The sequence below is a fragment of the Homo sapiens genome, chromosome 12 (assembly GCF_000001405.40).
Source record: "Homo sapiens chromosome 12, GRCh38.p14 Primary Assembly".
Classification (NCBI taxonomy): Eukaryota; Metazoa; Chordata; class Mammalia; order Primates; family Hominidae; genus Homo; species Homo sapiens.
Window position 1 is genome coordinate 109,694,722 of NC_000012.12, and position 1,082,979 is coordinate 110,777,700.

Below are 1,082,979 nucleotides of genomic sequence, written 5' to 3' on the forward strand. Positions count from 1 at the left end.
CAAAAAAAAAATTTTCTTAATTCGCTGGGCATAGTGGTGTGTGCCTGTGGTCCCAGCTACTCAGGAGGCTGAGGTGGGAGGATCACTTGAACCCAGGAGGTCAAGGCTGCAGTGAGCAGTGATTGTGCCACTGCACTCCAGCCTGGACAACAGAGCAAGACCCTGTCTCAAAAAAAGGGGGGCCAGGCGTGATGGTTCACACCTGTAATCCCAGCATTTTAGGAGGCCAAGGTGGGCGGATCACTTGAGGTCAAGAGTTTGAGACGAGCCTGGCCAACATTGTGAAACCCTGTCTCTACCAAAAATACAAAAATTAGCCAGGTGTGGTGGCTCACGCCTATAATCCCAGCACTTTGGGAGGCCGAGGTGGGCGGATCACAAGGTCAGGAGGTCAAGACCATCCTGGCTAACACGGTGAAACCCCGTCTCCACTAAAAATACAAAAAATTAGCCAGGTGTGGTGGCGGGCACCTGTAGTCCCAGCTACTCGGGAGGCTGAGGCAGGAGAATGGCGTGAACCCAGGAGGTGGAGCCTGCAGTGAGCCAAGATTACGCCACTGCACTCCAGCCTGGGCAACAGAGCGAGACTCCATCTCAAAAAATAAATAAAATAAAATAAAATAAATACAAAAATTAGCCAGGCATGGTGGCTCACTCTTGTAATGACAGCTACTTGGGAGGCTGAGGCGGGAGGATCACTTGAACCCGGGAGGTGGAGGTGCAGTGAGCCGAGATCGCACCACTGCACTTCAGCCTGGGCAACAGAGTGAGACTGTCTCAAAAAAAAAAAAAAAAAAAGGAGGAGGAGATGGACAAGGTCATCCTGTCGCCCCCTCTGGTCTCGCACCACTGGGGCATTGCAGGGAGCAGGAAACACCACTGCTTCTCTGGACTACTTGGGTCCATCTCTCCGCTGCCCCCACTGCACCGCCATGAGCTAGCCCAAACCCCTCCAGCTGTGACCTGTCTGACTACAGGAGGCGGAACGAAGGAGTCCCTCCCTACCTGCAGGGTGGAACGTTGGACCCCAGGGTTGGGAAGACGGAAGGAAGTAGACAGCCTCAGGAGACCCAGCTACCTGCCTCGCTAAGAGCTGTTCCTCCTACCTTCCTATTTATATTTCTTGTCGCTTTCCCTACCAATAAAATGGTAATAATCCATTTTTAGCACCCCCAAAGTCCCTACTGCTGGGCTCAGGGACACGAGATGCAGCCTCTGGCTGTCCATAAACACGAGAGACAGATGTTGTCAACATCTGGAGACAAGGGAGGCCCTGTTTGTGCCTGGGTCTGGGAAGTGTGCCCATCTGGGAGGAGTGTTCCAAGGGTAGGAGGCCCCCATCTGTCACTCACCTGGACTGAGGACACTTCCACCCCAGAGGAAGGCCCCTAGGCCCTGGCCAGGGCTTCCAGGCTTGGAGCCCCTTTGGAGGGGAAGCTGGGCAGGCGCCGACTGCCAGGAGGGGACTTCAAAGGCTCCCCTAATCCCTGTGACATTTTCAGACACAGGAGTTGGCTTTTTTCATGCTGAGGATCAAAGCCCAGAGCTTTATAAATAACCCTCATAAAAGCCAAGGAGCTTGTAAAGTCAAACAGTAAGTCACAAAGAGTGTGAGCCTTTCGGAGTAGGAGAGAGGCTGGGGAAGTCCAGCCCCTATCCTCGCTCCACCCCACCAGATGGCCACTCACCAGCACTCCCGGATGAGCCGAGAGATAGAAGGCCCAGTGGGAGGTCAGGAGGAAGGTCTGGGGGTGGCCTGGGTTGGACTTGGAGGTTCCTCTGCCACCCCTAATAGACATCCTAGATCTGGCCATTCATTCATTAAATCATTCTTTTGCTCATTCATTCTTTCAGTCAATCAGTCAATCAACAAACATTTCCTGATCCCATCCGTGGAAAAGACCTCTGGCCAAGGAACATGCACTTTGGGGTCACTAGGGTTCAAATCATAGTACTGCCTCTCCCAACGGGGTGATCTCCAGCAAATTACTTAATCTCTCTGAGCCTCAGTTTCCTCACCTTTAAAATGGGGATACATTTTGAACCTGTCCTAAGAGAGTTCTTGAGGAACTTCAGTGGGCATGGCAGGTGGGAAACACTCAAAACGTGGGTTATTATTACCATTAATCAGACAGCAATAGTAGTCATCAAAGGTGGTCTCTACAAGGTTGTTTTTGTTGTTGTTGTTGTTTTGCCTGGCTCTCAGTCTCCCCTAAATAACTTCCCCTTCTGCAGGGCCTAACTGGGAGGTGGGTTTTGGTTTGTGTTTTCTGTGAGTCACAGAGGCCATGAGTCATCACCCAAGAAGAGGCTGTTTCAGAGCCAGGGGGTCATAGATTCTAGTCCCATGCCCAGCACTTTCCAGCTGTGCGCCCTTGGGGGCCCCTGTCCTCCCTCTCTAAGCCTCAATTTCCTCATCTGTAAAATGAGGGCAGTGGGGAGGATCCAGTGAGGGTAGGAATATCCAGTGCCTGGCGCATAGTAGGTGCTCAGTAAGTGGCTGCGGATGCTTTTTTAGCCCTTCTCCCAGTGAGAATTTCCAAGAGAGAGGTCAGCATCAGTGTGGAAGAGATTAGAAGATGATGGGGGTCCCTGAAGCTCAGCATGTTGGAAGCTGCGGCCTGGGACCTCCCTTGGATGAGGAGGCCAGGAAGTAGGACAGACTGTACCAGTGTGTTGCCCTCACCTCATCAAAGGACCTTTTCTTTTTTTATTTTTCCTTTTTTTGTTTTTTCTTTCATGAGATGGAGTCTCACTCTGTCTCTCAGGTTAGAGTGCAGTGGCATGATCTCGTCTCACTGCAATCTCCACCTCCCAGGTTGAAGCAATTCTCCTGCCTCAACCTTCAAAGTAGCTGGGAATACAAGCACACACCACCACACCTGGCTAATTTTTGTATTTTTTTTTTTTAGTAGAGATGGGGTTTTGTTATGTTAGCCAGGCTGGTGTCGAACTCCTGACCTCAAGTGATGCACCTGCCTCGCCCTCAGAAAGTGCTGGGATTACAGGCATGAGCCACTGTGCCCGACCAAAAGAGCCTTTTCTAATTGCAGAGAGTAGCTTCAGGATATCAGTAAGTTCATTTCATAGATGAGAAAAACTATAGTCCAAGGTGGTGAAGGCATCTAGACTGGAATTCAAACCCAGGCCTGGCTGATTCCAGATTAGCCTTTTCTGCAGCTCCTGTACAGGCGCTAAAGGTGGGCAGCCCAGAGCCAGCTTCTCCCTGGCTTCTCCTAGGCAGCATCTAGCTGACCAGGTTATTCCAGAGAAGGCAAATTAGTGTCCAGGGCTGGCCTCACATCCAGGCATCTCCTGTTACAGGGGATTCAAATTTAGCTGCATCCACCCCAGCTGCCAGCATCCTGGTTCTCTGCAAAGAAGGTCGAGGGCCAGGAAGCCAGGCAGGCGTGCCAGCGAGTGCCATTCATTGGTTCAGCTACTCACTCATTCAGTGCGCGGTCAGTCACTGAACAAATGCTTATTAGCGCCTTCCACGTGCCAGGCCCATACAGGACGCCAGGGCTACAGTGCAAACCAGATTAAGTGTGGTGCCTTATCTAACCTCCCCCGACCCTGGAGCTCACAGCATGTGAGTAGATGATAGGGGTATTGTGATGAAGTTGAGGGTGGGGCGTGTAAAGATGTTGCTTGGCCCCTCATGGAGGAGCATCAGTGAGAACTTCCCAGTGGAGGTGACAAGTGAGCTGGGACCAAACTCAGTAGAAGGTAACCTGGGAAAGGAGACCAGGAAAGGCATTCAGGCCAAGGGAACAGCCTGGGCCAAGGTGGGAAGGCACACAGTATAGACATAGAAGAGCCCCTTCCCCCAAACACGGCTTTGTCCTGTTTCAAGCATCCTCTGGCCAGGTGCGGTGGCTCATGCTGTAATCCCAGCGCTTTGGGAGGCCGAGGCAGGAAGATGGCTTGAGCCCAGGAATTTGAGACCAGCCTGGGTAACATGGCGAAACCCCATCTCTACAAAAAATACAAAAATTAGCTGGGTGTGGTGGTAGGTGCCTGTAGTCCCAGCTACCTGGGAGGCTGAGGCTGGAGAATCATCTGAGCTCAGCAGGTCAAGGCTGCAGTAAGCTGGGATCACACTGTTGCACTCCAGCATGGGCGACAGAGGAGACTCTGTAAGAAAATAAAAATTAAAAAAAAATCCAACTCTGAGTGACTGGTGTGTCTGGTATTCTGTGATCCTCATATCCACCTTGTCGTCCACCCCCATGCCCAGGTAGATATTATTATTCCCTTTATGGCACCTGAGTCAAGGGAGGCTCAGAGAGGTTGATAATTCGCTCAAGGCCACACAGGATCCAGACCAGCCTGATAGATGCAGCTGTCAGTAGCTGTTTTCTGTTTTGTTTTGTGATGGAGTCCTGCTCTGTCGCCCAGGCTGGAGTGCAGTGGCGTAATCTTGGCTCACTGCAATCTCCGCCTCCCAGGTTCAAGCGATTTTCCTGTCTCAGCCTCCTGAGTGTAGCTGGGACTACAGGTGCCCACCACCACGCCCAGCTAATTTTTATATTTTTAGCAGAGATGGGGTTTCACCATGTTGGCCAGGCTGGCGTCAAACTCCTGACTTCAGGTGATCCTCCAACCTTGGCCTCCGAAAGTGCTGGGATTACAGGCGTGAGCCACCGTGCCCAGCCCCCAGCTAAATTTTTTTTTTAAAATGTTTGTAGAGATGGGGTTTTGCCAGATTGTCCATGCTGGTCTCAAACTCCTGGGCTCAAACAATCTTCCTGCCTTGATTTCCCAAAGTTCTGGGATTACAGGTGTGAGCCACCTCACCTGGCCCAGGAGCTGTTTATCTGGGGCTCTCTCAGAGCCTCCGGGGCTTACAGTCTGCACCTGGGCAAGTCATCTCTCCTCGTTAAGCCTTAGTTTTCTCATCTGCAAAATGAGACCCACGTGGCTGACTCCCCTGGACAGCCCCCACCCCACACCTGTTATAGCCACTTCTCCCACTGACCTCATCAGGGCAGGTGGCCTGGAAGCAGTGGTTCCTGGGGGAGGCGCAGCCACAAACCCTGTCCCAACCAGGGCAGGGACAATGGGATCTCCCTGATGGCTTCTGGCCTAATTGCCAGCAAACCCCAGGGAGCTGTGGCTGCTTCATGCTACCTCCTTAGGATCATTTCATGACTCGGGAGGCATATTGGGAGCTCCTCTGAGCCAGCCCTGGGACCTAGCTCCTCTGTGGCCAAAGGATGGGCTTCTAACACCAGACTGGGCACCTCTACCTGCTGATCCACACTGGGTGCCTCTCATAGCTGCTCTCTCCCAATTCCCAAGGTACCTTGTGAGGTCAGTACCTATGTGCCCCTTTCCAGACAAGACATCCCAGAGACGGGGAGGACTGCCTCAGTTCCGCCTTCTGGGAGATAAGAATGATGAGGCCTGCCTCATGGGCAATACTGGCCCTTCCTGAGCCTCAGTTTCCTCATCTGTAAAATGGTGTGAATCTGACTTGCCAGGTTAGTGTAAGAATTTACCACCAAATAATAACAATAGCGCACAATTATTATTATTATTGAGATGGAGTCTTGCTCTGTTGCCCAGACTGGAGTGCAATGGAGCAATCTCAGCTCACTGCAGCCTCCGCCTCCCAGATTCAAGCAATTCTCCTGCCTCAGCCTCCTGAGTAGCTGGGACTACAGGCACGTGTCACCATGCCCGGCTTATTTTTGTATTTTTAGTAGAGATGGGGTTTCCCCATGTTGGCCAGGCTGGTCTCGAACTCCTGACCTCAGGTGATCCACCTGTCTCGGCCTCCCAAAGTTCTGGGATTACAGGCATCAGCCACCAGGCCAAGCCAATAGTGCAAAATTATTGAGCACTTACTACGTGCCAGCTGCTTTTCAGGGGTTCTGCGTGCATTAACTCCTTTAGTTCTCACAGCAATCTTAGGAGATAGGGTTTGCTATTATCCTCATGTTACACCTGAGCAAACAGAGGCACCAAGAGGCTGAGAAGAAACTCCCCCAAACACACATAAAGGGCTTAGCACAGAATAGGCCTCCATAAAGGTTAAGGCTTATTTCTCCTTCATTCCCTCCAATATCAAGCGAAGCCCTTTCCCACCATCCATACCCTCCCAGTTTTCCTCTGCCTTCTCCGGACAGCCACAGAGGGTGTCATTCATGGGATCACCTGGGGACCAGAGTTGCAAAGCTTTTACCTTAAGTTAGACCCAAAAGGAACTTCCAGCCCCATGGGGACCGTGAACAGATGAACATGCCCCCCAAATGAGAGATGCTGAGATATAAACCAATCCTGGGACAGAAATCGGAACAGGAGTCCTTCCTAAGTCCCTTCCACTCTTAGATTCTAAAAGCAGGACTGCAATGTGGTCTGTGTGGTGCCATCTCTCTTGCATGTTTCTCCCTGGGGCTGGGAAATGCCAAGCTATTGTCTGGCACTGGGGGAGGGGGAGTTTCTCTGTGACAAGGTCCTGGGATTGGTGAGTACACCTCCTTCCACACCCCATGCACGCCAGCCCCCCAGAGCAGCTGGGCAGCATTTCTGCTGTCTGTGGGCTCATTTATCATTCAGAGGGGGGCATTGCTGCCGTGAGGTCCCCAGGGACGGCTCTGCCGTGGCCCCATCTGATTGAAATCCAGGCCCAGAACACACTCAGCCAGGAAAGTGGCTGCCTGGAACCCGAAATAAATAACACCATGGGCAGGAGGCACAAATCTGCTGCTAATTACGGCATATCCTGATTAAATGGGGTGCGTAAATAAATATTTCAGCTCAGAAGATGAATAGGCTGCAAGAGCTGCTGTGGCCAGCCCTGTTCCAAGCCCCTCTTGCCCTTCTTCTTCCTCATGGTGCCAAAGGACAGGGCCTTGGCTCCACTTGCAGTGTGGCTCAAGATCTGTCACTCCCCTACTCTGGACCTCAGTTTCTTCTTTATCAAACAGTGCCAAAGATCACCATTCAGCCAACTTTGCAGTTCTGGTGTGAGGATATGAACAGAGCATTTGGGGCGATCAGATTTTGACAGAGCCAAGGTGGCAGTGATTATGAATGGTAAAGAATTTGGAATTTGGGCTGGGTGCAGTGGCTCACACCTGTAATCTCAGCACTTTGGGAGGCCAAGGTGGGAGAATAGCTTGAACCCAGGAGTTTCAGATCAGCCTGGGCAACATAGCGAGACCCTGTCTCTGTAAAATAAAATTTAAAAATAAATAAAAGCATGAGAAAGTTGGAGCCCACCAGTCTTGAGTTTGAATGCCAGCTGTGGAACTCTTTCTGTGCTTCAGTTTCCCCTTCTGCAAATTGGTGGGATGTGAAGAGCCAGTGAACCCTGTGGGCTGTGGTAGCTACTCTTGATGGTAACCCAACTCCATACACTTGAGTCCTGGTAGTTATTGTCATTATACATGGAGGTGCCCAGAAGACCCAGCCTCAGGCAAGGCCCGCATTCTCCACTCCGTGCCCATGTGGACGCCCTGCCTGGAGACCGTGCTTGCTCTCCCAGATGCCACCTCCTTATTTCCGTGAGGCAGAGCGATAATAGAATCGGGGGCCCAGGGGAGGGTAGGAGGAGGGAGAATCATCCTGGAAAAGTTTAAATCAATTAACTTCCTTCCAGAAAACAGACTGGGAAATGTAATGGAGAAATAATGACTCTTCTCCGCAGGATTAAGTGACATAGACCAGGGCCCAGCAAGGAACTGCAGAGGCAGGCTCAGGAGTCTTGTCTCTGACTGCCTGTGTGGCCTTGAGCAAGCCTTAGTCCTTCTCTGAGCTTCCTCTGAGCTGCCCTCTTCCTTCTCTGAGTTTCCTCATCTGTACAAGGAGAGGGCTTGGACCAGCATCAGGAATGGCTAATCAATAGCATGGCTTCCCTAACTCTTCCCTTCCTTGCCCACTGCAGGCATTGCTAATCGGTTGCAGCACCATTCTCACTAAGCCCAGATGAAATAGCAAAGCAACCCAAGCCAATACTCCAGGCATTCCCTCCTGATGAGTCAGAGTGGGCACCCAGGCACCAGACCAGTTTAGATGGTCTCCAAGTCCTCATCTAGCACTAGGCCAATATTGGTGTTATTATTATTGCTATTGTAGGTGTTATTATTGCTGTTGCAGACTCAGTGTCCATCATAGCACTAACAACAAACGTTGAAGTTCATTGAGTGTTAGCTGTGGGCCAGGCACTATTCTAAGCACTTTCACATTTTAACTTACTACAGCATCATAACCATTGGACAAGGCAGTTCTTCTTCTTATTATTATTATTATTTTATAGATCCAAGGCCTAGAGAGGGGAAGTGATTGGCCCAAGGTCACACAGCTAATAAGTGAGGCAAGGATTCAAATCCATGCCTCTGAGGCCAGGTGTGGTGGCTCATGCCTGTAATCCTAGCACTTTGGAAGGCCAAGGTGGGCAGATCACTTGAGTTGGGGAGTTGGAGACCAGCCTGGCCAACATGGTGAAACCCCGTCTCTACTAAAAATACAAAAATTAGCTGGATGTGGTGGGGCACACCTATAATCCCAGCTACTCAGGAGGCTAAAGCAGGAGGGTCTATTGAGCCCGGGAGGCAGAGGTCACAGTGAGCTGAGATCACACCACTGCACTCCAGCCTGGATGACAGAGCCAGACCCAGTATTAAGGAAAGAAAAAAAAATCCATGCCTCTGCCTCAACTGAAACAGTCCAGATGGGGTAAAGAGACCCTTCCCTTCTCTTGTAATTGGAAGTCAGGGGAAGAGAGCCATCCTTTCTCCATGCTAAGCTCTGTGCCAAATTCATCACACACATGATCAGTTTGGAACTGTAATTATCCTCATCTTCCAGATGGGGAAACTGAGGCTCAGAGGGTTGATGGGACCTGCCCAAGGTCACGTGGCTGGTTGTTTTCAAGGGTTAGGGGGGTGGCGCTGCTCTTCTTTTCCCATCTGCCCTCTCCCCGCCTGCACTGTGAGCCCCTGAGGGCAGAAGCAGTGCCCGTTTATCCTGGAATCTCCGGCCTGGCACCTGGCACACTGGAGTTGCCGAATGAATGAAGGATGCAGCTAGTATGAGAGGAGTGCCAGGCTTAGGGTACATGCCAACTCTAAGACCATCACCAGCTGTCAGACCCGAGCTGACTCCTCGTCCCTGTCCTTTGCTGACTCACCTGCCCTGCATGCGTGACCTCTCACCTCTGTTCATGGTCCCAGATGACCCAGGGGCTTCTGGTTGGGGTCCAAATCCATCATTGCTGCATGGTCTGTCCCAGCCCTGCCTCCTCCCATCCATCTTCCCACTGCAGCTCCAGAGAAGGGGACGGTGCTGGGATGGAGGGGGAGGGGCATGGTCCCACCCCAGGATACTGTTGGCTCACTGAGTCTTCCCCAGTGTCCTCCCATCACCTCTCAAATAGCCACTCCCCAGGGCCAGGCACAGCGGCTCATGCCTGTAATCCCAGTACTTTGGGAGGCTAAGGCGGGCAGATCACCTGAGGTCAGGAGTTCAAGACCAGCCTGGACAAACTAGTGAAACCCTGTCTCTACTAAAAATACAAAAATTAACTGTGCATGGTGGCAGGCGCCTGTAATCTCAGCTACTCGGGAGGCTGAGGCAGGAGAATTACTTGAACCTGGGAGGTGAAGGTTACAGTGAGCCAAGATCATGCCATTGCACTCCAGCCTGGGCAACAAAGTGAGACTCCCTCTGAAAAAATAAATAAATAAATAAATAAGCCACTCCCCAATCACAGGTCCCTTTGGTCAAATACCATGATACTCAATGTATAAGACAGCCAAAAGCAGAGGGCTCTGGCTGGTAGGTGTGGGTTAGGGGAGTTCAAACTTGTGCCCAACCCTCACTCCTTCGCTCTCATTAGCCCCCAGGGTGGAGTCTTCCCAGAAACTTCCAGAAAGAAACTGTCCCAGGGACCAGGAAGGCTGAGTTTGAGTTTGATGAGCAGCCACTGGCTCACTGTGGCAAATCTCTTCCCCTCTCTGAGCCTCAGTTTCCCCAGTGATGACATGAGAGGATTGAACCAGAAGTTTTCAAATCTTTATTGTTGAAACTGTAAAAACGCTGAACCCCAATTTGAAAAGGGGTTCAGACCCCAATTTGAAACGGGATTTATCCCCCTGTCTTCATGCCACCCCATGCCAGGTCAGAGGGGGCCTAGCCATCTCTCCAGAAGAGTTCAACTTTGTTCAACAAGCACATATTGAGCTCTTGTTGTATACCTGGGCTCTGTGCCAAGCCTTGACCATACAAAGATGAAAAAGACCAGGTCCTTGACTTCAGATTGAAATTGAACATGCCCTAGTTGAAGTTGGCAGTGCAGGGACTGGAGTGCAGATTCCAGAGCTTTATCTTTTCCACCACCTCCGCCCACCCCTTTCACCAACTAGAGGTCCCTGAGGCATCTTCCTAAAACCCTAAGGCTCCTAGAAATGTTTTGAAAGTACCAGATTAGACTTTTTTCAAGCATTTTATTATGAAAAAATTCAAACATACAGCAAAGTTGAAAGACATTTACAATGAACACTTTAATATCCACCACCTGGTGTCTACCATTAATATTTTACTGTAGTTGCTTTATCCAATAAGGGCACCCTCCCAGCCCTGCAAGATTTCATGACTCAGAGAGGGCTATAGTGAGGAGTTTGAGTTCTTTTTGGGAAACCCTATGAATCTGTGATGGCAACACCAGCGGCTGCAACAGACACAGGCATTTAAGCAGTATATATCATGCAGCAGTTTCAAAGCTTATGGCATTGATCAACAGGTGGGCAACTTTCATCCACAAGTGATTCAGGGATCCAAGCTCCATCCATCTTTTAGCCCTGCCCTGCCTAGGAAGAGTCGATCTTCTGCCTCGGGGCACAAGAGAAAGTTGGTGGAAAAGGGGCACAATCACACAATCACTTTTTTTTTTTTTTTTTGGACGCTGGGTCTTGCTCTGTTGATTAGCCTGGAGTGCAGTGGCACAATCTTGGCTCACTGCAGCCTCCACTTCCTGGGCTCAAGCAATCCTCCTGCCTCAGCCTCCAGAGTAGCTGGGACTTCAGGTGCGCACCACCACGCCTGACTAATTTTTGTATTTTTTTGTAGACACAGGGTTTCACCATGTTGCCCAGGCTTGTCTCAAACTCCTGGGCTCAAGTGATCCTCCTGCCTCAGCCTCCCAAACTGCTGGGATAACAGGTGTGAGCCACCGCGCCCGGCCTCACAACCAATTCTTATATCACACTTGCTCACAGTTCATACACAGATGATAGTATGCATGTATGTATCATACATAGATACATAGTTCATTAATACAGAGATGAAAAAGACCAGGTCCCTGACTTTAGAGCCTTCCAATAAGTGAAACAGACGTTTATTTCCTCTTAGCTGTCCCTTTTCTGAGAGAAAGCCCATCAGATTTTCCATTTTGCAAGGGTGGGTGGATCTGACATTGGAACACTGGAGGAAGGATTTGATTCAATAAATCTTTACTGGGCACTTTCCATGTGCCCAGCATATTCATGTGGTTGAACTCATTGAGTTTTTTCCTTCACTGTTGCAAGAGCATTTTCCCCATTTTATATGAGAGAATGTTGAGATTCAAAAAATAAGCATATATATATATATATCTTGGAATGGATGCCAAGGCTCAGAGTGGTGAAGTAACTTGCCTAAGGTCACACAGCTAGTGATGGAGCTGGAATTGAACCCAAATATCACTTCCTAGTTCCTTGCTTTTTTCTGCATCATCAGGGTGTCTGCTGGAATCAGGGTGAAGACATACAGAGGGTAGGTTTCCTGACAAAAGCCATTCCTCAGGCCCAAGCTAGGGTCTCCATATGCATCTCTTCATCTTCTCCTCCCTTACACTCCATGAGGTTGGTGCCGTCATTCTTGCCTTTTCAGAAAATGGGAAGCTGAGGATCAGAGAGGTGAAGCAACTTACCCGAGGTCACACAGCCAGTTTGGTTTCATATTTCAACCTATTTGACCTGGGGCACATCTTGATGTATCACTGGTTTTTATGCTGAACATAAAGGCAGCAGGATTGTTCCTTGTCACAAAGATGGTTTAAAAGGCAATGAGACAACACTGGCTCCACTAACAATGGCGAGAACATATTTTAAGGCCATGGAGTGGCATCTCTGAGCGATAATGGTTTACAGAACAACTCCAGGCAATTTAGTAGATCCCCTAACTCCTGGATCCCAGCCAGAAAGGGGCTCTGTGGCAAGGGCAGCCAGAAAGGGAGCTCTGTGGAGCTCCCTGGGTCTGAGCCCAGGTCTGGGGCTGCGGGAGGGAGCCCAGTGCAGCTGGGCAAGAAGTTGGGACCCAGCCTATCGAAGACGAAGGGCCCAATCAATGCTATCTCCCCGGGCCATGCCTGGCCAGACATTGATTTCTACTGCTGTTGTTAACTCCCTGTTTATGTAACGCCTGAACTTTGCACAACTGAACCGTTTAATGTGCAGAAGAGGGCCTGTTGCCATGAAAACCAGGCTGCTCATGGCAGCTGGGATGCAGCGGTATCCCTGTTTTATTGGCCTGAGCTGAATGTATTTTAACCTTGATAAGTCAATAACTTTTTGTACAAAAGGAAATCTGCCAGGAGGGCTTAGGAGGACCTGGGAGAGCCTGCTGGCCTTTCCAGGTTGGAGAGGAGGCGGGGCTGGCTGGGTTTAATCCCCTGGAAATATCCCTGCCACTCACAGCCTGGGAGAACCATGCCCAGCTGGCCAGAGGACAGAGAGAACCTTGGAGGGGGATGGTGGGGACCACCCATGCCTCCAATCACTATTTCCTGTCTGGTAAGGACTGCAGCTAAGTCAGACACCCACTATGGCAAAGAAACCGACCAGGGTTCAAATATTGGCTCCACACACTCGGGAGCTCTGTGTGACCTTCAGCAAGGCCAGTGACCCCAGCCTCAGAATCAGCATCTCTAACACAAGCCATCAGTTCCTCTTCACGGGCGTGTTGCAAAGTTAACAGATCATGTATGCAAAGCACCTGGGGTAACTCCTGGTCAACAATGGGGCCTTCATAGATTATTGTTGTTGATATATTTTACAATAATAATCATTGATTATATTTGTAGAACACATTAGGCTCCAGGAAATGTTATATCCATTTTCTCATTACACGCCTGGCTAATTTTTATAGTTTTAGTAGAGACAGGGTTTTGCCATGTTGGCCAGGCTGGTCTAGAACTCCTGGCCTCAAGTGATCTGCCTGCTCGGCCTCCCAAAGTGCTGGGATTACAGGCATGAGCCACTGCGCCCATCCATCATTACACTCCTTGATTTAGGCAGGGCTGGGCTAGATAGCCCCACTTTTTAGATAAGGACACTGAGGCCCAGGGAGGTTGGCTCTCTTATCTGAGGGGTCACATGATGAGATGGTGGTGCCGACTGAAGGAACCAAGTCTCTTGACTCCCAGCTTAGTGCTCTTTCAAACTCAAAACCACAAACACAGAAATAGCCTCCATGCTATCAGGAATAGCCCAACATCCAGCCCCAGACTCATGGCAGACATCATTAATCCACGGCAGCACCGCAATCTTTCCCTTCTGAGCCTGGGCGAGACCTCAGAATCCTCCTCAACACAGAGCAGGTGTTTGAGATGAGACTCATGTGGAACCAGATGCCCTGAAAGGGCTCTGGGTTCAAGTTCCACCCCTGGCCCAAACTTGCATGACTTTGGGCAAGTGCCCTCCCCTCTCTGGGCCTCCTGGTCCCCAGTGGTGAAACAAGGGGGACGTTTAATGGTTATTGATTCTGAGGGGGTCTCCCAGGTGGAAGGGACCCCCTACCACCTCCTGGTTCCTATCCCAACTCCCCTGCAACCAATCCCTCTGAACCTTCTTCAACTCCATCCACAAATAATGACCTAGATCCTACTATGTGCCAGTGACTATGCAAGGTGCTGGGGACACAGCGGTGAAGAAATGACAGTCTCTCCCCTCCCAGAGCTAAGTCTAGAGAGGTAAACAGAAAATAAACGTCATCCAGGCCGGGCGCGGTGGCTCATGCCTGTAATCCCAGCACTCTGGGAGGCCGAGGCGGGTGGATCACTTGAGGTCAGGAGTTCAAGACCAGCCTGGCCAACATAGTGAAACCCCGTCTCTACTGGAAAAACAAGAAAATACAAAAATTAGCCAGGTGTGGTGGCACGTGCCTGTAATTCCAGCTACTCGGGAGGCTGAGGCAGGAGAATCGCTTGAACCTGGGAGGCATAAGTTGCAGTGAGCCAAGATCACACCACTGCACTCCAGCCTGTGCAACGAGTCTGTCTCAAAAAAAAAAAAAAAAAATAAGAAGAAAATAAATGTCATCCTGCAAGTGCTCAGAAAGCTGCCAACAGCAGTAAGCACTGACGAGAGGGAAAGCAAAACAAAAGGGAGGTGTTCTGGGGAAAATAACTTCAGATCGGGTAGTCAGGGAGGGCTTCCCCGAGGAGGTGACATTTAAGCTGAGACTGGAAGTATGAGAACAAACCAGAGAGCAAAAGGAAGAATGTTCCAGGCAGAAGGAACGGCTTGGGTCAAGGCCTTGAGGTGGGAAATAGTTTGGCACCTTCAAGTAACCAAGAGGAGACTAAAGTGGCCAGAAGGGAGTGAGGGTGGGATATAGTCAGGGAGATGGGCAGGGTTCGGTTCCTGAGGCCACTTGGACTTCTTCAGCCCTACACATAGCTCACCCCCTCCTCCTTGCCCCACTAGGCCTGCCCCAGAGAGAGACTCAGGTACTGGGGGGCGGGGCTGGGTGAATAACAAGGTTACATGTGTTTCTTCTTTCCCCGTTTCTCCAGGAGGAGCATAAAGAGCTCTTTCTTTTCTGCTTATTAATAGCTCTGATTAAATTATCTCTGAAAAACCTACGTGGCGTGCACCAATGGGGGCTGGGCTCCCTCCGGGCTCTGGCCTAGATCACAGCAATGAGGGCAGGTGAGGCAACTGGGGGTGGGGTGGGAGGCTGGAGCAGGCCTGCCCCCTCTGCCTGCATAAATGCCCCGTCTCTGCCTGCTCCCCTCTCCCCAGCCCCAGCTCAGCCTCTCACCCACCTCTGCTTTTGGGGCGTTCACATCTCCCTCACTTGGAACACTAGGCCTTTGCATTGGTTGTTCCCTCTTCCGGGGGCGCTCTTCCCTCACCTCTGCCCTTGGCTACCTCCTACCCATTTTTCCCAGGGTAGCTGACTTGCCTTTTTACCATCACTGGCCCTCCGCTGAGTCAGGTGCCTGCTTCGGACTGTCCCCTCTACTGGTACCCTGGATGACACCTGTTAGTTGCCTTCTCTGTGCCCCATGAAACCTGAGTTCCAAGAGGCCTATGTCTTGGTCTGAGTCACTGCTGAATTCCCAGTGTCAAGCACAGGGCAGGTACTTAGAAAATGTTGAATGAATGAGGGAATTAGCAGACTTAAAGGGGGAATGCTCAGGCTTCAGTGCGTGAGACCAGAGAAGGGCAAGGCAAAGATGGACCAGGTGGCTCACGTCTGTAATCCGAGTACTTTTGGAGGCCGAGGTGGGAGGATCACTTGAGCCCAGGAGTTTGAGACCATCCTGGGCAAAATAGCAAAAGCCCGTCTCTTCAACAAATTTAAAAATTAGTTGGGCATGGGGGCATGCACCTTGTAGTCCTAGCTACTCAGGAAGCTAAAGTGGGAGGATCACTTGAGCCCAGGAGTTCAAGGTTGCAGTGAACTATGATGGTGCCACTGCACTCCAGCCTGGTGACAGAGTGAGACTTTGTCTCTAAAAAACAAAAAAACAAAAAAACAGAGAAGAGCAAGACTAGCCTTACATACGTGGGAGGGTGGGAACAAAAGTTCCAGCCTCCAGGCCCCTTGAGTGATGCCTTGATTAATTGAAATGGCAATTAATCCCATTTCAAAGATGGGGGAAACTGAGGCACAGAGCGGCTGAGTCATATGGCTAGTAGCCCAGTCAGCCTGACTCTACTCCCTTCTCTTAATTCTCCTCCTCTACGTGAAAACAAAACAAAACAAAAACTTGGGCCACATTCATTCAGTGATTCAGAGATTAAGTCAACAGACCTTCATTGAGTGCTGACTCTATGTCAGGCCTGTGCTAGGGAATAAAATGAACTGAATGCAGCCTTTGCCCTGGAAAAGCCCTCAGGCCAGTGGGAAGCCTGACAAAGAAGTGGGCCATTATAACACACACTGGACACATCTGTGAAGGGGGAAGTGCTCCAGCCTGGAGCAGGGTAGTCAGGGAAGGCTTCCTGGAGGAGGCAGCACTTTGGCTGAACTCTGAAGGAGGAGCAAGAGTTAGCTACCTGGAGGGAGGGCATTCTAGGTAGAAGGAACAGCATAAGCAATGACCTGGAGGTGAGAGAGGCACGTGCAAGGATTTGTAGGTATTTCAGCAAGGTTGGTGTGTGGGAGGCAAACAAGAACAGTGAGAGATGAGATGCCCTCTGCCCCCTGCCCCCTCAGGGCCTGTCGGACCCCTGGCCAGAGCCAGTGTTCCGGGGCTGGCCTGCCTGGTGGTTTTATGGACCGTGGCAAATCCATCTTGACACTGTCTCCAATCACATAATGCAGTTATTGGAGTCGACCAAGAGCAAAGGCACGAGGGTCTGATCTCAGGGAGATGGGCATATGGGGTAGGGGGGCACTGGGAGTGTGGGGAGTGGGGCAGAGCATCTTACGGGGCATTCACCTGCCTGGAGGGGAGCGACAGGCATCTGGAAGGCTCTGACCTCTCCTGCTGGACAGCTGCCTTGGAGCCTGCTGCTGTCGGAAATTCCACCATGAGCACATCGTGGACTCATAGAACTTCAGAGATGGAGGGGTCTTTTGAGATCTTCTCGACCTGGGGTTGTCAGCCCTGGCTGTATCAGGAACCACATAGGAGCTTTGGAAACTGCTGTCCCACCAAGGAGAGTCTGATTGGTAGGGCTGGGGTTTGGGTCCTACCCTCCATTTCATGGCAGGGGAAACTGAGGTCCAGAGAAGAGAAGAAACTCCCCTCAAGGTTGCACACGGTCAGACAGTGGCTGCCACAAGGTGCAATAAATCAACGTCAGGGCTCTGGACTTTGGTTCTGTCATTTGTGTGACCTTGGGTAAGTCATGTGGCCTTCCTCTGCTGTAGGATGTGCATAGTGATCGTATATACCTTATAGGGTTTCTGCGAGGGTAAAAGGAGTTATGTGAGATAAATAGCAGTGAGCCCATGCCTGACACACAGTAGGTGTGAAGTCATGGTGACCTACAATGAAAAAAATCCCAAACTTTTGACAGGCTGTGGTGCGAACTGCTGCCTTCTTCTCCTCTTCGCGATCTCTCTCATTTCCCAGGGTTTGCTTGTTACTGTCCCTCGCCCTGTCCTCAGCTGAAGTCTGGTCTCCCCACCTGTCCACACGCTGGGTCCACCCATCCAGTCGCCCCGGCCGCCCTCCCTGACGTCCCCGCAGCCCTGGCTGCTGGCCCGAGCGGGAAGCAGCTGGAGGCATAACACATTTCCAGGTAAATCCCCACCCCCACCTTCAGCCTGGGGAGGGAAGGGGAGGAGATGGGGGCGGCCGCGGAGAAATAGAGCGGAGCTGCTGGGAACAGCGCGCCGAGCAGCCGCTTAGAGGCCTGAAACAGGGCCAGCTCCTGTCCTAGATAAGGCGGCGGGTGACCCACTTGGGCCGGCCCTGGAGGTCCGCCGCGGGCGCCTCTCCCGGCGGGGTGGGTTGGCTCCTGGAAGTAGGCTAGGGCCCGTCTATAATCAGCCCGTCCGCTGGATACGCTCCCCAGGGTCTCCAAAGCCCTCCAGCCCGGGTGAGTACAGAGGGCATTTATTGAGCACTTAATGTGTGTTTTGAGTCCTTTACATGCAAGAATTCATTTTGCCCTCAAATCTACGCTGTAAGGTAGGAATTATGATGCCCCCCATTTCACAGACAAGAAACTGAGGCGCAGACCCGTGAAGGTAAATGGCCAAGACCAACAACCAGCAAGGGCAGGGCTGCAATCCCACCCAGTTTCGGTGGGACTCCAGGTATCACACGGGCATAGCCTGAGGGGTGGGGGGTCTGACTGCTGCTCTGCATTTCTGTGGGGATCTTTGTTATTATCCCGGAAAGCTGGCTTCCTACAGTGCTGTGTGATGGACACACAGCAACTGAGGGAACTGCCCCACCCAGGACTCAATTTCCCCATCTGTAAATGAGACTGCTAGACGGGCCGCCCATGGGCTGTGAGAACCCAGGAAGCTTCTTTAAAAGTAAAAGGGAAAGCACAGTATAGTTTGATAGATTCATATTTGAACCCCAGGTTGATGTGAAACTATGCCTCAGTTTCCCTATCTATTAAGTGGGGGAGTAGGCTAGTGCCTGTCTCCTGTGGGCGTGGGGTACGTCTAGAAGGTGTAGCTTGCAAATTGCTCAGCGCTGTGCTGGGTTATATAGTTAGCGCTCCACAGATCACAACTGTGATGCCAAAAACACATCGCTGCCAAAAATAAGCCTTAGGACAAAAACATCCAGGACCATGTCACTTCACATCTCCTTACCTCAGTTTCCTCTGTAAGTTGGAAGTATAATAATAGTACCTACCGTATCAGTTTTCTCATCTGTAAAATGGGGGTGATAGTAATACCCACTCACACGGTGTTGTGAGGATTAGATAAAATACTTTGCTACATAAGTGTTAGCTATAGTTGTTATTTTTAACAAATTCCTCATGAGGTTGGTTTTTGCCAAGATTAAATGAAATAATGCCGATAATGCACTTATACAGTGCCTTGTCCCAAATATGTGATCAGTAAATGACACTGGTTTTGCCACCCCTAGTGGGACTACAAAAACCAGCACGCCCTGCGCCCCCAGTCGGGGCCCCTCCACCCGGCGCCGGCGCGCAGCATGCCGGGAGTTGCAGTCCTCGCGAGGCAAGTTCCGCCTCGTCCCTGCTTGGGGGAGGAGGTTGGAGAGCCGCCCTGCCGGCCTTTGAATTTTGCCGCGAAAAGCGCGCGTGGCGGCCCCCGGCTCCGCCCCTCGCAGGACGCGGTGCCGCGTCACCCTGGTAACCGCCTCTCAGCCGCCGCTGATTGGGCTGGGCCGCGGGGGGCGGGCGGGGGACGAGACGCGGGGGCTGCTGCCGGCGCTCGCGCCTGTCAGTCGGGCCAGAGCGGAGCAGCGGGCAGGACTGCCTGGCCGGCTGCTCCGCGGAGAGGCTGCGCGCGCCGGCCGGGGGAGGCGGACAGCCGGGCCCGGCGCCTGTGGGGCGCGGCGCGCGGCACCCGGGCCTGAGACCAGGCGAGGCGCCGGCGCGCGCCAGACGGCGCGAGGCTGCGGCCCCGGGAGCCCCCGCGCGCCGCCCGGGGCCATGGGCGCGTGAGAGCCCAGCGCGCGCGGCCCCTGCTGCGGCTTGCGAGCTCGCACACCCGGTGCACAGTCCCCCGGGCCGTCCTCGTGTCCGTCCTGCGCCACTGGGATCGGCTGTTTCTCAGCGCCGAGGCCCCCGAGGCTGCATCCGAGCTTGCGTCGCCCGCTGCCGCCGCCGCCGCCGCTGCCGCCGCCGCTGTTCGCCGGCTTCCCCTCCCCCCACACCCGGGGCTCAGAGCAGGAGGAGGAGGGGCCGGTGCATTCTCGCCGCTGTTCTTTGCAACCTGCAGGGGCCGGTGTATGTCCGGCGAGGAGCCGGGGCCGCTGCGGGTGCGTGCAACCCCCGAAGGAGACAATCCCTCCACCTCGGGGCGAACCCGGGGGCTGCAAGCCGCGGGCGGGCGGGCGAGCGAGAGGAAGCAACAAAGACAGGCTGCAGCTGGGGCTGGCGAAAGGGGCCGCGGCCGCCGGGCTCCCAGCGCGGGCGGAGAGGGCGCCCTGGGAGCGGCGCGGGCCGAGCTGCAGCCTTGAGCGGGGCCCCGAGGGGAGGCGCAGCGCCGCCCGCCGGACGTGGCGATCACGGGCCCCGGCGAAGATGCGTCGCCTGAGCGCCCGCGCGGCCCCCGTCCGGGGCGGGCGTGACCCCTGCTGAACGGAGACCTCCCCTCCCCCCCGACTTCGGACGGCGCAGGCCGGCGCCAGGATAGCCCTCACCGACAGCGCCCCTTCCCACCCGGAGAGAGGCATCGACCCCCAAGGAGGGCTTCGTCAGGCAGCCTCTGCCACTCCTGCATGGCTGCGACCCGTCGAGCGGAGCGTCGTGGTAGCTGAGACCTGGTGCCCTTCGACGGCCTGGCTGATCCGGTGAGTTGTGCGGGGCGGGGTTCTGCGCTGGAGCTGGGGGCACCCCCTGGCGTCCGGGCAGCCAGGATTGGACAGAAGGGGTCCTAGGCTGTTGGGGGTCCTGAAGCAGAGATAACCCTTGTCCGCCCCTTTCCTCCCTCCAAACACAACTTGTTCAGATGGGCCAGCCGATGGGAGTGGAGGTTGGGGGGCCCATTCGGATTCCGCGGGACCCTGGGCGGGTTGGTTGCCAGAGAGGAAAGGTCACCCCACCCGTAAAGCTAACAAAGGTATTGGCTGTGTCATCCGAAAATTCCCCGGGAACTCCAGTGTCTTGGAAGGGCTGGGGGGTGGGGGGCACCCAGGATGGGAAAACGTTGAGGGTCTCCCGAGCAGCCTCTGAGATCTTCAAGGGAAATCACCTCAGAGGGGGATTTGGGGTTCCAGAAACGCAGGTGGCCACGTTTGAGAATTGTGCCCCATGGGGCTAGACCTTAGAGCCCTCGTTCAAACCACGTTCCCACAAATAACTCGCAGGGACGGTAGGTTCCCCAGTGGGGGCACGACATGACGTCAAACCTTAGCCTCTGATGTCACTGGGGTTGCCGTGGCAACACCACTTGCCTTGACCCAAGGCCGGAGGGGGCGGGGTCGTGGTAACAAGGGGCGGGGCTGGATGCCTTTGGGTAGTGGAGGGGTGAAGGCGGACTCCCCCCACCCCTACCATTGCAGTCCTCTGACCTAAATCCTTAGCGCCCCATAAGGTGGGGGAGGGAGGCAGTGCCAGCTGTCCCTGTTGATGCTCCTCCCCGCAAGGACAGGTGTTCAGAGCTTTGCCCATGTAGCCTGGCCTGTGCCTCGGGGCTCAGGCCTCCCAGACAGAGCAACTTTCTGTTTTGAAAAGAGATGCTATAGAAGAGACCTCCCTGAACCCCACCATGTACCCAGCTGGCAGGCTGAAGTTCCCAGGGTCCCCAGAGAGATGTGGGCCTCCGGCCCTCCAATAGGCTACTTCTGCTGGGGAAAATGTGGGTGCCCCTCCCCCAGCCAAGGAAGGTGCAGAGGAGCTGCTGCCTGCTGCACCCCTAGTCCAGGGGCTCCCCATGCTGTTCTACCCCAAGGTCAGGGGCCTTGGCCAACCTGGAACTCCTGATTGCCCCCTGCTCCTTCTGGTGTTTAAGAGGATTTCAACGAGCATATTGTGAGGCTGCTTAAGTGAATGGCGGGCAAGTGAGGCCCATCAGTGCCAAGGTCTGAATAAACTGTGTCTCTGTCAGGGCACCCCCAACCAACACACACCCCAGTACTGGCACGCTTCCCTGCAAAGGCCCAGAGAACCCCCAGCAAGCATCCTGCTGCTGGCTCTGGGATTCGTCTAGGTCCCTTCCAGCAATTATTGCCAGTGTCGGGTGCTGGTGAAACTGCTGTGATCACATTTCTAGGAAAAGGTTCGAAAACTGTCATTGCCTCAGCAGCGTGGGGCGGGGTAAGAGCAGAGAAAGTGTGTGTTCGGGTCATTAGGAGAAGCCAGGCCCCAGTCTATGCAGCGAGCATTTTCCCTGCTCTTCTACCAAGCTCTCTAGCTAGATTAACAGGTCAATAAATATCGGTGGAGCTGCTTTTGGGGGCTTGGCAGGGAGATGGTATTTCCAGCTGAAATGGTGTCGTTAAACACACAAGCTTCCAAGGACAGAGGAGCAACAGCAGATTGGGGGAGAGCCGGGAGAGGTGGGCAGAAGGGCTGTTTGCGCTGCCTCTCGAAGCTTCCCAGTTTAGAAACAAACTCGGAGTGCGCGCCAGAGATTCACAAACACAGGCAGTTGGAGGCCCTCTGCCGAGTATTTACACTTCCACAGCCAAGGCAGAGGGAAAGGCTGTCAGAATTGGGCAATTCCTTCTGTTCCCTTCCCTCATCTCCCTGGGCTTGGCACTCAGCGTGCCAGACGATGAGCAGGAGGGAGTGCCAGCTTTCTCAGCATCTCCCTATATGCCAGGCGTTTTACATGATCTCAGTTACTCCTTGGAGTGGCTCATACGCTGTGGCCCATTTTATAGCTAATGAAACTGAGGCTTAAACAGAGGAAGTGATGGGCTACAGGTGATCAGCCAGGCAGCTGCAGAGGTTCGGTCCTGAATTGCCCTCCTGGCTCCAGAGTCCTTGTGTCTTACCACCTCCTCCCATGGGGTTTGGGGGACACTCCTACTTATTGGACAGGGGTCCCTGCAGGCATCAGAGGCTATCAGCCATGGAGGGGGAGTCTGGCCCCACCAAGATGCTTTGTCCACACCAAAAGGCAGATTTGAATCCTCTCTTCCTATGACCTACAGGTCAGCGTTGAGTAGATTAACAACTTCCGCCCGGCCTTGTGGTCTGTCTGGTCCCCTCACCCCCAGGACTCCTTTCTCCAGCACTAGGGGAAAGAAGGTGTAGCTTGAAACTCGCTCCTTGTCACCTGCCCTTCTGGGCTTGCTTGGAGGGAGGCGGTGAAGCTGCCCCTGGCCGCCCCAGGGACCTTCTTGGGATGTAGATGGAGCAAGGGCAAACTAGTAGATGAGGTTCCTGACCCAGCCTGAGGGTCAAAAAGCCCTAGAGGAGAGGTGGCACATGAGTCATGAAGAGGACAAATAGGAATGTGCCAGACAGGAGTGAGAAGACTGTTCTGGGTGGCCGGAGTGGCCCTGGAGCAGCCAGTGATGTGTGTGGGCCCTCGTGCCTGATGGGGAAAGGGGCAGCCGTGAGTGGCTGTGTCCTGGAGCCTTAGGTGGATAGGGAAGGTTTAAGCAGGGCAGAGGATCCATTGATCTCCTTTGACAAGGACAGTAACCCTGGACATCTCTTCCCGTAAGCGTGGAAGTGGCCACCTCGGTTCTGGGGGCAGTCTCCTCTCTTAAGGTTGGCCCCACCCCCACTAATCCTTCTCACTTATCTAATTCCTGTAAGCTCGTCCATCCCCTGTCCCTTCTGAGCCTTAGGGCTGCTCTGGACTAAACTGGGACTGGGCTGGACTGCTGAACCCCCTTGATGAGAAACTTGAGGCGCCCTGGTGATGGGCAGTGGCTCCTGATTAGGTGCCAGGCTCTGGCGTGGGTTGGGCCTGGATCGTACTCTCAGCCCGCCGCTTGCAGGCTGTGTGACCTCGGGTGAGTACCTTTGCCTCTCTGAGCCCCAGTTTACTCATCTGTGAGAAGGACCATAGCACTCACTGTGCAGGGTCTGGTGAGGATTCAGGGAGGGCCTAGCACAGCACACAGTATACAGTAAGCACTCAAACGCATGTTGTCATGGCTACTGTTACCTCCTCCTCAGAACGGAGCCTTGAATGACTCAGTCCCTTGGAGCCAAAGGTTGAAGACCCCATTTGCAGGGAGAGGCCCGAACTCTACCAGCTATCTCTGCCAGGGGCTTCTCTGTCCACTGAGGCCCCCACCCACCCACCCACATGGTGAGCACCGGTGGCTCTTTTCTGAGCTTCTGCGGGGGCTGGGACTTGGCCGGGGGTCCCTCCCCAACCTCCCTCCAGCCCCCTCTGCCTTCCCATCCCTCACAAACCGGAGGAAGGCAGCGAAGCAGCTCATATTCATGAACCGTAATTCAATCAGGCGGCGATTCCTCTGGGCTCGGGGCGGGGGTGAGAACGAGGAGGCGCGCACAAAAGGGCCGCTTTATTACCTCCCGCGGGCCGGGAATTGCTGCTCTCTCCCAGCAGCGGCCGGAGCCGCTTTATTGTGTTAACCCATTTGCGTGTCAAGAGCTATTGGGCGCTTTCTCTGCCTGTGCGTTGCGGGCCGCGGGAGGAGGGCTGCGGTGCCGGCCGGTCACCTCCGCGGGCGCCGCCCGCCGCCCTGATTGGTTGCTAAGTGATTTGCATCCAAGGTAATCACTTTTATCTCAGAAGGATGTCGACTATAATTATAAGCTACTGACATCTTTTGAAATCTGCCTAATGACTATTTTAGTCTGCACGGGCTGGGTGTAGGGAGGGAGATTCTGGAAAGGGTGGAGGCTGGGAAGAGGGATGGATTCCTTCCACCTGGACCCCTGATTGCTTAGTTGAGAAATATCTGAGTACCTACTGCATGCATCAAACAAAAGATGGGGTCTCTGTGATGGGGGGCTTGCATCCCTGTGGGCAGAGTTAGTGCCACTTCAGAGATGGGGAAACGGAGACCCTGGGGAAGGGGCGACCTGCCCAGACCACACAGCCAATGTGCAGCCACCATCTGGGTCTCTCTGACCCCAAATTCATGCCCTGACCACTCCAGTGGTCACAGTCAGGAATCATGTAATCATGCCTGGATACAGGTCACCAGACTAGTACCTTCCAGAGTTTACGTCATAACCCTAAGAAATGCACATGCTGGTACCACCCCCATTTTGCTGAGAAGCAGGGGCCCAGAGAAGGTATTATACTTTGCTGCCCGAGGTCACACAGCCAGGGAGTGGCAGAAGTATGAGGTTCATTGGCAGCCAGAGATGGGAAGGCAGAGGCGGGGTTCCAGCTTCCCACTCCTCTTCCCACCCACTCGTGGTTCCATTCGGTAAAACCAGGCTTTAGGTAAAGACTGAGCAAGGACACCCTGTCGCCCGTGTCCCAGTGGTCAAGTGATAAGAAATCAGATGGCCCACAGCCTCTAGAGGGAGTAAGATGAGTCTGCAGTTAACTGGAATTCTAGACAGGGCTGGAGCAGGGCTGGAGGAGGGAAAACCTGCAGCTGGTCCTGGAGGGCTTCCTGACAAAGCGGGCTGTGCTCTGTGCCCTGAGGACTGAGTGGCTCTCCCCAGCATGGAGTAAATGGGGGTGTCTCTGGCAGAGGGAGTTTGGAGACCCGGGAGCATGACCAGGAAGGGCAGGGGGAGCTTATAAGATGGTGGAGGTGAAAGGGAGATTAGGAGGGTGTGCAGGGGGCATCGGGTGCTGAGCTAAGGGTGCTGTGAGGCCCTGAGGAAGAGGGAAGCCAGTGAAAGCATCTGAGAGGCAGGGGCCAGCTAAGATCCCAGTGCCTTAGAGGCCAACAGAGAGCTTGGGAGTCGCAGACCTGGGCTGAAACCCGGTGAGAGAGAGCACCTGCACTCTCACTGGCTGTGTCCTCAGAGAAATTATTTTACCCCTCTGTGCCTCAGTTTCCTCTTGTTCAGGAGAGTCTCAACAGCTTTCTCATGGGCTTGTGGGTGGGGTGAGCTTGCATGTGCATAGTGCTTGCAGGGGGCTTAGCTGAGCCCCTCAGAGCTGGGTGGGCTGGGCTTGAATACAGGCCTGGGCCAGTCCTGGCCCCACAGCAAGCCAGCATCCCAGCCGCAGCAGCTGTTTGGGGCCCTGGGGGCCCCTGCTATTGTGCAGAGGGCACAGGGGACAAAGGCCTGGGAGGTCAGGGGGTGAGGCCGAGACTAGCTGTGAACAGGCTCCCGGGGATGGGGACTTAATGACGCAGAACTTAATGACCCAGAGTCTGTGGGGAGGGGGGCCTCCCTTGGAGGAGGAGGGAGGTCCAGCCACCAGCTGTCTGCTCCAGGATTCGCTGCCAGGGCACGGGCAGCTGCCTCACAGAGTCCAGGCCTGAGCTTGGCACTGGGGGAGGCAGAGGTGGCAGGGCCTCCTGGCATGAAATCCCCAGGCCTGAATGCAGGGCTTGGCCCTGCCCCTCGGCATCTGCAGATCTCCGTCTCTTCATCTGTGATGGGCCAAGGGACCACCTTAGAGGGCAGCTGTGAGGTTTGGCAGTAACCGATAGCCAATGGGCAGTAAACAGGAACTGCTATTTTTGCTCTTTATCCATCCGTTCATTCAGAGAGCTTCCCTGCTCCAGGCCAGGCTCCCTGCCAGATGCTGGGGACATGAAGATGAACAAGCCCCAGTTGCCTTGAAAGGTGGTGTGTACCTACCGAGGGAGAGGCCTCGAGTGCACCCCCTCAGCCACCCAACAAGTGCATGTGGGTTAATTGCCACAATGGAGGAATTCACAGTATGTGGGCACTGTGCCAGGGGCAGGGGGGCACAGCAGTGAACAAGCCAGACGTGGGCCCTGCCCTGGGCCACCACCAGTCTCTCAAAGGAAATCAGAGGTGGAAACAATTACTTCTGGCTGGAGTAGCCAGGGAGGGCTCCCTGGAGGAGGTGGCACTTGTAATTGAATACTTTTGCCTATTATGAGAATCACAGGACACTGGTATCTGCTGTGTGCCAGACTGAGTTTCCTACTTTGGCATTTTGTTCTCTCATTTAATCCTCATATCCCTCTCTGAAGGGTGTTTTTATCCCTGTCATGTGAATGAAGAAACTTAGCCTGATGATGTGAAGCAGCAGCCCTGGGCCACATGGCAGGCCCACAGAACCCCCTTCATTATCCACACAAGCTTTTGCCTCTTCACTGCCTGTAAGGGTACTGGGCATGGTAGGATCCTCGGGCAGGGGCCGAGGGGACGCTGTTCTGGGCCAGCTGTCTCCTTTATGAGCTTCACGACCTTCAGCAGGTCACCTTCCCCCACCCCTCCCAACCCAGACTCAGCCGCGTCCTTCATAAATGTCAAGGATGGCAAATCTGTGGCAGGCCTGGCTTGCCTTATGCCGCTGTGCCCTTGGCAGACATTGCCAATCAATTGCTGCCCTCTTTCCCTGCTGAGTTCTTCCCCTGACCTTGGGTTCCTTCCAGGGCTCTGGGCAGGCAGCGCCAATCAATCAGCAGGGCCTGTGAGCTGAAACCAGTTGCCTGCCTGGCCTCAATGAGCTCAGGGTGCCTCTGGCCCGTCTCCATGTGGCTCAGAGGACCAGGGGGGACAGCGAGGGATTCTAGGGGATCTCTGTGTATCCAGGTTGTTCTTAAGCCACAAAAGCCTTTTAGGTGGGAGGGTCTGTTACCCTCTTCTAACTCCCACTTGTGTTCATCCATGCAGATTCCGAGCACTGACAGTCTGGATGATGATAACAGCATGTATTTAGTTCTTCCTGAGAGCTAGGTCCTTCCTGGGCACTCTCTCGTTCATCATTCTGCAGAACACCTGCAGCAAGCCTCCCTGCACCTCCAGGGAGAATTCTTAACCCATTTTAGAGATGAGGGAACTGAGGCTTGGCTCAGCTAAGCAGAGTAGGGTCACGCACTTGTTGGGTGGCCGAGCTGGCATTCAGACCCAAGTCTGAAAGTTCACAGCCTGGGACAGGGCTGTAGGTGGCAGGCAGACAGGGGAGCCCTCCCAGAAAAGATGTCATTTTTTTGGAGGCTTTAAAGGCTGGTGGGCTTCTGACGGGCAGAGCCAGGAAGGGTGAACGTCCGGGTGGAGGGAACAGCATGAGAGGCAGCTCAGAGGCAGGCAGGTGAGAGTGTTTACTAAGGGAGCAGTGTGTAACCAGATGTGGCTAGAATGTGGAGAGAGAGGACTGTGGAAGGAGCCAGGGCTGGCCTGGATGTTTGGACTTTGCTTTCCCATAGTAGGGAGCTCTGGCAGCTCTTTCAGCAGAGTAACAGTGAGGTCCCGTCTAAGAGTACTTATTCAACAGCTCTGTGAATCCTGGGTGAGGTTGCTTGGGGGGCTACCTTCAGTCTACTAGAAGCTTTGGCCTAGAACAGTGCCTAGTGCACAGTAGGTAGACATCCAAGAAGTATTGATTGAATGAATAAATGAATGAAGACTCCCCGGACTAAAATGCTCCTGACCTCCCCAGGGGCCCAGCTGCAAGGAGGGGAGAGACCAGAGTCCTCCTCTCCAGGCAAAGTTGAACACCAGGCCTGGCAGTGACGGGCAGGAGAAGGGGCCAGGCAGGTACCTGGGACAGGGCTTCCCCTTCACCACTCCCCTACCCTGCTGCCTGTCCCCAGGACCCCTCCTAGACCTTCCTGCTGGGCTGTCTGCACCTTTCGAGCCACACCTGGCGGGCAGTGTGGGCCCAGCGCTTGGGGGGATGAAAGATGAAGGTTCGTGACCATTTTTTAACTCAATAAAGGGAGAGACAAGCTGCAGGCTGCAGGCCGGAGATATAATTAGTTCACAGCAGTGGCGCTTTCTTGATTTAGCTTCTGAGAGAACAAGACAAGGATGTTATACCCAATTAGCAGTAACATCCAGTCGGAGCCTCAATAGGTGAGATAACAAGCTATTTTTATGACTTTTCTTTCCCAGCTTGGAGGGAGCGGGTGGGGGGGGGAGGGGGTATCAGGGCCTTATTTCTTTTCATCAGGGAACAATTATTAGCGATCTCAGGATTTCCCAAAGCCAAATGATGCATTTGTTAACCCAAACATGCAAGCATCCCAGGGTAGCAGCAGGGGTGGCAAGCTGGCATTTTGAGCCCGGGGTGGATGGGAGGGGTGCAGGCCACTAGCCTCTATTCTGGAAGCCCTCTGAAAAGGTTCCCAAATGTGGGCAGCAGAAGCGCAGGCCCTTGAGATATTCTTAGTATTTGCCTTGATTTCCCTACCTGCGTTCAAAGGGACATAAGGAGGCCAGGCCAGTTTCCCTGGGGATGAGGAAGGAGCCAGTTTTGGCCCTTGGCAGCCCTTCTTGGCACCACTGTAGATTCTTTCTGCCAACTAGGCCGGAGGTTCTGGCACCTCAGTCTTGAACCTGCCATTGCACTTTGCCCACCCAACCCCCATTATGGTTCGCCCCACCCAGCCACCCTTCTCCTGTCCTGGGTCCCGGGCCCAGTCCCTGGCAGGGCCAGACTGGTGATTAGCTCCTTTCTCTCCATCATTAGACCCGCAGTCAGGGCACCCAGCACTGGCCAAGTCCCTACTGGGCAGGGAAGCCCTGCCAAGCCCCACCCCAGCTGCCTGGCTGTGCTCCCACTCCTGGCGAAGGCTGGGGGATGCCCGGAGAGGGAGCTGGCAGGGCTGCTGTGATGCCGCATCGCATCGGCCTGGGCCCCAAGCCCAGAGCAGGTTCCTGGGCCTCCGCCCCTCCTCCTGAATCTTGTCCCGCCCTGTCCCACGTCCCATCTTCCTGTCAGTGTGGAGCTCCCCACTCCCGGTTCAGACAACTGACAAATCCAGCCATGCAAAGTGGGAGTTTAATTGCAAACAGTTTTTACGGATCATGGGCCCATCTGTGCCACCATATGCAAAAGAGAAAAAAAAATCCCCTTTTTTTTTCTCCCCACCCCACAAACTACAAAAGAAACAATTGCCAAGGTTTTTCTAGCTGGAAGCAAGCACAGAGCTGGGACCCATCCCCGGGGGCTTCCTGCAGGGTGGTCCTGGCAAGGCCAGATAGGGCAGAGATGAGAGAATTCCAGGGGACCCACCCAGAAGTTGAGATCTGACTGCAGAGAGGCTGTGACAGCCTCAGCAAACTGCTGGCAGCTCCTGAACCCACTGAGATCTCTCACAGCTCTGGGCCTTGGCACGTGCCATGCCATGGTTCAAGTACCAGGTCCTGGCCTTTTCCAGCTACCTGGCTGACACTATGCATGGCCTGTGAGACAGGGCTTGGTGTGGAGTGGGCATTGCACAGTGTTCATGGAAACATGTGAAAGAGCCGTGTCACGGGGCCCCAAGGACGAGGCGCCTTCTGTCCCCTTCCTACCCAAGAAATGCAACTCCAGGAGGCTGGGGCTGACCAGGCCTCACAGACTCCCTTCTTCCCAGTGGTGCCTCTTGCCCTGGTGCCCAGCCTGGCTCTGCCGATGAATGCCACCCAAGATGTAAAGGACATTGGGCGCCAGCAGCCCACCCTCCTCGGGCCCTCAGATGAGGCTTCCCCCGGGGCCTGCGTGAGCTTCTGAGAGGACTCACCTGAAGCAACCTGCCAGGGTTCGATTCTCATGCCACCCCATCCTAGCTGGGTCACTTCAAACTGTCGGTCCTCCCTCTCTGTGCCTCAGTTTCTTCCTCTGTAAAATGGGAGTGCTGGACGTAAAGTGCTTCTCTGCTTGTCATCTCTCTTCCCTTGTGAGGTGGGGGTGAGGGTCCTTTGCTTTGTACACTAATGTCTTCCCAAGTTTCTAATTGGAACACCCAATGTTGAATGAATGAATGAACGAGTGAGTGAAGGAATGCATGAGGGAGGTATTTGGAGGGCTTTCCGGAGAGGAAATGGGACACAGGCACTTGGCTTGCCAGGAATTCAGGATTTTTAGTCCCTTTCTTGTTGGCATCCGGAAACCACCGTGCAATCTATGGGAATGATGAACTCCATTCTACAGGTGGGGGAAACTGAGGCTCAGAGAGATTGAGGGACTCTCCCAAGGCCATATAGCTGAAAAGAGGCCAGAGCTGGGACTGGAACCCTGGGCTGAGCAACTCCAGCTGGCCAAGTCCCTGCCCCTCAGGTGAGGAGAGTCCAGCCCAGAGCTGGGAAGGAGCTTGGCCAAGGTTACACAGCAAGAAAATAGCAGCCAGCATTTGTGGGGCACTTCCTACCCCCATTTTACAGATATACTGTGTGCTGTGCTAGGCCCTCCCTGAATCCTCACCAGACCTTGCGCAGTGAGTGCTATGGTCCTTCTCACAGATGAGTAAACTGAGGCTCAGAGAGGCAAAGGTACTCACCCGAGGTCACCGAGGTACTCCAGCCTCAGAGCCAGGCCAGCCAAGTCCTGCTTGCTCTTCTCTCTTCTCCCTCTCCCTCCCCCTCCCTCCCCTAGGTCTGCACCCTGTGGGTTCCCTATGCGCCTTACCAACTGTGTGTGCCAGCAGCCGGGCCCCGAGCGGGGGTTCCAGTGTCCAAGGCTAGGCACCTTGCACAGCCCTCTTGCAGCAGGTAGCAGGGGAAAGTGGGACGCAGGAAACATCCCCATTTCCTGGGACCCAGGTGAGACCAGGCCAGGCACCAGGCAGCCCATTCCCGGCCTGTAGTGATTACCAGCTCCCATTGTAATCATTAAAACTATTAGAAGGAAACGTTTGCTTGAAGCAAATGTCAGGCGCCAAGTTGTGCTTTGTAAACGCTCACAATTAATGCCAATCAGGCCCGGAAAAAAGCCGGCCCGGAATCCTGTCTGTTTCGTCTCATTTGTCAGCTGGTGCTGCTCCATGTTGCACATTTTCATACAATTGCTATAAACATAAAAGGGAAACTCCACAGTGTTCCCGGGCGCCCGGATGGTGCGCGCCGGCTTAATTACTTGGTATTCTGCTGTTCATTTGGCCGCCCTGAGCTGGTGGGAGAGAGAAAGGGGGACTTTGTGTAGCAGGGCGAGGGTTGCTGGGGGTCAGCCAGGGAGATGGGTCAGGCTGCTGGCCTGGGCCTCCTGCCCCGTTCTCTGTAGGCTGTGTGACCCACAAGCTAAGCTGGGAAACAAGAAAAAATTGCTAAAAAAAAAAAAAAAAAAAAAAGTTGGCAAAACCTTCAAGTAGAAAAGGGATTCAGAGTCCACCAGACTTGGTTTCAAATCCCTGTTCCCTCTCCTAGAATAGCTCATCAGGTTTATGGTCCACCTCCTGCATGCCAAGCATGGGGCCTCAGTTTTCCTCATCTGTGAGTTGAGGGTAACAGCCCAGCGGTCAGGATTTCAAGCCTGCTGGGGCCTGGGGACATCATGGTTTGGTTTTGTTTTCCCATTTGGTTGCTGCACAGACCCTGTGAGGGTGAGCTGCCCCTCTTAGCAGAGTGTGAGGGCCACAGTCCCACAGCAGGAAGTGGTGGAGCCAGGATTTGGCCCCAGATCACTGGCTGCAGAGCCTGTAACCATTGTACCATCCTCCCGCACCCACCCCGGGCAGCCATGGGGCTGAAAGAAGATGTGATGTCTACAGGTCCCAGCACGCAGTAGGTGTTTGGTAAACAGTGGCTGCTGTCTGCCCACTGCCTGGAGATGGTCAGGAGCAGCAGGGGGGCTCAGGCCTGGCTTGATGGTCAGCACCAACGGGATGTGGACCTTGCCGGGTGGAGGGTGAGAATGGAGTGGTCTAGAAGCAGGTGCTGTTCCCGCTTCCCTAGGGGCCTGGGTCCGCCTGGCTTCCAGGGTGGGACTTAGGAGGGAGATGCTGAGAACATGCCTGGCCAGGCCCCAGGGGACTCCCGCCAACCCCCATCCGCCCTTGCCTTGCACCTGGCTCTGAGGTGCTGGGTGTGGTTGTGCACTAGGCCCCATGTTGTCTCACCAGACCTCTGACAGTCCAAAAAGTTGGGTGTGCTATCGTCATGGTCCCCATTGTACAGATGAGGAAGCAGAGGTCCAAGCTGACCCAAGGTGGCCGGGCTGGGAGGTGGGGATGCTGAAGCCGGCTCCTGCCCAGGTTCCTCGTTCCCAAGTCTCTTGTGCCCTCCTAGCCCCCTCCCTGTAGAGACTGGACGCGGCCCTGCCACACCTTACACCCCCTCCCCAGGGCCCTTTTGAGCTCTCCAGCTCTCTGTGGTCGGGGTCTTCTGAGGCCAGGCTGGGACACACTGGCCTTTGTGTGAGCTTGAGCCGGGCCGGGCGGCCAGCAGAGTGGGGAGAGGGCGGTGCAGCCTGGCCGGCCAGGGACAAATGCTCAGAGCGGGAATAGAGGCCCTTTTGTGTGCCTCTCGGAGGGGGAGGGGGTGCTGCCAGCTGCCATCCCGTGTGACTGTGGAGGCCTGAGCCCTCCACAGAGGTTTGGCCGACACCTCCAGGGGACTGGCCAGGGAGCCTGTCATCATCAGCTCTGCCTCCTTCTCTGACTATTTTGTGTCTTGCTCTTGTTTCCTGGGGGTCCTTGGCTGCTAGAGGAGCCAAGGCAGCCATTAACCTGGTTTGCTGTGGGCCTGCTGTGTGCCAGCCCTGAGCCCAACACTCCAGCCACCCTTCAGGCAAGGGGCGGTAGTCTCATGTTTCAGATGCAGACACTGAGGTTCACGGAGGACAGGCAACTTGCCACGCTGGCACGTGGTCATGGGGTGGGGATGTGGCCGACTCTAAAGCTTTCTCTGTCTGTAGAGTTGCCCTTTGTGTCATGCCCTGGGGTCCAGGTTTGCAGCTTAAGGTGCTCACTCCCCAGGGTAGGCTAGGGGAAGAGCAGAGATAGGTGCTGGGGACTGGGCCTCCAGGTGTACCCCACCACCAAAGTCCTGGGTGAAAACCAGCAGGAAGTCTTCAGGTGTCTCTGTTCCCTGAGGGACATTCTGTCCCTCAATCGTGGCGGGACTCTGGGCTAGTGGCTGCAGGGCATTCATAAACAAGCCCAGGGCCCTGTTGAGGGCCACCATACCTGTTCAACCCGCTCTGAGCCTCGATCTCCTTAACTGAGAAATGGAAATGAAAGAGAACCCGCCCCAGGGGCACTGGGGGAAGATGTAGTGCCAGGACCTGAGTAAAGTGCTGAGCTTGGTACCTAAGCACACTCGGGCCACACAAGCATAGGCTGGGGTTTCCCAGCATTCCTGCTGCCTCCTGGGAGGGGAAGAATATGAGCTACAGCAGTGGGTGGGTCGTGGGTGTTGAAGTCTCTCCCAGGAGCATAATCATGCACCAGGGACTGTCCCACTGGGTCCCTGCCACAGCCCACTTTACATGTAAGCAGTGTGAGGATCAGAGAGCTAAGGTGACTCGTCAGGGGTCCCAGGGTCCCAGGGTCCCAAAGAGATAACACGGGGATTGTGGCTTCTGGTGAGGCCCAGCCCTTAGTCTCTTCCTAATCCCCACTTTGCCTCGTCTGTAGAAGGCCACTATAGACACGGAGTCCCTTTTCTATGAACCCAGCCCCGTGGGAGAGCAGAGCCATGCAGGATGCCCTCAAAGGCCACTTGGCCTCCTGCAGCATATTCCAGCCACCTGGGATGGGCTTGCACCTGCCAGGCCGTACCTTCCTCTGTGCCTTTGCTCAGACTGGGGCATCTGCCAGGTGTACCCTCACCATCTGCAGGGCTAAGAGTCTGGTACCTGCTCACCTCCAGAGCCCCACCCAAGCCCTTTTCACCAATCTCCCATCTCTTCGTGCACAGTGTGGCACATGGTAGGCGTTCAGTGAAGTTGGAACCAAAGATCCAGTCCAGCCCTCAGAGACCTGGTTCCCACCTAGCAGGAGAGACAGACACAAACAGGTCAGTGACAGGGCTACACATCCAAGGATGGAATCAAGTGCGGGACGCCCACAGAGCAGGGAGCTCCCGTTCCATCTCTAAGACTAACCGAACCCCTACTATGCTCCTGAAAACTCTGCCATCTCCTTTCAGTCTTCCCAGGGCAAGGCAGTGGGGTTACAGGTAAAAAAAAAAAAGAGGCTCAGACAGCCAGGTACTGACAGGTCACATGGCTGCCCAGGACACCTTGGCCATTCCAACTCCAAAGTCCCACTCCTTCTCCAGGGTGGAAAACTCAGGTACCCGGGGACCATGCAGGTAACATGAGGAGCAAAGCCATTGCAGCCACCCTCAGGACACATCAGCCCAGGGGTTCCAGCACTGCCAGGTTTGGGTTTTTCCCCCAAGAGAAAGCAGACAATAAGAATTTTAGGTAGAATTCTAGTTTTTCTTTTGGACATTGGCAAACACATCATAAGTTTTTAAATGCAGCAAACAGGGCAAAGAAAAAAAGGTGTGGGCTGATTTGCACCCTTTAATGACCCTGTATTGTCTGGGTGAGGGGCATGCTGGGGGGTCTCAGGACGGCTTGCCTTCCCCATCCCCGGCCAGCAAGAGCCCCCGGAACCCAGTGGCATCTCCCTGAGCCCCTCAAGACACCCCCAGCCAGCGCCTTCACCGCCAGAGGCAGGAGGCAGGGCCTGAGCCCCACGAGGGCACCACCCAAATAGCTATAATCAGCAGCCTCGCCAAGACTTCAAACTCACCCAATTATCCTGCAAGGGAAAAAAAACACAAAATGAAAACAAATTAACATGTTTGCATAGAAGCCGCTGCAGCAACACACACAGACGCGCGCACGCATGCACATGCTGGCGCATGCCCCAGCAAGGCTGGGAGACGGCGCCGCCACCCCCGCTCCCTGGGCCTGGCACCCACCTGGACCAAAATACGGGAACAGGCCCAGCAGCCAGCTTGTCCCCAAACCTGACTGGGCACTGACTCCCTCCACCAGCTTTCAGTTTTTCTTCTTTTCGATTTAATAAACACATACAATTCATTGTGTGCCAAAATGCCACTGCACCAATCTGTGAGGCAGATATATTATGAGCCCCTTTCTACAGATGGGGCAGCTAGCTGACCTGCCTGAGGCTGCACAGCTAGCACGTAGGGGAGCCAGCTGGGGCTTGAACCCAGACAGGCCACTTCCAAAGTCCCTGCCATGACCACCGCGCCTTCTCTGTGGCTCCTTCTTGCCTGTGGGTGGTGTGCCAAGGCCTCAGTCTGCCTTCGAGGTCCCTCCTAACCCCTGTGGCCTGCGTCCACTCTTCCCTTGCCCACGCCACCCAAACGGCCCACCCTTACCCTACAGGCTGGCTCTCCTCCTTACCCTACAGGCCGAGGGGCTGTTGGTGTGATGATTATTACGGAGCCAGGTGAATGTGGGTTCAAATCCCTGCTCCACCAGTTTCTTACCAGATGGCTTTGGGCATGTGGCTTTGCTTCTCTGTGCCTCAGTTTCCCCCCCTGCTAAAATGGAATAACCAAGGAGGTGAGGAAGATTCTGCAGGCGAGTGGCTGCCTACAAGGTACTACTTCTGGCACCTGCCTGGGGGGCGGGGGGGGGGGTTCCTCCAGCCCACACCATTCATTTAGTGCCACAAGGCCCACCTCATCAGACTCACTGAGCCCCTGTTGGTGCCTTTGCGCTCCGTGCCAGGTGCTGCCCTTGCCCTTGGGACACTCAGACAAGAAGCTCAGATACTCCTTTTTCTGGGAAGCAGCCTGTCCTCGGAAGGACCCCTCTTCTCTGGGCCCCCTGAAGCTCTGTCTGACCTGGGATTGGGGTTGCGTGGGCGTGTGTCTGGTCATCTTTGCCGTGTTTGGTTTTTCTCTGGGTTCCTGCAGCCTGGCACACCACAGGTGCTCAGGCAGGGTTGGTGACTGCACTCGTTGGAGCATCCCCTCTCACTCTCAAGGCACACTTGGGGCCTTGTCCCTGGCATTAAAGGATAAACTGCTGGAAGGAATTGAGGTTTAGGTCCTGGGGTTCAAGGATCCCTGCCCTCCTCCCCCGCTGCTGTGTGACTGCAGGCAAATTGCTTCACCCCTGAGCCCATCACTGTCATCTCCTGGGGTGAGAGCTGGGCGGGCAGTTCACGAGTGCTACACTGCATGTGTTCATCACCGGCTTCATCCTCACAACCGGCTGGTGAGGAAGGTGTGGTTTCTACTTCCATGTTTCATATGGAGAAACTGAGTCCCCAAGGGACTCGGTGGCTTACTCAAGACAGCCCTGCTAGTGAATAGCAGAGCCAGGGTTCAAACTGAGTTCTGGGTTTTTGCCTTAGCTGAGGTGCTGTTTCGTCCTTCCTAGACACTGTCCGTCAGGAGCCAGAGGGGTAGTGCCTTGCGGGTCTGGAGAATGAGGGCTACTAGGATGCTATGGTGGTGGCGGGAGGGGTAACTCAACTGGCTGCAGGATCACCCCTTTGGCATGCTGGGGAGGTGACCCAGCGCCTACCCCAGGAGCGGCTGGTCCTGTGGGACATTGGGTGCCCACTCAGAATCCGGCCCTCCCACAGCACAGCCATGCCATGGGCTTTAGAGTCCAGCAGACCTAGTTCGCATCCAGATCCCACCAGGAGCAAATCCTCTTCCTCTCGGAGCCTCTGCCCCTGCTGGAGAATGGGAGGCGTGGATGTATTCACACTCAAGAGAAGGGCTTCCAGCTCCACGTGAGCTGAGGCATGGCACCCGGCACACAGTTGCTGCTCGATGAAGCCACCCCCTGCCCAGACCTCCTGCAGGAGAGGCCCTCTCCCTTATCCAGAAGCTTCCCAGCCCTGGAGCCTCAATGACACAGGCTGGGGGTGGGGCTTGTGTTGCCTAGTTGGTAAGCTGGGTCCGGAGGAGGCTCTAGCCCTGCCCCTCTGCCCACCCATGTTGAGGGTCTCTGGGGCCCGTGTGTTCTGGGTGTGTGGAGGGGTTTGTCGGGTTGAGGTGGCAAACTACAGTGAAAAGAGCGGGGAGAGACCCCGAACTGTGAACCCTGGACCATGCAGGGAGTGTGGGAAATAAAGGTCCCAGCCCAGCTCTCTGTTCAGGTGGGATTTATTGAGCATCTACTGTATGTCTGGCCTTGGAGTAGAAAGAGACCAGCGAAGGGTTTGTGAGGCCTGAGGCCCAGCCTTCTCACTGCTGTGCACCCTGGGCAAGCCACACCATCTGTGGACACAACCTTCTCACGCAGGGCTGTAGTCACATCACAGTAAGAGGACGTTTGTTACTCGGTGGTTGAGAGTGCAGGTCTAGAGCCCCCCAACTAAACCCTGGGGATAGGGCAAGGGCCGCTTTCAGTGGTCATTGTGAAGCTGTGTACAACCCCCTCACACCCATGCTTCTGAGGCTCTGAGTGCAGAGACTGAGTGCCGGGTGGGAGGAGGTTCTTTCCCCCTCATTACAAAAGTCATGTTCATCTTTTAGTATTTGGAAATGAGTCTGACAAAGAAAATAAAATTCAGCTGACATCTAACTGCCCAGAACTAGCACTTGGTCTCATGTGGGAACATTCTGCCCAGGTGCTGTGCATTTGGGGAGTGTCTGGCCCCAGGAAGGGCCACTCTGTGCTAAGCCTGTCCTGGGCTCCTGGACGCCACCTGCCCGGCCGCCTGCCCAGCAGCCCATTGTCTGGCATGTGGGGGCGCGGAGCAGCCGTTGTTCTGCACACATCTGATCCCGTCTTTTCCACATCAGATCATTTGTAACCGTCACCAGGCAATCGGGCCCGTCGCTGATTCAATCTCGGCTTTGTGCTGTCACAGCCGTTTTTCTGCGCTGGGCTGATTTTGAAAGGACGCCCATCCTCTGGGCCCACTTTTCAGAAGGAGGGGAGGTGGGTGGGGGGAGGTGTGTGTGAGAGTGTACGCAGGACATGTTCCCCACACACGTGTACACACACACACATACATTCCACTGCTACATCTCATCACTTAGAGTAGAATTTGGGATGAGGTAGATGAACAAGGGCCTCAGGCCAGGCCCATCATCCCTACCTCCGTCCCTGACCATCTGCCACCCTGAGTGCCTACTGTGTGCCCCATCGTGCAGACACAGTAGAACCGGCACTCCAGTGGAAGAGACAGACACTAAACCATTCATCAAGATAATTTCAGAGCAGTAATGACAATGAAAGAACTGCTGTGGTGATGGGACAATGGCCAGGGCAGAAGGTTGCCAGCTTGACCAGGTGGTCAAGGAGGGTCTCTCGGAGGAGGTGATGTTTGAGCTGAGGTGTGAATGGGGAAATGGAGCTGGCATGGAGAGTGGGAGAGTGGTGTGTACTGGGGACAGTGTGGTGTTGCACTGTCCACAGGTGGCATTGAACATTTGCAGTGAGGCAAGTCTGAACTGAACTGAGATGTAAAATCCATCCCAGGTTTCAAAGACTTAGAATAAAAACAAGAACATAAAATACCTCAGGAATTTTTAAATACTGATTACACATTGAAGTGATACTATTTTGGATCTATTGGGTGAAGTAAAATATATTATTAAATTTAATTTCCTCTTACTGCTAGAAAATGTACAATTACATATGAGGCTCCCATTATTACATTTTTTTTTTTTTTGAGACGGAGTCTCGTTCTGTCACCCAGGCTGGAGTGCAGTGGCGTGTGATCTCAGCTCACTGTAAGCTCCGCCTCCCGGGTTCACGCCATTCTCCTGCCTCAGCCTCCTGAGTAGCTGGGACTACAGGCACACGCCACCACGCCTGGCTAATTTTTTGTATTTTTAGTAGAGAGGGGGTTTCACCGTGTTAGCCAGGATGGTCTCGATCTCCTGTCCTCGTGATCTGCCCATCTCGGCCTCCCAAAAGTGCTGGGATTACAGGTGTGAGCCACCACGCCCGGCCCCCATTATTACATATTTCTATCAGACAGCACTGGTATAGGGTATTTAGGTAGAGGCAAAACCATAAGTGCAAAGGCCCTGGGGTGGGGACAGGGTTGGCTTGTGAGAGGACCAGAAAGCAAGCCAGCGTGTCTGAGCAGGATCAGCCTGGGACAGGGACAGTGCAGATAGACATTGGGAAAGGGATTCACAGAGGTCCTTCAAGGATATTGTTAGAAAAGCCACGGAAGACTGGCGGGATGGCTCATACCTATAATTCCAGCACTTAGGGAGGCTGAAGTGAGAAGGTTGCTTGAGGCCAGGAGTTCAAGACCAGCCTGGGCAACATAGCAAGATCCCACATCTACAAAAAATAATAATTAGCTGGGTGGGGTGGTGCACAACTGTAGTCCCAGCTACTTGAGAGGTTGAGGCAGGAGGATCACTTGAGCCCAGGAGGGAGCTGCAGTGAGCCATGATCATGCCACCGTACCCCAGCCTGGGTGACAGGGCAAGACCCTGTCTCCAAAAAAAAAAAAAAAAAAGCTATGGAAGCCACTAGGTGAGCTCTACGCAGGAGAGATGTGCGCTACACACAGAAAGGCTTGGTCTGGCTCCCTTGAGGTGGAGATTGACGGCAGGGGGGCGATGGGGCACAGGGACGGGCAGGAATCTGTTGTAGAAGAGTTGCTGCCGGGACCTGCTGGTGAATTGGCTCCACCGGATCCGGCTCCGCAGAAAGCTCACTGCTTCCTGTGGCTCCTGGATTTCCAAGCCTCTGGGGTTTCCTGTCTCTCCCGGCACCCGTCTCCACCTCCCCAGCAGCTGTTCCCTGTCATGTCGGTGCATTTACAATGAGCGCCAGTCGCCTGTCTCCAGGTGGTCAGAGGTTGAAATCCCTTTTGAAAAGTTCTTTAAAAAAAAAAAAAAAGAAAGAAAGAAAAACCAGAAGTCATGCATGTTCATTGTGGAAAAATTAGAAATACAGAGAAGCACAAAGAAGAAAAGGAAAATTCCCCAGTTAACCGTCAGCCGCTAGGCTATGACAGGGGGAGGGGGTTGAACCCAGGTGGTCTGGCTCCAGCACTTTCTAAATCACAGTGCCTGTGGCCGGATGACATGGAGGGAGCTCCCTGACCATAGGAGGGGTTAGAGACACGACGCCCCTCTACCCTCACTCACAGCAGAGGTGGAAAGCTGGAGACTGACCCACACATGGGTGGTGAGTGGCGTTTGACTCTTGGAGATTTAAATAAAACAAACATTGAGAGAGCTTATGAACTCTGGGATGTGGAGTGGTGGCGCTGTCATTTGGGCCGAGTGTCCTGTCCTGTTTCCTAACCCCTGCCTCGAAGGCTCCATTCATTTCTGCCCCAGCCTGACCCCCAGAAGCATCTACTGATCTTAGCATTGGGCTAAAAGCTAAGGCCAGCCCTTGCCAGCCACTTTTGTCCACTCTCCTCCCCCGACCTGGGCCACTGCGTCTTCTAAACACTCTTGGGTCATTCTTGCACAAGGACCCAGTCTTCTTCCTCCCCGTCCCTTGGGGCCTGAATCCTCAAACCCTGTCTGGCCCAGGCCAACCTCTTCCGTGGGGCTTTCCTGCCTGCTCCACCAACCAACCCCGTGGTCCTGGACAGCTCCCTTCCCTCTCTGTTTCCTCGTGGGTACAACGCCAATCATGTCTTTCTCCCGGTTGTGGCGTGGGTTACGTGAGGTGACGTCTGTAAAGTACTGAGCCTGTGGAGAACACTAAAAATAAAAGCTAGCTCTTATTGCTCTTACTATTAGATTTTTCTCCTTCCCCGTTGCCTGCTTTAACCCTGAACTGTGGGTGCAGGGACTGGGGGAATAGGTGGGAGGAAGGCTAGAGATACCGGGCCCCTCCCATCTCCACTGTGGGTCTTACCTTTGCCCGTTGCACACAGTGTTCCGTCTTCCGGGATCCCAGTGTCATCTGGTGGCATCCCTCCTTCCCTCTTTTGGTCTCCATTTCCATGTTGTTTCTCCAGAGAGATTCTATGACCACTTCCAAAAAAAACTGGGCGGGGGGCTTTCGGCTGAGCTCACAGCCCCATTATGACATCGTAGTACTGAAGCTGTTCAGTATCGATTCTCAGATCTCCCCACTCATTCTTTGCTGGAAGGTGATGACGGAGTCTTACTTGACTGACAATTTTCATTAAAGAGCCGAGGCTGGAACTAGGAGAACAGAGGCTCAGCCTGCCCCTGGCTCCAAACTTTGCACCTTGGGATCCCTGGCTCTCTGGGAAGAGTGAAACTGCCCTTCAGAGGTCCATGGCTCTGGGAGAGGGCCAGCCAGGCCTGTTGCCAGTGGCAGTGACTGCCCCTCCTTCTGGCACCTTCTCTGAGTCCCTGTCCTGAACTAGCACTAGTGCAGAGGAAACAGATCTCCCCGCTCTGAGGTTGGGGGGGTCCCTGCCTGGCCCTGCATAGGTGAGGTGCTCTCAGTGACTCACCAGGAGGGTTTGCTCTCCAGCAGCCTGGAGCTCCTTCATGTTCTCTGTTTGCTCCTCTCTCTCAAGTCTCCATGTGGTGGCCTGTGCAGTCCCTTCTGTGGGATCCTTCCCTTCCCCTAGCTTTTTCCTACTTACCTGTTGATAGCGACCATAAACAATGCTAACAACGGGTACCACTTAGGCAGCTACCACAAGGACCCTGGCACTTTGTTGTAAGGAATTAACCCCTTTTGCAGACGCAGAAACTAAGGCTCAGAGAGGAGGGAGGGATTTGCCTAAGCTCACAGAGTTAGGGTGTAAAGCTCAGACATCCGGATGTGAAGTCGGGGACAGACACTGTCGCTCTGCTAATGAGGCAGCTGGTGTGTCCTTACATCATGACCCCCCCAGGCCAGGTAGGGTGACCCCAACATGGCCACCGCTTGTCTCCCTGCCTTGTAATTACCCCTCTGATGCCTCCCATCCACTCAGGGTCTGTCACTGCCCCAGCATCTAGCACAGGGCCTGGCCTGGCACATAGTTGGTGTTTAATCTGTCATGCCGTCCCCAGTGGTTGGAGTGCTGACGGAGGCACATCGCAGTTGTCAGTTCCCATGGCGACTGACATCACTATGCTCTCAGGCTGTACCCCGCCCCTTTCTCCAGGGCTCTTGCGCCGGGAGCTGGCCGTGGTGCTGACAGGCCCAGGAATGGCCACCTACCCCCAGACCCCAGCTGTGTGTCCCAGTAGGACACTTCCTGAGGCCCACCCTGCCCCAACTCCCTAGGACAGCCTCTTGCCCATCCTTTGTTCAGGAGACGTTTTCCTGAGGGCCCTGTGCTCAGGCACTGCTGTAGCACCGTGAACCCATAGAGGAAGGATCAAGGAGAGCCACATGGGACTCCAGTCATTTGACGATTCATCAAACATTTATTATGTACCTTGTATGTCTTGGAGAAGCCCTCAGGAACCCGGACTCCAATTGAAGGTCGAGTTGAGTTTTAAGGGGTAGAGAGCCAGAAAGGGCTTTTGAGCAGTCCTTCTGCTCAAAAGTCCTTCCTGGCTCTTGGGATTGCATGGGCCAAAGCCTGCAAGTGTGCAGGTGAGAGTCTTGTGCAGAGGGAAGCCCACCTCAGGACTCTGGCTGCCAGCCAGAATTGGTGATTGTCACTTTACTTTTTGGTCTCCCCTTTGGCTCAGAACTGCCAGCATCTCTGGCTCTAGTGCCCAGCCCAGAACCAGGCACAATGGAGGGGTGTTGGAGCCAGGCAGGGGACTGGCATCTTTGTCCTAGAAACCAAAGAGCCAGGTATGCTCTGTGACAAGATTTGCAGCATTTTAGAGAGCCCCTGGCCTGCTGGGGTGGGGACAGATACAGTGGTAATTCTGGCAGAAGATGAGGCCTCCTATTCAAGGGGACAGTACCTCCCCAGCCCCCAACCTTAAAAAAAAAAAAAAAAGGTAAAAATCCCCTTCTGGTGCTGAGGCCCAAATGGCAGTGGGAAATAATCACTTTTCACAGGCCCCTTATCCACAGCCAAGCCCTGTGCCAGTTTAATCAGCAGTGCCGGTGTGACTTGAAGAATCCCCGGCTTGAGAGATCAGGAGAGGGGTTAAAGAAAATTACCCTCGCCTCCTCCATGCTAATGTAATCTCTAACCAGATCTGCCTAGCCGCAGCTCAAATTGCTTTTTAGATTAACATTTAATTATTAACAGGGTCCCTTGGAAGGCCTCCGGCTCAGAACAGAGATGGGGGAGGGAGCGGCAGGAGGGAGGTGGGGATGGGCTTCTACTCTGGCTGCCTTGCTGAGACAAGCGGGGTGGGAGAGAGAGGAAGGAGCAAGGGAAGAGGGGTCAGGAAGGGAGAAAGAGAGAGAGACAGCAGGAAGGAGAAGGGAGGCATCAGGACAGGAGGCAGGTGGAGCTAAGGACAGGGATGTAGACAGAGGAGAGGAAAGAGACAGACAGTGGATCTTCCTGTCGTGGGAGCCCCTAAGGGGGTTGGGGGAAGCTTGCACCTAGATTCCTGAGGACATTCCTGGGCTGGGCAAGGGTCCCTCCACTCTTCCTGGCCAGAAGCAGGTTTGCTGCCCCTCATTATTTAGAGAGGTCTGGACTTTCTGAGGCTTTCTACTTGCTCAGCTCGTGGTGCTGGGGACCAACACAGAGAAGTGACCCATTTAGGGCCACACCACCAGGGTCTGACCCTAGTATTCCCAATCCAGCATTCATTCTCTTCCCCGGGCCCTGGGCCTCTCACCACCATTTCAGGCTCCTATCTGCCTTTGGAGCAGGCTGTGTGGCCAGGCAGCGTGAAGAGACTTGAATTACAGCCAGAGGGATGGAGGTGAGAACTGTGGGAGGGCTCCCTCACCACCCACCTATCCTGCCACCACCCCCAGGAAGGCTGCGAGGCCCTGAGGAGTGGCCAGCATCTCATTCACTTCCTGAAAGGGAATTCAGAGTCTGAACCATCTACTCTACTCCTTGCATGATGAACTGCTGGGTTTTGCCAGCTTCCTATCTTGTCCCTGCTCGAGATTCTAAGTCCCTCAAAGACAATGGCTACGTCTAGAGCCCCTTTGTGTGCCCACAGTTCAGGGACTGCCCCACACCTTGTACACAGCTGGATTAAGTTTGGAAACCAAATGATCACATCCTCTTATGTCCAAGTTAGATGGCCCTCATACTATCAGCTGGTCCACTCCCCATAAAGGTTCATTTGGGAAACAGACTCAGAGAGGTGCTGTGACTTCCTCCAGGTCACCCAGCCAGTGAGAACCCCAGTGCCTGGCCCCTGCCTGGCAGGTACAACCCAGAGGCCTCTGGGGCCAGCTCTCTTCTCTGAACTAGTCCTGTTGGACACCAGGAAGGGCCTGGCATGACCTTCCCCTCCAGGTCACAGCTAGGCTTTGGCCTTGAATGGAGCCACAGAAGCCAGGTGGGTAGCTCTAGGGATTGGAGGTAGAGGAGGAGATGGGGGCTCAGAGGCGCAGCCCATGGCTTTCCCGGGGTCACAATCTCAGGGCCCTGCCGTGAAGCCAGGTGTGTCCTCCTCCTATTCTGCCTTGGGGTCAACCCAGCCTGGCAAGGGGCAGACTGCTGACCTGTGGACACGAGGGAAAGTTCCAGATGCCTGCCACATCAGGAAAATGCTGGAGGCAGAGAGAGGTCAGGAACATTCATTTTTATTGGGAGGTCAGTTCTGGCTAGATGTTCCTTTCTGGCAGGACACTTTGAGTCATTTCCGTCCTCCCAGTACATGGCACAGGGCTGGCCCTCAAAAGATGCTTGGGAAGTGTTTGCTGCCTAAATGAATGAATGGGTGGGTAAGAAGCAAGGCCTGGGCTTTACTCATCTCAGTGTTGTTCTGCCCAATGCTGGCCTCCTGATTTGCGCTCCTTGAATGTTTATGGGATGAATAAGTGGCCTCTGGGAGCCCTTCCCCTCCTCTCACCCCTTCCTTCTGTGATCCCAGCCCCTCCCACAGTAGAATCAAAATGGATTTGGGCCCTGGGGAGAAGCAGACCCTTGCTTCCATCCCTCCCTGCCCAGTTGACTGGGAGCTGAGGGCTGACGGGCCCCCAACCACGATGGAGCTGCTGTACAGTGTGGGGCTGAGGGACTGACTGGCATTGGCATCCTTGGGCTCTGCTATCTAAAAGCTATGTGACCTTGCACAGATGGCCTTCCCTCTTTGTGGCCATTTCCTAAGCTGTGAAATGGAGCCACAGAGGCCACGAGGAGGAGGCGCATGGGCTTGGTACAGAGGGCAGTCAATACATGCTCACCACCGTTAAGAGCCCAAATTGCATGTTGCTCTTTCAGAGCTTCCCCTCCCACTGGCCCGTGGGCTCCCTGACGCCCCCTGCAGCCAGACAGGCGAGGGCGAGATGACAAAAGGCAAGCAGGGCCCAAGCCCCCAAATCCCTGTTCTTTTCATAAAAACAGAGACAGCCTCCTCCCATTCATTGTTCTGCTAAGGCGAGCATCACAGACTCAATTCCTCCTCGGACCTGAAAAGTTCCTTCCTTCCTTTCCCCTCCCCTGTCACATTTCCTTTATCTAAATCCTCAGCTATGAAAGGACACATCGACAGCTGGGGGCGTTATCTGGTGGAGGGGACCTTTTCCTCGGGTGTCTCCGAGATAAGGCGTCTTATCAGCCCCCATGTCAGGGAAGGTGCCAAGCATTCTAATCATTGAGGCATGCGACGTTTTTCCCCTCCCTGCCCCCCCTTTTTTTATTAAAGTCACAAAAGACCTTGAGCTTATAAACAGTCTGATTTGCAGATAGGGTTTCAAAATGAACAGTGCTCCCTGGATGGTGCTTGGCCAGGGGGGTAATGAGTCCAGGCGGGGACTCTGAGAGGCTGGCCTCCTGCAGATGGGATGATGCCAGGCAGGGAGGGGGCAAGATGGGGTCACAGAAAGAACATGAGTGTTTTAGGCACATGCCCCAGTCCTGTCCCTGCCTTGCTGTGTGACCTTGTTTGGGACGCTTGGCTTCTCTGGGCCTAGATCACTTTATCTGACAATAACCAATTCATTGATTCGGCCATTCATTCAACACCTATCTAGTAAATGATTACTCTTGCCAGGCACTGGGGAGAGACAGACAAATAAGACACGGTCCCTACCCCTAAGAAACACAGTCCAGCGGAGGGAGAGAGATGTGAAAATTGGCAATTACACCTTGGTGTGATTAGAGCAGAGATGGTGGATATCTAGAGGAAGGGAAGGGTGAGCCAGGGTCTGAAGACAGATCTGAGTTCGAACGGATCAGGGTCACGGTGCCGTAGGCAGGAGAACCAGCAGGGGCAGAGGTCTGGAGGTGTGAGGCAGCCTGGCTGGAAGGAGGGCCAGGGGGAGCCAAGAGGGAGATGAGGTGTGGTGGGCAAAGAGGGCTGGGCTCCACGCCGGGGCCAGAGAGGTTTTAAGGCCAAGGAGGGGGATTTGACCGTCTTGGTTGCAGATGATGGGGATGATGCAGGAGTTGGAGGTGGTGGTCCCCTCCCCACTTCCCTCCTAGGACACCCCACCACCCTGCCATGTGCCCCCAGTGGCAGGACACAGGGTTCCTGGGAGAATGGGCAGTGAGTTGGGAGAACTGGGGTTGCAGAGAGAAAAAAGTCCCTCCTCTTTAAGTGAAGAGCATCTCTCAGGCTGCCTGTAGCCCTCCAGAAGCAAGGAATGGGAGGATGTAGGCAGCTGCCCTGGCAAAGCTGAGCCAAAGCTGAGGCCTACACTTGGACACCATCACACCCTGAAAACCCCTCCCAGCTCCCAGAACTGCCTGGCATCCACCATAAGAGCACGCTGACAACTAGAGCCCTGCTGGGAAGGGAGCTGATGGGGTCCCAGGAGGCTCCAGAATAGGCGACCTGCCCCTTCCCCAACAATTGCAGCCCCCAGCCCACCCTTTTTCAACTGCAAAGCATGTGGGATGTATGGCCCAAGGGACATTAGGGCACCTAGAGAAGGGCTGGACTTCTGGACCCCAGTAAAAGGCTGGAGATAGGGCCGGGCATGGCCAGGACTCTGGAAGAAAGTGACCTGGAGGTACCCACAGGGATCATGGAGCCACTGTTACAGGCCAGAGAGGGTCATTAACCCAGCCGGGGTCACACAGGGTGTGCTGGGAGGCAAGGAGGTTCCAGCCTTCCAGCCCAGGTTTCCACAGGGCACCAGCCTCTGACCTCCCTCCTTACTGGCCTGGGTGCAGCCAAGCTCAGTGGTGAGGGGGTAAGTGCACCCAGCCACTCCCTGCCTGGCAGGCCACTGCTCCCTGTGGCTTGGGTTTCCCATTTGTGGAGGGAGAGGTCTTGGACTGGCTTTCTCCGGATCTCCCTCCTTTCCCCCAACCCCTATGTCAGAGCGGCTAGAGATGGACTCTGCCCTGGAGCAGGGGCCACAGAAAGAGGCTGGGGCAGGGTGAGGGAGGTTGCCACAGGCCTCTTACCTTCCAGATTGCACATGATTGTGAGTCTCCATAGACCATCCGACTGTGCGTAAGAGGGTGCCTGTAAGTGCAGAGGAACATGCCATGCAGCAAACACATATGTACATAGGTGAGTGTGTACCAGGGTGTGTGTGCACACCCAGCCCTCCCTGTGCACATGCACGGCGTGTCCTCCAGGGCTGGTGTCCAAGGCTGTGGTGATGGCAGGCCCGAGTCAGGCCTGCTCCCGCCACCTGCTCACATTCCAAGTCCCCGAGGAGAGGAGCAGCACTGCCTTCCTGCAGTCAAGGACTTTCATCCCTGCAATAAGCCCCACTTCATTCCCTTTTTAAACTGTATAATTTCTGCCTGATTGTAATGGCCTATTTTAAAATTACCAGAAATCAAAGCCGGGAAGTGGATACTGCAGCTTTTATTGCGTCTCTGTGTTAAGGCTGGCGATTGGGGAGGGGGCGGTGAGAATCACCTCCCCTCCCCTCCATCCTCCACTCTCTCTCTCTCTCGCTCTTTTTTTTTTTTTCTTGAGACAGTAATAGGAGAAAATTGGTTTTGAAACTGAATAAAAGTCCCTTTCAGAGGAAATCATTTCTTTCAGGGTACCTTTGCTGAAAGTAAAATAGGGCATAATGAAAGGTGGTTACGCGATTGTCTTTCATTTACCGAGAGGCCAGGACAGACGGGAGGCTGCAACCGTCTCCGGGAAATACAAGATTGGAATAATTGCGCCGTAACAAGGAGCTTGTTGTGAAATTAGTATCTTAAGAAAGTAGTGAAAAAAGGCTTTTCCTCATGAATACTTCATTATTAGAAGAAAGCGGCAGAATTTAGGACTCCAGACACCTGTTTAGTATTAAATAACTTCCCTTTCTTCCCCTTCAACACCCCCTCTGCTTTCTTCTTCTTTTTTAAAACCAACATGAAGATTGAGGTGATCCAGCTTGGCTGCTCAGGACTGTGGGAGGTCAGGAAGTGGTGGGGACAGGGTGCCCGGGAAGATGGACATCAGGGGTGTCCGGGGTTGAGCTCACCCTGAGACCTGCCTTCTCCTTAGCAAGAAGGGAGGAAGGGACCTCTAGGTAAGCTCCCACCGCCACCCTCCCATTGGGGCCTCACAGGCAGGCCCACTCTGACCCTGCCAGTCAGGGGCTTTGGGCTCTCAGGAATGTGCCTGGGCCTCCTGAAACGTTCTCTGCAGGAGAGTGGGTTTGGGGAAGCTGAAGGCAAGTGTCTGTGTGAATGTCAGGCTCTGGCCGTTGGGGAAGGTACCACACGGGCCTGTGTGCAGCCACATCTGAGCTGCTGCCCTGCGGGGCACAGATCTCTGCCCTTCCCATTCAGGGTAAGGAGCTCAGGCAGCGACAGGGATCTCGGGTCAGGGCAGCCTTGATGGCCCATTGGGGCTGGGCTCAGGGTGCAGCATGGATCAAGGTTCAAGAGCCCCTTGTTCTCTCAGGAAAGCCATCCTGACATCTCCCCTCCAGGGGGGCTATGAGGATGCCCTGGGCGGGAGACAGACCAGTACTTCAGTAACCTGGGACACCCATGTACCCACTGGCATTTCCCGAGCACCCCTCTGTGTAGATGCCCAAGATGACCAAGTGGGGTCTTCAGGCTGACTTGCTTACAGGGGGCCACCACCGGCCGGAAGCACAGCCTGCTGCGGGGCACGGAGGGAGTGAGGATCTCACCCAGTTGGGGGCATCAGGGCAGGCCCCAGAGCAGATGACCCAGATGCCGAGCAGGGCCGGGGCATGTGTGATCCATCAGTCCAGCCCCCACTCAAGAGCCCTGGATTCTGTCCCTTCCCATGAGGCCACAGATGGGCCTCTTGATGCCTCAGGCCTTGGTCCCCTCATTGGTCGAATAAGGGAAATGGGTGTCTGCTTTGAGAGTCTCTGATGTTCTTCGGGGTTGCAGGGAGACTCCCGGGGGGAATGGTGGGAGGCGAACACGGAGCAGCCCCCAAGTGACAGAGCACCCCATCTTCCTCCTGCAGGGACCCAGTCGCAGAGCGCACCCCACTGGGGACCCCCAGCTCAGCCATGCTGGCCTGTCTGCAGAGGACCCAGAACGCCCCGGGCCAACACCTGGCCTGCCCGAGCAAGAGCCTGGAGCTGCGCAAGTGTGAGTAGGACGCCTCCCCAGCCTTTGCAGGGCAGGTCGTGGGCAGAGAACGCCATTCACCCCCCAGGATGTCCACCTACCATGGCCCTGTCGGAAAGTCTCTATGCTCTCTTAGGCCCCCAGGCCTTGGCCCCGGCTGTGCTGCCTTCCTGGTCTCCATCCCCAAAATGACACCCACTCCTTTGGCCAGCTCCTGTGGAGCAAGACTCTCAACTCTGGCTTGACCTCCTTCCCAGCAGCCTCTTCTGACCACCACCATCGCCATGCCCCAACCCCGCCTCTGCAACTTCACCACCATTATCTAGCCATGTGTGTCTCCCTTACCACCATTAAAGTAGGATGACGTGGAAGCAAAAAATAGACAGAATGGGGTCCCCGCTTGAGGCCCATGAGCTGTGTGGTCTTGGGTGTTTCCTTCCCTCTCTGGCCTTGCTTTTTCACTGGGACCTAGACCTGGTGACCAGGGGTCTGTTCTCACTATCTAGGACCAGGATCTGAAACGCTCTGATTTGGTTATTTTTAGCTATCATAATTTCTTTTTTAATGAAGTACTTAGAAACGGAGATTTGCATTAAAATATGGATTTCTACTATCTCTTGAAAAAAACAAAAACAGAGGCTCTGGTAACATAGGCCTGTGTGCCTGTATTGCAGCTATGGTTAGAGCTGAATGACTGCCTCTTTTAAAGGGATGTCTGTCTCCAGGTCACCGCGGTCCCCACCCCTCCCTATTGCTTCTGTGCTATAGCCCAGGATCCGTTGCCATTTAGCATGATGCTTACAATGTGAAAATATTTTTTTTCTTTTAAATATTTATCTTTAGACAAGGGAACATATTCATGTTATGCAACACTTGGAGGAAGGAAGGGGTATATAGACAAAAGCCTCCCTCTGGGCCAGCCACCCGCTTCCCTCGCAGAGGGGGTCCATGTCGTCAGCTTCCTGGGTGTCCTTCCAGATGTTTTATGTGCATCCCAGCAAATATGTATGGAGACGCATATTTTACACACTATCCTGCATCTCACTGTTTCCCTTTGTAATCTATTCTGTATGTCAGCTTCTAAAGAGCTTCCTCATTCTTTCGCCACATAGTTTTCTCTAGCAGGGGTGGCCCATAATTTATTTGGCCAGTCCTCTATTTAGACTGTAACTGACCTGTTGCTGTTACAAGCAGTGCAGTGGTAAACCCTGGATGTGTCACGAGGATGTGGATAAAACTGCAGGGTACATTTCTGGAAGTGGAAATACCGGGTCAAACGGATGTGTGTTTGGCATTTTGATAGCTGTGGTCTGATGGACATCTTTAGATGGTGTATCTGTGGATACCTCACATTGTGGTGTGAGAGAGTCTGTTCCCCACCCCTCACCATCACAGCATCATATCACACTTTTAGGTTTTGCTCACCTGGGCAGTGACAATAGGATCACAATGTGGGTTTGGTTTTGTTTTGTTTTGTTTAGGGATACAAGGTCTAGCTATGTTGCCCAGGCTAGTCTCAAACTCCTGGCCTCATGCCATCCTCCTGCCTCTGCTTCCTGATCAGCTGGGATTACAGGTGTGAGCCACTGCACCTGGCTACAGTGTAGTTTTAACTTAGTTTTATATGAATGAGGTTGAGTATCTTTTTGTGTCTGTGCCATTTGTTTTTCCTTTGACTAATCTACTTATCTCCTTGGCTCCTTTTTTTTTTTTAATTGGGTGGTGGTTTTTGTTCTTATTGATTTGTAGGAGCTATTTGTGTATGATGGAATCAGACCTCTGTCTGTGCTATGAATTGAAGACATTTTCCCCAAGTTGGTTTTTGTTTTTGATTCTGCCATGGAGGAATTTTGTTTGGAAAGTGAGACTTATCAGTATTTCCTTTTATGGCATTGGATTTTGTATCATACTTGGAAAGTCCTTCCTCAGGCTGAGATTATTATTTTTTAATTCCCCCAGGTTTCTTATAGATCTCTGATGGTTTTTAAGAAATGTATGAGACCGGGCACAGTGGCTCATGCCTGTAATCCTATCACTTTGGGAGGCCAATGCAGGTGGATCACGTGAGGTCAGGAGTTTGAGACCAGCCTGGCCAACATAGTGAAACCCCAACTCTACTAAAAATACAAAAATTATCCAGGCATGGTGGCACATGCCTGTAATCCCAGCTGCTCAGGAGGCTAAGGCAGGAGAATCGCTTGAACCCAGGAGGCAGAGGTTGCAGTAAGCCAAGATAGCGCCACTGCACTCCAGCCTGGGCAACAGAGTGAGACTTGGTCTCAAAAAAAACAAAAAAAAAAGTATGCTCTCTATATGACTTATAGTTTATTGGGTACAAAGTGTGAGGTGTGGATCTAAATACATTCAAGTATCAGTGCAGTGCTGTTTTAATTATTATGTTGTTTAAAAATTTTAGCCTTATTGAGATATAATTCATATACCATTCACCAATTTGGAGTGTACAATTCAATGATTTTTAGTATATTCATAGAATTATGCAGCCATTACCACAGTCAATTTTAGAACATTTTCATCACCTCAAGAAGAAAACCGACACCCATCAGCAGTCACCTCATCTCTCCTCACCAACCTCCTCCCCTTTCTCTACAATTTCCCTATTCTGGACTAGTGACTGGCTTCTTTCACTTAGAATAACATAAGTTCATCTGTGTTGCAGCATGTGTATATCCAGGTCGAGTAGCCCTTATCAGAAATGCTTGAGACCAAAGTGTTTTGAATTTTGGAAAATCTCATTATACCAGTTGCGCATCCCAAATCACAAAATCTGAAATGCTCCAATGAGCATTTCCTTTGAATGACATGTCAGCACTCAAAAAGTTACAGATTTGGGAATACTTTGGATTTTAGATTTGGGGTGCTCAATCTGTAATACTTTTTCTTTTTTTGTGACAGTCTCACTCTGTTTCCCAGGCTGGAGTGCAGTGGCACGATCTTGGCTCACTGAAGCCTCCGCCTCCCAGGTTCAAGTGATTCTCCTGCCTCAGCCTCCTGAATAGCTGGGATTATAGGCACGCGCTACCACACCTGGCTAATTTTTATATGTTTTAGTGGAGACGGGGTTTCACCGTGTTGGCCAGGCTGGCCTTGAACTCCTGACTTCAGGTGATTCACCCGCCTTAGCCTCCCAAAGTGGTAGGATTACAGTCATGAGCCACCGTGCCCAGCCCTATAGTACATTTTAGTATTTGGTAGAGGTTGTTGCTCCTTGTTCTCCCCCTCTACCCAAATTTCCTTGGCTCTTTTATTATTTTCTTGTCTGAACTATAGAATCAATTTATCTAGGTCAAAACAAAAATCCTATTTGTGCTTCTACCGGGATTGCATTACATTTACAGATGAATTTAGGAAGAAATGACACTTTTATGACACTGCCTTTCCCACCAAAACATGATACAGTTCTCTTTCATGTCTCTCGGGAATGTTTTAACATTTGCCTGGTTGAAATCTTCCACATTGTGTTGGTTATTTCTGGATAGTTTAGCTTTTTTAGCTAGCCTTTTCTTCCAGTGGAAGGTCACTTATATGAAGGCTGTTAACTTCTGCCACCTTACTGAATTATTTTATTGTTCTTAATGGTTTTTCAATTTAGGCGCTTGGGTTTTCCAGTTATACTATCATATGATTTACAAATGATAAATTTACCCCCTATTTTGTTTTATACCTTAATTTCTTTATTTTATTTAATAGTTGGCTACTATTTCTGGAACAATGAAACAATAATAGTGGCGATAATAGACATTCTTGCTTTGTAGCTTCTAGATTTCCCCATTAAGCAAATGCTGGCTTTGGGGCAGTTAGTTTATCAGGTTAAGTAAGTATCCATCTATTCCTGTTTTGTTGAGGATTTTAAAAATCAAGAATGGAAGTTGAACTTTGCCAAAAGACTTTTCAGTGTTTATGATCACATTTTTTCCCATCGGTGAGTTAATATGAATAATAGATTTCTTAATACTGAACTTATTGAACTGGGGTTTAATCCTTGCATTCCAGATTAAACCCCAGTTGGTCATGGTAAATATTTCTTTATAATATACTGCTGGATTGAATTTGTTATTTAGGATTTTTGCCTCAGTCTCGTCAAAGAGATTGTTCTTTGGTTTTCTTTCTTTTTTTTTTTTTTTTTTTTGGAACAATTTTGGTTGGGTTTTGCTATGTTACACTGACATCATGAAGAAAATAGAGGCTTTCCTTCTTTCTCTTTGAACAGTTTAAATAGACATGGAATTATCTGTTCTTAAAAGTTTGGTTGATCCTCCATGAAACTGTTTGGGCTAGTGCAGTTATTTGGGGTGAGTGGGTAGCTCTTTGATAATGCTATTTCTTCTCTAATAATTAGTTTGATTGTTTGTTCTACTCTTTTTGAATGACTTCGGTAAATTATGTTTCTCTAGAAAAGTATCCATTTTATCCGGGTCTTCAGATTGATTTGCATTAGTTTGAACTAAACAATTTTTACAACTCTTAAGTGGTGAGTTCACCCTTATTTCTTATATTGTATATTTTGTGCTCTTTTTCCTGTTTTTCTTCATTAGGTTAGTTAGCTAATGATACTGTCTATCCCCTTTCCCCAAAGATTCATCTTTAGGATTTATTTATTAGTAATTATTCTTTTCTGGTTTCTAACTCATTAATTTGTGCTTTTATCTTTATTAAAACCTTCCTTCTGCTTTTAGTTTTTTTCCCTTAGAGAGTTACATTTTTACATTAATCTTTTTTTAAAAAAGGAGAAATTCAGGCTACAAAGTCTCTGAGCACTTCCGAGCTATATGTAGTATTTTCATTATTATTATTTTCTAGATATTTTAAATTTTTAACCTAAGACTCATTTGAGTCCCACGCATCCACACAAATAGTAGGTGTTTTGTGTGTGTGTTTGTTTGTTTGTTGTTTGTTTCGAGATGGAGTTTCGCTCTTGTTGCCCAGGCTGGAGTGCAATGGTGCAATCTCGGCTCACCATAACCTCCACCTCCTGGGTTCAAGTGATTCTTCTGCCTCAGCCTCCTGAGTAGCTGGGATTACAGGCATGCACCACCATGCCTGGCTAATTTTGTATTTTTAGTAGAGACGGGGTTTCTCCGTGTTAGTCAGGCTGGTCTCAAACTCCCGGCCTCAGGTGATTTGCCCACCTCAGCCTTCCAAAGTACTGGGATTATGGGTGTGAGCCACCACGCCCAGCCTTGTGTTTTACTTCTAGGGTGGTGGTAGTGTTTTTTATGATCAGAGAATCTTGTCTACTATTTCTACTTTTTAGGAGTTTTTTGAAGCTTTCTTTGTGATATAACCTATGCTAATTGTTGTGAGCTTTGTGGATTTTTTTATGGGGACTTAAAAAGGTGTTCACTTTGTTTTCAGGATTCAGTTTGGTGTATACCAATTTTATCTCCCATTAATTAGGCTATTAGGTTTTCTATATCCTTACTTACCTGTCATGAATAGAGAAAGGAACTAGACACCTACTGCTAACATGTTCCTGTCTATGTCTTCTTGTAGCACCTGTATCTTTGGCTTTTGAATGGTGATGCAATGTTATTTAATGCATAGATATTAATAATCTTAAATCTTCATAATGAATTATATCCTAAGAGATAAAATTGAATCCAGGCCCAAAAGTCCAGGATTCAACTTTATCTGTTAAAATGGTAATCGCTGCCTTTTAAATTCACATTTTTCTTAAAACCTTTGCCAATCCTTGTATTTCAACCTTTCTGAATTACTTTGTTTAGATGTGACTCATATACTATAGAGTTGGATTAAGCTTTGTGATCCAGTCTGAATGCCCTTTTTTTCTTTTAATAGGAGAGTTTAGCCCATTTACATTTATTGATATGACACATGTGGTCTTAGTTCAGTCATTTGTGCTTTATTTAAGTTGTCCTAAAAAGTCTTTCACTGTGTGATTTGTGTTCTCTGCTTTGTTTTGTGTACCTACTAATAATAAGGAAGGTTGGTGGCCTTGTTCTAATGGTATAACTATTCCTTAATTCTCTTAGAATAGTATCTGTTATTTTCCCTAAGAGGAATAAAATGATGAAATTGGTAGATTTTTTCTCTCCACAACATTTTCTTAGAGTTCACTTCATATTTTCAAAACTCTATTGTCTAACATCAATTTTAATGATATGTTTTGATTCCAGCTATTAAAATTGACGATATCAGGCTTGGCACAGTGGCTCACGCCTGCAGTCCCAGCACTTTGGGAGGCCAAGGTGGGAGGATCACTTGAAGCCAGGAGTTTGACATAAAAACTAGGATATCAGTCTACTTATAATCTTGTCCCCTTCTTTCTTCCTTCCTTTCTCATTTGTTATTAGCGATGCTATTAGTGTATTCTCAGGGCTTATAATATAGCATCTGGTATGTCACCACAATCCCCACATTTGTTTCTTTAATAACAATAGTGCTCACTACCAAATCTTTTGCCTTGGTTCACCCATTGTCTGAAGTTGGTCCTCTAGTATATTCCTTAAGAAGGCCTCATGTGAACAATACTCCTGGAGTTTCTGCACATTCAGAACGGTCTCTCTATTGCCTTTCTACTTGAGTGGGTTTAAAAAAAAAAAAAGTTCCTGGTTCACGTTGTTTGCTTGAGGATTTTGTAGGTTTTGTTCTACTGTCTTCTAATATTGCATGTTGCCATGGAGAAGCTGAGGACTGATTTTTTTCCCCCATCTATTTGATTTCGATCTTTCCATATCTTTCATGTCCAGTTACTTGACAAGGATGTGTCTTGGAGTTGACCATAGAGAGTCTGTTTTCCCTGGAACACAGTATTGTGCCCTTTCAGTTTGCAGATCCGAGGCTTGTATTTTAGTTTCCTTCCTTGGGGACTCCAGTTAAGCACATATTGGCTATCTTTCACCTGTCTTCCCTATGTACCTTTTTCTGATTAGACCTTTCTGACTCATTTTATGTTGCTCACTTTTTTTCCCTATGTTTTCTGCACCTCTTTTTTTTTCTCCTGTGCTCATTCTATACTTGGACAGTATGATTTTTTTTTCTTCTGCTCTTGTATATCTTCTTTGTGTTTTTGCTTTATAGAAAGAACTGCTTACTAAATTTTTTCCTTCTTGATGAAATACTTGTCTATGATCTTCATCTCTTCTGTGACTATATCCTTCTGATGGGAGGTGTTTTTGGCCAACCATTAATTTACTTATGCTTTGCCTTGCTTTCATTTTTTAGTATATTTTTTATTAGGTCCTATGCTGGTTCAATTTAGATTATTTTTATTAGGTCCTATGCTGGTTCAATTTAGATTACTAGGAGGAAATGAGTTTTTCCCAGTCCATTTGCGGGAGCTTCAGGTTGGGGAAAAGCCAGGGCCATGTCCTGAGCTAACTAAAAATTTCCATACAACCCAGAGTTTCCTATGTGTGCTTATTTATCCTCTTTTTCCTCAGACCCAGGTTCCTGAAAATATGGTTTGTAGCCCCACCTATTTTTCTCTTCTAAACCAAGTAGGTCTAAGGGAAGAACCTGTCACCAGCTGACAAACCCCTCCTTTCACTGCTTCAAATAAGGGGTTTAGATTTTGTACTCAGGGCGTGCCCCTCACTTTTGGAAAGTGTTTGCTGCTGACTTTGAAATCTGTAGGTGTGGCCCTTTTTTCTGCTTCTTAGCCCTACTTGATCTCTGCTACTATTGGAAGCCTGTTCTTTTTTGTTTAGGGGTTTAGCAGCTACACTGTATTACACTGCAGGAATAAAAAAAATGGTAACATTTAACCAGCCCTTCCCTGATGGACATTTAGGTTGTTTCTAGTCTCTCACTATTCTAAACATTCCTGTAATGAACATCTTTGTACATGTGCATCTGTGCAAAAAAAAATTCCAGGCTGGACTGTCTCAAAGGGTCTGTGCCTTTTAACCTTTGATTGCTACTGTCCCCCTGTCAAGACTCCCTGCCCTCTGCTACCAGATGGCTAGAGGAGGGGCTGGGCCTGATGACCTGGGCTGGCCCTTCCTTCCTGCTCCAAAGCCAGAACAGGAGAGTGTGGATGGTCACCAAGGACATCCTGCTTCCCCCGCCCATTCAGATCCTTTGACATCTCTTCACTTATTGGAAAAGACAGTGACTCTGCCTGTAATTGAAGAGCACAGGAAACAGGAAGGCAGGAAGAGAGATAAGCAGCTAATTGAATTGGGTGCCCTGCTGCTGCCAATCAGTGCCTGGACGCTAAGTCAAGGAGGCTCCTGCCCTTTCCTCCCAGGCATGGTTCTTGGGTGATATGGCCCAGATCTCTCCTCTTGTCCCTGTTGCCCCTGGGCAGAACCAGGACAGGAAGGGCTTTGTGACCAGACCTGGGGCCATGCTGTGTTTTCAGCCAAGGGAGAAAGGTCTCGACCAGGCTTTGGACAACATGACCTTGGATGAGTGGTTCAGCCTTTCAAGGCTTCTGTTCTCCTCCCTCTGTAAAACAAGGGCTCAGATGAGGTGGACCTAAGAAGCCACCCAGCTCTGGCCCTCTGTGATGATAATGTCAAAAGCTTGGTTTAGGGGGACGAGGTGGTCCAGTCTGAGACCCCTGTCTCCCTTTTCCTGTAAAACAGGGATCAGAGTAGCTTGTGATGAGGTCTGGCTGTATGCTGAGAAATGGCCAGGGAACCAGAAAGAGCCACAGTTCACTTCTCTGGGATCCAAGGTCAGATGGGCCAGAGGAGGTGGGTTGCAATGAGCTGTGGGTCCAGGAGTTGGGGCGGCAGGCTGTCGTGGCCTGTCCTAGGTGACTGGGAAAAGTGACCTGCAGAAAAACAAAGGAACCTGCCTACCCCTGGGCCAGCAGCCTGTGGGTCTCAACTGCTCAGGGCCTTCCCCACTAATTAATAAATATTTGACTTTCCCATTATGGAGTTAATATGCAAACTTTGAGTCACACGCTGCTGAAAATACAGGCTGTGCAGAAGCCCCAGAGAGGCACCGTGGGGGCCTGTGGCGAGGTGGGGTTACTCAGGGACTGGGCCTCGTCCCTGTCCAAGGGTCCAAGGAGGGTGGAGCCAAGGCAGCTGTCCCAGGAGGCAGACATGAGCACCCACCCTCCTCAGCTGGACCTTGGGTAAGTGACGTGGCCTCTCTGTGCCCCACACTGCTCTTCTGTGGCTGAGGGTAGTGTGCCCACCCTGCCCCATCCCCATGAACCCCTAGGGCACAGGCTTTGGGACTGTCTAAGGGTCAAATACAGAGAGTGCCCTGATGGGGGTGTGTATGTATGGTCTTGGACAAGTTAGTGACTGTGCCTTGGTTTCCTCTGCTGTGACATGGAGACAGGAATGGAAGGAGAGGACCCCGCAGGGCCTAGCAGCTGACCCAGATACCTCACCTGCCCCCCCATCCCGGGGGGGGGAGCCTCTCCCACAATATCCATACCCACAAGGGGGCAAGAAACTCCACCACCCATATTGCTCGTGATAGATGAGAAGCTTTGAAGGGCTTGTCGTCCAAGAGGATCAGGGAGCAGCTCTTCCCCAATTCCCAGCCTCACCCCACCCCCGCCCTACAGACCCTCAGGACGCCGACAGGCTGGAGCTACTGCCTAAGTGAACCGCTGCCCACCAGCATTCCTGCAGGTGCCACTGCTTCCACTGATGCTAATAAAAGATGGAAGAAACAAAGCAATTTAAAATTCCAATGAAATTAAAAATAAATCTAGGGCCGCACAGCAGATTCAGTTACGTAGCTATTGCTGAGTGCAGCCTGAGGGATGGAAGGAAGGTCTGGGGCCACCCCTGCCGCAGGTACCAAGCCTGCAAGAGGACAGAGGCTCAGAGATGAAGGGCCAGGAGCAGGCCAGATAGATCTCAACCCTGTTTAGGATTTAACAACTGAAAATAAGCTCCAAGCCAACTAGGAAGGAAGTCAGCCTCTTTCATTTACCAGAGTCCAACCATGATCGACTACAAACAAACTTGAGGCTTGATAAAATCAGAGGGAGACAAAGATCCGAATCACTGCTTGTCCACACACTGCACAGAGGCTGTGGCCAGCACAGCTAAGCTAGGACAAGTAAATTAAAAGGTAGTATAAGGATTAGAAAGGAGTAAAATTATCTGCATAGAAAAACCCAAGAGCCCAGTTGCAGTAGTCCCAGCTACTCAGGAGGAGTCCAAGAGATCAGCCTGGCCAACATATTGAGACCCTGTCTCTAAAAAAAGAAAAAAAAAAGAAAACCCAAGAGAATAAGACTTTAGCAACGTAAGATCAACATACAAATGCAACCGTACTCCTTGACAGCAGAGGTTGGCAAACATTTTCTGCAAAGAGCAGATATTTTCAGCTTTGTGAGCCATACAGTTTCTTTTGTAATTTATTAACACTCCAGTTCTTGCAGGAATACAGCCACAGACATACATAAATGAATGGGTGTAGCTGTGTTCCAATAAGACTTTATTTACAAAAGCAGCCAGCAGGCCAGATTTGGCCCACAGGCAGTAGTTTGGGACTCTTTTTTTTTTTTTTTCTTTGAAACAGGGTCTTGCTCTGTTACCCTGACTGGTGGGCAGTGGCATGGTCATGGCTCGCTACAGCCTCGACCTCCTGGGCTTCAGTGATACTCCCACCTCAGCCTCCTGAATAGCTGGGACTACAAGCTCATGCCACCATGCTCAGATAATTTTTTAATTAATTTTTAGTAGGGATGGGGTCTCACTATGTTACCCAGGCTGGTCTTGAACTCTTGCCTCAAGTGATCCTCCTGCCTCAGCCTCCCAAAGCACTGGGATTACAGGCATGAGCCACTGCGTCTAGCCTGTCCATTTTTAAATTCAGCAATTTGTCTTTTTATTAAGTTGTAAAACTTCTTCATATATTCTAGATACAAGTCCCATATCAGGTGCATGATCTGCAAATATTTTCTCCCATTCTGGAGTTGTCTTCACTTTCTTTGTGGTATCCTTTGAAGCACAAAAGTTTTGAATTTTGGTGATGTCACAATGTCTTTGGTCACTTGTATTTTTGGTGTTTTTGTCTAAGAAGGCTTTGCATAACCCAAGGTCATGAAGATATACACTCCTGTGTTTTAAGAGTTTTCTGATTTTAGCTCTTCCATTTAGGTCTGTAATTCTTCTTTTTTTTTTTTTTTTTTTTTTTTTTTTTTTTTTTTTTTTTTGAGACAGAGTTTCACTCTTGTTACCCAGGCTGGAGTGTAATGGCGCAATCTCGGCTCACCGCAATCTCGGCTCACCGCAACCTCTGCCTCCCGAGTTCAAGTGATTCTCCTGCCTCAGCCTCCCGAGTAGCTGGGATTGCAGGCATGCGCCACCATGGCCAGCTAATTTTGTATTTTTAGTACAGACACGGTTTCTCTATGTTGGTCAGGCTGGTCTCAAACCCACGACCTCCGGTGATCAGCCCGCCTCGGCCTCCCAAAGTGCTGGGATTACAGGCATGAGCCACCGCACCCAGCCTGTAATTCATTTTGAGTTAAGTTTTGTGTACATCATGAGGAAAGGATCCGACTTCATTCTTTTGCATATCGATACCTAGCTGTCCCAACATTTGTTGAAGAGACCAATCTTTCTCCTATTGAGTTGTTTTGGTTCCCTTGTGAAAATCAATTGACCATAAATGTAAGGGTTTATTTCTGGATTTTCTATTCCATTGACCTGCATGTCCATCTTTATGCCAGTACCACATTGTCTTGATTCCTGCAGCTTTGTATTAAGTTTTGAAATCAGAAAGTGTAAATCCTCCAACTTTGTCCTCTTCCTTCAAGACTGTTTTGGCTATTCTGAGTCCCATGAAGTTTAGTCTCAGCTTGTCAAGTTCTGCAAAGAAGCCAGCTGAGGTTTTGATAGAGATTTGCATTGGATTTATAGATCAACTTAGGGAATATTGCCATCTTATTATTGTCTTCCAATCCATGAATACAGGGTGTCTTTCCATTTATTTTTCTTTCAACAATGTTTTGTAGTTTACAGATTTTGAGTTTTGCTCTTTTGTTAAATTTATTCCTCAGTCGTCTTTTTGATGCTGTTGTAATTGGAATTTTCTTAATTTTTGGACTCATTGTGAATAAATAGAGTTGATTTTTGTATATTGATCTTGTATCCTGCAACCTTGCTGAACTTCTTTATTCTAATAGTTTTTTAGTGAATTTCTCAGGATATCCTGTATACAAGATAATGTCATCTGTGACTAGAGATGGTTTTACTTCTTTCTAATATGAATGCTTTTTTTTTTTTTTTTTGTCTAATTGCTCTGGCTAAAACTTTTAGTACAATATTGAATAGGAGTGGAAAGATACTTTGTCTTATTCCTGATTGTAGAGGGAAAGCATTGAGTCTTTTACCGTGAAGTATGATGTTAACTATGTAGTTTTCATAGTTTTTTGAGTGTTTTTATCATGAGGGATATTGATTTGGCAAATGCTCTGTGTCTATTGGGATGAAGATGTGGTAGTTGTCCTTCTGTCAATATGGTATTAACATTAATTGATTTTTGGATGTTGAACCAACCTTGCATTCCTGGGATAAGTCCCACTTGGTCATGGTATATAGTCCTTTTTCTAAGTGGCTGGATTTAGTTTGCTAGTATTTTGTTGGTTTTTGCATCTATATTCATAATGGCTATATGGTCCATAGTTTTTTTGTGTGTAATATCTTTGTCTGGTTTTAGAATTAGGGTAATACTGGCCTTACAGAATTCATCTGGAAGTGTTCTCTCTTTTTTTTATGGAAGAGGTTGTGAATAATTAATTCTTATTTAAATGCTTGGTAGAATTCACCTATGAGGCCATCTAGGTCTGGGCTTTTCATTGTTGGTAGTGTTTTGATTGCTAATTCAATCTCTTTACTTGTTATAGGTCTATTCAGATTTTCAATTTCTCAAGTTAGTCTTGGTAGTTGATGTCTTTCTAGGAATTTGTCCATTTCCTCTAAATTATGAAACTCTGACAAAAGAGGCAAATGGCCTTTATGGAGAAGATAAGTTTATTCAGTGGTATTTTTTAAAGACCTAAATAAACTTAGAAATATGTCATGCATATAGACAGAGATTCAAATGGAAGAAATTCAGTCCCTACATCTTGAGCATTTGTGTGTGTGTAACTCAAAAGCTGACTTAATTGATAAAAGCAAAGGGACCAAAAATGGCCAAGGCACTTTTGAAAAAGAAGTATCAGGGTTGGGGAAGGGGCTTGTCCTGTTACAGCTTCAAGTTGAGACAGTGGGATCAGCACAAGGACCAGGAGACAAAGCAGGGGTTGCAGATCACTGGGGAGACATATGCCATGCTGGGGCAAGTGGTTATCCACAGGGAATAAGTGACAGAGGAGGCCTACCTCACACCATACCCAAAAAGGAATCCCAGGCAGACTAGAAATCTAACTGTGGAAAGCAAAACCATATCATTCTTCGAAGAAAATGATGGAGAATATAATCCCCAGGATAGAAAGGATTTCCAAAATGAGAGAAAAAAAAGACAAGCCACAAATTGAGAGTGGGTGTCTGCAACACTTATAATGGACCAGTGTCCAGAATAGAGAGCCACGGATGTGGCTGCAGAAAGACAATGATGGGAACAGGCAGGGAGCCAGGGGTGGGGAGGGGGCGGGACGGGTAGGTGAGTCAGAACAACATGTATATGGCTGGAGACAGACAGGAGTAGGTCTATGTCTGGAGAAGGCGAGAGATGAGGCCGGGCTGAAGGCAAAAGGACAGGCAGCAACATCAGGACAAGACAGCAAACACAGACAAATCTGGGGCCCTGGGTGCAGGCAGAGAGTAAGGTGTGGGCTCCCAAAGACAGAGCCCAGCTAGGGAGTGGGCAAGGGAAACTGAGGCACATGGGAGCGTCAAGAAAGTCAGGCTGGAGAGGGATTAAAGTGTCCCCAGCCCCACCAGCAGGGCCACCTTGGCCGCTCCAGGGCTGTGGGGTGTGGAAGGTGCGTGTGGATAAATGTGTGCCCGGAGCACCTGACTGTCTTTGTATGTTGAGGGTGTCCCTGAATGTCTGGGCACACATGTGAGCATCTCAGCACACGTATGTAGCTTGCGTGTGTGCACATGTTAGAGAATGAGAGGCAGGGTCCTTTGTACAGGGCCCATTGTTCGCTGCTACCCTCCACTGCCAGTTCCAGCCCAGAAAGAGCTAAAAGGAAGGTGGCCAGCCTTTTCTGAGCACCTGTACCAGGCTGACTGACATGCATTCTGTCATTTCATCTCCATTCCCCTGCCCTCACGGGAAACAGACATCAGGAGAGCTGCAGTCACTTCCCTGAGGTTCCCTGGCTGGTCACTGGGATGTGTGGATTCACACCTGTGGCTGACCTCAGGGGCCCTCAGGCTACCACCCTAGTCATTCGGCTGGGGCAGGGTCCCTGGGACAGCCAGGAAGGTATGGAGCAGCCACTCCTGCCCCTCCCCACACCCCTCCCATAAAGGCTGGAGAACAGCTGTGTCTGCCCTAGCCCAGCCGCCGTCCCTGCCCCCACTCCTGGGCGACCTCATTAGGGATTCTGCCTCTGCCACCAGCTAATTAGTGTCACGTTAATTGAGCATTCAGGAGGCTGCCACCTCCAAGGGCAGAGTGTGGCAGCAAAGGGGAATGCAGATGTGGAGCTGCTCCCCCTGGCGAGCTGGGGCCAGGCCCTGTGCCAGGGACCCCTTCCATCCTAGAGAAGCCCTGGACACCCCTTGCTCCCCCATTTCAACACAGGTAATACCCTGAGCCCTAACAAAGGAGGCAGTAGACAAAGCGTGCAACGGCTTGAGAAAGAAACGACACTGGGTGAACACCTACTGTGTGCTTGCACACCTTTCACTCTCCCCTCTCCTATGGGAAGGCGAGAATTTGCTCCCTTCTACCGTCCAGAAAGCTGAAGTCCACCAAGGGAACCCCTTCTCCAGGGGTATGCCCAGTGAAGCAGTAGGAACCTAGGACCGCAGGGGGATCCAGGAGGTAGCTCTAGTGCCAGCAGAACCCACCTCCAAGTCTCCTGACTGCCACTCCCAGCTCCTTGGACAGGCGACTTGCCCTCTCCAAGCCTCAGCTGCTTATCTGTCAAATGGGGGCAGCCCCAGAATGCACCCCACAGGATGGTGAGGGCTGAAGAACACATGCCTCTCCCTGGACCCAGCCTGGCCCTGCCTGGCTCACTCTGCGGTAGGTGCCTGGGGTCCCATATCACAGGCCCTGTGGTGCAGAGTGTTGCAGTCCAAGCTCCCCGCTGCTCCATGGTCCCTCTGGCACATCCCCAACCCACTCCGCCTGCCCTGCCCCCTCCTCAGCTTCTGGAAGGCCCGCTCTTGTGTCTCCCTATAGCAACATTAAATCCCACTCAAAGGGCTGGTTTTAATTGGCTTAATATACTCGTTAATAACCGCATCTATTTAACACACCTGTAAAAGGCCCATAACATTAACTTAATGGCAGCGGCAGTTCGTCCAGCACTTCCAGCCCAGCCAGCCTTTTAAATTTCCCGACAAGTCTTTAATGGGGGCCGCAGCAGGCAGAGGCAGAGTGGGGGAAGGAGTGGCCCCAGTACACAGTGGGGAGCACCCTGGCTTCTGCACGTTTGAGCCCAGATGCTGCCTGGCGGCTGCCCCTGCAACCTCTCAAAGGCCTGGGAGCGGGATTCTTTGGCCTTGGAGCCGCCATCCATGGGACGCTTTCCAAGCACCTTCGGTGGTGGCAGCTGCAATTATTTAGATGTCAGGGTGGTGAGAAAAAACAGGATCTGCCCTAGAAGGTCTCCAAATCTAGCCCAGGAGAAAAGTAGACCGACAGCTACAGCATGGGGGTCCTACGAGGGCACGTCAGGGGCTGCCTGGCTGAGGGACACCTTGGCTGAGACCTGAGGGTCAGGAGAGCCAGTGGGCCAGGGGTATGTAGGCAACCCCTCTTACTGCATTTACCCAGCACACAACGCAAGCTCCTACTGTGTACCATGCACCAGTGGGCACCAGTGCATGGTGGAACGCTGGGTGGAGGCCATCCCTGCCTCATGGACAGCACCCCCACACACACATTTCACCACTTTGGATCAGGTGCTGTGACTCACAGATGAGGCCCTTTGCATAGGGGCGTGGGGCAGGGGAAACACATACAGACCCGGAGAGCAGTCTGTTCAGGTGGTCAGCACGGGGAGGCAGTGCTTCAGTTAGACCCTAAAGGACCAGTGAGGCTCCGGTTATGGAGGAAAGAGGGCACATCAGTGTGAGAGAATGGGCCCGAGCCACAGTACCAACGCTGCCCAGTGACTGAGAGCAGGAGCCAGGGGGATGGAGGACCTGGGCTCAAATCCTGGCTCACAAATCCTCTCTTGGCCACCAGTGGTCTCAAACTGGCAGCCTGTGGACCACATCCCGCCCACCTGGTGTGTGGTTGGCCCTGCTGGGTATTTGAACGCTGCTTAAATGTGAACATTCTCTGGTCAGGACACACCCTCCCTGCCCACCTCAGTCCCTGCCATCTGTCCTCTCTAGGCATTTGTTTGTGACCCCCGCTTGACACTCTACTCCTTGAACGTCTGACCTCTTCTGAAGCACGGGGCTGCCACAAGGACTGCGGAAGGGCAAGGCCATGAGGGTTTGGCACAGTGCCTGGCCTGGAGGGAACAGTCAACAGAGGGTGGCGTATGAGAGGAAGCTGGGGACGCCATGTGTGGTTCCAGGGGCCTGCGGGAAGGAGACCTGGGCCAGGTGGCCAGGGCCTTGAATGCCACCCTCAGCAGCTCAGACTCACGCAAGCAGGAGCTCAGTGGAGGGGTTACAGAAAGAGGCAGCTGGGAGCTTGGAGGCAGTGGAGGGGGCTCCGATGAAGTCATCAACCCCACAACCATGCCCCCACTGAGGGCAGGCACTGAGCTAAGCCGGCTCTTAACACCTCTCACAGAACCTCCCAGGTCAGCAGCAGCATTCACCCATTTCACACAAGGGAAAATGAAAGCTCAGAGAGGGACAGTGGTGTGCCTCAGGCCACACAGCCAGTGTGTGGCAGAGCTGGGACTTGAACCAGATCTGTGGCTCAGAGTCCACGAATTCCACCTGCAGCCCCACCCCCAGATGCTGTAAGGCTGCCCCCCCAGGCCTCTGTGCTCTTCCCAGGAGCAGAAGCTGCCTCACCAAGGTGGGTGGCGAGCCAGAAGGGTCCACGGGAGTACGAGGAGCTTTGATGCAGCTGCCAAGGGCACTACCCCAGGCTCCAGGCAGGACCCGAGGAGGACAGGGAGCTGTGCGCCCCTCCCCCCATCCTAAATCAATACTCAGTCACTGGCTGCTGGCAATTATAGAAAAGCACAGAGGAGTAAAATCCCCCTGCCATCCCATAACCCGGGCCCTCTTCCCCAGGCAGGCTGCTGTCAGCATTTGGGGCTTGTTCCTTCACACCTTGGTTCTATCTCCTTCCAGAGAGAAGGAGAGAGCCTGCGAGGGTGTAGTAAGTTACAGGCATGTGGGAGCCGCCTCTTTCCATGTGTCTCCCTGTCCATATCCCCCACATCTCCAGGCCTCTCGAACCTCATGTTTAGGGCCCAGCAAGTCCCATTGCTTCTGAGGGCCCCTGGGTGTGGGTACTCTGCCTGGAGCTGGCAGTTGGGCAGCTCCCAGGGCTTCCTTTGGCCCCTTTCCAGCCAGCAGCCTGGGGGGTCGTAGGAAGACCTGAGTCAGATCTCTCCTCTCGGCTCAGAACCTTCCAAAGCAGAGGAAACCCCCGGGTCCTGGCAGTGGCCCTGAAGCCTGCCGGTTTGCAGTGCACTCCCACCTCTCCAGCCTGTCTTCCCCACCCACCCTCACCCTGCACCAACTGCTTCCCCAGCTGTGCCAGGTCCCATGCATTCACCAACCCCCCAAGACTACCTTCCATCAACCATCCACATGGCTCCTTTGCCCACCTCCCTCCAATCTGTACTCCAAAGCCACATTATCAGAGGAGGCTTCTTTGCTGACCACCCTGTCCAAGCTAGGTGCCGCTGCATCTTGCCACTCATAGTCCCATGCCCTGCTGTTCTGGTTACTGTAGCTGTGTACTAACCCAAAACCAGCAGTGCCAAACAGCCAGTCATGCTCGGGAATAGGGGCCGGGCACAGTGGGGAGGGTGCAGCTGCCCTGTGATGTCCTGGTGATGGTAGGGGCCATGGAAATCTTCTGAAGACCTGCATGCTCACATGTTAGGCCTCAGCTTCGTCAGAACGCAGTGGCCAGGTTCCAAGGATGGAGGTCCCAAGAGAACATATTCCAGGTGGAAGGCACATTGCCTCTTACAACCCAGCCATGAGAGTCACACGGCGCCACTTCCATGGCATCCTATTTATTTGATAGAATGGAGTCACGAAGCCGCAGGCCCCCTCCCCACCATCCTTGCCACTGCTGAGAAGCCTGTCCCAGCCCGCTGGCTCACCCACTTCCTTCATGTAAGACCTTTTCCTGTCATTACATTTACCAAAACGGGACTGTGCAATTGCACTAAACACTCGCAGCTGGGCCCACTTTCAAGGGAGAGTCTAGAGCCTTCACCAAGCTGGGGTCAGGGCCCCAAGTAGTCTGGGACCCCAAGCCACCTCCATTGCTACTCTGGTGGAACAGGTTGGGTTTGAGGCACCCATGGGTGAGCTCAGGAAAGTCCTTCAGGGAACAAGATGTAAAGGAGGAGCTGCAAACCCATTGGCTTCCAGGGGCCACCGGAGCACTGTGGCCAGGCCAGGCTTCAGACAGGGACTCCAGTGACCTGGAGGCTCATGCCCCACCTGAAGGCACTCACATTCAAAGCACGTTGAAGCACTGAGCAGCTCCCCCAAGCCCATCTCTAAGAGGGACTGGGGCTCAGGGCCACCAGCTGGAGGTTGCTAGGTGCCAGGCAGAAGCCCAGGGCAGGTGTGAGAGCTGCCTCCCTGGGTGGCCTCCCTGCCTCCTTGAGCCTCTAGGCTGACTCTGTGGTCCCTTCTCAGGACTGTCCTCCTCCTGATTCTAGGGAAGAGGAGGGCCTCATGAAGCCCCTGGCTTTGCCCTGCCTCAAGGTGGAAGTAGGGTGAAGACAGCCTGGAAAGCAGACAGACTGGGCCTGAATCTCAGCTCCACCCTTTGCTGATTGCATGCTCTTGGGAGACTCTGAGCTTCCACTTCCTGCTCTGTACAGCGGGAACTGCATGAGTCACCTACTGCCGTGTGACAAGTAAAACTCAGTGGCTTAAGGCAGCAACAGTCATTTAATATTTCTCATGGTTTCTGTGGCTTAGGAAGTTGGGAGCAGCTTGGCTAAGTGGTTCTGCTCAGGGTCTGTCATGAGGTTGCAGTCAGGATATTGGCCAGGGCTGCACTCTCATCCAAAGGCCTGACTGGGGCTGGAGGATCTGCTTCCAAGAAGTCTCACATGGTCTTCTTGGCTGAAGGCTGCAGTTCATGGCTACATGGGCCTCTTTCTCCATGGGCTGCTTCAGTGTCCTGGCACAACAGTGGCTTCCCCCAGAGCAAGTGGTCTGAGAGAGCGAGTGAGGAGGAAGCCACAACTACTTTTATGACTGAGCCCTGGAAGCCATATTCTTTCACTTCCAGAGTATCATACTAGTTATACAGGTCAGTCCTGTTTGGTGTGGGTCCCAGGGACTGGACAAGGGCATGAATACCAGGAGGTATAAAAATCATTGGAGTGAGTGGCAGATCATGGAGGCCAGCTGCCAAATGTCCTAACTTGTCTGTTTCCTCATCAGTAAAACAGGGACCATCTCCCACCTCTAGGTTGTTGGGGCCTCCAAACGAGAGTCATCAAGAAAAGCCATGGAGGCTGGGTGCCGTGGCATCTCAAAGTGCTGACCTGTAATCCCAGCACTTTGAGACACCAAGGTGGGAGGGTCACTTGAGCCCACGAGTTCGAGACCAGCCTGGGCAACATAGTGAGACCCCATCTTTACAAAAAATACAAAAATTAGCCAGGTGTAGTGGCACACCCTTGTAGTTCCAGCTACTTGGGAGACTGAGGCAGGAGGATCACTTGAGCCTGGGAGGTTGAGGCTGCAGTGAGCTACGACTGTGCCACTGCATTCTACCCTGAGTAAGACCCTGTCTTCAAAAAAAAAAAAAAAGCCATGGCCCTGGAGCCTAGCACATACTAGACGCTCACCAAAATGAGCTTCTGTATTATGGCACTTTCTGTGGAATGGCAGAGGGACCAGGTCACCCTCAATGAGCCCTGTTGACCACATGGGGGCAAAATGCCCCTTCTTTCAGTGAATGGGGACTAGGAACAGGCACTCCTTTTTTTTCTTCTTCTTCTTAAGGTTTTAAACACCTAATTTATTCCGTCCATTAGATAGATTTTGTAGATTTAATCATTTTCACAGTTGGTGGCTCATTGGATACTCAAGATAAACTCCAAATGAAAGTATAATGGTGAGGACAAATGAGTTTTCACACCACAATGGCAGAAACTTGCTTGGGAAGAGAGTTTAAGAGGAACAAAAATACATACAGATATAATTTTTTTTTCCCCGGCAGCTGCTTTTGCTGACTCCAGTAGGTTACCACAGTTAATTTCACCAGTTTTGTTCATCTGTAAAATTGCATAAAAGTGACATTTTTGTGCTCATTATAGCAACTGCTGATTTATGGCTGGTAAATGAAGAGCTGGTCCCTTTTTTGCGGGACTCTCCGAGTGGCGCTAAGTGCCCATGAAATTGCTTGTATAATGTAGTTTAAATCCAATCTCGGAGAAAGATTCCCCCGTTGGCCAAAGTGACATTTCCATTCTCCACACCGAGTTTATTTTAGGCCACTTAGGAGGAGGCTGCCCCGGGCAGAGTCGGGATGGGGGTCCATGGCTGGGTCCACTTGCCCAGCCCCAGTGAGGCCAGATGAACGGAGAGCCACCTACTTCTTCACTCCCTGCTGCCCTGGCCAGGTCAGACCACACCCTTCACCCAGGGCAGAGGCAAATAAGCCCACTGAAGCTCATTTGCCTAGGCTCATAGGCCTGCCCATGCCTTACCCTGCTTAAAACCTCCCATGGCTGCCCAGTGCCCCACGTCGGGGCCTCTCCCCCTTTGGCCCTGCTGACAGTTGGGACTGGACCCTTTTCTGTGGCAGAGCTGTCCTGTGCATTGTAGGATGTTTAGTGGCATCCCAGGCCATGACCCACCCGATGCCAGTAGCACCTCTACCCCTAGCTGTGACAGCCAATCATGTCTCTACACACAGCCAGAGTGCCCCGTGCAGTGAGAGCCGCTTTCCTGCAGCGAAGAGGCCCTCCCGGCCGGCCACCTCTCTTGGGCTTCTCTCTGCAAGCCTGCCCCGGTGCCTCTCTCCTCCCGAGTCATTTGCAGTTCCCACCCTGACTACTTCTCTGCCTCAGGGCCTTTGCCTGGGCTGTTTACTCTGCCTGAAATCTGTTTCTCCCTCCCTTTTCACCTCTTCTACCAGTGGCCCAGGACTTAACCAGGATACAGTTCCTTTTGGGAAGCTGTCTCTGGACCCCCATGTCCCGCCACCGCCTGTTCCTCTCCATCCCATTTCACTTGGATTGGTTGTGAGCCCACGAGGTGTCAGGGACGATGCTTTAGAAGGTTGGGACATGGCCAGCAGCCTTCTGATCAGTGGGGAGGTAGCAGGGTCTGCACTCTATCCCCAGCTGCGATGCCAGTCCCACCTGTGCCTGTCTGAAGGGTGGCATGAGTCCCCTGCCCCTTTTCTGGGAGGGCCCTTTCTCTGGGCAGATGGGGAAGGTATTAATACTCACGCTCACAGAACACCAGCTTTTGTTAACGCCATCTACCGCACATGACCCGTCAAACCCTCCCAGCCATCTTGGGAAGTAGTATTAGCAGTAGCATCACCCCATTTTACAGATGAGGAAGCAGAGGCCGAGTGGTGAAGCTCCTCTCCCAGGCTCCCCTGAAAGTAATGAGCTCCAAGCACCTATCATGTACCTCACCCCCTACTGAGCCCCCGGCGCCTCCATTCCTTGAGGCCACCTTGGAGACCTGGCATGATCATGACCCTCATTCTACAGGTGGGAAAACAGGCTCAGCTGGGCAAACTACATGCCCAGGGCCATTCCATCTGCCTCATGGAACTCCACCACCACCACTCTCCATACCCCCTCAGCCCCGGAAAGCTGTGGGCTGCCCTTGGGAATGTCTCAGGACCAGGGAGGGGCTATGGATGGGGGCAGGAGTCTGCCCGCCATGGCCCTCCTTCCCCATGGCAGGGCCAGTTGTGTCCACTTATAGTGGGGACAGTCAGCCTGTAGCACAGAGCGTACCCTTCAGCCCCATGCAGGCGGCTCACTAAAAAGGCAGCAGCAGCCATGCTGGCCTTACAGGTGAACAGTAGACTCAAGGAGGGGCCAGGAAGCAAGAGGCAGCAGCTCGCCCTGGCGCTAAGCCCCATCTGCCGTGTTCACGTAGTAGCACACTTAACCAGCCAATGAGGTGGGCAGGGGGTCATCATCCCGTTTCACAGGTGAGGAAGGAAGGCATACGGAGGATAAAAGGGTTAGAAGGAAGGAATGTCCCCCAGAGTGGTGACAGAATGAAAGATGACACCAAGCACTGGCAGGTTGTGGGGCCACTGGAACTCCTGTGCTCTGCGGGTGGGAGTGTAGCCTGGCATGGTCTCACGGATAAATGGTCAGGCATTTTCTCCCGAAGCCGGGCAGGGGCATCTCCCCTGTGACCTAGAAATTCCATTCCTGGGTATATTTCCAACAGAACTCTGCATGCACTAGGGGCCATGGCACTGTATTTATTTACTTTTATTTTTTTGAGACAAGGTCTTGCTCTATCGGCCAGGCTGGAATGCAATGGCACAGTCACAGCTCACTGTAGCCTCCAACTCCTGGGCTCAGGTGATCCTCCCACCTCAGCCTCCAAAGTAGCTAGGACTATAGGCATGCACCATAATGCTTGGCTTCTTTTTTTTTTTTTTTTTTTTTTTTCTTATAAAGACAAGGTCTTGCTGTGTCACCCAGTCTGATCTTGAACTCCTGGGCTCAAGCGATCCTTCCACTTCAGCTTCCCAAAGTGCTGGGATTACAGGTGTGAGCCACCTCACCCAGCTAGAAACAACCCAAATGCCATCAAGAATAGAAAGGTTGGGCCAGGTGCAGTGGCTCATGCCTGTAATCCCAGCACTTTGGGAGGCTGAGGCAGGAGGATCACTTGAGCTCAGGAGTTTAAGACTGGCCTGGCCAACGTGGCGCAACCCCGTCTCTGCAAAAAATACAAAAATTAGCCAGGCATGCTAGCGCATGCCTAGGATCACTTGAGCCTAGGAGGTCGAGGCTGTAGTGAGCCATGACTGCACCACTGCACTCCAGCCTGGGTGACAGAGCAAGACCCTGTCTCTAAAAGAACAGAAACGATGAATAGATTGCGGCATAGTCACACAACAAATACCATACAGCGATGAGACAGACCAGACTACTCCCCACACAGCCACCTGGATGACTCTCACATAGTATGAAGTGACAGAAGCCAGGTGCAAATGAGTACATACTGTAGAATTCCATCTTACCACATACACAAACCAGGCACAACCAGTCCATGTTAGAAGTCAGGATAGTGGTTAGCGTGGTGTGGTTAGAGACTGGGAGGGGCCCAGGGACCCTACAGGGGATTAGCAATGTCCTGTCTCCTGGCCTGGGTACCATAAAACAGGTGTGTTCCTTTTGTGAAAGTCCATCAAGCTTATGATGCAGGCAGTTCCCTGCACTTTACACTGAAATTCGAAGTTTAAAAATGTAGAAGGAATAAGGAGTAAAATGAATGGGAAATGAGTGGAGGGGGCGGGACTCGTGAGCCCTGTGGGGAGAGGTTGGCATGGCCTCCTGATGGGCCCTCACACCTGCTTTCCTCCCACAGGCGAGGCGGTGGCCAGCGCCATGCATTCCTCCCGCTACCCGAGCCCAGCAGAACTGGACGCCTATGCCGAGAAGGTGGCCAACAGCCCGCTGTCCATCAAGATCTTCCCCACCAACATCCGTGTGCCCCAGCACAAGCACCTCAGCCGCACAGTCAATGGCTATGACACCAGTGGCCAGCGCTACAGCCCCTACCCACAGCACACCGCTGGCTACCAGGGCCTTCTGGCCATTGTCAAGGCCGCGGTTTCCTCCTCCAGCACGGCCGCACCAGCTGGGCCCGCCAAAAGTGTGCTCAAGAGCGCCGAGGGCAAGCGGACCAAGCTGTCACCGGCCGCCGTGCAGGTGGGCATTGCGCCCTACCCAGTGCCCAGCACTCTGGGTCCCTTGGCCTACCCCAAGCCACCTGAGGCGCCTGCTCCACCACCCGGCCTGCCCGCAGCCGCCACTGCCGCCTCCGTCATCCCCCTGCCGGGCCGGGGCCTGCCCCTGCCACCTTCCAACCTGCCCTCCATCCACAGCCTCCTGTACCAGCTCAACCAGCAGTGCCAGGCCCCGGGCGCCGCACCCCCTGCCTGCCAGGGCATGGCTATTCCCCATCCCAGCCCTGCCAAGCACGGCCCAGTGCCCAGCTTCCCCAGCATGGCCTACTCGGCTGCAGCCGGTCTGCCCGACTGCCGGAAAGGCACTGAGCTGGGCCAGGGAGCCACCCAAGCCTTGACGTTGGCTGGGGCCGCCAAGCCTGCAGGGTACGCAGACAGCGGCCTGGATTACCTGCTGTGGCCGCAGAAACCGCCCCCACCGCCGCCCCAGCCACTGCGTGCCTACAGTGGGAGCACGGTGGCCAGCAAGTCCCCTGAGGCTTGCGGGGGCCGGGCATACGAGCGGGCCAGCGGGTCACCCCTCAACTGTGGCGTGGGGCTGCCCACCAGCTTCACCGTAGGCCAGTACTTTGCGGCCCCGTGGAACAGTGTGCTGGTGACACCCACCAGCGACTGCTACAACCCAGCGGCGGCGGTGGTGGTCACGGAGCTGGGGCCGGGGGCAGCCCGGGAGCTGGCTGGGCCCCCTGCAGATGCCCTCTCGGGCCTGCCCAGCAAGAGTGTGTGCAACACATCGGTGCTGAGCAGCAGCCTGCAGTCACTGGAGTATCTCATCAACGACATCCGGCCGCCCTGCATCAAGGAGCAGATGCTGGGCAAGGGCTATGAGACGGTGGCCGTGCCCCGGCTACTCGACCACCAGCATGCCCACATCCGCCTACCCGTCTACAGATAAGGCCTGCCCTGCGGACATACGGACATGCGGACAGGGCGCAGAGCCGGGAGGCAGGCCGCAGAACAGGGTGGGCGGCTCGCAGGGGCGCTCAGCCCCACCCTGTGCCTGCTGATGCCCACAGGGGAGCCAGGCTGGCTGCCGCCTCGCTGTGGCCGGATGGAGGGTGGCAGGGCAACCTCACATACCAAGGCCCCTCCCCACCATCGGTTGCCCCAGGACACAGTGAGGGCCTGGGGGCAGCCACTGACGCCCATGCCTTCCTTTATCTAAGCTGGCAGAGGCAGGGAGAGAGAAACCACTCAAAAACAGGAATGGTTCTTTCTGGGCCTCCTGGGACAGGGGCCCAGGCCAAGGTGGGGTGCAGGAGGAAACAGGCGCACCAGAGTCAGGGTGGGGGCAGGGCAGCCCCCCCAGGGGTCAGGCAGCTGTGTCTCCCCACACTGGCTCCCCAGTATTCTGGAAAAGGGGTACAGGAGGCCGATAGGAAGTCACTGGGCCCAAAGTGTCTCCCCACCAGCCAGGTGAAGACCACTCTGACAGAGGCTCCAGGGACTATACCAGTCCCCCTGTTCCTCCTTCCCCTACCCCCACCATTCCTTCCTAACACAGAGTTGCACCCCCATCCCCATTCTCCAAACCCTGGACTACCATATTCCCCCTTCCCTCCAATACATCTTATAGGGCTGCTGGGTACAGTTGTTCAGGCTGTGCACTGCACAAGGGCACCTTGTCCAAGGAGACACCACTTTCACCCAAACTTGTATATTTATTACAATTTTCTGCATCTTGAGGAAGGGGCGTCATTTTCCTGTTCGCACAAAGGCACCACAGGGGCTAACAGTGGGCCTGCAATCTTAGATCCCATCCTTGCCTTCTTCGAGGGATCTCTTGGGACCCTCCTGGTTTTAACTGGGAGGCCCAGACCAACTCCTTTCCTGCAAACCACCCTCCAAGGCCTGTCCCACACGATCAAGGCAGGGAAAGATAGGCAGGAGTCCCCTCACGAAGTCCTCAAGTCCTGGCCCCTCTGGCGCTCTGGAAGCGGTACTGTATCTCTCTCCAAGGCCTGGTCAAGCACTAAGTGCATTTACAAATCTCTGAGAATGTTTTTTTTATACTAAAATTGACCATTATATTCTACTGTGAGAAGTGCAGTCTGCACTATATTGTTTTAAAAACGAAGAGAAAGAAGAAAAAGGAAAACACAGATGGTGTCTCAGCTGTCGGGTTGCTTTTGTAGCTCTTGTTTTCGTTTTCTTTCTTCCTCCCCTTAGGAGTGAAAGGGGCTGTCTCCTCCCAGCTGACCAGGCTTGCAGCCCGGGAGGGAAGCAGGCCAGGAACCTCCGGGTACCTCCTGTGCGTGGAGCATCCTGCCCTCAGTGCTTCCCCTATTCCAGCTCTTTCAAGATGGACATTGTCATTTAGCACACAGGCTGATGGCTGCTAGGTCACGGCCATCAGTCGATCCCTAGAGCAGCAGAGACAGAACCAAACGGGGGCCCTCTTCCTCATTCCCTTCATGGTGGTCTCGGCGGGGGCATCTCCCCTCCATCACAATTTCTTCCCAGCTCTTCCTTGTGCCTGGCATGCTCCAAGGGGCCATGGTGGCAGTGGGGCTGGGGACAGGCCACAGTGGCTAGGCAGCAGCCATCTCCATGGCCAACCCCATCTCAGCCAGGCCAGACACCCCAGTGCCCACCCACCCCCTGCTCTGGTGCCTGGGGATTTGCAGGAGACCACTGCTGCCCCAGGGAGCTCAGCATTTATTAGGCCTTGGCTGTGCACCAGGCATTTTCCTACATACTGTATCTTGCCAAAGCCTCACAACACCCTTGCAGGGTGGGAGGCGTTCGAGAGGAAAAAACTAAGACGCGTAGTGATCTGTGCGAGGTCACACAGCAAATCTGTGGGAGGCTAGGGTTCAAACCTCACAGCATGGACTCTTCCCTGTGTCCCGTTCCTGCCTTCGCCTCCTCCCAGCTCTTCTCTCCCAGCCTCCTAGCCCAATATCAGGGCCGGAGGCACTGGAGAACTTCCGGCTAAGGCAGGCCTCCCCTCCCATTCACAGAGCCCTGCCAGGGTGGCTGGCAATGGTGAAGTCCAGGGCAGAGATGGGGACAGAGGGGACGCCTTGGATTCGACTCTGTGGTGGGTGGTCCACCTCCCTGAGACCAGGCATCCACGTCGGGCAGCACATGCTACCCAGTCCACAGAAGAGGAAACAGAGGCTCCGAGAGGAAGGGACTGTGTCCAGGGCGGGACCCAGGCCCTTCTGCACTGGGTCAATGAGCCAAGCACATCACCCCAGCCCCTGGGGAGCAGGAGCCGGGCCCTGCAGGGTGAGGAGCTGGGAAAAGCAGAGCTCCATGGAAGGCAACCGGGAATCATCACAAATAGGACATAACTAGTATAAACTGCAATTGACAGAGTGCTTTTCTGACCTCACTTGAGTCTATCAGGTAGATGATAAAATCAGGCCCATTTTACAGATGAGGACACAACCTGACCAACGGCCACGAGGATGTTGAGAGGGAGCGAGGTGTTCTGGCTGCAAGCCCCACCCCCACCCTCATTCATAATCAAAGCCCGCCTGGGTGCAGCCGGAACCCGGGGGAGCCTGGACGGGGCAAGCCCAGCAGGCCCAGCCTCTGCAGTGAGCTAGACTTGGGTTCCAATCCTGATAATGCCACCGTGAGTGACCCTAACCAATCCATTTCCCAAGGGGGGGCGGCACCAGAACCAGAGATGGAATTCAAGCAGACAAAAGCACAGTGTGAGCACTCGGGGAGGGAGTGGGGCAGGAAACCAAGGTCTAGGGCCAGGTGTTACACTGGGAGGTGGCCTATGTCTCAGCTGTTCCCAGGTGTCACCACTGGGGCCACCCAAGCACCAACTTGGTCACCCAGGTCCCCATGTCCTTGGTCAACTGCCAGGCGTACCCACACTGGGGCATCAGGAGAGGGGAAACGGGAGAGGCTGGAGCCACTCTCCATGCCCGGTCCCTCATATTTGGATATCAGAGCAAAGGATGCACCTGCTATCCTGGAAAAACCTCCTCATCCTCCACAGGGTGGGGTCTGTGTGCGTGGCAATGTAGGGGCGCATGGCACAGTCTGGGTCTGGGCCCAGGAACCCAGCTGGGGCTCTAGCCCTGACTACCTGTGCCTCCTTGGGCCTCAGTTTCCCCATCTAGGAACTGGGCTGGCTGATCTCAAAGTGCCCTCCGGTGGCCATTCTAGCATGGTTTCTTTATACAATCAATCACCTTTGATTACCACATTGATGGGGGGAGGACAGGTGACGAAAGCATTGCTATCACTGCTACAATTACTGAGATCCCACACTTAACTACAGGCAGACCAGATACCAGGCTCGGGGCTAAACGTTACTTGTGCCTCACAACCACTCGGCGCAACAGAGGTGCATGCACCCACATTACAGACAAGGTTAGTGAGACCCACAGAAGGGCAATCACTTTGCCCAAAGTCACACAGCTGAGGATGAAGAATGGAGAAGTGGCTGGGATAGAACACAGGCCTGTCTGATTCTGAGTCCTAGTTCCCAGCTGCAACCCTTTGCAGAGAATAGAAAACAACTGTCAACCGCCAAATGTGGCCAATTTGGCTCCAGAACCCAGGCACAGCCTTGGATCCCAGAGCCCCAACTGCCCAGACATCCCGGTGGGTGAGGGAGAAAGAGAGGAGAAGCCACCATCTCATCCAGGCCCCGGGCAGGAGCTGCAGTCCTTCTCTAGGTCTCTGTTCTGACACTAGGATCCTTCTCTCTCTACTTAGCTGTCCTGGGCTCACACCCTTTACCACGGAGCTGTCCAATACGGTAGCCTGGTGTGCAGAAAACCTCGGCTATCACTTCCTGTCATAGTGACCATTAGAAGATCACCCCAGGTCAGAGACAGGTGACCTTACAGAGAGATCAGAGCTGCCCCAGAAGGCCACGGGGGCTCAGGCGCAGATTTGGATAGAGGAAGCTATGTTAGTAGACACTCACCTTTCCAGGGTGGCTCTGTGTTTTCTTCACTCATATCCCTGTCTTTATATCACAACCCCATTTCTGGAGCGGGGAAACTGAGACAAGTTCCAACTTCTGAACTTGCCATCCAAACAGCGACTCCTAACTTTGCCCTACTCAGCTCCCTCGGCTGCAGCCTGGACTCCTCCACGCGCAGCTCCACGTGTGCCCAGCACCACTGCGCCTGCCCATCCCTCCCGGGCGCTCTTAAAGGGCCCACACCCCGTCCCACCCCCAACGTTGGCCGGAGAAGGTGGAGTCCAGCCAGCGCGATAGGTGAGAGCAAGGGACGAAAGGTTTTCTGTTTAAATTGCCACCATCACCAGCTCGCCAGCGAGTGGCAGGGGGAGGGGAGGAGGCAAGAAAACGGAACTTAGTATCCCACTGACTCCACGTGTGACCCTGGGTGACTTGTGTGCCTCTCTGAGCCTCAATTTCCAGATCTGTTGAAGGAAGTGGTGGCACCTGGAGGAGTGAGGTGGCATCAGGTGATGTGTGGTCAGGATGATAGGGCAGATTCGTCCTGTAAGAGGACCCCTCTGAGTGCTGTGGGATGTAGTTGTCTGAGGGTCAGAACTCGTTCCATCCTGAGGCTGTGTGCAGGTGTGTGTGACCTCAGGCAAGTGATCACTCCTGAGTCATCTATTTCCCAACTGTAAAATGAGGCTCCAACGGGGAGCTGTGGCTCATACCTGTAATCCCAGCACTTTGGGAAGCAAAGGCTGGAGGATCACTTGAGCCCAGGAGTTCAAGACCAGCTTGGGCAGTATCACGAGACCCCTATCTGTACAAACAATTTTAAGATTAGCTGGGTGTAGTGTGTGCCTGTAGTCCCAGATACTCAGAAGGCTGAGGTGGGAGGATCACTTGAGCCCAGGAGGTCAAGGCTGCAGTGAGCCATGATCGCACCACTGCACTACAGCCTGGGCAACAGAACAAGACCTCGTCTCATAAAATAAAATGAGGCTAATATTTTAATGTATGTACCATGTGAGGTTTAACTTAGGAGACAGGTGGTCAAATCCCCTGGGTAGCACAGAGCCATTAGGTAAAAGACATATAACAAAGGTGGAGTATTCCCATCCTTGCCTAGTGCAGCTGACTTCCAAGTCACCTTGGAAAGTGGGTTTCCCAGTCAAAAGAGTTTGAGAAACAGATGCCTATCCCGGCTCTTGGAGATACACAAATCGCATTAACATATTAAAGATGCTAACAGATCCTGCAGGCAAGATTCCCTTTTAACTTCTTTGCAGTGGCACAGTCTCGGCTCACTGTAACCTCTGCCTTCCAGGTTCAAGTGGTTCTCCTGCCTCAGCCTCCTGATTAGCTGGGATTACAGGCATGCTCCACTACACCTGGCTAATTTTTGTATTTTTAGTAGAGATGGGGTTTTGCCATGTTGACCAGGCTGGTCTCAAACTCCTGACCTCAAGTGATCTGCCTGCCTTGAAGGCCTCCCAAAGTGCTGGGATTACAGGCATGAGCCACCACGCCCAGCCCCCTTTTAGCTTTAACCCAGCATTTCCCTAACTTTTTTGACCACCTAAGTTTTTGTTTCCACCTATTTACACCCCATGGAACAAACAAGACTTCAGGAAATGCTGAGTCCTGCCTCTTGTATTGCAATTGGGGAAACTGGGTAAGTCCTTTCTCCTCTCTGGACCTCAGTTTCCCCAATTACACTGCAAGGACTCATAATGAGTTTGTGGCAGAGCAAGGACTGGAACCCAACCCTGACCTGGGTGGCTGGGTCTCATTTCTAGTACGCCCTAACTGGTCCTGTCCCTCATATTGAATTAGGCACAAAAGAAGGGGAAGGCCCTCAGGGAAGAGGAAGAAGCCACATTTGAGAAGTAGGGGTGAGTACTCTTATTTTGAAAGAGAGGAAACTGAGGTTCAGAGAGGGGAGGCAACTTGCCTGAAGGCACACAGCAACTTGGTCCTGAACGCTCCAGAGGCAGTCGAGGCCACCTTCTCTCCTTCTTGGGGTGAGGGTACGAGGGTGGGGGTGGGATATTTCCTGTCTCAAAGCCTCAGGGCACACCCAACAGGGTGCTCACAGGGAGTCTTCCTGATCACATCCCCAGGTTCCAAGCTTCCTTCTGAACCCCTCTGAGGAGGCCCCTGAGTGTGACAACAGCGGCCCCTGGTGACCAATCTCCGGGACCTCAGCAGCCTTACCCTGTGCTAGCCAAGGGCAGATCTGTGGGATCCAAGGGGTGTACCCCCAAAACTAAGCGGTGCCAACAGAACGGGGACTCCCTAATGTCACTAAGAACCTTGAGGTGCTAAGAAGACCCTAAGCTGAGATCTGCGGACCTGGGTTTGAGTCCCCGCTCCAAACCCCAACCTCTCCTGCCCTTACCTGTTAGCAGCCATTACAGCCTGCTGCTATGGAGAAATAGAATGTGTGCCTGCTTTGGAAAGGCCAAAAACACTAAGTATATTTAAAAAAAAAAATCCTGCCACGCCCTAGAAAGGTTCAACTCCACCACATCCAGGCTATGTGTCCTTAGTCATGGGCATTTACTTGATTGGGTCTCACTTTCTTCATCTGTAAAATGGGGATACAAATTTGTACTTGTATCAGCATGATTTGGGCCAAATATCAGAAAATCCCCCTGACTCAACTGGTTTAAATGAGAAAGAACATTTATTCTCTGGAATAATCATAAGAAGCCTTAAGGCAGGGTGGCCTCACAGTTGGTTAAAGCAGCAGCTCAATGGTGTCATCAGGGACCAATGTCCTTTTCATCTTTGTGTTCTGTCAAGGCCCCTCAGGGGCACAAAGTGGCTGCTGCAGTTCCGGGTATCACATCCAGATGCAATAGTGACCAGCAACAGAGAGGACAGTCTTTTCCTAGATTTCTCTTACTTTCCCAGAAACTTTTCCCAGAATTCCCCCTCCCCCAGCAGACCTCCCCGCTTGTCTCATGGGGCAAAACTGGGTCACATGGCTATTCCCACACCGATACCTAGTAAGGGAAGGAGAGTCATGGTGATTGGCTCAGGTGTTGTAACAAAGAGGGGGCATGATTTCTAGGATGGTACAAACACTGGTTCATGAGCTCCCGCACACGGTTCCTGAGATTATGAATCCCAAACACTGAGCACGGCGTCTAACACATGGCAGTTGCCTTATCCATATTGCTTCCCCCTTTCTCTGATTCCCTCTAAGAACACAAGACTCCCAGCCTGGCCTCTCCTGAGCCAGCCTTCCACCCCTCAATCCTGGGGCTTGGGTCTCCACCAGTCAGTGCCTCTCCCATCCTGACCTCTGGCTCCATCACTGCCCTCCCTCTTATTTCTATCTCAAAAGCTTGGGATGAACAAAGATCACTTCGTTGTCCTCAGTGACACTGGATTCCTAAAGAATAAAAGATAGGAGATGCTAGATTCTTATATAAATGCTTTCACCAGGGAGCCAAAAATTAATAACAGCATGAACAGAGGCCTGGAGTATTTAACCACTCCATCCAGACAACTGAAATGATCCGAGTACACCGTTATCTGGGCGAGGTGCGGGGACTGACTGCCGACTACGACATTATCACATTCGGAAATGTCAGAAGCATGCATTTTGCAGGGAGATGAACGGTGTGGCTGAATATGGCTTTTGATTAAAACAAAATTCCCAGCATTCATCTAAAACAATAATAACAGCTAATAATAACAGGGCATGTAATAATGAACCATTCATAGGCATAAGAGGTAATTGTTCAATTAAGATCCCAGAGTTTCAGAGACTGTCTTTTCTGATGGGGTCCCTTTGTTTTTGCCTCCAGTAGCACTAATTCTTTCCCAGTAGTGCTTTAAACTTGGGAAGAAAAAAGCCCTCCTGTCAAATATGACATACAAGTGCCTTATCATTATTAAATACACATACATGCACACAATAAGCAGTCCTTGTTGGAATAAAGTTAGGGGTATGGCGCTCTCAGTGAATGCTGACAGGCTTGGGAGCTCCGTGAAAGTGACAGGCAAGAGCCTGGGCCTTCACTGCAGAAGTGGTCTGGCCTCGTTACCTCTCACTGCCCAGGGACCAGAGCGCTTTCTCTCCAGCATGGGTTCTGAAGACAGAATGCCTGGGTTCAGGTCCCAACTCCACTGCTTAGCATCCAGGTGCCCTGGGCAAGAGTCTTCATCTCTTTGAACCTGTTTCCTCATCTATAATACGGAATATAGTAGACATTTAGTTTTTTTGGCCTGCCTGTGTTCTATTTACTCTCTCTTCTAGTGTCTGTAACCATTAGCTATTGCTGCCTGCACTTAAAACACACACACACACACACACACAATCATAAAAAACCTGTGGTATCCAAAAACATTAATTTCTCATGCAGCTGCCGGGTTCCTCTGATCTCAGCTAGGTTGCCTGGGGTGACTTGGGTGTCTCTTATCCTCTTCCTGAGGGCTGGCCCTGGCATGTCTGCTAACATCCCATTGGTCAAGACAAGTCACATGCTCAACCCCGGGTATGGGAAATTATGCTTTGCCCTCGGTGGGAGGACATCACAAAGTTAGACTGCAAAGGGCACACAGGTCAGGAGAACGGAGAAGGGCATTTAAACTAAGGATGCTGCTTTTTTACAGTCTTCAGAGACGATGAACCTCCTGTCACAGGAGGTATGCAAACAGAGAGGTGTAGGCTTGGTGGTAAAAAGGGATCAAGCGTGGATATAGAGTTGGGATAAATTAATGATTCCCAAATATCAATCATTTCTATAACATAGTCATAATTTTCCCCATGAACGTTTATTCATTTAATATAGTTCCTTAAATCATCTAAGTATTCTTTTTTTATAAGCTATATTTTTATTATTAAATGACTTGCTTGTAAACTACACTTGAGACCACTACTTTATCTAGAAAACTGTATCATTTGCCATAAAGAGAAGGCTTTATTACTCTAAAAATAAAATGAAATTAAAATGTTTTTTATTTTATTTATTTATTTATTTTTGAGACACAGTCTCACTCTGTCACCCAGGCTGGAGTGAAGTGGCGCGATCTTGGCTCACTGCAACCTCCACCTCTCAGGTTCAAGTGATTCTCCTGCCTCAGCCTCTCGAGTACCTGGGATTACAGGTGCACACCACCACACCCAGCTGATTTTTTTTTTTTTTGTAGTTTTAGTAGAGATGGGGTTTCACCATGTTGGCCAGGATGGTCTTGAACTCCTGACCTAAGGTGATCCACCTGCCTTGGCCTCCCAAAGCGCTAGGATTACAGGCATGAGCCACCATGCCCAGCCACGAAATTAAAATGTTTTTAAGTTATTCCTAGATACCATGTCCTTCCAGAGGTTCTGAGCCTAAGGCTTTTCTCTATTTGAAAACAAAGATTAGTGAATGTTGGGAAGGCATTCAAACACAGAAGCACCAAACTGAGACCTTGATACAGTCAGGGAATACACAGAACTGAAAAGAGAATATGGGTTTTTTAAGTGTGATCCTATGTCCATTGTATCACCTGAGAATATTCTGGCATACCACCAGCGCATGTCCCACACTTTGAGAACATTGGGAAAGGTCATCTTTAAGATTTTACTGCAACAAACAAAATCCCAATGACTTGCAGATTTTTAAGTTCCCCCACACAGCTATTTAGTCATAGTCAATATCCAAATCATTGAATATTTAGAAAGATCACAGTTGGAAAAACTTACTACATGGCTAAAAGTGTACTCATAGGAAAATTCATAGCCAAAATTATTTCATTATAAAAAAATAAAAATAATTAGCCAGGAGATAGTGGCATGTGCCTGTAATCTCAGCTACTCAGGAGGCTGAGGCAAGAGAATTGCTTAAGCCTGGGAGGCGGAGGTTGCAGTGAGCCAAGATCATGCCACTGCACTCCAGTCTGGGCGACAGAGTGAGACCCTGTCTCATAAAATAAAATAATGAAAATAAATGAATTAAACACTCACCTTAGAAGTTACTGAGTCTTTTTGAGTTGGGAGGGTGTTTTGATTTTGTTGGCAGGCCCATCCCATCCGCCCCTAGAGAAGTGACCTCTTCACAGACCCAGAATGAGCCACAGCCATTCTTGATGACAATGTTGGGGTGGAGGGTGGACATTTGCAAAAAGGACTGTAGTAGATGCTACTGGTTGCCTAGGCAATATCAATTCGCACATCCTCTTTCTCATAGAACCCAGACCTGGCTGGAGTCACTTCCTTCCTCCATATCGCCATCTGCTTCTTTAGGCCAATTGCTGTTTCCTGCCTGCTGATTGGCTGAAGCGTGGGACACATGACACAATTCTGGTCAATAATACAAGAGGAGAGGCCAGCTAGGACACTTCAGGGAAAAAGAGACAGGAAGAGCTGTCTTCCCTTCTACTGAATGAGACTGAATCTGGATGTGATGTCTGGATCAAGGGCACCATCTTGTGTCCTTGAGGAAAGCTGGTGTAACAAAAAAGCCAGCACACCAGGCGGGCGTTGCCTCGCACAGTGCCTGACGCGTGGTTGGAATCCATACTTAAATGCTGAAGGAGTACATGAGGGACAGAACTGGGTCCTTAATGAATCACAGAGACCCTGAATTTATCAGCCTTAATATCCTCCCTAACTTGGGATATCCTGCTGACACAATTAATATCCTTTTTTTTCCCAGCCAGTGTAGGTTTTCTGTTACTTGCTGCCCAAATCACGTAACTATATGAATACTACAGCCACAATTCTCTCTTCTTCCTCACTGATTTGGGTATTGATTATTTATGATTCAACTGCTGCCTGGGGGAATATTTTTTTTTTTTTGGAGACAGAGTCTCGCTTATTGCCCAGGCTGGAATGCAGTGGCGCGATCTCAGCTCTCTGCAACCTCTGCCGCTGCCCCCTCAACCACCCCTGATGGGGCTCAAGCAATTCTCTCACCTAGCTAGAATTACAGGGGTGCCCCACCATGCCCAGCTAATTTTCATATTTTTAGTAGAGACAGGGTTTCACCATGTTGGCCGGGCTGGTCTGGAACTCCTGACCTCAACTGATCTGCCCACTTCGGACTCCCAAAGTGCTGGGATTACAGGCATAAGCCACCGTGCCCAGCCTGCCTGGGGGAATTTAATGGGTCCCAGGAATCACTTGATCATCGAAAAGCATGTGCCCATTTTACAGATAAGGAAACTGAGGCTCAGAGCATTTCTAATCTACCCACAAATACCCAGAAGAATTCCTGAGGCAAGACTCAAATCAGTTCTCTTGAATCCAAATCCAGAGCTTTTTTTTTTTTTTTTTTTTTTTTTTGAGACAGAGTTTTGCTCTTGTCACCCAGGCTGGAGTGCAATGGTGAGATCTTGGCTCAATGCAACCTCCACCTCCCAGGTTCAAGCAATTCTCCTGCCTCAGCCTCCCAAGTAGCTGGGATTACAGTTGCGCAACCACCATGCCTGGCTAATTTTTATATTTTTAGTAGAGATGGGGTTTCACCGTATTAGCCAGGCTGGTCTCGAACTCCTGACTTCAGGTGATCTGCCTGCCTTGGCCTCCCAAAATGCTGGGATTACAGGCATGAGCCACCGCACCTGGCCCAAATCCAGAGCTTTCTAGGACATTCCCCCACATGCCAACATCCCCCCTCACTATCCCTGCTCGTTTCAAGGGCACCCAAGGCAAAATAGGCCCCCTCCTTGTCCCAAACAACCAGCTTCAAGGGAAGATCCAGGTGGCCATCTTGTCTTCTGACCAACCCAGAGGAAGAACCCAACAGCAACAACTTAAGAGTGTTTTCACTTCAATCAGAGTAGAGAAAAAGGAAAAGAGTGTTTCTCTCTCTGCCCCAACCTTCTGCCCTTCTCGAAGTTGAGACCCAGGGGCTCAATCACGTGGCTGCTCCTTCCCAGAGCCTGACCTGAGGGAAAAATGTTTGCAGCCTCCAGAGAGCTGACCTGCCACTCTTAGCTGGGGTTCCCTGTGGTTCTGGGGAGGTTCACCAGGAAGCACCCTGTCACCCGGACCTGAAGACTGGCTCAGGCGCAGCCTTTGACACAACCTGTCTAATCAGAATGACTCTGGGGACGCCTGTTGAGAGCGCTGGCTGAGGACCCCCTGTCTGGGTGTAGGAATAGATAAAAAAGCATGGAGCCCTGGGAATAACTGGGCTACTCCTGGACCACGAGGGGTACAATCTGCTCCTGGAGGGCAACGTAGAAGGAGGTGGGGGGTTGGAGCCCCCTGGCCAGCCTTGGTGGTAATCTGAGTCCTCCCTCCTGCTCATGGAGATTGGTAGACTCATGTCCCTCCTGCCACTGACTCTCCCCTTCTGACAGATGAAGAGGTAGAGGCCCAGAGAGGTAAAGTGACTCAACCAACATTCCCTGAACCAAATAACCCATTGCCAATGCAAATTCAGGACTGCTCAACCCAAGCCCCATGATATTTTCCACTGCAGCTGCCCTTGGCCTTGGTCTCCTCCAAGACCCAAGCTCTTCTTGACTGAAGCTTCAGAAGGACGCGAGATCCCAGCTGGAAGCTGGACCCAGAGCTAGGAGGCCATGGGAAACTAGCTGGCTGTGGCTTCCTTGGCTCTAGGGTGGTGGCAGCAGGGTGGGTGTTTGTGGGGTCCCTCCTCCTGCCAGGAGGTCTGGAGCTGCCTCGGAGCTTGACTGGTGTTGGGTATGACCCCAGGCGAATGGCTGCCCTGGTAAGGTGATATAGTTTGGCTGTGTCCCCACCCAAATCTCCTCTTGAAGTGTAGCTCCCACAATTCCCACGTGTCATGGGAGGGACCTGGTAGGAGGTAATTGAATCATGGGGGCAGGTCTTTCCTGTGCTGTTCTCGTGATAGTGTCACAAGAGCTGGTGGTTTTATAAAGGGGAGTTTCCCTGCACAAGCTCTCTTCTCTCTTGCCTGCTGCCATGTAAGACGTGCCTCTCGCTTTCTGCCATGATTGTGAGGCCTCCCCAGCCACATGGAACTATGAATCCATTAAACCTCTTTTTCTTTATAAATTACCCAGTCTCGGGTATGCCTTTATCAGCAGCGTGAGAACAGACTAATACAGAAGAGAAGAGGGTCAGCCTCACCTCCGGCTCATGGCTCACAGCTCCAGGTGGCATGTGGCCCTGTGGACAGACACAGGCAGGCAGTCCTCAAGGAGGCACCATCCCACTTAGCCAGGAGCACCATGACCCCCACCCATCCCAGCTCCACAAGCACTGCCAATCGCCCCTGCCACCATGGTCCTCACCACAGCGACCCGCATGCACACCCAGCACCCTGCTGACACTCCAGGCTCACCCACTGCCACGCCTGCTCCGTGCTGCCTGGCAACCATCCTCCCGCCTAGCAGGACAGCCCTCCCAGTATAATTGTCCCCTGATGAGCACCAGAGTCCCCGCACCTGCACTGTCAACCCCTGGCCAGCGTTACTCTCCCCTGCCCAAATGTACTGTCTCCATGGGGATCATTATCCCCCAGCCAGCACTACTGTCACCCCCACCAGCATCACTCTCGCCCTGCCAACATGACTCTCCCTGGCCAGCATTATTACCCCCACCAGCATCACTCTGCTCTCCTCCCTCCACCCCCACCTTCCCCACAGCCACACCAACCTCAGCCACCTCTCAGGCCACCACCACCACCATCACAACCACCCAGTCCAGCCCCCAACCACCAACACTCTAAATGCCTCCCGGTCAGGACTTCTGCCCTCACTCTCACCCCTGCCCCTGGCTCCCCCCAGGCATTTCCTAGCTCTCCCATCTCCCTCGCTGCAGTCTCATGCCTGTTACCATCCCTCCCACCCCTGCCATCATCCTGCCATCTCCACCGTCAATGAATAAACATTTATTGAGCACCGGCAAATCCCAGACACTACAGAACACACAGAAGGCATGGCCCCACGCCGAGGGCCCCAGCCCCTTGCAAAGCTGCCACGCTGCCAAAAATGGTGGCGCATGCAGCTCAGGCGCAGGCTGAGGCTGGGGCTTGGCCGGGCAGTGCACTTGGAACGGGGTCCTAAGGCCTCTGCCAGGTTCCAGCTGGGGCAGGGGTCACGTCGCTTCCTGAGAGCAGAGCAAATAAATAATGGAGAGGCAGGGGCTGGGGCCTGAGGTGGAGGGGCTCTGGCGTTGGCTTATGTGACTCCATAGGAGCAAGACAGGTGGCCGGGAGCCCCCACCCCAGGGTGGGGAGGCAGAGCCAGGGGACCACAGGGTCCTGGGGCCTCCCTGGCACCTCCACTGGTCCCTCGCCTCTGGGGCCAAAGCAGGGTGTGGGGGGACACCCCAGAAGGCACTGCTGAAATGCGGCTGGACTAGAAATGAGTGGGCAGAGAAGCTGGGGCTGGGCTGCAGTCCCTAGAGCGGGGCGTCATCAGTCCTCCACTTGCGGGGGTAACCCTGCTGGTGGCCATCGCAGCGGGGGTTCCCCATGCTGTCCAGAGGCACCACCACCTCGTCCGGGTTCGAGTTCTTGTTCAGTTCCACCACGCGGGGTACCACCGAGGACCAGCGATCTGCACCGAGAGCACATCAGAGGGAGGGGTGGGGGTTGGTGGAGAGAGAGCGTGCGTATATTGAGTGCCTACTGTGTACTGGGCACTCCACAGTGTTCTGAAGGGGGGATGTGACTATGCTCATTTTACAGAGGTGGAAACTGGGGCTCAAGAGAGGTCAAGGTGCCTCCCCAGGAGAGAATGGAGGAACCAGGATTCAAGCCTGGAGCCGAATGCCCTGAGTGCCTGTGTCCTCTCCAGCTGCGTCTCGCGTGCTCATGGCTTACTGGACAAACAGGAAGGTTTTCTCCACACAGGGATGGCTGAGGAGCTCGTCCTCCCTCCCCAGGCCAGCTTATGTCAACAGTAGGGAGGGCCAGGATGAAGCCACGTAGGTGAGGTGCCCCAGGCATTCACAAGCAGCAGAGGAAGCTCAGGGGCACACTCTCTCATTCTGTAGACACGGACACTGAGTCCCGGAAAGAAGCAGGACTGCTCAAAGCAAATTCGTGATGAGAATGGACTGGGGCTCCCCTCCGCACCCGCCCCTCCACTCACCCCTGCGGAGGCGGCCCACGGTATGCGAGAAGCCATAATACTGGTAGGTCTCATTCTTGCCCGGGTCCTCGTTGATGATGCCCAAGTTCTGGTTCCAGTGAGACCAGTTCACCTCATCCACCCTGGCAGGGCCCAAGCAGAGGGTCATGGGGAACCCCTCAGAGACGCTCTCCATGCCACCATCCCCAGCACACCCTCCTATTTTTTTATTATGGTAACATATACATAACAAGGCTGGGCGTGGTGGCTCATGCCTGCAATCCCAGCACTTTGGGAGGCCGAGGTGGGTGGGTCATTTGAGGTCAGGAGTTCGAGACCAGCCTGGCCAACATGGTGAAACCCCACCTCTACTAAAAATTAAAAAAAATTAAAAAAAAAATTAGCGGGGCATGGTGGCGGGTGCCTATAGTCCCAGTGACCCGAGAGGCTGAGGCAGGAAAATCACTTGAACCTGGGAGGCAGTTGCAGTGAGCCGAGATCACGCCACTGCACTCCAACCTGGGGGACAAAGCAAGACTCCATCTCAAAAAAAAAAAAAAAAAGACGTGTGTGTGTGTGTGTGTGTGTGTGTGTATACACACACAAAAAATTTGCCATCTTAATCATTTTTGAGTATACAATTCAGTGGCATTAAGCACATCCACATTGTGTGACCATCACAGCTATCTATTTCCAAAATTCTTCCATTCCCCCAAGCAGAAATTATTTTTTTTAACCTTCTTTTGAGACAGGGTCTCACTCCATTGCCCAGGCTAGGGTGCAGTGGCACGATCACAGCTCACTGCAACCTTGACCTCCCAGGCTCAAGTGATCCGCCCACTTCAGCCCCCCATGTAGCTGGGATTACAGGGATATGCCACCACACCTGGCTAATTTTTTAAAAACGTTTTGTAGAGATGGGGTTTCACTATGTTGGTCTTGAACTCCTGGGCTCAAGCAATCCTCTTGCCTCGCTTCCCAAAGTGTTGGTATTACAGTCACCACGCCTGGCCCAGATAATATTTCACTGTACACATAGCCCACATTTTGTTTATCCACTCATTTTTTTATATATTATCTTTTTTTTTTACATATTATCTTTAATTTTTTATCCTATCTATTCATTTTTGTTTGTTTGTTTTAAGGCAGAGTCTTGCTCTGTCCGCCAGACTGGAGTGCAGTAGTGCAATCTCGGCTCACTGCAACCTCCACCTACCAGGTTCAAGCGATTCTCCTGCCTCAGCCTCCCGAGTAGCTGGGATTACAGGTGCATGCCACCACTCCCGACTAATTTTTGTATTTTTAGTGGAGACAGGGTTTCACCATGTTGCCCAGGGTGGTCTCAAACTCCTGACCTCAGGTGATCCACCCACCTTGGCCTCCCAAAGTGCTGGGATTACAAGCACGAGCCACCACACCCAGCCAAGATTTGAGCTTTGGATTCAAACTGAACAGAGGCTGGGTGTGGTGGCTCACGCCTGTAATCCCAGCATTTTGGGAGGCTGAGGTGGGAAGATCGCTTGAGACCAGGAGTTTGAGACCAGCCTGGGCAACATAGCAAGAACCCCATCTCTACAAAAAAATTAAAAATTGGTCGGACATGGTGGCATGAGGAGGCTGAGGTGGGAGGATCGCTTGAGACCAGGAGTTGGAGGCTGCAGTCAGCTATGATCACACCACTGCACTCCAGCCTGAGCAACCCTGCCTCTAAAAACAAACAAAAAATGGAATTGAACTGATCGGATGGCCTAGGAGGTGGGTTCTATTATTGTTCCCATTTCACAGATGAAGAAACTGACTTTGTCTGACTCCAAACATTCTGCTTATGCTCCATGCTGACAACCACTTTACAATGAATGAATCAACTGGAAAGAAAAGATTCATGAAGGGGTTCCCCTAAGAAGCTGGCACTCCCTGTGCCTCTGGAACACGGAGTCATTCTGCAGATGGGCTGGGTGAGGTCTCCAGCCCTGGAAACTGCACATTCCTCAGCTTCCCATTTCACCGAGGGCACTAGAGCTCACCCCACTGTTTGGTAGATACAGGGTGATGCTCTAAAATGAACCCACCATCCAAGTCTCTGCTTCCCCCTGAGCAAGAACAGGGGAGCCTGTGGCGTCCCGATGCGCGTCGGGCACTGGCTGAGCACTTCTCACGTGCTGACCTGTCTAATCCGCACCGCCAGCCTAGGAGCCCGTGAGATCATTGTCTCATTCCACAGATGAAGAAACTGAGGCTGAGAGAGGTGGGCTGACTTGCCTGAGATCGCCTGGTGGAAATGAACTCTGCTCGGGCCTCTTGGGGCCTCAGTGGCTCCAGAAATTGCAATGGGTAGACGACGCTGGAGCAGCAGGGGCCCCGAGCCAGTGGGGACAGTTCCGCCCTGCCATCCTGGCCCCACTGCCCCAGCCTCACCTGAAGCACCACCTGCGGTCAGGAGTGCCGTCCGAGCTCTTGCCCACGGTGACCATCTCCCCAGAGCGGAAGGCCTTCCTCAGGAATACGGGGAAGGAGCGCTCAATGTCCAGGATGGTGGTGGCCCACTGCGGGGAGGGAGGGTCAGGAGGGACATCGGTGAGCCTCACAGCCTGCGCCTGCCGCTCTGGTGGCAGAAATGAGACAACGGGCCAGGGTGGGCCCAGAACTAGGCATTTAGACTCCTACTCCCCACTAGACACAGGGTTTATAAACTCAAATACCCACAGGTGGCAGGCAGGAAAACAAATGGGTGAAACAGGATCAGGTGCAGAAAGGCTGCCGCCCAAGCCCTATCACACTTACACAGCAGTTGCCTCTCAGTGAGGGAGGGGTAGAGACTGGGGAGAACAGGGAGCAAATGCCCACGTGTAAGGGGGCAGCTGCCACTCACCCCACCTGAGGGCTGCCAGGCAGGAATCCGGACCCTGCACTGCCTGGAGCTTCCAACTTTTCAAGAAAAGCCAGAAATCTGGGTTTTCATAGGGAATCTCTTAATTTTTAAATTTTGCAGTTTTTTGTTGTTGTTGTTGTTTTTAATATAATGGTCTGATGCTGGGTGCAGTGGCTCACACCTGCAATCTCAGCACTTTAGGAGGCCAAGGCAGGTGGATAGCTTGAACTCAGAAGTTCAAGACCAGCCTGGGCAACATGGTGAAACCCCATCTTTACAAAAAATACAAAAATTAGCCGGGTGAGGTGGTGCACACCTTAGCCCCAGCTACTCGGGAGGCTGAGGACAGAGAATCACTTGAGCCTGGGAGGCAGAGGTTGCAGTGAGCCAAGATCACACCATTGCACTCCAGCCCACAGGATGCCCAGTTTGCATCCTGTGAGTAATGCCCAGTGGGGAAACTGAGGCCCAATGAAGTAAGCAATATAGATAAAGGTTAAGAGCAGGCCAGAGCTGTTTCCCTCAGACCCAGTCCTGGGAGGACAACCTTGGGCCCTTTTTTCTCACTGCACCATTTTCCTGAAATGCACAGTCAAGGTAAACACGGGTGCTGTATTCCTGGGCCGTGGGGCAGCACTGTTTATTAGGACACCAGGTTTGTAGGCTGCACCTGGCCTGGGAGGGCTGTGATCCCAGGGCCTGTTCTTTCCAGGATTGCATAGAAAGCTTTTGGTAAGTAAAAACTTTCTGCAGCTCCCCGGGCCAAGGCGGCCCCTGTCCCCATTGGTTTCTCCTCTAGGAAGCATGCTCACAGTTGCTAGAAAAAGACCCCCATGAGAATGCTGACATCCCTGTGCTGGAGTGCTAGAGCACAAAAGCTGCCCCTGGGCTCAGCGTGGGACCCCTGCTGAAACGCTGATGCCCACGGAGCACTTTCTGAGCCGGCAGAAGTCACTCAGTCATGCTAGGTGGAGCCGACTGTGTCCTGTGAGCTGGACCACAAGGAGAATCTGAGCCCACTGCTGGCAGCCAGGCAAGAAGCCACCTCAAAATTCACTAGGCAGCTCTGGGAAGTCAGCAGCAGCCTCTGATGCCCATTTTACCGACAGAGAAGTGGAGGGAGAATGAGAAGACACTGCTTGCTCAGAGTGGAAGGCCGAGGAAGCCAGTCGGGTGGGTCTCCTCGGAAGGACGAGGGTGGCTGGTAGAGTGGGGCTGGGGGCCCTGGGGCCTCACCTGCAGCTTCCAGATGTGCTTGCTCTCCTTGGAGACCTGGCCCACTGTCTCGCCCATGAGGGCAATGAGCATGTTGAGGAGCAGCACAAAGGTGAGGATGATGTAGGTCACCAGCAGGATGATGAAGACCACGGGGTACTTGGTGCTGCTCAGCATCTCCAGGTCGCCCATGCCGATGGTCAGCTTAAACAGGTCCAGGAGGAAGGTGCTGAAGGTCTCGCTGTCACGGCACGAGGGGTAAGTGGGCACTGTGCAGTTGGTCTGGTCCTCATTGCACACCTTCATGTTGGCACACGGGTTCAGGAGGGAGACCAGGGCTGTGGGAGGATAGGGGTGGCACTCACTGAGTGTGAGCACACCCACAGAGAGGTGGAGGGTGTCATTCTCATTTGCTGGAGGAGAAAGCTGAGGCCTAGTGAGCGGAGCACGCTGGCCCACACGCTGACCCATGTCACCCTACACATCAGCCAAGCCACACCAGACCCAGGTCCTCCTGATCCCAAAACCTTTGAAGCCTTTCCATAAACTCTTGCTGATAAGGAAGAGGTTATCTCTCTCTCTCTCTCTTTCTTTCTGAGATGGGGTCTTGCTATGTTGCCCAGGCTGGAGTGCAGTGGCTACTCACAGGCTCAATCCCACTACTGATAAGCGTAGGAGTTTTGACCTGCTCTGTTTCCAACCTGGGACAGTTCACCCCTCCTTACACAACCTGGTGGTTCCCTGCTACCGGGAGGGAAAAGGTTTTCAGGATCTAGTCCAGGGAGGGTCTCAGTTTTTCCCACCAGGGGACATTTGACAATGTCTAGAGACATATTTGGTTGTTACAACTGGGGGTGGGGGTGCTACTGGCATCAGGTGGGTGGAGGCCAGGGGTGCTGCCTGACACCCTACAATGCACAGGATGGTCCCCGCCACGAAGAATGATCTGGTCTCAAATGTCAATAGTGTTGGGAAATCCTAATGCGGCCTACCATTCTTAGAGGTCTTGGGGGCTCTGGAATGCCCCTATTCGCAGGGGTAGACTCTCTCTCTGACAGTTTCCCACTCCACCCCAACCCAGAGAGGAAAAGTGGGGGCTGAAACCAGGCATCAGTCCTGACTGTCCCCAAAGCCGTGTTCTCTAAGGGGCCTCTCCTGCTCTAGACATCTCAAACTCATCATGGTTCTCCTTTCCTACTAAGCCCAGGTGGAGCTTCAGATTCCTTCTCAACACAGTTTGGCAGCAACAACCTGTCCCTAAACCAGCCAGGGAGGGGAGCATGAAGAAGACTCAGTCCCATCAGTCAGTGGGGCACAGAATGTCATACTGCCTGCAACCAGGGATTAGAGTATGCAGATTTCAACTCATATGCTAATGTTCTTCAGTTGTATAGTACCTGGTGAAACACTGTGTTGAGAAGGATTCTGAGACCTTGTCTGGACTCACCGGAAAAACTGTTCTGTGATCCATTAGTGATGTCTGCTATGGACACCAAAGTGTGGGAACAGAAGCATGTGTGTCCTGTTTATGTCATGTCAGCCTCAGAATTGAGATCTAGTGCATCCTATAAGGAGAAGACCTGCAACCAAGCTGACTGCTAAGCTGCTACTCTAACCCTTGTTTCTCCTTAGTTTCAATAACTAGGACTGCAGTAGGGCTAGATCCCTGACCTGAATCCCAAACTGTTGTTGAACCCTTGACACTGTCTAGTTTGTCCAGTGTGATCCCTGGGAAGGGAAAGCTGTACCCTGTCCCTATCTCCCCAGTGAAAACTACAATTCCACTTCCCACCAATAATCTACCTAGAGACTTGGCCACTATCGTGGGTTAAAATATCACCCTTGTCAGATTCCTGTGCCAGGCTCGTCCCCAGATGAACCTGCTCAGATGTGTATGTGTCCAGGTCTAACCTGAGTTGGCCATTCCCCTTTGGATGCTGGGCATTGATGTCAGATTACCCACACCTCGGGGATCAGCCCAAGGACTTGGTCAGTTTCTCCAGCCCTGGTCCCTGGTCCTTCTCCCATGACCCATGCCACTGAGGTCCCAGAATGCTTCTTAGTGGCATCATGACATCACGAAGAAGGTATATCAAGGGAGCTGATGTTGGGCTTTAAGAAAATACCTGGGCTGCTAGTTTAATTATTAAATTTTATCCTTCCATGTATCCATCCTCCTTCAATGTGGCTTTACAGCTTCTCCCACTAAGAAGTGGAGTCTAGGCCAGGTGCAGTGGCTCGCGCCTATAATCCTGCACTTTGGGAGGCTGAGGCAGGAGGACTGCTTGAGCCCAGGAGTTCAAGACCAGCCTGGGCAACATAGCAAGACCCTGCCTCCACCAAAAAAAAAAAATGGAAAAAAAGAAGTGGCGTCTATTTCCCCATCCCTTGAATCGAGGCTGGCCTTGTGACTTGCTTTGGCCAACAGAGTAAGGCAGCAGTGATGCCATGCCAGGAGGTGTCCTTGAACACTTCTGCTCATGTTCTTGGAACCCTAAGGCCACCATGTGGACAAGCCCAAGCTAGCTGTCCAGAAATGAGTGACCATGTGGAAGATAGATAGCAAACCCCCTCTAACCAAGTCCATACTAGCTAGACCAGTCAGCCAGCAGCCAGCCTGCCAGCTGACCACAGGCACAAGAGCCTGTAGGGATCAGCCAAACCTGGCCCAGGGCAGCACAGCCACCCAGCTGACCCATTGACTCATAAGCAATAGTAAGTTGGCCTGGTACAGTGGCTCACGCCTGTAATCCCAGCACTTTGGGAGGCCAAGGTGGGTGGATCACTTGGGGTCAGGAGTTCGAGACCAGCCTGGCCAACATAGTGAAACCCCATCTCTACCAAAAATATAAAACTTAGCCATGCGTGGTGGCACACGCCTGTAATCCCAGCTATTCGAGAGGCTGAGGCAAGAGAATCGCTTGAACCCAGGAGGCAGAGATTGCAGTGAGCCAAGAGCACCACTGCCCTCCAGCCTTGGTGACAGAGTGAGACCTTGCCACAAAAAAAATAATAATAATAAGTGGGTGCTATTTTAAGCCCCACTTTAGGTGGCTTCCTTTGTAGCAATAGCTAATACTCCAGTTTTGCCATTCACCAGCTTTTTTTTTTTTTTTTTTTTTGAGACAGAGTCTCGCTGTGTTGCCCAGGCTGGAGTGCAGTGGTGCCATCTTGGCTTACTGCAACCTCCACCCCCTGGGTTCAAGCGATTCTTGTGCCTCAGCCTCCCGAGTAGCTGGGTCTATAGTTGCGCGCCACCATGCCTGTCTAATTTTTGTATTTTTTGGTAGAGACGGGGTTTTGCCATGTTGGCCAGGCTGGTCTCAAACTCCTGACCTCAAGTGATCTACCCGCCTCAGCCTCCTGAAGTGCTGGGATTACAGATGTGAGCCACTGCGCCCGGCCACCATTCACTGGCTTTTGAACTTGTGCTAGTTATTTAACCCTCCTAAGCCTCAGTTTCCTTTTCTATAATAGGGGATAATAAAGGCACTTAGCTTACAGGCTTGTTGGGAGGCAAGGATGGAAACGTACTTAGTCTGGTGCCTGGCACACAAATAAGAACTCAGTGGCCAGGCGCGTTGGCTCACACCTGTAATCCCACCATTTTGGGAGGCCAAGGAGGGTGGATCACCTGAGGTCAGGAGTTCAAGACCAGCATGGCCAACATGGTGAAACCCCATCTCTACTAAAAATACAAAAAAAAAAAAATTAAAAAATAGTGGGGCGTGGTGGCAGGAGCCCGTAATCCCAACTACGTGGGAGGCTGAGGCAGAATTACTTGAACCTGGGAGGTGGAGGTTACAGTGAGCTGAGATTGTGCCATTGCACTCCAGCCCGGGCAACAGGAGCAAAACTCCACCTCAAAAAAAAAAAAAAAAAAAAAAGAACTCAGCAAGGCTGCTATTGTCCCCTATACATCATGGCTACTGTTCCCGTCCTTGCACCACCCCTGCCAGGACCACCTGAGCACCCAGAGCTCACCTGAAGCGTAGCCGATCATGAAGAGCAAGTAGACGAGCAGGAATCGGAAAAGGTCCTTGAAGAGAATCTAAAGACCCCAGCGGGATTATGGAGGCAAAGAGGAGACACATGGTTTCTCACTTTCCCCATTCCTCCATCTCCACCCTGGTCCCACCCCAGTGTCCAGACCATGCCTCCTGCCCCCACGGTACCCAGCATCCTCAGGTCTGCAGGTGCATAAGTGTGCATGTGGTGTGTGTGTGACTCCCTCCAGGAACACACGAGTCCAGAGGGTCCTCCCAGCCCGTACCTTCTGGATCATGATGCTATAGGTCCCCGTCAGCTTCAGCCCACGGGTGAAGTAAAGGGCATTCATCCAGCCCAGGACCAGGGCAAAGACCATCACGGCCAGGTAGGCCTCGATCCCTGCCAGGTAGAGGGCTGCTGAGACGATCACCAGGACAGAGTAGATGAAGCTGCAGTGCAGCAGAGACCACAAGAGAGGCCAGAGGGGAGAGGGGACAATGAGGCTCTGGAGGGGAAGACACGCCTCCAAGCCCTCCAGGGTATCAGGACTTCCCAATGCCTTCTAGACCCCCAGAAAAGAAACAAAGTGGATTAGCAGGGTTCCCCAGCATTCTGTTAACAAGAACATTCAATTAGCTGGCAATTAATCCTGAGGTCCCACAGGATCCTGAAGTGATGCCCCTTGGAATTGCTAAAGAAAGATTTAGTGGTGTTCAGTGGAGATTTTGTGGCTAAGTGAATTTCATCATTCTCCAACTCTAAGGGAAATGTGAAAGAGGTAACACACACTCAGTAACTCTCTCATTCTCTGTCCCAGGCAGACATCATTAATCAATCCCAACTCTTTCCCACTAAACACAGACACAGGTGCAAAATTCTTAACATGGCACTTCAGGCAGACATTAGCAATCATTCACCAGCATAAGAGGTTAAAATTATTTCTATCCATGTTGTATATGATAACTCCCTAGCAATCAGAATTTTTCTTGAACCAGAAGACCCTATTGTTTGTGGCTTTGTCCTGACTTTGGGTTAGAGCTGCCCAGGTTGGGTGCATTCATTTCTAACAGAATCACCTCTCTCCTGAATCTGGACGACCTAGCAGCCCAAACCCACCTTCCTCACCCAGAAGCTGCCGGCCCAGGGACCTCTACTCACTAGAGCAGCTGGAAGGAGCCATCAATGAAGAGAGAATTCACTCCAGGGCATTTCTTCATGAACAAGTCTTTGATCTGGAAGACAGGAGGGGGCACGTGAAAGGGGTGGGGCCAGCAGGAGAGGAGAGGAGGAGAGAGGAGACAGAGAAAGGGATAGAAGAGAGGGAGGCAGAGGCTGGTACAGAGAAAAGACAAAGGACTCTTTCCTGTTAGAAAAGGAGAAAAAAGCAGAGATGGAGAACGTGGGATTGGAGGAGGTAGAAGAGAAATGGGAAAATAAAAGGAGGAAGGAAAGGAGAAGGACCATTTGGAGGAGAGAGAAGAGAAAAAGAGGGAGAGAAAAGAGGTGCAGGAAGAGAAGAGGAGGGCAGGCAGGGTGGGGGGCACGGGGGCCAGGCACTTACGTTGGTGAAGAAGAACAGGACCCCAGTGAAGAGCGTAATGACCTCGCCAGCCAGCCGCAGGTAGTCCACCGTGGTGCGGTAAGGGTACGGCGGCTGGGGAGCAGCAAGGGCACACAGGTCGTCACCCAGCCCCTCCAACATCTGGCCCCCAATCCAGATGTTCCCCCAGGCCCGAAACATCGGCATCCCATGGAGCCTCCTCCTTCACTCTCTTCCTCCTGAGTCTTCCTCCTCCCAGCTCAGGGCCACCCGTGGATGCTGGAGGGCGCCTCCCCAACCTGTTCCTAAACCTTCTCCGGGTCCCCCTACAGGGGACCCAGAAGGATGAGGTTGTGCCCCAGTCCTGCATGGCTCAGCCCAGTGCCTGCCCCAGCCCCTGCCCGGTCCCCGGGCACTCACTGTGCCCTCCAGCGGCTGGTAGTAGGCGGTGAGAGTGAAGATGACCATGGCACACAGGTAGGAGACCACGTTGATGTAGAAGGAGACGGCCCCGAACTTGCGCCACTTGTCCCGCAGCAGTTCATTGATGGGCTCCACAGCCAGCATCTCGTGGCGGTTCTAAGAGAGGCAGGGTGGTCGGGGGCTGCCTTCCTGAGATGGGTGGGGGGTCCAGGCAGGCTGCCTCGGGTGTGCCTTCCCCCACCCTCCACCCGGACAGCGCTTTCTCTTTCCATCCATTCCTCAGCTGCATTCACGGATTCATGAATGGATTCAGCTGCCCAATTCTGCCTCAATGTACCTTTCCACCCTATTCTAGCATCACAGAACTCGGAACTGGAAAGTCCCTTAAAAGACATTTATTTTCAGGCCGGCCGCAGTGGCTCATGCCTGTAATCCTAGCACTTTGGGAGGCCAAGACAGGCGGATCACCTAAGGTCAGCAGTTCAAGATCAGCCTGGCCAATGTGGTGAAACCCTGTCTCCACTAAAAACACAACAATTAGCCGGGCGTGGTGGTGCACACCTGTAATCCCAGCTACTCCTAAGGCTGAGGCAGGAGAATCACTTGAACCTGGGAGGCGGAGATTGCAGTGAGCCTAGATCGCACTACTGCACTCCAGCCTGGGCAACAAGAGTGAGACTCCATCTCAAAAAAGAAAAAAAGACATTTATTCTCATGGTTCCCAAACTCCAATCTGTGGATAGTACCAAGCTGCTGGCCGCAAAATAATTTATGTAACTTGCTGCAAGTATAAATCCTGGCCTCCGCTCTCAGAAATTCTGATTCAGAGAGAAAGATTGAGAAATTTTGCCCAAAGATGATAAATGATTGACTCACCACAATTCTCCAATTCTGAACCCAGGGCAGACATCAATAATTGAGCCCTGCACAATTGTATTCATACAGTTCCCTGGGTAGACACTACTAATCAATCAGTTTGCACCTGAGATGCTAAACCTCCTGCCACCACTAATTTAAATCAAGATGGTCACTAATTCAAAAAATGAGGGAAATGAGGTCTTGCAAGGAAGCCAAGCTCACAGACCAGTAAGCCACAGGGCAGGGCTAGAAGGAAGACCACCTGCACCCAGTCCCCAGCATTTTCTGCTCCATTTTTATAGCTTCCTAGCCCTTTATTAACTTGAGTTTCTCTATAATCATGATTTGTGCAATAAAGCAGCCACAGAGATGCTCTTATAGTGTTATTCCTGATAAAGGCAGAAACAAACCCAAGCGACCAGCAATAAGAGAACAGTTCATTTGAATATGGTATGTTTACATGCAGCGACAATATTACCAAAGAATATTTAAAAGTACAGAACGACGTTCACAAAATACTGCTAAGTAGGGAAAAAAAAGCTTGGTTTTTTGTTTGTTTGTTTGTTTGTTTATTTTGAGACAGGATCTCACTCTGTCACCCAGGCTGGAGTGCAGTGGCATGATCTCGGCTCACTGAAGCCTCGACCTCCCCAGGCTCAGGTGATCCTCCCACCTCGCCTCCCAAGTAGCTGGGACTACAGGCTCGCACCACCATGCCTAGCTAATTTTCATTTTTATTATTTTTTTTTGGTAGAGACGGGGTTTCGCCATATTGCCCAGGCTAGTCTCAAACTCCTGGCTTCAAGCAATCCGCCCACCTTGGCTCCCCAAAATGCTAGAATTACAGGCATAAGCCACCATGCCTGACCGAAAAAAAAGAGCTTTCAAAAGTTCATATAACAACCATGAGTAGTAAAAGCTGACATAATGTTTACTCTGTGCCAAGCCATTCTAAAATTAACCTCTTTGGTCCTCCCAAGAACCCCATGGGATATCCATGATCCTTATCCCCAGGTTACAAATGAAGAAGCTGAGACCCAGAGAGGTGGAGCCACTTGTCCTGAGACACACAGCATGTAAGTTACAGAGCCAGGATCCCAACCCAGTCCTACCTGCCCCAAAAGTCCATCTTCCCACAAGTCTTGCTCATTTCCTCACATGGCAGACACTGTTCTGGGCACTTAGTTGGCACCTTCTCTTGCATTCAGCCAACAGACCCACCACGTTGGGTCCTAGAGGCTGGGGCTGTCTCCCCCAGCCCAGCCCCAGGGCCCTGTCCCTACTCCCAGCCCTGCCCCTCCTTCCTCACACCCCATGCCCCCTCCTGGAGCCCACCTCAATCTTGCTGTTGTACACCAGGATCTCCAGCACGGAGGCCTCTTCCCCACACGTGTCCAGGGAGGAGAGGTCATAAAGCGAGGAATACACTGGCCCATAGGCCCAGTCCTTGAACTTGCGGGACAGGTGCCGTGTGTCCTCATCCGTCACCTCCCGCCGGATGATGTGCTGAAAGATCTGCACAGGGGGCCAGGAGGGTCAGGGGGCTCACACTGGAAAGACCCCCAGGGCTGGGCCCAGCTCAGCACATGACGCCTCCCCAGAAAACAGCTAAGCACCGGCTGCTGGAGGACCCTTTCCTCATCTTGTTTAATTCTTGCTCTTATTATCTTGGTTTACAGATAAAGAATGGAGGCTGGGAAAAACGAAGGGTGTTCCAGAAGCCACTTAACCAGTCAGCTGGAGCCAGACAGAACCTGGATGAGCCTTCAACATCTTAATTGTAATGAATATCTTCTTCATGCCGTTAAAATAGCAATGAATCCATCTTAATGACATGTGAATTATAATACTGACGATCACATGCGGTCCTTCCTGTTACCACTCCTCCTTCCCTGGCTTACACACAGGGAAGCGGAGGCACAGAGAGGGGTGGGAATTGCCCAAGGTCAGGCAATGTTAGGATTTTGGGGTTTTTGTTTTGAGACAGAGTCTCTCTCTGTCACCCAGGCTGGAGTGCAGTGGCGCGATCTCAGCACACTGCAACCCTCTCCTCCTAGGTTCAAGCAATTCTCCTGCCTCAGCCTCCTGAGTAGCTGGGATTACAGGTGCCCACTATCACACCCAGCTAATATTTTTGTATTTTTAGTAGAGACGGGGTTTCACCATGTTGGCCAGGCTGGTCTTGAACTCCTGACCTCAGGTGATCCGCCCACCTCGGCCTCCCAAAGTGCTGGGATTACAGGCATGAGCCACTGTGCACAGCCAGGATTTTGGGGTTTTTTGAGACAGGGTCTGGCTCTGTTGCCCAGGCTGGAGTGCAATGGCACTATCACAGCTCATTGCAGCCTCAACCTCCTGGGCTCAAGTGCTCCTCCCACCTCAGCCTCCCAAAGTGCTAGGATTACAGACACGAGCCACTGAGCCTAGCCAAAGCCAGGATTTAAACTGGAGCCTTTCTACTGCCTCAGGGCCATGGTATAATTGCAATTTTAGTAATTTTTGCTACATTTTTTTTTATTTTGGTTTTTATTTATTTGGGATCTCAAATAATCCAGGCTGGACTTAAACGATCCTCTCACCTCAGCCTCCCAACTAGCTGGCATTACAGACATGTAAGTGACACTTACTGCTTCTCCCAGGCTCCTTCCTAAGAGCCTTATGTGGATCACCGCATTTGTCACAACACCACACCAGAGGACACTCTTATATCCCCATTTTACAGACAAGGAAACTGAGGCACAGAAAAGGGAAATGAGATGTCTGAGGTCACACACTGGGAAGTGGTAGCGCCAGGGCTTGGACAGGTGCTCCTGCCTCTAGCATACTCCAGACTTGGTTCCCAATCCAGCGATGGTGCCCCCCAGAGGACAATTCAGCAATGTTCTGGAGATATTTTTGGTGGTCACAAGTGTAAGGGGAGGTGTTCCTGGCATCTGGTGGGTAGAGGCCCGGGATGCAGATCAATGTCTGGCAATAGCACAAGACGGTCCCCACCACAAAGAGCCTGCCGCCCAAAATAATCATGCTGAAGTTGAGAAACCCTTCTCCAGGCCCCATGCTGCGCGGCCCAGAAAAGGGAAGGAACTGGGGCAGGGCCATTCAACAGGTTTGAGGCTGGGAGCACCGCTGGGCTAGGGCCCGGGGACTCAGTTTCTTATCAGTGGCTCATCCTGGCTGGTGGGGGTGGAGTGGTGAACATCCAGTAGGGTGACATGAGGCGAGAGGCTCGGGGATGAAGCTAAGGAGCTTGGCTGGACACTAGGGAGCCATAGCAGGTTCTTGAGCTGGGACATCTGCACACTGGGGTTGGCATGTTGGGAGGTGCATGCACGTATTAATAATGAATACCAGCAGCAGACCCTCGTGTGTGTGTGCAGAGGGGTACGAGTAGGTGGATCAGCTGTGCCCCCAGCCGCACACTCACCCCAATCTTGCCCGTCTTGGCAGCCATCATGAGGGGCGAGAGGCCGTCGTTGTTGAGCACGGCCTCCAGGTTGCTGTCGGGGAAGAGGCGGGCACACTTGAGCAGCAGCAGGTCGTACATCTTGGTAACAAACTTGGTGTTCTCACGGGTGTTGTCAGCAATGGCCACCAGCGCATGCAGCACTGTGTTGCCTCGCGAGTCCTGGCGCCGCATGTCCGCCTTCTTGTGGGGGTTCTCCGTCAGGTAGTTGACAATGTGGGGCTGGTTGGTGCAGGCAGCCAGCGACAGGGGCAGCTCCCCTGCGGGCCAGGGTGAAGGGTGGGAGGTCAGCGAAGGGGGCCCAGGGTGGGACTCTGCCTGCAGACACTCGGGGGACGGACACCGTGGCGCTCTGAGGATAATGACGGAGACAGCACCAGCAGTGGATATGAACTGCACGTTTCTCTGGGTGATGCCAGGGAGATGGGGTGTGGCTAGTTAAGGGCACAGCCACGCGATTTGGAGGCTGTGAGGGACTGGACACATCCAATGATGGAATTCTTTTTTTTTTTTTTTTTGAGACAAAGTCTCACTCTGTCGCCTAGGCTGGAGTGCAGTGGCACAATCTCGGCTCATTGCAACCTCCACCTCCCGGGTGCAAGCAGTTCTTGTGCCTCAGCCGAGTAGCTGGGATTACAGGCGCACGCCACCACACCTGGCTAATTTTTGTATTTTTAGTAGAGGCAGGATTTCGCCATGTTGGCCAGGCTGGTCTCAAACTCCTGACCTCAAGTGATCCGCCGACCTCGGCCTCCCAAAGTGCTGGGATTACAGGCGTGAGCCACCGCGCCCAGCTGATGATGGAATTCTTTGTGTGACTTTGTCCCTGAGCTGCACATAATGAATGCCTTTAAGCAGGGGCAAAATTCAAAATATTTCATGAGTCCAGTGATGACAACGGCAGTGGTGGGCTTTGGGCCTGGTGATGGGGCTGTTGGTCCCAGCATAAACCAGATTAAAGCACACAGACAATACAGAGCTGGGCGCTGACATCACAGCCCAAGGGCCTCTCGTGATCCCCACTGCACAGCTGGGGAAGGTGAGGCTCAGGGAAGTGAGGTCACATGCCTGGAAAGTGCAGAGTGAGGATTTGGCTTTTTTTTTGTTCTTTTCTTTTTGCTTTTTAAAGACGGGGTCTTGCTCTATTTTCCAGGCTGGAGTGCAGTGGTGCAATCATGGCTTACTGCAGCCTCGAACTCCTAGGTTCAAGTGATCCTCCAGCCTCGGCCTCCCAAGCAGCTGGGACTTCAAGCACATGCCACCATGCCATCTAACTTATTTATTTATTTATTTATTTATTTATTTTTTGAGACAGAGTCTCACTCTGTCACCCAAGCTGGAGTGCAATGGGGAAATCTCGGCTCATTGCAACCTCTGTCCCCCAGGTTCAAGCAATTCTCCTGCCTCAGCCTCCCAAGTAGCTGGGATTACAGGCACCCACCACCATGCCCGGCTAATTTTTGTTATTTTTGTAGAGATGGGTTTCACCATCTTGTTGGCCAGGCTGGTCTTGAACTCTTGACCTCAGGTGATCCACCTGCCTCATCCTCCCAAAGTGCTGGGATTACAGGCATGAGCCACCGTGCCCAGCCATTTTTTAAATGTTTAAAAGAGACAGGGTATTGCTATGTTGCCTAGGCTGGTCTCAAACTCCTGCCCTCAAGCGATCCTCCTGCCTTGACCTCCCAAAGTGCTGGGATGACAGGTGTGAGACACCGTGCCTGGCTGGAGTGAGGATCTGAATCCAGGTCCATGGTACTCCCCATGGCACTTACACCTCAGAGGCAACGGCCCTGTGACCAAGACCAACGTGCAGCCTGTGGTCCAGAGTGCTGCCTGCGCTCATGGCCAGAGTGGCCCTGGGTGTCTGGGTGATGGTCAGGGCTGCAGACACCAACCAGTATCATGCTATCTCCCGCCATGCTTCTCCAGCATGCTGTCAGCCCCCACCAGGCCCCTCCTTACCAAAGTAGAAGTAGCCCCCCTCATCCTTGGGCTGGAAGAAGCGCCCACGGGCCTGGGCGTGGACATCAGCTCCCTGGGCCACGAGAAGTTCCACGTAGTGTTTGCAGCGACGCTCAATGGCGATGTGCAGGGCTGTCTGACCTGGGGGCAGGGGACGGTCATCCAGGGTCCTGGCGGAGCAGAGACCTAGCCAGGCTTGCTGGGGGTGGGGGTAGGGTGCAGGACGTAGAAATTGGGGGGTGGGGGATGCAGGCAGAGTCCTGCCCAGCGACACCCAAGGGCAGCAAATAGGTCCTTGGATATTCCCTGGGATCCATCGCAGAAGCAGAATCTCAAGCCTGAAGGATACCTAGTTTGTGGAATCCTGAATGTGAGAAGTTTTTAGATTCATAAGATGCTTTAAAAATCCTAGAGGAGGCCAGGCGCAGGCTCACGCCTGTAATCCCAGCAATTTGGGAGACCAAGGAGGGAGATCACCTGAGCCCAGGCGTTTGAGGCAAGCCTGGGCAACACAGTGAGATCCCATCTCTATAGAAATGCTAAAAATTAGCTGGGCCTGGTGACTTACACCTGTGGTCCCAGCTACTCCAGAGGCTGAGGCAGGAGGATTGCTGAAGCCTAGCAGTTCAGTACCAGCCTGGGCAACTGATATGGTTTGGCTCTGTGTCCACACCTAAATCTCACCTTGAATTGTAGTTCCCATAATCCCCATGTATCATGGGAGGGACCCTGTGAAAGGTAATTTAATCATGGGGGCAGTTACCCTCATGCTGTTTTCATGATAGTGAGTGAGTCCTCAAGAGATCTGATGATTCTATAAGGGGCTTTTCCCCCTTTTGCTTGGCACTTCTTCTTCCTACCACCATGTGAAGAAGGACATGTTTGCTTCCCCTTCCACAATGATTGTAAGTTTCCTGATGCCTCCCCAGCCCTGCGGAACTGTGAGTCAATTAAGCCTCTTTCCTTTATAAATTATCCAGTCTTGGGCAGTTCTTTATAGCAGCATGAGAACGGGCTAATACAACAACATAGTGAGACCCTGTCTCTACAGAAATTTTAAAAATTAGCCTGGCATGGTGGTCCATGCCGGTGGTCCCAGCTACTTGGGAGGGTGAGGTGGGAGACTCCCTTGAGCCCAGGAAGTCAAGGCTGCAGTGAGCCATGATCACACCACTGCACTCCAGCTTGGGTAACAGAGCAAGACCTTGTCTCAAAAAAAAGAAAACTCCTAGAGGAAACAACAGTACCTTGGCCTCCCAGAATTTTGGACTCAAGATATAATATTCATGGATTTTGAATCTTAATATCCAGGCATCTGAAGGTCAACTCTGATTTACAGAATCTCAACTGGGGATTGGCCCAGTTCTTGGCCCCCTGCTGCCTTTGCCTCTTAGAACTTGTGAACTCAGGACTTATTATCATAGAGCCTTAGAGTATCCGCCACCACAGCATCTTAGGGCCAGATCCCGAGTTCATGATCACTAGACTCGCTGCATCTCAGAATCTTGGAATCTTTTTTTTTTTTTTTTTGAGACAGGGTCTCACTCTGTCACCCAGGCTGGAGTGCAGTGGCACAATCATAGCTCACTGAAGCCTTGACCCTCTGAGCTCAAGTGATCTTCCCACCCCAGCCTCCCAAGTAGCTGGGACTACAGGTGTGCACCAACAAGCCTGGCTTTTTTTGCATCTTTTTTTTTTTTTTGAGATGAGTCTTGCTCTTGTTGCCCAAGCTGGAGTGCAATGGCGCGATATTGGCTCACTGCAACCTCCACCTCCCAGGTTCAAGCGATTCTCCTGCCTCAGCCTCCCAAGTAGCTGAGATTATAGGTGCGCACCACCACGCCTGGCTAATTTTTGCATTTTCAGCAGAGACAGGGTTTCACCATGTTGGCCAGGCTGGTCTTGAACACCTGACCTCAAGTGATCTGCCCACCTCAGCCTCCCAAAGTGCTGGGATTACAGGTGTGAGCCACCGCACCTGGCCTTCTTTTATTTTATTTTTTTTTTTTTGTATCTTTTGTCAAGACAGGATTTCACCATGTTGCCCATGCTGGTCTTGAACTCCTGGGCTCAAGCGATCTGCCCCCCTTGGCCTCCCAAAGTGCTGGGATTACAGGTAAGAGCCACCGCACCCAGTGGAATCTTCTATTCTGAAACTCGAAACAAAGTTGGAAGGGGTAGTTACCGTTCCTTCATCCATCCATCTATCCATGCATCCATGCATCCATCCATCCATCCATCCATCCATCCATTTGTCAGGTCCTGGGTACATGCTGGCACTTAGGCCCAGATCAAAAGTCTCAGGAGTCAGACAAGCAAAGGACAGCGTCTCCATCAGCCCCCGTGGCACCCCTGCCCAGCCCGGGGCCCCACCTCGATAGTAGATGTCACGGAAGGGCGAGTTAATGAACTCCCTCATGTTGCCGGTGCGCTCCGCGATGTCCAGCAGCACAGGGATGGTGTCGTTGCGGCCATTGCTCAGGTTCAGCAAGGCCTTGGGCAGGCAGGTCTTCCCCGTAGATGGCTCTAGCAAGAGAGACACACAAGATGACGCAGTGCTCCAGCCCATGACCTTGAACTTCCAGGCATCGGGGTACAGAACACTGGGTAGGGGGTCAGATGTCCTGGCTGTCAACATCTCCTCTCCAAGCCTGTTTCCTCATCTGTCCAGTGGGGACCCAGGGCCACTCTATCTTTCTGCCTCCAGTGGTGCTGAGAGGGTACAATAAACGCATGGGGTTAGGTGCTTTGAAATGTGAGAGGCTTCAGCCTACAGATTGGTATTTATTTAATTAATCTTATTTGGGAAGATTTTGTATTTATTTTTATTTATTAATATCCTTTTTTTTGAGAGAGAGGGTCTCGCTCTGTCATCCAGCCTGGGGTATAGTTGTGCAATCCTAGCTCATTGCAGCCTCCGATTCCTGGGCTCAAGTGATCCTCCCACCTCAGCCTCCCAAGTAGCAGCTAAGACTACAGGTGTGCACCTCCATGCTCAACTAATTTTTTAATTTTTATTTTCGTAGAGAAGGGATCTCACTCTGTTACCCAGGCTGGTCTCAAACACCTGGCCTCAAGTGATCCTCCCACCTCAGCCTCCCAAAGTGCTGGGATTACAGATGTGAGCCACCACACCTGGCCCTCGAAAAGATTTATGTAAAGTGCTTCATAAACAAATAAATGGTTAGAATGCTGGGTTAAACAAAGCCAATCATAATTCCTTACTACAGGACTTCTCAGAGCCTTTCATACACTAACAGGGACTGTGAACCTGTAAAAGCAAGACACACTAGGCAGCATTCACCCACCTGTCAGAGCATCGAATCCTTTTCCCATGAAGCATTTACACTGGTGCCCCTAGAAGGGAGTGGAGGGGTGCAGCGTTCCCCAAAGTGTGGGACTGTGTGCCACAGTGGATGTGAACTGACCTTAGGGGATCCAGGAGAGAATCTTGGGGGTTCTAGGGGGTGCAACAATAATAACCCTGAAGGTTTCATCCACTATCGAATCTTTCTCATGAAGTCAACTCTCCGTTTGGTACTAGCGGGTCCTTAACACCTCTCACTAACGCTTGCTGATGTCTCTTTGCAAGTTTCTTTCTGTTGTAGCTATTTTTATGGTTACCTGAGTTGATTTATATCTCAAAAGAGTAAGTTGAAAACTCCCCTGTGAATCAAGGACAGGGCAAAATCAGCCAGGGGCTCAGGAATGGCCAGAGGGTGGGAGACGCAGGTGTGGGTTCAGGTGCCCGTTCTGAAGCCAGGCACCTCAGGTTTGAGGCCTGGCTTTGCTCCCCACAGCTGTATGACCATTTCTCTGCTTAGGGTCCTTTCTGGCTAAATTAAAGCTATGAAGGGAAATCAAAGAGCTAATCAGTGTTTGTTGATTAGCCCAGTACCAGGCAGATAGCAGTCTTTGATAAATATTACTGTTGCTGTTATCAATCCATGAGACGGGATTTAGGAACCGTCTCCCTAAATGCCGGGAATCAGTGGGGCAGACTCAAGAGACCTGAATTCTAGTCTCAGCCCTTCCAGGAGCAGGGTTGTTTGGGACAAGTCTTGTTCCCAGTTGCTTTCCCGCTGTCCACCTGGCGCCCAGCTCAGAGGCGACACCAAACCTCTCATGGAATAATGTGGCCCAGCCACCATCCCTCTCACATGCCTAAGACACCTCCTTTATTTCCCTCATTTCCCCCAGCCTCTCTGGCCTTCCTTTATCCACTTTCCACATAGCAGCTGGAATGGTCATTTCAGACTGCAATAGACCACGGTGAACTACAGGGTCTTTGCACCTGCTGTCTCTGAACCCCCACCCCAATCTGAAACATTCTTCCCTCCTCTTTTCACCTGGTTAACTGCAACTCACTCAGACTCTGCTCAAGTGTTACCTCCTCCAGGAAGCTCTCCTGGATTTTCCCTGACTAGGTCAAATCCTCCAGTACAGCCTTTTGTTGACACCTGTTACAGTTCATAACTGTGTGCTTATTTATGTGGTTGCTTGGTCAATGATGGTCCTGTCCAGGAGCCTGTGGGCACCTTGAGGGCAGGGTGATGTCTGCTTTGCTCACTATCATTCGGCCTCTGCCAAGCACAGTGCCTGGTATGTGGTAGGTGCCCAACAACCATTTGCTGAGTTAACACACATTGAATGAAGGCGAGAGCTGGGCACCCCAGGTAATTCCAAACCATAGGTGACCCAAAGTGGAACTAGAGACCCTGGATTCGGGCTTTCAGACACAGGTTATAGACCCAGGGAGGGGACGCCTGGGTCCTGGGAGAAGATGTCAGGAGCAGCATCTTCCCAGAGATGAGGTGGAACATGCAGTTCCAGGAACCAGCCACCAGGTGGCGAAGTGGCTCTGCCCAGGGTGGGGTGCTGTAGCCAGGGGCTCTAAATTGACAATTGCCAAATTGGAGGTTGTGAAACTCTGCGGAGGGGAGGTGGGGGCACAGGAGGGCGTCCCAGACTTCCCTGATAATCAGATGAGCTCATGACCTTTTAGCCATGCAGGGACGGATCCAGGTTTTGTGGGACGTAGACTAGGTCGAGGACCTCAGAAAGGGCCTTAGCCAGGGGCCCTGGCACTTAATTAGTATCATGGACCTCACAGTAAGTCTCCCTCTATGCACATACGCTAGCCTCTGCAATTTCAGAGACCCACCTCCAAAGCCTATCTTAGAGTCCCCCACCCACACTCATGCACAGACACACATGCATCTGGGTTCCTGGACTATGCTAGAAGCCCCCAACTCAGTCCTGAATTCAGAAGAAGCCAGAGGCCTTGACAAGCTAGCCTGGTGCTGAAGGCACAGGTGCCAGCATCCATCTCCCAGGATTCGCTCTACCCCAAGATTCCGCACTTTTGCCTCACGTACTTGGTGGACCAGGAGAGGCCATTTGGCCAGGGCTTAAACATGGGTTATCTCCGAATGAGATTACTCATGCCATCACTGAGCTACTCCAGGAGCAGAGAGAAGCCCCGTCCTCCCACAGCTCTAAACTTGTGCCTCCAAACGAGGCCACGTCGCGTGGCCAGGAACCATGAATGAATATTTTTCATAAATCCAGCAATTGTATTTTCTTTTTTTTTTTGAGACAGAGTCTCGCTCTTTCGCCCAGGCTGGAGTGCAGTGGTGCAATCTCGGCTCACTGCAACCCCCACCTCCCAGGTTCAAGTGATTCTCCTGGCTCAGCTTCCTAAGTAGCTGAAATTACAGGTGTGTGCCACTAAGCCTGGCTTTTTTTTTTTTTTTTTTGTATTTTTAGTAGAGACAGGTTTTTACCATGTTGGCAAGGCTGGTCTCAAACTCCTGACCTTAGGTGATCCACCCGCCTCAGCCTCCCAAAGTGCTGGGATTATAGGCATGAGCCACCGCACCCGGCCCCAGTAATTGTCTCCTGATGGACACAATGATACTGCATCGTATTGTTTCAGGGTAAGAATGAGGTTGAGGCCAGCCTCAGTGGCTCATGCCTGTAATCCCAGCACTTTGGGAGGTTGAGGCAGGAGGATCGCTTGAAGCCAGGAGTTTGATACCAGCCTGGGCAACATAGTGAGACCTGTCTCTTAAAAAAAAAGAAAAAAAAAAATTTAGCCAGGCATGGTAGCTTGCACCTGTAGTCCCAACTACTCTCGAGGCCGAAGCAGGAGGATTGCTTGAGGCCAGAAGTTCAAGGCTGCAGGGAGCTGTGATCACACCACAGCATTCCAGCCTGGGTGACAGAATGAGACCCTATCTCAAAAAAAAAAAAGAAAAAAAAAAAAAAAACAGGTTGATAAAGGTATATGTGGATGATGTAGCACAGACTTGTTCACCCTGTTTGGGAACTTAATTTACTTAAAGTAACTGAAGTCTTAAAAAATGTCCTCTTCTGGCTGGGCACAGTGGCTCATGCCTATAATCCCAGCACTTCGGGAGGCCAAGGCGGGCAGATCACCTGAGGTCGAGAGTTCAAGACCAACCTGACCAACATGGAGCGACCCCGTCTCTACTAAAAATACAAAATTAGCCGGGCGTGGTGGCGCATGCCTGTAATCCCAGCTACTTGGGAGGCTGAGGCAGGAGAATCACTTGAACCCAGGAGGCGGAGGTTGCAGTGAGCAGAGATCATGCCATTGCACTCCAGCCTGGGCAACAAGAATGAAACTCTGTCTCAAAAAAAAAAAAAAAAGCCTCTTCTGACATCCCTGAAGCCTCCTCAGACTTAGGCTGTAGACCAACCATGGTCCGCCTTCCAAGATGGGCCCTTCTTCATAGCAGGTATCACAATTCTTTTTTTTTTTTTTTTCCTGTCTGTCACCCAGGCTGGAGTGCAGTGGCATGATCACAGCTCACTGCAGCCTGAGCCTCCCAGGCTCATGCAACCCTCCTGCCTTGGCCTCCCAAAGTGCTGGGATTACAGGTGTGAGCCACCATGCCCAGCCTTGGTGTCACACTTCTTGACATGGTATCTTGACTTGTGAGATCACGGCCAGTTTAATAATGGCTTACCCAGAACCCAGCACATTGCAGGTGGCTGATTTGGGTGCAGGTGTTCACAGGTAAGGCCTGGGGCTGTGGAGGGTGCCGGTGTCCTGAGGTGGGTGTTTTGAATCTGGACAAGGCTGAAGGGTTAGCTCTCTGGGCTGGGGCTTCAGCCTAGGAAGTGGAGCCCTAAAGCTAGGCTGGGGTGGAGCAGACCCCAAGAAGTAGAATCAGGACTACCAGCCCAGACACCTGCCCATCCCTCCAGACCTTCCCTCAGGGGAGCAGGAGCTCCAGGACTCCAGCTGCCTGCGCTGGGCTCTCTGTGGGATGAGAGCCAGGAGTATGCTATGATTATTCCCCAGTTTACAGATGAGGAAACGGAGGCTCAGAGAGGTCACACATCGCTTAACTGGTAAAGGTAGAATCTGAACCCAGGTAGGTGGACTCTGCTTACCCACTACACTAACCTTTTCATACATAAGGGCTGAATGAATGAAAGAATGAATAAATGGAGGTAGCTGAGGCACAGAGAGGTTAAGTAACATGGTGAAGGACACACAGGACCAGACTCCCTGTCCAGTGCACTTTCCAGGCCAATGCAGTCCACCGACCCAAAGAAAGAAGCTGAGGGGAAAGGGGGCCCCCAATGCCAGGCTTCCCCCACACCCCTGGCTGTCCCACTGGCTATGCCCATCTGGGTGGCTCACCTCGAAACTCCTCATCAGTTAGGCGTTTCTTGTGGGTCAGCAAGAATGGGAGCAGCCCGTCCAGGTCAGCAGTGGAGCCCCGGGACACGATGTCAAAGAGGATAGGCCGGTTGAAGACTTTGAGGATGGGGGGCGGCTGAGGGGCAGGGGCTTTGGGGCTCTGCGGCTGCTTCCTGGAGGAGGTAGGGAGGCAAGTTGATGGGAGGGCTCATCCCCTGCCTGCCCCACTGTCCCTGGCCTTAGGGACCCAGAGACTGTGGTGGCGGGCAGGCAGCTGAAGCCTTACAAGGAACAGGGTGAGGTAGTTGGGGCAGATGTAAAAACTAAGTAATGTTTTATCCAACAAACTATAGCTAGTACCTACTGTGTGTTGGGTGGAGACAAACAGAAAGAAATGCACAGACTGCCCATACATCTATCCACCCATCCATCCACACATCCACTCACCGACCCATCCATCTATCCATCCATCCATCCATCACTCATCTATCCATCTACCTATCCACCCACTCATCCATCTATCCACCCATCCATCCATCACTCATCCATCCATCCATCCATCTACCCATCCACCCATCTATCCATCCAACCATCACTCATCCATCCATCTACCCATCCACCCACTCCTCCATCTATCCACCCATCCATCCATCATTCATCCATCCATCCATCCATCTACCCATCCACTCACCCATCCATCCATCCATCACTCATCCATCCATCCATCTACCCATCCACCCACCCATCCATCCATCCATCCATCACTCATCCATCCATCTGCCCACTCATCCATCCATCCATCCACCCACCCACCATTCACCCATCCACCTACCCACCCATCCATCCATTCATCACTCATCCATCCATCACTCATCCATCCATCCACCCATCCATCCACTTATCCATCCGTCCATCACTCATCCATCCATCTACCCATCCACCCACCCATCCATCCATTCATCCACCCATCTAACTACCCGCCCATCCATCCATCCACCTACCCGCCCATCCATCCATCCATCCCTCATCCATACATCCACCCACCCAGCATCCACCCATCCACCTACCCACCCATCATCCATCCACCCATTCATCCATCCATCACTCATCCATCCATCCATCCCTCACTGATCCATCCATCCATCCACCCACTCATCCATCCATCCATCCATCCATCACTCATCCATTCATCTACCCATCCACTCACTCCTCCATCTGTCCACCCATCCATCCACTACTCATCCATCCATCCACCCACTCATCCATCCACCCATCTGCCCATCCATCCACTCACCCATCCATCCATCCATCCATCCATCACTCGTCTATCCATCCATCTGCCTATCCACCCACCCACCCATCCATCCATCCATCCATCCATCCATCCATCCAACTGCCCATCCACTCACCCACCCACTCATATATTAGTCATTTATTGAGTACTTACTAAGGCAGAGAAACTGAAAGAGACAAAAACAAAGATAAAATAAAGAAACAGCAGACTAAAAGATGAGGCATTTCATCCATTCATTCCATAACTAACCCATTAATTTATTCATTCAACAAACATTTGAGACAAATGAGGCCATGCTCATATGTACCTGCCCATGGCCCACCACACGGTAAACATTCAATAAATGTTAGTTGATATTACCATTATTAATGAGTGCCTACTGTGTGTCTGGAGCTTGTATGTGCATGGGAGAGATGTGGGGCTACAGAGGCAGATGGCGGAAGGGTGTGGCACAGAGAGGGCTGGGAAGAGAAGAGATAGAGAGAGAAAGGAAGGAAACAGACACTAAGAGCTGGAGGGCTTGGAGACACTCATTCAGTCATTCAACAAACATTATTTCGGCACCTATTATGTGCTAGGTTCTGAGAGAGAAAGAGCTAGCCCAGGGCCACCATGAGGCAGGAATGCTCTCTCTGTCACATTCTTACCTGGCCCAGTGCCTGGCACATCTTGGGATGCAGTAAGACTCTGTTCAATGAATAAGAGACTAAAGAGAAGGAGGAAGATGGAGGCACAGGGTCTGGGAGGGAGAAGAGGGGAGAGTAGGGGAACAGAGAAAACCCTAACAAGAGGCAGCAGGGCCAGAGGGGAAGGGGAATGCAGTTGGGGAAACTGAGGCCAGGGCAGGTTGTGGAAGCAGGTGGGACGGGGTTGCAAGGGTGGACAAAGCTGGCATCTGGCTGTACCCAGCCTGTCTTGCCATGAGAAGGGGACAGCCACTCTCCTCCCTTCCTCTTCGCCAGGGGTTGAGATTTTCCATCTCAGGGCAGGTACTGGCAAAGGGGATCATTAGCATCCACAGTAGGGTAAGACGTGCTCTCCTGTTGACAGGGGCACAGGCACAGATACAGCCTCTAATGAGGGCACTTAGGCAGCCCCCACTTTACCTCTTCCTGAACTTTGACCTTTGAGCCAAAAAATAAAAAGCAATACTGCCCCCACCAGATCTCACTGAGGCAGCCTTCAGGGCTCAGCCGTGCCCCACTTACTCCACCAGCCTGGACTTCCTGGGGTAGGGGTGGGGAGGAGGGCTTGCGGGAGGGGAATGGGAGATACAGAGCCCACCAGCTTTCAACAGGACCTGGGAAGGCTTGGGGACAGAAGGATGGGAACACTGGGCACTCTGCTGCTCTGGCCCTTAGTTTCCACCTCTGAGCAGAGGTTGTACAGATTTTTCAGCACAGACAACTGTGAGGCCCTATTCCTTGGCGACATCTGCAGAGCCTCTCCAGCCTTAGGCCCTTGCACTCACACTTCTCTCCACCTACAACACCCTTCCCTCCCTCTCTGTGACTGCCCCTTCATGACCTTTAGCTTTGGGCTTAAATGTCAACTCCTCCAAGAAGCCCTCCTGGATTACCTTTCTTGTATCCACCCACTCTCTAACTTCAGCACCTCCCCCAACTCACATGGCACATCCATGTGCTCAGCTACTTGCTTCTTGTCTGTCTCACCCTCTAAACGGAAAGTGCCGCCTGAGTAGAAGTGGATCTGGTCTGGCTCAGCCTGAAGCCTCAGGGCCAACCCCACTGACTGGCAGACAGTGGGCACCCAAGAAACATCCACTGGCTGGGTGCGGTGGCTCACGCCTGTAATCCCAGCATTTTGGGAGGCCGAGGTGGGCAGGTCACTTGAGGACAGTAGTTCGAGACTAGCCTGGCCAACATGGTAAAACCCTGTCTCTACTAAAAATACAAAAATTAGCCGGTTGTGGTCGTGCACACCTGTAGCTCCAGCTACCCAGGAGGCTGAGGCTGGAGAATTGCTTGAACCTGGGAGGTGGAGGTTGCAGTAAGCCAAGATAGCGCCACTGCACTCCAGCCTGAGTGGCAGAGAAAGAACCTGTCTCAAAAAAAAAAAAAAGAAAAAGAGACATCTGAATGAATCAATGACTGTGAATAAATAAAGGGGGCGGCTCTTGACCAAGCAAGGGCTGTGAAGGTGAATCGGCTCCATCCAAGAGATAAATGAATCTGTGGCCAGCAGGGGGACAGAGGAGGACACGCAAGTCCAGGTCATCTCCAGACCTCAGCACCATCCTCCAGGACACACACACAGGCCACCGAGAGGAGATTTCATGGAGCAGTTGAGGAAAGGGTCAATTCAGGGCACATTAGGGACAGCAGGGCCGGGACATAGAAAGGATACAGTTCAGCAGGGCCTGCTGAGGCTCAGGAGGAGCTGGCTAGGAGACTGCAAGCCCTGCTCCCTCCTCCAAACTGCCAAAAGCTTGTGGAAGTCCCTGGGCTTCCTAAAGGACCAGGAGGGAGGGCTCAACCTCACAAAGCAGGGAGTCTGCAGGTGACAGACAATAGAGTCATGCTGGAAACAGAACCCGGGATGTCTGAGTTTGCAGAGTGCCACACAAACCACATGCAGATGCCAGCATAACACACTGGGGGAGGATGGGGACCAGACAAGGTGGTCAAGGGGGCTGGAGGCTCCCTGTCCCCAGCTAGGCCTGGCATGGAATGCGTCATAGGGGCCACATGCTGTGGCCCCATCCAGGGCTTCTCTCCAGTCTGTCTTTTCTTTCAGCAAGGCTGTCATTATGGGAAAGAAGGTTGAATGCCTTGGGGTTTCCAGCTCTTTCTAAGCCTCAGGAAAGCCACTGGATGGCCAGGAATGGAGGTGATGATTGAAGAAGACCCAGGAGGGGCAGCTGGATGTGTGCCAGGAAGAGAAGGTAGGGAGATGGATGGATGAATAGATGCAAAAATGGAAGAAAAGATGAGCAAATGAATAAATGAGTCAGTGACTAAGCAAACAAAAGAGTGAATGGACAAATGGATGGACAGAGATCTGGGTGAATGAATTGGTGGTTAGAAGAGAGAAGGAGAGGAAGGAAAGAAGGACAGCAGGCAGGTGAGCAATCAAGCATGAGAAATGGAATGAATGAATGAATAAATGAATGAATGATGAATAGTTTGATAGCTGAATGGCTAGATGACTAGAAACAGTGGGTAGGTGAGAAGATGAAATGACATTCAGATGAGAAAATGGTAGATGAATGGAAGGTTGGTTATATGGGTGTATGGCTGGACAGATGGCTGACAGATGGGTAGATGAGTAGATAGATATTTTAATGAGTGGACAATGGATCTATAGATTGGATAGGTGGACAAAAAAGTGTAAAGATGGGTAAATGAATGAGTAGATGATAGATGGATAAATGGATGGATGGATGGATGGATGAACAGATGTATAAATAAGAAGATAAACAAATGGAAGGCTGGATGTGTAGGTGAAGAGATGGACAGACAAGTAGATTAATGGGGGACAGATGAGTACGTGGATATGTAGGTGAATAAAAAAAGATGAGGCGGGATGCGGTGGCTCACACCTATAATCCCAGCACTTTGGGAGGCCAAGGCAGGTGGATCACGAGGTCAGGAGTTCAAGACCAGCCTGGCCAAGATGGTGAAAACCTGTCTCTACTAAAAATACAAAAAAAATTAGCTGGGTGTGGTGGCGGGTGCCTGTAATCCCGCTACTCGGGAGGCTGAGACTGGAGAATTGCTTGAACCCAGGAGGTGGAGGTTTCAGTGAGCCGAGATCATGCCATTGCACTCCAGCCTGGGCAACAGAGCAAGACTCCATCTCAAAAAGAAAAAAAAAGCAGATGAATGAATGGAGAGTTAGATGAGTAAATAGTTGTATAAATGAGTGGGTGGAAGGGTGAATGGGTAAATGGGTAAATGGCTGAGTTTGCATTTGTATAAATGCATTTGCATTTGTATAAATGAGTGGGTGGATGGATGCATTGTATAAATGAGTGGGTGGATGGATGAATGGATGAACAGACAAATGTCCTATGGAAGGGTGGACAGAGGGGTAAATGGGTAGAGTAATGGATGATGGATTAATAGATAGATGGATGATGAATAGATGGATGGATGATGGATAGATGGGTAGATGGATGGATGGATGATGGGTGGATAGATAGATGATATATGGATGGATGGATAGATTAATGGATAGATGGACATATGGAATGATGAATAGACGAGTAGATGGACAGATGGAAGGATGATGGATGAATGGATGGATGGATGATGGGTAGATGGATAGATGGATGGATAGTAGATAGATGGACAGATGGAATAATGATGGATAGATGAATAGATGGACAGATGGAAGGATGATGTATAAATGAATAGATGAATGGATGGATGATGGATGATGGATGGTTGGATAGATGGATAGATGATAGATGGCTGGATGATGGATGGATGTATGGATGGATGATATATGGATGGATGATATATGGATGGAGAGATGAATGGATCGATGGATAGATGTATGGATGGTTGGATGGATGGATGGAGGATATAGAGATGGAGAGATGAATGGATTGATGGATAGATGTGTGGATGGTTGGATGGATGGACGAATAGATGGGTGGTTGGATGGATGGATGGACGGATGATATATGGATAGGGAGATGAATAGATGGATGGATAGATGTATGGATGGTTGGATGGACAGATGGATGGATGGATGAATCGACGGATGGGTGGATAATAGATAGAGGGGTGGATGATGAATGGGTGAATGGATACAGAGGAGGAGACCACAGGCCAGGAAGCTAACAATACTCACTCTATGATCTTCTTCCTCCACCTCTTGTTGTCACTGGAGTGGTGACGATAGGTGCCGTAGTCAAACAGTGAGTCCATGGGTGCTTTCTTGGGCCCAGGCACCACCGAGGACTCATATAGGGTGGACTCCAGCAGATCGATGGGGTTGGGCACCCCCTTGCGGAAGGCGCCCTGGAACTTCATGCGCAGATTTGGTCGCCCATCGCCTGGGCCAGCAGGGCGACTGGCATCAGCCGGTGAGGGCGAAAGGGAGCCATCCTCCCCCTCAAACAGATTGGCCAGGGAGGAGAGAGGAAAAGCCTCCCCACCTGGGGTGCCACTCTCATCCCCGGGGAGCTCAGCCACCTCCCCGGGCCCCGCGCGGGGGCCTTCGCTGGAATCCGCCATGCCTGCCCCAGGCCCGTCTGCACTGCTCAGCCTGCAAGGGAATGAAAGGGGAGTCAGGCAGAACCCGGCCAGGGGCGGGGGCTCCAGGAAGCCCCCTCCCACGTGGACAAGCAGCAGTGCTGCCAGCTGCTTCAAAGCCACCGTTGTAATGACAGGGGCACAGGGAGGCCACTCCCAGATGTGGTTGGCCGCCAGCCTCAGGCGGGAACTGCAACAGGAGCCTCTTTCACGAACCTGGAAACACAAATTGGCCCCAGGTCCAACTACCCTGGGCATTAGCTGAAAGAGGGTGGACTTCAGGGTCAAGCTGGGACCCCATACTTGGATCCCAGACCCTACTGCTGACCAAGAAAGCCAGCTTTGGAGCCCCAGAGAGCCAAGTTCAAATCCAGGCTCCACACTTAGTCATTCCATGACATTGAGCAAGTCGACATTTCATAGCCTCAGCTTCCTGATCTGTAAGATGGGGATATCCAAGCCTCATGGACAGAACATGCAGTCCAGTGGCCAGTGCAGTGCAGTGCCTGGCACGTGGTAAGCACCTGCTAAGGCAGAACCATTAACCGTGGGCTTCAGGCACAGGAGGGGCTCAGAAAATCCATGTGGACTTGCTGTGTAGGCCGGCAGTCCTTTTCCTCATCAAACACTGTCATGATGAACCCATTTTACAGAACAGGAAACTGAGGCTCCAATACTTGAGTTGACTTCCCCAGTGCACAAACTCTGCTCCCCAGTGCAAAGTGCTGATCCCTCCCTGCACCTTTGCTGGTCAACTCCTCCCCACTGGTGTTCCAGCTCAACTGGGCTCCTCTGGAAAGCCCTCCCTGGCCTGCACACACTCGCTCCCAGGATCCATGCTCCTCTCCTCAGAAGCTTTATCCCAGCTGTTCACGGGATGGTTCGTTCCCAGGCTGTGGGTGCCAGGAGGCAGGAAATGTATCTGTCTTGTCCATCCCTGAGTCCTCACACAAATGAAAAACTTTATGACAAAGATGTCATTTGTTCCCATTTCTCAGATGAGGAAGCAGCTTTCAAAGGCAGCAAACAGCTTGCAGGAAGAAGAGCTGGACTTGAACCATGTCTCTCTGGCTCCCGGGTCCAGTGCTTAGCCAGGAGCCAGGGCAAGGGAGGGGCAAGGCCCCACTGGTTGGCTGTCAGTGCCCTGCTCTCTGTAGCATGGTGCCAGCCAGGCAGGGCTGGGCACCAAGGGTGAGTTTCCTGGAACTCTTACCACCCCACCCGGGAGGCAGGGGCATGTCTGAAAAGCCCTCTCTTGTACATCTCACCCTTCCCACCCAATACGCACGTAGAAAAACAAATAAACTAGTTCCCACCTTGTTTGTTCTGTGGCTTCCAGGAGGGAAGACTTGGACCAGAGAGGTGGGGACACAGCAAGAGGCCTCCCTTAGTGGGCGCAGCAGGACACAGAGGGTCAGAGCTCCCACTGGGGGTGGGCTTCCCTTTGGACACCAAAAGGGAGAGACAGCCTGGCCTTTGGAGTCATTCAGGCCTGGGTTCTAATCCCAGCTCTGCTATTTACATGTAGTGTGATCTTAGGTAAGTTACTTGAGCTCCCCAAGCCTCAGTTTCCTCCTCTGCAAAATGGGTACAATTGTAGTCACTTCTTCATAGGGTTGCAGGCAGTGGGAAGTGAGGTCAGATATATCCAGTGCCACTTCTGGGATTAAAGTGGGGTTTTGGCTCAGTGCAGCAGCTCACGCCTGTAACCCCAGCACTTTGGGAGGCCGAGGCGGGTGGATCACTTGAAGTCAGGAGTTCGAGACCAGCCTGGCTAACATGGCAAAACCCCGTCTCTATAAAAAATACAAAAATTAGCCAGGCGTGGTGGCACGTGACTGTAGTCCCAGCTACTTAGGAGGCTGAGGCAGGAGAATCACTTGAACCCAGGAGGCAGAGGTTGCAGTGAGCCAAGATGGCGCCACTGCACTCCAGCCAGGGCAACAGAGCAAGACTCTATCTAAAAATAAATACCTCAGGTAAGTTGCTTAGCCTCTCTGAGCCTCAGTTTCCTCATCTGTAAATAGAGTGGGACTTTCAGTTATTATAACCAAACGAAGAAAGAGAAGTTAGGAGGCCAGGTTCTGAAATGAGACCCAGTTCCTCTCTTGGCCCTGGTCATTAGCCGTTTGACCATGGGCAAATCACTTCCTCTGTCTGCCCCGTGGTTTTCCCACCTGTAAGACTGGAGTGACCACGCCTCCTCCTAGGGTCCTCCAGCATGTGAGGCACCTACTCAGTTCCAGCACCTAGTAGGACCTCTGGAGACACGAAGTCCTTTCGACTGGCCAGACAGGAGAGGGGGATCTGGATCCCTAGTCCCTCATGGCTGCCACATGCATTTGGGCTTTGCTCTGCAGGAATGGGGGCCAGGGGGTTGCTGAGGCAGGAGGGGCATCTGCAGGGGCACAGGCATTGGCGGGAGGTGGATTAGACTCTCCTGGGCATGGCCCTGTCCACCTCACTGGGGGCCCTGAGGTCAGGGGGAGACGAGGCATCAGGCGCACCCTCTGTGTTTCCAGTACCCTTCTATCCACTGCACCCCTCACCATGGCACCTCAGGGGCTAATGGAACCCCATCCCAGGGAGCTCCCAAGGCCAGAGAAGGCAGCCAAGAAGGTCCTTCCATCCCCCACCATGCCTGCACCCTCCTCCCCTCAGGAGGATAGCCCTCCCCTAAGCCTGGACAGCACCCCAGGTTCCTGGGGACTCCAAAATGGGGGCTCTGGTGCCAGCCAATCCCAGGTTCAAATCCTCTCCCAGCAACTGTCAACCTGTATGGCTGCTGTGTGGCCTTCGGCAAGTCACGCCGCGATCATGATTAGCATTCTAATTAGGATGAAATAATAATTATGAACTAAATCACCATCCTCGCCTGATGACGTAGCTCAGGCTGTGCCCAGCACAGGGCCTCATCCAGCCCTCATCATGACTCCAGACCAGTGGTTCTCAACCAAGGACAGTTCTGCTCCTCCTCTAAGGACATTTGGCAATATCTGATGACATGTTTTGTTGTCACAACTGTACAGGAGAGGGAGCACTACTGGCATCTGGTAGATCAAGGCCAGGGATGGCACTAAACATCCTCCAAAGCAAAAGACAGCCCCACACCACAAAAAAATGACCCAGCCCACAATGTCAATAGCGTCGAGACTGAGAACATCTGCCCTGGAAGTAGGTACTGCGATCGTTCCCATTCTACAGATGAGGAAACTGAGGCTCAGAGAGGCTAAGTGACTTGCCTGAGGTCACACAGCAGGTTAGTGACAGAGCCAGGACTGAAATGCGGGCAGCTGGCTGCAGAGCCCAGATTGAATCCCTCCATGGACTGGGGATGTCCTGGGTGCCAGGTGAGGGTGAAGGGGAGCCATCCTCACCCTCAAATAGATTGACCAGGGAGGAGAGGGGGAAGGCCTCCCCACCAGGAAGCTCGGCCACCTCACCAGGCCTGCACAGGGGCCTTTGCTGGGATCCGCCATGCCGGATGGTAGTAAACATCCTCCAAAACAAAAGACAGCCCCGCACCACACAGAATAACCCAGTCAACAACATCAACAGCGCTGAGGTTGAGAAAATCTGCCCTGGAGGTAGGTATTGCAATCATTCCCATTTTACAGATGAGGAAACTGAGGCTCAGAGAGGCTAAGCGACTTACCTGAGGTCACACAGCAGGTTAGTGATGGAGTACCAGGGTACCACCCGAGCGCTTACAGTGTCTCCTTCAAGCTTCACAACCACCCCCAGGAGGAAGGGATGATTACTGCCGCCCATTCTCATCTCTCTGAGCCTCGGTTTCTCTACTTGTAAAATGGGGATTGCAATAATAGCACCTCCCTTGTAGGGCTTCTGGGAGATAAGGCAGGTCAAGTGTTTCTTGGGCACCTAAGAAATATTTGATAAATGTTGGATCTTGTCACATTTAATTATCATCATCACCACTATGATATGGTCCTGATTTACCTGTCCTCCTTACTCCCCTTCCCCAAAACACACATGCACACACGTGCCAGCACTACAGCCTGACATTTTATAGCCCATGCTAAAATCCACCAAGCCCCTCTCTCATTCAATCCCCCGAAGAACCTGAACAAAGCTAGGCTATTGCTCCCACTTTACAGCTAAGGAAACGGAGGCTCTGAGAGGCCAGCTAGGGAGCAAATGGCTTTGAAGAAAACCTCTAGACTCCTAGCCCTGGGCTCCTTCCACATCACAGCACTCAGGAGTGTGTACACACTAGCTCACGTGTACACATACACATAGGCATGTGTACACACACACACACACACCCGGCTCTGCTGCTCTGTGGCAATTCCCTCCCCAAACACTGTCCTGTTCTCTGTGGTCAGAGAAAGAGTTTACTCCCTGTTCTAATTTGCCCTAAAGGCTGTTATTACACATTCCAAACTCATGCCAGTTTTAGGAGGGAGGGAAGTCGGGGATGCAGGCAGGGAGAGAGGCTGAGAGCCTGGGTGTGAGTCCACATGTGTCTCCTCTGCGTGTGACTGTCATGTACATTTCTTCCCACCTTCCTCCATGGGCGTGTGCATGTGTGTGTGCCCACTGTGAGCAGGCATGGTGGGCCCTTCGTTCCCGCACGGGCTCACAATGCCTCCTACCAGGAGCCCCTCCACAGTGGGGAAGCTCCCAGCTGCACCAGGTGTGCATCAGGGAGGCACCCAAGAACGTTCCTGCACGACTGTGAACATCCTCACACACTGACATCTTCACAACAGCGTTCATTCAGAGCAGCGGGTGTTTGTTTGTTGAGACAGGGTCTCACTCTCTCACCCAGACTGCAGTGCAGTGGCACAATCTCAGCTCACTGCAACCTCCTCCTCCCAGGCTCAAGCAATTCTCCTGCCTCAGCCTCCCAAGTAGCTGGGATTACAGAAACATGCCACTACCACTCAGCTAATTTTTGTATTTTTAGTACAGACGGGGTTTCACATGTTGGCCAGGCTGGTCTTGAACTCCTGACCTCAAATGATCTACCCGCCTCGGCCTCCCAAAGTGCTGGAATTACAGGCATGAGCCACTGCGCCCAGCCAAAGTAGCGGTTTTTGAATATGTTGGTTTTAAATCCTATATATTCAAAAGCAGGTTTATATTCAAACTCTTCTTTAGAATATATATACTGAATGGTGGTCCACACAGAGATGGCAGTTGTGTAGGATGGACAAAGAATCTGCATCTTCCTCTGGAAAGGGCCCAAGGGGCAGCAGTAGAAGCCAGCTACCTATTTATTCCACACATTTATTGAGCACCTACTATGTGCCAGGCACTGTGCTAGACTAGGGACACAGATGTGAACAGAACAGATATCAATCCCTTTGGGGGCAGACCTTCTGGTGGGGAAACAATAAACTAGACAAATCAAGCAGCAGAGTCATGTCGGATGGTGTTAAGAACTGCATAGACCAGAAGGGCTCAGGAGTGGGCAAGTTAAGGGGTGCAGGAGTCCTGAGTAGGGTGATGAGATACAGGGCTGAGCCAGGGTCCCCAGACCTTCCTTTCTGCCCTAGACAGAGACCCCAGGCTTTCCAGAAACCTGGCTTTCTGCTCTCATGGCCCCCTGAGCCGGTGGGGCACATTTTGACGTCAGGCAGACCAGAGGGTCAGATCCCAGACCCACAGCTCACTTGCTGGGTGAGTATGAGCAAGTTACCCAACCTCTCTGATCTTCACTTTCTTCAGCTGCCCTATTTTTTTTTTTTTTTTTTTTTTTTTGAGACGGAGTCTCCCTCTGTCGCCTAGGCTGGAGTGCAGTGGCGCATCTCCACTCACTGCAAGCTCCGCCTCCCGGGTTCACGCCATTCTTCTGCTCAGCCTCCTGAGTAGCTGGGACTACAGGCACCCGCCACCACGCCCGGCTAATTTTTTGTATTTTTTTAGTACAGACGGGGTTTCATGGTGTTAGCCAGGATGGTCTCGATCTCCTGACCTCGTGATCCGCCTGCCTCAGCCTCCCAAAGTGCTGGGATTATAGGCGTGAGCCACTACGCCCGGCCCTCAGCTGCCCTATTAAGGGATCGTAATAGGGTCGTTGTGAGAGGTATATACCTTGAGTCAAGTGCCTGGCATAAAGAAAGCCTCAATAAACAGCAGATTGCACAACAGATGGCTTCTCTCTGAGAATCCCGGATTCAAAGGCGGTGGAGGTCTCTGGCTCCGTCCCCATGCCCCAACTTGCGGAGGGTGGAAAAAGGGGCCCATCCTCGGGGTTACCCGCGGCTTTGCCTGATCTCATGGAAACCCTGGCAAACATTTGTCAAATCCCATCCTCCTGATTACGTGACCAAGGAAAGCTGCTTAAATCTGGGGGCAAGTTTGGGCATGCAAACCTGCTCCGCCCCAGCGGGGAGGAATCCAGGGAGCTGGTTTCTCCCGGTTCCCTCCCTTCTGGAATCAATTCATTCCACCAGGCATCAATGCAGTGGCACCTGTTTGCAGGGCACAGGGGAGACATAAAAGTGTGGAACCTCAGAGAACTCGCAGTCCAGGAGGGAAGGCTGATGGCTCTCTCTGCCTCCAGGCCTTTGCCTAGGCTGTTCCCTCCGCCTGGAATGCCCTTCCCTTCGCTGGCTGGCTCCCACTTACTCCTCAGGCCTCATGTTAAAGGGCACTTCCTCTGAAAAGCCCTCCTGTTTCCCCTGCTCTTTACTCTTAGAGTAACATGTGCCTTCCTTTACAGCACTTCCCACGATTAAACTTTTCTATATATGTATTTTTTTTTTCAAGAGAGTCTCGCTCTGTCCCCCAGGTTGGAGTGCAGTGGCATGATCTCAGCTCACTGCAACCTCCGCCTCCTGGGTTCAAGCAATTCTCGTGCCTCAGCCTCCTCGAGTAGCTGGGATTACAGGCATGCACCACAACACCCGGCTAATTTTTCGTATTTTTAGTAGAGGCAGGGTTTTGCCATGTTGGTCAGTCTGGTCTTGAACCCCTGACCTCAGATGATCCACCTGCCTCAGCCTCCCAAAATGTTGGGATTATAGGTGTGAGCCACCGCACCCGGCCTATATATTATTCTTTGATTCATCTTCTCTCTTCACCTCCAGAGTTTTAGTTCCATGTGGTAGGGACTATTTCGTGTCCCCTGTGTCCCCAGCATTCAGCATGGTGCTGAAGCAAAATGAGGTGTCAATGAATATTTGGTTTTTTTAGGCTGTAAGATCAGGGACCTGAAGTTCCAGGCAGGGTTGCAGAGCAAGGGCAGCCAGAATCCTGATGGGGAGGGGGAAAGGCTGTGAGGAGGAGGAGGAGGAAGATAAAGGGCAGAGGAGGTGTCAAGGACAAAGGTGTAGAGGGGAAAGTGCAGGGTGCACAGAGGAATGGTGTGGCCTGGGGCACAGGGAGAAGGAAAGCAGAAGAGATGGGTGAGTGGGTGGGCAGTGGGGAGGTGGGTGGGGGTTGGAATCCATGGGTAGGAAGGAGCCCACAGAGAAGGTGCTCAGGCTCCCAGACAGACCCAGTGTGCTTCTACCTCCCTCCACCCTGGGGCTCCTTAGCCAATTTGGGGGCCCCCACTTCCTGTGGTACCCTCAAATAAACACAACTGTGAGTGCCTGCCATTCCAAATCAGTCTTGCCGGGGACATGTGGATAGGAAGGTACTAGGAAGACAAGGACTCTGAGCTTTGCTGTTACTAGAGAGAAAATCCCAGACCTGTCCACCCCCTCCCCACCTTCCAGGTAAGAAAACTGAGGCTCAGAGAGGCGAAGTCATTTGTCTGGCATTGCCTTGCTCCAGAAAGGGGGAGGCAGGATTAGAACCCATGCATCCCCGGGACCTGCGCCTTTGATGGACACTTTACAAAGACAAGGGAACTCTGGGAGGGAGAAGCTGGAGAAAGAATGGAGTGGGGGATGGGTCGCAGTCCCTGACGAACCACCAGTTCACCAGCTCTGGGCAAGTCACCTGGCCTGCCCATGCCTCGGTTTCCTCACCTGAAAAATGGCAATGATCCTAGCACCTACCCCAAGGGAACTGTCGTGAGGGTTACATGAGATAAAGCATGCAAAACACTGAGCCCAGTGCCTGGTACAGAGCATGCATTCAGTCAAGCATGGCTGCTGTTGGAATCATCAGTATCAGTGTACTATTTATTAGTATCATTAGGGGAACAGATGAACAAAAGGACTGAGGACCAAGGAAGGCAATGACTCCTAGAGAAGGCAGAGCGGCCAGATCCAGAGCCTTGGAGGTAGACTCTGGCAGCCACCTCGAAGTGGCGGCTGCTGGGAACAGCCGGCTGGGAGCTCAACTCCTTGGCCAGGCGAAACCTACTGCCTGCCAGGCTACCCCACGGCTCCCAGGCACTTGGCAGGCGGCAGCAGTAGGGGGGCATCATGCCATGCCCAGCACCTTCCCTGGCCAGCCTGTATTTACCTAGCAGGTCTCGGCCCAGCCCGCTTCCTGTTTGCTGCACAGTGGCCGCCTGTCCAGGACAGACAGAGCCCCAGTGTCCTGCTGGGCCCCCACCCCATGCACTCACACCACCCAGGCAGGGCAGGTCTGGGGTGACTCACCGCGCCCCACGGAGGGCAAGGCCAGCGTGGCCACGGCAGTCATTTGGTCATTCTGCAAGCCCTTGGCTGGAGGGAGGCCGGCTGACAGCACACACAGATGCCCCTCTGAGCTTTCACAGGGACCAAGTCATTTCCAAGGGTCCCGGCCCCTGGGTAGGAGCCACCAAGAAGCGGTGTGGCTTAATGGTTAAGAGCATGCACCTTGTAGACACAAAAGGCCACATATTGCAGGATTCCATTTATATGAAATGCCCAGAACAGGCAAATCCACAGAGACAGAAAGCAGATTAGTTGTTGCCAGGGGCTGGGAGTGGGGAGTGGTGACTGCTAATGGGTACAGAGTCCTTTTTTGGGGTGATGAAAATGTTCTGGAATGAGATAGTGCTGATGTCTGTACAACTCTGAATACACTAAGAAACCAACTGAATTGTACGTTTTAAAAGACTGAGTTATGAGTATGTGAATTACATCTAAATGACCCTTCCAGGCTTAGTGACCTCAGGCAGGTCACTTCCCTCCCAGAACCTCAGTTTCCTTGTTGCAACATGGGAATGTCATGGAGATTAAGCACACATAAAGGGTTTCTTTTTTTTCTTTCTTGTGTGTGTGTGTGTGTGTGCGCATGTGTGTGTGACAGAGAGAGACAGGATCTTGCTCTGTCACCCAGGCTAGAGTATAAGTGGCACAATCTTGGCTCACTGCAACCTCCGTCTCCCAGGTTCAAGCAATCCTCCTGCCTCAGCCTCCCAAGTAGCTGGGATTACAGGTGCCCACCGCTGCGCCAGCTAATTTTTGTATTTTTAGTAGAGACGGGGTTTCACCATGTTGGCCAGGCTGGTCTCGAACTCCTGACCTCAGGTGATCCGACCGCCTCGGCCTCTCAAAATGCTGGGATTACAGGCGTCGGCCACCGTGCCCAGCCACATAAAGGGTTTCAAACAAGGTCTGGCACGTAGTAGGAGCTCAAGGATACAAAGTCACTACCCCAGGAGGCTCCAGGTCCTTCTTCCCTTATCTCGCTTCCTTCCCATCAGAGCATAGCCCCAGGATTCCACCCTCTCAGCCAGCCCTGCTTGAGAACATGCTACTCAGCTCCAGCCCAGGAGGAGGGAGGCATCAAATTCTTAGTCCGGCCGGGCGCAGTGGCTCACGCCTGTAATCCCAGCACTTTGGGAGACCGAGGTGGGCGGATCACTTGAGGTCAGAAGTTCAAGACCAGACTGGCCAACATGGTGAAACCCCATCTCTACCAAAAATACAAAAATTAGCCGGGTGTGGTAGCATGCACCTGTAATCCCAGCTACTCGGGAGGCTGAGGCATGAGAATCTCTTGAACCCAGGAGGCAGAGATTGCAGTGAGCAGAGATAGCACCACTGCACTCCAGCGGGGGCGACAAGAGCGAGACTCCATCTCAACAAAACAAAACCTTAGGCCCGCCTTCTCTCTGGCCTAGCCCCTCTCCTAGAGGATGGTCACAGCCACGGAGAACTCCAGAGAGGATTCTATAGTCTGAGAACGTTGCCTGATCAATGCTTTACATCTCATCTGCCACTCACTGGCTGTATGGTCTTGCACAAGTCACATCTCATCTCTGGGCCTTGGTTTCCTTATCTGTAAAATGGGAGTAATAATTACTACGACCTGGGTGGGGTTAAGCCGTATTTGCTCCATAGTTATTTGGTGTATAGCACATTCATGCTTTAAACTAAAAAATAAGGCTGGGTGCAGTGGCTCACACCTGTAATCCCAACACTTTGGGAGGCCAAGGTGGGAGGATCGCTTGAGCCCAGGAGTTCGAGACCAGCCTGGGCAAAATGGTGAGATCCCATCTCTACAAAAAATAAATAAATTTATTTATTTTTTAAAATATTAAAAAATAAAATAACAGCTCCTACCCCAAAGAGCTATTGTGAGGATTAAATGTGATAATTCAAGCCTTCAGTGCAGTGCCCAACAAACACCAAGTGTTCAATGAACTTGAACTTATTTTTTAGTTTAAAGCATGAATGTACTGTATACCAAATAACTATGGAGCAAATACAGCTTAACCCCACCCAGGTCGTAGCAATTATTACCCCCATTTTACAGATAAGGATGTTCAATGGCTGCTTTGCCATTCTTGCTAACATTCCCTCAGTTTGCAGTGGGAGGTGGGGGATGATGACATTGAGGTCCAGGGAGGTCAGAACTGGGCAGGCACTGGAACCCAGACTTCCCGGCTCCAAAACCAGGGCTCGTGACTGCAGAGACCTCACCTTTGGAAAGGGTTTCCTCGCCACCTCATTTCCATCTTCTGTCACCTTTAGAAGGCTGTCAGGACAAGGGCTGCCTCCCAGCTGGGAGACTAAGGACCAGAAGGGACAGGACACTCGTCCATGCATACGTTCCTCTACCCCACTTCTAGGAGCAAAAGTCCCGAGTTTGCCAAATCAGAGGAGGGGGAAGAGGGCAGGTGCCCGTTATGAGTGGATGGGGCAGGAGTCGGGGAAGGGAGCCCAAGGCAGCAGAAAACCAGTTTGAGATCCTTCCTCTGTCCCAGCCCACCTCAACACCAGTCTGTGCCAACAGTAAGCTGCTGCCTCAGGGGTTAACTGCTTGGAATTATGACTGAGGCTAATGCCTGCAATGTACCATCAGTAATGCCTACCCTCCATGGCACACTTCACACAGCACCTCCCATTTGGTTGTTTTTTGTTTTGAGACAGGGTATGGCTTTGTCACCCAGGCTGGAGTGCAGTGGCACAATCATAGCTCACTGCAGCCTCGACCTCCCAGGCTCAAGCAATCCTCCCACCTCAGCCTCCCCAGAAGCTGGGACCACAGGCATGTACCACCATTCCTACTTTTAAAATTTATTTTTTGTAGAGATGGAGTCTCACTCTACTGCCCAGGTTAGTCTCCAATGCCCGGGCTCACGTGATCCACACACCTTGGCCTCCCAAAGTGTTGTGATTACAGGCGTGAACCACCATGGCTGGCCCCTTCTATCTATTTTAATCCAAATAATAACTATAGACATTAAATATTATTGTCTCCATTCCCAGATGTATAAAGTCAGTCCCGGGGGAAAGGAGGTAAGGGCTGACATTTATCCAATACCTATCATATGCTAAGCACTTTCACATTTCTCTCTCATTTGAGGTCGGTGTTATTGTTATCATTTCACAGATGAACAAACTGAAGATCAGAAAGAATGAGATTTAACTGAGTCCACAACGCTACAGGAAGTGAATGTGGCTAGACTTCCAACCATCTGCTTTTAAATCCATTTGAGTTCATTCATCCCTTTGGGGGCTACCATGCCCTCTCCCTAGGACCCCCCTTCTCAACGCCATATCCCTTGGAACTCAGCAGGACAAGATGGCACAGTGGTGACAGGCTTGGAGTCTGAATCTTGACTTTGCCATTTAGTAACTGCGTGGCCCCAGACGGATCACTTGACCTCTCCGAGCTTCAGTTTCCTCACCTGTAAAAGGGAGCTCATCACAGTTCCCACTGCTGGATTACTTGTCATTGTGGGTATCAGAGTCTCACAAAGTGGCCTCAAAGCACTGCGTGTGGAATGATGTCACTCGGACAAAAGCTCTAGGGCGGAGGGACTCCCTTCTGGTAACTGCTGAGGCCCAGATGCCTGGAACAGGTCCTGGCACATAGCAGCTGCTCAAGATGTATTTGCTGGATGAATGAATGAATGAATGAATGAACAGAGGAAAGGAGTGAAAGACGGGCTTAGTCATTCTCTCCAGGGCAGACAGGTCTCCAAAGCGAACCTCTGCCCAGCTAACTAATTAGCTTCCTCCCATCCATTTTTTAACAGACAGCTTACGGAGCACCTGCTATGTGTGGGGTTTTCTGGCCTATAAGACCAACACCTCTCATGAGGACAACTATCGTGAGCCCATTTTATAGATGAAGAAATTGAGGCTCAACAAGACCAGGACACTCACTCAAGCACACTTGGTCTCAGAGCCAGAGCCTGTATCTGAGCAGGTGCTTCCTTCTGATGCCCTGCCTGGCTGGCTTGTCCAGTCACTCATTCCTTCCTTCATTCATCCCTTCACTCTATCTACAGGTATTCCTGAGCCCCTCCTGTGTGCCAAGCAGGGACAGGAGTGAGCCAGACCCATGGGTCAGTCAACCCCATGCCCCCTGTCCCACCCTCACCTGCTGGGGTCTCAGCCCAAAGCCCATGGAACCCACCCTCCATAAACACACACACACACACACACTACACACAAATACATATACACATTACACACATATACACATACATACACACAATATACACACATACATACATATACACGCAAACATACACACACATACACACATGCACACATAGACATTCACATACACACATACACATGTATATACATACACATATGCACACACATACACACAGACATACATATACACACATACACACATATATACACAAACATACACATAAACATATAGTCATACATATACACACATACACATATATACACATATACACATACACATATAGACATACATATACACACATACACATACACACACAGACACACATACGCACATACACACGCACATCAATATACACACACATACACACGTACACAAACACACACACAGGGAATGGTCCCAGAAGGTGGCCAGCCCACTCGGTCAACCGGGTGGAACCCAGGCCACTCCACCCTCAGGGGAAAACGGGCGCCTGGTGAGACTGAGGAGCTCTTTGTGCAAGGGGCAGGGTGGGTGGACAAGAGGGGCTGCTGTTACTCACTAACCAAAGAAATAGAAGGATATTCCCGTTTGGTCAATGGCCCGCCTGTCTGTCCCCTGAGCCCCCGCCTCCTTCTGTGGCCTTTCCAATGCCCTGACCTCATCTGGAGACCGGCAAGGGCTTCCTGTGCGCCTGGTGTGGTCTCGTGTGATCCTCCCTCACCGATGAGGAAACATGCTCAGAGAAGTGATGTAACCTCCTTGGGGTCACACAGCCGGCAGTGGCCAGGGCTCGGGGCAGAAAGGGGAAACCAATGCTCAGGAAGGGGCTAGGGGTGGGAAGGAAGTCAGAGTCACATTGAAAGTGAGGCCCTGTCCCTTCCTCATTCCTGTCCGGCCACTGGGGTGCCAGCTCATGGGCTGCAAGGGCACCCGAGGTTGAAGGAGCCCAGGCCAGAACAAGAGCAGCAGCCAGAATAACCCAAATCCCTCCTCAAGTTGGCAGAGCTCTGACCTCAGCAAAGCCCAGGAACAGAGAGCTTAAGCCACTTTCTGAGGTCACAGAGCAGCAACTGGCGGAGCTGGGAGGTAAGCTAAGGTGGCTCAGACGCCAAGGTGGGTGAGCCTAGCGTAGCTTTCCACGCAAGAAGCTAAGCTGGCCACTGGGCTTTTCGTGGACCCAAGGACACCAGTGTCACTCAGATCTGGCTTCCAGCTCCAGCTCTGCCATGAGCCAGCTGGGCATCCCTGGGTAAATTGCTTCCTCTCTGAGTCTCGATTTCCTCAGCTGTAAAATGGGGCTCAGCATTCCTGCCCCTGCCCACCCCCGGCAGTGGGGAAGCTGTGACACCATCAAAATGAACATCAGCCCTCACACCTGTAATCTGAGCACTTTGGGAGGCCAAGGCAGGAGGGTTACTTGAGCTCTGGAATTCCAGACCAACCTGGGCAACATAGTGAGACCCCTGTCTGAAAAAAACCTTTTTTTTTAATAAGCTGGGTGTGTCCCAACTACTTGGGAGGCTGAAGTAGGAGGATCTCTTGAGCCCAGGAGTTCGAGGCTGCTGTGAGCTATGATCACACCACTGCATTCCAGCCTGAGCAACAGACTGAGACCCTGTCTCTAAAAATAATAAATAAAAAAAAAAGTGAACAACAGGCAATAGATGCTGGTTTTAAACTAAACACTCAAGGTTGTGCTGAAGACTGTCCACAACCTCCCAGCAAGGCAGGCATTACCTTATCCCCATTGTCCAGATGAGGAAACTGAGGCCAAAGGAATAATGGAACTTATTGGAAGCTGGGATTTGAACCTGGGCAGCTGGGCTCCAGCCCTAGTTTTTAAGCATTAAATCAGGAAAGTAAAAAAAGTTGACAGCTCCTGGCACTCAGTCAATGCTCATAAATATTTCATTGCTGAAAACATATCATTATTTGCCCAAATGCAAGTCTAGCTTTGCCCCCAATACCTTCCACCCACCCACCTGGCATGGAGGGGCTCTCTGAGGATGTCTGGGGGATAAGCTGGAAGAAAACATGCCCTGGAATGGGCCTGGGGACAAGGGGAGCTGACACGGGCTGAGGCAGAAGAGCTGTGCTTCAGAGCCCCATCCACGTGCCTTGGGTCATCCCTGCAAAGTGGGATGAGAGTCCCTTTGACACAGGAGGAAATGGAAGCCCAGAGAGGCCAGGTGGCTTCCCTGAGCTCCTCCAGCGGGGAATAGCAGGCCTGTCTTAAACATGCGGATGCAGTTTAAGCCCAGGCCTGTCTGCAGTTCAGGCTCTTTGTTTGTTTTGAGACAGGATCTCTTGCTCTGGACTGCAGTGGCACAATCGCAGTTCACTGCAACCTCTCACTCCTGGGCTTAAGCGATCCTCCCACCTCAGCCTCTCAAGTAGCTGGCACTACAGGTGCGTGCTACCACGTTCGGCTAATTTTTGTATTTTTTCTAGAGACAGAGTTTCACCATGTTGCCCAGGCTGGTCTCAAACTCACGGGCTCGACCGATCCACCTGCCTTGGCCTCCCAGAGTGTTGGGATTACAGGTGTGGGCCACTGCACCCGGCCAACTCAGGTTCCTATCTCTGGACTGCAGAGTAGCTCCCCCATGACCCCAGGCACCCCAATGAGGGTCCAGACAAATGGGGACGGGCCACCTTACAGGTGAAGGGATGGATTTGCAATCACACAAATGGGATTCAGGTCCCAGCTCTGCCCCTTCTCAGCTGAGAGAACCCAGGCAAGAGATTTCACCCTCTAGACCTCATTCTGCCCTCTGAAAAATAGAGACAAAAATAGTTTTGTATCCAAATGTGCTGAGGGTGCTTGACTCAGTGCTTGGCACACAGTAAGTGCTCAATAAAGGCTTGCCACCATCATAATAGTTGTTAATGCAACCCAGGGTTGGCTAAAGCCAGACAGAACCTTGTACCCAGAGTTCATAACAGCAGCCACTTATCTCAAGAGATCGGAATTAATCTTTAACAGGTGAATTCTGCTCCAAATGGGCGATGTGGAGCATTCCAGAGGGCCCACTGGCATGAAATAAATGTTATCTTGGCTCCCCAGACCCTATCTGTGACAACAAGAGGAGCTGTTACCTGGGTCCCTATAATTTGGAGAACGGACTGGAGTGTCTTTCCCAAAGTCAAATGGGGGAAACTGAGGCAGACAGCAGGGTCAAGGGCCTGCATGGAGTAGAGACACCCACTTCATGTAGACCCCATCCCCCTAGGAACAGAGGAAGGAACTCAAAGGACTTTGACCATCTCAAAAGTATTTGTTCAGACAACCATGCCATAGATACTGACTGAGCACCTACTATGTGCCAGGCACATGAGGCTCAGTCTTGTGTGTTTCCTTCCCTCCTACATCTCCTTCCAGCTGCCGCTCTCCACTCAGAGCTTGGATGACTTCCCCAGCCTTGGGGCCAGCCTCTCTGTCTGAGCTCCTCCAATCTTTCCCACTCTGCAGCCACAGGGACCTTTCTAGAACAGACAAACAACCGTGTCACTCCCAGGCAGGACTTCTGGGCCTCTGGGTCTGATTTAGCTCCTGCCTGTCTGATCCCTCACCCTTTCCAGTCACGTCACAAACTCCAGACAAACAGAACTATTTCTCTGCTCTATAAACCCCAGGTGTAGCCACCTGGTAACAGGTAAAAGTCATATCTCTGCTAGTGCCATTCTCTTTGCCTGAATACTCTTTCCTCTACTTCTGCATTTATTCTTTAAGGTGCGGCTTAAACACTACCTTGACCAAGCCCTCGTGGGTCCTTCCTGGGCCAGTCCTCCTACCCTACGGCATTCTCCCCTGACCCCATCCATTCCACAGCATACATTTACTAAGCGTCGGCCATCCATGCACACCTTGCTAGATGCTCACAAGTCAGGTGTGGGAGCTCCTCCCCGGGGGGCCACAAGGGAAAATCCTTCTTGCCTTCACACGCCTCAGGCTACAGCGAAGCTGGGATTGGAAGCATCTCACTGCTCCAGTGCCCAGCCCAGAGCTGGCACAGGTGAGCTTGCAGAGAGCATTTGCTGGAGGAGGGAGTAAGTGGCAGAGGCCCAGTTGGCACCAGATAAGGCAGGAGGAACCTCCACAGCCCCTTCCCCAGATATAAGGTATCTGGGTTTCACCTGGGGAATCCCAGCCATCCTCACCGGAGCTCATGTGAAACATCCCTCCTGGGGGCATCACACCCTTTTTGTTCAGGCAACCATTCCCTGGTTACCTCCATTTCAAAACAGCCCCACCTTGATCTTACAAAGTGAACCGCCCTGAACTATGACTGCCATTTGCCATTTGTGTCTGGGACCCCTTCCGCGTGCAATTCACCAATCAAGGTGGGTGTCCAGGCTTTCTGGTTCCCATCATTCTTCAAACAGAATGAACTAGAGAAATGTGGAAATGGCCAATTGACTTTTTTCACCCTCTTTGTTAAGAAAATGTTTGGGGCAACGACAACTGGTTAAACATTGATGGCAGCCAACAGTGGCTGTGCCAGGTTCCTGGAAGGTCATCGGTCCTCACGACAGCCCTGGGGGCTTGCCCTCAGGCACCCCAGTATTACAGAGGAGAGAACACAAAGGCTCAGACAGCTAAGGGACCAGGCCAAGGTCACACAGCAGGGGACTGCAGAGCACACCCCGGGCCCCACACAGGCCCGCTCTTAGCCCCGCAGATAACCCAGGCCTGACCTTTCTACCCTTGTTCCCCCAAAAGCCCACCTCGTCACCCTCCTCAGGAGCCCGGGGAGTCCCGACTTACCCTCTGCCCTTGCTCCGGAGCCAAAGTGGCAAAGCTTAAATCCTCAAGCGGTTCTTAGCATCCCAGAACAAAGCTCCCACAGGGTATCTGCCTAACATTTCAGGGGTTCACGGCCCCTCTGCCCCCAGCAGAGGCTCTTGTTTTAGAAGCTGAGCCAGAACAGCCACAGGGCCCACCTCTGCCCTGCCACTTCCCAAGCACCCCGGGGGCACCAGGCCCTGTGTGCAGAGCTGGCCCCAGGACAGGCCACCTGGTGTGGTGGGAAGGGCTTTGGGGCTGGATAGTCCCTGGGTTTAAATCCCAATTGTCTAGATCCCCGACCTAAGCCTCAGTTTCCCCATCTGCAAAACAGAGAGGACAGACAGAGGGAACAGCTGGGGCAGGCTGGAGCAGTGGGTGGCTCGATGAATGCATCTGTGGTTGGTGTTTCCAGGCAAGCGGGGAGTGTGGGAGTCTCTCTCTCCCCCACCCCCACCCCCGCTACCCACCCCCAGGAGCCACCCGCCCCCGGGACGTCCTGAGAGTCCAGGGCAGAACTAGAGGTTAAAGATTTTCATGCCTCTTGGAGGAAACAGCCGTCTCTCCGGGACTCAGTAACCAAGAAGAAGCCTTTGGAAGCTCCAGACTCCAAATTCCCTCCGACATGCTCAGGGGCCAAGGGCAAACCTTAGGTCCCCCGAAATCCCTCTTCCAAGTCTCCTAAGGTGGGCTGCAAGGCTCCGGGCCTTTGGTTCCCTGGCTTGGGGTCTCAGGGAACCGAACCGCCCTCCCCCCAGACCTGCTACCCCAGGCCCCACGTTGGTGCCCATTTCACAGGTGATAAAACCGAGACCCAAAGAGCCGGTGTCCGGCCCAAGGGCACTTAGCTGAGAGGCTGGCGCCTGCGGAACCTGGTGCCTTCCGTCTCCCGCGCCCCTGGCCCGCATTTTGGAGCCTCGGGACCCCCCGGAGCCGGACGGGCCACGGAGATGTCCCCAGGGGCGCGAGGGGACCTCGGCTGAGCCGCCCCTCCCGGGCCCGGGCCCCACTTACCTCCGGGACGGCTGGGCGCCGGCGGCCGGGAGATCCGCGCTTCCTGAATCCCGGCCGGCCCGCCCGGCGCCCGTCCGCCCGCGGGTCCCTCCTCCGCCGGCTCAGGTTCCAGCCGCGCGCCGCCCCCGGCCAGCTCCCCGCCCACCCGCCGGCTCGCGGACCCCGCCGAGCGCAGGCCCTAGAAGGGGCGGCCCCTACTCGCACCCCGCCCGCCCAGCGAGGGCCTCCCCTGCGGGGGAGGTGCAGGGCCAGGGCCTCAGTTTCCTCGCCTGGAAAATGGGTGTCGCGATCCCCGGATAGAGCGGCAGACGGTCTTTGGAGAGGGCTCTAGTTGGAATCGGCTCCGATTCGATCTTGCTCCGTGACTTCGGGCCGCCCTGGGACTGTGTCCTAGTCTCTAAATGGGCGTCCCGGCCCAGTCCTCCACGTGTTTGCTCATTCATTCATTCAGCAGACAATTTCCTCCGAGGCGTTGAAGGAGGTCCCTACCCTCGGGTATGGCCCATAGAGATGGTTCAGGGGTAAATAAATGTGAGCTGCTCTCCTTGGTCTTCACCCAGTGCTTACTGCGAAGCCTGCCTCGGAGTAGGCCATCAATGTTTTGTTGCTGTTGTTTTTGAGACAGGGTCTCACTCTGTTGCCCAGGCTGGAGTGCGGTGGCGTGATCAGGAATCACTGCAGCCTCAACCACCAGCGTTCAAGCAATCCTCCCGTATCAGCCTCCCTAGTAACTGAGACCACAGACGCCTACCACCATGCTTGGCTAATTTTATTTAAATTTTTTGCAGAGATAGGGTCTCACTATGTTGCCTAGGCTGGTCTCAAACTCCAGGCTCAAGCGATCTACCCACCTCGGCCTCCCAAAGTGCTGGGATTAGAGGTCTGAGTCACCGTGCCTGGCTCAATGCGTTTTTGTTTATTTTTTTTATTATTATTATTATTTTTGATACATGTTCTCCCTTTGTCACCCAGGTTGAAGTGCAGTGGCATGATCACGGCTCACTACAGCCTCAAACTCCTGGCCTCAAGAGATCCTCCCACCTCAGCCTCCTGAGCAGCTGGGAGTACAGGCATGCGCCACCACACCCCACTAATTTTTATTTTTTTGTAGAAGGGGGGGTGGGGGAGGGCAGCCGGTCTACAACTCCTGGCCTCAAGTGATCCTCCCACTTCAGTCTCCCAAAGCACTGAGAGTATAGGCATGAGCCACCACACCTACCCATGTATTTTCTTTTATCAGATAACAAAGGTGGGCCCCAACACATAGCCATACCCTCTACCCAGCACTGAGTCCACTTGAATACCTCCACAGGATGGGCAGCTCACTTCCTCCAGGGTGGTTGGAAAGCCTAGCAGGCCCACAGCTTGGCTCTGTGACTCTCTAACCCAGCAGCCCTATGCAAGTCCCTTCACCTTTGTGCCTCAGTGCCTCTACATCCCCCTGTAGAGTGGGGCATACAAAAGTCCTCACCTCACAGTCGCAGTGAAGATGCTGGGAGCATCCAGGCTGTGCAGAGCCCTTTTTTTTTTTTTTTTGAGACAGAGTCTTACTCTGTCGCCCAGGCTGGAGTTCAGGGGTGTGATCTCAGCTCACTGCAACCTCTGCCTCCTGAGTTCAAGCGATTCTCCTGCCTCAGCCTCCTGGGGGCTGGGATTACAGGCATGCGCCACCACGCCAGGCTAATTTTTTGTATTTTTAGTAGAGACAGGGTTTCACCATGTTGGCCAGGCTGGTCTTGAACCCCTGACCTCAGTTGATCCACCCACTTTGGCCTCCCAAAGTGCTGGGATTACAGGTGTGAGCCGCCGTGCCCGGCCCAGAGCCATGCCATTTTCATCATTAGTGTTTTCACTAAATTGAGCTGACTCAGGGACTGTGGGGTAGCTCCTTCCTCCTCAGCTTGAAAATAGCAGCATCTCTCCTGAGGTCCAACAGCTGGAAAGTGAAATTTTAGAATTGCTGGGTGGGGAGGCGAAAGAGAGAGAGAGAGAGTGTGTGTGTGTGTGTACCCCTGAATAGGAGTGATGTGTTCACCTCCAGCGTGAAACATTTACAAAGAAACAAACCCTAATAATTAACTCACTGAGCACAGAAGCCTAGGGGATGAGAGGGAGAACAGGCTGTGAGGTAGGGTTTGCTCTACCCATTTTGCAAGTGGGAAACTGAGGCTTGGAGAGGAGTATGGCCTCTCCAAAAGCTGCTCCCTCCATGGTGGGGGTTGGGGTGGGAAAGAGAACCCTCTGAGGGTCCGGAGTAAACAGGCAGATGTCTGGCAGTGGAGAGGAAGGTAAACACAGGGCCCCTCACACCTCCCTGACAGACAGCTATCTGCTGGGGGCCCTCAGGGCTGGGGCTGGGGCTGGGCCAGGTTGAGAGTGGAGGAGTGAGTCTGGGACCCATTTCTGCAGAAAGGCCTGTCTCAATTTAAAGAAAATGGCAAGGGTGATTCCAGCCATAAGGCAGCTGATGTTGGGGACTGGAACTGGGGGAGATGGGGCCAGGGATGGCGACCTCCTCTTCTCTAAGCTCAGAGGGAAGGGGCCTGAGCGCTCAGCATCATCATCACTAACCCAGCTCTTTCCTGATCCCCATTTCACAGATGGGGCAACTGAGGCCCCCATGTAGGGAAGTGACTCATCTTGGGCTAAGCAGCTGGAGCTTGGCCTCTGCACCAGACACTGGGGTTCAAATCCTGCCCTGCCGCTGATGGGAGAAGGAGCTGTGGTGGGAGCTGTGGGCAAGAGCCTCCCTCTCTCTCTGTGCCTCAGTTTCCTCACCTAAAAAATGGGTACCAGTGTCCATGAAGCAAGGGAACGTGTTCATGACCACAGGTCTAGCACCTGGCACTTAGTAGGTGCTTTAAAAATACTGGTTGATGGGTCAGGCGAAGTGGCTCATGCCTGTAATCCCAGCACTTTGGGAGGCTGAAGTGGGCAGATCAACTGAGGTCAGGAGTTCGAGACCAGCCTGGCCAACATGATGAAACCCCGTCTCCACTAAAAATACAAAAATTAGTTGGGCATGGTGGTGGGCACCTGTAATCCCAGCTACCTGGGAGGCTGAGACAGAATTGCTTGAACCTGGGAGAGGGAGGTTGCAGTGAGCAGAGATCGTGCCACTGCACTCCAGCCTGGGCAACAGAGAGCGACTCCATCTCAAAAAAAAAAAAAGTCCTGGTTGATGGAGCTGGGGGAGAGGAGAATGGGAGGTTGCTGTTTGTTGGGCGTAGGGTTTCAGTTTTGCAAGATGCAAAGAGTTCTGGAGATGAACGAGGGTCACACAACAATATGAATATACTTTTTAAGTTTAATTTTTAATCTTTTTTTTTTTATTTTTAGAGAGAGACAGGGTATTGCTCTGTAGCCCAGGCTGTAGTGCAGTTGCCTGCTCATAGCTCACTGCAGCCTCAAATTCCTAGGTTCAAGCGATCCTCCTGCCTCAGCCTCCTGAATAGCTGGGACTATAGGTGTGTGTCACCAAGCCTGGCTTTTTAAATTTTATTTTTTGTACAGGTGAGGTCTCGCTATGCTGCCCAAGCTGGTCTCAAACTCCCGTGCTCAAGTGATCCTCATAACCTGGCCTCTCAAAACATTGGGATTACAGGCATGAGCCACTGTGCCTAGCCAGAAATAATGTTTCCTCTTAGGGAAGGAAAAACTTTCAAGGCCCTCAGCATTGGCTGTGAGTCATGTGGCAGCCACATGTGGGGCGCAGCCTTGCTCTCCACGTAGCTCCTGGACTGCCCCAGGTGGACTCAGCTACCTCCCCTAAGAAAGGTTCCTGGGCAGCAGCCAAGGGTCTGCATTTACCAAGTGCTTACTGTATGCCAGGTCCAGTGCCAGATGCTGGGGAGAGATTGGTGAGCCAGACAGGTCAGGATCTCAGGGACTTTATACCCAGGGTACCCAGTTATAAAAACAAGACACGTGCACCTCACTTTACAGTTGGCACAGTCCTGATCCTGCCACTAACTCAGTTCATCTTTTGACAGCCTGGAAAGGAGGAATTCTTCCACCATTTTATAGATAATGACACAAAGAGGCCACTTGTCTGAGATCATCCCACAACTGGTAAGATTTGAACCCAAGCCCAGCAGACTCTACAGTGTAGCATGACCAGCAGGAATATTTTCCTGGCCAGGTGCGGCGGCACACACCTGTAATCATAGCATTTGGGGAGGCTAAGGCAGGAGAATCACTTGAGCCCTGGAGGTCAAGGCTGCAGTGAGCTGTGTTCAGGCAGCTACACTCCAGCCTGAGCAACAAAGTGAGACCCTGTCTAGGAAAAAAAGAAAAAAAGAATATGATCTCAAAAAGACAGACCATAAGTGTGGATGAGGAAGTGGAGAAGCTGGAATCTTCGCACACTGCTGGTGGGAATGTGTAATGGAGTGGCTGCTATGGAAAACGGTCTGGCAGTTCCTCCAAATATTAAATCTAGAGTTACTGCCAGGCACGGTGGCTCCCGCCTGTAATCCCAACACTTTGGGAGGTCAAGGCGGAAGGATCACTTGAGGCCAGGAGTTTGAGACCAGCCTGGCCAACACGGTGAAACCTCATCTCTAATTAAAAAAAAAAATACAAAAATTAGCCGGGCATGATGGTGGGCACCTGCAATCCCAACTACTCAGGAGGTTGAGGCACAAGAATTGCTTAAGCCCAGGAGGCAGAGGCTGCAGTGAGCTGAGATTGTGCCACTGCACTCCAGCCTGGGCAACAGAGTGAGATCCTGTCTCAAAAAAAAAAAAAAAATCTGGAGTTCCCATATGACCCAGCAATTCCACCCCAGAAATATAGCCAAGAGAAATGAGAACTTACGTCCATAGAAAAACTTGAATGTTCATAGCAGCATTATTCATAATAGCCAAAAAAAGAAAACAACTCAAATTCTCAATGGATAAACAAACACAGTATATCCACACAAAGGAATACTATTTGGCAATAAAATGAATGGTTACTGAGTCATGCAACAACATGGATGAACCTTGGAAGCAGGATGCTGAGTGGCCAGACACAAAAGGCCGCATATTACATAATTCCATTTATATGAAATGGCCAGAAGAGGCAAATCTATAGAAACAGAAAAGAGCTGAGTGGTCGTCAGGGGCTGGGGGGAAGGGAGGATTTGGGGGGCCAAGGGTAATAGCTAAAGGGTATGGGTTTTCTTTTTCTTTTTCTGTCGCACAGGCTGGAGGGCAGCAGTGCAACCACAGCTCACTGCACCCTCTAACTTCTGGGTTCAAACCATGCTCTCACCTCAACCTCCTGAGTAGCTGGGACTGCAGGCGCATACCACCACACCCAACCAAATAGGATGATGCAAATATTCTAAAATTGACTGGTGATGGTTGCTCATATGTATGACTATACTAAAAACCACTGAAGGCCAGGCACAGTGGCTCATGCCTGTAATCCCAGCACTTTGGGAGGCCAAGGTGGGAGGATCACGAGGTCAGGAGTTCCAGACCAGCCTGGCCAACATGGTGAAACCCCATCTCTACTAAAAATATAAAAATTAGTCGGGCGTGGTAATGAGCGCCTGTAATCCCAGCTACTCCGGAGGCTGAGGCAGGAGAATCGCTTGAACCTGGGAGGCAGAGGTTGCAGCGAGCTAAGATCGCATTGTTGCACTCCAGCCTGGGCAACAGAATGAGACTCAAAAAAATTTAAAAATTAAATTAATAAATAAAATAAAAACCATTGAAGAGTACACTTTAAGTGGATGAATTGTATGGTATATGACTATCTTAATAAAGCTGCTGTGAAATTTTCTTTTTAAAAAAAGAAGAAGACAGCCAGGTACAGTGGCTCATGCCTGTCATCCCAGCACTTTGGGAGGCTGAGGCAAGAGAAACGCTTGAGGCCAGGAGTTCAAGAGCAGCCTGGGCAACATAGTGAGAAACCACTTCTACAAAAAAAAAAAACAAGAAGAAGAAGAGGAGGAGGAGGAAGAAGAAGAAGACATGATCTCTAGGATCAAAACGATTGGGTGTGGCTCTATCATACTTCTAAGCTGTGACCTAGGGCAGGTGACTTTGCCTCTCTGAGCCCTGCTTCTCTCATCTGTAAAATGAGAGCAGTAACTTCCCCTGCCTCTTCAGGTTGTAGGGATTAAACACAATAGGGCTTGTGAGGGCTGGGCAGTTCGGGAACACAGTAACTGTTCAATAAATAGTCCCACAATGGGGCCCCGCCTCCTCCAAGACTAACTTCATGTGCCCTCCCACCCAAGCGCTTCCAGCTTCACCCAGTGCTCTCCCGTGTGTTCCTTCACATCTCCCTTCCCAGCAACCCTGTGAAGTGGGCATCAGTTTCCCCATTTGATTGTGCCCATTTTACGAATGGGAACTACTGAGTCCAAAAGACAGCAAGCATAGCTCTCCTCCTCACTCCCCAGGCAGAAACTTCTTTCCTCTCCTTCCCCACACTCCCTGCTGTCCTGCCCCTGCTCTCTCCCTTCCTTCATTCCATGACCCCTCCCCAACCCCGCCCCCTCCCCTTAGCCCAGCTGGGGGTTGGTTTAGGCCAAGAGTTAATGTCGGGGTCCCTGGGGGCCTGGAATGGGTCTCTGAGGTATGGATGTAGCCAAGGCCACCATGTGGGGTTGGACCCCTGCAAATCCCAGCCTCTCAGCCCCTCCTGCACCAGCCTCTCAGCCCCTCTTCCCTCCTCCCCATCATCTTCATCTCAACCACCCCTCCCATGGGCAGGTCTTCTCCCCTACCTTTTGCAGACCGACAGACTGAGGCTCCACACACAGTGAAAGCCTTTTACCCGAGGAGATAGATACCTGCCAATGGTGCCATCAGGATTCAAATCCAGGATATTCTGAATTCCAACTGCACCTTTCAGCCACTAAGCAACCGCTTCCCACTGTCCTGTGTGCCTCAGGACCCACCGAGGGGGGTCCCTGTTCACACCCCCTAGGATGAGATCAGGGATAGGCGTGGGGTGGGAGATATGGAGAGACATTCTGGTCTGCCTTCTTTGCTCTTTCCCCAGTGAATGCCACACAGGGGCTCAAATCATGACGAAAAGAAGGAAAAACACAGGAAACTAGGGAGGAAAGGGTAGGGGAAGCACCAGGGCTAACAAGTATGCATTTATGCACTGCTTGCTGTGTGCCAGAGGCACTGTGTAGGGCTCTGCCTTCATGAGCTCTATCCAGCTGCACAAGAGGAAGCACGCCCAGAGAGGTGAAGGAACCTCCCCACAGTCACACAGCAGGGAGGAGACAGGGTCTGATGGTCTCCCAGGTTCCCCATGAAATCACATCTTCCATTTACCAAGAAGCCACAGAGACTGCACACAAAGAGGCTGCAGACAATCAGTGCTCTGTCCACCCTGGTCCCGAGAATAGCAAGCTTTTGTCCCAGACAGCAGGGCCCCACCCTGCCAGGGACCTTCAATGAGGCTCTTCTGGAATTCTCTCTGGGCCAGAAACCTGAGGCCAGGTGGAGAGGAAGCTCATCTCAGATGACCGTTGCCATGGGCACAGCTACTCTCAGCTGCCCAGCCACTGGCTGTGATTCCATTCCTCTGGGCAGCTGGGCGTGGTGGCCTGTGGGTAGGGCCAGTCACAGCTGGCCACGGGCACTTCAAAGATAGCCTCCATATGAAGGTGATGGCACAGGCAGGGATGGGAGTGTCTAGGCCTCGGTCCCAAGGAAGGCAGGCTGATTCAGGACTTCCAAGCTGGGGTCCCTGGGTGGGCAACTGGGAGTCCATGGAGGTCCTAGAACAGGGAGTAAAATTGTGAGGGGGTGAGGGAGCACCTTCTAGAGAGAGGATCATGACTTTCAGAGGCCTGGGGACACCCTCCCTACTCCGTGCCCCCAACAAAGTAAAGCACACTTTGTGTGAGGAAGTCTCACTTTACCCAGCCATGCAGGAGCAGAGGTTGGATTGGGGCAGGGGAGGGGACAGCCTCTCTTCCGAGTCCCCCAAAGGAACCCCTAGAAATAGATCCTGGCTAACAGCTTGCAACCTGTAAACTGGCTCTGTCGCCCCCTACTCACAGGAGCGATGACTTCCCCTGTTCTTAGACCAAAAACCACACTCACGCTGGCCTCAGCACCTGTAGGTTTCATCACCCACTGCCACCCTCTCTTGTTCTCCAGGCTCTGGCCACCTTGGCCTCTCTCTGTCCTTGGTGCATGTTGCTTTCTCTCCTGCCCCGGGGCCTTTGCACTAGCTATGCCCCTTCAGGTCCCAGCTGAAATGTCACCTCCTCAGAGAGCTCTGCCCACCCGGACTCCAATCTAAATCAGGGGTCTGTAGTCATTTCCATCACATGACCCCTTTTGCTGTCCTCCACTGCTCATTTCCCTCTCTGGATTCATTGCGCACTGGACCTTGTTGTACCCCTGGGGAATAGAGACCTTATCTGTCGGCCGGGCGCCCCCGGTGGCTTACGCCTGTAATCCCAGCACCTTGGGAGGACGAGGCAGGTGGATCACCTGAGGTCAGGAGTTCAAGACCAGCCTGACCAATATGGTGAAACCCCATCTCTACCAAAAATACAAAAATTAGCCGGGCATGCTGGCGCACGCCTGTAATCCCAGCTACTCGGGAGGCTGAGATAGGAGATTCGCTTTAACCTGGGAGGCGGAAGTTACAGTGAGCCGAGATCATGCCACTGCACTCCAGCCTGGGCAACAGAGTGAGACTCTGTCTGAAAAAAAAAAAAAAAGAGAGAGAGAGAGAGAGAGACCTTATCTGTCTTCTTGCAAGATCCCCTGAGCCGAATTCAGAGCGTTGAACATAGTAAGTGCTCAGCAAACAGGGGTTGAATGACTATCCCTTCCAAACAATCTTCTCTGGGTCAGATCAAGGACTGATTAAGGGTGCATCATCTTCACAGCTGCCCTTTATCCAGCACCCCCTGGCAGGAGGCGCTGTGCTAAGTGTATTTGCATTTGTGGCCCCATTCCTTGTCAGAAGCAGAGTGTAGATTTTACTGAACTTATAAATACAAACCGGGAGCTGGATACAGTGGTAAAAGGTATCCATTGGCCGGGTGCAGTGGCTCATGCCTGTAATCTCAGCACTTTGGGAGGCCAAGGCAGGTGGATCACCTGAGGTTGGGAGGTGGAGACCAGCCTGACCAACATGGAGAAACCCTGTCTCTACTAAAAATACAAAATTAGCTGGGCGTGGTGGCCCACTCCTGTAATCCCAGCTACTCAGGAAGCTGAGGCAGGAGAATCGCTTGAACCTGGGAGGCAGAGGTTGCGGTGAGCCAAGATCACGCCATTGCACTTCTCCAGCCTGGGCAACAAGGGAGAAACTCCGTCTCAAAAAAAAAAAAGGTATCCATTGTAGATTGTCAGAGCTGGGCAGGAACTTTGAACTATCTAATCCCAATTTTGTTTTATTTTTATTTATTTATTTTTAAATTTATATATATATATTTTTTTCAATAGCTTTTGGGGAACAAGTGGTTTTTGGTTACACGGATGAATTGTATAGCAGCGAAGTCTGAGATTTTAGTGTTCCTGTTACCAGAGTAGTGTACATTGTTTTTACTTATTTTTTTATTGACAGGAAATATTTTACATATTTATGAGGTACAAGTGAGTGTTACGTGTACAGAATGTGTTATGATCAGGTCAGGGTATTTGGGGTATCCATCACTCGTATTTATCATTTCTGTGAGTAGGTAACATTTCAAGTCCTCCCTGCTAGCTACTTTGAAATATACAAGCCGGGTGCGGTGGCTCCCGCTTATAACCCCAGCACTTTGCGGGGCTGGGGTGGGCAGACCACTTGAGGTCAGGAGTTCGAGACCAGCCTGGCCAACCTGATGAAACCTCCGTCTCTACAAAAAAATACAAAAATTAGGTCCAGGCATAGTGGCTTACGCCTGTAATCCCAGCACTTTGGGAGGCCGAGGCGGCTGGATCACTTGAGGTCAGGAGTTCGAGACCAGCCTGGCTAACATGGGGAAACTCCATCTCTACTAAAAATACAAAAACATTACCTGGGCTTGGTGGCGCATGCCTGTAGTCCCAGCTACTCAGGAGGCTGAGGCAGGAGAATCACTGGAACTCAGGAGGCGGAGGTTGTAGTAAGCCAAGATCGTGCCACTGCACTCCAGCCTGGGAGACAGAGCGAGAATCCATCTCCAACAACTACAATGACAACAACAAAAATTAGCTGGACGTGGTGATGCGTGCCTGTAATCCCAGCTACTTGGGAGGCTGAGGCAGGAGGATGGCTTGAGCCTGGGAGGTGAAGGTTGCAGTGAGCTAAGATTGGGCCACTGCACTCCAACCTGCGTGATGCAGACAGACATTGTTTCAAAAAAATAAAAGAGAAAGAAATATACAATACATTTTTGCTAACTATAGTAGTCACTCTACTCTGCTATGGAATATTGGGGCTTATTTCTCTACCTAACTATATGTTTGTACCCATCAACCAACCTCTTTATCCCGCCCTCCCTCTATCACACCCTTCCCAGCCTCTGGTATCTATCATTCAAGTCTCAAAAAAAACTTTTGTTTTTTTTAGATGGAGTCTAGCTCTGTCCCCCAGGCTGGAGTTCAGTGGCGTGATCTCGGCTCACTGAAATCTCTACCTCTTGGGTTCACGTAATTCTCCTGCCTCAGCCTCCCAAGTAGCTGGGATTGCAGGTGTGTACCACCACACCCAGCTAATTTTTATATTTTTAGTAGAGACAGGGTTTCACCATGTTAGCCAGGCTGGTCTCGAACTCTGACCTCAAGTGATCCGCCCACCTCGGCCTCTCAAACTGCTGGGATTACACACGTGAGCCACCATGCCTGGGTTATCATTCTATTCTCTATCTCCACGAGATCTTTTTTTTTAAACTCCCACAAATGAGTGAGAACATGCAATATTTGTCTTTCTGTGCCTGCCTTATTTCACTTAACAAAATGACCTCCACTGCCAGCCATGTTGGCTACTAATGACATGATTTCATTCTTTCGTAAGGCCAAATAGCATTCCATTGTCTGTATATACCACATTTTCTTTCTCCACTGTCCATCAGTGGGAATTTAGGTTGCTAATCCCAATTTTAAAGATGAAACTGAGACCCAGAGGACAGAAGAGGTTTGCCCAGAGTCATACAGCGGATCAGGGCAGAGTGAGAGTTGAGAATGCACAACATTTTCTGGTGTTCCTTGTTGATGTGTTGAGAAGGGCCCTACTGTATCTTCAAGTACAAGGAGTAGGCCAGGAGTGGTAGCTCATGCCTGTAATCCCAACACTTTGGGAGACTGAGGTGGGCAGATCAGGTGAAGTCAGGAGTTCAAGACCAGCCTGGCCAACATGGTAAAACCCTGTCTCTACTAAAAAAAAAAAATACAAAAATTAGCTGGGCCTGGTGGCATATGCCTGTAGTCCTGGCTATTCTGGAGGCTGAGACAGGAGAATCACTTGAACCCAGGAGGCAGAGGGTGCAGTGAGCCGAGATCATGCCACTGCACTCCAGCCTGGGGGAGAGAGCAAGACTCCATCTCAAAACAAACAAGAACAGGGAGTAGGTGAAAATGATCCGGTTTAACTAACTGCATTAAGAACCAGTTGTCCTTTCAGGAGCCTTTGGCAGGCTGTAGCATCATAATTAATAAAAATATTAACACAGTCCATTTATTGAATATCTTCTATGTGTCAGGTATTTTACACGCCTTATTTCATGTAATACTGCAAGGTAGAGATGTTTCTGTCCCATTTCACAGATGCAAAAACTGAGGCTCAGAGAGGGGAACTGACTTGTCCTGGGCACACAACTTCAAAGTTTCAGAACCTGGACGTGAACCCAAGAATTGTTAGGTGGTGGTGGTGCTGGTGGCAGTAGTAGCAGTGAAAATAACAGGACACACCTAATGACCCTCCACACTGAGGCAGGTGTGAACTCAGGGCCCCAAGACACCTGCTGGAGGAGCTGCAAACTTTCCCAACAGTGTGCAAGTGAGGCTTCTCACGTAGCCCTTAGGAAACAGCCCAAGCACGGTAGGAGGACAAGTTCTCCTGCCCCTCCTGCCCTCCCTCCGTTCCACCCACTTTGGGAGCGGGCAGGAGCCTGGTGGGGTGTGGGGAGGCGCAGGGCCTGGCGGGGCCTCCCAGCTCTGCCTCTGCGGCACAATGGGGACAGCGCCACCTACCGGGCCCGTGGGAGCTGCAGGGGCTCAAGCGCAGGCGCTCAATGCGCAGGCGCAGGGCTGTGGGGCCGGCGTGAACCCGGGAACCCATCCACCAACCAACCAGCAAAACTGAAGGGTCGTGTCCCCATATAACCTCCTGCAAACGACGGTAATTGGGTCAACATTGAACGATTACGCAGATAAGCGCCTGCCCGGGCAGCTTCATTGACTCGGTGAGCTAGAAACTGTTGGTATTCCCATTGTATGGATGAGGAAACTGAGGCTCAGAGGGGTGAAGTGAGCTGTCCAAGTCTACTTCCCTAATAGACGGCCGACCCAGGACTCCAGTATTCGATCTCATCAGGCTACGCCCCACATCACGTAAATATATCTTTGCAGTTTTATTGAACACCTGAACACCTACTAAGGCAGCTTACTATGCTCCAAACATTGTTCTAATTACCTTACAAATGGTAACATTTAATTGAAGCCTCACAACAAGACCTGTGTGTTACGGATAAGGAAACTGAAACTCTGAAAGGTGAAGTTGTAACCGAGTCCAAACTCCTTCTGCTCCCTGCATGATAGCCACTCAGTCGAGAGGCCAGGAGTTGGAGCAAGGAAAGCGACTTTATTTTGGAGAGCCAGCAAACCTAAATGGCCTAAATGTTCTAAAGAGCCCTCTTAGAATTATATGCTCTTGGGCCCGGTGTGGTGGCTCATGCCTGTAATCCCAGCACTTTGGGAGGCCGAGGCGGGTGGATCACAAGGTCAAGAGATGGAGACCATCCTGGCCAACGTGGTGAAACCCCGTCTCTACTAAAAATACAAAAATTAGCTGGGCGTGGTGGTGCACGCCTGTAGTACCAGCTACTCAGGAGGCTGAGGCAGGAGAATCGCGTGAACCTGGGAGGCAGAGGTTGCAGCGAGCTGAGATAGCGCCACTGCACTCTGGCCTGGGCAACAGAGTGAGACTCCGTCTCAAAAAAATATATGTATATATGGGCTTGGCTTTGTCTTATATGTTAGGTAAGGGAGGAAAGAAACAGGCAGACATCTGGGTGCCAGCAAGGGTCAGGGGGAAGTTTGTGAAACTTCTTTGTCCTTGGGTAATGGTCTCTCATGTGACAATAGCCAAATCTCCTTGTTCCTATAAATCGTTAACAAATTATAGTTGTCTACATACTTCCTCTTTAATCCCAAAGTTAGTTTTGAAAACTATGTGATTGCTATTTCTGCATTTTATCTCAGTTGCTCTAAAATTATCCTAGCCTTCATACAGGAATGGGTAAAGGCCTTTAAACAAAAATGGACCAGTCTGGACAACATAGTCAACACAAAAAAATTTTTTTAAAGATTAGCTGGGGCCGGATGCTGTGGCTCACGCCTGTAATCCTAACACTTTGGGAGGCCGAGGCGGGTGGATCACCTGAGGTCAGGAGTTCGAGACCAGCCTGGCCAACATGGTGAAACCCTGTCTTTACTAAAAATACAAAAGGTAGCTGGGTGTGGTGGCGGGCACCTGTAATCCCAGCTACCTGTAATCCCAACTCGGGAGGTTGAGGTAGTAGAATTGCTTGAACCCAGGAGGTGGAGGCTGCAGTGAGCCGAGATCACACCACTGCACTCTAGCCTGGGCAACAGAGCAAGACTCCTTTTCAAAAAAAAAAAATTAGCCAGGTTTGGTGGTGCATGCCTGTAGTACCAGCTGCTCGGGAGGCTGAGGCAGAAGGATCCCTTGAGCCCAGGAGTTTGAAGCTGCAGTGAGCTATGATTGCACCACTGCGTTCCAGCCTAGGTGACAAAGCAAGACCCTGTCTTTAAAAAGACAGAAGTTCTTCTGCTGTTTAATTGTTACAAAGTGAATTTCAGTTCCTTGTCTATAACAGTGATGTATTACAATGGGTTTGACATGTTGTATTGTAATGGGCTCAGTGAGTTTTAACTGAATGAATCAACAAGTCAATGTCAACCCTCGTCAAACATTTGAGCTAATTTGGGTTTCTGTATGGTTAACCTGGGTCAGATAAGGCAGCACCCCATCAGTGGGAACGCTCTGGCAGGAGGTGTGCTGAAAATAGGCTCACTGTCAGCTGGCACACAAGTGAACACGGCTGAGGGGAGATTTGGAGTTGGACATGAAACTTCTGTGGCCCCATATCTGGCTGGGTTACCCTGGGCAAGTCTCTTTGCCACACCCTTTGGGGTTCAATTTCCTTCTCTGATAAACGGGGCTACTGAGGTCCACGTCTCAGGTGGTTGTGAAATGATTTGTGTAGAGCACTTTTGCAGGGCCCGTTATATAGTGACCAATGTGTGTTGTTTCCTCCCTGCCCCAGATGGAACTCAGTCCCACTTTGACAAGGATGAAACGGGAAAGGCATAGATGCCTTTCTGGCTTTTGTCTCTGGGGTAGAAAACCCAAAATGTTCCCAGGGTCCCCGCAGGTACTAGGAACGGGGGCTGGGCTGGGAAAATCCCTGCCTTCCACAAAAAAATTGCCCTCCCGGTCTCACCGTATTATGTTAGAGGCATAAAGAAAAGATCTTTTTGAGACGGAGTCTTGCTCTGTCACCCAGGCTAGAGTGCAGTGGCGCTATCTCGGCTGACTGCCAGCTCCGCCTCCCGGGTTAATGCCATTCTCCTGCCTCAGCCTCCTGACTAGCTGGGACTACAGGCGCCCGCCACCACGTCTGGCCAATTTTTTGTATTTTTAGTAGAGACGGGGTTTCACCGTGTTAGCCAGGATGGTCTCGATCTCCTGACCTTGTGATCCGCCCGCCTTGGCCTCCCAAAGTGCTGGGATTACAGGCGTGAGCCACCACGCCCGGCCAAGAAAACATCATTTTAAGGCCGAACACAGCGGCTCATGCCTGTAATCCTTGCACTTTGGGAGGCCGAGGCGGACGGATCACTTGAGGTCAGGAGTTTGAGACCAGCCTGGCTAACATGGTGAAACCCCATCTCTACTGAAAATACAAAAATATTAGCTGGGGTGGTGGTGCGCACCTGTAATCCCAGCTACTCTCCTGCTGAGGTAAGAGAATCACTGGAACTCGAGAGGCAGAGGTTGCAGTGAGCCAAGATTGTGCCACTGCACTCCAGCCTGGGAGACAGAGCGAGATTCCGTCTCCAAAAACAACAACAACAATTTTTTTTTTTAATTTAAAAAATTAGCCGGACATGGTGGCGGGGGCCTGTAATCCCAGCTACTCAGGAAGCTGAGGCAGGAGAATTGCTTGAACACAGGAGGTGGAGGCTGCAGTGAGCCGAGACTGCACCAATGTACTCCAGCCTGGGTGACAGAGCTAGACTCTGTCTCAAAAAAAAAAATCACTTTAAAAAGGAGAGACAGAATTCTGTATTTCTAAGAAATCCAAAGGAAAAAAACCCTAAAAAGCATTTAGAGCTTAGAATGAACAGTAACATCCCTAATCTGAGGACTATTAAAAAATATAATAAAATTGGCCGGGCACGGTGGCTCACACCTGTAATCCCAGCACTTTGGGAGGCCAAGGTGGGCGGATCACAAAGTTAGGAGTTCAAGACCAGCCTGGCCAACATGGTGAAACCCCGTCTGTACTAAAAAATATGAAAATTAGCTGGGCATGGTGGCAGGCGCCTGTAATCCCAGCTACTCGGGAGGCTGAGGCAAAGAATTGCTTGAACCCCGGAGGTGGAGGTTGCAGTGAGCCGAGATCGCGCCACTGCACTCTAGCCTGGGCAACAGAGCGAGACTCCTTCAAAAAAAAAAAAAAAAGAAAGAAAGGAAGGAAGGAAGGCAGGAAGAGAAAGAGAAAATATAATAAAATCACAGACAGGAAAAAACTTATTTCAGGCTTCCATCTCTTGACCACGTTAGAGGGAGCTTTCCAAACTGGGTATCTGCATATACCTGGGTATATGCAATTGCACACAAGAGTCTTGAAGGTGTCCATAATTTTCAGGGTCAGGTTCAAATCTCTTAATGGTGCAATGTGACACACACATACACAGCCTGCTCTGGGTCAAGCCACCAGGTCTTTGCCTGTGCCTTGAAGTGTCCCCTGACCCTCCTCTTCTACTAGGCTTCCCTACCCCCGAACTTCCACAGAGGCTTGATGCATGCCCCAGTTCCCTAAGATACATCCCAGGACACTGCCTCTCCTCTGAGGCTCCAGGTTCCCTCTGGGAACTGACCACTCTATTTCATCATTATTGATTTACCGGTCCATCTTGCCCACTAGATTATAAGCTCTATAGGAGCAGGAACAAAATAAAATAAATATTTCCCTCTACATTTAACCCTAGAATAAGAAAAAACAACAGCCCATGAAAAAGTGCAAACTGGTCCGGGGTGGGGAGGCAACAGGGATGGGTGGAGACTAAGGCAAAGTGAAGAACTGATTCCCCTTTCCCTTGCCCTGCCCAGCCAAGGGGGCAGTCGTCTCTCAGCTCCCACCAGGCAGCCTGGTTTTTCAAAAGAAGCTAGAAACCCAAGGTTCTTTTCTTAATTATACGTTACATAGGTATACACGTGCCATGGTAGTTTGCTGCACCTATCAACCCGTCATCTAGGTTTTAAGCCCTGTATGCATTAGGTATTTGTCCTAATGCTCTCCTTCCCCTTACCCACCACCCCTGACAGGCCCCAGTGTGTGTTGTTCCCCTTCCTGTGTCCATGTGTTCTCGTTGTTCAACTCCCACTTATGAGTGACAACATGCAGTGTTTGGTTTTCTGTTCCTGTGTTAGTTTGCTGAGAATGATGGCTTCCAGCTTTATCCATGTCCCTGCAAAGGACATGAACTCATTCTTTTTTATGGCTACAGAAACCCAAGATTTTTTTTTTTTTTTTTTTTTTTTTTTTTTTTTTTTGAGATGGAGTCTCGCTCTTATCAGCCAGGCTGGAGTGCAATGGTGCGATCTTGGCTCACTGCAAGCTCTGCCTCCTGGTTCCAAGCAATTCTCCTGCCTCAGCCTCTGAAGTAGCTGGGTTTACAGGCACCCGCCACCACACCTGGCTAATTTTTGTATTTTTAGTAGAGATGGGGTTTTACCATGTTGGCCAGGCTGGTCTCGAACTCCTGACATCAAGTGATCCACCCACCTCGGCCTCCCAAAATGCTGGGATTACAGAAGTGAGCCACTGCACCCTGCCGAAACCCAAGATTCTTATGTGAAATTCCCGTTTCTCCATGCAGCAACCAGTTCTGTTTTTTAAGACCACGGAGGCCAGGCCTGGTGCAGTGGCTCATGCCTGTAATCCCAACCCTTTGGGAGGCTGAGGCAAGAGGATTGCTTGAGGCCAGGAGATTGAGACCAGCCTGGGCAACATAGCAAGACCCCAATCTCTACAAAAACATTTAAAAATAATAGATAAATAAAATTTTAAAACCATGGACGCCAGAAAATACATTCTTGGTAGGATTTGTAAGGGTCCCCAGTTGTAATTTCTGATGCAGGAAAGAAAAAAAAATCAAGAACCAATACAGTGCACAGATGTGATTCCAAAATAGAGATTTATTTATTAAGGATTATTTAGTTTCTGCATAAAAATCTCCAATTGTTCCTCATTGGGTTTTTTCTTTTAAAACACACATCAACTCTTTTGGGGTTGCTTTGTTTGCCCCAGCACTTTAAAAAATACAGCTCTTTTTAGCGCCAGGAAGAACAGTTAAGGTTAAGGCAGTGAGGCGTTTTCTTGGATCTTAGCAGCTGAAGGGTTCATCTCTCCCCGTCAAGAGAATACACACGGTAGGTAGTTTCTTAGGTTGGAAAATCTGTCCCTGAAGGAAATAATTCTGCAGAAGAATGCAAACGGAGTCATCTATGGTCAATTGTTTGTGCCCTATAGCTTTGAAAGAAACGCCTCTTGGTCATCAAGGGCTTGCTGGTTGGTTTCAGCTGTAAAACAACAACAACAACAACAAAAAACAACCAGAAAAAAGAAAACAAACAAAAAAATCTGTCTAGCGAGACAGAAAGAGCAGGGTTTACAATAGTGCTGTGAGGCTGGGCTGTGCAAACCACATGAGAATACACACCAGTTTGCTTTTTAAAAAATCCCACATAGGGGCCCTGCATAATTTTAAATCAAACTCTTTATAGTCCTTAAAATAACAATACAGCGAGAGCCTCATAAGGTCACGTGCTTTTTTTTCTTTTTTTTCTTTTTTGAGACAGAGTTTCGCTTTTGTTGCCCAGGCTGGAATGCAGTGGCGCGATCTCGGCTACTGTAACCTCCACCTCCCAGTTTCTAGCGATTCTCCTGCCTCAGCCTCCCAAGAAGATGGGATTACAGGCGTGCGCTACCATGCCTGGCTAATTCTATATTTTTAGTAGAGATAGGGTTTCACCATGTTGGTCAGGCTGATCTCAAACCCTGACCTCAAGTAATCCACCCACCTCTTTTTTTTTTTTTTGAGACAGAGTTTCGCTCTTGTTGCCCAGGCTGGAGTGCAATGGTGCGATCTCAGCTCACTGCAACCTCCACCTCCCGGGTTCAAGCGATTCTCCTGCCTCAGCCTCCTGAGTAGCTGGAACTACAGGCGTGCGCCACCATGCCCAGCTAATTTTTTATATTTTTAGTAGCGATGGGGTTTCACCATGTTGGCCAGGCTGGTCTCAAACTCCCGACCTCAGGTGATCCACCCGCCTCAGCCTCCCAAAGTGCTGGGATTACAGGCGTGAGCCACGGTGCCCAGCCATCATGTGCTTATTTTTAAAGCGAGGTGGATGACACCATTCCCCCAGAGCTGTGTTCCTCGTTGGCAACAAAACAAAACCAAAAAACCCTAGGACTTGACTCATTAGAAGTGTTAATCGGTTTTTACCACGCTGAAATGAAGGTATAAAGTCAGTCTGTGCTGTCGTGAAATTCCAAGGAGATTTGGAAGTAAGATCATTATTTACTGGTCCTTTAGAATAGACCAAAAAAAAAAAAAAAAAAGACTTAAAAAACGAGGGCTGTCCCCTGCAGACTCTGGCAGGACCCTGGGCTGCTCTGGGGGACACAGGCCAGGGGCAGTTCACCGACTTGATTCACAGTGATTCTGGTTTGCCTGTTTCTCCATGTGGCCACGAGTCGGGGACGTGTCCAGCAGTGGGCATGCCTACACCTTGTAGTTAAGCTCAGCGTTCATCTGGGTGTACATCTCGTAGATGACATCGATGGTCGCCGTGTAGTTGACTAGGAAGAGGCGGATCTTCTCCAGGCACTCCTCCTCCGTAACATTCTGCCCCTTGGAGAGCGCTTTCAGGAAGTCAGACTTATAGGGTGCTGCGTACAGTGCTGCCTTGAGACAGGCAAGAAGGGAGGTAGGCACAGCGTTAGCGGGGGCTGAGGAGCCAGGCCAGCAGGCCAGGGTTCTGGGAGGGGTCTTCCCTGGGTCTGTGCTGGACAGGGGGTTGTGCTATTTGAGGTGTTGGAAGGGAAAGGAAAAGGGAGGTGTATTTTGAGCGACAGCAGGAAGGACATCAGCTTTCGGGACAGACAAGCCTAGATGCAAATGCCAGTCTGGGCCATCAACTAGCTGTGAGCCTTGAGCAAGTCAGTTAGCCTCTCTGAGCTTCAGCTTCCTCATCTGCAAAATGGGGATAATGGCTGCCACCTAATCGGGTTGCTTTTATAAGGATTAGGGGGCTTGTACAAAGTGCTCAGCACAGCACCAGGCATACAGTAGGCACTCAGCACAACACCAGGCACACAGTAGGTGTTCAGCATGGGTGAGTCTCTTCCCTCTGGGTTCCCTGCTCCAGAAAAGGTGAACTGCTCCTTCGGAAAACCCACTTTCTGAGTTGGGGAGACGACTGCTAAATATGCTGTAGTCTCTCTTTTGTCCTTAGGGGGGCGATACTTCCCTAAATTTCAGAGCTGCTCCCATACTTGAAAAGTACAGAGAATTCAAAATTCACAGAATTTCAGAGCCAGAAGAAAAAAGGTACAACTAGATAAAAAGCTTAGGCTAGCCAAGCACGGTGGCTCATGCCTGTAATCCCAGCACTTTGGGAGGCCGAGGTGGGCAGATCACAAGATCAGGAGTTCGAGACCAGCCTGGCCAATATGATAAAACTCCATCTCTACTAAAAATACAAAAATTAGCCAGGTGTGGTGGCTGGCATCTGTAGTCCCACTACTCGGGAGGCTGAGGCAGGAGAATTGCTTGAACCCGGGAGGCAGAGGTTGCAGTGAGCTGAGATCACGCCACTGCACTGCAGCCTGGGTGACAGAGCGAGACTCCGTTTCAAAAAAAAAAAAAAAGTTTAGGCCATGAGTTTGATAGGATGAGGAAAGTATAAATATTATTTAAAAAATTTTTTTAGACATAGTCTCACTCTGTCCTCCAGGCTGGAGTCAGTGGCGTGATCTTGGTTCACTGCAACCTCCGCTTACTGGGTTCAAGTGATTCTCCTGCCTCAACCTCCCGAGTAGCTGGGACTACAGGTGCCCGCCACCATGCCCAGCTAATTTTTTGTATTTTTAGTAGAGATGGTGTTTTACTATATTGGCCAGGCTGATCTCCAACCTGACCTCAGGTGATCCACCTACCTGCCTTGCCTCCCAAAGTGCTGGGATTACAGGCATGAGCCACCGCGCCTGGCCAAATATTATTCTTTCATAATAAAAGCAGTAATAGCTAGGGTGGTGGCTCACGCCTGTAATCCCAGCACTTTGGGAGGCCGAGGTGGGAGGATTGCTTTGAGCTCAGGAGTTCGAGACCAGCCTGGGCAACATGGTGAAATCTCGTCTCTACAAAAAATACAAAAATTAGCTAGGTGTTGGTGGCTCGCACCTGTAGTCCCAGCTACTCAAGACACTGAGGCTGGAGAATCGCTTGAGCCTGGGAAGTGGAGGTTGCGGTAAGCTAAGACTGTGCCACTGCACTCCAGCCTGGGCGACAGCGACAGAGTGAGACCCTGTCTCAAAAAAAAAAAAAAAAAAAAAGTAATAGCTTTGATGTACTGAGTGTAAACCATGTGAACCATGTGTCAAGCACTTTATAGTGATTAATTCATTTAATTGTCACAATGACTCTTTGAGTAGTGCCTATTTTATACCCATTTGAAAGATGATATTGAGGCTCAGGGAGGTAGGATCACAGCCCCCCATTTCTGTGTTGTGTGACCTTGTCTGAGCGTCACTGTCCTCATCTGGGAAATGGAAGTGAGAACAGTGCCCACCTTGTGGTGCATCTGTGAAGATTACAATTCATGGGCAGCTGCCCTGGGCCAGGTACACAGGACACACTATTACTACTGACGTGGTGGTTTGAGGATTTGTAGGGGCAATGCACTGTGGAGCTCTCGAGGGGCCCATGGGAATGGGCCCTGTCTACAGCTCTTCCGGGGTGGATGGCCCAGGGGCTGCCACGCATCTCACCCTATGACCAGCTCTTCCTCTCTGGAACCATACTGGCTTCTGCCCCAGCCTGCTTGCAGACTGTACCCCACAGGAACACTGTACAGGGCCCGTCAGCCCCTCGTTCTCATGGCCGCCAGGGTGGGCAGGCAGAGGGAGCTGCAGCAGAAAGGGTGGCCAGAACAGGCCGGGCAGGAACACGTGGGTGAGATGAGGGCAGCAAGCAGCAGGTGAAGGGCATGGCGCAGGGCAGCCGGAGGGCCTTCGCAAGTCTCCTGAGCAGGGCTGTCCGCCTGGTGATCAACTGTAGGGCCCTCACCTAACCAGGCAGGTGCTGAAGCCTCACCTCCAGGAGCCCTGGCCAATGTCACCCCAACACAAGCCACCAAGAACCCAGAGGGCCGGTGTCCTTTCAGCAGATGCTCCCAGGGGAATGGGAGCTGAATTTGAGGGGTCGAATTGGAGGGGTAAATTTGAGGGGCCATCAGGCTGGGCCACTTTTGACCTGGGGTCCTCCAGGGCTTTCCCTGTGGTTTCTCGTCGCCCCACCATCAGGCCTTGCAGGCCAAGGCCCCTAAAGAGAAACACCGTGGAGTAGCTACAGTGACACCCGCTGCAGCTGTGAATGGGGCTGGCCAAGGGCACGGGAGGGGGACCTCTCAGTACACTAGCCTCACCCAAATAGATGAGGGAGCCCTTCCTGAGCCCGAGGGGGTAAACACAGCCTCACAGGCCAGGAGGCCTCGGCTAAGCAGGGGCAGAGTGGGGAGCAGAATCTGCAAGCTGGTGGTCCTTTGGGGCTCATGGGGGTGGCTCACCTGGAAGATCTTCTGCACGATCCAGCCATGGTACTTCTTGAGGGCCATCTCGTAGGCCTTGGTGGCGTTGACACGGATGAGGTTGGGGTGGTTCTCGTCCCGCTCCCCGTCGCAGATGCTCTGGAGGAAGACCTGGATGAAGCGGAGGCCTCTGTGGCCCAGGGAGGAGAAGGTTCGTTAGGACCCTGCACAGCCCTGTCGTGAAAGACCCTGATGGACTCTGAATTTGCCACCTACTGTGAGCCAGGAACATGGGCGCCCCAGAGGGAGTGGTTATTCCCTAATCATCTTTCCCTTCTGCTTACAAGTAACGTGACCACTTGGCTCCATTGACTATCTCCCGAGCACCTTCTCTCCTCCAGGCCTGGTGCTGGCCCATGACAAGTCACACTGGCTGTAAGATCCACGAGGGGTGGGTCTGGGCCTGCCTTGTCCATTTCTGTGTCCACATGACCCCCACAGGCTGGAACATGGTAGGCAACCATCAGGCTTGAGGAATGAAGCCACAGTGCTGGCCCTCGAAGGGTTCGCGGACCACAGACTGTGGATACACTGGGCACACTGGCGAGACTGGCCCCGCGTGTACCAGGCTTCCCGCCTCCACTCCCCAGCCCTCAGCATCTTTCTAAGTCTGCTACGGTGCTCCTCTGCCTGAGACCTCCCTGAGCATCCTCCAATGGCCACTCGAGCTTTTCCTCAAGGGGCAGGGTGATGTTTTGAGAGCCAGGAGAAGCGGATGGGGTACAACAAGGAGTCCACATCGAAAATCTCACCAGGGCCAGCCCCTTAGCACACATCATCTCATCTCTTGCTTCCCTGGGGCCTGTGAGGCTGAGCTTGGCACAATCAGCCCATTTCACAGAGGAAAGCACTGAGGCTCCCCTAGAAAGGCTCAGTCACAGGCCAGGATGTGAACCCTGCCTGCCTCACTGACCCCCAGCAGGCTCTTTCCTTTGCTGCCCCTCACTGTCCCACTGGGGTCCCCAGATGAGCTGCTCTGCTCCCTCCCTGCAGTGGGGTGGGGATCAAGTCAGGGTGGGGTGCTCTAAGGGGCAGGAGCACTGGGTTTAAGGGCTGAAGAGTCTGTAGCTGGTAGAGAACAGCATGAGTTCAAACTAGCCCATAGGATGTATTTGTGCAAATTAGAACTCCTCCTCACGGCCGGGCACGGTGCCTCACACCTGCCTCACACGGATCACTTGAGGCCAGGAGTTTGAGACCAGCCTGGCTAACATGGCGGGCTTGTCTCTACTAAAAATACAAAAATTAGCCAGGCATGGTGGTGCACACCTGTAATCCCAGCTATTCAGGAGGCTGAGGCAGGAGAATTGCTTGAACTTAGGAGGGGGAGGCTGCAGTGAGCCGAGATTGTGCCACTGCACTCCAGCCTGGGTAACAGAACGGGATTCTAAAAATAAAAAATAGAAGAATTCCTTCTCCTCAAGATGGTGTACTTCTACCAAGAAACTGTCATAACATACAAATCCACTTTGTACGCGTGACCAGCCCTAAACAGGACACCTTTGTGCAGTACGCAACCTGCATAACTGTGCTGGATGACATGGGCACGTGATTTGGCCTCCAGAAGCGCCAGCTGCCTCCTCTGTGAGATGCGAATAGCTACCACACTTAACTCACAGAATATGAAACCCAATCAGGTGTATAAAGAGCTTAGCACAACTCCCAGATCAGGGTGTGCTCATATACTGATGGGACTGGAACCAGGAAGCATCACTGTCAGGCAAGCCCTGGCCATTGGGAGGCCTTTTCCCAGCCATTAACTAGCATCACACTGGAAGGGCTCGGAAGTGACCTTCCCAGCCTGAGCTGACACTGCGGAACAGTGACAGGTTTGCTTTCCCTCCTCTGCAGCACAGAGCCCAGGCCCTGCCACCTGAGCCCATCACCTTTTCAGCCACATCAGCGCCAGTGTGGCCCCTACTTTGGGCCACTCTGCTCCATACATTTCTTTCTCCACCTCCAGGATGTTCTGCAGGGTCCGGAACTTGGCTGGGTTGGTGTCGTACACAGCTTTGATTTTCTGAAATGGAGCACACAAGATTTCCCCTTGGGTAAGCTGCCCCCATAGACATCTGGCCCGCACGCTGGGTGAAAAGCACCCTACCGGCATCTCCTGCTCCTTCCTGCCCTCCAGGAACAGCAGGGATAAGACTTGTAACAATAACTATGACTGTTCACATGAGCCAGGATTTGCAAAATGCTTTACAGGCACTACCTTATATGATCCTGGTGGCAAACCTGATGTTGCTGTCATTATCCCATTTTACAGGCAGAGACACTGAGGCTCACAGAGGAGCACGGACTTGCCCAAGGTCACACAGTTGGTACAGAGTTCATGTTCTCCAGCCACTACTGACACTGCCTCAGACACCAAGTATCTGAAGTTTTGCTTTGGTGGACAAGTGGAAATAGGTTCCGAGGATTCCAAGAAGTCCAGGAACGAAGGCCTCTGAGATGGAGCCAGGTAGGCCTGGGTCTGAATCCCAGCTTTGCCACGTACTTGCTTGTGACCTTAAGCGAGTCCTTCAACCCCTCTGAGTCTCAGCTTCCTCATCTGTAAAAAGGGGATAACACAGGACCAGCCTCAAAGGGCTGCTGGGATGAAGAAATGAGATCATGCAGTGTGTCCCAAGCCCTTGGCTGGGCCCTAGGTGGATTCTCACAGGCAGTCTATGGCTGGGGAGGCGGCATCAGGAACTACCAGGATTGGAGAAGGGGAAGGCCAGACCAGTGCTGACTGTAGACTTTGGAGCTTACTTACTTGGTGGGGATAGATGAAAGAACCAGCAGGTTCCTTCTCAGGGTCAACCCTTTAATTAGACTTTGGTTCCAGTCAGGCTAGACTGGTGACCAGATGGCAAGACTGTGGAGGAGGGCAGAGAACATTGAGCCCTGATTGGACAAGCTTGGGGCCCATCTTCCATGTCTCCATTCCCTTCCTTGGGGTGGGAAGCTTGCAGCTGGGACCATGATGCTGGTAACCCAGGTGGGCTTAGATTCCTAACGCAAGTCTTGGGCTGTGGCTGCCCGGCCAGGTACATACCGTGATGTTGCCGCTTATGTCTGCCTTGATGGGAGTAAACACTGGGGACCCAAGGCAATCTGGGGACAAAATGAGAAGACAGATTGAGATTCGCAGCAAGAGTGATTTTTCAGGGCCACCGCAGGCCATGGGGACATGGAAGGGTGGATTACATGGTGTGTCCCGGGGAGAGCTGAGTTGTTCTGGATGTTACTAAGGCAGCATGGGCTTGGGTGCAGCCCCCAGCTCTGTTCTCTCAGCTTCCTGTTTCCTATCTGGCAAATGAGGCTACAGCACCAACCACAGAGGCATGATGAAGATGGCTTGAAATAAACAATCCAATCCTAAGACACACATTTGATTCATCTCTAGAATCAGAATGGTATTTGTTTGTTCTTTGAGGTTTATCTTGAGACAGGGTCTCGCTCTGTCACTCAGGCTGGAGCACAGTGGTGTGATAATAGCTGACCACAGCCTCGACCTCCTGGGTTCAAGCCATCCTCCCACCTCAGCCTCTGGAGTAGCTGGGAATACAGGCACGCACCATCATACCCGGCTAATTAAAAAAAAATTTTTGGCCTGGTGCAGTGGCTCACGCCTGTAATCCCAGCACTTTGGGAGGCCGAGGCGGGTGGATCACTTGAAGTCAGGAGTTCAAGACCAGCCTGGTCAACATGGTGAAACCTTGTCTCTACTAATATACAAAAATTAGCTGGGCGTGGTGGCTTGCGCCTGTAATCCCAGCTACTCAGGAGGCTGAGGCAGGAAAATTGCTTGAACCCGGGAGGTGGAGGTTGTAGTGAGGGGAGATCACGCCACTACACTCCAGCCTGGGAAACAGAGCGAGACTCTGTCTCAAAAAATAATTTTTTTTTTGCACAGATCTTGATGATCAGGATCTTGTGTAGACCTAAGCTAATGTGTCTGTTTTTAACAAAAAAGATTTTTTTTAAAAAAAAGTACTTAACTTTTATAATAGAAAAAAGCTCATAGAATAAGGATATAAAGAATTTTTTTCTAGAGCTGTACAATGTGTTTTTTTTTAATTGTATAAAACATTTGATTTATTGGTCTTTGGGGGAATTTGATGCATCACCACTATATTAGAACTGAGCCATTAATTTTGTAGCTTCATCAATATTAACTACTTTATTTTCATGATGCTGCTGAGGAATCAGTTCTTTCTACAGAGGTTCAAGAGAAAGTCCTTTTAAGAAGTGTGCAAATCTCGTATATTTATTAGATTGGTGCAAAAGTAATTGCAGTTTTTGAATACAAAAGCTTTATCTACTCTGTTGACTTTTTCATCATTCATAACGTTTAACTTTTTTTTCCCCGAGACTTTTTGCTCCCCTTGCCCAAGCTGGAGTGCAATGGTGCAATCTCAGCTCACCGCAACCTCCGCCTCCCAGGTTCAAGCGATTCTCCTGCCTCAGCCTCCCGAGTAGCTGAGATTACAGGCACACGCCACCATGCCCAGCTAATTTTGTATTTTTAGTAGAGATGGGGTTTCACCATGTTGGTCAGCCTGGTCTCAAACTCCCAACCTCAGGTGATCCGCCCGCCTCAGCCTCCCAAAGTGCTGGGATTACAGGCGTGAGCCACTGTGCCCAGCCTCGTTTATCTTCTTAAGACTAGTGGTAACTGGTTTTGCTTTGTTGGTAGCCTTAAAGTGTTTTCAGCTGGCTATATGAAATACACTCCTGGACTCCTGCCCTCTTAATTTGTTCTCGCCATTGTCTTCAATAGTAGCATGCACCTATGTGTGTTTTTAAAGACAGGGTCCTTTGGCAACTGAAGAAAGATAAATAAAAATAAATAAATGCATAAAATAAAGGCAGGGTCTTGTTCTGGCACTCAAGCTGGAGTACAGTGGCAAGATCACAGCTCACTGCAGGCTTCAACTCCTGGACTCAAGCGATCCTCCCGCCTCAGCCTCCCAAAGTGCTGGGATTAGAGGGATACACCATCACACCCAGTAGAATGTTCTTAAATGGAGGCGTTTTCCTTTCTTGGTGGGTTATAATATGTCGGAGCATCATATAATAGGTAACACCTTGGAGATGATAAAATGTAGACCTGGAAACTGCCTGGCAGTGCCTAGGACTGCTGGGATCTGCTGAAATGTGAGCAGCCTGCTGCCTGCCTCTCCTCCTCTCCCTCTTTTGTCACCCCCATGGCAGGCTGTCACAGGACATCTTGCCCCTTACATGCAGGAAGTATGCAGGTTCTTTACTGAGCAGGCTAGATGTGGACTTTACCTTTGAGCCTGAAGACAGATTACCGGGCTTCCATGACACCTTTTCATTGTCCTTGTTGCGGTCCAGAAAAGTGAGCTCACTAAGCCTGCTACAGAGCCCAGGGGACAAAGACCCCAGAGCAGGCTAGAGGTGGGTGCCAATCCCACGGGAGTGAAAGGCCAATACCCAGGAGGCCAGACAGGGACCTCAGTGTGGGCACCAAGTGACCGCATGAGGGCAGAAGGCTAGGGGTGGAACTTCCTTAAGCCAAATTCCACCCAGGGTGACCCTGCACACCTGGCCAGCCATCTGGAACATTCTAATTGCAGCTATGAAAAGAGGTGCATGAGAGAAACAGCATTAAACATTTAAGGAAACAGCCCATAGCCCAATGGAAAGAAGGTGGGCTAGGGATTCAGCCAGACAGGGTGAGAATCCTGCACGACCACTCCCCAGCCAAGCAAGTCTCCTCGCCGCTGTGTGCCTCAGTTTCCTCTTGTGTCAAATGGGGCAATAGTAGTACTTATTTCATATGCTTCTTTAAGAAATTAAAAATAAGGCACCGAGGCCAGGCGCAGTAGCTCACGCCTGTAATCCCAGCACTTTGGGAGGCCAAGGCGGGCGGATCACAAGGTCAGGAGTTTGAGACCAGCCTGGCCAACATGGTGAAACCTTATCTCTACTAAAAATACAAAAATTAGCCGGGCGTGGTAGCAGGTGCCTGTAGTTCCAGCTACCCAGGAGGCTGAGACAGGAAAATCGCCTGAACCTGGGAGGCAGAGGTTGCAATGAGCCGAGATTGTGCCACTGCACTCCAGCCTGGCGACAGAGCAAGACTCCACCTCAAAAAAAAATAAGGCACCAAACACATGTAGCAGAGTGCCCGGTGAGTGGTGAACACTCAGTACCTGAACTTCAATCATTTTTATGACCTCATATCATTACTAGGGTCATGTGCTGTGACCCAGCAAATGACATCATCGTGGAAGCCACAGGATTCCCCAGAACCTCCATCGAGTGGGACTCATCCTTGACCTGTGCCCCTGCTGCTTTCTCTGTGCTCCCCTGTGAGGCCCCGCTAGGGCTGGGGCTGCCACCTTGACCTGCTGCAAGCTCCGGGCATGCTGTCGTCATGCTAGGCCACGAGCAGTCTCCTCTCGGCAACTGAGCCTCTTTCCAACGTCTGCAGAGGCAAATCTCCCAGCAAGGGGCCATGCTGGAGCCTTCCCTAGGGTGGTCACGTCAGAGGCTGCTCAGAGGTGCTGCGCCAGGGGTGCGGGCAAAGAATCCAGGGTGCTCTGGTCTCCCAGACAGGCCTGCCAAGCATCAATGGGGTGACGACTCCATGCCACCCTTTAACCTCACCTGATGGATCACTGACCTCCGCTGCGTGTAGAGGCCAGCCTGGGGAGGTCATGCCACTTGTTAGCCCTGGAAGGTATTCTCTTCCAGCACTGCTACTGCTGCCTCTCTGAAAGGACCGTGCATTCTCAACTTACATAATAACGCCGGAGCCAAGATCCTCTTTCCTCTGCCAGTGACTACAGTGCTGCCAGGGGGTGCAAATTCCAACCCTCACAGGGGGCCAGGCAGGTGCCATGGATGGGCTACATGGGGACTGGCAAAACCCATGCAGACGTATGGCTGTTCCTCAGCTCCAGCTGACGGCTTTACATCCTCATCTTCCCAAAATGTATAATGAGCTGGACGTGGTGGCATGTAACTGTAGTCCCAGCTACTCAGGAGGCAGAGGTGGGAGGATCGTTCAAGCCCAGGAGTTCAAGGCTGCAATGAGCTATGATTGTGTCACTGCACTCCAGCCTGCGCAACAGAGTGAGACTCCATCTCTAAAAAAAAATTAAAATGTGGGCCAGGCGCAGTGGCTCACGCCTATAATCCCAGCACTTTGGAAGGCCGAGGCGGGTGGATCACCTGAGGTCAGGAGTTCAAGACCAGCCTGACCAACTTGGTGAAACCCCATCTCTAATAAAAATACAAAAATTAGCCAGGTGTGGTGGTGCATGTCTGTAATCCCAGCTACTGGGGAGGCTGAGCCAGGAGAATCACTTGAACCCAGGAGGCAGAGGTTGCAGTGAGCCGAGACTGCGCCACTGCACTCCAGCCTGGGCAACAAGAGTGAAATTCCATCTCAAAAAAATAAATAAAAAATAAAAATGCATAATGTCCAAAGGCTTACATTAGACTGATGGATGGATGGACAGAGATATGGATAGATAGGCACAGTAAAATATTAATGGTAACATCTAGATGATAGGTGTATGAGTACTATTTGCTGTAAAATTCTTTCAGCTTCGCCACATGTTTGAATTTTCTCATAGAAAATACTGAAAAAAGTAATGTCAGGTTTTTTTTCTGCTCATAAAATCCTATTTCTTTTTCTACTTTTTCTTTCAAGTCTGTTTTACTGTTACAGTGATCATAGTCACATGTGTTACACCTTTGTTTTTTAAACCAACAATCTTGCCACCAGACTTGAGCTCTGAAGAGGGCAGGGACAAGGTTCCCTGCTATGCCCCCAGCACCCAGCAGATGCCTGACCCCAGTTGGTACTTGTATGACATCTGTGGAATGAATGAATGAGTGAATGAATGGACTGTGGGAAACGTGGAATCTGTCAGCGTATTTCCCTGCCAGGCTCTCCATCTCTGTACCCTCCTATGGTTCAGACTGACCCAACACACTGGTTTTAAACACCTATCCAACCCAGATGACAGAGGATATGTGAAGGGACTTTGGGCCTCAGTTCCCCTGTTTATAAAACGGATATCCTTCTAGGATGTTCTTCTGCAGGGCTGCTGTGAGAGAGAGGTGTCACACGTGCAAAGTGAGGGCTCAAAGCACTGACCACGATTGTTTTTACTGCCACTGGCTGGTTTTCAACCAAAGCCTTCCAGTGAAGAAGAGATGACGGCAGGGCCTGATGACAGATCACCATCGACCATGGGTGGCTTATTAGCTTTTCTTAATGACTCCGGTCATTCAACATGCATTTCAGAGATGCAGAAAAATGTTATGCAGCATCCTTGTGCAGTTCTGAGCAGCCCTGCCCTGGTGGCAGGGAGAAAGGCTTTTTGTTTTGTGTTCTCCTAACCATGAGCTACGAGGGTCACGAGGCCACCATGGTCAGCAGAAGCTGGGCCCCAACAGCAGCTGTTATTGTGTGTGGGGCCACCACACAGGGCCAGAGCTCCCGCTCAACAGTAGGGGAGGAATGTGGGGCCTCAAATGCACTTCTGGGGCTGGGAGCCTAGCAGAAGAGAGGGGAGGCGAGGCAGGGGCTGGGAACAAGACCCCAGACTACTTCCATGCTCTACCCACAGGGAGCCACCAGCAGGAAAGGCAGCTCTGTATGCATCTCTGTGTTACATAAACAAGCACGCTGAAGTGGGTTTGGAAGCATCTGGAGGTGGGCTGCCTGCAATTAGCAGTGGCGTCAACCTGGGCAGTGGCACTGAAGCAGTGGCATCCACAGTCCTGGGTTTGAATCTCAGCTCTGGTGTGAGTTTGGCCAAGTGACTTAACCACTCCAGGTTCAGGCCCTTCGGTTTCTACAGCCCAGAGGTGCTATGCAAACAGGAAGTGCTCTGTATATGGTTGGGCTGAAGCCTGTTTCAACATCACCCACCCAAGGCTCTGGGCTTATGTTTGCCTTTGGTGCAGTCCAAGGACATCAAGTCACAGAAAAGCCAAATGACTTGCCCAGGTTACACTCCAGGGAGTGCCAGGAACTCAGACACAATTCCAGAGCCAAAGCTGCTTCCACTACACCCTTAACCTTTCTGTCTAGAATGTTACCATTCTTTGAACTCAAAGAATGTTTCTTTGAGGTCCTGTGAACTCAGAGAAAATAGGAAACCAGAAGACGATTTTAATTCCCAAGCATGTGGTGGCTTTTCTAATAGTTTATTTTATTTATTTACTTATTTTATTTTATTTTATTTTTTGAGGCAGAGTCTCACTCCGTTGCCCAGGCTGGAGTGCAGTGGCGCAATCTAGGCTCACTGCAACCTCCACCTCCCGGGTTCAAGTGATTCTCCTGCCTCAGCTCCCCAGAAGCTGGGATTACAGGCGTGTGCCACCGCACCCAGCCTCTAAGAGTTTAAATTCAAGCCTGTGCCTGCTCTGAATACAGCATGACATGTTTCTACCAGGCTCTCAAGCCTTCCCTTTCCTACAGAATGCAGCCTTAACCCCAAATTACCCTTCTTGTTTGACCAGTTTTGCAGTTACTCCAAACTTGTTTTTTTCAATTGTTGTCAGCAAACAGCCTCTTTGAAATGCCACCCAGAACCTGTCTGCCTGGAGGGAGGGAAGGGACTTGGAGGGTTTTCTAGTTCATGACCTTCAGGGAGAAAGGAAGCTGTCTTTTAAACATTTTTTATTTATTCTTCTTCTTCTTATTTTTTAATAGAGACAGGGTCAGGCCGAGCATGGTGGCTCACGCCTGTAATCCCAACACTTTGGGAGGCCGAGGCGGGCGGATCACCTGAGATCCGGAGTTCAAGACCAGCCTGACCAACATGGTGAAACCCCCATCTGTACTAAAAATACAAAAATTAGCTGGGCATAATGGTGCACATCTGTAATCCCAGCTACTTGGGAGGGTGAGGCAAGAGAATCACTTGAACCTGGGAGGCGGAGGTTACAGTGAGTTGAGATTGCGCGTGAGATTCTGTTTGAAAAAAAAAAAAAATAGAGACGGGGTCTTACTATTTTGCCCAGGCCAGTCTCCAACTCCTGGGCTCAAGTGATCTGCCAGCCTTGGCCCCCTCAAAGTGCTGGGATTACAGGCGTGAGCCGCCATGCCTGGCCTGAAGCTGTCTTTAAAAAAAGAAAAATCAGATGTGGTCCCACCATCTTCTTTCACAGACCCAACTAGAGTGAGCAGATTCCAAATACAGTAAAGCCTTGGTTATCTGGAACAGCTGGCAAACGGCCCCTTCTGTTTAATGGAGAAGGCTTTTTCCAATGCACGCTACTCAACTCAGAAGGCACAAGGAAAGAAACCAATAAATCTAATTATAAAAAACAGAAACCTCCTATATGGGGGAGACGAGAAATCCCACCACCAACCAAAGCCAAACAACTAGGGGGGCAGAGAGTAGAGAGTCTGTGTAACAAGGATAACAGAAAAAAGGCTAATATCCCTAATATGTAAACAGCTCTTACAAATCAGTAAGAATAAAACAACAGCCCTACAGAACAATGGGCAATTCACAATAGAAATGAAAAGATGCTTAATCTCAATAATAACAAAAAAAAAGTGAAATATTTTCCATCTACCATTTTTTAAAAAAAGAGTCTTGCTATATTGCGCAGGCTGGAGTGCAGTGGCCATTCACAGGTGCAATCCCTCTACTGATTAGCATGGGAATTTTGACCTGCTGTTTCTGACCTGGGCCAGTTCACACCTCTTTAAGCAACCTGGTGGTCCTCTTTGCCAGGAGGTCACCATATTGATGCCAAACTTAGTGCAGACACCCAATCAGTGTAGCACACTACAGCCAAGAACTCTTGGGCTCAAGTGATCTTCCTGCCTCAGCTTCCTGAGTACCTGGGACTACAGGTGTGCACCACTGTGCCTGGCTCTCAAATATGAATATACCATCAGCATTCTAGTTCAGCCATCCTGGATGGAACTCATCAAAATGTAACACAAATGTCACTGCTTTCATAGTGGAAGCCATTCGTAGCTTTCTGAACAGGGCCATCATCAAAAATACGAGTTATGATAAAGATGTAGCCCAGAAATGTCACTGGTCCCCTCAAACCGTCACTAAATGACTCTGGATGGTGTGCCTTTAGGCTTTTAGGACAACTAGACAGCTTTGTGTATCTTTTTTTTTTTTTTTTTTGAGACAGGGTATCACTGTGTTGCCCAGGCTGGAATGCAGTGGCACAATCATGGCTCATTGTAGTCTGGAACTCCTGGTCTCAAGCAATCCTCCCACCTCAGCCTCCAGAGTAGTTGGGACTACAGATGTGCACCACCATGCTGGGCTAATTTTTTTTTTTTTTTTTTTTTTACCTTTTGTAGAGACTGGGACTCACTATACCATTGCCCAGGCTGGTCTTGAACTCCTGGGCTCAAGCAATCCTCTAGCCTCGGCCTCCCAAAGTGCTAGGATTACAGGCATGAGCCACTGTACCTGGCCAACTTTGTGTATTTTTTTAAAACTCCTGTTGATGGTTGACAGCTACTTCTTCCTGCAGTGCTTCAATTATTTATTATTCTTTTTTTTTTGAGACAGAGTCTCACTCTATAGCCCAAGCCGGAGTGCAGTGGAGCAATCTCGGCTCACTGCAACCTCCGCCTCCCGAGCTTAAGCAATTCTCGTGCCTCAGCCTCCCGAGTAGCTGGGACTACAGGCGCACGCCACCATGCCAGGCCAATTTTTTGTATTTTAGTAGAGACAGGGTTTCACCATGTTGCCCAGGGTGGTCTCAAACTCCTGAGCTCAAGCGATCCACCCACCTCGGCTTCCCAAAGTGCTGGAATTACAGGCGTGAGCTACCGTGCCCAGCCAAATTCTTATAGATACTTAAATACCAAATAGCCACCAGAATCAGAATCTCCTGCAAAGAGAAGGTATGCACCAATGAGGGGTTTCATGCATGGCCTCTGGGACAATTCTGACTAGACAAGGGCTATCTGGGGCCTCCTGCCTGGATCTCTGCCACAGTTCAGATGGGTGACATTGCCCAGAAAGCAGAATTCCCTGTAAGCCAGCAGTGACCATATGCTACACAGAATCACACTAATTTCTCTTTTTTCTTTTGAGATGGGGTCTCATTGTATCACCAAGGATGGGGTATAGTGGCACAATCACAGCTCACTGCAGCTTTTTCTTTTCTCTTTTTTTTTTTTTTTTTGAGACGGAGTCTCGCTCTGTCGCCCAGGCTGGAGTGCACTGACACGATCTCAGCTCACTGCAAGCTCCGCCTTCTGGGTTCACGCCATTCTCCTGCCTCAGCTTCCTGAGTAGCTGGGACTACAGGTGCCCGCCACCACGCCTGGCTAATTTTTTGTATTTTTAGTAGAGACAGGGTTTCACCGTGTTAGCCAGGATGGTCGCGATCTCCTGACCTCGTGATCCACCCGCTTTGGCCTCCCAAAGTGCTGGGATTACAGGCGTGAGCCACCGCGCCTGGCCTCACTGCAGCTTTGACCTCCGAGGCTCAAGTGATCCTCCAGCCTCAGTCTCTGGAGTAGCTGAGACTACAGACACATGTCACTACGACCAGCTAATTTTTTGTTTTTAATTTTTTGTAGAGATGGGGACTCACTTTGTTGCCCAGGCTGGTCTTGAACTCCTAGCCACAAGTGATCCTCCCGCCTTGGCCTCCCAAAGCACTGGAATTACAGGCAGGAGCCACTGTACCCGACCTCATTTCCTCTTTTTCTGGCCTCAAGAGAGTTGGACAGTACTGGTCGTTATGCTCTTAGCAAGACCACAGCATATACCTGGAAGTTGCCATCCAAGCTGCCCCTCCATGCCTGCCTCTTCAAACAGCCATCTCTTACAACATGGGATGTTCCTGACATTGAGTAACAAGGTGACCAAATTGCCCTGCCCTGGCCTACCCTCTCGTTTCATCTCAAGAACAATGTTCAGGGAAAAAAAAGGACTCTTAAAGATGCACAGCTTGCTTCACTTTCAGCCTGTGTGATTCAGGACAGAACACACCTAACCCAATTCATAAACAGTCATTTCCAGAAAGGAAGAACAGGATGCCCGTGTCGTGATGCTACAAGCCTGGTGTGGGGAGGTTCTATTGCAAATTCAATGGTTTTTTTCATAGCTGGATAATAAAGTTCAGTTGTTAAACACATGAGGCAGATTAACTTTATAGGTCTTGGGTTACAAGGATCATAATGGAAGACACTCAAATTACAGCTGATGGAGATGAATCATTTATTAATCTGGGGGTGCGGGTTGTCATGGCTCTGCTTACTATAAGGCCTATTTTTAAGGATACGAGCCTTGAGATTACCTACATTTCTAAAACAGGTTCCTGCTCTGAGTCTACTACCTAAAGAGGAAAGAATGTTTACAAAACAATTCAAAATACTTCTTTAAAAACTTCACCCCCGGGCCAGGCACAGTGGCTTACTCCTGTAATCCCAGCACTTTGGGAGGCCAAGGCGGGTGGATCACTTGAGGCCAGGAGTTCAAAATTAGCCTGGCCAACATAGTGTGAACCCGTTTCTACTAAAAATACAAAAATGAGTCGGGCATGGTGGTGCACGTCTGTAATCCAAGTTTCTCAGGAGGCTGAGGCAGGAGAATCACTTGAACCCAGGATGGGGAGGTTGCAGTGAGCCAAGATTGATTGCGCCACTGCAATCCAGCCTGGGCGACAGAGTAAGGCTCTACCTCAAAAAAAAAAAAAAAAAGAAAGAAAGAAAGAAAGAAAGAGAAAGAAAAAAAGAAAAACTTCACCCTCATGACATGCCAACTATTTGTCCTATAATTGCTCCCGGTTCAGGAAAAAACAGTCTTGAACTAAGAATGATGCAGTTGGGAAAATTCTTTTTTTTTTTTTTTTTTGAGACGGAGTCTCACTCTGTCGCCAGGCTGGAGTGCAGTGGCCTGATCTCGGCTCACTGCAATCTCCAACTTCCAGGTTCAAGCGATTCCCCAGCCTCAGCCTCCCGAGTATCTGAGACTATAGGCAAGCACCACCACACCCAGCTAATTTTTTTTTTTTTGTTTTTTTGTATTTTAGTAGAGACAGGGTTTCACCATGTTGGCCAGGATGGTCTTGATCTCCTGACCTTGTGATCCGCCTGCCTCGGCCTCCCAAAGTGCTGGGATTACAGGTGTGAGCCACCACACTCAACTGGGAAAACTATTATCATTATTTTGAGACTCTCACTCTGTTGCCCAGGCTGGAGTGCAGTGGCGCGATCTCGGCTCACTGCAACCTCCACCTCCCAGGTTCGCACCATTCTCCTGCCTCAGCCTCCTGAGTAGCTTGTGCCACCATGCCTGGCTAATTTTTGTATTTTTAAAAGAGACAAGGTTTCACCATATCTCGAACTTCTGACCTCAAGAGATCTGCCTGCCTGGGCCTCCCAAAGTGCTGGGGTTACAGGCATGAGCCACCGCACTCGGCAAGTTTCCTCATTTTTAAAATGAGGCTCATAATGGACCCTTCTTCAAAGGGTTGCTGTGAGGCTTAAATAAAGTTGTATAAATAAAGGCCTAAGCACAGTTTCTGGTACCTAGTAAGTGCTCAGTGAAAAAGAAGGTATTAGGCTGGGCACCATGGCTCAGGCCTGTAATCCCAGCACTTTGGGAGGCTGTAGCGGACAAATCACCTGAGGTCAGGAGTTCAAGACCAGCCTGGCCAACATGGTGAAACCCCATCTCTACTAAAAATACAAAAATTAACTGGGTGTGGTGGTGTGTGCCTATAATTCCAGCTACTTGGGAGGCTGAGGTAAGATAATTGCTTGAACCTAGGGGGAGGGTGGAGGTTGCAGTGAGCCGAGATCATGCCACTGCACTCCAGCCTTGGTGACAGAGCAAGACTCTGTCTCAAAAATAAAATAAAATAAAATAAAATAAAATAAAAAGAAGGTATTATCATTTATGCTTATTATTATAAATTATATCATCATCACCTTTCCCAACAGACAAAGCTTTTCTTTAGAGAGGAAATCCAGAAAACAATTATTCCAATGATTAAGAAATCAAAGCAGAAGGAGAGGAAGGAAGGGAGGAGGGAGAAAAAGAATTATTGACTCATTGATTGATTGTTAGGGGTAAAATTAGCAGAAATCTCCCCATCATAAAATAATGACTTCAAATGTATTCCAGACCATTAAGACAGAGATCTCAGAAGGGAGTGAAGTAAGGAACTTGGAGGAACAGCAAGGCAGAAAATGAATCATTTCTGAACACAGGGGAAGTGTGAGTCGACTGCCTAACTGCCAGGGTGGAAAGCAGAGGCTTCTAGAAGACCCTGGAGAGGGCTGATCCACTGCAATGACTTTGAAAAGCTCAGATACAGTTAACACTCTAGCAAGAACCACAAAAAAGGCCTCCATATAAGTACCACTGTAAGTACGTAATAAAAGGAGTTAACATTCACTCTGGCAGGTTTTTACTGAAACAATGAAACCTAAGACTAGGACCCAACATTTCCATTCTTTTTTTTTTTTTTTTTTTTTTCTGAGACGGACTCTCGCTCTGTCCCAGGCTGGAGTAGTGGCGTGATCTCGACTCACTGTAACCTCCGCCTCCTGGGTCAAGCGATTCTCCTGCCTCAGCCTTCAGAGTAGCTGGGATTACAGGATTGCGCCACCACACCTGGCCAATTTTTTTTTGTATTTTTAGTAGAGACAGGGTTTTACCATGTTGGCCAGGCTGGTCTCAAACTCCTGACCTCGTGATCTACCCGCTTCGGCCCCCCAAAGTGTTGGGATTACAGGCATGAGCCACTGCGCCCGGCCCCAATATTTCCATTCTAAGAAGCTCATTGAAATAATCACATTGTCATGCCAGCCGGGAACTTCCTATCATTTCCCCTCCTCCCCTACAAGGGACATTTCTGCCCTAGAGACGACTTCCAACGTCTTCCTGTTTCCTGATGTGGTGTTGGTCTCCCCTGTTACAGGGCTAGACCTGCTGTAAAGTCCTGTGGACCACTTCCTACCTTCATGACCTGATCAAATCGCTTCACCTCCCTGCACATTGGTTTCCTCTTCTGGAAAATGGTGCCAAATTCCTCCTAAGTTCATCATGAGGATTAGAAATGAGTTACTGCCTAATTCAATGGCATATCCTGGGAGCCACTCAAAATAGAGATGATGCTAGTTATGATCACGGTCATACGTTATATTTTATAAAGCCCTTTGTCATGAATTCCTCCCATTCCTTTTCACGTGGATATAGGCTGGGCGCCCATGCTGCAGAAGCCCATTGGTGGGTCCTGGGAGGGCCTGACTTCTGCCCCAAGGGATTCACAGTGGAGGGCTGTCCCTCCAAGCATCCCTGTGCAGCAGAGGAGGGGCAAGATGAGTTAGCAAGCAACTGTAGTCTCTCCCCTCCTACTCAATCCTCGTCCTTCTGGCAGCAGAGAGGCCAAACCTCAGGCTCTGACCTCAAGGGCCAGATTTTTCTGAACACAAAGATCTAATCACCACCATCCCAGGACCGGGTGGGCGGGTGCCACTGGTCTGTATGTACTCTGGCCTTTGGACATTATAAAGGAGGCTGCTGGAGCAATTGTCAGACTTAAGCAGCCATGCAGCTGGCTCTGTGCCCTGGCAGTCATTCACCAAGTCAGGCATTGATTTTGGTGCTCCTGCCTGGACTCACCACATCTTTCCAAAGGTAGGATGGATGGCCCTAGACCTTTAGGAAGTGGGCCTTTTGCCACACAGCTGTTGGGAAACGGAGCTGCCAAAAAGAAGCCACCTCGGGGCCTCTCAAGCTCAGGCTGGCTCAGATGGATGCCAGTCTCCGTGTTTCCTTCCACTCATCTGTCCACGGTGTTCAGGGCATGGATGTCAGAGGAAGAGAATCAGACTCAAAGTGACTTCTCCCCTCTGAGCCTCAAAAACAGCCGACTCATGGGCTGTTACACACATGGACAGAAAAACACAATAGGGCCCTCCATAGCCCTCCTTCCAGATTGTTCTCTGGCCAGGTGGGATCAAGAGTGGGACCCACCAGCACGGCACCAGCACACAGCAGGTGTTCCTGAAGGCTAAAAAAGCCTCACTTACTACTTGCAAATGCATCTCCGAAGTCTGCCAGCAGTTTCAAAATTGTACAGCCATTGCAGAAAGTGTCTCTCTGGCTTCTTCCTCCAACAAGACATTATTTGTTTCATCTTCTCAGGGTCCCTCCCAGGCACACAATCTAAATCACATTCCACTAGAATCCAGCTCTCAACAGTCAATCAAAATGATAACTCACCTGCTATATTAGGAGGGTTAATACAGTTTCTTGTCTTTCTTGGGATATTCTTCACCAACCTTGTCCAACCCGCAGACCGCAGGCTGCATGTGGCCCAGGACCGCTTTGAATGTGGCCCAATACAAATTCATAAACTTTCTTAAAACATTATGAGATTTGAGTTTTGTTTTGTTTTGTTTTGGTTTTTAGCTCCTCAGCTATCATTAGCGTTAGTGTATTTCATGTGTGGCCCAAGACAATTCTTCCAGTGTGGCCCTGGGAATCCAAAAAATTGTACACCCCTGTTCTATACAAAACCAAAAATAAACAGGTATTAGCATTAACTTTAAATTTAAAAAAAAAAAAGCAGAAAATATTGTAAGGCTGTGGTAGGTGGTCCCAAATCTCAGAGGATGCTTGTTGCAGTGGGGGAGCTTCTAACTCACAGATCAAGGGGTACAGGTGGGGCTGGTTCCCAGTTAGCCTGATGTCCCAGATGAAGGAAAAGCCAGAGCTGAGGCTGGGCGCGGTAGCTCACGCCTGTAATCCCAGCACTTTGGGAGGCTGACGTGGGTGGATCATGAGGTCAGGAGTTCAAGACCAGCCTAGCCAGCATGGTGAAACCCTGTCTCTAGTGAAAATACAAAAAATTAGCCGGGCATGGTGGTGCACATCTGTAATCCCAGCTACTGGGGAGGCTGAGCCAGGAGAATCACTTGAACCCAGGACGCAGAGGTTGCAGTGAGCCGAGATCGTGCCACTGCACTCCAGCCTGGGCAATAGAGCAAGACTCTGTCTCAAAAAAAAAAAAAAAAAAAAAAAGCAAGAGTTGAGCGCCGTGGCACACGCCTATAATCCCAACTACTTATGAGGCTGAGGCAGGAGGATCACTTGAGCCCAGGAGCTGGAGGCTGCAGTGAGCTGTGATCACCCCACTGCATGCCAGTCTGGGCGATGAAGCAAGACCTTGTCTCTTAAACAAAACACACACACACACACACACACAACCAGCCAACTTGTTTGGGGCTTTTCCCACAAGACGATTTCAACACTCCAGTCATTTTCTAATTTACATTCAAATAAACAGGAGTTATGGACCAGCTTGGCGGGCTGTTTATGAGTTACACACCTCAGAGCAAACCTGCATGTCTGGTCTGTGGCACCCACACCACTTGTCATGTGGACAAGTCACCATGGTGCCAGCAGAACCACTGGAATTCCTCAAGTACCCAACCAGGCTGGCTCCACTGGGGGTCTTCTCCTTTGCCAGAGAGAAAGCCAGGACAGCAGGCATGACAGCAAGAGCACCACATAAGGAGTCCAGAGGACTGAGTTCTAGTCTGGTGCATAAGGTGTCCAGAGGCCCAAGTTCTAGTCTGGCTTTACTGGTCACTCACTGGCTGTGTGACCCTGAGCAAGTCACCTAACCTCTCTGGCCTCGGTTTCTTTGGCTGTAAAACAAGATAAATCTCTGATTCTAGGCTGCCACTGCCACCCTCCCCCAAAATGGAACAAGCACTGAACCAAAAGTGATGGAAAACCACTCTTTCTGGGTTCACTCTAGGACTATTTAATGCGTGCCGGATACCTAGAAGGCCACATTCCACAGACATCCATTTAATTAAGGTAAGAGGCATGAAGAAAAATCAACCCCAGAATTTGGATCTCAAGAACCGAGAGGTAATGAAGAATCATTACCTTCAGCTCTTCCATCTCTAGACTCTCCCTAAACAGTGAGAGCAAATAGGTATCATCTCATGCAGCACTCTAACTGACCTGGAGTGGCTGTGTTAATAAAGATGCCGAGGCTGTGTTTAGGCTCAAAGGGGAAAACAGCATCATGATTGATTAATGATGTCTGCCACAAGTACAGGCTATGAGGGGGTTATGTATTTTAATTTAGTCATGTATCTTATTTTAGTTTAGTTTAGTTGATTTATTTTGAGACGGAGTCTCACTCTGCTGCCCAGGCTGAAGTACAGTGGTGCAATCTCAGCTCACTGCAACCTCCGCCTCCCAGGTTCAAGGGATTCTTCTGCCTCAGCCTCCCGAGTAGTTGGGATTACAGGAGAATGCTAACATGCCCGACCAATTTTTTTTGTATTTTTAGTAGAGACGGAGTTTCTCCATGTTGGTCAGGCTGGTTTCCAACTCCTGACCTCAGGTGATCTGCCCGCCTCAGCCTCCCAAAGTGTTGGGATTACAGGAGTGAGCCACCATGCCTGGCCTACTCATCTATTTTAATTTGGAAAGAGAGAGAAGGGCCCAGCATCTTCAACAAGAACCCAGAAGAATGAGAATGGAATGAAAAGCAGTCATTCAGCGAAAAGTACTAGCACCGAGTGTTACACATTGAAATAACTCAGAGTCACAGAATATGATAGGGTCCATGGGAGTCTAAGAGAGTTAGGAGAGACATTCTGGATAAGGTAACTCCTTAAGGATAAGTAGAACCCAAACAGGCAAAAGGAGGGAGGTGGGCTGAAGAGTAGAGTGGTCCAGCAGGCAGAGGGGCTGATGTGGGGAAGCTCTGGAGGCAAGAGTATGACAATACTGCCATGTGTGGGGCTACAAACCATTCACAAAGGCTAAAGCACAGGTTTCAAGCTGGGATGAAAGGGAACCACAGAGGCTTCTAGACAGGGAATGTCAAGAACTAGATGATACCTAAGTCTCCATGCCCCTGCCCTCCCATTGTTAATGCTTTAGAACAGCCACAAAATTGACCTTCAAAATGAGAAAGGAGACCTCCCAGAAGTCAGTCTTGCAAACTGATCAGTCAGGAAAGATCTGATTACTGGGTCAAGGTAGAGAGAGAAGATAAACAAAGGGCTGGCCTCTAAGTGGATGTAGTAAAACCTGTACAACTGGGAGATTCCAATTGGAGATAAGGAGGAAGGGCAGGCCCAAGATATGGATGCGCTAAATCAGGCAGGCAAGAGGCTGGCCCGCAGCCAGCGCCCACTGAAGCAAGCCCAACTAATGCTGTCACAAACCACACCTAACAAAGGTTTAAGAAATGTGGCTGCTCTAACAGGTTAAAGCACTCTTCAACTCAGCAGTTTCACTTCTAAAAATGAGAAATAACCAAAGGAGTGCACAAATAATTGAATATAAGGATGTTCACTGCAGCACTGTCTACCAGAGCCCGACATAAGAAGCAATGTGAATGTCCAACAGTAGGGGCTTGGTTTAATAAATTATACCACATTGAGATGATACAATCGGCCAGGTGCAGTGGCTCACACCTGTAATCCCAGCCCTTTGGGAGGCTGAGGCGGACAGATCACTTGAGGTCAGGAGTTCAAGAACAGCCTGGCCGAAATGGTAAAACCCCATCTCTACTAAAAATACAGAAATTAGCTGGGCATAGAGTCATGTGCCTGTAATCCCAGCTACTTGGGAGGCCGAGGCATGAGGATCACTTGAACCCAGGAGGTGGAGGTTGCTATGAGCCGAGATCATGCCACTGCACTCCAGCCTGGGCAATATAACAAGATCCCCATCTCTACAAAAACAAAAATTTAAAAATTAGCTAAGCATGGTGGCACATGCCTGTAGTTCTAGCTGCTCAGGAAGCTGAAGTGGGAAGATTGCTTGAGCTCAGGAGTTCACATCACTGCACCACTCCAGCCTGGGTGACATGGCAAGACAGAAAGAAAGAAAAACAGAGAAGAAAGAAAGAGGGAGGGAGGGAAGAAAGGAAGAAAAGAAAGGAAAGGAAGGAAGGAAAGAGAAAGAGGAAGGAAGGGAGGAAGAGAGGAAGGGAAGAAGGGAGGAAGGGAGGGGGAGGGAGGGAAGAAAAGAAAGAAGGAAAGGAAGGAAAGAAAGAGGAAGGAAGGAAGGAAAAGGAAGAAAGAAAAGGAAAGACAGAAAAGGACTGACATGAAAAGATGGTTATGCTATATTGTTGGGTAGAAAAAGCAGGTTATACTTATTTGTTTATTTATTTATTTGAGACAGGGTCTCACTCTGTCAACCAGTAATGAGCAAGAAATAGGCTTTATGTAGATTTTCTTTCTTTCTTTCTTTTTTTGAGACAGGATCTTGCTGTGTCACCCAAACTGGAGTACAGTGGCATAATCTCAGCTCACTGCAACTTAGGCGTCCCAAGCTCAAGTGATCCTCCCACCTCAGCCTCCTGCGTAGCTGGAACTACAGGTGTGCACCTCAACACCCAGCTAATTTTCTGTACTTTTGGTAGAGACAGGGTTTCGCCATGTTGCCCAGGCTGGTCTCAAACTCCTGACCTCAAGAGATCCGCCCACCTTGGCCTCCCAAAGTACTGGGATTACAGGCGTGAGCCACCGCACCAGCCCATACTTTTTTTTCCCCAAAAAGACCGATGTAAATGAGTTTGGAAGGAAAATATTCTGAAATCCCAGCAGAGATTCTTTCTTCAAAACTCTACCTCAAATGTTGTCAGACAATTGAATGAACTAATCTACATAGAGTACTTAGCACATAGTAAGGGCTCAGTGAGTGACGGGGAAATTTTTATATATCATTTGTATTTGCTCAGTTTTCCTCCAATTGACAGATCTTCCTTGCAGAATTAAATACTTTTTAAAAACACAGCTTTTGGCTCTGAGTCATATTTATATCTAGAGCTATGGTTCTCAGAGGTGATTTTGCCTCCCTGGGGATAGTTTAGGTTGTCACAATCTGGGGAGGGGGTGCTACTGGCGTCTGGTAGGTAGAGGCCGGGAATGCTGCTAAACATCTTACAATGCACAGGACAGCCCCACCACCACAAAGAATGAGCCAGCCCCAAATGTTGGCAAGTGCCATGGTGGAAAATCCCTGACTTGGAGGAAACTGTAGCTGCAAGGCGTTTCACACTCCTGGTGTCCCTCACCCCAGAGCAGCTCCATTCAAGAGACACACACACCACCCAGATCATCCCGGTGACCAGACGCTCCCAAGATCTAGAAAAAGCCCCTGCATCACAGCCGACAAATGATCTTGATCAGACGTCCCAGAGAAAAGTCACTCGTGGAAGAATCCTCCTAAAGCTTAAGTCTTCAACCTTCAGGAGCAATTCTCCTCCCCCCACAGAAGAGAATAATGGTTCAAACGAACTATCACTTTTTTTTTCTTTAGAGTCCTAAGAATCAGCCTCTTTGGTGAACAGTAAACAGCTCTGGTGGGCAGAGGGCCCTGTGGTGGTTAACCCATTGTGGACCAACCCCACTGCGGCTTCTGTATAAATGGTACTTCTGTCAACAGATGTGACACCCCACAGCACAGGGATTGCAACAAAGACAAGGGTCCTTTGAGACCAAGGAAAGGGAGGAGGAGATGCTCTTTAGCCCTGGCACCAGATGACTGCTGGCTCTGGCTTGCCACCTCCCTCTTTCCTCCAAAACCAGCCAGATAATTGCATCAAATGATGATACCCCCAAATACAGAACGGATGTGCAACCTCGCTGAAAATAAGGAAAGAAAAAGCCACAGAGTTTAACCTGGGATTTCTCCACCTTTGACACTGCTCATGTTTGGGGCTGGATCATTCTTTGTTGTGGCAGGACTGTTCTGTGCACTGTAGGATACTGAGCAGCTCCCTGGCCTCTACTCACAAGACACCCCGTGCCCCATCCCCCAACTCAGTTGCAACAAAAATGCCTCCAGGCATTGTCAGATGTACCCTAAGGGGCAAAACTGCCCTCAGTTGAGAACCACTGGCTTAAATGGATTCTGAATCCCTGTCCAGGGCAAGCTGGCTCTGACTTGGAACTATTCCTGCAACCAAAGAGGAAACAAGCAAGCAAAAAAAAAACAACAACAACCAACAACATCACAAAATTAAACAACTTTTCAATGCTAGAGCTGGTTCGCTCCCAAGCCCCCACCTGGAGAGTCAGTATTATCTCAAGACTGTGACACTGATAATAAGAAAGTTTTGTGCATTCAGCAGTATTGACTGAGCATCTGCTATGTGCCAGGCACTGTTCTGGGCACTGAGGACACAGAGTGGATGTAAAAAACCAAGCCCTTGCTCTCAGGTTGCTTACCCAGGTCTGGGAATCATACACACCAGACAATTGCACTCCCTCAAACACCGATTAATCACTCTAGCAAGGAACCAAAACTGGATTCAGGAACTTAAAACCACACCCCCTACAGCGAAGACCTATTTGGCACTTACGGCCTCGGTACTTTACACACACCACCTCATCGACTCCTCACAGCTGCCCTAGGAGATCAGCATCCCCGTTTCACAGCTGGGGACACTGAGGCTCACGAGGTGAAGGAGGGGAACTATAGCCTCCAGGTAACCACAACCATCCCAGAGCTCAGGACACTGTGGGAACTACCACCCCTAACAAGCCTTCTTTGCCCACTAAGTCGGACTGTCTTAAGATCTCCTGTCTTTGGGTTTCAGGTGGACTCTGCCCTGGGGGCTGGTATTTTCCTGCAAGGCCACCAAGTGAACCAGCAGGACAGGACAGAGCCCACATGGAGAAGGAGAATAGAGGCTCAGGTTGCACCCTTTACCCGGGACCCAAAAGGCAAAGGGCAGGGGCAGTGGTGCTGGCTTCTAGTTCCCATTTTCCATCTGGGGCCTTGGCTGGACTGGGCTAGGCTGAGGGAGTGCGGGAAGAGGGTCTGAAAGTGGACCGCCTTCCCAATGCGCCCAGGAACTTCCACACGACATACAGGGGAGGGGCTTCCTCTCGTAGAGCCCAAACTGAGGGAGGAATTGGTGCCAAGCTCTGTATGTCTGATGTCACCTCACAAAACAGCTCCCCCGACAACCCTCACCCCTGTCCTAAAAGGAGGAAAAACTTTAGGTGGTTTCCCCTAGAAAGAGGCCCTGGAATTTTGCAACTCCATCTTCAAAACCCTCTCCTTGTCCCCGCCTCACCAGGCTTCCTACCCTTGGAGGGGGAGATGGGAGTCTTTGATCTGGAATGGGCGAATTCTGAGGGAAGAAGGAAGGGTTTGTAGGTCCCATGAGGGAGAGGCTGGAAGCGTTCAAAGAGAAGGCTTATGAAATGGGGGGATTCATTGTAAGGGGAGCGAGTTGAGAGCCATCAGAAAGCGCCAGGGATGAAGGACTTTGGGGAAGAAGGGGCAGGAGGCTTTGGGGGAGATGGTGGATTACAGAATGCCTAAGGGAGATGGAAGATCATCCGTGTTGGGGGCACGGATGATCAGGGGGCATTTGGGGGATATGTAGGACTGTGAGGTGTCTAGGGAGAGGGAGGATTTGGGGAGGACAGGCAGGATGTGACATGTTTAGAGCGGAGAGGACTTGGGAGTGGTCCGGGAAAGGGAGAATTTAGGGTGAGTGGAGGGAAAGAGGATCTTGGGTGCCTGGGGAAACAGTACTTAGGGGTGTCTAGGGCAGAGATGGTTAGGGGATGCTCGGGGGAAGGAGGATTCGGGTGCGCGTGGGGCTGCGGGCCGCCTCCCCCCTCCATTCCGGCTCACCGAAGAAGGGCGGCAGGTGGGACACCGCCTCGAGGAAGGGCCCGGTCTCGATCTGCTTGTCCGCGGGCAGCGGCTTCAGCAAGTGTTCGGCCAGCAGCGCCATTTCGGGGTCGAGGCCCGCGGTGATGCCCCAGCCGGCGCCGCGGGCGTCGACACCGCCCCCCCGGCCGCCGCCGTCAGCGCCGGGGCCGTCACAGCCGCCCGCCGCAGGCTCCGGGGACGCCAGCGTCGCCACTTCCGCCCGCACGGCGCCCTCGTAGCCGAGCGCTCAGCGCCGCCCGCCGGCCGAGCGCCTAAACTGCCGGGCGCGCCGCCCCGCCCCCGCTCACCGGCTCCCAATCCGCGCCCGCCGCCGAGGTCTCCGCGCCCCCATTGGCCGGGGGGCCGGCCGGGGGCGGGACGCAGAGGAGGTGCGCCGGTTCATGGGTCCCGGAGGGCCCAAGTGAGCCGCTCCCAGGTGAGTCTTCCCCAGGTGTGCCTCCCGCCGCCCCCGGTTTGGCCCCCCAATCCGGGCGGGCCGACTCGGGCCAGGTCACAGCTCACAACCCGCCCACCAGCTCGGGTTACAGCCCCACCCAGCCAACGCTCCCCAGGACCCCCGTTTCCCCCAAAATTGTACCCCAGTAACCCCAAGTGACCTGGGTGGACACTGCTCTCCTGTTGGTCACGGTTCTCTTTCGCTACAACCGACGAGGACGCTCGATTGCTTGATTCTTGGTCTTCAATGACCTTATACCTGTTGAACACTGCTGAAGTCACAGTCTAACTCAGCCACTGCCCTGCTGGACAACTCCTGCTTCCCGAAATCTGGGGTCCAGTCTGCCCTCAACAGTCTGATGTTACCTGTTGTGAGGCAGAAAAATAGGGCCTGGAGGCAGGGAACATAAGGCTGACTTCCTAGACCTAAATCAAAAAGCACCTTAGCAATGACAGGAATGTAAACGGCTTTGCAACTTCACTTCATCCTCTCCATTCACGCCCTTTACACTTTGTAACTTCACATTCATCCTCTCCATTTACACAGACCACACACTCCAAGAAACATCCTCTCCATTTATACTTTGTAACTTCACATTCATCCTCTCCCACCAAGTAACATCCTCTCCATTTGCACATCCTCTCCATTTGCAATAGGGCACATTCTGAGTAAATGACTCTGTGACTTCACTTCATTCTCTTCATTTACATAGAATATTCACCAAGTAACCAATGGGAAACCTCTAGAGTATTGAGACCCTAGAAAATTCTGTAAGCAGAGCTCTTGAGCCTCTACGCTCAAGCCTGCTCCCAAACTGTGGGGTGGACTTTTCGTTCTCAGTAAATCCTTGCTTTTGCTTTCCTTGCTTCGTTTGTGTGTTTTCTCCAAGATGCCAAGTACCTGGACACCTTCTACTGGTAACAGCTGGAGCCAGCCCAGTTTATACCAATTCACCCACAACCTGGACACTTGTTTCCCAAACCTAATGTCTCTCCAACAGCCCAGGGTCCAGCTTCTCACACCTTGAATCACAAGTCATCTCAGCCACAACCCACCTAGATGCTTATGTCCTAAACCCAATGCCCAGCTTATGCAAAAATCTAACACACCATTGTTGAGAGCCTCTTATTCATTCCAGAATAAACATTTGCCATCCTTCCCACCCCTCCCCCACCCTCCACCACTATGTGTCATGCACTGCACTGGGCACTGAGGATAAAGTGAATGATACAGCAAAATCCCTGCCCTTGTGGAGCTGACAATCTGGTTGGGAACACAACACAATGCAATACACAAATTGGTAAGACAACTTCAGACACTGATGAGTATGTGAAGAAAATAAAACAGTGTAGTGACGGAGGATGACTGAAGCCTGTTGGCTGAGATCGGATGTAGGGGTTTGGGAGCAGTACCTCTGAAGAGGTGATATTTGAGCTGAGACCTAGAGGAGAAGTAGGATAGAGCCAGGTCAAAGACTTGGGGTGTGAGTCTGGCCAACATGGTGAAACCCCATCTCTACTAACAAATACAAAAGTTAGCTGGGTGTGGTGGCAGGAGCCTGTAATCCCAGCTACTCAGGAGGCTGAGGCAGGGAGAATTGCTTGAACCAGGGAGGTGGAGGTTGCAGTGAGCCAAGACCGTGCCATTGCACTCCAGCCAGAGCGAGCGAGACTCCGTCTAAAAAAAAAAAAAAAAAAAGACTTGGGGTGTGAGGCACATGAGCAAAAGCCTTAAGGTAACAAAGAGCTTAGTGTGGTGCAAGGAATCGGGGGGCCAGGGGAGGAAATGGGAATGGGTAAGTGAGGGCAAGAGTGAGTAGGGTGATAGGAGTTGAGGTCAGGGAGGTGGGCAGAGGCTGGAGTATATTGGGGCAGGAAGGGAGTGGTGAAGAGTTTGGATTTTTTTTTTTTTTTTTTTTTTTTTGAGATGGAGTCTCACTCTGTCGCCCAGGCTGGAGTACAGTGGTGGTGCAATCTCGGCTCACTGCAACCTCCGCCTCCCGGGTTCAGGCAATTCTCTGCCTCAGCCTCCCAAGTAGCTGGGATTACAGGCATTTGCCACCACGCCTGGCTAATTTTTTTGTATTTTTAGTAGAGATGGGGTTTCACCATGTTGGCCAGGCTGGTCTCAAACTCCTGACCTTGTGATCCGCCCGCCTCAGCCTCCCAAAGTGCTGGGATTACAGGTGTGAACCACCGCGCCTGGCCAAGAGTTTGGATTTCATGTTAAAGGCAATAAGAAATCACTAGTGCATTTCTGCTGAATCTTATAGAATGTTTTCTTTTTTTTTTCTTTTTTTTTTTTTGAGAGACAGGATCTCACTCTGTAGCCAAGGCTAGAGTGGTGTGATCACAGCTCCCTGCAGCCTCAACCTTCTGGGCTCAAGGGATTCTCCCGCCTCAGTCTCTCAAGTACCTGGGACTACAGGAACATGCCAACATGCTACCCTATTTTTTTTTTTTTTTTGGTAAAGATGGTGTCTTGCTATGTTTCCCAGCCTGCTTTTAAACCCGTGGGCTCAAGCGATCCTCCCACCTTGGCTTCCCAAAGTGCTAGGATTATAGGTGTGAACCACTGTGCCCAGCCTGAATGTTTTAATCTTTCAGAGGGCAGGTGAGAGAAGAGGTTGTTTCAAACCATGACCCAGGTAGAATCAGGAAGTGAGAGGGGCTGGGGAAGATAAAGCTAACATCAACTCTTGCTCATACCCAGACCCTGACATGCTCCATCAAGTCAGATCTCCTACTGATAGGATCCCAAGCCATCAACTAGGCTTGTTCCCACCCCACCCAACCTCACTACCTCGAGCATCCTATGATACCATCTCCTTGAAGCCTCACTGCCCCGCCCCGCACCCTGTCCTAGTGCCAGAACCCCACCCACCTGTCAGACGCCTCTATCAATTCCACACAGAGATTGCACCCTATGTGGGGACCTCTGGCATCAGACAACACCCTGATTTCTCAACACTTTCCATTCCAAACAAACCATTCAGACACTATGGCTGATTCAAGAAGCACCTTGCCATAGAACATAGGCTTGATGCACTGAGATAGGTCATTGCTCTGAGATAATGCAGCATCTTGAAAGTTCATCCATCCATTCATCTACCCCTTCATCAATCCAAAAAATATGATTAGTGCCTGGCCTAGGGTGGATTTTTGCTTTCCCATAGCTTGTGACAGGGGCCAGGCTAGTAGCATAAATGGGTGCTGTGGGCTGAGTGTCACACAATGAGGAGTGGTGGAGACTTTGGAGAACTGGGGGCCACATAGCCCATCAAAAGGGCACTATTAGTCATGCATCATGGCAAGTGCTTGTAGTCCCAGCTATGTGGAAGGCTGAAGTGGGAGGACCCCTTGATCCCAGGAGTTGGAGGCTGCAGTGAGGTGATTGTGCTACTGCTCTCCAGCCTGGGTAACAAAATGAGAAAAAATCTTTTTTTTTTCTTTTTTTTGAGAAGGAGTCTCACTCTGTCACCCAGGCTGGAGTGCAGTGGTGCAATCTCAGCTCACTACAAGCTCCGCCTTCCGGGTTCACGCCATTCTCCTGCCTCAGCCTCCCGAGTAGCTGGGACTACAGGCGCCCGCCACCACACCCGGCTAATTTGTTTGATTTTTAGTAGAGACAGGATTTCACCGTGTTAGCCAGGGTGGTCTGGATCTCCTGACCTCATGATCCACCTGCCTCAGCCTCTCAAAGTGCTGGGATTTCAAGCATGAGCCACTGCACCCGGCCGAATCCATCTCTTAAAATTAAAAAATAAATAAACAAATAAATGGAACTATCAGGCTCTTCACCTGACTACTCATCCCCCAGAGCTGCTAGCTTTTCCAGTTCTTCAAGGGAAACCAGAAAACTAGATCCGTAGGTAAAAATTGCTTGATTTTTAAATGTTGGCAACTAACTTGAATTTGTTAAGAACAAGATGTCAGCCACACAAAGCATTTTTTCTTTTTTTTCTTTGACACAATCTCAAACTCACACAAAAGTTACAACTACAGTCACAAGGTTTCCTTCCTGAACCATCTGAGCATAAGTTGCTGAAACAATGCCCAATCACCCTAAACACCTGAATGTGTATTTCCTCCAAACAAGGACGCTCTCCTGCAGAATCACAGTACATCCATCCATGCAGGAAATTCACCCTGATGTACGGCTACCACCTAATCCTCAGACCTTATTCAAGGTTTGCCATTTGTCCCAGTAATGTCCTTTGTTTTTGTTTTTGTTTTTTGAGACGGAGTCTCACTCTGTCGCCTAGGCTGGAGTGCAGTGCTACGATCTTGGCTCACTGCAACCTCCGCCTCCTGGATTCAAGCGATTCTCCTGCCTCAGCCTCCCGGGTAGCTGGGATTACAGGCACCTGCCACCACACCCTGTTAACTTTTTATATTTTTGGTAGAGATGGGTTTTCACCATGTTGGCCAGGCTGGTCTCGAACTCCTGACCTGAGGTGATCCTCCCGCCTCGGCCTCCCAGAGTGCTGGGATTACAGGCGTAAGCCACCGAGCCCAGCCCCAGGACAGTAACTTTGTAGAATATCCCTCATTTTGGTTTTGTCTGATGTTTCTTCATGATTGGATTCAAGTTGTACATCTTAATACTAGAAGCAGCTATAGATTTTGTGTGTCACAAACTATCACAGAAGTGATGCTCTATCCTTCTCATTGTATCATAACAGATGACACAGTGATTTTTATTTGTCCTATTATTGAAAATCTGATGGTTTTTTTTTTTTTTTTTTTTTTGAGACGGAGTCTCGCTCTGTCGCCCAGGCTGGAGTGCAGTGGCACAATCTCGGCTCACTGCAAGCTCCGCCTTCCAGGTTCGCGCCATTCTCCTGCCTCAGCCTCCCGTATAGCTGGACTACAGGCGCTCACCATCACGCCCAGCTAATTTTTTGTATTTTTAGTAGAGACAGGGTTTCACCGTGTTAGCCAGGATGGTCTTGATCTCCTGACTTCCTGATCCGCCCTCCTCGGCCTCGCAAAGTACTGTGATTACAAGCGTGAGACACCGCACCCCGCCTTTTTTTTTTTTTAAGAGGCACAGTCTTGCTCTGTTACTCAGGCTGGAATGCAGTGGTGCAATCATAGCTCACTGCGGCCTTGAACTCCTGAGCTCAAGAAATCTTCCCACCTCAGCCTCCTGAGTAACTGGGACTACAGGTGTGTGCCTATTATTGCAGGTCTTAACTTTGATCATTTGAATAAGGTGTCTTCACTCTTCTCCACTGTAAAGCTATTCTCTTCCTCTTTGAAATTAACAAATACTTCACAGGGAGGCACTAGGTAAAGTAAATATCTCATCACTCATAAAACCTTCCATTTATTTATTTACATCAGTGGGGACTTGTGATTCCATGGGTTACAATCCATTACTATTTATTTATTCATTCATTTTTAGACAGAGTCTTGCTCTGTCGCCCAGGCTGGAGTGCAATGGTGCGATCTCGGCTCACTAAAACCTCTACCTCCCAGGTTCAATCGATTCTTCTGCCTCAGCCTCTTGAGTAGCTGGGATTACAGTCGTCTGCCACCACGCCCAGCTAATTTTTGTATTTTTAGTAGAAACAGGGTTTCACCATGTTGGCCAGGCTGGTCTCGAACTCCTGACCTCAGGTGATCGACCCACCTCAGCCTCCCAAAGTGCTGGGATTACAGGCGTAAGCCACCATGCCCGGCCTATTATTATTTATTTAGTGGCTCAAATTGTCCAAGATTTGGCCAGTGAAAGCCCCTCCAAGCTAGCTTCTGTGTGTTTCTGTCATGTCCCCATCATTAAGTCCTTCCTTACTCTCTAGCACAAGATATTCCAAGCTTATCTTGTACTTTCCCTGCCCTGGTCTCCAAACCAGCCATTTCTCCAAAAAGCCCTGGTTCTTTTCGGTGGGCAATGGCATTTCGAAACCAAGATCTAGATGTGCTTTTTGTTTTTTGGGAGATTTTTTTGTTTGTTTTTTGTTTTTTGTTTTGAGACAGAGTCTTGCTTTGTTGCCCAGGCTGGAGTGCAATGGCATAATCTTGGCTCACTGCACCCTCCACCTCCCGGGTTCAAGCAATTTTCCTGCCTCAGCCTCCTGAGTAGCTGGGATTATAGGTGTGCACCGCCACGCCCGGCTAATTTTTGTATTTTTAGTAGAGATGGGGTTTCACCATGTTGGTCAGGCTGGTCTCGAACTCCTGACCTCGTGCTCCACCAGCCTCAGCCTCCCAAAGTGTTGGGATTACAGGCGTGAGCCACTGCGCCCGGCCTAGATGTGCTTATTGTTATCGGGGTGTCCCTTCTCCTAGATTCACTCAGTTTTATATGCACACATACACATTCATGTCTATGTTTATCTATATTTGTTCCTATAGTCTTCTATCCGTATTGAAAACCATAGTTTTGGCTGGGTGCAGCAGCTCAAGACTGTAATCCCAGCACTTTGGGAGGCCAAGGTGGGTGGATCACCAGGTCAAGAGATCAAGACCATCCTGGCCAACATGGTGAAACTCTGTCTCTACTAAAAATACAAAAATTAGCTGGGTGTGGTGGTGCAAGCCTGTAATCCCAGCTACTCGGGAGGCTGAGGCAGGAGAATCGCTTGAACACAGGAGGCAGAGGTTGCAGTGAGCCGAGATCGCACCACTGCACTCCAGAGCAAGGCTCTGTCTCAAAAAAAAAAAAACAAAAAAAAAAACCATGGTATTTCACCCTGATAGATCCAATTCTAATTTGTCTCTATGGGGTTAATTCTACTTTTCTCCCTTTTCTTGTTTGTAGTTCCCTTCTCCTGCAGTGAGAAACCTGGTGTTCTCCTTGTTTTTTCCTCATTTGATCAATCCCCCATAGGTTACAACTTCCTATCATTGCTGCCACTCCCTCCCCAGCAAGGATGCCCCTCATGCCATGCTCACGCTTCTGTAGCCCCTGCCAGTCTGCCTTTCCATGAGGATGCCCTTCTCACTTGCTGAGCTCTGGCCACCCCCTCCCCATGCAGACACCTTTCTTATTCCATTTGGGATCTGACACCCACCTTTGTTGTTTTTGTTGTTTAGAAACGGAATCTCACTCTGTTGCCCAGACTGGAGTGCAGTGGCATGATCACAGCTCACTGCAGCCTCTACCTCTTGGGCTCCAACGATCCTCCTGCCTCAGACTCCCAAGTCGCTGGGACTACAGTCGTGCATCACCATGCCTGGATAATTTTTAAATTTTTTGTTAAGACAGGGTCTCACTATGTTGCCTAGGCTGGCCTCGAACTCTTGGCCTCAAGCAATCCTCCCGCCTCAGCCTCCCCAGGCACTGGGATTACAGGTGTGAGCCACTGCACCCAGCCTGACACCCCTCTTTGGACCAGCATGTACCCTCCCCAGTGCCCCCCATTACTGACATTTACCTTGCTGGGACCCACCTATTGGCTTTTGGATTGAATTGTTCAAGAATAGAAGGGCGAGGAAGAGAGAAAACAGGGCGGGGGAGAGGTGGGAAGGAAAAGGGGAAGAGCCACAGAAACCTTCAGCAAGTTGGCTTTGGCTATGGGCCATCAGTTTCTCCCCTTAGCTTCCCGTAGTGTCAGGGAAATACTACCAGGCACAGAGGAGCCACCTCATCTTTTTGGATTGTTGGGTCACTGTACTTCTCCATGAGTTGCAAACCCTCTCTGCAATTAATCTGTAGGACCAGCTTGACCAATGGAGTTGTAATGTTTGGAATCAACTCAGTGTGGGTGAGGTGTTCACTCTGCAAAGTTTCGTCATTTTCCTAAACCAGCTCCACCCAGTGTTAATAACATCTTCCCCAACTGAATCATCAAATCCTTGTTACACAGGCCGTCTTTCCCCCAGCGGTGTCTGTTGGGATGGGTGAAGTAGGCTGAGTTCGTGGTCTTGCTGACATTTTATCCAATAAACGCACCTTCTTTATTGCAGCATAGTAATAATAATAATGACAGCTAACATTTATTGAATACTTAACTATGTTTAAAACTCAACACTTCTACTTTCTAGCTGTGTGGCCTTGAGCAAGTCACTTCCTGTGTCAGTTTCCTGTGGCTGCTTGATGATTTAAAACAATCAAAATGTATTCTCTCACAGTTCTAAAAGCCAGAAGTCCAAAATTAGTATCACTAGGGCAAAATCAAGGTGTTGGCTAGAACACACTCTCTCCGAAGGCTCTGAGCTGGGCACGGTGGTACGTGCCTGTAATCTTAGTTACTTGGGAGGCTGAGGTGGGAGGACTCCTTGAGTCGAGGAGTTTGAGACCAGCCTGGGCAACATAGCAAGGTCCTGTCACCAAAAAAAAAAAAAAAAGACTGGGCATGGTATCTCACACCTGTAATCCCAGGACTTTCGGAGGATGAGGAGGGAGGATTGCTTGAGCTCAGGAGTTTGAAACCAGCCTGGGCAACATAGCAAGACCTCATCTCTACAAAATTAAAAGTAAAAGACGACTCTGGGCTGGGTGCGGTGGCTCATGCCTGTAATCCCAGCACTTTGGGAGGCCGAGGCAGGCAGATCACGAGGTCAGGAGATCGAGACCATCCTGGCTAACACGGTGAAACCCCGTCTCTACTAAAAATACAAAAAATTAGTCGGGCGTGGTGGCGGGCGCCTGTAGTCCCAGCTGCTCAGGAAGCTGAGGCAGGAGAATGGCATGAACCCAGGAGGCAGAGCTTGCAGTGAGCCTGCTGCACTGCACTCCAGCCTGGGTGACAGAGAGAGACTCCATCTCAAAAAAAAAGACGACTCTGGAAGAAAATCTATTCTTGCCTCTTCCAGCCTCTGGTGGCTCTAGGCATTCCTGTCTCACTCCAGCCTCTGCCTCCATCTTCATGTGAGCTTCTCCTGTGTGTGTGTAAATCTTCCCTCTGTTGTTTCATCTGTAAAGTTAGGACAGTAGCAATGCTAACTCCCTGTCAGGGCTGATGTGAGATTTCAATGGGTTAATGTAGATAGAGCAGTTTGCATGCTGGCAGGCAGGCAGCCCTCGATGAATGGTGTGGCTATTATGAATCGATTTACGGAGTTATTTCTACCCAGGACTGGCAATTGTGGGGATAATTGATTCCAGTGATGTCACCTCCCCAACTGCCAGGTTTTCAGCAGGACTAAATGTGCCAAATGGGCTTTGTTGAGCCAACTCCTCTGGGTGTTAAGAGCCACCATGCCAATTCTCCTTGCTGCTTCTTGGGGCCCGTCTGCCGCCTCTCCCTAATTAATGCGAAGGCGCACCCGCCAACAGGCCCACTTGCTGTCATCCCAGGAAACACCCAAGTGGGATACAGCCAAGTTTTGGACATTTTTTCAGTTACTGGATAAAAATAGTATTTTGATCATTTTAACAGCACAGAGAAGAGGGAGAATGCCACCTTGTCCTCCATCTACAGGGGCAGCCTCAGGGGCTGAGAGGGCCTGGCCTTTGTAGTCTCACATGGATAAACTGTTCTAAGGAAGCCTGACTGTGTCACAATCCTAAGACAGTGTCATAGCACACTACCATTATCATTAAATTGAAGAAACATGAAAATGAACCAACCTGTGCAACACAAAAGACCTCATCTCTACAAAAAAAAAAAAAAAAAAGTTAGCTGGGCATGGGGGCGCATGTGCCTGTGGTCCCAGCTACTCAGGAGGCTGAGGCTGGAGGATTGCTTAAGCCCAGGAGATAGAGGCTGCAGTGAGCCATGATTGTGCCACTGCACTGCAGCCTGGGTGAGAGAGCAAGACCCTGTCCCAAAAAGAAAGAGAGAGCAAGCCAACCTTTTTCTTTTTTCTATTTTTTTTTTTTTTTGGAGACAGGATCTCACTCTGTCACCCAGGCTGGAGTGCAGTGGCGTGACCTCGGCTCACTGCAACCTCTGCTTCCCAGGTTCGAGCGATTCTCCCACCTCAGCCTCCCGAGTAGCTGGGACTACAGGTGCATGCCACGACGCCCAGCTAATTTTTGTATTTTTAGTAGAGACCGGCTTTCACCACGTTGGCCAGGCTGGTGTTGAACTCCTGACCTCAGGTGATCCACCTGTCTCGGCCTCCTAACGTGCTGTGATTACAGGCACGAGCCACCGTGCTCAGCTGACCTTTTTCATTCCATTCAGTTCCGCAATCACTACTGGAACTTTTCTCTCAGACCAGGCTTTGCCAGGCAATGTGGGGTCAAAGATGGAGCTCTCTCAAGGAGCTCACAGACTGGTGGTGTTAATGGCAATGAATCATGTATGAATCTGAGCATTCAAAAATGAGGACAGGCATTAGCACACAGCCTCTGCCTGGCAGCTAACGAGTCCGGGTAATGGTTTTGAACCCCTAGGGTATTTGTTCCTTTCTTCTCTTATTAACTTCCCTGGGTGAAAATGTTTTGAATACGGAAAACAAAACAAATCACATTGGAATTTGTACCTCTATGGTAAACTACCTGTACAGTTTTGATTCCATGGGAACACTTAGGTTTAATTTTGAAGCAAAATCTAAAGACCAAAGTTCCTCACTGAATTAATTTTATAGTAAGCACAGTTTAAACATCCTTCTCTATAGGAAAATTGTAACTTTCGCTTATTTTTATTGGTACTTCTAATGCTGTGTAGTTGAGTGAGTAAATGTGCTATGGTCAGTTCTAACTAAAGGAGAAGATATAGTAATGGGCTTTCTTAATATTTCCTTTTTTTTTTTTTTTGAGACAGAGTCTCACTCACTCTGTCGCTCAGGCTGTAGTGCAGTGGTACAATCTCCCCACTCACAGCAACCTCCACCTCCCAGGTTCAAGCAATTCTCCTGCCTCAGCCTCCCAAGTAGCTGGGATTACAGGTGCGCAACACCATACCTGGCTAATTTTTTGGGTTTTTTTTTTTTAGTAGAGACTGGTTTCACCATGTTGGCCAGGATGGTCTTGAATTTCTGACCTCAAGTGATCCACCTGCCTTGGCTTCCCAAAGTGCTGGGTTTATAGGTGTAAGCCACTGTGCCCAGCCCCAATATTTGCTTTTTTTTTTGAGACGAAGTTTTGCTCTTGTCGCCCAGGCTGGCGTGCACTGGCGAGATCTTGGCTAGGCTCACTGAAAACTCTGCCTCTCAGGTTCAAATGATTCTCCTGCCTCAGCCTCCTGAGTAGCTGGGATTACAGGCATGCACAACCACGCTCTGCTAATTTCTGTATATTTAGTAGAGACGGGGTTTCACCATATTGGCCAAGCTGGTTACCAACTCCTGACCTCAGGTGATCCACCTGCCTCAGCAAGTAGAAACCTTGTCTCAAAGTTTCTACTCAAGGTTTCAGTAGAAACCTTGTCTCTACTGAAAATACAAAAATTAGCTGGGCGTGGTGGCGCATGCCTGTAGTCCCAGCTACCCAGGAGACTGAGGCATGAGAATTGCTTGAACCCAGGAGGTGGAGGTTGCAGTGACCTGAGATTGTGCCATTGCACTCCAGCCTGGACAACAGAGCAAGATACCATCTCAAAAAAAAATCATTTATTTAATGCTTCAATGAAAGCTATGGAAGAAAAATACAGTATGTCCTGACACCAAGTGACCTGGTCAGAGGGAATCAGGAGGGCTTCTCCAAGGAAGGGACATTTACACTGGGATCCTGAAGTCTGAGTAGGAGTTAGCAGAGGGGAAGGGTCTTCCAGACAGAGGGAACAGCATAGCAGGAAAGGTGGTGGTGAGAGATAAAGAAATGACCAGTGTGGCCAGTGATGTCAGCAGGGGACCAGACCAGGCTGGACACAGTGGTATGGGCTTCATGCCAAGGGAAATGGGGAGCCATGGAAGGTTCAAGGCTGAGAAGATGATGGAACTGCTCTGATGTGGTCTACCAGTCATCTTGAACTTTGGGACTTAGGAAGTAGAGGTTGTCTGTCATCCAGGAATGGCCAGTGGGTGCCTGTGGGCAGGAAAGTCACAGAAAACACAGGACTGACCTGATGCCCCATTTTGGTGGACTGTGCCCCATACCTGACACCCCAGCAGAAGGGAATTGGTGCGGGATTTGGGATGGGAACCCTGATGCACTGTAAAGACCATCAGAGTGCTCTGCCCAACTACTCTAAGCCTCAGTGGGGTTACTCTAACTCATACTCCTAGAGACACTGTGAGGATGAAGGTGGTCACCCAGGAACAGGACAATCAAGGTTCAGTAACTGGTAAGCAGGTGTTGGCTGAGTCTCCTCCTCTTTGTGGCTTCAGTTTCTGCCTCTACACACGGAGTCTACCAGCTGCTTTCACTATCACGCTGGCTCTGCCACTTACCTCATTTAGGCACACACTCCCCATTTCTGAGCCCCCATTTCCTCCTCTATAAAGCAAGGGCTTTGGGTGGGGTGAGCTTCAGCAAGCTGGAACCTGTGGTCTTAAATTGTGAACATCAGGCCGGGCGCAGTGGCTCATGCCTGTAATCCCAGCACTTTGGAAGGCTGAGGTGGGTGGATCACCTGAGGTCAGGAGTTCAAGACCAGCCTTGCCAACATGGTGAAACATGGTCTCTACTAAAAATACAAAATTAACTGGGTGTGGTGGTGCATGCCTGTAATCCCAGCTACTCAGGAGACTGAGACAGGAGAATCGCTTGCACCTGGGAGGCAGAGGCTGCATTAAGCTGAGATCTGCACCATTGCACTCCAGCCTGGGCAACAAGAGTGAAACTCCTTCTCAAAAAAAAAAAAAAAAAATTGTGAGCATCAGATCCAGCAGGGCATCTTGTCACCAAGGATTGCTCTTGGGCCCAGTCCCCAGAGAGAACTCTAGCTCTGGGGAGGAAGTTGGATGTTTATCATGTGTCTTTCACAGGATACTTCTTTATGCTGGTGGCTTGCCTAATGCCAAAGTGTCCCATGACCCATGACCAGGTGTCCTTCTCCCAGGAAACATGTTGAGATCGGCTGATGCCCTTGTGGCTCTTGTTTCACCTATATCCAGTTTATTCCAAACAAGACAGCCACTCTCTAGGAGAGCCTGACCGGGAGGGGTGAGCATTGAGTTCAGGTGTGTTGGTCGAGTGAAACACAGAGGGAGCAACTCAACAAAAATAGCAGAAGCAGTTTATTACTCACAGATCCAGAGAGCAGCGAGCAGGGTTTGCATAGCCAATGGAAATGGGAAGCTATTTGGGACATGTGTGCTTAACCAATGGGGACAGAGAGAGAGAGAAATATGGGCTAAAGACTTTATTGGAGGCCAGGCACGGTGGCTCATGCCTGTAATTCCAGGACTTTGGGAGGTTGAGGCACGTGGATTACTTGAGGTCAGAAGTTCAAGACCAGCCTGGCCACTATGGTGAAATGCCATCTCTACTAAAAATACAAACATTAGCCAGGCATGGTGGCAGGTGCCTATAATCTCAGCTACTCAGGGAGGCTGAAGCAGGAGAATCGCTTGAACCCACGAGGTGGAGGTTGCAGTGAGCCAAGATTACACCACTGTACTCTAGCCTGGGCAACAGAGTGAGACTCAGTCTTAAAAAAAAAAAAAAATGTAATCTCAGCACTTTGGGAGGCCGAGGCGGGCGGATCACGAGATCAGGAGTTCAAGACCATCCTGGTTAACACGGTGAAACCCTATCTCTACTAAAAAATACAAAAAAATTAGCCGGGCGTGGTGGTGGGCACCTGTAATCCCAGCTACTGAGGAGGCTGAGGCAGGAGAATGGTGTGAACCCGGGAAGCCGAGCTTGCAGTGAGCCACCAAGATTGTGCCACTGCACTCCAGCCTGGGCAACAGAGCAAGACTCCGTCTCAAAAAAAAAAAAGAAAAAAAAGGCCGGGTGCAGTGGCTCATGGCTGTAATCCCAGCACTTTGGGAGGCCGAGGTGGGCAGATCACCTGAGGTCAGAAGTTCAATACCAGCCTGACCAACATGGAGAAACCCCATCTCTACTAAAAATACAAAATTAGTTGGGCGTAGTGGCGCATGTATGTAATCCCAGGTATTTGGGAGGCTGAGGCAGGAGAATCGCTTAAACCCAGGAGGCGGAGGTTGCAGTGAGCCAAGATCGCGCCATTGCACTCCAGCCTGGGCAACAAGAGCGAAACTCTGTCCCAAAAAAAAAAAAAAAAAAAAAAAGACTTTGTTGGAGTCCAGGGCATTCCCCTAGCAGGTTTCCCTCAGGGAGTTCTACTTGTTGGGTTTAGAGCTAGTGGGCATGTGTTCCAGGAGGTCACACTGTGACTAGGACTGGTCACTGCAGCATGACTGTGCCATCCAGGCAGGGGGTGGGGTCGGGGGGTGAGTCGAGTAGTTTGTCTTCAGCTGTCCCATAGGGAGGGGGTCAGCAGTTGCATAAGACAGATACCTGGGTTGACCACCTTGAGGAACTGGGAGGAGGTGGAGAATGGACTATGTCAAGGGTTGACTGAGACCTGCTTTTTATATGAGAAAGTCTAAAATATTCAAAATGGTTGCCCAGGCAACATAAAATTACAGGAATTCACTACAGTTCCCCAGCTGAAGTAATGGTATGGTTCAAGGTTCAAGAATTACTTTTTTTTTTTTTTTTTTTTCAGAGACAGTGTCTCATTCTCTCACCCTGGCTGCAGTGCAGTGGCTCAATGATGGCTCACTGCAACCTCGACTTCCCAGGCTCAGGCAATCCTCCCACTTCCACGTCCCAGGTAGCTGGGACCACAGGTGTGCACCATCACACCCGATTAATAAAAAAAAAAATTTGGGTGGAGATGGGGTGGGGGGTCTCTCTATATTGCCAGGCTGGTCTTAAATGCCTGGGTTCAAGCGATCCTCCTCGGCCTCCCAAACAAAGTGTTGGGATTACAGGTGTGAATGACCTCACCTGACCCCATTGTTATTTTTTTAAAACACAAAGCTGGGGCTCTGAGAAGCAGCCTAGTAGCCCCAGGGTCTTTGAGCCCACCTGTCTACTTCTGCGGTCTTGTCTTCAGGTGGGGTGGGGTGTGAAGCAAGAAGCTGGAGTGGTTGGTGTTGAAATGTCATACCTTCACAACGGTACCTGCTAATTAAATGATGGCATTGTGCGGCTTCCAGTACTGTCATGTTTCATCTAATGGAGAGCGGCTCCCATAGTGTCACCCCCTCTCCCTGTTCTTGTTTTCTTCTCCCATGCTAGGATACCTAAAATCACAAGTCCTGGAGCAGCTCCAACCTGCGGGTTCCTACCAGGGCTTTCCCTCTCAGCCCCCTGCACGCCGTAGTCATTGACCTGTCATTGAATATTTCATATTGCCAAATTCTTTGTATGTTCACATTTGCAGGCCTCTTTTTTTTGAGATGGAGTCTCACTCTGTTGCCCAGGTTGGAGTGCAGTGGCATGATTTCGGCTCACTGCAACCTCTACCTCCCAGGTTCAAGTGATTCTCTTGCTTCAGTCTCCTGAGTAGCTGGGACTACAGGCACGCACTACCACACCTGGCTAATTTTTGTATTTTTGGTGGAGATGGGGTTTCACCATGTTGCCCAGGCTGGTCTCGAACTCCTGACCTCAAGTGATCCATCCGCCTTGGCCTCCCAGAGTGCTGGCATTACAGGCGTGAGCCACTGTGCCCGGCCGCAGGCCTCTTTTAAGAGCTACACTTGCAAGCCACAAGCTCCCAGAAAAACACACTGAAGAGGGATTCACAGTCTCAGAGGTTTGTTGTAAATCCTGGCTTTTATAGTCTTTGCTGTGTGACCTCAAGAGAGTTGATTCACCTCTCTGAGCCTCAGCGCCCTCATCTGCAAAATGGGGGCAGGAACAAACTCCTCCCAGGTTGGAGGGAGGCTTAAATGAGATAATATATCTCAAAGCACCTGGCACATAGCAGGTGTTCAAGAAATGCTCGTTCCTTTTCTTCTTTTTGCTTTCTCTTAACACCATAGATTCCTTTTTCCTTTGGAGGAGAAGAAAGTACTCAAAATAGGGGATCCATTCACTTTTTCATTCTCAACACAAATATTGATTGAGGCCGGGCATGGTGGTTCATGCCTGTAATCCCAGCGCTTTGGGAGGTTGATGCCTGAGGTCAGGAGTTCAAGACCAGCCTGGGCAACATGGCAAAACCCCAACTCTACTGAAAAAAAATACAAAAATTAGCCGGACGTGGTGGCGGGCACCTGTAATCCCAGCTACTTAAGAGGCTGAGGCAAGAGAATTGCTTGAACCTGGGAGGCAGAGGCTGCAGTGAGCCAAGTTCGCACCACTGCACTCCATCAGCCTGGGTGATAGAGTGAGACTCTGTCTCAAATATATATATAGATAGATATAGATATATAGATAGATAGATAGAGTGCTTACCACATACAAGGCATGGCATGGGGAATGCAGCAAGGAACACGATGATCCCTGCTCTTGTGTTGCAGCAAGAGGGCTTAGGCACTGGGATCAGGCAGAACTGGTTTCAAATCATGGCTCAACCACCTATCAGCTGCGGCTCCTCAGGCAAGCCATGCCACCTTTTCGAGGCTTAGTTTAGGCAATTCTAACATGGGGGCAATAAGATATCTCATAGAATGCCCAAGAGGAGCAAAGGAAAAGGCACTTGTAAAGTTGCTTAATAGCGACAGCCAGCAGCTGTGTAATCAAGAGGTTCAGAGTTGAACTGTGGGGGCCGGTGAGGATGTCTGGCCAGCAAAAGAGAATGGAGGCTGTAATCTGGGGACTTCAGGCTTCCAGGATCAGGCCACTTAGGAATGGTTGCCCTCCGGCATGCTGGTCGAGCCCTAAGCCCTAAAGTTCTGCTAGTGGAGCTTATCTGGTCATTATACAGATGAGGAAACTGAGGCCCAGAGAGTGGAAAGGCCTTGCCCAAGAGGCACAAAATCAGGATCAGGTCTCCCTTACCTTGCCCCAACTCACATATTTCTTTTTCTTTTCTTTTCTTTCTTTCTTTCTTTTTTTTTTTTGAGACAGGGACTCCCTCTGTTGCCCAGGCTGGAGTTCAGCGGTCAGATCTCGGCTCACTGCAACCTCTGCCACCTGGGTTCAAGTGATTCTCATGCCTCAGCCTCCCGAGCTGGGATTACAAGTGCATGCCACCACACCTGGCTAATTTTTGTATTTTTAGTAGAGACAAGGTTTCGCCACGTTGGCCAGGCTGGTATCGAACTCCTGACCTCAAATGATCCACCTGCCTCAGCCTCCCAAAATACTAGGATTACAGGCGTGAGCCACCACGCCTGGTCCAATTCATGTGTTTATGAAGTTCCTGTCGACAGACATTTATGTGTTGGTCTCCTTTGTTGGGTGGGCATCTCTGCTAAGTGACTGCAGTGGGCTGCTGCCACCCCTCTGCACTGGGGACACAACATGAAAGAGTGGCCATGAATTTGCCCAAGGGGGTAGGGATTAATGGGAGGGAAACTTGAGGACTCTTATGCACGCAGTGGGACAGACCCTGATTAAACAGGTGCCAACTAAAGGGGGATGTGAAGGAAGGCTCAAGTTTGGGCTCACCTGGGATGCACTGGATGCTCTACTCCTGGGCATGCTCCATTTATTCTCACACGGGCAACCCTAGAAAGCTGCACTATTTTTTGTTTTGCTTTGTTTTTTGAGACAGAGTCTTGCTCTGTTGCCCAGGCTAGAGTGCAGTGGCATGATCTTGGCTCACTGCAACCCCCGTCTCCTCGGTTGAGGCGATTCTCCTGCCTCGGCCTCCCGAGTAGCTGGGACTACAGGTGCCTGCCACCACGCCCAGCTAATTTTTATATTTTTAGTAGAGACGGGGGTTTCACCATGTGGCCAGGCTGGTCTGAAGCTCCTGACCTCAAGAGATCCGCCAGCCTTGGCCTCCCAAAGTGCTGGGATTACAGGCATGAGCCACCAGGCCCGGCCTGAAAGTTGCTCTATTTTTACTCTCATTCCATGGACTAGGAAGCTGAGGCACAGACAGATGAAGTGACCTGCCCAAGACTACACCAGCATGGTATAGCTTGAAACCTGGGCGTTCTGACTGTAGAGACCATGTTTTGAGACAGGGTCTCACTCTGTCACTCAGGCTGGAGTGCAATGGTGTGATCACGGCTCACTGCAGCCTCCTTGTCCTGAGCTCAAGTGATCCTCCCACCTCAGCCTCCCAAGTTGCTAGGACTATAGGTGTGCACCACCACAGCCTGCTAATTTTATTTATTTATTTATGTATTCATTTATTTATTTAATTTGGAGGTGGAGTCTCACTTTGTCACCCAGGCTGGAGTGCAGCAGCGCAATCTTGGCTCACTGCAACCTCTGCCTCCCAGGTTCAAGCGATTCTCCTGCCTCAGCCTCCCGAGTAGCTGGGAGTATAAGCATCTGCCATCATGCCCGGCTAATTTTTGTATTTTTAGCAGAGACGGGGTTTCATCATGTTGGCCAGGCTGGTCTTCAACTCCTGACCTCAGGTAATCCACCCTCCTGGGCCTCCCAAAGTGCTGGGATTACAGGCGTAAGCCACTGAACCCAGCTGAGGCCATGATGCTGCATCCAGGAAAAACAGAGATGAATAAAGAATGGAGAAATGAAGGGAAGAAGAAATGAAAGAATGGGAAAATGAAAGAAAAGAGAACAAACAAGTATTTTTCTTCATTTTCTTTTTAATGGAATAGTTGGCATGTAATACTTGTAGCACACGAGTTATAAAACATACTAATAGAATGAACACTTTTGAACTCACCACCAATATAAGACTATAATAGAAAGTTATCGGCCGGGTGCAGTGGCTCACTCCTGTAATCCTAGCACTTTGGGAGCCTGAGGCAGGCGCATCACGAGGTCAGGAGATCGAGACCATCCTGACCAATATGGTGAAACCCCATCTCTACTAAAATACAAAAAATTAGCTGGGCGTGGTGGCGTGCGCCTGTAGTCTCAGCTACTCGGTAGGCTGAGGCAGGGTAATCGCTTGAACCCGTAAGGCGGAGGTTGCAGTGAATCGAGATCACGCCACTGCACTCCAGCCTGGCGACAGAGCAAGACTCTGTCTCAAAAAAATAAAAAAGTTACCAATAACTTCCATCTACTTATGCCAGCAGGCCTCTGCCCAAGTTGTACATTGAACACACCTGGGGAATTTTGGAAAACACTGATACTCTCAGATGGGATTTGGGGTTTGGTTTGGGCATCTGGATTTTTTAAAGGTATCTGGATTTTTTCTTCTTTTTTTTGAGACAGTGTCTGGCTCTGTCACCCAGGCTGGAGTGCAGTGGCACAGTCATGGCTCACGGCAGCCTCGATCTCCTGGGCTCAACTGATCCTCCCGCCTCAGTCTCCCGAGTAGCTGGGACCACAAGTCCCACCATGCCCGGTTAAGTTTAAAAAATTTTTTAGAGACAGGAGTCCCTCTGTGTTGCCCAGGCTGGTATCTGGTGATTCTCACGCGCAGCCAGGTTTGAGGACCACTGACTTACATTCTCTTCCCCCTGGTTTCCACCTTCACCTTCACGTGATGGTAACCACCATCCTGAAATACGTGTAGTGCATGGACGGATTCTTTGCCTCCATGCTTCCCTATTTCAAGGAGCAGCGACGTTTGCTATTTATCTCCCGCTGGCCACGACGGGGCACCAGAGAAAAACACAGGCTCCCTACGCGCTGAAGGAGGCTTGGCCCTTGCGACGCTCCGTCGTCGGGCTCGTTGCCGGTGCAAACAGGGAGGAAACAGCCGGCGTTGCTGTAGCGCGTCTGGGAATTACACCGGGGGACTGGCCGGCCCGCTTCGTGCCTGCGGGAAGTCGGGCCGGGGGACTCTTCGGAAACTCCGAGCCTCAGAGAAATGTGAGTCGGAGGGTTGGACTAGGCCGGATCCGGCGTTAGGGCGGGGGCCCGCAGGCGGCCCGCGCGGGCGGGAACCGGGGCGGCAGTCAGCGGGCGCGAGCTCAGGGCGCCTCCGGGGTCCTCACTGCGCTCCCCACGCGCTGTGACCCCATTTGTTGCACGTGCATGTTCAGGTCGAGAGAGGGATGCGACGTGTTCGGGGAGCAGCCCACCTTGTGGGTGGCCAATCCGGGACGGGAATCTTAAACTTTTAACTCTTGGTGCAAAGACTGATCCACTGGCGGCTTTACGGGAGCGGGAAAAAAGTATGTGAAGCTTGCCACGGTCTCGAGACCGAGGTCACACGTTAGCAGCCTGCCGGCTACATTTGGACCATAGACGCAGAGTGTTTGCCCCCAAAACTGGAGGACCTCCAGAATGAGATTCTTGGCGTGCACCAGGCCTTTTCGCTCATTCAGCCGGCGTTCCTACCCAGGCACTGCATCGACCCTACACTTGAGGACAGCTTTTGGGTCAGGGGAATTGGTGCCTGGAGTGAGACTGCTCTCTGCTTTCAAGGCTCCAGCTGTATCCCTACATTGCTCAGGCAATTCCTCTCTCTAGGTCTCAGCTTCTTCATCTGCAAGATGAAAGGTCTGTCCTCCATGGTAGCCCAACATACTTCCGAGTGTTATTATCAGTCCCCTCCCCGGGGACTGCCAGAGCCAGGGCAGGTTGGTCCCAACAGGCAGCCCCTTGCAGCAGAGAGAGCCTGGGCTCTGGTCTCAGACGGACATGAATTAGGAACCCAGCTTGTTTATCTCCTTTACTTCCTGGCTCTGTGATCCTGAGCAAATCACTTTGTAATGCTTAACGTTGTTTTTACTAACCTTGTTTTTTAATGCCTTACCTTGTTTTTACTAACCTTGCTTTTAGACTCTTTTTTTCCCCTTAATCACCTAGCCTTGTTTCCACATGAATTAGCTCTCCCTTAGTTGAGAAAGCCGGATGAACTCCATCTGGTTCCCTCATTTACAAGACATCAAGGACTCCTTACCCACCCCTTTCCTCAAGGAGTTAACTTGTGTAAGCAGAATCTCAACATATCAAAGAGTCCAATTAACTGATAAGGTACTGAAACAAGCAATGTACGAAGTTCCCAGGATTTTGCTCAAAAGATAACACCATAAAACCTTGAGTTGGTGTCGGGCAGAGCACCCATATCTAACATTTTATGAAAGATTTAGAGCCCCTGCACCTGGAACTGTTGTTTCTCTGTAACCATTTGTCTTTTAATTGTTTCTCTGTGACTCTTTGTCCTTTTAATTTTTGCATGTTTTTACTTATGTAGAATTGTTGCATCTGAGCTCCCCTCCCCTTCCTAAACCAAAGTATAAAGGAAAATCAAGCCCCTTCCTCGGGCCAAGAGAATTTATTAGCCGTCTCTTGGGCACTGGCTAAATAAAGGACTCTTAATTTCGTCTCAAACTGTGGCGTTTCTCTAACTCGCTCGGGTACAACAACTTTACCTCTTCAACGTAAGTTTCCTTACCTGCCAAATAGCGAGGTGATTGTAAGAATGAAAAAAAGTCATATGTATTGAGTGCTTGGCACATACATGTGTTCCTTACATTATTGTCTCTGTTTAAGCACAGCATAAATGCCCCCGATGTGCCTAGTCTAGCAATCTTAGGACAATCCCTGTGTCTGTCTGTTGTGTTCCTGGTGATGGCTGGCCCACAGCTGGGTGCACGCAGTCCAGAATTTTTTATGTTTTTGTTTTTTTGAGACAGAGTCTCACTGTCACCCAGGCTGAGTGCAGTGGCGCTATCATGGCTCGCTACAGCCGTGACCTCCTGGGCTCAAGCAATCCTCCTGCCTCAGCCTCCTGAGTAGCTGGGACTACAGGCGCACCACCACTCCTGGCTAATTTTTGATTTTTTATAGAGATGAGTCTCATGATGTGGCTGGTCTCCAACTCCCGGCCTCAAGTGATCCTCCTGCCTCAGCCACCCAAAGTGTTGGGATTACAGGCATGAGCCACTGTGTCTGGCTAAGGTTTATTTGTTTTGTTTTGTTGTGTTTTGAGATGGAGTCTTGCACTGTCGCCTAGGCTGGAGTGCAGTGGGACAATCTTGGTTCACTGCAACCTCCACCTCCTGGGTTCAAGTGACTCTCCTGCCTCAGCCTCCCAAGGAGCTGGGATTACAGACGCCCACCAGCACGCCTGGCTAATTTTTTGTATTTTTAGTGGAGACAGGGGTTTCACTATGTTGGCGCAGCTGGTCTCGAACTCCTGACCTCGTGATCTGCCCACCTTGGCCTCCCAAAGTGCTGGGATTACAGGCGTGAGCCACGGCAAATTTAAAAGGATGATTTGCAGCACTAGTGGCAGATCATTTTAAAAAATGCTGGTGCCTGGGCCCTACTAAGTTTTTTGATTGAATTAGTTTGGAGTGGGGCTCAGACACGGTTTTGTTTGTTTGTTTGTTTTAAAGTTCCACCAGTTGATTTCACTGTGCAGCCAAGGGGTGGTGACCACTCGTTAAAGGGATGAGGCCAAGCTGGTGAGGGTTCCTGGGATTTGCAGTGGCTCACTTTCCTCCCATTCCTGTTCTCAGATGGCGCTCCCGACGCTGCCGTCCTACTGGTGCAGCCAGCAGCGCCTGAATCAGCAGCTAGCACGACAGCGAGAGCAGGAGGCCCGGCTTCGGCAGCAGTGGGAGCAGAACAGCCGTTACTTCAGGATGTCTGACATCTGCAGCTCCAAACAGGCAGAATGGAGCTCTAAAACCTCCTACCAGCGGAGGTAATTGTGCGGTAACTGCCGATTGGATGGAAGTGGGGACCACTTGCTGGTCAGGGGATGAGGCCTTAAGGATTTAGGGAGCGTAGGATTTGCCAGGCAGTATGAATTACCTGCATGGTGATGTTTTTCCAGCTGGAAATGGAAAAAAAGATCATCAGTGCAGCCATACATTGGCATTGAAAAAGATAAAATGATGCAGAAGCATATGATAGAATTTGGAAGCCTGGTTGTAACCCCATATCCCCAGAGACAGCCACAGTTAACAGTCTGGCACATATCCTTCCATGCTGTTTCCCACTGGTATTTGTGCTTAAATATACACACACAAAGCTACTTTTATAGAAATACGTGTAAAAACATGGAGGCCAAAAGCATAGGCTTTGAAGTCAGACCTAGATGGAAATCCTGACCGTGTCTCTTGCTGAATGTATGAGCTTTGGTTTCCTCATCAATCAAGTGGGGCTACAGCAGACCTATGCTGTAGGATTTATGTGATGGATAATATATACATTATTTATACATTTATACATTTTCTTTTTGCAAAAAACAAGATTTTCTCTTACACATACTATTCTGTGACCTGCTGTCTCTGCTTTGGCTGGGGACACATTCCTGTGTCGTCATGACACATCTACCTCAGCCTCTTTTACCGACACAGCAGAGCAGAGCACGTTCCCTGTGGCTGTAGCATGATTGATTCAGGCAGGCCCCCTCTCACCCAGCATGCATGCCTATCAGCGGGAGAAGATGAAGGAGGAGAAGAGGAGGAGTCTGGAGGCCCGACGGGAAAAGCTCAGGCAGCTCATGCAGGAGGAGCAGGACCTGCTGGCCAGAGAACTGGAGGAGCTGAGGCTGAGCATGAACTTGCAGGAAAGAAGAATCCGGGAGCAGCACGGGAAGCTGAAATCAGCCAAAGAAGAGCAGAGGAAACTGGTAACTCCCCAGAGGGCTTCAGGAGGCTGTGGAGCAGGAGTGTTCCCAGCCTGAGTGTGTCGCACATGTAGGGTCATTCCTGGGTGCTCAGGTCTGATGAGATGCCAGTTAACTCCAGAGCCAGCAGGAAAAGAGCTTAGGTCCTTGTGCAGGGACTGGGTTTTGGATCAGTTAGCTGTAGTCTCTTTAGCCCCTTCAATCATTACATCTGAGTGCTTTTCCTTTCTTCCAGTTCTGTGGGTCCACAGAGATCTGGGACTAGTCTGTTTTACCTTCCAAAGTAGTTATGTGAAACAGTGAGCCCTAATCTGTGCTTTTCAGCCTGCTGTATTATTTTGAGACCCCCTAGATAGGACCTCTGTGTAGCATCAGATTTTGGCCCCCTTTTGTCATCATTGCAAGAGTCACTTGGTAGTGCCATGTGGTTCTCAGAGCTGTGCATGTGAAGCATGAGGGTTTGAACAGTGGTTGCAGTGACGGTGTGAAGGGAGGCACTCATAGCCTGAGCTGACTTCCACTGTGTGTCATCCAAAATGTGAATGGATTTGAAAAATGACATCAGGCTTTCCATTTTGTGTTTTCTTGATAGATTGCTGAACAACTTTTGTACGAACACTGGAAAAAGAACAACCCGAAACTTCGAGAGGTGAAAATCAGAGATCTCCATTGATTTATCTAAGTAGATGAAATCATGTTTCCAGACACTTTTTTTTTTGAACACGTATCTTGTACCGGGTTGAAACAGAGGAGGGAACCTTGAGCCACCTGAAAAGAGCGCCAGGCAGAAGATCTGGCACAGGCTGCGCTGAGCGGCTCATTCGGTTGTTGAACAAATGTTGATTGAACCTCCGCTGCCTGGTCTGCCAGGTGCGGGCATGGAGATTAGACATGGTTTCTGCTCATTAGCTTGTGTCCAGCATGGGAGCTCATTACAGGGCAGGATGCAGGGTGCTGGGCCAGCCTGAGAGGATGAGCATGGGCCAGCGCACTCAACTCTGGAGGGGTTGGGGAGGCTTCCCAGAGGAGTTCCTGGGGTGGAAGAGTTTGAAGGGATGTATGTGTGTAGAGGTGAGGAAAGGATGTTCTAGGTTGATGTGACTGTGAGAACCAGGCTTGAGACTCGAGAACAGAGCGAGCCCTGGGAGCTGAAAGTGTCTGGGTGAGGCTAGGATGTCAGATAGTGAGGGAGAACCCCAAGAAATGACGCTGGCGAGGCAGAGGGTGCCAGACATCGGAAGAGCTTGTGTGACCTTCCTCCAAAGGGGCTGGGGGCAGCATACAGGATCCCAGCTGCATTTCAGAGAGACTCCTCTGGTAGCAATGTGCCCGCCGACAGGGAGGGGTGCTGCGACAGCCCAGCCGGGGGTTGGTGAAGGCCTGAACTGGGCTGGCAGGGGAGGGGGTGGCCTCTTGGCTTGGTGGCCTTGTTCAGTGGAGATTTGGCTGCAGGGAGATCATCCCTCACTGTTATTCATTTATTTTCAACTTACAGTTTTTGTATACATTTGGTGCCTTCGTGTTATTCGTAGTTACATTTAGAAATCGCCAGGCACTAAATAATGGAACATCTGGTGCTTTTGTGCAGTTTGCACTAATCTGTGGGAGGACTCCTTAGCCCTGTTGGCTTCGGTGGAATCATCCAGAGCCGTTAAATCAGAAAAGTTTATTCAGAACATTCAAGTTAATTGCCTATGTTCACAGCTGTAAGTTGGGAAAGATTATTTTAAAACTTTTTTATAGAGACAGGGTCTCCCTGTGTTGCTCAGGCTGGTCTCAAACCTGGGCTCAAGTGATCCTCCCACCTCAGCCTCCCGAGTAGCTGAGACTACAGGTGGGCGCCACCATATCCAGCTAATTTTATAAACAGTTTCCCAAACAAAAGATTTGGATTGAATGTTGTGATCCATTTTCTAATCCAGGAGATTGTCTGCGCTCAAATCTCTTACTAACAATGCTAAACTTGTTGCACCTACTGGTGCATCACTTGATACAGGGAGTACGTAGTCCATCTGCTTTGCAGAGGAAACTTCGGGGAGCCAGGCACAGGGTTGAGTCTTCTCACTCAGCTGTCTCCCAGGGCCTGGCATGCAGTACATCAACCCAAGGTGGCCTTTGAAATTGTATTTCCATTTCAGCGTCCAGCCCAACCCTAGGGCTAGTGGGAGGGAAGTCTCTGTTACTTTGTACCAGCTCAAAAGATTGGTGTAGGAGTGCCTGGTCCTTTGGTCTTCTGATTGACATGCATTCACACTATACATGTTGAAGTCACCCCACGCTCTCTACTAGACGCCTGTGCCACTGAGTCCCCATGAAGCGAAGTCATGGCCACGTTCCCGCAGGTGGCACAGAGGGCAGGAGCACACTGTCCCCACAGTGCCCATCTGTCTGGTGAGGAAATTCACATCGTCCCCCTTCCATCCTCAGATGGAGCTGGACCTTCACCAGAAGCATGTCGTAAACTCTTGGGAAATGCAGAAAGAAGAAAAAAAACAGGTGTGGTATGTGGCTCTGGGAATAGCCGCGTATTCTGCTGTGCGAGACTGTTCACGTCTTTGCATTCGTTTACCGTTTTCAGCATCAGTGACTCCAGTTAAGGAGTGTAGTGTACTCTTTTCTTAGTTTACTTGACACATGTGAAAACTGAATGTTTGCTCTTACATATACCAGAATCCTATGTGATAATTCCCAGGGCAGAATAAGGCCAGGTGACCAGGGCTGGGAGGTGGCACATACAGCACGCGTCTTCTTTTTTTCTTTTGGAGGCAGGGTCTTGCTCTGTCACCCAGGCTGGTGTGCAGTGGCGCGACTCACAGCTCACTGCAGCCTCGACTGGCTGGGCTCAAGCAGTCCTCCTAACTCAGCCTCCCGAGTAGCTAGGACCACAGGTACGCACCACTGCGCCCAGCTAATTTTTTAATTTTTGTAGAGATGGGGTCTTGCTCTGTTGCTCAGGCTGGTCTGGCCTCCTGGCCTTAAACGATTCTCCCACCTCGGCCTCCCAAAGTGCTGGGATTACAGGCGTGGGCCACAGGGTCCAGCTAGGACGTGTGTCTTTAAGGGCATTTTTGTCTCTCTTTTGATGAAATCTGCATCGTAAACTCGCAGCCCTGGCTTACTGTAACCCCTTTGGGGTTAAGCTTCCACACCTCTGTGCACTGGTCGCTTTGCTGCCTGGTTCATTTTAGAAAGTGTTTTGTTGAGTGGGGAGGAAACCCAACATTATTGAGTCCCTCCCTGACTTGGCGTCTGAGGGCGTTGTCATTTGGGATTCAGGCAGGAACTGCCTGGGCCCTGTGGCCTGCAGAACGGCGGCAGGAAGCTAGGTTTTTGTTGGCTTACGGTACAGATATTGACCTGTGTTCATTTGGTCCCTTGTAGCAAGAAGCCACCGCAGAGCAAGAGAACAAACGGTATGAAAATGAATATGAAAGGGCCCGAAGGGAGGCGCTAGAAAGGATGAAAGCTGAAGAGGAGAGGAGGCAGCTGGAGGACAAGCTCCAGGCCGAGGCACTGCTGCAACAGATGGAGGAGCTGAAGCTGAAGGAGGTGGAGGTGGGCACAAGCCCCTCTCAGCCGTGACCTCCTCCACAGCTGCTCGTTAGCATGAGATGGGCACTTGAGAGGCTGCCCTAAGAAGAGGCCATAGCAGGGCTGAGATTCTGCAAAGGGCGGCAGCAGCCGGGTTCTCCCTCTCACATGCATCCCCATCTGCCTTGTGCTTTCCCATCCTCCTCGTTTGCGTGCCTGAATTCCAGAACATTAACGACATGGAGCCAGTAGCTGTTCTCTTAGAGGTGGTTAGCGGCCTGCTGTTGGAGAACCTTCTTAGAATCTGGATTTTCCAGTGCACTGAGTAGACACAATTTAATCGGGTGGTCTAGCACCCAGCTCTCCGTGGGGAGCAGGTTTCGGGTCTCGAGGCATAACTGAGGGTTTTTGGTCCAGGGGCTGTTTTTGGAGAACATGGCACAGTTTCCTTGAAAGAGATCTTTCTATTTAGAAGAGGGAGGCCCATGCTCCTGTGACCTCACTTCCCCTTGCCCAGGCCGTGATTTAGCAACTACATTCTTAGTGCCTACTGCTTATTCTAGGTGCTGAGCACTGGGTTGGGAACTAGAGATAGAGCCTGACCAAGGCCCACAGTCCTGACCTCCTGGTGGGGGCTGTGTCAGGTGGAGGACAGTTGTTAAGTTACAGTAAGAGTGGACCAGTACAGGATCCTGTGGGAGTTTAGAGTTCAGGGCTCAGAAAGGCCCTTGCAGGAAATGGCTCAGAGGGGATTGGATGAGTAAGTGAGTGGTGGGAGGGGATCGTGACCACCTGCATGGCCAGGCCTCTGTTGGTGTAGTGTCTGCGAAAAATGGAGATGGAGAATGAAGGAAGATCTGATTCCCACGATCTCAGATCTCAGTCGAGCTTACTCTCATCATCACCACAGGCGACCAAACTAAAGAAGGAGCAGGAGAATCTGTTGAAGCAGCGGTGGGAGCTAGAGAGGCTGGAGGAAGAGCGAAAGCAGATGGAAGCCTTCCGGCAGAAGGCAGAGCTGGGGTGTGTGTCAGAAGGGCCCCCCACTCTTCCCAGGCGGGTGGGCCTCTTGCTTTTTCAGACTTGCATTCGTGTTGCTGAAACCATAAAGGAGACAGCCTGGTCAGCAGTTATCTAACTTCTATTTAATTCTTTCTGAGATACTGAAGGCAGCCCACATTTGATTCTCCTTCAGGCGTTTCTTGAGACATCAGTATAACGCTCAACTCAGCAGACGCACACAGCAGATCCAAGAGGAGCTGGTAAGTCTGAAGAGACAGCCTGACATCTTTCTTAGCCTCTTTTGTAAAAAAGGCCTTCCATTGCTTAGTATATGAGTGCATTCTCGTAAGAATGAAGACAGTGAGGGGTTGGGGGAAAGGGGAGATGTTGGTCAAAGGATACATCCCTCGGTTGGGAGATCTGGGAGTAGTGTCCATCATGTTGATCACAGCTGATGATACCATATTGTATTCTTGAAATTTGCTAAGAGAGCCAATCTTAAGTGTTGTCACCATGAAAACCAACTGTGAGGTGATGGATATGTTAATTAGCTTGACCGTAAGGATCCTTTCCCAGTGTCTGTGTGTATACATAGATGGATAGATACAGGTATCAAAACATCAAATTATTTTTCAGTAACTGTGTTACTTAAAAAGCAGCACAACACAAAGTGAGATCACCCCCTTGACCAGCACCTGCAATCTCTGTCTATCCCCAGAGGTGCCTGTTTAGTTCACATCTTTCTAGATGTATTTACATACAGAGAGGTGGAGGTTTTTGTTTTTGTATTTAAATCTAATTGAGGTTGCATTCCTCAGCATCTTCAATTAACACTAAATCTCTTAATTTTTAAAAAGATCGGCCAGGTGCGGTGGCTCCCGCCTATAATCCCAGCACTTTGAGAGGCCAAGGCAGGCGGATCACCTGAGGTCAGGAGTTTGAGGCCAGCCTGAATGACATGGTGAAACCCCATCTCTACTAAAAATACAAAAACTAGCCGGACATGGCCGGGCGTGGCGGCTCACACCTGTAATCCCAGCACTTTGGGAGGCTGAGGCGGGCGGATCACCTGTGGTCAGGAGTTTGAGACCAGCCTGGCCAATGTGGTATAACCCTGTCTCTACTAAAAAATACAAAAATTAGCCGGGTGTGGTGGCAGGCGCCTTAATCCCAGCTACTTGGGAGGCAGAGACAGAAGAATCATTTGAACCTGGTAGGTGGAGGTTGCAATAAGCTGAGATCAAGCCGTTGCACTCAAGCCTGGGGGACAAGAGCGAGACTTCTCTCAAAACAAGAACAACAACAACAAAAACTAGCCAGGCATGGTGGTGCACACCTGTAATCCCAGATACTCGGGGGGCTGAGACAGGAGAATTGCTTGAACCCAGGAGGTGGAGGTTGCAGTGAGCCGAGATTGCACCACTGCACTCAAGCCTGGGCAACAGAGTGAGACTCTGTCTCAAAAAAACAAAAAAAGGTCATTATGCTTAGATTGAACCTGTTCTTTTCAGATAGCTCCTTTGTATTCCTAAGTACTTTGATGAGCTCCCTTGAAGTGAGGGAGACAGACCTAAGCTGCCCTTCCCATCCCTGCCCACTGCGGTCAGGGCAGGACATGGGGCACAGTGGCATGGTTGGTCCTGGTGTGCAGCTGTTTTTTATGGGGTCTTGCTCTGTTGTCCAGGCTGGATTGCAATGGCGCAATCACGGCTCACTGCAGCCTCAACCTGCCAGGCTCAAGCCATCCTCCCACCTCAGCCTCTCGAGTAGCTGGGACCATAGGTGTACATCACAATGCTTTGTAGAGATGGGGTCTTGCTACATTGCCCAGGCTGGTCTTGAACTCCTAGGCCCAAGTGATCCTCCCACCTCAGCCTCCCAAAGTGCTGGGATTGCATGCATTAGCCCCAGTGCCCAGCCTCCTGCATTATTTTAATGCTTCCATTATGTTGATGTACATAGTAGCTAATTCCCCACCAAGGAGCATTTTGGTTGTTTCTGGTTTTTCCCTCTTACCTAAAAGCTGCAACGAGTGTTTTGCACTTTTGTGTCACTGTGGTCTTTGTTCTTATAAGTGGGATTTTTGCCAAGTTGTATTCCAAAAAGTTGTGCAACCAGGTGTATCCGAGGGCATGTGGTGGTGGCTGGGTCTCCCTTTAGCCAGAGAGAAGCTCCTAGGCCTGTGCAGTGTCTGAACCACCCCTCGTGATTATCCCCAGTCTGTTCCAGAAATAATCCAGGATCTTCCCATCTCTGTCTTGAGAACACTGTGTAGAATCACGAATGTCTATGTAGAAAGGAAAGGGAGGGCAGGCCCCTCTGTAGGCTCTCATTGCAGAAGGACTCTGTCCAGCCCAGCCACGTGCCGCCCTCTGCTTCCTCTAGGAGGCAGACAGGCGGATCCTGCAGGCCCTCCTCGAGAAGGAGGACGAGAGCCAGCGCCTCCACCTGGCCAGGCGGGAGCAGGTCATGGCCGATGTGGCCTGGATGAAGCAGGCCATTGAGGAGCAGCTGCAGCTGGAGCGGGCGCGGGAGGCAGAGCTGCAGATGCTGCTGAGGTGAGTGGCAGCTGCTGACTGGGCTGGATGCTCCTGGCCTCAACTCTGATACCTTGAAATGCCCCATGGGTCACCTGTTACTGAAATATCTATTGGCTGGGCGTGGAGGCTCACACCTGTAATCCTAGCACTTTGAGAGGCCGAGGCAGGTGGATCGCTTGAGCCTAGGAATTTGAGATCAGCCTGGGCAACATGGCAAAACTCCAGGCTCTACCAAAAATACACAAATTGGCCAGGCGTGGTTGTTCATACCTGTAGTTCCAACTACTCGGGAGGCTAAGTGGGAGGATCACTTGAGCCCAGGAGGTTGGGGCTCCGATTAGCCATGACTACACCACTGCACTCCAGCCTGGGTGACAGAACGAGACTCTGTCTCAAAAAAAAAAAAAAAAAAAAAAGAAGAAGAAGAGATAGCTGTGTATGTTGTCCATCATTCCTGAGGAGCACATCTTCATAATGGACCTGGCCTCTGGGGGTGTTTCCCTTGTATTATCTGAGGTGGAAATCATTAAGGTTTAGAGTAACGATGTGTTCATCTGAAATCTTAGAGGTTTAGAAGGAAATTATTTTTTTTTTTTTGAGATAGAGTCTTGCTCTGTCACCCAGGCTGGAGTGCAGTGGCATGATCTCGGCTGACTGCAATCTCTGCCTCCTGGGTTCAAGTAATTCTCTGCCTCAGCCTCCCGAGTAGCTGGGATTACAGGCGCCCGCCACCACACCCGGCTACTTTTTGTATTTTTAGTAGAGATGGGGTTTCACCATCTTGGCCAGGCTGGTCTTGAACTCCTGACCTTGTGATCCGCCAGCGTTGGCCTCCCAAAGTGCTGGGATTACAGGCGTGAGCCACTATGCCCAGCCAGAAGGAAGTTATTATAGAGATGTTGAATGCTGCTTACATCTATAAAACTGAGTTTGGGTCCTAAAGACTAAACTAGTAGATTGAAATCATCAAATAATAAGTAGCATACATTGAGCACTTACTGCATGCTGGACACTGTGCCGGGTGCTTTACAGGCCTCATCTTACTGAGTCCTGACATCCAGCCAAGTGGTGGCTTGTGAGACCCGGAGACTTGAAGAGGTCACTCCGTCCAGGGTGAGCTATCAGTGACACAGGCATGCGGTGGCAGGGTTCAGGCACAGGCAGCGCCCTCCTCTCCATGTTCTGATGGTTTCATTCATCTCTGTGTTAAACAGCCACGGTGTAAGTCATCCCAATTCCTTTTTATAAGGAGATGGGGTATTAAAAGGGTAACTTAAAATACTTCCAACAGGGCCAGGCACGGTGGCTCACGCTTGTAATCCCAGCACTTTGGGAGGCCAAAGCAGGTAGATCACTTGAGATCAGGAGTTCAAGACCAGCCTGACCAACATGGTGAAACCCTGTCTCTACTAAAAATACAGTAATTGGCCAGACATGGTGGCACATGCCTGTAATCCCAGCTACTCAGGAGACTGAGGTACTAGAATCGATTGAACCTGGGAGGTGGAGGTTGCAGTGAGCCGAGATCGCACCACTGCACTCTAGCCTGGGCAACAGAGCGAGACCCATCTCAAAAATAAAAAAAATGAAAAACTTCCAACAGTACTTTCCGTGGATGCTGTCCTTAATTGTAATCTTTTCAAAGTGCATGTGGATGTTTATCTGCAGTGTGGTCCTGCAGAAGCCATGTGCCCTGCAGCCCTGTCTGTTCCGTAGCTCGCTTCCTGCCAGGGCGGGGAGGAGCCTGCTGTCATCCCTTTTGTGTTTGCCCAGGGAGGAGGCCAAGGAGATGTGGGAAAAGAGAGAGGCAGAGTGGGCCCGAGAGCGCAGCGCACGGGACAGACTGATGAGCGAGGTAATCCCAGCTGCGGCGATGTGGACCGGCTGTTGGGTCTTGGGCAGGTGTCTGGAAGTCCATGGTCAGTCACCCTGCCAGATGCTCTGGGAACAGAGTCTTCTCTGGTCATTTTAAGTGGGCTTTAAAAATCATTGAAAAAGTAATATGAGCTTAGTAGAAAAGAATTCAGAAGTACAGGAAGTAGAAATGGAAAAAAGTCCCCCAGAGCCCATCCTGTATGCAGCCGTAGCTGCTGCTTCTGTCTGCTCTTCTGTTTCTATGCCTGACATTTTTTCTACATGTATTTCTTACTGTCTTGTGCTATTTGGCTTCAAGCGTTGTGACATGCTGTTACATCTTTATAAACGGCATGTCAGGGGCTGTATCACGGACTGTCCTCTGTCACCCGCTGCCTTTCCATTCCCTCTTATGGGTGTGCTGTGTTGTTCTAATTGGAAGCCATTCTGAGAAACGCTGCAGAGAGCCTCTTGGTGCCTGAGGCTCTTCCCACACGTTTCCCCCCTCGGGGTAGATGACAGCCGTGACCTGGAGGACATAACTGCTTTCCTGGTCAGTGTGTACACTGTGCGTGGAAGATATACCCCAACCGCAGAGAAATCTGGGAGGAGAAGAGAGAGTGTTACCCATGGGCTGAAAGCTGTTGTAAAGTGGTTTCAAATGAGAAACTCTACGTTGTGTCTGGTAGTATGCTGTATTTTGGAATCCACAGGAAATTGGGTCGTGATTGGTGATGTTTTGCTCTTGTAAATACCAAGAATTCTCCAGTGCCTTTTGATTTTCCTCATTTAAATTTCCCTCCTGATGGCGGCCACTTTCTGTTCCCCCCAGCCCTGCAGCCTAACTGTTGAGAGTGTCAGGTGGTTTTCTGCTCCTGACTGTGGCCTGGGCTGGAGTTCAGATGTCACACGGCTCTGGGGCCAGGTCTCAAACACAGCAGGTTCAAAAGGTTAGAGGACCACCCCAGCTCCACCTCTGGTCATCTGTGTGGCTTGTGGCTCTCTTGTTTTTGGAACCCGCTGATAGGAAGGAGACTCACCTTGTTGCTCCAAGGTTTCTCTGGCCCCGGGGAGACAGCTCCATCCCCATCTCCTTTGATTTCTTTGGCACTCAGCTGTCTCTCCATAGTACACAGTCTGGATACATTTTGTGTGTCTTGGGTTGCGAGGGAAACATTTCTTGTATACTGGCAAGCGTGGCCGACATCGTGAGAGCAAATCCTGTCATCTGGCTCTGCCTCTGCGTACCTGGGCCTGAGGCCCAAGGATGAGGCTGGGCCTTGCTGTGGCTGCAGCCTGTCCAAGGCTTGTAGAACCAGGATCTGTTAGGGTCAACCTCAAAGCTGCCCTTTTCTTTCTGCTGAGGTTAGGTTCTGACAGGGAGACAACAGCAAATACAAGAGAAGATTGAGCAGAACCGACGGGCACAAGAGGAATCCCTGAAACACAGGGAGCAACTTATTCGAAATCTTGAGGAGGTGAGAGAGTTGGCTCGTCGCGAGAAAGAGGAGAGTGAAAAGCTGAAATCGGCCAGGAAGCAGGAGCTGGAAGCCCAGGTAGGGCTGAGCCCAAGGGCGGGAGGCACCGGGCCTGCCAGGTTCTCTGCATCATCATGGGACAGGGTTCAGAGCCGCTGGACTGCCTGGCAGGGCTTGCGCACGTTTGAGAGCACGGTGCTCCCGTTTCCATCCCAGCTGCAGTCCTCATCCTCTTGACTGTGGCTTCTTTCCCTCCACATCCTCCATGTCGTGTGGGTGAGGCCGGTACTGCTGTCTGTTCTCTTTACTCTGTCTGCTTCTGCAAGCAGTTGGCTTACCGGGGGCCATAGATCTCTCTTCATTTCAGTCCCTGATACATAAGACAGAACAGTCCTCCAAACACCTGGCCACAGGCCGAGCTTTTCACGAGGTACACGCCACGCATATGTATAGCCTCTCCAGCTTTCCATGAGGTACACGCCACGCATACAGCCTCTCCAGCTTTCTACGAGGTACATGCCATGCATACAGCCTCTCCAGCTTTCTACCAGGTACACACAATGCATACAGCCTCTCCAGCTTTCCACGAGGTACACGCCACGCATACAGCCTCTCCAGCTTTCCACGAGGTAAGCGCCACGCATACAGCCTCTCCAGCTTTCTATGAGGTACACACCATGCATACAGCCTTTCAAGTCCCGCATGCTCCCTTCCGTTCCTTGGCACGTGCATTGCTGTTGCTCAGCTGGATTCTCCAGTCTGGGTAGGGCCGCAGGCTTACCTTCCTCATCAGAGGCAGGGCTCTGCCCTGTGGGCCTTGTCTTGGGGTGGTGACTTTGCTCTTGGCACTCAGGTTGCAGAGCGCCGGCTGCAGGCATGGGAAGCAGACCAGCAGGAGGAGGAGGAAGAGGAGGAGGCCCGGCGGGTCGAGCAGCTCTCAGATGCCCTGCTGCAGCAGGAGGCGGAGACTATGGCTGAGCAGGGCTACCGGCCTAAGGTAGGAAGTCTGCCAGGATATAGGCCAACACCGGCAAGACAGACTCTGCCCGGCCCCTGCTCCCCTGGGCCTGCTCATCGCCCCGCGCCGGGGTCTGCTCTCCGGCCGTCCGGGTTATTCCTTGTTTCTCTTCTCTTGTATTTCTCTCTTCCCTGACCAGCAGGGAGCCCTGACACAGGGGCTGTTCCAGTCCTTGGTTGGGCCTCAAACCTTGAAGTGATTTTGCTCTGGCCTTGCCTACTAAGCTGCATGCCTGTCCACCCTCTTTGGTCAATCTAAGAAGAGCTGTGGCCACAGCTGCTGAGAGGGGTCAGAGCAGTAGATCTAGGCCTCAACTGTTGAGACAGTGAAGCCCGATGAACAAGAGACCAGTCCTCCTCCTCACCTCCCCTCCCTCCCTCCTGTGGGTGTCCTCTTCCTCCCCTCCCTCCCGTGTGTGTATCTGTTTCTCTGCCTCTCAGTGTCTTTGTTCCCGGACCTGTCTGCACAGCACCATGGGGAGCACAGAGAAGCAAATGCTGCCTTCCCTGCCCTGAGGAAGCTGATGACTGAAGCACCTCCACTGCTGGCTTGTCCCCTCTGCCCTCCTTTACCTAGGGCCACCCTGGCCACCCGGTGCCTAGAGTGCATTCCCCAGGACACATGCTGCAGAATGAGGGCTGGCTCCCTTGTGGTCAGATGACACTGGGAAACTGAGTGAAACATAATTAGAGCAGGTGCTGCGTTTGCCATAGGCCACTCGCCCTCAAACACTGACTGTCACAGTCACAGGGAACAGCATTTCCTAAACCCACTTGGCCGTGGATCAGTGAGAGTGTCAGGGTCAGGGTTTCACAGATCATATGTGAAAGTGTTTCTTAGGGCTAGTACTCAAAACCAAAAAGATATCAAGTGCCTCATTTATGGCTTAGGGTCAGATTTTTTCAGCTGGAAATGAAACAGCCATTTATATTGTTCTTTTAGCTTGTAGTTAAAACAAGGTTAATTCCTCATGCTGCAGATACTGCTGATCTGATCACTCTTATGTTTTCTTTCTTTTCTCAGCCTTACGGACATCCAAAAATTGCTTGGAACTGACTTCATGGGTACCATAAGTACAGAGAACAAGGGATGCTGAGGCTTCTGATCCCAGCCGCCAGGCAGTTTTACAGGGCTCTGTTAACAGTAAGTGCCCGGGGCACTGTCAGATGGCTCAGCAGTGCCTGCTCAGGTTCATCATTGAAACATCCCAGTGTTTGGCCAGACATTAAGGTGTCGTGAGAGTCCCTTTCATGCCTTTCTTACCCAAGCAAGGGTCTTTGATGGGCACGTGTTTACAGCGCTGCTGCATAGTCTTGTAATATATTAACAGTCACATCAACTGAAGGTCAATACTAAGAGCCACAGGTTGTACCTGTGATGGGGCGTGTGGTTTCCTGTTGTCTCACCTTTAATTGTCAACCTCCAGTGTTGACTCTAGAAATATGAGGAAAGCTTTTCAGTTTTTAAAATTGCCATTTAAATTTAGTCTATTAAAAACAAACCTAGAGGTCTTGGTGCAGTTGATTTCAGAGTTTATTAATTTAGTGGTCCCAAAAGTATTACATCTTTTATATTCTGGAAGAAAAGAACTGTGAACAAATTAGAACCCCGGAACACTCTGACGTCCATGGACGCATTCCAGAAAAGTGGCAAGAGATGAGTCTTTCCTCCTCCAGGAAGCATTTTGGTAGAATTTCCATAGAGCATTGTCTGTGAGTGACTGATCCCAACATGTATGTTACTAAGCCCCAAAACGAACTTCAAACTGGGTGTGGTGGCACGTGCCTTTAGTCCCAGCTACCCGGGAGGCTGCGGCAAGAGGATTGCTTGAGCCCAGGAGTTCGAGTCCAACCTGGGCAAAAGAGTGAGACCCCATCTCTAAAACCAAAAAGGTACCTTAGAAGGTCACCTGGTTGGCTAACCTTTTAAAGGCAGGGGCGTGACACGTAGGACACATTGGGAATGTCTTGGCTACTACATGTAGCCTTCTGGGATATATGTGCCCAGAGGGAGAAGCACTGAGCCTGAAGAAACTAGATGAGTCTCAGAACCACAGACCGGCCAGAAATCTCTCCCACCATTATATCAGCGTGATACAGGTCTACATTCATTTCTACAAACAGGAACAAGTTCCTTGCAGCAATAATATTATTTTATGACTTGTATTTTTACTATACCCTTCCTCTGAGGTTTAGTTTTCATCACATTATGTTCAAGATTCCATATCTCCGTAAATTACAGCTAATTACAGGGCATTGTTCCATGGTTATTAAAAATCAGAGTTTATTAAAAATCCTGAGTCTTAAGGGCTGTCTTACCTTTCACTTCCACTGTCCTGTAGAAACAGATCAAGCTGCAAACCACGTCCTTCATCTGTTGTTCATTTTCTTGCAACTCTTTGACTCTGATCCCCTGAGCAGCACGTTCATCACGCATGCTCTCTGTTGCGTTCCCCATTTCAGATGTCCAGTAATGGTGAAATAAAATCCTGCTTCGACAGCATGGCTTCCTGGCTTTGTTACGGATTTTCTGATTGACTGCCGTTAAGTGCATTGTTGGTGACAGGCTTTTTACTGATTTAATCCACATCTCCCACATACAGGCTTGGCTATTTTCTATGACTGATCACGTTTTATAGGTTATATTCATTTTTCTTAGGAAAGTGGTTTCTCCCTTCTTTCAATTGGAACCACAGTGAACTGAGTTTAAACCTTTTTTTTTTTGAAACACGGCTTTGTTCTGTCACCCAGGCTGGGGTGTAGCAGTGCAATCTCAGCTCACTGCAACCTCCACCTCCCAAGTTCAAGTGATCCTCCCACTTCAGCCGCCCCAGTAGCTGGAACTACAGGTGTGTGCCACCAGGCCTGGCTAATTTAGTAGAGATAGGGCTCTTGCCATGTTGCCCAAGCTGGTCTCGAACTCCTGGGCTCAAGTGATCCGCCTATCTCAGCCTCTGAAAGTGCTAGGATTACAGGCATGAGCCACTGTTCCTGGCCTGAATTTTTTTTTTTTTTTTTTTTTTGATACAGAGTCTCACTCTTGTTGCCCAGGCTGGCGTGCAATAGTGTGATCTCGTCTCACCGCAATCTCCGCCTCCCGGGTTCAAGTGGTTCTCCTGCCTCTGCCTCCCGAGTAGTTGGGATTACAGGCGTGAGCCACCACGCCTGGCCAGTTTTGTATTTTTAGTGGAGACAGGGTTTCTCCATGTTGGCCAGGCTGATCTCGAACTCCTGATCTCAAGTGATCCACCTTCCTCCTCTGTCTCCCAAAGTGCTGGGATTACAGGTGTGAGCCACCACACCCAGCCTAATTTTTTGTTTTTGAAGCCTGGTGGTAATCATTAGCATTAAAATTATGTTACACTGGTTCACTGCCCTAATTAAATGTTTCTGCTCTACACTGGTCCAAAATAATTTGTTTTCTAAACTTAAAGTTTCCACTGTCTTACTATTTCTACTGTGGCCCATACACCTCTGGGCCCAGGGTATTTGCATTTTGTATTTTTATTGTGTTGTAGTTACAGATACATATATGGGTTTTATTGTTGCTAAGCACCTTTTTCTACTGACTCGAAATGAGTGGTTTCTAGATTATTCTTTGGCAGTTTCTTCTACAAAGGTCCATTCCTTTGGTACAGATGGTGCTGAAACCACTGCTAGGAAATGCTTCTTGCACTGGTATAGAAGTGATGACTTGGCTGGGCGCAGTGGCTCACGCCTGTAATCCCAACACTTTGGGAGGCCGAGGCAGGCAGATCACGAGGTCAGGAGATCGAGACCATCCTGGCCAACATAGTGAAATCCCGTCTCTACTAAAATACAAAAGGTTAGCTGGGCATGGTGGCGCTTGCCTGTAGTCCCAGCTACTTGGGAGGCTGAGGCAGGGGAATAACTTGAACCGGGAGGTGGGGGTTGCAGTGAGCTGAGATCATGCCACTGCATTCCAGCCTGGATGACAGAGCAAGACTCCGTCTCAAAAAAAAAAACCTCGCTTTCTGCTCCTCGCTTAGCACACGTTCTCTCTAGGGAAGGTACTAGGCCTGGGAAGTCACAGCTGACCATGAACAGTGACAAGAGTCAGACGCTCGAATCGGACACATGGATGAGCAGACGTCACTGGCAAACAGCCAGTTGTCACTCATGGGGCTGAAGAGATGTTTGTGCAATATGTACAGTCTATACATCCATATTTATGGATACGACTTTTTCATCTGGGTTTTTAGGTAGTTTTTGGTGTTCATAAAATATAGAGCAATCATTTAAAAGATATTGTAAAGCCTTTAAAAACACTGGCCTTAGCAGTTCTTGATGACCTCGACTAAATTCAGCCATGAAGCTCTGTGGAGTTGGATTTTAGGAAACTGATTTTACATTGTAATGTCTTCCTTTTAGAGGGATGTTTATGCCTTAGTATCACTCAAAACACAGTATCTACCTCAAAGGATACATGCGTGGTTTTTTCTGCAGGTAGCTGGAGTTTTTTACTGCTGTAAGAAACTGATTGTATAAATTCACTATCGTTCGTTTGTTCATTGTCACTTGTTTAGTTTCCAGTTTTTTCTATTAAAATGGAGTTGCTGGAATCCTCCGTGCACATAACTTCTAGTTCAGGTATTCTAGTTGATCTCCAGCAAAATGACTAGAAAGGGGCCACTTTCCATATTACAGCCATCAGGATCATGATGGAAAAGCCTGGATTTATGTCAGGGTACTGCCTTGACGCTGCCCTAGCGCTTTTCTTCTCATTTTCTCCCAATTAACTGCTCTAGACACTGCAGCTCCCTTTCTTCATTTCCCCACAACACTCCCTCTTCCATTTCCATATGGAAATGCTTACAGTAGGAGGCTGGCGGGCGGGGATCCCCCACGTGAGGGTGCTCAAGCTGTGCGGCACTGTGGTCCGTGCCGCTGACTCCTGGCTCCTGAGACAAACCAAGCATCTGGACCTAAGCAGCTGGGCCACCGACACTGGCTTCCAGTTCACATGTACAGCTCTTCTCTATCCATCGGGGTTGCTGATACACATGGGGTTCTGTGGATACTTTGCAGTTACTGTGGCCTCTGCCGGTCATAATGGAGCAGTGCTAGTTTTCTGGGCCCAGGCCTCACCACCCAGGCCCTCCTAGGTGATGTGAGCCAGGCCTCTGCCTTCTGCTGCCATCCTCACATCAGTAACTCCTGGCTCTGCAGCTCTAGTCCAGACTCTGATGTCCCTACCTCTCTGACATCTCCACGGTGTCTCAGAGGTGCCTCAAGCTCAGCATAGCCAAGACGAATGAGTGATCTCCCCCAAACCCCCATCAGAAAAAAAACCCCAGACGCATCTGGCCCTTCTGCAGTGTTCTCAGATAAGCGCCTGGTGATGCCATCTATCCTGCCAGTTGATTATGCCTTAGACCGAGGGCACCGGCTCCTGGTGGCCTCCTGAACCTTTGGCCATCCACTTTGCTCTTTAATGTCCACCCTTCATGTCACCAAGCCAGCCCATTTTTTTCTTCATCGTAGAGTCAGAGATCATTTACAAATAAACACCTGAAATGAGACTCGTCCACCTTCTTCAGTGGCTGCTCACTGCACTTAGTACCAAGAGCCAAATCCTTTCCTGGCCTACAAGGCCCTGTCCTGACCGGCCCTGCAGAGCTTTCCTGAAATGTACTGCTCTGCCTTCTGGCCCAGAAGATAGAAATACCAGATTGGTACAAAGATGTTGCTCACAGCATTAGTATGGTAACAGAAACCAATAACCTAGGCATCTAACACCAAGAGGCTGTTTGAGCTTGGGATGTTATGCAGTGAATTAAAGTGGAGTGGAAAACAAAGTTATGGAGAAATGTTCTGCCACATTAAAAAGTTAAGGCCAGCACTTTGGAGGCCGAGGCAGGAAGATTGCTTGAGCCCAGGAGTTTGAGATCAGCCTGGCAACACAGTGGGACCCTGTCTAAAAAAAAAAAAAAAAAAAATAGGCATGGTGGTTCGCACCTGTTGTCCCAGCTACTTGGGAGGCTGAGGCAGGAGGATCACTTGAGCCCTGGAGGTTGAGGCTGCAGTGAGCTATGATTGTGCCACTTGCAACGTAGCCTAGGTGACAAAGGGAAACCCTTTCACTAAAATAAAAAATCTGGTATATTCATTCAACGAATACAACATTGACATTGAAAATGAACTAGGCTGGGCACGGTGGCTCACGCCTGTAATCGCAGCTACTTGGGAGGCTGAGGCAGGAGAATCACTTGAACTCGGGAGGCGAGGTTGTGGTGAGCTGAGGTTGCACCATTGCACTCCAACCTAGGCAACAAGAGCGAAACTCTGTCTCAAAAAAGAGAAAAGAAAATGAACTAGCTACACACATTGACCTAGTTGAATCTTGCAACATTAAGGGAAAGAATTCATCAATAGGGTTCTGTTTGCACGTTCAAAACCAGTCAAAACCCTAAGCTGTGACCTAGGGATGCACACAAAGGTTTGGTTCAGCTAAACGCAAGGAAGTGATAGGCACCAAAGTCTAAGGGAAAGAGGGACCCTGTGCCACCCAGGCTCTATTCCTCTAAGCCTCCTCCCAAGGCAAGGAGAGGACCACACAGGAAGCAGCCTTCCCAGGGGCCTCCCTCCTCTGACACTCCCAGGAAGGAGGACCGGGAGGAGATGGGAGCCCCAAGTCTCTGCTCCACACCTCCCTCCCGCCGCACCACTGCCAGGGTTGCAGCCAGGGTTGAAAGAAAGGCACTGTTCTGTTTCTTAACCTGGTGGTAGTTACACAGGTAGCCACTTTATAATTGCACATAGATGCATCAGACATATTTCTTTGTTTATAGGTCACAATAAGAGAGAGACTGAGAGAACACTTGAATCAAGTGTGAGGGGAAGAACAGCCTGTGGCCCACACTGGCCCGGGTTCTAGTCCTGATGCCCACCACTTAGTGGCTGGGTGACCCTCCTGGCCCAGTTCTGTGAAATGTGGAGAAGGGAGATGTGAAGGTGTGAAAAGATAGAGTAAGGAAGCATGGAGCTCAGGCCAGGCATGGTGGCTCATACCTGTAATCCCAGCACTTTTGGAGGCCGAGGCAGGTGGATCACCTGAGGTCAGGAGTTTGAGACTAGCCTGACCAATATGGCAAAGCCCCATCTCTACTAAAAATACAAAAATTAGAGGCCGGGCACGGTGGCTCACGCCTGTAATCCCAGCACTTGGGAGGCTGAGGTGGGCGGATCACCTGAGGTCAGGAGTTCGAGACCAGCCTGGCCAACATGGAGAAACCCCATCTCTACTAAAAATACCAAAAAATAGCTGGGCATGGTGGTGCATGCCTGTAATTCCAGCTACTTGGGAGGCTGAGGCAGGAGAATTGCTTGAACCCGGGAGTTGGAGGTTGCAGTGAGCCGAGATCAAGCCATTGCACTCCACCCTGGGCAACAAGAGCAAAACTCCGTCTCAAAAAAAAAGCATGGAGCTCAGAAGGCCCTACTGTTTCTGCCAATAGGATGCTGCCCCAAGGAGTCCACCTGCCTGGGGTGGAACTGGCCATGGCTCTGCCTTTGGACTGGACTTGGGCAGGATTTCCATTGCTTCCAGCGGAAGCAGGTCAACTCCTGGCTGTGCACCTCATTCCCCAGCACTCCCTGGACTGGGAGACTCTCCCTCAACTCTGGGGATGGGGTGGACCGGCCTGTGCCATGCCCTGAAGGGAGGCTTCTGCTTCCAGCAGCAGGCACAGGGCCGCTCCTTTCAGAAGGGCCGCTGTGGGGGAAGTCATTGTGCTTGTGAATGAGGCTCCTTGAATCATTCCAGCAGTGGAACTGGGCAGCGTCCTCCACACAGAGTTCAGAGTCTTACCTGAGCAGTGGTTACTGAAGATCTCAATTTGAAACAAACAGAAAAGACAAGAAATATTTGTGGCAGCAGTAAGGAATTGAAAGACAAAATACAAACCCGGCCACCCAGGCTCTATTCCTGTGAGCCTCCTCCCAAGGCGAGGAGAGGACCACACAGTAAGCAGCCTCCCCAGGGGCCTCCCTGCTCCGACCCTCCCAGGAAAGAGGACTGGGAGGAGATGGGAGCCCCCAAGTCTCTGCTCCACACCTCCCTCCCACCACACCCCTGCCAGGGTCACAGCCATTCCTCACCCTCTCCTGGTTCCAGAAGGCCTGTCGTCCTTGGCCTGGATGTCCACCTGTGCCAGTCGAGCCCTGCGGTTAAGAGCACAGGCTCAGTGCTCTCACTTGCTCCAACATGAACTGGGCTCCAAGGGCCGAGCCTTGGTTTCTTTATCTGCAAAATGGGGGTAGTTTTAATTCCTACTTGGGGAGCCTGCTTTCATAACTGACTGGGAAATGCCCAGAGCACTTAGCCCAGTGGCTGCTCGGAGTGCAGGTGTCAGCTCAGCCCCTCTGGTCTGAAAGCAACAGGCCGGGCTGGGGAAGAACCTGAAGTGGGGTCCTGGGAAGGGGCGGCGGGAAGAGGGAAGCAGAGAGCAGTTTGCATCCCTGGGCCCCGAGGGGAGGACAATTTGCATCTCCTGGCTCGGAGGGGAGGGCCAAGGTACCACTCAGGCCCGGGGATGCAAATTGCAAAACCAAATTAGACTTCAAAACGCCCCCATGAAGGGCCAGGCACGGTGGCTCACGCCTGTAATCCCAACACTTTGGGAAGCCAAGGTGGGAGGATCACCTGAGGCCAGATATTCGAGACCAGCCGGGCCAACATGGCGAAACCCATCTCTATGAAAAATACAAAAATTAGCCTGGTGTGGTGGCACATGCCTGTAATCCCAGCCACTCAGGAGGCTGAGGCAGGAGAATTGCTTGAGCCTGGAAGGCAGAGGTTGCAGTGAGCTGAGATCGCGCCACTGCACTCTAGCCTAGGCGACAGAGTGATTAAAAAAAAGTAGTATGAAAAAGATGACAGCCGAGCGCAGTGGCTCACGCCTGTAATCCCAGCACTTTGGGAGGCCAAGGTGGGTGGATCACCTGAGGTCGGGAGTTTGAGACCAGCCTGGCCAACATAGTGAAATCCCATCTCTACTAAAAATACAAAATTAGCTGAGCATGGTGGTGCATGCCTGTAATACCAGCTACTCAGGAGGCAGAGTCAGAATAATCGCTTGAACCTGGGAGGCGGAGGTTGCAAGCCAAGATCGCACCATTGCACTGCAGCCTGGGCAATGAGAGCAAAACTCCACCTCAAAAAAAAAAAAAGAAAGAAAGAAAGAAAGAAAAGAAAGAAAAAGATGAATTGCTAACAGTGTTGGAGCAAGTGGACAGTCATCTTGGAAAATAATAAAGTGGAATCCCTCCCTACCTTTAAAAAAAAGAAAAAAAAGCAATCGTGTATGTAAAGTGTTCTGGGAGCAATGGGGCTTACAGGACTAAGCCAGGCCAAGAGGCCAGGGCTAGGTGAATGGGATTCTGAAGGGAAGGGCAGTGGAGAGCCAGGCCCAAGGGGGCCTGTGGGATGATGCAAAGGAGGGGGAAGATGAGCCCCAAGAAGGGAAGGTGGGGGTTGGGTGAGAAGAGAGACTTTAGAGAAGGAGACATGGTCTTTGGTGAGAAGCCTCCTTTGGGAGACAAATGAGGCTGAGAAGTTCTGAGCAGGTTTGAGTGGTTTGAGGAACTGGAGATATAGCAGCTGGGGAGCTGTGAGCCCAGCAGGGGCCTGGGTGTGGGGCAGGACGGACGGTGGGGCAGGTGGGAGGATGAGGCGAGGGTCCAGGCCAGCCTCTTCTCATCTCCAGCACCCCTCCCTCCAGGACTCGGTGGGAAGTTGACACACATACTTTGAACACAGCTGGAACCACCGGGCCTGGACTGGAGTTCTGGCTCCTGGTTCCATGGCTGGCTAGCAGACGCTGGGACCCCCAGAGTCCATAGACCACAGGGACCTGTTTCTGGGCAACCTCACGCGCCCGGCCTGCTGGACAGCGAGCAGCTCCTCAGATGGTCGCCGAGTGCACTTCTGCCCTATCAGCTTCAGGGGATAGAGACTGCTGCGGTCACAGTGTTGTGAGCAAGGGGACAGGCGCTCAGACAGTCCTTCCAGTCAGCCATTCCACAAACGCTAGAGAGGTCCAGGCGCCAGGGACTCAGCCCCCTGCTCGAGGGCCTCTAGGCTGTGAGGGCAGCAACTGTCACGGCTGTGAAAGTTATCTGTTTACATAGCCTGTTGCCCACCTGCCCCCCCATATCTAGACTCATGGGGAGGAGCCTTTGAGGCGCTGCAGTGCAGCCAGCCCAGCAGTGCCAGCTCCACGTGGAGCCCACCTTCCCTGACTCCATTAGTTTTTTTTTTTGAACCAAAGTCTCCCTCTGTCGCCCAGGCTGGAGTGCGGTGGCGCGATCTCAGCTCACTGAAACCTCTGCCTCCCAGGTTCAAGCGATTCTCCTGCCTAAGCCTTGCGAGTAGCTGGGATTACAGGAGCCTGCCACCACACCTGGCTAATTTTTGTATTTTTAGTAGAGACAGGGTTTCACCATGTTGGCCAGGCCGGTCTCAAACTTCTGACCTCAGGTAATCCACCCGCCTGGGCCTCCCAAAGTGCTAGGATTACAGGCATGAGCCACCGCGCCCGGCCCCGACTCCATTGTTGATGGTAGTGGCTGCTGCCATTATGCCAGCTGCAGCAGGGAAGCACAGCTGGGGCTGCACACTCCATGGAGCCACTAGGAGCCTTACCCCTTCTGGGTTGGGATGGGAGCTCTCAGTGCCTCTGCAGCCACCAAAACTGCAGCTGCAGACCCAGGCCTCCCGCTCCAGGAGGGTGGGGCTACTGCCGCCCAAACTGCAGTTGTGGATTTGAGCCTCCTTGTGCTCTTGGGTTCTTGGGGGATCCAGGAAGAGGCAGGATCTGCCCTCCTGGGTACAGCTGCAGCCACTGGACCTATGACTGCAGACCTGAGCCTCCCGCTCCATGAAGCAGGCAGGAGCTGGGGACAATCGGGAACCCTTCCTCTTCTCAGTTGGTGGGGCGGGAGCTCCCGGGTGCAGCTGTGGCTGCCCTCCCAGGTGCAGGACCTGGGTGTCTCTGCAGCCTGCATCCTCGGGTGCCCCAGAAAGGACCCCCCAGTCTCTGCAGGCTCAGGGGTGTCTGTTCCCACTGCCTGGCCTCTCTCAGCTCCCAGCACCCTCTCCCATCTCAGAGCAGGGTTGGGGCCAAGCCCTGGGGCCATGAATGGCAGCAGGAGGCAGACAGTCCTGGGTGGGAGTGGGCAGGGTCCCCAGTAAGGCCTCACCTACAGGCCAGGGGGGGCCTGAAGGCTGGGGGCCAGGCTGCCAGTCCTGCAGACCTGAGTGGGGACTTGTGGTACCTCTTACGGGCCTGCCCATGGCCACCCATGGACCAGTCGGCAGGCACTTCCTCCCCCTGTGGTCCATAAAAGCCCTGGGCTCAGCCAGAGCAGACCAGAGGATGGAGAGGGCGGAGAGATGATGACGGGACAACCAGCTGCAGAGAGGAGTGCTCTCTCTGATGACAGCTGCAGATGATGGGACGACTCCTCTACTACTGCAGAGAGGAGTAGTACCCTTTCCCCTGAGAGCTGCAGAGACAACCTGCTGGCAGAGAGGAGCTACCCTCTCTACTGAGAGCTTCAGAGACCTGCAGAGACGTCCGAATGACTTGCCTGTGGAGAGGAGCCACCCTCTCCAGGGCCTCCTCTCTGCTGACAGCTGAACACTTGACGGGACGACCTGCCTACAGAGAGGAGCTGTTCTAACACTAAATAAAAATCTTTGGCCAGGCATGGTGGCTCACGCCTGTAATCCCAGCACTTTGGGAGGCTGAGGTGGGTAGATCACGAGGTCAGGAGATCGAGACCAGCCTGACCAACATGGTGAAACCCCGTCTCTACTAAAAACACAAAAATTAGCTGGGCATGGTGGCACGTGCCTGTAATCCCAGCTACTCAGGAGGCTGAGGCAGGAGAATCGCTTGAACCCAGGAGGTGGAGGTTGCAGTGAGCCGAGATTGCACCGCTGCACTCCAGCCTGGGCAACAGAGCAAGACTCTGTCTAAAAAAAAAAAAAAAAAAAGAAAAAAAAAGTCTTCACCCTCCACTTGTCTGCGTACCTCATTCTTCCAGGATGCAGGACAACAAGAACTCAGGCAAAGGCACTGGCCAGATATTTCCAGCCAGAAAAATCGACACCCCAGAGATCCTGTAACATTGTGACTCCGCCGGAGGCTGGGAAGCGCACCCTGGTGGTGAAGAGGAGTAAGGAGCATGACAGCAACTGACACACTCTCTCCTTGGATGTGAGGCTCGGCCTCCTGGGCTGTAAACATCCTTATCTGAAAAATGGGAAGAAACCACTCACTTCATCTGGCTGTAGTGAGGATGAAATGAATGAACATGTGTCAAGAACTCAGCACAGGCCAGGCGTGGTGGCTCACGCCTGTAATCCTAGCACTTTGGGAGGCCGAGGCAGACAGATCATGAAGTCAGGAGTTGGAGACCAGCCTGGCCAACATAGTGAAACCCCGTCTCTACTAAAAAAAATACAAAAAAATTAGCTGGGCATGGTGGCACGCACCTGTAGTTCCAGCTACTCGGGAGACTGAGGCAGGAGAATTGCTTGAACCCGGGAGGTAGAGGTTGTGGTGAGCTGAGATCACGCTGCTACGGTCCAGCCTGTCTCAAAAAAGAAAAAAAAAAAGAACTCAGCACAGTGCCTGGCACAGAGGAAATGTCAGCTAAAATTATAATGATGACTTCACATGACTCTCCTACACTAAAACATGTTTAAAAGCAGAAGCCAAGGAGCTGTGTGGTGGGAAAGGCCTGGAAACGGTCTACAGCAGAGCTTCGCAGAGTGTGGTCCCTGGAACCTGTTAGAAGTGCCTACTCCTGGGCCCCACCCCAGAGCTGCTGAACCAGACTGTGGGGGCCCGGCATGGTGAGCCTGCCAGGGTTCCAGGAGGTCTGCTGCTGGCTCTTTTGAGCCTCCTTGCCTGAGGAGGTTGCTCTGGGTGTGAGCTGTGTGAGACACTGGTCCTAAGCCTGCACAGACGTCCCCCTGAACAAGCAGGATCACAGCGAGGACGTGGCATCTTTCTGACTTCTCACTTGGAAAAGTACCCGTGGTGCTCAGGCCCTACCCCACCCTTCTTCCATTTGGGAGTAGAGTCCCAAGTCACCTAACCAGAGGACAATCACTGGTGACCATGGGCAGCCCTGATGAACCCCCATGCAAATCTATACCAGCTCCCCCTAGGAACCTGCACAGGTGGCCTTTCTCTGAAAATAAAATAAGACCAGTGGTTTTAAGACACTGAGCTCATTCCAGGACCCCATCACCTGTTAGGAAGAAGGGAGGGCATCTGTGCTGGGCTGGCTTTCGCTGCATTAAAAAAATTAAACGTAGGGGCCAGGCACAGTGGCTCACGTCTGTAATCCCAGCAGTTTGGGAGGCCGAGGCGGGTGGATCACTTGAGGCCAGGAGTTCGCACCAGCCTGGGTAACATGGTGAAACCCCATATCTAAAAATACAAAAAATTAGCCAGGGGTGGTGGTGCATGCCTGTAATCCCAGCTACTTGGGAGGCTGAGGCACGAGAATCGCTTGAACCCAGGAGATGGAGGTTGCAGTGAGCTGAGATCACACCACTGCACTCCAGCCTGGGTGACAGAGTGAGATCCTCTCTCCAAAAGAAAAAAACATTAAACTTAGGGAATAAATATATTATGATAAGATGCATGGAACTAGTATCTTGATGCAGCGTTCAAAGAAAGCTATTTGCTCTGGGTGCCGTGGCTCACACCTGTAATCCCAGCACTTTGGGAGGCCGATGCGGGCAGATCACCTCAGGTTGGGAGTTCAAGACCAGCCTGAGCAACATGGTGAAACCCTGTCTCTACTAAAAATACAAAATTAACCGGGTGGGGTGGTGCATGCCTGTAATCCCAGCTACTTCTGAGGCTGAGGTAGGAGAATCACTTGAACCCGGGAGGCGGAGGTTGCGGTGAGCCGAGATCACGTCGAGCCGAGATCGCGTCATTGCACTCCAGCCCGGGCAACAAGAGTGAAACTCCATCTCAAAAAAAACAAAAAAACAAAACAAAACAAAACCTATTTGCTAAGCACAGAGGAAGAAAAAGATAGTCATTACTGTAAAACTGCAGAGCCCCAAAGCATATGAAACACTGCATCTCACTAATGATGGCGTTTTGGGAGAACTTCCTCAGACCTTTTACAGAGTATCTGGAAACATCAACTAATTGATGGGGAGCACAGCATTACCACAAAAACACTTGTAGAGCCTGTTTATTGCATAACTAGCAGGCACAAATTCCAAAACGATTTTACAACACTTAAAGGGCACAATAATTACAGGAATAGAATGTACAATAAAAAGTACAGAATAATGAGTGACAGGGATCAAACACGTTGGAATAAAAGGCATCTCAGTTTTCCTATGCAGCATTTTCTTTTCTAGGAACACGTTACCTTCAACCAGGACAAGGAAAGAAAGAAAACTATACTATTGGAAAGCTCATGGGTGCCATTGAGGACAAAAACAGGCGAGTTTTGCTCTTGGTTCTGCAACTGAATCACTTGAGAAGCCGTGCACAGCTCCCGAGTTGTGCGTTTAGAATTCTGATTACATGAAATGCTGTGTTTGATCTTTGGGCCCAATTCACTGTTCTTTGGCAAATAAGAACTATTTGCATTCCAAGGCAGATGACGATTTCTGTGAAAGGAGCTTAGAGGTACAGCTGTTTCCTTCTGTTCAGTCAAGTGCCAGTTTCATAAAGTGCACCTCTGCCCTATCAGCTTTGGGGGAAGGGTGGCATATGGGGAGGAAGGGATCATTGAGAATACAGGGTGAAAAAGAACGACGTTACTGAAGGTAGACATTGCTAGTGCAAGGTACGGAATCCATGTGCAAAAGGTGGCTGGAACAAATGTTCAGATAAGGTGCGATTTGCCAACAGGAGCAGAGAACTCTGACACCAGATCTCAGATGAGGCCAAGGAAATGCGCGGGGCACATACAGAGAGGACGACCTGCAGCCCTCCAATGGCCACGTCATTCCACCGGGGAACTTGTTTGGAGTTTTGGCACCGTGGGCTAACCGAGCACTCTTCTGACATATTCTTACAACTGGAAATGCTTTGTTGGTCCCCATGTTCCTTGACTTTCTCTAGGGCCATAAAGGCAACATCTTCTATTGCAGGTCCTCAAACATTCCAAGGAAAACACTGCTTCACCTCCTGCAGACAGCTCATTTCCCAGAAGCCTCTACAGAAGCCCGTCCTCCCTGGGACAGCAGGGGCAGGGGTTTGCAAGATAAAGGAGGGTCAGCTAAGGACATGAAGCCTGCAGAAAAGGCTATCAGATGGCGCCTGAACTTAAGGTGGGAGGCCCCCTTCTAGAAGGCATCCCGGGAGCATCCAACAGCAATGTGGCACTTAGGGCTGTGGGACAAACAAGTGGAAGAGTCTTTTGGAGACGTGGACCCTTTTCCCATGCTACTCACAGTGAAGCAAAATGCGACAAAAGCATCCACACACGGTGACTTAGTAAAGCAAGCACCGTCGGGGTGCTACTTTCATGACAGCATATGGTCAAGCTATAAAGGTGTGCATCGATCAGTCCTGTGAAAATAGAAGCTTAGTTATTAGCATGTATTGAGGCAACTTGTACTTTGATTCTTGTGTCTTCTTCACATGTGTGAATGACTGCTATGGGACAGAACATATGGTTAAAAACAGGAGCGACAGCAACATAACACACAGGGTTGGCCGGCTCCATTACGGGTAAGACTCAGAGGCTGCTCCAGGTGTGTCCGGGGAAGCCAGGCCCTCACACTGCACAGCTTACAGGGCCCTGGGGTGGGGGCTGTGAGCTGGCAGCCTAGAGGACACAGCTCACCTGCACATGGTCTCTGAAAGTGTTCAAATTGGTTGCCAACATTTATAAATGGAGAGATGGCACCAAAAAACATCTAGGTTTCTTGTCTCTTGAAAAATCAAAGCTGTGGCCACCCTAGGCCCACTTTTCCACATGGCAACAGGCGTGGAGCTGGGGGCTACTGCCCCTACTGTGTAGGCGGTGGGCTCCCCATAGTCTCCTCTGCCCTGCTGCCGTGTACCTGGCTCCCTTCACTCATCCACATCACCGGCCCTAGGCCAGGGTCTGAACCACACACACAGAATGGCTGCAGTAAGCAGGAACGGGAAGAGCTTTCACATTCAGAACAAGAAGGGGCTTTTGAGTAACTAAAAAACAATCTGAGCATGTTCCAGCACTTCAACCTTACTCTTTCAGAGCTTTGGGGTAGCAGGCAGCCAGCTAGAGCACACTCTCTAAGGAACTCTTGAAAGTTGATGTCTAATTTTTAAGTACTCATGAGGTGATGGAGGAGAAACTAACTCAGATGACTGCGATACGATACATCTTTCCTTATAAGAAGTCCTTAAAGATGATGAAAAATGTGAAGCAACTCATGTGAGAAAGCTGTAAGTGGTCAGAGAAGCAAGCTGACTTTTGGATGAAGGGTACAACACAGTGTCAGGGAGTAGGTGATTTCTTTTCCCTATAGTTCATGGTAGTGATACCTAAATGGGTGGCACAAAATGAGTTCTGGCTTGTTAGACTGATGCTTCTCTTTGCTGCAGGTTTTGAACAAACTGTCTGGCTTACAGGGGTGAGGGAGAGCACCTGACAATGGGTGGTGATGTGCGTGGAGCTCCTACCCTGAACATGGCTTCATGAGATGTCCTGTGGTGGGTCAATGCTTTATCTCATTCCATGGAGCCTTCAAGATGACAAGAAAACATCAAGAGATAGGAGCTTGAGATAACAACATTAAATAACAGAACATGTAACAGGGTAAAACACTGAGAAGAAATGAACCAATTCATTGTTTCCTCCCAAGAGAGACTGTGACACTAGTTTTAAAAAGCGGCAAAGTCCTTTCTCTACATACATGCTTGGAGATACCCCAAACTTAGAGATTATGAAGTAGGCCAGGAAATTCACTTATTGCACGATGCTTGGCAGGGAACAAATGACGCTGATTTTTTCTTTTTTAACTGAACTCTCTCAAGAAAATGTTTTATGAAAAATTTCATTTATAGTTTCAGCCATAGGCAGGGAGTTTTAAGGGATGGAAAAGTTTTCACAAACTTTAGACAATGAAACTATACTTTTGGATGTATGTGATCAACTCAACAGTTGTTGACAACACAACCGAACATCAGAAACTAAACCAGCAAATAGGCACAAAATAAGGCAAGTGGGTTAAATAGTTGAAAATTGGTTAGAAAACATGCAAAAATAATACTGAGTTTTCTTTTAAAAAGTTTTAAACCGTCATTAAATGTTTCTTTTTGTAGAAATCTGAAGAGTTCTGCGTCTGAATTTGAAATTGGACTTTATAAAGCCTAGAAAACAGAGGAGGCGGTGCCCTGCCCTTGTCAGTTGTTGTTCTCTTTGGTGGTGATGGTAACCAGCTGCTTGGCAGCCTTGGCGATGTCGTACGCACACTGGATGACCTGCTGCGTGACCAGCTGAACGTCTGTGGGTGAGCCGGGGTCCCCTGGGAGGGTCTTCTTGCACTCTGACTGCAGTCGGTAGGCACTGGACGTCAGTAAACGAAGGGAAGTCCTCACCATATCAGACTTGGGTTTCTAAAAGGAAAAAGACAGCCGTTTACCCTGAACTGCAGGGCAGACATCCAAAAGCAGGGGACAAACATTCTTCTAAAGCAAACCAAGCTGCTCCCCAGAGTGAAAGGCGGTTTGGTCCTGCCCTTTCTCAAAGGGGTGCTTCACACACTCCAAGCTTTGCAGCCCACAGCGTAAGAGATGCTGAAATATTCTGATTCAAAGGTCAAAGTGCATGCAGGGTAATTTTAGTAGTATGTGGTATTTTGAAGTAGTTTTTGAAAAATATTAATCCATGTGGGTAAAATATTCCAGAAAATCCTATAAATTTTAAAATGTGCCTTTTAGCACGACTTGTATATCCTTGTCTTATTAAATCAACATTCATGCAGAACAAAAATATTTCAAAGCTCTATACGACTGCATATTTTATTTTATTTTACTTTTTTTTGAGACTTGAGTTTCACTCTTGTTGCCCAGGCTGGAGCGCAATGGCACGATCTTGACTCACTGCAACCTCCGCCTCCTGGGTTCAAGCGATTCTCCTGCTTCAGCCTCCTGAGTAGCTGGGATTACAGGCATGCACCACCACGCCTGACTAATTTTGTATTTTTAGTAGAGACAGGGTCTCTCCATGTTGGTCAGGCTGGCCTCGAACTCCCGACCTCAGGTGATCTGCCTGTCTCGGCCTCCCAAAGTGCTGGGGTTACAGGCGTGAGCCACCACACCCGGCCTCGACTGCATATTTTAAAACTGCATGTGCTACAAAAAAGCTAATGTAATATATAGGTCATAAAGAAATTTCTTGCTGTTCATTTAAAAGGATTTAAACCAAGTGAGTAGGAAGTGACTTACTTTGGGGAATAATGCTGCCATTTCTGTAACAGCTACGTGTATCCTCTCTGAGCAGGGAATATAACTGCAAGAATATTGAAGAAGTTATTCAATGACAGTAAAAATGATTCGGAGGCAAAGAGGACTCAAGTGCTAGAACAGATTCTGTTTACATTCCCTTCATGAAGGGGCTAGGGCTGCAGTCAGCCGTGCATCCCACACCACCAGAGGGCACATGGTTATAAAGCAGGACTCTCATTGCTTCCTAAAAGTTCAATCTGATGAAAAGTCTCCAGGTATGAAATATGGCAACATACACTCTTGGTCAGGTGAGGCCACACAACAGTACAGAAACATAATTCACCCCTCCTCACGTCAGTCATTTACTTCTCATGTGTTTCATCGTCCCAATTTCTAGAAAGAGAAAGGATTTCCATGCAAAAGGCCACAGAAGTGAAAAATAAAGGACTGAAAAAATTCCTTAAAATTAGAATTGGAGTCTCTCAAGTAGCTGGAACTTCAGGCATGCACCGCCATGCCTGGCTGATTTTTAAATATTTTTTTGTAGAGGAGTCCCACTATGTCGCCCAGCCTTGTGTTGAACTCCTGGATTCAAGTGAATCTCTTGCCTCAGCCTCCAAAGTGCTGGGGTTACAGGTGTGAGCCACGGTGTCCAGCCCTTTCCCCATTTTTTAAACCATGAAGTTGGCTTCTGAATAGATTGTCATAAGCAACTTATGCACTTCACCTTTGTAACAAGTCTAGTTTCAAAACTATTATAATTAAAACTGTCGGCCGGGCGCAGTGGCTCACGCCTGTAATCCCAGCACTTTGGGAGGCCAAAGCGGGCGGATCACCTGAGGTCAGGAGTTTGAGACCAGCCTGAACGACATGGTGAAATCCCGTCTCTACTAAAAATACAAAAAAATTAGCTGGGCATTGTGGCGCATGCCTGTAATCCCAGCTACTCAGGAGGCTGAAGCAGGAGAATCGCTTGAACCCGGGAGGCAGAGGTTGCAGTGAGCCAAGATTGTGCCACTGCACTCCAGCCTAGGGGATAAAAGCGAGATTCCGTCTAAAAAAAAAAAAAGACTGCCTACATTTTAAATTAAACCATTACATTTCAAGAAAATGGTTTATAGTATCCAAAAATGCCTTCATTGGAAATCCTGACTTCTACCTTTGTGAGCAATTAGAATCACAAACCATTTAATAACAAAAATTCCAACATATATGGAGTTATTTAACTTGTAAATATGAAGGGGCAACAACCTATCTGGTCACACAGATTTCAGAAAGAGAAAAAAGCAATGTCCACAGCCGTCACATGTATCATGCATACTAATAAACTGTGTGTCTGTTAATATCACAGTGACTGAGAACCACACTGAAGTTTTTTTTTTGAGATGGAGTCTCGCTCTGTCGCTCAGGCTGGAGTGCAGTGGTGCAATCTCGGCTCACTGCAACCTCCGCCTCCTGGCTTCTCCGCCTCCCGGCTTCAAGCAATTCTCCTGCCTCAGCCTCTCGAGTAGCTGGGATTACAGGTTTGCACCACCACACCCGGCTAATTTTTGTATTTTTAGTAGAGATGGGGTTTCACCATGTTGGTCAGGCTGGTCTTGAACTCCTGACTGATCCACCCGCCTTGGCCTCCCAAAGTGTTGGGATTACAGGCGTGAGCCACCGCGCCCAGCCAGTGAAGAGTTTTATATTTTGTTGTTTATGGTTTCATTTTTGAGAAATACGATTCACCCTTTCCTCCTGCTACACAGAGAAGGAATCTTTCCTAAGGCCATCTCTCAAAAGCTCACTCATTATGAACTATTTGGGGAAGTCCTCCACACGATAGAAAAGCGAGCACACCCGGATTAATGAGGAAGCCCTCCTCCTCTAACAGGAGTCCATATTCACAACTTCACATTGGTATCTTTCCTCAAAAAGGTTTTCGTGCATAATATGTCATAATCCCTGAATTGTATGTGTGCCTGTGTGAGGGCAGGAGTGAGGCTGGAGGCCCAGGAGACAAGACCAGACTTCAGGAAGGTCAGGGGCTGGGGTTGCTTACATGGATCAAGAGGAGAAAACAAGAGAAAAAGGCATGGGTTTAATTCGTACAATTCAAGATGATAAATAAAAGCATCTTGAATTTTAATATAGGATTGAACAATTTATGAAATATAAATTCTCTAGACCAATTATGGTTTTAAACCAAAAGAATGAGCTAATGATTAAAATCTCTGCATCATTCTCTCATGGTCTTAAAAAAAAAAAAAAGGAAATCAGATCATTATATGTGTTGTTGAATGGATTTGTAAATTTTAAACAAAGAAAGAAAAAAAAAAGAAATTTCCCAAATTGTACCAAGCACCATATTGCATCTTTGAAGTAGAAATGGCCTCAGGGCAGATATTTGTATTTTTGACAAAGACAGCAATATAAGGCAAGCACATTTTAGTTTGAAATACAAGCACAGCACTTCTGAACTAGAGGAAATGAAAAGCGAAGCACATTGACAAATGGGGTCACGGTGCTCGGGAAGAAAGTGTTATTGAATCATGATTACATTAAACGCTGTCAAAAACTTTGGCCAAGCACGGTGGCTCACGCCTGTAATCTCAGCACTTTGAGAGGCTGAGGCGGGTAGATCACTTGAGATCAGGAGTTCGAGACCAGCCTGGCCAACATGGTGAAACTCTGTCTCTACTAAAAATACAAAAAAATTAGCTGGGCATGGTGGCATGCACCTGTAATCCCAGCTACTTGGGAAGCTGAGGCAGGAGGATCGCTTGAGCCAAGGAGGCGGAAGTTGCAGTGAGCAAGATCGTGCCACTGCTCTCCAGCCTGGGTGACAGAGCAAGACTCTGTCTCAAAAAAAAAAAAAAAAGCTCTGTACTTTGGAAAGCCATGGGACACTTTGCTTTCTGTAATCAAATATGAAGTCACTCACTGCCAAGACTATGGTCCTGAGCAAAGTGAGTGTGCTTGTAACCCGTGGGGTCCCAAAGGCATGGTATGAAGAGAATGCCTGGGAAAGGAGGGAGGAGGAAGCCAAATAATTAGACAGTTTTTATCGAAGGAGGCTTAAAAGTTATGCATGTTTCTCTTTTTCTCTGAGGAGCTTCCAGCAGTCCCTCCAGAAGACTAACTCTTATCTTTCAATAAACATGGATTATTCCCTTCTTTCCTAGTGGGAAATAAGGACACTGGGAGATGTGTGAGCCATATAAAAAAGGGTACAGAAAAGGGAGGTTGGCCCAGTAGTGCCAGGACTACAAAAGGGAATACAAAGGCCCAGATGCATGTTTGTGTGGAAGAAGAAAACAGAGAGAAGAGTAAACAGCACAGCATCCCTTGAATACTTTTTGCTCGTGCAAGGCGTGAAGAAAGTTCTTCACTGAAGTCCTAAACTTTGCTGACCTAATGAAAAGAATGAGATTTTTCTTGGGTTTGACTGAACTCTGCTGGTTTAGCTAATGTTTTATGAGTGTCTACATCCTGCCAACCATGGGAAGCTAGGATGTTACCCCAAGCAGTTCGCAACTCACCGGAAGTTCTCAGAGAATTCACTCTCAAAGAACAAAAGGCTAAGTTGGAGCAAGAGCCAGTCCCTTCCTCAGGGTAAGAATTAACCACAGGACGTGCTTCTAGTCAGAGTAAACAGCCTCCCCTCTCAAGTGCAGAGATGGACTTGGGTGATGATGAGATCAACTTTATTTATTTTGAGACAGTTTCGCTATTGTTGCCCAGGCTGGAGTGCAGTGGCATGATCTTGGCTCGCTGCAACCTCCGCCTCCAGGGTTCCAGAAATTCTCCTGCCTCAGCCTTCTGAATAGCTGGGACTACAGGCACATGCCACCATGCTCAGCTAATTTTTGTGTTTTTCATAGACACAGGGTTTCACCATATTGGTCAGACTGGTCTCGAACTCCTGACCTCAGGTGATCCACCTGCTTCGGCCTCCCAAAGTGCCGGGATTACAGGTGTGAGCCACTGTGCCCAGCCCAGGATACCTTTTGTGTCAGCGGCCTTGTCCTTAGCCAGGCCAGGGTATAGCCATGGCCAGAAGCGAGGTGTAAGGTAGCCCCTGTCCCCCTCCTAGAACTAGCATTGTCACCACCCTAACTATGCCGCAATCCTGTTTCTAGAGGCATTTATTTTCGGAGCTTCGTAACAAGATGAAAAAAAAGAAAATACCATGTAAATCAAACAAGACAAAGCAAACCAAAACTGACATTGTTCTTAAGCCTGTTATGTAGACTTGTTTTCAATGACCTTGAAGTCAGCATGCTGGGAATAGCTGCCATTAGGAACATGGGCATCATCCCTTTCTGGGCGCATAACTCATGCTCTCCCAAAGCAGGGTCTTCAATCCTGCTTACCTGTCATGTTTATTTTCTTGGGCTGCTCTTAAGAGCTCCTGTATGTTTTTGGTGATCTGTTCAGTCTTCCTGATGACATCTTCGGTGCTAGGGAGAGTGGGGCTTGGGGCCACATGGGGTTCTGCTGTGTCTGGTACCAAGCCATCCCCTGGCCACACCATACTTCTTTGCCGTCCCTTTCGGCTTGACCTGTGAACATTAAAGATGCAGTTAAATACAGCAGGTGCTTATCAGCTGCCCCTCTGCTTCTAGGAGCCACTTTGTATGCACTGGCTAAATGCATGAGCAGGCTGGTCTCGTCATTTCCTTTATCCTGTCTAGCAGGAGACTCATGGTAAGGCTCTAAAATCGGCTATTTCACTCTACCATAGGGCTGGAAGTGTTGACTCTCACAGGAAGGGTGAAGGAGGGGAAAAGGGAGGGAAATACCTGGAGCGGGGAGGGTGTTTGTTTATAAAGCCATCCTCAGGTGGGCCAACTCCTTGGGTACAAATGCAGAATGTAACCTAATGTTGTCTTCATGATGAAGTGGGGTAATGACTTTAAACACACTACAGACAGCTAGAGACACATAACATGCTGGTACAAAGAAAAAGGCCTTTCGGCAACAATGTGAGATGACAAGACATGTAAACTACGAGCGTATGCTTGAATACTTTAAGACTTTATGAGTCTGAAAATAGAGAAAAGGGGTGTGTGTGGTGAACTGCTTCTGCTGGCCCAGGCCTGCCAGGTCTCTGGCCCTGGGGAGCCCCTCCCCTGGCACGCTCGTCCTGTGCATGTACCCCATGCCATCTGGCTCCATGTCGTTGGGAGTGTTGTCGTAGTCACTCTCAGGTGTGCTGTTCTGCTTCTCCAGCCTGGATGCCTACAAGAAAGAAGAGGGACCCTCATGAGTTTGTAACATGAGACTCTTCTCAGGAGTCTTCCCCAGGAATTGTTACCTGTTAGGCTACTGGCCTTCACATCCCAAATCTCATTTGGGACAGGGGACAACTCTCTAGTGAAAATTTAGTAAAAGATGAATATTGGATCCAGAAATGGCCTCTTTCCTTCTTTGCACCATTTTCTTCTTAGCTCAGTGGCCACTTCCTAATCAGATCCTTAGTACAAACTAACAGACATGCAAGGCAACATATCCTCATTTAGTTCTCAAATTTATAACATAATGAGATGCAGTTAAAATACAGGCAGGGTGTGGTGGCTCACACCTGTAATCCCTGTATTTTGGGAGGCTGAGGCAGGACGATTGCTTAAGGCTAGGAGTTTGAGACCAGCCTGGGCAACATTTAAAAAATAAATAAAATAAATAAATAAATAAATAAATAAATAAATAAATAAATAAATAAATCAGCCAGGCATGGTAGCATGAACCTGTAGTCCCAGCTCCTCAGGAGGCTGAGGGAGGACTGCTTGAGCCCAGGAGTTCAAGGTTGCATTGAGCCATGGTCGCACCACTGTACTCCAGCCTGGGAAACAGAGTAAGATAAGACCCTGTCTCAGAAACAAACAAACAAAAAAACATGCCAGCACTTATATGACCACAGACCTTCAGCACTGGAAGCCACCTTCAGATTATCTCATTGAGCCCCATATGAGAAAATGAAGGGCCAAAAAAGCTGGGTGGCCCACCAAAGGCCACAAAGTCTGCAGAAAAACAGGACCAAGCACCAGGTCTCCTGCCTCCTGCTACCTCCAATATTTCATGCCTGGGCTCAAATCTACCCCTTAAAATGTAAAGATTTGGTGCAACTGTGGTGATCAAAAATGGGATACAGATTCAAAAGAGGAATCCTAAAAATGTTTTGAACAAATGGCAGCACTGCTAAACACACGATCTTCTAGGGTGACGAAATTTGAAGGGGACTTTATTCCTTCGAAGGGGACTATGTTCTGAGTATTTCATGAACATTATTTTCCCTATTTATTTCACCCATAATGCTTGAGAACTTCTCTGGAACAGAGATCAGTGGAGGCTAATTTAAAACCTAAACCACTTACCTTATAAAATATAAGTGTGAGCTATTTCTAGCTTTACTCCTTGAATTTCATCCAAGTTAATCAAAACATGGGACTAAGGAGTTTTATTGATGCTGCAATAAAATGTGGCTAAGGACACAGATGTAAACTAAGAGCTTTGTTTAAACATATGGAAACCCTGTAGCTTCATCCAAAAGAGTGGCTACTTTTGAGTAAGTTGGTTTAAGAAGGTCTACATGGCCAGGTGCGGTGGCTCACACCCATAATCCCAGCATGTTGGGAGGCAGAGGTGGGCAGATCACTTGAGGTCAGGAATTTGAGGCCAGCCTAGGCAACATGGTGAAACGTCATCGCTACTAAAAGTACAAAAATTAGCTGGGTGTGGTAGTGCACACCTGCAGTTCAGCTACTCGGGAGGCTGAGGTGAGATGATCTCTTGAGCCTAGGAGGCGGAGGTTGCAGTGAGATGAGATCGTACTACTGCACTCCAGCCTGGGTGACAGAGCTAGACCCTAACTCAAAAAACAAAACAAAACAAAACAAAACAAAACCAAAAAGAAAAAAAAAAAAAAACCCCACAAAACTCTACATAAAGCCTGTCACTCCTTACTGATAACACCTGGTGGGTACAGGCAAGGCAGCCGGACCCACGTGGAGAAGCCCCCCTTATTCACACCACACTTTGTTTGCTATCCCCATACACTCTTCTGCTCCCAGGGCGCATGTTCTCTCCTCTGTCGGCTGAGGTCTTCCATCCACACCTCCACGCATGCTGTTTAGTTCCCAGCTGCTCAAATACAAGACACTTGCTGTGGGCTCCTAAAATTCACTATGAACTCGTGCATCCTGAAGCCACTCAAATCCATCTGGCAAATGATTAAACGTTAGCTTGGAGCCATATGGGGAGTCTGTAAAGCTAATTTCTGTAGAATCGACAACTTTGATGATCCCTTTGTTTATATCTCCTATCAATAAGTAGTTCTGCTTCTCTTGCTGCCTTGTTTTGATCTGGCTTTATGAACAGTCAGTGAGTTTGGCTGCTAGAAGTTTATAGCAGGAAGATCATGGGCAAGCACTGTGGTCTTCCAGAGATGAGCTTAGAAAATGAAAAAGAAAGAAGAAAAACCCAAAACCCTTCTTATCTTTCACAGGGAATGCCTAACTTTTTTCTTTTTTTTTTTTGAGATTGAGTTTCACTCTTGTTGCCTGTGGAGTGCAATGGCATAAGCTAGGCTCACTGCAACCTCCGCCTCCCAGGTTCAAGCAATTCTCCTGCCTCGGCCCCCTGAGTAGCTGGGATTACAGGCATGCACCACCATACCGAGCTAATTTTGTATTTTTAGTAGAGATGGGGTTTCACTATGTTGGTTAGGCTGGTCTCAAACTCCTGACCTCAGGTGATTTTCCCGCCTCAGCCTCCAAAAGTGCTGAGATTATAGGTGTGAGCCACCGCACCCTGCCAATTTTTTTTCTTTTTTTTTTTTGAGACAGGGTCTCACTCTGTCGCCTAGGCTAAGTGCAGTGGTACAATCTCGGCTCACTGCAGCCTCGACCTCCCAGACTCAAGCGATTCTCCCACCTCAGCTTCCTGAGCAGCTGGGACCACAGGCCCGTGCCACCACGCTTGGCTAATTTTGTACTTTTTTGTGGAGACAAGGTCTCACTATGTTGCCCAGCCTGGTCTTGAACTCCTGAGCTCAAGTGATCCTCCAACTTTGGCCTCCCAAAGTGCTGGGATTATAGGTGTTAGCCACCACACCTGGCCCCAACTAACTTTTAAGTTTTATTTTGGTTTTTATATATACACCCACACAGAGGTGTGTGTGTGTATACATATACACATATATGAATAGATAAAAACTTGCATTTACGTAATTATACTGAAAAATTTGCCCAGAGCTGCTCCAGTGGAAAACAAACTAGAAACAGAATTAAACCCAGAAAATTCTACATTTTTATAATGAATCTTTTTTATTTATTTATCTGGAGACAGAGTCTTGCTCTGTCGCCCAGGCTGGAGTGCAGTGGTGCAATCCTGGATCACTGTAACTTCTGCCTCGGCCTCCCAGGTTCAAGTGATTCTCCTGCCTAAGCCTCCCAAGTAGCTGGGACTACAGGCACCCACCGCCACACCTGGCTAATTTTTTGTATTTTAATAGAGACAGGGTTTCACTGTGTTGCTCAGGATGGTCTCAAACTACCGAGCTCAGGCAATCTACCTGCCTCGGCTTCCCAAAGTGCTAGGATTAGAGGCGTGAGCCACCATGTCTGGCCTTTATAATGAATCTTTTTGCCTTCCCTGATGAAAATGTGATAAATCGCAAATCAAATGCATTACCCTCAATGATGAAAAGTACCAAGTTTCATTTAAACATTTTAGAAGAGTAGTGACTCATATACCTAATAAATGCATTTGGTAAATGTTTTTTCAAGTATGGAAAACAACATATAGCAGCAACCACCCAGGAAATCAGTTACTTACACGTTAGTTAAGTCCTTCCATCGTTGTCAACAAAAGCATATGTACAGAATTTCAGTGTAGCCAGCATTTAATTGTATCAAAAATATTATAAGCATGCAGAGCCAAAAGCTATTGGTTAAGAGTGCTGCTCTCTCAAAGCTGTTAATAGGAAGGTTACCTTATAGCTGGTGCTGGTTCAATGTATTTAATAGGTTTGCAGTTTTCTCTGAATAAAGACACGCCATAAAAATCTAAACTCATGATGAAGCTGTCAGGAACAATCAGGGTGATCAGTTTAAATGATTTTTGTACAAAACTCTGTCTCAGCAAGCAGTCCTTGCAATGATTTTTAAGGCTACCATACAAATTAAAAAACAAAAATTTCACAGTAGACAAAAGAGGTTTGACTTACAAAATTTCTAATGAGATATTTAATCACTGTCTAACTGTCCTTTAGTTGTATCTGGGCTATTTTAATGAAACATTACAGTTCAATTTCAGAACTGCTCAGGAGACTTTTTTTTTTTAAGACAATCTCACTCTGTCGCCCAGGCTGGAGTGCAGTGGTGCAATCTCGGCTTACTGCAACCTCCACTTCCCAGGTTCAAGGGATTCTTGATTCTCGTGCCTCAGCCTTCCAAGTATCTGGGATTACAGGCATGCGCCACCACCCGCCGCTAATTTTTGTATTTTTAGTAGAGACAGGTTTTGCCATGTTGGCCAGGCTGGTCTCAAATTCCTGGGCTCAAGTGATCCACCCACCTTGGCCTTCCAAAGTGCTGGGATTACAGGCATGAGCCACTGCACCCAGCCGAGACTTTAAGTACAATGTATCAAGAATTCTTTTTTTTTTTTTTTAGTACAGTAATTCCTTTTTTTTTTTTGAGACAGGGCCTCACTGTGTTGTCCAGGCTGGAGTGCAATGGCACAATCATGGCTCACTGCAGCCTCGATCTCTCATGGTGGGCTCAAGTGATCCTCCCATCTCAGCCTCCCAAGCACCTGGGACTACAGGTGCACATCAACACACCCGGATAATTTTTTATATTTTTTATAGAGATGGGATTTCGCCATGTTGCTGAGGCTGGTCTTGAACTCCTGGGCTCAAGCAATCCACCCGCCTAGGCCTCCCAAAGTGTGTGAGTCACTGCACTCGGCTGAGAATTCTTAATAGACTGAAAGTGAAGTGAAGAATTCCAAAAGGGTCAGGGCATGGTGGCGCATGCCTGTAGGCCCAGCTACTCAGAAGCCTGAAGTGGGAGGACTGCTTGAGCCCAGGAGTTTGAGGCTGCAGTACGCTATGACCATGCCTGTAAATAGCTATTGTACTACAGACTGGGCAACATGAGACTCTGTCTCTAAAAAATAAAAAATAAAAAAACGAATCCTGAAAGGGCCTTGGTAATCCATATGCCACTGGAACTAGGAAAGAAAGGCTCTCCATAATTCCTAGGTGTGGAGGGAATGGCAAAGGCCCAGTGCAAACCCCACCTTGCCTGTAAAGGTGGTCCCTTACCCACAGCCACCTTCCTCCTCTTACCTTACATTACCCTTCCATTAAAAAAGAGATGGAGCCAGAACTGGGACGTGGATTTCAAAGCCTATGCCCTTTCCACGGCTTTCCCAGGTTGTGGTCATGTACCACTCTTTATGCATGAAAGTATTTTTTAATTGACAGTGCCTTTGGGAGCAGGGGCTGTGCCAGCTAAGTCCTTAGGACCCTTTCATTGACTTACCCAAACGCTGTGTATGGAGGAGGTGCTTAATACTTACTGCCTGACTACTCTAAAAGAGGCTTACCTGAATCATGCACTGCTATTGAGACCATAAATTATACACCAGTAGGTGAGGTTTAACCAACCCGTACAAGTGAACAGCTTTAGGTTAACAGCTGCTTGCATAGCTCCAATGCCACAAGGTGTTACAATTCTGATTCAAGATGCAGGGACTTGTAAACCTTGGTTTGTCAGCACTTGTGGTGCTGACATAAAATGTGTCACAGGTTAAAAAAAAAAAAAAAGGCATGACATTTTAGTACTTCAGCGAGTCCACATACAGCAGTTTCAATCTGACAACTGTAGCCCTGAACAAATTGAACAAATTTGGCCTATTATAATATCTAACCAGCAGCCAGCTAATTTTCTCGTTGTTTAAAAAAACAGTTTGCTCAGAATAAATGCTGTAGGGTGATTTGCAAACTTTGTTAAATATGACGTGAACATGAGCAGTATGGGGTTAGAGAAAGGGAGGCGCCCTCGATGGGTGAGCGTGCATGTGGACGAGTGTGAGCCTGATGCACTGTGAGAAACCAGGAGGAAGTGCTGCCTCATGCAGGACGGAAGGGCAGTTAGCAGGGACAGGAGGGCCAGAGCCCAAGCACAAAGCGCCCAGGAGCACGGCCCCTCCTCCAGAGAGCAGACCATTCAGAATGTACTTAACCCTTCGGGCGCTTTCGTCCCTCGACCAGGAAAGTGTGGAGGGGAAGGAAGGCAGAGATGAAGAGGAGGTCACAAGTGCACTCCTCCCGATCTGGAATGGGAAAGAGAAACACACTCGGGAAAATACAAAACAAACCAAAAACCTACCACCTTGCCAGCTTCAGTAAAAGAATCCTGGAACACCACACATTATGTGACGTGAGTGCTGCAATCTCAGTGGCCACCAGTGACAGGACCCCAGAGATGCTTAAACCCTTGGTGAAACACCTCCTGGAAATTACTCTGAATTTAATAAGGCTGCTTTTCCATAAGGGAAATACCTAACATAATTTGTCAAACTTGTCAATAATTTTTTAATGGATACTATGAAATGCATATTTGTTTTTCAATCAGGACTGATGTGAAATGAGAAACTATAAAAATGATTCTAAGTTGCTATACACTATCAATCTAATTTTTAGTACAATTACAGTGCCTTCCTGATATATCTTTATATTCTAATTTTTTCTAAAATAAGAAAGTACACTGAAAAATAACAAAGTTGCTTTTCCTAAATTTTGTCTTCAGCTATACAAAAATAAGATTCTTAACTTAGGGTGGGCATGGTAGCTCACACCTGTAATCCTAGCACTTTGGGAGGCTGAGGCGGGCGGATTGCCTGAGCTCAGGAGTTTGAGACCAGCCTGGGCAACATGATGAAACCCCGTCTCTACTAAAACAAAAAAATTAGCCAGGCACAGGACCATGTGCCTGTAGTCCCAGCTACTCAGGAGGCTGAGGCAGGAGAACTGCTTGAACCCAGGAGGTAAAGGTTGCAGTGAGCTGAGATCACACCACTGCACTCCAGCCTGGGTGACAGAGCGAGACTCCATCTCAAAAAAAAAAGATTCTTAACTTAGTTCAGTGGCATTCCCATTACATCAAATGTATCAAATCAATTGCCTTAGAATGTTAAACCCAAATATCTTAAAAAGAATCTGAGATAACAGACTCCCAATTATAGTAAAACAATATTGTAATTTTACCACACTGAAAATTGACAAAATTAAACTAGGGTTTAATTCACGAAACCATGTCCTTGCTTTGCATCTACCTTGAGAATTTTTTTGGAAACTCCCATAAAATTTGACTGAAGAAATAATAAACTTTGACACTCAAAAAGACAAATACTACTCTCTGAAAAAGCATCCCATGAAAAAGTTTAAATGTAACATCTTGGCAAAACACATATTTTTATAATAAAGTAATCCAGAAGAAATATATTTGAAAACCTTATAACACAGTATGTATCCCAATGCAAAATAAGATTGTAAGAACCCTGCTGCAGAACACAATCTCTGGAATTCAGCGCTTCTAAGACTGATGTAGAGTATTACATTTCCTTTTCTGAGACAACAAAGCCACACTTCCCCCACCACGGTGGGAGGAGCAGGATGCAGAAGCGAACCTAGCAGGCACACTGAGCACACATGGAGAGGCTGCGGAAGCCTGGAGCCTTCCAGCCTTGCCTGGGTACCTGGGCCACAGACTCAAGGCCACCTGCTTGAGGAGGAGCTGAAAAGACGTCTTGGATTCTAAGGGCTCCAGTACTTAAAGGGGCACATCCCTGTCTAGCTCCAAGAAGGCAACACTTCCTTCTGAGAGTGAACTTTATGATTTATTTTTGTTTTTGGAAGTAGAGAAGGAAGGAAGCTTTACCAAAAAAAGTTCCAACACTGGCTGGTTGAGAAATAATCATGGATGTGGGGGAGAAAAAAGCAGCAGTTCGGGCAAGAGCCAGAATCCCCAACTTGGTTAGGAAACCATCAGCCCATGGCCCTGTGTGCTTGTGGGAATATCGCAAGCATCTGTGGACATGTTAATACAGCAAACACAATGGTAACTCTCTTAGTCCAATTTGGCAAAGCAGAGCTGTGGGGACCTGTAGGTTCAGAAGAGGGAACAGAGTAGACAGGCTGCATAGAGTGAACAGCAGAAGCGCCAGTGGTGTTACTTACGTGCGCGGGGAAGGGCTGGAGTCTCATCCTGCTCTCTTCGGGGCGGCTCGCTTCTCCCATTGGGAGATATGGTTTCTGACCTGATCCGGTCTCGTACATGGACATGGGCCTACTGCCCCGGGCAGACGGACGTCTCTTTAAGGAAGAGTGGTTGGAAGTGTCTGTGTACTCAGAACCAGTTTGCACCTGATATACATTGGTTGTGGCCTGTTTCCTGAGGTTCGAATTTTCACTCTGGAGTGTTTGAAGCTGAAAGAAATGTTTGGCAGTGGGACTGTGTTTTTTTACAGCAAGCAGAAAAAGCAAACACCAAGTAAATGAATACAACTACCAGTTTTAAACAATAAGGACAGTAACAGCTAGCCGGGCTGAAAGTAAAAAGCCAATACAAACAAGGACCCTTTCTTCTGGATTGGGTGAAACACAATCAACTCCCTTCATCACGTAAGCAAATTAAATAGCTTCATTTCTGAATGTGGAAAAGTTGTGGTTTGGACTTCCTCAAAACAAAATGTCTAACCACTTTAAAATTTGTCATGGTGGGGCTGGGAAATGTTTGCAGGCAAGCTGTACACTGGATTATTACTAAGGCTGTTTCAAGCAAGAGTTCGAGATCATTAAAACATCATTTAGGTAACTTGCTTTTCAAATGAGCCCTGAGCAATTTGTAAAGGCCAAAAATGACAGCAGACACCATGGAAGCAGCACAAAGATGACTAGGGTTGCTTTGCAAAGCAAGAAAGACAGAAGTTCAGCTTGTGAAAAATCAGATCGCCTATTGCTTTCCAAAAAGCCAACAAGAAAAATTATGATCAACAAGTTTTTATTACATAATACTCTTGATATTCCAAACAATTCAGCACTTTGTAAAAAAAAAAAGAAAAAAGAGAAAACCGGATCATGGTAAGTTTGCTATATTAACATATCACGAAGAAAACTGGAAACCTATTGATCTATGGAATTGACATCTTCGCATGGATGCTCCACGCAGCACGCTTGCTTCCGTCTGGTGAGTGATCATCTTTCGGCCAGGGCTGGAATATTTGGCCTTTCTCTCCTTTGGCTTTGTCACCCAAAAAACACGACCTCAGTGGTGTCAGCTTTGAACATGCTAATCTGCCTGGCACCACCCCATTTTAGAGACTGTCACTTGGAGGCCCTGAATGCTCCTTCCATTCCTCACATGCAGGCTGCTCCATGGTGCTGGATGGATTAGAGTTAAGGGGTCAGCAGGGAATCGTGTTACTCTTTGGCATCTGGCATTTTAAACACCATTCACCACGTCCATTCTGCGCAGGGTCCTTCCCTTCTGGTGCGCCTTCATCTTCCATGGACATTCTATAAGCTGGGTGTGGTGTGAGTTCAGCTGTCTACTCTTTGACAGAGATTGTAAAATCTGACCAAATTCCCCACCAGTGCCAAGGTTTAAGTCCACAAGCAACTGTTTGCACCAGAAGATCATTACTTTTTCAGTAGCAAACCCATTCAATGTTAGGAGTTACTTTCAATTTTTATTTAGAAAGCACCAATCTGTGAAAAATACACCAATAGTAGTTGCTCCTCTTCATTAATTAGCATCTTTTCCAAGCAACTGTTAAATGTGAAAGATCAGATACAAATCATGCTACTTTGTCAACTTTATGTATATTAAAAACTTTACCCAACTTTGAAATATAATCAATACATCTTTGCTAAATAAACAAATTCCATATACTTTATATTAATCATGCCAAACTGCTGTGAAAGTGTGACTTACTGCCTCTTCCACAAAAAGACCACTCATTCTGTTTCTCTGAAGAGCAAGCCATTACAGAATGATAGAATGCTTTTATATCACAAAGGCTGGCAGGGTATAGCTCATATCTGCAATTCCCTTTCCAGGGAAAGAACAGCTGCAAAGCAGCTGACAAAGCAGCCCTGAACATTTCTACATTCCAGGATACAGACAGGCATGAAGTGCCTGTTGAAACTATTCATTAGAGAACCCAGGGCCTAGAGTGAAATGGTCAAGGTTCAAGGACTGAGGTGTGTAACTGACACAGGTCCCTCAATGGGGCACTGGTGCATGTGATCACGTGTTTGTCTGTATAAAAAGCCTCTGTGGCAGTTATTTAGTTAAGGCCTTGAAATCTGAAACTTTATCCTAACACTTTTCATGCCTGGATTTTGTCTGAATGTGTTCTCATGAGCACAAGTTCTTGGTTTCAATTTTTAAAAATGTTAGTACTCTGTATTTAGAGAGATGTCTTCACATAAATTTTAATGACGTTTATCTTAATAAGAACCAGGCTACACTTTTTTATTTGGAAGGAGTATAAGGGAAAATAAAAAGTTATAGACAATTCAATAGTTTCAGAAATCAAAAGCACTTCTAAGAATTGATGAGATAATCAATAAGCAAAAGCAAATAATTTCACTTTGCATTTCTCAAAGAAGCTCAAGACATTTGCTTTCAGAGATAATGAGGCTCTCTCTGGTGATTTCCAAAAATACTAAAAGAAGCATTGTTAGATTTTAAAAGGTGATGTGCAGCAGATTGATTTACAGTGGCAAAATCAGCATGTTTCAGAAATAGTCACCTGGTCAAAATTATTAGTCCAATTAATGGAACAAACTATAATCCACTAAATAAAATATATTCCAAAGAAGGCAAAGAAAATACAGGTCCTGTATGTTATGACAAAGGGGCTCTCGGTCTGTCTCGTTTACAGCTGCACGGCAGCCCTAGACAGGGCTGGGAGACACAGAACAAGTGTCTGTTCGTTTAAGGCTAGCTGATCTTAAGCATTCTTCATTCCCTGCTACTATAGGCATTAGAGCCATTTATTTCAAAAAGTCTCAAAAATGCTCTAGAAGTCAACATCAAAAGAATCCTAGACCAAACCCCAGGCAAAAGTGCACAGCAATTTCCTTCCCTAGTAAACAGAGGGGCATGGGCCCCTTTTTAGTTCTTCCACCTTCCTTTAGGAAGCAGCACTGAAAAGAGTCCAGGCACACATGGAGTGTGCCACGTCCTCAGGTCTTGAAAATGATTTGAAAACCTTACTTCTCAAATGACAGCCTAAAGACATAGATTATATATTTCATTTTGTTTCTGGTTAAGTAAAGTGTCCAAATCTCATTTTAGAGCTGAATGATGAGTGATACCCACAAAGTCATGGGCAAAATTTGCAATTTTTCGAATTCCCTTATTTAGCCATCTCATAAGGAGTTGCATACACAATCCCCCTCCTACTAAGGGTATTCCTTGCTACCATCAACCACACTCCTTTTAGGGATTAATATATTCACACGGTTCTGATTCTCTCAAAAGGTAATGAATGAGAAAATGCTGAGCAAATGAGATTGTTTTTTACCAGTGTGCAGCTCTTCCTAGTACAAATGAAATGTTTTTTCTTATTTTTTGAGCACCTACTCTGTGGCAGGCCCTCCTGTAGGCTCTGGGGATAATACAAGTTAGTAGTAAAAACTGGTGAGCAATAAGGTGGGGATGTGGGATAGGGCTGCCAGGGTGGGAGCAGGGTTTGAATGCTGATAAACATGCCCCTGCCCAGGGCTCTCATTGGCTCTGTCTCCATGGTGTGATCATCCTTCCCTAGCAATGGGAAGAATCACATCCATGGAGCCCCATCCAGGTTTCCAGGAAGCACAGAATAGTCCAAGGGTTATTCTAATGGGCACAAATGCTTAAATAGATGTTAGGTTTCTCCTACCTGGGGAACTTACTCTGGATATATTTCATTTTAAATATCCAAATACATCCTGCTTCAAAAAGACAACTTGGCCCAAAGATTTCTAAGGCTGTTACAATAACTGTTTTTCTTTCCTCGGACCACATCACAGTGCCTGAGATTCTTCCTTGTACTATGGGATTAAAGCGTCAACCGTCCTGGCATTTATTAACATGTTACCTTTTTCTGCATAATTCTCAGCTCGTCACTCAAGTTGTTATTCACCTTCATTAGCTGCTGTATCTTGGCCTCAGAAGCCACTAGAGCGTTTTTGACCTCCATAAATTCCTGTACAGTGACTGGTCCATCTGATAAATCTGAATCTAGGCTCTAAAAATAAATTGGGAAAACGTTCACAATCTGAGATGACGAGAACATTAAAGACTAACAGCTCAAGAATTTCAAATTCTGACCAAGCCAGCTGAATTGCAAAGTTAGTCAAACCAAATCAAGGCCTCTGAGAGTAATGCAAAACTAAAACATAAAAGTAGGGTCACTATACTATTTAAAAAATTTGAAAGTCAGTATTTTCTAATAGAACAGGCAGTGAGGCTACACATCTATGCTGACAATGACTGTCTAAGGAGGTCTGTCCTGTCTTGTAAGCCTTTCTCTCGTTCACTCTTGTTTTGTTTTTATTCATTCTTTCATTAATTCATTCATTCCAACATTTTCATTGAACATTAGGCAGTGTTCTAGGTGCTTGGGATATATTAGAAAAGAGACAAAGATTCCTGCTTCCATGGTGTTTATATTCCAACAGCATGAGAGAGTATATATATTGCATGATTGAGGGTGATGAGTGCTGTGGGAAAAGATAAGACAGAGCAGGGTAGGGGGCTGCATGTTAAGCGGGGAGCTGGGGTAAGCCTGTGAGTGGGTGAGAGGTGAGCAGAGCCCCAGGAGGTGAGGGGATGAGTCACATGAATCTGGAGGAAGAACATTCCAGCCTGCAGTGGAGCTCAGCTAGAGGGAGCAGGTGTGTGGGATGGACTGGGCAGGAGGCCAGGCGGTTGACAGAGGGCCTGGTCACAGAGGGTCTTGGAATGACCTCGGCTCTCACTGAGTGAACCAGGTGGCTTCCGGGAAGTCTGCGCAGGGGTGTCCCCTGCATCTGCTAATGACGCCATCTTTCTCACAGTCATGTGGGCCGAAGAACTCCAAACAAATCTTCTATAAATCTGTCTCCCCACTTCAACCTTCCGACTTATTGCCAAGACTTTTCTATTCTACCTTCCTATTCATCCATTCTCAAATGATTGCCAAGCCCCTCTGTGGGTGTGTCCTGGGGGTCAGCAGAGGGTGCACAGCCTGGGGTCCTGCTGCCCTCTCCCCCAGCTCACACTCTGGTGCCGAGGTCTCTCCCACCCGCACCATCCTAGCATGGGTCCTTAGGTGGCCTGCATCAGCTCCAGTATGGATCTCTCCCTCCACTCTCTAACCCACCAGAAGAGTCCTCCCCAGACATGGCATCCTGGGCTCTGCACTGCCTGTGAGGCCCACTCTCTTCCGTCGGGTGTCATACCCCTCCTGCTGCAGCTTCGAGTCCCAACCTTTTTAGGCTGTCCCTATGCATGACCAGCTTCCCCTTAGATGCCCTGGTTTCACTTTCTTTCTGACTCCTCCACATGCCCCAATCCCAAGCGTCCCTTGAGGCGCATCTTAAGAGCTGTCCTATGACACAGCCCCACCTGATGCTCCCAGCCATAGATTCTCTCTCTGCTCACTCCCTCAGCCTGTGTGTGCTTCGTATGACACACATCACTTTGTGCCTTCTCCGCAGTTCTCTCTCTCCTAGGCAATGAGAGCCTCACAGGAAAGGGACGAGGCCTCATTCAGGAGAGTAATATCCAGAGAAGTCACTCAGTAAACACTTGTTGAATGAATAAAACACACCAATCACTCCTCACAAGTTTTATAAAGTCTCAACTGCAGCAGGGCTGTGATGCAGGGACAAGGATCCCTATTTTAAAACCATTTAACCTTGTTTCACCTTTGCTTGGCCTGAGCTAGTAACAAACCCAACCTCACTGCACAGCAGCTTTGGCAGGGCTAGCCCTCAGCTGATGCGTGCTTGCCCTTCCATGGGACGCATGGCCTCTCACCTTCTGCCGGTTTGTTTTGCTTGCAGTGGTTTCCAAATCTGTGTCTTCGTCTGATGCCACGCTGTCATAGTCGGGCTGATCGTTGTCTTGACTCTCAACGCTGTGCTGGTTATTGATGGTTTTCAGTATGAGCTCCACATTGTCTATCAATAAAAGCAAACAACTTTACTTCAGGCTTAAAACATTGCTTTTCTTCCAAAAAACTACGGAGAGGATTTTTTGGTTTAGCCATTTAAAGGACTTAAAGGGCTGAATGCTGTGCTCTTGCCTGTAATCCCAGCATTCTAGGAGGCCAAGGAGGAGAACTGCTTGAGGCCAGGAGTTTGAGACCTACCTAGGCAACACAATGAGACTCCATCCCTACACAATAATTTAAAAATTATCCAGGCCTGGTGTCACAGGCCTGTAGTCCCAGCTACTAGCTACTCAGGAGGCTAAGACAGGAGGATTGCTTGAGCCCAGGAGATTGAGGCTGCAGTGAACCATGACTGCACCACTGTACTCCAGCCTGGGCATCAGAGTGAGGCCCTGTCTCTAAGAGCAAAAACAAAGACAAAAACAAAATGAACAAGGACTGAAAAAAAATGACAGAAATGGCAACGTTATATTCACACCAATACAGAGATAACAGAAAAAGTTTTCAACCAGGTGGACAGCTACATAAGAGACTCCAGCATTCCTCTCATCTACCTGCCAAATATGGGCAAATTAAACAGATGGCTTAGGAAGGAACTGCTCAGATAAAGAAGGCAGGTTCCCAAGTTTCTAGAGATAGAGCCTAGCTCCAGGTCATGAAGATAAGGCTGTAGGTAATGGAAGATAAACTGTAATTCTATGAATACCTATAACATATTTACAAGGTAATGTCACTCAAAACAGAAAGCAAATTGTTAAACTGGAGCCAGAACCTAGGCACTCAAACAATAGAAGCACTGGGCCGGGCGCGGTGGCTCACGCCTGTAATCCCAGCACTTTGGGAGGCCGAGGCGGGCGGATCACGAGGTCAGGAGATCGAAACCATCCTGGTTAACATGGTGAAACCCCGCCTCTACTAAAAATACAAAAAGTTAGCCGGGTGTGGTGGCGGGCGCCTATAGCCCCAGCTACTCGGGAGGCTGAGGCAGGAGAATGGCATGAACCCGCTTGCAGTGAGCCAAGATCATGCCACTGCACTCCAACCTGGGCGACAGAGCAAGACTCCGTCTCAAAAAAAAAAAAAAGAATAGAAACATTGGCATTTAGTCAATTACCTGCATCTCAGCGAGAGAAAGAGATAAAGGAGAATGAATCAAACAAATACACATGTGCATGTTACAGGGAGTGTCTATCCCATAGGGAGCAGGGATTATTCTAGAGGATCTAATACACTTTGAACAAAAGATTTCACAAACTACCCAAGTCTCTCTGATTTCTTTCAGGCAACTCAAACTCTGACTTCTAATATTGTTTCCCAGAGATGTTGAGGAAACAATGGATGGATGATATCTGGGTGATGAATGGTGGTTATTTAAAAAGACTAGGTCCTAGCTGGGCGCAGGGGCTCACATCCGTAATCCCAGCACTTTGGGAGGCTGAGGCAGATGGATCACTTGAGGTCACGAGTTCGAGACCAGCCTGGCCAACATGGCAAAACCCCATCCCTACTAAAAATACAAAAATTAGCTGGGCGTGGTGGTGCACATCTGTAATCCCAGCTACTTGGGAGGCTGAGGCAGGAGAATCGCTTGAACCTAGAAGGTGGAGGTTGCAGTGAGCCAAGACTATGCCACTGCACTCCAGCATGGATGACAGCGAGACTCTGTCTCAAAAAAAAAAAAAATAATAATAATAATAAAGGATAGATCCTATTTTAACTGTTTAAATATTTTAAAACACATAAATATAATTACAGAATAGTCAATATATTCAATTTAGAAACTAATGAACAAGTAAGATAATCACTTATAGCCATTGTTATTTGTTGATCTATTTCTAGGTTTTTCTCCGAGCACTTATAGCCACACACAGTCAATTCTTGTTATGCTTGGTAGTTATGTTCTTTTCTTTTTTTGAGACAGAGTCTCACTCTGTTGCCCAGGCTGGAGTGCAGTGGCGCGATCTTGGCTCACTGCAAACTCCGCCTCCCGGTTTCACGCCATTCTCCTGCCTCAGCCTCCTGAGTAGCTAAGACTACAAGCGCCCGCCACCACACCCAGCTAATTTTTTTGTATTTTTTTAGTAGAGACGGGGTTTCACCGTGTTAGCCAGGAAGGTCTCGATCTTCTGACCTCGTGATCTGCCCACCTCGGCCTCCCAAAGTGCTGGGATTACAGGTGTGAGCCACCGCACCCAGCCTCTTGGTAGTTATGTTCTAAAAAGTTGCTGTGACTTGGCCAATATTAGATCAGTGCTTCTGGGGTTATCAACCAATCAATATATAACCTTGTTCTACGTGTGTTTCTGTTTAAAGATACCTTATTTAATACATAGTATTGATTCATTAACATTGAACTCATGGCCAACGGCACTATAAATCATGCCTGAATGATGCTTATTTAACACACATTTCTCCGTAGGGCACATCACAGCCTTCTTGCACTTAGAAACACTAGACAGCACTTCAGGACTATGCTTGGGGGCCACTTTTTTTCTTTTTTTATTGAGACAGGGTCTCGCTATGTCACCCAGGCTGGAGTGCACTGGCATAATCATAGCTCACTATAGCTTCTAACTCTTGGGCTCAAGTGATCCTCCTGCCTCAGCCTCCTGAGTATGTAGGACTACAGACACATGCCAACACACCTAGAAAATTTTTAAATTTTTTGGTAAAGATGGGGCCTTGCTATGTTGTTCAGGTGTGCACTTTTTTTTTTTTTGAGATGGAGTCTCACTCTGTCATCCAGGCTGGAGTGCAGTGGCACGATCTCAGCTCACTGCATCCTCCACCTCCTGGGTTCAAGTGATTCTCCTGCCTCAGCCTCCTGAGTAACTGGGATTACAGGCACGCGTCACCATGCCTGGCTAATTTTTCTTGTATTTTTAGTAGAGACAGAGTTTCACCATGTTGGTCAGGCTGGTCTCGAACTCCTGACCTCGTGATCAGCCCACCTCAGCCTCCCAAAGTGCTAGGATTACAGGCGTGAGCCACTGCGTCTGGCCAAGGAGACACTTTTGAGATAGGGTCACCCATGCTAGGGTGCAGACGTGATCATGGCTCACTGCAGCCTCAATCTCCTGGGCACTCAATTGATCCTGGGCGGTAGGGGGCCATTTTAAAACAGTGAAATGACCAATGAAAAGCACACAAATATGACTAACATGGCACTAAATAGACCACAGACACTTGTTTATAGCATGAGTGCAGAAACAAGAAGTCAAGGAGTCTCCTCCCTGTTCAATCTCAGCTGGAAACATGTGCTTTTGGTGACTCAATTTTTTTCTCTGCTCTGTACATTTCTTACAATGACCTTGAAAATGCTGTATTAATTTTGAGGTCACAAATTTTAGCAAGTAGATGAATTTGTAAATATGGGATGTGCACATGAGGATCAATTGTGTATTTATATTTACATGTGGTATACTCACTTGTACACACATATTTACATAAATATGTTTTCCTTACAAAACTGGGGTTATACAAAACCTTTTAAAAACTTTATTATTTGGCCAGGTATGGTGGCTCATGCCTGTAATCCCAGCACTTTGGGAGGCTGAGGTGGGCAGATCGCTTAAGGCTGGGAATTCGAGAATAGCCTGGCCAACATGGAGAAACCCCGTCTCTACTAAAAAATACAAAAATTAGCTGGGTGTGGTGGTGCACACCTGTAATCCCAGCTACTCAGGAGGCTAAGGCACAAGAATCACTTGAGCCTGGGTGGCAGAGGTTGCAGTGAGCCAAGATCGCGCCACTGCACTCCAGCCTGGGCGACAGAGTGAGACTCGTCTCAAAAAAAAAAAAACAAAACAAAATCAAACTTTATTACTTTGTCTCATATAATTACTACTATAGTATAAATGTTTCTTCCCTCCAAATCTCATGTTGAAATGTGATCCTCAGTGTTGGAGGGGAGGACTAAAGGGAGGTGTTTGGGTCATGGGGGTGGATCCTTTATGAACTGATCAATGCCCTCCCTTTGTAGTGAGTTCTCGCTCTATTAGTTCCTGCTAGGACCTGGTTATTGAAAAGAGCCTGGCACCTCCCTCCTCGCTCTCTTGCTTCCTCTCTCACCGTGTGATCTCTGCACATGTAGCACCCCTTCACCTTCCATGAGTGGAAGCAGCCTGAGGTTCTCACCAGATGCCCAATCCTCCAGTCAGCAGAATCATTAGCCAAATAAACCTTTTTTCTTTACGAACTACCCAGTCTCAGGTATTCTTTTATAGCCACACAAAAGGGACTAAGACAATTACATATTCTTTTAAAAAAAGATAAGTATGTATTTTTTTTTTTTTTTGAGACGGAGTCTTGCTCTGTCGCCCAGGCTAGAGTGCAGTGGTGCGATCTTGGCTCACTGCAAGCTCCACCTCCCGGGTTCACGCCATTCTCCTGCCTCAGCCTCCCGAGTAGCTGGGACCACAGGCGTCTGCCACCATGCCCAGCTAATTTTTTATATTTTTAGTAGAGACAGGATTTCACCGTGTTAGCCAGGATGGTCTCGATCTCCTGAACTCGTGATCCGCCTGCCTTGGCCTCCCAAAGTGCAGCATGTACTATTTTAAAATGTGACTAATTGTTCCTCTTTATTACTTAGTTGCTTCTAATGTTTGTGTTGTTCTACATATAACATCTCTGATGATTTCCCTTCAGTTAATACCTAAGAGTGGAATTATCAAATCAAAGAGCAGGTATTTTTTAAGACTTTGTTTTTTAAGTTAAAAATTTTTTTTTTTTTGAAAAGGAGTATTGCTCTGTCACTCAGGCTGGAGTGCAGTGGCACAATCTTGGCTCACTGCAAGCTCTGCCTCCCAGGTTCACGCCATTCTCCTGCCTCAGCCTCCTGAGTAGCTGGGACTATAGGTACCCACCACCATGCCTGGCTAATTTTTTGTAGTTTTAGTAGAGACGGGGTTTCACCATGTTAGCCAAGATGGTCTCAATCTCCTGACCTCGTGATCTGCCCACCTCAGCCTCCCAAAGTGCTGGGATTACAGGTGTGAGCCACCGTGCCTGGCCCCCAATTTTTTTTTTTGAGACAGAGTCTCACTCTGTTGCTCAGGTTAGAGTGCAGTGGTGTGATCTCGGCTCACTACAACCTCTGTCTCCCAGGTTCACGCAATTCTCCTGCCTCAGTCTCCTGAGTAGCTGGGATTATACGCGCGTACCACCACGCCCAGCTAATTTTTTTGTATTTTTAGTAGAGATGGGTTTCACCATGTTGGCCAGGCTGATCTCAAACTCCTGACCTCAAATGATCTGTCCGCCTCAGCCTCTCAAAGTGCTGGGATTACAGGCGTAAGGCACCACGCCCAGGCCATTTTAAGACTTTAAACTTATCCAAAGACTCTTGTCACTGTGCCTTCACCAAAATTTAATAAACCTTTTCAGAACTTCCTTATTCCTGGTTGAACAGATAAAATCAAATTCCTGAACAGGAAAGAAGAATGAATGAGTTGTTGTCAGTTAATGATTACTGTCTTTGGGGAATGTGATACTGACTGAAAACTTAATTTTTATGGTACATATTTCTTTTGCTTAAATGACTTACAATGAAAAACGTCTAATTTCTATAATTAGAAAAAACCAATATGGATACAGTAATAGGGCTGGAGAGGAAGGACATTCCTAAGCATGCAGACAGGACCTGGGCTACTGAACTAGACTCAACAGGGCACTGGTGAAACAGATGCTCAGAGCTCTCCTTATAATTGTATATCACAGTAATTCTCACTGAAGACATTTAAAGTTTATGGCAACAAATTTTAATTATGTTGAACTCAGTTTTGTAGGTAAGCAACAGCAGATATTATGCAGTTTCAATCAGGAAGAGTTTTTCTTTTCCGTTTTTTTTTTTTTTTGAAACAGAGTCTTGCTCTGTCACTCAGGCTGGAGTGCAGTGGTGCAATCTCGGCTCACTGCAACCTCCGCCTCCCAGGTTCAAGTGATTCTCCTGCCTCAGCCTCCTGGGTAGCTGGGATTACAGGCGCCCGCCACCATGCCTTGCTAATTTTTGTATTTTTAGTAGAGAGGTGGTTTCACCATGTTGGCCAGGCTGGTCTCGAACTCCTGACGTTAGGTGATCCACCTGCCTCGGCCTCCCAAAGTGCTGGTATTACAGGTGTGAGCCACCACGCCCGGCCAAGAAGAGTTTATTTTCTTATGTCCTTTAACAAGATCTAAGCCAGAGTTTTGGGTTAATTTCAGGATGCAATTTTACAGGGTAGGTTAAGTGTCCCAAAACAAAACAGAAATCATATATAAGATAAATATGTGTAGCAGTTAATAACTCTGAAATATTGTTAATTCACCAGGGCTCAGACAGGTAAACTATTTATCACAATATACTACCAATAAAACTTACAGTGGGTGGGGCTGAGGGGAGGGAACCTAGAGGACAGGTCAATAGGTGCAGCAAACCACCATGGCACACGTATACCTACGTAACAAGCCTGCACATTCTGCACAGGTATCCCGGAACTTAAAGTAAAAAAACAAACAAAAAACCAAAAACCTATAGAACTGTCATGTTGATGACTGCTTTAATTAGTTTATAACTTTAACACCTGAGTCAAATTTAGAGGGCCAAAAAATGCAAGTGTTTGGAGGTTTGAGCAGTTACCTTTTGAACCCGAGAGAGAACTGCCCTGCTGTCTCCTCTTGGCGTCACTGAGAATGTCAATGACCAGCGTGGCAAACTCATGGGCGTTGAACCGAGCTAACTTCTGTCTGCCCTAAAGGTGGGAAAATAATTGGAAATATTTCCCAGTGTAAAAATATATACATAAATAGTCACATAAAACTAGTCAGACTATTGACAGACTTCTGCAAATACTTTCTTCTGGCATGATCAAAGTACAATTAATCCCAGCCATAATCAAACCAAGTTAATGCTTGTTTTCCATATGAACAGTTTAAAACCATTTATATAAGAGAATTTCATAACAAATGTTATGGCATTTCTCACATATGCATTGTTCTCACAATGCAGGTCTATTTTGGTAAGCAAAAATAAAATGGGTCTACTGAATGCTTTTCTTCTATTAATGCTTCAGTTTGGAAGTAGACCCAGTAATAATAAATTAATTTTGAGGGGAATTTTTAAATTTTAAGTTTAGGCCGGGTGCAGTGGCTCACGCCTGTAATCCCAGAACCTTGGGAGGCTGAGGCGGGAGGATCACTTGAGGTCAGGACTTTGTACAAAAATTAGCCAGGCATGGTGGCGGGTGCCTGTAATCCTAGCTACTTGGGGAGGCTGAGGCAAGAGAATCGCTTGGGTCCGGGAGGTGGAGGTTGCAGTGAGCTGAGATGGTGCCACTGCACTCTAGCCTGGACAACAGAGCAAGACTCCGTCTCAAAAGAAAAAAAAAATTTAAGTTAAACAAAATCATAGTCTAGATATTCCCTATCCTTATATATAGCTGCTAATTATAAAGACTAAAACACCTTCATAATTCATTCAACATTTCTCCTCTTGATGGATGTGTTAGCTGTTTTTAATGCTCTATTGTATACAATGGTGCTTTGATGAAAATCACGTGCATAAATCTATTTTTATTTTATTAGAGCATATTCTCAAATGAGAAATTCCCATGTAAAAGGATGTACTTAATTTTGAGGCTTCTGAAACTGGTAAACAAATTGCTTTTCTAACATCTACAGCAATTTAAAGTTCTATCTGTTGCAAGAGAAAGCTCAGCTTACCACATCCTTACCAGTTTGGAGTATCCTTTATTATATATTTTATTAATTTGACTGATAAAACTTGCACTAATGCTTTTAAGTTGCTTTCTTAGATTACTGACAAGGTTAAACATTTCTTCACATTTGTAAGCCATTTATATTTCTTCTGTGAATTGTTTCATATTCTTTCCCAGTCATTTATTTATAGTCTATTGTTTTTCTTATCAATTTGGGGGTTGTGTGTGTATATATGTATAAAGGATATTAAATTTTAATCAATCAAAACATTTAGAATAGTTTTCCTGGGAAAAATGAAACATGACATCAGCCATTCCCCAACTACTATTCCTTTCCAAACTGAGCCACTTGCCTGATTTCGTGTTGATGAGTACTCAGGATTGACCGGAAGAAAGGGGACGACCGTTGTCTCGGTTACCAGGGCGCTGTGGTTTTGCGTGGCAAGCCAGACTAGTCAGAGGAAAGAGCCAGAGACAAACCTCATCACGCCTGTGTGCCACTGCTCCTGGGAGGCACAGCTCACGCACTACGAGGGGAAACACACTCTGAAGCCAACACACGCAAAGGCAAACGTCGACACTCGCACCATCAGGACAGCAGAAATTGGACTAGTAAAACACTGAGCCTGGCAGCTTTTCACTGCCCACTGATAACAGAAGCTTATTAGATAAAGCCACGTCAAGTCACCTGCATCCGTCTCTCGCCTGTCAACTTCATCGTACACATCCATGGCAAGTTCTTCAAACAAATGATTACTTAGCTGAAAATAAAAAATATCAGGAACACAAGGGACAATGATTAATGCCAGGAGGACAAGAGGGAACTGCGACTTAGTCACCCTTTTATTGCCTACGTCTTATCCAATGCCAGTGCTTGGTACATACCCACTGTTAAACAGACATAACATTTTCAAAATCGTACAGGGCCTCTAGAAATGTCTGCCAACCACAGCAATTTCACTACTTTATGACACAGACAGAGCTGCTGCTATTAAGGAGCTAAGAGGCATCTAAAGTGCATCATCTCAGAAGTAGGTTCCAGTTCTCTACTCTTCTTGTGATATCATCCTGTAAGCCTCCTTTTCTGCACTTAAAAGTGCTTATCAGTTCCCCAAAGTATAAGGGAACCTATAACCTTGCAAAAACAGCCAGGCTCAGTGGTGCACACCTATAATCCCAGCACTTTGGGAGACTGAGGCAGGTGGATTGCTTAAGCCCAGGAGTTCGAGACCAGCCTGGGCAACATGGTGAAACCCTGCCTCTACAGAAAATACAAAAACTAGCTGGGCGTGGTGGTGCACACTTGTAGTGCCAACTACTCAGGAGGCTGAGGCAGGAGGATCACTTCAGCCCAGGATATCAAGGCTGCAGTGAGCCAAGATCACACCACTGCACTCCAGGCTGGGTGACAGAGTGAGACCCTATCTCAAAAAAGAAAAAAGAAAAGCAAAAGACATGCTGTTTTGAGAGGATAAAATGTGCCCTTGCACAAAAACGTGACTCAGACCTCAGCTGAGTTTCTTTGCTCTCTTTCTCAGTAGCAGTCCTACTGCTTCAGTCTCCAGAAGGAAGCTTCCTACCAAAGCACAGCCTGACTCTTCAGCACACAACAACCACCTCACAGCCTGCAGTGCCTCCCTGGGCACATGGAGGATAATTGAGGTCTTCCTGGCCCAGATGAGGTTAAGCCTCTTCTGGGGTGGCTCCGCCTCTCTCTGCACTTTCTGCCTCATGCAACACCTTGACACGTGGTAGTTGTGACTCTTAAACTGTCTGACATCTGCTTTGGGAGGGCAGATGCTGAATCTGTTATATTCCCTATTGGGTTCCTTACATCCACACATGGTACCTCACACTTTAAAAGTGGCCAGAAAAGAGGCACTGGCTGGCCAGAAGGGATTTAATGCAGCAATTTAAAATGCTGGCTACAGGCTGGGTGTGGTGGCTCATGCCTATAATCCCAACACTTTGGGAGGCAGAGGCAGGAAGATCACTCACTTGAGCCTGGGAGTTCAAGGCTGCAGTGAGCCACGATGGCACCACTGCACGCCAGCCTGGGTGACGGAGTGAGACCTTGTCTCGAAAAAAAAAGAAAAAACAAGTGCTGGTTACAGAGACCTCATAGGAACATGTTAAAATGGGTACCATATATTACTGAGTGAAAAAAGCAGGTTATAAACGTCTACAATTATGATTAAGTTCCAGTTTTAAAAAAAGATATGCATATAAAACAAGAACTGAAAGAAATGTACCAAAATATTGAGCCTGACTCCATTAAGAGTATAGCAATGAGGATGGTCCCCTTTCTCTATTTTCCAAATCTTCCCAAATGTGGTCGCACTATAATTAAAAACAAACCCAGAGAGCCTGTTGCTAGACAAGATGTTGAAGGATTGGGAGCTTGACTTTGCTTCATAAATATCTAGTTTCTTCCTCCATGGGACTACAAGCTAATGTTATTATTACTAGCAACAACTACAATGGCCAACGCTGATTATGGGCTTATATCCCAGGCACTGTGCTAACAGTATCATATTTCACTTATAACACCTCTATGAAAACAGGAACTACTATTGTCCCATTTTTAAGACAAGAAAACTGAGGCAGAGAAGATAGTAGCTTGCCTAAAGTCACAAAGCTAGTGACAGACCTGAGATCCAAGTTTACATCTTTGAAAATGCTAACATTTACTCATTCAAGGAATACATTAGCCTTTGTTATATTTCTCTCAGTTCTTCATCAGGAGGGAGGGAAGGAAAAGAGAAAGGAAAGAAAGGATGAAGGGAGGAAGAGAGGGAGGACAGGAGGAAGATACTGGAGGATAAACACTGACCTGGCGCTGATAAGATGGTCACCTATGAGAAGGAGACCACAGGGTGAGGGTCAACAAGTAATGGGGCAGCCCACTCTGAGCAGTTCTGGCCGGCAGCCCCTGCAGGATCCTTATCTCCCTCTTCTATGAGAGGATGCCAAGGCACAGGGAGGCTAGGAAGCTTGGCAGGGCTGAGATATGTACTGACCAGTCTGACTCAGAGCTGCAGCTCTGGAGAGCTATACTAGACTCTGTTCCAGGTCTTTACTTCATGCCTGCCACGTGCTAGAGATATTACAAGCATAATCTCAGCTTTCATGCAGCTTCCAGTGAAGCAAATGTAGGATAGTCTAAGAAAACGTGGGTTTTTATCTAGGTTTGAATTATTTATAATAAAATTTACTTACAGATTGTGAGTAATTAAAAGGAAATCACACAATATTTAGTGCTATCTGACTCCAAAGCTTATCATCTTGATCATCTTAGTTTACAACTTCCTTAAGGCAATAAAACACACAGACACACAAAACTGTAGATACAGAACACAGAGACACCAAACAAATTGCATAAAACACATTTATTTCATAATACAGTTAAATACTAGTAAGGATAAATTCATTTAATGTAATATTTAATACTGAGTATTATATGAAGTTTTAGTAAAGGGTCTTCTGTGAAAACAGAAATGAGGAGAAAGTCATAAATGAGGGAAGCTGCAATGTCAGAGTCAGGCTTTGGGAAAGCCGCTACCTACACTGGTCAGATTTCAGGTCCTTGAATCAGAGAGATGGAAGCTGGGAAAGGCAAACGCTGTAGGCAAAGCAGGATTCCTGGAAGAGGACTTGAATGTGCAGCTCATGGCCTCAGAGGGTGTTAATCTAAAGACACACACACACACACACACACACACACACACACACACACACACACACACACACACGGAACCAGATGGGAAGCAGGGCAATCTCTGAAAGGTGAGAGCTGAATGATGCCCTTACAGGTTACAAAAAGAAGTTAAGAATCTTGGTTCTGATCCAAAGAGCAATGGGAACAGCTGAGGAGTATACTTTGGTGGTTAAAGTGGAGAGAAGTGCCCCGGTGAGGCTTCATGTGAGAGAACTAGACAAAGAGAAGTCAATCCCAGAGAAGTAGATTTCCCAGGGCCTTGAGGCCTTGGGCCCTTAGGCCTTTCCTAAGGCTGAGGTGGGCAGTCTGGAAGAAAGACACAGGCTAAAGGGAGGTTGTGGCACAGAGCCGGCAAACTCTGAGCACGCACATGGGCCAAGACCACCAGCTTTTAACAGCAGAAATTTAAAAAGCACTGATGAATGGCATGGGATGGGAAAGAGGTTTACAATATGGCTGGATCCAAATGGCAGCCAGTGAATCTATGGGACTCGCCACCATTTCAGCATCAGCATTTACCAGCTCTAGAACCCTACATGGCTAAGTCACCCCAAGAACGCGTGCCCTACTTACTCATGACACTGAGAGGAACTAGGGAACTCTCCTGAGGAGAACAACTGCCTAATGCCAAAGGTGCCATCTGCACTTGTTACATGATAGAGAAAAATGAGATTATCTGAAGCAGAACCAATGAACTGAATATACTGAACTTAATAGTCCTTGTGGTCATCACTGCTGTATACTCAACAGTCTGCTTCTAGTTTAACAAATAAAAGTATGAAATAAAGTCATCAGACGCAATAGGTAACCTGCATTCAGAGTAGGTATCAGCAGGGTGCACTGATTCTCATACTAGAGAAAACCAGTACAGAGAAATACTCACAGATTGAAGTTTCTTCTTAGCAGCTTTTGCCAATTCAGACAAATCCAGGCTGCTAAGAAAACATACAAAGCTAATAAGCAAATAAATAAAGCCAGACTTGTGAACTCTGTAAAGTTTAAGACACCCAAGAGATAAAAATATTAATTACAGTTCATGGACCATGTTAGAACCAAGCATTCTACAGCCCAGTAGAGTCAGTGAGGAGCTCTAAACAGAACAATCTGGTGAAAGTAACTCCTTCTGAAATACCACAATCATGTAAGTGTTAAAGAGGAAAAAAAAATCGTCCACCAACTAAACGACAAAAGCTATTGCCAGGTTACCTTCCAGGCCCTTATGTGAGGAGTCACAATTTTTGAAGTATTAAAAAAAAAGCATGATATAAGAAAATATGTCGGGCTCGATGGCTCCCGCCTATAATCCCAGCACGTTGGGAGGCCGAGGTGGGAGGATCACAAGGTCAGGGTTGTTTTTTTTTTTTTTTTTTTGAGATGGAGTCTCACTCTGTCACCCAGGCTGGAGTGCAGTGGCGCAATCTCAGCTCACTGCAATCTCTGCCACCAGGGTTTAAGCAATTCTCCTGCCTCAGCCTCCAGAGTAGCTGGGATTACAGGCACACGCCACTGTGCCTGGCTAATTTTTGTATTTTTAGTAGAGACAGGGTTTCACCATCTTGGCCAGGCTGGTCTCGAACTCCTGACCTCGTGATCCACCCGCCTCGGCCTCTCAAAGTGCTGGGATTACAGGTGTGAGCCACTGCCCTGGCGAGGTCAGGGGTTTGAGACCAGCCTGGCCAACATGGTGAAACCCCATCTCTACTAAAATTACAAAAAATTAGCCTGGTGTGGTGGCACACACCCATAGTCCCAGCAACTCGGGAGGCGGAGACAGGAGAATTGCTTGAACCTGGGAGGTGGAGGTTGCCCTAAGCCTAGACTGCACCATTGCACTCCAGTCTGGGCGACAGAGCAAGACTCTGTCTCAAAAAAAAAAAAAAAAAAAAAGAAAGAAAAGAAAATACAAGGCCAGATATAGTTGCTCATAGGGAGGCCAGGGCAGGTGGATTGCTTGAGTCCCGGAGTTTGCAACCAGCCTGGGTAACAGAGCAAGACCCTGTCTCTACCAAAGCAAAAAAAAACAAAACAAAACAAAACAAAAAGGGAAGATGTAAAAGATCAGGATGGCAAGATTATATCTGGAATAGCAGTTAGTCATTTCATAAACTCTTGACAGTTTCCGTGCAAAGGTAACTTGCAAAACAAGGGTTTAAGGATCATTCCTGTAGCAATGAACTCATCTGCTCTTATAGACCAGGGGTCAGAAAAATTATGGCCTTCTTTTTGTTCAGTTGAGCTAGGAATGGTTTTTACGTTTTAAAATGTTTGGGGGCAAAAAGAAAAAACAATATTTCATAACGTGAAAACTATTTGAAATTCAAATTTCAGTGTCCAGAAATAAAATTTCACTGGAATAGACACACCCATTCATTTATAGAGTGTCCACAGATGCTTTCATCTACAACAGTAGAGTTAAGCTGTTGCGAAAGCGGCCATATTACCCACAAAGTCTAAAATATTTATTAATTGGCCCTTGAGAAGAAAAGTCTGCCAACCCCTGTCATAGATAATGTAATCTCCTATAATACAGAAGTATTCTGTAAATAAATAAATACAAAATACTGTCACAACTGGCTAAAACAGTGACAATATCACTGGTTTCAATTTTCCTATTAGTAAAATTGCTACTTGTGCTCTTTGAAACTTAAGTTTTATATAGTGGTTTACTTACAGCCGTCTTATTTCCAAATGGTATAGCCATAAAAGAGAAAAATGTATGGGCTTTGTTAAACACAAAATATAATATACTTAAACATAATACAACCAAGGAAATATTAGCGATAGACAAAACTAACTGGTATTTCAATGAGCTTACCTGTCTGCCATTTGAGGTATTATAAAGTGCTGTCCATTTTTGTGATCTGAAACAGAAACCAAGTCAAAGTTTTGTTCATAGAAATGTTGATAAGATCTGTAAAGGAACATCACCATTATTTCCTCAAACTAAGTTTTGCGATTAGTATTTGTGCATAATGACGAGTCATGTTGCTAGACTAGCTAAAAATTCCTGAAGACCCAGCTAGTAGTAAGGCTCATAGCCTTGTTTTTTTCTGGTACAAAGGTCCAGGCATCATTTAGCAGAAACCTATGCTCACCCCAATCACGACGATTAGTTTGCCCTCAGTGTAACTGACGATCTTTGGCCATGGAAAGTGTGCTGAGGGAGCTGAATCAGCTCACAGCAGGTGTCCATCAGCCCACGGTGTGGGACAGTGGATGAGCTCTAGGTCTTGCTCAAATGAATCTATTAGTATAAAACAGCTAGGGCTGGGACAGGTGGCCTTTGCAGATCCAGACAGGGACTCCATCTGCAAGGAAGCTTACTGACTCAGCCCTAATCTAGCTCCTGGAGAACACTGATCCATGTGCCAATGAATAACGCCACTATCAGCACTCCTATGTAGGTTTTTCTTTAACATAAGTCTATCTTTCTTCTGGGTAAAGACCCAGGAGTAGAAATGCTGGGTTATATGGTAAATGTATGTTTAACTTGGTAAGAAACTGCCAGACCTTTTCCCTTGAGTAGCGCTATCACTTTGTTTTCCAAACAGCAATGTGAGAGTTACAGTTGCTTCCTGTCTTTCCCAGCACCTGTACTTTCAGTTTTTGTTTTTAAAAGTTTAATCATTCTAATAGGTATGCTGTGGCATCTCATTGTGCTAATGACTAATCATGCCACGCTTGTCTTCATGTGATTTTTTTTTTTGCCATCCCATATCTTGTCTTTGCCCAGTTTTTATTGGGTTGTTTTCTTACTGTTGAGTTTTAATTTTAATTAATTAACTTATTTATTTATTTGAGACAGAGTTTCACTCTTGTTGCCCAGGCTGGAGTGCAATGGCGCAATCTCGGCTCACCGCAACCTCCGCCTCCTGGGTTCAAGCGATTCTTCTGCCTCAGCTTCCTGAGTAGCTGGGATTACAGGCATGCGCCACCACGCCCAACTAATTTTGTTTTTTCAGTAAAGATGGGGTTTCTCCACGTTGGTCAGGCTGGTCTTGAACTCCTGACCTCAGGTGATCTGCCTGCGTCGGCCTCCCAAAGTGCTGGGATTACAGGTGTGAGCCACTGTGCCCAGCTTATTTATTTATTTTGAGTCAGGGTCTCACTCTGCCCCCCATGGCTGGAGTGCAGTGGCGTGGATCTCGGCTCACTGGCAACCTCCACCTCCTGGGTTCAAGCGATTCTCATGCCTCAGCCACCTGAGTAGCCAGGACTACAGGCGTGCACTGCTACACCCGGCTAATTTTTTTATATTTTTAGTAGAAACAGGGTTTCGCCACATTGCCTAGGCTGGTCTCAAACTCCTGGGCTCAGGTAATCCACCTGCCTAAGCCTCCCAACGTGCTGAGATTACAGGCGTGAGCCACCGTGCTCGGCCTGAGTTTTTAAAATTCTTTGAATATTCTAAATATGAGTAATTTGCTGGATATGTGATTTCCAAATACCTGTATTTTTCTCCCAGTCTGTTGCTGGTCTTTTCACTTTCTTAACTAGTTTTCTCAGAACAAAACTTTTCCTTTTTTTTTTTTTTTTTTTTTTGAGATGGAGTTTTGTTCTTGTTGCCCAGGCTAGAGTGCAATGGTGCAATATTGGCTCATTGCAACCTCTGCCTCCCGGGTTCAAGCAATTCTCCTGCCTCAGCCTCCCAAGTAGCTGGGATTACAGGCATGCACCACCATGCCTGGCTAACTTTTTGTATTTAGTAGAGATGCAGTTTCACCATGTTAGTCAGGTTGGTCTTGAACTTCAGACCTCTGGTGATCCACCTGCCTTGGCCTCCCAAAGTGCTGGGATTACAGGTGTGAGCCACTGCACCTGGCCAAAAATTTTCAATTTTGATGAAGTATAATTTATCAATATTTTCTTTTATGCATTGAGTTTTGGTGTTATATTTAAGAGGTTTCTTTTTCCCCCTTGCAGAGGCAATGTCTTGCTCTGTCACCCAGGCTGGAGTACAGTGGCATAGTCATAGCTCACTGCAGCCTCGACTTCCTGGGCTCAAGTGATCCTCCTACTTCGGCCTCCCAAAGTACTAGGATTACAGGCGTGAGCCACCATACTCAGCTGATAGCTAAAAGCTTTCATCCAAGATCACAAAGATTTTCTCTTATGTTTTCTTTTTTTTTTTGAGACGCGGTCTCACTCTGTCGCCCAGGCTGGAGTGCAGTGGTGTGATCTCGGTTCGCTATAACCTCCGCTTCCTGGATTCAAGCGATTCTCCTGCCTTAGCCTCCTGAGTAGCTGGGACTACAGGCATTCACCACCATGCCTGGCTAATTTTTGTATTTTTAGTAGAGACGGGGTTTCACTATGTTGGCCAGGCTAGCCTCAAACTCCTGACCTCAGGTGATCCACCCGCCTTGACCTCCCAGAGTGCTGGCATTACAGGCATGAGCCACCGTGCCCGGACCTCTTACATTTTCTTCTAGAAGTTTTACAGTGTCAGGTTTTACATTTAGATCTATGATCCTTTCTAGTTTCGGGGTAAGGTGTGAGGTTTAGGTTGAAGTTCACTTTCCTGCACATGGATGTCCGGTTGTCCCAATGCATTAAAAAGAATATCCTGGGGCGGGTGCAGTGGCTCATGCCTGTAATCCCAGCACTTTGGGAGGCCGATGCGGGCAGTTCACGAGGTCAGGCGACCAACACCATCCTGACTAACACGGTGAAACCCCATCTCTACTAAAAATACAAAAAATTACCTGGGTGTGGTAGAGTGCGCCTGTAGTCCCAGCTGCTCGGGAGGCTGAGGCAGAAGAATCACTTGAACCCGGGAGGCCGAGGTTGCAGTGAGCCAAGATCCCACCACTGCACTCCAGCCTGGGTGACAGAGCAAGACTCCGTCTTAAAAAAACAGAAAACAACAACAACAACAAAAAACTATCCTTCCTCCACCACTGAACTGATTACCTTTGCACTTTTGACAAAAATCAATTGAACATATTTGTGTGGATCTATCTCTGGATTCTCTATACTGTTTCAATGGTCTATATGTCTATCTCTTCATAGATATCACAGTCTTGAGAACTGTACAGCTTCATAGCAATTCTGAAAAATTGGGTGCTGTACTTCCTTCCACATTATTCTTCTGCAAAATTGTCTGGGCTACTCTAGTTCCTTCACCCTTCCATTTGAATTTTTAAATTATTATTATTATTTTTGGAAATGAGGTCTCACTCTGTTGCCAAGGCTAGAGTGCAGTGGCACGATCATGGCTCACTGCAGCCTCAACCTCCTGGGCTCAGGTGATCTTCCCACATCAGCCTCCTGAGTAGGTGAGACCACAGGCATGCACCATCACACATGGCTAATTTATTATTTGTAGAGATGAGGTCTCACCATGCTGCCCAGGATAGTCTCAAACTCCTGGGCTCAAGTAGTCCTCCCGCCGTGGCCTCCCAAAGTGCTGGGATTACAGGCGTAAGCCACTATACCTGGCCTCCATTTGAATTTTAAAATCAGCATGTCTATGTCTAATAAAAAATCCTCAATTGAAGTAAATTTATACATTTATTAACTTGTGGAGAATTGACATGTTATTGAGTCTTCATATCCATAAGCACAGTACATCTCTCCACTTATTCAGGTCTTCATTGATTTCTTTCATCAGCAGTTTTTGGCATATAGATACTACATGTATTGTGTATTTCATTAGATTTATACCTAAGTATTTAATTTGGAGCTTTTTAATTTTTTTGAGACAGAGTCCCACTCTGTCGCTCAGGCTGGAGTGCAGTGGCAAGATCTCAGGCTCACTGCAACCTCTACCTCACAGGTTCAAGCGATTCTCCTAACTCAGCCTCCCGAATAGCTGGGACTACAGGCGCCCACCACCATGCCCAGCTAATTTTTGTATTTTTAGTAGAGACAGGGCTTCCCCATGTTAACCAGGCTGGTATCGAACTCGACCTCAGGTGACCCACCCCCTTCTGCCTCCCAAAGTGCTGGGATTATAGGTGTGAGCCACTGTGCCCAGCCAATTTGGAGCTTTTATTACTGGTATTGCTTTTCTAGATTCAGTTTCCAATTGCTCACTGCTAGTCTAAAGAAATGTGATGGATTTTTGGCAGGGTGCGGTGGCTCACACCTGTAATCCCAGCACTTTGGGAGGCCAAGGTGGGTGGATCACCTGAGGTCAGGAGTTCCAGAGCAGCCTGGCCAACATGGCGAAACCCTGTCTCTACTGAAAATACAAAAAATTAGCCAGGCATGGTGGGGGGCACCTGTAATCTCAGCTACATGGGAGGCTGAGGCAGGAGAATTGCTTGAACCCGGGAGGCGGAGGTTGCAGTGAGCCGAGATCACACCACTGCACTCCAGCCTGGGTGACAGAGCAAGACTATCTCAAAAAAAAGGGAAAAAAAAATATATATATATATATGGATTTTTGGCTGTTGACCTTGTATTCTTGCAATCTTGTTTAACTCAAGGTTCTGGAAACCTTTTTGTAGGTTCCTTGTGATTTTCTACATAGAAATCATCTCATTTGAATGGGGACAGTTTGATTTCTTCCTTTTCAATCTGTATGCCTTTTATTTATTTTTCTTGCCTCTTGGCACTGGTTAGGATTTCCAGTGTGATGTAGAAGAGAAATGGTAAGAGTGGACACCCTAGTCTTTCTCCCAATTTGAAAGCAAACACAGTCTTTCATCATTAAATAGATACTGTTTATCAGATCAAGGAAGTCTCATCTATTCCTAGTTTGCTAAGAGTTTTTTTAAAACATGAATGGATGTTGAAGTTTGTTGAATGCTTCTTCTGCATCAACTGATATGATTACATAGTTTTTCGTTTTTACTGTTAACTTGATAGATTACATTAACTGATTTTTTTTTTTTTTTGAGACACAGTCTCGCTCTGTCGCCCAGGCAGGTGAGCAATGGCGCAATCTCAGCTCACTGCAACCTCTGCTTCCCGGGTTCTAAGTGATTCTCCTGCCTCAGCCTCCCAAGTAGCTACATGCATGCACCACCATGCCCAGTTAATTTTGTATTTTTAGTAGAGACGGGGTTTCACCATGTTGGCCAGGCTGGTCTCAAACTCCCGACCTCAGGTGATCCACCCACCTTGGCCTCCCAAAGTGTTGGGATTACAGGCGTGAGCCACTGCACCTGGCCTGATTTTCAAATATTAAATCAGTCTTGCCTATCTGGAAATCCCACTTGGTTATGTTGCATTTTTCTCTATTTTTTTTTGAGACAGGGTCTCACTCTGTCACCCAGACTAGAGTACAGTGGTGCGAACACAGCTCACTGTAGCCTTGACCTCCTGGGCTCAAGCAATCCTCTCACCTCAGCCTCCAGAGTAACTGGGACTACAGGCACGTGCCATCAGGCTAGGCTGATTTTTTTGTTGTTGCAGTTTTGTAGATGGGGTCTTGCTATGTTGCCCAGGCTGGTCGCAAACTCTTGGCCTCAAACAATCCTCCTACTTCGGCCTTTCAAAGTGTTGTGATTACCACTGTGAGCCACTATGCCTGGTCTGTATTACTATTATTATTATTGTTATTATTAGAGATGGAGTCTGACTCTGTCACCCAGGCTGGAGTGCAGTTGCACAATCTCAGCTCACTGCAACCTCTGCCTCCCAGGTTTAAGCGATTTTCCTGCCTCAGCCTCCCAAGTAGCTGGGATAACAGGCGCCCACCATCATGCCCAGCTAATTTTTGTATTTTTAGTAGAGACGGAGTTTCACCATGTTGGCCAGGCTGGTCTCTAACTCCCCACCTCAAATGATCTATCTGCCTCAGCCTCCCAAAGTGCTGGGATTACAGGCATGAGCCATCGCGCCCGGTCTGCTTTGTATTTTTTTTTAATTATCCTTCCATGTCTGTGGGGTTTATAGTGACAACTCCATCTGTACACTCTCCTTTTTGTCAGTATTGCCAGACATTTATGAGTTTTACTAATCCTTCTGAAAAACCAGCTTTGGTTTCATTGATTTTTCGCTACTGTTTCCTTCTTTCAGTTTCATTGATTTTTCGCTACTGTTTCCTTCTTTCAGTTTCATTGATTTCTGCTCTTTACTATTTGCTGCCTTCTGTTTGGTTCAGGTTTATTTTGCTCTTTTTTTTTTTAAAGTTTCTTAAGGGAGGAGCTTATATTAATAATTTGAGGCTAGGCGCGGTGTCTCACGCCTGTAATCCCAGCACTTTGGGAGGCTGAGGCAGGCAGATCATTTGAGGTGGGGAGTTAGAGACCAGCCTGGCCAACATGGTAAAACTCCATCTCTACTAAAAATACAAAAATGTGCCAGGCATGGTGCTGCATGCCTATAATCCCAGTTCCTCAGGAGGCTGAGGCAGGAGAATCACTTGAACCTGGGAGGGGGAGGTTGCAGTGAGCCAAGATCACATCACTGCACTCCAGCCTGGGTGACAGAGCAAGACACCATCTCAAAAAATAATGATGAGAATGATTTGAGACCTTTCTTCTTTTCTAAGGTAAGAATTTAATACTATAAAGTTTCCTCTAAGCATTGCTTTGGCTGCATCCCAGAAATTCTGATATGCTGCATTTTCATTTTCATTCAGTGGAAAATATTTTTTCCCTTAAGACTTCCTCTTAGATCGATGGATTAGTTAGAAGTGTGTTGTTCAGGGCCGGGCACGGTGGCTCACACCTGTAATCTCAGCACTGTGGGAGGCTAAGGTGGGTGGATCACCTGAGGCCAGGAGTTGGAGACCAGCCTGGTCAACATGGTGAAACCCCATCTCTACTAAAAATACAAAAATTAGCTGGGTGTGGTAGCACGTGCCTGTAATCCCAGTACTAGGGAGGCTGAGACAGGAGAATTGCTTGAACCCAGGAGGCAGAGGTTGCAGCGAGCCAAGATTGCGCCACTGCACTCCAGCCTGGGCAACAGCGCGAGGCTCTGTTTCCAAAAAAAAGCAGCATGTTGTTCAACTTCCAAGCACTTGGGTATTCTCCAGTTTTATTTGTATTACCTATCTGTAGCTTAATACTATTATGGTCTGAAAATATACTTTATAGAATTTTAATTCTTTTAGATTAGCTAAGGTTTGTCTTATGACCCAGGATATGGTCTATCTGGGTGTATGTTCAATATGTACTTGAAAAGAATGTGTATTCTAATGTTGTCAGGTAGAAGAGTCTATAAACATCAACTAGATCTAGTTGGGTTTTGGTCTGGTTTAGTTCTATATCCTTACTGATTTTCTATCTACTAGTTCTATCTATTACTAAAAGATGAGTGTAGAGTCTCCAACAATAATTGTAGATTTGACCTTCTCTCCTTTTAGTTCTATCAAAGTTTGCTTCATGTATTTTGAAGGTCTGTTGCTGGATGTGTACACATTTAGAACTATTATGCCTTCTTGATGAATTGACTCATTTATGATAATATTATGTCCCTCTCTATCCGTGCTAATATTCCCTCCTCTGAAGTCTACTTTGTCTGATATTAATATAGCCACCCTAGCTTTCTTTTCCTGAGCCTTTACATGGTATATCTTTTTATACTTTTGGTTTTTAACTTATTACCTATATTGTTATATTTAAAATGGGTTTCTTGTAGACAGTATATATTAGGCCTTATGGTTTTTTGTTTATTTCTTGAGGCAGGGTCTTGCTCTGTTGCCCAGGCTGGAGAGCAGTGGCATGATCAGCACTCACTGCAGACTTGACCTCCTGAGCTCAAGTGATCCTCCCACCTCAGCCCCTCCTGAGTAGCTGAGACTATGGGCATGCACCACCATGCCTGGCTGCTTTCTATAAAATTTTTTGTAGTGAAAGGATCTTGCTCTGTTGCTTGGGCTGGTCTCAAACTCCTATGCTTAAGCGATTAGGAGAATTGCTTCAGGCTCCCTGAAGTGTTGGGATTACAGGTGTGAGCCATAGCTCCCAGCCCCTTTTGTTTTTTAATCCATTCTGAGAATCTCTGCTTTTCATTGATGTGTTTGGGTCATTAACATTTAATGTAACTATTGATATGTACGGACTTAAGTCTATAATGTTATTATTTATTTTCTATTTGGTCCTTAGTTTTTTGTTCTCCCCCTCCTCTTTTGAATATTTTGAATCAAAATATCTTTTGATGATTTGAGTAATTTTTAATACTCCATTTTCATTTACCTCTAGCATTTTTGATCACATATCTTTGTAGTCTTTTTTTTTTTTTTTTTTTAGATGGAGTCTCACTCTATCACCCAGGCTGGAGTGCAGTGGCATGATCTCGGCTCACTGCAACCTCTGCCTCCCGGGTTCAAGCAATTCTCCTGCCTCACCCTCCCAAGTAGCTAGGACTACAGGCACGTACCACCATGCCTAGCTAATTTTTGTATTTTTAGAAGAGACAGGGTTTCACCATGTTGGCCAGGATGGTCTCAATCTCTTGACCTCATGATCTGCCCACCTCAGCCTCCCAAAGTGCTGGGATTACAGGCACTACACCGTGCCTGGCTTGTAGTCTTCTTTCAGTGGTTATGGTAGAAATTACTATACACACACACACACACAAACACACACACACACAACTTTTCACAGTCTACTTAGAAATCCTATTTTACATTTCCAGTAGAAGGTAGAAATCTTACCATTATATTTTTTACCCTATCCCCTTTTATATTATAGTTGTCAAATATATTACACTGATATATGCTGAAAACCCTACTAGATAATTTTTTTTTTTTTTTTTTTGAGACGGAGTCTCACTCTGTCGCCCAGGTTGGAGTGCAGTGGTGCAATCTCAGCTCACTACAAGCTCCGCCTCCCGGGTTCACGCCATCCTCCTGCCTCAGCCTCCCGAGTAGCTGGGACTACAGGCGCCCACCACCACGCCCGGCTAATTTTTTGTATTTGTAGTAGAGACGGGGTTTCATCGTGTTAGCCAGGATGGTTTTGATCTCCTGACCTCGTGATCTGCCCACCTCGGCCTCCCAAAGTGCTGGGATTACGGGCGTGAGCCACCGCGCCTGGCGTTTTCTTTTCTTTTTTTTTTTTTTTGAGATGGAGTCTCCCTGTCGCCCAGGCAGGAGTGCAGTGGCACGATCTCGGCTCACTGTAACCTTTGCCTCCTAGGTTCAAGTGGTTCTCCTGCCTCAGCCTCCTGAGTAGCTGGGTTTACAGGCATGTACCACCATGCCCGGTTAATTTTTGTAGTTTTAGTAGAGACAGGGTTTCACCATGTTGGTCAGGCTGGTCTCAAACTCCTGATGTCAGGTGATCCGCCTGCCTCGGCCTGCCAAAGTGCTGGGATTACAGGCTTGAGCTACTGCACCTGGCTGACAATGTTACAGCTTTAAGATATGTATGACAATTTCAACTTTTTGTTTGTTTCTTGAGACAGGGTCTTACTCTGCCACATCTTTAACATTTCTGTTGTTTTTCTTTCATTCCTAAAGTTCCAAGATTCCCTCTGGCATCATTTCCCTTCCACCCAAAGAACTTTCTCTAGCATTTCTGTTAAAGTAAAGAATAATTCTTTTTTTTCCTGTTAGAATGTCCTTATTTTGCCTTCATTCCAAAGTTATTTTCATTGGATATAGAGTTCTGGGTTCACAGCTCTTTTCTTTTAGCACTTTAAAAGTATTGTTTCTACCATCACAAAGAAGATGAGAAAAAATAATAATAATAAAAAAGGAGCAGTGGCTCATGCCTGTAATCGGGAGGCCCAGGTGGGTGGATTACTTGAGCTCAGGAATTCAAGACCAGCCTGGGCAACATGGTGAAACCCCATCTCTACAAAAAATACAAAAGTTATCTGGGCACAGTGGCACACACCTGTAGTCCCAGCTACTGTGGATGCTGAGGTGGGAGGATCACTTGAGCTCAAGAGGTTGAGGTTTCAGTGAGTCGAGATCACGCCACTGCACTCCAGCCTAGGCGATGGAGTGAGACCCTGTCTCAAAATAATAATAATAATAAAAGTATTATTCTGGCTGGGTGAGGTGGCTCATGCCTGCAGTCCCAGCCCTTTGGGAAGCCGAGGTGGGCGGATCACGAGGTCGGGAGTTCGAGACCAACCTGGCCAACATGGTGAAACCCCATCTCTACTAAATATGCAAAAATTAGCCGGGCATGGTGGCAGGCACGTGTAATCCCAGCTACTCAGGAGGCTGAGGCAAGAGAATCGCTTGAACCTGGGAGGCGGAGGTTTCAGTGAGCCAAGATTGCACCACTGCACTCCAGCCTGGGCAACAGAGAGATACTCCATCTCAAACAAACAAAGTATTATTTCATTTCCTTCTCATCTCTATGGTTTCTGATAAGAAATCCACAATCATTCAAATCACTGTTTTTCTATATATGTTATGTGTCACTTTTTCCTGGCTGCTTTCAAGATGTTTTCTTCAACTTTAGTTTTCAACAGTTTGATTTTGATGTGTCTCAACTGTGGATTTGAGTTTATCTTCTTTGGAATTTTCTAAGTTTCTTGAATCTGTAAGTTTATGTCTTTCACCAAATTTAGAGGTTTTTTTTTTTTTTTTTTTTTTTTGAGACGGAGTTTCGCTCTGTTGCCCAGGTTGGAGTGCAGTGGCTCAATCTGGACTCACTGCAACCTCTACCTCCCAGGTTCAAGTGATTCTTGTGCCTCAGCTACCTGAGTAGCTGGGATTACAGGTGCGCACCAACATGCCCGGCTACTTTTTGTATCTTTAGTAGAGATGGGGTTTCACCATGTTGGCCAGGCTGGTCTCAAACTCCCAACCTCAAATGATCTGCCCGCCTCAGCCTCCCAAAGTGCTGGGATTACAGGTGTGAGCCATTGAGCCTGTCCCAAATTTAGAGGGTTTTTTTGGCCAATATTTCTTCAAATACGTTTTCTGCACACACCACTCTTTCTCATCTCTTATTGGGAATCCAACGACATAAATGTCAGACATTTTAGTATTTTCCCACAGGTCCCTGAGACTCTGTTCAGTCTTTTCTTCCTACTCTTTTTTCCTCTCTGTTGCTTAAACCAGATAATTTCTAGTGATCTGTTTTCAATTCATTGACTTTCTTTGTCATCTCTATTCTTCTATTAAGCCCATCCAGTAAGTTTTAAATTTTTAGTGTTTGTATTTTTCAGTTCTAATATTCCTATTTGGTTCTCTTCTGTATCTTCTATTTCTCTGATGGGACTTTCTATATTCCTGTTTGTTTCAAGAATGTTTGCTTTTACTTCTTATAGCATGGTCTTACTAGCTGCTTTAAAATCTTTGTCTGATAACGCCAACATTTGTGTCATCTTGGGGTTGGCATCTGTTGGCTGCCTTCCCTGGCAAGTACATGAGAATTACTCAGATGTCAAGTCATTATGGATGATATCCTAGACACTGTGAATGTTTTGTTATGAGACTCTGGGCCTTCTTTAAACTTTATGCAAAAATGTTCATATTTTTGTCTTAGCAGGCAACTGACCAGGTGAGGTTCTGCCTCCTGGGCAGATGGTGAGAGAATAGAGAGAAAAAGACAAGCAATCAGGATCCCCCCTCATCCCCTTGCTCAGAGATTTAGGAACCTGTGCTGCCACTGCTGCTGCTGCTATTGCAGCCACAGGCTTGCCTAGGGGCTGGATGGGAGAGATCAGAAAAAGGAAGGAGGAGGAGGAAAAAACCCCAGGGGAATCCCCTTCCTCTCTGTCCTGTAGAAGTCCCATTTCCTGCTCTTTAACCAGAAAAAGGCTTTTTTTTTTTTTTTTTTTTTGAGATGGAGTCTCATTCTGTCACCCAGGCTGGAGTGCAGTGGCGCAATCTTGGCTCACTGCAACCTCTGCCTCCTGGGTTCAAGCAATTCTGCCTCAGCCTCCCGAGTAGCTGGGACTATAGGCGCCTGCCACCATGCCCAGCTAATTTTTTTGTATTTTTAGTAGAGACAGGGTTTCACCATGTTGGCCAGGATGATCTGGATCTCCTGACCTCATGATCCGCCCACCTCAGCCTCCCAAAGTGCTGGGATTACAGGCGTGAGCCACCGCACCCCGCAGAAAAAGGCTTTTTTGCACTCATTATGTACCTCCAGGTTTCAGGCTGTCATTGAAGTCCTATCAGAAGTAAGACAAACAGGACACTCACCACCAGCTGATGACACTTTTGAGTTCCCTAATCTACCAACCAGGATTTACTTTTCAGAGTCTTTAGCTAGCTACTCCAAGCATTTGGTCCAGGTCTGTTAGTTCTATTTTGCAGGAGACACGGTGGGGTGTGCTTACTCCATCTCACCCAGAACTGAAACTATACCAGAGGCTCTTAACTCTATCATACAACCAGGATGGAGAATCACTGCATACATGTATGTGAATGTTGTACATCAGGGGTTGGCCAATATTTTCTTTAAAGGGCCAAATAGTAAATATTTTAGGCTTTGTGGCCATCTGGCCTGTTGCAACGACTTAACCTATTCAACTCTGCTGTTGTTATGTGAAAGCAGCCATACACAAGGTATAAATAATTGGGCGCGGCTTTCTTGCAATAAAACTTTATTCATTTATTTTTTAGAGAGTTGGGGGTCTTGCTTTGTCACTGCACCCAGGCTGGAGTGCAGTGGCACAATCATAGCTCACTGCCACCCTGAATTCCTGGGCTCAAGTCCCAGTCTCCCAAGTACGTGGGACTACAGGCGCACACCACCATGCCTGGCTGATTTTTTAAAAAACTTTTTTGTGGAGACGGAGTCTCACCCCTCTTGCCCAGGCTACTTTCGAATTCCTAGGTGCAAGCAGTCTTTCTGCCTCGGCCTCCCAAAGTGCTAGGATTACAGACATGACCCGTTGCACCCGGCAGAAGCTTTATTTATTTATTTATTTATTTTTATTTATTTATTTTGAGACAGAGTCTGACTCTGTCACCTAGGCTGAAGTGCAGTGGCACGATACAAAACTTTGTTTAATAAAACAAGTAACTGGCTAGATTTGGGCTACAAACCATGGTTTGCTGACCCCTGTTCCCTATCACAAATAGCCAAGTTGGCTTTGGCAAAGTTTACTTCTGGACTTTTTTTCCATTCCTTAAGAAGAATTTTTCAAATAACTACAAAGGTTATTGCTTTGCTCCTACATTCCTAGTCCCACCATGTTCAAGAACTGTGGTACCCATTCAATTTTGCTTTGATTATTCAGTCTGATTCTTGAAATAGTCATTTCTCTAGAGCTATTAAAAATGAAAAATCTAAGGAGTTTTGTCCAACTTTATATCTTTTACATGTAACTGACAATTCTGTAGTTATCCTTTCAAATTAAAAGCCATATGTATAGCTTTCTCAGTGATATGTTACAGCAGAGGAGGTAATAACAAATAGTGTCCCAACTTGTTTTTCTAGAACCTTCCCAACTGGAGATGTGAAACGGTCATTCTCCATCCACTCACCTGGTTTCCTGCCACAGAGATAGAAGGCTAGTCTGTCCGTTAGCTCATACTGTATTTCCACGAGGCGCTCTGCCAGCTCATGGTGCCCTCCTTGCCTACCAAGAGAAAACAAAGTACCATTTATATTGCTCACTATTCACTGACTTTAAAATGGAGTACAAAGACGTCTCCTGAGACACCTGAGCAGTTTATCACACAAGACTTTTGAGAATCATCAACCTTCTTGTGGTAGGTAGATTTCTGAAGTCTACTTTGCATCCCACTTTTATAAACTGTTTTCACCATCTGAACTATCGCCTTTCCTTTATTAAGGCCAAAATAGAATATTTAATAAGAAATTCAAAGACTTATGAGAGGGAAGGATACAGAATGACTTAATTTAATGAGGTAAAAAAATGAAATTAATCAATGGTTTACGGTAGAAGTTCTCAAAAATTAACTAGCGCATTTCTAGAAATATACCATGTGCAGGCCCCACCCTTGGAAATTCTGAATCAATGGGGACAGGATGGGGCCAGGGGCCAATATGTTGAAGAAGGTCCTTCCCCTAGGTGATGCTGATGCAGCCAGTCTGACTCTGGATAAGAGTCTAGTAACCACTTCAAAGGCTTCAAATCAGTGAGAGACACGCCAACCTAACGCACAGCTCACGCCTGCAGCTACTTCTGCCTCCTTATCTTCAATTTGCACAACAGAAAATATTAAGTTTACCTTTCAACATCCATGAAATAAATACTTAGGCTGCTTAGAATCCTTTCAGCAACAAGGATACAAATTATATTGAGATTATTATATGCAAGGTACAAGTGCGAAAATTCCAAGGTAAGTGATAATAAGTATCATTTACCCAGGGCTCTCGTCCAAGATCAAGTATATTTTGTGGTTTTTGTCCTTAAAAGTAATGGCAAAAACTGCAATTACTTTTGCACCAACCTGATAGTTTCAGCCAGCTTCTCTCCCCACCATTCAAGGCACTCACAACACCCTTCAACCTACCACACAGCTTTGATTTGTGAGAGGCACATCTTATTTTCATTTTTTAGTATCTGTGAAATCAGGAAATGTCCTACAATTGATGATACACCATAATTTAATTGGCTGAACTCTTTTCTTTTTTAGTGCTCTGTGAAATAATGAAGCACCATGCAATACTGTACTCCTGCTGTTATTCCCAGACCCACTCTGTTCTTTCCAGTCAGGTCTCCTGCTGTGCTGAACACACTTTGTCCCTCCCTGCCTCCTGATCTTGACTCCTGCCTTTCCTCTTACCTGGAATGCTTCAGCTCTCCCTTCACACATTCAAATCCAACCCATTCTTCAAGACCAGCTGAAGAAATTTCTTAAATGATTTGGACCACAATGAAGAAACCCTATATATGCTTTTTAAGACCAATTATCTATTTTGGCAATGAATCCCATATGGTCTTGCCTCCTTGAACTCTTTCAGGCATTTATGAATCATCTTTTCCAAGAGAGTAAATTCTGGGAAGGCAGAGTTTTGTTATTCACCCATTTTATCCTCTGTGGAACAGAGTATTGTGCTTCACAGTTAATAAAAGTACTTTGGAAAAAGAAGGAAAGATGACTGATCTTTGGCCATTTAAATGATATTCAAGACTAACCTATAGATTTATTTTTCAAGGACTTTATTAATAAAGAAAAATTTAAATAATTTTACAGTGAGCACTTTTTTTTTTTTTTTTTTTTGAGACAGAGTCTTGCCCTGTTACCCAGATTGGAGTGCAGTGGCATGGTCTCGGCTCACAGCAACCTCTGCCTCCCAGGTTTAAGTGATTCTCCTGCCTCAGCCTCCCGGGTAGCGGGATTACAGGTGCCTGCCACCATGCCCAGCCAATTTTTTTTTTTGTATTTTTAGTAGAGACAGGGTTTCAGCATGCTGGCCAGGCTGATCTCGAACTTCTGGCCTCAAGTAACCCACCCGCCTTGGACCCTCAAAGTGCTGGGATTACAGGTGTGAGCCACCATGCCTGGCCTAGAGTGAGCACTTAGATGTCTACTACCCAAACCTTACAATTAACTTTTTACTATACTTGTTTAATCACATATCTATGTATATATTTGCTTTTAAGTTCAAGAAATAACTAAGAGTATTAAAAAACAGAAGAGTACATTCTGTAATTCTTGATACTTGATTTGGAATCTGACTACAGCTCAAACATCACTGTGTTATAAAGGATCAAGTAAAAGACTGGAAGCTTAGCACACTGGTTCATGATTCTAGCCTTCCTCAACTTTGCCAGGCTGAGCTTATATGCATTTGAAATGTCTTCATCTGTAAAATAAAATAACGTACATCTTTAAAGGGGTTCAATATCAACATATACAACTTAGCTACTTAACAAGGAATCACACCCAACAAAAAAATCCCAGAGAGAAGTAGCGAGAATCTAGGTCTCTTACCTTGCATAATCAACGGGAGTTTTCCCACTAGAATCCTGTGTGCCTGGGTCTGCTCCATATACTGCCAATAATTCAGCCTGTAAAATCTGCCCTGCTTTGGAGGCAACATGGAGTGGGGTGTTTCCTTTTTCCTAAGAATCATTAATAAAAAGTAGGCAAAAGAGCACATTAAATAAAGGCTACATGAACACAACTCACTTAGTTTCAATATCTGAAGCAATTCATGTTTTCTTACAGGATGAAAGAAGTTGGCTTGTGCTCCTAAAGATAACAGTCTCAAACAGGTTTCAAGATTCCCTGTTCTCACGCTCGAATGGAGTTGCTGAAAAACGCAGAAACAAAAAAGGAATCGTGGTTAGAGGTGTAAAGAATGATGTCCTAGGGCAGCTGATAGACCATTTTAATATATGTTACATCAGTAACGCATAATCTTTATTTGTCTCGGTAAAGTGCATGGACCAGTCTCTCCTTTGCCAGTCACAACTGTCCCTGGGCTGTAAGGTGGAGTGAGGCCACTTTACTGATAAGGAAACTAGGGCTGTGAAGGCTGACTTGCCCAAATGCATGACTTATCTAAGAAGTGGCACAACCAGAACCTGAGTGAGAGGCAGGACTGTGTGAAGAGGTGACTATGCGTGGCTCTGACATACGACAGACCTGAATTTCAAACTATACCCACTTCAAGCTGTGTGGCCTGGAGAAAGGGCTTTAAGCAATCTGAACCTCACTTTCCTCATCTCAAAAATGTCAACAATGGCCAGATGCAGTGGCTCATGCCTGTAATCCCAGCACTTTGGGGGGCTGAGGTTGGAGGATCACTTGAGCCCAGGGGTTTGAGACCAGCCTGGGCCACATAGCAAGACTCTGGCTCTACAAAAAATACAAAAATTAGTTGGGTGTGGTGGCATGCGCACCTGTAGTCCCAGCTACTAAGGAGGCTGAGGTGGGAAGATCACCTGAGCCTGGGCAGTGGAGGCTGCAGTGAGCTGTGATCATGCCACTGCACTCCAGCCTTGGTGACAGAGCGAGACCCTGTCTCAAAAAAAATAAAAAATAAAAAAAATTTTAAAAGGTGGCATTTTTCTTTTTAGAAAGGGTCTCGCTTGCTCTGTCATCCAGGCTGGAGTGCAGTGGAGTGATCATGGCTCACTGCAGCCTCAGTATCCTGGGCTCAAGCAATCCTTCCACCTCAGCCTCCCAAACAGCTGGGACTACAGGCGCCGGCCACCATGCCCTGCTAACTTTTTATTTTTCAATACAGATGAGGTCTCACTATGTTGCCCAGGCTGATCTCGAACTTACGAGCTGAAGTGATCCTCCCACCTCGGCCTCCCAAAGTGTTGGGATTACAGGCATGAGCTACCGTGCCTGGCCCTATTCACAGGGTTATTATAAGGATTTAGTGATATAATAAAGTGCTCAAAGAATACAAATGCTATAATAACAGTTATTATTATTAGTTGTTACTGTAATTAGGGCTTTAGGACTTCAAATTCTACACTGTGTAAGCTACAGGATCCTGCCTTATACAATACCCTCTCTACCACATTATTCTTGGCCTGTATAATATGCTTTAATAAAGTCTTTCAGGGTAGGAAAAGGCCCGTGATATACCGAATTCTGTACTACTGCAGAAAAGCTCTTATACAGTCAGAAGATGAGCTGCCTTCCTTCAAATCTAACCTAGAATTGTCCAAGATGCAGTAACCCTTATCACAGGAATGAAGAAATCTACTCTAACATCTAAGTTTAATTTTTTAAATAGTTTTTTTGTTTTTTAAACACAGGGTCTCGTTATGTTGCCCAGGCAGGACTGAACTCCTTGGCTCAAGCAACCCTTCCACCTCAGCCTCCCAAGTAGCTAGTATTACAGGGATGTGCCACTGTGCCTAATTTTTTAAAACTCTGGCAAGGAAAAAAAAACAAAAAACAAAAAACCCAACACATACCAAGTCTTATTAATCAATGGAAGTAGCTAGTATATGCATTTCTATGCAAAATTTCAAATTCTGAATTCTTCAGCCAGATTCTGCTGGGGATTAAAAAAGGGGGGGGAAAAAAGGCCAGATGTGGTGGCTCACGCCTGTAATCCCAGCACTTTGGGAGGCCAAGGCAGGCAGACTGCTTAAGCCCAAGAATTTGAGACCAGTATGGACAACATGGTGAAACCCCATCTCTCCAAAAAGTCAAAAACTGGCCAGGCGCGGTGGCTCATGCCTGTAATCCCAGTACTTTGGGAGGCCGAGGCAGGCAGATCACTTGAGGTCAGGAGTTCAAGACCAGCCTGGCCAACATGGTGAAACCCTGTCTCTACTAAAAATACAAAAAAAATTAGCCGGGCATGGTGGTGGGCACCTGTAATCCAAGCTACTCAGGAGGCTGAGGCGGGTGAATCGCTTAAACCCAGGAGGTGGAAGTTGCAGTGAGCCGAGATCGTGCCACTGCACTCCAGCCTGGGTAACAGAGACTCTATCTAAAAAAAACAAAAACAAAACACACACACACACACACTAGCCAGGCTTGGTGGCACATGCCTGAGATCTCAGCCACTTGAGAGGCTGAGGTGGGAGAATCATTTGAGACTAGGGAGGTTGAGGGTGCAGTCAGCCATGATTGTGCCACGACACTCCAGCCTGGGCAACAGAGTGAGACTCTGTCGTTTAGGCTGGAGTGCCGTGGCATGATCTCAGCTCACTGCAACCTTCGTCTCCCCAGTTCAAGAGATTCACAGCTGAATTCTACCAGACATACAAAGAAGAACATCCTACTAAAATTATTCCAAACAATCAAAGAGGAGAGACTCCTCCTTAACTCATTCTGTGAAGCCAACATCAGCCTGATACCAAAATCTGGCAAAGACACAACAAAAAAGGAAAACTTCAGGCCAAAATCCATGATGAACACAGATTTTTTAAAAAACTCTTAACAAAATATTAGCAAACCAAATCCAGTAGCACATCAAAAGTTAATCCACCATGGCTGGGCGCAGTGGCTCAGGCCTGTAGTCCCGGCACTTTGGGAAGCTGAAACAGGCGGATCATGAGGTTAGGAGTTCGAGACCAGCCTGGCCAACGTGGTGAAACCCCGTCTCTACTAAAGATACAAAAAATGGCCGGGCGTGGTGGCTTACGCCTGTAATCCCAGCACTTTGGGAGGCCGAGGTGGGCGGATCACGAGGTCAGGAAATCGGGACCATCCTGGTTAACACAGTAAAACCTCGTCTCTACTAAAAATACAAAAAAATTAGCCGGGTGTGGTGGCGGACGCCTGTAGTCCCAGCTACTCAGGAGGCTGAGGCAGGAGAATGGCATGAACCCGGGAGGCGGAGCTTGAAGTGAGCCAAGATTGCGCCACTGCACTCCAGCCTGGGCCACAGAGCAAGACTCCGTCTCAAAAACAAACAAACAAACAAACAAACAAAAAAAAACCAAAAGATTAGCTGGGCCTGGTGGCACGTGCCTGTAATCCCAGCTACTTGGGAGGCTGAGGCAGGAGAATCACTTGAACCTGGGAGGCGGAGGTTGTAGTGAGCCAAGATCATGCCATTGCACTACAGCCTGGACTACAGAGCGAGACTCTGTCTCAAAAAAATAAAAAATAAAAAATAAAAATAAAAATAAAAAAATTAACCCATCATGATCAAGTAGGCTTTTTTGCTGAGATTCAAGGCTGGCTCAACATACACAAATCAATAAATGTAATTTGCCACATCAATAGAAGTAAAAGCAGGCCAGGCGCGGTGGCTCCTGCCTGTAATCCCAGTACTTTGGGAGGCCGAGGCGGGAGGATCACGAGGTCAGGAGATCGAGACCATCCTGGCTAACATGGTGAAACCCTGTCTCTACTAAAAATACAAAAAAAATTAGCCGGGTGTGGTGGTGGGCACCTGTAGTCCCAGCTACTTGGGAGGCTGAGGCAGGAGAATGGCATGAACCTGGGAGGCAGAACTTGCAGTGAGCTGAGATCGCACCACTGCACTCCAGCTTGGGCGACTGAGCAAGACTCTATCTCAAAAATAAATAAAAATAAATAAATAAATAAATAAATAAATAGAAGCAAAAGCAAAAACCACATGATCATCTCAATAGATGCAGAAAATGTTTTCTTTTTTTGAGACAGGGTCTTGCTCTGTTGTCCAAGCTGGAGTGCCATGGTGTAATCTCAGCTCACTGCAACCTCCACCTCCTGGGCTCAAGTCATCCTCCAACCTCAGCCTCCCAGGTAGCTGGTACTACAGGCACGGCCACCATACCCGGCTAAAATTGTTATATTCTTTGTAGAGACGGGGTTTCGCCATGTTGCCCAGGCTGGTCTTGAACTTCTGAGCCCAAGTGATCTGCCAGTCTCAGTCTCCCAAAGTGCTGGGATTACAGGAGTGAGCCATCGCACCCGGCCAAAAAGTAATAAAAAAAGTTCTGAATAAGTAAGTTCTCATGCTCTGTGTGAGTAAGCATTTATCCAAGGCAGCGCTTTGAAAATATGCACATTTCTTACAGCATCTCTCAAAAACATGCGAAGGCCCACATAAAGAAAACCACCTCACTCGTTTTACAAGTATCATAAACCATTCTGTGTACTATAGCTTTGAGTCACACATTGCTTTCTGAAGATCATACTTACTGTTCAACCTGGAAACCTGAAGAAGTCCCCTTCCTTTAGTACTTTTTCTAGTCCTTATTAAAAAGAAACAATTGTCCTATAATCTTTCTAGTCCCTTCTAGAAACAACTCTGAGATGGTTCCTATTTCAAAGTTAAACAAACAAAAAACTTATCAAAATATAATTTAAAAGCCATATTGGAAAAACACAAACAGCCTTCCAGAGACTTACTTTTCCTCTTTGCCCTGAACCTCCACTATATGAATGGCTGCCATTTGAATTCAGATTAAAGACGAAACCGACTGACAAAAAAGCTATTAATTAATGAATGTGCAGAAATGAGTTTTTGTTTTTCTTTCTTTAAAAACTTTTTTCAGCCTGGGCAACATAGCAAGAACCCGTCTCTACAAAAAATAAAAAATATTAGCTGGGTATGGTAATGCGCCTGTAGTTCCAGCTACTCGGGAGGCTGAGGTGGAAGGATTGCTAGAGCCTGGATGGTCAAGGCTGCAGTGAACCGTGATTGCACCACTGCACTCCAGCCTGGGCAACAGAGCAAGACCCTGTCTCAAAAAAAACAAACGAAAAACAAAAAAACCCTGGCCGGGTGCAGTGGCTCACGCTTGCAATCCCAACACTAGGAGGCCGAGGCAGACGGATCACCTGAGCTCAGGAGTTCGAAACCAGCCTGGCCAACATGGTGAAACCCCGTCTCTACTAAAAATACAAAAATTAGCTGGGCATGGTGGCATGCGCCTGTAATCCCAGCTACCTAGGAGGCTGAGGCAGGAGAATCGCTGGAACCCGGGAGGCAGAGGCTGCAGGGAGCCAAGATCGCGCCACTGTACTCCCGCCTGGGTAACAGAGACTCTGTCTCAAAAAAAAAAAAAAAAAAAAAAAGCCCACAACCAGACTTTTTTTTCGTTTTTTCAAATAAAACAATATGCTGTCTCAGCCCGCTCTTTTAGGGATTTTAAAAGGTGTGACCCACCTTGCTAAGATCTTTGGCAGTCACACTATCGTCATCCCGGCAGGGCAAGCGATGGACGAACGCTAACATCTGATACTTGGCTCTGATGAATTCCGCTTTATTGGGACTGGTTCAAAAACAAAAAAGAAAACAGTTCACTCGTTCAGATACAACAATCCCCATTCTTTGTACTGTAAAAAGAAGAGGAAGTGACCCACATCCCCCACTTGAGAATAAAATGAACAATGCTCAAGTAAGTTTCAGCAAGGTTTAAGACCTGCAGTTTGAAAACATACATTAGTTATTATAATGGCTGGGACTCCAGAGTACCTGCTTTTTATAGTAGCCCTCTTCTCTGTGTAATTGTCTGAACTGATTTAGCAACTTTGGGAGAAAGCAGCATTTAGTCCCATCTTATAAGTGAGGCAACAGGCAGACGGGTGCCCAGACCTAGATTTCTGGTCTGATCGCCTCTTATTTGAGTATAAGTTTAAATCTGATTACATTTACAGACTCCAAGCCATGGTTTCCAACTGAGGAAGCCACTTACTCCTGCTGGGTGGCCATGCTAAACAGATGGTCCTGCCCCACCCCATTCTGCATTTCTAATAGCAAAGAACCTGATGCACAACTAGGGTAACCCCCTCCTCTGCTGCCCTTGCGGAGACTGACCAAAAATAGCTGCACTCCTTTCAGTGGGCCCCATTTGTTATGAAGAAATAAAAGTATTTATAAACATTCCACTCACTGTACTTTATCCTGTGGATTAGCTTTACGTCTTCCACTCATAATAGACGCAGGGTCCAGCAAAGAATGCTCCCATATAGAGTTAGCACCGTTATTATACAAGGTCTCAACCATCTAAAACCAAGCAGGATGACATAAGACTTTAATTTCTTTTCACAAATATTCAATGGGGATCAGTGACTGAACAGAGTAAACAAAGTCCTGTTATAAACACTCATTTGTTAGGAATATCATTCATATCATTGTTTTCTGATTTGAGAATGAGAAAGATGATCAATCTATATGCAGGATTCAGCTTTGACTAGTAGGATAGTTAAATACCTAAAGTGTGACTGAACTGTTCTTATTCTGTATGAAAGAAAAAAAAGTACTCTGACACCTTAGAGCAGGGTTTCCCAAACCTAATTAAACACTATTTTCAACATTCTTAATGACCCATGTACTGTCTATATTATTCACTTAATATTTGTCTTTAAAGCCACTTACTTGTAAAAACAACTACAGTTTGATGTGCTAGTTATAGCTTTCCCATACACAGTAAAATAATGTAACCATTAAAAAAAACATGTATTACCTACATCTGTCTTGAATACCACTGGTGGTTCCACATTTGGGGAATTGTTGCTTTAGGGTCAACCCTGGCATTCTAAACAACTCATCTCTGGACTTTACTGAGACTCTGTACTACAATCTGGCTTTGCAAACACAGACAGACCTGAGAGCAGTAAACAGCCCCTTTCACATGAGCGTGAGCGGTTAGAAACTTCTAAGCAAAAGTTAGTAATAAATCATATCTCCAAATTTCATTTCAAGGCATGACTCCTAAAACAGCCCCATCTGTTTTTTACAGCAGTGTAGTTATTTTCACATCAGAGATACAAACCCACTTGTTTTGGCTCCTTGGTTCACACAGCCAAGTTTAAGGGATATGTGCAGCTGTCACAGATTCAGTGAAATGTGTAATCAAGACAAATGAAGGCAAAACACACACTTAACCTTGAGTTCCAAGAGAACTTGAAGAATGTGTACCCCAAGATAGAAGTAAAGGTGACATGACATTGGACTCCAGATAAAACAAAGAACTCATTTAACAGGGTATTCTACATGCAATCAAAACATATTAATTTAATTTGGTCTCTCTGACTAGTAACAAGAGCTTTAAGAAAACTTAAAATGTTTCAGAAGTTTCTGAGGAATCCCAGCCCATGCTGCTATCAAAGCAGAAAAACATGTTCTAAAAATATTAGCAGGTACTCAGGAATAAGTACATTAAAGAAAAGATTCTCAGGCAGTAGCCTTCAGAAACATTCATTATCATGCATAGAAAAGATGGACTACTGGCCGGGCGCGGTGGCTCACGCCTGCAATCCCAGCACTTCGAGAGAGGTTGAGGTGTGGATCACTTGAGTTCAGGAGTTCGAGACCAGCCTGGCCAACATGGTGAAACCCCTTCTCTACTAAAAATACAAAAATTAGCCGGGCATGATGGCGGGTGCCTGTAATCCCAGCTACTTGGGAGGCTGAGGCAGGAGAATTGCTTGAACCCGGGAGGCGGAGGTTACAGTGAGCTGAGATCACGCCACTGCACTCCAGCCTGGATGACAGAGTGAGAGTCCGTCTCAAAAAAAAAAAAAAAACATTTCCGATGACAGTCTAGAAAGTCAACAGAGCAACAGTACCAAGATATTTTAATGACTATTCATCTATCTACCTATAATTGAGCTTGTTGAACAAGATTTATGTCAAGTAGGAAGAAAAGTCTTTACTGAATTCAATACAGATAATATTTGTAAATAGCATTGATGGGCATGCCATCTCTATTCAATTATGAAACAGTTTTGTCTTATGGAAGAAGTACACCAGGAGAAATTTAAGTTATTAACATGATGAGCCCTAAAATGTAAATTACCAACTGTCAGGAGAATTCTTATCCTTTACCTGAAGCAGTGTTGGAGGCCACGGTGTGTGTTTCAGATGCCTCACTTGGGAGATATGGCGCCCTAGACTCCGATGGACACTGCAGCACTCATCACATAAAAACGTTCCCCTATTTACTGATGCCCAGGAAGGATCTGGAAAGAGAGTGAAATCTCAGTGGCAGGGATACCAGCAGGTTGCTATACCGCCAGATGGCAAAAGATGACTGAAGTTTGGTTTGTCAGAAAAAGGAGACATTTTTGTTTCAGTATGCTCATCAATGCATCAGGCTGGTCATCTTGTTGGATGGTATGACCTACCTTGGCTGATTAGGTACAATGTTAATTGAGACTAAAAACACCAGTGGGAGCCTTGGGTAAACAGTTATCTTCTTTCTGGTTCAGGGCCACAGTTTGTAGCCCTAATGTGGATCTACCATTTCAGATGCATGCTTTTTCATTCAAGCTAAGAAAGCAAATTGAGAGGGTACAGACGAATGATTTTGGATCCATCTCCATAAAAATCAAGATAATACTTTTTTTTTTTTTTTTTTTTTTTTGAGATGGAGTCTCACTCTGTCACCCAGGCTGGAGTACAGAGGCACAATCTTGGCTCACTGCAACCTCTATCTCCCAGATTCAAGCAATTCTCCTGCTTCAGCCTCCCGAGTAGCTGGGATTACAGGCATGCACCACCACGCCCGGCTAATTTTTGTATTTTTAGCTGAGACGGGGATTCATCATGTTGGTCAGGTTGGTCTCAAACTCCTGACCTCAGGTGATCCGCCCACCTCGGCCTCCCAAAGTGCTGAGATTACAGGCGTGAGCCACTGTGCCCGGCCAAGATAATATAATTTTGACAGTGAATTATGCAGATAGCATTTTCTGCAGTAAATGTTGTAGACTGCTGTCCTAATTCACTGCTATGAATCAACATGTCAATATGCTTAGCAGAAAGCTGCGAGTTACAGAATCATAAAATCACTCAGCTGCTATGGTTCTGAGGACAGGGAAACCTGGCCTCTTCCATTAGGAAATGTTCTATGATGTCCATGAATTGGTTTGTTTGTCTGTTTGTTTGTTTTGAGACAGAGTCTCACTCTGTCCCCTAGGATGGAGTGCAGTGGCGCAATCTCGGCTCACTGCAACTTCTGCCTCCAGGGTTCAAGCGATTCTCCTGCCTCAGCCTCCCGAGTAGCTGGAATTACATGTGTGTGCCACCAGCTCGGCTAATTTTTGTTATTTTTAGTACAGACGAGGTTTCACCATGTTGGCCAGACTGGTCTCAAACTCCTGACCTCAGGTGATCCACTCACCTCGACCTCCTAAAGTGCTGGGATTACAGGCTTGAGCCACTGTGCCCAGCCAATTAATTGTTTTACATAAACTACCAAGTCCAATCCTGCAACTGATCTGAAAAAAAAAAAAGAAGTTGCAATAACAGCAGCTTCACAGAGGCAAAGATGTAAAATAAAAATGAATAATATTTTTAGTGTGTGTATAATACTTTTTTCCCTTTAAAGTCATAGAGCTTCATTAGCTGTCCTTTGAAACAAGGAATAATTTCATACTTGGCAAGCAGGATGGATCTGGGTAAGTAAACTGAATACCTAGAAACCTCAAATAAAGAAAGAGCTATACTTCGTCAGACTCACAATGGGGTGACAATAGGTGCCACTTAAGCTGCCTGGTCAAAGGGTTACATTTAAAAATTCTTCAATGTCCACAAAAATCTCTAAAATGCATGTACACCATCTTTACCATTTTTTAAGAGTTTATTCAAACCCTTTCAAACCATATAATGAAAAGTTATGGGCTTTCAATCAAAGACGAATCCTGGGAGCCAGTGAGTATGGTGGTTAAGAGGGTTGGCTCTAGAGACAAGGAGTTCAGGGTTTGAACCCCAACTCTGCCACTTCTTGCACAATGATCTCAGACAAGTTACTTGAGTGTTTTCACCATGGTTCAAATGAGAACAATGACAAATCTCGGGATAGTAAGGATATAGAGAATAAGTGAAGTACCTCACACATAGTAAAGTAGTAATGTTAGTTGTTATATCTTTTCTAAATTATTTTCTCAGTATTCAGATATTTTCTAGACGTGAAATTCATGATCACTGGACAAAGTTTTTGATGGGAAATACTTAAAACATTGAACATTTCATGTGACCACTCTACTACTGTACTGAAAATCTCCATGGAGTTTTCAAGTAATTGAACTCAGAGTGTGATGTATTTGAAATGAACCAGATTCATTAAAAAAAAAAAAGTAGAATATTTAAGAAGATGTGATCATGGTTAAATGTTTGCATAAAATAAAACAGAATCAAAATAATTCAATTTAGTATAACTCTGTCGCTATTACTGTATCATCCTAAAAAGCAGAGATTGGAAATGTCCAGATGAAGGAGCTCTACAAAGATGCATTAACAACACTGCTTCCTGCAGTATAGTACTGACACTAATGGCAAAAAAAAAAAAAAAAAAAAAAGACTGTTTTGAAGCATAGCTTTGGTTTTCACTTATTCAGAGGATTTGCAGTATTCTTTTTTTAGCAAGTATTTAACACATATTAATTAAGACAAGTATTCGACTAACCACTTTAGCATCCTGGATCAGAATCCCATGGAAAGAATATTAGAATGTTAACATAGTAAAATAAAAATGTTTGTATGAATGAGATTGGGTAAAACCCTTTAAGTTCATCTGGAGCCAGGGCTCCAGGGACACCACAAATGAACTTCAAAAATGTTTGTGACTCCCCCAGACAAATCTTAGGTAAATTCGTTCACGTGCATTTTAGGGGAGAAGGCCTTAGCATTCAACAGAATCTCAAAGGGGTCCCTAACCCTACAGGTAATTCTCTCAGTAGGGCTGTGCAGAAAAGGCAGCACAAATTCCCAGCTGCTCAATTTCACAGAATATTTCAAGGTAGCCTAATTATATTCAAAACAGGAAGGAAGTGACTCAAGTCTCTGCAGATTAGGCGTATGAGACAACAACTAAAGCGATACAATGGAAGAGAAAATGTTCTGAAATGCACAAAATGCTGCAAAAGTATATTTAGGATGGCAATGGAGGAACAATTTTGCTTTGCCCTGTACCCTATCAAGAAGCAAAACAATATGCATTCCAAGAGGAAGTTAGAAGCTAGACACATGTGAATCAAATACATCACGGTAAGTTCAACTGAAAATAGGCAAGAAAATAAGGAAGTGGAACAAATAACATTTTTAGAGAAAATGATGGAGTTTGTATAACTCACACTAACTTGGTTTAGAAAACACTTCTTTTTAAACTCCTCCATACCCCCTCCCTATCTTCAAAGGAAACTGGTAACACCTGCACTGTACGGGCCATAAAACAACCACATGAGGTTTGAGTTATCACAGTTCTATTTACAATTGGTCTCCACTTCCAAATGACAAGCTTAAGATCAGAACAGTTGCAAAGCCAGTGGTGTTCAATGATTTAATTAAGATTGTTTATCGGACACTATTGTGCCAAGAAAGCCATGTTACCTTCGAATTAACTCAAAGCCAATACATCCAAGCACCTAAAACAGCATGTAATAATCTATCCAGAGACCTGACAATTCAGTTGCAATTGCTAAGACACACTTGATCTCTAAATGTGAATATTATGTATGAACAGTTATGCATCATTATGAAGGAATGGCTTTAGCGTTTCAATGCCCCTATATTGCTGGTGATTTTGCGTTTGTTTCCGTTGTAATCAACGTATGATTTAGATAGTCAAATATAGCTTTAAGGGACTACAAGAGTTCTACTGTAGACAGCATAATGCAAAAAAGAAAAGCCTTAGATGATATGATTCTACGAGTATTCATTGAATCTTCCTCACCACTAAGCGTGATACTCCCGATTATCCTCATTGAAAAAAATGAGGAAATCAAGCAAGTGACCAAGTGAAGTCACCAGCCCAAGGTCAGCCAGAAGCAAAATCTAGTTTGAACCCAGGCCGTTCAGATCCTCAAACTTGAGACAAGCACTGCCTCCTAAGTGCTGGTTGTGTTTGGAAGACCCCGATCTCCTGGCAATTCTCCCGGGCAGAGTAGCTGTCGGATGTCAGCAGCGGGGAAGTCATCTACGGGGACCCTCTGGCGAGTCTCAGGGAGTGTCATCCTCCCCGGGCAGGACACCCAGGCGGAGAAAGGGTCTAGTGGGAGGTGACACCTGCAGCCTCTGGAGGCTGCAGCCGGGAGGACGCTCACATTTTACTTCTGTAATTGGCTTTCCTGTGGATTGCCCAAGCCCCTTCCTGTTGGGGGAGCAGCCCTGGCCCCCGTCACCTCCCCAGTTGGCCTAGGACGGAGGGAACGGGAGGGAACGAGAGGGAAGGGAGGGCCGCGAGGGACGGGGAGGGCGGCGGCCCCCTGCCCGCCCGGCTCTGACAGGCCCGGGACGGTTCCCACCCCAAGGCCGCCCAGGGACCTCTTCGTTGCGACCCTAGCCGCGGGATGCAGCCTGACCTGAGGGGGCGGCCCCGGGGTAGGGGTCCGGGCCAGGAAAGCAGAGGGGAGCGGGCCCGGCCGGTGCGACTCACCCGGCCCGCTGCAGTCAGCGCACACCTCGCTGCTCCGGAGCCGTTTCGACATGGCTCCCACCTCCCACCTGCGGGGAACTAGAGGCCGGGGGACAGCAAAGGCGGCGGTGGCGGCGGCGCTTCCGCTCTAACGGGTCCCAGCTGCGGCGGCGCTGACGGCGGCGCCTCTCCCCTCAGCGCCTTGCAGCCTTGGCACAGCACGCACGCGCGGGGAGGTGCCCTTCGGCGAGTGTCAGGTCATGTGACCGGAAAGGGCACTCTGCCTTGTCGCCATCTTGAGTGAGGGCAGGAGACTGCCCGAGTATCATCTGTCCTACCTTTAAATATTGAATTTGGGTCTTCTTCTCTGGCAGAGATTCCCCTCGTCCCAACTGATTAATACCAGGGGAAGTAGCAATATCTTGTGATGAGAACCCTGCAGCCACAACCTTCCTGAGGCAATCAATGGTCAAGTTCATTCATTCATTCCTTGATTCAACAAATGTTTATCAAGCACTTACCATGCTTTATATACTGTCCCAGCCACTGGAGAAACAGCAGTGAGCAAAGACTGAATTTCTAGTCCTTATGAAGCTTGCATTTTACTGGGGTAAAGTAAAATAAGAATATATTATATGATTCCAGGCTGGGCGTGGTGGCTCACTCTTGTAATCTCAACTCTTTGGAAGGCTGAGGCAGGAGGATCACTTGAGGCAGGAGTTCGAGACCAGCCTGGGCAACATGGTGAAACCCCATCTCTACTAAAAATACAAAAATTGGCCGGGCGCGGTGGCTCACGCCTGTAATCCCAGCACTTTGGGAGGCCGAGGCGGGTGGATCACGAGGTCAGGAGTTCAAGACCAGCCTGGCCAACATGGTGAAACCCCGTCTCTACTAAAAATACAAAAATTAGCCGGGCACAGTGGCAGGAGCCTGTAATCTCAGTTACTTGGGAGGCTGAGGCAGGAGCTTGAACCCAGGGGGTGGAGGTTGCAGTGAGCTGAGATCACGCCATTGCACTCCAGCATGGGCGACAGAGTGAGACTCCGTCTCAAAAAAAAAAAAAAAAAAAAAAAAATTAGCCGGGCGTGGTGGCGCATGCCTGTAATCCTAGATACTCAGGAGGCTGAGGCATGAGAATCGCTTGAGCCTGGGAGGTGGACGTTGCAGTGAGCAGAGATCGCGTCACTGCACTCCAGCCTGGGGGACAGAGCGAGACTGTCTCAAAAACAACTTCAACAACAACAACAAAAATAACAAAAAAGAATATATTAGATGATTCCTTAGGCTTCAGTTTTAATCTCATGTTCAAAATTAAGATAATGCATTGTTTACTTCTAGTCCACGATTTGTTTTTGTATGGCTTGCTACTTAAGAATGATTTTTACATTTTTAAAGGGTTGCGAGATGAAAATGAAGAAGAGAGAGAGGGAAATAAAGAAAAAGAGGAAGAAGAATATGCGACAAAACTTGTATGTGACCAGCAAAGTTAAACATTCATTTTGGCTAAGGACAGATGGAATAAATTATGGGAAAAATGTGATACACCTGCTGGATAGTAACCCCTCAGTAAATAGTAGCTCCCATAATTATGGATATTGCTATTATTTTCTAATTACTGTTTTTCTTCATATGCGTGGAATTTGAGAATAACAATAGCTAACATGGGATAATTTACAAAATGGTGTGAGATAAACACAATGAAATGAGGTAAATCAGTGTGAAGGAGAAAGGAGATGTGACCCTAATACCAATGACTACTTATTGTCTGTCTTACATATAAACACAGCTATGATCTCCATTCAGCAAATATTGAATGCCTGTTGTTAGCCAGGTACTATTTTGGTTTTAGATACTCTGGTAAGCAAAACGATGTGGTTCCTGTCATTATGGGGTTTTCTGATTAATGAGATAGGGAGATTTTCAATAAACACGGCATGATGAAGAAGAAGGAGAACGTTAAGTTGCAAAAGGCATCTGAAAGAATGAGAAGTGCTGGAAAAGGCCTCAGAAGCACTGGTCTTGAGTCCATCTCTACAGTGTGATAAATGTGTGATGGAGAAATAATCACAGAATTCCCACGCATTCCATGGTTAGAGTCTCCGGGTGCCATCCTGGTGCTCCTGCATCCTGTTTTGGTTTAACAACTCACAAATCTTCTGGGCTCCACATCTGTGGAGAATGGATTAGGTTGGGATTCTTGAACAGCTGTTGTTGCAGGCATCTGAAGAGCTGGATGTGCATACACTCAGAGGGCAGAGGGAATGTTTTCACAATGCATTAAATAGCTTCATCCAGCTATGTGGTCTAGTTGTAGACAGCTGAGCTGAAGCAGCAGCAGAAAGTTCAAGCCCATGAGTAGCTAGCTGTAAGTTGATTTGGTTCTTCATTGAGTCAAGGAGGCATAGTGCCTGAAACTCAAAGAATAAACTTCATATTCGCAGACTGTGGTCAAATATGTATATTATTTATCAGTCCTTTCAGCCATAACCTCAAATCCAAAAAGCTAGCTTAAAAATGACATTCATACATGGACTAAATCACCACCATAGTTAGCTATTGAATCATAACCCGGTTCGGAGTTCAAATAGAAGCGGTTCTCAACTGAGGACGATTTTTCTCCCCGAGACGACATTTGGCAATATCTGGAGAGACATGTTTTGGGGAGTGCTACTGGCATTGAGTGGGGAGAAAGACCAGGGCAACTGCTCAGCATCCTACAAGGACCGGACAACCCCCACACAAAAACTGCCCAGTTCAATATGTGCCGAGGTTGAGAAATCATGAAGTAGAAATATCCCCTTTTATGCAAATACTGTATTTGAAGCCACTTCGCCAGGGTTTAGCGTTCCTCCTTCAAAAATTGTCCGGTGTTGCCCACTTCCAAAATGGCTTTTGACCCGTCGTGGAAGCATCTGTCCTGCTCCAAAAAGGCTGCAAGGGTGTCGGCAGCTGGAATGGTTTGGTCCGGGGCTCAGTTGTCACCCCCTGACTTCAGAGCCAATGGAAGAGGCCCAGTTGTGGACCGAACCACATGGGGCTACTGGAGCAGGGGGAAAGAAGCTGGGGACAGGTAGACGGAACTTTCCGCGTGGAGATCTTTGGCCAAGAGAATGAGCCTCAGCTCTGTTCTGTGGGCTGCACTGAGTTTCTCGGTGTGAGCTGGAGGTGGGTGCAATGGCGCGGACCCCGGACCCGGTGCCCAAGGTCGCCTATCCCCGCCGCGGCATGCGGTGGTTCGCTCTCCGCACTTCCCTGTTTGGGGCAGTTAGGTCCGCAGAAGTCTGTCCGCGAGCTGTCAGCGCGGGCGGGAACGCCGCGGGGCGCGGGGTGGGCGCGGCCGACCTGGTCCCTGAGCCGGCCGGCGACCCCGGACCTCCCGCGCGCCCCGCACCCGACCGGCTCAGCCGGCCGGCAGCGTAACACGCCCTACGCTCGCTTGCTCGCCGGCCTCAGGGCAGGCAGGCGGGCGCGGGAGACCCCGCCGGGGCCGAGACTTGGGGCGGGCGACGAGGACCAGGTTACGGCCTCCTCGCCATGTCCTCGGCCTGCGACGCGGGCGACCACTACCCCCTGCACCTCCTAGTCTGGAAAAACGACTACCGGCAGCTCGAGAAGGAGCTGCAGGGCCAGGTGAGGGGCGGGGCGGGGGTCCGTCTCCCGGTGGGGACTTCGGGGAATCGGGGGTCGTTTCGCCTCCCTGAGCCCATTTCCAGCCCTCTGTCCCCGGGATCCCCAGACCCCTTCCACTTTGCAGGTGTGGGACAGTCCTAATAATAGGACACGTATCGAGTGCTTACCGTGCGACGGGCTTTTTAAATATCTTCTCTCTTCACCTTTCCAATAACGCTGGTGGGTAGGTACTGTTACTTTTCCACTGGACAGAGAAGGAAACAGGTCCTCAGACGCTACGTGCCTTGTGCGAGGCCGCCCCGCTGATAAATGCCAAGTCGGGATTTTAACTCGGGCCGGCTGGCTCCGGAATGCACCGTCTTAACCATTTTTAGGTTCTGCTGCCTCAAAGACGTAAGAATAGCACACTCTCCTTGTTGTAAGGAAGGGCTTGGTTGGTTTTGGAGTCCAGGTTCTAACTCGCCCTGTGACCTTGGGCAAGGCATTTTCCCTCTCTGGCCGACGTTAACTTAGCTGTAGAATGAGGATGTTGGTGCTGGGGCAGAACCCAACACTTGACTCTATTGATAGGTCTGGGGTGAGGTCCAGGTGCCGCATTTTTAACAAACTCCCCAGGGAGGCTGATACCTAGCAAAGTTTGAGAATCACGGGTTCTCAGGCTCCTTAAAATCCCTTCCTGTTCTAAAGTGCTTTGATGCTTTAATCTTTTCATTATTGCTATCTCTTTAAAGCAGTAGTGCTCTCAGTTGGAGGTGATTTTGCACCCACGACCCCCCGGGGACATTTGGCAATGTATGGGACATTTTTGGTTGTTGAAAGTGGGGAGTGGGTGCTTCTGGTAGTGGGTAGAGGCCGGTTATGCTGCTCAACATCCTACAATGGCCAAGACAGCCCCCCGCAACTAAGACTTCTCCGGCCCCCAAAGCCGACAGCGTCTTGGTTGAGAAACTCTGCTTTTCTTTCTTTCCTTCTTTTTTTTTTTTTTTTTTTGAGACTGAGTTTCGCTCTTGTTGCCCGGGCTGGAGTGCAATGGTGCGATCTCGGCTCACTGCAACCTCCGCCTCCTGGGTTCAAGCGATTCTTCTGCCTCAGCCCCCCAAGTAACTGAGATTACAGGGATGCACCACCACGCCCGGCTAATTTTGTATTTTTAGTAGAGATGGGGTTTCTCCATGTTGGTCAGGCTGGTCTCAAACTCCCGACCTCAGGTGATCCGCCCGCCTCAGCCTCCCAAAGTGCTGGGATTACAGGTGTGAGCCACCACGCCTGGCTGAGAAACTCTGCTTTTAAAGTCTCCCAACAATTCTGGGAGGTATTGGTGCCCTCAAGTTTCAAGCTAACAAACTTAGCAGTTAGGATGAGGATTTGTGATTACCCCTGAAATCTAGTATGGTTGTTCTTGTTGACTTCATACATTTTATCCAGTGTCTTACAGACCTGGTTTTTGAATGGCTCAAAATTGGTGCTATAATTGTCAAGAAATTGTAGAGGAAGAGGAGGATTGTTTGTCTTATGGTTGACAAAAATTGAGAAGGTTAGCATTACTCCATTTGGTGAATGGGTGCTGCAAGCTGTGTGCTTGCAACCTGCCATATTTAAGGTGGTTGAGCCCTCACCGAAGTCCAAAATTACCCTCTTTTCTTTTCTGTTTCTTTTTTTTTTTTTTTCTTTTTGAGATGGAGTCTCGCTCTGTCATTCAGACTTGAGTGCAGTGGCGCGATCTCAGGTCACTGCAACCTTCGCCTCCCGGGTTCCAGCGATTCTCCTGCCTCAGCCTCCTCAGTAGCTGGGATTACAGGCTAATTTTTGTATTTTTAGTGGAGGTGGTATTTTGTCATGTTGGCCATGCTGGTTTCAACCCCTGGCCTCAAGCAATCCGCCCACCTCTACCTCCCAAAGTGCTGGGATTACAGGCATGAGCCACTGTTGCCGGCCTTTTTTCATTTAAAAAGAATTCCAGATACGATAAACTTTTGTGAGAGTCATCGTTCTTAATTAGATGACAGACCAACTATTTAAGAGTTAAGGAGATATGACACATGCCCTCAGACTAAATGATTCACCATTAGGCATTTTAGTATACTGATCATTTAATTCCTTTTCTATTACTAGACATGGTACAGAGGTAAAAACTGTAAGACTCAGCTAGGACACTTTAAAAATGACCAGTTTTGGTTTTTAGGAATCTACTTCTTTTGGTGCCCAGGCTGGTCTTGAACTCTTGTACTCAAGTGATCTGCCCGCCTCAGCCTCCCAAAGTGCTGGGATTACAGGCATGAGCCACTGTGCCTTGCCCAAATCCTGTATTCTTAACCCCTACTATACTTCTTTCAGTAAAAATGACTTCATTTCAAGATTATGGAGAATAAATAAGGAAGATAATGGACCTGAAAGTGCAGGCATATGGTAATTGGAAACAATATTTACTAGTAGCTGCTGCTATTATAATCATCATTTGTAAACCTGGGGATTGAGCTTTTTTGCTCTATATTCCAGTTTTTCTGCAAGGAAGATGTATTGATTGCATAATTAAAAACAAAAAATTCTTAAGTCCGGGCACGGTGGCTCATGCCTGGAATCTCAGCACTTTGGGAGGCTGAGGCAGGCAGATCGCCTGAGGTCAGGAGTTGGAGACCAGCCTGACCAACACGGTGAAACCCCGTCTCTACTAAAAATACAAAAATAGCTGGATGTGGTGGCACGTGCTTGTAATCCCAGCTACTCAGGAGGTTGAGGCAGGAGAATCGCTTGAATCCAGGAGGCTGAGGTTGCAGTGAGCCAAGATCGTGCCACTGCACTCCAGGCTGGGAGACAGAGCGAGGCTCCGACTCAAAAAACAAAAAAAACCCAAAAAATTCTTATCACCCCAGCAATAAAGTGGCTGTTTCCCTTAATGTTTTGTTTGCTGGTGAGTTTCTGCTGTCAGTTTCCTCATTCCGTCTATCACCTGATTGAGACTTGGAGCATGTATACTGATAGCTGTAAGAATTTTTTTCCAGGTTTTTTGTTCCTGTTCCAGGAACAGCAACACAAGAAAGAATCAAGTTTATCCAGATGAAGAGGATAAGCACGTGTTTCTGTGTGTGTGAGCCAGCCCCAATCCCACTGTCTCACTAATAGCAGGCAGTTGTGTAACTATGCCAACTACCAGATTGTTTCAGGCCTTCATTTGATCAGCAGAGGCATTTAATAAAGTGCCTCTTAACCCATCAGCTCATTAATATTCAGTGGGGCCTTGAAGTTGGTTGCTGAAGTTGAAACTGTTTGTGTTCTGCTTATGTCGTTGGCCGCTTAGCTAAAGAAGTCTGTTAAACTTCTTTGGCCTTCTTACTGATGGTGAGACATGAACACTTAAGGGGACAGATGCAAAGGTGAGTCAGTGTACCTTAGACAGGGTTGGAAAACCTGGGTTGTGTGAGGTGGAGGGTGGCAAATGAGGCCTGACTCTAGAGCCAGGCTCCCTGTTTAGGAAGCCAGCAGGTGAAAAGTATAGCACCTAGGTAAGAGGAGGACATTCCTGGGGTTCTCACTCCAGCCTGGGGCAGGCCAGGTGAGGCCCCGGGCACAGATTCAAATCGCTGAGCCATGGGCTAGGCATCCAAGATGAAGAGCCTAGAGCCTGCTCTCCTCATGTGCCCCCTTGGTCATCGGGGGTTCAAGCTCACCTTAGGAAACTGGCCTCAAGATTCCTGTTTCCACTGACTCAGCGTGGGGGCCACACAGGACCAGGATGGTCTGAGAGTGAAGAGGAGTGAGGGTGGTTGTCTGTGTTGAGAGAGAGGAGGACTAGCCAGCAGCCTCTTGCTGGAGTCCCCCTAAAGGTGACAGTGAGTTTATGAAGCACTTCCTGCATGCCAGGTACCAAGGCACAGGGGAACTGATAATTCACCTGAGGCTAGTGGGCAAGCTGGAAGGGGTGTCCAGTTGTCTGGTTCTGCAGCCTGGCCTCAGAGCTCGGCAGGAGGATGGCAAGATAGTAAAGAGGGCTTTTGATTGAGGAGGCTGAGGTGGGGTCAGTGCTTGAGGACAGGAGTTCAAGACCAGCCTGGCCAATATAGTAAGACTCCGTCTCCTTAAAAAAAAATTTTTTTTGGCTGGGCACGGTGGCTCACGCCTGTACTCCCAGCTCTTTGGGAGGCCAAGGCAGGTGGATCATGAGGTCAGGAGTTCAAGACTAGCCTGGCCAACATAGTGAAACCCCATCTTTGCTAAAAATATGAAAAATTAGCTGGGCATGGTGGCGGGTGCTTGTAATCCCAGCTACTTGGGAGGCTGAGGTGGGAGAATCGCTTGAACCTGGGAGGCGGAGGTTGCAGTGAGCCAAAATCGCACCATTGCACTCTAGGCCCGGCAACAGTATGAGACTCCATCTCAAAAAAAAAATAAATTTTTTTTAAGGCTTTTGAGCAAGAAAAGTGGATGAGCTGAAATGAGCAAATAGGAAGGAAACTCCTAGTTAAAGGAGGATGGGTATTTTTATTTGGGTATAGCTCATGGCTAAAGAAACTTAAAAGGAAAACCTAAATGATCAGTTTCGAAAGTGAATTCCAGCCGGGCGTGGTGGCTCAGGCCTGTAATCCCAGCACTTTGGGAGGCCGAGGTGGGCGGATCACCTGAGGTCGGGAGTTCGAGACCAACCTGACCAACACAGAGAAACCCCGTCTCTACTAAAAATACAAAATTAGCCAGGCGTGGTGGTGCATGCCTGTAATCCCAGCTACCCGGGAGGCTGAGGCAGGAGAATTGCTTGAACCTGGGAGGCAGAGGTTGCAGTGAGCCAAGATCTCGGTGAGCTAAGATTGCACCATTGCACTCCAGCCTGGGCAACAAGAGGGAGACTCTGTCTCAAAAGAAAAAGTGAATTCCAGCTAAATTCTGAAACTCCTTGTTCTCTGAACTCATATTATTAGTTGAAGATTCTAAGCCCCACTAATAACTGTAATGCAATTTGAGCAAATCCCTTTTAGGGAGAAAGTGACAGCTATATGAAACTACATAGTGTGGGCGTATGATAATAACAGGTAACTCTTCTCAGCACTTACTGTGGTGTCAAGCACCGTGCTAAGTTAAGGACTTTCCCCTTGTAAGAACTGTAAGGTAGGTTTTTTTTATTGTTCAGTTTTACAAGCGAGCAAACTGAAGCTCAGGAGGAATTAAGCAACTTGTCAAACAGTACATGAGAGATTCGTTTTATGTATTATGTATAAACATATACAGATTGATTTTTTCAAAAGATTTTTATTGCGATATAGTTCACTTATATAATCTACATTTAAAGGTTATTCAATGGTTTTTAGTATATCTGCTGAGTTATGCAACTATCACTACTGTCAAATTTCAGAAATTTTTTTCTTTTTCTTTCTTTTTTGTTTTTTTGTTGTTTTTGAGACAGGGTCTCACTCTCTTGCCTAGGCTGGCACCATCACAGCTCACTGCACCCTTGACCTTCTCGGCTTAAGCAATCCTCCCACCTCAGCCTCCCAAATAGCTAGGACTGCAAGCAAGCACTACCACGCTTGGCTAATTTTTAAAGATTTTTTTGTAGAGAAAATGTGTCCCTATGTTGCCCAGACTGGGCTCAAGCAGTCCTCCTGCCTTGGCCTGCCAAAGTGCTAAGATTACAGGTGTTAGCCACTGCACCCACCCTGTAATATTTTCCTCACCCGAAAAAGAAACCCCATACCTGTAGTAGTCACTCCTCATTTCTCCCCAACCCCTCCAGCCCAGGCAACCTGCTAACCTACTTCCTGTCTCTAGATTTGCCTATTCTGGACATTTCATATAAATAGAATCATATGTGGCCTTTTGTTTCTTCTTTTACTTAGCATAATGTTTTGGAGGTTCATCTACGTTGTGGCATGTTTCAGGTGCTTAATTCCTTTTTATCACTGAATATATTCCATTGCATGGATGTACTATGTTTTGTTTGTTAGACGAAAATGTTTCTCCGTTTGTCAGTTGATGGACATTTGGGTTGTCGCCACTTTTTGGCTATTATGAGTAACGCTGCTGTGTGTATTTGTGTATATGTTTTTGTGGGTTTCCTTTTTTTTGAGACAGCTTGCTTTGTTGCCCAGGCTGGAGTGCAGTGGCATGATCTCAGCTCTCTGCAACCTCTGCCTCCTGGGTTTAAGCGATTCTCCTGTCTCAGCCTCCCTAGTAGCTGGGATTACAGGTGTGCACCACCACGCCTGGCTAATTTTTGTATTTTTAGTAGAGATGGGGTTTCACCATGTTGGCCAGGCTGGTCTTGAACTCCTGACCTCAAGTGATCAGCCCACCTTGGCCTCCCAAAGTTCTGGGATTACAGGCATGAGCCACTGCACCCAGCCCCATGTATAAGTTTTTGTATGGGTATATGTTTTCATTTATCTTGGGTATATACCTTGGAGAGGAATTGCTGGGTCATGTAGTTACTCTATGTTTTAACTTTTTGCGGAACTGCCAGCAATTTTTCGAAGTGGCTGCACTATTTTACATTTCCACCAGCAGTGTATGAGATTCCAGTTTCTTCACATCCTTGTCAACACTTGGTATTATCTGTTGTTTTGTTTGTACGCATCCTAGTGGGTGTGAAGTGGCATCTCATTGTGGTTTTGATTCGCATTTCTCTTATGATTAATGATGTTGAGCATCTTTTCATGTGCTTATTGGCAATTTGTGTATCTTCCTTGGAGAAATGTCATCTCAAATCCTTTGCCCATTTAAAAATTGAGTTATTTGACTTGTTGAGTTGTAAAGGTTCTTTGCATATTCTGGATAGTAGGCCCTTATCAGTATGTGATTTGCAAATATTTTCTCCCATTCCATGGGTTGTCTTTTTTTTTTTGAGATGGAGTTTCGCTCTTGTTGCCTAGGCTGGAGTGCAATGGTGTGATCTCGGCTTACCACAACCTCCGCCTCCCAGGTTCAAGCAATTTTCCTGCCTCAGCCTCCCGAGTAGCTGGGATTACAGGCATGCGCCACCATGCCTGGCTAATTTTGTATTTTTAGTAGAGATGGAGTTTCTCCATGTTGATCAGGCTGATCTCGAACTCCCTACCTCAGGTGATCCTCCCGCCTTGGCCTCCCAAAGTGCTGGGATTATAGGGATGAGCCAATGAGCTCAGCCAAAATTTTGTTCTTTTGCATGTAGATATGCAGTTGTTCAAGCGGCACTTGTTGAAAGGACAGTTCTTTCCCAATGAATTATTTTGGCACCCTTGTTGAAAATCAATTGACCATAAATGTGTGGGTTTATTTCTGGACTCTAAATTGTATTCCATTGACCTGTATGTCTGTCCTTATGCCAGTACCACGTTGTCTTGATTGCTGTAGCTTTGTGTAGTACGTTTTAAAATTGGCAAGCGTGAAATGTGAGTCCTCAGACCTCTCTCTTCAAGGTGGCTATTCTAGGTTTCTTGCATTTCCACATGAATTCTAAGATCAGCTTGTCAATGTCAGCAAAAAGCCAGCTGAGATTTTGATAGGAGTTGAATTGAATCTATACCTCAGTTTGGAGAGTTTTGTCATTTTAACAATATTGTCTTTTAAACCATGAGCATAAGGATGTTTTTCAATTTATTTAGGTCTTCTTTAATTTTTTGAGGTTTTTTTTGTTTGTTTGTTTTTTGAGATGGAGTTTTTACTATTGTTGCCCAGGCTGGAGTTCAATGGCACAATCTTGGCTCACTGCAACCTCCGTCTCCCAGGTTCAAGCGATTCTCCTGCCTCAGCCTCCCAAGTAGCTGGGATTACAGACATGTGCCACCACGCCCGGCTAATTTTGTATTTTTAGTAGAGGTGGGGTTTCTCCATGTTGGTCAGGCTGGTCTCGAACTCCCGACCTCAGGTGATCCGCCCACCTCAGCCTCCCCAAGTGCTGGGATTACAGGTGTGAGCCACCACACCAGGCCAGTTCTTCTTTAATTTTTTTTAAACAATGTTTTATGGTTTAAGAGTATGTAAGTTTTATATTTATTGTGTCATATTTATTCCTAAATGTTTTATTTTTTGATGCTATTATAGATGGAATTGTTGTCTTAATTTCATTTTTGAGTTGCTCATTACAAGTATGTAGAAATATAATTGATTAGTTATTGATCTTGTGTCCTGAAACCTTGCTGAACTCATTTAATAGTTCTAATAGTTTTTTGGTGGATTCCTTAGGATTTTATACACAAGATCATGTCATCTTCCTTTCCATTCTGGATGCTTTTTATTTATTTTTCTTGCCCAGTTGCCATGACTAGAATCTCTAGTACAATGTTGACTAGATATGGTGAAAGAGGACATCCTCATCTTGTTCCTCATCTTAGAGGGGAAACATCCAGTCTTTCACCATTAACTATGATGTTAGTTGTGGGTTTTTTAGAGATGCTTTTTGAGGAAGTTTCCTTTTATTCCTAGTATGTTGAGAGTTTTGGTTTTTTTCTTTTAATCATGAAGGGATGTTGGAGTTTTGTCAGATGTTTTTGCTGCAGCTGTTGAGATGATCATGTATTTTGTTTTATCCTATGATATGGTGTAATACGTTAATTGACTATCTGAAGTTATACCATTCTTATATTTGTAGGATAAGTCTCAGTTGGTCATAGTGTATAATACCCTTTTTATATGTTGCTGAATTTAGTTTGCCAGTATATCGTGGAGGATTTTTGCATCTATATCATAAGAGATATTAGTGTGTGGTTTTCTTTTCTTGTGACGCATTTGTCATCAGGATAATAGTGGGTTCATAAAATGAATTGGAAAGTTTTCCTTCTTCATCTATTTATTGGAAAAGTTTGTGAAACATTGGTATTAATTCTTTAAATGTTTAATAGCATTCACCAGTGAAGTCCAGGCATGGTGGCTCGTGCCTGTAATCCCAGCACTTTGGGAGGCTGAGGTGGGCAGATCACATGAGGTTAGGAGTTCAAGACCAGCCTGGCCAACATGGCAAAACCCCAATTTTACTAAAAGTACATAAATTAGCCAGGTGTGGTGGTGGGCACCTGTAATCCCAGCTACTCAGGAGGCTGAGGCACAAGAATCACTTGAACCTGGGAGGTGGAGGTTGCAGTGAGCTGAGATTGTGCCACTATACTCCAGCCTGGGCGACAGAGCGAGACTCAGTCTGGAAAAAAAACCCATCTGGGCCTGCATTTTTTTTGGTGGGCAGTTTTAAAATTACTAATTCAATCTCTTGTTATAAACTTATTCAGATTTTTGGTTTCTTTTTGAGTCAGTTTTGCTAGTTTGCATTTCTGTAGGGATTTATCTTGTTCATCTAAGTTGTCTAATTTGTTGGCATACAGTTGTTCATAGTCTTCTTTTATTTTATTTTATTTTTTGAGACGAAGTTTTACTCTTGTTGCCCAGGCTGGAGTGCAATGGCACAATCTCGGCTCACCACAACCTCCGCCTTCCGGGTTCAAGCAATTCTCCTGCCTCAGCCTCCTGAGTAGCTGGGGCTACAGGCATGTGCCACCACGCGCGGCTAATTTTGTATTTTTAGTAGAGACGGGGTTTCTCCATGTTGGTCAGGCTGGTCTCGAACTCCCGACCTCTAGTGATCCACCCGCCTCGGCCTCTCAAAGTGTTGGGATTACAGGCATGAGCCACTGCACCCGGCCCATAGTTTTCTTTTATAATCCTTTTTATTTCTGTAGAGTTGCTAATATTCCATCTTTAATTCCTGATTTTAGTAAGTTAAGTCTTCTCTCTTTTTTCCCTGGTCTATCTAACTAAATGTTCGTCAATGTTGTTGACATTTTCCAAGAACCAACTTTTGGTTTTGTTGATTTTCTCTGTTGTTTTCTCTTCTCTATTTTACTCATTCCCCCTCTACTCTTTATGCACTTATTGTTTTAAAATCACACTGTCATCATAATACAATTACAGCATTTTTTTTCGACTGCCTCTTCAGATGAGAGAGATGCAGGAAGGTCTGAAGAGTTACAATTATCCAAGAAATGTGTGCTGCTCTGTGGCTTATCCATAGGTGCTCCTCTGTGGTCCGAAGTAGAAAAAAAGTTAACATCGTAATGTATTTGGCTTTTATTTTGTACATCATCTCTAACTGTTGCCCAGGAGTTTGAGTGTTTTTTGTTTGTTGTTTTGTTTTGTTTTGTTTTTGAGACGGAGTCTCGCTCTGTCACCCAGGCTGGAATGCAATGGCACAATCTCAGCTCACTGCAACCTCCGCCTCCCAGGTTCAAGCGATTCTCCTGCCTCAGCTTCCCGAGTAGCTGGGACAATATAGGCACTCACCACCTCGCCTGGCTAATTTTTGTATTTTTAGTAGAGATAGGGTTTCACCATTTTGGTCAAGTTGGTCTCGAACTCCTGACCTCAGGTGATCCACCCACCTCGGCCTCCCGAAGTGCTGGGATTACAGGCATGAGCCACCGCGCCTGGCTGAGTTTGAGTGTTAATCCTTACTCTGCGCTTTTAGTTTTGCTCTGGGGTGTGAATTGTAGTAAGTAGTTTCCCCTTTCCCATGATAAACATTTTTACACACCTCCCCTGTGGCAGGTAGTATGCTAAACCTAGCACCTTTCATTTAGATTGAATTTGTTAGGTAAGAAAATACTTAGTTTATGTAATAGACGTGTAGGAAGATAATGAGTTTGCTAATTATTTCTTTCCTGCTAAACTTCAACTGAATTTATAGTTCATAAGTTCATCGTCTTGTTACTTTTAAAAAAATATTTAATGCAAGTTAGAGACTAAGGTAAGAGAATCTAGAAGATATTAATATGACTTGGATCCTACCCTTTGGAATTCTCCATCTCTTTGGTGCGATGGACAAGTCATAACCTTGGGAAGAGTCAGGGAATCATGGGAGGTGTGTGGACTGGGCTCCAGGAGACAGGAAGGTATTTTAGCACCGGGGGAACACTGAGGCCTGGGATTGGTCCAGGAGGACTTATGTTCAGCTAGCAGATGTCTTCAACCACGTCCCTTATTCCTCAATAAGAGTTATCTTCACTGTATAATAGCCATGACATAGTTTTCGCAAAACAGGGAGGTTTGATAGCTATTGGATTGTGGTGGTTTACCCATGCTCCTGCTTCACTTTCCTAAGTGGCACTTTCTGCGTATCTTCAGAGACTGCAGGGGTAGTTAGTACCTGAATAACAGCTAGCATCTTAAATCAAAATAAAGCACATTTTCTAAGATGTATTATGGCATTTAAAAAGTTTTTACAGGCTGGGCATGGTGGCTCATGCCTTTAATCCCAGCTACTAGGGAGGCTGATATGGGAGGATCACTTGAGTCCAAGAGGTCAAGGCTGCAGTAAGCTGTGATCACGCCACTGCATACCAGCCTGGGTGACAGGGTGAGACCTTGTTTAAAAGAAAAAAAAAAAAAAGGTTGTACTTTCCAAAAGTCCATGGCAGTTTGTTGTATTCTTGGAAGAACTTTCAGAGTCACATTTTTTAGGCAGTGCCCAGGCATTGAGACTTAGCTCACACTAGAGAAATTGCTGCGTGGCTCTGGACACGCGGTGCAGGTGCCAAAAGGGGGGCGAGAGTGGCAGAATAGGAACGAAGAGGTAAGAGCCAGGTGTGCATGTCTAGCATGGGGAAGAAAACCCTTGATGGGATGGATGGAAGTGACGCATGTGCACTTGCCTATTTCTTTGTGAGTAGATCCGCATACGTGCCCGGCAGATCATGCTTGCGGTCTGAAGGACCCACAGATGCTGCTGGAGTTTATGTGCTACTTCAAGGCACGTGGAACTCAATACACAATAATGAGAGTGGTGTTTTGGTGGGAATCCAGCTAGAGAATGTAATTTTATTCTGACCCAAATTATCTGTGCTTTCAGTTTTGATTAAGGTCCTATACTTCCTATTCTAGACTTGAATGCTGATATGTGCTTGAGAAATCCCCCATGTTCAGTGTTGTCCGGTGATTGCATTTCATGAAAGCTCCTGGCCTTATTTAGACTTAATTTGAGTGCTGTTGAGAGCTTAAACTTGTGTTGGATGATCTGGAGCCTGTTGCCAACATTTATTTATTAGGCACTTAACTTTATAGAAAAAGGAATTCAGTAACTATCACCTTCATATATAATCCCCAAATTCATATTTTAACTGTGCCCAAATGCAAACATACCTTCTTACATGTGTTGCTCTAATTAATGCATAAATATGTTTTCTATTTTTTGTACTTGAAATATCTGTCAAGCACATTTCCCTATTTTAATGTAATACATCCAATTATGTAAATGCCAGTGTTTCCTTCACAGAATGTGGAGGCTGTGGACCCACGAGGTCGAACATTATTGCATCTTGCTGTTTCCTTGGGACATTTGGAATCTGCTCGAGTCTTACTCCGACATAAAGCAGATGTGACAAAAGAAAATCGCCAGGGATGGACAGGTAAGTATACTTTTACAATAATTTAAAGTCCGTCTGAGCACCATGGTGAAACCCTGTCTCTACAAAAAAATATGAAAATTAGCCAGGTGCGGTGGTGCATGTCTGTAGTACCAGCTACTCAGGAGGCTGAGGGGGTAGGATCACCTGAGCCCGGGGAGGTTGACACTGCAGTGAACTGTGATTGCGTCACTGCACTCCACCCTGGGCAATAGAGCAAGAACTTTTCTCAAAAAAAAGGTCATTCATTTTAGTTTCTGTTTCTGAATAAAGGCCAGTCTCAATCATACTTTTCCTTGGAGTCATCTTTATCTTAAGATTTCTCTCTTGGGACAAGGGATGGGGACAAGGAAATGGGAGCCCAGGATGATGCAGGTTGCGTCCCAGGCCAGAAACCCTCGGTAGAGAATGACTCCTCATCCAGAAACAGCTCTCAGTGCAAACTTCTTCCACCATACACGAATGTGGAGGCCAGTTTTCCCCTGAGGAATATGGTTACCTCCATTGAATCCATCAAAATAGGCAAAAATCAAAAATAAATTGTGGCTAAAAGTAGCCTCTTCCTGGGAAATCCTGTCACTTCACTTGTTTGTAAGCTCTTCTACCATTGGCCAGAGTAATTTTGTGTTGACTGAGCAGGGATACTGTAGGCCAAGCCCTGCCTGCCAGGTCTACATATAACCACAGTTACATGTTGTGTGATCGTATAGTTAAAGCCAACTGTCTAAACACATTATCAGGATTTCGCAACCAGTGGTAAGAATAGGGGTCGGGAGAGGTGGACGGGGTTTGATCAAGGTGCTAAGGGTACTCTATGTTTTTTACTCAGTGAAGAGCTAGCAATCAGAAGTCATGATCATCCTGGTAAGGTTGGACTGCAGCCCTTTTCTTCTGAAGAAAATACTGGTCTTTGATCTAGATACTTTTTCAGCCTGGTTTTGGAATTTGTCAGAAAGTATGAGAATTAAATTTCACCCTTTTGTTTTCTAGTTTTACATGAGGCTGTGAGCACTGGCGATCCTGAGATGGTGTACACAGTTCTCCAACATCGAGACTACCACAACACATCCATGGCCCTTGAGGGAGTTCCTGAGCTGCTCCAAAAAATTCTCGAGGTATCCATGAAAATGTGGCCAGGCCATAATCTGAGCTAAATGCTGATACAATTACTGGAGACACAGTTTGACATCCTTGTGTGCCTTCCTAAAGAGTTTTCTGATTCGTGAATATGAAATACTCAATACCAATCACATTATTCCTTGCCCTTCTAATTTGTGGAAATGTGAGTTCTTTTACAAATTACACTTCTAAGTCACTGGGCTTACCCTTTTAAGTACTATTTAAAAATTATAATTGAGCCAGGTGTAGTGGCTCATGCCTATATTCCCACCACTTTGGGAGGCTGAGGCAGGAGGATTTGCTGAAGCCCAGGAGTTTGAGACCAGCCTGGGCAACAAACAAAGCAAGACTCTGTCTCTAAAAAAAAATTAGCAGGGCATGGTAGTGCATACCTGTAGTCTGAGCTACTTGGGAGGCTGAGGTAGGATGATCGCTTGAACCCAGAAGGTTGAGGCTGCAGTGAGCCACCCCTGAGTGAGGGTGCAGTGATCGCACCCCTGCACTCCAGTCTGGGTGACAGAGCAAGACCTAAAATAATAATAAATATAATAATATAATAATAAATGATAATAAAGTAAAAATTAGAACTTAAGGAAAATGGACATCAAACAGTTAATTTGTTTAGGTGCCTGTTTTCTTGAAAGTAGCCTCCTGAGCATCTGTAATCTTAGGAAAGTTGTGATAGGTATCACTTACTATGCAGGGATTTTCAGATTCTGTTAAGGCTCAGAGGTCTGTGTGTAACTTCTCCTTGCCAGGCTTGTCACTTCAGCTATTAGTATTTCGAGACCTTTAGTCCATTGCCCTGATTCATTTATAGAGAAAAATTAATAGCTCTATCGAGAAAAGGAACAACTTTATTATAAATAAGACAGTCAGCTGGGTGTGGTGGCTCACGCCTATAATGCCAGCACTTTGGGAGGCTGAGGTGGGTGGATCACGAGGTCAGGAGACCGAGACCATCCTGACTAACACGGTGAAACCCCATCTCTACTAAAAATACAAAAAATTAGCCGGGTGTGGTGGCGGGCGCCTGTAGTCCCAGCTACTCAGGAGGCTGAGGCAGGAGAATGCTGTGAACCTGGGAGGCGGAGCTTGCAGTGAGCCGAGATTGCACCACTGCACTCCAGCCTGGGTGACAGAGCGAGACTCCATCTCAAAAAATAAAAAATAAAAATAAAAATTAGTGTCAAGGATTTTAATTTTTTTACTCATATTGGTCCATTGTGATGGACTGCACTGAATTGTATTCTTTGCTTCAAGTTATAGAGAGCCTGTAAATGACCTGCGTACTTAGTGGCTCCAGAAGCTGTCATTGATGTCTTGTCTTTCAACAGTATCTCCTTATAACATACATCAGCCTTTCTTACCACCTGTTTCTTGGAGGTTGTCTTTGCTCATCATTGGAATGCTGGCAGATTTTACTCCAGGGTAGATTCTTGGCCCTCCTGCCCTGTTCTTTGGTAAAAATCATGGCAAAGCCTTGCAAGTGTGTAGGAATAGGAAGAACACCTGGAATTTCTAGCATTTCTCTTCTTTTTTTTTTTTGAGACGGAATCTCGCTCTGTAGCCCAGGCTGGAGTGCAGTGGCGCGATCTTGGTTCACTGCAAGCTCCACCTCCCGGGTTCACGCCATTCTCCTGCCTCAGCCTCCCGAGTAGCTGGGACTACAGGCGCCCACCACCGCGCCCGGCTAATTTTTTTTTTTGTATTTTTAGTAGAGATGGGGTTTCACCATGGTCTCGATCTCCTGACCTCGTGATCCGCCCGCCTCGGCCTCCCAAAGTGCTGGGATTACAGGCGTGAGCCAGTGCGCCCGGCCGCATTTCTCTTCTTGAAGGGTAACTTTTAGATTTCTGAATCTTTAGGAACTTACAGGAATGGTAGGTAAGAAAATAATCCTAAACAGGGCTGCTGTGGTAGTTTAAAACTTCAGAAAGCCAAATTCTACATGTTTCAGAGGAAAGTGGAGAAAAATGTTATGTTAACTGGAGGGAAAATCAACTTCCTGAGGAAGTGGAGTCTAGCAACCTCTTTCGGTTTCACAGAGTAGTTCAATAAATAGGAAGCACTTGCCAGCACACAAACCTTTTACAGTCAAGTTGCTCGTTGAATGGATGGAATTGACATTCCCTGCCCTTTGCCTAGAATAGGTGGTTACCCACATTTGCTTGGCAGTGCTTAAGCCCATCTTCCCAGGTTCATCTTTCTCTTACTGTTAGGAACCTGACTGGAACCCTGAATCAGGTTTGACTTTTATCCCCCTCCAATCCTCTTATTCTCTTGCTTTCTGTTCACTTTCTTTCTTGATTTTTTGAGATGGGGTCTCACTCTGTTGCCCAGGCTGGAATAGTGCTATCTCGGCTCATGGCAACCTCTGCCTCCCAGGTTCAAGCAATTCTTCTGCCTCAGCCTCCCCAGTAGCTAGGATTACAGGCGTGTGCCACCATGCCGAGCTAATTTTTGTATTTATAGTGGAGATGGGGTTTCACCATATTGGCCAGGCTGGTCTCGAACTCCTGACCTTAACTCATCCACCCGCCTCGGCCTCCCAAAATGCTGGGATTACAGGCATGAGTGAGCCACTGTGCCCGGCCATCTGTTCACTTTCTTAATGTCTAGACATATTTTATATCAAGGTAAAATAACACTCTAATATTTAATAAAATAAGTAATGGGCTTACACTTGTTTTTTCTTTCTTTTTTTTTTTTTTTCCATACAGTATCTCGCTCTGTTGCCCAGGCTGGAGTGCAGTGGTGCAATCTTGGCTCTCTGCAGCCTCCACCTCCTGGCCTCAAGCAATCCTCCCACCTCAGCCTCCTGAGTAGCTAGGACTAGAGCGAGCCACCATAGCCAGCTACTTTCTGTATTTTTTGTGGAGACAGGGTTTTGCCATGCTGCCCAGGCTGGTCTCAAACTCCTGAGCGCAAGTGATCACCCGCCTCAGCCTCCCAAAGTGCTGGGATTACTGGCATGAGCCACCTCACCCGGCTAGGGGCTTACATTTTATTTCTTCTTATTTTCTCTTTTTTTTTTTTTTAACCCAGGGTTTTTAAGAACCCTGTTAACCCCTGCTTATGTTGTGTTGATAGTGCCAAGGGTAATCTGTTTTAAACCTTTGTCTGCCCTTCAGGCTCCGGATTTCTATGTGCAGATGAAATGGGAATTCACCAGCTGGGGTGAGTGGCTGTGGGCTCGTTATTTATTTCTCTTTCTAAATTTACTTAGCCCGCATGTAGGTTTATTTTTCCTTTGTAAAAGTTACATGTATTTTTTTTTAGTCAAGGAAATACATAGTGAAGAATAAGGAAAAATAATCACTGATAGTCCCAGTTAAACACAACTGTTAATGCTTTGGGTGTTTTTCATCCGGTCTTCCCCGCCATGCATAGGACTTTTCCTCCCAGGCATTCATGAAGGTAGTATATAGACAATTTCATTTCCTCCTTTTGTCATTTATAGCCGACATCTATATTATTAGTTTTAAAATGTCACTTTATTTTTATTTTTTATTTTATTTTTATTTTTATTTTTTTGAGACAGAGTCTCACTCTGTTGTCCAGGCTGGAGTGCAGTGGCATGACCTTGGCTCACTGTAATCCTCATCTCCCAGATTCAAGCGATTCTCATGCCTCAGCTTCCTGAGTAGCTGGGATTACAGGTGCGCGCCACTGTGCCCAGCTAATCTTTGTATTTTTAGTAGAGAGTGGGGTTTCACCATGTTAGCCAGGCTGGTCTCAAACTCCTGACCTCAGGTGATCCACCCACCCTAGCCCCCCAAAGTGCTGGGATTACAGGCATGAGCTACCATGCCCAGCCTAATTTTTGTATTTTTAGTAGAGATGGGGTTTCATTATGTTGGCCAGGCTGGTCTCGAACTCCTGTCCTCAGCTGATCCAACTGCCCCAGCCCCCCAAATTGCTGGGATTACAGGCATGAGCCACTGCACCCAGCCCAAAATGTCACTTTAAATTGCTAGAATTTTAATAAGTAGATTTACCATAATTTACTAATTTCCTTATGTGGTTTAGCTTGATTCTTTTAAACTTGTTATTCTAAACAAGATGAGGTGAATATTGGAATAGCTTATTTTTTTTTAACAAAATGGATATATTTCTCTAAAGTATTACGTAGGCAGTTGACTGACAGTATATTTCCATAGATGTTCTACTTTCATTTCTTGTAGATAAATTAACGATAACTCCTAACTTACAGGGTTTCAGCTGTTTCCATTTCCAGACTTCCCTTTCAGGCAAGAAGTCATATTTGTATGAAATGTTTAAATGACATAAAAGTACGTAAAAGAATAGAACTTCAGATTGTTTTGAGAAATGAAATTTTTTTCTAATGCACATAGTCACTCTTATTTCAGGTTTTGTTAAAAAGTGGCATACTTAGGCCGGATGCGGTGGCTCATGCCTGTAATCCCAGCACTTTTGGAGGCTGAGGTGGGAAGATCACCTAGGTCAGGAGTTGAAGACCAGCCTGGCCAACATGGTGAAACCCCGTCTCTACAAAAATACAAAAATTAGCCGGGCATGATGGTGGGTGCCTGTAATCCCAGCTACTCGGGAAGCTAAGGCAGGAGAATCGCTTGAACCTGGGAGGCGGAGGTTGCAGTGAGCCAAGATTGCGCCACTGCACTCCAGCCTGGGCGACAGGGTGAGACTCCGTCTCAAAAAAAAAAAAAAGTGGCATACTTTAGACATTTGATACTCTGAATGGTGGATATGACAATATGGTAGGCCACAGCCATATGGCAAGAGTTGCATATGTGAGTGAGGAAGGCCAGATGTACAGACCTTATATAGTGGGGACAGACCCCACTATAAATTGGGGCTCATTTCAGGATCAAGAATACTCTTGGGAAATTTATTTAGACTTTTTTTCTGGTGAATGGAATGGAAGGTTCATTTTTATTTTTCAAGAGTGATTTCCTGTATGGTAAATATGAAAGCCAAGAAGTCCGTTGTTTGATGGTCACCATCTTGCCACTCCCCTCCTTTTATTAAATCAGAATCCTGATTTCCTGGCCTAGGTATTCTTCTTGGCCCTTGAGTTTTTCTCAGTAGTACACTTCTCTCCTCCAGTGCCCTTGGTTTCTAGAATATGCCCAAATGATGTCTGTCGCATCTGGAAAAGTGGTGCCAAACTGCGCGTCGATATCACATTGCTGGGATTTGAAAACATGAGCTGGATAAGAGGGAGGCGTAGTTTTATATTTAAGGGAGAAGGTGAGTGACTTCTCTTGTAGTAATCACTGCTCAAGCAAAATTACAGGGTGATTTTTAACCAAGAAAATGCTTTCACATTCATGTGACTTTTCTGTCTGATCCTTCCTAGGGCATGTTTTTTTGGTTATTCTTATTAATTATTCAGCTCTCCATCCCTGTCTTCGTTCTTGTCTGGCTAGCTCTCCTTCATGTGTCCTTTACCACCCAGCAGTTACCCTTGTGATGTGTCTGCTTCACTTTCCTGAGCCTTTGAGCACAGGCCTTCTGTGTGTATCTCTGTATAACCCTCCATAATCAGGCATGAGAAATGGCATTGCTCACCCAATGTTGTGCATACATAATTTCTGTGAATTCTGTAATAATATATTTTATAAAGGACATTGATGGAATATATTGCTAATAAGAATGCAGATTATTAAGAAAAATTCCGCACCTTTGGGGAAGATGGCTCAGAGCTTCCTATGTGTTGTGGAAAGCTGGTCAGATAATCCCTGTGCAAATAGGTAGTCGATAATCAGTACACTGTAGGTTTTACCAGATAGCACCTGGGAGGACACACATGAAAGATGATACATTTTAACATACGAAGCTTCCTTGTTTTTGCATCTTCCCTACTTTGCACTTAGTTATGCCTTTGTTTCCATTAATAGACAACTGGGCGGAGTTAATGGAAGTCAACCATGATGACAAAGTGGTCACCACCGAACGCTTCGACCTTTCCCAAGAAATGGAGCGCCTCACTCTGGACTTGATGAAGCCAAAAAGCAGGGAAGTTGAGCGGCGGCTCACAAGCCCTGTCATTAACACCAGCCTCGATACTAAAAATATTGCTTTTGAAAGGTACAAATTTAGACTCTAAATTTTAATGTCTAATCCCCATGCTGCCATCTTGAGTGACATGTATGTATTAATTGTAAATTATGGATGGATTGGGCTTTTTCTAATATGACATAATAAACACTAGTGGGTTTTAAGATTGATCTCTAACCAGTAGAAATTGTAGCTGACACTCGACACCATCCATCATTTTTACAGTTAAGTCTTAGAAGACTTAACCAACATGAAGAGTATGAAGAAATGTCTTCCTTTTCTTTTATGTCTTTTATGTGCCCTTTCTAGTGGATTTTACTTGAATCCTATTTTTGTCTTAGTGTTTATGGATCCACAATACTCAGTCCCAGACCACAGAGCGTGGAGTTTCTGGAGGTTAGAATTGACCCAGTACTGAGTTCAGTTGTACTGATATTGGTCAGTCAGATTCACACTTACTATATAGTTAAATGTTTGTTTGTTTGTTTGTTTGTTTGTTTAACCCACCTGTGAGGTTTAATAGTTTAGAGCAAGAATCTGGAGGGGATTCAGTTCTGTTCCAGACTCATAAAGAATTCTCCAGAGAGGTCTGTGCCTTGGTTAATCCAGATGAGGACACCATCACTGGTCATGTGCCTCTGGGCCACATGGAGGGCATGGGGGGGCCTTTGAGTAGAGGCTGTCAAAGCTGTTCGCTTGTTTCTACAGTGGAGACCACTGATCCGAGGGAGTCCTAAGAGCACTGATAGTATTTGCCTAGGATGTCACATCCAGCTTTCTGCAAGCCAAAGTAGCTTAGCCTGAGAAAATGGACACTATCATCCTGATAGTATTTGCCTAGGATGTCACATCCAGCTCTCTGCAAGTCAAAGTAGCTTAGCCTGAGAAAATGGACGCTATTATCCTTATAGTATTTGTCTAGAATGCCACATCCAGCTCTCTGCAAGCCTAAGTAGCTTACCCTGAGAAAATGGACACTATTATCCTGGACTTAGGCCTTCTTTTCTCTTGATGAATATAACAACTGTCCTCTCATTATATTTTTCTTTTCTTTCTAGTATAAAATTGGTTAATAAATGTGTTTAGTCAAGCATAAAACTTGTTAAGTATCCTTTTCTTCTAATTTAGATTGAGCTGTGGAATTAGGACATCTGTTTGTAATAGAAGAAGAAACCAGTGTGTCCAGGGCTGCTGCTAGGGCAGGAGGGTGGCATCCCTGGAGGCAGGGTCAGTCCTCTTCTGCCAGCCTCCTTGCACTGGCCTGGCCAGTTGACATTCATGGTCTTTCAGGGACAGCAAAATTTAGGGACTGACTGGCTTTCCCTGGGAGGGCCTTGGAAAGACATTTCCAGGCTTCCGCATACCCTTCTGCAGACAGGGAGGCCCCTTCAGCTTAGGGCTCTGTTCATAACCCCAGAAGGCAGAGGAAGCTGCCTTTTCTGCCACTGTTCATCCGTAGGGATGAGATGGGGAGGAACTGAGTGCCATCAGCAGGGCTCCTAAATAACTGCGACTTTGGGCAAGTGGCCTCATCTCTCCAGTTTTCTGTTTCCTTAGCTGAAAGAAATAATTGAGTGAATCTGGAGATGAAATCTCCAAAGTCTGTGACTCTTAAGATGTCTTGAGAAGAGACATTGTTCCCCATATTGTTCAACAGTAGAGTTGCCAGAGTCATTGTTTGTTGAAGTGCGATTTGTGAAGAGAGGGTGACAATTCCTGGCTGTTACCCCACTGAGTATAAATGGGAAATGATAGCATATTCCATTTGTACCGAGGACTAAGGCACATTTTGTATTTTTGTGCCCACAGGGTTTTCAGAGTTCTCAAGCTAACTCTTTTGCAACTGACAGTGTGTAGCTGAGAGAGAATTTTTGGAAGACAGCTGCTTTGTTTTAATGGTGCTCAGAATTAAATGTGTGCTTGTCGTGCATTGAGCAAGAATTGAGCCACTCCTTAGGATTGATACCAGCTACGAAAAGAATATAGCTGCTCTTGAATGTGAGGTTTGTTGGTATAAAAAGTGTGTGAATTTACTTCTGATCAGAGGTGTGAGTATTCATTTGATTGAATTTGGAAGGTGTGGCCTTCTCTCATTTTCTTTTCTTTCTTTCTTTTCTTTTTTCTTTCTTTTTTTTTTTTTTTTTTGAGATGGAGTCTCGCTCTGTCGCCCAGGCTGGAGTGCAATGGCACGATCTTGGCTCACTGCAACCTCCGCCTACCGGGTTCAAGCAATTCTCCCACTTTAGCCTCCCGAGGAGCTGGGATTATAGGCACCCTCCATCATGCCCAGCTAATTTTTGTATTTTTGTAGAGGCGGGGTTTCACCACGTTGGCCAGGCTGGTCTTGAATTCCTGGCCTCAGGTGATCTGCCTACTTTGGCCTCCCAAAGTTCTGGGATTACAGGCATGAGCCACGGCACCCAGCCCCCTCTCTCATTTTTTGATGGTCACTTTTCCACTTTTTTCTAATCCGTTACTCAGAGCTTATGTGTGCAAATTAATACCCTGCCCTGATGAATTTTTGGCCTGCAGTATATACACTGTGGTTGCAGTTTGAATTTTTCCCTTTTCTGAAAGATTATGCTTTGCCCACCTCAAACAAAATATTCCCTGCCACCTTCATAGCCTTTCTCCTGATTGTGTAGCAACCACCAAGACACAGTGCCTGTGAAGTGGCCTTTGGTGTGGTCTCAGTGGAGACAGGCAGAGGTGAAAATGGCACGAGAGGGAAGCCAGGTGTTCTATCATCTTCGGATGCTTTTGCATGCAAAGTTACCAAGGGCCACAGAGTTATTAGGAAATTAAAATTTAAAACAGGGTATGAACATTGGGTTGAATAACTAAACTGCTTCCAAGAGTGGAAATGCTGAGCTGGGCGTGCTGGCTCACGCCTGTAATTCCAGCACTTTGGGAGGCTGAGGCGGGTGGATCACGAGGTCGGGAGATCGAGACCATCCTGGCTAACACGGTGAAACCCCATATCTACTAAAAATATAAAAAATTAGCCAGACGTGGTGGCGGGCGCCTGTAGTCCCAGCTACTTGGAAGGCTGAGGCAGGAGAATGGCGTGAACCCAGGAGGCGGAGCTTTCGGTGAGCTGAGATTGCACCACTGCACTCCAGCCTGGGTGACAGTGTAAGAGTCCATCTCAAAAAAAAAAAAAAAAAGAGTGCAAATGCTTAGGGCAGTAGAGGCAGGATTGCCGAAGGAGCAGAGGTAGCCCGGTGAGGAGCTTGGTGGTTCCTTGGGAGAAAAGCATAGCGCCGTCTTCCCAGCGTGCATGAAGGGTGAGGTGGAGCAGACGTAATCATCTTTCCATCCATCAGAAGAGTCTGTGCCAGAAAACAGTGACTTCCTGTGGCAAGACATCAAGTGACTTAAGCAAACAAGGAACTGAGGATTGAAGGAAAAAGGCTATCTCGATTTTCTGGTATTAATGATAAAAGGGGATTGTAGCTTATTAATCAGTTGAGTCTGGTTCCTTACCTTCTGCCCCTGTGACTGTTATCTTGTTTCTGAAGTGTCAGTTGGAGATAGCATTTGGTATAATACTTTTAGGATTCCTCTGTTTCCATCCACGGGTTGTGCTGTCCTAATTGTAGACAACTAGTAGGAAAATGGGAGCTCTGATCCCTCCTGTTCTGATGGGCTAAAATAGACACATAAACTCATTATACCATCTGGACTAATTTCATTGACCAAATCCCATTAGAAGAAAAGCAAACTATTTGGAAACAAAATGCTAATAACCGCATATGTTCTTTGTAACGTGGCTAACCTGCTGCTGTTCCCTGAGCTTCCTGCATGACATCCCAACCACTCAGTGGTCAGAGCAGAAGTCAGGCTGTTGCCGTAGCCAGGGCCAAGAGGAGCTGGGATGTGATGTCCTAGACAAAGGGTAGGGCTGGTCAGGGATCCCCTGTGAGAGGGAGCGTTTCCCAGGGCAAGCTGCTTTGAAAAAGAATCAGAGCCTCCTGGCTGCTTTTGGTTCCTAAATACATTTTTTTTCAGGAGTATGTTGAGTTGAATAACTGAGATTTTGGGCATATTACCAATGCTGCATCTGCCACTGGAATGCTGGGCTACTTTAAAAGGAGTTCCACAGAGATGGAATTAACAGCTGGGCTAAAAAAATCTGTTTTTCACATCCTTTGCCCTGCTGCACCAAACCTGCCCAAACATGTGACTCAGCTATTTTGCAGACCTAATGGCATCTCCAAGCAGCTCACCACAGTGATGAGTTCCTGGCCCACCTGCTCTTTTGTAAGGAGCAGGATGGTCTGTGCCTCATTGTTCTAAGAATTCCTCGAGTGAGATGTGGCTACTTGTGGAGATCCCACCATTGACATGCATGTCCCCAGTTAAGATGACCCAGATAAATGCTCTGACCTGGTTACCACCTTGTGGCAAGCCCTTGGATGCTGGTCATCTTCAGTCACTTCTTTGGGACTGCTGTCCAATAAATGTCACCACCTTTGTCCTCAATGCTGGCAGTTTTGTAAAGAAGCCAAGATTGGAGGCTTTCTATGCCTGGGGTGAGGCAAATTGATTAATAACTGTGGGAGGAGGGTGGAGGGTGCATAAGCCATCTGTCATTGCTAACCGCCTCCTGTGGACAATAGGACCATGATTTCCAAGTGTCCTTCACTAACTTAAGCTGGGGGGGAAAAAAACTATAAAGGCTACAGATATAAATCTGAATGGCATATTGTACATGTAGAAATTTGTGGTGTTCACTTTTTATCAGAACTAAATCCGGATTCTGGGGCTGGAGGACAGATAAAGCAGAAGTTGTTAATGGTTACGAAGCAAAGGTAAAAGGAAACTCTTAAAATAAGATTTAATATAGCTATTTAGCTTCTATGCAAATGAGGAATCTGTTCCCATTTTTTTCATGCATCTGTGCCATGGAGATGCTCTGGGGAATGAGAACTGTCTAATGTGTCTCTCACTTGGATGTTTGATTTTGTCTTATTTGACTTTCAGAAAATGGGATAGCATGCCCTGAGGAGGTCTGTAGCTATGCTAAAGAGAAACAATATGGTAGAGAAATGAGTACAGGTACCAGTTGTTCTGGTAGGAATGACAAGCTAGTCATTCCCTTAATTATTTAAAAAAAAAAAAGGAAGAGGAAGGATTAGACTTCACATGTGTTCAAATGTTGTGTAGTAGCTTTTGAGTCTCTTTTTTGTTAAATCAGCTTAATTGTAATCAGCAGGCGCACAGCCCATTTGCATGACATCAGTGCATTTAAAACATAGTTGTAATAGTGGAGACGATTGTTGATCCAGTCATCTGGCATTTTGTCAGCTGGAAAGCTGTTTCCTGGCCTTTCAGTCCCTCAGTACAACAGGGATTGATGGCTTTTGGTGTTGGAGCCCAGTGCTGCAGGGTCCTCTGGTGGCCTCTGAGTGAGCAAAGAAAGGCTTACGTCATGCTCAGCAAGATACATTTAGAAGCACTTGTCATAGTGCTGAGTGTGTTTTCTGCAGCTTTGAATGTTGGGGCTCCTCACGTGGCATATAGAGAGAATTCTTTGTTAACTGTTATGTTTGATTTTCTAGACCACCATATTCCCCAGTTATCCTTGATAACAGAGCATTTGCTCTGGCAGTTACAATAATTTTTGTCAGTGCACAGAATGCCTTTTAAATAGTGACTTGCTGGTTTTCTCTACAGCTCATAAGTCTATAGAGAACCTTGTGTTCATACCTTTCTCTTCTGCCCAGCAGATGGCTGTCTGAGTCATACTAGTATTACAAGACTACCAGCGGAGGCTGGGTGCAGTGGCTCACGCCTGTAATCCCAGCACTTTGGGAGGCCCAAGTAGGCAGATCACTTGAGGCCAGGATTTTGAGACCAGCCTGGCCAACATGGTGAAACCCCGTCTCTACTAAAAATACGAAAATTAACCAGTCATAGTAGCACATGCCTGTAATCCCAGCTACTCTGGAGGCTGAGGCACGAGAATCGCTTGAACCCAGGAGGCGGAGGCTGCAGTGAGCAGAGATCACGCCACTGCACTCCAGCCTGGGCAACAGAGGGAGACTCTGTCTCAAAAAAAAAAAAAAAAAAAATTACCAACAGAAGTACAGGATCCTGGTTTGGGTACCTTAGTTTAATAGAAACCCAGGTGGAAACCTAGATTGCAGGGCATTTGTTTGAGACTATTTAGCCACAGCAGGGCAAGCAGGAAGATGCAGCCTGTCACTGCTAACTCCTTAGTATTAAAACTGTCAAACATGGGAGGTAACTGCTGATGCATTTTTCAGTTGATAGTTTATATACTTTCTCTGAAGGATCCTAATGATAGTTAACCATTTCTCATTTTTATTTTGCTGGATTGTTTTCTGTTTTTTGCTTCAGCATTCTTGCTTTTGCTGTGCTTACTTTTGGAGTTTTGATTCCCTGTGTCACTGTTTTCTTTCGCATACACCTCTCAGGTTTACACAGTAAACAATGTGAATGTGATCACCAAAATACGCACAGAACATCTGACCGAGGAGGAAAAAAAGAGATATAAAGGTAATCACCACCACCCTCCCACCTCCTGTTTTGTTGTTATTTTTTAAGCCTAGAGGGAACTCTTTGTTGGCTCTGTTAAGTTTAGGGTTAATGTGATTGGGTTGTGTTAAGCCTAACCCTAACTTCTTCTCTCTCTCTCTCTTTTTTTTTTTTTTTGAGGCAAAGTCTCGCCCTGTCACCCAGGCTGGAGTGCAGTGGCACGACCTTGGCTCACTGCAACCTCTGCCTCCTGGGTTCAAGTGATTCTCCTGCCTCAGCCTCCTGAGTAGCTGGGATTACAAGCACCCACCACCACGCCCGGCTAATTTTTTGTATTTTCAGTAGAGACGGGGTTTCACCATGTTGGCCAGGCTGGTCTCGAACTCCTGACATCAGGTGATCCTCACCCACCTCGGCCTCCGAAAGTGCTGAGATTACAGGCGTGAGCCACCGTGCCTGGCCCCTAACTTCTTTTTTATAAAAATTTCTGGCCAGGCACGGTGGCTCATGCTTGTAATCCCAACACTTTGGGAGGCCAATGTGGGCGAGTCACCTGAGGTCGGGAATTCAAGACCAGCCTGACCAACATGGAGAAACCCCATCTGTGCTAAAAAAAAATACAAAATTAGCTGGGTGTGGTGGCCCATGGCTGTAATCCCAGCTACTCAGGAGGCTGAGGCAGGAGAATCACTTGAACCTGGCAGGCGGAGGTTTTGGTGAGCTGAGATCGTGCCATTGCACTCCAGCCTGGACAACAAGAGTGAAACTCCATCTCAAAAAAAAAAAAAAAATTTCCTGGCTGAGCACGGTGGCTCACACCTGTAATCCCAACACTTTGGGAGGCCAAGGTGGGCAGATCACTTGAGGCCAGGAGTTTGAGACCAGCCTGGCCAATATGGTGAAACCCTATCTTTACTAAAAATACAAAAATTAACCAGGCGTGGTGGCGCACTCCTGTAGTCTCAGCTACTGGGGAGGCTGAGGCAGGAGAATCGCTTGAACCCCAGAGGTGGAGGTTGCTGTGAGCCAAGATTGTCCCACTGCACTCCAGCCTGGGTGACAGAGCTAGACTCTGTCTCAAAAAAAAGAAAAAGGAAAGAAAATTTCCTTAGTCTGACTCATTCTTGGAGGTGTTTCCCCATAGTTGGCCTCAGCTGTAATTAAAGCTATTCGTGAGGGCTTGTTTATGTGTTATCAAGAACAATTGTTGAATTCAGCCAAAAAAGGAGATAAGGACATTTGAGAATATTTATCATTGGAATGAGTGATTTAGTCCAAACTATTGTGATGAAAGATTTAGACAGAACTTGGGGTCCAAGCAAAAACATTGCATGTGGTTGCCACATCCCAGCCCCATCCCAGCCCCACCAGTTCTATGGCCTTGTGAAATTACTTCTGCTCTGTGCCTTAGTTCCTCAGCAGTGAAATGCAGGTGATACCCAACCTTCCTTAGAGTTATTGAGAGGATTAGATGAGTTACGACGTGGAAGCCTTTAGAATGGCGCCTGCAGTATGTGGTAAGCATGCAGTAATTGTTCACCAGCACCACCACCACCATTGCCATTACTCCACTTTGACAGATGAGGGAACTGAGGCCCAGAACACATGGGTAGCGAGTGGCCAAGGTGGGGTTGGAATCCAGGTCTGGCTCACTCCAAAATCCAGACTCTTCCCATTATTCTGCTTTAATTCTTACAACTGTTTATCTAGTTTAGAGATCCTCATGAAAAGCACCCTATAAAGGATAAATTAGTTTATGGTTATTGTGAATGATTTGATCAGCCAGTCTGTAATTGCATTTCCTAATGAGGTAGCTTGGACCAGAAACTTTAATGAAGATCTTTTTTTTATAGCCACAAGTGAGATATAATATTAGACTTTAAACTCCCTACCCCTCTGTAGCAGACAGGAACCCGCTGGAATCTTTGCTGGGAACTGTGGAACACCAATTTGGTGCACAAGGGGTAAGTTGAAGCAATGAGCTTTCATTGCAGTTAGATGAAAGGAAACAACTTGTCTGTGTCTGGGATGGCATTTACTGGATCCTGAACAGCCCACTCTATGTAAAGGCCAAAGATACCCCCAAGCTGGAATTTGAGATACTCTTTTGGAAGAGAATTAGATGAGTGACTCTTTGAAAATAAATAAGGATTTTAGAGGAGGGGTAGTGATTATAGAAATCAGGTGCTTTCCCTCTTATCCATTATAAACGAGGGGCCTCTTTATAGAAATGGAACTTAAAAAGGATTCAGGACTTTATATTGCAACAGAGCACCTTAACAAATATTTTCTTACTTGATGCTCACAGTAACTATATGAACTTGGTACAGTGGATGTCCCTGCGGGTCAGAAAAATGAAATTACCTTTCCACTATCAAAGCTAGACAGGGAAACAGCTAGAACTTCAACTCCAAGTCTTCCAAGTCTCATGCACTTTCAGATATTTCTTTCTTTTTTTCTTTGTTATAATCAGGAGATAAAAATGTAAAGGAGAGTAGAGAAATATTTTAAAATGAAGAAATCCATTACACTTCCTGTGTAGTTTGGTGATATCCTCATAGATTTTCTTGTTCCATGCAAAAAAGTTAGTGAATAGAACTTCCCGGTCTTTAGCTGGTTAACACGTCCACCTCAGACACTGAGTGCCACAGGCCTTCACTTGTGAACATCATTTGGCATTTCTGACTCTCCTGAGTTCTGGCTCAGCAGGACCTCACCACGGAATGTGCTACTGCAAACAACCCCACAGCCATCACGCCTGATGAGTACTTCAATGAAGAGTTTGATCTGAAAGACAGGGACATTGGAAGGCCGAAAGAGCTGACGATTAGAACACAGAAGTAAGAGAGGTTCAGCTGCCATTTTCAACCTATGTATGTTTCAGAAATTGTGCTGTTTTATGGTGTTATGTTGGATCATTCCACTGCCCTCCCCACCACCCTTATTTTTTTTTCAGACGGAGTCTCGCTCTGTCGCCTAGGCTGGAGTGCAGTGGCACGAACTCGGCTCACTGCAACCTCTGCCTCCCAGGTTCAAGCGGTTCTCCTGCCTCAGCCTCCTGAGTAGCTGGGACTACAGGCGCGTGCCACCACGCCCAGCTAATTTTTGTATTTTTAGTAGAGATAGGGTTTCACCATATTGGTCAGGCTGGTCTCGAACTCCTGACCTTGTGATCCGCCCGCCTGGGCCTCCCAAACTGCTGGGATTACAGGCATGAGCCACTGCGCCCAGCCTCCTCTGCCCCTTTTTATAAAAAATAATTTTAAAATTACTTTGCCATGAAAGCTAACAGTAGATTGTCCATGTTATTAGCTCCTTTCCAAATAGAATCTAGATTGGATGTAAGAATTCCTTTTTTTTTTTATTGCTAACCAGCTTCAGCTGATCAAATTCAAATGAAACTGTTCCACCCGCTATCATTTCTTCATGCTTGCTGTCAATTAAGGCTTTGATCGTGGCAGGTTGTCATGCAGGTCGCTTGCCTTTATTGCCAGATTTTAGGGTGATGTGAATTCCTTGTGGCCCTAGACATTTGACCTTTAATAGGTCTGAATTAAGAGATGACTGGGCAGAGTGTGGAGTAAAGCTGCTGTTGTCTAGCCTACTGCATAGCAATAATCTCCTTTTCCCATCTGGTGGAGATGACCTCAGTCTTTTCTTGGTTGAATTCTGCAGGTTTAAAGCAATGTTGTGGATGTGTGAAGAGTTTCCCCTCTCTCTGGTGGAGCAGGTCATTCCCATCATTGACCTAATGGCTCGAACGAGTGCTCATTTTGCAAGACTGAGAGATTTCATCAAATTGGAATTCCCACCTGGATTTCCTGTCAAAATAGGTACTGCTAAATAAACTTCAGCAACACTTGGAGGTTCTGCCCATGTTTGTGGGTGGCAGCATGTGGGTGGCAGGATGCTTCAGGGAATTGGAGTGCTTTAGGTCAAAGTAGCTTATAGACATAACAGAGGAGGTCAGAGTTCTCCTGTGGTTTGATTTAAAGAAGTGTTATGATTAGTGGTTCATTTTGTGTATCAAAGTCAAGAGATCTCCAACCATCATTTCTATTTGCAAATGGTGCTGACAGATATAAAAAGGCATAAAAACATGACACAGTCATTGTTTTAATGTCAAACCTTAATTCAGTGAGACTTCAAATTAGATAATTATTTGAGGAAGACAGTTGACACCAAGATCCTTTGATATGTAAATATGATCTACGTCCCAAGCTAGTATGCATAATGCTATATATGTATATATCATACATACTACTCATGAAGAGTATTAATTTTGGATAGTTGTATGTTCATGATACTTGAACCCTGGCTTGATCACTTACTCACTGTGATCTAGGAGAAAATACATAACTCATTTTCTCTTTTTTTTTTTTGAGATGGAGTCTCGCTCTGTTGCCCAGGCTGGAATGAAGTGGCATGATCTTGGCTCACTGCAACCTCTGCCTCCTGGGTTCAAGCGATTTTCCTGCCTCAGCCTCCTAAGTAGCTGGGATTATAGGCATGCATCACCACGCCCAGCTAATTTTTGTATTTTTAGTAGAGATGGGGTTTTATCATGTTGGTTAGGCTGGTCTCGAACTCCTGACCTCAGGTGATCAGCTCGCCTTGGCCTCCCAAAGTGCTGGGATTACAGGTGTAAGCCACCGCGCCTGACCGAAAATACACAACTCTCAATCTCAGTTTTCCCGTCTGTGTATTGGGAAGGGTTGTTATGAGGCTTAAATAAAATTATACTTATCAAAGTACTTGGCATAGTAAGCACTTAGTAAATGATAACTATTATTGTTATTCTCAGTAAAGTTTACTTATAAAAGTTTTTATTTTGTTTGTTAGAAATTCCCTTGTTTCATGTCTTAAATGCACGGATTACATTTGGAAATGTTAATGGCTGTAGCACTGCCGAAGAATCTGTATCTCAAAATGTGGAAGGGACCCAGGCTGATTCAGGTAAAAAAATAAATAAATACAAAGTTTAGTTTTGTTATTTAAAAAAAAATTTATGGCCGGACGTGGTGGCTTATGCCTGTAATCCCAGCACTTTGGGAGGCCGAGGTGGGTGGATCACCTGAGGTCGGGAGTTTGAGACCAGCCTGACCAACATGGAGAAACCCTGTCTCTACTAATAATACAAAAATTAGCCGGGTGTGGTGGCGCATGCCTGTAATCCCAGCTACTCGAGAGGCTGAGGCAGGAGAATCGCTTGAACTGGGGGAGAGGCGGGGGGATGGAGGTTGCTGTGAGCCGAGATTGTACCATTGCACTCCAGCCTGGGCAACAAGAGCAAAACTACATCTCAAAAAAAAAAAATTATAATTCAGTCATCATATTCATAATTCACTCTGAAGCTGGAATATCTGAGGGAGTAGATGTCTGTGTTGGATGAAAGAAAATTTCAGATTTAGTTTAGATTAAGCAAAAAAAAACTTGTAGAATATATATGATCCTAGTTATATTAAAAAGAAAGGATGTTCTTAAAAATCAGCTTTATTGAGGTGTAATGTACATACAATAAAATGCTCTCATTTTAAGTGTGATGGTTCAGTGCATTTTTTTTTTTTTTCTCAGAGTCTCACTCTGTCACCTAGGCTGGCATGCAGTGGCACAATCTCTGCTCACTGCAGCCTCTGCCTCCCAGGCTCAAGCGATTTTCTTGCCTAGTCTCCCAAGTAGCTGGGAATACAGGTGCGTGCCACCATGCCTGGCTGATTTTTGTATTTTTATTAGAGACTGGGTTTCACCATGTTGGCTAGGCTGGTCTGGAACTCCTGACCTCAAGTGATCCACCCAGCTCGGCCTCCCAAAGTGCTAGTGTGAGCCACCATACCCAGCCACATTTTGACAAATGTATGCATCTGTGTAACCACCACCATAGTCAAGGTAGACAGCATTTCCATATGCCCCCAAATTTCCTTACACTCCTTTGCCATCAATACAATTCATGATTTTAGATGCAATTGTAAATGGACTTATTTTCTTAATTTCATTTCCAGTTACTAGTATATAGAAATATAATTGAGTTTTGTATTTTGACCTTGAATCGTTTTTAAAAATTTTTTATCTTTTTTTTTTCTTACACAATTGCATGGCCAGGATTGACCTTGTTTATCTTGTAACATGGCTGAATTTACTTGTCTTACACTTTTTTGTAGATTTCTTAGAATTTCTTACATATATGGTCATGTTGTCTATTAATAAAGAAAATTTTACTTTTTCCTTTCTAATCTTTAAGCTTTTCATTTCTTTTTCTTGACTTACTGGACTGGCTAGGACATCTAGTACAATGTTGAGTAAGAGTGGTAGGAATGGCTGTCCTTGTCTTGTTCCTGGTTCTAGGGGAGGAAGGATTGTTGTGCCATTAGGTATGATGTTAGCTGTGTAGGTTTTTTATAAATGTCCCTTATTAGTTGGAGGACATTATTCTCTTATATTTCTAGTTTGCTGAGAGTTATTACCATTTTTAAGTATTGATTTTTGTGAGATGTGTTTTCTGCAACTATCATGATGGTCCTATGTTTCTCCCCTGTAGTCTACCAGTAGGAGGAATTAAAAGATAGCATTTTAATGTATATAAATTAAGACTTCAAATAAAAACAATTGAACTCGACAATAATATACACCTTTACATTCCCATGTAGCAACAAAGTTGGGTGAGATGTGTTCATGAGGTTGTGCAGCTAAGGAACACTCGTGCACTCTTGGCTGGAAGAGGAGATTGGTATAGTTCCTTGAATAAAACATTCGGCATTACTGTATAAACTGAAGATGTGGATGACCTAGCAATTCCTAGATGTGTACCCTAAAGAAAGTTATGCACATGAGCATCTGGAGACCCCAGTACTGGGCAGCAGCATCCATTCATAACAGCAGAAACCTGGAAACGACCCAAATGTCCCGAGATGGTAGAATGCGCTATTGTGCTCTATTAATACAACAGAATAACATATAGTATTGAAAATAAAAATTTATAGCTATGTGCGTCAAAACTGTTGAATTTCAAAAGCATAATGTTGAATGAAGAAAATCCAATTTGAAGAATAAATTCCGCATGATTCCATTTATGTCGAGTTCACAAACAGGCTAATACAAACTATTAGGATGATATACATGTGGCAAGCTCCAGAGAAGAGCTAGGCAGTGTAAACAACTATTCTGAATTATGTATTTACCTCTGGAGAGGAAGAAGGGAATATTGTTAACAAGGGATGTGCCCGCAGTATGGTATTGATAGTGTTTTTTTCTTTTTCTTTTTTTTTTTTTTTTTTGAGACAGTCTTACTCTGTCACCCAGGCTGGAGTGCAGTGGTGCGATCTTGGCTCACTGCAAGCTCCGCCTCCCGGGTTCATGCCATTCTCCTGCCTCAGCCTCCCGAGTAGCTGGGACTACAGGTGCCCGCCACCACGCCCGGCTAATTTTTTTTTTTTTTTGTATTTTTAGTAGAGACGGGGTTTCACCATGTTAGCCAAGATGGTCTCGATCTCCTGACCTTGTGATCTGCCTGCCTCAGCCTCCCAAAGTGCTGGGACTACAGGCGTGAGCCACCGCGCCCGGCAGTTATTGATAGTGTTCTGTGTCTTAGGCTAGGTGAAGGGCACACAGGCATTTGTTTAATTATTATCATTTTTAAGTGTTCAGATATTTTATATATACTTTTATATATTTACCATATATCTTCCTGCAAAAGGAAGAAACACATTGGTGTGACTGTGCGTATATGTTTAGGGGGAGAAATCTGCGCTTTTCATTTTATAGTCTTGTGTATTTTTTTATGACTGTGTTCGTTGTTTCCACTAAAATCAAGGAAAAAGAAAAAAGCTGTATTCTGTCACTTTTTTCTGTCATGCTTCCTCAGAATCTCTCATATAATAGTAAGCCTTGATTGTTATAATTTTGAGCCTTTCTTTTTTTTCTAATGTACAACATTTTTGCAAAAAGTTGGAGTGGAAATGTAATGAACTCAGACACTGGACGGTTGCCTTTTGTTTCAGCTTCCCACATCACAAACTTTGAGGTTGATCAATCTGTGTTTGAAATTCCCGAATCTTACTATGTTCAAGACAATGGCAGAAATGTGCATTTGCAAGATGAAGATTACGAGATAATGCAGTTTGCCATCCAGCAAAGTCTGCTGGAGTCCAGCAGGAGCCAGGTGTGTTTATCAGAATACTCTAATGGCAGGGCGTGGGAGGTCTTACCCTCTGGGTTAGCCTCAGTGTTTGGCTAATCTGAAAGATTTATTCTAAATATCAAGTTTGACACATTCATGGTATTTGCATAGGTTATACTTTGTGCATCTGGTCTTCTTACAAAAGCTTGTTATGTAAGAGACCATCTACATAATCCCAGTCAGCACCATTCACAAGATGTCTTCAGGCAGACTTTCCTTTTCCTCATATTCACGCACATAGCTTGTAATTCTGTACTTTTTGAGATGTGCTTCATCATTTTCTAGCACTGAAGCAGTATCATATTTTTCCTGAAGGATTACCTGTGTGTCAGTAGTCTCGGATGAAGGTAGTGAAGTGGATTTGAATCCCACTTCCTCCACAAAGGGTACCATCTCCCTAAACTCTCTCTGGGTCTCTAGTGAAACAGAAAATGAAGGACAGGACAGACCTGTGTAAGCAGTAGGCTTTGTGTGTGTGTGTGTGACTCTATGTTGCCCAAGTCGGAGTGCAGTGGCTGTTCCCCGGCATGATCATATTGCACCCTCAAACTCCTGGGTTCAAGAGATCCTCCCACCTCAGCCTCCCAAGTAGCTGGGACTAAAGTCATGCACCACTGTGCCCAGTAGAACAGTTGCCTTTTATTGTCATATCTGGTTCTCCCTCCATGCCTCACCTACCTGGGACAGTCCAAGGCTTGAGGTCCTCCTCCCCTAACATCAACTCCTTCCATCTCCTTCCTTCTGTGCCTCCTGGCTCTACTAGGGTAGGGTCTGGTCTGCCTCCAGCACCCTCTGGTGTGTCCTGGGTTCCTGCAGTCCATTTATTTGTTAATTGGCTTTTTCTTCCATTCTTCATTCAGATATTTGCAGAGTACCTTCTTTGTGCCAGGCTCTGTGCCAGGTGCTGGGAATTCTCTGGGAAGCAGCCCCTGCCCTCACAGGGCTGCTGCTTTGAGAACAGTGCTCACACTCCAGCGTCCTCACTGGTTCAAGCTTATAGCTTTCTGGTTCTATTCCTGAGTCTTAGTGCTTGTGTAATGTGAGTCTACCTCCTCCACTTCCCCCTGCCACCACCATGGCCCCATTCCCAGACCCATTCAGTTTTCCGAGCCAGACCCCAAAGCAAGCATGTTCCCTTTGGGAGGCATCCTGGGAGAAGACCCCTGCACATCACCATCAGCCTGGTATGCTTTTCCTTTCCCTATGTAAGTGAGCTTAGCTCCCCCCGCCAGCTCCCAAGTAGCTTCATAAACCTTGTTGACCATAAGTTTTAACAAGGGAAGTAGCCAAAGTCAAAGACTACCAGTATTGAATTGTGTCTTCTAATCTTGCCCTAGAAGAATTACTGGCTGGGTGCAGTGGCTCATGCCTATAATCCCAGCACTTTGGGAAGCCAAGATGGGAGGACTGATTGAGCCCAGGAGTCTGAGACCAGCCTGGGCAACATAGTGAGATCCTATATCTACCAAATTTTTTTTTTTTTTTAATTTTTGAGGCAGAGTCTCACTCTTTTGCTCAGGCTGCAGTGCAGGGGCACAATATTGGCTCACTGCAGCCTCTGCCTCCCAGGTTCAAGTGATTCTCATGCCTCACCCTCCCGAGTAGCTGGGATTACAGGTGCGCACCACCAGACCCAGCTAGTTTTTGTGTTTTTAGTAGAGACGGGGTTTTACCATGTTGTCCAGGCTGATCCCAAACTCCAGACCTCAAGTGATCCACCAGCCTTGCCCTCCCAAAGTGCTGGGATTAGAGGTGTGAGCCACCATGCCTAGCCTCTACCAAAAAATTTTAAAAGCCAAGTATGGTGGTGTGCACCTGTATTCCCAACTAGTCAGGAGGCTTAGGTGGGAGGATTTCTTGTGCCCTGGGGTCAAGGCTGCAGTGAGCTACGATCACATCACTACCCTTGAGCCTGGACAACAGAGTGCGACCCTGTCTCTAAAAAAACAAAAACCTGCTTTGGTCACTTGAACTTTGCCCAAGGTCAGCTGTGTTTTTGCTTTTCGTTGTGTATATCTTCCACGTGGGTTAGCTGTATTTAAGAGACTGATTTTGTACAAAGGATGAGAAGGTTGTGGCTGTGAGTTAGGCTGTGGCATGTTACTACCTCCCACTTAGGTGTTGTTTTTGAGGTAACCCAAGTCCCTGTTAGCTTTTCACACAGCACTATTGATAATGGTCATGGAAAGACTTTTAATTTGGTTCTTGCTGCCATCGTTTCCTTACCAGAATGGCACCAATTTCTCCTAAGACGTATTCATGTCTATCACATTTGTCTTTGCCAGGAACTTTCAGGACCAGCTTCGAATGGAGGGATCAGCCAGACAAACACCTATGACGCCCAGTATGAGAGGTGATTGACTGACGTGACTCTGGAATAAACCAGGGTGAACACAGGCCTGGACACAGGCGAGCAGACGCGTGGCACTGTGCATTTGGTCCTCAGGCAGATGTACGGTGCCACAAACTGGCAGGAAAGACTAGAAAAAGTAGGCCAGGAGCGGTGGCTCACGCCTATAATCCCAGCATTTTGGGAGGCCGAGGCAGGCGGATCACGAGGTCAGAAGATTGAGACCATCCTGGCTAACACGGTGAAACCCTGTCTCTCCTAAAAAAAATACAAAAAATTAGCCGGGCATGGTGCCAGGCACCTGTAGTCTCAGCTACTCGGGAGGCTGAGGCAGGAGAATGGCAAACCCAGGAGGCGGAGCTTGCAGTGAGCCGAGATCGCGCCACTGCACTCCAGCCTGGGCGATAGAGCGAGACTCCGTCTCAAAAAAAAAAAAGACTAAAGTGTTGGCTCTCTTGCTTCCTCTTGTGGCAGTTACTTATAATAACTCTAGACTCTTGATAGCAAGTTTCCAGGAATGGGTGATAGAATTGCTGACTGGTTCACAGGTCAGTGCCATTGGGGGAAACGTACTGAGTCAGTTTTTTCTGATTGGTTTGATCTTCTATGAATGATGTATGATCACAGGGCCTAGATGTCCTCAGTGGGAAGTTTATATAATTGTAAAGATAAGGAAGTTTGGAGGAACAGCTCCAGAGATTACGGGAAAAACCGCGAGGATTCATTTTACGAAGACTTATACTTAAGGTGTCTATGAGAGCCTGTTGATGAAGAACCTGAGTTTTGCTTTAAAACAGATCCAAGTTCAATTCCCAGCCCTATCACTTACTGGTTGGGTGGTCTTGGGCAAGATTGTGGGGTTTCTCACCCGTATACAACACCTACACCGCCAGTTATGTGGGATTAATTGGCATCATGCATATTAAATGCCTGGCACAGTGTGCCCTTGGTAAGCGGTTAAGAAATGTAGTTACTGCTGCCACCATGATGATGATAGTAGTGACTCTCCCTTTTTATCTGTTTTCCAACCCAGGGCCATCCAGGAGAGCCTCCTCACCAGCACAGAAGGCCTGTGCCCCAGCGCCCTGAGCGAGACAAGCCGTTTTGATAATGACTTGCAGCTAGCCATGGAGCTCTCTGCCAAAGAGCTGGAGGAATGGGAGCTCCGGCTCCAGGAGGAAGAGGCTGAGCTCCAGCAAGTCTTACAGCTGTCACTCACTGACAAATAGACCTTTCAGCCTGTGAGCCTCTGCACAAAGCAGAGGCTGTGGGCTGTCACAGATGCTGTGTCAACCAGGGCCCTAGGGCTAAGGGCCTGCACCTTGCGTGCATGCAGCAGGCAACAACTGCCCCTTCTTTATGCAGAGGTGCAGAACCAGGGACTCCTGGGCCCATCCAGGCTGCTCCCTGGGGTGGAGAAGGGACCAGGGATTGCAGGCCCCATCTCCAGGCTAAGGGGAGGAGAGCATCATCACTTTCCATTAGCTGTATTGGCTTGCAGGTCACATTTTTACTACCAGCTTTAGACAAAACCCCAATCCCCGCAGGTTTGTAGATAAATTTTTATCAAGGAGTGATAACAAGACAAGTTATTGCAGAGTCAGGGTGCTTTTATATATAAGAGCAGCAGCCGCCTTTGTAAAGTGTGATCTATGAGAATTGGAGACACTTCTTTACTGTTCACCAAAGAAATGGGTAATCTGTGCTGATCTCCTTATTTTTACCTTTTTACAGGGTTTCTAGGACATTGTCATTATTCTTCCTCCATCTATCTGATTCCATTCCTTCCACACCCAGCTAAAGTTAGAGGAGATACATATAGAATCTATTTTAGATTATTGTTAACTATTTGCATCAAATTAAGATACACAAATGGCCATGGATGTTGCCTTAGCCTTAAACATTACTAATAGTTTCACATCACCTCACTGCACGCATCGAAGGATCTGATTTGAATTTGTAAAGGCAATTCTTTTGAGAGCAGGATTCTCCAGGCTAAATCAAAGGCAGCTAATCCTGTCCCTGAAGGAGCAGCTAGGGGAACCTGAGGCTTGTTCTTGAAGTGGGCAAGCTGGCCAAAATATTGGAACACACAGAACCAAACCAGGTGTGTTCTACACCTGCATGAGTGAAGGATTTCCACGTAGACACCTAGGAAGAGCCCGCATGCCCTAGACTCACTCCAGAGGAAGGATTGATTTGCAACCAGAAAGGGAGCTGAAAACCACGGAGCTCCATGGCTCTTCATTCAAAAGGGAAAATAATGATTCCACGTTGCTTTTTAGAGTTCAAATCAACATCTTTCTGGATAAATCTATTTTTTAACAATCTTTTTATTATTTGTAAAAGATATAAAAACAACTCCCATCAGTAGCAATACAAGGTTATACATTTTAACCAGATTTTCTCAGGCCTTTTTTGGATACCTTTAGTAGTTAACTCTCTTTTGTCAAACCCTCTTGTATATAACCATCGCACAACATACAGAACCCTGGGGAATACAGCCAAGGGCACTGCTCACTGTGGCCCGTGTATTCATTCCCACAGGCTGCACTGAAATAACCTGGTAAACAACACCCTCCTCCATTTTGCGTCTATTTCTTCTATTGTGCTTCTTTGGGGATAGGAAGAGAAACATAACTACTGTTCCAGGTAACGTCTGTATCATACAGTTAGTGTTGCCAGTGAAACGTTCCCAGATACAAAGAATTGTGCTTTTAATTCCATTTCACAATCTGTTTTGTTTTTTTTTTTTGTCATTGTCTGACCAAAATTCCTTCTGCACATGAGGCCAGTATAGGCAACGTCACATTTGTTTGTTTCAAATATGCAGTGTGGTATTTTGTTTACTTTGCATTTACCGTGAGCAAAGATACTTCTTGGAATGGCTGCAGTGAGGCCGTGTCATTGGCTCACAAAAGTGACTCATAGGTAATTTCTGTGTTTGCATTCCACTGCTCTGCTCCCTAAGGTCCTTGACTTTCTCCCCAGGAATTCACTTAAAAAGGGACTGAGCATTGTGTCAACCTGTTGCAGTGTTTTTCATATATGTGTTCACTCTAAAAATGCAAATAAAGACTGCTTCCTTAGAGGGTGCTCATACAAAATTCCAGTCTTTGAGTCTTTTTCCTTTTCAGTTTTTTCTAGTCACTGGATGTACCCACACTTCCTGTTACGTATGTCAGTAGAACATTAGAATGCCTCACTTCGCTCAGTTCATCACTGCAAAGGTGGCATGCTCCTCCCAGCCTTCCTGCCCAGGTTAACAAGCCCCATGCTGCTTGTTTCAAATGGCAACTAAAAGCAAGCCAGTGTTGGGCTGTTCTGACACCTCTGTGGTCCTCCTGGAGGGGAACTGGCTCTTGTGGGGTAAGGGAAGCCCAGCCAACATCAAAGCTCTGCATCAATGCTATCCCTTGAAGCCAACTGCTTTGTGAGGCTGTTCCTAGAAGTCCAGATGATAAGGCTTCCAAACTCTTCCTATATCTAAATAAGCGGGTATTAAAAACAACAAAGGCAGTGGCCAGTAGAAATGTATGGGTTCCAGAAATGAGGCTGTATTTCTGGGAAGATGTAAAGGAGCTGCTTTGCTTTTAGGGGAAAGTAGATATCAATACTTTGAAGCCACAAGGACACTATGAAGAAAACCATTACTCTTTCAGGTCAAGAGGTGCAATGACTATGGATTATTTAAAAACTGAAAAGCTAAGCTTGAGTGGCCCAATATCAGCAGGAAGTGGTTTTTTTTTTTTGTTTGTTTGTTTTCCTGAGACGGAGTTTTGCTCTTGTTGCCCAGGCTGGAGTGCAATGGCGCGATCTTGGCTCACTGCAACCTCTGCCTCCCGGGTTCAAACGATTCTCCTGCCTCAGCCTCCCGAGTAGCTGGGATTACAGGCGTGTGCCACCATGCCTGGCTTATTTTTGTATTTTTAGTAGAGACGGGGTTTCACCATGTTGGCCAGGCTGGTCTCGAACTCCTGACCTCAGGTGATCCACCCGCCTCGGCCTCCCAAAGTGCTGAGACTACAGGCATGAGCCACCGCACTCGGCCAGAAACTTTAATTGAGCAACTTCTGCACGTTAGACACTGCTAGGAACTAAGTTCCTAAGGCACTCTGCTCTATAAACAAGCTTGTCACACTACATAAACGTGGCATGTCAAGGGATTGAAAGTCTGCTCTAAATAATGACAGGAAAGGGAAACTGCCATAACTGCCAGCTTGGTCGCAGTCTCCTGCTGACCACAAATGACATCAAGGAAGATGAACTGGATGTGGAGATTTCAAGTGATTCAGTGGTACAGTGAGTGATGAAGTTCAAAGTACCACCTAGGCCTCTGTTTAGAAATATGTGTAGGTTTAAGCCTGAGGTCCAGGTGGAAAAAAATACAACATGCTGATATGACTCCACAGTCACTAAATCATAGGCAGCACTAGGAGACTTTTATCTCAACTTTAGGCCAGGCGCAGTGGCTCACGCCTGTAATCCCAGCACTTTGGGAGGCCAAGGCAGGTGGATCACCTGAGGTCAGGAGTTTGAGACCAGCCTGGCCAACATGGTGAAACCCCATCTCTACTAAAAATACAAAAAAATTAGCCAGGCATGGTGGCTCATGCCTGTAATCCTGGCTACTCTGGAGGCTGAGGCAGGAGAATCGCTTGAACCCGGGAGGTGGAGGTTGCAGTGAGCCAACAATGCACCATTGCACTCTAGCCTGGGCAACAGGAACCAAACTCCGTCTCAAAAAAAGAAATTTCACTTCACAGAGCTTCTTTAAGTGATTAGATCAAATTCAGACACACACCTGCATTTCAAACACTTGGGAAATAACTGGTGGAGTAAAACAATATATAGGATTTTACTTTAGTTTTAATTGACGTTTTGCTCAAAAGCAAAGAACTGAACATTTCAATGGTTCAATGTTACAAGATTACAAACAAAATCCTTACACAGTTACAGTATCCTACTTCGGTTACTTCACATTAAATGCAGGTTGTTAAAATCAGTGCTGTGCTTGAACACAAGATAAGCATTTCAATTTAATAACAAAATTAAATCTAGCACCTTGAAATAAATATTGACGACAGCTTTATAAGTATGAAAGTATCATTTCAATAGGAGGAAAAAATCCAGTTCACCAACAGTGGAAACTAATAGCAGCATTTTCAAAGCTGAGATGAAATTTGTGTAAACACACACTGGCCCGCACAGTGGACATGCACTTCTGTTGGCTGGGCCCTCCCCACCCAGGGATGAACAGAGTGCCCACTGAGCCTTTTACATTCCAAATCTGGAAAGCTGCCTCAAGTTTCAGACCGTGGGCTAGAAAGACTCAAATGCAGGGCAAGGGAGATCAATGTGTTTAAGCAGGATGGGGTCCTTTTTGTAACAGGCCAACCTAGTAACATTTCCAGTCCAACTTCAGAGCATTCCAGGCCAAAGGTGCATATAGTAACAGGTCTACCTGATGTGACCCTGACTTCAGGGGGAGCACCTGAGTGCAGGGCAGGATGCAGGTGAGGAACGAGGGCCCAAGATCCCCACAGCTGACACCACTTTGCAACCAGCGCATTCTAGGCTAACTCAGGTGAGATTAAAAAAAAAAATCTGTGATTCTTAACCCACTGTAACCAAATGGTTCTTAAATAGGGAATGTCTGCATGGTAAGTCTCCTTCTTAATAACATTTTCAAGCATTAATGATGAGTTCTTTACAGTGTGGTTCTTACAGGCACTCACAAGGTTACCATGTTTTCTTTCTCATGAACACTCCATCTTTACACTGACCTTTGGAGCTTTCAGGTCTTACTTTTAACAAGTACAGTCAGAAACACTGAGAAGCGGACTCAGGGGCCAATTATTTGCGCTACAGTGTTAGGAAAAAATAATGTCTAGTACATGTTTTCTTCTAATTCATTTAGCATTTACCAACTGTCCAGACCAAAGGTCATTTCCAAGTAGGAAAGTTTTGGTTCCAACTTCTCCACTGGCCTGTGTGCAACACAACTTATCCTATTCCCAAATACTCATTGAAGAACTTGTCTGGCTGTCACCGACGCCGAATGGGCTTGTAGACACAAAATGCCATAAGGATGACAGTCACCAGCAGGATGCTGAAAATGGTTCCCATCAACACTGCAAAGGGAAAACAGGTTACTTCCTAATGGCAGCTCCAGGTTAGGCAATTCATCCACTCACTGCCAATGATTTATCAAATGCCACTTGCTGCCAGGCACTATGTCAAGTGCTGTGCAAACAGCTGTAAACAGATCCTCTCTCCAGTTGTCTCTAAATATAGTTGGGGGAGAAACAAACAGATGAGAGCATTTCACATAGCTTGATATACCGTGAAAAAAAAAAACAGTAACATGCTAGGGATGGAGACAGGGTGGGCAGCAAGAAGGGGGGACAGTCAGGAAGCATCCGAGGAGGAGACTCACAAACTAAGACAGGCCGAGTGTGGTGGCTCGTGTCTGTAATCTCAGCACTTTGGGAGGCCTAGGTGGGTGGATCACTTGAGGTCAGGAGTTCGAGACTAGCCTGGCCAACATGGTGAAACCCCGTCTCTACTAAAAATACAAAAATTGGCCAGGTGTGGTGGCATCCGCCAGCTACTCAGGAGGCTACTCCTGAGCTACTCAGCTACTCAGGAGGCTGAGGCAGGAGAATCGCTTGAACCCGAGAGGCGGAGGTTACAGTGAGCCGAGATTGCGCCACTAAGCGACAGAATGAAACTCCACCTCAAAAAAAAAAACAACAACAAAAAACTGAGACCTTACGAGTGAGGCTCTGCAGGGAGCATGCTGCAGGCCCACAGATCAGCTAAGGAAGGGCCTTGAGGCCAGTATAAGCCCAATACACTCAGTGAACAGAAGGGAGGCAACCAGGCAAGGAGTGCAGGAAGAGAGGCAGGAAATCAGGCCAGAAAGGAAGGCTGGGGCTGGTCTGTGCAAGGCCTTGGAGACCATGAAGAAAACACGGATTTTAAGTTTAAAGAGAAGCCACTAGGGGGCTGTAGGCAAAGGAATGACATCATCTGATTTAGTCGGAAAAAAAAAAAAAGATTCCTCTGGCTTTTGTGTGGAGAATTGTTTGACTATAGGGGAGCAAGAGAGCAGGATGCCCAACTATGCCTTTAAAGCCATTAATAAAAACCTGGAGATTCAATAAAGTATTTCAGTCTCAAGATGAGTCTTGACAGGGCCTTTTGAGCAAAGAAGCAACTAACTCACAAATCTGCTATGTTTGGCTGGGTGCGGTGGCTCATGCCTGTAATCCCAGCACTTTGGGAGGCCGAGGCAGGCGGATCACGAGGTCAGGAGTTCGAGACCAGCCTGGCCAATATAGTGAAACCATGTCTCTACTAAAAATACAAAAAAAATTAGCCAGGTGTGGTGGTGTGTGCCTGTAGTCCCAACTACTCAGGAGGCTGAGGCAGGAGAATTGCTTGAACCCAGGAGGCAGAGGTTGCAGTGAGCCAAGCTTATACCACTGCACTCCAGCCTGGGCAATAGAGGGAGACTCTGTCTCAAAAAAAAACAAAAACAAAAAAAAAAATGTTACGTTTTTAAGACTAAATTTCACATCTGAAATTTTCAAGGTGCTCAGGTGAGAAATGGGAACTACAACTGATTACTCAAGTTGAGCCCTGGTGATACAGGATAAGGACCTGGGCTTTAAACTACTACATAACAAAAAAAAAAAAATAAAGAAAAAAAAAAACTAGCGTAACCAGCAACCTGTCAGAGGTTTCTTCAACAGCAGCAGTGATACGCAATCTTGTTTCTGTAACTATCTCAGCGATCTTGGGAAGCATTCAAAACAAGCAAATGTACACTGATGTGTGTCTGTAGGGATGTGGGCCCATCCCAGGTTCCAGCTAGGGCCTAACCATGGTTGTTCTTCAGTCTCATTACTGTTCCTTTGAAAAACCAAGATTTAGCCAGGCAAGGGGGCTCATGCCTATAATCCCAGCACTTTGGGAGGCCAAGGCAGGCAGATCACGAGGTCAGGAGTTTGAGACCAGCCTGGCCAACATGGTGAAACCCCATCTCTACTAAAAATACAAAAATTAGCCGGACATGGTGGCGGGCACCTGTAATCCCAGCTACTCAGGGGGCTGAGGCAGGAGAATCGCTTGAACCCCAGACGCGGAGGTTGCAGCGAGCCGAGATCGCACCATTGCACTCCAGCCTGGGCGACAGGGACTCTGTCAAAAAAAAGAAAACAAAACAAAAGAAAAACCAAGATTTGACCATAGTTTTATTTAAATCAGTAACTTTGTAGTATCTGTGACCCCCCCACCCCACACACACCCTCCACGCTTAAACCGGTTATTATTTTAAAACCGACTATACAGAAAAATCAGGCCAGGTGCAGTGGCTCACGCCTGTAATCCCAGCACTTTGGGAGGCCAAGGCAAGCAGATCACCTGAAGTCGGGAGTTCGAGACCAGCCTGACCAACATGGAGAAACCCTGTCTCTATTGAAAATACAAAATTAGCTGGGCGTGATGGTGCATGCCTGTAATCCCAGCTACTTGGGAGGCTGAGGCAGGAGAATTTCTTGAACCCGGGAGGCGGAGGTTGCGGTGAGCCAAGATCACGCCACTGCACTCCAGCCTGGGCAACAAGAGCGAAACTCCGTCTCAAAATAAAAAAAAAGAAAAGAAAAGAAAATTCATCTTTTTTTGGTGAGTGAGGGGGAAGAAGGAAGGAGAAGGTGACAAAGACAGCATGTCATAACTCCAAAGGCCAGAAGTAATTTTAAGATCTTTGTCAAACAAAATCTCCAACCTACGTGAACTAAATGTCATGTCTTAAAATAGCCCTTGTTAACTGAATACCTGCCCTAATTTTCAAAAGTCCTGAATTCTGAGTTTCTATGGTTTGGACTACAATTGGACTTAAAGTTGTCTTATTCCATTTAAGAACATTTTCTTGCATCTCGCATTTTGGAAGAACTCCAAAAAAAATTTAAAACTCTCGGCTGTGCGCAGCGGCTCAAGCCTGTAATCCCAGTGAGAGGCCAAGGCGGGCGGATCACAAGATCAGGAGATCGAGACCACTCTGGCTAACGTGGTGAAACCCCGTCTCTACTAAATATACAAAAATTAGCTGGGCATGGTGGCGGGCACCTGTAATCCCAGCTACTCGGGAGGCTGAGGCAGGAGAATCACCTGAACCAGGGAGTCGGGGGTTGCAGTGAGCCAAGATCGCGCCACTGCACTGGCCTGGCAACAGAGCGAGACTCCATCTCAAAAAAATAAAAAATAAAAAACTTAAAACTCCCAAAGCAGGAATGCAGAAGATTGGAATTGGGGAATGGAAATCTACCTTTAAAAAATAAAAAAGGCCAGGCGCAGCGGCTCACACCTGTAATGCCAGCACTTTGGGAGGCCGAGATGGGCAGATCACTTGAGATCAAGACTTCGAGACAAGCCTGGCCAACATGGAGAAACCCCCTCTGTACTAAAATTACAAACATTAGCCGGGCACGGTGGTGGGTGCCTGTAATCCCAGCTACTTGGGAGGCTTAGGCAAGAGAATCACTTGAACCTGGGCGGTGGAGGTTGCAGTGAACCAAGATCATGCCATTGCACTCCAGATTGGGCAACAGAGTGAGACTCCATATAAAAAATAATAATAAAAATAAAGTTTAAAAAGGAGCTTAAAACCATGAGTTGTTAGGTACACAATGGCCATGCATTTGGGGCCTGATCAATTCTCCCAGTCGTCATCTTTTCACTTCTCCCTACACTTTGCATGCAGTGACAGTTGCCTGAATTGCAGGCCCAGGCAGAACCTTAAAAGAATGTTTTAGGGCGGGCGTGGTGGCTCACACCTGTAATCCCAGCACTTTGGGAGGCCACAGTGGGCAGTTCATGAGGTCAAGAGATCGAGACCATCCTGGCCAACATGGTGAAACCCCATCTCTACTAAAAATACAAAAATTACCTGGGCGTGGTGGCACACGCCTGTGGTCCCAGCTACTCAAGAGGCTGAGGCAGGATAATTGCTCGAACCCAGGAGGCGGAGGCTGCAGTGAGCTGAGACCGCACCACTGCACTCCAGCCTTGGCAACAAGAGCAAAACTCCATCTCAAAAAAATAAATAAATACCAACTGTACGGAACTGTCTAGGACAGCATTTCTCAAACTATCTATGGCAAAGGAGTAGTTTTTATAATTTCTAGTCTGTCCCAGACCACTACATAGCCCTACTGTGCATGACTAATAACCAGTTCCCTTCATCTGCAAAGCATTCCAGTTCAGAGACACCTAGAACTGGTCTCTAAGTGCTTGGATGTTGCAACAATGTCAAACTGTTAAGTTTCTAAACACTCTCAATTTCTGTAGTCATCTCTTTGCAGATAACATAGTTTGCAGACTCACACTGGTCTGCAGACTACCCTTTGAGTAGTACTGTTCCACAGCAGTGGGTATCCAATGGGGATTTGGCGTACCGTGGACATTTGGCAATGTCTGGAGAGATTTTGACTATCTTGATTAGGAGTAGGGGGTGCTACTGGTATCTAAAGGCTGGGGATGCCACCAAACTTCTTACAGTGTTTATCATAGCCCCCCCACTGCCCCTCGCCCCCTGAAATCATTTATCCAACATGTCGTAATATCCAGGTTGAGAAACCCTGTTCTGAAGGATCGAGTGGGATAATGTGTGGAAACTATTTAGTAGAGTGCTAGGTACACAGTAAGTCGTCAACACATGGCAAACACTGAGTTCATGTAGAGTCAAGATAATCCAAAATGATACTAATAGCCACTTTGTAGATATACAGATGTACCAAGGAGATACAGTGGGAAGGGAAGACTTTGGCGAGGGGCAGATTTATTGTGAAGTTTGCCAAGCTTTAAGTTCCAGAACTCCTTCCAAAGCCAAAGCCATGCACACACACATATTTACGCAGCGTGTGTGTGTGTTGAAGATATCCTCCCACAACTTATGTTTCAAGCCCCCAAACAGGTTCTAGTATTGGCCTCATCATTTCCTAGCTATGTAACTTTGGGCAAATAACTTCACTTCTCTGAGTTTCATTTTCCTTATCTGAAAAATAGAGCTGCAACATCAGGTGCGGTGGCTCACACTTGTAATCCCAACACTTTGGGAGGCCGAGGCAGGAGGATTGCTTGAGCCCAAGAGTTCGAGACCCCCACCTCTACAAAAAGTAAACAACAACAACAACAAAATGAGCCAGGTGTGGTGGTGCACGCCTGTAGTCCCAGCTACTCGCCCGGGATGCTGAGGTGGCAGGATCACTTAAACCCAGGAGGCCGAGGCTGCAGTGAGCCAAGATCGTGCCACAGCACTCCAGCCTGGGTGACAGAGGAGACACTATTGTAAAAGAAAAAAAAAGGGCTGCAAACCGTACGTTTCTCATTAAGTTATTGTAAGGCTCAAATGAATTCGCGTATACAAAGTGCGTAGCACAAGACATGGGATGTAGGAAATGCTCAAAAACTGTTATCATTTTTGCAATAAATACTGGCTCCTCTGGGAAAGAAGAGGGGTGGGGTAAATGATGTGCCTTGTTGCCTAGCCTGAGCCCACACTGCCAGAGAGGAGAGGACCCAGAATGAGACCCAGGTCTCCCGATTGCAGTTCATTCATGGGCAAGCAGTACATATTGAGAGCTTACTGGACACCATGCCAGGCTTGAGACCAGCCTGGCCAACATAGTGAAACCCCATCTCTACTAAAAATACAAAAATTAGCCAAGTGTGGTGGTGTGCGCCTGTAATCCCAGCTACTCGGCAGGCTGAGGCAGGAGAATTGCTTGAACCTGGGAGGCGAAGGTTCTGGCACATATTGAGCACTTGCTGAGAGGCAAAGTTCAGGCCTTCTGCCCCAGGCTTTTGGAGAGGGAGTCTCGGGGCCCCCTGAGGGGCCTCACCTGCACCCCCCGCACTCACCCATCTCCCCACTCTATCCCCTGTCCGCTCCGTACATGCCCGGCTCCAGCACCCGGAGCAGTGAAAGCTCAGGCACTACCCGCCGCCCGCCAGCCCGAGGGCCGCTCACCCAGGTTCTGCCCTCGCAGCACCGCGTACGGCCGGCTCCGCTCCAGCGGATCCACGGGGCTCGGGGCCTCTGCCTCCCCCACCAGGAGGCTGCAGAGGCCAAGGTACAGCCACGGTAACGCTGGACGCAGCATCTTCCCCAGCCCTGCAGAAGCAGAGAGGCCACTTCCGTCGCAAGCCCTGCCTCTGTCTCCTCCCAGGTCTCTCTGCGTCGCTGCCACCGCCCTTAGGGCGCGCGTCATTGCCATGGTAACTGTGCGTCCTGGTCTAAGTTCCGCTTCTGCCTAAGATTTGTTCCGGATTAACGTTCCTCAATAACTAATGTTTCCCCCGGACCAACTTTCCGTTCAGATCAACTTTCCGTCTGTGCCAACGTTCGCCGCGATTACCGTTCTGCTGTGGTTAGCGTTCCCTCATCCATTGGGGTCGAGGTCTTGTAGGTCCATTTGGGGCCTATTGAAGATTTTTTACGAATCCATGCATTTTCTTATTAAACCTTCATTACGGGCCTGGAAAATAGATACTGTGTTTCTATAGTACAAATGCCATCTTCTCAGGGAGCCCTTGCCCAGACATCCTTTTCTAAAATTGCAACCCTCCCTTTCCCTTAATGTACATTCTCCCTACCTTCGTTCTCTTCCATTCCCCCCATTCACTTTAGACTCATCACCATTTACCTTATACATTTAACGTACATTTGATGATTTTCTGAGGACCTGCTCCGCCCTAGCATGTAAAGTCCACGAGCACAGCGATTTTGTTCTTGCTCTCTGCTCTGTCCCAGAGACTGGGGGAGAGAGAGACCCTCTCATTTTGTTTTATATTGTTTTATACTCAGTACCTGTTTTAAGAAGAAACAACAAGGAAGTGAAACCAAAGACGGGCAGCCCGGCGCCAGGCCCGAAACCAGGCCTGGGCCTGCCTGGCCTAAACCCAGTTTCATGTGTGTGAAGAGACCACCAAACGTGTGTGAAGAGACCACCAAACAGGCTTTGTGTGAGCAACATGGCTGTTTATTTCACCTGGGTGCAGGCGGGCTGAGTCCGAAAAGAGAGTAAGCAAAGGGTGGTGGATTATCATTAGTTCTTACAGGTTTTGGGATAGGCGGTGAAGTTAAGAGCAATGTTTTGCGGGCAGGGGTGGATCTCACGAAGTACATTCTCAAGGGTAGGGAGAATTACAAAGAACCTTCTTAAGGTTGGGGGAGATTACAAAGTACCTTAAGGGTGGGGGAGATTACAAAGTACATTGATCAGTTAGGGTGGGGCAGAAACAAATCACAATGGTGGAATGTCATCAGTTAAGGCTATTTTTACTTCTTTTGTGGATCTTCAGTTACTTCAGGCCATCTGGATGTATACGTGCAAGTCACAGGGGATGCGATGGCTTGGCTTGGGCTCAGAGGCCTCACACCCAGTAGCTAAAAATCAACTCATAACTTAGAAACCGATGTTATTCATAGATTCCAGACATTGTATAGAAGAACGTTGTGAAACTCCCTGCCCTGTTCTGTTTCTCTCTTACCACTGGTGCATGCAGCCCCTGTCACGTACCACCTACTTGCTCAAATCAATCACGACCCTTTCATGTGAAATCTTTAGTGCTGTGAGGAGCCCTTAAAAGGGACAGAAATTGTGCATTCGGGGAGCTCGGATTTTAAGGCAGTAGCTTGCCGATGCTGCCAGCTGAATAAAGCCCTTCCTTCTACAACTCGGTGTCTGAGAGGTTTTGTCTGCGGCTCGTCCTGCTACAAGACTAGAAGAGTAGCATATTATATTCAGTAACTGTTTGCTGAATACATGAGGGAATTGAGCTAAGTGTTTGGCCCAACACTGCACACACAAAGTGGCAGAGCTAGAATTTGACCCAAGCATAGTTTTGAATCTGGAGGCTTTACCACCTCACACATTGCCTCACCTCCTGAAGGTTTGATTTGTAGTGGGATTAGTATCATTCACCTCACAATGGATGTGCAATACAAATGTCAGAGGCGTGTGAACCAGAGCAACTCCATCTTAAATAGGAGCTGGGTAAAATGAGGCTGAAACCTACTGGGCTGAATTCCCAGACGGTTAAGGCATTCTAAGTCACAGGATGATATAGGAGGTCAGCACAAAATACAGGTCATAAAGACCTTGCTGATAAAACAGGTTGCAGTAAAGGAGCCTGCTATAAACCACCAAAACCAAAATGGTGACAAGAGTGACCTCTGGTCGTCCTCACTGCTACACTCCCAGCAGCGCCATGACAGTTTACAAATGCCATGGTAATGTCAGGAAGTTACCCTATATGGTCTAAAAGGGGGAGGCATGAATAATCCACCCCTCGTTTAGCGTATCATCAAGAAATAATCATAAAAATGCCTAACCAGCAGCCCTCGGGGGCTACTCTGTCTATGGAGTAGCCATTCTTTTATTCCACTACTTTATTAATAAACTTGCTTTCACTTTGCACTGTGGACTTGCCCTAATTCTTTCTTGCGCTAGATCCAAGAACCCCCTCTTGGGGTCTGGATCGGGACCCTTTTCCTGTAACGTATTTCTGGCAACCACAGAAGGGACTATAGTGCAGAAACCTGACCCAATGGCTACCTTTGGGTAAGTGTTGGGGTCCGTTAACACTACCAGGTGTTCACCTGCAAAGGGAAGGTGTAATCTGCCATGTTAAAGACACTGTGCACCAACTTCTTCATTTCTTTCTCCACGATCTCCTCTTTCACTTCTGCTGTCCTTTTCACCTTGCTGTGCACAGAACTGATGACAGGCTCTTTCCACTGGTACAGCTTGCCACTCACCAGAGCAAAGCTAAATGGCAGGCACAGGAAAGCATCAATGGGAGGCATAGCACAGTGGGGTGGGAGGCAGGCTCTGCAGGCCACTTCCGTTCCAATCCTAGCTCGGCTGCATGACTTGCTTCCGTGTGACTCGTTTTCCCTCTCTGCACAATGGGAAGCATAATCATACCTGCCTCATGAATTGTGAGGATCAAATGATATATGTCTGCAAACTCCTTTGCCCAGTATCTGGCACATACTGAGCACTCGCTATAGGAAAGCTGCTGCCCCCAATCTCATTTTTTTTTTTTAAATGGAGTCTTGCTCTGTCGCCCAGGTTGGAGTGCAGTGGTGTGATCTCGGCTCACTGCAACCTCCGCCCCCTAGGTTGAAGCGATTCTCCTGCCTCAGCATTCTGAGTAGCTGGGATTACAGGCGCACGCCACCACACCAGGCTAATTTTTGTATTTTTAGTAGAGACAGGATTTCACCATGTTGGGCAGGCTGGTCTTGAACTCCTGACCTCATGATCTGCCTGCCTTGGCCTTCCAAAGTGTTGGGATTACAGGTGTGAGCCACCATGCCCGGCCCCCAATCCCATTCTTTAACATTGCCTAACATGGACCCTCATGGATAGGACAGCTTCTCAAGTCATAAAGTCCCACTCCAGTGGGTTCACCAGCTTGCACCTTCTAGTCAAAGGCTGTGTCTGGTGCATTTCCAGAAACACCCACCTGCTTTATCAATAACATTGAAAATGGCAGCTACTCTTTTTTTTTTTTTTTTTTTTTTTTTGAGATGGAGTCTCACTCTGTCGCCCAGGCTGGAGTGCAGTGCAAGCTCCGCCTCCTAGGTTCATGCCATTCTCCTGCCTCAGCCTCCCAAGTAGCTGGGACTACAGGTGCCCGCCACCACGCCTGGCTAATTTTTTGTATTTTTTTTTAGTAGAGACGGGGTTTCACCGTATTGGCTATGATGGTCTCGATCTCCTGACCTCATGATCCGCCCGCCTTGGCCTCCCAAAGTGCTGGGATTACAGGCATGAGCCACCGTGCCCGGCCTTCTTTTTTTTTTTTTGAGACGGAGTCTCGCTCTGTTGCCCAGGCTGGAGTGTAGTGGCACAATCATAGCTCACTGCAGCCTCCAACTCCTCAGCTCAAGTCGATCCTCCCACCTCAGCCTCCTGAGTAGCTGGAACTACAGGTGTGTACCACCACGCCTGGCTAATTTCTATTATTTTTTCTAGAAACAGGGGTCTCTTTATGTTGCCCAGGCTGGTCTCAAACTCATGGCCTCAAGCGATTCTCCACCTCAGCCTCCCAAAATGTTGTGGTTACAGGTGTGAGCCACCACACCAGGCTGCAGGAGCTACTCTTTATTGGGCACTTAATACGTGCCAAGTGCTCTACATGCAACATCCCCTTTAATCCTCACAACAGTAGGAGATAGTTACTGTGACTGATTACATGCATGTGCCATCGCGTCCAGCCTAAAGAGTTTGTTTTAAATGCTTTGTTTACTCATTCAGTTTATTTATTTAGTCCCTTCTTTCTGCCCAGCTGCTGAATAATATTAGCAAGTCTAAGATGATGGCTGCCCTGTATGAGCTGACCTTGGGAAGCTGAGACAGAGTGGGCCAAGACTCAGCCCCAGCTGTTCTCCACCTTGGCTATGTAACCACCCAGGGAGCTTTCAAAATTGCAGCTCCCCAGATCCATCCCTGGAGACTATGATTTCGTGAGTCTGGGGAGTTATCCAGATACCTATATATTTGTTAAAAGTTCATGGCTGGGCGCAGTGGCTCACGCCTGTATTCCCAGCACTTTGGGAGGCCAAGGTGGGCGGATCACAAGGTCAGGAGATCAAGACCATCCTGGCCAACATGGCGAAACCCTGTCTCTACTAAAAATAGGAAAATTACCTGGGCGTGGTGACACATGCCACCTACTCAGGAGGCTGAGGCAGGAGAATCACTTGAAGTCAGGAGGTGGAGGTTGCAGTAAGCCAATATCGTGCCACTGTACTCCAGCCTGATGACAGAGCTAGACTGTCTCAAAAAAAAAAAAAAAAGTTCCCAGGTGAGACTGGGCACGGTGGCTCACGCCTGTAATCCCAGCACCTTGGGAGGCCGAGGTGGGTGGATCACTCAAGACCAGAAGTTCGAGACCAGCCTGGCCAACATGGTGAAACTCCATCTCTACTAAAAATACAAAAATTAGCCAGGTTTGGTGGTGTGCACCTATAATCCCAGCTACTCCGGAGGCTGAGGCAGGAGAATTGCTTGAACCTGGGAGGCAAAGGTTGCAGTGAACCGAGATTGCACCACTGCACTCCAATCTGGGTCACAAAGCAAGACTCTGTCTTGGGGGGAAAACAAAAAAGTTCCCAGCTGATTCTAATGCATAGCCAGGGCTGAGGACCACTGGGAGGCTCCTGAAAAGATAGCTCATATTTGTCAATAGCAAGTACATTTGAAGAAGAGCATTCCTCATGACCCAGCAATAAAACTCTTATATATGTGCCCTAGAGAAACTCTTGTACATGTGCTGGAGTTATGGGCAAGAATGCTTCTGCAGCATTGCTTGTAAGAGGGAAAGCAAGACATAACCTAAATGTTCTCAAACAATAAATGGATAAATTGTTGGATTCATACAATGGGATGCTTTGGGCCAGGCGCGGTGGCTCATGCCTGTAATCCCAGTACTTTGGGAGGCTGAAGCAGGGGAATTGCTTGAGCCCAGGAGTTCGAGACCAGCCTGGACAACAGGACAAAACCCTGTCTTGACGAAAAATACAAAAATTAGCTGGGTGTGGTGGCACGAGCCTGTAGAGATGGAGGCCAAGGTGGGAGGATTGCTTGGGCCCAGGAGGTCAAGGCTATGGTAAGCTGTGATTGCACCCCTGCACTCCAGCCTGGGCGACAGAGCAAGACCCTGTCTCAAAAAAAATAATAAAATAAAATAATTTTAAAAATGGGATGCTTTGGAGCAGTGAAAATGAATTAACTAGAGCTGTGCATATCAACATGGAAATAACCTAACACTGAAAAAACAAAGCAAGCTGCAGTGTGATATAAAGTTTAGAGAAATCCAAAGCCACACCATGTACTCACAACTACCTATTCATGAATGTGCATAGCAGCACTATTCACATAACCCAAATGTTCATCTATGGATGAATGGATAGGCAAAATGTGGTCTATCCATTCAATGAGATATTATTCAGCCATAAAAAAGGAACAGGGTACTCATACATGCTATTACATCGATGAACCTTGAAAACATTATGTCTGCTACCTCAGAGAGGCTAGTCACAAAAGGCCACACATATTGATTGACTCCATTTATATGAAATACCCAGAATAGGTAAATCCATAGAGACAGAGAGTAGATTGGTAGTTGCAGGGGACAGAGGGAGGGAGAAATGGCGAGTGACTACTAATAGGCATGGGGTGTCCTTTTGGGGTGATGAAAATGATCTGGAACTAGATGTGGTGGTTGCACACCTCTCTGAAATGCCACTGAACTGTTCATGTTTACAGTGGTTAATTTTGTGTTATATGAACTTCACCCCAATAAAAAAGTAAAAATTATATTTTTTACATATGTAGACATATATGTGTTTAGAAATATAAAAACAAACAAGGGAATGACAAATGTCAAATTCAGGATTTCGTTTAGAGATGGAGTCTTGCTGTGTTGCCGAGGCTGGAACGCAGTGGCTATTTCACAGGTGCAGTCACAGCACACTACAGCCACAAACTCCTGGGCTCAAGAGATCCTCCAGTCTCAGCCTCCCAAATAGGTGGGACTGCAGGTGCAGCCACTGTGCCTGGCTGCAGGGTGTTTATAAAGGGAAAGGTCAGAGAATGAGATGAAGGATGAGTTTGCAGGGAGCAAAACTGGATTAGTAATGCTTTATTTGTTAAATTGGATGATGGTATGTGGGTGTTACATTATTCACAATACATTTTAGTATTTCTATAGCATTTATTTAAAAAGAAAGATTGTCAAGAAAGATGTTGAGCTAAGAGGTAAGAGATCCAGATTTGAGGCCTAATCAGCATATATGAGACGAAGCTTTTTTTTTTTTTTTTTGAGACAGAGTCTCCCTCTGTCACCCAGGCTGGAGTGCAGTGGCACTATCTCTGCTCACTGCAGCCTCCATCTCCTGGGTTCAAGCAATTCTCCTGCCTCAGCCTCCCTAGTATTACAGGCATGCGCCGCCACACCCAGCTATATTTTGTATTTTTAGTAGAGACAGGGTTTCACCATGTTGGCCAAGCTGGTCTCGAACTCCTGACTTCAGGTGATCCACCCACCTCAGCCTCCCAAAGTGTTGGGATTACAGGCGTGAGTCACCGTGCCTGGCAGAGACAGAGGTATTAAATAGAATTGTAACTGCTCAAAGGGTTCACCTTGCCTGCTGCCTAGACAGAGCCGATTCATCAAGACAGGGGAATTGCAATAGAAGAAGAGTAATTCGTGCAGAGCCAGCTGTGGGGGAGACCGGAGTTTTATTATTACTCAAATCTGTCTCCCCTAGCAATCAGGGAATGGAGTTTTTAAGGATAACTTGGTGGGTTGGGGGAAGCCAGTGTGCCAGGAGTGCTGATTGGTCAGAGATGAAATCATAGGGAGTCGAAGCTGTCTTCTTGTGCTGAGTCAGTTCCTGAGAAGGGGCCACAAGATCAGATGAGTCAGTTTACTGAGCTGATCCATCAAGTGCAGGGTCTGCAAAATATCTCAAGCACTGATCTTAGGAGCAGTTTAGGGAGGGTCAGAATCTTGTAGCCTCCAGCTGCATGACTCCTAAACCATCCCAACTACCTGGGAGGCTGAGGCAGGAAAATCGTTTGAACCTGGGAGGTAGAGATTGCAGTGAGCTGAGATTGCGCCATTGCACTCCAGCCTGGGCAACAGAGCCAGACTCTATCTCAAAAAAAAAAAAAAAAGTTTCAGTGCTGTGTCAAAGAAAAAAAAGAGGGAATGAAATCCAGTTTGCACACTTTACCTGTAGGAGGGGAATACTGTGATCACGAAACTGAGTTTGTGATGTCCTCCCTTTGGAAAGAAAGTACTAATGACCATCCCAGAAATACTATCCCGACCTTGCTTGGTGACTAAGGCAAGCCATGTCACCCTTCCAGGTGTTAGGTTTAATCCCTGAATGAAGAGAGAACTCTCAGCCTCCCTAACCCCAATGACCTTTTTGCTCTAAGAGGCTATAATTTTATGCATTCTACAGAAGGCAAAGCTGCTGGTGCCTGGAGCTAACAGGGGTGTGAAGAAGCTGAGGATTTTACTGGGCCGGGGAGGATGGGTAAATTTTGGGGGTGTGGTGGTGCATGCCTATAGTCACAGCTACTCATTAGGTGGAGGTGGGAGGATTCCTTGAGCCCAGGAGTTCAAGACCAGCCTGGGCAACACAGTAAGACTCCAGTCTCTTAAAAAGAAGAAGAAAAAGAGGAAAGCTGGAAAGAGTCTGGGAGGTAGAAGAGAGCTAATGGGAGAGAAGTTAGGGCCATTGATATGGTTTGGCTGTGTCCCCACCCAAATCTCATCTTGAATTGTAGCTCCCATAATTCCCACATGTTGTAGGAGGGACCTGGTGGGAGATAGTGACTAAGTCTTATGAGATCTGATGGTTTTATAAGAGGTTTCCCCTTTTGCTTGGCTCTTAGTCACTTGTTGCCTGCCACCACGTAAGACGTACTTTTCACTTTCCACCATGATTGTGAGGCCTTCCCAGCCATGTGGAACTGTGAGTCCATTAAACCTCTTTTCTTTGTAAATTACCTAGTCTCGAATATGTCTTTATTAGCAGCATGAGAACAGACAAATACATCCATCAAGGGGCACTCACAGGCAAGTCTGGATGAGGAGGAGCCCTGGAGTGGCAGGGAAATAAGGATGGAGGGTGAGGTTGAGCCCATGGAACCCTCAGGCTGCTTGTGCTGGACTCACCAGATGGAGACGAAGGTGTCCACCATAAAGTTGTTCTTCAGAGTCCCAATCCACATGCTCTGAATATAAGTGACTTTCGCAGACTTACCTTGGCATTGCAGGTAGGATGGGCCCCATGCCAGCATGGTTAGATTGTTCTTCAAGCTCTGCAGGGAGGATGTGCCTTTCAGCAAAGTTCCTCTCCCCCTTACAGCTCCTAAGGTTCCAGAGCAAAAGTAACACCAAAGGGCTGAGCCTCCAAAGTGAACTGCCCTCATATCCCTTACCTCATGACTAACCCAGGGCCAACAGACATCTTCATGGACCCCTAAAGAACAGTGGCGCCGGGCACTGTGCCTGCAGTGCGGCACGGAGAAGCTGAGCATGCAGCCTCTGCTTCTCTTTTTTAAAATCCCAAGAGGAGAATCTAATCAAGTCCATCCCTGGTCCTCTAGGCCATGGTGGGGGCTCAGCAAGGGTTGAGGACCCAAGAGATGCTCTGAGAAGAAAATGGGGGAGAGCCAGCACCCCCAAGGCAAGTTAAATCCCAATTATATTAGTTTCTGTAACAAATTACCACTAACTTAGTGGCTTTCAACAACACTAATGTATTCCTTTCCACTTTTGGGGGTTAGATTCCTAAAGTCAGTCTAACAGGGTAAAAATCAAGGGCTAAAAAGAAAAAATATAAATTAAGATCCCAGCTGGGCGCAGTGACTCACGCCTGTAATCCCAGCACTTTGGGAGGCCAAGGCAGGTGGATAACTCGAGGTCAGGAGTTTGAGACCAGCTTGCCCAACATGGCAAAACCCCGTCTTTACTAAAAATACAAAAATTAGCCAGGCACAGTGGTGGGCGCCTATAATCCCAGCTACTCGGGAGGCTGAGGTGGGAGAATCATTTGAACCCATGAGGCGGGGATTGCAGTGAGCCAAGATCACGCCATTGCAAACTCCAGCCTGAGCAACAGAGAGAGACTCGGTCTCAAAAAAAAAAAAAAAAAAAAAAAAAGAAGATCCCAGCACAAATCACTCAGGCAATCATTGTTGAAACTTTTGAGTGTCTTCTAGATATCTCTTTATGTCCACACCTAGACACACAAACAGATATACTGATGTTACAAACGTGGCCACACTACAGGCTGCAGGCTGTTTTGTAACTTGCTATTTTTACTCAATAATATGTTATTAATTCTTTCTATGACAGTAAAGATATCTGTGATAAAGATAGATCTATGATACACAATCATTTTCAGTGGCTAAAGAGTATCCTAGTGATTGAATATATGAAACTGCCCATTTTGGCAGGTCATGGTGCCTCACGCCTGTAATCCCAGCACTTTGGGAGGCCAAGGCGGGCAGATCACTTGAGGCCAGGAGTTCAAGACCAGGCTGGCCAACATGGCGGAAACCCTGTCTCTACTAAAAATGCAAAAATTATCCAGTTGTGGTGGTGCATGCTTGTAATCCCAGCTACTTGGGAGGCTGAGGCAGGAGAATCACTTGAACCTGGAAGGCGGAGGTTGCAGTGAGCCGAGATCATGCCACTGCACTGCACTTCAGCCTGGGCAACAGAGTGAGACTCTCTCTCCAAAAAAAAGAAAAGAAAGAAAGAACTGCCCATTTTGTAGGCCATAGCTATAGAATACAGGCAGTTCCATATGGCTCAAGCTAAGAGGTACATTGTGATAATTTGCCAGTCAGTCTCTGGGATAGATATTTAACTGTAACTTTTGTTCAATTTTCCCAATTATAAACAATTTTTGGTAACCCTAATATGTCCTTACCATGTGCCAACCACTCTTCTAAGTCTATTTTGCTGACATATATTAACTTTTGCAATTCTTACTCCCCCCCACCAAAAAAATGAAAACAAAAACCAACTCTATAAGGAAGGTGCTAGTATTACCTCCACCTAATAGCCGAACAAACTGTGGTATGAATGAAGCGAGAAGCTTGTCCAAGGTCACATGGTAAACAGCAGCGCCAGCTCTGAACGCAGCCATCTGGCTCCACAGCCTCAGCTCTCTTAAATGCTATGGTAAATGGAATTATTTTTCCAATTTCCTTTTCAAATGTTCCTTGCTGGTGTAAAAAAAAATGCACACACACAATTAATTTTTGTGTGTTGATCTTGTTCCTTGCGACTTTACTGAATTGGTTAATTAGCTCTATCTAATAGTTTTCTTGTGAATTCTTCGGGATTCTCCATATATGGGATTGTGCCATCTGTGATTAAAGATAGTTTTACTTCATTCTTTGCCATCTGGATGCCTTTTATTGCTTTTCTTGTCTAATTGCTCTGGCTAGAACTTCCAGTACAATGTTGAACAGCAGCGGTGAAAGCGGGCATCCTCGTCCTGTTCCTGATCTCAGGAAGAATGCACTCAGGCTATGCTCCTAACAACTGTGCTCACTGTCTGTCCACCCCACATTCATGTTGCCAGAAATCCCTGCACAAGCTTCTTCACACACCTAAGGCATTAAGTCTATACAGGACTTCTGGGTCAAAGGGTGTGCACATTTTCTATCTGAGTTTATTTTCCTAAATCATAAATGCTTGAACCATTTCATGCTTCCATCACCAAAGCAAGAGTGTGTACACTGCCTCTTAAGAGGGGCTTGACAAACAAGCGGTGTGAACTTGGTTGAGACAGTTGAGGGTCTGGTCGCCAGGCTGAGAGCACATGGCCTGTAGGATGGAGGCTGTGAGTTTGAAGAAGAGGAGAGACATAGTAGCAGTGTGCAGCCATTTGAAGAGGGACACAAGGCAAAACTAAGCAAAGGTGAAAGTTACAGGGGGAAAGATTTTGGCTCATTTTCTCAGGAAGAAAAGTGACAGGGCAGTCCCAGAGCAGAACAAGCTTTCCTTGTGGTTACTGCTGGTGATGGTGAGGAAGATGATGAAGATAATTTTCATTTACCACATCAACTTCCCTTTCTCTCCTGTCCCCTTTCCATCTGCACTTAACATCATTTCTCTACTAAAAATACAAAATTAGCCAGGCATGGTGGCACATGCCTGTATTCCCAGCTACTCAGAAAGCTGAGGCAGGAGAATAGCTTGAACCCCAGAGGCGGAGGTTGCGGTGAGCCGAGATCACCCCATTACACTCCAGCCTGTGCAACAAGAGTGAAACTCTGTCTCCAAAATACCCCCTCTTCAATCCCACATTCTCTTACCACCACTCCATGCCTCTCTTCTTCATAGCCAAGTCCCCTGAAAGAGTGAGTCATCATATCCATTTCTGCATCTCCATTCACTCCTCCGCCCACTCCAGTCTGGCTCCCACCCCCATCCCTTCTCTAAAGCCTCTCTTGCCAAGTAAACAACAACGTCATTGTCACTAAATCCAATAGACACACCACATAGCTGATCTTCCTGGAACTCTCAGCACCAGTTGACACTGTGACCATGCCCCACCTCCCTCACCTCCTTCCCTTAGCTTGCAGGAATCCACCTTTGCCTGACTTTCATTGGATCTCTGTGGCTACTCCTTCTCAGAATCCTTTGGGGACTTCAGCACTCCCACCCCTTAAAGGTTAGCCCTTCTCCGGGGTCGGTTCTAGGCCCTCTTGCTTTCTCATCTACTTCTTCTCTTGCTGGTGAATTGCAGCTTCTTCCATGGTTCTAGTTCCCATCTATATGCTGGTGATATAGAAACCTACATCTCAGGCCAGGCGCAGTGGTTCATGCCTGAAATCCCAGCACTTTGGGAGGCTGAGGTGGGCGGATCACCTGAGGCCAGGAGTTCAAGACCAGCCTGCCCAACATGGTGAAACCCAATCTCTACTAAAAATACAAAATTAGCCAGGTGTGGTGGCGGGCACCTGTAATCCCAGCTACTCAGGAGGCTGAGACAGGAGAATCACTTGAGCCCGGGAGGCGGAGGATGCAGTGAGCTAAGATCGCACAACTGCCCTCATATCCCTTAGCTCATTGCAATAGAGGAAGAGTAATTCATGCAGAGCCAGCTCTGTGGGGGAGACCAGAGACTCTGACTCAAAAAAAAAAAAAAAAAAGAAACCTACATCTCAGCTCCAGATTCATATATCCAACCACCTATTCAACATCTACATGCATATGTTCCATGAACACTTCGAACTCAATGCCTTCAGTTCTGACCTCATCTTCCACCCCAAATTGGCTCTTTCTCCTGCATTTCCTATCCCAGCAAGTTATTCCAGCACCTATCAGTTGTCCAAGCCAGAAACATGGCACACTCCTTGACTCATTCTCTCCCTCTTTCCCCCTCACCCATTCAGTTGCCAAATCCTACTGTTTTACCTTTCTAATATTGCTCGAAGTCATCTACTTCTCTCCTCTGCCTCTACTACCTCCTCAGTCCAGGTCACCATCAGCTTTCCTATCTGGACAACCCAATGGTCTCCTAAATGGTCTCCTTTCCTCCAGTCTTACCCTGTCCCCTCCACTCTCTATACTGCACACTGCATACTTTTTTTTTTTTTTTTCTTGAAACGGAGTCTTACTCTGTCACCCAGGCTGGAGTGCAGCAGCAAGATCTTGGCTCACCGCAACCTCTGCTGCCTGTGTTCAAGTGATTCTCCTGCCTCAGCCTCCTGAGTAGCTGGGATTACAGGCATCTGCCCCCACGCTCAGCTAATTTTTGTAGTTTTTAGTAGAGATGGGGTTTCACCATCTTGGCCAGGCTGGCCTTGAACTCCTGACCTCGTGATCCACCCGCCTCAGCCTCCCAAAGTGCTGGGATTACAGGTGTGAGCCACCACTCCCAGCCTACACTGCATACTTTAATGAGAGCATGGACTATGGTGTGAGATGCTTAGGTTCAATCTCAGCTCTACCACTTACTGGCTACACGACCTTGGACAAGTGACTTAACCTTTCTGAGTCATTGTTTCTTCTGTAATAAGAGGATATTAGGGCCCAGCGTGGTGGCTCATGCCTGTAACCCCAGCACTTTGGGAGGCCGAGGTGGGTGGATCATTTGAAGTCAGGAGTTCGAGACCAGTTTGGCCAACGTGGTAAGACCCCCTCTCTACTAAAACTACAAAAATTAGCTGGGCGTGGTGGCGCACGCCTGTAATCCCAGCTACTTAGGAAGCTGAGATAGGAGAATCGTTTGAACCCAGGAAGCAGAGGTTGCAGTGAGCCAAGATCGTGCCACTCCACTCCAGCCTGAGTGATTGAGTGAGACTCCATCTCCCAAAAAAGAAGATATTAGTATTGTATTCGGCAGGGTTTCCAGTTTTAAACAACAGAATTTACTCTGCTGAATTTAAGAAGAAAGATTGTCCAGGAAAGACAAATCTATAGAGGCATAGAGTAGATTCATGGTTGCCTGGGTTGAGCAACCATGGGGAGAGAGTGGGAGTGGGGAGTGACTGTTAATGGGTATGAGGGCTCTTACTAGGCTGATGAAATGTTCTAAAACTGGATCACGGTAATGGTTGAACAACTTGGTAAATTTACTAAAAGTCATTGAAATGTGTATTTAAAATGGGTGATTTTATGATATGTAAGTTATACCTCAATAAAGTTGAGAAAAATATAGAAAAAAAGAGATTTTTTTTTTTTTTGAGACAGGGTCTCACTCTGTCGCCTAGGCTGGAGTCTAGTGGCATAAACACGACTCACTGCAGCCTCAACTTCCCAGGATCAAGCGATCCTCCCACCTCAGCCTCCCCAGTAGCTGGAACTACAGGTGTGCACCACCATGCCCAGCTAATATTTTTTTTTTTTTTTTTTTTTTTTTTTTAGAGATGGGATCTCAATTTGTTGCTCAGCTGTTCTCAACTGGTCTCAAACTCCTGGGCTCAAGCAATCCTCCCATCTCAGCCTCCCAAAGTGCTGGGATTATAGGGGTGAACCCCTGCAGCGGGCTGAATAAAGAGATTTTTTTTTTAGAGTCTCGCTTGGCTGCCCAGGCTGGAGTGCAGTGGTATGTCTCAGCTCACTGCAACCTCCGCCTCCCAGGTTCAAGTGATTCTCCTGCCTCAGGCGCCTGAGTAGCTGGGATTACATGCACCTGCCACCACGCCCAGCTAATTTTTGTATTTTTAGTAGACACAGGGTTTCACCATGTTGGCCAGGCTGGTCTTGAACTCCTGACCTCAAGTGATCCGCCCGCCTCAGCCTCCCAAAGTGCTGGGGTTACAGGCATGAGCCACCACACCCAGCCCCCCTTTTTTAATTTAATTTTTAAAATTGTCTCAATATTTTTATTTATTTTTTATTGTTTTGAGACGAAGTTTTGCTCTCATCACCCAGGGTGGGGTGCAGTGGTGCAATCTCAGCTCACTGCAACTGCTGCCTCCCGGGGTCAAGCGATTTTCCTGCCTCAGCCTCCGAGTAGCTGGGATTACAGGTGCCTACCACTACGCCTGGCTAATTTTTGTATTTTTTTTTTTTAGTAGAGATGGGGTTTCACCATGTTGGTCAGGCTGGTCTCAAACTCTGGACCTCAAGTGATCCACCTGCCTTGGCCTCCCGAAGTGCTGGGATTACAGGTATAAGCCACCACGCCTGGTGAGGGATTTTTATTTTTATTTATTTATTTATTTATTTATTTATTTATTTATTTATTGAGACCGAGTTTTGCTCTTGTTGCCCAGGCTGGAGTGCAATGGTGTGATCTCAGCTCACTGCAATGCCCGCCTCCCAGGTTCAAGCGATTCTCCAGCCTCAGGCTCCCAAGTATTAGCCAGGCATGATGACGGGTGCCTATAATTCCAGCTACTTGGGAGGCTGAGACAGGAGAATTGCCTGAACCCAGGAGGCAGAGGTTGCTGTGAGCCAAGATCACGCCACTGCAGTCCAGCCTGGGCAACATAGCAAGACTCTGTCTCAAAACAAACAAACAAACGAACAAACAAACAAACAAACCAATGAGCTTGGAAGTGACTTTTCCCCAGAGTCTCCAGACAAGAACTCAGCCCGCTGATGCCTTGATTTAGGCCTGTGGGACTGTGTTAGTTTCCACCGCTGTGTAACAAATAGAAACTCATACAGCCTCAGACAATCCTCATTCCATAGGGGAGCTAGCAGTCTGCAGAGGAACAGAGTGGGGCCCTTTAAGGCATGGGGTCCAGGGAAAGGGATCCCCTATTGTATGGGTCAAAGGGCAATACTTCCCTCTATTCCTGAATTTGAATTCTGCTCATACCCAGCATCCCATGTGATTCCTTGTATATGGAAGTGTTGCCTGGGGCATATTTTTGGAAAGCTTGGGTCTCATACTGTGTCCTAGCTGCAAGGGAACCTGGGACATTCAGTTGTGACATGTATTAGGGAGTGGAACTCATAATACAGAGAGTTCCCCAAACATGTGGCCGTTCAGGTCATGATCAACCACTCCGACAACCAATATTATAGGATTATGTAGGAGGATCAAATAGGCCAATACATGTCACATGCTAAGAATGGAACCCAGCACATGCTAAGACCTCAGCAGCACTCAGTAGCTGTTATGTTTCAAGCAAAATAATGTCTTTAAAATGAAAATAGCGTAAAACCTTTCATGTTTTCTGTATGTTTGAATATTTTCTACTAAGATGCTGGGGTTTGGGGGGACAGCTCTCCATGCTTTCTCAGTGCCCCCCAGATGCAGCTCAAGGTGCTCCACGATCTCACCCCTGCTAGCTTCCCCAGCCCCACCTTGGCCTCGCCTTCTCGGCCACTGTACACGCCAGTTGCAGGCCTGTGAAGAAGCCAGACAAATTGCTCCTTCCTCTTCTCAACACTGTGCTACCCAAGCAGGAGGGCTGAGAGGCTCCAGTGCAGGGTGGGAGGCTGGGCTGGGGCGGTATCCCCAGTGGCCTGTGGGTGCAGGAGAGAAGCCTCCATCCTTGCCCCTCAAAACAAGAAAACCAGATACCAAGGCAGCTTTTCATAAGGCTATAGCCATTCATTTGAAAAAACCATGCTTATCTTTTGAGATAATGTGCTTTCAGCTATTTGGGTGTTTTGGTGTTAGACATGAACAAAGGGATGAAGATAGATGGTAGTAGGCGGTGTTTAATTGCTTGCCTGAGATCCTTTATTTATTTATTATTATTTTTATTATATATGTATACATATATGTGTGTGTGTGTATATGTGCATATATATATATACACATTTTTTTTTTTTGAGACTGAGTCTCGCTGTATCACCCAGGCTGGAGTGCAGTGGTGCAATCTCGGCTCGCTGCAACCTCCGCCTCCTGGATTCAAGCAATTTTTGTGCCTCAGCCTCCCGAGTAGCTGGGATTACAGGCACCTGCCACCACGCCCAGCTAATTTTTGTATTTTTAGTAGAGACGGGGTTTTGCGACATTGGCCAGGCTGGTCTCGAACTCTTGACCTCAGGTGATCTGCCCGCCTTGGCCTCTCAAAGTGCGGGATTACTGGAGTGAGCCACCGTGCCCACTCCTTGATCTCTCCTCAAGTTGGTAAAAGGCATCATCAATCCCTCAGGAATCCGGAGCCATCCTTCACCTCCTAGCAAATCCATCAGTTCTGCCTCCAAAACACATCCCAGCTTTGTCCACATCTCTCTGGCTCCACCATCCCATTCCAGCCCAAGTCTCCATCCCTTGCATCTGGTGACTCCAGCAACCTTCTCACTGGTCCCTCACCGTCATTCTGGTCCCACCACACTCTATGCTCTGCACAGTGGCCCATGAGAGCTTCTAGAAACATGAGTCAGATGGTTTCACTTCTCTGCATAATACTTTTCAGTGGCTTCCCATGGCACTGAAAATCAAATTCCAACTCTTCCCCTGTCCTGCCCCCTGGTCTGGCTCTACCCTCCTCTCTTACCAGGTTCTGGAACATGCTGTCCTTGCTGTTCCTCTTTTGTGCTTCCAGATCTTTGCATTTACTGTTCTCTTGGTCCCGTGTATCACGTGGCTGGATTCTTCTCCTTCTATGGGGTCACCTCCAGAACTGGGTCATCTCTGACCTTCTGACCTCCCCCTCAAGCTCTCACATCACCTAGGTGTCAAGGGTGGGATGAGAATGTGGCAGACCTCATGTTTCTATTTCCCCGAAGATGGTCAGGGGCAGGCCGGGCGCGGTAGCTCACAATTTGGGAGGCCGAGGCAGGCGGATCACTTGAGGCCAGGAGTTCAAGACCAGCCTGGCCAACATGGCGAAGCCCTATCTCTACTAAAATTACAAAAATTAGCCTGGTGTGGTGGCACACGCCTGTAGTCCCATCTACTCGGGAGGCTGAGGCAGAATCACGTGAATCCAGGGGGCAGGGGTTGCAGTGAGCCAAGATCATGTCACTGCACTCCAGCCTAGGTGACAAAGCAAGACTCCATCTAAAAAAAAAAAAAAAAAAAAAAAAAAAAAAAAAAAAACGGCTGGGCGCGGTGGCTCACGCCTGTAATCCCAGCACTTTGGGAGGCCGAGGCCAGCAGATCACCTGAGGTCGGGAGTTTGAGACCAGCCTGACCAACATGGAGAAACCCCATCTCTACTAAAAATACAAAATTAGTAGGGCGTGGTGGCGCATGCCTGTAATCCCAGCTAACTCGGGAGGCTGAAGCAAGAGAATCGCTTGAACCCGGGAGGCGGAGGTTGCCGTGAGCCAAGATCGCGCCATTTCACTTCAGCCTGGGCAACAAGAGCAAAACTCTGTCTCAAAAAAAGAAAAAAAAAATCGGGAGCAGAGGGGCCACGCTTGAGTTGGATTTGCTCCTCCTGGTGTCTGGTGCCTCCCCGACCTCCGTGCTGGGCTCACTTCTATTCAGCTGGAGGAGGCCCAGACCCACAGGTGTGTGGCCACCCACTGGGAAATAGGTGTCCAGCCAGGAGCTCCATTTTAATAGCCACGAACTGGTACAGCAACACCATCTCCATGGCGACGGCCAGCCTGGGACCACGAATGAGAACACAGGCTCACTATTGGCCCCAGTGGAGGCTAACTGGGCAGAGGAGAAGCAGCACCTGTGAGTGGAGTTTGTTCTCCTGTCCCTCTCTCAACCTTCCCTAGTCTGTGGCCATTGGAAAAGCTTCTGTGAGGACTGTTCTCCAGGGAAGAGGGAAATCTTCCCAAGAGAATGCAACCATCTTTTATTCCTTTGCTTACAATCTTCCCATGGCTTCTCAACTCACTCGGAATAAAATCTAAAGAATTCTCCTAGGTGGTGCCATCGTAAGCGGCTTGGTTTAAGCAATAGCTTGGTGGTCACAGAAAACAAATAGTAGTTAAGTACCAAGGTGAGCTGGCAGCCTCTGTGGGCCAAGTCGCACATCCCAAATGAGCAGGTCTTCTGGTGGGACTGAGGAAGGAACCAAGGTAAGAATAGGAGCTCAACAATTACCTAGATAGAGTCTCCACAGCCCAGACAAGCCAGGACTAGAGAAGTAGACTTCAGAAATCCCTGGAATTTCTGGCTTTTGGGAAGACCTTGTAACAGATCACTGTATTTTGTCTGCCTACCCTCCTCACTTCCTTTTCCCATTTTGTCTGGTAACAGGATCTTCCTTCCTAAGGAAAATCCACTGGATGTGGTTCAGTAGGGCTCACACTGCTCCGTCATCTTCTCGAACTCCAGACCTCAGGTGATCCACCCACCTCGGCCTCTCAAAGTATTGGGATTACAGGGGTGAGCCACTGCACCCGGCCGGCTCAGTCATCTTCTCCCTATTTCCTGCCACAGGAACCAGCACATGACCCAGACTGGCCAATGGGATGACACCTTGGCCCAGGCGGTGATTGGTTCAGGGATGGATATGTAATTCACACCCAACCAATCAGAGTCTTTCCCGGGACTTTCCTAACAGAGCATCAGGAAAGACTTGTTGGCTCCTCTGAGGTTGCTAAGAAGAGAATGTAAGGATTTCATGCTACATAGAGAGCTGTTCAAGAAGGAAGCCAAAGGCCGGGTGCGGTGGCTCACGCCTGTAATCCCAGCACTTTGGGAGGCTGAGGCAGGCGGATCACCTGAGGTCGGGAGTTTGAGACCAGCCTGACCAACATGGTTAAACCCTGTCTCTACTAAAAATACAAAAAATTAGCTGGGCGTAGTGGGGCATGCCAGCTACTCAGGAGGCTGAGGCAGGAGAATCGTTTGAACCCGGGAGGCAGAGGTTGTGGCGAGCCAAGATCGCGCCATTGCACTCCAGCCTAGGCAACAAGAGGGAAACTCCGTCTCAAAAAAGAAGAAGAAGGAGAAGGAGAAGAGAAGAAGAAGAAGAAAGAAGAAGAAGAAGAAGAAGAAGAAGAAGAAGAAGAAGAAGAAGAAGAAGAAGAAGAAGAAGAAGAAGAAGAAGAAGAAGAAGGCGGCCAAATAGAAGCAAATGGAACCAAGACGTAGGGAGAGAGAACCTACCTGATGACATAGTGTGAACCCTTATCTTCATCCATGTCCAAGGACAGCACAATCTCTTCAACTGCCCAGTTACATGATTCAATAAATTCCCCTTTGAGGCTTTGTGGTTAACGTAAGCTGGGTTTCTGTCACTTACTGCGCAAACAATCCTGGCTAACATAGACCTGCTTAGCATCCTATCTACATAAACCTGCAACGCTAACTCCTCTTGTAGCTGCATCCCTGCCTCTGACTCCAGATCTGAACTTAGTTGTGAGAATAGAAGAAGCTGGACAGGTTCTTGTTTAATTTCCCCCATAACCAGTCCCCAGTTTCTATCCCAGTTTCAGTAACTGAGGCCCTGTCTCCTTATTCTGGCTCTTTATCCTTCCAGCCCCAGTAGGGACAGCTGGCCAAAACCTGCCACTTGCTACTGTAACCTGAACATTGCTCTAGCCTGTCTGGATTGCCACCTATGGTCCACACCAGTACTACTTGGTGCAAACTACTTCCGCCAATCCCTACACCCCATTGGTATACCCGCTACACAGATGGCTAAGTCATGGTTACATAAACTTAAGGCTTCACACTGCAACTTAAGGCAGCATTTCCCAAGCTGTGTACTGTGAGACTCCATTTGGTGAGATGATAGTAGATAGTCCATTAACAAAGAGGAAAAAAGCAAACTGGCAATAGTTTTTTCTTCAATTTTATATTTTAAAATATAAACTGTGGAGAAACGTTTTACATGGAGGTTATCTTCTAAAGACGGCACTTCAGATAAAAATCATGGCTCATCGCCAGGCACGGTGCCTCACGCCTGTAATCCCAGCATTTTGGGAGGCCAAGGCGGGCGGATCACGAGGTCAGGAGATCGTGACCATCCTGGCTATCATGGTGAAACCCTGTCTCTACTAAAAATACAAAAAATTAGCGGGACATGGTGGCGGGCGCCTGTAGTCCCAGCTACCCGGGAGGCTGAGACAGGAGAATGGCCGGAACCCGGGAGGCGGAGCTTGCAATGAGCCGAGATCACACCATCGCACTCCAGCCTGGGTGACACAGCGAGACTCCGTCTCAAAACAAACAAACAAACAAAAAAACCCATGGCTTATCAAAATTGCCTTTTAAACCCTTAAATTGTCCACATAGCACAGCAAACAACTCCTTCTTCCCAGTGGGTCCACTGGAGCCAATTTCTAGCTCCGGAACAAGTTGCTGTTATTACAGTTTTGCTCCAGGTGAAGGTGAAGGAATTGGCTTATTTTAGGGGTCATGTGGCTGAAAATTATGTACCTAGATTTAAAGGCAGAGCAGCAAGATGCTCACTCTGTGAGAAGCACATGAGAACAGAGAATGATGGAGGGAACCCCCAGATGCAAGTATCCCATTTCACACTTACTCCAGGGAACCCAGTTGCTGAATAATTGTACTAGTTATATTATTCTCTCTCTCCATGTCCCCATGGAACATGTATAACTGAATTTGAGGGAGTTAAATACATGTAAGTTATGATTTCATCATGTGAAAGAAAAATATTCATCATTATAAGGTGTTCTCATAGTAATGTTTTTATATATACAATGATCTGCTTTTAAAAAATTGTGGGCTGGGCATGGTGGCTCACACTGTAATCCCAGCACTTTGGGAGGCCAAGATGGATGGACTGCTTGAGCTCAGGAGTTCAAGACCAGCCTGGACAACACGGTGAAACCCTGTCTCTACCAAAAATACAAAAAAATTAGCTGGGCGTGGTGGTTCCAGCTACTCAGGAGGTTGAGGTGGGAAGACTGCTTGAACCTGGGAAGCAGAGCTTGCAGTGAGCCAAGATCATGCCATTGCACTCCAGCCTAGGTGACAGAGTAAGACCCCATTTCAAAAAAAAAAAAAGAAAAAGAAAAAGAAAAGAAAAGAAATTGTAGGTCAGGAACGGTGGTTCACACCTATAATCCCAGCACTTTGGGAGGCCAAGATAGGAGGATTGCCTGAGGCCAGGAGTTTGAGACCAGCCTGGGCAACATAAGGAAAGCCCTGTCTCTACAAAAACAATAAAAAATTAGCCAGGCGTCATGGCATGTGCCTATGGTCCCAGCTACTTGGGAGGATGAGGCAGGAGGATCACATGAGCCTGAGAAGTTGAGGCTGCAGTGAGCTGTGATCACGCCACTGCACTCCAGCCTAGTGACATAGTGTGACCCTCTCTCACTTTTTAGAGAAAAAAGTAAGAAAGAAAGAAATTGTATGCTGGGCCCAGGAATGTCAGGAAGTCCCATCACCTGCTACATGGAATTATGACATGTAATCCCTGTATTAATGCAGAAGGGGGCATTTACTAATTATGCTCTTTTCCATTGGTCCTATGATAGCTGCTCTAAGTAATATGTCTTGTTTTCGATTTCAGCATGTTTTGTTTTGTTTTTGTTTTTGTTTTTGAGATGGAGTCTTGCTCTGTCATTCAGGCTGGAATGAAGTGGCATGATCTCAGCTCACTGCAACCTCCACCTCCCAGATTCAAGCAATTCTTGTGCCTCAGCTTACCGAGTAGCTGGAATTATAGACACACACTACCCCGCCCAACTAGCTTTTGTATTTTTAGTAAAGACGGAGTTCCACCATGTTGGCCAGGCTGGTCTCAAACTCCTGACCTTAGGTGATTTGCCTGCCTTGGCCTCCCAAAGTGCTGGGATTACAGGCATGAGCCACCATGCCCGGCCCAGTGTATATGTTTATCATTCAATATTTGTTGAGTAGTAAAAATAGGAATCAAATAATGATAATCCTAATGATAGCATTATTAAAAATAAAAACTAACACTTAATAAGGGCTTGCTATGTGCCATATATTTCTTGAACAACTTTGCATTTATTAGTTCATTTAATATTCCTAACAATTCTCCCCATTTTACAGATGAGGAAACCAAGGCTCAAAGAGGTGAAGGATTTTAGAATCCACATTTCCAGATCTCAAATTCCAAACTTGGACATGGTTACTCTGAGGGTCAAAGGAGAGGATGTATATAAAAATACATACATGTATTTTGTATACAAATATATATATATAATACATTCAAAAAGATTATTTTAAAAAATGGATTCCAGTTATGGAGCTCTTATTCTATGTCAATCATCATGATAAGGGCTCCTCATGCCTTTTTTTTTGTTTAATTGTCACAACCCTATGAACAGATGCAGAAACAGAGGCTCAGAGAAGTTAATGACTTGGCCAAGAAGACACAGCCAGTATTATAAAATAAGTTGCCTTGACTCTTAGTAAACTACACTGCCACCCTCTATAAGTATAGGTTGTCATCATCATCATCATCATCAACATCATCATCATCATCACAGAGAATAAGAGGCAGTCACTCCCAGGGAAATGCAAATCAGAACCACAATGAACTACCACTGCACACCCACAAGCATGGCTATAATTAAAAAGACAGACAATAACAAGAGTTGGTGAGGATGTGGAGAAACTGGACCCCTCATACTCTGCTGGTGGGAATGTAAAAGGGTGCAGCTGCTGTGAAATTCAGCTCCACAGTTCCTCCAAGGGTGAAACATAGTTAACATATGACCCAGCAATTCCACTCTTAGGTACATATTCAAGGGAAATGAGAATATATATCCACATAAAACCTTGTTCGCAATGTTTATGGAAGCATTATTCATGATAGCCAAAAAAGAGAAACAACCAAAATGTCCATCAATGGATGAATGGATACATAAAAGTGTTCCATCCATGCAATGGAATATTACTCAGCCATAAAAAGGAATGAAGTGTCAGCCAGGTATGGTGGCTCACGCCTGTAATCCTAATACTTCAGGAGGCTGAGGTGGGAGGATTGCATGAGTGCTGGAGTTTGAGACCAACCTGGGCAACATAGTGAGACCCCAAATCTAAAAAAAAAAAAAAAGTAATGAAGTATCAACATGTTACAACAGCTACAACATGGATGAGCACCGAAAACATGCTAAGTGAAAAAAAGCCAGCCACAAAGGACCACATATTGTGTGAGTCCATTTACATGAAATGTCCAGAATAGGTAAATCCATAGAGGCAGAAAGCAGATTCATGGGTGGGAAGGAGGGGGAATGGTGTTGGAAATGATGGCAAAGGAGTGTGGGTTTTTTTTGTTTTTTTTTTGAGTTGATGAAAATATTCTCAAATTGATTGTGGGGATGCTTGCACAACTCTGTGAATAATCTGAAAACCATTAAATTGTACCCTTAAATGGTGAATTGCATGGTGTACTGTTTCTTTTAGAAAAAACAAAAACCAGCCAGACACGGTGGCTCACGCCTATAATCCCAGCACTTTGGAAGGCTGAGGCAGGTGGATCACATGAGGTCAGGAGTTCTAGACCAGCCTGGCCAACATGGCGAAACCCCGTTTCTACTAAAAATACAAAAATTAGCTGGGCTTGGTGGCAGGCACCTGTAATCCCAGCTTACTTGGTGGCGGGGGAGGATAGCGTGTGGGCAGGTGGAGGCAGGCGAATCTCCTGAACCCAGGAGGCGGAGGTTGCAGTGAGCCAAGATCACACTGTCACACTCCAGCCTGGGGTACAAGAGCGAGACTTCATCTCAAAAAAAAAAAAAGAAAAAAGAAAAGAAAAAGAAAAAAACAAAAGGCAGGTGTTGGTGACCTGAAGTTAAAATACATTTATAAACCTGGTCCTATTCTTCCCAAGCACGGTGACTCAAATGCCAGCCTGATCACCAGGAGTGCCCTGAGATCCTTGCCTCCTCCCTGGGAATCCAGGATGTTGCCCTGCGCTTTCCCACCTTCCCCAGGCACACCCTGCCCTGCTCTCCCTGGCGGGCCTGGAGTAGATCAGAAATGAATCCCGCTCGCCTTCCATGGCTTCTCTCTGCTGCAGCCTGGCACCATTTCCTCTTGCCTGATGCTGCTTCCTCCCTCCCGCCCGGTTTGCTGTGAAAGCACGTCCAAATTTGAAAACCATGTGAGATTCAGAATGTGCACCTGAAGCTGCCCCCTGGGGCTTTCTGTGCTGTCAACCACTGCAGAGATCTGGGGTCCTCCCTGCATCCCACTTACCTAACATAGGAAAAGACGATCACGTGGAAGAACTTAATGGTGCCATAATTGATGCTTTGGATCCGGGCGACTTTGTTTGTCTCATACAGGAAAACATCACTGCAGCTGCAGCAGGCTGGCACGGTTACAGCCTCCCTTCCTGCGCGGGGCTGGACCAGGGCTCAACTCTCCCAGATGGGGCCACAGCAAGCCCCCTCCCAGTAACTGCAAAATGAAACATACTGATTTTTAGCGGGAGCCTTTAACTTTGAGCTCTTCCAATGACTGTGGAGTGGGGGCGGGCCCTGGCAGTTGCCCCAGATGTGACTTCGATAAACAAGAAGGGCCAAGTCCTAAGGGCCTGGTTGGCAGATGACCTCGCCCCAGCTGGCCTCCCCCAGATGCCTACACAAAGATGGTATTCAGAGGATGGGCATTTTTAGAATTCTCCTTTTTTCCCCCTTTCCTTTCGCTTTTTTGGACTCATTTCTGTTGGGAAAAGGGGGCAGCCCTGCAAATGTCACAAGACCCAGAGCTTCGATTGTACCTCAGAAAAGGGCTGAGATCTTTCCATTGCCTCAAGCCCCACTCAGAGATTGATTCATTCATTTCTACAACCCTTTATTCAGCCCCTGATATATAGGAGCTCTGGGTAAATAAAGGTCTCCCCTTCTTCTTCTACCAGCCCTTATAATATTCTGGTCTGTAGCTACCAGCCCTTATGATATTCTGGTCTGCAGTTGGTGGGGAAAATCAGATTTGCAGGAGTGGGGATGCTAGGGGTGGAGGGGTTTTATTTATCTGCAGGATCTTTCTCGCTTGACCCTCTGAGTTACTCTCCACCCTGCTCTGTGCCCCGGAAGTTCAACCCATGACCTAGATCAATCAGCCCAAGATCACCAGGGACCAAGTGGCAGCCCAACAAAGCTAGGTTTATTGATCTATTCCATGAGGGACGCCACCCACCAGATGAGCCTCAGGACATCACCAAACAGTGGAAGACAGCGATTTATTACAGGATTCCGAGGAAAGTGGAGTTTAGATAAAATCCAAATGAAGTCATGTTTTGATAGACTCAAAGCAAAGCAGGCTTGTACAAAGCAGTCAACCTCAAATCTGGATTGCAAAGGGGACCCAGGGCCCTGTTTTCTTGAAAGCAACAAAGCTAAGATAAATGTCAAATGTGTCCAGAAACTCTTTATCTGAATCTCTGCTCCTAAGTTGTAAATTGAGGCTGCTTCTCCGTGTCAAGATGACTTAGATCCTCCAGGCAAAATTGGAATATTTCAATCTTAGTCACATAATTTCAAACAGCAAACTTTCTGATGGTCTGTGATTTTAAAGGACAATGTTTCAGCAGTCACTCAAAGACAGGGGTGGGGTAATATTATAACTTTACAGCTACAAAGAAATATTGTTTCCTGTTATCTTTGCAGCTGACTTGATCCATTTCTGTTACTCCAGTCTGCTAAGTGGCCAGGTAGATTTTTACTTTTCCAGTCTGAGCTAATTTGTACATTCCCACCCACACTAACTGTATCAGGGTCCCCCCCTCCCAACCCCCCGCCCCCGACCCCTGGCTTCCAGTTCAGGAGACTGGAGAGCAGTGAGGATGGACGTGACTCCAGGCCCTACCCTTCTCAGTTCCATATAGGCGGGGCTTCTGGGCACTACTCCCTCCTTTAGTCCTGGGAGTGGTAAGGGTTCCCCACTCTTGCCAGCCCCAGGCAGCTCACTATCTCTTATTGCTTTTTCTTTTCTTTTCTTTTCTTTTTTTTGAGACGGAGTCTCGCTCTGTCGCCCAGGCTGGAGTGCAGTGGCACAATCTCGGTTCACTGCAAGCTCCGTCTCCCGGTTCATGCCGTTCTCCCGCCTCAGTCTCCCAAGTAGCTGGGACTACAGGCGTCCACTACCACGCCCAGCTAATTTTGTTTTTATATTTTCAGTAGAGACGGGGTTTCTCCGTGTTAGCCAGGATGGTCTTGATCTCCTGACCTTGTGATCCGTCCGCCTCAGCCTCCCAAACTGCTGGGATTACAGGCGTGAGCCACCGCGCCCCCCCCCACCACCTTATTGCTTTTTCTTAACTCTGCCCACACCTTTGTAAATCGTCCCATCATTAGTTACCCCACTTGAGTATACCATTGCTTTCCCACCAGGAATCTGAGCGATACAGTCATCTTCATCTGTAAAAAGAGAAGATTCACAGGTAGAGCCTGATGCTTAGAACATCGGCCTGGCGGTGCAGGGTGGCTCACACCTGTAATCCCAGCACATTGGGAGGCCAAGATGAGCAGATCACTTGAGGTCAGGAGTTCCAGACCAGCCTGGCCAACATGGCGAAACCCCATCTCTACTGAAAATACAAAAATTAGCCAGAGATGGTGTCAGGCACCTGTAATCCCAGCTACTTGGGAGGCTGAGGGAAGAGAGTTGCTTGAACCCAGGAGGCAGAGGTTGCAGTGAGCCGACATCATGCCACTGCACTCCAGCCAGGGCAACAGCAAAACTCCCTCTAAAAAAAAAAAAAAAAAAAAAAAAAAGAACATTGGCTGTAGGGAACTAATGGCCTGACTTCCAATCCTGGTTTCACATCTTACCTGCTCTGTGACCTTGGACAGCTCTGTTCATTTTATTCATTCACTTATTCATTCATTCATTCCCAAGAGCACCAGGAATAGTGGATATAGCAGCGGACAGGCAGACAAGTCAAATGTCCATCCACTGACAAATGAATCCACAAAAGGGTGTCTGTCCATAAAAGGGAATATTATTCATCCTTAAAAAGTAATGAAGCACTGACCCATGCTTCAACATGGATGAGCCTTTAAAACATTACACTAAGTGAAATAAGCCAAATGCAAAAGGACACCTTTTTTTTTTTTTTTTTTTTTGAGATGGAGTCTCACTCTGTCGCCAGGCTGGAGTGTAGTGGCGCAATCTCAGCTCACTGCAACCTCCACCTCCCGGGTTCAAGTGATTCTCCTCCCTCAGCCTCCTGAGTAGCTAGGACTACAGGCGTGCATCTCCACACCCAGCTAATTTCTGTATTTTTAGTAGAAACGGGGCTTCACCATGTTGGCCAGGATGGTCTCAATCTCTTGACCTCGTGATCTGCCCTCCTCGGCCTCCCAAAGTGCTGGAATTACAGGCGTGAGCCACCATGCCTGACCAGGATACTTCTTTTATGACTCTATTTATAGGAAATGTCCAGAATAGGCAAATCACTTCAGTGTTGCTCTTGCTACCACTCTAAGACATCTATTTTCTTGTCTTTCTTTTGCTTGTTTGTTTGTGACGGAGTCTCATTCTGTCGCCCAGGCTGGAGTGCAGTGGCATGATCTCAGCTTACTGCCATCTCTGCCTCCTGGGTTCAAGAGATTCTCCTACCCCAGCCTCCCAAGCAGCTGAGATTACAGGCACACACCAGCATGCCCGGATAATTTTTGTGTTTTTAGTAGAGACAATGTTTCACCATGTTGGCCAGGCTGGTCTCAAACTCCTGGCCTCAAACGATCCGCCCACCTCGGCCTACCAAAGTGCTGGGATTACAGGTGTGAGCCACTGCGCCTGGCCTATTTGTTTTTCTGCTGAGCTCTTGCACTGATCCCTCACGCTCTCCCCTCTCTACTCCTTCAGCCCTTGTCCTCTATTTCACCATTGCCACCTCCACCACTCCATGGATTCTGTTCTCAATGAGGTTACCAAAGACTTCTCAGTAGCCAGACTTTGTTGATATATTTTAGTCCTTATTTTACTTTATCTCTTGGATGCATTCAACACCACTGACCACTTTCTGCTTCTTGGAGCAGTTTTTTCCCTTGGTTTCCATGACTCTCCTGGGTCCCATGTTCTCCTGGTTTCTCATTTGTACCTCTATGACTCTTTATCTTATCTTTCTTTTTTAAAAATAATTTAATTTATTTATTTTAGAGACTGGGTCTTGCTCTGTCACCCAGGCTGGAGCGCAGTGGCATGATCATAGTTCACTGCCGCCTCAAACTTCTGGGCTCCAGCGATCCTTCTGCCACAGCCTCCTGAATAGCTGGGACCACAGGCACATGCCACCAAGCCTGGCCATTTTTTTTTAATTTTGTAGAGATAGGGTATTGCTATGTTACCCAGGCTGGTCTCAAACTCCTGGCCTCAAGTGATCCTCCTGCCTCAGCCTCCCAAAGTACTGGGATTACAGGCATGAGCCACTGCGTCCGACCTTTGTCTTAACTTTCTCTGGCTCTCTTCTCCCTGTAAATTTCAGTTCCAACAAATTGTCTCTCAGCACTTTTTATGTTCCTATCTGGATAGGACAGGTTATGCTCAAATAAGAAAGCTCTCTCAGAGTCTCATGGCTTATAACAGTGATGATTTAATTCTCACCCACACTACATGTCCATCATGGATCTCCCAGAAGGCTCTACTCTCTGTAGTCACTCAGAGATCAAGGCTAACGGAACAGCCACTGTCTTGAACTCTTTAATGAGAACTATGGAGAGTCTCACAGTAGCAATTAAATGTTCTGACCTCGTGATGGAAAGAATATAAAGTTACCAAAAAAAAAAAAAAAAAAAAAAAGCTCTGACCTAGAAATGCACTCACTTCTACTCATTACTCATTGGTCAAAACTAATCACTTAGTCCTACCCAACCACTAGGGAACCAGGAAATGCAGTTCCCGCATATATCCCCCATGTATCCAGAAACTGCAGAAGCAGAAATATTTGGTGAACAGCGCTAATGACTATTGCATCTTCTCCCTGGGAAATTTCATCCACACACATTGTTTTAAGAATAATCAAATGCTAAATGCGAAGCAGGTGGGAGGAGGGGGTATATATGTATATTATATGTTTAATTATGCATGGAATATAACTGGAAACAGGATCTACTATATAATTTGCAAGGCCCAGTGCAAAATGAAAATGTGAAGTCCGTTATTTAAAAGTTAAACATTTCAAAATGGTGACAGCAAAGCATTAAACAAATTCAGATTCCTTCTAAGTGTGGGTCCCTATATGACTGCACAGGTCCCATGCCCATGAAGCTAGCACATCTGGAAGGCTATACAAGGTGGTCTCTGGGAAGCGAGCTGAGGCTGGGGGAATTAGTCGGTGTTTGACGATTTATTTATCACCCTGCTTGTATCTGAATTTTTTCTACCATATGCGTTCATTACTTTTTTTTTTTTTGAGACAGTTTCACTCTTGTTGCCCAGGCTGGAGTGCCATGGCGCGATCTAGGCTCACCGCAACCTCTGCCTCCCGGGTTCAAGCGATTCTCCTGCCTCAGACTCCCGAGTAGTTGGGATTACAGGCATGCGCCACCATGCCCGGCTAATTTTTTGTATTTTTAGTAGAGACAGGGTTTCTCCATGTTGGTCAGGCTGGTCTCAAACTCCCGACCTCAGGTAAGCCACTGCACCCGGCCTGCGTTCATTACTTTTTAAATCACTGAACGCTAAATCTGTATCTCCAGACCATATCTGAATTCTGTGCATAGTCTATGAATCTATGAACCTATATAACCCACAGACACTTCAAGTCACATCTTCAAAATGAAACGCTTTCCCACAAAACAGTGCAAGTAAGGACTAATGAGAGGAGAGAGTGGAGACAGGCATGGACTATTTCTTCTATAGTCTTGGCTAGGAGGAAAAAGAGGTAAGAGGCCGGGTGCTGTGGCTCATGCCTGTAATCCCAGCACTTTGGGAGGCCGAGGCGAGTGGATCACCTGAGATCAGGAGTTCAAGAACAGCCTGGCCAACATGGCAAAACCTGTCTCTACTAAAAATACAAAAATTAGCTGGGTGTGATGGCGCCCGCCTGTAACCCCAGCTACTCGGAAGGGTGATAGAAGAATCACTTGAACCTAGGAGGTGAAAGTTGCACTGAGCCGAGATCGCGCCACTGCACTCCAGCCTGGGTGACAGAGCGAGACTCCGTCTAAAAAAATAAAGAAAGAGAGGTAAGAATGGTCTTTAATGGAGTCATGGGAAAATGTGTGTGTGTTGCAAGGATGTAGAGAAGATGGAACCATTTGAGCCATTCAAAGATTTTGATAGACTAAGTGGGATGTTGAGAATGGTGGTCTCTGTTTCTTTGTGAAGTAGGAAGCCACGTGTGAAGAAATGGGGATTGGGGATTGAATGGTGGATTTCTTAGTCATGTGTGTGTATGTGTTTACAATTTACAGAAAATCAGGTGACATTCTTCAGCAGAAAAGGGAGGTTTTTCTGAGGAAACACTTATCTCACAGAGCTCAAGTGCAGGAAATGTGGCCCAACCTCATGAGAACCTATTAATAGAATCAGAAACTAAACTGTCCTGAGCTGAAGTTGCTCTTTCAGTTTGAAACTGCGTGGGCCCGCCTCTGTTTGTCTCTCTGTGCGCCCATTGTGAGTCTCTGTAAACAATGGATTCCTCTGTTTCTCCCAGGGCACGTGGTCCAACACTGCCTTCAAGGTTAGGTGTCCACAGTTCGAGTGCAAGCCCAGATCCACTATCCAGTTCCGGAATTCAAGGGGAATGATTGGCCTAGTTATTTATCCCTAGTCCAATCAGCTATGGCTGTGGGCGGGGCCACAAACAAACATGGCGTCAAGCGCTGACGTCCATGAAGGGAGAAGACAGGGAGAAAGGAGGAAGAAGAAAAGGAAGGAGCGAGAGAGAGAGAGAGAGAAAGAAGAGAGAGAGCTCTCAGAGAATAGAGGCTAGGGGACTGCTGATTAAATACCCCAATTCCCTCAGGTGGGACAGCACTGAGGCAGGTCTAGGCAGTCTCCAGGGGACCCTAGTGGGACAGAGCCCAGATGCCCACAGCGATGACCTGCCCTTCCTTTTTTAATTCCACCCCCCTCCGCTCCCACCCCCGAGATGGAGTCTCGCTCTGTTGCCCCGGTTGCAGTGCAGCGGCGCCACATCGGCTCACTGCAACCTTCCCCTCTCGGGTTCAAACGATTCTTCTGCCTCAGCCTCCCCGAGTAGGTGGGGATTACAGGCGCCCTCCACCACGCCCGGCTAATTTTTGTATTTTTAGTAGAGACAAGGTTTCACTATGTTGGCCAGGCTGGTCACGAACTCCTGACCTCAAGTGATCCAACCACCTCAGCCTCCCAAAGTGCTGGAATTACAGGCGTGAGCCACCATGCCTGGTCGTGACCTGCTCTTTAGTGCTTCCTGTGTCGATTGCCTTCCCTTCCCTGCCTCCCTTCCCCATGCCTCTTCCTGGGTCACCTCCCAACAAACTACATTCACCTGAACCTCGTCCAGCCGTTATGTGCTGGTGTTAAGGAGTCTGTCTGGAATTTTCCCTGAGAGCAATAAGTGGGTTTATAAACAAGGGTGTGGCATGATCTCATTTGCAACTCAGAGCACTCTGGCTGCACCCTGGAAAATGGGCAGAAAGGGCAAGAGTGGAGACAGGGTCCTGCCCAGGGAAAGGGTACAGTGACATGGAGGGGGACTGAAGACAGCTCCTTAAAGGACACCAACATCAAGGAGACTAAGCTGAGGCACTAGGGAGGAGAGGAAGACCAGGAGACAGTGAGTATCCAGAGGCCACGGGATGAACACTTCACAAGTAAGCCGGTGGCCAAGGAGATATTAAGAGCGATGGTAAAGCTGTGAAATTAAAGCCGCTCTAGTAAGGGACCTGACAGATAAATTACTGGAACAGAATGGAGTCAAGTATTAAACACGAAGATAGGTGGAACCCGGGTGTGGTGGCTCACACCTGTAATCCCAGCACTTTGGGCAGCCAAAGCAGCAGGATTGCTTGAGCCCAGGAGTTCAAGATCATCCTGGGCAACAGAGGGAGGCCCTGTCTCTACAAGATATAAAAATAAATCAGCCAGTGGTGGTGCACGCCTGTGGTCTCAACCACTCGGGAGGCTGAGGTGGGAGGATCGCTTGAGCCCGGAAGGTCAAGGCTGCAGTGAGCCATGTTCATGCCACTGCACTCCAGCCTGGGCAACAGAGTGAGACTCTGTATGCAAAAAAAAAAAAAAAAAAAAAAAAAAAAAAGTAGGAACTTAGTGTGTGATAAAAACATTTAAATCAAGGGAGAAATAAATTCCTCCAGATAGGATCTTTAAACAATTGGCTACTCATTTAGGGGAGGTCCGAGGGAGAGGAAAATGTACTCAAACTTTACAGATTTGAAAAGATGTGTAACTTTTCAAAATATAAAGTGATAGAACTGTCATAGGTAAACTGAGTCCTTTCCTTATTTTATATCACTTGCAAAGAAAGAACACCAAAATTGGAAAAAAAAAAAAGGCCAGCTGGATTTATTCTCTGGCCAGAGAAGGAGAAGGAGTGACCTCTCACTCCAGAAACACCTCCTCCTCCCCAAGCTGTGGAAAGCTGGAGAATTTTAAAGAGTTAGATATGGGGTGGAAAGGTTTGTAAGTCTGTGCAGGGAGGAACTTTAGATGCGCAGGCACAAACCATAAACATGTGTCTTCATACGATGCATGGTCAGAAAATAGTAATTTTCTTCTATGGGTGGGGATTTTAGTATTATAATAATAAGTTAATGATCTAAAGATAACAAGGAGTCCCTGATTCTGGTTTGCTCTGGTTTCCAGCAGGCCTTACCTTCCTCTGATAATTGGTGAAACATTTTGAAGCTCCCAGGGCATCTAGAGTCCTTGTAAACTAGCATACCTAGAGGTAAAGAGACTGAAAGAAACTGTTTAAGAAATGACATAGAGCTTTTGCAGTTATCGACCACTTAAGAAAATAATGAATATTCAGCTGTTTTGCTCTCTCAGCTATTTCTCCAGGACTGCCCCAACAAGAGTCTCCAAAAGTGAGCAAAATCAGCTACACAAAATGGGACATGCAAGTTACCATTCTATTTGTATTGCACACATTTTGCATTAAAGATAGAAAATGCAAACAAAGATAACTGGACACCCTTTGAAATTACTCAACTGATGATGACACCTCACTCTCCTCTACCTGGCTGGTGTTCCATACTTCTTCCCACAGACTCTGTGAACATGTCCGTACCAGCGGGGCTTTACAGCCACGATACAAGGCTTTTCTTCTTTTTTTCTTTTTTTTCTTGAGATGGAGTCTCGCTCTGTCGCCCAGGCTGGAGTGCAGTGGCACAGTCTTGGCTCACTACAAGCTCTGCCTCCCAGGTTCACGCCATTCTCCTGCCTCAGCCTCCTAAGTAGCTGGGACTACAGGCGCCCGCCACCATGCCTGGCTAATTTTTTTGTATTTTTAGTAGAGACGGGGTTTCACCGTGTTAGCTAGGATGGTCTCGATCTCCTGACCTCGTGATCCGCCCAAAGTGCTGGGATTACAGGCGTGAGCCACCGTGCCTGGCCAAGGCTTTTCTTCTCTGTCGGGTGTGCAATGTTCCAGCCGTGGTTCACTGTGGTTTCTTTCTTGATAACTGCCATGACTAAAACAACATGTCAAAGCAATATTATTTTCCTCTATATTTCTCCAGGGCTATTTCTCAGTGAATGTGCCTTTTTAACTCTCTCTTGCTTCCTTCTCATCACCTAATTCAGAATGCTTTTTCTTTTCAGACCGAGTTTCGTTCTTGTTGCCCATGGGAGTGGAGTGCAATGTCTCAGCTCACTGCAACCCCCGCCTCCTGGGTTCAAGTGATTCTCCTGCCTCAGCCTCTCAAGTAGCTGGGATTATAGGAATGCGCCACCACGCCTGGCTAATTTTGTATTTTTAGTAGAGATGAGGTTTCTCCCTGTTGGTCAGGCTGGTCTCGAACTCCCGACCTCAGGTGATCCCCCTGCCTCGGCCTCCCAAAATGCTGGGATTATAGTCATGAGCCACTGTGCCTGGCCCAGAATTCTTAAAATAAGTTGATCAAGAGTCTATTGCCTAGTGATGTCAGAGGGTTAGCAGAAACCCCCGTGCCTTGGTATCTAAAAATGTTTTTCTTTTAGTTATGCTAAACTGGTGCTGCCTAATAGGGTGGCTACTCACCCCATGTGGCTACTTCAATTTAAATTAATTAAAATGAAATAAAATTTAAAATTCACTTCTTCAGTTGTACAAGCCGTATTTCAATAGCCACATGTAGCTAATGGCTACCATATTGAACAGCAAAGACATACAGAACTTGCCTACCATTGTAGAAAGTTCAACTGGACAGTGCTACAACATCTGTGGGATAGAAGAAAAGGTGAGTTTAGTTGCAAATAAGCAAGTAAGGTAAGGGTAGTCCCAATCAGATAGATGGCATCTATTTTGTGTGAAGTCTTGTGCTCACGCCCATAGTCCCAGCTACTTGGGAGGCGGAGGTGGGAGGATCACTTGAGGCCAGGATTTTGAGACCAGCCTGGACAACATAGCAAAATAAAAATAAAAAATATTTTCTTTTCCTTTTTCTTTTTTTTTTTTTTGGAGACACAGTTTCGCTCTTGTTGCCCAGGCTGGAGTGCAGTGGTGCGATCTCGGCTTACTGCAACCTCTACCTCCCGGGTTCAAGCAATTCTTCTGCCTCAGCTTCCCAAGTAGCTGGGATTATTGGCATGTGCCAACATATTCAGCTACTTTTGTATTTTTAGTAGAGATGGGGTTTCACCATGTTGGCCAGGCTGGCCTTGAATTCTTGACCTCAAGTGATCCACCCGCCTCGGCCTCCCAAAGTGCTGGGATTACAGGTGTGAGCCATGAGATGGAGTCTTGCTCTGTCGCTCAGTCTGGAGTGCAGTGGCAAGATCTTGGGTCACTGCAACCTCCACCTCCTGGGTTCAAAGGATTCTCCTGCCTCAGCCTCCTTAGTAGCTGGGATTACAGGCGTGCACCACCACCCCCAGCTAATTTTTGTATTTTTTTTAGTAGAGACAGGGTTTCACCATGTTGGCCAGGCTGGTCTCAAACTCCTGAGTTCAACACAAATATTGAAATAGGAGGCAGGGTAGTCCCAGCCACTTGGGAGGCTGAGGTAGGAGGATCACCTTGAACTCAGGAGGTCAAGACTGCAGTAAGCCATGATTGTACCACTTCACCCCAGTCTGGGCAACAGAGTAAGACCCTGTCTCAAAAAAAAAAAAAGAAAAAGAAAGAGAGAAAGAAAGAAAAAGAAGGAAGGAAGGAAAGGAAGGAAGGAAGGATGGAAGGAAGGAGGGAAAGAATAGAAAAAGAAATAGGAGGCAGAGTTGTCTGATGAGAATGAGAGGAAAGGCAAGAGGGTGGGAAGTGGGATGAGTGTCAAGAAGATTCAAAATAGTTGCTATGGTGAACGGGAGGAGAGCGCCAACAGGGAAAACAGGAATTCCCGGGTGGTGGTAAGAATTAGAGACCATGAATTTGTTATTGCCAGCAGTCTAAGTGACAGATTATGGGAGCAACCTGGGGCCTTCCCACCAACAGGAACGGCCTTCCACCTCCACACCCAGCAACCCACCAGGACTTGCCAAGTGGTTCACATAATTTTAAGGTATGTCATCATTGGTGTCTACTGTTTGTTATGGTGTCAACATGTGTTACTGGGACTGTAACTAGCCAGGCCCAAGATACAGCAGCAAAAGGCTGATTCTGTTGCTCTGCCCATAGATCACCCTTTCCTGGGACTTGCATCCCCTGTCAGGCCACAACATAGAGCAGAAAGCTTTTCTTTGTCCCCTGACTCAACTCAGCCACTGGGAATGACTTGGTTCACTCAGCTTAATCTGGATATACCTACCCTACCTTCTTATAAATGCTGGGTTTATTTAAACCTCAAGATCTCCCCTCTATTCCTCTCTACCCAAGCTGAATACCCATGCTATCCTTGGGAAATTCAAAAAATACCTGTTTCCTAGTCAAGATAGCTGGCCATTTTACATAACAACCCAGGTCTTCTGCAACCCTAAACAAAGGCTGGAGATAGATGAGGAAAACTAAGGCTCTCCTAATGGTGGAGGGTAGAGAGACGTCTGAGGTTTCTGGAGGACTGAGGACCTGTTGTCTTCTCCACCAGTCTAACCAGAACAGGTATAAACATCATGGAAGGAAATTTACATTGATCCAGGACTGGGCTTTTGCCACAAGTTGCAAATTATGTTATTTAGGGTGCTTTTGTGTGAAAGTAGCAGAATGCCTGACTCAAGCTGGCTTAAATATGAAATAAATGGTTATTTCATGTACTAGGATATCCTGGGGCAAGATAAGCTTCAGAGTGTGTTGATTTAGTGGCTTGACAACATAGTCAAGGATCTGGGTTCTTTCTTTCTCTCTGTACTGCCACCCTTGTTGTTGGGTTCGTCCTCAGAAAGAAAGATAATCAATTCTTTTGTCTCTTTCATGGGAAAATCTTTCCCAGAGTCCCTTTCGTCCCACCTCACTCTACCCTCTAGTGCTAGAAGTGAGTCACACGCCTGTTCCTCTCCTGACAAAAGACAGGGAATGACCATGACCTGCTTGGACCAACCATCTGGGTTGGAATGGATGTCGGGGAGTCGTTCACAACATCCATGCCTGGATATAGCAAAGATCATGGAATCTAGGCTGGATGGGAAAGGAATTGGAGGAAGGAGGGTCCTGAGAGGGAGAAAGTGGAAGGGCCAAGGGATTCTGTAGTTCAAAGAACTGCTAAGCTGGAATGACCAAAAGAACAGAAGGTGCAAGCCTGTGATCAGAGAAATGTGAGACTTTAGAGGAAGATTTTTTCCAGGAGAAACCAAGGTCCAGGACATGGTCCAGGGAAATGGTGGCTAAAGCAGAGTGGAGGTGAAGGTCATTGGAATAAGAAGGGACAGGAGCTGAGGGGCCAGGAGTTCGGCCAGGTCCTAGGTCATTAAAGTCACCAGTATGGCAGTAGGAACTGGGGTGAGAAGGATAAGCCAGTTGCCAAAGCCCTTTGAGAATAAGGGTTGATAGGTTGGTTGACTGATTGATGAGTAGGCATCATCAATGAGAGGGCACAGAAGGTGGTACAGCCAGATGCCAGGAGCCTCAGCACTTACTCAAGATGGAGGACTATGGATCTAGTAATAGAGGTGTGGAGGACAGAGGACACCATGGGGTTGGGAGAAGGACCACCATTCCCTGGTAAGGGCTTCAAGGACTATCAGGGAAGAGCCAGGGCTTACTTAGGGCAGGAAGTAGAGGGAACTGTTTGTGCAGAGGTCATGACCTTAAAAATAAAGAGCACGCCCCACTCTTCCTTTACTCCATCTCACAGGCTGGAATGAGAATCTGTAAGTGAGCCACCTTTGACCCAGAATTTGGGAACTCATACCCCTCACTTGCTAGTTGGTAATAGAAGCACGCTTGAAACAGTCCTTCCCACGTGTCCATTAATCCCGAGAGCTTGTCAGTCTCAGGGGTGTAGCAGACACTCTTAATTGCCCATTCAAAATTCATTCTAAGTGGGGCATGGGAGCTCATGCCTGAAATCCCAGCACTTTGGGAGGCAGGAGGATCCCTCGAGCCCAGGAGTTCAAGATCAGCCTGGGCAACATAATGAGACCCCTTTTCTCTATAAAAAATAGAAAATATAGCCAGGTGGAGGCAGGGCGTGGTGGCTCATGCCTGTAATCCCAGCACTTTGGGAGGCTGAGGTAGGTGGATCACCTGAGGCCAGGAGTTTGAGACCAACCTGGCCAACATGGCCAAACTCCGTCCCTACTAAAAATACAAAAAATTAGTTGGGTGTGGTGGTGGGCGCCTGTAATTCCAGCTACTCGGGAGGCTGGGGCAGGAGAATCGCTTGAACCCGGGAGTTCTAGACAGGTCTCACTGTATCAGCCCAGGCTGATCTCGAACTCATGAGCTCAAGCAATCCTCCCATCTCAGCCTCCCAAAGTGCTGAGATTACAGGTTTGAGCCAGTAGGCCTGGCCCCTACATCTTTCTTTAGAAGCCCCACAACAAATTTCCTCTCGTGTTTCATAGCCATACACTTGTTTTCATACCCATTCACTGCAGAGCCTGCAGTGAATCGAGATTGCACCACTGCACTCTAGCCTGGGTGACAGAGCGAGACTCTATCTCAAACAAAAAAAAAAGAAAAAGAAAAAATAGCCAGGTATGGTGGCATGCACCTACGGTCCCAGCTACTCTGGAAGCTGGGTGGCAGTTGGTGGGGGATCATTTGAGCCCAGGAGGTGGAGGCTGCAGTGAGTGCTGAGTGAGACCCCCTCTATAAACAAACAAACAAACAAACAAACAAACCATTCTATTTTCCTTGTTAACAGAATCCCCAATTTTATTCAGGTTTTAAACTCTTGAGAAAGACAACATCATCCCCAATTCAGGAATATCATGTTAGTCCCATTCTACTTGTGGGTGACTGGTGTAGGAATGGGTATGAAAACAAGTGTATGGCTATGAAACACAAGAGGAAATTTGTTGTGGGGCTTCTAAAGAAAGACGTAGGGGCCGGGCTTACTGGCTCAAACCTGTAATCTCAGCACTTTGGGAGGCTGAGATGGGAGGATTGCTTGAGCTCAGGAGTTTGAGATCAGTCTGGGCTGATAGTGAGACCTGTCTATAAAAAATTTTTAAATTAGCCAGGCGTGGTGGTGCATGCCTGTTGTCGCAGCTACTTGGGAGGCTGAGGTGGGAGGATCACTTGAGTGCAGGAGTCTAAGGTTGCAATCAGCTATGAACACATCACTGCACTCCAGCCTGTCTGACAGACTGAGATCCTGTCAAGGAAGGAAGGAGGGAGGGACAGAGGAAAGGAAGGAAAGAAGGCAAGAAGGCAGGAAGGAAGGAAAGAAGGAAGGAGTCATTCCTAAGAAACAGATGCGAGAAGAGATGGTCTTTCTGAAATGACATGCTCTGGATGGCAGAGCAGAATGATGGTAAGAACTTGGTTCGAACAATTGAGTTAACTAATTCAGGAGCTACCCTACTTTGGGACTTCTTTTTTTATTTTTTATTTTTATTTTTTGAGACAGAGTCTCGCTCTCTTGCCCAGGCCAGAGTGCAGCGGCACAATCTCGGCTCACTGGGGATAATGCTGCTATAAACATGGTTCTGCAAATTCCTGTTCATGTTTCTGCTTTCGATTCTTTGGAGATATAGCCAGTAGTAGAATTGCTGGGTCTTGTGGTAATTCTATATTTAAGTTTTTGAGGAAACAAGGTTTTTTTGGGTTTTTTTTTTTGAGACAGAGTCTAGTTCTGTAGCCCAGGCTGGAGTGCAGAGGCGTGATCTTGGCTCACTGCAACCTCTGCCTCCCAGGTTCAAGCGATTCTCATGCCTCAGCCTCCTGAGTAGCTGGGATTACAGGAGTGTGCCACCACACCTGGCTAATTTTTGTATTTTTGGTAGAGATGGGGTTTTGCCATGTTGGCCAGGCTGGTCTCGAACTCCTGACCTTAAGCAATCCGCCCGCCTTGGCCTCCCAAAGTTCTGGGATTATAGGTGTGAGCCACTGTGCCTGGCCAAGTTTTGTTTTTTCTTTTTTCTTCTTTTAACACAAAGAGCATTTCTTGTGTGTTTTTATGTAATCTACCCAGATAACCACCTGTGCCTGACAGCATCTCCTTTTTAACCCAAAAGCTGAATACATCGCTCTTGGAAGGAGAAATACCTTCCTTGCATCAGCAAGTCACCATCTCTCTTGCTAAAGCAGAGATAAAAATTTTTAATTTAATTCCAACAGGGCATTTTGCTACAGAGCATGGAGAGGGGAAGCAGAGTAAAGTTATGCTGAATAGTTGGACATTTAGGACATGAGATAAAAAGCAGAAGCAGAGAGACCAAGAGAAGGAAGAGAGGAACTGAATGTGGGACTTCAGCATGAAGATTCCCTAGAGTGGTCTTCAATAGAGAGTTCCTCCCTAGTCCTGGACTCCAGGAAGCCTGACTCATTTACAACATCTCCTCTTGTTTTCTACGAGATCTCGTCTTCCGTATTTCTCTCTGAGCATCTGTATACTAAGCCCTCAGTGTGTGACCGTCTATTCCTCACAATCAAACGAACACAGCTAAAACACAGTCTCATTCCCTCAGCCCCCACCAAACTGACAGCACCTTCATGTCAATGATATTGACTCACTTGGGCCCATTCTGTTGACCCAGTGACGTGGCATTCATCAGAGTAGTTGTCTCGATCCAGCTGAAGAGCTCCAAGTCAAATGGAGAAGCCAATGGAATGGGTAGGAAGTGGGATTGTCACCAGGCTGGGGCATGGAGATGGTGACATGGGATAAAGTAGGTACAGCAAACAGGACGTGAGGGCCAGAACCGACAGGCAGGTCAGGAGGGTGAGCTCAGGATCTCTGGAGGCCCCAGGAAGAAGGGGTAGGGACAGCACCTTGGCTCTGCCCACCTGCAGGAAGAGGAGAGGGGATGGTGGTAGAGTCTGTGATTGAAGATCTGTGTACTTCTCCCTGCCCATGCATAGCTCTTACCAAAACTCCCTCTTTTCACTGGCCTTTTTATCCAGTCAAACCAAATTTCCCTTGGCTCTCACTCGCTCTCTCGCTTTTTTTCATACCCACCCCCATTTCTCTTATGCCTGGAACAGTCTCCCACTTAGCATCTGCCTGCCCAGTTCTTTGCCTTCCTTTACAACTCCACCTACCACTTAGCTTCTCTGATTAAGTGAAAGTTGAATAATTATACTTCTTTCCCCAAAACACATCTCTGAAATCCCAAACATCCCTGAGGTTGCGATCTGTGAAGAAAGGTCTCTGATTGACTAATTTTCATTAAGGGAATTCAATGAGATGACTAATCATAAGCACCATGCCTGGCACCTAATAATGTTTAGTGAACTGAAGCTATTAATTAACAATGATATGTCATTAATAATAATAAAATAGTAATAGGATATAAGCTCTTAGAAGACAAGGACAGTGGCTACTCTATGCCCAGGTTCAGTAATCCAATATTCAAATATTTAATTATAGCAGAGATTGATAGGCTTTTCTGCCATGCCCAACTTCCCCCTCTAGCTCAACCTGAAATCAACAGACCTTCATATCCATAGCTGTGGCTTATTGTACCAGGGTGAACATCTGCCCAGGAGAGCCAGACTATTGGCTGGCCAGTGGTCAATTGGGACCTCTCTATTGAGAATATGAGCCAGGCACAGTGGCTCATGCCTGCAATCCCAGCACTTTTGGGAGGCCAAGGCAGGAGGATCTCTTGAGTCCAGGAGTTCAAGACCAGCCTGGGCAGCATAGCAAGACCCCATCTCTAAAAAAATAAAGAAGATTTTAAATTAGCCAGGCATGGTAGTGTGTGCTTGTAGCCCAGCTACTTGGGAGGCTGAGGTCGGAAGATTGCTTGAGCCAGGAGTTTATTTGCAGAGACGAGGTTATCCTATGTTGCCCAGGCTGGTCTCAAACTCCTGGGCTCGAGCAATCCTCCCACCTTGGCCTCCCAGAGTGGTGGGAAAGCAAACATGAGCCACCACGCCCAGCCCCAGCTCTGCCATCTATATGGTGTTACCCTCATCAGCATGGTCCTAAGTGGTTCCCACCAGGACTCAATTCTAAACAGAAGGCTGGAAGAAAAAGGAAAGGAGAAAGAAGGGGCATGTTCCTCCCTTGAAGGGCATGATCTATCACTGCCACTTGCTGGTCATTGGCCGGAGCTTAGTCATGCAGTCACACCTACCTGCAGTAGAAGGTGGGAAATGCAGTCCTTATTCTGTTGACCATGTTCCCCACCGAAAATCAGGACAACCAAATTGAGGACAACCAAGAATTCCTGCCACCAGTACAAATGAAACAGTCCTCTGACCTGGAACTGAATGACTAGCCTGTCCTACACGTGGAAGGAACTCTGGGTTCCCAGGGGATCTGGGCGGCTATGAAACGTATAACATAGCTCAGCCAGGAAAAAGCTCCCAGAAGAGAATTTATTTGTCTGGGAAGGTACAGGCAAAAAATGACCATTCTGCATTTTTCCGAGGGAAAGAGGCCCAACCAACCTCATGTGGTTTGTTCTGTCCAGCTTGGCACTGACAGAGGCTGGTGGGGGCTAGGGGAGGGTCTGAAAGTTCAGGGTCTCAGGTATGAACTATTGCTCTGACCAGGTGCTAGGTTGTGTCCTGTAGGAATGTGCTGGGTCCCTAGATGACCTCAGAGGTCACTGATTTCACAAGATCCACAAACAATTCAATATTCAAATATTTAACTGTAGCAGAGATGGATAGATTTTTTTCTGCCATGCCCAACCTCCCCCTCTAGCTCAACCTGAACGCAACAGACCTTCATATCTATAGCTGTGGCTTATTGGACCAGGGTGGACAGGGTGGATCAGCCTTCCCTGATCCACCAGCTGAAAGAGAGTTATGCTCTCCTCTGAGGCTCCACCATACCTGGAATAGACATCTCTTGGTAGCACCATGCTTCCTATGTTTTCAGTTGATATGGCTTAGGTCAAGCTGTCCCCATCCACAAGTCCCAGGGGTGGGTCCAGGACACAGTCCTAGACAATCAAAGCATATTTTCTCCTGGCTACTGTGCTTTGTTCAAGAGCAGGCACATGATTCAGGTTGGTCTAATATGAGTCTTGGAATTTTGGCTAAAATCATTGAAAAAGTGGTGCTCTTTGAGCTGGAGTTGCTAAGCTGGCAGGTTATGTGCCTAAAGCTCTTGGTGGCCATCATGCCAGCAGGGAATGAAGTTGACTTAGAGGAAACCAGAGGGAAATGATGGAGGGATTTCTGACGACATCATTTGAACACCCTGATCAAGCCATACCTGCAACCTCGACTAGATTTAGGTACCGGTAACCTCCCTTTATTGCTTAAACCAATTGGAGCAGGCATGCCTATCACTTTTTCACTTTTGACCAAAAGTCTTGGCTAACCTAGCATCTATGTGTCCCTTCATAACATAGCTTCTCACTTTGTAGCTGATGTTGCAATTATTGCTGAGCACATTTCATGGATCCTCTTTGGCTATGAGAAATTTTTTTTTTTTTTTTTTTTTTTTTTGAGACAGAGTCTCACTCTGTCGCCTAGGCTGGAATGCAGTGGTGTGATCTCAGGTCACTGCAACCTCTGCCTTCCGGGTTCAAGCGATTCTCCTGCCTCAGCCTCCCAAGTAGCTGGGACTACAGGTGCATGCCACCATGCCTGGCTAATTTTTATATTTTTGTAGAGACAGGGTTTCACCACGTTGGCCAAGCTGGTCTCAAACTCCTGACCTCAAGTGATCTGTCTGCCTCAGCCTCCCAAAGTGCTGGGAGTACAGGCATGAGCCACCATGCCCAGCTGACTATGAGATCTTGAAACCAGAATTCCTCCTAGGTGCCAGGCACAACTCAGATGTTTGGGGAATACTTGGTGAATGAGTGGATAGATCGATGGATGGATGGATGGATGGACTGATGGATGGAAATAATTAAGATAATACATGTTCCTCCAGAACGTCAAGTCCCCAAATTGCAGCCTATGCTTCTCCAGGCCTTTCTCAGAATCTTTGCCCCATCCTTGTGTTCATTCATCCAGGCAATACATGTTTATTGATCACTATGATGTGTGAGGCTCTGTGCCAGGGAATGTGTGGTGCAGTGGTGCAGAGCCTGTGCTCTGGAGTCATATGGACCTGGATTTGAACCCCATCTCTGCCGCTTAATCTTCATGTGACCCTGGACAACTTGCTTAACATCTCTGAACCTTGATTTCTTCATATATAAAATGAGCGTTAGTGGTATTTTCTCCGTAGACTTGTTGTGAGAATAACCAAGATAAAATGACCACTTATTATGTGCCCTTTACAAATGTTAGCTGTAATTATGCTCTTGCCTTCCAATTTAACTAGCTAGATAGGTAGGCAAGTAGGGAGAGAGAGAGAGAGAGAGAGAGAGAGAGGGAGAGGGAGAGGGAGAGGGAGAGGGAGAGAGAGAGAGAGAGAACAGCAAACAAATGCGTTTTTTTCTCTCTCTCATAATTTGTGGAAGATATACTTGTCTAGACCAGTGATTCTCAACTAGGGGTGACTGTGTGCCCCAAAGACGTTTGGCAATGTCTGGAGACATTTTAGTTGTCATGACTGAGGGAGTGCTACTGGCATCTACAGCCAGAGTTGCTGCTAAAGTATAGGACAATCCCCGTGACAAAGAAATGTCTGGTCCCAGTATGCACAGTGGCTGGGACAGGCATAGTGGCTCATACCTGTAATCCCAGCACTTTAGGAGGCCGAGGCAGGAGGATTGCTTGAGCCCAGGAGTTCAAAACCAGCTTAGGCAATATGGGGAGACCCTATCTCTACAGAAAATACAAAAAAATTAGCCGGGCATGGTGGTGTGTGCCTGTAGTCACAGCTACTTGAGAGGCTGAGGTGGGAAGATAGCTTCAGCCCAGGAGGTTGAGGCTGCAGTGAGCCATGATCGTGTACTGCACTCCAGCCTGGGCCATAGAGTGAAACCCTGTCTCAAAAACAACAAAAACAAACAAAAAACAAAACAAAACAAAAGTCCACAGTGCCTAGGCTGAGAAATCCTGGTCTATAATGCGTTGACATCTTTGAAATCAAGTACCACAGTCCAAGGTACATAGTAGGTGCTCAGTGAATGTTTGACAACCACATGAATGAATGAATGAATCAATCAATCAATCACAGAATGAATGAATCACCAAATGAATGAATGATTATATAGTTCATTTTTCGTTTGGCTGAGTGCCTGGGACCGGGCTGTATCTGAGCAGCTGTTCAGTAAATGGTTATTGACAAGTTCCTGTAAACATCCCCCTCCAAAGCAGTTGGGGAGCAAGATCCTGGCGGGTGAACACCCAGCCTCACAGCTATGGTTCCAGGTCATGATAAATTGCTGTGGGAAGCCACAGAGCAGACAGCTCATCACACATTGTGATGGATTCATTGTCTTATCTTGTGGCCCCCTTTATCTCAAACTCTCAGCAGAGAAGGATATAAAGGGGCTGAGCTGAGCGAGAGCCTGTGGATGCTGCTCTTCAGGAAAAGGAGGGGAAAATCAGCCCAGACTGGGGATCATCATTAACAGGAGCCGGTTAGAATTAGAGATGGGGGTGCGGATGGTGGTGGGACTCTCTTCATCCCCACACCCTATCTAATTCATTTATTCAACAAATATTTATTGAGTACCAGAGACTCTTTGGGGATACGTGAATTAATAAAACAGACAAAACCCCTACCCTGTTGGAATTTATATTTTAAAGAAGCAGGATGAACAATGGACACATAAGTCGGACATACTGTATATGAGGAGCCCTGTACACTAGGAGAAAAATCAGGCAGGGAGGGAAGATAAGGCGTGTTTGGGGTTGAGCTTTTCCATTGAGGTGAAATTCACATAACATGAAATTAACCATTTAAAAGTGAACAATTTGCTGGTGCGCGGGCTCAGGCCTATAATCCCAGTACTTTGGGAGGCTGGGACGGGAGGATTGCTTGATCCCACGAGTTGGAGACCAGCTGGGCAACATGACAAGACACCATCTCTATTTTTGTTACTGTTTGTTTGTCTGTTTGTTTTGAGACCAAGTCTCACTCTGTTACCCAGGCTGGAGTACAGGCGTGATCTCAGCTCACTGCAACCTTTACCTCCTGGATTCAAGTGATTCTCGTGCCTCAGCCTCCCGAGTAGCTGGGACTACAGGCATGAGCCACCACACTCGGCTAATTTTTGTATTTTTTTAGTAGAGACAGAGTTTCACCAGAGTTCAAGTCCAGGCTGGTCTCCAACTCCTGACCTCAGGTGATCCACCTGCCTCGGCCTCCCAAAGTGTTGGGATTACAGATGTGCGCCACCGTGCCCGGCCTCTATTTTTTTTTTAAGTGAACAATTTAGTGGCATTTAGTTCATTCACAATGTTGTGCAACCACTATCTCTGTCTAGTTCCAGAACATTCTCATTGTCCCAGAAGGAAACCCCATACCCATTAAGGAGTCCCTCTCCATTCCCCCTTCCTGCAGCCCCTGGTAACCACCAGTTTTCTTTCTCTGTATGGATTTGTCTGTTTTTGGATATTTCACATAAATGGCGTCATACACTATGTGGCCTTCTGTCACTAGCTCCTTTCACAAGAAGCTCACCTTGTTTTCAAGATTCATTCATGTTGTAGCATGTGCCTTTCATTCCTTTTTATGGCTGAACAAAATTGAATTGCATGGATAGACCACATTTTTTTAATTCATTCATCTGTTTAGGGACATCTGAGTTGTTTCCATCTTTGGCTATTGTGAATAGTGCTACTATGAACATTCAGGTTACAAGTATCTGTTTGAGGCTGGGTGCAGTGGCTCATGCCTGTAGTCCCAGCACTTTGGGAGGCTGAGATGGATGGATCGCTTGAGGTCAGGAGTTCGAGACTAGCCTGGCCAACACAGTGAAACTCCGTCTCTACTAAAAATTAAAAAATAAAAATAAAAAATCTTGTGTTTGAATCCCTGTTTCCAATTCTTTTGGGTAAAAACCTAAGAGTGGAACTGCTGTGTCATATGGTAATTCTATGTTTAACTTTTTGAGGGATGGCCAAACTGTTTTCTACAGCAGCAGCATCATTTTACATTCCTATCAGTGATATACAAAGGCTCCAATGTCTTTATCTTCTCACCAATACTTGTTATTTTTGAGAGAGAGTCTCGCTGTGTCACCCAGGCTGGAGTGCAGTGGTGCGATCTCAGCTCACTGCAACCTCCACCTCCCGGATTCAAGTGATTATAGTGTCTCCTGAGTAGCTGGGATTACAGGGACCTGCCACCACGCCCAGCTACTTTTTGTATTTTTAGTAGAGACCAGGTTTCGCCATGTTGGCCAGGCTGTCTTGAACTCCTGACCTCAGGTGATCTGCCCACCTCGGCCTCCCAAAGTGCTGGGATTACAGGCGTGAGCCACCGCGTCTGGCCTCCATTTTAAAACTAATAATCGACCTAGTGAAATGAAGTCGTATGTCATGTGGTTTGGTTGGCGTTTCCCTAATACAAATTATTATGTGGTAAGCATCTTTTCATGTGGTCATTGGCCATGTGTATATCTTCTTAGATAAATGTCTATTCAAGTCCTTTGCTCACGTGTGACTTGGGTTGTCTTTTTGTCATTGAGTTAGAAGCATGGGGTTTTATTTATTTATTTATTTATTATTTTTGAAACAGAGTCTCACTCTTGTCGCCCAGGCTGGAGTGCAGTGGCGCAATCTCGGCTAACTGTAACCTCCACCTCCCGGGTTCAAGTGATTCTCCTGCCTCAGCCTCCTGAGTAGCTGGGATTACAGGCGCCTGCCACCACAGCTGGCTAATTTTTGTACTTTTAGTAGAGACAGGGTTTCACCATGTTGGCCAGGCTGGTCTCGAACTCTTGACTTCAGGTGATCCACCCACCTTGGCCTCCCAAAGTGCTCCCAAATTACAGGCTTGAGCCACTGTGCCCGGCCTTATTTATTTATTTTTTGAGACAAGGTCTCACTCTATCACCCAGGCTGGAGTGCAGTGGCACAATCATGGCTCACTGCAGCCTCAACCTCCTTGGCTCAAGCAATCCTCCCACCCACCTCAGTCTCTTGTGTAACTGGGACCACAAGCATGTACCACCACACCAGGCTAATTTTTGTATTTTCTATAGAGCCCAGGTTTTATCATGTTGCCCAGGCTGGTCTCAAACTCCTGGTCTCAAGTGTTCTTCCTGCCTCAGCCTCCCAAAGTGCTAGGATTAATAGTTGTGAGCCATGATGCCCAGCCTAAACTTTTAAATAGGGTGATCAGAAAAGATCTCCCTAAGATGATGACTTTTAAGTGAAGACCTTAAGAAGGTGAGAGGGTGAGCCAAGGAGATAACTGGGAAGAGCATTCCAGGCAGAGAGGACAGCAAATACAAAGATCCTGAGGCAAATCACTTTCATTTGTCTGTAACTCTGTTTTCCTGTCTGCAAATGGGGAGGAATAAGACCATGAAGCATCCCAACAAATGGTGGCAAATTATCAACACCTGGGCTCGCCCACTGCTCTTGCTCTTAAGCAAGATACTTAATGAATGTCTCAGAGCTTCAGTTTGCTCACCTGTAAAATGGTGATAATAACTGTACCAATCTCACAGTGTTGTCAGGAGAATTAAAAGACATATGCTTTGCCAGGGCCTGGCACACAGTAGTGTTCACAAATGTAGGGTTTGAACCCAGACTAGGAGGACTTCCAGTCCTGAGGGGTGATCATAGCTCACTGCAGCCTCGACTCCCCAGGCTCAGTGATCCTCCCACCTCAGCCTCTCAAGTAGCTGGGACTACAGGGCATCTGCCACCATGCCCAGCTAATTTTTGTATTTTTTGTAGAGACAAGTTTCACCATGTTTCCTAGGCTGGTCTCAAACTCTTAGGGTCAAGTGATGTGCCTGCCTTGGCCTCCCAAAGTGCTAGGATTACAGGCATCAGCCACCATGCCTGGCCCCTCTTCTTTTTTTCAGACAGAGTTTCGTTCTTGTTACCCAGACTGGAGTGCAATGGTGCAATCTCGGCTCACCGCTACCTCCACCTCCTGGGTTCAAGCGATTGTGCTGCCTCAACCTCCCGAGTAGCTGGGATTACAGGCATGTGCCACGATGCCTGGCTAATTTTGTATTCTCAGTAGAGACTGGGTTTCTCCATGTTGGTCAGGCTGGTCTCGAACTCCCGGCCTCAGGTGATATGCCCGCCTCAACCTCCCAAAGTGCTGGGATTACAGGCCTGAGCCGCTGCGCCCAGCTTTGCTTCGCTTCTCCCCTCCCATTCCCTCCCCTGCTCCTCTCCCCTCCCTTTCCTCTTCCTTTCCTCTTTCTTTTCTTTTCTTTTGAGTTAGAGTCTCACTCTGTTGCCCGGGCTGGAATGCAGTGGCACAATCATGGCTCACTGCAGCCTTGAACTCATGTGCTCAAGCGATCCTCCTGCCTCAGCCTCCCAAGTTGGGATTACAGGCATGAGCCACTGCACTTGGCTCAGTTCCCCTCATTTCTGTGAGAGAGTCTAAAGGGTTTCATGGTGGGGAAGCCTGTGGTCCATCCTGACTGCCTCCCTATGTTTTCCCCTATCTATGTTTTTAAAAGCATAATTTAACCAGCCTGGCCAACATGGTGAAACCCCATCTCTACTAAAAATGCAAAAAATTAGCCGGGTGTAGTGGCGGGCACCTGTAATCCCAGCTACTCAGGAGGCTGAGACAGAAGAGGTTCAAGTGAGGCGAGATTGCACCATTGCACTCCAGCCTGGGCAACGAGAGAGAAACTCCATCTCAAAAAAAAAAAAAAAGCATAATTACTTAGATTCTAACATCAAGCAGGGAGATTAGAGTCTGAATCCCAGCTTTCACCGAATGACCTTGGGCAAATGTCTTAACCTCTTTGAACTAATTTCTTCATCTGTGCCTCAATATTGTGGACAGGATTCAAGATCATATTGTGTCAACAGGAGAATTAACAGAGATAACGCAAGTGAGTATCACCAGCACGTGACAGGTGCTCAAAAAAAAAGTATTCCTGGTCAGACATGGTGACTCACGACTGTAATCCCAGCACTTTGGGAGGCCGAGGCGGGTGGATCATCTGAGGTCAGAAGTTCAAGACCAGCCTGACCAACATGGAGAAACCCCGTCTCTACTAAAAATACAAAATTAGCCGGGGTGGTGGCGCATGCCTGTAATCCCAGCTATTCAGGGAGGCTGAGGCAGGAGAATCGCTTGAACCCGGGAGGCGGAGGTTGCAGTGAGCCGAGATCATGCCATTGCACTCCAGCCTGGGCAACAAGGGTGAAACTCCGTCTCAAAAAAAAAAGTCTTCCCTCCACTATGGCTTCATCGTGTGTCTGCCCAGCAAATATGATTCGGGGCAATCAAAAAACACAAGATTATTTTAAATAGATCATCTTCAACACAAATTACCACAGTGTTTTGCTTTGTTTTGTTTTTTGGTGGCGAATAGATTGTGGGCCTTGGGGGGCGTCTCAAGTGAGTGCTCAGATCCCAGCTTCTGTGCTTTATTGGCTGTTGGACCTCCGGCGAGTGTCTTAACCTGTCTGAGCTTTAGTTTCCTGGCCTAACTTACAAAGTAGTTGTAAGAATCCAAGATAATTTTCGTAAAGCACCTAGCACCCAAGAGGACTTTGGGCCTTATGGGGCCGCAGTAGTTATCCAGCTATGAAAAAAAGGACAAAAGGCCAGGCACAGTGGCTCATGCCAGTAATTCCAGCACTTTGGGAGGCCGAGGCGGGTGGATCACTTGAGGTCAGGAGTTCGAGACCAGCCTGGCCAACATGGCAAAAACCTGTCTCTACTAAAAATACAAAAATTAACCAGGCGTGGTGGCACACGCCTGTAATCCCAGCTACTCTGGAGGCTGAGGCAGAATAACTTGAACCCAGGAGGCGGAGGTTGCAGTGAGCTGATATCACTCCACTGCACTCCAGCCTGGGCGACACAGTGAGACTCTGTCTCAAAAAAAAAAAAAAAAAAAAAAAAAGGACAAGAAACCCGAGCAGTTTGGGTGGCAAAGGAAGACCAGGAGAGAGAAATTCCAATCAGGCTATTTAGAAACGCCATGCAGAGCTGGGCACAGTGGCTCACACTTGTAATCCCAACACTTTGGGAGGCTGAGGCGGGCAAATCACAAGGTCAGTAGTTCAATTCCAGCCTGGCCAATATGGTGAAACCCCATCTCTACTAAAAATACAAAAATTAGCCAGGCATGGTGGCGGGCGCCTGTAATCCCAGCTACTCGGGAGGCTGAGGCAGGAGAATTGCTTGAACCTGGGAGGCAGAGGTTGCAGTGCGCCGAGATCATGCCACTGCATGCCAGCCTGGGCAACAGAGCAAGACTCTGTCTCAAAAAAAAAAAAAAAAAGAAAAGAAAAGAAAAGAAAGAAATGCTGTGCAGAGCCTAGTGAGAGTGAAATCAAAATCAACGAGTTTCCAGCCTTATTTTTCTCCCTCTAGAAAGAGCTAGGGATCAGGAATCTCAAATTTGGACTTCACTTTGTCCAAAGCTAACTCTGTGCCCTTGAGCAAATCTCTTCCCCTCTCTGTGCCTCAGTTTTCCAGGAATCCCTTTGTAAAGACCCTTTCCTCTCTGAAACCATGGTGGTACTGCTACTGACCAGCAGAGGGCAGTGATGCACCAACATTCTCTATGGATCTGCGTTGCTTTTGTCTGGCCTTGGACAAGAACATTTAAATAATTAGTTAGTGGTCTGTGTCACTCTTTTTCAAAGAGCCTTATTTTATCCTCAGCGCATAGTCAGAATAAGGTCTTGCCACAGTGCACAGATGAGGAAGTAGAGCCTCAGAAGCATAAGAAACTTAACCGGTAATTTTGGTCACACCACATCCTAAATTTAGACTATCAGAATGGTATGAACACATTGCTGTATGTCTGGGCTGCATGGCATCGATAATCCATTACCTGCTTTATGGTTCATGAAGCACTTTCTGATCCTCAATATCAGAATTCTCATCTTATTCTCCTCCAGTTTACAGGTGAGCAAACAGTGGCCTCTAGAGGTTATGTCATTTGGCTTAGCATTTTCTTGTTCTTTTTTTTCTCCAGGTGTTTTTTTGTTTGTTTGATTGTTTGTTTGTTTTGAGACAGAGTCTTGCTCTGACACCTAGGCTGGAGTGCAGTGGCGCAATCTCGGCTCAGTGCAACCTCCACCTCCTGGGTTCAAGCGATTCTCAGGCCTCAGCCTCCCGAGTAGGTGGGACTACAGGCAAGAGCCACCACGCCTGGCTAATTTTTGTATTTTTAGTAGAGACAAGGTTTCACCATGTTGGCCAGGCTGGTCTCAAACTCCTGACATCAGTTGATACACCTGCCTCAGCCTCCCACAATGCTGGGATTACAGGCGTGAGCCACCAAGCCCCTCCTCTTCAGGTTTTATTTATTTATTTTAGCAACAGGGTCTCACTATGTTGCCCAGGCTGGCCTCAAACTCCTGGCTTCAAGTGATCCTCCCACCTTGGCCTCCCAAGTAACTGGGATTTACAGCAGTGAGCCACTGCACCCGGCACTAGCATATTCACAATCAGCTCCATCTTACAGACTGGTTGACTCCCAGAAATATTAGCTTAACAACAGAACCTGGCGTTCTGCAGTTTTTATGTGATGAAATGTAGTGAGTGAGTGCTCATCCAAATATTGCTCCTTGTTTTGGAAAAGGAATTAAGCCCCTTTCCCTGTCTCAGCAGCCACACCATTATTAGCAATCCCATAGGAAACTGGAATAGCTTTACATAGACAGTGGTTCTCAAAAAGGACTATCAAATGACACACCTGTCCCCAACTCCAGATTCTGATATCCACACCCCAAACATCCAATCACTGGTTTTGATGGTCTTTTGACGTTGTTGTTTGTTTGTTGTTATAGTTTTTGTTTTTGTTTTGAGATGGAGTCTCGCTCTGTCGCCCAGGCTGGAGTGCAGTGGCACGATCTCAGCTCACTGAAACTTCCACCTCCCAGATTCAAGTGATTCTTCTGCCTCAGCCTCCCGAGTAGCTGGACTACAGGCGTGCACTACCATAAATTTTTTTTTTTTTTAGACAGAATTTTGCTCTTGTCACCCAGGCTAGAGTGCAGCGGCACGATCTCAGCTCACTGCAACCTCCGCCTCCCAGGTTCAAGAGATTCTCCTGCCTCAGCCTCCCGAGTAGCTGGGATTACAGGCGCCCGCCACCATGCCTGGCTAATTTTTGTATTTTTAGTAGAGACAGGGGTTTCACCATATTGGCCAGGCTGGTCTGGAACTCCTGACCTCAGGTGATCTTCCTACCGCGGCCTCCCAAAGTACTGGGATTACAGGTGTGAGCCACCGCGCTCGGCCTTGTTTGTTGTTTTGATCTGTTTGTGTGTGCTATGTCATCAACAGACTCCTGGGTTGGATAAGATGCTGTAACAGAAAAGTGCAACTCAAATTAGCTTAAACACGTAAACATTAGGAAAATTTCCACCTCACCTAACAAGTAAACTGCAAGGTAGCAAAGGTAGCTACTAAACAACAGCAGCAGCTTCTCTCCATTTTTTCACCTTCATCACGATGGGCAAAAGTGCCCTTTAGTGTGAGTCCCCCTCATGGATACAAGATGGCAACTGCATTCCCAAGCATGGCAGCCACAAGGGGGCAACACCCAAAGGAAGATAAAAGGCCTCTTCCTTGTGTCTCTTTATAAAAGGAACTACCCACCCCAGCTGATTTGCTCTCACATCTCATTGGCCAGAAATGGATCACGTGGCCCTGCCTAAACCAATCACTAGCCAGGGAATGAGATTGACATGAAGGCTTAGGCCTCTGGATCTCAACCAGCGGTGATTTTATCCTGGAGGGGACATTTGGTACTGTCTGCTCACATTTTTGATTGCCACAACTGAGGGCAGGATACTACTAGCAGCTACTGAGTAGAGGCCAGGGATGCTGCTAAAATCTTACGATGCAGGACAGCCCCACAGCAAAGAATTATTTGGCTTTTTAAAAAAGTTTTTCTTTCTCTTCTTAGGTATAGACTACCACGTAAACTGTGATTTGAAATATTGCTACTACTTGGCTGTCCCTACATCAGATTTTCATTTAAGTGGATTCCTCTGTAGTATTTCTCCTCTTCCTTCTCCTCCTTGAATCTCCCCAGTCTTTCCTTTTATAAAGTTGTTGAACCAATATCCTATTTAAAATTGTGTTTTGGGGGTAGCTGTCTTTATTACTGTCACTGTCTTATAAAACCAGAGATGACATATTTGTAAACAGAGCTTGAGAAATGAACGAGGCCCAGTGGAAGCAGAAAATTTGATGAGATTAGATTTTTTGTGAGACAGGGGTCTCGCTATGTTGCCCAGGCTGGTCTTGAACTCCTGGCTTCAAGCAATCCTTTCACCTTGGCCTTCCAAAGTGCTGGGAATCCTTGCGTGAGCCACTGCGCCTGGCCTTACCTGGCCTAAAATGTCAGCAGTGTTGGAAGGTGAGAAACCCTGGCATAGACCGATTCACTAGAGGATTCTTTCTCTACTGCAGGGCTTGGGGCTGGTATCTGCCCTCCATGAAGCACATAACTACAAGGAGGAGGGAGGACACCACACAAAATTGAGGTTCAGAGAATTTGAAAGAAGAACTTGGCGGGGGCTGGCTTTTGGGAAGGGGACCAAAAGTCTCTGAAGCCCTGATGCTGTGAATTTAGCTCCCAGCAGGCTCTAAGGAGCTCTGACACCGTGTGCCCTGCTGCTGGGAGTTAGGAATAGCACAGAATCAACACTTGGCCCTTGCCCTCACATTGCTTATAGGCCAGCTGTTTAAGCCAGACTGGCATTACTTCCTTTTTGCTATTATCGTTTATAGTGTTTCTTCATGGTAGAAAATACAGAAAGGAATACGGAAACAAAGCCAGAATCGCTCATACTCCTACCACTCAGAGAGAACCACACTAACATTTTGTTTCCTTTCAAATTTGGTACTGTTTTCTAATTATCACAATTCACACAAATTATCTCCTCATTCTTTCATTCAGTCCACAGCTATAGAGCTGAGTGCTGGTGTGTGCGGTTCAGATTCTCACTGCACTGAGAGTACCCAGAAGAACAAGTTCACTGGAGTTCAGAGCAGTTAGATGTGGGAGACTTGACTTGGGCAACCTGAATGGAGAAAGAGGGAATAAGGATGGCTTCCACAGAGCAGAAGGGCCTGCACCAGGAAGATTGCAGGTATTGTAGATATCTGGTTCTTTGACTTATTCAGCATTCATTCCTCACTTCTTTTTTTTTCCTTTTTCTTTTTCTTTTTTTTTTTTTAAGATGGAGTCTCGCTCTGTCACCCAGGCTTGAGTGCAGTGGTGAGATCTCGTTTTACTGCAACCTCCACCTCTGGGGTTCAAGTGATTCTCGTGCCTCAGCCTCCCGAGTAGCTGGGAAGGCGCGCGCCACCAGGCCCGGCTAATTTTTGAATTTTTAGTAGAGACGGGGTTTCACCATATTGGCCAGGCTGGTCTTGAACTCCTGACCTCAGGTGACCCGCCCACTTCGGCCTCCGAAAGTGCTGGGATTAAAGGCGTGAGGTACCGTTCCGGCCTCATTCCCCACTTCTGAGAAGAGCACCTGGCTTTCCTTTGGAGGAGTCATTCCTTCCCCACCATCAGCCCTCAGCTCCTGCTTGGGTGCAGCTAACCCTACCCCTCGGTTCCAGGTGGTCACATGACCCAACTCTGGTCAATCCCTCCCACCAGTGATTGGCTCACAGCTGGGCACATGACTAGATCAGGCCAATCAAGACCAAGGAGACTCTGTTCCATCTGTGGGGCCTGCCTAGAAAGGGAAACTCTCTCTCCATTGGATTTGGAGCTATAAGGATGAAGCCTGGAGCTGCTGGTGGCTGCTTTTCTATCAGGAGCAGAGAGAGGATACTGGGAAATAAAGCCAACACGGTAAAGGGAATAGCTGAGAGATGGAGGAAGTGTGACCACCCTGAGGGAAACCTTGGAGCTTCTCCAGCCAGTTGTATTGAAGTCCATGGCTTCTACGGATTTCCAGTTACGTAATCGAATCAATTGCCTTTTTTGGCTTAAGCCAGTTTCAGTTAACTTTCTGTCTTTTGCAACTGAAAGTTCAGACATACTGTTTGCTAGAGTAATGGAAAAAATGGACTCAGAGGCAAGAAGGACTTTGCTCTGACATTAACCAGCTGTGTCCTTGGGTAAAATCACTTCATCTTCCAGATTCAATTCTCTAGAATGAAGGAAATAATACGTTCCTCTTGGGTGGCTGGAAGAATTGAATGACCTCCTGTGGCTGGCAGTGCTTTGTGAACGTGAAGGGAAATATAAATGCAAGGAGTTCTTATAAATGGCAGGGATAATTTTAGGAAAGAGGTTTCAGATGAGCTTAAAAGGATGGCGGGCTCCAAGGTAAACTCAGATGCTGTAGCAACCAGGTGGTGATGGAAGCCTGTGAAGTGGTGGCAGGTATAAGGAAGTTCAGGGGCCTTTCTGGTCTACTCTTTCCTTTTCTCTTTGATACATTTGTGAGACAAAGGAGTATTACTGTAAGAAAAATGGCAGCACAAACGTGATGATCACCATCAACTGACACTGGCTTTAGGATCAGAGACAACAGGGAGTGGTGGGGACTGTGGCAGACTGGACAGTGCATGTCCCATTGTAAGCAAGCAGGCTTCCTCAGCTCCAGCCAATCTATGCCACACAGTATGGCCAGATTTGCTAATTTTTCTTTTCTTTCTTTTTTTTAATAGAAAAGTGGGAAATATCTTTTAATGTTTGAGTATTTTCTTAAAATTTTCCTTTTTTTTTCTTTTTGAGGCAGAATCTTCCTCTGTTGCCCAGGCTGGAGTGCAGTGCCATGATCTCACCTCACTGCAACCTCTGCCTCCTGGGTTCAAGCGATTCTCCTGCCTCAGCCTCCCAAGTAGCTGGGACCACAGGCACACGCCACCACACCTGGCTAATTTTTTTGTGTTTTTGGTAGAGATGGGGTTTCACCATATTGGCCAGTCTGGGCTCGAACTCCTGACCTCAAGTGATCCGCCTGCCTTGGCCTCCCAAAGTACAAGGATTACAGGTGTGAGCTACCACACCTGGCCAGATTTAACATTTTTTTGACTTAACACATTAATATAATAAAGGAATATGGCTCCCTTATTAACATAAATATAGTTTTAAAATATTCTTTTCATGAAGTTAACTGTGTTTATTTAGCCATTTTCTTAGCTTTTGCCATCATGGTTCTTGGAGAATTTTTTCTGTAATTGCTGCAGTGAGCTTGGAGATCACAGATGTATATAATTTAAATATTACTTCCTCAGGTTTATTCTTAGAAGTAGTATTACCAAATCAAAAGTTCTCAACATTTCTCAGGGTACTGCAATTTTTACATTGCATATCAAAACTGTTGTTACTGAAATCTGCATTCCTTTCATCAGTTCACAGAAATTTGCAATCACAGACATCTTTAGATCTATGTCCAGCTGCGTTCATTTCACATATTCAGAAATGAAGCCTAAAGATCTGAACCCAGAAGCCAGACCTCCAGACTGCCAGTCAGTTTCCTCCCCCATCCACTCTGATTTATTAAGCAGTTAGGCTGGCCCTTCCCGACCCTTCCTACACAGTGGCAGAGCTTTTGCTCCTCTACCCACTGGAATCTACACTGGTCCCAGCCCCTCATTCAACTCCCGTGGGACGCCAAGCAATACGGAGTTCGGAGTTTGAGAAGCACGGAAATCTCCTGAACCCCACCACGAGTCCACACTAGGCTGTGAGTCTACCACAGGGTCTCAAACCAGAAAGTGGAAAAAGTAATTTTTCAAGGCAGCCTGGAAATCCAGATTTTTATGTAAAATGCCTCAATTTTATTTATTTATTTTATTTTATTATTATTTTTTGAGATAGAGTCTCTCTCTGTCGCCCAGGCTAGAATGCAATGGCACAATCTCGGCTCACTGCAACCTCCACCTCCCAGGTTCAAGTGATTTTCCTGCCTCAGCCACCCAAGTAGCTGGGACTACAGGCACATACCACCATGCCCTGCTAATTTTTATAATTTTAGAAGAGATGAAGTTTCACCATATTGTTCAGGCTGGTCTCGAACTCCTGACCTCAGGTGATCCACCCACCCCGGCCTCCCAAAGTGCTGGGATTACAGGCGTGAACCACTGCGCCTGGCCAGAGACAGGGTTTCACCATGTTGGCCAGGCTGATCTTGAACTCCTGACCTCAGGTGATCTGCCTGCCTTGGCCTCCCAAAAATGCCTCAATTTTAAACGTTGGTTCTTTTTTAAAAATACTCTATGAGCAAAGTACAGCTTATCTATCTAATTTAGCTAGTTTGTGGTCCCCTGTGTAGGTGCAGAGATGGATCTTGGGAGAATGAGAGGGTTGCTGGCAGGGAGATGTCCTTACAAAAAACAAGAAACAAGGCAGAGGGTTCACATCCTCTTCTGAAAACAAATGTGTAGCAATTCCATAAACTTTCCTATACATTAAATCCTCACATCAACCCTGTGAGTTAGGGCAGGTTAACTCCATCATGCAAATGGGGAAACCAAGGCCAACCAGCTAACCGGTAGCCCTTCAAGTCTGTGCTCTTTACTTCCTCACTGATGGAACTCAAGTCAGAGCTGACTTTGAAGATCACTAAGAAGCTCAAGACAATGCAAGGAAAATGAACACTTTTGCTTAAAGAAGGCCAACCTGGCTTTGTTCCCCACTGCACCACTGGTAGTCTCCTAAAAAGTGCACCACTTTTTAGTCTCCTTGCCTTAAGGTGAATGTAACCAATGGGCACCACTTTGATGATGTCACAGCCATGTAGTGCACGGCTTGCATCTCCCTCTAGAGAGTCTGCACGGCCGGGTGCAGTGGCTCATGACTATAATCCCAGCACTTTGGGAGGCTGAAATCACTTGAGGATCACTTAAGGTCAGGAGATCGAGACCAGCCTGGCCAACATGATGAAACCCTGGCTCTACTAAAAAATACAAAAATTAGCCAGGCGTGGCGGCATGCGTCTGTGGTCCCAGCTACTCAGGAGGCTGAGGCATGAGAATCACTTGAACCCAGGAGGTTGAGGCTGCAGTGAGCTGTGATCATGGCACTGCATTCCAGCCTGAGTGACAGAGTGAGACCTTGTCTTAAAAAAAAAGAGAGTCTGCACGGAGAGCACAGTTGACTCACAGTCCTCATTCCCATTCCTCTGGATCCACCAAGTTCACGCCAAGGCCATATTTCCTCAGATGGCTCCTAGCCAATGACAGCACAGCGGGGGTGGTAGCACAGCCCCACTGCTGCTGACCTGAGATTCATCCTACCAGTGACTTTGTTCAGGAAGCCCTCATCAGTCCAGCCAAAACTTTCTGAGACCCGCATTGCTGTCTGCAGCTCCTCCTACTCACTCTTTCCTTCCCCGTCTCTTTCCCCAGGTGTTAGCCCAGTATCCCAGTCTGAAGACGTCCGCCCTTTATCTTTCACAGGGATTCCCTTGATAAATCCCCTGCAAGTCTGAGCCTGTCCTGGCATCTGCTTCCCAGAGGATCCAAATTAACACAGATAACTTCCATTTTGTAGGATGAGATAATGAAGTCTACAACCATCCAAACTCAAAATCATCTGTTGTCAAGGAAATACAGTTTCACATTGCAGTGGTAAGGACCATGGGCTTTGGGTAGACCAGGGTGTGAGTCCTACCCACCAGCGGTATGACCTTTAGGAAATGTCTTAGCCCGCCCTGACCCTCTATTTCCTCATCCGTGGAATCAGTGATTCTTAACTGGGAACAATTTTGTTTCCTCCGGGACAGTTTGCAATGTCTGGAGATTTTTTTGGTTGTCACAACTAGGGGGAGGGGAATGGTTGCAGCTGGCACCTAGTTGGGTAGAAGGCCAGGGACACTGCTAAATATCCTACAATGCACAGAGCAGCCCCTCCAAGACAAAGATTATCCAGCCCAAAATATCCATAGTGCAGAGGTTGGAAAACTCTGTGTTAAATGGGGATGATAATAGTAAACTAACTCAAAGAACTATTGTGAGGACTCAATGGGATCATGTGTTCAATATCCCTCGCCTTCCTTGTAAACTCCACAAGGGCAGGAACCAGATGATGTAGATCAATGTTCTGTATCATCAATGACTGGATCATAAAAGGCGCAAAGTAAATTATTAATTGTTGAAATATTTATCAAATGAGTGCAAATCAACAAATGCTAATTGTCATCATCATCGTCACCATTGCCATCTTTCCAGCCCCTGGCTCAGTGCCTGAGGCGTAACAGGTCCTCAATCTTTGTTGAATGAATGCATGAGAAATGAAGGATTATTTACTCATTAACTACTAATCTGTGTGCTTTGGAGAGATATTGGAAACTCTTGAGAAATAGGCCTGGCCTTTTCCTTTTTATTTGCAACGAGGAATTTTGTTCGTCAAATAAATGACCTTAAAGGATTGAGACCGCTGCCAAGCCACAGAATCGGAGTCGAGAGGCCTGACTCAGAGTCACGGAGAGGTTAGGACACACATCTTGCAGGGCTTAGGCAAAAAAGGAAAATGGGCCAGGCTTTGTGCGAACTTGCTGTGAAACAAGAGCTGTTTTCAGGGCTCAGGGACAAGCTCTGTCCCATGTTTAATTTCTTCCATCTGTCTGGTATCTGACCTCTGCTGCCCTTTAAGCCATTGCCACATATTGTCTGCACACGTTCCCATATAAGGTGATCTCTCTCTCTCTCTTTCTCTTCCCTCTCCTCTCCTCTCTCTCTCTCTCTCTCTCTCTCTCTTTTCCTCTCCCTCTCTCCGGGTAGCAACACTGACTTCCTCCACCCTGTTCGCCCTCTCTCTGCCTTCCCTGGCAGACTCTGCTGTGAGGATGGATGGCTGGAGAGCAGGAAGGGGCAGGGGGCTGCCAAGGAATGTAACAGGTTTATTTTTGTTCAGGCTGCATTCTTTGCCCAGCCTGCACGCCCCAGCCACTTGGGAATGTCACATGCCGATAAGACAGTGGGGGTGACTGGGATCTGTGGCTCAAATCTGCAACACCCCAGGTGTGAGCCATTGTCACAGAGTCGGGGAACTAAGGGTGGGAGGGGCAGGGACTCTGAGGTCATGGGACTCACCTGTTCCCACTGCCCTGTGTCTGACTCCTAGAAAGACAAGTTTGGTCCTTCAGGGAAACAATTGCAGAAATTGAGATCCATAACCACCTAAGCCCATCTCTGGGCAAAATTCAACATCTACAGGAGAGTGGAGAAGAGCCAGGTGTCAGGGTGAAATTAACAGCTGTGTGACCTTGGGCAAGTTGCCTGACGTCTCTGACTCTCAGTTTCCTTCTTTGTCAAAATAGTATCAGTGAATCTGTTCTCTACTATATGGTGAAAATACACTCACTGAGGGCAGGTATTATTGTCTATTTTGTTTCCTGTTGTTTCACCATCACCTCAAATAGTGCCTGGCACACAGTAGGTGCTCAAATATATGTTGAGTAAATTAAATGAGATAATGTTTTAAGTGCTCAGCACCCAAGAAATAAGAGCTGATTCAACAACACCCTACTCAATGACTACAGATATTTATTAAGCACCTCTTAACAGCCAGACCCTATTAGGTGCTGAGGACACAGGACTAATAGGACAGACAAGGCCCCTGCCCTCAGGGAACTTACATTTGAATGGCAGAGATCTATAATAAAATAAGCTAAGGTCAGAGAGTACTAAGGGCTATGAAAGAAATTTTTTTTTTTGAAACAGAGTTTCACTCTTGTTGCCCAGGCTGGAGTGTAATGGCGTGATCTCTGGCTCACTGCAACCTCCGCCTCCTGGGTTCAAGCAATTCTCCTGCCTCAGCCTCCCGAGCAGCTGGGATTACAGGCATGTGCCACCACACCCGGCTAATTTTGTATTTTTAGTAGAGACGGGGTTTCTCCATGTTGGTCAGGGTGGTCTTGAACTCCCAACCTCAGGTGATCCGCATGCCTTGGCCTCCCAAAGTGCTGGGATTACAGGCGTGAGCCACCGCCCTCGGCTGAAATAAATTTTTTAAAGGATATAGAAGTGTGTTTTTCCAGCCTTTTGACTTTGACTCACAGCAAGAGATATGTTTATCATGTGAACCAATGCGCACACATGCATGTTTATTAAAAGGGAAAAAACAACTGTGGTGGACTGTCTGCACCAACATCTGCCAACAACTTCTCCCATTCATAGAATGCACATGTTGCTCCCCCATCAAGAGGCGGAGTTAAGGCTGGGCGTGGTGGCTCATGCCTATAATCCCAGCACTTTGGGAGGCTGAGGAGGGTGGATTACTTGAGGTTAGGAATTTGAGACCAGCCTGGCCAACATGGTGAAAGCCCTGTCTCTACTAAAAATACAAAAATTAGCCAGGTGTGGTGGCACATGCTTGTAATCCCAGCTACCTGGGAGGCTGAGGCAGGAGAATCTCTTGAACCTGGGAGGTAAAGTTGCAGTGAGCTGACATTGCACTACTGTACTCCAGCCTGGCTGACAGAGCAAGACTCCATCTCAGAAAGAAAAAGAAAAAGAAGTGGAGTCAAGACCCAGTGCAGAGGCTCACACCTATAAACCGAGCGGGAGGCCAAGGCTGGAGGATTGCTTGAGGCCAGGAGTTTGATACCCACCTGGGTAACATAGTGAACCTCCATCTCTACAAAAAAAAAAAAAAAAAAAAAAAAAGAGGTGGAGCCAGCTTCCCCTTCCCTGTTTTTGTTATTTGTTTGTTTTAGAGACAGAGTCTCAGTCACTCAGGCTGGAGTGCAGTGGTATGATCAAACTCATTGAAGCCTTGAACTCCTAGGCTCAAGTGATCCTCCTGAAACTGGCCCAACACTCCCATACACTGTTCTTTTGGATAAACATAGACATTGACCCTTCTGCTATTAAAGCTGTATTTGTTTTATCTGAGGACCTTCAGGCCTCTCAAAAACAAGTACTGAAGCACTGAAACTCACCAGATCAGGGCATCAGATGACTTCCTGCCCTTCCCTAGTTCTTGTTTTCCCGCATGTTGTTACATTTCTTCCCCACTATATAAACTCCTAATTTTAGTAGACCAGGGAGTTGGATTTGAGACTCAGCTCCCATCACTTCAGCTGCAGCACCCAATTAAAGCCTTCTTCCTTGGCAATACTTGTCCTGTCAGTGATTGGCTTTCTGTGTGGCAAGCAGCAGGACCTAGTCTGAACCCCTGGTGTTTTGGTAACACTCCTGCCTCAGCCTCCCGAGTAGGTAGGACTACAGGCATGCAGCACCACGCCAGCTGATTTTTTCATTTTTTTGTAGAGTTGGGGTCTCACTATGTTGAGTTCAAACTCCTGGGCTCAAGCTGTCCTCCTGCCTCAGCTTCCCAAGGTACTGGGACTATAGGCATGAGCCACCACACCCAGCCTCTCCCTTCCCTTAAATCTGGGTGGCTCTTGTGATTTGCTTTGGGCAATAGGATGCAGCGGAAACAACTTTGTGCCTTTTCTGGGCTTCAGCCTTAAGGGGACTGGCAGCTTCCACTTTTGTGCTCTTTGTACCCAGAACCATGAAAGGAAGCTCAGGTCAGACAACTGAATGATGAGAGGCCACAAGAGAAGGAGAGCTTCCATGTGAAGAAGTGGCCACCAACACTAACATCCAGATCCAAGAGGGATGCCACCTTGGATGTTCTAGCCCCACACGGACCTCCAGCTGGATTCAGCCGTATGAGTGATCCCAGCAGATACCACATGGAGCAGAACCGCCCAGCTGAGCCCAGCTAACCCACAGACTTGTGGGAAAAAACGGTTGCATATCAATAAATTTGGAGTGGTTTATTAAGAAGCAAAAAATAGGCTGGGCGTGGTGGCTCATGCCTGTAATCCCAGCATTTTAGGAGGCCGAGGCAGGCAGATCATTTGAAGTCAAGAGTTCCAGACCAGCCTGGACAACATGGCGAAACCCCCATCTCTACTAAAAATACAAAAAAGTTAGCTGGGCATGGTGGCTCGTGCCTGTAATCCCAGCTACTCGGGAGGTTGAGGCAGGAGACTCGCTGAACCAGGGAGGTGGAGGCTGCAGTGATCTGAGATTGCACCACTGCACTCCAGCCTGGGCCACAGAGGGAAACTCCGTCTCAAAAAAAAAAAAAAAAAGTAAAAAAATTTCTGACACAGTAATATTTACCCTTATCCTTGTGTGATATTTTCTGTTTTATTTCATTTCATTTTTTAAAATGTTAATTGAGATCCACTAAATTGATTTCCATTCCCTCTAATAGGCCATGACCAACAGTCTGAAGAGCACAGTGATGGAGGGTGACTGGTGGGTTGGTTACTTTAAGTAAGAGGAACAGAAAAGACCTTGCTGGCTGGGCATGGTGTCCCATGCCTATAATCCCAGAGCTTTGGGAGGCCAAGGCAGGAGGATCATTTGAGCCCAAGAGTTTGAGACTAGCCTGGGCAACGTAGCGGGACCATGTTTCTACAAAAAATTAAAAATTAGCTGGGCATGGTGGTGGGTGTAGTCTCAGCTACTCAGGAGGTTGAGGAGGATCACTTGAGTCCAGGAGGTCGAGGCTGCAGTGAGCCATGATCATGCCACTGCACTCCAGCTTGGACGAGACCCTGTCTCAAAAAAAAAAAAAAAAAAAAAAGAAAGAAAGAAAGAAGGAAAGAAAAGGGAGGAAAGAGAGAGAGGAAGGAAGGAAGGGAGGGACGGGAAGGAAGGGAATTTTTTTTTCCAAAAAAAAAAATATAATTGAGATGAGAGTCACATAACATAAAACCAACCATTTTAAAAGGAACAATTCCATGGTAATTAGTACATTAACATATATCGTACAACCACCTCTGTCTATTTCCAGAACATTTTCATCACCTCAAAAGGAAATGCTTTTTTTTTTTTTTTTTTTTTTTTTTTTTTGAGACAGAGTGTTGCTCTGTCACCCAGGCTGGAGTGCAGTAGTGCGATCTGGGCTCACTGTAACCTCCACCTCCTGGGTTCAAGCGATTCTTCTGCCTCAGCCTCCCACGTAGCTGGGATTATGGGCCTGCACCACCGCACCTGGCTATTTTTTTGTACTTTTAGTAGAGACAGGGTTTTGCCATGTTGGCCAGGTTGGTCTTGAACTCCTGACCTCAAGTGATCTGCCCACCTTGGCCTCCCAAAATGCTGGGATTACAGGCGTGAGCCACTGTGCCCGGCCTCAAAAGGAAATTCTGTACCGATTAAGCACTTGCTTTGCATTCTCCCCTCTGCCTGGCCCCTGGCAACCACCAGTCCACATTCTGTCTCTAGGGATTTGCCTATTCTGAGTATTTCATATAACAGGAGTCATACAACGGGTGGCCTTTTGCATTTGGCTTGTTTTGCTCAGCACCATGTTTTTGAGGTTCATATATGCTATAGCATGGACCAGTACTTCATTTCTTTTTATGGCTGAATAATATTCTACTGTATGTATATACCACAGTTTGCTTATTCATTCACCCATTTGCCCATCATTTTGAGTCGATCATTTCATCTGTAGCACTCTCATAGACCTCGATTTGACGTCATCAGCCCCAGGAGGATGAGGTGGTCTTGGCAACATGAAAGACAAAGCCAGTTTGTGCCCTGCTGCTCTTGTCCGCTTCCACCAAACTTCTCCTGCATGATTCTCAGCTTCCTGATAGCCCAAAATGCAGCTCCACTGCCGGTTACCCTTAAATACTCCCCCTGAACTCTATAAATACACCAAACATTCAGCTGGGAAAAAAAGAAACTTGAAAGGCATCTGAAATGAAAATACACTTTTTTTCCCAGCATTGGCCAAGTGTTTTCTCTCCATCTTCCCCCTCTTTGATTTTGGGATAAGCGCTTGGATTTCAAACCATTAGCTATACCTGGGTGTGAGAAGAGCTTCCTTGGCAAAGCCCTTGTAGGCACAGAAGTCCAGGCACTGTGTTGATGTGGTCCCTCCCACACAGAAAATCCCTGTGCCTCCCACCTCAGCAGCCTGATTTATGGTTCTTTCGGTCTCTGCTGGGCCAGTTTGGAGCCAGTTTAGGAGGCTGATGAAAATGGCTTTGGAATCAGGCAGACCTATGTTTGAATCTTGGCTCAGCCAGCTACCAGCTCTGCGACCTTGGGCCTCTGTTAACTCTCTAGGTCTCAATTTCCTTAATCATAAAGTGGAAAAAAATAATACTGTGGCTGGGTGTGGTGGCTCACGCCTATAATCCCAGCCTCTTGGGAGGCCAAGGCGGGAGAATTGCTTGAGCCCAGGAGTTCAAGACCAGCTTGGGCAATGTAGTGAGACCCTGTCTCTAAAGAAAAATGCAAAAATTAGCCAGGCATGGTGGTTCTCGCTTGTAGTCCCAGCTACTCAGGAGGCTGAGGCAGGAGGATCTCTTGAGCCCAGGAGGTTGAGGCTGCAGTGAGCCATGATCACACCACTGCACTCCAGCCTGGGTGACAAAGTTAGACTGTCTAAAAAAAGAAAAACAAAAAACTGTCCTTGCAGACTTGTTGTGAAGATTAAATGAGATTATGTAGGTGCAGGCAGTGTGCCGAAATGAAATTAGGCCTAACTCACATAATGCCTGGAACTTCAGCTAGAAGAGAGAAGTGCAGCTTGGAAGACATGGGGCTGGATTCACTGACCCCACAAGGCCTGACTGCCCATCATTTTGATTGTGTAATTTTATCTATAAAGTCAGTCTGCCCCTCCGGATCCACATTGCTGTGGATTAAATTAAAAAAAAATTTTTTTTGAGACAGAGTCTCACTCTGTCACCCAGGCTGGAGTGCAGTGGTGCAATCTTGGCTCATTGCAACCTCCATCTCCTGGGCTCAAGCGATTTTCATGCCTCAGCCTCCCAAGTAGCTGGGATTACAGGCACATACCACCACACCCAGCTAATTTTTGTATTTTAGTAGAAACAGGGTTTCACCACGTTGGCCAGGCTGGTTTTGAACTCCTTACCTCAAGTGATCTGCCCACCTCAGCATCCCAAAGTTCTGGGATTACAGATGTGAGCCACCGCGCCCAGCCCCACTGTTGCCATCTTCCTCCCCCTCTTTGTCCAGGGAGGCGCATCTGCATGGATGACCTCAGGGGAGCTCCCTTTCCCTTTGGCTCTCTGTTGGGTTTAGCTAGTGAGGAGCCAAGCAAGAAGAGATCAGAGGATAGGACAGTGGGATTGGGACTGGCTGCGTCAGAGGCTCTTGTTAGGCAACTGTCTCTGTAGGGCTGATCTGTCAGGCTTTTTGTGTTTGTCCTCTTCTCTTCCTGCTTCAGGCTTAGGGGCAGCAATGGCTGCCTTTGGTGCTGGTCTCTTGGTTGCCCTAAATGCTGTCCACACCTTTATAAATAGCCCTTTATTAAGCTATCCTCAATTGCCCAGAGTTTGCCATCTTTATCCTGCCAGGATGCTAACTAATACAGAAGTTATCAGTTTTAGTCCACGACTCAGATTTGCAGGAGGAAGGACATTGTTTTATAACCAACTGAAATCCAATTCTGAGCCCCCATTCTGCTAGGTTGGAGAGAAATGTAATCTTGTTTTGAGCATCCCCCCTCCCCCAACACACATCCTAGGGGATACCAAGTCCCGGGGCTCTTTTGCAGTGATGTAGCTTTGGGCAACACCTGCAGTCTTCTGTCAGTGGCCCACCCTAGTGACTGCTTGGTCACCCATCCTCCCAGGCTACAGGTCCTTTCAGGTCCAATAGCATTGATCCTTCCATGTCAGGCCTGAGACAAAGAAAGCTTTGGTCAGACTGGAAGGCACTGGACTTGTGGTGTGGCCTCCTTAGGGTATTTCTCCCTTCCCAGAAGCTGCTCTGGACTTATCAACTTGTGACCCTTCCCACTCTCCATAACATCTGTCTTTTCTCTTCTTACTCTTGTTTTGTCTCATTTTGTTTTGTTCTGTTTTGTGTTGTTTTGAGACAGGGTCTCCCTCTGTTGCCCAGGCTGAAGTGCAGTGGCACAATCCTGGCTCACTGCAGCCGCAACTTCCTAGGCTCAAGACATCCTCCAGCCTCAGCCTCCCCAGTAGCTGAGACTATAGGTGCACGCCACCACGCCTGGCTAACTTTTTATTTTTTATAGAGATAAGGGTCTCACTATGTTGCCCAGGCTGGTCTCGAACCCTTGGACTCAAGTGATCCTCCCACCTTGGTCTCCCAAAGTGCTGAAATTATAGGCCTCGACCTCCGCACCTGGCCCCACCTTACCCTTGAAGGAACCCCCCTCTCCACTCCCCGCCTGAGGACAACCAGTACAATTTCCCCTAAACACTTCAATTCTTCACACGCCTACAGGGTCTGTAGGAAGTACAGATGTACTGGGCAAAGTACAGCTGGATTTTCAACCTGCAGAAGTCAAGACAATAAAAATTCTTTCAAGAGGATGGGAAACAGAAGGGGTACACACATAAATTAAAATTTGAATAAATTCTGACACATATTTGAAGTATTTAGCAAAGTTCCTGACATATAGTAAGCACTCAATAAGTGATGATATAATGATAATTTCAGCCCACTAAGAATGTTAGGTGCATCCTGGCTAGGCACGGTGGCTCACACCTGTAATCTCAGCACTTTGGGAGGCCAAGGTGGGCGGCTCACTTGAGGTCAGGAGTTTGAGACCAGCCTGAGCAACATAGTGAGACCTCATCTCTAAAAAAAAAAAAAAAAAAAAAAAAAAAAAATTAGCTGGATATGGTGGCGCCACCTGTAGTCCCAACTTTTCGGGAGGCTGAGGCCGGGAGGTACAGGCTGCAGTGAGTTATGATCACGCCACTGCATTCCAGCGTGGGTGACAGAGTGACATCGTGTCACTGAAAAAAAAAAGTTAGATGCATCCTATATTTCAATCCATACTGATGACTAAGGAGTTAATATGAATTGCGTATTATTTTGGCTATTCTACATTGCCCATTAATCTCATCAGCAATTTCCAGCCTTTGTGAACCATAGCACATTTATAAATACAAAACCCATTTTATAAAAGCCATCTGAGAAAAATATAGTACCAGGCACACATTTAAGAAGACCTCTGGAATCTCATCCATTTAAGTTGAGTATTTCACATATTATTTATCTTTTTACCTTTTAAGAAAGCACATTCTGCTACTAAACATACCCACAAGATTAAATTGTCAGAACAGAGACAATTTAGGATATCTGCAAAATGCAATTCAGGTTTCCGTTCAAATTTAATTTCTTTCCTCTCCAAGTAACCTGGATGGCAAAGGCATTAAATGACAATTAATGGATAACAGAATAACCCTCTTCTGAATTTGTTTCTGCGTCTGGGTCATTTTTCCCAGTTTTAAAAGAATGAGATAAAGTGGGCAGCCTGCAGAATAGCCCCAGATGGGATAGCATCTTGAATCCTGGCACTCGCTGAATACTCGTGCAGAATCCAGAAATATCTCATGGTCAGGATGAAAGGTCTAAATTTAATACCAAAAACAGAAAATTGGCTTGGCTTCCCTGTACTCTGCACAGGAAAGTTCTTGTTTGGAAGTTCTGAAATGAGAAGGGATTGGAGACATTATATTCATGGCCATCCTCAGATGTTTGTGGGGGATCCGGAGAGGTCTGCTGGGTTATCCCAAGACCTTGTTTGGCCCACAGTGGAAGACCACATTGAAGAAAGATAATTCGTGGAAGGAAATCAGGGAGAAGGTTCTCATTGATACAGATGCTCTCTGCCACGAGTGCAGGCTCATTCCTTCCTCTTCCGGTTTTTCTTATGCAGCTTTCCAGATTTACCAGCCTTCCCTGACCACCTGGTCTTCCCTGATCTACTGGTCTTGTTTGCATAGCATCTCTATCTCTGATAAGAGGATCCAGCACTTCCTTTGGGTCTGACACACTTCAGACCAATGAGAGTGAGCCCTGGAAATTTGCTGAAACTATTGGATTAAAAGTTCTACTTTTTTTCTTTTTCTTTTCTTTTTCTTTTTTTTTTTTTTTTATTTGAGACAGGATCTCACTCTCTCACCCAGGCTGGAATGCAGCAGTAAGATCTCAGCTCACTGCAACCTCCGCCTCCTGGGTTCAGGCGATTCTCCTGCCTCAGCCTCCCAAGTAGCTGGGATTACAGGCACCTGCCACCACGCCCAGCTAATTTTTGTATTTTTTTTGTAGAGACAGGGTTTTACCATGTTGGCCAGGGTGGTCTCGAACCGCTGACCTCAAGTGATCCTCCTGCCTTGGCCTCTTAAAGTGCTGGGATTACAGGCATGAGCCATTGTGCCCAGCCTAAATGTCTCTTTCTAAGAAGCTGGAATTGTCAGCCTCTTTTTTTCACTTCTCAGCTTCCTCAGACCTTGGGGGTAGGTTTGCATAGGCCTGCTCACCTCAGAACAACTTCACAATTACATGAGATAAAACCTCTTCTCTTTATTTTTTATCTTATAACTAAACTGAGGCTTGAAAAATACACTTTACCAGGAGTAATTTTCCCCCTCTGAATAATCGGACCAAAGGTTCAAAACTGTGGATACCCCTTATTATCTACGCAGTTAAATAAGGAGATAAGAAGGGGCAGCTTCAAGTCTTTCTCACCTCCTCCTCACCTTGCCTCACCCTCTCCTCCAGTGGAAGATGGTGAACATTTGAAGCCCATCCATGTAAGCAGCATCTTCTTATCAGATGGCTTCTGGTGAGAAACAGATTGGGAATTCTAGTGCTTTGGTAGCAAGGGATGAGTAGGTTTCAGTAACAGGTCCGTTATAACCAAAAACTACTAAAGGCTCCACATCTTGGGTCCTGTAATCTACAACCATGGGTACCCAACAGGCCAAAAATTAACAAAAGTTGAAAGGAAGAGACACTGTAAGAATGAATCCTCTCTCCCGTCCTGCTGATGTATATACCCTGTCACCTGACCTAGGCAATGGAATCCTTATTCATAAGGGGGCGAAAGTGTGTATACAAATGTTCATAGCAGATTATTCATAGTAGCAAAAAAGTGGAACCAACTCAAATGTTCAGGAATAGAAAATGCGTAAAGAAAATGTGGTCTATCCATAGAATGGAATTATTTGGCAATAAAAGGGAATGACGGGCTGGGCATGGTGGCTCACACCTGTAATCCCAGCACTTCGGGAGGCTGAGGTGGGTGGATCACTTGAAGCTAGGAGTTCAAGACCAGCCTGGTCAACATGGCAAAACCCCGTATCAACTAAAAATACAAAAAATTAGCCAGGCGTGGTGGCGCACACCTGTAGTCCCAGCTACTCAGGAGGCTGAGGCAGGAGAATCGCTTGAACTCGGGAGGTTTGAACCCAGGAGGCAGTGGTTGCAGTGAGCCAAGATCATGCCACCGCACTCCAGCCTGGGAGACAGAGGGAGACTCCACCTTAAAAAACAACAACAACAACAACAACAAACAAAAAAACAAAAACGGGAACGGGAATGATGTATTGATCCATGTTACTACATGGATGAATCTTAAAAACATTATATACTAAGCAAAAGAAGTCAGACACAAAAGATCACATTTTGTGTGATTTCATTTATATGAAATGTCCAGAAAAGGCCAGTCCATAGAGATGGAAAATAAATTAGTGGTTGCCTGGGGCTGTGAAGTGGGGAGATTTTCATTGTGAGGGTGATGGCTGAAGGGTACAGGGTTTCTTTTTGGTGTAATAAAAATGTCCTGGGATTAGATAGTGGTGATGATTGCATAACTTTGTGAATATGCTAAAAGCCATTGAATTGTACACCTTTTTTTTTTTTTTTTTTTTTTTGAGGCGGAGTCTCACTCTGTTTCCCAGGCTTGAGTGCAGTGATGTGATCTCGGCTCACTGCAACCTCTGCCTCCTGGGCTCAAGCGATTCTCCTGTCTCAGCTTCTTGAGTATCTGGGATTACAGATGCCCACCACCATGTCTGGCTAATTTTTTTTTTTTTTTTTTTTTGTATTTTCAGTAGAGACGGGATTTCCGCATATTGGCCAGGGTGGTCTCGAACTCCTGGCCTCAGGTGATCTGCCCGCCTCAGCCTCCCAAAGTGCTGGGATTACAGGCGTGAGCCACCATGCCCAGCCTGAATTGTACACTTTAAATGGGTGAATTGTATGTATGTGAATTATATCTTAATAGAGCTGTTTCAAAAAGAGAGTAAGGAAGGAGTGGGAAGCTTTCAGAAAGGCTGTCACATATGGCTGGAACTTCCCTCCCTCTATTAAAAATGTCAAATATAGTTCAGCCAAAAGGCATTGTTGGGAGCTTACAGAGAAGACTCAACATAGCATCTAAGGAGGAAAAAAAAAGGCTTCACGGGTAGCTCAGCTGGGAGGAGATCAGCAATGCCTCTGTTGTTGTGAAATTGTTGCTGACAATTCCCTCTTAGACTCTTCAACGAATCCACCCAAGGTTTTATGTTAAATGAATCAGGCGGCTGGGCGCGGTGGCTCACACCTGTAATCCCAGCACTTTAGGGAGGCTGAGACAGGAGAATTGCTTGAGCCCAGGAGGCGGAGGCTGCAGTGAGCCGAGATTGCGCCATTGCACTCCAGCCTGGGTGACAAAGTGAGACTCCATCTCCAAACACAAACACACACACACACACACACACACACACACACACACACACACACACACACAGAATCAGGGGGTGGTAGCCAATCTTCCTTTGGCCTCGGGGACCCAATATATGCAGTTCTCTTTTTTACTGTAAGTCGGAACATAAATTTTTCAATATACAGATTCCAGGAAGCATGCTGACTGGCTTCAAGTTCTTCCCCGTGTTCCAGAGCAACCATATTAAGCATAAAATCTATTCAAGTTTGAGTCCAAAGAGTGGATCCTCTTGCTTATTTGAATTTATACAGGATTGCAGTCTCATAACTGAAAGGTATAGTGTTTGTAGACCAGGGGCAACAGAGAGAGGAGGAACTAAAAGCTATTAGATAAACCACTCCTATCTAGGATTTCTATAGCCTATACCCATAAACCCTATAGAAGGTGCAAATCTAACCATCTTTTTTTTTTCTTTTTTCTTTTCTTTACTTTTTCTTTTTTCTTTTCTTTTCTTTTTTTTTTTTTTTTTGAGACAGAGTCTCACTCTGTTGCCCAGGCTGGAGTGCAATGGCGTGATCTTCGCTCACTGCAACCTCTGCCTCCCAAGTTCAAGTGATTCTCCTGCCTCAGCCTCCCACGTAGCTGGGATTACAGGCATGCACCACCGCACCCAGTTAATTTTTGTATTTTTGATAGAGATGAGGTTTCACCTTGTTGGCCAGGCTGGTCTTGAACTCCTGACCTCAAGTGATCGGCCCATCTCAGCCTCCCAAAGTGCTGGGATTACAGGCATGAGCCATTGTGTCTGGCAAACCATCTTATTTTTAAAGTTTTATTCAAAAAATTCTTTTACTTCTTTTTTTTTTCTTTTTTCTTTTCTTTTTTTAAAGATGGGGTCTCACTGTTGCTCAGGCTGGACTTGAACTCCTGGGCTAAGACTGTCCTCCCACCTCAGCCTCCCAAAGTGCTGAGATTACAGGCATGAGCCACCATGTACATGCCTCATTTTTTTAAAAAGAAAAAACATAAATGTCTTCAGTGCCTCCCAATGTTGGGCACTGTTGTAATCACTTTACCTGTATCAACTCCCTTAATCCTCATGTCAACCCTATTGAGGAAGGTTTTATTATAGCCACGTTTTACAGATGAGGAAAGTTTAGCAAGATAAAGAGAGGGTACACAATGGCAGATGCAGAATTCAAACCCAGGTAGCCAGGGATGTCTCCTAACACACCCAACAGGATCAATGAATTATATAATCCCTTCTACAAATCTTGTATTGTTTCTGTCAGTATTATGTAAGTTATTTAATTCTTTGAGGTTTTGAGTGTTGCTTCCCCTAATTGGTTGTGGGGTGGGGCCAGTTTTAGTTTCTCTCCAGGAGCCCTGCAGGGTACCTACGCTTGATATTTCAACAGTCAGAGGGCAGCCAACAAAGGGACTGGTCTTGGAATGTTGTGTTGCCTCTGCCCAAAACACTCTCCCTTTTCCTGTTTGGCTAATTTTTACTGATCCTTTTTAAGAGATGGGGGTCTCCTTCTGTTGCCCAGCCTGGAGTGCAATGGTGCCACCCCTGACCAATTTTTGCTTTTAATTTTTTGTAGAGAAAGGGTCTTGCTCTGTTACCCAGGCTGATCCTGAACTCCTGGGCTCAAAGTTATCTTGTTGCCTTGGTCTCTCAAAGTGCTGAGATTACAGGCGTGAGCCACGGTGCCAGGCCTAATTTTTACTGATCCTTAAACATCACTCCATTTGACAGAAACTTTCCTGATGGTATGGCCCCTTTGGCACCACCCTCCCCAAATAAACTTGAGGCCCTTAATCTGGGCTCCTAATCATTGGCTTCTCTTGTTACAGCATTTATCTCAATTGTATTGGTGTTGCCCCTTTAATAATCTCTGCCGGCACTAGACTGTCAGCTCCATCAGGGCAGGGGCCAGGTAAGTCCTGCCCTTCTGCATTTCCAGCAGCCTGTACAGTACAGGGCATATAGGAAATGCCTAATACGTAATCTGTTATTTTTTGTTGTGGTAAGTCTGATGCTAAAGCTATAGTTGGTTTCTCCTATGCTGTTTGAGCAGGCAACTAAGTTTTCAAGGTATCAATAATTTGATTTTTTTTCCTTCTCTTTCTTTCATTGCCAGCTGATATCACTAAGTATCGTGGTCTCTAGTCTAATAGAGGTTGGTTCAAAATACCATTTGCCAACTAAGGTCTCCCACAAACCAGCTAGTGCAAATTCCAGTAGACTTTTAAACCTCATCAGTGACTGGGCACAAAGATCTCCCTGCGTCCTGCGTGGGATGTGAACTCCATGAAGACCACAAGGAGGATTTAATTTATTTCTGCAGTCACCTAAAGAGAGCCCACTCAGAAGCCAAAGGAACATTAGGACACTTAGTTCTCCCACACCCCCTTTCAGGCTCTCAGCATACTCAAAACGTATTGGGTTTAAAAAAATTTAATTCCCAGTACAGGCAATGTGGCCCAGTAATGTGACACAGAAGCTGAAATCTCTATGATGAATGTGTCTTCTTTTAATCCTGCCAGAGCCTCACTACAATTGTTCCTATGCATAACCTAATTTGGAGATACTTATGTCAAAAACCTAAATTTGAAGCACTGGCCAAATGCTTGCTCATCCCAACCCCCCTACCACCCAGCCCTGCCTCAAAAACAAACAAAAATCATCACCCACGTTTGGCGCATGAATGCATGCATGCATGCATGAATGAATGAATGAATGAAACATCACACGCATTTAACATAGGTTAATCATGCAGAGAGTATTTTGTAAACTGCGAAGTGCAGGACTTTCGGGAAGCTTATTGTAGCGCGTCTAGGTCGGAGTAACAGTCCCAAATGCCCTCGGCTGTCTGCAGTGGCTCAGCACGTGGGCCCGCTTTGCAAGTAAGCCCGGCTCCCGTCCGCCCCGTCCGCCCCGCCCCGTCCCGCCCCGTCCCGTCCGCTCCGCCCCGCCCCGCCCCGTCCGCTCCGCCCCGCGCCCGTCCTCCCCGCCCTGGCCCGGCCCCGCCCCCCAGCTCGTGCGCGCGCGCGCGGGAGAGCGGCCGCTCGCCCGGAAGTGACGTAACTCTACGGCCTAGCAACCGTTGCCAAGGAGCTCGACTCTGGGAGCGGTCTAGAGCCCGGGCGCCTCCTGGGGGGTGGGGAAACGGTTTCGTGAGGAGAATTTGAGGTAACCTCGCCAACTCGCGGTCGGAAGCTCCTCTGAACCCCGAAATAGGAGAGAGCTCCCGTCCTCTCTCGGTCCTGATGCAGCACCTCGCAAGTGGAAGGGGTCGTCGCGGTTAAGCCCCCGGATAGGGGAATCGGGCCCCTTCTGGGATTCGAGCGGATCCAGGCCGCTCCCTGGAGGGATGAACTGTCGAGGGGCCCAGGGCAGCCCCCGCTAGAGGCCCGGTCGGGTGTGGGGTCCCCTGTCCCCTGTCCCGAGCCCGGGGAGGGGGACACTATTTCTGGTACTCCCAGGAGGCTGCGGGTCGATGCTCGTGCCAGCCTGGGACCCAGGCAGCACGGTTTCTCTCCCAAATTGTGCCAGAGAACACGCACGTCCTGGTTTTCATTGTTCCCCGCCTCCTGCGACTCGTTTGTGGGTGAGTGCTTGGGAATTAGCGCGGCGACTTCGCGCTAGAAGAGGGACAGTAATTGCTTTTGCTAATTTTAGAGCGCAGAGCCCGCTGGGCACAGACAGCCTTCCTGTTCAGTACATCTTTGTCCTTATCGAGTGACCATTTTTGCAGGCTGGTGGGCGACTTGGGGGGAACCCAACTGGTTTATTTTGCCTTCCTGGAAACGTTGTACTAGTTTATCCAGATTTTTTTTTAAGGGAAAAAAGAGTAGACCTATAGATAATTTCTAAATCATTTAAAATGAAATACATATTTCTGCACGCAAAGGTTATGACGTGGACTTTTACTTAAAATACTTTAAACAATGGAAAACTTGCACTTCCAATATGGATTTTAAAAAAAAACTTACGTAAAGGTTTTCCTTTTATAGCTTAAAGGAAACCTCAGATTTATTATAAGCCATGGTGGTTATCCTTCCTATCCTCTTTTGACTTATTTCTTAGCAATAATAATTATTTGTGCGTAATTTTTCATCATTGTGGAGAAATTATCTTTTTTATTTTATTTTTTCTGTTGAGACGGAGTCTCTCTCTGTCCCCCAGGCTGGAGTGCAGTGGCGCGATCTCGGCTCACTGCAACCTCCGCCTCCCGGGTTCAAGCAATTCTCCTGCCTCAGCCTCCCAAGTAGCTGGGACTACCGGCGCCCGCCACCACACCTGGCTAATTTTTGTATTTTTAGTAGAGACCGGGTTTCACCATGTTGGCCAGGCTGGCCTCGAACTCCTGACCTCAAGTGATCTGCCTGCCTCGGCCTCCCAAAGTACTGGGATTACAGGAGAGAACGACAGCTCCCGGCAGCAACTCATTGCTTAATTCATTTTTAATCCTTAAAGCATTTACCTAGGTAAAGCTGTTTCAGCAGTTAATAAATCAGATATTCAGTTTTTTAAAAAGTTATGATCTTTCTCACTGCCAGCCTGATTTCCTTTAGATTTAGGCTTATGTTGTACTTGTGCCTGTGAACAAGTTCATTCAATCTAGTGGAAGGAATCACTGTTTTAGACACAATGGATGTTCAAAAATGGAATTGGACACAGATACGGAATTTACAGTTTAGCAGGGAAGAGAAGATGCGTACCTAAAGAACTAGCACAAGATCGGCCAGGCGCGGTGGCTCACGCCTGTAATTCCAGCACTTTGGGAGGCCAAGGTGGGCGGATCACGAGGTCAGGAGATCCAGACCATCCTGGCTAACACGGTGAAACCCCGTCTCTACTAAAAATACAAAAAATTAGCCAGGCGTGCTGGCAGGCGCCTGTAGTCCCAGCTACTTGGGAGGCTGAGGGAGGAGAATGGCTTGAACCTGGGAGGCGGAGCTTGCAGTGAGCCAAGATCGCGCCACTGCACTCCAGCCTGGGCGACAGAGCGAGACTCCGTCTCAAAAAAAAAAAAAAAAAAAGCACAAGATCAAAAGTAGTGCTAGGAGAGAAGCACAGATAAAGTGTGGTCAGCTATGAAGGACAGGTGTTGGCACTGCTGCAGAACCTGGAGGATAGCTTGAGAAAGGTTTCCTGGGGGAGCTGGCGTTTGGTGGGCATGGCTTGAAAGATGGTTGGGGGGGTTTGTGCCTCTTGAGATGAAGGAGGGGTGCGCAGTCATTTTAGGCAGAGAAAGCAACATTAACTAAAGGCAGAGTGATAGAAAAACTAAGGAGCAGTGACTGTTTCAATAGGCTGAAGTTTGAAGGGGTAGAAAGATGACAATTTGGAAATAAAGTTGGAAAGGGATAAGTTGTGCCAGATCATAAAGAGTCTGGAAATCCAAGAAGTTTGAGCTGTATTTTGTGCGCAATAAGGAGCATACAGATGATTTGGAATGGGGAGAGGTGGAGACCAGAGAACAAGAGGCTGTGGCCTCATTGAAGGCCAAAGGAAATGAAGGCAGAGTGGATGCCTACCGGCCACACCAATAACAGAAATGGAAGAAGGGTACTTGAAGTGTGCAGCCTCTACTCAGATGCAGTTGGTTGTGGGCATGCACAAATGTGGGCCCACGGTTGCCAGATCTGATTTTCAAGAGAAACTGGAAATACAGATTTTAAAGTAAAAAATCTCTCAATGTTTTTTGGGAGATTTGGGAGAAACATCTGTTAGGCTTGCAGTCAGGCTCCTAAAATTTAGGAGCATGTTTAATTCCTGGGTAGAAATTATGCACCGGTATGGGAGAGATGTTAATGTAGGGAGGATTTATTATTCATTTGTCCACATTAACTCAGATGATTACTGTTACACCAGATGCATATACAAAGCATTTGATGTTAAAATTAACAGTATATACTGCAGTTTTCATAGTAAAGCCATTATACTTGGATTTCTTTCAACAAAATAACCCTTTTCACAGCATTTTGTATGCCATGTAAAATTATACTTTTCATGCCTACGTTGTATGAACTTAATTCTGGTTTTTACCCAGGACTTTTGTTGCCAGTATTAAGGATTTTTTTTTCTATTTTTACTCTTTAGTTAAAATTATAAGACCTAATTATGAGTGATCAAATTAAATTCATTATGGACAGTCTCAATAAGGAGCCCTTTAGGAAGAACTATAATTTAATCACGTTTGATTCCTTGGAGCCAATGCAACTATTACAAGTTCTCAGTGATGTTCTGGCTGAGATTGACCCAAAGGTAAGAGTTTTCTCTTTCTTTTTGATGGGTAGCAGAAAGCCAATTTCTCCCTCTAAATAGCTGTGAGTCTTGGGCACATTATTTAACCTCTCTGAGCTTTATTTTCCATGTCTGTAAAGTAATAGTAAATAATGCATAACATTTCTCTGCTAGCTCAAAAATAAATTATCTATTGGTACCTTATTTCAAAATTATTTATCCACTTCCAGACATAAATAGGTTTGGTTAGGGAATGAAAATTCTTTTACAAAAGGTTTTATTGTATTGCAAGTTAGTTCATGTCTCTCATACACTGGTCCATTCCACTGGATACTTTTTTTGAAGCTTAACATTCTTAATGTGAATCTTGATCTGACTTGGGTGTACCCTCACTTGGAATCTGGGGGCCTCCATCCTTAATCTGTTTTATGAAGAGACCATTGTGCTGTTAAGCTCTAGCAGAACAATTTTGTCAGTGAGTTTAAATATTGTCCTTTGTTACATATACAACAATAACATGTTTTTTTCAATTTCTTTGTTAGCAACTTGTGGATATCAGAGAGGAGATGCCAGAGCAGACAGCCAAACGAATGTTGAGCCTTCTTGGTATTCTTAAGTACAAACCTTCAGGAAATGCCACAGATATGTAAGAATCTGATCACGTATTGAGTTTTTAAAATTATGCTTTAATATCCAAACCTTCATATACTGCAATCAATCTTTGTAGGTAATACCTGGTTTCCCTCATTTGATGGCCTGAGAACATCACTGAGTTTCAAAATAATCTTAAACCTTCTATAAACAAACTCAGAAGTCTTAAGAGGGTCAGTTCTTTGCCTTAATCAAACTGTCTGGTAAATCCACTATACCATTTTATCCTTTATCTGCCATCCTAGATAAAAACAGCTTAAACACAACTTCCTTGGATATGCCAATGATATATTGAGGGCCAAATTTTTCTAATTTTCTAACTAATGTACAGACTGACTTTAGAATAGCCTTGGGGCCAGGCATGGTAGCTCACACCTGTAATCCTAGCACTTTGAGATGCCAAGGTGAGAGGATCACTTGAGCTCAGGAGTTTGAGACCAGCCAGGGCAACATGGCGAAACGCTGCCTCTACAAAAAATACAACAACAAAAAATCAGCTGGGCATGGTGGTTGGTGCCTCTAGTCCCAGCTACTTGGGAGGCTAAGGTGGGAGGTTCACCTGAGCCAGGAGGTTAAGGCTTTGGTGAGCTGCGTTGTGCTCAAGCCTGGGCAATAAAGTGAGACCCTGTCTCAAAAAAAAAAAAAAAAAAAAAAAAGATTCCTTGGGTTTATCTTTTTTAAAAAGTTACAGAAAGCAATTTGGACATTGTAAATCAGATTTTGAGAAAATGCTGTCTCTCTTCAAAGTTTACCGTTAAGTGCGTGTGTGTTTGTGTATGTGTGTTTCTCTCTTAGGAGTACTTTTCGTCAGGGTTTGGTGATTGGAAGTAAACCTGTAATTTACCCAGTGCTCCACTGGCTTCTTCAGAGGACTAATGAACTGAAGAAAAGAGCATATTTAGCTCGTTTTTTAATAAAACTTGAGGTACCAAGTGAGTTTCTTCAGGATGAAACTGTGGCTGACACCAATAAACAGGTAAACAATACATAAATGGTACATTGAAACTGTAATGGATTTCAAGGTGTATATATTCAAATACATGTTACTCTTTTTTTATTTGCTGTCTTTGTAGTTCCAAGTGGCACAAGAAGATAAAACTGTATCAGCTAATGTTCAACTATGGCCACATCTCAAGATAATGGCTTTTGCACACAAATACTGTTTTAGTGATAGGAGTATGTGAATAGAAAAAAAAAAAACCTGATACTAAGATTTTAGAATAATTTATTACTTAGCAATTGTGGGTAAATAGAATCCTGGGTTAAGTCTGCACAGCACTTTGTTCATCAGTAAGGTGACTACATAGTTTTTTATCCAAATTTGAGAGAAACAGACTATCATAACATTTAAACACCAAGACAAATGGTTTAAATTGACACTATCCCAGGCAAATTGGGACATGTGAGGTCCTGGAAAGAAGCAGGCAAAGAACCTAGGCTTGCAGTCTCAAAGCACTTCCCAATCAGACAAAGGGTAGAGATAGATTCCGGAGTTTGAAATCTCAGTGCACCTTTCTTGCCAAGGTTTTGGAGTAACATTGGGCTCTGGCATAAGGTCTTAAAGCTCTTGAGTACTGAGGATTCTGGCTGGTCTGGCTTCTGATCCTGAGATCCCTAAGCACATTGCTGGTCAAAGACTGTGGAGAGAAAGAAACTAGACTCAGATTTAAAAGGACTTTGATTTTTTTTTTTTTTTAAAAAGTGCTTCTGTTTAGTGTTTCACACTTTTATTCCATAGCACTTACATAGACTGATTTGTGCCAAATTGTTGTGAATAGTTTGTCAATCTGTCTTTCCCAATAAATTCTGAGGCCCATAGAGACAGGTGCCATGTCTTATCCATCTTTATTTTCTTCCAGATTTTGTATAGTCACTTCTAATGTTAGCTCAATATTTGGATTGAATCGCAGTAACCAACTGAATATTTTTATTTTTATCCATATATTTTGCTATTTGGGGTAGACATGGCAGTAACTCAAAATAGAGTCAATATTGATCTCTTAAGACAGTATTTATGCAAATAATTATGTCAGATGTCACAGTAGATGCCATGGGAGAAGCACAGCAGAATGAGACCACCTGTCCTTACCTTTGAATATTTTACACAATGTGGGAAATAGAGAAGTGTAAATGTGTACTTTCTCCTTCCTAGGCTCCCACCATCGATAAATCTGATAAAAATTAATTTATCTAGAGGAAGTTGATTAAGTCTTTTTTTTTTTTTTTTCCGAGACAGAGTCTTGCTCTGTTGCCCAGGCTGGATGGAGTGCAGTGGTGCAATCTCGGCTCACTGCAACCTCCGCCTCCTGGGTTCAAGTGATTCTCCTGCCTCAGCCTCCTTAGTAGCTGGGATTACAGGTGCCCACCACCACACCCAGCTAATTTTTGTATTTTTAGCAGAGATGGGGTTTCATGATGTTGGCCAGGCTGGTCTCGAACCCCTGACCTCATGATCTGCCCACCTCGGGTTCCAAAGTGCTGGGATTACAGGCGTGAGCCACGGTGCACGACCTGATTAAGTCTTTGCTAAATATGCTCAGCTAGTTGATGAAAGAATTAATGGTAATAAAGACATACTTGTTCTTGAAGCATATCTGACAGGTATCTCTCTCTATATATATGTATATACATATACATATATATATAAAATGAGAAAGAGATATACACACACACAATGATTTACAATATATAATGATTTACACATTTAGCCAGTCATTTCAGGAATCCTAATAAAAATACATATTATCTTTTGGAATGAAGGGTCTTATAATTAATAATTTGTAGATTTAAGATATGATCAATCAAGAAAAATATTATTCTGTCATTCCCCATCAAAATAACTTTTTGGCCAGGCACAGTGTCTCATGCCTTTAATCCTAGCACTTTGGGAGGCCAAGGTGGGCAGATTGCTTGAGCTCAGGAGTTCGAGACCAGCCTGGGCAACATGGTGAAACCCATCTCTACAAAAGATAAAAAAATTAGCCCAGCATGGTGACGTAAGCTTGTAGTCCCAATTACTTGGGAAGCTGAGGTGGGAGGATCACCTAAGCCCAGGGAGGTCGAGGCTGCAATGAGCTGTGATCGCACCACTGCACTCCAGCCAGGGTGACAGAGTGAAACCCTGTCTCAAAAACAACAAAAAAAAACTATTTTAAAAAATTTTTAGGTAACAGGATTTTTTTCATTCATTCAATTACTTTTTTTTTGTTTGAGACAGAGTCTCGCTTTGTCACCCAGGCTGGAGTGCAGTGGTGTGATCTCGGCTCACTGCAACCTCCACTTCCCAGGTTCAAGCAATTCTCCTGCCTCAAGCTCCTGAGTAGCTGGGATTATAGGTGTGCGCCACTGTGCCCAGCTAATTTTTTGTATTTTTAGTAGAGACAGGGTTTCACCATGTTGGCCAGGCTGGTCTCGAACTCCTGACCTCAAGTGATCCATCTGCCTCAGCATCCCAAAGTGCTAGGATTACAGGTGTGAGCCACCTCACCTGGCCCATTCAACTACTTTATATTAAACACCTCCATGGGTTATGCACTGTGCTAGGCCCTAGGGATACAAGGGTGTACACAATGAATATGATTCTTTTCCTCTTGGCTCTCACTATATGATGGAGGGAGACAGACAGAAAATTATAATAGTCAGTTATAATTGTACATGATATCTACTCTGATAGGATAGATAAAGGGCCAGAGAAGGCTTCTCTGAGAATAGTAGAATCTATGTGAAGACTTGAAGGATGAAAAGGAGTTGCTTAAGTTATGGGTGAGGGAGTCATAGATGTATAAGCTGGACGTGAGAGCATGGAATGTTCAGGAACTCAGACATCAACATAGCTAGTGTAGAGTGTGAAGCAGGAAAGTAACCAGAAATGAAGATAGAGAAGTATTTAGTGTTAAGATGGTAGAGATGTACTTTTTTGTACCCTATATAAATGTATAAGGATGTGTTTTTGTGTTTTTAATGCTGTTCTTACAATGACTTAAGTAATCGCTGTAAGTTAATAGATAACCTGATTAAGAAAACTCTATGGCTAGGCGCGGTGGCTCACGCCTGTAATCCCAGCACTTTGGGAGGCCAAAGCGGATGGATCATGAGGTCAGGAGTTCGAGACCAGCCTGAACATGGTGAAACCCCGTCTCTACTAAAAATACAAAAATTAGCCGGGCGTGGTGGCGCGCGCATGTAATCCCAGGTACTCAGGAGGCTGACGCAGGAGAATCGCTTGAATCTGGGAGGCGGAAGTTGTAGTGAGCCGAGATCGTGCCACTGCACTCCAGGCTGGGCGACAGAGCAAGAGTCTGTCTCAAAAAAAAAAAAAAAAGAAAGAAAGAAAGAAAGAAAACTCTACTGGATCTAGTTATTAGTTTATAATTTCTTAACTTATTCTTCTAGTATGAAGAGTTAATGGAAGCCTTTAAAACTTTGCATAAAGAATATGAGCAGCTCAAGATATCTGGATTTTCTACAGCAGAAATAAGAAAGGTAAAGGAAAGAAAACATAGTAACAATTTTTTTGGGATTTGAATAATATTGGATTTAGCATTTTATTAATTCAGTATGAGTCTTAAGACTATATGGAGACTAGTGATAGCAAATGGCACATTTTACTTTGTGGGGGGACCTTTGGTAGTTCCTTACTGATGAAATTGATGAGACTGGGGTAAATTCACGATGAGTAGTTACTTACAGTACGGAAGAAGAGTGATATATGTCCATCTACTATTCCTCCATTATGTCCTGTAAGTAAACCAGAATAATGACAAGAACCTAGAGTCTATATTTTAATTTATTCATTATTACTAAAGCTTTCTCTCTCTTTTTTTTTTTTTTTTTTGAGACAGGGTCTCACTCTGTCATTCAGACTGGAGTACAGTGGTGTGATCACAGCTCACTACAGTCTCGACATCCCAGGTTCAAATGATCCACATGCCTGAGCCTCCTGAGTAGCTGGGACTACAGGCATGCGCCACCATGCCCAGCTAATTTTTGTATTTTTTTGTAGAGACGGGATTTTGCCATGTTGCCCGGGTTGGTCTTGACCTCCTGGGCTCAAGCTATCCTCCCACCTTGGCCTCTCAAAGTACTGGGATTATAGGCATGAGCCACTGCTGCACCTAGCCTTTATTTCTTGTTTAATCATATTTTCTAAATTTTCTACAAAGCATATGTTCAAGAATACTTTAGTAGGCCAGGCATGGTAGCTCATGCCTGTAATCCAAACACTTTGGGTGGCCGAGGCTGGAGGATCATTTGAGCCCAAGAGTTTGAGACCAGCCTGGGCATGATGGCAAGATTCTGTCTCCAGAAAAAAAAAAAAAAACAAATTAGCCAGGCATGGTGGTGCACGCCTGTAGTCCCAGCTACTCAGGAAGCTGAGGCAGGAGGATCACTTGAGCCTGGGAGTTCAAGGCTGCAGTGAGCTATGATCATACCACTGCACTCTAGCTGGGTGACAGAGTGAGAACTTGTCTCAAAAAAAAAGAAAAGAAAAAATAATTCACTCATAATCTCGTTCTCCAGAGACAACTATGGTTGACATTTTGATAAATATATTTAAATCTTTTTCTTGGTATTCTGTAGATAAATGTTGTAATCCGCCTCTTTCAATTAATGTCATTTCATGACTTTTTCTCATGTCATTAAACATTCTTCTGCATGATTTTTAATGACTTTCATTGTATTATGTGGTGATTTATTTAACAATCCTCATACATTTTGGTCATTTCCAAATTGTAGATGTAACTTGCATTAATGAGAATCTTTACAGAGGATGTCTTTTCATGAATGTTTTATTCGGACAAATCATCAGATATAAAATTACTGGGCTAGAAGGGATGAACATTTATTTTAAGATTTTTTTTTTTGAGACGGAGTCTCACTCTGTCACCCAGGGTGGAGTGCAATGGCGCAATCTTGGCTCACTGCAACCTCCACCTCCTGGGTTCAAGCGATTCTCCTGCCTCAGCCTCCCAAGTAGCTGGGATTACAGGCACTTGCCACCACGCCTGGCTAGTTTTGTATTTTTAGTAGAGACAAAATTTCAACATGTTGGCCAGGCTATATTTTAAGACTTTTGATATTGTTCTTCAGTACAGTGCTATCGGTAATGAGTAAGAGTGCCCATTTTTCCAAATTCTGTCAATACTGACTACCGTGTATATTTTACCTTTACTATTACTGCGATATTTAAGCTATTAGTTTTTTAGATTTAGGAAGGAGTTTTTTTATTTGTTTGTTTTTATAACAAAATACTATGAAGCTGGTTAACAGGAAGGAAGTTTATTTTTGAAGTCTTTATTTTCAGAGACGGAATTGGTTCATTGGAAAAACCAGGTACAAACTTATGTCATGAAAATACCATAGCCTTAAAAATAATTTTGATGGAAAATTGGCAAAATATATGGCTTGGTATTTAACAGAACAGATGGGATGTCAGCAGCTGTTGTTCATGTATTTAGACCTGCACACTTTCCATTATAGAAAATTTTTCAAAAATCATGTGCCCATATTTGGAATCAGAACACAAATGTGCTGGTTGGCAGCTTTACCTTGCTGCATTATAACTGGTTTTTGTTGCATTTCTGGATGAACACCAAGCTGCCAAAAAAATTACCCTGCATAAGAAGCCCTGGGGGAAAAATAGAAATGACCTTCATCCAAAAGAGGATCTTGGTTGTTAATGCTGTGGTTATAAATGATGAAAATGTTAGATGCATAATCAAAATAAAACCTTATCTGTTTCCTACAGACTGAGAATACTTTTTCTTATAAGGTCTTCTTTGCCACTTTTTAGGATATCAGTGCAATGGAAGAAGAAAAGGATCAGCTCATTAAGAGAGTTGAACATTTGAAGAAAAGGGTAAGGCAGAATTAGTACTGTAAGACTTTGGCCCCAAGTCCCAAGGACTTGCAAAGATTTAGGAATGCAAATAAAGATTCAGCCAAGCATGAGTGTACATCTGAGGATGGACTCAAATAACATTGACGAAAAGGGAATCTCTCTAGACAGTAGCCCAGCACTTTCAAGGACCTGGAGCCTAGAGCTTTACTGTCATCTCTAGGGAGTACTGTTTACCAAAAGGAAATGATAAGTGGATGTCTGAGTCACATGACATGCTAATTTTTTTCTTCAAACCTGACAGTAACATGTACTACTTATTCCCTTACTGTAGGTTGAGACAGCTCAGAATCATCAATGGATGCTTAAAATAGCAAGGCAACTTCGAGTTGAAAAAGAGAGAGAAGAATATCTTGCACAACAGAAACAGGAACAAAAGAATCAGGTATCCACATAAAAGTTTATATTCTCAGTATGAAGGAAATAGTTCCTTCTCATAATCCAAATGTAAAGAAAAGAGTTTTAAAATTGTAGACGTTCACGTTCCTTTTGCTAACATAATGGAATACTCTTTTAATTAAGATAAATATTTCAGGCCGGGTGCAGTGGCTAACACCTGTAATCCCAGCACTTTGGGAGGCTGAGGCGGGCGAATCAGGAGGTCAGGAGTTCAAGACCAGCCTGGCCAGCACAGTGAAACCCTGTCTGTACTAAAAATATAAAAATTAGCTGGGCATGGTGGCACATGCCTGTAGTCCCAGCTACTCCAGAGGCTGAGGCAGGAGAATCACTTGAACCCAGGAAGTGGAGGTTGAGGTGAGCTGAGATCACGCCACCACACTCCAGCTTAGGCAACAGAGTGAGACTTTGTCTGAAAAAAAAAAAAAAAAAAAGATAAATATTTTGTGGCAACAACAATACCACTTTTTGGGTTTTATACTCTGAATTGTATCTATACACTGTCTTTTGGCCTATGCTTACCTCGTGTTGTTCCAACATTACAGAAGAGTCATTGTAATGTTAACAGTAAGATTAACTGCTAATAAAACTTCTAGAATCTCTACAGGATGCTTTTAGATTCCAGGGCTATGAGACCATTCTTTTTATTCCAGTGATCACAGTACCCTCTGCAGTTTACTACAATGGCAAATAAGTCATGAAAAGGCTCAAAATCACCTACACTCCATGTTTTTAAACTTTGCCTTAAAGAAAAATAATTTGCTAAGAAATTATTACTTTTACTTATTAAAAATCTATTTTAAAATCTGAGTAGACTTATACATTAAAATATATTTCACATAAGCTTCATTTACTACTAAATCAGCAGTTTAAATGTTTGATTTTGCTGGCACTTGACTTGGCATCGAAGTAGTTTCACTGCAGCAGTAAGCTGCATCGCCTAAGCCCTGAATGGTTACTTGGCGTTGGTTTGTGATTCTGAAACATCACTATATCAATGTTAACATTACTTGGCCTTAAGAAAACCATGTATAACAAGAAAAATCTGGTGTGTGTGTTTCTTTGATAAGTATTTTTCCTTAAACCGCAAATTCAGTAAATAACTAAAGAAAAATTTGTGAAAACTTCCTTAAAAAATGTATGTGAAAAGGTATTGAGAGAACCAGTTACATTTTGGGTTTAATATGGGAATTTTCCGAGTTCTTATTATTTGTTCCTTTTATATCATAAGAATTATATGGAACTTGTATTTTTCATTGCTTGCCTAAGTGAGAGGTAAGCTTCAGTAGACTAAGCAAGTAATCTATTTAATTGTATTTTAAAGCTATTTCATGCAGTGCAAAGATTGCAAAGAGTACAAAACCAGCTGAAAAGCATGCGCCAAGCTGCAGCAGATGCAAAGCCTGAAAGTAAGTGGAAATTATTATATGGTATAGATGATTAGAAAATATTAATTTAAATCACGATCTTCCTAAAAAATCAATTTGTGAGAATTAGTTATCATCAAGTGATGTCTCAGCATTTTGGAACATCATTTCCTAGCTGGAGAAGGAGAGCCCTGATAAAGACATCCCTGGGTTTTCACCAGATGTTTTTAAAAATTCCTAACCAGATGGCCGGGTGCAGTGGCTCATGCCTATAATCCCAGCACTTTGGGAGCCCGAGGTGGCGAGAGGTCAGGAGTTCGAGACCAGCCTAGCCAACATGGCGAAACCCCATCTCTACTAAACATACAAAAATTAGCAGAGCGTGGTGGTGGGTGCCTGTAATCCCAGCTACTCAGGGGGCTGAGGCAGGAGAATCACTTGAATCTGGGAGGCAGAGGTTGCAGTGAGCCGAGACCGCGCCACTGCAGCCCAGCCTGGGCGACAGAGCGAGACTCCATCTTAACAGCAACAACAAACAATTCCTAACCAGTTTTTCACATCAGAGAGTGAAGATAATGAAAACAACTGTGGAGGGAGGCTGTCTGGTTTGTGCTTGTATAAAGGACTTAGCATGGCTGGGCGTGGTAGCTCACACTTATAATCCCAGCACTTTAGGAGGCTGAGGCGGGTGGATCACTTGAGGTCAGGAGTTCGAGACCAACCTGGCCAACATGGTGAAACCCTGTTTCTACTAAAAGTACAAAAAAATTAGCTGGGCATGATGTCATGTGCCTATAATCTCAGCTACTCAGGATGCTGCGGCAGGAGAATTGCTTGAACCTAGAAGGCAGAGGTTGCAGTGAGCCGAGATCGCGCCATTGTACTGCAGCCTGGGCGACAGACTGAGACTCTGTCTCAAGAAAAATAAATAAATAAATAAATAAATAAAGGACTTAGCATGGACGTTGTGAAAATGATGGTTGGAAAAATTATGAATCATTGTTTTAAAGCCAGGGCTATAAAGAAAAAGAATAGAATGCTGGATCCTTAAAACCGAGTGTTTTTCATATTTTGGTTTGTAGAATAACAGTGCTAATGACGTAGGTATCTCTGGCTCTGTTCTTACATTAGCTTAACACAGAGGATAAACTGTCCTAACAGCCCAGATTACACCACCAGATCCATCCTAGGCATTTTACAAAGCATTTTTGCTTGTCAGAAGAAAGACCACGCAAACTGAAAGAGCAGTGGAAAGCTCTCATTTGTACTGGAGAACTATCCCAATGTAAATAGCTGATAGAGGGTTAATTCATCTTTCTGTAGTAATCTATGAAATTCTACAAGAGCAGGGAGCAGGAGGTTAAGGAGTTCCTACTTCGTTGACATCTTTCTGGGAAGTGGAAAGTGATCTGTTCACAGCCTAGGAAAAGGGTAGATTAAACATATTTAATTGATCCAGGTATTTAGTTTAATAAGCTCTAACTTTTCAGTAACAAAAAAGGCTTACAAAAGCTAATGTTTACTTAAATAACAAAAAGTACTTTTAGTATGACAGTATAATTTGTCTTTTTGCAGAGTAACAGCTATATTATAAAACATTCACTGAGGTTAATCATTTTTTTTTTTTTTTTGAGATGGAGTTCCACTCTTGTTGCCCAGGCTGGAGTGCAGTGGTGCAATCTTAGCTCACCGCAGCCTCCGCCTCCCGGGTTCAAGCGATTCTCCTGCCTCAGCCTCTGGAGTAGCTGGGATTACAGGTGTGTGCCACCACACCCAGCTAATTTTTGTGTTTTTAGTAGAGACGGGGTTTCTCCATGTTGGTCAGGCTGGTCTTGAACTCCCGACCTCAGGTGATCCACCCGCCTCAGCCTCCCAAAGTGTTAGGATTATAGGCGTAAGCCACTGGGCCCGGCTGAGGCTAATCATTGTTATACTCCACACATTTGTGAGATTTATTACATAAAAGAAGACACTCATTTGATTATAGTAGGATCAGTGAGATGTTTTCAAAGGGTTTTTAATATAAAAGTTTGCTGACATCTTAGTGACCTTGTATTTAATTTACCCAGGATTTTGAAAGATAATGCTTTTAAAACTTTTCATAGAAACATATGACTATTTTTCAAGGTCTAAGTTAAATTTTTTAAGAGAGTAATTTAAAATTTGATGGAAACTTGGTTTTTATGTTTTAAACAGCTTTATTGAGGTAAAATCGACATATAATAAACCACACAAACCCTGGTGCAGTGGTTCACACCTGTAATCCCAACATTTTAGGAGGCAAAGGCGAGCAGATCACTTGATCCCAGGAGTTCAAGACCAGCCTGGACAACATGGCAAAACCCTGTCTCTACAAAAAAATACAAAAATTAGCCAGGTGTGGTGGTGCACGCTTGTAGTCCAGCTACTTTGGGAGGCTGAGGTGGGAGGATCACTTGAGCTCAGGAGGTGGAAGTTGCAGTGAACTGAGATTGTGCCACTGCACTCCAGCCTGGGCAACAGAGGGAGACTCTGTCTCAAAAAAAAAAAAAAAAAAAGAAAAGGAAAAAAGAAAAGAAAAAGCTGCATGTATTTGGTATGGTTCAGCGACTCACACCTATAATCATACTCCTTTGGGAGGCCAAGGTAAGAGGATCACTTGAGCCCAGGAGTTTGAGACCAGCCTGGGCAACATAGCAAGAATCTATCTCTACAAAAAATAAAAAATTATTTGGGAGGCCAAGGCGGGTGGATCACAAGGTCAGGAGAGCGAGACCATCCTGGCTAACATGGTGAAACCCTGTCTCTACTAAAAAAATATAAAAAATTAGCCGGGCATGGTGGCGGGTGCCTGTAGTCCCAGCTACTTAGGAGGCTGAGGCAGGAGAATGGCATGAACCCGGGAGGCAGAGCTTGCAGTGAGCTGAGATCACGCCACTGCACTCCAGCCTGGGCGACAGAGTGAGACTCCATCTCAAAATAAACACATACATACATACATACAATAAAATAAAATAAAATAAATAAAATAAAATAAAATAAAATAAAATAAATAAAATAAAATAAAATATAAAATAAAATAAAATAAAATAAAATAAAATAAAATAAAAAATAAAAAATTAGCTGGGCATGGTGGTACATGCCGATAGTCCTAGCTGTCCAGGAGCCTGAGGCAGGAAGATCACTTGAGCCCAAGAGTTTGAGGTTAAAGTGAGCTATGATTGTGCCACTGCACTCCAGCCTAGGTGACAGAGTAAGACTTTGTCTCAATAAATAAATAAGTAGCACATATTTAAAATGTATTAAATTTTTTTTTTTAATTTTACTTTAAGTTTTGGGTTACATGTGCTGAATATGCAGGTTTGCTACATAAGTATACATGTGCCATGGTGGTTTGCTGCACCTATCAACCTGTCATCTAGGTTTTAAGCTCCGCACACATTAAGTATTTGTCTGAATGCTCTTCCCCTTTCCTCCCATGCCCTAAAGTGTATCCTTGATTACTTTTGACATACGCATACACTGGTGAAACCATCAGCTTTTAATCAAGATCACAAACCTATCCATCACCCCAGACATTTCCACTGACCCTTTTTAATGTCTCACTCTTGCCCCCTTCTGCCTTTCTGTCCCTCCCCAGGCAACCATGGATTTGCTTTCTGTCACTATAAATCAGTTTATATTTGCTAGAATTAGAAACTTTTTTTTAAATAGAGAAAATATTATTTGAGAATTTTAAATCTTTAAAAACATTTTAGTCTTTGATTCCATGCATCTCTAATTACATGGGGTACACTTAAGAACCTGAGGATGGAAAAGCTGGTCATCTAACAGACAAAGAAGTCAGGATGTAGATTTAATCGAAAACCACATAGGAATGACTGACTAATTACAGTGTGATTTATTTATTTTTATTGTTTATTTACTTATTTATTTATTTTTTGAGATGGAGTTTCACTCCTGTTGCCCAGGCTGGAGTGCAATGGCGTGATCTTGGCTCACTGCAACCTCCGCCTCCCAGGTTCAAGCCATTCTCCTGCCTCAGCCTCCCAAGTAGCTGGGATTACAGGCATATGCCACCACGCCCGGCTAATTTTGTATATTTTTTTAGTAGAGACGGGGTTTCTCCATGTTGGTCAAGCTGGTCTCAAACTCCTGACCTCAGGTGATCCGCCCGCCTCAGCCTCCCAAAGTGCTGGGATTACAGGCATGAGCCACCACGCCTGGCCTATTTTTTATTTTCTGAGACGGAGTTTTGCTCTTGTTGCCCAGGCTAGAGTGCAATGGCATGATCTTGGCTCACCGCAACCTCTGCCTCCCGGGTTCAAACGAATCTCCTACCTCAAGCATCTCTACAGCCTCCAGAGTAGCTGGGATTACAGGCATGGGTCACCATGCCCGGCTAATTTTTTGTATATTTAGTAGAGATGGGGTTTCTCCATGTTGGTCAGGCTGGTCTCAAACTCCCAACCTCAGGTGATTCGCCTGCCTTGGCCTCTCAAAGTGCTGGGATTACAGGTGTGAGACACCACGCCCAGCCTACAGTGTGATTTATTAAACACTTTCTCTTCTCTTCCTTTCTCTAATCCTGAAAAAAGAAGGAATAGTGAAGTAATGAATGGAAAACTTAGAATTTGCAGTTAATAAAATTTTACATGTTAATATATGGTTAGCACGATGGAACTAAAAATAGTTTTAAGGCTTTGGGCCAGATGTATTATGCTTTGGGCCAGATGTATTATGCAATCTATTACACAGATTACTTAAACCAGAAAGCCCATGTGTTAAAAATTTGAGCCAGGCCAGACGAAGTGGCTCACGCATGTAATCCCAGCACTTTGGGAGGCCCAGGCAGGCGGATCACTTGAGGTCAGGAGTTGCAGACCAGCCTGGCCTTAACATGGTGAAACCCTGTCTCTACTAAAAATACAAAAAATTAGCCGAGCTGGTAGTGTGCGACTAATTCCAGCTACTCAGGAGGCTGAGGCAGGAGAATCGCTTGAACCCAGGAGGCAGACAGAGGATGCAGTGAACCCAGAATGCACCACTGCACTCCAGCCTGAGTGACAGAGCAAGATTTCATCTAAAACAAAAAACAAAAAACATTCAAGTCAGAATTTGTAAATGTGTAAATGGAAAGATATGAAATAAACTTTGTAAATCTCTCTAGGCTGGGAATTTAAAACAAGATGGTTATTCACTGAAAATCTGTGTGTATAGTTGTCCAACTGCAAAAATAAGAAAACTAAAATCTTAAAAATATAAATTGCCACTTAACTGTAAACTAATAATACTTTACAAAATAAAAAATACCAAAACATGGAAAACTTAAAACATTTATGTGTAGGTAGATACTTTGTTTCTTTTTTCTTTTGTTTTTTTGAGACAGAGTCTCCCTCTATCCCCCAGGCTGGAGTGCAGTGATGGTGACACGATCTTGGCTCAGTGCATCCTCTTCCTCCCAGGTTCAAGCGATCCTTGTTCCTCAGCCTCCCAAGTAGCTGAGACTACAGGCATGTGCCACCATGCCCGGCTAATTTTTGTATTGTTAGTAGAGACAGGGTTTTGCCATGTTGCCCAGGCTGCTCTCGAACTCTAGACCTAGGTGATCCACCCACCTCGGCCTCCCAAAGTGCTGGAATTACAGGCGTGAGCCACTGCACCTGGCCTGTTACTCTTTTTTAGATTTTAACTTGTGGTGCTTTTAGTAATGTCTTCATTGGCTTGAAGCTGACAAATGATAATGAATTATCATTTATGAACTGTTATAATAGAAATATAAATTGTTCTGGGTACAGTGTAATCCCAGAACTTTGAGAGGCTGGGATCACACCTGTAATCCCAGCACTTTGAGAGGCTGAGGCAGGTGACTGCTCAAGCCCAGGAGTTAGAGACCAGCCTGGGCAACATGGCAAAACCTCGTCTCTACAAAAAAAAATACAAAAATTACCTAGGCGTGGTGATGTACACCTGTGATGCCAGCTACTTCCAGCTACTCAGGAGGCTAAGGTGGGAGGATCACTTGAGCTGTGAAGGTTTAGGTTGCAGTGAGCTGAGATAGTGCCACTACACTCTAGCCTGGGTGACAGAGCAAGACCCTATCTCAAAAAAATAAAAAATACATATGTATATATATAGCATTAAAAGTATTCCAAAAGAAAAAAAATACATGATCATCTGTATAAAAGAGCACCTGGGTTAGATTTTATTTGTGTTATCATTTGGTTCATGGGTCTCTTAAATGCTTAGAAGGTAAAATATGACCCAACAATGTATCTGGCTCAGCACATGTTATTTTTGCGTATTGCGGGATATAAAAGAATTAGGTTATAATTTGAAAGGGTCATAATAGCACTTTTTCTATAATTATTTAAATATTCTTCCATGTAAATTATGTTTCTTCATTTTCATTGTAATTAACAATAAAATATTTCAATGGCCAATCTTTTATTGTACTATGCTATATATTATACAGTTTGTTTTCAACAAATATGCCGTATCCAGGTCTTATATTTAAAATAGTATACAGAATATCACTGTACCTACTCTTTTGGGCTGAATATTTATTTATTTTATTTTTAAAGGTTTAATGAAGAGGCTAGAGGAGGAGATAAAATTTAATTTATATATGGTAACTGAAAAATTTCCTAAAGAATTAGAAAATAAGAAAAAGGAATTACATTTTTTACAAAAAGTAGTTTCAGAGCCAGCTATGGGCCATTCTGATCTTCTTGAACTTGAATCTAAAGTAAGTGAGAATCATCTTTTTATAGCTCTCAATTTTATCTGATCCCCAGTCCTATAAAATTATGTGAACTGCTTTCTGTAGTATCCCACTATTGACTCTTAAATTAACCTGTGCTAAGAGTTGACAACTCTTATGAGGAATTGTCCTTTATGAGGAATTATAGAATGTTATGCTATTACTTAATCCACATGATGTTATGAAAACATAATCAATTGATTAGCAAATGAAGTAACTTAAATATGTAAATTAATGCATATGAATTGACCAGTGGGTTTATGTCTTCATAATGTAAGCATTTAGATGGGAAATTTGGAAATATTTTAATTGTCATTAATTTTTATTTCCAAGCAAAATATTATAGCAATTTTATATTTAAAGCTAATATTTTTATTAACCTTGTATACCTGCCTTGGAATTACTAAATATTGTAATGCTTATTGAAAGCTGGTATCAGGTTATACCTTTTTTTTTTTTTTTTTTTTTGAGACAGTACTTGCTCTGTTGCCCAGGCTAGAGTACAGTGGCACAATCTTCTCAGCTCACTGCAACCTCTGCCTCCTGGGTTCAAGTGATTATCCAGCCTCAGCCTCCCAACTAGCTGGGATTACAGGCACGAACCACCATGCCCGGCTAATTTTTTGTTGTTGTTGTTGTTTTTGTTGTTGTTGTTTTGTTTTTTGTTTTTTTTTGAGACAGAGTCTCGTTCTGTTGCCCAGGCTGGAGTGCAGTAGCGTGATCTCGGCTCACTACAACCTCCGCTTCCCGAGTTCAAGCGATTCTCCTGCCTCAGCCTCCTGAGTAGCTGGGATTACAGGCACGCGCCACCACGCCTGGCTAATTTTTGTATTTGTAGTAGAGACAGGGTTTCACCGTGTTGGTCATGCTGGTCTCAAACTCCTGACCTTGTGATCCACCCATCTCAGCCTCCCAAAGTGCTGGGATTACAGGCATGAGCCACCGCACCAGGACTTGTTTTGTTTTTTGAGACGGAGTCTTGCTCTGTTGCCTAGACTGGAGTGCAGTGGTGAGATCTCAGCTCCCTGCAACCTCTGCCTCCCGGGTTCAAGCCATTCTCCTGCCTCAGCCTCCCAAGTAGCTGGGACTACAGATATGTGCCACCATGCCTGGCCAATTTTTTTATTTTTAGTAGAGACGGGGTTTTGCCATTTGTCCAGGCTGGTCTTGAACTCCTGACCTCAGGTGATCTGCCCGCCTCAGCCTCCCAAAGTGCTGGGATTACAGGTGTGAGCCACTGTGCTTGGCCTGATTATACCATTTTTGTTCCCTAGAATTAAAATGCTAGGTCAGGTGCAGTGCCTTTTTTTTTTTTTTTTTTTTTTTGACGGAACTTGCTCTGTTGCCCAGGCTGGAGTGCAGTGGCACAATCTCAGCTCACTGCAACCTCCACCTTCTGGGTTCAAGCGATTCTTCTACCTCAGCCTCTCGACTAGCTGGGATTACAGGCGCACACCACTATGCCTAATTTTTTTTTTTTTTTTTTTTTTTACACGGAGTCTCACACTGTCACCTAGGCTGGAGTTCAGTGACATGATCACAGCTCACTGCAGCCTCCATCTCCCAGGCTCAAGTGATCCTCCACCTGAGCTTCCCAAGTAGCTGGGACTACAAGGTGCATGCCACCAGTTCTGGCCAATTTTTGAATTTTTTGTACAGACAGGGTCTGGCCATGTTGCCCAGCATGGTCTTGACCTCCCAGATTCAAGAGATCTGCCTGCCTCCGTCCACCTCAGTCTCCCAAAGTGCAGGGATTACAGGTGTGAGCCATTGCACTCAGCCTAATTGAAATGTTTTGACTTGCTAATTCTTTAGTGTGCTTACTATGTGGTTAATAGCCACTACAATTAAATACATAATTCTGACTGTTTTGGTTTTTTTTGTTTTTTTTTTTTTGAGATGGAGTGTAGCTCTGTTGCCCAGGCTGGAGTACAGTGGCGTGATCCCGGCTCACTGCAACCTCTGCCTCCTGGATTCAAGTGAATTCTGCCTCAGCCTCCCCAGTAGCTGGAATTACAGGCACCTGCCACCATGCCCAGCTAATTTTTGTATTTTTAGTAGAGATGGGGTTTCACTGTGTTGGCCAGGCTAGTCTCTAACTCCTGACCTTGTGATCCACCCACCTCAGCCTCCCAAAGTGCTGGGATTACAGGTGTGAGCCACCGCGCCCAGGCCTGACTGTTTTATTCTTTTAATTTACTTAGAAAAATTAAATGTCCAAGTCAGATCTGGCTAAAATTTTGTTTTGTTTTGTTTTGTTTTGTTTTTGAGATGGAGTCTCACTCTGTCACCCAGGCTGGAGTCCAGTGGTGCGATCTCGGCTCACTGCAACCTCCACCTCCTGGGTTCAAGTGATTCTCCTGTCTCAGCCCCTGGAGTAGCCAGGACTACAGGTGCATGCCACCAAGCCCAGCTAATTTTTTGTATTTTTAGTAGAGACGGGGTTTCACCATGTTGGCCAGGCTGGTCTCGACCTCCTGACCTCAGATGATGCACCCGCCTCAGCCTCCCAAAGTGCTTCAATTACAGATGTGAGCCACCGTGCCCGGCCTAATCTGGCTAAAATTTAATGTCACAGAATTAGGGTTAGGGTTAGAGAGAACTCTAATCTTTCAAAGGATGGATACACTGAAAACCATGGTTTTTGTTTTGATATGTTGAGGAACTATATGCTTCTGTCAGATTTATTCAGTTTTATTACATTTTGGAAAGATTTAGATTAATGATTAGGATAAATGATAGTTATCGAAGAATCACAGATTATTAGCACAGGAAGGGTGTTATCCCTGTCAACTGTCAGCTGGGTTCATGAATCATTGTAATAAATCCCTGGTGCATATTTGTTCACATTTGCTTTATCACTTTCAGTGACTTGAAGTCACAACGTAGGTGAGGGGATAACTTCAGATTTTTAGAAAGCATCTTTGTGGTAATGTATAAATATTTCATGTAAAATACTTTAGGATAATTTAGACATAGATGATTAAATCTATATAAGTAATCAAACTGTGTAATTATATGTCATGAAATGTAAATTGTTTCTAAAGGTAATCATAACAAGCTCCCCATAACATTAATGAAACTGTTTTGCCCATCAGAGACTTAATGTTAAGAACTGTAAATTCCAGATGGGTGCCATGGCTCACGTCTGTAATCCCAGCACTTTGGGAGGCCAAGGTGGGAGGATCACTTGAGCCCAGGAATTCAAAATCAGTCTGGGCAACATAGCAAGACCCCATCTCTTAAAAAAAAAATTAGTCTAGGTGAAACTGAGACCTTGTCTTTAAAAAAAAAGAACCATAAATTCAAAGCTGGTTTGGCCAGACGTCACTTAGTTTGTGTACTTATAGGGAAAGTTTTAACTTTTTTTTTTTGCTTTCATGCTATTTTAGATAAATGAAATAAACACAGAAATTAACCAGTTGATTGAAAAGAAAATGATGAGAAATGAGCCCATTGAAGGCAAACTCTCACTGTATAGGCAACAGGTAAGAACATTCTTTTGGCTCACATATTTAGATCTGTAAGCATATTCATGAACCACTGGCTGTGTTATCTATAGTCTTAAAGTGAGAAGGAAGTAGAGAATAAATGTTGTTCTGTCACTGCTAATCTCCATAGTATATCAAAGAATTAGTGGAAAAGCCACAAAAGATGCTTATTCAAGTTTGAAATTACGATACCCCTAATAATGCTTAGTTTCCTTAGCATGTACGAACTGTGGTAATAGAGCTATTTGTGTTTGTATCTGTGACTGTGGAATTTATTTTTAAAATGAAAACTTACCTTAGGTGGTATAAATAAAAATATTTATAATTTTTAATGAGTTAATAACAGTATGCTTTTTCAAGTTTAAAGTTAGTTTGCAAGTGTAGAATAAATTAAATTTTAGTGCTAAAGCATTTATTATTTTATCCACAACTAAATTGTCACTTAGTTTTTGAGGGTACTTATCTTGTTGTATATTTCTATAAAAGATTCAAATGAAGGCCATGGCTTATCTGAAAAGAACCAAGGCAGGAGGATTTTAGTGTGAAGAGCACTCTACAACCTCAGAAAATACTAAGCTACATAACAAAGCATTATTTAAGGACATTAGAATTTTTTAAAACCTTTATAACGGAAAATTTCAATCAATTACAAAGGTAGAGGCAAATTGTTCAATAAACCCTCATGTGTCCCTGAGCTACAGGGCTCATGGCCATTCTTGTTTCCTCTATACTGCCAACCCCAACTATATTATTTTGAAGCATATCTTAGACTTCATCATAACATTTCATCTATAAATGTTTCAGAATATATATCTAAAAGATAAAGGCTTTTTAACTTAACCACAACATACCACATCTGAAAATTTTAATAATTCCTTAATATCAGAAAATATTCAGTCAGCCAGGAAATCAATGACATTCCCTTGTCTCTCTTTTTTTCAATTAAGATCCATATAGGATTCATATATTGCATTTGGCTGATAAGTTATTTATTTATTTATTTATTTTTTGCTGTCACCTATCTGTCCCAGAAAGTTTGTCTCTTTTAATCCATATGTTCTCTTCCCATCGATTTATCTATTTAGTGCTTTTTGGCAATATATGTGTTGACAAAACTGGTTCATTTTTCCCATGATATTTCTAACAGTTTGTGTTTTACTGATTGCAACCCTATGGTGTTGTTTTACCATGTTCATTTGTTTCCCGTATTTCCTATAAATTAGAACTAGGAGCTTGAACAGATCTGGTTTGATTTTTTTTTGGCAAGAAAACTTTCTAGGTGGTATTACATACTTTTATTTGGAAGTGATAATGCTCGGTTGTCTGAGCAGCCACTTACTATTATTGCTCATTGCTTATCCATTAATTTTATTATAAATTATAAAATATTCATATTTTGATTCCTTCTTCATTTATTAGCTGGACTACTTTTTTTTTTTCTTTTGAGATGGAGTCTCACTGTCACCCAGGCTAGAGTGCAGTGGTGCGATCTCGGCTCACTGCAACCTCCGCCTCCCAGGTTCAAGCAATTCCCTGCTTCATCCTCCTGAGTAGCTGGGATTACAGGTGCCCACCACCATGCCTGGCTAATTTTTGTATATTTAGTAGAGACAGGGTTTCACCATCTTGGCCAGGCTGGTCTTGAACTCCTGACCTCATGATCCACCCGCCTTGGCCTCCCAAAGTGCTGGGATTACAGGTGTGAGCCACCGTGCCTGGCCCTGGACTACTTTTATAAAGAGAAAACCTCTCATCAACTATTTGGTTATCCTGAGTTATAGTTCATATAGGATAGGCAGGGTACATGCTTTGTTTTTATCATTATTTATCAGTTTTCATAATGAATTTGTTTCCTCTAACTCATTTGCATCCTCCAACAGTGAAGTGATCAATTAGGGCTATTTTTTGTTGTTTTTTGTTTATTTAATCTCATTATGAATCCTAGACATTATAAGTTTTAAACAGTATCCTTAATGATGCTCAAATTGTCCCAGTTTTGGCTAATGGGAGGCTTTTCAAGTTAACTTTTGACTTCTTTTCAGATTCTAGTGGTCTTTGATAATTTCCTTGCTTTCTGCATTATTTAAGTCATTTCTAGGCTCATCGTTTACATTTCCTACTCTAGACCTGGAATTAGGCTTTCTTCTATGAACCTGGTTTGTTTTAGCAGGAAATGGTATTTAGAAACTGAAACAGGGAAAGTTCCCTTGTCCCCATCGCAGGGCATGTGACAGGGGGAGTGGCTCGCTTCTTTAGTGCCCCACTGCTCAAACCTCTAGAGGAGGTATAGACAGGCAGGTTGTGGGGCTCTGTCCCCACAGCAGTGTCTAAGGGTGAATGTTTACAGCGGAAGCCCCAGTGGGCATGTGTTACAGTGTGCTCTTTTAGTTTAGCCATCCATAGGCGGCTTGTGTTAGTCAGCTCAATTAGACCCCTACCTTATCACAAGGACAGAGGGCTTTCTGTATCCCTGGGGTTCTTGTCTTGGTGTACCGGAAGAACGGATCACATGTGCTCTTGGAGAATGGGTGTAAGGTTTTATGGAAGTAGCTTTCAGCAGATAGGGGAGCCCGAAGGGAGATGGTTTTCCCTTGGAGTCAGGCCGCCGAGTGGCCTGACTCTTCTTTGACCACCCTGACTCTTCTCCCACTGCCCCATCCTAACTCTGCGTCGTTCTGCCAGTCAATGGCCTAGGTCAGTCAGTGGCCTGCCAGTGCCTGTCGGTGTCTCTAGGTATCAAGCCACTTGTGTCTTCTTCAGCCGATCTCCTCTTGATGTCCGGCCACTTGTGTGTCTGCCTGCTAGGGTCCCGGGGGTTTTTATAGGCACAGGATGGGGGCATGGCAGACCAGGGTGGTCTCGGGAAATGCAACATTTGGGCATGAAGGCAGGAGTGCCTGTCCTCACCTAGGTCCATGGGGACAGACCTGGGGGTGGAGCCCTCACCAGGGACCATGCCCTCCTCTACCCAGCACTTCCCTGCCCCACTTCTGTATCAAAACCACAGTCTGGGTGTTAGGAGTTCTCGTTGATTTTTTGTTTGTTTGTTTTCTTTTCTTTTCTTTTTTTTTTTGAGACAGAGTCTCGCTTTGTCACCCAGCCGGGAGTGCAATGGCATGATCTTGGCTCACTACAACCTCCGCCTCCTGGGTTCAAGCGATTCTCCTGCCTCAGCTTCCCAAGTAGCTGGGATTACAGGCACATTCCACCACGTCCGGCTCATTTTGTATTTTTAGTAGAGACAGGGTTTCACCATGTTGGTCAGGCTGGTCTTGAACTCCTCCCAAAGTGCTGGAATTACAGGTGTGAGCCACCGCACCCGGCCATGTTTTTAGGCAGCCATTGTTTTTAGGTCTTTTCAGTGGACCAGGCTAGGAGGTATTTCTTTCTCTTTCTTTTTCATAAAGTACACCATCAGTGCATACTAATCCTTCCAGTTCAGATTCAGGACTACTTGGTTTTACTTAGTCTCGTCAATCTCACATCTTTTTCCTTATCCCACGTTGAAAATCTTGGTTCTTAGTAACATCAACATAATTTAATTCATAATTTGCTTTTGTCCAGTGGAACCAACATAAATTTATCATTTTTATAATATTAATCCACATTTTACACACAACAGTCTCAGAATAAAAGTACCAGTAATACCATCAAGAATATGATTACTACTGAAAATTGGTCTTTAGTTCATTTTGTTTTTGGGGTATATATTCAAATAAGTTTCCAGCATCTATTCCTGTGCTTCCACCCTATTCTTTCCTTCCCACATAGGTATTTTTTAAATTTCACACTTTATTATTCCATTAGAAATATTATATAGACGTATATACTCATATCTCACTTCTTAGGGAAAGAAGAACATATTAAACACACTCTTCTTCTCCTTGCATTTTTTCTTCTTAACAATATATGCTGGTGATCATTCCATAGTAGAAAAAATTTTGTTCCTTTTTAAAAATACCTTGATTGAGATATAATTCACATACCATATAATTCACCCATTTAAAGTGTACACTTCAGTGGTATTTTAGTGTATTTATAGTTTGTGCAACCATCACCACAATCAATTTTAGAACAATTTTATCACCCCTAAAAGAAACCCCAAACACATTAGCACCCACTTTCCATTTCTCCCCTAAACCCCCAATTTCAACTGATTTGAGACAAAATCAGTCTCTATAGATTTGCCTGTCATGCACATTTCATATAAATGGAATATTTTAATATGTTATTCCTTGTCATTGGCTTCTTTCACTTAGCGTAACATTTTTAAAGTCCATCCATGTTGTAGTATATGTATCAGTACATCATTCCTTTTTAATTGCTGACTAATACTCCATTGTATAGCTACATCATGTTTTGTTTATCCATTCATTGGTTGATGGACATTTAGGTTGTTTTCACTTTTTGGCTATTATGAGTAATGCTACTATGAACATTCTTATACAAGTTTTTGTGTGGATATATGGGATTTTAAAATTATTTTCTAAATTGACAAATACAAATTGTTTATATTTATGGTATACAACATGATGTTTTGAAATATGTATACATCATGGAATGGCTAAATCAAACTAATAAACATATGCATTACCTCACATACTTATTGTTTTGTGGTGAGAACACTTAACATCTATCCTCTTAACAATTTTCAAGTGTTAAGATACATTAACTATAATTATGATATTATACAAAGATCTCTTGAATTTATTCCCCCAACTGAAATTTTGTATCCTTTGACCAGTATCTTTCCAATCTGTATACCTCCCTAATCCCCTGATAACCACCATTCTACTCTTCTGCTTCCATGAGTTCAGCTTTTTAAGATTCCACATGTGAGTGAGATCATGCACTATTTGTCTTTCTGTGCCTGGCTTATTTCATTTAACATAGTGTCCTTCAGGCTCATCCATGTTGTTGTAAATGACAGGATTTCCTTCTTTTTTAAGGCTGAATAGTATTCCATTATGTATATACCACATTTTCTTTATCTATTCATTCACTGATGGATACATGGGTTGATTCCATATGTTGACCATTGAAATTAATGCTGCAATGACCATGTAAATGCAGATATCTCTTAAATATACTGATTTTTATTTCCCTTGGATATATACACACTAGTGGGATTGCTGGATTATATGCTAGCTCTATTTTTAATTTTTGAGGACCCTCCATACTGTTTTCTATAATGGCTATACTAATTTACATTCCCATCCACAGTGTACCAGAGTTCCCTTTTCTTCACATTGTCACCACCACTTGTTATCTTGTGTCATTTTGATAGTAGCCATTCTAACAGTTGTGAGGTGATAGCTCATTTTTAAATTTACATTTCCTTGATGATTAGGGATGCTGAGCATTTTTTCACATACCCATTGGCCATTTGTATGTCTTTAATAAATGTCTCTTTAGGTTCTTTGCCCATTGTTTAATCAGGTTATCTGTTTTTTTGATATTGAGTTGAGTTCCTTATATATTTTGGATGTTAACCCCATTTTTGAATTGGGTTGTTTGGTTTTTTGTTGTTGGGTTTTAGGAGTTCTCTGTATATTCTGGATTTTTTTTTTTCTTAGAGATAGGGTCTCACTCTATTGCCCAGGCTGGAGTGTGTCATCATAGCTCACTGCAGCCTTGAACTCCTGGGCCCAAGTGATTCTCCCTCCTCAGTCTCCCAAGTAGCTGAGACTACAGGTACCTGCCACTGCACCTGGCTAATTTTTTGTAGAGATGGGATCTTCCTACAGTGCCCAGTCTGGTCTGCAATCCCTTCAAGAGATCCTCCCGCCTGGACTTCCCAAAGTACTGGGATTACAAGCATCAGCCACCATGCCTGGCTTATTCGGGATGTTAATCCCGCATCAGATATATGATTTGCAAATATTTTCTCCCATTCTGTGTGTTGCCTTTTTACTCTGTTGACAGTGTCTTTTGATGCACAAAAGTTTTAAATTCTCATGAAGTCCAATTTGTCTAATTTTTTCTTTTGTTGCCTGTGCTTTTGGTGTCATATCCAATAAATCATCGCTAAATCCAGTGTTGTGAAACATTTGCCCTATGTTTCCTTCTAACAGTCTTATGCTGTTCCCTAACAGTAATACTGGCCTCAGAAAATGAGTTAGGAAGTTATGCTACTCTTCAACTTATTGTAAAAGTTTGAGAAGGATTTGATGTTTGTTATTTTTTACTGTTTTATTTTTGAGACGAAGTTTCGCTCTTGTTGCCCAGGCTGGAGTGCAATGGCGTGATCTCGGCTCACCGCAACCTCCGCCTCCCAGGTTTAAGCGATTCTCCTGCCTCAGCCTCCCAAGTAGCTGGGATTACAGGCATGCACCACCATGCCAGCTAATTTTTTATTTTTAGTAGACACAGGGTTTCTCCATGTCTCTACTAAAGGTCAGGGTGGTCTTGAACTGACCTCAGCCGATCCACCTGCCTCGGCTGCCAAAGTGCTGGGATTACAGGCATGAGCCACCGCGCCCAGCCTGGTATTCGTTAATTTAAGTGTTGGGTGGAATTCACCAGTGAGGACATCAGGACCAGGGCTTTTCTTTGTTGGGATATTTTCTTTTTTTTTAGACGAAGTTTCGCTCTTGTTACCCAGGCTGGAGTGCAATGGCGTGATCTTGGCTCACCGCAACCTCCGCCTCTCAGGTTTAAGTGATTCTCCTGCCTCAGCCTCCCGAGTAGCTGGGATTACAGGCATGCACCACCATGCCAGCTAATTTTTTATTTTTGGTAGACACAGGGTTTCTCCATGTCTCTACTAAAGGTCAGGGTGGTCTTGAACTCCCGACCTCAGCTGATCCACCTGCCTCGGCTGCCAAAGTGCTGGGATTACAGGCATGAGCCACCGCGCCCAGCCTGGTATTCGTTAATTTAAGTGTTGGGTGGAATTCACCAGTGTGGCCATCAGGACCAGGGCTTTTCTTTGTTGGGATATTTTTTTTTAGACAAAGTCTCGCTCTGTCACCTCGGCTGGAGTGCAGTGGCATGATCTCAGCTCACGGCAACCTCCGCCTCCTGGGATCAAGCAATTCTCTGCCTCAGCCTTCCAAGTAGCTGAGATTACAGGTGCCTGCCACCACCCTTAGCTAATTTTTCTGTATTTTTAGTAGAGACGGGGTTTCACCATCTTGGCCAGTCTGGTCTTGAACTCCTGACCTCATGATAGACCTGCCTTGGCCTCCCAAAGTGCTAGGATTACAGAGCTTGCAATGAGCCGAGATCACGCCATTGCACTCCAGCCCAGGCAACAGTGTGAGACACTATCTCAAAAAAAAAAAAAAGTATTTTTGGCCGGGTGCGGTGACTCACGCCTGTAGTCCCAGCACTTTGGGAGGCTGAGGCAGGCAGATCACATGAGGCTAGGAGTTCAAGACCAGCCTGGCCAACATGGTGAAACCCTGTCTCTGTTAAAAACACAAAAATTAGCCGGGCATGATGGTGCATGTCTGTAATCCCAGCTACTCGGGAGGCTGAGATGGAAAAATTGAACCCGGGAGGTAGAGGTTGCAGTGAGTCAAGATCATGCCTCTGCATTACAGCCTGGGTGACAGAGCAAGACTCTGTCTCACAAAAAAAAAAAAAAAAGAAAAAGAAAGAAAGAAAAAAATGTATTTTTAATTTCCACAAATTTGTGAATTTACCAGTTTTATTTCTGTTGATGATTTCTAACTTCATCCTGTTGTAGTCAAATAAGATACTCTGTATGATATCTATCTTTTAAAATCTATTGAAACTTTTTTTTGGCCACAGTCTCACTCTGTCACCCAGGCTGGAGTGCAGTGGTGAGATCTCAGCCTCTATATGTCTCAGTTTTCTATATGTCTGCTAAATCTAGTTGATTTATTTTGTTGTTTAAGTCCTGTATTTTCTAACTTATATTCTGTTTGTTCTATCCATTATTGAGACTGAATGTTGAAGTCTCAAGCTATTATTATACAATTGTCTTTTTCTGTGTTCAATTCTGTCAGTTTTTGCTTCATATATTTTGATGGTCTGTCATTAGGTGTGAAAATATTTATAATTGCTTATAATCTTGCTGTATTGAACCTTTTATTAATAATGTCCTTCTTTGTCTCTTGTACTCTTTGAAAATTTAAAGTTATTTCATCTGTTATTAATATAGTCACTCTGTTGTCTTTTGTTTACTATTTGAATGGAATATCTTTTTCTATCCTTTCACTTTCAGTTTAGTTATGTCTTTGGATCTAAAATGAGTCTCCTGTAGACAGCATTACTTGGATCATGTGGTTTCTTGGGGGGTTTTTTTTGAGATGGAGTTTCACTCCTGTTGCCCAGGCTGGAGTACAATGGCGCGATCTCAGCTCACTGCAACCTCCACTTCCCTAGTTCAAGCGATTCTCCTGCCTCAGCCTCCCGAGTAGCTGGGATTACAGGTACTTGCCACCATGCCCAACTAATTTTTTGTATTTTCAGTAGAGACGGGGTTTCACCATGTTGACCAGGCTGGTCTTGAACTCCTGACCTCAGGTGATCTGCCCACTTCGGCCTCCCAAAGTTCTGGGATTACAGGTGTGAGCCACCGCGCCCGGCCTGGATCACATGTTTTTTGTCCATTCTGCCAATCACTGTCTTTTAATTAGATAATCAATCTATTTATATTTAATTACTGATAAACAGCAACTTCTGTCATTTTGCTATTTGCTTTCTATATGCATTGTAGCTTTTTTGTTCCTCGTTTCCTGCTTTACTGTCTTTTGTGTTTAGTTGATTTTTTTATGGTGAAATGTTTAAATTCCTTTCTCATTTCCTTTGTGTATATTCTATAGCTATTTTCTTTGTGGTTACCATGGGGATTACATCCTGAAGTTATATCACTGTAATTTGAATTTATACAAGTTTAACTTCAATAACATATAAAAACTCTGCTCCATTACAGCTCCATCCCCACCCCTTTCAGTTGTTCATGTCACAAAATGACATCTTTACACATTGTGTGCCCCAAAACATAAACTAACAATCCTTTTAAATGCATTAATCTCTTAAATTATATCTTTTACACATTGTATGCCCAAAACATAAACTAATAATTCTTTTAAATGTGTTAATCTCTTAAATTATATACAAAACAAAATGTGGAGATATAAACCAAAATTACAGTAATACTAGCCATTCAGCTATTAATAATAATTGTGTTGTTTTAAATGTATAGTCTCTTAAATTATGTAGAGAACAAAAAGTGGATTTACAGACCGTTGTTACACTAATACTATCTTTCATAATTGCTCATGTATTTGCCTTTATTGGGATCTTTCTTTCTTATACAGCTTTGAGTTACTTCCTAGTATCTTTTCATTTCACCTTTCAGGACTTATTTGAGCATTTCTTCCAAGGCAAGTCTAGTTGTAACAAACTCCCTTAGCTTTTGCTTATCTGGGAATGTAGCTTTTGTTTATCTGGGAATGTCTTAATTTATTCCTTACTTTTTTTTTTTTTGGAGATGGAGTCTCACTTCATCGCCCAGGATGGAATGCAGTGGCATGATCTCCACTCACTGCAATCTCCACCTCCTGGGTTCAAGCAGTTCTCCTGCCTCAGCCTCCCGAGTAGCTGGGACTACAGGTGTGCACCACCACGCCCAGCTAATTTTTGTATTTTTAGTAGAGATGGGGTTTTGCCACGTTGGCCAGGCTGGTCTAGAACTCCTGACTTCAAGTGATCTGCCTGCCCCAGCCTTCCAAAGTACCAAGATTATAGGTGTGAGCCACCACACCCAGCCTCTCCCTTACTTTTGAAGGACAGTTTTGCCAGATATATGATTCTTGGTTGACAATTCTTTCTCTTAGCATCTTGATATATTATCCCACTGCTTTCTGGCCTCCAAAGTTTCTGATTAGAAATTTGCTGATGATCTTATTGAGGATCTCTTGTATGTGACTAGTCAGTCTCTTGATGCCTTCAGAATGTTCTCTTTGCCTTTGGCTTTTGACAGTTTGATTTTTTTTTTTTTTTCAGAGCAGGAGTAGAAGTTTATTTTAAAAGGCCTTAGAGGCCAGACACGGTGGCTCATGCCTGTAATCCCAACACTTTGGGAGGCCGAGGCAGGCAGATCATGTGGTCAGGAGTTTGAGACCAGCCTGGCCAATATGGTGAAACCCCGTCTCTACCAAAAAATACAAAAATTAGCCGGGGGTGGTGGCGTGTGCCTGTAGTTCCAGCTACTCGGGAGGCTGAGGCAGGAGAATTGCTTGAACCTGGGAGGCGGAGGTTGCCGTGAGCCAAGATCATGCCATTGCACTTCAGCCTGGGCAACAGAATGAGACCCTGCCTCAAAAAAATAAATAACTAAATAAATAATAATCATAATAATAAAAGGCCTTAGAAAAGAAAGGAAGTGCACTTGGAAGAAACCAAAGCAGGCACATGAAGTTTAAAGAGAGAAGATCAAGTGCCAACAGTTTGATTTTAATGTGTCTCAGTGTATGTCTCTTTCAGTTCATCTTTCTTGGAGTTTCTTCTTCTTCTTAGATGTTTATATTTGTATTTAATCAAATTGATGAAGTTTTCATACATTATTTCTTCATATATTCTATCTGTCCCTTTCTCTTTGTCTTTTCCTTCTGGGACTCCCACAGTGCATATACTGGCCTACTTAATGGTATCCCACATATCCCTTAGGCTCTGTTCACTTTTCTTCAATATTTTTCTCTTCCTATTTCTCAGACTTGATAATTTCTATTGTCCTGTCTTCAAGTTCATGGATTCTTTTGTCTGCCTTCCCAAATCTGCCTTTGAATACCTCTAGTGAATTTTTAATTTCAATATTGCACTTTTTAGCTCCAGGATTTCTTTTTGCTTTCTTTTTAGGTTTTCCCTGTATTGGCATTTCTATTTTGTTAATACATTGTTTTCTTGATGTTCTCCACATCTTCATGAGTTCTTTGAGCATCTTTAAGACAGTAGTTTTAAAGTCTTTATCTAGTTGATCTGCCATCAGGTCTCTTTCAGAGAATTTCTATTCATTCATTTTATTCTTTTGTTTTTATTTTTATTTTTATTTTATTTTATTTTTGAGACAGAGTATCACTCCATTGTCCAGGTGGAGTGCAGTGGCATGATCTCAACTCACTGCAACCTCCACCTCCTGGGTTCATGCAATTCTCCTGCCTCAGCCTCCTGAGTAGCTGGGATTATAGGCTAATACAAAAATTAGCCATCACACCTGGCTAATTTTTGTATTTTTAGTAGAGACAGGTTTCACCATGTTGGCCAGACTGGTCTTGGAACTCCTGACCTCAAGTGATTCACCTGCTTTGGCCTCCCAAAGTGGTAGGATTACAGGCATGAGCCACTGTGCCTGGCCTGTTTTCAAATTTTTTTAACAATTTTATTCTAAAAAATAGAAACAGGGTCTCATTATGCTGCTCAAACTGGTTTCAAACTCCTGGCCTTAAGGGATCCTTCTGCCTTAGCTTCCCAAAGTGTTGGGATTATAGGTGTGAGCCACTGTGCCTGGCCTCATATTTTTCCTTTAGATGTGTCATATTTTATTGTTTCTTTGTATGCTTTGTGATTTTTTTTTTTCTTTTTGAAATGGAGTCTCGCTCTTTCGCCCAGGCCAAACTGCAGTGGCACTATCTCGGCTCACTGCAAGCTCCCCCTCCCAGGTTCACGCCATTCTCCTGCCTCAGCCTCCCGAGCAGCTGGGACTACAGGCGCCCGCCACCACGCCCGTCTAATTTTTTGTATTTTAATTAGAGACAGGGTTTCACCTGTTAGCCAGGATGGTCTCGATCTCCTGACCTCGTGATCCACCCGCCTCAGCCTCCCAAAGTGCTGGGATTACAGGCGTGAGCCACCGCGCCCGGCCAATTTTTTGTATTTTTAGTAGAGATGGGGTTTCACCATGTTAGCCAGGATGATCTCGATCTCCTGACCTCGTGATCCGCCCGCCTCAGCCTCCCAAAGTGCTGGGATTACAAGTGTGAGCCACTGCGCCTGGCTGTGATTTTTTTGATTGAAAAGTGGACATTGGAATCTCATAATGTAGTAACTCTGGAAATTAGGTTCTCTCTTTTCCCAGGGGTTTACTGTTTTTTGTTATAGTTTTTGTTTTTTTGATTGGTGTAGACTGCACCAAAGGATAGGCTAAAGTGTAAAGTTAAGATAGGCTGGGCACAGTGGCTTATGCCTATAATCTCAGCACTTTGGGAGACCAAGATGTGTGGTTGAGCTCAGGAGTTTGAGACTAACCTGGGCAACATGGCAAGGTCTCTACTAAAAACACAGAAATATACCTGGGCGTGGTGGTGTGTACCTGTGGTCTCAGCTACTTAGGAGGCTGAGGTGGGCAGATTGCTTGAGCCTGGTAGGTGGAGGTTGCAGTGAGCCAAGATTGGGCCACTGCACTCCAGCCTGAGTGATGGAGCCAGATCCTGTCTCAAAAAAATCTCAGGTCTTTTCTGAGCCAGTGCATTTCCCCGGACATGTGTCATCACTTTCTAAATTTTCCCATATATGCAGTTGCTTTTTAATGTCTTAGTCTTAAATGTCTGGCTTCCAAAAGGGGAGAATGAGAAAAACTAAAGGGACAGAAAAAAGGATCCGGACCTATAATTCCTCTAGAAGTCACTTCAGTAAGAGGGGGAGGGACTTGCAATAATGGTGGAAGATGCAACAATGGCCTCCCTCTCTTTGTCTGCACCTCTGTGATCAGAAGCAGCGCATAGATCCCCAGTATTGGAGGACTAGGTCTTTTCTGTTCACACTTGCTCCAGCAAGCTGTGTGCATGCTGCACCAGGAACATGTGTTTGGGGCTGGAGGTGGGGGATGGGACCTGCTATTGTGCTAAGGGTTGAAATTGATTGAAATTAGCCTCACTTTACTGTCCAAGCTTTCCACTGGATGTTGCAAGCACTCAGTATTCCAACAATTACACTGGTAGAATCTGTGTGATGTAATTATTTTGGAACACCAGAGAAACTGTTCACTAGGTGAGGAGACAGATTTTGGGTGCTTCCTACTCCACCACCTTCTCAGAATCTCGCCTCCTCAAACGGTTTCGAAACTCTTTTTTGTAAAATTTATGCCTACCTATTGTATTAGTCAGGGTTATCCTAATCAACCATATATCCTATTGGTTAGTCAGAACTAATAGGATATAGGTATATATAAAAGGGAATTTATTAAGGAGAATTGGCTCACACAGTTACAAGGCAAAGTCTCATGATAGACCATCTGCAAGCTGGAGAAAGAGAAAATCCAATAGCGGCTCAGTCCAAGGCCAAAAGCCTCAAAACCAGGGAAGACGACAGTGCAGCCTTCAGCCTGCAGCCAAAAGGCCTAGAGCCCCAGGAAGCTGTTGGTGTAAGTCCCAAAAGCTGAAAAACCTGGAGTCTGATGTCCAAGGACAGGAGGAGAGGAAGCATCCAACATGGGAGGAAGAAAGAGAGCCAGTAGACTCAGCGAGCAAAGCTATCCCACCTTCCTCCCCCTGCCTTGTTCTAGCAGCACTGGAAGCTGATTGGATGGTGCCCACCACATTGAGAGTGGGTCTTTGTCTTCCAGTCCACTAACTCAAATGTCAGTCTCCTCTGGCAATACCCTCACAGACACACCCAGAAAAAATGCTTTACCAGCCACCTAGGCATCCCTCAATCCAGTCAAGTTGACACCTAATAGTAACCATCACATATATTTACTTTCATTTTTGCTTTTATAAATCAGGGCTTTTCTTTCCTTATGTCTTCCGACTGATTTTGTCTATGAAAGCTATTGATTTGGTTTCTGTAGTTTTTCTATTCTTTTGATCTTTTGGAAACATAATTATATAAACATGCAAATTCCAATTTTTCCTTTCAAATTTTTATGCTTCTAATTGCTTTCTCATGTCTATTAGCTAATACTTTCAATACAGTAATTAAACTATAGTAAAGGTAGTGGGCATTTTTTTCTTGTTCCTGAGTTTAGTGGGAAATACCCTCATATTTCTCTATTAAGTAAGATCCTGGTTTGGGGATGAAGTTTATATTTATTTTATCATGTTATTTATTTTATTATTGAAGTATACTATCAATTCTTATAGAGTCTGGCGTTCTATCATTCCTTCTTCACCACTTTTTTTTTTTTTTTTTTCCTTTTGAGATGGAGTCTCACTCTGTCACCCAGGCTGGAGGGCAGTGGTACAATCTCGGCTCACTGCAGCCTCTGCCTCCCAGGTTCAAGGAATTCTCCTGCCTCAGCCTCTCAAGTATCTGGGACCACAGGTACACGCCACCATGCCTGGCTTGGTGTATTTTTTTGTATTTTTAGTAGAAACAGGGTTTTACCATGTTGACCAGGCTGGTCTTGAACTCCTGACCTCAGATAATCCACCCACCGTGGCCTCCCAAAGTGCTGGTATTACAGGCGTGAGCCACCACGCCTGACCCACTTTTTTTTTTTCTTTGAGACAGGGTCTCTGTCACCCAGGCTGGAGTGTAGTGGCATGATCATAGCTCACTGCAGCCTCAACCTCTTAAGCTGAAGTGAGCCTCCTATCTCAGCCTGCCAAGTAGCTGGGACCACAGGTGTGCATCACAACACTCAGCTATTTTTTTTTTATTATTTATTTTTTTGTAGAGTCAGGATCTCACTATGTTGCCTAGGCTGGTCTTGAACTCCTGGGCTCAAGTGATCCTCCCACCTTGGCCTCCCAAAGTGCTGGGATTACAGACGTGAGCCACTGCACCCAGCCTCCTTCATTTTTTAAGCTAGAATAGTTCTATGGAGTAAAACATTGCTTCATGATCACCTGTCTTTTCATTTTCTTAAAAAAAGGACAATAGAATTTTTTTAAGGATTTGTGCTAGAGATTTCGCTCTCCTGTCAAATTTCCTTGAAAAATTATTTGTATCATTTCTCTTAAGACAGTTTGGCTAATGTTTTTCTTAAACTAGTACAGCTATGGTTCGTTTAAGGAAATCTCCCAAGAGTTACTAGCTAATATAAAATGCTGCTAAGAGTAGCCATTTGCATTTTGTAAACATTTGCCTAATTCTGGTGAGTCAGATGTTTGATTTTGAACCTGCATTTTATTTATTAGAATGGCCCAAATATGATAGATGTTTTAACATTTCATTTTAAAAGTACGGATATTGAATTTAGTAAGATGACCTGTGTTGTAGTTTTGAGAAAAAAGCATTTTTTTCTTCCAATAAAGGGAAACCCACCATGTAAAAATACGGTAGACTTGGTGTTACCTTCTATTGACTTGAACTAGGATGTATTTTCATTAGCATTTGAGTGTTATTTGAGAAGACTTTAATATTTTTCTTTTTTTTTTTTTTTTTTTTTCTGAGACAGAGTCTTTCTCTGTCACCCAGGCTGGAGCGCAGTGGCGTGATCTCGGCTCACTGCAACCTCCACCTCCCGGGTTCAAGCGATTCTCCTGCCTTAGCCTCCTGAGTAGCTGGGATTACAGGCACACACCACCACACCCAGCTAATTTTTGTATTTCTAGTAGAGATGGGTTTTCACCATGTTGGTCAGGCTCTTTTCGAACTCCTGACCTCATGATCCTCCTGCCTCGGCCTCCCAAAGTGCTGAGATTACAGGTTTGAGCCACCATGCCTGGCCTAATATTTTTCTTATTAGCACATTTTTGTTTCTCTGCTGATATGTCTTACATTTTCAGAGCTTTGTCTTCCAAAGTGTTTGTAGGTTGGTATTTAATATACATTGTATGTTCATATTCAATATAATTGGTGATGATGAGTAGTAGGGCAAGGAGTATTGGTTAAGAGAGGCCAAGCTGATATTGAAAATATAACTTGGTAAAATCTAAAAAATAGATAATTTCACAAGATAATAGAAAGTTGATTGTATATCTTATTATACCTTCATATTTAATGCTCAATCAGGCATCTATCATTTCCCGTAAAAAAGAAGCCAAAGCTGAGGAACTTCAGGAGGCCAAGGAGAAGTTAGCCAGCCTAGAGAGAGAAGCATCAGTAAAGAGAAATCAGACCCGTGAATTTGATGGTACTGAAGTTTTAAAGGGAGATGAGGTAAGCTGAGCCATCTCATGGGACAAGGGTATGAGTATTGTTTTTATGTGAAACTATTAGTGTGTTTGACTTTCTTAGTGTGAATGTTAATATTGGGACGTTAATCTTATTTTATAAAACATATTTAAAACTGAAGAGTCTTTTTGCAATAATACTGAGATTATTTTTTTCTTTTTCTTTTTTTTTCTTTTTGAGATGGAATTTCACTCTTGTCACCCAGGCTGGGGTGCAATGGCGGGATCTCTGCTCACTGCAACCTCCGCCTACCAGGTTCAAGTGATTTTTCTGTCTCAGCCTCCCACATAGCTGGGATTATAGGTGCCTGCCAACATGCCCAGCTAATTTTTGTATTTTTAGTAGAGACAGAGTTTTACCATGTTGGCCAGGCTGCTCTTGAACTCCCGACCTTGGGTGATCTGCCTGCCTTGGCCTCCCAAAGTGCTGGGATTACAGGCGTGAGCCACCACGCCTGGCCATACTGAGAATTTCTTGATGTAAAATGGCAGATATGTTAATGATTTTACGAGATATTATGTTCCAAATTTTCACTTTTTTTTTTTTTTTTTTTGAGACGGAGTCTCGCTCTGTCGCCCAGGCTGGAGTGCAGTGGCGCGATCTTGGCTCCCTGCAACCTCTGCCTTCTGGGTTCAAGTGATTCTCCTACCTCAGCCTCCTGAGTAGCTGGGATTACAGGTGGACGTCACCAGGCCTGGCTAATTTTTGTATTTTTAGTAGAGACGGGGTTTCACCAGGTTGGTCAGGCTGGTCTCAAACTCCTCACCTCATGATCTGCCCGCCTCGGCCTCCCAGAGTGCTGGGATTACAGGTGTGAGCCACTGCACCCGGCCCCAAATTTTCACTTCTTAATTAAGTGAATTTATATTGGATTTAATTATTTATAAATATTAAATTATAAAAGTGAAAAACGTTAGTAGCAAACAGATAATACAAAAATCTATATTTGTTGGTAAATGCATTTCCATAAAGGGCTAAGAAAATATCATTAAGTTATTTTGTCAGTAATGTATACTTGTCTGGTGGGACTGACATGATTAAAATGACCTCATCATAGAAGCTTACAACTTTAAAAAAATATAATTGTGTCTCACATTGCAATATACTTTAAATTTTGAACAATGCTTTAACAGCTTTTGTTTCATTTATCCTTCTGTCAGACTCATAAGATTAGTGGGACAAATAATATTTTTTATAGATGGCTAAACTCAAGCACCAAAAATATAATTTTCCATCCTCTTTTCATAAAATTAGCCCAGGAATGAATGAATAAATGAAGTCAAATATCTTAGTTTAGTGCTTTTTTAGCAAAATAAAGCAATAGGTCATATTTTAATTTGTAAACATTGCTTGGACTTTACCAATTTTTACAGGCTTTTAAATTTTGTAACAGCTACTAGATCTCAGCAAAAGCTATCGTGGAAAGCTACTCTTGTCCAAACCTCATTTTTGGCTTTGAAAAGTTATTGAATCCATACTGTTACAAATTGGCAGTGAACCTTCACTGTGCCAAACAAATGAATTGCTCCCATAGTACCACTTTTCTCTGTGGTACTTCAGGTTGTACCCTCCCAATGTGCCTTTTAGCTTGCTGGGGAAGTAGTAGATTCAGGAAGTCAACATGTGATTGAAAAATTCCCTTGGCTTTTAACATCCACTTCCAAATTGGTTTAAGACATGGGAGTGTTTTAAATGATATCTGGAAGTCAACAGTGTATGCTTCATGACATCTTTGCTGTCTAGAGAAAAAAATAAAAGATCAATTATGCAGCAGTTTCGCTTTACAAGAGACTATGCCACCTCCTAGCATTTTTATCTTTTCTTAAGAAAATGCTGCCTAAATCACAGGAAATACTAATTGTTATGGCCGTATTTGGCATAAATAGTACTTACAATTCAGTGTTAGATGTTCCCTCTATGCAAATGTGAGGGAAAAAACCTAGTGCCAGGTTATTAGCCTTTATTTTTGAGAAATCATGGTGAATAGGAGACGGATCCAATGACAGGGAAAAAAAAAAGCAGTCTTTTTTTTTAAGGGGAAAAAGATGTCATCATTTGGAAATGATAACTTAATTTTTGAACAATGTCTGGTCGGAAAAGAACAAATCAAGTAAGGTATTTGGCAGTTACCTAAAAGAACAGAAGGTATCGGGGAACATTAAGCATAATTTTATAAAGAACAAATCTTGGTATACCAGTTTTATTTTCTACTATGATAAAGTGATAGGCCATATGGACAAAAGAGAAGAAGTTTCTTATATTTAAAATTATATAATACAGCTGGAGGTATAATTCACTGAGGTGCCTGATTTAGTATCACATGGTTCACTGAGGTTTCTGGTTTGATATCACATAGTAATCTCCAAAAAATCATGTCCTTTGCCCCCCATCTGTTAAACAGTTGGTGAGAAGGTATTGATAATTAGTGGCATGGTGTTTGGAAAGAACACTATGCCAGGAATCACATGCAAAATGAGGAAAGGGGGACTCACATTTATTGAGCACTTTTTATACAAAGCTCTGTTCCAGGTACTTTGCAAATAGATACTTTTTTACTTCTTGTAAAAGGTGTTGTTACCATTTCCCTGTCACAGTTGAGTGATGCTCGAGGAGATTGCAGTTTCACACAGCTAGTAAGTGGCCAAGCTAAGACCCAGGACCTCTCTAAGATCTGTTGACCTTGAAGAAATTACTCGACCTCCCTGAGGCTTCTCTATCTGTAAAATGGGGCTGATTGCTCTTTATTATCTCTAGGAAAGGCACATGAAATAATAGGTGCTAAAGCTTCTGAGAAACTCAAAGGCTCAGTCAACATATAACACCTGGCATCTGAAAGTAATCATTTGCATGGGTGGTATGTTAACTATGTGTGTCAGAGGCAGCATGGTGGAGTGGTTAAGAGTGGCTCTAGAACTTGGTTGTTTGAGTGCAAATCCTGGTTTTGCCGTTTACCAGCTGGATGACCTTGGACGAGTTCCTTACCCTCTTTATACTCAGCTGTAAAATGTGAATGTTTGTAGTATGTAACTCCTAGAATTATTTTGAGGATTAATTGAACATGCTTAGAACAGCACTAGGCACATAGTAAATGCTGTGTGTTAGTTCTTAGTATTTGTATATTTTTGTCAATCACTTGGATGAAGAATTTGAAAGCTAGAAATATAGTTCACAGCTTAAAAGTTGAAACTAGTATTTCCCAGACTGGGAGCAATTTAGTGGAAATAAATATGAAATAGTTTCTGTTTAGGAATAAATAATTTACACAAATTTAAAATGGAATAAGATAGCATTAATGAGAATAATTCTAGCTGCCATTCTCTGAGCAGTTACTGCATGCTCAGTCTTGAGCACTTAAAAAATATAGCTTTAGTAATGGTTATACAACAGCAACATGAATGTACTTAAAGCCACAGAACTGTATACTTAAAAATGGTAAAAGTGGTAAATTTTATGTTATCTCACAATATACCCTAATTCATCCTCTCAGAAAGCCTCTGAAGTAAATATTACCTCCATTTTGTAACTTAAGAAACAGAGAAATTGAAATAATTTTCCCAAAGTTACACAGTTAGCATGTAAGAGACTATTGCCATCCTAATGGCAATATTTTATTGCCATCAAATATGATTCCTAAAATTTACCCATTCCTATAGTGCCTTGGAGATGGCACTATTAGAATGGGTAAATTTTAGGAATCATATTTGACTCTAAAGAGGACTACACTGTGAACAATCATTAATTGGGAAGTGTATATTTGCCAGAAATTATATGACAGCCATTTGTTTGGATGTAAAACTTTATTCCTTGATTGTCGATATGTAGTTATTTGATTGATCTTATCTTGGAAAAATTTAGGAACATAATGTTAATTTGCGTAAATGTAACAAGTTCTAGACATATACAGTGATTTATATTCTTTAGTCATTTTCTTTTTAGAGGTCCATTAGCAGTTTTTAGTTTGGTGGTGAAGTATACATTTTGATGCTTCCTACTGCCATTAAAGTTAATGTTCCAGATGTTACATACTGTCTAAGAGTTTTAGCTCTTCTGATTGCAGATGCTACAGATATTTTTTTCTTTACTAGGCCTTTTTATTGGTATTTCATTGGTTTTCCTTATTAGTAAAAGACGAAGTTTCTGGAAGTACTTCCCCCCCATTGTACTTTATCATTTTAACATTTTATTTTCATAAAGTAAGGCAGTACACAGGAATAAGCACAGGCATGTATTTTTCTCTTATCTGCCAGAGTTCTGACATAAGTAGGAATTGCTTGAACAGTTGAAATGATCTTCTCAGTGATAAAAGATACATTTTCCTACCCATCCAGTCAATCTTGATTTCTTTCCCTTCATACCAGTATTTGAAAGATGATAGAAACTACACTCTATTAAATGACTACATTTAGTTTAGAGATTACACCCTGCTAACATAACTGAAAATAAATAGTAATGAATATTTTACTGTTTTTATATCTCAAAGGTTTTTATATTGAATTTTAAGTATATCTTAATATAAATCTGGTTGAATTGATAGTCTCAAAATATTTTGATTGCTGTCATCTCTGAGGAAATGTACACACAAAAAATGCCATGGAGATTTGCCCTTTATCCTGATTTGTTTATTATTATCAATACTTTAGATAAATAATAATTTTTTAATTAGGCAATTACAACGTGCCATATATCATACTAGGCTTCTTATATACATTATTCTCATTTTTGTCATTGTACGACTCTGTAAGTACAATTTTTTTTTATTTAGGTTTCTTTTTTTTTTTTTTTTTCCCCAGAGACAGGATCTCACTCTGTCACCCAGGCTGGAGTGCGGTGGTGTGATCATGGCTTACTGCAGCCTGAAACTCCTAGGCTCAAGTGATCCTCCTACCTCAGCCTCCTGAGAAGCTCGGACTACAGGCACGAGCCACCATGCCCAGCTAATTTTCTTTTTTTGTTTTGTTTTGTAGAGATGTGGTCTCACTATGTTTCCCAGGCTGGTCTTAAACTCCCGGCCTCAAGCAGTCCTCCCACTTCGGCCTCCTGAAGTGTTAGGATTACAGGCGTGAGCCTGCGCCTGGCTGTAATTACTATACCCAGTTTTTACAGATAAAGGATCTGAGACATGCAGAGGTTTTAAGCTGACTTGCCTGACACCCCATTGCTAGTAAGTAGTAGAACCAGGAGTTGGATTTAGCAGTCTGGCTGTAGAGTCATCAATAGTTTGCACATGACAGAAAGCTGGAAGAAATAGTCAACCTGAAACACATGATGGAATTATAATTCAGAATCATCTTGGTAGATAGGGGCACTGTGCTTAAACAAAATGCCATTAATGGGATTATAATAAATATAATGTGGTAGAATTCAAGTTTTGTTTGCCAATTCAACACATCATCTGTTACTAACGCAGCTTTAAAAAATGCATAAACGATTATACTACATTAATTTTTTTAAAAAGTATCCTGTTTATGGTCTGATTATGCCTGGAGTATTATTTTATATTTTTGACTTCATGTTTTAAGAGACAATCATGCCAGAGTCCCACATGAGGGTGACTAAAATGGACAAAAAGTCTGGAAACTTTCATATCAATAATTGATTATGTATTAACTGAAACAAAAGACTAGAGAAAGACACAGTGGGAATTGATTATGTATTAACTGAGGAATAAAAGACTGAAGAAAGACATAATAAATAGTTAAAGGATTATGGAAAAGATGGTGTTCAGAAAAAAATTAACATGCAGGCCTGAGACTGCTATCCCTAGAAAGGTCTGCTTGCAAAGTTGGCCCTTGGCTGGCATCTGGGGGAACTTGGTTCTTGGATGGATTCCTGCCATTCACTGATAAGAATGGCTCACCTTGCCTAAAGTATATGAAGAGTGTGCTTTATGTCGAGCTCCTGCTTGCTTGCCTCTTTCTTTGTCTTTCTTTCTTTTCCTTCCTCCCTTCCTTCCTTCCTTCCTTCCTTCCTTCCTTCCTTCCTTCCTTCCTTCCTTCCTTCCTCTCTCTCTCTCTTTCTTTCTTTCTTCTTTCTGGAATTTTGGTACAGGCTAGGCAGAATGTGCCTAGATGATCAGCTCCTAGTAAAAACCTTGAGAACTAAGTCTCTAATGAGCCTCCCTGATCATTTCATGCGTGTTGTTATAACTCATCACTGGAGGAATTAATTATGCCCTCTGTGACTGCAGTGGGAGACAACTTTTAGAAGTTTGCACCTGGTTTCCTCCAAATTTCACCCCATGTGCCTTTTCCCTCTGCGATTTTGCTTGGTATTCAGTGTAATAAATCATAGCTAAGAGTATGACTGTATACTTTGAGTTCTCCCAGTGAATCACTGAATCTAGAGATGGTCTTGGGGACCCCTGACACAGATGGATTAGTGTTATTTTTTTTGTTTATGAGAAAGCCAAATTAGGACCAATGAATGGTGATTAGAATGAAATATTTGATTGACTTCAGAGAAAAATGTCTACCACTTGAGCTTTCTTCAGTAATGGAGCAGCCTGACAGTCTCACTCTGTCACTCAGGCTGGAGTGCACTGACATGATCTCAACCCACTGCAACCTCCGCCTCCCGGGTTCAAGCGATTCTCATGCCTCAGCCTCCCAGGTGGCTGGGATTGCAGGTGCCCACCACCATGCCCGACTAATTTTTGTATTTTTAGTACAGACGGAGTTTCACCATGTTAGCCAGGCTGGGCTTGAACTCCTGACCTCAAGTGATCCGCCCACCTCGGCTTCCCAAAGTGCTGGGATCACAGGCTTGAGCCACCTCACCCAGCCCAGATAAGGGACATTTTTGAAGTAATGTGTGCACTAAGTAGAAGAACATTGGATCTGTATTTTGGGTTGGGTTTTTTAATCTTTATTTATTTTATTTATTTATTTTTTGAGATGGAGTCTTGCTCTGTTGCCCAGGCTGGAGTGCAGTGGTGCGATCTTGGCTCACTGCAAGCTCTGCCTCCCGGGTTCACGCCATTCTCCTGCCTCAGCCTCCCGAGTAGCTGGGACTACAGGTGCCCGCCACCATGCCCGGCTAATTTTTTTGTATTTTTAGTAGAGATGGGGTTTCACCATGTTAGCCAGGATGGTCTCAATCTCCTGACCTCATGATCCACCCGCCTTAGCCTCCCAAAGTGCTGGGATTACAGGCGTAAGCCACTGTGCCTGGCCAGGTTTTTTAATCTTAAAAAATCTGATTATGCCAGGCATTGTGGTTCATGCCTGTATTATTTTTTAAATACCTGGTGAGAAACTTAAATTTGCCATTTAATCTGGTAGCCTTCAGCTACCTCTTTTGGCGTGATTTTTGCTGTTTCATAGGCAGCAATCTCAGCTTGAAGACTTTCTCTCATTTACTGGAAGGACGAAGAATAGAACATGTGCCTCTTGTAAGTAGTGCCAGTAGCTAGTGATTTTACCATCTTAGTCACCTTGATCTCTCTGATTCTCTGCTTTCATAATTTGAAAGAGCAAACAAAAAATCAGTCCCAATGATATGCAGTACTAGTACCCTTCCCAGAGTGGTCATTCAGATGAATGCATGCCTTTGGGATCTGAATTTTTTTTATAGCAATAAATGTACCTCCAGTTAAGGTTCCACTGGAACTCATGCAATGAAAGGTCATCCTTGGTTTATGGTGTATGGGAGTATTATAGTCCATTGTGTTTTCTCCCCTGACCATCACAAGAAGCTCAGCTGTTTTGTAGTTACAGCTACTTTTAAAATATGCTTGGTCAAATAATATTTATAAGCAGCTTTAGAAAGGGCCAGCCAATTCATTCTACAGCTACTGACAAATCTTAGAGCTAAATTGGAAAGATTATGAAATCTTCTTTAAATACTTCAAAGAGAAGCACAATGAAGATAAGGGAATCCTGGCAAGATGTGCTGCAGCTGTCAGGTCCTGAAAAATTAGGAATCAAATTTTGACACTTGTAATTGAATCATCCACCCTTCTAAGTGAGCCTAGGCAAACCTGTGATATTTTTAGAACCTTTCAAATCACATTGTACTCTTTAGAGTTCATAGCAGGACCTGAGGCCCCTAAAATTTCCCAAGAGAAAGAACAAAACAGAATCAAATAAATTTGGCTCAGTTCACTGTAATAGAAGTGTAGTGTATTATGCATGCAGTCTAGGTAATGCCACACTTTTAACCCCAAATTTTAAAAGTTTTCATGGATTTTTTTTTTTTTTCTGGAGAATTAACTGCTTGGACAGCAGTGGAAGCACCCGTTAGAGATAGTAACAGCTGTGTGGTGGTGATTTGATTTATAATAGAAGCACAGAGACCTTGGATGGTGTGATTAACTGTGTTCCACAGATGGATGTTCCTGTGTCACAAATTTCATTTAATACAGATTTCTACCCGCATATATCATATCGATTATTACAGACTCTCTTAAAAGACTGAGCAGTTAACTAGCCACTACCATATGTAGATAATTACATTGCTTATGCTTGACTTGGTGAGATTTTCTAATTTACAGTTGAAAATGTGCCACTAACAGGTTAGAAAAGGTTAGAATAGTATTTTTATGTGTATTTATGTGGGACTAGTTATGATGCGTGATTTTAAAAGACTGTCATTTTAGCAAATAACAAAGGCTGCTTTGAACATTTTCTCTTGCCTTAAAACAAAGAGCAACTCTGAGACCAGACTTCAGGGAATCCAAATAATTTATTGGAGCGTGACATGATGGCCTTTTCAGGTTTTCTTCAAGTCTGAAGTTCTGTCTAGAGCACAAGACACTGACAAATGAGCAGAAAGACTGTGGGCTTTGTGTATATTCATGCCACTCCTAAACAGTTGGTTCTATCTCATCTCGTGCCTAACTCCCTTGGGCCAATTCCTGTAGTTGTCTATGCTTATACATCGTTTGATGAAATAACTGACAAAGATGTGATTTAATTAAGAAATGGAAAATAGCATGGATGTTGGACTAGCAGGATTTGAAGACAAAAGTGTTCATTCTAGTTATTTTTTCTAACTTACTGAACTTTGGTAAGTAGTATTAATTTCTCTGTAGGTTTCCTAGTGCTTTTTTATTTTAAAAAATGGTTCTGGCCAGACGTGGTGGCTCAGGCCTGTAATCCCAGCACTTTGGGAGGCCGAGGCAGGAGGATCACCTGAGGTCAGGCGTTCTAGACCAGCCTGGCCAACGTGATGAAACCCTGTCTCCACTAAAAATAGAAAAATTTGCCTCTGCCTCTGCCTCTGCCTCTGCCTCCTCTGCCTCCTCTGCCTCCTCTGCCTCTGCCTCTGCCTCTCCCCATGGTCTCCCTCTCCCCACGGTCTCCCTCTCCCCACGGTCTCCCTCTCCCTCTCTTTCCACGGTCTCCCTCTGATGCCGAGCTGAAGCTGGACTGTACTGCTGCCATCTCGGCTCACTGCAACCTCCCTGCCTGATTCTCCTGCCTCAGCCTGCCGAGTGCCTGCAATTGCAGGCGCGCGCCGCCACGCCTGACTGGTTTTCGTATTTTTTTGGTGGAGACAGGGTTTCGCTGTGTTGGCCGGGCTGGTCTCCAGCTCCTAACCGCGAGTGATCCGCCAGCCTCGGCCTCCGGAGGTGCCGGGATTGCAGATGGTGTCTGGTTCACTCAGTGCTCAATGGTGCCCAGGCTGGAGTGCAGTGGCGTGATCTCGTGTCGCTACAACCTCCACCCCCCAGCCGCCTGCCTTGGCCTCCCAAAGTGCCCAGAGTGCAGCCTCTGCCCGGCCGCCACCCCGTCTAGGAAGTGAGGAGCGTCTCTGCCTGGCCGCCCATCGTCTGGGATGTGAGGAGCCCCTCTGCCTGGCTGCCCAGTCTGGAAAGTGAGGAGCGTCTCCGCCCGGCAGCCGCCCCGTCCGGGAGGGAGGTGGGGGTCAGCCCCCGCCAGGCCAGCCGCCCTGTCCAGGAGGGAGGTGGGGGGGTCAGCCCCCCACCCGGCCAGCCGCCCCGTCCAGGAGGTGAGGGGCGCCTCTGCCCAGCTGCCCCTACTGGGAAGTGAGGAGCCCCTCTGCCCGACCAGCCGCCCCATCCGGGAGGGAGGTGGGGGGGTCAGCCCCCCGCCCGGCCAGCCGCCCCGTCCAGGAGGGAGGTGGGGGGGTCAGCCCCCCGCCCAGCCAGCCGCCCCGTCCGGGAGGGAGGTGGGGGTTCAGCCCCCCACCCGGCCAGCCGCCCCGTCCGGGAGGTGAGGGGCGCCTCTGCCCGGCCGCCCCTACTGGGAAGTGAGGAGCCTCTCTGCCCGGCCAGCCACCCCGTCCGGGAGGGAGGTGGGGGGGTCAGCCCCCCGCCCGGCCAGCCGCCTCGTCCGGGAGGTGAGGGGCGCCTCTGCCCGGCCGCCCCTACTGGGAAGTGAGGAGCCCCTCTGCCCGGCCACCATCCCGTCTGGGAGGTGTGCCCAACAGCTCATTGAGAACAGGCCATGATGACAATGGTGGTTTTGTGGAATAGAAAGCGGGGAAAGGTGGGGAAAAGATTGAGAAATAGGATGGTTGCCGTGTCTGTGTGGAAAGAAGTAGACATGGGAGACTTTTCATTTTGTTCTGTACTAAGAAAAATTCTTCTGCCTTGGGATCCTGTTGATCTGTGACCTTATCCCCCAACCCTGTGCTCTCTGAAACATGTGCTGTGTCCACTCAGGGTTAAATGGATTAAGGGCAGTGCAAGATGTGCTTTGTTAAACAGATGCTTGAAGGCAGCATGCTGGTTAAGAGTCATCACCACTCCCTAATCTCAAGTACCCAGGGACACAAACACTGCGGAAGGCCTCAGGGTCCTCTGCCTAGGAAAACCAGAGACCTTTGTTCACTTGTTTATCTGCTGACCTTCCCTCCACTATTGTCCTATGACCCTGCCAAATCCCCCTCTGTGAGAAACACCCAAGAATGATCAATAAAAAAAAAAAGAAAGAAAAAAAAAGAAAAATTAGGCCGGGCACGGTGGCTCACGCCTGTAATCCCAGCACTTTGGGAGACTGAGGCGGGTGGATCATGAGGTCAGGAGATCGAGACCATCCTGGCTAACACAGTGAAACCCCATCTCTACTAAAAATACAAAAAAATTAGCCAGGCATGGTGGCGGACGCCTATAGTCCCAGCTACTCGGGAGGCTGAGGCAGGAGAATGGCGTGAACCCGGGAGGCGGGGCTTGCAGTGAGCCAAGATCGCGCCACTGCACTCCAGCCTGGGCGACAGAGCAAGACTCCGTCTCAAAAAAAAAAAAAAAAAAAAAAAAAAAAAATTAGCCGGGTGTGGTGGTGTGCCTGTAATCCCAGCTACTTAGGAGGCTGAGGCCAGAGAATTGCTTGAACCTGGGAGGCGGAGGTTGCAGTGACCCGAGATTGCACCATTGCATTCCAGCCTGGGAGACAAGAGCAAGACTCCGTCTCAGAAAAAAAAAAAAAAAAAAAATGGCTTTGTGTTTCTTAAACAATGTAAAGTGCTTATTATATGATAGTCTTGTCAAGTCTTCACAGCTAATTACTTTGAAAATCATTTTCATGCCAGATATTGAGGGAGAAAATTTGCAGCAGGAGCAGTAATTCTTGTTTCACATAAATATCTAGAATGATGCCTGGAATCCAATAATTCTTTTGAGTTCCTGATAAGCGAAAAGCATTTATAAATGGTTACATTCTTAGAGAAATAAACTGCCTATCCATTACAAAAGCTAGCCCAGATTCTGATCATTACTCTTAAAGGTTGTAAAACATACTAAATACACAAAAGGAAAAAGAACATCTGTCAATTTCCATTTTGATCACAGGGGAGCCGAGTCTTTAAAATTGGTCCTGAAGCCAGAAGCTAGCACTATAAAGCATTAGTCCATTACAAAACCCAAATGCACGCAGAGATAAAGATTAGAGTTTCACACAACTGAGTACTCTCTCAGCACCTGCTAGCATAAACCATAAAGTATTAATCTTATTTGATCTCAGCATCTAAAATGATAGCTGCTCTTTCATAGAAGACTAATTTAGATTACAAATGTATATGGGTACAAATGATTAGTAATAGCTGCTATAATGGGCTTCCCTGCCCAGTAGCAAGCTTTGTAGTTTACTTTACTGACAAATTCATTTGGTTTACCTGTTATGATACACTATGGGAAGCTTTTTCCTTAATGTTCTAAGGATTTGTTGCTTACCTCCTATGCCTTTAAAAATTATTTTTTTCCTTTATAGCTAAAGGTGACTGGCTGAGAGTTCTTTATAATATCTTGCCCAGCTACTGCAAAGGCTGAGTGGATTAATATTTTGGCACACTCACAATATTTGTGGCACGTGCATGTACCAGAGCATACCCCATTTAGGAAGGTCTGCTCTGGAGCAGTGCTACTCAAAGTGTGGTCTGAAGACTAGTTTCAGTCCAGAGACTGTTAGTTTCTTCTAATCTGCAGCCATATAAATTGAGAGGAAACATTTAGAAACCCTTATAGTCATTTGATCTCGGTATTTTCGTTATTTTACAAAAGTATCTGATGCACATATGTTTAGAAATTTTTTAAAAAACTCGTCCTTTAACAGATAGTTTGAAAAGTCCTGCTACTTGTAAAAGTGGAGTTGGTGAGCCATAGAATATGTATAGTGTCTGCTTCAGTAGACAAGCCAAGTTGTTTTCCAGACCATTGCTCTAAATTATATATCTCCCTCTCTACTTCCTCCACATCATCACCAACACTTGGTATTGAAAGATTTTTTATTTTTGCCAGTTGGGTAGGTGTGAAAATGGTATCTCATTGTTTTATTTATTTATTTATTTATTTTTAGACAGAGTCTGTCTCTGTTGCCCAGTATCTTCTCTGGCATTGAGAAATTTGGCTCCCTTTTTCTATATTGCATTTATTTATTTGCTCAATCAATAAACTTGCTTGTTTGCTCAATTTAAATAATCTATCAACTACTCCAGCCTCCTTCTTTACACACCAATCCTGTGTCCCCATCCCACCAACCACATTTTCACCCTCTGTGTCTATGTTTCCACGACTCCTCACTCACCCCTCTGTGTCCTCAGCTGCCAGGCCTGCTAGCCTATGTCTCTGTGTGTTTCCTCAGCCCCTAATCCCATCATTGCATATCCTTGGCCATTCAGCCTGTTGACCTGTACCTCCATTAACTCCCCCTACTACCCTGTGTCCCCAGTCACCAGCCTCCTGGTCCACACTTCTGATACAACTTCCCAAGCCCCCTCATTTCCCAGTATCTTTGACCTCCGGACCCTGTACCCCGCCATGCCTCTATGCAACCTTACTGGCACCTCCATGCAGCTCTCTATTTACTGCCTACCTCTCCAGCTACCATTTTGACCCCTGTAAACCAGGAATGGAAGGGAAAAGGAGGGCAATTTTTACTCTTATTCTCATCTGAGTGTACAGCAGAGTTTACCAGAGGCTTCACAAATGATCAGGCCATTGCTCTGGCCGCTAATGGAATGAGTACTTGTGTTTTATAAGTCTGAAGATTTAGCTTCAATGTGTTCATCAGTTTTGTTTTTTGTATGACATTGAAGATCCAAAAATAACCTAAAATCCAAATGATAATTAAAAGAAACCACCAATGGAAGAAAAAACATTGATAATGTGTTTTCTTTTTTCTAATTAATTCTGGAATAGTAGAGCCCTTAGAATGCTTTGATGGCCACCTATTGCTTAATCGTATGTAACTGTGATTGATCTGACCCAGACTACTCTTCCATTAGTTATTATATATAATGAATATCAAATAATAACCAATCAGCATAGAACACACTCAGTAATTTGTAGGTTTGTTCTTTCATCAAAAACATTTATAGCTTTCAGCTTTTAAAAATAGTTCTGGAGTACAGCAAGATAGAGAAGGGGAAAATTGGCCTCTATATTACAGAGGATAGCAGATGAACAGGGTTGATTTCATTTTGGGCACTTTGCCCAGGACACTTTTAATAGCATATATAGTTACTCTAGGGATTCTGAATCTGTGGTTATGTCAGGCTTACACATTTATTCTTTAAAAGGAAAATTTGCAAGTTATTAGACTTCAGGTACATTAGTATGACTTAAATTTTTAATTTTTAAAGAAGTTTCTGTAACGCAGTCATTGAAAATTTGTGGTGTGAGGGCTGGATTCCTTAATATTAAAACTAACCTAATCATGGATAGAAAAATATTTTAAACTTTCTTCTTCTAAAACACAGTGTGTTCCTCAGTTCTTTCAAAGTTTGTTTTTTTGTTTTGTTTTGTTTTGTTTTGTTTTGTTTGAGACAGAATCTCGCTCTGTCGCTCAGGCTGGAGTGCAGTGGCACAATCTCGGCTCACTGCAACCTCTGCTTCCCAGGTTCAAGCAATTCTCATGCCTCAGCCTCCCTAGTAGCTGGGATTACGGGCACACACCACCACGCCCAGCTTATTTTTTGTATTTTTAGTAGGGACGGAGTTTGGCCATACTGGCCAGGCTGGTCTCAAACTCCTGAGCTCACGCAGTCCCCCCACCTCAGCCTCCCAAAGTGCTAGGATTACAGGTATGAGCCACCGCACCTGACCAGCTCTTTCAAAGTTTAAGTCAAATTTTAAAAGATGTCTAAACTAGGAATTGGAAGTTTATTTTAACGTGAAGAATTTTTAATCTTAGTATTTTAAAGGAATTTTTGTATACTCAGGAATCAAGTATTTTAGAAAAAAATTAAATTTTAGAGATGGTGTACTTTCTATTTCACTACTTTATAATTTAGAATTATTAACCTTAGAATTTGCTTTCAAAATTGGAAGGAAAAGCCGGGCGCAGTGGCTCATGCCTGTAATCCTAGCACTTTGGGAGGCCAAGGTGGGCGGATCACCTGAGGTCAGGAGTTCAAGACCAGCCTGGCCAACATGGTGAAACCCCATCTCTACTAAAAATACAAAAATTAGCCAGGCATGGTGGCGTGTGCCTGTAATCCCAGCTACCCGGGAGGCCGAGGCAGGAAAATTGCTAGAACCCTGGAGGCAGAGGCTGCAGTGAGCCAAGATTGCGCCACTGTACTCCAGCCTAGGTGACAGAGCGAGACTCTGTCTCAAAGAAAAAAAAAATTGGAAGGAAAAATATCAATGTGGGCTGGGCACAGTTGCTCATGCCTGTAATCCCAGCACTTTGGGAGGCCAAGGTGGGCAGATGACCTGACGTCAGGAGTTCAAGACCAGCCTGGCCAACATGGTGAAACCCCGTCTCTACTAAAAATACAAAAATTAGCCTGGCATGGTAGCAGGCACCTGTAATCCCAGCTACTTGGGAGGCTGAGGCAGGAGATTTGCTTGAACCTGTGAGGTGGAGGTTGCAGTGAGGGGAGATTGTGCGGCTGCACTCCAGCCTTAGAGACAAGAGCAAGACTCCATCTCAAAAAAAAAAAAAAAAGAAAGAAAGAAAAATACCAATATGGTAATAGAGCTTGTGTTGAGATAGTGGCTTTGAGTGAACTTTTCCTTTTTTCTGTTTTCCAAAATTTCAACAATATGTTCATTACTTTTATTATTTATAAAATTATTTATTAACTATCCCCCAAAATTAGCTTTAAGAAGCACTGGACATTAAAAAGGCTAAGATTCTTTTTTTTTTTTGAGATGGAGTCTCACTCTGTCGCCCAGGCTGGAGTGCAGTGGCGTGATCTCGGCTCACTGCAACCTCCGCCTCCCGGGTTCAAGCAATTCTCCTGCCTCAGCCTCCTGAGTAGCTGGGACTACAGGCACATGCCACTACGCCCGGCTAATTTTTTGTATTTTTAGTAGAGATGGGGTTTCACCATGTTGGCCAGGCTGGTTTGGAACTCCTAACCTCAAGTGATCTAACTGTCTTGGCCTCCCAAAGTGTTAGGATTATAGGCGTGAGCCACCACATCCAGCCTTGAATTCCTTTAAATATTATGCTACTTTGTTTGCTCTTCCAAACTCTAGTTGGTATTACTTAATAATGGGGTCTTTCCATTAGAGTTGTAACTTTTTTCCATTATTAGTTATAACTTTGATATGATGGGTAGGTAAATAGATAAATTAGATAGCTATGAGTCTTCACTAACTTGGGATATTCTTAGCTTTTTAACATTTCGATGGGTACCATCCCAGTGTCTCAGATGCTTGATAGCAATATATAGTCACAGTACATTTCTTAAGTGATAAATAGTAGCTACAAGTGTTGATGGTTCCGGTTGGCTATATTAGTCCCAGTAGTCCAATGGACTGCTACCAAAATAGTACAGTACATGAGATATACCATGATAAAACCACAACCAGAATTGTGGTCATTAATCTCCTACTTTTTCTTCTTTTTTGACCTTTTTATTTTTATAAGGTTGTCTTTCTGTTTTCCTAATCCTTATTTGTAAAGTCTAAAATGAATAGCTTTTATATAAGGATTTAGAATATTTTAAGGCCAGGCACGGTGACTCATGCCTGTAATCCCAGCACTTTGGGAGGCCAAGGCGGGTGAATCACTTGAGCTGAGGAGTTCAAAACCAGCCTGGGCAACATAGGGAAACCCCATCTTTACAAAAAATGCAAAAATTAGCCAGGCGTGGTGCTCTGCACCTGTGGTCCTCCTACTCTGGAGGCTGAGGCAGGAGAATTGCTTGATCCCAGGAGGTTAAGGCTGCAATGAACTGTTATCACACCACTGCACTCCAGCCTGGGCAACAGAGCAAACCCTATCTCGAAATTATATATATATATATATATATATATATATATATATATATATATATATATACACACACACACACACACACACACACACACACATTTTATATGTATACATATATTAAACATATACACATAATATATATATATAATATATGTACATATAATGGGTCAAAAAATTAAAAACACAAAATATTTAAACATTGTGGGTGACAGAGTGAGATTTGGTCTCAAACAAATAAATAAATAAAGGAATTCATTTGGTAAGTACTATTTATTATCTGTTATGTATTAGGCACTGTGCCAGACACAGAGGATACAACGTAGAGTTGCTTAGAGCAAGATACTTGCAGGTCCTGCCCTCATCAAGCTTAAGGAATAGTGGGGAAAACAAATACTGAACTGAAGTTTAAAATGATGGCAAACATTACACATAACTGAATAGGCCCTGCAAATAAGTAACAGGAGTTTAACCTGGTTAGGGATGAAGACAGGAAGATGGGGGTTGGGAAGTTTTATAATAAAACTAAATTATTAAGTTATTATATAATATATAATTATTATATAAAGTTTTCTAATAAAACGAAATTATTATATACGTGTGACATGTTGGGAAGTAGAGAAGAAAAAATGTGAATATATTGAGTTTATACAGATGTATGATATTTAGCTACTACTTTTCTACTCATTAGATTACATATTGTGTTTTTTTTACAGTTCAAACGATATGTCAATAAACTTCGAAGCAAGAGTACAGTTTTCAAAAAGAAGCATCAGATAATAGCTGAACTTAAAGCTGAATTCGGTCTTTTGCAGAGGACTGAAGAACTTCTTAAGCAACGTCATGAAAATATTCAACAACAACTGGTAATACAGTATTATCTTGGGCTACTATAAATACAAATGCCAGGAGGTTTATGGGTTACAGCTTTATACTGAAGTCATTGTTTTTACTGGAAAAATGATAAAAGTATTACTTTTCTCTGATTAATTACAGACATGACATATAAGTTGATTCATTTATTTTTAATGTAGCAGTAAGCACTGGCTTTTGTGTGTGTGCTGACTTCGGGGTTATTAATAGAAAAACTTGAATTCCAAGTAGGTTTTTTCTTTTGGTTAGTTAGTTAATATGAGTAAAATTATCATACCAAGAGAGTGACTGTAAAATATTTTTTTATCATGGCCTGCTGGGCAGAAATTTCTAAGCAGCCACTTCCAAGAAGCTTTGGAAAGAAATATCCAGGGAAGTGCTGTGTGGAAGTCTGCCTCCAGGCTTATTCCTTATGTGTTTGTGCCTTGGTTGTCTGAAAAAAGTTAAACCCAAAGTAGTCCCACAGCAAAGTTGTTCTCATTGTGGATGCCAGTTCCTCAGGGTTTCCTTCATTTGGCTTTTTTTTTTCTTTCACCAACGAGGAAACTTTCATCTGGGTGCTGGTTTACCAGCTAGCAATAATCTGGTAGAAGTAAGTGGAATTTCAACCAGTTGTGTTTCCTTTTAACTGGCAATATGAACTGTCTCATGCTGATGAATATTATTTGCTTTTAGGGAACTTAAGACTGAAAATTTACTGTGAATCAACATGGATTCTAACAGCACTAACTTTAAAACTGATAGTAGTAACTGCATTATTGTTTACTTCAAAATATCTTCTAATTTCTATTGTGATTTCTTTGACCTTTTGGTCATGGCTTAAAATCCAATATTTGGGGGATTTTTCTAGTTACCTTTCTATTATGAATTTCCAGGTTATTTCCATTGTGACCAGAGAGCACACTCTGATTTCAGTCCTGTGAAATTTGTAGTCTTGCATTATGGCCCAGCATACGGTCTGTTTTGGTAATTGTTTCATGTGCAGTGAAGAGAATGTATATTCTGCAGTTGTTGGGAATAGTATTCTAAATATGTCAATTCAGTCAGTATGTTAGCCATGATATTCACATCTTCCATATCCCTGTTGATTTTTTGTCTGCCTGTTCCATCAGTTACTGAGAGAAGTGTGTTAAAAATCTCTAACTATAATTATGGCTTTGTTGCTTTTTTTAGTTCCATCAGTTTTTGCTTCATATTTTTTTCTTAAGTTGGGTCCCTAGAAGCAGAGCTCGAGAAGGGAATTCTTTGTGCTAGTGATTTATTGAGGGAGTACCTTCAGAAGGAGGGGAGTGAGGGAAGCAGATGAGGCAGCAGAAAAAAGCCAAGCAAGAAAAGGACATGGTCTCAACTGGAGCTGGCTTCATTCTGATCCCATGATCAACTTTGGAACAAATTGCACTGGAGTTGATTCCATCTTGATGCAAGGGGGCTGGCCTTTTGTACCCCATGGCAGTCAGTCATTTGGCTGTGGTCAAGTGTAACCTCTTAGGTGAGACACCTCCCATTTCGCTGAGGGCACTCTCTGGAGAAAGGGGTAACTATGAGCTATTTAGCAGTCAACATTCATAACAGTTTGCAAATGAGGTCTGAGTGGGGCACCAGCAACATCTACTACAGTTCACCCCTTGCACTAGTAGGATCTACTTGTTTGTCACATTAAATTTACTCCACCCAGCTATAGCTTCTATAGGATTCTAGTTGGTCGCAATTTCTAGGAAAACTTATAGGAGAAAGATTAGTGGGACAAATGGAAACTCTCATTGCTACATTTGGTTCCAAGGACATAACTGATATTCAACATCTCCTTCCTTTACTATCCATTCTAGAGTTCCCTCACCTCAGCTAGTACCTCCTCTGGTTTAGATGACTTACTTGGTGGGATGACCCAGTTCCTCATCCTTGAGAAGTGTGAGACTCTAGTAATCATGCCCTTACCAGGCCATGGCTGCTATACTTCCCCATTTACAGTTAAAACTGGGCATGGGAGTACCAAGATATGCCCTAATGGATCATCTGAGTCCTAAATATATTTCTTTCTGTCCCTGTTATATAGCAGCATCTATATAGCCTTATGATACCCTGCTTTCTTTGCCTGCTGATCTATTGACATGAGAAGCTCAAGTGACCAGATGGTAGTCAGAACATTAAGTGTCAAGGGCCTCTTAATGTGCCTTCTGATGGAAGCATGCCATCAGAATATCTCTGGCAACCAGAGTATCTATACCCACAGAGCCTACAGTTGTCTGGAAGGGAAGCATAATTCCCTAAAGTGGATCACTGGGGATCATGGTTCGTGGTGACACCTATACTTTCATCTCATGGTTCTGAGACCTATGCTTTCTATCGGGAACATAGCACCATATCATGGGCATCGGTTTAAGGTGTACACCCCATCCTAAAGGTAGAACTCATTTTCATAGGCCATCCAGTTCCAACTGGGGCCTTACGTTTAAGACACTGTTCCACTATTCTGTCAGGCCATCAGCTTTCCAGATAGTGTAGTATGTGGTAAAATTACTGAATTATATGGTCATACGAATGCTATCATACTTCCTTTGCTGTAAAGTGTGTCCCTTGGTTTGAGGTGATATTATGTGAGATTCCACATCAGTAGACTGAATGCTCTTAGCCCTTGGATAGTAGTGCTGGCTGAAGTACAATGGGCAAGAAAGGCAAACCTATACTCAGAATATGGATCAGTCCCATTAAGGATGAAATGTCACCTTTTTCAGGGCAGAAAGGGTCCGATGTTATTAAATTGCCACAAAATAGGGGGTTGGTTTCCTCAAGGGATGATTCCTTACCCAGAGCTCAGGAATGGTCTCTGTTGCTGGCAGGTCAGACGTTTGATATTGGCAGCAGCTAGATGAGCATTGATGAGAGAGAGCCCATGCTATTTGGCTCATACGTAACTTCCATCTCTACCAACAAAGCCATTCTGTTTGTGAGTCCATTGTTTAAGCACTGTGTGGGCCAATGTCAGAGGCTGGCTGACATCTGCTGGCCAAATCATCCTTTCCACTTGGTTGTTCAGTGCATCTTCTGCAGTGGACATTTTCCGGTTTCCATGTAATGAAAAGATCATTATACTTAGTGCCTACTCCCATAGGTTCAAACACATGCCTCTTTCCTAGACCTCCTTGTCCTTGCTGTCTTGCATCTTCCAGGGCCTTGACCAACAAGCTGAGCCATTTGCCACTGCCCAGAGGATACAGGATAATCTGGGGATTCAAGGTTCTCAAGTGGGTCTATCCAGATACCCCCATCCCAGACTCAGCACCCTTTTTCTTCTCTGTCAGGGCCCTGACTTTGGCATAGAATATTTGCCTAGACTAAGAATTCAACTTTCTCTGGAGTTTTGCCAGTCTTAAAATTAGTCCTGTGCCTGGTTTTCAGCTCCCTCTGCACTTTAGCCAGGGGAAATGAGAGTTTCTTTAAAGCCCTTAAGGAGGTTCTCTAACTTGATCACTTTGCTTTAAATTACAAATTAGGCTAGGCATGGTGGCTCACGCCTGTAATCCCAGCACTTTGGGAGGCCGAGGCGGGTGGATCACGAGGTCAGGAGATCGAGACCATCTTGGCTAACACGGTGAAACCCTGTATTTACTAAAAATGCAAAAAATTATCCGGGCGTGGTGGCGGGCACCTGTAGTCCCAGCCACTCGGGAGGCTGAGGCAGGAGAATGGCGTGAACCCCGGAGGCAGAGCTTGCAGTGAGCCGAGATCATGCCACTGGACTCCAGCCTGGGTGACAGAGCGAGACTCCATCTCAAAAAAAATAAATAAATAAATTACAAATTAATGGATTTGAGCCTGTTATTTTATCTCTTCAACCATCAGTGGAGTTTAGTGATAGCCACCCCAGTTCCATAGTCCTTATAGTTACTATTTCTCCTCAAATGCCAGAAACATTACACCGTCTAGTGCATCTTTGTATCAGTTCAGATCCTCCAAGAAGCAGACACTGAGATGGGATTACATGTACAAAAGATTTATTGAAGGACATACTTATGAAGGGTAAAGGGAAGGGAGCAGGAGGAGGCAGGGAAAGCCTTCAGGCTCTGATACAGGTCTGACACCTGTGAAAGGAAAGGGCAAAGGAAGATTGGGTAGAAATAGCCTCAAACTTCAACACAACTCTGAGAAAGTTTTGGTCAGGCTGATGGAGAGTTCCTGAGCCAGTCACCTATTAGAGGAGTCCCTTGTCAGGCAGGACTGGGCCAACACTAGTACTACTGCTGTACTCAGTCATTGGCTAAGAGCAGCTCCAGGGAAGCATAGCGTTGGTGCAAACATGATGATGGACCCAGAGGGGCAGCAGCTATGGATATCAGTCAGCTCTGTTCCTCTCAGCCAACTCTCTTGAAAGCAATCTGAGCCATAAATTTTGTTGGCCACCACAATCCCCATCCACCTGTATTCTTCCCCAATTCACCACAAGTGAAAGTCTTATTAATTGCACTGCTGCAACATGCCTGGGACTGTCAGTACTCTACCTGCCACAGTAATAGAGTCCTTAGTTCCATTTAGCCAGTGAGTGATTGCACTCTAGTGCTTATGCCAGAGATTATGATATACACCCTTGACTGATTACAGTCTTCACTAAATTTTTTTTTCTTTTTTTTGAGACAGAGTCTCTCTCTGTTGCCCAAGCTGGAGTGCAGTGGCACGATCTCAGCTCACAGCAACCTCCGCCCCCTAGGTTCAAGTGATTCTCCCGCCTCAGCCTCCCAAGTAGCTGGGACTACAGGAGTGTGCCACTATGCCCAACTATTTTTTTGTATTTTTTTTTTAGTAGAGACGGGGTTTCACCATGTTAGCCAGGATGGTCTCAATCTCCCGACCTCGTGATCTGCCCACCTCGGCCTCCCAAAGTGCTGGGATTACAGGTGTGAGCCACTGCACCCAGCCAGTCTTCACTAAATTTTTACTATTGCCGTGTCCTGGGCAATGCAAGAACCTAAAACACTTTAACTTTGTTTACCTCCTTCCCATATTTAGTGCTATTGTTGATAATATTTTTTTAATTCTAAATATAATTTTCTTGAGAAGGGGTCTTGTTCTGTTGCCCAGGCTGGAATGTAATGGTACAGTCAGAGCTCACTGCAGCCTCAACCTCCTGGGCTCAAGTGATTCTCCCAAGTACCTGGGACTACAGGCGTGCACTACCACACCCAGCTAATTTTTATGTGTATTTTTTTTTCAGACATGGGGTCTCACTATGTTGTCCAGGCTGGCCTCAAACTCAGGGGCTCAGGCAATCCTCCTACCTCAGCCTCCCAAAATGCTAGGATTACAGGTGTGAGCCACTGTGCTGGGGCCTAGATAGATTTAAATCGTACATGATATTATGTTCAATATTATTCTAGATTATCTACCTGTTTACTCTTTTCATGGTTCTTCTTTTCTTCCTTCATCATTGTTCTTCTATTGGTATCTGTCTAATGAGCTCACCTTAAGTATTTTATTTAGTTCAGGTCTGCTTAAATCTTCTCAGTTTTTGTTTTTCTTAAGACACCTGTATTTTACCTTCATTTTGAAGCACATTTTTACTGAATGTAGAATTTTTGGTTGGCAGCTATTTTCTTTCGGCACTTTAAAGATTTAATTCCATTGTCTTCTGACTTCCATTATTTATTTCATAACATCAACTGTACATCTTGTTTGTTTGTTTGTTTGTTTGTTTGTTTGTTTGTTTTAAGGTAGACTGTTATTCTCTGGTTTGTAAGATCTTCTATCTGTGTTTGGTTGTTCAGTGGTTTTACTATGACTTTTCTAGGTGTGATTTTCTTTTTTATTCACCTGGCTTAAGGTCTGTAAAGCTTCTTGAATATGTGGCTTTATGTCTTTGTTCATTTTTGAAAAGTTCTCAGCCAATGTTTATTTATTTATTATGTCTTTCTTTCCTTTCTTTCTTTCTTTTTTTATTTGTTTGTTTTTGTTTTGTTTTTTTGAGACAGGGTCTCACTCTGTTGCCCAGGCTGGAGTGCAGTGGTGTGATCTCGGCTCATTGCAGCCTCTACTTCCTGGGCTCAGGCGATTCTCCCACCTCAGCCTCCTAAGCAGCTGGGACCACAGGCCCGAGCCACCATGCTCAGCCATTTTGTGTGTGTGTGTATTTTTGGTAGTTTTTTTAGACACAGGGTTTTGCCATGATGCCCAGGCTGGTCTTGAACTCCTGGGTCCAAACGATCCACCTGCCTTGCCTCCCAAGGCTGGGCTTACAGGCATGAGCCACCACGCCCAGCCCAGTATTTCTTCAATTATTACTACAATCTCATTCTGTCCTCTTTTACTTTAACTCCAACTACATGCATGTTGGACATTTTCACCACTTTCCATGTATTTCTTATGGGCTTTGTGTTTTTCTTTTTCTTTTTTTCATTTTCTATTATTTTTTTCCTCTCTGTGATTCAATCTGTATTTTTTTCTACTGTGCTATTTTTCCAGTTGATTAATCTTCTTCTTTTTTGTGTGTCTAGTCTGTTATTTAATTCATTTGTTGAATTCTTAATATCAGTTATTGTATTTCTCAGTTTTAGAATTTCCATATGATTCAATTTTATAGATTGCAGTTATTTGTAACATTCTTCAACTTTTTGTTTATTTTCTTGAATATATTAATCTCAGCTATTTTAAAGTTCATGTCTGAAATTTATTTGAGCATCTATTCCTGTTGTTTTTGTTTTTGTTTTTGTTTTTTGAGACAGAGTCTCACTCTGTCACCCAGGCTAGAGTGCAGTGATGTGATCTTGGCTCACTGCAGCCTCCACCTCCTGGGTTCAAGTGATTCTCCCACCTCAGCCTCCTGAGTAGCTGGGACTACAGGCACCCACCACCACACCCGGCTAATTTTTTGTATTTTTAGTAAAGACAGAATTTCACCATGTTGGCCAGGCTGGTCTTGAACTCCTGACTTCAAGTGATCTGCCCTTCTCGGCCTCCCAAAGTGATGGGATTACATGCATAAGCTACTGTTCCTGGCCATGTATTTTTTTCTCTTGATTTTCATTCATTTGGGCCTATTACTTTGCTTACTTGGTAATTTTTTATTGAATGTTGGGTGTAAAGTGTCATTAAATTTTAGAAGCTCTGACTATATTTGTTTTTCTATAAGGAGGATTTAATTTTTTTCTAGAAAGTTACCTTGATCAAGTTGAGGGTAGCTTTTTTGTTTTGTTTTGTTTTTTGTTTTTCTTAAGCTGGTATTTCTCCAGTTTTCTCTTAATCCAAAGATATAGTTCTCGTACCTGTGGTAGAGACTTTAGGAAGTGGTCCTTACTCCAAGGATGTAGGTCTTACTGCTAGGTTATAGACCTTCTAAGGAGTAGACCTTCTAGGTTTTCAGCTGATAATGTGAGGCATTTACCAAAGCCTGTGCACCCTGGAAAGTCCTGAATTCCTACCTTTATCTCCCTAGTACTGTGAGACTGCTACAATCTTTGCTCAGCTCTTTAATAACCTATCTGCTCGGCCGGGCGCGGTGGCTCACGCCTGTAATCCCAACACTTTGGGAGGCTGAGGCGGGTGGATCACGAGGTCAGGAGATCAAGAACATCCTGGCTAACACAGTGAAACCCTGTCTCTACTAAAAATACAAAAAAGTCGCTGGGCATGGTGGTGGGTGCCGGGAATCCCAGCTGCTCGGGAGGCTGAGGCAGGAGAATGGCATGAACCTGGGAGGCGGAGGTTGCAGTGAGCCGAGATCGTGCCACTGCACTCCAGCCTGAGCGACAGAGCAAGACTCCGTCTCAAAAAAAAAAAATTAAAAAAAAAAATAACCCATCTGCTGATTTCCGCTTGGTTTTTGAGAGCCTTACTCTGCTTGTGCATATCCTAAGATTTGGTAATGCCTAAAGAGGAAAATGCATACAGAATCTGGGGCTAATTCTCTGTAGTTCCCTCTACCCCTTTAGGTCCCAGTCCTATTGACAGGCCAGAATCTTAACTCTTCTTCCATTCTGTCTTTCCTTGTCTTTCTTTCCTTTTGGTTCTTTCATTCTTTTTTGAACTCTCTTCAATACAGTTTTCGCACTTACCATTCCACTAAAATGTCTTTTGTCAGGCTGGGCACGGTGGCTCACGCCTGTAATCCCAGCACTTTGAGAAGCCAAGGTGGGTGGATCATGAGGTCAGGAGATCAAGACCATCCTGGCTAACATAGTGAAACCCTATCTCTACTAAAAATACAAAAAAAAAAAAAAATTAGGCATAGTGGCACGCGCCTGTAATCCCAGCTACTTGGGAGGCTGAGGCAGGAGAATCGCTTGAACCCGGGAGTCGGAGGTTGCAGTGAGCCAAGATCGCACCACTGCACTCCACCCTGGGTGACAGAGCAAGACTCCGTCTCAAAAAAAAAAAAAAGTCTTTCGTCAGGTCACCAGTACCTTCACATTGCCAAATCCAATGATTAATTATTAGTCCTTTCCTTACTTGACCTAGTAGCAGCATTTAGCATAGTTGATCATTCCATCTTCCTGTAAAACTTCTTCTTCTGTCTTCTAAGACACTACACTTTCCTGGTTTTTCTTCCTAACTAACACTCCTATTCCTATTCTATTGCTGATTTCTTATCATTTCTTTAAAGTTTAAATGTTGGGGTTCCCTAGGCTTAGCCCTTGGATCTGCTTTCTATCTTCACTTCCTTGGTGATCTTATCCTGTCTCATGGTTGTAAAGGCCCCCTCTTATATTGTGACAACTCACCAATTTATATCTCCAGCCTAGATTTCTCCTCTAATTCTAGTCCTTTTTAAAATTTTATTTATTTATTTATTTATTTATTTTTTGAGACAGAGTCTCACTCTTTTGCCCAGACCGGAGTGCAGTGGTGCAGTCTCGGCTCACTGCAAGCTCCACCTCCCGGGTTCAAGTGATTCTCCTGCCTCAGCCTCCCAAGTAGCTGGGATTACAGGTGCCCACCAACACATCTGGCTAATTTTTGTATTTTTAGTAGAGACAAGGTTTCGCCATGTTGGCCAGTCTGGTCTCAAACTCCTGACCTTAGGGGATCCACCTGCCTCAGCCTCCCAAAGTAGTGGGATTACAGGCGCGAGCCACCACACCTGGCCTAATTCCAGTCTTACACATATAACATCTTGACCTTTCCATTTGGATATCTAATATATATTTCAAATTTTTAACATGTCCAAAAATAAACTTCTGATCTGCACCACCTCCTTAAACTAGTCTTCCCCATTCTTCTTCCTCTCAACAAATGGAAACTTCATCCTGTTAGTCTCTCAAGTCAGAAACCTTGAACTCATTCTTTATCCTTTACTTGCGTTCACATCCCTACATCTAATTTGTCGCATTATCTTGTTTGATCTGCCTTCAAAATATACACAGAACCATTTCTCATTATTTCTGTCACCACCACCCTGATTCATGCTACCATTTTCTTTAACTTGAACTATTGAGACGGTCTTCTAATTGGCCTCCCTGCTCCTACCTAGCCTGATCTCAGCACAGATGTTAAAGTGATCATTTTAAAATTGCCTTAACTCTGAACCTTTCAACAGCTGCCTATCTCATTTTAAAGAAAACAAAGCTCTTTCATCAGCTTAAAAATAAGATAACAATACAACTTATTATCTAAAGTAGGATACTTCTTGAGAGTGCAAGGGACAATAGATGTACACTGAGACCTAGCAAACCAGCTGAACCCCATGTAACCCCTCCTTCACCCCCACCTTATTCTCACTGCACCTCCTTACTGTTTCTTGAACTGGTCAAGTTTGCTCCCAGCTTTTGCACTTGCTGATTCCCTCACTTCCTACGGGGCTTTGCTCAGATGTCATCTTCTCAGGATCATCTTCTCTGGATCATCTTCTCTAACCACCTTCTGGTTATACTATATTTATTTATTTACTTATTTACATATTGCTTATTTATTCCCACTAGTAGTAAGCTCTGTGAGGGAAGGGATTTTTTTTTTCCTGTTCTATTCACTGCCGTATACCTGGTGCCTAGAACTGTGATTGGCACATTTACATATATAATAAATATTGGATGAGTGAACATATCATTTGAGAATTCATTCTTTCATCAAATGTTTATTGAATGTACCCTATGTTTTAGGTTCTGTGCTGAGTACATAACATTATTATAAAGTCTACGATTAGAAATACTTCCTATGTACCTGAAGATACCATAGGTTTATAATATACAAAGGCATGTAATTGAATGAAATAATAATTGAAGTCAATGAAGATTGTCCTTTAGGATTCTAAACTAATTAATTCTATTTACAATTTTTTGTTATGTATGAAATTTGTACATTTCTTATGGGAGCCAGCAAGATTTTGACATGTTTTGTGGCCTTTTTATTTTTTACTTATAGCAAACTATGGAGGAGAAAAAGGGTATATCTGGATATAGTTACACCCAAGAAGAGCTAGAAAGAGTATCTGCACTGAAGAGTGAAGTTGATGAAATGAAAGGACGAACATTGGATGATATGTCTGAAATGGTGATGATACTTTTATTTAAATTTTCTTTTATTGTGTAGCTAGAAGGCAGGTGTTTTGTGTTAGTTTTATTTTCAGTGAAACATTCACCTGTTAATTTCTGCACATTACATTCTTTCATCTTTTTTTTTTTTTTCTTTTTGAGGCAGAGTCTCACTCTATTGCCCAGGCTAGAGTGCAGTGGCATGAATTTGGCTCACTGTAACATCCACCTCTGGGGTTCAAGTGATTCTCATGCCTCAGCCTCCCAAGTAGCTGGGACTACAGGTGTGTGCCACCATGCCCGGCTAATTTTTGTATTTTTAGTAGAGACAGGGTTTCACCATGTTGGGCAGGCTGGTCTCTACCTCCCGACCTCAAGTGATCCACCTGCCTCAGCCTCCCAAAGTGCTGGGATTACAGGCGTGAGCCACTACACCCGGTCTCATCTGTCTTTATCAATCTCTTTTGAATTTTTTTCATTCTAGTAAGGTTGTTCAAATTCTAATAGTTTATGCATTTTCTGTTTTTTTAATGTGCAAAAGTTATATAACATTAAAGAAATATTTAAGAAGAAAAATAAATTTTCCCAGGTCATACCACCCTAATAGAATTATTTCATTGTTGTGTATGTTCTTAGAATCTTTCCATTTTCAGGACTTGTATTCAATCAGATTGCACTAGTACACTTTCACCAGGCATTAAAATGTTGATATCTTATATTACTTGTTGGTAAATAGCCGCCCCAAACCCTCAGAGTACCCCCCTCCAGTTGTCTTGTCCACATTGGCCATTCCCCCAGAACCCTCTGGATCTCATCACAATCTAACTCCTAAAAAGGTTAGCATGTAAGACCCTGTTCAGGCCAGGCACGGTGGCTCACACCTGTAATCCCAGCACTTTGGGAGGCCGAGGCGGGAGGATCACTTGAGGTCAGGAGTTCGAGACCAGCCTGGCCAACATGGTGAAATCCCGTCTCTACTAAAAATACAAAAATCAGCCGGGCGTGGTGTCGCACTCCTGTAGTTCCAGCTTCTCAGGAGGCTGAGGCATGAGAATCACTTTAACCTGGGAAGCAGAGGTTGCAGTGAGCTGAGATCACACCATTGCACTTCAGCCTGGGCAACCAAGCAAGACTCTGTCTCAAAAAAAAAAAAAAAGACCCCATTCATCTCTCTGATTGGTGTCCATTCTGATGGATCATTACTTATGCTATTTGGACTATACTGTAGTATTTTGAATATCACTCCATCTATATTTATGTATATTTTATATGCCTACATAAATAATACATCATGATTATAGTTGTATAGGGCAATTTTTTAATATATTTATTCAATGTTAAATTATAAAGATTTTCCCGTAATGGTTTACAGTCTTGAGAACTGACGTTTTGAATGATTAAATAGTATAGTATTCCATCTTGCTGAGGAATCAGGATTTTCTAAAGCACTTCTCTGTTGTTTGGGACTGAAGTAATTTGCAGTTTTTTGCTCTTACATTTAACACTGAAATTAATATCTTTATGCATGTAGTATTTTTCTTTTTTTGAATTCTTTTTTAGGTGTTATATTTTTTGTTCAAATAACAGGTGAAAAAACTGTATTCATTGGTATCTGAAAAGAAGTCAGCTCTTGCCTCAGTTATAAAAGAGCTACGACAGTTGCGTCAAAAATATCAAGTAAGTTTTTGATTTTATCAAGTAATTTGATTTTATGATACTTTTAGTATTCTATCTTATTCACATGTGCTAGTTAGAACCCTGGATATTTTACTTGGGTAATATAGAAAACAAATTATCATTATTACGTTATTGATACAATTCTTCAAAAGAGAATTAAAACATGACATACAGGCCAGGTGTGGTGGCTTATGCCTGTAATCCCAGCACTTTGGGAGGTTGAGACAGGAGGATGATCACTTGAGCCCAGGAATTCGAGACCAGCCTGTCTAACAACAAGACCTTGTCTCTACAAAAAATAAAAAAATTAGCTGAGCTTGGTGGCATGCACCTGTAGCCCCAGATTCTCGGGATGCTGAGGTGGGAGGATTGCTTGAACCCAGAAGGTCAGGATTGCAGTGAGCCATGATCATGCCACTGTACTCCAGCTTGGGTGACAGAGTGAGACCCTGTCTCCCACCCCTCCCCCCAAAAATGACTTGCAAGGGTTTTTGTTTAATTTATGCTGCTTATTTAGCCATAAATAATTGGAGGCAGAGGAGATGGAGAAAAAGCAGTTTAAGCTGAAATGCACAAATTCAGCCAGAGGAGATTTTTTCTTTAAATCATATGGACCTTAAAGCTATAAATATGAAGTCACATTCTTCTGTGTCCAGGTAAAAGCTCAAAGTCTGCCCACAAGTGGTGACAAGTTAACTTTAGATTAATGAACTTGCACTGCTAGGAGGCACGGTGCACAGCAAACTATGATAGATTATGAGAAGTGATGAAATACCATTACTTGGAAACTAGTTCTAACCACTGCTTTAAAGATAAATTGTCAGAAGGTAAATGCCCTCTACAAATCCAGATCAGACAGCCTCCACCATTTGACATTCACTGTTCTCTATTTTTAATACTATATTTTTAACTTGTTTAACTATATTTAATACTTGAAACTACAAAAATACATTATGACACTTTCAAAGAGCAGGAATACTTAAAAATACGTAACTTACTTTAATGGACAACCCTGAACTATTAGGAAATTTTACAGGGAAGTGTTAATATATTTCCTTTGTGTGATACTTGCATTTTTTTCTAAATTTGAATATTAACAGCTGTTTGAATATTAGAGCATCACAACTGGATTAGTCTTTTCTCTCATTGCTGTAAATAAATACCTGAGACTAAGTAATTTCTAAAGAAAAAAGTCTTAATTGGCTCATGGTTCTACAGGCTATACAGGAAGCATGATGCAGGCATCTACTCACCTTCTAGGGAGGCCTCAGGAAGCTTACAATCATGGCAGAAGGCAAAGAGAGAGCAGGCATATCACATGGCTAGAGCAGCAAGGGGGTGGGAGGAGGGGCCTCACACTTTTAAACAACGAGATCTTATGAGAACTCACTCACTATCATGAAAACAGCACCAAGAGAATGGTGCTAAACCGTTCATGAGAATTTCACCCCCACGATCCAATCACCTCCCACCAGGCCCCACCTCCAACATTGGAGGTAACAGTTTGACGTGAGATTTGGGCAGGGACAGAGATCCAAACCATATCAACAATGAAAGATGTCTAACTTATATTTATCTAGATCTATTATAGTCATCTAGAATTAGAATAGCATTTTGAAAAGTTTTATGTTTATTTTCTTAGGAGCAGTTCTATAAATTATATGTAATTAAATGGAATAATTATATATAATTGCTTATATGTAGGAAAAAACTGAAATATTCATTTTTTTTTTATTCATTTAATTTTTTTAAGTAGAGATGGGGTCTGCTGTTGCCAGGCTAGTCTCGAACTCCTGGGCTCAAGCAGTCCTCCCACCTCAGGCTTCCAAAATGCTGGGATTATAGGCGTGAGCCACCACACCCACCCTGTTTATATTTTAGAGTATGCAATCTGATAATTTTTATTTTCAATGAAATATCTATTATTTATTGATTACTTTTTCATATAAAAGTAAAATCATGTTCTTAGCAATAATTAAAGCTATACAGAGTTATTTAAGGAAAAGAATAAAAATTATTTCTTTCAGCATCCCCAGCACATGACTTAACAGCTCCATATGTATTTTCCAGAAATTTTCTGATAATTAATGAACAGATAATTATTTAATAACTACCTTAAATTTGTTCTCCACACTTCTGTTCTACTTTGTAAAAACAAAAGCTTTTTTCAGGACGTGGGAGGACTGAAATCAACCGTGACTGATACCAAGATCAAATTATCTGCTTTCTTTTCTTTTAACATTTGGTTGCTGTACTTTTTTTGTCCACCTTATACTTTCCACTTTTAAAAAAAGTATTTTGTTTCTGATGTGTCTCTTGAATAGATCTTGAATTAGGTTTTGCTGTGTCATATCATCTGAAAGGTTTATTTTAATAGGTAAATTTATATATTTATTAATATGCAGATACATTTGGTTTGGGTGGTATTACTTTATGTTTGGCTTTCAATTTTAAAGCCTATAAAAAATCTCCTTCTCCTCCTTTTTCCCCTCCTCACTCATCCCCTGACTTCTCTCCCTCATGTGTGTGTGTTCTGGCTTATGGTTTAGTTTTAGCCTTTTAACTCTACTATTCATTATTTATTTCTTTAGATGGCATCTATTAATCCCCACTGTGAGAAGTCATGAAATTGATATATTTCTTGTTCCTCCTCCCTTCCTTCCCTCTCCTCTAGCACCTGATTTTAGTAGATCGTATTGTCTTAGTGTTTGCCGTTATACCTTGAATACACTTATAGTATGACTTGTTAGCTTTAAATGATATTCTTTGACATTCCCCCACCCACCTCTAGCAATTAAAAAAATGAGGAAACCAGCTTACTTACTCTGCCTTCCACCTTCTTTTCCCTTTCTTCTTCCTGAAGGCTTTGTTGTATCATTTCTATCTTGTCACTGCATATAACATTTACATTCTCCTCTGTTACCCTACTTCTCGCTTTGGTTTTCAGCTCTAGACCTGTAATTATTAGATCCAGCGCTCATTACCAATTCACTGACTGCCCTTTGTCTCACTTCTCTTTTGATTGCCTGGAACTTGTCCTCTAGTTGAGTCCTCCAAAAAGACTCATAAGAACAATATTCCCTGATGAGTTCTTGCATGTTCTAGTTTATTGCCTAAACATTTCAACAGCCGTTTGACTATTAGATCATGCTTTCTTTCCTTGAGGATTTTTTTTAAGTGTAGCTCGACAATCTTCTAGGGTTAAATGTAGCTATGGAGAGATCTGAGGCCAACTTAATTTTTTTGGTAACTCGATCTTGAAAAGAATGTCTATTTTCCAGTTGTTGAGTACAGGGTTCTCCCTGTGTTCATCAGATCAGGCTTATAAAAGCGGTGTTCTAAACTTCCTAGTGAATGGGTAAAATGTTTCACGGAAACTTTTTCAGATGAAAAGAGTTATGTAGATGGATGGTGGTAATGGTTGCCCAACATTATGAATGTGCTTAATGCCAACTGAATTGCACACTTAAAAAATGGTTAAAATGGCAAATTTTGTTATGTGTATTTTATTACAGCAAAAAACCAAGACAGACCAGGTGTGGTGGTTCATGCCTGTAATCCTAGCACTTTGGGAGGCGAAGGCGGGTGGATCACTTGAGGTCAGGAGTTCGAGACTAGCCTGGCCAACATGGCGAAACTCTGTCTCTACCAAAAAATACAAAAATTAGCCAGCTATGGTGGCACACACCTGTAGTCCCAGCTACTCGGGAGGCTGAGGTGGCAGAATCGCTTGAACCTGGGAGGCGGAGGTTGCAGTGAGCTGAGATTATGCCACTGTGCTCCATCCTGGGTGACAGAGCGAGACTCCGTCTCAAAAAAAGAGAAAACAAACAAAATCTTCCTGGTTAAAAAACAAAAACCAGCCCAGGGTAATAGCACATGCTTATAGTCCTAGCTACTCAGGGGGCCAAGGCAAGAGGATGACTTGAGCCTAGGAGTTCAAGACCAGCCTGCACAACACAGTGAAACCTTGTCTTTAAAAAAAGAAAGAAGGAAAAAAACTTCCCGTTGAATTTTATGTTCTGTCTTTATTTTTAAACTTTATTCCTTATTATGGTACGTAATGGTTTTTGCCTTAGAGTATTATTTTGTCTACTATTAAAGCATATATGCCAGCTTTCTTATGATTAGTATTGCTTCTTATTTCTGTTTGCTTTCAGCTTCCTATGTCCTTATTTTTGTCTTATGTATGTCTCATAAATAGCATGTAGGGCCAGGCAGCAGTTGCTCATGACTGTAATCCTAGCACTTTGGGAGGCTGAGTTAGGAGACTCTTGAGCCCAGGATTTCAATACCAGCCTCGGCAACATAGCAAGACTCCATCTCTACAAAAAGTAAAAAAATTAGCTGAGCATGGGAGCACACATCTATAGTCTTAGCTATTGGGAGGCTGAGGCAGAAGGATAGCTGGAGCCCAGGAGTTCGAGGTTGCAGTGAGACCTGATAGCACCACTGCATCCAGCCTGGGTGAAAGAGTAAGACCTGCACTCTAGGTAGATAGATAGATAGGTGAGTGGGTAGATAAGTAGATAGGTAGGTAGGTAGATAGATAGATAGATAGATAGATAGATAGATAGATAGATAGATGTATTTTGTGTGGGTGTAGTTTCTTACATCCAGTTTGAGAATCTGTCTTTTAAGTGGTAAGTTTAATCTCATTTATGTTTACTCTAATTTTTGAAGCATTTGAATTTTTTTCTATTTTGTACATCCTGTTATTTACTGTGTTTTCTCTTTGCTTTTTTTTTTTAACCATCCATTGTACCAATCCTGTTTTCTTTTCTCTTTTTTCCCTTTTTTCTGTTTTTTTATCTTCTATTCTGATATTATTTATTCTTAGGTTTTTATCATATATATATATATATATATATATATATACCTCACTTAACAAAGTCTAAAGTTGTTAACATCTCCACAATACAGGAACCTTAGAATAATTTGACACCCTCTTCTACCTTACATGTGCGTTGTTATCCTCCGGCATTTTTTTTATTTATTTGTTTGTTTTGTTTATTTATTTATTGAGATGGAGTTTCACTCTTGTTGCCCAGGCTGGAGTGCAATGGCGCAACCTTGGCTCACCGCAACTTCCGCCTCCTGGGTTCAAGCAATTCTCCTGCCTCAGCCTCCCGAGTACCTGAGATTACAGGCATGCACCACCACACCCGGCTAATTTTGTATTTTTAGTAGAGATGGGGTTTCTCCATGTTGGTCAGGCTGGTCTCGAACTCCTGACCTTAGGTGATCCGCCCGCCTCAGCCTCCCAAAGTACTGGGATTACAGGCATGAGCCACCGTGCCCAGCCCTTATTTCTTTATTTGTACATCTCTAAAAGTAGTTGTTATGGTGGTTGTTAGTATTATAATTACAACTTTATATAATCATTTCCTGTTTAGATTTACCTATATATTTAGCAGTTTTCACCATCACTGCTTGTATTTTACTCCTTATTTCTGGATTCAGTTTTCTTTTTCCTGAAATACAATTTCCTTGTTTTGTGAGTGTGCGCGTATGTGTGTGTTTAGTGTTCGCAGTAAAGAATCATTACAATAAGTAAGCCATCTTTTTTTTTTCTTCTTTTAAATAATGGCTTGGTCAGAAAAAAAAAATTTTCATGCTTTCTTTTATTTTGTTGAAGGGTCGGCTATCAGTTTATCATTTATTTTTAGGTAATATCTTCCCTATAACTGGTTTTCATATTTTTATCTTTTTCTTTGGTGTTGTCCAGATTTCAGTACCATGTTTTGAGTGTATATTTAGTTTTATTTACTTTTCTGAATTTGTGTTTTGTGTCTTCCATGAATTCTGGAAAAAGTCTACATAATACTTTCAGATATTTTCTCTCCCATTTTTTGCGGTCTGTTTTCCAGCTACTCATACTAGAGATATGTTAGAGGTATTTATTCTGTTCCCTGTTACTTCATCTCACTTTCATATTTTTGTCTCTCTGTGTTGAATTCTAGATAATTTCTTCAGCTCTGTGTTTTAGTTCATTCTTTTATTTCCTCAGAGGTGTCTAATATTGTTTATTTCATCCACTTAATTTTTAATTTCAATGACTGTCTTTTTCATTTTTATTTTTTCTCACTTTTTCTTTCTTTCTTTCTTTTTTTTTTTTTCTTGAGACAGAGTCTTGCTCTTCGCCCAGGCTGGAGTGCAGTGTTGCAGTCTCAGCTCACTGCAACCTCCGTGTCCCGGGTTCAAGCCATTCTTCTGCCTCAGCTTCTTGAGTAGCTGGGACTACAGGCATGCGCACCACGCCTGGCTAATTTTTGTATTTTTTGTAGGGACAGGTTTTCACCATGTTGGCCAGGATGGTCTCAAACTCCTGACCTCAAGTGATCCGGCCACCTCCGCCTCCCGAAGTGCTGGGATTATAGGCATGAGCCACCGCACCTGGCCTCACTTTTTGTAATCTTTTGTTTTCAGTTCCTCCTTTATAGTTTTTATTATTTTAAATATACTTATTTAGTTGGCTTATTTCTAGTATCCAAAGTTCCTTTAGGTATGGTCCTGTTATTTATATCTTCTGATTCTCACTCCTAATGAATTGATTTTTCCCTTACATGTTTTATACTTTGGGACTGTGAGCTTTCATTAACAGAGCTTTGTCTCTTGAATCCTGGCAGCCAGGATGGAAGGTGTACACCTCTACAGTGGTTTTTCAGTTTTTCTGTTTTAGAAATATCACAAACTTGGAGCTAATATTGAGTTAATTTCTCAGCTTGGAAGTTCCTAGACCATGTAGATAGGGTAAATTCAAACTCCAAAGCTGCCTGAGGACAGCTATGATCACTGTCACAGCTGCATAGTGATCCGTTTGACCATAAGATTTGCGACCAAAAAAAGGATTTTATCAACTATAGCACCTTCATCTCAAGAGACCAGCAGCTACCTAAGTACGTAGGCTCTGCAGCCCCTTTTCCCACTTTGGATGTGACTTTCACCTTTGAGAGCCTTGGGTGTCTGTAAGGTCACTTTGATACATAGAAGCTACATCCCCTTTCTTCCAACAATCTTTTATTCTGTACTAGTGACCCCAGCCCAGATGCAGTCCCACACAACAAAGGCAGCATACACATTACTCATCTGTGCTAACTATCCTGTTTCTAAGGAAACCGTGCAGCAGGAAACCACGGTCATGAAACCAAGGTCATTCTCGGGATGGTGTTAACCCTTTACTCACAGGTTCACAAGTTGAAAACAACTTAAGGTTTACTATGGGGTCCTCAGTTCTAACTTCCCACTCTGCATAGACCCAAGGCTTTGCATCTGCTCTGCCTGAACATTAAAATCACTGTGTTACCAAGACTGACCATTCCCAATTCCTTTCACCAAGGGTAGCCATAATGTTACCCTTTCTTTTTGGTCCTGTTAATTTCTTTTATTTCTTTGAGAGTTCAGTTCAGCTTGGGATCTGAAAGGATGTTGCTCTGTCTTACCAAGCATTTGTAGATGCAGGCATGCATCACTTAATTATGAGGATACGTTCTAAGAAATGCATAATTGAGTGATTTCATCATTGTGCAAACACCATAGAGTGTACTTACACAAACCTAGATGGTATAGCCTATTCATATCTAGGCTATATGGTAGATATATTGCTCCTAGGCTACAAACCTGTACAGCATGTGACTATACTGAATACTGTAGGCAGTTGTTACACAATGGTAAGTATTTGTGTATCTACACCCATCTAAACATAGAAAAGGTACAGTAAAATTATGGTATAAAAGATTTAAAATGGTATGCTTTATAGGGAACTTACCATGAATGGAGCTTGCAGGACTGGAAGTTTCTCCGGTTGAGTCAATGAGTGAGTGGTAAGTGAATGTGAAGGTCTAGGACATTACTGTACACTATGATAGACTTTGGAAACAGTGTACACTTAGGCTACTCTAAATTTATGTAAAATATTTTTTTAAAAAAATAAAGTAACCTTAGCTTACCGTAGCTTTCTTGGCCGGGCACGGTGGCTCACGCTTGTAATCCCAACACTTTGGGAGGCTGAGGCAGGCGGATGACGAGGTCAGGAGTTCCAGACCAGCCTGGACAACATAGTGAAACCCCATTTCTACTAAAAACACAAAAAAATTAGCTGGGTGTGGTGGCACATGGCTGTAATCCCAGCTACTTGGGAGGTTGAGGCAGGAGAATTGCTTGAACCCGGGAGGCGGAGGTTGCGGTGAGCCGAGATCCCGCCACTGCACTCCAGCCTGGGCGACAGAGCAAGACTCTGTCTTGAAAAAAATTAAAAAAAACTTTTCTTACTTTATAAACTTCTAATTAAAAAAAAAATTGACTTTTTTGTAATAACAGCTTAAAACACAAGCACATTGTATAGTGGTATGAAAATATTTTATTTCTTTATATCCTTCTTTTATATGCTTTTTTCTATTTAAAAAAATTTTTTTGGCCAGGTGCAATGACTCATGCCTGTAATCCCAGCACTTTGGGAGGCCAAGGCGAGCAGATCACCTGAAGTCAGGAGTTCAAGACCATCCTGGCCAACATGGTGAAACCTTGTCTCTACTAAAAATACGAAATTATCTGGTCATGGTGGCACATGTCTGTAGTCCCAGCTACTTGGGAAGCTGAGGCAGGAGAATCGCTTGAACCCGGGAGGCAGAGGTTGTAGTGAGCCAAGATCGTACCATTGCATTTCAGCCTGGGCGACAAGAGAAAGCTCTGTCTCCAAAAAAAAAAAAAAAGGTGAAAAATTTTTGTTTTTTGTTTTTTTTTGAGACAGGGTCTTGCTCTTGTCGCCCAGGCTGAGTGCAGTGGCACCATCATGGCTCACTGCAGCCTCAACCTCCCGGCCTCAAGCAGCTCTCTCACTTCAGCCTAAGGAGTAGCTGGGACCACAGGCACATACCACCAAGTCTGGCTAATTTTTATTTATTTATTTATTTATTTATTTTGTAGAGGTGGGGTCTTGTTATGTTGCCTGTGCTTGTCTCAAACTCCTGGGCTCAAGCGATCCACCCGCCTTGGCCTCCCACAGTGCTGGAATTACAAGATTGTGCCACCACACCCAGGCTTTTTTCACTTTTTAAACTTTTTTGTTAAAAACTAAGACACACACCTAGGCCTACACAGCGTCAGGGTAATCAATATCACTGTCTTCCACCTTGAAACATCTTGTCCCACTGAAAGGTCTTCAAGAGCAATAACACACATGAAGATGTCATCTCCTGTAACAATGCCTTCTTCTGGATGCCTCCTGAAGGACTTGCCTGAGGCTGTTTCACAGTTTATTTTTTATAAGTAAAAGCAGTACACTCTAAAATAACAATAAAAAATATAGCATAGTAAATACATAAACCAGTAACATAGTAGTTTATTATCATCAAGTATTATATACAGTACATAATTGTATTGCTATACTTCTATACAACTGACAGTAGATTGGTTTACACCAGCATCACCACAAACACATGAGTAATTTGTTGCACTATGGCATTATGATGCCTATGATATCACTAAGGTGAAAGGATTTTTTCAGCTCCATTATAATCATATGGGACTGCCATCATATATGTGGTCCGTTGTGACTGAAACATCATCCCATGCATGACTGTACTTTTAGCATTTCTAGGTGTTTGTAGCAGGAGATTTTCAAATTATCCCATTCAAAATACTACATTAGAAGAAACTTTGAAACAACTTAAAGAAAACAAAATTTAAATTTCCTCCCTGCCCCCTTGCAATAAAGAAACTGCTTAACCTGAATTCAAATTGTGATTCCACCTTTTTTTTTTTTTTGAGATGGAGTCTCACTCTGTCGCCAGGCTGGAGTGCAGTGGTGTGATCTCGGCTCACTGCAACCTCCACCTCCCAGGTTCAAGTGATTCTCCTGCCTCAGCCTCCTGAGTAGCTGGAACTACAGGCACGTGCCACCATGCCCAGCTAATTTTTTTGTATTTTTAGTAGAGATGGGGTTTTACCATGTTGGCCAGGATGGTCTCAATCTCTTGACCTCATGATCCGCCCACCTGGCCTCCCAAAGTGCTTCAATTACAGGCGTGAGCCACCATGCCCAGCAGACTCCACCTTTTCTTAGCAGTATAATCTTTGGCAAGGTACTTGTTCTCCCTGAACTTTCTGCAAGCATTATATGGTGGTATTAATATCTCTTTTGAGGTGCCGTTTTGAGATTTAGTTATTGTCAGTGGTACATTTCAAACACCCTAGAATGTTTTACGAAGTTCTTCTAATTAAGCCCCTGCCTAGGTCTTCAGCCTCCCCTCACCATTTCCCAGAAATAAACCAGCATAGGCTGGGTGCGGTGGCTCACGCTTGTAATCCCAGCACTTTGGGAGGCCGAGGTAGGTGGATCACCTGAGATCAGGAGTTCAAGACCAGCCTGACCAACATAGTGAAACCCCATCTCTACTAAAAATATAAAAATTAGCCAGGCATGGTGGCACATGCCTGTAATCCCAGCTGCTTTGGAGTCTGAGGCAGGAGAATCGCATGAACCCAGGAGGCGGAGGTTGTAGTGAGCCAAGATCGCACCATTGCACTCCAGCCTAGGCAGTAGAGTGAGACTCCGTCTCAAACAAACAAACAAACAAAAGAAATAAATAAACCAGCATAGTAAACTACTTATAAGTTTCTTAATTATTCTTGTTCTCTGTAGCTTTCAATCCTTTATACATAGTGTTCCTTTTTTTTAAATACTGTCTTCCCCTTGTTCATCTTCCACCTAACTGTTCTTACTAATCCTTCGTGATTAGCTTAGATATCAATTTCTCCAGGAAATTGTCCCCACTGATCCCCAAGCCTGGGTTAGGTTCCCGGGAGTCCTGTGTGCCTTCTGTAACACCTTGTGTTTTCCTATCATAGCTCTCAGCAGCCTGTTTACTTGTCTGAACATTACTTGAGAGGAAGAATTTTTGGCTGTTTTATTCACTATTGTCTCCCCAGCTCCTAACAAAGAACCTGGCACACAGCTCAATACATGGTAGCTATTATTATTATCAGCACCTTCATCTATCATAATTCTCAAATGTCTGGTTGTTGCATAAATAACTCTTAAGTATGCCAAGAAGCTTAGAGTTAAGTTACAAGACTGACAAGGGCATGCATTGTTTCAGAGCCATGTTTGGGACCTTTGTTTTTCACTTATTCAATCATTTTCCCTTTTTATACTAGGAACTGACCCAGGAGTGTGATGAAAAGAAATCCCAGTATGATAGCTGTGCAGCAGGCCTCGAAAGCAATCGGTCCAAATTAGAACAGGTAAGAAGAGAGTTTTTATTTTAACAATTTAGCAAAAACTACCTGTGTGTACACCTGTAGTCCCAGCTACTCTGGAGGCTGAAGCAGGAGGATTGCTTGAGCCTAGGAGTTTGAGGCTACAGTGAGCTATGATCACACCACTGCATTCTAGCCTGGGCCACAGAGCAAGACTCTCTCTCTAAAAAAAATGTTTTAAATACTGCCCGTGTACGCACATTTTCACTACATCAATGTCAAAAGATTCCCAAATCTTTATCATCATCTCCTAAGCTCCAGAGATCTTTATTTCTTTAATTTGTACACACTTAATTTCCCATCTGTACCACTCCCAGCAAAGTACAAGGCTCATTATCTGCTGCCTGGCCTCCCACAGTAAACTCTTACCTATTCTCTTGCTTCTACTCTTGCTCTCCTAAGGTTTATTCTTCATAGGGAAGCCTAAGAAACCTGTTTAAAATTTTTGCCACCCTTCATTGGCTTCCTGTTGCACTTAAAATAAAATCTAACCACCAAACTATGGTCTACAAGGCCCCACCTGCCTTATGAACTTCATGTCCATGTGCTCTACTCCTCATCCATGGAGCTTCAGCCACTCTGACCTTCTTCCTGAGCTTTAAACAGGCCAAGCTTGTTTTCACTTTGGGATTTTGCATGTACTCTTCCCTTCTGCGTGATATACTCTGCTCCTAACTCTTCGCCCTCCCTTCTCCTTTTCATCACTAGGTCTCAGCCTTAGTGTCACTGCCTTTCAGAGATCTCTGATCACCTGATGTTACCCACTCTTCTTCCCAACCTGGCCCACCCAGTCCCTCTATCACATTCTACTGATGGATTTCCTTCATAGCGCTTATCCCCATCTCAAATATCCTTCATTATGTTTCCTTGTTTATGTTGGTTTCTTCTACTTCAGTGAAAGCAGGGAACCTGCCTGTTCACTTCTGTGTCCTCAGCACTTAGAACAGTGCTGGACACACAGTAGGTACTTAATAAATGTATGATTGGGCCAGATGCAGTCGCTCATGCCTGTAATCCCAGCACTTTGGGAGTCCAGGGCGGGAGGATCACTTGAGGCTAGGAGTTCGAGATCAGCCTGGCCAACCCGGTGAAACCCTGTCTCTACTAAAAATACAAAAATTAGCCAGGCGTGGTGGCACGTGCCTGTAGTCTCAGCTCCTCAGGAGGCTGAGGCACGAGAATCTCTTGAACCTGCGAGGAGGAGGTTGCAGTGAGCCAAGACTGCACCACTGCACTCCATCCTGAGTGACAGAGTGAGACTCTGTCTCAAAAAATACAATTGAACTTGCAGGTTATAGAGTGATATGTGTATTCTCTAGAAAAAGATTATCTCTTATTGTGCTAGAATAAACAAAGTTAAAATTGCAGAAGAGGAAATGACTCTGATGGTAGTCCTTTGTTGTACATCTAAAGTCATCGTCGCCATATCTGTCTCATTCTTTCGATAATGTCACCTATCTAAAATTATATATTATAGGAAGTTAGAAGACTCCGTGAAGAATGTCTTCAAGAAGAAAGTAGATACCATTATACAAATTGTATGATTAAGGTAAGACAAAGTAGATCAAAAACATTTCTGAGTTTTTTCTATATCAAAGTCTTCCCTAAAACTGAAGTCTTTCTATTTAGAACCTAGAAGTTCAACTTCGTCGTGCTACTGATGAGATGAAGGCATATATCTCTTCTGATCAACAAGAAAAAAGAAAGGCAATTAGGCAAGTGATTTTGTTGTTTTATATTGAGATACTTAATATTTTCACCAATAAAAGTTTTATAAATAAGATAGAATTATACAAATTTAGCATATTTAAGTAAGTAGACACTAAGATATTATTTAATACTAAATCTTACTAAACATCTAGATATTTTAGCCCTGCTAAGTAGGAATACATATGATTTTATTTCTTGCTTGCTTACTTTTTGATTGTGATAAAATATATAAAATTTGCCACTTTACCCATTTTTAAGTGTACAGTTCATTGGCATTGATTACATTCACAATATTGTACAGCCATCACCACTGTATATTTACAAAATGTTTTCATCATCCCAAACAAAAACTCTTGTAACCATTAAGCAATAACTCTTCATTCCCCGCCACCCAGGAATATATATAATTTCATAATTGCTTTGTCATAAGCAGTAAAGTTGGTCTCTTTTTAAAGTCCCACATGGCCTAGACTCTAGTCATCTGCCTGCTAATTGTGCAGTGTGATGACTGCATTTTAGCTGGAAATTGTGTGATTGCAGTGTACCAGTCTTCAAGAAGGATATGTAAATACTGCTTAGTCCTTATATGGTGCTTTTTTTGCAATCCCAGCTTGTGGCGTACTGTAATAAATCAAATCCTGCCTAAAAAAAAATACATTTATGGTTGAATTGCTAGGTGTGATAAAATGCAATCATTGAACAACATAAGCCTTCTTTGCTCCTCATCACAATTCAAATATTAAATGTTTTGCTATTACTATTCAGTAAAAATTCAGATAAAATGTAGCACTCACGTTTATTCTAGATTGCATTGAGATTTTGAGTGGCATGTACATTAATGTTATAAAAAGAGGCCGGGCATGGTGGTGGGCGCCCGTAGTCCCAGCTACTTAGGAGGCCGAGGCGTGGGAATCGCTTGAACCCGGGGAGCAGGGGCTGCAGTAAGCCGAAATCATGCCACTGCGTTCCAGCCTGAGCGACAAAGGGAGACTCTGTCTTTAAAAAAAAAAAAAAAAAAAATCTAAGAAATAGAGTGTCTTGCAGAATCTGAATTTTTTTTCAATGTAATGCACTAGAATGCAAGCCAGACTGAAAATACTGTATAGAGCAGTGTTTTTTCTAATACTCTAACATATTAAACTAAAAATGTACTTATTCATATTCTTTCATTGTATGTAAACTTTGTTCATATAAATCTATATGGCCAATGATAAGAAATGAGAAAAGTTAAATTTGTTCTTAAAAAATAAAAATTTTTATAAATTAAGTTCTATTTCTTCCAAAGTTATCGATATAAATAGCAAAGAAGGAAATAATTGCTCTTGAACTATTCATTTTCTGATCTGTCTTCTAGCCAGATTTTTTTTTTTTTGAGACGGAGTCTTGCTCTGTCACCCAGGCTGGAGTGCAGTGGCACGATCTCGGCTCACTGCAATCTCCGCCTCCCAGGTTCAAACATATTCTCCTGCCTCAGCCTCCCAAGTAGCTGGGATTACAGGCACACGCCACTGTGTTTGGCTAATTTTTGTTATTTGTATTTTTGTAGTTTATATTTTTGTATTTTTGTAGAAATGGGGTTTCACCATGTTAGCCAGGTTGGTCTCAAACTCCTGACCTCAAGTGAACCACCCTCCTCAGCCTCCCAGAGTGCTGGGATTACAGGCATGAGCCACCACGCCCTACTGAAAATGAGGATTCATCAAGACTAATTGCAAAATTTTCCTTTACTTAGACTGCTGTATTTTCTCTTTTTATGGCTTAGGATTTCTTGGAGTCCCAATTTTATATTGTTTAATTTTTTCTTAAATACTGCAGCGTAGCTTCACACACAAAAACAGTCTCTTCTTTGTTCTGTGTTCCTTTACCCCTCGTCCTTCAGTCTTTTTTTTTTTTTTTTTTTTTTTTGAGACGGAGTCTCACTCTGTTGCCCAGGCTGGAGTGCAGTGGCGTGATCTCAGCTCACTGCAACCTCCGCCTCCTGGGTTCACGCCATTCTCCTGCCTCAGCCTCCTGAGTAGCTGGGACTACAGGTGCCCGCCACCACGCCTGGCTAAATTTTTTGAATTTTTAGTAGAGACAGGGTTTCACCGTGTTAGCCAGGATGGTCTCGATCTCCTGACCTCGTGAGCCACCGCGCCCAGCCCCAGCCTTCAGTCTTTATCCTTAACATGTCACCTGCTTTAAATCTCACATTTTGTCTTAAATAGTATTGAAATATAATTTTGTTTACAAATAAAATACAATGTTATTATGTTTTTAATTTTTACATTAAAATTTTTTTTTTAGCTTACAAAAGAAATACTTGTAAAAACAACAGTAACCATTATGAAGTAGTGTGCACAGAAGTTGAATGCTGTCCATTATTGCCATGTCTCAGAAATGTCTACTGTTAATACTTTGGTGTACATTAAGCCATATTCTTTTCCCATGCGTTTGCTGATACATCTGTATATATGTGTGTTAGTTAATGCATGGGAAATGTTATATGTATGTGTGTATACACACACGTATACATACATATGTATATAAAAATAAGATTAAACTGCTCCTGGGTGTAGTGGCTCACACCTGTAATCCTAGCATTTGGGAAGCTGAGATGAGCCAATTGCTTGAGCCCCAGAGTTCAAGACCAGCCTGGGCAACATGGCAAAACCCTGTGTCTACCAAAAAAATACAAAAAAATTAGCCCAATATGGCGACACATGTCTGTAATCCCAGTATCTGGGAGGCTAAAGTGGGAGATTCACTTGGGCCAGGGAGGTGGAGGCTACAATGAGGTGTGATCATGCCACTGCACTCCAACCTGGGCAACAGAGTGAGACCTTGTCTCAAAGGAAAAAAAAAAGATTAAACTACATATGCTGTTTTTCTCTTGATCTAGAATATTTTCCACTTCAGTATTTATAGATTTACCTCATTCTTTTGTATAACTCCTTATTATTTGTTTCAATAGATATGCCATAATTTGCTTAAACATTTTCCCATCTATAGACATTTAGTTTGTTTGCATATTTTCACTATTATAAGCATTGATGAAATAAATAGTCTGCTTTTATGTTTATTTAAGTTATGGGATATTTTTGTAGGATGACTTCCTAGAAGTAGAATTGCAAGATTACATGCTACTTAATGTTTATTTAAAATGTATATCCTTTCTCCTTTCTACAAACCTCTTCAAAAACAATGTGTAATTTAAGCAGATGGGTTGCCATTGTTTTGAGGGTAGATTAACCAGAAATAGTATTTAACATTTTAATTATCTTAATTTCCTATTAAATGTTTTGCTTTCTTTTTTTTCCTTAAATTACTATTTACTTGAAGAACTAACTAAAGATGGGGAAAGACAAAGAATTTTATAATGGGTTTCATTCTGACTCCAGTACCCTAAACTATATTGCCTAGTGTATTTTAGATAGATATATTAATTTATAATTCACTTGTATGATCAAATCATTTGAAGTAAATTGAAAGTAAATCATTATGTTGACTCCCTAGGGAACAGTATACCAAAAATACTGCTGAACAAGAAAACCTTGGAAAGGTAAGAATTATTATTTATTTTTTTAAATGTGTCTAACTGATTCAGGCTTTCAGTACTGTACATGGTTTATGACTGTCATTGTTTTCAAAAGGTCATAGTACAGTTTTTGAGGGGAAATTGTTCATTCATTTTAAAGATGGAAGACTTCCTTAAGAATTTAGTTTTACAGAAATAAAGTCACGATGGATTTTTGAAAGAAAAAATTATCTATTTTTAAATCACAGAGAGTTCATGATAATGTTCTGCGTTACAGTTTTCAGATTATCCTCAGGCTGGGCGCGGTGGCTCACGCCTGTAATCCCAGCACTTTGGAAGGCCAAGGCCAGTGGATCAGTTGAGGTCAGGAACTCAAGACCAGCCTGGCCAAAATGGTGAAACCCCGTCTCTATGAAAAATACAAAAATTAGCCAGGCGTGGTGGCAGGCGCCTGTAATCCCAGCTACTCTGGAGCCTGAGGCAGGAGAATCACTTGAACCAGGGAGGCAAAGGTTGCAGTGAGCCGAGATTGCGCCATTGCACTCTAGCCTGGGTGACAGAGCGATACTCCATCTCAAAAAAAAAAAAAAAAAAAATTATTCTCAGATATCTCTTTATGAGATAGGTGTAAATTTATTCATTTACTTTATTTAATAAACACAAAGTTCTAAGCCCTAGTCTAAGCGCTTTACAAACATTGATTTATTTAATACAAACAACTGAAAAACCTTGCTTGAGATGCTCAGCTCCCTCCTGCCAGAGTTATCTGATGGCAACTGAAATAGGACTGTATAATTATTTTTCTTAGTTCTCTGAGCCACTCCTAGAAGTGGTAGAGAGTAAGTTATAGCCTTGACCATCAGGACTTAAATGACCAACTGATTAGTTAGTCTAGCTGACTTCATAAAGCAACCAATTTAACAAAGACACCAGCTTTGCATTCTTAGGAGAAAAAAAGAAAAAACGTATACTTACTAATAATTCAGAGGAAAGATGACCAGTCATCAAGTGACTTGGCTTCACTCTTAGGCTTGTGATTCTAAACAAGCCCTCTAATCACTTTAGAGTTCATTTCCTCATATTTAAACTGAAGTACGTAGATGAGAAATTTAAAAATTAAATTACCTAGATTGATTTAGATGAGTTATAAGATCATCTTCATTGATTTTAAGTCTATATTGCATAATGAAGACTAACTGTGTTTCACTATACAACATTTTTTCTGTTTCTTCAGTTTCACTATTGAAAATAATGTTTTCTGGCCAGGCAAAGTGACCCATACCTATTTGTAATCCCAGCATTTTGGGAGGCTGAGGTGGGAGGATTGTTTGAACCTGGGAGTTTGAGATCAGCCTGGGCAACATGGCAAGACCCCATCTCTACAAAAAATACAAAAATTAGCCAGGCAAGGTGGCATGCACCTGTAGTTGCAGCTACTCTGGAGGCTAAGGTGGGAGGATTGCTTCAGCCTGGGGAGGCAATGCTGCAGTGAGCCGAGATCATGCCACTGCACTCCAGCCAGCCTGGGTGACAGAGTGAAAAAAAAAAGTTTCCTACCACTATCATACCAAAATATCATGCCAAAAATAATTTAACAATAATTATGTTGTTAAACAATAACAATTGGATGTTAACATCCGATACCTAGTGTTCAAAATCTTTTTCCTTTTTTTTTCGAGACAGAGTCTCACTCTGTCACCTAGGCTGGCTGGAGTGCAGTGGCACGATCTCGGCTCACTGCAGCCTTGGCCTCCCCACGCTCAAGCGATCCTCCCACCTCAGCCTCCTGAATAGCTGGGACTACAGGAGCATGCCACCATGCCCAGCTAATTTTTGTATTTTTTTTTTTTTTGTAGAGACGGGGTTTCGCCATATTGCCCAGGCTCTTAATCTCCTGGGCTCAAGCGATCCTCCCACCTTGGCCTCCCAAAGTGTGGGATTACAGGCACGAGCCACGACACCTGGACTTCGTATTAGGCTTTCTTTTTTTTTTTTTTTTTTTTTGGCAATATATTAGGGAAGGGTCTCACTCTGTTACCCAGGCTGGAGTGCAGTGGTGCAATCTCAGCTCACTGCATCCTCTGCCTCCCAGGCTCAAGCGATCCTCCCGCCTCAGCGGACTACAGGAGTGCTACTTGGGAGGTGGAGGCAGGAGCTAGTTTTTTTGGAGAACTAGAAAGGCAAACAGTTTGACTTAGTGTTGGATTTAGTAGAGCTCTTGATCTCCTGACCTCATGATCTGCCCACCTCAGCCTCCCAAAGTGCTAGGATTACAGACATGAGCCACCTCGTCTGGCCTTAGTTAACTTTTATAATCTTAGTTTTGGTACATTATAGAGTATGTGGTTTAGCTAACTATTTTTTATCTACTGTAGAAAACATACCATATTCCTCCGACTATAGCAATAGAAATAAACCCCTGTAACTGAGATTTAATTATTCTTGTTTTTTTTTAATGATAGAAACCACGCCTGGCTAATTTTTTTGTATTTTTTGTAGAGATGGGGTTTCGCCATGTTGCCCAGGCTGGTCTCAAACTCCTGAGCCCAAGCAATCCATCCACCTTGGCCTCCCAAAGTGCTGGGATTACAGGCACAAGCCACTGCGCCCAGCCTTCTTACTAGGTTTTCTAAGTTTGTAGCATCATAGGTAGGGGTTGTTTAGCTGCAAGTTTTCTTTTAAAATACTGACTATATATGGATGTCTAATTTCATTGTTCAAATATTCTGAAACCTGTAAATGATTATATATTTATTGAAGCTTGTCCATTCTTAAAATACAAATGAAAAAATGTGGCTTCATTTCCGTCTTAATATGTATTTGTACAGTTTAGCTACTGGTATGACTCAATACATTGGTGATGGCAAAGTTATTCACTCTTATTTACATTTTCCTGGCTTGAATCATTATTAAAAACATATGTGTGTCTATCTATGCTTGTACTTGAAAGATGAATTAGCTCCTAGAAACCTATAAGTAAACTTAAGAAAACAAATGGTATAGAAAACAATGGAGTAATTGGTAAATAAAGGTGATATGTTCCTTACTTTAAAAAAAAAAAAAAAAAACTTGGCTGGGCGCAGTGGCTCACGACTATAACCCAGCACTTTGGGAGGCCAAGGCAGGCAGATCACTTGAGGTCAGGAGTTTGAGACCAGTCTGGCCAACATGGTGAAACCTCATCTCTACTAATAATACAAAAATTAGCCAGGCGTGGTGGCATGTGCCTGTGATCCTAGCTACTCGGGAGGCTGAGGCATGAGAATCACTTGAACCCAGAGGTTGCAGTGAGCCAAGGTCACGCCACTGCACTCCAGCCTGTGCGACACAGTGAAACTGTGTCTTAAAAAAAAAAAAAAGCATCCCAGGTGCAGTGGCTCATGCCTGTAATCCCAGCACTTTGGGAGGCCAAGGTGGGTGGGTCACCTGAGGTCAGGAGTTCAAGACCAGCCTGGCCAACATAGTGAAACCCCTTCTCTACTAAAAATACAAAAAACTAGCTGGCATGGTGGCAGGCACCTGTAATCCCAGCTACTCAGGAGGCTGAGGCAGGAGAATTGCTTGAACCCAGGAGGTGGAGGTTGCAGTGAGCAGAGATCACACCATTGCACTCCAGCCTGGGAAACAAGAGCAAAACTCCATCTCAAAGAAAAAAAAAAATGATCGCCTTTATTATGGAGATTTTCAAAACTATATTTTAATCAATCCATATATATCCATCATCCAACTCTAATCATTAAATTCGTGGCCAGCCTTGTTTTGTCTATAATCTCATCCAGTACCTGCCCCAAATTTTTTTTCTAAATTATTTTTAAGCACATCGCAGACTTATTATTTTATCTCATCACATTTCAGTATGTACCATAAACACTCTTTTTGAACATAACCACAATACCATTATCCTACCGAAAAGAATTTAAAATAATTACGTAACATCCAATACCCAATGTTCAAACTTCACTATGATTTATTTGTTTGAATCAGGATCCTAATAAGAGTCCATACATTGTTATTAGCTTATATATCTCTTAAGTCTCTCTTTCTCCAGGTTACTCCCCCATTACATCATTTTTTCCTTACAATTTATTTGTTGAAAAGAAAAAAAAAACGGTAATTTGTCCTAGTGGGTTTTCAACATTTTGAACTTTGCTGTTGGTAACCCTTTGGTGTCAATTAGCATGTTCTTCTGTCCCCAGTATATCTTGTGAATTGGTAGTTAGATCTAGAAGCTTGATTAAATATGTTTTGATATTTGGCAAGAATACTTCATAGATGGTGGTATGTGCTTCTATCAGGAGGCTTTCTTCTTATGATGTAGACAGCCATTGATAATCATTTCCTAGATCCTTAATTCATTAGAAGTTGCACAGTGGTAACATTCTGATTATGTCATTCATTCTTCATTTATTGACTGGAATAATTCTGTAAAGAGCAACTTCTCCTTATCTTCTGTTTACTTACCCTGAGTTACATTCATATAAGAAAGGTACAATAACTGCTTGATTCACTATTTACTGGTTTTCAAAATGATGAGTTGGTTCTTTATCATCCTTCAAAAGTAATCTTATGACTTTTAGATTGAACATATTTGATATGTTTCAATCTATTGTGATTATTAGTCCCATTCGTACTCAAATTTGGCCAGTGGAAGCCTCTTGAAGTCAGCTTTTGAATCCTTTTGAAAAAATCCTAGTAGACTTTGATGGCTTCTTTGTTTTCTGGTGTGACAAAATGTTCTAATTTCATACTGTACATTTTCTGTCTCAAACCTGAAATTAGCCATTTCTCTAAAAAGTGTTCACCTGTGATTTGTGAATAAATGACCATTATATCAAAGAAAATAAATAAAAAATAAAAGGAAGCCTTCTTGAAGCTGATTCCTCCATTTACTGGGAGAATAGTGAATTCTGTGTACCTTATTTCACTTATGGGATGACACACCATACTTAAAAGGAAAAAAAGAAATAATTTTCATATTTGAAAGCACATATTTGAATCAAATTATAAACATTCATTTGTATAATATTTTAACTAGAGATTTTTGGATTTGTAAGATTTTATATGATTGTCAAAATTGACTTTTTTTTTTTTGAGATAGAGACTCAAAATTTATCAAGTATATTTAAGCAAGTGAACCAATGACTAGCTCATTCCCCAAATGTCAGACTGTATCATTTAAGAAGCAAAGCTTCTTAATCCTCAAACTTCTAGAGTAGATCTAAATTTTCAAGGCAAACAGAACAAACCCAGCCTTTCAAAGTGATGATAGTCTAAGCCCTCTAAGCCAATATAAACTGGACATCCATAGACCTCCTCAGGCCAACTGAGTTTCCCCCCTTCTATACCACCATCTCCTCCTTTAAAGAACAATGAAATCAGTGATTAGTAATTTTTGTACATTGCAACTGTAAACAAATGTAAATGATAATAAGATTTAAAATATATACATACTAACATCAGTTGTATTCATAAAGTTAAAGGTTTCAAACACACATGGTTATGAAGCAAATTAAATTTAATATTTCTGACACAGACAGTGCCCACATCCTGTCTTTGGTTCTTTAAATAACTTTTATAGGTTGTTAGGATTTTTTGACAAGGAAATTATTCCAATGATATAAGAAAAGTTACAGGTTAAGTAGTGCCTTAATTTAAAATCGTGTGCAGAAGTCTTAAAATTCTTGGTCTGCCTTAATGGCCTTTCTAAATACTTTTTAGTTTATAAGGATAAAATATTTGTTGTAAGATACATTATTTGTAACATAAACTTAAATAGATGTATTAATATGCCAGGTATTGCATCAAAAAATTTACTGGTTATATTTATATTTTTAAAATTCTGTGTTGTTTTCTATTCCTGTTTGCTGTTAACTTTGCTTTCATTATGCATAGCTGGGTGGGCAGTATTTAATGGGTGGTTTGACTCTGGTCCTCAGCTTAGTTAATCCTCTTATTTAGGCAAGTACCAACTACCAGCATTCTCATTTGTGTCTCAGATCAACTAGTATATTGACCGTATGTTAAAAGAGGAAAGGATGAGGTTGTTCCTTTGCACTCTGCCTCTGTGTCTCTGCTTGCTTTTCTGTCCCTCTTGGTGATTTTCTCACACTCGGTGTCGGTACAGATATTTCCAACACACTGCATTTCGTTCTATGTGCACTTTCACCTTCTCTACCAAAATGTCAACTGTAGTTGTCTCTAGCACATGGGATTATGAATGAATTCCTTTCTTTTCTTTTTCTTCTCTTCTTCTTCTTCTTCTTTTTTTTTTTTTTTTTTTTTTTTTTTTTGAGACAGTCTCACTCGTCACCTGGGCTGGAGTGTAATGGCATGGTCACAGCTCACTGCAGCCTTGAGTTCCCAGGCTCAAGTGATCTTCTTGCCTCGGCCTCCTGAGTAGCTGGGACCACAGGCATGTGCCACCATACACAACTAATTAAAAAAAAATTTTTTTTTTGTAGAGACAGGGGCGTCTCACTTTGTTGCCCAGGCTGGATTCTCTCTCTCTTTTTTCCTACCGTGTCACTTATTGTCTCTGACTTTGTGTCTACTCTTGCTTTCAGTCACCCTTCCTCAATTTGCCATAATATAGAACTAAAGTATATTTTTGTAATTTATTGAAGATTCTTTTATTCCTGTTTAAAATTTTAGAGTCAATGAGTAAAACAGTTTTGGCAGGTGGACCATCTAAGATGTTAGTAACAAAAACAATTCTAAGAAGGATTTTGGCTTATTTAATAGTGTACTATTTTCGTAATCACTGGGCCTGCTCTCTGAAGTATATGTGCATACAATTTGATTTATTTGGACATAAATAGAGTATACACTGTTTCAGGATAAGATAGAATATAACATTTAATAACAAGGATATATATAATACATGATAATTTATCAAGTATTTCAATATCTATTATGTCACTTGAAAACATAATCTTACCAAGTAAATACTTTTATTTTCCCCTATTATTAGCCTTGGTTTGGTTGTTTTGTTTTGTTTTGTTTTGTTTTGTTTTTAAGAGACAGGATCTCGCTCTGTTGCCCAGGCTGGAGTGCAGTGGTGAGAGCATAGCTCACTGCAGCCTCAAATTCCTGGCTCAAGTGACCCTTCCACCTCAGCCTCCCAACTAGCTAGGACTACAGGCATGTGCCACCACCATGCCCAGATAATTTTTTAATTTTTATTTTTGTAGAGACAGAGTATCATGTTACCCAGGCAGGCCTTGAACTCCCCAGCTCAAGCAATCCTCCTGCCTTGGCCTCCCAAAGTGCTGGAATTACAGGTGTGAGTCACCGTGCCCAGCCCCCAGCCTCCTATTATTCACCTTAATTTTTTTTTTTTTCCAGAGACGGAATCTCACTCTGTTGCCCAGGCTGGAGTGCAGTGGCACAATCTTGGCTCACTCTGCCTTCCAGGTTCAAGCAATTCTCCTGCCTCAGCCTTCTGAGTAGCTGGAATTACAGGCACATGCCACCATGTCCGGCTAATTTTTGTATTTCATATTTTTGTATTTTTAGTACAGATGGGATTTCACCATGTTGGCCAGGCTGGTCTCGAACTCCTGACTTCAGGTGATCTGCCCACCTATATAGCATGAGTCCTGTTTTCCACTTGAAACTCCAAGCATACCTGACATATAACAGGTGCTTCATAATTATATCTTGAATAAATAAGTATTAGGTTTTAGTATATAGAATATACTGATCCTGTTGGTTTCTTGAGAAATTTTTATGTAAATGGAAATTCTAAAACAAAATGTGGACATTTCTCAGGCTTAGGCTAATAAATGAATTATTTTAAAGCTATATGAGCTATAACTGTACATTCTTGAGTAATATGTCATGTATATCCTCCTAGCTGGTTTTTGTTGGAGAACTAGAAAGGCAAGCAGTTTGACTTAGAGTCTCATAGTGGCACGACTGCAGCTCATTGCAACCTCCACCTCCCAGATTGAAGCCATTCTCCTGTCTCAGCCTCCTGAGTAGCAGGGACTACAGGCACACGCCACCATGCCCTGCTAATTTTTGTATTTTTAGTAGAGATAGGGTTTCACCTTGTTGATCAGGCTGGTCTCGAACTCCTAACCTCAAGTGATCTATCCGCCTCAGCCTCCCAAAGTGCTGGGATTACAGTCGTGAGCCACCATGCCTGGTCTATTAACCTTAATTGATAATTGAGAAAACTGAAGTCCCAAGAAATTAAGTGCCTTGCTTACCACTAGAGGAGACAAAACCAGATTAAAACCGAAGTCTTCTGACTTCCAAACTCTACATTCTTCTTTTCACACCATGATACTGTTCCACTTTCCTAACTATCTTTTTCTCTCACTTCCTTTTATAGTTTTGTGTAGTTTTTTTTGTTTGTTTGTTTTTGTTTTTTGTATTTTCTTTGAGACAGAGTCTTGCTCTGTTGCCAAGCTGGAGTGTAGTGGCGTGATCTCGGCTCACTGCAAACTCCGCCTCCCAGGTTCAAGCGATTCTCCTGCCTCAGCCTCCCGAGTAGCTGGGACTACAGGCGCGTGCCCCCATGCCTGGCTAATTTTTTTTTGTATTTTTTTGGAGAACTAGAAAGGCAAACAGTTTGACTTAGTGTTGGATTTAGTAGAGCTCTTGATCTCCTGACCTCATGATCTGCCCACCTCAGCCTCCCAAAGTGCTAGGTTTACAGACATGAGCCACCTCGTCTGGCCTTAGTTAACTTTTATAATCTTAGTTTTGGTACATTATAGAGTATGTGGTTTAGCTAACTATTTTTTATCTACTGTAGAAAACATACCATATTCCTCCGACTATAGCAATAGAAATAAACCCCTGTAACTGAGATTTAATTATTCTTGTTTTTTTTTAATGATAGAAACTTCGGGAAAAACAAAAAGTTATACGAGAAAGTCATGGTCCAAATATGAAACAAGCAAAAATGTGGCGTGATTTGGAACAATTAATGGAATGTAAGAAACAGTGCTTTCTGAAACAACAAAGCCAAACTTCCATTGGTCAGGTAATTCAGGAGGGTGGGGAGGACCGGCTAATACTGTGAATTCTTGTGTCATCGTTTGGGGTTTTACTTGATACCACTAGCTATAAGCCTAATCTCATAATGTATTTCTTTTTTGAAACTGATTTGTATAGCATTTTGTTTTCAGAAGAGCCATTCTTTATTAAGTTTTCATAGAAAATAATGTTAAGGTAGATTTAGTTTGAATGTTTTTTCATATGAAAAAGAGGCTTTTATTCTTTTCCATAGTTTAGACATCACTGGCGTCTTCTGAGTTTTATGAGACAGGAAACTAAGTTTACTATCTGTAAATGTAAACATATGTCCATTAAGAAACATGTAGTTTTTTTTTAGAATGTAATAACCCAGTGGCTTACTGTTTTTCTTAATCTCTTTTAAAAAAACTTTAGAAGAATCTTTTAGGAACTAATATCTCTTGTTCTGAAGAAACATTTATCTGACGTTCAGCAGTTCCTACAGTTTTACTTCAGTTTATTTTTCTTCTGTAAAATGCAAGAAAATTTAATATTTTGACTAACATGTCTTTTCTGTTTGTATCATTTAAAGGCAAATAAACTTGGTACGTATTTCATATCTATTTAAAAAATGTATAGTTGTCTTGTGTCAAAATTTATTCTTTTTAAAGTATTAACATCTAATATTAAATTGAAGGATTATTACTTCTTTTCTTTTCTTTTTTGAGACGGAGTCTCGCTCTTTTGCCTAGGCTGGAGTGCAGTGTCATGATCTCGGCTCACTACAAGCTCCACCTCCCAGGTTCATGCCATACTCCTGCCTCAGCTTCCTGAGTAGCTGGGACTACAGGCACCTGCCACCATGCCCGGCTAACTTTTTGTATTTTTAGTAGAGACAGGGTTTCACCGTGTTAGCCAGGATGGTCTCGATCTCCTGACCTCGTGATCTGCCTGCCTCGGCCTCCCAAAGTGCTGGGATTACAGGCATGAGCCTACACGCCTGGCCACATTATTACTTATTTTCACCAAAAATCTATTACAGACTTTTTTTTCTTTTTTTTGAGGTGGAGTCTCACTCTGTTGCCCAGGCTGGAGTGCAGTGGTGTGATCTCAGCTCACTGCAACCTCTGCTTCCGGGATTCAAGCAATCCTCCTGCCTCCACCTCCCAAGTAGCTGAGATGACAGGCGCCCGCCATCACACCTGGCCAATTTTTGTATTTTTAGTAGCAACAGGGTTTCACCATGTTGACCAGACTGGTCTTGAACTCCCAACCAACATCAGGTGATCTGCCTGCCTCAGCCTCCCAAAGTGTTGGGATTACAAGCATGAGCCACTCATGCCTGGCCTATTACAGATTTAATAATATAATAACCAACCTGGGCACAGTGGCTCATGCCTGTAATTCCACTACTTTGGGAGGCTGAGGCAAGCAGATCATTTGAGGTCAGGGGTTCGAGACCAGCCTGGGCAACATGACAAAACCCTGTCTCTACAAAAAATACAAAAATTAGCCGGGTGTGGTGGCACACCTGTGGTCCCAGCTACTTGGAAGGCTGAGGCTAGAGAATCACTTGAACCTGGGATGTGGAGTTTGCAGTGAGCGAAGATCACGCCACTGTACTCCAGCCTGGGCAATAGAGCAAGACTCTGTCTCAAAAAATAATAATAATAATGTAACAATAATCTGATAGTTGTGGGAACCGTTATTTTATTTCATTTTATTTTTTCTTTGAGACAGTCTCTTGCTCTGTTGCCCAGGCTGGAGTATAGTGGTGCAATCTCAGCTCACTGCAACCTCTGCCTCCCAGATTCAAGCAATTCTCCTGCCTCAGCTTTGCGAATAGCTGGAATTACAGGCATGCACCACCACACCTGGCTAGTTTTTATATTTTTAGTAGAGATGGGGTTTCACCATGTTGGCCAGGCTGGTCTCGAACTCCTAAGCTCAAGTGATCCACCCGCCTCAGCCTCCTAAAGTGCTGGGATTACAGTTACAGGCATGAGCCACCACGCCCAGCCTGATATTTTAAATATAAAAAAATTTTCATAGAATATAGATATCACATATTAAATGTAGCACAAGACTCAAAGTGAAATTCAAGAGTTCAAAGTGCTTCCAATCTCTGCTTCATTTGGACAAGGTACTTGAAGATTTCTTTGGTTTCCCTTAGAAAGATACCAAATTCATGTGCCATGCTTTACTTCATTTCAATTTCAGTACTTTTTCAAAATATCTTGCCTTTAGATTTGAAAACTCAAATTTCGAATTATTAGCATGTCCATCTTAGGCTAGTTCTTTTCAGCTGTCTTTAAAAAAATTTTTTGTTGTTTTTTTTTTTAGAGATGGGATCTTTCTCTGTTGCCCAGGCTGGGAGGCAGTGATATAATCATAGCTCAATGCAGCCTCAAACTTCTGGGGTCAAGTTAGCTGGGACTATAGGCACATGCCACCATGCCTGGCTAATTTTTTTTTTTTTTTTTGGTAGAGATGCCATGTAAGCTGTTTTTGTGTCAGTATAAACAAATACCTGAGGCTGGCTAATTTATAAAGAAAAGAGGTTTAATTGGCTCATGGTTATGCAGGCTGTACAGGAAGCATGGTGATGGCATCTCCTCTTGGCCAGGGCCTCAGGTGAAAGCTTCATGGTGAAAGGGGAACCAGCACATCATATGGAAAGAGCAGGAGCGAGAGGTCAGGGGCAGTTGTCACTCACTGTTAAAGAACCAGATCTTGTGTGAACTCAGAGCTAGAAATCACTAATCACCGCGGGGATGACATTAAGTTATTCACGAGGATCCACCTCCATGATCTAGACACCTCCCACCAGGCCTCACCTCCAACACTGGAGATTACATTTCAACATGAGATTTGGAGGGAACAAACATCCAAACCATATTAGATGGGGTCTCCTTTTGTTGCCCAGGCTAGTCTTGAACTTGTGGCTTCAAGTGATCCTCCCACCTTGGCCTCCCAAAGTGCTAGGATTAGGCATAAGCTACCATACTTGGCCCAAAACTTTTTTTTTTTTGTTTGAGATGGAGTTTCGCTCTTGTTGCCCAAGCTGGAGTGCAATGGCGCAATCTCAGCTCACTGCAACCTCCATCTCCCAGGTTCAAGCCATTCTCCTGCCTCAGCCTCCCAAGTAGCTGGGATTACAGGCATGTACCACCACCAAAAATATTTTTTAAAGAAGAAAATTGTTTCTACCCTGTAAAAAATATGGATCTCTTTGTTCCCATGTGTGTCCTACTCTTAATTTTTGTTTGAAAGGTTTTTTATTGGTAATCAAAGAGCCTCACTAGCTAGAGATAATTGGTAATTCTAGGAGCTGTAGCAAGAAGAGATGGGGTCCATCAGAATAAGGAAGAACTGGACTTACCGGGAAAGTATGGAGAGAAATATCTTTTAAATTTTTATAAGGAAAACAGAAGTATTTCAGTGTTCATAAGTGATTTGAATTGGTCCTCTGCTTGTTTTATCCTCTTATTTGGGCAAGTATCAGCTGCCAGCATTGTCATTTGTGCCTTTAGATCAACTAGCAGATCAGCAATCCCCCAAAAGAGGAAAAGCTGTGTCTTAGTGTGTAGAAACAAATCCTTAATTCAATCATCATTTTTTGGATAGTGACATAGATATATTTGTGTGGTGTTGGTTACTGGCATGTTGTTTTTAAGCCAATAGTTAAGTGATGCTCCTTTAAACAGAATATGAATTCCTTTGCAAGTATTTGAAAAAGACTAGATGCCCTTTATAGAAACAGCATTTTATTCCTCCAGAGGAAAGTCAGTTCACAAAATTATTAAGCCTAGTGATTAATTATTTTTTAGCCCTTCACTGTCTTTGGTACTCCTCTTGATTTTTAAAATGGTTGATGACAGATACTCCACAGAATCCTTAGAATTCTACTGATTTGATTATTACTTGCCATCTTTACTCCATACAGAAGGAATATGTGGATTAAACACAAAGGCAGCTCCAAAATTACTTTATTCACTGAAGCAGAACATCATTATTACTTCAAGAAAAGCAAACTGAAGAAATAAAACTCTAAAAGTACAAAGTTATTTATAGATTGTGTGTAACATTGGACATTTAGTAATGCAGCTTAATGGGTTTAGTGCAGTGACTTTCCACTCATTTCATGATTTGATTGGAACATTAAAAAACTTTAACTAACCTTGACAGTCTTTGACAGCTGGCACTTACTAAAGAGCTTATTACATTTTTCCTTCAGGATTGATACTCTGGCTAGCTAATTGATCAGAGTACTTAATCATTTCAGAAACTAATTTGTCTTTCATGTGATGGCCCAAATAAAGGAGAAGAATGCAGCCTGTGAAATCTGCCTCTGTGTTCACAGATTTCCTTCTTCTAGTTGCCAACCGTTGCATGGGACTGACTGTATGATTGTAAATTTCAAAAGGCCACTGCTTATCTTGCTTTCTGTATTAATTCAGGAAACAATCCAAATTTAAATGGTGCCCTTTAAGAAGAATCTTATAATAGGATAATGTGCTTTCTGTTATAAATCTGTTAACTGAATTCCAAAGCCATGTATTTTCTAGGTCTGGAGAATGTACCAGAAGGGTCTTAGAATACTGTTCAAATCCCTATGGAAATAAAACCAGAAATTGCAGAACACCTACCTTTTTCTTTAGATTAATACTTGCCCTTATTTTGCTCTAATTCAGGAGACGATAATAAAGGAAGGAATTTCATTTAAACTATCAAATAAACGTAAATGTGTTATTCTGCCTAATTAACATTTATAAATTTGTAAGATCTATGCACTTTCCAAGTCCATTTCTTTTTTTTTTTGAGACAGAGTTTTGCTCTTTTTGCCCAGGCTGGAGTGCAATGGCAGGATCTTGGCTCCCTGCAACCTCCGCCTCCCGCGTTCAAGCAATTCTCCTACCTCAGCCTCCCAAGTAGCTGGGATTACCGGCATGTGCTACCACGGCCAGCTAACTTTTTGTATTTTTAGTAGAGATGGGGTTTCACCATATTGGTCAGCTGGTCTTGAACTCCAGACCTCAGGTGATTCACCCGCCTCGGCCTCCCAAAGTGCTGAGATTACAGGCATAAGCCACCGCGCCCGGCCCCAAGTATGTTTCTTAACTTTTTAAGGTAACACAATACAGAGCACTTTTTATAATTTGAGTAAAATAAAAGACTAAATATATTGCTGAAACTAAAAATATACAAATTTGCAGAATTCTTCTGAGTTGAATATGAAAAATGGCAAACTGATAACTTGTCAAAGCTGTCTCTACAAAGGCAAAGTCAAAGTTTGCATTGAAAAATGACTTTGTAGCTGGGCACAGTGGCTCACGCTTGTAATCTCAGCACTTTGGGAGGCCAAGGCAGGCAGATCGCCTGAGGTCAAGAGTTCGTGACCAGCCTGACCAACAAGGAGAAATCCCATCTCTGCTAAAAATACAAAATTAGCCAGGCGTGGTGGTGTATGCCTGTAATCCCAGCTACTCGGGAGGCTGAGGCAGGAGAATCACTTGAACCTGGGAGGTGGAGGTTGCAGCGAGCCAGATTGCTCCATTGCACTCCAGCCTGGGCAACAAGAGCGAAACTCCATCTCAAAAAAAAAAAAGAAAAAAGAAAAAGAAAAATGACTTTGTATGCAGGTGTGTGTCTTATAGAAGCCTTGTCTTATGCAGGCATTCTACCCTATATTAGTGACTAATGAGTGTGAGTAAATGACTTGTTTCTACAAAGGATTCTAGGTGCTTACATCATTCATCTTGTCTGGCATGAAGGAGTCTTTAGCCCCAGGGAACGGGTAAGATAGCATCCTGATGATTAACTTTCTTTAAACTTGGTTTTATCAGTAACGTCATTGTTACTGATTGTTACTCACCTACAGGTGAGGAGTAGATTACATATGCAACAGATCTTTCTTTTTTAGACAATTCATGGCAGCCAGGAGAGAAATAAAGCTGTATCTTTATTAAATATGTAAATTATTCCTCCACTCATACTGGCTTAGCTCCTCTTCCTCTTCCTTTTAATGAGAGCAGTTTAAATTAGAGCTGCTTGGCGTATGGCAGCCAGGCCTGGGATGAGTGTTTTGTCTCGGGGGATGGAGAGGGATCATTAAAAGTTATCTATGTATTTTTTATCTTTGACCCTACTGTCTTAAGATAATCTTAAAAAGAGAAGTTGACTGTAAATATTGTTTAGCCCCACCCCATCCTTGCAAAAGAAATCAAAAAATAAAACACAGATCCCAAATAAGTATTTTTAAGAGACTTGGACAAACATATGCTTTCTGCTCCTATGCTCCCTCTTTTGGCAAACTGGAAGTACTTTCTTGGCAAACATCGATATTTTCACAATTTCCTTTCCAGAATTGCTGAGAGGCTTGAGTCACCAAACTTGGTTTACTGCTATGGAAATTCACTATTCCGAGCACAGGAAGAAATTAAAGATTTTTGTTTTTCGGTGAAAGTATGTGTTTACACCTCAGTTCAGAGTGTAACAGCAGGTTCCTGGCTTGGCTGCTTAATGCTGCATGCGATATCCTGGTAAACAGTCATAGAATTTTGGAGCTTGAAAGGAACCTCAGAATGATTCATATAATCATTTATTAGATCAGGAGCTTTGAGGGATCTCTTCCAACCTCTCTCCAGTGTGGAAATCAGTTCTGTAGCGCATGTAGCGAATCACTTTCCAGCCATAGTAGTGTACCCGCAATGCGGCTCACTCCTCATGAGGGAGCCTGTTTCATTGTTAGAGCACAACCTAATTAAGTTATTGGTTCTGAAACTGAAGCAGACTTACAAAGGACTTTTTATGAACTTCAGTTATGCAAAGCAAGATTTAACAAATTTTATTCCCTGAAGCTCTAATCACGACCATGATCATGAGTGATTCAAGCAAATAACCTGGTACTGAGCACTCCATTTGTACCAGGCACTGTCCTAAATGCTTTATATGTGTAGAACTAACATAACTCTCACAATAACCTTATGAGGCAGCTGCAATTATCCGCATTTTATAGATAAGGGAACTGAAGCACAGAGAGACTTTCACAATATTATACAACTAATGATTGTGGCAGAGCCAGGATCCAAAACCTGTGCTCTTAAGTACTTATATTGCAGTGTGACCCATGTATATACCTATTGTATATAAGCAAACAGATTGATGTCTGTTTATGAGTTATGGTATGAAATAATTTTTAGTGCTTATTATAAAATTATAGTACCTTTTTTTAAAAAATGTGTTTGCTTACTATACCTAAAGAATAAACTTTACTAAATGGTTAAAAGTAACCTCAACCAACCAGATGAGGGAATTATACTGAAAATAAATGTTCAGTAAATGAATGAAAGAAATGAGTAGTAGTTTTAAATACAGAGCAAACTGAAACTTTATAGGGTTATCATTTAAATCTATCTGTGTGTTAAAATCATGCATGTCTCCAATTGCTGGACATTTAGATCAACTCCAGTTTTTCACTTTATGAACAATGCTGGAATGAAACTTAAAGATTGAAATACAGCTGGGTGGCCAGGCACGGTGGCTCACGCTTGTAATCTCAGCACTTTGGGAGGCTGAGGTGGGCGGATCATGAGGTCAGAAGTTCCAGACCAGCCTGACCAACCCAGTGAAACCCCATCTCTACTAAAAACACAAAAATTAGCTGGGCGTGGTGGCAGGTGCCTATAATCCCAGCTACTTGGGAGGCTAAGGCAGGAGAATCTTGAACCCAGGAGGCCTCCGCCTGGGTTGCAGTGAGTCGAGGTCACACCACTGCACTCCAGCTTGGGCGACAGAGCTAGACTCCGTCTGGAGAAAAAAAAAAAAAGAAAGAAAGAAATACAGCTGGGTGTGGTGCTCATGCCTTATCCTAGCACTTCGGGAGGCTACGGCAAGAGAATCACTTGAGCCCAGGAATTTGAGGCCAGCCTGGCCAACATGGTGAAACCCTGTCTCTACTAAAAATACAAAAAATTAGCCGAGTGTGGTGGTGCACGCCTGTAGTCCCAGCTACTTGGGAGGCTGAGGCAGGAGAACCGCTTGAACCCTGGAGGCAGAGGTTGCAGTGAACCAAGATTGTGCCACTGCACTCCAGTCTGGGTGACAGAGCGAGATTCTGTCTCAAAAAATAAAAATTAAAAAAATTAAAAAAGATTAAAATACAATAAGGTAATTAAGCAAAACCACAAAATTTATCAAATTCGGTTAAATCCAGAATCTGTTGAACAGTTTTATAGATATTTCTTGTCTTTTTCTGTGAAAATACCAACAGGCAATTTCTTTCTTAACCAAAGAAATTAACAAGATAATACTTGATTAATAGGAGAATGAAATTAAAAGTCCACTCATTTATTTTGATGCGAATATTTGTTATCTTGTGTGCCTGACACTGTGCTAAGTGCTAAAATAGAAATTGAACATGACCTAGTTTTTGCTCTCAAAGACCTCACAGTTTAGAAGACTCAAATATTATGCAGCAAAATAAGTGCTGTGTGTACAAAGAACAGGGAGCTCAGAGGAAGCAGCAATTAGTACTGATGGGGGATTGTGGAAAGATTAACAGAGGAGATGGAACTTGAGCTGATTTGTAAGGATGAGTTAAGATGTTGATAGGCATGGGAAAAGTGAAGACATAAAGGCATTTAAGGATACAGCATGTGAAGGAAAGGACAAGAAGTCTAGTAGGGCTCGGTAAGTTACACAGGTGCATGGGAGATGGGGAAAGAATTCATATTATGTATCAAGCTCTTGAGTTCTGTAATGTGCTGGACACTCAGACTGAATGAAAAGGTGCAGTAAAAATATAAGTGTGGCCCCTGTTGTTAACACGACTATATATTAAACAACAGTAAACACATCAAGAAGTAATAACCAAGTACTAAATTTTGTGGAGCAATAGAAATTCAATCAAATTGGAGCTATAGGGAAGAGCAGAAGGTCAAAGAAGAGTAGAGTCAAGGAGGCTTTATCAAAGAGGTAGGAACTGATCTGGGCCTGGAAGGATGGGTAAGATGTGGACAGATGAATGGGAGAACATGGCAGAACAGCAGGAGTGAAACCAGCAAGTATTCATCACCCACCACTCCCTTATCCAGCTCTATAGCAAGTATATTGAGCAAGAAAAGCATGGCTGTCACTTTTAAGCAGCTTAAAGTCCAGTTATCAAGATAAGCGATGTAACCAACAAATCAGTGCTGGATTAGCCAGTAGGCAAACATGCACTACAGATTTTCTGAAAGTATATGATATTTCAAAAATCAAAGAAGTTTCCATTAGAAAAAGCTGGGCACGGTGGCTTACACCTGCAATCTCAGCACTTTGGGAGACCAAGGCCGGGCAGATCACTTGAGGTCAGGGGTTTGAGACCAAACTGGCCAACATGGCAAAACCCCTGTCTCTACTAAAAATATAAAAATTACCCAGAGTAGTGACGCGCGCCTGTAATTCTAGCTACTCGGGAGGCTGAGACACGAGAATCGCTTGAACCCAGAAGGCAGAGGTTGCAGTGAGCCGAGATCGCACCACTACACTTCAGCTTGGGTGATGGAGTGAGACTCTGTCTCAAAAAAAAAAAAAAAAAGGAAAAGAGAAAGAGAGAGAGAAAAAAAGGAAGGAGGGAAGGAAGGAAGGAAGAGGGAAAGAAAGAGAGAAAGAGCAGAACTCTGTTAGACTTCCTTATATTCGTATTATGGTTTAGTCTTTGTTTCTTCTCATTGCATGTAGTGGGGAGGGGAACTATAATTTTTTGGAAGTTAGAGTCTCTAAAAATTTTAGTTCAGCTTCCTGGAATGGGATAAAAACCACATAGATAGTAGAGTTAATAATCCCCACAGAACTCAAAGTGGGAGAAAATACAGGCTGGAGCAATCTGGTCAGCCTAGAGGAGAAAACATTCAAGTTAAACCTCTTATGGAAGCTTGAGTAGAAATTGGCTCCAAGAGGGAGCAAGAGCTCCGTGGAGAAAAGGAAGCCCCAAAAGGGAATGCCCTGAGGTATGAGCCAGACCCAGCCGGAGGGAACAGAGAAGATGAAGCTGGAAAGGGAGTGAGAGATTGAAGCTGAAGGTTTCTAGTTGGTGGGATTATCAGCCATGGTCTGTTGGTAATAACAACAGGAGTTCTTCTTAATATCCTTTTGAACTGTTGATGAAATGAGATTCACTGCATTGTAGAGAATGACAAATTATCATCTTCCACGGAAGACTGCCATCATGGACTAAGTTTGGTTTATTTTTTGTGACAGAGAAGAGCAATACAGGTGGTAAGCCAGTTAATTTGTTTCATTGTGTTTTGGGGGTTATTTTTTACACTAATTGAAAGATTCGGCATTTTATTTTATTTTATTTTATTTATTTATTTATTTATTTATTTATTTATTTTAGAGAGAGATGGGGTCTCACTATGTTGGCCAGGTTGGTCTTGAACTCCTGGCCTCAAGTGATCCTTCCACCTCGGCCTCCCAAAGTGCTGGGATTATAGGCATGAGCCACCACGCCCAGCCTCATTTTATTATTTGATTCAGTTTACAACTCTATATCATCTATGCCATCACTTCTTTGTTACATTTAACATTTTCAGATTTGTGAAAAAGATTTGATAATTCCAAGGAATTAAGCTGAGAAACAGAATATTTAGAAGTTATATTTTTATTGGGAGACACTTTTATAAGTTTATGTGATTTCCCATATTTTAAAAAATGTGAGAAAAATTCAAAGCTGGTTTTTCACTGTGCTTGATTTTTTTTTTTTCTAAAGAGGAGGAAAAAGAACTTTTTACAGAATAATTGCCAAGTCGGCAAGGAGAGCCTCAGCCCTTGAAGAGACCCACTTGCTAGTGACTTGGCAGTGTCAAACAAATGTTCAACTTTTATTCTGACACTTCTTGAAGAATTTGATTGAAACTATATATGTCCAGATAACACTCAGCAAAGTGCCCTTCTTGCATTTGTTTCAAGATATATTTGGAAACAAAGAGATGACCTTGGACTCAGCTGCTTTTCCAATTTAGGACTTCTCTCTAGGTCTACTGAATAATAATATTCCCCAACATTGAAAATTCAACAAATGGAAAAACATTTTAGTTACTATATGCCATAAGTCCTATGATAGAGGACTTTTTCTCCCAGCAATATGTTCTGCTTCTAAAAGAAATGATATATTTAGCCCACAAACTCTATATTAGCTTTCTAACCATCTACTTCGACATACATTTAGGAACACATTTGCTTTTCATCAGAGTGCCTTTTTGTAATCTAAATTGAGCTATCCTTGCTTTTTAAAATATTTTAGCATCTAAGAAATAAAAAAACAACCCGCAGTTAACTCTTCGCCTTTGCTTTCTGGCATTCATATTTTCATTTGAAGCCGGGGTTCATTGCAGCTTGATGTAAGATCTAAAAGAAGACTTTGGAGGCCCTGACATCCCCTTCTAAGGCTATTGCCACCTGTCCAGATGACAATAGAAGTCCTGCTGGTCCAACCTCAAGCCTGAATGCCAAGATTAGCTTCCAATTGTGTCTACATTTAGCCCATGGAGATGGATGTTTTAACTATCATTAAAGTGACATCCTTTCAGTTACCATTTTGCATATTTTGGAGGTTTCAGCAGTTCCATTTTTAATTTGTTGTCATGGTCACAGGATAAGACGTAGGTAACCTTCCTGATAAGGTGGTTTTACTTTTAAGCAATTAAATAAGAATTTTAGTCTGATCATTGTCCTACATGGCATATTATCAGGGATAGCCACATTTTCTATTTTCATATGGTTTCCTAATATGTTATAAGCAATTAGAGCATTTATAGAGATTAATATGTTGTTAGCTGCAGTCTTCAGCATGTGCAATACATTAATTCCCAATAAAATGCTGCATTACAGGCCGGGCGCGGTGGCTCACGCCTATAATCCCAGCACTTTAGGAGGCCGAGGCGGGCGGATCACGAGGTCAGGAGATCGAGACCATCCTGGCTAACACGGTGAAACCCCATCTCTACTAAAAATAAAAACACAAAAATTTAGCCAGGCGTGGTGGCAGGCACCTGTAGTCCCAGCTACTTGGGAGGCTGAGGCAGGAGAATGGTGTGAACCTGGGAGGTGGAGCTTGCAGTAAGACGAGATCGCACCACTGCACTCCAGCCTGGGCTACAGAGCGAGACTCTGTCTCAAAAAAAAAAAAAAAAAAAAAAAAAAAAAAAAATCCTGCATTACACATAGGCACATGCAAACACACACATGTGGAAATAGATACACCATATTATAACACTTTATTAAAGGATAGCTTGTTCTCAAGGATTCCTTCTTGCTTGATTTGGAATCAAGTATTAATCATGTGTTAGCCACAAGGTGAGTGATTTTGAAAAGATAGTCGAGAGATTTTTAAACTATTTCCACAAAGTAAATAAAAAATAAAAAATAAACTATTACCACTTAAGATACTATTAAAGATGACCCATCTCATCAGATGACAGACTGATCTTAAATTTTGGTTATACATTATTGCACCAGCATTACTTTGCAGTCTCCTAACTCAAAAACTAGTGACTTTTAGTTTTAATCTAACATTTACTCCTTTATAAAAACAGATTTTGCATGGGAGTGGCTATCCTGTGTACATTTCCATTATTGTAGTGAAGTTGAACTAGAGCAACTGCTAAAGTCACCACACTGCCCTAATTAAGTAAATAAGATCATGTACTACTCAAGCTAATTGATTTTACGGAATACACAGGAAAAGTAAAGTTTGCTTTTCCTGGTGTCAGAGATGCCTCCAGCTACACAACTTTTGAACTGTGCTTTTTAAAGGCTTGAAAAAACAAAATAAGATGATCTACAGAATGTTCCTAAGATCTGTAGTGCTCAAGGACAATTTTAATGAGGAAAATGTCTCAGAGAAAAGGTAATTTTATTTCAAGTAATAGATTAAATCTGAGTTTTGCTGAATGTTTTCATAGAACACTGTGTGTTTTCAAGAGTAAGTTTTCTCATCCTTCTTCTAAAAACATAGACAAAAGTTTGAGCCAAAAGGTCAGAATATTCCTGCATGGTTTGTGGTTATTAAGTTTGTCAGTATGTTTCAGGAGTCTTTCTCTCTATCCATCTCTCCTTATATTTTCAGATACACTTAACCAAATCAGCATTATTGATGTTCAGTGAGTATTCATTGCTTGAGAGTAAGAACCCCTCTGTCAGCCTTCCTAAAACAGGAGAGATTTCTGGAAATTACAGAATAACATGGTTCTTTAAACTCTTTTTATGTGCCTTCCATAGATGGAATTCATATCCAGCTGTCTGCACATTTATATGGAATCTGATTTATCCAAATACTGTATTTGCAGTCCCATCAAATCAAAGGTTTCTTTTTCTTATTGTGCCCAAATATCTACCTTGATATTTTAGTTACAAAATCCAGATGTGTTTATTTAAGGATGCAGATCTAATATGCTTTTAGTTAAAACTCATTTAAAAATCTTTCTTTAGCCAGGCATGGTGGCGCATGCCTGTAGTCCCAGCTACCCAGGAGGGTGAAGCAGGAGGATCTCTTGAGCCGGGGAGTTGTTCAAGGCTGCAGTGAGCTATGATTGCACCACTGCCCTCCAGCCTGGGCAACAGAGCGAGACCCTGACTCTAAAAAAAGAAAAAAAATCTTTCTTTGTTTTCTGTCTCTGACCTTCTCCATCTTTTTTTGTTCATATATATTTTTCCTCCCTGTTTATGAGTGTTATACTGTTCAAATGTTTTCTGATTCTCTCTCACACAAATTTTCTTGTCAGTGGTAGGTTCACTTTTGAAGCATCTTTCAAAAATATATTTTCATTTTAAAAAATATATGCCGTAGGTATGATTGCATAACTCTGAAGATACTAAAAACCACTGAATGTGTAAATACACAAAAGTCTTCTTTAAATTGGTGAATTGTATGATGTATGAATTATGTCCCAATAAAACTGTTAAAAATTAAAATGCATGCTCAATGTAACAAAATTCAAATAATATCAAAGAATATTAGATTAAAAAATAAAAAGCCCTCACCTGCCCCAGTCTTCTCACTCCTCAGAGGTATTTCCACAATTCGGTTTTTAAATACTCTTCCAGATGCTGTAATTATATGCACAAGCACATAAATGCATTTACATCCTTTTAAAATTTTATACCAGGGCCGGGGCATGGTGGCTCATGCCTGTAATCCCAGCACTTTGGGAGGCCGAGGCAGGCAGATCACTTGAGGTCAAGAGTTCAAGACCAGCCTGGCCAACATGATGAAACCCCATCTCTACTAAAAATACAAAAATTACCTGGGTGTGGTGGTGTGTGCCTGTAATTCCAGCTGTTTTACTCGGGAGGCTGAGGCAGGAGAATCTCTTGCACCCAGGAGGCGGAGGTTGCAGTGAGCCGAGATTGCGCCACTGCACTCCAGTCTGGGCAACAGAGCGAGACTGTGTCTCAAAAAAAAAAAAAGTTATATTCACTGTTCTACAAATGGATTTTTGAATTAAACCATAAATTCTAATCATAGGTATAGAGTTGTCTTAATAGTTGCAAATATTCTCCTATATGGATATAGCACAATTAATAAGTTCCTTATTGAATGTCCTTCTACATATATCTTTGCACCCTTATACAAATATATCTCTAAGAAAAATATTAGAATTGTTGGGTTCAGAAGTATGTGCATTTAAAATTTTAATAGATACTGCCAAATTGCCCTCCAAAAATCTGGTGCCAATTTGTACACCCATCAGCTGGATATGAGCATGCCTAATTTGCTGTCCCCTTGCCTATACTAGGTATACTAGCTTTATAATAGTCTTGCCAATATGATAGATATAAAGAATCATTTTGATTTGTATTTTAAAAATTATGAGTGTGGTTGAGTTTTTTATGGCCCAGTTTTAATTTATGTAACATTTTTCTGTAATTGAAAAAGAAATCCGTATAATTATTGTAGAAATTTTGAATGATACAGGAGATAATTGAGATCACCCAGAGATTATTACCATTTACAATTTTCCTTTAGGCTTCTTTCTGTGAAATTCATCTTGTGATTATTTTTAACAAAAAATGAAGGTTGGTAAAGGAGCTTTTTAAAAAATATGGAATTTATCAAATGAAGTTATAATTTAGCTACTTGGAGTACTACTTTGAGCTCTTTTAATCAAGGTGCTATATAAATATTCAGTGGACTGAGCTCCCCTCTGCCAGGCTTTTGGGATCAGCTAGTGGAAAAATCATTAACATTCTTTCCTTGACACTGTCCTGTCACTACCAAGTCTCCAACTGAATGAGATTTCCTCGGAGCCAATAGGTCTGTTAGTGGCGGAGATGCAGCTCTATGATCCCTTAATGGCAGGGAAGATAGAGGAATCTTTACCTTTAAAATCTATACCTTTAAAAAAGAGCGTACACATTTCCTTAAATATATGTGTGTGTGTGTTTACATACACATATATGTTTATGGTTGTGTGTATATAATAATTACACATACATAATATGTAAACAGGAGATGAGGTCAGTGAGCCAGGACAAGAACATAAAGAAGGTGTGGTGAACCCTGGGCGACAGTAAATGATTAGCATGTAGGGTCAGCCATTCAAAGACACATGCCCTGGATGCTTCCGTGTCTGTTTCTCCTTTTGGACTGTAAGAGCATGGAATGCAGGATTGGTTTCTGTTGACAGTTGTATTCCCTGCGCCTCCTTAGGCAGATAAGCAGGATTGATGAATAAATATTAGTTAAATGAAGAATGAAAGGGAAAGAGTATGTCTGGAGCAAATCACTTAATTGCTCTGAACCTCGATTTCTTTCCCTACAATTTCCAAGAATTATTGAAAGGATCAAATCAGGTAAGGTATGAAAATGGTAGATGAGACTGGGAACCCTCTCCAAGGAGATTGTCTCCTCATTCTTTTCACAGAGCTCAATATGGTTCCCATTCAGGCCCCAGTCAAGCAGGTCCTAGTATATAGCAACTGCCCAAGCATTCAATTTTTTTGACTAAACAAATAGAGAATAAAGTAAAGGTAATATAACTTTATAATTACAAATAACCATCCCCAGCGTCTCCAGTATACCCTACATGGAAACACACTTGTGTCCTCTTATACAGAAAGAAGCAGCCAGTGATATTGTCACAAAATTTACTAGAGAACAATTTAAGGGATCCTGATTATAATGAGAAAACTTGATATAGTATGTCCTGGGGACTTTGACATCTTAGTCATGGCTGCTTTCTCAGTAGTTCTAAGTACATAAATTTAATAATAGAGCACCCACAAGGCTTAGGATAAAGTTCATAGCAAATGGATGCTATTGTGACTTTAAGACACTTAGAAATGCATCTGTGTGATTATTGTTTAAAGGCGGAGATGCTAACTTGGGAAATCACATGATGCACGTATGGAATAGTAGCTATTCTGGGAGCTGGCCTTTTGCATGTGATTGTAATGAACATCTGTCCTTTTTAGCATATCTTCTATCAAATTGTCAAAGACAAGCAGTAAGTTACATTTTGAAGTTGTGATGAAATTTTCAAAAGCTATGCAACATTTTCTGTATTACTCAAGATAGATTCTATAACCTTTTTAAGTTTGTTGAAAGAGGAAGCAAAGTGTATTATAAAATCAGTTAAAATAAGAATGAATTTAGAATATAAAATAGCTTCGGCTCATAGACCTTAGAGAAGATTTACGTTTTTATTAAAACTTGATATAAATAGAAACATTTATCAGTCTTCTTTCATGTAATGACATAAATATAATAGACTGGCACATAAACTTTCCGCTCTCTATTTGTAACCAAAAGAATTGCATAATCAGGCAGGAACCAGGAAGTAAAAATAATCAAAGTTAAACCAAGTGGTCTGTTTTCATTACTCTAAGAAGAGTAAAAAATAAAGGCAAACACAGCCAGCAAGTTTCTTTATCAAATTTGAAAATTCTTTCCATGTCAGTTATACTTTAATAGCATGATAAAAATGAATTTTTATTAAGATTTTTTACTCAACACTGTGCTTGTAAAAATTTTTTTAATTTTAAATTGTGGTTAAAAAAACAGAACATAAAATTTACCATTTAACCATTTTTATGTGTGACATAGAGTAAACTATGCACATTGTTGTACAACGGATCTCCAGAATGCTTTTCATCTTGCAAAACTGAAACTCTAGACCCATGAAATAACAACTCCCCATTTTTCTTTCCTTCCAGCCTCTGGCATCTGCCATTCTACTTTCTATCTCTATGAATTTGACTACTCTAGATATTTCCTATAAGTGGAATTATGCAGTATTTGTCTTTTTGTGACTGGCTTATTTCACTTGGCATAATGTCCTCAAGAACACTGCTATCCGTGTCATCCATGTGTAGGATGTGTCAGAATTTCCTTCCTACTTTATTCCTTTTTATGATTGAATAATATTCCATTGCAGAGATATACTGCATTTTGTTTATTCATTCATCTGTTGACATTTGGGTGGTTTCCACTTTTTGGCTCTTATGTATAATGCTGCTGTGAACATTCATGTACAAGTTTTTGTGTGGACATGTTTTCAGTTCTTGGATTAATTCCACATGACAGAGTGGAATTAATGGGTCATATGGTAACTCCATATAGTAACTTTTTAAGGAACTGTAAAAACTTTTTCAAAGCGATTATATCATTTTATATTCCCAACAGCAAAGTATGAAGTTTCCAATTTCTCCACATCCATCACCAATCCTTGTTATTGTCCATCTATCTATCTGTCTATTTATTTGTTTATTTGTTTGTTTGTTTTTGAAATGGAGTCTCACTCTCGCCCAGGCTGAAGTGCAATGATGCCATCTTGTCTCACTGCAACCTCCGCTTCCTGGGTTTTTTGTTTGTTTTCTGGGTTTTTTTGTTTGTTTGTTTGTTTTTGAGACGGAGTTTCACTCTTGTTGCCCAGGCTGGAGTGCAGTGGCATGATCTTGGCTCACCGCAACCTCCACCTCCCAGGTTCAAGCAGTTCTCCTGCCTCAGCCTCCTGAGTAGCTGGGATTACAGGCATGCACCACCATGCCTGGTTAATTTTGTATTTTTAGTAGAGACAGGGTTTCTCCATGTTGGTCAGGCTGATCTTGAACACCTGACCTCAGATGATCCACCTGCCTCGGCCTCCCCAAGTGCTGGGATTAAGGCATGAGCCACCACGCCCAGCCAGCCTCCTGGGTTTAAGCAATTCTCCTGCCTCAGCCTCCTGAGTAGCTGGGATTTTTTTGTTTGTTTATTTGTTTTGTTTTTTGTTTTTATTTTATTTTTTGAGACGGAGTTTTGCTCTTGTTCCCCAGGCTGGAGTGCAGTAGCGTGATCTTGGGTCACTGAAACCTCTGCCTCCCAGGTTCAAGCAATTCCCCTGTCTCAGCCTCCTTAGTAGCTGGGACTACAGGCGCATGCCACCACACCTGGCTAATTTTCATATTTTTATTAGAGATAGGGTTTTACCACGTTGGCCAGGCTGGTCTCGAACTCCTGACCTCAGGTGATCCGCCTGTCTTGGCCTCCCAAAGTGCTGGGATTACAGGCATGAGCCACCATGCCTGGACTGTTTGTTTTTGAGACAAAGTCTTGAGTGTAGTGGCACAAACAGGGCTTATGGCAGCCTTGACCTCCTGGGCTCAAGCAGTCCTCCTGCCTTAGCATCCCATGTAGCTGAGACCACAGGCACATGCCACCACACATCTAATTTTTTAATATTTTGTAGAGACAGAGTTTTGCTATGTTGCTCAGGCTGGTCTTGAACTCCCGGGATCAAGCAGTCCTTCTGCATCAGCCTCCCAAAGTACTGGGATTACAGGCATGAGCCATCACACCTAGCCCCCATTTTTTCTATTACAGCCAACCTAATAGATGTGAAGTAGTAGTTCACTGTGGTTTTGATTTGCATTTCCCTAATGGCTGATTTTCATGTGTTTATTGGCCATTTAAATATCTTCTTTGGCAACATGTCTATTTAAGTCCGTTGCGTGCTTTTTTTTTTTTTTTTTTTGGAGACAGAGTCTTGCTCTGTCGCCCAGGCTGGAGTGCACTGGTGCAGTCTCAGCTCACTGCAACCTCTGCCTTCTGGGTTCAAGCAATTCTCGTGCTACAGCCTCCCGAGCAGCTGGGACTACAGGTGCGCACCACCACACGTGGCTAATTTTATATTTTTAGTAGAGATGGAGTTCACCATGTTGGCCAGGCTGGTTTTGAACTTTTGGCCTCAGGTGATTCACCCACCTCAGCCTCCCAAAGTGCTGGGATTACAGGTGTAAGCCACCATGCCCAGCCTCCTTCGCCTACTTTTAAAAATATATATCTAATTTTATTTAAAAATATAAATTTTTGGCCGGGTGCAGTGGCTCATGCCTGTAATCCCAACACTTTGGGAGGCTGAGGCAGGCAGATCACCCGAGGTCAGGAGTTCGAGACCAGCCTGGCTAACATGGCAAAACCCTGTCTCTACTAAAAATACAAAAATTAGCCAGGCACAGTGGCATGCACCTGTAATCCCAGTTACTTGGGAGGCTGAGGCAGGAGAATCACTTGAACCCAGGAGGCAGAGGGTGCAGTGAGCTGACATCAGGCCACTATACTCCAGCCTGGGTGACAGAGTGAGACTTCGTCTCAAAAAAAAAAGGAAAAATTGTGAGAGTTTATTTCTGAACTTCCCATTCTTTTCCATTGATGTATATATCTCTATCCTTATGGCAGTACCACACTGTCTTGATTACCTTCGCTTTGGAGTAAGTTTTGAAATTGGGAAAGTTTCAGTCTTCCAACTTTGTTCTTCTTTCTCAGGATTTTTTTTTTTTCTATTCTGGGTCCTGTGCATTTCCACATGAATTTTAAGAGCAGCTGGTCAGTTTCTGCAAAATGTTAGGGATGAATTGAATCTATAGGTCAGTTTGGGGAATGTTGTCATCTTAACAGTACTGTCTTCCAATCCATTAACAGGATGTCTTTCCATTTATTTAGATCTTCTTTTTTTTTTTTTTTTTTTTTTGAGATGGAGTTTTACTCTTGTTGCCCAGGCTAGAGTGCAATGGCGCAATCTCGGCTCACCACAACCTCCACCTCCCAGGTTCAAGCAATTCTCCTGCCTCAACCTCCCAAGTAGCTGGGATTACAGGCATTCACCACCACGCCCAGCTAATTTTGTATTTTAAGTAGAGACGGGTTTTCTCCACGTCGGTCAGGCTGGTCTCAAACTCCTGACCTCAGGTGATCCACCCACCTCAGCCTCCCAAAGTGCTGGGATTACAGGTGTGAACCAGCACGCCCAACTTTAGGTCTTCTTTTATTTATTTATTTATTTATTTTTTGAGACAGAGTCTCGCTCTGTTGCCCAGGCTGGAGTGCAGTGGCGCGATCTTGGCTCACTGCAAGCTCCGCCTCCCGGGTTCATGCAATTCTCCTGCCTCAGCCTCCCAAGTAGCTGGGATTACAGGTGCCCACCACCACGCCCGGCTAATTTTTTGTATTTTTAATAGAGACTGGGTTTCACTGTGTTAGCAAGGATGGTCTCGATCTCCTGACCTCATGATCCACTCGCCTCAGCTTCCCAAAGTGCTGTGATTACAGGCATGAGCCACCGCGCCCAGCCCCTTGCATTTATTTTTGACAATTTTTATAGTTTTCAGTTTTCAAGTCTTATATTTATTTTGTTAAATTTATTTCTAAGTATTTTATTCCCTTTGATGCTACTATAAATATAATTATTCCCTTAATTTCATTTTCAGATTAGCACTGCTAATGAACAAAAAATGGATTTTGTATATTGATCTTGTATCTTGCAATCTTGCTGAATTCATTTATTTGTTCTAACAGTTTTTTAATATGGAAAATACTATTTCTATATACAATACTATTTCTATATACAAGATTACACCGTCTGCAAATAGAGTTTTACTTTTTCCTTTCCAGTCTAGATGCCATTTCTTTTTCTTGCCTAATTGCCTTAGCTAGAACTTCCAGTACAATGTTGAATAGAAGTGATGACAGTGGACATCCTTGTCTTGTTCCTGATCTTCAGGAGACAGTATTCAGTCTCTCACCATTAAGTATTATTTTAGCTGTGGGTTTTAAGTGGATGCCTTTTATCAGATTGAGGAAGTTCTCTTCTATTCCTAGTTTGTTGAGTGTCTTTATCATAAAAGGGTGCTGCATTTTGTTCGGTGTTTTTTCTGCATCTATTGAGAAGATCATAGATGGGTCTTGTCTTTTATTCTATTATTATGTTGTATATATTAATTGGCTTTCAAGTGTTAAACCAACCTTTCATTCCTAGGATAAATCCCACTTGGTTATGGTGTATTATCGCTTTTATATGTGCTGGGTTCAGTTTGCTAGGTTTTTTTTTGTTTTTTGTTTTATTTTGTTTTGTTTGAGATGGAGTCTCACTTTGTCATCCAGGCTGGAGTACAGTGGCACAATCTCAGCTTACTGCACCCTCCACCTCCCAGATTCAAGTGATCTCCTTCCTCAGCTTCCCGAGTAGCTGGGATTACAGACGCACACCACCACGCCCGGCTAATTTTTGTATTTTTAGGACAAGATGGGGTTTTGCCATGTTGCCCAGGCTGGTCTCTAACTCCTGGCCTCAAGTGATTCACCCACCTTGGCCTCCCAAAGTGCTGAGACTACAGGTGTGAGCCACAACGCCGGGCCTCAGTTTGCTAATATTTTCATGAGGGTGTTTTACTTCAGTGTATGAGATACATTGGTCTGTAGTTTTCTTATGTCTTTGTCTAGTTTCCTACCTTACTTTTTATCTTTGCTTTGTTCCTTTTGATCATTTATTGCATAGAATGATCATAATTTTTTACTTATTCATCCAACTTTCTTTATGGAACACCTGTTCTATGCCAAACACTATTTTAGGCACTGGGGATCCCTTATGGAAAAGACAAAGTCCTTCTCTTATGGAGTTTATATTCTATGGGGTAAGACACAAAAAATTAAATAAGCCAGAAAATATCACATAGTAGTAAATTAACATCTTGTCCACTTTAGATGAGATGCATAGGGCAAGTTTCTCTGAAGATGTGTCCTTTAAGCTGAGGTATGATAAGAAGGAGCCATCCATAGACCGATATGTGAGAGAAGCATTCCAGACATAACATGCTATTAACTCATACAGAATCCACAAGGTAGGAAGAAGTTCTTTGTGTTTGAGAACCAGCAGGATGGCCAGTGTGGCCATGGCAGAGTCAGGGAAAAATGATATAAAGTGAGGTAGAAAGCCGCTCGGCATGCTGGAGGGCACCTGTAATCCCAGCTACTTGGGAGGCTGGGGCAGGAGAATTGCTTGAACTCGGGAGGTAGAGGTTGCAGTGAGCTGAGATCCTGCCATTGCACTCCAGCCTGGGGAACAAGAGCGAAACTCTGTCTCAAAATAATAATAATAATAATAATAAGTCAGGTAGGAAAAATGTGCAGAGTCCAGCTTATGGAGAGCTTTGTAGCTAGGATAAGGAAATTGGATTTTATTTTTATTTATTTATTTATTTATTTATTTTTTGAGAAGAAGTCTCACTCTGTCACCCAGGCTGGAGTGCAGTGGTGTGATCTCAGCTCATTGCAACCTCCGCCTCCCAGGTTCAAGTGATTCTCCTGCCTCAGCCTCCCGCATAGCTGGGATTACAGGCATGCACCACCACGCCAGCTAATTTTTGTATTTTTAGTAGAGACAGAGTTTCACCATGTTGGCCAGGCTGGTCTTGAACTCCTGACCTCACGTGAGCCAACTGCCTGGGCCTCCCAAAGTGCTACTGAGAAGACCTTGAAAGCTATTAAGCAAGGAAGGTGACATGAACTGATCTGAATTTTAAAAGATCACTAACTTTGAGTAGAAAATGGATGGTGTAGGGGTCGTAGAATGGAAGTAGGCAGGTCAGTTGAGGAGGTCATTGTAGAGAGATGTTAGATGATGATGGCTTAGACTAGGACAATTGAAGTAGAAATAGAGAGAAGTGGACAGCTACATGGTGTTTTTTGTGGAAATAGAGTCAATAAGACTTTCTGCAGGGTTGGGGGGAGTCACAGAAAGGGCTATCAGCAATGACTTTCAGATTTTTTCATGAATTGAGTTAGAAAAGATTAAGGGAGAAGCAGACTTAGGTAGGGCAGGTCAAATGAAGAGTTCTGCTTTGTCCATGTTAAGTACCCGTTAGACATCCAAGAGGAATTGTCAGGTAGGAGCTACATTTATGAGTCTGGCATTCCAGAGAGAGGTCAGGGCTGGAGATAAAGATAAATAAAGATTTTGGAATCAATAACGTATAGGTCTCACCACCCCTTTCCACTCACACCTCCATCCCTCTGTGCTCTCTTGCGTTTCCCCCAACAGTCCTCTCTCAAGCTATTTTCTTACAGCTTCACATTTCTTCCAGACCAGGGAGTCTTCCCCAATTTTGTCATTCTCTGGAAACCTCTCTGTTATGGAACCTGCCCATACCACCTTTACTCCTCAGCCTTGCAATTGTTGCTTTTCATTTATGTATGAAAACATGCAATTACCCAGATAAACTGAAAGGGATGAGCAGGGGTGGGGGCAGATTTGGATACTAAGAGGAGCTGATGAAGCTCCTCTTCAGATTTGGATCGGCTCTGAAGTCACTGCTAAGTGGTGGGGACGGTGGAGCCTGAAAAGAAAATGGAATGGGGAGTTAGCACACGAGTGGGTTTGTTGCTACTCTCTTTGAGGCCAAAAGGATTTTTTGGTACCTTTCTTAGGGATATCATAGTTTGAGATACCATGAAAGATGTTCAGGCAGAGCCTTTTCAACGAAATCACCTTGCTGTGGTCTTCACAGAGTCTAGTTAATAGAAGTTTTGCACTGGCTGGGTGTGGTGGCTCACTCCTGTAATCCCAGCACTTTGGGAGGCTGAGACGGGCGGATCACTTGAGCCCAGGAGTTCGAGACCAGCCCTGGCAATATGGTGAGTTCTTGTCTCTACAGAAAACAACAATTTAAAAAAAATAAATAGGCATGGTGGCACACCCCTGTAGTCCCAGCTACTTGGGAAGCTATAGTGGGAGGATCGCTTGAGCCTGGGAGGTCAGTGAGCCATGATGGTGCCACTGCACTCCAGCCTGGGTGACAGAAAGAGGCCATGTCTCACACACACACTAAAAAAGTTTTATACTATCTAGGGCCGGGCACACTGGCTCTCACCTGTAATCCCAGCACTTTGTGAGGCCAAGGTGGGTAGATTACTTGAGGCCAGGAATTCAAGACCAGCCTGGCCAACATGGTGAAACCCCGTCTCTACTAAAAATACAAAAAGTTAGCCAGGAGTGGTGACGGATGTCTATAATCCCAACTGCTCAGGAGGCTGAGGCAGGAGAATCACTTGAACCCGGGAGGTGGAGGTTGCAGTGAGCCAAGATCACGCCACTGCACTCCAACTTGGGCAACACAGTAAGGCTCCATCTCAAAAAAAAAAAAAAAAGTTTTGTACTATCTAGGATGGTGGTTATAGTAGCACAACAGTGTGAATGTACTTAATGCCACTGAACTTACATTTTAAATGGTAATTTTATATTATGCTTTTTTTTTTTGAGACAGAGTTTCACTCTTGTTGCCCAGGCTGGAGTGCAATGGCGCGATCTTGGCTCACCGCAACCTCCACCTCCTAGGTTCAAGTGATTCTCCTGCCTCAGCTTCCTGAGCAGCTGGGGTTACAGGCATGCACCACCACTCCCGACTAGTTTTGTATTTTTAGTAGAGACGGGGTGTCTCCATGTTGGTCAGGCTGGTCTCAAACTCCTGACCTCATGTGATCTGCCTGCCTTGGCCTCCCAAAGTGCTGGGATTACAGGCATGAGACACCACGCCTGGCCTATTATGCATATTTTTACAATAAAAAAAATTTGAAGATCTGGAAACTGGATCCTAGGACCTAGAATATTTCTCTGGCCCCCAAACTACCTGTTTTTCTGTTATCAAGGGATCCAGGAGACCCAGATGCTAATCAGGAGCTCTTATGGGAGCCTGGAAAGCAGCTGCAGACTCTAAGGGTATCTTGACTTCTACCTGTGTAAGTACAGTTCTGTGTGGCCAGCTAACTGGCCAGGAGACTGTGTCTCTGTTCTTGTCTGTGTAATGCTACATAAGTACTGCCAAATTCTTGGGTACGGGGGGTTTCTCCTTGTGTCAGTATCTTGCAGACCATTTCCCCATTTGTTGATACTCATTCTTTAGTCTAATTAGAGGACAGTTGAGTGTTGTGCAGTTTTCTCAGATTGCCCACAGTAGAGGAGGTGCGCTGGCTGTGGTGATGCAAGAGCAACAGTTATCATGTAGGATGGGCAGAAGGTCCCCAGTGGTTGAAAGCTCACAGTCGCCTCAGCTACACACTTTTCTTTTTTGAAACAGGGTCTCGCTCTGTAATCCAGGCTGGAGTTCAGTGGCGTGATCATGGCTCTCTGCAGCCTCAAACTCCTGGGTTCAAGTGATCCTTCCACCACAGCCTCCTGAGTAGCCGGGACTACAGGGACACGCCACCATGCCCAGCTCATTTTTTAAATTTTTTGTAGAGATGGGGCCCCACTATGTTAACCAGGCTTGTTATGCTTTTAAAATACTTAAGACCTGACAATATCATTTGAAACCAAATCACTCCATTTCCCTCTCTTTATATCTTAAGGAAAACAGAGGCATCCTTTCATAGCCTTTGAGAGTCACAAAATTTGGGCGGCAAGAAATGAAGGTTGGCTGGACATGGTGGCTCACACCTCTAATCCCAGCACTTTAGGAGGCCGAGGAGGGTGGATCACTTGAGGTCAGGAGTTAAAGACCAGCCTGGCCAACATGGTGAAACCCCATCTGGCCAGGCGCAGTGGCTCACGCATATAATCCCAGCACTTTGGGAGGCCGAGGCGGGTGGATCACCTGAGATCAAGAGTTTGAAACCAGCCTGGCCAACATGGCGAAACTCTGTCTCTACTAAAAATACAAAAATTAGCCAGGTGCGGTGGTGCACACCTGTAATCCCAGCTACTCGGGAGGCTGAGGCAGGAGAATCACTTGAAACCGGGAGGCAGAGGTTGTGGTGAGTCAAGATCACACCACTGCACTCCAGCCTGGGCAACAGAGTGAGACTCCGTTTCAAAAAAAAAAAAAAGAAAGAAACCCCATCTCTACTAAAAATACAAAATCAACCAGGTATGGTGGCACACGCCTGTAGTCCCAGCTACTTGGGAGGCTGAGGCAGGAGAATCGCTGGAACCCAGGAGGCAGAGGTTGCAGTGAGCCGCGATCACGCCTCTGCACTCTGGCCTGGGCAACAGAGAGAATCTCTGTCTCAAAAAAAAAAAGAAAGAAAGAAATGAGGGTGGCTCTGCAGAAGTCTCTCTGCGTGAAAGGGCAGTGGAGATCGCCCACAGTGTGTGGAGCTGCTGGCGTTCATGCCGAGCCGTGGGCCCTCATAGAGCTGGTCCTGAAGGTTCAGCAGCTGTTCGGCATAAGCCACTTCAATCCGCTGGCAGTGAGTTTGGAGAATCTTTTAGCTTTGCTCCTAAAGGTAGATTCCAGGCGGTCTCAGAAGAATGATAAAGGGAGGGAGAAACAGGGCAGATGAATAAGAAAAAAGCTAGAAAAAGATTTGTATTGATGCTAGAAAAAAATGAAAGCTCTTTGTGGGTTTATTTATGCAAAGTAGAGTGCAAATACCTTGACTTGGCTGTTATTTAGGACCTTCCCTCCTCCCCTGATTACCTTCCAAACTGACACACACACCCCAGAGCAATTCAGAGCTCTGGTCTGGAAAATCTTCCCACTGAGGCGTCAGTAGCTTGCCCTGTGATGACAGGTTTAATGGTTTTCTATCTCTGCATTCCACTAGGACCACCTACCCAGAGGCCACGCCCTACTGACCCGGTTAGCCAGAGCCTGAGACTAAGCGTGAGCACACAGAGGGCAGTACCAGTGCAGGCGCCGGGAGAGCTGCGTTTTGCTTTGAGTGAATCGCTCTGGTTGGCTGTGTGGCCATGTCCATGTTGCTTGCCCTCTCTGTAATTCAGGGTCCCAAATTATATAATGGGACTGATGGTTCTTGTCTCCTAGAAATGTCATGAGAACAGAGTAAATTATTGGTCTTCACCTTTTTTTTTTTTTTTTGAGGTAGGATTTCCTAGGCTCTCTTATACCAGAGAAGAAAATGTCCTTAGAAGACATTTAATCAGAGAATAGACAGAGAGAAGGCAAACTTGCTCACAACCTGCCTTGAAGTCTCTTACATGTCTCCTTCCAGAGAAGTCCAAGGGAATCTTCAGTAATTGCTGGACAGCAACCTGGAGTAGGGGGTGGAGGTGATGTATTTTTCTTTCTTCCAGTTTCCCCTTCCAGTCTGATCTCTCTTTGAGTGACACTGATTGGGGTGGGCCAAGGGTCATGGGTGAAAACGTCCCCGCTGCTCAGGTCTGCTTATTGGATAATACACCCATCAGCCTGCCCTCTCCGTGGGCAAAGCCCCAGCCTTTGTATTGATGTGTGTTTGATTGTTTAAAGGCAGCCCTGCTGGCTCAGTGCCCCCTGCTGGCCTCCATCTGTGGCAAAGAGCACACAGCCAGAGAGCAGCAGTCACTGAGGGCAGGGCCAGGGCAGCACCAGGCTTCCCAGTCACCTGCCTGCAGTGCCCAGGAACTCACTGTCAACTCCTTGTCCTTATGAAAGTTCCTCGGGTTCTCCTTTTCATGATTGTATTAATCTCCTGTTGTAACAAATCACCACAAATCCAGTAGCTTAAAACAACATGAATGCATGATCTTCCATTTCTGGAGGCCAGAAGTGCAAAGTGGGTCTCACAAGGCTAAAATCAAGGTGCTGGCTTGGCCGTGTTCCTTCTGGAGGCTCTAGAGGAGAAGCCATTTCCTTTTCTTTCCCAGCTTCTAGGGGCTGCCCATATTCCTTGGCTTGTGGCCTCTTCCTCGTCTTCAAAGCCCGTCGCTCCAGCCTGTTTCTGTCCTCACGTGTCCTCCCCAACTCTGACCCTCCTGCCTTCTTCCTGTAAGAACCTTATGATTAAGTTGGGCCCCAGCCCTGTCTGTCCTTGGGTTTCTAAGGATTTCTCAGGAATGGAAGTGCTGTTCCTTGTCAGCTGGGAGCCAGTGGGATAAGTGCATTGATTAGGAAGTTTCCTGAGGACAGGAGGCACCCAACCTTACAGGCCTTTGACACCCTCCCGCCCAAAGCAGTTGATGACCAGTGAGAGGACTGAGAGTCCAGAAATAAAAAGAAGCGGGACCCCATATGTCTGGATTATAAGAAACTCAATTGATAAGGATGAGAGCAGGCAAACGGGCTGATGTCACACACAAGCAGCCTGATCAACGACCTTCTCCCTTGCCCCAATTCTGGAATCACTTCACCAAAGCACCACCATGCTTTCCATCTCTTAATGCCTTTATTTTTAGTTTGGGGTATTTTCTATTGTTTGAAGGTTGCCTTGCAACCCGTTCGCCTGGAGGGTTTAAACAATATAGAGTTTCTTTGCTGAGCAGCAACAGTAGCCAAGAGAGACTGAATATAAACTTTTAAGTCTATTTTCTCAGGGTTCCTCCATCAGGAATGGCTTTAAACAGAAGAGCGCACTCCCCTGGCTTGCCTCTCCCTGGGGGAGGGGAGAAGGGTAGCTGATGGAGAACATTTTGTGTTCTCTTATCTTTCATCCTAGTGGAAGGGGATAAGCACCAGAATAGGAAAACAAAATATCTGGCTATTAATATACTCTAAGTCCTCCAGCACATGGATTGGGTTTGTTTATTTGTGAAAGGGAAGGATGCTTTTCTCTGACCTTTGTAAGCGCTTCTGCCAGCTGGGAGGGCCCTGGCAGAGGGAGTGCCCTCCATAAGGTGAAGGGGCCAGGGGGCCAGGGCCTAGCTTCCTAGGAAAAGAGAAAACCCTCAGACTTTTCTCAAGAAAAGTTGCTTTTCAGGATCAACCTGCTTCAAGCCCCAGCAGTGTCATCCAGGAAAAAAAGAGAGAGAGAGAGAGAGCAAGCAGGAGGATTTCTCACGCAAGAGCCAGAGTGTCCCCACCTCCCCACCAGACGTGTATCTCTGTCACCCTGTTTGTACCTAACCTGGGGAACCAGAGAACTGGGCAGCCTTGCCAGAAGAAAGAACACACAGGTTCCTCAAGACACCCACTTATATGGCAGTAAGCAAGGCTAAAAAAGGAGTGTTCCCCTGCCCCAGAGGACAAAGGCTGGCAAGAGGAAGGCACGCAACACTGCCCAGCTCAGGCTCTGCACTGTCATTCTGTGTTTCCCTCGGACCCTGTAGTGGATTGAACCAAGGAGTGCCCTGGAGTAGGTCATCATTTTCTGGGCGGCTAGTTAATGATAAGCTTTCAGCTGGGAAGGAGCCAGAAGGAAAGAGGCTTCCTCAGGGGGCAGGAGCACGCAGGCCTCCAAGCCCCACACCTGCTGTGTCATGTCAGAGGTGCCAGAGCACCCTTTGACTGCCTGAAGAGGTCTCGGCTTGCCACCCACCAGGGTCAGGTCGTCTCAGGTCCCCGGGGAGGTTTGACTAGCCAAGAGCCCCAGGCAGAGGCACCAGGAGAGGAGAGCAGCATTGGCAGGGCCTGCCCTCTCCCAGAGCAAACAGGGACAAAGGTTGGTGTACTCACGGCTGCCTCTCCCATCCTGCCTGTGCCTGCCCGCCACACCAGATACTCCAGGTTGTCCCAGCATTGCTACATTAGGCAGGAATCTGTCATCTCTGCCTGCTGGGTCACTCATTACCCCAGATCCAATTCCCAGGCAGGGAAGTTTGGGGCATCAGAGCAGCGGAGAAGGCTTTGGCATTCAGGAGCTTTAAAACAGAAAAGCTGTCGTGTCTGTACCTGTTCAGTAGGGAGCCAAACGTGTTTATTGCATGTGTTATGATGCTATCGTGAAAGTATGCATGAAAGGAAATAATTTGTAAGCTCGCTACCCTGCCTGTCTGGAAAAGTGGGGCCCTCTGTGTAAACCCCAGCTCTGCAGGCATTCTGAGAGCTTGAACATTCCTTGTGACTATTTCTTATACTACATTTCACTGCCACCCCAGTGTGTTTGAATTTGTCTCTGCGCCAGCAGGTCGGAGTACCCATTGGGATTCTCTGTGAGAATTCAAACAAGTTGGAGGCGCTGAGGTTGCCAAGTGCAACCAGGTCTGGCACAGACTTGGCGTGAGAGAGAGCAGGAGCAAGAAGGCTTGGACATCATGAATCACTGAAGCCCTGGCCCATATAGCCTTCTTGTTTGGGATTAGTATAGAAGTGTTGTTTTTCCTTCTTTATACCTGAGAATGGCCTTCAGCTGCTGAAATGATGATATTTATCAAGGTAGTACTATACTAAGAACTGAATGAATGATCTCATTTACCTCCCACCTCAAACCCATGAGATAGATACAGATGAGGACCCATGCTCAGAGAATTTGAGTAACATGCTTAAGGTGACCTCCTACTTCATCTGCAGTTATTTTGTTTGTTTGTTTGTTTATTCATTTGAGATGGAATCTCACTCTGTTGCCCAGGCTGGAGGGCAGTGGCACAATCTCAGCTCGCTACAAACTCCACCTCCCAGGTTCAAGCGATTCTCCTTGCTCAGCCTCCTGAGTAGCTGCGATTACAGGCGTGCACCACCATGCCTGGCTAATTTTTGTAGTTTTAGTGGAGACAGGGTTTCACCATGTTGACCAGGCTGGTCTCAAACTCCTGGCCTCAAGTGATCCACCCACCTCAGCCTCCCAAAGTGCTGGGACTACAAACATGAGCCACCTTGCCTGGCCTCATCTGCAGATAAGACTTGCTAGCACCCTATTCTGAAAGGAGAGGAAGAAAGAAGATGAGGATGAGTATTTCTGAGGGCTGTAGTTGTGTACTGGTTTCTTAGAAGCTAGGGCCCTCCTGATTTATATTCCATGGGGCTGTCTGAGGAAGTTGTTTAGCTTTTGAGGTGATAGATGAGGGCTGGGTCACTTCTGTTTGCAGAGTGTGGGCTGAAGGGTAAGTCAGGACATTTCTCCTCTGGTCCCCATCAGGGACTCACAGGCTGACTCCTGTGGCTGTGTTTATATCATCATTTTTAAGGCATCAGTACCAGCATGGCAGCTCTAAGCTCCCTCTTCCTTTTGCCGTCCTCCATGTGGAAAGAAGCCAAACGGGAGAACTTCCCCAACCATTTCCCCTCAGTGCAGCTGGTACCAGCTTGAAACCTAAGACACATAGCACTGCAGCCCGGCCAAAGCATGGCTAATCCGTGTTTCTTTAGACACAGCAGGAAGCTGCTCTGTGGCCTGGTGTCAGGAACCATCTCAGGGCCCATGGGTGTTCTGCTTCCTTGGTTTGACCCTGAGGGGTCAGCTGGCAGGTGAAGCCCATCAACACTGACTCTGTAGACGGGGACTATCATCAGCAGCTTATGGAAGAGAGGGAAGAGGATGTCTGGGATTTGAATCTTTTACTCAGGGCCTTTTCTGGAAAAGCAGTCTCTTTGGAAAAGGAGGATGATAGAGGAGTTTCCATAAGGTGGAAACGGCTCCCTCCATGTGTGACTGTGAGAAGGGAGTGTCGGTCCAGTGCCATGTCCCATTCCAACAGGTGGCCTCCAGTTGCCATCAGTGCCCTTCGCCATGCCTTCGTCCTGGGGGTGGCCTGCAGTGTTGGTAGGGGACCCTGCCTTTCCTGGCCATCCCCATAGGCCACAGGCCCCTCCAGTATGCTGCTCCTGCACGGTGCCCAGAGCCTGTTCCACCCCGCCAGGCACCTCTGTCCGTCACATCGGCTGCACACATCAGCTCTGCCCCACTCTGTGTTTCTGAATTACTCTCACTGGCAACCAGCACAAGCTCTGCCCTCCCAGTGTCCTGATATCCTCTGGTTAATAAGCAGCTCACATAAAGACACCAAGAGCTGTTGCAAGTGGTAGAGAAAAGCCACAGCTCTCTGAATACAGTCCAGGAAGCCCTGGACTTGGCCCAGGAACTTGGTGGCTGTTTCTGTTCTCTGCCCCTTGGTAGCCTTCCTCACCGGGTATAAAAGGGAGAGAAGCTTGAATCCTTACCCTGAGGCATAGGAGACTACAAGGCAGTGAGGGGCTTATTAGTCAATGAGAGACTTTTGCTGAAGCTGGACGACCCTTCCTGGAGGAGTCCTCTTTTCTAAAAGAAAACAAATTCCTGCCCTTTATTCTTTCAAATCTACTTCTAGAAAAGTCTTAGAGTTCCTGTTAATTCAAACACCAATCTCCCACCTTCCCTCTCTCCTGTCTCTATGAGCTGCCTGGGCGGCACACTTCCTACCCACCTGCTCACTCCCTCCATCTCCTATACTGTTTTATCCCCTGGAGTTTGGAGATGTCCCTGTGGAAGGGGACAGTGGGGAGTGTGTGCCAGATCCCCCCCGCCCATTGTCACCTTGGTCTGAATCCAACCCCACAAGGGGAGCTGGAGCCGTCTCCCTGCATCTCCCTGGGCCTGCCCATTGTCAAGGTCCTGGTCACCTTTGAAGCCTCCTGCAGGGATCCCCAGTGCCAATGGAGCCTTTTCCAAAGCCCAGTAGCATGACATTTTAGACTTGGAAATCCCTAGACAAATAAATCTCACTTAATCCTCACCAAGTTGGCCCCCAGTGGAGACAATTGCTTAGCCAAGTTTATCAGGTACCACTAGTTCTTGCAGCAAACATTCCTTCTGTTCCAGGCATTGTGCTCGGGTTGGCAATACAGGATAAACAAGACAAGGTCCCTGTCCTTGCGGAGCAACCAGACCATCAGAAGAGACACACATAAAACAGAGGGGCCTGCTCATTTTGCATGCCTCATACCCAACATTTCTCCACTCTCACAGGCTCTCCAAGTCCCTACTCTTGCCATTTCCCAGCTCTGTAATGTAAATGGCTTACTGTATGCCTCAGGCTCCTCATCTGTAAAATGGGGTTATTAATAGTATCTACCTCGCCTGGGGGCGGTGGCTTATGCCTGTAATCCCAGCACTTTGGGAGGCCGAGGTGGTTGGATCACGAGGTCAGGAGTTCGAGACCAGGCTGACCAACATGGTGAAACCCTGTCTCTACTAAAAATACAAAAATTAGCTGGGCATGGTGGCCCGCACCTTTAATCCCAGCTACTCTGGAGGCTGAGGCAGGAGAATCACTTGAACCCGGGAGGCAGAGGTTGCAGTGAGCCGAGATCGCGCCATTACACTCCAGTCTGGGCAACAGAGCGAGACTCCATCTGAAAAACGTAAAAATAATAGTATCTACCTCATAGGGGTGCTGTGAGGATTTAATGAGATACCATATTTTAAGGCACATAGCAGTGCCTGGCGAGTAGGGCTAAGTCAGCGTTGGCTGCTGTTATTTTCTCTGGAGGATAATATTTGCCAGGGAGAGCAGTGGAATCAGGCAGAACTGGACTGCAATCCTGTTTTCCCCACACATTAACAACTGTATTCTTTTGGGCAAAACAATCTCTCAGCATCAGCTTCGTGGGTAAAGACAAATTACTTCATAAGAATAAACTCAGGCCAGCCAAAGTGCCTGGGTGACAGAGCGAGACCCTGTCTCAAAACAAAACAAAACAAACAAACAAAAAAGAAGAAATTCAGGCCGAGCGCATTGGCTCATACCTGTAGTCCCAGTACTTTGAGGAGCTGAGGCGGGGGATCGCTTGAGCCCAGGAGTTTGAGAGCAGCCTAGGCAACATGGTGAAACCCCATCTCTAAAAAAGTACAAAAATTAGCTGGGCATGGTAGTGAGTGCCTGTAGTCCCAGCTACTCGGGAGGCTGAGGCAGGAGGATCGCTTGAACCCAGGAGGCAGAGGGTTGCAGTGAGCCGAGATTGTGCCTCTGCACTCCAGCCTCAGCAACAGAGCAAGACTCTGTCTCAAAAAAAAAAAAAAAAAAAGAATAAATTCCGGCCGAGTGTGGTGGCCTACACCTGTAATTTCAGCACTTTGGGCAGCCAAGGTGGGCTTGAGTCCAGGAGTTCAAAACCAGTCTGGGCAACATAGCAAGACCTCATCCCTACTAAAAAAAAAAAAAAAATTAGTTGAGTGTGATGGTGTGTACCTATGGTCCCAGCTACTTGGGAGGCTGAGCGGTGATTGTGACACTACAGCCTGGGCAACAGAGTGAGACCCTGTCTCAAAAAAAAAAAAAGAAAAAAGAAAAGAAAGAATACATTCACTGATCTATGTGAATATGTGAAAGTACCAAACACATAGCAAGAGCTCAGCACATGCAGCCTCCTGGGATTTTTTTTTTTTTTTTTTTTTTTTTTGAGACAGAGTCTTGCTCTGTCACCCAGGCTGGAGTGCAGTGGTGGGATCTGGGCTCACTGCAAGCTCCACCTCCCGGGTTCACGCCATTCTCCTGCCTCAGCCTCCCGAGTAGCTGGGACTACAGGCGTCGGCCACCACGCCCGGCTAATTTTTTGTATTTTTAGTGGAGACGGAGTTTCACCATGTTAGCCAGGATGGTCTCAATCTTCTGACCTCGTGATCTGCCTGCCTCGGCCTCCCAAAGTGCTGGGATTACAGGCGTGAGCCACCGCGCTCAGCCCTCCTGGCACTTGTTGAGGCTCTGAGGACCCAAGGCGCCAGGAAAGCAGAGGAGACTCAGTATCCAGTGCCTCCCATAGGAAATGGCTCCCATTCCCCAAGTTAGTCCCAGAAGCTGGACCCTCCCTGATTTGGTCCTCATTCTCCCAGAGAAGCGTGTTCCGTGATTGACTGTGTCCCCTCCCTCTGTCCTCTGTGCCTCTGCACTAAGTACCAGGAGGCCCTCGTCCTGTCCACACTCAGCCATCGCTCGGCCGGAGATACACATGCAGCTCCTCTAATCTTTCCCGGCAGCTCAGCCACCCCGCTCCCCTCACCCCCCATTCCATCCCTTGTTCCCCTTCCTCCTTAATCAAATTAAGGGAAAGAAGAGGATTTAGATAGGGTTGCTAAATATATTTCTGTTCAGGGGAGGGAGAAAAAGAGAAGAGTTTGGAGGAGGAGATAGAGTGTGAAATTCCTTAATAGAATGTGCTCTGAGAGCCTACTTTCTCCAGAATAAGCCGTGCAATCACCTATCTGGATAGAGTTTTCTCTTTGGCAAAGTGCTTTCACATACATTATCTCATTAAGATATGGGCCGGGGTGGCAGAGTGCCCACTCCCCGGAAAGGTCTGCCGAGGCCACTGGGCCTCGTGAGCTGGCCTGACCCTGGTCTATATATTTCACAGGACACCCTGGCCCCAAAGGGGTGACTCGGCTTTCTGTGGAGCATGACACCAGCAGCCGGGCTGCTGACGTCTGGAGGTCACAGTTTCCCTCTGTGTGTTCTCCCGACAGCAGATTCTAGATCTTTTTTAAAGTTTCACTTTTGAAAAACCAGAAGAGTGCTTATTTTAGAAATCTTTGAAAATACATTAAAGAATAAAGGAGAAGAATCATTCATAATCTACAGTTTAACTACTGGTAGTATTTGGGGCAAAACAATCTCTTTGTTTTTGAAATGCACACATATCTTTATGCATATGTGTGTAGGTTGGAAGATGGGGTTATATGCACACATATTGTTTGTATCTTGCTTTTCTATTTATTATTTTTGTGTTCCAGTTCATCAAAAATTCTTCTGAAATGTTATTTTAAAATCGCATGAATTACAAGGGCTGGGCACAGTAGCTCATCTTTGTAATCCCAGCACTTTGGGAGGCCAAGGCGGGCGGATCACCTGAGGTCAGGAGTTCAAGACCAGCCTGGACAACATAGCGAAACCCCATCTCTACTAAAAATACAAAAAATTAGCCAGGCGTGGTGGCAGGCGCCTGTAGTTCCAGCTACTCAGGAGGCTGAGGCAGGAGAATGGCATGAACCCGGGAGGCGGAGCTTGCAGTGAGCTGAGATTGCGCCACCGCACTCCAGCCTGGGTGACAGAGCGAGACTCGTCTCAAAAAAAAACCAAAAAAATTAGCCAGGCATGGTGGCATGTGCCTGTAGTTCCAGCTACTTGGTAGGCTGAGGCAGGAGAATTGCTTATACCTAAGAGGCAGAGTTGCAGTGAGCCAAGACTGTGGCACTGCACTCCAGCCTGGGCAACAAAATGAGACTCTGTCTCAAAAAAAAAAATTACCTGGGTGTGGTGGCACATGCCTTTAATTCCACCTACTTGGGAGGCTGAGGCACAAGAATCACTTGAACTGGGGAGGTGGAGGTTGCAGTGAGCCGAGATCATGCCACTGCACTCCGGCCTGGGTGACTGAGTGAGACTCTGTCTCAAAAAAAAAAAAAAAAAAAAAAAAAGAAAGCATGAACTGGAATTTTTTTCATTATAAAAAATTATACATGTCCTTTTCTTTCTTTCTTTTTTTTTCTTTTGAGATGGAGTTTCGCTCTTGTCGCCCAACTAGAGTGCACTGGCGCAATCTCAGGTCACTGCAACCTCCGCCTCCCAGGTTCAAGTGATTCTCCTGCCTCAGCCTCCCAAGTAGCTAGGATTACAGGCATCCACCACCACGCCCAGCTAATTTTTATATTTTTTAGTAGAGACGGTTTCACCATGTTGGCCAGACTGGTGTCGAACTGCTGACCTCAGGTGATCCACCTGCCTTGGCTTCCCAAAGTGCCGGGATTACAGGCGTGAGTCACCATGCCCGGCCACATGTCCATTATTAAATAATCATTGCTCATATTTATCTAGTCTTTTTTTTTTTTGGTTTTGAGACAGGGTCAAGTGTAGTGGCATGGTCACAGCTCATTGGAGCCTCAACCTCCTGGGTTCAAGTGATCCTCCTGCCTCAGCCTCCCGAGTAGCTGGGACCACAGACACACACCACTACACCCAGATAATTTTTGTATTTTTTTGCAGAGACAGGGTTTTGCCATGTTGCCCAGGGTGGTATTGAACTCCTGGCCTCAAGCAATCTGCCCACCTCAGCCTCCCAAAGTGCTAGGATTACAGGCATGAACCACCACGCCCGGCCTTACCTAGTTGTATAGTAAACCAGGAACTCTCTGCTAAGCAGTTTACATAGATTATCACATGTGATTCTCACAGCAACCCTCTAAGGTAGATCTCCTGGCTTCAAGTGATCTCCCGCCTCAGTCTCTCAAGTGCTGAGATTACAGGTGTGAGCCAGCACACCTGGCCCAATGACTTTTTTTTTTTTTTTTTTTTGAGACAATGTCTCGCTCTGCCCAGGCTAAAGTGCAGTGGTGCAGTCACGGCTCACTGCAGCCTCAAGCTCCTGGGCTCAAACAATCCTCTCACTCTTAGCCTCCTGAGTGGCTGGGACTACAGATGTGTGCTACCATGCTCGGAAATTTAATTTTTTTTGTAGAAACAGAGTCTCACCATGTTGCCTAGACTAGTCTCAAACTCCTGGGTTCAAGCAATCCTCCCACCTTGGCCTCCCAAAATGCTGGGATTATAGGCATGAACCACTGTGCCTGGCCAGCCCCAATGGCCATTTTTAATGACTCCGTAATATTCTCCAGTATGGACTTACTGTGATGAACAGTTACAGTTGTTGGACATTTAAGGTTTTTTTCTTTTGCTATGATCATGAAGTAATGAGCATCTTTGCATAAAACATCTTTGTTCACATCTCTTATCTCTTATCTTTTTTTTTTTTTTTTTGAGACTGAGTTTCCTTCTTGCTGCCCAGGCTGGAGTGCAATGGCACAATCTCGGCTCACAGCAACCTCCGCCTCCCGGGTTCAAGTGATTCTCCTGCCTCAGCCTCCCAAGTAGCTGGGATTACAGGCATGCGCCACCACACCCAGCTAATTTTGTATTTTTAGTAGAGATGGAGTTTCTCCATGTTGGTCAGGCTGGTCTCGAACTCCCGACCTCAGGTGATCCACCCGCCTCGGCCTCCCAAAATGCTGGGATTACAGGCATGAGCCACCACGCCCGGCTTGTGATTTCTTTAGAATCATTCCTATAGCAAAATTACTGAGTCATTCTTTTTAAAGTATCATTACGTGTTATCAAGTGACTTTCCAGAAAGCCAGCATGCAATCCCACCAGCAGGCGGAAGAGAAGGCCCTCTTTAAAAACAATTCCGTTTGATAGGTGGGAATACTATCCCTTTGAGTTGATTTACATTTTCTTGATTACTAGTGAGGTTGAATTTTTCTTTCATGCATCTATTAGGCAGTTGTAAATCCATGAATAATTATCACAGAGAGCAGTGTCATCATTCCTGTTAGCACTTATGTGTGTGTGTGTGTGTGTGTGTGTGTGTGTGTGTTGATTTTTAGTTTCTTTGTTTTTTTTTCTTTTGAGATGGAGTCTCGCCCTGTCACCCAGGTTGGAGTACAGTGGCATAATCTTGGCTCACTGCAGCCTCCACCTCCCAGGTTCAAGCAATTCTCCTGCCTCAGCCTCCCGAGTAGCTGGGACTACAGGTGCTCACCACCACACCCAGCTAATTTTTGTATTTTTACTAGAGATGGGATTTTGCCATGTTGGCCAGGCTGGTCTTGAACTCCTGACCTCAGGTGATCCACCCACCTCGGCCTCCCAAAGTGCTGGGATTACAGGGATGAGCCACCATGCCCAGCCTTGAGTTTCAGTCTGGATGAAGCTACTTTAAGGGTGCATCATGGAGGGGAAGAATGTTTTCAGATTCAGCATTTCCCGCAGAACCTCAGTCTTAATGAGGACTGTGTCCCTGTGGCCCCTCCTTCCTCCCTCTCACCCGCAACCACACTGTGTGGCTCTTGCAGAATTGCCCCATCTCAGAGGAAAGGTCAGAGATTGAGATTTCCCTTAAACGGAAGCTCAAATGTGCACTGTCAAGCTGTCCTGGAGATAGTACAGTTTTATTCAGGAAGTACCAAACCAAGCCAGCCGGCCCATGCCCTCTGCTTTCTCTTCTCAGGACACTTACATTCCTTTTTTCCTCAAGGGAGGTGAGAGTGGGACGGGGGCCAGAAGAAGAAACTCGCTTTCCCGTGAGGCTTGTGGCAGAGGCGGCGTGGCCTTCCCTGCTGAGCTTCTGACTGGGCTCCCCTGACTGAGGAGCCCTGGAGTCCTTGGAGCCAGCGAGGAATGCACTTTCATCTCTAGGAGGCTACACAATCACCTTTGTGTGCCTGGAGCATCAAGAGGGCAGAAGGTGTAGTCCCCGAGCTGAGGAGAAGCAGGTGCTGGCCAGTTAGTCACTGCACCCTCACTGCTGGCCCCAGCTGTAAGGCTTCTCTCCAGGGACTCTCTCCAGGGCCAAACTCGCTTCTAGGGACTCTCTCCAGGGCCAAACTTGCTCCCGTTTCCCTGCTTCCTCCACTTAAGATTTTTCTTTCTCTTGGATCTTTGGCCCACATACTGGACATTCAGTTCTGTCACCCAGGCTGGAATGCAGTGGTGTGATCTCAGCTCACTGCAGCCTCCGCCTCTTGGGTTCAAGCTATTCTCGTCCCTCAGCCTCCCAAGTAGCTGGGATTACAGGCGTGCACCACACCTGGCTAATTTTTGTATTTTTAGTAGACACAAGGTTTCACATTGTTGGCTAGGCGGGTCTTGAACTCCTGGCCTCAGGTGATCCACCCACCTCAGCCTTCTAAAGTGCTGGGATTACAGGCATGAGCCACCTCGCCCAGCCTGGACATTCAGTTCTATCAGGTCTTCCCTGAGTGGAGGCAGAGGGGACTTCAAATCCTCCCTGCAGGTTGGGCAAATGGAGAAGGTGGAAGCCCAGCCTCAGGAATGGACAGGAGAACCTTTCCTCAGCCCCTGGACATGACTCCTGAGTGTCTTACAGCAGGATCGTGTTTTCAACTCTGTCCTCTACTGAGTCCCCTTTCAAGAGGCCCCCTTCCATTCTTGTGGGATGTCCCAGCCCAAGGTGGGGTGGGTGTTCCACTCCATGAGAAGGTTGGCCATTTGAAGGGACAGGAATGATGAGGTGCAGCAGGAAGCTAAAGGTGGCCCTCCACTTTTGCTGACAGAGCTTCAGTGGCCTCAAAGCATCAGCCGGGTGCGGTGACTCACGCCTGTAATCCGAGCACTTTGGGAAGCTGAGGCGCGTGGATCACGAGGTCAGGGGTTCCAGACCAGCCTGATCAACTTGGTGAAACCCCATCTCTACTAAAAATACAAAAATTAGATGGGCGTGGTGGCACATGCCTGTAATCTCAGCTACTCAGGAGGTTGAGGCAGGAGAATTGCTTGAACCCAGGAGGTGGAGGTTGCACTGATCCGAGATTACACCATTGCACTCCAGCCTGGGCAACATGAGTGAAACTCCGTCTCAAAAAAAAAAAAAAAAAAAAGACAAGCATCCAAGGACATTTGCCGGGTAGAGAAGCAGCTAGGATTAGAGAAACAGAGATGTAGAAGCCCTTTCAGGGTCAGAACGAGATAAACGTGGGCTGCAGGCCACGTGAGTGAGCACCCACGGTGCTGTTGAATTTAGAGGTGGGCTACAACAGACCCGAGGCCCCCAGGAAGGCTTCACAGAGACAACCCCTTGAGGTGAGCCTTGAAGGCAAGATGTAAGACATGAATGGTGGCCTCGCAGAAGCGGATATTCCCTCGAGGGGGTGAGAAACAGGCAACACCACAGAGGTGGGAAGGCAGCTGGCGCATTTGGGAATTGCCAGATCGTTCTAGCTGCTACGGAACACGTGCATAGGGTACCCACCAGGCAGGGCTTTCACCAGAGAAACAGAACCAGTAGGAGATGGAGCTATGTGGCAAGAGATTTACTGCAAAGAATTGGCTTATGTGATTGTAGGGGCTGGCTAGGAAAATTCTAAATCCTTGGGGCAGGCCATTAGGAAGGGCAGACTCGAAACTCAGCCAGGACCTGAAGCAGCCGTTCACAGGGGGAATTTCTTCTTTGGGGAAGCCTCAGCCTTGTTCTTATAGTCATTTAACTGATTGAATCAGGCCCACCCAGGACATCTCAAATCATTAACTTAAAGTCAACTTTTTATTATTTTTTTTTAGACAAGGTCTTGCCCTGTCACTTAGGCTGGAGTGCAGTGGCACAATCATGTCTCACTGCAGCCTCAATCTCCTGGCCTCAAATGATCCTTCCACCTCAGCCTCCTGAGTAGCTGGGATTACAGGTGCGCACCACCACACCTGGCTAATTCTTGTATTTTTTGTAGAAATGGGGTTTCACCATGTTGCTCAGGTTGGTCTCCAACTCCTGGGCTCAAGCGATCTTCCTGCCTCGGCCTCCCAAAGTGCTGGGATTACAGGTGTGAGGCACTGTGCCCAGCCTAACATCAACTGATTATGAATGTTAATCATATCTACAAAATACCTACACAGCAACAACTAGAGTAGCATTTGATTGAATAACTGGAGACTATAGCTTAGCCAAGTTGACACACAAAACCGACCATCACAAGTACCAATCAGAAAGGACAGAGGAGAGCGAGAATGGGATCAACAGTGTTTTCCAAAATGTGAAATCCTGCTACTAGAGGTCTGTGAGAAGATGGCACACTCGGTGACTGTTGGAGATACAGGAGCTTGGTGTTAAGATAACACTGATTTGAGAAAGGAAAAGACAACTCCTGTTTAAACCCTCTCTCAGCCCTTCTGATTAACTGAGAGAAAGTCCCAGTTTGGTGCTGGCTTGACTTTTTTAACATCTCTAAACTTGTAGATAACCTCCCTTTTTTAGCAAAATGAGAAGCTGGTAGTCACCAGCATTGGGCAGTATTTATAAATAAGAACATTTTCACCGTATTTATGCATTTATTTATTTATTTTCACAATTTTCTACACACGGCAAGTAATCCTGGTTTTCTTTTTTCATAATTAAATATTTCCTTTTAAAATATATTTATGGCCGGGCATGGTGGCTCACACCTGTAATCCCAATACTTTGGGAGGCCGAGCCTGGTGGATCACCCGAGGTCATGAATTCGAGACCAGCCTGGCCAACATGTCGAAACCTCGTCTCTACTAAAAATACAAAAATTAGCTGGGTGTGGTGGTGCTCACCTGTAATCCCAGCTACCCAGAAGGCTGAGGCAGGAGAATTGCTTGAACCTGGGAGGTGGAGGTTGCAGTGAGCCAAGATCATGCCATTGCATTCCAGCCTGGGGACAGAGCAAGACTCTGTCTCAAAAAATATATACAAATAAATAAAATATACTTACTTAGGACAGGGCAAGGTGGCTCATGCCTGTAATCCCAGCACTTTGGGAGGCCAAGGCAGGAGGATCACTTGAGGCCAGGAGTTCAAGACCAGCCTGAACAACTTGGCAAGACCCTGTCTCTATGAAAAATTAGCAAAAATTAGCCAGGTGTGGTGGTGTGCATCTGTAGTCCCAGCTACTTGGGAGGCTGAGGTGGGAGGATTGCTTGAGCCCAGGAGGTAGAGGCTACAGTGAGCCATGATTGCACCACTGCACTCCAGCCTGAGCAACAGAGCAAGATCCAGTCTCAAAAAAAAAAAAAAAAAAAAAAAAAAAAAAAATATATATATATATATATATATATATAAAATAGGTGTATAAATAACAGAAAGATAACACTTGGATACAGCCAAAATCATGTGGCAAGGACACACAGGGAAACAAACTTAGAAAGCCCAGTTACAGTCATGAGGGATGATGTGGGATGACAGCAGAAATGCTCATAACTGCTGAAGCCAGATCATAGTAAATAAGGGTTTATTATACTATTTTTCTCCACTTTTGTTATGTTTGAGGATTTCTATAATAAAAGCTATTTTAAAAAATTAAGACCGGGCGCGGTGGCTCACGCCTATAATCCCAGCACTTTAGGAGGCCGAGGCAGGTGGATCACGAGGTCAGGAGATGAAGACCATCCTGGCTAACACAGTGAAACCCCGTCTCTACTAAAAATACAAAAAAAAATTAGCCGGGTGCGGTGGCGGGCGCCTGTAGTCCCAGCGACTTGAGAGGCTGAGGCAGGAGAATGGTGTGAACCCAGGAGGTGGAGCTTGCAGTGAGCCGAGATCGCGCCACTGCACTCCAGCCTGGACGACAGAGTGAGACACAGTCTCAAAAAAAAAAAAAAAAAAAAAAAAAAAAGCCAGGTGCAATGGGAGGCCGAGGTGGGCAGATCACCTGAGGTTGGGAGTTCGAGACCACCCTGACCAACATGGAGAAACCCTGTCTCTACTAAAAATACAAAATTAGCCAGGTGTGGTGGCACATGTCTGTAATCCCAGCTGCTCGGGAGGCTGAGGCAGGAGAATTGCTTGAACCCAGGAGGCGGAGGTTGCGGTGAGCCGGAGATAGCGCCAATGCACTCCAGCCTGGGCAACAAGAGCGAAACTCCGTCTCAAAAAAAAAAAAAAAAAAATTGGCAGGCTGTGTACACGATAAACCAAAATGGGGGAAAATTAAGGACAAAAAAAGACCCAATAAATTTGTCATTACCTTCCTGTGGAGTCAGATGCTATTATCTTTCCCTATTCCCAAATTATCCAACTGGGTGTCTTTTTGGTAGAGCCTTAGGCTCCAGAGAGGAAAATTAGGTTCATCATGAACCCCCTTTAGGGATGACACCTCATTTTTCCAAGGCTAATTCAAGATAGGTTAGTTAATTGATATAATTGATACAGGTTCCAGCCTGACCATGTTTCTTTATTTCTTTTTTTGAGACAGGGTGTCACTCTGTCGCCCAGGCTAGAGTGCACGGCTCACTGCAGCCTTGACCTCCTGGGCTCAAGCCATCCTCTCACCTCAACCTTCTGAGTAGCTGGGACCACAGGTGTCCACTACCACACCTGGCTAGGTTCTCATATTTTTTGTTTACTTGGGAGGCTGAGGTGGGAGTATCTCTTGAGCCTGGGAGGTGGAGGTTGCAATGAGCGAGATCGTACCACAGCACTCCAGCCTGAGGTGACAGAGCAAGGCCCTGTCTCAAAAAAGAAGAAAAAAGAAAAGACTGAAACTTTCTGGTCTTTCATGGGGCATAGAGGGAAGATCTGAGCAAGCACTCATCCTTCTGTGACTTGGAAATTGAATCCTGCATGACTTGGGGCCTTTCCCTTTTAAAGCTCAGTGATATTAAATGCTTAGAGCAGGTAACCCTGAGGAGCAGGAGCACTGAGAAGTTTCCACCAAAGGTTTAGATTCCATGCACTTGGGCCTCTAAGAGCCGGTTTTATGCCCTTCAGTGGCCTCAAGAACAGAATGACAGAATGAGGTCGATAGACTCCTTCTGACAGTTACATCTCCCTCCTTGGAAGAAAGAGGAGGAAAATAACAAGTAGCAATGCTTCCCAATTTTAGGAAGTGAAAAATAATGGCCAAGCACAGGTGGCTCACATCTGTAATCCCAGCACTTTGGGAAGCCGAGGCAGGAGGATCGCTTGAGCCCAGGAATTCAAGACCTGCCTGGGTAACATAGTGAGACCCTGTCTCTACACAAAATTTTTAAAAATTAGCTGGGCATGATGGCGCATGCCTTTAGTCCCAGCTACTTGAGAGGCTTCGATAAGAAGATCGCTTGAGCCCAGGAGGTGAGAGGCTTCGATAAGATCGCTTGAGCCTAGGAGGTCAAGGCAGCAGTGAGCTATAATTGCACCACTGCACTCCAGCCTGAGCGACAGACTGAGACTCGGTCTCAAAAAAAAAAAATTACTATTCATCCTAAAAGAAAGAAATCCTGTCATCTGCTAAAACATGGATAAACCTTAAGGACATTTGGCTAAGTGAAGTAAGATAATCACAAAAGAACAAATACAGATACTGCATGATTCCACTTATGTAAGGTATGTAAAGTAGTCAGACTCTTAGAAACAAAGTAGTATGGTGGTTGCCAGGGAACCAAGGGAGGGGGCAATGGGGAGTTGTTCAATGGATATACAGTTTCAATTTTGCAAGATGGAAAAGTTCCAGAGATCAGTTGCGCAAGGTGCGTATAGTTAACACTACTGTACTACTGTACACTTAAACATGGTTAAGATAGTAAATTTTATGCTACGTTTTTGACCACAAAAGAAAAAAGGAGGTGAATCGAATTACACATGTGCCAAGGGCTGGCTCGGTAATGAATCTTGGGGTGGAACCCTGTTTGTTGTGCAGGTGTACCCCACATGCGTGGCTCGGCAGGCTCCCCTGCCAAACCTCACCAGTCCACCTGGTCCACCTGGAACAGATTATCTGAAAATCTCGAAGCACCATCTTCACACATATTGGCCATTTTCCATGATACCCCAAACGGATTTTGTTCTTCAGAACTTTTGCAAATCAGTTATGCACTTCAACTCTCCAATAATAATGACAAAATTAGTAACTAGTATTTACTGAAAACTTATTCCAAAGGAATTACATCATATATGAGTAAGGTGAAAATTAACTGTAGTCAAACAACCTTTGAAAGTACCTTAAATTGCCAACAAAATACAACATACATGATCTAGTGTGAACCGCAGCCCTATACAGTAATTCCCAAGCAAACTTAAAGCTTTAGAATGATTGAGGTAGCTCAGAGCAAAAACCAAAAGGAAAGGTGATATGTAGATGTCTGGGCACTCACATCATTCTATCTTTAAGATAACAGAAATATTTTAAATGGGGAATCTGGGAGAGGGGTGGCTGAGTGAAAAATTTCTGCTGACCTGCAGGTTTTACTAAATTCTCTTTTAATATTAAAGCTCTATCAAAAGTCTGACAATTGACCGGCTGCAGTGGCTCACGCCTGTAATCCCAGCACTTTGGGAGGCCGAGGCGGGCAGATCACTTGAGGTCAGGAGTTCGAGACCAGCCTGGCCAACATGGTGAAACCCCGTCTCTACTAAAAATACAAAAATTAGGTGGGCTTGGTGGCGGTGCCTGTAATCCCAGCTACTTGGGAGGCTGAGGCAGGAGAATTGCTTGAACCTGGGAGGCGGAGGTTGCAGTGAGCTGAGATTGCACCACGGCACTCCATCCTGGGCGTCAGAGTGAGACTCGGTCTCAAAAAAAAAAAAAAAGGAAAGGTAGTATGAATGTCTGGGCATTCATACCATTCTATCTTTAAGGTAACAGAAATACTCCAAATGGGGTTTCGGGAAGAGGAGTGGCTGAGTGAAAAATTTCTGCTGACCTGCAGGTTTTACTCAATTCTCTTTTAATATTAAAGCTCTATCAAAAGTCTGACAATTGGCCAGGTGCTGTGGCTCATGCCTGTAATCTCAGTGCTTTGGGAAGGCGAGGCGGGCAGATCACCTGAGGTCAGGAGTTCAAGACCAGCCTGGCCAACATGAAACCTCGTCCCTACTAAAAACACAAAAATTAGCCAGGTGTGGTGTTGCACGCCTGTAATCCCAGCTACTTGGGAGGCTGAGGCAGGAGACTCGCTTGAACGCGGGAGGTGGAGGTTTCAGTGAGCCGAGATCGCGCCACTGCACTCCAGCCTGGGTGACACAGTGAGACTCCATCTCAAAAAAAAAAAAAAAGTCTGGCAGTTGAGGCCAGGCATGATGACTCAAATCTGTAATTCCAGCACCTTGAGAGGCCAAGATGGGAGGATCACTTGAGCGCAAGAGTTCAAGACCAGCCTGGGCAATATAGAGAGACCCCCTCCCCACAACGCTGCCATTCTACAAAATATTTTAAAAATTTAGCTGGGCATGGTGCTGTGCATCTGTGGTCCCAGCTACTCAGGAGGCTGAGGTGAAACAATTGCTTGAGCCCCGGAGTTCGAGGCTGCAGTGAGCCATGATCACGCCACTGCACTCCAGACTGGGTGACAGAGCAAGACCCTGTTTCAAAACAAAACCAAAAAAACTGACAATTGAGAAATGGTCATCAGCCAGTATCCCTGCAGTGCCAGACCCCATGGCAATGCCAGCCTTCACTGTCTTCAACATGGGAACAGCCTTCATGGTAGGAAAGAGAGCCTGGGACCTGATTATCATGTAAAGATAAATTCTCCACAGTGCAGAGCAGACAGGCAATTTACAGGTACCTGTAGCATAAAATTTAACAGCCATAAAAGAAGCTTTATCCATTTTGGAAACGGGGAAAAAAAACAAAGCTGAGTCTTTTGGAGAAGAAAGATAAAGTGAAATTTCATCTTTGATTTTCTCTGGGAAACATTGTAAACTAGTTAAAAGACAGACTGCAGAGGGAAGGAAACAATGAGAATTTCAGCTTTTTCTCTGTCCTTTTACTTGTTTATTTTAAATATATATGTAACTATAAAGCAAGAAAATGGAAGTCACTAGAGTTACATGTATCTACACTTGTATTTTTAGCTTTATATGAATAAACCTACAAAAAAAAAAAAAACCCCAGGCCAGGCGCAGTGGCTCACGCCTGTAATCCCAGTAATCTGGGAGGTCGAAGAAGGCAGATCACTTGAGCTCAGGAGTTCGAGACCAGCCTGAGCAACATGGAGAAGCCCCATCTCTACAAAAAAATGCAAAAATTAGCCGGATGTGGTGGGGCATGCCTGTAATCCCAGCTACTCGGGAGGCTGAGGCGATTGCTTGAGCCTGAGGGGCAGAGGTTGCAGTGAACAGAGATTGCTCATGGGTGATAGAGAAGACTCTGTCTCAAAAAGATAAATAAATAAATAAATAAATAAATAAATAAATAAATAAAAATTTTAAAAAACATAATAGTGAGTAAAACAAAACAAAATGCCGGATATGTACAAAATTTGTAAGTTTTGTGTAAACTATGAAAAATACCAGATAATACAGTTTGCATTGTTTTGTTTTGTTTTTGTTTGTTTTGAGACAGACTCTCGCTCTGTCGCCCAGGCTGGAGTGCAGTGGCACTATCTCGGCTCACTGCAACCTCCACCTCCCAGATTCAAGCAATTCTGCCTCAGTCTTCCGACTAGCTGAGATTACATGCAAGCGCCACCACACTTAGCTAATTTTTGATTTTTTTTGGTAGAGATGGGGTCTCACCATGTTGGCCAGGCTGGTCTCGAACTGCTGACCTCGTGTGATCCACCCACCTCGGCCTCCCAAAGTGCTGGGATTACAGGTGTGAGTCACCACGCCTAGCCCATTGTTGTTTGTGGATATACTTATCTATAGTAAAAATACAAGAATATGCATGAGAATGATAAACCCCAAGTTCAGGATAGAGGTTACCACTGGGAAAGAAAGGTCGAGAATGAGTTTCAAGGAACATACAAGGAACTTCAGTTCTAACAATAATGTTTTATTTCTAAATGGTGCATAGATGAGTGTTTATTATATTATTATTGTACTTTTTTCTGTGCCTGAAATGTGTCTTAGTTTTAAAAACGGGGGTGGCGGGAATTTGAAGCCTCTATACCTTCAATAATGTCTCTGTATCTTCCATAACGTTAATGGATATGTTTGTTGTTACAAGATTAAATCAAATGGTTTACGTTTTAGGAGGGCTGGGCCTTAAGATCAGCCTAAGATGAAGGTGCCTGCAATGTCTCTCTACTAGTGCTGCCAGCCACGTGCAAGGCACATCACATGCACAGTCTCTCATGTAACTCACACGAAAACTACATGAGGTAGATTCAATTATCCACTCTTTATAATTGAGGAAATAGGGACACAGATTAAGTAGCTTGCCTAAGAGCATACAGTATTACCTGGTGCCTGCAATTCTCTGAATTTGTCTCTCCACGTTTTCCAAAAGGTGATGTTTTGAAGACTGTGATAATATTGAATCATGTGACTGGAAAAACAGGGCAAATCACAAGTTAAAACACACCCCCTGTCTAACATGTGCAAAGCCCTCTCTGAGGAGTCTCATTAGCCTGGAGCCTGGTTCTAATGCACTAAGCCCTTTACCTTCCCTCCCCACTGGACCCCCTTTTTAATTGACATTTAATTGCCTGTGGTCAGATCTCCTCCAATCCCTGTGCCTCTGGGCCCCTGATCTTAGGGGACTTGGGGAGCTAGACCTATATTTTCTTGGATTTCCACTGACTTCCCATTAAATTATTATCCCTGGGTACAGTGGACTCCGTGTGCATGTGTTGCTTTATTTCGCCTTTAAAGCATACAGCTTTAATTGGGCAATCACAATGCCTTTCTCCCATTATCGTCAGCAGGGAAGTAAGTAATCAAGCTCCCCATCTTAAAACTTCGGTAAAATGAGGTCAGCAAGATGTGTGGTATTGACATGGCACCCAGCAAAGGAAAATGACTCTTGGTGGCTCACATTGTTGTGGGGCTTGTTTGCGTTGCTGTGCAGTTGTAATGGAAAATGAATAAAAATAAAAATCCCGGGGCCCTTTTTGGCCAGCACTTGGGAAGTTAATCCCACTGTCCTGGCAGAATTCCAGCTCAGGTCACTGCATTCAGCTGGCGGAAGCCTCCTTGTGCAGCTTTCAGTGGAAGGGGAACTCTGCTTTACCACTTTTCTCAGCAACATGTGCTGCAAATTAAGCAGCTGTCCCTTCCCCACCCTGGACAGGGCTGCATTTCGTGACTCAGAATGATCCTCTCTCCCCTTGCCACAGCGGGGAGTAGGGACAGATCTGGGATCAGGAAATTAAACTGGTCCAAGAACCAGTTGAGGAGATATTTGCTATAATAAAAATCTTTGTGGGTCTCTGAGTGCTTCTGCGCAGTCAGAGAATCACAGATTCCTAGCATTAAAAGGTTTTCCAGGAGTCGTCTAGTTTCTTTCTAAAACCCCATGCATACATTCCCTCCATTTGTTTTATAACATTTTATTATGCAAATTTAAAGTGTTTCTATACCTGAAGTACTTAGAAGTTTTCTCTCCCCTCCTCACCTATCTACTTTTTTTTTTTTTTGAAATGGAGTCTTGCTCTGTCACCCAGGCTGGAGTGTAGTGCCGTGATCTCGGCTCACTGCAACCTCCACCTCCCGGGTTCAAATGATTCTCCTGCCTCAGCCTCCCAAGTAGCTGGGATTATGGGCATGTGCCACCAAGCCCCGCTAATTTTTGTATTTTTAGTAGAGACAGGGTTTCGCCATGTTGGCCAGGCTGGTCTCAAACTCCTGACCTCAAGTGATCCACCCACTTTGACCTCCACACCTATATAGTTTTGTTGCTTCTTTTCATTGTTTTACAGACTTTTAAAAAAATGTTTAACACTCTTTCCAATATGAAATGTATTGCATTTCTTTTCTTTTCTTTTTTGAGACAGAGTTTCACTCTTGCTGCCCAAGCAGTGGTGCGATCTCAGCTCACTGCAACCTCTGCCTCCCGGGTTCAAGCGATTCTCCTGCCTCTACAGGCACCTGCCACCATGCCTGCCTGGCTAGTTTTTTGTATTTTTAGTAGAGACGGGGCTTCACTATGTTGGCCAGGCTGGTCTCAAATTCCTGACCTCAGGTGATCCACCCACCTCAGCCTCCCAAAGTTCTGGGATTACAGGCATGAGCCACAGCGCCCAGCCGGATTGCATTTCATGGTGTTAGAAATAGATCCAAGCTAATTCTTCTCCCTACAAATAATCTTCTATTCCCAAAGATGTTTATTGAATAGTGATTTCTAATTTGTGTGACTTAACCTCTCTGAGAATCAACTTTCAGTACCTGGAAAAATAGGAATGATAATGATACGTACCAGACAGGCTTGTCCTAAGGATGCACTAAGACAACATGTGAAAAGGTCCCAGCACATTGCATGCATGGCAAATGCATGTCTATTAAATGGTGTCTTCCTTTTTGTCCCTTCCTTCTTTTGATTTATTTATTTATTTATTTTTATTTTTTGAGACCGAGTCTCGTTGTGTCACCCAGGTTGGAGTGCAGTGGAGCAATCTCAGCTTATTGCCACCTCCACCTCCCGGGCTCAAGCAATTCTCCTGCCTCAGCCCCCCAAGAAACTGGGACTACAGGTGAGCGCCACCACACCCAGCTAATTTTTGTATTTTTAGTAGAGAGAGGGTTTCACCATGTTGGCCACTCTCATCTCAAAGTCCTGATCTCAAGTGATCCGCCCACCTCAGCCTCCCAAAGTGCTGGGATTACAGGTGTGAGCCACCACACCCGGCCTCCTTCCTTCCTTTTTTTTTTTTTTGAGGCAGAGTCTCTGTCACCCAGCCTGGAGTGCAGTGGCATGATCTCTGCTCACTGCAACCTCCGCCTCCCGAGTTTAAGGGATTCTCCTGCCTCAGCCTCCCAAGTAGCTGGGATTACAGGCGCATGCCACCATGCCCAGTTAATTTTTGTATTTTCAGTAGACATGGATTTCACCATGTTGACCAGGCTGGTCTCAAACTGCACTTTACCTCAGGTGATCCGCCCGCCTCAGTCTCCCAAAGTGCTGGGATTACAGGTATAATCCACCGCACCCTGCCTCCTTCCTTCCTTTTTATCTGCACCAGCCTATTTTTTTTCTAGAACCCTTTTATGTACCAATGAAATCAAGCCTTGCTGGAATGGTCGGTTGTCTACCCCTAGTTTTATACTGGGAGGCTACTAAGAAGAACGGTTGGGGGAGGACAGGAAGGTGAAGGCGCTTTCTGGAAAAGACCCATCCTAATGATACATGTGCTATGACTGCAGCCCCCTCTCTCCCCTCAGGTCAGAGAATCCTCTTAGAGGCTGTTCTGTGGTCTCAGAATGCTCCCTGCCCCCAAGTTGCCATGTCAGATGTTTGAGGGAAATCTGATTTCTGAGGACAGAGCTCTAGGTGTGGGTTGTTTTATTTTGGGGATGGGGTGGGGGTAGGAGTTGGCCATGGGTTTGCTGCATTCCAGGAAGAGGGAGGACTGCTCTCCTCCGATGAGTCATGGAAGAGAAACGTCTAATGTTTGCAAACGTCTCCAGCCAAGCCTCTGCTTTCTTAGACTCCTCCCATCCCCCATCCATGCAGATTGGACCCCCGTGAGAAGATTTAAATGTTAAGGTTGAAGGCCAAAGAGGCCATGGCTCTACTGGTTGAGATGGGAAGCAGCTAACAGAACGGGAACGATTGTCCAGTACCTCTAGACTCCAGCTTGCAAGACACGGGACAGGACCTTATAATAGGTGTATCTGTCTCCCAAATCAGGACATACTCTGGGTGGTGCAGGAGGATCAGGTGAAAGAACTGGATTTTCACAGGGGCCCTGCCATCTGCAGAGGGCCTCCAATCAACACGGCATCTGCAGAGGGCTGGGAGATCAGAGAAGCCACAGTTGGAGAAGAAGCAGAGGCGATTGCAGAAAAGGCCAGGGCATAGGGAGTCAGGGGAGGTCTTGCAAATGACAGAAGCTGTGATCTGTTTCTTTCAGGGGAAGATGAAGGATAAGCGGGCTTGAGAGGGATGGAGCTAGTGGGGGTGTGCTGGGAGCCCACGGCTGCCTCAGCCTCAGCCTTAGCCAGACTGCTGGAGCCAGATGGGGTTCATGATGCATCTTCCCAGATGGAACGGATCAGGCATGTCAGACAAGCTTCTCTTAGGATACATGGTGTCCTCCTCCCTCCCCCTATTTGAAATCAGGAGAGAATCACAAGGTAACTTGGGAGGGCTGCCAACCTCCTGGGATCTTTTGTGAACTATCAGGTAACTACAGCAGGATCACAATGGGAGACCTAAACATGCCTCCACCAACACCCCCCCCCCTTTTTTTTTCTATTGTGGGACATCAAGGGAGCAAGCTGGTCAGCTTGGGAACAAAGATCCTATTCTAGGAATTTGTCCACAGCAACCCTATCTGCTGTGTGCACTGTCCTTGGATTTCTGCCAGACTGAAACCCAACCTGCTTGGGGCTGCTACCACTACTGTGAGAGCAACACCCTGGCACCCGGCAGGGAAGGGAGAATCAGAGAACTCATCCTATAAAATTAAAATTGCATTTAATCACTCTTCTTTCTTCTACCAGGCTCAGGAGGCCAGGCCATCTCTGCATTTTAAGTATTTCACCATTTAAAGTCTAAGCACCTTGGGGGGTGAGGAAGGAGGGCAATGGAGGAGAACTTTTGAAATCTTTCCACAAAAATCAAAGAACAAACCAACTAGAGGGAAAAATAGCTGCTATATTTAAACTACATTATCCCATCAGGGAGCTATGGTTTTGAGAACCATTCCACAGTACTTTGTTTGGCACTGCTATATGGGTTTCTTTTCTTTCTTTTTTTTAAGATGGCAAGATTTTTTTTTTTCTTCAGAGCAGTAATTGCAAAGGAAGCAAAGGTCTTCACTAATTAATTTGGTAGATATTCACTGAGCATCTGCTATGTGCCTGGCACTACACTGGTCGCTGGGGGCACAAAATAGATAAGGAAGGACTCAAGGTCCTCATTGCAAATAATTATCATGCATTTATTCAAGAAGTTTTGATTGCATGCCTTCTAAGTGCATATGATTCTATTACAGGAAAGGGTCCCAATCCAGACCCCAAAAGAGTAATAGAATTCAGGTCGAGTCCACAGAGTAAAGTGAAAGCAACTTTATTAGGAAAGTAAAGGAATAAAAGAATGGCTGCTCCATAGACAGAGCAGCCCTGAGGGCTGCTGATTGCCCATTTTTATGGTTATTTCTTGATGATATGCTAAACAAGGGGTGGATTATTCATGCCTCTCCTTTTTAGACCATATGGGGTAACTTCCTGACGTCATGGCATTTGTAAACTGTCGTGGCGCTGGTGGGAGTATAGCAGCGAGGACGACCAGAGGTCACTCTCATCGCCATCCTAGATTTGGTGGGTTTTGGCCACTTCTTTACTGCAACCTGTTTTATCAGCAAGGTCTTTATGACCTGTAGCTTGTGCCAATCTCCTATCTCATCCTGTGACCTAGAATGTCTTAGCCATCTGGGAATGCAGCCCAGTAGGTCTCAGCCTCATTTTACCCAGCTCCTATTCAAGATGGAGTTGCTCTGGTTCACATGCCTCTGACAATTTCCATTCTCCTGGAGTTTATAGTCTGGTGGAAGAGGACAGACAATAAACAAGTGACTTAGGGTGATTAAGTGCCATGAAGGAAGGAGTATTACTCATATGTGCATTTGCCCATTTGCTATTCCTTCTGCCCAAGATGCTGCTCTTCTTGGCTCTAAATTTTCAAAGGACTCTGTATTATTCCTGGCCCTCCTTCTGTCACTCTCAAATGCGAGTCCATGACCCAGTCAAGTGGAGATGTCAGATCAGCAGCTGAGTATATGCATCTGGACATACAAATGTGTAGTCAACAATATGTAGGTGGGCCGGCACGGTGGCTCACGCTTGTAATCACAGCACTTTGGGAGGCCGAGGCAGGTGGATCATTTGAGGTCATGCGTTCAAGACCAGCCTGGCCAACACAGTGAAATCCCGTCTCTACCAAAAAATACAAAATTTAGTCAGGCGTGGTGGAGCATGCCTGTAATCCCAGCTACTTGTGAGGCTGAGGCAGGAGAATAGCTTGAACACAGGAGGTGAGGTTGCAGTGAGCCGAGATCGCGCCACTGCACTCCAGCCTGGGTGACAGAGTGAGACCCTGTCTCAAACAAAAAAACAAACAAACAAACCCATTATGTAGGTGGAGTTTAAAGCAGTGGGACTAAGGAAAGATTACAGATAGGAAGACTGCCGGGTCCTAAGCCCTGGGACACTCCAGGTTTAAAGTTAAGTAGAAGAGTCTGGACACAGTGGCTCACATCTATAATCCCAGCACTTTGGGAGGCCGAGGTGGGAAGATCGCTTAAGCCCAGGAGGAGTTCAAGACCAGTCTGGGCAACATGGCAAGACCCCCCATCTCTACAAAAAATAAAACAATTTAGCAGGGTATGGTGGCACATGCCTGTAGTCCCAGCTACTCGGGAGGCTGAGGTGGGAGGATCGCTTGATCCTGAGAGGTTGAGATTGCAGTGAGCCATGATGGTGCCACTGTACTCTAGGGCAAAAGAGCGAGACCCCGTCTCAAAAAGAAAAAGAATAAAGTTAAGTAGAAGAGGGGGAGGCACAGAAAAGGAGGTTGAAAACGACCAACCAGAGAAGGGGAAGGAAAACCCAGGTTACTATACTCGAGTGATATAAAGTGCTGTTTGAGGCCAGGCACAGGTGGCTCAGACCTGTAATCCCAGCACTTTGGGAGGCTGAGGTGGGCGAATCACTTGAGGTCAGAAGTTCAAGACCAGCCTGGCCAACATGGTGAAACCCCGTCTCTACTAAAAATACAAAAACTAGCCAGGCATGTTAGTGCACACCTGTAATCCCAGCTACTCAGGAGGCTGAGGCGGGAGAATCACTTGAACTTGGGAGGTGGAGGTTGCAGTGAGCCGAGATCGTGCCACTACACTCCAGCCTGGGTGACAGAGTGAGACCTTGTCTAAAACAAACAAAGTGCAATTTGAGACTTCTGGGGCGCTGATGATGGAAGTGTTGGAGAAGGCTGCTATCATGCAAGACTTCCAAGATGAGATGGAATTTGAGCCTTCATCTTGAAGGGTGATAGAGGTTCACCAGGCAGATCCAAGCAGAAGGAACAGCCTGAGGAGAGGTCCCAAGGAAGGGATAATGAGTCATTGTGTCAGGAGCTTGGAATTGGAGGAGACGTCTTGGTGGATGTGTAGCAGACGACACTGCAAACTACAGTGGAAGAATGTAGGGCATCTCCAAACAGGGTTTTCAGTATTGTGTGCTAGTTGCATCTTTTTTTTTTTTTTTTTGAGGCAGTGTCTCGCTCTGTCACCCAGGCTGGAGTGCAGTGGTGTAATCTCGGCTCACTGCAACCTCTGCCTCCCGGGTTCAAGCAATTCTCCTCACTCAGCCATCCGAGCAGCTGTGATTATAGGCGCACGCCACCACGCTCAACTAATTTTTGTATTTTTAGTAGAGATGGGGTTTTGCTATGTTGACCAAGCTGGTTTTCAACTCCTGGCCTCAAATGATCTGCCCACCTCAGCCTCCCAAAGTGCTGGGATTATAGGAGTGAGCCACCACACCCAGCCCTGTGGTAGTTACCTCTGCTTCCTCCAGACCAGTGAGATCTTTGACTTTCCTCAGTGAAGTGAACATTTGTTGTTTGGCAGATCTAACATTTGCAGCTCTTCTGATAACAGCAGCAGGATTTTCCTTTGAGGCTTTGTTTTCCAGCATGTGTGTCCTGAACTAGCAGCATCAACATCACCGGGGAACTCAGAAATGCAAATTCTTGGGTCCACCCCAGACCTACTGAATTGAGCATTCTGGAGGTAGGCCCCAGCAAAAGGTGTTTTCAGAAGCCCTCCAGGTGATGCTGAGGCATGCGTGTGAAAACCACCACTGTAGGGAACTACTTCTTTCCCTCTCAGTTCGTGCAGTTCAGATGGCACTGACCATAGTCTTTGCTTCCAGGGGTGTGCACAAATCCCAGAGAAAATCTTAGGCCTTTCTCTCCAGCTTAGTGCTCCAAAAGCACTAAACTGGAGAATTAGAAACTGGAGATGCTGGAACCATGTCTGCCACCACCTGGAGAGAGACTGCCTGAGAGTAAAAAGCAAAGGAAAAGCTGGGCGCGGTGGCTCACACCTGTAATCCCAGCACTTTGGGAGGCTGAGGTGGGCGAGTCACCTGAGGTCAGGAGTTCATCACCAGCCTGGCCAACATGGTGAAACCCCGTCTCTACTAAAAATACAAAAATTAGCTGGGCATGGTGATGCATACCTATAATCCCAGCTGCTCAGGAGGCTGAGGCAGGAGAATCGCTTGAACCCAGGAGGTGGAGGTTGCATAAGCCGAGATCGCGCCACTGCACTCCAACCTGGGCGACAGAGCAAGACTCTGTCTCAAAACAAAACAAAACAAAAAAAACAACAAAACAAAACAAAACAAAAACCAAAAGGAGGCCAGGCGCAGTGGCTCATGCCTGTAATCCCAGCACTTTTGGAGGCCGAGGTGGGTGGATCACTTGAAGTCAGGAGTTCAAGACCAGCGTGGCTAACATGGTGAAACCCCATTTCTACTAAAAATAAAAAAAATTAGCTGGGTGTAGTGGTGCACACCTGTAATCCCAGCTACTTGGAATGCTGAGGCAGGAGAGTCACTTGAACCCCGGAGGCGGAGGTTGCAGTGAGCTGAGATCGTGCCATTGCACTCCAGCTTGGGCAACAAGAGGGAAACTCAAAATAAATAAATAAATAAAAAAGGAAAGAGGCAGAGCTAAGAGGTGGAGAGAGATTCTCAGTGACTTTGAGCACCTGGATCAAGCTGTTCTAAATTTGGAGTCTATTCCCTATAAGTCCCTTTTTTATAAGCATAAAATAGTGAGTTGGATTTTTAACCCTCGGCCGTCTAAAGAATGCTTATAATCGTGCGGTGTACAGGGAAGGCAGATTCTGGAAAAGACATTGTGTTAAGTTTGACAAATTCTCAGATATTGAAGTTATAGTTCATGGGCATGTAGAAAAAGTGGTGGTCACTAGGTGCTGGTGTGTGTTCAGTAACACAAGCCATGCCAAAGTGGATGCATTTCTGTGAAAAGAGCACTAGAGTGTGGATTTGGAGCCTGTTACGGACAATGTCTCTGAATCTTCCTCTTTTTTTTTGAGATGGAGTCTCGCCCTGTCACCTAGGCTGGAGTGCAGTGGTGCGATCTCGGCTCACTGCAACCTCTGCCTCCCGGATTCAAGCGATTCTCCTGCCCCAGCCTCCCCAGTAGCTGGGATTATAGGCGCGCGCCATCATGCCTGGCTAATTTTTGTATTTTTAGTAGAGACGGGGTTTCACCATGTTGGTCAGGCTGGTCTCGAACTCTTGACCTCATGCTCTGCCTGCCTTGGCCTCCCACAGTGCTGGGATTACAGGCGTGAACCACTGCGCCCAGCCATTTTTTTTTTTTTTGAGACGTAGTCTCACTCTGTCGCCCAGGTTGGGGTGCAGTGTCACAATCTTGGCTCACTGCAACCTCCACCTCCTGGGTTCAAGCCATTCTCCCTGCCTCTGCCTCTTGAGTAGCTGGGATTACAGGCACCTGCCACCATGCCTGCCTAATTTTTGTATTTTTAGTAGAGATGGGGTTTCACCATGTTGGCCAGGCTGGTTTTGAACTCCTGACCTCAGGTGATCCACCCGCCGTGGCCTCCCAATGTGCTGGGATTACAGGCATAAGCCACCACGCCTGGCCAGTCCTCTCATTAACTTCTTATGGACAAAGTAGAGAAAGGCGGGTGGTAGACTAATGTCTGCCTAATCATCTTAAGTGACTTTATATGACAACTTAAATAATGCAGGCAATTCTCATCATTCTACTCAACAAGTATGTGCCCCAGAATAAGAGATGACAGATGTGACTTGGTTGAACGGCCTTAGTTCTCATTGGTGTCTCAGTGAAAGCATCTGACTGTGCCAGTTCTGATTTTGGTACATAAATGGATGTTTTCATATAACATGACCCTTAGATCAAGCTGACTACATCAGGCACTCAACCAAAAGAAAAATGATCTGTTTCAACACTGTGTAATAAAGTATTATAGAAGATAAGGAGGCAGGGAGTGCCTTATAAGATTTTCACTTTACTGATTTTGGACACTGTAGTCAAGTTGATTTTTATAATAGTTGAACAATTAAATACATTTGATTGGTTATTTTCAATCTGGAATGAGTGTCTAGAAGTTCTACTGGATAGAGACATAGAAGTCATGCTTATCAAATTTGTATGTAACCTGAAGCTGGGACATATAGCTAAAGTATTTGAAAATGAAGATCTCAAAAGACTAGAACAGACCCTAAACATGGGTCTAGAGCATGAGAACATTCAAGTATACACAGAAGTTCAGTGCCTGGGTTAAAAACTATCAACAGTGCAAGTGCACAATGAGATATACCGACTGTAGTTTATATAGAAAGGACTCTCTTTTGAGTTGACTGTTAGCACAAATCTACAGTGTGCAGCGGAAAAGATCCAGCACAAAGGTGGGCATGACAACTCCTCTGCAAGACCATGCCCAGACTTTTTTTTTTTTTTTTTTTTGAGATGGAGTCTTGCTCTGTCGCCCAGGCTGGAGTGCAGTTGCTATTACAGGAGCATGCCACCACACCCAACTAATTTTTGTATTTTTAGCAGAGACGGGGCTTCACCATGTTGGCCAGGCTGGTCTCAAACTCCTGACCTCATGTGGTCCACCCGCTTGGCCCCCCAAAGTGTTGGGATTATAGGTGTGAGCCACCTCACCTGGCCCCATGCCCAGACTTTTGTATTCAGTACTGGGTACCTCTAGGACTGGATGACAAAGTTGCTGAGGGATTACAAACTCATGATCTAGGAAGAAGCCGGGAAGAGACTTTTTTTTTTCCCTAGATGGAGTCTTGCTTTGTCACCCAGGCCAGAGTGCAATGGCACAATCTCGGCTCACTGCAACCCCTGCCTCCCGGGTTCAAGCAATTCTTCCGCCTCAGCCTCCAGAGTAGCTGGGATTACAGGTGCATGCCACCATGCCTGGCTAATTTTTGTATTTTTTTTTTTTAGTAGAGATGGGGTTTCACCATGTTGGCCAGGCTGGTCTCGAACTCCTGACCTTGTGATCTGCCCGCCTTGTCCTCCCAAAGTGCTGGGATTACAGGCGTGAGCCGCCGTGCCCGGCTGAGAAGAGACTTTTTAACACAGTAGATAGCTTGAAATACTCAAAGGGATCTCACACCAAAGAGGGATGAAATTCATTTGGAATGGTTCCAGAGAGCTAAACAAGATCCAATGTATAGATGAAGTTAGCCAATGGGAGGTGGATCCAGCCTAGAATGAGACTGCTTTAATGATTAGAGCTGTCCAAATACAGAATGGACTGCCTTTTACAATCTCCACTGCTTTACAAGGAGCTGTAGAGCATTGGGAAGTTGGCTGGGGCCTCTTTTACAAGTCACTTATTTCCACTGTCCATTTCTGTCTAACTTGCTTTTTAAACCAGCTTGCCTTTTAGCAGCTAATGTCCTCCTTTATTAATGCCTTTGAAGTTCTTTAATCAAATCATCCATCTTTCTGAATCACAGTTTCTGTTTTCTCTCCCTGTCCTCAATTGATTGAATGTACCTGCAATCCTTGCTGAAAAATAGAGTATTTCTAAAACCTATTCTTACTTTTAAAAACCCTTCTTAACAAGAAGCAAGTACAACACGATGCATAAAATAAATTAAGCACAAGTTTATTTCTACATGAGAGAAACTAGATATTTCTGCCTTTGGGAGACTGCGTTTCTGATAAATTTTGGCAACCCATCAACAACAGCTTTCAGAGACACCAGCAGGTTGAGGAACCAAGAGCATAATTGTTATGATGATGTCTAAGGGGGCCAATTCTGGGCTTAAAATCACACTGTTTCAGCTTAAGAGAGTATTCCAGCCTCCAGTAAATAGAAAGCTTGCAGAGAACAGTCTAGGAGGGCAATGGCAACGTGGTAACAGTACCAATGTGAACTTGAACCTTCCTTCTTTCTGAGAAACCTGTAATGCTGTCTAGCTTTGTTTTTGTCTGTTTGTTTTAAACTGACTACACTTCACAGTCATTCTCATGAGGCAGGTAGTTCAGAGAGGCCCTCTAGTTTATTTCACAAATTGGAAATCAATGAACTTGAGTTCACTGAAAATTTGCTGAGGCCTTCCTATGGGGGAGGCCCTTTGCAAGTCACTTATGGGCTAGGGATGGTGGGACTAATTCATTCATTCAAACAGCAGGCATTTAATAAATGAGGAGCATAGACTAGGGACTGTTCTTTGTACTGAGGATGGACAAGATGGACAGGCCCTGTTCTTATGGAGCTTCTGTCCTAGAGCTCCATGAGACACTAGGAGACAAGCAGTTAACAGCTAAACCAAAATACAACATCACAAGTAAGCACTGTGAAGAAAACTGACCGGGCACGGTGGCTCATGCCTGTAATCCCAGCACTTTGGGAGGCCGAGGCAGGCAGATTACCTGAGGTCAGTTCGAAGCCAGCCTGGCCAACATGGTGAAACCCCATCTCTACTAAAAATACAAAAATGAGGCAGGCATGGTGGCGTGCACCTGTAGTCCCAGCTACTTGGGAGGCGGAGGCACAAGAACTGCTTGAACCCAGGAGGCCGAGGTTGTGGTGAGCTGGGATTGTGCTGCTGTCCTCCAGCCTGGGTGACAGAGAGAGACTCTGTCTCAAAGGAAAAAAAAGAAGAAAAGAAAACTGAAAAATGTGATGGAAGGTGAATTGCCGAGAGTAGCCACTTTTTAATTTATTTATTATTTAATTTTTTTTTTGAGACAAGGTCTCACTCTGTTGTTGCTCAGGCTGGAGTGCAGTGGCGTGATCACAGATCACTGCAGTCTTGACCTCCTGGGTTCAAGCGATCCTCTCTCTTTAGCCTCCTGAGTAGCTGGGACTAAAGGTTCAGGCCACCACGCCCAGCTAATTTTTTTCTTTTTTTTTTTTAGTAGAGATGGAGTCTCGCTATATTGCCCAGGCTGGTCTCAAACTCCTGGGCTCAAGGGATCCTCCTGCCTCAGCCTCCCAAAATGCTGGGATTACAGACGTGAGCCACTGTGGCTGGGTAGCCACTTTAGACAGCAAAGACATCTCTGAGGAGGGGACATGTAAGCTGCGATCTGAATGGAAAGAGAACGACACAAGTGAAGAAGATCTGTGGGAAGAGCATTCCATACAAAGGCTGAGGTCAGGAACTCCTCCAGAAGCTCATAATTGCACCAGAGGTGCTTACAACCCCAAGCAGTGACAGTGGCACAGAATATTCAACATCAAATGCCTAAGCTAATTTCCAGGCTGAGAAAGGTAAACCATCCTTCTCCTGCCTGCAGTGCTTCTATCGGTCCTGAAAGAGACAGAGGAGGTAAGGGAGAAGAATTGGTACGAAATGGTGCAGAGCTGGTCTCAGAGGGCAACAACAGCCAGCCCTCCATGACCACACTCCCACCGTGCACTCACGTGCCCCTCTTGAAGCGGCTCTGATCCTGTGACCTAACCAGTTTCCACCTGGCTTCTCTCAGTGCGTTGCCATATAGTATAATTTTTTGTTTGTTTGTTTCGTGTAGGGTTTTGTTGGTTCTTTTCCAAGTATCAATCAAAACTACATGCCAACGTCCACTCCTTGGAAATAATTAAATGACATGACGTGCCTGATTTTTTCAGCTGGTGATGCACTGTAATTTGCATCTGCTGAAGGAATTTATCTTAAGTCCTGAAGCCCAGCCACTTGAGACAACTGAGGTGATTTTTCTGCTCTGCTTTTGCTCATGCGGATGGTGCGTTATTGTTAAACACAAAAGTGGACTAATTGCTTCATTCTGCAACCTACTCCGTGAAGAAAGCTGCTCTTCTTTGTGAAGAGAATATGTTCATGTTTTGTTCATGAATTCCATGCAATTTCCCATCCCCTTGTTAAGTAATGTAGCTTCTTTATATTGGCAAAATTCCCTTTATCTTGCTGTGACCTGCGCTTTGTCCTCCCGAGCAGAGCAAATCATCTGTGGTTTAAGAGCAGCTTTGGATTCAAGTCCCCTTTTCTCCTGTCGAGGGAAGTGAGTCTATGAAATGGCCTTCATCTGAAAGCCACAGCGAAGCACCTCCTAGCCCAAGTCTAGCTGCTGTGTGGCAGCTCCAGCGGCGTGAACTGTGACTGCCCTGCAGACACCTATCAAGCGCTGCGTCAGCTATTAATAATAAAATCAACTCTTCTCCCTCCCCCCCGCGAGGGGGGTTCCCTCGTCAGGGCCCAGAACCCGCTGGGGAAGAATCGGGGCTGGCGTGCGAAGGAGCTGGCGGCAGGGGGTGTAGGATGCGGTGTTCCCGAGGCGACAGATGAAGGATTTGGGTTGTGTGGGAAGTGAACTGCGGAATTCCTCCCCTTGGTTTCTGAGGGGGGCTCTGAAGGAGCCAGATTAGGATGCAGAGCGCAGCCCGGGCGACCGAGGGCGAGGAGGCGAGCCAAGGACATCAGCCCGAGGGCGCCTCGAGACGCCCCGCGTGGACCGCGCTCCCAGCTCCTCGGCCTCGCCTTCCAACCATCCGCCCACCGGCCCCAGAGCAGCGTGCCCACTGTGAGCGCCCCACCCTGCGTCTGCAGGTGGGTGGGTCAGAGAACCGCAGGCACAGAAGAGGGTACCCAGCTTCCCCTCCGCCAGCCCCGCGACCGCGGCGCGCGCGGCCTCGATCCGGGTTCCTAGGGGCGGCGCGCGGGAGGGGGCGGGGCCTGCGCGGCAGCGTGGGCGCCAGGCGCGCGGGAGGAGGGAGCCGGGAGGAGGGGGCGGGGCCGCGCCGCCCGCGCCGCGCTGGGCGCTCTCGGCCAATGAGCGGCGTCCACATGCCGCGGCGGCGGCGAAAGGGGAGGCAGCGGCCGATAAATGCTATTAGAGCAGCCGCCGCGGAGCCGTCCCCGACGCCACCTCCTTTTCCTTCGCCGCAGTTTCCTCCGCCGCTGTCGGGCGTGCGGCGCTGAGGGACCCGGGCGAGCGCGCCGCGCACCGCCCCGCCGGCTCGCCTCCCTCGCCGCGTTCCGCCCTCAGTGGTCTGCCGGGCGCCCCCTCCTCCGGCCCGGGCGGGGCCTCTGATCGCCTCAAGAGAGCGGGGAGGGGGCTCGGGGGCCGCGGCCTGCCCTCCCGGCGGGCGGCTGAGGGCGAGGGAGGCCCTCCCTTCTGGCGAGGGGAGGGAGGGTGGGTCAGGAGCCCCCAACCCGCCCTGCGGAGCTCGGGGCCGCGCGAGGGGCGGTTGTCTGGGGGAGGGGGCGCGGGGTGATTCAGCGCCCGGCGAGGCGGAAGCGGCCGCAAGAGGAGGAGGGGAGAGCCCGTCCGCGCCTGGGCTCCCGGGGTGGCACGAGCCCGCGGCCGGAGTGCGAGGCGGAGGCGAGGAGGCCGCGGGGACGGGAGGCGAGGCCGGCCGGGCCCCCGAAGCCATGGAGAACGCGCACACCAAGACGGTGGAGGAGGTGCTGGGCCACTTCGGCGTCAACGAGAGTACGGGGCTGAGCCTGGAACAGGTCAAGAAGCTTAAGGAGAGATGGGGCTCCAACGGTAGGTGCAGGGCGCTCCGCTGCAGGGGCCCGGCGCGGCCGGGAGAGCCAGGGAAGATGGCTGACCGGGCTCCACCTCGTGGGCTTCGGCTCCGCGCCCGCCGACAGCTGCGGGCGGAGGGTCGGGCCAGCGCGCCGGCCCCGCGGGAGAGAAAGGGGCTGCGGTCCTCGCCTCGCCTTCCCTGGACCTCTTCGCTTCTCGGGCCCTCGACCTTTTCGGCGCGCAAGGCTCGGAGGCTTCTCTCCAGCAGCAGCCGGCCCCGGTGGAGGGAGGGACGTGGCTTCTGCAGCTAGGTTGAGCCCGGCAAGACGTTTTCTCGTCCCCTGCCGATTTATGAGGAGTCGAGGTCGTTGGAAGGCCTCTGACCGTTCTTGTCCTACCCAAAGTTACACATCTGGCAGAAGTGATGACATCGCTGAAACCACTCCTAGGTTCAGGAGCCCGAAGTGATTTCACGCTTAGGGCTAGACCTCAGGCCATTGATTACAAAGAGTGCATGCTTCCTTGAGATATCTTCGTGGTATGCCCTCTGCTAAAAAAATCGGATATTCTTATAGCTAGGTCTGTGTTTTAAAGATATTGATGCTTAGAATTGTAGCAGTTCTTTTTAGAAAAACGAAGTGCTAAAATGTCTCTCTCTTTTTTTTTTTAACCTCCCTCTTGACACATTGCTTGACGAATTTCTACATTCTACAGAGTTACCGGCTGAAGAAGGTAATCTTAACATGCTGTTTCTGTTTTTTTTCCTCTGTTGGTGTGCTGATGGTAAGATGACAGTTAAAACACATGTGTTTGTTTCTTACAGGAAAAACCTTGCTGGAACTTGTGATTGAGCAGTTTGAAGACTTGCTAGTTAGGATTTTATTACTGGCAGCATGTATATCTTTTGTAAGTATAAAAAAATTTATTTTCTTTCCCCCCAAAAGCTGAAAGTATTCCATAGATAAATCAGAAAACAAATGATGTCCATTGGGTGAAAACATATTTGGAGTTGCAAGCTGTGTCTCTATGTTTAAAAACAATCTGGGCATTTTAAAATTACAAAACAAAACACTTGAAGCCATTGGTATTCAGAAAATAGATGCCTGACATTTACAGTGTGGTTAGGAGTTGTCCCAGAGTGTGGCATGGTCTTAGAAATTCTTGTGGTTTATCAGCTTTTAATATCAAAAAGTTCTTTTCTGGGAAGCCTTTAATGTTTTGGGTTCTTCCATTGTTATCGTGTTGTAAGATCATACTAAGATGATGTTGGACTCTTTGTAGTCTGTAAATAGAACTTACAAAAGGAATATTCCAGTTGCTTTCCCTTCCTGGTAATGGCAAGGTGACAGTTGTTCCTGACGGTGACAAGAATGATGACGGCTGTGATGGCACCCTTGTTGACCAAATTTGGTCACTGACCTTTAGGGTGGTATATTTATCTAAATTGGACCCCTGTCTTAAGTGATTCTTAGGTTGAAAGAACAAGGTTTAGTACAGTTGGTTCTAGATCTTAAAGGAAAAAAACCAGCATGGTGTTTTTTCTTGTTCTGTGTGTGCTTACCCACTTGAGTGCTATATGGTTGCTAAGAAACTAGTGAAATGCAAAGAACTACAGCAGAAAAAGGGTGTTGGGGTGGCAAGTATATTTCTAGGTTTTTAACTTTTTTTTAAATGTTCGGTATTAATTTTTTGTTGCATTTTTTTTCTTGGGCAGTAGATTGCTTGCTAGTTTTCCTAAAAATGGTCAGGAATAGGACACAGATGTTCCTAATTCTAATAGCATGAGATGCCTTTTATTCTTGAATTACGTTATTCTTACAAAAACCACGATAAGTGAAATTCACCCAGTGCAGTACTTCTTTCTAGTTAAAACAAAATTGACAAAACTTCACGGTTTCAGTTCTTGTACATATATGTATGCAGGTCCCAGGGATCAGCCTCAGTCTTTGTGAGAACCATACCATAGAGGGCTATTTTGAGAACGAAATAAACAAAGCAGTGGGCATTTATTTAGTTCAGATGAGGAAAAGATTAAATTTATACCCATCTTTTAAGTAGATAGTGGCAGCAGTAAATAAATTTGTGGAATAATTTTTACATAAATCCTGCTATGATACTTTATTATGCCATATTAGCCAAGTATTGTGTAGCCATTAATAATTCAGTCCCCAAGAACCTTTTCTGTGGTTTTCATTGATTAAAATGGGGACTTACATAGCAAACCATTCAGCATTCTGAGTCAGTCACAATGTACCTCTGATAAAATGTTTCTTCTTGATTGATTAAAAAATTTTCCCCCAGAAAATGGCTGCTGTTTTACCAATTAAGGGAAATGAGTAGACCCGATTAACTATAGTTTATCAATACATTGTCATGGGGCAAAATAAATGATACATTTGGAGCTAGTGTAAGATTTGTATTTAACTGGGTACATAATAGCGTTGGCAGTTAAATAATGGGGTCCGATAAGGTCATTGGGAACTTCTTAAAAATTAATCAGCTGACTACAAGCCAGAAGCAAAATACATTTTTACTGAATTCTCTGTGTTACAAGTTGAAGCAGTGTGGGAAACCATGCCACTGGTGTTACTATTGGGGTTGCACTGGGTCTGTTTTTTGAGTGGCCAGTTTGAGTGACTTTATATTAGCATTTTAAATTAATGATGTGTGTGGGTTTTGTTTGTTCATTTTTTACTTTGAAGTAATTAGAGGCTTATAGTTTGTAAGCATTTCAAGCAGGTTTTTAAATAAATGCTTTAATTTTTTTTATAAGATAGGACCTTGGCTTTGTGGAGCATTATAGAGCTATATTTTGGAGTTGAAATTTGAGCTCCTTTTTGGTAACTGTGGAGTTACTGCTCAGGAAATGAACTGTGTTACATTTTTATTTTATGAGTTGGTAAATAGCAAAAGAATAAGTGTTTAGGGAGTACTTCTATAGAATTAATTTGCTTTGGTTTGTTTGATCAAGGAATTGCAGATATAAGACCTGTTGTGTTGATTTTCTTCATGTGGGGTTGGGTACTGCTGCTGCATTGTCTTTAGTGTTTCATTCCTCCTGTCTGTATCTTTTAAAAGAAAGAGCACTGACTCTCTTTTTGTGTCAGTTTATTCCTATTGATGTAACAGAAAAAACATGGTAGAATATTCAGGTTTTTTTGGAGAAGTGACTAGGCGATTCTTATATACATCATGCGTCATCAAGTCATGCTTAAATTAAAAAGAATATTAGTGACTTACTTCAAATATCAAACTAAGTAGTAAACTGTTAACTATAGTTAATATTTTGCTGTGGCATAGAATAGGAAGCTATGCTTGTGACCTGTAGGGATCTAGTTTAATTTGTAATATTGGCCAAAGTGTTTTTTTGAAACGGTCACTTGGATTGAAAGAAATAAGCTTCATCTTCCAGTGCATATGAACATTAGAAATTGCTTAATTTGACACTGAAGACCCCCCCTCTATCATTCACTTTATCTTTTCATTCTCTTCTTGATTACCAACTTTGTTCTAAATGTAACACATCGTATGGTTGCTTAACTGATGCCTGCCCTTTCTTCTCTTTTCCTGCTTTGTTAAGATATTTATTGAGCACCTGTCACAGACACTGGGGATACAGTAGTGAATAAAACAGACAGAGACCCTTACCTGGAGGATAATACTGCTGAGAAAAATAAAGCAAGGGGGTTTGGATATCAGAGTATGTGAAAGGGGGAACAGTTTTCAAATTGGGTGGTCCGGAAAGTTCTTGAGGAAGGTGACATTTGCGAAAAGATCTGAAGGAGGTGGGCATTAGGGCCATGTTGGTCTCCCATCTGTCTAAATCATAAAGTCATAATTAATATGGTAATAATTTGCATAGGTTTCTCTACCTTCCACCGTCGTTTCCCATGTCAGCTACTTAGATTGACCCTAAAATGCTAATAAAACTTTCTAGACTGTGGTACTTCTCAACCTTTAGGTTACATTTGACCATTTGCATGTGTGTGTCTCTTTTCTTCCTACTAGACCCCCTTGAGTTAGTGCTTTTTTTTTTTTTTTTTTTTAAATGTAGATGGAGTCTCACTCTTGTTGCCCGGGCTGGAGCGCAGTGGTGCAATCTCGGCTCACTGCAACCTCCACCTCCTGGGTTCAAGTGATTCTCCTGCCTCAGCCTCCTGAGTAGCTGGGATTACAGATGTCCACCACCACGCCCGGCTAATTTTTGTATTTTTAGTAGAGATGGGGTTTACCTTTGTTGGCCAGGCTGGTCTCGAACTCCTGACCTCAGGTTATCACCTGCCTCAGCCTCCCAAAGTGCTGGGATTACAGGCATGAACCACTGCGCCTGGCCTAAGTTAGTGCTTTTGATGTCACAAAAACTTGGGTGAGTTTGTTTCAGTAGAATTTTCTGAAAATACATGAGATCTTTTTACTGTAGTTTCTCAGAAGAGAATACTCAAAGCATTTGATACTGGATTTGTAGTGATTTTAATTTTCTTCTGTATCTTTTAATTTTTGATTTTAAAAATGGGATAAGAAGGGCAAATTACTGATTGGTTTAACTAGTTTATTCAGAGCTTTTCTTAAAATAATGACTTGAAAGGTGGATTTAATAGAGTACTTTTTAAAAAGATTGTTTTCTCATGCCTGAAAGCATTGAATGTTTTTACATAGCTTTATATCTGGATCAGAAGGGAACGAGTTCTAATTCATGCTTTTTTTTCCGTTTTATTAATGACTGAAAGTCCTCCCCCAGAAATTATCGTAACGTTTATTGGTAATTCTCTGTATCATTCTCGAAATGTTTAATTTCCATTTCCTCTTTATTTAAAAAAAAAAAAAAACTTGATGTAAATTTCTTCATTTATTGAGCAATTGTTTGAGGGCCCAAAGGCACAGTGCAAGTTTCTGAGAATACTAGGAGCAAAATGTGCTTATGATCTTTTTAAGCACTTTTTTCTTTCGTTTTCTTTTTATGATACTAAGAGCTCTTCCTATTATCACAGTGTATAGATATCTGAGTCACAATATCATGACTGTCTCCCAGTTTACAGCAGAACGTGCTTTTTACCTTGGATTAAAATTTGCTTTATTTGGCCGGGTGCAGTGAGTGGCTCATGCCTGTAATCCCAGCACTTTGAGAGGCCGAGGTGGGTGGATCATTTGAGGTCAGGAGTTCGAGACCAGCCTGGCCAACATGGTGAAACCCCACCTGTACTAAAAATACAAAAATTAGCCAGGCGTGGTGGTGGGTCCCTGTAATCCCAGCTACTCAGGAGGCTGAGGCAGGAGAATCGCTTGAACCCGGGAGGCGGATGTTGCAGTGAGCCGAGATTGCGCCACTGCACTCCAGCCTGAGTGACAAAGTGAGACTCCGTCTCAAAAAAAAATTTTTTTTTTGCTTTAGTATACTTATCAGAAGTATAATGCAGTACAGAGTGTTGTACAGTATTTCAGTGCTGTACAGAGATTAATCTTGTGGATAATAATTGGGAGATACTCTATCCCTACTCTATTTTTAACAGTTTAATGTAGTTGAGTGTTCATTAGCAAGTGGTTACTTTGAATAATACTGGCACATTTGAAGCATTGAACTTGTTTGATAATGTATGTCCCAGAAGACAGGTATTATTGTATTTAGCACAAAGCAAAGGGAAGAAGAAACACTGTTTATGTCCAAAACTATGGGGCAGTGGTCTTCTCTTTTACTTTTCTTTGCTGCTGTTCATGAAGCTTGTTACCTTTTCGCTGTCTTTTTTTTGAGACGGAGTCCTGCTCTGTCGCCCAGATTGGAGTGCAGTGGTGCGATCTTGGCTCACTGCAACCTCCACCTCCCAGCTTCAAGTGATTCTCCTGCCTCAGCCTCCCGAGTAGCTGGGATTACAGGCATGCACCACCACGCCCGGGTAATTTTTTGTATTTTTAGTAGAGACGGGGTTTCTCCATGTTGACCAGGCTGGTCTCCAGCTCCTGGCCTTAGGTGATCCGCCTGCCTCAGCTTCCCAAAGTGCTGGGATTACAGACATGAGCCACCTCACCCAGCCCAGATAATCCTTTTACACACTGTTTAAAATTTTCAATTTTCCTGGAGATAGGGTCTCCTGTCGCCCAGCGGGTAAATGCAGTGGTGCGATTATAGCTCACTGCAGCCTCAGACACCTGGGCTGAAGCCTGATTCTTGAGCCTCCCAAGTAGCTGGGACTATAGGTGTGAGCCATCATGCTTTGCCCTTTTTTTTTTTTTTTTTTTTTTTTGAGGCAGAGTCTCACTCTGTCACCTAGGCTGGAATGTAGTAGTGGCACGATCATAGCTCATTATAACCTCAAACTCCTGGTTTCAAGCAATCTTCCCGAGTAGTCAGGACTACAGGCATGCCCTGCCATGCCCAACTAATTAAAAAAAAATTTTTTTTTATACACATAGGGTCTCACTATGTTACTCAAGCTAGTCTCCAATTCCTGGCCTTAAGAGATTTTCCCAAAGCATTAGGATTATAGGCATGAGCCACCTCACCCAGCTGAAACAGATAATTCTTTTTTTTTTTTTCCTTGAGATGGAGTTTTGCTCTTGTCAGCCAGGCTGGAGTGCAATGGCGCGATCTCGGCTCGCTGTAACCTCTGCCTCCCGGGGTCAAGCGATTCTCCTGTCTCAGCTTCCCCAGTAGCTGGGATTACAGGCGTCCACCACCACACTCGGCTAATTTTTTGTATTTTAGTAGAGATGGGTTTTCGCCATGTTGGTCAGGCTGGTCTTGAACTCCTGACCTCAGGTGATCTGCCCACCTCAGCCTCCCAAAGTGCTGTGATTACAGGTGTGAGCCACTGCTCCTGGCTTGAAACAGATAATTCTTTATATTCAACCTGTTGTCAAAATTTTTAGAAACATTTTCCCAGTTCCTTGTATAAGTATACTTTGTATAACTTCTGGCAAACCATAATTATGAACTCACATTACTATAGTACTATAATACTGCAGTAAGGGATCTTGCGTTTCAGTAATGTCACTCATCCAGTTTTCCTCCCCTTTCTCTTACCCCATCTCCCTCCCAGTCTCATGGTTTCTGTTGTCAATCCTCTTTCTCCTTACACAAGGCAAGAGGTTTTCTTACCAATAGATCAGAACTGTGAAGGACTGCCCGACATGATCTGATATGGTTGTTCTTCATTTTGGGCTGTAGTATTTTAAAGTAGAGGTTTGCTCTGATGGTCCCATCACTGCTTGCCATTGTCTTTCCCTTTGCTCTAGCTATCAGGGGATGTTGCTTTAAGTTTGTTCCCCAGGCTTTACTGCCAAGAGGGAAATTCATACCCACTTTAACAAGGTGTGAAGCTTATCTTACAGTTGCTAATGCCTCACTGACCTTTTGGAAAGGTCATAGTTACTCTTCAAGTTGAGCGATTTTTCTCCCCCAAGAGCTAATTAAAGTTTCTTGTTTCTGATATGCTCTCCTTGGCAAATGTTTGAAAGTCTAGTATCAGAGCAGCTGTGATCCTGCATCTATCAAAATTTATAACTTCCTAGAGAAGTTTTCATTCTGGCATTATTCCTGGCCTTAACACTAGAATGCCCTGTTGAAAGCATACAGTAACATTTATTATACTCATTCTGGTTGTCTGTTTGCCCTAGCTCACTGGACGTTGGTGGTGATTGGCATCTGTCAGGACTTGGTGGTCCTGGTGCCTCCTGTTTTTATTTTTCTTTTTGTCCTGCTCAAACAGATATTTCTTATTCATGCCGTCTTCTAATGAGTCATTTGGATTCATTATTGCCATAAATCATTTGGAGGAGTGTTTTCATGATTTACTAAGTAGATCTTTTAAAGAAGATTTTATTATGAAATATGCAAACATTTTAAGCAATTTTTTAATTAAAAAAAATTCGACCTCCAAGATTAAATCATTAGATGTGGTTAACACTGTTTCTGGATTGGTAAGTTTCCACAAAAAGAGGTTTTTAAATTTTTAACCACATAGACCACTCTTTACCATATTCATTATTCTTAGTATTCATTGTGGTGAGTTCTCTCTTTTTACCACGTTTATAGTTGTTGGATTGGGAAGTGCAGTGTGACTCTTACTTTGTAGTTTTTAAATCTTAACAAGTTTATAGTTGTATGAGCTAAAAGTTTAAACCTCTGCCCCATTTTCTTGGGGCAGTGTTCTGTGACCAGTTACATTTTTGGACTTAGGTTATCTCTGAAGTGCTGTGTTGCTGTATAAATGTCATATGGAGGATAACCTACAAAATACACTTCGGATCTCCCAACAGCTTTGCGGTTCTGAAACAGCCTTCAGTAGTACCACTGAAAAGAAACGGGGAATTAACTGGTTTTTTGTTTCTTTTATAGAGATGAGGGTCTCGCTATGTTGCCCAGGCTGGTCTCAAGCTCCTGGCATGAAATGATCCTCCTGCCTTGGCCTCCCAAAGTGCCGGGATTATAGGCATGAGCCACTGTTCCCGGCCTAGAATTAAACAGTTTATATATGCTCTAAAATTTAAGTCAGTGATCAAGTTGTTTATACTGTGGATTTATGTCACATGGATATTACTTGATATGAATAATAACTAAATGAACATGACTGTTAGATGATCACCTTTTACTTTAATCAAGAATTGAAGTTTTATTTTTTCTAAATAGATACATATAAAATGAATGGAATTTATTCCCTCTCCCCAGATTTTATTTGGATTCTAAAATGGAATTATTACATCAAAAGATAAGGTATTTTTAAGAAGTATAGTTGTTTTTTTGAGACTGAGTCTTGCTCTAACGCCCAGGCTGGTGTGCAGTGGTGCGATCTCAGCTCACTGCAACCTTTGCCTCCCAGGTTCAAGCGATTCTCCTGCCTCAGCTTCCCAACTAGCTAGGACTGCAGGTGTGCGCCACCACACCTGGCTAATTTTTTGTGTTTCTAGTAGAGGTGGTTTCACCTTGTTGGCCAGGGTGGTCTCGAATTCCTGACCTCAGGCGATCTACCTGTCTCGGCCTCCCAAAGTGCTGGGATTACAGACTTGAACCACCACACCCAGCCATGAAGTATAGTTTTTTGTTTGTTTTTTGAGTTTTGCTTTTGTTGCCCAGGCTGGAGTGCAATGGTGCGATCTTGGCTCACCGCAACCTCTGCCTCCCGGGTTCAAGCGATTCTCCTGCCTCAGCCTCCTGAGTAGCTGGGATTACAGGCATGCACCACCACACACTGCTAATTTTGTAATTTTAGTAGAGATAGGGTTTCTTCGTGTTGGTCAGGCTGGTCTCGAGCTCCAGACCTCAGGTGATCCCCCCGCCTTGGCCTCCCAAAGTGCTGGAATTACAGGCGTGAGCCATCGCACCCGGCTTTTTTTTTTGTTTTGAGACCGAGTCTTGCTCTGTTGCCCAGGCTGGAGTGCAGTGGCACGATCTCGGCTCACTGCCACCTCCGCCTCCTAGGTACAAGTGATTCTCTTGCCTCAGCCTCCCCAGTAGGTGGGATTACTGACACACATCACCATGCCCAGGTAATTTTTTTGTATTTTTAGTAGAGACGGGGTTTCGCCATGTCGGCCAGGCTGGTCTGGAACTCCTGACCTCAGGTGATCTGCCCGCCTCAGCCTCCCAAAGTGTTGGGATTACAGGTGTGAGCCACTGTGCCCAGCTGAAGTATAGTTTTGACTTTCAAGAATTCTTATGAACAAGACATAGCCAGTTGTTTATATAATTGCATTTTCTACCGTTTATTTCTAGAGAAAGAAAATAGATTTTGTCTATCATAATCCCTTTAGTGCTAGCCACTTTTTTTTTTTTTTTTTTTTGAGTTTTCGCTCTTGCTGCCCAGGCTGGAGTGCAATGGCATGCAGTACACTCACGGCTCACTGCAACCTTTGCCTCCCCAGGTTCAAGTGATTCTCTTGCCTCAGCCTCCTGAGTAGCTGGGATTACAGGCACCTACCACCATGTCCAGCTAATTTTTTGTATTTTTAGTAGAGATGGGGTTTCGCCATGTTGGGCAGGTTGGTCTGGAACTCTTGACCTCAGGTGATCGCCTGCCTTGGCCTCCCAAAGTGCTGGGATTACAGGCCTGAGCCACCATGCTCGGCCAGTGCTAGCCACTTTTTAAAAAAGTGACATTAAGCCTAAAAAGACACATTCTAACGTGCCATTTCTCTTCTAGGTTTTGGCTTGGTTTGAAGAAGGTGAAGAAACAATTACAGCCTTTGTAGAACCTTTTGTAATTTTACTCATATTAGTAGCCAATGCAATTGTGGGTGTATGGCAGGTAAGCAAAAATTCCTGTACTGCAAAATTTCAATAAGTTATGTAAGTGATTAGGGCTGTATTAATCTTTCTGTTATCTGTTTTTCCTGATGTGTTGAGTAAAAATATGTTTGCGGGAAGTTTACATGTATTTTCCCTTTATTCCATAAATTAATTGTTTTCTGACACAGTCTCACTCTGTTGCCCAGGCTGGAGTGCAATGGTGTTGTCTCGGCTCACTGCAACCTCTTCCTCCCAGGTTCAAGTGGTTCTCGTGCCTCAGCCTCCCAAGTAGCTGGGACTACAGGCACGCACCACCACGCCCAGCTCATTTTTGTATTTTTTGGTAAGAGACAGGGTTTCACCATGTTGGCCAGGCTGGTCTTGAGCTCCTGACCTCAAGTGATCCGCCCTCCTCAGCCTCCCAAAGTGCTGGGATTACAGACGTGAGCCACCATGCCCGGCCTATTAATTTAATTAATTGCAAATTTTTGACCTTAATGCATATAAACTTTGCAGTTAAGATTGCTCATTCTTCGCCAAGTGTGGTGGCACCAGCCTGTAGTCTCAGCTACTCAGGAGGCTGAGGTGGGAGGGTTGCTTGAACCCAGGAGGTCAAGACTGTAGTGAGCCATGATCGTAACACTGCACTCCAGTCTGGGCAAAGGAGCAACACTGTCTCAGAAAAACATTGTTCATTCTTTACGGTAGCAAGGAATTAAAATGGGTGAGAGAAGCTGCTTAAGGAAATGAGAATGTGAGAACCATTATCTTTATGTCTCCTAGTTGCTTCCTGTGACAAACTTTAAAAGCTACATGTCATTTTTATTCTCCTTGGGTTTTTTTGGTAGGTTTAGCTATAAAAATTGTTTCCCCTTCAGTGCTTACTACAGACTCTGAGACTTAAAATTCATGTTAAGTGTTGATCTTTTAGGTATTTGACGGATATAATCACCCCTTTGAGGACTGAAGTAGACCTTTTTTTTGTTTTTGTTTTGAGACCGACTCTCTGTCGCCCAGGCAGGAGTGCAGTGGCACGATCTCGGCTCACTGCAACCTCCGCCTCCCAGGTTCAAGCAGTTCTGCCTCAGCCTCCTTGAGTAGCTGGGATTACAGGCACCTGACACCACACCCAGCTAATTTTTGTATTTTTAGTAGAGACGGGGTTTCACCATCAGGCTGGTCTCAAACCCCTGACCTCGTGATCCACCCACCTCGGCCTCCCAAAGTGCTGGGATTACAGGTGTGAGCCACCACTCCCGGCCTTTTTTTTTTTTTTTTTTTTTGTTTGTTTGTTTGTTTGTTTGTTTTGACCGACTTTCACTCTTGTTGCCCAGGCTGGAGTGCAATGGTGCAGTCTTGGCTCACTGCAACCTCCACTTCCCGGGATCAAGCAATTCTCCTGTCTCACCCTCCCGGGTAGCTGGGATTACAGGCACGTGCCACCATGCCCAGCTAACTTACTTACTTTTAATAGAGATGGGGTTTCATTTTGTTGGTCAGGCTGGTCTCAAACTCCTGACCTCAGATGATTCCCCCTGCCTTGGCCTCCCAAAGTGCTAGGATTACATGCGTGAGCCACCACGCCCGACACATCTTATAAACATACTTAGTCCTGTTGAAATTGTAAACTTCTAATCTTTACCAATAAATGTTAACGATCTTTATGTGGTAGGTTCATAGAAAGATGGCCTACTTAGAGATTTGTAATTGTGCCATATATATGTGTGTGTGTGTGTGTGTGTGTGTGTGTGTGTGTGTGTATATATTTTTTTTTTTTTTTTTTTTTTTTTAGATGGAGTCTTGCTCTGTTGCCCAGGCTGGAGTGCAGTGGTGTGATTTTGGCTCACTGCAACCTCCGTCTTGTGGGTTTGAACAATTCTCCTGCCTCAGCTTCCCGAGTAGCTGGGATTATAGGTGACTGTCACCATGCCTGGCTGTTGTTTTTTTTGTTTTTTTGAGACAGAGTCTCACTCTGTCACCCAGGCTGGAGTGCAGTGGCATGATCTTGGCTCACTGCAAGCTCCGCCTCCCGGGCTCACGCCATTCTCCTGTCTCAGCCTCCCGAATAGCTGGGATTACAGGTGCCCACCACCACGCCCAGCTAATTTTTTGTACTTTTAATAGAGACGGGGTTTCACCGTGTTAGCCAGGATGGTCTCGATCTCCTGACCTTGTGATCCGCCTGCCTCGGCCTCCCAAAGTGCCGGGATTACAAGTGTGAGCCACTGTGCCTGGCCTTCTTCTTATGTTTTTCTCAAAAAAATTATATTTGGTCAGGGCATGGTAGCTCATGCCTGTAGTATCAGCAGTTTGGGAAGCTGAGGCGGGTGGATCAGTTAAGGTCAGGAGGTCGAGACCAGCCTGGCCAACATGGCAAGTCCCCGTCGCTACTAAAAATACAGAAAGTTAGCTGGGTATGGTAGCATGCGCCCCCAGCTACTTGGGAGGCTGAGGCAGGGCTTGAACCTAGGGGGCGGAGTTTGCAGTGAGCCGAGATGATGCCACTGCACTCGAGCCTGGGCGACAGAGCTAGACTTCGTCTCAGAAAAAAAAGATTCGAGTTTTTAAAAAAAGAACATTCTTAAGTCTTTAGTATACTGAATGGTATGAGCAGCAATAGAGGGTTGTGGCCTTCTGAAAGTAAGGAAAATTATAATGACAGTATAAGGTAGTATGAGGGGCATAGTCTTTTATTTCTGACCAGTGTCATCAAGGAGGGCTTTATTTTTTTTAAGACGGAGTCTCGCTCTGTCAACCAGGCTGGAGTGCAGTGGCACGATCTTGGCCCACTGCAGCCTCCACCTCCCGGACTCAAGAGATTCTCCCACCTCAGTCTCCCAAGTAGCTGGGATTACAGGCGTGCACCACCACGCCTGGTTAATTTTTTGTATTTTTAGTAGAGACAGTTTCACCATGTTGGCCAGGCTGGTCTCGCACTCCCAACCTCAGGCGATCCGCCCACCTCAGCCTCCCAAAGTGCCGGGATTACAGGTGTGAGCCACCATGCCCAGCCTTTTCATTGATTGTAATTGTCATCTTTGTTCTCAGGGTCAGAGATAATTTATCTTTTTTTTCCCCCAAGACAGCTTCACTCTTGCCCAGGCTGGAGTGCAGTGTCATAATCACAGCTCACTCCAATCTCTGCCTCGCAGGCTTAGTGATCCTCCCACCTCAGCCTCCTGAGCAGCTGAGACTGCAGGTGTATGGCACCATGTCAGGATAATTTTTGCATTTTTCGTAGAGACACTGTCTCGTTATGTTCAGCCCAGGTTGGTCTGGAACTCTTGGGCTCAAGCAGTCCTCTTACCTCAGCCTCCCAAAAGTGCTGGGATTACAGGCATGAGCTACTGTGCTCAGCTGATAATTTAAGCACATGCAAAATACAGTGCTCATGGGATATTTGTTTAACCTTGAGCAGTCCAGTTAAATTCCACCCAACATGATCTTGAAGGGTAAGAATGTCTGATATGAGATTGAAATTAACTTTATCATGAATTTCCCAATTAAGGTTTTTTTATACTTTTTCTGGGGTATATACATCAAAACTGAGGTACACGTGTTACCAGCTTTCATCTTTGTGTCATTTGATTCTCTTTAGGCTGGTTTGATTCTACAACTTCCATTCTGAAATCGGGAAGAAAATTACTGTGACTTCTAACGGTTGATAGTTCATATATGATGTCATGAGAAATATATAGCTTGGGACTGGCAGTGCTATGATGAGAGTCCAGCCATTCATTGGTCTTTACAACTGGAGGGATAGTTCTTAGAATTTGTGAGAGATACTCATCACTCATAGCATTTACTGTGTGCCCAAACACAATCTAAGCATGTTACATATGACTTCTTATCCTCACAAACCTTGAGGTAGGAACTGTTAGTGTTGTCATTTTATAGACAGTAAACTTGTGTGTTGTGTAACCTCTCTACAGTGACATAGCTGTTAAGAGCCTGTATTGAACCTGGGCAGCTTAGCCCAGAGTTGGGTTGGGTTGGGGTTTTTTTTGTTTTGTTTTGTTTTGTTTTTTTGACATAGTCTCTTTCTGTTGCCCAGGCTGGAGTGCAGTGGCAGGATCTCGTCTCACTGCAGCCTCCGCCTCTCGGGTTCAAGCGATTCTTCTGCCTCAGCCTCCTGAGCCCAGACTATTAAGCTGTACTGCCTCTCATGAGACAGAATTGATTTTAAATGGCAGGGGGATTTGGCTAAAGGTGAAAGCTGTGTTTTACAGTCTTAGGGACAGCAGAGTCTGTAATTGCTTTTCCTCATTGTTTTATCCCCTTAGCTTAATTGAGGGTACTTAACGTTTCGTTTTTAATACAAATTAATAAATGTCCTTGTGTCTGTTGCCTTAGATGTGAATTGTTTAGTACAAATGTTACTGGTGGGCTTCCTTTCTTTTTAAAGATTAGACCTCTAACATTTTATTCCTTGGGTTAGAAATAATTGCAGTGTCAGGCAGGTCTTTACTACTCTTCTGTTTTCTTTTATACAGGAAAGAAATGCTGAAAATGCCATCGAAGCCCTTAAGGAATATGAGCCTGAAATGGGCAAAGTGTATCGACAGGACAGAAAGAGTGTGCAGCGGATTAAAGCTAAAGACATAGTTCCTGGTGATATTGTAGAAATTGCTGGTGAGTTGAGTTTGTCATTTTTCTTTTATTCTAGATAGTATTTCTGAATGTAGTCCTTTTCTCAAGGCTCATAATTATATTTAAAATAATTGTTTTCATGTATCAATTAACACATTTTATTGCCATTCATACAAATCCTACATTCTCTAAAATTATTTTGAAATGTTTTAGCACCTCCCTTCCTGTCATTGATAAGGCTTTTGGTTTTTGTTTTTAAACAAGGTATTTTGAATTCTACTTGTTTAAATACATTGTAGAACACAAGTGCTAGAGAGGTAAAACCTAATGTTGATTTGACAGTTAGTTATAGTGAACAATTTGTTAGAATACTGGCTAATGACGACACAGTTTTTCCTGTTTTGTTTCTTGGCACCAAAGTTCATGGTCAAGGGTAATTTCTTGACTCTGAAAGCTATGCTTGGCCAGGCTTGGTAGCTCACGCCTGTAATCCCAGCACTTTGGGATGCCGAGGCAGGCAGATCACGAGGTCAAGAGATTGAGACCACCCTGGCCAACATGAAACCTCATCTCTACTAAAAATGCAAAAATTAGCCGGGCATGATGGTGTGTGCCTGTAGTCCCAGCCACTTGTGAGGCTGCAGCAGGAAGAATCGCTTGAACCTGGGAGGCGGAGGTTGCAGTGAGCTGAGATCGCACCACTGCACTCCATCTTGATGACAGAGTGAGACTTCATCTCAAAAAAAAAAAAAAAAAACAGTATGCTTAAAAATACTTATGTGTTACACTGAGCCAGGAGTCTCTGCCTGAATTCCAGAGATAGCTTCAAAGAGTCCATGAATCCACTGTGAGTCCAGAATGCTCCACAGACCTCCAAGGGTCAGTATCCTCACTGCTGTAGATTAGTGCTGTTTTTTTGTTTTGTTTTGTTTTGTTTTTTGAGATGGGAGTCTCACTCTGTTACCCGGGCTGGAGTGCAGTGGCATGATCTCAGCTCACTGCAACCTCCACCTCCCAAGCTCAAGCGATCCTCCCACTTTGCCCCCCAAATAGCTGGTACCACAGATGCATGCCACTACACTCGCCTAATTTTTATATTTTTTGTAGAGAGGGAGTTTTGCCATGTTGCTCAGGCTAGTCTCAAACTCCTGAGCTCAAGTGATCCTGCCTTAGCGTCCCAAAGTGCTGGGATTACAGGTGTGCCCAGCAGCCATATTTCTGACAGTCCAAAATCACAACACCCCTGGGACCAACCAGGATAGTCTAGGTGGGTTGTTTGTTTTGGCTATTTCACTTAGAGAGTCATTGCATACTGTTATTCAGATTATCTGGCTTTTCATACCCTTCTGAGTTAAGTATACTATTTACTTTGTTGCTATTTGTGAATTATCTCATAGTAATATGCTTTTATATTGACTTGGGAAGGGTGTGCTTTGTCTTTATTGTCTTACTCATTTTAATGAATTGAAAGAGCTGCATTCCTTAACCCATGCTCTACAACTTTGGCCTCTGAAAGGAAATTGCCTTGTCCTATTCTCTCATCCAGAAATTTTTGTTGTTCCTCCAGAAAAAAAGGATAGTGTTACATATATGCCAGTAAGCCAATTATTTGGGACTGTGTAGTGTTTGTGTGTAAATGGTGTGTGTAAATGATTTAACAGCTTCCTTAAGTATAGTGTTAAGAAGAGTACAACTCAGAATGAAATGTCTTGGCTATTGGATTTTTTAAAACTTCCTGTTTTGGCCAGGCGTGGTGGCTCATGCCTGTAATCCCAGCACTTTGGGAGGCTGAGGTGGGCAGATCATGAGGTCAAGAGATCGAAACTATCCTGGCCAAAATGGTGAAACCCTGTCTCTACTGAAAATACAGAAATCAGCTGGGCATGGTGGCTCCCACCTGTAGTCCGAGCTCCTCGGGAGGCTGAGGCAGGAGAATCTCTTAAACCCAGGAGGCAGAGGTTGCAGTGAGCCGAGGTCGTGCCATTTCACTGCAGCCTGGGCGACAGAGCCCCAGACTCCATCTCAAAAAAACAAATTTTCTGTTTTGACACAAATGTTATACTATCACAGATGTATTATTTTTTCACTCTGTATACACACATTTTTGTATGAACTGTTGAAGGGTATATTGCAGGCATGATGCCCCTTTAACTCCTAAATAACATTTGTTTTATAGTATCAAGGATGTTCTCTTATATAACCTCAGTATGATTATCAGAATTAGGAAATTGATGCAATAGTATGTAAGATCTTATTCAGAATTTACCAGTTATCACTTTTTTTGATGAGGGGAAGACAGGGTCTCAATCTGTCACCCAGGCTGGAGTGCAGTGGCACCATCACGGCTCACTGCAGCGTTGACCTCCTGGGCTCAAGTGATTCTCCCACCTCAGCCTCCTGAATAACTGGGATCACAGGCATGAGCAACCAAGCTCCTAGCTAAGTTTTGTATTTTTTTGTAGAGATGGGTCTTGCCCTGTTGCCCAGGCTGGTCTCTCAAACTCCTGGGCTCAGGCAGTCCTGCCTCAGCCTCCCAAAATGCTGGGATTACAGACGTGAGCCCACTGCGCCTGGCCCACATTTTTTTTAATAGCAAAAAATATTTGAATTAGGGAATTCTGATGGTGATGAAGAAAATAGGTCAGAATGGGGAAGGCTGAAGATATAGGGAGGCTATTTTAGTAGTCTAGGCAAGAGATAATGAGGACAGTAACATTAAGAATAATGAAGGAAAGATTTTTGAGTTCATGAATAGTGGCTCTTAAGCAGGAGTGCACATCACAATCATCTGGGGGCACTCTTTTTAAAAAAGTTTTTGGCAGGTCTCAACCTAGAATATTAACTCTGAATCTCCATTGGGTACAGAGTTCTGATCGTGAGTAGTTCAAAGAGTGAGCCTCTGACTTAGTTACAAAACAGCAGATTTGTTTTGTTTTGTTTTGAGATGGAGTTTCGCTCTTGTTGCCCAGGCTGGAGTGCAATGGCACCATCACGGCTCACTGCAGCATTGACCTCCTGGGCTCAAGTGATTCTCCCACCTCAGTCTCCTGAAAAACTGGGATCACAGGCATGAGCCACCATGTACCTGGCTAAGTTTTGTATTTTTTTTGTAGAGATGGGTCTTGCCATGTTGCTCAGGCTTGTCTCTCAAACTCCTGGGCTCAGGCAGTCCTGCCTCAGCCTCCCAAGTAGCTGGGATTACAGGCATGCGCCATCATGCCCAGCTAATTTTGTATTTTTAGTAGATGTGGGGTTTCTCCATGTTGGTCAGGCTGATCTCGAACTCCCGACCTCAGGTGGTCCGCCCGCCTCAGCCTCCCAAAGTGCTGGGATTACAGGAGTGAGCCACCACGCACGGCCTAAAGCAGCTCCTTCCGTCAGTCTGTCCGTCCGTCTGTCCTTCCTTCCTTCCTCCCCCTTTCCCTCCCCTCCCCTCCCCTCCCCTCCCCTCCTTCTGTCCTCCCTCTTTTCCTTCTTTCTCGCTCTCTCTTTTTTTTTTTTTTTTTTTTAACTTGGAGACAGGGGCTTGCTCTCTTGTCCAGGCTACAGTGGAGTAGTGTGATCACTGCGACCTCGAACTCCTTGGCTTCAAGGGGGTCCTCCTGCCTCAGCCTCCTGAGTAGCTGGTAATACAGGCACATGACACCATGCCCAGCTTTTTTTTTTTTTTTTTTTTAAAGACGGAATCTTGAACTGTCGCCCAGGCTGGAGTGCAGTGGCACGATTGCGGCCCACTGCAAGCTTCGCCTCCCAGGTTTACGCCATTCTCCTGCCTCAGCCTCCCCAGTAGCTGTGACTGCAGGTGCCCACCAACACTCCCAGCTAATTTTTTGTATTTTTAGTAGAGACAGGGTTTCACTGTGTTAGCCAGGATGACCTCGTGATCCTCCCGCCTCAGCCTCCCAAAGTGCTGGGATTACTTACAGGTGTGAGCCACCATGCCCGGCCTTTTTTTTTTTTTTTTTTTAAAGTAAAGATGGGGTCTTGCTTTGTTGTCCAGGCTGGTCTTGAACTTCTGGGCTCAAGCGATCCTCCTCCTCCTGCCTTGGCCTTCCAAAGTGTTGTAATTACAGGTGTGAGCCACTGTACCTGGCTCAAAGCAACAGATTTTGATAATAGATAGGAGAGTGTGTAAATCAAAGATACTGGCAAGATTTCTAGTTTACGTGACTGGGTGTGATGATGGTACTCTACTACCTACAGAAGGAAACATTGGAAAGGAGATTGTTTTTCCACAAATATATGTGGTGGGTGAGGTTGTAGATGACATCACCTAAATATGTGTATGAGATTCTGTTTGATTTTATGCTTACAGTTTCTCCAGCTTCTTCTTGTTTAATTTTTTTAAAAAAATAGAGACAGAGTCTAGCTATGTTGCCTAGGCTGGTCTCAAACTCCTGGCCTCAAGTGATCCTCTTGCCTTGGCCTCCCAAAGTTCTGGGATTTACAGGTGTGAGCCACTGTGCTCTGCCTTGTTGGGCTGTTTTAGTGTGTTGAGTCTACTTGAAGCCTTAGAGAAATTACCCCCAAAGCCTTTATCCTTAGTTTGCATCAGTAGATGGCAATGGTAGACAGCTTCAGAGGAAACTACAACTGTGATACCTCAAAGCACCATCCTTTTTGAAGAAAGAGACAAAAGCCAGCTTCTCTTCAGTTGGTGATTCTGGTTTCTCTGTATCTTTGAATCCTGATTCTTGCCAGTCCTTCCCGTCTTTTGTAAGACACTCTAACCTAATTAACTGTGAGAAACTTGGAAGTCATCTTGATTTTTTCCCCCCTCTTATCCTCTGATTTGTCCGTAAGGCCACTGATTCTGTCTCCAGAACACACCCAAGTTCGTGAACTCCGTTTCCTTGGTCAGCACACTAGTCTAGCCATCATCTCACACCGCAGCTGTCATCATCTCCTAACTAGGCTCTGGCTTCCTTTGTTGTCTTCCTCCAGTCCATTCTCCACACAAGTGCCAGAGTGGTTTCTTAAAGGTTGTGTTATTTATTCATCTGCTAAAAAACCCTTAAGGGACTTCCCCATTGCACTTAAAATACAAAATTCTCTGACCTGATAAACTTGCATTGTGTGTATGTACCTCCTGCTTTCTTCTATGATTTCATCTTGTGCTGCTCCTTCATGTTGCAGACATCCAGGCCTTTTTTTCAGTTTTCAGTACCACCAAAGTCACCTTTTTTTGGAAGGTTAGGCAAATTTTATAGAGTTTATTAATTTGCTCAATGCACTGATCTTATGGTGGTGAAGCTTTGATTATTACCCTGACCTATCTCGCTTTCTCACACTGAAATTTCATTTTCTATATTGTAATATAGTTTTGTTGTTGCATTTGATAGTTTAGAAAGGACAAATAATGTTTGATCTATAGTGTATGTGACTTAAGATTTTCAGTCTAATGGGATTTTCCTTATTTATATTGTGGTAAAGTATACATATTATAAACTTACCCATTTTAACCATTTTTAAGCGTGCAGTTCTGTGGCATTAAGTACATTCACATTGTTTTGGGACTGTCACCATCCAGAACTTTTATCTTCCCTAACTGAAATGTACACCTTAAACACTGACTTCCAGTTCCCCTCTTCCCTGGCCCCTGGCAACCATTCCCTTTATTTGAATATTCAAAAGACAATGAATTTAATATTCAAAAAAAACCTGAGTTTAAATCCCTTAGGTGAATATACTACTACTATAAAGTGGAGTACAAATTTAAATCCATTTTCCTTTCACCTGTTTCTGAATCCTTCATAGATAGTGCTGATTCTGGTAGTTATTTACCACTTTTTTTCCCCAGCTCTTCCCCCACAGTATGGTAATTGCTAAAAAGCGTATATATTGCTTTGACGTTGGGCTCTGTTTTTCTTTAATTTTTATTTTTATTACTATTATTATTATTATTATTATTATTACTATTTTGAGACAGGGTCTCACTCTGCTGTGCAGGCTGGAATGCAGTAGCGTGATCTCGGTTCACTGCAACCTCTGCCTGCCTGTTCAAGTGATTCTTGTGCCTCAGCCTCCCAATTAGCTGGGCTCACCAGCATGCACCACCACACCCAGCTGATTTTTGTAGTTGTAGTAGAGATGGGGTTTTGCCATATTGGCCAGGCTGGTCTCAAACTCCTGGCCTCGTGACCCACTCACCTCGGCCTCCCAAAGTGCTGGGATTACAGGCGTGAGCCACCGTGCCTGGCCTATTATTATTTTAGTTAAGCCCAGCTGTGTGAGACATTGGGCTCTTAAGTGCTGCTTGCTTTCGTCTTAAATTGTGACCTTTTTAACTGAGTAATGCAGAACAGACATCTAGGTTTAGAATGTATGTGGGCATTTTATTAAATACTGTTGTCATACTACTAGGCAGTGAGCACCTTAAGGACAGAACTGTCATATTGACTGTTGTAACGTTATCGTAAGTTCTCTATGAATGAAATTTGAAATCAGAAGTATATGATAGGCTCAGCTAATGTAAACATAGTTGCTGTGCAGAACAAACAGTTGAAGTGTATGTGTGTGTTCAATACAATTATTATTATAATATTATACAGACAGAGTCTTGTTCTGTCACCCAGGCTCTAGTGCAGTGGTGTGATCTCGGCTCACTGCAACCTGTGTACCTCCCAGTTTCAAGTGATTCTCCTGCTTCAGTCTCCCGAGTAGCTGGGATTACAGGCTTGGGCCATTATGCCTGGCTTGCTTGCTTTTTTGTTTGTTTGTTTGTTTGTTTGTTTTGAGACGAGTCTCGCTCTGTTGCCAGGCTGGAGTGCAGTGGCATGATCTTGGCTCACTGCAACCTCCGACTCCCTGGTTCAAGCGATTCTCCTGCCTCAGCCTCCCGAGTAGCTGAGATTATAGGCACGTACCACCACGCCCAGCTAATTTTTGTATTTTTTAGTAGAGACGGGGTTTCACCGTGTTGGCCAGGATGGTCTCAAGCCCCTGACCTCGTGATCCATCCTCCTCGGCCTCCCAAAGTGCTGGGATTGATTACAGGCATGAGCCACCGCGCCCAGCCACGCCTGGCTAATATTTTTGTATTTTTAGTAGAGGCAGAGTTTGGCCATGTTGGCCCGGCAAGTCTTGAATTTCTGGCCTCAAGCGATCCACCTGCCTCAGCCTCCCAAAGTGCTGGGATTACAGGCGTGAGCCACTGCACCTGGCCTTCAATACAATTATTGAATGCCAGATTATTAGTATATTCAAGGTCTGTGTGATCCTCATTATTATCTTAATTCCAGAACATTTTCATCACCCTCAGAAAAACCCATACCCATTAGCAGTTGTTGCCCTGTTTTCCTCCCACCAGTTCCTGACAACCACAGTTTATTATCTGTTTTGTGGATTACTGTCTGTTTTTCTGGATATTGCATATAAATGGAGTCAATCTTGGTGACTGGCTTTCTCTTAGCATAGTGTTACATTTCGTTCATGAATATAGCATGTATTTCATTCCTTACTGCTGAATAATGTTTATTAGTTGATGGACATTTGGGTTGTTTCCAGTTTTGGTCTATTATGAGTAATGAATAGTGCTATAACTTGTACATACATGCTTGTACTAATTTTTGTGTGAACATAACATTTTCTCTCTGTTAGGTATGTACCTAAGCATGGAATTATGGGGCCTATAGTGACTCTATACTTAACATTTTGAGCAGCTACCAAACTGTCTTTCAGAATGGTGGTGATATTGTTCTACATTCCCACCAACAATGTATACAAGTTCCAGTTTCTCTACATCCTTGTCAAGACATGTCATTGTCTATCGTTTTAAAGTTTTACCCAGGAAGTGAGTATCATTGTGGTTTTGACGTCCGTTTCCCTAATTTCTTAATGATGTTGGGCATCTTTTCATGTGGCTATTGTCCATCGGTGTGTTTTCTTTGGAGAAATGCCTGTTTAAATTAGGTTATTTGTCTTTTTAATGTTGAGGTATAAGAATTCTTTACATATCCTGCCTTATGAGGTGTGATTAGCAAAATTTTTTCCCCATTCTATAGGGATTCCTTTTTTTCACTTTCTTGATGGCATACTTTGTAACATACAAGTTTTTAATATGATAAAGTCCACTTATACATTGTTGTTGCTTGTGCTTTTGGTGTGATGTCTAAGAAACTGTTGCCAATTGAAGGTCACAAAGACTTTATATATTAGCCAGTATATATGATCCAGGCGTCGTGGCTCATACCTATATGATCCCAGCACTTTGGGAGGCTGAGGCAGGAAAAACCACTTTTTTTTTTCTTTTTGAGACGGAGTCTTGCTCTGTTGTCCAGGCTGGAGTGCAGCGAGTGGCATGATCTCGGCTCAGTGCAACCTCCGCCTCCTGGGTTCAAGCGATTCTCCCGCCTCAGTCTCCCGAGTAGCTGGGATTACAGGTGCACACCACCACACTCAGCTAATTTTTGTATTTTTAGTAGAAACGGGGTTTCACCGTTTTGGCCAGGCTGGTCTTGAACTCCTGACTTCAAATGATCCGCCTGCCTCAGCCTCTCAAAGTGCTGCGATTATAGGCAAGAGCCACCATGCCCAGCCTAGGAAAAAAACACTTTTAAATTAGCCAGGCAAGGTGGTACAGGCCTGTAGTCTCACTACTCAGGAGGCAGAGGTACGAAGATGACTTGAGCCCAAGAGTGGAGGCTGCAGTGAGCTACTATGATCCTGCCACTGTCCTCCACCCTAGGCAACAAAGCAAGACCTTGCCTCTTTAAAAACAGCAACAACAGCAAAAACTATGGTGTGAGGTAGGAGATCCAGCTGCTTTCTTTTGCATGTGGATATTTAGTTGTCTCAGCACCATTTGTTGAAAAGATTTCTTCACTAATTTGTCCTGCAACCTTTGTGAAAAATTAATTTACAAATGCAAGAATGTATTTCTAGACTCTATTCTTACTCCATTGATCTCTGTCTTTAGGTCAGTACCATACTGTCTTGATAGCTAGCTGTCGTTTTGTATTTTTTGAAATTGGGAACTTGGGAGTGTAACTTTGTTCAAGATAATTTTGGGCATTCTGGGTTCCTTACATTTACATATAAATTTTTAAGAGTTGCTTGTCAATTTCTGCAGAAAGCAAGCTGGTATTTTCAGTAAGAATTGTGTTGTATCTATAGATGAGTTTGGGAAATATGGTCGTAATATCAAGTCTTTGGATCCATGAGCATAGGGATGTCTGTTTTTTTTTTGTTTTTTTTTTTTAAGGTCTGTCATTTCTTTCAACACTGGTTGTCAGTGTTCAAGTCTTGTGCTTCTTTTGTTATTGCATTTTTGGCGGGGGGAATATTTGTAATTGGAATAATTTTTTGTAACTTGAAATTGGCCTATTGGTGATATTTATTTATTTATTTATTTTTGAGACGGAGTCTCGCTCTTTCACCGCTATGACAGGCTGGAGTGCAGTGGCACGATCTCTGCTCACTGCAAGCTCCGCCTCTCGGGTTCACGCCATTCTCCTGCCTCAGCCTCCCCAGTAGCTGGGACCAGAGGCGCCTGCCACCATGCCCAGCTAATGTTTTTGTATTTTTAGTAGAGACAGGGTTTCACCATGTTAGCCAGGATGGTCTCGATCTCCTGACCTCGTGATCCACCCGCCTTGGCCTCCCAAAGTACTGGGATTACAGGCGTGAGCCACCGCGCCCGGCCTAGTGATATTTATTTTTAATTAAAATTTTTAGATTCAAGGTACATGTGCAGGTTTGTTATGTGGATTTAATGTGTGATGCTGAGGTTTGGGCTTCTGCTGATCCTGTCATCCAGATGATGAGTATAGATGATGAGTATAGTACTTCACAGATAGTTTTTCAGCCCTCGCCCCTCTTTCCCTCCCACTTTTTGGAGTGCCCAGTGTTTATTGTTCCCATCTTAATGGCTATGTGTACTCAGTGTTTAGCTCCTACTTACAAGTGAGAACAGACAGTATTTGGTTTTCTGGGTTAACTCACTTAGGATAATAGTCTCTGGCTGCATCCATTTTGCTGGAAAAGACATGATTTCATTCTTTTGCATGGCTGCGTAGTATCACATGGTGTATATATACCACATTTATTTTTGAGATAGGGTCTCACTCTGTCGCCCAGGCTGGAGTGCAGTGGTGCGATTTTGGCTCAGTGCAACCTCCACCTCCCAAGCTCAAGCCATCCTCCCACTTCAGCCTCCTTGTGAGTTCAGGCCATCCTCCCACCTCAGCCTCCTTGTAGCTGGAACTACAGATGCCCACCACGCCCAACTAATTTTTGTATTTTTCGTACAGATAAGGTCTCACCATGTTGCCCAGGCTGGTCTCGAATTCCTGGGCTCAAGTGATTCACCCACCTTGGCCTCCGAAAGTGCTGAGATTACAGGTGTGAGCCACCACGCCCGGCCACAATTTCTTTTTCTTGGGATATATACCCAGTAATGGGATCGCTGGGTTGAATGGTCATTCTGTTTTTAGTTTCTTGAGAAATCTCCAAACAGCTTTCCACGGGGGCTGAACTAGTTTACATTCTTGCCAGCAGTGTATAAGTGTTCCCCCCAGCCCCACCACCTTTTTTTTTTTTTTTTTCTTTTTTTTTGAGGCAGGATCTCAGTCTGTTGCCCAGGCTGGAACACAGTGGCATGATTATAGCTCATTGAGCCATGGCTTTCCAGGCTCTAGTGACCCTCCCACCTGAGCCTTCCAGGTTAGCTGGGACTGTAGGCACACACCACTATGACAGGCTCATTTTTAAATTTTTTCGTAGAGATGAGGTCTTACTATGTTGCCCTGGCTAGTAGTTGAATTCCTGGGCTCCAGTGATCCTCCCACCTCAGCTTCCCAAAGTGCTGGGATTACAAGCGTGAGCCACCGTGCCCAGCAATAATAGTCACTCTGACTGGTGTGAGATGACATCTCATTGTGGTTTTGATTTGCATCTCTCTACTAGTGATGTTGAGCATTTTTTCCTATGTTGACTACTTGATTGTTGTCTTTTGAGAAGTGTCTTTTCATACCCTTTGCCCACTTTTCAACAGTGATTTTGTGTGTGTGTTTGTGTGTGGATTTAAGTTCCTTATAGATTCTGGATATTAGTCCTTTGTTGAGTGCATAGTTTGCAATTATTTTCTCCAATTCTGTAGGTTGTCAGTTTACTCTGTTGATAGATTTCTTCTGCTGTGCAGAAACTCTTTCGTTTAACTAGGTCCCAATTGTCAAGTTATTTGTTGCATTTGCTTTTGAGGCTTAGTCATAAATTCTTTGCTTAGGGCAGTGTTGAGAAGAGTATTTCCTAGGTTTTCTTCTAGGATATTTACAGTTTGAGGCCTTACATTTAAGTCTTTAATTTGCCTTGAGTTAGGAATTCTTTTTTCAATTTCATTTTCAGATTGTTCTTTGCTAGCGTGTAGAAATAGTTTTTTACGTATTGATCTTGTAGTTTGCCATCTTGCTGAACTCATTAGTTAGTTTTAATAGTTTTTATGGGTTCCTTAAGATTTTCTATATACAAGATCATGCATTTGCAAATGAAAATGTTTTTACTTCTTTCTAGTCTGGATGCCCTTTATTTCTTGCCTAATTGCCCTGGTTAGAATCTCCAATACAACGTTGAAGTACCAAGAGCAGACATCCTTGTCTTACTGATCGTAGGGGAAAGCATCCAGTCCTTCACAGTGAAGTGTGACATAGGTGTGGGTCTCATAGGCGGGTGCCCTTTATCATGTTGAGGAAGCCTAGTTACAGCTGTAATATTTAGGTTGTCAGTATACTCTGGTGACCTTTCATGGTGTTTGTAAACTTATATGCAAATCAGAAATGATAGTTTGCTGGGTTACTAGGACCAGCAGGTCATTGAATTGGGTAAGATATAATTCTAAGGCATTTGCAACTATTATATGGAACATTTTGGAAAAGCATACCGTGACTGTATAACCTGGGCCAGATAAATAGGTATTTATTTTATTAAGACTATACACGTTGAGCCTTTTAAACTTCCACCTCTTTTAGAATTAGTAATCAAATTGACTGTGCAATCTAGCATTTAGCCTGATAATTCAGTTTTGTGAAAACTATAGAGTGAACTTTAATTCTGAATTTTTTCTTGTCAGTCGAAGGTACTATTTGCGTAGCCTGAAAGATTAAATGGCATAAATTGTGCTTTTAGACATGGTGACTTTTATATTTTCATTTACATTATGAAATTGGATGTGAAGGGGTTTTTCAGATGTGTTGGAAAACTGGAGAGTGTTGTAAACTAATTCGAAGCTGAAAATAAAAAAGTACTGACTTAACGATTTTGATATTTGCAGAAAGGAACAGACCTTTTTGTAGTCACTGTTTGGAATGTAAGGGTCATCTCCTGACTTTAAAATTCTTTGTCAGCTTTTGGAAGATATCTGGTAGGATGGTTCTGGCTGAACTTTTCAAAGACTAAGCTGGAATAGGTGGTTTTTTGAGGGAGATATGGAGAGAGAGTTTAAGGAAACTAATTTTTTTTTTTTTTTTTTTTTTTTTTTTTTTTTTTGAGATGGAATCTCACTCTGTCGCCCAGGCAGGAGTGCAAGGGCGTGATCTCAGCTCACTGCAACCTCCGCCTCCTGGGTTCAAGCGATTCTCCTGCCTCAGCCTCCCTAGTAGCAGGGATTACAAGTGCCCGCCACCACACCCGGCTAATTTTTGTATTTTTAGTAGAGACAGGGTTTCACCATGTTGGCCAGGCTGGTCTCGAACTCCTGGCCTCAAGTGATCCGCCCGCCTCAGCCTCCCAAAGTGCTGGAATTACAGGTGTGAGCCACCATGCCCAGCCAGGAAACTAAATTTTATATGTTGCTATACCAGCTAATCATTCCAAAGAGAAACTGGGTAAGCATACATAGCAAATGCTAATGTGAGTCTTAAGTATCTAGAACACAAGAGCCAAATGAAATTGATATGGCAAATAAAAACATGGAGAAAATAACCCGCACATAGGCTGTGCTCAGTGGCTCATGCCTGTAATCTCAGCACTTTTGGGGGAGGCCAAGGCATGCAGATCACTTGAGTCCAGGAGTTTGAGACCAGCCTGGGCAACATAGTAAAACCCCATCCCTACAAAAAATACAAAAATTAGCTAGGCGTGGTGGTGCGTACCTGTAGTCCCAACGACTTGAAAAGCTGAGGTGGGAGGATCACCTGAGCCCAGGAGGTCGAGGCTGTGGCAGTGAGCTGAAATTAAGCCACTGCACTCCAGCGTGGGCAACAGAGTGAGACCCTGACTCAAAAAAAAAAAAAAGAGAAAGTGACCCACATGTTCACCTCTTAAGAAGCCACAGTAATTCTACATTATCTTAAGGCCAAGAAAATATTTCTCCGGATGGATGGAAACCAAAAGTAGTGAAGTTGTACATAATCTTATAAGAAATGAACGTCATTGTTTTTAAGCTTTCTGTATTATCTGCTGACATGAAAGTGAATCAAGCTATAATAGCCTAAGTCATTTCTGTTTTCTTTTTTTCTTTTTCCTTTTTTTTTTTTAAAGTAGAGACGGGATTTTACCATGTTGGCCAGGCTGGTCTCGAACTCCTGACCTCAAGTGATCTGCCTCCCTTGGCCTCCCAAAGTGCTGGGATTACAGGCATGAACCACCGTGCCCGGCCATGGTTTTGTGGGATGTTTTTTTGAGACAAGGTCTCCCTGTATTACCCAGCCTAGTCTCAAACTCCTGGGCTCAAGGGATCCTCTTCCCTTGGCCTCCCAAAGTGCTGGGATTACAGGCATGAGCCACCATTCCCAGCTAGAAGTCTTAGTTTTAGAATTTTGGGGCTTCTAGTATATGCCGCAGGGGTTATTTATTGACTTCTTAAGAACACTGTTTTCAGGGTTGTTTAAAACAAACTTTATGTATCTTGGTAACCCAGGGTTGATGAATAGCACCAGGAAATAAATATTCTCAGATGACTTCTGTCTTGTAGTATATACTCTGGAGCGAATCATCTTTTAAGATTTAAGTAGTGGAAGCAACACAATCTTAAAATTGCATTTGCTTTAGCACTTGTACAGAAATTGATAATTTTATTTCCTAAAATGAAGACTTAATAGCCAACAGGGTGCCAGCAATTTCAAGATTTACTCGGGAATAAAAAGAATAATTCTTAAACTTGACAGCAATTTAAAGGAAGAAAACTTTCAATTTAAAGGAAGGAAACTTTTACTTCAGACAGTTAACATGCAGTACTGAGATTTAGTAGCAGGTATAAACTGCTTTTGAAGCAGTTGAGTAAAAGGCAGAGTTGTGAAATAGATGAGTGGATTCATATAAGAACCTGGATTATGATCCTAGTTCTGCATGACATTGGACTATGTACATTAACCTCTGCAGAATTAGGTAATTGGAGTACTGTTTCAAGGAGCTTTCTTGCTCTAAAAAGTGTGATTTAGATAGTATGGCCATGAGTCCATGTGGACTTTTTTTTGCTTTTAGAAAGCTGTTGGGGTTGGAATTGACTGGCTTTAAACATTTAGCAAACATTAAATGCTCTTTAACACAAAACAGAGTAGTCAGTCTGCTGTAGAGCAGAGGAGTTGGCATACTATCTTTGTGGGTTGGTTGGTTGGTTCGTTTGTTTATAGACATGAGGTCTCACTGTGTCACTCAGGCTGGTCTTGAACTCCTGGCCTCAAGTGATCCTCCTGCCTTAGCCTGTAATCCCAGGTCTTTGGGAGGCGGAGGCGGGTGGATCACAAGATCAGGAGTTCAAGACCAGCCTGGCCAAGATGGTGAAACCCCCGTCTCTACTAAAAATACAAAAATTAGCCGGGTGCAGTGGCAGGCACCCGTAACCCGTAATCCCAGCTACTCGGTAGGCCGAGGCAGGAGAATTACTTGAACCCAGGGGGCAGAGGTTGCAGTGAGCCAAGATCGCGCCACTGCACTCCAGCCTGGGGGACAGAGCGAGACTCCATCTCAAAAAAAAAAAAAAAAAAAAAAAAAAACGCTGGGATTATAAGTGTGAGCTATAGCGTCCAGCTAATATTTTGGGTTTTGTGGGCCACAACAATCTCTGTACCAAAGTCTTTTGTAAAATATGAAAAGAGAATTGTTTAAAAAAAAAAAAAAAAAGGTGTTGGCTGGGTGCAGTGGCTTATCCCTGCAATCCTAGCATTTTGGGAGGCCATGGCAGGAGGATCACTTGAGCCCAGGAGTTTGAGACCAGCCTGGGCAACATATTGAGACCTTGTCTTTACAAAAAAAGTTTTAAAAACTTGCATAGTGAGGCTGGGAGCCATGGCTCATGCCAGCACTTTGGGAGGCTGAGACGAGGTTCACTTGAGCTCAGGAGTTTGAGACCAGCCTGGGCAACATGGAAAGACCCCGTCTCTAAAAAAATAAAAAATGAAAATTTGCTGGGCATGTTGACGTGCTCCTGTAGTCCCTGCTTCTCGGGAGGCTGAGGTGGGAGGATCAGTTGAGCCTGGGAGGTCAGGGCTGCAGTGAGCTCAGATCGTGCCAGTATGCTCCAGCCTGGGTGACAGAGTGAGACAGAGTAAAACTCTGTCTCCCAAAAAAAGTTCGGGGGGTGGGGAGCCTTAAGATTTTGCACACTGCTTAGATCAATGTTTCTCTAACTTCATGTGTGCAGGAATTACCTGGGGATGTTGTTAAAATGTATGTTTTGATTGGTTCAGTCTGAAATGGGGCCTGATTATTCTGCATTTCTAATAAGCTCCCAGGTCAATAATTTGAGTAGCAAGGCTCTAGAGCAGATCTTAATCATTTCTAGATCACAGTCCCTTTGAGAATTAATGAAATTTATGGACTTTCTTCCCCAAAAACATATATTGAAAATCTTGTGTGCAACTTCAGGAGGTTCATTTGTCCTCCTCCTCAGAAAGTCCACCTCAGGATTCTAGCTATTTAGTTTTGAAAACTGAAGTACAGGCCGGGCATGGTGGCTCATGCCTGTAATCCCAGCAATTTAGGAGGCCAAGGCAGGCGGATCATTTGAGCCCAGGAGTTCGAGACCAGCCTGGCCAACACTGTGAAATCCCATCTTCACTAAAAATACAAAAATTACCCGGGTGTGGTGGTGGATGCCTGTAATCCTAGCTACTTGGGTGGCTGAGGCACGAGAATCGCCTAAACCCAGGAGATGGAAGCTGCAATGAGCCTAGATTGCACAACTGCATTCCACCCTGAGGGACAGAGCGAGACTCTGTTGCAAAAAAAAAAAAAAAAGAAAACAAAACAAAAAAGAAAAATTGCTTTAGTTGTTCTGTAAATCCTGGAAGCTATACCTCTGTTTCCAAAGCCAAGGTATAAATTATTACTCTAGAAAACGGATAAGCAGAAGAGCAAAATAGTCTAAAACAAAAATCAGCATAGAGAGTTTTTGAGTTTGAGAGCCCCTGAGCACTGTCAGAATAGCTAAGACATTAAGAACTGTGAGAAATGAGAGTTCTCCTCAACCATCAGACCATGATAGGCCAGTTGATCTTGAAGCCTGACCTGATTTCATGGGGCTGGCATTTCCTTCCTGATTTCCTGTAATCACCTCCTCTCTACTCCCCATGATTCAGTGGTAGTCACAGTACCAGGAAGTGCCAACCTTTTCATTCTTGCTACTGAGATGAAGATTTTGGAAAAAGGAGAAGAAACCATGTGGTTTGGGAACCACCTTTCCTTTTTTTTTTTTTTTTTTTTTTGATACGGAGTCGCTCTGTCGCCCAGGCTGGAGTGCAGTGGAATGATCTCGGCTCACTGCAAGCTCCGCCTCCTGGGTTCACGCCATTCTCCTGCCTCAGCCTCCCCGTTAGCTGTGACTACAGGCACCCACCACAATGTCCGGCTAATTTTTTGTATATTTTAGTAGAGATGGGGTTTCACCATGTTAGCCAGGCTGGTCTCAAACTCCTGACCTCAAGTGCTTCATCTGCCTTGGCCTCCCAAAGTGCTGGGATTACAGGTGTGAGCCACCGCTGCTGGCCATGGGAACCACCTTTCCTAAGCATTAACACCAAACCACCTAGATGGGCAGATTTAACTGTGACCAACTTTTATATTAAAAGATAATGGAACTTTTTTTTTTTTTTTTTTTTTTGAGACAAAGTCTCGGCTCTGTCACCCAGGCTGGAGAGCAGTGGTGCAATCTTGGACCACTGGAACCTCTGCCTCCTGGGTTCAAGCGATTCTTCTGCCTCAGCTTTCCCATTAGCTGGAATTACAGGTGTGCACCACCCCACCTGGCTATTTTGTATTTTTTTTTTAGTAGAGACGGGGTTTCACCATGTTGGCCAGGCTGGTCTTGAACTCCTGACCTCAAGAGATCCACCCACCGTCAGCCTCCCAAAGTGTTGGGATTACAGGCATGAGCCACTGTGCCCGGCCGATAATGGAACTTTTGAAAACCAAGGGCTTGGTGGCCGGGTACACTGGCTCATGCCTGTAATCCCAGCACTTTGGAGGCCGAGGCGGGCAGATCACCTGAGGTCAGGAGTTCGAGACTAGCCTGACCAACATGGAGAAACGCTGTCTCTACTAAAAATTCAAAATTAGCTGGGCATGGTAGCGCTTGCCTGTAATCCCAACTACTTGGGAGGCTGAGGCAAGAGAATCACTTGAACCCAGGAGGCAGAGTTTGTGCTGAGCTGATATCGTGCCATTGCACTCCAGCCTGGGCAGCAAGAGTGAAACTCTGTCTCAAAAAAAGAAAAAAAAAAAAAAAGTAAAACAAAGGGCTTGGCATTATCAGTGCCAGAAAAATACAAGATTGAGAGAATGGGGAAACAGGAGGGACATAAACTTGGTGGGAGTATACATTTGTATGCAAAAGTAAAAGATAACAGACGAAGATGTTAACCCTGTAACACCGTAAAAGGAAATGTTAGAAATAACTAGATAGCCATAAAAATAGAGGATGATTCATTTAGTTCATGGTATGGTTGTGAAATACTGTGGCCTTGAACAAGTACCTTTTAGTGTCTCATTTTCCTCATCTATAAACAGGGAGGGAGTAAAGATAATAGATCCCTCCTTAGAGTTGTGAAGATTGAATTAGTAACCTGTGAAGCTGTTCCAGCAGTACCTGGTCTAGAAATAATAGTCTCAAAATTTCATTGCTTATTATTACTATACAGCCACTTTTTAAAATGAGACAGGTATGTATAAATATAAAAGGTCTAATATTGTTTTAGTGAATGTTGTACATAAAGAGATGTCCAGAAAATCCAGAAGATACACTTTTTTTTTTTTTTTTTGGAAATGGAGTCTCGCTCTGTCGCCCAGGCTGGAGTGCAGTGGCATGATCTCAGCTCACTGCAAGCTCCGCCTCCTGGGTTCATGCCATTCTCCTGCCTCAGCCTCCCAAGTAGCTGGGACCACAGGCACCCGCCACCATGCCCGGCTAATTTTTTGTATTTTTAGTAGAGACGGGGTTTCACCATGTTAGCCAGGATGATCTCGTTCTCCTGACCTTGTGATCCGCCTGCCTCAGCCTTCCAGAGTGCTGGGATTACAGGCGTGAGCCATCGCGCCCGGCAATATACTGTTAACTGTATATATATCTGTTGAAAGAGGGGAAGAAGAATGGTGTTTGACCTTTTAAACGTGCATTTTTCTTTTGTGATAAAAATCTCTGTTGGTAGGTAGGCTGGAGTACTCTAACATTGCTTAGTGCATGGTTGCCTTTGCAACATCTAATGAATTGGTTACCTTTCTACCCCCATAACTCTAGTAACTGGAAACTTGCTTAATGATCAGTGTCATTTTTTTAGTCAGTTCATTATAAAATATTCCTTATGAGCTAAAATATATTTTGTCTGTTGTGTATGTTAGCTTTTTTAATTTGGAGCCACATAGAAATCTGATTTATCACCAGTTTAGATCTGAAGGGGAGCTTATGAAACCTTATTTTAGGGGATGAGAAGACTAAAACTCAGAGTTTGTAACTTATCCAGGAGCATGTGGCAGTTTGTGGCAGTACTAGGACTGTCAAATGTTAGCAGTATAGCGTATCCTAAAATTTTTATTTTTGGCCGGGTGCGGTGGCTCACGCCTGTAATCCCAGCACTTTGGGAGGCCTAGGTGGGTGGATCACTTGAGGTTGGGAGTTCGAGACCAGCCTGGCCAACGTGGTGAAACCCCATCTCTACTAAAAATACAAAACTTAGCCGGCCGCATCGGCACACGCCTGTAGTCCCAGGTATTTGGGAGGGAGGCAGGAGAATTGCTTGAACCCAGGAGGCGGGGGTTGCAGTGAGCTGAGATCACGCCACTGTGCTCCAGCCTGGGTGACAGAGCAAACAAACAAAATTAGCTTGGTGTGGTGGTGGGCACCTGTAATCCCAGCTACTCGGGAGGCTGAGGCAGGAAAATCGCCTGAACCTGGGAGGTGGAGGTTACAGTGAGCCGAGATCATGCCACTGCACTCCAGCCTGGGCAACAAAGCTAGTCTCCATCTCAAAAAGTAAAATAAAATAAAATGTTTATTTCCAAGTTAGTCTTAGCATTTGTTTCAAACGCTTTACCATCTTGGTAGTTCTCTTTGGTACCCAGATTGAATGCAGTTATGTAAATGGAGTCTGGTTGTCATTCTAGACATTTTTTGTCTTCTGACAGTCTATGGAAATTTCTTTGGCAGTCTTAATTACTCTACCAGCTAAAACTACAGTCTTTCTTAGGTGTTCTTCCCATCCCCCCATTCCTAAATTTCTAGACTTTTACTGGCATAGATTATTTTGGTTTTAGTCTAAACGTAGAATTTAAGCAACTACCATTATTGAACCTCATTTAGCTTAACCAAAGCTGTTATCTCTTTGGACCCTGATTTTTTATTGTTTCTAGCTTCGTGATGTTCTTCAACTTGGTAATTAGAAGTCTTTTGCTACATGTATACTAAAGGAAATATGTGTGCCAAATGCTTTATTCATTGACAGATATTTTATTTGACACCCACTGTGTGCCAGGTATAGTGGTAGGGCTAGGAAATCAGTGATGTCTGAGTGACTCTGCCTTTATGGAGCTTTTGGTTTTAGTGGGGAAGATTCATGAAGACCATGCGAGTGTAAGGAAAGGACAGGATGCTCTGTGGGCACACAGTGAGGGATGCCAGCCTAATCTGGGAGTTAGAGGAAAGCCTTACTATTTATGGGAGAAGAAAGGGTATGTGAAGGCCCAGAAACAAGTTAGAGGAACTGAAGAGCATAGTGTGTGATGCTCAGAGGGAGGTGAGAGGGTGACAGGCAAACAGCACTTGGGTCATGGAGGCTGTTATAAGCCCGGGTTGGGATGCCAAAGAAGCTGTTGAAAGATTTTAAAACAGGAGGAGATCACGTTTGCCATTTTAAAGACAGTACTGTCTAAGAAACAGATTGGGAGCAAACCACAGTAGTATAATGGGGTATTGTGTAATGTTCCTTCCCTGTTCACCGTGAGGCCTGGAAGTAGTTTAAAGTAGTCAAGTAGAGCTTCTCAAATGAAGAATTTCATTCAGTCTCTGCTAAACTACAAAATTTATGACTCAAATTGGAAACACGGTGAAAATTTTGAGTCACAGTTAAATGTTTAAGTAGTTTAAGATAAATCTGTTATGCCTTGTGTTTCCTAGGAGCCATTTAGATTCAAAAACAACAGTGGCATTTAGAAGGTAATTTCTGGTCTTAAATAGTGTTTTTCTTATAAAAGATTTTAATAACTGGTGTTTGCCACAATAAATTAGGTTTTTAAAATGCATAATACAATTGATTAATAAAAAGGATTTTTTAAAAAAATAATGCTGATTTTTGGTTTGTTTGGGTTTTTTTTGAGATGGAGTCTCACTGTGTCACCCAGGCTGGAGTGCAGTGGCGCAATCTCAGCTCACTGCAACCTCAGCCTCCAAGTAGCTACAATTATAGGCGCCCGCCACCATGCCGGGCTAATTTTTATATTTTTAGTAGAGACGGAGTTTCACCATGTTGGCCAGGCTGGTCTCAAACTCCTGACCTCAAATGCTTCGTCCGCCTTGGCCTCCCAAAGTGCTGGGATTACAGGTGTGAGCCACCATGCCCGGCTTGAATAATGGTAGTTTTAACCATCAGTATTTATATTTGACATAAGTGGTACAAATAATGTTTCAGTATCATGGCTTATAAACGTTTGCATGGAGTTCTAAAACGTGGCAAACTGATAATTTAATGAACTCTTACTTGAACTCTTGTGCAAGTATACTGTGAGGATTTTGTTCTGATTGGAAATCTTTATTGTAATAGCAAATTAAAGAGCTGTGGATTTTCAAGAGCTGAATTTGAAAGGTGTCAGATGTTAAATGGAAGGTAATTCAGAGTTTATTCTTTTATTGTACCTGCCTCCACCCAAAGAGTCAGAGAAAAACATTTGGAAGAAAAAATTGCAGAGCATCCCTTTGGCAAGAGTAAGAATTTTCCACTACCACTTGCCCTAAGAGCATTGACATGCCTCACCAGGGAAATGTTACAGGATGTGATCATCGGAACAGCCTAGCCTGCTCTTCATGCACAAAATCCTTTGTCTGAAATTCACAGAAGCCTCTCCAGACAAAGGGAAATTGTTGTGTCTTCACTTGAAAAGTATTCGGTGGACCTTTACTTTCATGAACCTTTTAACTCTAAGAACCTGTTTTCCTAATAGAGTCAACCCTAAATTGACTCTGATATCAACAAAAGGAATGTAACAGTCACACAGCAAGTTAAACAAAGGTTTTCATTAATTGAGCTTCCTTAGAGAAGGCTACTTTTACTTCCTAGCCTGAGTTCCTGTGCATAAAATGAAGAGGACATTGGTTGGTCAAGATGATGTGATGGTCCCTCTAGCTAAGAAAATACTAGAATATGGCAGGTTCGTTGGTTTGTTTTTGAGATGGAGTCTCGCCCTTTCACCCAGGCTGGAGTGGCGCAACTTCGGCTCACTGCAACCTCCGCCTCCAAGGCTCAAGCGATAGTCTTGCTTTAGCCTCCCAAGTAGCTGGGATTGCAGGCACCCACCACCACACCCGGCTAATTTTTGTATTTTTAGTAGAGATGGGGTTTCATCATCTTGGCCAGGCTGGTCTTGAACTCCTGACCTCAGGTGATCTGCCTGTCTCAGCTTCCCAAAGTTCTGGGATTACAGGCATAAGCCACCGTGCCCAGTCTATGGCAGGTTTTTTGGATTTATGTTTCTTCAATATCTTTCTACAAAGATCAGTTTCTAATAGAAGCCAATTAAACATAGAAACTCTAAGGTAGCATATTTCCCAAGTGTTGGGAGGCTTTGGAGCTTTTTAGCTTCGAGTTGGTGTGCCTGATAGATGAGAAACAGCACAACAGAAAAGCTGTTCATAGGATCCATGACTCTAGCTATTGCATTTTTTCTCTTGCATTAATTTTTCTAGTGTATTTGTAAAACCTTTTTAAAAATATGGATTCTTAATTTTAAAATTAACCTGGTGCAATGGCACATGCCCGTAGTCCTAGTTACTTGGGAGGCTGAGGTGGGAAGATGACTTGAGCCCAGGAGTTCAAGGCTGTAGTTCACCGTGATCACGCCAGTATACTCCAGCCTGGGTGACAGAGTGAGACCCTGTCTGTAAGAATAAAAAATGAAAAAAAAAAAAAAAAAAAAAAAGTGGATTCCTAGACCCCACTCCAAATGCATTTAATCATACTCTTAAAGAATCTGTAAAAGATCTCCAGATAACTCTTCTTGTCGTTTCTAAATATTTAATTGCCACTTGATTAGAATGGAAGTTGTAAGATGGAAACATTTAGAACAGCTGTGGTCAGTATTTAAGGGTTTCCCAGGCATTTGACATTTGTTCCTCTAGCATTTGACATTTAAGGTATTCCTCAGTATTTGGCCAAAAGTTAAATGTGTATCAATACAGTTTCTGCACAGCAAAGAAACACCTTTCATATATTTTAGTAGACCTTTATAAAGGGAAAGAGTACATGTTGGTTTCCTTATAATGCCAGTATAAATATAATCTTTCATATACATAATATATACTATATTATATATTAATACTATATATAATAAATCTATACTACACATATTGTATATTTATACTATAGGACCAATAGGTAAGACCTATAGTCCTGTACTACCTGTTGGTCCTGTAGGTGTATCTATTAGTGTTAGGTAGGACCATTACTAAATACAGTGTGTATATATACTAAATATGTATATTTAGTATTGGTCCTACCTAATACTGTTAGATAACGATTGGATATCCCTAATCTGAAAAGCTCAAAGATCAGAAACTTTTTGAGCACCAACATGATGCTCAAGGGAAATACTTACTGGAGCATTTCAGATTTTGAGTTTTTTGTGTAGAGATGTTCAACAGTAAGAATATAAATCAAACACTCCAAATTTTAATTTTAAAATACTGTTTCCAAGCATTTTGGGTAAGGGATACTCAACCTGTAATATGTTGGCAGTGTTACCCAGGAAATTTAACCTTGGTATTTCTTACCTGAAAAATACATTTTCTATTTATTTCAAATCCTCTGAGCTTCCACTGAAACACAGCAAAACACATGCCAAAACATTGCTTTTGTATCCTCTTGTAGGTTGTACTCAATTTAAATATTAGATTTGTTGACCTTTTAAAATTTGTCAAGTATATGAGAGTATGAGCTAGGGTTTATATATTGAATTGTTTAAGTCTGTTCAGCAGTTACAATGCAGAAGTAAAATAGTGCTTATAGATTGACGACCGCTATCTCACATTGGACAGAAGTCTTCTACTCCATAGGATCATGACATTGACGTAAATCAAATCCTCAGACACCAAAGGAACATTTGGAAATAAATTTTCCATTTAGGGTCATAATATTCATCATTGAACTTGTCCTCTTTTTGAAATGTTCGAGGGCATGTAGGATCAGGTTAATCATGACAGGCAGAAATAGTGCAGTATAGGGCATGTTAGCTGTTAAAGACCACTAAAGTTTAGAATATAGTTACTTTGTTGTCTTAAATCATCTGTTAGATGTACTCTCTTCAATGTAGTTAGAGCAGAATTATATTAAAATGAAAGGTTCTCGTTGATTCAGTCTGAATATTGCTGTTCATTGCACAAGCATTTCCAGCAGGAATTTCACCTTAGCTTGTGTGTCCCTGCAGTCAAATGCAAGGGTGATCTTTGCCTGTTGAGATTATATATTGACAAACTGTGCCGCCTTGTGACCACATTGCTTACTTAGGCTATAGCATTGTTTTTATGCACTCAAATTAAAAAAGTAAACCATATTCTCCCTGAACTTAAGCTCCGAAGTAGAGAAAAATCAGAACTAATTTGAAGGTTTAAGAAGTTCAGTGTTGGCTGGGTGCAGTGGCTCACGCCTGTAATCTCAGCATTTTGGGAGGCAAGGCAGGTGGATGCCTGAGGTCAGGAGTTTGAGATCAGTCTGGCTAACATAGTGAAACGCTATCTCTACTAAAAATACAAAAATGAGGCTGGTTGTGGTGGCGCACGCCTGTAGTCCCGGTTGATCAGGAGGCTGAGGCAGGGGAATCGCTTGAACCCGGGAGGTGGAGGTTGCAGTGAGCTGAGATCATGCCACTGCACTCCAGTCTGGGTGATAGAGCAAGACTCTGTCTCTGAAAAGAAAATAAAAAATAAGAAATTCAATGTTTACTTCTTGGACAGGAGTGCTATTTTGCCATTTTGTATATGACTGGTAACATGCAATTCAGTATAGAGAGTAAGTCTGAAAAATGATTTGATTTTAAAATGCCATCTGCAAGTATGGGAGAATTTTCTTATGTAATTTGTAGCTGCCCTTTCGTAAGACTTACAAACCACCTTAATTATCTTTCAGAAAATCACGGACAGCTGTTTTGTTGTTATTATTGTTGTTTTGAGACAAAGTCTCGCTCTGTCTCCAAAGCTGGAATGTAGTGGTGTGAACTCGGCTCACTGCAACCGTCTGAGTAGCTGAGACTACAGGCACACTACCATTCCTCCCAGCTAATTTTTTATATTTTTAGTAGAGACAGGTTTTCGCCATGTTGGCCAGACTGGTCTCGAACTCCTAGCTTCGAGTGATCCTCCCGCCTCAGCCTCCCAAAGTGTTGGGATTAACGGACAGCTGTTTTAATGTCCAGCTGCTTTGTGTGATTGTGCCACTCATTCAGCAGTATTTGAATACCAGCAGAGGGCTGGGCACTATTCTCAAGGTGCATGGCTTTGTCTGTTACTTGGGCTATGTTGTGGAATTTCACTTTGTACACACATCAAGGAAAGGGGCTGAGATTTGGGCCTTTTAAGAGCTATTAAAGTAACTTGTTGGCCTAGGAAAGAAGACTCAGTTGACTTAAAGATCTTCAGGTTATGCAAGAGGTTTATTATTCATTTAATTGATATTTCTTTTTTTTTTTATGAGACGGAGTCTCGCTCTGCCGCCCAGGCTGGAGTGCAGTGGCGCGATCTCAGCTCACTGCAAGCTCCGCCTCCCGGGTTCACGCCATTCTCCTGCCTCAGCCTCCCATTAATTGATATTTCAAAAAGTATCAAAGGATATATGCCCCAGCTGTGCAGTGTTACTAGTTTGCTACACCTTCCCAGAGGTGTTTCTTTATACCATTGGAAGTTGTCATTTTAGTATGAATTAATTACATGTTATACGAGCATATCAAAGGGTTTGAAACAGTGAAAGAGCTAAGATTAACTTGGAAATAAACATTTTATTTTATTTTACTTTTTGAGATGGAGACTAGCTTTGTTTCCCAGGTGGTGTGCACCTGTAGTCCTTCTGCTTGGGAAGCTGAAGTGGGAGGTCAAGGGTGCAGTGAGCTGTGATTGCCTCACTGATCTCTACATCCTGGGTGACAGAGCAAGGCCCTGTCTCAAAAAAAAAAAGTGGTGTTACTGTGTAGTTTTATTTTGCATTTGCCATGTGTTTCGTTAATTGAATATCTTTTTAAAGGGGGCCATTTGCTTCCTGTTCACAATAATTTAGCTTTTTTGATGGAATGAATCATGGCATATACAACTTTATTCTCTTTGCTGTGCCTTGTGTATATGTAGTAAGACTTTTACTTACTGCTAAGTAGGAAAGTATTCTTTAAAGTGAAAGCTTGAAGGCCTGTCTGAAGATACAGAGCAAAATTTCTTAGAATAATGTAGTTAGGTTTCCTTAAGCCTCATTCTCTTCCTTCCTAATTCAAATCTTGAATCCATCTAAAGTTTTTTATGACTCCAAGATAGGTTGATCACTTTGCTTGTTTTAACTGAATTTTATGTATTTGTGTTATATGCAGATCATTTATTTTCTTTAAAAATTGATTTGGAGACAAATTCATCTTTAGATAACATAGTTTTAAAAGTTGCTCATTTCAGCCGCCTTTTTTTTCTCCTAATTAGTTGGTGACAAAGTTCCTGCTGATATAAGGTTAACTTCCATCAAATCTACCACACTAAGAGTTGACCAGTCAATTCTCACAGGTAAATATGATATATTAAGTCATTGAATTTCTGAAGACCTTCGCATATTCCATGCCAATAGAGTTGGCTCTTGCCTCACTGTCCCTTTATGGTATCCCATCTTAATCCTCTCTAAGATACTTATTTCTTAGTGCTTTAGTCTCGCTCCATTGCCCAGGCTGGAGTGCAGTGGCGTGATTGCGGCTCACTGCAGCCTCCGCCTCTCAGGTTCAGGCAGTTCTCCTGTCTCAGCCTCCCAAGTAGCTGGGACTACAGGCTCCTGCCACCATGCCCAGCTAATTTTTGTATTTTTATTAGAGATGGGGTTTTACCTTGTTGGTCAGGCTGGTCTTGAACTCCTGACCTCAGGTAATCCACCTGCCTCGGCCTCCCAAAGTGCTGGGATTACAGGCGTGAACCACTGCACCTGGCTGCCGATACGGTTTTAAAGGCATGATTTAAAAACAAAACAAAATGGCTGGGCACGGTGGCTCATGCATGTAATTCCAACACTTTGGGAGACTGAGGCGGGCAGATGGCTTGAGCCCAGGAGTTAAAGACGGGCCTGGGCAACATGGCAAAACCCCGTATCTACAAAAAATACAAAAATTAGCCAGGCCTGTAATCCCAGCTACTCAGGAGGCTGGGTGAAAAGATCACTTGTGCCTAGGTCAAGGCTACAGTGAGCCATGCTTGTGCCTCTGCACTCCAGCCTGGGGGACAGAGCAAGACTCTGTCTCCAAAAAAAAGTTGTAATTTGTTCGTTACCATAGGTAAATCTTAAGGTTGAATTGTTGTCTGTTTTGTGGAAAGCAAATTACTTATTCGATGTCCTTTTTCCAGGCAAGAAAAATAGACTCCAGTGCTGTAATTTTTTTCACTGGAGGAGTGCTAATGTTGTATCAATCTTTACAGTATCCAAATACACAATGAACAAAAGTTAGCCCCCATAAGAGATGAAAATTGTACTACCTGGAATTTGCACAATTGTTTGAAACATTTTCCCGTTTTTGTGTGATAAAAGCACAATCTAGGGTGGAGGGTTCATACTAACTGGAAGTAAGTTTGTCAGAAGAATTAACTTTAAATACAATGCTAACTTGGATTAAATAGTAAACATAAAGTCTAAAGGCTCTCAAGATTTATCTGATTATCAATTTTGAAAAGCAGCTAATGTCATGGAGACAGTTATATGAGTAACCTGGCTCTATTTTTTTTGGTATTGTTTCTTTATAAATAGCTTACTTATTAAAATTCTCATTAGCAACAACAAGCTGGAGGCCAATTAAGCCATAAAATGTTGGAGAAATGGTTGGGTTATATGTGTGAAATTCTCATAGTGTGCCCTAAAGACGTAGTTGCCATTTAAAAAAAATTTTTTTTTTTTTGAGGCGGAGTCTCGCTCTGTTGCCCAGGCTATAGTGTAGTGCTGTGATCTCAGCTCACTGCAACCTCTGCCTCCTGGATTCAAGCTGTTCTCCTGCCTCAGCCACCTGAGTGTCTGGGATTATAGGCGTGCGCCACCATGCCCAGCTTATTTTTGTATTTTTAGTAGAGACGGGGTTTCACTGTGTTGGTCAGGCTGGTCTCGAACTCCTGATCTCATGATCCGCCTGCCTTGGCCTCCCAAAGTGCTGGGATTACAGGCATTTAAAAACTTTTTAGGCTGGTCACGGTGGCTCATGCCTGTAATTTCAGGACTTTGGGAGGCTGCGGCAGTAGGATCACTTGTGGCCAAGAGTTTGAGAGAGCAGTTATAGTCTCTATAATGAAAATCTTTTTTTTTTTTTTTTTAAAGACAGAGTTGCACTCTGTGGCCCAGTGGCGCGATCTCAGCTCAGTGCAGCCTCTGCTTCCGGGGTTCAAGTAATTCTCATGCCTCAGCCTCCCTAGTAGCTGAAATTACAGGCATGCACCACCACACCTGGCTAATTGTATTTTTAGTAGAGATAGGGTTTTGCCATGTTGTCCAGGCTGGTCTTGACCTCCTGACCTGAAGTGATCGCCCGCCTCAAACCCCCAAAGTGCTGGGATTACAGACATAAGTCATCACACCCAGCCTATAATAAAAAACTTTAAAAGTTTAAAAAAAAATTTAAACTTCATAGAGGTTCTCGAATATTATCTTTCTTTCATTAAGAAATCATAATGTAGTTTTTGGCTAACTTGTGGAACCAATTTTTTTGGTCAAATATTGAGAGTGAAGTTTGCTACCTGTAACTTAAAGTAACATTTAGAGACATATTTTACTCAGATTGACCCTAATTATATATCTATGACATGATTTTTAAATTGAAATCAGCTGGGCATGGTGTCTCATGCCTGTAATCCCAGCACTTTGGGAGGCCGAGGTGGGGGGATCACCTCAGGTCAGGAGTTTGAGACCAGCCTTGGCCAACATAGCAAAACCTGTCTCTACTAAAAATACAAAAATTAGCTGGGCATGGTGGCACATGCCTGTAATCCCAGCTACTTGGGAGGCTGAGGCTGGAAAATTGCCCGGGAGGCAGAGGTTTCAGTAAGCCAAGATTGTGCCACTGGACTCCAGCCTGGGCAACAAAGCAAGACTCCGTCTCAAAAAAAAAAAAAAAGTAGTTCTTTATTTACCATGCGATCTTTCCAGTACACTTGCTAATTGCTACTCCAGAGCATAGCCAGATGTGGCCCACACCTGTAATTCCAGCACTTTGAGGAGGACAAGATGAGCAAATTGTTTGAGTCCACGAGTTGGAGACCACCCTGGGCAACATGGTAAAACCTCATCTCTACAAAAAAATACCAAAAAAATTAACCCGGCGTGGTATTGGGTGCCTGTAATCCCAGCTATTCAGGAAGCCAAGTTGGGAAGATTGCTTGAGCCCAGGAAGTTGAGGCTGTAGTGAGTTGTGATGGTGCCATTGCACCAGCCCGGGTGATAGAGCAAGACCTCTGTCTCGAAAAAAAAAAAAAGTATCAGTATATATGTTAAAGTATTTATTAAAGTATACAACAAATATATGTAAATAATACAGTCACAGTATCAGAGTATAAAATGATTACTGAAAAATAAATTAATTTGAATAGTTACTCCAGAAAATAATCAATGGGGATTCTACTTGAAAATTCACTTTTTTATTTTGGAATTGTGTTGATTTTTATCCTGACACCCTTTGTTCTGGTATTAATTTCCATTACTAAGTTTTCCCAGCTTACCTCCTTTGAATGAATTGGGCCTTTTGCCAACCTTTTCTCACACTAACAGTATCCCAAGAGTGGTAATGGGTGGGCATGAATGAGAGGTTCTAGGTTCTTGGTGTGGGTCGCAGAGATCTGTTTTTTCTGTCTCACAACCCGCTTAGGTGAATCTGTCTCTGTCATCAAGCACACTGATCCCGTCCCTGACCCACGAGCTGTCAACCAAGATAAAAAGAACATGCTGTTTTCTGTAAGTACTTTATGAAATGTGTTTTTATTTACAGACATTTCCAAAGCCTAATCAAATGTTATGTTTTTCACTGCCAACCATCACTGGCTATCATTCTAAAGGATAATCACACTTTTCATGGTCAGTCTTAGGTGTCAGAATATGGCAGTAACATAACGTGTGACTTAGATGTCTTTTAATTGGCAAGTTTTGGGGGACCAAAAAATAATGACTAGCTTATACATCTTCAAACTCTTACCTGCAAACATAGTTGAAAAGTAGATTTGTTTGGAAAAGCCTTAGCCAATAAAGGGTATTTTCAAAATGATGTAGATGACAGCTGCTATTTGTATGTGGTTCACAATAAAAAGGTGCGTGTTTAGAGAGAGAGAGAAAGCAAACATGGCAAACCATTAATAATGGTGAGTCTAGGTGCAAAGTATATGAATGTTCATTTTACTATTTCACTTTTTCTATTGATGTGAAAAATTCTTTGAATAGTGAGGAAATGATTTTAAGTTGGGGACATTTGTGGGTTTGTATGAGAACCTGACTACTACCCATAGTAAGTAAATAGAGGTACCCTGAAAATAGTGAAGCCATGTCCTTCTCTTATAACACTAGGAATTAAAGTGGCATGGGAGAGACTGCTCACATTTGATTTCTTTGGTTTTTGGACCCTGTCACATGAGTAGGGGTTGTCAAGATAGCCCATGGGGCTAGTTGCCGTTTCTATTACAGTGAGAAAAGTAGGGGCCTTGAGTTGTTGGAGCCAGAAGTGGAGAATGCTTAGAGTTGAACTATATGAGTTTGAAAAATTGGGAACACAGAGGGGTTAAGAGCACTGCTTGAAGATGGTCTGCAAGCCGGGCTCAAATAGAAATCTAGGTGGGTCAGTACAGAGCTGCCTGACATAAGTAAGTAGCACATGGAGCATTGCTTGTTGTCACAGTTGTATGGCTGGTTGCTTGAACAGTAGCCAGTGGAAGACCTAGTAGAATGTGTAGAGAATCTGGGTGCCCTAGTCAAAAACCAGCGTCGGTATTTAAGTTGGGATGTGGTATTCATCTTGTGACCAGTTCTCTACTTCTGTCCTAGGGTACAAACATTGCTGCTGGGAAAGCTATGGGAGTGGTGGTAGCAACTGGAGTTAACACCGAAATTGGCAAGATCCGGGATGAAATGGTGGCAACAGAACAGGAGAGAACACCCCTTCAGCAAAAACTAGATGAATTTGGGGAACAGCTTTCCAAAGTCATCTCCCTTATTTGCATTGCAGTCTGGATCATAAATATTGGGCACTTCAATGACCCGGTTCATGGAGGGTCCTGGATCAGAGGTGCTATTTACTACTTTAAAATTGCAGTGGCCCTGGCTGTAGCAGCCATTCCTGAAGGTCTGCCTGCAGTCATCACCACCTGCCTGGCTCTTGGAACTCGCAGAATGGCAAAGAAAAATGCCATTGTTCGAAGCCTCCCGTCTGTGGAAACCCTTGGTTGTACTTCTGTTATCTGCTCAGACAAGACTGGTACACTTACAACAAACCAGATGTCAGTCTGCAGGGTAAGAGGAGTAATTTAGAATATTCCGTGTCGTGGTTCTTTGTTCATCCTACCAATATGCCTTCATGCCATCAAAACTTTTGATTTGTAATTTCATACATTTCTGTGGGCTGTATGTATAGCCTGAGCTTAATTTCTAATATTTGAGAGGATCTAATCATTTAATTCCTAAAACTTTCACAAAATACAGGATATCTGTATGGCTGATATACTTGTATTAGATGTAAGAGAATTAGAGAAATTATATTTTCCTTTAATTAAAAAAAAAAAAAGCCTGGGCGCAGTGGCTCACGCCTGTAATCCCAGCACTTTGAGAGGCCGAGGCGGGTGGATCACCTGAGGTCCGAAGTTTGAGACCAACCTGACCAAAATGGTGAAACCCTGTCTCTACCGAAAAGACAAAAATTAGCTGAGTGGTGGCGTGCACCTGTAGTCCCAGCTACTCGAGAGGCTGAGACAGGAGAATTGCTTGAACCTGGGCAGCGGAGGTTGCAGTGAGCCAAGATCACACCACTGCTCTCAATTCTGGGCGACAAGCAAGACTCCATCTCAAAGAAAAGAAAAGAAAAAAGACAAGGTCTCATTCTGTTGCCCAGGCTAGTGTGCAGTGACACAGCTGTGGCTCACTTACAGCCTCAACCTCCCAGGCTCAAGTCCTCCCACCCCAGCCTCACAAGTAGCTGCAACCACAAGTGCATGCCACCATGCCCCACTAGTTTTTTTATTTTTTTTTGTAGAGGCAGGTTCTCACTATGTCACCAGGCTGGTCTTGAATTCCTGGGCTCAAGTGATCCTCCTGCCTTGGCCTCCCAAAGAGCTGGGATTATAAGCATGAACCACCACACTCAGCCTCCTTTCTAATTTTCCTGATCCTCTGTCTCTAGGTGTATGTTAATAGACAAGTTCTAGAGAAAGCTGCTAGTTAACCTCCCTACCTGAAGTCCTAATTGGTTTTTCTATCACATGTTGAATGAAGCGTGCTTTTTCTCAAAAAGTAGATAGTCATCTCTCTGTATTCATTAGAGATTGGTTCCAGGACCTCCCTCAGATACCAAACTCTGCAGATGCTCAAGTCTCTGAAATGAAATGGTTCAGTACTTGCATATAACCTTGTTCATCCTCCAGTATACTTGAAAACATCTCCAGATTACTTACAGTACCTAACGTAATATTATAAATGATATGTAAATAGTTAAACTGTGTTGTTTAGGGATAGTTAACCTGTGTTGTTTAGGGAATAATGACAAGAAAAAAATGTACATGTTCAGTACAGATGCAGTTATTTTTTCCATCTGCTGTTTAGTTGACCGTGGATGTGGAACCCACAGGTACAGAGGGCTGACTAAAATTGCTTTTAACTTGCTTTATTCTGTGTATTCATCATATATATTTTTGTTTGTTTGTTTGTTCTTGTTTTGAGATGGAGTTTCACTCTTGTTGCCCAGGCTGTAGTGCAATGGCCCGATCTCAGCTCACTACAACCTCCGCCTTCTGGGTTCAAGCAATTCTCCTGCTTCAGCCTCCCAAGTAGCTGGGATTACAGGCATGCGCCCCCACGCCCGGCTAATTTTTTGTATTTTTAGTAGAGATAGGGTTTCTCCATGTTGGTCAGGCTGGTCTCGAACTCGCGACCTCAAGTGATCCACCCGCTTTTGAAAGCCTCCCAAAGTGCTGGGATTATAGGCGTGAGCCCCCGCGCCCGGCCATCCTATATTTTTTGACCATCATTTGATAAAATAAATAATTTAAACCTGCTGTTAGAAAAGTAACAACTGAATAAATAATGCAATAATTATACAGCTGGATTATTTTGTATAATTCACTTTCCTTAGGTTTTGCTTAAACAACTTGGTACAAGTCTATTCCAAAAGGTACACATGACTCATACAGAGTAGACATTTGTCACATATTTTATTCGGCTCATTAATTAGCAAGGGAATCTGTATTTGAGGAAGTGTTCAATATTAGAATATTAGAATAGGGATTGCTAGGTTAGATTACAAAACTAATGTCTTACAGGGAAACCTCATATAACATGAGCATTTATTTAGTAACACAGTGTTACATTTTCCTAGAATGGGCTTGTTAAATAATGCTTCTGTATGATATTGAAAGGGTGTAGTTATCTTGGCCTTTTTGTCAGGTTTTAGATAATTATTTTTAACATCGGAAATTGTTTTATAATCAGTTAAGCCCTGTGAATTTTTATCTTGCCAATTTTAAGCTCATGATGATTTTTTAGATACAGGTTCTCCCTCCCCCGCAAGCTCCTTGTGAAGTCCAAACCCACATTTAGAATTGACAGAACTGGGGTGTTCCAACTTTCAAAGTGGAAAGCTTCTAGGTTTGTCTTAGGTTTCTCCAGGATATTAAGGTGTTTGAGCTACTTAAGTTCTTATTTTTTGGAACCAAAAGGTTGGATGAATTGGCTAAAAGTCAGTTTTGTCATACTGGTTGTTTCAGGAAGAGAAAGGGAATTTTCTTATTTACGATTTTGTGTCTCACTTAGCCTGAAAGCTTTAATTCCTCAGAATAGTCTTTATGTCTGTGAAAGTAAGCCATGTGTAAAGCCATGTGTAAAATTGTAATTTTTAAAATTTCAGTTTCCCAGTTCACTATAATTTTTTTTTGTTCTTTTCTCCCTTGAATGGCTTGGCTTAAAATGTTTTCTTATAATAAAGAAAAAGCCTGCCTGTTCTGAGTGAAGCTCTACCTCACAACAGGAAGCTGGTGCTAATTGGTATTCTGCAGGAGGCTTCTTGCAGTGGTATTGCATAACTGCCCTTGACTTAGGAAGATTTTCATCCTGCATATCCTAAATGGTTGACTTGCTCACAGTCAAAAATGTCTAAGTACATTTAGATTTAGCTAATGTAGATTCAGATTCTGAATGTCTTTTAGAATATTTTGGGCTTTGGTATAGACTCAAAGAATTTCACATTTTTGGCTGGGCACAGTGGTTCACGCCTGTTATTTCAGCACTTTGGGAGGCCGAGGCGGGCGGATCACCTGAGGTCAGGAGTTCGAGACCAGCCTGACTAACATGGTGAAACCTCGTCTCTACTAATATTACAAAAATTAGCTGGGCATGTTGGCAGGCGCCTATAATTTCTTTGGGAGGCTGAGGCAGGAGAATCACTTGAACCCGGGAGGCGGAGGTTGCAGTGAGCCGAGTCGTGCCATTGCAGTCCACCCAGCCTAGGCGACAGAGTGAAACTCCACCTCAAAAAAAAAAAAAAGTTATTTTAAAATAAAGATTAACTAATTTCCTTATTGAATGTGAGATGAATTGCTCTGAAAAGATGTGTTTTTAAAACACAACATAGCTTTGTTGTTGCTGTTATTACGGAGTTTTGCTCTGTCGCCCAGGCTAGAGTGCAGTGGCGCAATCTCAGCCCACTGCAACCTCTGCCTCCCGGGTTCAAGCACTTCTCTCCCTCAACCTCCTGAGTAGCTGGGATTACAGGTGCCCACCACCACGCCCGGCTAATTTGTTATATTTTTAGTAGAGACGGGTTTCACCATCTTTGCCAGGCTGATCTTGAGCTCCTGTCCTCATGATCTACTCACCTTGGCCTCTCAGTGCTGGGATTATAGGCGTGAGCCACCGTGCCCAGCTCAACGTGGCCTGTTTAACTTGAGTTTTACATTTTTTAAATTCCCCTTAGAGAATGATTTGATCAGATTATTAATTGCTCATATTTCAGAGAAAGCACGAGAAAATATAGTTTTGACATCACTTTCTGTAATTTTTTCTTTTTAGAGGAGGTTTTACAAGTTTTCATTTGCAATGAAAACACAAGCCTAAATCTTACTTTTCCAAACTGGGCTTCTGAATTATAATTTGTGAATGCAAATCAAGCAGTGGAAAAATTATCTTTAAGAAAATAGCTTATGTCGCTTTAAAAAATAAAATTAATCCTTTCCTAAGCATGCTTCCATCTGTATTGTCTAGGGAACATCAATTCATTCAGCTCTGCGGGCTCCTTACTGTATACATATAGTTATGCAGCTTCATAGAACATGAGCTATTGCCACAATAAAAATAAGTGGGAAGGAGCAGAGAAGCAGTTTGTCTTATTTTACTCGGGAAATGTTTATGCAACTCTGAAATGTGAGTTTATTCTTCCCAAGCTTTTGTGCTTAGCTCTAAGGCAGGACTACCTAATACCACTCTCACAGCCAGCCATTTGAAATTTGGGATTCTGAGCAATCTAAAGAGTAACTTGTCTCTGGAACTGACCTTTTGCTGACCGGGAGTCCTCATAACTTGGATTTTGTGTGGGTTGTTGTGTCTTTGGTGCCACTGCTGCTCATTCATTCAGCACCTCAGTGATGCTGTTTTTCATACTGTTCGATTGGTCGGGGGTGTGATGGGCGAAGCAGTCTAATATAATTAAGCTAGTTAGGGTAAGGGACAGTACTGCTGATGCTGAGTGAGCCTCAGTGAGTTTTATTAAAGTTGTTTTCGTAAATGAAAGAGGTTGTTTGCCTTTGTCCTAAGCTAACAAAGGTAGTTTATTTGTGTAGCATTTTTTAAAAATCCCTTTTAAATACTCTGATGCGCTCTCCCCCTACAGATGTTCATTCTGGACAGAGTGGAAGGTGATACTTGTTCCCTTAATGAGTTTACCATAACTGGATCAACTTATGCACCTATTGGAGAAGTGTGAGTAACCCTCCTCCTCATTTAAAGGATCTGGTGTGGCAGTTTAGTATTTGTATTGATTTGCAGCATGTCTACAAAGTTAAGACAGCTTTCTGAATGTGGCTCAAGTCAACACTTATTACTAAAGTAGTAAATGTTTTTAAAACAAAAACTTTGAAAGATGAACCAAAGGTTATAATCCAGTCATCTTTTTGCATCTTCTGGGCTCCAAACTTTCAAGAGGGATTTGTGTTTGTTATTCACTGTAGCCAGTGGTGGAAGAATTGAATTAAGAATTTCTGGTCTTTTTACTGATTGATTTCTGATACCAGAGATGCATTCTCTCTTTTGTTTTTGTCTAATATTGGCTCTGGCATCAAATTGTTTGGAATTTTTTCCAGTATGTTGTCCCAGAAATTCTGTTTTCATTATTAAACAATTGCGGGGGGGCAGGGGGCGGGAGGAATCAATAGTGGCGACCATACCCTGCTCTAAGAGTGTTTTCTCTTTGGGCAGGCATAAAGATGATAAACCAGTGAATTGTCACCAGTATGATGGTCTGGTAGAATTAGCAACAATTTGTGCTCTTTGTAATGACTCTGCTTTGGATTACAATGAGGTAAGTCTCTTCATAAATTAGAAGGAATGGCTGTTCCTAGTTCAAGGGTGGGGTGGGTGGAATGAAAGTCTAGCCTGCCTTCCTCCCTTTTGAAAGTCAAGGGTGCCTGATTTTGTTTCCCCCTTCCATTCAGAACCTGATGGTGGGGCCAGCATGACCTCACCAAAGAAAGCTGAGAGCCTTTCACATATCCTCTGTGACTGAGCATTGCAGTTAGTTAACTTAAAGTTGTAGTATATGTGATGTTCTTTCTGTTGATAGCATACTTACTATAAATGAATAAAACCCAGGATAGAAAATGCTTTCCTGAAAGCAAAGGATATAGTTTCTGTCTCAAAGGTAAGCTAGTCCCTGTCAGAGACAGAATGTGAACTCTTCAGAATGATAAGCAGTGACATGGAATTACATTATTATGTGAAGGCACTCTTTGAATTAATAGTGTGATCAGTGGCTTCTTATATTTGGGTGAAATAATAAATACTGTGTTTGATGTCATCTTATATTTAAGGGAAATGAAAAACCTACTTATTAGAATAAGATCACATGCACACCTGTACTTTGAGTATGTTTTTAATTATCTGGGTCACCTGTTTCAGAGGAGGATAAAAATGGCCTTACAGTGTTGTAATAGAGGACAGATTGTGCTTTTGTGGAAAAAAAATATTAAAGATAAATTTATCTGTGTACTTCTCCCTTTTTTCTACTTTCTGTGCCTTTAACCAATACAGGCAAAGGGTGTGTATGAAAAAGTTGGAGAAGCTACAGAGACTGCTCTCACTTGCCTAGTAGAGAAGATGAATGTATTTGATACCGAATTGAAGGGTCTTTCTAAAATAGAACGTGCAAATGCCTGCAACTCAGTGAGTATTTGAACCTGGTTTATTGTTCATGCTGCTTATCAGTCGTACTATATATACTTAGTGTCTGCACTGTCCTACTCTCTTAGAAAACTAATTATACCTTATCTCCTCAAACTTACAGTATTTCCTTCCCCATATTCACTCTCAGGTAAGATGCTCTTCCTGTGTATTTGACCAGGAAAATAAAAGCAATCAATAGCTAATTTCCTTGAGCGACCCTCTGGGCCCACAGGGGCTGCCTTCTCCCATAGTGCTGTGAACAGTGTTCTTGCTCCTAGCAGAAGCCACCTCCTCCCAACATCTTTGCTGCATTATTGATTTCCATCTCTACTAGATGTTCTTCAGCATAGGGGGAAATAATAGTGTCTTTCTATCTTGAAACTTTCCTTTGACCTTATTTCCCCTGTCAGCTACCACACTTTCTTTTCCTGTTCAATTAAACCTTTTTTTTTTTTTTTTTTTTGAGACAGAGTTTCTCTCTGTCACCAGATTGGAGTGCCATGGCGCGATCTTGGCTCACTGCAACCTCCACCTCCCAGGTTCAAGCGATTCTCCTGCCTTAGCCTCCCTAGTAGCTGGGATTACAGGCACACGCCACCACGCCTGGCTAATTTTTTGTATTTTTCGTAGAAAGGGGTTTCACCATGCTAGCCAGGCTGGTCTCGAACTCCTGACCTCAGGTGATCCGCCCACCTCGGCCTCCCAAAGTGCTGGGATTACAGGCATGAGCCACCGCGCCTGGGCATCAAACATTTCTTAACTCATTTGATGAGACCAGCATAACCAAATACCAAAGGTCAATGTGGTGATGGTGGTGGCAGTGGCAGTGGCAGTGGCAGAGGGCACCCACATTGTTCATGTATACACTGAACAAATAAGTGGCCTCTGAGCCTTTTTCTGCCTGTCAGAGTCTTTGAGACAGGGCTCATTCGACCAGCATCACTATGACAAGGGCCAGTAGCAAGGATGGGGAGTCTCCACAGTGAGTTGGACCTGAGTGAGGTTCCTCTCAAAGAGCTGCTGCTCCCTCCTGCCAAGACCACCATACTGGACCTGTCCTGCAGTACTGCCCTTAGATTTCTGTGGCCTCACAAGCCCGGGGAGCCTAGACCTCAGTAGAAACACTTTGCAACGGCTGCTGGTGAAGAATGGCCATCCATTGAGTCTCTAGCACCTGGGTCTCCTCAAAAGACTGGTCCCCCTGCCTGTCACTTGGCTCAGCTTAAGAACTTGAAGTGGACCAGGCGCAGTGGCTCACACCTGTAATCCCAACACTTTGGGAAGCTGAGGCGGGAGAGTCACTTGAGGCCTAGAGTTTAGGTTGCAGCATCACTGCACTTGAGCCTGGGCAACAGAGTCAGACCCCATCTCAAAAAAAAATTAAGGCCTGAAGTGGCTAAACTTGAAGGATAACTCCCTTTATCTTATCCTGGCCAAAGTGGTAGATGATTGCTTGGATGAGAAGTGATATGCAGATAAGATGTTGCAATACACAAAGTCTGTGTGGGTCAGTCGGTCACGTGGGTGCCAAGGACAGGTGGGAGAGAAGAAGCAAGCTACAGAAGCAGCTCAAGAATGGGAACTGCGGAAGCTGATTGTATTGGAGGAAGGAGTGTGATGCTCTCAGAGCAGCCAGGGAGGAGCAGAAGGAGCTTAGGGACGTAAGTCAGGCTCTCAAAGTCTATGTCTGGTTCCTGCCCCCACAAACCACCACCCAGGAAACATCATTCCTGAGCTGTGTGGCAGCAGCAGCAGCTGCTCCTTTTATATGGCAGACAGGGTGATTGCTTGTTGGGCAAGAGCCCTCCTACACTATCTTAGAGTGAATACCCTCTATCTGCAGTCCAGGGTCTGCACAGCCACATGGTCCTCTAATAGGTCCACCAGACCATTTGCCTGCAAACAGCCTCATCCTCAGTGCCCACTGTCTCCTAGCTGTGGAGCTTGGATTCCTATGGAATTGGGTTCTGCTGAACATACCTCTTTTTAGCATCAGACCTACCTGTCTGTCATCACCATGGGGCTGCCAGTCAGTACTTTTGCAGCCTCTTTATAGGACATTGTTGTAACTTAGGGTTCCCTGGTAGAATAAGGAGCGATGGGAAGGGGAGAGGTTCTGCCTGCCTGAAGGAACAGGTCTGGGGGAGGAGAGAGGTAAAACTCAGCCTTTTCTAGTTGTCATACACAGCTGTATAAAGGCAAGCCTCATTTAGCAAAATGATTAGTTGTCACCACGTTTAATGCTTTTTGTATGTCATAAGCCCTTTCATCCCTTCCTGGATAATAAGGGCAAATGAGGAGGCATTGTGTCATTGGGGGGTAGTACAGCCTGAGTTGGGAGGGAGCAGTATACCTGTTTTCTTAATAACCTCAAATATCAGGCATTTTAGTGACCACACAAAATCTCAGGGTGAAAAGTTCTAGACCATCATGTCCAGCCTGCAGTTAGGGACACCTAGCCCTTCCATGACCTGTATGGCGTGGTCTTCCGGTTAGTGTGAGGCAGCATTTTGTCTCCTTTATACTGTCCTGAGAAAACAAAACTCACACTGGAATTGAGACTGTCTCAGCTGAAATATAGATTCCTTTTCAGTAAACTGATGCACAATTCACAAATAGCAGTCTCAAAGCCATGAAGGCCTTGGACCACTCCTTTGGCTTCTTCCCTCTACCCATGTGTCTTCCATGAACCCGAAGCAGTCCAGGCTTATTCACTCTGCCAGTAAGCAAGGAGTTGGATCCTGGCAGAGCCACGCTGCCTGTGATCTATTAGTTGGTGTAACTAAAAATCTGAGGCAGCCTGAAAACAGCTTCACAGATTGAGGGTTTGAGTCGTTTGATTCTAGACCTCTGACTACTCCACTGAGTGATGGGAAACAAGTCATGTAATGGGGCTGAACCAGCACTGGCTCACTAGCCAGTGACCACACAAGTACGGGCAATACTGTCATCCTTGTGTCTCCCTGCTCCAGAGCTCCCTTGTCCCATCTTTTTCACATCCCTTGGCCAAGGGATCGGAAACAGCTGTCATGCTGCTCATTCACTAAGGAGTTCCAAACACAAGCTCTTTGCCTCCCTTCCCACTTGAGACAGCAGGAACCCATGTGTAGTTTAGAAGCAGAGAGAGCAGGTCCAGCATTTTGGCCCCATGGCTTGTTTGGTGAGGTCTGTGGTTCTTGGCCAGCCTAGTACTGAAAGGGATTTCCCTCCCCCACTCCCAGCCCAAGACCTCTTACCTGGGTAGGTCCACGCCTTCCTCAGAATCATTGCGTGTTCCTTTAGTCATCCCAGTGCCATTGGCGCAAATGCTTAATTGAAACTAAACACACGTGTGATTGAGATGATACAGAATCTAGCGTAGCACTCATACCCATTCCTTTGCTGCCTGAGACGGTTCAGTGGCTGGCAGGCCAGCAGGATCGCTGCAGGGCCCTGAGCCCCATCTAGTCAGTTCATCAGCCTTCAGTCCTCCCGTAGCTTCCTAGGTTAGATGCTGATGTTCTTGGGGATTTCTATGATGATTTTTAAATGTGTGTCAGTGGGAGCAAATATAATTAACTCACCACATTAACCAAATTAAGGTGGAAAAAACAATAAGGTCACCTCAGTAGGTGCATATGATGAAACGCATCTTATCACACCAAACTAAGACTATAAAAGTGTGTCTTTAACGCTGACAGTGTGTTTACACAGAGACCATGCTAACATAACAGAATTCTCACCATTTCTATGCAGTATTATACTGGCATTCCTGGTCTGTGTAATAGGCAAGAAAAGTACAAAAACTGGAAGAGAAGGGGTATCTTTAGTTGTAGGTAACGATATAAAGCCAAAGGTTTATTCTCAGTCTTCGTCTTCCTATTTTGTTGGTGCTGTCACTCGCTCCCTCTTTGAAGCACCTCTTCACTTGGCTTCCACGATCCCATACTTGCTCTCCCTCCCTGGCCTCTCATTCGAGGTCTTTGTAGCTGGGTCTTTCACAAGGCACCAGGAGGTGAAGGCTCCATAGTCCTCAGCCATTTCTGTCTATAGTTACTCCCATGATCTCTTCTGGTCTCATTACTATAATCAGTAGCCACTAGCTATCTAAAACTACTTAGAATACCTAAAAACACTTCCTTAGATGCCCTAGCCATATTCACTTAAAGTGCTTATCCATCACGTGTGACAGCCACATGAACAGTGGCCACAGAGCATTGCCATCTTTCACAGAGTTCTGGTGGACAGCTCTGCTTGGGGCCATCTCTTCACCTCCAACGTTCCCTAGTTTAAGTCAGTGTCATTATACTGAATGGTATTCCTTGTCTCCCTTCAGCCAATGCTTTTGTTTTTTGAGATGGAGTTTGCTCTTTCGTCCAGGGTGGAGTGAAGTGGCGCAATCTCATCTCACTGGAATCTCTGCCCCCCTGGCTTTAAGCAGTTCTCCTGCCTCGGCCTCCTGAGTAGCTGGGATTACAGGTGCCTGCCACCACACCTAGCTAATTTTTGTAGACAGGGTTTCACCATGTTGGCCAGGCTGGTCATGAACTGCTGACCTCAGGTGATCCACTGCACCCGACCACCTTCAGCCAATTCTTGACAACTGGAGCTTGAGACCCTCCGTTGTCTTCTGTTTTACTTGTCTTAAAAGCCAAATGCCCCATAATGACTTTTGAGGTCTTAATGACCTGCTTCTACCATCCTCTGCCATTACCTGCCTCACCTTTTGCTCATGTAAACTCTATTCCAGCCACGTTGGCACTCCTTTACCATTCCAGGACTTGCCAGGTTGCACTTCCGTTCTCTGCCTGGTGGGTCTTCACCACCACCCACTGGGTTCACACACATCTTTTCAGGCCCCATGGGGCCATCTTTATTCAAATGTCACCGCCTTCTGGCCACTTTATGTAACAGTTCATATGTATGTATGCAAATTTTCTATCCCCCTTCCCTTTTTCTCTATAGCACTTGTGTTACTTTTGCATCTTAGTCTGTCTCTCCCAAAATAGGGGACAAGTTTCATGAGGGCAAAAACCTGTCTGTTTTGTTTATTGCTATATTCCTAGCATCTGTCATGTAATAGGTGTGCTTACTGCTTGTTAGGTAAAAAAGTTCAGAAATTGCCACCCAGTAGTATCCATATTTGTTCCCTTTGTAGGTCATTAAACAGCTGATGAAAAAGGAATTCACTCTAGAGTTTTCACGTGACAGAAAGTCAATGTCGGTTTACTGTACACCAAATAAACCAAGCAGGACATCAATGAGCAAGATGTTTGTGAAGGCAAGTATGGCAGATTGCAATTGAGATGTTCTTGCCAGGGTTAAGATCCCGGTGAACCAATAAAACAAAATTGTTTATCTAAATCTGTAACATTTCCAGGGTGCTCCTGAAGGTGTCATTGACAGGTGCACCCACATTCGAGTTGGAAGTACTAAGGTTCCTATGACCTCTGGAGTCAAACAGAAGATCATGTCTGTCATTCGAGAGTGGGGTAGTGGCAGCGACACACTGCGATGCCTGGCCCTGGCCACTCATGACAACCCACTGAGAAGAGAAGAAATGCACCTTGAGGACTCTGCCAACTTTATTAAATATGAGGTTAGCTAATGAAAAGTTTCTTTGTCCACACCCTGCACGATTCATTGTGTTTAAACAGTACTCCTTCAAGCAAAAGGTCAAACAGTTCTCACTTTTGCCAAGAAAGAGGTGTGGTTATTTGTTTTTCTGCCTGCCAGCTGTGTCACCCTTAAAATTTGCTGCTTCAAACATACATAGTTAATAATTTCATAAAAGTGTTATTTTCAAAGTAGAATATTTTCAAAGTAGAATAATCAAGATGAGCTTAAGCTTGTAAACCCCATTTTGCCTCTCATCTAAATCATGATTTTTTTTAAATTGGTGACATTTCTAGAATATTCATTAGTTACTGAAGGTCAAAAGATCCAAGTTGGAGATTACTTCCACTTTTCTACTCAGAGTAGAATTCTTTTATATCAAGGATGTGACATCCTAAAGCTATGAACAAAATGAAGAAGCTTTGGTACTGTGGGCTCAGAATAGCACAAGAGTTAAAGAATGGTTTGATAACGGGTGTAGTGGTATTTTTTTTTCTCATAAGAAAATGCAAAAACCGCCAGGCACGGTGGCTCAAATGCCTGTAATCTCAGCACTTTGGGAGGCCGAGGCTGGCAGATCACCTGGGGTTGGGGGTTTGAGACCAGCCTGACCAACATGGAGAAACCACATCTCTACTAAAAATACAAAATTAGCCAGGTGTGGTGGCGCATACCTGTAGTCCCAGCTACCCTGGAGGCTGAGGCAGAAGAGTCTCTTGAACCTGGGAGGCGGAGGTCGCAGTGAGCTGAGATTGCGCCATGGCACTCCAGCCTGGGCAACAAGAGCGAAACTCCGCCTCAAAAAAAAAAAAAGAAAAAAAATGCAGAAACCTGTCTCAATGTTTAACTGGGCATTTTTCAAACTAGGGGACAAAAACTAGAACTTGCCACTTTTATTTAAAGTGATGCTCTTATTTTAGACCAATCTGACCTTCGTTGGCTGCGTGGGCATGCTGGATCCTCCGAGAATCGAGGTGGCCTCCTCCGTGAAGCTGTGCCGGCAAGCAGGCATCCGGGTCATCATGATCACTGGGGACAACAAGGGCACTGCTGTGGCCATCTGTCGCCGCATCGGCATCTTCGGGCAGGATGAGGACGTGACGTCAAAAGCTTTCACAGGCCGGGAGTTTGATGAACTCAACCCCTCCGCCCAGCGAGACGCCTGCCTGAACGCCCGCTGTTTTGCTCGAGTTGAACCCTCCCACAAGTCTAAAATCGTAGAATTTCTTCAGTCTTTTGATGAGATTACAGCTATGGTGAGCATGTTTGAACATGTACAGGTGACTCAGGCTACACAAGCACATAGTAGCCTCTAATTTTGACCACTGAATTTTTTTGTCATAGCTCCCTAATTTGGAATTTGTCATGATTTGGGTCTTTTCTCTAGAATTCGGTGAATCAGTGGTTAGCATGTTGTGTGCTACTTGCAGGGAAGATCCTAGAGTCGTTTAAAACCCAGAAGGGCCTTCCAGATCAGTCCCAGAGGAACAATCTGGTGATCTAGTCTCTTTTTTAAATGAGACGTGTTTTTATTGTAAGTTTTCTGAAAATTGAGGATGTAATCAGTCAGTTGTTTGGATCACCCTGCTTTTAAGTTCTTTAAGAGCTGGCTATTGATGAAGCATTTCCAGTATTCTTCCCCTCACCTGATTTTCACCCAGATACATTATGTTAAATTTACTTTCTTCTCTTTTAAAAAAAAATCTTAGTTTTGAAACATACTATAAGTGTACTCTCCTCTCCCCCAGAGGTAACTGAAGTTGGAATTTAGCAAAAATATTAAAAACATGGGAGTGCTGTTTTTGTGTCTGTAGACAGTATTATTTTTGCATGCTTTTGAAGGCATATTTTTTGGCCGAGTGCAGTGGCTCATGCCTGTAACCCCAACACTTGGGAGGCCGAGGCAGGTGAATCACTTGGGGTCAGGAGTTCAAGACCAGCCTGGCCAACATGGTGAAACCCCGTCTGTACTAAAAATACAAAAAATTGCTGGGTGTGGTGGTGGGCGCCTGTAATCCCAGCTACTCGGGAGATTGAGGCAGGAGAATCGCTTGAACCCAGGAGGCGTGCAGTGAGCCGAGACTGCGCCACTGCACTACAGCCTGGGCGACAGAGCGGGACTCCATCTCAGAAAAATAAAAATTTGCATATTTTTGCAATCTGCATCTTTCTACTTGAAATTTATCCATGTGGATACAAGTGCTTCCTCTTGACTGCCACATAGGTTGTGTTTTTGTTTTTAGTAAGATAATACAGATAAATTTGAAGTCCCCTTTGTCCCACTTCGGTAAACTTATTTGGTAATTTTACATTTCCTAGGTAAAATGTGTTTTGTGACACCAACTTATGAAACAAAAATTCTAAAACTCTTTGCCAAGAGACCTACGGCTCTATTCATTTTCCTCCTGCTTCCCATTCAGTGGGCTTTTGCCTAGGGGTATGAATGTGGCATGCCAGTTGGCTGACCCAACCATTGCTTTCCCTTTCAGACTGGCGATGGCGTGAACGATGCTCCTGCTCTGAAGAAAGCCGAGATTGGCATTGCTATGGGCTCTGGCACTGCGGTGGCTAAAACCGCCTCTGAGATGGTCCTGGCGGATGACAACTTCTCCACCATTGTGGCTGCCGTTGAGGAGGGGCGGGCAATCTACAACAACATGAAACAGTTCATCCGCTACCTCATCTCGTCCAACGTCGGGGAAGTTGTCTGGTAGGTCTCTGTGACAGCATCACTTACTGTACGCCTTTATCTAAATGGGTCATGGAGCCCAGTTCTCGCAGTTTGCTCTCCAGATTGCAGCAGCTTTGGTCTTTGTGCCTGAGTTGGAAGAGGGGAGTGGGCAAGACAGAAATGCCTTATGGAAGCAGTGGTGCTTTGGCCCTCGGGAGGGTTGTCTGCAGCTGCCCCAATGTGCAAAGAATCCTCTTTAACGTGAGACTGAGCTAACATTAACCAGGTAGTCACATGAAATTCTTGCCCTCCAAAAGTTGGCTTTATCTCAGTCAGCTTAATAATTTTTTTATTTTTATTTATTTTTTTGAGACAGTCTCGCTGTCGCCCAGGCTTCGGGCAGTGGCACGATCTCAGCTCACTGTCCCCTCCACCTCCTGGGTTCAAGCCTCCCGAACAGCTGGGATTACAGGCATGCGCCACCACTCCCTGCCATTTTTTTGTGTTTTAGTAGAAATGAGGTTTCACCATGTTGCCCAGGCTGGTCTCTTAACTGCTGAGCTCAGCCAGTCTGCCCACCTTGGCTTCCCAAAGTGCTGGGATTACAGGCATAAGCCACCGCACCTGGCCTCAGTCATCTGAATTTAAGTAATAAACTAAGTAAAATTGAGCTTTAATTCAAAATTGGGTATAAGTATTTTACAGATTACCTGAAGTTGTTGTCATTTATTTTTCTGGAGGAGGGCGGGTTGATGATGCTCTTTAAATAGTGGCCAGAAGTCATTTGGGCTCTCTTTGTCTTCTTTTCTTGATTGGAAACAGTATTTTCCTGACAGCAGCCCTTGGATTTCCCGAGGCTTTGATTCCTGTTCAGCTGCTCTGGGTCAATCTGGTGACAGATGGCCTGCCTGCCACTGCACTGGGGTTCAACCCTCCTGATCTGGACATCATGAATAAACCTCCCCGGAACCCAAAGGAACCATTGATCAGCGGGTGGCTCTTTTTCCGTTACTTGGCTATTGGCTGTGAGTACAATTTTTTTATATTACTGATTTTTAAACAAAATGTTTGTGAGCTGAAATTTTGTAAATTCATCCCTTAAAAGCGTGTTTTTTCTTCTATCCCCGTATAGGGTAGCAAAAGACAGAGATGCCCTCTTACAGTTCGATGAACTATACATCCAATTTACCAGAGTCCTTTCACAGTTAGTTCCAGTTTTAGCATCCTGCCCTTACTTGGGCTTTTCTGAATGAGCAATTAAACATCAGGGTTTTCAGATTGAGCCCTCTGTGCAAAGGGATAAGAATGATTCACGCTAGGTTCTGCCTTCCAAGAGTTCATAGGTGGGATTTAAATAGATAATTGTCACCAAGTTATAAAATTTAGTCCCTGTTTCCATAAGAGAAGGGTTGCGCAGTGGCTGGTCCCTTTTATATATAAATCATCTCTTTAGCCCTCATCTTCCTCACCCCGGGTTCTTCCCCATTTCATAGATTGGGAAAGTGAGGTGAAATCACTTCCCTGGGATCCCATAGGAAGGCATTGTGTTTTCATAATATATTCACATGACTTCAAATTCAAAAAGCACACAATGGCATAGAATGGAAAGGGTTTGGGCCAGTCACTTCCCTCTGGCGTTGAGGTGCTCATGTACCCTGTGCCCTTCCGGAGAGATTCCAGCATGCTGTGCACACCTGCATGTTGACCCTTGTCTTGCCTTCTTCCTGCTTGTCAGATCCTTCCATATCCGGACATGCGTAGTGCCTCATCCTTGCAGCCAGCGGCCTTCATGCTCCACTGTAATTCGTGGGTTAGTGGGTATATGCACTTGTTGTTTTTGATGCTACCACATGGGGATATTTGCCTCGTCTGAACTCTGTGTATTCTCTGCTGCACCTTGTTGCTTCTTTGCAATAAACTTCCTGAACTCAAAGCTAATACTGGGGGGAATCCCAGAAGCTGCTGAGGGCAGGGCCATGCTGCTCAGTGTTCCACCCTAGCTCCTGACAGCATTTCCCTAGAAAACTGCTGCTGGGCCTCTAATGGAGCAAATAAATCTGTGTACAACTAGGCAGCAATAGTTTGTCCAAAAGTCCTGGTGTAATCTAGTCCCTCAAACTGTGCAGCCTTACATGGAGTACACACACACTTGCAGCCTTGAAGTACTACCCACTGAGGGGAGAAGGCACGGCAAGGGGAAAGGTTGGCACAGGATGGAGCAAGTGCTTTTTCTCACACATTCTGGAGGAAAAGTTATCCAGTTCTTCTGTTCTAGAAACACCCCTGTCCTTCAGAAACCAGGGTCTAGTTGCTCTGGCTACCAGGCGTGAGCAGGTGGTGGTAGCACCACAGGCCCCGGTTACCATCACTGTCCCATGTCTTTGATCTTCGTCCTTGTGGGGACTGGCCTGCATGGCCTCGGTGGCAGCGAGCCCTGCAGAGGCAAGTGCATCAGCATCACTGTGTTTGTTCCCAGGTTACGTCGGCGCTGCTACCGTGGGTGCTGCTGCATGGTGGTTCATTGCTGCTGACGGTGGTCCAAGAGTGTCCTTCTACCAGCTGGTACTCAGTCACCTTTCTTTCTGTACCTTACATGAGAAGTGTTGTGAGGCCTTGACCTTTCTGTGGTTTCGGTATCTATCAAATCATCTTAAGACTCAGACAATAAACAGTTACATCTAAGATGATTCTGAAGGACCAGGGCTTCTCCGAGAAATTGGGGTAAACCTCTTGGCTGGCTCTGCATTCAGGCTGGTCTGTGCTAGGCTTGGTATGGGGTTGGAGCCTGGACTTGGGAAATATACTGGGCTGATAGGAATTTGATTGGATTTTCTTGCAGAGTCATTTCCTACAGTGTAAAGAGGACAACCCGGACTTTGAAGGCGTGGATTGTGCAATCTTTGAATCCCCATACCCGATGACAATGGCGCTCTCTGTTCTAGTAACTATAGAAATGTGTAACGCCCTCAACAGGTTAGTGCACCTTCACGGCAGGCTGAGGCGAGCATGGTGACTGCCAGGGCACCGGGGAATTGTGTGTAGTCACGGTTGATTGAGGATCACAGGACAGTTCTTCCCTTCCCAAAAGAAAGGAGAACAGGCAATACCAGTTTTAAAAGCATGAGCTGTCGTCACCTCCAGGAAGTAGTGGGAGTGCTTAGCCCTGTGTTTCTTAGGAGCTCTTCCTTAAAAGAAACCGTGGGGGCCAAAAATAGGAACTTTGGTACCCCTGTATGCCAGCACCCACAGGGAAGGAACCTCACCCTTTCACACAGACAAATGGTACCATCCAGTTAAGCCCGTGACAAAAATGGAAATTTCTAAATAGCCCAAGTCTCCAGGGCAATTGGGAACAGCTTTGAACCCACTAAGATGGGGTCTGCTATGCCAAAACATAGATACAGAATTCACAGTTTGTCCTGCATTAGGACATTCTCTTCAACTTTGCCACTGTAGAAAGTGGAGGTAGGTCAGCGGATGGTGCCACATTAACAGCCGCCTTACTGAAGTGTAGTCCAACAGGGTCTTACTGCCACTGTGACACGTGCCTTGCCTTGGGGGTGCGTTTCCCCACCTCTCCTTGCTCTGCAGCTTGTCCGAAAACCAGTCCTTGCTGAGGATGCCCCCCTGGGAGAACATCTGGCTCGTGGGCTCCATCTGCCTGTCCATGTCACTCCACTTCCTGATCCTCTATGTCGAACCCTTGCCAGTAAGTGGTTGGGTGGGGCTTGGGACCAGCCACCTCCTTCCAGGGGAGGCTGGAGGCGTGACACGTCTTCCCTGTGTGTCAGCTCATCTTCCAGATCACACCGCTGAACGTGACCCAGTGGCTGATGGTGCTGAAAATCTCCTTGCCCGTGATTCTCATGGATGAGACGCTCAAGTTTGTGGCCCGCAACTACCTGGAACCTGGTAAAGAGTGTGTGCAGCCTGCCACCAAATCCTGCTCGTTCTCGGCATGCACCGATGGGATTTCCTGGCCGTTTGTGCTGCTCATAATGCCCCTGGTGATCTGGGTCTATAGCACAGACACTAACTTTAGCGATATGTTCTGGTCTTGACTGACAGTTTTCCATAAAGAAGATGTTTAACTTAATCAATTAATTTTTTTATTGTTTAAAGCAACTGTCTATTTCTGCTGAATTTTCACATGAACATACTGGCTGGTGATGGAGGTTTCATACTCTAGATTTTGTTTTGCTTTTTCTGACTCCAGTGGGGCAAGATTTTCCTTTTTTATACACATAATTAAAGTGTCCATTGACATGTACAGAGAACTAACACTATTTTATGCAAATATTTTTTTGTAGATGAAAAAGCATGTACAGTGTTCTGTTTAATACTCATCCTTGTATAAAAAAAATAGTTGAGCCAGCAGACATTGTCAGCAAATTAATTGGCAGCAGATTTTAGGAAATGAATGTGTGTGGTTTTTTTTCTAAAACTAAATAGCATGTATTGTGTCTTTTGCATGATGATCCGGATTTAATTTGATATCACAGTCTAATTTTTATTCATAAGCCAATTTTTCTGCACTGAGCAGAGTCTTGCTACCTCAGTCAGTATTGTTTTGGTTTGCTACTTCCCTCACCCACTTTGGCCTCCGTTCACCCCACCCCACCCCACCTCTCCCCACCTTACCCCCGCCCCGCTTGGCTTCTTCTTTAGGATTGTGATGGTTCGTTCTGTTTACATCAGTTTTAACGAGAGGTATGCCTGTACTCGCTTGTGCAGAAAACATTGTTCCAGATTCAATCGACTGGGTTTATGTCCCTTCACATAGTTTTTAAGGTTATTTATTTAAATGTCTAATGTATTTTATTGTAACAGACATTGTTTTGCCAACATTGCCTATTTCAGTGGCACGTCATCTAGTTTTAAAAAAATAAAACATTTTAAATGGACAGAGAAAAATAACTGTCTTGTCTTTAACTCGTAAGTGGCTTACCTGGGACTAACAGACATGTCCAACTTTCTCTCCAGTTCTTAGCTCAGAACTTTAGTTGTACTCTGCTTGAGGGGAAGAAGGCTCCTGCTCTGCTGTGTAGGTAGTCATAGGAATTGTATTCTTAATGTACAGGCACTAATTGTCATCTGTGATGTACATTTTATGCAAGTTTCTGCTGGCCTGGTATAGAGAACATAAGGGCAAGTGTGTATGTGTGTGTATGTGTGTGTTTTGTAAAATCTGTAAATAGCACATGACCAAATGAACATATTGTATAGAACTATTTTTATTTGAATGTGGCACTAACCACCACCACCGTTACTACGATCAATGTTTGCGCATGTTCGAGATGAGTCTCACCAACAGTGTGTAAGTCATTAACAGTCCTAACTGTGGTGTTTTCCTCCAATGCCTTCCAACATCCATCAACTAACGTGAGTATTTTCTTCCTGGGATTTGGATGCTTTAGCCTAAAGGTGACTGCCACCAAGTGAGATAACTGTATGTCACTAACTTATAAGCCGCCTCCATGGCAGATGCTGCTGTGCTCCCTGATGCCCTGTGAGCACCGGGGTTGCCTGTGGCGCCTGCCATGTGACTCGGGCGCAGCATCAGCTGGCTGGAGGTGTGGCTTTCATAGACCTCCACAGGCTGCCTAGGACAAGATGACCAGGAGGGCCCAAGCCAGACAAAAGCCGGAGTGGGGAGAGAGGCATTTCAGCCAGACCAACAGGCTGAAGGAGCTGTGCAGACTATTGCTAAAATGAGGGTTCGCAGCTGCCAGGAGTCATCCCAGAACATTGCTACTTATTTATTAAAAAGCTAAAAACTAGTGAAAGCAAGTAACTGAACCAGTGAACTCTGGGTATCGATAGGTTCGTCTTAAATAGGCCACTTCCCCACTCCCCCACCCCCCCTTGCTTGGTCTTGTCCTTGGTGGCTAAGACTTAGCTCTGCAGGGGATGTTAAAGCACAGTTAGTAGGACGTGGCTCTGCACAGCCCAAAAACCAGCTTACTCCTTAGCCAGGGTGTGAGGCCTCGACTATATTCTTCAAAATGTACTTAGGCTCTGGTTACTGGGATGGCCAGTAGATGTAATGCAGATGGTTGGAGTTTGGGGAGGGTTAGGAGGCATCAAGCAGGACAAGGTGCTGCTGAGTTCAGAGGGCCCACGTTCAAGGGATGGAGGTGGAACCTGGAGACCGACTCTTAAAAGCACAGTCCGTGGTTGGGTGTGGTGGCTCATGCCTGTAAGTAAGTCTCAGCCCTTTGGAGGCCACAGCAGAAGGATTGCTTGAGCCCAGGTACTCAAACCAGCCTGGGCAACAGAGTGAGGCCCTGTCAAAAAAAAATCAGCCTTACTGTGAAGCCTCCAAGGCTGCTCGCAGGCAGCTGTGGCTCTCGGGAAGGGAGGCTGCTTTGCCCAGCAGGGAACATTTGGGGCAGGGGGTAAATTTTGCCAGTTTGAGCATCATGAGGTGTAACAAGAAATGGGTTGAATGGGCCAAATGCAAGGAGTGCATCTCTGGGCTGCAAACTGACTTGAGTGCTGCACTATTGCTATTCCGTGCAAACAAAACTCAGCTTTTCCTGACTCAGTTCCTTGACTTAGTGGCCTTTACAAAAAAAGTTGAGTAGTGTGTGGCCTGCTGTCGCACAGCCCCTAGTTAGCTTCATGGTTTCTCAGCTTCAGACCCCTCCAGCCCACAGAGGAGCCCATGGAGGGACCCACTTCCCTTGGTCCAGACAGCTGGGAGTGGGTTAGGCCCACTGCTGTTTTGAGCAGGGCCACTTGCTCCATTTCACTGAAGGCTTTGCTGGGTGAAAACACTTCAGCATCTCCTCCTCAGGTCAACCCATAAAGACCAGGTCCAGCACCGTGGTCTTGGCACATCCCTGGCCTCAGGCCCTCACCTAACAGTGAGGCAGCAGCTGCCCAGCCCCGCAATGTGCCTGCTGTCAGGCAGCTCTTGCCTGAAACTTACTTCCACATTCTTTCCTGATGGGCAGGTGGCTGAAGGCCCAGCCATCAGTGTCGCTTGTTGCCACCCCGTGCCTCCCTTGGCCTCTCTGAGCTTTGCCCAGAAGACCAACAATCATACATACCCTAACTGGGACACCACTCTGCAGAATGCAGATGATCCATTCTGGAGGAAGCTGTCCCTTGAGCTCAGTGAGCTCCCAGGCAAGCAGGGCATCTGGCCGACTTCCCTCACAACAGCTGCTCCCACATCCCCTCGGACTGGAGCTTCAGCCCTGACTGAGGTGGGCAGACCTAAGACCTGAGACCACAAGATTAGCTCAGTGTCTACCAAGCATCTAGCCACTGTCCAGGGCCAGAGCATACCACGTCTGCAGTGCCTGTGAGCAGAGCCAGCAGTTGCCCTGTGACTGTAACCACCAAATTGTCCAAACACCCGCTGCAGTTAGCAAGAAGGGTAGGCTTCACCCTCCTTTACTGAGGAGAATGATGCGGAGGAGTTTCCTCTCCAGGGCTAGGCAAGGCAGGCGAGCAGCCAGAAGCCGGGTGCCCACAGGGCAGGGACAGGAAGGCTGTGCTGCTACTGGCTGCTCACTTCTCCATCAACCTCACCCTCTGCACCACTAACCAAGACCTTGTCCTCTTGCCTGTCTCGCTGCTTTCACAGCTGCAACGATTGTGTCTGCCTCATGGGGTTTTCCTCCAGAGCCTTTATTCTGTAGCCAGACGACACGAGGAGTCTGTGTCACTGAGCCAGTGCTTCTAGATGCTACCCTGTGTGGGCGGCACCTCAGGGACAGTAAATCAGAAATGCTGGTCTTGAAACCTTGAAAAGATCAAGCTGAATGTTCCTTTTCATCTGTCGCTGTTGATCTTCATCTATTTAAATAGGTATTCTAACGTTTCCTCTCTGTATTTCATGAAGCTGATTTCCTCTCTCTTTCCTTTTCAGCAATACTGGAGTAACCGCTTCCTAAACCATTTTGCAGAAATGTAAGGGTGTTCGGTTGCGTGCATGTGCGTTTTTAGCAACACATCTACCAACCCTGTGCATGACTGATGTTGGGGAAAAAGAAAAGTAAAAAACTTCCCAACTCACTTTGTGTTATGTGGAGGAAATGTGTATTACCAATGGGGTTGTTAGCTTTTAAATCAAAATACTGATTACAGATGTACAATTTAGCTTAATCAGAAAGCCTCTCCAGAGAAGTTTGGTTTCTTTGCTGCAAGAGGAATGAGGCTCTGTAACCTTATCTAAGAACTTGGAAGCCGTCAGCCAAGTCGCCACATTTCTCTGCAAAATGTCATAGCTTATATAAATGTACAGTATTCAATTGTAATGCATGCCTTCGGTTGTAAGTAGCCAGATCCCTCTCCAGTGACATTGGAACATGCTACTTTTTAATTGGCCCTGTACAGTTTGCTTATTTATAAATTCATTAAAAACACTACAGGTGTTGAATGGTTAAAATGTAGGCCTCCAGTTCATTTTCAGTTATTTTCTGAGTGTGCAGACAGCTATTTCGCACTGTATTAAATGTAACTTATTTAATGAAATCAGAAGCAGTAGACAGATGTTGGTGCAATACAAATATTGTGATGCATTTATCTTAATAAAATGCTAAATGTCAATTTATCACTGCGCATGTTTGACTTTAGACTGTAAATAGAGATCAGTTTGTTTCTTTCTGTGCTGGTAACAATGAGCGTCGCACAGACATGGTTTCAGGTAAATAAATCTATTCTATGATAAATTCTCAGTGTGGTGGTGACTGTTCTGTGGGAGGGGGACTGATGGGCACCAAGGGCCTCCACTCCGCACCCGGGCCTGCCCCTCTACAGGGAAGCAGGGGAGGCTCAGTCTGGGCAGGGTGGCCATGTGACTAGAGGGGACAGGAACCTCTTGGACTCGACTTCACAGTAGACAGGCTGACTGGCAGCAGGTCCGCCCATGTGAAGCCCACCCTGGCTCCCTACCCTTTAAGGATGGGGGAAGCTGAGTGTGTGTTACCAGTGGGGTCTTAAACACACAAGGCCTCACTCGTCAGTGTGGTGAAGAAAGCCAAGACTCCGCGCTCTCCATTGTTAGCAGCCTGGAAAGATCTGGAGACTAGCAATGGAGAGATGTTTCTTAGGCTGTTCAGATCCAAAACTTCCACATTCCCCGTTGTTGATAGGTATGGGATGGAGAGGTGAACAGAACTGAAGCAGCTGTTGGAATTCATTTGCTGGTTACTTTAGTGCTTATTTGGCAGTGATGGGTTTGGGATTGGGTTTTTGGTTTTGCACATTCCCTAAGATGATTCTTTATCACTTTAAAAAATACCAGGATACAAGGATAGCTGGATGATTCTATAAATCTAATTTTTAAAACTATCAGTTCTGGGTAGGCACGGTGGCTCACGCCTGCAATCCCAGCACTTTGGGAGGCCGAGGCAGGCAGATCACAAGGTAGGAGATCGAGACCATCCTGGCTAACACGATGAAACCCCGTCTCTACTAAAAAAAATTGCCGGGTGCGGTGGCTCACGCCTGTAATCCCAGCACTTTGGGAGGCCGAGGCGGGCGAATCATGAGGTCAGGAGATTGAGACCATCCTGGCTAACATGGTGAAACCCCGTCTCCACTAAAAATTCAAAAAATTAGCCGGGCGTGGTGGTGGGTGCCTATAGTCCCAGCTACTCAGGAGGCTGAGGCAGGAGAACGGCATGAACCCGGGAGGCGGAGCTTGCAGTGAGCCGAGATCGCACCATTGCACTCCAGCCTGGGTGACAGAGCAAGACTCCGTCTCAAAAAAAAAAAAAAAAAACAACAACGAAAATACAAAAAATTAGCTGGGCATGGTGGCAGTTGCCTGTAGTCCCAGCTACTCAGGAGGCTGAGGCAAGAGAATGAATGGCGTGAACGTGCCACTGCATTCCAGCCTGGGCGACACAGCGAGACTCTACTGATCAGTTCTGCTGATGGAGAAAAAAAATTTGATAAAATTTAACATCCATTTTCTAAAAATTATTCCTATGTACCATTTATTATTAGAAACCAAAAGTGTTAACGCTTTAGAGTTGCATTCCAAGTCCACTCTTGCCCACTACCAAACACTGTTCTAGAGGTGCTAGTCAGTACAATCGGGCACGAGAAGGAAAAAATGCCTTGGAATGAACAAAAAGCGATCAGGGGTCATACTGGGTCAATGTTCCTAGACAGGAACTATTTTGTTCCTAGTTAGAAATGTTTAATGATTCAGGGAAAATTGACAGCTGAATGGGAGTGACATATAATTCATACTGATATATGAGAATACCAATGGTGGCCTTAGGCCAATCCTAACAAACATCAGGCAGACAAAAACCAAGGAAGCACACCAAACCTCTTAAAGCTATGGTAATTCAGTGCATCACTTGAGAAGGGTGGTGTTTCAGCTTAGTAGGTAATAGTTGGATTATTATGTGGGGGGTCATCTTGAGAAAAATAAAGCTGTATCCCTTACACCCAATAAATTGCAAACGGATCAAAATACTTGGAAAATGCAACTATACCCCCAAAAGAAACATGGTTAAATGGTGTAAACGAGAGAAAACAAATAGCTCATGTGAAAAGATGCTCAACTCCACTGGCAAATTAAAATCACGAGGTAACGTCTCGAGAAGTGGGTCTTCTGATGCCAAGGATGGAGCAGCTTGCGAGGATGAACTCTAGGGAATGACCGAAATCACTCAGCCTAGAGGTGTTCTCAACACCCTTACCCCTGCCCCCGCCCCAAGCAGGTCCACTCCTAGAGAATCTCACACATGGGGAAGAGCCACAGCAGAGTTTTTGGAGAAAAATGAAACCACCAGCAGGAAAATGGGTGAGTACATTCAGGCATATTCAGATGATGCTCAGCTATGAAATAAGCTAGAACTACGTTATCAACCTAAATAAATCCTGAACAGTGAAGCCAAGTGCAGCAACATATCAATATGCACAATACCGCCTCATATCCTCTAAACGTGGCCCACGGGCCAGGCTGGCTGAGAGAAAGTGTGTACACCAGAGTGTACATCAACGTGGACTAGTACCAAACAGATTGGTAATGAGTTTGTGGACATCAGCCAGAGGCTGTGAAAGCCCGAATCGATAGTGGTTAATTCAGTGAGGGAGAGGGGCGGAGACGAGGAAAGGCAGATACTGCTTTACCTATCAGTAAGGAAAGTATAGACAGAGGTGTTCATTATGCCTGTTTGCGTGTCAGATTTTCATTTTTGGGGAGGGTGGGAAGTGACAGTGTCCCAGGCTGGGGTGCAACGGTGCCATCATGGCTTGCTGCAGCCTCAACCTCCTGGGTTCAAGCGATCCTCCTGCCTCAGCCTCTTGAGTAGCTAAGACTATAAGTGCACACTACCACACCTGGCAAATTTTATAATTTTTGGTAGAAATGGGATCTTGCTACTTGCCCAGGCTGGTCTTGAACTCCTGGCCTCTAGTGACCCTCTCATGTCAGCTCCCCTAGTCGCTGGGATTACAAGCATAAGCTACCACACACAGCTCTCAGATTTTTAAATATCTATATCCTTTGATCAAGAACTTCACTTTCCTGAAATCCTCCCATATGTTCAAAAAGTATAATCCCTACTGCACTCTTGTAGCAGAAGAGTGGAAATAAGCTGATGTTCATCAAGAGGCAAGAACTGAATAAGGTAGAGAGCATTCAAACCATGGAATACCGTGCAGCCTTTGAAAAAGACAAGGTACACGTGTGTACGAGCAAGGAATGATGTCTGATATACGTTGTCTGCCCAGGGAAATATTCAATTACAGAGCAGTTTGTATTATAATCTACCATTTTTTAGAAACAGAAGGAAGTTAACAGTTTCTAGTAATGACAGTTGCTGAGAATAACAAAATGCTGCATATAGATGGCAGATGGTGGAAGCCAGGTCTCTCTGTTGGAGTGGGAGGAAGCAGAGGAAGCAAGGGGAGAAGCTAAGATAAGCAAGGGGAGGAAGCTAGAATAATCCATGTGGTAATGAATTAGAGCCGGAGATATCAGGATGAAGTCATGTTTAGCTTCATATGTACGGATGGTTTCATATAGAAACACTGATAGTGGCGAGGCACAGTGACTCACGCCTATAATCTCAGCACTTTAGGAGGCTGAGGCAGGAGGATGAGGAGCCCAGCAGTTTGAGACCAGCCTGGGCAACACAGTGAGACCCCACATCTACAAAAAATTTTAAAAATTAGCCAGGCATGGTGGTGCCTGCCTGTAGTCCCAGCTACTCTGGAGGCTGAGGCAGGAGGATCACCTGAACCCAGCAGGACAAGATCACACCAGTGCACTCCACCCTGCACGACGCAGCGAGAGCCTGTTTCAAGAAAAGGAAAAAAGAAAAACTGCTGACTGTGATGTGTATATACACTGGTCACTACACACATGCATTTCCTTGTACTGTCAGCTCAGAAGGCAATGAACACACTTGGCTTCCAGTGTTAGGTTTCTAATGCCATTCTCCAGTAAAAAAGGGCTCCTTGGAGAAATGGCTGATTCTAGAGATGGGACAGAAAACGTACAGTACGTGCCTGAAGAATACCAAAGCACCAGAAAGGAAGGGCTCAAAAACAGCAATCAAAGATGTGGTTATGTGAAAGGAACACAGGAGCCAACTGAAAAAGCCACAACAGCCGAAGAATGTGAGCAACAAAATAAAGCAGTATTGGACTAGAATCCAAAGTATAAATATCCATAAGTCCACGCTGACATAAACAAATAAATAAATGGGGGTGACTACAAATCTTCCATGCAGAATTCCAAGTAATTTACATGGACACTGCCTCAGGAGGTGGAGACTCACCTCCTCTGTGGGCTGTGCAATGTTCCAAAGAGTACATACAGTAGGGATGGGAAAGTGCCCGTCACTGTGGAGACCTGACATGCTACCTCAGCCAGGGGGCGTCATCTTGAAAGCATGGGCCCTTGATCTGAAGTGATGAAAATGGCATTTTACCTTTGTGGTCTTCCTCTCAAAATACACAACCTCAGTCTAATCATCATCAGAAAACACCTGACCAATCCCCAAACGAAAAATCCCTGACTGGTATTCCTCAAAACTGTTGAGGTCATCAAACCAGGAAAGTGAGAAAAGTATAATCATCAGAATGTAAAAACGAATGGGGCCAGGTGCAGTGGCTCACGCCTGTAATCCCAGCACTTTGGGAGGCCAAGGTAGTTGGATCACTTGAGGTCAGGAGTTCAAGACCAGCCTGATCAACATGGTGAAACCCCATCTCTACTAAAAATACAAAAAAATTACCTGGGCATGATGGTGCATGCCTGTAATCCCAGCTACTCAGGAGGCTGAGGCAGGAGAATCGCTTAAACCTGGGAGGCGGAGGTTGCAGCAGTGAGCCGAGATCAAGCCACTGCATTCTCGGCTGGGCAACAGAGAGAGACTCTGTCTCCACAAAAAAAAAAAAAAAAAGGCCGGGCGCGGTGGCTCACGCCTGTAATCCCAGCACTGGGAGGCCAAGGCAGGTGGATCATGAGGTCAGGAGATTGAGATCATCCTGGCTAACATGGTGAAACCCCATCTCTACTAAAAATACAAAAAAAAAAAAAAGAAAGAAAGAAATTAGCCAGGCATGGTGGCGGGCGCCTGTAGTCCCAGCTACTCAGGAGGCTGAGGCAGGAGGATGGTGTGAACCCAGGAGGCGGAGCTTGCAGTGAGCCGAGATTGCACCACTGCACCCCAGCCTGGGCAACAGAGGGAGACTCCATCTCACCAAAAAAAAGAATAAAAAAAAGGTTGGCCAGCCTGGGCAATATAGTGAGACCTCAAATCGGCAAAAAATTTAAAAATTGGCCAGGCAAGGTGGCTCATGACTGTAATCCCAGCACTTTGGGAAGCTGAGGAGGGTGGATCGCGAGGTCAGCAGTTCAAGACCAGCCTGGCCAAGATGGGGAGACCCCGTGTTTACTAAAAATACAAAAAAAAAAAAAAATAGCCAGGTGAAGTGGCAGGCACCTGTAAACCCAGCTACTTGGGAGGCTGAGGCAGGAGAATCGTTTGAACCCGGGGGGCGTAGGTTGCAGTGAGCAGAGATTGCGCCATTGCACTCCAGCCTGGCTGGGCGATTGAGACTCCGTCTCAAAAAAATAAATAAATAAAAATTAAAAATTATCCTGGCATAGTAGCACATGCCTGTAGTCCCAGCTACTGAGGGGCCCAAGGCGTGAGGATCACGTGGGCACAGGAGTTTGAGGTTACAGTGAGCTGACTGCACCACTGGACTCTAGCCTGAACACAGCAAGACCCTGCCTGTCGCAAAAAAAAAAAACAAAAACAAAAACAAAACAACTTCATGGTTGGATGTGGCATCAAAATTGACACAGCAAAATAATGAATGAGGCTGGGCGCGGTGGCTCACGCCTGTAATCCCAGCACTTTCGGAGGCCAAGGCAGGCAGATCACCTGAGGTCGGGAGTTTGAGACCAGCCTGACCAACATGGAGAAATCCCGTCTCTACTGAAAATACAAAATTAGCCCAGCCTGGTGGCAGTAGCCTGTAATCCCAGCTACTTGGGAGACTGAGGCAGGAGAATCACTTGAACCCGGGAAGTAGAGGTTGCAGTGAAACGAGATCGTGCTATTGCACTCCAGCCTGAGCAACAAGAGCGAAACTCTGTCTCAAAAAATAATAATAATAATAATGAAATGGTCGATGAGAATAAATTAATTAGAATGCAGCAGAAGGTGAGGGTGGGGAGAAAAGGCTAGAAAACATGCAGGAAAGGTAAGATACCTAGAAGACAGACTGAGAAAAGCGACAAAGTCAAATATACATTTCACTACCTTCAAAAGAGGGCCAGGCACAGTGGCTCACGCCTGTAATCTCAGCACTTTGTGAGACTGAAGCTGGAGGATCACTTGAGCCCAGGAGTATGGAACAGTCTCGGCTACTTGGGAAGCTGAGGCAGGAAGATCACTTGAGGCCAGAAGGTGGAAGCTGCAGTGGCCATGAGTATACCACTGCACTCCAGCCTGGACCACAGGCACATGCTGTCACATCTGGCTAATTAAAAAAAAATTTTTTTTACTGGGTGTGGTGGCGCATGCCTGTGCAGCTACTCGGGAGGCTGAGATGGGAGGATCACTTAAGTCCAGGATACAGGATAACTAAAAAGAAATCCAGGCTAGGTATGGTGGTTCACACACGTAATCTCAGCACTTTGGGAGGCCCAAGGTGGGAGGGCTGCTTGAGCCCAGTACTTTGAAACCAACCTGGGAAACAGCAAAAAACCATCTCTACCGAAAAAAACAAAAACAAAAATTAGGTGGGCATGGTAGTACATTCCTATATTCCGCATTCCCAGCTACTTTGGAGGCTGAGGCGGGAGGATGTCTTGAGTCTGGGAGGCGGAGGTTGCAGTGAGCTGAGATTGCACCACCGCACTTCCCAGCCTGAAGGACAGAGCCAGATCCTATCTCAAAAAAAAAAAAAAAAAAAAAAAAAAAAAAAGAGAGAGAGAAGTCAATCATTCCAGCCCTAGTAATAAACTGCAGAAAACCAAAGAAAATCTTAAGAGCAGTGGGGGACGGGGCAGAGGTAAATATCATCTTCAAAGGAGACTGACATTACAACAGTAACAATGAAAGCCAGAAACCAACGGGATGGCAGCTTCATGTGCTGAAGGCGATTAATGGCAACCTGGAGAGAGTATGTAGTATTTAAGCATATAGTATTCAGGGTGAAATAAAGATATTTTTAGGCAAAAACAGGGTTCAGGCCGGGCACAGTGGCTCATGCCTGTAATCCCAGCACTTTCAGAGGCCAAGGTGGGAGGACCATTTGAGGTCAAGAGTTTGAGACCAGCCTGGCCCAACATGGTGAAACCCCATCTCTACTAAAAATACAAAAACTAGCTGGGCGGTAGTGGTGCACATCTGTAATCCCAGCTACTCAGGAGTCTGAGGCAGGAGAATCACTTGAGCCTGGAAGATGGAGGTTGTAGTGAGCCGAGATCATACCACTCCAGCCTGAGCAACACAGTGAGACCCTGTCTCAAAAAAAAAAAAAAAAAAAGAAAGAAAAGAAAGAAACAGTTCTTCATCAGCAGACCCACACTAAGGGAAACTCCAGATGGGGTGGGTGTAAACAGAATTTAAATGATCTGAGAGCTTTTGTCATCCAAGAGGACAGACAGTAAAGACATCAGTTAACTTTAGGTGTGGATATGTTAAATAAATACATTGCAATTCCTAGGATAACCACTAAAGGAACAGAAACACAGGCCAGACTAGCATGCTGCCTGAAGGAAAAAAAGGAACCTAAAATTACAGAATAGCAAGGATAAGATGATAGATTCCAACCCCAAATATAATCAATAACAACGTTTTAAGAATATACTAAATATGTTATTCCTGTTCCTCTATTACAAGAGAATGATTTTAGCATGGCTGAGACATTCCTATTTTGGAAAGCAATCTGTACATTTTTTTTTTTTTTTTTTTGAGACAGAGTCTCGCACTGTTGCCCAGGCTGGAGTGCAGTGGCATGATCTTAGCTCACTGCAAGCTCCGCCTTCCAGGTTCACGCTATTCTCCTGCCTCAGCCTCCCAAGTAGTTGGGACTACAGGCACCTGCCACCACGCCCAGCTAATTTTTTTTTTCTGTATTTTTAGTAGAGCCAGGTTTCACTGTGTTAGACAGGATGGTCTCGATCTCCTGACCTCGTGATCCATCCGCCTCAGCCTCCCAAAGTGCTGGGATTACAAGCATGAGCCACCGTGCCCAGCCTAGCAATCTGTACTTCTGACAGGACTCCCTGCAGGGGGAGGAGAGAAAAACATGTCCAGTAGTCAGCCAGTGAGTGTTGGTAAAGTTTAAATTGGATGTTTTTCCATCAAAATAAGTAGAGGCTGGGTGCAGTAGCTCACACCTGTAATCCCGGTAATTTGGGAGGCCAAGGCAGAAGGATCACTTGAGCCCAGGAGTTCGAGACCAGCCTGAGTAACATAGTGAGAACCTTGTTGCTACAAAAAATTAGCCAAGGCCGGACACAGTAGCTCATGCCTATAATCCCAGCACTTTGGGAGGCTGAGGTGGGCAGATCATGAGGTCAGGAGTTCGAGACAAGCCTGATCAACATGGTGAAACCCCATCTCTACTAAAAATACAAAAATTAGCCAGGTGTGGTGCACATAAGTAGCAATCATAAAAATGTATTTTGTAAGTTTGGAAATTACTGGGCGACAGAGTGAGACTCCATCTAAAAAAAAAAAAAATTAGCCGAGTGTGGTGACGTGTGCCTGTAGTCCCAGCTACTAGGGAGGCTGAGGCAGGAGGATCACTTGAGCCTGGGAGGTTGATGCTGAAGTGAGCCACGATCACGCCACTGCACTCCAGCTTGCACAAGAGTGAGACCCTGTCTCAAGAAAATAAATAAGTAGAAATCATAAAAATGTGTTTTTTAAGTTTGGAAATTACTCAAAATGCCTTGATTTGTGACTAAGAATGTACAAACTTTAACATTTATTTTTTTTTATATTTATCAATCATAACCTGTTTAAGAAACAGATTCTATTGAAAACTGGGACTTAACCAGGCACAGTGTCTCATGGCACAATCTCGGCTCACTGCAAACTCCATCTCCCAGGTTCATGCAATTCTCCTGCTTCAGCCTCCCGAGTAGCTGGGATTACAGGTTTACATCACCATGCCCAGCTAATTTTTTGTATTTTCAGTAGAGACGGGGCGCTTCACTATGTTGGCCAGGCTAGTATCAAACTCCTGACCTCAGGTGACCCACCCGCCTCAGCATTTTTTTTTTTTTTTTTGAGACAGAGTCTTGCTCTGTCGCCCAGGCTGGAGTGCAGTGGCGCAATCTCAGCTCACTGTAACCTCCACCTTCGGGGTTCAAGCAATTCTCCTGCCTCAGCCTCCTGAGTAGCTGGGATTACAGGCACGCGCCACCACGCCCGGCTAATTTTTGTACTTTTAGTAGAGACGGGGTTTCATCATGTTGATCAGGCTGGTTTTGAACTCCTGACCTCATGATCTGCCCACCTCAGCCTCCCAAAGTGTTGGGATTACAGGCGTAAGCCACGATGCCTGGCCACAGTTTTTTTTTTAATTACAGGGTCTCGCTATGTTGCCCAGGCTGTAGTGCAGTGGCTATTCACAGGCATGATCCCACCACCGATCAGCACAGGAGTTCTGACCTGCTCCGTTTCTGACCTGGGCCAGTTCACCCCTCCTTAGGCAACCTGGTGGCCCCCCACTCCCTGGAGGTCACCATCTTGATGCCGAACTTAGCGCAAACACCCGATTGGCATAGTGCACTGCAGCCCAGAACTCTGGGGCTCAAGCGATCCTTGCACCTCAGCCTCCCAAGTAGCTGGGACTACAGGCACACGCCACTGTGCCTGGCAAAAAAAAAAATTTTTTAATTAGCCAGATGTGCAGGCACGTGCCTGTGGTCCCAGCTAAGTGGGAGGCTGAGGTGGGAGAATGGTTTGAGCCCAGGAGGTTGAGGCTGCAGTGAGCTGTGATCATGCCACTGTACTCCAACCTGGGTGACAGAGTAAGACACTGTCTCAAAAACAAAAAAAGAAAAAAAAAATGAGAGTTTTGGCTGGGTACGGTGGCTCAAGCCTGTAATCCCAGCACTTTGCGAGGCCAAGGCGGGTGGATTATCTGAGGTCAGGAGTTCAAGATCAGCATGGCTAGCATGGTGAAACCCCGTCTCTACTAAAACTACAAAAATTTGTCCGGCGTGGTGACAGGCACCTGTAATCTCAGCTACTTGGGAGGCTGAGGCAGGAAAATCGCTTGAGCCCAGGAGGCAGAGGTTGCAGTGAGCCGAGAGTGCACCACTGCATTCCAGCCTGGGCAACAGAGCAAGACTTAAAAAAAAAAAAGACTTTACTTTTTATAAACTCTGCTGATGAACTGTGCAAATACAAAAGGGGGGTGGCATATGCATATCCACTTATGTGATTTCAAATTATTTCTGGAAAAATACATGAGAAACTAGTAACTATGGTTCCTTCTAGAGAGGCAACTAGAAGGCAGGCAGGGTGGGGAAATTTCATAATTTCCCTTTTTGAAAATTGCTGTCTAGTCTATTTAGAAAGAAAAAAAGAAAACTGCTCTGACTTATTATGTGTGAATCTTAAAAGGATATATATATAGGCCAGGGTTAATGGCTCATGCCTATAATCCCAGCACTGGCAGGCTGAGGTGGGCAGATCACTTGAAGGCAGGAGCTTGTGACCAGCCTGGCCAACATAGCGAAATCCCATCACTACTAAAAATACAAAAAAATTAGCTGGGTGTGGTGGAGCATGCCTGTAATCCCAGCTACTCGGGAGGCTGAGGTAGGAGAAACATTTGAACCTGAGAGGAGGAGATTGCAGTGAGCTGAGATCATGCCACTGTACTCCAGCCTGGGCAACACAGCGAGACTCTGTCTCAAAAAATAATACTAAAAACCAATAAAATTGGATCCCTACATCACACCATAGAGAGTACATTTTGACCTTGAGTAAGGAAGGATTTCTTAAGAATTGTAAAACACGGGCCGGGCACGGTGGCTCACGCTTGTAATCCCAGCACTTTGGGAGGCCGAGGTGAGTGGATCACGAGATCAGGAGATCAAGACCATCCTGGCTAACACAGTGAAACCCCGTCTCTACTTAAAAAAAAAAAAAAAAAAAAAAAAAAAAAATTAGCCAGGCTTGGTGGCACACACCTGTAGTCCCAGCTACTCGGGAGGCTGAGGTTGCAGTGGGCAGAGATCGCGCCACTGCACTCCAGCCTGAGGGACAGAGTAAGACTCCATCTCAAAAAGAAAAAGAATTGTAAAGCACAACCATAAAGAAAAAGATTCAACTATATTAAAATTAAGACCCTCTGTTAACCAAAAGATACCACAGAGAATGACAAGCCATAAACTGGAAGAAGATATTGCCAACTCATGTTCGAAATTGTATCTAGAATATACAAAGAATGACTATGAATTAATGAGAACAAGATAATCCAATAGAAAAGTAGGCAAAACAACAGGAATTTCAGAGAAGAGGAAATCATTCCTCTGCAAAATCGTTACTAAATATATAAAATATTGTTCAATATTATTACAAAACAGGAAAATCTAAATTACAGTAACTATGTCATCTCACACACAGTGTATTGGAGAAAATTAAAGATTGATAATACCCAGTTAGTGAGGAAATGGAACAAAGTGCTGCAGGTGAGCATGTTGATTTGTACATTATATATTTCTGTAAAAATAAAATACATAGCAGAAGCAGTTTGAAACAAAAAGTTAGAAAAAAAAGTCCATCAACAGAATAAAATGGATACCTTATATCCACGCAGATTCTTATATTGCAATGAAAACTGAATAAGGCACCCTACAAAACCCTTGACGAGTACTCCTCAAAACTGACAAAGTTAGTAAAAACAAGTGTGAGAAACTGATAGCCATGAGGAGCCTAAGGAGACATGATGACTATGTAATGTGGAATCTTAGATGAGATTCTGAAACAGAAAAAGGACATTAGGAAAAAAACTGAGTAAATCTGGGCCAGGTGTGGTGGCTTATGCCTGTAATCCCAACACTTTGGGAGGCCGAGACAGGTAGATCACCTGAGGTCAGGAGTTCGAGACCAGCCTGGCCAACACGGCAAAACCCTGACTCTACTATAAACACAAAACATTAACTGAAGGTGGTGGGGGGAGGCTGAGGCAGGAGAATCACTTGAACCCAGGAGGTAGAGGTTGCAGTGAGCCGAGATCACACCACTGCACTCCAGCCTGAGTGACAGAGCGAGACTCCATCTCAAAAAAAAAAAAAAAAAAAGCAAATCTGAAAAACCATGGACTTTAGTTAATAATAATGTATCGGCTGGGCACAGTGGCTCATGCCTGTAATCCCAACACTTTGGGAGGCCCGAGGCAGGCGGATCACAAGGTGAGGAGTTCAAGACCAACCTGGCCAACAGGGTGAAACCCTGTCTCTACTAAAAATACAAAAAATTAGCTGGGCGTGGTGGCGGGCACTTATAATCCCAGCTACGTGGGAGGCTGAGGCAGAAGAATTGTTTGAACCCAGGAAGCGGAGCTTGCAGTGAGCCGAGATTGTGCCATTGCACTCCAGCCTGGGTGACGACAGGGCAAGACTCCATCTCAAAAAAAAAAAAAAAAAAAGTATCAATGTTGGCTCATTAATTGTGATAAATGTTCCATGGTACTGTAAGATATTAACAATAGGGGAAACTGTGTGTGTGGGGGGGAACACGTGGTTACTTTCTGTGCTATCCACCCAATTTTTCTGCAAATCTAAAACTGTTCTAAAAATAGTCTATTAAAAATACTCCAGGTTGGGCACAGTGGCTCACACCTATAATCCCATCACTTTGGGAAGCCAAGGCAAGCAGATTGGTTGAGCTCACGTGTTCGAGACCAGCCTGGGCAACATGTTAAACCCCATCTCTACAAAAAATACAAAACATTAGGCCAGGTGTGGTGGCTCATGCCTGTAATGCTAGTAATTTGGGAGGCTGAGATGGAGGACTGCTTGAGGCCAGGAGTTTGAAACCAGCCTGCTCAACTTAGTGAGACCCCATCTGTTACATTTTTTTTTTTTTAAGATGGAGTCTCGCTCTGTCACCCTGGCTGGAGTGCAGTGGCGCGATCTCGGCTCACTGCAAGCTCCGCCTCCTGGGTTCACGCCATTCTCCTGCCTCAGCCTCCTGAGTAGCTGGGATTACAGGCGCCCGCCACCACGCCCAGCTAATTTTTTTGTATTTTTAGTAGAGACGGGGTTTCACCATGTTAGCCAGGATGGTCTCGATCTCCTGACCTCGTGATCTGCCCGCCTTGGCCTCCCAAAGTGCTGGGATTACAGGCGTGAGTCACTGTGCCCAGCCTAGATTTTTTTTTTAATAAAAAGAAAAAAAAATTAGGGGCTGGGAGCGGTGGCTCACGCCTGTAATCCCAGCACTTTGGGAGGTTGAGGTGGGCAGATCACTTAAGACCAGGAGTTTGAGACCAGCCTGGCCAGCATGGTGAAACCCCATCTCTACTAACAATACAAAAATTAGCCTGGTGTGGTGGCATATGCCTGTGATCCCAGCTACTTGTGAGGTTGAGGCAGGAGAATCACTTGAACCCAGGAGGTGGCGTTTGCAGTGAGCCGAGATTGCCCTACTGTATTCCAGCCTGGGTGACAAAGCTAGACTCCATCTCATAAATAAATAAATAAATAAATAAATAAATAAATAAATGATAATCATGGAACAACATACAACATTCAAAGTTCAAAACAAGCAAATAAATAAATAATTGCCGGGCATGGTGGCTCATGCCTGTAATCCCAGCACTTTGGGAAGCCAAGGTGGGCGGATCATGAGGTCAGGAGTTTGAGACCAGCCTGGCCAACATTGTAGAACCCTGTCTCTACTAAAAATACAAAAAAGAAAAAAAATTAGCTGGGCATGGTGGTGCACACCTGTAATCCCAGCTACTTGGGAGGCTGAGGTGGAAGGATTGCTTGAACCCAGGAGGCAGAGGTTGCAGTGAGCCAAAATCACACCACTACACACTCCAACCTGGGTGGGAGACTGAGACTCTGGCTCAAAAAAAAAAAAAAAAAAAAAAAGGCTGGGCATGGTGGCTCATGCCTGTAATCCCAGTACTTTGGGAGGCCGAGGCGGGCGGATCACGAGGTCAGGAGATTGAGACCATCCTGGCTAACACGGTGAAACCCCATCTCTATGAAAAATACAAAAAATTAGCCAGGCGTGGTGGCGGGCGCCTGTAGTCCCAGCTACTCGGGAGGCTGAGGCAGGAGAATGGTGTGAACCCGGGAGGCGGAGCTTGCAGTGAGCCGAGATTGCGCCACTGCACTCCAGCCTGGGTGACAGAGCAAAACTCCATCTCAAAAAAAAAAAAAAAATTATCTGGCCATGGTGGGGTGGGTGCTTGTAATCCCAGCTACTTGGGAGACTGAGGCAGGAGAATTGCTTGAATCTGGGAGGCAGAGGTTGCAGCGAGCCAAGATCAAACCACCGTACTCCAGCCTGGGTGACAGAGCAAGATTCTGCCACAAAAGAAAAAAAAAAGTGTTGTTTAGGATAAAAATGTGGTAAAAATAAAAATGAAACAAGGGAACAATGGTATTATTTTACAGATAAGAAAAATGAGGTTGTTATTTACCCAAGCTTCAAAAGACTTTCAGGGTCACAAAATAAAAGAAGTAATAAAACAAAATTCACTCATGGGTACTTCTGGCAGGAGTGGGGCTAGAGGAGTAGGGCCAGCTGGGATCAGCCTGGCGCACAGGCGTGTGGGGGTCCTGGAAATGTTCTATTTTGTGACCTGGGTGGTTGTGTACACATTTTTCCTGTGGTTTTGTAAACACTTCTACTATGCTTTCACATGCTTCTGTATGTATGCTGTATTTCACCAATGTCCCATTTTTATTAAAATAATCAAGAAATCCCTGCCAGGCCCCAGGCAGGCTCTTGGCCTGGGCTCACTGGAGGTTCATTATGCACAGGGACCACTCTCCCAGATCTGCTCAGGGGTCTCCACACAGCCTTGACTCAGAGAGGGCCCCTCCCTGGCCTCCCCTAGGAGGACAGAAGCTGCCTCCAGGTCACTGCGTGGCTTGTGTCTATGCCCAGCATTCTGGAACAAGCTCCAGTAGGGGGATATACACGAGGTCACCTCTCTCCCTTCCTGTCACACTAGTAGGCTTCACCAAACAGCAGCAGCACAGATGTGGGGAGTGGCCTGGGCCTGCAGGGGTCCTGGTGTCAGCTCGTTTGGGCCCCTCAAGGCTGGGGCTTCAGTCTGGGAGCCACCTTGTCTGAAGGACAGACCCCTGCTGGCTGTGGTTCCTACTCAATTCCTAGACCAAACCTCTGTTGCCCCATGGAGACTGATAGGGAAGATGGGCCCGTGGGCCGAGGGGCCAGCTGACTAGGTCATGGGTAGAGGATGACCCAAACATGAAAAAAATAACTTCCCTGGGCCTCTTGCTTACGCAAGACCAGGCCCAGCACTTAGGGGTTCAGGTCAAATCCACTGATCTAGTGCCAAAGGGGTCCTAGCCCACAGGGCAGAAGGCAAGGTTACCATCCTCAGGGATGCTGGCCTGACAAGGACCAAGGTTTAGCCCTCAGAGGCTGCTCCCCACCCATACACCCCTCCGAGGGCTCCAAGTGCTGCCACCCCTGCTACAAGGCCCCTTTCATGTTATGCCCCCACCTGACGACAGTGGAAGACCCAACTCTCTGAGTCTTATACCAAAGGAACATGGAGGTACAGAGAACCCAAGGGAGCTGCCCATAGCCACACAGCCAGTGACAGGCCATGAGGCAGAGGCAGAGGCTTCCCGAGGGTGGAGAGAGGCCCTCCCCCAGGCCTCAGCCCTCCTAGTGAGGAGGGTGGGTACCTCTGAGGCGGCACTGAAGGAGGGGGACTCAGGGACGATACAAGCAGCCAGCACCCCCCCGACCCCAACACACACAAAACCTCATCAAGCACAGTCTCCCTCAGCCCTCAACAGGGGAGGAACTGACCTCAGTCCAGGAAATACCCCAACTGCAGAGCCAGGCGAGGGGGAGGGACCCCAAATCCCACAGCCAGGAGAAAGCTAAGGGGGAGGCCTGAGAGGATCGCAGAGAGCACAAGCTCCTAGCTCCAGCAAGAGGAAGCGGAGCAGACGCTCAAGAGACTGCAGAGCTCCTGGTTTGCCCCTAACCTGAAGCCCACGGAGGGGCTCCCTGGGTAGACAGGGTGGCTGCCGGGCTAACCTGGGCATATGTGTTTGCCACGCAGAGAGGACAAGCCAGCCAGGTCCCTTGAAAGTTCCAAAAAAGATTATACTCTCACTCCAAAATCCCCCTGCTGAGAATTTACCCAAAGAAGGAAAAAAAATAGCACAAAGGAGGTCACCAGAGGGTTGTTTATAAAGAGAGAGACACTGGAAGATTTAAGTGGCCAGCGAGAGCTGTGTCGTGACGCGCTGTCCTTGCCAGACTGTCTGCAGCCTTTAGACAAAGCAAGGCTGAGGCCTGCAGCAACAGACGGTGAGGCGGGCTTAGTGTGGCTGTTTTCTCTGGAACAGAATATATGATACAATTGCAGAGAGATCCGTTAAGACCATACTGAAACTCCAGGGCAGGAGGCTCTGGACAGACGAAAACAGCTAATGTGTCCATCTGAGACTCAGTGCACTCATCTGTGAAAGCGGCCAATTCTACCTCTCCAACTTCAGGGGGTGTGAGGCTGAGATGTGGTAATGTAGGCAAAGGCCATGCCTCGTGGCCTGTCTCAGAGGAGCACTCACAAAATAGCAGCTGGGGCCGGGCGCCATGGCTCACACCTGTAATCCTAGCACTTTGGGAGGCCAAGGCGGCCAGATCATGAGATCAGGAGTTCGAGACCACCCTGACCAATATGGTGAAACCCCGTCTCTACTAAAAATACACAAATTAGGCAGGTGTGGTGGCCCATGCCTGTAATCCCAGCTACTCGGGAGGCTGAGGCAGGAGAATTGCTTGAACCTGGGAGGTGGAGGTTGCAGTGAGCCGAGATAGCACCACTGCACTCCAGCCTGGGCAACAGAGTGAGACTCTGACTCAAAATAAATAAATAAATAAATAAAAATAAAGAAAAGAAATAGCAGCTAGGGGCCAGGGTGCGGTGGCTCACACCTGTAATTCCAGTGCTTTGGGAGGCCAAGGCCCGCGGATCACCTGAGGTGAGGAGTTTGAGACCAGCCCGGCCAACATGGTGAAACCCTGTCTCTAGTAAAAATACAAAAATTAGCCAGGCGCGGTGGCGCATGCCTGTAATCCCAGCTATTCAGGAGGCTGAGGCAGGAAAATCACTTGAACCCAGGAGGGGGAGGTTGCAGTGAGCCAAGACTGTGCCACTGCACTCCAGCCAGGGCGACAGAGCAAGACTGTCTTAAGGAAAAAAAAAAAAAAAAAAAAAAAAAAAAAAAAAAAAAAAGGCGGGTGCAGTGGTTCACGCCTGTAATCCCAGCACTTTGGGAGGCCAAGGCAGGCGGATCACCTGAGGTCAGGAGTTTGAGACCAGCCTGACCAACATGGAGAAACCCCGTCTCTACTAAAAATACAAAATCAGCCGGGCATGGTGGCACATGCCTGTAATCATGTGCCAGATGGAGAGTGAAACTCCGTCTCAAAAAAAAAAAAAAAAAAAAAAAAAGGAAGAAAGAAAAAAGAATAGCAGCTAAGGCAAATAAAAGCAAGGGAGTACTGATCAAATCTGAGGTTGGTAAAAACAATAAAAACCAAATGAAAGCACTTAATGATAGTGGTGCTGATGAGGGGCAGGCAAACAGGCACTTGCACCTGTTATTGTTGGAGGGTAATCGGGCAGCACCCATGAGACATGTCAATGCACACAATCTGAGACCCAGGAATTTCACTGCAAGGAACTTGACTTCTGCATATCCTTGGAATATTATGGCAAAATATGTTCATGACAGCACAGACTGAAATAATTATGTTCAAGACTGGAAAACAAGTGTCCACCAGTAGCAGAAGGGTTGCGGAAATTGTTCCTTCTGCAGAATGGATTCTGCAGTACTGATGATTAAGGGGTGCACTGACGCTGCACAGAATGTCCCTGTGCACAGCACGGCCTCGTATTTTTTTTTTCATACGGGGTCTCTGTCGCCCCAGCTTAAGTGAAGTGGCACAATCTCGGTTCACTGCAACCTCCACCTCCTGGGTTCAAACGATTCTCCTGCCCTACCCTCCCAAGTAGCTGAAACTACAGGCGACCACCACCCACGCCTGGCTAATTTTTGTATTTTTAGTAGAGACGGGGTTTCACCGTGTTAGCCAGGATGGTCTAGATCTCCTGACCTCAGGTGACCCACCAGCCTTGGCCTCTCAAAGTGCTGGGATTACAGGCATGAGCCACCGTGCCTGGCAGAATATTTTTTATAATATATATAGTTAAGGAAAAGCACAAAACTATTTTTACAAAAGTAGAACCAGAAACTTATTTTGGGGAGAGACAATAAATTCAGTGGATTGGGAAGTAGATGTATTTCTAATTTTATGCCTTCCATGGTTTAATTTTTTTTTTTTTTTTTTGAGAGGGTGTCACTGTGTTACCCAGGCTGGAGTACAGTGATGCAACCACAGCTCATTGCAACCTCCACCTTCTGGGCTCAAGCAATCCTCCCACCTCAGCCTCCTGAGTAGCTCCCGTGTGCATTGAAGCTGGGACCATAGGGACACACCACCATGCCCAGCTAATTTAAAAATTTTTTTGTAGACATGGGGTCTATGTTGCCCAGGGTGACCTTGAACTCCTGAGCTCAAATGATCTGCCCACCTCAACCTCCCAAAGTGCTGGGATTACAGATGTGAGCCACTGCACCTGGCCTGAATTTTTTAAACATGTGTAACTTTAGGTAACACATATATATTACAAATACACACCATAGTTCACATAAATTAAGATGTGTTTACTGGAGTTATCCAGATGGCAGGCTTACAGGTCATTTCTTAATTGTCATAAAACATATATAACATAAAATGTGCAACCATCCGCACCATATCCAGAACTTGTTAAGCATTCTAAGCAGAAACTCTGTCCCTATTAGAAACTAAGTCATTCCTTCCCCCCAGTTCCTGGCAGCCTCTAATCTACTTTGTCTTTATGAATCTGACTGTGCCAGGCACACCTCAAGATTCATGGAGTCATACAGCATTTGTCCTTTTGTGATTGGCTTCTACCACTTAGAATAATGTCCTCAAAGTTCCTCCATGTTGTAGCATGTGTCACTTGCCTTTACAAGGCTGAGTAATATTCCATTGTACCGAAAGACGCACCTTGGTTTGTTTATCTACTCATCTAAGGACACGTGGGTTGTTTCCACCTTTTGCTGCTGTGGACAGTGCTGCGTGGACATGGACGTGCAATCTTTTGGCGTTCCAGCTTTCACTTCTTCGGGTGTACACCCGGAGGTGGAACACTGGATCCTAGGGTAGTAGTACTGTTTGAATTTCTGAATCGCCAGACTGTTCTCCACAGTGGTTGTGCCACCTTACATTCCCACCAGCAGTGCACAGTGGCACTGTTACTTTAAAATTCATATTTTCTTTTCATGGCTGCTGTGGAGGCTGCACTGTGGGCTTCTTGGTTTGTTCCTGACCTTGCTGGTGCCGTGTGCTGTGCTGCCAATGACCTTCCACAGCAATCTGAGAAAACCCTACACTCTGGACCAGGCTGGTGGTGGCCTGGGCGGGGGTGCTGTTTGCCCAGGCCTGGAGGGGTCTAGACGGCAGACCTGCACTGCACCCCAAGACGGGAGGTGGCAACTGAGGCCCCTCCTGCTGCCCTGGGGCAGGGAGGCTCCTGCAGAAAGTGGAAAACCTTAGTAAGGCACTTACCTCAATGGCCCCTCCCAGCGCAGGGCTTCCCGGTGACCTGGCCACAGCCGTGCCTGGAGGATGAGGTGAGGTTCATGTGGAGTCTGGACTCACTGCCTGTCGTCAGCAGGGAACGCAGGCCTGAGCACAACCCCAGAGAGCTGCTCACGGGGACAGCTCACCTAAGCTCTGGGAAGCAGCTCCGCGCAGGCCCTGGCCTGCCACAGGTAAGCCAGTGTAGGGCTGGGAACGCAGGAAGCCACAGGTGAGGCCTTTGGAGGCCGGTTCCTCCCACCCACGGACAGCTGCAGAGTTAACTCCCAAGGGCCCTCTGGGGTCAGGCCTGCAGCTGTTGGGAACTTCGAGCTCCCCTCTCGCAGGTTTCTCAATACTTTTCCAGGGAACACCTGCATAGAATAGGAAGTCAGGGTGGGAAGTGAAAGCTGCAGACCACTGGGCCTGGGCCAGGCCTCTGGATTCCAATAAAAGTTTGGTGCTGGGCCTGGGAACCTGCATCGCTGAGATGCATGCTCTAGTTTGGGGATTGCAGATTTGGGCAAAAGCCGGCCTCATTTTTTGGAATTCAGAGGCAGGAGTGTGGCCCCCCAGCTGTGGCTGCAGGGAGAGCTCCTGCCATCAGCCATGAGTAGGGTACATACCTACCAGGTCCCTGGAGCCCAGCAGAGGTTGAAAAGTGAAAAATGGGAGGTTCTGTTGAAGGCAAGGCTCACCTCGACTCCAGAGCCCGCCTCCCTGCTTGGCTGAGGGCCCTTCAGAGACGAGAGGGCTCCAGAAGTGCAGAACCACCCCCAGCTCCCCAGGGAGGCCTGGCCAGCTGGCATTCCCCCGTGAGGATGTCGCAAAGGGTGACGTGCTGAACGCCGCACGGACTCATTTAGTCCTCACCCCAGGAGGCAGCAGGGGCTGCATAGCTAACTGCCCCAGCAGCCCATGGGTTCTGAGGGGCAGGGGGGTCTTTTTAGACCCAGGTGGTCTCTGAACAATCTGGAAGGTGGAGAAATGACTGTTTAAAACACCCCCATACTGGCTGTGTGGGACTCCAGAACCCAGAAAGAACTTGTGGTGACTGGGCATTTGGGGGCTGTCCTTGGTCAGGTGCCTGGTCTCCAGGCAGGTGGCTCGGCAGGAGAGACACAGGGCTGAGCAGCCTGGTTCTGTCCCTGCCTCCTGGAGCTCCCTGCCCTTGAGGTTTTGGGTTTGTGAAAGAGTGACAGTGGCAGTGCCAAGCGACAGCTTCAGCACCCTCTGAGCACCACTCTTTGATGTCGACCGAATGTTTTCTCCATCCCGTGTGAGGTGGTTTCACACCTTCAGCCGCCTCTTCCAACCTGGCTGTCACCCTGGGGCTGGAGCTGCAGAGAATGAGGATCCGTCCTAGCAGGTGCTGGGCTGCAGGAGCCTGGAGAGCACAGGGGCTCTCAGCAGGGCTGAGGGGCATGTCAAGGAAGGGGATGGTGGGAGGGTGCCAGCTGAGGGCAATGCATGGGGCCTGGGCTCTGGGACCCTGATCCAGTGGATGTGAGTGCGGTGGTGAGCCTGCCATGCAGAGATGAGATTGCGCGGTGGGGCTGGGCTTCCTCCTGGAGTCAGGGGAAAGGAAAAGAGGCATCGCCTCTCTCTCATCACAGTATGACAGGTCATGGAGCTGAGGAAGCCCATGAAGTGAGGCTGCATCCTGGACAGCATGCCTAGGCCAAGGGGCAGGCAGCTTCTTCTACTGGCCGCACACTCACCTGGTGTGACCCCAACTATCTGTGGGGCTTTATTTTTTTTTAAACACTGTCTCTGTCGCCCAGGCTGGAGTGCAGTGCAGATCCTGGCTCACTGCAACCTCCACCTCCTGGGTTCAAGTGATTCTCCTGCCTCAGCCTCCTGAGTATTGAGTAGCTGGGATTATAGGTGTGTACCACCATGCCCGGTTAATTTTTGTATTTTTAACAGAGCGGGGGTTTCACCATGTTGGCCAGGCTGGTCTCAAACTCCTGGCCTCAAGTGATCCACCCGCCTCGGCCTCCCAAAGTGCTGTGATTACAGGTGTGAGCACGCCTAGCCTTATATGTCTCTTTAGAAGTGGCTCAGATCAAGTGATGTTGCGCAGGCTTTGGGTCTTAGACTGAAAGACTCATAGAAACTTTTTGCCCATTTTAAATTGCAGTTATCAGATGTTCTGAGCTCATTAACTACTGTACACTTACAGTTTTTACATTTTAGGATACGACTTTCTACTGACATCAAATTTATATTTTGCAGCACCTTGGACTAATTTTTGAATTTGGGATTAGCTGTGACACCCACCCCTCACCTCCGATTAATTGTATACTCAGAGCCATCGCAACTTAAGGCACAAGGGAGAGGGTGTGGGAAGAAACTCCCAGCCCCAGAGCTCAGGGTGTGATACTCAGGCTGACCAGTGACAGACTGCTGGAACCAGACCCCAATCTCACAGCTGCAGCAAAAGAGCCAGGCAGACGCAGCTGAAATCTGGCCAAAGACTCTCAGGCTCCAGGGAAATTAACCTACCCAATATGCAAACAGATGAACCAGCTCAGGGTTCCTGAGCTTTCCAACCCTCCTGGCTCCCAACACCAGGGGAAGAAAGTCTATTTCTGGCAAATAATTCTGGGGCTGAATCAATGCATTGCGAATAAGACAAAAATACTAAGAGTCTATTTTGAAAAGGGCTTCCATTCTGATCACCCCAACACCATGACTGTACAAACCAGTTTTATTAGGGAACTGCCCCAGGTGCACCTCTGGTTCATGCTCTTGTCACACCTGTTTCTCAGATCAGCCCAGGCTCAGAGGCAAGTTACTAGCTAAGCAAAGAGGAAAACTGTTCTGCAAAATAGCAACTGTCAGCTTAAGGCATTACTAACATTGCAGAAGGAAGCAAGATTTACTAGGGACATCTGGATAGCCCAGGACAATGACTTCTGGGAACAGGAAGCTCCCTAGGGCCAGATCGTGCTGCCATCCAACTTGGGAGATGACATTATCGTGCTGGGATGGTGGGTAACTCCTTCAAACCAATCCATGTCACAGAACACTGTCTATTCCTTGAGCTTTTGGATTTAGAAATTAGTTATATAAAAAGTACTCTTGGCCCAGAAGCCCCAACATGTGCGTGGGTCTCGGGGCACTCCCTCAGTCCTCCCTGGCTGGAGCAGGGGAGGATGGAGATACATGGAAGGTTGGTCAGGCTCTGTTTTAGAAATGAAGTCACGACTAGGAATTGGGAGCGAGGGGGCAGAGACCCCTGCTGCAATCACATGCTGAATCATTGTCCTTCTGAGAGCAGGCTCCTACGGTTCCTTCAGTCCACGGAAGTGCTCAGAGCAGGGCAGGCCACTGCGGCCATGGAGCTGCCGCCCCCTCACTGCATGCCGAACCACTGCTCCTGGTCAGCCCACTGGGCCGCCTCACTGTCGCTGCCCTCCAGGTCCCCTTCTTCCCCACTCCCTTCCATGTCGTCCACATCCTCCTCCTGAGTGGCATCCGTGGGACTCTCCTCCTTCTCCATCTTCTGCATCCCCTCTAGAGACTTCTGGTCATTGGGGTCCAAACTAGGGGACAACAAAACAAAGGAGAGGCCTGAATCTCTGCCTTGCTCTTGCTGGCTGATTCGTCATCTCCCTGGCCCGGCAGTGAAATGACCACACAGTCCCAAAAAATGTGCTAAAGCCTGGCCTCTCCAAACAACTCAGGCTTCCAAGGCTGGGTTGAGGGAGTCCACCACCAGAAGTGCAAAAAGGAGTCTCTTCCTAATTTTTAGAGTTCTCAATTTGAGTTTTTCTCCACAAATTTCTTAAACTTTTTCATACCTATTACCCCTAGCATTCTGCTAGAGGCGGCTACCAGATAACACAAATGAAAAAGTGGCAAACAAACATTACCAGGTAAATTCAAATGGAATTCCCAGAAAGTTGGGTTTTAGAGCTACAGGGTTACAAAAAATAGGAATTTCTCTGAGTATAGGTGTCCCATGTTCTTATGATGTAATTAAACATAGCAGCATTTCAGGAGCCAACCAAAAACATCACGCTGTACCATGGAACAGACTTGTAAACACCTAGGTCAGACCCCAGGACCCAAGGCTACCCCTACCCAAGCATTCACATTTAGCAGCTGAGTGTCAGTACATACGCCACCCCCACCCCCAAAGTTCAGAGCCTCTAGAACATTCATTTATTTGCCTCCTAAGCAATCTTTCCTCTTGCCTTAGTGACCATCACCCAAGCCAGCAGGCGTCCCACGCCTAGCAAACCCCACCTCTAATGGAAGTCTGATATTTTATTTTCTCACTTGCTTCTGAGATTCTAAAAAGCAGCTAAAACCCATGTTGGCACCGTTTCTACCGATATAAATGCGGACCGATCTGTAACATCTCCTCGTCTCCTGGTTGAAGCCTTCCACATCCTGTACTCTGAAGCTCTCACCCATACCCAGGGCTCCTGCCCTCTGGACTCCCACCTTCCCTTCTACAGACTACTATGAAAGCCCTTAGCACATGGCATGGCCAGTCTGCATGTCTGAGACTGACAGCTCCCGAAACATAGCATCTCCAGTTGTCACTGAGATGCTAGGCACACAAGTGGTGCTCAACTGTGTGCTGAACAATTGAATGTGATCAGACTCTATTAAAGACAGCCCTTCACCATAACCTTACAGACACACAGACAACCCTCAAAGAAACCACTTCTGTATTAAACAGTAAGAATACCACTATTTATTTAGCATTTACTATGTACCAGGCACAGGGCTAAGAGCTTTACATGAAATAATCATTTAACCCTCATTCGATCATTTAATATCTAATAAGGTAGCTAGATATAGACAAGGAAATGTGTTAGTAACTTGCCCAAGATCACAGGTGGTGAAGGTAGTATTCAAAACTTCAGACCTCAAGTTCTTAATGACTACAGTAGATAGAAACATGGGAAAGTACTTACAATACTTTGATTTGAAAAAGAAGAATATAAAATATATACTAGGTACAGCCCTATAAAAATATGTGTGTGTGGGCAAGGACAGAAGATGAGCTATACAAATGAACACAGATGTTATAGTGGTGTGGGATGGTTATGAGTGAAACAGTTCTCTAATGTTGTTAATATATTTTAAGAAAAAATTTTTAGAAGTCATGAATTCACAAATAACTCTTCTACCATTACTATTATTATTCTGCTTTCAACCATGGACACAAAGTGTGTGTGTGTTTCCATAACTCCTGTGACACAGCTCACTGCCTCCTCTACCCTCCTCAGTGGCCTTCCCCCAAGGGAGGCTAGTGCCTACCTTAGTGCTATACTATACTGGTCCATTGCCTCCTGATACTCATTGACAGCTACAAGGAAATCTCCTAGGATCCGATGCAGGACACAGTCACTCTGATTAGCCAGTGCGTTCCTCAGCAAAGCAATTCCATCTTCATATTTCTGTTCTCTGCCTGGGGGAATAAAAAAGACCCTCACTTAAGTCATGTACAAAAAAACCACAACTACCATTCTGACCATCTCTTTGCAGACATCCTCAAGAGAACACTGGTGCAACACAAAGCGAGGGCAAGCACACCTGAAGCCCTATTCAGTTAAGAAATTTTCCATCCTGGCTAACACAGTGAAACCCCGTCTCTACTAAAAATACAAAAAATTAGCCGGGCTTGGTGGCAGGTGCCTGTAGTCCCAGCTACTCGGGAGGCTGAGGCAGGTGAATGGCCTGAACCCAGGAGGCGGAGCTTGCAGTGAGCCGTGATTGTGCCACTACACTCCAGTCTGGGCAACAGAGCGAGACTCCATCTCAAAAAAAAAAAAAAAAAAGAAATTTGCAGTTTGAATTATAATGTTTTAAATGGGCTCTTAACTTTAAAAAGCCAAACTGCTTTGCCAACTAGCCCAAATTCAATGAACCAAATTATGAGTTTATCATAAATCAGGACTGAAAAAAAAAAAAAAGGGCCAAACGGGAAGTCATAAAATCATCCAGATAGCTCCACTCAAAATGGCTAAAATCAGTTAGTTATATTCAGCTCCAACTAATTCAGGACAACTCAAACCAGATAACAGTGAGCCGAGGCTGGGCACGGTGGCTCACACCTATAATCCCACCACTTTGGGAGGCCGAGGCGGGTGGATCACAAGGTCAGGATTTCGAAACCGGCCTGGCCAATATGGTGAAACCCCATCTCTACTATAAAAAAAAATAATAAAAAATAAAAAAATTAGCTGGGCATGGTGGTGCACGCCTGTAGTCCCAGCTACTCAGGAGGCTGAGGCAGAAGAATTGCTTGAACCCGGGAGGCGGAGGTTGCAGTGAGCTGAGATCGCACCACTGCACTCCAGCCTGGGTGACAGAGCAAGATGCCGTCTCAAAAAAAAAAAAAAAAAAAAAATTAGTGAGCCGAATAGATACCAACCAATTATAGGTGGTTGGAACCAAGCCAAGCAGATCTAAGCCAGCTACGTTTGGTTGGGCTAAATATAAACCAATCCAAGCAGGCTCAGACCTGCTGCAAAAGGCACACACCTGTCTAGTCATCTGTAACTAGCTGGGACAAGGGGCTCCAACTGAGGTCAGGTTTTATAAAAATTAATGATGAACAGGACAGAAAATAAGACACACTTACTAAGTAGTTCTGCTTTTTTCACCACAGCCTTAATGTAATCTGGCCTTTGGGTCAGGGCTTTATCTAATAATGTTTTGGCTTTCTCCTGTGTCACTGGGTCTTCAAGACAAACGGTGGCTAAAAGGGTAAGGGTCTGTGCATTTGCTCCCAGAGTTTTGTAAACGTTGTTAGCCATTACCATTGCTTCTCGAATACTGTTGGAGGCTAAGTAACATTCGATAAGACCTGAAAAAAGTAAAACACGTGAAGACATTCAATGCCATTACCATTCCAACCCATGCTTCCACTCTGACAGCTCTCCAAATTGCTAACCTTCAAAGTTTCAGACAAAGGGCAGGCCACGGGAAACTGATGGTGAGATTAGACTGGCAAGAGTGTTGATGGAATAGCTAAGAAGTGCTCTTCCCCAGAGAACTTGATGGATGTAGAAAAAGACTGCCTTCAAAGGCACCTTCAGTTTAGGGAAGGAAACAAGCACATGTAAGGAACCTGCAGCATGTGAGCACCCCATCTGACCACTGGAAGAATAAATGCGACACTAATGATTAGTCTGTCATATGGCCAAGAGATCAAAGTAGTGAGAGATGATGTTCCCAACAAAACCCAAGGTTTTGCTGCCTCTTAACAAGCAGTTATTCTCCAGCTGCATTCGGTCACCTGTAGGGCTAGGTTTAAGATGGAAGACTCCTAGGGTCTTTATTTTATTATTTATTTTTTTTGCGACAGAGTTTCACTCTCGTTGCCCAGGCTGGAGCGCAATGGCGCCATCTCGGCTCACTGCAATCTCCGCCTCCCGGGTTCAAGCGATTCTCCTCCCTCAGCCTCCCGAGTAGCTGGGATTACAAGCATGCACCACCACACCCGGCTAGTTTTGTATTTTTAGTAGAGACGGGGTTTCTCCATGTTGGTCAGGCTGCTCTCGAACTCCTGACCTCAGGTGATCCGCCCAGCTCAGCCTCCCAAAGTATTAGGATTACAGGCGTAAGCCACCGTGCCTGGCCTGGCTCCTAGAGTCTTAAAGTGAATTTACAGTTTGACAAATAAAGGACTTATTGTCAAGCAACTTAGGGAGAAAGACTCTTTTATTTGAAACGTAACAGCTGTCTCAAAAGGCACTTGCTGAGGGCTTCCCTAAACGAGATGAACAGTACTTACCACATGCACCAAACAGACTGCAACTGGCAGCCCTTGCCTCTTTCCACACCCACAGCGAGACGCCCTATGAGGAGGCCACCTTGAGAAGAGTCAACTCTCAACTCTTCATGCCAGTAAGTTGAGGAGAACAGAGGAATAACTTTTTGGCACAAAGTGCTCATCAAAACAAAAAAACAGCTTAAAACCCCAAACCCACACAATCCTTGGCAGATTTTCTCTGCATACTCCTCCACCCTAGCAGCATTTATAACATTCATGCACACCCTTCCACACACTATGGTTACTTAACCAGAAATTACCTAACTCTAACTATTTTTTTTTTTTTTTTTGAAATGGAGTCTTGCTCTGTCACCCAGGCTGGAGGGCAGTGGTGACATCTCGGCTCACTGCAACCCATGTCTCCTGGGTTCAAGCAATTCTCCTGCCTCAGCCTCCCAAGTAGCTGGGACTACAGGCGTGCACCACCATGCCTGGCTAAATTTGTTTCTATTTTTAGTAGAGATGGTAGTTCACCATGTTGGCTAGGCTGGTCTCGAACTCCTGACGTCAGGTGTTCCACCCGCCTCAGCCTCCCAAAGTGCTAGGACTACAGGCATGAGCCACCATACCCAGCCAATTACCTAACTCTTAAGGGCAACATGTTGGATTCCACATACAGTTGTTTGCAATTACTTACTGAATAGTTTTACTTCCCTGCTAAAGCCCTACTGGAACTTCAGAAAAAAACAGAATGCACTTGCCTAACCTAAATCTCTACCAGCAAAAGAAGGAAGCTCCAACTGGAAACTGTAAGAAATATCAAAGGGTGTAGTCAGAGTTGCCCTGACCTAAATCTCCAAATGGCAGCTTAAGAAGCCTCACTGGCCAACTGGGAAACATCCGCTGTCCAAATATTATAGGACGGACTATTCAACCGCATCCCTGAGCTCTGGTGAAATAGGCATGCAGTATAATGGAATTAACATGATTAACAGCAGCTGGGAAGACAGGGAAGTTACAGTTTCAGGATCAAGAAGTTAATCTGAAATCAATGGTTGGTTTGCTAGAGCTTCTTTCAGAACAAAGACAATACTCTTTCCCCCTCAACAAATCCAGAGGCATAGCTCTCTGGCTATATAAGCAGATTTGTTCTCTTTCCCAACATCCAAATTTTATTTCTCAAATTTGAACTCATCTTCCTGTTAAGAGCAAATCACTCCTAGACTCCTAGGTTTATTTTTAAATGCTTATAAAAATATGTTTTGGAGGAACTGCATCTTGTAAGATCTATTTTAATGTCTGTGACTGAGTCACCAAACGTTGCTGAAACTGGCACAGCTCCTTTGAACTCCCAGGGTCAATTCACATGAACTTAAAATATTACATAACAAAACAAAGTTGGACCCTGATTGTGCCCACTCTGGAGGTCACAATGAACAGACCCATTCCCACAGCCAACACTATCATATGGATGTGGAGTTATCCCACGAGTACTAACTCTGGCCCAAGGTAAGATGGCCACGAAAAAGAATAGGCCTAACAGGCCATGTACAGTGGTTCACGTCTGTAATCCCAGCACTTTAGGAGGCTGAATTGGGCAGATCACTTAAGCCCAGGAGTTCGGGACCAGCCTGGCTAACATGGCGAAACCCCATCTCTACTAAAAATACAAAAATGAGCTGGGTGTGGTGGTGTATGCCTGTAATCCCAGCTACTCAGGAGGCTGAAGCAGGAGAATCACTTAAACCCGGCAAGTGGAGGTTGCAGTGAGCTGAGATTGCACCACTGCACTCCAGCCTGGGTGACAGAGTGAGACTCTATCTCAAATAAAAATAAAAAAAATAGGCCGGTTGTGGTGGCTCATGCCTGTAATCCCAGAACTTTGGGAGGCCAAGGCAGGCAGCTCACGAGGTCAGGAGTTCGAGACCAGCCTGGCCAACATGGTGAAACTCCATCTCACTAAAAAATACAAAAATTAGCTGGGTGTGGTGGTGGGCGCCTATAATCCCAGCTACTTGGGAGGCTGAGGCAGGAGAATGGTTTGAACCCGGAAGGTGGAGGTTGCAATGAGCCAAGATCATGCCACTGCACTCCAGCCTGGGTGACAGGGCGAGACTCTGTCTCAAAAAAAAAAAAAAAAAACAGGACCCGGGCACGGTGGCTCACGCCTGTAATCCTAGCACTTTGGGAGGCCGAGGCGGGCGGATCACGAGGTCAGAAGATTGAGACCATCCTGGCTAGCACGGTGAAACACTGTCTCTACTAAAAATACAAAAAATTAGCCAGGTGTAATCCTAGCTACTGGGGAGGCTGAGGCAGGAGAATGGCATTAACCCGGGAGGTGGAGCCTGCAGTGAGCCGAGATCATGCCACTGCACTCCAGCCTGGGCAACAAAGCGAGACTCTGTCTCAAAAAAAAGAGGAGTAAGAGAAAAAAAATAGGCAAACTAAGTGATCTTGCATGGTGTCTGACACAGAGAGATTCATATTAATGAGTACGCCACACTGGATGGGGGCGAGCGGTGGGAGGACAAAAAAAAAAAACCCCATCCCAACTATACCCTCACCAAAAACCAGAAAAAAAATCAGAAAAAATGGATTATGAAAGTATGGGGTGACAAATCCAGTGAAAGCCCTAAATAAATGTAAAATGCCTAATGCAGTGGTTCCCAAACCTGTCTGCACATTGGTAACCCCTGGGGACCTCCAAAAATATCGATGTCTATTCCCAATTCCATGTATTTCCATCTACACTGGAGAGACCCAACGTCAGGATATTGAAAAGCTTCCCCGGATGATGTTTTTTTGTTGTTGTTGTTGTTGTTTTAATAGATGGAGTCTTGCTCTGTCGCCAGGCTGGAGTGCAGTGGCGCAATCTTGGCTCACTGCAACCTCCGCCTCCCAGGTTCAAGTGATTATCCTGCTTCAGCCTCCCAAGTAGCTGGGACTACAGGTGTGAGCCACCATGCCCAGCTAATTTTTGTATTTTTAGTAGAGACGGGGTTTCACCACGTTGGCCAGGATGGTCTCAATCTCTTGACCTCATGATCTGCCCGTCTCGGCCTCCCAAAGTGCTGAGATTACAGGTGTGAGCCACCACGTCCGGCCAGCTTCCCCAGATTATTCTAACAGAGTTTGGGAAGTGCTGGCCTAATGAAACCTTCCATCTGAGGGCTGCTGCCACACCCACGGATTCACACCATTCACCTATGTTTTCTTTCTTACCTTCATAACAATCTAAGCGACAAGGTGCGAGCCGTATGGCCTCCCGAAAGTGGATTATTGCTTCTTGGACTCTGCCCATGTTCCTAAGTGCTGCTCCCTTAAGTAGCAGAGCTTGAACACTATTACTGTTCAGCTGAATGGCCTTGGCTCCTAAATAGAGGGCCCGGGAGTAGCGTTTGCTATAGAAGCTGTGACAGCTGGAGAAAAAAAAAAAAAAAAAAACACAAAAACCCCAGAAGTTATCCAAGAGAAGACTACAAAGAAAGTTGATCCAAAAATCATATTGAAGGCCCTGAACATAATCCTTATTCCAAACCACACTTATAGTTTTAACCTAAGATATTAGTAGAAAAGCAAAACAAACCAAAAAATCCACTATTTATTTTTAAGGGGAAATCTTGATATGGAAGAGAAAAATTATGAAAAAGAACCTATGATCTGGATATTAGTTATTAGCAGAGAGGCATTCAGAGAATTTGTAAAGCCAGGTTAATAAACAAAGGAGCATCTTCTGGCCCCATCACTGATGGCTCAGTACTAAGCACAATGCATTCACCAACTCAGTTAATGCTTAACCCTAGAAGGAGAGGTTATTAGCCCATTTTCCAAATGAGAATACAGACCTAGATAGGTAAATAATGCATCCAGAGTCATAAACTATTATTTGAATCCAGGGCTGATTATCCTTTTAAAAAAAAAAAAAAAAAAAAATATATATATATATATATATATATATATATATATTTATAGAGACAGGGTCTTGCTACATTGCCCATGCTGGTCTCAAATTTCTGGCCTCAAGTAATTACCTCTTTTTATTTTTATTTATTTATTTTTGAGACAAAATCTCACTCTGCCGCCCACCTGGAGTGCAGTGGCACGATCTTGGCTCACTGCAACCTCTGCCTCCTGGGTTCAAGCAATCCACCTGTCTCAGTCTCCCAAAGTGTTGAGATTACAGGCATGAGCCACCATGCCTGTCCAGGTGATTACCTCTTAAACCTGTGCTTTCAATTTATATTCTCTTCAAGAGCAACCATTATCTCTTAATCTACTGACAACTGGGGAGAAAAGAGAATGCATAATCATACCCAGAAACCACCCACGGTTCTGCATGCTGATCAGAGATATTGAAAAGGCGGCATCCAAGGTTCTCAACATCCTCTAGCCGCCCTTCTCGTGCCAGTAGGTAGCCATATACATCCATTCCTAGAAGAGAAGGACATAGTGAGAAGAGGTGTTTTAAGAAGAGAAGCAGGGGTCCCACATACAGGAGTAGCACCCAACATCAGACCCCATGCTGAGGCCCCAGCTCCTGCAGGGGCTAAGCCCTTTCCACCATCACAGGCTCCTCCAACTACTATTTCCAGTTTCCTACAAAGTGACTATTAAAATGCAAAACCCAGGTTGGGCACAGTGGCTCACACCTGTAATTCCAGCACTTTAAGAAGCCGAGGCAGGTGGATCACGAGGTCAGGAGATCGAGACCATCCTGGCTAACACGGTGAAACCTCATCTCTACTGAAAATACAAAAAATTAGCCGGGCATAGTGGCACGCGCCTGTAATCCCAGCTACTTGGGAGGCTGAGGCAGGAGGATCACTTGAACCAGGGAGACAGAGGTTGCAGTGAGCCGAGATCACGCCACTGCACTGCCTGGGTGACAGACTGAGACTCTGTCTCAAAAAAAGAAAATGCAAAACCCAGCTGGGCGTGGTGGCTCACACCTGTAATCCTGGCACTCTGGGTGGCAGAGGCAGGAGGATCACCTGGGCCCAGGAGTTCAAGACCAGCCTGGGCAATATGGTGAGACCCTGTCTCTAAAGAAATTTTAAAATATCAGCCAAGTGGCCAGGTGCAGTGGTTCATGCCTGTAAACCCAGCACTTTGGGAGGCCAAGGAGGGCAGATCACGAGGTCAGGAGTTCGAGACTAGGCTAACAGGTGAAACCCCATCTCTACTAAAAATACAAAAATTAGCTGGGCATGGTGGCGTGTGCCTGTAATCCCAGCTACTCAGGAGGCTGAGGCAGGAGAATCGCTTGAATCAGGGAGGCGGAGGTTGCAGTGAGCCAAGATCGTGCCACTGCACTCTAGCCTTGGCTACAGAGCGAGACTCCGTCTCAAAAAAAAAAAAAAAAAAAAAAAGAAAAAAAAAAGAAAAAAGAAGGGCCAGGCGCGGTGGCTCATGCCTGTAATCCCAGCACTTTGGGAGGCTGAGGCAGGTGGATCACGAGGTCAGGAGTTCAAGACCAGCCTGGCCAAGATGGTGAAACCCCGTCTCTACTAAAAATACAAAAAATTAGCCAGGCACAGTGGCAGGCGCCTGTAATACCAGCTACTCGGGAGGCTGAGGCAGGAGAATTGCTTGAACTCAGAGGGCGGATGTTGCAGTGAGCCGAGATTGCACCACTGCACTCCAGCCTGGGCAACAGAGTAAGACTATGTCTAAAACATAAAATAAAATAAAGTAAAATAAAATAGAAAGAAAAAAAAATTAGCCAAGCACAGTGGCACATGCCTGTGGTCCCAGCTACTCAGGGGGCTAAGGCAGGAGGATTGCTTGAGCCCAGGAGGTCAAGGCTGCAGTGAGCTATGTTTGTGCCACTCCCGCCTGAGTGACAGAGTGAGACCCTGTCTCTAACAACAAAACCAAAACCAAAACCAAAGGAGGCCGGGCACGGTGACTCATGCCTATAATCCCAGCACTTTGGGAGGCCGAGGTGGAAATTCAAGACCAGCCTGGCCAAGATAGTGAAACCCCATCTCTACTAAAAATACAAAAACTAGCCAGGCGTGGTGGCACACACCTGTAATCCCAGCTACTCAAGAGGCTGAGGCAGAAAATTGCTTAAACCAGGAGGTGGAGGTTGCAGTGAGCCGAGATTGCACCACTGCACTCCAGCCTGTGAGACTCTGTCTCACAAAAAAAAAACAAAAAAAAACAAAAAAAACAAAAAACCAAAGGAGCAGAACAACCTACCTCACAATTTGAAAGCCTGCTATTTTCAGGAAGTGCTTGTCCTTCTATCCTGTGGTGTGATACACAGCTACCCTAACCCAACCAGAAAAGGCCCAAAAAAGGCATCAACTAAGGTCTCTCTTCCCAGAGTTCTAGACCATCAGAAATACACTGCTGAAAAGCCAATCAGTCTCAGAAAAAGTTGGCCTATTCCAGAAAAAAGCTTGTAGTTCTATCCAGAATGCAGTTCATTAAAGATCACTGCCTCGGGCTGGGTGCAGTGGCTCAGGCCTGTAATCCCAACACTTAGGGAGACTGAGGCGGGTGGATTACCTAAGGTCAGGAGTTGCAGACCAGCCTGGCTAACATGGTGAAACCCCCGTCTCTTCTAAAAAAATACAAAAATTAGTTGGGTGTGGTGGCGGGCGCCTATAATCCCAGCTACTCGGGAGGCTGAGGTGGGAGAGTCACTTTAACCAGGAGGCGGAGGTTGCAGTGAGCAGAGATTGTGCCACTGCACTCCTGCCTGGGCGACAAGAGTGAAACTCCGTCTCAAACAAACAAATAAAAAATCACTGCCTCTCCGCAGCCCCCGCTTTATTCTCACCCACATTCTATAAAAAGGGACCTATGCTCACTGTTACCCATCTCTTGCCACCATTCTCTTCCATCCCTTGCTATCCCTTCAGATTCCCATGAAAATTCCTCTCAAGCCAAGATTACTGCAATGCTCCTGCTAGCCCCTGGGCCTGGGTCTGAGATTCCAAGCTGCCATTGCCATTCCAAGCTGCCAGCTGTTGCCAGACTAGTATTTCTAAAACATCATTTTCATCATGGGTGCAGGCAGCTTGGAGAAGAGGAATAAGCACTTGAGGTGAGGGGAGATCTTGTGCAAACAAATCCATCCTTCTAGATCTGCTTCCTCATCTAAACGCTTGGGATGGCCCCTTCCCAGCTCCATCATTCCCCTGGCTTAAGAGCTCATAAGACTGTTTATTGTCACAAGGCCCTGTTTTTCTGATGGCCTTTTTTGGACCTTTACAAATAGACAGCATATCTATCTGACCTTATTTCCCACTATTCCTGAGAACTCACTGCCAGTGTCCTAACTGCCATCTGTTGGAGGTCCCTGTGAAGATTACCCTTCACCTGCAATCTTTTTCAAGATCAGTGATTTTTCTGTTGTTCACGCCTAATTACTGCCTTTAATCACCTTATCCCTTTCTTATTCCTTTTTAATTATACTAAGGACATGGCAAAACAAAATTCCCTAAAAGGATATTATGGTTTTAGGGATGCCATCCAAATTCTCAGTCAGGCACACCATAAATTTATAAGTCATAAGGAGGAGCTATGACCCCCTCAAAAGAAAAAAAGCCAAATAATGATCTGTGGGGAGAAGACACTTGAATTCAAGCAAAAACAGCTGCTCAAATGGTATTACCTAAGCGTTAGAGACATGTGTCATGACCTAAAAAAAGTAAAAGACTAGTATAAGTTTTATACACCATTTCTATGAAACTTGGTATCGAGTATTAATGCTGCATATTCTCCCTATTATCTCTGATCCCCCCCAACAACAGCCACTGTCTTCCTGCCCCAAGAATTACTTACCTTTTATCAGATAAGGATCCAACATCTGTGCCTGTTCAAACTTGAGGACAGAGTTTTTATTGTCTCCAGCTCTGAAGTACAGATCTGCCAAGCTTCCCAATAGGTCCACGTTATCTCGCAATAAGGATTTTTTCTCTAGTGAACTTTAAGATATTTATTAAACATTGAACCTTTAAATCTATTATAAATCCTCTTAGTTGCTGAATCTGGATGATTGGTCATACAGATACTATTTTCTTTTGCATAAATATAAAATTCTTCGTAATAAAAAACTTTAAGCTTATGACTTTAAAAAAAGTTATATAGGACAGGATAGCAAAAACAAAGAATAAAGCAGAAGTCTCTCAGTACCAACAAATAACTCTGTGGTTGCAGTTCTTCAGAACACAACATACGCTACATGGTGTTAAAGGTAATGTCATTCACAAGTGACACCTATTTATTACTCAAGTAAACGACTTTGCATAACACAAGCCCAAGTCTCTTCTTGTCCTTGAACTTTATCTGAATATAAAGAAAATCCCTAGTCCTAAGCAGGCAAGCTAGGTTAGACACTGCAATAAACCAAGCTTCTGGTGAGTGCAAAATGATTTTCTTCCAGGCTGAAGAATGATACACCAAGGCCAGGCATGGTGGCTCACGTCTATAATCCCAGCACTTTGGGAGGCCCACGTGGGAGAATCACTTGAGCCCAGGAATTCAAGACCAGCTTGGGCAACATGGTGAAATCCCATCTCTACAAAAACATACAAAAATTAGCTGGGTGTGGTGGCATGCGCCTGTAGTCCCAGATACTCAGGAGGCTGAGCAGGAGGATGGTTTGAGCCCGGGAGATTGACAGGTCAAGGCTACACTGAGCTGTGACTGCGCCACTGCACTCTAGCCTGGGAGAGAGAGAGAGAGAGAGAGAGACAGAGAGACAGAGAGACAGAGAGAGAGAGAGAGAGAGAGAGAGAGAGACAGAGAGAGAGAGAGAGAGAGAGACAGAGAGACAGAGAGAGAGAGAGAGGCAGAGAGAGAGAGAGACAGAGAGAGAGAGACAGAGAGAGAGAGAGACAGAGAGAGAGAGAGAGAGAGAGAGAGAGAGAGAGAGAGAGAGAGAGAGACCGACCTTGTCTCAAAAAAAAAAAAAAAAATGACACACCAAGGTAGCCTGCTTTGCTTTGCAAGGGTTACTACCTGTGCAGGCACAGAGCTAAACTCAGTCAGATTTCTATTTTTACAGGTCTCCAACAGAGATGATTACATGATTACATTTGGGACCATTCAGTATAAAAGACTAACACATCCCAGAGACTGGCTGCAGCACCAACAGCAAAGCATCTCATTTTTCTTTTTGCTACTTCAGATACATCAGACTTCCAGACAAGCAAAGGGCCTCAAGAACACTGAATTAACTTTGTGGCTCTCACCAGATGGTACTGATTGCTCTTGAGTTGTCACCAGTGTGCACAAAAGCATACGCTTTGATCCACACAGAGAGCCAGTCCAAGTTAGGCACGGTTTGGATCACATTCATTGTCATGGATGCCACCTCTGCCCCTTTTACAGAAAGGGACAACAAGCCTAAACCAACAGAAAGCAGAAGAAAGAAAGTAAGGCACGATATCTCTCTTCCACATGCAAGGAGCAACGGGCTACATCTTCCCTTGGCTAAAAGGCAACTGCTTCCCTATTCTGAGCGATGCATGAGAGAAAAACCATAATTTAGTATTTCTTTTCTTTTTGAGACAGTGTCTTGTTCTGTCCCCCTGGGCTGGAATGCAGTGGCACAATCTCAGCTCACTGCAACCTCTGCCTCCTGGGTTCAAGCGATACTCATGCCCCAGCCTTCCGAGAAGCTGGGACTACAGGCACGCGCCACCATGCCTGGCTAATTTTTGTATTTTTAGTAGAGACGGGGTTGTGCCATGTTGCCCAGGCTGGTCTCGACCTGCTGAGCTCAGGCAATCCACCCACCTCAGCCTCCCAAGGTGCTAGAATTACAGGTGTAAGCCACCATGCCCGGCCAAAAACCATAATTAAGTATTTCTTGATTGAATATGTGACAACAGGAATCCTACTAAATCACTCTCTTCAGGGGAACTTTTAAAAAAAATAAAGTTATTCTAATGTACAGGCAAGATTGAGAACTACTATCTTTGACAGTAAACATGCCATGAAAACAGGCAGGAAATATCTCTACCTAGAATGGCATCAAGGGCTAATGGGCACTGCCTCAGCACCTCCTTATAGCTGGTGACTGAAGGGCGCTCCTGACCAGCCTTCTTGTACAGGTTTGCCAGCATCATGTTTATCTGTACAAACACAAATAACAGATAGCAAAATAAGCGTATATTGCAAAGAAAATCTCTCACCATGAAAAAGTCCTAATTTTCATTACCAGTTATTTACTTTTTACTGGAAAATCTACCCACAACCCTGTGCAAATAAAGGCAGACTGACCCCATTCTTCAAAAGAAAGAAGAAATTGGCCAGGTGCAGTGGCTCACGCCTGTAATCCCAGCACTTTGGGAGGCCGAGGTGGGTGGATCACGAGGTCAGGAGATTGAGACCATCCCGGCTAACACAGTGAAACCCCGTCTCTACTAAAAAATACAAAAAAATTAGCTGGGCGTGGTGGCGGGAGCCTGTAGTCCCAGCTACTCGGGAGGCTGAGGCAGGAGAATGGTGTGAAACCGGGAGGCGGAGCTTGCAGTGAACCGACATCACGCCACTGCACTCCAGCCTGGGCTACAGAGTGAGACTCCATCTTAAAAAAAAAAAAAAAAAAAAAGAAAAGAAAAGAAATTACTACCCTTCCTTTCCCTAGCTCCTGCCTTCCCTAAGAGGAAAGTCACATTACCTTCCCACAAGGCCCAGTAATATCTGAACAAAAGACGCTGCCCTCTGGAAACTGGAATAACATTCATTTAAGAAATGGTAGAGAACGCTAGTTAACTTGATTCTTTCTTGATCTTAAAACAGAAGATGAACTATCTCACATAAGAAAGTGAGAAACTCTTGACATAGCTAGTTAAGAAGGATCAGCTCAGTTTTTCCTAATAAGGAAATGATACAGAAAGACAGATAAAGAAGTATAATACTTGGCTTTTCTTTGACAATTCGACTTGTGGCTAGACTCTAGCCTTTCTAACACTTAAGGCTTTGGCCCGTAGGTACTAACTCACTAAAGTAATGCTACAAAAATCAGCTACACTATTTAAATCCAGTGAGTGCAGACAGCTGCATTTTAGCGTAATTTAAATATGTAACTTTGTAAAGCTAAATTAAAATAATCCTACCTAACATGCAACTGGGAAATGAGAAAATCTAAAAGTTCTGGCCGGGCGCAGTGGCTCATGCCTGTAATCCCAGCACTTTGGGAGGCCGAGGTGGGTGGATTACGAGGTCAGGAGATTGAGACCATCCCGGCTAACACAGTGAAACCCCGTCTCTACTAAAAAATACAAAAAATTAGCTGGGCGTGGTGGCGGGCGCCTGTAGTCCCAGCTACTCAGGAGGCTGAGGAAGGAGAATGACGTGAACCCGGAAGGCAGAGCTTGCAGTGAGCCGAGATCGTGCCACTGCACTCCAGACTGGGAGACAGAGCGAGACTCCGTCTCAAAAAACAACAAAAAAAACCCACAAAAACAAAAAAAAAGCCAGAAAATCTAAAAGTTCCTAAGAATGTAGAAGTTATAGGCAAGTGATAAAAGACCTTCCTAATAGTACACAGATAAACACAATATTCCAATTTAAAATTAGATTTTTTTTTTTGAGACGGAGTTTCACGCTTGTCACCCAGGCTAGAGTGCGATGGCACGATCTCAGCTCACTGCAACCTCTGCCTCCTGGGTTCAAGTGATTCTCCTGCCTCAGCCTCCTGAGTAGCTGGGATTACAGGCACCCGCCACCACGCCCAGCTAATTTTTTTTTTGTATTTTAAGTAGAGATGGTGTTTCACCATGTTGGCCAGGCTGGTCTTGAACTCCTGACCTCAGGTGATCCAACCACCTCGGCCTCCCAAAGTGCTGGGATTACAGGCGTGAGCCACCGTGTCTGGCAAAATTAGTAGATTTTAAACACAACAGTATTTGCTAGATCATTAACCTAAGGAAGCAGTCAATGTGAGGGCACAAAAGAAAAAAGGTCAACCCCCAATCTCTTCGATTTAACTGTGGCTTGGTATGCCAGATATTTATAGAAAGAGTGGCTCTAAAGATAAAGAACATCTGTTCCAATTATAGACCTACATTATATAAAACAATCTAATATAGCATTGATTCACACTAATTCAAACAATGGAATAATGAAATACTAAAAATAAAACTATTTTTTACTTGGCCTCAGATTTTCCATATTAGGCTACTATTTTGAAAATGCAAAGAAAAATACTTAAAAGGAAAACTCCAGGATTGATGTCAATACTTGTAAAGAATAAAAAGTTAAATTTAAGATCCTTTCTTGACTGCTGGTTATATTAACAAACTATGACTGATGGACTATCTTTCTCAACAAATATCAAAATTTCCTTTAAGCTACTTGACTGTCACTTTAAAAGAATGAGTTTTGAGTAATACCTAATGAAAAAGTCAATTATTGGCCGGGCGCAGTGGTTCACACCTCTAATCCTAGCACTTTGGGAGGCCGAGGTGGGTGGATCACGAGGTCAGGAGATCGAGACCAGCCTGGCCAACATGGTGAAACCCCGTCTCTACTAGAATACAAAAAATTAGGCAGGTGCAGCGGTACGCGCCTGTAGTACCAGCTACTCAGGAGGCTGAGACAGGAGAATCGCTTGAACCCAGGAGGTGGAGGTTGCAGTGAGCTGAGATCATGCCATTGCACTCCAGCCTGGGCAACAGAGAGAGACTCCATCTCAAACAAACAAACAAAAAAAGTCAACTATTTTAAAAATAGATACTCACTTAAAAACATCATAAAGCCACATTCCACCAGTTATAAACACAAGCAGTCATCATTTTCTAAAAACTGAGTAAGAAATTCTATGTTGGTATGTTTACTCTTAAAAGGTGAAGATTTACCAAGATTTAATAATCTAACACTGGAATTTTCCTTTAAAATGTGAGGGAATATGTGGCGATGTTTACCATATATTAACAGACATTCATTTAGACACATTTTGACTCACTTCCTTGTCCTTTACATAGACTGAGAAGCCAGTTAACTCCCTAACAGACAAGAAAGAAAAACTGTAAATGTTATAGGTTTATGTTTGAGGCACACATCTTTGCTCCTAGCTGTAAGAGCACTACAGAATGAAGGATATGTACTGCTGACAAATGCAGACTCATACAGGTGCTCTAAGAATGATGGCAATGAAAATCAAGCAGTGGATGCTATAAAGCTGAGATGCTTTAACATTACTATTTTCAAAAAAAAGTCCTACAAATATCCACAGGTCATTATGAAGGAGATTATGGTATATTTCTAATAAAGTAAGGAATAGTATCCTTCAAAGTTTATAATTAAAATGGCTTCTTGGCCGGGCGTGGTGGCTCATGCCTGTAATCCCAGCACTTTGGGAGGCCAAGGCAGGCGGATCACCTAAGGTCAGATCGAGACCATCCTGGCCAACATGGTGAAACCCCGTCTCCACTAAAATGCAAAAAAGTAGCTGGGCGTGGTGGCACACGCCTGTAGTCCCAGCTACTCGGGAGGCTGAGGTAGGGGAATCGCTTGAACCCGGGAGGTGGAGGTTGCAGTGAGCCAAGATTGTGCCACTGCACTCCAGCCTGGCAACACAGCAAGACTCCACCTCACAAAAAAAAAAAAAAAAAAAAAAAAGGCTTCTTACAAAAGGAAGATACCTTGAGCATTGCAGCAGACATTCTTCATCTGTGCAACAAGATTATTCTTGGAGTAAGAGAAGACTTTCATAGGTTACCAGAACAGGATTTAGTATACAGCATCCAGGCTTATGATGAGAGAGGTTAATTCATAATAAACTTTCAAGTGTTTTTAATAGCAGCCACCATCATACTGAAGAAATAGCTTCAAAAACTCAGAAAATAGTAAATAATACCTTAATATGAGGAGGTGCTTAAACATGTTCTCATCAAGTTTGGTTACTTTTAAAGTTCAGCAAGACTTGGATGAAGCAGCACTAACTAAAATACACCAGGCCCCTACTGCTTAGATTTCGTATCTTTTAAAGGCAGGAGGATGCACCTGTCATTTTACCTATAAAATTCCTTATTGTTAAGCACAAGTTGCACAAAACAGTTTTTCAATAAAATGAGCAAGGCAGGAGACATGACAGTATTATTAGAATATTAAATACTGATATATTCTCACATTCATGAATTTATTTGGTATTTATAAAAGTAACAGAAAAAATACTATTCTTCTCATTTTATAAATAAAAAAGTAGTAAAGCTCACAAATTGGTAACTTGCCCAAGTTCACACTGCACACAGCTTGTATGCACCTAAACTCAAACTAGACACCAGATCTTTTTTTGTTTGTTTTTTTGTTTTTTTTGAGATGGAGTTTCACTCTTGTTGCCCAGGCTGGAGTGCAATGGCACCACGTCGGCTCACCGCAACCTCTGCCTCCTGGGTTCAAGCGATTCTCCTGCCTCAGCCTCCAGAGTAGCTGAGATTACAGGCATGCGCCACCACACCCGGCTAATTTTATATTTTTAGTAGAGACGGGGTTTCTCCATGTTGGTCAAGCTGGTCTCGAACTCCCAACCTCAGATGATTCACCCACCTCGGCCTCCCAAAGTGCTGGGATTACAGGCATGAGCCACCATGCCCAGCCGACACCAGATCTTTTGATTTTAGTTAAAGGTGTTTTCTTCACTATAATATGCTGCCAAATCAAACACAAAGACATATTCTACACATAAATAAGGATAAAAGAATCTTACAGTATTAATTTTCAAAACAAAGGAATAAAACCACCCCCATTACCAAATGTGTACACCTATGGAAGGCAAAAAATGAAGTTCTAAAAAAGTATTTTTGCCACCTGGAAGTGTTTTGCAAATAAATCATTATTTCCTATAATAAGAAATATCAAAGTCTTCTCTGCCTATGGAGTAGCCATTCTTTATTCCTTTATTTTATTAATAAACTCACTTTCACTTAAAAACAAAAACAAACACAAGGAGGCCAGGTGCAGTGGCTCCTGCCTGTAATCCCAGCAATTTGGGAGGCTAAGGGGGGAGGACAACTTGAGCCCAGAAGTTTGGGACCAACCTGGGCAAATGGTGGAGACCATCTCTATTTAAAAAAAAGAAAAAAAAAATTGGCCGGGCATGGTGGCTCCCACCTGTAACCCCAGCACTCTGTGAGGCCGAGGTGGGTGGATCACCTGAAGTCGGGAGTTCAAGACCAGCCTGACCAACATGGAGAAACCCAGTCTCTACTAAAATTACAAAATTAGTTGGGCATGGTGGCGCATGCCTGTAATCCCAGCTATTTGGGAGACTGAGGCAGGAGAACTGCTTGAACCCGGGAGGCAGAGGTTGCAGTGAGCTGAGATTGCACCATTGCACTCCAGCCTGGGCACCAAGAGCGAAACTCCCTCTCAAAAAAAAAAAAAAAAAAAAAATAGCCGGACATGGTGGCTCACGCCTGTAATCCTAGCACTTTGGGAGGCCGTGGCAGGCGAATCACAAAGTCAGGAGTTCGAGACCAGCCTGGCCAACATGGTGAAACACCATCTCTACTAAAAATACAAAAAAAAAATTAGCTGGGCGTGGTGGCGGGTGCCTGTAATCCCAGCTACCCAGGAGGCTGAGGCAGGAGAATCACTTGAACCCGGGAGGTGGTGGTTGCAATGAGCCGAGATCGCACCACTGCACTCCAGCCTGGGCAACAGAGCAAGACTCTGTCTCAAAACAAAAAAAACAAAACAAAAATAAAAAATAGGCTTGGAGTGGCATCTCACACCTGTAATCCCAGCACTTTGGGAGGCCAAAGTGGGAGGACAGTTTGAGCCCAGGAGTTTGAGACCAACCTGGGCAACACAGTGGAACCTTATCTCTACCAAAAATAAAAAAAATTGGCCAGGTGCGGTGGCTCCCGCCTGTAATCCCAACACTTTGGGAGGCCGAGGTGGGCGGATCACCTGAGGTCAGGAGTTCAAGACCAGCCTGGCCAACATGGCAAAACCCCATCTCTACTAAAAATACAAAAAAATTAGCCTGGCGTGGTGGCAGGCGCCTATAATCCCAGCTACTCGGGAGGCTGAGGCAGGAGAATCACTTGTACTTGGGAGATGGAGGTTGCAGTGAGCCCCCATGCTATTGCACTCCAGCCTGGGCAACTTTGCAGTGAGCCCCCATGCTATTGCACTCCAGCCTGGGCAACAAGAGTGAAATTCCACCTCAAAAAAAAAAAAAAAAAAAAAAAAAAATTAGCTGGGTGTGGCAGCATGCAACTGTAATCCCAGCTATTTGGGAGGCTGAGGTGGGAGGATTGCTTAAGCCTGGGAGGTTGAAGCTGCAGTGAGCCAGGATCACAACACTGTACTGTAGCCTGGGTGACAGTGAGACTCTGTCTCAAAAAATATTAAATTAAGTTAAACATAAAAAATAAAAAAGAAAAAACAAAGAATAAGCATGTGTAGTATTCTCCAGCTATCATTTTCATCAGCTGGATTTTCAGGGTCCCCCACCCCCACTCCATGAAGAGGAAGAAAATGAGAATTAGAATCATGGGTAAAATGTTCACACGGACTCCTTAATGCATGAGAAAACATGGAGAGAGGGAGCAGGGTTAGGAGAGCTGAGGAGAAAAACACATAAACATTCAACTTACTTTGGGAGTTCTTTGTCTTGAAGGGATCCCATCAAGTATAGCAATGGCATCTTTATCTTGTTTTAGCATTGTATAACATTCAGCCATTTTGTATTTCACTTCAATTTCAGATGGAAGACACTAAAAGACAATGGAAATATTTCTTTGAAACGTTATTCCAACAATATGACAGTTCTTCAAAACGTTAAACATAGAGTTATCATATGACCCAGCAATTCTTTTTTTTTTTTTTGAGACAGGGTCTCGCTCTGTTGCCCAGGCTGCAATGCAGTGGTGCAAACATGATTTACTGCAGTCTTAGACTCCTAGTCTCAAGCGATCCTCCCACCTTGGCCTTCTGAGTACTACAGGTATGTGCCACCATGCCGTTTTGTAAAGACAGGGGTCTCACTATGTTGCCAAGGCTAGTCTCAAACTCCTGACCTCAAGTCCTCCTACCTCCGCCTCTGGAAGTGCTTGGATTACAGGTGTGAGCCACTGTGCCTGGCCTCATCTTCTTTTTTTTTTTTTGAGACAGAGTCTCGTTCTGTCACCCAGGCTGGTGTCTCCTGCCTCAGCCTCCCAAGTAGCTGGGACTACAGGCATCCACCACCATGCCTGGCTAATTTTTTGTATTTTTAGTAGAGACGGCGTTTCACCGTGTTAGCCAGGATGGTTTCAATCTCCTGACCTCGTGATCCGCCCGCCTAGGCCTCCCAAAGTGCTGGGATTACAGGCGTGAGCCACTGCGCCCAGCTTCTGGCCTCATCTTCTACATCTAATCAGCTATCATCTAAATCAGCGGTCCCCAACCTTTTTGGCACCAGGGGACCAGTTTCATGAAAGACAATTTTTCCACAGATGGGGGGTGAGGGGGTGGTTTCAGGATGAAACTGTTCCACCTCAGATCTTCAGGCATTAGTCAGATTATAATAAGGAACACACAACCTAGATCCTAGCATGTGTAGTTCACAATAGGGTTTGTGTTCCTATAAGAATCTAATGCCGCAGCTGATCTGACAGGAGGCGGAGCTCAGGCAGTAATATTCACTAGCCCTCCACCCACCTCCTGCTGTGCAGCCTGGTTCCTAACAGACCAGGCACTGGGGCCTGGGGACCCTGTTCTAAATTCTTGGAGTCTTTCTCAAAAAAAAAAAAAAAAAATCACAATTCTATCTCCAATTACCTGACTTTGTGGAGTAGATGCAGAATTTCCAGTTGAAGGTCTCACTTTTGAAGTTTTACTTAGCGCTTTCTTCTGCTGTAAAGCCATGGTATACTTACTCACAGCATTCCGATATTCCTTATCATGAAAGAGAGAATCTGCATGATACACCAAAAGCTGGTACTTCTGAGGTGGGGAGAATAACTCACTAGAAAACAAGAGAAAATGTAATACATCTTTTCCTCCCTTTCAATCCAAGCTCCCCCAGCTTCTTTTTTTTTTTTGAAATAGATTCTCACTCTGTCACCCAGGCTGGAGTGCAGTGGCACGATCTCGGCTCACTGCAACCTCCACCTCCCGGGTTCAAGTGATTCTCCTTCCTCAGCCTCCCGAGTAGCTGAGATTACAGGCACATGGCACCACACCCAGCTAATTTTTGTTTTTTTTTTTAGTAGACATGGGGTTTCGCCATGTTAGCCAGGCTGGTCTCAAACTCCCGACCTCAAGTGATCTACCTGCGTCGGCCTCCCAAAGTGCTGGGATTACAGGCGTGAGCCATCATGCCTGGCCACCAGGCCCTTTTAACAGTCTGAGATATATCTATCCATATTCTCATATTAAGATGAAGTACAGAGAAACCTCACCACTTTGAATCCTTTTTAAAAACAGGCTGCACAGGCTGGGTGCGGTGGCTTACGCCTGTAATCCCAGCACTTTGGGAGGCTGAGGGGGGCGGATCTCGAGGTCAGGAGATCGAGACCATCCTGGCTAACGCGGTGAAACCCCATCTCTACTAAAAAATACAAAAAATTAGCCAGGCGTGGTGGCAGGCGCCTGTAGTCCCAGCTACTTGGGAGGCTGAAGCAGGAGACTGGCATGAACCCAGGAGGCCTGTAGTGAGCCGAGATCATGCCACTGCACTCCAGCCTGGGCGACAGAGCCAGACTCCGTCTCAACAACAACAAAAAAAAACCAATGCACAAAAAGAAGTTTGAAAAAACCTGAAAGCTCTTCAAATACTAAAGAAAGGCCAGGCGCGGTGGCTCACGCCTGTAACCCCACCACTTTGGGAGGCTGAGGCGGGCAGATCACAAGATCACAAGATCGAGATCATCCTGGCCAACACGGTGGAACCCCAGCTCTACTAAAAATACAAAAATTAGCTGGGAGTGGTGGCAGGCGCCTGTAGTCCCAGCTACTCGGGAAGCTGAGGCAGGAGAATTGCTTTAACCTAGGAGGTGGAGGTTATAGTAAGCCGAGATCGCGCCACTGCACTCGCACTCCAGCCTGGCGACAGAGCGAGATCTCGTCTCAAAAAAAAAAAAAAACACTAAAAACTAAAGAAAATGCCACTATAAAAGGAGAATGGGGGGCTGGGCGTGGTGGCTCATGCCTGTAATCCCAGCACTTTGGGACACCAAGGCAGGCGGATCACCTGAGGTCAGGAGTTTAAGACTAGCCTAACCAACATGGTGAAACCGTCTCTACTAAAAATACAAAATTAGACGGGTGTGGTGGCGCATGCCTGTAATCCCACCTACTCGGGAGGTTGAGACAGGAGAATCGCTTGAACCCGGGAGGCAGAGGTTGCTGTGAGCCGAGATTGCGCCACTACACTCCAGCCTGGGCGACAAGAGTGAAACTCTGTCTTTTAAAAAAAAAAAGATCGGGAAAGCCAATGGGATAGCAAGAGGATTGGCCTTGATAAAAGTTTATTTAGGCTGAGCTCAGTAGCTTGCACCTGTAATCCGAGCACTTTGGGAGGCCGAGGCAGGCAGATCACTGAAGGTTGGGAGTTTGAGACTAGCCTGGCCAATAAGGTGAAACCCCGTCTCTAGTAAAAATACAAAAATTAGCCAGGTGCGGTGGCGAGTGCCTGTAATCCCAGCTACCTGGGAGGCTGAGGCAGGAGAATGACTTGAACCCAGGAGGCAGAGGTTGGGGTGAGCCAAGATCGTGCCACTGCACTCCAGCCTGGGTGACAAGTGAAACTCTGTCTCAAAAAAAAAGAAAACACAAAAATTAGCCAGGCATGGTGGTGCATGCCCGTAATCCCAGCTACTTAGGAGGCTAAGACAGGACAATCGCTTGAGCCCAGGAGACAGAAGTTGCAGTGGGCCAAGATCATGCCATTTGTACACCAGCCTGGGCAACAGGGAATGAAACCCTGTCTCAGAAAAAAAAAAAAGTAAACTTCACTAGCACTAGAATTCTTACCTCCTGGAGTCTCAGGGATTTCAGGACAGTGTAAAGGAACCAATGTTTTAAAACTGTTTAACCTTGAGTATTACAGTCAAGAATTATAACTGCCTAGAAGTTGACCACCATTCCTAATGAGGAACTCATATTTTCAACCTCCAATTCCACTCCTTCCCAAATAAGAGGAAGAAGTTTACTGTTTTTCTTTGACAAGTAAAAGCTACAGCAGGCCGGGGCATGGTGGCTCATGCCTGTTGTAATCCCAGCACTTTGTGAGGCCAAGGTGGGTGGATCACCTAAGTTCAGGACCTGACCAACATGGAGAAACCCTGTCTCTACTAAAAATACAAAATTAGCCTGGCGTGGTGGCACATGCCTGTAATCCCAGCTATTCGGGAGGCTGAGGCAGGAGAATCACTTGAATCTGGGAGGCAGAGGTTGCGGTGAGCCAAGATAGTGTGCCATTGCACTCCAGCCTGGGCAACAAGAGCCAAACTCCATCTCCAAAAACAAAAACAAAAACAAGAAAAACAAAGTTATAGTTGCTTATATGAAAGAACAGAGTGAGCTGAATAATTCTTTTTTTTTTTTTTTTGAGAAGGAGTCTTACTCTGTCGCCCAGGCTAGAATGCAGTGGCACAATCTCGGCTCACTACGACCCCTGCCTCCCGGGTTCAAGCAATTCTCCTGCCTCAGCCTCCCGAGTAGCTAGGATTATAGGCACCTGCCACCTCGCCCAGCTAATTTTTGTATTTTTGGTAGAGACGGGGTTTCGCCATGTTGGCCATCGCTGGTCTCAAACTCCTGACCTCATGATCCACCCGCCTCAGCCTCCCAAAGTGCTGGGATTACAGGCGTGAGCCACTGCGCCCAGCCGAGTCGAATAATTCTGTAGATAGTTAATTTCTCAACAAGCTAGGCACAGTGGCTCACACCTGTAATCCCAACACTTTGGGAGGTTGAGGTGGGAAGACTGCTTGAGCCTAGAGTCTGATCAACATAGTGAGATCTTGTCTCTTAAAAAAAAAAAAAAATAGGCATCATACATTAGTGTTTGCGGGAGGAAGGGACAATTGGAGAGTGATTACTAATAGACACGGTTTCTTTTTGTTGGGATAATGAAAACCTTCTGGAGTTAGATCATGGTGATGATCATACAATTTTGTAAATACACTAAAACCCACAGAATTGCATTATTGTGGCCATGTGCGGTGGCTTATGCCTATAATCCTAGCTACTTAGAGGCTGAGGCAGGAGAATCGCTTGAACCTGGGAGGTGGAGGTTGCAGTGAGCCAAGATCCCACCACTGCACTCCAGCCTGGGTGACGAGAGAGAGACTCTGTCTCAGACAAAAAAAAAAAAAAAAAGGGGCCAGGCGCGGTGGCTCACGCCTGTAATCACAGCACTTTGGGAGGCCAAGGAGGGAGGATCACCTGAGGTCAGGAGTTCGACCAGCCTGGCCAACATGTTGAAACCTCGTCTCTACTAAAAATACGAAAATTAGCCAGGCATGGTGGTGGGCGCCTGTAATCCCAGCTACTTGGAAGGCTGAGGGAGAACTGCTTGAACCCAGCAGGCGGAGGTTGCAGTGAGCCGAGATCACGCCACTGCACTCCAGCCCTGGCGACAGAGTGAGACTCAGTCTCCCCAGAAAAACAGAAAAAAAACAACAAAAAGAGTATAGTCTAGATGACTTAAGTTCTCTTCAAACTCTGTGATTCTATGTATGTAGTGAGAAATAACCATTTGATGCTTAGATACAAAAGTATTATTACATCCACAGAAAGCATTCAGATATGCATATAAGATACATGTCTACTTACACATGCATTAAGTTATCTCTGTAATGACACACGAAAAAATAGTTATTGCCTCTGGAGAAAGGAAATGTTGGGGTGAGGTTCAAGACTCAGGTAAAGATACTGATCTGCATGCCCCTTCTCCACTGTTTGAATTTAACAGTGTCTATTCCTATTCCACAAGAAATTTTAAAGTATAAATCATGAAGGTCAGAACTTAAACATGTCCTGAAGCTAGGAAACTGCCAATCTAACCCAATATGAAAAAGCATGGGCTAAACTTCGTCTAGCCAGAGAATTAAACTGTTTCAAACTATCCTGTAACATCTTTAAGAACTAAGAGTAACTAGGGCCTAAATCTCCAAACGTGGAAACTGTATGCTTTGGCAAATCACTCAGAACCAAGTGAAAGGCTCCAGCATAAACACATAAGGCTGACAGAGACCAGGGCTCCTGTCAACATGAAGTGGATGGTGGCAAAATGTGGGTCTCACTAGTAAGGTCCAAAGCACATTAATGAGGCTGGGCTCGGTGGCTCACGCCTGCAATCCAAGCACTTTGGGAGGCCTAAGTCATGGGGATCACTTGAGGTCAGGAGTTCCAGACAAGCCTGGCCAACATGATGAAACCCCATCTCTATTAAAAAAAAAAAAAAAATTAGCTGGGCGTGGTGGTGCGAATCTGTAATCCCTGCTACTCAGGAGGCTGAGGTGGGAGGATCGATTGAGCCTGGGAGGTGGAGGCTGTAGTCAGCCGAGATCGCACCACTGCACTCCAGCCTGGGCAACAAAGCAAGACTCCGTCTGAAAAGCAAAACAAAACAAAACACCAAAGTGCACTAATGAAAATCCAATGGGCAGCAGCAGCTGCATTGTAAGCACTTAAAGGACTTTTCCCTTCTGACCTAGACCAGCTTCTACAGCAGGCCAAACACTAATACATCTACAGAGTAAAAGTTTCCATTATAACGCCATTTGGAGGTAGCAGACTGGTGGCTCAGAATGGAGACTCTCCAGTCAGAGAAGACCAGGTCCAGGCATCGTACTCCTCCATTTATTGGATGTGTGAACTTGGACAAGGGTATTTCACCTCCCTGAGGTTGTACTCACTTCCTCAACACACTCAATAAGCATGTGAGTGCTTATTGCGCACAGCCACTGCGCTTTCAATTGGTGGGTGATGCGAAGGGTAGAAAAGTGGGAGTACCCGAGAGTCCTGGGAGTCAGAGAAGGCTCTTTAGGAGAGATATCCAGGCTAAAACCTGAAGGAGGAGGCAACGCTGAGATGAGGACCGTCGCAGGAGGAACAGCAAGTACAAGGGCCCAGAGTAGAGAACACGCTTGGTGCATTCAAATAACACAAAGAGGCCAGAAGCGATGGTTCACGCCTGTAATCCTTAAACTTTGGGAGGCCGAGGCGGCGGGATCACCAGAGGTCAGGAGTTGAAGACCAGACTGGTCGGCTGGGCGCGGTGGCTCACACCTGTAATCCCAGCACTTTGGGAGGCCGAGGCGGGCGGATCACGAGGTCAGGAGATCGAGACCATCGTGAAACCCTGTCTCTACTAAAAATACAAAAAAATTAGCTGGGTGCGGTGGCGGGCGCCTGTAGTCCCAGCTACTCGGGAGGCTGAGGCAGGATAATGGCGTGAACCCAGAAGGCGAAGCTTGCAGTGAGCCAAGATCGTGCAGAGCGAGACTCCGTCTCAAAAAAAAAAAAAAAAAAAAAAAAAGACCAGACTGGTCAATATAGTGAAACTCTGTTTCTACTAAAATAACAAAAATTAGCTGGGCGTGTGGCGCTCGCCTGTAATCCCAGCTACTTGGTTGGCTGAGGCAGGAGGATCGCTTGAACCCAGGAAGCGGAGGCTGCAGTGAGCCAAGACTGCGCCACTCAACTCCAGCATGGGCGACAGAGCGAGGCTGTCTCAAAAAAATAAAAATAAATAAACAAATAAAAACAAATAACAGAATAGCCAGGGAGGCTAGAGAGCAGTGAACAGAGTAATGAGATGAAGTCGCAGAGAGTGGAGGGCAGATATTTGCCTTCAGAGGCCATGGGAAAGAATTTTCATAAGTGCAATAAAGGATTTTTTTTTTTTTTTGAGACGGAGTCTCGCTCTGTCGTCCAGGCTGGAGTGCAGTGGTGCTACTTCGGCTCACTGCAAGCTCCGCCTCCCGGGTTCACGTTATTCTTCTGCCTCAGCCTCCCGAGTAGCTGGGACTACAGGCGCCCGCCACCACGCCTGGCTAAATTTTTTTGGTATTTTTTAAGCAGAGACGGGGTTACACTGTGTTAGCCAGGATGATCTCGATCTCCTGACCTCGTGATCCGCCCGCCTCGGCCTCCCAAAGTGCTGGGATTACAGGCATGAGCCACTACGCCCGGCCAATAAAGGATATTAAGCAGGAGAGGGACATGCACTCAAGGATGGAATCAGCTCAGTGCTTCAAGGAAACATGAAAGGCGCCACGCCCACCCATTAATGGAGTCTCCCGTTTCCTTTTTTTGAGACAGGCAGTCGTTCTGTCGCCCACGGTAAAGGACAATGATGCGATCACGGCTCACTGCAGCCTCGACCTCCTGGGTTCAAGCGATCCTCCTGCCTCAGCCTCCCGAGTAGCTGGGACCGCAGGCACGCACCATCACGCCCGGCTAATTGTTTAATTTTTACTTTTCGTAGAGGCAGGGTCTCCCTATGTTGCCCAGGTTGGTCTTGAACTCCTGGGCTCAAGCGATCCTCCCGCCTCGGCCTCCCAAAGGGCTCGTATTAGAGGCGTGAGCCACCGCGCCCGGCCCCGTTTTCAGGGGTTTCCCAAGGCCAGAAAGTGGACCCTCCTGATACACTTAACGGGGGGACCAATCTCAGATGCGGGGGCTAGCGCATAAAAACCAGGAGGCTGGGTCCCTGAGCTGCAGCGAGAGAAAAAAACGTTCTTCTGGAAGGAGCCGAGAGGGAAGGATTCAGCCTAGCGATGTGACAGTCGCGCTGCCCCGCGACAGGTGCCTCAGGAAACCCTCGCCTGGGTCGTCCTCAGAGCCTCTGCCTTCTATGTCTCCAAGCCGCCGCTCGCCACATCCCCGCGGGACTTGACGCCGGCACCCAGTGAACCCAACTTGCGCTCCGAAGTCTGCTCCGCTCCAGGACGCCCTCGCAGACCCCGGAGCCTCCGCTGGCGCCGGCGGCCGCTCCTTCCCGCCTGTTCCCACGTGCCCTGAGCCCCCGCTCCCAGACCGCCGCCGCTTTCTCCTCAGCCCCAGGCAGCTACCCGCCTCAACTCACGGGTTGTTATTACTCATTGTAAGTAACAAGCTGCTGAGGAGCCGCACGTTGGAGTGCAGCCCCGCGGCCGCCATGTCCCGCACGTGGTCTATCACATTCATCCTGCTCTGCAAAGCCGCGGGCAGCGGCGGCAGCACTGACTCGAAAAGCCGGTAGAGGATCCTTAGGGAAGACTCCAAAATGGCGGCGTCGCCGGGGTCCATCGGGTCCACACGCGGCACCACCCCCAAGCAAGAGGTAACTACTGAAGTGCCCGAATAAAAAGAAACTCGAGTCCCTGCTCCTGTCGTGGTCCTTTTCAGGTGAAATGAGTTGTTATTTTTACGCAAAAATCACGTTATCATCCTAAACTGCAAACTTTACTGAGGATTTACAATGAGACAAAAGGCACCTTATAAGACTACTCGGTCAATTTGAATGAGTCTGAGAGGAATTTGTGCCTCTCAGAAATTAAAATGTGTGGGTATTTACCGAAATAAAATACAGTAAGGTGAGGAAAAACGCTCCAACTGGAATTAAATATTCTAATCGGGCGCCAGGGACAGACCTAACGGCCTTTACAGTGGCGCATGCGCACCAGGCTAGGGCCGCCGCGCCCCTCCTCAGGTGTTTTGTGTTCCTGCCAAGTCAGGCTTCGGCCCTGGGGGAACTCCTTGGTTCGAGGGGTATATTTCCCCATGTAAAATTATTCCCTAGATCCGTGGAAATAAAGGCTGGATCCAGGAATTAGCTGATACCCATATAAACCAGTATGTGTCTGGCACACTTAACGTTTTAGGAAAGTTTTACACAAGTTATTGGGACGCTCACAACAATCCATAAAGTTGAAGTTGTCATTCCCTTCCCACAAGGGAAGAAACTGCCTGCTTAAATTTTGTGCTCAGGTTGTTAAATGGTTGACTTGGAATCAGATCGACTGGTTAATTATGTTGGATCGCAAACTCAAATGTATACAGGGACCAGGGAGGTAACTGAGCCAATGAGGCAGTTTAGGTCGTTGAGTCAGAGTCCGAATATTCTCCACAGTCATCCTCTCAGATCTAGCCTATCGCTCCTTTCTTAAAGGAGACAGTCGTTTTGGTCTAGATTTTGTTTTCATTTGATTTTTACAGTAGTAGATGCAAAAAAAATGCTCTGAAAAAATCACAGTGTATCTTCATCAGCAACTTTTTCAGCTCTTAACATTTTGTCACAGTTGAAGCTCCTGTAGATCCTTTTCCCATCTCATCCCCTACTCTAGTTTCCTGGATGTGTGAGACCTTCTATTTGATTTTGGTGGGCATCATCACTGTGAACTTTTCTTTTTTCTTTTTTTCGAGACGGAGTTTTGCTCTTGTCGCCCAGGCTGGAGTGCAAAATCTCAGCTCACTGCAACCTCTGTCACCCGGGTTCAAGGAATTCTCCCTGCCTCAGCTTCCCGAGTAGCTGGGATTACAGGCGCCTGCCACCACTGTCATGTGCGTCCGTGTGAAGAGACCACCAAACAGGCTTTGTGTGAGCAACAAGGCTGTTTGTTTCACCTGGGTGCAGGCAGGATGGTAGCAGCACGAGCCATAGGCAAAACTCCTCAGACACCAAGTTAAAGAAGGAAGGAGTATATTCGGCTGGGAGCATCAGCAAGGCTCCTGTCTCAAGAGCCGAGCTCCCCGAGTGAGCAATTCCTGTCCCTTTTAAGGGCTCACAATTCTAAGGGGGTCCGCGTGAGAGAGTCGTGATCGATTGAGTAAGCAGGGGGTACATGACATGCACCGGTGGTCAGAGTGAAACAGACCGGGAAGTTTCACAATGTCTTTCTATAATCTGTAGATAACATCAGTTGCTAGGTCAGGGGTCAGTTAAGGCAGGAACCGGCCCTTTTCACTTCTTTTGTGATTCTTCAGTTACTTCAGGCCATCTGGATGTACACATGCAGGCTTGGGTTCAGAGGCCTGACATTCCTGTCTTCTTACGTTAACAAGAAGAATAAAACGAAATAGTCGTAAAGTGTTGCGGCAGCGAAAATTTTTGGGGGTGGTATGGAGAGATAATGGGCGATGTTTTTCAGGGCTGCTTCAAGTGGGATTGGGGGTGGTGTGTGGGAACCTAGAGTGGGAGAGATTAAGCTGAAAGAAGATTTTGTGGTAAGGGACAATATTGTGGGGTTGTTAAAAGGAGCATTTGTCGTATAGAATGATTGGTGATGGCCTGGATGCAGTTTTGTATGAATTGAGAAACTAAATGAAAGACACAAGGTCTGAATTAAGAGAAGGAGAAAAACAGGTATTAAATAACTAAGAATTGGGAGGACCCAGGACATCCAATTAGAGAGTGCTCAAGGGGGTTCAGCATAATTACCTGCTTGGTTGGTGAGTTTTGGGGCTCTATCCTTGACAGAGTCCTTTTTAAGTTGGAGGCTGAGCTTGGTGAGGTGTGTTTTTAAAAGACCATTAGTCCATTCTACCTTTCCTGAAGATTGAGGACAATAATGGGTATGAAGTTTTCACTGAATACCAAGAGCCTGAGAAACTGCTTCGGTGATTTGACTAGTAAAGGCCGGTCCGTTATCGGACTGTATAGAGATGGGAAGGCCAAACCGAGGAATTATGTCTGACAGAAGGGAAGAAATGATTGCGGTGGCCTTCTCAGACCCTGTGGGAAAGGCCTCTACCCATCCAGTGAAAGTGTCTACCCAGACCAAGAGGTTTTTTTGTTTCCTGACTTGGGGCATGTGAGTAAGGTCAATTTGCCAGTCCTGGGCAGGGGCAAATCCCCGAGCTTGATGTGTAGGGAAGGGAGGGGGCCTGAACAATCCCTGAGGAGTAGTAGAATAGCAGATGGAACACTGAGAAGTGATTTCCTTGAGGATAGATTTCCTCAACGGAAAGGAAATGAGAGGTTCTAAGAGGAGGGCTAGCAGCTTGTAACCTACATGGAAGAGGTTATGAAATGACGACAGAATAGAATGGGCCTGTGAGGCTGGAAGAAGATATTTTCTTTGGTCCAAGAACCATTTGTCTTGTGTGGGAAGAGATTGATAGGTAGAAGTTTCAGTGGGGGAGTAGGTGAGAGTGACCAGATGAGAAGGAGAAAAATTGGCCGTGAGGGACAGAAGTTGGAAGGCTAAGCTGCTTCTTTAGCTACCTTGTCAGCGTAAGCGTTGCCCTGAGCGATGGGATCTGATGCCTTTTGATGGCCCTTGCAGTGAATGACTCCAGCTTCCTTTGGAAGTAAAGCGGCCTTGAAAAGAGTTTTTATTAAAGAGGCATTCATGATAGAGGACCCTTGAGTAGTAAGGAAACCTCTTTCAGCCCATATAACAGCATGGTGGTGTAGGATATGGAAGGCATATTTAGAGTCAGTATAAATATTGATGCGTAGTCCCTTTGCAAGAGTGAGGGCCTGAGTTAAGGCAATTGGTTCGGCTTGCTGAGAGGTAGTGCAGGGGGTCAGAGCAGTAGCCTCAATGATAGATGTGGAAGATACTATAGCATAGCCTGCCTTTGCTGGTGAGTGGCAATTAGGCCTGGTGGAACTGCCATCAATAAACCAAGTGTGATCAGGGTGAGGAACAGGAAAGAAGGAAATATGGGGAAATGGAGTGAATGTCAGCTGGATCAGAGAGATACAGTGATGTGGGTCAGGTGTGGTATCCGGAATAATGTGGGGGCTAGCCTAAAACAGTGAGGTCAAGTTGTTTGGACAGAAAGGCTACAGGGTGCGGTCCCAGCTCTTGTGCAAGAATTTTGACCACACAGCCCTGTACTTTGGCTGTGTGTAATGAAAAGGGTTGGGATGAGTTAGGGAGAGCTAGTGTGGGAGCAGCTTCTAGGGCTGTTTTTAAGGAACAGAAAGAGGAGTGGTGAAAAAATTTAGGATCTATGGAGTCAGCTAGGTTTGCTTTTGTGAGTTTATGTAACGTTTTAGTCAGGATGGTAAAACTAGGTATCCAAAAGTGGAAGTACCTAACAATGCATAGGAAGGAAAGGAGTTGTTGTTTTGTAGAAGGGATTGGGGTTTGGGAGATTAGCTGGACACAATCAGCAGGGAGAGCATGTGTGTTTTCACAAAGAGTTATGCCAAGATAGGTAATGGATGAGGAAGAAATTTGGGCTTGACTAAAGTAATGGGAGCTGTCTGTGAAGCCTTGCGGCAGTACAGCCCAGGTAGTTTGCTGAGCCTAATGGGTGTCAGGGTCAGTCCAAGTGAAAGTGAAGAGAGACTGTGATGAAGTGTGCAAAGGAATAGTAAAGAAAGCATGTTTGAGATCCAGAACAGAATAATGGGTTATGGAGGGGTTGTGGAGGGAGGTATTGAGGATAGAAGAGTATATGGCTTTGGCACCATGGGTTGAATAGGCAAGACAATTTGGTTGATAAGGCACAGATCCTGAACTAACCTGTAAGACTTGTCTGGTTTTTGGACAGGTAAAATGGGGGAATTGTAAGGAGAGTTTATAGGCTTTAAAAGGCCATGCTGTAACAGGCAAGTGATAACGGGCTTTAATCCTTTTAAAGCATGGCGGGCTAAGGGTGATTAGGTTTTAATGGGATGGTAAGGGGTGCATGATTGGTCTCCAAGGAGGGAGTAGAGGTATCATATACTCGTGGATTAGGGTGGGGAGATACAAGGGGAGGATGTGAAGGAGTCTTTGAACTGGGGAAAAGGGCAGTAATGAGGTGTGGCTGTAGCCTAGGAATAATCAGGGAAGCAGATAATTTAGTTAAAATGTCTCAACCTAATAAGGGAGCTGGTCAGGTGGGGATAACTAAAAAAGAGTGCATAAAAGAATGTTGTCCAAGTTGGCATCAGAGTTGGGAAGTTTTAAGAGGTTTAGAAGCCTGGCCGTCAATATCCACAACAGTTATGGAGGCAAGGGAAACATGCCCTTGAAAAGAAGGTAATGTGGAGTGGGTAGCCTCCGTATTGATTAAGAAGGGGACGGACTTACCTTCCACTGTAAGAGTTACCCAAAGCGTCTGTGATGGTCCTGTAGGCTTCCGAGGTGATCGGGCAGTGTCAGTCTTCAGCCACTAAGCAGAGAAGATCTGGGAAGGAGTCAGTCAGAGAGCCTTGGGCCAGAGTTCCAGGGGGTCTGGGAGTGGCTGCTGGGTTGGACAGTCCAATTGCCAGTGGGGTCCCGCACAGATGGGACGTAGCTTAGGAGGAATCCTGGGCTGCGGGCATTCCTTGGCCCAGTGGCCAGATTTCCAGCACTTGAAGCAAGATCCTGGGGTAGGTGGTGTCAAGCCTCTGAGCCCAAGCTAAGCCATCATATCCCCTGTGGCCTGCACGTACATATCCAGATGGCCTGAAGCAATTGAAGATCCACAAAAGAGGTAAAAATAGACTTAACTGATAACGATACACCATTGTGATTTGTTCCTGCCCCACCCTAACTGATATGATATAGTCTACCCTGCCCTTAAGAAGGTACTTTGTAATATTCTCCCCCTCCCTTAAGAATATACTTTGTATGCCTATCCCAAACCTATAAGAACTAATGATAATCCCACCACCCTTAGCTGACTCTCTTTTCGGACTCAGCCTGCCTGCACCCAGGTGAAATAAACAGACTTATTGATCACACAAAGCCTGTTTGGTGGTCTCTTCACATGGACGTGCATGACAGGCAGTCCTGGAGGAATGCCTGGCCTCTGCGGTTCAGGCGTTTGGAAGTTCTTGTGTACTGGAGATGTGGCTGGGGTTTGTCTCACGGTGGAGGCAAGGAATTGCAACTCAGAAATACATTGCTACTTGGCTGCCTCTACTTTATTATTGTACACCTTGAAGGTGACGTTAATTAAGTCCTGTTGTGGGGTTTGAGGGCCACAGTCTAATTTCTGGAGCTTTTTTTTAATGTCGGGAGTGGGTTGGGTAATAAAATGTTTATTGAGAATAAGACAGCCTTCTGGCCCTTCTGGGTCTAGGATGGTAAAGTGTCTAAGGGTTGTTGCCAAACGGGCCATGGACTGGGCTGGGTTTTTATATTTGATGAAAAAGAGCCTAAACACTAACTGATTTGGGAAAGGTTGGATAAAGAAATAGGAGCATTAACCTTGACTATGCCTTTAGCTCCAGCTACCTTTTTAAGAGGAAATTGTTGGGCAGGTTGGGGAGGGCTAGTTGTGGAATGAAACTGCAAGCCGGACCGGGTGTGAGGAGGGGAGGTGATAAAAGGATTATAGGGTGGGGGAGCGGAGGCTGAGGAAGAATTGGGACCTGGCTCGGCCTGGCGAGGAGCAGCCTGGGGAGGAGAGGTCAGATGGGTCTGTAGAAAAGGAAGATTCAAAAGACTCAGCAATGCTTGGGGTTGGGACTGAAGGGACAGGCGAGAGGGAAAGAAGGAGGATTTGGGATGAGTCGCATTGGGAACAGAGACTAGGGAGGGACCGATGTGTAAAAGAACGCCTGGACGTCAGGCACCTCAGACCATTTGTCCATTTTTCGACAAAAATCATCCAGGTCTTGTAAAACGGAGAAATCAAAAATGCCATTTTCTGGCTATTTAGAACCATTATAAAGTTTGTATTGGGGCCAAGTGGTGTTGCAGAAGAAAATAAGATGCTTAGGTTTTAGGTCAGGTGAGAGTTGAAGAGATTTTAAGTTTTTAAGAACACAGGCTAAAGGAGAAGATGGGGGAATGGAGGGCAGAAGTTTGCTCATAGTGAAGGAGGTAAGTTTAAAGAGAAAGGTAGAGACATGGAGAAGGGGGTGGTGAGCAGCCAAAGCAGGCGTCTCCACAACTGACTTGCCACCAAGGGAATGTGGGTGAATGACCAAGCAGGCGTCCCCGCAGTGATCAGACACCAATGGACTGTGGGTGAATAATCAGGCAGGCATCCCCACAGTGATTAAACACCAAGGGAAGACTGTCTTCCCGAGTCCATGTCCGGCGCCAGAGTTTTGGGTCCATGGATAAAATGTGTCTCCTTTGTCTCTACTAGAGAGGAAAAAGAACTGGAATTGGAAGGACAGGGAGATTGAAGGGTAGCAAGGGAGGGAGATTGAAGGGTAGCAAGAGAGGCTGGAGAAGAGAGTGAAAAGACCGTTTACCCGATTTGAAATTCATGAGATGTTCTTTGGGCTGGTTGGTCTGAGGACCCGAGGTCATAAGTGGATCTCCTCATGGAGTGAGGGTGAGGACAGGGGACCGGTCTCCCAAAGGAGTCCTCTTGTCCCGGGTTTCAGCACCAAATGTCATGCACGTCCATGTGAAGAGACCACCAAACAGGCTTTGTGTGAGCAACAAGGCTGTTTATTTCACCTGGGTGCAGGCGGGCTGAGTCCCAAAAGAGAGTCAGCAAAGGGAGATAGGGGTGGGGCTGTTTTATAGGATTTGGGTAGGTAAAGGAAAATTACAGTCAAAGGGGGTTGTTCTCTGGCGGGCAGGGGCGGGGGTTGCAAGGTGCTCAGTGGGGGAGCTTCTGAGCCAGGAGAAGGAATTTCACAAAGTAATGTCATCAGTTAAGGCAGGAACTGGCCATTTTTACTTCTTTTGTGATTCTTCAGTTACTTCAGGCCATCTGGATGTATACATGCAGGCTTGGGCTCAGAGGCCTGACAACCATGCCCAGCTAATTTTGTATTTTTAGTAGAGACAGGGTTTCTCCATGTTGGTCAGGCTGGTCTCCAACTCCTGACCTCAGGTGATCCACCTGCCTTGGCCTCTCAAAGTGCTGGGATTACAGGCGTGAGCAACCATGCCCAGCCGAACTTTTTTTTTTTTGGGACAGAGTCTCACTGTGTCCCCCAAGCTGGAGTGCAGTGGTAGGATCTCTGCTCACCACAACCTCCACCTCCCAGGTTCAAGCTATTCTGCCTCAGCCTCCCAAGTAGCTGGGATTAAAGGCATGCACCATCATGCCTGACTTATTTTTGTATTTTTAGTAGAGACAGGGTTTTGCTTTGTTGGCTAGTCTGGTCTTGAACTCTTGACCTCAGGTGATCTGCCAGCCTCGGCCTTCTAAAGTGCTAGGATTACAGGTGTTAGCCACTGTGCCCGGCCTTCTGTGAACTTTTAAATACTTTTTCTTTTCTTTTTTTTTTTTTTCTGAGATGGAGTTTCATTCTTCTTGCGCAGGCTGGAGTGCAATGGCGCAATTTTGGCTCACTGCAAATGCTGCCTCCCGGGTTCAAGCGATTCTCCTGCCTCAGCCTCCCAAGTAGCTGGGATTACAGGCACGCGCCACTATGCACAGCTAATTTTTGTATTTTTAGTAGAGATGAAGTTTCGCCCTGATGGCCAGGCTGGTCTTGAACTCCCAACATCAGGTGATCTGCCCACCTCAGCCTCCCAAAGTGCTGGGATTACAGCTGTAAGGCACCACGCCCAGCCTTAAATACTTTTTCTAAATATGTATATATCCAAAAACAATGTATAACATTGTCATCTTGATAAATGGCAATTGACATCACCACTCAGCACATGGGGAGGAGCAGGGAAGTTGTAACAAACTGGAGTATGCCCTCTCTACAGGGGCAGCTGCAACTTAATTTCAGTATATTAGTCCCAGGCAGCTGGGAATTTTCTGTATCATTTGACTTTTCAAAAGAATTCATAGTTATAAATCTGGATTTTAATATTTGAAGTATTCCAATTTTTTTTTTTTTGAAACAGTTTCACTCTGTCACCCAGGCTGGAGTGCAGTGGCACGATCTTGGCTCACTGCAACCTCTGCCTCCTGGGTTGAAGGGATTCTCCTGCTTCAGCCTCCCAAGTAGCTGGGACTACAGGCATGCGCCACCACATCCAGCTAATTTTTGTATTTTTGGTAGAGACCGGGTTTCACCATGTTGGCCAGGCTGGTCTCAAACTCCTGAGCTCAGGTGATCCACCCACCTCTGCCTCCCAAAGTGCTGGGATTACAGGCATGAGCCACTGTGCCTGGCCAAGTATTCCAATTTTTAAACGTTGGCCAAAATGAAAATAACAAGAACTTTCTATGTATAGAAGACCAAAGCCTTGAAACATATTGTTTATACATTGGCGGAAGAATGGATACATTTTGCTACATTTATGCAAGGAACTGCTATGCAGCATTTAAAACATAAGTGAACTCTAACACATGTATTAATGTTAACATGGATAAATGTAAAAAAGTATATTGAATGACTAAAGCAAGTTGTAGAATTGTATCACTCTATGATACCATTTCAATAAAGTTTGAAAACATACAGGATGTTATACATTGTTTTTGGATACATACATATTTAGGAAAAGTATTTAAAAGTTCATGGTGAAGATGCCCACCAAAATCAAATTGAAGGTTACATCTAGAAAACGAGAATAGGGAATGAGATGGGAAAGGGATCTACGGGAGCTTCAACTGTGGCAAAATGCAAGAGCTAAAAAAGTTAAATGATGAAGATACAGGTATTCTTTTTTTTTTTTGGAGACAGAGTCTCACTCTGTCACCCAGGCTGGAGTGCAGTGGCGCCATCTCAGCTCACTGCAACCTCCGCCTCCCAGGTTCAAGCGATTCTCCTGCCTCAGCCTTCTGAGTAGCTGAGACTACAGGTGAGGGCCACCATGCCCAGGTAATTTTTTGTATTTTTAGTAGAGATGGGGTTTCACTGTGTTAGCCAGGATGGTTTTGATCTGACCTCGAGATCCGCCCACCTCAGCCTCCCAAAGTTCTGGGATTACAGGCGTGAGCCACTGCACCCGGCTGATACAGGTATTCTTTACATTGTCCTTCATAAATGGCACTGGGGAGCCATTAAAAGCATAGAAATAGGCACTAGACTGCCTGGGTTTAAATCTCATTTTTGCCATTTATTATCTTAATTTAAATGTCACTTAATTTTCTGGAACCTTAGTCACCCCTTCTGTGAAACGGGGGAGATATAACAGCACCTATTTAATGGGATTGTTGTAAATATTAAATTAATTCATGGTGGGAAGCTATTAAGGGCAGCATGGTAGAAGTGATCCACCCCAGGGCATAGGTTAGAGAGGGGTAGGTTGCACCACTGCTCACTCCAGCCTGGGCAACAGAGCAAGACTCCATCTCAGAAAACAAACAAACAAACAAAAAAAAACAGGCCAGGCGCGGTGGCTCATGCCTGTAATCCCAGCACTTTGGGAGGCTGAGACAGGTGGATCACCTGCCGTCAGGAGTTCAAGACGAGCCTGGCCAACATGGTGAAACCCTGTCTCTACTAAAAATACAAAAATTAGCCGGGTGTGGTGACAGACAACTGTAATCCCAGCTACTTGGGAGGCCGAGGCAGGAGAATTGCCTGAACCCAGGAGGTGGAAGTGGCAGTGAGCCAAGATTGTGCCACTGCACTCCAGCCTGGGCAACAGAGCAAGATTCTGTCTCAGATAAATAAATAAATAAATATTATATAATATATATTATTTATATTAATATATATTAGATTGCTCTTGCCATACTGCCGAGGCAGGCAATATAATATATAATATATAGTATATTATATATTATATATTTTATATATTGTATATTATATATTATATATATTATATATAATATATAATATACAATATACAATATATAATATATATTATATACAATATAAACTTTAATAATATAATATATAATATATATTATATATAATATAAACTATAATAATATTATATATAATATAATAAAAATAATAAAATAGGCTATGTACGGTGGCTCAGGAGGCTGAGGCAGGAGGATCCCTGAGCCCAGGAGTTTGAGCCACTCTAAGCAACACAGGGAGATCCAATCTGGAAAAAAAAAAAATAGGGCCGGGTGTGGTGGCTCACGCCTGTAATCCCAGCACTTTGGGAGGCTGAGGCGGGCAGATCACGAAGTCAGCAGATGGAGACCATCCTGGCCAACATGGTGAAACGCCGTCTCTACTAAAAATACAAAAATTAGCTGGGCGTGCCGGGCGGGGTTGCTCATGCCTATAATCCCAGCATTTTGGGAGGCCGAGGCGGGCGGATCACGAGGTCAGGAGATCGAGACCATTCTGGCTAACATGATGAAACCCCATCTCTACTAAAAATACAAAAAATTAGCCGGGCGTGGTGGTGGGCGCCTGTAGTCCCAGCTTCTTGGGAGGCTGAGGCAGAAGAATGGCATGAACCTAGGAGGCAGAGCTTGCAGTGAGCCGAGATTGCGCCACTGCACTCCAGCCTGGGTGACAGAGCGAGATATATATATATATATATGTGTGTGTGTATATATATATATATATATATATATATATATATATATTTTTTTTTTTTTTTTTTTTTTTTTTTTTTTTTTGAGACGGAGTCTCGCTCTGTCACCCAGGCTGGAGTGCAGTGGCGCGATTCTCCCGCCTCAGCCTCCTGAGTAGTTGGGATTACAGGCAGGTGCCACCACACCCGGGTAATTTTTGTATTTTTAGTAGAGACGGAGTTTCACCATGTTGGTCAGGCTGGTCTCGAACTCCTGACCTCGTGATCCACCCGCCCTGGCCTCCCGAAGTGCTGGGATTACAGGCATGAGCCACCACGCCCGGCCATAAATATATTTATATGTGTATATACACACATATATATACAAATATTTAAATGTCATTTAAAAGCATTAATTTGTTACCTTTTTGTACCATAATATGAATTTGATTTTTTTTTTCTTTTGATACAGAATCTCACTCTGTCATCCTAGCTGGAGTGTAGTGGCATGATCTCAGCTCACTGAAACCTCCACCTCCTGGGCTCAAGTGATTCTCCCACCTCAGCCTCCTGAGTAGCTGGTATTACAGATGCACACCACCACGCCCAGCTAATTTTTTTTTTTTTTTTTTTTGAGAAGGAGCTTTGCTCTTGTTGCCCAGGCTGGAGTGCAATGGTGTGATCTCCGCTCACTGTAACCTCCGCTTTCTAGGTTCAAGTGATTCTCCTGCCTCAGCCTCCTGAGTAGCTGGGATTATGGCCTGCGCCACCACGCCCGGCTAATTTTGTATTTTTAGTAGAGACAGGGTTTCTCCATGTTGGTCAGGCTGGTCTTGAACTCCTGACCTTGTGATCCACCCACCTTGGCCTGCCAAAGTGCTGGGATTACAGGCGTGAGCCACCACGTCCAGCCTACAGGCTAATTTTTATATTTTTAGTAGAGACAGGGTTTCACCATGTTGGCCAGGCTGGTATTGAACTCTGGACCTCAGGTGATCCACCAGCCTCGACCTCCCAAAGTGCTGGGATTACAGGCTAATTTTTTTTTTTTTTTTGAGACACAGTCTCACTCTGTTGCCCAGGCTGGAGTGCAGTGGCACGACCTTGGCTCACTGCAAGCTCTGCCTCCCAGGTTCAAGCAATTCTCTGCTTCAGCCTCCCAAGTAGCTGGGATTACAGGCAACCGCCACCACGTCCGGCTAATTTTTGTATTTTTAGTAGAGACGGGGTTTCACCATCTTGGCCAAGCTGGTCTTGAACCCTTGACCTTGTGATCCACATGTCTCCGCCTCCCAAAGTTCTGGGATTACAAGCGTGAGCCACCACGTCCAGCCTACAGGCTAACTTTTTATATTTTTAGTAGAGACAGGGTTTCACCATGTTGGCCAGGCTGGTATTGAACTCTGGACCTCAGGTGATCCACCTGCCTCGACCTCCCAAAGTGCTGGGATTACAGGTGTGAGCCACCATGCCCAGCCATGAAATTCAATAAAGTAAAACTTTCACTGTTTCTTTTCTGGCTGTGATTATTAGTCACTTCATTTCAGAATTATTGCTGACTGTAATTTTGTTATAAAAGACAGAAAATATTAAAAAAATGAGCTGCTCTGAGGCCGGGTGTGGTGGCTCACACCTGTAATCCCAGCACTTTGGGAGGCTGAGGCGGGCGGATCAGGAGGTCAGGAGATCGAGACCAGCCTGGCTAACACAGTGAAACCTGATCTCTACAAAAAATACAAAAAATTAGCCGGGTGCGGTGGTGGGTGCCTGTAGTCCCAGCTACTCGAGAGGCAGAGGCAGGAGAATGGCGTGAACCTGGGAGGCGGAGCTTGCAGTGAGCCTAGATCGTGCCACTGCACTCCAGCCTGGGCAACAGAGCGAGACTCCGTCTCAAAAAAAAAAAAAAAAAAAAGCTGCTCTGCAGGTTGAACCAGCTAGGTGTACCACCATATCTAAGACACTTAGAACAACACCTAGCACACTGTGAGCACTGAAGGAGTGAAGGACGTGCCATCCCAAAATATGCCAAATTGGGCTGGGCATGGTGGTTGTAATCCCAGTACTTTGGGAGGCCGAGGCAGGCAGATCACTTGAGCTCAGGAGTTCAAGACCTGCCTAGGCAATATAGCAAGACCATGTCTGTACAAAAAAACACAAAAATTAGCCGGACATGGTGGTGCTCATCTATAGTCCCAGCTACCAGGGAGACTGAGGCAGGGGAATCACTTGAGCCCAGGAAGTGGAGGCTGCAGTGAGCTATGATCCCACCACTGCACTCCAGCCTGGGTGACAAAGAGAGACCCCGTCTCAAAAATAAATAAATAAATAAAACAAAAATCCCAAAACTCCAAATATGCCAAATCGATATATCAATTATTGAGTTAAAAAGCATTAGAGAGGCTGGGCACGGTGGCTCACGCCTGTAATTCAAGCACTTTGGGAAGCCGAAGCAGGCTGATCACTTGAGCCCAGGAGTTCAAGACCAGCCTGGCCAACATGGTAAAACCCTCTCTCTACTAAAAATACAAAAATTAGCTGGGCGTGGTGACGCATGCTACTCAGGAGACCGAGGCATGAGAATCACTTGAACCTGGGAGGTGGAGGTTGCAGTGAGCTGAGATTGTGTCACTGCACTCCAGTCTGGGTAACAGAGTGAGATTCTGTCACCAAAGAAAAAAAAAATAGAGGAAGTAAAGTTTCAGAAACAATGAGCTGACCACTGTTTTCCTGCATGTAACAAGTGATGAGGATTTATCTGGAAAAGGTACCCTCTCCATATAAGAGCAAGAAAATAGCCCTTATCTCCAGAGACTTAAAACTAAAGGCTACAATGGACCTCCATAAACATACTTAACAAAGTTACCTTTACTTTCACCAGTTTGGCACTCCCCCCATTTATCTCCTAGTGACTCCCCTGAAAAATTTACTGCCCCAGCCAGATTTTCTTTGTCCTGTCATTTCTTCTCAAGTATATTGCTCTTTGTCTAAAACATATAAAGCATCTTATTTGGCCACTTCTTCAGACTTCACTCTTTTTTTTGTGTAGACCCCCCCGTACACGTGAAACAAAGTTTGTACACTTTTCTCTTGTTAATCTGCCTGGTGTCAGTTCGTTTTCGATCCAGCTCAAAAACCCACTAAGAGTTAAAAGAGGGGCTGGAGGTGATCTCTGGGTCCCTTGCAGTGTAGCGGGCTAATTTAGGAATCAGACCGACGGGTTGAGGAGGATACTTACTATTTAATTATTTAGGTGCACCAACCCAGTCGGATTAACATCCAAAGGACTGAGCCCCTAACAAAGAGTCAAGTTACCTTTTAAGCATTTCATGGGGCAGGGGGAGATCTGTGCAGGGGGAAGCATATTACAGAAGTGAGAAACAAAGACAGTTATTCAGTTGAGACATGCATTACATCATTTCTTTTTTTTTTTTTTTTGAGACGGAGTCTCGCTCTGTCGCCCAGGCTGGAGTGCAGTGGCGGGATCTCGGCTCACTGCAAGCTCCGCCTCCGGGTTCACGCCATTCTCCTGCCTCAGCCTCCCAAGTAGCTGGGACTACAGGCGCCCGCCACTACGCCCGGCTAATTTTTTGTATTTTTAGTAGAGACGGGGTTTCACCGTTTTAGCCGGGATGGTCTCGATCTCCTGACCTTGTGATCCGCCCGCCTCGGCCTCCCAAAGTGCTGGGATTACAGGCGTGAGCCACCGCGCCCGGCCGCATTACATCATTTCTTACTTTTCAAGGAAAAACATGTTTTACGACTTGAGTTTATCTATCTACTTACCTTGCAGCCACACAGCTAGAGAAACAGAGTCTTCACAATGCCTGGGAAAGGGAGAGATAAGGCTCACTAGCCACAGACAGAAAAACAGGCAGTTAATTTTTAAAGGACTCCACCTTTTTCTCTTCCTCAGGGGGAATTGGGTTTTCTTACATACAACTGAGTTTTTGCTTACACATTCTTTAATTTCTTTTAATTCCTGTTCCAGAAGCACTATATAAATGTTTGCTATTATACTTTTTTCTTTTCTTTTCTTTTTTTTTTTTTTTTGAGACGGAGTCTCGCTCTGTTGCCCAGGCTGGAGTGCAGTGGTGTGATCTCATCTCACTGCAAGCTCCGCCTCCCGGGTTCATGCCATTCTCCTGCCTCAGCCTCCTGAGTAGCTGGGACTACAGGCGCCCACCACCATGCCTGGCTAATTTTTTGCATCTTATGGAGAAATAGCCATAGCATTTAGCAACATGAAAGTCACTGATGATGTCAACAAGAACATTTTCAGTGGCGCTTTGGTAAAGAGAAGGAGACAAATGTGAGACAATGCATATAGATAATTCTTTTATTTTGAGATGGAGTCTTGCTCTGTTGCCCATGCTAGAGTTCAACGGCATGATCTCGGCTCACTGCAACCTCTGCCTCCCAAGTTCAAGTGATTCTCCTGCCTCAGCCTCCCCAGTAGCTGGATTACAGGCATGCTCCACCATGCTCCTGCTAATTTTTGTGTATTTTAGTAGAGAAGGGGTTTTACCATGTTGGCCAGGCTAGTATTGAACACTTGACCTCAGGTAATCTGCCTGCCTTGGCCTCCCACAGTGCTGGGATTACAGGCATGAGCCACCTTGCCCAGCCAATAATTCTTTTTTTTTTTTTTGAGACGAGATCTCGCCCTTTCGCCCAGGCTGGAGTGCAGTGGCACGACCTTGGCTCACTGCAACCTCCACCTCCTGGGTTCAAGTGATTCTCCTGCCTCAGCCTCCCAAGTAGCTGGGATTACAGGCATGTGCCACCTGCCCGGCTGGCTAATTTTTGTATTTTTAGTAGAGACGGGGTTTCACCATGCTGGCCAGGCTGGTCTCGAACTCTTGACCTGGTGATCCGCCTGCCTCGGCCTCCCAAAGTGCTGGGATTACAGGCATGAGCCACTGTGCCCGGCCAATTATTTTGAGGAGTTTTGCTGCAGAGAAGTGGTTCTCAACTGGGGTGGAGGCAGGGTGGTGACTGTATTCCTAGGGGACATTGGGCAATGTCTGGAGACATCTGAGGTGGGGTGGGTGTTGCTTCTGGCATCGGGTAGATAGATACTAGGGATGCTGCTAAACATTCTTTAATGTATAGGACAGCCCCCCACGGCAAAGTGGAGGAGAAATTTACATTCATGCCAGGCATGGTGGCTCACACCTATAATCCCAGCTACTTGGGAAGCTGAGGCAGGAGAATCACTTGAACCCGGAGGTGGAGGTTTCGGTAAATCTAGATTACACCATGGCACTCCAGCCAGGGTGACAGAGGGAGATTCTGTCAAAAAGAAAAAAAAAATTTTTTTAATTCATATATTTAAGTAGCCAGTCCAAAATGTCAAAGTGTCAATGTGGAGAAGCCCTGTTGTAAAGCAAAGGAGGACATGGTTGGCAGCAGGTGGGTGAAAGAGAGGATTTTTGTTTTCTGATTGGAGAAATATCATTTTTATATACTGATGGGAATGAAGGAGAATGTATCACTGGCTAACTGGTAGAAGAAAGGTTGAGACTGGGCACAGTGGCTCAGGTCTGTAATCCCAGCACTTTGGGAGGCCAAGGTGGGTGGATCACTAGGTCAGGAGTTCAAGACCAGCCTGGCCAATATGGTGAAACTCCATCTCTACTAAAATTACAAAAATTAGTTGGGTGTGGTGGCGCATGCCTGTAGTCCCAGCTACTCGGGAGGCTGAAGCAGAAGAATCGCTTGAACCCGGGAGGCAGAGGTTGCAATGAGCTGAGATCGCACCACTGCACTCCAGCCTGGGTGGCAGAGTGAGACTCAGTCTCAAAAAAAAAAAAAAAAAAAAGAAAAGTTGATAATTCCTGCAAAGAAATAGAGCTAAAACACACCTGTGAAACTGATAAACTCACACAAAGAATGGATGAAGCAAAAATATTTATAGAGAAAAAATTAGAGGCAAAGGGGGACCTACCTCCTCTGGAAATTTTATTTATTTATTTATTTATTTATTTTTTATTTTTTATTTTTTTTGAGACAGGATCTCCCTCTGTTGCCCAGGCTTGAGTGCAGTGGCACAATCATACCTCACTGTAGCCTCAACTTCCCAGGCTTAAGTGGTCCCTCCACCTCAGCCTCCCAAGTAGCTGGGACTATAGGCATGCACCACCACACCAAGCTAATTTAAAAAATTGAGTGTGTGTGGAGATGGGGTCTTGCTATGTTGCCCAGGCTGGTCTTAAACTCCTGGGCTCAAGCTGTCCTCCTGCCTTGGCCTCACAAAGTGCTGGATTACAGGTGTGAGCCACTGTGCCCAATTTTTATTTATTTATTTAGAGTTGTGTCTCTCTCTGTCACCCAGGCTGGAGTGCAGTGGCGAAATCATAGCTCACTGCAGCCTTGACCTCCTGGGCTCAAGCAATCCTTCCACCTCTGCCTCCTGAGTACTTGGGACTACAGGTGTGTGGTACCATGCCCAGCTAATCTGGAAATTTCAAAATATTCATCTTGAAAATCAATTTATCAAAGAGAGGGTAGGTTCTACGGTTAGGTCCCATTAATATGATGTAATTCAGATCATACTGATTTTGTTTTGTTTTGTTTTGAGACAAGGTCTGGCTCTATCACCCAGGCTGGAGTGCAGTGGTGCAATCACAGCTCACTGCAACCTCTACCTTTCGGGCTCAAGAGATAATCCCACCTCAGCCTTCCAAGAAGCTGGGAGTACAGATACCTGCCACCACGCCTGGCTAATTTTTTTTGGTAGAGACAGGGGTTTTGCCATGTTGCCAGGCTGGTCTTGAACTGAGCTCAAGCTGAAACAGGAATTAAAATAAATCAAAAAATGTTTAAACAAAAACTCAGTTGTATATAAGAAAACCCAATTCCCCTTGAGGAAGAGAAAGAGCTGGAGTCCTTTAAAATTAACTGCCTGTCTTTCTGTGGCTAGTGAGCCTTATCTCTCCCTTTCCCAAGCATTGTGAAGACCCTGTTTCTCTAGCTGTGCAGCTACAAGGTCACTAGACAGATAATCTCAAGTTGTAAAACATGTTGTTCCTTAAAAAGTATGAAATAATGTAATGCATGTCTCAATTAAATAACTGTCTTTGTTTCTTGCTTCTGTAATATGCTTCCCCCTGCACAGATCTGCCCCTGCCCCACGAAATGCTTAAAAGGTAACTTGACTCTTTGTTCAGGGCCCAGTCCTTTGGATGTTAATCCGACTGGGTTGGTGCAGCTTAATAATTAAATAATTCCTCCTCAACCCCTCAGTCTCTCTAATTCCTTAATTATCCCGCAGCAAAGTGATCCACCCGCCTTGGCCTCCCAAAGTGCTGGGATTACACACATGACCCACCATGCTTGGCCAGATCATACTGATTTTAATAATATTCAAAGGACATGTATGGTGTTAAAACAACTTGGGACACACAGGAGATATATCCAAGGAGACTAGGCCTCCTCTTCCTCATGGAATCATATTCAGAAAGGATAATTTTGGAGCTGGAGGGCGTGTTAGAGGTTATCTTCATTTTATGTGAGGAAACAGAAGTCCTGGGATGGTAATTGGCTGTGAATCGTTAGGTCAGCTGCGTAACAGATGTAGAATGATGTGGATACCGTGGAGTGTTGGGTCAAATACATTGGAGGAACAACTTATAAATATAAATGTTCTGCTCCACTTAAGTTCATCTCTAAATGTCCAGCAGCTTCCTAAGAATGAAAATTTTTCCCAGCTGCAATCAGACATTTTTCTTAGATCTGTCTTTTGTACAAGGGGAAAAACATAACACTTATAAATTGCTCTAAGGGAAACATTACTTAACATCCCTTAAGTGTCTCCTGGCAGTGATAGGTTTCCTTTCAGTGGAAAAATAACTTCAGGACAAAGAATTTCCCTGAACAACTGGAGGGAATAAATACCACCAGCATCCCAACCAATTTTCCCTCTTTTCAGTAAAGAAGGTTCTAAGATGTCCAGATGGTCATTTTTATTTATGAGATAGTCAGACAAGTAAAAAGACTTAAATAATGGTTTAGGGATAAATCTCAAGGGGATTTGTGATAAAATAGCAAATGGGTGACTTTTTAAAAGCACTCTGAAAGCAGGAACTCAGCTTGTATAACCATGTTCATTGCAGCATTCTTCACGGAAGATGGAAACAACCCAAGTGTCCATGAACAGATGGAGAAGCAAAATGTGGTCTGTCCCTACAAGGGAATGTTATTCAGCTATAAAATAGAATGAAGGGCTGGACACGGTGGCTCACACCTCTAATCCCAGCACTTTGGGAGGCTGAGGCAGACGGATCACCTGAGGTCAGGAGTTCGAGACCAGCCTGGCCAACATGGTGAAACCCCATCTCTACTAAAAATACAACAATTAGCCAGGTGTGGTGGTGGGTGCCTGTAATCCCAACTACTCAGGTGGCTGAGGCACGAGAATCGCTTGAACCCAAGAGACGGAAGTTGCAGTGAGCCGAGATTGCACCACTGCACTCCAGTCTGAGTGACAGCGTGAGACTGTCTAAAAAAAAAAATGAAGTTCTGAGTTCTGATACATGCTACAACATGGATAAATATGACTGAATCTCAAAAACATTACATTAAGTGAAAGAAGCCAAACACAAAAAGGACAAATATCATAAGATTCCTTTTTTTTTTTTTGAGACAGAGGTCTCCGTCTGTCACCCAGGCTGGAGTGCAGTGGCACAATCTCACCTCACTCACTGCAACCTCCACCTCCTGGGTTCAAGTGATTCTCCTGCCTCAGCCTCTCGAGTAACTGAGATTACAGCTGCCCACTACCCTGCCCAGATAATTTTTGTATTTTTGGTAGAAATGGGGCTTTGCCATGTTGGCCAGGCTGGTCTCAAACTCCTGACCTCAAGTGATCTGCCTGCCTCAGCTTCCCAAGGTGCTGGGATTACAGGCGTGAGCCACTGTGCCCAGCTCACATGATTCCATTTATATGAAATGTCCAGGATAGGTGAATGCATGCAGACATCAAGTAGATTAGAGTTTACAGGGGCTGAATGGAAGCGGGGGAGTGGTTTAATGGGGACAGAGTTTCTATTGGGGTGATAAAAAAGTTTTCAAAATAGATAGTGGTGATGGTTGTACAACATTTTGAATGGAATTAATGCCACTGAATTGTACACTTAAAATAGTTAAAATGGCAAAGTTTATGTTACACATGAAAATAGTGTAAAATGCTAAACACCATTGAACATTTTATATGAGTGAATTGTATGTGAATTATTTTTCAACAAGGCTGTTTTTATTTTATTATTATTTTTTATTTTGAGACGGAGTTTTGCTCTTGTTGCCCAGGCTGGAGTGCAATGGTGCGATCTCAGCTCACTGCAACCTCCACCTCCCGGGTTCAAGTGATTCTCCTGCCTCAGCCTCCTGAGTAGCTGGAATTACAGGCATGCGCCACCACGCCTGGCTAATTTTGTATTTTTAGTAGAGACGGGGTTTCTCCATGTTGGTCAGGCTGGTTTTGAACTCCCGACCTCAGGTGATCCACCCGCCTCGAACCTCCTAAAGTGATAGGATTACAGGCGTGAGCCACTGCACCCGGCCAACAAGCCTGTTTTTAAAAAGCCCACAAAACTTGAGTACAGAAACTGTGGAAAAACTCAGAAAGAAAAAAAGTGACGATTGCTCAGGCAAATGGTTCTCAGAATGGTGGGAAAAGCAGAAAAGTGCCAATGTGGACAATCTGTGGTGTCCTTTGCCCTGTTGACAGGAGAAAGTTTCACGTCCTAGTCTGACCCTGGCTCTCAAAAATGTGAGGCATTCCCCCAGTCTTAGCTTTCAAGACAAAAAAATGTGGGGCATTCCCTCCTGCTGGGGCAGCATCCACCCCATCATATTCTACACCCTAAGGTTGCCTTCATGCCAGGCTTGACCACGTCATTTACCTGGGACCAGTATACCATTTTTGGATCTAGTCTGCCCAATTTGGCTCACTTCAGAGCTCATTTGGTTTGAGAGCCACCTTTGCTAAATCTTCTCCAACTGACTTCAACAAAGCCTCTTTTTCTCTGGGCTTCTACCGAACTGGGCATCATATGAACCTTGCAGTATTTCTTCATATCTATCTTGCTACACACATTTCCCATCAGACCATTATGGTCCTAGAGAGCAGAGACCACACTGACATCTCTTGTGCATCCTTTCAATAGCTGGCATAGTGCACCCAACAGAGCAATCTACTCATATTGTTGCATGAATGGGTTACTGAAAATTACACTCTTTCAAAGTAACCACGTTTTGGCTGTGTGGGCCAGCTCTGGATTCCGACAGATTTAGGTTTAATTACCAATTTAGCCAACTTCCAGGTGTGTGAGTTTCAAAAAGTTAATTTCTGTAGCCTCGCCTTCTTCATCTGGAAAAGGGGATAATCTTGCATCTGCCACAAAGGTTTTTTTGTGTTTTTTTTGTTTTTTTGTTTTTGAGACAGAGACTTCCTCTGTCGCCCAGGCTGGAGTGCAGTGGTGTGATATCAGCTCACTGCAACCTCCGCCTCCCAGATTCAAGCCATTCTTCGGCCTCAGCCTCCCAAGTAGCTGGGATTACAGGAACCCACCAGCACGCCCAGCTAATTTGTTGTACTTTTAGTAGAGTCGGGGTTTCACCATGTTGGCCAGGCTGGTCTCGAACTCTTGGCCTCAGGTGATCCACCCTCCTCAGCCTCCCAAAGTGCTGGGATTACAGGCATGAGCCACCGTACCTGGCCTTCTTTTTTTTTTTTTTTTTGAGACAGAGTCTTGCTCTGTCACCCAGGCTGGAGTGCAGCAGCGAGATCTTGGCTCACTGCAACCTCCGCCCCCCAGGTTCAAGCGATTCTCTTGTCTCAGCTTCCCGAGTAGCTGGGATTACAGGTGTGTGCCATCACACCCAGCTAATTTTTAATTTTATTTAATTTTATTATTTTTAAATTTTTATTTATTTTATTATTATTATTTTTTGAGATGGAGTCTTGCTCTTGTCGCCCAGGCTGGAACGCAATGGCACGATCTCAGCTCACTGCAACCTCTGCCTCCCGGGTTCAAGCAATTCTCCTGCCCCAGCCTCCTGAGTAGCTGGGATTACAGGCACTCGCCACCACGCCCAGCTAATTTTTGTATTTTTAGTAGACACGAGGTTTCACCATGTTGGCCAGGTTGATCTCTAACTCCTGACCTCGTGATTCGACTGCCTCGGCCTCCCAAAGTGCTGGGATTACAGGTGTGAGCCACCGCTCCCAGCCTTTTATTTATTTATTTATTTTTGAGATGGAGTCTTGCTGTTACCCAGGCTGGAGTGCAGTGGTGAATCTCAGCTCACTGCAAGCTCCACCTCCCGGGTACAAGGGATTCTCCTGCCTCAACCTCCTGAGTAGCTGGGATTACACACACCTGCCACAACGCCCAGCTAATTTTTCTATTTTTAGTAGAGACAGGATTTCACCATGTTGGCTAGGCTGGTCTTGAACTCCTGACCTCAGGTGATCTGCCCACCTCGGCCTCCCAAAGTGCTGGATTACAAGCGTGAGCCACAGCACCCAGTTCTAATTTTTGTATTTTTAGTAGAGACAGGGTTTCGCCATATTGGCCAGGCTGGTCTCAAACTCCTGACCTCAAGTGATCTGTCCACCTCAGCTTCCCAAAGTGCTAGGATTACAGGCATGAGCCACAGCACCTGGCCCACAAAAAGTATTTTTTTTTTTTGCAAAAGTTAAATAGGATTTAAAACTGTAAAGTGCTTAGCGCACTGCCAGATCACCTATAAATTGGAGCTGCAGAGTTGAAGCAAAGTGGAAAATCATGATGGATGATTTATCTCAATATCAACACAGAACAGATGTGGCCCTAAAATTACACTCTCCTAATGGCATGGTCTTCCAAACATCTATAAACAAAAACGAAGGGGGAAACAAACCAAATGCCTTTTGGTGGAATAGTATTACATCCCTTTCTGGACATAGCACCAAACTTTTTATGAAGGTCTTCAGTACTAATACTTTTGGGAAAAAGAAAAACGTCAAATCAAACAGTTCACATAGATCTTGTTCATGTATTTCCATGTACTGTAATCTTTCCACACATATGACAGTAATTAGTGGCATATGGCAATGATGAATGTAAACAGGATGCTTAAGAAAGAAGAACAAGATGACCATCGTCCTCACACTGTTTTGGGCTAACGTGCTTTTATAAAAGATTTTCTTTTCTTTTTTTTTTTTTAGACGGAGTCTCCCTCTGTCGCCCAGGCCGGAGTGCAGTGGCACAATCTTGGCTCATTGTAACCTCCACCTTCTGGGTTCAAGTGATTCTTCTGTCTCAGCCCCCCGAGTAGCTGGGATTATAGGTGTGCACCACCATGCCTGGCTAATTTTTCTATTTTTAGTAGAGATGGGGTTTCACCATGTTGTCCAGGCTGGTTTCGAATTCCTGATCTCAAATGATCCACCTGCCTTAGCCTCCCAAAGTGCTGGGATTACTGTGCCCAGCCAAGATTTGATTTTCTATCAATCTTTTTTTTTTTTTTTTTTTTGGTGACGGAGTCTTGCTCTGTTGCCAGGTTGGAATGCAGTGGTGTGATCTTGGCTCACAGCAACCTCCGCCTCCTGGGTTCAAGCAATTCTCCTGCCTCAGCCTCCCGAGTAGCTGGGATTACAGGCATATGCCACCACACCCAGCTAAGTTTTGTACTTTTATTAGAGACAGGGTTTCACAATGTTGGCCAAGATGGTCTCGATCTCCTGACCTCGTGATCCGCCCACCTCGGCCTCCCAAGGTGCTGGGATTACAGGCATGAGCAACCGGGTCCAGCCAATCTTTTTTTTTTTAAGTAGTTTTTTTCCTCCTGGTTATTAAGAGAACACATATCTTACTGAATTATAGATATATTTTACTCTGAATGTACAAGTCTTGTACTCTCTCCTGCCCCAAGATATTCATTGTTAAGTTTGCTGTACATGCTTCTAGTTTTTCCAGGAGTATATACAATGAAATAAACATTGTATTGGGATCATACTATAATACTGTCTTCAACTTTTTTCTTTTTTTTGAGACAGAGTCTCTATCACCCAGGCTGGAGTGCAGTGGCTCGATCTCAGCTCATTGCAACCTCCGCCTCCTGGGTTGAAGCGATTCTCGTGCCTCAGCCTCCTGAGTAGCTGGGATTACAGGCATGTGCCATCACACCCAGCTAATTTTTGAATTTTTATTAGAGACAGGGTTTCACCATGTTGGCCAGGATGGTCTCGATCTCCTGACCTGGTGATCCGCACGCCTCGGCCTCCCAAGGTGCTGGGATTACAGGCATGAGCCACCGGGTCCAGCCAATCTTTTTTTTTTAAGTAGTTTTTTTCCTCCTGGTTATTAAGAGAACACATATCTTACTGAATTACAGATACATACTACTCTGAATGCCTAAGTCTTGTACTCTCTCCTGCCCCAAGATATTCAAGTTTGCTGTACATGCTCCTAGTTTTCCCAGGAGTACATACAGTGAAATAAACATTGTATTGGGATCATACTGTAATACTGTCTTCAACTTTTTTTTGAGACAGTCTGTCTCTGTCACCCAGGCTGGAGTACAGTGGCTTGATCTTGGCTCACTGCAACCTCCGCCTCCCAGGTCCAAGAGTTTCTCCTGCCTCAGCATCCAAAATAGCTGGGATTACTGGTGCCCACCACTATGTCCGGCTAATTTTTTGTATTTTTAGTAGAGATGGGGTTTCACTATGTTGGCCAGGCTGGTCTCGAACTCCTGACCTCATGATCCACCTGCCTCGGCTTCCCAAAGTGCTGGGATTACAGGCGTGAGCCACCTCACCTGGTCGTCTTCTACTTTATTTAAAACTCAATAATGTATTCTAAGATATCTTACCATGACAGGATAGGTAGAACTGAACCATATTTAATTTTATGGATGGACCATAATTTAGTTATCCAATTCCCTATTGAGAGATGGCTGAACTATTTTCTTTCTTTTTTTTTCCAGAAAAGGATTTTTTTTTATTCAAGTAACTGCAAATAGGAAACCAGAGGGGGAGCCCCAGGCTGGGACAAATCATGGTCACCCCTCCCCAACAGAACAGGGGGAGGAGGTGGCCCCTACGCCCTTTATGGTTGATTCGGGACCCCTTGCTCACTCTGCTGCAGCATCCTAGGGGCAGGGCCCCACCTTCCCTGGGACTGGGGTAGGCGGTCACCCAGCCTGCCATGCCCCAGCCCCTCTTCCCTACAAAGAGTATCTTGCGGGAGGGGATCGTGGGCAGAACAGGAGGCAGTGAGGATGAATATTTGGCGCTGGTAGCAGCAGCAATGACGGATGTGGAAGAATGGAACATTGAACAAAAAACAACACAACTGTTCAGAGGTAGTTTGTGGACAGAGGAAAAATGGAACCAGAACCTTGAGGGGCAGGGAAGAGCAGGAGCGGGGTTGGGAGCGGGCAGGGTGAGCTCCTTGCTATTGGTGCCCCATCTGAGGAGGGGGAAATGGCTGAGTGGCGGAAGCAAAGTAGGGTTAGGGGAGCAGCCCCAGCCCACCTCAGGCGGCGGACACAGGGCTCGTGGGCCTCACCTGGACAATAAGTGACTGCATCTCCATCACCACAATATGTACTCGATCCCAGGCGGAGGGCAAGGGGGCTGCGGCCACAGTGAAGAGGGAGTAGGGGACTCACCCCTCCTGCCTTCCTGTAGCCGAAGGGGGCTGTCCAACCTAGTGCAGGGACTAGGGAAGGTGGGGAAGGATGAAAAGTGTGAGCCCCACGTGGTGACAAAGACAGTTTGGCTGGGGGAATCCTGGGGGCCAGCACCCCCCTCCATTGGCCACACCTGCTGCTGCCAGGGCAGTGGAGTAGGGCGTGCCAGGATGAGATGGGGCTTGGGCCCCTTTTAAGGCCAGGGGAACCCTCCCAGGCCCCACTATGGGAGGCCAGAGGGAACAGTGAAGCAGAGAGGGCGCCCCCAAACCAAAAGCCCAGAGAGCAATGTCCCCACCACCAACGGAGTGGGGACGCAGCAGGTGCAGGGTGCGGCTAAGTGAGATGCTAGCCTTGTCCAGGAGGGCATGTGTGTATGCGTGGGTGGGCGGGGGGAGCTGGGAACTGAGGCCAGGGGAAAACTGCTCCCCACTCAGCCCATGGGAGCCCTGCAGTGGCTGGTGTGCTGCGTAGTGTGGTGGTGTGGGCACAGGTGGAAGATGGGGGTGGCGGCCAGAGGCGGTGGTGATGGTGGGCCTGCGGAAGGGGCGAGGGCGGTGGGAGCGGAGCAAAGCTGTCCAGTCCCAGAAGGCAGCTGCTCCTCCAGTGAGGAGCAGGCGGCACGCACGGTTCACTGCTCCTCCTCCGAGGACTCTTGCGAGATGCCCTCCTCTTCCTACTTCTCCAGTTTTTTGGGTCTGCCCCTTGGTTTCCTTCCTGGAGTTATGGTGGTTTTCCGGGTCTTGGCGGCACCCTTGTTTTTGCTTCCCTTTGGTTGGCCCCGAGGTCTCTTAGGTGTTGGCACTTCGCTGGGCTCCTTCTGACTCCCTACAAGCGCTGTCCCAGGACTCATCGGAGGCTGCTTGCGCGGCCTGCCCCGGCCCCGCTTCTCAGTGCCCTCCTTTTCCTGCTTGGAGGCCAAGGGCTGGCTGGACTTCGAGCTCGACTCGCTCATCTTCCCTTCTCTAAGGAGCAGGTGAAAGAGTGATGGCTGGGATGCTTCTTGGAACCGCGCCAGCGCGAGAAATAGCCCTGGCTCGGAGTCCCAATTAGAGGACGGCTGAACTATTTTCAGTGTGTGCGTGTGTGTGTGTGTGTGTGTGTGTGTGTGTGTGTTCCCAGCATTCAACAATATGAAGTTGAGTTGCTTGATCAAAAATAATAAAATCTGGAGGCTGGGAGCAGTGGCTCACGCCTGTAGTCCTAGCACTCTGAGAGGCTGAAGCAGGAGGATCACTTGAGCCCAGGAGTTCGAGATCAGTGTGGGCAACATGGTGAGACCCCATCTTTATTTAAAAAAAAAAAAAAAAAAAAAAAAAGGCCGGGCGCGGTGGTTCACACCTGTAATCCCAGCACTTCAGGAGGCCGAGGCGGGTGGATCACGAGGTCAGGAGATTGAAACCATCCCGGCTAACACGGTGAAACCCCGTCTCTACTAAAAATACAAAAAATTAGCCGGGCGTGGTGGCGGGCGCCTGTAGTCCCAGCTACTCGGGAGGCTGAGGCAGGAGAATGGCATGAACCAGGGAGGCGGAGCTTGCAGTGAGCCGAGATGGTGCCACTGTACTCCAGCTTTGGCGACAGAGTGAGACTCCGTCTCAAAAAAAAAAAAAAAAAAAAAAAAAAAAAAAGAAGGGGAAGAAAATAAAAATCTGAGAACTATTACTAAATTACCTTGTCTAAAAAGTCAACATTATAATTGTTTTTAATGTCAGCATTACATTTCAATTAAAGCTGTATTTTAAAGTTCATACTATTGGACCGGGCGTGGTGGCTCACGCCTGTAATCCTAGCACTTTGGGAGGCTGAAGCGGGTGGATCACCTGAGGTCAGGAGTTTCAGACCAGCCTGGCCAACATGGTGTAACCTTGTCTCCACTAAAAATCCACAAATTAGCTGGGCATCGTGGCGCACGCCTGTAATCCCAGCTATTTGGGAGGCCGAGGCAGGAGAATCGCTTGAACCTAGGAGGTGCAGGTTGCAATGAGCTGAGATTGCGCCACTGCAATCCAGCCTGGGTGACAGAGCAAGGCTCTATCAAAAAAAAAAAATCAGACTATATTCATGTATAATTTATAATAAATCATTTGGAAATTGTCCTCTTGCATATATTAAAAAACAAAATATAACAAAACAAAACACCTACCACGATAAAGTCCCAAGGGGAAATGGTCCAGAAGCTAGTTCCAGCGCCTGTGGCCCGTGCGCCCCCTGCTGGCAGTAACGGAACTGGGAACAGGACCCAGAGTAAGCTGGTTTTCTATCATGATGGTTCCACAATTAAAAAAAAAAAAAAAAAAGGGGCCGGGCACGGTGGCTCACGCCTGTAATCCCAGCACTTTGGAGGGCCAAGGCGGGCGGATCACGAGGTCAGGAGATCGAGACCATCCTGGCTAACACGGTGGTCTCTACTAAAAATACAAAAAAGTTAGGGGGGCGTGGTGGCGGGCGCCTGTAGTCCCAGCTACTCGGCAGGCTGAGGCAGGAGAATGGCGTGAACCCGGAAGGCGGAGCGAGGCGGAGCTTGCAGTGAGCCGAGATCGCGCCACTGCTCTCCAGCCTGGGAGACAGAGCGAGACTACGTCTCAAAAATATATATATATCTATATAGATCTCTACAGATATCTAGATATCTATCTATATATATAGATATTTATCTATAGATATATCTACATATCTATATATAGATCTATATATCTACATATCTATATATAGATATATCTATATAGCTCTATATATCTACATATCTATATATAGATCTATATCTATCGATCTATATATCTAGATATATAGATCGATAGATCTATATCTAGATACATATCTAGATATATAGATCGATAGATCTATCTCTAGATATCTATAGATATCTCTAGATATCTAGATATGTCTATAGATATATATACATACATACATATATTTGGCTGGGCGCGGCGGCTCACGCTTATGCCAGCACTTTGGGAGGCCAAGGCAGGCGGATCACTTAAGGTCAGAAGTTTAAGACCAGCCTGGCCAACGTGGTGATATGTTTAAAATAAAATTTTTTTTTCTTTTTTGAGACAGGGTCTCAACTCTGTCGCCCAGGCTGGAGTGCAGTGGTGCGATCATGGCTCATAGCAGCCTCGACCTCTAGCCACCAGGCCTGGCCCCAAACCTGTAATCTTGAAATGAATCAGGGTGGCTTTCTCTCCTTTCTGACATGTCTGTAACCCCTGTGGCAGAAGTTCCAACCCAAACACCAAAACTCTGATTCTGGGTTAAGAATTTTAATTTAGGACAGGTGCAGTGGCTCATGCCTGTAATCCCAGTGTTTGGGAGGCTGAGGTGGGTGGATCACTTGAGTCCAGGAGTTTGAGACCAGCCTGGACAACACAGCAAAACCTTGTCTTGCTGGGCGCTGTGACTCACACCTGTAATCCCAGGACTTTAAGAGGCCGAGGTGGATGGATCACTTGAGGTCAGGAGTTTGAGACCAGCCTGGCCAATATGGTGAAGCCCCGTCTCTACTAAAAATACAAAATTAGCCAGGCGTGGTGGCACAAGCCTGTAATCCCAGTTACTCAGGAGGCTGAGGCAGGAGAATAGCTTGAACCTGGAAGGCAGAGGTTCCAGTGAGCCAAGATTGCACCACTGCACTCCAGCCTGGGAGACAGAGAGAGACTCAGTCTCAAAAAAAAAAAAAAAAAGCAAAAAACAAACCAAACCAAAACAAAAAACACAAAAAAACATGATACCCCATCTCTACCAAAAATACAAAATTAGCTGGGCCTGGAGATGTGTGCCTGTAGTCCCAGCTACTGGGGAGGCTAAGGCGAGAAGATTGTTTGAGCCCAAGAGGTCGAGGCTGCAGTGGGCCGTGTTCATGCCACTGCACTCCAGCCTGGGCAACAGTGATACCCTGTTTCAAAAACAAACAAACAAACAAATTTTAATTAAACAAACAAAACCCCCCACGACACACCACCACCACTCTTTTGGCTTCAGGACTGTCCTTCTGTTTATCTATGGAGTAGGTTTTCACATATCCATTCCTTTTGCTGTGTGAACTGTGGTATTTAGCTAGCTTGTAATTCAAGTCTTTAAACAGATGCTCAAGAGCATTTAACCCACATATTAAAATCATATATTCACCCGTAAAAACAAAATGCAAATACTCTAATCATTCAAGTACTACCATAAACTCTAGGTTTTTTTTTTTTTTTTTGGAGATGGAGTCTCACTCTCTTGCCCAGGCTGGAGTGCAGTGGTGCAATCTCCACTCACTGCAAGCTCCGCCTCCCAGGTTCACGCCATTCCCCTTCCACAGCCTCCTGAGTAGCTGGCACTACAGGCGCTCGCCACCACGCCTGGCTAATTTTTTGTATTTTTTTAGTAGAGACGGAGGTTTCACTGTGTTAGCCAGGATGGTCTCGATTCTCCTGACCTTATGATCCGCCCGCCTTGGCCTCCCAAAGTGTTGGGATTACAGGCGTGAGCTACCGCGTCTGGCCGTTTTTTTTTTTTGAGACGAAGTTTCACTCGTTGCCCAGGCTGGAGTGTAATGGCGCGATCTCAGCCTACCGCAACCTTCGGCTCACCGTAACCTCTGCCTCCCAGGTTTAAGCGATTCTCCTGCCTCAGCCTCCCGAGTAGCTGGGATTACAGGCATGCGCCACCACGCCCAGCTGAGTTTTTTTTTTTTTTTTTTTTTTTTTTGAGATGGAGTTTCGCTCTTGTTGCCCAAGCTGGAGTGCAATGGTGCGATCTCGGCTCACTGCAACCTCTGCCTCTCAGGTTCAAGCGATTCTTCTGTGTCAGCCTCCCGAATAGCTGGGATTACGGGCGCGTGCCACCATGCCCGGCTAATTTTTGTATTTTTAGTAGAGACATTGTTTCATCATATTGGTCAGGCTGGTCTCAAACTCCTGACCTCAGGTGAGCCGCCTGCCTGGGCCTCCCAAATTGCTGGGATTACAGGCGTGAGCCATCGCACCCGGCCCGGCTGGTTTTTGTATTTTTAGTAGAGACCAGGTTTCTCCGTGTTAGTCAGGCTAGTCTCAAACTCCCGACCTCAGGTGATCTGCCCGCCTGGGCCTCCCAAAGTGCTGGGATTACAGGCGTGATCCACTGCGCCTGGCCATATTAGTATATTTTATTTCATACATATACACAGAGAGAAAAAAAAGAAAAAGAGAAAAGAAAGCACTGATATATGCTCTAACATGGATGAATTAGAAAACATTAAGTCAAAGAAGCTAGACATAAAAGGCCACATGTTGTATAAAAAATTCAATTTACATGAATTATCCAGAATAAGCAAATCCATAGAGACAGAAAGTAGATTAATACTGGGAGGAGGGGTGGGAGGGACAGGGGGCTTGGGGAGGAATGTGGGGTGGGGTGGCTGCTAAAGAGTGCAGGTTCACTACACCGGGGTGATGAAAATGCTCTGGATTTACTGGGGATGGTTGTAAAACTTCATGTATATACTAAAAAAAGTGAATTGTACACTTTAAAAGGGCATTATGGAATGTGAATTTTATCTCAAAACAAATTGTAAGTGAATGTCAAAGACTGGCAATAAAGTTTTTCTGACATGGAATGTTAGAAATTTCTTTATTATTACTTATTCTTATTAAGCGCCAGCTTTAATGCTGCAGAAAATTTCAAATCACCCTTGATAACCCACTTTCTTTTCTCCCACCCAAATTCTTGATCAAGAGTTTTTCAAGTAAAGACATGCTCTTCTCTCTTCTGTATAAAACTTTACGAAATAAAGGCAAAAGATTGTGTACATCTTGCTGGAAAATGCTGCCCAGGGCTCTGGAGACGGTGGCTGCCCGGGCTCCCTTCACTGTCCAGGTCCTGAAAGACTCTTGTTCATGAACTGTCTCTTCACAAAGCAAGTCCACCACTAACAAGAGAGAACAACACAGAATGAACAGCGGGGTCAAATTACAATAGAATTTGCATTTATTTAATAATAAAATTTCACATTAGTCTGGAATCTCTTATAAACTTTTTTTTTTTTTTTTTGAGACGGAGTCTCGCTCTGTCGCCCAGGCTGGAGTGCTGGAGTGCAGTGGTGTGATCTTGGCTCACTGCAAGCTCCGCCTCCTGGGTTCATGCCATTCTCCTGCCTTAGCCTCCCCAGTAGCTGGGACTACAGGCGCCTGCCACCACGCCTGGCTAATTTTTTGTATTTTTTAGTAGAGACGGGGTTTCACCATGTTAGCCAGGATGGTCTCAATCTCCTGACCTCATGATCCGCCTGCTTTGGCCTCCCAAAGTGCTGGGATTAGAGGCGTGAGCCACCGCGCCTGGCCATAAACCCTTTTTAGACAAAGTCTCACTCTGTCATTCAGGCTGGAGTGTAATGGCATGATCTTGGCTCACTGCAACCTCCACTTCCTGGGTTCAAGCGACTCTCTTGTCTCAGCCTCCTGAGTAGCTGAGATGACAGGTGCACACCATCATGCCTGGCTAATTTTTTGTATTTTCAGTAGAGATGGGGGTTTCACCATGTTGGCCAGGCTGGTCTCGAACTCCTGACCGCAAGTGATCCACTCGCCTCGGCCTCCCAAAGTGGTGGGATTACAGGCGTGAGCCACTGCGCCCGGCCTGCAATTCATTATTTAGTGTGATTCAGTGAACTCATATTACATACTAGACATATACTGGAAGTTAAGCAACATTGCAATGCAGAAATTAAAAATATTCTTGCAATGGAAGACCTTAGTGTGTTCAATGGTGGCTATGGGATAAAAGGTGATTTACCAATTAAGCAGGCAAGAAGAGGGTCTTACCTTGCTGGGTTTATCATTCTGAGGGTCGAAAACTTTCTCACAAAGTCTCAGTCCAGTCTCTTGCCTTAGCTGTTGTAAATAGGCTCTCATCACTTCTAAAACAGAACAATTTAAAAAAAACTGTATTTGCAAATACATCCCAAATGTACTGGTTGCAGCTCTGGATGCTCACTGTGGTAATACATTTTTATACATTTGAACAGGATACAAAATAGAAATGACAGTCCAGATAGTTTTATAACTATATTTGTTTTTGTTCAAAAGATTTTCTGCATGTCATCCTTGTTGCCAAGAATCGTTTGTGAGAGTGACTAATAAGATAATGTACTTCCTATGATTTCACTCTCAATCTGTACATGAATCAAGGCAAGAAAAAGAGGGGTGGTAGGAAGTCAAATGGAGAAAATCTTCTTGTGTCACAGAGTGAGGATAGAGACCTGTTCTTACCATCTTCCTGTTTGTTTGCAGGTTTGGCATAAATTGCGTTAAGTGGAAAACCAGGCTCTCCAGGAATGGGAAAATTAGTGATTCCCAGCGTATACATTTCTTTCTCACCTTGGCTTTTGGAATTGCACTGGAAAAAAAAATATATATATATATATACACACACACACACACACACACACACACACACACACACACACATATTTTACAGGGAAAAGAAGAATTCTATCCTTGGACCCCAGGTTAAGAACCCTTGAGTCAAGGGCTTAAAAGGAATTCCTCTGTCAAGATTTCTGTCTTGAGAAAATATATTCAAAGCCTTAAAACACCACTACTTTTATCTTTGTGTCAGTCAATTATACTACAAGTTCAGGTAACTAAATTCAAATTTTTCTCTTAAGTCCATGCTGTAAGTCAGAGGAAATATTTTCTACTTGTCTTTAAAGTCTCAACAAATCCCAGATGACTGGGAGGGTAAATGCCTCTCAGCAATTTGTTTTCCTGATATACAATCATCCAAGTTTAATTACCTTTTGCAGTTTCTTCAGACATTCAGAAATGTAGAGAGTTATATATATCAAGGTCCTATCAGCTTCATTCTACAGGGAGAAAAAGAAGACTTAAAAACAGTTATCAAAACATAACAATGATGTGCAATGTATGCATTCCATCTTTGTCTTCTGATTATCTGCTGAATGCAGTGGTAGGACAGCCACTATCACATCAAAACTCCCATTCTCCAAATGCACAGTCTCCTCAGTCTCCTTTTCCGTCTGCCCCTGGGAGGAAGGCACAAGCCCCACTCTGAGATGTGCAGCTGCTTTTTTTTTTTGAGACGGAGTCTTGCTCTGTTGCCCAGGCTGGAGTGCAGTGGCACAATCTCAGCTCACTGCAACCTCCACCTCCCAGGTTCAAGCAATTCTCCTGCCTCAGCCTCCCGAGTAGCTGGGATTACAGGTGCCCGCCACCACGCCTGGCTAATTTTTCTATTTTTAGTAGAGACGGGGTTTCACCATGTTGGCCAGGTTGGTCTCGAACTCCTGACCTCAAGTGATCTGTCCACCTCAGCCTCCCAAAGTGCTGGGATTACAGGCATGAGCCACCACGCTCGGCTGAGTGGCTGCTCTCTCTTGTTTTTCTCGGCTCCCCTTGCCCCAGGGTTCCCAAGGATCTGTGTCAACAGCCCCTCACTGTATAGGAAGAAGTAACAAAGCTGCCTGGAAAGCCTGAACTGCTCCATATGGTTGGCTAATTTTTAAAAACCCTTCCCTTCAGGGTCTCTGCCGAGAACAGAAATAGTCATTACTCTAAAGGAGGAAGCAACTATTTCACATTTGACTTGCTCCCAAAGAACTCCATAATCTCAATGTCTTGACCTAACCAAAAAGAAAATGTGGAGAAGACAAATGAATGTTGATCAAATGTGGTATGGACTTTGGGTCAAATTTTACACAAATTTAGGCCAGGTGCAGTGGCTTATGCCTGTAATCCCAGCACTTTGGGAGGTTGAGGTGGGTGGATTGCTTGAGCCCAGGAGTTTGAGACCAGCCTGGGCAACATGGCGAAACACCGTCTCTACTAAAAATACAAAAATTAGCCAGTCATGGTGGCGTGCGCCTGTAATCCCAGCTGCTAGGGAGGCTAAGGCCACAGAATCGCTTGAAGCCAGGAGGCAGAGGTTGTAATGAGTCAAGACTGTACCACTGCACTGCAGCCTGGGCAACAGAGCAAGACTCTGTCTCGAATTAAAAAAAAAAAAAAAAAGGCCGGGTGCGGTGGCCCACACCTGTAATCCCAACACTTTGGAAGTCCAAGGTGGGTGTATCACGAGCTCAGGAGATCGAGACCATCCTGGCCAACGTGGTGAAACCCTGTCCCTACCAAAAAATACAAAAATTAGCTTGGCGTGGTGGCGCGTGCCTGTAATCCCAGCTACTTGGGAGGCTGAGGCAGGAGAACCACTTGAACCCGGGAGTCGAGGGTTGCACTGAGCCGAGATCACGCCATTGCACTCCAGCCTGGTGACAGAGCGGGACTCTGTCTCAAAACAAAAAAACAACAAAAAAATTACCCCCAAACCACACCATTTTCCTATATATTTTTTTTTTTTTGAGTGTTTCACTTTTGCTGCCCAGGCTGGAGTGCAATGGCGTGATATTGGCTCACCGCAACCTCTGCCTCCTGGGTTCAAGTGATTCTCCTGCCTCAGCCTCCCAAGTAGCTGGGATTACAGGCACGCACCACCACGCCCAGTTAATTTTGTATTTTTAGTAGAGACGGGGTTTCCCCATGTTGGTCAGGCTGGTCTCAAGCTCCCGACCTCAGGTGATCCGCCCGCCTTGGCCTCCCAAATTACGGGCAGAGGCACTGCGCCCAGCCACATTTCCCTATTTTTAAGACAATATAGTATCTGGGAACAAATGAAATGTGGCAGAGTTTTTTGTTTTTTTTTTGAGACAGTCTTGCTCTGTCGCCCAGGCTGGGTGCAGTGGTGTGATCTCGGCTCACTGCAACCATCACCTCCTGGGTTCAAGCAATTCTTGTGCTTCAGCCTCCCGAGTAGCTGGGATTACAGGCATGCACTACTACACCTGGCTAATTTTTGTATTTTTGGTAGAGATGGGGTTTCGCTTTGTTGGCCAGGCTGGTCTCAAACTCCTGGCATCATGTGATCCACCCGCCTCAGCCTCCCAAGTGTTGGGATTACAGGCGTGAGCCACCATGCACTAATTTTTCTATTTTTTGTAGAGACGGGGGTTCGCCATGTTGCCCAGGCTGGTCTCGAACTCCTGAACTCAAGCAATGTGCCCAGAGAATTGTAACATTTATAACTGTTACAAACTTAACCCACACATGAGATATAGAAAACATTCTATTACCATCACAGAATGTTTAGACTACAATTTGTACACCAAGAGTCTACAAATAAATAATTCACAACCTGTTTGATTCCAGAAGTTCAGAGTTTGGCAAGGAGGGGCTGAAATTCCATTTTAGGGCCGGGAGCGGTGGCTCACGCCTGTAATCCCAGCACACTGAGAGGCTGAGGTGAGCGGATCATGAGGTCAGGAGATCGAGACACCATCCTGCCTAACATTGTGAAACCCCGTCTCTACTAAAAATACAAAAAATTAGCCAGGTGTGGTGGTGCATGCCTGTAGTTCCAGCTACCTGGGAGGCTGAGGCAGGAGGACTGTCTGAGCCCAGGAGGTTGACGGTATAGTGAGCTGTGATTGTGCCACTGCACTCTAGCCTGGGCGACGGAGCAAGACCCTGTCTCAAAACAAAACAAAAGGCTGGCACATAGTAGGTGCTGCTTAACTAATGTTGAATAAATAAAGATACTTCTAGCAAGGGGTTGGCAAACTTTCTCTGTAAAAGGCAGGCAGTATTTTTAGGTTTTGTGGGCCATACAGTCTTTGTCACAACTACTCAATTCTGCTGTTTTGGTGTGAAAGTAACTATAGATAATATAGAAACAAATGGTTGTGGCTGTGTTCCAATAAAGGTTTATTCATAAAAAGGGGCAGTGGGCCAAATGTGGCCCTCAGGTTAGAGTTTGCCAACCCCTGGTATAGAATTTGGAGGAAAAAAAAAGAAACTAATATTTATACAAAAGCTAACATTAAGCACTGCTCTCGAATTTAAAAATTACATGCTGATTTCATTTTATTTTCTCCTCACAGCAATCTGGATAGCAAGGTTGGTATTATCCCTATGAGAAAACTAAGTTAAATATTAAAAGCTCCGTAATTTACCTTAATTTCATAGTTTTTGAAGAAGACATTGGCCTTGAAGTAATAGATGGCTTCATCCACAATATCTGTATCTTTTGCTAAGCAGGACACAAGGGAAGGAGCACAGAGAACATTAGCCAAATACAAAACATAACAACTATCAAAGCCATAAAGGGAAAACACATACAACTGTCAACAGTTGTGGAGTTGAATAAAATAAAATGATCCTATTGAAATACAAAGTTTTTAGAAAATATTTATTTGTTTTTTTTTTGAGACAGAGTCTCGCTCTGTCACCCAGGCTGGAGTGCAGTGGCGTGATCTTGGCTCACTGCAAGCTCTGCCTCCCGGGTTCACGCCATTCTCCTGCCTCAGCCTCCTGAGTAGCTGGGGCTACAGGCACCTGCCACCACACCCCGCTAATTTTTTGTATTTTTAGTAGAGATGGGGTTTCACCATGTTAGCCAGGATGGTCTTGATCTCCTGACCGCGTGATCCGCCCATCTCGGCCTCCCAAAGTGCTGGGATTACAGGCATGAGCCACCGTGCCCAGCCTTTGTTTTTTTTTTTGAGACAGAGTTTCACTCTGTCGCCCAGGCTGGAGTGCAGTGGCGCGATCTTGGCTCACTGCAAGCTCCGCCTCCCGGGTTCACGGCATTCTCCTGCCTCAGCCTCCCAAGTAGCTGGGGCTATAGGCACCTGCCACCATGCTCAGCTATATTTTTTGTATTTTTAGTAAAGACGGGGTTTCACCGTGTTAGCCAGGATGGTCTTGATCTCCTGACCTCGTGATCCGCCCATCTCGGCCTCCCAACGTGCTGGGATCACAGGCATAAGCCACCGTGCCCGGCCAAATTTTTTTTTTTTGAGACGGAGTCTTGCTCCGTCGCCCAGACTGGAGTGAAATGGCATGATCTCGGCTCACTCTGCCTCCCGGGTTCAAGCGATTCTCCTGCCTCAGCCTCCCAAGTAGCTGGGATTATACGCATGTACCACCAGGCCTGGCTAATTTTTGTATTTTTAGTAGAAATGGGGTTTCACCTTGTTGGTCAGGCTGGTCTCGAACTCCTGACCTCGTGATCTGCCTGCCTCAGCCTCCCAAAGTGCTGGGATTACAGGAGTGAGCCACCACCCCCGGATTTTCAGAAAATATTTATAGAAAAGTAGTACATGGTTTATTTTTACAGCTTTATTGTTTTCGTAAAACTTATACATGCTCATTAGAAAATGAAATTCAATCAAAACAGTTTTATTTTTTAGAGAGAGGTCTTGCTCTGTTACCCGGGCTGGAGTGCAGTGGTACAATTATAACTCACCACAGACTTGAATTCCTGAGCGCAAGTGATCCTCCTGCTTCAGCTTCCCAGGTAGCCGGGACTACAGGCATGCACCATGAGGCCTGGCTAATTTTTTTCTTTAAAAATTAAATAAAATTTTTAAAGAAAAGTTTTTAAAGATGGCTGGGCACAGTGACTCACGCCTGTAATCCCAACACTTTGGGAGGCCGAGACGGGTGGATCACCTGAGGTCAGGAGTTTGAGAGCAGCCTGGCCAACATGGTGAAACTGCGCCTCTACTAAAAATACAAAAAATTAGCCAAGCATGGTGGCAGGCACCTGTAATCCCAGCTATTCGGGAGGCTAAGGCAGGAGAATCGCTTGAACTCGCGGGTGGAGGATGCAGTGAGCCAAGATTGCACCATTGCACTCCAGCCTGGGCAACGAGATCAAAACTCTGTCTCCAAAAAAAAAAAAAAAGTTTTTTTTAGAGATGCAGTCTCACTATGTTGCCTAGGCTGGTCTCAAACTCCTGGCCTCAAGTGATCCTCCTGCCTCCTGAGTAGCTAGGATTACAGGCATAAGCCACAGCACCAGGCAAAAAAAAAATTTTTAATTGTCACCTTAATTCCCATTTCCCCAAAAATAACTACCATTAGCATTTGGTGAACATTATTCAAGACGTCTCTCAATGCATTTATAAAAAAACACTGAGACATAGACTAACTTTAACTGCTTCCTAAAAATAAAAAGTATTCAGTCGGGCGCAGTGGCTCACGCCTGTAGTCCCAGCACTTTGGGAGGCTGAGGCGGATGGATTGCCTGAGGTCAGGAGTTCGAGACCAGCCTGGCCAACATGGAGAAACCCTGTCTCTACTAAAAATACAAAAACTAGCCGGGCATGGTGGTACGTGCCTGTAATCCCAGCTACTCAGGGGGCTGAGGCAGGAGAATTGCTTGAACCCAGGAGGCAGAGGTTGCAGTGAGCTGAGATCATTCCACCAAACTCAAGCCTGGGTGACAGAGCGAGACTCCATCTCAAAAAAGTAATAATAAAAAATATATATAATTAAATAAAATAAAAAGTATTCAATATAATTTTATTTGAATTTACATATTATAGTTTCAGAAAAAAACTCAATTATTTAGAACATGTTGAGGTTCAGATACACATCTTTCTTTTTATGAAAACTATGACTTAAAATATACTTGTACAAGCTGTTGTAGGTAGCTCTAGACGGACAAAAGCCAGAAATACTGTCTTGACAAAGACAGATCTCATGACACAATTTGTTTGGCAATTTTTTGTTTTTCTTCTTCTTATTTTAAAAAGGTCAAAATCCCAGGGTCTTGATATCTGGCAGTTGGTTTCAGCAGTGCTGAGACAGTTACTTATACTTCTTGTCTATGACTGTTAACGTTCTCGCACAGCAGAAATGCAAAGTAATCTTGAAGCTTTCATACTCTGCAATTCAGTTGTCTTCATCCCAGCTCATTGCCCTGTGGAAGAATTTCAACAGAACTCTAACTCTAGACTTGTGTTCCTTGCAATTTACTTTTTTTTTTTTTGAGATGGAGTCTCGCTCTGTTGCCCAGGCTGGAGTGCAGTGGTGCAATCTTGGCTCACTGCAAGCTCTGCCTCCTGGGTTCACGCCATTCTCCTGCCTCAGCCTCCCGAGTACCTGGGACTACAGGAGCCCGCCACCACGCTTGGCTAATTTTTTGTATTTTTAGTAGAGATGGGGTTTCACCGTGTTAGCCAGGATGGTCTCGATCTCCTGACCTCGTGATCCACCCGTCTTGGCCTCCCAAAGTGCTAAAGTACTGGGATTACAGGCGTGAGCCACCGCGCCACGCCCTATTTTTTATTTATTTATTTTTTCGAGATCAAGTCTCACTTTGTCGCCCAGGCTGGAGTGCCATGGCACAATCTAGGCCCAGTGCAACCTCCGCCTCCTGAGTTCAAGTGATTCTCCTGTCTCAGCCTCCCATGTAGCTGGGACTACAGGTGCCTGCCACCACAGCTAGCTAATTTTGGTATTTTTGGTAGAGACAGAGTTTCACCATGTTGGCCAGGCTGGTCTCAAACTCCTGACCTGAGGCAATCTGCCCGCCTCAGCCTCCCAAAGTGCTGGGATTACAGGCGTGAGCCACTATGCCTGGCTGCAATCTGTTTTCTTATCTGTGAAAGAAAACTGTCTTGGAGGACTCAATATTGTTTCCAAAAACCAGCTAGTTCTTCTAAATGCAATGACAGGAGGGGGCAAAGGCCAAAGGATTCTGAAATTAGAAGAATACTTGGCACATAAAAGGCATTCTACAGATATTTGTTGAATATAAATGAATTAGTGTGATTAATGCTGTTATTTAGCTCACAGCACAGGCCTCCATTCCAATTCAGGTTTTTTTTTTTTTTCTTTTGAAACAGAGTTTTGCTCGTTGCCTAGGCTGGAGTGCAATGACATGATCTCGGCACACTGCAACCTCCACCTCCCAGGTTCAAGCAATTCTCCTGCCTCAGTCTCCCAAGTAGTTGGGATTACAGGCATGCGCCACCATGCCCGGCTGATTGTTTGTATTTTTAGTTGAGATGGGGTTTCTCCATGTTGGTTACGCTGGTCTTGAACTCCTGAACTCAGGTGATCCACCCACCTCGACCTCTCAAAGTGCTGGGATTATAGGTGTGAGCCATCACGCCTGGCCTTTGCAGTGAAAAAAAATTTTTTTTTTTTTTTGAGATGAAGTCTCACTCTGTCACCCAGGCTGGAGTGCAGTGGTGCAATCTTGGCTCACTGCAACCTCCACCCTCTGTGTTCAAGCGATTCTCCTGTCTCAGCCTCCTGAGTAGCTGGGATCACAGGTGCCCACCACCATGCCTAGCTAATTTTTGTATTTTTAGTAGAGTTGGGGTTTCGCCATGTTTGCCAGGCTGGTCTCGAACTCCTGACCTTAAGTGATCCACTTGCCTTGGCCTTCCAAAGTGCTGGGATTACAAGTGTGAGCCACCGCACCCAGCCTTGTGATTTTCTTTTATGTTATTTTTCTTCTTTCCCAGGCTGTCTTCTTCCTTGTTCCTTTTCCTCAGAATCAAGTAGAGACTGTGGTGACTCACCATATGCATTAAGTTTACTGAGCTTTCAAATGGTGTTGAAAACAAAATTAAGTTTAAAAAAGGTCAAGTCAAACAGTCTGGCAGAGAAATGGGGACTGGATAAGTACCAAATTGGTAATTATAATAATGGTCTTGGAAACCATGAATGGAATTCAGTTCAGACCCTTGCAGGGTACAGGGAAACCATGTCTAACATAATACAAATTATACTGTTGGGAGAACATCTCAGAAAGCATCAGAAGAGTCTCAGACAGTGTCTGAAAAATATTGCGGCTTTCTGAAATAAAATTCAGAAAAGCGGGAATAGACGTAAGTAATGTTACATAGTACACTTCAGATTTAAGATTGAGGTATTGCTAAAAATGAAGATCTTGAAGAATGAATAAAGGAAGTAGATTTAGACGAGGAAGAGGTTAAAATATTTGTTGTTGTTCTTTTCCAGGTTGATGACAGAAAGGATGGGCATGTGGCATTCTAGACGTAACAGCATTAGATTTGTTTGAAAGAACTGATAAACAGTGTCCAGAATTAAGCACATTTCCTCCATTTTCTCAAAAGAGTTTCCTGGAGAAGTCAGAAGAAATAATACAATTTCCTATTAAATGCAACATATAACCACTATCTTGAAAGGTCTAGACCACAGTATCTACCAAGCAAAGTACAAGGGCAATTTGAGAGAGAAGACTGAGCTAAGAATTTTTCTGATTTGATCATTTCAGAAGATTGTTAGGCATTTCGTACCAAAATTTGAAAATAATGGGTTTAGACTTACTCTCTCTGGGGGCAGGTCCTTTGAATTGACTTCTGATAGGCAACAGTGCCATGTTTCCGATGAGTTTGGTATCAGGATCCATGAGAGAAGAGTGGTAAGCCTGTAATGGCAAGCCCAGGAAGAACACAGAAGCAGAAAAAGAGCAAATGTCACTGTGGCAAACAACCTTCCCTTAAAGGAAAAAAAGAGTAAACCACCCAAGATTAATTAGGGGAGGGAGAAGGGATAGCAGCATTGAGGTGCGAGGGCTGGTTCTTTCTGGCTCAAGAAAACCAATTGTTAAATTTTGAGGCATTTTTCAAGCTGGTTGTTAAACACAGCTCTTCTCAAAAATCAAATTATATAAACTTACAATTAAGTAAATGATGTTGGCTGGACGTGGTGGCTCATGCCTGTAATCCCAGCACTTTGGGAGGCTGAGGCAGGCAGATTGCCTGAGCTCAGGAGTTTGCAACCAGCCTGGGCAACACAGTGAAACCCCATCTCTACTAAAATATAAAAAATTAGCCAGGCGTGGCGGCGTGCGCCTGTAGTCCCAGCCATGTGGGAGGCTAAGCTGGAGAATCACTTGAACCCAGGAGGCGAAGGCTGCAGTGAGCCGAGATCGTGCCACTGCACTCCAGCCTGGGCAACAGAGCAAGACTGTCTCAAAAAAAAAAAAAAAGTAAATAATGTTAAAAACAATGATGCTTAAGTATTCATCACTTCTTTTTTTTTTTTTGAGAAGGAGTCTCACCATGTTGCCTAAGATGATCTCAAACTCCTAAGCTCAAGTGTTCCTCCTGCCTCAGCCTCCCAAAGGGCTGGGACTACAGGTGTGAGCCACCACACCTGGCTACTTCCTAATTTTTTTTTTTTTTTTTGAGACAGAGTTTGGCTCTTGTTGCCCAGGCTGGAGTGCAATGACATGACCTTGGCCCACTGCAACCTCCGCCTCCCGGGTTCAAGTGATTCTCCTGCCTCAGCCTCCTGAGTAGCTGGGATTATAGGGATAAGCCACCACGCCCAGCTAATTTTGTATTTTTGGTAGAGACGATGTTTCTCCATTTTCGCCAGGCTGGTCTCGAACTCCCGACCTCAGGTGATCTGCCCGCCTTGCCCTCCCAAAGTGCTGGGATTACAGATGTGAGCCACTGCACTGCACTTGGCCTACTTCCTAATTTTTTTTTTTTTTTGAGACGGAGTCTTGCCCTGTCGCCCAGGATGGAGTGCGGTGGCGCGATCTCTGCTCACTGCAACCTCCGCCTCCTGGGTTCAAGCGATTCTCCTGCCCCAGCCTCCCAAGTAGCTGGGATTACAGGTGCGTGCCACCACGCCCAGCTAATTTTTGTATTTTTAGTAGAGACAGGGTTTCACCATGTTGGTCAGGCTGGTCTCGAACTCCTGACCCCATGATCCACCCGCCCCGGCCTCCCAAAGTGCTGGGATTACAGGCGTGAGCCACTGCACCCGGCAATAACCTAATTTTTAAAAATTACATTTTACTATTGTCTATGTTCTTAAGGTTATTATTACGAAATACTAAATAATGGGGTGCTGCTGTGCATCTCTTCCAATTCTATGTTCGGTGACATCACATTGGTATCTGGCCAAAGTATTTCCACTACAGAAAGACAAACATCATATAAATCAGGGTACCCAGCCCCCAGCTAAACCAAGACCCAAGCACTATCTTTTCAGCTCTGCCACTTCATGGCGTTATGCTTTTGACCAAGACATCATTCTTCTTCTCTTAGCTTGTTTCCAAATTTGTAAAATGAGAAGATATATATTCCCTTCAGTGGGTAGGTGTGTGTTAAAGGAAGGGATAAAAAAAATCACATTTATGAGAGCATTTTGTATGCTGATTCTTAGTTCTGCTTTTTACAAGATGTCTGGCTTTTTATAAGTCAACATGGGTCCCATTCATATATTCATTCATTCATCAAATGATTGCTAAGCACCTTCTATGTGCAAGACACTGTGATATAGTAATATACAAAGTAGTACGATTCTGGTCCTTGAAGAGTAGAGAAGACAGACAGAAAATAATCACAGGATGGGATGGGCGGGGTGGCTCACGCCTGTAATCCAAACACTTTGGGAGGCTGAGGCGGACAGATCACAAGGCCAGAAGATCGAGACCACCCTGACCAACATGGTGAAACCCCATCTCTACTAAAAATATCAAAATTAGCTGGGTGTGGTAGTGCATGCCTGTATTCCCAGCTACTTGGGAGGCTGAGGCATGAGAATCGCTTGAACCCAGGAGGCAGAGGTTGCAGTGAGCCGAGATGGCACCACTGCACTCCAGCCTGGCGACACAGCAAGACTCTGTCTCAAAAACAAACAAACAAACAAACCCCTCCCCCCAAAAAAACAAACAAACAAAACCCAACAGAGTGAATCCAGGGTGCTCTATGTGCGATTGGAACCAGTACAGGGATTTAGAGTCCTTTTTTTTTTTTTTTTTTTTTTTGGAGACAGAGTTTCCTAGGCTGGAGTACAGTGGCAGGATCACAGCTCACTGCAGCCTCAAACTCCTGGCTCCAGGTGATCCTCCCACCTCAGCCTCTTGAGAGGCTGGGAGGACATGCACTACCACATCCAGCTAATTTATTTTTATTTTTGTAGAGGCAGGGTCTCATTATGTTGCCCAGGTTGGTCTCAAACTCCTGGGCTCAAGTGATCCTCCCATCTTGGCCTCCTAAAGTGTTGGGATTACAGGCATAAGCCACTGCACCCAGCCTAGAGTCCTGGCTTAAAACCTGGTTTTACCATTACTAGGCAACCTTGTCCAAATTAACTTCTCTGAGGCTCCGTTTCCTCTTCTGTAAAACAGGAATCATGGTACCTACTTCATAGGGTCGTTATGAGGATTAGATGGGATAATTTATAAAGTGTGTACCCCAGAGCTCAGGAGTCAAATGGTAATTATGGGATTCATAAAATATGCATTTGTGAGGCTGAGCGAGGTGGCTCATGTCTGTAATCCCAACACTTAGGGAGGGTGAGGCAGGAGGACTGCTTGAGCCCAGAAGTTTGAGATCAGCCTGGACAACATGGTGAGACTCTGTCTCTACTAAAAACACAAAAACTTAGCTGGGCATGGTGGCGTACACCTGTAGTCCCAGCTGCTCAGGAGGCTGAGGTGGGAGGATCACCTGAACCGAGTTTGTGTCACTGAACTGCAGCCTGAGAGACAGGGTCACACCCTGTCTCAAAAAAAAAAAAAATGTATTTGCAACTATGGCTTGCTCCTTTTCATCACAGGTATGCTTTATCTAAAGCAGCCTCCGCCTTCCCTCTCACCAACTGTCTTGTTACCCATCTAGCTTCTTTTTTTCCGGGGGGGGGGGGGGTGGTGGTACAGAGTCTCACTCTGTCACTAGACGAGTGCAGTGGCACGGTCTCGGCTCACTGCAACCTCCGCCTCCTGGGTTCAAGCGATTCTCCTGCCTCAGCCTCCCAAGTAGCTGGGATTACAGGCACGCACCACCACGCCTGGCTAATTTTTGTATTTTTAGTAGAGATGGGGTTTCACCATGTTGGCCAGGCTGGTCTTGAACTCCTGACCTCGTGATCCGCCCACCTAGGCCTCCCAAAGTGCTGGGATTACAGGCGTGAGCCACTGCGCCTGACCACCCATCTAGCTTCTTTATAGCATTTGTCACTACCTGACACTACCGTATGTATCTCCTTTATTATGTTTACACTTTTATTGTCTCGACTCCCGATTTGAATGTACATTCTTTAAGATTAGGGATTTGTTGAACTTATTTGCTGCTGTAAATACAGCCTGGCAGGCAGCAGGTGCTCGTTAACGTTTGTTAAAAATAATGTGTGAGCAGGCTGGGCGCGATGGCTCACGCTTATAATCCCAGCACTTTGGGAGACCGAGGGGGCGGATCACCTGAGGTCTGGAGTTCCAGACCAGCCTGGCCAACATGGTGAAACCCCGTCTCTACTAAAATGCAAAAAATTAGCTGGGCGTGGTGGCGCGCGCCTGTAATCTCAGCTACCCGGGAGGCTGAGGCACGAGAATTGCTTGAACCAGGGTGGTGGAAGTTGTAGTGAGCCGAGATCGCCTCACTGCACTCCAGCCTGGGCGACAGAACGAGACTCTCTCAAAAAACAAACAACAAAAAAAGTGTGAACAATCACATAATAACTGAACCACCTTTTCCCGAATCTGCAAAATGGAGACCATGACGGTGATAAATCTACCCCACAAACTGGCTGTCAGAAATTAAGTACAACCAGGCCGTCATAATTTTTTACTCCCACTCTGATGGCACACGAAAAAGGAAATCTTTGGAAGTCAGGCGCCGAACGAGTCTGTGAGGGCCCTAAACCCAGCTGGCTCCGGGATGGCCGCCGCTGCCGGGAAGTGGGTTCTGACAAATGACAAACAGCAGAGGGAGCCTGACCCCGGGGCGGAGGAGGAAGTGGGCCTGACAGAAAAAGGAGAAGCTAGACCCCTGGACTTGAAATATGAAAAATAAAAAGCGCAGCCCTTGGCTTCGCTCTCTAGTGAGGCTTTGGGAACCCTGCCGGAGTCGGAAGGAGTAGACGGAGAGAGAAAAGGGCCTCCTCACACACCCTGGACCCTTGGCCCACTCCTGCCGCGCCCCCGCCTCCCACGACTGGCACCCCCGGGCCGCCCCAATCCTTCAGCAACCGGTCCCCTCCCCTCGCCTCCCTCCTTCTCGGGCCCCAGCTTCCTCTCTGCCTTCCGCCGCCCGCTTCTCTCGGCACACACACGGTTTCTCTCTGCTCTTCGCAATCCCCGCTGTCTCCCCACACCGTGGATCGAACCCTCACCGGCATCTTGGCGGCGCCCGGGTTTCAACCCAGAGGAGCAGGATCCAGGTACAGCGGAGCGCTTCCGGTCTGGCAGCCTGGGCGAGGTAGGCGGAAGCGAAACGGAAGGGGCGGGTGCGGACGTGGAGCTTCCGGCCTTGCAGTTCCGCTTCTGGTTGCAGCGGCCGCGCGGATCTGAAGGAGGCGCCAGAGCACTAGGCAGGGGCCTTGAGTGGTGCAGCGTGAGGCAGCGCCCAGAATGGAGATGGGTCTTGAGGTTCCAGAATCTGAGATCAATCACCTCTTTTGTATTTTTTTCAAATGTCACCTTTTCAGGGCCGGGCATAGTGGCTCACGCCTGTAATCCCAGCACTTTGGGAGGTCGAGGCGGGTGGATCACCTGAGGTCAGGAGTTCGAGACCAGCCTGGATGGTGAAACCCCGTCTCTACTAAAAATACAAAAATTAGCTGGTCGTGGTAGCATCCCAGCTACTCGGGAGGCTGAGGCCGGAGAATCGCTTGAACCCAGGAGGCAGAGGTTGCAGTGAGCCAAGATCGCGCCGCTGCACTCCAGCCGGGATGACAGTGTGACTCTCTCAAAAAAAAAAAAAAAAAAAAAAAAAAAAAATCACCTTTCCTGTGAAGCATTCTCCGTTCATTCTATTTTCAGTTCACCCAACTCCAGCCCCATGCCTTATCCTTCTCTCCCGCTTTTTCCCTTAGTTCTTACGATTCTTGTATTTAGTTTACTCTTAGTGCTTGTGAATGCCAAAAAGGCAGCACTTCGTCCGTTTTGTCACCTGCGCCCGTAACAGTGACGGTATGTAGGAAACATCAATATTTGAGTGAATGAATGAACCCAATGCACTGCATCTAAAAATGGAGAAACTGAAGGGCACTGGACTCCAGGTTTGAATCGCAGCTCCAATACATACTAGCTCTGTAATTTTGAGCAAGTTAACTGGCCTGTGCTTCAGTTCCTCACCTGAAAATGGCAGTAACAGTATTTACCTCATAGTTTTGTGAGGATGAAATGAATTACATGTAAAATGCTTAGAACTTACATGCTTGGAGCATACTGAAAGCCCAGAGTTTTAACTTATTTATTACTAGAAAACTTCTTATGTTAAAAGTCAAGTTCATTGCTGCCTGAGAGCCATTTCTTCTGCCAGTTCCCAGCCTGAAATAGGACCCCATGTTCCCACATCTGATTTCACATTCAGCTGACTGGGCAAATAGCACCTTTTAGGCAAGGTCTTTTTTGACAAAGAGCCCAAAGTAGCCCCATAATCACTCTCCATTTCTTTTCTGCTTTTCTTTCCATCCTCTCTCTGAGGTTTCCTTCCTCATGGTCAGTCTCACAGGCCCAGCATGGCAGCCCCACGTGAGCAAGGCCCTGCCTGCACTGTGCATCCCTGTTCTATCCCCAGTGTCTGGCATCCACGGAACTTCAGTAAATTTGTGTAAATTTACTGAATTTCTGTCAGCCCTGCCTATGAGACAGTGAAATCCTCGAGGACTGGAATTGTCAGATTCATCTTTGAAACCCCAGTGTCCAGTGGGGAAGGCACTGGAATCGGGTCCTTCACTTTTTCTCCACAGGCACATACCATACTCTCTAGAAGCTAAACCAGGGAGGACCAAGGAAGAGGGCAACTGAAAATCTGCCTCTTCTTTCTTCCCCTCCCATGTGACAATAAGTTTCTAAGAATTAGCAACCCTGGGAGATCAGGCTGTTTCCACACTATCTATCCTCTAAGGGCCACAGGAAGGTCCCCAGGCAGCCCAGCACATCCCCATGTTGCCCACTCATCATGCTCCTCCCTGAGTGGACCATGGGGTAGACACCCGACCCTTCCCTCTAGCCTGGCCCCCAGGCATAAGCTACCACCGATACTTACAGGTCCTCACATTTTTTTTTTTTTTGAGATGGAGTCTCACTCTGTTGCCCAGGCTGGAGTGCAATGGTGCGATCCTGGCTCACTGCAACCTCCACCTTCTGGATTCAAGGGATTCTCCCACCTCAGCCTCTCAAGTAGCTGCGATTACAGGCACGCGCCACCACGCCCAGCTAATTTTTTGTATTTTTAGTAAAGACAGGCTTTCACCATGTTGGCCAGGTTGGTCTTGAACTCCTGACCTCAGGTGATCCACCTGCCTCGGCCTCCTAAAGTGCTGGCATTGTAGGTGTGAGCCACCACGCTTGGCCACATTTTGCTTAATTAAAATGAATCAAATTAGACACTGCAGTGTACTTGTTATCTAGGTCCAAGAATCATTAAAAACCTTTGTTTCTTTTATATATACACATACATATCTCAAAACATAGTTATTTTTACTTTTTAAGTTATATAAATAATATACATTTTCAATATAGGAAAATGGGAAGATACAGATAAGCAGTGGTCTTATATATATCCTTGCAGCTTTTTCCCTTCGGACATACATATTTTGTTACAGTAATTCCTGCATCTCAAAAATAATACAAAAAGTGAAAATAAGTTTAGACCAGCCTTAACCTTAGCTCAGGTGCTAATTTATATATAAATCTATGTGCATTCATTTCAATTTTGACTTACAAAATCTAAAGTGATGCTGTTATAATACTAAAAGATTCCACTTTAAACAGCAGCAGTTTCAGAATAATTAAAAATTTGATTCAGGCATGAGGCTGATAAAGAACGAAGTTTTACTTTTTTTCATTAAAATAAGTAGCTTTCTACTATTGCATCCTTTGAAGAGAAGAATGTTCTGCTGGTTTGGCCACAAGCTCTTTAGATGGTTACTTTTAGTAAACTCTTCATTCATCCTGGCATTCTTGAAAATATTCGTCAAACATAGAGGAAGACTCATCTTCACGTTCCTGACACAATGGAAACACAAAATAGAAAATATATTCATTTCCCCTCAGTCAGAACTAGTATGTGTTTATATATTTTTCAGGTAATACCCTATGTGGAACTAATTACCCAGCACCAGCTCCAGGTGCTGCTTATAGGTAACTGTTAATAGTAAGAAAAGGCATGATTGACAGATTTTTTTCCAGTTATGTAGTAAATTAATGTGCTTCTATCCCAGAAGCATTTCTCATTTGAATTTACATTCAAGACGATTCTTGGCTAATTTCCTGTGATAGTGCTTTACTTCGCTGGTAGTCTAGTGGTCAGGAAAATAAAAAATAAAAAAATAAAAAAATGCTTAGCTGATACTATCATTAGTCTTCTCAATGACATACGTGAGGGCAGCCCAATTTCACCTCCTCTTTACACATACACCCAAGCTCTAAGTACACACAGGCTTCATCATACTGCCTCAACAAAAGTAGAGTAAAAGTGATACTGCTTGTGGAGTACAGTGTTAATTTCAGAGATCACCCAGAAAAGCCCAGTTAACTGCCATCAATAAGACAAAAAACTAATTTAAGGAGTCGCCTGGATTATGCAAGAGTCCAGTGAGTGCTGGCAAATATTTTTATCAAAAGCTAACAAACACCCCAAACCAGAAATTACCTTTGGTTCTTTAAATTCTAGGTCTTCTCCATATTGAATGGCAAAATCAATATGCTGCAATACAATGTTCATGCTTTCTTCATCTGACTGATCGTAAGGTAAAAATCGAACCATGCTGTAGTCATCAATCTACAAGTTGTGGATTTCAAGAAAAGTTCATTCTGAAGTTGTGCAAAATACATAATTTTCAACTTATATTTGAGTTTTATAACCATTTGTACTTCTGAATAAAAACACTGATGTGTTTACAGGAAGAGGAGGAGAAGGGATAGCTAGACACAGAGAGTAAATCATTGATTTTTCTGACTTCTGATCTGCTAGAACACTTGTTAGCTTATTACTTTAACTAGACACTGTTTCACGGCTATTTATCTGAATTCAACAACCACTGGAAATTTCACAAGAGAACAAACAGTCCTGAACTCTCCAAATGGCTTGAAATAATAAGATGTTAGTTTATTTATTGGCCACTACCAATAACTACTTCTAAATTAAACTGCTGACTGACCAGCCCACAGCCCTTTTCCCTCCACTTTGCAGAAAATAGGGTTGAACTGTGCTTTTTATATGGCAAATGACTGGACACAGGCAAACACTTGACCAGGTGTTTAGGAAAAAAACCCAAAAAACTTCATCTTTTTTTTTCTTTTTTTTTTTTTTTGGGGAGACAGAGTTTCGCTCTTGTTGCTCAACCTCCACCTCCAGGTTCAAGCAATTCTCCTGCCTCAGCCTCCTGAGTAGCTGGGATTACAGGTGTGCCCTACCATGCCCGGCTAATTTTGTATTTTTAGTACAGACGGGGTTTCACCATGTTGGTCAGCCTGGTCTTGAACTCCTGACCTCAAGTGATCCACCTGCCTTGGCCTCCCAAAGTGCTGGGATTATAGGCGTGAGCCACTGCACACCTGGCGCCCTTTTTGTTTTTGTTTTTTTTTGAGATAGGGTTTCTCTGCTGCCTAGGCTAGAGCACAGTGACATGATCTGATCATGGCTCACTACAGCCTTGACCTCCCAGGCTCAAGGGATCCTCCCACCTCAGCCTCCACAGTAGCTGAGACTACAGGCGTGCAGCACCATGCCTGGCTTTTTTTTTTTTGAGACAGAGTCTTGCTGTTGTTGGACCGGGCTGGAGTGCAATGACAAGATCTCGGCTCACTGCAACCTCCACCTCCTGGGTTCCAGCAACTCTCCTGCCTCAGCCTCCCGAATAGCTGGGATTATAGGCATGCACCACCACGCCTGGCTAATTTTTGTATTTTTTAGTAGAGATGGGGTTTCACCATGTTGGCCAGGCTGGTCTCAAACTCCTGACCTCAGGTGATCCACCCACCTCGGCCTCCCAAAGAGCTGGGATTACAGGCGTAAGTCACCGCGCCTGGCCTAATTTTTTTTTGTTTTTGAGACAAAGTCTTACTCTGTCGCCCAGGCTGGACTGCAGTGGCATGATCTCAACTCACTGCAACCTCCGCCTCCCGAGTTCAAGTGATTCTCCTGTCTCAGGCTCCCGAGTACTAGGATTACAGGCGCACACCACCATGCCCAGCTAATTTTTTTTTGTATTTTTAGTAGAGACAGGGTTTCACCATGTTGGCCAGGCTTGGTCTTGAACTCCTGATCTCAAATGATCAGCCTGCCTTGGCCTCCCAAAGTGCTAGGATTACAGGTGTGAGCCACTGCACCTGGCCTAATTTAAAAAATTTTTTTAGAGATAGGGTGTCACTATGTTGCCCAGGCTGGTCTTGAACTCCTGGACTCAATCTTGCTGCCTTGGCCTGCCAAAGTGCTAGGGTTACAGGCATTAGCCACTGCACCTGGCCAAAAAATCCAAACTTTAAAAGCTTACCAGTCCACATATAGCTTTAGTCAGTTTCTTGAATTTTTTGCTTCTTAAGTCACTTGTAGAATCTTCTAATAAAGAATACATGTCTGGATCTAAAAATCTTTAAAAGACAGAAAGACTGATGAATTCAGGAGACTAGGTTTATAAACCAGCCAAACTTCCCATCTAAATAAAACAGAAGGTTCATCTCTGCAACTGAGATCTGATAATAATGGAAGAACAGTGAACTCACTTCTCAATTTCCTTTTTTGCTTTTTTACTCAGCAGATCCATTTTTGTCATGATGTTGACTTGCGGAATTTCTAGAGAGATCATGGCACTCAGGGCTGCCAAGATGCCAGAAATAAACTGAAGGAGGAAACAGAAAAGGGAAGATGAACTGACTGTTGCCAACAGTTACCTGGTCTGCATAAAGAGTCTTCTATTCCTCACTGGAACAGAACTGGCCTAAATAAAAGAAATGCAAGCTGGACGTGGTGGCTCATGCCTGTAATCCCAACACTTGGGGAGGCTGAGGCGGGCAGATCACCTCAGGTCAGGAGTTCAAGACCAGCCTGGCCAACGTGGTGAAACCTTGTCTCTACTAAAAATACAAAATTAGCCAGGCATGGTGGCATGTGCCTGTAATCCCAGCTACTCAAGAGTCTGAGGCAGGAGAATCACTTGAACCCAGGAGGCGGAGGTTCCCGTGAGCCAAGATTGCGCCACCACATTCCAGCCTGGGCAACAACGGCAAAACTTGGTCTCAAAAAAAAAAAAAAAAAAAAAGAAATGCCAGTTCAGAACATGTGGAAAAGGCAAAATTATTTATATTTTATTAAAAGTAATGCTAGCCATATAGAAAAAAATGTTCCCAAATCATTGGGAATCAAATGCTTGATTCTTGGTTCCCAAAGGTGAGGGAAGATATAGATAACATACAGTGATCACAAATTTCAATTTAGACAGCATTTTAATTTCCTTTCCCATCTAATATTCCTTAAGAGCTATTAATAAAAAATTTGATCTTGGTAGTTCATAAACTGGACAAAAGGTCCTCAGAAAATTAAAAATAGACTATTTTATAAAATAGCCATCTGCTTCAGTTTTTTCTCCCCCACTACTTCCTCTTTTTTTTTTTTTTTGAGACAGAGTCTCACTCTGTCACTCAGGCTGGTGTGCAATGGTGCGATCTTGGCGATCTTGGCTCACTGCAACCTCTGCTTCCTGTACTCAAGCGATCCTCCCACTTCAGCTTCCCAAGTAGCTGGGACTACAGGCATGTGCCACAACGTCTAGCTAATTTTTATATTTTTTGTAGAGACAGGGTCTCACTCTGTTGCCCAAGCAGGTCCGAAACTCTTGGGCTCAAGCAATCCTCCTGCCTTGGCCTCCCAAAGTGCTAAGATTATAGCTGTGAACCACTTCACCCAGCAACCTCAGTTTTTTTCTTGGTAAGCAGTTCCTCCTAAATCTCTATGATATAATAATTTACTATTTTTGATTAACAACATGTTATAATTTAATAATAAAAGGGATAAAGTAACTCTGGAATCATTTGTGAAATGTTCAGAATCACACAATAATTAAAGGAACTGTCATCTGCTTGAACTCATAGTTTAAAAATCTTTAAGAGAACTTTGGGAGGCCAAGGCAGGTGGATCACTTGATGTTTGAGGTCAGGAGTTTGAGACCAGCCTGGCCAACATGGTAAAACCCCGTCTCTACTAAAAATACAAAAATTAGCCAGGCATGATGGCACACACCTGTAATTCCAGCTACTCAGGAGGCTGAGGCACAAGAATCACTTGAACTGGGAGGCGGAGGTTGCAGTGAGCTGAGATCACGCCACTGCGCTCCAGCCTAGGCAACAGAGTAAGACTCTGTCACACACACAAAAAAAAAAAAAAAAAAAAAAAAAAAATCTGTAAGAGATTTAGCTTCAGACCTTGAATGACTCCACCATGAACTGAGAATCAACAAGAAAAACTCCACAGACTCGGAACTCCCACTGCTCGAGCTGCTGGACCAGCTGTTTCATCACAGGCAGGTGAGTGTACAACTCAATCTGACCTACATGAAGAGTATTGCAAGAATTTTAGAAATAGCAAGTATGTTAAATCATCAAGTTAGAGGAAACAAATTTTCCCCATAAGATGGACAAAAATAAAAGCCAACACATTTTTAAGGGGCCCACAGCCTCTCAAAGCAATCATAAAACCTAAGGTACTGCCACCATAGGAATCCCTAACTATTAAGTTTTATGTAGAAAATGAGGTTCTCTGGTTGGGCAGGGTGGCTCATGCCTGTAATCCCAGCACTTTGGGAGGCTGTGGCAGGTGGATCACTTGAGGCCAGGAGTTCAAGACCAGCCTGACCAACATAGTGAAACCCCATCTCTACTAAAAATACACAAAAATTAGCCAGGCGTGGTGGTGCGCGCCTGTGGGATGCTGAGGCACAAGAATTGCTTAAACCCGGGAGGAGGAGGCTGCAGTGAGCCAAGATCACGCCACTGCACTCCAGCCTGGGCGACAGAGTAAGACTCTGTCTTTAAAAATAAAAAAAAAGAAAGAAAGAAAGAAAATGAGGTTCTTCACACTTTAGTTTTCTGCCAATCAATATGAGTGTTATTGGCCAGATGCCATGGTTCACACACCTGTAATCCCAGCACTTTGGGAGGCTAAGGTGGGAGGATAGCTTGAGCCCAGGACTTTGAGAGCAGCCTGAGCAATATAGTGAGATCCTATCTCTACAAAAATAAATAAATAAGTGCTACAAAGATATCTATAGTTTGGGAATATTCATCAAGCTGTATACTTATGACATATATACTTTTCTGTGGGTATATGTATGGTCAATTAAAAGCAAGGGGAAAAAAGTGAGGGCCATAAATGGTCAAAGCCAGGTTAGGCTCAAGTTGAAAATTCACAATTTGGGCTGGAGGTGGTGGCTCACACCAGTAATCCCAGCATTTGGGAGGCCGAGGCAGGTGAATCACCTAAGGTCCAGAGTTTGAGACCAGCCTGGCCAACACAGTGAAACCCTGTCTCTACTAAAAATACAAAAATAGCCGGGTGTGGTGGTGGGTGCCTGTAATCCCAGCTACTTGGGAGACTGAGACAGGAGAATCACTTGAACCCAGGAAGTGGAGACTGGAGTGAGCCGAGATGGCGCCATCATACTCCAGCCTGGGTGACAGGAATGAAACTCAGTCTCAAAAAAAAGAAAAAAAAAAAAGAAAATTCACGATTTGGCTTCAGAAGCCATGATGTGCTATTATCTGTCTCCTACCAGTCACACCTCATGACAATTGCCTCTTTGTTTATTATGCTCCAGCCACACTGGCCTTTTCAGTGCCTTAAAACAGCTTTGTTCCTTCCTCCTGGGAGGTGTTCAGCAGGCTGTGCCCTCTGCCTTCCTCACCCTCAGCCTCCAGCCCAGCTGAAAGGCCGCCTCAGATGCCTCTCTAACCGCCATTATCTGTGTGATGATCTGTGCTACTCCTGTGGAATACTCAATGACAACTGAATATTAAATAATCATTTGGATGCTTTTTGTTTGTACTGTCTCGAGTTCTGCCAAATGTGAGCTCCATGAGGCCAGAGACCATGGCCATCTGTGCTCTATGGTATTCCCAGTGTACAAAGCAAGCACTTAATAGATATACTTTTTTTTGTTTTTTTTTTTTGTTTTTGAGACAGAGTCTCATTCTGTTGCCCAGGCTGGAGTGTAGTGGTACAATCTTGGCTCACTGCAAGCTCCACCTCCCAGGTTCATGCCATTCTCTTGCCTCAGCCTCCCGAGCAGCTGGGACTACAGGCGCCCGCCACCATGCCTGGCTAATTTTTTGTATTTTTAGTAGAGACAGGGTTTCACCATGTTAGCCAGGATGGTCTCGATCTCCTGACCTCGTGATCCACCTGCCTCGGCCTCCCAAAGTGATGGGATTACAGGCGTGAGCCACTGCGCCCGGCCTCAACAGATATACTTAGTAAGTGACAGCCATTGAATAAGCTTGGTACTTTACTGCAGTATAGTTTAGAGCTACAAATACTCACTCTCCTTTCTCCTACTAAGGATGGAACTATCAAGACTTTAAGGAAGACAATGCATTCAAATTGTTGATTCACCTGGACAATCAAAAAGGATATAGTCGTCCTCTACATGGCCAAGACAGTTCTCCAGCCAGTCAAAATTATTGGCAAAGTACTCCATGCAAAATACCAATCCTCCGTTGGGACCGAATCGCAGAGAATCATCCTCCATTACATCATCCACCTCGATCAGTTCCCGGATGTCTGAAAAGGACAGATAGGGCCCAGAATATATGTGTCCCTTCAAAAATTGTTATCCTTACTAGAAATAGAACATAAAAGTTAATAATTACATAAAAAACCCATATGCAGGAAATTATTTATGTACATGGCTTTTCCCTGTAGCAGTGTCCATCAATAGAGAACTGAGCAAATAAATTATTGTACAGCCCGACAATGGAATACTACACAGCCATAAATGGGGAAAATCTCTTTAAGTATTAATAATAATACAATCTCCTAGGTATATTGTTCAGTGAAAAATGCAAGGTGCAGAACTGTGTAAGAATGCTATCATTGGTGTTAATAAAAGACAAAAATTCACTACATAGACATAATACATATACATCTTGAATTTTATGTGCACAGGCTATGAAAGAACACACCAGAAACTGGTAACACTGGCTGCTGCCAGGGAGGGGAGCTGATTGCTGGGATGCAGAGCTGAGAGGAAGATGTTTTCCTGTATACTTACTCTTTAGTACTTTTACATTATGAACCATGTGAATATGTATTACCTATTCCAAAAAAGTACAAAACCAAAAAAAGAAAACAGATTACCATTTCTTAACACAATGACACTAAGGAAACTATTTCACCTCCTTGAGCCTCACTTTCCTTATCCTGGGTTAGAAGGATGAGAACTATGAGATAATATATCAAAATCACCATCAGGGGCTGGGTGCGGTGACTCCTGCCTGTAATCCCAGCACTTTGGATGAGGCAGGCGGATCACTTGAGGTCAGGAGTTCAAGACTAGCCTGGCCAACATGCTGAAACCTGTCTCTACTAAAAATATAGAAATTAGGCTGGGCATGGTGGCTCATGCCTGTAATCCCAGCACTTTGGGAGGCCGAGGTGGGGGGATCATGAGATCAGGAGTTCGAGACCAGCCTGGCGAACATGGTGAAGCCCCATCTCTACTAAAAATACAAAAATTAGCAGGCATGGCGGCGCACGCCTGTAGTTCTAGCCACTCCGGAGGCTGAGGCAGGAGAATCACTTGAACCCAGCAGGCAGAGGTTGCAGTGAGCCAAGATCACGCCACTGCTCTCAAGCCCAGGCGACAGAGCAAGACTCCATCTCACTTTCCAACTTGGACCCAGCAGAATGGCTCCTGCAAAGAAGGGTGGCGAGAAGAAAAAGGGCCATTCTGCCATCAACGAAGTGGTAACCCGAGAATACACCATCAACATTCACAAGCACATCTATGGAGTGGGCTTCAAGAAGCGTGCCCCTCAGGCACTCAAAGAGATTCAGAAATTTGCCATGAAGGAGATGGGAACTCCAGATGTGCGCATTGATACCAGGCTCAACAAAGCTGTCTGGGCCAAAGGAATAAGGAATGTCCCATACTGAATCCGTGTGCAGCTGTCCAGAAAACGTAATGAGGATGAAGATTCACCAAATAAGCCATATACTTTGGTTACCTATGTACCTGTCACCACTTTCAAAAATCTACAGACAATGTCGATGAGAACTAATCACTGATCGTCAAATACATCAAATAAAGTTATAAAATTGAAAAAAAAAAAGACTCCATCTCAAACAAAAACAAACAAAAATAGAAAAATTAGTCAGGTGTGCTGGCATGTGCCTGTAATCCCAGCTGCTCGGGAGGCTGAGGCAGGAGAATCACTTGAACCCAGGAGGCAGAGGATGTAGTGAGATGACATGGTACCACTGCACTCCAGCCTGGGTGGCAGAGAGAGACTGTCTCAGGAAAAAAAAAATCACCAACAGGAGAGGCTTAAAAAATTCTGGTATGGTTATCTTACTAATTTTGGGGAATCAGTATATAGAATCTTCTACCTTAGGTTTTTACTTATTTTTGTGCTCAAACCTACATTCTCCATTCACAAAGGACTGAGCTTCATTCACAGTCACATTTATACTGACAACACCTTCCTACCCCCTCCCTCAGCAATCAATAACAGATAACTGATCCAAATTGGGACAATCAATCTGGCTTTCTTTCTTTTTAGACAGGGTCTCACTCTGCTGCCCAGGCTGGAGTGCAGTGGCATAATCATGGCTCACTGCAACCTTGACCTCGTAGGCTCAAGTGATCCTCCCACCTCAGCCTCCTGAGTGGCTGGGAATAAAGGCACCCGCCAGCATGCCAGGCTAATCTTTGTATTGACTTGTAGAGATGGGGTTTCACCATGCTTCCCAGGCTGGTCTTGAACTCCTGGGTTCAGGCCATCCATCTGCTTTGGCCTCCCAAAGTACTGGGATTACAGGTGTCAGTCATAGCGCCCATCCTAAGTCCTCTTTTTAACTAAGCTAGCTTAGAGTGGTTTCTGTTTGCTGCAGCCAAATGGTTCCAAAGTAATACAATGCCTTTTTTCTCAAAGAAAAGCATTTCACATCTCCTCCTCTCCCTTCAATCTGCCTCCCCGCAACCTGCTCACTCATTAACAGAAATCAGAAGTTTCCCTTTGCACTTAGTGAGTGCAAAGAGAACGTCCCCAAACCTAAAACGACCTGTCTCCCTCCACAGGAAATTATATCATACACTGAACAAAGCTGTAAGACCTCACCCTTGATTCCTTACTTTGCTATGCCTTCTTGGTTCAATCCCCCACAAAATGCTGTTAATTCAACTTGCAAAATATATTGAATCTGTCTGCTTCCTTACATCTCCACCGTGACCACCCTAGTCCTGGTGTACACCTGGCTAACTACAACAGCGGCAGTGCAGGTTGTACTTCTTTTTTTAATTTTAAAATGGAGTTTTGCTCTTGTTGCCCAGGCTGGAGTGCAATGGTACGATCTCGGCTCACCAGAACCTCTGCCTCCCGGGTTCAAGCGATTCCCCTGTCTCAGCCTCCAGAGTAGCTGGGATTACAGGCATGTGTCACCACACCCAGCTAATTTTGTATTTTTTTTTTTTTGAGACGGAGTCTCGCTCTGTTGCCCAGGCTGGAGTTCAGTGGCGCGATCTCGGCTCACCGCAAGCTCCGCCTCCCGGGTGCACGCCATTCTCCTGCCTCAGCCTCCCCAGTAGCTGGGACCACAGGCGCCCGCCACCATGCCCGGCTAGTTTTTTGTATTTTTAGTAGAGACGGGGTTTCACTGTGTTAGCCAAGATGGTCTTGATCTCCTGACCTTGTGATCCGCCTGCCTCGGCCTCCCAAAGTGCTGGGATTACAGGCGTGAGCCACCATGCCCAGCCATGCAGGTTGTACTTCTACTCTCAACCCACTAGAGTCCATTTTTCATCTGAGCACCTGAGTTATTTTTTAAAACATAAATCAGGCCAAGTGCGGTGGCTCATGCCTATTATCCCAGCACTTTCGGAAGTCAAGCTGGGTGAGTCACTTGAGCCCAGGAGTTTGAGACCAGCCTGGAAATCGAGACCAGCCTGGGCAATGAGACCAGCCTGGGCAACATGGAGAAACCCCGCCTCTACAAAAAATACAAAAATTACCCAGGCATGATAGTGTGTGCCTGTAGTCCCAGCTACTTGGGAGGTAGGAGGATTGCTTGAGTCCAGGAGGTTGAGACTGCAATGAGCTGTGATCAGGCTACTATACTATATAGCCTGGGTGACAGAGTGAGACCTTGTCTCAAAAACAAAACGACAACAACAACAAAAACAAAAAAAGGCCGGATGCAGTGGCTCACGCCTCTAATCCCAACACTTTGGGAGACTGAGGCCAGCAGATTGCTTGAGCTCAGGAGTTTGAGACCAGCCTGGGCAGCATGGTGAAACCCTGTCTCTACAAAAAAAAAAAAAAAAAAAAAAAAAAAAAAAAAAGTATAAAAATTAGCCAGGCATGGTGGCACGCATCTGTAGTCCCAGCTACTTGGGAGGCTGAGATGGGAGGATGGCTTGAGCTCAGGAGGCAGAGGTTGTGTCACTGCACTCCAGCCTGGGCGACAGAGCTGGACCCTGTCTCAAAAAAAAAAAAAAACCCCAAAACGTGTATCAAATGTCAATCCTTTCCTCTTCTTAAAACCCTCTAGTGGCACCCCACTGACAACAGGATAAAATCCCATCTTATCATGTCCTGTTAGCCCCTACCCACTTCTTTCTTTCAGACATTACGCTTTAGCTCACTGACATCTTAGCTTTCCTGGAGAATACCAAATCCTTTCTCACCTCCAGGCTATTTATTTATTTATTTTATTTTTCAGAGATGGATCTTGCAATGTTGCCCAGGCTGGACTTGAACTCCTGGGCTCAAGTGATCCTCCCACATCAGCCTCCCAAGTAGCTGGGACTACAGGCACATGTCCCTGCACCCAGCTTGGCATATTTATTGATCTAAATGTTCCCTCATTTTGGAAGGACTTTCCTCAGCCTGAGGAGCATATTACCATCCTTCAGGTCTAGGCTCAAAGATCCCCTCCTCAGAGTCACCATTCTCCCTGACAATTCTAGCTAAAGCAACCTCAATGAGTACTTCTCATGAGCCTGTCTGCAGTCATCACATTCTGTAACATGTTCATCATGTTGTTTATTGCCTATTTCCTAAAGGGTTGGTGTGGGCAGGGATAATGTCTGTATTATTCTCTGCTATAACTCCGGTGTCTGGCGTAAAACAGGTGTTCAACAGACACTTGAATGAACAAATTGAAAGAATTAAAAAAAACAAACCCAGGCTCCTGACTTATAGTGATCAGCAATATACCACATGATTCACTACAGCAGGACTAAGGACAAAAGGGACAGAATGAAAGGGTGCTGAGGGAAGTGTCCATTTACTTTTTTTTTTTTTTTTTTTGAGATGGAGTCTCGCTCTGTTGCCCAGGCTGGAGTGCAGTGGCGCAATCTCGGCTCACTGCAACCTCTGTCTCCTGGGTTCAAGCGATTCTCCTTTCTCAGCCTCCTGAGTAGCTGGGATTACAGTCACATGCCACCACACCCAGCTGATTTTTTTGTGTTTTTAGTAGAGACAGGGTTTCACCATGTTGGTCAGGCTGGTCTCAAATTCCTGACCTCGTGATCCACCCGCCTCGGCCTCCCAAAGTGCTGGAATTACAGGCATGAGCCTCCGCGCCCGGCCCCATTTACTTTTAAATCTTACATCAAAGACCAAGAAAGGATACTGTCACACATATCACCATGAACAGATGTGACCAAATGACAAGCTCATGCTATTTACCATAACACCAGGGATCCAGACTATAATAAGTATCAGTGCTAAGCAGCTAGTACTCACTGCCTCCCCAGCCCTTACTGTTCCTGAAGGTGGGGGGAGCCTTTGCTCAGGACTTACCAGCCATCACGGAGTAGTTGAAGTGTTCTGCTGCTGGATCCAGGTTTACAACTTGGACAGACCGGTTGAGGGCTTCACAGTGCTGGACCATGGTGGCACAGTAGGTGCTCTGTAATGTCACAAGGCATGAGAGGTTAAAGCAACAGGTAGTGTAGTGCTACCTTCCATACTCTGGAATACTATCCACTAAGGTCAAAACTATGCCTTCATCAACCAAGAGGCTGACTGACAACAAGGGAAAAAGATACCTGACTGGGCTGCAGATTCAAACCTGACTTAGACTCATGGGTACCTCTGGGGAATTTACTTCTCCACTCTGCCCTTCAATTTTCGTGTCTCTAACTGGGATGTCCTCCATAATCACTAAGGCTCCTTACTGTTCTAAATGTGACAAGCGGTATTTAAAGGGAAGAGTTCTGGTTACATAGTGTAACACCTAACACAGTGTCTCTACCAGGACTTGTACAGTGCAAACAAAGCTTTAGGTAGGATGGTCAGGGATGATGTCTCTGAGTAGGGGAGATATGAGTATATGAGAAGGAGTTTGCCAACCTAAGGGGAAGAGCATTCCAAGATGAAAGAACGCCAAGATCAATAAATAGTCTGGAGGTGGCTATCAGTTTGTAACTTTTGGTTTAGATAATTCTTTATCCATTATGTAGTTGTTACCGTACTATGTTAACATCTCGGGCTGGGTGCAGTGGCTCACACCTGTAATCCCAGTACTTTGGGAGGCTGAGGTCGACGGATCACCTGAGGTCAGGAGTTGGAGACCAGCCTGGCCGACATGGTGAAACCTCGTCTCTACTAAAAATACAAAAATTAGCTGGGCGTGGTGGCGTATGCCTGTAATCTCAGATACTCAGGAGGCTGAGGCAGGAGAATCGCTTGAACCCGGGAGGCAGAGGTCGCAGTGAGCTGAGATCACACCACTGCACTCTAGCCTGGATGACAGAACAAGACTCCTGGCTCAAAAAAAAAAAAAAGTCTCTAGGCTACTTGTCTGTGTCATACTCTGTTTAAAGGCAGAGATGTGTCTTATTCAGTTTCCCAAGCACAGGGACTAGCGCAATACCTAGTACATAATAAATACTTGATAATTGTTTCTAATTGACTTATTATGTTTAAAGATAAGCTCCACAAGGGCACGGATTTTGTGTGTGCATGTTTTTTTCCCCATACAACCCCCAGGGCCCAAAACAGTGCCTGGGATAAAGAACGTACTCAAGGAATGTTTCTGATAGTAAGCATCAAAAGCTTATAAAGATACTTGTTTAATACAATCAGCCCAAAAATTAAAATAGACTATAGAAAAAACATCCATCATGCTGTCCTCTCAGTGCCTTTACACATACTGTTGTCTCTGTCTGGAATGCCCTCTCCATACATCACACACTGTATCTTTTTTTTTTTTGCAAAGGGTCTCACTGTCACCCAGGCTGGAGTGCAGTGGCACCATCATAGCTCACTGCAGCTTTGACCCAGGCTCAAGCGATTCTCCAGCCTTAGCCCCCCGAGTAGGTGGGACTATAGGCTCTCGCCACCATGCCCAGCTAATTTTTGTATTTTTGGTAGAGACAGGGCTTCACCATGGTGCCCAGGCTGACCCTGAACTCCTGGGCTCAAGTGATCTGCTGGCCTCAGCCTCCCAAAGTGCGAGGATTACAGGCTTAAGCCACCACACCTGGCCACATCACACTGTATCTTAATTGACAGGTCATCTATTTGTCTTCCCCAAAAGACTACAGACTCTGGGTAAGTTAAAGGCCATAGGTATCTTAGTTACATGTACATGTTTTTACCCAGAATAAGTCAACAGCTTAGAACAATGTGTTTGTTAAAGACTGAGGCCACACAACACCTCCACAGACTCTAGTGTTTCCACACTTCTTCTTTTTTTTTTTTGCGACAGTACCTCTGTCACCCAGGCTGGAGTGCAGTGGCACGATCACCACTCACCACAGCCTCAACCTCCTGGGTTCAGGTAATCCTCCCACTTCAGCTTCCCGAGAAGCTGGGACTAGAGGTACCTGCCACCAGGCCTGGCTAATTTTTGCATTTTTTTGTAGAGACAGAGTTTCGCCGTGTTGCCAAGGCTGGTCCCAAACTCCTGGGCTCAGGCGATCCGTCCACCTCCATCTCCCAAAGTGATAGGATTACAGACGTGAGCCACCACGCCTGGCTATGTTTCCCACACATATGTTATTTGATCCATATCTTCACCATTCTCACTGTATTTGAATGTTCCTAACATTCCCTTAATATTTGTTTACAAGAAAAAATTTTATCCCTACTGTAAACTGAAAACCACTTATATTTGACATAACGTGAAATTAGACATAAAATTATATAAAATCTTTAAATGTTCTATTTTTAGCTAAATACAGGTGCCTATTAAAAGCTCTGAGACTAAGAACTGCTCTCTGAAAAGACCTGGGGATTAAAGAAGTGCTGAAGATACACACTAGCACCGAGCACAACTTCTCCTAAATGCGAAGTTGAGAACTGAAAGAGAAATGAAAAGGGAACAATTTCCCTAACACATTATCTGATGCTCCTTAATGTGGGGTCCATGTACCACCTACCACCTAAAAGCACCTTAAATACCAAAAGTCCATGTCCCAAGTTCTGAGAAACAGTAATTAATGAGACCCCACTTTACCCTCCTGGGAGCGAGACAGGGCCGGATTCTGGAGTTGAGACAAAACTGGATTTATATTTTTTTGCGGGGCAAAGAACTTAATTAACCTTTCTGTATCTCGTTTTCTGTAAAATGAGAAAAATGAGATCTCTCTCACAGGGTTGTTGTAGAAATAAGCGAGGCGTTTCATCTGCTGCCTGGGGCTTAAGTATACAATAAATATTAACAACTACCATTATTTCCCTTTCAAAACAACAACAAAAAAGAACGTGAAGCCAGACAGCAGAAATGAGTTGCGTGGGGTCTCAGGGTTCCCAGTACACACACCCGCCGGCTCACTCCCTCAGGACCCAATCTCCCGCCTTCCACGAACTCCTACTTTTCTCTCCTTGTCCCCGCAGATCCTCACCTTCCCGCTGCCCGCGGGGCCCATGACCAGCTGCGCATACCGAGGCATGTTGGCTCCCGGAGCCGCCCGCCACACTCCCTTAGCCTTCGCGCGACGCCCACTGAGCTCCGGGAAAGTGAAGTGCGAACCAATCGCAATCCACATTCTTTCTACGCCTCCAGTTCTACCACACCTCCTACTACGGGGCAGCCCGCGGGCCAAATCCCGTGAGAAACGCGTCCTGAGAAAAAAGGGGAGGGGCGAGGGAGAGGATTTGCGCGTGCGCAAAAGTAGTTGATGGAAATCGGCCGTTGGGATGCTGTCTAAGCTTGGATACCTGAGTAATAACGGACAACAGATAAAGCTCCGCATCCTTGCGCCACGTGCTTCGGTCCGTGGTTTGCGTGCAGACGTTTGACCTGTATGGTGACCCTCGCGATTTGCAAATGTGCTGAGGATCTGGAATACTGAAGTGGAAGGCACCTCTTGTTTTGGGGAGCATGTATATTTCCCTCCTGTGACGCACTGCTTCCACAGAGAGGTGCAAACGTGCAAACGCTCAGCGACCGCAGCGCTCCTGCCCCTCCCCCACCGTAACTCCGGGGTCGCGGATCTGCCCGCCCCGCTCTCCCGAAGCTGTTCGGGCAGTGTCCGAACGGCTTCGGAGGGGCGAGAAGCCAGCATCCGAGCCGCCTCTCCGGAATACCAGCAGCCTGACGCACGCGTGCTGTCGGGGGAGGGATGCTGGGACAGCTGCTCCCGCACACGGCTCGCGGTCTCGGCGCCGCGGAGATGCCCGGCCAGGGTCCGGGGTCCGACTGGACGGAGCGTAGCTCTTCTGCAGAGCCGCCCGCTGTGGCCGGGACCGAGGGTGGCGGCGGCGGGTGAGGTTGGGGGCCCCGGGGTAAGGGTGGCAGCATGGGGCCCCCGGGTCGTGAGGCCCCCGGGTCGTGAGCCCCGTGGAGGAGGGCTGCGGCCGACCTCTCGTCTCGGGGGCTGGCCCCGGTGCCCTCAAGTGAGAGGCGGGGAGCAGTTTTGTTGTGGACAGAGGGCAGAGGGGAGGACTGCCTCGCGGTTGAGGGAGGGTCTCTGAGGGAAGCTTCGGAGGAGCGTTTGGTGCAGTGGCCACGAGGTGACTGCGACAGTCGCCCGCGTGCATCTCTCTGCCCCGAGGGGGCGCTGCGAGCCCTGCTGGGACGTTTGCTGTCTGGCACAGGACTGTGTGTCCACCGAAAGGCGAGGCGGGAGGGACAGAGGAGGAAGATGTCCCCCGGTTCAACTGGGGGCATCCAGGCCCATAAACCAGTTCCTTCCCTCTAGTGACATGAGCCACCTTCCTGTCAAACGGGGATTTCTTTTTCTTTTTTTTTCTTTTCTTTCTTGTTTTTTGAGAGCGAGACAGTCTCGCTCTGTTGCCTAGGCTGGAATGCGGTGGTGCGATCTCAGCTCACTGCAACCTCAGCCTCCCAGGTTCAAGTGATTCTCCTGCCTCAGCCTCCCGAGTAGCTGGGATTACAGGCGCCTGCCACCACGCCCGGCTAATTTTTGTATTTTTAGTAGAGAGGTGGTTTCACCATGTTGGCTAGGCTTGTGTCGAACCCCTGACCTCAAGTGAGCCGCCCGCCTCGGCCTCCCAAATTGCTGGGATTACGGGGTGAACCATTGCGCCCGACCTCAAACGAGGATTTCTAATCGCCAATGAGACCAATGACTGAATATCCGAGGTGCCTTGATCTTGACATTTTCTTCACACTGAAGTTCCTTTTTTCACAAATCTATTTCGTTTTGAGCAGGTTTTTACACCTATTTCCTAGATAGTGAAGACAGCGAGCTGTTGAAGTCACTGCTGGAGACTCTACCTCCTCTTCCTCTCCCTACTTTATTCCCTAAAAGCAAGAACTGCGATATGTTTGCCGTTCAGTACAACCCGCAGTCAGGGCCCCTGTTGCACCCATGGCCATCCTTTTTGTTTTTTTTTTTTTGAGACAGAGTCTCGTTCTGTTGCCCAGGCTGGAGTGCAGTGGTGCCATCTCAGCTCACTGCAAGCTCCGCCTCCCGGGTTCACGCCATTCTCCTCCCTCAGCCTCTGGAGTAGCTGGGATTACAAGCGCCTGCCACCACGCCCGGCTACTTTTTTGTATTTTTAGTAGAGACGGGGCTTCACCGTGTTAGCCAGGATGGTCTCGATCTCCTGACCTCGTGATCCGCCCGCATGGCCGTCCTTTTTGTCTCTGGTGCTACTGAAGACTTCTTAAAGATGGGATGGAGTCTTGGGTTTCTTTTCTGTTCTTCACAGTCCTTGGCCGACTGCAGGATCCTGGTGTATCAGGAGATACGTGAATTTTTTTTTTTTTTTTTATTGAGACAGAGTCTCCCTCTGTCACCCAGGCTGGAGTGCAGTGTCACGATCTCAGCTAACTGCAACCTCCGCCTCCTGTGTTCAAGCAATTCTCCTGCCTCAGCCTCCCAAGTAGCTGGGACTACAGGTGTGCGCCACCACGTACCTGGCTAATTTTTGTATTTTTAGTAGAGATGGGCATGAGCCTGTAATCCTGGAAGGTTCTATTATGATCCCCACTTTATGGATGACAAAACAGGCACAAAGAGGTTGTTTGTCCTTTCCTTTTATCTCCGCCTGTCGTTCATCTCCATGCTTCCTTTAGTTTATCCAAACTCTTAAAACTACAATTAAAAAAAAAGACAGTATGCCCTTCAGTTTGGTTTAAGGAACCCCATTAAAAAACACAAACCAAGACTAATTTATGAAAAGCTTATATTCCCAGAAATACAAAATAAAATTTTCAAACTAGAATCAGGTTTATTATGCTACATGATACAATGTTGGCACTGGCAGGGGTCTTAAAAATCATCAATTCCGGTCATATTTACTAATCTGAAAGGGGAAGTGATCTGCCAAAAATCCCATTATTAACTAATGGGAACTCCGGAACTCCTTACTTTTTTTCTTCTTTTTTTTTGAGATGGAGTCTCGCTCTGTCACCCAGGCTGGAGTGCAGTGGTGTGATCTTGGCTCACTGCAACCTCCGCCTCCCAGGTTCAAGCGATTCTCCTGCCTCCTGAGTAGCTGGGACTACAGGCACGTGCCACTACGCCTGGCTAAGTTTTTGCATTTTTAGTAGAGAACGGGGTTTCACCATGTTAGCCAGGATGGTCTCGATTTCCTGACCTCGTGATCCACCCGCCTCGGCCTCCCAGAGTGCTGGATTACAGGCGGGAGCTACCGTGCCCAGCACTTTTTTTCTTTAAAGTCAGGTTTATTGAGGCATAATTTACACAAATTAAAGTCTTACTTTTTCATGTATAATATGATGGGTTTTGACAAATGCACATGGCTATGTAAGCACTGCCACACTAAAGATACAGAGCAGCTCTATCACTCCTTCAAAACTCCCTCATACCTTATAAAGTCAACCTTTGAGAAAGGAAGACACAGGAGGGTTGCCAGCAGAGAAGTGATGTGATCTTACTTTACTTAAAAAGGATCACGCTGGTTGCTAGTTGGAGAATAAACTAGAAGGAGCAAGCGTAGAATTAAGAAGTTGGAATACAAGAAAACGATATGGTGGCTTGGAATAAAATAGCAAAGGAAGCGGCGGTGAAAAGTTCATAACAAAAACTTTATAAACTTGGCGCCTGGCCCATGAACTCTTGGTCATTGAATAAATTGCAGGATGAGGATCAGTTGTTTTGTCTTAAGTTTAGAAAAGAAAAAGAATTTGTACGAAATTAGAAACATTACAGACCAACTTATTAGTTCTAGCACACCTTAATTACTATTCAAAGAACAGTCTTTCGGCATGGCGTGGTGGCTCACACCTGTAATCCCAGCACTTTGGGAGGCTGAGGCGGGCGAATCAGTTGAGGTCAGGAGTTTGAGACCGGCCTGGCCAACATGGCGAAACCTTGTCTGTACTAAAGATGGAAAAATTAGCCGGGCGTGGTGGCGGGCACCTGTAATCCCAGCTACCGGGAGGCTGAAGTGGGAGAATTGCTTGGACCTGGAAGGCGGAGGTTGCAGTGAACGGAGATCACGCCATTGCACTCCAGCCTGGGCAACAGAGCAAGACTCTACCTCAAAAAAGAAAAAAGAAAAAAAAAAAAGAACAGTCTTTTCAATACCCAAATCACTTCATTAAAAATAAAGACAGCAAGATAATCACATGGATAGCCCAGGAGCCCCAACTACTTTATTGAGCTCACTGTAGGAATGAGATTAGGAAGCTATAAAATTAAGACCCAGGATAGGCATGGTGGCTCACATCTGTACAAAAATTAGCCAGGCGTTTTGGTGGTCCTGGCTACTTGGTGGCTGAGGATCGTTTGAGCCCAGGATTTTGAGGCTGCGGTGGGCTATGATCACGACACTGCACTCTAGCCTGGGTGAAGGAGGGAGACCCCATCTCTAAAAAAGGAAAGAAAAAAATCTTGGAGCCATTAGGATTTAACCAGAATTATAGGAAAAAATTTGTAAGACATTATTTCTGATGGAAACATGAAAAGTAAAAATAATATGCAACACTATCCTTTTTTAAAATTTGAAATATGTTGGTTGGGTGCAGTGGCTCACACCTTTAATCCCATCACTTTGGGAGGCTGAGGCAGGCAGATCATCTGAGGTCAGGAGTTTGAGACCAGCCTGGCCAATATGGTGAAACCGTCTGTACTAAAAATACAAAAATTAGCTGGGTGTAGCAGCGCTAGTCCCAGCTACCTGGGAGGCTGAGGTGGGAGAATCACTTGAAACTGGGAGGCAGAGGTTCCAATGACCTGAGATCATGCCACTGCACTCCAGCCTGGGTGACAAAGTGAGACCCTGTCTCAAAAAAAAAAAAAAAAAAAAAAAAAAAAATTGAAATATGTTGTTCAGTGCTTGTAACATTGTAATTATTACATATTATTTATATGCTTTATTTTTTCAACAGATCAGCTGGATACTCTTGTTACCAGAATTCCAAAGGTTCTGGTGAGTAGTGCATATAAAGCAGATAATACTTATAAGTAACATGGTTCTGAGAAGCCTATTTGTCTGTAACTACTTACACAATAGAGTTTTTTTCTTTTTTCTTTTTTTTTTGAGATGGAGTCTCACTCTGTTGCCTGGGCTGGAGTGCAGTAGTGCGATCTGGGCTCACTGCAACCTCTGCCTCCTGGGTTCAAGCGATTCTCCTGCCTCAGCCTCCTGAGTAGCTGGGACTACAGATGCGTGCCACCATGCCTGGCTAATTTTTCTATTTTTAGTAGAGACAGGGTTTCGCCATGTTGGCCAGGCTGGTCTGGAGCTCCTGACCTCAGGTGATCCACCTGCCTCCGCCTCCCAAAGTGCTGGGATTACAGGCATGAGCCACCACACCCAGCCCACAATAGAGTTAAAAATAGATTGTATTAGCATCCTTGGTGAACTTAGTCTTTAAGATTTCAAAGAGCAATCAGGGAGGTTTTTCTTGTCTGTTGGTACAGTATATTTTACATCAAGCATTTTTAAAATTAGCAGTGAATCCTAAAAGAACTGTATTTATAGCTGACGTTGGTTGAAAAGCACAGAGCACAGCCTGGGGTTTATACATGGATAGAAGAAAAAAATTCTAAATTGAATAGCTTCAAAGAATACAAAATATTTCTCAGTGCTGATGTTTTCCTCTCACTTGAAATAAAGAATAGAGCTTTCAAAGTATTCACCTCTTCTCTGCTGGAGTTAAGAGAGTAGGTAAAACAATCCCCCAAAGGTCTCTCACTAATTGCTTTTTTTCCCTTGGGAGAGGAGCTGGAATTAACTGACTGTAGGAGTGTGTGTGTATGTATATATATTTTAAGTATAGTAGTTATAATAGGTTTTAAATGTTTCATTTAAATTCAGTGATACATAAACCTGGGTTCACTTTGCTTTTCCTTGGTAAATATATAGTCATTACAGTTACCTGGGAAAAAAATATACAGACATATATGTGTGCATATATACATATATAAATAAATAATATGGTCATTTAAAAAATGTGTTGCAGTCTGGGTTCATTAATTTAGATTCCTCACCAAAATTCTTACTGAATTATAGTTCAGTGTAAAAAAGAAAGGAAACACAAAACAATATAATTATTAGTAATATATTCCAGATGTGGAGGGAAATAAAGAAATATTAACAATTATCAGTATATTAGATTGACTTAGTTATATAAAAGAAAAATTTCTAAACAAATATATGCCTAGTAAAAACTCTGAAAGGCAATATGTCAAAGTGTTTTAAAATAATTACTACTAGGCCGGGCACGGTGGCTCACACCTGTAATCCCAGTACTTTGGGAGGCCGAGGTAGGTGGATCACCTGAGGTCAGGAGTTCAAGACCAGCCTGACCAACATGGTGAAACCCCGTCTCTGCTAAATATACAAAAAAATTAGCCAGGTGTGGTGGTGCACGTCCGTAGTCCCAGCTACTCGGAAGGCTGAGGCAGGAGAATCACTTCAACTCAGGAGGCGGAGGTTGCAGTGAGCTAAGATCATGCCACTGCACTTGAGCCTGGGCGACAGAGCGAGACTCTGTCTCAAAAAAAAAAAAAAAAAAAAAAAAAAAATGCTGGGCGCCGTGGCTCACGCCTGTAATCCCAGCACTTTGGGAGGCTGAGGCGGGCAGATCACCTGAGGTCAGAAATTCGAGACTAGCCTGACCAACATAGAGAAACCCCGTCTCTACTAAAATAAAAAATCAGCTGGGTGTGGTGGTGCATCCCTATAATCCCAGCTACTCCAGGCAGGAGAATCGCTTGAACCTGGGAGGCAGAGGTTGCGGTGAGCCGAGATCGCGCCATTGAACTCCAGCCTGGGCAACAAGAGTGAAACTCCATCTCAAAAAAAAAAATTAATTAAAAAAAATTACTACTAGATTGTGGAATTAAAAGTTTTTATTTTCTTTTTATACACTTAGTTTACTTCACTAATCTGCAGTGAACAATGTGTATTGCTGTTTATAATTGGAGGGGAAAAGGGCCAGTATTCAGCAAGTGCTTGATTGTCTTCCTCTATAGTTGAACTTAAGGATTCATTCTATTATTTAAAATAAACACGATAGCCAACTACTGGCAGTGACTCTAGATATTACTGTTATTATTATTTTTGAGACGGAGTCTCACTCTGTCGCCCAGGCTGGAGTGCAGTGGTGTAATCTTGGCTTATTGCAACCTCGGTCTCCCAGGTTCAAGCGATTCTCATGCCTCAGCCTCCCAAGTAGCTGGGATTACAGGCACACGCCACCATGCCTGGCTGATTTTTGTATTTTTAGTGGAGACGGGGTTTCACCATGTTGGCAAGGCTGGTCTTTAACTCCTGACCTCAGGTTATCCTCCCGCCTTGGCCTCCCAAAGTGCTGGGCAGGCATGAGCCACAGCGCCTGGCCCTCTTTATTCTTAAATACTTCCAAGTGTGTATTTCCTTTATTTATTTATTATAAGGCAAGGTTTCACTTTGTCTCCCAGGCTGGAATGCAGTGGTGCAATCTCAGCTAACTGCAGCCTCGACCTCCCTGGCTCAAGTGATCCTCTCGCCTCAGCTTCCCAAGTAACTGGGACTTCACCCCTGGCAAAAAAAAAAAAAAAAAAGTGGGGGTATTTATCTTAGCTATATTTTGTACTCTATCCCCCAGGCAGGAGTGCGGGGATACAATCGGCTCACTGCAGCCTCCACCTCCTGGGCTCAAGTGATCCTCCCACCTTACCCTCCAGAGTAGCTGGGACTACAGGCATGCGCCACCACACCCAGCTAATTTTTATATTTTTAGTAGAGATAGGAGTCTTGCCAAGTTGCCCAGGCTGGTCTCAAACTCCTGGGCTCAAGCAATCTGAACACCTCGGCCTCCCAAAGTGCTGGGATTACAGGCGTGAGCCACCACGCCTGGCCTATCTTAACTACATTTATTTATCTCACAAAATAATTATCCAAATCAAGAACTTGAAATACTGTTATCTATAGACCTTATTAAGATATCGTTTATTATTTCAATAATATCCTTTATAGCCAAAAATAAAAAAAATCCAAGTTTATGAATAGCATTCAGTTGTCAATGTTTTTTTTTTTTTTGAGACGGAGTTTTGCCCTGTCACCCAGGCTGGAGTCCAGTGGCGCGATCTCGGCTCACTGCAAGCTCTGCCTCCCAGGTTCACGCCATTCTCCTGCCTCAGCCTCCCGGGTAGCTGGGACTACAGTCGCCCACCACCACGCCCCGCTAATTGTTTGAATTTTTTTTCTTTTTAGTAGACATGGGGTTTCACCATGTTAGCCAGGATGGTCTCAATCTCCTGACCTCGTGATCTACCCGCCTCGGCCTCCCAAAGCGCTGGGATTACAGGTGTGAGCCACCGCGCCTGGCCTAATGTTTTTATGTTTCTTAGCTTTTTTCTTTTTTTTGAGACGAAGTCTCACTCTGTCGCCCAGGCTGGAGTGTTGTTGCACAATCTTGGCTCACCGCAACCTCTGCCCCACCAGGTTCAAGCAGTTCTTGTGTCTCAGCCTCTCGAGTAGCTGGGATTATAGGCACATGCCACCATGCCTGGCTAATTTTTGTATTTTTAGTAGAGACAGGGTTTCACCATATTGGCCAGGCTGGTCTCAAACTCCTGACCTAAAGGATTTGCCCACCTCGGCCTCCCAAAGTGCTGGGATTACAGGTGTGAGCCACCGCGCCCGGCCGACATTGATATTTTTGAAGAATACAGGCCTGTGGGGTTTTGTTTGTTTGAGACAGGTTCTCACCCTGTTGCCCAGGCTGGAGTGCAGTGGCACAATTACAGCACACTGCAGCCTCAACCTCCTGGGCTCAGGTGATCCTCCCACCTAAGCCTTCAAGTAGTTGGGACTACAGGTGTGAGCCACTACATCTGGCCCAGGCCTGTTCTTTTGTAGAATTTCCCTAAATTTGGGTTTGTTTGATGTTTCCTCCGATGAGATTCAGCTTATGTCCTTCTAGCAGGAATAGCACAGAAGTGGTGCTGAGTTTGTCCAGGTTAATCATATCAGGAGAACCCTGCTGTGCATTAGTCCCTTACTGACAATGTTGTCATCGTTTGGTTCAGGTGATGTCTGCCAGCTTTCACCACTGTAAAGTTATGATTCTTACCCTTTGTAAAGGTAAAAGTATATGGGGATATACTTTGAGACTTTGTATATAGCCTATTACTTCTCAAACTTTCATCCATTAATCATCCATTCTTTTATTTATTTATTTATTTATTTTGAGACGGAGTCTCGCACTGTCTCCTAGGCTGGAGTGCAGTGGTGCAATCTCGGCTTACTGCAAGCTCCGCCTCCCGGGTTCACGCCATTCTCCTGCCTCAGCTTCCTGAGTAGCTGGGACTACAGGCGCCCGCCACCACGCTCGCCTAATTTTTTTGTATTTTTTTTAGTAGAGACGGGGTCTCACTGTGTTAGCCAGGATGGTGTCTATCTCCTGACCTCGTGATCCACCTGCCTCGGCCTCCCAAAGTGCTGGGATTACAGGCGTGAGTCAACGCGCCCAGTCTTGTCATCCATTCTTGACTAAATCCATTATGATTAAGATGGCTAGAAATATGTGCTTTTTCTTTTTTTTTGAGACAGAGTCTCCCTCTGTCGCGCAGGCTGGAGTGCAGTGGCGCAATCTCGGCTCACTGCAAGCTCCGCCTCCCGGGTTCATGCCATTCTCCTGCCTCAGCCTCCCGAGTAGCTGGGACCACAGGTGCCTGCCACCATGCCCGGCTAATTTTTTGTATTTTTAGTAGAGACGGGGTTTCACCATGTTAGCCAAGATGGTCTCAATCTCCTGACCTTGTGATCTGCCCACCTCTGCCTCCCAAAGTGCTGGGATTACAGGCGTGAGCCCCCGTGCCCAGCCATATGGACTTTTTCTAATTCCATCATTGATTCTACATTTTTCAGATGGCTTTCTAATGAAGAGCTTCCCTTTCTCTACCATTTTTCAATTTATATATTTATTATATAATTGTCAACACATGGATTCTTATACCATTGAATAGGTTAAATACTTTACTTTAAATCTGTTATTTATTTTGATGCTCAAATTATCCCAGATTTGGCCAGTGGGAGCCCTTTAAAGATGGCTCTTGTTCTCTGTCTCCATTATCCTTTGAAAACTTTTATCTTTTAGCACAAAACGTTGTACTGTCCCTGTTCTACCCTTGATGTCTGCCATTTCTCCAAAGAGCCTGTGGTAGGCAGCATGGTCCCCAAAGATGTTCACACTCTAATCTCTCTAACCTGTAAATATGTTATGTTACATGGCAGGAGCAATTTTGCAGGTAAAATTAAGTTATAACCCTCAAAAGAGATGTTATTTTGAATTTTCTGGGTGGGCCCAGCCTAGCCCAAGGCAGAGGAGTTTCTCTGGCTGAAGTCAGACAGATGTGGGGAAGAGAAGCAGTTAGATGTGAAAGGAGAGATCTTAACACCCCATTGTTGGCTTGAAGATGAAGAGAGCCACATGTCAAGGAAATAGGGACTTTGGTTTTGTAAGGAACTGAATTCTGCCAACAACCTGAATGAACCACTACAGGCTCCAGGCACCCCAGTCCAGCCCAGGCACCCCGATGCCTTGATTTTGGCCTTGTGAGATTCTAAGCAGAGAACCCAGTGGATTCATGTTATACTCAGTCTTTTGAGCTATAGAACTATGAGTCAATACGTGAGTGTTGTTTTAAGCCGCTAAAGTTGTGTTGTTATGGCAGCAAAATGAAACTAACATAGAGCCCCTTTTTAAAAAATTGTATATATTTAAGGCCGGGCGCGGTGGCTCACGTCTGTAATCCCAGCACTTTGGGAGGCCGAGGCGGGTGGATCACGAGGTTAAGAGATCGAGACCATCCTGGCTAACACGGTGAAACCCCCGTCTCTACTAAAAATACAAAAAATTAGCCGGGCGTCGTGGCTGGCGCCTGTAGTCCCAGCTACTCGGGAGGCTGAGGCAGGAGAATGGCGTGAACCTGGGAGGCGGAGCTTGCAGTGAGCCTGGGCAACAGAGCGAGACTCTGTCTCAAAAAAAAAAAAAAATTATATATTTAAAGTAGAGAAGAGTACGTAGAAACCAAGATCTGGGTGCTAGGTGTGCTTATTTATAATATACTTTCATTGCTTCTAGACTTTCTCCGAGGACAGTGCTGGGAAAGAAATGTGTGTGCATTTACCTGTGAGCACATACATACCCATACATATCTATTTCAATATTTCTACTAACTCCAAATTCCAATCCAACAAACAGGGTTTATTCTGTGCTTTCCTCTTTCCATATTAATAGGTAACTCGTCTCCAAAAGTGTGAGACCTGCTTATTAACTACAATATATTATTTGCTTCGTCCTAAGATGTATAAAAAAGTAGTTTCTAAAGTGCTAACACATGCTTCTGAAAAAAAAAAAAAAGAAGCCTAGTAGGCTGGGCGCAGTGGCTCACGCCTGTAATTCCAGCACTTTGGAAGGCTGAGGTAGGTGGATCACGAGGTCAGGAGATTGAGACCATTCTGGCCAACATGATGAAACCCCGTCTCTACTAAAAATACAAAAAATTAGCTGGGCATGGTGGCGCGTGTCTGTAATCCCAGCTACTTGGGAGACTGAGGCAGGAGAATCACTTGAACCAGGGAGTTGGAGGTTGCAGTGAGCAGAGATCGCGCCACTGCACTCCAGCCTGGCGACAGAGCAAGGCTCCATCTAAAAAAAAACCCAAAAAAAACAAAAAACAAAACAACAAAAAAAAGCCTAGTAGTTAATTAGAGATCAGTATTTGCTTAGAGTTGTTTTTGTTTGAGGGCATATAGTCCAAGCAGTATATTCAAAAGTTCTTGGGTTGGTTAACTATTTATTTGTGGTAAAATATACATAATATAAAATTTACTATTTTAATCTTTTTTTTTTTCTTTGAGATGGAGTTTCGCTCTTGTTGCCCAGGCTGGAGTGCAATGGCTCGATCTCGGCTCACTGCAACCGCTGCCTCCTGAGTTCAAGCGATTCTCCTGCCTCAGCCTCCTGAGTAGCTGGGATTACAGGTGCACCCCCACCACGCCTAGCTAATTTTTTTTTTTTTTTTTTTTTTTTTTTTGAGATGGAGTCTCACTCTGTTGCCCAGTCCGGAGTGCAGTGGCACGATCTTGGCTCACTGCAAGCTCCACCTCCCGGGTTCACGCCATTCTCCTGCCTCAGCCTCCTGAGTAGCTGGGACTACAGGCGCCTGCCACCATGCTTGGCTAATTTTTTTATATTTTTCTAGAGACGGGGTTTCACCATGTTAGCCAGGATGGTCTCGATCTCCTGACCTCGTGATCCGCCCGCCTCGGCCTCCCAAAGTGCTGGGATTAAAGGTGTGAGCCACCACGCCCAGCCTAAGGGTTTCACCATGTAGGCCAGGCTGGTCTCAAACTCCTGGACTCAAGTGATCTGCCCGCCTCAGCCTCCCAAAGTGCTGGGATGTATAGGCATGAGCCAATGCACCTGGCCCATTTTAATCATTTTTAAGTGTACATTTCAGTGGCATTAAGTATATTCACACTGTTGTGCAACCACTACCACCATCCATTTCCAGAAAGTTTTCATCTTCCCAAACTAAAACTCCGTACCTATAAAACACTAACTCTCAGGTGGGTGCAGTGGCTCGTGTGTGTAATCCCAGCACTTTGGGAGGCTAGGGCTGGAGGATCGCTGGAGCCCAGGAGTTTGAGACCAGCCTGGGCAACATAAAATTAACTTTAGTTTTTTTTGTCTCTAAAAGAAAATTTAAAAACAAAATAAAAAACCACTAATTCCCTATATACCTCCTTTCCCCTGACCTCTTGCAACCTCCATTCTTTCACTCCGTATATATTTGATTTTCCTAGGTATCTCATAAAAGTTAAATCATACAATATTTGTCCTTTGTGACTGGCTTATTTCACTTAGCATGTCTTCAGGGTTCATCCATATTGTACCATGTGTCTGAATTCTCTTATTTTTTTAAAGCTAAATAATATTCCATTGTTTGTATATACCACATTTTGTTTATATATTCACCTGTTGATGGATACTTGGGTTTCTTCCACTTTTTGGCTATTATGAAGTAATGCTGCTATGAGCATGGATAAATAATCTGTTTGAGTCCCTGCTTTCAGTTCTTTTGGAATTGCTGGATCAGAAGTGGAATTATTAGATTATATGGCAATTCTATGTTTAAATGTTCGAGGCACTGCCATACTATTTTTCTTTTTCTTTTGAGTCAGTCTCACTCTGTCACCCAGGCTGGAGTGCAGTTGCAGTAACTCAGCTCACTGCAACCTCTGCCTGCCAGGTTCAAGTGATTCTTCTGCCTCAGCCTCCCAAGTAGCTGGGATTACAGGGGTGTGACACCATGCCTGGCTAAGTATTTTGTGTGTGTGGTTTTTTTTTTTTTTTAGTAGAGACGGGTTTCACCATGTTGCCCAGGCTTGGTCTCGACTCCCAACCTCAGGTGATCTGCCTGCCTCAGCCTCCCAAGGTACTGGGGTTATACAGGCATGAGCCACCATGCCCAGCCTATTTATTTTTAAGTGCTTCATTTTCTGTAAAGAAATGTTATCAAGCTATTGAGAAATTAAGTGTTGGTCCAAAATATAATATGCATCTCAGAAATATTGTTTATTAAGGACACAATTCATATTCTTATATAAATAGCCTCTGTTTACAACTTGAAAAAGGATTTCCAAAACAAAAAACTTTTAAAAATCTTAAATTGGCATTCATATTATTACAGATTATAAGTTATGTTTCAAGGGTCATAATACAATTTCCAAATGATTTTCCATTTCTTGGTCAACTAGTTAGTCCTTACCTGTAGTATCCAACTTGCCAAAATCTTGAAGAAATAACTAAATTTAAAGTTTAATACAAAACTGAAATAGCCTGTTATTAATAATATTGAAACAAAAATGTGCTTATTGAATTCAACTAACTATATACTTTTTTTTTTTTTGAGACAGAGTCTCACTCTGTCACCCAGGCTGGAGTGCAGTGTTGCGATCTCGGCTCACTGCAACCTCCACCTCCTGGGTTCAAGAGATTCTCCTGCCTCAGCCTCCTGAGTAGCTGGGACTACAGGTGTACGCCACCACACCTGGCTAACTTTTATATATTTTTAGTAGAGACAGGGTTTTGCCATGTTGGCCAGGCTGGTCTCCTGACCTCAAGTGATCTGCCCGCCTCAGCCTCCCAAAGTGCTGGGATTACAGGCATGGGCCACCACACCCGGACGCAAACTTTTAACTTAAAATGTGTCTTTCCAGCTTTATTTGTAATAGACAAAAAGTGGAAACTACCCAAATGTCTATCAACAGGTACATAATCAAATAACAGTGTAAACATATATACAATAGAAGATAACCCAACAGGCCGGGCACGGTGGCTCACGCCTGTAATCCCAGCACTTTGGGAGGCTGAGGCGGTCAGATCACAAGCTCAGGAGATCGAGACCATCCTGGCTAACATGGTGAAACCCCGTCTCTACTAAAAATACAAAAAATTAGCCGGGCGCAGTGGCGGGCGCCTGTAGTCCCAGCTACTCGGGAGGCTGAGGCAGGAGAATGGCATGAACCTGGGAGGCGGAGCTTGCAGTGAGCCGAAATGGCGCCACTGCAATCCAGTCTGGGCAACAGAGCAAGACTCCATCTCAAAAAAAAAAAAAAAGATAACCCAATGATAAAAATAAATGAACTATTTGTTACATGTGACATGAGTGGATCTCAAAATCGTTAGGTTGAGTGAAAAACCAGACAAAAAATGAGTACTGTGTATTCCCATTTATATCAAACTCAAGAAAATGCAAATGAATCTATGGTAATAGAAAGCACATCAGTGGTTGCCTGGAGAAGGGAGTGTGCAGGGAAGAGGGATGTATTATTATAAAAAGAGACATTTCGGGGCCAGGCGCGGTGGCTCATGCCTGCAACCCCAGCACTTTGGGAGGCCAAGGCGGGCAGATCACGAGGTCAGGAGATCAAGACCATACTGGCTAACACAGTGAAACGCCGTCTCTACTAAAAATACAAAAACTAGCTGGGCGTGGTGGCGGGCACCTGTAGTCCCAGCTACTCAGGAGGCTGAGGCAGGAGAATGGCGTGAACCCGGGAGGTGGAGCTTGCAGCTTGCAATGAGCCGAGATGGTGCCACTGCACTCCAGCCTGGGCGACAGAGCGAGACTCCTTCTCAAAAAAAAAAAAAGAGGCATTTCGTGATTTAATTGTCAGAGACTATTTTTCCCAAAACTGCTAGTGAAGCTTATACCCTAAATTACTAGTCTCAGTATGTCTGAAACTGAAAACCAGTTCCCATTCTTCTGGGAATATGTTTCAACTTTTATTTTTTACTAAAAGGTTATTCTTTTATGCTGTCCACAACTGTTTTTAAAACAATGAAATACGCTGGGCATGGTGGCTCATGCCTGTAATCCCAGCACTTTGGGAGGCCAACGCAGGCGGATCACCTGAGGTCAGGTGTTTGGGACCAGCCTAGCCATCATGGTAAAACCCCATCTCTACTAAAAATACAAAAATTAGCTGGTAGTGCATGCTTGCAATCCCAGCTACTTGGGGTGCTGAGGCAGGAGAATCGCTTGAACCTGGGAGGTGGAGGTTGCAGTGAGCTGAGATTGTGCCAGCACTCTAGCCTGGGCAATAGAGTGAGACCCCATCTCAAAAACAAACAAAAATCAACAACAAAAAATGAAATAACTGAAACTATGTAAAAATAAATTTTGATAAATTTCTGCAGTCTTTCATGTTAATACTACATCTCCAAAGGGATAAAATTTGTGTTACTCTAGTCTAATACAGAATAGAATTTTAAGGCCGAGTGCAGTGGCTCACACCTATAATCCCAGCTACTTGAGAGGCAGAGGCGGGAGAATCTCTTGAGCCCAGGAGTTTGAGGCTGCAGTGAGCTATGATTATGCCACTGCACTCCAGCCTGGGCGTCAGAGATCCCATCTCTTAAAAAAAGATTTAAAAAACTATATACTAAAGTTAGGCCGGGCGCCGTGGCTCACGCCTGTAATCCCAGCACTTTGGGAGGCTGAGGCGGAGGATCATGAGGTCAGGAGATCGAGACCATCCTGGCTAACACGGTGAAACCCCATCTCTACTAAAAATACAAAAAATTAGCCGGGCATGGTGGCAGGTGCCTGTAGTCCCAGCTACTCGGGAGACTGAGACAGAAGAATGGCATGAACTGGGGAGGCGGAGCTTGCAGTGAGCTGAGATCGCGCTACTGCACTCCAGCCTGGGGGACACAGAGAGACTCCGTCTCAAAAAAAAAAAAAAAAAAAAAAAAAAAAACTATATAGTAAAGTTAAATGATAATAAAATATTACTGTAAATCATTAAAGCACAAATCCTGCGTGTATATTTTCTCTTTGGTATGTTTCTGACATGATGTTACTGTCAACACTTTGCATCTTAGCTGAGTTCAAAATAATGTATTATATATAAATAAAATATTTATTTACAAGTATCTTTGATGTTGTTTGTGTGCTCTAAAACCAAATGGCATACCATACAGTCTCTTCAAATTTAAGTCTGAGTGAAAATATTCAGTACTACTCCAGGATAATCACTGACACATGTAAATATCTAGATCTTTTTTTTTTTTTTAAGACGGAGTCTCACTCTTTCGCCCAGGCTGGACTGCAGTGGCGCTATCCTGGCTCACTGCAAGCTCCGCCTCCCGGGTTCACGCCATTCTCCTAAATTTTTTGTATTTTTAGTAGAGACAGGGTTTCACCGTGTTAGCCAGGATGGTCTCGATCTCCTGACCTCGTGATCCACCCACCTCGGCCTCCCAAAGTGCTGGGATTACAGGCGTGAGCCACCACACCCGGCCTAAATATCTAGATCTTAATAATTCAGTTTGTTGAACTGATCTTTGCCTCTGAAATTCACATGATGTCTTTGCCTACAGATAGAATCAAAGATGGATACAAAGTGAACTCACACATAGCTAAGCTGCAAGAGTTATGGAAAACTCCCCAAAATCAAACAATCCACCTCTCTAAATCAATGATGGAGGCGTCCTTTTTCAAGGTATGCTAACAGGGACATATTTAAATACCAATACTCTTTGTATTCAGAGCCGAACTTTTTACTGAAGATCAGCTGCTTAGAGGGTGAGATACTGCAGATGACAAGGCATATGCAGTATAATTGTCTAGGAGTCAATAAATATCTTTGAGTAAACTCATGAATGAATGTAAAGATTATACATTCTTTATCATAAGAGTTATTTCATGGTTTTATGATACTTCATATCTAATGTATCTTTACTGAGGGGAAGCTTAATGCCCCAACCACAGAGATGCTCAAGAAAAGTTCCATCTTTTCTTGAAAATAGAAACCCAACTTCACACATATTTTACTCAAGGACTACAAAATTAAGAAGAAAGCAGGTAAAGAAAATGGCAGTAATTAGCTTGCAAGTAGGATTTAAAAAAAGAAAAATAAATAAAAGAAAATGGCAATAAGGATTTTACAATGGTTACCTGTATCCCATTAACGATCGTAACTGCTAAAAGTATCTCTAGAGCAATGTGAATTAGGGTAAATTTTTCTAACATTTTGCATTTTCTTTGAACTTACCATGTATTCAGTAAAGTAAATCTTGTATATATAGTGGAATCATACATCTTAAGTGAACATTAACTTCTAAATCAGCAAGTGCAATGAAAATCTCAAGTCAAAATTACTTAGAGACTAACATACTATCCCTCAGAATGTCCAACACAGTCAGTTATTCTTCTGGTGCTGGAAAAGAATGTTTCTTCAGTTGAGACTAAGTAGAGTAATTGGATTGATTTTAGGTACCATGTTATACCTCAAAAATCATTTTGAGAAGGCAAGATGCCCACACTGAGAGGCGCACAGCAAGTAACACTTGACAGAACAGCAGATTCGCTCTTTCCTTGTTCATCTAGAGCAATGGGTTCTCCGACTTCAAAGGGCATCTGAATCACCCGAGTGGAATGGCAAGCAGAGCCACTTGCACTGTTTAATTGGCCATTTCTTTCTCTTTTGTCAAGTTAACGTAGTTGAATTTGCTAAAGTAAAATACAGTTGGCACAACTCTCTTGAACATTCATCTCTTCAGATAAGGAATATTGCCAACTTCTCTAATACAATGCAGACTATAAATCCTCTTATTCTGTCTTTTAGCATCCAGACCTCACCACAGGCCAGAAGCGTTACCTGTGCAGCATTGCTAAAATCTATAATGCAAACTATCTGAAGATGTTAATGAAGAGGCAGTACATGCACGTACTTCAGCACAGCTCACAAAAGCCAGGCAGGTGCACCTCCAGTTGTCTTTTCACTAGTTTTTACAATTAGTGAGAGGGTCTTTTAACAGGTGATTTGTATCACAGGTGTCCTCACTCATCACAGAAGCCGCCTTAGCTCCCGTTACTCACAGAAACAGCATTACCCTTGCACTACATGGCGACATCAACTGGAGAGAGAGGACTCGGGGTCTTCTGATATCGCAGCTGCATCTGCACCTGAAATGCTCATACAGCATTCCCTTTGGCGGCCAGTGAGAAACAAAGAAGGGTCTGTTTCTTAGTGTAAAAGGGGGGAAATGCATCTCAGTTTAATTTTTTTTTTTCTCAGACAGGGTTTTGTTCTCTCACCCAGGCTGGAGTGTAGTGGTGTGATACAGTTTACTGTATTCTCAAACTCCTGGGCTCAAGCAATGCTCCTGCCTCAGACTCCCAAGTAGCTAGGGCTAAAGGCACAAACCACCATGCCCTGCTAGTTAAAAAAAATTGTTTGTACAGAAAGCATCTCACTATGTTGGCCAAGGTACTCTCACCTCCGCCTCCCAAAGCACTGGGATTACAGGCGTGAGCTACTGTGCCCAGCCTTCCCCATCTCTTTTGAAGGGTAGCTAAGTGATATTAATGGTTGTGTTCCCTAATATATTCACTTTGCTAAATTCAGAATAGGCTGGACTTTTAAAAAGCAGAGATACTTTTTTTTTTTTTGAGACCGAGTTTCGCTCTTGTTGCCCAGGCTAAAGTGCACTGGCGCGATCTCGGCTCACCGCAACCTCCACTTCCCGGGTTCAAGCGATTCTCCTGCCTCAGCCTTCCTGAGTAGCTGAGATTACGGGCATGCGCCACCATGCCCGGCTAATTTTGTATTTTTAATAGAGACGGGGTTTCTCCATGTTGGTCAGGCTGGTCTTGAACCCCCAACCTCAGATGATCTGCCCGCCTTGGCCTCCCAAAGTGCTGGGATTACAGGCATGAGCCACCATGCCTAGCCGAGAGATATTTTCATACTTTTTCTTTACTGCACTGATAAGAATATGCCACTTCTTTTAGAATATATTTTGTGGAATTATAAAAATTTCTTTATCAGATAGAGTTATGGATGACTGCCCTTTTCAATATAATTCCCACTCAACCTCAAAATAATGCAAATACTTTCAAAAGGAGAAGAATATGGTTGGTTATGCACAGGGGAATACTATATAACAGGGAGAGGAAAAAGATTAAGCAGCATGAGTATTGAAATTGCACTGCAGCAGCTTTACATGTCAGGGTTAAGAAATTACAGGAGAATCTGGGTGCTGAAAGGGTCTTTTTGGTGATGTTGGCAGCTAATAAAACAAATTTGTGTGGTCTTCCACATGCCCTAGGCAGCTGTTCACTTTGCTGGCTCCAACTAAGATACTTCCCTTTCTTATAGGATAAAAACTGGATATGCATCTAAAACAAGATGTAAGTCACTGAAGATTTTTAGAAGACCAAGGAAACTGTTCATGCAAACAGGTAAATGTGGAAATTTAACAATATTCATTTTTTAAGATCTTATGCTTAAAAATACTATACCAAATACAATTTCATTTCTATTATGAAGATATTAACAAATTTAGAATATGATTTGCTTTTATTGTCACAAATAAAAAACCAAACATAAAATATAGTTTATGCTTGCAATTAAAAGAACATACTGGGCCAGGCGCCACGGCTCACGCCTGTAATCCCAGCACTTTGGGAGGCCGAGTCAGGCAGATCACCTGAGGTCAAGAGTTCGAGACCCGCCTGGCCAACATGGCGAAACTCCCATCTCTATTAAAAATACAAAACTTAGCTGGGCGTGATGGCAGGCGCCTGTAATCCCAGCTACTTGGGAGACTGAGGCAGGAGAATCGATTGAACCTGGGAGGCGGAGGTTGGAGTGAGCTGAGATTGCGCCACTGTACTCCAGCCTGGGTGACAGAGTGAGACTCCATCTCAAAAAAAAAAAAAAAAAGAAAAGAAAAGAAAAAAAGAACATACTGCTCAAAAGAGTAAGATTCAAGGTATTTCTAATGCTAAAGATACTTACAATATCAAGGTCAAAGACTTAGTAGAGAATGAATTCGTCTGAACCCAGAACCACAAACATGACCTTCTCAAGCAACAGCACTTCTTTTATGAGTTAGTGCTATTTTTGGATGAACATATTTTGTATAGCATCTATTAGTTTACAAAGTGCTACATCTCTTATAGTAGGCCCTTCTTATCCATGGGGAATATGTTCCAAGACCCCCAGTGGATGGCTGAAATCTTGGATACTACTGAACCCTATACTTTGTTATTTCCTAAAAAACACATATCTATGATAAAGTTTTAATTTATAAATTAGGCACATAAAGAGATTAACAACAATAAATAATAGAACAATTTTATAACAATATACTGTAATAAAAGTTATGTGAATGTGGTCTCTCTCAAAATATCTTATACTGTACCTTGGAAAGCAAGACTGTGGATAAGGAGGGACTTCTGTATACCATTTTGTTTGATATTCAACAAAACAGTGGAGGCAAGCCAAGCAGGTGATATTATCAAAATTTTACAGCTGCAACTCAGACAAATCCAGACTTTGGAAGGATCAGCATAAAGGATCCTTCTACCACAAGAACAAAATACTGCAAAATGAAAAAGGGAAGACAGACCGAATGATCAGAAGTATTCCTCAGAACTGATAATGTTAAATCATGTTAAGTAGTTTCCTAGTTATCAGCATAGTGAAGTAGGGAGGTGGGTAAGAAGTAGGGAAGTTGGCCAGGCGCAGTGGCTCATGCCTGTAATCTCAGCACTTTGGGAGGCCAAGGCTGGCAGATCACCTGAGGTCAGGAGTTCGAGAGCAGCCTGACCAACATGGAGAAACCCTGTCTCTACTAAAAATACAAAATCAGCCGGGCGTGGTGGCACATGCCTGTAATCCCAGCTACTCGGGAGGCTGAGGCAGGAGAATGGCGTGAACCTGGGAGGCGGAGCTTACAGTGAGCCAAGATCGCGCCACTGCACTCTAGTCTCCAAAAAAAAAAAAAACTGAAGTAGGGAAGTTAGGCCTTCTGAATTGATATCCCATCACTGTATGACAGTGTTAGCCAGCTTTGCTGTAAATATCGTACCATGCCTATCCAAGAAATGAGGGAAAGGGCAGGAGAGAAGGGGTAAGTCAGGTTCCAAAAGGTACAGTTAGCGGAAACTGTAGGGGGGGGAGTCCCTGTGGTCCCCAATAGAAGAGATGAGAAGGAACTAAATGAAAATGCAGAGATTCTGAAGATGTAACTGACCACTTTAATTTCCCCCAACTGAAAGATTTTGAAAATCAATGGTAAAACAGGACTTAGTAACAAGAGAATTTGCTGTACAGTAACTTGGCTAGAATACAGTATTGTGTATCTTAAAGAGTAAGAAACTTGGGGGAAGGATGAGGTGACTAAGAGCCTTGAAAATTGCAGGCAATTTGTCTTTACTACAGGCTTATTAATAAGCCAGGTCATTTTGAAAGTTGTACTTAGAGCTTTATTTCCAAAACAGACAATTGTAAATTCTTATTTTTCCTTCAGTTTCTTCAGATGATTCTGAATCACACATGAGTGAAGAAAAAAAGGAAGAAGATTTACTAAATAATTTTATGCAATCAATGTCAATTGAAGAACAGGGAGAACATCTGATGTTAACTTGACAGTCTTGTCTCGTGTATTGAATTCGTGCCAAAGGTGAGGGTAAGGGGTTGTGAGTTGTGTCCTGTATGTTTAGGATGGTATTGTTATTTATTAAATCATTAAGTAATTTTGGTTTGTTCAGAAACTTAAAACAATGTAATTGGTCTGATGTAGTTCCATGTACCAATGATAGTTATGTAAGAAAATTTACATGTAACATATACTTGTACTTCTAGCTAGATACAATTAAAACTTTTCTTGCATTCAATATTGAATTACTTTTCTTTAAATCTGACAAATGCATCGTATTTCTTCTTTCTGTGTTCATAGTAAGTCCTAAAACAGCAATATTAGAATATCCTACAAGGGCCAGGCGCAGTGGCTCATGCCTGTAATCCCAGCACTTTGGGAGGCCGAGGCGGGTGGATCATGAGGTCACGAGTTCGAGACCAGCCTGACCAACATGGTGAAACCCCCGTCTCTACTGAAAATACAAAAATTAGCTGGGCATGTTGGTGTGTGCCTATAGTCCCAGCTACTTGGGAGATTGAGGCAGGAGAATTAGAATTGCTTGAACCTGGGAGGCGGAGGTTGCAGTGAACCGAGATCACACCACTGCACTCCAGCCTGGCAACAGAGCGAGACTCCGTCTCAAAAAAAAAAGAATATCCTACAAGTATTTTTTTGATTGGGCTAAGGGAAGCTTGGAAATATCCAGATACAGAATAGCATTTGACAGAGATGATGCTCTGACTTGCAAAGTAGGTGATCAATAAATATTTGCTATTTGAATACAACTTTAAAATGTAAATACACATTTTCCCTATCTTATGAAATTACCACATAAATAACTTGGGACTCTCGGACTAGATTAGGTTGGGAGTAGTTACACTAACAAGAGGATTCTTTACGTTATATATTACTCTAGTATGCTTCCTTGCTAAATTTGTTTTTTTTTTGTTTTGTTTTGTTTTTTTTTGAGACGGAGTTATGCTCTTGTTGACCAGGCTGGAGTGCAATGGTGTGATCTCGGCTCACTGCAACCTCCAACTCCAGGATTCAAGTGATTCTACTGCCTCAGCCTCCCGAGTAGCTGGGAATACAGGCATGTAGCACCATGCTGGCTAATTTTGTATTTTTAGTACAGACAGGGTTTCACCATGTTGGCCAGGCTGGTCTTGAACTCCTGACCTCAGGTGATCCACCTGCCTCAGCCTCCCAAAGTGTTGGGATTAGGGTGTGAGCCACTGTGCCCGGCCCCTAAACTTGTATTTTTAAAACTTTTATTAAACCTTGAAAAATGGAAATAGCAACAGTTTGAAGAATCACTGTTAATGTCGGCATGGTATATTATTTAGCAAATAAAATCTGAGTCCAACATTATGACACAATGTAAGAGAAGAGCTCTGAAAGGTCATCTCGTCCACTTTAATATTTATATCCGTAGTTTCACTTGGTTCCTCATTTTTATGTTTTTTTTTAAATTAAATACAGGTTATCAAAGTATAAATGAAAGGTAATTGTTTATTACTGGAGAAGAGAAAAATGTATACAAGAAAGTCTAGATTCTTTCTCCACATGCACTACTTTTGGAATAAAGTTCCAAATATCAACTTTGAAGATACTTACAAGGATAAATTTTTCTTAACAAGTGACCAATTACTGTGTTGTGGACATTTTTTCATAGAATCCATATACTGTAAACTAAATATATTCTTATAGTTTACAGGAAGCTTGGAGCAATTATGTATTAACAGAGAAGATGGTATTATATTTTACTGCAAAATATTATAAAAGTGATACAATTTTGTGGCTCTTAAATGTTTAATTACTTGATTTCAACAGGACAATGAAAAAAAACCAAAAATCATCAAGACAGGCCTGGCTTTAAGGTTTTTTGTATTCGATTCGTTCTACTTTCACATCATCTCCAATTAGCTGATACACATAGGTGACCACTGTAGAAGCCTGGATATCCATCAACACAAATGATGGAATAATGTTTCTAGAAGAAAAAATAAATAATGTCAGTGTTTTGTAGCACAAAGCAGCAGCACTATAAATTTCAATTTAAGATGACTATTTGGATTCAGAGAAATCTGTTACATATCACATGAACAGTTACCAAAAGATTGCCAAAATGGCTAGATTTATTTAAATGGTCACATGTGGCTGGGCACAGTGGCTTACGCCTGTAATCCCAGCACTTTGGGAGGCTGAGGTGGGTGGATCACCTGAGGTCAGGAGTTCAATACCAGCCTGGCTAACATGGTGAAACCCCATCTCTACTAAAAATACAAGAATTAGCCAGGCGTGGTGGCGGGTACCTATAATCCCGGCTACTTGGGAGACTGAGGCACAAGAATCACTTGAACCCGGGAGACAGAGGTTGCAGTGAGCCAAGATTGCAACACTACACTCCAGCCTAGGTGACAGAGCAAGACTCTGTCTCAAAAAAAAAAAAAGTCACATTTATTTTTATTTTATTTATTTATTTATTTATTTATTTATTTATTTATTTATTTATTGAGTCTCCTTCTGTCACCCTGGCTGGAGTACAGAGCCTCAAACGTGGCTCACTGCAGTCTCAACCTCCTAGGCTCAAGTGATCATCCCACCTCAGCCTCCTGTGTAGCTGGGATCACAGGCATGCACCACCACACCCAGCTAATTTTTAAAATTTTTTTGTAGAGACAGGGTCTCACCATATTGTCTAGGCTGGTCTCAAACTCCTGGGCTCAAGCAACCTGCCCTGGTCTCCCGAAGTGCTGGTATTACAGGCATGAGCCACTGTGCCCAGCCACATTTCTTTTACGAAATGTCACACATGCAATTATTTTACTAAAGCCCCCAAATTCCCAAATTCTATACTACTCACGTTTCCAAGGCATTATATGCCCCAGTGGCAGAACCTGGATTAATGTAGAATTTATTTTCATGCTCAAATGCTTCAAATTTGTGTGTGTGTCCCGAGATAAGAATGTCCACATCAAATTGCCTCTGCAACAGGGCTAAGCTGGCCATATCTCCCCATGGAATAACTTGATGTCCATGGATCAGACCAATTTTGAACTGTCCAACAGTCACAACTTTCTGTTCTGGATAATTCAGATTCTAACATAAGAAAAAGACGTAAGAAAATATGTATTTTAGAGATACTGATGTTTAAAAAAATCAGTTTCCTTAAATATTCAATCTCCTATGGATGTTTTGATGTAGTACCCCACAACACACACATTTATACATTTTTTTTTTTTTTTGAGACAGAGTGTTGCTATGTTGCCCAGGCTGGAGTGCAGTGGTACCATCTTGGCTCACTGTAACCTCCGCCTGCCAGGTTCAAGCAATTCTCCTGTCTCAGCCTCCCAAGTAGCTGGGATTACAGGCACCCGCCACCACGCCCGCCTAATTTTTTTGTATTTTTAGTAGAGACGGAGTCTCACCATGTTGGCCAGGCTGGTTTCAAACTCCTAACCTCAAATGATCCACCTGCCTTGGCCTCCCAAAGCGCTAGGATTACAGGCCTGAGCCACTGTGCCCACCCCACATTTATAAATATTTTATTTCTTCTTGGTCTCCAAGGCTGCATCTATATTTTAAAACATAACTTACTCAATATAAACTGGAATTTATCATGCAACCCCTTTATTGTGTTTATTCCTATAGAATATGGGTTCTTTTGCGCATGCTGTAAATAATTATTCCCCCCAAACTTGTGATTTTCCTTTACCTAAGGCATGTAAGTTAGGGTGTGTTCAAATTATAGCTTAATGTAGCCTTAATACTTTTATAGATAGCTTAAAATAATGAGAGCTAACACTTACATAGTACTTAGTATGAGCCAGGCACTACTGTAGGGGTTTTACAAATATCAACTTAATTAATACAAACAATCCTAGAAGGTTCTATTATGATCCCCACTTTATGGATGATGAAACAGGCAAAGAGGTTGTTTGTCCTTTCATCTCCCCGTCTTTCACCTCCATGCCACCTTTAAATTTATCCAAACTCTTTTTAAAATACAATAAAAAGACAGTATGCCCCTTCAGTTTGGTTTAAGGAACCCCATTAAATAACACAAACCAAGATTAATTGATGAAAATCTTATATTCCCAGAAATACTATATGTATAAATTTTTTTTTTTTTTTTTTTGAGACAGAGTCTCACTCTGTCGCCCAGGATGGAGTGCAGTGGCGCGATCTCGGCTCACTGCAAACTCTGCCTCCCAGGTTCACGCCATTCTCCTGCCTCAGCTTCCCGAGTAGCTGGGACTACAGGCGCCCACCACCATGCCCAGCTAATTTTTTTTGTATTTTTAGTGGAGACAGGGGTTCACCGTGTTAGCCAGGATGGTCTCGATCTCCTGACCTCGTGATCCACCTGCCTCGGCCTCCCAAAGTGCTGGGATTACAGGCGTGAGCCACCGCACCCGGCCTAAAATAAAATTTTCAAACTAGAATCAGGTTTATTATGCTACACCATACAATGTTGGCACTGGCAGGGGTTTTAAAAATCATCCATTCCAGTCATATTTACTAAGGATCAGAAAGGGGAAGTGATCTGCCAAAAATCCCATTATTAACTAATGGGAACTCCAGAACTCCTTACTTTTTCTTTTTGAGATAGAGTTTCACTCTGTCGCCCAGGCTGGAGTGCAGTGGCACAATCTCAGCTCACTGCTAGCTCCGCCTCCCAGGTTCACACCATTCTCCTGCCTCAGCCTCCCAAGTAGCTGGGACGACAGGCGCCCAGCACCACACCTGGCTAATTTTTTTGTATTTTTAGTAGAGATGGGGTTTCACCGTATCAGCCAGGATGGTCTTGATCTCTTGACCTCATGATCCACCCACCTAGGCCTCCCAAAGTGCTGGGATTACAGGCGTGAGCCACCGTACCCGGCCCAGAACTCTTTACTTTTTTTCTTTAAAGTCAGGTTTATTGAGGCGTAATTTACACAAAGTAAAATCTTACTTTTTCATGTATAATATGATGGGTTTTGACAAATGCACACGGCTGTGTAAGCACTGCCACACTAAAGATACAGAGCAGCTCTATCACTCCTTCAAAACTCCCTCATGCCCTATAAAGTCAGCCTTTGAGAAAGGAAGCCACAGGAGGGTTGCCAGCAGAGAAGTGATGTGATCTTACTTTACTTAAAAAGGATCACGCTGGTTGCTAGTTGGAGAATAAACTGGAAGGAGCAAGGGTAGAATTAGGAAGTTGGAATACAAGAAAATGATACAGTGGCTTGGAATAAAGTTAGTAGAGGTAGCGGCGGTGAAAAGTTCATAATAAAAACTTTATAAACTTGGCTGAGTGTGGTGGCTCATGCCTGTAATCCCAGCACTTTAGGAGGCTGAGGCGGGAGGATCACCTGAGGTCACGAGTTCGAGACCAGCCTTGCCAACACGGCAAAACGCCATCTCTACTAAAAAAAAAAATAGCTGGATGTGATGGTGTGTGCCTGTAGTCTCAGCTACTTGGGAGGTTAGGCAGGAGAATCGGTTGAACCTGAGAGGCAGAGGTTTCAGGGAGCCAAGATCGTGCCACTGCATTCCAGCCTGGGCGACAGAGCAAGACTCCATCTCAAAAAAAACAAAAACAAACAAAAAAAACTTTATAAATTAAACGACAGCATAAAACAGTAACAAAGCCACTTTTATTCAGTATCTATTTAGTTAGAATAAGTATTTAATGTTTACTAGGTGATCTAAATCAGTGATTTTCAAATAGTAAGGGAGGGGCATGATGTATAGTAATTTTACATTTGGAAAAGAAAAAGGGAAAAAAAAAAAAACCTTACCAGTTGAGAAACCCTGGTCTAAAGATAAAGCTTATGTAAGTAATAATCAAGAAAGGGAGATATTTGAGAAGGGAAAGGGAAATACATCACCTCATCGAAGTCTCCTCTCACAATATGAACATCACCAGCCAGAGTCTTGAGATAGTCATAACTCTCTTTGGTGCAAAGGTTTCCTGTGCAGAGAATGTGCTGAATTTTTCCTGGCACCAGGAGTTTTTTGAATTTAGCTGGCAAACTGTTGCACCGGTGTGGGATGTGCAGATCTCCTAATACCAACACCAACTTTAAAGTGTCAAGGTGAGATAAAGCATAATGTTAAACACAATATCAAAACAAAATAGTCTCCTCTTGTAAGCCCCCTTTTAAGTCTCATAAGAGATCCCGAATCCCAGAAATTATTCATAGGGTTCCTATCATGACTATTTATTTAATCTCAGAAGCTGAATCTGTACGTATTTTTCTTCAGGTCATCAGCTTTGGGATAGGTTTCATCATTGATTGTATCATGACAATTTAAACAGACATACTTATGGTAATGTACTTTGTTCTAAATCAATCTTATTTTGGTTGTAAACAGTTGCATATATAAAATACAGGTAATCATTCTATTTACCAAGAGTGAAATCAAGCATTCTAAAGTGATTCATTTAGAGACCTGTAAATACACTGAATTTTAAAAATTACAAAATGTAAAGTATACTACTGGGCCCTATAGAATTTGGCATTTTTAAAGACTGATATGGTAATTCATATTTCTGCAGTTGTAACATGAAATGATATATTAATCCCAGAAATATTTAAGGAAATTGTTAATAGACAAAAAAGTTAATTATGTAATTTATCTGTACTAGACTGACAACTATGTGCAAGCATAATAGCCAAAATTTGATATTTTTGTTACTTCAAACTATTAGGTGTACGTTACAGAGATATACAACAGCCTTCAGTTTCATCAGGTAAATGTGTGCTTTTGAATTATAATCTTTGATATCTTCACTTTCCTTCATTATTAGAAGTCCTCACTGTCATATTTTTATGGTCTGGATTAAATTGCTCATATATCCTCGGTATAGTTCCCCAACTTAAAAAAAAGAAAACATTTTCACAATCTTTCATGTATATTAGAGCATTAAAACAAAAAAGAGATCAGCTAAATAAGTGATAAATTTAGCATAAGGTGGTTTAGAGCTGCAACATAGTCTCAGATGACAAAAGTAAATTTTGCTTTTAAATATAAAAGAATATAAACCCCAATCCTGTAAAATTTTAATTTAAAAATTTCTTTCTTTTTTTTTTTTTTTTTTTTTTTTTTTGAGACGGAGTCTCACTCTGTCGCCCAGGCTGGAGTGCAGTGGTGCGATCTCGGCTCACTGCAACCTCCGCCTCCTGGGTTCAAATGATTCTCCTGCCTCAGCTTCCCGAGTAGCTGGGACTACAGGCGTGTGCCACCATGCCCAGCTAATTTTTGTATTTTTAGTAAAGATAGGGTTTCACCATGTTGGCCAGGCTGGTCTGGAACTCCTGACCTCAGGTGATCCACCTGCCTCCGCCTCCCAAAGTGCTAGGATTACAGGCATGAGTCACCACGCCTGGCCTAATTTAAAAATTTCAAGATTTGAGAAACAACATTAATTTAGCCATTTAACAGAATACTGTTAGAAAGATCATTTAAAAATAGTATCTGTCTGGCTGAGTGCGGTGGCTCACACCTGTAATCCCAGCACTTTGGGAGGCCGAGGTGGGCAGAATACTTGAGGTCAGGAGTTCGAGACCAGCCTGGCCAACATGGTAAAACACTGTCTTTACTAAAAAGAAAAATACAAAAGTTAGCTGGGCACGGTGGCAGGCGCCTGTAATCCCAGCCAACTTGGGAGGTTGAGGCAGGAGAATTGCTTGAACTCAGGAGGCGGAGGTTGCAGTGAGCTGAGATGGCACTGGCACTGGCACTGGATGCCACTGGCACTCCAGCCTGGGCAGCAGAGTGAGACTCTGTCTCAAAACAAACAAACAAAAAAATAGTATCTATCCTCCAAAGGACAACAGAATCGATTTTTTTTTTTTTTTTTTGAGATGGAATTTTGCTCTCGTCGCCCAGGCTGGAGTGCAATGGTGCAATCTTGGCTCACTGCAACCTCTGCCTCCCAGGTTCATGCAGTTCTCCTGCCTCAGCCTCCCGAGTAGCTGGGATTACAAGCGCTCTCCACTACACCCAGCTAATTTTTGTATTTTTAGTAGAGACAGGGTTTCACCGTGTTGGCCAGGCTGGTCTCCAACATCTGACCTCAGGTGACCCACCTGCCCTGGCCTCCCAAACTGCTAGGATTATAGGCGTGAGCCACTGCGCCCAGCCCAACAGAATCAGTTTCTTCATGTTGATCAGTATAAGCACCTTCATTCTATACAAAATGTTTTCCTTTACAGATATTGCATGCATAAATGTACATGCCCTTTAACTGCTTTTAAAGGCATGACTATTCTTTAATATTATCAAAGAAACCATTAAATAGCTAATAGGATAAAACAAAATAGTTTTGCCACTGCAGACTTTGTAAATGAAAATTAATCAAACAAACAAAATGTATGAAATTAAAATGATTACCAAAAGAAGCTTGATTTATCTTGCAACAAAAATTAAAATTATTGCAAAGAAAAGGAACCGTTACCAGGACACAGAGTTATCGGGACATAGTTTGTAATCTCAAAGTAACACAAGGTTATGAAATTAGCACACTTTAAAATTGTTAAGTAAGATTCTTCTTTATAAAGACTAGTTTCAGCAGGTATTTGTTGTATGACCTATATTAATTGTTTCAATGCAGATCTCAGTGGACAAAACATCTGTAAAACTAAAAACCACTATGAAGTTTCCACCCTCACTGGTAATCAACATAAAAGTACCTGGATATAGAACAATCTTCATTTTAGAGGGGGATTCCTTCTGATATGGATTGAAGTACATAGTTAGTATGGGAATCTTGCTTTGAGAAAAAGGTAAAAATAATAGATTTCTATATTTAAAAGAAGAAGAAGAACAACAACAACAACCACCACCCCAAACTCATAAAAGGGTATATGTCTACAACAGGTTGAAATGTTTGGTACTAATAATGAATGAGCTGTTCAATCTGAATGTACCAGAAAGAACATTAGTAAGACATGGTACTTTATAATGATTGATGACCTAATTCTATAAAGTACTGTGGATTATCTCCAAGACTCAAGACTATTAGCAGTCTAAAGATATAACTGTATGAATGACCACACAATCATTTCAAATTAGTAGGGATCCTTACTAGGACAGAATCCTCTGGTTTCCTGCTGATGACAAAGTTATGGGGAAATAGTGTTACATAACACGTGTCATACTTTGAAACATGTTCCCGCCCAAATTCCACACTTTGACAAATCGGGATAGACATAGATGATAGAGTCCTTTAAGAAAGCAAAAGATCCTGGAAATGGCAGTCTTATTAAATTAAAATAAAGAGCCAACCCAATCAAAGCATGGGAATTCGGTTACTTCCTTTCAACAGACCTTAAAAGGGTAAGAAATCCAGTCAGTAAACAGCCACCCAACCACCACTGTTAGTAGGAGCTAAGTGAAGAAACTTACTCTGTGCCCAGCCTTAGTGGAATGAAGAAGTTGATTGCAGACAGGGGGGATGAAAAAAAAAGGGTGAAACATGACCAATGTTAAAAGAAAGCAACAAAAAGAAACCAAAAAAAAAAAAGAGAACAAAAAACCCATACCAAATGAGCAAACAATTGTTAATGATTTCTGAGTGTTATGAAAGAAAATGTTAAAAATCAGCTGTGCTCAAAACAATACCAAAATAAATATTTGCTTTATTTTTGAACATGACACACACACTTTTTAATAAATTTGTCTTGTCAGTTTCTCCTACTTTTCCTAATCTTGTTCTGTACATCGACTTCCATCTCTGTTTTCCATTCTGTTTAGATTTTTATAAGATTTTATAAAATAATGAATTTGGATTTCTACAAGACACTGTGGAAAATTTATCATCAGTAATAGCTGAAAGGCTAACATTTTCTGGATTCTTAGGGTTTAATTATTCAAGTATATGGATGTTAATTATCTTACATTCAAAATTCTAGTAGCTGGAAAATTATGCTGCGGCTAGGTGATTTTTTGTAGCTGATGCAACACAGCACCATGAATACATTATCAAGTGTTGAACAAATCAACTAAAGGTGAAGACAAAATAATAAAAACAAACACATTTATTCAGGTAAAACTGGACCTTTCCCACACTTGAATTTGCTGCCCACAGACTCTGGACACTGTACTGAGTGTTGAACGTCTGTATCCTTTGCCAAATAAAATGCTTTTAATCATGAAAGAACTGGCTAATGCTAAATTTTTCCCAGTTCTATTTCATATGAAAAATGATGTTCCAGTACAACTACCCTAAATAAGAGGGATCACTTCTCAAACAACTTGAGAAACATTAATATTTTGAAACCATGGCAAGTAATTATGTCTTCTCCCATGGATAGGTGTCTCGAAATTACTGTAAACGGATTACTTTAAATTGGAGTCTGTTTAGAAGCAAAAATTAAAAGTGAGATTAAAGATTTTAAAGAAGCATGCACCATAAATCTCTGGCTGCCATGTCTGTAAGTCCCCCTCTTGAAAAGGCTGTTTGTCATGCAATAGTAATAATCTTAAAAATGCATAGCTTCTTTGGTTTCCTTGTAAAAATAAAAAAGAATGCAATAAATGCCTGTCAGAGGTAGACGTCCCTTTACAGCCAACCTCCATCAACACAAATATGAAGATAATCACAGCTCCATTTCAAACAATTGATTTTTTTTTTTTTTTTGAGCAGCAGCAAGATTTATTGTGAAGAGCGAAAGAACAAAGCTTACACAGGGTGGAAGGGGACCCGAGTGGGTTGCCCCAAACAATTGACTTTTTAAGAGTCAAAGGCACCTTTGAAAATATGATTACAGGCCGGGCGCGGTGGCTCACGCCTGTAACCCCAGCACTTTGGGAGGCCGAGGCGGGTGGATCATCTGAGGTCGGGAGGTAGAGACCAGCCTGACCAACATGGTGAAACCCCGTCTCTACTAAAAATACAAAAATTTAGACGGGCTTGGTGGCGGGCGCCTGTAATCCCAGCTACTCGGGAGGCTGAGGCAGGAGCTGAGGCTTGAACCCGGGCGGCATTGCAGTGAGCCGAGATCGCGGCATTGCACTCCAGCCTGGGCGACAGAGCGAGACTCCATCTCAAAAAGAAAGAAAGAAAATATGATTACAGCTCTGAGTCCTCTCTAGTAGAGGCCCCCAGTTTTTATGTAGGAAGGTCTGAGGGGCACCAAACTACTGGGGGTGAAGGGGTGATTGCTTGAAGGTGGCTGGGGGAGACTAGGTAAGTCTCCAACACCGGCACTCTCCCCAGAAAAATGTGTATATTCACAAAAATTTCCCAACAGTTTCAATGAGTTCACACATCATTAAGGAATCCTACCCTAAAGAGGCGTAGCAACCCGTGGAAAGAAACAGTTCCAGCAATTGCAAGCGCCAAATCCCGCCCTCTGAGAGCACACCTGCTCATCTCAATGGCAGCTAGATGTTATTTCAGGAGCGAGGAGGGTGGTTTATTCCCTTTCCCTAGATGGCAAAGTTAAACGGGTACGAAATTCTGCTCGCTACTTCCTGTTCTGCATTCGAGAGGCCAGCTTCCACCACTACACCCCAACCAGCGGGAGGTGCTTTTTGCGGGAAACGAGTAGGAACCGTCTGGAAACGGAGGACCGTGCCCCTATCCCCGGAACATTCGAGGTATAGGACCAAAGGCCTTCCCTGGCTCGGGCGTGCGTGTCTCGTGACAGGTCGGGCTGCTAGAGGGGCCTTTTTACCCCTTGGATGGCCTCTGGCCCCTTGGGGCCGGGATACGAGACCTAGGCCAGCCGCACCCAGAGGTGGCCGCTCCCTTCCTTCCCTAGACCTCTTCTGGGCCTTTCCCAGGCCAGCGCCTGGGCCCTGACGCCGAGGCCTCCGGGATTTCCCAATTCCTCGCCCTCGGCCTCCCCACGGCTCCCAACAACGCAGCACCCCACCCGAGAGCCAGGCCTTGGTCGCCGCAACTGCAGCCCTCACCATCCTGTCACCGGGCTCCGCTCAGTCACCACCACCGTCGCCGCCCTCTTCCTCAGGCTCCTCGGCGACCCGCCCACTTAACCGCAACCAATGAGAGCAGAGGGAGACAGAAATTGCCGTACGGAGGCCCGCACGGACCCTTCTCCGCCGTAAAGCCGTTTGGGAACTTGTGGAGGCGGGGTGGTAGAGTGCAGAGACGAGATCGCGAAGCTTTGAAAAGCGCGGGCAACATCCGGGCACCTGGGCCGTCGAGCTGAGGCGCGCCTTCCGAGCCTGCTTTTTAGGGCGGATGGCAGCCATGCTGAAGTGCGTGATGAGCGGCAGTCAGGTGAAAGGTGGAGCGGCCTTTGTTGTCTTCCCATTTAGCAGAGAGAAAAGCAGACGTTAATAGGTCGTCCCTACCATTGTCTAATTTTTCCTCTTTGCCTTTTTGCGCAATGACTGAGGACGCACGCCCTGGCCACAGCCCCACCCACTCAAGTCCCTGTTAACTTCTGAGGGGAGGATGAGGACCCATCTCGTGTGACTTAGAGGCAGATGTAATATGGGTGGTATCCGGGAAATAGAGTTGTACCATCGGGCCACAAACTCGGGATGCTGAGGACTGCATGGGGAAGAGTTGAGAGAAAAAAATAATGCTTGGACAGTAAAAGTATTTTTGTGCCAAGAGAACAGCATTAACCTGGTTTTTTTTTTCCCCAGATTCTACCATTTTTAAAAATGTATGAACTTGGAAAAGTCACTAAATCTCTTTGGGGCTCAGTTTCTAAAACGGAAACAGGGGTAATGACAGCACCTTCGTCACAGAGTTTGTTTGGAGGCAATGAAATGGAAATGCGTGTAAAGAGCCCAGTAATAGATGGAATGTACAAGAACTATTAGTGTTGTAAACGGCGCTTTCAAAATGGAAGTTAGGCCGGGTGCAGTGGCTCACGCCTGTAATCCTAGCACTTTGGGAGGCCAAGGCGGGTGGATCACCTTAGGTCGGGAGTTCGAGACCACCCTGACCAACATGATGAAACCCCGTCTCTACTAAACATACAAAAATTAGCCGGGCTTAGTGGTGGGCGCCTGTAATCCCAAGCTACTTGGAAGGCTGAGGCGAGAGGATCGATTGAGCCCGGGAGGTTGAGGCTGCAGTGAGTTGAGCTCGTGCCACTGCACTCCAGCCTGAGTGTCAGAGTGAGACTCTGTCTCAAAAAAAATAAAAAATAAAAAGAACATTAACAATGTCGTACGGGATCAGACTAGTGTGTTTTCCAGCCCTAAATGTGTTCTGTGGTGGGGAAATCTGGCTGCCCTCAAACATCAGAGATGTATGTTGGATACCCCTAATTTCTCTCTCATGACTTGTTGTGACTTGGCTATCAAGCTATTAAAACCACTTCAGATTATCTTCTCCATGCACTGTTTTCACAGTTTTTGGGGGGTCAAATACATTTATCTAAATCAAGTTGTAAAATACATTAGTATGGAAATTGGTTTGCACAGTAGCTCCATGCAACACTGTAAACATATAGAAGGACAAATTTCGGTCAATTTTATCATTTCACACACTACAAATTTATTGAGCCCTGACTATGTGTCTGGCATTTTGCCAAGGGTATTATACTGTATTAAAGTAATGTAGCATTAGTCTGTAAGATACTGTTATTTTTGAATTTCTCTTGAGTCCTCTGAATGCTGAACTAGTCTTGTGATTTGTTTTTATTGTTAGAGGGAAAGAATATAAGCATCACCTTTCTTTTTCTCCATAGTATTTGGGAAAGCAGTTCAAGCTCTATCACGAATTAGTGACGAGTTCTGGCTAGACCCATCTAAAAAAGGTGTAAGTAAGAAAGTTAACAGATCACGTATCAAGGCAAGAGGAGATGTTTAAAGATCCCAGTCCAGATTGAATGTTAACTAGGAAATCCAGAAATTGTAATTATCCCTTTCACTGTTTATCTTTATTTTACATATCTGAATACACTTAGAGCATGGTAAAGTTGAAAATATGCAGATAAGCTTGATTGATTTAAACTGGAAGTCACAAACTGGTAGTTAAGAGACTAGCTACGGTCTGCAGGAATGTTTGTTGGCCTGCACTGTTTTTTTTTTTTTTTAATTTGAAATAATTTCCAACATTTAAAAATTGAGGCCGGGCGCGATGGCTCACGCCTGTAATCCCAGCACTTTGGGAGGCCGAGGTGGGTGGATCACCTGAGGTCAGGAGTTCGAGACTAGCCTGGTCCACATGGTGAAACTCCTTCTCTACTAAAAATATAAAAATTAGCCTGGCATGGTGGTGGGCACCTGTAATCCCAGCTACTCGGGAGGCTGAGGTGGGAGAATTGCTTGAATCCAGCAGATGGAGGTTGCAGTGAGTGAGCCGACATGGTGCCACTGCACTCCAGCCTGGGCAACAGAGTGAGAGTGAGACTCCGTCCCAAAAAAAAAAAAAAAAAAAATTGAGTCAAATTTTTCCTGCTTCTCTTGAAAATTCAGAAGACCTGACAGTTTTGGGACTGCATTCATTCCCAAGTGGAAGTAGTTGGCTGAAACTGAGTAATGGTTTCCCCGCTTAGACAAGGTGTGAGACCGCCAATATGCTGTAACTCCCTTATATATTGCAACTCCCTTATATATTGCCTTTTGCCATTTCACACATTAAGGTTAAGGCTCATGACTGGGTGTGGTAGTTCACAAATGTAATCCCAGCACTTTGGGAGGCTGAGACAGGAGGATCACTTGAGCCCAGGAGTTCGAGACCAGCCTGAGCAACAAAGCAAGACACTACCTGTCTCTACAAAAAAATTTTAAAAATTAGTCGGGTGATATGTTGTGTGCCTGTAGTCCCAGCTACTTGGAAGGCTGAGAGGAGGGAGGATTGGTTGAGGCCAGGGGTTTGGAGGCTGCAGTGAGCTGCGGTGGTACCATTGCACTCCAGCCTGGCCAACAGGCTGGTTTTTTGAAAAAAAGTAAAAAAGAAATTAAAAGAAAGTTAAGGCCCCTGTAGGCATTTACTATTTTATGTTTTCAACATGTAAACTTTTAGATTTAACACATATATGTATTCAATATAATATACATATATGTATACACCTATATATACGTACATGCTTGTATATATACATGTATGTACACCTATATGTATGTATATATATAGGTGTATAATAAATTAACAGACTTGTCCTGAATGCCATTTAAACTATCAAGTATAGAATACAGGTTATGTCCTGTATATATTATAGGTGTACATATATGTATATATATGCAAATTCAATACAGACTATATAGGGCAGTCCATAATTAACATCCCATGTTCTTATTTGAACACATTTAACTGTGATGTTAAACATAATGACGTTTTCTGAATCAAGCTATTATGTAAAGAAAGTTTATTTTCTCCTAAATTTTTTTAAAATAAAAAAATAGAGGTGGGGTCTTGCTCTGTTGGCCAGGCTGGTCTCAGACTCCTGGCTTCCATCCATCCTCCTGCCTTGGCTTCCCAAAGTGCTTGGATTACAGGTTCATGGGAGCCACCATGCGCAACCTCTCCTAAATAGTTTTTATCTTATTTTTCTAGCTTGCTCTAAGATGTGTGAATTCTTCTCGGTCAGCATATGGATGTGTCCTGTTCTCTCCTGTGTTTTTTCAGCATTATCAATGGTCAGCTTTAGTGAAAATGAGTGAAAATGAACTTGACACAACACTGCATTTAAAATGCAAATTGGGAATGAAGGTAAATATAAGTGGCCCTGGTTTTCTCTTATTCTGTAGAAATATTCATTATATAGGACATAACCTGTATTCTATACTTAATAGTTTAAATGGCATTCAGGACAAATCTGTTCATTATTATTATTATTTTTGAGACAGAGTCTCGCTTTCTTACCCAGGCTGGAGTGCAGTGGTGCAATCTTGGCTCACTGCAACCTCTGCCTCCCAGTTTCAAGTGATTTTTGTGCCTCAGCCTCCCAAGTAGCTGGGATTATAGGCGTGTGCCACCATGCCTGGCTAATTTTTGTGTTTTTAATAGAGATGAGGGTTTCGCCATGTTGGCCAGGCTGGTCTTGAACTCCTGACCTCAAGTGATCTGCCCACCTCGGCCTCCCAAAGTGCTGGGATTACAGGCGTGAGCCAGTGCACCTGGCCAAGTCTGTTCATTTTTTTTTTGAGACGGAGTCTCGCTTTGTCGCCCAGGCTGGAGTGCGGTGGCACAATCTCGGCTCACTGCAAGCTCTGCCTCCCGGGTTCACGCCATTCTCCTGCCTCAGCCTCCCGAGTAGCTGGGACTACAGGCGCCCGCCACTACGCCTGGCTAATTTTTTCTATTTTTAGTAGAGACGGGGTTTCACTGTGTTAGCCAGGATGGTCTCGATCTCCTGACCTCGTGATCCGCCCGCCTCGGCCTCCCAAAGTGCTGGGATTACAGGCGTGAGCCACCGCGCCTGGCCAAGTCTGTTCATTTATGAATGCATATACTTTTGTTTCTAAAATGAATCAACCATGTTAAGTATGTGCTTAATATGTATATTTCTGTTACAGTCAATTTTGCCCATCTTTAGATGTCTGAATTCCCTTGAAAGAAATATAGAGAAGTGCAGAATATTCACCAGATCTGATAAATGCAAAGTAGTTATTCAATTCTTCTACAGACATGGTAGGTATAATTAAAAGTGGTTTAAAATACTATGTTTTTTTCTCAATAGTTTTCATGTTTAGAACATTGATATTTCATGTCAAGATTTCTCGTTACATTATTGCTTAGAGTGTGTGTAGTTAAGTGGTAGGGCAGTTTGAAGTATTATCCTTTTTTTTTTTTTTGAGATGGAGTCTTGCTCTGTCGCCAAGGCTGGAGTGCAATGCCGCCATCTCAGCTCACTGCGACCTCCACCTCGTGGGTTCAAGCAGTTCTCCCGCCTCAGCCTCCCAAGTAGCTGGGATTACAGGCACCTGCCATCATGCCCAGCTAATTTTTGTATTTTTAGTAGAGACGGGGTTTCACCGTGTTGGCCAGGCTGATCTCGAACTCCTGACCTCAGGTGATCTGCCCACCTGCCTCGGCCTCCCAAAGTGCTGGGATGAGCCACTGCACCTGGCCTGAGCCAGGCATGAGCCACTGCACCTGGCCTGAAGTATTATCTTACCTGTCACTGTAGAAGTATTGTAAGATGATCGGTATTATTTCTTTTTTTGACTTGTCAGTGGCACAAGCTTTGCCTGCATACAGCCTAATTTTTTTCAAATATCCGTATGAATTCAAGCAATTGGTTGTTCTAAAATTTACTAGCTGCTTGATTATATATATGTATATTATATATATAATATGTATTATATATAATATATGTATTATATATAATATATAATATATGTATTAAATATAATATATAATATATATGTATTAAATATAATATATAACACGTATTAAGTATAATATATATGTATTAAATATAATACATAATATATGTATTAAATATAATACATAATATATGTATTAAATATAATACATAATATATGTATTAAATATATATGTATTATATATGTATAATATATACATAATACATATTATGTATACATATATACATAATATTATATACATAATGTATAACATATATACATATATATATTCATTTTGAGATGGAGTTTCGCTCTTGTTGCCCAGGCTGGAGTGCAATGGCATGATCTTGGCTCACTGCAACCTCTACCTCCTGGGTTCAAGCAATTCTCCTGCCTCAGCCTGCTGAGTAGCTAGGATTACAGGCATGCTTCACCATGCCCGGCTAATTTTGTATTTTTAGTAGAGATGGGGTTTTACCATGTTGGTCAGGCAGGTCTGAAACTCCTGACCTCAGATGATCTGCCGGCCTTGACCTCCCAAAGTGCTGGGATTGCAGGTGTGAACTACCGCGCCTGGCTGTATTTCTTAATTTAATCTTACATTTATTATAATATATTTTTATTTCAGCATATATTTATAGTCTTTAAATTGTTTCCTATAAAATACTAATAATTTAACATTATTTTTTCCTTCTTTGAACTTCAGTTCATTTAATAGCAGAATGATTCAAAGAGCATGATTAAAAGCATAGCAAGCCTTGACATCACAAAGATGTGCGTGTAAATTCTTCTCCACTTATTAGTTTTGGGACAGTGCATAAGCTCTCTGAATCTTCATTCCTTACTGTGAAGTGGAGATGATCATGCCTACCCACAAGTTACGGGGTGATTGTGAGGATGAAGTGAGATCACATATGTAAAGTACATACCGCAGTACCTGCCCCAGGGGGAGTACTTGTTAGTGATTGCTGTTACTATAATTATCCTCTTTCCTTATCTCCAACTAGATTTTAGACAGAAAGTGAATACTTGGTATTCAGTATCTCTCAAGTAGCTTACTTGAGTCATGTCCAGTAAGTATTTGTGATTGGTTAATTATTTAATGGTTTTTATAGGGTAGTTATATGATACTATGCCTTAGGTTACAAGTAACAAATAAAAACAGACGGTCCAACTCAAACTAGCTTAAAAAATAAAGTATTGGCTCATGTAAACAAAAAATTCAAAATTAAGTCACAGGCATGGTTGTTTTTGTTTTTGTTCTTAATTTTTGTAGAGTCAGGGTCTCGTCATGTTGCCCAGGCTGGTCTCAAACTCCTGGGCTCAAGCAATTCTCCTGCCTTGGCCTCCCAGAGTGCTGGGATTACAGGCATGAGCCACCGCCATGGTTTGATCCAGGGTGCAGCTTCTTTTCTTTTCTTTTCTTTTTTTTGAAACAAAGTCTCACTCTGTCACCCAGGATGGAGCAGGATGGAGTGCAGTGGCGTGATCTTGGCTCACTGCAGCCTTGACTTCCCAGACTCAGGTGATCCTCCTACCTCAGCCTCCAGAGTAGCTGGGATCACAGGAGCGTGCCACCATACCTGGCTAATTTTTTTATTTTAATTTTTTTAAGACGGAGTCTGGTTCTGTCGCCCAGGCTGGAGTGCAGTGGTGCGATCTCAGCTCACTGCAAGCTCCGCCTCCTGGGTTCACGCCATTCTCCTGCCTCAGCCTCTCGAGTAGTTGGGACTACAGGCGCCTGCCACCATGCCCGGCTAACTTTTTTTTTGTATTTTTAGTAGAGACGGGGTTTCAACGTCTTAGCCAGGATGATCTCGATCTCCTGACCTCGTGATCTGCCCTCCTTGGCCTTCCAAAGTGCTGGAATTACAGGCATAAGCCACCATGCCCGGCCCTAATTTTTTATATTGTTTGTAGAGATGGGGTTTCACCATGTTGCCCAGGCTGGTCTTGAACTCTTGGGCTCAAGTGATCTGCTTGCCTCAGCCTCCCAAGTGCTGGGATTATAGGAATGAGCAACCACGCCCACCACACCTGGCTAATTTTTTTTTCACACCTGGCTAATTTTTAAAAAAATTTTAATAGATAACAAGGTCTCACTGTGTTTTGGAAGCTGGTCTCAAACTCCTGAGCCAGGCAGTCCTCTTGCCTCAGCCTCCTAATGTGCTGGAATTACAGGTGTGAGCCACCATGCCCAGCCTGGGATGGCAGTCTAAGATGAAGGAGAAGTGTGAAAAAATACCGGTTGAGGGTGTCTAGTGTGTGCTTATAAGAAAAAAGGAAGAAAACAAGTAGCAAGAATAGAGCATTGGGGATGACAAAGAAAAGACACTTCTCAGCTTGCACATCCTCAGCAATACCAATATTCACTTGATTCAAATATTTGTTATACAGGTATAAACACACTTATATATGTATAGGTTATTTCTAAAGAACACCTAAGAAACTGGTAGCAGTAGTTGCTTCTGTGTAGGTTCTAGGGTGGCAGGAGTCAGGGATGGAGGGTGACTCACTCTCACTGTTCTTTTATATCTTTTGCATTTTGTCCCATGTGCATCTATTACCTATTCCACCAAAAGTAACTTGAAAATATTTTTTAAATACGTAAAATATGTCATCTTTTGAGCTTTGTGTCTTCTCAAAACAGCAGTCACAGTGATCCCTTTAAAATAGGTCATATTATGTCACTTCGGTGCTCAAAACTCTCCCAGTAGCTCCCCATTTTACCCAGGGTAAAAGCCAAAGATCTCAGAATGGCCTATAAGGTCCTCCATGATTCAGAAGCCCTGGCATGTTTCCTCCTCAGGGTGTATGCCCTGCTCCCTTGCCTACTGTTTTATTCATTTATTTTCTTGCTATCTATCTCCCCTCTGTAAAATGTTAGCCCTGTGAAGACAGATTTTTGTCTGATTTGTTCTCTGCTAGTTCCAGCTCCTAAAATAGTCCCTTATGTGGTAGATCACAAAAAAAATTGTCACCAATTATCTGCAGCCCCTCCCTTCAATACCTGGAGATGTTTCCTCATTTTGAATTTCACCCGGCCTTAGATTTGCTTTGATACCGGTAGAATGCACCATAAGTGTTATTGTGTGAGTTCCGAGCTGAGTCCTGTCAGCTTCCACTGTTGCCCTAAGAACCTTTCCACCAGCATGAGAACAAGCATGGAATAGCTTTCTGGAGGATTAAAGAATAGGTGAGAGGCCTTAGCCATCTCAGTTGTCCCAGTTGAGGCCCCAGACATGAAAGTGAGGCCATCCTAGCTACCCCACAGGGATATTGTGAGGATCAGAGAGAATGTATGTAATATGTATGCTACAGTTCCTGGCACATAGGTTCATACTCATTATTGCTACCTCTCCTCTTCCTCTAAAAGGACAATAATTCAGCCTCGGCAACATGGAGAAACCTTGTCTCTACCAAAAATACAAAAATTAGCCAGGTGTGGTAGAGTGCGCCTCTAGTCCCAGCTACTGGGGAGGTTGAGATGGGAGGATCACTTGAGCCCAGGAGTTGGAGGTTGCAGTGAGTTGAGATCACACCACAACAGTCTAGCCTTGGCAACAGGTTGAGACCCTGTCAAAAAAAAAAGAAAGAGAGAAAGGAAGAAGGAGGGAAGGAAGAGAGAAGAGGAGAGAAAAGAAAAGAAAAGAATTAACAAACCAGATGTTGAAATCTGTCAAAAGTCCTGTTTAGAAATATCAGTCCTGGATGGAGGGTACTGAAAGAGAGTAATAGAGATATGATCTGTAGTCTGCAATCACTATTTTACACGCAATTTAAGAAACTACCTGTATTTTGGAGATTTCTTAAAAAACTAAAAATAGAAGTACCACATGATCCAGCAATCCCACTACTGAGTCTTTATCCAAAGGAAAAAAAAATATATCAAAGAAATACCTACATCCCTGTGTTTATTGCAGCACCATTTATAATAGCAAAGTTACGGAATCAAGCTAAGTGTCTATTAGTGGACTAATGGATAAAGAAAATGTAGTATATATACACAATGGAATACTATTTGGCCATAAAAATAATGAAATCTTGTCATTTGCAGCAACGTGGATGGAACTAGAGGTCACTATGTTAAGTGAAATAAGCCAGGCATGGAAAGTCAAGTATTGCATGTTCTCACAATGTGGACGCTAAAAAGTTGATCTCATGGAGGTAGAGAGTAGAATGGTAGATACCAGAGGCTGGTAATGGTGTGTGGGTGAGTATGAAGAGAGGTTGGTCAGTAGGTACAAACATACAGTTAGGTAGAAGGAATAAGTTCTAATGTGGGGTAGCAGAGTAGGGTGACTATAAGTTAGCAGCGGTGTATTCTGTGTTTCAACGTAGCTAAAAGAGAGGACTTAAAATGTTCTTAACACATAGAAATGATAAATACTTGAGGTGATGGACACCCCAAATATCCTGGCTTGATAATTACACAGTCTGTGCATGTAACAAAATATCTGTCACATGTACCCCATACATTTTTTCTTTTTTTTTTGAGACAGAGTCTCGCTCTGTTGTCAGGCTGGAGTGCAGTGGCACGATCTCGGCTCACTGCAACCTCCACCTCCTGGGTTCAAGTGATTCTCCTGCCTCAGCCTCCCAAGTAGCTGGGATTACAGGCGCATGCCACCACGCCCGGCTAGTTTTTTATATTTTAGTAGAGACGGAGTTTCACCATGTTGGCCAGGATTGTGTCTATCTCCTGACCTCATGATCCGCCCGCCTCAGCCTCCCAAAGTGCTGGGATTACATGCGTGAGCCACCGTGCCTGGCCTTTTTTTTTTTTTTCTTTTTGAGACAGAGTCTCACTCTGTCACCCAGGCTGGAGTGTACAGTGGCACAATCTTGGCTCATGGCAACCTCTGCTTCCCAGGTTCAAGTGATTCTTGTGCCTCAGCCTCCCAGGTAGCTGGGATTACAGGCATGCACCACCATGCCCGACTGATTTTTGTATTTTTAGTAGAGACAGGGTTATGCCATGTTGACCAGGCTGGTTTTGAACTCCTGGCCTCAAGCGATCCACCTGCCTTGGCCTCCCAAAGTGCTGGGATTACAGGCATGAACCACCGTGCCTGGCCACATGTACCCCATAAATATTTTAAAATACCATGTATCAATAAAAATATATTAACAAAAGAAGAACAAGAAGAAGAAGGAAACTGCTTGTATTTCAAAGGAGTCTGGGAACTCTCCTGCCTGATTGGTCAGAAGGTATGACATATTGCTTGGTGTCCACTAGGGAGCGATAAACACATTTAATTAAGGAATAGTGCTTCTCCAAGGTATATGCACTTGCCAGATAGTAAATGTTACTTTATTACTTTAATTTGGCTGTGAAACTTAAAGACTTCTTTAATTTGTTAGTTTTGTACTTAAAATTATTAAGAGGTGGCTTTATTCTTTTTAAGGTATTAAAAGAACTCATAATATATGTTTTCAAGAAAGTCAGCCTTTGCAAGTTATTTTTGACAAGAATGTTTGTACTAATACGCTAATGATTCAACCAAGGTAATGAGTTCTCTGTTGTCAGTTTTTTTCACCTGAATACAGTATGATCATGGAGTGAAGAATCAATGCCCTAGAGCTTTTCAGTCGGCACATTTTTTTTTTTTTTATATGGAGTCTCGCTGTGTCGCCCAGGCTGGAGTGCAGTGGCGCGATCTTGGCTCATTGCCAGCTCCGCCTCCTGGGTTGACACCAGTCTCCTGCCTCAGCCTCCCGAGTAGCTGGGACTACAGGCGCCCACCGCCACTCCTGGCTAATTTTTTTGTATTTTTAATAGAGACGGGGGGTTTTACCGTGTTAGCCAGGATGGTCTTGATCTCCTGACCTCGTGATCCACCTGCCTTGGCCCCCTAAAGTGCTGGTATTACAGGCGTGAGCCACCACGCCCTGCCATTACATTTTTTTTTTTTAAGCTGAAATTTGACTTGGAGAAATCACCATACAGGGACAAGAGGAAACTTTGTTAAAGATAATAGTGGATAATAACTAATGGTAGCTATAATAATTTAGTGACCCAAGAAAGTTCTAAAAACACCCCATCAGTGGCTTTCTATATCAAGTTGCATTTATATGGTTCTTGTCTGAATCTTAAAACACAGAGCTTGAGGAAATTTTAACATTTTTTATGTGAAATGATTTTGGCCCTAAGTATTAACAGTTTTTTCCTCTAGATAATGAGTAAGGCATATATGTCTTGAAATTTGAAACTTGAAACCTGTTATTTGAAAGTGCATCCAGTTTTCAGTTCAGCTGTAGCATTAAACATTAATGAACATTACTTTGTGAGCCAAATGATATTTTATCCATATTGTTTTTATATTATTATTATTATTATTATTATTATTATTATTATTATTATTATTTTTGAGACAGAGTCTCCCTCTGTTGCTCAGGCTGGAGTGCAGTGATGTGATCTTGGCTCACTGTAACCTCCACCTCCTGGGTTCAAACAATTCTTGTGCCTCAGCTTCCCGAGTAGCTGGGACTACTAGTGCAAGCCACCATGCCTGGCTAATTTTTGTATTTTTTTATAGAGACGGGGTTTCGCCATGTTGCTCAGGCTGATTGAGACAAACTTCTGAGTTCAAGTGATCCATCTGCCTTAGCCTCCCAAAGTACTGGGATTACAGGCGTGAGCTACCACATCTGGTCCCTTCCTTCCTTCCTTCCTTCCTTCCTTCCTTGCTTCCTTCCTTCCTCCCTTCCTTTTTGAATTGCCCATTCATGTTGTCATTTTTTTTGTATCAAATTATTTGGTATCTTGTATAACTGCCCCCGCTTAACACTGGAAAAGTTCCCAAATGAATTTTGTAGGTGTTCCTGACATTTTGATAGCAAGAAACACCGTTAAACCAATGTCTAACATCAGATTAACAACAAGATTACATAAATTCTAAGAATTTTATTTTATCTTAATAATATCTCAATGTCAAAAGGAGTGCAGAATTTATAATACAATAATAAAAAGACAGCCCAGCTGTAAAAAATAAGTAAAGGATTTTAATAGTCATTTCTTCAAAGAAAATATCAGTAAGCACCTGAAAAGATGCCCAACATCATTAGTCATTAGGGAAATGCAAATCAAACAATTTTCAATCTGTGAATTATGTCATATGGGAATTATATCTCAATAAAACTGTTTTTGAAAAAAGGAGCCAGAATAAAAGGGCATTTGGGATGTCAAGAGAACCTTGAAAGCAACAGGTAACAGTCGAGGAAAGGAGCAAAGGGAAAGAATATAGGCAGCAGGCTGCTTAGAAACCTCTGCCCCCACATCTAGGTCTCCAGCATAATTCACCTGAGTTGTTTTTGAACAGCTTCACTTTCCAGTATCTCCCTTTACAGTATGATCTAGGGCATAAGTAACTGGGCATACAAAAACATATAATTAAAGATATTTTATTCTGGAATTTTGTTTGTACTGCAGCGTTCATGTGTTTTACTAAGGATATATTTTGCTATTCTCTTGGCCTTCAAATGAAGTTATAATTTTAAAATATGCTGAAAATATAGCAGCTATGTATAAGAAAGAAGGTAGGAGTTTGGGTAAATTTTTCTAAACCCAGGCCAAGTAATTATTTATTTCCAGATTAGAGATTTGAGTCCCAGTTAATAAGGTATGTCTTTCTGTTTGTTTTTCAAATAATGTTAATACTGTTCTTTACATTTTATAGATTGCTTGCTGATGCCATTGTTCTTTTTACATCAAGTCAAGAGGAAGTTACTCTTGCTGTTACTCCACTGAATTTTTGCCTCAAGAGTTCTAATGAGGAATCAATGGGTAAAGATTGTATCTGAAATGGTGTTTTGATGGGTTATTACTTCCTGTCTCTCGATTACTAACCATACTGCAAATATTAGTGACATAATTTTATTCCTGTCTAAAAAGCAGTAAGATGTAGAAAGGTTGGAAAAAGCTTTAAGAGATCCAACAAGTTTAACACAATCAGCAATTAAAATATTTGGCTTTGAAATTCAGGGTGTTTTAAAACTAGGAGAATGGGGCCAGGTGCTGTGGCTCACGCCTGTAATCCCAGCATTTTGGGAGGCTGAGGCAGGTGGATTACCTGAGGTCGGGAGTTCGAGACCAGCCTGGCCAACATGGCGAAAACCCATCTCTACTAAAAATAAAAAAATTAGCTGGGTGTGGTGGCTCAGGCCTGTAATCCCAGCTACTCAGGAGGCTGAGGCAGGAGAATCGCTTGAACCCGGGAGGTGGAGGTTGCAATGAGCCAAGATTGCACCATTGCACTCCATTGCCTGGGCGACAGAGACTCTGTCTCAAATAAAAGAAAAAAGAAAATTTGCTACGGTCTTTTGGCACAACAAGCTGTTTGAGACTCTTTGACCTTAGATAATATGTTTTTGGTGACAGCAGTAAGGAGAGGATACAAAGGAAAGAACTATTATTTTAAAGTGAAAAACCAGGGCTTAAGTTGGGTCACATGACTTTTGTAGTGTTTGTGCCAGGTTCTGTTCTAAATAGTTTGCATTTATGAAGTCATTTGATCTTCATAACAACTCTAAGATGTATGTAGGTACTATTATTATCCCCATTTTACATATGAAGAAATTGAAAGCACATATAAAGCACATATGAAGCAGTTGGACACTTTGGGAGGCTGAGGCAGAAGGATCACTTGAGGGGAGTTACCAGCCTTGGCAACATAGTGACACCTCATCTTTACAAAACATAAGAAAAATAGCCAGGCATGGTGGTGCACACCTGTAGTGTCAGCTACTTGGTAGGCTAAGGTGGAAGGATTGCTTGAGCCCGTAAGTTTGAGACTGCAGTGAGCCATGATTGTGCCACTGCACTCCAGCCCAGGCAAGACAGCAAGATCTTGTCTCAAAAAAAAAAAAATTGAAGCACAGAGAAACTGTGGCTTGCCTGGTGTCACAAATTGCCTAGTGAAAGGGTCTGTTTTATGTACCATCATGCCATCTCTGAATAAAGATGGCCATTTAGTAGCCAGGAGAAACTGTCCCTTGTGAGTAGCTTTCTAATGAAGTTATAGTTGACTGGCAATCTAGTTGTTTAATCTTATTATTAAACTTCTTCTATGCTAGTATATTAGGAGTGACATGAGCCTTCTTGTTGGAGATGAATGTATATTTAAGACATTGTTTGATCCTTTAAAAAATATATCATTTGGCCGGGTGCGGTGGCTCACGCCTGTAATCCCAGCACTTTGGGAGGCTGAGGCAGGCGGATCATGAGGTCAGAAGATCGAGACCATCCTGGCCAACATGGTGAAACCCCGTCTCTATTAAAATACAAAAAATTAGTGGGGCGTGGTGGTGTGCACCTATAGTCCCAGCTACTTGGGAGGCTGAGACAGGGGATTAATCACTTGAACCTGGGAGGCGGTGGTTGCAGTGAGCCAAGATCACGCCACGGCACTCCAGCCTGGCGACAGAGCAAGACTCTGTCTAAAATAATAATAATAATAAATATGTATATATATATCACTCAATCTTTGTTCTTACTACTTATATAATTGATATTCATTGAAGAAAATTAAAAATACAAAAAAAATTTTTTAAGTCACCTGATATCCCACTATACAGAGATAAGCACTTTTAATAGTTGGGTATATCTCCTTCTATACTTTAGATCTCACAACAGGAGATTGAGTGAAGATAATGAAATACTATGAAACTATTAAAAGTAACATTGGCCAGGTACAATGGCTCACCCCTGTAATCCTAGTGCTTTGGGAGGCTGAGGCAGGATTGCTTGAGGCCAGGAGTTCAGACCAGCCTGGCCAACACAGCAAGATCCCATCTCTACAAAAATAAAAAATTAGCCAGGTATGGTGGCATGCACCTGTAGTCTATGCTGCAGCAGCTGAGGCAAGGGGATCACTTGAGCTCAAGATTTCAAGGTTGCAGGTGAGCTATGATCATGCCACTGTATTACAGCCTGGGCAACAGAGTGAGACCCAGTCTCAAAAAAAATTAATGGGCCGGGCGTGGTGGCTCATGCCTGTAATCCCAGAACTTTGGGAGGCCGAGGAGGGCTGATCACCTGAGGTCAGGGGTTTGAGACCAGCCTGGCCAACATGGTGAAACCCTTTCTCTACTAAAAATACAAAATTAGCTGGACGTGGTGGTGTGTGCCTATAGTCCCAGTTACTCAGGGGGCTGAGGCAGGAGAATCGCTAGAATCTGGCAGGTGGACCTTGCACTGAGTCGAGATCACACCACTGGACTCCAGCTTGGGCAACAGAATGAGACTCCATCTCAAAAAAAAAATAATAAAAACATTAAAGTAATGTTATATGTGTATGTATAAATACATTCCTCTCTCTCTGAGGGTATGTATCAGAGAGGTTTAATGAAGCAATTTTGTAGTGGAAAACACAAAACATTGACACACACACACACACACACACACACACACACACACACAAATAATTATAAAAATGTGCTTATTGACATGGAAAAATAGCCAAGATATATTGATATATTATTGGGTAGATTATGAAATGGTATGTAGGGTAAGATTGTACTTTCATTTAAAAATATGGCCAGGCGCAGTGGCTCACGCCTGTAATCCCAGTACTTTGGGAGGCTGAGGCGGGTGGATCACGAGGTCAGGAGATCGAGACCATCCTGGCTAACACAGTGAAACCCCATCTCTACTAAAAGAAATACAAAAAATTAGCCGAGTGTGGTGGTGGGCGCCTGTAGTCCCAGCAACTCGGGAGGCTGAGGCAAGAGAATGGCGTGAACCCGGGAGGCACAGCTTGCAGTGAGCCGAGATTGTGCCACTGCACTCCAGCCTGGGCAACAGAGTGAGACTCCGTCTCAAAAGAAAAAAAAAAAAAGTTAAAAATGTGCATGTAAGTGGCAGATGCCTGTAGTCCCGGCTATTCAGAAGACTGAGGCAGAGGATCACTTGAGCCCAGGAGGTCAAGGCTGCAGTGAGCTGTGATCATGCCACTGCACTCCAGCCTGGGCAACACAGTAAGACCCTCTCTCAAAAAGAAGAAAACAAAAAATTTATTAATTAACTTAGATAAGAAATCTGGTATTTAAACATAAACAGTTTAATTTATGTGAAATGGACTTATAGACCCTGAATCATTGGGTAGTTTAAGAGAAATGTAAAATATTAAATTTCTCTTTTGAACAAAGGCATTTAAAAATAGCATGCAGATATCAGGTGGGGAAGTTAGGGTACGTAGGGCAGGAGGAAATGGGATGGGATTTGGGAGACCAGAAAAATTCTTTTTTCCTCTAAATTCATCTCTGGAACTAATTTTATTCTTTATTTTCCCATAATATTAAACAGATTTGAGCAATGCTGTACACAGTGAGATGTTTGTTGGCTCAGATGAGTTTGACTTCTTTCAAATTGGAATGGACACTGAGATAACATTTTGTTTCAAAGAATTGAAGGTAAATAAAGATTTGTATCAATTTAAAATTCAAATTTTCACTGTAAGTTTTTATAAGGATTTTAAGTTTTTTTCTTCTTTTCTTTTTTCAGGGAATACTGACATTTTCAGAAGCTACACATGCTCCTATATCCATTTATTTTGATTTCCCTGGGAAGTAGGTCCTTGAGAATTTTTCTGAGCTTGTTTCTTTTGTTTTATATCAATAACAAAACCTTTTGGATCACTTTGAAATTAATTAACACCTCAGGAATACCTAAACTTTACTATTAATACTTATCAAACTAAAATTTTGAAAGATGCTAAAACATGGCATTTAAAATTTTCTTTTTTCTTTTTTCAGACGGAGTCTCACTCTGTCGCCCAGGCTGGAGTGCAGTGGCATGATCTCGGCTTACTGCAGGCTCTGCCTCCCGGGTTCAAGCAATTCTACTGCCTCAGCCTCCCAAGTAGCTGGGATTACGGGCGTCTACCACCATGCCTGGCTAATTTTTGTATTTTTGGTAGAGACGGGGTTTCACCATGTTGGCCAGGCTGGCCTTGAACTCCTGATTTCAAGAGATCCACCAGCCTCGGCCTCCCAAAGTGCTGGGATTACAGGCGTGAGCCATAGCACCCGGCCTACTGTTTGTTGTTGTTGTTGTTGTTGTTGTTGTTGTTGTTGTTGAGATGGAGTTTTGCTTTTGTTGCCCAGGCTGGAGTGCAATGGTGCAATCTCAGCTCACTGCAACCTCCGCCTCCCAGGTTCAAGTGATTCTTCTGCCTTAGCCTCTTGAGTAGCTGGGATTACAGGCATGCACCATCATGCCCGGCTAATTTTTTTTTTGTATTTTTAGTAGAGACGGGGTTTCTTCATGTTGGTCAGGCTGGTCTCAAACTCGCAACCTCAGATGATCCACCCGCCTTGGCCTCCCCTGTTTCTTTTTAGTCCAGAATTAAGTATCATTTCTAATGTGTTTCTAATGTCCATCAGAAAATGAGTGTCACTGTTGCTCTGACTTGGCTTTTTTAGACCTCTGGCTTTGAGTATTGATGATATGTTAGTGGAAGCTAACTTTATTTTGGCCACATTAGCTGATGAACAAAGTAGAGCATCTTCACCACAGTCACTGTGTCTTTCACAGAAACGAAAAAGGTAAGACTGTGTTTTAACTTCTTTATTACTTGGGACAAGCCATCATAATCTTATTTTGAAATAATTCACTTGCATTCACTTAGGAAACAATTGAGGAGTGAAATATTAGTTAACAAATTTTGACTGAATACAGAAGAGCTGTAGTGAAACTTACCTGTAGCATAGAAACATCACCAATCTCGTGTCAGATATTTGCTTTTTCTGTTCTGACCAGAATTGAACAAGACTGTCTGGTTTATCTGTGTTGTTTCCCAGAACTCAATTCCAATTTTTAGTTTTTGTTGTTGTTGTTGTTGTTGTTATTGTTTTAGACAAGGTCTCACTCCCATTGCCCAGGCTTGAGTGCTCTGGCGCAATCTCAAGTCACTGCAGCCTCCATTTCCCTGGCTCAAGTGGTCCTCCCACCTCAGCCTCCCAAGTAGCTGGGACTATAGGCATGTGCCACCACACCCAGCTAATTTTTTGTATTTTTTTTTGTAGAGACAGGGTTTCACCATGTTGCCCAGGCTGGTCTCAAACTTCTGGGCTGAAGCCATCCACCTGCCTCAGCCTCCCAAAGTGCTGGGATTACAGGTGTGAGTCACCACATCGGGCCTTTAGTTTTTTTTTTTGTTTTTTTTTAGGGGTAATATAGTGTTTTCACAGGAAAGTCTATATTCACTTCCTAGAACTTTTGCTCAGATATAGGGATAGCCATTGCTTTCTTGCTTTCTTTTTTTTTTTTTTTTTTGTTGTTTTTTTTTTGTTTTTTTGAGACAGAATCTCACTCTGTTGCCCAGGCTGGAGTGCAGTGGCATGATCTCAGCTCACTAAAACCTCCACCCCCTGGGTTCAAGCAATTCTCCTGCCTCAGCCTCCCTAGTCGCTGGGATGACATGTGTGCACTAACACGCCTGGCTAATTTTTGTGTTTTTAGTAGAGACGGGGTTTCACTATGTTGGTCAGGCTGGTCTCGAACTCCTGACCTTGTGATCTGCCCGCCTCAGCCTCCCAAAGCGCTGGGATTACAAGCATGAGCCACTGCGCCTGGCTTTTTTTTCTTTCTTAATTTCTTTTCTTTTGGGGGAAGAATGATGCTTTATTGTAAAAGTTATTTCAGGAAATTTGGAAAATAGAGAAAAGTACAAAGAAGAAAATAAAACTTACTCATAATTGCATCACCCAGAGATAGCCACTGTAACATTCTGGCTCACTGCATTTTCTTTCAGACTTAATTTTGTGTATACTTGTATTTTCAAATTTTTTAAAAAAATTTTTTGAGACAGGGTCTCACTCTGTCACCCAGGCTGGAGTGCAGTAGCACAGTCATAGCTCATCATAGTCTCAACCTCCCAGGCTGAAGCATTCCACCTCAGCCTCCTGAGTAACCAGGACTACAGGCACCTGCCACCACACCCAGCTAATTTTTGTGTTTTTTGTAGAGATCGGGTTTTACCATGTTGCCCAGGCTGGTCTCTTAACTCCTGGGCTCAAGCAGTCTACCTGCCTCGGCCTCCCAGAGTGCTAGGATTACAGATGTGAGCCACTGCACCCGGCCTATCCTTGTATTTTAAAACAAGATTAGGATCATAGAGCATATGCGGTTTTGGTATTGTGGGTGTGTTTCAATATCACTGATAATGACTTGAAAACATAATTCTTTTTTTTTTTTTTTTTTTGAGTCAGAGTCTCGCTTTGTCACCCGGGCTGGAGTGCAGTGGCGCCATCTCAGCTCATTGCAACCTCCGCCTCCTGGGTTCAAGCAGTTTTCTGCCTCAGCCTCCAGAGTAGCTGGGATTACAGGTGCCTGCCACCACGCCCGGCTAATTTTTTTGTATTTTTAGTAGAGACGAGGTTTCACCATCTTGGCCCTGCTGGTCTTGGACTCCTGACCTCGTGATCCACCCCCCTTGACCTCCCAAAGTGTTGGGATTACAGGCGTGAGCCACCGTGCCCGGCCGAAAACATGATTCTTAATGACTGTACACAATTTTATCATATAGATGTATAGTAATTTACTTGACTTTTCCCCTAACTTGCTCCTGTTACCATATCACAAGATATTCTATGCACAATGAGTTGCTTTACTGAAAGATTGTCTGTCAAGAGAATTTATAAATGATCATATATATAAATTTTAACTTGCAACAATTTAGTTCCATGTATTTCAATATATTCCCTAATCCAGTGCTATCATTGTCATCCCACATTGTCCATTAGTTATATAAAAATATATTTCACAATAAACAGTTCATTCATTTAATGCCTATTAATACCTCAGGTCAGATCTGATTGAAAAAAAGGCTGGCAAAAATGTAACTGGCCAGGCCCTGGAATGTATTTCAAAAAAAGCAGCACCAAGAAGGCTTTATCCTAAGGAGACTCTCACAAACATATCTGCATTGGAAAACTGTGGCAGCCCTGCAATGAAAAGAGTGGATGGAGATGTCAGTGAAGTATCAGAAAGCAGTGTCAGCAACACAGAGGAAGTGCCAGGGTCTCTGTGTCTCAGAAAGGTAAAAGCATTGAGATTCAACCACATCTCAGTCAAGAATTCTCATCTGTCTCCCTTTGCAGTCTTCCTCCCCAATCCCCACCCAGCCATGTTCTGAAAATTGATTTTCTTATTTTTTGATAGGGGAAAAGTGAAGCTAGTCTGAATTATAGAATGAAGAAAAGTCTGATAGAGAAAAGTCTGATTTACAGAATATCAATAGAAAATAGTTAAATTGTTCAGTCAGTAATTTCTAACAAAGCATATTCAAGTAGAGGTTTGGGTCACTTGTTTCCAAGAATAAATTATGATTTTTTTATGGTATATTCTATCTTGAATAACAATAATATGCTGAGATCATATAAATAATTTGTTTCCTAAAATGTTTCCTTCTAATTTTACTTTTCAAATTTGTTTGGTAAATCTTGTATTCATAATAGTACAAACGTAAATTTCATCCCAACAAATATCACAAATTCCTTCATAGTGGAGTCCCAGTTAATAACATCTTATTCTATAAGATAGATGATAAGCTTTACAGAATGCTGTAGTGTTAAACCTTACGAAATCTACTGAACTGAAGGTAAGCAATGTATTAGAAACTGAAGTATCTCAAATATTGATAATCCTAATTTTACTTGTTTAATGTTTTGTTCAAGCTTGTTTTGCTGTTGTTATTGTTGGTTTGGAGATATGAGTTTCTTAGTTAGAATTAGAAATTTGAAAGCAAAAATAATATTTTTGAAAGTTACCATCACCATCTTGGCTGGGTGCAGTGACTCACGCCTGTAACCCCGGCCCTTTAGAAGGCCAAGGAGGGAAGATCTCTTGAGCTACGAGTTCAAGACCAGCCTAAGTGACAGAGTGAGACCCCATCTCAACAAAAACTTAAATATTAGCCAGATGTGGTGGCTGTAGACCTAGCTGCTGAGGAGGTTGAAGTGGGAGGATCTCTTGAGCCCAGTAGTTCAAGGCTTCAGTGAGCTATGATCGCACAACTGCACTCCAGCCTGGGCAACAGAGTGAGACACTGTTTCTTAAAAAAATAAAAAATTCACCATATTACGCTGTATATGACTTTTAGGGCAGAATTTGATTAGTAAACTGGACTTAGTTTGATACCATAGGTGTTTATTGAGTACTTGTTATATTCCCAACACTTAGGGCAATTTTCTCTTCCTGTATGTTACTAAGTTGGCCATAAAATGAAAACTGAAATCTGTGTTCTCATTGTACAAAAGCATTGTCCCCTCCTATTTTTCTAGTCACACATATTGTACTTACTTTTTCACAGGCAACAACAGGAATCATCTTCCTGCTGCTTCAGGTCCCTGAAATTCACTAAGATTGCCAGTTTCTTTGCTAGAGAAAATGACATTTAGAACTTTAATCTCCATGAGCACCATTACAGCACTCTTTACTCCAAATTTCCTATTGTGTCACCAAATTCTTGAAAGAAGGCTCTATTTTTAAAGGGAATTATTTGCCTTAATGTGGCAAACTCCTGCAAAGCTGAAATTACATTATGGGTAAATGATGTAGACCCTTATCATGTTCTGCCTGAAATTCCATGGGCTTCCTGCCATCCTCTGTGCCTCTGTTCTCCTTCACCCTGCTTCTCTTCCACAGTGTACTCATAGATTTTTGTCCAAACCTGAGGTCTACAGTGAGGCCCAGGGGTTCAGAGCCCTGGCTCTAGAGTTCAAATGCCAAGGTTCAAACCTCTCTCTTACCACGTATTAACTGCGTAACTTGGACAAGTTATTTATTTTGCCTTCAGTTTCCTTAGTAAAATGGGGGTAATAATAATTATGCCCACTAAATGGAATTGTAAAGATTGAGCTAAAGATGCAACAGGCACATGGTCAGTGCTTGATAAAATTTAGTTATTGGCTGGGCACAGTGTCTCATGCCTGTAATCCCAGCACTTTGGGAGGCAGAGGCGGGCAGATCACGAGGTCAGGAGTTCAAGACCAGCCTGGCCAAGATTGGTGAAACCCTGTCTCTACTAAAAATACAAAAATAAGCTGGGCATGGTGGCGGGCGCCTGTAATCCCAGCTACTCAGGAGGCTGAGGCAGGAGAATTGCTTGAATCCGGGAGGCGGAGATTGCAGTGAGCTGAGATCGTGCCATTGCACTCTAGCCTGGGCGACAGAGCAAGACTCCGTCTCAAAAAGAAAAAAATTATTGTTGTTACTTATCACTCTCTTGCTTTTAAAACTCTTAGATTGGCCGGCGTGGTGGCTCATGCCTGTAATCCCAGCATTTTGGGAGGCCGAGGTGGGCAGATCACAAGGTCAAGAGATCGAGACCATCCTGGCCAACATGGTGAAACCCCGTCTCTACTGCGAATACAAAAATTAGCCAGATATGGTTGGCCAGGCTGGTCTCAAACTTCTGGCCTCAAGTGATCTGCCTGCCTTGGCCTCCCAAAATGCTGGGATTACAGGCATGAGTCACTGTGCCTGGCCTCCACATTTAATATTCAGTATAACAGTACAATGATCATTTCATTGAACAAAAATCAGAAAATACAAATAAGAGATAATCACTTCAAATATTTTGATTATTACTCTGCCTTTAAGACTTTCTTCTTTTTATTTATTTGGTTTTTTTTAGACGGAGTTTCATTTTCGCCCAGGCTAGATTGCAGTGGTGCAATCTGGTTCACTGCAACCTCCACCTCCCGGGTTCAAGTGATTCTCCTGCCTCAGCCTCCTGAGTAGCTGGGAATACAGGTGCCTACCACCACGCCCAGCTAATTTTTTTGTATTTTTTTTAGTAGAGACGGGGTTTTACCATGTTGGCCAGGATGGTCTCGATCTCCCGACCTCAGGTGATCCACTCGCCTTGGCCTCCCAAAGTGCTGGGGTTACAGGTGTGAGCCACTGTGTCTGGCCAGTTTTTGTATTTTTAGTAGAGACGGGGTTTCACCATGTTGCCCAGGCTGGTCTCAAACTCCTGACCTCAAGTGATCCGCCCTCCTTGGCTTCCCAAAGTGCTGGGATTACAGGTATGAGCCACTGCACCCAGCCCGCTTTGTCCTTTACTTTGACATTTTAGTAGAATGTCCTAACTTTGGGTTTTTTCTGTGTTTCCTCATGATTCAATTTAAACTATGTATTTTTGGTAAGAATTCAACAGAGTAATAATGTTGGGTTCTCTTTGTACATCGTATCTGGAGGCACAGGTTGGTTTTTCTCCATATTGGTGGTGTTAATTTCCATCATATGGTCAAGGTGGTGTCTGCCGGCTCTCTACTATATAGTTACTGTTTTTCTTTTAGCAACTGGTAAGTATTTTGTGGAGAGATACTTTGATACTATGTCTCACTCTGTTGCCTAGGCTGGAGTGCAGTGGCATGATCTTGGCTCACTGCAACCTCTGCCACTCGGGTTCAAGTGATTCTCCTACCTCAGCCTCTCGAGTAGCTGAGATTACAGGCGCCTGTCACCACACCTGGCTAATTTTTGTAGTTTTTAGTAGAGACAGGGTTTCACCATCTTGGCCAGGCTGGTCTTGAACTCCTGACCTCGTGATCCACCCGCCTTGGCCTCCCAAAGTGCTGGGATTACAGGCGTGAGCCACTGCACCTGGCCACGCCCAGCTAATTTTTGTATTTTTTTGGTAGAGCCAGGGTTTCACTGTGTTGGCCAGGCTGGTCTCGGACACCTGACCTCAGGTGATCCACCTGCCTTGGCCTCCCAAAGTCTGGGATTACAGGCATGAGCCACCCCGCCTGGCCTGCTGTGGATTTTTTATTAAGTTTAAACTAGAAGTTATACACAGCTCTCAGGGGCATCAAAATAGGGACAATATGTATATTAGTAAAAAAAAAAAGATTTTATAATTCTCTTCCTACCCAACTCATATTAGACTTGAAGTTAATTTCTAGTTGCATGGGTGTTCTCAAGCTTCCTCCATTAGATTACTAGACATGGAGAAGGGCCCCATTATCCAGCCATATGAGACTTACAGGCTGAAGGTGGGGACAAGGGAGGGTAGCAAATAGCATTTACTCTAAGCCAGTAGCAAATTCAGGGCAGCTCTCAAAGATTAAAGAAAACCTCAGCTTTCAAGTCTCATATAGCACCACAAACATTATCAAGAGCTATTTGCACGTGATGATATACACTGAACAGACACAGGTGCTGTATTTAGGTCTTTTCTAGCCTTAGGTTCTTGACCTTGGTGAAGACTAGACTCTTTAGAGGCAATTGAAACCATGCCTCCAATTGGTCGGGCACGGTGGCTCATGCCTGTAATCCCAGCACTTTGGGAGACCGAGACAGGCAGATCACGAGGTCAGGAGATCAAGACCATCCTAGCTAACACGGTGAAACCCCATCTCTACTAAAAATACAAAAAACTAGCTGGGTGTGGTGGCGGGCGCCTGTAGTCCCAGCTACTTGGGAGGCTGAGGCAGGAGAATGGCATGAACCCAGGAGGCGGAGCTTGCAGTGAGCTGAGATCATGCCACCGCACTCCAGCCTAGGCGACAGAACGAGACTCCATCTCAAAAAAAAAAAAAAAAGAAAAGAAACCATGCCTCCAATTATGGCCAGATCAGTATGTTAGTTTCCCAATGACCCTTTAACAAATTGCCACAAATTTAGTGGCTTGAAACAACATGAATTGAGTATCTTACAGTTCCAAAGGTCGGAAGTCCTAATTGGGTCTCAATGGGCTAAAATCAAGGTGTCATCAGAGCTGTGTTCCCTTCAGGAGACTCTGGGGGAGAATCTGCTTTCTTGCCCTTTCCAGCTTCTAGAGACCACTTCCATTCTTTGCTTTGTAGTTCTTTTCCAGCTTCAAAATCAGCAACGGCCGTTTTTTCCACACAGCCGCACTCTGACCTTAAGTCTTCTGTCTCCCTCTTCCATTTCTATGGATCGCTGTGATTACATTGGGCCCACCTGGCTATTCCACATCAGCAATTAGAAACCTTAATTCCAACTGCTACCTTAATTCCTCTTTGCAGTGTGACATAACATCTTCAGAGGTTCATGGGCTTAGTACATGGACCTCTGGGAACCATTTTCCTGCCTGCCACAGCCAGTATCACGGCTATCTGGAGAGCAGGTTCAACAGCTGCAAGGCAAGCCTTGCAGAGGGCATCTTCACCTTCTGAGACGTGAGGATGACCCAAGAACAGGGCTCATTCATTTGTTGTCTTGTGGTACTGTGCAGCTCCAAGTATTTCTTGAGAGCTGTGTCCTAGACAGCCATGCGAGGGATACTACAGTGAACAAAATAAACAAGCTTCCTCAACTTGTTTAGAGACTAGAGCGGGTATCACGTATCGGGACTAGGGTATAGGTATAACATGACTAAATATATAATTTTTGAAAGGCTGTGTTTAGTTCAATAAAGGAGAAGTTCAGGGTGCTTGGAGAAGATTTAATGGTATGTACTGCCTTAATCCAGGTCAGAACGTCTTCCCCTTGAAACTGGTGTTTGAGCTGAGCTGGAAAGGATGAGGGCATGGGGGTGGGAGTAGAGCTCAGGGAGGGCGGCCTGTGCAAAGGCCCCAGCAGGGGAGGGAGCCTGGGGGCTTGAAGGAGCTGAGGGATGGCCACTGTGGTTGGAGATCAGAGCCAGAGGGAGACAGTGGCACAAGGGGAGGCTAGAGTGCTTGGTAAGAGCCAGATCATGCTGGAGAGTCCTGGAAGCTGTGCAAGCGGCCAAAGTACCTGGGTATTTAAAATATTTGAATGGCTTTACCTGGGAGGGCTGACAGACTGAATGTTGACTGGATGACTTTAGCTGAAAGTGTTATATGAAAAACGGGCTTCAGTGAGGCAATAGTCACCCAATTGTAGCATCTGAGAGATGGTGATTACTTAGATGAGAAGTGGAGAGAGGCGGCTGAAATAGTTCATTTAGGAGCCAAAACTAGCAGGACTTGGTGATGGATTGGTTATGGGGGTTAAGGAAAAAGGTATCCAGGGAGGTCTTAGGTTTGGAGAAGTAGATTCAGGGCTTAGTAAGATCATGAATTCAGTTTTGGATATGTTAAGGGAATGCTAATTGCATGTAGCGGGTAAAGACCCGCAGTGCCGCCCACCATCTTCCTCCCTGCAGGACAGCTCTACACCAAAGACTCATAAGGCCTCAAATGGCAGCAGCGCTGAGGTTAAGTAACCCAAGTTCAGAGGCTGCTTAGAAGAGGGCAAGCTGGCTGAGCTGAGATTAGCCAGGAGAGTGCGGCATGAGAAAGATGTCAGAGTGAATAACAAGTGGGGAGGACTGAAAATGGGTCCTGACTTTAAGGATGTGGTAAATTCTGTTGACCATAAGTTTCTGTGATATGGGGGTCAGTGAGGGAGAAGCTTTTTTTGTTGTTTTTGTTTGTTTGAGACAGTCTTGCTCTGTTGCCCAGGCTGGAGTGCAGGGGCACAATCTTGGCTCACTACAACCTCCACCTCCCGGGTTCAAGTGATTTTTGTGCCTCAGACTCCCAAGTAGCTGGGATTACAGGCATGCATCACCACACCCAGCTAATTTTTTGTATTTTAGTAGAGACAGGGTTTCACCATCTTGCTCAGGCTGGTCTCGAACTCCTGAGCTCAGGTGATCCACCCGCCTTGGCCTCCCAAAGTGCTGGGATTACAGGCGTGAGCTACCGTGCCGGGCCTGGAGAAGCTTTTTTTAAGTAAAGAGTAGGAGAATGAGAAGATGGAGACAGTGGGTGTAGACAGCTCTACAATTAGAGATAAAGCAGTAACTGAAGGGGGAAATGGGATGAGGTTAGGCTATTTGTTTGTTTGTTTAGAGATGGAGTTTCGCTCTTGTTGCCCAGGCTGGCAGTGGCTCAATCTCAGCTCACTGCAACCTCTGCCTCCCAGGTTCAAGTGATTCTCCTGCCCCAGCCTCCCTAGTAGCTGGGATTACAGGTGCCCGCCACCATGCCCAGCTAATTTTTTGTATTTTTAGTAGAGACGGGGTTTCACTATGTTGGCCAGGCTGGTCTCGATCTCCTGACCTCAGGTGATCCACCTGCCTCAGCCTCCTAAAGTGCTGGGATTACAGGCGTGGGCCACCGTGCCTGGCTATTTCTGTATTTTAAAGATAAGAAGACTGAGCACAGTGGCTCATGCCTGTAATTCTAGCACTTTGGGAGGTGAAGGCAGGAGGATTGCTTGAAGCCAGGAGTTTGAGACCAGCCTGGGCCACGTAGCAAGACCTGGTCTTTACGGAAAAAAAAAAAAAGGCTGCGCATGGTTGTGCATACCTGTAGTTACAGCTACTCCAGAGGCTGAGGTGGGAGGATTGCCCAGGAGTTTGAGGCTGCGGTGAGACGTGATCACACAGCTGCACTGCAACCTGGGCAATAGGGCAAAACCTGATAACAAATAAAAAGGTGAAGATGAGAGGCATTTGAGCATTTGAAAATGCTAACATTCCCAGGGTGCTGGGATGCAGAGATAGGGAGGAAAGGACTGGCTTTAACTTGGAAGAGTGGCTTCTGCCGTAGCAGGAGGGGAAGGGAAGAAGATGGATTAATTAATCCAGTGGCTTACGGAGGCTTCGTTGACCTCTGCCTCTCAGTTCTGGTGGAAGCTTTGATGGCTCAGGAGGGGAGTCAGCAGCAGACCATTGATCCCAAACTGAAGATTGTCATGTGCCTTTGAAGGCAGGGAAAGGTTTGTTTTTTTTGTTTAATTTTTTGAGATGGAGTCTTGCTCTGTCCCCAGGCTGTAGTGCAGTGGCACGATCTCGGCTCACTGCAAGCTCCGCCTCCCGGGTTCACGCCATTCTCCTGCCTCAGCCTCCCGAGTAGCTAGGACTACAGGTGTCCGCCACCACACCCAGCTAATTTTTTTTTGTATTTTTAGTAGAGACGGGGTTTCACCATGTTAGTCAGGATGGTCTCGATCTCCTGACCTCGTGATCCGCCCACCTTGGCCTCTCAAAGTACTGAGATTACAGGCGTGAGCCACCATGCGCGGCCAAGGTTTGGTTTTAGGACGTGTTGGACCAATAATGAAGGTTCTGGGTGTTCTGTGAACCATCACCAGCAAAGACAGGGATATAATACTGGTCAGGTTTCTGAGGAGGGCTGTCACCTGGAGCATTTAATGAGCAAACTTTCTCTTTGGAATCAACAATGCAGTTCCTTTTTTCCCTCCAGTTTTCTTGCATGTTCTTTGGAGCAGTTTCTTCTGACCAGCAAGAACACTTCAACCACCCTTTCGACAGTCTGGCAAGAGCAAGTGACAGTGAAGAGGACATGAATAATGGCAGTTTCTCTATATTCTAATGCTTAATGATGGCTGAGCTGGGCCCCAGCCCAGTGACTGGCTCATTTGCCCCTCAAGCACGAGTTTGCATGTTTAGTGTCTAAAAGAGGTTGTCCAGGACTTCCTTTTAATGGAGGATGGGCTTTTAAACCACATCATCTTGTACAACAACCATATCTAGAAATAGCTGTTTGTCAAGTGTATGTAACTTGCTTTAAATCCATTATGCTACTTGTGAGGCAGAAGAGTTTTCTGTGAAGGAAAAAAGCCCATTAGAGTTCTTCAATTCAATGCACGTTCACCCTAGAGCTTTTAACATCTTTGCTAGTTTTATAAAGGTATTTAAACTTTATTCAACAGCCATTTAGAGTGCCATCAAGATGGCTTGAAATGGAATTTTGTGATTTGTAGTCAGGTATCTTTTGTATTTGATTGCAAACATTTGGATTTTAGTTTTCTCATGTAATACCATGGCCTTTTTTGTGCATTGTTTTTTATATTTTAAGACTTTAAGTAGAATAAACCCTGGAAAAAAGATCAAGAGTAAAAATATATAGTCACTTTCACTTGGCTTTTTTAGACGGAGTCTCACTTTGTCACTCAGGCTCAAGTGCAGTGGTGCAATCTCTGCTCACTGCAACATCTGCCTCCCAGGTCCAAGCGATTCTCCTGCCTCAGCCTCCCGTGCAGCTGGGATTGCAGGTGCGTGCCACCATGCCTGGCTAATTTCTGGTATTTTGTAGAGACAGGGTTTCGCCATGTTGGCCAGGGTGGTCTTGAACTCCTGGCCTCAAGTGATCTGCCCACCTCGGCCTCCCAAAGTGCTGGGATTACAGACTTGAGCCACTGCGCCCAACCTGGAGTGTTTTTACATATTGTAAAATTTTATTTCCTAACCTCAAATTGTTCTGATTTTCAGATGTGATTTTTTATTTTGCAGTGTGCTGCAGGAAAGAATTTAATGGAAGTGATGCCAAATATTTCTGTATTATCTGACATAGAACAGTATCCTCCACTGCCAAGACAGCCTGAGTTTGGAGTGGAATAAGGTGGAAGACAAATGTCTCTGTTCTTTGGCCCTTTAAGAGTTAGCTTTTTACCTGCACAAATGGACTAAAAAATCTGGCACAAAACATTGTTATGTAATGTCTTATGATGTGTGCCTCTCCCTCCCCCAAACCTGTTTACAGTCAATTATAACCTGACAAACGAGACTTTTGTAACATATTATTGTTACATCTTTCTGAAACCTTCAAACCGTAAGGAAGTGTTAACTGGCAAGCAGTTGTACTTTAGACTTTGTGAGAAATTCATAAAGGTGGCTGAGTGGATTTGCATGCTTTAGAACTGTGAATAGAGTTCTAACTGAAACCAGAATTAATTTGGCTCTTGTAGCTTAGTAATGAGTCATAGCTACCCACAATAACCTAATAAAAACTCAAGTTCATCCCAAGATGTTCCTTAGTGAATGAAAATGGGCCTTAACCAAGCTTTTTGTGGTAACTGGCAATGCCCACATAATTTCAACTAAGTCCTTTCATCACATGGTAGGGGAAGATATATGTATCTTATGCTTACACTGATGATTAACACTGAATTTCTGGTATTTCTAACAAATGCAGATGCCTACACAGGGAGCTTTTATACACAAAAGTAACTCTGTAGGTCTCTTTGCTGAGGATAACATTTCTGGTTCATTCATTGAAGTAGGCAGAGGGGTTTAGGTCTTAAAGGCATCATCATCAGTAATAGCCTGGATGCAGCATTGGACTATTATTATAGTTAATACTGGCGGGGTGTAGTGGCTCATGCCTGTAATCCCAGCACTTTGGGAGGCCCAGGTGGGCGGATCAGTTGAGCCCAGCAGTTCAAGACTAGCCTGGGCAACATGGTGAGATCCCATCTCTACAAAAATTAGCTGGGCACTTTGGATTTTAGAATTTGGATACAGAGTGCTAAGCTGAAATACAGTCATGTGCTGCATAACAACGTTTTGGTCAACGATGGACTGCACAGACAGTGGTGGTCCCATAAGATAATGGAGCTGCCCTATACAGGTGTACCATTTTTTTGTCTTTCATACCATAGTTTTGCTGAAACATTTCTATGTTTAGATATACAGATGCTTACTGTTGTGTTACAACTGCCTACAGTATTCAGTACAGTAACATGTTATACAGGTTTGTCGCCTAGGAGCAACAGGCTATTCATATAGCCCAGATGTGTAGTAGGCTAGACCATCTAGGCTTGTGTCAGTACACAATGATGAAATTGCTAAGGATGCATCTGTCAGAACATCTCTGTTAAACAACACGACTGACTGTACAGCAGATTTTTTTTGTAGCTTCCCTCTATACTATACGGAAGGTGCAAAGCCTCAGCTGGGAAAAAGTTCTATAATTTACATTTAATTGTCCGTCCATTTTGATGAATTTCTGAGGAAGCTAAACTGATGTAGTGAAGCAGCTGGAGCCAGTTAAAGTAGCAGCATATAATCAGTGCTAGAATGACTAGGAGGCTTGGAAATGAGGACCTGATAGTGACCAACAAACTCAATGTCAAGGGCTGGTGTCTCATTTAGTTACTATTCAAACCAAAAGAAGCACACAGATTAGTATAAATACTATATTTATTAAATATCTTTACAGTTTATTTAAATGTATTTACAGAACTATTCCTGCATAAGTTATAATTCAGACATCCAAATTCAGGTAATTGCCTCTTGGGTAATAAGACAAATAATGATAGTCTCAACAGAAAAAAAGCAGCTCATTAGTATACACACAGATTCTAATTTGCTTCATTATTTAGCCATCTTTGCCACAAACTACCTGCTAACAGTTAAAATTCTGACATGGACACGTTTTAGTTGAGAAGTTCAATTTTGCAAAGAATTTAATTTTAAATAAATAGAATCCAAATATGTCCTGCTTCATGTTTTGTTTCATAAGCAGATTTTGGTTTTTTGATACTGTAAAATTTTTAAAATGCAAAAATGTGATACAGTTTCCAGAGAAACTGAATGCTGTAGCTTCTACCAAAGATAGCTGGTATTAAGGTGACCTAAAGAACCATGAACTCATCCAAAGTACAAACGTTTACAATTCGAGCCAATCTTGTTTACATTCTCTCAAACACTCAAAGCTGACTCAATAAATTCCCACGATTCCTGCCTAACTTGTTACTTGGTATGGTGGGCTAATGGTACTGAAGGTGGTTTCCATCTCCGGGCTACTGTCCTATCCAGAACACACGCAGCTGATAGAGGAGAGGACGCTCTCCCATCATGCAAAGCTTGAAACCCAGTTTCTAATCTAGACACAGCCCAACCCCCAGACATGCATACCTGGAATGGATTCTTTTGTGATTTAGTACCCAACAACCATGTCAAGCAAGTACAGTAACTCAGGACAAATAACTTGTTCCCCCTGCATCCCATTTCTTTTAGTTTTTAGAGCCTATGGACTCTACTGCATCTCCATTTGGTAAATTTTTTTTTTTTTTGTGCGCAGGCAGCTTAAGTTCATAGGAAGAAATAAGGTTCTGATATGTTTAGAGTGCACATTTTAAAACAACAAAATAAAAATTTCAAGCATGTGATAAAAATATTGATTTTTATAATACAGTATTGCTTTATAAATATAGATGGAAAAGCTATAAACTTTACTGGTCTTTGGTGCATCCAGAGAGGGATAAATAATTTGCCATTTGTAAATTAGAAATCCAAATTTTTTCTTTTGTTATAAAAGTCCATTACATGAGGCGTGTGTGTGTGTGTGTGTTGCTTAAAATATAATTAACACACACATCAGGTTCAGAATCAGACCCACCAAGTGGTACAGCACAGTAACAACCCATGGAAGCTTGGGTCTGTGACCTGGAAAATTCTACTATGGGTCCAACACAGCCTCTGACCACTGAGAGTAGGAGAGATACTTGTTAAGCAGCACTCCAGCTGACCCCCCCGGCAGTCATAAAATTAAGTGCATAACACAAAAAGAACAGGGGAAAATAGAGAAAATATTTTATGTCACTAATCTATAGGCCAGATCCAAAGCCAATTCCACTGTGAAACTCAATTCTTGCCCCCACTACTTTCAGTATCACTGGAACAAACACATCGTCAATTTCTAACAATCGTTTCTCAAAAAGGTAAGCTGAGTAAATAAGTTGTATAAAACACCACCAATCTAGCTTTACAAAGATTGTGTTTGACGGGTTAAATGAGAGCAGAGAAAAACCAGAAACTTGACGAGCACTGCTCTTACCAGGAATTAAATGTAGGCGTTGGAAAATGAATGCAAAATATATCCAGATCATAAGGCTACATACTCTTACCAAAAATAATTGAAAACCTAAACAAAAGAGCTGAAGTTGTCAGTCCTAATATAAATGTATTCATTCTAACAAAACCCTTCTGGATGCAACTTTCTTTACTTTTTAAATACACAGAGACTGCAAATAGTTTGTGCAAAATAAATACCCCGCCACTTGCCACTCATGCTTCTGTGTTTTATCATAGCATGATGATTTCTCCTTAAATAGAGACTCCGTCCAGACCCCCCACCCCGCCCCCACCGCGTCTACCAAAGAATTCTGTTTTGTCAAGTTAGGGTAGTTAAGGCATTCTGACATGTAATTAAAGGTGATTCAAAATAGATTATCTAACATTATGCCAATTTAGGAATAGTAGATAAATTACTGAACGGCTTACAAATGAATAACTCATTCTTATTATAAATGAAATGCCTGTTACAAGCATGATGCATTGAAATATAGTAATGACATGTACATGGTACATGTTAAACAATTTTAAATAAAAGCCTGACAGTTACTCAAATATACAGTACAAATTCACAAAACAAAATCTTTTAAAACAAGTTGAGGTAACCTCAAACATAAATTTTAATGCAATAAACCAGGGAGTCAGTATCTCCTTTAGAGAAAGACTTTCTATATTCTCAAGTAGATTCTCATCAGGTTTAATTGCATTCTCATCTATACACCAATGTTACCTGACTTATATATAAAACATGGCTTTAATTTAAGGATTTCTAAGTATATATTTTTTTCTACCACCAAGTTAATGAAGGAAAAAAACTGACCCAAAAATATATATCTTTACAGCAGTCAACTTGTACACAAAACTTAAAAATAAGTTTCAGCTTGCAGATAATGTGAAAACTGAATGCGGGGTAGTTTTGTAAGGAAACTATACACTGCAAAATGGCTATTTGGAAACTGTAAACATTAAGCTTGATTCAGAAACCCCTAAATTTCCATGTGGGGTAATTGTAAATGTCAGATCATCACTGGGAGTTTTCCTCATGGACGTCTGTGCTGCTGCCGCTGCGCACACAGTGCTCTCTCCACATGGACTCACTGGATTTGGTGCATGCTCTATAGAAAGCAAGGCTACTAATAAAAGGTCTGAGAGTACGAGTATGGGTAGGTAGCATGACCACTGAAAGCCAACAAAATTCAAAGTTACAGCTGTCTGTTCTCAACCCTTCAGGCCTTGGGACCTAGAGTTCCCATTCAGGGGCATTCTATCAGACAACTAGGAGGAATTTCAGCCATAACAATTAAATTTCTAGGCTTTGAGGGGTTTTACAACCTTGAGTATTATTTCCATAAAAAAATACTGGTAAAGTGTCTCCCCTACCCCTCCTGGAGATCAGGCCTTAGCCTGTGATTTGGACTAATCAATAAACTGCCAAAACTTTAACCACAGGAACACAAACATCTTTTTAAAAGCATGAAATATTTCCATCCATAGAACTAAAATGGATTTTTCTCCCGATTTGTAACAAAAAAGCTTTTGGGATCAAAACTGTATAACCCAGAGCAATGTTTTAGAGCAGAATCATAAGCCCCTGAAAAATAGGAGTTTATAACAAAGACATAAAGCCACACCAATCATCATAACAAAGACTATGCCTGTGGAGTACACATGTAACATTTCTTTTGATGAATAATGTATGTTTCTAGTAGATGTATCATTACGTACAATTTGTGTTAGACTTGTACCATCCCTTTAGCATACTAGGATTTTGAATTCACTTTACCAACATTACTCATTTTCAATACTTCAACTACTTTGAAAAGTAACAGCCACGGTGGCACTGAACACCTCCATCCCCATCATGGAAAGAACATCGAGAAATGAAGGCCAATCTTCAAATATTGGATCTCTTCAATTGCTGCCGGCAGATATGAGCTAGTGAATGATAGTAGTGGTTCTCAACAAAGATCTCAACGAGTCTCAAGAAGACAGGCAAAAGACTTACATCACTGGCCATTGAGATCAGTGGCAAAGAAATGTGGTCCTGCCAGCAGGATCAGCACACATGGCAGGGGAAATTTGGGATGATGAAAGGAAAGGCAGGACTTGACACCTCAGCTAGTCTGTATACTCAGCCACTATTGAAAGAAGGACGGTGATGTCATCTGGCTTTCCACCTACAATGAAAATGAGAACCTATCAGTATATTTTAAAAGGAAAAGTCAATAAAAAATGTGTACTTAAATTAAGTACTAGGAGACAAATGCTTGCATTCCAGGCAGTTTTGGTTTGTCAGTATACCCTAGTAGAATAAAGAAAAAAATATTTGATTAAAAAAAAACAGTTAAACAAAACTCCAAGAAATTACATGAAACTGAAGCTTAAAAAAAAAAATCTTCCCTGCTCCTTTACAACAGGAGCTCTATTCAAACAGCCACCACACCCTCTGTTCACATCAATCACAGTGAATCTGACGAGAAAGTTACATGCTTCTATACCCACAATCCTAATTTAGACAGACATATCCAATGTTTTGAAACTAGGAATAGCCTTGTATTCTAATCTGCCAAACAGCTATGGCATGCACTTTTTCTATTTTAACATTTTTTGGAGGACTAAGAAATGTTTCACATGTCATAAAATTATACCAACAAGAAACTAATTCTACTAGCTCTGATATGCTAGCACCAACATGTCCCAGCCCTGAGACGGAGCCACTGGCCTGCTCCCAAAGTCACACATCATGCTGTAGATAGGACAAGTCTTCAGTCAAGGGCAGTTTCACATTGCTTCCCTCTTCAAACCCTGCTGTGGCAATTTGTCAGGCAAATACTGTTGAGTCCCACAAAGCCAGAGGAAGGGAGAAGCGAAATGTCAGACACGTGAAAGGCTGAATGTTAAACTGTTAGGAATGTCCACGCACTCTGGGCAGAGCTCGGAAGCCTTTTGGGTTCAGGTCCAAGCATTGCGGTGGCGGCAATAAAGGGCTTCAGGTTCCACCTGCCTCTGCCGCCAATGAGGTTCAGTTCTGAAGGGCATGCTGTGTGGGGAAGACATGACGAAATGCACTTGCTCTCATCCTCCTGACCTTGCTGAAAGCCACAAGTGCACAGTTTGGGGGCTGGGAGAGGACACCTCCACAGTCTCACCCAGAGCCCAGAATGCTCCACTCTACTGACACCATGTCCCCAGTCAGTCCCTATGACCTTCCCAAAGAATGCTTACCTCTCACATTCAATCCATTGTCACATGCAAACTGTGCAAAAGGTGACATATAATTTGGGTCATAGGCCAGCTCATGAGCTTGCTCAGCAATGCTTCTGGCAGTCTGTTGTATACTCTCATAATTTGAATTCTAAGATAAAGCATGAGGAAGTTATTTTACCATAATGCTCAAGACAGTAACATTTATCTAACCACCTTTTCCATCATGTAAGTTTTATTCTAGTTAGAAAAGACATTAAAACATCATGCCCTGGCTAATATGAACAAGACTCCAGTGCTGCCTGCACAAGGTATCAATCAGAAAGTCCTTTGCTTTGGTGGCCTTAAGCCCTAAAGTTTGGATTTTCATTTTTGCTTTTTTTCCCATTTGAAATTCTTAAGGTATTCTTGCTAAAATAGGATGAACTGAAAAGGCAGATTCTGATAGCCTTTGAAGGATACCTCAAAAGCTTCCTTGCTTAGGAACACAGCCTGGCCAACCCCAGTTTGCTCTCCAAGAGCTACCAGTTGCTCTAGTGAAAATACCTTCAGAATTTTATATCAGGAAGAGATTCCTGTCGAGCTGTGAAATCTTGGGCCATACCTTTATCCTTGCTGCTCCAACTTCCTCATCTGCAAAACGGGGATGGGAACACGAGGTCCACTTCAGCTCTAGTTTCAGTATAATGACAGGTCTCTGCTTCAATGTCACCTCCTCAAAAAGGCCCTTCCTGACCAATCTATCTAAAGTAGTAGCAGTCCCTTCTACTCTCTATTCCCTTATCCAGCTTTGTTTTTCTTATTTAGCACCCACATTACATCATAGATTTACTTCCCTGTATTTATCTATTTTCCTCCACTAGGATGTAAGTTCCATACAGGTAGGGACTGTGTAGATTCTGCTCACCACTGTGTCACCACACAGAGCACGGTGCCTGTGACAAGGAAGCACCTCACACTGACTGCACTCCACAGACAAGGCGTGGCGCTAAGGAGTTCCTACACAGGGCTGTAGTTAATCCTCACTGCAACCCTATAAAAGAGGATCTTTAGGATGCCCCATTTTATATGAAGAAAATACTGCTTAAACAGTTTTAAGAAACCCTCAGATCTCAGCAACTTCAATAAATAATAAAAAAAAGAAAGAAACGTACCCAAAGTCATACTGGTTAGAGGTAAAGACTCATGAGAAAAAGACTCATTTTTCCCAGAGTATGTTCACAAAGCCAGGAAAAAATTGAAAGCCTAGTTTCACCTCCTTCCTCTATGGGAGAAACCCATACTATTTGGTTACTGGTGGCAGCTCAGGTCACACTGAGGCTTCCAGTGGCCTGCTGCCTTTGGCTGGCTCTGGCATGACTATTTCCTGTCTTTGCCTGATTCAACACCTGCTGGGTGTTAGAAGAATAAAAGGAGAAACAACCAGGACCCGACACCATTAAAATATAAATAAAGATACAAACAAGAAATGCCCTCCATCTAGACTTTTCCTACTTCTACCAGCCTATGAAAACCTTGGGTAGGAAGCTTCTTTTTCCAAGTGCTCTAATTATTTGAAAGACCAGAGCTATTATTATTTTCCTGAAATTCACAAAATAGTTCTTTCCAAAACTACAAAGAGATAATGCAACTGAATCCATAAAACTCAGCTATCCAGAGAGGGCCACTTTTCCCAAGAGCTAACCTTTGAGTTAATTACCTTTAACTTTTTTAGCTCCTGAAGAATCATATAATCAGGCATGTTGTCAAAGAGTCCATCTGTTGCCGTCAGGATAATGTCTCCTAGCTGGACATCGAAAGACGTGCTATCAGCAGCATCCGGACTGTGGCAAGGACAGGGGAGGGACAAAGTTAAGAAGGCCCTTTACAGATGAGTTGAAAATGTCCTACAGGCACTATTTTACAATGTAATAAGCTTTCTGCAAGAAAAACTGATTTATCATAATGGAGTCAATTTTTAAAAAAAGTCATTCTGAAATTCCCAACTCTGAAAAAAGTTAATCGAAAATTCTAATATAAATGTTTCAAATTTTTAACTGAAACTACCGAGTAAAACCAAGTCTGATGATTAGTCACAAGTGGCTGAGAAGGAGGGAGGAAGGGTCCTCTTCTGAGTCAGATCTAACACACCTCTAAAATCCTAGTGGAAATGAGTCTTTATTCCTAATTCTTTACAGCCGAATTCCATCCCCCCCCGCCTTTTTTTTTTTTTTTTTTGGAGACAAGTCTCGCTCTGTTGTCGAGGCTGGAATGCAGTGGCACGATATAGGCTCACTGCAACCTCTGCCTCTTGGGTTCAAGCGATTCTCCTGTCTCAGCCTCCCAAGTAGCTGGGACTACAGGCATGTAAAATAGTGCCTGTAGGACCACAGTCATGCACCACCACGCCTAATTTGTTTTTACATTTTTAGTAGAGACAGGGTTTTGCCACGTTGGCCAGGCTGGTCTTGAACTCCTGACCTCAGGTGATCCGCCTGCCCCGGCCTCCCAAAGTGCTGGGATTACAGGCATGAGCCACTGTAATCACCAGCCACCCAGCCCACCCCCTCTTATTCACATATTTCACTCATCAGTTTCCTCGAATATTTGAATCTGGGTCCTGGAGTGCCATAGTGAGGGTGGGATGATGAATACCTGTGGAGAACAACATGCCAATCTTTTTTTTTTTTTTGAGACAGAGTCTCGCTCTGTCGCCCAGGCTGGAGTTCAGTGGCGCGATCTCGGCTCACTGCGAGCTCCGCTTCCTGGGTTCACGCCATTCTCCTGGCGCAGCCTCCCGAGTAGCTGGGACTACAGGTGCCCGCAACCATGCCCGGCTAATTTTTTGTATTTTTAGTAGAGACAGGGTTTCACCATGTTGGCCAGGATGGTCTTGATCTCCTGACCTCGTGATCTGCCCGCCTTGGCCTCTCAAAGTGCTGGGATAACAGGCGTGAGCCACTGCGCCCAGCCGCCAATCTTATAAGAATTCATTCACTGCTGGGTGTGGTGGCTCACGCCTGTAATCCCAGCACTTTGGGAGGCCAAGGTGGGTGGATCACCTGAGGTCAGGAGTGCAAGACCAGCCTGACCAACACGGTGAAACCCCGTCTCTACTAAAAATTAAAAAATTAGCCAGGCGTGGTGGCACACGCTTGTGATCCCAGCTATTCAGGAGGCTGAGGCAGGAGAATTGCTTGAACCCGGGAGATGGAGGTTGCAGTGAGCCAGTGAGCCAAGATCGTGCCACTGCCCTCCAGCCTGGCAACAGAGTGAGACTCCATCTCAAAGAAAAAGAAAAAGGAAAAAAATAATTCATTCACTTGCCAGTCGCAGTGGCTCACGCTTGTAATCCCTGCACTTTGGGAGGCCAAGGCGGGCGGATCACCTGAGGTCAGGAGTTTGAGACCAGCCTGGTTAAAACCCGTTTCTACCAAAAATACAAAAAATTAGCTGGGCGTGGTGGCACACGCCTGTAATCCCAGCTACTAGGGAGGCTGAGGCAGGAGAATCACTTGAACCTGGGAGGCAGAGGTTGCAGTGAGCTGAGATTGCACCATTGCACTCCAGCTAGGGCAACGAGAGCTAAACTCCGTCTCAAAAAAAAAAAAAAAAAAAAAGAATACATTCACCGGAAATAGCTACAGTATTTTGGCATAGTAAGGACTCTGTGTCTCCCAAGGGTCCCAAAGTGGTCATCATACGTAGGTATTTATTAGTGTGCCTCATGTAACACGTCTTCAAGAAATATCTTGATATCTTGACCAGGCGTGGTGGCTCACCCCTGTAATCCCAGCACTTTGGGAAGCCGAGGCAAGCAGATTATTTGAGGTCAGGAGTTCAAGACCAGCCTGGCCATCATGGTGAAACCCCATCTCTGCTAAAAATACAAACGTTAGCCAAGCATGGTGGCGTGCGCCTATAATCCCAGCTACTTGGGAGGCCGACACAGGAGAATCACTTGCTTCAACCCCAAAGCTGAAGGTTGCAGTGAGCTGAGATGGCGCCACTGCACTCTAGCCTGGGCAACAGAGCAAGACTCCATCTCAAGAAAAAAAAAAAATAGAAGAAATATCTGTTGCATAACTGAATGAAGCAGCAAAATATTTGACTCTCCAAATTGGGGGAAAAAACTCTTCAATATACTGTTGAAGAAAGCAAGGTGAAGACGGTGTGTCGTATGTGCAACCATTTCCGTAAAAAAAAAAAGGCAGAAAGACACACAGACATGGATGCTTCTATATGCAGGGAATAGATCTGGAGAGAATCAAAGAAACTGCTCATAGCGGGCTGTGGGTGGTGGCTCACACCTGTAATCCCAGCACTTTGGGAGGCCAAGGTGGGCAGATCACTTGAGGTCAGGAGTTCAAGACCAGCCTGCCCAACATGGTGAAACCCTGTCTCTACTAAAAAATACAAAAAGTTAGATCATGGTGGTGCACACCTGTAATTCCAGCTACTCGGGAGGCTGAAGCAGGAGAATTGCTAGAGCCAGGGAGGCAGCAGTAGCAGTGAGCCGAGATTGCGCCACTGCACTCCAGCAGCCTGGGCAGCAGAGCGAGACTCTGTCTCAAAAAAAAAAAAAAAAAAAAAAAAAAGAAAAAGAAACTAAAGAAACTGCTCATAAAGAAACCTTTGAGGACAGAATATGTGGCTAAGGGCAGGAACAGGAGGCAGATGTCTCACTAAACTTTTTTGTGTACAACTCTTGAAAAAAAAAACAGATGGAAGATCTTTTTCTCTGACAATGCCTGATGAAAACAGACATAAAAATGGGGGAAAACCCCGGGTGGGGAGAAAAGATCCTATATTCAGAGATCATGGCCTCCTGAGGCTGGTTCTTGGCGACTTCTTAAGGCCAGTTTCCCTCCTTCCAGGCCTCCCTGGGGAGGGAAAGGTGAGATCTGATAATCCGCCTTAATCTGTAATTAAGGAACAAGAGCCAGGAAAGCAAATCAGATACCGACCCGGAAGGGAGGCACCAGATCCAAAGCACCCTAAGCTCCACGGAAAAACCCCAACACTTGTGTAAGCAACATGTGACAACATTTGTGAAGAGAAAGCATAAAAACTAACAAACAAAAGCACACATGCCTATGAGGATTCACACTAAATGCACTCAGAAAATTTCTGGTTCATCTTCACTTGACTGAGGAAAAAGGTGGCACATGTAAAGTTCTGCCATGTGCTGCTGCAGGGAACCGACTTTCACTTACATATTTAGATAATCAACATTTTGTAAAAATGTCTACTAAAGGAAAACCTGTAAGTTAAGGTTAAAATAATATTCTGTAGATAAGAGGGACCATTAACTAAGGAGATACATGCAGCATGAAAAAAAAAAAAGGGAAAAAGACTGTAAAACTGGGGGAAATCAGGTCAATTCTTTCTGTGGAATAAAGAGAAAACAATGCAAGACGCTCTCATCTGCTCAGCCTTTGAAAGCTAATCAGATTCTAGAAGTGTAGATTAATGACCAGGTTGGCACTGAAGCTCTGTTTTATGCTGAGGTTTTTCTTTCCCCAGAAGTGTCCTTTGCTATTCTGTCTGTGAGAGTCTTGCTCCCATTGGACAGTTCGTCCTCTCCTAACACTCCCACCCATGAGCTTGGTGTTCTGCCAGCTGCAGTTTTGCCCATTTTGATTGAACATACTGTGCTGCTGGAAACTTTTGACCGCACTGAAACATGAGCTGAAATCACATGCTAGCGAGCTGTCTCTGGGCTCTAGGGGAAGCCACCTCCACCTCGCTGGCATGCCGGCAGAGTACTGCCCCAACCTGTCTGTCCCACAGACAGTGTGTGAGATATGGCAGGGCTGCTTTGGTGCTTGGAAGCCCAACAAGAAGAATCAAATGAAGAAAAAATTGAAGCACCAGTCTCCAAAAACTGTGATCTGAGCTTGGGCTCTACGGAGGCCTTGGGGTTCAGAGTTCTCCCCACTCCAGTGTGGCTAACAATAATGTAGATTACAGCCAACTTTAGAAGGGCCTAGAATCAAATACTCTTCCAATTATGGTCACCCGCCTACTTTTACTTTTTACTTTTGGATTTAGACTGGTGACCATAATTGGAAGAATATTTAGACTTTTACCGGTAAAAGTTACTTTTACTGCTAAATTTTTAGATGGGCAATGCTGAACATTTAATTACATAACATGCTCGTTCCAGTTTAAAAGATGGCAATAATAATTCATTTTATCTTAGTTTGGACCTAAGAGATGGTTTAATGAGAGCTATTAAGTAGAGACAAGTACTTGCTAGAATGCTTCTATTTTTACAAAAGGTTCATTGTCCATTAATCAACATTTATGAATTGCCAGTGATGTTTGTGCCAGGTCCTATAAAGCTATAAGATTGTTAAAGACACTGAAATCTGAGGCTTTGCCTTACTCTGGACACTCATCTAAGAAAAGATAAACTGTAAAAGTCAACTCAAAAAAAGCACCATTTTGGCTGGGCGCAGTGGCTCATGCCTGTAATCCCAGCACTTTGGGAGGCCGAGGCGGGTGGATCACGAGGTCAGGAGTTTGAGACAAGCCTGGCCAACATGGTGAAACCCTGTCTCTACTAAAAATACAAAAATTAGCCAGGCATGGTGGCGGGCACCTGTAATCCCAGCTACTTGGGAGGCTGAGGCAGGAGAATCGCTTGAACCAGGAGGCGGAGGTTGCAGTGAGCTGAGATCATGCCATTGCACTCCAGCCTGGGCAACAAGAGCAGGACTCTGTCTCAGAGAAGGGGCGGGGAAAAAAAGCAGCATCTTGGAACGTTCTTGACAATTTAAAAGTGAACTGAGAAAAGATGTGAGAAAGAAAAAGAGAACACCTCAATAACATTATCAAAGAACATATCCAAGACCACTTTTTTTAAAAGACAGGGTGTCACTATGTCACCCAGGCTGGACTCCAGCGATTTTCCAGCCTCAGCCTCTCAAGTACCTGGGACTATGGTCCTACACCACTGTGCCCACCTCAAGACCATTTTGGTTTTATTGTTTTGGTTTTTTTTGAGACAGAGTCTTGCTCTGTCACCCAGGCTAGAGTGCAGTGGCGCAATCTCGGCTCACTGCAATCTCTGCCTCCTGGGTTCAAGCGATTCTCCTGCCTCAGCCTCCTGAGTAGCTGGGACTACAGGCGCCCGCCATCACGCCCAGCTAATTTTTGCATTTTTAGTAGAGATGGGGTTTCACCATGTTGGCCAAGCTGGTCTTGAACTCCTGGCCTCAAGTGATCCACCCGCCTCAGCCTCCCAAAGTCCTGGGATTACAGGCGTGAGTCACCGTGCCCAGTCACTTAAGACCATTTTGACTCCATTTCCTGCAAGTTCTATTTGATGCATGTAGTAAGAGGTCTAGAGAATCAGGAAGTTACTCCAATAAATAACGCAGATGTCTGTTTGTGCTCTTCCCTAACAATGTATGCAAAATCTTGTACAAGCAATGGCATGCATGAACAATGACTCATTTCTCCAGCACAATTTAATAAAGTACTGTATGTACCATGTGGTGTTGATATGAAAAATTGATATTCTGTAAGCCTGAAATAGTATTTTCATGGTCTTGTCAAATTATTGGGTATTTATCAGAATTCCACTTAGCTAGATTATCTAGTTCCAGAAAAGTATCTTTCAAAGTTAAACTAAAAGGTCCTCTTGATGAGAACATTCTCAGTGTATTCTTTTCATGGAAATGCCTACCTCACTGCACTCAAGGGGGACAGGAGGGGACTATGAATGAGCCACGTCCTGCTCACACTTAATGGCTGAGAGGGGAGATTACCTGTCGCTCAAGACGACTCCCTCGGCTTCAGGGGGAGCGATTGAGAGCTGGAATGGAGTGTTGAAGTAATGCTGCTGCTCATCTGATCGGTGCACGACTTCACCACCCCTGACAACCAGGAAGCCTGAATCGCCCAGGTTTGCTGTGTGTAAGCGGTGGCTGGTTCTGTCCAGCACCACAATGCAGGCGGTGCTGCTACCTAGAAACAAAAATCATCTCCATTTATTTTTTCTTCCTAGGCTGCCTTTGCACACACATTTTAACACATGACCCCACAGAGCAACACACCATAATTTCAATCTCCTTTGCCTAAACAGGACCTTTCTTAGTTATGCTCCACATCCTCTACGAATATCAATAAAATCCTGATCAGGGTTAACACGGTGGGGAAAGAAAAAGGATTTGTATTATACATAGTAATTGGGCCACAGATGATCTGAATTCTTCCATTTGCATTGACAGAAAGCAATAAAAATGACTGGTATTTAATCACACTATTTCATTTCAACAGTGCTGTCATCTATGCCAAATGCTCAAAAACATGTTGTTGAGATATTAAGTTTTAATACTTCAATGCCAGAATGAAAATGTTACATTTTCCCGACATTTCTTATTAGTCATTGGCCACAAAATTCACTCACATTTAAGACAGGGCACATAACTACAATTTTAAACCAGATTTCCATCTGTTGAGGTCAGGAAGAACTTTTATTGGAGACTAATGACTCACTCACTATGAGGTAACAAGACCAAATTTCTGCAGGCAGCTTGTGGAATCAACCTGTTCATTCGACAGAGACTCTGGGCAAAGAACTCTGCATAGCTTTGCTGTGCACGGGCCACAGAATCTTCCCTAGACTGAAAGGCTAATGGCACAACTAGCAGAGACCACTCTCAAGTACTAACAGTTAAACCTACCTACCGCCACCAGAAAAATGGCAACATAGAAAAACAGGCAGTTCACAAAGAAATAAGTGTAGATGATCTGTAAATATATGAAAAAATGACCACCTCACTAGTAACGCTTTTCACCTATTAGTTTAACACGAGTCAAAAGAAGATAATGCATATTGTTGGCAAAGTGTAGGGAACATGCCCACTGCACAGAACATTCATTCTGCGGGAGTGAAAAGTAAAAGTAAACAACTTTCCTGGAGCGCAAGATAGCCCGGAAAAATGTACCTCCTTTCATCTAGCAATTCCATCTCTGAGAATTTACGCTAAGAAAATAATTAGAAGGGCAAACAAGACTTAAGTACAAAAATATTACTTAAGATGAGAAAGAACTGGAAACAATCTAAACATCTAAAATAAGGGACTGGTTAAATAAATTACAGTACATCCATACAGTGCAAAGATACACCATCACGTAATACTCAGGAGTACAGGCTCTGGAGTCAGCCTGCTTCCTGCCTGTGTCTGAATCCCAGCTCTGCCACTTCCCAGCTCTGTGATGGGGCAAACTACTTAACCTCTCTGTGCCCCAGTTTCCTCATCCACAAAAACAGGGATAACAGTAAGTACCTCATAGAATTTTTCTAAGAATTAAAATTAGTTAAGTCATGTCAAACCCTTATAACAGATAGTGTTGGCTATTTTATAGCCATTAAGATTATGTAAAATATATTTGAAAGGAAAGATAACTATAAAATAAGTAGATTACAAACTCATATGAAAGTTTCCTTAACAACAACAAAAAAAGATGATGTCAAAACCTAAAGAACTGTACACCAAAAAGAGTAAAGTTTACTAGAAGTCAATTTTTTTAAAAAAGCAATAGGCAAAGTCTAAATTATTAAAATGATGGTTAAAAGGAAAACAACACAAATGGGCCACGGAACCAGCCATATTAAATCCCAGTGTGCCATCATTTTCCAGCTATGTGACCATGGCAAGTCACTTATTCTCTCCAGACTTGTTTCTTCCTAACAAAATGGAGAATAGTTCAGGCGTGGTGGGTCATGCCTGTAATCCCAGCACTTTGAGAGGCTGAGGCGGGTGGATCACTTGAGGCCAGGAGTTCGAGACTAAGCCTGGCCAACATGGTGAAATCCCCTCTCTACTAAAAACACAAAAAATTAGCTGGACGTGGTGGTGCACACCTGTAATCCCAGCTACTTCGGAGGCTGGGGCACAAGAATTGTTTGAACCCGGGGGGCAGAGGTTTCAGTGAGCTGAGATTGCACCACTGCACTCTAGCATGGGCAACAGTGCAAGACTCTGTCTCAAAAAAAAAAAAAAGGTGGAGGGGAATAAAATTAAGTACCTATGTATTTACCTCATGGGGCTGTTGTGGGCACATAGTAGACTCAATTCAAGTTACCATTATTCTATGCACACATACACACAGAAAAAAAATCTGAAAGCATAATCACTCAAATATTAATAGTTGTTTTAGTGGGATCATGGGTAATTTTTATTATTAATTTTGTCCTAACAAAGTAATTTAAAAACACTTAAAAATATACATGTCTTTCTCATGCTAATGCCCAGAAATTCCATTTCCTTGTTATCTACAGTATATGCGTTAGTACTAACTCATACTATGCTAGCCATTAAGTGTCAACGAAAAGCAAAGCACGGGTACTGTAACTCACTGGTAGTGCTGTCAGATAACCCGCTCCATAGCTTACAGTAGGACAAAGATTGCCCATTACCTTTCCTTCCTAACTCAGTGCACATCAACTCTAACCTTTTATCATTAATAGATCACCACCCAAAACATCTTCTGAAAACTCATGGGATTATATTCTGAGAAAGAAAAACAACCCGAGTAGCACATCCTTGAAAATTCTGCTGCAAGAAGGACTCATGTGACTCCTTATATACTCACTGACGAAGCCAGGCTATCCTTTGCTACCCTGCGACAGTAACTCGCTGAGTTGGAATCAAAACAGTCCTGGTGAGTGACTGAGCTTCAGTATCCAAAGCAGCACCAACAAGTATAAGCCCAGCCTTACAGAACCATCTGGGCTTGGAGTGTACCCTCCTCTTTTGCCTCCTCAAATTCCTGATGTGTGCACGTGGCTCAGGCCCCAGCAGCCTAATATTGGGAGAAGAGCTAATCATTCTCACGTGTTTGGAGAGGCACAAGCAGGCAAAGATGAGTAAGAAAAGCGGTGCTGAGAACCACAGTGTAGGATGTTTAGACAAATGACCCATATAGACAGGAACCCAGGCGAGTCCCTCATGCTCAAATGGAAATATTTTTATCACCCAGCTCCTTATTTTGTAAACTACTACTAAGCCTTTTGTATGGCAGAAAAAGGGATAACTTTATTAGGACCAACCCCTCAGGTTCTTAAGATACTCTGGCTGCTTAGGACCTTATCAATCCATTTAAAGGTTTCTGAGGAAATCATATATGCCAACAATTAGTCTGTAATGCCCTTAGACCCAAACGCAGCTAGAAAGTCAAAGAAATAAGTGGTTACAGCTACCAGCTTGCCTTTTATATTGGAATTGCTTTGTAGGCTTTTTAGCAGTTGCTGGATTAAAAAAAAAAAATTACCTAACTAACTTATCTGGTAAAGTTGTCATGATTTACAATTATATCTAGCTGAAGTTCAGTAAAACTCAGCAGCTTGTCTTTGTCAAAATATGCTTGAGTTTCATTACAAACAGCCTAGAGATGTGTAGATTTTGTGAAAAAAAGGTGTGTCAAACATGGTGATGAAAGATTATTTCAATGTGCCTTTTAGGAGAAAAAAGTAATCACAATATTCAATGTAAGAAAATATTATTTTCTCTAATATTAAATTTAAATGTATTTTATTAATATCTCCCAGTTACATGAGGGTGAACAGAAAGGGAAAGTAGGAATAGGAAAAAGAAAAAGGCACAGCAAAAACCAAAGCTTCTAAAGTGTAAAATCAGGATGGTTACGTGTTTTGTAACCAGTTATCTCAAGTCAAAGTAAATGATCGGGGGTCAGAGGGTCAGCAGAGCCACTCTTGAGAACATGCAGGAGGCAGTCCCCTGGAATCTGTGTCTAGGGGCTCTCTCTCCATTTAACATGTGAAGCAAGGAGATCACAGGTTAAGTGGCTTGCCCAAAGTCACACAGCAAGTTGACAGAGAGGTGCTAGAAATAGCATCTAGAATGTTTCACTATGCCAGACAAGCTCCAGATTGCATGTCCAAAACAGGGAATTAAGACAAAGCAGTATATATTGAAACTGCAAGACAAGATCCCTTTTCAGTTTGAAGGAAAACAAGTTAGTTAATCACAGCACAAAGACAGAAGACAGCAGACTGATAAAAAGAACTCCTTACAAAGGGCTTAAACTGAAAGCAAATTCTATAACAACTGTGGTGATCTCCATTAACGCTAAACAGGGGCTGATTTTTTTTTTTTTTTTTTTTTTTTGGAGATGGAGTCTTGCTCTGTCGCCCACGCTGGAGTGCAGTGGCGCGATTTTGGCTCACTGCAAGCTCCGCCTCCCAGGTTCACACCATTCTCTTGACTCAGCCTCCTAAGTAGCTGGGACCACAGGTGCCCACCACCACACCCGGCTAATTTTTTGTATTTTTAGTAGAGACAGGGTTTCACTGTGTTAGCCACGATGGTCTCAATCTCCTGACCTCATGATCCGCCCACCTCGGCCTCCCAAAGTGTTGGGATTACAGGCGTGAGCTGCCGCCCCTGGCCGAACAGGGGCTGATTTTAAATGTCAATGGTGACTGGGAAGGAGGCCTTCTAGTAACTAGAAAGATGCTGGCTATGAGCAGAAACGTAATAATACCCTCTCTGAGAGACTGCTTAGAAGGCTGGGTAAGTTCCCAGGAAATCATGTAACAAACAAACGTAGAGGCCTGGCCAAAGGATGCTCCATTAGCATACCACATAAACAAACCCTAAATACTTGGTTTTAAGTTTTCTAATACAAGATTATCGGGGATCTAATTTGTGCCAAGTTATTTCACCGACTAATCACCTGTTAGCAGTGTGGGGTGACCAAACACAACTTGAACTCATCACAGGTAATGAACTGAATTTTGCAGGCCAGACCATTTCTTTTCTTTCCTCTTGCTCTTCTTTCTTCTTTTACCAAATTTTAGAATCCCTCAACAATACAGTTTTAACTTTTTATGTTTCTAAACTTGAAATATATGGAATCAGACTGTCAGGTGGAATTCTGCAATGTTCTCTCTTCCCTTCACAACATGTTCCTGAGTAGAACATGCAGCTTTAAGTCGTTTCTTTTCACAATGCATTTTTCTACAACAGATAGACTTTTAGGTTGTCCCCAGTTCTCTGCTATTGGCAACATTTTGAGAACATTCTCATACCTATCTTTTGGTTCACGTATTGTGCAAGAGTTTCTCTAGTCTAGGGTAAACACCTAGAAGTGCAACTGCTGTGGCATACTATATGTTCATATTTAATACCAAATTGTTTTCCGAAGTGGCTGTACCTATCCACATTCCCTCCAAGCAGTACTACGTATTCTGGTTAGCCTATAGTTTCTCTTTTATTTTTTGGAGATGGAGTTTCACTCTTGTGGCCCAGGCTGGGGTGCAATGGCGCCATCTCGGCACACCGCAACATCCACCTCCCGGGGTTCAAGTGATTCTCCTGCCTCAGCCTCCCAAGTAGCTGGGATTACAGGCATGCGCCACCATGCCTGGCTAATTTTTGTATTTTTAGTAGAGATGGGGTTTCTCTATGTTGGTCAGGCTGGTCTCGAATTCCCGACCTCAGGTGATCTGCCCACCTCAGCCTCCCAAAGTGCTGGGATTACAGGCGTGAGCCACTGCGCCCAGCGGTTAGCCTATAGTTTCTCTATCACACTCTGCTTAGTAGGAAGAGCCTCAGAAAAAAGCTGGTCCGATAAATGATTTTCTTGGTTTTGTTTTTAACTATCTAGGGGGCTTCTTTAGAGGAAAACACATAAGATACCCACTTACCGAGCAAAGGGACTTTATTTTGCAGCAACTCACAGTAGCTTGTGGTGAGAATTCCAATGGGATTACTAGGTACGAACCGTCCTTCTTTTACTAAACGTTCACACGTCCGCATTAAAGTCCCTGAGAATTGAGATGGATCAACTCCATAGTCTCTCCAGCCTCCTACACCATCTGCAACCCCTGAAGAAAAAACAAAAATTACAGTAAAAGAACAATCTTACCAACTTCTCAGGAATTCTTACCTCTGTTTTCTCCTAACAGTTAATTTCACTACATGCTACTACATACATTCACTCCAAAATTCAGAATAAAAAGCACTCACGTTTAATGTATTCTACACTAACACTCCTAAGCCACATTCACTACTTAGAATTTGGCCTTTCATATATTGATGAATAAACTTTTGAGCTACCACAGGGTGGCATTGCCTACCAGCCAAGAGTTCAATTTCAGCAGGATTAGCATCTGTGTATAGACATATTTGTGTCATTAATACTTTGTCTTTTATAAGAATGAAAATTGATTTTTAAGCAAAGTGCTGATGCTAGTGACGATACAATTCAGTCAGAGCTGGAGATCACAAAGAACATCAAAAGCGGCAACCTTTTAACTCCAAACATTGGTCAATCGCTGGGAAATAAAGAACAAAACTGAGAACATATCCCATCCCCTCTCCTTCTACCCTGTAGAGGGCGGTACTGTACAATACAACAGCCATTCCTTACATGGTTACTGAGCACCCGAAATGAGGGAAGCCCAACTTGAGACATGCTCTAAGTATAAAACATACAGTGGGCCGGGCGCGGTGGCTCACGCCTGTAATCCCAGCACTCTGGGAGGCCGAGGCGGGCGGATCACGAGGTCAGGAGATCGAGACTGTCCTGGCTAACTCAGTGAAACCCCGTCTCTACTAAAAATACAAAAAATTAGCCAGGCGTGGTGGCAGGCGCCTGTAGTCCCAGCTACTTGGGAGGCTGAGGGAGGAGATTGGTGTGAACCCGCGAGGCAGAGCTTGCAGTGAGCCAAGATCGTGCCACTTCACTCCAGCCTGGGCAATGGGGCGAGACTCCGTCTCAAAAAAACAAACAAACAAACAAAACCACACACAGTGGATTTTGAAAACTTAGTATGAAAAAAAGTAAAATCTCTTTGGGAGGCTGAGGCAGGTAGATCACCTGAGGTCAGGAGATCGAGACCAGCCTGACCAACATGGTGAAACCCCGTTTCTACTAAAAATACAAAAAATTAGATGGGTGTGGTGGCAGGCAACTGAAATCCCAGCTACTCAGGAGGCTGAGGCTGGAGAATTGCTTGAACCTGGGAAGTGGAGGTTGCGGTGAGCCGAGATCGCGCCATTGCATCCCACCCTGGGCAACAAGAGTGAAACTCCATCGCTCTGTCACCAGGCTGGAGCAGTGGCGTGATCTCGGCTCACCGCAACCTCTCCGCCTCCTGGGTTCAAGGGATTCTCCTGCCTCAGCCTCCCGAGTAGCTGAGACTACAGGTGCGTGCCATCACGCCTGGCTTTTTTGTATTTTTAGTAGAGAAGGGGTTCACCGTGTTAGCCAGGATGGTCTCATCTCCTGACCTCATGATCTGCCAGCCTCGGCCTCCCAAAGTTCTGGGATTACAGGCATGAGCCACTGCGCCCGGCCCCCAAAATCTCTAATTTTTATATTCATTACTTACATACTGAAATTGTATTTTGGGCCAGGCATGGTGGCTCATGCCAATAATCCCAGCACGTTGGGAGGCCAAGGTGGGAGAATCACTTGGGCTCAGGAGTTCAAGACCTGCTTGGACAACACAGTGAGTCCCTGACTCTACTAAAAATAAAAAAATTAGCCAGGCATAGTGGTGTGCACCTGTAGTCCCAGCTACTCAGGAGGCTGAGGCGGGAGGACTGCTTGAGCCCCAGTGGTTGGGGCTACCGTGAGCCATGATTACGCCACTGCACTCCAGCGTGGGTGGATCAGCAAGACCTGGTCTCAAAAAATGAAACAGAAAAAGAATATTTTAGATATAATGCACCAAAGAGAATGCATTATCAAGACTGAGCTCACCTTTCTTTATTTACCTATTTTTTTTGAGACAGAGTCTCGCTCTGTCGCCCAGGCTGCTGGAGTACAGTGGCGTGATCTCAGCTCATGGCAACCTCTGCCTCCCAGGTTCAAGTGATTCTCCTGCTTCAGCCTCCCTAGCTGGGACTACAGGTGCTCGACACCACACCTGACTTGCATTTTTAGTAGAGACAGGGTTTTGCCATGTTGGCCAGGCTGGTCTCAAACTCCTGACTTCAAGTGATCTGCCCATCTCGGCCTCCCAAGGTGCTGGGATTATAAGCATCGGCCACTGCATCCGGCCAAATTTCACCTTTTAAAAAATTAACTATTATTATTTTTAGAGACAGTGGCTTGTTCTGTTGTCCAGGTTGGAGTGTAGTGTTACAATCACAGCTCATTGCAGTCTTGAACTCCCAGGCTTAAGTGATCCTCCTACCTCAGCCTCCTGAGTAGCAAGGACTACGGGGTCATGCCACCACACCCAGCTAGTTTTTGTTTGTCTGGCAATACAGAGTCAGGATCTCACTGTATTGCCCAGGCTTATTTTGAACTCCTGGGCTCAAGTGATCCTCCTGCCTCAGCCTCCCAAAATGCTTGGATTACAGGCGTGAGCCACCATGCCTGGCCTCTTTTTATTTTTAGTTAATATGAATATTAGGAAATTTAAAATTACATATGTGGCTCACATTATATTTCTACTGGATAGTACTAGTATAGAGATTTTCGTAGGCCCAAAGAGTTGCTGATGAGTTCAGAGTCTGCTTAGAGCTCCTTTATCAAGAGGAAATTAGTGTTTATGAAAGTCAATAAAATATCAAAGCCATCATACAATCTTCTACTCAAACTCTTGCAAAACACCAAGCTATTCTTTCCAACACTAAAACCAATTTCTATCTACTAAATTCAAAGACACTGAGAGAAAATGTCAAAAATATACATTATTAAGGCTTTAAATGGCCTTTCTGGAAGGATCCATAAGAAATATTAGCAATGGTTGCTTTAGAAATAAGGAACTGAAAACGATCCATGAACAAAATGGGAATTTTTGCCTTTTACTTCATACCATTCTGTATTAATTTTATTTTTATCATGAGCATGTATCATATGATTTTTTAAAACAGGGATTTTTTAATTTTTAAAACTTTCTGAGCATGAAACATCCTTCCCATACACACATTTATTTTTTGTACATTCAACTTTAAGAATGTATTTGGTACAAAAGTAGCAGAGTGCCTATATATACATCCCTGAAAAATTGGCTTAACATGAATTGGACATGTGAAACTATTTCTCTGGGGATGGCAGTTAACAAAAAGAAAGGGAACACATCGTGAAAAAGTAAGAGGAAACAGAATTGGAAGACATAAAGAAGGCAACAAATAGTGTATCACCACTGGGACAGCAACTTTCCCCACCTATGTGACCAACCAATAAACCAAATTTCATGACAGGGCAATTCCAAATTAGCTAATTAAAGTAATAAAAACTCTGGGATTCGTTTCAAAATATTTAAGGGGTTGAAGGGGGAGTGACAGAAGCACAGATGAAAGAAGACTGGCCATGAATGGATCGTTGTTGAAGCTGAATAAGAAGAACACCCATCTCTCTACTTTGATATATATTTGAAATTTTCCATAACACAACATTTAAATAATAACAATGATAACAAGTTTAAAAAGAAAAAAGACCCTTTTGCCTGCTGTGTGGAGAGCAAGAGCGGAAGGAGTTTAAGTAAGAGATCCATTTCATAGTCCACTCGCAATCTGCTGGCAGTGTGGTTAGAGGCGTGCAGACATTTGGTATCCATGAAACAGAACACGTGGATTGAGGGGTGAGGGAAAGAGAAGCAACCGGGCTAACTAGGGATCTATCTTACAAGGAACAGCACATTTCATTGTTTTTCAAGGAGTTGTGAAGAGGTTTGGGAAACTTATATTAAAAGAATTTAAGATCATTTCAATAGGAACTTCTTTGGAGAAACTCTTATTTTACTAGGAGTAAGATTTCACCATAATTTAAAACACAACAATTTATGTTAAAACACAGAATATAATTATAAGCCTTGCAACACTATCTGATGAATCATTCATTCTTTTCAAACCACTGCCTGCTTCAGGGAAGAATTTCTTCTTAAGTAGTCTCTGGTACAACTACAATTAACTTTAAATACAAATTGGTTTCATCTGCAAATGCTCTTCACAAGAAAACCATTAAAATCTAAGATAACGTTTAGAGTTGATCCTCGATCCTCGCACTCACTAAATAATCTGTCAGCAGGTTGAGTCTGACCTGACACAGCCCTTCAACATTAATCAGATTTCTCCCAGAATACAGCACAACCTTTTGGGCACCTGTTTGCTTTTTTACACGGGCAAAGGATGCCAAGCAAAACACCACTGACCAAATCTCTTTAGGGGAGAGAGAAATTCAAAAAGCATATAAACTCTTCAATAAAGCTGCAGGGAAAAAAGCCTTAATACAGTGCATATATATAACTAAATTATATAAGGGGAAGAGTTGTATTTGGGATGAGAATCAGACTAAAACTAGAATAACCTACTACACGTACATATGAAACCTAATTTTATTCATATTAGGTGGTTGTTTCTACACAGAAATTAATATGTCCTCTATTGCATAAGCAAAAGCTTCAGACTGCAAAGAGCAAGAATACCCTTTAAACAGTGGAACTGATCCAGATATAAAGGGAAATTTCATTCAGAATACATGTCAAAGGTAAAGAAAACTGTTAAAGGAGAAATTGCTTAAGATCCCAAAGATGTCAGGAACACAACTATCAAACAGCAAAGGATAAGAATAAGAATACCCTAAGAGCAAATGGAGGCCACACGTGGACCACCACATTGTGCATGCTGCGCTAGGAAATAAGACGGCTGAGAAAGCCGGTCTCTGAGAAGCTCCCCTGCTAGTGGGGTGCTAGACTTCTCACAGAGAAACCAGACAAACGGCTCCCATAAACACTGCTGCAGGAGGGTCAACAGCCAGTGGTTAGTGCTTACGGACACCACGAGAATGCAGCGCCTCAAGAACAGTGCCAGCCTGCTCTGAAAGTGGCATTCGGATAGGCCCTGGCAGGGGTCAGCCAGATTTCCACGGCAGGGAAGGATAACAAGAGGAAAAGAAAGGCAGACAACTAGATGCTGGGGCTTGGGTGAGCAGGGAGAAGCTGAAAAATGAAGGGCAGTAGCGAAAGTTGTAGAAAATCAAGAATGCCAGTTCAAGAACTCTAAAGTTCTTTATGCTACTGACCTGTGCTGTCTAACATGGGAGCCACTAGCCACATGTGGCTATTGAGTCTAAAATCTCACTTGTTTGGATTGAGAAGTGCTTGCTATGAAGTGTAAAATACATTCTGGATTCCAAAAACTTAGTACCAACAAAAGAAAAACTAAAATGACTTAGTAGTAGTTTTGTTTTCTTTTAAGAGATGGGGTCTCACTCTAGCCCAGGCTGGAGTAGTGGCCTGATCATAGCTCACTGCAGTCTTGAACTCCTGGGCTCAAGTATTCCTCCCACCTCAGCCTCCTTAGTAGCTGGGATTACAGACACACCCTGATACACCCCGCTACTTTTTTTTTTAAGTTTTTGTAGAAACAGGGTCTCACTATGTTGTCCAGGCTGGTCTCAAACTTCTGGGCTCAAGCAATCTCACACCTTGGCCTCCCAAAGTGCCGAGATTATGGGCATGAGCCACAGGATCTGGCCAAGTTTAACACATATATTAGGCATACTCAAGAGGTTAACAACGATAATAAAACAGAATAATTATAACAATATACTATAATAAATGTTGTGTGAATGTGGTCTCTGTCTGTATTATTGTTAGGTAATGTGGGTATATTAGTCCATTCTCATGCTGCTATGAAGAAATACCTGAGACTAGGTAATTTATAAAAGACGGAGGTTTAATTGAGTCACAGTTCTGCATGGCTGGGGAGGCCTCAGGAAACTTACAATCATGGCAGAAGGGGAAGCAAACACATCCTTCTTCACATGGCAGCAGGAGAGAGAAGTGCTGAGCAAAGGGGGAAAAGCCCCTTATAAAACCATCAGATCTTATGAAAACTTCACTATCACAATAGCAGCATGAGGGTTTATGGGGATTATTATGGGAACTACAATTCAAGATGAAATTTGAGTGGGGACAATGCCAAAACACATCAGTGGGTAATTGAAACCTCAAATAAGAGGGAACTACTGTTTCTGGATTTGGGGAATTAGAAAATATTGATTAGATTATTCTACAGTTGGCAAGGGTGTGTAAATGCCTTTAAAAGACATTTAATTCTGTCTTGGGTATGTCAAACTTCAGGTGCCAGCAGGGCATCTTTGTGGAAGTGTTGTGTATAAAGTGAGGAACTATGAGTTTGCGGCTGGCAAGGCAAGTTGGGGCCAGAAAATCTGAGAATTGATACCTTAGTGGTAGGGTATCCAGTTTGTCAGAATGATATAATCTCTATGGAGGTAGAGAGAAGTGAAGCTAAAAAGGAGGCTGAATTAATGACTAGAAGGGCCTTGAATGCCAAGATAAAGAGGTTGCACCGAATATAGAAGCTATTTCCTTTAATTCACTGTAATCATCTTATGTCTCCATTAATAACATTCTGTGAGCACACATCTAGCTTAAGTGTTTCCCTTGACCCAAAATCCAATTAAAATCACTATTAGATTAAGATAATGGTTACATATCAGAAATAGCTGAGCAAAAGATTGAGAAGAGACCATAGGGCACAGAAAAATCCTTTAGTGTTTTTGTTTGTTTTTGTTTTTTGAGACGGAGTCTCGCTCTGTCGCCCAGGCTGGAGTGCAGTGGTGCGATATTGGCTCACTGCAACCTCCGCTTCCCAGGTTCAAGTGATTCTCCCGCCTCAGCCCCCCAAGTAGCTACCACGCTCCGCTAATTTTTTGTATTTTTAGTAGAGACGGGGTTTCACCGTGTTGGCCAGGATGTTCTCAAACTCTTGACTTCATGATCCGCCCGCCTCGGCCTCCCAAAGTGCTGGGATTACAGGTGTGAACCACCGTGCCCAGGCTAGTTTTATCTTTTCAATGGAAATGTCAGTTTTATGAAGCAAAACGAGCAATTAGAAAATAGTTACAGTATTTATGTTTTTACAAAGTATTTTATTAAGTTTTCCATAGACTGATGCTTTTTCCCTTTTTCTTTTTTTAACAGCATCCTGCTCTGTCACCCAGGCTGGAGTGCAGTGGTGCAAACACAGCTCACTGCAACTTTGAACTCCTGGGCTCAAGGGATCCTCCCACTTCAGCCTCCAGAGTAGCTATGACTACAGGAATGCACCAACACACACAACTCATTTTTTTAAAAATTTTTTTTGTAGAGATGCGGTCTCATTATGTTGCCCAGGCTGGTCTCAAACTCCTGGGGTCAAGTGATCCTCCTGCCTCAGTCTCCCAAAGTGCTGGGATTACAAGCACAAATCACCATGCCTGGTTTCTACAGTTAAGAGTTAAAAAGGGAAGCAAAAAGAGTAATTCTGGGTGTCTGCCATCATTAAGTGTTTATAAGAAGAAAAAAATTTTTTTTTTTTTTTAAGAAATGGGGTCTCGGGCCCAGCGTGGTGGTTCACGCCTGTAATCCCAGCACTTTGGGAGGCCGAGGTGGGCAGATCACTTGAGGTCAGGATTTCAAGACCAGCCTGTCCAACATGGTGAAACCCCGTCTCTACTAAAAATACAAAAATTAGCTGGGTGTGGTGGTGCGTGCCTGTAATCCCAGCTTCTTGGGATGCTGAGGCAGGAGAATCACTTGAACCTGGGAGGTGGAGGTTGCAATGAGCCAAGATTGCATCACTGCACCCCAGCCTGGGCGACAGAGCAAGACTCAGCCTCAGGGGAAAAAAAAAAAAAAAAAAAAGAAATGGGGTCTCACTCTGTCACCCAGACTGGAATGCAGTGGTGTAGTAATAGCTCACTGCGGCCTCAAACTCCTGAGCTCAAGAGATTCTCCCATTTCAGCCTCCTGAATATCTGGGACTACAGGCATGTGCCACCATACCCAGCTATTTATTTTTTGTAGGGATGGGTCCTCGCCATGTTGCCCAGGGTGGTCTTGAACTCCTAGGCTGAAGTGATCCTCCTGCTTCGGCCTCCCAAAATGCTAGAATTACAGGAATGGGCCACTGAGCCCAGCCAAGAAGAAAATTCTTAAGCAATTTTCATTTTTCTAATTAACATGTTTTTGTCTTTGCCAAAATGGTATAACCATGTAAAATGGTAGTTATGACCAGGCGTGGTAGCTCATACCTGTAATCCCAGCATATTGGGAGGCTGAGGTAGGAGGATTGTTTGAGCCAAGGAATTCGAGACCAGCCTAGGCAACATAGCAAAACCCGTCTCTACAAAAAAATTTAAAAATCAGCCAGGGATGGTGGCACACACCTGTAGTTCCAGCTAAACAGGAGGCTGAGGGTGGGAGGACTGCTTGAGTCCAGGAGGTCAATGCTGCAATGAGCTGTGATCACACTACTTGCACTTCAGCCTGAGCGACAGAGCGAGACCCTGTCTCAAAAAATAAAAAATAAAAAAAGGTAGTTATAACCAAATGATAGCTATCTTAAAAATCCTATCTTCCCAATTACACAGTCACCTAACTGTGTAATTGCAAAAGGCTTACTATAAGAAAGACTTCTGAACTAGTCAAAATCAGCAAGAGCGTCTCCAGTCCTGTCCTCCATTAACAGCCATCAACATGATGTTGCAATTATTTTAAACCCCTCCTACTGCACTCATCTTCAGACTGACATGCAGTTACCTACAAAGCAAACGTTTTCTAGAAGAACGCGATGCCTAGAGAATAAATACTAAACTTCAATTTTAATATAAGCATCAATGAAGAAAAACAATTTGATTTTGTCCAAAAATGTATTTAATGTACACTCTGGAAGAATTTCAAATATTAAGTAGTATCCAAAGGTAATAGCTTTATTCCTTGCATCTTTGATGATCTCAAGGCATCTTACATCAAGCCTCGCATTCCAAAGAAGCATACTGGCTCTACATGGATTGTCTTTCCATCAGTGAAACACATCTCCTGCCTACTAGGATGGGTACTTGATAGTGAGTTGAAACTCTAGAGGAGAAACTGAATAAGAATCTGGCAGGATCACAATAATTGAATAACAGAAGTATCAGGAGACCCTCTGCACTCTAAGGAATAAGGGTATCTGCTTTTACAGACTTTCTGCAGTAAGGGGCCATCTAATGAGAAAGGGGGCTAAGCAATATTTATTGCAGTACGACAGGCATCTTTTCAGATGCTGAGGCTTTTCAAAGACTTTAGTGTTCTCAGAGCCAGCCTCATTTGTCTAAAGACATCACAGCATGAAGCACTGTAACTAGAAAAAAAATGAGATCAGAGTAGAAACTCAATTTCCTATCCAATGGAACAGATCACATTTATATCAACATTTCTTTTTTTTTTCTTTCTTTCTTTTTTGAGATGGAGTCTCACTCTGTGGCCTAGGCTGGAGTGCAGTGGCGCAATCTCAGGTCACTGCAACCTTCGCCTCCCAGGTTCAAGTGACTCTCCTGCCTCAGCCTCCCGAGTAGCTGGTATTACAGGCACCCACCACCATGCTTGGCTAATTTTTCTATCTGTAATACAGACATGGGGTTTCGCCATGTTGGCCAGGCTGGTCTCAAACTCCTGACCTCAAGTGATTGCCCCCCAACACAGCCTTGGGCTCCTAAAGTTCTGGGATTACAGGCATGAGCAACCGCATCCAGCCTATATCAACATTTCTTAAACCTCAACTATTTGGGCACTTAAGAACGCTCCCGACGGGGTGCAGTGGCTCATGCCTGTAATCCCAGCACTGTGGGAGGCTGAGGCGGGTGTATCATTTAAGCTCAGGAGTTCAAGAGCAACCTGGGCAACATGGTAAAACCTCCGTCTCTACTAAAAATACAAAAAATTAGCCAGGCATGGTGGCACACACCTGTGGTCCGAGCTGCTTGGGGGACAGGGGTAGAAGGATCACTTGAGCCCGGGAGCTGTGATCGTGCCACTGTACATGAGCCTGGGTGACACAGCAAGACCTGCCTCAAAAAAAACCCCAACAAAACAAAAAACACTCCCCTGTGATTCAAGACTGTGAAATGTTGTATCTGCAAATAATTATCCCAAACGGAGAGTCGCTTGAGCCAGGAGGTTGAGGCTGCAGTGAGCTATCACTGTGCCACTGCAATCCAGTCTGGGTGAAAGAGCAAGACACTGTCTCTATTTTAAAAATGAAAAAAATTAGCCATGCCTGGTGGCGCATGCCTGTAGTCCCAGCTACTCGGAAGGCTGAGGCAGGAGAATCGTTTGAACCCAGGAGGCGGAGGTTGCACAGGGAGCTGAGATCGCACCACTGCACTCCAGCCTGGGCAACAGATTGAGACTCCATCTCAAAAAAAAAAAAAAAAAAAAAAAAAAAAAATCCAAAATGAATGAAAAGCAGGATGACTGAAAAAATATATTCAACAAATATATTCTGTCAAGTTATACAGAAAAATGTCATGTGCTTTTTGACTAACAACAGTCCTTTCAGTTCTATGGAGGTAAAATTATATAGATTATGCTGCACTTCCTGTTTTAACAAGCAAGTGAAATACTCCCTTTGCAAGAAGTTTCCGGCCCAGTGCAGTGGCTCACACCTATAATCCCGCACTTTGGGAGGCTGAGGTAAACAGATCACTTGAGGTCAGGAGTTTGAGACCAGCCTGGCTAACATGGTGAAACTTCATCTCTACTAAAAATACAAAAATGACCCAGGTATGGTGGCGCATGACTGTAATACCACCTAGCTGGGTAACTGAGGCAGGAGAATCGCTTGAACCCAGGAAGCAGAGGTTGCAGTGAGCTGTGATTGAGCCACTGCACTCCAGCCTGGGTGACAAAGCGAGACTCTGTCTCAAAAAAGAAAAAAGAAGAGGAAAAAAAAAAAGAAGAAAGATGTTTCTGGCCAGTCGCGGTGGCTCATGCCTATAATCCCAGCACTTTGGGAGGTCGAGGCGGGTGGATCACCTGAGGTCAGGAGTTCGAGACCAGCCTGGCCAACATGGCAAAACCCTGTCTCTACTAAAAATACAAAAATTAGCTGGACTTGGTGGTAGGCACCTGTAGTCTCAGCTACTTGGGAGGCTGAGACAGAATTGCCTGAACCTGGGAGGCAGAGATTGCAGTAAGCAAAGATTGCGCCATTGCACTCCAGCCTGGGCGACAGGGTGAGTGAGACTCCATCTCAAAAAAAAAAAAAAAAAAAAAAAAAAGAAGAAGAAGAAAAAAGAAGTTTCCATTCCACATTAATCACAATGAAATCTGTGTCTTTTGATTCTCCAGAGATCAAGACTACGTCAAGAACAAGATCTCTAAGCAGAAGTTAATTCAAAAGTGAAGGTAATGAAGCTCAAAGGATGGACTGAAAAGTTCAACCCTGTAATAAAACATGTGAAAATGGCCGCATGAGGTGGCTTACGCCTGTAATCCCAGCACTTTGGGAGGCCAAGGCAGGTGGATCACCTGAGGTCAGGAGTTCAAGACCAGCCTGGCCAACATGGTGAAACCCCATTTCTATTAAAAATCAAAATTAGCCAGGCGTGGTAGCACATGCCTGTAATCCCAGCTACTCAGGAGACTGAGGCAGTAGAATCCCTTGAACCTGGGAGGCAGAGGTTGTGGTGAGCCGAGACTGCGCCACTGCACGCCAGCCTGGGCAACAAGAGCGAAAATCTGTCTCAAAAAAAAAAAAAAGTGTGAAAATGGAAACTATAGGCAAAACTCAAACAACAAAATCAAAGCTGTAGTAAGCGGTTCATTTTGTGTTTGAGAATTCCAAACAAAATAGTTAGCTATTCCTTGCTAGCTTAGTAATTATGAGACAACTTAAGAATTAATCAAATTAATGAGCCTCCACATACACTTACACCTATGTCTAGAATACTTCATTAACTAGAGAAGATAATTTCCAGACTATTCTGGGCAGTTGCCTTGTCTTAAAAAGCAGTGAAAAGTGCTGACATGAGGATTAGGAAACAATTGTGTGAAGGCAAAGAAACTTAAAGTCATCCTTTTAAAAATAAAAATGTTCTTCCTTTAACTTCAATAATTCTGTTTAAATACCAATACTTAATGTGGAATTATCTATTCTGGCTCAACTGTGGCTTGGGAACTTGTGCAAATTACAAACTTGGTATGAATCACTGGTCTGCCTTCCACAAACTGCAGAGTTGAAGGTTAAGTTACTGAAAAGGTCACTTCACTCCTTTCTGGCCTGCAACAGTATCTTCCTCAAATGCCAAATGCTGTTAGCAATGTTTCTGGACAGGAGGAGGCAACAAACAAATCATCTGGGAGGTCATACTTATTGTAAGTTATGAATAGCAGAGACAGGGCACTAATTATGTTACAGAAGTAAGGGCCTCTATTAAAGCTGTGGCTTCAGTTTGTTTTCAGGTGTTAGAAAATGTCACATAATACCAAATAATTCAAAAATTAAGTAAGGAAGTAACAAGCAATTAAGACCAGCTATCTGATATATGCCTACTTGTACTGGCCCTTTAGGCTGGGGAGAAGATTTTCCTTCTGTTTATAATTTACAAGATTAGATCTAGAATTCTTGTCAACCTGATATTTATGACAAGCCATATATCCTTGACCTAACCCCAAAGAAGATACTATTTACCCACTGCTTTCTTCACCCTCTATAAAAATAAGGGCTGGCCTTGACTAAAATAGGCACCCTCTGGGAGAGGTCTATAGTCACATGCGGCCTGGCACAAATGTAACTTTTTTTTTCCTTTAAACGAGAACATCATTCCTTTGAATAGCCTGCCAAGTGTAGAACTGTCTCTTAATTTCTGAACACTAATTTATATACACATATATATACACGTATATATATACATACACGTTATATATATATACACGTATATGTATATGTGTATATATACATACACGTTATATATATATACACGTATATGTATATGTGTATATATACATTGTTTTTTTTTTTTGAGATGGAATTTCACTTTTGTCGTCCAGGATGGAGTGTGATGGCACAATCTTGGCTCACTGCAACCTCCACCTCCTGGGTTTAGGAGACTCTCCTGCCTCGGCCTCCTGAGTAGCTGGGATTACAGGCACCCGTCACCATGCCCGGTTCATTTTTTGAATTTTTAGTAGAGACGGGGTTTCACCATGTCAGCCAGGCTGGTCTCAAACTTCTGACCTGAGGTGATCCACCCGCCTCAGCCTCCCAAAGTGCTGGGATTACCCACCACGCCTGGCCTATATTTTTTACTCTATACATTGTTCAACTAAGTAATGATCTTTGAGTAGTAGGACAATGAGTACTTTTTTTTTCTTTTTCATACTTTTTTTGTTTTGTTTCGTTTTTCAGACGGAGTCTCGCTCTGTCGCCCAGGCTGGAGTGCAGTGGCATGAACTTGGCTCACTGCAACCTCCGCCTCCCAGGTTCAAGCGATTCTCTGCCTCAGCCTCCTGAGTAGCTGGGATTACAGGCGCCCACCACCATGCTGGGATAAGTTTTGTATTTTTAGTAGAGACGGGGTTTCACCATCTTGGCCAGGCTGGTCTTGAACTCCTGACCTTGTGATCCATCCCGCCTTGGCCTCCCAAAGTGCTGGGATTACAGGCGTGAGCCACCGTGCCTGGCCCATACTTTCCAATTTTTTAGCAATGAGTAATGTTACTTTCATGGGAAGGATGACAAGAACTATTTATGTAAATCAGGTAAAAACCACATTCTATACTCACATTTAATATTAAAACTATTCAAAACATTCTATTGGACATTTACTGTATGCAAGACACTATGGTGAAAGGGAGCTAAAGATTTATATGTAATAAAATATTTCCTGCATATGGGAACTTAAAATGAAGTGATGATTTTGGTTGGGGAGGACAGTTTAGGGAGATTCAAGATATATGACTATAATAAAGTAAAATATGCACCAATAAAAACAAAAGCAAAGAAGGTCAGATTATGCATAGCTGAAGGAATCAAAAGGATTAATGAAGAAGTGTCTGAAATGAGCCTTGAAGGATGAAAGAAAATGAGTTGTAGGAGAGGAGGCTGACAAGACAGGCATTTTGAGCAATTCCCTAGGATTCTGACTTACATGAATAAAGTACAAGTCATAGCAGGTGAGGGTTCCAAGAGCAGGGAAACTTGACCTCCAGGTAAATGTCTATTACATTCATGCCAGGAACCTCTCACCATTAATCAGCGCAAACAATGCAGTGCAGAGCTTACGGCATTTAGGAGTCCCTGGAAGGAAAGGCTGGCCTGAGGCTACCAAACTCAACAAGGCTTGTTAAGTTTTTGTTTTAACTAATAGTTAACAGTTAAGCAAAACCCCTTAATTAAAACAAAAGCAATAGCTAATAACTAAGTAGAAGTCACAATCAGCCAAAATCACCTCCCTAAAAGAAAATCTAAAATGATCTTTTCTAACTGGAAAGGCAGTGTGGGATACTGAGCAAGGACACAGGCTCTGGAGGCAGATCTGGGTTCAAACTCCAGCCCCAGAACAAGATGTGCTAAGCATGGCCTTGGGCAGCTCTCTGAGCTTCAGTAGCTTCACCTGTGAATGGAGTCGTATCCTCGATTTCACAGGGCCGGTGTGAGGAACGAGGATAACCTCTTCAGAACATCTACCAGTGCTCCGCTCACAGCCAACATTCAGCAAGTTAGAGTTATGCCTATCTCTAAGAAAGGCTGGCGAGCAGCAAACAGACCAGCCTAGACTGCAGCAATCAGAAAAAAAAGAGTCTTTGACCCATGTTTGTAGGCTGCCAGCTCTACAAACACTAGTCTGTGGTCACAACCAAAAGACAATGCCCACTCAGAGATAATGCATAAAAGATAAGTAGTCCATTCAGCTCTTTCAGTCACACATCCACCACCATTCAATATTCCATTAAACATTCAATAGTAACATTTTCAAGTACTAATAAACATATATTTGTCTCCAAAAATAACAAGGAAAAAAGGATTTACCTGCACTTTGAAAAGAATATTTTCCCCAGAAGGACTCTGAAGTAACCTTACTTAGCAAATACTTCAGAGCCTGCTGCCTCCTGTGTCAGGATTCCAACTCAAAGATTTCTCATTTTACATGGGAAATCCTAAAACTATGAGGAATACATACATGGGCCTAACCATTTTCTTCGTCACTACAATAATACCAGTGCCTTTATAGCGATCTTCCCTTCTCTTTTCTTCCCCTGTACATTGTGAGCCTCCAAAGGGCTGAGTCTCACACAGCTAACCGTTGTTTCATCCCCACTGGCTGGCCTAGTACCTGGCTCAATGATTCCCCACCCTTGCTGCACAATGAGATTACCTATGGAACCCCAGCCCTACTCCCTGAATCGGTGTGGCCAGGGTGGGCCTAGGCCTCTCAGCACAGGCGATTCTAATGAGAATCAATGGTCCAGCTGGATGGAAGCATTCCACAAGCCTGATGGTTCTGCCTGTAAAATGCCTCTTGTACCAAGCAATCCCATTTTCTGTTCCCAAACTTGATCCTTCCTTTTGCATTTCCCACCCTAATTAATGGCAGCCCAGCTACCCATACATACTTCCAGGCTTAGAACCCTTAAGGCATCTTCCAAGTGCAAAACCTCTAACTCAATTTCCACTCCTCTTTCTCTTTTATCCTCTGACCAATTATCACCAAGCCTACCATGAGTCTGAAGCTCAACTACTTCCCACTGCCCTAGGTAAAGCCCTTTCTAGCTCAGACAATTTCAGTAGCTTCGTAACTGGTCTTTTGCCTCCTGTTCTCCCATTACACCCTCTGTATCGATTTGTTTTTTACAACACTGCAATGTCCATGTTACTCCTCTAGTCAAATACCTTCCATGTAATATGTATTTATTTGCTTGTATATGTGAAATATTCTTTAGAAGGATACACAGAAACTAGTACTGGTTGCCTCTTGAGAGGACTTTGTAGCTTGGAGACAAGGGTGATGAGACTTCACTGTGCACTCTTGAATTCTGAACACCTTTTAAATTCTGTACCATTTGAATGTGCTGCCTCTTCAAAAGCAAAGACCTCTTTCTACAGCTTCCTCCCCACCCACCCCCCAAAAAACAAACCAAACCAAACAAAAAACCCACCCAATTCCTTAACATGATAATTTAGTCTCAGTCTATTTTCTAACATCAATTCTCAACACTGACCCCTATGCCGACCCTACCAGCCATGAAACAGCTGTAGTTTTGGGGATCTACTTTGCCTTTGCTGAGCCCTCAATCTGGAGTATTCCCATTCTTCTCATTTGCCTCAGCTTACTGAAAAACCCTTCTCTTAAGGCCTGACGTTGTGCCCCTACAATCTCATGCGTTTTTTTTTTTTTTTTTGAGACGGAGTCTTGCTCTGTCACCCAGGCTGGAGTGCAGTGCCGCGATCTCGGCTCACTGCAAGCTCCGCCTCCCGGGTTCACGTCATTCTCCTGCCTCAGCCTCCTGAGTAGCTGGGACTACAGGCGCCTGCCACCACGCCCGGCTAATTTTTTGTATTTTTAGTAGAGATGGGGTTTCACCATGTTAGCCAGGATGGTCTCGATCTCCTGACCTCGTGATCCGCCCACCTCGGCCTCCCAAAGTGCTGGGATTACAGGCGTGAGCCACCACGCCTGGCCCTCATGCATATTCTTTCACACCAGTCCTGTGCATGTTTGCCTTCCCCACAGGACTATGAAACATCAGGGTTGAAGTCTGTTTTGTTCATTGGTCTTTAAAACAACTGTCAGGGACTAATAGGAAGCAACCAATAAACAATGAATTCAGCTGACCACACTGAAAAGTTAGAACACCAATATCTGGTATACAAACTTTCAGCCAAAAACTCCAAAGGGATTGAACCTAGTAATGGATCCTAGCGTTTCACAAGGTGTCATTCCCTGGGTCAGAACTCGCTACAAGATGTTCCTCTAACAGGCCATTCAAAGAGAAGGCTGCCAGGCAAGGTGGCTCAAGCCTGTAGTCTCAACTACTTGAGAGGCTGAGGCAGAAGGATGGCTTCAGTCCGGGAGGTCGAGGCTGCAGTGCACTACAACTACACCTGTGTAGAGAATAGCTACTGCACTCCAGCCTGGGCAACACAGCAAGACCCTGTCCCCGCCCCCCCCCCTCAAAAAAAGCCAGGTGCAGTGGCTCACGCCTGTAATCCCAACACTTTGGGTGGCCAAGGTGGACAGATCACTTGAGGTCTGGAGTTCAAGACCAGCCTGGCCAACATGGTGAAACCCCATCTCTACTAAAAATACAAAAATTAGCCGGGCATGGTGGCGGGCACCTGTAATCCCAGCTACACGGAAGGCTAAGGAAGGAGAATTGCTTGAACCCAGGAGGCGGAGGTTGAAGTGAGCGGAGATCACACCACTGCCCTCCAGCCTGGGCGACAGAGTGAGACTCTGTCTCAAAAAATAAAAAGTAAAAATAAATAAAAATAAAAAAAGAGAAAGAGAGGGCTGAGCTGATGGAAAGAGCATTAAAGAAAAGTCTGGAGATAACACTGCTCCCAACTTTCTTTGCCACTAACTGGACCTAAGACACTGGTCAGATCGTTTCTCTAAGCTTTAGTTTCCTCATCTGTGAAATGAGGGGCAGGAAGACACAGTCTCTCTAGAGTCCCTTTCTCGGATCCAAGACTGTGGGACTTATAAGTCACACTGCAGGAAAAAAAGAGCCAGTTTAAGAAACTTTATAAACAAAGGCTAACAAATAAGGCTATCCTGTCTTCATTCACTTAGGAAAAGAAAACAAAACAAATAGGGCTATACTTTGCATTTCACATACAATATTACATTTACTGCATGAACTAGTTTTGAAACAAAGCCTTCATTTCTGGCTTCCCAATTTATCTCTTGTCCTTATTGCACTGCCACATGTATATTTCCAGTGAAGTTTCAATAATGATTTAGAGAGTGGAAACAGTGCCCCTTGTCCTTTCACTTTAGTTTTAAACACCTAACTAAAATGTTGGCAAAGTTTTTCTTAAAGCCACTAACAAACACCTCAACCACTTTTCAATCTGAAATCCTAATAAAAGAATAAAAGATGATGGCCAAGCACAAGATCCTGGAACAACAACAACAACAACAAAGATGGTTATAAATTAGTATTTGTGGGGAAAAGCAAGAGAGATCAGATTGTTACTGTGTCTGTGTAGAAAGAAGTAGACATGGGAGACTCCATTTTGTTATGTACTAAGAAAAATTCTTCTGCCTTGAGATTCTGTTAATCTATAACCTTACCCCCAACCCCATGCTCTCTGAAACGTGTGCTGTGTCAACTCAGAGTTGAATGGATTAAGGGCGGTGCAGGATGTGCTTTGTTAAACAGATGCTTGAAGGCAGCATGCTCCTTAAGAGTCATCACCACTCCCTAATCTCAAGTACCCAGGGACACAAAAACTGCGGAAGGCCGCAGGGACCTCTGCCTAGGAAAGCTAGGTATTGTCCAAGGTTTCTCCCCATGTGATAGTCTGAAATATGGCCTCGTGGGAAGGGAAAGACCTGACCGTCCCCCAGCCCGACACCCGTAAAGGGTCTGTGCTGAGGAGGATTAGTAAAAGAGGAAGGAATGCCTCTTGCAGTTGAGACAAGAGGAAGGCATCTGTCTCCTGCCTGTCCCTGGGCAATGGAATGTCTCGGTATAAAACCCGATTGTATGCTCCATCTACTGAGATAGGGAAAAACCGCCTTAGGGCTGGAGGTGGGACCTGCGGGCAGCAATACTGCTTTGTAAAGCACTGAGATGTTTATGTGTATGCATATCTAAAAGCACAGCACTTAATCCTTTACATTGTCTATGATGCCAAGACCTTTGTTCACGTGTTTGTCTGCTGACCCTCTCCCCACAATTGTCTTGTGACCCTGACACATCCCCCTCTTTGAGAAACACCCACAGATAATCAATAAATACTAAGGGAACTCAGAGGCTGGCGGGATCCTCCATATGCTGAACGCTGGTTCCCCGGGTCCCCTTCTTTCTTTCTCTATACTTTGTCTCTGTGTATTTTTCTTTTCCAAATCTCTCGTCCCACCTTACGAGAAACACCCACAGGTGTGTAGGGGCAACCCACCCCTACATCTGGCGCCCAACGTGGGGCTTTTCTCTAGGGTGAAGGTACGCTCGAGCGTGGTCATTGAGGACAAGTCGACGAGAGATCCCGAGGACGTCTACAGTCAGCCTTACGGTAAGCTTGTGCACTCGGAAGAAGCTAGGGTGATAATGGGGCAAACTAAAAGTAAAATTAAAAGTAAATATGCCTCTTATCTCAGCTTTATTAAAATTCTTTTAAAAAGAGGGGGAGTTAAAGTATCTACAAAAAATCTAATCAAGCTATTTCAAATAATAGAACAATTTTGCCCATGGTTTCCAGAACAAGGAACTTTAGATCTAAAAGATTGGAAAAGAATTGGTAAGGAACTAAAACAAGCAGGTAGGAAGGGTAATATCATTCCACTTACAGTATGGAATGATTGGGCCATTATTAAAGCAGCTTTAGAACCATTTCAAACAGAAGAAGATAGCATTTCAGTTTCTGATGCCCCTGGAAGCTGTTTAATAGATTGTAATGACAACACAAGGAAAAAATCCCAGATGTAGGGGTGGGTTGCCCCTACAGTATTAATTGACTTCACGAAGTCAAATGATCTATAAATACTCATGTATAGAATTGTACAGTAATTATTGCTGCTCACCTCTAACTGTGCCTAATTTATAAATTAAACTTTATCACAGGTGTGTATGAATGTACAGGAAAAAACATAGCCTATATAGGGTTTCATACTAAAGAGCTTCAGGCATCCACAAAACATACTAACCTTGTTATTCAAAGACCATTGATTGTTTGGTGAATTGTGTATTGTAATAAGAAAAAAATGACAGGATCAAAATGGCCTTTCAAAACCAAGAGAAATGGATTTCTAAGAACAATGCATACATAAGGCATCCTTATTTAGACTTTCTAATTTCATAGAAACACTAATGGTTCCATCACCAATTAGTGGTCAACCTAGAGGCCATAAACAGTTTTCTAGCTCTTATGGAAATAGCTTAAATCTTATTTTCTTGCCCCAAATTGCTATTCAAACATAGCAGATATGAAAACAGAAGCACTTTTTGTTTGCCTCATTCAGCCCAGCCAACCTTTTGCATTTACCTCAAATGACAGCATAGACTAATTTTGGTAAGTCAAAAAACTTGCTAGATAACAGCATCCTTGAAAGATAACAACGTGGCTAGGTGCAGTGGCTCACCTCACACCTGTAATCTCAGAAGTTTAGGAGGCCAAGGTGGGTGGATCACGAGGTCAGGAGTTCAAGAACAGCCTGGCCAACATAGTGAAACCCCATCTCTACTAAAAATACAAAAATTAGCCGGGTGTGGTGGCATGTGCCTGTAGTCCCAGCTACTAGGGAGGCTGAGGGAGAATCGCTTGAACCCGGGAGGTGGAGGCTGCAGTGAGCCAAGACCACGCCATTGCACTCCTGCCTGGGTGACAGAGTGAGACTCCGTCTTAAAAACAAAAAACAAAAAACAAAAAAGATAACAATGTACAGAGTAGTCCAAAAAGAAATAAATTCCCTTTCTCTTCAAAATACTCTGTTAATGAATACGAGAACAGTGCAAACGTGTGTTGGAATTCACCAAGTAAAAATAGTACTGGGCCCTTCAGCAGAAAGCACTCTTTGTAGAAAGTCACTTTCGTAGTCTCTGGCAAAGTTTTTGCAGTCATTTTGTAGTCCTTAGGATTCATACCAACAATTCAATCCATTCTAGAACTTATTCACCTCAAAAACAACTATTTAGGAACCTAGTAAATTTATAAATTCTTAAGTGAGACAGACTCAAGATCAACAATAAGCTTGCTGATGAGAGCAATTTCACCACAGTTGGGAAAGTAATATATAACCTTTCTGGAGGACCTATCGTAATCTTTTTTAAGTTTTTATTTATTTATTTATTTATTTATTTTTGAGACGAGTCTCACTCTGTCACCCAGGCTGGAGTGCAGTGGCATGATCTCAGCTCACCGCAACCTCCGCCTCCCGGGTTCAAGTGATTCTCCTGCCTCAACCACCAGAGTAGCTGGGATTACAGGCGCCCGACACTACGCCCAGCTAATTTTTGTATTTTCAGTAGAGACGGGGTTTCACCATGTTGGCCAGGCTGCTCTCAAACTCCTGACCTCAAGTGATCCACCTACTTTGGCCTCCCAAAGTGTTGGGATTATAGGCGTGAGCCACCACGTCCGGCCCTATGGTCATCTTTATATCAAAGGCCTTGCAAATGCTCATAGGCTTTGACCCAGGAATTCCTCTTCAAGGAATTACCCTGAGGAAATATTCAGATGTAAAGAGATACTCATTCTAGTGTTATTTATAACAGAAAATTGGAAACAACCTAAATAACTACAAATAGAGGACTGGTTTAGTAACTGATGGGCTATACATGCAGGAGAATATGATGCAGTTATGCTTACCAGTATGGAAACATGCACTCCAGCATGCTTCTGGAGTCACACACTATTAAAAACTCCATTTGCACACTGTTGCAACTTTTTAAAAGCTTTACAGAGTAGGATGCATATTAATCCAACATGTATTCTGTTTTTTAATAACATGTATACAATTATATACACAAAGGCTAGAGGGAACCACAATGACTATAGCTTACTATAGCTGAGTTATGATTTATAGGTGTTTTATATGGTACTTTTCTGAAGATGTGTTACTTTTATAAGCACTAAACATCCATTTATTTAAAAGCACTACACAGGCCAGGCACGGTGGCTCACACCTGTAATCCCAGCACTTTGGGAGGCCGAGGCGGGCAGATTACTTGAGATTGGGAGTTCAAGACCAGCCTGACCAACATGGAGAAACCCCGTCTCTACTAAAAATACAAAATTAGTCGGGTGTGGTGGCACATGCCTGTAATCCCAGCTACTCGGGAGGCTGAGGCACGAGAATCGCTTGAACCCGGGAGGCGGAGGTTACGGTGAGCCGAGATTGTGCCATTGCATTCCAGCCTGGGCAACAAGAGCAAAACTCTGTCTCTAAATAAATAAATAAATAAATAAAGGCACTACACAGGCTGGGCACGTGGTTCATGCCTTAAATCCCAGTACTCTGGGAAGCTGAGGTGGGAGGATTGCTGGAGCCCAGGAATTTGAGACCAGCCCAAGCAACACAGAGAGACTCTGTCTCCACAATAATTAAAAAAAAAAAAAAAAAAAAAAAAAAAAAAAAATTAAAAGCATTAGACATGCAAGCAAGAGACCTAGGTTCAAGTCCCAATATAATACTAACTATACCACCCTTACTTGATGTGTCAGTTTTATAGATGAGGAAACAGATTCACATTAAGTGGAGATAAGAGCAGCAGCTTCGTAGTTACAAAGATTAAATAAGGTAAAACATAAAAATGCTTTGCAACTTCTAAGGCACTATATAAAGCACTAGAAGGATGGGAGAATCATGTTTTGTGTCAGATATGAAACAACTGGCTTAGAAAAAAAAAAGAATGAAGCATTTTTACTCCTTAAAGAAAAGCTTCTGTCCTTCCCCATTGCCCAATCCTCAACCCCCAATCCTGTTGGGGATTTTTCCTGTTAGAGATTTTATTCAAAAACATTTAGCATCTCTTTTCTTCTTTAAAAACTTTAAACTAAATTGAAAGAGCTGTGCCAGTTGTCAACTCAAGTTGAAATGAATAATAAGTCGTGTGTTAGCCTAATGCCCTCTGCAATAGGTCAGCTTTTACAAAAAGTCTTGATTTATGATATGCAATTTTGTGAACTGTTAGGAAACAAATTATTTTAGTTCTCAGGGAGACAGAAAACTCCCTATCAGATTATTATTATTATTATTTTGAGACAGAGACTGGCTCTATCATCCAGGCTGGAGTGCAGTGGCACGATCTCGGGTCACTGCAACCTCTGCTTCCCAGGTTCAAGCGATTCTCATGTCTCAGCCTCCCTAGTAGCTAGGATTACAGGCACTCGCCACCATGCCCGGCTTTTTTTTTTTTTTTTTTTAAACTTTTAGTGGAGATGGGGTTTCGTCATATTGGCCAGGCTGGTCTTGAACTTCTGACCTCAAATGATCCACCCGCCTTGGCCTCCCAAAGTTCTGGGATTATAGGTTGTGACCCACCGTGCCCGGCCCCTATCAGGTTTTTAAAATATATGACGACTCCCAAACAAGACAGACTCATAAATTTTATTACTAACAACAAAAATTAGGATCCAGGACATCACTTCTTAAAAAGAGATCAAAAGTTAACAACTAATTTTGAAAGGCAAACTCACATTATTTTTCATAAACTAAAACTTCCAGTTTGAAAAGTCAAATTTCTTTAGAAATAAAATACTGCTAACTTACTTTTGCAAAGCATTTTCCTAAAACTTCTGAACCTAAAGCCCCAGGCAAGACCTCTCTCTAAAAGGCATGGGAACATAAAATGAATTTGACATTTAGCTTGAACTTAACTTTAGCATTTGAGCTACTCAAAGGACATGGTTGTAGGTCACATTCTAACCCGGTGTAGTGCTTCTGGTGTCACACACTAGTACAAACTCCATTTGGATACTGTTGCAACAATTCAGGTTATGTATTGCCCAGTTTCACAAACCAGTGCTAAAGTTCAGGGTACAGCCTCCTCCCATGCAGCAACCCCACCTCAAAAAAAAAAAAAAAAAAAAAAAAAAAAGCTCCACAACAGCTTGCATCTGTAATCTACCTTCTGCTACAATTTAAAACCTCCTTAATAAACAGTTATGCTTCTAAAATTCAATTACTTGCACTACAAAAGGATTCAACCAGAATCCTTTACAGAGACTGTTAACAAATCAAGAGATAAACTGTAAGTTAGGAAAATTTTAAACTAAGCTAGAAAATCTCAAAAGATTTGTGAACAAAGGAAAAGTAGCTCTGAAGCTATAACAAATGAAGAAATGACTTCAAAAATAAAGGTACCTTAATAAGTAACTTATAAAACTGCAACACACCTATATAGCAAAATGAGAAAAATACCAAGGAACAGAAGTTTAAAAAGCAAACAGCAAACCTCCTCTATCCATCAACCCTGTAATCTTATGTATTACAGAATGAAAGACCACTCAGAATAGTCAGAAAGCCACTAGTCAATGGCTTCCTAAACCCTGCTATTTCATTAGTCCTAGATGGCTCTTTTACTAAATCCACTCACACTTCCTTATTAATATTCCACAATTTTCTCTTGGAAGCACACAGCTCATTATGAAATCAGGCATATTTAAAGTACTGATTGATCTCAGAATTTATATATTTGATTGCTGCAATTTTTAAAGTATTTTCCCTTATATAAAATAATTATATGTATATTAATATTATATAGCTACATAAAAAAACAGCTATATTCCTCACAAAGTTAAACAGGGTTACAATATGACCCAGCAATTCTACTCCTAGGTATATATCCCCTCAAATTAAAAACATGTCCATACAAAAGCTTGCACACAAATGTGCACAGCACTATTCACAATAGCCAAAAGTAGAAACAACTCGATGGCCATCAACAGATGAATGGATCAACAAAATGTGGTATATAAATATAATGGAACATTATTCAGTCATAAAAAGGGAGGAAGTACTGACACATGCTCCAACATGGATGAACTCTGAAAACATGCTAAGGGAAAACATGCTAAGGAAAAGGCCACATATTACACGATCCATTTGTATGAAATGTCTCAAACACAAATCCACAGACAGAATCTGCTTTCTGTTGCCAGGGAGATGGGGAGTGACTGCTAATGGATAGGGGGTTTCTTGGGGGGTGATGAAAAACATTCTGGAACTAGATAGTGGCAGTGGCTGTACAACTTTGTGAATGTAAAAACTACTGAACTGTACACTTTAAAAGGATACATGCTATGGAATGTGAATTATACATATCAGTTTTTAAAAATTCACTCAAGGGGCTGGGCACGTGGTTCACGCCTGTAATCCCAGCACTTTGGGAGGCCAAGGCAGGTGGATCACCTGAGGTCAGGAGTTCGAGACTAGCCTGGCCAACATGGTGAAACCCCGTCTCTACTAAAAATATAAAAATTGGCCAGGTGTAATGGTGGGTGCCTGTAATCCCAGCTACTTGGGAGGCTGAGGCAGAAGAACTGTTTGAACCCAGGAGGCAGAGGTTGCAGTGAGCCAAGATCGCGCCACTGCTCTCCAGCCTGGGCACAAGGGCGAGACTCTGTCTCAAAAAAAAAAAAAAAAAAAAAATTCACTCAGGGTCATATTTGCTATCAACAGGTAGATGATGCTGGAATCTGACTTTAAGAAAATTATGGCATGTCCTGCACATGTATCCTGGAATTTAAAAAAAGTAAAATTAAAAAAAAAAAGAAAAAAAAATTATGGTAATATAATGAGAGTGGTGTCCTGACATGGCTTGAAATCTAGCTGAGGAAAATTCCAACAAGGACTTCTTGAAAGACTGAAGTCAGTGGGTGCACACACACACTCTGAAGGTGACTACTTTTTTAAAAGGACAACTCACTTTCAGAATAGAGGTTCTATAAGTACATTAAAATGATCATGACTGTTTGAAAACACCAAATTCTACCTCATCCATTCACTTCCTAAATATAATTTAGATCTTAATTTTGTTCATATGATCTTTACACCTCAAGACAACTACTTTTAAGACTGACATTACTCACAAAAACACTTCAAAATCCTGACCACGATCAAAATCAGATCCAAAGGCTGGGATATGAAATTATTTTAATTTCACTTTTAGGTTTCAAGTTTAAGCTTAAATAAACATCCCACAGTTTCATAATAAATACTTTACAACTCAATATTCAGAGGTCAAAATTTATATGGCACAGACCAGGCTGCCATTTTTAAAATAAGTGGTTTCTCTAAACTGTGGTTTAGCATGCAGAGGAGTTTTTGTTGCACATCAGTTATGAGTCAGAGTGAATAAAGAAGTTATAAACACACACACACACACACCCAGGAAAAGCATTCGAAGCACAAAAGTATCAGGAGACTGACTGGTTTTTAATTCACATATATCATCAAGAAAACTTGACCAGTGGTCTAACGGGGACAGGACTGGGAAAGGGAGTCTCAGATGAGAGACTGAGATAGGTGTCAGCCTCAGTTCCACCAATAACTAGTAGAGTAACCTTGGGGAAGTCATCTGACTCTCTGGAGGCCTGTTTTCTCATCAGTGAGGTGAAAAAAACTAGACTCCAAGGTTTCTAAGTGTTACAATTCTCAACAGTCTTTGATTCTATTGTTAAGTAGCATAAGGCTGTGGGAAGCCCAGGTATTACAACATGCAGTTCTCATATTTTTGTGCACCTAGGAAGCCATGCCACGTAGAGTAATAAGAGAACTCAGAATTAGCCACAGGGAAGAAGGAACAAGAAAAGTGTACACGGCTCCCGCTAGTACTGGTTTACTCCTGTTGGACCTAGTAAAGAGAAAGCACCTTTGACAATTTTCTAGAGAATGATAGGAGTGGTTCCTATGTCTCACCACACCCAACATAGTCAGTTTTTCCGAAACGAAATACAGTGGGGACTATACAAAATGTTGTGAAGCACCAAGCACTATTAGTCACTGCATGACTAATAGGACAGATCAATTTTAAATTAAAGAAACAAAAGAGATTTCTCTTTCTCATATAAAAAGAAAGAAACAGCTTTCATTCCAGTCAAGGAGTCCTAGATGACCACAGTGAATAATCTGTTACACGGATACTCAGTAATAAATATGGTGTCAATTCAAAGAAAATTAATTATCTACAGAACCAAAAGGTTCAAAAGCACTTAAGTTCAACGTAACGTTATTACTCAACATAGCCTTTTAATGTAATTCAGGTTGTAACTCCAACCTCTAGAGTTGACAGCAGTATTAAAGAGTCATTCAAAGTCATCACCTTAGCCAGACACTGTGGCTCACACCTGTAATCCTAGCACTTTGGGAGGCTGAGGCAGGTGGATGACATGAGGTCAGGAGTTCGACACCAGCCTAGGCAACGTGGCGAAACCTCATCTCTACTAAAAAAATACAAACAATTAGCCGGGTGAGGTGGCACATGCCTGTAGTCCCAGCTACTCGGAAGGCTGAGGCACAAGAATCGCTTGAAGCTGGGAGGCAGAGGTTGCAGCGAGCCAAAATCGTGCCACTGCACTCCAGCCTGGGTGGCAGAGCAAGACTCTATCTCAAAAAAAAAAAAAAGTCATCACCTTTTACGGTATCAACTAAATAGAAGTCACCATCATATGAACTGGTTCAGGACAGCCAAGGATCAAATGAGGCCAACTCATGAAGTTATTTCAGGTGGCTTCCAAGACTGCCGTCCGGAAGAGCTCCTCCACAACAGGACAGTCCTGGAGAACCTGTCCTTCACTGCCCCTATCCCCCACCATTTGCATATGTGCATGCTTGATCTTTGTCAAACATGGCTAACAACCACCTTTTGGTCACATCAGCTACCAGTATCTGACTGTGTCTGCTGGCATTCCCTTCAAGGGTACAGAGCTGGGGTTCTTGATCTGATTCCTATGCATGGACCTCCAGGTGGTATCAGAGGAGTCATGGAGTCAGCAAAGTTCCTAAGAGCCCATGCAAAATTTTATCTCTGTGCACAGGGTCCTGATCCTCAGGGGTTGTGAATCAAGGAAAGCTAAAAACCACTGGTTTAGTGCTACATACAAAACAGGAATCTACTGAAGGTGCCCGTGACACCTGTCATTTGAGGTGCAGAACAAAGGGTGCCATCTATTCAAAGCAAAAGTAAAATATGGGCTGGGCGCGGTGGTTCATGCCTGTAATCCCAGCAGTTTGGGAGGCCGAGGCTGGTGGATCACCTGGGGTTAGGAGTTCGAGTACAGCCTGGCCAACATGATGAAACCCCGTTTGTACTAAAAATACAAAAATTAGCCGGGCGTGATGGCGCGCGCCTGTAATCCCAGCTACTCAGGTGGCTGAGGCAGGGGAATCACTTAAACCCGGGAGGCGGAGGTTGCAGTGAGCCGAGATGGCGCCATTGCACTCCAGCCTGGGCAACAAGAGCGAAACTCCATACCCGCACCCCCCACCCACCAAAAAAAAAAAAGAAAAGAACAAAAGAAAATGTGATATGATGGTCAGAAGCTGTAGTCACTAAGGGTCAGATCGTCCATTCCCTTTATCCCCTAGTCCAGATAAACCAAAGGAGACTCAAGAGAGACTCTGCCCAAGACCACAAATCACAGAGCTACTAAGTGGCAAAGCTGAGCATCAAAGTTCACTGGATTTCCACCAGGATGTCAGGGCATGAAATTATGTTTATACTTTTTTAGAATGGGTTTGACCAAAATCCCCCCAATTCTTGTAAATATCCCACTCCATTAAGAAGGTAGCCTTCCAAAATTTTATTGTATTTTTTTTGAGACGGAGTCTTGCTCTGTTACCCAGGCTGGAGTGCAGTGGTGTGATCTCGGCTCACCGCAACCTCCATCTCCCAGGTTCAAGCAATTCTCCTGCCTCAGCCTCGCTAGTAGCTGGGACTACAGGCGTGTGCCACCACACCTGCCTAATTTTTGTATTTTTTAGTAGAGACGGGGTTTTGCCATGTTGGCCAGGCTGGTCTCGAACTCCTAACCTCAGGTGATCCGCCCACCTCCGCCTCCCAAAGTGCTGGGATTACAGGCGTGAGCCACCACGCCCGGTCTAGCCTTCCAAAATTTTAAAATCAAGCTTCCATATAGAATTTGATACATTTAAATACTCCCCAAATCATCAATCAAGTCACGGATCTTTCACAAAAGTCGCATACAGATTTTTTATTTTATTTTTTTTTTGAGACGGAGTCTCGCACTGTCGCCCAGTCTGGAGTGCAGTGGCACGATCTTGGCTCACTGAAGCCTCCACCTCCCTGGTTCAAGAGATTCTCCTGCCTCAGCCTGTTGAGTAGCTGGGACTATAGGCATGCGCCATCACGCCCGGCTAATTTTTGTATTTTTAGTAAAGACTGGGTTTCACCATATTGGTCAGTCTGGTCTTGAACTCTTGACCTCATGATCCACCCGCCTCAGCCTCCCAAAGTGCTGGGATTATAGGAGTGAGCCACCACGCGCAGCCCAGCATACAGATTTATGAGGTGAACCTTAGAGGCTCATTATCCCCTATCCTATGTTATGAACACAACTTTAAGAAGCAACACAGGGGCCAGGCTCACACTTGTAATCCCAGCACCTTGGGCGGCCGAGGCGAACACGAGGCCGATCACGAGGTCAGGAGTTCGAGACCGGCCTGGCCAACACAGTGAAACCCCATCTCTACTAAAAATACAAAAATTAGCTGGACATGGTGATGGGCGCCTATAATCCCAGCTACTCGGGAGGCTGAAGCAGGAGAATCGCTTGAACCGGGGAGGCGGAGGCTGCAGTGAGCCAAGATTGCGCCACTGCACTCCAGCCTGAGTGACAGAGGTAGACTCCGTCTGAAAAAAAAAAACGCAGCACAGGTCACAAGCTCATTGAGTGAGGCACTTCTAAATGTATCAGGGAAGACAGCCACTGACAGCTGACTTCGGGGTGGATTTGTACAATTTCAATCTGCAAGCTGCAGGACCTTTCTAAGTCTCCCTCTCATGTTAATATCAATAGCGTTGCCTAAACATTAAATGCTTTTTCTTCAACCCAGGTAATGGGGTCATTCATAAATTAAACTGAGAACAACCTTTCCAGTCCCATGTTCACAAACACTACATGTAGTAGAACCAAAGATACTAGGCAATTATTCTGAGATCAGATTAAAAAATAATTACTGTCATAAAAAAGTTACAGAATCATTTGTTCCAATGCCAAACTCTGCCTCAGCATATGAAATTTAAAGTAACCAAAAACTTAGTCTCACCTGGGAAGGGAAATCAAAGTGACATTTGAACCCAAGTTCAATGACAACACGTCCTTCAATTTCAAAGCGAGCGCATTGCTTTATTCATTCAAAGAGTTTTAACGGCACAATATCCCATAGCATACACAAAATCTCCTAAGGCGTACATTATGGTAAAGTTTCTGACTGCTTGTGAACTATATTTAGCCCTTTCTGCCAGCTCTCTCCGTAGTCTCCCACCCCCAAAAGGTATAACTGGAATAGGCCTCAGGGAGCACCTGTGGCCTGAAAAGGCTGTGACCAATCCTCAGAGCTTTACCGGCTGCAATCTACAAGTAGGCTCGACCATTCTATTTTGGATCAAGGAGACTCTGCCAACCCCCAAGTGACCGCAAGTGGACAAGATCAATTTGGGAGAAAACGCTGTGAGGGTTTTTTCGCCAAGCCAGCAGCCCCCACCGCCACACTCCGAAAAGGGTGAAGATTTGGTTACCATCCAGGCGGCGAAAGAATACGGCCGGGCTGTCTGGGGGCTCACGACTGCCTGTCGGCCGGCGATCCCGCAGCCTGGGCCGGGCTGTGGTGTCGGGAGCACGCGAAGAGGCAGGGATCCCCGGGGCATGCGGAGAGGGAACCAGAACGAGGTTAGGAGCCTGCAGGTGTCGCCCAGGGAGGGGACGAGGTCGCCCAGGGCTGGCACGGCCGAGTGAGACCGAGAGTGTGGCTCTGGACTCGGACAGACCGGTCACACTCTCGGGTTGTGACCTTGAGCACACGACTTGACCGCTGTGCGCCTTAGTTTCCTCCTCTCTAAAATGGGGGTCGTTCAAGCGGAAAACGCGCCTCGGAGCGCTTGGCACGGCGCCTGGCGCATAGTAAGCGCTCCCTCCATGTGAGCGCTCTGGCTCCTTTCGCCGCCGGGAGGAACTGGGGAAGCCCCGCGCGGGGAGTCCCCGGGAGGCGGATCCGAGGCTGGGGCAAGGGAACCGGGTCGGGGACTCACCGAGCACGTCCGCGGAACGGTGCCGGGCCACGAAGCACGCGTCGTCCCCGTAGCACGCGCCCTTCTTGAGGAGGCCCTTACGGAAGTCCTTCCCGAAGCCGCAGCCGGCCGTCACCAGTCCGTAGTCGCCGCCGCCGCCGCCGCCGGCCCTGGGGTCGGTCTGCGAGAGGCCGCCGAGCACGGCGCGGGCCACCAGCCGCCCGTACGAGAGGACCGAGAACATCGCCGCCGCCGCCCCCCCGAGGAGGCGGGGGGCCGGGGGAGCAGGAGGACGCGGAGGCCCGGAGCCGGCTCTCTCCTCAGCCGCAGTCGCGCCGCCGCTGGGGCGCTCCTCAGGGCGGCGCGCAGTGGCCGCCGCCGCCCCTGCCCGACGCGCGGGGCCTCGCACGCGCTCAGCCGCGCGCACCGGAGCCAGAGCGAGGTCAGAAGCGGCGGCTCCTCCGCCTCAGCCCAACTGAAGTCCCGGCTGCAGCGGCCGCCGCCGCCGCCGCCATCTTCCGCTCCACTAGCGTGTTCCGGGCGGTGCCGGCAGCACCGCCCCCTCCCTGGCCCTGCCCCTAGCCCCGCCCCGATTCACCGCTCAGGCCCAAGCCCAGCCCCTTGGGCTCGCTGCCTTATGCAGTCACCAAGGTTGAACATGCGCAGAGGGTGCGGACGCAGTGTCTCTTGGGAATTATAGTCCCGGAGTCGTAGTCACTTTTGACTTGGCTGCCAAAGATTTAGGACCTAGGGGGATTCCTCAGACGCGGGACCTATGTTAAGTTAGTAGGAATTGCAGGTGGGCCACGTGAGGGTTTTCTACCCTGTTTTAACCGTATCTTTTAAAGCCTGTTTTAAATAAATAACGCCACCATTCCTTTAAACAAAAACCTGCAAGAAACCAGAATGGAGTCACATAATGAGAAACAGAGGTACACAGATCTAGTGACACCTCCCCAAGTAATATACTGGAAGGATTTAGGGCGGCAAACTGTTTGGAAAGAAGAGACTTTTTGTAGTCTTTTAGGAAAAATTGAGAAAATGTTATGTGTCCCTATCAGAGTGGGAGGGGACACAGATGGTGTCATGTCCCTTTTGCTAACTGGCCTCTAGCCATGCTCACAGCTGTCTCAAGACCTTTGCCCTTGCTTTCGCTTCTACCCTTTGGAATGTAATTCGTTTACCTGAGGGTCCTGTGTTTTCTGTTGCTGTATCCCCAGAACACGTGAGCACCCAGTAAATATGTGAATGAATGAAAGAATGAATGAATATTTCACTAGATTCTAAGTTTCCCAAGGACAAGGATCATTTGCTGCTCAATTATTAGAATCTAAAGCAATGCCTGGCACACAGTAGGAGAGTGTGTAAATGTCTGTGGAATAAAAGAAGGAATAATGGGCTGGGCGTGGTGGCTCACACCTGTAATCCCAGCACTTTGGAAGGCCGAGGTGGGCAGATCACTTGAGGTCAGGAGTTCAACACCAGCCTGGCCAACATGGTCTCTACTGAAAATACAAAAAAAAATTAGCTGGGCTTGGTGACAAACGATTGTAATGCCAGCTACTCAGGAGGCTGAGACAGGAGAATCGCTTGAACCTGGGAGGCAGAGGTTGCAGTGAGCCGAGACAGCGCCACTGCATTCCAGCCTGGGAGACAGAGCTGGACTCCATCTCAAAAAAAAAAAAAGGAAGGAGTAATGGAATAAGAACACAAATGATAAAAGAAAGTCATGTTTGTTGAATACAGGAATGATTGAGTGAATGGGGTTCACAAACAACAGAAAATGAGCTTTGGGGCAAGTAATTCAATTTAGAGTAATTTTTAGTTTGATTGAAACATATATTTCTCAGAAACAGCAGTCTTTTTCTAGTTCACTTTTAACAAGACCATTGTTACTTTGGGGATTCCCACCTCGTTTTTAAATGGTCCTTTTTTATGCTTTCTTAATATATTTAAAATGCTGCCAACTATCAACTCAACACATATTATTCCGTTATCCTAATTACTGTCATCATTAAACACTTTTGCAGTTCACAGTGTGCCAAGTACTGTCTATATATATGTTTCTGTCTTTAAGAGCTTTCATCAAAATTGGACGGAAGAAATGACTTCACGTAGTGGCATTTTGTCAAATATACAGAACCCAGAAAATGTTCATTTACTGGATAAATGGTATAGTAATGACAATAATGCATTCACACCTTCCTTTTTTTTAATGGCACAAGAATTGGAGAGTGCCCAGAAGAGGGGGTAGTGCCTCTCGGAATCCTCTACTTGGCATTTATATTGCTGCCAGCTGTGCTAAAGGTAGCTCTTTCAAGTACACATACCACTACCAGATCCCAGTCAGTCTGGCAGGTAATTCTACCCCAAGGACAAACTTTTTAAAATAGCATGTCAACCCTATTTCTTGCCTCGTCAAACTCCTTCAGACTGCTCCTACTTTTCCTTTTCAGGGCATATATTACCTAATTTCCATGTCAGTCACAAGAACTGGTTTGATGGGATGAGTAGGAACCTAAAATGTGACTCTAAAGCCAGTAACTTCTGCTCCGATGGGGCTGCTGTTTTCATGATTAAGTGATACCAGTGCCTTGAGTTTCCGGCAAATGAATTTCCTGCAAGTGAGTTTCCTGCAAATGAGTTGCCCACAGAAGCACGTGGCGAACAGAATCCTTCTCAAAGCTCCTTTGCAAGTTTTAAAGGAACAGGAGATAGGGCCTCGGGTTCTCTTGAATCATTTATTCCAGAGCCAGCTCTGAAGTTTCATCACCATGGGGGAAGCCAGGAGAGGGTACTTTACAAAACACCTCCCTTCCCGTTCCTTCTCCCAGGAACACAATTCACGTTTGACATTTTGTTGGACTTAAAAAGGCCTGGATTTTCTTCCTTAACAGAGTTACATTCCTAGCACTTCAGGGATTCCTGAGAGGTCAGTTGCCACTCTTAAAGGTGAACAAGTGTGGTGAAAATACCATCTGGGCTCCCAGGGCACCTCTATGACATTAGGAAAGAGCTTTGCACTAAAGTCAGCCTCCGCTCCTAAAAAAACCAAACAAACAACAACAACAAAAAGAAGGCATGACATTTCCTAGTGAGATTTTCTGCCAGACTGGTAGGTTGATCTCTTTGGGTTCCTTTTTGCTAACCTATTCACAATGAGCACTAATTAGCTTACAGCAAGGTGTCTCAAGCTTGACACTATTGACATTTTGGGCAGGATGATTCTTTGCTGTTAGGGCTGTCCTGTGCATGCGTTGGAGGGGGCTTAGCAGCATCCCTGGCCTCTACCCACTAGAAGCCAGAAGCATGCCACCTCTGTGCCCCCAGGACAACCAAAACTGTCTCCAGATATTGCCAAATGTCCCCTGGGGGGCAAAATTGCTCCCTGATTTAGAGCCACTGTATTACGGCAATGCCATGCAAATGAGCAAATATTTGTTGAGCACTTATTATGTTCAAGTCTCTAGGCTAAGGATAAAAAAAATCAGTGATTTTGTGGCAGTCACAGTGCAGTAGGAAGGTTAAAATTAAGTAAATGTATTAAAATAATAATAACAGACTGGGTGCGGTGGCTAATGCCTGTAATCCCAGCACTTTGGGAGGCCGAGTGGGGGGTGGATCACTTGAGGTCAGAAGTTCGAGACCAGCCTGGCCAACATGGCGAAACCCTGGGTCTACTAAAAATACAAAAATTAGCTGGGAATGGTGGTGCACGCCTGTGATCCCAGCTAGTTGGGAGGCTAAGGCAGGAGAATCACTTGAACCCGGGAAGTAGAGGTTGCAATAGGCCAAGATCACGCCACTGCACTCCAGCTGGGGCAACAGAGCAAGGCTCTGGCTCAAAGTAAATAAATAAAATAATAATAAGCACCACAAGCTGAAATAAAGGAGGGGTCTGGGAAGGGGAAATGAGACCCTCTGGGGTTAGAGAACACCTGGGGCACTTCACAAAGACATGACATTTGTGAGAGGCCTGAACGGACAGACAAGTCTCTCTGTCTGTCATGCGGCATAACCAGCTCAAGAGGAGGAAAAGGATATTCAATGAATGCAGAATGTGATTGGAGAAGAGCAATGCAACCTTAGGATCTGAAAAACGAATAATAATAAATGGTGGGGCTGGGCCAGGTGCAGTGGCTCACGCCTGTAATCCAAGCACTTAGGGAGGCCAAGGCGGGTGGATCACTTGAGGTCAGGGGTTCCAGACCAGCCTGGCCAACATGGTGAAACCCCATCTCTACTAAAAATACAAAAATTAGCCGGGCGGTAGTGGCGTGCACCTGTAATCCCAGCTACTCGGGAGGCTGAGGCAAGAGAATCACTTGAGCCTGGGAGGCGGAGGTTGCGGTGAGCCAAGATCATGCCACTGCACTCCAGTCTAGGTGACAGAGTGAGACCCTGTCTCAAAAAAAAAAATGGTGAGGCTAAGAGCTGGGCAAGCTGGCAAGTGCCTGTAGTCCCAGTTACCTGGGAGGCTAAGGTTATAGAGTGTCAGGATGGAGCCTGTGAATTGCTACTGCACTCCACCCTGGACAATGTAGTGAGACCCCATTTCTAAAACAAACAAAAGCAGTATTTTAAGGAGTCAGACACAAAATACCACATACTGTATGATTCCATTTATATGAAATGTCCAGAATAGGCAAATCCATAGAGACAGAAAGTAGATTAGTGGTTGCCAGGGACTTGGGGAAGGGACAAATGGGGAGTGACTGCTCATGGGTACAGGGTTTCTATTTGGAGTGGTGAAAATATTCTGGAAGTAGATAGTGGCAATGGTTGCACAAGTTTATAAATATATGAATAATCGCTGAACTATACACTTTAAAAAGGTGAATATGGCCGGGCATGGTGGCTCATGCCTGTAATCCCAGCACTTTGGGAGGCCGGGGCAGGAGGATTGCTCGAGTCCAGGAGTTCAAGACCAGCCTGGGCAACATAGTGAGACCTCTTCTCAATAAAAAATCAAAAAATTCCTGTAATCCCAGCACTTTGGGAGGCTGAGGCGGGCAGATCACGAGATCAGGAGATCGAGACCATCCTGGCCAACATGGTGAAAACCCGTCTCTACTAAAAAATACAGAAAAAATTAGCTAAGCATGGTGGCCCGTGCCTGTAATCCCAGCTACTAGGGAGGCTGAGGCAGGAGAATCACTTGAACCAGGGAATCAGAGGTTGCAGTGAGCCAAGATTGCGCCACGGCACTCCAGCCTGGCGACAAAGCGAGATTCCATCTAAAAAAAAAATTTGGCTGAGTATACTGGTGCACATCTACAGTCCCAGCTACTTGAGAGGCTGAGGTGGGAGGATTGCTTGAGCATGGGAGGTCAAGACTGCAGTGAACTGTGATCGTGCCACTGCACTTCAGCTTAGGCAGCACAAGTGAGACCCTGTCTCAAAAAACGGGGTGGGGGGATGAATATTATGTGATTTATATCTCAATTAAAAAATAATTTAGTGCCAGGCATGGTGGCTCATGCCTGTAATTCCAGCACTTTGAGAGGCCGAGGTGAGCGGATTACCTGAGGTCAGGATTTCGAGACCAACCTGGCTAATATGGTGAAACCCTGTCTCTACTAAAATATAAAAATTAGCCAGGTGTAGTGGTGGGCGCCTGTAATCTCAGCTACTCGGGAGGCTGAGGCAGGAGAATCACTTGAACCCAGGAGGCGGAGGTTGCAGTGAGCTAAGTTCATGCCACTGCACTCCAGCCTGGGCGACAGAGTGAGACTCTGTCTCAAAAAAATAATAAGAAGAATTTAGGACCTAATGCAGGGGGTCTTATATGCTAAGCTGAGGCTACTTAATGCTGGAGACAGCAAGGGGTCACCAAATGCCTTTAATATGCCAAATAATAATAGTGGTAATGATAATAACAAGAATAAGAGCAATGGAGCCCATGGGTTAAGCATGTACCATGTGTTTTGCCTGCATCCGCATCCTCTTCTCTTTTTTTTTTTTGAGACAGAGTCTCACATTGTTGCCCAGGCTGGAGTGCAGTCATGCGATCTCAGCTCACTGCAACCTCCACCTCCCGAGTTCAAGTGATTCTCCTGCCTCAGCCTCCTGAGTAGTTGAGACTACAGGCGTGTGCCACCATGCCTGGCTAATTTTTGTGTTTTTAGTACAGACAGGGTTTTCCCATGTTGGCCAGGCTGATCTCAAACTCCTGGCCTCAAGTGATCTGCCCACCTCAGCCTCCCAAAGTGCTGGGATTACAGGTGTGAGCCACCACACACCTGGCCTGCATCCTCTTCTCTGATCACTTTTTTTTTTTTTTTTTGAGACAGAGTCTTGCTCTGTGGCCAGGCTGGAGTGCAATGGCGTGATCTCGGTTCACTGCAACCTCCACCTCCTGCGTTCAGGTGATTCCCCTGCCTCAGCCTCCTGAGTAGCTGGGACTACAGGCACATGCCACCACGCCCAGCAAATTTTTTTTTTGTATTTTAGTAGAGATGGGGTTTCACCATGTTGGCCAGGATGGTCTCGACCTCCTGACCTCGTGTTCTACCTGCCTCGGCCTCCCAAAGTGCTGGATTTACAGGCATGAGCCTCCGTGCCTGGCCTGATCACCTATTTAAATCACCCAATAGTGCCATCTGCATTTTTCTTCATAACACATAGTGCTTATTTATTTTGTTGAATGTTTGTCTCCTCCCTGACTAAATGATAAATGCCACGAGAGCAGGAAATTTTGTCTGTTTTATTCATGACTTTAGGCCAGATGCAGTGGCTCACGCCTGTAATCCCAGTATTTTGGGAGGCGGAGGCAGGAGGATCACTTGAGGCCAGGAGTTCAAGACCAGCCTGGACAATATAATGAGACCCTGTCTGTACAAAGAAAAAAAAAAAAACCCAAAAACTGGCCAGGTGTGGTGGCATACACCTGTAGTCCTACTCAAGAGGCTGAGATGGGAGAATCACCTGAGCCAGGGGAGGTGGAAGTTGCCATGAGCTGTGATCATACCAGTGTACTCCAGGCTGGGCAACAGAGTGAGGCCTTGTATAAAAAAGAAAAAAAAAAAAGACTTTATATGGTGTCCAAAATAATGTCTGGCATATAATAGGTGCTAAATAAATAACCTAACAAGTGAATGCTGTTGAATACAAGAACCTGGGAAATCACATGTAACAAGCAACAAGCTGAAGAAAGCGTTGAGTAATATATTCAACTCGCTAGGCAGAGCTGGGCTGAACTGGAGAAGTGTCCCTGAGACACTTAATGCCTTCACTGCAAAGCCCTTTCGAAGTCACTAACCTTTGGCTGTTCTTTCCCTTTAACTCATCTTGCTTTGCGTCATGTGTGATGGTCATGTTTTTCCCCCCTAGAATCCATTCTCCTGCTTCTCTGATTATTGTATTTTGATTTTCCTTGGAGGAACAATCCAACACCCCCTAGGTTCATGCAGTTTATGTGGAACTGGACCAGGGCTCCAAGGATGAACATGTGGCCTAGGTCTGGCCAATCACAGCATTATATTCTGTTGCTAGCAGTGGTTGGTCCAGAGAGAAGGCACATGACCCAAGCCAGACCAAGGAAACTTCATTATGGGATTTTGCTGAAAGTGTTAGGAAGGAGAAATTATCACCAAGGTTTGTTTCTAAGCTGGTAGAATGCAAGCTTGGAGCTGCTGATGGCCATTTTTTTCTTTTCTTTTGTTGTTGTTGTTATTGTTGAGATGGAGTCTTGCTCTGTTGCCCAGGCAGGAGTGCATTAGTGCGATCTTGGCTCACTGCAACCTCGCCTCTCGGGTTCAAGCAGTTCTCCTGCCTCAGTCTCCCAAGTAGCTGGGATTACAGGCAGCTGCCACCACGCCTGGCTAATATTTGTATTTTTAGTAAAGATGGGGTTTTACCATGTTGGCCAGGCTGGTCTTGAACTCCTGAACTCAAGTGATCTGCCCATCTCAACCTCCCGAAGTTCTGAGATTACAGGTGTGAGCCACCGTACCCGGTCTGATGGCCATTTTTGCTGATACTTGGGAAGAACCAGCCTGAGAATGAAGTCAATACAGAGAGAAGCAGAGCCTAGAGATGGTAAGAAACAGAGGCCTGGTAAATGTCAATCAAACCCTGAATCCAGCTTTGCCTGAGGGAGGATCAGTCTCTGAACTAATATGAGTTCCCTATGTTGCTTTAGCCACTTTGATTTTGCCTTGTAATGCAGTGAATTCTAACAAACACATCACGTGATCCAAGTACCATGACTACAGTTACTAAATCAAAAACAAATCCCGAAACCAAAAGCAACTGTTTGAAGGGAACTTATCCTCTACTTACTTATATAAGCAGAGAGGGAACTTCCGCTTTTCAATAGAGAAGCTACTGAAGGAAAACTCATCCCTTTCTCTGGTACCTCCATGAGTGAGGAGTGATTTGCCTAATAGTGGGTTTGGGAGAAGATGCTGAGTTTGTTGCCTGGTCCCTTTCTCTTTTTTTCTTTTTGCTATGGCCTGACCTTTAGACACTGCTGTTTTCCTCCTTCACCATGAGGAGCCTGTCCCTGTGAAAGACATTTGCAGTAACCCAGCCTGTGGCTGGGTAAATTAGTTTAATCCAGAGGGAAATTGCATGCACCACTAAAGCCACATTCTCCAATCAGCCTTATCCAGAAAACAAACTCTAGAGCTCTAGTTTCCTGATTCATATATCTTTTTCTCAGTGGATTTGGAATTTGGAAAGGCTAAGGAGGGTGCAATTAATTATCAGCCCCATGAAACCCCAACATGTTAATTTACATATTTTCTTTAGAAAACTTTGAGAGGCAGTCCTGTGGAGATCAAATTTCTGGTGTTGTCAGGGCTCCAGGCTTAAAGGTAATTACGGGTCAAGTGTGTTCCTGACCTGGGTAGTTTGTGACAGTTACAGTGGTTCCACAGGATTTTAACTGGCTGGAGCCTGAGTACAAGGGCCTCTAGGGCAGGCCTTGACCTAACTCATGTGAGTACAGCCTTGACCTCAGCAGGCAGGCGGGACAGGGATTCGATTATTGGGGGAAAAGTCTTTCTGTCCCAGAGCAGGCTTACCTTCAAAAGGGCAGAACTTTAGTTTACCAACCTGTAGACTCCGGCGGGTAGATTTTTGCTTTTTGTAATACCTCTTTAAGCAACACTTGCGGCTGGGCAAGTTGACTTTGATTTGTGAATTGCATGAACTTTGATCACGGTTTAGCATTTGGAGAGCTCAGACTCTGGCTTTACCCATAGAATGGGGGTATATTTTATTAGTGAAAACAAATGAAAAGAACAGGGCCCTTATTGTATAGGAGATATGCTTCTTTGCGGGTGGAGGTAGATAAATTGAATGAAGACCCATAAGATAAGAAAACAGTGAGGCTTATGCCTTGAAACTTTTGTTTCTGAGAAACAGGTTTGCTTGAGAAATCAAGGAGGACCTGGACCTGGGTTGTTTGGTTTTGTTTTTTTGTGGGTTTTTTTTTTTTGAGCCAGGGTCTTACTCTGTTGCCCAGGCTGGAGTGCATGGAGTGCACGGTGCGATCTTGGCTCACTGCAACTTCCACCTCCCAGGTTCAAGCAATCCTCCCGCCTCAGCTTGGCAAGTAGCTGGGACTACAGGCGTGAGCCACCAACACTTGGATTTTTTTTTATTTTTTGTAGAGACAGGGTTTTACCATGTTGGCCAGGCTGGTCTTGAACTCCTGAGCTCAAGCAGTCCGCCTGCCTCAGCCTCCCAAAGTGCTGGGATTACAGGTGTGAGCCACCGTGGCCAGCCTGGGTTGTGTGTGGTTTTTTTTTTTTTTTGAGATGGAGTCTCACTCTGTCACCCAGGCTGAAGTGCAGTGGTGCAATCTTGGCTCACTGCAGCCTCCGCCTCCTGGGCTCAAGCGATTCTCATGCTTCAGCCTCCCGAGTAGCTGGGGTTACAGGCATGTGCCACCACACCCAGCCAATTTTTAAAAATTTTTAGTAGAGACAGGGTTTCACCATGCCTCCGCTGCTGAAAGTGCTGGGATTACAGGCATTAGCCACCGCACCTAGCCTGGGTTGTGTTTTAAAATATGCTTCTGGGCTGGGCATGGTGGCTCATGTCTGTAATCCCAGCACTATGGGAGGCCAAGGTTGGTGGATCATCTGAGATCGGGTGTTTGAGACCAGCCTGGCCAACATGGTGAAACCCCATCTCCACTAAAAATACAAACATTAGCTGGGTGTGGTGGTGGCGCATGCCTGTAATCCCAGCTACTTGCGAGGCTGAGGCAGGAGAATCCCTTGAACCCAGGAGGTGGAGGTTGCAGTGAGCTGAGATTCAGCCAGCCTGGCCTGGGCAACAAAGTGAGACTCCGTCTCTAAATAAATAAATAAATAAATAAATAAATAAATAAATATAAAAAAAATATGCTTCTGTTGTGCTACCAGAACAGAACCAGCAGAAGAGTGAAAGACAAATAAAGGAAGATCTGCTGACTAAACTGGAGGAGGGTGGGATTTTTTTTTAAAAAAAACATGATCTTGCTCTATCACCCAGGCTGGAGTGCAGTGGCCCGATCATAGCTCACTGCAGCCTCAAACTCCTGGGCTCAAGCAATCCTCCCACCTCAGTCTCCCAAAGTGCTGGGATTACAGGGATCTTTTATAAAGAGCTAGAACTGTGATCTTAGTAGACAAGCCAAACAGATGTGGAAGAGAAGTGAATTTTTGAAGGCTTAACTAGGGGGATATATATATATATATATATACATATATGTATATATATATATATATATATTTTTTTTTTTTTTTTTTTTTGAGATGGAGTTTCACTCTTGTTGCCCAGGCTGGAGTGCAATGACACGATCTCGGCTCACCACAACCTCCGCCTCCCGGGTTCAAGCAATTCTCCTGCCTCAGCCTCCCGAGTAGCTGGGATTACAGGTATGCACCACCACACCCAGCTAATTTAGGATTTTTAGTACAGACGGGGTTTCTCCATGTTGGTCAGGCTGGTCTCAGGTGATCCACCTGCTTCAGCCTCCCGAAGTGCTGGGATTACAGGCGTGAGCCACCGCGCCCAGCCCGCTAGGTAGATATTAAGAGAAGAGACCCACAAATATACAACAACTTGAAAGGAAGTTGCAGTAATATTACAAATTACGGGAAAAAATAATATACATATATTTTGAGACAGTGTTTTACTCTGTCACCCAGGCTGGAGTGCAGTGGTGCAGTCTCGGCTCACTGTAGCCTCTACCTCCCAAGCTCAAGTGATCCTGCCACCTCAGCCTCCTGAGTACAGGAACTACAGGTGTGTGCCAACACACCTAGCTAACTTTCTTTTTTTTTGAGATGGAGTCTCACTCTGTCACCCAGGCTGGAGCGCAGGGGTGCGATCTCGGCTCTCTGCAAGCTCTGCCTCCCGGATTCACGCCATTCTCCTGCTTCAGCCTCCTGAGTAGCTGGGACTACAGGCACCTGCCACCAAGCCCAGCTAATTTTTTCTATTTTTAGTAGAGATGGGTTTCACCGTGTTACACACCTGGCTAACTTTTGTATTTATTTTTTATTTTTTTTACAGACGAGGTTTCACCATGTTCCCCCTGCTGACCTCGAAATCCTGAGCTCAGGCAATCCACCTGTCTTGGCCTCCCAAAGTTCTGGGATTACAGGTGTGAGCCACCGTGGCTGGCCAAAAAATAAATTATTTTTTAAATGGTGTGAGAACATTGGTTATCTCTCTGAAAAATTAAACGGTGGGCTAGGCATGGCGGCTCACGCCTATAATCTCAGCACTTTGGGAGGCCGAGGCGGATAAATCACTTGAGGCCAGGAGTTTGAGACTAGCCTGATCAACATAGCGAAATCCAATCTCTACTAAAATACAGAAATTAACTGGTGTGGTGGCTTATGCCTGTAGTCCCAGCTACTCAGGAGGCTGAGGCAAGAGAATCGCTTAAGCCCAGGAGGCAGAAGTTGCAGTTAGCCAAGATCATGCCACTGCACTCCAGCCTGGGCAACAAAGTGAGACTCTGTCTTTAAAAAAAAAAAAGTTAAACTGGGTCCCAAACTCACATTATATACAAGAGTAAATTCCAAGAGTAAAAAGAAATATTGAAAAGTCTTAGAATAAAATATAGAATATTGGGATAAGAAATGGCAGCTTCAATAATATATAAAAGTGCACAAGCTGTTAAGGAAAATTTAGATCAACTTGACCACATTAAAAGATACAGTTTAGCTGGGTGCGGTGGTTCACACCTGTAATCCCTGCACTTTGGGAGGCCGAGGTGGGCGGATTGCTTGAGCCCAAGAATTTGAGACCAGCCAGGCCAACATGGTAAAATCCCATCTCTACTAAAATACAAAAATTAGCCGGGCATGGTGGCACATGCCTGTAGTCCTAGCTACTCGAGAGGCTGAGGTGAGAGGATCGCTTGAGCCCGGGAGGTTGAGGCTCCAGCCTGGGTGACACAGTAAGACCCTGTTTCAAAAAAAAAAAAAAAAAAGTAATAAAAGTTCCTCAAAATTGATCAAAGATCTGTGTGTCAGAGCCAAAACTATAAAATTCTTAGAAAAAAAACAGAGGGAGAAAGCTTCATGACATTGGATTTGGCCGTGATTTTTTTGGATACGACACCAAAAGCACAGGCAACAAAAGAAAAAATACATCAGTTGGATTGTATCAAAATTTAAAGCTTCTGTGCATCAGACACAATCAACAAAAAGGCAAGCAACAGAATGAGGGAAAATTTTTGCAAGTCATATATTTGATAAAGGATTAATATCCAGATAATATGGCTCACACCTGTCACCCTAGCACTTTGGGAGGCTGAGCAGGGAGGATCGCTTGAGCTCAGGAGTTCAAGACTAGCCTGGGCAACTTAGCAAGACCTCATCTCTACTAAAAATAAAAAAAACTATCCAGGAGTTGTGGCACACACCTGTAGTCCCAACTATTTGGGAGGCTGAGGTGAAAGGATTGCTTGAGCCCAGGAGGATGAGGCTGCATTGAGCCGTGATCATGCCACAGCATTCCAGCCTGGGAGACAGAGGAAGACTTTGTCTCTACAAAACAAAAACAAAAACAAACAAACAAACAGAAAAACAGAATACAGGCCAGGTGCGGTGGCTCACGCCTGTAATCCCAGCACTTTGGGAGGCCAAGGTGGGCAGATCACCTGAGGTCGGGAGTTCGAGTTGCCTGACCAACGTGGAGAAACCCCGTCTCTACTAAAAATACAAAATTAGCCAGGCCTGGTGGCACATGCCTGTAACCCCAGCTACTCAGGAGGCTGAGGCAGGAGAATCGCTTGAACCCGGGAGAGGAGGTTGTGGTGATGCAAGATCGTGCCATTGCACTCTAGCCTGGGCAACAAGAGCGAAACTCGGTCTCAAAAACAAAAACAAAAACGAAAACAAAACCCAGAAAATAAGAAGTGTTGGTGAGGATGTGGAGAAATTGGAAACCTTGTGCTCTGTTGCTGGCAATGTAAAATGGTAGTCATTATGGAAAACAGTATGGTGGCTCCTCAAAAATTAAAAATTGAATTACCATATAATTTAGCAATTCCACTTCTGAGTATATACCCAAAGGAATTGAAAGTGAGGACTTGGCTGGGCACAGTGGCTCATGCCTTTAATCTCAGCACTTTGGGAGGCCAAGGTGGGCAGATCACTTGAGGTCAGGAGTTTGAGACCAGCCTGGCCACCATGGCGAAATCCCGTCTCTACTAAAAATACAAAAATTGGTTGGATGTGGTGGTGCATGCCTGTAATCCCAGCACTTTGAGAGGCTGAGGCTGGAGGATGGCGTGAACCTTGGAGGCGGAGATTGCAGTAAGCTGGGATGCACCACTGCACTCTCAGCCTGGGCAACAGAGCGACACTGTCTCTCTCTCTCACACACACACACACGTGGGGATTCAGACAGATATTTGTTCATCCATGTTTGTAGCAGCATTATTCACAATAGCCAAGGCATGGTAGCAATCTGATTGTCCTTTGACAGATTAATGGATGAGGAAAATATGGTCCATCCATACAGTGAATTTTTTTTTTTTTTTGAGACAGAGTCTTGCTCTGTCGCCCAGGCTGGAGTGCAGTGGTGTGATCTTGGCTCACTGCAAGCTCTGCCTCCTGGTTTCATGCCATTCTCCTGCCTCAGCCTCCCAAGTAGCTGGGACAACAGGCACCCGCCCCCACGCCCGGCTAATGTTTTGTGTTTTTAGTAGAGACAGGGTTTCACTGTGTTAGCCAGGATGGTCTCAATCTCCTGACCTCGTGATCCACCTACCTTAGCCTCCCAAAGTGCTGGGATTACAGGCGTGAGCCACCGCGCCTAGCCCATACAGTGAAATATTATTTAGTCTTTTTTTGCTTTTTGAGGTGGAGTCTCGCTCTGTCGCCAGGCTGGAGTGCAGTGGCATGATCTTGGCTCACTGCAACCTCTGCCTCCCAAGTTCAAGTGATTCTCCTGCCTCAGCCTCCCGAGTAGCTGGGACTACAGGTGCGTGCCAACACACCCAGCTAATTTTTGTATTTTTAGTAGAGACGGGGTTTCACCATGTTGGCCAGGATGGTCTCCATCTCTTGACCTTGTGATCTGCCTGCCTCAGCCTCCCAAAGTGCTGGGATTACAGGCGTGAGCCCCTCGCTCGGCTATTTAGTCTTAAACAGGAAGGAAGTTCTGATTGGGTGCTATTGCTCATACTTGTAACTCCAGCACTTTGGGAGGGTGAGGCAGGAGGATCATTGTAGCCTAGGAGTTTGAGACCAGCCTGGACAACATAGCAAGATCCCATCTCTCAAAAGAAAATTTTTTTTAACTTGGCATGGTGGTGTGTACCTATAGTTTTAGCTACTGGAGAAGCTGAGGTGGGAGGATCACTTGAGTCCAGGAGTTCAAGATTACAGTGAACTATGAGTGTGCCACTGTCCCCCAAAATGGGTGATAGAGTGACACCTTGTCTCTAAAAAAGAAAAGAGAAAAAAAGGAGGAGCCAGGCATGGGGGCTCACACCTATAATCCTAGCACTTTGGGAGGCCGAGGTGAGTGGGTCACTTGAGGTCAGGAGTTCGAGACCAGCCTGGCCAACATGGTGAAACCCCATCTCTACTAAAAATACTAAGATTAGTTGGGCATGGTGGTACATGCCTATAATCCCAGCTATTAGGGAGGCTGAGGCAGGAGAATTGCTTGAACTCAGGAGGCAGAGGTTGCAGTGAGCTGAGATCATGCCAGTGCACACCAGCCAGGGTGACAGAGCAAAAAAAAAAAAAAAAAAGAAAAAAAGAAAAAAAATTTAAATCTTAACACAGGCTACAACAGGGATATACTTCTTAAAGGACATTATGCTAAGTGAAATAAGCCAGTCACAGGCAGACAAATACTTTATGGTTCCACTTAAATGGAATTTGATACCTAGGGTAGTCAAATTCATAAAGACAGAAAGCAGAATGGTGGTTGCTAGGGGTTGGGGGGGCGGAGGAATGGGGAATTATTGTTTGATGGGTACAGAGTTTCAGTTTGGCAAGATGAAAAAGAATTCTGGAGATGGGCTGTGTTGATGGCTGCACAACAGTGTGAATTGTACTTACTACCACTGAACTGTACACCTAAAGATGGTTTCTGAAATTTTCTGTTATATATATTTTACCACAATTAAATCTTTTTTTTTTTCTTTTGTAGATGGAGTCTCGCTCTGTCACCAGGCTGGAGTGCAGTGGCACAATCTCGGATCACTGCAACCTCCGCCTCCCTAGTTCAAGCGATTCTCCTGCCTCAGCCTTCCAAGTAGCTGGAATTACAGGTGCACGCCGCCATGCCCAGCTAATTTTTTATTGTATTTTAGTAGAGACGGGGTTTCACCATGTTGCCCAAGCTGGTCTTGAACTCCTGAGCTCAGGCAATCTACCCACCTCGGCTTCTCAAAGTGCTAAGATTACAGGTGTGAGCCACCGTGCCCAGCCAAAGTTTTTCTTTAAAGTGTGAGTTGTTAGAGGATTAGGCAAAGGGTCGGTGTGGCCAAAGTGTGTAGGGAATGATGGGGAGGTAGAAAATGAAATTAAGAAGGTGGGGAGAGGGCCAGATGCGGTGGCTTACGCCTGTAATCCCATCACTTTGGGAGGTGGAGGCAGGCGGATCACCTAAGGTCAAGAGTTTGAGACCAGCTTAGCCAACATGGTGAAGCCCTGTCTCTACTAAAAATATAAAAATTAGCTGGGCGTGGTGGCAGGCGCCTGTACTCCCAGCTACTTGGGGGACTGACGCACGAGAATCGCTTGAACCCAGGAGGTGGAGGTTGCAGCGAGCTGAGATCGCGCCATTACACTGCAGCCTGGGCGACAAGAGCGAAACTCTGTCTCAAAAAATAAAAATAAAAATAAAGCATGACTCATTCAAATATAGAATGGAGGGCTCGGCATGGTGGCTCATGCCTGTAATCCCAGCACTTTGGAAGGCTGAGGCAGGCAGATAATTTGAGCCCCAGAGTTCGAGACCAGCCTGGGCAATAAGGTGAAACCCTGTCTCTACAAAAAATACAAAAATTAGCAGGGCATGGTGGTGTGCGCCTATAGTCTCAGCTACTTGAGAGGCTGAGGTGGGCAGATGGCATGAGCCCGGAGGTGGAGGTTGCAGTCAGCCAAGATTGCACCATTGTACTCCAGCCTGGGTGACAGAATGAGACCCCATCTCACACAAAACAAAAAACAAAACAAACAAATATAGAATTGACACGTCAGAAAAGTATTCTACTTGTCTAAGAGGAAACAGTCGGATGGTGAAGTTGGTTCAGAGAATGTTTTGAAGAAGTAGGTACTTGAGGAAGTGGGAATTTTAGATACAAAACTGGTTAATCTTCTGCAGGGTAATAAGAACTATAAGCTATGGGATTCTCTTTTGTACTGGAGAGAAATAATTCAAAACTCTACTGGACAAGGCCAGGAACAGTGGCTCATGCCTGTAATCCCAGCATTTTGGGAGGCCGAGGCAGGCAGATCACTTGAAGTCAGGAGCCTGAGACGGTAAAACCCCATCTCTACTAAAAAAAAAAAAAAAAAAAAATTAGCTGGTGGAGCATGCCTGTAGTCCCAGCTACTCGGGAGGCTGAGGCAGAAGAATTGCTTGAACCCAGGAGGTGGAGGTTGCAGTGAGCTGAGATCATGCCACTGCACTCCAGCCTAGGCAACAGAGTGAGACTCCATCTCAAAAACAAAAACAAACAAAAAACAACCAAAAACTGTACTGGACAAAAATCTGGGCCTTTAATCAATCAATACCTATGCAAACAAAGGAACAGTCCCTGGCCTATATAAGTAGTTGGTGGGCTACATCTGGCCTGGCTGCTTGTGTTTGTAATAAGATTTTAATTTTATTATTTTTAAAAATAAGAGATGGGGTCACACTATGTTGGTCTTGAACTCTTGGCCTCAAGCAATCCTCCCGCCTCGGCCGCCCAAAGTGCTGGGATTACAGGTGTGAGCCACCATGCCCGGCCTAAAATACAGTTTTATTGGAACACAGCCATACCCAATTATTTCTGTATCTCCCCAGGATGCTTTTGCTGTACAGAAATGGTGGACCATGATGACCGATAGAGTTGAGTAGTTGACAGATAGGAACCAGCCACAAAGCCTAAAATATTTACTACCTGGACCTTTACAGAAAGAGTTTGCTGATCCCTGCTAGAGAATTAAGTAATCTTTGGGTGAGCTTGTGAAACAAAGTCCTTGATGACATTGAAAGAACTACACTGCCCTCTCTTGGTCTTATTTCCAAAATTTGGATAATTTTTCTTAAAAAGGAGATGTTTGGTTTAAAAATTGGTGGGGCATTTTGAATTGTTATCCGTGGTCTGTATTTCCTAAATCTTCCCGTTCACTCACCCCATAACCCTGCCACCCTCTTTCTACATTGGCGACAATGCCTCTTAGTATCTGTCAAACTTGCATAACGAGATTTAGAAAATATGATTAAGTACAGAGTTTATTCAAGTGCAAGGTTTGAGGATGATCACCTGCGAAACACATACTCCAAAGGAATGGGATCAGTGTTGGAAAGAGAGGAAGCTAAGGTTTCACTTATATAGATAGAAACAGTTGCAGCTGAGTTGCAACATTTTCCATCCAAGGCCCATATGTATGTTACAGTCATTTGATTAAAACAGCTTGCTACATTTCAAGGAAGATGCTTTAACATTCTATGAAGAGGAGTAATGTCCTGAGAGGGTCTTATCTCTGGTGCTAGTGGGTCATTTCTTTCTTTTTTTTTTTCTTGAGATGGAGTTTCCCTCTGTCATCCAGGCTGGAGTGCAGTGGCGTGATCTTGGCTCACTGCAACCTCCGCCTCCTGGGTGCAAGTGATTCTCCTGCCTCAGCCTCCTGAGTAGCTGGGATTACAGGCCTGTGCCACCATGCCTGGCTATTTTTTTTTTTTGGTAGAGACAGGGTTTCCCCATGTTGGTCAGGCTGGTCTTGAACTCCTGACCTTGTGATCTGTCTGCCTCGGCCTCCCAAAATGCTGGGATTACAGGCGTGAGCCACTGTGTATTGCCCAGGCTTGAGTGCAGTGGTGCAATCTCAGCTCACTGCAACCTCTGCCTCCTGAGTTCAAGCAATTCTTCTGCCTCAGCCTCCCAAGTAGCTGGGATTACAGGTGCCCACCACCACGCCCAATTTTTATATTTTTAGTAGAAACGGGGTTTCGCCATATTGGCCAGGCTGGTCCCCAGCTCCTGATCTCAAGTGATTTGCCTGTCTTGGCCTCCCAAAGTGCTGGGATTACAGGCGTGAGCCACCGCACCCGGCCTACTGGGTCATTTCTAATCATTTACAGGACAAGCAGAAGTTGCAACTGCATACTACATGGCCACATTCCTCTCAAGGCTCAGAAGAAAGTTCCAGCAGCTTTAAGTTTGAATTATTTAATTTAAAATATCCCAGCTCTTGGCTGGGCACGGTGGCTCACACCTGTAATCCCAGCACTTTGGGAGGCCGAGGCAGGTGGATCACCTGAGCTCAGGAGTTCGAGACCAGCCTGCCAACATGGCAAAACCCTGTCTCTAATAAAAATGCAAAAATTAGCCAGGCATGGTGGTGGGCGCCTGTAGTCCCAGCTACTCGGGAGGTTGAGACATGAGAATCATTTAAACTTGGGAGGCAGAGGTTGCAGTGAGCCTATATTGGGCCACTGCACTGCAGCCAGGGCAACAGAGTGAGACTCCATCTCAAAATAAATAAATAAATAATAAAATAAAATATCCCAGCTCTTTCCTCTGAGGGTGGAACTTATGAAAGGCTCTTTTTAAGTGCAGGTAGGCCTGGAAAGCAATTGGTGGTGAGTAATGTCCTTTGCAACATCGTTTTTGCTCGAGAAGGCATTCTGTTTCTGACTCCTGTTAAGGCTTCTGTAACTGAAGGCCCATTCTCATGGAAGCTTTCCTTGGGAGGGCCCCTCAGCTCCTTAGAATGAAGCTCTAGAACTGTTGGAAGTTCTGAGAGGGCAATGCTGGTGCCTGCTTGACCACTGCTGTTTCTGGGTCCGGGCACATAGTAGGTGCTCAGTAAATATTTGTTGAGTGAACTAGAGCCAATGAAAGAATAGCATTTTGTCCTCTGCTCCGGGTCAACCCTGTGAGAGGAACCAAGTTTTGGTGACAAAGGCTGCCATCTGCAGGGAATAGGTGAAATGGCATTATTCAGAATTGCTAAATCCTGAGGACCATACAATCGATTTTGAGGCAAGATTAACATATATTTTCTCCTTTCGCTTTCTGGAGAATTAACATCATCTTGTCTTTTCCAATTAAGGAAACCTGAATCCTGCACCCTTTCTCAAATAACATTTTTAAGCTTTTATTTATTTATTTATTTTTTAAGACGGAGTCTTGCTCTGTCACCCAGGCTGGAGTGAAGTGGCGTGATCTCGGCTCACTGCAACCTCCGCCTCCCGGGTTCAAGCAATTCTCTTGCCTCAGCCTCCTGAGTAGCTGGGACTACAGGTGTGTACCACCACGCCCGGCTAATTTATTGTATTTTTAGTAGAGACAGGGTTTCACCGTGTTAGCCAGGATAGTCTCGATCTCCTGACTTCATGATCCGCCTGCCTCGGCCTCCCAAAGTGCTGGGATTACAGGCGTGAGCCACCAAGCCTGGACAGCTTTTGTTGTCTTTTAAATGGAGACAGGGTTTTGCTCTGTCACCCAGGCTGAAGTGCAGTAGCATGATCATAGCTCACTGCAGCTTCCAACTCCAGGGCTCAAGCGATCCTCCCATTTCAGCCTCCCGAGTAGCTAGGACTGGTGTGTGGCAACACATCTGGCTAATTTGTTTTTGTTTTTTTGTGGAGAAAGAGTCTTGCTATATTGTCCAGGCTGCATTTTAAAGCTTTTTGAGGGCTTAGTTAGCCATGCTGCATACTGTATACACCATGCTGTATGCACAAAACTGGTACCTAAGTACCACTATTTCCCTGTTTTATAGACGAAGAATCTGAACACAGAAAGCATGCCCAAAGTTATAGTGCTAGCAAGTGGCAGAACTAGGGATTTGAACCCAAACACTGTGGCTTCAGAAAGTGTGCTCGTTTTCTCTTTTCTTTTCTTTCCTTCCTTCTTTCTTTTTTTTTTTTTTTTTAAGACAGAGTCTCACTCTGTCACCCAGGCTGGAGTGCAGAGGCAATCTCAGCTCACTGCAACCTCTGCCTCCCGGGTTCAAGGGATTCTCGTGCCTCAGCCTCCCAAGTAGCTGTGACTACAGGCGCCCGCCACCAGGCCCCAGTAATTTTTGTATTTTTTAAACATTTTTCAGTAGAGAAAGGGTTTCACCATGTTGGCCAGGCTGGTCCGGAACTCCTGACCTCAAGTGATCTGCTCGCCTTAGCGTCCCAAAATGCTGGGATTACAGGCGTGAGTCACTACGCCCGGCCCAGTAGACCTTTTTTTTTTTTTTTTTTTTTGAGACAGAATCACACTTTGTGGCCCAAGCTGGAGTGCAGTGGTGCGATTTCGGCTCACTGCAACCTCCACCTCCTAGGTTCAGGCAATTCTCCTGTCTTAGCCTCCCAAGTAGCTGGGATTACAGGTGCACACCACCACGCCCAGCTAATTTTTTTGCATTTTTAGTAGTGACGGGGTTTCACCATGTTTGCCAGGCTGGTTTTGAATTCCTGACCTCAAGCCATCCGCCCGTCTTGGCCTCCCAAAGTTCCAGGATTACAGGTGTGAGCTACCGTGCCTGGCCTAGATCTTCTTTTTAAAAGCAGTTTTAGGTTCACAGCAAAATTGAGCAGAAGGTACAGAGATATATCCCCTGGATCACACAGGCCTAGCCTCCCCCATTATAGAATCTGTGCTTCTAATCATTTCACTATATTATCTCTCCATGCCTGATAGGAAAATATTTACATAAAACATATAGAAACATGGCAGATTGAGCCCATGCAGTTATCTCTGCTCTCTCCTGAAACACTCCTAAAATACTAGCAAAGGAATCAAAGAGGTATAAACCCACAAAGAGTGGGAGAAGACTGCTCATGAGAGATCTCAAATCCTTTTTAGAAGATAGAATGTAGATGAGTGGTTTACTTGGGAGGAGAAACCCTAGTTCTTGCAGGAGTTGCCAATGAGTAGCAAGGCACTTAGAGCTGATAAACCCCAGAAAGGCTCAGGAATTGGTTGAAGGCCCCTGTGCTGAGAGGTGGGACTGAAAACCAATAATTGATTGAATATAAATACCATCTGGGGGAAGCGTTAGACCCCTGATTCTCCTCCTTGTCACTCCCTAACCCCAATCTCTGCAGAAGATGAGATGCTTATTCCCTGGAGAACTTGAACCAGAGAAGTTCTGGGTCCAGGGATAGCAATCAGAGAAAACACTTGGAGGCGAGGCAACATCCTAAAAACAGAGGGATTAAATGAAAGTGTGCAGGCTGGGCACGGTGGTTCACGCCTGTAATCCCAGCACTTTGGGAGGCCGAGGTGGGTGGATCACCTGAGGTCGGCAGTTCAAGACCAGCCTGACCAATGTGGAGAAACCCCGCCTCTACTAAAAATACAAAAATTAGCTGGATGTGGTGGCAGGCGCCTGCAGTCCCAGTTACTCGGGAGGATGAGGCAGGAGAATCTCTTGAACCTGGGAGGTGGAGGTCACAGTGAGCTGAGATCATGCCACTACACTCCAGCCTGGGCAACAGAGTGAGACTCTGTCTCAAAAAGAAAGTGTGCAGCTAAAAACATTCTTAACATATTTTAAATAATCCTATGGTTGTGTGGTAGTATTGGTATCATTATTCTGTATTATTAGTATTGTTATTGGTATTGTTATTCTCTTTTTTTTGGGTGGAGGGATGGAGTCTTAATTGGAAGCATCAGTATGATGGATTTTATCTTGAAGAATACGTATTTCTGACCAGGGGCAGTGGCTCACGCCTGTAATCCCAGCACTTTGGGAGGCTGAGGTGGGTGGATCACTTGAGGTCAGGAGTTTGAGGCCAGCCTGGCCAACATTGTGAAACCCTGTCTCTACTGAAAATACAAAAATTAGCTGGGCGCTGTGGCATGTGCCTGTAATCCCAGCTACTTGGGAGGCGGAGGCAGGAGAATCGCTTGACCCTGGGAGGTGGAGGTTACAGTGAGCAGTGAGCCGAGATGGTGCCACTGCACTCCAGCCTGGGCAACAGAGAAAGACTCCATCTCAAAAAAAAAAAAAGAAAACAAACAAACAAAAAACGGCTGGGCGTGGTGGCTTACGCCTGTAATCCCAGCACTTTGGGAGGCCAAGGCGGGTGGATCACCTGAGGTCAGGAGTTTGAGACCAGCCTGACCAACATGGTGAAACCCCGTCTCTACTAAAAATAAAAAATTAGCCGGGAGAGGTGGTGTGTACCTGTGATCCCAGCTACTCAGGAGGCTGAGGCAGGGGAATCGCTTGAACCCGGGAGGCGGGGGTTGCAGTGAGCCAAGATCACGCCTTTGCACTCCAGACTGGGCAACAAGGGTGAAACTCTGTCTCAAGAAAAAAAAAAAAAAAAAAAAGAGGAAGAAGAAGAAGAATTCACTAACAGGCTGCCAGTAGCCAGTAAAAAGTAAGTGAAAGAGGAACTATCTGCAGGTCCCGAGGAAAGAATGAAAACATATTTACAACACAGAAACAGAAATAGCGGTGGAGGAGGAGAGAGCAGGGTCGCTCAGTGGGACCAGGAAGCCAGCTTACTTTCATTTTTTGAAGCTCCTTATATACAGAAAAAACAAATTTATTTTTTCATTTCACATTTGACAAATACTTTCAGCACCCCAAGATTAAAATGTAATGTAGATGTGCTGTCACCAGGTGATTGGATTTCTTTCTTTCTTTTTTTTTTTTTTTTGAGACGGAGTCTCACTCTGTCATTAGGCTGGAGTGAAGTGGTGCGATCTCAGCTCACTGCAACCTCCGTCTCCCAAGTTCAAGTGATTCTCCTTGCCTCAGCCTCCCAAGTAGCTAGGATTACAGGTGCCCACCACCACGCCTGGCTAATTTTTTTGTATTTTTAGTAGAGACGGGTTTTCACTATGTTGGCCAGGCTGGTCTCAAACTCCTGACCTCCTGATCCACCTGCCTCGGCCTCCGAAAGTGCTGGGATTACAGGCGTGAGCTGCCGCGTTGGGCCGTGATTGGATTTCTTAAAAGCCAGTTAATGAAACTGCAAGCAGAAGCCACCATACACCTATCAGAATAACTAAAAACAAAAATGAAAACAAAGGTGGCCATCCTAAGTGCCCGTGAGCATGGGAAACTGGGACTCTCATACCTTGTTATTGGGAAGGCAAATGGGCCAGTCACTTTGGAAAAAACTGGGCAGTTTCTTATATATTTAAACACATACTGACCATAAAACCCAGAAATCTCACTCCTAGGTATGTATATAAGAGAAATGAAACATATGTTTTATTTTTAACCACCAAAACCTAGAAAAACCCAAATTCCTTCAACTGATGAATGGATGGATAAATTGCAAAGGAGCCATTTTTGTAATACTTGCCACCAATAAAAAGAATGGACTGGGGCCGGACGTGGTGGCTCATGCCTGTAATCCCAGCACTTTGGGAGTCCAAGGCAGGTGGATCACCTGAGGTTGGGAGTTCAAGACCAGCCTGACCAACATGGAGAAACCTCGTCTCTACTAAAAATACAAAATTAGCTGGGCATGGTGGCACATGCCTGTAATCCCAGCTATTCGGGAGGCTGAGGCAGGAAAATCATTTGAACCCAGGAGGTGGAGGTTGCGCTGAGCCAAGATCATGCCATTGCACTTCAGCCTGGGCAACAAGAGCGAAACTCCATCTCAAAAAAAAAAAAAAAAAAAAAAGAATGGACTGGGCCAAGCACGGTGGCTCATGCCTCTAATCCCAGCACTTTGGGAGGCTGAGGCAGGAGGATCATTTGAGGCAGGAGTTTGAGATCAACCTGGGCAACATAGTGAAACCCCGTCTCTACAAAAAATTGTAAAAAATAAAAAAATAATGAACTGAAAGAAATTTTTGCATATATGGCTAGAGGAGTTTCAACAAGCATGCCAAGACTACACAATGGAGAAAGAAGAGTCCCTTCAACAAATGGTGCTGGGAAAACTGGAAATCACGTGCAGAAGAATGAAGCTGGATCCTTACTTTATACCAGATAACAGAAATAAACTCAAAATGGATTAAAGAACTCAAAATGTTAAGACCTCAAAACTCCTAGAAGAAAACATAAGGGAAAAGCTTCAGGATACTAGATTTGGCAATGATTTCTTGGATAAGACACCAAAAGCACAGACAACAAAAGAAAAAATAGACAAATGGAACCACATCAGAGTAAAAACTTGTGGATATCAAAGGTAAAAATCAACAGAGTGAAAGGCAACCCAATGGAATAGGAGAAAATATCTGTAAATCACTTATCTGATAAGAGGATAATTTCCAGAATATATAGGGAACTCCTACAACTGAACAATGATAATGAACAACCCAATTAAAAAATGGGCAACTGACTTGATAGACATTTCTGCAAAGAACATATACCAATGGTCAACAAGCACACAAAGAGATTCACAACATCACTAATCATTAGGGAAATCAAAACCATGAAATATCAACTTATACCCATTAGGATGATAACTATCAAAAGAACAGAAAACCATAAGTGTTGACAAAGATTTAGAGAAGTTGGGATGCTTATGCACTGTGTTTGGGAATATAAAATGGTACAGCCATTATGGAAAACAGCTAATTTTTTTACTTTCATAGAGATGGGGTCTTGCCAATGGCCCAAGCTGGCCTATTAACTCCTGGCCTCAAGTGATTCTCCCGGCTTGGTCTCTCAAAGTGCTGGGATTACAAACGTGAGCCACTTTGCCCACATGTTCTACATCTTTATTGTGGTTGTGGTTAATGTGACTGTATGTGTTTGTTAAAACTCATAAAACTAGGCTGGACATGGTGGCTCATGCCTGTAATTCCAGCACTTTGGGAGGCCAAGGCGGGTGGATCACTTGAGGTCAGGAGTTCAAGACCAGCCTGACCAACATGGTAAAACCCCATCTCTACTAAAAATACAAAAAAAATTAGCTAGGCATGGTGGCACATGCCTGTAATCCCAGCTACTTGGGAGGCTGAGGCAGGAGAATTGCTTGAACCCGGGAGCCAGAGGTTGCAGTGAGCTGAGATTCTGCTATTGCACTTCAGCCTGGGCACAAGAGCAAAATTCCGTCACAAAAAAACAAAAACAAAAACAAAAAAACTCATAAAATTGAGCCGGGTGTGTGGCATGCACCTGTAGTCCTAGCTACTCTAGAGGCTGAAGTGGGAGGATCCCTTTAGCCCAGGGGTTCAAGGCTGCAGTGAGCTATGATTGCACCACCTTACTCCAGCCTGGGCAACAGAGTGAGACTCTGTGTCTACCCAAAAATAAAAATAGAAAAGGAAAGAAGAAATATTCATAGAATTGCCCACCAAAGAAACCTGTACCCTGATGTGTAAGAAAAACCTTACATCAAAACTATTACACAAAAAATATATACTGCATATAAATTATCCCTCTATAAACCTAAGAAGAAAGAAATGTGGAGCAAGCATGGCAAAATGTCAATTTCTGAATAATCTTGGAGGAGTACACAGTGGCCTTCTTTTCTGTGCCTTTTATCCTGTTTGGAAAGTTTCTTTTCTTTTCTTTTCTTTTTTTTTTTTGAGAGAAGTCTCGCTCTTGTCCCCCAGGTTTAAGTGCAATGGCTTTATCTTGGCTAACTGCAACCTCAGCCTCCCGGGTTCAAATGATTCTCCTGCCTCTGCCTCCCAAGTAGCTGGGATTAAGGCACCTGTCACCACGCCTGACTAATTTTTGTGTTTTTTAGTAGAGACGGGGTTTCACCATGTTGGCCAGGCTGGTCTCGAACTCCTGACCTCAGATGATCCGCCTGCTTCGGCCTTCCAAAGTGCTGGGATTACAGGTGTAAGCCACCGTGCCCGGTCCCTGTTTGGAAAATTTCAATCTGAAAAGAATAAAAACAAAAATGATTTTTTAGAAAGCCGAGTTTATTCAAACTGCAGTCTGGTTCAATAATAGGATGCAAGGTTAAAACTGTATGGTAAGCTGGGTATGGTGACTCATGCCTGTAATCCCAGCACTTTGGGAAGCTGAGGTGGGTGGATCACTAGAGGTCAGGAGTTTAGAGACTAGCCTGGTCAACATGGTGAAACCCTGTCTGTACTAAAAATACAAAAATTAGCCAGGTGAGGTGGCAGGCATGTGTAATCCCAGCTACTTGGGAGGCTGAGGCAGGAGAATCACTTGAACTGGGAAGGTGGAGGTTGCAGTGAGCTGAGATTGGGCCACTGCACACCAGCCTGGGCAAAAGAGTGAGACTCCATCTCAAAGAAAAAAAAAAAAAAGAAACCCAAAAAGAAAAAAAAATAACAACTGTATGGTAAACAAGGAATTCTTATTTCATTCCTGTTGGTGAATGTCTGTGACTGTATGTATGACTTTCTTTTAGAAAAGGTCAAATGCAAATGTGAGACCTTTCAAGAATGTGAAGTCTGCTCAAATAGTCCTTCTGTCCCCGTAATGTTTCAGAAAACACTTAAAGAACAAGAATAGGCTGGGCGCGGTAGCTCACGCCTGTAATCCCAGCACTTTGGGAGGCCGAGGCGGGTGGGTTACTAGGTCAGGGGTTCAAGACCAGCCTGGCCAAGATAGTGAAACCCCGTCCTACTAAAAATACAAAAATTAGCCAGGCATGGTGGCGGGCACCTGTGGTCCCAGATACTTGGGAGGCTGAGGCAGGAGAATTGCTTGAACCTGGGAGGTGGAGGTTGCAGTGAGCTGAGACCGCTCCACTGCACACTAGCCTGAGCGACAGAGCAAGACTCCATTTCAAAAAAAAAAAAAAAAAAAAAAGAACAAGAATAGTACTCAGTGGTTGATGAGGTACGTGGGGACTGGGAGAATGAGAGCAGTTGAGGATTATTTTCTTCTGGGCGTTGATCTGGAAATCAATTACCCGACTAGTTACTTCAGTCAAAATGGTACAGCCAATCCTCCGTCTTCACACAGTCTTGATCCCTTTGTAGATCTAAAGCAACCCCTTTAGGAAGCTTTGTGACTCTGCCACCTCATTTGTGAAATGTTTGGGAGAGATTAATAAAAATAGATATACTAATCACTAGAAAAAAATTTCTACTTTTTCTTTTGAGACAGGGTCTCACTCTGTTGCCTAGGCCAGACTGCAGTGGTGTGATCATGGCTCACTGCAGCCCTTGACGTCCTGGCCTCAAGCGATCCTCCCACCTCAGCCTCCAGAGTAACTGGGTTCACAGATACGTGCCACCATGCCCAGCTAATTTATTAATTTTAAACAGGTTGGAAGCCATGACTTCAGCAATAACAAGAACAACAACAATAATAACCAATTCACCTCAAACCACACCAAAGAGCAAGACAGAGTGGTTGACACTACCTTGTGAAGTTAGCCTTAGTTTTTTTTCCCTACTTACATACTCCTCCTATCTTTGATTTTTTTTCCTTTCAGGCTTCTCATATATGGCGACTTCTCATATATGGCAGCTTCTCAGCACAGAATTCTAAAAAGCTGAATTGTCTTGATCCTCCCAATGTCAGCATACACTATAAGGAATTGTGAATGCCAATAATCCTGGAGAAACAGATGGATATTTGAAATCACAAACATTTATGCACAAACCAAATGTTGAGGTTTTGGGCACAATATGGAGCTCGATCTTAGCCACTCTTGTGTCCTTCCATCCTAATGAGGGAACCTGCTAAGGCCAGGGACAAAAGGAAGGGAGAAAGGGTGTTCTGGGTTGAAAGATGAAAACAGGCTGGCAGAAATGGGTCACCTGTGAAATGAAAAGTTCCAGTGTTCCTAATGTTTGCAAACTGTATCTGGGTAGGTGCAATCCTCATTCAGAGTCAAATATCATAAAATTACTTTGGGGCCATCTACCACGTGTTTGTTTGAGATTGGACAAAAGAGGCGGTGAAATTGGCAAATCATATCATAGCAGGTCCTGGTTGGAATAATGGGATATCAGACTTGAAGAGGACCTCAGAGGTCCTATAACCATAACAAAAATTATAAAACTGGATGGGAGTGGTGGCTTACGCCTGTAATCCCAGCACTTTGGGAGGCCAAGGTGGGCGGATCACTTGAGGTCAGGAGTTCAAGAACAGCCTGGCCAATATGGTGAAACCCCGTCTCTACTAAAAATACAAAAATTGGCTGGGCTTGGTGGCAGGTGCCTATAATCCCAGCTACTTGGGAGGCTGAGGCAGGAGAATCACTTGAACCTGGAAGGCAAAGGTTGCACTGAGCCGGGATCCTGCTACTGCACTCTAGCCTGGGTGACAGAGTGAGACTCCATCTCAAAAAAAAAAAAAAATTATAAAGCTAAAGGATGAGTTATCAAAATTTAATCCAGCAGTCTAAAATTTCAAAACAGAAAATAGAACAAAATGGTTCACAGGTATTAAGGAATAGGAAAGAAAGTAGAGGGCTGGAAGTAAAGAGGTTTAAAAAGGAAAACAAACAGGCCCTGGTTTTAGAAGTTATGAGATGAAGGTTTGGAAAATATACTTTTTTTTTTTTTTTGAGACGGAGTCTCGCTGTGTCACCAGGCTGGAGTGCAGCGGTGTGATCTCGACTCACTGCAACCTCTGCCTCCCAGGTTCAAGCAGTTATCCCGCCTCAGCCTCCTGAGTAGCTGGGACTACAGGTGCCCACCACCATGCTCAGCTAATTTTTGTATTTTTAGTAAAGACGGGGTTTCACCATGTTGGCCAGGGTGGTCTTGATCTCTTGACCTCGTGATCCACCCGCCTCAGCCTCCCAAAGTGCTGGGATTACAGGCGTGAGCCACCATGCCCGGCCTACTTTTGGTTATTTTTTTTAAAAGGGGAAGCATTTAATCAGTTATTAAAAGCAGTCCAGAATTTCAGTCAGATGCTAAAGCAATCCTTTGCAGAAAAAAAGAAGTATCTGTCTTACACATTTGAGTGATTCAATTATATTTTTATACACTGTCTCTGGAATGCCACAGGAAGGTGCTAAAGATATCACTTTGATGATTTAGTTTTGCTAAATACATTTAATAAACTAGATATATATACTGTTTGACATCCTTTTGAATTGGTATATACATTTCTTGAATAAATACTGTGTTATGTTTAAGGTTTTTTTGTTTTGGAGTGCAGTGGCACTATCATGGCTTACTGCAGCCTCAAGCTCTCCAGACTGAGGCGATCCTTCCACCTCAGCCTCCTGAGTAGCTGGGACTACAGGAATGTGCCACCATACCTGGCTAATTTTTGTATTTTTTGTAGAGATGTGGTTTCACCATGTTGCCCAGGCTGGTCTCAACTCCTGGACTCAAGCGATCCTCCCAAAGGGCTGGGAGTACAGGTGTGAGCCACTGTGCCTGGCCACGTCTAAGTACTTCGACATCTACTTCTGAACTGTATGGAGATTAAGTGTCAAAGGTGCAGCCAACATTCTTGGGCTTGGGTACCTCCTAAATAAGCCCATTCAGAATGGAGAGGGTTTCCTAAATCGTAGGGTCTCCAGGTCGTTTTGTAGCATTACAGTGGATTTGCTTTGTTTTCCCCTTTAAGATGTCTAAATTATTTTACTTAATTTTTGTAAAAGATTTTTGTCTTTAAATAGGTTCTTAGGCCTGGCGTGGTGGCTCATGCCTGTAATCCTAGCTCTTTGGGAGGCTGAGGCGGGAGGATCACTTGAGGCCAGGAGTTTGTGACTAGCCTGATCAACATAGTGAGACCCCCTCTCTACAAAAAATAATAAAAGGTATTAAGTGTTCATTTGTCCCCTTTATCACAATACAGCAGACAGAAGTTATCTGGCAACCTTGTGAGATGCAGCTAAAATAAAAAGGTGAAGCCAGTGTTGACAGAGTCTGGGATAGAGAAAATTCAGAGACAGTGATCTCACAGATCCCTGTGCTCCTTCCAAACACCCACGTTAGTGGCGTTGGGACGGCGCTTCCTAAATTTCCGTCCAACTCATCTGCTTGCGTCCGGACATTTGTTAAAAATATTTATTCCTGGCTGGGAGTGGTGGCTCACGCCTGTAATCCCAACTACTCAGGACTCAGGAGGCTGGAGCAGGTGGATCACTTGAACCAGGAGTTCGATACCAGTCCGGGCGACGGAGGGAGACCTCGTCTTTACAAAAAAAAAAAAAAAAAAAAAAAAATACAAAAATTAGCTGGGTATGGTGGCGCGCGCCTGAGTTCCCAGCTACTCAGGAGGCTGAAGTGGGAGGATTGCTTGAGTCCCAGAGGTCGAGGCTGCAGTGAGCCGAGATCGCGCTACTGCACTCCAGCCTGGGCGACAGAGTGAGACCCTGTCTCAAAAAAAATCCCCCAAAAACTGATTCCTGGGTCCTGCCCTAGACTAACTGACTCAGGATCTCCTGAGGTGGTACCTGGAAATCCGTCTTTTTTTTTTTTTTTTTTTTTTTTGGTTGAGACAGAGTGTCACACTGTCGCCCAGGCTGGAGTGCAGTGGCACGCTCACGGCTCTCTGTAGCCTTCACCTCCCGGGTTCAAGCGATTCTTCTGCCTCAGCCTCCCGAGTAGCTGGAACTACAGAAAATCTGCATTTTTTAAGCAAGCGCCGCGGACCGGTTGGAAACCACAGCCGGGATTTACACGCCCCTCGTTTACGCCAGCTTCACACCCGCTCACTAGTGCTCGCCCCTGTGCCTGCCATCGCTGCCTCACCCAGGCGCCGCCCTCCGGCCTCATCCGGGATCCGCCCCCTGCCTCATCCAGGCTTCGCCCCAGTCAGTCTCCGGCAGCTTCTCGCGGCTTCGCAAGCCCCTTCCCGTGATGCCCCGCGCCTGGCTGTCGCGGTTGCCGGGCAACGCGCTGTCCATGTCGCGGGCCTCGCTGGGACTCCCTGGGAGATGAGGCCGCGAGGTCTCCCGCCGCTCCTGGTGGTGCTCCTGGGCTGCTGGGCCTCCGTGAGCGCCCAGACCGATGCCACCCCGGCGGTGACGACAGAGGGCCTCAACTCCACCGAGGCAGCCCTGGCCACCTTCGGAACTTTCCCGTCGACCAGGCCCCCCGGGACTCCCAGGGCTCCAGGGCCCTCCTCCGGCCCCAGGCCTACCCCAGTCACGGACGGTGGGTACCATGTGCCAGCTCCTGGAGTCCACAGTGATCCAACCTCAAGGGGACAGCCCCGGTGAGGACGTAATAATGATAGCTAACTCTTATTGAGCACTTACTGTGTGCAGACACTGCTGAGTGTTCCATAAACGTCCATTCTCTAAACAATAACCCTGAGAAGTAGCTGTTACTATCACTGTCAGGTAAATGAGAAAACCGGGTCTCAGAGTTTAAGTGGAACGGTATCAAACCTTTGAAAATACTTGAAGTGGTCCCAGACAACAGTGATGCAAAGAGCAATAATGAATTCTTGCAGCCCAAGACGAAATTAAGTCGAGACAATGGTGGAAATTAGTGCCTTGGCTGCACTGAACTTTCACTTAAAGAGAGGCCAAAGGTCTATCTTACTAAATGTGACTATGTTAAGACCCTTCTCTGTTGACCTGAATTCTAAAAACCCAGGATTCCTCCTGTGTTGAATTGGAGGTGGAAAGCTATTGAGGGAGGGGTTATGCTCACTTCTTAGGAGTCATATGTAGGGATAATTAACATTTTTTTCAGAAAATGATTAATTCTAGAATTACACATTTAGTGGAAATATTTTATAATCTAATTTGACGTTTGGCTGGCGCCGTGGCTCACGCCTGTAATCCCAGCACTTTGGGAGGTCAACTCGGGTGGATTGCTTGAGGTAGGAGTTCAAGATCAGTCTGGTCAAAATGGCGAAACCCAGTCTCTACTAAAAATAGAAAAAATAGCCGGGCATGGTGTAATCCTAGCTACTCGGGAGGCTGAGGCAGGAGACTCGCTTGAACCCAGGAGGCAGAGGTTGCAGTAATTACCACTGCACTCCAGACTGGGCGACAGAGCAAGACTGTCTCAAAAAAAAAAATTGACATGGATGACTTCACTGAATGACTGTGACCCGCTAAGATTGAGTGCAAAACTTTGTGAATATGCCTTTTCCTGAGATGAGAGTTCATAGCAGCCGATTCTTAAAGTGGTTCATGATCTCAAAAAAAGTTTTTAAAATTTTCCGATTGTGTGAATTGAGAGTAACCCCAATAGATATGCAGTACTTTTAATCTTTTTTTATTCTTTTTTTGTTTTTGAGACAAGGTCTCGCTCTGTTACCCAGGCTGGAGTGCAGTGGCGTGATTATATCTCACTTAAGTCTCAATCTGCTGGGCTCAAGGGATCCTTCTGCCTCAGCCTCCAGAGTAGCTGGAACCACAGGCGTGCTCCCCCAGCTTGCTTTTTTTATTTTTTTATTTTTAGTAGAGATGAGATCTCGCTATGTTGTTCAGGCTGATCTCAAACTCCTGGGCTCAAGTGATCCTCCCACCTTGGCCTTCCAAAGTGCTGGGATTACAGGTGTAAACAACTGTGCCCAGCCTATCCCTTCTTAAGAAGATCTTTTCTCAAATTGATTAAGGCTCAGTATTAGTAAGTAAAAAAGTCATCAGCTGAGATCTTGAACTCTAGGACTTAACTGCGGTTACTGAACCTTTATTTCTCCAAAAGCTCTCCTTTCTGAATTACGAGTAATCTGAAAGAAAAAGTACAGAGAAATATATTTGCTATTTTAATATATAAACAGAGCTCTGTTTTATATTTAAATTGTTGATTTGATGAATTAGTAGGGAAGTTAAATCAGTGATAAACTGGGACAGAAGAAAGCCAAGTATTCAATGCCTGAAACTCTAAAGTTTTTGGACTGGATTGTCTTTTATTCATGTAAGTACTCCATCTGTTAATGCATTTTCTCTCCAAAATAAAGCTATGCTTGAAACATCATTATTATAGCATGTGTTCAAGGCTGTTTTTCCAGTATAGGGGATGAATTTGTGCTTGTCCTCACACTTTATTTTTTTTTTTTTTGGTCACAGGGTCTCACTCTGTCACTCAGGCTGGAGTATAGTGGCATGATCACAGCTCACTGCAGCCTCGACCTCCTAGGCTCAGGTGATCTTCCCACCTCAGACTCCCGGGTAGCTGGAACTACAGGTGCTGCATGCCACCACGCCCGGCTAATTTTTTGTAGGGACGGGGTTTCACCATGTTGCCCAGGCTGGTCTTGAACTCCTGGCCTCAAGTGATTGCCCACCTAGGCCTCCCATAGTGTTAGGATTACAGGCTTGAGCCACTGCACTCTGCCAGTCACCTGTCTTCACCTTTTTAAAGGACCTCTCTTTAGACTTGTGACAGTAATAACTCATTTGTTAACTGTTCACTGTGTGGCAGGCACTGTGCTAAGCATTTCACCTATGATGTATCTCATTTAATCCTTACAACAACCCCATGATGAGGGTACTGTTATCCCCATTTTTCAGGTGGATAAATTATTTGCCTAATTTTAGGACACGCAACTTGTAGATATCGGAGCAGGAGGCTGACTGTGAGTGGAGAACTGGATGGAAAATTGCAGGTGGCTTCAGGCAGTGTTGGTGGAGAAGAGTGATAACCCTTCATCTTGAATCTGGGCTCTGTTCATTAGTACCCTGCTCTACAAGCCAGGTGTGCAGATGCGATAGGAGGCAAGGGCAGCTGAGTGCTGCTTAGACCTGACAGGGGCTCAACAGCTACTTGGTGGATGATTAAGTACACTCGCATCCTGGGTAGAAACCTTTTTCCTAAGTGGAGTTATTAAACACTATTGCTTCGTCCTTAGTAGTCTTACAGCTGCCTATAAGGGCTTTAAGTTTTGAAAACAAAGCAAGATAGTAATTTTAAACATACAGGGAACCTAAAGCACTTTTAATTTTTTACATTAGCGTGCATAAGTTGTGTCATTTTACTAGGCACATAGAAGAGTTCTCAACTAGAGAGAAGCACTGTAAACTTTAGGGGGAAAGCTTTTGTGTCTTAGACTAAGAAATCATGGCATATTAACAAAACCTTCCCCTTCACCTCACACATTTTTTTTGCAGAGTGCATTATACCTTTTACGGGGTACTATTTTTTTTTTTTTAATTGCCCAGGCTGGAATGCAGTGGCGCAGTCTCAGCTCACTGCAACCTCCACCTCCCAGGTTCAAGCGATTCTCCTGCCTCAGCCTCCCAAGTAGCTGGGATTACAGCCGCGCGCCACCATGCCTGGCTAATTTTTTTGGTATTTTTAGTAGAGATGGGGTTTTACCACGTTGGCCAGGCTGGTCTCAAACTCCTAACCTCAGGGGATCCACTCTTCTCAGCCTTCCAGAGTGCTAGGATACAGGCGTGAGCTATGGGATACATTTTTCTTTTCTCTTTTTCTTTCTTTTTTTTTTTTTGAGATGGAATCTTGCCCTGTCACCCAGGCTGGAGTGCAGTGGCACGATATCGGCTCACTGCAAACTCTGCCTCCTGGGTTCAGGCTATTCTTCTGCCTCAGCCTCCTGAGTAGCTGGGACTACGGGTGTGTGCCACCATGCCCGACTAATTTTTGTATTTTCAGTAGAGACGGGGTTTTACCATGTCGGCCAGGCTGGTCTGGACCTCCTGACCTCGTGATCCACCTGCCTCAGCCTCCCAAAGTGCTGGGATTACAGGCTTGAGCCACTGCATCCGGCCGCTGTGGGGTACATTTTTCTAAAGCTCCTTTTTATCGTGAAATAATTCATACGTACAAATAAGAATGTTGGGTGGACACTAGCAGCATTTGCTTCAGATTCCTTTTTTGTTAATTTTGTTTTTTGGCTTGAGATCTTTTTTTTTTTTTTTTTGAGATGGAGTCTCACTCTGTCATCCAGGCTGGAGTGCAGTGGTGTGATCTCAGTTTACTGCAACCTCTGCCTTCTGGGTTGAAACGATTCTCCTGCCTCAGCCTCCCTGAGTAGCTGGGATTACAGGCGCCCACCACCATACCTGGCTAATTTTTGAATTTTTTTTTTGAGATGGAGTCTCGCTCTGTCGCCCAGGCTGGAATGCAGTGACGCGATCTCGGCTCACTGCAAACCCCGCCTCCTGGGTTCACGCCATTCTCCCGCCTCAGCCTCCCCAGTAGCTGGGACTACAGGTGCCCGCCACCACACCCAGCTAGTTTTTATATTGTTAGTAGAGACGGGGTTTCACCGTGTTAGCCAGGATGGTCTCAATCTCCTGACCTTGTGATCCGCCTGCCTTGGCCTCCCAAAGTGCTGGGATTACAGGCATGAACCACCGCGCCCAGCCTAATTTTTGTATTTTTAATAGAGACAGGGTTTAACCATGTTGGCCAGGGCAGTCTCAAACTCCTGACCTCAAGTGATCTGCCCGCCTCCCAAAGTGCAGGAATTACAGATGTGAGCCACCGTGCCTGGTTTGAAATCTTCTTTTGAAAAAGAAAACGTTACAGATAAGATTGAAGGTTGATCTTACTTCTTCCCTTCCAGCAATAATTGCAACTATAAATTCATTCTCTATTTTTTAAAAGGGTTTTCTTGTCCTTATTTGACAGAATAAGATAGAGAATTAAAAATCCAGATAATCATCTTTGTTGCAAAGCGGCAAAGAAAAATCATCCTTATTAATGATTAAAAGTTGACCAGGAGTGGTGGCTCACACCTGTAATCCCAGCACTTTGGGTGGCTAAGGCTGGCAGATCACTTGAGGTCAGGAGTTTGAGACCAGCCTGGCCAACATGGTGAAACCCCGTCCCTAATAAAAATACAAAAAAAAAAAAAAAGTTGGGCGTGGTAGTGCATGCCTTTAATCCCAGCTACTCAGGAGGCTGAGGCAGGAGAATAGCTTGAACCCAGGAGGTGGAGGTTGCAGTGAGCCAAGATTGCACCATTGCACTCCAGCCTGGGCAACAAGAGCCGAAACTCCTTTAAAAAATAAATAAATAAATAAAATAATTAAAAGTTGTGAGGTGGGGGAGATTCCTACCCCGCCCTCATACCTTATTGTCTAAATCACCAAAGACATTCTGAGCACCTGAGCCGGTATGATTCTTGGCCAAGGGTCTGTGAATATGAGTTCAGCTTTAAAGCAGCAGGTTATACGTGAAGAGGGGGCAAGATTGAAAAGTCTCTTTCCTGAAGGTTTAAGTGGGCCCTTCCTCTGAATCGTAATCTCTAGAGGAGGGGCTTAAGGACTTTGGAGTTTTAAACTGGTGGTTCTTATGGTCAGGCAAATGGTTTAGGGGTGCTTGTTCTTAAACTTGTCTAATTATAAGCATCACCTGGAAAGTTTCTGAAAACTGCAAATGCCTGGGTTTCATATTCAGCTTACGAAATCAGCATCTCTGTAGGCAAAGCACTAACAGAACTTTCCAAGCGAGTCAGATCATTAGCCACTTTGGGGAAACCTCTGATTGTGGGATGCTCAAACTGACTCATTTCCACTTCACAAATTTCCCCCAAAGTGCAATAGGAAAAATAAAATGGATCTTTTTTATGAAATTGACTTATGGTACACTGTGGTGGCAGGGGGCAGTCACCACCTGCTGATGGTGATGTTCTGGATCCTACCCCTCTTTTTTCTGCAGTTGCTGTTCTCTGTGTCTGTGACTTATCCCCAGCACAGTGTGACATCAACTGCTGCTGTGATCCCGACTGCAGCTCCGTGGATTTCAGTGTCTTTTCTGCCTGCTCAGTTCCAGTTGTCACGTAAGTTTACGTATGACACATGCAATTTTGAAAAAATTTGACCAGGATAATACAATTTGGAGAAAGGGAAAACTTTCCCAGGCTTAAAAACCCAAACCTGATTTCCAGTGTTTTACGTCGTTCTGAAGCCATACCGTCCAAACAAATATGTAAAAAAGTAGCTATCCCTGGCAGGGCGCAGTGGCTCACGCCTGTAATCCCAGCACTTTGGGAGGCTGAGGTGGGTGGATCACGAGGTCAGGAGATTGGGACCATTCTGGCTAACACGGTGAAACCCCGTCTCTACTAAAAATCCAAAAAAATTAGCCGGGCATGTTGGCGGGCACCTGTGGTCCCAGCTACTCGGGAGGCTGAGGCAGGAGAATGGCGTGAACCCGGGAGGCAGAGCTTGCAGTGAGTGGAGATTGCGCTACTGCACTCTAGCCTGGGTGACAGAGCGAGACTCAGTCTCAAAAAAAAAAAAAGTAGCTATCCCTTATTTGCATTCAGCCAGGTGACTGTGCAGGCAAAAGAGAAGAGAGAATATACATTAAAATAATGTAATGAAACCTCTGTGTTTGAAGATTGAATTACATTTCAATTTGAGTTGTAGACAGTGGTCACATTTTTTGTATCAGTGAATTAGTATAGCCTAGGGTGAAAAGTGCATTTTAATTTCACAGCTTTTGTTGTGGACATAGTATTTGTAACAAAAAATTAGATAAGAAATCTGTACTTTTCTGATATGTAAATCTACCAGGAATTCTCACAGTTCGCATTGTATAGAACAATGAAAAATGACATTTCCAGCTGATTATAAGGTAAATAAATAATCTGTTCTGAATGATCTCTTATAATTGAGGTTTCAAGGCTTCTTTTTTTTTTTTTTTTTTATGAGATGGAGTCTCGCTCTGTTGCCCAGGCTGGAGTGCAGTGGTGTGATAGTGGCTCACTGCAACCACCGCCTCCTGGCTTCAAGCAATTCTCCTGTCTCAGCCTCCTGAGTAGCTGGGACTACAGGTGCACGCCACGATGCCTGGCGTATTTTTAGTAGAGGTGGGGTTTCACCATATTGGTCAGGCTGCTCTCGAACTCCTGACCTCAGGTGATCCGCCCTCCTTGGCCTCCCAAAGTGCCGGGATTTCAGGTGTAAGCCAACGCGCCCAGCTTCAAGGCTTTTTGAAAAACTAGGAGCACTTAGAAGAGGCTCATTAATTCAGGATGGGACCAACTTAGTATTCAGAGATAGCTAATTTAAATTTAGCCTTATAGCAAGTTTTAGCAATTGATACTTGATAGGTGAACCCTTTTAAGAAGTACAATGGGTTTTTCCTGTGAGAAACTATTTTATTGACCAATGGGATTTTGAGCCTATTTCTAGTATTGTAAAAATGCTCAGAGAACAGGGCAATGTAGTCAGATTAATTTTCTGGCTACCTGGCCTGTAGCATGTTTCAGTATTTGTTGAAAGTCATTCTGTTTTCCTCCCTTTAGTAAATACAGGAGCCTGAAAGTGACATTTTTGCTCCAACTTGGGGCTATTTTTTTTTTTTTTGAGACAGAGTCTTGCTCTGTTGCCCAGGCTGGAGTGCAGTGCCTCCATCTCGGCTCACTGCAACCTCTGCCTGCTGGCTTCAAGCAATTTTCCTGCCTCAGCCTCCCAACGAGCTGGGACTACAGGCGTGTGCCACCATGCCCAGCTAATTTTTTGTATTTTTAGTAGAGACAGGGTTTCACCGTGTTAGCCAGGCTGGTCTTGAACTTCTGACCTCGTGATCCGCCCACCTCGGCCTCCCAAAGTGCTGGGATTACAGGCGTGAGCCACTGCGCCTAACCTGGAAGATCTCTTTTCTCCTTAACCATTAGTACCTAGTAGAGCTCCTGCCACATAGTGGGCCCTCGTTAAGAATGAGTTGAATTGGCTGGGCATGGTGTCTCACGCCTGTAATCCCAGCACTTTGGGAGGCTGAGGCATGTAGATCACTTGAGGTCAGGAGTTTGAGACCAGCCTGGCCAAGATAGTGAAACCCCGTGTCTACTAAAAATACAAAAATCAGCTGGGCGTGGTGGTGGGTGCCTGTAATCCCAGCTACTCAGGGGGCTGAGGTGGGAGAATCGCTTGAACCTGGGAGGCAGAGGTTGCAGGAGCCAAGATCGCACCATTGCACTCTAGCCCGGGCAACAAGAGCGAAACTCCATAAAAAAAAATAATAATAATAATAATGAGTTGAATGGATGAATGAATTTCTCCCTTCCACCTCTAACTGATTTCCTAGTGTCCCTTGTTGACTTCCTCTACCATTAGTCTTTTAGGCCGACACCAGGCCAAAAACCTGGAGGCTCCCCTGACCCTTGCCTCTTCCTTTCCTTTTCCTGTCTCAGCAGTCTTTCCTTTCTCCCAACCTTTCTTGAGTACCTCCTGAATGCCAGCACCAGGGACATAAAGATGAGTTAGGCACTCTCCTGCCTTCAAAGAGCTTACCGTCGAGTAAGGGAGACAGAGGAGTGGATGGCAGTTTCTACATCAAGCACGATGAGAAGGCAGAGGAATGGCATCTAACTCAGCCCCACTAAGGAATGCTCCCCAGAAAACAGGAGCTGAGCTGGGTCCTGAAGGACACGTGGAAGATGGTCAGCATGGACTGAGGGGAAGGGCATTCCAGGCAGAGGGAACTGCGTGGACAGAGATGGGGGGATGTGGGATGGCCTGCTTAACTGCAGGTAACTCAGTGTGGCCAGAAGAGGGGTGGGGTGAGAGGAGTGTAGGAAAGAGATCAGGGGTCAGGTCCCCAGGGGCCTTGTGTATATGCTAAGGGGTTTGGACTCTGTCCTGAAGTCCACAGGGCCTGGGTTGTAAGAGGATCAGATTCCCATCTTATGTAATTCTGCAGCATCATATGCAGTGGATCACAAGGCCAAGCCTGGTGGCAGAGAACCAAGTAAAAAGCTATTGCAGATGCGGATTAACGGTTTCCCTCCCCATCCTCCCCAAAAGCTGTGACAGTGGGGCTAGGGAGAAGTATCTAGATCTGATGATGATACTGAAATACTGCACAGGATTGGGGAGGTGGCTGACTGGAGGGGAGTAAGGAATCCCATTCTGTGGAGCCTTCCATCACTCTAGCCCTCGTGGTCGTCCATCCCTGCTCCTGCTTTATGAGCTCACACCTCATCCTGTCAAGCACTCACTAAAAGACCTTCAGAAGTTCTCATTATCTATAGGCTTCTTAGCCTGGATTCAGATTCATTCCCACCTTCTTTCAGAGCCTATCACCTGCTACCAGCCATCTCAAATCCACTCCAGCCCAACCTTGGTACTCAGAGTTTCCCAAAGACCATGAGTCGTTACCCAGCCTTGGCCATTGCCGTTCTTGCACTTGGATTTGCTTCCCATTCCTACTGTCTGTCTGATTTCTACTTATCCTTTAAGGCCCAGTAAAAACGGAATGATAATATCCAGTCTTGGCAAGGGTACAGGGAAATAGGCACTCTTACTACAGTGTTGGTGAGAATGTATATTGTGCCCTTCTAGAGGGCAATCTGGGAGTGTGTCTCAGAAGCTTTAAATAATGTTACCTGCCTTTTGGTTTAGCAGTTCCAGTTCAGGAAACATATCCTAAGGAAACAACTGGAGACAGTCATAAAGATGTATGTATAAGGTTGTCATTATAGCATTACATATAATTGGGGAAAATTAGAAACCTAAACCTAAACCAACGATCATAGCTCGCTGTAACCTTGCTCCTGGGCTCAAGCAGTCCTCCTACCTCAGCCTCCCAAGTAGTTAGAACTATAAGCATCTGCCAGCATGCCGGGCTAATTTTTTCTTTGTTTTCTGTAGAGATCGGGGTCTGTGTTGCCCAGGCTGGTCTTGAACTCCTGGCCTCAAGTGATCCTCCCCAGCCTCCCAAAATGCTGGGATTACAGGCATGAGCCACGGTGCTTGGGCTGTACCATATCCATATCTATATTGGTTAAACAAATTGGGGTATTAATAGGCTGGTATACGATGATGAAGCCACTTATAATATTGTAAGTGCATATTAGGCATTATATATTAAGTGAGAAAAGCCTTAAAACAGTATGTAGAATATGGTCCCATTTTTATTATGACTATCTCTATACTATTATCTGTCTGTCCAGCTATCTGTCTATTTTTTTTTTTTTTTAGAGACAAAATCTCACTTTGTGGCCCAGGCTGGTCTTGAAATCCTGGCTTCAAGTGATCCTCCTGCCATGGCCTCCCAAAGTACTGGCATTGTAGGCGTGAGCCACTGTGCCCAGCCTCTATGTTTTTTTGAGATAGGTCTTGCTCTGTCACCCAGGCTGGAGTGCAGTGACACGATCATAGCTCACTGTAACCTTGCTCCTGGGCTCAAGCAGTCCTCCTACCTCAGCCTCCCAAGTAGTTAGTACTACAGGCATCTGCCAGCATGCCGGACTAATTTTTTCTTTGTTTTTTGTAGAGATAGGGGTCTGTGTTGCCCAGGCTGGTCTTGAACTCCTGGCCTCAAGTGATCCTCCTCAGCCTCCCAAAATGCTGGGATTACAGGCATGAGCCATGGTGCTTGGCCTGTATCTGTATCTATAGCAAATTGATTGGGATTTGTCAAATCTGGGATTGGTTGAAGACTTAACTCATAACTTCTTTTTTTTTTTTTTTTGGGAGAGAGAGTCTCACTCTGTCGCCCAGGCTGGAGTGCAGTGGCACGATCTTGGCTCACTGCAACCTCCCAGGTTCAAGCAATACTCCTGCCTCAGTCTCCCCAGCAGCTGGAACTACAGGCACATGCCACCACGCCTGGCTAATTTATTTTTGTATTTTTAGTAGAGACAGGGTTTCGCCATGTTGGCCAGGCTGGTCTTGAATGCCTGACCTGAGGTGATCCGCTCACCTCGGCCTCCCAAAGTGCTGGGATTACAGGCATGATCCACTGTGCCTGGTCCTGTACCATAACTTGTAAGCACTAAACCTTCCAGACGACTGATCTCAGGTGATCCACCCGCCTCGGCCTCCCAAAGTGCTGGGATTAGAGGCATGAGCCACTGTGCCTGGCCCTGTACCATAACTTCTAAGCATTAAACCTTCCAGATGACTCCACATTTTCTTACTCTCACAGTCCTTTGAAGACAGCTTTATTCTAAAGACAAGGAATTTGGATCTATTCTGGGTACTTTTAAACAATCTGAAGGTCTGCAAAATTTTATCTAATTGATGCTATCAGAGTTTGTAAAGTTCACTGACATAAAAATTATACCCTGATCTACGTTCTTGACAAGATTTCCTTAAAGGTTATTCTACTTGTCTCAATTTTGTTTTTTTCTGTTAGAGGAAAAAGTTTTAAATGCCAAGCTTTTTCTTTTTTAAAAAGAGATGAGGATCTCACTATGTTGCCAGACTGGCCTCGAACTCCTAACCTCAAGTGAGCCTTGCATCTTAACCTCCTGAGTAGTTGGTAATACAGGTGCATGCTACTGTGACTGGCCCAAATGCAAAATATTTCAACACAGAATAAACTAAATAAAAATGGATTCAGCCAGCTGTGGTGACTCATGCCCAGCACTTTGGGAGGCTGAGGCAGGTGGATCATCTGAGGTAAGGAGTTTGAGACCAGCCTGGCCAACATGGTGAAACCCTGTCTCTAATAAAAATACAAAAATTAGCCAGGCATGGCAGTGCACACCTGTAGTCCCAGCTACTCGGGAGGCTGAGGCAGGAGAATCACCTGAACCCAAGAGGCAGAGGTTGCAGTGACCCGAGATCGTGCCACTGCACTCCAGCCTGGGAGAGTGAGGCTACATCTCAAAAAAAAGGATTCAATTTTTTTTTTTTTTTTGAGATGGAGTCTCACTCTGTCACCAGGCTTGAGTGCAGTGGCGCGATCTCGGGTCACTGCAACCTCTGCCTCTTGGGTTCAAGCGATGTTCGTGCCTCAGCCTCCCTAGTAGCTGGGATTACAGGCACCCACCACCACGCCCAGCTAATTTTTGTATTTTTAGTGGAGATGGGGTTTTACCATCTTGGCCAGGCTGGTCCCCATCTCCTGACCTTGTGATCCGCCTACCTCGGCCTCCCAAAGTGCTGGGATTACAGGTGTGAGCCACCGTGCCCAGCCGGATTCAATTCTAATATGCTTTCTTTTTTCTTTCTTTCTTTCTTTTTTTTTTTGTGAGACAGAGTCTTGCTCTGTTGCCCAGGCTAGAGTGCAGTGGCGCGATCTTGGCTCACTGCCAGCTCTGCCTCCTGGGTTCATGCCATTCTCCCGCCTCAGCCTCCCAAGTAGCTGGGACGTCATGCTTTCATAAATATCCTCCACGTAACTGTTAACATAGTACAGTACAAGCATCTGACAGTTTTAAAATAATTTTGCTAAGATTGTGTGCTTATGTCTTGTAACTTTGTATTATTATTTTTTTAATTTTCAGGGGCGACAGCCAGTTTTGTAGTCAAAAAGCAGTCATCTATTCATTGAATTTTACAGCAAACCCACCTCAAAGAGTATTTGAACTTGTTGACCAGATTAATCCATCTATTTTCTGCATTCATATTACAAACTGTAAGTATTTGACATTGATATATTTTGTGAAGCTCTGGAAAATTTTTCTCAAAGTTATGGAAAAATGTGTCAGATTTATTTTATAATTATGATTATGGTTTTTTTGAGACAGAGTCTTGCTCTGTCACCCAGGCTGGCGTGCAGTGGCGCAATCTCGGCTCACTGAAACCTCCACCTCCCAGATTCAAGTGATTCTCCTGCCTCAGCCTACTGAGTAGCTGGGATTACAGGTGCCTGCCACCATGCCTGGATAATTTTTGTGTGTGCGTGGTTTTTTTTTTTTTTTTTTTTTTTTGAGACGGAGTTTCGCTCTTGTTGCCCAGGCTGGAGTGCAACGGCTCAATCTCGGCTCATCACAAATCCTCTGCCTCTTGGGTTCAAGTGAGTCTCCTGCCTCAGCCTCCCAAGTAGCTGGGATTACAGGCATGGGCCACCATGCCTGGCCAGTTTTGTATTTTTAGTAGAGACGGGGTTTCTCCATGTTGGTCAGGCTGGTCTTGAACTCCCGACCTCAGGTGATCCACCTGCCTTGGCCTCCCAACGTGCTGGGATTACAGGTGTGAGCCACTGTGCCCAGCCCTATTATTACTATTTTTTCTTTCTTTCTTTTTTTTTTTTTTTTTGAGGCAGAGTCTCACTCTGTTGCCCAGGTTGGAAAGCAGTGGCACGTTCTCAGCTCACTGCAACCTCTGCCTCCCGGGTTCAAGTGATTCTCCTGCCTCAGCCTCCCGAGTAGCTGAGATTACAGGTACCTGCCACCACACCCAGCTAATTTTTTATTTTTAGTAGAGACAGGGTTTCACCATGTTGGCGAGGCTGGTCTCAAACTCCTGACCTTAAATGATCCTCCTGCCTCGGCCTCTCAAAATGCCGAGATTACAGGTGTGAGCTGCCTTGTCCAGCCCTCAGTTAGATTTAAAGCAATTATTCTGTTTTGCTATATGTATAGTGTATATCTTTAGAGACCATTTCACAGGTAATAGGAAGTAACTTTATAGACCTGTGGGCATGCACATTTTCTTTAAAAGTAATTATGATTGTGTAGTTGTCTTTCGAAACCGTATACTTATCTTAAAAGTGTTTATAATATGCAGACATACATAGGAATCTAGGTTTCTATATATACATGTGTTTTTTTAACTTTATTTCCTCCTGGTTTAATGGTTGAAAATCAGGCTCAGCTTTGAACATTACCTGTGGTTTCTATTTCCTTTTTTCTTTTATTTTTACTAAGAATATTTGCATGAAAACAGGATCTTTATTTTTATCTGAGCATTTAGCTCAAATATATGTCTAGATCCAAAGTACATGTACATGTAAAATGTTATCAGGATATCAAAGATCAGAGACACGTTTATGCTTTTATTTGTCAAATTCTGTCATATTTTCAGAATATCTTTATAGATTTTGGTTTTGTTCTCTTGTGATTGAAAACAGGCAGATGCTCTGTGTGATTTGTAATCTGAAGTGATAACTGGCCAGTGACTGTCAGGTTCTCTGTCGTAACACCAGCCCAGTGAACATGCCAGCCTGCTTCCTTCTCTCTCTTCTGTACACAGCACATTTTACTCCAGGACTTTCACGGTGGCTGTGTGAGAGTAGAAGTCGGATTCTTTCATTCCCATAGCCATCCGGAGAGAGCTTCTCCTTACAGGTTGATACAGCAAACTCATCAGTCCAGGGGCTAGAGAAATAGACGGATTATTATTGGCTTCTGTTGTGCTGTTTACTTGTAAGTGCTACAAACTATTACTTCCCCATTATTAGAAGAAGCAGGCTGAGTCTGGAGGTCCTGTTTGTTTAATAAGCTTTAAAAAATCCTGGGAGAAGTGAATATGGAAAAATACACTTTTTTTTTTTTTTTTTGAGATGAAGTCTCACTGTGTCACCCAGGCTGGAGTGCAGTGGCGCTATCTCAGCTCACTGCAACCTCTGCCTGCTGGGTTTCAGCGATTCTCCTGCCTCAGCCTCCCGAGTAGCTGGGATTACAGGTGCACACCACCATGACTGGCTAATTTTTGTATTTTTAGTAGAGACAGGATTTCACCGTGTTGGCCAGGCTGGTCTCAAACTCCTGACCTCAGGCAGTCCGCCCGCCTTGGCCTCCCAAAGTGTTGAGATTACAGGCGTGAGCCCATGCGCCCAGCCAAGACACTATTTGTTTTTTACATCAGCCTTGATGCTATTAAAAACTTTCCAAAACCTTTATATAGGTCATACATATTATACATATATTTTATACCGATTTAAAATACTGTTTTTTTTAAAAAACAGATAAACCTGCATTATCCTTTATTAATCCAGAAGTACCTGATGAAAACAATTTTGATACATTGATGAAAACATCTGATGGTTTTACATTGAATGCTGAATCATATGTTTCCTTCACAACCAAACTGGATATTCCTACTGCTGCTAAATATGAGGTGAGCCTGAACTTGATTGATTCTTTTCATCCCATCACAAATATCTTTCCTTGTAAGTTAATTTTCAAGGTTACCAGGAAAACTGGGTTCCTTGAGACAGAGTTGATATTATAGACTAAAAAACTTAATGTTCATGCCTACAAATCAAAGATCATGAAAATTAAAACTGAATATTTGAAGATGGATTAAAGACTTAAATGTAAGACCTAAAACCATACAAACCCTAGAAGAAAACCCAGGCAATACCATTCAGGACATAGACATGGGCAAAGACATCATGAGTAAAACAACCAAAAGCAATGGCAACAAAAGCCAAAATTGACAAATGGGATCTAATTAAACTAAAGAGCTTCTGCACAGCAAAAGAAACTATCATCAGAGTGAACGTGTGACCTACAGAATGGGAAAAAATTTTTGCAATCTATCCATATGACAAAGGGCTAATATCCAGAATCTACAAGGAACTTAAATAAATTTACAAGAAAAAAACAACCCCATCAAAAAGTGGGTGAAGGATATGAATAGACACTTTTCAAAAGAAGACATTTAAGTGGCCAACGAACCTATGAAAAAAGGCTCATCATCACTGGTCATTAGAGAAATGCAAATCAAAACTGCAATCAGATACCATCTCACGCCAGTTAGAATGACGATTATTAAGAAGTCAGGAAACAACAGGTGCTGGAGAGGATATGGAGAAATAGGAACGCTTTTACACTGTTGGGTGGGAGTGTAAATTATTTCAACCATTGTGGAAGACAGTGCGGCGATTCCTCAAGGATCTAGAACCTAAAATACCATTTGACCCAGCAATTCCATTACTGAGTATATACCCAAAGGATTATAAATCATTCTATAAAGACACACGCACACGTATGTTTATTGCAGCACTATTCACAATAGCAAAGACTTGGAACCAACCCAAATGTCCATCAGTGATAGACTGGGTGAAGAAAATGTGGCACATACACAACATGGAATGCTAAGCAGCCATAAAAAAGGATGAGTTCATGTCCTTTGTAGGAAACCATCATTCTCAGCAAACTAACATGGAACAGAAAACCAAACATCGCATGTTCTCACTCATAAGTGGGAGTTGAACAATGAGAACACATGGACACAGGGAGGGGAACATCACACACAGGGGCCTGTCAGAGGGTGGTGGGCTAGGGGAGGGGATAGCATTAGGAGAAACACCTAATGTAGATGATGGGTTGATGAGTGCAGTAAACCACCATGGCACGTGTATACCTACGTAACAAACCTGCATGTTCTGCACCCGTTATCCCAGAACTTAAAATATAATAATAAAAATAAAACTGAATATTTGAATTCTGAATAGAGGATTTAAGGTTGTTTATTCTGTGATAAACTTGTATTTTGTCTCTTCAGAGTTCTTTGTTCTCCTCAACCTTAAAAGATGCAGCAAAATGCTTGAGGCATGTTGCTGAGATCATGGAGTAGATTGGTTGGTTGTCTGGTCATCTTCTCAAAATTGTATTTAGTTTTACAGATTTTGGAAGATGTGTGCTGTTTTATGTCTATTCAGTAGTACACCTTTAAATGGGACACATATTAACTGAATGAACCTTAACTCTTTTGGAAGCATCTTTTTAAAAGCAAAGTATAAAAGCAACATGTACTAGTTCTAAAAGTTCAACATATAGAGGCATATAAGTTGAAAGATCCCTGTATCCATTAATATTCATACTGCAAATCACTTTGAAGAGATTGGTGTGTATTCTTCCTGATTTTTAAATATGTCTATTATAATGTATATATGGTGTTGTATAGAAGTGGGATTTATAGGTATCCACATTGTTCTAGAAAATTCCTTTTTCAGTGATAAATCATGTGCATCTTCCCATGTCAATATAAAATTTACCATTGAGCATTTTCCATGTGCCAGGCACTGTGAAGAGCTTTTCAGGCATTACTTCATGCACCCCCCTGGGAGGGATGCACCATTGTCTCCATTTACCTGATGAGAAAAACTTAGGCACAGGAAAGCAACTTGTCAGAACTAGTGATAGAGCTGCGTTGTTGTTGTTGTTGTTGTTGTTTTTGAGATGGAGTCTTGCTGTGTCGCCCAGGCTGGAGTGCAGTGGTGTGATCTTGGCTCACTGCAACCTCCGCCTCTCAGGTTCAAGCAATTCTCCCACCTCAGCCTCCCAAGTAGCTGGGATTGCAGGCACCTGCCATCATGATCAGCTAATTTTTGTATTTTTGTAGAGATGGGGTTTCACCATGTTGGCCAGGCTGGTCTTCAGCTAATTTTTGTATTTTTGTAGAGACGGGGTTTCACCATGTTGGCCAGGCTGGTCTTGAACTCCTGACCTCAGGTAATCCGCTCGCCTCGGCCTCCCAAAGTGCTGGGATTACGATGTGAGCCACTGCACCCAGCCCTAGAGCTGTAGTTTACAAAATATTCTTGGCTGGGCATGGTGGCTCACGCCTATAATCCCAGCACTTTGGGAGGCCGAGGCGGGCAAATCACTTGAGGTCAGGAGTTCCACACCAGCCTGGACAATATAGTGAAACCCCATGTCTACTAAAAATACAAAAATTAGCTGGGCGTGGTGGTGCGTGCCTGTAGTTCCAGCTACTTGGAAGGCTGAGGCATGAGGATCGCTTGAACCCAGGAAGCGGAGGTTGCAGTGAGCTGAGATCATGCCACTGCACTCCAGCCTGGGCAATAGAGCAAGACTCCATCTCAAAAACAAACAAACAAACAAAGCCAAAATATTATTTTCTGTGTATGTATCTGAGCTGTTCCACTCTTAACAGACATGTTTCCAGTTTTTGCTGTTATCCACAATGAACATTCTCATATATACATACATTTTTGTACACTTCACTGATTAAATCCTTAGGATACATTCCTATAAATGAGTTAGTTTGGTAAAAATGAATGGAAAATTTAAATATTGATACCAGATTGCCCTCCAGAAAAATTGCAGTGCTTTACACTCCCAGCTCCAGTGAGTGGAAGGAGTTGTTTCCCATACTCCTGCTGGCACTAAAGCATTTGGATAAACTTTCAAGTTCGAGAAAATTGGCTATAAGCCTAATAGCTATTAATCTGGGTTTTGAAGATTGGAAAATAATTTTGTGGGGTTTGGTTTTGGGAAAGAAGGCATTCTTTCATAAAACTGATTTATAAAAAATTGATTTTTATGATTTTAATGTATACTGTATATGTTATTTAAATAATTAATGCTAGCGAAAAATAATTCTCTCAACCCTGTGTCCAGCCACCTAGTTCCTGTCTGCAGAGGCAGATCGTTATGTCATTGTCTCATGTACCCTTCCAGAGGAATTCCATGACTAAGAAGCCTGCAAATACAGTAACATGCACATACAGAAACACATCCTTTTAAAAATGGCGACACAACTAGATGTGAGCTTCTTGAGGGCAAGGACCACATCTGTTTTTTGCTCATCAGTGTGTCTCTGATGCCTGCAGTGCTGCTTGGCACATTGTGGGTGCCCAGTAAGTGTTGAATGAATACTTTAATTACACCATAACGACTGTTGGTTGTTGTGTTTGCAGTATGGGGTTCCTCTGCAGACTTCAGATTCGTTTCTGAGATTTCCTTCGTCCCTGACATCATCTCTGTGCACTGATAATAACCCTGCAGGTAAGAAAGTGGTCATTCTTCTTTCCTTAGACATTTGCTGTTATTATTAGGTTGGTGGAAAAGTAGTTGCGGTTTTTGCCATTAAAAGTAATGACCAAAATCGCAATTATTTTTGCACCAACTTAATACTTTACATTTGTAGTAGTCATCATTAAACAGGCCTCGTAACTAAAAACAGAATCTTCGGGTTAAAAGAGGCCTCAAAGGTCACGTAGTTCAATTTCTCACCCAGGGCCAGTCTTTTCTACCACATGCAGTCACTGCTTGAGCACTTGTAGTGATGGGGAACTGACTACCTGAAAACAGCTCACTCAATTGTTTAACACTTCCAGTTGTTGGAAAGTTCTAAAGCATATCAACAGCTAACCATTATTAAGCACATATTGTGTGCTGGGTATTGTGTTAAGTGCTTGTATGTGTTTTCCCTTAAATACTCTCTGTAATCCCTTGAGGCCAGGTTAGTATCTCCATTTTTTAGAGCAGGAAACAGAGATGTACAGTTTCTTGTTCAGGCTCACTCAGGTGGTGGTGGAACAGGAATGGACCCCATGCAGTTGGCCTGCAGCCTGTGCTCCCCTATGCTCCTCTCCATTCAGGAGCCTCCAAGAGTTTGCAGAATGGCCCCCTAGGCAGTGGAAGGCAGCAGGCTTGGCTCTCCCATCCCCAAGGGGCCTCACTATGAAGAAGCTAAGTAATGGACGATAGGAATGTATTCTGTATTCTGCTGAAAAGACAAATGTATTCTGCTGAAAAGACAATCTTGCACACACGAAGAACAGTGTAAATTAAAACCAAACCAAAGGCTGGGTGTGGCGGCTATGCCTGTAATCCCAGCACTTTGGGAGGCTGAGGTGGGCAGATTGCTTGAGATTAGGAGTTTGAGCCTGGGCAACATAGTGAAACCCTGTCTTTATAAAAAATACAAAAATTAGCCAGACATAGTGGTGCACATCTGTAGTTCCAGCTACTCAGGAGGCTGAGGTAGGAGGATTGCTTGAGCCAGGGAGGTGGAGGTTGCAGTGAGCTGAAATTGCACCACTGCACTCCATCCTGGGTGACAGAACAAGACCCTGTCTCAAAGAAAAAAAAAAAAGAAAACAAAACCAAAAACAACTCCCCCTCCCCCACAACAAAACCTAAAAACCAAACTGAGATACCATTTTCCCCTGTCAGATTGGCAAAACTCAAAAAAACTGAAGCTGTGGGGAAACAGGCAGTCCACCTACATAGCTGGTGAGACTGTAAATTGGTACAACCTTGGTGAAGGGCAATTTAGCAATTTGTATCCAGATTAGAAATGAATGTGCTCTTCAACCCAGCTGTTCTACTTCCAGGAGTTGATCCTACAGAAATGCTGGCCAATATGCAAAATAATAGATTGCAGCATTGTTGGTGGTAGCAAAGATGGAGACAACTTAAGTGTTCATTAATAGGGAACTGGTATAATAATTATGCCACATCTATAATACTAATTATCCCCAAGAAAGGAGGAGCTGCTTCATGTAAAGACAGGCCAATCTCCAAGATATATTGTTCAGTAAACAAAATGAGGGGCAGAATAGTGTATATATTGTACATTTGTTTCCAAAAGGGGAAAGAAATAATAATAAAAATATATGTATGTTTTTTACACACATATTTGTTTTTATTTCCATAGAATATTTCTAGAAAGAGACACAAGAAGCCTCATGCCAGTTGCCTCTGGAGAAGGGGACTGGTGGTAGCTGGGGGGCAGGACAAGAATTGGAGGGGGATTTACTCATTATCTTTTTGTGCTTTTTGAATTTTGAATCTCATGAATGTATTCTTTTTGAAAAATAATTTAAAACATTGTAGGCCAGGCGTACTGGTTCACACCTGTAATCCCAGCACTCTGGGAGGCCGAGGCGAGAGGATCACTTGAGGTGAGGAGTTTGAGACCAGTCTGGGCAACACGGTGAAACCTTGTCTCTACTAAAAAAACAAAACAAACAACAACAAAATTGTATATCTGTGTTGTAACTTATTTTACAGTTTTACCTAGATTAAAACTTTTTAGTTGCCATTGGAAAATTGAAAAATTTCTTCTCTTTTGTATTTTTTTTTCCTTGGGAATGTTAATGATTTCTAGCGTTTCTGGTGAACCAGGCTGTTAAGTGCACCAGAAAAATAAATTTAGAACAGTGTGAAGAAATTGAAGCCCTCAGCATGGCTTTTTACAGCAGCCCGGAAATTCTGAGGGTAAGAATTATTTTGAAGTGGAACTTACTCATTAGGTATGTTTCTGTTCTTTCTGCGCTTTTAAAATATGACAAGTACAGAATAATTTCAGTACATGATTGACACTCGAGTTTAAATTTCTCCAGTACTTTTATATCAGTGATTATTGAAATAATCCTTTAAATAATTTTTATTTTTTTATAGTTAGCTCATATTTTGCTTTTGTTGATTTTTTTCTTTCATTCATTTTGATGGTAACCAATATCTGTCTCCTGAATAAAAACAAATCTTTACGAATAACTAAAAACTTTAGAAATCATAAAAACATCTTCATGTCTGTGACAGAAATAATCTTATTAGCCCCAAAAAGGGCTCCCTCTCAGAAACAGGCCAGAAAAGAAGAGGAAATCCACTTTCTGGTTGGCAGATGACACAGGCAGTCAGGAAAGAACAGGAAATGGGAGAAGTGGGCACAATGGTGAAGGGGCCCCTTCTCTCTGGTTACAGTGACTGAACCCTAAACTGAAGAAATGATGAGGCCACTGGCCCACATGACAGATGAGATGGAGGGTGGCAAGGGAAGAAGACCTTTTTCAATGATTAAAAACCATATGATAGGCTGAGGCAGGAGGATCACTTGAGGCTAAGAGTTCAAGAACCAGCCTGGGCAACATAATGAGACCCTGTCCCTACAAAAAATAATAAAAAAAAACCTTTTGTGTCATGGTTGTGCACACCTGTGGTCCCAGCTACTCAGGAGGCTAAGACAGGAGGATCACTTGATCCTAAGAGGCTGAGGTTGCAGTGAGCTGAGGTTGCAGTGAGCTAAGGTTGCAGTGAGCTATGATCGCACTCCAGCCTGGGTGACAGAGTGAGACCTGGTCTCTAACAAAACAAAACAACTGCCCCGCCAGAAACATACGATTATTGTCAAAGGGGTCCCCTTCCCAATTTCCTTTTTATGAGGGGTACAGGGGTAGGGTGGTTCATGGCACCATTATTTATCTGGACCTCAGTTTTTAGGATCAAATTTAACCTTTCCCTCTCCCCTCATTTTCTCTCTCCCTCTCTTGTGTAAGTCAGCCATCTAGGCTTGTGAATTCTTCTAGTTAGCTTGAGCTCACAGTTGTCTTGAAGCAATTCCTTGGGCATCCAGGTACAGTTCTCTTTCAGCACAGGTCTCTCCAAACAGGTCTATTTGTCTCCCTCCCCACGTTTCTCAGTGGGCCCTTCAGAAAGAAAGCTGCAGCTCTACTGGGGAGGCAAGAGCTTGTCATTGAGGAGGCTTGGGCCAGAGGCAGGAAGACCAGTTAGGAGTCTGTGGAAATCGCCTGGGCAAGCAATGGTGGCCTTCCAGCAAGGACAGGTGCAGTGAGAGTGACCAGGAGTGCAAGAACTGTGCTTCCCACAGTGCTTATGGCCGTGAGACCATGTGGAAATATACAATAATGACCCTGGAGCATGGAGCCTTCCTGAGACTAGCTTGGTGAGCTTCTACCTGGAGGAAATGAAGATAGAAGGAAAACGCAATGTGACCTCTTTGATTAGGACATAGATTCAAACACATGCAGATGGGGAGTCTTGATCAAGGAAATTCTGTTTTCTTCTTTGTGAAGCCTTTAATAAGATGAATATACTCTTCAACTCGAGATCTGAAAAAGCAATGAAAATACTTCTTTTTGTTGTACTTAACACAATTTTTTGTGGTTTCTTTTTATCTAGGTACCTGATTCAAGAAAAAAGGTAAGAGTATTTATTTATTTTTGTAATAGAAAGTAGGATAGTTTATAATACTGTCTTATTTCTGAGCCCTTTTAAATGAATACAGTTACAATTAGAAGGGGACCTTGTTGCTAATAGCAAATACATTTGCCAAAAAGCAAGCAGAAGTGCAATAGGGAAACTCCTTAGTGGGAGTCACACTTCTGGGCTTCCCAGCTGCCTCTGTTGTTGTGGTTTTGTACTCTTCCATGGTTCAGTGACACCACTGTCGTGACCAGCAGTGGGTATGATTGACTTCTGGACATTCAGGCTATCCCTTGCTCCCTTCTTAGTCTCTTGTTAAGAAAGCTGTCCAGCTCCCAGGATGCTGCCCGTCCAGGGCAGAAGCCATAAGCACTTTGGCCAGTGGGTGTCCATACCGCGTGGGAGGCGTGCCCCGTGGTATACCTTCAGGGCTTTATTTGAGGGTGGGTTCTTTTCAAAGCCTTATCGCCCCAGCCCAGGGTTCTACTTGATTGTGGTCAGGATGTCAGGGTCTCTTCGTGGCTATGTCAGAAGGAATGTGGATCCCTCACCCCTTATTCTAGGGTTTGCACCCTAGGTCTGCCTGTGAACACAGTCCCCATGGAGGCCTGAGTTGGTGGCTTTGTCATAGTTTCCCACCCTGTGGAACTGGCCAGCCTAGGTTCAAACCTCAGCTTTGCCATTATTTTCTTGTCGGACTGACACCGTGGTCTCCCTTTGTTGAGTGGATGGTAAGCGTCCGTGCAGAGGCATGACACAAGGCCAAGTGGGAGAAGCACATGAGGTGCTGGTGCGGCATCTGCGCATGGGATGCACTCGGGATGGGGATGCACTGGCTGTGATTGACTTCACTGATGCTCTGCACACAAACATGTTTGAGGGAGATGTTTGAAAGGAAATAGCCATGTGACTTTGGGTCTCACACAACGGTGTGTGAGGCTGGATCCTGTCTTCTGTGAAGGGTGGGAAGACCTATTATGAGGAATGATGGATGTTACTTGTGTTTTCAAACTTGTTTTAGTTATAGAGACCCTTTCTTAAATGCAGTCTGAAGTGGAACCCTCTCTAGAGTGTAACACACAGACTGAATGTGGAGCTGTGCTGGTTGGAGCAGGGATGGGGCCTGAAGCCCTCCACCTGCCCAGTCTCCTTCTCTCTCCTCTTTGGTCCCAGTGAAGAACCCTAGGGCTCCCAGGAATGCAGTGTGAAAGTCATGCAATGGGCTAGCTCTCACCTCCCTCCAACCCCTAGAGAGTGCTTGGATTTTACCACTCAAAACTGGAACCGTCTGTGGGGGCAGCAGCCCTATCAGCCTTGTTCATGATATATCCTTATTTCTAACGCAGCGTCCAGTAGGTACTGGGCACTCAATGAGTTACGCATTTAGTGATGAATGACTAGGAAGGAGGTGGGTCCATTCAGGGTGGGAAGACCTATTATGAGGAATGTGATGGATGTTACTGGAAGGCTTGGAGCAGGTGCCAGGACTGTTCTAAGTGCTGTATGTGTCTGACGTCTTTGAATCCTCTTGGCTGTCCTAGGAGGTAGGTTCAGTTACTGTCACTCTCTGGCAGATGAGTCACAGGAGATGAATGAGCTGCCCATGGCTGCACAGCTGGGAAGTGGCAGAGCTGGGACAGGGATCTAGGTGGTCTGGCCCCAGGGACCTTATACTTTACCACCATACTGGGCCAGCTCTACTCTGTGAGCCCATGTGACAGGCTTCACACACCTTCCTTCTTTGCATCCTGTGGCCACACAGGACGTGGCAGACTGGGACTTCCAACTTAGGTCTGTGTGACACCAAAGGTTGTGCTCTAAAGGACAAGCATGTAAACTAATAGTAGGAATTTGTTTAAAATTTTCTTAAAAAGCAGATTTTAAGGTTAGAGGATCAGGAGTATAGAAATTGGGTCTAATCTCCCCACTAAGTGAAGACTGTTATGATTGCCTGGAATCATTGTCAGTATCTGTGGAGCCATCAGTGAAAGATTCCAGGGTAGCCCTGTAGTTTCATTGAGTATGCTGGAGTTCTTTACCAGTGTGTGTGTGGTTTGGGAATGGTATGTGGTAGAAGAGGAATCAAGGAAATCAGCACAGCGCTACTGTTTCCTTCTCGGGACAGTTGAGTGAGCTGTCGAGACGAGGGCAGCTCCTGCCATTGACACCAGGACTCTCCAAAGCTCATTGACACTGAATCCTTCGGTTTTTGCCAATTCCACGCACACACCATGGAAGTGGCTCCAGCAGAGGCTGGTATGGCAGGCTATGCTCTTTCTTGGAACCCGGTGTCATTGCTGAATCAGGGGCCACTATGCTCAGAGTAAGGAACCCGGGGTTGCCCTTGTGTTAAACAAGAGCTAATTGAATAACAGCCTAGGACCCCCTCCATGCTGAAACCCCTTGGTGCGGCATGTTATGCAGAGGGCCTCACAGTGACTAGCATTGCCCTTCTGCCATTCTCGTCACATGACAGCTCACGTCTTTGTTACTGAGTCATGTCACTTTCTTCTATGAGAGGTTTTGACTCGCAGGTCTTCTTGGTCATGGGAGCAGACACATAAGGACTGCTTATTTATCTCTAAAATAACTGCTTAAATACTTGGTCATTTTGAATTATAAACAGCATGGTGCATGATTGAGTGCAAGTTCAAAGTGGTATAAACAACTGTTAATAGATACATGAGGCTCCTTCCTCAACAGTGGTTTCTAAGAATTGAAGTTTAGAGCAAATGACAGATTCATCCTATAGTACGAGGAGGCTCAGCTACCTTTAGAGGATGGCTTGATGCCTTGTTACTCTGCTGGTGGTGGCCATGAATGCAAAACGTCCTTTAATAGCACTGGGATAAGCAGGGCTTCCCTGGTGCTGCTGAAAATGTTTGTCTGTGTCTGTTTTTTGTTGCTCATAATCCTACCACCCAGAGAAACCACTGTGTGTGTGTGTGTGTGTGTGTATGTGTGTGTGAGCGTGCTTGCGCTTGTATAGAAGTTGTGTATAAATTGGGTCAAATGAATATTCGGGGGTGTGTGGGGGCTTAAGGATATATATCCTGGGACTGCATGTGAATGTGCATGTGTGGGTATGGAGTGTGTAGGAGTTGTGTTTTGGAGGTGAGGATATATATGTGTGCTTGACAGTGTGATGGAGTTTTGTGTGTATTTGAGATATAATTCATATACCATAAAACTCACCATTTTAAAGTATACAATTCTGTGGTTTTTAGTATAGTCACAGGTTGTGCAACCATCACCACTAATTCCGGAACATTTCCATCACCCCAAAAAGGAGCCTTGTGTTAGCAGTCACTCCTCATTCTTCCCCAGCTTTGTCCCCCATCCCCTGGCAACCACCGATCTACTTTTCGTCTCTATGGGTTTGCCTATTTGGACATTCCGTATAAATGGAATTAGAACTGTGGCCTTTTGTGTCTGGCTTCCATGACTTAGCATGTTTTTAAGATTCATCTGTACTGTGGCATGTATTAGTACTATTTTTAGGGATGAGTCATATGCCTTTGTAAGGCTAGACTTTGTATTTATCCATTCATCAGTTGATGGACATTTAGGTGGTTTTTGGTTTTAGCTATTTTGATAGTGCAGCTGTGAACATTTGTGTACAAGTTTTTGTGTAAACTTTATGTTTTCAGAGGTAACTACTTTTAAAGTTTTGGTTATATCCTCTCAAGTATTTTCTTTGTGAATGTATATATGTTTATTACTTTTGCAAATGTGGATCATAGTATATACACTGTTGTGTAGCATGCTTCCCCCTACTTGGCCATATATCAGGGGAGGTTTCTTTCCAGTTGGTTGGTTATTTTAGCCCATCCTCCCTGGGTAGAGCATCTTCAACACTCCAGGTCTTCACTCTGCAGGTCCCTATCACTGTTCAGTCCATCGTCATTCAGTCTCTAAATAAAACGCTCACCCGACGGGAGGACACTGATGTGCTGCAGCCGACTCTCGTCAACGCTGGACACTTTAGCCTTTGCGTGAATGTTGTTCTTGAGGTAGGTGCCGAGTTTGGCTTTGAGAGCTTGTCTGTGGCAGACTTAAGCCTCTTGTTGCGCCGGGGTAACTGGACGCCCTCCGAGGACGCTCTGTCCCAGCCCATGGTGTGGCTTTTCTTGGCTCAGCTGCCTGCTTGTCTTTCTGCTGTCTCATCAAAGGACACCTCTTGTCTCCACAAACTTAGTGACTTGCCGGAATACATCAAAATATTTTTGTTGTTGCTGTTTTTGTTTTAACATGTTTCCTCTGCAGAGATAGGCTTATTGCATTCTGCTTGGACCAGCTTATGTGGAACTTCTGTAATTGGGCAGAGTGGCTCAGATGACCCTGTCTGCTAGGGGTGGTGCTGAGGGAACACCTCTCATAATCCAACTGGACAGCAGAGCAAGGCTTCAACACATGGAGAAACAGGGAAAGATTTGCTATCTATGGGTGTTTTCAGTTATTCATACAGCTTCTGAAATGTAATGGAACAGGTATATTTGGAGTATCATTTTGTTTTTAGGTAAAGTACAGCCTCACATACACAGATGCAGGTGAAGTCACCAAAGCTGATCTCTCATTCGTTCTGGGGACAGTTAGCAGCGTAGTGGTCCCACTGCAGCAAAAGTTTGAAATTCATTTTCTTCAGGTAAGGTTGATCAATTTGGCATAAGTATTTAATTGCCAAGTTAAAAAGAAATAATGACTTCTCAGTGGATAAAACTGAATTTCTAAGTATTACATCCAAGCCTTTGTAGTGAACAGAGGGCTTTGTGTAGCCTGTGCATTTGTAATGAAACCAAGCATTCTCCTTGTATCTTTTTTCCTTTTGGGAAAAGATTCCCTTCCACATTAGCTTGTTCTTTTACAGTATGATGTACTCCTACACCTGGCAGATGTATTTATAGTTCTGAGTAGGGAGGGAGAAATTCTTTTATTGGTTGGTAATTCCATATTTTATTATGAAAGAAGAATTTTTCTTCCTGCCATTTCCTTATTAAAATGAGAATTATTTGGGGGCATTTCTGCATTGTCTTTCAGGAAAATACCCAGCCAGTCCCTCTCAGTGGAAACCCTGGTTATGTCGTGGGGCTCCCATTAGCTGCTGGATTCCAGCCTCATAAGGGATATCCTTTTTGGTTCTGTAGAGGGTGGATTTATTTCTCTCTCCATGTGCGTGGGCTGCACTGCTCTTTATCGCTGAGGCTCCCCTGGGCTGCTTGTGGGAAGGAGAGAGCAGTCCAGGCCGAGCTTCCTGCAGGCGGCTCTGGTGGGCGGCCAGTCTGGCTACACAGCAGGTGGGCTGGGGGGAGACTGGCAGTTGGGGGTGAGACAGCACGTCCTGGGAAAATGTCAGTGTTTTTTTTTTTTAATCTCCTTTTTTTTTTCAGCCTGCCATTAAGCCACAAAATATGTCAGTGTTTTACAACGAAAATCTTAAGAGAGAAAAGTTGACATTTAAATGTTTTTAATTTCACATTTAAACAGACACTCCTAAACAGATGTAGTGATTTTGAAAATTTAGAATTTCAAAGGGCCAGTTTCTGAGAATTTTTCTTCTGAGAATCCATTTATTAAGGAAAATAGAACTGTTTTTTTGCCTGCTCCTGGGAAATAGCTGTCAAAATCCCAGAGGCCCAGAAAAAGTGTATTTGGGTCTCCCTCATGTCACACAAGTGACACTGTCTTCTTACCTGAGAACCAGGCTGCTCTAGCACTAGGCAGTTGTCCCTTAACTGTCTGTGAATGTCTGGGATTATTCAGACCACAAATAGATATGGACAGCTTACTATTCTTCATAGCACAACTGAGCAAGACTGCTTAGCACTGGAGGGGGTCCGGACCCCAGTATTATTTGGTTACACTATGCAATCTGGCTGTAAACTAAGGTAAAAGAGTCACTTGTTTCTGTTTGAACTTGTGCTGATCAGAAAACAAAGCATTCTCACTTTTCCCCATTTTAATCAAATCTCTGCATCAGCTGATGAGCTCACATGAAAGCCACATATAGTATATCATCATGCATGAATAGTAGCAAAACTGTTACAATCATTTTTGTTATTAAATACGGCAAAGCAAAAATTTCAAGGCTTTGTATGTTTCTTTTTCTTTTTTTAAGAGATGGGGTCTCGCTCTGTCTCCTAGGCTGGAGTACAGTGGTGCCATTATAGCTCACTGCAGCCCTGACCTCCTGGGCTCAAGGGATCCCGCCTCAGTCTCCCAAGTAGTTGGGACTACAGGCATGCACCACCACATCCGGCTTTTTTTTTTTTTGAGACAAAGTCTCCCTCTGTCACCCAGTCTGGAGTGCAGTGGTATAATCTCAACTCACTGCAACCTCTGCCTCTGGGTTCAAGCAATTCTCCTGCCTCAGCCTCCTGAGTAGCTGGGACTACAGGCATGTGGCAACATGCCCAGCTAAATTTTGTATTTTTAGTAGAGACGGGGTTTCACCATGTTGGCCAGGCTGGTCTCAAACTCCTGACCTCAGGTGATCTGCCTGCCTTGGCCTCCCAAGGTGCTGGGATTACAGGTGTGAGCCACCATGCCTGGCCTAATATTTTTGAATTTTTTTTTTTTTTTGTAGAGACAGGATCTCACTATGTTGCCCAGGCTGATGTTGAACTCCTGGGCTCAAGCAGTCCTCCCATCTCAGCCTCCTAAAGTGCTGGGATTACAGGTGTGAGCCACTGTGCCTGGCCTGTATGTTTCATTTTTAAGGTTGTTTAGCATTTGAGTTCACAGCAAAAATATTTCCCCTGACAATATTTCCTGTGTTTCTCAATTTTAATATACACAGCACATCAAAACCAGTGAGAGGAAGCCTGAATATGATCTGTTTTTATCTTATCAAATATGTACATAATGTAAAATATCAAACAGCGCTGCGCAGCTTGTTATAAAAATAGTTCTTACCCTCATTTGCCCCACCTTGGAGGCAACCACTTTCAACTCTTGTAGCTGTTTTTTTCAAATTCTACCCCCAAATCTTGAAATAACCTGCATATAATGCTACTTCTTGATTTTTTTGGTTTTATGAATTTTTTATTGTTTCCATTAAGGAAGACAAAGGTTTGGCTCTTTCCCCTTCATCCCCTACCTCATGACCCACACACTTCCCACATCTTCCCAGGGTCATTGGATCATTATTTTGGTTAGACCAATATTTACCATTTACTTATATTATTTTTTGAGACAGGGTCTCCCCCTGTTGCCCAGGCTGGAGTGCAGTGGCGTGATCAGGCTCACTGCAGCCTTGGCCTACAGGCTCAAGCAATCCTCCTGCTTCAGCCTCCTAATAGCTGGGACCACATGCGGGTACCATCACACCTGGCTAATTTTTAAAATTTTGGTAGAGACAGGGTCTCCCTTTGTTTCCCAGGCTGGTCTCGAACTCCTGGGCTCAAGTGCTCCTCTTGCTTCAGCCTCCCAACATGTTGGGATTACAGGTGTGAGCCAGCACATCCAGCCACCATTTACATTATTAGTTCTGATCCATTTAGACCAGCATTTCTCAAAGGGAGAGGGTTCCATGGAATACATTTCCACAAGACATCAGTAGGGGTAGGTCTGTGGTCCAATACGTTTGGGAAACACCAAATTAAAGTTAAAACAATGGTTCCTTCCTGTATTACTCATCAGAGCCTTTAATAGGCAAATGTGCCTCAGGAGGGACATGGGGATGTGGAGGTTCAATGCTTCCCCAACTTTGGCCATGAAACCCTTCTTGTACAGATCTTCAGTGGAACACAGTTTGGGAAACACTGTTTTAGACTCATCATCTCACAGGTAAAGATTTTGCAAAGTTAGAGACTCTTTAGCTTCTGTCAGATAATCCCTCATTTGGAGAATGAGAAGATAATGAAACTGGGAAGGAATGGAACTGCTCGTGGGGCTGAGAGCAGTGGCTCACGCCTGTAATCCCAGCACTTCGGGAGGCTGATGTGGGCAGATCACCTGAGGTTGGGAGTTCGAGACCAGCCTGGCCAACATGGTGAAACCCCGTCTCTACTAAAAATACAAAAAAATTAGCCAGGCATGGTGGTGGGCACCTGTAGTCCCAGCTACTCAGGAGGCTGAGGCAGGAGAATCACTTGAACCTGGGAGGCGGTGGTTGCAGTGAGCCAAGATTGCCTCACTGTACTCCAGCCTGGGCAACAGAGCAAACTCCATCTCAAAACAAAACAAAAAAACCAAAAATCAAAACTTAAAAAACAAAAAACTGCTGGTGGGCTGGGTGTGGTGGCTCACTCCTGTAGTCCCAGCACTCTGGGAGGATTGCATGAGCCCAGGAGTTTGAGGCTGCAGGGAGCTATGATGGTGCCACTGCACTCCAGCTTGGGCATCAGAGTGAGACCTTATCTCAAAAATAAATAAACAAAGGGAAGGAAAGGAAGAAGAAAATGAAAAACTGCTGGTGGATGAACAACAGCCTCATTCAGTTGACTTCTTTTTCCTTCACCAAGACTGACTGGAGCTCTCCCGTGTCAGCTCGTAGCACAGAAGGTGAAGAGCCTGCTGTGGGGCCAGGGCTTCCCAGATTACGTGGCCCCTTTTGGAAATTCCCAGGCCCAGGACATGCTGGACTGGGTGCCCATCCACTTCATCACCCAGTCATTCAACAGGAAGGTAAAGGGGAGAAGGTACAGGTTCCATGCTAGTGGTCTCTGTCTTCCAGGTGGTGTGATGAAGGCAGCCGGGGAAGCCAGCTGTTAAGGAGGCAGGATGGCCCTGAGTGGGAGCGCGGGCTGAATCTTGGATACTGATTTTTGCCCCTTGTTAGCAATGTTGCCTCTGGCCAGCAGTTTTATGGCTTTGAGCCTCTGTTTTCATCTGTGAAATGGGAACGCTAGTCAATAGTGAGTGAATGGCCTCATGGGGCATTGAGAGGGTTAAGTGAGGTAACATTTATGTGGCCCTGGGCATGGTGCCTAGTGGTCCATAAATGGGAACCTCTGTGATCCTCATCCTGTTGCTACCATCATTGTGATTGCTGGTGTCCCCCGAGCCCTCTCCAGGCATCTCATGACACGATAGACGAATGTTGAGTCCTGTATCAAAGACTGAGACTGACTTCCGTGCATGTGGCTCTCCCACCCATTGTCCCCTGTTCTACACAGGCAGCCCACACCTGAGAGTTTTCACTGCCACAGTTCCTCACAGAGTTGAATGGAAGTTGACAATCCTACAGATAGGTTCCCGGTCACACATGATGCTTCTGCCCACCTTTTTCTTTTGTCTTAGCAGTCAGCGTGTGGGCCGGCCCTGGCCCAGGGGCGTGCTCTCCATCTTAGCCTGTAATTGCCCAGCTTGTTCTTGTCACGCTTTCTTCAGACCTCTCATTATCCGCTCCGAATATTTCTAGCATGGGCATAACGGGGGTGAGGACTGCTCACTTCTCTGATCCGCCCTCCCACCGAGGCCAGCAGAGACCCGGGATTACTCAGTCCCTGCCGTTCCACTGCGAAGTCTTGACTCAACTCTCCCACCAGAACCAGGCACATCGCTTCTGGCTTCTTGGCCATGGGTGAAGATGTGCAGTTATTACTCCTCCTCAGAAGGGAAGACATGGGTTGGGAGGAGAGGCAGCAGTGCGCACATGGCACCGTCAGGGTCTGTGCTGATCCTGGGTGCTCAGAGGGCCTGCAGCAGCAGGTTTTGTACCAACTCTGCCGGCAACCCAGGTAGAGGCAGGCACGAGCACCTGCTAAACTCAGTTTCCACCAGCTGCATGCTGCATTGTCTCCTAAGAACAGGGTATTCGAGAGGATTGTTCAGTCTGCATGGTTTTTAAAGGCGGTTCCAAGCTAAGGAATTCCATCAGTGCTTTTTTCGCAGCCACCAAATTTAGCAGGCCTGTGAGGTTTTCATATCCTGAAGAGATGTATTTTAAAGCTTTTTTTTTTTAATGAAAAAATGTCAGACACACACAAAAGTAGAATAGTACCATGGAGTCCCCACGTACCCAGCCTGCAGCTTCAACAGTTACCACATTTGCCAACCGGAGAGACTGCCAAGGCAGGAAAAAGCCCTGGAAAGCCCACGGCCCCTTTTTCCCTTGGGTCAGAGGCCTTAGAGCTGGCTGCCAAAGCAGCCAACCAAAGGGGCAGCTCAGCTCCTTCGTGGCACCAGCAGTGTTCCTGATGCAGTTGAAGAGTTGATGTCTTTGACAACATACGGACACTGCCTGGATTACCTAGATGTCACATCTTAATTGCCAATTGATGAAATTAGGTAAATGAAAAGAAAGCACTTAAATTTCCCCTTAGAGCATTTTAACATGACATGCAATCAGGTTTTGTCTGCTAATAATTATTTCTCCCCCTCCATCCCTCCCACCAGTTTCTTTCCTGAAGTCTGTGAGGCCGCTATAAACAGGTAGATGAAGTTAGAGCAGTTATGGCCCTAAATGGTCCACAGTTGGGTATTGGCACTACCGCAGTTTCAGGTGATGTCGGCATTTTTAGAAATAGGAGGAGATGGAAAAATTACGCTTCAGCTGTTAAAAATATTTTTGGGGCATTGAGTTACTTTAAAACACGTATATTCTCTAAGCTGTTTTTATCTGAACTTGTAGAGTCTATTCATTTTCTTGTTCAGAACATTTTGTAATATGTGAAACCTTTTATAATTAAAACTCTGAACTGCAGATTAAGTCTGACTTGCAGTTTTGTAAGATTCTAATGGATTAACAGCATTTTGTTTTGCAGGATTCCTGCCAGCTCCCAGGGGCTTTGGTTATAGAAGTGAAGTGGACTAAATACGGATCCCTGCTGAATCCACAGGCCAAAATAGTCAATGTAACTGCAAATCTAATTTCATCCTCCTTTCCTGAGGTAGGCCTAACCTAGTTTAAAGGCATAGGTTAAGACAGAAGTCTAGACACAACTCAAGTGTGGTAGGTGACAGGTATTACTTTGTGAAAAAGATTATAATTTAAACCATGGGGGTTCATAAAATATTTCAGCAGTCATTCTTAGAAACACTGACGATGGTTCTACTTACATTAGCATTCTGGTTCAGATTGGATCTTTAAAATTCTCATGAAAATTATGATATTCACGTGTTAATCAGACACCCTGGTAAAATTGTTTCTCTCATCCAAGTTAATGGCCAATTAGTGCTCCAGGACCTATCAGATTCATGAACTGACAGTAGTTGGGTGAGGAAGAGAATGAAAAGTGTCTCATTGTTGTCATTCTGGGAGCACACTGGAGGGTGGGCCTTGCATCTCTCTGTTTATTACAGGCCAACTCAGGAAATGAAAGGACGATTCTTATTTCCACTGCGGTTACTTTTGTGGATGTGTCTGCACCTGCAGAGGCAGGCTTCAGAGCTCCACCAGCCATCAATGCCAGGCTGCCCTTTAACTTCTTCTTCCCGTTTGTTTGACGTAAGTGAGGAAACTACGCCCCTCCTCTGAGGTCATCCCCTTTGGAAAGTGTGCACGTGGGGCTAGAAGTCCCTAGGGGATACTGCATTTTATACTTTTTGAGGGTCTCGCTTTGTTGCCCAGGCTGGAGTGCAGTGGTGTGATCATGGCTCACTGCAGCCTTGACCTCCTGGGCTCAAGCAATCCACCCACCTCAGCCTCCTAATAGCTGGGACTACAGGTGCACACCACAACACCTGGCTAATTTTAATATAGTTTGTAGAGATGGGGTCTTGCTGTGTTGACCAGGCTGGTCTCAAACTCCTGGGCTCAGGTGCTCCTCCTGCCTCGGCCTCTGAAAGTGCTGGGATTACAGGTGTGAGCCACCATGCCTAGCCTTATTATACTTCTAACCTTTGAGGTTGCCTCCAAACCAGCACACTGCCCTTCTCCACTCCCTTCCTGCCTTTTTTCCTTTTGGAAATGTTATTCTATCTGACTTTTGAATGGGGAATATGCTTAACACATAGGTCATAGATGATAGAACCCAAAAAGTCTTTGGGGAGATGGTAAAGAACATGAACAGGACTTGAAGCAGCAGAGGCAAGGGGGATTTGGCCAGTTCATTCATCCCCTGCTTTGAGTTATTTATTTTAAAAATACTCAGTTCAGGTTTTTTCCTTTTTGGGTCCGGTTGAAATGAGTACAAAAAAATAGCAAAATATTAGATAAAATCATGCGAGAAGAGCACACAGCCCTTACAAGGGGATCTTCCCCCAAATACCTTGTTAATTATAGTGGAGTCTTGGGTCTAATTGCCATTTCTGCACCAGGCACTGTAGCTAGCTTGCTCTCCGACTGGCAGGCTGGTATGGGTGCCACAGAGGAAAGAATACAGTAGGAGGGTCCAGGGAAAAGAGAGAGTTTATTTTATACAGTAGTTGTTTTATTTTATACAGTAGTTGTACAGTAATTGAGGAAAAATGTTGTCAGGTGGCAGAAAACAATGGAGCCACCTAGAAGCTGGCTGATGCAGCTGGGGCACACAGAGGAGGGGCCTGGGTACCCCTTTTGGGGAAACTGAGACGAAGCTATTTAGAACAGCTTGAAAATAAGAGACTTTTCTAGAATGGGGTGGCAGCTAAAGTAGCTTCTTTTTCTTTCTTTCAGAATGCTCAGATGCATCAGTTCCTTAATATACACGTGAAATTTGAAAACTGTACATTCGGTGAGATTAAATTTTATATACAACTAGCAATTGTCCAGCTTTGTTGCTCATTTTCAATTAAGGCTAAAGTGTTCAACATGAGAAAATGTGATACATTTGATACAGTGTGGGGTGGGAGTGGATGGGCAGCTCTTGGTGGTACTGGACCTTCCACAAGGCTGTGTCCACCCAGAATCCATGCTGGCAGGAGGGAGGCAGAGGTATCAAACCAAACCTCTCACCAAGCGGCCCAGGAGGGGCAGCTGTTCCTCTCGTGACAGCACAGGCCCATGAGACAGTGTCTTCTTTTTGAGGGGAGCTGGTCCGGGTCTAGTTCACTTCACCAAGAAGTCCATGCTGTCGCAATAGTTTGTTAAGTCTTTCAATTTCTTGTTCCTATTGCAAAAGCAGACAAACACTGGAATTTACTTTGAGCCTCGCCAGGGATGTGACAATCAATCATTCAGTGAGCCCCAGGCACAGGACCACAGAGATGAATGAAAGCTACGCTGTTTGTGGCATTCAGTCTGCTGAGGAGACTGCTACAATCAGATAGGCTTCACTGAGCAGCAGTGACAGCAGTGAGAAGACAAACGTGGGGGACCTGGCAGAGCCCTGGGATGTGGGGGTGGGCACAGCTTCAGGGAGGATGTGACGCCTGGGCTGGATCTGAAAGGACAAGGCAGGCTCAGCCCAGGGAAGGGCGCTCTAGGTGCATGAGCAGCGCTCTGCTGCAGGCGGGTGCTGCGGCAGAGGCCAGCTTCCCAGATATCTTTTTTTTTTGAGACAGAGTTTTGCTCTTGTTGCTCAGGCTGGAGTGCAATGGCGCGATCTTGGCTCACCACAACCTCCACCTCCCGGGTTCAAGCAATTCTCCTGCCTCAGCCTCCTGAGTAGCTAGGATTGCAGGCATGTGCCACCATGCACAGCTAATTTTGTATTTTTAGCAGAGACAGGGTTTCTCCATGTTGGTCAGGCTGGTCTCGAACTCCGGACCTCAGGTGCTCCACCTGCCTTGGCCTCCCAAAGTGCTAGGATTACAGGCATGAGCCACCACGCCTGGTCCCCAGATGTGTCGTCTTTCTTACCTTCTCAGAGCAGCTGAACTCAAGGTGTTGAATCTTGGCGGCCAATTGTACATTCATCTGTTTTAACCTTAAGAGTTGCCGTTCTGAACGTGTCTTAACTGAGATGATAATCCCTGAAATAAAATTGGGGGTCTCAGTGATACTGGTTTCTAACTTAACCACTCAGGAAAAAAATCTGTATTCTTACACCTGTATAGAGTTTGGAGGAGTGGTGACAGACACGCGAGACAGTCATCACTTTAGGGCATCAGAACTGGGAGGTCAGGGTTTTGTGTCTGAGCTACTTAGTACCCAGTTACACAGTATCTCTCTTTAGCTGGCATGGCTGAGAAATCCTTAAAAATAATCACTGACAAGATGAGCATTAGGATTCTTAACCTAGAACCTGTTCACAATCATGTGGGTGCACAACAGCGGTGTCCATAGATGCCACGAAAGCACAGGCTGGGAAATGCCCCCTTTCCCCATAACAGGCATCTTCTGTAGGAACTGAAAGGCTTTTTTTTCTTTCCTTTGACAAGAGTCCAGTTTTTTTTTTTTTTTTTGAGATGGGGTCTGGCTCTGTCACCCAGGCTAGAGTGCAGTGCACAATCTTGGCTTATTGCAGCCTCCAAATCCTGGGCTCAAGCAATCCTCCCACCTCAGCCTCCCCAGTGGCTGGGACTACATGTGTGCACCACCACACCCAACTGATGTTTGTATTTTTTGTTTTGTAGAGATGGGGGTTTCACCATGTTGCCCAGGTTGGTCTCGAACTCCTGGGCTCAAGTGATCCTCCTGACTCAGCCTCCCAAAGTGCTGGGATTACAGGCATGACCACTGCACCCAACCTGTTTCATTTTATTTGCTTGACGTAAACCTGCTTATAACCAGCTCCTAAAGGGCTGAAGAGGAAGAAGGGAGGAGAGGGAGGTGAGGGGGCAGAGGGGAGGCCTCCATAACAGGAGCCACTGTGAGCTCAGGCACCCAGAGTGACTGCGCAGTCAGGCCTTGGATGTATGCCTGGGCCCCTACTCTCCATCCACAGCCTGGGAGTGCAGGAGACGTACCATTGATGATCCGGGCCACCCGCCACAGCCGGAGCAGAATCAGCAGGCCCAGAGCCTCAAACTGGTGCTCCTGGAACAGGAGGACAATGTCGAGGATGAATGAGACCACCACCACGACGGCATCCAGGATCTCAAACTTGTGGTGAAAGAACTCCAGGCGGAAGACAAATAATTTAAAGATGATCTCCATCATAAAAAAGACCAAGATGGTGATGCTCATGTAGTGGAATACCTGAAGGGGACAAGGAACCACAGTCAGGGGAGATTGGGCCTCTGGGAGGTCAAGCTGCCCTCACATGCACCTGCCTGGTCACCAGCAAGAGAATTCCTCTGGTGGACAAATCCAGATGCCCAGTGCTGGAAACACAGCTGTGAACACCACAGATGAGGCACCTGCTCTCTAAAGGGCAATTAGGCAATGTCAGAATTAAAGCATCCTCTAGACCCTTTGGACCAGCAATTCCATGGCTAAGAACTTACCCTACAGCTGAGCTCCTGTGTGCACAGGGACTAAGGATATTTACTGCAGCACTGTTTGCAGAACAAATACTTTCTGCATTGTAAGACAACAGAAATGTCCATTAGACAGAAATGTCCATTAGAAGTTACTCTTGAAATGAATGGTGACACCTCCATATGGGGCCCTAAGGACACACTTGTTAAAAAGATTAAGCTGGGTGTGGTGGCTCGAGCCAATAGTCCCAGTTACTCAGGAGGCTAGGTGGGGCCTCCTGCCAAGAGCCCAGTTTGAGGCCAGTCTGGGCAACATAGCAAGACCCCATCTCTAAAATAACTGAATGAATGAATGAATGGAGGCAGATCCATATGTTCCAATTAGGAGTGATCACCAAGGTGGTGTAAAGTGAAAAGGGTTCCAAGATCTTGATCTAGTCCTGGCTGGGCACAGTGGCTCATGCCTGTAATCCCAGCACTTTGGGAGGCCAAGGCGGGCAGATCACCTGAGGCCCGGAGTTTGAGACCACGTTGGCCAACATGGTGAAAACCTGTCTGTACTAAAAAAATACAAAAAGTTAGGCATGGTGGTGCATGCCTGTAGTCCCAGCTATTTGGGAGGCTGAGGCAGGAGAATTGCTTGAACACGGAGGAGAGGTTGCAGTGAGCCGAGATTGCACCACTGCACTCCAGCCTGGGTGACAAGTGAGACTGTCTCAAAAAATAAAAATATAAAATAAAATAACCAGTCCTCACACCAAGATAACCATTTCCAGATCTGAGGCAGGGGAGGTACAATGTGGGCAAGGACGTCTTTTGCCAGCAAGGAAGTCTTCAAAGACATCACAGAGTCATGTCAACAGGACCCAGCAGTCAACTTGAAGAGGCTCACAGTGACAACATTTGGGACAATCTGAACATTGAAAAGAATGACTAAGATTGATTGTAACACAGTGAATAAAAAAATTCACAGTGCGGCACATACACCCATGCACACATACATACACACATGGGAAAACAGGGAAGTGCTTTTTTATAGAAGAGTACCTACTACTAAATGTAGAAGGAAAGACAGAAAATCACCATTTTGCATTCCCTAGTGTAGTCACTGACTCAGGCAAGTTTCACCAACAGATGCCAACTGGGGAAGAGGATATTTGCATGCTACCAAAGCAGTACCAGGCAGATCATTTACCACTGCAACGGGAAAAATGCCCCTGGCCAGTGGAGCAGTCCAGCAAGTGACCCAACTGAGTGGGACCCCTGGCGTGGTGTGCCTCCTGAAAATGCCACATCCAGAACATCGCCAGCCAATGAAGACTCCCTGCTGATCAAGCCCTGGACCTAACCGTGGTGTGCAGGAAATGAAGAAACAAGGCAGGAGACCTCAAAATCATCAGACAAATCCAGAACATGGGACATTCTACTGGCTGGGCTCTTCCAAGAGTCATTGTCATGAAGGAAAAAGAAAAGCAGGAGGATTTCTCTAGATTAAGAAAGCCCAGGGAGGCCGGGTGCAGTGGCTCACACCTGTAATCCCAGCACTTTGGGAGGCCAAGACAGGAGGATTGTTTGAGCCTGGGAGTTCAAGACCAGCCTGGGCAACACAAGGAAACCCTGTCTCTACAAAAAATTTAAAAATTAGCTGGGTGTGGTGGTGCATGTCTGTGGTTCTAGCTACTCAGGAGGCTGAGGCGGGAGGAAGGCTTGAGCCCATGAGATCAAGACTACAGTGAGCTGTTAAGTGCTCCTGCACTCCAGCCTGGGTGACAGGGCAAGACTCTGTCTCAAGTAAAAAAAAAAATTAAAAATTCCAAGGAGACATAACCAAATAGAATATTGGAATTCTCTATCCTAGTTTGAAAAAAACTGCCATTAAAGACATTCTTGGGCTGGACACGGTGGCTCTTGCCTGTAATCCCAGCACTTTGGGAGGCCGAAGTGGGCAGATCACTTGAGGTCAGGAGTTCGATACCAGCCTGGCCAACATGGTGAAATCTCATCTCTACTAAAAATAAAAAAATTAGCTGGGTGTGGTGGCGGGCACCTGTAATCCCAGTTACTCTGGAGCTGGAGGCAGGAGAATCGCTTGAACTCAGGAGGCGGACGTTGCAGTGAGATGAGATAGTGCCACTGCACTCCAGCCTGGGCGATAGAGACTGTCTCAAAAAAATAAAGAGAGACATTTGGGATGAGTGAATAAAAGTGGTTGTTAGGTGGGACTATTGATCTTATTTTAGATCTGATGGTGCTCTTATGGCTCCATGGGAGAAAAACCTTATTAGGCACGTTGAAGTATTTAGGAGTGAAGGGTTGTGAAGTCAAATGGCCAGACGGAAGCGTGTGTGCGTCCGTGGGGATGTATAGTGACAAAGCAAACACAGCAAAATGTGTCTTTGCCATTTTTCATAAAAAGTTGAGAGAAAAAAAGACAATAAGTATGGCAGGTATGTTAATGGATTCTATTAAAAATAGAGGAAGAGAGCCAAGTGCAGTGTCGCACGCCTGTAATCCCAGCACTTTGGGAGGCAGAGGTGGGTGGATCACTTGAGCCCTGGGGTTCAAGACCCAGTCTCTGAGAAACATGAAAACAATTATTTAGGAGAAAACAGATGGACAGGGAAGATTCTCCTCCTATGCTGGCATAGGAGATGTCACAGGGCTGCCTCTGGGAAAGGTATCAGGAAGAAGGAGGAAGTTTCATATTCTGCCGTTTTCACCACTTGCAAAGACATACATTTGCATATCAATTCCATTTTGTTTTTCCAAAAAAGGGCATGGCGGGGGATGGGGGGGAAATGCTTTTTTTTTTTTTTTTTTTTCCTGGAGACGGAGTTTTGCTCTTGTTGCCCGGGCTGGAGTGCAGTGGCGCTATCTCGGCTCACTGCAGCCTCCGCCTCTGGGGTTCAAGCGATTCTCCTGCCTCAGCCTCCTGAGTAGCTGGGATTACAGGCGCATGCCACCACGCCCAGCTACTTTTTTGTACTTTTAGTAGAGATTTGGTTTCATTATGTTGGCCAGGCTGGTCTCGAACTCCTGACCTCAGGTGATCCACCCGCCTTGTCCTCCCAAAGTGCAGAGACTAAAGGTGTGAGCCACCATGCCCAACCAGGGATGATTTTAACTCTCTTGATCTCCGCCCTTGGAACTGAGACAGGGTATGTCCACCACCCTTTGGGTGAACATCTGGGATGGGCTCAGTAACTGAATCAGTGAATAAACAGCAGATCCCCTGATGGCCCAGCAAGGGGACCATGCAGACCATCAACAGAAGACAGGAGGAATGCCCCTCCTGACCCAGAGATGGCAGAGTGGATCCACCCCACATGCTCCAGCTCACTAGCCTAGCATCGCCCAGGATTCCAGCCATCATGTGAAACAACGTTTCCTGCTTGTAGTAAATGCTAATCCATATTCTGGAAAGGAAGACGAAAACACCTATCAAACTACCACAGACCTTGCTACTCCAAGTGGGGTGTCAGCTGCTCCACTCTGCACCCCGTCTGTGCAGATAACACAAGCAAAACATATCAGTAAGACCCCAGAAGAGCTGTCAACCCCTACCATGGCAGCATAGTTATTCTTGTCGGGCTGGATGATCTTCAGGTCCAGGATGAGCTCAGCAAGCACCAGGAGGGCATCCAGAACCACCAAGCAGATGATGATGACCTGTGGGCCGAGGGAAGGTGCCAGAGATCATGAGACCCCCACAGAGGCCCTCCCTCTCCCATCATTAAGAGCTGGCTTGGAAGCACGTGGGTGAAACCACTGGGCAAAGCCATTAAGGATGGGAGGCTACTGCTATAGCTCGCCAGAGGCCCCACCAGGATGGAGGCTGTGCAGGGCCAGCTCCTCTCTGATAGAAGCTGCCAGCCTCCTTCCCGCCACCCTCCTGGCCTGCTCTGCCTCTAGGCGCTGCCCACCTTCCCTGCCCTCCCAGAACATCTCTGGCTCATTTTCTGACCTTTGGTCACTGTTTCCCAAATACCACCTCTCAAACCAAACTGCCCATACCTAGATGGCAACAAATAATCAGTTTTTTTTTTTTTTTTTGAGACAGAGTCTTGTTTTGTCACCGAGGCTGGAGTACAGTGGCATGATCTCGCCTCACTGCAACCTCTGCCTCCTGAGTTCAAGCAATTCTCCCACTTCAGCCTCCCGAGTAGCTGGGATAACAGGCACGTACCACCATGCCTGGCTAATTTTTGTATTTTTAGTAGAGATGGTGTTTCACCATGTTAGCCAGGCTGGTCTCGAGCTCCTAACCCCAAGTGATCCACCCACCTTGGCCTCCCAAAGTGCTGGGATTACAGGCATAAGCCACCGTGCCCAGGCAAGTTTGTATTTTTCTGTTCCTGGGGACTGCTGTTGCTGGGGTGCTCACAGAACAGATGCTCAATAAATAATTCAACACAGCCCTGCCTCGGCAGTCCGAGTCCTGGAAGGGACCTTGGGGACTGCTGACTGCAGGTTCCTTGGCTACAGGGACGGCTGCTGTGCTTACAAACTAGCTTCTGCCTGGAGATGCGAGGTACCTGCCCCAGCTCTCGTGTGCTCATAGTGGGTGAAGATGGTGAAGGGGAGAGGAGTCCTGGTGTCCTGGAGAATTCAGGAGAGCTGCTATGGGAAACACAGCCTCCTGGGCTTTGTGATGGGCTGACAGAGGACAGGTGGGGAGCAGTGTGGAGTGGGTGGGTGGTCTCACTGATGGTGGCTGTGGGAAGCAGCTGGTGGTGATGGCAGTCACGGTGACAGCTGGTGATGATGTTGGCGAGGGCACTGATGGCAGGGTGGAGGTGACAGTGTTGGGGTTACCATAATGGCAGTGGAGATGCAGCAGTGGGAGGAGCCCCAAAGGACCTCGAGTGACCCTTCTCTTCCCTTGGAAATTCCAGGCCATCACCGTACCCACCCCCCCGCCAGGGCCTTGCCGCTCACACTCTCAGATCAGTAGATTCTGGCCTCTGAAAATTAACCTGCCATTATCTTGGCAATTTCTGCAGTTTCAGGTTAAAATTAAACAAGTTCAGGCCTCTGCAAGAACAGACTATTAATCCTTTGATCCTTTCAACCTGTAGGTAATTATTTCAGTAATTAAAGTATTATGATGTGGTTTCTTGTGAAAATTGCATGGCAAATTGCTTTGTAATGAAGTTTTCACACATATTCAAATTCAGCAAGCTTAATAAAGGTGCAAGCCTCTAGTAGGGTTTTTGTTGTTGTTTTTCCTTGGTTTTATTTTGGAACTAAAGGGATCTGAGAGCTCATGTGAGGTAAAACCAAGTCACAGAGCTACAAGGAACAGACCCAATATTCAGCCATGAAAAGGATGAGGTTCTGACCCCCGCTCCTATGAAATCGTCATTCTAAGTCAAAGAAGGCAGACAGACAAGATCACACATTATATGATCCCATCTAATGAAATGTCCAGAAATGGCAAATCCAGAGACAGAATGCAGGTTCACAGTTGCCCAGGGCTAGGGGAGGGGGAATGGGGAGTGACTGCTAATGGGTACCAGGTTTCCATTTGAAAATGCTCTGGGGCCGGACACGGTGGCTCATGCCTGTAATCCCAGCACTTTGGGAGGCAGAGGCGGGCAGATCACCTGAGGTCAGGAGTTCGAGACCAGCCTGGCTAACATAGTGAAACCCTGTTTCTACTAAACATACAGAAAATTAGCTGGGCATGATGGTGTGTGCCTGTAATCCCAGCCACTTGGGAGGCTGAGGTAGGAGAATCGCTTCAACCTGGGAGGCGGAGGTTGCAGTGAGCCGAGATCGCACCATTGCAGTCCAGCTTGGGCAACAAGAGTGAAACTCCATCTCAAAAAGAAAAAAGAAAAAAAAAAAAAAAGAAAATGCTCTGGAACTAGATAGTGGTGACTTGTACAACACTGTGAATGTGTTAAATAAATGCCACAGAATCATTTACTTAAAAATGATTGTTATGTGAATCTCACCTCAATTTAAAAAAGAAACAATGCAAAAGAAAAATGAGAGACAGACCAACCTAAGGTCACAAAACTACGATGCCAGGATAATAACCCCAGCCTCTATGAAAACTCATCCCTGGGGCCCTGAATCTGCCAGTTCACAGGGAGTGTTGCTTCTTAGGGGAACCAGGTCACAAGGAAAATTGCTGAGAATTCAGAGAAGCTGCTTCATTCTAAATCCTCACCCTGGCAAAGACTGCAGAGTCCGTGCCGTGGGGCGGCCAGTCCTGGGCTCAGCTCCCAACTCCCCCATCTGCCTGGACCTTGGACACATCTCTCAATGCTGGAAGCTTCAGCGTCCTCTCGGGGAAAGTGGGGTGGGCCACATTTTCTACCCCAGAGCAACAATGGGAGCATGACGTGAGTGAAGTATGAAGGGCGCTTAGCACACGGCTGGCCTGCGGTGCATGGGAATGAAAGTGAAGCTCCCTGACTCCTGGGACCACTTTCCCTTGGCTCCACTCTGTCCTGTCATTCATGGCTTCCTTGGGCCCTGAATAACCCTGTATTCTCTCCCTTGGTTGTGCCATCCCATGTAAGAAGGGACCTCAATTAACTATTAATATATCAAGCACCTTGGCCATCTCAAACCACCCAAGAAAGGGATCCCAGGAGCTTCCTGGATGCCGATCCTACCTGCAGAGACTACAACCCCTGAGCCTCACCACCTACTCCAGTGTGGCCTCACTGCTGCCACCAAGTCCCTCCACAAATCTGATCTCCCACCCACACACTTAGAGCTTTCAAAGGCAGCCCATGACCCGTGGATGACCTTCCCTGGCCTCTTCTCTTGCCAATTGCCTGCTGGCAACACCCATACCCGATCCACGTGCGCCCTTCTCAATTCCTCCAATGCTGCAGGTCCTTGGCAAACGAAGCCCCTCTACCTGGAAGCCTCCCACGCCATCCACCCATCGGGCTCACTCCTGCTCAGCATGCAGGTGTCACCTCCTTCGACTCCAGTCCCTGATCAGGTCCCCCCACCCCCAGGACCTCTCAGAGCCCCCCTCCTCCCTGCGGAGGGCTTCTCTCCATTTGTAACCAATGTGTGTCTCAGTGATGGCTCCCGTCATTCCTGCCTTTCTGCAGCCTGCCAAATCCTCAATGAGGGCAAAGATGTGTCTGCCACATTTGTCACTGTACACAGCAGGTGCTCAATAAGTGACTGTTGGGTGGGTGAATAAACACCTCCACTCACTTTATGACAGGCATTCGTCTTTTTCCCCAGCAGGAGTATCTGGGTGTCCCAGCTCAGGGGCCAGTCCCCAGCCCTAAGCCCAGGCAGGAGGGGGATATCCTGATGGGGCGGCCCAGGGCTCCCCTTGCAGCTGCAAGGAAGCTGTTTCCTTCCTTCTGCTCCTGAAATTGAGGGTTTGGGATTTCAAACCCAACAACTTAATAGCATGTTTCCTTTCCCATCACAGCCACAGAGAAGCTGGGTCGCCAGGCGCTCTGGCATGTCAGCTGGCTTGCTTTGCTGCTTTCAGCTTTGCTGCTTTCAGCCACACAAGAGAGTGGGGAAAAAAAAAGACCAAAATAATTTTTTTTTTCTCTTTTACCCTGGAGTAAAGTCAGCAATGGAAGAGGCAAGGGCTACATTTCTCTGCTTCCAGAAGAGGGACAGGCTCTATTTCAGCCACACAAGAGTGGGGAAAAAAAAGACCAAAATAATTTTTTTCTCTTTTACCCTGGAATAAAGTCAGCGATGGAAGAGGCAAGGGCTACATTTCTCTGCTTCCAGAAGAGGGACGGGTCTATTTTGTTTGGGGACACCTGCAATAGCATCCCCTAAATGCCCACCTTTGAGAACTGTGGGCTTCCCTGTGGTCTCCAGACCTGTGCCCTCCCAGGACTTGAATGTGTTTCCAGGCACCCAGACATAGGCTCTGCCACCTTGGGGATGGGGATTGGGTCCAGAGAGGGCTGACCAGACTCCACTTGCATTTGTCCCTCAAAATCAGAAATGTCCTTCTAGACTGTGTATGGTGGCTCACGCCTGTAATCACAGCACTTTGGGAGGCCAAGATGGGAGGATCACTTGAGGCCAGGAATTCGAGACCAGCCTGGGCAACATAGCAAGATCCCATCTCTTAAAAAAAAAGCCCTTCTAAATGGCGGGACATGGCCAGGCATAGTGGCTCACGCCTGTAATCCCAGCACTTTGGGAGGCTGACACGGGTGGATCACTTGAGGTCAGGAGTTTGAGACCAGCCTGGCCAATGGTGAAACCCCGTCTCTACCAAAAATACAAAAATTAGCCAGGTGTGGTGGCAGGCACCTGTAATCCCAACTACTTGGGAGGCTGAGGCAGGATAGCTTGAACCCAGGAAGCAGAGGTTGCAGTGAGCTGAAATCATGCCACTGCACTCCAGCCTGGGTGACAGAGCAAGACTCTGTCTCCAATCAATCAATCAATCAATGGCAGGACAGTTGGCCGGGCACGGTGGCTAATACCTGTAATCCCAGCACTTTGGGAGGCTGAGGTGGGTGGATCACCTGAGGTCAGGAGTTCAAGACCAGCCTGACCAACATAGTGAAACCCTGTCTCTACTAAAAATGCAAAATTAGCCAGGCGTGGTGGCAGGCGCCTATAATCCCAGCTACTCGGGAGGCTGAGGCAGGAGAATTGCTTGAACTCCACAGAAAGTTCAGTTCCCTTCGCTCGTCTGTGAGGACCACCCCAGCTCTGCTTTCTCCCTGCAACCACACCTGGAGACTATCAGCAGTGGGCTAAGGCCAGGACAGGCAGGTATTTTGGGCATCACTCCACAAGAGAGACTGAGGCCCCCAGCGTGATGGGTCTCCATGAGGCAGGGGAGCCTCTGGCACTGAGTGTTCGCAGAGTGAACAGATGAGTGTTTTTTCTGTCTCCGTTATTTACCCTTTATTTATTTTTTTTGTGTGTGGTAAAATTTGCATAACGTAAAATTTACCATTTTAAAGTTGGCGTAAAACTTAGTGGCATTCAGTCCATTCACAAGGTTGTGTAACCATCACCACTATAATTCCAGAACATTTTCATCTCCTCAAATGGAAACACTCCCACCTGTGGCAGCCGCCAATCTGCTTCCTGTCTCTATGGATTTGCCTGTTCTAGATGTTTTGTATCAATGGAATCCTACACTCTGGCCTTTTGTGTCTGGCTTCTTTCCCTCAGCACCATGTTTTCAAGGTTCATCCACATTGTGGCATGGATCAGCACTTCTTTGCTTTTGATGTTGGAATCATATTCCACTGTATGGATAGAACACATTCGGTTTAACACTCATCCATTGGTGGACCTTTTGCTTTTGGATCATGGCTCTTTTCTCCCTGACAACTTGAGATCTGCCTACCGCATTCCCAGCACGGTACAGGGTCCCCGGCACGTGGTAGGTGCTGGGCAAACACTCGTAGAATGAATGAGGCAGTGGCCAAATGGGCTCAGCCTGGCCGCCTGCCTCACATTCCCCGATGGCTCTCCTGCCAGCTCTGGGTATCCCGGACTCCTGCCCCACCTACCTGAAACCTGTGGGAGCTGAACAGTTTCCTCAACATGCCCCTGAAGTCAAGGGGGGCCCTGGGTGCGGGGCCAGGGGCAGGGGCAACGTCAGGGGCTGCAGCTCTGCCTTCCTCGCCTGAGACTGGTGTGGGTGGTGGCTGCTCCTCCTCCTCCTCCTCCTCTTCATTCTCCCATTTCTTGTAGTTGATGTTCCAGGCATGGTAGTCGTCTCCCACGACCGTGAAGTGCCTTAAGAACTTGCTCATCCTCTCAGCGGGAGCCACCTTGGCCCTGCGGGTGACTGCCTAGAAGGCGGGGACAGAGAGCAAGAGCTTCAGGCAGTTGGCCACTCAGAGCCCACATGGCCCAGGCCGGGCCAGGCCACTGCAGGTGAAGATGGTCCCGGGTGCGTAGAACCCCCTGCAAGCAGAGACCATGAGGTCACGGTGGTTTCTCGTGCTTTTATTTTTGGAATCCAGGGTCTCAGTGTCTATGAGGCAACAGGAAACTCCTGCCCCCAGCAGGCCTGTCACTGTGGTCTGGTTGGCAGTAACCAACGGAATCAGTACTGCAGCCCGGTCCCAAAACACCCGCCACGGGCCCATGTGTGAATACCGGAAGGGCGGCCCCAAGGTTCAGAGACATCACAACCTGGAAACTGGAGGGGCCAGTGGGCAGGGCGTGGGGAGGAGAAGCCAAAAGTAAAAGTACCCAGAGTTTCATAGAAAAGTCACGAGATCCCCACCCATCACGCCACACATCCTGACAGGCGCGTGGCAGATGGACATTTTCCAAGTTCAGCCAGTGCTATTCACACGGACAGTTGTTTAAAGCAAAAGCAAATATCCCTGTGCCCTCTCTCCACTTTACCCAACTTGCCCTACCAGGTATCAAATTTACATAAAGTTAAATAATTGAAATGTATAGGTATGAGTGCAAGAGCAGGCTACATGACTACTGGAACAGGAAGAGAGAGCCCAATGGAAGAGAGAGCCCAATGTCCCTGAGGGAGCCTAAAGGAGATGGGGTGGCCGTCCAGACTCACGGGAAAGAAAGGCTGGAGAGGCTGGGACACCTGGCTTTGTCAATAGGAAAAAAAAATCCATTCCCCACCTTGCCCCCCACACAGAATACATCTGAGATGCACTTACATGAATGTGTAAAGTGTATTTAAAAAGGAACAACTTAAAAAGTCTTAGAACAAAATACAGGCCAGTAACTTCATGAGCTTAGGATAGGAAAAGATTGCTTAAATAACACAAAACACCACAAAATAGGGTGCGCATGGTGGCTCATGCCTATAATCCCAGCACTCATTCCATGGGCTAAGGCAAGTAGATTGCCTGAGGTCAGGAGTTTGAGACCAGCCTGGCCAACATGGCAAGACCCCATCTCTACAAAAAATACAAAAATTAGCTGGGTATAGTGGCGCATGCCTGTAATCCCAGCTACTCAGGAGGCTGAGGCCCCAGAATCGCTTGAAGCTGGGAGGCGTGGGTTGCAGTGAGCCAAGATCATGCCACTGCACTCCAGCCTGGGCAACAGGTTGAGACCTTGTCTCAAAACACAAACAAACAACACAAAAACAAACACAAAATGCATAGATTTGACTGCATCAAAACTAAAAGCTTTATTATGACACACTGCCCCCCCACACACACCCTACAAAGTTAAAAGATATACTACAGACTGGGATAAATATTTGCAATGTATGTGATAGACAAAGAGTAACCAGAATATATAAAGAAATCTTATAAATCAAAAAGAGAAAGAAAAACTCCATGGAAAACTGGGCAGTGGACGTTGACAGGCAGGTCATGTAAGAGAAAACTCAAATAGCCAAGATGCTTATCCCCAATAATACTCAGAAAAACGCAGAGTGAAGTAACAATAGCACATCTTTTCACTCCTCAGGTTGGCAAGTGTCTTAAAGTCTACATCAAATATCGGTGAGGGCGTGAAGCAATGGGGTCTCTTGAACACTGAAGACAGAAACAGGCACCAGCACCATCATTTTGGGGAGAAATTTGGCATGATCTTGTCAAGTTGAAGTGGTGTGTATCTTTCTGAATGATTTAGTGATTCTATCCCTACATAGGGTCCAAAGAGAAACTTGGGCACATGTGCTCAAATTGGTGACATGTTCAAAAATGTTCACTGCAAATATTCACCTAGTTGGGCAGGTGTGGCAGCTCACACCTGTAATCCCCACACTTTGGGAGGCTGAGGTGGGAGGATTGCTTGAGCCCAGGAGCTGAGACCAGCCTGCGCAATAAGGCAAGACCCTGTCTGCAGAAAAATAAAAAAAATTAGCCAGGCATGGTAGCACACCTGTAGTCCCAGCTACTTGGGAGGCTGGGGCAGGAGGAGTGCTTGAGCTTGGGAGGTCGAGGCTGCAGTAAGCCATGTTCTCCAGCCTGGGCAACAGAGTGAGACGCTGTCTCAAAAAAAAAAAAAAAAAAAAAAAAAAGAATAAAAAAGAAAAAAAATTTATCTACATGTGGGAGATAGAGGAATGAATATTCTCTGTTCATGTAATGGGACACTATACAGCAGTTAAAATGAATTAACTGCGTCTCAGTATGTCACTGGTGATGCCCATGTGTACCCACTCGGCAGCACTGAATACAGTAGAACAATCACTTCTTTCTTCAAATGCTTCCTTCATTGGCTTCTGGGATGCCACAGTCTCCTGGTTTTCCTCCTATCTCAGTGGTTGTTTCCTGTTAGTTTCTTTTGGCCAGTGGATATCTTAGAGGAAGACCTTACATTTAATTTTCTTTTCTTTTTTTTAAAAAGAGGATCTCACTTGTCACCCAGGCTAGATGCAGGGGTGCGATCATAGCTCACTACAGTCTTGAATTCCTGTGCTCAAGCAATTCTCCTGCCTCAACCTCCCGGGTAGTTTGGACTGTGGCACACTATAACGTGTCTGGCTAATTAAAACAATTATTTTTTTAGAGATGGGGTCTTGCTATGTTACCCAGGCTGGTCTTAAACTCCTAGGCTAAAACAACCTTCCAGCCTCAGCTTCCCGAGTAGCTGGGATTACAGGTACATGCCACTGTGCCTGGCTTACATTTAAGTATTAAGTACAACTGTATACCCAGCACCTAGAAAAATGCCTTGCACTTAACAGACACTCAAAAATACTGAAATGTTTGTTAAGCAACAATGAATCTAGCAATGTGGATAGCTCCTAAAAAATGTTGACTGTAAAAGAAAGATATGGAAGAATAAGAACAATGTCACACCACTTAAGTAAAAATGTTAAATATATGGAAAATATTATATATTGTTTTGGAATGTGTAAAAGCATGAGTGTAAACATACACAAGAATGAGATTTCTGCTTCTGGCCTTATTACACTCTAGAGTAACTAGTAACAGATTATCCCTCCTGCCATAACCAATTATAAAACTGGATAAAATATGTGAAATTTACTGTGATCCCTTAGAGAAGAAAAATGAATGAGGCAAACCCTACAATCACCCTGGCTTTGTGCCTGGAGGTACTTTCTGGACTGTGAAGGCAAAGACTATAGTTCAAAGCTATTGAGTCTCCCTCCCCTTGTGAATCTGCTTGGCAATGTACCAGAAATAGGAAAGGTATGCAGAGGAGGAGACCCCAAAATATGGACTTTGGCTGAGTCCTAAACATCGTGTGTGTGGAACAAGATTTCATGAGGCAGGGAAAAATATAACTTTCAGGAAAAAAACTCCTTGGGGTGCTGTGAGCTGAACAACTACCAGAAATTACATAGGACTGGGTTGGGAGATATGTGAGTTCCCAACAGCCAGAGTAGAGAGACCTCATTGAACACCCTAAGCATTCAACAGAAATCCCAGAAAAATCATGCCTTATGAGTAGACCTAATCTAGCTTTATAGGAAGGGCCACATTACACTCATCCCAACAAAGCTTAAAAATAAGCCTTGAAATGAACAAACTGATCCCCAAGTAAATTTACTGCCTGTTGGAACAAAACTCAATACTTTATTAGGAAGACAACAACATAAACTCAACATCATAGATGCATACTGTCTAGCATACAATTAAAATTACTAGACACATAAAGCTGAAAAATGTGGCCCACAACTAATAAAAAAATCAGCTAATAGAAGATTCAAAATGGTTGGGTGCAGTGGCTCATGCCTGTAATCCCAGCACTTTGGGAGGCCGAGGTGGGCAGATCACCTAAGGTCAGGAGTTTGAGACCAGCCTGACCAACATGGAGAAACCTCGTCTCTACTAAAAATACAAAATTAGCTGGGTGTGGTGGCACATTCTGTAATCCCAGCTACTTGGGAGGCTGAGGCAAGAGAATTGCTCGAACCTGGGAAGCAGAGGTTGTGGTGAGCCGAGATCATGCCATTGCACTCCAGCCTGGACAACAAGAGTGAAACTCCATCTCAAAAAAAAAAAAAAGACTAAAAATGTACAGAGATAATAGAACTGGCCAAGAAAGACTTGAAAACAGATATTACAAATATATTCAAGGATTTCAAGGAAAACATAAACTTAATGAGGGAGCAAATAAAAATCTTAATACAGAAATGGAATCTACAAAAAAGATCCAGCTGGCTAGGCATGGTGGCTCACTCATGTAATCCCATCACTTTGGGAGGTCGAGGTGGGCAGATCACCTGAGGTCAGGAGTTCAAGACCAGCCTGACCAATGTGGAGAAACCCCATCTCTACTAAAAATACAAAATTAACTGTGCATCGTGGCACATGCCTGTAATCCCAGCTACTCAGGAGGCTGAGGCAGGAGAATCACTTGAACCCGGGAGGTGGAGGTTGCGGTAAGCCGAGATTGCACCATTGCACTCCAGCCTGGGCAACAAGAGTGAATCTCCATCTCACAAAAAAAGAAGGAAAAAAAAAAAAAGATCCAGATGGATATTTTAGAACTGAAAAGTATATATACGAAATGAAAAATCACTGGATGGGCTTAACAGCTGATAACATATTACCAAAGAAAAGATCAATGAGGCTGGGCACAGTGGCTCATGCCTGTAATCCCAGCACTTTGGGAGGCTGAGGCGGGCGGATCACAAGGTCAGGAGATTGAGACCATCCTGGCTAACATGGTGAAACCCCATCTCTACTAAAAAAAAATACAAAAAAATTAGCCAGGCATAGTGGCCAGCGCCTGTAGTCCCAGCTACTCAGGAGGCTGAGGCAGGAGAATGGCGTGAACCCAGGAGATGGAGGTTGCAGTGAGCCGAGATCGTGCCACTGCACTCCAGCCTGGGCGACAGAGTGAGACTCCGCCTAAAAAGAAAAGAAAAGAAAAGAAAAGAAAAGATCAATGAACTTAAAGACAGGGCAATAAAAAACATCAACTGGAAACACAGGGAGAAAAAAAAGCTGAAAGGAAAAATAAACAGAGCCCCAGGGACCATATCTACTAGTTTAACATGTGTACTTGTAGTGCATGGCCCTCCAGGAACTGGCATCTCTCCTTCCCCACAGCCTCCTCGCCACACTCCAGCCACCCTTCTGTCCCTCTGATGCTCCACACTGAGCCATCACACAGGCTGTTCCCTCAACCTGGAATACTCTTCTCCCCAATCCGAGCTTCGCTTACTCTTGCTTATGCTTGAAATGTCAGCTAAAATGTCAGTTCCTCAAAGAGGCCCTCCCTCACCCCTAAAACCTAAATCAGTTCCCCTCCCATTTATAACCTCTCCTCCCACTTTTCCTTCGAGAGCCCTCATCCTAGTTTCTAACTAGAAACTGTTATGTGCAGCCACATATTTTTATCCCTCCTAGCATTTACCTCACATGAAGGCAGGGTCTGTGTCCCCTGAGTCTTGTATGACACCTGACCTTGAGCAGAAGCCCATCATGCACCTGTTGGCTGAGGGCACTGGTACCTCATCTCCCATGCTGGGCTCATCTCGGCCGGACCAAACATCTCTGGACTCCCAGGGCTGGCCAGGGCCAGCGCCAGGGTATACTGAAGCTCTCCAGGCAGCCACTGGCCATAATTCCTTTCTTTTTGAGACAAAGTCTTGTTCTTGCTCCCCATGCTGGAGTGCAGTGGCATGATCTCGGCTCACTGCAACCTCCACCTCCTGGGTTCAAGTGATTCTCCTGCCTCAGCCTCCCGAGTAGCTTGGATTACAGGCGCTGCCAACACACCTGGCTAAGTTTTGTAATTTTAGTAGAGACAGGGTTTCACCATGTTGGCCAAGCTGGTCTCGAACTCCTGACCTCAGGTGATCCGCCCGCCTCTGCCTCCCAAAGTGCTGGGATTACACGCGTGAGCCACCGTGCCTGGCCATAATTCCCTTTTTTGAGATAGGGTCTCGCTCTGTCACCCAGGCTGGACTGTAGTGTGCGATCACGGTTCACTGCAGCCTTGACCTCCCGGGATCAAGCGATCCTCCCACAAAAGCCTCCTGAGTAGCTGGAACTATAGGCACATACCATCACGCTCAGCTAATTTTTTGTATTTTTTTGTAGAGGCAGGGTTTTGCTATGTTGCCCAGGCTGGTCTCAAACTCCTGGGCTCAAGTGATCCACCCGCCTCGGCCTCCCAAAGTTCTGGGATTACAGGCATGAGCCCATGCCTGACCCCATACTTTCCTTTGGAAACACCTTACCTGGCAGACAAGAGCAGCCTGTCCTATTTCTCAGTAGTGTGGGAACCTCAAGGTACTTTGCAAAAACCGCATTTATATTTTACAGAAGAGGAAATTTTTCTTTCTGAAACCTTGCAACTGGTGAAGAAGCAACTTTTAGTAATTTGGGATGAAAATATCTAGGGCACTCAGCAGAGCAGAAAACATTTCTGGTTTTCAGTCAAAAGTCTGTCATGCCAGAAGCAGAAAAGCTCCAGAAAAGGGCAAAGATAGGGTTGATCAAGAGAATGTGGTGGGCCTCAGCAGCTTCACCATGCACTCCAGACTCCTAGCATTCATGGACAGACTGATCCTGCCACCACGCCCGGCTAATTTTTGTAATTTTAGTAGTGTGGCGTACAGAGCACCTGCCTCGGTGCCTGGCTCAGAGCAGCCCCCAGCTCTGGAAGTGCCAGCTATGATCATCCCTTAACAACAAAAACTCACCTGGGCATGGTGACTCACATCTGCAATCCCAGCACTTTGGGAGGCCAAGATGGGCAGATCACTTCAGGTCAAGAGTTTGAGACCAGCCTGACCAACATGGCGAAACCCCATCTCTATTAAAAACAAACAAAAAAATAGCCAGGCGTGGTGGTGGGCACTTGTAATCCCAGCTACTTGGGAGGCTGAGGCATGAAAATTGCTTGAACCTAGGAGGCAGAGGTTGCAGTGAGCCAAGATCATGCCACTGCACTCCAGCCTGGGTGACAGAGTGAGACTGTCTCAAGAAAACAAAACAAAAAACCCCAAAACTCTTCTCCTCCAGCTTCATCACCATCCTTGGATATTTCATTTCTCTGCCCACTGCCTGCCTCTGCATCCCTCAGGCTGTTAAGTTACATGAGCTGATACAGCCGCTTTGTGGCTTAAGTGACACTGAGCTGTGTTTCTGTCACTTATAACCCCAAAAGTCTACAGGTGGAGTTGCTGATGCGGGACACCCCCACAGCTCCATCTCCCATGCAAGAATCCTTGCTGTCCCCACTGTACCCTGATGCTCCTCTGCGGTCACCTTTCCATATCAAAACCTGTGACCGTGGCTCCAACCTGCCTGACGGTCCCACACTCTTTGACGCTGTTGAATCTGCTGTGCTTGGCAATCTCGCCCCCTGCTTCTCCTGCTATCTCTGGCCACCCTCCTCAGCTTCCTGTACCATGTCCCTGCCCCATACCAGGAGTCCTGGAGACCTCAGCCTTGACCCTGTCCTTGGGCCGGTGACTCTCTCTTTGGGGGCCTTAGCACAGCTGTGTTCTCGGTGCCGTTCACGTTCAAATCAAAGACTCCAGTCTGATGTTCAAGATCCTGCTGGGTCATTGGTTTGCTGTGACCCAACTGACCTGATTTCTTACCTTTCTCTCCCAGTCCACTCCTCCTTCCACATCCCCTAGGGCACGCTGTCACTTACCTGGCTGCCCAGGCCAAGAACAGAAAATCGTCCTTGGCTCCTCCTTCTCCCTCACACCCCATCGGTTTCACTTCCTGAACCTGGCTGGCACTCCATCGTCCCCTCTCCCTCACCAGAACCTGCCCTGACCCTCCCTCCACCTGCCTGCAGCCAGGGTCCTCCTTCTCCAATGCCAACCTGACTGTGTCCCTGCTGTGCAGCGACCTCCATGCCCACAACTGCCTTCAGGATCGAGTCCCAGCTCTCTTGGCTTCCCCAGGCCCTGGTCTCCCTGCCAGCCTTATTCCTTCCTAGCACCCTGCCTCTGCCAGCCTCCAGCCACATGGAACTTGCAGTTCTAGAGCGGACCACGCTCTCTTGCTTCCAGGACTCCGCATGGCCTGTCCCCATCCCATCTATCTTCCAGGTCTTACACCTAGATTTTACCTTCCCTGGGAGGCCTTCTTTAATTCTCCCTCACCCCAGTTGGGGTGTACGTCACACTGTCTTAACAACCACTGAGACACTGTCCCCACCACATTGGGCTGTGAACGCTGGGAGGGCAGAGACTCTTCCTCAGTCACAGGGAGAGGCTCAAGAAGTGGTTAAGAGGCCGGGCGCGGTGGCTCAAGCCTGTAATCCTAGCACTTTGGGAGGCCGAGACGGGCAGATCACCTGATGTCAGGAGCTCGAGACCAGCCTGACCAACAGGGTGAAACCCCATCTCTACTAAAAATACAAAAATTAGCCAGGCATGGTGGCACATGCCTGTAATCCCAGCTACCTGGGAGGCTGAGGCTGCAGTGAGCCAAGATTGCGCCCCTGCACTCCAGCCTGGGTGACAGAGCGAGACTCCATCTCAAAAAAAAGAAAAAAGAAATGGTTAATAAATGAATGGATTAACAAAATCTTAGGCACTACTCCTTCAAGGTAAACATATTGCTGACCTCTTTTACAGGTATTAGACCAGAAAAACTACCATCTGGGAGAGAAGGGGAAAGTGAAAAAGACAGACCTAGAAGCGAAGGAGAGAAAAGCATTTTGTGGATGCCTATTTTTACAGGCTCAGAAGCCGCCATCTGTGGGAGGGGGAAAGTCCCTAGTTCATTGTTATCTGACAATCGGAGAAAAAGGTACTTTTTAAGAAAGTCAGCCAACTCCCAACTCCCATGGCCTGATGTCCCTTCAGTTTGCATTTCCCTGTTCCCTCCCAGAGCTATTTTGGGGGACTTGATTTGCATATTAACCACCCTCACCCCAAAACTCTAAGACACAATGGCAGCAACGTGTATTACTATGGTTGCTTATTTTATCACACCTCATATCATCTCAGCATGCTGCTAACTTCCTTCCATGCACTATTTCATTTCAATTCCTAACAACCCTGAGGTTGAGGCCATCCTTTAGGGTCCTGGTGAGGGGGGGCCTTGTCCAAGGTCACACACTGTGGGGAACTGGAAAAGCAGGATCTGCCCCTGGGCTCCATGACTTGGAGACTATGTTCTAGAAAACACAGCTGACAGAAAGCCAGGCAGCCAGTGACCGGAGAGCCACCTGCTCAGAGGGTGGAGTAGGTGGAATTGTGCACACCCCCCTAACAATTCCTGTCCCCCTGGACCCTTAGAATGTGACCTTATTTGGAATGTAGGTCTTTGCAGATGTAACTAAAGATGATAAGATGAAATCATACTGGATTTAGGGTGGGCCCTAAATCTGGTGATTGGTGTCCTTACAAAAAGAGAAAAGGGGCCAGGCGCGGTAGCTCACGCCTGTAATCCCAGCACTTTGGGAGGCTGAGGTGGGTGGATCACTTGAGGTCAAGAGTTCAAGACTAGCATGGCCAACATGGCAAAACCCCGTCTCTACTAAAAATATAAAAATTGACCAGGTGCAGTGGCTCATGCCTGTAATCCCAGCACTTTGAGAGGCCAGGGTGGACAGATCGCCTGAGGTCAGGAGTTCAAGACCAGCCTGCCCAACACATTGAAAACCTGTCTCTACTAAAAATACAAAAATTAGCCGGGCGTGGTGGTGGGTGCCTGTAATCCTAGCTACTCCGGAGGCTGAAGCAGGAGAATCGCTTGAACTCGAGAGGCTGCAGTGAGCCGAGATCATGCCATTGCACTCCAGCCTGGGAGACTGAATGAGACTCGGTCTCAAAAACAAAAAAAGAGAAAAGGACACACAGAGGGTAAGGTCACGTGAAGGTCACAGAGGTCAGAATGATACGTCCACAAGCCAAAGACTGCAGACAACACCAGAGGCTGGGATGGAAGAGGCCTGGGACACATCTCCCCATCCCAAAGCGTCCAGGAGCCAGTCCTGCCAACACCTTGATTTTGGGCTTCTGGTTTCTGGAACTGGTGAGAATGAGTTCCTGTTGTTGAAGCCCCCCAGTTTGTAGTAGTTTGTCACAGCAGCCACAGGCAACCAGGACAGAGGGTGTGTGCCTGAGTTAGCCAGGATGGTCTGTAGGCCAGGTACTGTCTTTCCCTTTATCTTTCCGGGCCACACATTTGTCCTGGACTCCAAGGAGAAAGCCGACTTCTTCAGGGCCCAAAACCACTTGGAGAAAGCCCGATTCTGCAGCCAACAACAGCGACAGCGGCTCCTTTTGCTCAGAGCCCACCGGTCACATCACCTGCTGTCGCTTGATACTTTTAATGCTCCTAAGAAGTAGGCAGGAAGGGTAGGTGAAGTCTCTCCATTTTGCACAAGGGCAAACTGAGGCCTGGGGAGGCGAGACCACTTGCCTGAAGTCACACCGTGCCGCACATTTTGGCAGGGTGACAGAGGCAGAGGGAAGTGGGCACTCCTGTATGCCAGCTGTTGGGCATGTAAATGGGTGTATTCTTCCTAGGAGGGTAACAGGGCAGTTCCTTTCATCTTTTGAAAAAATATTTGAGTCTCTCTGATGTGCCAGGCTTGGGGACAAAGGAGGGGATTGGCCCTAAACCAATTTATATCAAAATTTTATTTCCTTTTTATTGAGATGGGATCTCATTTTGTTGTTCAGGCTGGAGTGCAGCCGCAAACTCCTGGGCTCAAGCAATCCTCCCGCCTCAGCCTCCCAAGTAGCTAGGACTACAGGTGTGTGCCACCATGGCTACCTTGGTTTCTATCAACATTTAAAATGTCCTTATTGCTTGACTTTACAAGAGACTCCCACGTGCACACAGGTGCTTGCTCCAGTCCTGCTTCAAGAGCCCTAAACCGGAAACCACCTCAAAGTCTGTTGCCCAGGACACCATGGAAGACCCACACCACAGAGCACCACACCACTGTGTGGCAGGCCTGTAGACCTCACACACCCACAGGGAAAGGGGTCCTCAATCTACGATTATGGGAAAACTGACAAAATCAACCCCAACTCCCAGGAGGAGAGAGGGACTGGGTTGGTGAGTGAAACTTTGCATTTTTTTTTCTAATAGGTTTGGCTGATACCAAACCTATTAGATATGATTTGGTTTGGCTGTGTCCCCACCCAAATCTCAACTTGAATTACCTCCCAGAATTCTCATGTGTTGCTGGAGGCACCCGGGGGAGGTAACTGAAACATGGGGGCCAATCTTTCCCATGTGATTCTCATGATAGTGAACAAGTCTCACAAGATCTGATGGGTTTATCAGGGGTTTCTGCTTTTGCTTCTAATTTTCTCTTGCTGCCGCCACATAAGAAGTGCCTTTCGCCTCCTGCCATAATTCTGAGGCCTCCCCAGCCATGTGGAATTGTAAGTCCAATTAAACCTCTTTTTCTTCCCAGTCTCAGGTGCGTCTTTATCAGCAGTGTGAAAACTAATACAGTAAATTGGTACCAGTAGAGTGGGACATTGCTGAAAAGATACCTGAAAATGTGGAACCAACTTTGGAACTGGGTATCAGGCAGAGTCTGGAATAGTTTGGAGGGCTCAGAAGAAGACAGGGAAGTGTGGGAAAGCGTGGAACTTCCTAGAACTTGTTGAATGACTTTGCCCAGAATGCTGATAGTGATCTGGACAATAAGGTCCAGGCTGAGGTGGTCTCAGATGGAGATGAGGAACTTTTTGGCAACTGGAGTAAAGGTGACTTTTGGCATGTTTTAGCAAAGAGCTGGCAGCATTTTGCCCCTGCCATAGAGATTTGTGGAGCTTTGAACTTGAGAAAGATGATTTAGGGTATCTGGCAGAAGAAATTTCTAAGCAGCAAAGCATTCAATGCCTGCTGTTAAAGGCATTCAGTTGTATAAGGGAAGTAAGGCATAAAAGTTTGGAAAATTTGCAGCCTGATGATGTGATAGAAAAGAAAAACCCATTTTCTGGGGAGAAATTCAAGCCAGCTACAGAAATTTCCATAAATAGCAAGGAGCCTAATGTTAATCCCCAAGACCTTGGGAAAATGTCTCCAGGCCATGTCAGAGACCTTCACAGCAGCCCCTCCCATCACAGACCCAGAGGCCCAGGAGGAAAAAGTGGTTTCATGGGCCTAGGGACTTGGTGCCCTGTGTCCAGCTGCTCCAGCTGTGGCTGAAAGGGGCCAACATACAGCTCAGGCTGTGGCTTCAGAGGGTGGAAGCCCCAAGCTTTGGCAGCTTCCACGTGGTGTTGAGCCTGCAGGTGCACAGAAGTCAAGAATTGAGGTTTGGGAACCTCTGCCTAGATTTCAGATGTTTGGAAATGCCTGAATGCCCAGCCAAAAGTTTGCTTCAGGGGTGGGGCCCTCATGGAGAACCTCTGCTAGGGCAGTGCAGAAGGGAAATGTGGGGTGGGAGCACCCACACTGAGTCCCTTCTGGGGTATCACCTAGTAGAGCTGTGAGAAGAGGGCCACAGTCCTCCAGACCCCAGAATGGTAGATCCACCAATAGCTTGCACCATATACCTGGAAAAGCCACAGACACTTAATGTCAGCTCATGAAAGCAGCCAGGAGGTGGGTTATACCCTGCAAAGCCACAGGGGCGGGGCTGCCCAAGACTATGGGAACCTACCTCTTGCATCAGCCTGACCTGGATGTGAGACATGGAGTCAAAGGAGATCATTTTGAAGCCTTAGAATTTGACTGCCCCACTGGATTTCAGACTTGCAGGGACCCTGTAACTATTTTGTTTTGGTTAATTTCTCCCATTAGGAACAGCTGTATTTACCCAATACCTGTAACCCCCCTGCATGTAGGGAAGTAACTAGCTTGTTTTGATTTTTACAGGCTCATAGGCAAAAGGGACTTGGTTTGTCTCAGATGAGACTTTGGACTGTGGACTTTTGGGCTAATGATGAAGTAAGACTTTGGGGGACTGTTGGGAAGGCATGATTGGTTTTAAAATGTGAGGATATGAGATTTGGAGGGGTCAGGGGCAGAATGATGTAGTTTGGCTGTGTCTCCACCCAAATCTTAACTTGAATTATATCTTCCAGAATTCCCATGTGTTGTGGGAGGGACCCAGGGGGAGGTAATTGAATCATGGGGGCCAATCTTTCTCATGCTATTCTCATGATAGCAAATAAGTCTCACAAGATCTGATGGGTTTATCGGGGTTTCTGCTTTTGCTTCTCTCTCATCACCTCTTGCTGCCACCATGTAAGTGCTTTTCGTCTCCTGCCATGATTCTGAGGCCTCGCCAGCCATATGGAACTATAAGTCCAATTAAACCTCTTTTTCTTCCCTGTCTCAGGTATGTCTTTATCAGCAGCATGAAAACAAATACAAGGTTTATCCCTAAGAAATTGCCATTTTTGGACTGAGATCCAGCCTGCAGGGAGTTAAGTGGTGAATGAAGTATTTAGTGGAGGTGGGAAGAGAAGGAACCAATATATTCATAACTGGAATCCCTGAATAAGAAAATGAGATTAATAGACTAGAACAAAGATATAATTCAAGAAAACTTTTCTGATATAAAAGAGGACTTAAAAGTGCCATCTTTGTAGATAAAAACTAGAAGAAATTGATAATTTCATATGATTCAACCTAATATATACCTGTTTGCTGTTTTAATTTATTATGCTATACATATGTTCATGTAGCGTTGTTAAAAAACAAACATAAAGCTGGGTGCGGTGGCTCATACCTGTAATCCCAGCGCTTTGGGAGGCCAAGGCTGGTGGATCACCTGAGGTCAGGAGTTCAAGACCAGCCTCACCAACGTGGGGAAACCCCGTCTCTACTAAAAATACAAAAATTAGCCAGGCGTGGTGGCGCATGCCTGTAGTCCCAACTACTTGGGAGGCTGAGGCAGGGGAATTGCTTGAACCTGGGAGGCGGAGGTTGCAGTGAGCCAAGATCGTGCCACTGCACTCCGACCTGGGTGACAGGGCAAGACTCCATCTCAAAAGAAACAGAAAACCAAAAATAAAATAAAATCATAAGTAAGTGATAAAGCCAGCACAGGAACTCAAGTCCGCTAGCTTTGTTCTTTTCTCTGCCAATACAGAGAAAAAAATGGCAGAAAAGTAGATTTTTTTTTCAGCAACAAAAATGACATTTTAGAGATGGGACTGGGAGTGGTGGCTCATGCCTGTAATCCCAGCACTTTGAGAGGCTGAGGTGGGTGGATTGCTTGAGCCCAGGAGTTCAAGACCAGCCTGGCCAACATGGTGAAACTCTATCTCTACTAAAAATACAAAAATTAGCTGGGGGTGGTGGTGGTGCATGCCTATAATCCCAGCTACTTGGGAGGCTGAGGCATGAGAATCACTTGAACCTAGGAGGCAGAGGTTGCAGTGAGCCGAGATAATGCCATTGCACTCCAGCCAGGACAACAGAACAAGATTCTGTCTCAATAATAATAATAATAAAATAAATAAATAAGAGATGGGATCAAGGTTCTGAGATGCAGTCTTACCTCCCTTAGCAGAGGAGCAAACTGAAGACTGCAACATGGTAACCACCACCTGTCAGTGGACAGTCCACAGACTTGCAGCTGGGTGTGCTGCTTCCTGGTCCAGGGTCTTAACACCACCCAGGCAGGGCCAGAGCGGCTGTCCCCAGTCCTAGCTTCACTCATCCTCCCCTATAGCCCTGTCCAGCATTAAGCCTGGTGCATTTCAGCAACTAAATGACCCCTGATCTGCCACCTACTTCCCCCACCCTCTGCCACTGCCCTGGCCAACCCCCTGCCTCACTTGGAGGCTGTCGCAGCTCCTCTCTGCTCTCTCCTTCCCTGCTGCATTCTCCATCAGCTGCAGGAGAGCATCCCTCCAAGCATGACTACATCACTCCCTGTGCAGAAAAGGGCCAGCCCAGCGGTCCCGAGGCTGCCTTCCTCAGACAGGCCTGCCTGGCCTCCACTGGCATCTGGGAATTTGGACTTCTGGAAAATTCCCGCCATTCCCTGATAAGAGCAGCTCATTGTGCCTAGACTGCTTGTGGAAACAGCATGGTTTATGCTGAACTCCTACTTTCATTTGGAGAGTATGGAATTTTTCTAAGTGCCAGGCAGAGGGTACCTCTGTGCCCAGCTCCAATGAAAACTCTGGGCATTGGGTCTCTAAGGAACTGCTCTGCTTGCAAACACTTCACACATCTTGTCACAACTCCCTGCTGGAGGAAATAAGTGTGACCCCAAGGACCTCTGCCCCCAACCCAGGAGAGGGCTCTGGAAGCTTGTGCCAGGTTTTTTCTGAACTTCACCCCACGTGCCTTTTCCCTTTACTGATTTTAATTTCAATCCTTTTGTGGCAATTAATCTGAGCCAGGAGCACATCTGCATGCGAGTCCCACAGGTCCTCCTAGTGAGTCACTGACACTGGGCATAGGGTCTCGGGAACCCTGACACACTCCCTTATTTAAAACTTTTGGCTGGGTGCAGTCACTCACACCTGTAATCCCAGCACTTTGGGAGGCTGAGGGGGATCACTGAGTTCAGGAGTTCAAGACCAGCCTGGGCAACAGAGTGAGACTCCGTCTCTACAAAAAAATCTAAAAATTAACCAGGTGTAGTGGTGCTCGCCTCTAGTCCCAGTTACTTGGGAGACTGAGAGAGGCGGATCGCTTGAGCCCAGAATGTTGAGGCTGCAGTAAGCTGTGATCGTGTCACTGCACTCCAGCCTGGGTGATACAGCAAGACCTTGTCTGTTAAAAAAAAAAAAGACATCAATGCCTCCCAGAAGCCCACTCCTGTTTTGCACGCTCTATCTAGCCTCTGTCTGCCCATCTTCTCACCTTCCCTCTCACCTCTGTCCCCACTCTGGCCACATTGAGCCTTTCATACTTGGCTGGTTTCTCCAACCACAGGACCTTTGCACACGTGACTTCTTTTGCGTAGAATGTGCAACCCCCTTTCACCCTGTCCTCTATCTTCTTCTTCATCTCAGCTCTCAGGAGCTGGCCAGGCCTTCCCCATCACACTCTCATGTGGCCCAGCTGTTCACAGCATGACCTCTGTGCCTGGCAGACCACAGGCTCCTGCTAAACATACCTCCTGGATGGTGGAAGGTGGAATGAAACCCCTGAGCAAATCTCTTCTCTGTGGGGAGGCAAGAGGACTCCAAGCAGCAGGCTCAGCTGCCCCCAGCACTTCTCCCTTCCTGCCCCAGGGGATCCGTGTTCTGAGGAAGGCCTATTTTTAAAATCAGGGAAGTCTTTAAATAAGTGTAGAAACTTTTCCTTCTCTAGGGTGGGGAGGAAGTCTGAGGTTCATGAAAACAACCACCGTGACAGCTGATCAGCTCTGGCAGGAGGAGCTGCTTACAGGCTGAGGGGCTTAACTGGCAGCCCAGGTTCCCCTAAAGCCATGCTCCCCAACTGTCTCCTTTTCTATAGGGTTAGGAACCCTCCTGCCTGATAGATGAGCCGGTCAGCCTGGTGAGATGATGGCAGGGCTGCATACAGACTATATGGGACATATTTACAGGAGTAGGAACTGTAATCATTCCAACTATCCCCAGAATACCTGCTATTTAATATTTTCTGAGCTCTGTGCAAAGACCTTCATTAACATACTGTAACAAGCCCATGAGGCGGGGACTGCAATGTCTCTGTTTATGGATGAGGAAACTGAGAACAGAGAGGCCAGTGACTTGCCCCAGGTCACACAGCCAGCGAGAAGCAAGGCTAGGATTCCAACCCAGGCTGCCAAGCCCAGCTCCCCCTCCTCCTGCGGGACCCCTCATGAACACTGCCCAGCCCTGCACCCTCCTCACAGCTGGGGAAGCCCCATGCTGGGAAGGGAGTTTGGAGCGGTGTTTCTCAATAAGAAATCACATTTCATACCCTGCATCTCAGTACACACTGACTTGTGTACACACATTCCATAACTAGCACTGAAGTTACTATGTGAGGCGCTCTTATTTTCCATTTCATTCTATTTCTTTTTTTTTTTTTTTTTTTTTTTTTTTTTGAGACAGGGTCTCACTCTGCCACCTAGGCTGGAGGGCAGTGGCATGATTAGGACTCACTGCAGCCTCAACGTCCTGGGCTCAAGAGATCCTCCCACCTCAGCCCAGGAAGTAGCTGAGACTACAGGTATGCACCACCACGCCTGGCTAATTTTTTGTATTTTTAATAGAGATGGGGTTTCTCCATGTTACTCAGGCTGGTCTCAAACTCCTGACCTCAAGTGATCCGCCTGCCTTGGCCTCCCAAAGTGCTGGGATTACAGGTGTGAGCCACTGCACCTAGCCCTATTTCATTTCTTAAAAGGTCGACTGTAGCCCACTCAATGGATTTCAGGACTCACCAATGCGTTGAGTTTAAAGACACAGTTTTGGGGGGACACGCTTTGCCTATTTCCCTGGGAATGACTGAGAGGGGAGTCTGGTCCAAGCCTGTGACTTCAGTCATGTCAACCAGGAGCAGGGGCTGTGCTATTTGTTTTACAAAAGTGTAGAAAGAAAAAAGAAAAAGTTACCCAGGTAGAAATGAAGAGCTGCCACCTGTGTGACTAGGTCACCTGAGCCAACATCTACTGATGCTTTGGCCATGGAAACCACAGGACACAGAGCTCAGCTATCCCTCTTTCCTCCTTCTGTAGAGGGAGGGGCTGCCTAGGCCAGGCTGCATGTTGGAATCACCTGGCAGCTTTAAGGCACCCCAAAACCTGAGTCCTGGGCTCAGAGCTTCCAATTCAACCCATCTGGGTGTGGTCTGGGTGCTGCGGTGGTGGATGTGCAGCCGAGGTGGGTAAGGAACCCCAGTTGCACCAAGGGCCTCTGCATGCCTCATGCGAAATAAGCCCAGGAGCTGCAGGGATTTCCACACACACCTGGCTCTTAAGTTCCCCAGAGGTGGCTGCTGAGTGCAGTCACCTGTGCCAAGGAACAAGGTCAGCTGAGGGCTGAAAAGCCAGTTCATCCTCATGACAGAGCCAGCAGCTCCCATGTCTTAAATGCAGGCTCGAGCCAGGCACCCGGCTAAGTGTTTTCCGCACGCAATCTTGTTTAACCCTCACCTCAACTCTGTGAGGTAGTGTGATCGTTCCCATTTTACAAAAGAGGAAAACTGGGCCGGGCGCGGTGGCTCACGCCTGTAATCCCAGCACTTTGGGAGGCCGAGGCGGGTGGATCATGAGGTCAGGAGATCGAGACCATCCTGGCTAACAAGGTGAAACCCCATCTCTACTAAAAATACAAAAAATTAGCTGGGCGCGGTGGCGGGCGCCTGTAGTCCCAGCTACTCGGGAGGCTGAGGCAGGAGAATGGCGTGAACCCGGGAAGCGGAGCTTGCAGTGAGCCGAGATTGCGCCACTGCAGTCCGCAGTCCGGCCTGGGCGACAGAGCGAGACTCCGTCTCAAAAAAAAAAAAAAAAGAGGAAAACTGAAGCTTTGGGAGGTGGCAGGGGGCAGAGAGGGGCTCTGAGGAGGGCCGATGAGGCTATCTCAGCAGAACTGCAAGCCAGGTCTGCACCATGGCTACAAAACCCCACCAGTTTCTCTCCTAACACAGCTGTTTTCCTCTCAGAAACGAGGAGAGCTGACACTCAAAAAGCTCTAAAAGCAATCTCATTAAGACAACTTTTTTCCAAAACACAATTAATTCCATAAGGGCAGATCATGAAAAGGAACATGTTCTTCAAACCAGTAAGAGGCTTATTTGCCACAAGCGGTCCTGGCTCTTTCCCCAGCCCCCCAGCAATGTCCTCCTGACAACACCCTCTCAGGCTAGCTTCTGTGTGATGACAAACAGGCTCCAGGCTCCAGGTTCCAGGCCCTGGGAGTTCCCCAAGGTGTGTCCCTGGTTGTGCATTGCAATCCCTACTTCCCTTGCTGTCTCTGTGCCCTGGTATGGGCTTCTGACAAGGTCCTCAGCCACCAACTCATTCCTTCAACCCCCAGCCTCATTTGGAACCCCCAGACTCAAATGCATACCCCCAGCTTGACCTGCTGCCATTTACCCCATGAACAGACCTATAGCCTTGATCTATTTATTACTATTGTGAAAAAAGGAACAAAAGAAAGGGAAATAAATTCATAACAATCCCTGCACACCAAACTTATGTATCATCTACCCATCTACCTCTTTCTCTCCCACCTGTCTTTATCTTTTACAATTATAATCAAAGACAGTGGGCCAGGTGCGGTGGCTCATGCCTGTAATTCTAGCACTTTGGGAGGCTGAGGCAGGTGGATCACTTGAGGCCAGGAGTTCGAGACCAGCCTGGCCAATATGGAGAAACCCTGTCTCTACCAAAACTACAAAACAAAACAAAAAAAACTAGCTGGAGATGGTGGCGCACACCTGTAATTCCAGTTACTAGGGTGGCTGAGGCCCAAGAACCATTTGAACCCAGGAGACGGAGGTTGAAGTGAGCCGAGATTGCACCACTGCACTCTAGCCTGGAAGACAGAACCAGGCCCTGTCTCAAAAAAACAAAACAAAAAAAGGCAGCAGACAATTTTCTATCTTATTTTTTACCACTATATGCGTCAGATTCGCACCTGTTCAGAGGCCAGGAAACTTACCAAGGAGTCAAATGATCTCATTATTGCATTTTGCATGTTTTTAAACCATTTTGGATGGTTTTTAATCCAATTCTAAGACCACGTTTTCTCACATTTTAATGTCTCTGAAATCTGGCTGGGCCTGACAATTGATCGGTTTCAGCCTGTGTTACTTTTTATCACAGTAAATGGCAGCACATGGTTTTGCTTTTTTTCTTCATAGTACATAAAATAAGGTGCACGCATAGTGTTGTCTCATGTGCTAAGAAACATGGTGCCATAAATTGTACTTTTTCTTTTTTATGGGTTCTTTTCCCATAAGTGAGATGACCAGGCTTGAATATGGATATTTTCAAGATTCTTGATACACATGGTCAAATTTTGTGTCTAGAACAGTGGCATGGGTTGACCCAGTCCCCCGTGATATGTATGAGTGAGCTGGTTTCATCACAGTCTAATCAGCATTAAGCATTTCCGAATGTTCTTTTTGGTTTGCCTAATTTAATAGGGAACTACAAATGAAGGAAAAGCATGAACAGTTCCCACTTAACCTTTCTTCCATGCTGACTCTCTTATGAAGGATACCTGGAGCTCCTGGGGCTCCTAACTCTTACAGTTACCAGGGTCATCAATTTGATGAAATACACAATCACCATCATCATCATCATCATCCCGTGGTCATTCTGACCCTCACATTTGCTTCTCAGACTCTGCCCCACTCACCCCTGCTGCTGCCCTGAGCTTCCTGCTCTGCCCTCGCCAGCTTGGCCTGGCTAGGCCCCCAGAACCTCAAGATGAACAGCTGATGTGAAAGTCAACACTTCCTTTCTACCTTGCCCCCAATCTTCACAACCAATGCCCCCCAAATCCAACAAACCTGCACCTCACATATCAAAGACACAGTCTATTTCCTACTCGAGATGGCCATAAGGTACAGGAGGAAAGCATTTCCTCTGGAGTCAGGCCAGGTTGAAATCCCAATTTCTGTTTTTTTTTGGAGACGGAGTTTTGCTCTTGTCACCCAGGATGGAGTGCAATGGTGCGATCTTGGCTCACTGCAACCTCTGCCTCCCAAGTTCAAGCGATTCTCCTGCCTTATCCTCCTAAGCAGCTGGGATTAGAGGTGTGTGTCAGGATGCCTGGCTAATTTTTGTACTATTAGTAGAGATGGGGTTTCACCATGTTGGCCAGGCTGGTCTCAAACTCCTGACTTCAGGTGATCCACCTGCCTCGGCCTCCCAAAATGCTGGAATTACAGGCGTGAGCCACCGTGCCTTTGCCTCCTAAGTTCAAGCAATTCTCCTGCCTCAGCCTCCCTAGTAGCTGGGATTACAGGCGCATGTCACCACGCCTGGCTAATTTTTGTATTTTTGTAGAGATAGGGTTTTGCCATGTTGACCAGGCTCATCTTGAACTCCTGACCTCAAGTGACTTGCCCACCTTGGCCTCCCAAAGTGCTGGGATTACAGGCATGAGCCACCACACCTGGCCTAAAATCCCATTTCTGCCACTTTCTAGCTGTGTGATCTTCAGAAGTGACTTTACTTCTCTGTGCCCAAGCCCTGTATGGGCTCAGTACTTGCCTAACATTCTGAGACCACTGTATTATCAAATCTTCCCGACAATCCTGCAAGGGCAGGGGTGGTAAATAATCTTTTCACTATTTTCCAGATAAGGAAACTGAGGCTCAGGGAATTGAAGGGCACACAGTTATTTTGTGCCTAAGGACACATAGTTATTAACATGCACTGTTCGAGACCAGCCTGACCCACATGCAGAAACCCCATCTCTACTAAAAATACAAAGTTAGCCAGGTGTGGTGGTGCATGCCTGTAATCCCAGCTACTTGGGAGGCTGAGGCAGGAAAATCGCTTGAACCCTGGGGGGCAGAAGTTCTGGTGAGCTGAGATTGCACCATTGCACTCCAGCCTGGGAAACAAGAGTGAAACTCCATCTCAAAAAAAAAAAAACAAAAAAAACCGCACATAGTTATTAACATACAGGGCTGGGATTCAAATGGTCTGATGTGGAATATCAGGCTACTTGGAGGTTTTGTGAAGTCCTTTTACAGCTTTTCATCATTTTGATTTTAAATATTTCAGTATAGTGGAAACACCTGAACAGGGAGTTCTCCCTCTCCTGTTTGAAACACCAAACAGAATTATCCTCTCAAGGCTGGGATATCCTCTAATGCTGCAAGACCACAGAATCCATTACCTTTTCGTCCCAGGTGGCCATGTCCCTGTTGCCTCTGGATCTGAAAAATAAAAAGACATTTGTCCAGATCTATCATCTTGCTGCCATCTGCCTTGGTATGTGCTCTGTAATCCTTTCTTACAAATTAGTTTTAAGTTAGTTTAGTTTTAACTGTGCCCGAAATTAGTGTAAAGTACAAAGTATATGTAGGAGGGCATACATCCTGGATATAGAGCCAAATGAACTGAAACAGGGACTCAAACAAATACTTATTTGTACACGAAAGTTCATAGGCTTTCACAGCATTATTCTTAAAAGCCAAAAGGTGGAAACGACCCGCTTGTCCATCAATGGATGAATGGATCAACAAAATGGGTCTGTCCACACAATGGAACGTTATTTGGCCATAAAAAGAAATGAAGGGGGCCAGGTGTGGTGGCTCACACTTGTAATCCCAGCACTTTTGGGAGGCCAAGGTGGGTGGATCACCTGAGGTCAGGAGTTTGAGACCAGCCTGGCCAACATGGTGAAAACCCGTCTCTACTAAAAATACAAAAATTAGCTGGGCATGGTGGTGGGGACCTGTAATCCCAGCTACTTCGGAGGCTGAGGCAGGAGAATCGCTTGAACCCAGGAGGCAGAGGTTGCAGTAAGCCGAGATCGTGCCACTGCACTCCAGCCTGGGCAACAGAACAAGACTCTATCTAAAAAAAAAAAAAAAAGGAAAAAAAAAAAGAGAGAGAAATAAAGTATTGATACTTATTACAATGTAGATGAACCTCAAAGATACCATGCTAAGTGAAAAAAGCCAGACATAAAATGTCACATATTGTATGATTCCATTGATATGAAATGTCCGGAACAGGATATGAAATGTCCAGAACAAGCAGATTGGTGGTTGCCAGGGGCTGGGGACAGGGAAGGATGGGGAGTGACTGCTTAATGGATTAGGGGGTTTCCTTTTGGGATGATGCAAATGTTCTGTGCAGCTAACAAGGTATTTTTTAAAAAGCAAAATGATATATTATTAATTTTAATACAAAGAAAAACAGTGAAAATGTTCTGATAGAGGTGAAGGCCGCACACTGTGAAATGTACTTAAATGCCACTGAATTATTCACTTTAAAATGGTTAGCTTTACATTATGTGAATTTCACTCCAATTGAAAAAAGACAGACATTACAGTGTTGGGGTTGCTCTGAAAAACAGTAAAACCTTCTGAACACCCACCACCAGCTATATCAGTGAATGCACCTCTGAGCAGCAGGAGCTGCTAGTGCTGTTGAGTATTCACATATGGACGTGGAAAGACGCCAGCCACAGAGCAAACAGAGGAGTCACATTACGGCAGAGTCTACAGGATGACCCCATCTAAGTCAAAAGAAATACAGATGCTTTTTTTTGGTCCGTAAGGATCACTCTTCGCAGTGGTTATCTTTGGAAGAAAAGGGAGTGATCTGGGTGTGGGGCTTTCCTTCTCTGCTTCTGGGAGGCGTGAACTTTTACAATGAGTAGGTGTTACTTTAAAACGTTATTTTTAACATAGGTGATCTATGCATGTAGTAAAAAGTTTAAATTATACAAAAAGATATTCTATGACAAGTCAGTCTCCCCTCTACCCATTATCCTTCCCAGAAGTGGTCGCTCTGACCCTCTGACCAGTTTCCTACGTCGCCTTCTGGAGTATTCTATGCCCTCACAAGCACATGAGTAGATACTCTCCCCCAACCTTTTATTTTATTTTTTTTGTAAACAAATGTGAACCCACATACTGCTGTGAACCTTATTTCCCTTCAGGGTGTGGTAGGCAAAATAATGCTCCCCTTCAAAGATGCACATACCCTAATCCTTGAACTTGTATATTACTTTACATAGCAAAAAGGATTTTGCAGACATGATTAAGTTGCAGCTCTCAAGATGGAGGGAATGATTTTGGATTATCCTAGTGGACCCAATGTCATCAGAGGGGTCTTTGATAAGTGGAGGCAGGAGAAAGAAGAGATTGTGAGGACAGAAGCAGAGGCTGGAGTCAGAAAGATCTGAAGATTCAGTGCTTTAAAGATGGAGGATGGGGCCTCAATCCAAGGCATGTGGGCCCCTCTAGAAGTTGGGAAGGCAAGCAAACAGATTCTCCCCCAGAGCCTGCAGCAGCAACACAGCCCTGCCCATACCTTGACTCGAGCCCACTGAGACCGATTGTGGACTTTTGACTTCCAGAACTGTAGCATAATAAATGTGTGTTATCTTAAGCTGCCAAGCTTGTGGCCATTTGTTACAGCAGCCACAGAAGACTAACACAGTATCTCAGAGGTGGTTCTATGCCAGTGTGTCCTGTATGAAGTGCACGCCTTGTCATGGCTGCACATGAGTCCCCTGTAGGAATGTGTTTAATCCTACTAGTGATGGACATTTACGGTTGTTTCCAATCTCCTCCCACCCCAGCGCTTCCATAAATAACCCTGCACACCCTTTTTTTTTTGTTGTTGTTGTTTTGTTTTGTTTTGGAGTTGGGGTCTCACTCTGTCACCCTGGCTAGAATGCAGTGGTGCGATCAGAGCTCACTGCAGCCTCAAGATCCTGGACTCAAGCGATCCTCCCACCTCAACCTCCCGAGTAGCTGGGACTATAGGCACACACTACCAAGTCCAGCTAATTTTTGTAGAAAGGGGGGTCTCACTATGTTATCCAGGCTGGTCTCAAACTCCTGAGTTCAAGTGATCCTCCTGCCTCAGCCTCCCATGGTGTTAGTATAATAGGCATGAGCCATTGCACCTGATCCCTCTATGTAACTTCTATAATTTTTTTTTTCCCCTGAGACAGAGTCTCGTTCTGTTGCCTAGGCTGGAATGCAGTGGTATGATCTCGGCTCACTGCAACCTCTGTCTCCCAGGTTCAAGCGATTCTCCTGCTTCAGCCTCCTGAGTAGCTGGGATTATAAGTGCCCACCACCACGCCCAGCTAAAATTTTTTTTTGTATTTTTAGTAGAGACGGGGTTTTGCCACGTTAGCCAGGCTGGTCTCAGACTCCTGACCTCAAGTGATCCGTTGCCTCAGCCTCCTAAAGTGCTGGAATTACAGGCATGAGCCACCGTGCCTGGCCTAATTCTAAAAAATTATTTTGAAATAAACTTTCAAGAAAACTTTAAAGAGGTTCTTTCTCTCCCCACAGTTACATGCTGAGGGTGCAAGGGACTCTTAGACTTTCTCGCTGGTTGACTGGCAGAGCAACTTCTGGACCCAGCAGAGTTCAGCTTTGCATGTCCCTATACCAGCCCCCTGGGATTCTCAACCTGCTCTCACGAGAGGGGCTCAAGTGGAACCATCACCACAAGAGGAGGTGAAGGGAAAAATTAAGGTGCCCTGGAGATTTCCTACCTTTGCAAGACAGGAGCTAGAACTAGCACACACGCAGAGGAACACTCAGCTTCAGCAATTCAAGCAACAGAAACTTTAAAACTACCATGCCCTTCTCCATTAAACTAGCCAAAACAAATAAAAAGGATAAAAACCAATGCTTGCAGAGCTGCAGAGAAATGTGCACACATTCCTGGGGATGATTTTTCTAAATAGCTACCTGGTCACAAGAGGTAAGTGCTTCCAAAATGATCCCACCCTTGACTTGCACACCTTGGTTAGGAAACTGTATCTCCAAGAAGCCATTTGATAGCCAAAAACATGCACAATATGGACAATGATATTTATAGCTAAGTTGAATAGTATGGCTAAAACCTGGAAGTGGCCCTCAACCCCCAAGCCCTACTTTAGGGAAAAGCTGAGGAAGGCAGTGGGCTCTTGGGAGGGATAATTCTGAAGTCTATGTAGAAACGGGAGAAAAAATGCTGTCAAGCAGTGAGAAGAAAAATAGGCTGATGGCTGACACATTGCCTGCAACTGTACAAAACTATCTGAGCCATTCCTAGGTGCCAGGCACTGATTTCCCAGGTTCTGGGAAATCCAAGGTGAAGAGGAAAGGGCAAGATCACGATCCTGGTAGACTGACATGTTACCTGGGGAGACAAACAAGGAAGCAAGGAAATATACAAGACAGACCACACCCCCCCCCCCCAGCTAAGCACTGGGAAGCCAGCCAGCCAGAGTAAGGGGCCAGGGAGCAGGCGGGGTCTCCTTAAGTGGGGTGGTCAGGGACAACTCGACATTTATGGTGTGCCCTGAATTACAAGGGAGTATGTCACAGATTGCAGAGAAGAGCATTCCCGGGAAAAGGAAGAACACGTGTGCTGTGCACAGCCCCTGAGAGAGCGGAGTACTTAGGAGGTGGCGGCTGGGGACAGCAGTGGACAGGACAGTGGCCAGAGAGAAAAATTGAGAATAATCACACAGGGCCTGATCATGGAGAGGGCTTGGCAGGCGATGCTGGGGATTTGGATGGAAGTGAGGGGTCCAGCGTGATGAGGCGGCAAGAGATGCTGGCGGCCTGGTCTCAGGGTGGAAGTAGGGGGTGGAGGGGTGGCCGGATTCAGGATATGCTTTGGGTTAGAACTTGTCGCTAGCCTAGACTGTGGGGAAGGGACGAGGAGCGGGGTGGTGGATGACAGCTCCCAGGGCCCAAGCCCCAATGACTAGCAAAGGATCAAGTCTGGGGACAAGAACACTCTGGCTTTCTCCTTCTTGCTAAACCTGTGTCGGGGAGGGCAGGGGCCACAGAGCAGCTCTGGACCTTGTGCAAGCCTCAGCCCAGAGATTTTCAAAACCCTGCCCTTATCAGCCTTTCCCTCTGGGGAGTCAGCCAGAGAAGTTGCCACCCCCTCACCTTGGTCTTACTCAAGCAGCTCCTAGTTGCTGGTGGGGCTGTCCGGAAATCCTGCAGATCTCAGATAGCCCTGAACAACCTGAAGTTAAAGGTGCCCAGGACAGAGAAGTACTCTCAGAGGGGCAGGACGGAGGGTGGAGGAAGCACTGGAACCATGAACTTTTGGTAGTAACCTGGTGCCAGGGGCTAAGCCTGTACACCAAGCATCTTATATCATCTTCTCAGCAATCCTGCGAGGTAGGTACATGCTTAACCTCATGGGACAGATGCGGAAACTGAGGCAGAGACAGGCCAAGTCACGAAGCTGAGCCTGCAAGATCCCCCACACCCAGCACTGGTAAAAGTGGTGGGGGCAATGTTGGAGGGAGTTCCACTGAGGAACTGCTCTCCCCTCTCTGTCTTGGCGTTTACCCTGGCCCCAATCACTCTTGTTCCTCAGCATCTCTGTCTCCAACAGGTGGGTGCTTTTAAAGTGTTTCTAGGGAAGAGTTTGCTTCCCCGGGGCTCCTCCTTCAGGGATGGCTGGGCCTGCTCATTGCAGCCTTCTCCCGGGACATCCAGCACTGCCTCTGCCCCTGCTTCTCTCCTACAATCTCCCGGGAGGGCAGCGGGGCAGGGACGATGCATCCGAGGACTTAGGGGACACAGACCTGGTTGTGAGTTCTGGCTCTGCCTCCTTTGGCTGTGTGACCCAAGGCAAGGGGCTTGGCCTCTCTGCGTCTTGGTTTCTTCACCTGTTAAGAGGGAGACGACGATGGTCACCTGTGGCTGCTGCGCGGAGTGTGAAGAACTGAAGGCACCTGGCCCAGGGCGGCGCGCACCACCAACTCTCCGGGATCGGGGGGTCACTAGGGCCAGCGTCTCCCGCGTTCCCCTCCCCTGGACTCCAGTCCCTGCCGAGGGGAAGCACTGCCCGCCCGCGCCGGGACACGCCAGAGCCGAGGGCAACCGAGGGCTGGGGTCCTGCTGGGGCTCCACGGCGAGGCCTGGACAGCGGAGATGCGGGGGGGGGTCCCCTCTTCTCGGAAGGATCGGGCACTGGGGGTCTTGTAGAAAGGGCTGCACGCCAAACGGGGTACGCCCCCCGCCCGGCCCGAGCACTTACCCGGCGCCCCACCCGCCCGCGGTCACCGCTGCGACTGGGAGCCTCAGAGCAGGTCCGGCCCAGCCCGTCCCGCCCCGTACCGTACCAGGCCCCGCCCCCGCCCGGGCCGCCCCCGCCCCCGTCCCCGCCCCCACAGCCCGCAGACCCCCAACGGTCGGCGGGCTTCTAGGCCTCGGCCCGGGTCTTAGTCCCCTTGTCCCTGCCTGTGGTCAGTCCACCCGTTCGTCCCTACCTCCCTCACCCCGGCTGCCTCCCGCCCCGCAGGGTGGGCCTGTCCTGGGCCTCCCGCAGTTACAAAGGTCCCGCCCGTGGGAGCGAATCGCGGATCACAAAAATCCTGCCCCGGGCCAGCCTAAGGGAAGGGTGGGCGGGGGAACCACTTCCTTCCTCCGCCGGCTGGAGCGGGGCGAATCCACCCCGCCAACCCCTTTCGGGGAGCTTCTGCTCCATCCCACCGTCTCCGGGCCACCCCTGCCTCTGGGTCTCCTGATTCCTTGGCCTCGTCCCCTGCACAGTTTCTGCCATGCAGGGGTGGAGGGTGGGCAGCACGCTCTGACGAATGAGCAACCTCTCAGCCCTCAGAACTTCCCTTGGTCGAGGGCTCTGAGGCTGCTCATGGGATGGTACTGGCAAGAGGGAGCCTTACCGCGTGCAGCCCCTGCCTGTCCTGGGCCGCCTTGCTCCGGGCCAACTCGTACGGCCCCGCAGGCGCAGGCCCAGCTCTGAAGTCCCTCCCCTGTGGGCCCTCCCAGCACCCTGTTCACACAGTCGAATCAGTTCTGTTAGCTTCTGTCTTCCCCCAGAGACCATTTGTCCCAAACATCCTGCAAAGCCGTCTTCTGCACACCTCTCCCTTCCGGTTGAGTCGGGGCTGTGGGGAGAGGCTCACCTCCTTGGGGTTGTGTTAGTTTCCTCATGCCGCTGTTAACAGATCACCACAAACCTAGTGGCTTAACACAAATGTGTTATCTTACAGCCCTGGAGGCCAGAAGTCTCAGATGGGTCCTACAGGGCCAGAATCAAGGTGTGGGTGGGGCTGTGCCTTCTGGAGGCGCCAGGGTAGTGTGTTCCTTGCTTTTCCCGGCTGGAGAGGTGCCTGTGATCCTTGGCTGTCTCAATCCGACCTCTGCCTCCATGGTCACAGCGTCTTCTCCCTTCTAAGGAGCCCTGTGATTATATGGGATCCACCTGGATAATCCAGGCTAATCTCTCCAGCTCAGGATCCTTCACATAGCCACATGTGCAAAGTCCCCTTTGCCACTTAAGGCAACATACAGGTTTGGAGGGGTTAGGATGTGGATATCTTGGTAGGGGGGTGCATTCTTCTGCCTCCCATAGGGGTATTGTCTGCTTCAACTGACTCGGCTTTCCCCAATTCTGCTGGGCAGCTGGCTTTCTTTTCTTTTTTCTTTTTTTTGGAACGGAGTCTCACTGTCGTCCAGCCTGGAGTGCAGTGGTGCGATCTTGGCTTACTGCAACCTCCGCCTCCTGGGTTCAAGCAATTCTCCTGCCTCAAGCCTCCCGAGTAGCTATGATTACAGGCCAGCATCACCATGCCTGACTAATTTTTGTATTTTTAGTAGAGACGGGGTTTTACCATGTGGGTCAGACTGGTCTCGAACTCCTGACCTCAAGTGATCTGCCTGCCTTGGCCTCCGAAGGTGCTGGGATTACAGGTGTGAGCCACTCCACCCGGCAACAGTCTCACTCTGTGGCCCAGGCTGGGGTGCAATGGCATGATCTTGGCTCAGTGCAACCTCTGCCTCCTGAGTTCAAGCAATTCTCCTGCCTCAGCTTCCTGAGTAGCTGGGATTACAGGTGCCTGCCACCACGCCTGGCTAATTTTTGTTTTTTTAGTAGAGACAGGGTTTCTCCATGCTGGTCAGGCTGGTCTCGAACTTCTGACCTCAAGTGATCCGCCTGCCTCGGCCTCCCAAAGTGCTGGGATTACAGGCGTGAAACACCATGCCTGGACTGCAGCAGGCTTTCTTTTTTCTTTTTGAGGTGGAGTCGCGCTCTGTCACCCAGGCTGGAGTGCAGTGGCGCGACCTCGGCTCACTGCAAGCTCCGCCTCCCAGGTTCATGCCATTCTCCTGCCCCAGCCTCCTGAGTAGCTGGGACTACAGGCGCCCGCCACCACGCTCGGTTAAATGTTTTGTATTTTTAGTAGAGACGGGGTTTCACCGTGTTAACCAGGATGGTCTCGATCTCCTGACCTCGTGCTCCGTCCTCCTCGGCCTCCCAAAGTGCTGGGATTACAGGCGTGAGCCACCGCGTCTGGCCAGAAGGCTTTCTTAAAAACATTTTGGTCAGATCTCCTGACTTCTCAGTCATGTATTATTACAACAGCCCCATGCCAGTTTCTAAGGCATAGTCTGGTCCATTTTCAACTTCAACTTCCTTATATTTTATTAAAAATTCTCCTCCTCCCCCAGGGCCAGCTAGACAGAGTGGAGAGGATGTGGGGACTGCTCCCAACAGCCCCTCCTCTGTGTTCACTCCCCTCTGGTTGAGGAAGGGAAAAGGGAACAAGTACCCCGTCCCCTAGTTGCACACCTGGAAGTTGCAGCCCTCTGTCTTAACATCTGGTCTTGCCTGTAGTTAGACCCTTAGTGCAGACAGGTGGTGACCTCAACAGACCCTGCTAAGGCAAGGCAAGGCTCAAACCCTGGCCTGGCTTGATCCCCTGGCTACCTTCCCCCATCCCTTCCCCTACAGAGGCATCGCTCAGTCTTCTCCCTGGGTACTTGCCTCTGCTCCACGGTGCAGTGGTCCAGTCTGCAGCCCCCAACCTTACTGATGGCCTGGAACCTGGGGCCACCAGCAGGGACCTATGTCCATACTTTTTGGGAACCAGGATCCCAAAGGAACACTTCAGCAAGTCTGGAGAATTTGGTGATATTCTCAGCATTGTCGTGTTTACTGAAATACTGCTACTGCTCAGGCATTTCAGTGGACAGGAAAAGATCTCAAATGTGTTACACTGTTATCCCCAGGCACAGGATTTGACCTGCAGTAGGTACTTTACATTCCTATTGCATAAATTAATGAGTATTGAGCATAATAAGATTGGGGTGCCCTCCATCATTGCTACTATTCAACATTTCACTGATGAGCTCAGTCAATGCAATAAAACAAGAAAAAAGAAATACAAAGACTGAAAAGAGAAAGACTATTATTTGCAATCGATGTGATTGTCTACCTAGAAAATCCAAAAGACCTAACAGACTAACACGTGACCACCTACTGTGTGGTAGGCCCTTTCAAGGTACTAAGTATAAGATGAAGGAACAGCCTTTGTTCTTAGTGAGCTCCCATTTTAGTTGGGAAAGTGAGGCCAACAATACTTAAAGGAGAAGGCCGGGCATGGTGGCTCACACCTGTAGTCTGAGCACTTTGGGAGGCTGAGGCGGGAGGACTGCTTGAGCCCAGGAGTTCAAGATGAGCCTTGGTGACAGAACAGTACCCCATTTCTATAAAAAATGTTTTAAAAAATTAGCTGGGCATGGTGGTGTGCCCCTGTAGTCCCAGCTACTCAGGAGGCTGAGGTGGGAGAATCCCTTGAGCCCAGGAGTTCGAGGCTGCAGTGAGCTACGATTGCACCACAGCACTCCAGCCTGGGTGACAGAGCAAGACCCTGTCTCTTAAAAAACAAAAACAAAAACAAAAACAAAACAACTTAGGGAAGAGTAAGCTGAGGTCCACAGAAAGAATCCAGGAGGTCTATTAACTTGGGTGGGAAAAAAATTCTTTATTTTCATTAACCTCTAACTGAAACGTATTATTACTTTGTTTGTTTGTTTAGAGACAGGGTCTCACTTTGTTGCTCAGGCTGGAATGCAGTGGCTCGAGCACAGCTCACTGCAGCCTCAAACTCCCAGGCTCAAGTGATACCCCTGTCTCAGCCTCCCAAGTAGCTGGGACTACAGGCACATGCTACTGTACCCAGCTAATTTATTATTTATTTATTTTTATTTTTTGTAGAGATGGGGTCTTGCTTTGTTTCCCAGGCTGGTCTCAAACTCCTGGCTTCAAGCAATCCTCCGGCCTCAGCCTCCCCAAATTTTTTTTTTTAAATTGGGATAATAGACATGAGCCACTGGCCTTTAACTGAAATTTAATATTTCCTTCAATTATGAATGTAGGTAACAAATTACAGTTGCATTACAAACGTCACTAACTGGCCAGGCGCGGTGGCTCATGCCTGTAATCCCAGCACTTTGGGAGGCTGAGGCCGGTGGATCACCTGAGGTCAGGAGTTTAAGACCAGCCTGGCCAACATGGTGAAACCCTGTCTCTACTAAAAAATACAAAATTAGCCGGGTGTGGTAGCGCATGCCTGTAATCCCAGCTACTTGGGAAGCTGAGGCAGAAGAATCGCTTGAACCCGGGAGGTGGAGGTTGCAGTGAACTGAGATCACGCCACTGCACTCCAGCCTGGGCAACAAGAGTGAAACTCCATCTCAAAAGAAAAAAAAAACGGAAAAAAAAACCCACTAACTTTGTCATCAGTCAAAATCACAGATGTTTTTAAACCACAGTATAGTTATTGGAGATATCTCAAAATATAACTTATATGTATCATTACTTCAAAATTATAGTAGTTACTGAGCCAGCTGTTCTTATAGTTTAATGTGTACTATAAGAACTCCATCTATTTATTACAAGTAAAAAAAAATTCAAAACTTCAATGCAAGATAGCTGGCATCATTTGTAATACGATGCATTCGTTCTGTTTTATGCATTGAAAAACATTACTCTTGGAAGAGGTCCAGAAGCTTCCCCAGATGTCAAAGGCCCCAGATTACAAAAAGATTAGGAACTGCGTTAGATGAAGGACTTGTTCCGGTTTGGGCAATACCAAAGCAGTTCTCTTACACAAGGCAGTCCTTGCCCCACCCCCGGTCCTCCGCATTTCTTACCAAGCAGTGAGCCCAGCTTGCTTGAATTTTCTGGGTGTCCTGCCTTTTGATGTTCATGGAGCGTGTACTTACTTATTTAGGGATGGGGTCTTGCTCTGTCACCCAGGCTGGAGTGCAGTGGTGCAATCACTACCCACTTCGGCCTTGACCACCTGGACTCAAACTATCCTCCCATCTTAGCCTCCTGGGTACCTGGGACCACAGGCATGCATCACCACACCTGGCTAATTTTTATTTTTTTGTGGAGACAGGGTCTCACTATGTTGCCTAGGCTAGTCTCAAGCTCCTAGGCTCAAGGGATCCTCCCGCCTTGGTCTCTCAAAGTGCTGGGATTCTAGGCATGAGCCACCGCGCCTGGCCACATGGAGCATTTTGAGGAAGATCTGAGTACAGCCCTGGGGGACTGGGCCATCCCTGGGCTCCAGGACAGCTGGGGCCGGGCCAGGGCAGTGGCCAGCTCTGGCTTTCCCCAGCGGGAAGAGAGAGGGCTGCCTCTGCTGGTTTTGGTTCCTCCAAGGCAGTTATCAACGGCTACAGTTGACCACTTCCCTTCCTAGGGCAAAAGCCCTGTCCTGGCTCTGGTAGAGTGTGAGAAAATGGACAGAGGGAGAGAAAAGTAGATGAGTTCTCAGCCAGAGACAGGGTGGGGGTTCTGCTGGGATTTCTTAGAGTGACATCTGTTGTTTAGGCCCAGAGGTGCCTTTCCCAGCAGATAAGATTTATCTACAGCAGTGACGGCCACACGACGGGATCTGCACAAGGCCTGGGCACCGATGCCTGATGACGCAGCTATGTGAAAAGGGCACGGTCACCTCCAACTCTCTTCTCTGGCACTCGGCTCAGCCTTCTGCCTCACAGTTCAGAGTCACACAGAAGAGTAGGAAGAACACAGGCATTGCATCAAAGAGGCCTGGGTGTAAATCCTGCCTCAATGGTTTCCCTTGCCCGCTGGGTGATCTGTCATCAATTCAGCAAAGAGTTTCTGAGTGCCAACTATGTGCTAGGCAGAGAACACAGAGTTGAGTAAGACAGGCAGGTCCTGCCTGCCCTCATTAAACTTAGTCTATATAGGGAGGCACACAAATACTAAACGACAAATTACAAAGTGATAAGCATTGAAAAGGGGGCTGGGTGCGGGGGCTCACGCCTGCAATCCCAGCACTTTGGGAGGTTGAAGCAGGCAGATCACTTGAGGCCAGGAGTTCAAAACCAGCCTGGGAAACATAGTGAGACTCTGTCTCTACATACATATATGTATATACACACACACACATATATATACACACACACACACTTATATATAAACATTTCTATAATTATAATTGTATAATTATAATTGTATAATTACATATATTTTGTTTATTTTGTGTACACACACACACACACACACACACACACACATGACCTAGCCAGGTGTGGTGGTGCATGCCTGTATTCCCAGCTACTCAGGAGGCTGAGGCCAGAGGATTGCTTGAGTCTGGGAGGTCAAGGCTGCAGTGAGATGTGATCACGCCACTGCACTCCAGCCTGGGTGACAGAGTGGGACCCTGTCTTGAAAACAATGAAGTATTGCAAAGGAATGAGCTGGGGGTTGTGGTGGAGATAACAAAAGGTGGAGACTGAGATGCAGATCCACTGAGGCAGGACAGCAGGGAAGGGGTCTCTGAGGAGGTGACATTTAAACGGACACTGAAAGCTGAAGTAGAAGCAGCTATGAAGAGAGAGGGACAACCTTTTCAGAAGAGAGAACAGCATGTGCGAAGGGCCTGAGGTGGGAAGAGCTTGGCCTTATGAGGCCAAAAGGAGGCCAAGATTGTGGATGCACAGAGGAGGGTGAAGAGAGTCATAAGAAGTAAGGCTGGGGAGGAGGCCGGAGGCCCACAGAAGGGGCTGGAGTCCATGTGGAGCACAGGAAGCCATGGGAGTTCTAAGCAGGGGAGGGATCGTTTGATTTTTTTTTTTTTTTTTGAGATGGAGTTTCATTCTTGTCGCCCAGGCTGGAGTGCAATGGCGCGATCTCAGCTCACTGCAACCTCTGCCTCCCAGGTTCAAGCGATTCTCCTGCCTCAGCCTCCTGAGTAGCTGGGATTACAGGAGCCCGCCACCATGCTCAGCTAATTTTTTTTTTTTTCAGTTGAGATGGGGTTTTGTCATGTTGCCCAGGCAGGTCTCGAACTCCTGACCTCAGGTGATCTGCCCACCTTGACCTCCCAAAATGCTGGGATTACAGGTGTGAGCCACTGTGCCCGGCCAGGACCATTTGATTTTTTACAAAAAATGTAGTAAAATACACATAACATAAACGTTACCATTTTACCCATTATCAAGCATACGGCTGGTGGCATTTAGTACATTCACAATGTTGTGCAAGCTGCACTGCTATCTAGTTCCAGAACCTTTTCATTATCTCAAAAGGAAACACTGTCAAAGGCCCCGTACATAGTGGCATGCACCTGGAATCCCAATCACTTTGGAGGCTGAGGCAGGAGGATTGCTTGAGCCCAGGAGGTGGAGACCAGCCTGGGCAACATAGCAAGACCCCATCTCTAAGAAAAAAAAAAAGGAAACCCTGTACCCATGAAGCAGTTCCTCCCATTCCTGTCTCCCTCCAGCCCTAAGAACCTGCTAGTCTACTTTCTGTCTCCATGGATTTGCCTGCTTTAAATGGAATATCATCATATATGGTCTTTTGCGTCTGGTGTCATTCATTGAGCACAATGTTTTCAAGCGTCATCCATGTTGTAGCATGGTCCTTCATTCCTTTTATGGCCAAAGAATATTCCACTATATGGGTCTACCACATGTTGCTTATCCTTCCATCCACTGATATGGTTTGATTAAAAAAGATAACTCTGGTTTATATAATAAACCAGATAAATCTGGGATTAGATTATAGGGAAGATAAAAATGGAAGTGTAGAGGAGAGATAAGGATGGCTTGGACAAGTCGGTTGGGAGTAGGGAAGGAAAAAGGGGCATGATTCCAGATCCATGTGGGAGACAGAAAAGACAGGGGGGAACTGTGGGTGGCATGGACATGTAGGGGAGAGGAAGGGGCAGAGCACCGGAGTGCACTGTGGTGCCCTCCATCAAGCAGAGAAGCCTGGGAGGGGGCCAGGTGGAGGATGTCCCCATTTTTGATAATGTTTTATTTGAATTGTCAAAGTGGAGGTGTCACCTGGGCAGTAGGATCTGAGTCAGGAATTTGGCAGAGAGGCTTGGGCGTCATCAGTGCACAACTGGTATTGACAACAAGGCCTGGGCTGTGATCCCCTTCCAGAGTGTTGACAAAGGGGTTCAGGACCAAGCTAGGGCCTGGGCAGGTGAGGAAGAGGCTGCAAAGGAGACAGAAAGAGTAGCCAAGAGGTAGAAGGAAAAACCAAGGGTGTGTGGGATCCTGGAAACCAAAAGAGGAGCGTTTTGAGGAAGAGGAAGGAATAAGTGGTGTCAGATGGAAACTGATAGGGTGAACAGCGCAGAGAGGGAGAGAGTGGAAAGGAGATACAAAAGCACTTGAAGGGAGCAGAGAAATGGGAGGACAGCTGGAGGGGCCCACACTGGAGTCCCCCCAAGACTAGCATAGCACCTGGAATGCAAGAACACCCATTGATTCAGTTCTTACTATATGCCACTCACAGCGCGAAGCATCTTTTTTTTTTTTTTTTTTTGAGATGGAGTCTTGCTATGTCGCCCAGGCTGCAGTGCGGTGGCACGATCTCAGCTCACTGCAACCTCCGTCTCCCAGGTTCAAGCGATTCTCCTGCCTCAGCCCTGCCTAGTACCTGGGATTACAGGTGCACACCACCACGCCTGGCTAATTTTTGTATTTTTAGTAGAGATGGGGTTTCACCATATTGGCTAGACTGGTCTCGAACTCCTGACCTCGTGATCTGCCCACCTCGGCCTCCCAAAGTGCTGGGATTACAGGCATAAGCCACTGTGTCTGGCCGTTAAGCATCTTGTCTCCATTTCACAGCTAAGGCTGAGACTCAGAGAATTATTCACAAGGCCACACAGCTGGTAAGAGGCAGAGCTAGAACATGAACCTGGCTCCCAATACAGGATTCTCAGTGGGCTCCTTCTCTGCCCGCAGAGACAGAGGGGGTGCTGCTACTGTTCGTGGGTCAAGTTCTCCAGTCCTTTAGGATCTTTCTTGTCTGCTTTGTATTATTATTTTTTTGTTGAGTCAGGGTCTCACTATGTTGCCCAGGCTGGTCTTGAACTCCTAGCTTCAAGCGATCCTCCCGTCTTGGCCTCCTAAAGTGTTGGGATTACAGGCGTGAGCCTCTATGCCCAGCCTTTCCTGTCTGTTGAAGTCGGTGAGACTTAACATTGGGAAGATGGAGGCAGAAGACACTAGAAATATGCTCTAACTCACTTTAGTGAGCAGAGCCTTACACTCAAGGGTTTAGCAGCATCTCCTTGTTCCACCTGCTGGTTGCTAGTGGAAAGTGCTCTCCACACCTCGGTTCCGCCCTCCAGGCCAACTAGAGGCTTCCGCAGCCGCTGCAGCACTGGAGCAGAGCCGAGGTGGGAGGACTCCTGGCTTCTCCACCACCGGAGTCTACATTGAACTCCCTCGCACCCCTTGCAGTTACCTGTTGCAGCAGAGGTCATGTGATCATCAAATGCTCTGGCCAGGGGGACCCGAGCACTGTCTGCAGGGACTTCCAGGAGTTTCCTCCTCCTGCGTCTCCTTCCTCTGGACAAGGCCCAGTGCTGAGTCACTCCGTCCACTGGCCCTGGGCAGCCCCCGCTTCCCTCCTTCCGTTTTTGAGAGGAGTGGACCTGTTTACTCATTGTTGGGTCAGGGAGTCTGGTGCTTACTGTCAAGAACACACAGCCAGCCGGGCACGGTGGCTCACGCCTGTAATCCCAACGCTTTGGGAGGCCAAGGTGGGCAGATCACTTGAGGCCAGGAGTTCGAGACCAACCTGGCCAACATGGCAAAACCCCATCTCTACTAAAAATACAAAAATTAGCCGGGCATGGTGGTGTGCATCTGTAATCCCAGCCAGTCGGGAGGCTGAGGCAGAAGAATCACGTGAACCCGGGAGGTGGAGGTTGCAGTGAGCTGAGATTGCTCCACTGCACTCCAGCCTGAGCAACAGAGTGAGACTCCATCTCAAAACAAGCAAACAAACAAAACACTTACAGACTTGGCCAGACTTGACCTTTGCTGGGATTTGCTGGGCTTTGCTGGGCTTTGCTGGGTCTTGGCTGCAGCCCAGGGCACATTTCGTGTTCTCGGCACACTCGCTGGGTCCCTGGTGGAACTGCTCATCCAGGCATCCCCCTCTTCCTGCCAAGGGGTGGGCCTGGAACGGGAGCCAATGGGAGAGAGACAGAGCCATGGCGAATGGCCACATGCACTCCTGTTGGGGTGGGCTCCTGCAGCAGAGAAGCTCCCAGGCCCCCCACCCAAGCCAGGGTTTCTAGGCCTCCGTCATTCTATGGGGGCCCCACTGCCTTCCAGCCGTCTCCTGTTTGCTCCAGTCAGCCTGAACTGGTTTTGTTGTCTGCAGCCTAGGAGCCCAGTCCAGGAGCTGAGGGAGAGACAGAGAAGACGAGGTCCTTTCTGGTAAGGGACACACTCGAAGTGCGGGAGGCAGAGCCGAGAACAGCCAGATCGAATGTGAGGCTGAAGAGTGAAATGGCCAGTGATGATGATAACGGGGAGATAACAGCGCCGCTGCCCCTCCTCTCCTGGCCGTGTGCCAGGCGCTGCGCCGGGCACATGATACACATCTCTTCTTCTAGTCTTCACAATGGCCATGAGGTAGGCCCTCCGATGAGTTAGGATTATGTTCTGCGCAGTAGAAAGTCCTAAATATCAGTGGCTTAAACAAGCCAGCGCTATTTCTCATGCCACAGGCTGGAGGCATGAAGTCCAGGGCTGTAAGTTGCCTCCGTTCCACAAGGTGGCAGGGACCCCCCGCTCTGCCAGGCCTAAGGGCCTTCTTCCTCCTGGTCCAAGAGGGCAGCATCTGCATTTCAGGCAGGAGGACCCAGGAGGGGGCGAACAAGATTGGGACCATAGACACGTGCCGGCCACCTCTCCGAGGAATTGCCCAGAGTGGCCACACGACACTGCTGCTCCCAGCCCGTGGGCAGCACTTAGTCCCATGAACAAAGGAGACAGGAATTGTGGCCTTTATTTAGGGCACCACATGCTAAGCTAAAAAGTCTGCGATTGTTGAAGAAGTGGAGAAGAGATCTTTGGGAACCTGCCAGTTATGGTACAGATAAGAAAGACAAGGCTCAGAGAAGTGAAGCTGTTTGTCCTTGTCGCCCAGCCATGAAGCGGCAGGGTAGGACTCCAATGGGACTTAAACTCTGAATCACACAGAGGACAGCAAAATCGCAGGGAGCCAGAGGAGGCCTTTGGGGCAGTGGCGTTTAAGCTGGGTCTCCTGGGCTAGGAAAAGGGGAGAAAGGACATCGAAGCAGCCAAGTTGTAGAAGAGTGAGTATCTTTTGAAGAAAACCGCTTATCTCGGGGTGGCATTTCTGGGCCACTGCCTGACTATCTCCAGCAATGGGGAGTTCACTTTCTGTGAGGCAACTCATTGTACTTGGGAATATTTCGATCTCTCTCTCTCTTTTTTTGTTTGACAGGGTCTCACTCTGTTGTCCAGGCTGGAGTGCAGTGATGCGATTATGGCTCACTGCAGCCTTGACCTCCTGGGCTCAAGTGATCCTCCCGCCTCAGCCTCCCAAAGTGCTGGGATTACAGGCATGAGCCACCACACCCGGTCTACTTGGAGATATTTATAATTGGAGTTTTCCCTCAGAGAGTGTGACTGCTGTCTTCTGTTTTTCCCTGCTCGGCATCTCTTGCCCTTCTTCTGGTACCATCGACTGTCCGATAATTTCAGTCCAGGTGGTTTGAGAGGCTGACCTAACCAGGCTAGTGGGGCTCAAGAGTGGAACTCCAGCTGGAACTCTTAGTGGAGAAGTCTCAGCTGGGACTACTATTTGCAAGGATGGATGGGCCCAGCCCCATGGGGCATCACATGGGGAAGGCCCGCCTGGAAGTTAGACCAACACAGAGCAGAGAGCAGGGCCACAGGATGGAGAAACAGAGGCCGCATCTGGTCTCACTGAGGCCTTGTATCCAGCTGCGCCCAGTGCTACCCTGGACATGTTAGTTGTACAAGCCAGCAGATTCCCTCTGCGCTACGGCCAGTTTGTTTCTGTCACTTTCACCTGAAGAGCGCTGACTAATGGAGGTAGAGCGCTCCAGCCTGTTTTTATCACCATCTAGAGGGAGCTGGGGAACACCTGTGTGTTTTATAAAACTACTAGGGCCTAGAGCAGTGTTTTTCCAAGTGCAGGCCACAAAAAAACAATACCAGCATCACTCTGATACTAAACTTGATGAAAATGCACATTCTTGGGCCCCAACTTCCAAATCAGAATCTTGGGCAGTGAGGCCCAGGACTCTGCATTTTGTCTAGCACTCCAGGAGATCTTCAGGGCACCCAATTTGAGAACCAGTGGCTGAATTAGGTGACCTGGGATCCAATCTAGCTCAGAGCCTGCCACCAACTTGGATATTAAAACAGGTCCCTGAGCTGGGCGAGGTGGCTCACGCCTGTAATCCCAGCACTTTGGGAGGCCAAGGTAGGCAGATCACTTGGGGTCAGGAGTTCAAGACCAGCCTGGTCAACATGGTGAAACCCCATCTCTACTAAAAATATAAAAAGTAGCTGGGCATGGTGGTGCACGCCTGTAGCTCCAGCTACTGGGGAGGCTGAGGCAGGAGAATCACTGGAACCTGGGAGGCGAAGGTTGCAGTGAGCTGAGATCGTGCCATTGCACTCCAGCCTGGGCGACAGAATGAGACTCTGTCTCAAAAACAAAACAAAACAACAAGAACAAAACAACAACAACAACAACAACAACAACAACAACAAAACACACACAGGTCCCGGTAGCTTTTCTTTTTTCTTTTTTTTTTGAGACGGAGTTTCACTCTTGTTGCCCAGGCTGGAGTGCAATGGCACGATCTTAGCTCACTGCAACCTCGCCTCCCGGGTTCAAGTGATTCTCTTGCCTCAGCCTCCCCAGTAGCTGGGGCTACAAGTGACTAAAACTTGGTCTAACACATCACAGGCACACATATATGCTTGTAAATACAAAGTAATGATCTAGAAGAAGACAGAAGAAACCAAGACTGAGGAAGTCTTGGCATCAAAATGGCCCTGGTTTCTGGTTCTAGATCAGCGCGGCTCCCCCACCCCTTCTGGTCTGGGCCTGGTGTATGTGGCCCTGAGTCAACCTTTGGTGAGCACGCAGGTACTTACCAGGGGCTTGGGGCCAAGTGGGGCCATCTGTGACACAGGGTCAGGAAGTTAGATGCTTGCAAATAAGCATTTCAGATGAGCCAGTCTACTTTCAAATGCCGTTGGGGTGAGGTAGGCAGCGTTCTCTTTGGAAAACAGGAGGGCAAGACAATACAATAAACTATTTAATTTATTATTATTATTATTATTTTTGAGACAGAGTCTTGCTCTGTCACTCAGGCTGGAGTGCAGTGGCATGATCTTGGCTCACTGCAACTGCTGCCTCCCGGGTTCAAGCAATTCTCCTGCCTCAGCCTCCCAAGTAGCTGGGATTACAGGTGTGCGCCACCATGCCTGGCTAATTTTTGTATTTTTTTTTTTTTTGAGATGGAGTTTTGCTCTTGTTGCCCAGGCTGGAGTGCAATGGCACAATCTTGGCTCACTGCAACCTCCACCTCCCGGGTTCAAGTGATTCTCCTGCCTCAGCCTCCCGAGTAGCTGGGATTACAGGCATGTGCAACCATGCCCAGCTAATTTTGTATTTTTAGTAGAAATATGGTTTCTCCATGTTGGTCAGCCTGGTCTCGAACTCCTGACCTCAGGTGATCTGCCCGCCTCGGCCTCCCAAAGTGCTGGGATTACAGGCATGAGTCACCATGCCCAGCAATTTTTGTATTTTTAGTAGAGTCAGGGTTTCACCATGTTGGCTAGGCTGGTCTTGAACTCCTGACCTCAAGTGATCCTCCTGCCTTGGCCTCCCAAAGTTCTGGGATTACAGGTGTGAGCCACCGCACCAGGCCCAGTAAACTATTTTAAAAAATGCAAGGCTTGGTGCAGTGGCTCCCAGCGCTTTGGGAGGATCATTTGAGCCCGGGAGTTTGAGACCAGCCTGGGCAACATAGTAAGGTCATGTCTCTACCAAAAAAAAAAAAAAAAAAAAAAATTAAAAATTAGCTGGATGTGCTCTGGTGCATGCTTGTAGTCCCAGCTACTTGAGAGGCTGAGGTGGGAGGATTGCCTGAGCCCTGAGGGTTGAGGCTGCAATGAGCTGTGATCCCACCACTGCCCTCCAGCTTAGAAGACAGAGTGAGATCCTGACTCTAAAAAAAAAGGAAAAAAAATTAAAAATTAAAAAAAATTTAAAAAATCATCTTGTGGCGATCCAAGCAGAAATATTTATACATAAAATGGTATCTAAGACTTCAAAATAACCATATTGGGCGAGTGCCGTGGAGATGAAACAAATTTGGCTCCAACTTGATGCCTGCTAAGGCTGAATGATAGGTATGTGGGGCTTCAGAAGTACTCTTCTACTTGTGTATATATTTGATTCTTTTTCAGAGTTAAAACAAATAAAAACGACCGCCCCACTTTGTTTATTTATTTATTTCCCCCCGCCTCTCTCTTTTTTTTTTGAGACAGAGTTTCACCTCATCGCCTAGGCTGGAGTGCAATGGCATGATCTCGGCTCACTGCAACCTCTGCCTCCCAGGTTCAAGCGATTCTCGTGTCTCAGCCTCCCAAGTAGCTGGGATTATAGGCGTGCGCCACCATGCCTGGCTAATTTTTGTATTTTTAGTAGAGATGGGGTTTCACTATGTTGGCCAGGCTTCTCTCGAACTCCTAGCCTCATGTGATCTGCCCACCTCGGCCTCCCAAAGTACTGGGATTACAGGTGTGAGTCATCACGCCTGGCCTATTTTTCTCTTTTTTAAAATGTATTGTTTCTCTTATTAAAAATTTTTTGGGACCTCTCCAGTTTGATTGACAATTTGACTGCATGAAATTTATCCAACAGAGATCACCTAAGTTGAACATGTGTACGCCTAAGTATGGGCCAGGATATTCCCTCTGGCATGATTTATAGTAGCAAACAAGGGCAAACAACCTAAAAGTCCGTCCATGGGGGGTGGTTAAATAAATGATGGTAAAGCCATACAAAGGAATATTGTGTGGCTCTTAAGAAGAAGGTAGCAATATGTACACATAATACAGAATAATCCCCAAGATTTATTATTTAGTATAGGTTAATATACTCACTTAAATAGAAATGTAGAAGTGTATACAAAAAATAGTGTGGGCCAGGCATGGTGGCTCACGCCTGTAATCACAACACTTTGGGAGGCTGATGCGGGCAGATTGCTTAAGCCCAGGAGTTTGAGACCAGCCTGGGGCAACATAGCAAGACCCTGTCTCTACCAATAATTAAAAAAAAAAAAAATTAGCCAGGTGTGGTAGTGCGTGCCTGTGGTCCCAGCTACTTGAGAGGCTGAGACGGGAGGATCACTTGAGGCCAGGAGTTGGAAGCTGCCGTGAACTATGATTGTGCCACTGCACTATAGCCTGGGCATCAGAGTGAGACCCTGCCTCTAAAAAGAATAAAGTTAAAAAACAAAAATAGAACACACCTCCCCAGGTAAACAAATGCAGGGGTAGTAGCTAAAGCACTGTCACTGTAAATGAACAGCCACACCTGGTGACTAGTAGGCCCCCAGGTATCCCCCTGGGCTGGGTTTCAGGGATGGGGCCCTGCCATTCCTTCTGGCACAATCCTAGAGCTGGCCTAGGGTCCACTGAGCTCACTTGCCTCTTTTGGCCCCGATGCAGTGGGCACTTCTCCACCTGCACATGTTCACCTCCAGGAGGCAGGCTGGGAAAGAAGCTTGTTACAAAGAACAAACGTTTCCAGGTAAACACTGTCAGCTGTGATGGCATAAAACAGGTCCCCATGTCTGATCATACGGTTTTTTTTCCCCACACACGTTTTTTCTATTGTACTTTTGGCTTCACGCTTCTCTATTTTCAATGAAGTGAAGAAGAACCTTATTTCAATAAGCTTTTTGAAAAATTAGAATCAGGGGCTGAGTTGAAAGAATAGAATGAAATAGAGCTCTACAATGTATTAATATGGGAAATCTACAAGATACAGTAAGTAATGAAAACAATGACTCGATGTCATTTGTTAGGAAGATAGGTACTTATACACGCTGGCACAAAAAACAAACAGGGACAGTTTCCTCTGGGGAGGGATCAGGGGCAAAGGGACAATTTAATTTCACATTTTAAAGTGTCTGCATTTTTGTTTTAAAAGACTGTTTTCCAGCCTGGGCAACATGGAGAGACCCTCACCTCAGGTTCGGGAGGCTGAGGTGGGGGGATTGCTTGAGCCTGGGAGGTTGAGGCTGCAGTGAGTCGTGATTGCACCACTGCACTCCAAGCCTGCGCAACAGAGCAAGACACTGTCTCAAAAAAAAAAAAAAAATTGTTTACAGTGCTTTTATGTTCATGGCAAAATTGAAAGGAAGGTACAGAGATTTCTCATATACCCTTTGCCCCCACTCCATGCATAGGAGTATTTGGATCTTTAAACCATGATTTACATGCTATAACATTTATTAAAAAATTAATTTAAAATGTTAAAATATGCTAAAAGAAAAGAAAAGAATCTGGGAGGCTGAGGTGGGAGGGTAGGAGGATCGCTTGACATCAAGGCTACCGTGAGCTGTGAGTGCACCAGGGCAATCCAGCCTGGGAGACAGAGTGAGACCCTGTTTCAAAAAGAACCAGTAATTGATTTGTTGACTGCATGAAATTACTTTCCTGGCTGGGCGCGGTGGCTCACGCCTGTAATCCCAGCACTTTGGGAGGCCGAGGCAGGTGGATCATGAGGTCAGGAGATCAAGACCATCCTGGCTAACACGGTGAAACCATGTCTCTACTAAAAACACAAAAAATTAGCCAGGCGTGATGGAGGGCGCCTGTAGTCCCAGCTACTCGGGAGGCTGAGGCAGGAGAATGGCATGAACCTGGGAGGCGGAGCTTGCAGTGAGCCGAGATCGTGCCACTGCACTCCAGCCTGGGTGACAGCGAGACTCTGCCTCAAAAAAAAAAAAAAAAAAAAAAAAAGGAAAAAAAGAAATTACTTTTCCTTCAGTTTCCTAGTTGGCTCTGTGTTACTTCTGGAAAGCTTGTGGATCTCTGTGGAACAGAATTTCCTAACTGTGCTTTTAGCAAACTATCAGCTACATGATGGTAGGGGGATGGAGTTCTTGTTTTGTTGTTACTGTGTTTTACACCTTTCATCAGTGCTACCTGGATTTGGTGGCAGGAAATAGTCAAACAATAAAAATAATACCTAATATTTGCTGCCTATTATGTGTCTGGGTTCTTTCCATGTACTAATTTATTTAGTCTCAGAGTAACCATTGATATAGATGCTGCTATCCCTATTTTTTTATTATTATTATACTTTAAGTTCTAGGGTACATGTGCACAATGTGCAGGTTTGTTACATAGGTATACATGTGCCATGTTGGCTTGCTGCACCCATCAACTCGACATTTACATTAGGTATTTCTCCTAATGCTATCCCTCCCCCAACCCCCCACCCCCCGACAGGCCCCTGTGTGTGATGTTCCCCACCCTGTGTCCATGTGTTCTCATTGTTCAACTCCCACTTACGAGTGAGAACATGCAATGTTTGGTTTTCTGTTCCTGTGTTAGTTTGTTGAGAATGATGGTTTCCAGATTCATCCATGTCCCTTCAAAGGACATGAACTCATCCTTTTTATGGCTGCATAGCATTCCATGGTGTATATGTGCCACATTTTCTTAATCCAGTCTATCATTGATGAACATTTGGGTTGGTTCCAAGTCTTTGCTATTGGGAGTAGTGCTGCAGTAAACATATGTGTGCATGTGTCTTTATAGTAGAATGATTTATAATCCTTTGGGTATATACCCAGTAATGGGATCACTGGGTCAAATGGTATTTCTAGTTCTAGATCCTTGAGGAATCGCCACACTGTCTTCCACAATGGATGAACTAATTTACAGTCCCACCAACAGTGTAAAAGTGTTCCTATTTCTCCACATCCTCTCCAGCACCTGTTGTTTCCTCACTTTTTAATGATCGCAATTCTAACTGGTGTGAGATGGTATCTCATTGTGGTTTTGATTTGCATTTCTCTGATGACCAGTGATGATGAGCATTTTTCATGCGTCTGTTGGCTGCACAAATGTCTTCTTTTGAGAAGTGTCTGTTCATATCCTTTGCTCACTTTTTGATGGGGTTTTTTCTTGTAAATTTAAGTTCTTTGTAGATTCTGGATATTAGCCCTTTGTCAGATGGGTAGATTGCAAAAATTTTCTCCCATTCTGTAGGTTGCCTGTTCACGCTGATATTTTATTTTGCTGTGCAGAAGCTCTTTAGTTTAATTAGATCCCATTTGTCTATTTTGGCTTTTTTTGTTGCCATTGTTTTTGGTGTTTTAGTCATGAAGTCTTTGCCCATGCCTATGTCCTGAATGGTATTGTCTAGGTTTTCTTCTAGGGTTTGTATGGTTTTAGATCTTACACTGAAATATTTAATCCATCTTGAGGTAATTTTTGTATAAGGTGTAAGGAAGGGATCCAGTTTCAGCTTTCTGCATATGGCTAGCCAGTTTTCCCAGCACCATTTATTAAATAGGGAATCCTTTTCCCATTTCTTGTTTTTGTCAGGTTTGTCAAAGGTCAGATGGTTGTAAATGTGTGGTGTTATTTCTGAGGCCTCTGTTCTGTTCCATTGGTCTATATATCTGTTTTGGTACCAGTACCATGCTGTTTTGGTTACTATAACCTTGTAGCATAGCTTGAAGTCAGATGCTGCTATCCCTGTTTTACAAGGGAAGCACTGAGGCACAGGGAGATTAAGGGATTTGCCCAAGGTCACACACAACCAGAATGCAAGAGTCAGGATTCCCACCTGGGCCACTGGCTGCAAACCCCAGGCTTTAACCACTGCCCAGTATGGCCTCTCAAGAGAAGCAACAGCTTCCAGAAGCTGCCCCTGTGGGCTTCTGTAGACTGGGGTGCCAGTGTAACTAGCTACATGAATCCACCAACTCACTACAGAAAGGGGTACCCTGCTTCTGTAACAGCTAGGTTGAGCTGCATAGTTTGCAGAAAACCTTAGTATAGTTTTGAGTTAGTTTCCTACTTCTTTACAACAATTGGCTCTTAAAGGAATAGAAAGCTTAAATGGAATCTCACCCATCTATCTATATTGTTTAGAAACTATTAGCAACTCAGAAAGTTCTCTCATGGCTGAAAGATATATATGACTCCAATGTTTATTCATCAAAACAAACACATGCACAATGAAAATATTACAGTTATTACCAATGGGATCTCCATTACTCTTGGCAAAACAATTTTCTCCTGAGAATTCACAACCAGGATCTGCAGGTTTGTGGCCTAATTTCATGAGACTTGTATGATCTGAAAAATGTCAAGTGGGTCTGGGCATGGTGGCTTACACCTGTAATCCCAGCACTTTGGGAGGCCAAGGTAGGCAGATTACTTGAGGTCAGGAGCTCGAGAACAGCTTGGCCAACATGGTGAAACCCCGCCTTTACTAAAAGTACAAAAATTAGCCGGGCATGGTGGCAGACACCTGTAAATCCTGCTACTTGGGAGGCTGAGACAGGAAAATTGCTTGAATCTGGGGTGGAGGTTGCAGTCAGTGAGCTGAGATCGCACCACTGCACTCCAGCTTGGGTGACAGAGCGAGAGTCCATCTCAAAAAAAAAAAAAAAAAAGAAAAGAAAAGAAAAATGTCAAGTGAGCAAGTGAGGATTTAAAGTCTAGGTTGATACTGCCCCAGTCTACCAGCAGAGGCAAACTCTGATCTTCTCTGGAGGAGCTCAACTTCAATTCAGGCCGCAGAGAATCCCATGGATAAAGATGTGAAGAAAATGGGCAACTCTGTCAAAAAATCACAACACACACAGAGAAACAACTATGAGGAACAATAGAAACAACAGATGATAGAAACATTCAGAAGAATGGCAAAACCCCCCACAAAAACACACAAATGATAGATACAAACCCACAAACACTTCAGATATTGGAATAATCAGATAGAACATAAAATAACCATGTTTATTATATTTAGAGAAATAAAACTTTTTTTTTTTTGAGACAGAGTCTCCCTCTGTTGCCCAGGCTGGAGTGCAGTATCGCGATCCCGGCTGACTACAACCTCCACCTCCCGGGTTCAAGCAGTTCTCTGCCTCAGCCTCCCGAGTAGCTGGGATTACAGGCATGTGCCACCATGCCTGACTAATTTTTTGTATTTTTAGTAGAGATGGAGTTTCACTATATTGGCCAGGTTTGTCTTGAACTCCTGATCTCATAATCCACCCACCTCGAGCTCCCAAAGTGTTGAGATTACAGGCATGAGCCATGGTGCCCGGCCAAAAAACGTCAGACCAGAAGGCCATGGGGTCAAATAATTTTTTTTTTTTGAGACGGAGTCTCACTCTGTTGCCCAGGCTGGAATGCAGTGGTGTGATCTCGGCTCACTGCAACCTTTGCCTCCCTCGTTCAAGTGATTCTCCTGCCTCAGCCTCCCCAGTAGCTGGGATTACAGGTGCCTGGCTAATTTTTGTATTTTTAGTAGAGATGGGGTTTCACTATGTTGGCTAGGCTGGTCTTGAACTCCTGACCTCAAGTGATCCACCCGACTCAGCCTCCCAAAGTGCTGGGATTACAGGCATGAGCTACTGCGCCTGGTCAAATTTTAAAAGTTTTAAAAAGATTAGCAAGAAATAATAGATAATGAAGAATGACCAAGTGGATTGTGAAAAACAAAAAACTCCAAAATAATAATAATAATAATAATAATAATAATAATAATAATAATAAAGGAAAACAAAAAACCCAATAGAACTTGAGATAAAAATGTAGTAATTAAAATTAAAAATTCAGTGCATGGATTAGATTAAGCACAACTGAAGAAAAAATTAGTAAACTAGAAGATAGAGCTGAGGACATTATCAAGAATGCAAACCATAGGGAAAGAGATGGAAAAAAACAAGATGTTAAAGTGAAATGAAAGACAGAATGAGGTCTAATACACCTCATTATATTTCCCAAAGAGAATAGGAAAAAGGGCAAAGATAACCTCTAATATTAATAATGCAAATTAAGGCCAGGTGCAGTGGCTCAGGCCTGTAATCCCAGCACTTTGGGAGGCCAAGGTGGGCGGATCACCTGAGGTCAGGAGTTTGAGCCCAGCCTGGCCAACATGGTGAAACCCTGTCGCTATTAAACATTTCAAAAATTTTCAAAACAAAAATATTTTTGTTTTGAAAAACAAAAATTAGGCTGGGTGCGGTGGCTCACACCTGTAATCCCAGCACTTTGGGAGGCCAAGGCGGGTGGATCACAAGGTCAGAAGATTGAGACCATCCTGGCTAACATGGTGAAACCCCATCTCTACTAAAAATACAAAAAATTAGCTGGGTGTGGTGGTGGGTGCCTGTAGTCCCAGCTACTCAGGAGGCTGAGGCAGGAGAATGGCATGAACCCAGGGGGCAGAGCTTGCAGTGAGCGGAGATTGCACCACTGCACTCCAGCCTGGGTGACAGAATGAGACTCTGTCTCAAAAAAAAAAAAAAAAAAAAAAAAAAAATGCTTGCTGGGTGAGGTGGCTCATGCCTGTAATCCTAGCACTTTGGGAGGCTAAGGTGGGCGGATCACTTGAGCTCAGAAATTCAAGACCAGCCTCGGCAACAAGGCAAGACCCTGTCTCTCTAAAATATAAATAAAAATGTTTAGGCCGGGCAGGATGGCTGACGTCTGTAATCCCAGCACTTTAAAAGGAGGCTGAGGCAGGTGGATCACTTGAAGCCAGGAGTTCGAGACCAGCCTGGACAACATGGTGAAACCCCGTCTCTACTAAAAATACAAAAATTAGCCAGGCATGGTGGCATGTGCCTGTAATCCCAGCTGCTCAGGAGGCTGAGGCAGGAGAATTGCTTGAACTCAGGAGGCGGAGGTTGCAGTGAGTGATGGTGCCACTGCATTCCAGCCTGGGCGACAGAGTGAGACTCTGTCTCAAAATAAAATAAATAAATAAATAAAAATTTTTAAATGCTGAAGGAAACTGTTTACAGAAATACATATATTTCTCTTTCTATGAAGCTCAAAAATTGCCTGGTACTGTGGTTTGCACCTATAATCCCAGCTACTTGGGAGCCCGAGGCAGGAAGATCTCTTGAGGCCAGGAGTTCCAGACCAGCCTAAGCAATATAGCATGACCCTGTTTCTATAAAAATAAATAAATTGGCAAAATTTAACAGTATATTGCTTAGGGATACAAACACAATGAAGAAAAGTAAGGAAGTGATTACTTTCAAATTCAAGATCATGGTTAACTCTCGAGGGAGATGGGTAAGTATGTAACTGGGGAGGTACGCACACGGGCTCTTAAGTTATTGGTAATATTCTACTTCTTAACCCAGGCGATGGGTATGTGGGTGTTTTATGTATTCTTTTGTATTAAGACATTTCATTTAAAAAATACACTAGCCAGGGGCAGTGGCTCATGCCTGTAATCCCAACACTTTGGGAGGCCGAGGCAGGAGGATCACCTGAGGTTGGGAGTTCGAGACCAGCCTGACCAACATGGAAAAAACCCCATCTGTACTAAAAATACAAAGTTAGCTGGGCGTGGTGGTGCATGCATGTGGTCCCAGCTACTTGGGAGGCCGAGGCAGGAGAATTGCTTGAACTTGCGGGACGGAGGTTGCAGTGAGCCGAGATCGCACCATTGCACTCCAGCCTGGGCAACAAGAATGAAACTCTGTCTCAAACAACAACAACAAAACAACAACAAACCATTAAAAATACAGTCACATGCCACCTAACGAGTTTTCAGTCAATGATGGACCGCATATGTGATGGTGGTCCCATAAGACTATAATACCATATTTTTACTGTAGCTTTTCTATATATTTATATATGTTTAGATACAGAAATACTTACCATTGTGTTATAATTGCCTACAGGGTCCAGTGCACGTTTGTAGCCTGGGAGCAATAGGCTCTACCGTATAGCTTATGTCATCTAGGTTTGTGTGGGGACACTATGGTGATTTGCACAATGATGAAATTGCCTAATGACATACTTCTCACAATGTATTCCCATCGTTAAGTGACACGGGACCATATATATTATATAAAATAACATATAAAATGACAATATACCTTATAGATACACACACATTGAAAAACAGACACACAGGCCGGGCGTGGTGGTTCATGCATGTCATCTCAGCACTTCGGGAGGCCAAGGTGGGTGGATGGCTTGAGGTCAGGAGTTCGAGACCAGCCTGGCAAATGTGGTGAAAACCCGTCTCAACTAAAAATACAAAAATTAGCCACGTGTGGTGGTGGGTGCCTGTAATTCCAGGTACTCGGGAGGCTGAGGCAGGAGAATCACTTGAATCCGGGAAGCGGAGGTTGCACTGAGCCAAGTTAGCACTAGTGCACTCCAGCCTGGGCGACAGAGAAACTGTCTCAAAAAAAAAAAAAAAAAAAAAAAAAAAAAAAGGGGGGGCACTGAAATCCCCTTGATGAAAAACCCTGGTCTCCTAAAGGATGCTTTGTTCAAATCTGCAAAATGCTTTTCTGATCTCCTGTGTCTGTTACCACAGTGCTAAGAAATGAAAACCAGGCTGGGCGTGGTGGCTCACACCTGTAATCCCAGCACTTTGTGAGGGCAAGGCGGGTGGAACACCTGAGGTAGGGAGTTCGAGACCAGCCTGGCCAACATGGAGAAACCCCATCTCTACTACAAAAATACAAAATTAGCCAGGCGTGGTGGCATATGCCTATAATCCCAGCTACTTGGGAGGCTGAAGCAGGAGAATTGCTTGAACTTGGGAGGTGGAGGTTGCGGTGAGCCGAGATTGCACCATTGCATTCCAGCCTGGGCAACAAGAACGAAACTCCATCTCAAAAAAAGAAAAAAGAAATGAAAACCAGCAAATAACTTGGAAAATGGTAGTTACATGTTGACTTTCTTTTTTTTTTGGAGATGTAGTGTCACTCTGTTGTCCAGGCTGGAAAGCAGTGGCATGATCTTGGCTCACTGCAACCACCACCTCCTGGGTTCAAGCAATTCTCCTGCCTCAGCCTCCTGAGTAGCTTGGACTGCAGGCACACGCTGCCACGCCCGGCTAATTATTTTGCATTTTAGTAGAGATGAGTTTCACCGTGTTGCTCAGGCTGGTTTTGAACTCTCGAGCTCAGGCAATCTGCCCACCTCGGCCTCACAAAGTGTTGGGATTACAGGCGTGAGCCACCGTGCCTGGCCATGTGTTGACTTTCTACTTGGAGAATACTTGGATTGAACTTCTTAGCTATTTGGATCTTAGACAAGGCATCACAAAATCAGGGAAGGCTCTACCTAATAAGTTGTACTAACATCTTACTAATGCTGGTCTACAAACACAGGCCTGTATGTAGCAGCCAATATTTTTCCTAGAGCGTGGTTTCAATCTTTGGAGGTGGAAGCTGTTCGGGGACAAGCAGCCCCCAGCCCCTGCTTTTAACAGAGCTGTTCTGATTTTATTCATTTTACATGAGGCCTCCAATATTATTTTGTTTGATGGGTTCCACCTGTCAAAAAAGTTCGACCAGCATTGTCTTAAGAGGAATTCTGGTTTTCTGGAGTGGAGAATGCAGATCACTTTCTCAAAACTTTCATTCTTGTGCCAGGCGCAGTGGCTCACACTTTGGGAGGCCAATGCAGGCGCATCACCTGAGGTCCAGGGGTTTGAGACCAGCCTGGCCAACATGGTGAAATCCTGTCTCTACTAAAAGTACAAAAATTAGCTCGGCGTGGTGGCGGGCACCTGTAGTTCCAGCTACTCTGGAGGCTGAGGTGGGAGAATCGTTTGAACTTGGGAGGTGGAGGTTGCAGTGAGCCAAGATTGTGCCACTGCACTCCAGCCTGGGTGCCAGAGCAAGACTACAACTCAAAAACAAACGAAAACAAAAAAACTTTCATTCTAGCAAGATTATATTGACCTCAGCAAGATTATGGCTTCTAAAAATAAAAGTATAAAAACACAGCATTCATGGCAACCAAAATGTGCACCCAATGAGTAATTTGCACTGCAGCAAATCTTAAGATTGCCTGCTTGCTCTCCTCTCCTCAGTCCACCCTCCTAAGTAATACCCAATGGCCCTAGAACAGTGAGAGGAACATGGGGCAGATCTGAAACCAATCTAAGCCAAGCTAGTGAGTAAAATCCAGCTAACCCTGTGATCCACGCTGAATCTGGGTCCTTCACTTATGCTGGACAGCCTCCTGAGCGGAGGACCATGTGAGTCTACGATCTGTCCATTCCACCTCTCAATCTGAAGGGCAAGCACTAGAGAAGATATGTGGTGTTTGTAGGTCAGTAATCAAAACTTGGGAAGGCCTGTAATCCCAGCACTTTGGGAGGCTGAGGCAGGCGAATCACTTGAGGTCAGGAGTTTGAGACCAGCCTGGCCAACGTAGTAAAACCCCGTCTCTGCTAAAAATATAAAAATTAGCTGGGTGTGTGGCACGCACCTGTAATCCCAGCTACTTGGGAGGCTGAGGCAGGAGAATCACTTGAGCCCGGGAGGTGGAGCTTGCAATGAGCCGAGATGGTACTACTGCACTCCAGCCTGGGCGACAGAGCAAGACTCTGTCTCAAAAAAAAAAAAAAAAAAAAAAAAAAAAAATTGGGAAGTGATTTCATTATGGTAAACTAACAGCAGGTATGGAACAGGACTCCTTGAGGGGCTTGTGGAGCTGGTGAATGAGCAAAGCCCCATCAGATGGTAAAAATCTTCTGCCAACCTCAGCAAAAACACCCTTTATCCCACCCGCTCCCTCTGCCACACCTACCTAACTTGCCAGGGAAAGGTCAAGCCAGTCTGTCCAAGAATATAACGACCAGTTTACTGTTCTCTTGTTCACCAGCCCTGAACAACTGGTGTGTGGGATGGTCCTCTCTGGGAGACATGGTGTTTGATACTGTGCTAATTGGGTGGCTAGAAAAAAAAAAGGAATACGCACTTTTAAGTGACATTTTAGAATTGTTTCAAGAGTTGCACCAAATATGCATTTTGGCTGAATGAGTATTAAAATCAGTATTTGGTGGTCATAGCTAAATATCGCTATTAGGAAACTGATTGTTTGGAACACAAGAATGAATTTGAAATTCTATCAAAAATTATTTTTTGAGACAGGGTCTCACTCTGTCGCCCAGGCTGGAGTGCAGTGGCGCGATCTCAGGTCATTGCAACCTCCGCCTCCCAGGCTCAAGCGATCCTCCCACCTTAGCCTCCCAAGTAGCTGGGACCACAAATGTGCACCACCATGCCTGGCTAATTTTTTGTATTATTATATTTTTAATAGAGACGGGGTGTCACCATGTTGCCCATACTGGAAAAAAATTTAATTGATACCATTTAATTATTACAATCATCAGAATTCTCCCAAGTTTGATGCTGGGCTGGTATGCTACTTTTTTTCTTTTTTGAGACGGAGTTTTGCTCGTTGCCCAGGCTGTAGTGCAATGGTGCGATCTCAGCTCACTGCAACCTCTGCCTCCTGGGTTCAAGCGATTCTCCTGCCTCAGCCTCCTGAGTAGCTGGGATTACAGGCATGTGTCACCACCATGCCAGGCTAATTTTGTATTTTTATTAGAGATGGGATTTCTCCATGTTGCCCAGTCTGGTCTTGAACTCCTGACCTCAGGTGATCTGCCTGCCTTGGCCTCCCAAAGTGCTGGGATTACAGGCGTGAGCCACCGTGCCCGGCCAGTATGCTACCTTCTTAGCACCACCTGTCGCTTTATTGCTCCTGCGGTATCTGCATGTTTGTAATACTAAATAGATGCTCACTTTGAGGTTGGTGGAAAGGCAAGTTGCTTTTTGGCTGGTCCTACCACCAAATTGGTTGTTCCATCCCAATAGCAAGGTAAAGACTTATGTCTTCCTTCTCAATTCCTAGACTTAAAAAATCTGGTTGATGCCAGTGCCTTTACACAACCCCTCAATCTCAAGCTTTGGGCAGTGCCTCAGGATGCTTTCTGAGATGCACTTAAAAGACTTGCCGTACTGATTCATTCCTGATATTTTGCATGCCTTATATTTTAAAATTCTTACAAACTTTTGTTAGTTCAAGAGTATAAAGTTCTTGAACTTATGTAGGTAAAATTCTATTTCCCTATTACTGCAAACTTTCTTAGTTTTAACTTTTTTTTTTTTTTGAGATAGAGTCTCGCTCTGTTGCCCAGTCTGGAGTGCAGTGGCAGAGTCTTGGCTCACTGCAACCTCTGCTTCCCAGGTTCAAGCGATTCTCCTGCCTCAGCCTCCCGAGTAGCTGGGATTACAGGCATGTGCCACCACACCTGGCTGATTTTTGTATTTTCAATGGAGACAGGATTTCACCATGTTGGCCAGGCTGGTCTCATACTCGTGACCTCAAGTGATCCACTCACCTCGGCCTCCCAATCACGCTGGAATTACAGGCATGAGCCACTGCACCCAGCCTAGTTTTAACTTTTTGATTACAAAACTGTTTACATGATTAACTGAAGTGCTTTAATCCTCTAACATATTTATCTTTCAAATAACTGACATAATTCTCACAACTGAAATACTTACCTGTGTTTGAAATTATTGGAATACTTGTAATACATCTGGATGACAACAAGTCCGTTGGAGCTACAGCTGATCAGATGGGATGGCAGTCATCTCTGTGATCACACAACTATGAACCACCCACTAATTCAGGGATGCACTAATGCAAGTACTCAATTCTATTTGAGTCGTAGGCTGAAGGTGTTGATAGTCCATCATTTCCACTCTTCTGAAGCTCACACGTTGGCAAGGATGAATGAAAAGTGACTTCTGCCTGTGCCTGGCCCAAGTTTTCCTAATCAAAGTTCCTGTGTGTTGCCATTGGTCTAAATCTTAGGGCTATTCATTGGTCTTATACCAGGGCTGTTTCCTGAATGCTTATGACTAAGGCAAGTTGTAGATTTTTGGTGGGCTAATCCTCACAATCCCATCGTTAAGTATTCTAGTTATTCCTCTTCTGTGGGTGAGAAGGAAACCAAAGCCTGGGGCAGAGGGTGCCATGTTCTTCCAGTCTGGGCTGATGCATACATCTGATTTGCAGGACTGAAAGTTCTTACTCATCAAAACCACCCCTGCAGATTCAAGCCAGCTGGTACATGAGGTTGAGTTTTGGGTCTTTTCCTCAAGATAGGAAAATGGAGACATAGCACTTCAAACCCACTTTGTTTGTTTAAGAGTCTCGCTCTGTCGCCCAGGCTGGAGTGCAGTGGCGTGATCTCGGCTCACTGCAAGCTCCACCTCCCAGGTTCACGCCATTCTCCTGCCTCAGGCTCCTGAGTAACTGGGACTACATGCGCCCATCACCATGCCCGGCTAATTTTTTCTATTTTTTTTAGTAGAGACAGGGTTTCACCGTGTTAGCCAGGATGGTCTCGATCTCCTGACCTTGTAATCCGCCTGCCTCAGCCTCCCAAAGTGCTGGGATTACAGGTGTGAGCCACCATGCCCGGCCTCAAACCCACTTTCTGGAAGTTTTCTTTAATGTCTTCTATAGACCCAAACATGAGGAAGACATTCCTTCTTTGTTCTGATGCAGATCCTCAGCTTTGTCCCTTCTACTAATTTCAGGTGATACTTGGATTACATGGCCCTTGTCTCCGTGTCTCAATTCACATGGTGTCTGCAAACTGCCAAAATAAACCTAAGATTTTTCATGCAGCACTTCCCTGCAATGGTTCCTTTGTGTTTTTTGGTATCATGATGCCTTAACTTGGTAGCTTGTATCTTCACTTCCCAGCAAACTGAATTCCCTTTCAAACGCTCATCATGGACCCACATTGAGAAATTTGATTGATATTCCTTTCCATCAGTTTAAATCATGTGCCTTCTTCATGGCTCAGCATTCAGTAATTTTTTCCTAGTCCCTGTGTTCCATATCCCATTTATGTGTATGTTACTCGAGAACTCTGGCCTTAAATCAAGGTACTTCAAGAACAAGGGTTATATGTGAGCATCTGTGCTGTCCACTGCAACTAGACATGGGCAGGCCTAGTTTGTGTACCAAATCAGCAATTTCTATGGGAGGGTATTACATAGATGATTGAGCGACTAAGGATGCCTAGCACCTGCCTTTCTGTATGGTTTTGTAATGGTGCTGTCATCTTGTGACCCAGAATACTTGACAAAAACAAAACCAAACCAAAACACTTAATAGAATAGTATCACACTAATAATTACAACTTCCTCTTTCCTAGTTACTTCTTTTGCATATGCTGAAAACATCCATGATGGTGTTCCCTTATGCAGTAAATGCTCAGACATACTTAGCTATCCATGGCTTGGTATCAGGTGCAAAGCAAAGCAAAGGCAAGTGACACTTCAAACTCAGCCAACCGAGATGTGCAAAGACACGAAAGAACTGGGATCGATAAGATAACCAAAAGCAAACATTTAGCAAATACCACCGAGTTGAGCATTCTAAAGACACCACACAACTTCACTCAAGATTCACAATGTGAGACGGCTTCTGCTATGGACGTTTCATAGCTAGGAACACAGTGGCTCAGCATTCAGGTCACTCACTCAAATCAGGTAGGAGGGGCCAAGACTTGGGTTATCACACACATCTCAAGTTCTGCTGTCAAACAGATTTCAAACTGAGTCTCTCCTAATGATCTCAGGTCCTAAAACCAAAGATTAATCTTGTCTTCTACTTGACCAATGTTCCTTAAGAAAAATTTGAGCCAGATACCACACTCCAATAATGATATAATCCTTAGTACTTGATAAATGTTCCTTAAGAAAAACTTGAGCCTGATACCACACTCCAATAATGATATAATCCTAGTAGAGCAGCCCAATTTTACTTTATAGCATTTTGAAATCCTAGTATCAATTCATTAACATTCAGGACATAAAGATGTGCAGAATTTGCCTTTGACACAATTATCATTCACTGTTTTCTTCCTATAGTCAAAGAAGTCTGGGAGAATATTACGTAAAAGTGAAACAGCACAAGTTTGGATATTGTCAATGTGGAGCAGGCAGGTAATGAGGTCCCCCTTCCCTCTTTGATGGGAGCATGGCAGGGTCCAGATGCCTCAGGACCGGGGCTTGTTAGCAGAGGGGAGTCCATGGCCCTGTGCTCTTCTGTGTCCTTCAAAGAGTTCCTCGCTAGGTCCTCTGCCAACGCCCTCAGGGAGACCACTTTGTAACAGGAAAAAAAGCTTTTCAAATGACATGCTCTTCACTCATTTTTAGCGTACCTTTGAGAAATTAAGATACATACTTGTGACAAAATATGACATGATACTGTGTTCCATATAAACCAGGGAAGGGGGAAGAGATCAAAGAACTGTGCATGAAAATATAGGTGGCTGACTCAGAAAACAAAGTGAGCTGCTTTCAAATTCGCCACTAAGTTCAAGTGAACCCAGACAGTAAGAAAACTATGGACACAGATTAATCCCCATCTCCCCAAATGGTAGAGGAGGATCGTTCCACCTCATCACTCTATTACACAAATAGATGTCTCCAGGTTACAACTCAAAGAGTATTAGTATCTGTATTATAATCCATCTTTGGAAAACAGACTATTTGAAAGAAGCAAAACCAAAATGCAACCGTGTGGTTTCCAGAGCAATTTATTCAGGAAAATCTATTCAATATGCCATCAACAGTTCTCCTGTGTGTATTGTGCTGATAAATAGACACTGAGAAGATTTAACAAGTTCATCATTTAATAAGTCTGAATTCATTTTCACCACACGGTATTGTACACGGTCATCTGTTGAAACAGATTTCTTTTTTAACAGATCTTAGTTTAAAAAAGTCATAGGTACTGTGAGTTCTGTATAAACTGGTGGACAGTAAGTTAGTTCCTTTGTTTTAACTTATAAGCCTCAACTTCACCGCAGAATAAAGAATGTAGGCCAAAGAAAGCATAATCGGTCACTCGTATAGAACAGTATTGTTTCTATAATTTGAAGCTTTCTGAATGGACGGGTTCAGGCCTGATGCAACTGTAAAAAGATTACTTAATGAATAGACTATATGGAAATTGTATAAAATGTTATTACCTTTTATCGTTAGTAGCTTAAACAGCACTATATCACTAATTGCTATTCAAAATCAAAAACCTGTTTTTGAATCCCCAAGAAGGCAGCATGTGTATACAACCATACCACCTTGTACTTAGGGGTGTGTCAAAACATAATTCAACAGAAACTTTGGCTTTAGGAAAGAGTCACAAATATTTAAAAGAATGGCTTTGTCATTTTAAGTATACGGTCGGGGAAAAGTGTGCTTTAATTAAATATACATCATACCAGTGATGCTGGCAAGGTTGAAAGTTACTCCTAATGTTGATAGCTATAAAAACTAGTTTGTACATAACAAGACAATGAGAGGAAAAAGCAATCCCTTTGAAACAAAATTCTCAAATAAAAAATGTTCACAGTGGTTTGTATCAACAGTATGCATTTTATGACAAGAACATGTACAGATTCAGAGCACCCTAGGGCTCTCTTTATGTCCTAAAGAAAATGAGCATTTACATGATTATGGGTTGTACTGAATTAAAAAAGATCAATTGTACACTTACTCCTCAGACAGGATAAACTGTCCTGGGGTGTACAGCTTTAACACCATCATTAAAATTGTTTGCAAAAGGAACAGAGAATTAAAAAACAAAACACTTTTCTTTTTGGAGTGAAGAGTCTTTCATTTGCTGTTATAACCAGCAAATGCCATTCACTAAATCAAAAATGGAAGGAAGGGCCCCCACAAACACAGATCTATCTGAGCAAGCTGACCAGTACACATTACAGTCTTAAAAATGAAGGTTATATACTCTATGTTACAAGTCCCGACTAGGCAGTGTCAAAACGACATCTATTTCTTTGCTTGCTTTGTGATCATACCCCTTGGAGGCGTTACAGGTCTCGTGGCATTTGGCTTCTTTTTCTCTGCAGGCTTTAAAATCTGGAGATTCAAAAGACAGTTAATTTAGGAAATATACTCAACCCCAAATCTTAAGAGTCCTTAAATTTCATTCAGATCTTCTGTTCAGATGGTGTTCACAACTGCCCCAACAACTGTAAAAGCCCCCCTAGCATATTAACACAAGCTATGTTGAATGTAAACATTTGGTAATTAACGCTATGACGAACAGATAAAATCTATTATCTGGACAAATTATTTTGCCTCTGAGTATAATGACAATCTTCTGAAGTCTACACCTGGTAGTATCTTTAGCTACTCCTTCTGATACAGGGGAAAAAGTTCTTTACAAAAGTGTTTCTCCAACCTGTAGGGGATCCTTGCACAATCTTTGGAATTTTGAAAGCTGCAAGTTCTCTCTGATAATTGGTAAAAAACTATTTTAATTCATTTAACTGATGAGTGCCACATGATTTGGTGGCTGTATTTATGTTTATGACTAGGCTGGCTTGAAGTTGTACAAGTATCATAATAAGCAAATGAGAAAAAGGCTGAGGCAGATTCTAAATAATGCTTTTGTGCCAACTGAAGGCCAAATGATGTCATGGTACATTAACAGAAGTTTTGTGGAAGTTAGACTAGAGGGCAGAACTAAGTAAACACATAGCACAAGGCACTCAGTACTTTTCACATTCAAGTGGTGATTTAATTTTAGCTGAACATTACATTGTCATTAAGGTTTTAGATTTACAGTAAAAGAGCCATAAGCATTAAGGAGCCAATATGCAATGCAAAAATTTATAATTCAACACTGGGAAAAGGTGCCATAATTAATTTTTTCTTTTACAAGGGATCCACACATTATTCAACTATAATACACACTGGTTAAGGGAAAATAAAAACTTAGCCTACTCAGCATAAGTGAACACTAGGCAAAAAGTAGCAATTATATTTTTCAATCAGCAAAGTGTAAACATATTAAAAGGAAATCATGTTGAAAGCATGCTCTACCTGAAAAGAACACATTAGTGTTTCATCCACACTCATCATGGCACCTGCATTGTCAAACTCTCCGCAATAATTGGGCGCAGAAAACAGAGTGACCAACTGCCTCTTTGCAAAAAATTCATATCCATCTTCAACCACCTTGAAGAGAAAATTTTTTCAATATAAATAGGTGCAAATATTAGGTGAGTAAAACCATGTTTCAGTTTCCCATTGAGCCTGATATCTTGTGTTCCAGAAACACTTTGTATAAATAAGCAATACCTACCCACCAAAATCAACAAGGAGAATCTGTGCTCACACACATGCTCTTAAGTGTACATGTAAAATTCAAAATCAATACCTGATGGGCTCTACATATAAGATCCAAATCATGCTTATGGAGAAATTTTGCAACCACTTCTGCACCAAATGTGAAGGACACTCCTCTGTCATTTTCACCCCAGCCTAAGACATCTTTATCGGGGTCAGACCACAAAAGATCACAAAGAAGACCTTGATCTGGTACATCAGTTGGTCGCATAATTCGCCGAATCTGCTCCATAGATTGAAGATCTGGTGATAAACCTATTCAATGAGGAAAAAAAAAAAATGAAGAAAGCAGAACTTTTAAAAGGATACTACCCCTTCAAAAGTTCCATTTGTCTACAGAGAAATTCAATAATCCTGACATAAAAACTGAAATCTATGATTATATTTTATTTACTTTTGGTTAAAAGAAAAAAACACAGAAAAAGGACAACTGGATACACACTAGAATTACATGCAGTAATGCATGGGGTGCAGTAGGTTTAAACAGTACATGGAAACAATTATATTATACAGAACACTGTAAAATAAAATCCAGTGATTTAAAAAACTCTTCTATGGGCTTCCCCCAGTTGATGACAATAATGAGCGATGTTATGATTGATGGCTTATAATGACTGAGCTGAGAAGATAAGGATGCTCAGTGTGAGGTAGTTCTCTAGGAAACCTGCACTGTTCACAGACCATTAAAATCTACAAGAGCTTATTGTATCGAGTTACAATATGGGATGCATATTGTAAGAGTTAAAAACCATGTATCCAACTCTACCAAAACCTAAGTACAGAAGCACAGAGATAAAAGACATTATGCAGGCTTTTTGATGGCTAAAATCTACAAGAGCTTATTGTATCGAGTTACAATATGGGATGCATATTGTAAGAGTTAAAAACCATGTATCCAACTCTACCAAAACCTAAGTACAGAAGCACAGAGATAAAAGACATTATGCAGGCTTTTTGATGGCTGATTAATTTCAGACCATACAGGAAAAGAAATTCTCTTTGCAATTACTATTTTAATTACATTATAGAAAGCACAACCACTGAGCAAAGCAAAACAGCTTATAACATATATATGTATATATTTTCAGAGATAGGGTCTTGCTCTGTTGCCTAGGCTGGAGTGCAGTGGTGCGATCATAGCTCACTGCAGCCTTAAACCCCTGGGTTCAAGCGATCCTCCCGCCTCAGCCTCCCAAATAGCTACGGCTACAGGTGTGCACCATTACACCTGGCTAACTTTTACAACTTTTTCTAATGACAGGGGTCTCGATATGTTATAGGCTGTTCTCATATTCATGGCATCAAGCAATCCTCCTGGCTTGGCCTCTCCAAAGTGCTGGAATTACAGATGCGAGCCACTATGCCTGGCCAAAATAACTTTTAAAATCCAAGTCAGAGAAAGTTCTGAGAGGATAAAAAACAATCAAGGGAAAATCTACTCACATCTTGAGTGTTCTAGAGGATCTCTGGCACAACAAATTACACATTGTTCATTTTATAGTTAAAAACACTCTTCTGCCGGGCGTGGTGGCTCAAGTCTGTAATCCCAGCACTTTGGGAGGCCGAGGCGGGCAGATCACGAGGTCAGGAGATTGAGACCATCCTGGCTAACACGGTGAAGCCCCGTCTCTACTAAAAATACAAAAAATTAGCCAAGCGTGGTGGCGGGTGGCTGCAGTCCCAGCTACTCAGGAGGCTGAGGCAGGAGAATGGCGTGAACCTGGGAGGCAGAGCTTGCAGTGAGCCGAGATGGTGCCACTGCGCTCCAGCCTGGGTGAGAGAGCGAGACTCTGTCTCAAAAAACAAAAACAAAAACAAAAAAAACCAAAAACTTTTCTAAGCCGGGCACAGTGGCTTACACCTGTAACCCAGCACTTTGGAAGTCCGAGGCAGGAGGACTGCTTGAGCCCAGGAATTTGTGACCAGACTGGGCAACGTGGTGAGAACTCATCCTTACAAAAAATAAAATAAAAATAAAAATTTTCTGCTCTATTTTCAAACCTAGCTTACAGAGTCTAGAATTCCCTGTAATAAATCAATTCCTTAAGATTTTTATCCAAATGATCCTGGCTGTATCAGAGTGAAAGTGCAATGCAACACATCAACAAAGGAGAGTGTTCTGTCAGAGAAAGTCATCCCAATGATAACTCACAAATGTTAAAGTGTTCACCCTTTGGAAGGGATCAAAACCTATTTGGAACAAAAATCAGCCCACCTACCTCCATGACAGCAGAATATCTTCTCATCCACGATGGCTGCTATCGGTAAACAGTTAAAACAGTCTGTGAAAGTTTTCCATAGTTTAATGTTGTATCTTCTTTTACCTGTGATTAAAAAGAGAGTATTACATTAAAAAGAGAGTATTACTGTTCCGTAGGCTCATTCTCTCAGGATTAACTTCCCCCAAAGCAAGATTCTGGGTGCCTTTTAAGCAAATGAAACTATGTTTTTATTAAGAATCTTAATAAAACCATCTTATTTTAAGGCTCTTTTAAAATAAGAGCTGGGCGTGGTGGGTCAGACCTGTAATCCCAGCACTTCGGGAGGCTGAGGTAGGAGGATGGCTTGAGCCCAGGAGTTCAAGACCATCTTGGGCAACATAGTGAGACCCCATCTCTTTAAAGAAAGACTCTCCTAGAGGGAAGGGGTTTAGGAGAGACACATATCTGATCTAAAAGCAATGACTTACATTTTCACATGAAATCTTTTTAAATTCCACAGAAGCATGAAACCAGAATTCCAGATTTGATAATGATTAAGGACTGCCATCAAATCCCAGGAATTATCTGGGAGCATCAATTCTGTTTGAAATTGTCTGCTCTGTCCAATCTCACCGCAGCTAGTCCCCTACTTCTGAATTCAATTACGAACTTACACATGTGGCGTTATGACCTTCCTTCTGAGGAAACCTGAGAGTTAGCACCCATCCCCCATATATGCCCCTCAATAACCTACTGACACCAGAGGATCCCCAGCCCTCAGTACTCTAGCAGGAGGCACAATGATCACACGGCAGTGGCTGCCTCTCACAGGCACTACAGGGCATTTGTTTCCAACACTGCACAGACTCCACATGCTCCCACAGGCCTGATGTCACAGGATGGTCATGTTCCCTCAACAGCACAGGCATCCACACATTCTGGAGTCAGAGTGCAGTTCTGACAGAAATATGCCTCTATGCACTGTTTCTACAGGAAACTGATGTTCTGAGTTTAAAACCTAGTCACATACCTTGCAAGAACAAATTTCTCTGGATTGGTTGAGGATTGTCCAATTGTCCAGATGCCTTTGTTTCCTGTACTTACTATACTAAGCACAATCTTTAAAAACCAGGAGTTTGGCCAGGCGCGGTGGCTCACACCTGTAATCCCAGCACTTTGGGAGGCCGAGGCGGGCAGACCATCTGAGGTTGGGAGTTTGAGACCAGCCTGACCAACATGAAGAAATCCCGTCTCTACTAAAAATATAAAAATTAGCTGGGCGTGGTGGCGCATGCCTGTAATCCCAGCTACTTGGGAGGCTAAGGCAGAAGAGTCACTTGAACCTGGGAGGCGGAGGTTGCGGTGAGCCTTGATTGTGCCATTGCACTCCGGCTTGGGCAACAAGAGCGAAACTCCGTCTCAAAAAACAAAACAAAACAAACAAAACAAACCAAGAGTTTGTCCTTAGTCTCTTTTCCTGGGGAATACAGGGACATCTAAAGGTTTAAACCTATACCTCTCCTTTGAGAGTTAGAGCCAGCCCAAGCAACTGACCTGAACCACACCTCCCACCCTGTAATGCAAATCAAGCAGCTTAGGGAGTTTACCACAGGGCTTGAAATGAAATGTAAATTCAACAAATGTTTGCCTTCTCTCTGCAGAGGAGTGTTATCTTTTCTCCTAATAATTTCTGGTTTCTCAATGACTGGGTCTAACACTGACTATGGTTCACCCTGTTGCATATTTCTTTAGAGGTCCTTCACTAGGGGGTTCGGAAAGTTTAACAAACTTCTCCCGCCAGGCTGAGGAAGGAAAATTGCTTGAACCTGGGAGGCAGAGGTTGCAGTAAGCCAAGATCGCACCATTGCACTCCAGCATGGGCAACAAGAGTGAAACTCCGTCTCAAAAAAAAGCAAACTCCTTCTTACGAAAGGCTGAAGGGCAATCTCCAAAAACCACCAACTCCCATTTCCAACAGCAATACTACTACTACTACCACCACAGGATGAGTATCCTTAATCCAAGATGCTCCAAAATTTGGAACTTTTTGAGCACTCACATGATGCTCAAAGGAAATGCTCACTGGAGCATTCTGGATTTCAGATTTTTGGATTAGGGATGTTTAACCAGTAATTATAACACAAATATTCCAAAATTAAAAACAAAAACAAAAAACCTGCAACACTTCTAGTGCCAAGCATTCCCGGTAAGGAATACTTAACCTGTATTATAAAAACAGAGCTGCTGTCTTAGCTCCCCAGTGACAGTGACTTCCTCTTTCCCCAAGGTCAGCTTCACTTCTGGATACTTTTTTTGAGGTGGGGTCTCACTGCATCACCTAGGGGGAATGAAGCGACGCAATCTTGGCTCACTGCAACCATGGTCTCCCAGGTTCCAGTGATTTTCCTGCCTCAATCTCCTGAGTGTCCGCGACTACAGGTGTGCACCACCACAGCTAATTTTTGTATTTTTAATAGAGATGGGTTTTCCCCATGTTGGTCAGACCTCCTGACCTCTTGTGATCAGGTTGAACTCCTGACCTCAAGTGATCCACCCACCTTGGCCTCCCAAAGTGCTGGGATTACAGGCGTGAGCTACCACGCCCCGGCTTTGATTCTTTAGTTATGCCACATACTCCAGCTTCTCCTGCTGATTCCTGCTGGCTTCTCCATCAAAAATCAGTTTGTTTCCTCCTTTTCCCTCTCAGCACTTTAAGCGTGGGCCTGCCTCTTTCTATTCTCTCTTCATTTCCTCCCTAAGGCTACCTCAGACCACTAGGAACATCTGGCTCCTGAAAGGTTTAGCCAGGGTAATCGCCTAGCTTCCAAATCCTAAGATTCTGAGCCATAACCTGTAATGCGGTTTCGCATTACTGTACATCAGACAGCTACGGCAGCAGAAACAGATCAACAAACACTCATGTTTTACCCAACAACATATACCTCAGCCTTTCCATCACATTTACAAAGTTAAAAAAAAAAAAAAAAGAAATGGTAGTATAAAGTACTTATGTACCTGGAAAACAGGCAGTGGTTTTTAAATTGTCCCATGAAAATCAACATTTGAATACAACTTTTCATTTTAATAAAATTAGTTAAGTATTTTATATATATATTAAATGTCTGCAAGCCTTCAACCAAAAGCCACCTATGTCAAGGGCACTTTCATGCCCACAAGTAGACTGGATGGCAAATTATATCTGCCTGATGAGAGAGAGGAAGCTTGAGCATAAGATCTACAAATTGTGTTGATGACCAAACAGGAGTCGAAACTGATACCAACCAACACTGATCTTCTAAGTCATTTTTTAAAGGCCTCTGCATTAAGTAGAAACCGAAACTGATGCAGCCAGTATCATTACATTAGGATACACGTCACAAAAATGAGGTCAACTGGATTTGAATTCATCAGTGCAAACATGAAAAGTATTTGCTGGGCTAACAGCTATGTAAAAGGAATCCTTTAACTCAAGAGCAGGCCAGGCACGGTGGCTCACGCCTGTAATCCCAGCACTTTGGGAAGCAGAGGCGGGCGGATCATGAGGTCAGGAGATCGAGACCATCCTGGCTAACACAGTGAAACCCCGCCTCTACTAAAAATACAAAAAATTAGCCGGGCGTAGTGGCGGGCGCCTGTAGTCCCAGCTACTCGGGAGGCTGAGGCAGGAGAATGGCGTGAACCCAGGAGGCGGAGCTTGCAGTGAGGCGAGATCGCGCCCTGCACTCCAGCCTGGGCGACAGAGCGAGACTCCGTCTCAAAAAAAAAAAAAAAAACAAAAAACAAAAAACTCAAGAGTAACACTTGGAATAAGTATCCAAAACACAGTGTTGGCTGGGTGTGGTGGCTCATGACTGTAATCCCAGCACTTAGGGAGGCTGAGGTGAAAGGATTGCTTAAACCCAGAAATTACAGGTGGTAGTAAGCTATGATCCCACCTCTGCACTCCAGCCTAAGGCTCTGTCTCAAAAACAAACAAAAAAAACCCATCACACCTGCCTTGCATTTCACTACCTAAGGAGTAGTAACTGGCTTACTGGTACTTCTCTGACACAGAATCACTGTTAATATTGAATACCTTTCATGTACAAGTTCAATGCTATCAGTCAGTCCAGAACCCATAGAATTTTTGTCCCTGATGATTCCTGCCACCCCATCTTATCAGCTGGATCTCAAGGTCACAGACCAAGCAAACATCCAGTTGTGGGAAAGGGTGGTAGTAGAAGGGCTCAGTTTGTGAATATAATCTTTCTAGGATGCACTTCTAACAAATGTGCTAGCTCAACATATCTATGTGAATTGAGATGGAAAAACACTGCATCTGGAGACTCTAGGTTACGATGTGGTCTAGGGGAGGGCCACAGGGACAACCCTTTGCTGATATCCCTATAATCATATTAGCAAATGCCAAGTACCTGAAGTTCCTTAACCACCTCTTCACTCCAAACCTGAAACCCGTCCTGGCAGCAATGATGAGCACAAAAGGAAGGTGAAGGTAAAGATTCAAAACCTTTTCTGACTTGAAACCCTTTACTGAACTGATATTTTCAAAGCTTTTTTTTTTTTTTTTTTTTGAGACGGAGTCTCACTCTGCCACCCAGGCTGGACTACTGTGGTGTGATTTTGGCTCACTGCAACCTCCGACTCCTGGGTTCAAGTGATTCTCCTGCCTGAGCCTCCTGAGTAGCTGGGACTACAGGCATCTGCCACCACGCCTGGCTAATTTTTGTATTTTTAGTAGAGATGAGGTTTCCTCATGTTGGCCAGGACGGTCTTGATCTCTTGACCTTGTGATCCACCCGCTGTGGCCTCCCAAAGTGCTGGGATTACAGGCGTGAGCCACTGTGCCCAGCCTATTTTCAAAGCTTTAAGAACTGTGTTTTGTCAATAGTCAAATCGAAGTATACCTTTAATTAAACAATCCAAAATGGGTCACAAAATGTGTAAAATACTGTAAAAATAATCTTTGTTCAGCACATTTTAGTTTTAGGAAAGTTATTGCCATTCTTCCTGGGTGTGGATATGCCAGAAGGAGAAAAACTATAATAATTTCAAAAACTAATTATTTACGTATTGCAAGATTCCATTTGCATGCAATATTCTCTAGAAAAGACAAAAAGTAGATTAGTGGTTGCCTGGGGACTATGGTGATGGTCGCATAACTCTATAAATTTACTACAAATCGCTGAATTGTACACTTTTAACAGAATAATTTTATGGAATGAAATTACATAATAAAGTTGCTTAAAAAAACTATTTGGAATGGTTCTCAGATTTCTACTAAGAATTAAGTTATCTGTGAATACAACAATTTAAATCTTAAAGCAACCATTACCATGATCATTACTTCCTAATCTGATCATCACATCATAAAAGAATCCAAGACCTTATTTTATTACAGCGGCAGTGTTATTTTTCTACCCAAGAGAGAAAAAACTGGCTGGGCATCATGGCTCACGCCAGTAATCCCAGTACTTTGAGTGGCCTAGGCGGGCAGATTCCTTGAGCCAGGAGTTTCAGATCAGCTTGGGCAACAAGGTGAAACCCCATCTCTTCAAAAAAATACACAAATTAGCCAAGCGTGGTGATGCATGTCTGCAGTCCTAGCTACCTGGGAGGCTGAGGCAGGAGGATTGCTTGAGCCTGGGAGGCAGAGGTTGCAATGAGGTAAGATGGTGCTACTGCACTCCAGCCTGGGCAACAGAGTGAGACTCCGTTCCCCCACCCCCCTAAAAAAGCTAAGCTAAAAACAAGTTGATGAAATAGAAAACATGAGAGATGATACCACTGCATCTAAACTCTCACAATTCCTAACAGAAGTATGTGATAATTGTTTATGATAAATATCTTAATTTCAATAACTCTTCCTTAGATATAGAAAAGTACTTACATTCATCATAAAATCCATAAATTCTGTTGATGCTGGCACATTCATGGTTCCCTCTGAGAAGAAAAAAATTCTCAGGATATTTTATTTTGTAGGCCAGTAAGAGGCAGATCGTCTCCAATGACTGCTTTCCCCTGTCCACATAGTCCCCAAGAAACAGGTAGTTGCTTTCTGGTGGGAAACCACCGTACTCAAAAAGTCGCAGCAAATCATAGTATTGTCCATGGATGTCACCTGGAAGCAAGAATTTTGTTACACAGTGTTCCCATACTTAAAGCTCAATCCACTAACAAAGCTTTGGAAAGACATTCTTTAAATATTCATTGTACAATGGCATTGACCTCTAGTAATGAGAGTTTAACTGGGCAGCCAACACTAAGTAATTTCCAATCTTATATCATATTTAGTTCAACTGAGCTTAACAAAAATTTTAAGTATATGTGTATGTCCAGAACCTCACATAAAATTCAACTATTAAGAATTTATTCTGTGGAAAGGGTTATTATGTCCAAGCATGCATTCTTGCCAAGTAACATGGTATCCCTTTCAGGCTGACTGATCAATATCAGATCTCTGACAGCTCAGTCTCTGGGTACTGTGTCAGCAGAACTGCTGCACTTCTAGTGAGTCTTGGCCCCATCTGAACAAAAGCACATACACACATACACACCACCCCCACCCCCCACCCATCAATGCATTTAGCTTTCAATTTCTCCCTGCTAGATAATGCCAAAGAACATTTTACTTTTAAAAACATGAACACAAAGTTTTATCAATGCAAATATGCTATAAGAATATATTACTCAAACGAATAAAGTTTGGTTTTACATTGAGTTAAAACACAGATTATTTGCTTCTATTATGCAGAAAACAGAACCACAAAATCAGTATCAAGGAAGTTCTATTTTTAGCTATAACCAGTGTTGCTTTAAACTTAAACATATTCCTATACATCCATGTAGTTCAGACCTTTCCTCAGCTCTCCATTCTTAGTTTCATTTTTTTCTTTTGCAATGTTTATTCCTTCAGCAAAATATTTTTTTTAAAAATCTGAAGTACATCTAAGTAAACTAAGTCCATTAGAGGTATTTATTCTAAAGCTACTATTTAACTTACTTTTAAGTAGTTCCAAGCTATTCGCAAACAGGATAATCATTCTGCTAGCTAATACAAGGTCATCAACATATCCTTGACTCAGTTAATCAATCATGTAACAAAAGATAACCTGTGTGCCCCAAACTTACCACATATTTTGAGTGGTGCTTCAAGTTCTAGTAGGATAGGCTGACTGAGAAAGATTTCACGAGACTTTAAGCACAGTCCTCTGATTTCATTCTCCTGAAGCTGGACATTCTTACCAGGCTTGGACCCTCTCACTGCAAGAGAAAAATCGCAATTAGTCCAATGAAGCCAAAATACAAAATACAATACGAGATTTAGATAAAGGGGCAAAAACATGGTTTAACTAGCTTTCTGAGTGGCTTCATTTTCAGGACACTTATAATAAACATGGTTTTAATGTCTAATTAGAATCTTAAAATCTTAGACAAGACTTAATTGCATCTTCGATACCAAGTAAGACTTCTTTTATAGTATTCCAAAAAAGGAGCCATCCTGTCTGTGCGAATGCTGTTAGAAACAGGACTGCAGGCCAGATGCAATGGCTCACGCTTGTAATCCCAGCACTTTGGGAGGGTGAGGCGGGCAGATCATGATGAGGTCAAGAGATCCAGACCATCCTCGCCAACATGGCGTGCACCTGTAATCCCAGCTACTCAGGAGAATCGCCTGCACCCGGGAGGCGGAGGTTGCAGTGAGCCAAGATCGCGCCACTGCACTCCAGCCTGGCAACACAGCGAGACTCCGTCTCAAAAAAAAAAAAGAAAAGGAAAGAAAAGAAAAGAAAAGAAACAGGATTGGAAATACTCAGAACCCTCCCCCATCAGTGTTTTCCAGAGGACCATGGGTATCTCCTCCTGAGGATCTCTGATTTAATTTACCTATGAAAAAATGTTAGTGTTGTTTTCATTTCATTAAGAAAATGTTGGTTCATTGTACTTATTTTGCCATGCATTTTCTGGGCCTGCATTTGTGTTTATGCTCATGTCTATATAGGGCAAAGGATGTCAGTCATGTGCTATACTGTAAGAAAGCACGTTCCCTAATAATTTGAACAGATAAGATAATAATGGGAGAAAGAAATCATTGCACAGCATGGGGCATCCACACCACCAGAGCACTTAGGGTTCTTCTATCAAAGTACAAACTTTGCAACAGAACTCACTTGTCAGCACGTAGGTAGTTGTGGGAAAGAAATTTTGTTTTGGTTCCAGTTGTAACAGACTGGATAGTCATTAGATACAGATAAAGTAGCACGGAACTGCTAAATGTACCTTAATTTTACAGTTATAAAGTTCACTTTTGGACCCCAAAATATGTAACTAAGTCTCGTTCTGATAAAAATATTATACAACAAGAAGCAATAAAAGCATAGTAATAATAGTCTTCGAGGAAAGATATGAAACAGATGCATATTTAATAAAACAGCAACTGAGCAACAAAAATGTTTTTTTCGTAAGTAATTTTTTTTCTCTCTAGACACACATACAGAGTTAGAACTCAGGAAATACTCCCGGTGAAAGATGGGATCCCCACTTCATTGGCCAGAAAATGCCAATCATTAGTGATTTCACCATAAGTTAACCAAAAACTTGGGCAGACTGCCCAGCAGGAAGCTTTATTTTTGGCTAGGAAGGAAATCCTAGAAGCTTCTGGTTTCAACGTGAATTTTTTTCAGCAGAGTCCCACACTTATGAATGAATAGCTGACTCTAAGTCTTCTAGGAGAGTATTTCTGCGATAAATAGCTCATACCATATAATGGCAAGCTTTGTTTTATGAATGCTATTGCAGTTAGTCAATGCCATCAGATGAAATCAATGTTGCTAACAATTTTTTTTTTTGGCTTTGGACGCTCTCCACTGTCACCTTTGAACATAGTTTATATTTGTTTTAACTCCTTTATTCTGTTTCTGTTTGTCCTCTGGGTGGGGACATTCAGAGATCAGTAAAAAGCAAAAGCAATACTAACAACAATTTAAAAATTCTTCTTTTTTGAAGAAGCCTGGTGCCCAGGCTGGAGTGCAGTGGCATGATCATGGCTTACTGCAGCCTCAACCTTCCAGGCTCAAGTGATCCTCTTGCTCTGGCCCCCCAAGTGCCGGGATTACAGGCATGAGCCACTGCACCTGGCCTTAAAAATTACTCTTAATATTAAGATTAGATGCAGCTTTTCCAGAGAAAATAAAGATTTGTATTTAAAGAATGGTGCTTATGAAAAACATCAACAAACATGGTCTGAAAGCTTCTTAAATTCCCTAAAATTAGCAGAAAGAAAAAAGTTATATAAAGATAGAAACTGCCAAAACCATCTTCCATCAGTTATCATACAACTGCTCAGACTTCAGGCCTCTGCTCAGATACCACACTTCACCCTGGAGAAAAGCTTCTCTCATCCATCTCCTCTCCCCTCACAAGCTTGCTGCATGCTTTTTGAAAGGCTCTCTCAACATCAGGTCACTACCCACCACACCCCCTCAACCATGCTTGTATTTGTTTTATACTTGCCAGTTTGCTTCTGCCGGCTCATCTGGACCCACTGGTAGAATGTAAACCCACAGCAGCAGTCCTGCTCTGTAGTGTACACCAGCCATAGCCAGCACACAGCAGGTGCTCAAAATTTGTTGCATGACTGAAATCTGGATAAGTCTTTAAGTAGTGTTGACTGGTGGCATTAGAATTAAACATATATTCCAGACTATATATTTATTTATTTAGAGACGGAGTTTCACTCTTGTTGCCCAGGCTGGAGTGCAATGGCACGATCTCGGCTCACTGCAACCTCCGTCTCCCGGGTTCAAGCAATTATCCTGCCTCAGCCTCCCGAGTACCTGGGATTACAGGCATGCGCCACCACATCCAGCTAATTTTATACTTTTAGTACAGATGGGGTTTCTCCATATTGGTCAGGCTGGTCTCGAACTCCCGACCTCAGGTGATCCACTGCCTCGGCGCCCAAAGTGCCAGGATTACAGGTGTGAGCCACCGTGCCCAGCCCAGACTATATACTTTTGATGAGCAAAAAGCCTGTTTCTGCACTATAAAATTATAAAACAATAGGGCCACTTGCTTACCAGGCTTTACTGGAGTATTTTTCAAAGTATGAAAATCTAGAATTACTCTTAAATTTCACGTTGAATTGTCTAACAGAGATTTCAAATGGGGCTTGGCAGTCCAAGTGAACACTGGAGAGTTCTTAAAAGTTGTCATATCAGGCTGGGCGTGGTGGCTGGTTACTGCGGAGGCTGAGGCAGAAGAATCGCTTGAACCCGGGAGGTGGAGGTTGCAGTGAGCTGAGATCGTGCAACTGCACTCCAGCCTGGGCGACAGAGTGAGACTCCATCTCAAGAAAAAAAAAAAAAAAAAAAAAGTTGCCATATCAGCCAAAAGCATACAAATTCACTTCACTATTTTTTTCTTTCTTTTTTTGAGATGGAGTCTCACTCTGTTGCCAGGCTGGAGTGCAGTGATGCGATCGTGGCTCACTGCAACCTCCACCTCCTGGGTTCAAGTGATTCTCCTGCCTCAGCCTCCCAAGTAGCTGGGATTATAGGCGTGCGCCACCGTGCCTGGCCCACTTCACTATTTTCAATGTCCATCAAACAGAATTATTTACTCGTTGTAGTTAACATTTACTGAGCACTTATCCACTAGGCACTGTACTAAGGGCTTTATATTGCCATTCAATCCTGTCAACGATCCTAGGAAGTCAGGCACTGTCATCTCCCATTTTACAGTGACTTAGTCCAAGGTCACAGAGCTTAAGGACACGAGGCCGCGATGCTACATCTAGTGGTGCATTCTTAATTCCCAATTAAGAATCTGTTCTACATTGAACTTCAAAACCAAAGGAGAAGGTTGGGCACGGTGGCTCATGCCTGTAATCCCAACACTTTGGGAGGCCGAGATGGGTGGATGACCTGAGGTTAGGAGTTCGAGACCAGCCTGGCCAACATGGTGAAACCCCATCTCTACTAAAAATACAAAAATTTGCTGGGCATGGTGGTGCACGCCTGTAACCCCAGCTACACAGGAGGCTGAGGCACGAGAATCACTTGAACCTGGGAGGTGGAAGTTGCAGTGAGCCGAGATTGTGCCACTGCACTCCATCCTGGGCAACAAGAAAGAAACTCCGTCTCGGCCAGGCACGGTGGCTCATGCCAGTAATCCCAGCACTTTAGGAGTCCGAAGCGGGCGGATCACCTGAGGTAAGGAGTTCGAGACCAGCCTGGCCAACATGGTGAAACCCCGTCTCTACTAAAAATACAAAAATTAGCCAGGCGTGGTGGCAGGCACCTGTAATCCCAGCTACTCGGGAGGCTGAGGCAGGAGAATCGCTGGAACCCACGGGGCAGGTTGCAGTGAGCCCAGATCGCATCATCACACTCCAGCCTGGGGAACAAGAATAAGACTTTGTCTCAAAACAAACAAACAAACAAACAAACTCCGTCTCAAAACAAACAAACAAACAACAACAAAAAAGCAACACCAACTTAGACCTAAGGATGTGACTTTTCAGTAGAAGTATTAATATTTCTTTATCTGGCTAGAAAGGGAGATTCAGGAAAACGTATTATTACTGTTAAAAGCGAAGGTTGCTCTGTAGAAATGTATCTGATCTATTTTTCTGGCAAATCACTGACACGAGCAATAATAAAAACTTCCACACATTTTTATTGAAAACAAACTGGTAAAAATTTGAATTATAAAAGAATAGCAGCCAGATGTGGTGGCTTGGGCCTATAATCCCAGCACTTTGGGAGGCCGAGGTGGGAGGATCACTTGAGCTCAGGAGTTAGAGACTAGCCTGGGCAACATGGTGAAATTGAGTCTCTACCAAAAATACAAAATATAGCTGGACATGGTGGCGTGCGCCTGTAGTCCCAGCTACTCGGGAGGCTAAGATGGGAGGATCACTTGAGCCCGGGAGACAGATGCTGCATTGAGCCGAGATCATGCCACTGCACTCCAGCCTGGGCCACAGAGTGAGATCCTGTCTCAAAAAATATAAATAAATAAAATAGCATTGGTGATTATTTACAACACCAGCTCTTTCTCATAAGCAATACTAACTTTTGAAAGTTAGCTGCTGGCAAAAAGCAAAGCAAAGATGGAAACTATGGAAGGAAATTTAAGACAAGTTTGAGATTATTTATAAGGAATAAAAAAGTATTTTCCTTGCCACATAAAGGCCCCTTAATTGTTTAAATAAAAACATATTAAAGAAATAGCATATACTAAAAAAGCCCTAGCTGAATTCTAATGAAGTTTCAGAACCTAAGAAAGGCACAAGTGGTATAAAAATAAGCCAACGAAGATTTTGCTGTTTTAAAATAATCCTGTTAAAAAGTAGGTGATAATTTTAACAATATGCCACATCATATTCATTTCAGTGAAATCAATAGCCTCATGATATTTGACAGATTTAGGAAAATAAGACTCAAACCAAAACAAAAAACAGTAAATACTTCCAACATTAAGCATTCCCATAAACGACTGAGTTCTTTTCTGCAAAAAGTATAAACCACAAAAATGTTATCAAGAATCCTTTGGGCCGGATGCGGTGTCTAACGCCTGTAATCCCAGCACTTTGGGAGGCCAAGGTGGGTGGATCAGCTGAGGTCAGGAGTTTGAGACCAGCCTGGCCAACATGGTAAAACCCCATCTCTACCAAAAATACAAAAATTAGCAGGGCATGGTGGTACATGCCTGTAGTCCCAGCTACTCAACAACTGAGGCTGAGGCAGGAGAAATCGCTTGAACCTGGGTGGTGGAGGCAGCAGTGGGCCGAGATCCTGCCACTGCACTCCAGCCTGGGTGACAAAGAAAGACTCAAAAAAAAAAAAAAAAAAAAAAAAGAAAAGAAAAGAAAAAAGAACCCTTTAAGTTTCTCTGCAAAGTCACCAGCAGAAAGACTTCCATGTTCTGATTATCACAATTGTTTCCACACCCTGCCCTCTCCCATCCTGATTTTCCTAACAGATGGGGTTACACTTCAGGCATTGAGAAGTGACACCAAGGCAGGGAGCTGTGGTTCACGCTTGTAATCCCAGCACTTTGGGAGGCTGAGGTGGGAGGACTGCTTGTGGCCAGGAGTTAAAGAACAGCCTAGGCAACACCCCTGTCTTTAAGAAAAAAAGAAAAAGAAAAAAAAATTAGCCAGGTGTGGTGGTGTGTGCCTATAGATCCGGCTAGCCAAGAGGATGAGGAGGAAGAATCGCTTGAACCCAGGAGTTCAGGTCTCCAGCCTGGGGACAGAGTGAGACCCAGTCTCTAGTAAAAAAAATAAAAGTGACACCATTTTTTTCAAGGCAGATAGGATGTGGCTGCAAAACACTGTCTACTGTTCTCAATAAAGCATCTTGAGTTTTCTACACCTCGAGTAAAGCCAATCCATTAAAAACTTTAATTTTCACAGTCTAAGAACACATTTCGGTAATATACCACTGAGTAGACTACATTTTGAGTTTTCATTTGCTGTAAGCTTTACTGTCGGTGATGACCACTACCTTCTAGAAGAGGGATGACAGTAAACCCCAGTGAAGTGGGGAAGCTGGAGATTTCAGACAAATCACCAAGATCCACAAACACATCATCTGTTCTTGATGCTTTGGATACAGAGGTATGATCTTAAAATATCAAACTCTATCCTGGAATTCCATAAGCTCCATGGAAATGAAATCCTTCCTTCTTGGTCTTGAATGACTTTCCAGTTCTTTATCTACAAAGCGACTGACACCCAGAATATTATCTCCTTCATATTTTAATCTCTCAGGTCAACTAATGGCCTCAATTGTAAATTAAGTTAAATGGTGAAGTCCACATAACATCAATAATTTCCCTGCTTCACCATCAGGAATCCTCACCTAGTCAAGTGGGCTGACTGGTACTGTGATTCTGCACAACAGGTTACAGGTTGTAATAGGACTGTGCTTTCAAAGACATCAAATCACCTCACTAATTTCTACAGCTGACCACTGCTGGGCTACAACTGCATGTCCATTTGCCCAGTTATGAGGAGGAACACCCTAGGCTCAGAATGCAGAGCGCTCCTGTGTGTCACATCCCCCGCAAGCACAACGTCACACACAATTCTGTCAGATTTCACTGCTGCCTCCTGCTACTGACAGGCAAGAGGGCACTGCGGGCACAAGGAGAGTAATCCTTTTTCAATGCTGTGGTTTAAAAAAGGACTCCTGCAAGCTGCAGATCATCTGTCTCCAACAGAGCTTTCCCACCTTGCCTAGGAGGAGAGGAAGTGGGCATATGACCAACATACTGATGGGAAAGGAAGGGCAAGGGCTCACATCAGAGTTCTTATCAATGAGGGAATTAGAAACTGACAACTTGGATGTGAGTGTAAAAATTACCTGCTCTGTAAACAAATAATTACAGGCTGGGCACGGTGGCTCATGCCTGTAATCCCAGCACTTTGGGAGTCTGAGGCGGGCAGACCACTTGAGGTCACGAGTTCAAAACCAGCCTGGCCTCATCTCTACTAAAAATACAAAAACTTGGCCGAGCGTGGTGGTGCATGCCTGTTAATCCCAGCTACTCAGGGGGCTGAGACACCAAAATCGCTTGAACCCGGGAGGCAGAGGTTGCAGTGAGCCAGGATCCCACCACTGCACTCCAGCCTGGGTGACAGAGTGAGACTCTGTCTCCAAAATAAAATAAAAAAATAAATAATTACAGGTGTTCATTAGGAAAGATTACTTTTGTTTTTTTTTTTGGTTAGCATATTAAGAAACCTTCCCCTTTTTAAACCATTATGTTTGTCCTTTATTATCTTTAGGACCAGGGATGGCTAAACACCAGAATATGAACGTTTTATACTGCATCAAAAAGATGAACATATGGGTTATTTAAACAATCTTAGAGTTTCAGAATATCTGAACACTCCCTACCTTCAGAACAACCCTTATGTATCAGAGGATTAAATCTGTAAGCACTTTCTGTGAGCCAGGGCAGAGATCATATTTAAATCACTAAAACAAGTCAGGCAATTCTGCAGAGCCTGACATGGTCTTGCACTTTGACAATGGCCTTCTTCAAAGCAAAGATGCTTCTTGCAAACCAAGATGTGAAGTAAGTTACAACCACCTGCTATGCAAAAAAAATGCTAGCCACCATGGCTCCTTGAAGGAGGTCATTTACAAAGTAAAACTGCCCCAAATCTCACTTGTCTTCAATACATCAGACCAAATCAACAGCTGGCTTATTTTCTCTCAAAATGCCGTTTTACTGTGTAGTTATTTAAATAACTAACATCAGTTATACTAAGGAGTTAACAACCTTAAGTTTTATCATCAGCAAGGCAGAGCTTGGATAAAAGCATCCATGGTGGGTTGCAGAGGTGATGCCTCGCTTACAGAAATACTCAGAGTTCAGAGAAGAAAAGAACTGCAAAGGTTAGTGACTAAGATCTAAACCAACATGCTGTTTTTCTTAAGACTTCACTTTTCAGTTAGCTTTTTAGTACTATTACTCAGCTACTTCTCAACTAGGTTATACTGCTCGCAAGCTTAAAAGATCAATTCTAAACACGTAAAAAAATCTGGCCAAAGTCACAAGTCATATTCCCTCTACTTTCAGATATACTTACATCTTATTTAGGGAAAAAAAAGGTTTTGGGGGCATTATGAAAAGAATAAAATTTAGGCCGGGCACGGTGGCTCATGACTATAACCCCAGCACCTGGGGAGGACGAGGTGCGAGGACTGCTTGAAACCAGGAGTTTGAGAACAGCCTGGGCAACACAGTGAGACTCTCATTTCTATTTTAAATTATTAAATTTAATTTTTTTAAATAAAAAATTGTAAAACAGAATTTATTACCAACATCATTTAACTTAGATATCTACATATCCTCAATGGATCATCTTCAACTGTTTCTCTGCCAATTTAACACCCACGAGAAAAAAAGAAATTTAAGTATACTTTGCAGTTAGCCTATTCCCAAGGCATTAAAATGCACTGCTTTATTAATTTCAGCAAAAAATGAAATATAAGAAAACCTGGTTTTCAAGTGCCACATAACAAGAGGAACTATTAAGAAACAATGATCTCATTTTAGATGTATCATTACTTACCAGGCAAAGTACTTATTACAATTTTAAAGATCAAAATTAACAAAAGCTGTTTATGAATAGAGGCAGTTATGGGCAAACCAGAACTTAAATTAGCAAGCCTTAGATGATCTTAAAATTCTAATGTTTCTAATCCATGCAAATTCCAACTTTTCCTGTTTCCTCAGAGAAATAAAGCCACACATATCCCTGCAGAGATAAGCAGAATTTTAAAATTTAGAAAGAAAATATTTAACAAAAAGTTCCTTTCTTACAGCAAACTATTTTAATCAGTTTCTGACCAACTGCTGCCTCGAATAAATTAAAGAACTATATTAACTAGTATGAAAAAGTATGGTTCTTATATAAATACCTGGCATTAAAAGAATGACAAGGTTTTCACCTACAATACAAGGTTTTCACCTGCAATAACATTTCAAGAGCATTTCAGGGGTCCTTAATGACATTTAGTGTTTTTTTTGTTGTTTTTTTTTTAAAGACAGCATAAAAGGAAAGAATGCACAGATTAAGAAAAGGACGAGATATTTTCAGGAGCTTCATTTTAATAACTTACTTTAAAAGATCTGTAAATTCTAACACCAGAGCTGTCCAACTGTTCATGCCCTCGACTCCACCACTCACAGCATTTATAGTCCAACAATATTTTAGGACTGTATAAAGGCAAAAAGCAGTTGAAACTGCCAAGTTCCCATTATGAAGTGTCCAAGTTAGGGGATATGACTGAATTCTTACAAAGTCTTGGATAAGATGTTAGCATCCGTTGACATGCCCTTGAATCTGAAAGCAGCTCATTTCAGCTTCCGTCTTTAAAAGCTGAACCTCGCCCCTCTCCCACATCAACATGAATCAATTGCCAGGCACCTCACAAGTCTTAGATGAGCCGAAATTTAAAGCTTTCTATTAACCTTTACTTAACCACTGGCCACCTTCCTTCCTACATAAGGTGACAGTGTTGTCTGTAGAGGGTTCTAGCTCCCGGCTATGTGGATTTGAAATCCAACTGTCACTAACTGTGTGACCTTGGTTAAGTGACTTCATCTCAGTTTCTTCTGTAAAATAACAAAAACAAAAAAAATTGCAAATATCTTGCAATGGGTGGGAGAATTAAATGAAATCTGTCTTAAGTGCTCAAAGAATGCCTGACACACAGTAAGCGCTTTAGAAGCGTCAGTTATGATTACAGTAATAATTCATGGACGCAAAGTGCTTAAGACAGAGCCTGGCACATTGGAAAGATAATGATAGCGTCAGCCTCGTTGGCTTCCTCTTCAGATGCACGCTCAGGAAAAGAGCGCGGAGACCTCTCCAAGATTAGAACAACTTAAAAGGATTTGGAGGGCAGGCGAAGACAGGTTCTCACACCTCTTGAGACATGAACGCTTGTTACCAAGTAACAAGAAATGGGCCCCCCAAGACCCCAGAACCACGAAAAATAAAAATAAAAGCAAGCAGGAAAAGAGCCCCCAAACCCGGCGGAACTCATGCCCTCATCAAACTGCCTTCCGAGAGGACGAGCACCGAAAAGTCCATCTCGCACAGCACGGCACACGTCGTCCAGGAGGCTGGACTGGGATCCCCAACCATCGCTCCAAAGACCCGTCCAGTGCGCGGGGGCAAACGGGTAGGGGCGGGAAACGTGGGGGTGGGGAGCGGAGTTTTCAAATTCCACGGCCGGGAGGAAGCCTGCATCCTCGTGCAATGAATGAGCGGAGCCTGGAGGGTCCGCAGCTGGCGACAAGTTGGGAATCCCGGGCTGGCCTCCCTCCGGCTGCAGTCCCCGGCCCGTGGGCCAACTCGAGGAGCTCACTCCCCACGGTGCTGCAAGCCCAACCGGCCTCCCAACTCCCCTCCCTCGAGCCCCCGGGGCCGCCTGCCGCCCTCAGGCCCGCCTCCCCCTTCAGCCGCCCGCCGCCCCCCTTACCTTCCAGCAGCCGTTGGATAATGCTGTCGATGTTGAGTTTATCTAAATCCGCCATCGCCTTCCCACCGCCGACCCTCCCGCAGCGGCGCCGCCGCCGGCTCGCGCCCGGGACTCACACCTCCTTTCCCACGCCACGAGCAGAGGCGGTGGTGGCGGCGGTGGCAGCAGCCGCGGCGGGTCCCCCCCCTGCCACCCCGCTCCCTACTTCCTCCTTCTCTCCCCACTGGAACCACGAGAAGAACAAAATGGCCGCCGACTCCTTAGACAGCCTCGGGCGGCGCACGGATGCGCGCGGGGAGTGCAGCGGCCCGGCCGGGACTTCTTTATGGGCCATAGGGGGCGCGGGAGGGGGCGGGGCCCGGGCGCTGGAGGGGGCGGGGCCCGGGCGCTGGGCGGGGCGCAGATGGCTGAGCGCAACCGCGTCCCCGCATGGGATCCTTCCGCCAAACGGGCCGAGTAAATAGGCCCGCCCCCAATGCCGGGCCCGAGCGAGAGTTGCAAAGTTGCACGCGGGAGTTGGGGCTGGGGGAGGAAATGCAGCTGTGCACACCGCCGGTTGCGGCCATCGCCGGATCTTGTGCATTGAGTCTAGATGTTTGCAGACCTGGACAGGTGGGAGCTCACCGAGGGATTTCGGGGGTCCTGGAACTTACCCTTTAAGATAAATCTGGGGTGAGGATGGAAAAGAATAATAAAGAAAAGAAGGTTGACTTATTTTGGATTCAGATATACTGGAACTTGGGACAAGAGAAAGGTTTATTTGGTAACTAAAAAGAAAAAACCCTCTTTCAGATAAGTCAAAATGTAACAGTTAACTCATTGTGAGTGGTGGGTATATGGGTATTTGTATATATATTTTTTGTGCACTTCTGTAACTTTAGGGGTAAAAAATCCATACTCAAAGAAAATTTTATCATTTCTGTCCCTTGGATTTATCTTCCCTGAACTCGGAAAGTTATGTAATCATCGGGACGGTTATCCCGATTCTAGCCAGGGCAAAGTTGAACGAGCGCGTGCAGCAGTTAAAAGGGGAATTTGCAGATTTCACGCGTGCAGGCCGGGGGCGGGAAGAGAAGATGCAAGCTGCGCGGGCGGTCCTGGGTTCTGCAGACACCCGAAGAAACTTTGGCCCATTCCTCTCTGGCTTCCCAGCCTCCCCGAGGGCACTCCTATCCAAGGGGCCCCCAAACTGTGCCACCTCCAGGGGCTGCGCGTCGACTTTGGCTGGGTTTGGAAGTACAGCCCACACTCAGCAAACAGATCGGCTCTCTTTCCTGACCTTTCCATGTACGTTGCTTCCTGCAGCGCTTTACATTTTGCAAAGCCCCCTCTCTCCGAGAAATTCATTTTGTTTCCCAAGGCGTGCAGGATGCACGAATCCCCATCTCAGTATGCCACGAGGTAATTGCACCACCCAGGCATCCTCTTCCAAAGCAATGTCCTCAGGGTGCGGGCTCCATGTCCCCTTACTTGGGCCCCCTCGCTACTGGTGCAGGGCCCTTGAGTTTCAGAACTCAGCCTATCGATCCACTTTCCTCAGGCACTAACTCACTTTCCCCTGCTACAGCTCTGTCCACCAGAAGTCACATAAGTGCCATTTGTCAGGCCAAGGCAATGAGCCCAGTTGGTGACATTCGGAGTTGGTGCCCAGCGCTGCTGTGAACATCTGGCTATGGAGGTCAGGGGGGGCTCTTGCTGGAGTCCACAGGACTTTGGGCTACTCCAGGGCAGGGTGCATCATCGGAATGGCATTTAGGGTAGAAATATGAAAGACAGCAATTCATTCAGCAGACAAATATTTATGGAGTACCCACTCTGTGCCAGGCATTGTTCTAGACAGGGAAGCAGGGGTGATCAAGACAGACAAGGCTTTTTTCTATGGAGAGTCATTTAGTCAGTCAGATGGTAAGCAAAGATGCAAATAAAAATATCAGCTTCTGATAAGTGCAGTGGAGAAAAATAAACAAGAAAAAAAATGCTACTGTGTTCATTTCTTAGTATGTGCCAAAAAATGATCTCATTGAATCCCCAAGATAATCCTAGGAATTATGTCCTATTCCTATCATCCCCATTTACAGATGAAGAAAGTGAGGCACAGAGAGGCTAGGGTGGTTGCTGAAGGTCACACAGCCAGGAAGTTACAGAGTCAGGGCTGGAACTCAGGACAGCCTGAAACCACAGCCCTCGTTCATATTCAGTAAAACCCGGCAGTGAACCCCCAGCAGTGTTCACATCCCTGGCACATACTGGGCACATATCAATTTGGAACCCAGTGGAATGACTGAATTGTGTCTCTGCCCACAATACGAGTGCCATAATTTTCCTCATGCAAAATGGCAGGTGTGTTAACCTCTTGCAACATCATCAGGGCTGGAGGAGGACTTCAGACTGAGCTGGGACATGGGGAGAGCCTCTGTCCCCAGGTTGTTTTCTGCTGGGCAACTCCCCTCCAGAGTTCAGTTCTGCTGGCACATGCCTAAGTGATTAGCTGGCTCTGAGCCTGAGCATGGCATAGCTCACCAGGGTGGGCCCTCACAGCTCCCAGGAACCAGCAAATAGCCGGTGGAGGAAAGCACTGATTCCCTATTCGCCTTTTTCTGCCATTATCAGCACCAGTGGCTTTCCAAAGATGAGTTGATATAAGCATCCTGTCAGAAAGGATACAGCCTAATAAATGGAATGTCCCTTCCCCTCTCTAGGCCTCAGTTTGCCTATCTGTCAAATGAGGAGAGTGGATTAAAGTGCACTTTTCAAACTGTCTTTCCTGGCTCTACAGAGCTTTCTTAGGGGCTGCTGAAGATGATGGGGAGCTGATGATTAGAAGAGAGTGGCTGTGGCCAAATATTGGAAACTCAATAGTGTCTCTGAGGATACTTAGGCTTTGAGGGGGGATCCCAGTGCCTAAAGGGACCTGGCTGATAATACGAAAGAATTCAGCCTCTGGGTAGGGACTGGAGCAAACTGAGCCCACGTTTCATCCAAGGGGGCGGCCACTTCTCAGCTCCAGTCCCCTGGGGCCACTTGTGGCCAGATCCTCTGAGTTTTTGGTAAAACTTGAACATATGGATTTTTATGTTAAATGTTCCAATTTTAAAAAGTCGGTCATGAACTCAAAATCTTCTAAAACAGTGTGAGGCAGACAAAGCATATCTGTGGGTTACATTTGGCCCTAGGCCAGCAATTTGGAACTCTGTTCTAGAAGGCTGGGGATGAACTTTATTCTCTCCGTCCTTCCAATTTAATGAGCATTAGGATTGTGGTGAGATGATTGGAAGAAGTGTTGGTGGCTGGGCGCAGTGGCTCACGCACTTTCGGAGGCCGAGGTGGGTGGATCATTTGAGGCCAGGAGTTCGAGACCAGCCTGGACAATATAGTGAAACACCATCTGTACTAAAAATACAAAAAGTAGCTGGGCGTGCTGGTGGGTGCCTGTAATCCCAGCTACTCCAGAAGCTGAGGCATGAGAATCGCTTAAGCCCAGGAGGCGGAGGTTGCAGTGAGCTGAGACCGTGCCACTGCACTCCAGCCTGGGCGACAGAATGAGACTCCGTCTCAAAAAAAAAAAAAAAAGAAAAGAAAGAAGTGTTGAGTGTTGGTGATGAAGTTTGCCTGCAAATCTAGACCTCCCTGGATATTCCAGGGGTTTTATACAAAGGAGGGAACCATGGGGAAAAAATACGGGTGAATGCTCTTTGACAACGTCCACAGTTCTATCTCTGCATCCTGTAGTGTTACCGGCAGACACTTGTATTCTTTTGGGCAACGTTTGTCGAGGCCGTACTGGGTGTCAGGCACTGTGTGAGAAGCTGGGGACATAGCAGTGAATAAGCCAGACTTAGTCCCTGTCCTCATGGAGCTCCCAGTCTAGAGAAAGACACAGAGGGGAACAGATAAACCATTTGAGGAGGATAATTTCAGAGAGTGGCGATTTCGTGAGAAAATTAGAAAGGGTCATGTGACCACATAGGAGGACTCTGAGGATTTGACATTTGAGTCAAGATGTGAAGGATGAAAAAGAGAAAGTCATGGGAAGGATTGGCATAGGGGAAGAATATTCCCAACAGAAGGACCACCAAGTGCAAAGGCCCTGAGGCAGGAACAATCTTCCAGTGTTGGAGGAATGGGAAAAAGGCCAGAGTGGCTAGAGCACAGTGTGAAAGGTAGGAGAAGAGTGTCAGAAGTGGGGGTTGGAAGGCTGGGCGCGGTGGCTCACGCCTGTAATCCTAGCACTTTGGAAGGCCGAGGCAGGCAGATCACTTGAGGTCAGGAGTTTGAGACCAGCCTGGCCAACATGGTCAAACACCGTCTCTGTTAAAAATATGAAATTTAGCCGGGAGTAGTGTCGGGTGACTGTAATCCTAAGCTACTTGGGAGGCTGAGGCAGGAGAATCGTTTGAACCCGGGAGGTGGAGACTACAGTGAGCCGAGATCGCGCCATTGCATTCCAGCCTGGGTGACAGAGAGACTCTATCTCAAAAAAAAAAAAAAAAAAGAAGAAGAAGGTGGGGATTGGAGAAGTGGCCAGAGGCCAGATCACTCAGGGTTTTTGTTTTTTTTTCTCTCTTGTTGCCCAGGCTGGAGTGCAATGGCACGACCTTGGCTCATGTAACCTCTACCTCCCGGGTTCAAGCGGTTCTCCTGCCTCAGCCTCCCAAGTAGCTGGGATTACAGGTGCCTGCCACCATGCCCCGGCTAATTTTTGTATTTTTAGTAGAGACAGGGTTTCACCATGTTGGCCAGGCTAATCTCAAACTCCTGACCTCAGGTGATCTGCCCGCCTCGGCCCACTCAGGGTCTTTTAAACCACAAGAAGACGTTCGGATTTTATTCTAAGCTTAATGGGAAGTCACTGCAGGGTTTTAGGTAGAGGAGTAACATGATCTTATTTCACTTTTTTTTTTAGAGACAGGGTCTTGCCCTGTTGCTCAGGCTAAACTACAGTGGTGATATCATGGCTCACTGCAGCCTTGACCTCCTAGGCCCAAGTGATTCTCTCGCCTCAGCCTTCCAGGTAACTGGGACTACAGGTGCACACCACCACACCCAGCTAATTTTTAAGTTTTTTGTGGAGACAGTGGTCTTGCTATGTTGCCCAGGCTGGTCTTGAGCTCCTGGGCTCAAGCGGTTTGCCCGCCTCCTCCTCCCAAAGTGCTGGGATTATAGGCATGAGCCACTGTGCCCAGCCTGACTTCATGACTTCATGTTTTTGTTGTTTTTTTTTTTTTTGAGACGGAGTCTCACTTTGCTGCCCAGGCTGAAGTGCAGTGGCATGATCTCGGCTCACTGCAACCTCTGCCTCCTGGATTCAAGCAATTCTCCTGCCTCAGCCTCCCTAGTAGCTGGCATTACAGGAATGCACCACAACACCCAGCTAATTTTTTGTATTTTTAGTAGAGACGAGGTTTCACCATGTTGGCCAGGCTGGTCTTGAACTCCTGACCTCAAGTGATCCACCCGTCTCGGCCTCCCAAAGTGCTGGGATTACAGGCGTGAGCCACCGCCCCCAGCCTCATGTTTTTTTTAAATAAGCTTTTTATTTTGGAATAGTTTTAGGTTTACTGAAATGTAGCAAAGATGGTACAAAGAGTTCCCATATGCCTTTAGGTTTCCCCTTAATGTTAACATCAACAGCCAAGGCATTGCTCATAATTATTTCCTAACACCTAAATCATAAAGAAATGGTGGATCAGGCTGGGCGTGGTGGCTCATGCCTGTAATCCCAGCACTTTGGGAAGCTGAGATGGGCGGATCGCTTGAACTCAGGAGTTTGAGAACAGCCTGGGCAACATGGCAATACCCTGTCTCTACAAAAAATACAAAAAATTAGCCGGGCTTGGTGGTGTGCACCTATAACTCCCAGCTACTCAGGAGGCTGAGGCAGAAGAATTGCTTGAGCCCCGGAGGTTGAGGCTGCAGTGAGCTGTGACTGTGCCATTGCATTCCAGCTGGGGCGACAGAGTGAGACCCTGTCTCCCCCACAAAAAAATGATGGATCATAAAATATCACATCACATATAACCCAGAGAGCATCTTCTTCAAAATAAGGTCTGATTGTGTGTATGTGTTTTGAAAGATCGGGTTTTGTTTTGTTTTGTTTCTGAGATGGAGTTTCGCTCTTGTCGTCCAGGCTGGAGTGCAATGGCGCGATCTCATCTCACTGCAACCTCCGCCTCCCAGGTTCAAGCGATTCTCCTGCCTCAGCCTCCCAAGTAGCTGGGATTACAGGCATGTGCCACCACGCACAGCAAATTTTGTATTTTTAGTAGAGACGGGGCTTCTACATGTTGATCAGGCTGGTCTCGAACTCCTGACCTCAAGTGATCCACCCACCTTGGCCTCCCAAAGTGCTAGGATTATAGGTGTGAACCACCGAGCCTGGCCAAGATCAGGTTTTACTATGGTGCCCAGGCTGGACACGAACTCCTGGACAGTTACTTCCTACCCAAGTAACTGGGACTATAGGTGCACACCTCCATGCTTAGCTCTGATTGCATTTTTTTTTTTTTTGAGACAGAGTCTTACTCTGTCACCCAGGCTGAAGTGCAATGGCATGATCTCGGCTCACTGCAACCTCCACCTCCCGGGTTCAAGCGATTCTCCCACCTCAGCCTCCCGAGCAGCTGGGATTACAGGCACCTGCCATCATGCCTGGCTAATGTTGGCCTGGCTGGTCTCGAACTCCTGACCTCAGGTGATCCTCCCACCTCGGCCTCCCAAAGTGCTGGGATTACAGGCGTGAACCACCGCGCACAGCCTACATTTTTAAAAGATTTCTTTGGTTTCCGTGAGGAGAATGGACTGTAGGTGAGAAGGAGAGGAAGCTATGAGACTAGAGAGCAGGCTGTTGAAAAATGTGGCTTTAGCCGGGAGCGGTGGCTCATGCCTGTAATCCCAGCACTTTGGGAGGCTGATGCAGGCGGATCACTTGAGGTCAGGAGTTCGAGGCCAGCCTGGCCAACATGGCGAAACTCATCTCTACATCTAATACAAAAATTAGGCGGGCATGGTGGTGGGTGCCTGTAATCCCAGCTACTCCAGAGGCTGAGGCAGGAGAATCTCTTGAACTCAGGAGACGGAGGTTGCAGTGAGCCAAGATTTCAGCACTGCACTCCAGCCTGGGTGACAGAGTGAAATTGTGTAATATATATATGTGTGTGTGTGTATATATATATATACACACATGTATATATGTATGTGTATATATGTGTATATATACACATACATACATATATATGTACATATATACACATATACACACATCTGTATGTATACACATACACACACATCTGTATGTATGTATACACATATATACATATATGTATATATGTATAAAATATAAAGTATACACATGTATAAAGTAAATGTCCATTTTATATATTTATATATATAAATATATGTATTTATGTTTATAAATGTATATATATTTATATTTATAAACGTATATATACTTATAAATGTATATATATTTATACTTATAAATGTATATATATTTATACTTGTAAATGTATATATATTTATACTTGTAAATGTATATATTTATACTTGTAAATGTATATATATTTATACTTGTAAATGTATATATGTGTGTGCGTGTGTGTGTGTGTGTATACATATATTATATATATATGGTGGCTTTACTGATTAGTCTTAGTTTTCTAATCTGCAAAATGGGGACATTATTACCCATCTCAGAATGTGATCGTGAGAATGTATCTTCCAATGTACTTAGGGTGCTAACAGGAATAATGATGACAATAACAGTGATAATAGCTGGCATTTATTGAGTGTTTTCTGTGTGCCAATCTCTATGCTCATGGCCTTTCATGCATGCTCATTTTATTTTATTTTTGAAACGAAGTCTTACTCTGTCACCCAGGGTAGAATGCAGTGGCATGATCTCCGTTCACTGCAACCTCTGCCTCCTGGGTTCAAGCGATTCTCCTGCCTCACCCTCCAGAGTATAGAGTAGCTGGGAGGACAAGCATGCACCACCACACCTGGCTAATATTTTTGTAGGCTGGTCTTGAACTCCTGACCTCAGGTGATCCACCTGCCTCGGCCTCCCAAAATTCTGGGATTACAGGCATGAGCCACCATGCCTGCCCTAATTTTTCTGATTTTTTTTTTTTTTTGTAGAGATAGGGTCTCGCTATGTTGCCCAGGCTGATGTTGAACTCCTGGGCTCAAGCGATCCTCCTGTCTCAGCCTCCCAAAGTGCTGGGATTACAGGCTTGAGCCATTGCGCCCTGCATGCATGCTCATTTTAATCTTCACACTATTTTAGGAGTTAGGTTTCGCCAAGGGAAATAATTTATAACCCAGCTGGGGAGGGCCAGAGCCAGGATTTAAACCCAGGGAATCTGATGTCACACTTCTTCCTCCAAACACAGAAGTTATGTTCTTAGGGATCAGGGAGAGCAGATTCTTTGGGATGTTCCCAGGAGCCTTCTTGGAGCAGGGGGATTTAGATGGGCTGTTCAAAACCTCTTGCACCAGCCTTGGCCTTCACAGAGCCTTCATTGTCGTTGGGTGTGTCTTTCTTTGAGAAGGCCCCAAATACACTTTCATCTGGAATTATCCAACAGTGAAACTAGGATGATTATCGCCTTGCTAAATGTTCCTTAGCATCACAAAATGACTCACTCTGTGGTCGGGAAAGAAACAAGCTATCCCAGCATCTGGAGGGTGGATCGCACTGCCATTTGGAACAAAGTCTGGCAAAGGGAGGCTCACTTTAGAGCAGGGATTGTTGACCTGGGCGCTATTGACGTTTTGGGCTAGATCGTTCTCTGTCGAGCGGGTTCTGTCCTGTGTACTACATGGTGTTTAGCGGCATCCCTGATTTCTACCCACCAGATACAAGTAGCATGCCCCTCTTCTCCAATCATGACAATAAAAGATGTCTTCTGGCCAGTGTGGTGGCTCACACCTGTAATTCCAGCATTTTGGGAGGCCAAGGTGAGAGGATTGCTTCAAGCCCAGGAGTTTGAGACTAGCCTGAACAATGTAGTGAGACCCCATTCCTTAAAAAACATGTTTTGGCTGGGCACGGTGGCTCACGCCTGTAATCGCAGCGCTTTGGGAGTCCAAGGCAGGTGGATCCCTGAGGTCAGGAGTTCGAAACCAGCCTGGCCAACATGGTGAAACCCCATCTCTACTAGAAATACAAAAATTAGCTGGGTGTGGTGGTGGACGCCTGTAGTCCCAGCTACTCAGAAGGCTGAGGCAGGAGAATCACTTGAACCTGAGAGGTGGAGGCTGCAGTGAGCTGAGACAGCACCACTGCACTCCAGCCTGGGTGACAGAGTGAGACTCCATCTCAAAAAAAAAAAAAAAAGAAAAAGAAAAAAACATTGTAATGAACTATTTAGAACTTGGAGCGAAGTATAGATTGGTAATGAAAAAAATGCAATGAACTATTTAAAGCTTAAAGTACTTGCATATAGATACCCCTCTTCACACTCCAGAGATTCCAAATGTTAACATTTGGCCATATTTGACTTAGTTTTTTTTCTTTATTTTTTTTTTAGGTAAGAAAGGAAATGAAGTATTATGGTTGACACTTTTTTTTTTTTTTTTTTTTTTGAGACGGAGTCTTGCTCTGTCGCCCAGGCTGTAGTGCAATGGTGCGATCTTGGCTCACTGTAACCTCCACCTCCCAGGTTCAAGCGATTCTCCTGCCTCAGCCGCCCAAGTAGTTGGGATTACAGGTGCCCACCACACCTGGCTAATTTTTGTATTTTTAGTAGAGACTGGGTTTCGCCATGTTGGTCAGGCTGGTCTTAAACTCCTGACCTCAAGTAATCCACCCACCTTGGCCTCCCAAAGTGCTGGGATTACAGGCGTGAGCCACCATGCCCAGTCTACTCTCTTTGAATCCCATCTCCATCCTATTCGCTTCCCCTTTCCTTCCCCAGAGGTAGCACCAGGCAGCCTAATATTGTTGTGTAGGTGACTATGTTTTCACTAGGTTACAACATCTAATAAACAAACTAACAGTCAACAAGGAAGAAAACCAACAGCCTTAACCCTCAGGGGCAGGTGGAATGAGTTTTCATAAAGCCAGATTTATTTCGTTTAAAAGACCGGCTTTGCTTCTGAGAGCAGGACATTCTGACTTTATTTATATTAAAATGTCCTTCCAAGTAAGAAAGGTGGTAATAGTGAGAGATAGCTATTTTTTAAATGTCCCATTTGGCAAAAAAAAAAAAAAAAAAAAAAAAAATCCAATCATAGGATGACGGAGAAATAACTTGCAGCATGTTTAGGCGGTGATGGAAAGGAAGGAAACTGAGCTACGTGTATCAACATGGATTCATCTCAAAGCTAATATCAATGAAGCAAAAGCCAGCTGGGGGAAGCATTTGGGCTGGATGATGCTACTTACATAAAAGTTTAAAATGGGAAAACAATGTCACATATTTAGGGCAGGGTTTTCAAACTTTTTGGGGGCCGCAATGTGCTTTAAGAAAGATATTTTAGGCGGGGCATGGTGGCTCATGCCTGTAACCCCAGCATTTTGGGAGGCCAAGGCAGGCAGATCATTTGAGGTCAGGAGTTTGATACCAGCCTGGCCAACATGGTGAAAACTGTCTCTATGAAAAATACAAAAAATTAGCTGGCACACACCTGTAATCCCAGCTACTCAGGAAGCTGAGGCAGGAGAATTGCTGGAACCTGGGAGACAGAGGTTGTGGTGAGCCAAGATCCTGGCCACTGCACTCCAGCGTAGGTGACAAAGCTAGACTCTGTCTCAAAAAAAAAAGAAAGGAAAAAAAAAGATTTTAGGCTGGGCACGGTGGCTCATACTTGTAATCCCAGCACTTTGGGAGGCCGAGATGGGAGAATGGCTTGAGGCCAGGAATTTGAGACAGGCTGGTCACAATAGTGAGATTCCATCCCTATTTTTTAAAAAAATAATATGGACCAGGCACGGTGGCTCACGCCTGTAATCCCAGCACTTTGAGAGGCCAAGGTGGGCAGATCACTTGAGGTCAGGAGTTTGAGACCAGCCTGGCCAATATGGTGAAACCCTGTCTCTGCTAAAAAGACAAAAATTAGCTGGGCATGGTGGGCGCCTGTAATCCCAACTATTCGGGAGGCTGAGGCAGGAGAATCTAAAAAAAGACACCTATTTGGAGCCCGGCAACATAGTGAAACCCTGTCTCTAAAAAAAAAAAAAAAAAAAAAAAAATTTGGCTAAAAGTAGTGGCCCACACCTGTAGTCCTAACTACTCAGGAGGCTGAGGCAGGAGGCCTTGAGCCCAGGATGTGGAGGCTGCAGTGAGCTGTGATTGTGCCACTGCACTCCAGCGTGGGCAACTGAGACCCTGTCTCAAACAACAACAACAACAACAAAAAGAATATGTCCATCCATTCACCTGTTGGCAGGCATTTGGGTTATTTCCAGTGTTTGTATTATCTATCATTTTAATGCCTGAGATAGTTTATCAAGAAATAAATATACTGTTTGAGATGGTTTCCAAAAAGAAAAGAAACAAAAAAGCAAAGGGAAAAGAAAACACAAAAAACAAACAAACAAAATAAACACATCCTGTTATAACCCCCCCAACACACACACATTATTCTGGCAATTTTCCTGGTGTCCAATCCTCAAGTCAAGTCTTCCTTGCCAGCACTCTGGAAAACTACTGAAAGCTGTTCACAGCGGAAGTTGATGATCGGCCACTGGGCAGAGAAACCAGTGGTCCCCAGAGACCATCTAAGTTTCTGCACTGACCCGGCCTTTTCTCCTAGGAAATATTGATCAAAATAAAGGGGCTACTGGCTTGACTTAGAAAGCTGTCTTTAGACAGCTGGAACTGGAACATCTAGCCTTCCAGTTCCCTTGCTGGGCATCTAAGCCCCACATTGATGATTTCTGGAATAAGTGCTTTCCACCATCCCTTCCATCTGCCCACATACTGGCCTGCACCCAACCCTGCAGGGAAGCTCCATCCAGATTTTAGGGCCCTCCAGAGCCAAGAATAGGCTTCCAGGGCCTGCTCAGGGCAAATTGTCTTTTCTGCTTATGTGTGTTCAAACTTCTTCTTCCTTCTTCCTCCTTGCCTTCTCCTCCTCCTCCTCCTCTTCTTCTTCTTCTTTGCAAGTTCTCTCTGTATTGCCCAGGCTGGAGTATAGTGGTATGATCTTGGTTCACTGCAGCCTCAACCTCCTGGGCTCAAGCAATCCTCCTACCTCAGCCTCCTAAATAGCTGAGACCACAGGCACGTGCCACTACACCCTGTAAATTTCAAAAGTTTTTTTTGTAGAGAAGGGGTCTCACTCTGTTGGCCAGGCTGGTCTCGAACTCCTGGGCTCAGGCGATCTTCCTGCCTTAGCCATCCAAACTGCTGAGATTACAGGCATGGCCTCATGTTCTTATAGCCTTGAAATTAGAATAAAATCATGGCCTTAGAGCCAGTTGGGAGACTAAGGCTAACCCTAGAGAGGCCAGAGGCTGTGAGTAGGCCCAGAGCAGGCAGCTCTCATCTCTGGCTGCCCACTCTCTGGGTTAACCTCGGAAGACCATTCTCTGCCACTTCCAAGTCTTGTTTGGCTGCATTTGGCTTGGCCAGGTTCTTGCCAGTTACATGGAATCAGACTACTGGAATCAAACTCCAGTTCTGTCCCCTTAGTGGTTGGGTGGCTTTGGGCAGGTGATGTGACATCTCCAAGCTTCAGTTTTGTCATCTATAAAGATAGTACAGAATGGAATGAAATAATGTAAGGGTGTGCTTCGCCTGCGACCAGACACATAATATGGGGATTGTATTTTCCGTATTTTCTAAAATTAGCCATGACAGTATTTCCAGTCTCACATGTTCTTCTAGAACCTTACCACTCCCCTAGCAAGAAATGGAATCTATGGTCCCTCCCCTTACCTGCGGGATGGGGTACGGTGGATGTCATGCTATGCAGCTCTGGAGACTTGGTCTCAGAAGGTAATATAGCTTCCATCCAGCTTTCCTGTTTTCTTGGGATACTTGCTCCTGGAACCCTGCTGCAGTGCTGGGAGGAGGCCAAGGTCACATGAAGAGCGTCTGCGTAGGTGACCTAGGTGACAGCCCCAGGTGAGGTCCCAGTTAACAGCCAGCATCCACCACCGTTGCACATGTGAGTGAAGAATTTTCAAATGACTCTAGCACCCTTCCAACCTCCCAGGGGATGCTGAGCAGGACAGGTTAGCTTTCCCCACAGAGTCCTGGTACAATTACAGATATATGAGCTCAATAAATAACTGGTATGGCTTTAAGCCACCAAACATCCAGGTGTTTTGTTATGCACAATAGATGAGCAGAACACGCAAAGGCCACAATCACCCTTGGTGCATCTCTCCATGCCTCTCTCTTGCTCACACTTCACACTCCCTATCCAGCAGTAAATCCAAACACATTCCAAATCCAACCCCCCCCCGCCCTTTTTTTTTTTCTCTTTGAGACAGAGTCTCACTTTGTCACCCAGGCTGGAGTGCAATGGCACAATCTCGGCTTACTGCAAGCTCCGCCTCCCAGGTTCAAGAGATTCTCCTGCCTCAGCCTCCCGAGTAGCAGGATTAAAGGTGCATGCCACGATGCCCAGCTAATTTTTGTATTTTTAGTAGAGACGGGGTTTCACCATGTTGACCAGGCTGATCTCGAACTCCTGACCTCAAGTGATCTGCCTGCCTCAGCCTCCCAAAGTGCTGGGATTACAGGTGTGAGCCACGGCGCCCGGCCTAAATCCAACCCCTTTAAGTCCAAGCCACCATCATCTCTTGCTGGGAGGACTAAATGATTTCTTCTCTTGCCTGCCTACTGTCTCTTCTCCATGCACAGCCCAGAACGATCTCAGAAACAGAAATAAGATGTCACTCCCTGCTCCAAAGGTCCAATGGCTTCTTGTCAAACTTGGAATAAAATCCAAACTCCTGACTGCGACCTACAAAAGTCAGTGCTCCAAGAAGAAGAAGGAAAAAAAAAAGCCCTGATTTATAGCTTTTGCCAATTTTCATAGTGTTAATACTCCCATCACAATCAATTTCAAGCTTACCAATTTCAGGCAGCAGCATCTGGCATCTGGCTCCCAGGAGCCAGGGGAGTCTCTGACTCATCTCCAACCTCAAACTCTTCCACCTTCTTGCTCCTGCCTTGAGCCACACTGGCCTTGCTGTGCCTGAAGCATCCCAAGCAAACCCCCATCCTAGAGCCATTCCTTCCACAGGAATGCTCTTCCCCAGCTATTTATTCCTTCATTCCATTCAGATCTCTGTTCAACTGTCACCCTGGCAGAGAGGGTTTCCCTGACCACCGGAATAAAATGCTCCCTAGCCCTCAATCCTTCCATCACACTTTTTCTTTTTGAAACAGGGTTTGGTACAGTCACCCAGACTGGAGTGCAGTGGCACGATCAGGGCTCACGGTAACCTCATCCACCCAGGCTCAAGTGATTCTGCAGCCTCGGCCTCCTGAGTAGCTGGAACCACAAGCACAGAGCACTGCACTCGGCTAATTTTAAAATTTTTGGGCCTGGCGCGGTGGCTCATGCCTGTAAACCCAGCACTTTGGGAGGCCGAGGCGGATGGAACACTTTAGGTCAGGAGTTCAAGACCAACCTGGCCAATGTGGTGAAACCCCGTGTCTACTTAAAAAAATTAGCTGGGTGTGGTGGTGCATGCCTGTAATCCCAGCTACTCGGGAGGCTGAGGCAAGAGAACCCCTTAAACCCGGGAGGCAGAGGTTGCAGTGAGCCGAGATTGCTCCATTGCACTCCAGCCTGGGCAACAAGAGTGAAAAACTGTCTCAAAAAAAAAAATTTTTTTTTTTTGTAAAGACAGAGTCTCACTATATTGTTCAGGCCGGTCTCGAACTGCTGGGCTCAAGCAATCCTCCTGTCTTTGTCTCCCAAAGTGCTGGGATTATGGGCATGAACCACTGCACCCAGCCCCCTTCCCATTTTTCTGTTTTTCTCCATGTGATTCTTCACTGCCTGACATTGTGTTATGTCTTTGATTGCCTGTTTTCTGTTTCCACGTGGGTGGGGATTTTTGTCTGCTTGCTATTCTTGCTTTTGTGCCTGGGCCCGTGCCTGGCACATACAAGGTATTCAGTAAAAAATTCTTGAATAGGCCAGGCATGGTGGCTCATGCCTGTAAATCCCAGTACTTAGGGAGGCCAAGGTGGAAGAATGGCTTCAGGCTAGGAGCTCAAGACCAGCCTAGCAACATAGTGAGACCCTGTCTCTACAAAAAAATTTAAAATTAGCCAGGTGGGGTGGGTGCACTGTAGTACCAGCTACTTACGAAGCCGAAGCAGGAGGATCGCTTGAGCCCAGAAGTCAAGGATGCGGTGAACAGTGATCATGCCGCTGCTCTCCAATTTGTGTGATAGAGTGAAACTCTGTTTCTAAAATAACAACAAAAAAAGTTGAATAAACATAAACAAATGGGCCAGGTGCAGGCTCACGCCTGTAATCCCAGCACTTTCGGAGGCCTAGGTTGACGGATCATGAGGTCAGGAGTTCGAGACCAGCCTGACCAACATGGTGAAACCCCGTCTCTACTAAAAATACAAAAATTAGCCAGGTGTGGTGGCACGTGCCTGTAATCCCAGCTACTCGGGAGGCTGAGACAGGAGAATCACTTGAACTCGAGAGGTGGAGGTTGCAGTGAGCCGAGATCACGCCACTACACTCCAGTCTGGGCAACAGAGCGAGACTCCATCTCAAAAACAAACAAACAAAAAACAACAAAAACACAACATTATAGTTGTAAAATTGGGATAATAGTTGGGGAAGAATTGAATGAAGTAATGCAGGTAAGAGCTTAACACAGCACTGGGCTCCCAGTGGGTATGCGTGGGAACCTTGCTATTCACCTCACATCACAGGCCTGGCAGGGCCTGGGAGCTGATGGCTGTTTCTAGGAGGAAGAAAGGCCATTTGTGGGCCATCTCACGGGGCAGAACAGGCCTCTCTCTGGCCCAAGAGTGCCCATCACTGCAGCCGCCGGGGCAAGGGACAGTCTCTTTTTGACTTTGCTGCTTTATAGATTAAGGAAGAGAAACCACCCGAGGGAGTTAAGGCTGGAAAAAAAAATCTTAATTATTTTGACAGTGGGAGTGGGAGAGGGAAACAAATGGCTCATTATTGATTTAATTTTCCAAAGTCCAAAATCAGCATGGCAACATCACCAAGGTAAATAAAAATTAAAAGAATAATCATCCCTCTCCTTTCATACTCATTCTATGTATTTGTTGCTGTTTATTTCTTTGTTTTGTGCTTATGTTTAAAGATAAAAACAAAATAACCTGTTGCAAGTTGGGTTTTCCAGAAGCAGGCACTGAGATGTATGACAGGCTTTGAAAATATACAATGATTTATTTATTGTTCAGTGTAAAAAGTCACGTTGCAGAGCAGTATATAAGTCATAAACCTGTTTGTGTAAAATAAAAAAGTATGAGGTGGTTATATATCCTTGTCTAGGCAGAGAAAATTTCCGGTAGGGGGCTGGGCAGAGTGGCTCACACCTGCAATCCCAGCGCTTTGGGAGGCTGAGGCAGGTTGATCGCTTGAGCCCAGGTTTTCAAGACCAGCCTGGGCAACATAGCAAGACCCTGTGCAGTGGCTCACGCCTGTAATCTCAACATAGCGAGACCTCAACAATAAAATAAAAATCTCAACAATAAAAATAAATTTAACAAAAAGAAAATTTCTGGCAGGATATACACAAAATGTCAACAGTGGGGAGTGTGGCTGGCTGGGAATAGGTGCTGGTGTTCCCCTTGTTATCTTCTATACTCTTTGAATTGTTTTAAAAGTATCAGACAGATATTACTTACATAATAAAAATTTCAGATTAAAATGTTGGTCATGATTTTTGGTCTACCTTTTAAAAATTTTTAGCAGTTTACTGTCCATGTTTGAATAATGCAAATACAATATGTGCTATGGGCTGAACTGCATCCTCCCAAAATTCCAAGGTTGAAGTCTTAACCCCTAGAACCTCAGGATGTGATTGTATTTGGAGATAAGGCCTTGGAAGAGGTGACTGAGTTAGATTGGGGTCATTAGGGTAGGCCCTAATCCAATATGAATGACGTTCTTATAAGAAGAGAGATTAGGGTCCGGGTGTGGTGGCTCATGCCTGTAATCCCAGCACTTTGGGAGGCCGAGGTGGGCAGATCATGAGGTCAGGAGAGCGAGACCATCTTGGCTAACACAGTGAAACCCCATCTCTATTTAAAAAAAAAAAATTAGCGGGGCATGGTGGCGGGTACCTGTAGTCCCAGCTACTTGGGAGGCTGAGGCAGGAGAATGGTGTGAACTGGGGAGGTGGACCTTGCTGTGAGCTGAGATCGCGCCACTGCACTCCAGCCTGGGTGACAGAGCGAAGACACATTAGGCCAGGCATGGTGGTGCATGCCTGTAATCCTAATCCCAGCACTTTGGGAGGCTGAAGCAGGAGGATTGCCTCAGCCCAGGAGTTTGAGACCAGCCTGGGCAACATGGTGAGACCCCATCTCTAAAAAAAAAAAAAAAAAAAAAATTAGCCTGGTGTGGTGATGTGTGCCTATGGCTTATGGCCCTAGCTACTCAGGTGACTAAAGAAAGAAGAAAGAAGAGAGATTAGGGGCCAGGCATGGTGGCTCACTTGAGAGTGTCACTTGAGTCTGGGAGATCAAGGCTGCAGTGAGTCATGATTGCACCACTGCACTCCAGCCTGGGTGACAGAGCAGAAAAAAAAAGAGCGATTAGAACACAGCAAACACACACAGAAGAAGACCCTGTGAAGACAGGTGGAAGACGGTCATCTAAAGCCAGGGAGAGAGCCTCAGAATGAAACTGCCCTGCTGACACCTTCGTCTTGGACTTCCAGCTTCCAGAACTGCGAGGAAATAAATTTCTGTTGCTTAAGCCACCTGGCTTGTGGTATTTTGTTGTGAAAGCTCTAGCAGACAAATATAATGTGTTAAATATTTAGAAAACATGGAAACGTGGAAAGGATGAAATCACACATAATTCTACCATCCAGCAAGACCCACAGCAAGATGCTGCTTCTGGCTCAGAGTGAAGTTGCCGGGGGCTTGGTGTCCATGCTCCTCACCTCACCACTTGCCTTCGGAAAGCTGGGGGTAGATTTAGCATCTGAAGAGCCTGCCTCCACACAAATGGGATGGCAGGGCAGTTTGGCCCTTTCAGCTTGCTATGGACTTTCTATGAAAAGGTGATGCTTCCTTCTATAAGGTCATAAAATTCCATACACCAGAGAATTTGAGTGTGACATGATTTAGAGCAGGAGATGGTAACTTTTTCTGTAAAGCTCCAGATAGAAAATATTTTTGACTTTTGCAGGCCCAGTGGTCTTTGTCATGAATACTCATCTGCCAATGTAGCATGAAAGCAGTCTTTGACAATACATCAAAGAATGAATGAGTGTGGTTGTTTCCTAATAAAACTTTATTTACAAAAATGTGGTGGGCCCATGACCCTCATCAGACGGTGCTTGCTTTAGAGCAGTGATATATTTTTAAATTTAATTTAATATTTTAATTAGAAGCAATGATTACTTTAAGGAGAAAGTATCATTGCTTTCTTTTTTTTTGTTTTGTTTTGTTTTGTTTCTGAGACAAATAAAGTTTTTTTGTTTTGTTTTGTTTTGTTTCTGAGACAGAGTCTCCCTCTGTCGCCCAGGCTGGAGTGTAGTGGTGTGATCTCAGCTCACTGCAACCTTGGCCTCCTGGGTTTAAGCGATTCTCCTGCCTCAGCCTCCTGAGTAGCTGGGACTACAGGCACCCACCACTACCACTGGCTGATTTTTGTGTTTTTAATAGCAACAGAGTTTCACCATTTTGGCCAGGCTTGTCTCAAACTCCTGACCTCAAGTGATCTGCTCACCTCGGTCTCCTGAAGTGCTGGGATTACAGGCGTGAGCCACTGCACCCAGCCTGATGCTAATAAGTTTTTGTTTTTGTTTTTGTTTTTGTTTTGAGACGGAGTCTTACTCTGTTGCCCATGTTGGAGTGAAGTGGCATGATCTCAGCTCACTGCAACATCTGCCTCCCAGGTTCAAGTGATTCTCCTGCCCCAGCCACCTCAGTAGCTGGGATTACAGGTGCCCACCACCATGCCTGGCTTTTTTTGTATTTTAGTAGAGACGGGGTTTCACCATGTTGGCCAGGCTGGTCTTCAACTCCTGACCTCAAGTGATCTGCCTGCCTCGAACTCCTAAAGTGCTGGGATTACAGGTGTGAGCCACCGCGCCTGGCCGGTAATCTCTTTTTAACAAAGAGAAAGTAGACCTCAAGTCCAGTCGTTAGAAGGTGTGAAAATACCCAGTCTGAATGTAAGAAAACTGGCCTTCAAAGTGTATATATTTACAATTATCTTCTATTTATGGCACGTGACACTGATTTTACATTTATGATTTTTTTTTTCTTTTTTTTTTTTTTTGAGACAGAATCTCACTCTGTTGCCCAGGCTGCAGTGCAGTGTCACAATCTTGGCTCACTGCAGCCTTGACCTTTGGGTCTCAAGCAATCCTTCCACCTCAGCCTCCCCAGTAGCTGGGATTACAGGTGCCCGCTACCACGCCCAGCTAATTTTTGTATTTTTAGTAGAGAAAGCGTTTCACCATGTTGGCCAGGCTAGTCTCGAACTCCTGATCTCAGGTGATCTGGCTGCCTCAGCCTCCCAAAGTGCTGGGATTACAGGCGTGAACCACTGTGCTCAGCCAGTACTCTTTATTTTTCTATTAAAAAAAATTTATTGAGCACCTGCTACCTGCCAAGCCCTATTCTAGGTGGTAAGCAACAATTAAAAATAAAAAAAAATCGGCTGGGTGCGGTGGCTCACACTTTGGGAGGCTGAGGTGGGGATATCACCTGAGGTCAGGAGTTAGACCAGCCTGGCCAACATGATGAAACCCCCATCTCTATTAAAAATACTAAAAATAGAAAAATTAGCTGGGTGTGGTGGCGGGCACCTGTAATCCCAGCTACTTGGGAAGCTGAGGCAAGAGAATCACTTGAACTAGGGAGGTGGCGGTTACAGTAAGCCGAGGTTGCACCACTGCACTCCAGCCTGGGCAACAGAGTGAGATTCCGTCTTTAAAAAAAAAAAAAAAAAAGACATTCAAGTGTGGCTTGATCCAGGAGCTCAAATGATGCTATCCGGGCTGGTCTCTGTGTGTCTCTTTCTTTCCGTCACTTAGTTTAGCTTCCTTTTGTGCTAATGCCACTCTCTCAATCAGCTGTTACCCTCTGGGTGGAAAGGTGGTTGCCAGCAGCCCCCACCATCCCACCCTCACAGGCCCAAGACCAGCAGAGAAGGGAGTTACCTTTATCTTTGCAGGAGATGAAACAAAATCCTGGGCCTGACTCTCAGTGGTCCAAATGGAGACACTAATCACTAAGGCCAGAGGCCTGCGAGGCTCTGATTGGCCATGTGCAAATCACATGACTACACTGGGTGCAGAAAGTAGAATTTCCATCACTCAGACCAAATGAACCAGTAGCGTGGGTAAGAAGCTGTTCAGAGGAAAACTGAGGTATTGTTACTTGAAGAAGTGTGAATAGGTGGGGGTGCGTGGGTAAAGAAACAATGTAAGTGGTTGGAATTTGGCAGCTGAATTTAAGGGGGGTGGTGGATCTCATTTCTCTGAGTTCTAACTTGGCTATCCTTGGTTGCATCAGAACATTATTTCTGGACCAGGCACAGTGGCTCATGCCTGTAATCTGAGCACTTTGGGAGGCCAAGGTGGGAGGATCGCTGTGGCCAGGAGTTCCAGGCTGCAGTGAACTATGATGGTGCCACTGCACTCCAGCCTAGACGACAGAGCAAGATTCTGTCTCAAAAGAAAAAAAAAAAGACTAGAAAAAAATTATTACTAAAAAATTTTTGGCAGTTGTGGCCTGGTGTCCCTTGCCAAGAGATGCATTCATCAGGATGAAAAGGTCCAGCTGCGTAATGAATGAACCTAGTGGAGAGATGGGCAGGTCTACCGTGAGTGGAATGGGTGCCCACTGAGCTCAAGGGAAAGTGGGACTTGGTGTTGGGGCAGCTCATACCCTCGTGTCTGGACCAACCTCAGGGCTGATCTGACATGGATGGGTGTTTCTGATTTGTCTCTTTGCAGAAAGCAGAAGTCACCGGGCTGGCACAGAGCAGGGGTTGAGGCCTTTGACAGGAGATGGAGATAAGGTGAGGGACAGCCAGATCCCAGGGGCATGGGCAGAGGAGCCACACCCTGCAGGAGGCAGCCTGGAAACTGTCTCCTCTTTGCAAGACTTGAGAATGTTCCTCTGCGATCCCCAGAAAACACGATCTTCCACAGTGCCGTGCCCAGAGCATAAAAAATAATAAAATAAGGCCAGGCGTGGTGGCTCATGCCTGTAATCCCAGCACTTTGGGAGGCCGAACAGGTGGATCACCTGAGGTCAAGAGTTCGAGACCAGCCTGGCCAACATGATGAGACCCTGTCTCCACTAAAAATACAAAAATTAGCCAGGCTTGGTGGTGCATGCCTGTAGTCCCAGCTACTCGGGAGGCTGAGGCGGGAGAATCACTTGAACCCAGGAGGCAGAGGTTGCAGGAGCCAAGATCATGCCACTGCACTCCAGCCTGGGCGACAGAGTGAGACTCTGTCTCAAAATGAATAAATAAATAAATAAAATAGGAAGGGCGTGTACCATAGATTTCATTTTTGCTGTGTATAACAGAAACTCAAGCACTTACTGATTTGTTTTTCTCTCATATTAAAATAAGTTCATGGAGGGGTGGGGGACAACTCAGGTCTTCTGTAGGAAATCCATAGAGTCATCAGGGACCAAGTTTTTCTAACTTTTCCCTTGGCCTCCTTTTGCTTTTTTTTTTTTTTTTTGTAACAGGGTCTGTCTCTGTTGCCCAGGCTGAAGTGCAGTAGCATGATTTTGGCTCACTGCAACCTCCACCTCCCAGGGTCAAGTGATCCTCCCACCTCAGCCTCCCTAGTAGCTGGGACTATAGGCATGTACCACCATGCCTAGCTAAGTTTTGTATTTTTAGTAGAGATGGGTTTTCACCATGTTGGCCAGGCTGGTCTTGAACTCCTGGCTTCAAATGATCCACCTGCCTCAGCCTCCCAAAGTGCAAGGATTACAGGCATGGGTCACCATGCCTGGCCTTTTTTGTTTTTTTGTTTTTTAAAGACAGGGTCTTGCTCTGTCACCCAGGCTGGAGTGCAGTGGTGTGATTACAGCTTACTGCAGCCTTGACCTCCTGGGCTCAAGCAATCCTCCTGTCTCAGCCTCCTAAGCAGCTGGGACTACAGGCATGCATCACCATGTTTGGCTAATTTTTATTTTTACTTTTGTAGAGATGGGGTCTCACTGTGTTGCCCAGGCTGGTTTTGAACTCCTGGCCACAAGCAATCCTCCCTCTTTGCCTTCCACAGTGCTGGGATTACAGGCGTGAGCCACTGCGCCCAGACTCTGTCTCCTTTTGTGCGTTCTCAAGGTTGCTGGAGAGTTTTCATAGCCCATTCTAGAGAGGAACCACAAAGTCACAAAGCAGAGGGTGTGGACGTGTGATTCTATTAAAGGAGAAATGGAAGAATTCCAGTCTACCACCAGGACCAAGACAGAGTGTTAATGTTTCTTTTTAATGGCCCTCACTTCCCATCTTAGTGCTTTGCATCTTGCAGGTGTGCAATAAATATTGCTGCCTGAATTATAGCTTCCTGGCCACTCCAACATGGCAGGAGCTTCCTGCTTGCATGCGAAATTGAACACCCAACAATCACACCTAAGATTTATTGCACACTTGACTTCAAGCCTGGCACAGCGCTTAGAGAAACACCTTGCATACATCTTTTAATTTTATTTAAAGCTTTAAAAATTGTGGCTAAGTATCTTATTATTAAATAATAATTTTTATTTTTATGAGATGGGATCTCCCAGCCTGGGCAACATAGCAAGACCCTATCTCTTAAAAAAAAAATTAGCTGGGCATGGTGGCACGTGCCTGTAGTCCCAGCTACTTAGGAGTCTGAGGTGGAAGGATTGCTTAAGCCTAGCAGATCGAGGCTGCAGCAAGCTGTGATCACACCACTGCACTCCAGCCTGGGCAACAGAGTGAGACTGTATCCCCCACCCCCCCGCCAAAAAGTAAGAGATGGGGTCTTGCTATGTTGCCCAGGCTGGTCTCAAACTCCTGGGTTCAAGTGATCCTCCTGTCTCAGTCTCCTGAGTGGCTGGGATTACAGGCACATGCTACCATGCCCAGATTAATAATCATTTTTATTAGAGACTTGAGGTCCAGAGAAGTTAAGTGATTTGCCTAAGGTCACATAACAAATTGTGGACTGGGGACTTGAACCCACATCTGCCTGAGCCAAAAGGCTCTTTTCTTAACTATTAGGTGATCTTGCTTCCTTGATCCTCAAAAAACCACCAGGGCTGAGCGAGGTGGCTCATGCCTGTAATCCCAGCACTCTGGGAGGCAAGGCGGGTGGATCACCTGAGGTCAGGAGTTCGAGACCAGCCTGGCCAACATGGCGAAACCCCATCTCTACTAAAAATACAAAAAGTAGCCTAGCATGGTGGCACGTGCCTGTAGTCTTAGCTACGAGGGAGGCTGAGGCAGGAGAATCACTTGAACCTGGGAGGCGGAGGATGCAGTGAGCCAAGATGGCACCACTGCACTCCAGCCTGGGGAACAGAGTGAGACTCCCTCTCAAAACAAACAAAAAAACCCCCAAAAAAGCCTACCAAGATAAATGCACTATAACGTTCATTGCAATGTCATCAAAGCTAATGCTTATGGGAGGCTTATTTTGTGCCCAGCTGTGTTCTCAGCATTTGATATGAATCATCCGTGTAATCCTCTCTAACAGTCCTATGAAGTAAGCACTATAATTATCTCAGTTTACAGATGTGGAAGCAGAGTTATAAGGAACTTAAGTGAGTGTCCCTTGAGTGGCTGAATTAAGAATCAAACCCAGGCAGCCTGCCTGCCTGCAAAACCTGTAGCAGACACTGTCAGTGCCTCCCCCATAGCCTTTCAGTAATCGCCTTTCTGTGCCAGAAAGGTTCAAACTGTCCACTCTGCAATTGCACAACCCCAAGAGTAAGTGCCTCCTTAAATTTTGCACCCTAGTCACCTCACTTGCCTCCCTCTAGTCGTGGACCTGCTGCCAGCACCTGTACTTGGCTCTGTCTACCAGGGCTTGCTCAACAAGTCTGGGGGCAAATCAGTAGTGCCAAGAAGTTAGTTTGCCCTGGGAACATCCTTCAACCAGTGACTGACAGGGGTTGGCGGATAAATACCCCAGCTCCCTCACCCCTCAGATGGGATAACTGTATGTATGTATGTATGTATGTATTTATTTATTTAGAGACAGAGTCTCACTCTGCTGCCCAGGGTGGAGTGCAGTGGCGTGATCTCGGCTCACTGCAACCTCTGCCTCCTGGGTTCAAGTGATTCTCCTGCCTCAGCCTCCTAAGTAACTGGGATTATAGACACCTGCCACCACACCCAGCTAATTTTTGTAGTTTTAGGAGAGATGGGGTTTTACCATGTTGTTCTCGAACTCATGACCTCAAGTGATCCGCAGATGGGATAACTCTGAAGTGTGTTCTACCCAGCTCCTGGCATTCCCAAACAGAATGCCCCAGTTGCCACAGTGGTAATTTGCTTGAGAAAATACCCTTATATTAACTTCCTTCTCTTACCCTCTTCCTGATGTTTCCTGGAATTACCCTCCAAATAAACAACTTGCAGTAGAATCCTTGTCTCTGATTCTGTTCTGAGTTCAGTCAGAGCCTAAAGTTACACTCTCTACACATACTGCCTATACATGTCAATGTCTTTTGTAACTGCAAACAGAACAAGCAGCTTAGAAAAACCCTGGAAGTCACCTAAGTAGGAAACTGGCTAAGAAAATCTTTGCCGGGTGTGGTGGCTCATGCCTGTAATCCCAGCACTTTGGGAGGCTGAGGTGCGCAGATCACAAGGTCAGGAGTTCGAGACCAGCCTGACCAACATGGTATAAACCCCATCTGTACTTAAAAAAAAAAAAAAGCCGGGCGTGGTGGTATACGCCTGTAATCCCAGCTACTCGGGAGGCTGAGGCAGGAGAATTGCTTGAACCCAGGAGGTAAAGGTTGCAGTGAGCTGAAATCACGCCACTGCACTCCAGCCTGGGTGATAAAGCAAGACTCTGTCTCAAAAAAGAAAAAAGAAAAAAAAGAAAATCTTTGTGTGCATGTATATATAAGTGGTTGTATACGCATGTATATAAATGGTTGTATATGCATGCAGGTTTGCGTGCATTGGTGTGAAATTGCGTGTTCACAGACCTCTTCCACACCATAAAACTTGCTCAATGGGCCACTTCCACAACATAAAAACTTGCTTCAAAGTTCAAGGTCATCCAGTCAAGCCAAGAGCAGGCAAACTTTGAAGAGTGGACCAACTTTGCTTCCCAAACAGCCCAAGAGGAAGGACACCTATTGATAAGATAAACATGAACAAATTTGCCATTTGTTGTGAATGATCATGGTTCAAGCCAGCCTTAAGCAGCACCTCAAGCTGTGGGTTTTCTGTTCTTGTGTTGTTATTTTATTTTTTGGTGGGAGAGGCCTGAGGTTGGGAAGAGGAATGTGGAGGAAAGAAGTTGGTGAGTTGGTGTAGCTTTTTTTTTTAATTTTTTAAAAATTTTTTAGATGGAGTCTCGCTCTGTCACCCAGGCTGGAATGCAGTGGTACCATCTCAGCTCACTACAACCTCCACCTCCCAGGTTAAAATGATTCTTCTGCCTTGGCCTCCTAAGGAGTTGGGATTACAGTTGTGTGCCACAATGCCTGGCTAATTTTTGTATTTTTAGTAGAGATGGGGTTTTGCCTTGTTGGTCAGGCTGGTCTCGAACTCCTGACCTCAAGTGAACCATCCGCTGTGGCCTCCCAAAGTACTGGGATTCTAGGTGTGAGCCATCATGCATGGCCGGTGCAGCTTAAACTGGAGGCAGTTGTGGGGTTCTTGTCAACCCAAATTATGTATATATATGTATATATACACACACACACACACAGGCTAAATAATCTATATATATATATATATAGCTATATATATATAGATTATTATGTATAGATATATAGCTATATATATATAGATATATATAGCTCAGCAAAGTTATAATTCCACTTTGAGATCAAGGTCAGGCCTTCGTCAGGCCTGGGATCTGAATATCAGCTGAACTTGTCCTTGTACCACCTATTAACAGAGCCCTTTCTCAACTCCAAGCCCTTTATGGACAAGATCTCATCTAATCCTTACCATAACCCTATGACGTATAAGCAGTATCATTATCCTTATTTCACGGATGAGGAAAATGGAGTCCCAGGAGGTTAAGCGACTTGTTCAAAGTCACCTAGGATTCGATGTTGGGAAGAGCTGGGATTCAAACTGAGGTCCATCTTCTTCCACATCCTTTGGTCCTTCCCAGAACCCTGGGGCAGATGTGTAAGTCAGCTTTGCTGCATAACAAACAATCCTCACATCTCAATGGTTTACAACAATACACGTGGATTTCTTGCTCTTGTTAATGTCAGTGGCTGCAGCTGTGGCTACGCTGGGCTCTGCTCTGTGTGTCTTTTCATTCTGGGGTCTTATGGGACATGCCCATTCTTGTTGCAGAAGGGAAACTTGTAAGAAAGCAGGAGAAAACCCTAGCTATGCCTCTTACAGCTCTTAGGTGGATGTGACGGGCATTACATATTCTGTTGGCCAAAGCATGCCATATGGCCAAGTCAGTTGGCGGAAAACAGAGAAAGGAGTGAAAAATTAAAAACAATAATATATTCCACCATGTTTGCCCGCTTGGTTACAAAGATTTATTTCTGTCCCATCTGCTCTCAAAATACACCTCCCCATCACCCAAGGAAGACACCTCAAAAAGTCACATCCAGTCATGACAGAAGGCTTTGAGTCTAGGATCTTGTGCTGGTCTCCAATTCATTTGCAGAGAGATCATTGCCTCCAAGAGCCTTTTCTGCAGGCCCTTGTACTGTCTGAAACGAATAGAATAGACTGTCACTGTTTCAGATTCCCACGGGACAACTTGGGGGAAGGCATTTCAGTAGCAGGAGAGCTGGAAGACTAGCTAGGCCAGTCACAGCAGGAGATAATAGTAATAGTAATAATAATAATTACTAACATATATTGTGTGCATCCTGTGGGTCAGGCAGCATGTTAAGAACTGTATCTCTTTTCATCATCACAACACCATTTTATTATTTTATTCCATTTGTTAGCATTATCAACCCATTTTATAGAAACGGAGGCGGATGCTTGTCCCTGACCCCAGTTCACAGAATCACTCACTTAATTCCTGAAATGTCTCCTCACTGCTTACCTCTGATGGCTGACGGTCCTGGGCTATTAACCCTTTAATCTCTACCACTGCTGTCCCACTTCTAATGCCTTCCACACTATCTGAAGCAGTCTAATGCCCCACCATGCTCTCCCAAAAGTCTCACTGATCTTTCTTTCCCCACTCCCCTCAATCTACAACTTGTCGCTCTGAGCAATGGTCTGTATTTGTTTTTTTTTTTCAGGCAGGGTCTTACTCTGTTGCCCAGGCTGGATTGCAGTGGTGCAATCATGGCTCACTGCAGCCTCGACCTCCTAGGCCCAAATGATCCTCTCACCTCAGCCTCTGGAGTAGATGGGACCACAGGTATGCACCACCCTGCCTGGCTAATTTTTTTATTTTTTGTGGAGATGGTGCCTCACTATGTTGCCCAGGCTGGTCTTGAACTCCTGGGCTCAAGCAATCCTCCTGCCTTAGCCTCCCAAAGTGCTGGGATTACAGGTGTGAGCCACTGCACCTGGCTTGTATTTTTTTTTTTTCATTGTCTGAAATTTCTATAAACTTGGCCTGTGTTAGTTTTAAAACAACCAGGCTGAGAGCGGTGGCTCACACCTGTAATCCCAGCACTTTGGGAGGCCAAGGTGGGTGGATCCCCAGAGGTCAGGAGTTCAAGACCAGCCTGGCCAACATGGCAAAACCCCATCTCTACAAAAAATACAAAAATTAGGTGGTGGCAGGTGCCTGTAATCCCAGCTACTTGGGAGACTGAGGCAGGAGAATCACTTGAACCTGGGAGGCGGAGGTTGCTGTAAGCTGAGATGGCACCACTGCACTCCAGCCTGGGCAACAGAGTGAGACTCAAAAACACAACAACAACAAAAAAACACTTTAGTTACTTTAACAAATAGACACCAACTAGCAGTGACCGAAATAAGATAGAAGCTTATTTCTCTTTCATAGAAAGGTACTGTGAAAGGAAAATATCTTGGGCCCCCAAAATTACTAAGTAGGGGAAAAATCAAGCTGGGAACTGCTTGTGGAAAACCTGCCTCCCATTCTGTTCAAAGTCACCCCTCTGCTCACTGAGATAAACGCATATCTGATTGCCTCCTTTGGAAAGGCTAATCAGAAACTCAAAAGAATGCCCCCTATTTGTCTCTCACCTACCTGTGACCTGGAAGCCCCTTTCTTTCCCCCACTTCCAGTTGTCCCGCCTTTCTGGACCTAAACAATGTTCATCGTACATATGTTGATTGATGCCTCATGTCTCCCTAAAATGTATAAAACCAAGCTGTGCTCTGATCGCCTTGGGCACATGTCATCAGGGCCTCCTGAGGCTGTGTCATGGGCACACATCCTCAACCTTGGCAAAATAAACTTTCTAAATTAACTGAGACCTGTCTCAAATTTTCGGGGTTCACAGTACATATGGGCAGACTTGGGCTCAATGGCACTTCCATAATTATCAGATACCTGGGCTCCTTCCATCTTATTTTTATGCTATCCTCAACAGTTGTCAGCCCTCTTGAGACACAAGACAGCTGCTGTAGCACCTGCCGTCATGTGTGTATTCCAGCCAGAGAGAAGCTTGCAAAGGGGAAGCAAAGAGCATGCCCCTTAGTTTTAAGGACACTTCCTAGAACTTGTACATACCATTTCTGTGTACATCCCATTGGCTGGAAGGTAATCATAAGATCATATCACTACCACAGAGCTGCAATTGTTACCGGAAAGGAGTCCTGATCCAGACCCCAAGAGAGGGTTCTTGGATCTCGCACAAGGAAGAATTCAGGGCAAGTCCGTAAAGTGAAAGCAAATTTATTAGAGAAGTAAAGAAAAGAAAAAAAGAATGAGCCAGGTGCAGTGGCTCATGCCTGTAATCCCAGCACTTTGGGAGGCTGAGGCAGGCAGATCATTTGAGTCCAGGAGTTCAAGACCACCCTGGGCAATATGGCAAAACCCCATCTCCACACACACAAAAAAATTAGCCGGGCATGGTGGCATGTGCCTGTAGTCTCAGCTACTCAGAAGGCTGAGGTGGGAGGATCACTTGAGCCCAGAAGGCAGAGGTTGCAGTGAGCTGAGATTGTGCCATGGCACTCCAGTCTGGGTGACAGAGTGAGACCCTGTCTCAAAAAAATTAAAACAAATTAAAGGCTGGGCACAGTGGCTCACGCCTGTAATCCCAGCACTGTGGGAAGCCAAGGTGGGTGGATCACGAGGTCAGGAGATCGAGACCATCCTGGCTAACACAATGAAACCCTGTCTCTACTAAAAATACAAAAAATTAGCTGGGCGTGGTGGCACCTGCCTATAGTCCCAGGTACTCAGGAGGCTGAGGCAAGAGAATCGCTTTAACCCAGGAGGCGGAGGTTGCAGTGAGCCGAGATCATGCCACTGCACTCCAGCCTGGGTGACAGAGTGAGACTCTGTGTCAAAAAAAAAATTAAAATTAAAATAATAGCTTCTCCACGAACAGAGAAGCTGTGAGAGCTGCTGGTTGGCTATTTTTATAATTATTTCTTGATCATATGCTAAAGGGATGGATTATTCATAGGTGTTTTGGGAAAGGGGGAGGGATTTCCTGGAACTGAGAGTTCTTCTTCCTTTTAGACCAACACAAATTAAAGAAAGAGGAAAGAAACATGAAAGGTGGCTCACCAGTCAAGACAGGTTTATTTTAGAGAAAACAAACCTGAGAGGAGCTTCTGGCGAGTTGTCAAAGGCACACTCTCTTACAGACTAAGAGTTTTTAAGGATTCAGGGTGGGAGAGTTTATCAGAGGCTTGGGCTGCTTCTGTGTCTCTTTGTTGTGCTTATCTGGGAGGGAGAGTTGTGTGTTTGTTGCCAAACATCTTCCTGCAGCTGCAGGCATATCCTCTGAGTCTACTTTTAGCTTCCCTATCTTAGTGCACCTGAAGGGAAAGGAATATGCTTATTTAAGGCCCACTGTTTTACTGGGGCCCATTGTATGAGGGTGAAGTTCGGCAGTTACCTAAGAGACATTCCCCCCACATCCCTCTGTGCCCGAGCTATCTTATCTGTGTTTTACTCTCTGCTCTTTCTGGCTGCTTGTAGTTAGAAGAGAAGTGATCTCCTTGAAATGAATGAAGCTGGAAAGGGAGCTGGAACTTAAAGCAGCTTTAAGCTGCTTTAACAAATCTCTGTTTGTCAGAGATTACAGTGCTCCTGCTCTGTCAGTAGCTTCCAGACGTTGCCGTGGCATTTGTAAACTGTTGTGGTGCTGGTGGGAGTGTCTTTTAGCAGCTAATGCATTATATTAAAACACACACACACACACACACACACACACACACACACACACACACACACACACAGAGGGGTGAAGTCATTTGCTCAAGGTCACATGGCCAGGAAGCAGCCATTGCTGCTATATCTATCTATCTATCTAGACAGATATAGATAGATAGATATATAGTTTTTGGTTTGTTTGTTTTGAGACAAAGTCTCACTCTGTCATCCAGGCTGGAGTGCAGCAGCACAATCTCAGCTCGCTGCAACCTCCACCTCCCAGGTTCAAGTGATTCTTCTGCCTCAGCCTCCCAAGTAGCTGGGATTACAGGTGTGTGCCACCATACCTGGCTAATTTTTGTATTTTTACAGGTCATAAAAACCCCACTGATAAAACAGGATGCAGTAAAGAAGCCAGCCAAAACCTGCCAAAACTAAGATGACAATCAAAGTGACTTCTGGTCATACTGACTGCTCCTTATACACTAATTATAATGCATTAGCTTGGCCAGGCACAGTGGCTCATGCCTGTAATCGCAGCACTTTGGGAGGCCAAGGCAGGCAGATCACCTGAGGTCAGGAGTTCAAGACCAGCCTGGCCAACATGGTGAAACCCCATCTCTACTAAAAAATACAAAAAATTAGCTGGGTGTGGTGGTGGGTGCCTGTAGTCCCAGCTACTCGGGAGGCTGAGGCAGGAGAATGGCGTGAACCCAGGAGGAAGAGCTTGTAGTGAGCCGAGAATGCCCCACTGCACTCCAGCCTGGGCGACAGAGCAAGACTCTGTCTCAAAAAAAAAAAAAAAAAAAAAAAGAAACTAACACTTACTCTTCAAATGTAAACTCCATATTAATTCAGAGCAGGGGCTGGGCCTTGCAATGGGTAGGGCAGAGAAGCAGGTATCGAATTGTCTGATTGGTTTCTCCTCTGGCCCCCAAACTAACAAAACAACACCCCCACCCCCAAAAGGCTGTGGATGAGGACGGGCACAGTGGCTCATGCCTGTAATCCTAGCACTTTGGGAAGCTGAGGTGGGCAGATCACATGAGGTCAGGAGTTCAAGACCAGCCTGGCCAACATGGTGAAACCCCATCTCTACTAAAAATACAAAAATTAAGCTGGGCACGGTGGCTCACACCTGTAATCCCAGCACTTTGGGAGGACGAGACGAGCGGATCACGAGGTCAGGAGTTCAAGACCAGCCTGGCCAACATGGTGAAAACCCGTCTGTACTAAAAATACAAAATTAGCCAGGCGTGATGGCAGGCACCTGTAATCCCAGCTACTCAGGAGGCTGAGGCAGGAGAATCACTTGAACCTGGGCAGCAGAGGTTGCAGTGAGCCAAGATCGAGCCACTGCACTCTAGCCTGGGCGATAGAGTGAGACTCTGTCTCAAAAAAAAAAAAAAAAAAAAGCCAGGTGTGGTGGTGCACACCTGTAATCCCAGCTACTCAGGAGGCTGAGGCAGGAGAATCACTTGAACCGGGGAGGTGGAGGTTGCGGTGAGCCGAGATCATGCGACTGCACTCCAGCCTGGGTGACAGACCAAGACCCAAAACTCCGTCTCAAAAAGAAAAAAAAAAAAAAAAAAAGGGCTGTGAATGAGATGGGCTTGTATTATCCCATTGGAACCTGGCTTTTCCAGGACTTTCTTCTGACTATACTCATCTCTGAGGCGGGTCCCTGTGAATGGTTTTCTTGTCCTGTCATCCACAGGGTTAATCCCTTGAGGGATGTGTTCAGATTGCTGCTTGGCTGCTTCCTGGCTGTGTGACCTTGGGCAAATGACTTCACTTCTCTGAGCTTCAGTTTCCTCCTCTGCAAAATGGAGGTAAGAATAGTGCTTAGCTCATGCAACTGTTGTGAAGGAATGGAAGAGATAAGCAATGGGAAGTGTTTAGCCTGCAACCTCATCTTAGAGCACCTGATACAATCGAACTATCATTACCATTCTCAGATAATTTTTTAAAATAGTGTCTCCTCAAGCAACTGTTTAGAACAGCGCTATCCATTAGAAATAGAATTCAAGGCCGGGCACGGTGGCTCACGCCTGTAATCCCAGCACTGTGGGAGGCCAAGGCGGATGGATCCCTTGAGGCCGGGAGTTCGAGACCAGCCTGGCTAACATGGTGAAACCCCCTCTCAACTAAAAATACAAAAATTAGCCAGGTGTGATGGTGGGCGCCTGTAGTCCCAGCTACTTGGGAGGTTGAGGCGGGAGAATCGCTTGAATCTGGGAGGCAGAGGTTGCAGGGAGCCAAGATCTCGCCACTGCACTCCAGCCTGGGCAACAGAGTGTGTTTAAAAAAAAAAAAAAAGAATTCAAACCACATATGGACTTTTAATTTTTCCAGTAGCCTCATTAAAAAAGCTGAAGTTAATTTAAATGATATATTTAATTTAACCTGATATATTTTAAAAATGACCATTTTAACACGTAATCAATATAAAGAAAGCATTCTGGTCGGGCACAGTGGCTCATGCCTGTAATCCTGGCACTTTGGGAGGCCGAGTCGGGTGGATCACCTGAGGTCAGGAGTTCAAGACCAGCCTGGCCAACATGGTGAAACCCCGTCTCTACTAAAAATACAAAAATTAGCCGGGCACGGTGGTAGGCACCTGTAATCCCAACTACTTGAGAGGCTGAGGCAGTAGAATAGCTTGAATCTGGGAGGTGGAGGTTATAGTGAGCCAAGATCATGCCATTGTACTCCAGCCTGGGTGACAAGACAGTCCATCTCAAAAAAAAAAAGAGAGAGAGAAAAAAAAGAAAGTATTTCAAGGCTAGGTGCAGTGGCTCATGCCTGTAATCCTAGCACTTTGGGAGGCCAAAGTGAGAGGATTGCTTGAAGCCAGGAATTTGAGACCAGTCTGGGCAACATAGTGAAACCCTGTTTCGAAAGAAAGAAAAGAAAGAAAGAAAGAAAGAAAGGAAGGAAGGAAGTAAAGAAAATTAGCTAGAAGTGATTACACATACACAAGTCCCAGCTACTTGTGAGGCCATTACAGCTTGGGTGACAGAGTGAAACCCTGACTCATAGAAATAAGAAAAAAAAGAAAGAAGGAAGGAAAGAAAATGAATGAAAGAAAGAAAGAAAGAAAAGAAATTAATTTAGCACCATAGGAAAGGTTTTTTTTAAAAAAGCATGAGCTATGTTATCCTCTTTTTTTTTTTTTGTATAAGGCTACAAAATCTGGTATTTTGCACTTATATCCCATCTCAGTTCGGACAAGCCACATTTCAAGGGCCCAAAACCCCATTTGGTGAGTGGCAGCCATATTGGATAGAGACAGCCCACCTTCTCTGGTTTTGTCTCTGCAGATAGCCAAGGAAACCTAATTATGCATCCAACTCTCTGGCCCATTGGCTGAGTCACCTGCCGGGAAGCTTTCAGAATATTTATAGGTAACTGATCTACAGAAAACAGAAAGTGATACCATCTCCAGCCCCCACAACCTTTCTTCAGTCTCAAGTTTGCCGTCTCAGCTACTGTTTTCTAGAGGCCCAGTGGGAAGAGTATGCAAAGTGGCAGTAAAGTACATATGTAAACGTGTAGGCAAAAGGCTGAGAGGATTCTTACCAAACTACTCACAGTGGAAAATAAGAGTAATGTCCAAGCAGAGTTTAGTTTTGTCAGTCATGCCCTAATTTTGTTTTTGTTTTTTAGAATGTATTCATTCACATATTACTTGTGTAAGTGAAAGTCAATTGATATATATATAGAGATAATAGTAAAGAAAAGTAACCATGATTTGCGGTAAATCCCCAAGAAGTTTAATGGAAAGCAGTGAGTGCAGAGATTACAAGGTGGACTCTGGGGCCGGCTGCCTGCCTTTGCATCCTAGCCCTGCTGTCTACTAGCTGTGTGACCTTGGGCAAGGTTCTCTTGCTTTCTGGGCCTCAGTTTCCTCATCTATAAACTAAGGATAATGATGGGACCTATGTTACAAGGTTGTCACAATGATTTGATGAGCAGGTGTAAGGTGTTAAGATGGGATCTGGAACACAGAGTCTCAGCTGTAATAACTAAAATAATTAGTATTATCACTGTTTTTGGTGGAAGAGTAAGTAGCAAGAAACTCTCTTGGTGAAAATACAAGAGCTGCGGTGGCTCACGTCTGTAATCCCAGCACTTTGGGAGGTCGAGGCGGGCAGATCACTTGAGGTCAAGAGTTTGAGACCAGCCTGGCCAACATGATGAAACCCTATCTCTACTAAATATAGAAAAAATTTGCCAGGCGCGGTGGCGCACCCCTCTAGTCGTAGCTACTCAGGAGGCTGAGGCAGGAGAATCGCTTGAACCTGGGAGGCGGAGGTTGCAGTGAGCTGAGATCACGCCACTGCATTCTAGCCTGGGCGACAGAGCGAGACTCCATCTCAAGAAGAAAAAAAAAGGAAATAATATGCTGGAGTGAGAGCTGCAAGACCAGCTGCTAAGCCTGGATCTGCCATTACCTAATTTGTGTAAA

At 45.8% G+C, this 1,082,979-nt stretch overlaps 19 protein-coding genes, 9 long non-coding RNA genes, 2 other non-coding genes and 5 pseudogenes across 208 annotated transcripts, besides 123 other annotated features; 13 read left to right on the forward strand and 22 right to left on the reverse strand.

The window, feature by feature from the left end:
* Positions 1,111–1,920: an enhancer, noted in NCBI's record as "H3K4me1 hESC enhancer chr12:110133637-110134446 (GRCh37/hg19 assembly coordinates)". NCBI's record gives its function as "activates a minimal SCP1, AML or CMV promoter by ChIP-STARR-seq in primed H9 embryonic stem cells {active_cell/tissue: H9 hESC(primed)}" and the evidence as "EXISTENCE:reporter gene assay evidence [ECO:0000049][PMID:30033119]".
* Positions 17,566–18,129: an enhancer, noted in NCBI's record as "H3K27ac-H3K4me1 hESC enhancer chr12:110150092-110150655 (GRCh37/hg19 assembly coordinates)". NCBI's record gives its function as "activates a minimal SCP1, AML or CMV promoter by ChIP-STARR-seq in naive H9 embryonic stem cells {active_cell/tissue: H9 hESC(naive)}" and the evidence as "EXISTENCE:reporter gene assay evidence [ECO:0000049][PMID:30033119]".
* Positions 18,835–19,164: a silencer, noted in NCBI's record as "silent region_4842". NCBI's record gives its function as "represses an Ori minimal core promoter by ATAC-STARR-seq in GM12878 lymphoblastoid cells {active_cell/tissue: GM12878}" and the evidence as "EXISTENCE:reporter gene assay evidence [ECO:0000049][PMID:35858748]".
* On the forward strand, positions 19,104–75,774 carry FAM222A (family with sequence similarity 222 member A). 5 transcript variants are annotated; one of them, XM_047429748.1, is made up of 4 exons: positions 43,289–43,769; positions 44,185–47,492; positions 49,380–49,507; positions 73,291–75,774. In XM_047429748.1, exons 3-4 carry the CDS (start codon positions 49,426–49,428, stop codon positions 74,565–74,567), a joined length of 1,359 nt encoding a protein of 452 aa, XP_047285704.1. In that variant the 5' UTR covers positions 43,289–43,769; positions 44,185–47,492; positions 49,380–49,425; the 3' UTR covers positions 74,568–75,774. The 5 variants fall into 5 exon arrangements, with proteins under 5 accessions (NP_116218.2, XP_024304997.1, XP_047285704.1 ...); XM_047429749.1 differs by having other exon boundaries at positions 45,500–47,492; NM_032829.3 differs by lacking the exons at positions 43,289–43,769; positions 44,185–47,492 and adding an exon at positions 19,104–20,176.
* Positions 19,195–19,244: a silencer, noted in NCBI's record as "silent region_4843". NCBI's record gives its function as "represses an Ori minimal core promoter by ATAC-STARR-seq in GM12878 lymphoblastoid cells {active_cell/tissue: GM12878}" and the evidence as "EXISTENCE:reporter gene assay evidence [ECO:0000049][PMID:35858748]".
* Positions 31,636–32,346: an enhancer, noted in NCBI's record as "H3K4me1 hESC enhancer chr12:110164162-110164872 (GRCh37/hg19 assembly coordinates)". NCBI's record gives its function as "activates a minimal SCP1, AML or CMV promoter by ChIP-STARR-seq in naive H9 embryonic stem cells {active_cell/tissue: H9 hESC(naive)}" and the evidence as "EXISTENCE:reporter gene assay evidence [ECO:0000049][PMID:30033119]".
* Positions 36,775–37,275: an enhancer, noted in NCBI's record as "H3K4me1 hESC enhancer chr12:110169301-110169801 (GRCh37/hg19 assembly coordinates)". NCBI's record gives its function as "activates a minimal SCP1, AML or CMV promoter by ChIP-STARR-seq in primed H9 embryonic stem cells {active_cell/tissue: H9 hESC(primed)}" and the evidence as "EXISTENCE:reporter gene assay evidence [ECO:0000049][PMID:30033119]".
* On the reverse strand, positions 39,488–78,766 carry FAM222A-AS1 (FAM222A antisense RNA 1). Of its 2 annotated transcripts, NR_026661.2 has the most exons (4): positions 78,576–78,766; positions 47,384–47,444; positions 40,870–41,100; positions 39,488–39,872 (listed from the first exon to the last, which is right to left on the reverse strand). It is a non-coding gene; the product is annotated as an FAM222A antisense RNA 1 (long non-coding RNA). The 2 variants fall into 2 exon arrangements; NR_026662.2 differs by lacking the exon at positions 47,384–47,444.
* Positions 41,950–42,150: a silencer, noted in NCBI's record as "peak1944 fragment used in MPRA reporter construct". NCBI's record gives its function as "represses an SCP1 promoter by STARR-seq MPRAs in K562 erythroleukemia cells {active_cell/tissue: K562}" and the evidence as "EXISTENCE:reporter gene assay evidence [ECO:0000049][PMID:32103011]".
* Positions 41,950–42,554: a biological region, named in NCBI's record as "H3K4me1 hESC enhancer GRCh37_chr12:110174581-110175080".
* Positions 42,055–42,554: an enhancer, noted in NCBI's record as "H3K4me1 hESC enhancer chr12:110174581-110175080 (GRCh37/hg19 assembly coordinates)". NCBI's record gives its function as "activates a minimal SCP1, AML or CMV promoter by ChIP-STARR-seq in naive H9 embryonic stem cells {active_cell/tissue: H9 hESC(naive)}" and the evidence as "EXISTENCE:reporter gene assay evidence [ECO:0000049][PMID:30033119]".
* Positions 43,058–43,202: an enhancer, noted in NCBI's record as "145 bp enhancer 206 fragment used in the MPRA reporter construct; PK_construct_151". NCBI's record gives its function as "activates an SV40 promoter by MPRA in HepG2 cells {active_cell/tissue: HepG2}" and the evidence as "EXISTENCE:reporter gene assay evidence [ECO:0000049][PMID:23512712]".
* Positions 43,124–43,137: a transcriptional cis regulatory region, noted in NCBI's record as "HNF1 motif; enhancer activity is reduced when this motif is scrambled". NCBI's record gives its function as "necessary for full MPRA enhancer 206 activity {active_cell/tissue: HepG2}" and the evidence as "EXISTENCE:site-directed mutagenesis evidence [ECO:0005528][PMID:23512712]".
* Positions 44,639–45,140: an enhancer, noted in NCBI's record as "H3K4me1 hESC enhancer chr12:110177165-110177666 (GRCh37/hg19 assembly coordinates)". NCBI's record gives its function as "activates a minimal SCP1, AML or CMV promoter by ChIP-STARR-seq in primed H9 embryonic stem cells {active_cell/tissue: H9 hESC(primed)}" and the evidence as "EXISTENCE:reporter gene assay evidence [ECO:0000049][PMID:30033119]".
* Positions 45,141–45,640: an enhancer, noted in NCBI's record as "H3K4me1 hESC enhancer chr12:110177667-110178166 (GRCh37/hg19 assembly coordinates)". NCBI's record gives its function as "activates a minimal SCP1, AML or CMV promoter by ChIP-STARR-seq in primed H9 embryonic stem cells {active_cell/tissue: H9 hESC(primed)}" and the evidence as "EXISTENCE:reporter gene assay evidence [ECO:0000049][PMID:30033119]".
* Positions 77,355–77,854: an enhancer, noted in NCBI's record as "H3K4me1 hESC enhancer chr12:110209881-110210380 (GRCh37/hg19 assembly coordinates)". NCBI's record gives its function as "activates a minimal SCP1, AML or CMV promoter by ChIP-STARR-seq in naive H9 embryonic stem cells {active_cell/tissue: H9 hESC(naive)}" and the evidence as "EXISTENCE:reporter gene assay evidence [ECO:0000049][PMID:30033119]".
* Positions 80,583–80,877: a silencer, noted in NCBI's record as "tiled region #11384; HepG2 Repressive DNase matched - State 12:CtcfO". NCBI's record gives its function as "represses a minimal TATA promoter and a strong SV40 promoter by Sharpr-MPRA in HepG2 cells {active_cell/tissue: HepG2}" and the evidence as "EXISTENCE:reporter gene assay evidence [ECO:0000049][PMID:27701403]".
* TRPV4 (transient receptor potential cation channel subfamily V member 4) lies at positions 88,366–138,677 on the reverse strand. Of its 16 annotated transcripts, none has more exons than XM_017019774.2 (16): positions 132,089–132,881; positions 119,690–120,106; positions 113,575–113,747; positions 108,270–108,422; positions 105,897–106,037; positions 103,893–104,191; positions 101,804–101,983; positions 99,608–99,766; positions 99,209–99,301; positions 98,806–98,879; positions 97,931–98,096; positions 97,642–97,708; positions 93,679–93,995; positions 91,989–92,116; positions 89,595–89,716; positions 88,366–89,057 (listed from the first exon to the last, which is right to left on the reverse strand). In XM_017019774.2, the coding sequence occupies exons 2-16, from the start codon at positions 120,073–120,075 to the stop codon at positions 88,900–88,902; spliced, it is 2,616 nt and encodes an 871-aa protein (XP_016875263.1). In that variant the 5' UTR covers positions 120,076–120,106; positions 132,089–132,881; the 3' UTR covers positions 88,366–88,899. The 16 variants fall into 16 exon arrangements, with proteins under 16 accessions (XP_016875263.1, XP_011536932.2, NP_001170902.1 ...); XM_011538630.3 differs by lacking the exon at positions 132,089–132,881 and adding an exon at positions 123,749–124,908; NM_001177431.1 differs by lacking the exon at positions 132,089–132,881 and having other exon boundaries at positions 119,690–119,894; positions 119,997–120,075.
* Positions 126,457–126,957: an enhancer, noted in NCBI's record as "H3K27ac hESC enhancer chr12:110258983-110259483 (GRCh37/hg19 assembly coordinates)". NCBI's record gives its function as "activates a minimal SCP1, AML or CMV promoter by ChIP-STARR-seq in naive H9 embryonic stem cells {active_cell/tissue: H9 hESC(naive)}" and the evidence as "EXISTENCE:reporter gene assay evidence [ECO:0000049][PMID:30033119]".
* Positions 138,627–138,715, forward strand: MIR4497 (microRNA 4497). Its single transcript, NR_039718.1, has one exon. It is a non-coding gene; the product is annotated as a microRNA 4497 (primary transcript).
* LOC105369975 (uncharacterized) lies at positions 145,606–148,761 on the reverse strand. The gene is made up of 2 exons (XR_945333.2): positions 148,611–148,761; positions 145,606–146,363 (listed from the first exon to the last, which is right to left on the reverse strand). It is a non-coding gene; the product is annotated as an uncharacterized LOC105369975 (long non-coding RNA).
* Positions 150,600–150,879: a silencer, noted in NCBI's record as "silent region_4844". NCBI's record gives its function as "represses an Ori minimal core promoter by ATAC-STARR-seq in GM12878 lymphoblastoid cells {active_cell/tissue: GM12878}" and the evidence as "EXISTENCE:reporter gene assay evidence [ECO:0000049][PMID:35858748]".
* Positions 156,224–185,820, reverse strand: GLTP (glycolipid transfer protein). Of its 2 annotated transcripts, NM_016433.4 has the most exons (5): positions 185,551–185,820; positions 163,962–164,020; positions 162,805–162,938; positions 160,898–161,048; positions 156,224–158,016 (listed from the first exon to the last, which is right to left on the reverse strand). In NM_016433.4, exons 1-5 carry the CDS (start codon positions 185,651–185,653, stop codon positions 157,834–157,836), a joined length of 630 nt encoding a protein of 209 aa, NP_057517.1. In that variant the 5' UTR covers positions 185,654–185,820; the 3' UTR covers positions 156,224–157,833. The 2 variants fall into 2 exon arrangements, with proteins under 2 accessions (NP_057517.1, XP_047284893.1); XM_047428937.1 differs by lacking the exons at positions 163,962–164,020; positions 185,551–185,820 and adding an exon at positions 163,134–163,413.
* RN7SL441P (RNA, 7SL, cytoplasmic 441, pseudogene) lies at positions 171,493–171,788 on the reverse strand (annotated as a pseudogene).
* Positions 185,528–186,077: a silencer, noted in NCBI's record as "silent region_4845". NCBI's record gives its function as "represses an Ori minimal core promoter by ATAC-STARR-seq in GM12878 lymphoblastoid cells {active_cell/tissue: GM12878}" and the evidence as "EXISTENCE:reporter gene assay evidence [ECO:0000049][PMID:35858748]".
* TCHP (trichoplein keratin filament binding) lies at positions 185,946–223,348 on the forward strand. 8 transcript variants are annotated; one of them, XM_011538837.2, is made up of 13 exons: positions 185,946–186,007; positions 208,306–208,493; positions 209,216–209,426; positions 210,016–210,072; positions 211,851–211,919; positions 212,805–212,978; positions 213,865–213,977; positions 214,150–214,216; positions 216,342–216,514; positions 218,270–218,351; positions 219,721–219,906; positions 220,682–220,825; positions 221,870–223,348. In XM_011538837.2, the coding sequence occupies exons 2-13, from the start codon at positions 208,306–208,308 to the stop codon at positions 221,900–221,902; spliced, it is 1,497 nt and encodes a 498-aa protein (XP_011537139.1). In that variant the 5' UTR covers positions 185,946–186,007; the 3' UTR covers positions 221,903–223,348. The 8 variants fall into 8 exon arrangements, with proteins under 8 accessions (XP_011537139.1, NP_001137324.1, XP_016875513.1 ...); NM_001143852.2 differs by lacking the exon at positions 185,946–186,007 and adding an exon at positions 205,553–205,705; XM_011538836.3 differs by lacking the exon at positions 185,946–186,007 and adding an exon at positions 205,856–206,338.
* LOC124903012 (uncharacterized) lies at positions 186,177–186,680 on the reverse strand. Of its 2 annotated transcripts, none has more exons than XR_007063455.1 (3): positions 186,640–186,680; positions 186,394–186,453; positions 186,177–186,286 (listed from the first exon to the last, which is right to left on the reverse strand). It is a non-coding gene; the product is annotated as an uncharacterized LOC124903012 (long non-coding RNA). The 2 variants fall into 2 exon arrangements; XR_007063454.1 differs by having other exon boundaries at positions 186,177–186,296.
* Positions 186,402–186,903: an enhancer, noted in NCBI's record as "NANOG hESC enhancer chr12:110318928-110319429 (GRCh37/hg19 assembly coordinates)". NCBI's record gives its function as "activates a minimal SCP1, AML or CMV promoter by ChIP-STARR-seq in primed H9 embryonic stem cells {active_cell/tissue: H9 hESC(primed)}" and the evidence as "EXISTENCE:reporter gene assay evidence [ECO:0000049][PMID:30033119]".
* Positions 193,692–193,841: a silencer, noted in NCBI's record as "silent region_4846". NCBI's record gives its function as "represses an Ori minimal core promoter by ATAC-STARR-seq in GM12878 lymphoblastoid cells {active_cell/tissue: GM12878}" and the evidence as "EXISTENCE:reporter gene assay evidence [ECO:0000049][PMID:35858748]".
* Positions 197,097–197,156: a silencer, noted in NCBI's record as "silent region_4847". NCBI's record gives its function as "represses an Ori minimal core promoter by ATAC-STARR-seq in GM12878 lymphoblastoid cells {active_cell/tissue: GM12878}" and the evidence as "EXISTENCE:reporter gene assay evidence [ECO:0000049][PMID:35858748]".
* Positions 205,276–206,116: an enhancer, noted in NCBI's record as "H3K27ac hESC enhancer chr12:110337802-110338642 (GRCh37/hg19 assembly coordinates)". NCBI's record gives its function as "activates a minimal SCP1, AML or CMV promoter by ChIP-STARR-seq in naive H9 embryonic stem cells {active_cell/tissue: H9 hESC(naive)}" and the evidence as "EXISTENCE:reporter gene assay evidence [ECO:0000049][PMID:30033119]".
* Positions 205,774–205,883: a silencer, noted in NCBI's record as "silent region_4848". NCBI's record gives its function as "represses an Ori minimal core promoter by ATAC-STARR-seq in GM12878 lymphoblastoid cells {active_cell/tissue: GM12878}" and the evidence as "EXISTENCE:reporter gene assay evidence [ECO:0000049][PMID:35858748]".
* Positions 206,117–206,957: an enhancer, noted in NCBI's record as "OCT4-NANOG-H3K27ac hESC enhancer chr12:110338643-110339483 (GRCh37/hg19 assembly coordinates)". NCBI's record gives its function as "activates a minimal SCP1, AML or CMV promoter by ChIP-STARR-seq in primed H9 embryonic stem cells {active_cell/tissue: H9 hESC(primed)}" and the evidence as "EXISTENCE:reporter gene assay evidence [ECO:0000049][PMID:30033119]".
* Positions 221,390–221,634: a silencer, noted in NCBI's record as "fragment chr12:110353916-110354160 (GRCh37/hg19 assembly coordinates)". NCBI's record gives its function as "represses an EF-1alpha promoter that drives an FKBP-Casp9 reporter gene in an ReSE screen in K562 erythroleukemia cells {active_cell/tissue: K562}" and the evidence as "EXISTENCE:reporter gene assay evidence [ECO:0000049][PMID:32094911]".
* Positions 225,731–226,231: an enhancer, noted in NCBI's record as "H3K4me1 hESC enhancer chr12:110358257-110358757 (GRCh37/hg19 assembly coordinates)". NCBI's record gives its function as "activates a minimal SCP1, AML or CMV promoter by ChIP-STARR-seq in primed H9 embryonic stem cells {active_cell/tissue: H9 hESC(primed)}" and the evidence as "EXISTENCE:reporter gene assay evidence [ECO:0000049][PMID:30033119]".
* Positions 228,890–229,745: an enhancer, noted in NCBI's record as "H3K27ac-H3K4me1 hESC enhancer chr12:110361416-110362271 (GRCh37/hg19 assembly coordinates)". NCBI's record gives its function as "activates a minimal SCP1, AML or CMV promoter by ChIP-STARR-seq in naive H9 embryonic stem cells {active_cell/tissue: H9 hESC(naive)}" and the evidence as "EXISTENCE:reporter gene assay evidence [ECO:0000049][PMID:30033119]".
* Positions 230,250–231,230: an enhancer, noted in NCBI's record as "H3K27ac-H3K4me1 hESC enhancer chr12:110362776-110363756 (GRCh37/hg19 assembly coordinates)". NCBI's record gives its function as "activates a minimal SCP1, AML or CMV promoter by ChIP-STARR-seq in primed H9 embryonic stem cells {active_cell/tissue: H9 hESC(primed)}" and the evidence as "EXISTENCE:reporter gene assay evidence [ECO:0000049][PMID:30033119]".
* Positions 231,231–232,210: an enhancer, noted in NCBI's record as "H3K27ac-H3K4me1 hESC enhancer chr12:110363757-110364736 (GRCh37/hg19 assembly coordinates)". NCBI's record gives its function as "activates a minimal SCP1, AML or CMV promoter by ChIP-STARR-seq in primed H9 embryonic stem cells {active_cell/tissue: H9 hESC(primed)}" and the evidence as "EXISTENCE:reporter gene assay evidence [ECO:0000049][PMID:30033119]".
* Positions 235,083–305,443, reverse strand: GIT2 (GIT ArfGAP 2). 23 transcript variants are annotated; one of them, XM_047429924.1, is made up of 20 exons: positions 305,231–305,443; positions 296,906–297,039; positions 294,969–295,081; positions 294,242–294,347; positions 288,887–288,973; positions 288,652–288,782; positions 286,231–286,325; positions 272,737–272,782; positions 270,805–270,856; positions 266,892–266,964; positions 266,557–266,654; positions 265,126–265,237; positions 258,371–258,513; positions 256,491–256,595; positions 252,535–252,783; positions 250,539–250,628; positions 244,444–244,526; positions 243,659–243,847; positions 239,301–239,364; positions 235,083–238,469 (listed from the first exon to the last, which is right to left on the reverse strand). In XM_047429924.1, the coding sequence occupies exons 3-20, from the start codon at positions 295,079–295,081 to the stop codon at positions 238,257–238,259; spliced, it is 2,049 nt and encodes a 682-aa protein (XP_047285880.1). In that variant the 5' UTR covers positions 296,906–297,039; positions 305,231–305,443; the 3' UTR covers positions 235,083–238,256. The 23 variants fall into 23 exon arrangements, with proteins under 23 accessions (XP_047285880.1, XP_047285882.1, XP_047285878.1 ...); XM_047429926.1 differs by having other exon boundaries at positions 256,446–256,595; positions 305,231–305,406; XM_047429922.1 differs by lacking the exon at positions 305,231–305,443 and adding an exon at positions 301,452–301,647 and having other exon boundaries at positions 270,805–270,853.
* Positions 237,907–239,106: an enhancer, noted in NCBI's record as "CDK7 strongly-dependent group 2 enhancer chr12:110370433-110371632 (GRCh37/hg19 assembly coordinates)". NCBI's record gives its function as "activates an origin of replication core promoter dependent on BRD2, BRD4, P300/CBP, MED14 and CDK7 cofactors, with strong dependence on CDK7, by STARR-seq in HCT116 cells {active_cell/tissue: HCT116}" and the evidence as "EXISTENCE:reporter gene assay evidence [ECO:0000049][PMID:35650434]".
* Positions 252,007–252,678: an enhancer, noted in NCBI's record as "H3K4me1 hESC enhancer chr12:110384533-110385204 (GRCh37/hg19 assembly coordinates)". NCBI's record gives its function as "activates a minimal SCP1, AML or CMV promoter by ChIP-STARR-seq in primed H9 embryonic stem cells {active_cell/tissue: H9 hESC(primed)}" and the evidence as "EXISTENCE:reporter gene assay evidence [ECO:0000049][PMID:30033119]".
* Positions 252,679–253,350: an enhancer, noted in NCBI's record as "H3K4me1 hESC enhancer chr12:110385205-110385876 (GRCh37/hg19 assembly coordinates)". NCBI's record gives its function as "activates a minimal SCP1, AML or CMV promoter by ChIP-STARR-seq in primed H9 embryonic stem cells {active_cell/tissue: H9 hESC(primed)}" and the evidence as "EXISTENCE:reporter gene assay evidence [ECO:0000049][PMID:30033119]".
* On the forward strand, positions 278,716–287,805 carry LOC124903013 (uncharacterized). Its single transcript, XR_007063456.1, has 3 exons — positions 278,716–279,366; positions 286,184–286,458; positions 287,350–287,805. It is a non-coding gene; the product is annotated as an uncharacterized LOC124903013 (long non-coding RNA).
* Positions 300,918–300,967: an enhancer, noted in NCBI's record as "active region_6987". NCBI's record gives its function as "activates an Ori minimal core promoter by ATAC-STARR-seq in GM12878 lymphoblastoid cells {active_cell/tissue: GM12878}" and the evidence as "EXISTENCE:reporter gene assay evidence [ECO:0000049][PMID:35858748]".
* Positions 301,298–301,387: a silencer, noted in NCBI's record as "silent region_4849". NCBI's record gives its function as "represses an Ori minimal core promoter by ATAC-STARR-seq in GM12878 lymphoblastoid cells {active_cell/tissue: GM12878}" and the evidence as "EXISTENCE:reporter gene assay evidence [ECO:0000049][PMID:35858748]".
* Positions 301,658–301,817: an enhancer, noted in NCBI's record as "active region_6988". NCBI's record gives its function as "activates an Ori minimal core promoter by ATAC-STARR-seq in GM12878 lymphoblastoid cells {active_cell/tissue: GM12878}" and the evidence as "EXISTENCE:reporter gene assay evidence [ECO:0000049][PMID:35858748]".
* Positions 304,433–304,622: an enhancer, noted in NCBI's record as "active region_6989". NCBI's record gives its function as "activates an Ori minimal core promoter by ATAC-STARR-seq in GM12878 lymphoblastoid cells {active_cell/tissue: GM12878}" and the evidence as "EXISTENCE:reporter gene assay evidence [ECO:0000049][PMID:35858748]".
* ANKRD13A (ankyrin repeat domain 13A) lies at positions 304,492–345,042 on the forward strand. 12 transcript variants are annotated; one of them, XM_005253984.2, is made up of 15 exons: positions 304,492–304,598; positions 317,284–317,416; positions 318,404–318,528; positions 321,667–321,712; positions 323,624–323,767; positions 324,418–324,607; positions 329,325–329,391; positions 331,021–331,102; positions 332,984–333,045; positions 333,788–333,921; positions 334,757–334,914; positions 335,924–336,037; positions 339,076–339,236; positions 341,540–341,607; positions 342,638–345,042. In XM_005253984.2, the coding sequence occupies exons 3-15, from the start codon at positions 318,439–318,441 to the stop codon at positions 342,831–342,833; spliced, it is 1,512 nt and encodes a 503-aa protein (XP_005254041.1). In that variant the 5' UTR covers positions 304,492–304,598; positions 317,284–317,416; positions 318,404–318,438; the 3' UTR covers positions 342,834–345,042. The 12 variants fall into 12 exon arrangements, 9 of the variants coding, with proteins under 9 accessions (XP_005254041.1, XP_005254037.1, NP_149112.1 ...); XM_005253980.4 differs by lacking the exon at positions 304,492–304,598 and adding an exon at positions 304,709–305,063; NM_033121.2 differs by lacking the exon at positions 304,492–304,598 and adding an exon at positions 304,709–305,063 and having other exon boundaries at positions 333,791–333,921.
* Positions 304,703–304,822: a silencer, noted in NCBI's record as "silent region_4850". NCBI's record gives its function as "represses an Ori minimal core promoter by ATAC-STARR-seq in GM12878 lymphoblastoid cells {active_cell/tissue: GM12878}" and the evidence as "EXISTENCE:reporter gene assay evidence [ECO:0000049][PMID:35858748]".
* Positions 304,833–304,922: a silencer, noted in NCBI's record as "silent region_4851". NCBI's record gives its function as "represses an Ori minimal core promoter by ATAC-STARR-seq in GM12878 lymphoblastoid cells {active_cell/tissue: GM12878}" and the evidence as "EXISTENCE:reporter gene assay evidence [ECO:0000049][PMID:35858748]".
* Positions 310,789–310,928: an enhancer, noted in NCBI's record as "active region_6990". NCBI's record gives its function as "activates an Ori minimal core promoter by ATAC-STARR-seq in GM12878 lymphoblastoid cells {active_cell/tissue: GM12878}" and the evidence as "EXISTENCE:reporter gene assay evidence [ECO:0000049][PMID:35858748]".
* Positions 316,223–316,517: an enhancer, noted in NCBI's record as "tiled region #2512; HepG2 Activating DNase matched - State 5:Enh". NCBI's record gives its function as "activates a minimal TATA promoter and a strong SV40 promoter by Sharpr-MPRA in HepG2 cells {active_cell/tissue: HepG2}" and the evidence as "EXISTENCE:reporter gene assay evidence [ECO:0000049][PMID:27701403]".
* Positions 316,594–316,783: an enhancer, noted in NCBI's record as "active region_6991". NCBI's record gives its function as "activates an Ori minimal core promoter by ATAC-STARR-seq in GM12878 lymphoblastoid cells {active_cell/tissue: GM12878}" and the evidence as "EXISTENCE:reporter gene assay evidence [ECO:0000049][PMID:35858748]".
* Positions 328,050–328,550: an enhancer, noted in NCBI's record as "H3K27ac hESC enhancer chr12:110460576-110461076 (GRCh37/hg19 assembly coordinates)". NCBI's record gives its function as "activates a minimal SCP1, AML or CMV promoter by ChIP-STARR-seq in naive H9 embryonic stem cells {active_cell/tissue: H9 hESC(naive)}" and the evidence as "EXISTENCE:reporter gene assay evidence [ECO:0000049][PMID:30033119]".
* Positions 330,213–330,282: an enhancer, noted in NCBI's record as "active region_6992". NCBI's record gives its function as "activates an Ori minimal core promoter by ATAC-STARR-seq in GM12878 lymphoblastoid cells {active_cell/tissue: GM12878}" and the evidence as "EXISTENCE:reporter gene assay evidence [ECO:0000049][PMID:35858748]".
* Positions 333,293–334,492: an enhancer, noted in NCBI's record as "BRD4-independent group 4 enhancer chr12:110465819-110467018 (GRCh37/hg19 assembly coordinates)". NCBI's record gives its function as "activates an origin of replication core promoter dependent on BRD2, P300/CBP, MED14 and CDK7 cofactors, and independent of BRD4, by STARR-seq in HCT116 cells {active_cell/tissue: HCT116}" and the evidence as "EXISTENCE:reporter gene assay evidence [ECO:0000049][PMID:35650434]".
* Positions 345,043–346,455: 1,413 nt separating the features above from the next.
* Positions 346,456–378,914, reverse strand: C12orf76 (chromosome 12 open reading frame 76). Of its 4 annotated transcripts, none has more exons than NR_148514.2 (4): positions 378,701–378,914; positions 364,267–364,442; positions 362,468–362,575; positions 346,456–347,738 (listed from the first exon to the last, which is right to left on the reverse strand). NR_148514.2 is itself a non-coding variant. In NM_001389625.1 (2 exons), the coding sequence occupies exons 1-2, from the start codon at positions 353,772–353,774 to the stop codon at positions 347,653–347,655; spliced, it is 219 nt and encodes a 72-aa protein (NP_001376554.1). In that variant the 5' UTR covers positions 353,775–353,801; the 3' UTR covers positions 346,456–347,652. The 4 variants fall into 4 exon arrangements, 1 of the variants encoding a protein (NP_001376554.1); NR_148515.2 differs by lacking the exon at positions 364,267–364,442 and adding an exon at positions 371,139–371,312 and having other exon boundaries at positions 378,701–378,801; NR_148517.2 differs by lacking the exons at positions 362,468–362,575; positions 364,267–364,442; positions 378,701–378,914 and adding exons at positions 349,699–349,812; positions 353,642–353,801.
* Positions 347,778–348,291: an enhancer, noted in NCBI's record as "H3K27ac hESC enhancer chr12:110480304-110480817 (GRCh37/hg19 assembly coordinates)". NCBI's record gives its function as "activates a minimal SCP1, AML or CMV promoter by ChIP-STARR-seq in primed H9 embryonic stem cells {active_cell/tissue: H9 hESC(primed)}" and the evidence as "EXISTENCE:reporter gene assay evidence [ECO:0000049][PMID:30033119]".
* Positions 353,510–353,569: a silencer, noted in NCBI's record as "silent region_4852". NCBI's record gives its function as "represses an Ori minimal core promoter by ATAC-STARR-seq in GM12878 lymphoblastoid cells {active_cell/tissue: GM12878}" and the evidence as "EXISTENCE:reporter gene assay evidence [ECO:0000049][PMID:35858748]".
* Positions 354,490–354,749: an enhancer, noted in NCBI's record as "active region_6993". NCBI's record gives its function as "activates an Ori minimal core promoter by ATAC-STARR-seq in GM12878 lymphoblastoid cells {active_cell/tissue: GM12878}" and the evidence as "EXISTENCE:reporter gene assay evidence [ECO:0000049][PMID:35858748]".
* Positions 371,072–371,161: an enhancer, noted in NCBI's record as "active region_6994". NCBI's record gives its function as "activates an Ori minimal core promoter by ATAC-STARR-seq in GM12878 lymphoblastoid cells {active_cell/tissue: GM12878}" and the evidence as "EXISTENCE:reporter gene assay evidence [ECO:0000049][PMID:35858748]".
* Positions 371,232–371,311: an enhancer, noted in NCBI's record as "active region_6995". NCBI's record gives its function as "activates an Ori minimal core promoter by ATAC-STARR-seq in GM12878 lymphoblastoid cells {active_cell/tissue: GM12878}" and the evidence as "EXISTENCE:reporter gene assay evidence [ECO:0000049][PMID:35858748]".
* Positions 384,704–385,534: a transcriptional cis regulatory region, noted in NCBI's record as "candidate enhancer chr12.3588 targeted for multiplex CRISPR interference". NCBI's record gives its function as "positively regulates C12orf76 gene expression in K562 cells {active_cell/tissue: K562}" and the evidence as "EXISTENCE:mutant phenotype evidence [ECO:0000015][PMID:30612741]".
* Positions 384,796–384,875: an enhancer, noted in NCBI's record as "active region_6996". NCBI's record gives its function as "activates an Ori minimal core promoter by ATAC-STARR-seq in GM12878 lymphoblastoid cells {active_cell/tissue: GM12878}" and the evidence as "EXISTENCE:reporter gene assay evidence [ECO:0000049][PMID:35858748]".
* Positions 385,016–385,145: an enhancer, noted in NCBI's record as "active region_6997". NCBI's record gives its function as "activates an Ori minimal core promoter by ATAC-STARR-seq in GM12878 lymphoblastoid cells {active_cell/tissue: GM12878}" and the evidence as "EXISTENCE:reporter gene assay evidence [ECO:0000049][PMID:35858748]".
* Positions 387,976–407,655, reverse strand: LOC105369976 (uncharacterized). The gene is made up of 3 exons (XR_945334.2): positions 407,497–407,655; positions 394,653–394,925; positions 387,976–388,092 (listed from the first exon to the last, which is right to left on the reverse strand). It is a non-coding gene; the product is annotated as an uncharacterized LOC105369976 (long non-coding RNA).
* Positions 407,583–407,877: an enhancer, noted in NCBI's record as "tiled region #13461; HepG2 Activating DNase unmatched - State 12:CtcfO, and K562 Activating DNase matched - State 12:CtcfO". NCBI's record gives its function as "activates a minimal TATA promoter and a strong SV40 promoter by Sharpr-MPRA in HepG2 and K562 cells {active_cell/tissue: HepG2 | K562}" and the evidence as "EXISTENCE:reporter gene assay evidence [ECO:0000049][PMID:27701403]".
* Positions 414,251–414,842: an enhancer, noted in NCBI's record as "H3K27ac-H3K4me1 hESC enhancer chr12:110546777-110547368 (GRCh37/hg19 assembly coordinates)". NCBI's record gives its function as "activates a minimal SCP1, AML or CMV promoter by ChIP-STARR-seq in primed H9 embryonic stem cells {active_cell/tissue: H9 hESC(primed)}" and the evidence as "EXISTENCE:reporter gene assay evidence [ECO:0000049][PMID:30033119]".
* Positions 414,843–415,434: an enhancer, noted in NCBI's record as "H3K27ac-H3K4me1 hESC enhancer chr12:110547369-110547960 (GRCh37/hg19 assembly coordinates)". NCBI's record gives its function as "activates a minimal SCP1, AML or CMV promoter by ChIP-STARR-seq in primed H9 embryonic stem cells {active_cell/tissue: H9 hESC(primed)}" and the evidence as "EXISTENCE:reporter gene assay evidence [ECO:0000049][PMID:30033119]".
* Positions 423,663–423,934: a transcriptional cis regulatory region, noted in NCBI's record as "candidate enhancer chr12.3595 targeted for multiplex CRISPR interference". NCBI's record gives its function as "positively regulates C12orf76 gene expression with high confidence in K562 cells {active_cell/tissue: K562}" and the evidence as "EXISTENCE:mutant phenotype evidence [ECO:0000015][PMID:30612741]".
* Positions 429,450–429,719: a silencer, noted in NCBI's record as "silent region_4853". NCBI's record gives its function as "represses an Ori minimal core promoter by ATAC-STARR-seq in GM12878 lymphoblastoid cells {active_cell/tissue: GM12878}" and the evidence as "EXISTENCE:reporter gene assay evidence [ECO:0000049][PMID:35858748]".
* IFT81 (intraflagellar transport 81) lies at positions 429,636–524,072 on the forward strand. Of its 14 annotated transcripts, none has more exons than NR_144952.2 (20): positions 429,636–430,140; positions 432,639–432,803; positions 433,325–433,428; positions 434,229–434,409; positions 437,826–437,915; positions 440,227–440,292; positions 440,606–440,716; positions 442,055–442,139; positions 448,661–448,824; positions 452,232–452,327; positions 466,441–466,562; positions 468,198–468,344; positions 485,701–485,850; positions 496,199–496,327; positions 497,896–497,985; positions 509,143–509,229; positions 510,722–510,793; positions 510,874–510,959; positions 514,450–514,495; positions 523,323–524,072. NR_144952.2 is itself a non-coding variant. In XM_017019217.2 (19 exons), exons 2-19 carry the CDS (start codon positions 432,660–432,662, stop codon positions 523,503–523,505), a joined length of 2,031 nt encoding a protein of 676 aa, XP_016874706.1. In that variant the 5' UTR covers positions 429,636–431,326; positions 432,639–432,659; the 3' UTR covers positions 523,506–524,072. The 14 variants fall into 14 exon arrangements, 7 of the variants coding, with proteins under 7 accessions (XP_016874706.1, NP_054774.2, NP_001137251.1 ...); NR_144951.2 differs by having other exon boundaries at positions 429,636–429,722; NR_144949.2 differs by lacking the exon at positions 437,826–437,915.
* Positions 477,586–478,366: an enhancer, noted in NCBI's record as "H3K27ac hESC enhancer chr12:110610112-110610892 (GRCh37/hg19 assembly coordinates)". NCBI's record gives its function as "activates a minimal SCP1, AML or CMV promoter by ChIP-STARR-seq in naive and primed H9 embryonic stem cells {active_cell/tissue: H9 hESC(naive and primed)}" and the evidence as "EXISTENCE:reporter gene assay evidence [ECO:0000049][PMID:30033119]".
* Positions 491,440–491,640: a silencer, noted in NCBI's record as "peak1945 fragment used in MPRA reporter construct". NCBI's record gives its function as "represses an SCP1 promoter by STARR-seq MPRAs in K562 erythroleukemia cells {active_cell/tissue: K562}" and the evidence as "EXISTENCE:reporter gene assay evidence [ECO:0000049][PMID:32103011]".
* Positions 529,025–529,525: an enhancer, noted in NCBI's record as "H3K4me1 hESC enhancer chr12:110661551-110662051 (GRCh37/hg19 assembly coordinates)". NCBI's record gives its function as "activates a minimal SCP1, AML or CMV promoter by ChIP-STARR-seq in naive H9 embryonic stem cells {active_cell/tissue: H9 hESC(naive)}" and the evidence as "EXISTENCE:reporter gene assay evidence [ECO:0000049][PMID:30033119]".
* Positions 562,565–563,157: an enhancer, noted in NCBI's record as "H3K27ac-H3K4me1 hESC enhancer chr12:110695091-110695683 (GRCh37/hg19 assembly coordinates)". NCBI's record gives its function as "activates a minimal SCP1, AML or CMV promoter by ChIP-STARR-seq in primed H9 embryonic stem cells {active_cell/tissue: H9 hESC(primed)}" and the evidence as "EXISTENCE:reporter gene assay evidence [ECO:0000049][PMID:30033119]".
* Positions 574,379–574,981: an enhancer, noted in NCBI's record as "H3K27ac-H3K4me1 hESC enhancer chr12:110706905-110707507 (GRCh37/hg19 assembly coordinates)". NCBI's record gives its function as "activates a minimal SCP1, AML or CMV promoter by ChIP-STARR-seq in naive H9 embryonic stem cells {active_cell/tissue: H9 hESC(naive)}" and the evidence as "EXISTENCE:reporter gene assay evidence [ECO:0000049][PMID:30033119]".
* ATP2A2 (ATPase sarcoplasmic/endoplasmic reticulum Ca2+ transporting 2) lies at positions 585,895–656,372 on the forward strand. Of its 6 annotated transcripts, NM_001413014.1 has the most exons (22): positions 586,526–587,186; positions 587,883–587,900; positions 587,992–588,074; positions 597,299–597,403; positions 601,878–602,016; positions 628,271–628,351; positions 631,669–631,754; positions 632,832–633,296; positions 637,876–637,964; positions 638,460–638,562; positions 639,291–639,422; positions 644,560–644,682; positions 644,782–645,000; positions 645,938–646,273; positions 647,507–647,727; positions 648,511–648,713; positions 650,165–650,250; positions 650,528–650,661; positions 651,280–651,397; positions 651,480–651,600; positions 652,672–652,732; positions 655,571–656,372. In NM_001413014.1, exons 1-21 carry the CDS (start codon positions 587,069–587,071, stop codon positions 652,689–652,691), a joined length of 3,000 nt encoding a protein of 999 aa, NP_001399943.1. In that variant the 5' UTR covers positions 586,526–587,068; the 3' UTR covers positions 652,692–652,732; positions 655,571–656,372. The 6 variants fall into 6 exon arrangements, with proteins under 6 accessions (NP_001399944.1, NP_001399943.1, XP_011536704.1 ...); XM_011538402.4 differs by having other exon boundaries at positions 652,672–656,372; NM_001681.4 differs by lacking the exon at positions 652,672–652,732.
* Positions 586,034–586,103: an enhancer, noted in NCBI's record as "active region_6998". NCBI's record gives its function as "activates an Ori minimal core promoter by ATAC-STARR-seq in GM12878 lymphoblastoid cells {active_cell/tissue: GM12878}" and the evidence as "EXISTENCE:reporter gene assay evidence [ECO:0000049][PMID:35858748]".
* Positions 586,194–586,793: a silencer, noted in NCBI's record as "silent region_4854". NCBI's record gives its function as "represses an Ori minimal core promoter by ATAC-STARR-seq in GM12878 lymphoblastoid cells {active_cell/tissue: GM12878}" and the evidence as "EXISTENCE:reporter gene assay evidence [ECO:0000049][PMID:35858748]".
* Positions 586,884–587,393: a silencer, noted in NCBI's record as "silent region_4855". NCBI's record gives its function as "represses an Ori minimal core promoter by ATAC-STARR-seq in GM12878 lymphoblastoid cells {active_cell/tissue: GM12878}" and the evidence as "EXISTENCE:reporter gene assay evidence [ECO:0000049][PMID:35858748]".
* Positions 586,884–587,975: a biological region, named in NCBI's record as "H3K27ac hESC enhancer GRCh37_chr12:110719747-110720501".
* Positions 587,221–587,975: an enhancer, noted in NCBI's record as "H3K27ac hESC enhancer chr12:110719747-110720501 (GRCh37/hg19 assembly coordinates)". NCBI's record gives its function as "activates a minimal SCP1, AML or CMV promoter by ChIP-STARR-seq in primed H9 embryonic stem cells {active_cell/tissue: H9 hESC(primed)}" and the evidence as "EXISTENCE:reporter gene assay evidence [ECO:0000049][PMID:30033119]".
* Positions 619,912–619,991: an enhancer, noted in NCBI's record as "active region_6999". NCBI's record gives its function as "activates an Ori minimal core promoter by ATAC-STARR-seq in GM12878 lymphoblastoid cells {active_cell/tissue: GM12878}" and the evidence as "EXISTENCE:reporter gene assay evidence [ECO:0000049][PMID:35858748]".
* Positions 625,903–626,197: a silencer, noted in NCBI's record as "tiled region #3729; HepG2 Repressive DNase matched - State 14:Gen5', and K562 Repressive non-DNase unmatched - State 17:Gen3'". NCBI's record gives its function as "represses a minimal TATA promoter and a strong SV40 promoter by Sharpr-MPRA in HepG2 and K562 cells {active_cell/tissue: HepG2 | K562}" and the evidence as "EXISTENCE:reporter gene assay evidence [ECO:0000049][PMID:27701403]".
* Positions 644,273–644,372: an enhancer, noted in NCBI's record as "active region_7000". NCBI's record gives its function as "activates an Ori minimal core promoter by ATAC-STARR-seq in GM12878 lymphoblastoid cells {active_cell/tissue: GM12878}" and the evidence as "EXISTENCE:reporter gene assay evidence [ECO:0000049][PMID:35858748]".
* Positions 645,780–646,979: an enhancer, noted in NCBI's record as "MED14-independent group 3 enhancer chr12:110778306-110779505 (GRCh37/hg19 assembly coordinates)". NCBI's record gives its function as "activates an origin of replication core promoter dependent on BRD2, BRD4, P300/CBP and CDK7 cofactors, and independent of MED14, by STARR-seq in HCT116 cells {active_cell/tissue: HCT116}" and the evidence as "EXISTENCE:reporter gene assay evidence [ECO:0000049][PMID:35650434]".
* Positions 649,863–651,062: an enhancer, noted in NCBI's record as "MED14-independent group 3 enhancer chr12:110782389-110783588 (GRCh37/hg19 assembly coordinates)". NCBI's record gives its function as "activates an origin of replication core promoter dependent on BRD2, BRD4, P300/CBP and CDK7 cofactors, and independent of MED14, by STARR-seq in HCT116 cells {active_cell/tissue: HCT116}" and the evidence as "EXISTENCE:reporter gene assay evidence [ECO:0000049][PMID:35650434]".
* Positions 654,472–655,019: an enhancer, noted in NCBI's record as "H3K27ac-H3K4me1 hESC enhancer chr12:110786998-110787545 (GRCh37/hg19 assembly coordinates)". NCBI's record gives its function as "activates a minimal SCP1, AML or CMV promoter by ChIP-STARR-seq in naive H9 embryonic stem cells {active_cell/tissue: H9 hESC(naive)}" and the evidence as "EXISTENCE:reporter gene assay evidence [ECO:0000049][PMID:30033119]".
* Positions 656,652–656,852: a silencer, noted in NCBI's record as "peak1946 fragment used in MPRA reporter construct". NCBI's record gives its function as "represses an SCP1 promoter by STARR-seq MPRAs in K562 erythroleukemia cells {active_cell/tissue: K562}" and the evidence as "EXISTENCE:reporter gene assay evidence [ECO:0000049][PMID:32103011]".
* On the reverse strand, positions 665,731–666,025 carry RN7SL769P (RNA, 7SL, cytoplasmic 769, pseudogene; annotated as a pseudogene).
* Positions 671,056–671,924: an enhancer, noted in NCBI's record as "H3K27ac-H3K4me1 hESC enhancer chr12:110803582-110804450 (GRCh37/hg19 assembly coordinates)". NCBI's record gives its function as "activates a minimal SCP1, AML or CMV promoter by ChIP-STARR-seq in naive H9 embryonic stem cells {active_cell/tissue: H9 hESC(naive)}" and the evidence as "EXISTENCE:reporter gene assay evidence [ECO:0000049][PMID:30033119]".
* Positions 671,925–672,792: an enhancer, noted in NCBI's record as "H3K27ac-H3K4me1 hESC enhancer chr12:110804451-110805318 (GRCh37/hg19 assembly coordinates)". NCBI's record gives its function as "activates a minimal SCP1, AML or CMV promoter by ChIP-STARR-seq in naive H9 embryonic stem cells {active_cell/tissue: H9 hESC(naive)}" and the evidence as "EXISTENCE:reporter gene assay evidence [ECO:0000049][PMID:30033119]".
* LOC124903014 (uncharacterized) lies at positions 675,101–677,879 on the reverse strand. The gene is made up of 2 exons (XR_007063457.1): positions 676,050–677,879; positions 675,101–675,638 (listed from the first exon to the last, which is right to left on the reverse strand). It is a non-coding gene; the product is annotated as an uncharacterized LOC124903014 (long non-coding RNA).
* Positions 677,880–678,178: 299 nt separating this feature from the next.
* ANAPC7 (anaphase promoting complex subunit 7) lies at positions 678,179–708,987 on the reverse strand. Of its 8 annotated transcripts, none has more exons than NM_016238.3 (11): positions 708,806–708,987; positions 701,545–701,731; positions 700,380–700,499; positions 693,791–693,902; positions 693,018–693,171; positions 691,606–691,748; positions 688,122–688,239; positions 687,031–687,227; positions 682,672–682,896; positions 681,345–681,495; positions 678,179–679,612 (listed from the first exon to the last, which is right to left on the reverse strand). In NM_016238.3, the coding sequence occupies exons 1-11, from the start codon at positions 708,904–708,906 to the stop codon at positions 679,423–679,425; spliced, it is 1,698 nt and encodes a 565-aa protein (NP_057322.3). In that variant the 5' UTR covers positions 708,907–708,987; the 3' UTR covers positions 678,179–679,422. The 8 variants fall into 8 exon arrangements, 7 of the variants coding, with proteins under 7 accessions (NP_057322.3, NP_001372138.1, NP_001372137.1 ...); NM_001385209.1 differs by having other exon boundaries at positions 708,002–708,987; NM_001385208.1 differs by lacking the exon at positions 708,806–708,987 and adding an exon at positions 706,729–707,228.
* Positions 690,020–690,079: an enhancer, noted in NCBI's record as "active region_7001". NCBI's record gives its function as "activates an Ori minimal core promoter by ATAC-STARR-seq in GM12878 lymphoblastoid cells {active_cell/tissue: GM12878}" and the evidence as "EXISTENCE:reporter gene assay evidence [ECO:0000049][PMID:35858748]".
* On the reverse strand, positions 733,894–735,672 carry HMGA1P3 (high mobility group AT-hook 1 pseudogene 3; annotated as a pseudogene).
* Positions 734,077–734,578: an enhancer, noted in NCBI's record as "H3K4me1 hESC enhancer chr12:110866603-110867104 (GRCh37/hg19 assembly coordinates)". NCBI's record gives its function as "activates a minimal SCP1, AML or CMV promoter by ChIP-STARR-seq in naive H9 embryonic stem cells {active_cell/tissue: H9 hESC(naive)}" and the evidence as "EXISTENCE:reporter gene assay evidence [ECO:0000049][PMID:30033119]".
* Positions 737,016–737,125: an enhancer, noted in NCBI's record as "active region_7002". NCBI's record gives its function as "activates an Ori minimal core promoter by ATAC-STARR-seq in GM12878 lymphoblastoid cells {active_cell/tissue: GM12878}" and the evidence as "EXISTENCE:reporter gene assay evidence [ECO:0000049][PMID:35858748]".
* ARPC3 (actin related protein 2/3 complex subunit 3) lies at positions 740,102–755,616 on the reverse strand. Of its 2 annotated transcripts, none has more exons than NM_001287222.2 (7): positions 755,534–755,616; positions 750,731–750,830; positions 745,591–745,667; positions 742,363–742,431; positions 741,836–741,962; positions 741,389–741,480; positions 740,102–740,496 (listed from the first exon to the last, which is right to left on the reverse strand). In NM_001287222.2, the coding sequence occupies exons 1-7, from the start codon at positions 755,537–755,539 to the stop codon at positions 740,434–740,436; spliced, it is 534 nt and encodes a 177-aa protein (NP_001274151.1). In that variant the 5' UTR covers positions 755,540–755,616; the 3' UTR covers positions 740,102–740,433. The 2 variants fall into 2 exon arrangements, with proteins under 2 accessions (NP_001274151.1, NP_001265485.1); NM_001278556.2 differs by having other exon boundaries at positions 741,389–741,483.
* Positions 754,172–755,024: an enhancer, noted in NCBI's record as "H3K27ac-H3K4me1 hESC enhancer chr12:110886698-110887550 (GRCh37/hg19 assembly coordinates)". NCBI's record gives its function as "activates a minimal SCP1, AML or CMV promoter by ChIP-STARR-seq in primed H9 embryonic stem cells {active_cell/tissue: H9 hESC(primed)}" and the evidence as "EXISTENCE:reporter gene assay evidence [ECO:0000049][PMID:30033119]".
* Positions 755,730–755,829: an enhancer, noted in NCBI's record as "active region_7003". NCBI's record gives its function as "activates an Ori minimal core promoter by ATAC-STARR-seq in GM12878 lymphoblastoid cells {active_cell/tissue: GM12878}" and the evidence as "EXISTENCE:reporter gene assay evidence [ECO:0000049][PMID:35858748]".
* Positions 757,765–774,000, reverse strand: GPN3 (GPN-loop GTPase 3). 8 transcript variants are annotated; one of them, XM_047428934.1, is made up of 9 exons: positions 773,751–774,000; positions 773,435–773,654; positions 770,385–770,493; positions 764,974–765,141; positions 762,789–762,913; positions 761,094–761,209; positions 760,865–760,961; positions 759,022–759,150; positions 757,765–758,375 (listed from the first exon to the last, which is right to left on the reverse strand). In XM_047428934.1, the coding sequence occupies exons 1-9, from the start codon at positions 773,783–773,785 to the stop codon at positions 758,313–758,315; spliced, it is 1,062 nt and encodes a 353-aa protein (XP_047284890.1). In that variant the 5' UTR covers positions 773,786–774,000; the 3' UTR covers positions 757,765–758,312. The 8 variants fall into 8 exon arrangements, with proteins under 8 accessions (XP_047284890.1, XP_047284889.1, NP_001157844.1 ...); XM_047428933.1 differs by having other exon boundaries at positions 773,405–773,654; NM_001164372.2 differs by lacking the exon at positions 773,435–773,654.
* RPL31P49 (ribosomal protein L31 pseudogene 49) lies at positions 766,239–766,614 on the forward strand (annotated as a pseudogene).
* Positions 773,648–773,777: an enhancer, noted in NCBI's record as "active region_7004". NCBI's record gives its function as "activates an Ori minimal core promoter by ATAC-STARR-seq in GM12878 lymphoblastoid cells {active_cell/tissue: GM12878}" and the evidence as "EXISTENCE:reporter gene assay evidence [ECO:0000049][PMID:35858748]".
* On the forward strand, positions 773,706–795,664 carry FAM216A (family with sequence similarity 216 member A). Of its 4 annotated transcripts, none has more exons than XM_024448959.2 (7): positions 773,706–773,954; positions 778,357–778,397; positions 790,357–790,478; positions 791,604–791,733; positions 791,813–791,996; positions 793,140–793,222; positions 795,298–795,664. In XM_024448959.2, exons 3-7 carry the CDS (start codon positions 790,455–790,457, stop codon positions 795,414–795,416), a joined length of 540 nt encoding a protein of 179 aa, XP_024304727.1. In that variant the 5' UTR covers positions 773,706–773,954; positions 778,357–778,397; positions 790,357–790,454; the 3' UTR covers positions 795,417–795,664. The 4 variants fall into 4 exon arrangements, with proteins under 4 accessions (XP_024304727.1, XP_005253932.1, NP_037432.2 ...); XM_005253875.6 differs by having other exon boundaries at positions 773,706–773,804; NM_013300.3 differs by lacking the exon at positions 773,706–773,954 and adding an exon at positions 774,124–774,297.
* Positions 774,188–774,497: a silencer, noted in NCBI's record as "silent region_4856". NCBI's record gives its function as "represses an Ori minimal core promoter by ATAC-STARR-seq in GM12878 lymphoblastoid cells {active_cell/tissue: GM12878}" and the evidence as "EXISTENCE:reporter gene assay evidence [ECO:0000049][PMID:35858748]".
* Positions 774,698–774,867: an enhancer, noted in NCBI's record as "active region_7005". NCBI's record gives its function as "activates an Ori minimal core promoter by ATAC-STARR-seq in GM12878 lymphoblastoid cells {active_cell/tissue: GM12878}" and the evidence as "EXISTENCE:reporter gene assay evidence [ECO:0000049][PMID:35858748]".
* Positions 775,568–794,572, reverse strand: LOC124903016 (uncharacterized). Its single transcript, XR_007063459.1, has 3 exons — positions 794,188–794,572; positions 775,918–776,095; positions 775,568–775,730 (listed from the first exon to the last, which is right to left on the reverse strand). It is a non-coding gene; the product is annotated as an uncharacterized LOC124903016 (long non-coding RNA).
* Positions 795,665–796,361: 697 nt separating the features above from the next.
* Positions 796,362–807,390, reverse strand: VPS29 (VPS29 retromer complex component). Of its 8 annotated transcripts, none has more exons than NR_104099.2 (6): positions 807,328–807,390; positions 804,814–804,825; positions 804,099–804,138; positions 801,291–801,482; positions 798,275–798,510; positions 796,362–797,401 (listed from the first exon to the last, which is right to left on the reverse strand). NR_104099.2 is itself a non-coding variant. In NM_001282150.2 (6 exons), exons 2-6 carry the CDS (start codon positions 806,780–806,782, stop codon positions 797,284–797,286), a joined length of 645 nt encoding a protein of 214 aa, NP_001269079.1. In that variant the 5' UTR covers positions 806,783–806,838; positions 807,328–807,390; the 3' UTR covers positions 796,362–797,283. The 8 variants fall into 8 exon arrangements, 4 of the variants coding, with proteins under 4 accessions (NP_001269079.1, NP_476528.1, NP_057310.1 ...); NM_001282150.2 differs by lacking the exon at positions 804,099–804,138 and adding an exon at positions 806,696–806,838; NR_104100.2 differs by lacking the exon at positions 804,814–804,825.
* Positions 801,482–805,104, forward strand: LOC124903015 (uncharacterized). The gene is made up of 2 exons (XR_007063458.1): positions 801,482–802,156; positions 804,020–805,104. It is a non-coding gene; the product is annotated as an uncharacterized LOC124903015 (long non-coding RNA).
* LOC124903099 (small nucleolar RNA SNORD50) lies at positions 801,631–801,700 on the reverse strand. Its single transcript, XR_007063627.1, has one exon. It is a non-coding gene; the product is annotated as a small nucleolar RNA SNORD50 (small nucleolar RNA).
* Positions 804,403–804,697: a silencer, noted in NCBI's record as "tiled region #4252; K562 Repressive DNase matched - State 5:Enh". NCBI's record gives its function as "represses a minimal TATA promoter and a strong SV40 promoter by Sharpr-MPRA in K562 cells {active_cell/tissue: K562}" and the evidence as "EXISTENCE:reporter gene assay evidence [ECO:0000049][PMID:27701403]".
* Positions 807,219–807,358: an enhancer, noted in NCBI's record as "active region_7006". NCBI's record gives its function as "activates an Ori minimal core promoter by ATAC-STARR-seq in GM12878 lymphoblastoid cells {active_cell/tissue: GM12878}" and the evidence as "EXISTENCE:reporter gene assay evidence [ECO:0000049][PMID:35858748]".
* RAD9B (RAD9 checkpoint clamp component B) lies at positions 807,610–838,835 on the forward strand. Of its 17 annotated transcripts, none has more exons than NM_001286534.2 (12): positions 807,610–807,718; positions 809,085–809,155; positions 810,896–811,051; positions 811,858–811,972; positions 816,707–816,862; positions 818,058–818,157; positions 820,329–820,435; positions 823,955–824,061; positions 824,153–824,217; positions 825,073–825,195; positions 827,456–827,690; positions 835,804–838,835. In NM_001286534.2, exons 6-12 carry the CDS (start codon positions 818,144–818,146, stop codon positions 835,930–835,932), a joined length of 780 nt encoding a protein of 259 aa, NP_001273463.1. In that variant the 5' UTR covers positions 807,610–807,718; positions 809,085–809,155; positions 810,896–811,051; positions 811,858–811,972; positions 816,707–816,862; positions 818,058–818,143; the 3' UTR covers positions 835,933–838,835. The 17 variants fall into 17 exon arrangements, with proteins under 17 accessions (NP_001273463.1, NP_689655.3, NP_001273462.1 ...); NM_152442.4 differs by lacking the exon at positions 816,707–816,862 and having other exon boundaries at positions 807,610–807,662; positions 835,804–835,912; positions 836,853–838,835; NM_001286533.2 differs by having other exon boundaries at positions 807,610–807,655.
* Positions 820,568–820,811: a silencer, noted in NCBI's record as "fragment chr12:110953094-110953337 (GRCh37/hg19 assembly coordinates)". NCBI's record gives its function as "represses an EF-1alpha promoter that drives an FKBP-Casp9 reporter gene in an ReSE screen in K562 erythroleukemia cells {active_cell/tissue: K562}" and the evidence as "EXISTENCE:reporter gene assay evidence [ECO:0000049][PMID:32094911]".
* Positions 835,600–835,849: an enhancer, noted in NCBI's record as "active region_7007". NCBI's record gives its function as "activates an Ori minimal core promoter by ATAC-STARR-seq in GM12878 lymphoblastoid cells {active_cell/tissue: GM12878}" and the evidence as "EXISTENCE:reporter gene assay evidence [ECO:0000049][PMID:35858748]".
* PPTC7 (protein phosphatase targeting COQ7) lies at positions 838,524–888,597 on the reverse strand. 4 transcript variants are annotated; one of them, NM_139283.2, is made up of 6 exons: positions 888,088–888,597; positions 857,068–857,247; positions 851,159–851,357; positions 845,101–845,224; positions 843,423–843,552; positions 838,524–842,374 (listed from the first exon to the last, which is right to left on the reverse strand). In NM_139283.2, the coding sequence occupies exons 1-6, from the start codon at positions 888,308–888,310 to the stop codon at positions 842,316–842,318; spliced, it is 915 nt and encodes a 304-aa protein (NP_644812.1). In that variant the 5' UTR covers positions 888,311–888,597; the 3' UTR covers positions 838,524–842,315. The 4 variants fall into 4 exon arrangements, 3 of the variants coding, with proteins under 3 accessions (NP_644812.1, XP_024304637.1, XP_024304638.1); XM_024448870.2 differs by lacking the exon at positions 838,524–842,374 and adding an exon at positions 844,006–844,034 and having other exon boundaries at positions 843,469–843,552; NR_138550.2 differs by lacking the exon at positions 851,159–851,357.
* Positions 845,732–846,232: an enhancer, noted in NCBI's record as "H3K4me1 hESC enhancer chr12:110978258-110978758 (GRCh37/hg19 assembly coordinates)". NCBI's record gives its function as "activates a minimal SCP1, AML or CMV promoter by ChIP-STARR-seq in primed H9 embryonic stem cells {active_cell/tissue: H9 hESC(primed)}" and the evidence as "EXISTENCE:reporter gene assay evidence [ECO:0000049][PMID:30033119]".
* Positions 846,233–846,733: an enhancer, noted in NCBI's record as "H3K4me1 hESC enhancer chr12:110978759-110979259 (GRCh37/hg19 assembly coordinates)". NCBI's record gives its function as "activates a minimal SCP1, AML or CMV promoter by ChIP-STARR-seq in primed H9 embryonic stem cells {active_cell/tissue: H9 hESC(primed)}" and the evidence as "EXISTENCE:reporter gene assay evidence [ECO:0000049][PMID:30033119]".
* Positions 849,215–849,314: an enhancer, noted in NCBI's record as "active region_7008". NCBI's record gives its function as "activates an Ori minimal core promoter by ATAC-STARR-seq in GM12878 lymphoblastoid cells {active_cell/tissue: GM12878}" and the evidence as "EXISTENCE:reporter gene assay evidence [ECO:0000049][PMID:35858748]".
* Positions 880,772–880,916: an enhancer, noted in NCBI's record as "145 bp enhancer 250 fragment used in the MPRA reporter construct; PK_construct_1607". NCBI's record gives its function as "activates an SV40 promoter by MPRA in HepG2 cells {active_cell/tissue: HepG2}" and the evidence as "EXISTENCE:reporter gene assay evidence [ECO:0000049][PMID:23512712]".
* Positions 880,838–880,851: a transcriptional cis regulatory region, noted in NCBI's record as "HNF4 motif; enhancer activity is reduced when this motif is scrambled". NCBI's record gives its function as "necessary for full MPRA enhancer 250 activity {active_cell/tissue: HepG2}" and the evidence as "EXISTENCE:site-directed mutagenesis evidence [ECO:0005528][PMID:23512712]".
* Positions 884,933–885,182: an enhancer, noted in NCBI's record as "active region_7009". NCBI's record gives its function as "activates an Ori minimal core promoter by ATAC-STARR-seq in GM12878 lymphoblastoid cells {active_cell/tissue: GM12878}" and the evidence as "EXISTENCE:reporter gene assay evidence [ECO:0000049][PMID:35858748]".
* Positions 888,230–888,379: a silencer, noted in NCBI's record as "silent region_4857". NCBI's record gives its function as "represses an Ori minimal core promoter by ATAC-STARR-seq in GM12878 lymphoblastoid cells {active_cell/tissue: GM12878}" and the evidence as "EXISTENCE:reporter gene assay evidence [ECO:0000049][PMID:35858748]".
* Positions 888,420–888,749: a silencer, noted in NCBI's record as "silent region_4858". NCBI's record gives its function as "represses an Ori minimal core promoter by ATAC-STARR-seq in GM12878 lymphoblastoid cells {active_cell/tissue: GM12878}" and the evidence as "EXISTENCE:reporter gene assay evidence [ECO:0000049][PMID:35858748]".
* Positions 896,177–896,226: an enhancer, noted in NCBI's record as "active region_7010". NCBI's record gives its function as "activates an Ori minimal core promoter by ATAC-STARR-seq in GM12878 lymphoblastoid cells {active_cell/tissue: GM12878}" and the evidence as "EXISTENCE:reporter gene assay evidence [ECO:0000049][PMID:35858748]".
* Positions 896,247–896,296: an enhancer, noted in NCBI's record as "active region_7011". NCBI's record gives its function as "activates an Ori minimal core promoter by ATAC-STARR-seq in GM12878 lymphoblastoid cells {active_cell/tissue: GM12878}" and the evidence as "EXISTENCE:reporter gene assay evidence [ECO:0000049][PMID:35858748]".
* TCTN1 (tectonic family member 1) lies at positions 919,408–954,709 on the forward strand. Of its 31 annotated transcripts, none has more exons than XM_006719595.4 (16): positions 919,408–919,681; positions 922,027–922,183; positions 925,115–925,235; positions 931,641–931,771; positions 934,046–934,197; positions 937,751–937,838; positions 939,949–940,058; positions 941,760–941,780; positions 945,662–945,796; positions 946,303–946,428; positions 946,821–946,906; positions 947,528–947,668; positions 950,246–950,408; positions 952,475–952,615; positions 953,028–953,172; positions 954,322–954,709. In XM_006719595.4, exons 5-15 carry the CDS (start codon positions 934,108–934,110, stop codon positions 953,169–953,171), a joined length of 1,245 nt encoding a protein of 414 aa, XP_006719658.1. In that variant the 5' UTR covers positions 919,408–919,681; positions 922,027–922,183; positions 925,115–925,235; positions 931,641–931,771; positions 934,046–934,107; the 3' UTR covers position 953,172; positions 954,322–954,709. The 31 variants fall into 31 exon arrangements, 30 of the variants coding, with proteins under 30 accessions (XP_006719658.1, NP_001306610.1, XP_006719657.1 ...); NM_001319681.2 differs by lacking the exon at positions 922,027–922,183 and adding an exon at positions 933,331–933,503 and having other exon boundaries at positions 952,490–952,615; XM_006719594.4 differs by lacking the exon at positions 922,027–922,183 and having other exon boundaries at positions 919,408–919,742.
* Positions 919,685–919,734: an enhancer, noted in NCBI's record as "active region_7012". NCBI's record gives its function as "activates an Ori minimal core promoter by ATAC-STARR-seq in GM12878 lymphoblastoid cells {active_cell/tissue: GM12878}" and the evidence as "EXISTENCE:reporter gene assay evidence [ECO:0000049][PMID:35858748]".
* Positions 924,812–925,031: an enhancer, noted in NCBI's record as "active region_7013". NCBI's record gives its function as "activates an Ori minimal core promoter by ATAC-STARR-seq in GM12878 lymphoblastoid cells {active_cell/tissue: GM12878}" and the evidence as "EXISTENCE:reporter gene assay evidence [ECO:0000049][PMID:35858748]".
* Positions 930,924–931,196, reverse strand: RN7SL387P (RNA, 7SL, cytoplasmic 387, pseudogene; annotated as a pseudogene).
* Positions 953,283–953,342: an enhancer, noted in NCBI's record as "active region_7014". NCBI's record gives its function as "activates an Ori minimal core promoter by ATAC-STARR-seq in GM12878 lymphoblastoid cells {active_cell/tissue: GM12878}" and the evidence as "EXISTENCE:reporter gene assay evidence [ECO:0000049][PMID:35858748]".
* HVCN1 (hydrogen voltage gated channel 1) lies at positions 953,965–1,010,231 on the reverse strand. Of its 18 annotated transcripts, none has more exons than XM_011538846.3 (9): positions 1,010,154–1,010,231; positions 1,007,588–1,007,712; positions 993,904–993,987; positions 988,504–988,543; positions 966,443–966,727; positions 960,513–960,617; positions 956,496–956,727; positions 955,447–955,559; positions 953,965–954,754 (listed from the first exon to the last, which is right to left on the reverse strand). In XM_011538846.3, the coding sequence occupies exons 4-9, from the start codon at positions 988,522–988,524 to the stop codon at positions 954,689–954,691; spliced, it is 822 nt and encodes a 273-aa protein (XP_011537148.1). In that variant the 5' UTR covers positions 988,525–988,543; positions 993,904–993,987; positions 1,007,588–1,007,712; positions 1,010,154–1,010,231; the 3' UTR covers positions 953,965–954,688. The 18 variants fall into 18 exon arrangements, with proteins under 18 accessions (XP_011537148.1, XP_016875515.1, XP_011537144.1 ...); XM_017020026.3 differs by lacking the exon at positions 1,010,154–1,010,231 and adding an exon at positions 982,827–982,967 and having other exon boundaries at positions 1,007,588–1,007,674; XM_011538842.3 differs by lacking the exons at positions 1,007,588–1,007,712; positions 1,010,154–1,010,231 and adding exons at positions 982,827–982,967; positions 1,003,878–1,003,997.
* Positions 966,689–967,191: an enhancer, noted in NCBI's record as "H3K4me1 hESC enhancer chr12:111099215-111099717 (GRCh37/hg19 assembly coordinates)". NCBI's record gives its function as "activates a minimal SCP1, AML or CMV promoter by ChIP-STARR-seq in naive H9 embryonic stem cells {active_cell/tissue: H9 hESC(naive)}" and the evidence as "EXISTENCE:reporter gene assay evidence [ECO:0000049][PMID:30033119]".
* Positions 966,782–967,071: an enhancer, noted in NCBI's record as "active region_7015". NCBI's record gives its function as "activates an Ori minimal core promoter by ATAC-STARR-seq in GM12878 lymphoblastoid cells {active_cell/tissue: GM12878}" and the evidence as "EXISTENCE:reporter gene assay evidence [ECO:0000049][PMID:35858748]".
* Positions 967,372–967,421: an enhancer, noted in NCBI's record as "active region_7016". NCBI's record gives its function as "activates an Ori minimal core promoter by ATAC-STARR-seq in GM12878 lymphoblastoid cells {active_cell/tissue: GM12878}" and the evidence as "EXISTENCE:reporter gene assay evidence [ECO:0000049][PMID:35858748]".
* LOC124903017 (uncharacterized) lies at positions 967,950–978,202 on the forward strand. Its single transcript, XR_007063460.1, has 2 exons — positions 967,950–968,476; positions 975,400–978,202. It is a non-coding gene; the product is annotated as an uncharacterized LOC124903017 (long non-coding RNA).
* Positions 974,301–974,400: an enhancer, noted in NCBI's record as "active region_7017". NCBI's record gives its function as "activates an Ori minimal core promoter by ATAC-STARR-seq in GM12878 lymphoblastoid cells {active_cell/tissue: GM12878}" and the evidence as "EXISTENCE:reporter gene assay evidence [ECO:0000049][PMID:35858748]".
* Positions 975,451–975,590: an enhancer, noted in NCBI's record as "active region_7018". NCBI's record gives its function as "activates an Ori minimal core promoter by ATAC-STARR-seq in GM12878 lymphoblastoid cells {active_cell/tissue: GM12878}" and the evidence as "EXISTENCE:reporter gene assay evidence [ECO:0000049][PMID:35858748]".
* Positions 977,565–977,714: an enhancer, noted in NCBI's record as "active region_7019". NCBI's record gives its function as "activates an Ori minimal core promoter by ATAC-STARR-seq in GM12878 lymphoblastoid cells {active_cell/tissue: GM12878}" and the evidence as "EXISTENCE:reporter gene assay evidence [ECO:0000049][PMID:35858748]".
* Positions 982,602–982,741: an enhancer, noted in NCBI's record as "active region_7020". NCBI's record gives its function as "activates an Ori minimal core promoter by ATAC-STARR-seq in GM12878 lymphoblastoid cells {active_cell/tissue: GM12878}" and the evidence as "EXISTENCE:reporter gene assay evidence [ECO:0000049][PMID:35858748]".
* Positions 982,792–983,151: an enhancer, noted in NCBI's record as "active region_7021". NCBI's record gives its function as "activates an Ori minimal core promoter by ATAC-STARR-seq in GM12878 lymphoblastoid cells {active_cell/tissue: GM12878}" and the evidence as "EXISTENCE:reporter gene assay evidence [ECO:0000049][PMID:35858748]".
* Positions 992,464–993,292: an enhancer, noted in NCBI's record as "H3K4me1 hESC enhancer chr12:111124990-111125818 (GRCh37/hg19 assembly coordinates)". NCBI's record gives its function as "activates a minimal SCP1, AML or CMV promoter by ChIP-STARR-seq in primed H9 embryonic stem cells {active_cell/tissue: H9 hESC(primed)}" and the evidence as "EXISTENCE:reporter gene assay evidence [ECO:0000049][PMID:30033119]".
* Positions 993,855–993,904: an enhancer, noted in NCBI's record as "active region_7022". NCBI's record gives its function as "activates an Ori minimal core promoter by ATAC-STARR-seq in GM12878 lymphoblastoid cells {active_cell/tissue: GM12878}" and the evidence as "EXISTENCE:reporter gene assay evidence [ECO:0000049][PMID:35858748]".
* Positions 994,085–994,584: a silencer, noted in NCBI's record as "silent region_4859". NCBI's record gives its function as "represses an Ori minimal core promoter by ATAC-STARR-seq in GM12878 lymphoblastoid cells {active_cell/tissue: GM12878}" and the evidence as "EXISTENCE:reporter gene assay evidence [ECO:0000049][PMID:35858748]".
* Positions 994,645–994,714: a silencer, noted in NCBI's record as "silent region_4860". NCBI's record gives its function as "represses an Ori minimal core promoter by ATAC-STARR-seq in GM12878 lymphoblastoid cells {active_cell/tissue: GM12878}" and the evidence as "EXISTENCE:reporter gene assay evidence [ECO:0000049][PMID:35858748]".
* Positions 995,155–995,204: an enhancer, noted in NCBI's record as "active region_7023". NCBI's record gives its function as "activates an Ori minimal core promoter by ATAC-STARR-seq in GM12878 lymphoblastoid cells {active_cell/tissue: GM12878}" and the evidence as "EXISTENCE:reporter gene assay evidence [ECO:0000049][PMID:35858748]".
* Positions 995,325–995,434: an enhancer, noted in NCBI's record as "active region_7024". NCBI's record gives its function as "activates an Ori minimal core promoter by ATAC-STARR-seq in GM12878 lymphoblastoid cells {active_cell/tissue: GM12878}" and the evidence as "EXISTENCE:reporter gene assay evidence [ECO:0000049][PMID:35858748]".
* Positions 995,965–996,114: an enhancer, noted in NCBI's record as "active region_7025". NCBI's record gives its function as "activates an Ori minimal core promoter by ATAC-STARR-seq in GM12878 lymphoblastoid cells {active_cell/tissue: GM12878}" and the evidence as "EXISTENCE:reporter gene assay evidence [ECO:0000049][PMID:35858748]".
* Positions 1,003,639–1,003,788: a silencer, noted in NCBI's record as "silent region_4861". NCBI's record gives its function as "represses an Ori minimal core promoter by ATAC-STARR-seq in GM12878 lymphoblastoid cells {active_cell/tissue: GM12878}" and the evidence as "EXISTENCE:reporter gene assay evidence [ECO:0000049][PMID:35858748]".
* Positions 1,004,059–1,004,118: an enhancer, noted in NCBI's record as "active region_7026". NCBI's record gives its function as "activates an Ori minimal core promoter by ATAC-STARR-seq in GM12878 lymphoblastoid cells {active_cell/tissue: GM12878}" and the evidence as "EXISTENCE:reporter gene assay evidence [ECO:0000049][PMID:35858748]".
* PPP1CC (protein phosphatase 1 catalytic subunit gamma) lies at positions 1,013,655–1,048,170 on the reverse strand. 5 transcript variants are annotated; one of them, XR_007063094.1, is made up of 10 exons: positions 1,047,932–1,048,170; positions 1,037,049–1,037,180; positions 1,035,808–1,036,038; positions 1,029,939–1,030,043; positions 1,027,751–1,027,974; positions 1,027,414–1,027,548; positions 1,026,384–1,026,444; positions 1,020,281–1,020,426; positions 1,019,662–1,019,774; positions 1,013,655–1,014,313 (listed from the first exon to the last, which is right to left on the reverse strand). XR_007063094.1 is itself a non-coding variant. In XM_011538504.4 (9 exons), exons 1-8 carry the CDS (start codon positions 1,047,984–1,047,986, stop codon positions 1,020,281–1,020,283), a joined length of 1,089 nt encoding a protein of 362 aa, XP_011536806.1. In that variant the 5' UTR covers positions 1,047,987–1,048,170; the 3' UTR covers positions 1,013,655–1,014,313. The 5 variants fall into 5 exon arrangements, 4 of the variants coding, with proteins under 4 accessions (XP_011536806.1, XP_011536807.1, NP_002701.1 ...); XM_011538504.4 differs by lacking the exon at positions 1,019,662–1,019,774; XM_011538505.4 differs by lacking the exons at positions 1,019,662–1,019,774; positions 1,020,281–1,020,426.
* Positions 1,047,895–1,048,403: an enhancer, noted in NCBI's record as "H3K27ac hESC enhancer chr12:111180421-111180929 (GRCh37/hg19 assembly coordinates)". NCBI's record gives its function as "activates a minimal SCP1, AML or CMV promoter by ChIP-STARR-seq in primed H9 embryonic stem cells {active_cell/tissue: H9 hESC(primed)}" and the evidence as "EXISTENCE:reporter gene assay evidence [ECO:0000049][PMID:30033119]".
* Positions 1,048,041–1,048,100: a silencer, noted in NCBI's record as "silent region_4862". NCBI's record gives its function as "represses an Ori minimal core promoter by ATAC-STARR-seq in GM12878 lymphoblastoid cells {active_cell/tissue: GM12878}" and the evidence as "EXISTENCE:reporter gene assay evidence [ECO:0000049][PMID:35858748]".
* Positions 1,048,261–1,048,400: a silencer, noted in NCBI's record as "silent region_4863". NCBI's record gives its function as "represses an Ori minimal core promoter by ATAC-STARR-seq in GM12878 lymphoblastoid cells {active_cell/tissue: GM12878}" and the evidence as "EXISTENCE:reporter gene assay evidence [ECO:0000049][PMID:35858748]".
* Positions 1,049,165–1,049,749: an enhancer, noted in NCBI's record as "H3K27ac-H3K4me1 hESC enhancer chr12:111181691-111182275 (GRCh37/hg19 assembly coordinates)". NCBI's record gives its function as "activates a minimal SCP1, AML or CMV promoter by ChIP-STARR-seq in naive H9 embryonic stem cells {active_cell/tissue: H9 hESC(naive)}" and the evidence as "EXISTENCE:reporter gene assay evidence [ECO:0000049][PMID:30033119]".
* Positions 1,081,737–1,082,076: an enhancer, noted in NCBI's record as "active region_7027". NCBI's record gives its function as "activates an Ori minimal core promoter by ATAC-STARR-seq in GM12878 lymphoblastoid cells {active_cell/tissue: GM12878}" and the evidence as "EXISTENCE:reporter gene assay evidence [ECO:0000049][PMID:35858748]".

Bases quoted from the DNA above. Each gene is read 5' to 3' on its own strand.
- PPTC7 (NM_139283.2), bottom strand. From the start codon at position 888,310: ATGTTCTCGGTCCTCTCGTACGGGCGGCTGGTGGCCCGCGCCGTGCTC. The intron at 851,358-857,067 runs GTAAGTGGGTAT...TTTTGTTTCTAG, and splicing joins AAATAAAGTCCCTTTGCTCG to GTAGCAGCACCGCCTGCATT. The intron at 843,553-845,100 runs GTAATTAACTCA...GCTTTATCTTAG, and splicing joins AGGAGCTAAAAAAGTTAAAG to AATTCAAATTATGAGAGTAT.
- RAD9B (NM_152442.4), top strand. From the start codon at position 807,617: ATGGCAGCCATGCTGAAGTGCGTGATGAGCGGCAGTCAGGTGAAAG. The intron at 824,062-824,152 runs GTAAATAAAGAT...TTCTTTTTTCAG, and splicing joins TTTGTTTCAAAGAATTGAAG to GGAATACTGACATTTTCAGA. The intron at 835,913-836,852 runs GCAGTTTCTCTA...TTTATTTTGCAG, and splicing joins TGAAGAGGACATGAATAATG to TGTGCTGCAGGAAAGAATTT.
- IFT81 (XM_017019217.2), top strand. From the start codon at position 432,660: ATGAGTGATCAAATTAAATTCATTATGGACAGTCTCAATAAGGAGCCC. The intron at 442,140-448,660 runs GTAAGTGGAAAT...TTATTTTTAAAG, and splicing joins AGCAGATGCAAAGCCTGAAA to GTTTAATGAAGAGGCTAGAG. The intron at 497,986-509,142 runs GTAAGTTTTTGA...TTTTTATACTAG, and splicing joins AGTTGCGTCAAAAATATCAA to GAACTGACCCAGGAGTGTGA.
- GLTP (NM_016433.4), bottom strand. From the start codon at position 185,653: ATGGCGCTGCTGGCCGAACACTTGCTGAAGCCGCTGCCCGCGGACAAG. The intron at 164,021-185,550 runs GTGAGCCGGAAT...TTTTGTCCCCAG, and splicing joins CCACCTGCCGCCCTTCTTCG to ATTGCCTTGGGTCCCCAGTG. The intron at 161,049-162,804 runs GTGATGGGCTCA...CCTGGGCCACAG, and splicing joins GCGCTGATGTGGCTGAAAAG to AGGCCTCCGCTTCATCCAGG.
- GIT2 (NM_057169.5), bottom strand. From the start codon at position 301,503: ATGTCGAAACGGCTCCGGAGCAGCGAGGTGTGCGCTGACTGCAGCGGG. The intron at 288,783-288,886 runs GTAAGAAAACAT...AATGATTCTTAG, and splicing joins AAGCCAACTTCTTTCATCCT to GAAAAAGGAAACACCCCACT. The intron at 270,857-272,736 runs GTAAGCTCATTG...ATGTTTTCTTAG, and splicing joins ATACCTCAAATGGCAGACAG to CAGCCTGGATTTGTCTGAAT.
- GPN3 (XM_047428933.1), bottom strand. From the start codon at position 773,785: ATGCGGAGCTTTATCTGTTGTCCGTTATTACTCAG. The intron at 773,655-773,750 runs GTATCCAAGCTT...CTTTTTTCTCAG, and splicing joins TGTTGTCCGTTATTACTCAG to GACGCGTTTCTCACGGGATT. The intron at 770,494-773,404 runs GTAGGAGTTCGT...GTGACATTACAG, and splicing joins GCGGGGACAAGGAGAGAAAA to AGCACCTACTGTGCCACCAT.
- TCTN1 (NM_001082538.3), top strand. From the start codon at position 919,462: ATGAGGCCGCGAGGTCTCCCGCCGCTCCTGGTGGTGCTCCTGGGCTGC. The intron at 919,682-925,114 runs GTGGGTACCATG...TTTTTTCTGCAG, and splicing joins GCCTACCCCAGTCACGGACG to TTGCTGTTCTCTGTGTCTGT. The intron at 931,772-934,045 runs GTAAGTATTTGA...TTTAAAAAACAG, and splicing joins CTGCATTCATATTACAAACT to ATAAACCTGCATTATCCTTT.
- VPS29 (NM_001282150.2), bottom strand. From the start codon at position 806,782: ATGAGCAGGTGTGCTCTCAGAGGGCGGGATTTGGCGCTTGCAATTGCT. The intron at 798,511-801,290 runs GTGATGTATTTC...TTCTTATGTTAG, and splicing joins TGAGAGGAGACTTCGATGAG to AATCTGAATTATCCAGAACA. The intron at 797,402-798,274 runs GTGAGTAGTATA...TTTTTCTTCTAG, and splicing joins GCATATAATGCCTTGGAAAC to AAACATTATTCCATCATTTG.
- FAM222A (NM_032829.3), top strand. From the start codon at position 49,426: ATGCTGGCCTGTCTGCAGAGGACCCAGAACGCCCCGGGCCAACACCTG. The intron at 49,508-73,290 runs GTGAGTAGGACG...TTCCTCCCACAG, and splicing joins GAGCCTGGAGCTGCGCAAGT to GCGAGGCGGTGGCCAGCGCC.
- ANKRD13A (XM_005253980.4), top strand. From the start codon at position 304,968: ATGTCCTCGGCCTGCGACGCGGGCGACCACTACCCCCTGCACCTCCTA. The intron at 333,922-334,756 runs GTAAGAGAGGTT...TGAATTCTGCAG, and splicing joins CTGACGATTAGAACACAGAA to GTTTAAAGCAATGTTGTGGA. The intron at 334,915-335,923 runs GTACTGCTAAAT...TTTGTTTGTTAG, and splicing joins TGGATTTCCTGTCAAAATAG to AAATTCCCTTGTTTCATGTC.
- ANAPC7 (NM_001385208.1), bottom strand. From the start codon at position 706,871: ATGCACCAAGCGTGTTCTCTACTCTGGGCCCTTGTACTTGCTGTTCCT. The intron at 691,749-693,017 runs GTGAGAGCCACA...AATATCTTAAAG, and splicing joins AGAGCAATCAGTACCATCTG to TTCACTAGAGAAAAAATCCT. The intron at 688,240-691,605 runs GTAAGTAATTCT...CTTCTCTTCTAG, and splicing joins GGATCCTTATCTGATAAAAG to GAATGGATGTATATGGCTAC.
- TCHP (XM_011538837.2), top strand. From the start codon at position 208,306: ATGGCGCTCCCGACGCTGCCGTCCTACTGGTGCAGCCAGCAGCGCCTG. The intron at 210,073-211,850 runs GTGAAAATCAGA...TTCCATCCTCAG, and splicing joins ACAACCCGAAACTTCGAGAG to ATGGAGCTGGACCTTCACCA. The intron at 220,826-221,869 runs GTAGGAAGTCTG...TTCTTTTCTCAG, and splicing joins AGCAGGGCTACCGGCCTAAG to CCTTACGGACATCCAAAAAT.
- TRPV4 (XM_011538630.3), bottom strand. From the start codon at position 123,870: ATGAGAATGGGCGGCAGTAATCATCCCTTCCTCCTGGGGGTGGTTGTG. The intron at 98,880-99,208 runs GTAAGTGCCTGG...CCTGTCTTCCAG, and splicing joins TCCTGTTCTTCTTCACCAAC to ATCAAAGACTTGTTCATGAA. The intron at 89,717-91,988 runs GTGAGGCTGGGG...GGGCCCTGCCAG, and splicing joins GACCGCAGGTGGTGCTTCAG to GGTGGATGAGGTGAACTGGT.
- ARPC3 (NM_001278556.2), bottom strand. The intron at 742,432-745,590 runs GTAAATTACGGA...TTCTCCCTGTAG, and splicing joins TCAAAAACTATGAAATTAAG to AATGAAGCTGATAGGACCTT. The intron at 741,963-742,362 runs GTAATTAAACTT...TTTTTTTTCCAG, and splicing joins GTCTGAAGAAACTGCAAAAG to TGCAATTCCAAAAGCCAAGG.
- PPP1CC (XM_011538504.4), bottom strand. From the start codon at position 1,047,986: ATGGCGGATTTAGATAAACTCAACATCGACAGCATTATCCAACGGCTG. The intron at 1,037,181-1,047,931 runs GTAAGGGGGGCG...TTTCTCTTGCAG, and splicing joins TATCCAACGGCTGCTGGAAG to TGAGAGGGTCCAAGCCTGGT. The intron at 1,027,975-1,029,938 runs GTAGGTGGGCTG...CTCATTGAATAG, and splicing joins GATATTCTGCTGTCATGGAG to GTTTATCACCAGATCTTCAA.
- HVCN1 (XM_017020026.3), bottom strand. From the start codon at position 988,524: ATGGCCACCTGGGACGAAAAG. The intron at 966,728-982,826 runs GTATGTTTAGCA...CCCGCCTTCTAG, and splicing joins CACCTTCCACCATCCAGGAG to GCAGTCACCCGCAGGGCCAA. The intron at 960,618-966,442 runs GTAGGTGGGGCA...CTCGGCCCACAG, and splicing joins TCAGCTCCCACAGGTTTCAG to GTCATCATCATCTGCTTGGT.
- C12orf76 (NM_001389625.1), bottom strand. From the start codon at position 353,774: ATGCTGCGTCCAGCGTTACCGTGGCTGTACCTTGGCCTCTGCAGCCTC. The intron at 347,739-353,641 runs GTGAGCGGCCCT...TTCCCTTTGCAG, and splicing joins GCTGCGAGGGCAGAACCTGG to TGTTGATGGGAACCATTTTC.
- FAM216A (NM_013300.3), top strand. From the start codon at position 774,155: ATGCTGGGACAGCTGCTCCCGCACACGGCTCGCGGTCTCGGCGCCGCG. The intron at 774,298-778,356 runs GTGAGGTTGGGG...TTTTTTCAACAG, and splicing joins ACCGAGGGTGGCGGCGGCGG to ATCAGCTGGATACTCTTGTT. The intron at 778,398-790,356 runs GTGAGTAGTGCA...CTTTGCCTACAG, and splicing joins CCAGAATTCCAAAGGTTCTG to ATAGAATCAAAGATGGATAC.
- ATP2A2 (NM_170665.4), top strand. From the start codon at position 587,069: ATGGAGAACGCGCACACCAAGACGGTGGAGGAGGTGCTGGGCCACTTC. The intron at 633,297-637,875 runs GTAAGAGGAGTA...CTCCCCCTACAG, and splicing joins ACCAGATGTCAGTCTGCAGG to ATGTTCATTCTGGACAGAGT. The intron at 644,683-644,781 runs GCAAGTATGGCA...TAACATTTCCAG, and splicing joins TGAGCAAGATGTTTGTGAAG to GGTGCTCCTGAAGGTGTCAT.